At 38.4% G+C, this 1,153,433-nt stretch overlaps 17 protein-coding genes and 8 long non-coding RNA genes across 51 annotated transcripts; 10 read left to right on the forward strand and 15 right to left on the reverse strand.

Moving 5' to 3' along the window:
- The first annotated feature begins 2,609 nt into the window (after positions 1–2,609).
- On the forward strand, positions 2,610–4,483 carry LOC138912505 (uncharacterized). 3 transcript variants are annotated; one of them, XR_011418061.1, is made up of 3 exons: positions 2,610–2,852; positions 2,915–3,015; positions 4,320–4,483. It is a non-coding gene; the product is annotated as an uncharacterized lncRNA (long non-coding RNA). The 3 variants fall into 3 exon arrangements; XR_011418062.1 differs by having other exon boundaries at positions 2,900–4,483; XR_011418060.1 differs by having other exon boundaries at positions 2,915–4,483.
- A 5,527-nt stretch (positions 4,484–10,010) lies between these two features.
- On the reverse strand, positions 10,011–29,782 carry LOC138912394 (uncharacterized). The gene is made up of 3 exons (XR_011417923.1): positions 28,720–29,782; positions 10,314–10,499; positions 10,011–10,241 (listed from the first exon to the last, which is right to left on the reverse strand). It is a non-coding gene; the product is annotated as an uncharacterized lncRNA (long non-coding RNA).
- On the reverse strand, positions 14,806–19,619 carry LOC123003032 (uncharacterized). The gene is made up of 2 exons (XM_044394158.2): positions 19,298–19,619; positions 14,806–15,492 (listed from the first exon to the last, which is right to left on the reverse strand). Exons 1-2 carry the CDS (start codon positions 19,488–19,490, stop codon positions 15,014–15,016), a joined length of 672 nt encoding a protein of 223 aa, XP_044250093.2. The 5' UTR covers positions 19,491–19,619; the 3' UTR covers positions 14,806–15,013.
- Positions 29,783–32,582: 2,800 nt separating the features above from the next.
- Nipped-A (Transcription-associated protein Nipped-A) lies at positions 32,583–553,078 on the forward strand. 15 transcript variants are annotated; one of them, XM_070213830.1, is made up of 22 exons: positions 32,597–32,706; positions 32,878–32,919; positions 60,110–60,295; positions 114,900–115,097; positions 132,669–132,835; positions 134,800–134,890; positions 155,859–155,997; positions 201,755–202,127; positions 238,361–238,445; positions 238,500–238,643; positions 238,694–238,897; positions 274,103–274,720; positions 290,400–291,792; positions 313,866–314,161; positions 318,127–319,713; positions 319,776–320,059; positions 376,468–376,620; positions 376,961–379,757; positions 452,405–452,941; positions 484,799–484,927; positions 509,767–510,981; positions 552,445–553,078. In XM_070213830.1, the coding sequence occupies exons 1-22, from the start codon at positions 32,683–32,685 to the stop codon at positions 553,015–553,017; spliced, it is 11,235 nt and encodes a 3,744-aa protein (XP_070069931.1). In that variant the 5' UTR covers positions 32,597–32,682; the 3' UTR covers positions 553,018–553,078. The 15 variants fall into 15 exon arrangements, 14 of the variants coding, with proteins under 14 accessions (XP_070069937.1, XP_070069938.1, XP_070069928.1 ...); XM_070213831.1 differs by having other exon boundaries at positions 32,603–32,688; XM_070213827.1 differs by having other exon boundaries at positions 32,586–32,919.
- LOC138912634 (uncharacterized) lies at positions 34,585–35,692 on the reverse strand. Of its 3 annotated transcripts, XR_011418195.1 has the most exons (4): positions 35,573–35,692; positions 35,443–35,517; positions 34,853–35,388; positions 34,585–34,798 (listed from the first exon to the last, which is right to left on the reverse strand). It is a non-coding gene; the product is annotated as an uncharacterized lncRNA (long non-coding RNA). The 3 variants fall into 3 exon arrangements; XR_011418196.1 differs by lacking the exon at positions 34,853–35,388; XR_011418194.1 differs by lacking the exon at positions 34,585–34,798 and having other exon boundaries at positions 34,813–35,388.
- Positions 479,967–484,045, reverse strand: LOC138912636 (uncharacterized). Of its 2 annotated transcripts, XR_011418199.1 has the most exons (3): positions 483,905–484,045; positions 483,775–483,849; positions 479,967–480,425 (listed from the first exon to the last, which is right to left on the reverse strand). It is a non-coding gene; the product is annotated as an uncharacterized lncRNA (long non-coding RNA). The 2 variants fall into 2 exon arrangements; XR_011418198.1 differs by lacking the exons at positions 483,775–483,849; positions 483,905–484,045 and adding an exon at positions 481,033–481,166.
- Positions 492,921–493,625, forward strand: LOC138912635 (uncharacterized). Its single transcript, XR_011418197.1, has 3 exons — positions 492,921–493,176; positions 493,245–493,435; positions 493,500–493,625. It is a non-coding gene; the product is annotated as an uncharacterized lncRNA (long non-coding RNA).
- An 11,630-nt stretch (positions 553,079–564,708) lies between the features above and the next one.
- On the reverse strand, positions 564,709–568,871 carry LOC138912085 (uncharacterized). Its single transcript, XM_070211942.1, has 5 exons — positions 568,495–568,871; positions 566,684–566,870; positions 565,779–566,467; positions 565,312–565,702; positions 564,709–565,005 (listed from the first exon to the last, which is right to left on the reverse strand). Exons 1-5 carry the CDS (start codon positions 568,869–568,871, stop codon positions 564,709–564,711), a joined length of 1,941 nt encoding a protein of 646 aa, XP_070068043.1.
- Positions 568,872–740,245: 171,374 nt separating this feature from the next.
- Positions 740,246–745,516, reverse strand: LOC138912086 (uncharacterized). The gene is made up of 3 exons (XM_070211943.1): positions 745,359–745,516; positions 745,059–745,231; positions 740,246–744,996 (listed from the first exon to the last, which is right to left on the reverse strand). The coding sequence occupies exons 1-3, from the start codon at positions 745,514–745,516 to the stop codon at positions 740,246–740,248; spliced, it is 5,082 nt and encodes a 1,693-aa protein (XP_070068044.1).
- Positions 745,517–780,125: 34,609 nt separating this feature from the next.
- Positions 780,126–781,322, reverse strand: LOC138912087 (uncharacterized). Its single transcript, XM_070211944.1, has one exon. It carries the CDS (start codon positions 781,320–781,322, stop codon positions 780,126–780,128), a length of 1,197 nt encoding a protein of 398 aa, XP_070068045.1.
- A 1,450-nt stretch (positions 781,323–782,772) lies between these two features.
- On the reverse strand, positions 782,773–783,951 carry LOC138912088 (uncharacterized). The gene has a single exon (XM_070211945.1). It carries the CDS (start codon positions 783,949–783,951, stop codon positions 782,773–782,775), a length of 1,179 nt encoding a protein of 392 aa, XP_070068046.1.
- Positions 783,952–784,095: 144 nt separating this feature from the next.
- LOC138912089 (uncharacterized) lies at positions 784,096–784,917 on the reverse strand. Its single transcript, XM_070211946.1, has one exon. It carries the CDS (start codon positions 784,915–784,917, stop codon positions 784,096–784,098), a length of 822 nt encoding a protein of 273 aa, XP_070068047.1.
- A 757-nt stretch (positions 784,918–785,674) lies between these two features.
- LOC138912515 (uncharacterized) lies at positions 785,675–787,363 on the reverse strand. Its single transcript, XM_070213504.1, has 5 exons — positions 787,172–787,363; positions 786,910–787,114; positions 786,772–786,862; positions 786,517–786,714; positions 785,675–786,381 (listed from the first exon to the last, which is right to left on the reverse strand). The coding sequence occupies exons 1-5, from the start codon at positions 787,350–787,352 to the stop codon at positions 786,334–786,336; spliced, it is 723 nt and encodes a 240-aa protein (XP_070069605.1). The 5' UTR covers positions 787,353–787,363; the 3' UTR covers positions 785,675–786,333.
- A 3,087-nt stretch (positions 787,364–790,450) lies between these two features.
- On the forward strand, positions 790,451–793,008 carry LOC138912090 (uncharacterized). The gene is made up of 2 exons (XM_070211947.1): positions 790,451–791,495; positions 792,716–793,008. Exons 1-2 carry the CDS (start codon positions 790,451–790,453, stop codon positions 793,006–793,008), a joined length of 1,338 nt encoding a protein of 445 aa, XP_070068048.1.
- A 51,856-nt stretch (positions 793,009–844,864) lies between these two features.
- On the forward strand, positions 844,865–845,261 carry LOC138912270 (uncharacterized). The gene is made up of 2 exons (XR_011417788.1): positions 844,865–844,999; positions 845,063–845,261. It is a non-coding gene; the product is annotated as an uncharacterized lncRNA (long non-coding RNA).
- Positions 845,262–851,895: 6,634 nt separating this feature from the next.
- On the forward strand, positions 851,896–858,676 carry LOC138912560 (probable serine/threonine-protein kinase glkA). Of its 2 annotated transcripts, XR_011418107.1 has the most exons (3): positions 851,896–852,949; positions 853,015–857,851; positions 857,936–858,676. XR_011418107.1 is itself a non-coding variant. In XM_070213626.1 (2 exons), exon 2 carries the CDS (start codon positions 858,243–858,245, stop codon positions 858,447–858,449), a length of 207 nt encoding a protein of 68 aa, XP_070069727.1. In that variant the 5' UTR covers positions 851,896–857,851; positions 857,936–858,242; the 3' UTR covers positions 858,450–858,676. The 2 variants fall into 2 exon arrangements, 1 of the variants encoding a protein (XP_070069727.1); XM_070213626.1 differs by having other exon boundaries at positions 851,896–857,851.
- Positions 858,677–875,741: 17,065 nt separating this feature from the next.
- LOC138912091 (uncharacterized) lies at positions 875,742–876,779 on the reverse strand. The gene has a single exon (XM_070211948.1). It carries the CDS (start codon positions 876,777–876,779, stop codon positions 875,742–875,744), a length of 1,038 nt encoding a protein of 345 aa, XP_070068049.1.
- Positions 876,780–883,040: 6,261 nt separating this feature from the next.
- LOC138912092 (uncharacterized) lies at positions 883,041–884,169 on the reverse strand. Its single transcript, XM_070211949.1, has 2 exons — positions 883,702–884,169; positions 883,041–883,253 (listed from the first exon to the last, which is right to left on the reverse strand). The coding sequence occupies exons 1-2, from the start codon at positions 884,167–884,169 to the stop codon at positions 883,041–883,043; spliced, it is 681 nt and encodes a 226-aa protein (XP_070068050.1).
- Positions 884,170–914,442: 30,273 nt separating this feature from the next.
- On the forward strand, positions 914,443–915,242 carry LOC138912093 (uncharacterized). The gene is made up of 2 exons (XM_070211950.1): positions 914,443–914,812; positions 914,914–915,242. Exons 1-2 carry the CDS (start codon positions 914,443–914,445, stop codon positions 915,240–915,242), a joined length of 699 nt encoding a protein of 232 aa, XP_070068051.1.
- Positions 915,243–916,198: 956 nt separating this feature from the next.
- Positions 916,199–917,149, forward strand: LOC138912094 (uncharacterized). The gene is made up of 3 exons (XM_070211951.1): positions 916,199–916,295; positions 916,404–916,813; positions 916,877–917,149. Exons 1-3 carry the CDS (start codon positions 916,199–916,201, stop codon positions 917,147–917,149), a joined length of 780 nt encoding a protein of 259 aa, XP_070068052.1.
- A 10,244-nt stretch (positions 917,150–927,393) lies between these two features.
- On the reverse strand, positions 927,394–1,088,386 carry sxc (O-linked N-acetylglucosamine (GlcNAc) transferase sxc). Of its 7 annotated transcripts, none has more exons than XM_070213952.1 (10): positions 1,088,255–1,088,384; positions 1,087,941–1,088,194; positions 1,084,110–1,084,320; positions 1,061,417–1,061,600; positions 1,061,295–1,061,363; positions 1,060,838–1,061,034; positions 1,029,067–1,029,262; positions 1,027,287–1,029,015; positions 1,027,046–1,027,226; positions 927,394–927,669 (listed from the first exon to the last, which is right to left on the reverse strand). In XM_070213952.1, exons 2-10 carry the CDS (start codon positions 1,088,071–1,088,073, stop codon positions 927,417–927,419), a joined length of 3,153 nt encoding a protein of 1,050 aa, XP_070070053.1. In that variant the 5' UTR covers positions 1,088,074–1,088,194; positions 1,088,255–1,088,384; the 3' UTR covers positions 927,394–927,416. The 7 variants fall into 7 exon arrangements, with proteins under 7 accessions (XP_070070053.1, XP_070070057.1, XP_070070056.1 ...); XM_070213953.1 differs by lacking the exon at positions 927,394–927,669 and adding an exon at positions 1,021,622–1,021,694 and having other exon boundaries at positions 1,088,255–1,088,383; XM_070213956.1 differs by lacking the exons at positions 1,027,046–1,027,226; positions 1,027,287–1,029,015; positions 1,029,067–1,029,262 and having other exon boundaries at positions 1,088,255–1,088,386.
- LOC138912701 (uncharacterized) lies at positions 965,296–966,249 on the forward strand. The gene is made up of 4 exons (XM_070213960.1): positions 965,296–965,479; positions 965,538–965,742; positions 965,803–965,893; positions 965,951–966,249. Exons 1-4 carry the CDS (start codon positions 965,299–965,301, stop codon positions 966,038–966,040), a joined length of 567 nt encoding a protein of 188 aa, XP_070070061.1. The 5' UTR covers positions 965,296–965,298; the 3' UTR covers positions 966,041–966,249.
- Positions 981,576–982,228, reverse strand: LOC138912703 (uncharacterized). The gene is made up of 3 exons (XR_011418258.1): positions 982,173–982,228; positions 981,719–981,909; positions 981,576–981,654 (listed from the first exon to the last, which is right to left on the reverse strand). It is a non-coding gene; the product is annotated as an uncharacterized lncRNA (long non-coding RNA).
- A 31,931-nt stretch (positions 1,088,387–1,120,317) lies between the features above and the next one.
- On the forward strand, positions 1,120,318–1,122,206 carry LOC138912702 (uncharacterized). The gene is made up of 2 exons (XR_011418257.1): positions 1,120,318–1,120,697; positions 1,120,764–1,122,206. It is a non-coding gene; the product is annotated as an uncharacterized lncRNA (long non-coding RNA).
- Positions 1,122,207–1,141,422: 19,216 nt separating this feature from the next.
- Positions 1,141,423–1,142,275, reverse strand: RpL21 (ribosomal protein L21). The gene is made up of 2 exons (XM_070213294.1): positions 1,142,119–1,142,275; positions 1,141,423–1,142,001 (listed from the first exon to the last, which is right to left on the reverse strand). Exon 2 carries the CDS (start codon positions 1,141,984–1,141,986, stop codon positions 1,141,507–1,141,509), a length of 480 nt encoding a protein of 159 aa, XP_070069395.1. The 5' UTR covers positions 1,141,987–1,142,001; positions 1,142,119–1,142,275; the 3' UTR covers positions 1,141,423–1,141,506.
- Between the last annotated feature and the right edge of the window lie 11,158 nt (positions 1,142,276–1,153,433).

Here is a 1,153,433-nt window from a genome sequence, read left to right on the forward strand (position 1 = left end):
TCCGCGGCTCCGCAATTCCAGCAGCCTGGCTTGAAAGGATTTCTAGGCCGTCCACGGATCTCGTCCACTTCCAGGATCTCCTGCTCGTCGACTTCGCCCGGTATGCGCGCTTCGCTGACCCGCAACTTGTTCAGCTGCCCGTACGCAGCGCGTCCTCGACGACCGAACGTCTTCTCCACTTCGACGCACTCCTCCCGAAGTTCATCCACCGTGAGTACATCCATTGCGTAGACAAACCTGGCTATCCCATCCCTCAAGCCCTTTTTCACCACCTTCACCAATTGCCGCTCTGGCATTGGTTTTTTCAGGCGGGAGGCGAGTTGCTGAATTGCGTGAACGTAGTCGTCCACGCCTTCTCCTGGCTGCTGCTCACGCTGAAGTAGCTTGTGCATCCTTTCGTGCTCCGTCTGATGACCACGGAACCGATCCATCAGAGCCCTGCGCAGCTGGTTCCAAGTGTCCACCCTGGCTTGGCGTACATGGACCCAATACCACTCCCTTGCTCTGCCCGATAGGAGGGCGTGGAAGTTTCGCAGAACTTCATTCCACGGACACTGGTGCTGCCGCTGCAGGAACTCAAGACGGAACACGAAATCGTCGACGGAATTGCGGTCGTCCTCGCCGTCAAAGGAGACATTCCAGCGGTCCACTCGGATCCATCGGTTCCCGTTGCCAGCTCCCGAGTTGGCGTACAGCCGCGGCTCGTCCCTAAAATCATCAGCCCTGCGATCCTCGACACGCCAATGCCGAGCGTGGCGATCGTTCCGGCCTGGCGGATGATACTCCGGTTCCTGGCTCAGGCTGCTGTCGATTCCCGGAGACTCGTTCACCAGTGGCCGAGGTCGCTGCCTGGGTGGCAGCTCTGGAGGCCTTCGGATGCCTCTGTCCGTCTCCTGCCGCTGATGGACTTCGCCAGCTGCACCACTTGGGGCGACTTCTGGACCCGTGGACCTGGCCAACAGTGATCCTTGGCGATCCTCGCTCTCCCGTAGCGGCTACGGTCTGCTCTCGGCTGGCCGAAGGACGTCGTTCAGCAACTTCATCATGTCCATGAATCCGTTCCTGATCTCCTCCCTCAACGACTGGCTAACCCCAGACTCCAGGGACGCGCGGAATGTTTGTGCCGCTTGTGCTAGCGCTGCATTCGCCGCCGATTCAGCTGCCGAGTCCCGTTCCAGGTTTGGCTCCTGAGGATCCTTCTTCTTCGAAACCGCCAGTTTATCCCGCGCCGCGGCGAACCCCTTGAAATCGAGATTTCTGGGTGACCGATGCTGTTCGATGTCCACCGGTTGATCCCTAATCCGATCCACTGGACCACCGCCTACCGGCGTTCTGGGTAAACCCCCAGCCAGCGACATTCGCACCAGCCCTGCAGCGCCCTCTCCGTCTGAGGACCAGAGTGCGTCTTCGTCGGCGTTGGGAAGACCCATCGACCTTAGCTGATGGCCATGCCTATTGTCTGCATCCTTCTCCATTCTTTCCCTAACTAACCAATAACCCAAAACCAATAAATAATAATAAATAATCTAATAAATAAATAATCTAAATAATAAATAAATAAATAAGGATGCACAAATACGATAATAAATAAATAAGAATAAATAAATATGATAATAAATATGATAATAAATAAGATAAATAAATAAACACGAATAACTAACAGTGAAAATATATAACAATTACTCAAACTTTCCTAATCACAAACATCTGCTTCACAAATTACCTATTTAAATTTTCTTATTCCTTTCCCTTCACAGATTTGGACGTGGGGAGATGGAACTGACCCTCGCCGGTGGACTTCCGACTTAACCCGTCCTGGGCTTTCTCCAAAACCCAACTTTCCCGTCACCTCCTAGCCGTTCGTCAACTGGACTGGCTATCACTCGTGGTGATAGCCGCCAGTTAAGGACTTTGGCTGGTTTTACTCCTGCTGGCTTTTCCTTCCCATCGGCGTTTTCTATTTTAAATCGCGGTAACCGTGCAGCGCGTAGGGCTGCTACGGGTCACGATTACCATTTAAGTTTAAAACCGACATAAAATTAGAAATTCAGGACGGGGAGAAAAACCCAGGAATTTAATACATTCTAAACAAAATAACATTTTAAATAAATAAATAACAAAAAACAAGCTTTCTAACCTAATATATCACAGAATTTATCACAGATTTCTTTCAGTGTACTCGCTATCACACGATGTACCCCGTGATGCAAAACCTGGCTTCTGCCGGGATGCCATCACTGTTTTACTGGAAAACCTGTGACCAGGAGCAATTTGTCGGCACAAATTTGCTGACCAAGCCTCCTATTCTATGCATATTTTTGGTACGCCGTTTGACTTCCCCGTCATCACCTCCGATGCAATTGCAACGAATATTGCAAACCACCGTCGGGGATGACGAGGGGAGTCAGGGACATCAATGGGCGAGACGTCGCCGCCTCGACAATTTTATTGTTTAAATTTGGGCGCCACTATGTTACGAACTGCTAATTTTCCCTTTGGCAGTGCCGCTAGCTCAGTTTTCCCTCAGGGCGGAGTCCCCCTAATGCCACAGCTCGCAACATAAATATCGACAACTACGCAGTCTCACATCACTAAACTATCGGTCATCACTACATATAAAACGTAAACAAAGGCAAATTACTACAAGTGACGGGAAATTTTAATTGTTTTGGTGGCTATTGATGACCTAGCCAAGCACGCCCACCCAACCAAGGATGCCCCGGAGGATTCCGCAGAGGCATCACCCATTCTTGGTCAGCCGGAGTCACTCCTCGCGCCTACGACAGCTCCATCTCCCCCACAGTGACGACTTACTCACACATTTCGGTCTTCAATTACATTTAATATCGGTGGTAAGTATTATTGTTGTTCTTGCATTAATTCATTTATCTTTCTTCAGCCTTTAATATCACAGTTGGCCGCCGTTTCAAAACTTAGGCGGTCAAAGCAGAGGAACTTGCTTCCCTGGGAAAAGTCTGCAGGCGCCGCGTAACTATGCTCCCCCAATCTCCCAAGGTGTGTATGGGTTGTAGAAGAATTTCCAACCTCACTTCCAAAATTAATTTCCAAATAAATCTTCTGGGATAAATCTTCCGGGGCCCTTGGTGTTGGGACCCCGGTTGCCCACACGGTTACAGACAATTATTTGTTAATACAGTACACTAATAAACCTAACACGCTAACACTCACTTTTCTCTGTTTTTTCGCACAAACACTTGTTCAAGTAACTCCCGCTGCGTCTAGCTTCTGGGGCAATATGGCTGCGACTATTCTAATCTGCCTATCATCATGGCGGTATTGCCATATTCCCTTGCCTCTCCCAAAACTGGGTCATCGGACAGATTCAAGGCCACGGGAGAGTAATCCCTGAGCGAACCGGGATTACTCCAAATGGCCAGATCGTCCTCCAGATTCCCCACAGGGGGGCGCCATCAAGACCATCGCCTTATCGTCCTGACCTATCGATAAATCTATCTGACAATCGACTCCAACTGCAACAAACCTTATGATTTCGCAATATAATTGGACAGATCTTTATAACTGTGTGGCCATCGAAAGTGCAACTTAACTTTTCTATAGCGTTCTAAACACTTTTTTTAATGAATGCGTTTCTGATGAACAGGCCCACCTGGTTTACAAATGCACTTCAAAGACTTACAAATCTTAAAACAAACACTTATAAAAAGTAAAAAAAATCGGTAAAGCTATCCGATTTTTCGAAATATGTGGTGGCTCGATCTGATTTTAATGTTCTTAACAGCCATTGCTATTCCATTTATTTAAATCGTTGTACATTTGAATTTACAAATGACCCGAAGCAGTTTTATAACTTTGTCAGCGCCAAGCGTAAGTCATCAGCTTTACCTTCATCGGTTCGTTTTAACTCAATGGAGGCATCGACTTACTCTGAAATTGCTGATTTATTTGCCGACTTTTTCCAAACTACTTAAATCTCCCCTTTATGGTCTAAATCAAACTACCCTAATTCCTTAAATAGGGCAAATTTTACTTTTTCATCTATAATTACCAGAAGTTCTCTCTTAAGAGATTTAACAACAACAACGCCAACGTATTCTCCCGGTCCTGATGGACTCCCTGGGAGTGTGCTTAAGTTTTGTGCTTCAACCATTTGTAAACCGATTCTTAAACTTTTTCATTTGTCTATTTCATCATCAGTTTTTCCAACTATCTGGAAGGACTCTTTCATTATTCCACTCCACAAAAAGGGTGCGAAGGCGGATGCCTAGAATTATAGAGGCATTTCTAAATTGTCGGCAATTCCTAAAACATTTGAATGTGTTATTACTTCTCATTTGCAGCATTTATGTTCCTCGCTAATATCACCGTGTCAGCATGGATTTGTTAAGCGAAGATCGACTACCACCAACCTACTTGAATTGACATCTATTGTAATAAATGGATTTAACAATAAAATGCGCACTGACGTTATATATACAGATTTCAGTAAAGCCTTTGACCTTAACCACTCTGTTTTTTTATTCAAACTAGACTTGGGTTTCCATGTAATCTTTTAACTTGGATTTCAAGTTATTTGAATGGGAGGACTCAGAGGGTTATATTTAAGAACGCTGTTTCAAAAATGATCCACATGATTCGTGACGTGGAGTGCCCCAGGATAGTCATCTGGGCCCTTTGCTGTTCACTTTGTTTCTTAACGATCCTCCCTCTATCATAACAAATTCTCGTGTACTAATGTATCCTGATAATGTTAGACAACTATTTGAGAAGTGTGTCCCAGCTAGAACTAAAATTCTAAAGCCAGTAGACCAGCCTTGGTTTACCTTAGAAATAAAGGGTCTAATTCGATTGCGGGACGCAGCCTATAAGCGCTGGAAACGATATCGAACTGACCATTTGTACAATATTTTTAAACAGATCAGAACTGATGTCACGAGAAAGATAGTAGTCTCCAAACGAAGTTTTTATAACCATAAATTTGGAAATGCATATACGTCTGGTCAAGTTTGGAAGGAGCTTAGAGGTATGGGGATAGGCAAACAAACTCAGGCTGCTAAGTCAGACCTAGATGTGGATGCTCTCAATGAAAAGTTTGCTCGCGTCAATTTTTCCAGTCCTCGTCAAAATATGTACCTGAATTCGACAACCATCTGTGATAATATCTTTAGCTTTATGTGTGTTCGTCCAAGTGATGTTCTTGAATGTTTACTAAGTGTTAAATCCAATGCAGAAGGTCTGGACAACATCAGCCCCAAATTCATAAAAATATTGGTACCAAAGTTAATTTATCACAAGGGCTAAGATACTCCCGATTTCTAAACCTAAAAATGAATTTCGTCCCATCTCAATACTCCCATTTCTGTCCAAATCATTTGAACGCCTAGATGCCCAGCAAATTCAGTCATACCTGGAAAATAACTCTTTCCTCAGCAACAAGCAATCTGGGTTCATAAAGAATAGAAGCTGTACTACTGCCATCTTGAAGATTTCTAAAGACATACGCCAGCAGATTGACGAAAGTAAAGTGACACTATTAACCCTTCTTGACTTTAGCAAAGCTTTTGACTCTATTGACCATGTGATTCTTTGTACCAAACTGCGAACGCTGTATAGTTTTTCTCCAAGTGCAAGAAAGCTTCTCCAAACCTACCTTACAAACAGATTGCAGGCAGTCGTCTCGGGAAATCTGAGATCTGATCTCTTGCCCCTAGCACAGGGGGTCCCACAAAGGTCAATTGTAGGCCCATTGCTCTTCTCCTTATACATAAATGATCTTCCTAAATGTTTGTCTGACTGTGATGTACACTTTATGCAGATAATGTCCAGCTTTATGTAAGTCGTCCCTAAGGCCAAATTAATGAATATATTAGAATTAGCAACAATGAAATCCAAAAAATAAGTAATTGGGCGAAGGCGATCGGGCTGCATCTAAATCCCAGTAAAACAAAATATAAGCCCAATTTTGCTTCCAAAAGTCAATGTTAACAACGTAGCTGTTAATTATGTCGAAAGGGCCACAAATCTTGGCATAGAATTTAACACCACGTTGACATGGGATATCCATATTACTAAGGCCACTGGGAAAACCTATGCTATGCTCAGGCAGCTTTTTGTAACCCAGAATCTTATACCTCAGAACATAAGAATGTTAGTAGCTAAAGCTTGCATTATACCAACTCTATTTTATGGACTTGAAATTTTTGCATCCTCTGACGCAGCAAGTTTGCGTAAGCTGAAACTTGCGTTTAACTCAATAGCGCGATATATTTTTAACTTGGATCGCGCAGCGCATGTAACAGCTTACTCCTCAAAGATTTTCAAGCTAAGTTTTGAGTCCTGGATTAAGTTTAGAACTCTTTTATTTTTACATAAGTTGATTTTCAGGAAGGAACCACAGTACCTAACTGAACTCTTGCAAATGTCAGTATCTGCTAGAACAAATAATATTATTTCCAAACGATTAAAACTTGGATTGGCAGAAAAGCATTTCTTTATCCAAACTGTTCGCCACTGGAACAATCTTCCAAATAATATAAAAAAACATTAAAAATTATACAAAATTCAAAACTGAATTATTTTCCCACCTTCAAGGCACACTCTAATTTTAACTTTAATTTTATCTATAATTATTTTTCTTTTTGTTAATTGTAATAAAAATGTTTTTTCTTATGTTTTTTTGTTTTTAAGATTTTATAATGTTAGTAAGTAAGACAAAATGTAAATGTAATGTAAAAATATTGTACCCGTAGTGACTGGTGCCATAACTAAAAGGCTTCACTTAGCCTGTAGCACTGGGATAAAACCAAAATAAATTAAATTAAAAAGACTTAAAAATCTTAAATCCAACACTTATAAAAAGTATAAAAAATCGGGTAAGCCATCTGATTTTGCGAAATATGTTGTGGCTCGTTCAGATTTTAATGTTCTCAATAGTCATGGCTGTTCCATGTATTTAAATCGATGTAAATTCGAATTTTCAAAAACAGCATCGTCGGATTCTGAAATTGCTGATTTATTTGCCCATTTTTTCCAAACTACTTATATTTCGGCTGCTTGGTCAAATTTTATCTACCCTTAAGGCTAGTACTCAACCGACGTTGTTTTTCATATGAAGTTTTTTGTTTTGGACGACTTTTTGTTGGGTTGAGTACTAAGCCAAAACATTCTAATCCACAAAATTTACAAACTAAATAGGACGCACACTTTACCACGTATTTTCGCAAAACACAGCACAAGTTATTAATTCATGTAAATGTATAAACAAAATATATACCGTTATGAACAATATCCATTATATACAAATGGGGTTAAACCGTGCTTTATAATTTATTAGAATTTTTTAAATTCACTTCTTGCACTGCACTGTTGACAAATTGAAAGTAAGTAAGCACTTTCTCGCACTTTGCATTCCAGTGTTGGAAAGTCCCGTTAGAAATTCCAAAAGAAAACTATTATGTCATAAAGCTTGGACAATTAGCTGATCGTATAACCGGTTTTCGCTGGAATATCTCAAAATCACTGTTTTAGATACCACGAATGTGACAGCATTTATGGCTGCAATACCAGTTCCAGTCGGTACTCCAAACCTTAAGTCAACATGCGGCGTTGGACTCATCTCTGTATTTTTTTCAGGTGTCTCATGCGGCAAAATCGCACGTTCTCGCGATCTTTTTACGCTTAGGAGAATCGGCCTCAGATAGCATACGGCTAGTGAGCTGCGACTCAATCGCCACAAGCAGCTCCGTATTTCTACGGCTGTTACGAATTAATTCCGTCACAGTGCTTTTAGTGAGCCGTGTTATAGAGATTGTCTCGGTTTCATAAGCAACACATTCTTCACAATAGTAGCGCAAGCCACTTCTCATGTCGATTGCATCACGAACCAGGCCCGAATAGACAAGGCATTTTGCATGAAAAATACTATCGCACGAATGACACGGAATACTCTGTTGTCCAGCCAAAATCAACGACTTGCATTTCTTCGAACAACAGACAGCCATTATCGCGATATTCCGAACCATAGTGCAAAGAGAAAAAAGCCACGAGAGTAAGAGAGCGGGAGAGAGTGAGCGGGAGTGAGTAAGCGGGGGAGCGTAAGTTTAAGCTGTGCCAACAACGTTTTATGCGGGAGTGCGGGATTCTTACCGCTCCAAACAGCGTTTGGTAGAAAAGGAGAATGCAATAAGATAAAACAATAACAACAAACACTGCACAGAGACTGGGCGTGCAAACTAATTTAGTTAATTTAAACACAAAACAATCACTATGCACTCGCGAATCGAACGGATGTTGTTTGGGACATAAAAAATGAACAAAAATTCGGACCGTTCACTAAGAGAGCGTTTCTTATACCATATAAAATTTCCAGGAGTTTAAACCAACGTTTTGGGACAAACTGACAAACAGAATTAAACTTTCATTTTGGGAAGAAGAAGAAAATCTTCTATCTTGGCTATAACTTCTGAACGGAGCGTCGGATTTTATCGTATGACCTTTTATTCGACGGGTATTTTTAATAGAAACACAACTAAAACATTGCGAGGGGCATTTATCCCCACCGGCCCCAACAGCTCCAAATTTCGAAATTTTCACATTTTCACTTTTACCGCTCTCTCTCCCAAGCCAATTGATTTTCTTAAAGTCTTGGTATGCAATCCCGTTAGTTTTTGGGATACCTTTCGATTGGTGTATCACTCATTATGATCGGACCATCACAGCAGATTTTCAATTCTGCGGCTATATATAGAGTCGCCTTTGCACACTCTCCTGGTGCGCTTCGTCACTACATGGGCTGCCGTCCATACTGACATTATATAATATTACAAAAATATATATTTTTTTCAAATTCATTGGTCAGGTGGAGCCTGCAGAGCCTCAGGAGAGGATGCGGAGATGTGTGAAAAATCGCCATGCGCGAAAAGGGAGCCAAGACTCCGGAACCCATGTTAAACGTACCGAAGGCACCAAGGCACCGTAGTTTGTAAAAATCAATTAACTTAATTTAAAAGTATAAAAATAATTTACCAAAAATGATGTAGTAAAAATTAATTGAAAAGAAATAAACCTTTTGATAAGGGCGATGAAATTCAATATATTTTTAATGAAAATGGGCAGTGAATAGGTGATTAAAACAGGCATTGAATAGGTGATGAAAATGTCTCTCTTTGCTGATGATTTTGAGTGATATTTAGGCGTTAAAATAGCGTCGAAAAGGCGCCGAATTGGGCGATGAATTAGGCGATGAAAAATGGTGCTGAACAGATGTTAAAAAAGCGCCTGTTTCTGGCAGTGATGAGCTCCTAGGAGTTTTTAGCAGTGATTCACTGCCAAATAGGCGCTGAATGGAACTGCAGGAGGATCCAGTGCTTAGTAGGCCCACACACACATGTAAGTGTTTACTTATGTTTTGCACTATTATTCTGAGTGATTTTGTCTTTCTATTGTGTATTTCCTTTGGCTTGTGTTGGCGCAAATAATTTACTTTTAGTAATTTTAAGCTTAATATTGTTGTGTACATTTTTGTGTGGGCCGTCGAATGTATTCCGTGTTCACAAAAATTGTAAGCTTTAATTTAAAGGAGAAGTAGGGTCTAGCAAAAAAAAAATATCGGCATTTCTAAAAGGCTCAACCGATCGTTTTCAATTTGTAGCATATTTTTCCTGCATAAAAAAATACCCGCTTCCTATGAAGGGTTTTTTTTTTTACTTTTTAACTTTAAAAATTTTATTTTTAAGCTGAAAGTGATATTTTTTAAGTGAAAAACGCATTTTTGACTTTGAACTATCGAAAAAAATTCTTAAAAATAAAAAATTAAAAATCGCGCTCCCCAGGGGACGGTTTTTTTTTTCTTAAGCTAAATGTAAAAGCAGAATGGAAATCCGATAATTTTTGGAGGAGATACAGTGGTCACTGCAAAACGCTTTTTTTTAATAGTGTTCCAGCAATCGATTTACCACCGACACTTTATAATATACAATTGGTTTGAATTAAATCCATCCAACCAGTTTTTATAGAAAAAATCGCAAAGTTACTTGATTTTTTTATAGAATTTTTAATAATATACAAGCAGCAGGCTTATCAAAAATTTTAAGTTAGAATTAAATTGCACGCAAATTATAATTTCTAGACTGGTGCAGTATTTTTCCAAAGGCAATATGATTTTAGAAAAGTTTCCTAACAAATACATGTTTTGTTTTGTATGTGTCTATATAGTGCTTCAGACTGAACTGAAATCGCAAAAACCAATAATCCATATTAATCCACTTTACAGGGCAGGCCAAAAAAAAATATTTAATGTTTACAAAGGCTTTAAAACACAATAATACTTTACTTACTTCCGGGTTAAACGATGGGCGAAAATGTTTATGCAGTTCAATAATAATGCGAAGACTCACAAGAACATTTTCTTCATTGTCAGTTTTCAGAATTTTGAGCATCATAGTTATTATTGACTTTACATGTTGCCTTAAGCTTTCTGTTATAGGCAATCTGTGAATCATCTCCAAAATAAGCTTTCGAATCTGAAATTTACAAAAAAAAATATTGTTTTGGTCAGTTCAAATGTTACAGTTAATGACGGAAAATTAATAATAACCCAACTATTATCAAATTCTGTGAGTGTTCAATGCCACCACTTTTATACCCGTTACTCGTAAAGTAAAACTTCTAATAAAAAAAACATATATTTGCAAATTTAGAAGACGCGTGAAAACTTTGAACTAAACCGCAGTGTCTTATTATTCGATTTGTTTCTTTTAACCCTCACATTGGGGTATAATAATTTAGGGAAAAAGTTTGCAACTTAGTGAAGTATAAAACCACATAAGGAGAGGTCTGAAAGTTGGGACACCCCACACTCTCAAAACTGTTTTTCCTCGACTATTAGATACCCGTTACTCAGCTAAACAACTTGTTCAAGAAGAACACTTTTTATAATAAATCTAATATTTTACGAGTTCAGTACATGTCAATATGCAAATTGATCTAGAGCCGTAAATAACGATATGTAACTCAAACCCTACAAGGGTGCAGTGCTAACACTTGTAATCTTAAGTACAGGCCACTTGAGCCTGACCATAAATATAGTTCTCACACTGCAGAAAAGGGTCGCATTGCAGGAGGCCGTTGATAAGGCTCCCGCTCAGGCAAATAGATGTGGTCTCTGCGTAGACCATAGATAAGTATATTATAAGAATTTCATGTTAGCTACGTAAGCAAAGACTTAATGAAATAAAATAAGTTTTTATACAGAACTCAAACGTGAAGGTTGTTTTCCTTATTACAGGAACCCCTGTCATTTTGGTCATTCGAGCCTTTGATTCCTTGCGGAACAATTGGCCAGACTAGTCTGCAGTTTTCCCCCACCAGTGGTAAGAGACTCAGAGATATTCTGCACCTTAAAGATTCTGTCAAGTGCTAGACACTTGCAGCTACAGGTTGCAAACAGATTCACACGATTGTTTTCCCCCACCAGAGGTAAGAGACAAAAGTGTTGAACAAAATAAAAGCAAAAATACAAGTAAAAGAGTCTTTTTTGTTTTTAAGCACCTTAAGGGGTTATATACCTTTTTTTTTTTCAAAAAAACGAAATTTTTTTTTTTGCTGAATCTTAAAGTATATTCCCTAGAGAACATCTTCCCAAATTTTCATACAGATCCGAATAATAGTTCGATAGGAAAACAGCGTTTTGTCGCGCTCGACTTCAATAGTTGCAACGTCAACGTAAAACTTTGAATGCGATTATCTCAAAGTCGTGTTTTTCCAAAAGTGCCTTCGCCGTGACCACGATTGCGCAAGAACTATTTGATCGATCTTCTTCAATTTTTTTTTAAATTATTCGTAATGATTGTGCCGAGTTCGTGAACGATTCAGTTTTTATGCGCCAATTTTAATTTCGCAGATCAGAATTTTTTAATAAAATTTTTAGAACTTGAAAAATCAACTTTTTGGAAAAATTGTTACTGTATGCAGAAAAAAGAAAATATTCTTAAAAGTAATCGTTCACGAACTGGATATAACACTATACTAACTAAAAATTTTTGGTTTTTTGATATCAGTTGACCTGCTGGACTTCCATCGTGGTCACCGCAAGCCACTATAAAAAAAAAAGGGTTCCGAAAGAATTGCCATAACTTCGTAAATTATTCATATTTTTTCAAGAACAAAGGCTTGTTGTTTCGATAAAAACATGTACTATCAATAAATAATAACTTCACTGTCATAAAATAATTGCTACACACCAAAAAAAAAATCCAAAGTTCCCTTAATTTTTTCGCTCAAAAAAGGTATATAACCCCTTAAAGATTCTGTTTTTAACAGCTAAAGGTTGCTAAAGTCGGTAGGGCGTTTCCGAGGCCTTAACATCAGATTAATATATAGAAAAATATAGTGATTCATATATATTAAAACCAATAAGTTGGAAAGGCGTGTCCGTGGCCAAAACAGCGGATATAAAAAATATAAAATTTTGTGAAAAGTGCATTAAAAAAAAAAAGTGCCCACAAAATAACATTTGCAAAAAGTGCCTAATTGCAAATGAAATACTCTTGTATTGGAAAAAAAATCCACAAGAGAAAATTGCGCAAAATCCAAAAATTTGGAAAAATAAGGGTGAAAAGTGCCTACAAATGCTATAAAGCCAAGAAGCTATAAAGCATAAAATTGAAAAATCCGACTAAATAAAAATATTATTATTAAAGAAAAAGTGCTCAATAAATAATAATATTACCATTAGCATTGACTATGGTTAACAAGAGCCTGCAATATAAATGTAAATATTGTAAAAGGGCCTTGAATTGAATCGCAATTAAGCGTTCAACTCCATTAATTTGGATTATGGGAAAATATACACCATTGGGCAAATAGCCTGCAGATGCAATATTGCATTTTAACATCCCGAAACTGGGATAAATATAATACATCAAGCTACCGAGAGGACGATCTCGGCACCATAACTTAATTTCATTTTGGAAGGAAGAAGACTTGCTGGCTGACCGCAGGACCTGGACACCAAGGGAAGTCGTCGCCAAAATCGTCGCTACAAGAAAGCCGTCGACAACATCTTTGAAAAAACGCTATCGTCATCAATGGGCTAAGTCAACGTGATCAACAGATAAGTTCGATATTAGTAACTGATATAGTTGTAAAAAGCACGATGTCGATGTCCGATATTAGTTATTTTCGTGGAAAGGTGGCTTTCTTAGAGAAAGTCAAGGAATTAAACAGATATCTCGATGAGACAATGAATAATTTGGGTGGCTGCAAGGATTCTCTTAACATAAGAGGATATAAGATTAACTATTTAGCTAAAAATTTGTTTAATGTGGTGGAAAAAGCTAGATGTTATTTTGAACGCAGAGAATTTGAACGCATTATTGATGAATTGGAATTCGATGTTCAAAATATAGTAACGGCCATAGAGGAAAGATTCCGCCGTGAAGGATGTTGTCTTTGGGTTGTTAGGGAAGAGGAGTTTCTTACCCTGCCAGAGAAACAGTTTTCAAATTATCTCGATGAATTAATTTGTTGTAATGAATTCAAACAAAAAGAGAATAGTTTAGAATCAAATCAAATAGATTCACAAACTGTATTATCGAGTCCATTAAAAGAGAAAGAGTTAGGTAGCTTAACGATTTCTAAAGAAATAGAGGATAAAGAAATACACTGCCGTAATATTCCGCCGGCAGGACCTCACTTTGAAGGTGAGGTTGTTTTTAGTTCACCATCCGTGTTACTTGAAGTAAATGACGTTCTTACAACCGTTCATTTAGTAGAAGAAGAGTCAATAGACTTAGAATTAATAAATGGAAGTCCTATGACAGTTAGGATTTGCAACGCATACTTTCGGGCCAAGTTATATAATTACAAATTTGTGAAGCAAAGTAGGTTCTATTTAAGAATGATTTGGTGCCCATTAAAGCTAGGTCTGTTTAATTTATACAGTAAATATTAAACGGTTGAAGAATGAAAAAGAGTACATGAAAAGGTATCATGTTAAAATTAAAGATTTAATATATAAAGATTTTATAAATTTGATAATAAAATCCAAGACCGTTGCAAGGTGTTTAAACATATAAGTTAAAAAGCAGATACAATATATCGAATTAAATATACAGTCCACTAATTTTATATTTGCATTGTTAACGAAAAGAATTTATGTAATTGATAACCTCTACACCGCATCTTGCCGCCCTTGGCAGAATGTTCAAGAAGAACACTTTTTATAATAAATCTAATATTTTACGAGTTCAGTACATGTCAATATGTAAATTGATCTAGAGCCGTAAATAACGATCTGTAACTCAAACCCTACAAGGGTGCAGTGCTAACACTTGTAATCTTAAGTACAGGCCACTTGAGCCTGACCATAAATATAGTTTTCACACTGCAGAAAAGGGTCGCATTGCAGGAGGCCGTTGATAAGGCTCCCGCTCAGGCAAATAGATGTGGTCTCTGCGTAGACCATAGATAAGTATATTATAAGAATTTCATGTTAGCTACGTAAGCAAAGACTTAATGAAATAAAATCAGTTTTTATACAGAACTCAAACGTGAAGGTTGTTTTCCTTATTACAGGAACCCCTGTCATTTTGGTCATTCGAGCCTTTGATTCCTTGCGGAACAATTGGCCAGACTAGTCTGCAGTTTTCCCCCACCAGTGGTAAGAGACTCAGAGATATTCTGCACCTTAAAGATTCTGTCAAGTGCTAGACACTTGCAGCTACAGGTTGCAAACAGATTCACACGATTGTTTTCCCCCACCAGAGGTGTTGAACTAATAAGCTTTTTTATTAGTTAATGCAAACGAAAATAAGAAAATTGGGTTGGTTTATGCTTGTTAACAATTTATTATCGAAAGAGTACAGCAGGCGAGACGAGAATGCGTTTTATGGCGAGATCAGAATTCATACTGAATTTACGAAGGGCCAGCCAGCCGAATGCTGGGCCCAAAATGCAAGCATACAACAAATGGGAGAGATAAATAGAGAGAGATGCCTTTCGTGATGCAATTGATATAAGAGTACGGATTTACAAGTTAATTAGCTGCTGCGGCTGCGTGACCCGACATACTCCCCCCGTTGGAAGCCTGGGTTTCAACATCATCCTTAAGGGGCAGCAGACATAGCTTGTTCACTGCTCGCTTTGTCACTCCTGACGCTGTCTTCAGAACGGCAACTCGAGCAACGCCATCTCCACCGAACAGCAGCTCAATCACTCTGGCGAGGGGCCACTTCATGGGAGGCAAGTTTTCGTCCTTGACCAGAACTAAGTCATCGACAACCAGGCCCGGTTTGGGGGTGCGCCACTTGGAGCGCTGCTGCAGAAGTGTTAGGTATTCTTCCTTCCATCGGGACCAAAAGATCTGCTGCAAGTAGGCCACGCGTTGCCATCCATCCAAGCGATTGAAGTTGAGACTGGTCACATCTGGCTCGACGAAAGATGAAGGCGGACCACCATTCAAAAAATGTGCTGGGGTTAACACATCCAGATCAGCGGGGTTTTCTGAAATCGAGACTAATGGTCGAGAATTAACAACCGCCGAAATGTGACACACCAAGGTCCGCAACTCCTCAAAGGCTAAAACAGCAGTGCCAACAACGCGGTAAAAATGATGCTTAGCGATCTTCACAGCCGCTTCCCAAAGACCGCCAAAGTGAGGCGACCTAGGAGGAATGAAACACCAATCAATGGCCTCCGCCAGGCAAAAGTCCAATGTAGCTTTCTGATGATCATTGCTGAGGAATAGGCGCCTTAGTTCGAGCAATTCATTGCGAGCGCCGACAAAGTTTGTTGCATTATCAGACCAAATCTGCCGTGGCTTTCTTCTAGTGCATATAAATCGTTTAAGGCCATGTAGAAATGACACTGTAGAGAGATCCTTAATCAACTCCAAATGAATAGCTTTTGTGGCGAAACAAATGAAGACACAAACGTAGCATTTTACTGGAGGCTTACTTCGCACTTCTGACTTGTAGAGAAATGGTCCGCAAAAGTCAATGCCAGTGACTTCGAATGCATGAGATCCATCGAGTCGTTCCTTTGGAAGATCCGCCATTATATGCTCCACTAGTCGAGGCTTCATTCGATAGCATCTAATACATTTGTTTACTGCCTTCATCACCGTCTTCCTCCCCCCAATAGGCCAATATTGGGATCGAATTATGCCGAGTAGCGCCCGTGGTCCAGTGTGCAGATTGCTTTCGTGAAAGTGAGTAATAATGGCAGCAGTGACCGAATGACTCCGTGGTAAAATAATTGGATGGCGCCCATTAAAATCCAGCGAAGAATTCTTTAGCCGGCCGTCCACTCTAAGAATCCCAAATTGATCAACAAATGGCGAAAGAGATGCGATAGAGCTGGATGGGTGCACCAATCCCTTTGACTGCAACGATTTGATGTCGTCCCATAAATGTGAGCGCTGGACCAGACGAAGCAACAGCCGAGTACCGCCTTGAAGGTCAGACACCGTGAGCGTAGGGCGACGGATGCGATTACTAAACTTGTAGACGTATCCGAAAACTCTTTGAAGGGCGGCGAAGGAATTGGCAAATTTTGAATTAGCCACTATGTCTTCGTATGGAGATTTTATTAGTAAAATCTTTCGGCGAACCTCAAGCGTTGGTCTTTCAGCAATGATTGGGGCCGGCCAGTCAGCTTTGGGGCCACAAAGGAATTTTGGTCCATGCGCCCACAAAGGAGAGTCATTAAGCTCAGCAGGAAAAGCACCTCGGGAGAGAATGTCAGCTGGATTTAAAGAAGTTGGAACATATCGCCACTCTACTGACTCAGTTAGCTCTTGAATGGCAGCTACTCGGTTCGCTACAAAAATGTTGAACCTGGAGGGCTCGTCTCGGATCCATGAAAGCGCAACAGCAGAGTCGCTCCAGCAGTATAACTTTCCCTCAAATGCCTTAGTCCCAGCAACTTCCGCGATGAGTCTAGACAGGAGTTCAGCCCCACAAAGCTCCAGCTTGGGCACAGTGAGTGTTTTTAAGGGGGCTACCCTTGACTTTGAGCAAAGCAATTGAGATCGGCCGTTGCAAACGATGTAGACACAGGCACCATATGCTTCTATACTGGCATCACAAAATCCATGAATCTCACTCTCAGAGTTTGGAGAAAGAACCAGCCGAGGAAATGACGCATGCTTAATTTGCCCAAAACTCGTGCATATAGCACTCCATTCCGTATTCTGTGACTCCGGGAGGCTTTCATCCCAAGATAACTTCTCCTTGCACAGTTGTTGAAGGAATATTTTCGATTTTGTGATCACAGGTCCAACCAACCCGAGGGGATCGTAAAATCGCGCTATTGCAGACAGGACAGATCGCCTGCAAGGTCTTGATGCTGACTGTAAGACCGAAAAGGAAAACAGTAATTGGTCAGAAACTGGATCCCAAGCGAGACCTAGGGTTTTTGCAAAATCAGTTCCATCATCAAACTTCAAATAAGACTCCTTATCCTTGTCTGCAACTCCCTCCAAAACAGCTGACACATTCGAGCACCACTTTCTAAGCTTAAATTTTCCCTTGGCTAGAAGTTTTGATGTTTGATCCATAATGATGATTGCTTCTTCCTTGGATTTGGCTCCAGATATCAAATCATCCACATAAAAATCGCGACGAATGACCTCAGCCCCAAGCGGAAACGCTGTATGCTCGTCTGCTGACAGCTGATGCATAGCTCGCACAGCCAGAAATGATGCTGGCTTCGTGCCATAGGTAACGGTGTCTAGCTTAAACACCCGCAATTGATCCTGGGGGGAATCCCTCCACAAAATGCATTGCAAATAGCTGTCCTCAGGCTGAACCCTAACACAGCGGTACATTTTGCAGATGTCTCCTGTGATTGCTACCGGGTGTGAACGAAACCGAAGAAGAATCTGGAACAGCTTATGCTGAATTACAGGGCCTGCCATAAGAACATCGTTGAGAGAATACCCTGAGGAGCTGGCCGCCGATCCATCAAAAACTACGCGGAGCTTTGTGGTGGAGCTATCTTCCTTTATGACGCAATGATGAGGCAAGAAGTATCGGCACAACCCGCTGTCAGAGGCAGACACTGATGACATATGTCCTAGATCGAGGTATTCCTTTATGAATGCTCCATATTGAGCCTTCAAGGCTGGCTGACGATTTAGCTTTCTCTCTAGGGACAAGAATCTTCGATAAGCTTGCTGGTAGGACTCTCCCAAGAGGTCTAGATTGAGCTTGGCAGGTAAACGAACAGAATAATCCCCAGCTGGCAAACGAACAACGTGTCTTACGAAATGTGCTTCACAGTCCAATTCTTCCTTAGTAGCGCGTATGATTGGCTCGGCGCAGCTTTCCACTTCCCAAAATCGTCGAAGAAGATCATCTAACCGATCGAAACTATTCTCCCTGCTAGCGAGGGGTAACTCTTGAGACGACAATAAGGACGAGCCATTGGAGAGGCCATAACCTCCAGAAACAACCCAACCCAGACGAGTCTTTTGAAGTAGGGGTAATCCATGTGGAAGCTTAATTTGGCCAACGCATAACATCTCGTAAAAGAGGCTGGCTCCGATTAAAAGGTCCACCCGCTGGGGAGTATAAAAACTGGGGTCCGCTAACTGAATATTTTTAGGTATTTTCCAATTGCCGATGTCGACATTGAAGCTAGGCTGCCGCTCTGTGATGTTCGGAGCAATCACCGCGGTAATGTTGGCTGAGTAATCGGAAGTTCGGGACCGAACCGTAATATTAACCGAATGACCATCCGTCACAAAACTGGAATCTCCTATTCCAGTAACAGATGCTAAAGATTTTAACTTCTTTACTTGAAGCTGGCTTGCGAATCGGGACGTTATTAGATGCAGCTGGGAGCCAGAGTCGAGTAGAACTCGACAGGGAACGAAAACTCCGGAGCGGTTTTTTACTAATACGCTTGCCGTTGCTAAGAGCACAATATCATTACTAAAATCCTGTGCAATGAGAGCAGTCGAGGTGGAAGGCAGTGCAGATGGTGATGCAGACGGAATTGCTTCTTGAAGAGGTGCTCCTTCTTGTGAAGAAAGGGAAGCTAAGTTTCCCATGTGAAGCAGGGTGTGATGCTTCGATCCGCATGCACGACAATTACTGGAATTGCACTGCCTAACTTGATGACCAACCTTAAGACAATTTATGCAAAGACAGAGCCGTTTTGCTTCTTGAAGCCTATTCGTAGGAGACAGGGCTTTAAAATTCTGGCAATAAGAAATGGAGTGACCTGCATCATTACAGAATATACAGATCCAAGGGTTCGAATTCGAGGCAACAAATGCTGATCTACGCGTATTGGGTATTCTGTTACTTCCCACCTGAATGCCCGGCGCATAGTTTGCCATGGCAAAATCCATCGTCTCCAACGTCCTGCACCGCTGCTCCAGAAATGATGCCATTGACTCCCAAGTAGGAATTAAGTTGACGAAGGCAGGGTCCTCTAAACGCTCTTCCCACTTGGCCTGACTTGCCGGATCCAATTTTTGGAACAGGATTTGGACGATGATGCATCCTGCAATTTGTTCCGTCGTGCCCAGCCCCTTAAGAGCGCGGATATGAGCGTTGAATTTATCCGACAGCTCCCGAAGTGTCGAAACGGAACCACTCTGCACCGCCTTTATTCCCAGGATCTCAGTAATGTGTGCCTGAAAAACCAAACGACGATTATCAAATCTATTTTGCAGTAAATCCAAAGCAATTGCGTAGTTGCCGTCCGAAATTTCCAGCGAGCGAATAGTTTCCAACGCAGTATCCCTCAGGCATGATCGTAGATGCTGCAGCTTTTCTATGTTGGTGAGATCAGGGTGACTATCTATGATAGTGGTAAACATAGAATAAAAATCAGACCAATTTGCATAACCTCCAGCGAATTTTGGAAGCTCAAGTGGAGGCAGTAATGTTGCCCTATGTCGAGGCTGACGCTGCTGGAGGCCGAAAGCTCCGGGAGTGATGCCGTCAGCAAGAGTTGAGTGCGAAAGGAGCTGTGAGGCGCGCTTTGAAATTTCGGATCGAACAGATGACTTCAAAAGTACGAGAATGTCATCAAATTTTTCACTCAAATCACTTTCAATTTCCTCGAAATCCAATTCTTCGAGCTCACCAAGAACCTTTTTAAATGTTCCTTGAAGCTCATCAATCAGCTCCAACCTCACGTGGAGCCCGGATTCGTCGCATGAAGTTAACGCCGCACTTGAAAGGGAATCCACTAAACGCTCCACTCTATTAAATAAAGCAGTTGCCTTGCGCTTTAAAAATATCACCCTGTTTTCATCAGCGGTAGCATCTCCAGCAATTCCCGTAGGCATGGCTACAACAACAACAACGGCACAAGCAGACGAAATGCCCGAAATTCGGTTTCAGCGGGAAGATGAGCGCAAAGCAAACGAAGAAATAACGGCCCGTTAATTGGCTATGTACGCTCCAATATATAACTAATTTTAATGCAAATTTCGGCAACACAAAAATGCTATTTATTTATAGCGCTCACTGCATTCAAGGCTTTATTTTTTCGACAAATGATTTCTGGCTCCGCCAATGCACCGCAGCCGCAACAACGAAAAGTCAATAAATAGACTTATTTATGTGATTTGCACTTAATATTGTTTTTGTACGAATCACGTCGGGGTCACCAATGTTGAACTAATAAGCTTTTTTATTAGTTAATGCAAACGAAAATAAGAAAATTGGGTTGGTTTATGCTTGTTAACAATTTATTATCGAAAGAGTACAGCAGGCGAGACGAGAATGCGTTTTATGGCGAGATCAGAATTCATACTGAATTTACGAAGGGCCAGCCAGCCGAATGCTGGGCCCAAAATGCAAGCATACAACAAATGGGAGAGATAAATAGAGAGAGATGCCTTTCGTGATGCAATTGATATAAGAGTACGGATTTACAAGTTAATTAGCTGCTGCGGCTGCGTGACCCGACAAGAGGTAAGAGACAAAAGTGTTGAACAAAATAAAAGCAAAAATACAAGTAAAAGAGTCTTTTTTGTTTTTAAGCACCTTAAAGATTCTGTTTTTAACAGCTAAAGGTTGCTAAAGTCGGTAGGGCGTTTCCGAGGCCTTAACATCAGATTAATATATAGAAAAATATAGTGATTCATATATATTAAAACCAATAAGTTGGAAAGGCGTGTCCGTGGCCAAAACAGCGGATATAAAAAATATAAAATTTTGTGAAAAGTGCATTAAAAAAAAAAGTGCCCACAAAATAACATTTGCAAAAAGTGCCTAATTGCAAATGAAATACTCTTGTATTGGAAAAAAAATCCACAAGAGAAAATTGCGCAAAATCCAAAAATTTGGAAAAATAAGGGTGAAAAGTGCCTACAAATGCTATAAAGCCAAGAAGCTATAAAGCATAAAATTGAAAAATCCGACTAAATAAAAATATTATTATTAAAGAAAAAGTGCTCAATAAATAATAATATTACCATTAGCATTGACTATGGTTAACAAGAGCCTGCAATATAAATGTAAATATTGTAAAAGGGCCTTGAATTGAATCGCAATTAAGCGTTCAACTCCATTAATTTGGATTATGGGAAAATATACACCATTGGGCAAATAGCCTGCAGATGCAATATTGCATTTTAACATCCCGAAACTGGGATAAATATAATACATCAAGCTACCGAGAGGACGATCTCGGCACCATAACTTAATTTCATTTTGGAAGGAAGAAGACTTGCTGGCTGACCGCAGGACCTGGACACCAAGGGAAGTCGTCGCCAAAATCGTCGCTACAAGAAAGCCGTCGACAACATCTTTGAAAAAACGCTATCGTCATCAATGGGCTAAGTCAACGTGATCAACAGATAAGTTCGATATTAGTAACTGATATAGTTGTAAAAAGCACGATGTCGATGTCCGATATTAGTTATTTTCGTGGAAAGGTGGCTTTCTTAGAGAAAGTCAAGGAATTAAACAGATATCTCGATGAGACAATGAATAATTTGGGTGGCTGCAAGGATTCTCTTAACATAAGAGGATATAAGATTAACTATTTAGCTAAAAATTTGTTTAATGTGGTGGAAAAAGCTAGATGTTATTTTGAACGCAGAGAATTTGAACGCATTATTGATGAATTGGAATTCGATGTTCAAAATATAGTAACGGCCATAGAGGAAAGATTCCGCCGTGAAGGATGTTGTCTTTGGGTTGTTAGGGAAGAGGAGTTTCTTACCCTGCCAGAGAAACAGTTTTCAAATTATCTCGATGAATTAATTTGTTGTAATGAATTCAAACAAAAAGAGAATAGTTTAGAATCAAATCAAATAGATTCACAAACTGTATTATCGAGTCCATTAAAAGAGAAAGAGTTAGGTAGCTTAACGATTTCTAAAGAAATAGAGGATAAAGAAATACACTGCCGTAATATTCCGCCGGCAGGACCTCACTTTGAAGGTGAGGTTGTTTTTAGTTCACCATCCGTGTTACTTGAAGTAAATGACGTTCTTACAACCGTTCATTTAGTAGAAGAAGAGTCAATAGACTTAGAATTAATAAATGGAAGTCCTATGACAGTTAGGATTTGCAACGCATACTTTCGGGCCAAGTTATATAATTACAAATTTGTGAAGCAAAGTAGGTTCTATTTAAGAATGATTTGGTGCCCATTAAAGCTAGGTCTGTTTAATTTATACAGTAAATATTAAACGGTTGAAGAATGAAAAAGAGTACATGAAAAGGAATCATGTTAAAATTAAAGATTTAATATATAAAGATTTTATAAATTTGATAATAAAATCCAAGACCGTTGCAAGGTGTTTAAACATATAAGTTAAAAAGCAGATACAATATATCGAATTAAATATACAGTCCACTAATTTTATATTTGCATTGTTAACGAAAAGAATTTATGTAATTGATAACCTCTACACCGCATCTTGCCGCCCTTGGCAGAATGTTCAAGAAGAACACTTTTTATAATAAATCTAATATTTTACGAGTTCAGTACATGTCAATATGTAAATTGATCTAGAGCCGTAAATAACGATCTGTAACTCAAACCCTACAAGGGTGCAGTGCTAACACTTGTAATCTTAAGTACAGGCCACTTGAGCCTGACCATAAATATAGTTCTCACACTGCAGAAAAGGGTCGCATTGCAGGAGGCCGTTGATAAGGCTCCCGCTCAGGCAAATAGATGTGGTCTCTGCGTAGACCATTGATAAGTATATTATAAGAATTTCATGTTAGCTACGTAAGCAAAGACTTAATGAAATAAAATCAGTTTTTATACAGAACTCAAACGTGAAGGTTGTTTTCCTTATTACAGGAACCCCTGTCATTTTGGTCATTCGAGCCTTTGATTCCTTGCGGAACAGAGATAACCGACTCTGAAGTTCTGTCAAATAATTTTAATACCTACAGAACCGATCGGCTTTCCCGTAGGGGGGGCGGCGTTCTAATTGCTGTTACTTCTACCCTAAATTCTGAGAGAATTCACTCTCATGTCCCTTGTGACATTGAATTTGTTGGTGTGAAAGTTACCCTCCAATCCTTGTCTATCTTTATTTCATGTTCGTATATTCCACCTGGCTCTGACCTTATAATTTATGAGCAACATTTATCTTCTATTAAATCTATTTTATCCTTTCTTTCCAATAGGGATCTTTTCATTGTTTTGGGTGACTTTAATCTCCCTGATATATTTTGGTCTCCCCCTTCTGACTCACTTGTCGCTTTACCTTTATCCACCCATGATTTTGTGGATGGCCTTTTAGAATTATCGTTACAGCAAGTTAGCTTTATACGAAATTCATTAAATAGACAATTAAATCTTGTGTTTGTTTCAGATCAGTCTGAAGTCACAGTATCTATAATTGACGCTCTTGTGGTAGCAGAAGAACGATACCAACCAACTATGGAATTGACACTTTGCCTCCTTTACCTTGATACAACCTCTCCTTTATTTTCTCCAACTAAAATGAGATACTTTCAAAAATGTGACTTTAATAAATTGAATTACATGATTTCGCAATATAATTGAACTGACTTGTTCAATTGCATGGATATTGAAAGTGCAATTGAACTTTTCTATAGCGTTTTAAACACTTCTTGACGAATGCGTTCCTGACAGGCTTCCTCCAAAGCTAAACAGGCCTCCTTGGTTTAACAATGTGCTTCAAAGACTTATAAATCTTAAATCTTAAACTTAACACTTATAAAAAGTACAAAAAATAGGGTAAGCCGTCTGATTTTTGGAAATATGTGGTGGCTCGTTCAGATTTTAATGTTCTCAACAGTCATTGCTATTCTATGTATTTAAATAAATGCAAATTCGGATTTTCAAATGATCCGAAGCAGTTTATAACTTTGTTAATGCCAAGCGTAAGTCTTTGGCATTGCTTGCATCGGTACGTTTAAACTCAAAAACAGTATCGTCGGATTCTGAAATTGTGGATTTATTTGCCGAATTTTTCCAAACTACTTATAGTTCGGCTGCTTGGTCAAATTCTATCTATCCTAACCCCTTAAATAGGGCAAATTGTATTTTTAGCCCTGTAATTACCAAAATTTCTCTCTTAAAGGATTAAGCAACAACAACGCCAACGTGTTCTACCGGTCCAGATGGACTCCCTGGGTGTGTGCTTAAGTTTTGTGCTTCAACCATTTGTAAACGTATTTTTTAATTCTTTCATTTGTCTATTTCATCATCAGTTTTTCCAACTATCTGGAAGGACTCCTTTATTATTTTACTTCACAAGAAGGGTGCGAAGGCAGATGCCCAGAATTATAGAGGTATTTCTAAATTGTCGCCAATTCCAAAAGCCTTTGAACGTATCATCACATCTCATTTCCCACATTTATGTTCCTCGCTAATATCACCGTGTCAGCATGGTTTCGTTAAGCGAAGATCGACTACCACCAACCTACTTGAATTGTCATCTATTGTAATAAATGGATTTAACAATAAAATGCAGACTGACGTAATATATACAGATTTTAGTAAGGCCTTTGACTCTGTTAACGACTCTCTACTTTTATTCAAATTAGATCAGCTGGGGTTTCCATGTAATCTATTAACTTGGATTTCAAGTTACTTGAATGGTAGGACTCAGAGGGTTATATTTAAGAGCGCTGTTTCTAAAATGATCAACGTGGCATCTGAAGTTCCTCAAGGTAGTCATTTAGGCCCTTTGCTGTTTACTTTGTTTATTAACGATCATCCCTCTATCGTAGCTCATTCTCGTGTACTAATGTACGCTGACGATGTTAAGCTTTGTATGTCATATAAAGATGTAGGGTCCGGTTTTAACTTACAGTCAGATATTGATTGTTTTCAGGGATGGTGTGAGTACAACCTTTTAAATCTGAACTGCCTTAAATGCAACGTTATGACTTTTTATAGGGGTACTCCTACGTTTATTAGTTATTCTCTTCAAAATACACCACTTGACCGTATATATTCAATTAACGATTTAGACGTTCTTCTCGACCCAAAACTTAAATTTGATTGCCACATAATGGCCACTGTCAATAAAGCTATGAGTGTTTTTGGGTTTATAAAGCGTTGGTCAAAGGAATTTGATGACCCTTATACAACCAGATTATTATTTACCTCCCTTGTCCGTCCTATTTTGGAATATTGTTCTTCAGTTTAAAGTCCACAATATCAAGTGCACATCGACCGTATTGAGTCGGTGCAAAAAAAAATTCTTCTTTTTGCCCTTCGTAGTTTGAACTGGGATCAAAACGTAAGGCTACCTTCCTACCAGAGTAGATTACTATTGCTTAATTTACCTACACTTGAAAACCGTAGAATAATGCTTGTTACTATTTTTATGCAAAATCTTATAAGAGGTGATATTGATTCCGTAGAACTGGTAAACCGTTTAACTTTTAATGTTCCCGTTAGACTAACACGAAATTATTACCCTCTTAATTTGCCTCGATGTACATCAAATTTTACTCTGCATGAGCCCTTTCGTGTTCTATGTAAAAATTATAACAATCTTTATCATTTAATTGGCACTTCAACATCTATTCCCCGTATTAAAAACTAAAATTTTATCTCATTTGCTTCAATCTTAGTTGTAGTATTTGTAGTATTTGTTTCATGTATTTTTTTCGCGAACTCGCATTTTTGCCCTAATTGATAAAGGGTCCCGCGCGTAACAAGCACGTGCTTGGTATCGTTGGTAGAGGTGGAGAAATATCGATTTTTGGGAACATCGATGTTTTCGATGTTTTTGTCAAAAAACATCGATGTTTTTCGATGTTTTTGACTAAAAATGGGCATTTTTATTCGCTTGGCGTATATTGGCAATTGTTTTTACTCATATAAACATGAACATAAATATACCTTTGCAGAGGGTATTTAAATTTTAGCTAAAAGATTACTACCAAGAGCAGGAGACAGACCGGAACGAAAAACATCGATGTTTTTAAATAAAAATAAATTTTTACAAACTGGGCCATTAAGAAAGAAAAAATAATTGATTACTTTTGTCCGTTTTGAATTTGAAGAGTATGGGCTCGACAAATTCGCTGGCTTGAGACGTTTTATCATATTTATTATGTTCCCTGATGTGTTCAATGATTTTCCCCAAAAACTGCAGATTGCAATGGCCGGTAATATTCTAGATTAGCGGACTCACCCCGGAAATTCGCGAAAAAAGTATCCTCGATGGACCGCGATTTCTTAAGAATTTAATATAATCCCCCTTGGACAGCGATTTCTTTTGAAAGAAGAGAGTTCTTAAGAAATCGCGGTCCATCGAGGATACTTTTTTCGCGAATTTCCGGGGTGAGTCCGCTAATCTAGAGTATTACTCAATGGCCTTATCCTCAGCGATTTCTTTTGAAAGATGAGAGTTCTTAAGAAATCGCGGTCCATCGAGGATACTTTTTTCGCGAATTTCCGCGGTGAGTCCGCTAATCTAGAGTTTTACTCAATGGCCTTATCCTCAGATCTTTTGAATTGCTGGCAAACAGTGTAGCCTTCCCGTTTCCGTTTCCGTTTCGGAGATGAGGGCTTGCAGTTTTCCTTGGTCGTGCCTGTACAGTGCACGCTTTAGAAATTAGTTTTCCATTTATATTCGGAATGCATGTGTTCATATGTATATGGGACGCTCCATATCAACCCGGCATATATGCATTTTGTTTTAATTTAACAAATATCTCTGACCAGCTCGGAAAAGTAACAAAATTTGATTTTTACTTCAAAAAAACATCGATGTTTTTTCGATGGAACATCGATGTTTGTAAAATATCATCATACATCGATCTATCGATTTTCCCATCGATTTTTTCTCCACCTCTAATCGTTGGGCCACTTGTTTGTTCTGCTCGTAGTGCATCAACGTCCATCATTATTACACTTCGGAGAAAAAGCTGCAAGAACCACAGATGCCATTAGCAGAATGATGGCAAACACGACAGGGCCGAGACAGCGAAGCAAGAACCTCATAGCAAGTGTAGTATCCTCGGTGATACTCTACGGATCGAGCATTTGGGCACCAGCTATTAAATGGAGTCGTACGGCAAAGAGTGCAGACGCAGCTATAGGCTATGCGCCCTCAGGGTATCCAGTTGCTTCTGCACAGTGTCAGAGGAAGCGGCACTGGTGTTATCCGGTATGATACCAATAGACCTACAAGCTGACGAGAGACAAACCGGAAACGCCGTCGCACGTGGACAGCGATGCCGAATCATCGAGAGCTGGCAACGAAGGTGGGATAGTGCCAGCACAGGCCGCTGGACTCGGAGGCTCATCCCAAGCATAGACGCATGGACTCGCAGGAAACACGGCCAGGTGGATTTTTACCTAAGCCAAGTGCTCACTGGGCATGGTTGCTTCAAAGCTTACCTCAATCGGTTCGGGCATGCGGATGACCCCTTCTGCGAGTACTGCAAGGACGGGGAAATAGAAGACACTGAGCACTCCTTCTTCAGGTGCCCACTCTTCAGCAGACAAACGCGCGGCCTTAAAGATGACATCACGGATCTTTCGCCAGACACACTGGTGAAGCGCATGCTATCGAGCGAGGCTGCATGGAAAGCGGCGGCAAAAACGGCCGCCATCATCATGAAGGAGCTCCGACACCGAAAAAGGGCCAGAACTCCAGTTAATGGATGATTGACCTCCCTCCAGTCCCGTGAAGTAATGCCTAGCGGCGGTTCCGCGGGACTGGACACCTCACCCAATCCATACCCCACCCACATCCTGATTTGGGCACTGTTTGTGAAGCATCACTGTGAAGGAAGGAAGAAAAACAATTTTAAAAATTCCAAAACAATTCACAAAAGCCTGATGAGTGTCCTAAAAATTAAGGACATAAGGTGTCTTTGGATCAAAAATGCATCGTAGAAGAAAATATTTTTATTTAATTTTTAAACGCTGTTCACATATGAAGATTTTTAAACTTTGCTGTGACTTTGAAATTTTTAATGCGCCCACCATCTCTTGTGGTTCAGTTAGATTTCATTTTCCAAAACGACCGAATAAAAGAGACGTGTAACTATTTAATTCCGAAAAGATTACCAAAATTGGTTGACCACTCTTGAAGATATATCCCAAAAGACGAAGAAAATTTGTGATTTTCTTAAATTAAAGATACCGCAAATACCAGAGCTGATGGACTATAGGCCTAGTGGCAACTTATGCTTAGAAAAGCCAAATTTTTCGAAATAAAATGGTGGCAGGCCTGGACATCGACCCATGTCACATTTTGTCGGCCTGTGTTATTGTTGATTTTTATATTTTTTGATCAAAAATAAAACTCACTTGGACGCCACGGGCTTTCTATACCGATTTTGGACGTTCTTTTTACATAGTCCTATGGCCTCTGCATCCCGTGAAATGGTATTTTAATTCTAGTCAGTAAAGGAGAGATTTCCAGCCTTTGTTTTTGTTTATGTATTAAAACATGGATTTCAGTCGAAATGCTCTTTATATATATTATTTATATCTCTTCACTCTGAGCGCGCTCGCACATTGTGCAAATACATATATACACATCTGTAAAGATTATAGCCTAGTACTCAGTTCGGCTAACAGTTTCACTAGTCGAAAAATCGCATTCTTTTAGTGTGACCGAAGTTTTCGGAGTTCATCCGCAATGCATGTAGCATGGTCTTACTCTCGATCAGCTGGGTTTGTTGACAAGCAGCAAGCATCAATTGGCGCCAATTTTAAAATTTTACAAAATGTTGAGCCGACCTGGGTCGCAAGCTTTAAAGTTGCTGTTGTCATGGCGATATGTATTGCCGCAACTCCTACAGGCAGTTTTCCATTGGTTTTTGGGGGTTTCCTTTCATTTATAATTTGTTACTGGCACACAGCTTCTGCACAAACACAGCCAAAGATCAAATATTTTATTCTTTGGGCCGCGGCTAAAGGCGTTCATCGGAATTCATCCGCTAAATCTAGTATTTTTTGGAATTTCCTTACCATTTCCTTAGCTCAACTGAGTACTTACAGTTGTTGATGTTGTTGTTCCGTCCATGAGGTCATGGAAAAAATAAAAACAATAATAAGTTAGTATAATGTTGTGAAAAATTCTTATTCGGCACACTGCAGGTACAGTGAACCCCACGCATAATCGGACACCCTTTTTTCTATCATAAAACTGCTTTATTTAAACATTAAAATGTTATTTATTAATAACATATAAAATAATTTAAGCTTGCCACTGACAGCTCTTAATATTTTAACAAAAACAAAAATCCTCCATATTTAAAACACAACTCATAATTGATTTTTTAAATATGGAGGCTATTAATAGATAACACTAAAATTAAAAAAGGAGCCAAACAAATTGTGTTTTACTTTTTTTGTATGATTTTAGAGCACTGTATGTACAAACACTGTGCATAGGTAAAAACAGTGGCCGAATAAGAATTATTTTTAAAGCACGCTGTTTATTAAACACACACCCAATTATTTTTGTTTGGTTAAAAAAATTAAATGCACTTTTATTTGGTTATGGCTATTTTACCTCGTTAAGAATTATTATTTTTTATTTATTATTTCCACTTATCACCGCACTATACTTACTTGGCACACAAAAGCACAAAGGTTTGTTTTTCAAGAACTATAAACAAATAAAACGATTAAAATTGGTTTAACCGAAAAATCAATTACACTTAACTGGTCAAATTCCAAAAAGCAAGTGGCAACGAAAAAACCGCGCGCGTTCTTGCTGTCTCTTTTGTTCTTCTCATTTGTTTTTTTCAAAAGTACCGTTTCAAAAGATTATTATTTCATATTTTACATTCCAATGGATGCATTCCGGATGCATTCCGGATGCATTCCGATAGATGCTATAATTGCATCGATTGAAAAAAAAACGACCGATCGGCAAGCGTTCGGGTTTCGGCAAGTGTTCGGCTGCGACATAAGAGAAGGTACGATTGAACGGTCCGCACCCTTTTTGCCTTCCAAAAGAACCTATAGGGGAGTGATGACTTGGGTTGCATCTAGAATGCATTCTGGATGCTGTCCAACATTGTATCGCATTTTTACTGTGGACAAAGATGCGAGCCGGATGCATTCCGAAAACCGACCACTCCAAAACTTCCGACTGGGATGCTTTGATTTGTACAATACATGTACAATACAATACATACACACAATGTGTGTTTATGCTAGGGATGCCGAAATATTTAAAAATATCGTATCGATGATATTTTTTATTGAAACAAAAAATCAAAATGATATTTGATATATAAAAAAATATATCCATATATCAGATATTTTTGATATTTTTATTTTATTATTATTTTTTTAATTTTAAGCTGCATAAGGCGGAGCACCCGACTATAGCGTTCATCTTGTTTTTACTGCGTTTTCTTGGATTCTGAATGCTATGCACTTTAACTTGCCAAAAAATAAATTTTAACAGCGTTCATATTTCACTTGTGTATTTTTTCTTCTCCCGATGAAAAGTGAAACCACAAAATTATCAAAATAATGTGCAAAAAAAAATCGATGATATCTGATAACTATTAAAAAAAAATATCACGATAAAAATGTGTATTTTTTCGTAAAAAATATCGATATATTGATATTTTTATATATGTTCGACATCCCTAGTGCTTAAATACGAAATTCGTATTACGAATAAAATTATTCATTTCCTTTCAGCCAATGCAAAATTTGACGAGTTTAAAATTAATAATTACACAGGCCGACAAAATGTAAAATGGGTCGGTGTCCAGGCCTGCCACTATTTTATTTCGATAAATGAGGCTTTTCTAAGCATAAGTTGGCACTACGCCTATAGTACATCAGCTCTGGTATTTGCGGTATCTTTAATTTAAGAAAATTACAAATTTTCTTCGTCTTTTGGGATATGTCTTCACGAGTGGTCAACCAATTTTGGTAATCTTTTCGGAATTAAATAGTTACATGTCTTTTATATACGGTCGTTTTGAAAAATTCAATCAATCAGAACTACACGAGGAGGTGGGCGCATTCAAAATTTTAAAGTCACAGCAAAATTTAAAAATCTTCATTTGTGAACAGCGTTTAAAAATTAAATAAAAATATTTTCTTCTACAATGCATTTATGCTCCAAAGACACCTTATGTCCCGAATTTTTAGGACACTCATCAGGTTTTTGTGAATTGTTTTGGAATTTTTAAAATTATTTTTCTTACTTCCTTCACAGTGACGATTCACAAACAGTGCCCAAACCTGTCACAGAGCGAAGAGAGGAAAGAAGAGTACAAAAAGAACGATTGTCAACGGTGATAGGGGAGAAGAAAATTTTCGTGACGGTCATGAATTGGTTTTACTCTGTCCCCGAAAATGCATAACGCGCCTAAAGAAGTTTCACTTCAGAAAAATATCATTACGAATTTGTAAGGTACAATGGCTTATAGAAATAATGGGGTATTTAAAAAAAATGTTGGAATGTTAATTAATAGGGATGTCGAAAATATATCAAAATATCAATTTATCGATATTTTTTACGAAAAAATAAATATTTTTATCGTGATATTTTTTTTTAATAATTATCAGATATCATCGATTTTGTTTTGCACATTATTTTGATAATTTTGTGGTTTCACTTTTCATCGGGAGAAGAAAAAATACACAAGTGAAATATGAGCGCAGTTAAAATTTATTTTTTGGCAAGTTAAAATGCATAGCATTCAGAATCCAAGAAAACGCAGTAAAAACAAGATGAACGCTATAGTCGGGTGCTCCGCATTATGCAGCTTAAAATTAAAAAAAATAATAATAAAACAAAAATATCAAAAATATCTGATATATCAAATATCATTTTGATTTTTTTGTTTCAATAAAAATATCATCGATACGATATTTTTAAATATTTCGGCATCAATATTAATTAATGTAAAAAATACAGGTCATATGCTCCATAGTGCAATGTTGAGATGAGCAACTGCTATTCAAATAAGCTGTTATCGGATGTGGATGGTGCACTGTGGGAACACGAGTTTCACATTTGTCAAAAATTCCAACCGTTTCACGCGGATGGACTGTATGCAAAGAGGCTATAACCACATCCATTTAAAATCCGGACTATTGCACAGTCTTCGGCTGTGTGTGAAAATCATATTATGATCCTTTACGATACTAGAACGAAATTTTTGTGTTCCTATTTATAATTTCAATTCTAGGGAATGTACATATCTGGCAAATAATCAGCTTCCGTATTCTGCATTGTTTATGCCGGTTTACAAGTGGTTAAGAAGTCTTAAAAATTGATGTATAACAATGTCGGTAATAGAAAGTGTTCCGGTAAATACGTACCGAAATTATTTAAGTATTCTTAATGATTCTTCTACAAAGGAAGAACTTAAGCTTAAAGCTACACAAGAACTTAGTGAACACTTTGAAATAATAATGCAAAGCCCAGCATACCCGTCTTTTTTAGAAAACTCATTAAAAATTTTTATGCATATACTCCAGGACGGCGAGCCTCAGTTTGTTCAAGAAAATACTATGCAACACGTAAGTTCGGGGATGTCACAAAAATGTATTTTATCATTTGTACGAAAGTATACAGTGGCGGACAAAAGTATACATACGACCCCCTTTTTGGGAGATTTCCCACTCCTTTAGCTTTTACATAAACAGAAACAACAACATACTAAGAAGGAACCATAATGCCCTCGACGAAGACCAAATTTCCTACTCCCGAGGCTTCAACTGACCCCCACACCATGACTTTCCCACCATAATCCCACCACAGAACTATTTTGGACCAAAAATCACTTCGGGGGGAGTGTCATTATGTGGGGATCAGTTGAAGGCTCGGGAGTAGGAAATTTGGTCTTCGTCATATAAGACCATATTAGAACACATTTTGAAAACATCTGGGTACAAATAATGCCTTAAAACGAGCTGGACCTTCCAACAGGATAACGATCCTAGGCATACGCCGCATATCGTGAAGGATTGGCTGCTGAATTATGCTCCTTGTCAATTATTTTCACCACCACTAAGCCGGTACATAAGAATTATAGACCAGGATTGGGAAATTTTGAAGCAAAAATTTCGAAAGTTCTATGTAAAAAATCGTATGTAGACTTTTGTCAGTGCCATTTTTAGGTTTTTTGTTTATAGCTCTTTAAGTTTTTGTTGTATAAGAATGAAATTTTGGTTTTTGGGTAATAATAACATTTAAAACAATATGGCATCATTACTTTTTCTGTAAAAGCTAAAGGAGTGGGAAAACTCCCAAAAAGGGGGTCGTATGTAGACTTTTGTCCGCCACTGTACATACAGTGGCTTATTTCGTGCAGAGGTAAACTTAAAATCCAAACTCGTATAGCTAACAAACTATACGTTAATTTACCAAAATTTAAATGCAGTTATGTTAGGTAGTATTCTGACCCTTATTAACCGACCTCTTTTTTTTTAGATTCCATAGAATAACACTTAAAATTAAAAAAAACTAAAATCATTGACTTTTTTAATCTCACAGCTTATTTCGTGCAATACTTTAAAATTATTATTATTTGTAAATTATGGCTAAAAATGTGTTTTTTTCATAGCTCGCAAATAACTGTTGACCGATTCGTGCGGTCCCCAAATAACTGTTTTTTTCTGAGACTTTGAGCAAACAATCAGAGAGCAACCGATTGAATTGTTCGTACAGAAATTTTGCTCGCACTCAGCCGACGAGCAGTTTTTTCGGCTTTCTTTTGCTCAGCTCGCTTACAGACCGATTGCTCCTGAACGACGTTTCAAAAAGTCTTTTGCGCATGTGTTAACGTTAACGTCCCTGTAGTTCGCCGGGACTGGTCCCGAACTAGCGAAATCGCCATACACCGGGGGCTTGGGACTAACTCCCGCTCATACCACCCGCAATGTAAATTTCTATCCACTTTTACCACGGCATGTCCTAGGCGGTGGTCATATGGCGAAGTTCTGCATTACCTTTCGCCACAAAAGGGACCGATAGGTGGTCCCATATTATACCCCTTTTCGCCACAAAAGGGGCCACCTATCGGACCATCTATCGGACCACCTATCGGTCCCTTTTGTGGCGAAAAGGGGTATTAAATGGGACCACCTATCGGTCCCTTTTGTGGCGAAAAGGGGTATGAAATGGGGTTGGTGTTTTCAATACCAAAAAAGCTGAATGCTATGAAACTTCCCAAGAAAAAATACTTTTTGTTAAATTAATTTATTGTATTATAAGTAGACAATTTTTCTATTTTTTTAATTTATATTTATTGAACAAATTCCTCTGCTGACACGTTTTTGTTGAGTTCCTCATTGTTGTTATTATTTGATTTGGATTTATTTTTAAAAAATCGTTTCTTTTGCAATTGAATTGCCTTGGGAATCAATATTTCTGCATTACCAGATTCTGAAACAATATCTAAAAAGAAATAAGATTTTAGTGTTTTAAAATAAAATGAGAACAGAAACTAACTTCGGCAAGCCAAAGTTTTAATACCCTTGCAGCTTTCAGGAATAAAATTGTGACTAGAAAAGCATAAATATAAAATAAGAATAACCAACAGTTAAATGTAGACTTATTTCACGCTTTTGAAACTTGAACCGACAGACAGACGGACATGGTTAAATGGATTTACTTTATAGGTTTGAAAAGGTCTCCTTTACTGCGTAACAAACTTCTGGACTAAATTATAATTCCCTCTGCATGGGTTTAAATATATATTTTTAGATTTTGTTATACAAGCCTATTTACATCAAACCATGTTTTAAAAGTGAAAAGCAGAAAAAGACAGAAAGAAATAGGATTAAAGACAGATGGCATTCTAAGTAAATAGATTGAAATTGAATCAAGAAACTAAGTGTATTATAAAAAATACAGTTATAAAAATAACGGCTTTTTTTTCCAGAAAAGCCTTTAACATTAAATCCCACAACAAACTCATCCGTGAGAACCCTCCGCAAGTTTTTTAAACCCCCTTCTGGCAGCAACAACGATCTCATGGCTTTAATCTAAAAAGGAAGAAAATGTCCCTAAAATATTTATATCAAAGAAAAAAGACTTACGTGGGAGTCCTTTGCACTACTATTTCTCCTTCTCCTCTTTAACAAATCGACGAATGTGCCTGTTGCTGTTCATGGCTGAATATCACACATTATTAGGTATTTCACTTGCACAACTCATGGTGTTACTCACCTGTTGACGACACTTCAGATCACAACAAAATATAACACTTTAAATGTACAATAAGACAAATTAAATACAATGTTTACAAAATTTGGCGCAAACGTTGGGTTAGTGATGGTAGCGGGATTGGGTAGTTATGGCAATCCGTTACGTTTAATATTGCGATTACTACCGATATCGTATAATCGATGGCAATAAAAACATTCGCTAATATTATTTTTGTTTAGTTCTATGTATATAAAATTAGGTACTTATATATTTATTTTACATATCTAAGCACCAATAAAGTCCGCTTGTTATGGAAGGAAAGAAAACGTTTTGCTACTGAACCACCGCTATTGTTAAAAATATTGCTGCAGCTAAATTGCTCATTATTAAATATAAATAATATAAAAAGAAATAAAATTCTATCATTTATTATTTTATTTTATCTCATTATTAAGTTTTTATTTGATTATTTTAACTTTTTTTAAATTTGTTTTTTATATAAACAAAATAAAGTTGTATTCGTTATTAAAATCATTATAAACTTGTCAAAAATTTCATTTTACAATTTTTTTAACTCATATAGAAGTGTTCACATAGAAGTGTTCACTCTCCGATAACTCTTTTGCTCTTGTAAAAAATACACACGCCACTTATTGACCCTTAAGGGACCACTGGGTGGTCGATCCCTTTTCTACCCCGAAAGTGCCACCGGCCCCCTTGAGAACTACAGGGGTGCTTGGGCGATATTGCTCTCCCTTTCACTCGCACGTACTTTCAAAGGGAATACATTGTATAGTTGTATTAGTGAAAAGACTTTTTGCGATGACTTTTTCAGTCAATCGGTCTTTTAATAAGTCTCCCTGTGCGAGCGACATTCGTATCTCTCATTGAACGAGGTTCGTAACAGAGCGTCTCACGAACAGCTCAACGTAAAAGGCTCAACCGAAAACCAAAACGAAAGGAAACGAAGTGTGCTGCGCAGAGAGAGAAAGAGGGGCATGCTATTTTTCGGTTGTTCTCGGGAGTAGAGCGTAAGGAAAAAAACGGTTAACAGTTATTTGCGTGCTTTGGTTTTTTTTTTTATTTCTACATTAAAGCGCCTATTATTAACAATTTTTTTTGGAATTTTAATTATGTCAAATACACTAAAAAAAAAGTTACATGCAAAAAAAAATAATAAAATCAATTAAAATGCTTAAATGTATATTTTCGTATTAAAAATGTCGAAAAATGTATACCAAATTTGCAGAATTTATTGAGCAAGGACCCAGTTCTCAACTATCCATGATCAAACGCTTCTTACGATGGAATTAAGTGGTACCAATAGGCCCAAAATGCATCCTGTACAATAGTATCTGAAACGGAACAGACTTAAAATTATTAAAAATGTATAGTAAATTTAACAACATGTATATTTTTTTTTTAGTGTATTTGACATAATTAAAATTCCAAAAAAAAAAATGTTAATAATAGGCGCTTCAATGTAGAAATAAAAAAAACACATTTTTAACCATAATTTACAAATAATAATAATTTTAAAGTTTAGCATGAAATAAGCTGTGACATTCAAAAGTCAATGATTTTAGTTTTTTAAATTTTAAGTGTTATTCTATGGAATCTAAAAATAAAGAAGTGGGTTAATAAGGGCCAGAATACTACCTAACTTAACTGCATTTAAATATTGGTAAATTATCGTATAGTTTGTTAGCTATACGAGTTTGATTTTTAAGTTTACCTCTGCACGAAATAAGCTGTGAGCCACTGTACATACGTAAGCCGGTTAGTTTTGGGTATTGATGTAATTAACAAGAAAGGAAGTTAACTTCGGCCAGCCGAAGTTTATATACCCTTGCAGATATGCCTACTTAAAATGTTGTTTTTACATTGTCAACAAGAAAGGAAGCTACCTTCGGCCAGCCGAAGCTTATATACCCTTGTAGATAAAATAATACTCACTCGGTGCAGTTCCAGGGATTCCAGATTCAGAGTTTCGATTTATTTCAATTTTGTTTTTAAGTAGTCAAGAATCAAAACGCCTACTTCCTACAAAGTTACAATGAATTTTCTTATATTTGTTTGGGAGCCTTAAGATATAGTGGTCCGATCCGGCTGGCTCCGACATATGTACTACCTGCAATAGAAAGAAGACCTTCGGGAAAGTTTCATCGCGATAGCTTTAAAACTGAGAGACTAGTTCGCATAGAAACGGACAGACGGACAGACGGACAGACGGACAGACGGACATGGCTAGATAGACTCGGCTATTGGTGCTGATCAAGAATATATATACTTTATGTGGTCGGAAACGTCTCCTTCACTGCGTTGCAAACATCTGACTGAAATTATAATACCCTCTACAAGGGTATAAAAATCAAAACGCCTACATTCTACAAAGAGACAATGGTTTTTCTATTATTTTTTTTGATTATTCCTATGGGAGATATAGTGGTCCGATCCGGCTTAATTTATTTAATTGTTTAAATGAGTTCCTATAAAAAAAATGTAGAATTTTTTGAATTTAAATAGTTTTAATGAACACTTCCGCACCACCATTGACTTAATGTTCCAGGTTTTAGTAGTGCACTGCGCCGCAGGCGAAAAATCGCGAAAAATCGGAAAAAATGATGCAGGACTTTTCGTTGGACATTCCTTTAGGGGAATTGCCAAAAATAGCATCACATTTTGCCGATTTTACCGCCCAAAACGGAAGAAAACTGCGTCAAAAATGCCATCACCATACAAATCACCTACAAAAGTTTTTTGGAAAAATCCTTAAAAAGTATAATTAAAAATGTCCTTAGACGGTCAATTCCGGGGCAGGCACCACGAAAAATTAGTACAATAACTTAAGCCGTTTTCAAGATATAGCTATAAGTCAAATAATTGTTTGCATTTTGCAAACAATTAATTGACAGCCGAATATTTGCAATTTTTAAGTTTTTCTTGTTTTTTTGGGTGTTTAAGGATGAAAAATGAAAATGTTTTGATGCAATCGGAAAGATAATAGTTTAAAAAACAACATTTCAAAAGAAAAAAATTAAAAAATGTAGTATTTGCTTGTACATTTCCCATCTAAAAACGAATTTCTATGCCATTTTGCCTTTTGCAAACAATTACTTGACAAACTGTATGTTACTACCTGCAATAGAAAAAAGATTTTTTGGAAGGTTTTATCGCGATAGCTTTAAAACTGAGGGACTAGTTCGCATAGAAACGGACAGACGGACATGGCTAGATGCTCTCGGCTATGCTGATCAAGAATATATATACTTTATGTGGTCGGAAACGTCTCCTTCACTGCGTTGCAAACATCTGATTGAAATTATAATACCCTCTGCAAGGGTATAAAAACAATAGCCATAATAACGGATTTTTGACCTCCGTTTTGTGATTATAGGGACATATACACTTACTTCCATACGTTGGTTTACAGCTTACAGTGGTTCACAGCTTATTTCGACTAGTCTACACCAAAAACTTTAACAGCCCATAAAAACTAAATAAAACATGTTATCAAAATAATTTAAACGCAGAATACATCTATGATGATACACATTAGTGTATAAAAATGTTATAATTTTTTTTATATTTTACAAATATTTTTTATGAATTAATTATTAATATAAAAGGCAACAAAAAAATCGAATAAATTAACATAGGGGCCAATAACTTTTTTTTTTTAATTTGGCATGATTACCCTTTTGTTTACCAACAATTTGAAGTTAACTTTACATGGATGCAATGCCTTTTGTTGTTGTCGCCAAGTAAAAACTACTCCGGGCCTTTAAGGAGCTCTTTTTGCGTAGTTTTGTCTAAAACTATTGTGTTTTCGAGCATTTTTTCGTACTGTTGATTTCCAATTTTGTTTTGTGGTAATGTTAAGACTCCTTTGATTCATAATCTTAAGCCCTCGACAGCTCTGGATGAGCTTAAACGAAAAAATACGCATTTCCCATCGGTCATTTCTTTAGTTAAATCAAAAATTAATTTTTAATATTTCAAGATCCTTTAATTTTTAATTCATTTATCCTTTAGTATGTCAAGATACACTCAAATCTTAATCGAGGCGTAAAAACAATTTTTGTTTGCCGCATCAAGTTGAGACTGATGTACAATTCTCACAGCTTATTCAAACCACTATGTATTAAAGCATGCAAATAACTGTTGACCGGTTTTTGAAGTGAAACTTTTTTAGGCGCGTTATGGATTTTCGGGGACGTAGTAAAACCGATTCATGGATTCATGACCGTCACGAAAATCGTACATACCCTTTTCTTTTAACGCTACCCACTGGGAAAATTCCTCTGGAAAATAACATATTTTGAAGAGGTTTCTCCATAGAAGCGGAAGGGACAAAACCTCATTCACCCCTTACATTTCTTCCATCTCTGGTTTCAAAATACACGGGGGTGACACAAAAAGTAAGGGGGAAATGAGGTTTCTATCTGGATCTCTGGCAGAAGAATGCAGGACAAAATCCACTGGTTTTTCGACTTCCCGCATTATAGATTTTCCACACGTACCCAGTTATGGTTTTCCACCACTTGCAATATCTGCTTTTCTACACCCTCCCAGTTTTGGTTTTTCCAGACCCTCGCAGTTTTGGTTTTGCACTGCTTTGCAGTATCTGATTTTCCACAATAAAAATCATGTTTTTTGTAATATTTGTTTGTGTATTTATTAATAATATTTACAATCGAAGCATTGGAACTAAAAATTTGTAATGCCTGAAGCATTCCCGGGTTTTGCTTGGCCGAATGAAGTTCTTAGATATCCATTTCTTGTCTGTATTCTGAAAATATCAAAAATAATTTAGATATGAATGTAAGACCAGGAATAATAATAAGAGTAATTACCATTATTAGGTCTCCGCACAAAATTAAAGGATCTCTCCAGAAATTATGACTGGTTTGCCATGGCCGATCATTTACCCTCTGTTCAGTTGTTATAAGAGATTAACTTAGGTAAAGATATAGTTAACAAGAAAGGAAGCTAACTTCGGCCAGCCGAAGCTTATATACCCTTGCAGATAAAGTAATGCTCACTCGGTGCAGTTCCAGAGATTCCAGATTCAGCGTTTCTATTTATTTAAATTTTGTTTTTAAGTAGTCAAGAATCAAAACGCCTACTTCCTACAAAGTTACAATGAATTTTCTTATATTTGTTTGAATATTCCTATGGTAGCCTTAAGATATAGTGGTCCGATCCGGCTCGCTCCGACATATGTACTACCTGCAATAGAAAGTAGACTTTCGGGAAGGTTTCATCGCGATAGCTTTAAAACTGAGAGACTAGTTCGCATAGAAACGGACAGACGGACAGATGGACAGACGGACAGACGGACATGGCTAGATAGACTCGGCTATTGGTGCTGATCAAGAATATATATACTTTATGTGGTCGGAAACGTCTCCTTCACTGCGTTGCAAACATCTGACTGAAATTATAATACCCTCTACGAGGGTATAAAAACCGTTGGAGCGCACTTGCATGATATGTCGCAAGAAAGGTTGTTGTTATATCGATGTGTCGATAATAATATCGATATCACTCGATGTTGTAGTGATGGTACGAGCAAAACACGAGAACGGAATTACATTTTTAAAAACACGAAATTAAAATAATAAAGTCTAAATGAAAAGTATAAGCTAAATATAAAAGTTGGATCGAGCATTTTAGTTGTCGTGGTTAAAAATAAAGGTAACAAAACAAAATAAAATTCAAAGTATAAAAAGGTAACAAAACAAAATAAAATTCAAACTATAAAAAAAAAATAATGATAAAAAAGGCATTTCTAATGTCGCCAGTAAAAATTTTTTTTTTCTCAAAAATCGCCGCTTTTAACGAAAACTATTAGTTTTACAGAAAAAATGTATGTAACATAAATTATTCATTTTTTTAATACCTTTCATTTCTCCTTACCTAACTTGTTGATTAAGTTAATATAATCGAATATATTTGCGAAAAACAGTTTTTACCGTTATTTTCCATGATACCGGTTTTTGCGACAACTTTGACTATATTTCCCGTAATCAGGACCCAAAAACACGTCAATATGGAAAGTTTTAAAAAAAATTGGGCGTAGGAGCTAAACGGAAGTTTATCCAAAATAACTGTTATTTGTTGATTTTTATGTATAACAGTTATTTCCTTGACATTTAAAAAAAAATTAAATAATTGAAAAAACATGCTCACCGAGTTTTATATAACTTACTAGAAATCTTTAAAAAAAAAAGCCAACCGTGCATATTGCATAACTATATTTTTTTTTAATTTGTTTTACTCACAAAATCGCCATAAATTAAGTTTGAGTTTTATTTTGGTTGTTTATCAACTTTTATTATAAAACTCAAAAAATAACAGTTATTCTTTGAGTTTTACTTTACGAATCCGAAAATAACTGTTAAAAAGTGATTTTTAACATAAAACTCATAACAGTTAGGGTCCCTGGCAGTATCTGATTTCCCACAATAAAAAAACATTTTTTCATGTAATATGTGTATTTATTAATAATATTTACAATTGAAGCAGTGGAATTAAAAATTGATAAAACCTAAAGCATTCCCGGTTTTCGCTGGGCCGATTGCAGGTCTTAGCTATCCATTTTTTGAAAGCCGGTCTTCTGAAAATATCAAAAATAATTAGATATTATAATAATTATAATATACAGGGGTGATCAAAAGAATTTTCACAAATGTTAATGTTAACTGTACTTATAATTTGAACCAGTGTTTACAAAACTGTCTGAATTTTCATTTAGCCTGCTTTTGCTGCTGCTTCTGAAAAAGTCGGCAGTCGCAGTCGAAGCAAAAGCAAAATCCGAGCACTAACGACTGTCGCACATTGGCGCCTTTTGACTTTTTTTTGGTAATAAATCATAACTTTTGAACCAGTGAAGATAATTGAATGATGTAAACGGCAAATGATAGATAATTGATCCACCTTTCAAATTATTGCTTGAGACGAAGTGGGCGTGGCAGAGGCGTACTTACAAATCGGCAAAGTCAGAATTTAAAAACATATCCATTTTTTTCCGACAAAAAAAACTTTTTTTAAAAAGTTTTTGTTTTTTTTTTAGTTTGTTTTTTTATGTTGTAATTTAAAAAAAAAAAAAAATTGGGGTTAAAAAATTTTTTTTTTTTTTTTTAAATTTTTTTTTTTTTATTTTATTTTTTTATTTTTTATTTTTTAAAAACTAAAAAAACAAAAAAAAAAAAAGTTGAAGTTTTTTTTTAAAAATAAAAATTTTTATATTTCATGTTTTTTGAAATAATGGTCACAATTTGGTAAACTTGGTAAATCCAATAGACTTAACATTTCTGGACTATAATTACTAGATTCTAACTCTGTGACAAGGTTGAGATTCCATGACCCTAGAATACAGTTTGGATTCGCACATACTAAATTCAATGCTTAGGCAGCGTAAGTTGTTTTGAGCTGGCAAAAGTGGCTATTTTCGTTTCTGAATAACTTTTAAACGTGATTTTTTACAGTAACATGATATATACCAAAATTTAAGGAAGGGCTATATATACAAGGGCTATACAGTTTAAAGTTTTAAAGAAAATCGTATGAGCCGTTTTTGAGAAAAATAAAAAAAGCTAAACAAAAAAATTAAAACAAAAATTTGTTTTGTGCATATCTTTTTCAATATTACATTTACACAAACTACATATACGAGGAGCTTAAAGCTTTTTTAAAAACCTTTCAAGCGAGATACAGCACAAGTCTGTTGCTTCTGTAGTTTAGAAGTTACGGCCTTCCGTATTTTAGCTATTTATAGCTGTTTTCCCGCTAAACTAGCGAGTTTTTCCAAAAGTGGTAGAACTAAAATTTCTTATATCGAGCTGTTGAACATCATATAAAATTTTCAGGACTTTAAAACCATGTTTTGGACAAATCTTTCACAAGGTTGCGCCATATGCAATTTCTGGGACCATGACTTTTTTCCCTTTTTTGGCTCTTAAAACCGCGGACGCAGGCGGACGCAGCTACAACTTTCGTAATATCAAGAAGAAAGTCCAAATAGTATTAAATAGTTTTTTTTTTATTTTCCATCAAAGTTGAAAAATATGGAAAAAATGGGCGTTTCGCAAATAACGCATAACTAAGAGATGCGGATGGCAAACTGCAATATGTTTTACTTTTTTTTTACTCTTAACTAACACACCAATCCGTGGAAAAAAGAAGCAAAGCGATTCGATGCCTAGTTTTTAAGAAAAACCCCCCGGAAGTGCAAAAAATTACCTATAAACGGTGTGTTTTTTTTAAGTGAAAAATTGTTCAACTTTTACAAAAATTTGATTTCATTTGAAAAAGGGTTACATATTTGTAATAGTGGATCAATTACCTGTCGATTGGTATGGGTCGCAACTTTCTAGGACAAAGTCGAAAAAGTGATTTATTGCACGTTTTTTGGCCCAAGGCGCCACTGTGTGTCGAAGCAAAAGCAAGTCGTTGCTTTCTGATTTTTAGCTTCTGCTGTGCTGGTGCTTTCAGTCGGTAGCAACAGTCGAAGCAGCAGCTAGCAGTCGTTAGTGCTCGGATTTTGCTTTTGCTTCGACTGCGACTGCCGACTTTTTCAGAAGCAGCAGCAAAAGTAACAGGCAGTCGAAGCAAGAAAAATGAAAAATTATGTGACTTTTGCTACTTCGACTGCAGCATTTTAAACACTGGTTGCAAACATCTGACTGAAATTATAAAAATATATATAAATATAAAAATATATATAATATATTTTTGACTTTAAAAGAGTGCCCCCAACCAGAGTTTTTGAAATATTCTATGTAAGTTAGGTTCAGACAGTTTCTACATTATTTCTCAACAAAATAAATTTGGTTTCACAAAAATCAGATCTACACAGCGACCTGTAGACGATCCGCAGCTGGCCTACTTTTTATAAAAAAAGCCCGACAAAAAAATTTACACGACCGCCATTTTAAAAGATACAAAAAAAATTAAAATTGGTTTAAATTATATAAGAACTATGTAATCAACATGCCAAGTTGCAAACTTCCAGCACAAACCCTTATTGTTAAAAAAAACATGAAAAACTTGACAAATTGGCAGTTCTAGGTTTCTAAGTAGCATCAATATCAGGCCACTTACGCGCTGTGTAATTTCTGTGGCACTACGATTATAATATTTTTTAACAAAAAAATCACCAACTTATAATATTCAAAAATATTCAAAAAATATTAATAATTGTTAATCAAATAAATTAAACTACAGCTGTGAAAAAAATAATAGCACCACTTACCCAAAAAAAATTTTAACTAGTCATCCTACTCACATTTTTTAACTTTTTTAACTTTTCAAAACGGGTTTTAAATAGTAAGACTAAACATAATTTGAATATGAAAAAAAATGTTAGCTTTATAAAAGGTTTCTGGACTTATTTAAGAAAATCTATGCAAAACTGGAAAAACGTACGAAAAAAATAATAGCACCACTTCTCTAAAAATAGAATAAAAGGTAAAAAAATGACAAATGGGTAACTTAATCTTTAGTTGGCGGTAGCTAACAAGTAAATCTAAGTTTAAAGTGTAAATATCTTTTGCGATTTTTGGATATAATGACTTACTATCGATTAAACAAGTCAGGACCCTACCTATAAAGGAATTGGGGCCCAAAAGTCATGATATATTTTCAAATTTTGTTCGGAAATAATTTAAGACGTTTTAGATTAACTGTATAAACTGTCTTTAAAAAAAAAATTCGACGATTTTTGGTTGTGTTATGGTCAAGCGAGTACACAAGTCACTGTATATTGCTGACTGAGTACTTTCGAACTCTTTCTTTGCTATCCTGACCGTGATCCTGGCCGGATTTTATTGGTGAAGATTCATTTAAGAAGTATTTTGTATTCAGTTTAAGCTACGAATTACTACCGTATTACTATTTACATCATAGGATGATTTATGAACGATGTATTCATCCGTATTGATCTTACTTCAAGAAGGAAAAACAAGCCTATGTTAATACTAGCTCCATGCTCAATAAATGGATGTTTTGGTACCATGTTTTTGGTCAATTTAGGTGTTTAGAAGACACATGACTTATAAAAAGGATTTCTTCTTACCCAATTTAACTTTGCCTTCACACATTCTCATAAGTTTGCGGGCATTCATTTGTAAGTTTTTTTGACGAGCCCTATGCCCTTGTAAATGTGTTTCGCATTTCGGATAGGATTTTTTTTTAAGTGCATGTTTTATAAATTTGTTTATTGAAACATTATCCAACTATTAAAATATTCGCTTTTTGAAGGAAAAATGGGCCAGGACTCGGTTTTTCTGTGTTATTCTTCAAAGTTTATGCCATTCTTAATGAAGATGATCCAAAACCTAACCAATCCAACCGGTTTTCATGACCGTTTTCCATCCAATATGTTTCTTTTTTGAATATTTTTCTTTTCCGACTTGGAAAATTTTTCACATGGGCTTGTATTGCCAAATGGTAATCAATTTGATGTCTGGATATCAGGGGAAGTTAGTTTTAGTCAAATCTCATAAAATATATCCTTTATCACTATGGACGGCAGTACATGTAGTGACGAAGCGCACCAGGAGAGTGTGCGAAGGCGACTACTATTATATAGCCGCAAAATTGAAAATCTGCTGTGATAGTCCGATCGTAATGAGTAATACACCAATCGAAAGGTATTGCAAAAACTTAAAGGATTGCATACCAAGACTTTAAGAAAATCAATTGGCTTGGGAGAGAGAGCGGTAAAAGTGAAAATGTGAAAATTTCGAAATTTGGAGCTGTTGGGGCCGGTGGGGATAAATGCCCCCTCGCAATGTTTTAGTTGTATTCCTTTTGAAAATACCCGTCAAAGGGGGGTCATTTGTCGAAATCCGTTCAAAAGTTATAGCCAAAATAAGATTTTCTTCTTCTTCCCAAAATGAAATTTTAATTCTGTTTGTCAGTTTGTCCAAAAAACTTTTGTTCTACCACTTTTGGAAAAACTCGCTAGTTTAGCGGGAAAACAGCTATAAATAGCTTAAATTCGGAAGACCGTAACTTCTATACTACTAAAGATACAGACTTGTGCTGCATCTTGTTTGAAAGGTATTTTTAAATGCTATAAACGCCTTCTATTTGCCATTTGTGTAAATGTAATAATTAAAAAGATATGAACAAAAGACAATTTTTTAAAACTTTTTTTTTAGCTTTTTTTTATTTTTCTCAAAAACGGCTCTAACGATTTTCTTGAAAACTTTAAACTGTATAGCCCTTGAGATTCCTTAAATTTTGGTATATATTACTGTAAAAAGTCACGTTTAAAAGTTATTTTTATACGAAAATAGCCACTTTTGCCAGCTCGAACAACTAAAGCTTCCTGAGTATTGAATTTTGTGTGAGGGTATCCGAACTGTATTGTAGGGTCATGGAATCAGTAAATTTGCACTTAAGAGTTCCATATAGGAATCTTTTGTTCTACGACTTTTGGAAAAATGCCGCTACTTTAGCGGGAAAAAGCTAAAAATGACTAAATTTCGTTAGTTTGTAAGTTCTACACTACTAAAGGTACCGACATGTGCTATACCTCGTTTAAAAGGTATTTTGAAATACTTAAACGCCTTTTTAACTTAATTTGTTTAAATTCAATGGCTTACAAATTATGATTGACCAATTTAAATTTAAATGTATATATTAGCTCCTATGAGAGCAAATGTAAACAAACAAAAACTTCTGATATCAAATAAAAACACCTCTTAACGAGGTAAAAAACTAGTGACGATCGCACCTTCAACATACAAAAGTTCTGATATCAACATTTGTGACGAAAAATTATTACACTCCTCATTAAATAGACTTTCTAATATTTTTCATTCGGCACGCTGCAATAGAAAATGCCTGTGAAGGGAAAAAGGCTGGAATAGTCTGTTAGGGCGGGCCGAATGAGAAAATATTAGAAAGTCTATTTAATGAGGAGTGTAATAATTTTTCGTCACAAATGTTGATATCAGAACTTTTGTATGTTGAAGGTGCGATCGTCACTAGTGTTTTACCTCGTTAAGAGGTGTTTTTATTTGATACACAAGAATATTAGCGCATCGTAACGTTTTATTTAAAGAAAACGGAAGTGGTGCTATTATTTTTTTCGGCCTTTTTTTGACTTTTTTTCTTAAAATCTGAAAAAATTATATGTAGACAATATTTTCGATATCCGTATCAATTTTTCCAAATAGGTGGAATACTAATCAAGATAATAAAAAACACTTCTTATATAAAAATCCCCGCTTTCCACATATTTCTTTAATATTAAGAACCTGTGACGAAGTGGTGCTATTATTTTTTTCGCAACTGTATATAGGGGAGAGGTCTGTAGGTTGGTACACCTTTTGCTTTTAATCTGCCATTTCGACAATCACTTATGAAACTTCACGTATTTGGTACTGATCAAAAGGTTAGTCATTAGCTTAATAAAAAACAAAAAAAATATTTTTTTCCTTAGGGAAAACTGAAAAAATTTTTTTTCAAAAGTCCCAAAAAACGACCTTTTGAAAAAGAGGTCTGTAAGTTGGGGCACTTTTAAAAGTCAATAATACTCACACAAAAAGTACTCCAAGCTATAAGGAACTATTTATTTATGTTAATTTAATCAATTTTAGTTCGTCCCAAATCATTTCCCAACCATTTTTTTAAAAATTAGACCAAATAACAATTAAAATCAAAAGGCTCTTTGAACATTCACTTTTCCCCTAATATCAAGGAAAGGTACTAGGCAGAAAGCGACCTCTGTTGGCCTAAGGCCTTTTTGTATGAAAAACGGGTGTCTCAACTTACACGCTCAAAGTGTCTCAACTTACACAAAATGGGATGTTTCGGGAAAAAACTAATAACTTTTGTTCTGACTGTCACATTAAGCTGATTTTTTTAAAATTAGTTAACAGTTAATATACTAATGTTTTAAATCTCTTACCAAGTTAATTTAAGGACATTATTAATTTGAAATGGAATTTTGAAAAAAGTAGACAAAAACTTTTTTGGTGAAAAATGGTACACGACTCTCACAGCTTTAATCTGGCTAGAGCCTGGCTTATAATGTTTTCCCTAAAAAGGACTACAAAAAAAAATAAGAACAATTTTTTTAGTGGATAAGTTTTGAGAAAATTGAGTGTCTCAACTTACAGACCGTCTCAACCCACAGACCTCTCCCCTAACTATTATCATAATGTCTATAATCATAACATTAATTTATTATACTCAAAATTTTTACAAATAATAATAAGAATGAATGTGGGATTCAACAAGGTTATAGAGAAAAGCCACGGTAAGACGATTAAAATATTTCATCACATTTATCAAGGAATTATATTACATTACAAAAAAAGCTATTATTGTTTTCTGTGAAATAAAATAATTTGATCGTCAGATCGTGGCCTAAGCCACGGTAAGACGATTAAAATATTTGATCACATTTATCAAGGAATTACATTAAATTACAAAGAAAACTATTATTGTTTTTTACATTTTTAAACATTTTCTGTGAAATAAAATAAATTGATCGTCAGATCGTGGCTTAATCCATTTTTAAGTGTTGTTAAAAAATAAAAATTCGTGTTGGTAGTATTAATAACACGAAAAATGCATAATATACCTATAACATACGTAGCCTTTAATGATTACGGTCCCTGAAAAGTATTGTTTAAACGAAATATTTATTCGGCGGCAAAGTGTGACCCTACTTTGCATTTGAAATTTACACCAAATTTATCTGCATTTTGCATTTTGGTATTATCAAGTATATGATGCAGGGTCACATCATTTTTAAATTTGTTGGAAAAAGTGAAAATAGTTAATTATACCCGTTACTCGTAGAGTAAAAGGGTATATTGTATTCGTGCAAAAGTATGTAACAGCTAGAAGGAAGCGTTTTCGACCCCATAAAGTATATATATTCTTGATCAGGGTCACTAGCCGAGTCGATCTAGCCATATCCGTCTGTCCGTATGAACGCTGAGATATCGGAAACTACAAAAGGTAGAAGGTTAAGATTTTCCACACATATTCTTGGGCCTCCTACGCAGCGCAAGTTTATTGCAGCCGAGCGCCACGCCCCCTCTAACGCCCACAATCGCCCACTAACTATTTTAAAATGTGTCCTGCGCCCATTTCTTTAAAGATTTACTACTGTGTGTGTCGAAGAAATGCCGATAAACTGCTAATTGGGTGTATATACCGACCAAATTGCCGGATTAACTATGAGCAGTTTTTTAAATATTTTCCCAGACGTGTCATTAAATCATTCATACGTAATTATAACAGGAGATTTTAATAGCGACATTATAAGGGAGTCCCACCTTGCAGAAAACATGAAATCGCTGGGAATGAAGTTAGTAAATTCCGTATCCCCAACACATTTTACCAAAACTCGCAACTCGCTCCTAGACCTATTTTTTGTGTCTGACACAGACAGAATAGCTAAATATGACCAACTTATTGTCCCGTCCTTTTCAAAACATGACTTAATATTCTTGACTTATGCACTTGACCTACAATATTTTGACCATGCAATAGCTTTTAGGGATTTTAGAGGTATCAATTACGACCTTTTGGAACTTGTGCAATTGGAATAACATATATTCCCTTTCCGAAGTTGACGAACAAGTTAACCTATTACAACACAATATTTGTTATTTATATAACTGTCTTGTTCCTGCCCGTCAAAAAGTTATTCGTCCTTCTGAAAAACCATGGTCCAATAAAAACATAAAAGACACGATACTACAGCGTGACGAAGCGTACAATAAATGGAAGAGATACAGGACACCTCAAGCCTACGCGGTGTTTAAGGCATTGAGACAAAAAGTGACCAAACTTTCTCAAACCGCCAAGAAAAATTTCTATTCCCGTAAATTCAATAATGCTTCTACTACTCAGACATGGAAAATAATCAAAAACCTTGGAATATGCAAATCCAAACCACGAGCTGAGCAAGAAATAGATGTTAATGATCTTAATAAAAAGTTCTTAAACACCACAGTACCTGAAATCTCTGAAAATAAGTACCTGAACCCACAATTTGTACCTGGAATAGGCTGTGATATTAGGTTTAGGTTTCGTTGTGTTAACCAGAGTGATGTCCTACAAAGTATACGTAGAATTAAGAGTGACGCTACTGGGCTCGACAACATAAACCCAAAGTTTATAATAATATTGCTGCCAAAAATTCTCCCATACATAACGCATACTTTTAATAGTGCATTGACAGCCTCCACATTCCCGGATTGTTGGAAATCAGCTAAAATAATTCCAATTCCAAAATCAAACAATGATTATAGGCCCATCTCCATTTTACCCTATCTTTCAAAAGTCTATGAGAATTTAATGGCTGATCAGATTAATAAGTTTATGTCTGACAATGCAACGCTAAACAATTGTCAGTCAGGTTTTAGGAAAAACAGAAGCTGCACCTCAGCTATTTTAAAAATTGCAGATGATCTAAGGGAACAAATAGACGACAATAATATTACACTCTTAGTTTTACTGGACTATAGTAAAGCCTTCGATACTGTAAACCATAATGTCCTTTGTGCCAAGTTACGTAACATGTTCATGTTTTCTAAAGCTTCTGTTAAACTGGTGTCTTCGTACCTACAGAATCGTCGTCAATCCGTTGTACTGTCTAACGTCTCTTCTACGTTTGAAAATGTGAATCGTGGTGTACCCCAAGGGTCTGTTCTTGGTCCCTTATTGTTTTCCTTATATGTTAATGACCTTCCCAATGTGTTGTCTGAATGCAATATCCACTTGTATGCGGATGATGTCCAAATGTAATGTCTGTAAATGTCTGTCTGTCTGTCTGTCTGTCTGTCTGTCTGTCTGTCTGTCTGTCTGTCTGTCTGTCTGTCTGTCTGTCTGTCTGTCTGTCTGTCTGTCTGGGTGTCTGTCTGTCTGTCTGTCTGTCTGTCTGTCTGTCTGTCTGTCTGTCTGTCTGTCTGTCTGTCTGTCTGTCTGTCTGTCTGTCTGTCTGTCTGTCTGTCTGTCTGTCTGTCTGTCTGTCTGTCTGTCTGTCTGTCTGTCTGTCTGTCTGTCTGTCTGTCTGTCTGTCTGTCTGTCTGTCTGTCTGTCTGTCTGTCTGTCTGTCTGTCTGTCTGTCTGTCTGTCTGTCTGTCTGTCTGTCTGTCTGTCTGTCTGTCTGTCTGTCTGTCTGTCTGTCTGTCTGTCTGTCTGTCTGTCTGTCTGTCTGTCTGTCTGTCTGTCTGTCTGTCTGTCTGTCTGTCTGTCTGTCTGTCTGTCTGTCTGTCTGTCTGTCTGTCTGTCTGTCTGTCTGTCTGTCTGTCTGTCTGTCTGTCTGTCTGTCTGTCTGTCTGTCTGTCTGTCTGTCTGTCTGTCTGTCTGTCTGTCTGTCTGTCTGTCTGTCTGTCTGTCTGTCTGTCTGTCTGTCTGTCTGTCTGTCTGTCTGTCTGTCTGGCTGTCTGTCTGTCTGTCTGTCTGTCTGTCTGTCTGTCTGTCTGTCTGTCTGTCTGTCTGTCTGTCTGTCTGTCTGTCTGTCTGTCTGTCTGTCTGTCTGTCTGTCTGTCTGTCTGTCTGTCTGTCTGTCTCTCTGTCTCTCTGTCTGTCTGTCTGTCTGTCTGTCTGTCTGTCTGTCTGTCTGTCTGTCTGTCTGTCTGTCTGTCTGTCTGTCTGTCTGTCTGTCGCAAATTTGTTTCAAAAAGGTGCCCCCTCTAACGCCCACAAGCCCCCTCTAACGCCCACAAGCCCTCTCTAACGCCCACACTTTTGAAGCTATTCAGGGGTGTCACAGAAACCGTCGACGGTTTTGGGGACGGTTGGTTTAGAAACCAACCGACCAAAACCGTTGGTGTCCAATATCCAATATGCCGTCTGCTCTAGAGTACTTGCGAAGGCATAAACTGCGAGAGGCTAGGACGCAGAGGAGATCCTTACAAACGGTTTTACATGGACTACCATGGGGATTTAACTCATTGGCCAGGTCCTTTCACAAGAATGCGGCCACCCTGAGTAAATTCTTTGGCAATGTCGATATTATCGCGAATGAATCGGAAGAATATGGTGTCTTGCGCTGGTAACCTATGTTTACCCCTGAAAATTAGCAAAGCTTATTAGCTTAAATTAATAATAAACCAAAAGTTTGTACTTTTTTACATGTATGTCTTCTTCTTCTTCACAGGCAGCGTTTTACCTGGCAAAAATAGGACATTTTTTCACGACAGTGATGCCAACTTTTTGCAGAAATAAGTTTCATTTTTAACTACAATACTGAGTACCTTTGAATAAATAATTCGTTAACAAAACATTTCGATAACTAACTCCGAAATTTGAACAAATTTGGTATTTTAAAGTGCTAGCTAATTGGTAACACTGCCAGGTAGACAGTTTGCAACGGATTTTTTTAGCTAATTTTTTCGATAGGTTTTATAAAAAGCATATTTTTAAATATAAACCGAAGTAGGTATAACAAGAAAGGATGCTACCTTCGGCCAGCCGAAGCTTATATACCCTTGCAGATAAAGTAATGCTCACTCGGTGCAGTTCCAGGGATACCAGATTCAGCGTTTCTATTTAAATTTTGTTTTTAAGTAGTCAAGAATCAAAACGCCTACTTCCTACAAAGTTACAATGAATTTTCTTATATTTGTTTGAATATTCCTATGGAAGCCTTAAGATATAGTGGTCCGATCCGGCTCGCTCCGACATATGTACTACCTGCAATAGAAAGAAGACTTTCGGGAAAGTTTCATCGCGATAGCTTTAAAACTGAGAGACTAGTTCGCATAGAAACGGACAGACGGACATGGCTAGATAGACTCGGCTATTGGTGCTGATCAAGAATATATATACTTTATGTGGTCGGAAACGTCTCCTTCACTGCGTTGCAAACATCTGACTGAAATTATAATACCCTCTACAAGGGTATAAAAATCGTAGTATGCAGGTAGTTCCTTTTTTCCTGTGGTCACTCTAATTCACATTATGTTAATGCAAATTTTAAATTATTTGAAATGGGTCGCGCATTTTGTCTCTTTTTGCTCGTATACGTTTTTCACAAGTGCATTCACCTGCGCTAGAGAGAGACGGAAGATGTGCTAGGCAGAATTGAAAGCCTCTTCAAGAAAGAGATCCCTGGGTAAAAATCGAGCGGCGAAAAACATATAAGAAGGCATATTTCTATTAAGTTGTGACAGGGGTTCCTGTAATAAGGAAAACAACCTTCACGTTTGAGTTCTGTATAAAAACTGATTTTATTTTCCTAAGTCTTCGCTTATGTAACTAACATGAAAATCTTATGATATACTTATCTATGGTCTACGCAGAGACCACATCTGTTTGCCTAAGCGAGAACCTTATCAACGGCCTCCCGCAAGGCGACCCTTTGTACAGTGTGAGAACTATATTTATGGTCAGGCTCAAGTGGCCTGTACTTAAGATTACAGTTGTTCGGCACTGCACCCTTGTAGGTTTAAAATAACAGATCATTATTTACGGCTCTAGATAGATTTACATATTGACATTGACAGAGCTCGTAAACTCTTAAATTTATGACAATTAGTGTTCTTCTTGAACATTCTGCCAAGGGCGGCAAGATGCGGTGTAGGGGTTATAATTACTTAGATTATTTTTGTTAACAATGCAAATATGAAATTAGTGGACTGTATATTTAATTCGATATATTGTATTTGCTTTTTATTTTATATGTTCAGACACCCTGCAACGGTCTTGGATTTTATTACCAAATGTATAATCATTAATTATTAAATTTTTAATTTTACCATGATACCTTTTCATGTATTCTTTTTCATTCTTTAACCGTTTAACATTTACCGTATAATTAAACAGACATAGTTTTATTGGGCACCAAATCATTTTTAAATAGCTACTACTTTGCTTCACAAATTTGTAATTATATAACTTGGCCCGAAAGTATGACTTGATTATCCTAATTGACTTAGGACTTTCATTTATTAATTCCTTGTCTATTGACTCTTCTTCTACTAAATGAACGGTTGGAACGTCATTAACCTCAACTAATACGGATGGTGAACTAAAAAGAACCTCACCTCCAAAGTGAGGTCCTGCCGGCGGAATATCACGGCAGTGTATTTGCTCATCTTCTATTTCTTTAGAAATCGTTAAGCTACCTAACTCTTTCTCTTTTAATGGACTCGATAATGAAGCTTGTGAATCTATTATATTTGATTCTAAACTATTCTTATTTTGTTTGAATTCATTGCCACAAATTAATTCATCGAGATAATTAGAAAACTGTTTCTCTGGCAGGGTAAGAAACTCTTCTTCCCTAAGAACCCAAGGACAATATGCTTCAGTGCGGAATCTTTTCTTTATGGCCGTTACTATATTTTGAACATCGAACTCCAATTCATCAATAATGCGTTCAAATTCTTTGCGTTCAAAATAACATCTAGCCTGTTCCACCACATTAAACAAATTTGTAGCTAAATAGTTAATCTTATATCTTCTTATGTTAAGAGAATCCTTGCAGCCACTCAAATTATTTACTGTCTCATCGAGATATTTGTTTAATTGCTCGACTTTCTCTAAGAAGGCCACCTTTGCACTAAAATAACTAATATCGGACAACATCTTTTTTTTTTAAGATTAAGTTAAGTAAATTTAGGAATAATTTATTTCTAACTTATCTGAATTTTTCTGGACGCTTTTATGCCGCTGTAGAAGTCGATGGATTGAGCGGTACTTGATGTCGAAGATGATGGTTCCTTGCTGCTTGAAGTCGGTGATGCTGGCGATGCTTGCTGCTGAAGTCGTCTTTCTGGGGTTGTGGGTCTTCTTTTCTTCTTTTGGAGTTGATTTCGTTTTTGTTGTTTTTCAATTTTGTCTTTGCGATGTAATTTTTGTTGATGTTATTTTGTAAGCAGGTTTTTTGAAATTTTTTAATGCTTTGTTCAGCACTGTAGGCACTTCCAACAATTTTGGAATTTTTGCAATTTTATTTCTCTTGTGGATTTATTCTTTTTCCAATGCAAGAGTATTGCATTTGTAATTAGGCACTTGTCACAAATGTTATTTTGTGGGCACTTTTTTTTTTTTTTTTTTAAACGCACTTTTCCCAAAATTTGTATATTTTTTGTTATATATATCCGCTGTTTTGGCCACGGACACGCCTTACCAACTTATTGGTTTTAATATATAAATCACTATATTTCTCTATATATTAATCCGATGTTAAGGCCTCGGAAACGCCCTACTGACTTTAGCAACCTGTAGCTGTTAAAAAACAGAATCTTTAAGGTGCTTAAAAACAAAAAAGACTCTTTATTTGTATTTTTGCTTTTATTTTGTTCAACACTTTTGCCTCTTACCTCTGGTGGGGGAAAACAATCGTGTGAATCTGTTTGCAACCTGTAGCTGCAAGTGTCTAGCACTTGACAGAATCTTTAAGGTGCAGAATATCTCTGAGTCTCTTACCACTGGTGTGGGAAAACTGCAGAGTAGTCTGGCCAATTGTTCCGCAAGGAATCAAAGGCTCGAATGACCAAAATGACAGGGGTTCCTGTAATAAGGAAAACAACCTTCACGTTTGAGTTCTGTATAAAAACTGATTTTATTTCATTAAGTCTTTGCTTACGTAGCTAACATGAAATTCTTATAATATACTTATCTATGGTCTACGCAGAGACCACATCTATTTGCCTGAGCGGGAGCCTTATCAACGGCCTCCTGCAATGCGACCCTTTTCTGCAGTGTGAGAACTATATTTATGGTCAGGCTCAAGTGGCCTGTACTTAAGATTACAAGTGTTAGCACTGCACCCTTGTAGGGTTTGAGTTACAGATCGTTATTTACGGCTCTAGATCAATTTACATATTGACATGTACTGAACTCGTAAAATATTAGATTTATTATAAAAAGTGTTCTTCTTGAACATTCTGCCAAGGGCGGCAAGATGCGGTGTAGAGGTTATCAATTACATAAATTCTTTTCGTTAACAATGCAAATATAAAATTAGTGGACTGTATATTTAATTCGATATATTGTATCTGCTTTTTAACTTATATGTTTAAACACCTTGCAACGGTCTTGGATTTTATTATCAAATTTATAAAATCTTTATATATTAAATCTTTAATTTTAACATGATACCTTTTCATGTACTCTTTTTCATTCTTCAACCGTTTAATATTTACTGTATAAATTAAACAGACCTAGCTTTAATGGGCACCAAATCATTCTTAAATAGAACCTACTTTGCTTCACAAATTTGTAATTATATAACTTGGCCCGAAAGTATGCGTTGCAAATCCTAACTGTCATAGGACTTCCATTTATTAATTCTAAGTCTATTGACTCTTCTTCTACTAAATGATCGGTTGTAAGAACGTCATTTACTTCAAGTAACACGGATGGTGAACTAAAAACAACCTCACCTTCAAAGTGAGGTCCTGCCGGCGGAATATTACGGCAGTGTATTTCTTTATCCTCTATTTCTTTAGAAATCGTTAAGCTACCTAACTCTTTCTCTTTTAATGGACTCGATAATACAGTTTGTGAATCTTTTTGATTTGATTCTAAACTATTCTCTTTTTGTTTGAATTCATTACAACAAATTAATTCATCGAGATAATTTGAAAACTGTTTCTCTGGCAGGGTAAGAAACTCCTCTTCCCTAACAACCCAAAGACAACATCCTTCACGGCGGAATCTTTCCTCTATGGCCGTTACTATATTTTGAACATCGAATTCCAATTCATCAATAATGCGTTCAAATTCTCTGCGTTCAAAATAACATCTAGCTTTTTCCACCACATTAAACAAATTTTTAGCTAAATAGTTAATCTTATATCCTCTTATGTTAAGAGAATCCTTGCAGCCACCCAAATTATTCATTGTCTCATCGAGATATCTGTTTAATTCCTTGACTTTCTCTAAGAAAGCCACCTTTCCACGAAAATAACTAATATCGGACATCGACATCGTGCTTTTTACAACTATATCAGTTACTAATATCGAACTTATCTGTTGATCACGTTGACTTAGCCCATTGATGACGATAGCGTTTTTTCAAAGATGTTGTCGACGACTTTCTTGTAGCGACGATTTTGGCGACGACTTCCCTTGGTGTCCAGGTCCTGCGGTCAGCCAGCAAGTCTTCTTCCTTCCAAAATGAAATTAAGTTATGGTGCCGAGATCGTCCTCTCGGTAGCTTGATGTATTATATTTATCCCAGTTTCGGGATGTTAAAATGCAATATTGCATCTGCAGGCTATTTGCCCAATGGTGTATATTTTCCCATAATCCAAATTAATGGAGTTGAACGCTTAATTGCGATTCAATTCAAGGCCCTTTTACAATATTTACATTTATATTGCAGGCTCTTGTTAAGGGGTTATATACCTTTTTTTTTCAAAAAAACGAAATTTTTTTTTTTTGCTGAATCTTAAAGTATATCCCCTAGAGAACATCTTCCCAAATTTTCATACAGATCCGAATAATAGTTCGATAGGAAAACAGCGTTTTGACGCGCTCGACTTCAATAGTTGCAATGTCAACGTAAACTTTTGAATGCGATTATCTCAAAGTCGTGTTTTTCCAAAAGTGCCTTCGCTGTGACCACGATTGCGCAAGAACTATTTGATCGATCTTCTTCAAATTTTTTTTAAATTATTCGTAATGATTGTGCCGAGTTCGTGAACGATTCAGTTTTTATGCGCCAATTTTAATTTCGCAGATCAGAATTTTTTAATAAAATTTTTAGAACTTGAAAAATCAACTTTTTGGAAAAATTGTTACTGTATGCAGAAAAAAGGAAATATTCTTAAAAGTAATCGTTCACGAACTGGATATAACACTATACTAACTAAAAATTTTTGGTTTTTTGATATCAGTTGACCTGCTGGACTTCCATCGTGGTCACCGCAAGCCACTATAAAAAAAAAAGGGTTCCGAAAGAATTGCCATAACTTCGTAAATTATTCATATTTTTTCAAGAACAAAGGCTTGTTGTTTCGATAAAAACATGTACTATCAATAAATAATAACTTCACTGTCATAAAATAATTGCTACACACCAAAAAAAAAATCCAAAGTTCCCTTAATTTTTTCGCTCAAAAAAGGTATATAACCCCTTAACCATAGTCAATGCTAATGGTAATATTATTATTTATTGAGCACTTTTTCTTTAATAATAATATTTTTATTTAGTCGGATTTTTCAATTTTATGCTTTATAGCTTCTTGGCTTTATAGCATTTGTAGGCACTTTTCACCCTTATTTTTCCAAATTTTTGGATTTTGCGCAATTTTCTCGTGTGGATTTTTTTTCCAATACAAGAGTATTTCATTTGCAATTAGGCACTTTTTGCAAATGTTATTTTGTGGGCACTTTTTTTTTTTAATGCACTTTTCACAAAATTTTATATTTTTTATATCCGCTGTTTTGGCCACGGACACGCCTTTTCAACTTATTGGTTTTAATATATATGAATCACTATATTTTTCTATATATTAATCTGATGTTAAGGCCTCGGAAACGCCCTACCGACTTTAGCAACCTTTAGCTGTTAAAATCAGAATCTTTAAGGTGCTTAAAAACAAAAAAGACTCTTTTACTTGTCTTTTTGATTTTATTTTGTTCAACACTTTTGTCTCTTACCTCTGGTGGGGGAAAACAATCGTGTGAATCTGTTTGCAACCTGTAGCTGCAAGTGTCTAGCACTTGACAGAATCTTTAAGGTGCAGAATATCTCTGAGTCTCTTACCACTGGTGGGGGAAAACTGCAGACTAGTCTGGCCAATTGTTCCGCAAGGAATCAAAGGCTCGAATGACCAAAATGACAGGGGTTCCTGTAATAAGGAAAACAACCTTCACGTTTGAGTTCTGTATAAAAACTGATTTTATTTCATTAAGTCTTTGCTTACGTAGCTAACATGAAATTCTTATAATATACTTATCTATGGTCTACGCAGAGACCACATCTATTTGCCTGAGCGGGAGCCTTATCAACGGCCTCCTGCAATGCGACCCTTTTCTGCAGTGTGAGAACTATATTTATGGTCAGGCTCAAGTGGCCTGTACTTAAAATTACAAGTGTTAGCACTGCACCCTTGTAGGGTTTGAGTTACAGATCGTTATTTACGGCTCTAGATCAATTTGCATATTGACATGTACTGAACTCGTAAAATATTAGATTTATTATAAAAAGTGTTCTTCTTGAACAAGTTGTTTAGCTGAGTAACGGGTATCTAATAGTCGAGGAAAAACAGTTTTGAGAGTGTGGGGTGTCCCAACTTTCAGACCTCTCCTTATGTGGTTTTATACTTCACTAAGTTGCAAACTTTTTCCCTAAATTATTATACCCCAATGTGAGGGTTAAAAGAAACAAATCGAATAATAAGACACTGCGGTTTAGTTCAAAGTTTTCACGCGTCTTCTAAATATTTGCAAATATATGTTTTTTTTATTAGAAGTTTTACTTTACGAGTAACGGGTATAAAAGTGGTGGCATTGAACACTCACAGAATTTGATAATAGTTGGGTTATTATTAATTTTCCGTCATTAACTGTAACATTTGAACTGACCAAAACAATATTTTTTTTTGTAAATTTCAGATTCGAAAGCTTATTTTGGAGATGATTCACAGATTGCCTATAACAGAAAGCTTAAGGCAACATGTCAAGTCAATAATAACTATGATGCTCAAAATTCTGAAAACTGACAATGAAGAAAATGTTCTTGTGAGTCTTCGCATTATTATTGAACTGCATAAACATTTTCGCCCATCGTTTAACCCGGAAGTAAGTAAAGTATTATTGTGTTTTAAAGCCTTTGTAAACATTAAATATTTTTTTTTGGCCTGCCCTGTAAAGTGGATTAATATGGATTATTGGTTTTTGCGATTTCAGTTCAGTCTGAAGCACTATATAGACACATACAAAACAAAACATGTATTTGTTAGGAAACTTTTCTAAAATCATATTGCCTTTGGAAAAATACTGCACCAGTCTAGAAATTATAATTTGCGTGCAATTTAATTCTAACTTAAAATTTTTGATAAGCCTGCTGCTTGTATATTATTAAAAATTCTATAAAAAAATCAAGTAACTTTTGCGATTTTTTCTATAAAAACTGGTTGGATGGATTTAATTCAAACCAATTGTATATTATAAAGTGTCGGTGGCAAATCATTTGCTGGAACACTATTAAAAAAAAGCGTTTTGCAGTGACCACTGTATCTCCTCCAAAAATTATCGGATTTCCATTCTGCTTTTACATTTAGCTTAAGAAAAAAAAAACCGTCCCCTGGGGAGCGCGATTTTTAATTTTTTATTTTTAAGAATTTTTTTCGATAGTTCAAAGTCAAAAATGCGTTTTTCACTTAAAAAATATCACTTTCAGCTTAAAAATAAAATTTTTAAAGTTAAAAAGTAAAAAAAAAAAACCCTTCATAGGAAGCGGGTATTTTTTTATGCAGGAAAAATATGCTACAAATTGAAAACGATCGGTTGGGCCTTTTAGAAATGCCGATATTTTTTTTTTTGCTAGACCCTACTTCTCCTTTAAATTAAAGCTTACAATTTTTGTGAACACGGAATACATTCGACGGCCCACACAAAAATGTACACAACAATATTAAGCTTAAAATTACTAAAAGTAAATTATTTGCGCCAACACAAGCCAAAGGCAATACACAATAGAAAGACAAAATCACTCAGAATAATAGTGCAAAACATAAGTAAACACTTACATGTGTGTGTGGGCCTACTAAGCACTGGATCCTCCTGCAGTTCCATTCAGCGCCTCTTTGGCAGTGAATCACTGCTAAAAACTCCTAGGAGCTCATCACTGCCAGAAACAGGCGCTTTTTTAACATCTGTTCAGCACCATTTTTCATCGCCTAATTCATCGCCCAATTCGGCGCCTTTTCGACGCTATTTTAACGCCTAAATATCACTCAAAATCATCAGCAAAGAGAGACATTTTCATCACCTATTCAATGCCTGTTTTAATCACCTATTCACTGCCCATTTTCATTAAAAATATATTGAATTTCATCGCCCTTATCAAAAGGTTTATTTCTTTTCAATTAATTTTTACTACATCATTTTTGGTAAATTATTTTTATACTTTTAAATTAAGTTAATTGATTTTTACAATCTACGGTGCCTTGGAGGGGTCTTCGGTACGTTTAACATGGGTTCCGGAGTCTTGGCTCCCTTTTCGCGCATGGCGATTTTTCACACATCTCCGCATCCTCTCCTGAGGCTCTGCAGGCTCCACCTGACCAATGAATTTGAAAAAAATATATATTTTTGTAAAATTATATAATGTCAGTATGGACGGCAGTCCATGTAGTGACGAAGCGCACCAGGAGAGTGTGCAAAGGCGACTCTATATATAGCCGCAGAATTGAAAATCTGCTGTGATGGTCCGATCATAATGAGTGATACACCAATCGAAAGGTATCCCAAAAACTAACGGGATTGCATACCAAGACTTTAAGAAAATCAATTGGCTTGGGAGAGAGAGCGGTAAAAGTGAAAATGTGAAAATTTCGAAATTTGGAGCTGTTGGGGCCGGTGGGGATAAATGCCCCTCGCAATGTTTTAGTTGTGTTTCTATTAAAAATACCCGTCGAATAAAAGGTCATACGATAAAATCCGACGCTCCGTTCAGAAGTTATAGCCAAGATAGAAGATTTTCTTCTTCTTCCCAAAATGAAAGTTTAATTCTGTTTGTCAGTTTGTCCCAAAACGTTGGTTTAAACTCCTGGAAATTTTATATGGTATAAGAAACGCTCTCTTAGTGAACGGTCCGAATTTTTGTTCATTTTTTATGTCCCAAACAACATCCGTTCGATTCGCGAGTGCATAGTGATTGTTTTGTGTTTAAATTAACTAAATTAGTTTGCACGCCCAGTCTCTGTGCAGTGTTTGTTGTTATTGTTTTATCTTATTGCATTCTCCTTTTCTACCAAACGCTGTTTGGAGCGGTAAGAATCTATACGGTAGTTACCCGCTCTCCCGCACTCCCGCATAAAACGTTGTTGGCACAGCTTAAACTTACGCTCCCCCGCTTACTCACTCCCGCTCACTCTCTCCCGCTCTCTTACTCTCGTGGCTTTTTTCTCTTTGCACTATGGTTCGGAATATCGCGATAATGGCTGTCTGTTGTTCGAAGAAATGCAAGTCGTTGATTTTGGCTGGACAACAGAGTATTCCGTGTCATTCGTGCGAGAGTATTTTTCATGCAAAATGCCTTGTCTATTCGGGCCTGGTTCGTGATGCAATCGACATGAGAAGTGGCTTGCGCTACTATTGTGAAGAATGTGTTGCTTATGAAACCGAGACAATCTCTATAAGACGGCTCACTAAAAGCACTGTGACGGAATTAATTCGTAACAGCCGTAGAAATACGGAGCTGCTTGTGGCGATTGAGTCGCAGCTCACTAGCCGTATGCTATCTGAGGCCGATTCTCCTAAGCGTAAAAAGATCGCGAGAACGTGCGATTTTGCCGCATGAGACACCCGAAAAAAATACAGAGATGAGTCCAACGCCGCATGTTGACTTAAGGTTTGGAGTACCGACTGGAACTGGTATTGCAGCCATAAATGCTGTCACATTCGTGGTATCTAAAACAGCGATTTTGAGATATTCCAGCGAAAACCGGTTATACGATCAGCTAATTGTCCAAGCTTTATGACATAATAGTTTTCTTTTGGAATTTCTAACGGGACTTTCCAACACTGGAATGCAAAGTGCGAGAAAGTGCTTACTTACTTTCAATTTGTCAACAGTGCAGTGCAAGAAGTGAATTTAAAAAATTCTAATAAATTATAAAGCACGGTTTAACCCCATTTGTATATAATGGATATTGTTCATAACGGTATATATTTTGTTTATACATTTACATGAATTAATAACTTGTGCTGTGTTTTGCGAAAATACGTGGTAAAGTGTGCGTCCTATTTAGTTTGTAAATTTTGTGGATTAGAATGTTTTGGCTTAGTACTCAACCCAACAAAAAGTCGTCCAAAACAAAAAACTTCATATGAAAAACAACGTAAAAAAATTTTGTTTCATATGAAGTTTTTGTTTGGGTTGAGTACTAGCCCTTTAGGTAAAGTTTTAAGTGCTTTCCCCCGCTTACCCCCAATGATGTTTATATCCTGTTATTTGTTAATATTTCAAGATTATAAAAATGTTTTGTCCAGCTGCCGAAAGGTGCCGATGCACTTGTGGCATTAAAAAATGCAACCTAACCTCATTTATTTTAGAACCTTTTTCTAGGAGGAAGATCTTTTTGTTATGTGTGTGCTGTTGTTGTAGCTTGTTTTCGCTGTCTCTTTTGTAGCTTTTTGGTTGGTTTTTGATTGAAAAGCTTTTTAAAGGAGCCGCTGAATAAAAAATTAAGGATATTTAATAATTCGACTGCAAATATAGATTTATTTAACAGATTGCTTTTAAGTTCTGATCCTTTTATTAATGAACAAAAAAACTTAGTTATAACCAAAAGTCAACTCTTTTAGAGTCAACTATTTCGCTACTCGATCAAAAAATTTTAAAATGATATTAAATCTTATTATTGTTCGTTTTGTTTTTTATAATTTTTTTGGTGCTGGTGGAGTTCAGTAATCACTCCCACATTTTTATATTGCAGTTCTAAGTTTGTAAATATCGTACGGTAAACAAACCAACTTGTTATTATTACAAAAATTGAATTTTTTGTGATATAGTGGTACGATCTGGCCAATTTTTGTAACATAAAATTGTAAAAGTTTAATGGCGATAGCACATCTAGAAATATTTATGGCCGCGGCTCCATACAAGCCCGACCACTGTGCGACGTGGAGGTGGAGTTTTAATTGCAGTTGACTCAGAATTAACGTCTGAAGAAATAACGTCCGACGAAATAATGGACGTTGAATTTCTGTGTATAAAACTATCCCTTCCGGGTATTTCTATATACATAACAAGTTCTTATATTCCGCCGTCATCTGAACTCCCAATATATGCAAATCATCTGTCCGCTATCAAGTTTATTTCAAGTAAACTATCAGATAGGGATCAGTTAATATTTTTAGGTGACTTTAATATACCTAGAGCGACATGGTCCACCGTAGAAACTTCGAATATATTGTTACCTTCAACGCAGCATGATTTTCTTGATGGTTTGCTTGATATTTCATTGTCTCAAGTAAACCATGTTCAAAATTCGTTAGGACGATTACTGGATCTATGATTACTTTACCGGAAGACCCATATCACCCAACGCTGGAGCTGACTGTTGACACGGGTACAAAATTAATTGAAATATCTGAAAACTCAGCCAAACGCATCCCCTGCTTTCGTAGAGAAAACTTTTCACTTATCAATAGCCTTATCGCTTTCTCGGATTGGTCTAATCTGTACTTATGTACTAATATGACTGAAGCTGTTAATATATTTTATTATGTATTAAACGCAGTTTTTGATACATGCGTTCCTACGTATTATCCTAAAATTTCTAGCCAACCTCCGTGGTTTAGTAAAGAGTTGTCACGACTTAAAAATGTGAAGTCTAGACTGTACAAAAAGTTTAGAGCTTACGGATCACAAGCTGCCTTTTCCCGATACATAAGTGCTCGGTCGGATTTTACCGTGCTTAACGCTCAGTGTTACAAAAACTATTTAGCTCGTTGCAAACGCAGTTTACACTGAATCCAAAACAGTATTATAATTATGTTAACACAAAGCGTAAAACTTCAAGCTACCCATCAACCCTTAAATTTGAAAATTCTGCCGCATACACAGATCAGGCCATAGCCGATCTTTTCGCACAGTTTTTCCAAACCACCTATTCAACATCAAGTCCGTCAGACTTCAAACTTTATTTTTTGTCCTGTTATAAGTGAAAGCTCACTTCTTTTAAGTCTGCAAAGGGTCAAACCAGTCTACTCTCCGGGTCCTGACGAAGTCCCTGGATGTGTGCTTAAGTATTGCGCTGAGACATTGTGTAGACCATTGCACAAACTTTTTACTTTGTCTTTGAAAACGTCAGATTTCCCGCTTAGATGGAAGGAATCGTTTGTTATCCCGCTTCATAAAAAAGGGAGCAAATTGAACGCATGTAATTACAGAGGTATCTCAAAGCTATCAGCTATTCCTAAGCTCCTTGACACCATTATTACTCCCCATTTCCAATACAGTTGTAGGTCTCTTATTTCCTCTTGTCAGCACGGATTTATAAAACGTAGGTCAACGACAACTAACCTTTTGGAGTTTACTTCATTTGTGGTAAATGGTTTTAGAAAAAATCGTCAGACTGATCCTAAGTTATCCACTTAAGTTATTTGACATTGACTCAAAGGGTAATTTTTAAAAACTCTTTTTCATCCCTAATCCGAGTTACGTCCGGCGTACCACAAGAAAGTCATCTTGGTCCCCTCCTGTTTACATTATTTATAAATGACCTTCCTCTAGTTTTAACGAACTCAAGTGTACTTATATACGCAGATGACGTTAAGTTGTGCCTGCAATTTAATGATCCCGCACAAAGTTTAGCTTTACAATTCGATCTCATTGCATTTCAAAGATGGTGCATGAATAATAACTTAAATTTAAATGGTTCCAAGCAGGGAACGTAACTGTTATAAGTTTTATTTTAAAAATCACACTTTAACAGTTATTTTCTGATTTGTAAAGTAAAACTCAAAGAATAACTGTTATTTTTTGAGTTTTATAATAAAAGTTGACAAATAACAGTTATTCGTCGTGATCAAAAATAAAACTCAAACTTGATTTATGGCGATTTTGTGGGTAAACAAAATTTTAAAAAAATATAGGTATAAAATATGCGCGGTTGCCTTTTTTAACAAATTTTTAGTAAGTTATAAAAAGCACGGGTATCATGTTTTTTTAATTATTTCATTTTTTCAAAAATGTCAAGGATAACTGTTATAGAATAACTGTTATTCATAAAAATCAAAAAATAACAGTTATTTTTTGAGTTTTATTATAAAAATCAAAAAATAAAAATCATTACGGATTTGTAAACTACAATGGCTAATAAAAATTGTGGTGTATTTAAAAAATTTTTAGGACCCTTCTAAGTGCGTGATTTTTTTGTATGAAAAATTTACAATAACAGTTATTTTCGTTCCCTGGTTCCAAGTGTAAACTAATGACCTTTTTTCGTGTCAGCCCTTACTATTCAACCTATACTTTGAGCGGTTGTGTGTTAGATAGAATAACGCATGCTGACGACCTTGGAGTCTATATGGATCCTAAACTTAAATTTTCTGATCACATTATTACCATGGTAAATAAAGCCAGGGGCGTGCTTGCATTTATCAAAAGGTGGTCGAAGGAATTCGATCATCTCTATGTCTCAAAGACCTTGTTTATTTCATTAGTCCGACCAAATCTTGAGTACTGCGCTCTAGTTTGGAGTCCCCAATATGGGGTGCATATAGACCGAATTGAGTCTGTGCAAAAAAACCTTTTAATATTTGCCTTACGGGGACTTAACTGGGATACAAGCTTAATACTGCCATTCTACTCTAGTAGACTACTTCTAATTAACTTGCCATCATTAGTTAATCGAAGAACTATGCTTGGCATTACTTATTCATGGTGATGTGGAGAGCCCCGAGTTACTGGGTCGCCTGCATTTTAATGTGCCTAATAGATTCACAGGAAACTATATTCCTCTAGTTCTAAATCATTGTATCTCTAATTATGCAATGCATGAACCTTTTAGAGTAATATCTACTACCGACTCACTGCCTATCTTTAAATCAATAATACTAATACTAATATGTATCTTGACTATTCGTATTTTGACCTGCATGTATTTTTAATTATCTATTGTGAAATTGTCTTCTTCTTTGTCCGTAAGTCCATAACATTCAAAATACTTTAGCTACAGACTTGTGCTTTACCTTATATTAAAGGTATTTTAAAGTACAATAAACGCCTCCCTAACACTATTTATGTATAAGCCGAAGGTAAAAGGTTGCACAAAAAAAAATTTTTTTAACTTTATGTTTAGCTTTTTTTATTTTTCCCAAACATTGCTCTAACGATTTTCTTAAAAAAATATAAAACATATAGCCCTTGAGATTCTTTAAATTTTGGTATATATCATGTTACTGTAAAAAGTCAGGATCAAAAGTTATTTTAAAACAAAAGTAGCCACTTTTGCCAGCTCAGAACAACTACCGCTGCCTTAGTATTGCATTTTGTGGGAGCGTATCCAAACTGTATTTTAGGGTCATGGAATCATTTAGATTGTTTTAAGCAGTTCCATATACAAAGCTTTTGTTTTCCGACCCGCGCCCTTAGCGGGAAAAAAAGCTACAAGTAGCTACCATTCGTGAGTTTGTAAGTTCTGAACTACTAAAGGTACAGTCATGTGCTATAACTCGTTTAAAAGGTATTTTGAAATACCTAAACGCCTTTTTAACTTATGAGAGCAAAGTAAACAAACCAAAACTTCTGATATCAAATAAAAACACCTCCTAACGAGGTAAAAAACTAGTGACGATCGCACCTTCAACATACAAAAGTTCTGATATCAACAGTCGTCATTAAATACACTTTCTAAAATTTTCTGATTCGGCACGCTGCAATAAAAAACCCTGTGAAAAGTGAAGAAGAAAAAGGCTGGAATAGTTTGCTAAGGCGGGCCGAATCAGAAAATTTTAGAAAGTGTATTTAAGGGGTTATATACAGTGTACCGCACAAAAAAAATAAAATTTTACCGATTTTTTTTTGACACAAAAAAAAATACTTATTAAAAATGTTTTGCCGGGGTTGTTTAGTACATGTTTCTGGGTACTTATTAAAATTTTTTCATAAAAAAATATTAAATAATAAAAATGCTATGGCCAAATTCCAAGATCGTCTTTTTCGATGGTGACTTGCGGTGGACACCATATCCCAAGAACGGTTCATCTCAAATCCCCAATTAAAAAAATGTCGTTAGTATATTGTATTGCCTAGTCCCTGAACGAAGGATTTGCAAAAATTTTGATTTAAACAAAAAAAAATTGCAACGGTTTTAACAAAAAATGTACTTTTTCAAGGTATAAAATTTTGGATTTTATGCTCTAAAAAAATAAGTTTTCAAAACAAATGAAAATCCTTCGTTCAAGGACTAGCTATTGTTATCATCATCGATTTAGCGTCGCTTGTGAACGGTTGTGTTTACTTTTGTGCTCTGCGTTATTTTGTATTTTCAGTGATTTTTGCGAGTGTCTTGTGATTGTTTACAAAGAAAGCGTAGCCTAACAATTGTGTTAGTGTTTTAAACTAAAACTCCCAATTAACGGGTGCATTGTTTTAGTTATTTTACCATTTCTATTTGGATTTGTTTAAATCGCTTGTCTTTGTTAGTGTAATTACACGCTCTAAACCTGCTAAAACTTTTGTAATCTCTCTTCCATTCTCCCACTCTCACTCTCTCTGAACTTGCTGTACTTCTGAATTCTCTCTCTCTTGCTTGCTTTTCACTTGTAACTGTTCGTGTGTATAGTTGTTGGTGTACCACAAGCCACGCTCAGTCGATAGACGTTTTTTCTCTCGCGCTCTTTTGTTTCTAATTAAACTCGCGATCTCGCGCTCTTATACTTTTTGTTGTTTTGTGTCTGTGGTTTTGCGAATTCGATCCCAGTGTCAAATTTACTTGGGGTATTTTTCATTATTTTCATATTTTTATAACCTTGTAGAGGGTATTATAATTTCAGAAAGATGTTTGCAACGCAGAGAAGGAGACGTTTCCGACCACATAAAGTATATATATTCTTGATCAGCACCAATAGCCGAGTCCATCTAGCCATGTCCGTCTGTCCGTCTGTCCGTTTCTATGCGAACTAGTCTCTCAGTTTTAAAGCTATCGCGATGAAACTTTCCCGAAAGTCTTTTTTCTATTGCAGGTATGTCGGAGCGAGCCGGATCGGACCACTATATCTTAAGGCTCCCATAGGAATATTCAAACAAATATAAGAAAATTCATTGTAACTTTGTAGTAGGCGTTTTGATTCTTGACTACTTAAAAACTAAATTTAAATAAATAGAAACGCTGAATCTGGATCCCTGGAAATGCACCGAGTAAGCATTCTTTAATCTACAAGGGTATATAAGCTTCGGCTGGCCGAAGGTAGCTTCCCTTCTTGTTATTCTTATTATATTTTATTCTCTTGAATTAACATATTTTTCCTATAATATCTTTTGTCTGTACTAAGAAAAATTGTAGGACATCATCTAATGACCCGTTTATTTACTGTTGGCTCTGCGAAGCGATGATGCATTCTAAATGTGCAGGATTCACTGGCAGAGTTAAAGACTTCATTGAACTGCGGGTTGGTCCCATGTGGGTATGTGAGTCCTGCAGGGAATTGGCAATGAGCAACTTTATGAGGCAGACTCAAGACGGCCTATGTAATCTTTCACGAGTTTTTAAACAGCTCAATGATGGATTAAATTCCGTTTGTGAACAATTTAACAACAAAAAACAAGAGAGAACGCTATAGTCCGGTTGTTGTCCCGACTATCTAATACCCGTCACTCAGCTAAAGGGAGTGCGAACGCTGTGTCGGGTTGGTGTCCCGACTAATAATCGTAACTCAGCTAAAGGGAGTGCGAGGGAGATAGATATATAATTTTTGATTGCGTATAACTTTTCAATGAATGGTCCGATTTGAAAAATGTCTTCTACATTTCGATAGGTATAAATATACACAACAAAATTGCATTTATACTTCTCGGAAATCTTTAAAGATGTGGGCGCAGGACCCATTTTAAAATCGTTAGTGGGCGATTGTGGGCGTTAGAGGGGGCGTGGCGCTCGGCTAAAATAAACTTGCGCTGCGTAGGAAGCCAAAGAATATGTGTGGGAAATCTCAGCCTTCTAGCTTTTGTAGTTTCTGAGATCTCAGCGTTCATACAGACGGACAGACAGACAGACAGACAGACAGACAGACAGACAGACAGACAGACAGACAGACAGACAGACAGACAGACAGACAGACAGACAGACAGACAGACAGACAGACAGACAGACAGACAGACAGACAGACAGACAGACAGACAGACAGACAGACAGACAGACAGACAGACAGACAGACAGACAGACAGACAGACAGACAGACAGACAGACAGACAGACAGACAGACAGACAGACAGACAGACAGACAGACAGACAGACAGACAGACAGACAGACAGACAGACAGACAGACAGACAGACAGACAGACAGACAGACAGACAGACAGACAGACAGACAGACAGACAGACAGACAGACAGACAGACAGACAGACAGACAGACAGACAGACAGACAGACAGACAGACAGACAGACAGACAGACAGACAGACAGACAGACAGACAGACAGACAGACGTTACTCGTAGAGTAATAGGGTATATTAGATTCGTGCAAAAGTATGTAACAGGTAGAAGGAAGCGTTTCCGACCCTATAAACTATATATATTTTTGATCAGGATCACTAGCCGAGTCGATCTAGCCATGTCCGTCTGTCTGTCTGTCTGTCTGTCCGTCCAGAGGTACAGTAGGTGCCGCTTCTGGCTCTCAGCTGAGTGAGGTTCAGACTGCTGCCGGGGGGCGTAAGAAACTCTCAGTTGTTCCTCATAGGAAGCATCTATTTGTTTCAAGATTTACGCCTGATACCATATCTGAGGATGTTTTGGAATTAATTTGTGAAAAATTCCCATCCGCCGATATTGCGGTTGAACAATTTAGATTTTCATACGCCCGCAGGATATCGTCTTTCAAGATTTTTGCTTCGCCTGATGTGTTTAAAGTACTGGTATCGGAAAGCTTTTGGCTTAATGATGATTTGGTTATAAAAGAATTTGTTCCTTATAAGCCGAGAACAAATAACAGGCTTTCCACGGTGCCAAAAAACTGAAAAGTTTATTTTTGGCTTACCAAAGTGTTAGAAGACTTAACATGAAGCTCCCCAAGCTTTTTGCTGACTCCTCGGCATTTACGGACGATATCTTGGCTTTTACAGAAACTTGGCTGAAACCAGAGATAACCGACTCTGAAGTTCTGTCAAACAACTTTAATATCTACAGAACCGATCACCTTTCCCGTAAGGGGCGGCGTTTTATTTGCCGTCACCTCTACCATAATTTCTGAGAGAATTCACTCTTATGTCCCTAATGACATTGAATTTGTTTGTGTGAAAGTTTTACTGCAATCCTTGTCTATTTTTATACCCGTTACTCGTAGAGTAATAGGGTATATTAGATTCGTGCAAAAGTATGTAACAGGTAGAAGGAAGCGTTTCCGACCCTATAAACTATATATATTTTTGATCAGGATCACTAGCCGAGTCGATCTAGCCATGTCCGTCTGTCCGTCTGTCCGTCTGTCCGTCCAGAGGTACAGTAGGTGCCGCTTCTGGCTCTCAGCTGAGTGAGGTTCAGACTGCTGCCGGGGGGCGTAAGAAACTCTCAGTTGTTCCTCATAGGAAGCATCTATTTGTTTCAAGATTTACGCCTGATACCATATCTGAGGATGTTTTGGAATTAATTTGTGAAAAATTCCCATCCGCCGATATTGCGGTTGAACAATTTAGATTTTCATACGCCCGCAGGATATCGTCTTTCAAGATTTTTGCTCCGCCTGATGTGTTTAAAGTACTGGTATCGGAAAGCTTTTGGCTTAATGATGATTTGGTTATAAAAGAATTTGTTCCTTATAAGCCGAGAACAAATAACAGGCTTTCCACGGTGCCAAAAAACTGAAAAGTTTATTTTTGGCTTACCAAAGTGTTAGAAGACTTAACATGAAGCTCCCCAAGCTTTTTGCTGACTCCTCGGCATTTACGGACGATATCTTGGCTTTTACAGAAACTTGGCTGAAACCAGAGATAACCGACTCTGAAGTTCTGTCAAACAACTTTAATATCTACAGAACCGATCACCTTTCCCGTAAGGGGCGGCGTTTTATTTGCCGTCACCTCTACCATAATTTCTGAGAGAATTCACTCTTATGTCCCTAATGACATTGAATTTGTTTGTGTGAAAGTTTTACTGCAATCCTTGTCTATTTTTATACCCGTTACTCGTAGAGTAATAGGGTATATTAGATTCGTGCAAAAGTATGTAACAGGTAGAAGGAAGCGTTTCCGACCCTATAAACTATATATATTTTTGATCAGGATCACTAGCCGAGTCGATCTAGCCATGTCCGTCTGTCCGTCTGTCCGTCTGTCCGTCCAGAGGTACAGTAGGTGCCGCTTCTGGCTCTCAGCTGAGTGAGGTTCAGACTGCTGCCGGGGGGCGTAAGAAACTCTCAGTTGTTCCTCATAGGAAGCATCTATTTGTTTCAAGATTTACGCCTGATACCATATCTGAGGATGTTTTGGAATTAATTTGTGAAAAATTCCCATCCGCCGATATTGCGGTTGAACAATTTAGATTTTCATACGCCCGCAGGATATCGTCTTTCAAGATTTTTGCTCCGCCTGATGTGTTTAAAGTACTGGTATCGGAAAGCTTTTGGCTTAATGATGATTTGGTTATAAAAGAATTTGTTCCTTATAAGCCGAGAACAAATAACAGGCTTTCCACGGTGCCAAAAAACTGAAAAGTTTATTTTTGGCTTACCAAAGTGTTAGAAGACTTAACATGAAGCTCCCCAAGCTTTTTGCTGACTCCTCGGCATTTACGGACGATATCTTGGCTTTTACAGAAACTTGGCTGAAACCAGAGATAACCGACTCTGAAGTTCTGTCAAACAACTTTAATATCTACAGAACCGATCACCTTTCCCGTAAGGGGCGGCGTTTTATTTGCCGTCACCTCTACCATAATTTCTGAGAGAATTCACTCTTATGTCCCTAATGACATTGAATTTGTTTGTGTGAAAGTTTTACTGCAATCCTTGTCTATTTTTATACCCGTTACTCGTAGAGTAATAGGGTATATTAGATTCGTGCAAAAGTATGTAACAGGTAGAAGGAAGCGTTTCCGACCCTATAAACTATATATATTTTTGATCAGGATCACTAGCCGAGTCGATCTAGCCATGTCCGTCTGTCCGTCTGTCCGTCTGTCCGTCCAGAGGTACAGTAGGTGCCGCTTCTGGCTCTCAGCTGAGTGAGGTTCAGACTGCTGCCGGGGGGCGTAAGAAACTCTCAGTTGTTCCTCATAGGAAGCATCTATTTGTTTCAAGATTTACGCCTGATACCATATCTGAGGATGTTTTGGAATTAATTTGTGAAAAATTCCCATCCGCCGATATTGCGGTTGAACAATTTAGATTTTCATACGCCCGCAGGATATCGTCTTTCAAGATTTTTGCTCCGCCTGATGTGTTTAAAGTACTGGTATCGGAAAGCTTTTGGCTTAATGATGATTTGGTTATAAAAGAATTTGTTCCTTATAAGCCGAGAACAAATAACAGGCTTTCCACGGTGCCAAAAAACTGAAAAGTTTATTTTTGGCTTACCAAAGTGTTAGAAGACTTAACATGAAGCTCCCCAAGCTTTTTGCTGACTCCTCGGCATTTACGGACGATATCTTGGCTTTTACAGAAACTTGGCTGAAACCAGAGATAACCGACTCTGAAGTTCTGTCAAACAACTTTAATATCTACAGAACCGATCACCTTTCCCGTAAGGGGCGGCGTTTTATTTGCCGTCACCTCTACCATAATTTCTGAGAGAATTCACTCTTATGTCCCTAATGACATTGAATTTGTTTGTGTGAAAGTTTTACTGCAATCCTTGTCTATTTTTATACCCGTTACTCGTAGAGTAATAGGGTATATTAGATTCGTGCAAAAGTATGTAACAGGTAGAAGGAAGCGTTTCCGACCCTATAAACTATATATATTTTTGATCAGGATCACTAGCCGAGTCGATCTAGCCATGTCCGTCTGTCCGTCTGTCCGTCTGTCTGTCTGTATGAACGCTGAGATCTCGGAAACTACAAAAGCTAGAAGGTTGAGATTTTCCACGCATATTCTTGGGCTTCCTACGCAGCGCAAGTTTATTTTAGCCGAGTGCCACGCCCCCTCTAACGCCCACAATCGCAAACTAACGATTTTAAAATGTGTCTGGCGCCCACACCTTTTAAGATTTCCGAGAGGTATAAATGCAATTTTGTTGTGCATATTTATACCTATCGAAATGTAGAAGACATTTTTCAAATCGGACCATTCATTAAAAAGTTATACGCAATCAAAATTTCTATATCTATCTCCCTCGCACTCCCTTTAGCTGAGTTACGATTATTAGTCGGGACACCAACCCGAGTACAGCGCTAGCACTGAGTGACGGGTATTAGATAGTCGGGACACGAACCCGACTATAGCGTTCTCTCTTGTTAATTACATGTTCATACAGCTGTGAAAAAAATAATAGCACCACTAACCCAAAAAAATTTTAACTAGTCACCTTACTCACATTTTTTAACTTTTCAAAACGGGTTTTAAATAGTAAGACTAAACATAATTTGAATATGAAAAAAAATGTTAGCTTTATAAAAGGTTTCTGGACTTATTTAAGAAAATCTATGCAAAACTGGAAAAACGTACGAAAAAAATAATAGCACCACTTCTCTAAAAATAGAAAAAAAGGTAAAAAAATGACAAATGGGTAACTTAATCTTTAGTTGGCGGTAGCTAACAAGTAAATCTAAGTTTAAAGTGTAAATATCTTTTGCGATTTTTGGATATAATGACTTACTATCGATTAAACAAGTCAGGACCCTACCTATAAAGGTTTGGGGCCCAAAAGTCATGATATATTTTCAAATTTTGTTCGGAAATGATTTAAGACGTTTTAGATTAACTGTATAAACTGTCTTTAAAAAAAAACTCGAAGATTTTTGGTTGTGTTATGGTCAAGCGAGAACACAAGTCACTGTAAATTGCTGACTGAGTACTTTCGAACTCTTTCTTTGCTATCCTGACCGTGATCCTGGCCGGATTTTATTGGTCAAAGATTCATTTAAGAAGTATCAAATAAAAACACCTCTTAACGAGGTAAAAAACTAGTGACGATCGCACCTTCAACATACAAAAGTTCTGATATCAACATTTGTGACGAAAAATTATTACACTCCTCATTAAATAGACTTTCTAATATTTTCTCATTCGGCTCGCCCTAGCAGACTATTCCAGCCTTTTTCCCTTCACAGGCATTTTCTATTGCAGCGTGCCGAATGAAAAATATAAGAAAGTCTATTTAATGAGGAGTGTAATAATTTTTCGTCACAAACGTGACTTTTTACAGTAATGTGTTATATACCAAAATTTAAGGAATCTCAAGGGCTATACAGTTTAAAGTTTTCAAGAAAATCGCTAGAGCCGTTTTTGAGAAAAATAAAAAAAAAACTAAAAAAAAAGTTTTAAAAAATTGTCTTTTGTTCATATCTTTTAAATTATTACATTTACACAAATGGCATATAAAAGGCGTTTATAGCATTTAAAAATACCTTTCAAACAAGATGCAGCAAAAGTCTGTAGCTTTAGTAGTATAGAAGTTACGGTTTTCCGAATTTTAGCTATTTATAGCTGTTTTCCCGCTAAACTAGCGAGTTTTTCCAAAAGTGGTAGAACAAAAGTTTTTTGGACAAACTGACAAACAGAATTAAAATTTCATTTTGGGAAGAAGAAGAAAATCTTATTTTGGCTATAACTTTTGAACGGAGCGTCGGATTTCGACAAATGACCCCCCTTCGACGGGTATTTTCAAAAGGAATACAACTAAAACATTGCGAGGGGGCATTTATCCCCACCGGCCCCAACAGCTCCAAATTTCGAAATTTTCACTTTTTCACTTTCACCGCTCTCTCTCCCAAACCAATTGATTTTCTTAAAGTCTTGGTATGCAATCCTTTAAGTTTTTGCAATACCTTTCGATTGGTGTATTACTCATTACGATCGGACTATCACAGCAGATTTTCAATTTTGCGGCTATATAATAGTAGTCGCCTTCGCACACTCTCCTGGTGCGCTTCGTCACTACATGGACTGCCGTCCATAGTGATTTTGTATTCAGTTTAAGCTACGAATTACTACCGTATTACTATTTACATCATAGGATGATTTATGAACGATGTATTCATCCGTATTGATCTTACTTCAAGAAGGAAAAACAAGCCTATGTTAATACTAGCTCCATGCTCAATAAATGGATGTTTTGGTACCATGTTTTTGGTCAATTTAGGTGTTTAGAAGACACATGACTTATAAAAAGGATTTCTTCTTACCCAATTTAACTTTGCCTTCACACATTCTCATAAGTTTGCGGGCATTCATTTGTAAGTTTTTTTGACGAGCCCTATGCCCTTGTAAATGTGTTTCGCATTTCGGATAGGATTTTTTTTTAAGTGCATGTTTTATAAATTTGTTTATTGAAACATTATCCAACTATTAAAATATTCGCTTTTTGAAGGAAAAATGGGCCAGGACTCGGTTTTTCTGTGTTATCCTTCAAAGTTTATGCCATTCTTAATGAAGATGATCCAAAACCTAACCAATCCAACCGGTTTTCATGACCGTTTTCCATCCAATATGTTTCTTTTTTGAATATTTTTCTTTTCCGACTTGGAAAATTTTCCACATGTCCTTGTATTGCCAAATGGTAATCAATTTGATGTCTGGATATCAGGAGAAGTTAGTTTTAGTCAAATCTCATAAAATATATCCTTTATACACAAGAATATTAGCGCATCGTAACGTTTTATAGAAAACGGAAGTGGTGCTATTATTTTTTTCGGCCTTTTTTTGACTTTTTTTCTTAAAATCTGAAAAAATTATATGTAGACAATATTTTCGATATCCGTATCAATTTTTTCAAATAGGTGAAATACTAATCAAGATAATAAAAAACACTTCTTAAATAAAAATCCCCGTTTTCCACATATTTCTTTAATATTAAGAACCTGTGACAAAGTGGTGCTATTATTTTTTTCGCAACTGTATATTCCACCAGGCTCTGACCTAATAATTTATGAGCAACATATATCTGCTATTAAATCTATTCTATCCTTTCTTTCCAATAGGGACCTTTTGATTGTTTTGGGTGAATTCAATCTCCCGGATATTTCTTGGTCCCCTCCTACTGACTCACTTGTCGCTCTACCTTTATCCGCCCATGACTTTATGGATGGCCTTTTAGAATTATCGTTACAGCAAGTTAGCTTTATACGAAATTCTTTAAATAGACAATTAGATCTTGTGTTTGTTTCAGATCCGTCTGAAGTCTCAGTATCCAGAATTGACGCTCTTGTGGTACCAGAAGACCGATACCACCCAACTATGGAATTGACACTTTTCCTCCCCTACCTTGATACCACCTCTCCTTTAGTTTCTACAATTTGTAAGGTAGTTTTCTTCGGCTGGGATGCGGCTCAGTCTGGCCAGGATCCCCTTTACAGAAAATTTATAAAGGATGGGACATGGATGGGAGATGACTGATAGGCGGGCGCTAGGTGGAGTTGTCCGCCCCCTTTAATCGATCAGTAAGACTGAGAAAAATGTTTATTTGGTATACAAGCGGGTAATACAGACCCCGCGGATCACTCTTCGGATACGCCTATGGGGAAAACAAAAAGGAAGGCAACATATCTCTTTAGAGGGGGGGGGGGGGGGGGGGAAAGCGCTCTTATATCGCACTAGTTCATTCTTTGTGGGTCGCGGCCTGGATTACAGTCTAGCTGGCACGCCTGACTCCCCTCAGCATTCACCGATGGGGTCACCCGTGCCCCCTTGACCAAACTTGTCGGAGTCCCGCTGTACCGCCAGCAAGCGCTGGTGGGGCAGGGCGCCGTCAAGTAGTAACCCCGGATTCGAGCCTTATTCTGGGGTCAGTGTCCGACCCCGGGCAATAAAAATAGACATGCAATAATTTATACTCCGTTTTCCAGCCAACAACTCAGGGTTTTTTTATTTAAGAATGTTTTTTTTCCTGTTCTTAGTTTAAATCTCTCCGCTTATAATATTTGCCAGTTTCCTTTACATATTTACAGAGTATTTACAGAGTCTTTATATCTAGCCCTTGAGGCCCGAATACTAGGGAAAGGGGCGTCTCTAACCTACCCCAAAACCGTACAACACCGCATCGAGATCGGGAAAAACCAGGGACTGCAAAAAAGTGTTATGAGTTTAAAAAAATTGAAAAATTGAAAATAGCGTTCAAAAAATAAGGGAAAAAAACCACTTACTTAGTATGGTTCGGCAAATGCGAAAACGTGATAAACCTTTTTTTTCAATTTTTATTTTATAAATTAAAAATAAGTCTTATTTTTCAATTTTTAAATTAAAAATTGAAAATAAGTCTTATTCTTCAATTTTTATTATAAAAATTAAAAATTTATAATAAAAATTGAAAATAAGTCTTATTCTCCAATTTTTATTATATAAATTAAAAATAAGTCTTATTCTCCAATTTTTATTATATAAATTGAAAATAAGTCTTATTCTCCAATTTATATTATAAAAATTGAAAATAAAAATTGAATGCAAATATCTTTTAAACCAATGGAGTATGGGCCAAAATCTAAAAACAGGATTGATCTTCGTTTGTTCTTCCAAGGATATTTTAAGGACTTATAGCGCCTTTTAATGTTTTATATATGTAACTTCTATGTTCGGTGGAAGTACATGACGTCAAAAAAAACCATTTAGTACCAGAAAATCCAAATGATAAGAATAAATGTCCCAGTCGAATTGCACCTGTCCATCTGTCTGATTTTGCATAAAGTAATTAAAAAATGAAAGTCGCGAATTTTCCAATTATTTATAAGTATGTTTAGTTAAGTTAAGTTATGTATAATCCACACAAATAAATCCTCTTGTTCCTAAGAATTCGCGGTTTCTAAAGAATCGACATAGAATACATATTTAGGTATCTGAAGTAAAGTTATGTAAGATACACAAAAATATATCCTCTTGTTCCTAAGAATTCGCGGTTTTTAAAAAATTGATCTCTTTAGTTAAACTGTGTATAATCCACTCAAGCTAATCCTAAAAATTCGCGGAATACATCTTTTTTTTAAAAACCGCGAATTCTTAGGAACAAGAGGATATATTTTTGTGTATCTTACATAACTTTACTTCAGATACCTAAATATGTATTCTATGTCGATTCTTTAGAAACCGCGAATTCTTAGGAACAAGAGGATTTATTTGTGTGGATTATACATTGTTGGAGGTTAAAATCGTTCTGTGGAACACTAGCCCGTGAAAACCAAGTAAATGAGAACCACTTCGTGTTGAAGTTCATAAGCGACTGACTTTATTGAGAGGTAGAGAGAATACCATAAGTTAGGCAGTGTTGCCGTTCATATAATGTTTAGCTAGTATTGCCAAATCAACACTCCTCTTCAATACTTGCAACTTTACATTATTGTAGTCCAAGTAATCTAGTACATTTCATATGATTTATCTTTTGCAAATTCTTTGTTGGACAATATTTTAAATCAATTAGTTCTTCTTCATAGCATTTCCTAATGTGATGGTACTTAATATCTATGTGTTTGCTTCTTGCATGAAAAACTGGATTCTTTACAAGATTAATTGCGCTTAAATTGTCGCCATGTATCAATACAGGTTGAAGACCAAAAAACAGTTTCATTTCATTGATAAGTTTACTTATATATATTGCTTCTTTTGTAGTCTCCGACATCGCCACATATTCTGCTTCTGTACTGCTTAATGCGATAGATTTCTGCTTCTTCGATGCCCATGAAAAGGCAGAACCACCCCACATAAATGTATATCCGGTGTATGACCTACGATCGCTTGCATCGCTAGCCCAGTCGGCATCTGAGTAGCCACAAATATCCATCTCCGTCTTCACATATCTTATCCTCAGGTCAACCGTTGCTTGTAAATAGCGTAAAATATGCTTGACAGCTGATAAATGCTCACTGTGAGGGTTGACATTTCTCTGCGACATTTTGCAGACGGAGTGTAAAATATCCGGGCGTGATGACAGGGCAATATACATCAGTGAGCCTATTATTGACTGATATTCCTTCACGTCAACTCGCCTGCACCTTTCGCTGACGCAATCAACTTGAAAGTTTGGTTCCAACGGTGTTGACACAGTCCGACATTCGCTCATGCCAAACTCCTTTAGAAGGCTCTTGATGTGCTTTTGTTGACCCATTAGTATGGCCCCTGTATCACCGTCGCGCTCGATTTCAAGTCCCAAAAAGTCTGAAACAGGACCTTTATCGACCACCTGGAAGTAAGATGAAATTTCCCTTTTAGATTTAACCACCTCACCAAGGTTTGAAGAAGCCAGCAGGAGATCGTCGACGTAAACGGCTATTACATTGATGCTCTTCTCGTCAGTCGTCTTCACGTATAAGCATGGCTCGCTAACACACGCCTTGTAGCCCATCTTATTAAGAACGTTGTTTAATTCTGTATTCCAGACACGACCGGCTTGTTTTAAGCCGTACAAGGATTTCTGTAGCTTTAGAACGTTATTTGACCCATCCTCAAACTGATCTGGTTGCCTCATGTATACTTCTTCCTCCAGGTTACCGTTTAAGTAGGCTGTTGACACGTCCAGTTGATGCACATGTAGCTCGTGTTCGGCCGCCATAGGCAGTACCATTCGTATCGTTGAAAAACTAACGACAGGAGAATAAGTTTCCTGTTAATCAATTCCAAACTTTTGGCTGCATCCTTTTGCTACCAACCTCGCCTTGTAGCGCTCGATTTCGCCTGCTTGATTCCTCTTCAGGGTGAACACCCATTTGCACCCTATTAGCCTCTCGCCTGCTGGAAGCTTAACCTTCTGCCAAGTATGATTTCTTACAAGTGCATCATACTCTTCCTGCATTGCTGACATCCAATGATCTGCTTGTGCGCTCCCCATGGCGTCATGAACCGTCTCCGGAATCTGTATTTCGCTGTCCGGCATCATGTTGATTACGTTGTACTGCTTACGTGGGCGCCCTTTCTTTCCCGTACGTATCAGCTTTGGCCTTCCTGGTCCAATGTTTTCCGGTTTGTTGGTCTCAACTTCACAAACAACCTTTTCTCCTTCCGCCTGCTGCGTCTCCTGGTTTTCATCAAGGTCTTTTACAGGTTCTTCTTCGGCTATGTCTTCAGCTTCTTCTCCGGCAATATCTTCAGCTCCTTTTATGAGGTTACTTTCGTTGAGCACTGACTCTAGGCTAATATCGTTTTTCTGGACACATTTTTCGATAAAGTACACATCTCTGCTGACCTTGAATTCACCTAGCTGCTTGTCGTATAACCGATACGCCTTTGAAGTCTCCGAGTATCCGACCATCACGTACTCCTTGCCTCTCTCCTGGAACTTCTTCTTTTGGGTCTTGTCTAAGGCAATCGCAATCGATCCAAAGATCCTGAAATGCTTTACTAACGGTTTGTGAGTTGTCCATACTTCATAAGGAGTAACTCCTTGTAACGCTTTTGTTGGCGACCTATTTTTTAGGTACGATGCACAGGCTACTGACTCTGCCCAAAAAGACTCATCCATCCCGGCGCTGTTGAGCATTGCACGTGCCATGTCCAACAAGGTTCTGTTGTACCTTTCAGCCACCCCATTTTGCTGGGGCGTATACGGAACGGTCAGCTGTCGTTGGATGCCCATCCGTTCCAAGTAAGCGTCAAACTCCTTGTTTGAGTATTCTGTGCCATTATCACTCCTGAGGGTTTTTACTTTTAGACCAGTTTGTCGCTCCACCATGGTAACATGTTTCATAAACACACTCAACACCTCAGACTTCTGTTTTAAGAAGTACACGTGCACATATCGACTTTTGTCATCTATCATAGTGAGAAAATATTTGCTCCCACCTTTTGAAGCTTTGTTCATAGGCCCGCATACGTCACTGTGCTAAATCTCCAATATCTCTTTAGATTTGGTTTCCGATTTCTGGAATGGCTTCACATGGCACTTGTTTTTCATGCACGTTATGGATTTAAAATCTGCTACGTTGGTAGAGTCCAAAGTTAATCCCCGCACCATCGATTTGCTGTGCAGGTCCCGCAAACTTTGCATATTTAAATGTCCGTAGCGCTCATGCCATTTCATCAGCTCGTCTCCTCTACTGAAACATAACATCTCATTAGTTTGCAGCTCGCACAAATACAGACCACAAATATTCTTTGCCTTTAGAATCACACCGTTCTGAATAAAGCTGGCATGTTCTTTGCTAAAACTTACTGCGCACCCGCTTGCTACTGCTTTTGACACAGAAATAAAGTTGCACTGTAGTTCTGGGATATACAATACGCTGTGCAGGGTAATTTTAAAGCCTAAATTACTTTTTATGACCACAGTTCCACGGCCTTTTGCGTACAGGTGTTCACTTCCAGCAAGTTCAACCTTTTGATTGCATTTCTTGAACAAATCAAAGAGATCGCGACGAGCACACATGTGAGCTGTCGCCCCGCTGTCCACACACCACGCACCAACACTAATACTCTGTCTCGTAGCTATTCCCGCAAAAGCTCGATTTTCGAAGCTTCTCTTGTTCTCTCTTGGCTCGGACTCGCTCGTTGTTTCGGTTTCGCTGCGAATGCGACATTGAGCGGCAAAGTGTCCTCTCTTCCCGCATTTCCAGCACTTTACATTATTCCGGCTGTACTTTCCAGATCCGTTATTCGTTCTGTCTCGATTTTGGTCGCCGTCGCCTTTCCTCTTCGCAGCAGATCTAACTGCAAACGCCTGCGCACTTTCATTTCTGTCATTACTCTTTCGCCTTTCCGCCTCTTCCATTAGTTTGGTTTTTATAACGGTGAACGATGGTAAATCATCTCGGGCTTCCAACGCAACAACAAAATTTTCATATGACGGTGGAAGACTTGCCAACAACATAATGACAAATAATTCCTCGTTCAGAGAAATCCCAACTTCTGAGAGTTTTTCGACGATATTTGAAAATTCTGTAACATGTTGCTGAACAAGGTCTCCCTCTTGCATGCGCTTGTGTAGCAACATTTTGAACAACGTCACCTTGCGAACTGGGCCTGATGGCTGATGAATCTGTTTTAGACTATCCCATATTTCCTTTGCGCTGTTACATTTTTTCACACCGCAAATTTGTGAAGCACTGATGGATAAAAATAGCACTGCCATCGCTTTATCATTTTGGACTTTCCACCAAGGGTATTCAGCACTACTTTCGTCCTCTGGTTTTATCTGAGTGCCAGAAACAGTTGCCCACAAGTCTTGATGAACCAAAACGCTCCGCATAAGCACACACCAGGTGTCATAGTTGGTATCATCGAGCTTTTCAATATTATACAACGAACTCATTTTAACTTTTGTTTCACGAAGAATCCACTGAATTCCTGCAGCTGTAAATGAATTGTTTTCTGGACTTGAGTCGACGTCCTGGGCCCATAACCTGTTGGAGGTTAAAATCGTTCTGTGGAACACTAGCCCGTGAAATGAGAACCACTTCGTGTTGAAGTTCATAAGCGACTGACTTTATTGAGAGGTAGAGAGAATACCATAAGTTAGGCAGTGTTGCCGTTCATATAATGTTTAGCTAGTATTGCCAAATCAACATACATAACTTAACTTAACTAAATATACTTATAAATAATTGGAAAATTCGCGACTTTCATTTTTTAATTACTTTATGCAAAATCAGACAGATGGACAGGTGCAATTCGACTGGGACATTTATTCTTATCATTTGGATTTTCTGGTACTAAATGGTTTTTTTTGACGTCATGTACTTCCACCGAACATAGAAGTTACATATATAAAACATTAAAAGGCGCTATAAGTCCTTAAAATATCCTTGGACATAGTCATGTCATAGCTCATATGAAAGGTATTGACTCGAAGATCAATCCTGTTTTTAGATTTTGGCCCATACTCCATTGGTTTAAAAGATATTTGCATTCAATTTTTATTTTCAATTTTTATAATAAAAATTGGAGAATAAGACTTATTTTTTATTTATATAATAAAAATTGGAGAATAAGACTTATTTTTAATTTATATAATACAAATTTAAAAATAAGACTTATTTTTAATTTTTATTATAGAAATTGAAAATAAAACTTATTTTTCATTTTTTTCTATAAAAATCAACAAATAATTATTATTTTCTAATTTTTATTTTAAAAATCATAATAATTACGATCCCTGGGAAAAACCTTTACAAACACGTGGCTGATGGCCAGGTTGGGGTTTTCGTGGCCACTCGGTGCGGGTCTTGCGTCTCACTCACCCATTCTTCTACACACGCGCGTCGGGTGTGTGTGTGTGTGTGTATCTCTCCTGCGCAGGTCTCCTCGCCGCTGGTCCTGGCCCGGGAGATCTACGCCACGTCCTCGTCCTGCTGTTCTTCCTCCTGCTGTCCAGCGTCAAAACGACCGCTGGGGTTCTCTTGCGGTGGTGGGCTGGGCTCCTCGATGTGTCCTTTTGCTCCTGCTTATCACTTCTCGAGCCCAGCGTCAAACGACCGCTGGGGTTTTCTTCACTATGATCCGTGTCACTCGACCGCCCGGAAACCACTGACTCCTCTATTCCCTTCAGTTTCTTGGTTTGGCGTCGTTTTCTTGAAAACTTCCAAGATTCTATCTTCCTCTCGTTCGCACTTAAGCGGGCCCTTGACGCGTGCCAGATTTTCGCTAGTGTGCGAATTCCAGTGTGTATTGCGATCCTATTCTCCTCTCACTCACTCCTAGGGATAAAGTTGGCGCATGGCAGTTTTCGTGGTGAGTTCTCGCGCTTTGTGTGTGTGTGTGAGGTGAGCTTTGGTTCGCTAGCGGTGAGCGTTCCGCTTGACTATCGTGTGTGGGGGTTCGTGCCTACTCTTAGCCTACGATTAATACTAGACTTATCGATTAATACTTATCTAACTACTTAATTACTTATTTTAAATTATTAAATTTGTGAGGAGCCGTACGGTTCCTTACAAATTAAAATGAGATGCTTTCGGAAATGTGACTATATTAACTTAACCTTATGACTTCGCAATATAATTGGACAGATCTTTATAACTGTGTGGACATCGAAAGTGCAACTAAACTTTTCTATGGGTTCTAAGCACTTTTTTTAATGAATGCGTTCCTCCAAAGCCGAACAGGCCCCTTGGTTTACAAATGCGCTTCAAAGGCTTAAAAATCTTAAAACAAACACTTATAAAAAGTATAAAGAATCGGGTAAGCCATCCGATTTTTCGAAATATGTGGTGGCTCGATCCGATTTTAATGTCCTTAACAGTTATTGCTATTCTATGTATTTACATCGTTGTAAATTTGAATTTACAAATGATCCGAAGCAGTTTTATAACTTTGTTAACGCCAAGCGTAAGTCATCAGCTTTGCTTCATCGGTTCGTTTTAACTCAATGGAGGCATCGACAGATTCTGAAATTGCTGATTTATTTGCCGCCTTTTTCAAACTACTTATAGCTCCTCGTCATGGTCAAATTCAAACTACCCTAATCCCTTAAATAGGGCCAATTGTATTTTTCCCCTATAATTACCGAAAGTTCTCTCTTAATAGATTTAACAACAACAAAGCCAACCTATTCTCCCTGTCCTGATGAACTTCCTGGGTGTGTGCTTAAGTTTTGTGCATCAACCATTTGCAAACCTATTCTTAAGCTATTTAATTTGTCTATTTCATCATCAGTTTTTCCAACTATCTGGAAGGACTCTTTTATTATTCCACTTCACAAAAAGGGTGCGAAGGCGGATGCCCAGATTTATAGAGGTATTTCTAAATTTTCGGCAATTCCAAAAGCCTTTGAACGTATTATCACATCTCATTTGCAACATTTATGTTCCTCGCTAATATCACCGTGTCAGCATGGTTTCGTTAAGCGAGGATCGACTACCACCAACCTACTGGAATTGTCATCTATTGGATTTAACAATAAAATGCAGACCGACGTTATATATACAGATTTCAGTAAAGCCTTTGATTCCGTTAACCACTCTCTTCTTTTTTTCAAACTAGACTTGCTTGGGTTTCCATGTAATCTTTTAACTTGGATTTCAAGTTATTTGAATGGGAGGACTTAGAGGTTTATATTTAAGAACGATGTTTCTAAAATGATCCACGTGCCATCTGGAGTGCCCAAGGGTAGTCATCTGGGTCCATTGCTGTTTACTCTGTTTATAAACGATCTTCCCTCTATCATAACAAATTCTCGAGTACTAGTATGCCGATGATGTTAAGCTTTGTTGATAATTTTCAAGTATGGTGTGAGTATAACCTCTTAAATTTGAACTGCCTGATATGTAACGTAATGACCTTTCATAGAGTTACTCCAACGTTTATAAGTTATTTGCTTCAGAACTTGCCACTTGACCGTATATATTCAGTAAATGATTTAGGCGTTCTTCTGGACCCGAAGCTTAAATTTGACTGCCACATAATGCGGACTGTCAACAAAGCTATGAGTGTTTTTGGGCTTATAAAGCGTTGGTCAAAAGAATTTGACGACCCTTATATAACCAAATTACTATTTACCTCCCTTGTCCGTCCTATATTGGAATATTGTTTTTCGTTTTGGAGCCCACAATACCAAGTGCACATTGACTGTATAGAGTCGGTTCAAAAAAATTTCTTCTTTTTGCTCTTCGTAATTTGAACTGGGATCAAAACGTAAGGCTACCCTCCTACCAGAGTACATTATTATTTCTTAATTTACCAACACTTGCAAATCGTAGAATAATGATTGGTACTATTTTTATACCCTTGCAGAGGGTATTATAATTTCAGTCAGATGTTTGCAACGCAAAGAAGGAGACGTTTCCGACCATGTCCGTCTGTCCGTCTGTCCGTTTCTATGCGAACTAGTCCCTCAGTTTTAAAGCTATCGCGATGAAACTTTCCCAAAAATCTTCTTTTTATTACAGGTAGTACATATGTCGGAACGAGCCGGATCGGACCACTATATCTTATGGCTCCCATAGGAATTATCAAAAAGAAAAATAGAAAAAACATTGTAACTTTGTAGAAAGTAGGAGTTTTGATTTTTGACAATGTAAAAGCAACATTTTAAGTAGGCATATCTGCAAGGGTATATAAACTTCGGCTGGCCGAAGTTAACTTCCTTTCTTGTTATGCATAATCTTATAAGAGGTGATATTGATTCTCTAAAACTTGTAAGCCGCCTAACTTTTAGTGTTCTCTTTAGACGAACACGAAATTATCATCCTCTTAATGTACCACGTTGTATATCAAATTTTAGTCTGCATGAGCCCTTTTGCGTTCTTTGTAATAATTATAACATCCTTTATCATTTAATTTGCACCTCAACTTCTATCTCGGTATTAAAAACTAATATTTTAGCTCATCTGCTTCACTCCTAATTGCTTACGCTTTTATGTGTCCCGTCTTTATTTGTTTTATGTATTCTTCCTCGCGAACTCGCACTCTTGCACAAATTGATAAAAGGGTCCCGCGCGTCACAAGCACGTGCTTGGTGTCGTTGGACCACTTGTTTATACTGCTCGTAGTGCATCTGCAAGTGGTCAAAATTTGGTGTCGATCGGATTAATAGTTTTTTAGTAATCGTGTCCACCGCAAAGGTAATTTCGAAAAAACAAGATTCTGAGATAATCGCGTTTAAGGGGTTATATACCTTTTTTTTTTTTTCAAAAAAACGAAATTTTTTTTTTGCTGAATCCTAAAGTATATCCCCTAGAGAACATCTTCCCAAATTTTCATACAGATCCGAATAATAGTTCGATAGGAATACAGCGTTTTGACGCGCTCGACTTCAATAGTTGCAACGTCAACGTAAAACTTTGAATGCGATTATCTCAAAGTCGTGTTTTTCCAAAAGTGCTTTCGCTGTGACCACGATTGCGCAAGAACTATTCGATCGATCTTCTTCAATTTTTTTTTAAATTATTCGTAATGATTGTGCCGAGTTCGTGGACGATTCAGTTTTTATGCGCCAATTTTAATTTCGCAGATCAGAATTTTTTAATAAAATTTTTAGAACTCGAAAATTAATATTTTTGGAAAAATTGTTACTGTATGCAGAAAAAAGCAAATATTCTTAAAAATAATCGTTCACGAACTGGATATAATACTATACTAACTAAAAATTTTTGGTTTTTTGATATAAGTTGACCTGCTGGACTTCCATCGTGGTCACCGCAAGCCGCTATAAAAAAAAAGGGTTCCGAAAGAATTGCCATAACTTCCTAAATTATTCATATTTTTTCAAGGACAAAGGTTTGTTGTTTCGATAAAAACATGTACTATCAATAAATAATAACTTCACTGTCATAAAATAATTGCTACACACCAAAAAAAAAATCCAAAGTTCCCTCAATTTTTTCGCTCAAAAAAGGTATATAACCCCTTAAAGTTTCAAGTTTGTAACGGTCGATGTGCAATAGCTACAATTTCGGTTCTCATGCTCCGATCGTTATGAATTTTTGTGAGAGTATTCTCAACAAATATGCAAATATGCAATATTAAAAAATTGATTTTTTTCATCTATCAAAACTGTATATAACCCCTTAATGACGACTGTAATAATTTTTCGATCGTGCGATCGTCACTAGTTTTTTACCTTGTTAAGAGGTGTTTTTATTTGATTGAAATATTAGACAAGAATGATAAAAACTTATTTAAAAGTGCAAGAATAACATCCTTATGGGTTGTAGGACAAAATGATCTCATCTGAAATTATATTCTTTATGCACCTTGTACCATCAGCTTGACCTATAAATACTTAAAGTAAAACATACAAATTCTTAAAATGAGAAGCTGTTATAACTTAGACCAGACAAAGTTTTAATATCCTTGAAAATTACTTACCTAAAAATGTATTCTTGATGAGCTCGAAAACAACTTATCCCACTTAGAACGCAATTGAAAAACGCGAAAAAACGGCGCCTGTCTTTGAGAAATAGGAAAAGAATACTGAGCGAGAAAAACAACAAAAACAAAAAATATTCTTTCCTCATGTAGGAATTGAACATGGGTATTATTGTATAATGGATGGGAAGGCTAACCGCTCGGCCATTGTCTGTGCTTTTTTTTAGTTCGTTAAACTATACTTCAAATGCATGCTGTTATTATTAAAGTTCCGAAGCTCAAACGTGACGGAGGGGAAACGAAAAACGAACACATAGGCAATAAATTTTAGGTGTGTTTGTGATTTTTGACAAAAGGAAATCGTTAACGAACAAAAATACGAAGTCATAAGAGCTCTGATTACAACTTTACTGTCAAAAAACAGCGATCGTAATCGATTACAATTTCTACACATGTAATGAATTTTTTCTCCAGACCCCATTCACATGTTCACCGCTGGGTTTCAGCACCTTAATTTCGTAAAGAGAGAGATTAAGGGAGAGGGGGTTGGTGAGAGAGTCGATTCTGCCGAGGCTTTGCCGGCGTCGCTGTCGACTCAGTGCTATTTTAGCGCTCGGTCTGAATTCGGGAACTGCAGGGTCGGTACACACTTTTAGAAGAGGCGGAGCCGGCTCAGTCGTGAACCTCACCTTCTGCAGCAGCTCACTTTTTCAACAAACCCAATTGCGCCCTGGAAAGGTCTACACTGCGAGCGACCATAAGGCCATAATCTGCGAGATAAGCGAAATCGACCGGCGACAGTAGCCCCAGCACTCAGACGCTTCAATCCAAAGACGCTCCACAGAGCATGGAGAGCACGCGAAGAGCAGTGCTGAGAAACTAATGGGAGCTATGGCGACGGCATGAGGGAAACGAGGAGTCACTATCGTAACCTAGAACCGTTTTACTGGTGGCAGCAGCCCGCAGCGCTTGCTTGAGAGGTCGCATAAACCTTGAGCTCAGGCGACAGGAGCCGAAAGCCGCAGAATATAAAAGAGACTCATCAAGCAGACAAAGAGGAAATGCTTCCTGGGTTTCAGCCTACAAAGTGGTGGTTAAAAAGATGAGCCAGGCAAAGCCCCTTGGCGCAGGCGAAGCCAACAAAGCAATGAAAATATTACAACACCTGTATCCAACAGTGCGTCCAGCTCCACAGCGCGAACAGGTAGCACCAGCAGTTACATTGCCGAGTATTGTCCAGCCGGATGAAATACCGAAGGTAGCCAGGGACTTGCCCCTAGGAAAGGCTCCAGTTCCGGACGGCATCCCGGACAGTGCAGTAAAGCTGGCTACGCTCGGCCGCCCCGAAGCATTGCCTCAGGGAAAATACCTTCCCGAAGCGGTGGAAGATCCAGAAGCTGGTCTTGCTACTCAAGCCTAATAAACCATCAGAGAACCTGTCGTCGTACAGGCCAATATGCCTGATCGACCATGTAGGAATGGCACTAGAATGGTGCATCAGCTACAGACTGCGAGAAGCCATCTCAGCAGCCGGCGATCTGTCACCCATGCAGTTCGGCTTTAGGAAGGCGAGACCAACGGTGGACGCAATTTCGACGGTGAGGGACATCGCTTCGGGAAGGCAGTAAGGAGTACTGCCTAGTCGTGACTCTGGACATTAGAAATGCCTTCAATTTGGCACGCTGGGATGCTACTCTGGAAGCATTCCGGCAACTAGGCGTATCATACAGTCCTACTTCAGCGACCGCACCCTACTCTATGACACGGATAGAGGGACAATGGAGCACAAGATCACCTGTGGAGTACCCCAAGGATCCGTTCTTGGATCGCTGCTCTGGAATTCTAAGGTTGGCACTACCAGGAAGAACGAGCGTAGTAGGCATTGTCGGCATTGCAAAAACCATTCCGGAAGCAGAGCAACTATCAAAGAGTGGCTCTCGTGGGTAGGCCTCAGCATAGTGCACCACAAAACCGAGGCGGTCCTCATAACCAGTCGCCAGGTGGTCGACATAGCGAGCATCCAAGTTGTCGCTAGAGCTCTGTCGCGTATAAAGCTAAACACAAGAGGACCAAAACAAGGGCGCCGACTGCTTCTAGTAGTCGGTAACTCGGTAAACAATGCTGTATCCCGCCACAATTTTGAGAGTTTGCTCCGGATTCCGTACGTTATCGGATGATGCAGCCCTTGATATCTCCGGAATGGTCCCCATAAACCTGCTGGCAGTCGAGGCTAGAGAGATCCACAAAGAAATCAAGAGGCTTGGAAGGCGATGCACCCCCCACAGAGACGAGAGATCAAAGCTAAGGCGAGGGAAAGGAGCCTAGGAACATGGCTTGCTGGCAACAATCCACAAATGGACGCTGGACCTACCAGGTCATACGCGACATTAAGCGGTGAATGCAAAGAGCAAAAGGAGAAGTAAATTTCTCCTGGCTGACGCAGATCCTAAGGGGACATGGATGCTGACCATGACGATGACCACAGCTGCCCCCAATGTGGAGTAGAGGAAACCGCCGAGCATGTAACCTTCACCTCCTAACGGTTTGACCGCGAAAGGGAAGAATTCTTAGGTGAGATTAGGGACCCTGCTGCCCTGGGAGAACGCATGATCGCGGATGAAGAGTTCTGGGCCCAGATGATCAACTTTGCCGCGGTATTCATGAAGACCCTGCGAAAAATAGACAGAACACAAGACGAAGTTCGACGAGGGACCTCGAGGTGAGCCTTAAAGTAAATCCTGACCCTGCGAAGCATAGCCACGCGGTTGTCCCGCGGGGATATCAGGAGGGTAAGAATTTAGCTCAGAGAAGCTGGGTCGAGTAAAATGACAAATTCGAATTTTGAAAACGGAAATCGTTTGACCCCCATTTGACCACTTTTGCCCACCCTTTAGTTTTTTTTGACCACGTCCAGTTTCAAAAATATCGAATTTCAAAAATTTTCGAAAATCAAAAATTTTACTTTTTAAAATATTTTTTTTTTGTGGAATCGTTTGACCCTTAATTGACCATCATTGCCCACCCTTTGAAATTTTGAAAAAGTCAAAACTTTGGAAACTGTGTCAATTTTTCGTTTTTCTCAAAATTCGAAAATTGTAAAATGGAACTTTTCCAATCTTTTTTTTGTCCAATCGTTTGACCCCCGATTGACCATCATTGCCCACCCTTGAAATTTTGAAAAAGTCAAAACTTTGGAAACTGTGTCCATTTTTCGTTTTTCTCAAAATTCGATAATTTTAAAGTTTTACTTTTCCAAACTTTTTTTTTGTCCAATTTGTTTGACCCCCGATTGACCATCATTGCCCACCCTTTAGAATTTTGAAGCAGTCAAAACTTTGGAAACTGTGTCCATTTTTCGTTTTTCTCAAAATTGGAAAAGTTTAACTTTAAAGTTTTCGAGTTTTGAGAGAAACGAAAAATGGACACAGTTTCCAAATTTTTTCTCAAAATTCGAAAATTTAAAAGTTGTACTTTTCCAATTTTGAGAAAAACGAAAAATGGACTTCTTTAAGGTCAACTGAGCTCAGGATCTTAAATGGTAGGTTTCTGTGTCCAATAAATTTATGCGAAAACAGAAAAAATGTTATTTCATCGTTTAGGCGGTGCGCAATGGCCCTAAAGTTTCGCTGAAAATTATGTCTAAAACTAGAAATTTACCCCATTCCATTTCTTGTCAGATTTTAACATGTCAACTTTTTGGTTTCGCTCGAATAAAAGAGTCAAGTAGAAATTTATTTCATGAATATTAACAGTTGGACGTAGCCTAGCCAGTAGAGCTTTTGTCTCCAAACAAAAAAAACCGAGTTCGACCCCCGACTCATCATTTTTTTTTTTTACTCACAATAAAATAGTGATTCTATTTTACAATTTTGAAGATTAACTATCACTTTTGCGTTCGCCAATAAAAATTTTCGTCAAAGAAGAAAGCCAGCATTTAGGATACAACGATATTGACTCTTATTTTTCAGAGACCGTAATATTTATAAGTTTTACTCTAAAAGTCCTTGATTATTCGTTATTATTGTTATTTTTAAGTTGTAATTGTCTCCCAGGGTCTCGAATTTTATCAACGACTTCATCCCTTGTTAAAAAGCTCGGGAAAGTTAAAGATACTTTTTAAAATACTGTCAAAGTATAAAATTAAGTCTACGGCATCTAGATGAATCTGAAATATGCGTAATAAACTTTAAAGCCGTTGCGCACCGCCTAAAACTAATTATTTTTTACTTTTTCTTTCTTTAATGGATTAAGGATACAAAAATGCTATATATGAAGGGGTGAGAGCATGGCCTTAGAAATTTCATACAAAATAAGTCCACCCTAGTGGACACTGTGGGGCGTCTAGAACAAATAGCCTGCCAAAATGTTTTTTTTTTAAGATTTTCCAAAATGTTGCAGTGCAACTTTAAAAACAATTGAATTCTCTATACAAATCAAAAAGAAAAAGTGATCTGTGATGAATGGTTCTCCCACTAAAGATTTTTATAGTTGATTTTTCGAAAAAGAATTGTAGCCAATAAGAAAAAAATTATTTCTATACATCTTTGAAATTTTTCTGAAAGCGCTTGAGGTCTTAAGTTGTATATGTAAGGATTGAAATTTTAAGAGCAACCAATTCTTAGAATATTAAAAATTATTAAATATTAAAATATTAAGTTAGCAAGAAATGTTCATAATTTGAAATATCGTCTGCCCTGGTTCATCCGGGCGCCCTAACATCATGAAGATATTTTACTTATGTGAAGGTATTGATGAAGATAATGAAAAATTAATAAACAAATTTGCGTTTTAAATTTAAAATTATGTTATTTTACTAAAAATATAGATATGAAATAAATACCGATTTCTACCAAAATTTTTGGGAAAATATGCTATAGTTCCTTGATTGATTTTATGACACCTATCATTGACCAGTTTAAAAAAAATGTAAGTATAGAGTTAAAATGATAAATATTGATTTAATGCCGATTTATATGAACCAATATTGAAATAGAACCGAGATATTTCCCCTTGTAATAAGCTTTTATATGGCAGCTAAAAGATATAGTTGACCAATTTGAATAATTTTTTTTTTTCAAAAATCAAGGTAAATTAAAAAAAAAATATTGTAAAACTGAGAACCCGATAAGGATTTTTTATTCTAAAAAAAAAAAAAAAAAAAAATTGAAAAATTTTTGTTTTGTGCATATCTTTTTAAATAATACATTTACACAAATTACATATAGAAGGCGCTTAAAGCATTTTAAAATACCTTTCAAAGTAACACAAGTCTGTAGCTTCAGTAGCTTAGAAGTTACGGCCTTCCGTATTTTAGCTGTTTATAGCTGGTTTCCCGCTAAACTAGCGGGTTTTCCAAAAGTGGTAGAACTTAAGTTTCTTATATCGCGCTGTTGAACATCATATCAAATATTCTAACGGAGCGTCCGATTTTCTTATATGACCCAATTGTCCCCACCGTCCCCAACAGATCCAAATTTCTAAATTTTCACTTTTACACTTTCACCGCTCTCTCTCCCAAACCAATTGATTTTCTTGAGGTCTTGGTATGCAATCCTTTAAGTTTTAGCAATACCTTTATTTTGGTGTATTACTTATTACGATCGGACTATCACAGCAGATTTTCAAGATTTTTCAGATTTTTGCGGCTATATAATAGTAGTCGCCTTCGCACACTCTTCTTGTGAGCTTCGTCACTACATGGACTGGCGTACATAATAAAGATGAGAAATTTGGGAACTTCTGAGGCAACAAATTGATTTGGCGCCAGCAACGACAAATTACACCAGTTTACAAAATAAAATCGACCTCTTCCTCATCGAAGACAACCTTAATTTTCCGGTAAGATACAACTCCTTGATTCCTTGATTAAGAAAATGGCACTTAAAATTTTTTTATGGTGTCAATTTTTTTTTAAGTGTAAAAAATTTTTTTGGCCGTTTTTAATTTCTATCTTGTTTTCTGATCGGTCATCTTAGACTCATTTTACAGGTAATTGAATGTTCTTTAACTTTCTTATACACAGCTTTGAGTTACAGTCATTAGTTTAGAAACTACACTTCGTCAAACTTGAAAAAAATGCAAAAACGGTGGCATAAATGGCTTCATTAAAAATACACGCCTAAAAACCGAAATTAGTTTTATGACTTATACTTAAAGATACATCTTTAAGTCAACTAACGTGACCATCAACAAAAAAATCAATCAATAGTTCGATTTTATATCGATTTTTTACCTTGGGAAAAACGGGTATTACAGCCCTGTTAGAGCCCTGTTGTGTCAGTTAACAACTGTAAACGGCAAAAAAAACACCGTTGTCGCAAGCTTCAAAAATGCATATAAAATTAATTTGCTGGTGGATTGTAATGATCAATAGCTTGTTTTTTTGTCAAAGCACCTTCTACGAAACTGTTAATATTTTTTTAAAAACTTACATAATTGCTATTTCTAAAGTTATGTGCATTTATCTCCAAAAACAGCAAAGTTAATTTGATCGTTTCTATTACAGCTATATGAAATAGTTTTCCGATCCGGATGATTCTCATAATAATAAGACAATGGTTAAAGATTAACTATCCTTTACCTTTAATAGACGATTTAGAAGTTATAAAAATAATTTCGGTTTTTAAGCGTGTATTTTTAACGATGCCATTTATGCCACCATCTTTGCTTTTTTTCTCACTTTTACAACTTTGACGAAGTGTAGCTTCTAAACTAATGAATGGAACTCAATGCAGTGCATAAGAGTATAAGGCATTCTATTACCTGTAAAATGAGTTATTTATGGTTGAAATCGGTTAACCACAACTCAAGTTAGAAATTAAAAAAGTGTCAAAAACGTTTTTTACACTTAAAAAAAAATTGTATCCATAAAAAAAATTTTGAGTCCCACTTTCTTAATCAGGAAGACGTACCTTAGCGGAAAACAAAAGTTTCATTCATGGTATATTCAATCGATTTTTTTTTTGTAAACTGGTGTTAGTGATAATGTTAGTAATGAAAATCAGATAGTCAGCGGTATTGTTAGAAATGAGAGCCGGATAGCAAGCAATAACATCATCAACAGCAATAATAGGCAAATGATTAAAGAAATTTTTAGCAAAGTTAAAGATGAAGAAAAAGTCATGAACACAAATGAAATAGATTTAGTGGAAAAGGAATTGTTTAATATTAATATAACAGATGAAAGTCCAGATTACAAAATTGGCAATCAAGTGAATTATAATGTTAGGCGTCAGTTTGTTAGAATGCACTATGGGGCATTTGACCACTTTGGTTGGCCAAAACCCATTTTTTAAAAGTCGTTAAAACAAAAAATGTTGTTTGAGGATGTGTTAACAAAAGACCATTAAACAATGTTACGCTTACAGAAATCCGATAGAGGTCGCCTCTGTTAAGGTAGGAGCTGTTAAATCAGCTGTTCGATATGCAATTATCGAGCTGTTGTGTTTCGACTTTTTGCTTGTAGTTTTAAAGTGCTTTAAATTTGAGTTTTTAGGCAATCTAAGTACACTTTTTGGATTGGATTTAAAGGATTGTGTTATGTACTAAGTATTTCTGTGGTTAGACGACAAAAATTAGACGGTTTTTTCTTACAAATTAGTCTTAAAGGGAGTGGTCTAACAAGTAAATTTTTGTAAGAAAACTAAATTTCAAATGGAGCAACAAAGTGTCCAGCGGAGTCCACTTCTGGAACCTATTGTGATTTGTAGATTATTTAATTGTTGTTAAAATGTATATGGTCAGAATCGCCACTTCTTGCCACTTTTTCTGTAATTTAATTTTTTAGACCATAACCTTAAATTTTACACACTCCTATCGTTTGCACTGGTGGCTAAGGAAGTAAGGACTTTCGTGACTTTAAATCAGCGGTCGGCACACACATACATTGACATTATGTTTTATATTTGTGTGAGTAATTTGCACTGGGCAGCTCATCGATGTGTGTGTGCAGACCGCTGTTCTACGTTATACGTGTGCGAGCAGCGCGCCGGCAGAACAAAACCCTATGCTCACTTAATAGGGCGTTGCCGACCACTGCTTTAAATTATTATCAAAAGATAGTAGAAATACTTAGCTTTGTAATCGACTAACTTAAGTGGACTTTAGCGGCTTTAAAACGAAAGTTCCGATACAACTTGAACAAAAAGTCGTAAAAATGTAAAGTAAATTCTTTCCTTTGCCCAATTTTTTAAGAACTTTAGGATATAGTCGTCCGATTTTTACGAAACTGTTAATATTTTTTTAAAAACTTACAAAATTGCTATTTCTAAAGTTATGTGCATTTATCTCCAAAAACAGCAAAGTTAATTTGATCGTTTCTATTACAGCTATATGATATAGTTTTCCGATCCGGATGATTCTCATATATAATATGTGTAGGGATAAGAAATGGCGACTGGTAAAGTTTCAAGTCAATATCTTTTGAAATGACCGAGTTATTAATCAAATAAAAACACCTCTTAACGAGGTAAAAAACTAGTGGCACCTTCAACATACAAAAGTTCTGATATCAACATTTGTGACGAAAAATTATTACACTCGTCATTAAATAGACTTTCTAATCTTTACTCATTCGGCCCGCCCTAGCAAACTATTCCAGCCTTTTTCCCTTTACAGGCATTTTCTATTGCAGCGTGACGAATAAGAAAAGATTAGAAAGTCTATTTAATGACGAGTGTAATAATTTTTTGTCACAAATGTTGATATCAGAACTTTTGTATGTTGAAGGTGCGGTCGTCACTAGTTTTTTTACCTCGTTAAGAGGTGTTTTTATTTGATATCAGAAGTTTTTGTTTGTTTACATTTGCTCTCATAGGAGCTAATATATACATTTAAATTTTAATTGGTCAATCATAATTTTTAAACTATTGTATTTTAACAAATTAAGTTAAAAAGGCGTTGAAGTATTTCAAAATACCTTTTAAACGAGGTATAGCACATGTCTGTACCTTTAGTAGTGTAGAACTTACAAACTAACGAAATTTAGCTATTTTTAGCTTTTTCCCGCTAAAGTAGCGGCTTTTTCCAAAAGTCGTAGAACAAAAGATTCCTATATGGAACTCTTAAGTGCAAATTTACTGATTCCGTGACCCTAAAATACAGTTCGGATACCCTCCCACAAAATTCAATACTCAGGGAGCGTTAGTTGTTCTGAGCTGGCAAAAGTGGCTATTTTCGTTTCTGAATAACTTTTAAACGCGATTTTTTACATAAACATGATATATACCAAAATTTAAGGAATCTCAAGGGCTATACAGTTTAAAGTTGTAAGGAAAATCGTTAGAGCCGTTTTTGAGAAAATTAAGAAAAAGCTAAAAAAAAAGTTTAAACAAATTTTCTTTTGTTCATATCTTTTTAACTATTACATTTACACAAATTGCATATAGAAGGCGTTTATAGCATTTAAAAATACCTTTCAAACGAGATGCAGCACAAGTCTGTAGCTTTAGTAGTATAGAAGTTACGGCTTTCCGAATTTTAGCTATTTATAGCTGTTTTCCCGCTAAACTAGCTAGTTTTTCCAAAAGTGGTAGAACAAAAGTTTTTTATATCGATGTGATGAACGTCATATCAAATTTTCAGAACTTAAAAAACATATTTTGGACAAGTGGACAAGTGGACAAGTGGACACGTGGACAAACTGACAAACAGAATTAAATTTTCATTTTGGGAAGAAGAAGAAAATCTTATTTTGGCTATAACTTTTGAACGGAGGGTCGGATATTTTCAAAAGGAATACAACTAAAACATTGCGAGGGGGCATTTATCCCCACCGGCCCCAACAGCTCCAAATTTCGAAATTTTCACTTTTTCACTTTCACCGCTCTCTCTCTCCCAAGCCAATTGATTTTCTTAAAGTCTTGGTATGCAATCCTGTTAGTTTTCGCAATACCTTTCGATAGGTGTATTATTCATTATGATCGGACCATCACAGTAGATTTTCATTTCTTCGTGTATATATAGTAGTCGCCTTCGCACACTCTCCTGGTGCGCTTCGTCACTACATGGACTGCCGTCCATAGTAATTTCGGCAAACAAAAGTGGTCAAATGCCCCATAGTGGAATGGTAGAAAGTTGTTATGTAAATAAACAAAGACCAAAGGAACCCGAAGTTAAATGTGAAATTAAATTAAGATTAGAGTATTCTAAACCTTTCAGTTGTTTGCACAGACGTTTAGCTTATACAGTAAAAGAAAAATTACAGGTTATACTAGATGAATACTAAAATGAGGGCATTATAAGACCAAGTCAAACGGAGTATGCATCTCCAATAGTGTTAGTAAAAAAGAAAACAGGCGACTTACGACTATGTGTGGATTATCGAAAACTTAATAAGACAATGGTTAAAGATATATTATCCATTACCTTTAATAGACGATTTGTTAAACACTTTGGTAAATAAAACAATATTTTCGAAATAAGATTTAAAACATGGCTACTTTCTTGTGTTCGTGGACAATGACTCAATAAAATATACTTCATTTATGACGCCATTAGCACAATTTGAATTTATGCGGATGCCAATGGGGCTAAAAAATGCTCCTGCGGTGTTTTAGCGATTTATTAATACAATTTTTGCAGACATGATTAGGGATGGTAAGGTAATAATATATATGGACGATATTATGATCGCCAGTAAAGAGATACAGGAACATTTAAATGTTCTTAGGGAAGTTTTTGATCGTTTAGCAAGAAACAAACTAGAATTGAGAATGGAAAAATGTGAGTTCTTACAAGCAAGTGTACAATATTTAGGATTTTTAGTAACCAGCAAAGGAATACAAGCTAATGACAAAGGAATAGAAGCTGTTAGAAATTTCCCTGTTCCAGATAAAGTACATGGTGTTAGAAGCTTTTTAGGTTTATGTTCGTATTTTAGGAGATTCATTAAGAATTTTTCGATGATCGCAAAGCCATTATATGACCTGTTAAAGAAAGATAAAAAGTTTGCATTTGAAGAAAGGGAACTACAATGTTTTTGAGATGCTTAAGAAAATGTTAGTTGAAGCGCCAGTGCTAGGATTATATTATTACAAAGACGAGATAGAATTGCATACAGATGCAAGCGCACAAGGTTTTGGAGCGGTTTTACTACAAAGGAAAGAGGATAAAAAGTTGCACCCCATTTTTTATTTTTCAAAGGCCACAACAAAAGACGAGGCAAAGTATCACAGTTTTGAACTTGAAAAGTTAGCTATCATTTATGCTCTACGAAGATTTAGAATTTATGTGCAGGGTAGACGATTTAAAATAGTTAATGATTGTAACTCACTGACGTTAACATTAAATAGTTAAACCCTCGCATTGCACGATGGGCATTAGAATTGCTTGAGTATGACTTTGAGTTAGTTCATAAATCGGGAAGACTTATGCAACACGTAGACGCGTTAAGTAGGAATACGAATATACTGGTAGTAGAAATAAATAGTTTTGAAGACAATTTATTTATTTATCAAGCGAAAGATGAGAAGTTAAAAGATGTTAGAAAGAAGTTAGAAAAAGAGGAAGATAAAATGTTTGAGATGAGGAATGGAGTTATTTATAGAAAATCAAATGATGGGAAATTGATATTCTGTGTGACAGGAGAAATGGAGGGCAAGATATTATACAAATATCACAATGAATTAGGTCATTTTGGACGAGATAAGGTTATGGATGCTTTTGTTAGGACGTATTGGTTTCCAAATATGAAAGAAAAAGTGGTTAGGCATATTGACAATTGTTTGAGATGTGTGGCATATTCGCCGAGGTCAGGAAAAAGGGAAGGAGTTTTGCACAGCATACCAAAAGGAAATGTGCCATTCGAAATTATACATATCGATCATTACGGACCGGTTGATAATGGAAAAAATTGATAAAATGTTGTTTGGAATCGAACAGAAATGAAAAGTTATTGATGAATTGAGGCAAAAGTTAGAAGAATTAGATAATGTTAGTGATGTTAGAGATGTTAGAGATTTAGACAAAATTAGGAAAAATGGAATGGAATCGCAAATAAAATTACAAAATGACAACGAAAGAAGATATAATGAGAAAAGAAAAGATAGTTTAGAATACAAAGTTGGAGATTATATTATGGTGAAAAATTTTGATAATGCAGTAGGAGTCGCAAGGAAGCTAATACCCAAACACAAAGGTCGTTATGTGATAGATAAAGTTTTGAGAAATGATAGGTATGTAATAAAAGATGTGAAAGGTTTTCAATTGTCGCGTTGCTCTTATCAAGGAGTCTGGAGTGGTCAAAATATTAAGCTTTGGATTGGTAAACGAAAATAGCTGTAAATATATGCAAAGAATTGTAAATGTAAAGACTGATAGTATGTAAGATAATGTTAGATGAAATCAATTGTAAATTAAACCAAGATCAGGGGATCTTGAAATGTCAGGACGGCCGAATTGTAGCAGGACGGCTACATAGTAGTAGTATGTATAAGTTACGGTATTCCTTTTAGAACATTCTTGTATATTCTTAGAATACATTGTTGTTGTTGTAGAGCTTGCTCTCACTGGGCTTGCTCTCTCTCTTGTGATCTCACCATACTCACTCTCTTAGAGAGTCGGGGGTTGGTGCGTGTCGTGAGCTGAGAGCGAGTTTAGTTGAAAGCCAGCAGTGATCCTGACAAGAGACTAAATCAAACCATAAATCTAAATATGGCTATTAATAAATATATATAAATGTGTTGAATTTAATAACTGGGGATATATATTATAACCCTAAAAGTGTGACCATGCAAATGGAAAATAAAAATAGAACAGTCACAACACATGTGAGGCGCCGAAAAAGCTGCCCCACATCCAGCGAGTAGATTTAAGATATACACGTATTGGTAGATAATAAGAAAAGAACTAGTATAAGGTTAGGATAAGCCACGGAGGCAGGCAAGAAGCCAAAAAAGCCGTTAAGTTCAAAACTTCGGCCGTTAGCCAGTAGTTCAAACAGGCGTTATTTAGTATTTTAATCGGCCGTTAGCCAGTAGTTCAAACAGGCACTACTTAGTATGTTAATCGGCCGTTAGCCAGTAGTTCAAACATCTCAGCTGATCAGGCGCTCTACACACGATCGGATTAGGCGGTCTACAACGATCAAATTAGGCGATCTACGCACGTTTCCAGTGTTGAGGAGCGAGCGCCTATTTAAGCCCGGCTGCTGCCAGTCCCGGTCTCTTTCATTCGCCACCAGTTAAAGACAAAACATCGAAGCAGAGGAAAACCACGCAAGGACACCAAGGACACGCAGGACATCAAGGATCAGGACGAAGGACCCTAGTGAGTAAAGTGCGAGAGAGATAGGGAGAGACAGGGAAAGAAAATAGTGCGGCTAGGGAAAATATATTTAAAAAAGAGGAAGAAAAGCACAAAAGATAACCAAGAGAAATAAAACAAAACACGGATAATAAGAACAGCGAACACACACCGAGTTGGATTTATTTCTTCCCTGACCCAAGCCCCAAGTAACCCAAACCCGACCCGCGTGTGCCAAACTGTGGCCCAAGCCAAGCCGGTTGCGTTTTTGAGAACGTTCCTCCGCGCAACTAAACTTTGGTGGCAACCACGTGCACAGACGTGAAGGCGTGCAAGTACGGGTTTTCTTTCCGCTTGCATAGCTTTCCATCTCGGTTTCGACCGACGCACACCCATCCCGAACAGTGGGAGCCTGTCCCAGAAAGGGGAGCGCTGACTTCTGTCCATGTTTAGAGACGATTCCTATGCGTTGGCGTGAAACAGCCCCCAGGCAACGGGAGTTGTGCCCACTGTGCCTCCTCCGGCACGCACGTGACGGCTTTCACTCGTTCGCGTCTGGCCAAATCCGAGTCCCAAATGCCTGCTCAGACCCGCCAAAAAGGCCCGCCGCGCGCATCGCGGCTGATCGGCGACTGCGTCCACGTTGCCCGCCTCTCCTCGTCACCGCTTATTTACAAATTCGATTGTAAAGGAACCGTGGGAGACTGAGCTCCATCCCAGCCGTAGAAACATCTTTACAGTCTGGCGCCCGAACAGGGACGAGCGGAGGAGGCGTGCGGACAGTGAACTGTTGTCGGCAGTCGGGAAACGGACACACAGTGGTTTCCCCCATAGGCCAAAATTCAAAAAATTGATAGAACCCAAAATTGGCAAAGATTATGCAAATTTTCTCTAAAATGCTCAAGCTTTTTCGTGGCATACCAGATTTTTCCGGAAAATTTTCGGTACTTTCTAAAAATAGACCTAAAGTCGTGAGCACGTGTTTAGTTGCAAAGCAAAACTGCGCGCATCACTAACTTTAAAACTTTAAAAGCGTGTATTTCTTAAATTAATATTCTGTGATATGGATTTTGAAGTTAAAGGTATTCTTTTTAAGTTCCAATATTAATAAAAGCTAACTTGTGTTGTCCTTATTATGAAATTAATTCTTTACTTTCTAATGTTTTTAGCAGCTGTTGTATTCGTCTTTTTATGTTTACTTAAAGTTTTAACTGTGTTCCCCCAAGATTCCCCGATTCATTTTTTATTCAGTGTAATTGTTAATACCTTAAGGTATAAAAAAAGTTAAAGCTAGCTGCATATACTTGCAGATGTGTCCATAATCAACAATCTACTAACAGCCTCTATTTTTGTCTTTAAGGTCAAATCAGCTGTTTATTGTGTTTGAAAAATTTAATACTATTTTGTATTACAACGCGAAAACTTGTGATTGCAGGGAAATTTGATATTTTATTTTAGCGACGACGAAAGGGAGTTTGCGCAATGAGATTCATATGACAACTAACTCTTTAATTTCAATATATAAACGCTTAAGCCTAACTTAACGAAAGGGGCGAGAGACGGGGCGAATTCGCGAGCGCGATTAAAGCTTTATTACGCTCCCGCTCCCGCCTTACACTATTCAACAAAGTTCATTATAAAAGCGCAAAGTGCGCAAACACCGCCCCCTCTGAAGGACCACCGTCTTCAGCACGCCACAGGCAGCACCGCCAGCCTATGGACCGCTCGCCGATACGTCGTATCCTTCGTTTTCACGTCCGCCACTCGGACCTTGCCGTCAGCGCCGACGTGCACCGCCACGATCCGACCGATCATCCACTGCTGCGGCGGAAGATTGTCCTCGGCGACGACGACGAGAGCTCCCACGGCGACGTTTGGAACCTCCTGGTGCCACTTGTTTTTCGCCTGGAGGCTCGAGACGTACTCCCGGGACCATCGCTGCCAAAACCTGTGCCTGAGAGACGAGACACTGCGCCATCGTCGCAAGCAGGTTGGGCTGACTTGGTCCGGGAGCGCTGCTGAGGGTGGAGCTAGTAGGGGCCCGCCGATCAGGAGATGGCCTGAGCTTAGTGCTTCGCCGTCGTTGGGATCTGTGCTGATCGCTCCGAGGGGCCTGGAGTTGAGCACGGCCTCCACGCTGGTGAGGAGAGTTCCGAGCTCCTCCGCGGTCAGGATGTCTTCGCCGACCGTCCGAAGGAACAGGTGCTTTGCAGACTTCACACCTGCCTCCCAAAGTCCGCCGAAGTGAGGTGCTCTGGGCGGTATGAACACAAACTCGCATCCTCTTCTTGATGCGAATGTTTCGATACCGCCCCCCTGCTCCTCCAGACGGGCCCGGAACTCTCTCATGTGGCGATCGGCTCCGACGAAGTTCGTCGCGTTGTCGCACCACACCTTCTCCGGAATCCCGCGTCGACTCACGAACCTTTGGAATGCCAACAAAAACGCATCAGTGGTGAGGTCGGACACTAACTCTAAGTGGACCGCTTTGGACGCAACCAATCTAGTTTTTTCTCCTGAAGAAAAGGGCTTAGTTTTTGAATATTCGTTGCTACCGGTTTATTTTTCCGAATTTTGCCTATGTCGTCACTGAACTCGTGTGATTGGATCACTTCCACTATTTTCTCGAACGCAAAATTCAGTTCTCTTGGAGTAATACTTTTTTCAAAAGGCTGCGACACTTTTTTGCATCTTTGAATAAACCGAAAGACCCACACGAAAACCCTTAAAAGCCTTATGTGCCACGAAAAGGATTCTATTTTCTGAAGCACACAATTAGGCTCAGGGATAACCACAAGCGCCAAAGCTGCTTTGCGTAATTCCATCGACACGACATCAGCAGGTACTTCGAAGTGTCGATTCACAGGCCAATCTTTTTCTGCTTCGAGCAAAAACGACGGCCCAGCGAACCAAATGGAAGCTGTGAGTTCCTCAACGTCACATCCCCGTGACACGATGTCCGCTGGGTTTACTTTCGTGGGGACATGTCGCCAAATTGCTTTTTCCGACCACTCTTGGATCTCTGCAACTCGGTTTGAGACGAAAACCGACAACGACGACGGATGCGTTTTAATCCAATGCAGAGTGATCTCCGAGTCCGTCCATAGGAACACCTTTGTGATCGGAAAATTAAGCAATGGTCTTACACGATTATAAAGATCCGCAAGAAGGTGAGCTGCGCACAACTCAAGGCGGGGCAAAGTTTTCGTCTTGAGGGGAGCTACTTTGGATTTTGCTGTCAATAAAGATACTTTTAAACCTTCAGCGGTACTAGTGCGAACGTAGATGCACGCTCCATATGCTCGCATGGAAGCGTCAGCGAAACCATGTATTTCTGCCGGGACTTTGGCGTCTGTATGAACGAATCGCGATACCTCGATCTTGGGCAGTTGCAACAGCGTTCCCTTAAAAGCTTCCCAAGATGTCTGCAGTTGCATCGGCAGCGACTCGTCCCAGTCTAACTTTCGAAGCCACAGTTCCTGCAACAACATTTTTGCCCTAGTCACTAGAGGGCACAACAGGCCAAGCGGATCGAAAAGTCGGGCAGTCACCGACAGTATGTTTCGTTTTGTCGCACGAAGATCCAGGAAAGAGTCATCCAACCGAAATTGAAAGTAATCTTTACCCGGCAGCCAAACCACGCCAAGGGTCTTAGTTACGTCTGAGTCTGCCGTTAGCGGCATGACAGCGCTTTCAGATGCGGATAACTCTGGGCAGTTAGAAAACCACTTTGCCAATTCAAATCCTGCCTCTTGCAATACCTGAGAAACTTCGTCTCGAAGGCTTAGCAGGTCCTCAACGCTTCTGGCGCCAGTCAACAAATCGTCAACATAAAAGTCATTCTGAATGACCTTGGCGGCTTTTGGACACGAATCCTGCGCGATCTCTCCAAGCCGATTTAAACACCGAATCGCTAGATAGGGGGCTGGCGAAGTACCATAAGTCACGGTGTTCAGCTTGAAGATTTTTAGAGACTCAGATGGATCTCGTCTCCACACTATGAGCTGAAAGTTTCGGTCAGCTTCGTCAACCATTACTTGACGATACATCTTTTTTACGTCTGCTGCAAGCGCAAACTTGTGCAGTCTGAACCGAAGCAGGGTCGAATACAGCTCCTCTTGAATGGTGGGGCCAACCATCAAGATGTCATTCAACGCGACCTGCGTCGATGTACGGCTCGAGGCGTCGAATACCACTCTCAACTTTGTCGAGGTGCTTTGAGGTCGCAGCACGCATTGGTGCGGAATGAAATAGTGCGGACTGTCTGGGATTTTATTGTTCGTAGAAGACATATGGCCCATCGCTTCATATTCTTCCATGAATTCCAGATACATCTTTTTTAAAGAAGGATCTTTGGATAATCTTCTTTCAAGCGACAAAAATCTACGTTTCGCAACTTCATATGATGAACCAAGAGTGTTTGGGTCAGATTTGAACGGCAGACGAACCGAAAATCTCCCGGACGACAATCTTTGAGTGTTTTTCTCAAAGTGTTGCTCACAAAGTTGCTGCTCAGGAGTATGGACCTTGGCCTTGGGCGGCAAGTCCTCCACAGACCAAAATTTCTGCAGGGTTGTGTCGATTGACTCCAACACTTCTTCCTGGCAGCTGAGATGTACCAACTTTTCCGTATTTCTTATTTTTTCTGAGGCACATCTCCCTGACACTATCCAGCCGAGAACTGTTTTTTGCAAAATGGGGAACTCAGGCCCTTGCTTTATCTGGCCGACTGACAATAGTTCAAAGAACGAGTCTGCGCCTATAAGCATATCTATTTTTTGGGGCTTGAAGAAGAATGGATCTGCCAATTGAATATTTTCAGGCACCCTCCAGCCGCTGGTGTTCACCGTTTGATCCGGATGATAACCAGAAATATTTTTTAGTATATAAAATTCGGACGACAATTGACTGCTACCCACTCGCGACTTAACTATCGTGTGAATTTTCTTGGTTGCTTGAGCATTAGTTCCACCAATGCCCCGCAAGCTCAAACACACGTCCTCTCTCTTAATCTGAAGTCTCTGAGCGAGCTCATCGGTCACAAAATTTACTTGTGAACCAGAATCGAGCAACGCTCGAGCCAAAACTAATTCGCCACTTTTTGTTTGGACGCTCACGATGGCTGTGGCAAGAATAACTTTATCCGATGCAGTCGCATGCATAACATGCGAAGTGGATGGAGTATTCTGCAAGAGCGTGGGCTGAGGAGGAGCTGGCAACGCGAGATTTGATGGCGAGTAAATGTGCAGCAATGTGTGGTGTGAGGACTTACACACCCTGCATCTTTTCGATTTGCACCTTTTTACCGTGTGGCCCTTTCGGAGGCAGTTAATGCATAAAGGAGCCTTTTTTGCAAAATCGAATCTTTGCTGAACTGTTAGGGCAGCAAAAGCAGTGCAACTTCCTACTTGATGTTCTGCTGAGTTGCAAAACACACATACTTCGGGGTCGTCTATGGCAGCAACAAACGAAAAACTCCTATTTCCATTCTTCTTAGGATAAGCCTGGCTCTGCTGAACAATTTTTGGCTTACACGCTTCTTCGGCAACCATATGCTGATAGCGCTTGTTCAGGGCCGACTCACACTCGCTCCAAAGAGGAAGCGAAGTATAATCTAGCGATTCTTCCCATTTTCTTTTAGTTCCTGCATCGACTTTGCCCATTACTAGATGGATGAGGATGGCATTCGTAATACGTTTGTCATCCCCAATGGACAAAAGAGAATCGTATAGCGCTAGATTATACTTCGCTTCCTCTTTGGAGCGAGTGTGAGTCGGCCCTGAACAAGCGCTATCAGCATATGGTTGCCGAAGAAGCGTGTAAGCCAAAAATTGTAGTCAATTGTAATCAATTGTAATCACGTAGTATATAAAATTCGGACGACAATTGACTGCTACCCACTCGCGACTTAACTATCGTGTGAATTTTCTTGGTTGCTTGAGCATTAGTTCCACCAATGCCCCGCAAGCTCAAACACACGTCCTCTCTCTTAATCTGAAGTCTCTGAGCGAGCTCATCGGTCACAAAATTTACTTGTGAACCAGAATCGAGCAACGCTCGAGCCAAAACTAATTCGCCACTTTTTGTTTGGACGCTCACGATGGCTGTGGCAAGAATAACTTTATCCGATGCAGTCGCATGCATAACATGCGAAGTGGATGGAGTATTCTGCAAGAGCGTGGGCTGAGGAGGAGCTGGCAACGCGAGATTTGATGGCGAGTAAATGTGCAGCAATGTGTGGTGTGAGGACTTACACACCCTGCATCTTTTCGATTTGCACCTTTTTACCGTGTGGCCCTTTCGGAGGCAGTTAATGCATAAAGGAGCCTTTTTTGCAAAATCGAATCTTTGCTGAACTGTTAGGGCAGCAAAAGCAGTGCAACTTCCTACTTGATGTTCTGCTGAGTTGCAAAACACACATCACGTCGGGGTCACCATGAAAAATTTAATACTATTTTGTATTACAACGCGAAAACTTGTGATTGCAGGGAAATTTGATATTTTATTTTAGCGACGACGAAAGGGAGTTTGCGCAATGAGATTCATATGACAACTAACTCTTTAATTTCAATATATAAACGCTTAAGCCTAACTTAACGAAAAGGGCGAGAGACGGGGCGAATTCGCGAGCGCGATTAAAGCTTTATTACGCTCCCGCTCCCGCCTTACACTATTCAACAAAGTTCATTATAAAAGCGCAAAGTGCGCAAACAGTGTTCTTCATTCGTGTTTCGTGTTATTAGGTTCAAATTGTAATTTTTGTTTTCTTTTGCTATTATTGGATTTTTTGTTTATTATTATTATTGGGTTTTTTTATTTTTCAAGTAATTTACAGGTAATAATCAAAACTAACGGATTAATATTTGTGGACGGACAAGAACCCGAAGGCATGGTTTCTTATCCGCTTAAATATGATTTAAATGCAATAATACTTTAATAAAAAAAAATTTTAAACTGAAAATAGCTACGTGTTTCAAATTTGGTCCGATATTTTGTATGGAAGCTATAGGACATAGTCGGGCGATATATCCAATTTTTTGTTGCTATAATTAAAATATTTTTATAGAATTTTGGGAAACATTTCGTAACGATATATCAACTAGAAGTATTTTTGGCCGCGGCTCCCATACAAGCGAAACCAATGTGGGACAGCATCCCCGCTCGAATTGGGAGCGGCCGGGGACAGCCAGCACACTTCCAAACCAGTAAAGCCACCACTTCGACTGGAGAACGGGCGGATAGTAGCGACGATTAGCATCGACGGACGACCATTTCTGGCCACGCTGGACACTGGAGCGTGGCACAGCTTTGTGAGCGAGAGAGTGGTCCAAACTCTGGCCACCACTACCAACAAAAGGGCAGTGCGAACCCGGATCAGCAGGAGGCCGAGCTACCCTTCCTGGTGTTACCCACGATCCTGGACGACGTTGTCCTAGGGATCGACTTCTTGGCCGTCATCCAGGCGTCCCTGATATGTGGTCGCACTTGCTTGCGACTCTTTCCGGCGCCCCCTTGAGATGCAACGACGATAACCACGCCCGAGACACTGCCTGCAGACCCGACAGCCGCGAACCCACCCCGAGCGGGTGTCTTAATCGGTAGACACCCACGGAACCCACTCCAGCAGTCAAGTGACGCCACAGAGTTATCGGGCTCTCGGGCTGTGTTATCATCGAACTCTCGAGCCACCAAGGATGCATACTCATCGCTAACGTCATCGTCGCAAAGGGCCACCGGAGATGCACCCTCGTCGCCATCGTCATCGTCGCCAAGGGCCGCCACGGCCACATAATCGTCGCTGTCGTCTCCAAACTCTCTCGAGCGCTACCAGCCGCACCCTCCCGGCCTCCAGGACGACCGGGTCCAACTATGCCATCCCCCGCCGCCTGCGGTTACCGGACTGACTCCACTAGCGGATGCCACGATAAGCATATGGCAAATCTCGCCGCCATCGCCGAATGTCTGGAAGAACAGCAGCCACAGACACTCACCGGCGAGCCTATGGAACCTAGCGTTCCTCGAGGAGGAGATGAAACGATTCGACGGATTGGCCGGGGTGACCAAATAGTCATGAAGGACGAAAAGCCACTGAAGCAGTGGTATTTTCCAAAGAACCCGGCCATGCAGCAGATCATCAGCGACCAAGTCGATGAGCTACTCCGGGATGGGAGGATCGATCCATCACGGAGCCCGCATAGTGCTCCCATTCTCCAGGTGAGGAAGAAGACTGGGGAAATGCGAATGTGTGTCGATTTCCGGCAGTTAAACGCACACAGCGTGCCGGACGCGTACCCGCTTCCGCGCTTCAACCACATCGTGGAGCGCCTGCGGAACGCGCGCTATATCTCGACGCTGGACCTCAAAAACGGCTACTGGCAGATCCCAGTGGCGCAGGAAAGTCGCGCTTGTACGTCATTCACCGTGCCTGGATGAGGATTGTTCCAGTGGCGAGTAATGCCGTTTGGATTACATTCGGCTCTAGCGACATTTCAAAGGGCCCTAGATAGAGCCTCACGCTTTTGCCTACCTAGAGGATATCATCGTCACAGGAGCTACGCGGGAAGAACATATGCAAAACCTTAAGGAATGCTGGACCGGGCCAAGTGCTAGTTCTTCCGCCGAAGCCTAGTATACTGTATACTGCATGTAATCAGTGAGGCCGGTATCCAGACCGATCCGGACAAGATCGCGGCCATAAAGTAGCTACAACCCCCCACCAATTGCAAGGAGCTGCGGCGATGCCTGGGAGTCGCTTCATGGTATAGACGATTTGTACCCAACTTCGCCGCCATAGTGCAGCCGATGTCCACGTTGCTACGGAAGGGGAAACGATGGCTCTGGGAGGAACCACAGCAACTCGCGTTCGAAGATCTGAAGAGCAAGCTCACCGAAGCGCCGGTGTTGGCATGCCCGGATTTCACCCGGAAGTTCCAGTTGCAGACCGACGCCAGTGACTACGGGCTCGGAGCAGTCCTGACGGAGCAAGCCGTAGAAGGCGAACGTGTGGTGGCGTACGCTAGCCGGCGACTGGTGAAATCCGAAGAAAACTACTCGGCCACCGAGAAAGAATGGCTCGCCTTCGACTGGGCCATTCGGAAACGCCGGTGCTACCTGCAAGGGTATCAGTTCGATGTTATCACAGACCATTTAGCCCTGAAATATATAACATTGAAACCGGGCGAATCGCTCGCTTGGCGCTGGAGCTCCAGCAGTTCCAATTCGACGTGCACTACAGGAAGGATAACCAGAACGTGGTCGCTGATCCACTGTCGCGCCAACCACTGGACACGCTCCACCAGCTACAGGAAGCAGTATCACCATGCAAGTGGATCCGAGCCAAACAAATCGACGTCCAACCGGAAAAGTTTCCGGACTACGCCAAAGAGAACGGACAGCTGTACCGTCACCTCGGCGATCCATCACCCATGGAAGCGTTTCCACGGAGCACCGACGACACGTGCTGGAGGAGTGCCACGACCACCCCGCGGCGGGGCTCATAGGGATCCGCAAGACGATCCGACGAGTTGGACATCGCTATTTCTGGCCTGGAATGCATAGGGACGTTCGCCGACACGTAAGGTGCTGCGAGACTTGCCAGCGAGTCAGCTCAAGCCCGAGGGGAAGATGCTCACCCGTCGCCCAGAGGAACCCTTCACCATGGTCAGCGCCGACTTCATCGGACCCCTACCCCGATCTCGTCGCGGGAATACAATGCTGCTGGTCTTCCTGGACGTCTTCTCGAAATAGGTCGAGATCATACGCAGCGCAAAGTTATTTATATATGCGCAATCATAGAAAGTTTATTTATCCATCTATCTCACACTCCCTGAGTGCTAAGTGACGGGTATTAGATAGTCGGGACACAAACCCGACTCTAGCGTTCTCTCTTGTTTTTTTTAAATGTAGGCTTTTAAAATCGATGTGGTTTTTTCTTAAAAAACTGGATGTAGATAAATGATTTCTTACAATTTAGATATAAAGGCTTTAATAACTGACATTTTTCACTTTAAAGTAGAAAAATTACACTGCTACAAAATGAATGCTTGTACGGACTCTGCCCAAATGCAGAGTTAAACCGAAATCCCACGATGCTGCTGAAATTCATTCTGCACATTCAATGTGCTTCTGCTTAAAGTCTTCGAGCTGTGATCGTGCAACGAAGAAATTAGTGGCATTGTCACAATAGATGCGTAAGAATAAAGTTATTAGTAGACAGATCGGAAATGAGTTCTATGTGGATTGCTTTTGACGAAATGCATGTAAAAACGGACATGTTTGTTTTATATGGCACCTTGCTGTGTGAATGAAAGCGATCAACTGGAAGTGATCCCATGATTTGTTCCATTAAACGGGGGTTGTATTGGTAACAGTGTGTGCAGTGGCGTACAATCTTTCGAACGATTTCTCTGGCGTTTACAATCCAAGCCGGATTCCAATGAGAGCCTTTGGTCCAGCGTGCATATGTCGTTTAAAAACGACATATCTCCCCCGTTGATCAACGCGGAGTTCGTAGAAGGGCGGAGATATGTCGCGCGGAGATATGACTCTATGCCGTTTATTCCTCGGCGAACTTATGTCACTTTAAAATGACATAAGTCCGCCACAAGTAATTTTTAAACGACACAATTTCGCGCGGTCTTATGACGTTTAGCAGCGACATAATTTCGCCAGAAAAAAACGACATAAGTTCGTTTAAAAATTACTTGTGGCGGACTTATGTCATTTTAAAGTGACATAAGTTCGCCACAAGTAATTTTTAAACGACACAATTTCGCGCGGTCTTATGACGTTTAGCAGCGAAATAATTTCGCCAAAAAAAAAGACATAAGTTCGCGGACCAAATGTACTGCGCGATATTATGTCCGCGGAATTATGACGCTATGCCTAAGCTGAGACACCCGTTTTGCATACAAAAAGACCTCAGCCCAGCAGAGGTCGCTTTCTGCTTAGTAAACTTCTTTGAAAGTTAGGGAAATGTGATCGTTCAACGAGGGTTTAAGTTTTAAATGCTATTTGATCTAAGTTAATTAAAAATGGACGTGAAGTAAGTTAAAACGAACTAAAATTGATTAAAATAACATAAATAAATAGTTTCTAAAAGTTTAAAGTACATTTAGTGTGAGTTTTATGGACTTTTAAAAATGTCCCAACTACAGACTGCTTTTTCAAAATGTCGTTGTTTGGTACTTTTCAAAACAAATTATTTTTTAGTTTTCAATAAGAAAACAAAATATTTTTTGTTGTTTTTTAAAGTTAATAGACTAACCTTTCGATCAGTACCTAATGCGTGAATGTCAAAATGGCAGATCGAATTACTAATCCTTTCATCTAAAATGGATTTTATGTGTTTTTTTATCCTTTCTTTGTTATTAAAAATGCTCTTACAGCTCTTTGACGCGGAGGTCCATATCTTTGTAAGTTTATTATTTTTTTCCTTGCATTTCTACTATTCCATTTACTCCTGAATAATTTTGCGTTGTGAAATTTTTGTTTTGCCGCCCTTAAGCGCTACTTAGGCCATTTTGCTAAAGACCATGTGTTATTATAAGGTACCCTCAACTAGTTTCACCCCAGAAGGAATGTTTGAAGTTTTGCTTAATACCACGAAGATTGAAGACCAACAAAATATTTAGTAAGAGAAACGCGTTGGGCATAAAATTGGCTTTCAGAAAATAATTTTTTCAAAAAACCTTGCAAACGACCAATGTTCAATAAAGTGTCCCGAACACAATGAAACTGTTGAGAGATTTATTGAATTTGTAACTGAAGTTTGAAGTTTAGTGTAAGTTAGTTTAAGACGAAGGCGGGTGCACAATAAAGTTCTCTCTCGCTCTCTGCGAATTCACCCCGTCTTTGTCAACTGTCGTTAAGCTAGGCTCTAAGAACTTTGTGAAAATATAGTCGTTTAATCGTTGAAATTGATTTAGATCGACCACACGCATTATTTATCGTCTTCGCTTTCGCAGTTGCCCAATTAAAGTTATTTGCCTCCAAAGTTTTCGGTTTTCGGTATTTGGAAAAACTATTCTAAATTTTCAGAAACTATTTTCACAAATTTGACATTGACGGAATTTGGTTCGTAATTTCATGAACTGATGACGCTTAAAGCTCAAATTTTTGATGCAGCCCTCTGGTGTTCTAAGGAACCTTCATTAAACACGCTCGCAATTTAAACGAGCCGTATGGCCGCTGGGGTCACATACTATTCTGTCCCTTTTACTATTTGAGCCTCCTTTTCCCCTACTATATGACTTTTTACGAAATAAATAGACTGAACGACGTCACGTAAAGTAAAAACGTCTATGAAAGGGCTTACTATAAGAATTTAAAATAAAATATTTACATGAATATAGAGCTTTAAAAATATTCACTGATCGTCTTATATTTATATCTTCTAGATTCAACTTTTTTTAGGATTTGTTAAGGATATCTATACAAATCTTCCCAACCATCTTACATCAATTTTCGAAACGTCTAGTGATATTTGGATTAGCGATTTGAAAGACTTAAATATCGAAGTGCTTTTATCAGATGCGTATTCCGTAAAAACAATACATGTCGAGAAGCAACTTGACTCAAATTCTCAACAACAACTCGTAAGTATTCTATTTAACTATTTTATTTAAATTCGCTTCTTGTAGAGCAATACAAAAAACAAGTTAGGATTTTAGATTTTATTTATTCTAATACCCTTGCATAGCTTTCTGTCGGAACACGTTTCCGAGCACATAAAATATATATATTCTAGATCAGCATCACTAAATGAGTCGATCTAGCCGTGTTCGCTTGTCTGACCGTTTTAACTTCAACTAGTCTCTCAGTTTCAAGCAATCGGGCGCATTTATTATAATCTTACAGAGTATAATAATTTCAGTCAGAAGATTGGAACGCAGTAAAGGAGAAATCTTTGACTCAATAGAGTATATATATTTTATATCCAACCCTATCTTGCTTGTCCGTCTGTCCGTCAGTTCGTCTGTCCGCTTCTACCCGAACTAGTCCCTCTCATAGGATTAAAAAAAAGGGAGATAATTTTTTATTCATTTATGAATATGGACTGTTTGTTTAATATTTATGTAAGATCGCTGTCCTCATGGACTTGTCCGGTTCTGGTGAATATTTCCCGAAGGCTCCTTAAAAAATTTTAGGCAGACATATGTTTCAAAAATAGGTTTTACTTGTATATTTTTATCAAATAAAAACACCTCTTAACGAGGTAAAAAACTAGTGACGATCGCACATTCAACATACAAAAGTTCTGATATCAACATTTGTGACGAAAAATTATTACACTCGTCATTAAATAGACTTTCTAATATTTTCTCATTCGGCCCGCCCTAGCAAACTATTCCAGCCTTTTTCCCTTCACAGGCATTTTCTATTGCAGCGTGCCGAATGAGAAAATATTAGAAAGTCTATTTAATGACGAGTGTAATAATTTTTCGTTTCATTCGTTTCGTTTTCATTCTGACTATCACAGCCAGGGAACGTAACTGTTATAAGTTTTTAACTTTAACAGTTATTTTCTGATTTGTAAAGTAAAACTCAAAGAATAACTGTTATTTTTTGAGTTTTATAATAAAAGTTGACAAATAACAGTTATTCGTCGTGATCAAAAATAAAACTCAAACTTGATTTATGGCGATTTTGTGGGTAAACAAAATTTTAAAAAAATATAGGTATAAAATATGCGCGGTTGCCTTTTTTAACAAATTTTTAGTAAGTTATAAAAAGCACGGGTATCATGTTTTTTTTTAATTATTTCATTTTTTCAAAAATGTCAAGGGAATAACTGTTATTCATAAAAATCAAAAAATAACAGTTATTTTTTGAGTTTTATTATAAAAATCAAAAAATAAAAATCATTACGGATTTGTAAACTACAATGGCTAATAAAAATTGTGGTGTATTTAAAAAATTTTTAGCACCCTTCTAAGTGCGTGATTTTTTTGTATGAAAAATTTACAATAACAGGTCTTTTCGTTCCCTGATCACAGCAGATTTTCATTTCTTCGTGTATATATAGTAGTCGCCTTCGCACACTCTCCTGGTGCGCTTCGTCACTACATGGACTGCCGTCCATAGTGATATTTTCCTTTTTAAATCAACTAAAGACCGCAGAGAGATCCTTAGCATTTTTAGGGCTGGCACAGGAAATGTATGCATTTACATTAGGGCAAGAGTTTAACCACCCTGAAACAATAAAAAACGGAACATAAACCTACTGCTTATTATACCCGTTACTCATATTCGTGCAAAAATATGTGACAGCTAGAAGGAAGCGTTTACGACCCCATAAAGTTGTAGTCTGTAGTCTGAAGATCCCTGAAGATACTTGAAGCTCCCTGAAGATGCTCGGCGCTGCCCGACTCGGCCGCGTAGAATCGATCCCTACTCGTAGCGCCTTAGACTCGCCAGGAGATCAGCTGCGCGGGTTTAGGGAAGCGTCACCGTTTTTAGACTAGGGTGAACAGAGGCCGCGGTCTCCAGGAATATCTCCTGTCGATGCACCAACGCCTGCCCCTTGCTCTGTCCCGGATGGTCCCACTAGTGTTTCACTCAGATCGCGCTGGCAGTCCAAGTTACGCATGTATACTGCCGAGCGCTTCACTTTGCTTCTGGTACTCGGGGTCTGTGTCGTACGCCGATCCGGGACTACACGACCCAACCGTAGGGCTCTTTTGAAGTTCTCCACTTGAGACCGCAACGATCGACCGATCTTCCTTCTGGCTGATTGGTTTCTCCCCAAGCTCACGATTTCTTGTCGCAGGCTTTCACCACTCAGACTCTGTTCGACGCTCCAGGCTACATGCGAGAATTTAGTGAGACAGAAATTAAACGGATCGCCTTGACCTAGTCGTGTGACGCCCTCTGCACCTCAGCTATTTTTTTTTTCGATATGCTCAACAAAAAAAAATGTATTGGAGGGTGTTATGTGAAACTCAATTCACTTTCACCCATGGTAAAAATAACGAAAGTAGTGAATAAAAAAAAGAGTCATTACAAAAATTGAGCAGTGTTGCAGTCTATGCGTCTAAGTCTGGAATGAGTTTCCCACAAGCGTGCCGTCCAAGTATTCAATTGTCTGATGGGTGCAATTTCTTTAGTCTTCTTCTGTTCATAGGTCTGAAAAGTGTGAAAGCAAGTCTGTTTGTGTGGGAGACGAGTTTTGATCTGTAGCGAATGGCAGTATTGGTGATAGATTTCCAAACAGGATTAATTTTGAGATCTCGAAAAATAGTAGTGTTTCTTGTATAGTATGGGGCGTTTATCATGTCTTAAAATTTTGGATTGGCAGGATTCAATTCATTTTATGGAAGTGTTACAGGCAGTGCCCTAGAAGTGTATACCCCAATGTAGACTAGGCATCAAGGTTGCTTTGAAGAGCCGGGTTTTCGCCGTGATCGACAATCCACTGCCCAGTCGAAGAAGACATCTCATTTTCCCCGCTTTTTGCCTTACTGAAGCACAGGTGGCCACAATGTGCTGCTTCCAGGTAGGGCGCCTGTCCAGAGTAAGTCCAAGGTACTTAACCGTGTCCGAGTGTTTTATTGGAGTCCCGTCTAAGGTTAGGCGATAAGTGTTCAGCCTGTTCAATGAAAAGGTTACATGCTGAGATTTGGCAGGATTAACTGCGATGTTCCACCTCGACGCCCAGGCCTCAAACTCATTTGTCCTGCACTATATCTGTCGCCTCTCTTCACAGAGCACTTTTCGCCTGGGCGACGGAAGGTCCGAGGTGAATATTGTATACAAGACAGGACCCAGCACACTTCCTTGAGGGACTCCAGCAAGAAAATAAAATATTTAAAGTTAAAAAATAAAAAAAGTGCATCCCAGGGGGCGGGTTTTTTTTATGCAGAAAAATATGCGACAAACTTGAAAAAGATCGGTTGAGCCATTTAGAAATGCCGATGACCACGGACTTTCAAAACGTGGTTTCGAGAAAAACGCACTTAAAGATGCACTTACGTACCTAAAGTGTTAGAGGTTAGGGTACTGGTTTTAGCATAACTTCTAAAGTTTTTGTCCGATTGACTTAAAATTTTTTTTTTGTATACTCTTAAGATGTTAAGATGATCCGTGTCCAACTTCCACGGCAGAGTCCAAAGTCCGGCGCAGTTCTGTTATATACTTTTGCGCTCTGCCCGCGTCAACCCTCCAATACAGATCCAAAGTCCAGGGTTCCTGTTTGATTCCCTTGTACTTCGCACACGGCCTGCAGTTCTCGTTTTTCTAGTTGTTGCCGTCCCGCTGATTCCAATGGTGCAAACGGCACGCCTGTGTGCCGCTCGGTTGCTGAAATGTGGCACTTGACCTCCTAGACCAACGTCCACGGCAGAGTCCAAAGTCCGGTGCCGTTTCGTTAATTCCTTTTGCACCCGGCACTCTCGCTCTGCCAGAGAACTATTTTTTATACCCTTGCAGAGGGTATTATGATTTCAGTCAGAAGTTTGCAACGCAGTGAAGGAGACGTTTCCGACCCCATAAAGTATATATATTCTTGATCAGCATCACAAGACGAGTCGATCTAGCCATGTCCGTCTGTCCGTCTGTCCGTCCGTCTGTCCGTCTGTCTGTCTGTCCGTCTGTCCGTCTGTCCGTCTGTCCGTCTGTCCGTCTGTCTGTTTCTACGCAAACTAGTCTCTCAGTTTTTGAGCTATCGGGACGAAACTTTCGCAAAAGTCTTCTTTCTATTGCAGGTAGTATATATGTCGGAGCCGACCGGATCGGACAACTATATCTTATAGCTCCCATAGGAAGGATCGGAAGAAAAAAACTTTAAAAAATTCTAGCTTCGGTGTTTTTTGAAATATTACCTTCTTCTTTTGGGGATGTTATTTTTTAAATATTTCTGAATTTCGAATTAATTATTTAAAAAATCGGACTACTATATCATATAGCTGCCATAGGAACGATCGGAAAATTAATGGAAAAGTAATAGGAAATAAATTCTAGCTTCTTTGATTTTTATTGTATTATCTTCTACTCTAGGATATGACTCTTTTTAAATATTTCCGAATCTCAATTTTAATTTGATCAAAATCGGACGACTATATCATATAGCTGCCATAGGAACGATTGGAAAATTAATGAGAAATATTAGAAAATTAACATTTTTGCGATTTGTTAATTAATAGGAATGATCTGCAAGGGTATATAAGCTTCGGCTGGCCGAAGCTAGCTTCCTTTCTTGTTTTAAATTGTAACCGCATGTAAGTTTGGTTTTTGACAAGAATTTACCTCATTTTTTTCCAAGTCGATTTTATTTATTAAGAGTAGTATTTTTAAAGAAAATTTAGGAAATCACAAGCCATATTTAAGTGTTAAATATCTCTTAGCAAGTGAGGATCTAACGTGTGTACTTATTATTTTGACCAGTAGTGTACATATGCATATGGACAGTTGCACGTGCTTTTCATTGCTGTACGACAGAGACCATATGCTTGAAGTACGTCAGTTCGAATCCGTCTTTCTTGTTTCCACTCACGAAATTTTGCTTGCCATATTGCTTCTTGCTTTCTTTTTCGAAGTTAAAGAATCTCCTAGAGAGAGAATTCGGCAAAAATGATATTATTTAATATACATTTTTTGAATATTTCAGGTAAAAACGATATGAGTATGAAAAAACTGAAATTTACATAGACATATCGACTTTACGGCGACGTGCTTTTTTTTGTGTGTAGATCGACTCGTCTAGTGATGCTGATCAAGAATATACAGTGGATCACATTAATATTCGGTTTTTGTTTTTTTTTTTTAACTTCAAACGTGAATAAAAGCTTTGTAACTACAAAAATAAATAACATAATAATGCAGAAATAAAGCTTATTTTATTACCTTTTCATTGATTTATATATATTAATACTTTATTTTTAATTTTAAAGAGATACATACATAAACAAAGAACAACCCGTATATTTAGGCCACATTAATATTCTGTTTTTCCTTTTTGTACTAAAAAACTAAAAATTTATTTAGGAAATAAACTTAATTTGACATTTAAAATGCTAGTCATTATGGCCTATGAAGTTATAGTTTTTTACACAAAATCAACTATACCCTACAAAAGGTTTGTCACGATACCCTACAAGGTACAAAAACGGTGTCACTCTCAAATGGCGCAAACAAAAGAAAACGCCAAGTACCAAAAACTTTTGATTAAGATCTCATTTATACGAGCATATATTTGCCTGATTTTATTTTCCACTCATATATTTATATCATTTTATTTTCCACTCATTTATGCTCTGGCACTGCTGACACACAAATAAATTGAATTGGTTTGCTTTTAGAAAAACCAAGAGAGAACGCTATAGTCGGGTTGGTGTCCCGACTATCTAATACCCGTCACTCAGCTAAAGGGAATGCGAACGCTGTACTCGGGTTGGTGTGCCGACTATCTAATAATCGAACCTCAGCTAAAGGGAGTGCGAGGGAGATAGATATATAAACAATTTTGACTGCGTATAACTTTTTAATAAATGGCCCGATTTGAAAAATGTCTTCTACTTTTCGATATATATACACAACAAAATTGCATTTATACTTCTCGGAAATCTTTAAAGATGTGGACGCATTTAAAATCGTTAGTGAGCGATTGTGGGCGTTAGAGGGGGCGTGGCGCTCGGCTAAAATAAACTTGCGCTGCGTAGGTTCAAGAATATGTGTGGAAAATCTTAACCTTCTAACTTTTGTAGTTTCCGAGATCTCAGCCAGCGTTCATACGAACAGACAGACATACAGACAGAAACATATCTCATTTTTTTAGTCGTTTTATCTACTATCAAAATAAAAATAAAAAAATTAAGAATTTAAAATTTAACTATTTTTCTTAAAATTAAAACCGCATGTAACTTTGGTTTTTTCTTATTTATTTCCCCTTTTTCCTTATTTTTTACGGTGTAAGTACTCATTTTTTTTTCCAAATCGATTTTATTTATTCAGAGTAGTATTTTTAAGGAAATTTTAGGGAATCACAAGCCATACTTAAGTGTTAAGTGTTCCTTTTAAGCTGCAAATCAGATTTTATCAATAACTATAGAGATGTCTCTTAGCAAGTGAGGGTGTAACGTGTGTACTTATTCTTTTGACCAGTAGTGTTTTAGTGTTTTTAGTGTATTTATGCTAACGCAATTTATATTATGTGTAGTATATAGTAAATAGCTGAATATAAACCTAATTATTTTCACTTTACCGCTTGCCATCAATAAAAAAAGAAATAAAAAAAGTAAAAAAATGAATAAAAAGAAAATAAAATAACAAAAAAAAGAATAAAAAAAATGGTTAAAAAATTTTGCTCTGGGACTCGAACCCGCGTCGATTCGATTGCTAACCAAGTGCTTTAACCGTCTGCGCCACGAGTACAGCCGGACGGCAGCTGACAAGTTCTGGCATTGAACATTTTGGTGTGCCAGAGCATGTGAAAACAAATATTTCTATTTTTTAGAAAAAATTTCTACTTTTTAGAAAATGTTTCTATTATTTAGGGTTGGTTTCATTTTAGGGTTAGGGCACTAATTTTTAGAAAAATTTTATTATTTTCGTTTGCCTTTCTATTTTTCAGAAAATAATTTCTAATTATAGGGCCTTTTTCTAGATTTTAGGGTGATTTTAGTTCATGGTAACAATTTTCTACATTTAAGAAAAACTTCCTAGATTTGAGAAAAACTTTCTTGATTTTAGAAAAATTTCCTTAGATTTAGAAATAACTTTCTTGTATTTAGAAAAAAAAAATCCATATTTTTAGGGCGATTTTCTAAAATTTAGGGTAAAATTTATTTTGAGTGTAGACGAGTCGATCTAGCCATGTCCGTCTGTCCGTCGGTCCGTCGGTCCGTCTGACCGTCTGTCCGTCTGTTTCTACGCAAACTAGTCTCTCAGTTTTGAAGCTATCGGCTTGAAACTTTCCCAAAAGTCTTTTTTCTATTGCAGGTAGTATATAAGTCGGAACCGACCGGATCGGACAACTATATCTTATAGCTGCCATAGGAAGGATCGGAAAAAAAATCGTTAACAAATTCTAGCTTCGGTGTTTTTTGAAATTCTAATTTAATTTAATTTATTTATTTGTTTTATCCTGATGTGACAAGACTAGGTCTTATAAATTATTACATCGGCCACTTTGGAAAAATTAATAATAGGGTATTTTACAAAACTTAAAAGCTAATACAAAATTAATAAAGAGGAATACAAAAAATAAACAAAAGAAACAAGAAAGGAAGTTAACTTCGGCCAGCCGAAGTTTATATACCCTTGCAGGTATACCTACTTAAAATGTTGTTTTTACATTGTCAAAAATCAAAACGCCTACTTTCTACAAAGTTACAATACACCCAGAAAAAAATATGGACTTAAAACCCAAAAAATGGACTTAAACTAAGGTAATATGGACTAATTTTGGACCTAAGGAATCTTAGACTTGTTTTAAGTCCTAACACACTGACTTGTTTTAAGGCCATGATGGTCTTAAAAAAAGTCCATATTACCCAAAAATTTAAGCATTTAGATATTCATCTAAACTTACAAAAGCAGTTAGCCACTCGAAAATTTAATAAGGGCGTAGCCCAGAGGAAACTATGCCAGTTCCCGGCTATTTTGAACCGGGTTCGAGTCCAGTACAAGACATGTTTTATTTTTTTTTTTTACATTTATTTTTAAATTTTATTGTTGTATTTATTTTTTATTGTTATTAGTAAATGAATTTTACAACTGAAAAAAACTTTCAACTCATTTGCACCAGTGGGATTCGAACCGGGGTCCTCTCGCTTCAGGGGCAGACACCTTACCAGTTACACCATCAGACACTGTTAAGTACATGTGTCTAAGCGACACATAAAGTCATTTTTAAAATTTTTTATTAGATAAAAATTATTAAAATATTATGTGTACGCCGCACTCTCTTACTAAGCTAACATCTCATATGGATAAGATAAACATTGTTAATTTAACAGCATAGCTAACATATTTATGACTATTTTTTATATACAGTTGTGATAGATGAAAATATACTGATATATACTGTTGGGAATACTCTTACAAAAATTCAGAACGATCGGAGCATTAGAACCGAAGTTGTAGCTATTTATAGCGCACTACCACTACCTGCACATCGGCCGTTACAAACTTGAAACTTTAAACGCGATTATCTCAGAATCTTGTTTTTTCGAAATTACCTTTGCGGTGGACACGATTACTATAAAACTATTAATCCGATCGACACAAAATTGACCACTTATTTATTATAACAATAGCTAGTCCTTGAACGAAGGATTTAGAGCGTCTTTAATTGCATATTATTTTCCTTTTAGGGATACTTTTCCTAAAAATACATTGAAGCCAAATCATCAAACTTGTGGCTGTCCATACATTAAGTAATTAGCAAATGATTACTGTATGGCAAAAAAAAACTAAATGTATAGTTTTATACGTTTTCGCTATATAAAAAATCAACACAATAAAATTAATTAAACATTTTCTTGAAAATATAAAAACAAATATATTATTGTTTATAGACTATTTTTTTTAAATATACTCATATATGGGTAAAATTTTGATAAGTACCAAGATCGTAATTTCCTCCCGAATAATAAAAAATGATTTGTTTTTATTTTTTGTTAAAAAAAAAGTTTTTTTGTGTTGTTTATGGGCATGTGCTATTTTTTAGGTAGTGGACTATATTTCACGATTTTAATTCCTTAAAATCTATGGCCTAAAATTGAACATTTATGGCCATTTTTACTATTTTTAAGTCCACAATGGCCTTAAATCACCATTTTAGGCAATGTAGTCCATGTTTCCTTAAATCTAGGAATTTTTTTTTTCTGAGTGTAGTTTTTCTATTATTTTTTTGATTATTCCTATGGGAGCCATAACATATAGTGGTGCGATCCGGCTTGTTCCGACATATGTACTACCTGCAATAGAAAGAAGACTTTTGGGAAAGTTTCATCGCGAAAGCTTTAAAACTGAGGGACTAGTTCGCATAGAAACGGACAGACGGACAGACTGACAGACGGACAGACGGACATGGCTAGATGGACTCGGATATTGATGCTGATTAAGAATATATATACATTATGTGGTCGGAAACATCTCCTTCACTGCGTTGCAAACATCTGACTGAAATTATAATACCCTCTGCAAGGGTATAAAAATAGTTACATTTAACATTAAATAATTAAAATTAAACAGATAGAGAGTAATAGTAATAGTATTATGATGATGTTGTGCTTTTCAAATAATTGGTAATATCTTTTATAAATTGCGTTGCAATCCTTAGGTTTTTAATATTATTAGGAAGGTCATTCCAGTAGCGTATAGCCTGAACGAAAAAATGTACATGTTGTTTACTGATCATATTACTATTAAGGTCCCCTACCAAAACAAAGTTTTGATATTCAACGGATAGGTCTAAGACCGTCTTCAGCAAATCCTTAATGAGGGTTAGACGATGGGGTCTATAGATACAGCAGCTGATTTTTGGATTCATTTCTTTATCATTTTTTTTTATAATAAACGTATATTCAACGCTGCTGTCCGAAGGATATGAACAATTCATAACGCTCACGCATTAAAGGAATATCACTAAATTCGTTACCAAACCACGTTTCGCAAACATAAACTACGTCAGAATTGAAAGTTTCAAATTGAAACCAACAAATATTTCTCTAAACTCATCCATTTTCCTTACTAAGCTTTGAGCATTTGCTTACTTACAGTTCTGAGCAGAAAGGACCTCCCTTGTTAAATTTTAAAGATACACGGAACACGCACATATGGGTTTGGAAAGCACAAGCATAAATTGAAGTTAATATGGTTTTTGGATTATATAATTTACTCTTAAAAACTACAAATAACAAAAGCGTCTCATCTGCTTCATCTCGGTGGTAACATCAAAGAGTTTTGCCTACAGCACCTTGAATATTCGATCCTCAGCTTCCCGCATGGGAACTCTGATCAGTGTGGCTTATATATCGAATCGGCTATTCATTGCCGCGAATTTGAATAGGTTTTTTTCCAGTGTATCCAAACGCACAAAAAAACTTGAATTTAGACTAACAAAAAAACACGGCCTTTCTTTTTACTGCTTTTGTGTTTCTAACCCTTATGACTTGTCTAGCTCTGGGTTTCACTATTTTTCGAATAAGAAATTGTTATAAAGTGGAAAATAGCGATAAGGAATAGATTGAAGTATTCCAGAATTTTAAACTAATTAAGAAAAACCCGTTATGTAAATTTGTTGCTTAGACTTAAATGGTTCGCGATATATATGTAAAATACTTTGATAGTCTTTGCTAAATAATAACAGTCTTTCAATGATTTTATTTTTTTCGACTTAAAAAATTCAATTGAAAATCATAAATAATTGTTATTCAAGACTTATAAAAGTAAAAATAAAAGTTATTTTTGAGCGATGTTATACGGATTGATAATAATTATTTTAAAATTTTTATAATGAAAACTTTAAATAACCTTAAAAATGATTTTTACTAATAAAACTTATAGGTTATAACTGTTACGGTCTCTGATAAATACCGAAATCCGTTTTATTTCTTCTGCAGTTCGATGGTACTTTGAGAAAAAAAACAAGCCAATTATCATCATCTATCAATCAATTTACCAGAAAATTAATTTATTATAAATTTCCATTGTAAATTTTCATTCCGCCATCAATTAAAAGAAAGGAGATCCATTTAATGTTCCAATTCACTTATTTATTTATTTATTTATTGTTTTGGAGCAGCCGTTGTTGCCGCTCCGAGCTCTTCTTTTTTAGCCAAATTTACTAAAGAGGTCTAAGGCTCAGATGACACATTCAATTTATAACGTCAATTTATTGTTGCAATTTTTCTTTAATGGAACTTAAAATGAGCGCGAGAAAGAATTAAACATTTTTGGCTGCTCTACCACTAACATCAATAATGAAGGCGCGATATCATATTAATCCTGACTCGCTTGCACTTCTTTAAACCCACTAACTTAACTTAACTTAACTTAACTTAACTTAACTTAACTTAACTTAACTTAACTTAACTTAACTTAACTTAACTTAACTTAACTTAACTTAACTTAACTTAACTTAACTTAACTTAACTTAACTTAACTTAACTTAACTTAACTTAACTTAACTTAACTTAACTTAACTTAACTTAACTTAACTTAACTTAACTTAACTTAACTTAACTTAACTTAACTTAACTTAACTTAACTTAACTTAACTTAACTTAACTTAACTTAACTTAACTTAACTTAACTTAACTTAACTTAACTTAACTTAACTTAACTTAACTTAACTTAACTTAACTTAACTTAACTTAACTTAACTTAACTTAACTTAACTTAACTTAACTTAACTTAACTTAACTTAACTTAACTTAACTTAACTTAACTTAACTTAACTTAACTTACTTACTTTGACTAAGCCTATCGGATCTGAACAATTCACAACCTTCGCACATAAAAGGAACATCACTAAATCCGTTCACAAACCAGGTTTCAGAAACACAAACAACGTCAACATTGGAACTAACAAATATTTCTCTAAACTCATCCTTTGAGCAGCTTTGAGCATTTATATGGACAATCTTAAGACCCTCCTTTTCCTTACTCAAAATTTTAAGCAGGCTGCTCGCTATATGGCTATATGGAAGGACCTGCATTGTTTGATTTTAAAGATACACGGAACACGCATCTATGGGTTTGAAAGGCACAAGCATCAATTAAAGCTAATATGGTCATTTGACTGGATAATTTACTCTTAAAAACTAAAGGTAAAGAGAGGAGAGGGCTATGGGAAAACTTAGTTCCGAAAGTTCTGATTCTCAATGTGGTTGTCTTTGTCAAGCGAACAGTGAGAGACAGAGAGGGATTCAGCGGGAGTAATGGCAGCAAGCTCTTCGATCTGCTGAATGATTTGCACATCGTCTCTCCTAGTGCACTTCACGTGCACGATCCCACGACGCGTAAATACCGCAAAGAGTGTTTTATGCTTTTTCATGCGAATATCTTCTTTAAAAATGATAAAGCTATCTCTCGAAAACTGCTCATTTACATAGAGAGCTGCCGGTGCTCAGATGTTGTTGATTTGATCGCCGGTAGGTTCCCAGTGCGCGTAGAAGGGCTACCTTTTCCCTCGTGGTTTCCAATCTTACAATGATTGGAGGGTTGACCAGCGAACTTTGCATTTTTCGAGCACTGAAAATATCGCGAACTCTTGGGGTTGGCACAAGGCCCACCGCGAAGCACAGCTTGTTGAAGAGCGATCCAAGTCTTTCCCCTTCAACAAAAGGAACCCCATGCATACGTACTGCACAAGCCTCGGTTTCATCACGTTGCGCCTGGAGTTTTCCTTCCACGGCTCCAACTTGGATTTTCAGTGACCGTAGTTCTGTGACCTCCTGCTCCAGTAGCGAAAGTCGATCGGCCATCTGCTTCATCTCGGTGGTAACATCCAACAGTCTTGCCTGCAGCACCAAGAGCATTCGATCCTCGGCTTCCCGCATGGTGGCCTTGATCAGAGTGGCCTGTTCATCGAATAGGCTGTTCATCGCCGCGATTAAGATTGGGGAGGTGGTGTCGATGGTGGCATCTGAAGGTCGGCCTCGCTTGTGGATTGCGCCAGAGGTCTCCTTCAGGCGTTTTCCTTCCGGCAGAACCATCTCAAAAGTGCGAAAAGTTTTGCTATTGTTTCCAGTGTCGTTTATTTTATTTTTTTTGTGGTCCGCTTCCTTGTTGTTTGAGTGTTTTGTTTTGCTCTGTTGAGTGGTTTGGAGCAAGCGGACGCTGAATTAAGTTAAGTTGATGTGTGTGCGGTCGCGTTTAGGCAAAAGTGTTTTTATTATTGACCGGCTAGAATGGTTGGATAAAGATTTGAGAAGGTTTTTGTCCAGTAGAAGTTTATTCAAACGCGAAAAAACTAGACCTTAGACGAGCGCAGAAAAAACACGACCTTTCCTTATTACGCTTCTTTCTTCTTCTACTCTTAGGGATGTTATTTTTTAAATATTTCTGAATTTCGAATTAAATATTTAAAAATTCGGACGACTATATCATATAGCTGCCAGAGGAACGATCGGAAAATTAATGGAAAAGTAATAGAAAAAAAATTCTAGCTTCTTTGGTTTTTATTGTATTTTCTTCTACTCTAGGATATGACTCTTTTTAAATATTTCCGAATTTCAATTTTAATTTGATCAAATTAATTGGAAACAAATTCTAGCTCCGTTGATTTTTATTATATTCTCTCCTACTCTAGGATATGTTTTTTTCGAAATTTAACAAAAATCGGATGACTTTATTATATAGCTGCAATAGGGAAGGACAGAAAACTTAATGTAAAAACAAAAAAAAAATGTAAAATTATTTGCGATTTGTAAGTTAATAGGAAGGATCTGCAAGGGTATATAAGCTTCGGCTGGCCGAAGGTAGCTTCCATTCTTGTTTTCACTATAATTGCCGAAAGTTCTTTCTTAAGAGATTTAACAACAACAACGCCAACTTATTCTCCCGGTCCTGATGGACTTCCTGTGCATCAACCATTTGCAAATTTATTCTTAAACTTTTTAATTTGTCTATTTTATGATCAGTTTTTCCAACAATCTGAAAGGACTCTTTTATTATTCCACTTCACAAAAAGACTACCAAGTTGTTTTAAAATTGTCGGCAATTCCAAAAGCATTTGAACGTATTCTCATTTGCAACATTTATGTTCCTCGCTGCATGGTTTTGTTAAGCGAAGATCAACTCCTGTAATAAATTGATTTAACAATAAAATGCGCACTGACGTTATATATACAGATTTCAGTAAAGACTTTGACCTTAACCACTCTCTTTTTTTTATTCAAACTAGACTTGATTGGGTTTCCATATAATCTCTTAAGTTGGATTTTAAGTGATTTGAATGAGAGGACTCAGAGGGCTGTTTATTAACGATCTATCATAACAAATTCTCGTATACTAATGTATGCTGGTGATGTTAAGCTTTGTTTAACATACAATAATATTGAGTCTGGTTTCGGATTACAATCAGATATTATGGTTTGAGTATAACCTCTTAAATTGGAACCAGGGATCGCAAGTAAGAATTACTTTTTTAAAAAAATTGACAAATAAGTCTTATTTTTCAATTTTTATTATAAAAGTTGACAAATAACTCTTATGCTTCAATTTTTATTATAAAAATCAACAAATATTTGTCAACTTTTATAATAAAAATTGAATTGAAATAACTCTTGAACTGTGGGGTACATTGGTTTAAAATTTATATATGTATAATCTACGCTTTAATACCTTTCTGTTGATATGTCATATGTCCCCAAAATATTTTTGATGATGTAAAAAATATTATTATTATAAAAAATCAGGGACCGTAAATAATCATTATTTGAGATTTTTATTTTAAAAGGCCTACTGAGGTTTTTACAAGTTTTAATCAATAATTTAACTGGTTTTTATGCACTTTATAGACATGAATAAATAACAGTTAATTTTCTTTCCAGATTTGTTGAAATGCATATACTTTGTGGACAAGAGTAAAAAGAACGTTATTTTTGACGTTTAAAACAAAATATCACAGTAGTCTTTTTAAAATAAAAATCTCAAATAATGATTATTTACGGTCCCTGTAAAAAATATGTTGGGGACATATGGCATATCAACAGAAAGGTATTAAAGCGTAGATTATACATATATCAATTTTAAACCAATGTACCCCACAGTTCAAGAGTTATTTCAATTCAATCTTTATTTTATTATAAAAGTTGACAAATAACTCTTATGCTTCAATTTTTATTATAAAAATCAACAAAATTGAAGCATAAGAGTTATTTGTCAACTTTTATAATAAAAATTGAAAAATAAGACTTATTTGTCAATTTTTTTAAAAAAGTAATTCTTACGTGCGATCCCTGATTGGAACTGACTGAAATGTAACGTAATAATCTTTCACAGGGGTACACCTACGTTTATAAATAAATTCAGTAAATAATTTAGGTATTCTTCTGGACCCAAAGCTTCTCAACAAAGCTATGAGTGTTCTTGGGTTCAAGAATTTTACGACCCTTATATAACCAAATTATTATTTACCTGCCTTGTCCGTCCTATATTGGAATATTGTTCTTCGGTTTGGAACTCACAATACCAAGTGCACATTAAAGAGTCGTTCCAAAAAATTTTTTTTCTTTTTGGCCTTCGTAGTTTGAACTGGGATCAAAACGTAAGGCTACCTCCCTACCAGAGTATATTATTATTGCTTAAATTACCGACTTATGCAAATCGTAGAAAAATTCTTATTACTAATTTTATGCACAATCATATAAGAGGTTATATTGATTCTGTACAACTTGTAAGCCGCCTGACTTTTAATGTTCCCGTTTGACTAACACGTAATAATCATCCTGTTAATTTGCCACGATGTACAAAAAATTTAAGTCTGCACGAGCCCTTTCGCGTTCTATGTAGCGCCACGCCTCTTCTAACGCCCACAATCGCCCACTAACGAGTTTAAAATGTGTCTGGTGCCCACACCTTTAAAGATTTCCGAGAAAAATAAATGCAGTTTTGTTGTGTGTTTAATACCTATAGAAATGTAGAAGACATTTTTCAAATCGGACCATTCATTAAAAAGGTATACGCAATCAAAATTTATATATCTATCTCCCTCCCTTCAGCTGAGTGACGGGTATTAGATAGTCGGGTCACCAACCCGACTGTAGCGTTCACTCTTGTTATACCCGTTACTCGTAGAGTAAAAGGGTATATTGTATTCGTGCAAAAGTATGTAACAGGGAGAAGGAAGCGTTTCCGACCCCATAAAGTATATATATTCTTGATTAGGATCACTAGCCGAGTCCATCTAGCCATGACCGTCTGTCCGTCTGTCTGTCCGTCTGTCTGTCTGTATGAACGCTGAGATCTCAGAAACTATAAAAGCTAGAAGATTGGCATTTTGCATGCAGAATTTAGGAGTTCCTACGCAGCGCAAGTTTGTTTCAAAATGGTGCCACGCCCCCTCTAACACCCACAATCGCTTATATACGATTTAAAAAATTTTAATATTTTGGAAAAGTAAAAATGCAGTTTTATTGTGTTTATCAATACCTATCGAAATGTAGAAGAAATTTTTCAAATCGGACCATTCGTTAAAAAGTTATGCGTGATCAACGTTTTCTATCTCTATCTCCATCTCCCTCGCACTCCCTTTATTTGAGTAACGGGTATCTGATAGTCGGGGCACCCGACTATAACGTTCCCTCTTGTTTTCTATAAAAATACACATAAATTGATGTGTATAAAGTAAAAGTATAAAGTAAAGTATAAAGCAACTTTTGAAAATGAAAATTTTTTTCTATCGACAATTTGCCGTTACTTATCCGTAAATTATTCGTGAAAAAAAAAAGAATTTGCCGCTTAATTATTTTTAAAATTATGTTCTGTTAAGTTGATATCAGCTTAGCCCACACCCACACTAAAGTTCAAAATTTGTAAAATCATTTGCTGCCAAATTATTTTTAAAATTATGAGATCTTTTGCTAAGTTGATATCAATTTAGCAGAACACCCACACTAAAGTTCAAAATTTGTAAAAATCATTTTTAGTGGGAACTTGCCGTTATTTTGCCATAAATTATTCGTAAAGGAAAAAATTTAGTTGCTCTTGTTTTAATATTGTCTGTCTGTCTGTCTGTCTGTCTGCCTGTCTGCCTGTCTGCCTGTCTGCCTGTCTGTCTGTCTGTCTGTCTGTCTGTCTGTCTGTCAATATGAACGCTGAGATCTCTGAAACTTCAAAAGCTAGAAGGCTGAGATTTCCCTCACATATTCTTTCTAGAAGCAGAGTAAATTTACTCTAAAAATCTAACATAACTTTAAAGGTTCTATTACAACTAACCGTCCCCAAAACGTCTGCGGTTTCTGTTAGAACCCTGTTTTTGAAGTGAGCATTTTGATGTGTTGACAATTTAAAAACAAAAGTTGTGAATCAGTTTGAGCACTAGACATTAAGTATTTTTTTTTTAACTTGTAGTATATATAAACTTTGGCTTGCCGAATCCAACTTTTTTCCTGGTTTTGTTTTTAAAGCTAAAATTTTAATATACATTACACTTTTTGTCACTAGTTTTTTACAACCATATACTATTTTAAAAATACACAAACTTTTTTTCTTTTCAGTATAATCTTCTTCCTCGTGGAATATTATCCTTAAAAGTTTTACAGGAGCTTCCGATAATTGTTGTACTTATGTATCAAATATATAAAAACGCAGTGCATCAAGAAGTTTCGGAATTTATTCCTTTAATATTGACTACCATTAACTTGCAACCAACAATAACTCAACGGTAATTTATTTAGATATATTATTAAATAGTTAAACTACAATTGAAATAGTTACTTTTACGGGATGTGTTAGTTTTGTTTCTGTATCTGGAAACTATTTTAAGTAGTTGTCAATTATGAACAGCAGTAACGTAACATCTTCAATATAAAAGTATGCAACAGTAATTTGCTAACTAAGAGTTTACTTAAAAACGTGTTATCTGTCTTAGGAAAGGAGATACAAAAAGAAATATAAAAAATCCGATTTTTTTGGTATCATAAATTGGTAGAATAACTCTTTAAATGAGTGTCATAAAAGTTTAACGAAGAAATTTAAAGTATTTTGGAAGTTACTCCAGGATGACGGAGCTCGCCCACCTTGTGCAAGAGATATATTTAATTACTTTTTAACTTTGACGAGGTGTAGCTTCAATGTGGAATATAGATACATAAATACAAATTGCCCGTCCATACAAATTTGTATGAAATTGGTTCTTAACGATAAAGCTATTCTGTTTCTCCTTTACTGACAAAAATAATATTACCATTTAACGGGATGCAGAATCAAAGTTCAAGCTTTTTTTTCCAGAGGTGGTATGTCTGCATTCGTTTCATGGGACTATGCAAAAAAAAAAAAACGCCGATAAACATTGAGACCAATTTTTTTCAATTAGTTTTGAGATGCTGATCACGCTGAACCAATTAAAAAAAAATTCCCAAAGAACCGTTCTGAAGATATTCGCAAAAATCCAGATTTTACAACCTGTGAAAGTTCAAAAAATGTTTCATTTCTGGCGTTTTTTTGTTATAGCTAGTTTTTATGTACTTAAAAAAAAATAAACAAATAAAAATTTACAAATATCTTCTAATAAATGAAATGTAGAAAAAAAACAACAAAGATGTACATGTGTGAAAATTGGCAGTTACAAGAAGCGACTATAGAAAATGATAACATAAAAATGAGCGAAAAAAATAATATCCATAATTGTCTACAAACACAACTGACGAACATCAGAAGCATACAGCTTCGGTCAAAATAGTAGTAGTGTTGCCGCCCTGTGTTTTTTAAAGGTTTCTAATTGGAATTGAAAAGTGACAACAACAAACTTTTTAAAAACAGGACGGCAAGACTACTACTATTTTTACCGCAGCTGTATGCTTTTATGTTTTTTGACTATGTTTTCTAAAATTTGTTTCTCCCTTAATGAAAATCCTAAAATTATTCTAAGTATGGGGTTTATAAGATAAAGAGTGTATCTTTTAAAAAAATTTAACATCAAATTAAACAATATATCCGTTTGCCTCTGAGAGCTCAGGAAAGTTGGCCAATTTCAGCATTTTTCGAACTTTGAGGTCCTTTTGCTAAGAATCCTTGCGTCGGGGAACTTTTTGGAAAACGCATTTTAACTTTGGAATTCGTAACGAATCCAAAAATATAGCATCCATCGAGGTAAATTTTTGATGCTGCATAGTGTAATTTTTGGTACTGGCGATTTTTTAGTTTTGGCCTATGGGCGCAACCATTGTGCCATGTCAAAATTTGTCGGCCTGTGTAATCAATGTAATATTACCAGGAAAATTTAAATTAGTCATCAAAATCGGATCAACAAAAAAAATCCCAAGGCCGCCATTTTAAAGGATTAAAAAAAGGTTTAAAATTAAATAAACACAATGTAATCAACATGCCAAGTTCCGAAATCCCAGCACATGTCTTTATTTAAGAAAAAAAAGGCGAAAAACATGAAAAATTAAAATTTTTTATGTAAATCCCCCTTAAAATAATAAAAATGTAAAACAGGTAAAAAACAAAAAAAATATTTTTTAAATTTTCTAATTGGCAAAGGCTTTTCTCTGTATATTTTACAAGCGTCTTCTGAGTAACTTCTGGAGGTGAATTTTGCGACACTTCTAGAAGTATCTTCCGCGATATCGCATCCGGATCGCCGAAGTCGTTATTCTAATTCGTCTTACTTCACTTTATTTTCAGTAACTCGCCTCAGAAAGAAATTTTTGTAGATTTCATGGGTGCACAAATTAAGACATTGTCATTTTTGGCGTACATTGTTCGAATATTTCAGGTAAGTTATATCTTTTATCTTGTAAGTAATATCTTGTAGCATTTTTTTAATCTGCAAAATCATGCTTTTGATTTTGGTAACGGTTTTAAATATTAAAATCCCAAGCCCACTTGAAGTTATTGACAATCTGTACGAGTCGCTGCGTACACACACGCACCAAATATATACCCTGCAGTTTCCGAATTCAGACCGAGCACTAAATTGCACTGAGTCGACTGCGACGCCGGCAGAGCCTCGGCAGAATGGACTCTCTCACCAACCCCATCTTTCTCCATCTCTCTTTTTACGAAATTAGGGTTCTGAAATAGCAGTAAATCAGCGCCTAAAAAGCGCCAGTTTCTGGCAGTGATGAGCCCCTAGGACATGCCCACGTTAAAATCACCGCAATTTTTCATACAAATTCACTAGTAATTGAGCGCTTAGTGCTTTTTTTTTTAGCAGTGATTCAGTGATTTTTTACTCACGCGCACACACAAAAGACGATCACCGGGTGAATCACTCGGGCCATGTCATTTGGCACTCGTCATTCCATAGAGACATTTGTTCGAGATGTCCTACCCATAGTGACAGCTCAAATGACAATTTCTTTGAAGTCACCGGTAATATCTTAAAAACTATGGTTGTGGCACTCTTTCAAAGTCAAAAATAATTTTTTTTATAATTTTGTGTTGTTTTTGGCTTACAAAAAATACCTAAACGTACAAATTTCTACATTAAGTATGTTCAGACAGTGGGCCATTTTATTACAAACATTTCTGTAAAAGCAGCATGATGATCGCGGCATTATTTCTTAGATACACGATCCGCAGCTGAGGAAAACGTGGTTGAAATATTAAAAAAAAGTATTAACATTTTTATTTAATATTTATATATTTGCGTGCTGACCATTAAGCACCGCATAGAACCCTTTGCGTGCTTTTAAACCAAAAAATCGCCTAACTTTGCGATTTTTTCTATAAAAACTGGTTCGATAGATTTAATTCAAACCTTTTGTATATTATTAAATGTCATTTAATTAACATCCACTACTTTTTATAGCCGATACTATCTGCTAATATATCGGTGACAAAGCGATTGCTGGAACACTATTAAAAAAAGGCGTTTTGCGGTGTTCACTGTACCTCCGCTAAAAATGATCGAATTTCCATTTTGTTTTTACATTTCGCTTAAGAATTAAAACAACCCGCCCCCTATGAAGCCCTTTTTATAATTTTATGAATTTTTTCGATAGTCCTGTGTCAAAAATGCGTTTTTCACCTAAAAAATTTGACTCTCGGCTTAAAAATAAAATCTTAAAGATGCACTTACGTACCTAAAGTCTTAGAGGTTAGGGTACTAGTTTTAGCATAACTTCTAAAGTTTCTCTCCGATTGACTTAAAAGTTTTTTTGTACTCTTATAATGTTAGTCTACAAGAAAAAAAAATTTTTTTAAAAATCGAAATTTTTTTTTTGCAAGACCCTACTTTTTCCTTAACCGATTTCGTTTGCTTCATCTTCGCTATACTTTTTCTAAAGCGGTATATATCCGACTAAATAATTTGTATTTGTTCAGTAAAAGCGCAATTTCTTAAAACTGTTACTGTTATAATATTTAAATAAATATGAAAGGACCATTTTTTTTAAACTAAACTAAAAAATTACCTTATAAAATCAAGTTAAATAAAAAATTGAATTAGGTAAATGTATTGTTTAAGTAAATTCAAATTTTATGAATAAACAATTTAAGTTTATAACAGGAAATTAATTTGTTTATTTCGAAATACAGTAATGCTCCTAAAATGTAAGGGCATACACATGTCGCTGCTTCATGAAAATTATTCCAGCCAAATTTTGGTCGCTAGCTGAACCGTTATTTAAGCGCAAAAGAGAATGACGGACCGAATGAATTTGTCATGTGGTGACAGTCAGAACTGAAGGGTAGTTAAATCTAACCAAACGGTTCTAGAGCACTGCATGAATCATTCAATTTTGGTTTTATCATAGTATGCAATGAAATTTCAAATTTGTTTAATTCAATTCTATGTGACATAAATTGAATGTTATTCTAATTAATTTCGAATTGAATGAATGAATGAATTATTTTTATGAATTTTTTGAATTTGCCAGATTTTTTTTGAGCTTTCTTTTGAGAACAAAAAGTGGAAAATTTTTAACAAATCAATGTTCACTGCATAGTAAATAAAGTTCAGGCAGAATTAATCAGAAAATGTTGGCTTTTTTTTCTTCAAAATACATTTTTGTTTGAATTATTTCAGAGGTCATGTTATTCATTCATTCAATTCTATTAAACTCAACATTCAATTTCATTCAATTCTATTAAACTCAAAATTCTAATTAATTCATTCATATAAAACAAAAAATTGAAAATAATTCATTGAATCCATTTATGCAGGGCTCTAAACGGTTCCCAAAATGGGTATACTGTATTAGTGCGAATGTATGTAACCGGTAGAAGCCCACCGGGAAAGTAAGAAGGTGGTTCTTTGTATATTGGAAACGCTGTTCAATTTAGCAGAAAGTGTTGGAAATCCTTTATCTTTTAGCAGGCGACGGTGTAGGGAAAATGTAAAATCCTTTGGAAAACCACATAGAAACCTCATTTACCCCTAATTTTTGCGTCACCCCCGTGTATTTTAAACCCAGAGACGCAAGAAATGTAAGGGGTGAATAAGGTTTTGTCCCTTCCGCTTGTATGGAGAAACCTCATGAAAATATCATATTTTCCCGAGGCATGTTCCCGCTGGGAGGACGTGTTTCCGACTATATATATGTAGAGAAAGGCTTCCGTTACTGCCGTGAATTTATTAAATTATTAGACACGTTTTATTCTTCGATGAATACAGTTTTTGATACAGTTTTGTACATAGTTTTGACACTTCAATATACTCGAGATACACGCGACCTTCCTCTGCTGATGCTCAATCTCTACTGTGTGCGCATTTATCACACTTTTTAACACTAAAGAAAAATATTATAGAACAGAATAACTGATTTGTTATAAAATAGGACTGCCATTCCTACATTCGGGTATTCTGACAATTCATTCGACCCGAATGAGGACGACCACAATTTCATATATTCGGCGACAGTGTTTGTTTTATTTGGACCTTCATCATCTCCTACTTTTTCGACAAGGTATCGACCATGTCTCAACTTACGAGTCACGGCGTATGGCCCTAAGAACTTCTTTTTCTCTTAATAGCTACTAAATCTCCGAGTTTGTACTCAGACTCTGGCTTCCTTGATTTGTTGAACGACTTGCGATTCTCGTCCTGAATCTTTGCGATGTTCTCCTTAGCTTCCTCTCGAATCTTCTCCTTTTCTTCCTGTAACTCATTTAAGAAATCTTCCTCTAACAGCTTGTCTTACTCTTTATCGTAGTTGGTCTTCATGTTGATCCCAGTAAGAATCTTGAATGGAGCTATCTTTGTACTTCTAGGTGGAGAGGAATTAATAAATGGTTGAACTCTGCCTACATGCTTATACCAAGCTTTCGGGTCTTCCGCACAAAGTTTTGTCAATATAGTGATGACAATCCTATTGATACGCTCTACTTGACCGTTGCCACGTGGCACTCCTGTGGCTACCAATAAATGCTGGATATTGTGATCCTTACAGTATTCCTGAAAAACATTGGCTGTGAATGCCGTTCCACGATCCGTGATTATACGACTTGGGTTACCGAAAACTTCTGACTGCCTTTCCATTCTATCCACTACATCGTCAGCGCCAGTACTCTTAGTGGGGTAAAGCCACACAAATTTAGAGAAAGCGTCGACCACTACTAAGGTATGATTGTATTGTTTTTTTTGTAATGTCCATGGGGCCAATATGGACAATATGATAGGTCTGTAACGGTTCGTCTGCCTTGTTTATTGCGTTTAAGAATCCCTCTTTTTCCCATACTTAGCATCGCCAACTATACACTCTACACAGGACTTCACTATAGTTTGAGCTTTCTTCTCTAAATCTGGGATGTAATAATCGCGCTGCACCAAGTCAATTGTCCTTTTGACGCCGAAATGTCCTTGTCGGTGAGCTGTGTTGATTATTTTGTTCTCTATGGCTGATGGGATTACTATAAGCTCTTTTATAGAATTCTTGTGGAGAACTTCGTGCTTCAAATAGAAGTCATCGTACGTATTTGTTTCCAGGAGCGAGTACTTCTAGCTCATAAGAAGGATTTTTCTCCTCGGCATCTGTTGTCTTGCGGCTCATGTACTCAACCGGGTGAAATTCTTGATCAGCCGAATCCTTTTGAAGAAGGACTGCTTCATATCCGTACATGCTTGCATCATCTGTAGCACTCTTTTGATCGAATAACTTCAGTACAGGCGAACTTGTAAGGAATACTTTTAATTGCTTAAACGATGCTAACTCTTCCTCGCCCATCTCAAAGGAAGCGCTCTTCCTAAGCAAGTTCGACAAAGGTCTAGCAATAATTGCGAAGTCTTTCACAAACCTTCGGAAATAGGATGTTAAGCCAAGATACCTTTTTTGTCTCGCGGGACTGGAAAATTTTCGACTGCACAAGTCTTCTCTGCTGATGGTTGGATAGTTGCGTTTTCGACTGTATAGCCCAGGAATTGGACCCTCTTCTGTAAGACCTGACACTTTTCCCACTTAATACGCAGACCTGAACTCCTTGCAACATCGAAAACTTTCTTTAATTTCTCCAAACCTTCTTCTTCGTCTTTTGATGGAATAATCAAATCATCCATGTACAGGATTAGGGTATTGTCTTCAATTAATGGCCTGAGCACTGCAAAAATGTATCGCATAAACACTGCAGGGGAATTGGAAATTCCGAATGGTACGAAGCAGAATTCGTATTGACCGCTTTGGGTGACGAACGCGGTGTATTTGCGAGACCTTTCCTGCACGGGGACATGGAAAAATCCGTTTGACAAGTCTAACGTTGTAAATACTTTTCCCTTCTGAAGCTTATGTAAAACATCGTCGATCAAGGCCATAGGGAAATTATCACGAATAATTTTCTGGTTCAATTTGCGGTAGTCGCAACAGAGTCTTTTGGTACCATCCTTTTTTGCAACCAAAACTATGGGTGAGGCGTATTCGGAAACACTTTTACGAATGATTCCTTCCTTCAGCCAATCCCTAATCTGCTTGTCAACTTTCTCAGTTTCCTCGTACGGTAAGCGCCTAGGTCTCTGATAGACTGGGATTTCATCTGTGAGGAGTATTTTCATTTCTACTGGACTTGACTCTGGCTTTAATGGCTTGTAATTTTGAACTAACCCAACCACTGCTGATATTATGTCGGTAGTCAAATGAAGCAGATCTAAGTCTGGAACAATGTCTTCATCGAAATTAGATGCCATTAACTGATAAAAAGTTTCTGTCAAGTCTGAAATGTTAGTGGAAGCCACATATTGATTGTCACTATAATGAGTGAGACCTAAGTCATGGCTTGGACTGTTTTCATCTCTACCTAAGGTGAGACCGGACATATGGCCAAGATCTACTGAATAAACTGCATGAAAAACGACTCCTTTTGCTCCAATTGTTGCGGGTACTGTATTAAGGACATCGCTACCGATCACACCTTCATAAAGGGTATCCTTGTCACGCACTACATGAAAGCACATGTCAACGTCAGCGTCATCCAACTTCGTCGCAACTGTGAATGAGCCTATAGTGTATATCTTCTTGCCACCTATTCCAATAAGCTCCTTGATATCAGGTTTCAGAATATCATGATAGATGCGAGTGTACGCTGTCTCGGAAATGGTACAAATATCGCTGCCAGAATCGAATAACGCCGTAATCTGGTCGTTACCAATGCTAATGTTTTTAAACGCTCTGTTGAAAGTTAACTGGGACAGCTGCTGAATGTTTGAGTTTTCATTTTTCACTTCCTTACGAGCTTCCTTGGTACCGCATTGATTTGCCTTGTGACCTAACTGATTGCATTTGAAACATTTTATACCTACTTCCTTACAATCCTTTGCAATATGATTGCTGCCACCACACTTAAAGTAACGTCTGCCATCTTGGTTAGTTTTGACTAACGAACTGTCAAATTTTGGCTTTGGTTTAAACCCCTGACTCGCGCAAATTTTCTCGTAAACCTTAAGTTTCTCACGAAACTCCTTAAGATTGCACGCCTGGTACAAACAACTTTTATTTTGCTTCGAATCTGGTATACCCTCCACTATGTATTCTATAATACTTTCTTCGTCCAACTTTGACTGATTTGCTAATGCGGTCATACTGTAGAAGTATTCTATCAAACTCTCTTTCTGCACCTGTTTTGCTGTAAGCTTCTCCCCAAATTCATTTTTTAGAGCTTCTTTTAATGCATTCCAATCATTTATTCCTGGTTGGCTACCCAAGAATAATTTTGCAGCTCCCTTTACCAACTGTCTGCCGTAAATGAACTTTTGAAGATCAGTCCACCCAACTGTAATAGAATTAAGCTCGAAGTCTGCAAGACACTCATCAATATCTGGAGAACCATTTCCAGTGAATGCTGAAAGCGAATCTTCAATATCTCTCAGTGTGAACGCCATGGCTGAGGGTTGAGAATTAAAAGAATCTGACTCTACGACGTTGGTTTCCTCGTACACTGACTCTTCTGAACTTTCTTGGTCGATATTTTCCCCCTCAAAATAGGAGATGAGTCTTTCCTGTAGTACTGCTTTGAGGCCTGAACTTGGTAATCTCAATTCTTTTAATTTGTCTTTAAGCTCTGCAACAGAAAATCGTGTGATCTCTTCAACATTCATATTTTCTACTCTTACATAACTTATTTTATATTACTTAATACAAAAGAACAATTTAAATGGGAATAAAATATTGTTTACGTTGCAATAAATTGTTTTGTTTAACTTCAAATTCGTGGTATCAATTAGATAATGCTTGTATAGAATTATACTTGCGAACCGCCAGCTGTCTCTCGTCTTTAGTTGCTCATCTCTGATATTTGTCAGTGCTTTTCAAATTCGTCTCTGGTAAATTGTTGAACAAAAAGCTGCAACCGTTGCCTTCTCTGATGACTGCTTTGCGAACTGCTTTTCAACGTCGACTTCACTCGCACCTTCAATATCGCCTTCAATCACGCCTTCAATCGCGCCTCCAGGTTTGTTCAATCGCTTTCAACTCCAGTGGCGTCACTTTGCCGCCTCGTCTCAATAACCCTCTCTGGATCTCCGCTTTCTCGTAATCTCCTCCAGATTTTACGCTTCCAAGATCTCCTCCTGGTCAAGTTGTCGCATTAGCCATTATTGTCGCTCTCTGCGACAACGGATTGTATAAACGCCTTTCGTCGTCTTCTGTTAGGAATTTATTTCTCGCCACAAAACCAATTTTGCACTTAGGTTGGCAAACTGCGCAATAAATTTTGTAGTTGCAGAATTTCACAATACTTTGCAAACTTGGTGGAATTGCGCAATATGAAAATTCTCAGCTCTTCTGGATGGTTTTTTGTCTCTCTTTTTCGTAATCACTTTAGTTTTATAACTTTTTAGTTTCTCCGTCTAGTTTTAATTATTAAACTGCGATCGATGGATTCTTAGCACAAAAACGTCATGGTTGTTTGGCCGCGTATCACACTCAATTGGCACGTTTGTGGATTGTTCTCGGTCGAGCCCCCAAAATTGTAGAGAAAGGCTTCCGTTACTGACACTTCAATATACTCGAGATACACGCGACCTTCCTCTGCTGATGCTCAATCTCTACTGTGTGCGCATTTATCACGCTTTTTAACACTAAAGAAAATGTAATAGAACAGAACAACTGATCTGTTATAAAATAGGGCTGCCAATCCTACATCTATCTAATACCTCCTTAATCGCAACCGAACCCCGCACTAACCTCACCTTATTCCCACCGTAACTCCTGGTTATGAGAACGCTGATCAGCAACGTAATAGCAACATCCTGACACCGCCAGTAGTTACGCCGCAGCCTTTGCAGCAACTCAGCTTGATCTGGACTCGAACCTCTCTAAAGACACTATATCATATAGCTGCCATAGGAACGGTAGAAAAATTAAATGCAAATTAATAGGAAAAAAATTATAGCTTCGTTGGTGTTTATTATATTCTCTTCAACTCTGGGATATGACTCTTTTTAAATATTTCCGAATTTCGGTTTTAATTTTATTAAAATTAAACTACTATATCATATATCATGTCTTTTCCTCGCGAACTCGCATTTTTGCCCTAATTGATAAAGGGTCCCGCGCGTAACAAGCACGTGCTTGGTATCGTTGGGCCACTTGTTTGTACTGCTAGTAGTGCATCAACGTCCATCATATATAGCTTCCATAGGAACGATCGGAAAATTAATGATAAATAATAGAAAATTGAACAATTTTGCCTTTAGTCAAGTTATAACGTAGACCTCAAGAAAAAAGGATGTGAGCAGAGTTTGCACCCCACTGGGAAAGTGAGAAGGTGGTTCTTTGTGTGTTGAAAATCCTGTTCCTTCTAGCAGAAAGTGTTGGAAATCCTGTATTTTCTAGCAGGCGACGCACAGTGGCGCCTTGGGCCAAAAAACGTGCAATAAATCACTTTTTCGACTTTGTCCTAGAAAGTTGTGACCCATACCAATCGACAGGTAATTGATCCACTATTACAAATATGTAACCCTTTTTCAAATCAAAAAATTTTTGTAAAAGATATGAATTTTCAAAGTTGAACAATTTTTCACTTAAAAAAAACACACCGTTTTTAGGTAATTTTTCGCACTTCCGGGGGGTTTTTCTTAAAAACTAGGTATCGAATCGCTTTGCTTCTTTTCTCCACGGATTGGTGTGTTAGTTAAGAGTAAAAAAAGTAAAACATATTGCAGTTTGCCATGCGCATCTCTTAGTTATGAGTTATTTGCGAAACGTCCATTTTTTCCATATTTTTCAACTTTGATGGAAAATAAAAAAAAACTATTTAATACTATTTTTTTTATACTTCCGTAAAACGTTATTTGGACTTTCTTCTTGATATTACGAAAGTTGTAGCTGCGTCCGCCTGCGTCCGCGGTTTTAAGAGCCAAAAAAGGTAAAAAAGTCATGGTCCCAGAAATTGCATATGGCGCAACCTTGTGAAAGATTTGTCCAAAACATTGTGTTAAAGTCCTGAAAATTTGATATGATGTGCAACAGCTCGATATAAGAAACTTTAGCTCTACCACTTTTGGAAAAACCCGCTAGTTTAGCGGAAAAACAGCTATAAATAGCTAAAATACGGAAGGCCGTAACTTCTAAACTACTGAAGCTACTTGTGCTGTATCTCGTTTGAAAGGTATTTTAAAATGCTTTAAGCGCCTCCTGTATGTAATTTGTGTAAATGTAATATTTAAAAAGATATGCACAAAACAAATTTTTTGTAAACTTTTATTTTAGCCTTTTTTAGTTTTCTCAAAAACGGTTTCAACGATTTCCTTTAAAACTTCAAACTGTATAGCCCTTGAGAGTCCTTAAATTTTGGTATACATCATGTTACTGTAAAAAATCACGTTTAAAAGTTATTCAGAAACGAAAATAGCCACTTTTGCCAGCTCAAAACAACTTACGCTGCCTAAGCATTGAATTTAGTATGTGCGAGTCCAAACTGTATTTTAAGGTCATGGAATCACAACCTTGTCACAGAGTTAGAATCTAGTAATTATAGTCCAGAAATGTTAGGTCTATTGGATTTACCAAGTTTACTAAATTGTGACCATTATTTCAAAAAACATGAAATATAAAAAAAAAGTTTTTAAAAAAACTTTTATTTATTTTTTTTTCTTTTTTTAGTTTTTAAAAATTAAAACATAAAAAAATAAACTAAACAAAACGTAATTTTTAAAAAAAAAAAAATTTTTTTTTTTAAATTCCAATTTTTTATTTATTTTTTTTTAATAAGTTTTAAAAATTACAACATGAAAAAAGAAACTAAAAAAAACAAAAACTTTTTAAAAAAAGTTTTTTTTTGTCGGAAAAAAATGGATTTGTTTTTAAATTCTGACTTTGCCGATTTGTAAGTACGCCTCTGCCACGCCCACTCCCTGTCTCAAGCAATAATTTGAAAGGTGGATCAATTATCTATCATTTGCCGTTTACAAAATTCAATTATCTTCACTGGTTCAAAAGTTATGATTTATTACCAAAAAAAAGTCAAAAGGCGCCACTGTGCGACGGTGTAGGGAAAATGTAAATTCCCTTGGAAAACCACATAGAAACCTCATTTACCCCTTACTTTTTGTGTCACCCCCGTGTATTTTGAGGTCGTGGGTTCGATTCTCGCAGTGACCAAAAGTAAGTTGTTTTTTCTCCTCAAATTTATTTCCCTAAGGGCCGGTTTTTCGAATGCCGTCTAACATTTCTCGAACAGATAAAGTCCCTGCTAAGGCATTTTAGCTTTCTCGAGCATCAATGAGAGGGACTCGGAGTCCCTATTCAGCGTTTTCGGCTCGATAGAATGACAGCTGATTTCCCAAAGCCAACTATGAAGAAGAAACCAAATCATAGCTGACTTTTCCTTTGCATTATACCCAAACAGCAGATGAAATAATCTAAGCACGGCATTTTTTGCGCTTTACAGCACAATTCTGTGAGTTAACAGCACTCTGTAATAATTTTTCGTTCAGATATATTAAAGCAGTCGAGAAAGCGGATTTGCTTTTACGAACAGTTTATCTGGTACTTAAGTTTTTCGAACAGATAGGTATCAGGGACTTTGACAGGGACTTGAGAAACCGGCCCTAATTTGTTTACAAACATGATTTTCCAACGGCTGTTCTGGCTGTATAGGTCGGGCCCCCCTTAACGCAGCTCCCATATAGCTACACCACCAATACAATAATATGAAACGGTGTCCTCAGCCGGTGTTGTTTAATTAAAGAAGTCTCAGTTTCCAGAATATATGCTTCCCAAATTCAGTTCAGTTTAGCCGTTTAAATAATTTATTTATATTTTCTTTCTTAAAAAATAAATTTTTTTTTCTTGAAACATTCTTTAAAAAAACTTTTACTAAAAGATTTTACCTTAATATTTAATGGAAAATATTTTTTTATACGGCCAGTATTTGGCATACAAAAATGTCGGATTTTACAGGAAAAAGTCAATATCTCTTCAAAGAAGAAAGTTTTCAAAAAAATGTGTTTTTGTTTGTTTCTTCATTATTAGAAACCATAATAAAAATTTTGTTTTTGTAGGTTTAGGAAAAACAAATTTTTTTGAATAAATTTATTGTAGTGTTTAATTTTTGCTCAAAAAGATGTATTTAATTATTATAAACCTATTTCAAAAAACCAAACTCAAAAAAGTTTCTTTGTTTTGGAATTATTAATTAATGCCAAAAAAAATAGGTCAAATGCCCCATAGTGGATACCAATGCCCATTACATGGATAGAACACTTCCAAATTTAAGTTTTATCATAGGCGGCGACATGTAAACAAAAATAAGTGGTGACGACAGCCGGGTCAAAAAATAGCTAAATTTAAAAGCTAGAAAATTATAAAATAAATTCAATTTCGGAAAATTCCTTTAAAAATATAAAATTGCTTGCGTTATGACTGTGAGTATTTTTAATTAAGTACTACCCATTTGGATAGTTCATTCTTATGAAAAGAGTAACCTTAATTTCAAAAATTAAATTCACTTTAATAATTTTCTAGCTTTTAAATATCTGATTCAGCTATTTAGCGACCCGGCTGCCAACACCAATTCTTTTTGTTTACATGTCGCCGCCTATGATATATCTTAAATTTGGACTCTGTCAACCGAAAAAAGTGGAAAAATCCGAACATTTATAATCCACCATAAATCCATGTTTTCCATGGATTTGGGTCATATCCAGCTTGTTTTATTCGGTAGGATGTAAACTTTAAGTTTGTACCCATTATGATTTTTCAACGGATTTATTTCGAGATTTTACGATATATACAGCCGACTTACAGTCGACTAAAAAACACATTTTTCATCTTTGTCAAGCTTCTGCGCTCCCATTACTTATCCAATCATATTGATCTGTATGGCAGTACTGGCCCAATCGAGTGGATATCTGCCGAGATATTAAAAAAAATTCGAAAAAAGTCAGAAATTTAACATTTCAAACTTTAAAAAATCTTAAAAAAAACTGTGCCATCGAAAAAAAAATTTGTGATATGTTTTAAAATGCAAATTGATTCTCTTACCCTTTCTTACACGTGCCTTATATTGTTTAAACAAATAGAAATGTTTAAACAATTTGATTCACGGCATCCCCTTCCACCTGCCTTCCTTATCTATATCAATATAATTGTATCTCTTATTTCTAAGGAGAATTGACTTAATTGTATTACAATGTTTCCCTGAATGGTTTTGTTAATTTCGCAATCTTGATTAATTTGTGTCTCACTTAAATTATAGGTAATAATGATGTTAGGTTCAATGTATTTTACAGATTCAGGTATCCCCACCCTATGGGGATAGTTGAACCACCTATCAGGTTAACACAAAAACTACAATTGTATAAAAAAGTGTAACTTATTTCCTTGTGCATGCCTTCTTTCTGTTCGAATATAAACATTGCACCTTTACAGCATGTAATCAAACATTACAATATGGGACGTTCCATATCAACCCGGCCACCCCCTTTCTTGATTTTTTTTCTATGTGGACAGTACCACATTGATTTCAAAGCCCCTTGCTTCCAATATTTTACCTCATACCCATTTTGTCAATCTTACCACTCTTTCGCCGTATATTCGCGCTGAAAAGAAAACACAAAATCATTTTTAACCTGCGAACGAAAGACACAATCGGCATGGTTCAAAAGCAGAAAAATCGGTCTTTCCATGGCCGATTACGAGAAAAATAATGGATTTTATTAGACCGTAGATGACCAAACGATAGCGTTTTTTAAGTCTAAAAGTAGGATTTCGTCTAAAGGGCCAGTCTGCAAAAATACCATAATATTTTTCTCAAAAGGCCCCAAATGTATGGGATTTTTTGCCACTGGTTTCAAAGTGGGATCTCTCTTGAGTAATTAGCTATGAATTCTTTTGTTCGTTTTTAGTGTAGTTAACTGTCAGAAAGAACTAATAAGTAATTTAAAATAATCGTATATGCTTTGGAAAAAATTAATAAATCAATGAAAATAATTCATAGATAATTCCACAAGATAGATCCCACTTTGAAACCAGCGGCATAAAATCCGTTAAATATGGTGCTTTCTGAGAAAAATATAATGGTATTTTTGCAGACTGGCCCTTTGGACGAAATCCTACTTTTAGACTTTAAAAACGCTATCGCTTGGTCATCTACGGTCTAATAAAATCTATTTTTTTTCTCGTAATCGGCCATGGAAAGACAGATTTTTCTGCTTTTGAACAATGCCAATTGTTTCTTCCGTTCGCAGGATAAAAATGATTTTGTGTTTTCTTTTCAACGCGATTATACGGCGAAAGAGTGGTAACATTGACAAAATAGGTATGAGGTAAACTATTGGAAGCAAGGGGCTTTGCAATCAATGTGGTACTGTCCAAATAGAAAAAAAATCAAAAAAGGGGGTGGCCGAGTTGATATGGAACGTCCCATATTGCTTATTTATTCTTATTTTTGTTTTTATTCTTTCTTTTTTCGAAGGTTTTATTGAGTTTTCTGATTCTGTTTTTCCGCGATCAATTTTTCTGCGGTGAGTCTGTAGCAATGATACTCCTTCCTCGTTTTCCTCCCCGAGTCGTAAGTCCTCTGGTTCATGTATCCCCACAAGTCATAAGCCAATTAGAAGTGATTTGAAGAAAACATGAAATATTTAAACTGCGTGAGCTATCCGTTGAAATATACTTTGCGTCTACTTACGGTAAAATACAATTTTATGAAGTTCAATGCCACTGGCGAATCACGATAAAATTTTTCCAAGAAAACGTTAGGTCACAATTGAAGCTACAAACGGCGAATACAAACTTTGATAAACGATAAAAAACGACAACAATCGTCTGACGCGACTGTGCGTGCGTGTGACGTTAGGATATCGACTAAGTAAGCAACACACATATAGATGGCGCAAAAAATCATGACAGAAGGTGAAATATTTGTAGTGGTTTAATTATCCCCGTGGTTCGCCTATCCCCACTCTCCCCTACTTTTTGTACGGGGGGCGTCGCGAAATGTTCCTCGAAATGGAAGGCAGCTTCTGATCGTTGAGGCTGTGGCAATTAGCCGGTGGCAAGCTGTGGGGAGAAATTTTTATACCCTTGCAGAGGGTATTATGATTTCAGTCAGAAGTTTGCAACGCAGTGAAGGAGACGTTTCCGACCCCATAAAGTATATATATTCTTGATCAGCATCGCAAGACGAGTCGATCTAGCCATGTCCGTCTGTCCGTCTGTCCGTCCGTTTCTACGCAAACTAGTCTCTCAGTTTTGAAGCTATCGCGATGAAACTTTCCCAAAAGTCTTCTTTCTATTGCAAGTAGTATATAAGTCGGAACCAACCGGATCGGATAACTATATCTTATAGCTCCCATGGGAAGGAAACGTTAAAAAAATTCTAGCTTCGGTGTTTTTTGAAATAAAACCTTCTACTCTTGGAAATATTATTTTTTAAATATTTCAGAATTTTGAATAAAATATTTTAAAAATCGGACGACTATATCATATAGCTGCCATAGGAACGATCGGAAAATTAACGGAAAAGTTACACAGAAATAAATTTTAGCTTTTTTGGTTTTTATTGTATTCTCTTCTACTTTAGAACATGACTCTTTTTAAATATTTCCGAATTTCAATTTTCATTTTATCAAAATCGGACGACTATATCATATAGCTGCCATAGGAACGATCGAAAAATTAATGGGAAATTAATTGGAAACAAATTATAGCTCCGTTGGTTTTTATTGTATTCTCTTATACTCTAGGATATGATTTTTTTTTAGTATTTCAGAGTTTTGAATTAAATTTAACAAAAATCGGACGACTAGGGGAGAGGTCTGTAGGTTGAGACAGTCTGTAAGTTGAGACACTCAATTTTCTCAAAACTTTTCCACTAAAAAAATTTTTTTTATTTTTTTTTTGTAGTCCTTTTTAGTGACAAAACTTTTGGGGAAAACATTATAAGCCAGGCTCTAGCCAGATTTAAGCTGTGAGAGTCGTGTACCATTTTGCACCAAAAAAGATTTTGTCTACTTTTTTCAAAATTCCATTTAAAATTAATAACGTCCTTAAATTAACTTGGTAAGAGATTTAAAACATTAGTATATTAACTGTTAACTAATTAAAAAAAGAATCAGCTTAATGTGACAGTCAGAACAAAAGTTATTAATTTTTTTCCGAAACATCCCATTTTGTGTAAGTTGAGACACCCGTTTTTCATACAAAAAGGCCTTAGGCCAACAGAGGTCGCTTTCTGCCTAGCACATTTCTTTGATATTAGGGGAAAAGTGAATGTTCAAAGAGCCTTTTGATTTTAAATGTTATTTGGTCGAAGTTCTTAAAAAATGGATGGGAAATAATTTAGGACGAACTAAAATTGATTAAATTAACATAAATAAATAGTTCCTTATAGTTTGGAGTACTTTTTGTGTGAGTATTATTGACTTTAAAAAGTGTCTCAACCTACAGACCTCTTTTTCAAATTGTCATTTTTTGGCACTTTTAAAAAAAAATTATTTTTTAGTTTTCCCAAGGGAAAAAAAATTTTTTTTTTGCTTTATTTTACAGCTAAAAGACTAAGCTTTCGATCGGTACTTAACACGTGAAGTTTCAAAAGCGAATGTCCAAATGGGAGACTAAAAACAAAAGGTGTCTCAACCTACAGACCTCTCCCCTATATTATATAGCTGCAATAGGGAAGGATAGAAAAAATAATATTAAAATAATACGAAATTTAAAATTTTTGCGATTTGTAAGTTAATAGCAACGATCTGCAAGGGTATATAAGCTTCGGCTAGCCGAAGCTAGCTTTCTTTCTTGTTTTTTTTTATTACACATGCATTTTATTTATTGGATCTTCTCTGAATTGAGACTAACAATAAGTATATAAAATCTTAAATTAAAAAACTATCTAACAGTCATGATGACTGACGCGAGATTAAAGGGCTCTAATAACTATTGCTGAGCTGGAAGGTCATTTCGTTGCAATCGGGTCCGGTATGAGACCCTGGCTAGCCCCCTGGCGAGTTGGTTTGGATGAGAAGTTAGCTTGGTGAGGTAGGACGCTTTTTGTTTTGATATTTCGTCTTTTACGGGCAGAATGCCAAGATCTCTGTGGATGTTGTCGTTCCGAACATACCAAGGTACCCCAGTGATAGTTCTCAAGATTTTTGATTGTGCTCGCTGAATAATGTCGATGTTGCTGCTGCTCGCGTTTCCTTACAACTGGGAGCCGTATGTCCAGACTGGCTTAAGCGTTGAATTGTAGAGCAGGACCTTAAAGTCCAGGCAGAGGGGGGAGCGAGCATTTAAGAGCCAATGGAGGCCAATGGATTTTAGTTTTAGATGAATTTTCTTAGCTTCGATATGTTTTGCTCCATGTAAGTCTCCTGTCTAGGTGACCGCCAAGGTACGTTACATCGTCAGCTTGTGGAAGTGGCGTGTTATTCAGAGTTAGCGGGGGACACGTTTGTCTGTTAAGAGTAAACGTTATGTGTTTACACTTTTGCGCATTTATTTTTATACGCCAGTCTGATAACCACCTCTCCACTACCACGAGGTGATCAGCTAGTAGTGCTGTTGCCTGAATTGGGCATTTGGACCGACTTATGATCGCGGTATCGTCTGCGAATGTGGAAGTAGTTAGCCGGACGTTCGTGGGAATATCTGCGGTGTAAAGGAGAAATAGAGTTGGACCAAGGGCGCTACCTTGGGGAACTCCAGCCTCTGTAGTGTAATCGTCTGATGTTGTAGTGTTGCATCTCACGGCAAATTCTCTGTTGTAAAGGTACGATTCAAGTATCATATGAGTGTTTTCCGGCAGAATAGTTCTGATTTTGTGCATAAGGCCATCAAGCCAGACTCGATCGAAAGCCTGTGCAACTTCAAGGAATACCGCACTGCAGTATTCTCGATATTCAGATATTCTCGATAACGTTGTGCTCTTTCAGATATGGGATTATGCGCGTCAAAAGGCATTTTTCGAGCAGTTTTGACAGACACGAGAGTAAACTTATCGGCCTGTATGAAGCTGGTATTGTGTGATCTTTTCCTGGCTTTGGGATCGTTATGATTACCGATTTTTTCCATTTTTTTGGAAAGTAGCCAAGTCGTGTAATCCCGTTAAAGAGTTTACAAATGACCTCAACTGCACAGTTTGGGAGTTCAATTAGCATTTTCGCAGTTAGATCACCGCCTGGGGCCTTTTTTGGTTTCAATTGCTCGCTGATGACTTTTGCAACTTCGTTTGGTTGAAACTGAATTGGGTCCGTCTCAGTTTCGATTCGAATTGGCGGCGACGGTAGTGCGAATGAATTTGTTGCTGGGTTTGGCTGAAAGACATTTCGAAGGTGTAAAGCGAATGTACAAGCTCTGTCTTTGTCGCTTCTGGCCCAGCTGCCTGAAGAGTCTCTTATGGGGATTACTGTTTCGTACGGCGCACTTAGATTTGGGTGGGCCTTCCACAAGGGATGCTTGGTGCTGGTGGGTGAAAGTTTCTCAATGTACTGGCGTTGTGCTTCTACTTCTTCGTGCCTTAGGGCCCTGGTAAGTCTGCGACCAGCTTCCTTAAGACTTTGTTTCGAGGATGGCGATCTGCTGGTTTGCCAAGCACGCCTCAAACGTCTTTTCTCCAAAACAAGCTGTTCGATTTCCAAGTTAGTTTTGTGTTGGTGTGTGCGCCCATCCCTCCCTTGCGGTGTAGAGACTTTGGCTGTTGCGACGAGTACTGGAGTATGCATCGGCATAGCAGTCGATGTCCTCCTTGACGTTGAGCTGTGGAGTCAGTTCAATGTGGGAACTTACGTACTTTTTGAACTTCAGCCACTTGGTTCGATGCGACGTCAGCCTCCAAGGGTGCTCGATTAATTCCGGGCTTTCAAGAAGAGTTATTAGCACTGGTGAGTGGTCCGATGATAGATCAAAAAGAGATTTTGCAGATCAATTAAGTCAGGTAGTTTTCTAGGATCTGTAGGCCAGTATGTAGGGCTGCCTGGGGAAACGTAATCCAGTTTGTTGCATGTTTTGATGAGTACATTATATAGTTGCCTTCCTTTGGGGGTCATAAGGCGGGATCCCCAGTGTGTGTGCTTGGCGTTGTAATCTCCTGCTGCTATGAATCGCTCTCCAAGTGAATTGTAGAAGTCCATGAATTGGACTTTGGAGACTGTAAAACGGGGTGGGCAGTAAACAGCGCCAATGGCAAGGTTGCAGTTGCCCAACTGTAATTTTATCGATGTAGTATGGGACATCCCCAAAGTGACATGGAAACTATGATGATCACTTTTCAACATACATGATGACCGTTTCTTTCCCCATAATTTGTATGTGTCAACCACATATTTTCAATAATTTTTTACAATTTTTTTTTTTCATTTTCGATACTATCGATATGATCGATATTGGCCACCATCGATAGCCAAAAACATCAATGGTGTCCACTATCGATTTTTAAACAACCCTAGTGAACAGACTTAAAGAAATACAAGGATAAATATGTGTTTAAAACATCTAGAGGCGTCTTTCACCTAATTTGTAAGACAAATAAGACCATTGTATGTCGAAGGATCCATTATTTTATTGATTATTCCTATGGGAGCCATAAGATATAGTGGTCCGATCCGGGTCGTTCCGACATATGTACTACCTGCAATAGAAATAAGATTTTTGGGAAAGTTGCATCGCGATAGCTTTATAACTGAGGGACTAGTTCGCATAGAAACGGACAGACGGACATGGCTAGATGGACTCGGCTATTGATGCTGATCAAGAATATATATACTTTATGTGGTCGGAAACTTTCCACATTTCACGATTGGCACATTTGAAATGCGATCCCCAGTCTGCACCCACTGAATAAAATCCCATAGAGAAAACACTCAAATTCGTATGAAAAAATTTGGAAAAAACTTCAAAGTGGCGCAGACTGGGAATCGCATTTCAAATGTTCCAATCGTGAAATGTGGAAAGTTTATTAAAGTTTTGAAGAACAAATTTTTGCATTTTGACAGAAAGTGACGGCCAAAATCAAATATTTTTGGAATAAAACAGGTTTTGTTCCAAAAGGGCAGTTTATAAAAAAAATTATTTTTTAGGTCTGTTTTGTGCATGTAATGAACTAAAAAGGATTTTTATTTTATTCAAAAGTGCTAAGAATATTGACCAGACAAAAGTTAAGACGAATTGTGGGATATGACTTCGAAAAACTACTTTTTTAAGGTGTATAGAGACATATTCAATATTTATGTATTGGTTGAAGATTGAAAGGACCTTTGGGCTGGATTACTCTCAAAATGGAACCTTTTAGTTTATATTTACCCAGAAAAAAAATTTCGGTCAAGTTTGATCATTGGAACCGGAAAAAATCGATGGTGTCGTATAATTATGTTTCCAGAAATTAAAAAAAAAAAGTTGTGATAAAATCTTTTCTCGGCTTATAGACTAAAAAAAAGGAATTTTTAAATTTAGAATAAGTAGCAAATATAAATGTGTGCTTAATTTTCAGTTTTCATTTCTGCTGGCGAAGCTGCGGGCTACCGACCCTGCTAGTTATTAATTAAACAAAAAACTAGAACATCAAAAAGATAAAAAAATTAAAGTTTTAGCTTGTTGATACATGAACCGAAGTTATAAAAATCGGCTGTATTGTTCCCCAATTTTCCACACATATTTTAGTTACTAGATATATAACCCTACTTACAAACTAATCAAAATGCAAATATGACAAAAAATAGCCACTTTATGGTACAATAAAGAATTGCCTACACAATTCTGAAATATTAAAAAAATAATATCTTCAAGAGTAAAAGGTAATATATCGAAAAACACCGAAGGTATAATATTTTAAAAGTTTTTTTTTTCCGATCCTTCCTATGGGAGCTATAAGATATAGTTGTCCGATCCGGTTGGTTCCGACTTATATACTACCTGCAATAGACTTTTGGGAAAGTTTTAAGCCAATAGCTTAAAAACTGAGAGACTAGCTTTCGTAGAAACGGACAGACGGACTCTAACGTCTCCTTCACTGCGTTGCAAATTTCTGAAACAAACTGAAATCATAATACCCTCTTCAGGGGTATAAAAATCGGATCACTGTTTCATATAGCTGCCATAGGAACGGTCGGAAAATTAAATGGAAATTGATAGTAAAAAAATGATATCTTTGTTGATTTTTATTACATTCTCTTCTTCGGACTTCTATGTATATTACATAGCTCCCATAGGAAGGATCAAGAAAATAATGCCAAAATACTACGAAAGCAGATAAAATTTTGATTGTTTTAACATCTAAGCAAGTAAATTTAATGTTTTTGTAAGTTAATTAAATGATCTGCTTCGACCAGCCGAAGCTAGCTTCCTTTCTATAGTCGAGTCCCTGTTAGAGCTCACATTTGTGCACTGCGTGGATTCTTGCTTTAAAGTTGGTTAGCTGAGTAAAGGGTATGTAATAGTCGAGGCATTCGAATATAGAGCTTTATCTTGTTGCAATAGATGTGTTTCAATACTATACGCCACCAAACCATTTTTTTTTTTTAATTTTGTAGGATTGTTGTTCTTTATAAGAAGCGAAACTTTTAAACGCAGATCGAAAGAAAAATGAGGCATGTGTACGAAAATAAACACAACGCGTCCTTGATCCTGCTTTTAAGGACTTACTTATTTTTCGAAATATAGTCAAATTTTCCAGCCAAAGAACTTCACATTCATAATAAAAAACACAATCGATAGTTCGCTTGCAAATGAAAAATTGTTATTATCTGTCTGTCTGTCTGAAATCTTCTATAGAATACTTCTAATAATATCGAGATCTATTATTATTTTACAAAAAGAGTGCTTGTGAGGGTTGAAATAGAGCACAAACTTTTAAAATTGTTGTTACCCTTTTTATTTCAGGAAGTAGTAATCGCCAGCTCTTTATCTGTAACCAGCGGTATGCTTAACTTGATGAGAAACTGTCCCAAGGAAGCTGCTCATCTCAGGAAAGAACTACTAATAGCAGCCCGGCATATATTTGCTACGGATTTACGTCAAAGTAAGTTTCTATATTACAAGTTTACTAGTATTTAATTATTAACATCAATTAAAAACTAAATCTTTCACGTTTTTATCTCGAGTTTTAATGTACAACAGTAATATCAATCTTTATTTTTGCTGAGTAAATTAATCAAACAACAAGATTGAACGCTGTAGTCGAGTTCCTCGGCTATAACCCAGCAAGCAAAGAAGCGATATTATCGCCTGTCGTCGTGAAGTCTTTATTAAGTAACTTATGAAAGACAGAAACAAGACAGAATACATTTAAAAACAAGGGTGCCCCGACTATCAGATACCCGTTACTCAGCTAAAGGGAGTGTGAAGGAGATGGAGATAAAAACTTTGATCCGCCGTAACTTTTTAACGAATGGTCCGATTAACAGACAGACAGACAGACAGACAGACAGACAGACAGACAGACAGACAGACAGACAGACAGACAGACAGACAGACAGACAGACAGACAGAAATACAGACAGACAGACAGACAGACAGACAGACAGACAGACAGACAGACAGACAGACAGACAGACAGACAGACAGACAGACAGACAGACAGACAGACAGACAGACAGACAGACAGACAGACAGACAGACAGACAGACAGACAGACAGACAGACAGACAGACAGACAGACAGACAGACAGACAGACAGACAGACAGACAGACAGACAGACAGACAGACAGACAGACAGACAGACAGACAGACAGACAGACAGACAGACAGACAGACAGACAGACAGACAGACAGACAGACAGACAGACAGACAGACAGACAGACAGACAGACAGACAGACAGACAGACAGACAGACAGACAGACAGACAGACAGACAGACAGACAGACAGACAGACAGACAGACAGACAGACAGACAGACAGACAGACAGACAGACAGACAGACAGACAGACAGACAGACAGACAGACAGACAGACAGACAGACAGACAGACAGACAGACAGACAGACAGACAGACAGACAGACAGACAGACAGACAGACAGACAGACAGACAGACAGACAGACAGACAGACAGACAGACAGACAGACAGACAGACAGACAGACAGACAGACAGACAGACAGACAGACAGACAGACAGACAGACAGACAGACAGACAGACAGACAGACAGACAGACAGACAGACAGACAGACAGACAGACAGACAGACAGACAGACAGACAGACAGACAGACAGACAGACAGACAGACAGACAGACAGACAGACAGACAGACAGACAGACAGACAGACAGACAGACAGACAGACAGACAGACAGACAGACAGACAGACAGACAGACAGACAGACAGACAGACAGACAGACAGACAGACAGACAGACAGACAGACAGACAGACAGACAGACAGACAGACAGACAGACAGACAGACAGACAGACAGACAGACAGACAGACAGACAGACAGACAGACAGACAGACAGACAGACAGACAGACAGACAGACAGACAGACAGACAGACAGACAGACAGACAGACAGACAGACAGACAGACAGACAGACAGACAGACAGACAGACAGACAGACAGACAGACAGACAGACAGACAGACAGACAGACAGACAGACAGACAGACAGACAGACAGACAGACAGACAGACAGACAGACAGACAGACAGACAGACAGACAGACAGACAGACAGACAGACAGACAGACAGACAGACAGACAGACAGACAGACAGACAGACAGACAGACAGACAGACAGACAGACAGACAGACAGACAGACAGACAGACAGACAGACAGACAGACAGACAGACAGACAGACAGACAGACAGACAGACAGACAGACAGACAGACAGACAGACAGACAGACAGACAGACAGACAGACAGACAGACAGACAGACAGACAGACAGACAGACAGACAGACAGACAGACAGACAGACAGACAGACAGACAGACAGACAGACAGACAGACAGACAGACAGACAGACAGACAGACAGACAGACAGACAGACAGACAGACAGACAGACAGACAGACAGACAGACAGACAGACAGACAGACAGACAGACAGACAGACAGACAGACAGACAGACAGACAGACAGACAGACAGACAGACAGACAGACAGACAGACAGACAGACAGACAGACAGACAGACAGACAGACAGACAGACAGACAGACAGACAGACAGACAGACAGACAGACAGACAGACAGACAGACAGACAGACAGACAGACAGACAGACAGACAGACAGACAGACAGACAGACAGACAGACAGACAGACAGACAGACAGACAGACAGACAGACAGACAGACAGACAGACAGACAGACAGACAGACAGACAGACAGACAGACAGACAGACAGACAGACAGACAGACAGACAGACAGACAGACAGACAGACAGACAGACAGACAGACAGACAGACAGACAGACAGACAGACAGACAGACAGACAGACAGACAGACAGACAGACAGACAGACAGACAGACAGACAGACAGACAGACAGACAGACAGACAGACAGACAGACAGACAGACAGACAGACAGACAGACAGACAGACAGACAGACAGACAGACAGACAGACAGACAGACAGACAGACAGACAGACAGACAGACAGACAGACAGACAGACAGACAGACAGACAGACAGACAGACAGACAGACAGACAGACAGACAGACAGACAGACAGACAGACAGACAGACAGACAGACAGACAGCCAGACAGACAGACAGACAGACAGACAGACAGACAGACAGACAGACAGACAGACAGACAGACAGACAGACAGACATTGCCCTATTTTGCTAAATATTATTAGCCTATCCTATTATTAGCTCTATGAACTGCTGAACCTCTTTCTATCCCACACACAACAAATTTCGCTCTAAATGAGCCTATTTACAGAGCTTTATATCTCTTCAATAGTCTAGCATTTATCATGCAGAGATAGCAATAAGAAGGCCCTGTTATTATATTTTTCTAGATTTAGTAACTAGACAAGACATAACAACAGACATGAAGTCTGTTGGCGAAATAAATTAATAAATAAAAAGTTTAAGAATTGGTTTACATATGCTTGATGCACTAAACTTTAGCACACAACAGAGAGTCCACCTCTCCCGGGATTACAACGATTATTTTAATAACTTGACACTTCTAATGCTAAAATACTCGGATGAGGGTTAATCAGAAACTGAACAACCTTTAAATATAAGTACGGCCATTGTATCAGTTGAGTTTTATAGAAGTATTTTATCAGATAGCTGTCACAATAGTCAATAGTCCACCCTAATGTACACACAAAAAAATTTGCTTGGTAAAATTGACCAACAAAGATAGTTACGTAACTATTAAAATAGTTACGTGTATTTTATTTTTGCTTTGGGTTTGTGTCTTTGCTAATTGTGTGTATTTTGTTGTTGTGAAATGACTATTTACTTAGTAGAATTGACAATTTTGCTGGTTGGGGCCTGTTTGACAATTATTACAGTTGATTTTACCAAGTTTTTTTTTGTGTGTAACTTTAAAATTCGATTACAAGAGAACCATGGCAGTCCGCGCCTATATTTCTTCATTAAGAATTCGCGGTCCTTCGAGGATAATTTTTTCGCAAATTTTGGGGGTGAGGACCGTAAACTAGAGTATTACCTAGAGTATACAAGAGTATATTAAATCAGTCATTTCCACAATTGTGCGTCAGTTCGTTTCGAGATTTTTTTGTGATCATTTTGATTTATTCAGACATCCTGTGTTTGTGATTAAGGGGTTATATACCTTTTTTTTTTTTCAAAAAAACGAAATTTTTTTTTTTGCTGAATCCTAAAGTATATCCCCTAGAGAACATCTTCCCAAATTTTCATACAGATCCGAATAATAGTTCGATAAGAAAACAGCGTTTTGCCGCGCTCGACTTCAATAGTTGCAACGTCAACGTAAAACTTTGAATGCGATTATCTCAAAGTCGTGTTTTTCCAAAAGTGCCTTCGCTGTGACCACGATTGCGCAAGAACTATTTGATCGATCATCTTCAATTTTTTTTTTAATTATTCGTAATGATTGTGCCGAGTTCGTGAACGATTCAGTTTTTATGCGCCAATTTTAATTTCGCAGATCAGATTTTTTTAATAAAATTTTTAGAACTCGAAAAATCAACTTTTTGGAAAAATTGTTACTGTATGCAGAAAAAAGCAAATATTCTTAAAAATAATCGTTCACGAACTGGAAATAATACTATACTAACTAAAAATTTTTGGTTTTTTGATATAAGTTGACCTGCTGGACTTCCATCGTGGTCACCGCAAGCCGCTATAAAAAAAAAGGGTTCCGAAAAAATTGCCATAACTTCGTAAATTATTCATATTTTTTCAAGAACAAAGGCTTGTTGTTTCGATAAAAGCATGTACTATTAATAAATAATAACTTCACTGTCATAAAATAATTGCTACACACCAAAAAAAAATCCAAAGTTCCCTCAATTTTTTCGCTCAAAAAAGGTATATAACCCCTTAAATGCAGAGTGAACGTGTTATTTTTTAAATTTTACATACTGCGTACGGTGGACTATAAAAAAACTTCAACATTTACTTACATCAAAAATAAAAGTGGTTGAAGCAAACGATGTTTAAACGTGTACGATAAAGGCTGCCATGCGAAAGCAAAACGAAATAATTGCCGTGAAACTCTGGAAAACTTAAGAACACTCCACTTATTTGATTACACTAATTTACAGCTAAAATGCTCCACAGTAATTGAATTAAAATTCTGTTAGTGTTAGAGCCCTAGATCACGAACATACCACTAATTTTTTTTTCGATGGCACATTTTTATTCAAAATATTTATTAAAGTTTAAAATGTTAAATTTCGTACTTTTTTCGTATTTCTGCCTATATCACGGCTCATATCTACCCAACTGGGCCAGTTTTCGTTTCATTTTAAAGTCAATAGATCAGAGCTTAACTTTGCCATACAGATCAGTATGATTGGATAAGTGATGGCAGAGAAAATGGCAGACTGATGAAAAAAGATGAAAAATGTGTTTTTTGGTCGACTGTAAGTCGGCTGTATATATCGTAAAAGGTAGGTAGGTAGAAGTGGTGGGGTCCTCTCTGAGGACCTCCAAGTAGAGCTGAGCTCCGTTTTAATCCACACTCTCGTAAATTGTTGTGTCCGCGTTCTCTTCAGTACCAGCCTAGGATTGCACTTATCCTCTGCTTTCCTATTTCTCCCAATGATTCCAGCTGATACGCCCCGAAGTATATCGCCCTGATATGGTTTAGTGCTGGGCAATGACACATTATGTGCTCAGGTGTCTCCTGTGTGTCGGTTTCTTTGCAGCTTCTGCAATTAGCGTTGTACGGAAGCCCCATCTTCATGGCTTGCGTGCCAATGGCCAATGGCCTGTGATGAGTGCCGCGATCCTTCTAATAATCCTTTTACTTTTGGTTATTAGCTCTCGAGTTCTCTTCCTATTGACGGTTGGCCAGCAGAGTTTTGATCTCCTGAGACTCTGCTTTTCCGACAAACTTTTACTAGCTTGTGTTTTGTAATGTTCGTGAATCCTTGCTGGGGCTGTATTTAGGTATTTAGGTAGAGTAGTTGTATAGGAGTCGTCTGCCGACCCCATTCGTGCAAGTTCATCTTTGGTCCACCATAAAGGGTGTTGTTATACCAGTAACTCGTAGAGTGAAAGGGTATATTGTATTCGTGCAAAAGTATGTAATAGCTAGAAGGAAGCGTTTCCGACCCCATAAAGTATATATATTCTTGATCAGGGTCACTAGCCGAGTCGATCTAGCCATGTCCGTCTGTCCTTCCGTATGAACGCTGAGATCTCGGAAACTACAAAAGCTAGAAGGTTGAGATTTTCCACACATTTTCTTGGGCCTCCTACGCAGCGCAAGTTTATTTCAGTTGAGCGCCACGCCCCCTCTAACGCCCACAATCGCCCACTAACGATTTTAAAATGTGTCTGGCGCCCACACCTTTTTTCAAATCGGACCATTTAATAAAAAGTTATACGCATTCAAAAAAATGGTATATATCCATCTCCCTCGCACTCCCTTTAGCCGAGTGACGGGTATAAGATAGTCGGTACAACAACACGACTATAGCGTTCTTTCTTGTTTTTATACCCTTACAGAGGGTATTATTATTTCAGTCAGATGTTTGCAACGCAGTGAAGAAGACGTTTCCGACTACATAAAGTATATATATTCTTGATCAGCATCAATAGCCGAGTCCATCTAGCCTTGTCCGTCTGTCCGTCTGTCCCTTTCTATCGCGATCAAACTTTCCCAAAAGTCTTCTTTCTACTGCAGGTAGTACATATGTCGGAACGAGCCGGATCGGACCACTATATCTTATGGATGCCATAGGAATAATTAAAAAAATAATAGAAAAAACTTTATAGATAGTAGGCTTTTTGATTTTTGACAATGTAAAAACAACATTTTAGATAGGCATACCTGCAAGGGTATATAAACTTCGGCTGGCCGAAGTTAACTTCCTTTCTTGTTAGAGTATGAAACCTTTCATGTTTCCTTATATGCATTGTTTAGAATTAGTTTCGTTAGTTTCTGAGCTTCCCCAAAGTGTGTGCCTCGCGTTAGCGTCGCATCCGAGCACCAGGGTCGTCTTAGTGTCTTCCGCCCATTGCAGCAGCTTGATGACTGGCTCAGGTGGAGCCGGTTCATTATGGGCCATGTAGGCTGAGGCTATCACCATAAAGTAGTATAAAAGAGTGTATATCCTTGTTGTGTTAGACCCGAGATTTGTCTGTCTCGAGTCCATGGTTCTTGAACGAAGCCTATGTCAATATTCCTTACGTCTGGGGCCTTGTCGTCGATGAATACGTCATCCAACAGCTTGTTGGTGTCGTCGACCTCCTCGAGAACAACATCCGGCTCTGCCGTAGGCCATACCGGATGGTGTAGTCGGCCTTCTCAAGCTGCGGCAGGCAGCGCTGGTTGATGAGGAAGAGGAACGGCTGGTTCGTCTTCATCTTCTTTTCTACTCTGAGTCCTTGGAATCTCCCTGGCTATGCATTCCCCAATCTTGGCTATGCATTCCGCCAGGAAGGACCTTTAGAACGAGTCATCGCACTTGATAGCCCGGTGTCCCCGACCATGTCCGACGAGTCGAAGGAGGGGATCGGACCGTTTGGCACGGCTGATAGCCTTTCAGCTACCATGTCGGCCACCTTGACCTCGATCTCCTCCCACTTCTCCGACAGCAGGCGTCCGTCGTCGTGCAAGTCGTCCACCAGTGCCATCGCGAGGCTGTCTCTGGCTACGTCGCTAAACTTTTTTGCCTTCTTCACAAAGGAGGTCGGTCCTGGCCTCCCCTGAGCGTCTTTGGCCCGTTTGGGTGCGCTCACGCTTGCCTCGTGCTAGCGGTCCCTCTTTGTGTTGGTTTCAGTGGCCTCCGGGCGCGTCCTCATGAATTCCTCGAAGTCTGCGATCTCCGCGAGGCATTGAGTCTTGTCCTCCGCATCGCGCTGGTCAGTCTTGCCCTCTGCCTCATTTTTGGCCATCTTGCCGAGAATAAAGCGAGCCCGGCTGACCTTGGCCTTGCGCTGCTGATGCGTAACAGTGGCTGCCTTGCCAGCCGGGTGGGTTCCGCTGTTGTGTGGGTAGTTGTTCTTGGTGTCTAGTGGGGTGCTGGTCCTAGCAGCCCCTTCCGTTCCCATCGGAGCCGGAGCACCCTGGCTGGGTGTTCGCGGCCCTTCCTCGATAGTAGCGGAATCGGTTTGGGGTTTAACCTCCCCCGTGAGGTCCGAAGCTACGGTGTTAGGTTTCATTTTCAATACATAATCGCCCGCGTTGCTCGACCAGGCAAGCGCGGCGGGCCTGAGGGTTGTTGGGGCTCTATGAAAAAGTCGACCGTGACTCCGCCCCAAAGCCACGACAAGGCCACTTCCGACCCAGGGTTGCCCGGCCCTGGAAAGGCTCCGTTAAAACACATCTGAATTTACCCCTCAGCTGCAAACCTGAAAGTCAGTGGGCACGGGTCGCTTGACACGCCTGACTTGAGGGTAGGCACTTTAAAGACCTACCCAGGTCCGCCCGACTACGATTCGTCATAAAGGCCTTCATGAATGCATCCAAAGGGTCAAATGAATCATTCATTCTAAAAATAAGTGCAAGTTTTCCTGTACAACTTTCAATGAATGTGAGTGAATATTGTTCTAATGCCAGTAATGACAGCTACAATTATACATTTTACATTTTTGGCTATTGAAAAAGCACGTTCAGATGCAGCACTACTCGCAATTTTCCAAATTGTTAATGTGGGGAAAAGTAAGATGCAACGTAGGATAACTGTTGCTCTCTAGTATTTTCGAACAGTTTTCATATGAAGCTAAAAGGCTAACCAATGCACTTAAGTTGGCTAAGTTAATGTTCTGCATCCTACTTATTGGATTTTTCTCCATTAATATATGTGTAATTTCCATCCAATTAATCTCAACTGATTGGAAAAGATTATATATCGTATTCCATCGAGTAGGACAGTAGGTTTTCAAAGTACATTTTAGGCTGCTGTTTTCTCCTGATTTCTTGAAATATTTAACAATTTTGCTGCAGCGATCTACCATTTCCATCAGTTCAGGGACCTGGTTGACCACTTTTCCAACAACATTGTGTACTAAGTGGTTAACACAATTTAAAGTATTTAATCCACTGAATACAGCTTTCATGTCAGATCCTCGGTCTGTAACAATTATTGGGGCATCCACCGACAAATCGCATCGAAAATCGACCAGAATACTTTATATTTTGTTCTATTTTTCTATTTTATCACCTAAGATAAAAATTTTGTTAATATTAAAACCAGGGAACAAAAATAACTGTTATTGTAAATTTTTCATACAAAAAAATCACGCACTTAGAAGGGTCCTAAAAATTTTTTAAATACACCACAATTTTTATTAGCCATTGTAGTTTACAAATCCGTAATGATTTTTATTTTTTGATTTTTATAATAAAACTCAAAAAATAACTGTTATTTTTTGATTTTTATGAATAACAGTTATTCCCTTGACATTTTTGAAAAAATGAAATAATTAAAAAAAAACATGATACCCGTGCTTTTTATAACTTACAAAAAATTTGTTAAAAAAGGCAACCGCGCATATTTTATACCTATATTTTTTTTTAAATTTTGTTTACCCACAAAATCGCCATAAATCAAGTTTGAGTTTTATTTTTGATCACGACGAATAACTGTTATTTGTCAACTTTTATTATAAAACTCAAAAAATAACAGTTATTCTTTGAGTTTTACTTTTCAAATCAGAAAATAACTGTTAAAGTGTGATTTTTAAAATAAAACTTATAACAGTTACGTTCCCTGATTAAAACCAAAGTAACTATACAAATTTTATAATTCTTACCGGTACAAGGGACTCCCTTCATCGATTTTACTGCCAGCAAGCGCTTTTTTAAGGTTTCCTTCTATTATGTAATGCATCGTCAGGGATATGTACGATTCTTTAAAAAAATCGTTTGTCCAAATATCAGAGGTAATGCTATATCCAAATGCCTTACAATTTATTATTGCTTTTTTAATTTCACTAAAATGAAATTCATAAAGTGCTCCGATGTTTCGTGAGACACTAGTTGGATGTGGCAATAATGAGTCTATATATTTTTTATTATATTTTACAGATTTTTTTTATATTTTATATAGTATGTTGCAATTATTAAGGAAGTGTATTATTTTCTGGGTATTGATTAAATTAGGATTTGAGATAATGTGGATAGGGTTTTGGGAGTTGAACGATGCGGTTCTTTGGAGAGTAAGGGCGGGAAATGAGGAAAAAACAAGAGAGAACGCTATAGTCGGGCTGGTGTCCCGACTATCTAATACCCGTCACTCAGCTAAAAGGAGTGCGAACGCTGTACTCGGGTTGGTGTCCCGACTATTTAATAAACGTAACTCAGCTAAAGGAAGTGCGAGGGAGATAGATATATAAATTTTGATTGCGTATAACTTTTTAGTGAGTGATCCGATTTGAAAAATGTCTTCTACATTTCGATAGGTTTAAATATGCACAACAAAATTGCATTTATACTTCTCGGAAATCTTTAAAGGTGTGGGCGCCAGACACATTTTAAAATCGTTAGTGGGCGATTGTGGGCGTTAGAGGGGGCGTGGCACTCGGCTGAAATAAACTTGCGCTGCGTAAGAAGCCCAAGAATATGTGTGGGAAATCTCAACCCTCTAGCTTTGGTAGTTTCCGAGATCTCAGCGTTCATACAGACAGACAGACGGAGAGACGGACAGACAGACGGACAGACGGACATGGCTAGATCGACTCGGCTAGTGATCCTGATCAAGAATATATATAGTTTATAGGGTCGGAAACGCTTCCTTCTACCTGTTACATACTTTTGCACGAATCTAATATACCCTTTTAGTCTACGAGTAACGGGTATAAATATGGGTTAGGGTTATTGGGTTGTTGTTGCACATGGGGCAGATAGAGGAAAGGTTTTTATCAATGTAATGCGCGTTGGTGAACTTGGTGTGTCCAAGTCGTATTCTGTTGATGATAATTTGGTGTCTTCTATTCATTTCGTATTTGTGTGGGAATGTTGGGGGTTATACAAGTTTGCTCCAAGGAGATGATTTTTCCAAGGTGTCTATCAGTTCGTTGTCTGAGCATTCTTTTAGGTGGCGAGCGATGTCAGTAAAATTGTAGTTAGGGGTGTATATAAAGGGGGATTGAAGGGTAAGTTTGGCAAATGAGTCAGCAGTTTCGTTACCTTTTATTCCTATGTGGCTAGGAATCCAAATAAGGCTTATTTTGGGGAAGTTTTTGGTTAGGATGTTTCTTATTGATGTTATATAGTAGGAGTGTTTATTGTGGTTTAATCGAGTTAAGGGAGGAGAGGGAGTCAGTGCAGATTGCGTGTTTTCCCGACTTTTCTTGACAAAGTTTTGTGGCTTCTAGGATGGCAATGATCTCGCTCGTGTAGGAGGAAGAGTACATTGGAAGTAGACCGGATTTTAAAAGGTTATTTTCATCAGTAATACTGAATCCAGATATACCATCAGCGTTAGAACCGTCAGTATATACAAAATTGTGTCGTGGGTAAGAGGATTGTAAGGACCTGAAAAGTTGTTGGTAGGTTGTTGCAGGGGTATTTTGTTTATTATGAGATGACAGACTAGTATCGATAGCTTTATATATGGTCGTCATATTAAATTTTTTACATTTACTGGTTCGGATAGGAGAAATGGGAGGGATAGATGGTTGCATGATTTGATTATTCTGTCTATGGTACTAGGGTATTTGTATATTCCTTTGTGTGGCTTTATTAGTTTAGTTATATGGGTGTCGTGGGCGAAAAGGATATTTTTACTTAATTTGGCTGTAAGGAAGTTTCGTTTTTGTTCTATTGTGTTTGTTTCAGATTCTAGTACTAAGTTGTTTACTGGTGTGGTTCGATAGGCTCCCAAGGCTGATCTTAGGGCTGCATTTATTATTGTTTTTAAACAGTTTAATTTAGACTTGGGAGAATACCCGTAAATAGGTAGGCAAAAATCGATTTTTGAAATGAGGATAGATCTAGTAGTATTGATTAGAGTGGAGGTGTTCCAGTTATATTTAAGGGAAGAGAGATGTTTGATGATATTTAACGTTTTTGATATTTCTGTTTTTAATTTTGAAATATGGTTGGACCAGGTGTATTTGTTGTGAATAGTAAGTCCTAGTATTTTGAGGGAGTTGGTATTGGGAAAATTTGTGTCGCCTGTAAGGATATTGGCAGTACAGTTATGTTTTCTGCATATGGGCACTTCCACCAAAAGGTCCACCAAGCCAAAAACCTTGAAACTTGAATAAAACATATTTCCACATGATTTTGCCCCTATATTAGTTTCTAATTAGTTGGATACTGAGCTTAACTACAAATTTGGAGTATAGTTTGATTATTTTTATGACAAACCCCACCAATATACGCAAAAATCAGTTTTTGGCTATTTTTTTGTTATTTTTTGGACCCGTCTTCAGTTGTGAATTAATCGTTTAGGAATGCTAATATGTGACATTTTTCTGTACTGAATGCTTCATTTAAATGTTAAACTATTAAGTTAAAAGCAAAACAGCCAGTAATTGAGGTATAGAGGTAAAGAAATACACTTTACAAAACGCTAAGAAAAAATGTCCCGGGCGACATGTCCGGAGCGAATGTGGTTGAAACTGCATAAAACAAAAACGGCAAACCATTTTTGAGTAAAACCAAAACCATTTCACAGCGAAAAAATCGCATTCAAATATTCCATCAGAATTCGCTAAAATCTAGTGTTCAATGAACTTCCCCGAAAATCACTTCTATTTTTGACCCGAGCGAATACGGCAATTTTTTTACAATATCTTAAGAACTAAAAGTGGTACAAAATCAAGATTTTTACACAAAATAGAGCTTGGGAAGAGTGAAAAGAAAAGCCCATTATTAAAAATAAAATAAATTTTTTTTCATTTTTTTTTCAATTTTAAAGGTGTGCAAATGTCCCGAGCGACAGTATGGAAGTGCCCATATATGAAGAACTTGGCATTTTTCTTTTGATAAAATTGATCCAGAGTAATTACACCAGTCGTCTATTTGTGAAAACAGGGTTTGGAGGTTGGTAGTGGGTTTTTTTTGTTAATTGTGTTCGATTATAAGATGGAAGTCATCGGCTTATGCTGTTAGTTTTATTTCTTTGTGTATGGAGATAATATTGGAGAGAGTGTTGTAAGCTATAAGAAAGAGTATTACTGAGATTGGAGACTCCTGGGGATTTCCATTGTTGAGTGGGTAAAAGTTTGAAAGGTTGTTGCCGGATTAAATGCTTATTTTTCTGTTTGTCATAAAGTTGTGAACGTACTTTAATATGCGTTTGCCAATTTTCCATTCCTTCAGCTGGTTAATTACTGAGTGTATGCCTATTTTATCAAAGGCCTTGTTGAAATCAAGAGAGATCAATGTGATGTGTTTCTTGAGGGAGAGGGATCTTGTTGCTATGTGGTCTACTAAAAGTAGACTGTCTATAACAGATCTTCCCCTTCTAAATCCAATCTGATGGCTGTTGATTAGATTGTTATTTAAAACAAACCACCACAGTCTCTTCGCAATAATTTTATCAAGCGTTTTGGCAAGGCATGAATTTAGGGATATCGGACGGTAAGATTTTAGGTCTGTTTTAAGTTTTTGGGGTTTTAGTATAGGAAGTACTAGGCTATGTTTGTAGGCTTGGGGGATTGAGGAATCTAGGATTGAGTTAAAATGGTTAAGGACTCTATGTTTGAATGATATAGGGGAGTTGTTGGTCATAATGTAAGAGATGCGATCTAAGCCTGGAGTTTTGCCTTTCAGGGAGTTAAGTGCGCTGCTGAATTCTATGAACGAGATGTCTTTTTCTATTTCGAGTGCAGAATTGGAGGGTTGGTAGTCTATAGTGTGGTTTAAGAGAGATTTTTTAGTGCGAAAAGTTGTTGAAAAGTTACTGTCGTCGGCTTCTTTGGACCAGGCTAGTCCAAAAGAGTTAGCAATTTCACTTTGGGATGTTCTGGGGGTGGGGAAAGAAGGGTCGTTAATACAATGTATATGCTTTGTGGGGTAAAAGCCGCAAAGCCGTCTGATGTTGGACCATGTTCTAGCTGGAGATGAAAAGGGACTAATATCGGAAGTGAAATTGAAGGTGGAGCTGCGTTTGGCATCTCTAACAGCTTTTTTAAGTTTCGCGTTGGTTTTTTTGTATTCGACTTTATTATAAGTAGTAATGTTGCGCTTTAGTATTGATCACTTAGACGCTTTGGCTTTCTTCAAAACTGATAAGTTTTAATTCCACCAAGGGACTGTTCTAGGAAATTGAAAGGTAGTGTTCTGGGAGATAGATTGGTGCGCGCTTTGAATAAAATTTTTCTTAACATAGCTGCTTCTTTATTGGCATTTTCTCCCGGTGGCTTGTCAGTAGAATTGAATCGAAAAGATTTTTTGTATGCTTCCCAGTTTGCTTTCTTTAGGTTAAATGAGGGTTTGGAGGTGTAGAACGATGGGGGATAATAAGGTTCATTGAGATTAAAATAGGGAGGTGATCACTTCCGTAAAGGTCGTCTATTGTTTCCCAGAGAAATTCAGGGGCTATATTGGATGAAGAAAACGATAAGTCTATATTTGTGAAAGTGTTGTGTGTGGAGAAGTGGGTGGGACTTTTGTCGTTTAATAAGATGTTATCTGAACGGTCTAGGAATTTGGCAATAATATTGCCTCTGGTATTAGGGCTAGGAGAGCCCCAGTAGGGGTACCAGCTATTAAAGTCTCCGAGGACTAACGTGGGTGTCGAAGCAAGGAGTGCTGCGCTCCCGTAGGAGTTGGTGCAGCATTGTTGGTAGAGTGTGTAGTTAATGGGAATGGGTAGTAAGTTGGTTATGTGTTTTTCTTGTAGGGCAAGAATTAGGGGGTTGAAGGTCTTGATCAGGGATTGATATTTGTGAAAGTGTTGTGTGTGGAGAAGTGGGTGGGACTTTTGTCGTTTAATAAGATGTTATCTGAACGGTCTAGGAATTTGGCAATAATATTGCCTCTGGTATTAGGGCTAGGAGAGCCCCAGTAGGGGTACCAGCTATTAAAGTCTCCGAGGACTAACGTGGGTGTCGAAGCAAGGAGTGCTGCGCTCCCGTAGGAGTTGGTGCAGCATTGTTGGTAGAGTGTGTAGTTAATGGGAATGGGTAGTAAGTTGGTTATGTGTTTTTCTTGTAGGGCAAGAATTAGGGGGTTGAAGGTCTTGATCAGGGATTGGAGTTCGATGTAGCTATTTCTATATCCATGTATGTTTCATTGAATAATTTTAAGCATTAGAATGTAAGGGGTAGGTGTATTACTTAGTACTAGTTTGAGTGATTAGTTTTTAACGTTCAATAACAATAATAAACTCAAAAAGAAGAAATATTTATAGCTCTTCCTCAGAGCTGTTGCGATTGGCTAATCTGCTTAATTCGTTTGCTAATTTTGATGTGGTTGTGGGCTTAGATTTATCTGCTTTGTCTTTAGCCTTGAGGGAGGGTTTGGAAATTACATTTGCTTAATCTTTAGTTTGGCTTCTAAGCTTACGATCGGATTCAAGAGTTGTATTTTTGGGGCGTGTAGCAGTGACTTCTGTGGAGGTTTCAGTATCCATATCTTCGATGCCGGGGTTGGTTGTTTGCTTGATGAGTTTGGACGAAGTGCTGGGTAGGGGATTGATGATGACGTTGTAGGTCCTTTTTTCACGGTTGGTGTTAGTGTTGGTGCCTTCGGTGCTGGCAGTCTTTGGAACTTGGTTTTTCGATGGAAGCTATCTTGGAGTACGGGGTAGATTGGCGGTTTTAAAGTCAACTTTTTGTAGAGTTTTTATTGTAATGATTTCTTTTTGTTTGATAAAAGCTGGGCATGCTTTATCTAATGGACTGTGGTCGTATTGGTTATTTATGTCATATTTGCAATTTATGCAAAACTTGGGTTTGTCGCATTCAGTGTCGTCTGAAGTGTGTATATCTCCTGAGCAGTTGTTGCAGGCTTTGGTGGGGGTCTTGCAGGCTTTCGTAGGGTGTCCAAACCTGTGGCAGTTGCGGCATTTTAATGGGCGTGGAATATGAGGACGAACTCTTACTCTTTCCAATCCTATCATTATGGTATCCGGGAGAGACGTTGAAGAGAAGGTGACAATTACAAGTCCAGATTCTTGGAGAACGTTGTTCTTTTTAATGAGTATTTTTTCAACATGGTTGACCTTTTGAAGCTTAAGCTTGTTTAATATGTCCGCTTCGTCTATATGCCGTAGTTCGTTTGAGTAGATTACTCCTTTCGAAGAGTTCAAAGTTTCATGTTCAGTGACTGATACCATGAAGTTGTGGAATTTGGTAAGTTTTAGTAGTTTTACTGCCTGTGTTAAATTTTTGGTTTTTACTAATAGGGTTCCGTTTCTGGTTTTAGTACAAGTTTCAAGTTCGCCGCCGCAGGTGAATTCAATAACTTTTTTTATTATAAATATCGAAACTTTTTCAAATGTCTCATTGTCTATTCTGGAGATTATAAGGAACTTCGGTTCAAGTGTTGTTGCTTTATTACCCAGTGCAGGGTAATCTAAGTCAGATTGTCTTTGCATTGTTTTTGTGCTTGGGCTGTCGCCCGCTGCACAGAGCACTTGCACTTTATAACGGGTTCGGTGTGGTAGTGGTTTTTGGGTTTTTTTTTGAAATCTTCTTTGTGCACTTGTTTGTTTTTACCAAAATTGGAAGAACTTTGTTTTTGTAGCTGGTGATACTCGCGAAGTTCTGCCGATAGCACGTCTTTTCTCAATGAGGTTTGGACTGGTACTGATTTAACCATTTTAACAACATTTATAACAAGAAATGGCAAAAAAAAGAATTAAAAAAAAAAAACAAATCGAATTTTTGAGCACTTTATGGTTGTTTTTATACCCTTGCAGAGGGTATTATGATTTCAGTCAGAAGTTTGCAACGCAGTGTTTCCGACCCCATAAAGTATATATATTCTTGATCAGCATCACTAGACGAGTCGATCTAGCCATGTCCGTCTGTCCGTTTGTCTGTCTGTTTCTACGTAAACTAGTCTCTCAGTTTTTAAGCTATAGGGATGAAACTTTCCCAAAAGTCTTCTTTCTATTGCAGGTATCTTATAGCTCCCATAAGAAAGATCGAAAAAAAAACGTACAAAAATTCTAGCTTCGGTGTTTTTTTGAAATCTTACCTTCTACTCTTAGGAATATTGTTTTTGTAATATTTATGAATTTCGAATAAAATTTGTAAAAAATTGGGACACTATATCATATAGCTGCCATAGGAACGGTCGAAAAATTAAAAGCAAACAAGAGAGAACGCTATAGTCGGGTTAGTGTCCCGACTATTTAATACCCGTCACTCAGCTAAGGGGAGTGCGAACGCTGTACTCGGGTTCGTGTCCCGACTATGCGAGGGAGATAGATATATGTAGATATTTTGATTGCGTATAACTTTTTAATGAATGGTCCGATTTGAAAATACAAAAAATAAATATACACAACAAAATTGCATTTATACTTCTCGGAAATCTTTAAAGGTGTGGGCGCAGGACACATTTTAAAATCGTTAGTGGGCGATTGTGGGCGTTAGAGGGGGCGTGGCGCTCAACTGAAATAAACTTGCGCTGCGTAGGAGGCCCAAGAATATGTATGGAAAATCTCAACCTTCTAGCTTTTGTAGTTTCCGAGATCTCAGCGTTCATACGGAAGGACAGACGGACATGGCTAGATCGACTCGGCTAGTGACCCTGATCAAGAATATATATACTTTATGGGGTCGGAAACGCTTCCTTCTAGCTATTACATACTTTTGCACGAATACAATATACCCTTTTACTCTACGAGTAACGGGTATATTTAATAGGAAAAAAATTATTGCTTCGTTGGTTTTTATTGTATTCTCTTCAACTCTGGGAAATGACTCTTTTAAAATATTTTCGAATTTCGTTTTTAATTTTATTAAAATTAAACTACTATATCATATAGCTGCCATAGGAACGATCGGAAAATTAATGATAGATAATAGGAAATTGAACAATTTTGCGATTTGTAAATTAAAAGGAATGATCTGCAAGGGTATGCAGCTACCTTCGGCCAACCGAAAAGCGTATGGGAATTCTGAGTTAGAAGCATACTTTGTTTTTGCAGGCAAGAAAAGGGCCCTAATTGTCACAGTCGTCAGGAAAAAAATATAAGGCTTAGTTGCCTTTAGTCAAGTTATAACGAAAATAAGATGTGTGCAGAGTTTATACCCCACTGGGAAAGTGAGAAGGTGGTTCTTTGTGTTTTGAAAATCCTGTTCCTTCTAGCAGAAAGTGTTGGAAATCCTGTATTTTCTAGCAGGCGACGGTGTAGGGAAAATGTAAATTCCCTTGGAAAACCACATAGAAACCTCATTTACCTCTTACTTTTTGTTTCACCCCCGTGTATTTTGAAACCAGATACGGAAGAAATGTAAGGGGTAAATGAGGTTTTGTCCCTTCCCCTTGTATGGAGAAACCTCATGAAAATATCATATTTTCCAGAGGAATCTTCCCGCTGGGACGTCGCCTTGCGCGATGGCTCCGTGGTGCAGCGGTAGGACGTTAGACTCTAAACCGAGAGGTCGTGGGTTCGATTCTCGCAGTGACCAAAAGTAAGTTGTTTTTTCTCCTCAAATTTATTTCCCTAAGGGCCGGTTTTTCGAGTGCCGTCTAACATTTCTCGAACAGATAAAGTCCCTGCTAAGGCATTTTAGCTTTCTCGAGCATCAATGAGAGGGGCTCGGAGTCCCTATTAAGCGTTTTCGGCTCGATAGAATGACAGCTGATTTCCCAAAGCCAACTAAGAAGAACCCAAATCATAGCTGACTTTTCCTTTGCATTATACCCAAACAGCAGATGAAATAATCTACGCACGGCATTTTTTGCGCTTTACAGCACAATTCTGTGAGTTAACAGCACTCTGTAATGGTTTCTCGTTCAGATATATTAAAGCAGTCGAGAAAGCGGATTTGCTTTTACGAACAGTTTATCTGGTACTTAAGTTTTTCGAACAGATAGGTATCAGGGACTTTGACAGGGACTTGAGAAACCGGCCCTAATTTGTTTACAAACATGATTTTCTAACGGCTGTTCTGGCTGTATAGGTCGGGCCCCCCTTAACGCAGCTCCCATATAGCTACACCACCAATACAATAATATGAAACGGTGTCCTCAGCAGGTGTTGTTTAATTAAAGAAGTCTCAGTTCCCAGAATATACACGATTGAAATATATGCTTCCCAAATTCAGATCAGTTTGGCCGTTTAAATAATTTATTTATATTTTCTTTCTTAAAAAATCAAATTTTTTTTTCGGTAATAGTATAGAAGAGGGGCCTGTGCCCCAAAAACCGCAAAAAAATTACCATCGATGGACCGCGATTTCTTAGGAATTTTCGTGCAGAAGATTATCGGTGGAAAATCATGGTTCTCTTGTAATTGCATTTCAAAGTTGCGTGTTTTGCTATAAAAACAAAGTAGCATTTTCTAGGATTTTGAGGTATTTTGTGACATTTTGCTATAAAAAACACATGGGTTTTCCGTTTGTTGTCAAAATTATAGGCATTCGAAAAAATTTGACAAAAATGTGAGATTGTTTTTATAGCAGGCCAGACCCCACAACCGCGAATTAAATATCCTCGGTGGACCGTGATTCCTTAAGAACTCAAATGACCATGGATGACCAACATATACCTTTTTAAAATGAATCTTAAGAAATCGCGGTCCAAGGAGGATCAACCTTTCTTGGGGTCTTAGTCGTTATCAAAGCCGATTACGAGAGTTGTCCTAGGGTTTTCAACTGGTTCAGTACCTGCTTATACTTGTAATTCATTTTTAATAGCAAATACAATTCTATATTAAATTATGGTTAAAAATTTGATTGGGTGGATTCCTGAAATTTAAGATAGTTAATTCGCAATTCACGCTTTTTTTTTTTGAAATTTTTTTGCCTGCGGCGCTTTTTTGTTTTACAATTTTTCATCTCTTTTTAAATACTAACACCGCGTTCAGGATTAAACAATTCGCCCATTGCTGAGAAAAAGTTCAGTCTGAAGCACTATATAGATGCATACAAAACAAAATATGTATTTGTTAGAAAACTTTTCTAAAATCATATCACCTTTGGAAAAATACTGCACCAGTCTAGAAACTATAATTTGCGTGCAATTCAATTCAAACTTAAAATTGTTGGCAAGCCTGCTGCTTGAATATTATAAAAAATTTCATATTTGTGCTTAGATGGCTTTAATTCGCAAAATATGGTCGTTTTAAGGTAAAATACCGAAAATTTTCGCTCATTTTTCGATTTTTAACGCGCTAGGTGCACTCCATCGCAAGAGTCATTTGTCCATTTAGTTCCTTGCGTTCATAGCTACATAATCACTGAAGACTTGATAGTTTTTAATCGGTACACAAGATATGGCCGTTACAAATAAATTTAGTATTTAAAACTTGAACTCGCTACAATAGGTAAACGCGAGCTAAGTCCATGGCAAGAAAGTCTTTATAAGTAATAATGCACCCGTTGCAGTAATCCATAGTAAACAAAAATCAAAAGTGAAATAAAGCCCGTTTTTTATTTTAAAGATTTTTTTTTGGTAGTCCAAAGTCAAATATGCGTTTTTCACCTAAAAAATTTGACTTTTAACTTAAAAATAAAATGTTTAAAGTTAAAAAATAAAAAAAACGCTTCCCAGGGGGCGGTTTGTTTTTATGCAGAAAAGTATGCGACAAATTTGAAAACGATCGGTTGAGCCGTTGTGAGGGTGCGATTTTTAGAAGACGTTATGCATCTGTAAATTTAAATCGAGCGCTATACAACCCATCTGGTAACCCTAAGTTAGCTAAGTTGGCAGGACCCATTTTTGGTATTCGCCCCGAACAGCCTATACGGCAACCGTGTGAACGTCAAACTTCCAACCATCGCAGCCAACTTCCCGTGCTTCCAGCGTTCTCTTTTCACAACCATTCGGCGAAGCCAGACGTAAAAATTAAATTGCTCATAAAAAGTGGTGATCTAAGTGAAAAGAATTCTCGCGCTGAATAGAGACCATCTTCTGCAAGTCGACCTCGTCGTTTGCACCCAATCCCGGTTTAGTGTGGTGATATTAATAGGTATTTATTCCTAAAAGTTACCGAATACGATCGTCCCTAACCTAATCATCTGCAGATCCCCTAGCCAACGACAGGCAGCAAACGCGGCGTTCACGCCTGTGGCTTTTGCTGCTGTATAACAGAAAACCCAACCCCATTTGCTGCTGTACAACAGAAAACCCCAACAGTAGTTGCTGCCGAAGCCGTAGGAGCCACCTGCGGCAAATATCTGAAGGCTGCCAGCATCGGTCAAGTTGACGCCACGCTTTCGTATCCGCCAGCGGCTGCGCGTCCAACGACCACAACTCTGCTGTTGGAGGATTATTAAAACTCATATAATCTTCGTAAAATCAACCAAATAAACCAGCTTATCGGAACAACAACAACAACATACAACCCTAGAATGTAATCCCGATCGAAACTTTCTCGCTGCCGACCGCTGGTCTGCCCACGCGGTTCGCATCGGCATGCTGCACGCTGGTCACTTGGACATAGTTCGGTGGGCGTAGATTGGTCGTGCCACGTGATCCGAAGCGCCTCTAGCTTCTAACCTCTAGCGCCACGTGATCCGAAGCGCCTCTAGCTTCTAACCTCGAGCGCCACGTGATTCGAAGCGCCTCTAGCTTCTAACCTCGAGCGTCGCCTCGTGTGTTGCGACCCAGCGGATAACCTTTCGAGCAGCCAGATGAACTCTGTTTCGAGGACTAGTTTAACTTAGTTATAAAATTCCCTATTATTAGTACGATCAGGCGAGCTCTACTTTCCTAATCTCTTGTATGAAGCCGCCCAATCATAGTCGTACATATCATCTAATTTACCTAACTTCTGGAGATTCCAAAACAGCACACCGTCATCTTCAGGCCTGTCGACAACGGAGGAAAGCAGCTGATTCGTGAGTACGGCCTAGCCGAGTTTTTATGAGTAAGCGATGATATGACCCCTACCGATTGATTTACCTTGATTATTAAAGCGGTGTAAATAACTAACCCAAGAGATTTGAACCCCGAAACCTATACTAGAGCTCTCTCTGTTCGAATTACATACTCATTTATATAATGAAATAAGTAATGAAGTATCCAAATGTAGTAAACGCGTGTCACGAACTGAATTTAGTATGAAAAATTAATGGAATTGTTTTTGGTAATGAATTTTGGAGCCGAATCTCAGAAAACTTCCCCTGAAAGGAAGCTAAATATATTTTGTAATTTACCACGCATTTGAAATCAATATGGAGTAATTTTCTTTTGTAGGGGCACCTAAGTATCACACGTCGACTCTGAATTGGGTAGGATCACGCAATTTTCTCAGATTCTACAGGTTGGGTGGGCCAGGAAAAGGAGAACAACCACATCTTAGTTCTTCTGTCCAATTATATAAACGCGCCTTGAGAAATATTAACCTGGTTTAGAGTTCCCCGTATTCCTAACTGTCTACAACATTTGTTCATGTAGCGCCTATGTGGAAGCAGCCCCAAACGACCCACACCATTTTCCCTGAGCACGGCCGGAACCGTAAAGTAGACAGAGGGACTGCTGATGCATCACAATCGTGCACGTTACATAATAAAATTGGCGCCCAACGTGGGGCCACGAAAGGATATTTTCCCCGAAAGGATATTTTCCCGAAAGGATATTTTCTTGAAATCTTTTGTACCTTAACATCACAGTCGGTTTAACGAACTGTAATACAACCCCACTCACTCCATTCCCCTTCCGAACACCTTCCCCTCCTCTAAATCATTATTCATCCAGAAAATGTTATTAGTTTCCGTAGATATCTCATATTTAGTTAGGACTTGCTGGTTTTTGAGTATGTCGATAACAGACCTGCTAATAGGAGATACTAATTTATTGGGTAGAAATATTATGCTCATTCAGATAGTCTAAATAAGTGATGTTTAGGACTAATAAATCAGATTATTTGTCTAATTTATTCCAAACTGAATTTATTTAGTTACGACCAACTTCAAATAATTTAAATAGAATCGAGATTGTTCAAAGATGATAAACTTCGACTTGTCCCTCTTCTATTTGAATTAAATAGCCTTTGTATTATTTTCTTTTTGTTATTAGATTCCGAACTTCTTAAGACACCGTTTATATAGTGCAAAGTAGGAGTTGACGTGTGAATACTTATGGATAGTACCCCTTAATAATTGAGTGGAAGCCAAGAAACTTAGTGTTTTATTTTGATCATAATTATTAATTACTTTGATAAATATAAAATTTAAACCTTGATTCGTAAAAGAAGAAAGCCCAACAATGTCTATAAGACACAGTAACGAAAATTTAAATGCGGCAGCGGCAGTAGCGCCAAGCAACGCCAACGAGTCCGTTGCATGCACAATATGTAACGACACAAGTGTAGAAACTGAGTTCACCGAGACTCCTTGCAGGCACAAATATCACCGAGCGTGTCTATTCGAATGGTTATCGCAAAATAATACGTGTCCAATATGCAGGCAGCCATGTTCCATGCCTCGAGGTTCAAACAGTATGGAAGCTCCTTCTGGTAACAATTCTAGAGGCGCAGTAGGGAGACCACGTGGTGCTCAAAATCACCATTCCTCAGCAGCTAGCCCAAGAAACCGACCTGCAACGCGATCTAACAGTAGATCGGTCCAAAATACCAGGCCATTAGTTAATTCAGTACCCAGACGTGACATAAATAGTAGCGAAAGAGAAAGGCAACCTATAGCTGAAGAACGCTTTCAGCAAATGATATCAAGTTCCTTGGAAGGTCACCTGGTTAATATTTCCGCTCAGGTTTCCGAACAGGTCAGCAGTGCCATCCGTAACTTAACTTTGTCCACATTTCCTCGAGATCTTCGAGACGAGCAACAGCTTGAGTGGGGCAATGACATTCCTTTAAATGCTCCTCGCGTAAGCTTAGGCCGCGACTCGACTCAGAGACGTATTCCCAACAGTACTCAACCCAACTCTAACGAATATTCCACTGATCGTCCCGATAGGGTTTCCAACGTAATATCCAATTGGAAGCTAAAGTTTTCCGGGTCTACTAATGATCTTCCGATTGAAGATTTCATCTATAGAGTGAATTGCTTAACAACTCAATATTTTAATGCTAATTTCGATTTATTGTTTCAATTTGCAAACTTACTCTTTTGCGGACCAGCTCTTTCTTTCTTTTGGCGGGTTCACAGAACCGTAGGTCACATGAATTGGTTCGAGCTGTGCAATCGTCTGCGCGAAAGGTATCAAGACCAACGAACGGACAGAGATATCAAGGATGCTATGCGGAGACGTAAACAGGGACCAAATGAGAACTTTGATGACTATTTAGATGCGATGCTAATTATAGCGGATTCACTTACAGAAGCACTGGGAGAATCGGAGATGATAACTGAGGTTAGACATAACTTGAGGCCCGAGCTGAAGCACGAGTTGTTGCATGTCGCTACGCCAAATATGGCAATCTTACGCAAAGAGTGTCATCGACATGAAGAATTCTTTCGCAACTCCCGATCGAAACCACGGATGGAGGGTTTTAAGCGAGTTATAAATGTAGTGCGACATAGAGAAGACTCTGAAAATTTGTCTGCATCTGAACTAGAAGTTTCCGATGAGGTTTTTGCCATGCGTATGAGATCTAGTTTAAAGTGCTGGAATTGTGACGAAACCGGTCACAGTTATCACGATTGCGTAAAAACGCGTCGCGTGTTCTGTTATGGTTGTGGTCTTATTGACACCTATAAGCCAAACTGCGATCGTTGTAATTCAAGGGCGGAAAACTCGCCGCAGGATGTCCACCGAGTATCGCGAGGGGACATCCGTCGTTAGCCTCTGTTTTAGATACTACTCCTAACCAAACATTACCTGACTTACCAAATACACCATCAGACGTAACAACCCCAAGACATTTTAAACCTTACCATGTACGATTGAAAGAATATCAAGACCGTAGAGCTGTTATATTTCGAGACACTCCTGAGATAGTTAGTAAAAGTCGCTCATCAATTCGTATGAACACCTTTTGGCACAACAAAAAGCTTTTAAAACGATTTACCATATCAGCCCTCGTACAAAAAGTAGGAGATATTCGACCTTTTATGCAGATAGAAATGTTCGGAGAGCCCTATCTCGCCCTGTTGGATAGCGGTGCTAATAAGAGCGTCATAGGTTCCCAGTTAGCAAAGCGATTGATCTTAGAAAAGGTTAAACTAGGCCCTATCAGAGGCGCAGTTCACACTGCAGACGGTCACCAACAAACAGTTGTAGGTTCAATTCAGATTCCTGTAAGTTATCATGACGTACAAAAAGACTTTGAATTTCTTGTAATTCCAACCATTAAACAATCGGTAATCTGCGGAATGGACTTCTGGAAGTCTTTTGGAATTTCCATTTCGACCCCTTTTTCAATTAGTGAGCTTAATGTAGGCGATGCCACGGACGATTCTCGAATTGCCATGACGGCCACCCAGCGAAACAAATTGCAGTCCCTTATTGAGTTTTTCCCAGATTCTGAACGCCTTGGCCTTGGAGAAACTTCCTTAGTCGAACACACTATTGATACCGCTGAGGCTAGACCCATCAAGCAAAGATTTTATCCATTGTCTCCGGCCAAAGAGAAGTTATTGTGTGAAGAAGTAGATCGAATGATCAAACTAGGCGTTATAGAAGAAGCTGGCGCCTCACCATGGTCTTCGCCGGTTACTCTCGTTGTCAAGCCAGGGAAGGTCAGATTTTGTCTCGACGCTCGTAAGGTTAATCAGGTCACGGTCAAGGATGCTTATCCGATGCCGATACTAGATGGTCTTTTAAGCAGGCTACCTCCGGTTCATTGCATTTCGAAGATTGACCTGAAGGACGCATTTTGGCAAATTCGATTGGATTCCGAATCCCGCCCAAAAACAGCTTTCACCATTCCAAATCGGCCGCTTTATCAATTTACGCGAATGCCTTTCGGCCTGACCAACGCTCCTCAGACTATGTGTCGGTTGATGGACGTGGTCATACCTTATTCATTAAAATCTCACATTTTCGTATACCTAGACGATTTATTAGTAATGTCGTCCAGCTTGGAAGAACATATGGACCATTTAGCCACTGTTGCAACACAATTGCGCAAGGCTGGACTTACTATAAACGTCAGTAAAAGTCAGTTCTGCTTACGTAAAGTTGACTATCTTGGTTACATAGTAGGAGAAGGGACTCTACAAGTTAACCCTAGTAAGATTCAAGCAGTCGACGAATTTCCTGTACCAAAGACCCGTAAACAACTCAGAAGATTCTTAGGGATGACTGGTTGGTACCAGCGCTTCCTCTCTCAATACTCCTCAGTGATTTTTCCTCTTACAGAATTGTTGCGAGGAAAGTCGTTCGAATGGAACGAGTCTGCTCAATCTGCCTTCCAAGAGATCAAACACATGCTATGTGCAGCTCCCTTGCTAATCCATCCTGATTATGACAAACCCTTCGTGGTGCAGTGCGATGCATCCCTGCATGGAGTAGGAGCCGTACTCGCTCAGGTTGATGAAGTAGGATGTGAAAGACCAATCGCGTACATGTCTAAGAAATTAAACAAAGCCCAAAGGAACTACACAGTCACCGAACTGGAGTGCCTGGCAGTGGTTTTGGCGTTAAAGAAGTTTCGCATGTATGTAGAAGGACACACTTTTAAAGTTGTTACTGACCACGCAAGCCTTCGCTGGCTAATGAACCAAGCTGACTTGAGTGGCAGGCTCGCTCGATGGGCGATAAAATTACAAGGATATTCCTTTTCTATTGAACATAGAAAGGGAAGTGAAAATATTGTCGCCGACACGCTTTCTAGAGCTTTTGAAGGTTCCAACGAAATTGGTGAGTTGGATATAGAACCTTTCCCAGAAATTGATCTGGAATCAGAAGCATTTCAGTCCGACGAATATCGCAGGTTAAGGGATAGGTATAATTTTCGGAGCTACCAGACTTTCGTGTGGTTGATAAGTACATTTATCGTCGAAACTTTAGTTACGGCGAAAACACCGATCCGGATGATTGTTGGAAACTATTCGTTCCTGAAGCTTTACGCGTGAAAGTCGTCAGCTCAGCGCATGATCAACCCACTTCAAGTCATTGCGGCATTGCAAAATGCCTAGAACGCATTCGGAGAAGATTTTTCTGGCCAAAAATGGTCATTGATGTTCGCAACTATATAGGGCAGTGTGATATTTGTAAGACCTCGAAATTCCCCACACGAACATTAAAGCCACCAATGGGAAGTCAAGCATCAAGTGATAGGCCATTTCAGAGATTGTATGTCGATTTTATAGGACCTTTCCCCCGTTCAAAACGAGGAAATATAGGTATCTTTATTATTCTTGACCACTTTTCGAAATTTACATTTCTTAAGGCAGTAAAGAAATTTACCTCACAAGTAGTAATTTCTTTCCTGAGGGATGACATCTTTTCATGCTTTGGAGTTCCGGAAATAATTGTTAGTGACAATGGAACTCAATTTAAAAGCCATGATTTTGCTGCTTTTATTTCCAAACACGGTATTCAGCACATAACCACTGGTGCATACGCTCCCCAGTCAAACGCGGCTGAGAGAGTTAATAGGTCTATTAACGCAGCTTTACGATCGTATAGCCAATCCGACCAACGAGTCTGGGATGAATATTTACCTAGCATCAATTCATCGTTAAGAAATTTTGTTCATCAATCCGTTGGGATGTCACCATATTTCATAATATTTGGACAGCCGATGATTACTCATGGTAACGACTACAGACTGTTGCGAAACCTTCATTTGTTAAATGCTGACGTGGAAAGATGCAATCGAAGTGATCAATTTCAAAGTATTCGATCGAATATAGGAAAGCATCTCAGCAAAGCTTATGAAAGAAACCAACGTACCTATGATCTACGAGCTCGTCCACGCTCCTTTGTAGTGGGACAAGAAGTTATTAAGCGAAATTTTGCTTTAAGCAAGGCAGCGGATAACTTCAATGCAAAATTAGCTCCTGTGGGAAGCAAAGTTCGAATCAAAAGAAAACTGGGTCAGAATATATATCTTGTTGAAGATTTACATGGTAAAGAGATTGGAAAATTTCATGCCAAGGATCTTTGGTAAGGAATCACCCCCTTTGATTTTCTTTCAGCTTTTATCTTCGCTTTGTAATCAAAGATTAAACCTGTGGTGTGAGGGTGCGATTTTTAGAAGACGTTATGCATCTGTAAATTTAAATCGAGCGCTATACAACCCATCTGGTAACCCTAAGTTAGCTAAGTTGGCAGGACCCATTTTTGGTATTCGCCCCGAACAGCCTATACGGCAACCGTGTGAACGTCAAACTTCCAACCATCGCAGCCAACTTCCCGTGCTTCCAGCGTTCTCTTTTCACAACCATTCGGCGAAGCCAGACGTAAAAATTAAATTGCTCATAAAATGTGGTGATCTAAGTGAAAAGAATTCTCGCGCTGAATAGAGACCATCTTCTGCAAGTCGACCTCGTCGTTTGCACCCAATCCCGGTTTAGTGTGGTGATATTAATAGGTATTTATTCCTAAAAGTTACCGAATACGATCGTCCCTAACCTAATCATCTGCAGATCCCCTAGCCAACGACAGGCAGCAAACGCGGCGTTCACGCCTGTGGCTTTTGCTGCTGTATAACAGAAAACCCAACCCCATTTGCTGCTGTACAACAGAAAACCCCAACAGTAGTTGCTGCCGAAGCCGTAGGAGCCACCTGCGGCAAATATCTGAAGGCTGCCAGCATCGGTCAAGTTGACGCCATGCTTTCGCATCCGCCAGCGGCTGCGCGTCCAACGACCACAACTCTGCTGTTGGAGGATTATTAAAACTCATATAATCTTCGTAAAATCAACCAAATAAACCAGCTTATCGGAACAACAACAACAACATACAACCCTAGAATGTAATCCCGATCGAAACTTTCTCGCTGCCGACCGCTGGTCTGCCCACGCGGTTCGCATCGGCATGCTGCACGCTGGTCACTTGGACATAGTTCGGTGGGCGTAGATTGGTCGTGCCACGTGATCCGAAGCGCCTCTAGCTTCTAACCTCTAGCGCCACGTGATCCGAAGCGCCTCTAGCTTCTAACCTCGAGCGCCACGTGATCCGAAGCGCCTCTAGCTTCTAACCTCGAGCGTCGCCTCGTGTGTTGCGACCCAGCGGATAACCTTTCGAGCAGCCAGATGAACTCTGTTTCGAGGACTAGTTTAACTTAGTTATAAAATTCCCTATTATTAGTACGATCAGGCGAGCTCTACTTTCCTAATCTCTTGTATGAAGCCGCCCAATCATAGTCGTACATATCATCTAATTTACCTAACTTCTGGAGATTCCAAAACAGCACACCGTCATCTTCAGGCCTGTCGACAACGGAGGAAAGCAGCTGATTCGTGAGTACGGCCTAGCCGAGTTTTTATGAGTAAGCGATGATATGACCCCTACCGATTGATTTACCTTGATTATTAAAGCGGTGTAAATAACTAACCCAAGAGATTTGAACCCCGAAACCTATACTAGAGCTCTCTCTGTTCGAATTACATACTCATTTATATAATGAAATAAGTAATGAAGTATCCAAATGTAGTAAACGCGTGTCACGAACTGAATTTAGTATGAAAAATTAATGGAATTGTTTTTGGTAATGAATTTTGGAGCCGAATCTCAGAAAACTTCCCCTGAAAGGAAGCTAAATATATTTTGTAATTTACCACGCATTTGAAATCAATATGGAGTAATTTTCTTTTGTAGGGGCACCTAAGTATCACACGTCGACTCTGAATTGGGTAGGATCACGCAATTTTCTCAGATTCTACAGGTTGGGTGGGCCAGGAAAAGGAGAACAACCACATCTTAGTTCTTCTGTCCAATTATATAAACGCGCCTTGAGAAATATTAACCTGGTTTAGAGTTCCCCGTATTCCTAACTGTCTACAACATTTGTTCATGTAGCGCCTATGTGGAAGCAGCCCCAAACGACCCACACCATTTTCCCTGAGCACGGCCGGAACCGTAAAGTAGACAGAGGGACTGCTGATGCATCACAATCGTGCACGTTACACCGTTTAGAAATGCCGATGAACACGGACTTTCGAAACGTGGCTTTGATAAACGCACTTAAAGATGCACTTACGTACCTAAAATTTAGAGGTTAGGGTACTAGTTTTAGCATAACTTCTAAAGTTTTTGTTCGATTGACTTAAAACTTTTTTTGTATACTCTTAGGATGTTAATATACAAGAAAAAAAATTAAAAGAATCGACATTAACTAACTTAATTCTAACTTAATTCCAACAAAAAAACCCATGGAAAATAATCTAGAGGTTCAGCAACAGGTTTTAAATAAAATGACCCAGATTATGTCCCAAGTTATTATACCAAAAAGCAAAATGAGTTTGCCTTTTCAAAAAGGTATGCTCTTAAGTAACAGCTCTTTAAATGAATTATATAAGTACCTTGCGGATAGGTACAATATGAAGTACCTTATTACCAGTCGGATATCGCAGGATCAGCTGGAACACTTTTTGGTGCAATGCGGGCCAAAGGTGGCCTGCATGACCACCCATCACCGCTTGAATTTAAATTCCGGTTACGCAAATACCTGATAGGTAACAACTTTATTGTTGGTATTAATTGAGCACATGTCTAACTATAAAATAACAAATTCTCATATGTGTTAGATTTGCAGAGTCTCTGTTTATGAAGTCTACGCGATTGTTAAGTATTTTCTTGATTGTTTGTCAATTATTTTACAATTCATGTTTGAATGAACAAAACTTTATCTATAAATTTAGCGAGAAACATCGAGGTTTTGGATAAGAAGGCCAATGTTGAGGTGGAGCCAATGCCATGGTTAATATAAGTTCAACCCAGCCGTCCAGCTCGTCAAGAGATCCCAACGAAGTATTAGCCATTGAAGAGCAGATAGGGGAAAAGATCGATGCAGAAAGCCAACTAAAAGATGACTCCATAGAGTACATCCCTGGCTACCTGATTAGGCGACTCAAGCTGGACTTCCCAGCGAGAATGTGAGAAGTTGGTTTTTGTGTTCTTGAAATCCTGTTCCTTTTTGCAGGCGGCGGTGTAGGGATAGATAATTTCTGAGCGTTAATTGAGGGTGGGTTTCTGAGTAGCATCAATATCAGGCCACTTATGCGCTGTGTGATTTCTGTGGCACTACGATTATAATATTTTTTAACAAAAAAATCACCAACTTATAATATTCAAAAATCCTATGATTTACACCAAAACCAAAAGACTTGTTCTCACACTTAGTTTTAATTTTTAGTAATTTTAAAATTCGTAGAAAAAATATTAATAATTGTTAATCAAATAAATTAAACTATATAACTATTATCATAATGTCTATAATAATAATATTAATTTATTTTACTCAACATTTTTCAAATAATAATAAGAATGAATGTGGGATTCAACCAAATTATAGAGAAAAGCCACGGTAAGACGATTAAAATATTTGATCACATTTATCAAGGAATTACATTAAATTACAAAGAAAACTAATGTTGTTTTTTACATTTTTAAACATTTTCTGTGAAATAAAATAATTTGATCGTCAGATCGTGGTCTAAGCCATTTTTAAGTGTTGTTAAAATATAAAAATTCGTGTTGGTGGTATTGATAACACGAAAAATGCCTAATATACCTATAATATACGTAACATTTAATGATTACGGTCCCTGAAAAGTATTGTTTAAACGAAATGTTTATTCGGCGCCAAAGTGTGACCCAACTTTACAACGAAATTTACACTAAACTTATCTGCATTTTGTATGGTATTATCAAGAATATAATGCAGGTTCACATCATTTTTAAATTTGTTGGAAAAAGTGAAAAAAAAGTGAAAATAGTTAATTTTAATCTGAAAAACAATAAAAAGGTGAGTGATAAAATAAATTTTGTCTTTTTATAATCTTTATTTCAGCGTTACAAAGGCTAGTATCACAGATATTTTCGCGATTAATAAATATACGCCTCCGGATGCTATCTTCAACACAAATTCTGCATTTCAGTGACACTTGAAATGTTTTTAATCTTTACCAGTGGTAAATGGTGTGAGGTGTTCATTAAATGGTTGTATAAATAGTACTTCAGTACTAACTTAGTTGTTTAACTTTATCAAAATATTTCATTTATTTCAGCCAGGCCGACTGAGACTTCTTGGGACCAGAAGTGTTGCGCCTGCGTTTGTCATATTTTATTTTTTCTTCTCATAGTTTTTGATATAGATACCCGACATAAAACAGCTGAACAGAGGGTAAATGATCGGCCATGGCAAACCAGGCATAATTTCTGGAGAGATCCTTTAATTTTGTGCGGAGACCTAATAATGGTAATTACTCTTATTATTACTCCTGGTCTTACATTCATATCTAAATTATTTTTGATATTTTCAGAAGACAGACAAGAAATGGATATCTAAGAACTGCATTCGGCCAAGCAAAACCCGGGAATGCTTCAGGCATTAAACATTTTTAGTTCCAATGCTTCGATTGTAAATATTATTAATAAATACACAAACAAATATTACAAAAAACATGATTTTTATTGTGGAAAATCAGATACTGCAAAGCAGTGCAATACCAAAACTGCGAGGGTCTGGAAAAACCAAAACTGGGAGGGTGTAAAAAAGCAGATATTGCAAGTGGAGGAAAACCATAACTGGGTACGTGTGGAAAATCTATAATGCGGGAAGTCGAAAAACCAGTGGATTTTGTCCTGCATTCTTCTGCCAGAGATCCAGATAGAAACCTCATTTCCCCCTTACTTTTTGTGTCACCCCCGTGTATTTTGAAACCAGAGATGGAAGAAATGTAAGGGGTGAATGAGGTTTTGTCCCTTCCGCTTCTATGGAGAAACCTCTTGAAAATATGTTATTTTCCAGAGGAATTTTCCCGGTGGGTTGGATTGCGTCGATAAAAGGAATTCAACGTTCACATATGTTGACATGGCATCCAGGGGTGGGCTGATAAAGCCATCAAACGAATTTGTTAATAAAATCAAACAGCTGGAATGCGTTTTTAACAAATTTAATGGCAAAACTATTTGCGAAAAACGATTTTTGCTGGTCGATATGATCGAAGACAGTATTGCCATCCAATTGGACGAACAAGTAAAAGAATTTTTTTTAAAACTCGCATAAAATTTAGAGTTCAGAGTTTAAATAAAAAGTTAAAAGTCAAAAAACAAAAAACAAAAACAAAGATTAGTTGGCCAAAAAAAATGTTAAAAATATTACTGTAAATAGTTTTCTTTACCTTATTTTATATTTAAGTAATTAATTTTATTTAAGTAATCCTAAAATATTTCAAGTATTTCGTAAAGATAGAGACTTCGAGAGAGAAGGTGGCGTTATAATGGCTGTTAGCCGTAAATTCCGTTATATGACAATTCGACTTCTTAATGATGACTCGCTTCTGGATAAGTTGGCGGTTACGGTGCCTGGCTCATCCGGGAAGATATCGATTGTGGCTTCCTATATTCCTCCGGGCAGTGATTCTGGACTTTACCAGGCTCACCTAGACAACATATCGAACATCCATGCCAGCTTGGAGGACTCTGATTGCATATGTGTGGCAGGAGACTTCAACCTCAGTTCTGTTGTCTGGACGTGTGACCCACAAGCAGCTGCTATGGTGCCCGGAAACGTGCATCATTCACATGAAATGATTGTCATTAATGACTGTTTTAGTATGGGCCTCACCCAAATTAGTAATATTTTCAATGATTTGCATAAGCTTCTTGATTTAATCTTCATTAATTCCATTGTTCATTCTAACGTAAATCTTGCTGAATTTACCATTTCAAATTGTGTTGTGATCACAAACCCTTATGCTTTAACATTGAATTTTATATCTTTCTGATCCCTTTAGTTTGAGTTCCCTAAGAGATTGCCTGCTATCCCTGAATTGGTGTGCCTTACTATCGAACCCTTGCGTTGAAACTAATTATAAAACCTTTGTTTCAACTATTAGAAATACCCTTGACATCATAGTCCGTTCCAGGGTACGGGGTTCCTAAAGTCTTCCTTCGTATACGAAAGGACTGTAAAAATACAAAAACCTTAGGAATAAATATTACAAGAAATTTTCTAAAACACTTAACCCAGCAGATAATGAAAGATACAGGCAGCATAAACGTGAGTTTGAGTATCACAATAAATTTCGTTATAATCAATACAGTTGTGTAGTTGAGCAATGCTTAAAGGACAACCCCAAGGCGTTTTGGCGCTTTGTTATTTCTAAGAAATCTCATTCGTCTCTACCTGCAACTATGTCTTATGGTGATATTGTTGCTTCCACTGAGGCCGATATCGCCAATTTGTTTGCTGGGTATTTTTCCACGAACATTGAACCTTCCAATGATTGGTATGATCAAAAAACTTTAAATTCAATTCCATAAATTTGCAATATTGGGAGTCTGGACATATCGTATGATGTCATTCCTGAAGCAATCAGTTATTTTGATGATTCCCAAAGGCTAGACTTTGATGGAATTTCTTCATTCTATTGAGCTGGCAAATCTAAAAATACAAACCGCCGTGCGTGTATTCACATGAAGAGTTTATTTGCAACTAACTTAAAAAGAGAATACAATTATCATACATTGTTATTGTTCCATCTTCGTAAGAGCGAGACCTCTATAGTACATGCCAGCATTGCCAGACTTCAACAAACGCAATTATTTTCTACACATTCTTCCTAAAGAATTGTATTGGCAGTCTTCACCTACCTCTGCAGATCTTGTTTTCCTCTTCTTTGTCTCAGGGTAGATTCCCAATTAGCTGGAAAATTTCCAGAGTGATGCCGGTCCATCAAGGAGAAAGTAAATTTGATATTTCGAATTATAGGCCGATTGCTAAAATCGGTAACATTGCTAAATTGTTCAAAAGAATAATTTTCCAAAAATTATCGTTCTCAATAAGGTCTTATATAGAACCTAACCAACATGGCTTCATGCCTGGTCGATCTACGACGACCAACTTGGCTATTTTTTCGAGTCACTGCGTACATGCATTTGAGGATCACTCACATATGGACTCGATTTACACAGATTTTGCAAAGCTTTTTACAAGGTGTCTCACTCTGCCCTTAAGGCTAAAATTTCTAAACTAGGCTTTCTCTCGAAAGTTCTTAATTGGATAGCATCGTATTTGGATAACCGGCGCTATCATGTTGAATATAAAGCGACATCAGGACTTCCTAAGGCTCTCTTGGCTCTTTACTTTTTATTATTTTTATAAATGACATTTGTACATGTATTAAATTTTCTAACTTCCTTCTTTATGCGGATGATCTTAAAATTTATAGGACTGTCATTACCGTAAATGATTCGACATTGTCTCAATCAGACCTAGATAGTGTCGGTATTTGGTGTTCCAAGAATAGTTTGCCTTTAAACCTTTACAAATGCCACATCGTTCGTTATGCGATACGTTCTATACCATCCCATCCACTTATCTCATCAATAACCACCCTCTCTCTGTTTTGAATGAAATAGTTGACCTGCGGTATTATTTGATGACAAATTTCTATTTAATGAACATCTGAATTTTATACTACCAAAAGCAGATGCAATGTTCCGCTTTGTTAAGCGAAACACGGTCTTATTCAAAGATCCGTATTCGCGGATCCGTTCCAGGGCCGAATATGGATCCTTTATTTCTAATCCCTCAGGAAGTGTCCAAATCAATAAGATTGAGAGGTTGCAGAAAAAGTTTTTAAAGTTTGCATTGCGATCCTTGCATTTTACTGATCCGGCTCGCCCTATGCTAGCCAGTATTCCCTGCTTCACACTTGTTCCTTGAAAAACTATCGAAAAATACCATAAAACAGTCATACTAACAGCTAATGATATAAACAAAATTTCAAACTAATAAAAAACAATGTCGGCAGAAAGAAAGTTTCGCGGTAAAAATTATACCGATACACAGGACACAATTCTTGTAGAACCGGTGTCTTCGGAATCGCCTCCGGGAGATTGAATTCTTACATGCGTGCAATCTATGGTTCTTATGACTTTCGGAAACTTGGCTATTTTATAAAAACAACATTTTCTTGAAGATCTTTAATACGCCGGTACTTCATAAATTGTTTTGAAAAAGACGCTATAGCAAAATAAATGCCCTTAACAACTCGACTGGCTGTGGCCACGCTAACACCACAAAAATTGCCTACAGTTATAAGAAAACTGCCGCTTGCGTAGAATCTAAGAGCTATTAGAAGCTTAACCCATGGCTGTATTATCGTTTTCCGATAATAATGGTTTTTGATTATATGGAATTAGTTAAATCAAATGAATGCACCTACTGCTTTACTTTAAATTTTTCTAAAACTAAATTTCTCTAAAACAAATTTCACCGCTTTTTCTCAAGCGAACCCTTTTAACAAATTCTTCATCACTGTAATGTTCGAAGTAATTTCTTTGGTCGTGATATCTGCGCCGATAGGTTCGCACTTCAGACAATTCGACGATATCCCACAGAGTTTGAAGATAAATCGCTCGGGAATTCATTTTAAAATTAATTGGATGACTTTAACAATTTTGATTTGTATTTAACTGTAAATACAATGCCCTGTTTTCGAATGAAGAGTGGAACCAGATTGACAACGCTCAAATGTCTGGCAACACTTGCGCACAATCCAACCGCACAAATTTTGCACGGTGGATGAAGACCCGAGACAAAATTTGTCCCTACCTGTGCTAACATAAGGACGAGTAAACCATTTTTTGTTTATCGCTCCGTTGTCCCGGCAGGCAAACTAAAGTACGGACGAGAAAACGGCCCTTAGAATGTTTAATTCCTTGCCTACAAGCATTAGATTCAGCTGGGGGCCAAGAAAGGATATTATACCCTTGCAGAGGGTATAATAATTTTGGTCAGAAGTTTGTAACGCAGTGAAGGAGACGTTTCCGACCCCATAAAGTTTATATATTCTTGATCAGGATCAATAGGGGATTTTTTAATTAATTTTCATTAATAGATTTAAGTTAATCAATTGTAGTCAGACGTAGCCAGATAAGGATTTATCCATTGGATATAGATAAATAAATAAATAAATATTTGCGGGAATTTATTGAAACAATTAGTTTAAAAATGTATGTAGATGGAGTGAACTGTATTTTGATAAATTTATGTAAAAACAAGAGAGAACGCTATAGTCGGGTTCGTGTCACATACACAACAAAATTGCATTTATACTTCTCGGAAATCTTTAAATGTGCCACCAGACACATTATAAAACCGTTATTGGGCGATTGTGGGCGGTAGAGGGGGCGTGGCGCTCGGCTGAAATAAACTTGCGCTGTGTAGGAAGCCTAAGAATATTTGTGGAAAATCTCAACCTTCTAGCTTTTGTAGTTTCCGAGATCTCAGCGTTCAGACGGACAGACAGACAGACACACAGACGGACAGACAGACGGACAAGAATATATATACTTTATGGGGTCGGAAACGCTTCCTTCTACAATATACCCTTTTACTCTACGAGTAACGGGTATTACAAGAGGAAAGAACGCTATTGTCGGGTGGGTGTCCCGACTATCTAATAACCGTCACTCAGCTAAAGGGAGTCAGAGGGAGATGGAAATATAAAATTTTGATTGCGCATAACTTTTAAACTTTCCGATTTGAAAAATGTCTTTAACATTTCGATAGGTATAAATATGCACAACAAAATTGCATTTATACTTCTCGGAAATCTTTAAAGGTGTGGGCGCTAGACAAATTTTAAAATCGTTAGTGGGCGATTGTGGGCGTTAGAGGGAGCGTGGCGCTTGGCTGAAATAAACTTGCGCTGCGTAGAAAGCCCAAGAATATGTGTGGGAAATCTCAACCTTCTAGCTTTTGTAGTTTCCGAGACCTCAGCGTTCATACGGACGGACAGACAGACGGACATGGCTATATCGACTGGGCTAGTGACCCTGATCAAGAATATATATACTTTATGGGGTCGGAAACGCTTCCTTCTAGCTGTTACATACTTTTGCACGAATACAATATACCCTTTTACTCTACGAGTAACGGGTATAAAAATCTTAAAAAAAAAACTGTGCCATCGAAAACAAAAATAGTGGATGCGGAGATCTCGGAAACTACAAAGCGCAAGATAAAGCGGAAGATTATTTCAGCCGAGCGACTCGACCTCTCTAACGCCGGCAATCACCTTAAACGACCTTAAAATGTGTCTGACGCCCACTTCTTTAAAGATTTTGGAAAGGGATAAAAGCAAATATTGTTGTGTTTATTAATACCTATCGAAATGTAGAAGAAGTTTTTCAAATCGGACCATTCTTAAACAAGTTATGAACCAAAACAAAATTTCAAGCAGTGCAAGCAGTCGCACTTCCCTTAGCTGAGTAATAGTCTGCTAGTCTGCTATAGCGAATATAGCGTTTTCTCTTGATAGGGTATGTATTTTATTTTTAACAAGAAAGGAAGTTGACTTCGGCCAGCTTAAGTTTTATATACCCTTGCAGTTATGCCTACCTAAAATGCAAGGGTATACAAATTTTAAAAGGGAGGGCAGTAGATGATGATATGTTGGATATCTATTGGGGAGTGATGGCAGAATGGGCATGTGTTGGGAAGTGTTCTATCCATGTAATGGGCATTGGTATGCACTATAGGGCATTTGACCTGTTTTTTTTGGCATTAATTAATAATTCCAAAACAAAGCAAATGGCAAATACTGGCCGTATAAAAAAATATTTTCCATGAAAATAAGACTCGGAATGTTTTCAAATCAAATATAATGTTATGGCGAAGACTTTTGCATTAAATTTATTTAACAATTCATCTTACAAAACAAGAAGAAGACAAATAAAGTGTTAAATTGACCATTTTTGGCAGTACCGTAAAAATGGAATTTCTCTTAAAGTCGCAAAAAGTGCACATTAAGGCTGGATGTCCCAAATCGAGAATTGACCCCCCTTTAAAATGATTCAACCCACAGGCTCAACAAATTTTAACATTTTTTCTAATCTCTATTCAAAGTTGAACTTTCTTTTTCCAAACCTATTAAAAGAGACTACTTGGTATATGAAGCCATTGCTACAAATACACTCACGAAATAAGCATCATAGTAATATTAACACAAAGTAATGCCCTCTGCTCATTATGGACGCGTCGCGTTTGCATCCATTTACCGCTTAACGCGCCCAAATCCCATACAAAACTTGTAGGCGAGGAGTGAGGAGGGGAGGGTAGAAATTTGTCGCGTTACAGGGCTGGAAAGTGAAATTTGTGGTATATTTAAGCAGTATTAACCAGGCATGAACATTTTTCTGGACCCGAAACTGATAAGAGGCTGATAAGAAGCGGGAAATATTAAAACCATTTATTGTCGATATTTACATGAACTTTATTTCGTATAGATTGGTATTTGATATATGATATATGCCAAATGATCTGGCAATAGTTCAGAATTCCGAGGATGATCCAAGCGCATAAAGGGCAGTAGCAGTTCGTTTATCCAATGGAATGGCTCGGCTAGAAAGGATCGGAAGCGAAATATTGGTCGTTGCAGCGCAGCCACATGGGCTTCCCTGCCTCATGACAGTCCATTAAGGCGACCTCCTGGTTAGACCGTAAATGGCCATTCCATATTCAAATGACACACGTTGACAGGGGACTGCAAGAAAAGGGCACATCTCCCTCTTTCTTGCGCACAATGTTCTTGTAGGCGTTTCTGCCCCGTATCAGATTCTGTTCAGTGACGTGCCGCCGCAGAAGCTACTGCTGTCGGGGGTCGTGTCAAAGAATTAATTAAATGACTGTTCAGATCTATATATATGAACGCCTTCTGCAGCAGATCCTTTTGCTTTCTGCCGTAATAAATGCTCAAGCAGCGTAACGTGGGATGTTGTTGCTTTCATCATTGCAGCAATGTTTCCACGCTGTTCAAATGCTGTTCTGCGATTACAATTATCAATAACAAATTATTTAAATCCATTGTTTACTTCAGCTCGCAAATGACAATAGCACAACAGCTGTTTTCAGACGCGTTTGCCAATGGAAACACCTCACGTCCGCCTATCGCGTTGCCAATCGAAAATACACAAAAATACCGAAAAAACCGCATAGTGGAAAAATGCCTTAGGGACAGTTTTAATGAATATCCATTTCAAGTTTTATGGTTCTACGTCTTGTCTTGTATGCACTGCAAAATCAAGCAAAGTACGAAAACTTTGTGTTCGCTTGCTGCGCCTGACTTTAACAGCTGTTATTTTAACATTGGACTGTTAAGTTAACATTTGCGGTATGTAACATTTCATTTTGATCTATTCTTAATACGTTTCCAATAATGTTTCGAAAACTTGAATACATGTAAAAAACACATTTATGCCAAAAAAAACAGGTCGAATGCCCCATAGTGGTATGACCTAATCGTTGCCGGTGTATTAGTATTTGGATTTTTTTGTTTGGGCTTGGGGGAATGTGACAGATGGATTGCGGATTTAATTTCTGAAAACAAGAAAAAAAATTTCTTAAAACAAGAAATGGTTATTTAGAAAGGCACCTTCTAAACAAGAAAAAATATTTCTTAAAACAAGAAAAGCAATTCTTGGTTTAAAAGTGAATTCTTTCTTGTGAAAATTTCCTTCCAAGAAATTTTATTTCTTGATTCAAGAAATAATATTTATTGAAAGGAAGTTTTACAAACTCTGAAAGTAAAATATAACTTTTTTTGTATATTATATTTTATTACATTTCAAACAATTCATACATTTCTGATCAATCAGCGCCCACATAGCAATGTATTGCACGACCAGTACGATGGTAATGCAACTGCCGATTAGCCGAGCCTCTTAGGTATCGCAGCACTCGTTTGGCAGCGACTTCATGTTCAGTGTGCGGATCAGCATTTTGTTGTGCCAATTTCGCCACCGAATGGAGGATATCTGGCCGCGTAGTAACAGCAAGGTACATCAGAGAGCCAATCAAAAATTGATAGGTCCCCTGATTTCCACGTTGGCAGCTAGGATCGTCGCATTTCACTTGATGTCCTGCCTCCAATGGTGTAGCGTTTGGCTTGCAGCACTCCATAGAGTAATCTTTGAGTAGATCCTCAATATACTGCTTGTGGCCAACTCTCACGCTTCTGGTCTCGCCATCTCTCTCTATTTCCATGCCTAGGAAATGTTTTAACTGGCTGCCATCGACCACATGGAATTCATCAGCAATGGCAGCTTTGACCGATTCGAGATATCTTCTGTCGGAACTGGCTATCAAGAGATCATCTACGTATACCACAATAATACATATATTAGTAGAAACATTTTTAGTATACAAACACGGCTCGCTGGGACATGGTCAAAAACCAAGATTGATGAGTGTAGAATTGAGTTTTTCGTTCCATTCCTTGCCGCTCTGCTTCAGCCCATACAGTGATTTGTGCAACTTTAGCACACGCTCTGGATATTGATGATTAATAAATCCTTCCGGCTGACGCATATAGGTGACATCACGTAAGATACGCTGAAGAAACGTCGATTTGGTGCATGTGCCATCCATGTTCTGCAGCCAACGCCCTGATAGTAGAATATCTGGCAACGGGGGAGAAAGTTTCGGTAAAATTAACTCCGTATCGCTGAGCACAACCCTTGGCAACAAGTCGGGATTTGAAGCGCTCAACATTGCCATCCTTGTCACGCTTTAATGCATACACCCACATGCATCCGATCGGTTTTTGACCCTTTGATAGATCGACTAGTGACCAAGTTCTGTTTTTTATTAGACTGTCCATTTCAGTTTTCATTGAAGCACGCCTCTCCGCTGCATGTTTGTTAGTTAGAACCTCGTTTTCATTAGTAGGAATACTAATGACTTCAGCTGATATGTTGCTTAGCATGTGAAACTGTTTTGCTGGGCGTCCGGGACGACCTGTATAAACCATTTTAGGTCTCCCACGACCCCTTCGTGCTCCTCCTGAAATGGGCTGCCCGATGACCTCATCATGTTCGACTGAAGATTCCAGCTCCTCTGTGATCCTGATGTTACCCACATCCGCCGGGAACTCCTCGTACTTAGTCGCCACTTCTATTGCCTGTTCGTCCGGAATCGCTACTTGCACCTGCTCTTGGAACTCAAGAAGTTGGGAGTGTCCCGATTTATATGCACTCGCCGCATCCGAGCGATTCCTCCATAAAAATGACATCACGTGCCTCAATCACTTTATGTTTCTCGGGATTAAACAGCCCATATGCTTTTGCTGTTTCAGAATATCCGACCAAGTAATGTTCTTCTCCTTTTGTGAGAAATTTCGTGTGATGCTTCTTATTCAGAACAATTACCTTCGCACCAAAGATTCGTAGATGCCCTACACAGGGTTTTCTTCCTGTCCACACTTCAAACGGTGTTATACCCGTTCATCCAAACCTGCATGGAAGATCATGCTGCGTGCCATTTCAACCAAAGTCCGGTTTGCACGTTCCGCGACGCCATTTTGCTACGGAGTATGAGGTACTGTTAATTGTCTTTTTATACCGCTTTCATCAAAAAATGATTCAAACGCGTCACTTAAATATTCACGGCCATTATCGCTTCTCAAAAGTTTTATTTTTTCGCCCGTTTGGTTTTCCGCAAATCATTTAAATTCCTTGAATTTCACCAAGACTTCGTCTCTTGTCTTTAGAAAATCAACAAACACAAAACGCGATTTGTCGTCGATGAACGTTACAAAATACCGCCTTCCGCCTAGGGAGTTTATGTTCATTGGTCCGCATATGTCAGTATGAACTAAACCAAGAACACTACACGCTCGACTCGCACTTGCTTTCGGGAACTGTTTTACACAAATTTTACATTTTGCACAGGTCTCACACACCTGGCCATTGATGTTCTTTAACTCGGTTGACTTTATACCGCGAATCATTTTTTCACAAATCATCCTTTTTAGGCTTCCGTTGTATAGGTGTCCGAAACGATCGTGCCACACATTTACCGAATTTGTTTTTACACCAAAGCACTTGTTCACTTGGTTTTCGAACAAAAATAAATCGTGTTGCTTGTTTGCAATCATAATTACGATGCCTTTATTGTTTTTCAGTCGCGCTTCTGTTTTCGTAAATTCAACCGTAAGAAAGCTATAGAAGCACATGCAAAAACGGAATATGAATACGATTTCTTATTCTCCGCGTCGTCGTTTCCTTTCGGTTTGTTCTCATGATTTTTTGCTCTACACTTTGACGCCTTGTGTCCCGGTCGACCGCAAGACCAGCAAACAACGGAACCGTTCGATTTCTTTTGTCCCTCGTTTTACTTCTTTTACTTTTCTGCTGACCAATTTTTACTGCTCGAATTGAAACCGATTGCACGCTGTTCACTTTTCTCTGCGCACTCTTAAATTTCCTTGCGTCTGTCTCCTTCTTCGTGAAGTTTGACCTTGAGTGTGTTCAAACTTGGTAGATTATCGCGAGTCTCCATTGCAATCACAAAAGTTTCGTAAGTTTCCGGGAGGCTCGATAGTAACAAAATAGACAAAACTTCTTCGGTCACTGTCAAATCTATTTCATTTAGTTTTTCCACGATTGCGCAAAATTTGTTTACGTGGCTTATCACCGATTCATGTTCATCCATTTTCATGAACAACAACTGCTTTAACAGTGTTATGCGACGCGCGGGACCTGTCGGTATATAAATTCCTGCTAGAATTCTCCAAGCATCTTTTGCAGATGTACAATTTTTTACATAGTTTATCTGCGATGGTTTGATGCATAGCCTAATGCTCGCAAGGGCCTTTTCGTCTTTCAAATCGAACTGCGTGGCTTGCGCATCACTATCGTCTTCATTTTTCACTTCTCGACCACATACCACCGACCACAACTCGGATATAATTCTCGTTGTCGAGCTTATCGATTGAATGGAATGACGATCTCATTTTCACAATCGACCGAATCACAATTTCAAAAGAAAGAAAAATTCATTTTCAACCGCCGCAGACAGAAATTTCTGGGCCCATAACCTATTCGTTGTGGTATTTATCTGATCATACGGAATTAATACGATCTATGATAAAGGCAAACTCAAAGCGAACAGCAAAGAGAGTTGAGAGAGCTTCGCTTCAATGCGACTTATACATACTTATATGTACATATATTGGGATAATGCAAAAACCGTTAAGTAAGAAAGAGAAGACAAAGTGCATTGTTAGTTTATACATATTTAACACTTAACATTTAAACATTTTTAAATAACACACTTTTGACTTAAGGTCTTGTAAAAAATATCGATTTTTTAAGAAATTTTTTTTGTAGATTAACATCTTAAGATTATACAAAAAAAGTTTTAAGTCGATCGGACAAAAACTTTAGAAGTTATGCTAAATCTAGTACCCTAACCTCTAACTTTAAGTACGTAAGTGCATCTTTAAGTGCGTTTTTCTCGAAACCACGTTAAGCAGAGCAGATCATGACAATTTTATGAAGAAGAGAGAAAGGTCACGACGCGTCGGTCAAGAGAGTGAGAGAGAGGAGCAGAATATAAAAGGGTTGAAAATCGGGTTTCAGATCGGGAAAGCCGCGTACATGCATACATATTTACATGCCTAAGTCAAACAAATACAAGAGTAAAAGGGTATATTCTATTCGTGCAAAAGTTTGTAACAGCTAGAAGGAAGCGTTTCCGACGCCATAAAGTATATATACTCTTGATCAGGGTCACTAGCCGAGTCGATCTAGCCATGTCCGTCTGTATGAACGCGGAGATCTCAGAAACTACAAAAGCTAGAAGGTCGAGATTTCCCACACATATTCTTGGGCCTCACTGCGCTTACATCTTTAAAGATTTCCGAGAAGTATAAATCCAATTTTGTTGTGTATATTTATACCTATCGAAATGTAGAAGACCATTCATTAAAAAGTTATACGCAATCAAAATTGTTTATATATCTATCTCCCTCGCACTCCCTTTAGCTTAGTTACGTTTATTAAATAGTCGGGACACCCGAGTACAGCTTTCGCACTCCCTTTAGCTGAGTGACAGGTATTAGATAGTCGGGACACCAACCCGACTATAGCGTTCTCTCTTGTTGATATATATATGTACAGTTTGTCAAGTAATTGTTTTCAAAAGAGAAAATGGCATAGAAATTCGTATTTAGATGGGAAATGTACAAGCAAATACTACATTTTTTAATTTTCCGATTGCATCAAAACATTTTTATTTTTCACCCTAAAAAACAAAGCAAATATTCGACTGTCAATTAATTGTTTGCAAAATGCAAACAATTTTTTTACTTATAGCTATAGTTTGACATTTTTAATTATACTTTTTAAGGATTTTCTTCCAAAAAAACTTTTGCAGGTGATTTGTATGGTGTTGTCATTTTTGACGCAGTTTTCTCCCGTTTTGAGCGGTAAAATCGGCAAAATGTGGATCTATTTTTGGCAATTCCCCTAAAGGAATGTCCAACGAAAAGTCCTGCATCATTATTTTGTAAGAAATGTGCAGGATTCTAATCTTTTTGTATATAGCAGGAACAGTCAGGCTCAGATTGCTTACAAAGTGCATGGATACATGGTTCAAAAATTAAGAGCATCGTCAGGCGATTTTGCCCTTAAATACGTAGAAAATGTTTTGGCTGCGACGGCCCAAAAAAAAAAAGATTTTCATTTTCTAATTTCAAGAAAAATTCTTTCTTGAATTTTCTTCATCTAGAAAGGTTTTCTATTTTCAAAAGCAAATTTTACAATAACAAACAATTTTTGTTTTATTTTCAAATAGTAAAAAAAAAATTAACATTTTTTTTTCTATATGTCCCCTTAACAGTTCTTGCTTTCATGTTATCCGTCACTTTCGAAAAAATCCCAAAAGCAGCGGCTTTGTGAAGCCACAGTGGGGCATGTTACTGTATCGTAAATGTACGTTATAAACGTTGCCCATGTTAATTATGTCCGAGGATTCATAAGACCGCGGAAGTCGTCTGTATTGACGAGGTCGGCCCAGTGATGCTTATGAGTAGCTTAAGAGTTTTAAGTCAAGGTTGTTGTTTAATTTATTATATATATAGAATATATTCTACTTGTAATTATGCTTTGTAATTTCAGTTTTTTAGAAAAATTTCATTTGATCCGAAATTAAACTTTTTTGTTTACTTAAGATTAACCCAGACTATATGCTTTATTTATTTCGTTTTAGAATTTATTCCTTCAATTGATAAACTGTTTGATGAGGACTTGCTTATTGGAAAAGGCGTTACACTGGAATCTATTCGCCCATTGGCATATTCAACATTAGCAGACCTCGCTCACCATGTTCGCCAAAGCCTGAGTCTAGACGTATTAATAAAAGCAGTAAATCTATTTTCAAAAAATGTTCATGATGAAACACTAGCTGTTGGAATACAAACCATGTCTTGCAAGCTTTTGTTAAACCTGGTTGACTGCTTACGACAACACAGTGAAATAGAGCCTCAAAGATCTAGAGCTATACTTTCAAAGCTGTTAAAAGTTTTTGTAAAAAAATTTGAAACAATTGCGACAGTTCAACTTCCATTAATAATTCAAAAATGGTGAGTAAAAGGATATATGGGGTGTTCTTTCAAAAACCGGGAACCTAAAATATAATTTTAGTGTCATATTATAAATAAAACAAAAACCTCTTAACGAGGTAAAAAAGAAGTGACGATCGCACCATCAACATACAAAAGATCTGATATCAAAGGGCATAGGTGAACAAGCCTGGGAAAACTGCCCCAAGCGATATTGAAAAAATTTAGATGAGGATTGGTAGATAGGAAATAATCCTCTTTGGACCGCGATATCTTTAGAATCACATAATTAAAGTATTCGTTGGTCACCCATCCTTAAAGGATTTCTTATGAAATCTCTGTCCAGGGAGGATATGAAATTCGAAGCTGTGGGGACTAGACTGGGACTGGGACTGGGTCCCTATTGAATCAATTACAAACAAATACATGCCAAACATTTTATAAATCTGACCACTTTTAAGTGGTTGACTCTATTCCTATCCTTCCAGAAATAAATTCTTCAGTTTTTTGTTTGTTTAACACTGTTGCACCACTCGAAAAATTGTGAATATTTTATATGAAGTAGATGGTTATAGGACACAGAAACTGTAAAACGGTGTTGTCAGACTTGGAAAGTCTTGAACAAATTTTTTGAAAATTTGAATCGCGATTTTTGTTGGCTTATAAGAATGGTAAAAATCCACAGATTGGCTGACATTCTTGAAGGTTAACACAAAAATTATTGGCATCAAAAAAGTTTTCTCAAGAACCACCGAAGGCAAGATACATCAAGTGATATGTTCTTTAGTTGCGGCAGATTACTCGTATACCAGCGGATCAAAATTTTTGAAAATTGGAATTCTTATCCATTAGGTTCCTATCTATCAATCCTCATCTAAAATTCTGCAATATCGCCTGGGGCAGTTTTCCCAGGCTTGTTCCCCTATGCCCTTTTTTGACGAAAAAGGCTTGTAAAATTTTTAAGCATTTCTCCTTTAAATGCATATTCTATTGCAGCGCACACTGGGGCGAAAAAGCCAAAAGTCTGCCTTATATCAGCGGAGCCCTTTAGCGACCATTTTTGGATATTACGAATAGTTTAAGGCAATATATAAAAAAAACGAGGACGGAAGCTAACTTCGGCAAGCCGAAGTATTAATACCATTGCAGATTTTACGAATGAAAACTTGAATAGAATAGCAAAATGAATTAATAAACAAGAAAATAAATAAAAAACAACAAAAAAAATAAATAAATAAAACATGGCTTTATCGACTCCCCTATTGATCCTGATCAAGAATATATAAACGGAAACGTCTCCTTCACTGCGTTACAAACTTCTGACCAAAATTATAATACCCTCTGCAACGCTATAAAAAAGAGAGACCGCTATAGTCTGGTTGGTGTCCCGACTATCTAATACCCGTCACTCAGCTAAGGGAGTGCGAGGGAGGTGGATACATAAAATTTCTTTGATTGCGAAATGTATAAAAATACACATCAAAATTGCATTTATACGTCCCGGAAATCTTTAAAAGTGTGGGCGCCAGACACATTTTAAAATCGTTAGTGGGCGATTGTGGGCGTTAGAGGGGGCGTGGCACTCGGCTGAAATAAACTTGCGCTGCGTACATTACATTTTGTAGTTTCATACGGGCAGACAGACGGACATGGCTATATCGACTCGGCTAGTGACCCTGATCAAGAATATATATTTTTTATAGGTCGGAAACGCTTCCTTCTCCCTGTTACGTACTTCTGCACGAATAAAATATATCCTTTTACTCTACGAGTAACGATTATAAAAATCTTTAAAAAAAAACTGTGCCATCGAAAACAAAAATAGTGGATGAGAAGATCTCGGGAACTACGAAACCTAAACGTTGGGATTAAGTTTCAAGCGCAAGATAAAGCGGAAGATTATTTCAGCGACTCGACCTCTCTAACGCCCGCAATCACCTTAAACGACCTTAAAATGTGTCTGACTCCCACTTCTTTAAAGATTTTGGAAAGGGATAAAGCAAATATTGTAGTGTTTATTAATACCTATCGAATTGTAGAAGAAGTTTTTCAAATCGGACCATTCTTAAAAAAGTTATGAACCAAAACAAAATATCAAGCAGTGCAAGCAGTCGCACTTCCATTAGCTGAGTAATAGTCTGCTAGTCTGCTATAGCGAATATAGCGTTTTTTCTTGATAGGGTATGTATTTTATTTTTAATATCTTTTGGGGAGTGATGGCAGAATGGGCATGTGTTGGGAATGGTTCTATCCATGTAATGGGCATTGGTATGCACTATGGGGCATTTGACCTGTTTTTTTTGGCATTAATTAATAATTCCAAACCAAAGCAACTTTTTTGAGTTTGGTTTTTTGAAATAGGTTTATAATAATTAAATACATCTTTTTGAGCAAAAATTAAACACTACAATAAATTTATTCAAAAAAATTTGTTTTTCTTAAACCTACAAAAAAAAATTTTTTTATGGTTTCTAATAATGAAGAAACAAACAAAAAAAACATTTTTTTGAAAACTTTCTTCTTTGAAGAGATATTGACTTTTTCCTGTAAAATCCGGCATTTTTGTATGCCAAATACTGGCCGTATAAAAAAAAATATTTTCCATTAAATATTAAGGTAAAATCTTTTAGTAAAATTTTTTTTTAAAGAATGTTTTAAGAACAAAAAAATTGATTTTTTAAGAAAGAAAATATAAATAAATTATTTAAACGGCTAAACTGAACTGAATTTGGGAAGCATATATTCTGGGAACTGAGACTTCTTTAATTAAACAACACCGGCTGAGGACACCGTTTCATATTATTGTATTGGTGGTGTAGCTATATGGGAGCTGCGTTAAGGGGGCCCGACCTATACAGCAGAAACAAATTAGGGCCGGTTTCTCAAGTCCCTGTCAAAGTCCCTGATACCTATCTGTTCGAAAAACTTAAGTACCAGATAAACTGTTCGTAAAAGCAAATCCGCTTTCTCGACTGCTTTAATATATCTGAACGAGAAATTATTACAGAGTGCTGTTAACTCACAGAATTGTGCTGTAAAGCGCAAAAAATGCCGTGCTTAGATTATTTCATCTGCTGTTTGGGTATAATGCAAAGGAAAAGTCAGCTATGATTTGGTTTCTTCTTCATAGTTGGCTTTGGGAAATCAGCTGTCATTCTATCGAGCCGAAAACGCTATATAGGGACTCCGAGTCCCTCTCATTGATGCTCGAGAAAGCTAAAATGCCTTAGCAGGGACTTTATCTGTTCGAGAAATGTTAGACGGCACTCGAAAAACCGGCCCTTAGGGAAATAAATTTGAGGAGAAAAAAAAACTTACTTTTTTTCACTGCGAGAATCGAACCCACGACCTCTCGGTTTAGAGTCTAACGTCCTACCGCTGCACCACGGAGCCATCGCGCAAGGCGACGTCCCAGCGGGAAGATTCCTCTGGAAAATATGATATTTTTATGAGGTTTCTCCATACAAGGGGAAGGGACAAAACCTCATTTACCCCTTACATTTCTTCCGTATCTGGTTTCAAAATACACGGGGGTGACACAAAAAGTAAGGGGTAAATGAGGTTTCTATGTGGTTTTCCAAGGGAATTTACATTTTCCCTACACCGTCGCCTGCTAGAAAATACAGGATTTCCAACACTTTCTGCTAGAAGGAACAGGATTTTCAACACACAAAGAACCACCTTCTCACTTTCCCAGTGGGGTACAAACTCTGCACACATCCTTTTTTCTTGAGGTCTACGTTATAACTTGACTAAAGGCAAAATTGTTCAATTTTCTATTATTTATCATTAATTTTCCGATCGTTCCTATGGAAGCTATATATGATGGACGTTGATGCACTACGAGCAGTACAAACAAGTGGCCCAACGATACCAAGCACGTGCTTGTTACGCGCGGGACCCCTTATCAATTAGGGCAAAAATGCGAGTTCGCGAGGAAAAGACATGATATATGATATAGTAGTTTAATTTTAATAAAATTAAAACCGAAATTCGGAAATATTTAAAAAGAGTGATATCCCAGAGTTGAAGAGAATACAATAAACACCAACGAAGCTATAATTTTTTTCCTATTAATTTGCATTTAATTTTTCTACCGTTCCTATGGCAGCTATATGATATAGTGTCTTTAGAGAGGTTCGAGTCCAGATCAAGCTGAGTTGCTGCAAAGGCTGCGGCGTAACTACTGGCGGTGTCAGGATGTTGCTATTACGTTGCTGATCAGCGTTCTCATAACCAGGGGGGAGGGGGCGTACTGACCGGACCCATACCCGACGCTATCCGTTTGTATTAGGCTATGCCAGGTCGCTCGAGAGGTTCGAGTATTTATGGATACCACAACTACAAGGGCGGGTGACGAATTGTAGCTCTCTGGCCGACGCTATCCGTTTGTACTAGGCACAGAACCAGGTCGCTCGAGAGGTTCGAGACCAGAGAGAGAGGAAGCAGCGAGGCAGTTCCTAGTGTCTTGGAATAAAGCTCTTTTCGTCTGTCTATGAGTGAGCTTAGCTGTTTCCGAAGACTGGGGGAGGGGGTTCGGACAGTACCTTCTACGGGGAATCAGCACTCCGGTGGAGGCTGTAGTCTTGGGAAGGGGTCAGTAGGACAGGAGCGGAACTGGTAGCTCCGGTGGAGACCAGTTGAATTCATTCATGGATTTCTATTGTGTAGGGACTTTTTTTGTAGATTCGGGGGCTTAATTTCGGACGGTTTCTTGACCCGGATATACCCAATCATACCAGCAAACCCGACTTAAAAATTTGATTTATATTTGTGTCACGTCTCTGTCCATTGGAAGACAGCTTATGTATAAAAAGAAGTATAGTCAGCATTAATACACCCATACGTCCACATACACTTATATAAAACGTCATCGCCTTTGACCGTCACTTTGGTAATTTGAAGATTTACCTCAATTATTTTTATTCTTAAATATTTATTTGTTTTTTTTGATCGTCTGAAGGGAGCGTGCCAGTCAGTTTCTTATTACAACGGCACAAGCTAAACGTAGGAGGATATAAAGTAAGGTAGGTCAGATACGAGCTAAGCTAGCGAGTGGAGTATATTAGTGAAAATTAATGGCAGGGAAACGAAAGCAAGTCGCGCTGAAATTACCTCTGACTAGGTCGGCACGGGCATCCACATTAGCGGCAAGACAGGCTGGTCAAGCTAGAATAAGCGGTAGTAGAAGAGATCAGGATCAAGCGAGCACCAGCCGCTCAACGGATTCAGCACCCAATCAATCGGTGAGCTTTAGCAGTAAGCTCGATAATTTGGGAAGCCTGGCGGAATACAACAACTCAGGGATGGACGACTCATTAGGAGCCGTAGGGGGAGTTACAAACCGGCTAGGCCAACCGCAAGGAAGGTCCAGGATGCTCCCAAACACAGGAGCAAGGCCACGTCATTCCACCTCCGAAACTAGGCTGGAGGGGATGATGTCAGCCATTATTATACAAGGCAACGAACTAAAGGCAACACTCGCAACGCAGATCACAGAGTTAAACACCCAAATGATAAATCTCCAGTTGCGAGTCGCTGAAGTAAGCGAAGCACAGGGATCCGGAAACTTATAAGGAGGCAATAGCTCCACTCCACAACTAGCAAGGGGACAAGAACCAACAGCAAATGGTCGAGATACCAGACATAGGAATCACGACGAGATGGGTTCAGGATCAGAACCACCAAGATATCCTGGACAGGCTTCAGGGGATCCGCCTACTCCGAATGAACAAGAGAGGGGAGAGACTACTAGTATGCAGGAAGTTTCACAGCTAATTAGTCGATCAGCTGGAAACCAAAACGCCAGACTCGACAAGTGGAATCTTAAGTTTGATGGCACTGCCAGGGGTATGTCAGTGGAGAGTTTTCTGTTTCGGGTGAAACGGATGAAGGATTTATACGGGTGCACGGAGAAACAGGTGTTCAGAGAGTTTCATGTGTTACTCACAGGCCCCGCCTTAAAGTGGTATTGGCAACTGTTAGAAGGCAAAGCTGATGAGTACGAATTCGGTTACTTTTCGCTGACACGAGAAATGACCAGGGCGTTCTCAGCCTCGGAAAACGATTATGTTACCATCAAAGATCTGAGAGTTTGGACGAAGGAAAATTCCGGAATCAGACCTGGTGGAGATTTTGAAAGAGAATTTGAACTCCCAACTCGGAGCATTTATGTTGGCTTCTCCAATAGATTCGTTAGCAGAGTTCAAAAAGAAGGGAAGACGGTTGGAGAAGTGGATAAGAGATAAGAGAGCACGGCCGCGACACGTCAACGAGATTTTCAACGAGTCGAGAGTGCTCATCTCCGTTTCACGCATACTTGTGTTACACGTGCAACAAGCCGGCCGATTTCTATCGCCACCGTAACCAAGCGGACGGGACAGGATGCCAAGCCCGGTTCCATGACACACAGTGTCAATACTGTGGCAAAAGTGACTCGTATCACTCAACGCAGGCTCCTTTTTTATCAAAAAGTCTGACCAGGGACGCCGGGGAGCCCAGTCAGAAAAACGAGACCCAGAAGCAATAGAGAACACGATCGCGAGCCCGGCGCAGATTTCTCCGCATCAATCATTTCAGCAGCGGAAGACGGAGTATGAGGCGGCTCGCGCACGAATCTTTAACCCGGACGATAAAAAAGAGGACGAGAGACAGTACCGGAAGGACAAGAAGCTTCAACACCTACATCATTCTATGGATACCACATGGGAATTTAGGAAAAAATTAGGGGCTTCCATTGTCAGCCTTAAAAGCGACAACCGCTTGTTTGCCAAGACTAGAGTAGACGGCGAGGAGATAGTCGCGTTACTAGACACCGGAGCAAGCGCCAACTGCATTGGAAAAGGAGCGGAGGTGTTTTTGCGAGGGCGAGAACAAAAAGTAAAAAAGCTAACAAAGCAGAACGTCCAAACCGCTAGCGGGGGAAAAACCCAGGTTACGGGCATGATCACCTTACCAGTAAAATGGGAAGAAGAAACGAAAGAACTAGAGTTCTTGATAGTGCCAGCCTTACAGCAATCGTTTTATTTTGGGTTTGAGTTCTGGGAGGAGTTTGGGCTTCCTCTACCAGGACAACGCTACGTGCGGGTAGCCGAGGTAGATCCAGTGCCACCCATAGAAGAAGACAAGCCGGTACGGCAGGAGACCGCATACACTCCGCATAAAACAAGAAACCATATTAAACCAACTGGTGGCAACCTTTCCATCATGTTCCGACATGGGCTTAGGGAAGACTGGTTTAGAAGAACATGTCATAGAAGTTACCCAGGAAAATCTGCCGATTAAGCAGAGGCACTATCCCATCTCGCCAGCAAAACAACAGGTGGTGTTTGCCGAACTGGATCGAATAATAAGTTTAGGAGTGATTGAGGAAAGTAACAGTAGCTGGAGCTCCCCAGTCACCACGAAAAACCATCTTTGAAAAACCGTAAAGTAAATTCCCGGACTATTAAAGATGCGTATCCCTTACCACACATTGAGGGCTTATTGAGTCGGCTGCAAGAAACATATTATATTTCGGCAATCGATTTGAAAGGCGCCTTCTGGCAAATACCCTTAGAGGCCAAGAGCAGGGAGAAAACAGCGTTCACGGTTCCAGGTCGGCCGTTGTATCAGTTCACGGTTATGCCGTTTGGCTTATGCAATGCAGCACAGAGAATGTGCCGACTAAAGGACAAAGTTATTCCAGCTGCACTACGGGAGCATGTATTTGTATATCTCGACGATCTGCTGGTATGTTCGCCTACTTTTGAGGAACATTTAAATATGTTGCGGCAGGTCAGTGACTGCTTGAGAAGGGCAAAGCTGACGATTAACGTGGATAAAAGTAAATTCTGCTACAGCCAAGCTAAATATCTAGGGTATATTGTAGGCGGAGGTTGCATAAAAACAGACCAGACAAAAATACAGGCGATTCAAGAGTTTCCGCAGCCCACTTCAGCCAAGCAAATGCGGAGATTTTTCGGTATGACAGGATGGTATCGGCGTTTTATTCAGAATTACTCACAAACGGCGGCGCCGCTCCATGAGAGTCTAAAAAAAGATCGGATTAAGAAATATGAACTTGACCAAGAAGGAGTGAAAGCGTTTGAGGCTCTGAAATCCAGCATGGTTTCCGCGCCCAGGGCAAAGATTATATATTGATTTCATGGGGCCATACCCCTGAACAAAATCGGAAAACACCGTAATCTTTGTAAGTCTTGATCATTTTACTATGTTCGTTTGGTTAGAAACAATGCGGAAAGCCACCGCTGGAGGAGTCGTCAGCTTTCTGGAGAAGTCAATTTTTCATCAGTTTGGAGTGCCAGAGTTTATACACAACATGGAATTCGACACATACGAACTGGCTTCTATGCTCCACAAGCTAATGCAGCTGAAAGGGTAAACCGATCCATATTGCAAATGCTCCGTCCAACGACTGAGAAAGACTGGGACTCCCACTTAAGTCGAATAGTGTGTACTCTAAGAAGTGGCTATCATGAAGCGTTGGGACTGGAACCATACTATGCGAAGTTTGGGACACGGATGGTCACGCACGCCAGTGCGCAACCGATCAAGTAGTGTGCTTAGCGGACAAGATGGAGTTAACCGAAGATCGAGTGAATAAAGGTTTAACCCGTGCACACGAGAAAGCGGAAAGGAGTTATAATACCCGCAGCAGAGAAGTTGAGTTTGCAGTGGGACAGAAAAAACTACCGGCAAAGTAACCGAGGGGAAGGGTATAATGCAAAGTTAGGGCCAAACCGAGTTCGGTGTGTCATACTTAAACGACAAGGGAATTCGTTGTAAGAATTAGGCAACGGAGTTGGCAAAAGTATTGGTACTTATCACGCCAAAGACTTATTCATCGCCCGACAACCGGGCAGAACCAGCAAGAACGGCAAAGAGAGCAGACATGGATTCGAGGCAAAAGGAAATTCTGGTGATAAGAAGACGCCTGACGGAGCAGATGAGAGAGTAAAGGCAGCAAGGGGAGCCCTTCCCAAACCAGGATTTTGCCAACGAGTTGGCAGACGCCCAGCGTACCGAAGCGGAGAGCGTGGGGTGGGAGGAGGTGGAGTTGCTGAACGTCCTCCGGGTCAACGGCTTGTTGTTCGATGAAGTCTTGTCGGAACCGGAGCCAAAGCTGTTTTGGCTCAAGATCTTAATGAAGCGTCAGGAGCAGGACCAGCTGCACTGGCAGGAGTGGGACGAGACCCACCGACAGATAAAGGAGGAGGCCGAACGGGACGCGGCCGTATTCGAGGGCTTGTTTCGTGAGCCTGTGTTCCCGAACTTCCCCGTCACCAGGCGGAGAAGTATCGTCCGGGCAATGGTCTTGTAACGGACGGAGGAGCGGCAGCGGGAGCAAGCTGAACGGGAAGCTGAGGAACCCATCTGGCCGGAATTCGGATTAAGACGGCGATATTCCGCTTTGTATTACATTTTAATACGTAGCAATACGCGCATTTGTAACACAAAAACAAAAATAAATAAATAAATAAATAAAATGGAATATCCAAGAAAAAAAATAGTCCAATTTTTCAACAATTGTATTTACAAAAAAAAAAAAATAGCCCGGCTAGCTTAGTCAATAGAGCACGAGACTCTGTATCCCAGGGTATGGGTCGAGGCCACACGTTGGGCTGGACTCATGCACAAAAAAAAAGAAAGAGAAAAAAAAAACACCCTGTAACCGCCTGTCGTAGGATACTTTTTGCGAGGTCGTTCCATACGGAATCCGCATCGACGACATCGAGCCTGTTACGAGCACCAGTTATGGCGGGAAGCGAGGCAAAAAGGGGGACAGCAGAAGCCACAATCTCTAAAGTTGCGAAAGAAGAAAGAAAGACCAGATTTGCACAATGCAATATAATGCACCAATTGGGCAATTTAATGGAATAATATATCGGTCGGTAAAAGCAACGAGAGACTGAAATGAACCCGAAAGCTGACGCTAGCTAAATCCAAAGTGGGCCAGTTAGCTAGAGCAAGGGGAAATGAGTACCTAGATGGGAACACTTAGGTACGAAAATAAGAACCCGGAAGCAAAAAGAGAAAAGCTCTAACAACGGTATAAAAGAACTATAACTCTACGGAGAAGCCTTCAGATTCGCGGGATAGGAAATATTTCACTTTAATAGCGAAATGAGGTTCTCTTGAAAGAGTAGTTAACATCGCCTGTGTTGTGATCATGGTGCAATTGTACATATATATATATTTAGAGGAAAATGAATATATAGAAACCTACTCATTGATATCCTGGCGATGAGATCTCGACGCTCTGGATCATTTCGGTTGTAGATAAATATTAAATTAATTATATATAGGGGAGAGTGGGGGAATTTCGTCAGCATTTTTTCAAAGCTATTTTTTGTCCATCTTGAGACACGTTATCATATTTCTATTTTTATTGTTGAATGCGGTTAGCACCAAGCTTTAAAATGTGACATTCCCCTATTTTTTTAATTACCTTGGTGATTTATAAAAAATTAAAAAGTAAAACCAATATACAGGGGCAATCTCGCCACACAGGGGGGTAAAATCACCACACCACCGGGGCAATTTCGTCACCTGAAAAATGTAGGGAGTTTAACGCCTGTAAATGTGCTACACTGATCAAGCGTACCATTTTTGTTGACGTCCTATATTTGTTGCTGCTGCTGGTAGTCTGTTCGTTAGCCAGCTCGTCAAATATAAAAATATGTATTTAAAATAGGTGCGAATTTACCCTTAGCGTAGGGTGGCGAAATTTCCCCAGACAGTACTTTTTTAGAAATAATTATTTTTCTTCCGAAATTAGGCGCGAAGTTAAAAATCACTGAAGCAGAAATGCACATTATAGCACTGTGTATTATATAAAAAATCGTGTATCTTATTCCTTTTAAATTGTGGCATACAGAAAAAATTTCGTCGAGAACTAAATGTAGGTTTTGAACTGTTAAAACACATTTAATATTATAGCTTAATTATCTTGGCCTTCTGTGCAAAACAAATGCATTGGTTGTGTCTGGCCGTCTTGAAGGACTAAAACAAAAAAAACAAAAAAGACAAATAAAACTATAAGCATATGGAGGGAATGAAAGAAGCGGCACTCGGTCAACCAGGTGAACTTTACTGCGGGAACTTCTCAATGAACTTCTTATTATACATGCACGTTTGTGTGGTGGCTGATTTTTTTTTTTTTCTTCAGAACTGGAGAATTTATACCTTAAAACCTTCTGGCTAGATTTCTCTGCATTAATTCATTGCAACAAACAAGAAAAAGCTATTATAGTAGCCGCGGTACCCAATGTACGAGTATTTTCGGAACTCATTTCCAACAATTTGCTAGGTGATGTCACCATTTTTATGATCAATAATCTGTTCTAAGTACACACAATAAAACAAAAACAAAAAAAAACACTATATATTCAGTGAATATTATTCACCATAATTTAAAAGGAACACAACATTTATATTTTATACAAATAAAACATAAACATTTCAATATTTAATTTACTATCTTATATATTTTATACCCTTGCAGAGGGTATTATGGTTTCAGTCAGAAGTTTGCAACGCAGTGAAGGAGACGTTTTGCAGTTTTCTTTCTATTGCAGGTAGTATATATGTCGGAGCCGACCGGATCGGACAACTATATCTTATAGCTCCCACAGGAAGGATAGGAAAAAAAAACTTTAAAAAATTCTAGCTTCGGTGTTTTTTGAAATATTACCTTCTACTTTTGGGGATGTTATTTTTTAAATATTTCTGAATTTCGAATTAATTATTTAAAAAATCGGACTACTATATAACTGCCATAGGAACGATCGGAAAATTAATGGAAAAGTAATAGGAAATAAATTCTAGCTTCTTTGGTTTTTATTGTATTATCTTCTACTTTAGGATATGACTCTTTTTAAATATTTCCGAATTTCAATTTTAATTTGATCAAAATCGGACGACTATATCATATAGCTGCCATAGAAACGATGGGAAAATTAATGAGAAATATTAGAAAATTGAACATTTTTGCGATTTGTTAATTAATAGGAATGATCTGCAAGGGTATATAAGCTTCCTTTCTTGTTTTTTTTTATCATCAACACACTACACCTGTTACATATTTTTGTCAACCATAATGCACACATACACAAAACCTTTTTACAATAAATTTATAATGTGAATCGCATATCATAATATGCTGGTAGAAACCAATTAAAAGGGGGGAGCTGGTAAACATGGAAGAAGGGGTCAAGAACAGTGACACAACTTTTGACTGCCGACCGCGACATTAGGGGATCGTATTGCGCGGCCCGCGACGATCCATTTGGCACACGAACGTGTGAAGGGAAGGGAATGTGGCCGAAACACAGCCCGATCGTGATACGATCAAGCTACAGCTGAGCTTGTGGGGCAGTGCAGACAGAAGACCAACGAACTTTATGAATTCTATCCATTTTTCAGGCACGATAAATTTATTCTCATTATGTTAGAGGTGAAGTGGCTTCCAAAGAACCCACCCCAAATACGGCGAGCTTAGCCGGCAGCCAGCGTGCCTGCTCAGGACGCAACTTCCTCGGCCCAAGTCCTTCTCAGGACTGGGGCACTAATATGCCGACGTAACACATCGTTACAAAATGAGCACAGAAAACAACGATCTTAAATGATGATACTTCCCTAGCATATGGAAAATTAAATCGTTCAACTTTAGATCATCAATCTGAACTTTGTTACGGATAGAGTCCGTAATGTCCAGGGATGAAAGGTCAGGATTCAGCCAAAAAACAAAAATTTGTTTCCGCTGCGGTACACAGGTGACTGTTTTAGGTACCACGCATGTGACAGGTTTTGGTACTACAGCATTTATGGCTGCACTACCAGTTCCAGTCGGTACTCCAGACGTTAAGTCAACATGCGGCGTTGGAATCATATCTGTATTTTGTTCGGGTGTCTCATGCGGAAAAATCTTACGTCCTTTACATTCGGAATCCGAATCTTTTTTAGCTTTCGACCTCAGTACCATTTGTGCGGCAGCTGAGATCGACTGCTGTGCTGCAGACCCCGGATCGCCAGAGAGAGTTTCACTATAGGCTACCGTGGGTTGTCTATCAACCGCTTGTCTATCGGGCTCAGATAGCAAACGGCTAGTGAGCTGCGACTCAAGCGCCACAAGCAGCTCCGAATTTCTACGGCTGTTACGAATTTCATAAGCAACATATTCTTCACAATAGTAGCGCAAGCCACTTCTCATGTCGATTGCATCCCGAACCAGGCCCGAATAGCCATGAAAAATACTATCGCACGAATGGCACGGAATACTCTGTTGTTCAGTCAAAATCAACGACTTGCATTTCTTCGAACAACAGACAGCCATTATCGCGATATTCCGAACCACAGTGCAAAGAGAAAAAAGCTACGAGAGTAAGAGAGCGGAAGACCGTGAGCGGGAGTGAGTAAGCGGGGGAGCGTTAGTTTTAGCTGTGCCAACAACAACGTTTTATGCGGGAGTGCGGGAGAGCGGGTAACTACCGTATAGATTCTTACCGCTCCAAACAGCGTTTGGTAGAAAGGAGGAATGCAATTAGATAAAACAATAACAACAAACACTGCACAGAGACTGGTCGTGCAAACTAATTTTCTTAATTTAAACACAAAACAATCGCTATGCACTCGCGAAGCGAACGGATGTTTTTAGGCACATAAAAAGCTATATAAATGTAAGGAAATTTGAATTAAACCCCGATGGTTTATGGACAAAAAGAACAAAAATTCGGAGCGCAAGAAAAAAACACGACCGTTTCCTGAAAGAGCGAAAGCTAATTGATGGTGGAATCTTTGTTCTTCGCGTGAAGAGCATTAGTTAGGTTTTACTCGGGTTTATACCTAGCCCGTTGGTTTTTGCACATTCATTGAGTCGGGTAAGGGCCCCCGTCATTATGTTACTAATGACATCTGGGAATGGTCCTGATACTAGCAACACTACGTCGTCTGCGTAGGCTACTACTTTTACTCCTCCTCTATTGAGTACTCTCAATATGTCGTTCATGTTGATGAGCCAGAGCAGTGGCGATAGAACCCCGCCCTGAGGTGTCCCTCTCTTCACAAAGCTTGTGAGGTAAGTGCCACTCAGTTCGGCTCTTATCGTCCTGCTCGTGAGCATAACTCCGATCCAAGCTCTGATGTCTCCTTCAATGCCGATCGAATTGGGGGAGCTCAATTAACTTGCTAAGGGCCGGTTTCTCGAGTGCCGGCTAACATTTCTCGAACAGATAAAGTCCCTGCTAAGGCATTTTGGCTTTCTCGAGCATAAATGTGAGAGCTAACTTTGACAGGGACTCGGAGTCCCTGTTAAGCGTTTTCGACTCGATAGAATGACAGCTGATTTCCCAAAGCCAACTAAGAAGAAACCAAATCATAGCTGACTTTTCCTTTAAATTATACCCAAACAGCTGATGAAATAATCGAAGCATGCCATTTTTTGCGCTTCACAGCACAATTCTGTGCGTTAACAGCACTCTGTAATTGTTTCTCGCTCAGATATATTAAAGCAGTCGAGAAAGCGGATTTGCTTTTACGAACAGTTTATCTGGTATTTAAGTTTTTTGAACAGATAGCTATCAGGGACTTTGACAGGGACTCGAGAAACCGGCCCTAAATAGGTAAACGCGAGCTAGGCCAGAGAAACTCAAATAGGTTTTAGCTTAATGAGTACTTTCCGACCAAGAAATCAGAATTGCGGTTACATTTTTCATGTTGCACTGTGTTATTAAACTCACCTTCTATATCTAAGAAGGTGGCCATCGTGTAGTTAAAATGTAGCGATTTTTCTATGTGGTAGACTACTTCGTGTAGTGCCGTTTCTGTCGGCCTGCCCTTTCGGTACGCATGCTGAGCGTCCGATAGATGCAGCTTCTCGGTGTTTTCCCAGATATGAATATCGATAATTCGTTCCAGCGTTTTTGTTTAGGGTGATCGGCCTGTAATCCTTTGCTAGGGTATGACCTCTTCTTCCTGGTTTTGGTATAAATACAACTTTGGCTTCTTTCCATAGAAGCGGTATGTGTGTTAGTCTGATGCAGGCCGTGTAAATGGCTTGCAGCCACCTACTGATGCCGACCTGTGCTGCTTGAAGCATTGCCGGGAAATTGCCGTCTGGCGCCGGACTCTTATATTTATCGAAAGAGTTTATCGCCCAGTTGATTCTTTCAATGGTTATGATATCCCTTGTGTGTGTTGGTTGATGAGCCCTCTGACCTTCAGTAGGTGCTGGATTTTCTCGAAGGTTGCCTGGAAAGTGTGTATCCACTAGTGTCTCTAGGGATTCTTCCACTGTTGTAGTCGCTGATCCGTCTTGTTTCTGTAATGAGTTGGGCTGTTATACCCTTTGGCAAGGACCTTGCTTATTCTAGCCGAGCCTTTTATACTATCGAGCGATACGCAGTAAGTCCTCCAAGAGTCTTTCTTGGCTGCGTGTATCGCTTTTTTGTAAGCTTTTTGTGCTTCTTTGTATGGTTTTCATTCCTTGGTAGTATAGCTGGAGTTATAGGCTTTTCTTTCCGACCCCATAAAGTATATATATTCTTGATCAGGGTCACTAGCCGAGTTGATCTAGCCAGGTCCGTCTGTCTGTCCGTATGAACGCTGAGATCTCGGAAACTACAATTCTTGGGCTTCCTACACAGCGCAAGTTTATTTCAGCCGAGCGCCACGCCCCCTCTAACGCCCACAATCGCCCAATAACGGTTTTATAATGTGTCTGGTGGCACATTTAAAGATTTCCGAGAAGTATAAATGCAATTTTGTTGTGTATGTGACACGAACCCGACTATAGCATTCTCTCTTGTTTTTACACAAATTTATCAAAATACAGTTCACTCCATCTACATACATTTTTAAACTAATTGTTTCAATAAATTCCCGCAAATATTTATTTATTTATTTATCTATATCCAATGGATAAATCCTTATCTGGCTACGTCTGACTACAATTGATTAACTTAAATCTATTAATGAAAATTAATTATATATATAAACTTTATGGGGTCGGAAACGTCTCAGCGTTACAAACTTCTGACCAAAATTATTATTATATGATGGACGTTGATGCACTACAAGAAGTACAAACAAGTGGCCCAACGACACCAAGCACGTGCTTGTTACGCGCGGGGCCCTTTTGTAAATTTGGGCAAAAATGCGAGTTCGCGAGGAAGAATACATAAAACCAATAAAGACGGGACAAGTAATAAAAAAAAAACTTGCAGTTAGGAGTGAAGCAAATGAGTTAAAATGTTAGTTTTTAATACCGGGATAGAAGTTGATGTGCAAATTAAATGATAAAGAACGTTATAGTTATTACATAGAACGCGAAAGGGCTCGTGCAGACCAAAATTTGATGTACATCGAGGTAAATTAAGAGGTTGATAATTACGTGTTAGTCTAACGGGAACATTAAAAGTTAGGCGGCTAACAAGTTCTACAGAATCAATACCACCTCTTATAAGATTATGCATAAAAATGGTACCCAGCATTTTTCTACGATTTGCAAGTGTGGGCAGATTAAGCAATAATAATCTACTCTGGTAGGAAGGTAGCCTTACGTTTTGATCCCAGTTCAAACTACGAAGGGCAAAAAGGAGAAATTTTTTTTGTACCGACTCTATACGGTCAATGTGGACTTGGTATTGTGGGCTCCAAACCGAAGAACAATATTCCAATATAGGACGGACAAGGGAGGAAAATAATAATTTGGTTATATAAGGGTCATCAAATTCTTTTGACCAACGCTTTATAAACCCAAGAACACTCATAGCTTTATTGACTGTCGACATTATGTGGCAGTCAAATTTAAGCTTCGGGTCCAGAAGAACGCCTAAGTCATTTACTGAATATATACGGTCAAGTGGCAAATTCTGAAGCGAATAACTTATAAAGGTTGGGGTAACCCTATAAAAGGTCATTACGTTGCATTTTAGGCAGTTCAAATTTAAGAGGTTATACTCACACCATACTTGAAAATTATCAATGTCTGATTGTAAGCCAAAACCAGACTCTATATTATTATAAGTCAAACAAAGCTTAACATCATCAGCATACATTAGTACACGAGAATGTGTTACAATAGAGGGAAGATCGTTAATAAACAAAGTAAACAGCAAAGGGCCCAAATGACTACCCTGAGGTACTCCAGATGTCACATGGATCGTTTTTGAAACAGCGTTCTTAAATATAACCCTCTGAGTCCTCCCATTCAAATAGCTTGAAATCCAAGTTAATAGATTACATGGAAAGCCAAGCAAATCTAATTTGAATAAAAGAAGAGAGTGGTTAACAGAGTCAAAGGCTTTACTGAAATCTGTATATACAACGTCAGTCTGCATTTTATTGTTAAATCCATTTATTACAATTGATGACAATTCAAGTAGGTTGGTGGTAGTCGATCTTCGCTTAACAAAACCGTGCTGACACGGTGATATTAGCGAGGAACATAAATGTTGCAAATGAGAAGTGATAATACGTTCAAAGGCTTTTGGAATAGCCGACAATTTAGAAATACCTCTATAATTCTGGGCATCCGCCTTCGCACCCTTTTTGTGAAGTGGAATAATAAAAGAATCCTTCCAGATAGTTGGAAAAACTGATGATGAAATAGACAATTGAAAAAGTTTAAGAATAGGTTTGCAGATGGTTGATGCACAAAACTTAGGCACACACCCAGGAAGTCCATCAGGACCGGGAGAATAAGTTGGCGTTGTTGATGTTAAATTTCTTAAGAGAGAACTTTCGGTAATTATAGGGGAAAAAATACAATTTGCCCTATTTAAGGGATTACGGTAATTTGATTCTGACCATGAAGAAGAGCTATAAGTAGTTTGGAAAAAGTCAGAGAATAAATCAGCAATTTCAGAGTCAGTCGATGCCTCCATTGAGTTAAATCGAACCGATGAAGGCAAAGCTGATGACTTTCGCTTTGCGTTGACAAAGTTATAAAACTGCTTCGGGTCATTTATACCCTCTGCAAGGGTATAATATGCCTTCTTGGCCCCCAGCTGAATCTAATGCTTGTAGGCAAGGAATTAAACATTCTAAGGGCCGTTTTCTCGTCCGTACTTTAGTTTGCCTGCCGGGACAACGGAGCGATAAACAAAAAATGGTTTACTCGTCCTTATGTTAGCGCAGGTAGGGACAAATTTTGTCTCGGGTCTTCATCCACCGTGCAAAATTTGTGCGGTTGGATTGTGCGGAAGTGTTGCCAGACATTTGAGCGTTGTCAATCTGGTTCTACTCTTCATTCGAAAACAGGGCATTGTATTTACAGTTAAATACAAATCAAAATTGTTAAAGTCATCCAATTAATTTTAAAATGAATTCCCGAGCGATTTATCTTCAAACTCTGTGGGATATCGTCGAATTGTCTGAAGTGCGAACCTATCGGCGCAGATATCACGACCAACGAAATTACTTCGAACATTACAGTGATGAAGAATTTGTTAAAAGGGCTCGCTTGAGAAAAAGCGGTGAAATTTGTTTTAGAGAAATTTAGTTTTAGAAAAATTTAAAGTAAAGCAGTAAGTGCATTCATTTGATTTAACTAATTCCATATAATCAAAAACTATTATTATCGGAAAACGATAATACAGCCATGGGTTAAGCTTCTAATAGCTCTTAGATTCTACGCAAGCGGCAGTTTTCTTATAACTGTAGGCAATTTTTGTGGTGTTAGCGTGGCCACAGCCAGTCGAGTTGTTAAGGGCATTTATTTTGCTATAGCGTCTTTTTCAAAACAATTTATGAAGTACCGGCGTATTAAAGATCTTCAAGAAAATGTTGTTTTTATAAAATAGCCAAGTTTCCGAAAGTCATAGGAACCATAGATTGCACGCATGTAAGAATTCAATCTCCCGGAGGCGATTCCGAAGACACCAGTTCTACAAGAATTGTGTCCTGTGTATCGGTATAATTTTTACCGCGAAACTTTCTTTCTGCCGACATTGTTTTTTATTAGTTTGAAATTTTGTTTATATCATTAGCTGTTAGTATGACTGTTTTATGGTATTTTTCGATAGTTTTTCAAGGAACAAGTGTGAAGCAGGGAATACTGGCTAGCATAGGGCGAGCCGGATCAGTAAAATGCAAGGATCGCAATGCAAACTTTAAAAACTTTTTCTGCAACCTCTCAATCCTATTGATTTGGACACTTCCTGAGGGATTAGAAATAAAGGATCCATATTCGGCCCTGGAACGGATCCGCGAATACGGATCTTTGAATAAGACCGTGTTTCGCTTAACAAAGCGGAACATTGCATCTGCTTTTGGTAGTATAAAATTCAGATGTTCATTAAATAGAAATTTGTCATCAAATAATACCGCAGGTCAACTATTTCATTCAAAACAGAGAGAGGGTGGTTATTGATGAGATAAGTGGATGGGATGGTTTAGAACGTATCGCATAACGAACGATGTGGCATTTGTAAAGGTTTAAAGGCAAACTATTCTTGGAACACCAAATACCGACACTATCTAGGTCTGATTGAGACAATGTCGAATCATTTACGGTAATGACAGTCCTATAAATTTTTAGATCATCCGCATAAAGAAGGAAGTTAGAAAATTTAATACATGTACAAATGTCATTTATAAAAATAATAAAAAGTAAAGAGCCAAGAGAGCCTTAGGAAGTCCTGATGTCGCTTTATATTCAACATGATAGCGCCGGTTATCCAAATACGATGCTATCCAATTAAGAACTTTCGAGAGAAAGCCTAGTTTAGAAATTTTAGCCTTAAGGGCAGAGTGAGACACCTTGTAAAAAGCTTTGCAAAATCTGTGTAAATCGTGTCCATATGTGAGTGATCCTCAAATGCATGTACGCAGTGACTCGAAAAAATAGCCAAGTTGGTCGTCGTAGATCGACCAGGCATGAAGCCATGTTGGTTAGGTTATATATAAGACCTTATTGAGAACGATGATTTTTGGAAAATTATTCTTTTGAACAATTTAGCAATGTTACCGATTTTAGCAATCGGCCTATAATTCGAAATATCAAATTTACTTTCTCCTTGATGGACCGGCATCACTCTGGAAATTTTCCAGCTAATTGGGAATCTACCCTGAGACAAAGAAGAGGAAAACAAGATCTGCAGAGGTAGGTGAAGACTGCCAATACAATTCTTCAGGAAGAATGTGTAGAAAATAATTGCGTTTGTTGAAGTCTGGCAATGCTGGCATGTACTATAGAGGTCTCGCTCTTACGCAGATGGAACAATAACAATGTATGATAATTGTATTCTCTTTTTAAGTTAGTTGCAAATAAACTCTTCATGTGAACACACGCACGGCGGTTTATATTTTTAGATTTGCCAGCTCAGTTAGTTAAGACCTTTGTGTAACTCAGAAGACAAATATGAATGGTCTATATCAAATAGATAAGTTAGAAGACAATAACTATGATTCGTGTAGCATACAGATGCGATCTGTGTTGGTGCATTCTGGATTGTGAAGTGTAACGTCCGGAGATTTGACTGCTACAAATGCACCTGAAGGAGTCGATTGGCCTACATAAACAATTGTCAGAACTCGCTAGAAGCATGGGGAAAGCTAAAACAAGTACATCAGCCTCGTGGTCCGGTACGGAAGGTACAGTTGCTCAAGAAATTGCTTGGAAAGCGAATGGGACATGGCCAAAATATATCCAGCTATATGAACGAATTCCTGAAAGTTTTGGATGGTCTAACTTCAGTTGGAATCGATCTAAACGAGAAGCTAAGCACAATTGTTCTACTGTCGAGCCTTTCAGAACAATTCGAAAATTTCGTGGTGGCTATCGAGACCAGAGATGAATTGCACTTGTTTGAAACTCTCTGCATTAAGCTCAAAGAAGAAGGCGAACGAAGGCGCAAAAAAGACGAATGAGCAGAAGAAAAGGAATAATATCGTCTGTTTCAAGTGCGGCGAGCGTGGACATACAAAGTCCCAGTGTCCGCAAGCGGTCGACAGAGACAACCACATTCGCACATCGAACCGACAGTGCAGCTTGCTAAATGCGTTGGACGCCAGCAATTTCCAAAACTCGACGTGGTGTCTGGACAGTGGGGTAAGAAGCCATATGTGTTGTCAAAAAGAGCTTTTCACTAAACTAGAAAAACACACAGAGATGATCGAGCTTGCCAATGCTGGTTTCCTTGAAGCTGAAGGAAAAGGTGATGTAAAGTTGCAGACAGAGCTGTGTACATTAACATTGAAGAATGTGTTTTATGTTCCAAAAATGCATGGCAATTTTATGTCAGTTAGCAGTGCGGTGAAAAACAGGTGCACGGTGAAATTCGGTCTACAAAACGCAATGGTCATACAAGACGGCGAAAGGGAAGCAAGTTTCAACCAAAAGGCAAAGAATATACAATGGTTGGATACTCGGTGGCGGCCAAAGTTTATCGCCTGTACGATTCAACTACGCGACTAGTAGTCTAGTGAAAGTTCCGATCAGTTCAAGAGTGCATCAGAATCTGTCGAAAAGGATAAGGACAAAAAGGACAAGGACGAAAAGGACAAGAAAGAACAGGATGAGAAAGATGACCAAAATTAGATACGTGTAGGGCCTGGTCGGCCGAAGCTCATCCGGACTGGCAAGCCTGGTCGTCCAAAAAAGCCGTACAAAATCCTAGGTGCCTTGGTGTCAAACGATGTCCCGATACCAGCAACATTTAAAGAGGCTATGAGCAGTCCGTATGCATCCGAATGGCGCGTAGCTATGCAAAGGGAATATGATTCTCTTCACGCAAACCAAACCTGGCAGATGGCAGATTTACCAAGAAATCAGCGTGCGATCGGATGCAAATGGGTATTCAACGTTAAGCACGACAAGGATGGCCAAATAGAACGCTTCAAGGCAAGTCTGGTTGCAAAAGGATGGTCCCAGCAGTACGGCGTTAACTATCAAGAAACTTTATCTCCAGTTTGCAGGCTAGAAAGCGTGCATTTTATATTGGCCTTAGCAGCAGAGCTCGGTCTGTACCTGCATCAGATGGACGTATGTACAGCGTATTTAAACAGCGATCTTAGCGAGACGGTATACTTGGAGCAACCGGAGGGGTACATCGATCAGACTCGTCCTGGGAAAAGATTGCTTTTCAACAAGGCGATATACGGATTAAAGCAGTCAGGAAGGGAATGGAATTCCATGCTTGACAGTACCCTGGTTAAGCTCGGCTTCATTGCTTGCGAGAACGAACCATGTCTTTACAAGCAGACTGGAAATGGAAACCTTTCGCTAATCCTCGTATATGTCGATGACATTCTGGTAGCCTGTCAGTCAAAAGAGGATCTGGTCAGAATCAAATCGTGTATCTCTAAGTCTTTCGAATGCGTGGACAAAGGCTCACTATACCTTTCCCTGGGCCATTCGGAGTATATAAAGGATCTGCTGCATGCACACGGCATTGAGGATTGCAGACAGGCGGCTACACCACTGGATGCTGGATTCCAGGTAGCATGCACTAGCAATCAGTGCAAAAAGGTTGATCCAACTCTATACCAGTCAGCTGTCGGCGAGCTAATGTGGCTTGCACTTACAACCAGGCGGGGACATTTTGCATTCCGTTTCCAAACTGGCTCAACGGAATCAGGACCCACACACCGAATATCGCCAAATATTTGTTCTTCGTTTGCGTATCTGAAGCGAAGTGTACCCCAGGGTTCGGTTCTCGGACCACTATTATTCACCCTCTATATAAAAGATCTTCCGTCTGTGTTGTCGCCATGTAGCGTCCATTTATATGTTGATGATGTCCAGATATATGTTAGTCGTCCCTTTAATAGAATTAGTGAGTGTTTAGATATTTGTAGAATGGAGCTTGGTAAAGTAAATGAATGGGCAAATAACAACGGTCTCGCCATCAATCCATCAAAATCAAAGTGCTTGATCATTTTTAAAAATAAGTTATGCAATAAAACACTAAGCCCCCTGATGATAAATAACACACCAATTGAGTACGTGGAAACCGCCAAAATCCGGGTATCACATTCAATAGAACATTGAATAGGGATGACCACGTAAATAAAGCGATAGGCAAAACATATGGGCTAATAAGATCCTTGTCACTAGTTAAATGTTCCATACCTGTTACTGTGACTCTACTTATTGCGAAGTCTTGTCTAATACCCACACTCTTCTATGGTCTAAAGATCTATGCAAATTGTGATTTTGCAAGCCAACATAAACTGAAAGTAGCATACAATAGTATTGCGCGTTTTATATTTAATTTGCATAGATCCGACCATGTAACTCAATTTGCTTACAAAATATTTAACCTTAGCTTGGCAGATTATATTTAAAGCCGAACAATAATCTTTTTACACAAAGTTATATACACCAGAGAGCCATCGTACTTATTCGAAAAACTACAATACTCCAGATCTACAAGAACAAAGAATATTATATGCATCCGGCACAGGTTTCTGCTTTCAAATAGACATTTTTTGTTAATGCGATTAGAACGTGGAATGAACTTCCCAATTACATAAAAGAAACTCGGAGCGCACCACGATTTAAGACAAAACTTCGTTCACACCTAAAAAATAGCAGCTCCAGTTTGCTATAAGCTGTATTCTCCTATCTTAACATTGCGACTTATCCCCAAAACCTCTTCCTTCGCTTTTTAATTCGACTTAACTATATTTGTCATTCTGTATTTTCAATAATTAATTTAAAATGTAAGTCATAAGATTAAAGAACCAATATTGTTCGAATATAAAATTGATTATTCGTTGTGACTAGCGCAGTAATTTATATGTTTTACAACTTGTAGCGTTAAGAAGCCAAAATAATAAATAATAATAATAAATAATAATAAAATATGACACCAATGGCCAAAAAAAAAAAAAAAAAAAAAACAAGAAAGGAAGCTAGCTTCGGCCAGCCGAAGCTTATATACCCTTGCAGATAAAGCAAACACCGATAGTTTAATGCTCACTCGATGCAGTTCCAGGGATTCCAGATTCAGCGTGCCTATTATTTAAATTTTGTTTTTAAGTTGTCAAAAATCAAAACGCCTACTTCCTACAAAGTTACAATGAATTTTCTTATACTTGTTTGAATATTCCTATGGGAGCCTTAAGATATTGTGGTCCGATTCGGCTCGCTCATATATATATGTACTACCTGCAATAGAAAGAAGACTTTCGGGAAAGTTTCATCGCGATAGCTTTAAAACTGAGAGACTAGTTCGCATAGAAACGGACAGACGGACAGAAGGACAGACGGACAGACGGACATGGCTAGATAGACTCGGCTATTGGTGCTGTTCAAGAATATATATACTTTATGTGGTCGGAAACGTCTCCTTCACTGCGTTGCAAACATCTGACTGAAATTATAATGCCCTCTGCAAGGGTATAAAAATAATAATGGTCGGTATCAAGCATGTACTAAGATATCTGGCATCAACAGTGGACATGAAGCTACACTACAGGCAGTGTGGTCAACCTTTTCTTGGATACGTAGACGCGGATTGGGCAGGAAGTCATATACCGGGTACATCTACTTCCTAGCTGGAGGTCCGATTTCTTGGCGTAATTGGTTGCGGAGACGAGAAGACTCCAATCATTCTTTACGGCGACAATTTGAGTTCCCAACCTCTGGCCAAGAATCCAGTTTATCATTAAGAACAAAACATATTGATATACGCTATCATTTTGTAAGACAAGTTGTCAAGGTTTTGTTAAAGTATAAATGTATTAATGAAATGATTGCTGATATTTTGACAAAAATTCTCTCAAAGAAGAAACATGTAGAATTTACAGAAATGTTACATTTAAATTAGATTTTCGTTTTTGTAAACATGCAAGCATTGATGAAGGGTGTAGAAAATAATTGCGTTTGTAGAAGTCTGGCAATGCTGGCATGTACTATAGAGGTCTCGCTCTTACGAAGATGGAGCAATATCAATGTATGATAATTGTATTCTCTTTTTAAGTTAGTTGCAAATAAACTCTTCATGTGAATACACGCACGGCGGTTTATATTTTTAGATTTGCCAGCTCAATAGAATGAAGAAATTCCATCAAAGTCTAGCCTTTGGGAATCATCAAAATAACTGATTGCTTCAGGAATGACATCATACGATATGTCCAGACTCCCAATATTGCAAATTTATGGAATTGAATTTAAAGTTTTTTGATCATACCAATCATTGGAAGGTTCAATGCTCGTGGAAAAACACCCAGCAAACAAATTGGCGATATCGGCCTCAGTGGCCGATAAGACATAGTTGCAGGTAGAGACGAATGAGATTTCTTAGAAATAACAAAGCGCCAAAACGCCTTGGGGTTGTCCTTTAAGCATTGCTCAACTACACAACTGTATTGATTATAACGAAATTTATTGTGAAACTCAAACTCACGTTTATGCTGCCTGTATCTTTCATTATCTGCTGGCTTAAGTGTTTTAGAAAATTTCTTGTAATATTTATTCCTAAGGTTTTTGTATTTTTACAGTCCTTTCGTATACGAAGGAAGACTTTAGGAACCCCGTACCCTGGAACGGACTATGATGTCAAGGGTATTTCTAATAGTTGAAACAAAGGTTTTATAATTAGTTTCAACGCAAGGGTTCGATAGTAAGGCACACCAATTCAGGGATAGCAGGCAATCTCTTAGGGAACTCAAACTAAAGGGATCAGAAAGATATAAAATTCAATGTTAAAGCATAAGGGTTTGTGATCACAACACAATTTGAAATGGTAAATTCAGCAAGATTTACGTTAGAACGAACAATGGAATTAATGAAGATTAAATCAAGAAGCTTATGCAAATCATTGAAAATATTACTAATTTGGGTGAGGCCCATACTAAAACAGTCATTAATGACAATCATTTCATGTGAATGATGCACGTTTCCGGGCACCATAGCAGCTGCTTGTGGGTCACACGTCCAGACAACAGAACTGAGGTTGAAGTCTCCTGCCACACATATGCAATCAGAGTCCTCCAAGCTGGCATGGATGTTCGATATGTTGTCTAGGTGAGCCTGGTAAAGTCCAGAATCACTGCCCGGAGGAATATAGGAAGCCACAATCGATATCTTCCCGGATGAGCCAGGCACCGTAACCGCCAACTTATCCAGAAGCGAGTCATCATTAAGAAGTCGAATTGTCATATAACGGAATTTACGGCTAACAGCCATTATAACGCCACCTTCTCTCTCGAAGTCTCTATCTTTACGAAATACTTGAAATATTTTAGGATTACTTAAATAAAATTAATTACTTAAATATAAAATAAGGTAAAGAAAACTATTTACAGTAATATTTTTAACATTTTTTTTGGCCAACTAATCTTTGTTTTTGTTTTTTGTTTTTTGACTTTTAACTTTTTATTTAAACTCTGAACTCTAAATTTTATGCGAGTTTTAAAAAAAATTCTTTTACTTGTTCGTCCAATTGGATGGCAATACTGTCTTCGATCATATCGACCAGCAAAAATCGTTTTTCGCAAATAGTTTTGCCATTAAATTTGTTAAAAACGCATTCCAGCTGTTTGATTTTATTAACAAATTCGTTTGATGGCTTTATCAGCCCACCCCTGGATGCCATGTCAACATATGTGAACGTTGAATTCCTTTTATCGACGCAATCCAACCCACCGGGAAAATTCCTCTGGAAAATAACATATTTTCAAGAGGTTTCTCCATAGAAGCGGAAGGGACAAAACCTCATTCCCCCCTTACATTTCTTCCATCTCTGGTTTCAAAATACACGGGGGTGACACAAAAAGTAAGGGGGAAATGAGGTTTCTATCTGGATCTCTGGCAGAAGAATGCAGGACAAAATCCACTGGTTTTTCGACTTCCCGCATTATAGATTTTCCACACGTACCCAGTTATGGTTTTCCTCCACTTGCAATATCTGCTTTTTTACACCCTCCCAGTTTTGGTTTTTCCAGACCCTCGCAGTTTTGGTATTGCACTGCTTTGCAGTATCTGATTTTCCACAATAAAAATCATGTTTTTTGTAATATTTGTTTGTGTATTTATTAGGGGAGTGTAGGGTAAGGTGACGAACGATTCGTTTTTTGAATGTAACTTTTCTAAAAATCAATATTTTGCAAAAGTGTAAACGCAGAAAGTTGCTTACATCTACTGAGCAGATCCCTGAAAAATTCGAAATTCGAAATTCCAATGCAGCTAAATCCCAAAGCGTTTGGCGTGAACCCTTCTTTTTTTGCACTTTCAAAAGTTGTAGGGTAATGTGACGAACGATTTGTTCTTTAATGTAACTTCTCCAAAAATCAATATTTTTTAAAAGTCTAAAAGCAGAAAGTTACCTACATTTACTGAGCATATTTCTAAAAAAATTTGGATTCGAAATTTCAACGTAGCCAAATCCCACAGCGTTTGGTGTAAACCATCCTTTTTACAAACAAAAAAATACATTTTTTTATATATTATTTACGGAAAGGTTATTTTCGATACGGAAAAGAAAGAAGTAATAAGATAATACCCAAACTTACAAAAAAAAAAATGGTCAAAGTGCAAATTTTTTTAAAATTAAATTAAACTGACGTCACTATTAAAAACAACAATAAAACTGCAGCAGTAAATGTTATCTGGTATTATTATATTTTTTTTACAAATAAACAACGATAACAGTTAAAATTCTTGAATAAAAAAAGTTCGTCACAATACCCTACAAAAAGTTCGTCACGATACCCTACAAGGTAGACTTGGAGCAAAAACGGTGTCACTCTCAAACGGCGCAAAAGAAAAAAAAGCGAGGTACCTAAAACTGTTGATAAAGATCTCATGTATACGTGCATATATTTGCCTGATTTTATTTTCCACTCATCTTTGCTCTGGCACTGCTGAAACACAAGTAAATTGAATGGGTTTGCTAGTTTGCGCACCACATTTTTAGCGAAAATTACCTCACGAACAAATAACGGGACTTCTTATTAATATTACTGTAAATACATTGTCGACACGATAAGGGGAGACGACTACATTTATTTGGAATTTTTGTCGTGACGTCATATATGAGATTCGACGAGTTCGTCACATTACCCTACTCGTCAAATTACCCTACACTCCCCTAATAATATTTACAATCGAAGCATTGGAACTAAAAATGTTTAATGCCTGAAGCATTCCCGGGTTTTGCTTGGCCGAATGCAGTTCTTAGATATCCATTTCTTGTCTGTCTTCTGAAAATATCAAAAATAATTTAGATATGAATGTAAGACCAGGAGTAATAATAAGAGTAATTACCATTATTAGGTCTCCGCACAAAATTAAAGGATCTCTCCAGAAATTATGCCTGGTTTGCCATGGCCGATCATTTACCCTCTGTTCAGCTGTTTTATGTCGGGTATCTATATCAAAAACTATGAGAAGAAAAAATAAAATATGACAAACGCAGGCGCAACACTTCTGGTCCCAAGAAGTCTCAGTCGGCCTGGCTGAAATAAATGAAATATTTTGATAAAGTTAAACAACTAAGTTAGTACTGAAGTACTATTTATACAACCATTTAATGAACACCTCACACCATTTACCACTGGTAAAGATTAAAAACATTTCAAGTGTCACTGAAATGCAGAATTTGTGTTGAAGATAGCATCCGGAGGCGTATATTTATTAATCGCGAAAATATCTGTGATACTAGCCTTTGTAACGCTGAAATAAAGATTATAAAAAGACAAAATTTATTTTATCACTCACCTTTTTATTGTTTTTCAGATTAAAATTAACTATTTTCACTTTTTTTTCACTTTTTCCAACAAATTTAAAAATGATGTGAACCTGCATTATATTCTTGATAATACCATACAAAATGCAGATAAGTTTAGTGTAAATTTCGTTGTAAAGTTGGGTCACACTTTGGCGCCGAATAAACATTTCGTTTAAACAATACTTTTCAGGGACCGTAATCATTAAATGTTACGTATATTATAGGTATATTAGGCATTTTTCGTGTTATCAATACCACCAACACGAATTTTTATATTTTAACAACACTTAAAAATGGCTTAGACCACGATCTGACGATCAAATTATTTTATTTCACAGAAAATGTTTAAAAATGTAAAAAACAACATTAGTTTTCTTTGTAATTTAATGTAATTCCTTGATAAATGTGATCAAATATTTTAATCGTCTTACCGTGGCTTTTCTCTATAATTTGGTTGAATCCCACATTCATTCTTATTATTATTTGAAAAATGTTGAGTAAAATAAATTAATATTATTATTATAGACATTATGATAATAGTTATATAGTTTAATTTATTTGATTAACAATTATTAATATTTTTTCTACGAATTTTAAAATTACTAAAAATTAAAACTAAGTGTGAGAACAAGTCTTTTGGTTTTGGTGTAAATCATAGGATTTTTGAATATTATAAGTTGGTGATTTTTTTGTTAAAAAATATTATAATCGTAGTGCCACAGAAATCACACAGCGCATAAGTGGCCTGATATTGATGCTACTCAGAAACCCACCCTCAATTAACGCTCAGAAATTATCTATCCCTACACCGCCGCCTGCAAAAAGGAACAGGATTTCAAGAACACAAAAACCAACTTCTCACATTCTCGCTGGGAAGTCCAGCTTGAGTCGCCTAATCAGGTAGCCAGGGATGTACTCTATGGAGTCATCTTTTAGTTGGCTTTCTGCATCGATCTTTTCCCCTATCTGCTCTTCAATGGCTAATACTTCGTTGGGATCTCTTGACGAGCTGGACGGCTGGGTTGAACTTATATTAACCATGGCATTGGCTCCACCTCAACATTGGCCTTCTTATCCAAAACCTCGATGTTTCTCGCTAAATTTATAGATAAAGTTTTGTTCATTCAAACATGAATTGTAAAATAATTGACAAACAATCAAGAAAATACTTAACAATCGCGTAGACTTCATAAACAGAGACTCTGCAAATCTAACACATATGAGAATTTGTTATTTTATAGTTAGACATGTGCTCAATTAATACCAACAATAAAGTTGTTACCTATCAGGTATTTGCGTAACCGGAATTTAAATTCAAGCGGTGATGGGTGGTCATGCAGGCCACCTTTGGCCCGCATTGCACCAAAAAGTGTTCCAGCTGATCCTGCGATATCCGACTGGTAATAAGGTACTTCATATTGTACCTATCCGCAAGGTACTTATATAATTCATTTAAAGAGCTGTTACTTAAGAGCATACCTTTTTGAAAAGGCAAACTCATTTTGCTTTTTGGTATAATAACTTGGGACATAATCTGGGTCATTTTATTTAAAACCTGTTGCTGAACCTCTAGATTATTTTCCATGGGTTTTTTGTTGGAATTAAGTTAGAATTAAGTTAGTTAATGTCGATTCTTTTAATTTTTTTCTTGTATTTTAACATCCTAAGAGTATACAAAAAAAGTTTTAAGTCAATCGGACAAAAACTTTCGAAGTTATGCTAAAACTAGTACCCTAACCTCTAAATTTTAGGTACGTAAGTGCATCTTTAAGTGCGTTTATCAAAGCCACGTTTCGAAAGTCCGTGTTCATCGGCATTTCTAAACGGCTCAACCGGTCGTTTTCAAATTTGTCGCATATTTTTCTGCATAAAAAAAACCCGCCCCCTATGAAGCGTTTTTTTTATTTTTGAACTTTAAAGATTTTATTTTTGGGCCGAGAGTCAAATTTTTTAGGTGAAAAACGCATTTTTGACACAGGACTATCGAAAAAAATTCATAAAATTAAAAAAAGGGCTTCATAGGGGGCGGGTTGTTTTAATTCTTAAGCGAAATGTAAAAACAAAATGGAAATTCGATCATTTTTAGCGGAGGTACAGTGAACACCGCAAAACGCCTTTTTTTAATAGTGTTCCAGCAATCGCTTTGTCACCGATATATTAGCAGATAGTATCGGCTATAAAAAGTAGTGGATGTTAATTAAATGACATTTAATAATATACAAAAGGTTTGAATTAAATCTATCGAACCAGTTTTTATAGAAAAAATCGCAAAGTTAGGCGATTTTTTGGTTTAAAAGCACGCAAAGGGTTCTATGCGGTGCTTAATGGTCAGCACGCAAATATATAAATATTAAATAAAAATGTTAATACTTTTTTTTAATATTTCCAGGAGCATTAACCCTTCATTCCGAAGACGCAGGCAAGTGCCTAAGAAATGCTTTGCTGAATAATAAGTTAGTTAGGGGGAAAGTACATATAGAAAAAAAATTCAATTTTTTTATTACCCTAATTAGTAGAATAACTCTTTAAAAATGTGTCATGGAAGTTTCAAGTTGTGCAGTATATATATTTCATTACTTTAAATGCCTTTTTCAACCACGTTTTCCTCAGCTGCGGATCGTGTATCTAAGAAATAATGCCGCGATCATCATGCTGCTTATACAGAAATGTTTGTAATAAAATGGCCCACTGTCTGAACATACTTAATGTAGAAATTTGTACGTTTAGGTATTTTTTGTAAGCCAAAAACAACACAAAATTATAAAAAAAATTATTTTTGACTTTGAAAGAGTGCCACAACCATAGTTTTTAAGATATTACCGGTGACTTCAAAGAAATTGTCATTTGAGCTGTCACTATGGGTAGGACATCTCGAACAAATGTCTCTATGGAATGACGAGTGCCAAATGACATGGCCCGAGTGATTCACCCGGTGATCGTCTTTTGTGTGTGCGCGTAAGTAAAAAATCACTGAATCACTGCTAAAAAAAAAGCACTAAGCACTAAGCGCTCAATTACTAGTGAATTTGTATGAAAAATTGCGGTGATTTTAACGTGGGCATGTTCTAGGGGCTCATCACTGCCAGAAACTGGCGCTTTTTAGGCGCTGATTTACTGCTATTTCAGAACCCTAATTTCGTAAAAAGAGAGATGGAGAATGATGGGGTTGGTGAGAGAGTCCATTCTGCCGAGGCTCTGCCGGCGTCGCAGTCGACTCAGTGCAATTTAGTGCTCGGTCTGAATTCGGAAACTGCAGGGTATATATTTGGTGCGTGTGTGTACGCAGCGAATCGTACAGATTGTCAATAACTTCAAGTGGGCTTGGGATTTTAATATTTAAAACCGTTACCAAAATCAAAAGCATGATTTTGCAGATTAAAAAAATGCTACAAGATATTACTTACAAGATAAAAGATATAACTTACCTGAAATATTCGAGCAATGTACGCCAAAAATGACAATGTCTTAATTTGTGCACCCATAAAATCTACAAAAATTTCTTTCTGAGGCGAGTTACTGAAAATAAAGTGAAGTAAGACGAATTAGAATAACGGTATAATAGTTGTCGACTTCGGCGATCCGGGTGCGATATCGCGGAAGATACTTCTAGAAGTGTCGCAAAATTCACCTCCAGAAGTTACTCAGAAGACGCTTGTAAAATATTCAGAAAAAAGCCTTTGCCAATTAGAAAATTTAAAAAATATTTTTTTTGTTTTTTACCTGTTTTACATTTTTATTATTTTAAGGGGGATTTACATATAAAACTTTAATTTTTCATGTTTTTCGCTATTTTTTTTTTTAAATAAAGACATTAGCTGGGATTTCGGAACTTGGCATGTTGATTACATTGTGTTTATTTAATTTTAAACCTTTTTTTAATCCTTTAAAATGGCGGCCTTGGGATTTTTTTTGTTGATCCGATTTTGATGACTAATTTAAATTTTCCTGGTAATATTACATTGATTACACAGGCCGACAAATTTTGACATGGCACAATGGTTGCGCCCATAGGCCAAAACTAAAAAATCGCCAGTACCAAAAATTACACTATGCAGCATCAAAAATTTACCTCGATGGATGCTATATTTTTGGATTCGTTACGAATTCCAAAGTTAAAATGCGTTTTCCAAAAAGTTCCCCGACGCAAGGATTCTTAGCAAAAGGACCTCAAAGTTCGAAAAATGCTGAAATTGGCCAACTTTCCTGAGCTCTCAGAGGCAAACGGATATATTGTTTAATTTGATGTTAATTTTTTTTAAAAGATACACTCTTTATCTTATAAACCCTATACTTAGAATAATTTTATGATTTTTATTAAGGGAGAAACAAATTTTAGAAAACATAGTCAAAAAACATAAAAGCATACAGCTGCGGTAAAAATAGTAGTAGTCTTGCCGTCCTGTTTTTAAAAAGTTTGTTGTTGTCACTTTTCTTCCAATTAGTCTAATGTACAATTATAATCAATACAATATTACCAGAAGATAAATTGCAACAGGAAACCTTTAAAAACACAGGGCGGCAACACTACTACTATTTTGACCGAAGCTGTATGCTTCTGATTATAATCGGCCCTGTTCTAGTTTTCACATCCGAAAAATTCACACGAAATTGAATTTCTCAAACCTGTTCCAGGACTTACTTCCGAAAGAAATGCACGGATTCAAAAATCCCTCTTTGTTACTTTGTTAACTTCCGAAAAATTCACACGGAAACTTTCCGCCAAGCATCTGACAGGCAGACTTAAATCCACCAGCATAAAATCAAATTCACTTCCGAGTGAGAACTGGAACAGGCCGGAATGTTCTAGAGGCAATTGGCAGTTTGGCAAAAATAGTTAAGGGGCAAGAATAGCTTGTGGCCCTAGCGGCTAAAAAGCTTGCTTCAGTGTATTTGAAGAAGCTGTGAGGTGTTTTCTGTCAACTTCAGATATGAACAAGAAAGGAAGAAGCTTCGGCCAGCCGAAGCTTATATACCCTTGCAGATCATTATTTTTTTGATCCTTCCTATGGGAGCTATATAATATAGACGTCCAAGTTTTATAAAATTTAATTCGAAATTTTTAAATGTTAAAGAAATGCTAGGGGAGTGTAGGGTAATGTGACGAGTAGGGTAATGTGACGAACTCGTCGAATCTCACATATGACGTCACGACAAAAATTCCAAATAAATGTAGTCGTCACCTCTTATCGTGTCAACAATGTATTTACTGTAATATTAATAAGAAGTCCCGTAATTTGATTATGAGGTAATTTTTTCTAAAAAGATGGTGCGCAAATTAGAAAACCTATTCAATTTATTTGTGTTTCAGCAGTGCCAGAGCGAAGTTGAGTGGAAAATAAAATCAGATAAATATATGCACGTATAAATGAGATCTTTATCAACAGTTTTCGGTACTTGGCGTTTTTTTTTTGTTGCGCCGTTTGAGAGTGACACCCTTTTTGCTCCAAGTGTACCTTGTAGGGTATCGTGACAAACCTTTTGTCGGGTATGGTGCCAATTTTTTTTTATTCACGAATTTAAGTTGTTATCGTTGATTTTGTGTAAAAAACTATTATATTACCAGATAACATTAAATGCTGCAGTTTTATTGTAGTTTTGTATTGATTTTAGTTGTGCTGTCAGTTGGAAAGGATGGTTCACGCCAAACGCTGAAGAATTTGGCTCCGTACTTTCACAAAAATATGCTCAGTAGATTTAAGCAACTTTCTGCTTTTACACTTTAAAAAATATTGATCTTTGGGGAAGTTACGTTAAAAAACGAATCGTTCGTCACCTTACCCTACAATTTTTAAAAGTGCAAAAAAAGAATGGTTTACTTTAAACGCTGTAGGATTTAGCTTCGTTGGAACTTCGAGTCTTACTTTTACAGAAATATGCTCAGTAGATGTAAGCAACTTTCTGCTTTTACTTTTTTGAAAAATATTGATTTTTGGAAAAGTTACATTCAAAAGTCGAATCGTTCGTCACCTACACTCCCCTACATATATTATATATCCCAGTGAAGAAGAGAATGTAATAAAAATCAACAAAGATATAATTTTTTTCCTATTAATTTCCATTTAATTTTTCGACCGTTCCTATGGCATCTATATGATAAAGTGATCCGATTTTTTAATAATTTTATTCGAAATTCAGAAATATTTTAAAAATAATATTCCCAAGAGTACACGGTAATATTTCAAAAAACACCGAAGCTAGAATTTTTTTACGTTTTTTTCCGATCTTTCCTATTTGAGCTATAAGGTATAGTTGTCGGTTCCGACTTATATACTTTATGCAATAGAAAGAAGACTTTTGGGAAAGTTTCGTATTGATAACTTAAAAACTGAGAGACTAGTTTGCATAGAAACAGACAGACGGACAAACGGACATGGCTAGATCGACTCGTCTAGTGATGCTGATCTGAGACGTCTCCATCAATGCTTTGCAAACTTCTGACTAAAATCATTATATCCTCTGCAAGGGGGTAATAAATAGTTTCATTATGTTCGATGCACAAAATAAATATTTTCCGAAGGGAAATTTTATGCCCAATGCGTTTCTCTTACTAAATATTTTTTAGTCTTATATCTTCCGGGTATTTAGCTAAAATTTTCTAACATGTCGGATAAAAATAGTTAAGGATACTATATGATAACCACAAGGTACAAGGTTTTGCTGTACAAGTCAATTGTAGTCCCTTCGCTAACATACTGCATCCAAATATGAGGCACTGCCTCCGAATGCACCGTGGTATGTGAAAAATGAGGTTTTAGCCAGTGACCTGCACATTCCCTCAGTGAGAGAGCAAGTCAACATGCATTCAAGTCGCCACAATGACCGTCTACTGGCTCACTCCAACCAATTAGCTGCATCCTTGGCGAATCCATACACCAGAAAAAGACTGAAGCGTCGACACCCTGGCGATCTGGGCTAGAGGACGTCATCAGACCCGCGTCCTGAGACAATAATGTAGTATTGCCAATGTTATAAAATTGTTGTTTCCACACTCATGTTTCCAGTTATTCGTTTTTATGTTCTAAATATGCGGTTTATAGCCATTTATTTGGTTGATTAACGTTTAATTAAAATGTTATATTAAAAGCTATATGATAAAGCATGGTCTTTATTCAATTTTTTTTAGGACTTTTGCAGGTTGGTAGAACTGTTGGTAATGGTCGCAGTATTGGTTGCGCGCGGTTATGGTCGAATCTGTAAGCGAGAGTTCGATGAGCTTGATTGCAGTCAAACTAAGCAAAATGACCGAAGGGCAGCCAAACAACAATTTCTCGTTGGAATTGTAAAAATCAGGGAAGAATAACAATAAACTTACATAAATGCGACCATCCGCGTCAATAAAACTTAGAAAAACTTATAACCAAAAGAACAGCCTTTCCGATTATACCACATGATACCAAAAGAACAGCCTTTCCGATGATACCAGTCTCATTCCGATGGCTCTTTATTTATGTCTAACGAAACTTTTTTTTACTACTCTTGCCGAACTCTCCCCTACGCCAAATAATATATAACACTCCAAATAATAAATAGGTATTACAAGTTGTTGTATTCTCTTTGTATATTTTAACATCATAGCAAAGGACAATCTAACTCTGGAGTTTCTACCAATTTGACTGGGAATGTGTCATTGCCGCTTATAAATGTGCCAGATCTAAAAGATGTATGTACTTTTATGAAACTTTTATATATTGCTTACCCAAATATATTCTATTAGGATCAAGTTTCCAATGAACAAGCTAAAGCCTCCGCTACTGGATCACAATGGGTAAATTCCGTTAACGTTGCTGAATTTCGAAGCTTAGTAAAAACTCTTGTAGGTGGAGTTAAAACAATAACATGGGGGTTTTTTAACTCTAAGGTATGTTTTTATTAATCATTATTTTTCGTTTTTTTTAATGTTTTTAAAAGTTTCAGGTATCTGATACAATTCTTGCGAATCATGAAAAGATTTTTGGACCTGAAATCTTAAGTTTTTATATCGAATTAGTCCATTATGCGATGGAGGCTTTAGATATTTATACAATTAACGTTAATCCGAATCAACAGAGAACTTCGGGACTGATATCCAGAAGCAAAGAAGAAAAAGAAGTATTGGAACATTTTAGTGGCATAGTAAGTAATACAATAAAATATTTACCTCAGAGATTAAACCCTAATAAAATATCGGTATCGATTACATTTCCGGGATTCTCTTAAGATTATAAATTTCCGATATCACTTATTCGGTTATGATTATGTCCGTTCCTCGTAGAGGAAAGGGTTATATTGTATTCGTGGAAAAGTATCTAACAGGTAGAAGGAAGCGTTTCCGACCCTATAAAGGATATGGGCGGTTCTTTTACAAACCGAACACCTTTTCTTGCGTTACGATTTTAATTTGCCTGAAACTTCGGAAAATAAGTAAACACGTTTCAGAATTTGGCCGAAAAAATTTGTTTTTCTTAGTTTGCCCAAAAACGTTAGTTTTGAAAAAGTATCCTCTCATTGTAAATCTGGGTCTCCGGTTGTAGTAATCCAATTGGCTTCCTGTCTCTTGCATTAAATCCTCTACAATCAGGAGGGCACTTAGGCTTCCTCGCTTCATTCATGTCCTGCTTATTTTTATAAGCTTGTAATTCCCTATATGTGTTTTCTAATTCTTTTTTAATTTGTATGTTCTCTTCCCATGGTACTGGGGTTGAGTTTGAATCATACAGTTGCCTATTTAATTCTTTAATCTTGAGGTTTAGGAAATTTTTCTGTCCTCCTCTTTTTTTTTATTTGTTTTTCTTGATTTAGGCATTTATGTATATATATTTTTTTTTGTATTATGGATGTATATATATGTGTTACAGGTGTCCCTACCTAGGTAAAAAAAATGAAGACCCGCAGCTAGAAACTGCCTGGTCTGTACAATATTATTAATATTATTGGTTGCATCGCAGATGCTTAAATTTATATAAAAAAAAGTAATGTTGGGCGCTCTTGGAAGCGCTGTCGGTTCACTTTTCCGTGGTCCGTCTTGGCGCGCCGAACGGGACCGGTGCTGGCTGCACAGGCTATTTCATCTATCGTTATCCCTTTGCTCAATAGGAGCAAGTGTCGCCCACGAAGGTAAAGAAGGCGGATTGCCTTCCGCACTTGTATATTTCCAGCGTTGGTGTAGAAGGATTTGCCATTCCTTCCACACTTGTTAACTTTTCGTTGTCCGGGGCTTCTGGGCTCAGGCGGTACCGGTGCAGGTCCTCGCACAGGCCAAATTTTTTTTGTGTTGATTAATAATTTTTTATTGTTTCATTAAAATTTTTTTTTTTTGTGTTCCCTTTCGGCTCTTTGGACTCAGGCGGCGCCGGTGCAGGTCCTCGCACAGGCTTATTTTTCAGAGAATATATTTTTATTCATCAGTTTGTTTTTTAATTATTCATTGACATTTATTGATTGAATTTGATAATGTTTTTCTGCAGCATTTTGTTTGAATTTACATTGAATATGTGTTAAGGGGTTTCTTCGTGTTCATTCTTATTTTCCCTATCGCTTTCGTATCGATTTGTTTTGATTTGATATTAGCTGTTGCACAGACACACAATAATGTACTTAGGGTTAGTAATTAATTTTCACTGTGTGATCTTTGCTGGTTGTCGTGTCCGTGATCTTTGAATTTAATGGTTTTTTGTTTTGTTATACCATTGTTTTTTGTTTTATTTTATATTTTTTTTTTGGATTTTTTTTGCTTGTTTTGTTTGGATTCGTAGAATGTATCTTCATGTTTAATGTTTGGTTTTTTTTTTTCACTTGTTTTATTTTATTTTATTTTATTTATTTTTATTTTATTTTTTATAGTTGGATATATTTACTCACGATCACATTGTCATTTTATTTTATTTTATTTATTTTTATTTTATTTTTTAAAGTTGGATATATTTACTCACGATCACATTGTCACGGTCGCCATGTTTAATATTTCTTCTATTTTTGTTGAATTATGGAGCGACTCAGTGGTACGCTCCCCAAGCTTTATTCTTTTCAATCTGAATTCTTAATTCTATTACATGTTTGCATAAAGCTAAGATCGGCCGGCTATGTCGGCAGAGACGCCGGCAGAGCTGCGGTCGACGCTTATGTATAATTGTGCTTATATATGAGAGAGAGAGATACTATGTTCACTTGGCCGTCGGGGCGGTCGCACATATCAAATATGCTGACACTGCAGTTCCCACGCATTCGAGGTCGGTCATATAACCGGGCACTCGGGAACTGCTAGGATTATAAATGTATTTGTGTTTTGTTATTGTGGCCAAATGCAAAATGCCAAATAAGGTGTCTGTACTTAAATCGATGCGTAACACTGAGTACAGTGTGCATTCGATATGTGAACGTACTACATCTCCCTCCTTTTAAAAAATAACGTAATTATATGGAGTTATTTTCTAGGTGTATATTTAATGAAAATATTTTTATTAAATTGTTTTTTTTTTTTCGTTTTTATGTAGTTTAACTTATTAAAAATTGTTTTGAATTAGAAAGTATTGGTTTGAAACAAAAGTAATATTTATATATTATTTATGTATTTTATTTTTTTTTTTTTCAAAATAATTATGGGTTTTTTTTTTTTTTTTTTTTTTTATATGGTTCTTATTGCGTATGATCATACGTTATATATATATAAAAGAATTAAAGTGATTATGAAATACAAATTTTTAACCTATCCTTATGAACTGTTTGCTTCTTATTTTTGTTATTTGAAATTACTATATTTTCTCTTTCTTGTATACTTTCTACCTTATATGGTCCAGTGTATTTAAAGTCTAGCTTGTGCCCTGTTTCATTTTTAGCAAAACTTGGTCTCCGATTTTAAATCAAAGTTCAAAATATTTCTGTCATAGTTAAGTTTTTGTTTGTGTTTATGGCATTCTAGCATTAATCTAGCTCTCTTAAATGCTTGTTCTAGTCTAAACTTAGATTCTTTAGCGTAATCATCTGTGTTATATAATTGTTTTATATTATCTATACTATTGAAGTGTTTGGCTAAATTAGATGTTTTACCAAAAACTAACTCGTATGGACAGTAGTCATGTGCCATAGAGGGTGTTGTGTTGAAACAGTATACGAAGTATTGCAACCATACATCCCAATCTGTTTTATCAACTGAGATGTATGAGCGGATGAACTCATTAAATGTTCTGTGGTTTCGCTCCACGGTTCCTACAGTCTGGTGATGATGTGCTGTTGAAGTTATGTTTTTGATATTTAAGTTTTTACATAGATCTTCAATTATCGAATTTTTGTATTCTGTTCCCATGTCCGTGATGAACGTCTTCATTGGACCGTACTTCAGAATAAAATCTTCGAATATATATATATCTGGATTGGTATTGCTACAAGGTACTTAGTTAAATCGCAAATTAGCGTTACTATGTATTCATTTCCTTGTTCAGATTTAGGTAGTGGACCGATCGTATCCACAATTACCCTGTCGAAAGCCGTTTGTGGCGTTTCGGTGATAGTTAATGGGGTCTTCGTATGTTTTGTTGTCTTTGCTTTTTGGCATTTAGGACATTTTCTTATATATTTTGTTATATCTTTGGTCATGTTTTTCCAATAATAATGCCTTTTTATTTTTGCTTATGTTCTAGCTATGCCTGTATGACCTCCTTGTATTGGATCATCATGGAATGTAAACAGTAATGCTTCTTTCTCTCTATCATTATTTGATAATTGGGTCACCGGCTTGAGTAGCGCTACTCTTAATGTTTGTAATTTTTTATTGCCCATAATTTTAAAAGATTCAATTGAAATGGTTTCAAAGATCTTTTCGCTCGGTGCCACTTTGAGTTGGCTGATATTAAGTATACCGGCTTCTTTTTCAAGCCTTTGAAAGAACTGACCTAAGTCGAGAATTTCATTGGTGTACAAATCGCTAACATCAATTCTTGCTATAACCTTTTTCCCATTCTTTAGTAAGCAAAGTGAATCAGTTATTCGCAAGGTCACTACTTTTCGTACCTCGTACCAATGACTTTGAGAAGCTTTATTTAGAATATGCCTAGGCAAATCTATTTTTTCTTTTTCTGTTCCTGCGAAGGAATTTTTCTGTTTACTTTGATTTCTGGTAGTGACTTTCAGAATTTTATTATTTGTCTGGATATTTTTCAAATCCGTTATTGTTATTCTTGATAGCGCGTCGGCTATATGGTTGTCTTTTCTCTTAAGATATTCCACAGTAAAATCATATTCTTCCAAGTCCAATCTCATTCGTGTTAGTTTTGAACTTGGATTTGTCATTGAGAATAGATAGGTTAAAGGCCTATGGTCTGTTTTGACTGTGAAATGTTTTACATAAATATATGGCCGAAAATGGTTTATTGCCCAGAGGATAGCTGCTAACTCTTGTTCTGTTGTATTTTTATTACTTGATGCATAGGCTACTGGTAACTGAGTGTTATCGTAATCTTGAGTAAGAACAGCTCCACATGCTTGTTTGCTTGCATCTGTTGTTATGCAAAATTCTTTATTAAAATCGGGATATTGCAATAATGTGGGTTTCATCAATTGGGTTTTTAGGTATTCAAATGCGTATTGACATTTATCTGTCCAGTCAAATTTAACATTCTTTTTACATAATCTAGTTATGTGACGTGAATAATCGGAAAAGTTTTTAATAAAACGTCTGTAGTAATTGCAAAATGCCACGAATCTTCTAGCGCTGTCTGCGTCCGTTGGGACTGGGTATTTTTCTATTACTTCGTATTTTTTCAGTACACTTGTGTCCAAGAAAGGTCACTTCGTGTCTGAAAAATGTGCACTTCTCTGGGTGCAGTTTAAGTTTGTTTTTTCCACATAGATCAAAGACGTTTGTAAGATTTTTAATCATGTGTTTTTCTGAACAACCGATGACAATTAGGTCATCCATATACAAGAATGCCTGCGATGGTTCGATACCTGAAAGAAAGAATTTGGCGCTATTTTTAAACCATAAGGTAATCGTGTAAAACGATAGGAGCCATTGCTCGTGGAAAAGGACGTTATATTTCTAGACGTATCTTCGAGTTCTATTTAATGAAATCCTGACATTAGACCTAGACATGAAAAGTATTTAGCTCTACCTAATTGGTCAAGAATATCGTCTATTCTTGGTAGTGGAAATTTATCTGATAAAATTTTTTTGTTAATTTGGCGGTAATCAATTACTAAACGCCATCTTTTTGTATTGCAATTTGGTAATGATTTTTTCGGGACTATTAATAATGGACTGTTGTATTCTGAAACTGATGGTTCTACTATTTTATCTTTAATTAGTTTTTCCACTTGTTTTTCTACTTCTTCTTTTTGAATGTGGGGGATTCTGTAATTCTTTATATATACTGGTTCATCATCTTTCATTCTTATTTTTTGTTTATAGAAATTGTTGGTTGATATTGGTTCGGTTTCTATCCCGAATATATCTGTGTATTTGGTGCATAATTCTTTAAGTATTTCTTTAAATTGAGGCGGGAAATTTTTGTTAAGTTTTTCTAAAATTTCTTCGTTATTTGTATTTTTATTATCTTTAATTATATCGTAATTATCCAATGGTTCGACTTTAAGTGTATTTAATTGAAGAATTGCTGTTTTATTTGTTGTATTTAGAATTCGGACAAAGGTGTTTTTAGAATCTGCAATGGAATTTCCAATGAATATTCCATTTTGGATCTCTTGGTTTGGTATAAGTATATACCTGGTTCCTGAATTTATAGTTATTTTTCGGATGACTTGAGATCTTGCTGGTAAAATGGTCGAATTATTTTCTAGTGTATGATTTATTGGAATATTAATCGGATTACGGAGATTATCTGGTCTCAGTATAAGCCAATCATTTTCTGGTTTTAAATCTATTTGACAATTGTATTTTTTCATAAATCTATTCCTATAATTCCATCACATGGAATAGGAAAGTTGGATGTTACTATATGGAAATTATGTGGTAGAGCATAGTTGCATGATAGAAGTTCTATTGCTGCTAAACCTTTTGAATTTGTTGTTCCCTCGCCAACGCCTGATATTTGCGTAATATTTTTATAGTCAACATTGTTAAATGAGTCTGATGATTCTTTGATTAATGAGATGTCTGCACCTGTATCAACTAGTAATGTATATAATTTATTTGTGTTTTCATTTTTAAGTGAAATAAAAAGATTGAAGTTAAGATTGATAGTGTGAACCGTATTTTTTACTGGGTTTTTTTTCTTAAGGGTCTTTATTGGTTTTCCGAAGTTGTTTGTACTTGTCGAACGTTGTTGTTGGTATTTTGTCTGTTTGCGTTTGTATTGGTATTGTTATTACCGTTGATGTTGTTATTGGAGTTATATCCATTATTGTTTCCACCACGGTTGTTTCCTCTATAGTTACCACGACCTCTGTAGTTATTGTTGGTCTGGTTATTCTAGTTTCGGTTATAACCGTTATTTTGGTTATAACCATTGTTTTGGTAAAATGCATTATTTTGATAATTACCTCTGTTACCCCTACCGCGATAATTATTTCTGAAGTTATTACCACGATAGTTGTTTCCTTTTTGTGTGTATAGGATCGAGTTGGCGTTGCCTGTCATCTCAGTACTACACTGTATGTACTTCGTGACGGCTTCGTTCATTGTTGAAAAGTTGCCAGCTTCTAGGATAGTCTTAAGTCGGCCATACTCACAATTTTTGATCATTGTGGTTATAGCTTCCTTTGTTCTGAACTTGTCGGCATGTTCAGCCGGTAGTCCTTCGTCAATGTATGAAGCTTCAAGGAGCTTTCGTAGGTTATCTATTTCATTTGTAAATTTTTCAGCAGTTTTGCCTTTTTGGCTTGTTTTAGCCATTTTTGCTTTGACAACGTCAGATGTTTCTCCGACAATAGTGTCTTGCAGTTTTTGGATTATTGCGTTTATCGTTAGTTCATTTTGAACCTTATATAGTGTAGATCCTACAATTTTTGATTTGACGACTTCTACAGCCAAATCTTCAAACGTTCCCTTTGTCAGGTCAACCAGCTTCAAAGCTGTTACAAATCTATGCAAGTGTAGTTTTTGTCCGTTAAATTCCGGAATGGCACTTGATATTTCTTTAAAATATGCCCGTTGGGCTGCTGAATCTGCCATTATGTTTTCTTTTGTTTCTACGATATTTGTATCTGAATCTATATTTTCCTCTTCTTCTGTTTCTGACTCTATTGCTTTAATAAATGCAGGGATTGAGAGATCGTGTAGATCTTTTTCATCTATTTCGATATCTTTGCTTATATCTGAATCTTCTTCTTCTGCTAGGGCTTTTTGTTGGTCTAATGTTAAAGGCGTATTTAAAATTGTCGGGATATATATTTTTAAATCATACTTATCCTTGACATCTATTAGGTTTGCCCGCAACCTTATCAATATTTTAGATAATTTTGATAAGTTTGTTTTGTTAATTATTTCCCTATTTTCATGCACTAGGGTTCTTGCCTGATTGTAAGAGTCTACAAGAATTTTTGCATGTTTATCTACTGTTTCTTTTTGTGTTTGCCTTTTTTGGCTTACACATTTGTAGGACTTTTCAAATGTTTCTTTTAATTCTCGGATATGGAGTATTAACTGCTCCCATTCCATATTAAATTTTTAGACATTTCTGTTTTTTAATTTTTACTTGTGCATAATTTTTAGCACGTTAATATGTCCTAAGACTGGGTGTATGTCGATTTCGGAGAATACTTTACAGTTTCTCACGGTAGACAGTACTACGGCCTTTTGCGTTCTGCTACAATGAATACTTGGAGAGAATTCAAGATCGTACCTATTCATGTATTCATACTCAAAATCTGCAATTAATAGAGGCTCTGCTCTGTTCCTAATTAAGGCTAATACCCTATTCTCAAAATTTGGCCCGTTGGCCAATATAACTCTAAGGCACTCTGTTGTATTCATTTTAATCATTTTTCTTTTTTTTCTTTTTTTTTTGTTTTAATGATTTTTATTTCTTTTTAAACGGTTATTTTAATTCTCGTACATATACAATACAATTATTGTTTCGAATTTAATTTTTTGTTTTAATTTAATTTCTTTTTTTTTGTATTTTATTATTAATATTGTTTGGCGCTTGTTAAATTAGATTTTATCCAGATCATTAGCCTGGCTTCTGTTAATGGCTCTCTTTGATACACATTTGTTGTGGAACTTATAGGCATTATATAAAATATATGCGCTCATAAAGAAAACAATTATTGATAGTAAAATATTCGTTAATTTGAAATCAATATTTTGTGATTCAATTTTATTTATTACATTAGCAGTGGAATCCACTGACTTAACTTCTACTAATCCCATATTGGGTATTTTTTCTGTCTCGTCTGTAGGATCTGTTTTGGATATTGAATTGCTTTTAAATGAGACTTTTATATATATTAAATTTTTGAACATGTATATTCACAATTAGGGTTTACGAAAGGACCTTTACAATCAGGAGGGCACTTAGGCTTCCTCGCTTCATTCATGTCCTGCTTATTTTTATAAGCTTGTAATTCCCTATATGTGTTTTCTAATTCTTTTTTAATTTGTATGTTCTCTTCCCATGGTACTGGGGTTGAGTTTGAATCATACAGTTGCCTATTTAATTCTTTAATCTTGAGGTTTAGGAAATTTTTCTGTCCTCCTTTTTTTTTTTTTTTTATTTGTTTTTCTTGATTTAGGCATTTATGTCTATATATTTTTTTTTTGTGTTATGGATGTATATATATGTGTTACAGGTGTCCCTACCTAGGTAAAAAAAAATGAAGACCCGCAGCTAGAAACTGCATGGTCTGTACAATATTATTAATATTATTGGTTGCATCGCAGATGCTTAAATTTATATAAAAAAAAGTAATGTTGGGCGCTCTTGGAAGCGCTGTCGGTTCACTTTTCCGTGGTCCGGCTTGGCGCGCCGAACGGGACCGGTGCTGGCTGCACAGGCTATTTCATCTATCGTTATCCCTTTGCTCAATAGGAGCAAGTGTCGCCCACGAAGGTGAAGAAGGCGGATTGCCTTCCGCACTTGTATATTTCCAGCGTTGGTGTAGAAGGATTTGCCATTCCTTCCACACTTGTTAACTTTTCGTTGTCCGGGGCCTCTGGGCTCAGGCGGTACCGATGCAGGTCCTCGCACAGGCCAATTTTTTTTTGTGTTGATTAATAATTTTTTATTGTTTCATTAAAATTTTTTTTTTTTTGTGTTCCCTTTCGGCCCTTTGGACTCAGGCGGCGCCGGTGCAGGTCCTCGCACAGGCTTATTTTTTAGAGAATATATTTTTATTCATCAGTTTTTTTTTTTTTAATTATTCATTGACATTTATTGATTGAATTTGATAATGTTTTTCTGCAGCATTTTGTTTGAATTTACATTGAATATGTGTTAAGGGGTTTCTTCGTGTTCATTCTTATTTTCCCTATCGCTTTCGTATCGATTTGTTTTGATTTGATATTAGCTGTTGCACAGACACACAATAATGTACTTAGGGTTAGTGTTTAATTTTCACTGTGTGATCTTTGCTGGTTGTCGTGTCCGTGATCTTTGAATTTAATGGTTTTTTGTTTTGTTATACCATTGTTTTTTGTTTTATTTTATATTTTTTTTTTGGATTTTTTTTGCTTGTTTTGTTTGGATTCGTAGAATGTATCTTCATGTATAATGTTTGGTTTTTTTTTCACTTGTTTTATTTTATTTTATTTTATTTATTTTTATTTTATTTTTTATAGTTGGATATATTTACTCACAATCACATTGTCATTTTATTTTATTTTATTTATTTTTATTTTATTTTTTATAGTTGGATATATTTACTCACGATCACATTGTCACGGTCGCCATGTTTAATATTTCTTCTATTTTTGTTGAATTAGGGAGCGACTCAGTGGTACGCTCCCCAAGCTTTATTCTTTTCAATCTGAATTCTTAATTCTATTACATGTTTGCATAAAGCTAAGATCGGCCGGCTATGTCGGCAGAGACGCCGGCAGAGCTGCGGTCGACGCTTATGTATAATTGTGCTTATATATGAGAGAGAGAGAGATACTATGTTCACTTGGCCGTCGGAGCGGTCGCACATATCAAATATGCTGACACTGCAGTTCCCACGCATTCGAGGGCGGTCATATAACCGGGCACTCGGGAACTGCTAGGATTATAAATGTATTTGTGTTTTGTTATTGTGGCCAAATGCAAAATGCCAAATAAGGTGTCTGTACTTAAATCGATGCGTAACACTGAGTACAGTGTGCATTCGATATGTGAACATACTACAATACGGCAGTTTTTTAACGATATCTTAAAAACTAAAAATGGAACAAAATCAAGATTTTTACACAAAATAGAGCTTGGGAAGAGTAAATAGAAAAGCCCATTATTAAAATTAAAATTAATTTTTTTAAAATTTTTTTTCAACTTTAAAGATGTGCAAATGTCCCGAGCGACAATATGGAAGTGCCCATATATTTCTCTCATCTGTGCACAAAAAAATGAAGCGTGTTAAAATTTATTTCGGTGAAATTAAGAAAAACAAACTAATTGCAAACTTTGTTTGTAAACTATTAAAACAAGTAGGAATACATCAAATATGTTATCCCACTTGAAAACCAAACAGTTTTATGTGTGGAACTAATAAAATAAGAAAATATATTGTTTATACTTTTCTAGTGCTTTTACATTAATTTTAGGGCAAAAGTCTTTGTTGTTAGTTTATTTACGTGGCTAAAATGTTGAAACTCAACTGAAAAAAAATATCAAAAGTATCTGATATATCGATGTTTTTTTTGGCGATATATTATATATCATATTGATATTTTTCTTAAAGAAAATATATCAGCGATACGATATTTTTAAAATATATTTGACATCCCTACACTATAACCCTCAAGCAAGAAGAGCTTGCGCATCCAGTACATCGAGAAACTGTCGCCGACCAACACAAAGCATCCTTTGTGGATAGCTCATTCAAATTAAAGCTCTCCGATAGAGCCAGTCACTCCGATTAGGAACTTCTCGGGTACTTGGGCCCGCAGCGACGAAGACAGAGCCGAAACATTTGGTTTACACCATAGACCGAAAATAAACATTATTTTTAATTTTTTGAACCTAAAAATCAGTCACTTATAATAGTTGGAAAACCAAATGGAATACACCATTTGGTTACTATTTAGATAACCTATTCAAATCCGCAATGATTATGGTTTTTTGATTTTTAATTCATATTGCTCAGAAATAATCATTATTTTTTAGTTTTATAAATATGTATCAGGAATAATCTTTACTTGTAAGCGAAAAAAATATCGCTCACAAATAATCATTATTTGTGAGCGATATTATTTCGCTTAAAAATATCACTCAAAGTGCGATTGCAGCCGTTATAAGCCAAGTTTTGCAAAGATTTAAATGTGTGCTTGTAGGTGGAAGCACGGAGCACATATACAGATAAAAAAAAACAAGAGAGAACGCTATAGTCGGGTTGGTGTCCCGACTATCTAATACCCGTCACTCAGCTAAGGGCTAGTACTCAACCCAACAAAAAGTCGTCAAAAACAAAAACTTCATATGAAACAAAATTTTTTGACGTTGTTTTTCATATGAAGTTTTTTGTTTTGGACGACTTTTTGTTGGGTTGAGTACTAAGCCTAAAGGGAGTGCGAACGCTGTACTCGGGTTGGTGTCCCAACTAATAATCGTAACTCAGCTAAAGGGAGTGCGAGGGAGATAGATATATACATTTTGATTGCGTATAACTTTTTAATGAATGGTCCGATTTGAAAAATGTCTTCTACATTTCGATAAGTATAAATATACACAACAAAATTGCATTTATACTTCTCGGAAATCTTTAAAGATGTGGGCGCAGGGCCCATTTTAAAATCGTTATTGGCGATTGTGAGCGTTAGAGGGGGCGTGGCGCCCGGCTGAAATAAACTTGCGCTGCGTAGGAAGCCAAAATATATGTGTGGGAAATCTCAACCTTCTAGCTTTTGTAGTTTCCGAGATCTCAGCGTTCATACAGACGGACAGACGGACATGGCTAGATCGACTCGGCTAGTGCCCCTGATCAAGAATATATATACTTTATGGGGTCGGAAACGCTTCCTTCTAGCCGTTACATACTTTTGCACGAATCTAATATACCTTTTTACTCTACGAGTAACGGGTATAATTATGGATTTTCTTTGTATTAATTTAAGTTTAAAAGAGGTATGTGCGTACCCCATTTTCTATCAGTAGAGAAGAGAGTATAAACTATTCCATTCATAACTAAGTCGATATGTAGAGTAGGTGTTAGTGTGTTGGTACACTGTGTGCGGTGAACATGAGTTCGAACCCCACATTTTTTCCCCTTTTATTACCATTAGGCGCGGTATGATGACAATACCTAAAATATGTTAGTTTTAACATATATGTTAGTTGAACCACGGAACATAACGATATACATACTCGTAAGAAATACATAATACAAATAGTAATACAAAAAAAATATCATTTTAAATAAAAGAGGAAAAAAATGTGGGGTTCGAACTCGTGTTCACCGCACTGTGTACCAACACACTAATGATTACGGTCCCTGGTTTACACCTACACCAGCCAAACGCCGCCACAAACTCTTTTCAACTACCGCTGCTTAGCTCTGAAATTAACCCGATTTTGTGGCAAGCACCTGAAATTGCTAATGTCATTAGGAAGCAATTAAAACGGTAGAAGGCTCCAGGGGGTGACCTAATAACCCCAAAAATGATAATTGAACTTCCGAACTGCGCAGTGGATGTTATATCCAAACTATTTAATGGGATCACAAAACTTGAAAAAATGAAAAAAGTCTATGGTTATAATGATACCGAAGCCTGGGAAAGACCAGACAACTCCCTCATCGTAAAGGTCAATCATCTTACTATTGTGCCAATCCAAACTACTAGAAAAATGCCTGCTCACGCGCATAACACCATATTTAAGAGAACAAAATGTAATCCCGGCACATCAGTTCCGATTTCGAGCAAGCCACGGAACCAACTAGCAAGTCAACCGGATAACATCAGAAATTCGTACAGCCTTCGTACATCGGGAATATTGTAGTGCGATATTCCTCGACGTCTCTCAGGCATTCGACCGAGTGTGGCTTGAAGGCCCTATGCATAAAATCATAAAATTACTGCCAGAAAACACTCATAAGTTACTTGAGTCCTACCTCTACCACAGAGCATTCGAGGTGATATGCAATACAACGTCATCCAACGAGTATAACATGAAGCCGGAGTCCCACATGGTAGCGCACTGGGCCCTACCCTGTTTGTCCTATACACAGCAGACATCCCTACAAACGAGAGGCTGACTACGTCCACATTTGCTGACGACGCCGCAATTCTGAGCCGTTCGAGATGCCCAACTAAAGCAACAGCTCAACTAGCTGATCATTTGGTGGTAGTCGAGAAATGGGTTACAGACTGGCGTATCAAAATTAATGAACAAAAGTGTAAATATATAAAGTTTACCCTTAATAGACAATCGTGCCCCCGCTAACTTTGGATAGTACGCAGATCCCCCAAGCCAGCGATATAATATATCTCGGCGTCCACCTCGACAGACGCCTAACCTGGCGGAAGCACACCTCAGACTTAAAGCTAGCAGCCTACACTGGATTATAAATTCTCTAAAACTCAACCATTTGGACTTACGGCTCCCAGCTTTGGGGGAATGCGAGCAACAGCAACGTTGACATTATACAGCGCTCACAATCAAAAATCCTGCGAACAATCACTGGGGCACCATAGTATGTTCGGAACGAAAATATCCACAGGGATTTAACGCAAGTTCTAACGCAATCCGCCTTTCTTCCATACTACAATGCTTTCTTCGGCCTATCTAAGAAATTTTTATTAATCGGATATACTTAATAATGTAAGAAATCAATAAAAACCAACATACCTTCGCCCAATTCTCGATATATTCCATTCAAATTAAAAAAAAACAAGAGAGAACGCTATGGTCGGATTGGTGTCGCGACTATCTAATACCCGTCACTCAGCTAAAGGGATTGCGAGGGAGATGGATATATACAATTTTGAATGGTCCGATTTGAAAAATGTCTTTTACATTTCGATAGGTATAAATATAGACAACAAAATTGCATTTATACTTCTCGGAAATCTTTAAAGGTGTAGGCGCCAGACACATTTTAAAATCGTTAGTGGGCGATTGTGGGCGTTAAAGGGGGCGTGGCGGTCGGCTAAAATAAACTTGCGCTGCGTAGGAAGCCCAAGAATATGTGTGGGAAATCTCAACCTTCTATCTTTTGTACTTTCCGAGATCTCAGCGTTCATACAGACAGGCGGACAGACAGGCGGACAGACAGACGGACAGACAGACACAGATACTCTACGAGTAACGGGTATAATTATTATTTTCCTGTCATCCAATGCAAAATTTGTTGTGTTTAAAATGAATAATTACATTATGCAACATCTAAAATGTACCTCGATTGATGCTATATTTTTGAATTCTTTACGAATTCCCGAGTTAAACTGCGTTTTCCAAAAAGTTCCCCGATGCAAGGATTCTTAGCACAAGGACCTCAAATTCGAAAAATGCTGAAATTGGCCAACTTTCCAGAGGTCTCAGAGGCAAACGGATTCATGGTTTGTTTTGATGTTCAAGTTTTTTAAATGATACACTTTTTATCTTTCAAACTCGCACTTAGAATAATTTTTGGATTTTTTTTAAGGGAGAAACAAATTAAAGAAAACATAGTCAAACAAGAAAGGAAGTAAACTTCGGCCAGCCGAAGTTTATATACCCTTACAGGTATGTTGTTTTTACATTGTCAAAAATCAAAACGCCTACTTTCTACAAAGTTACAATGGTTTTTCTATTATTTTTTTGATTATTTCTTTGGGAGCCATAAGATATAGTGATCCGATCCGGTTCGTTCCGACATATGTACTACCTGCAATAGAAAGAAGACTTTTGGAAAGTTTCATCGCGATAGGTTTAAAACAGAGGGACTAGTTCGCTTAGAAACGGACAGACGGGCATGGCTAGATGGACTCGGCTATTGATGCTGATCAAGAATATATATACTTTATGGGGTCGGAAACGTCTCCTCCACTGAGTTGCAAACATCTGACTGAAATTATAATAAACTCTGCAAGGGTATAAAAACATAAAAGCATACAGCTGCGGTCAAAATAGTAGTAGTGTTACCGCCCTGTGTTTTCAAAAGTTTGTTGTTATTATTCCTAAAGCAAATGCAATGTACGGATTCATTAGGCGCAACACAACTCACTTCTCTGACCCATACACCAAGCTAACCCTTCTCATTTGTTCGTTCTAAATTAGAAAATGCAGCATTTGTTTGGAACCCGACTAGACTTGTGTATATCCGTCGGGTAGAGCGAGTGCAAAAGCTTTTCCGCGATCCCACCACTTCCTATGCTGATAGGTGTCGTCTTGTAAAGCTTGCAACAATACAAGATCGTAGTGGTGTAATTGCGCTGCCTTTTATATTAGACCTACTTTCTGGCAAAATTAATTGCCCTTTTTTGCTAAATATTATTAGCCTATCCTATTATTAGCTCTATGAACTGCTGAACCTTTTTCTATCCCTACACACAGAACAAATTTCGCTCTGAATGAGCCTATTTACAGAGCTTTATATCTCTTCAACAGTCTACCATTTAGCAAGCGATTGGACCCCAGTTCGTCCAGAGATAGCAATAAGAAGGCCCTGTTATTATATTTTTCTAGATTTAGTAACTAGACAAGACATAACAACAGACATGAAGTCTGTTGGCGAAATAAATTAATAAATAAAAAGTTTAAGAATTGGTTTACATATGCTTGATGCACAAAACTTAAGCACACAACAGAGAGTCCACCTCTCCCGGGATTACAACGATTATTTTAATAACTTGACACTTCTAATGCTAAAATACTCGGATGAGGGTTAATCAGAAACTGAACAACAAAAAAGCCTGTAAAGAGTGAAGAAGAAAAATGCTGGAATAGTTTGCTACACCCAGAAAACAAAACGGACTAAAAAGGGGCCTAATTACCTAAAATTTAAGGAAACATGGCCAGAAAAACGCGCCAAGGCCATGCATTACCTAAAATGTTGTCCATGTGGACTATATTTTGTACGCAGTCTTGAATTTATTTCTGGTAATGGTTACCTCAAAAAATGGCTAGTGAACTAGATTTTCAGGTCAGAATTACCTAAATAATAGGTATTTTTAAGAAAGCTAACATTTTTACCATTGATTGTAAAATATTTGCTTATTTTAATTGCTTATATTGTTTTATTCGGATAAGTAAATATTATATCTTTCAGAAAAAATAATCATTTTATTTTGTCCTCGGTGGGAATCGATCCCGGGTCTTCTGCGCGAAAGTCCAATAGGCTAGCCTCTGGTCTACGGACCTACTTAAAGGCCCTGCGGCAAAACCAAAGCCTGCTTCTAGGGGCACAGGCGAATTCTATTTTTAGAATAGGGCACTATTACCTTAAAAGTAGGAAAGTAGTCCACGTAGGTATTGATTTTATATATTGAATCTTTTCCATCACTAGCTTTAAGAAAAGTCTAATAAATTTGTTTAATATTAAACTTAAAAAAACGAATAATTTGTTTATTAATATTAGGGACCAATATTTGTATTAAATTGTGAGTAAAAATCTACTTCAAATTATTCCTAATGTTTAGGTCTTATGGACCAATTTTAAGGTTACGATGGCCTATAAAAATCTCTTTAGCTTTACCTAAAAAGTAGGAACATAGTCCACATGCTAATATTTTTAGGTAACCCATTACATAAATCTGACATTTTAGTCTATTTAAATTTTTTAGGTCATACGTTACCTAAAAAATAGTCCCACATTTCTCTGGGTGTAGGGCGGGCCGAATGATAACATTCTAGAAAGTGTATTTAATGACGAATGTGATAATTTTTCGTCACAAATGTTGATATCAGAACTCTTGTATGTTTGTCGTCACTAGTTTTTTACCTCGTTAAGAGGTGTTTTTATTTGATATCACTATGGACGGCAGTCCATGTAGTGACGAAGCGCACAAGGAGAGTGTGCAAAGGCGACTACTGTTATATAGCCGCAAAATTGAAAATTTGCTTTGATAGTCCAATCGTAATGAGTAATAAACCAAATTAAAGGTATTGCTAAAACTTAAAGGATTGCATACCAAGATTTAAAGAAAATCAATTGGCTTGGAAGAGAGAGCAATGAAAGTTTAAAAGTGAAACTTTCGAAATTTGGAGCTGTTGGGGCCGGTGGGGATATATGCCACCTCGCAATGTTTTAGTTGTTTTCCTATTGAAAATACCCGTCGAATGAGAGGTCACATGATAAAATCCGATGCTCCGTTTAAAAATTATAGCCAAAAGAAAATTTTCTTCTTCTTCCCAAAATGAACATTAAATTCTGTTTGTCAGTTAGTCCAAAACATGGTTTTAAAGTCCTAAAAATTTTATATATTGTTAAACAAGTCAATATAAGAAACTTTAGTTTTACCACTTTTGGAAATGGCGAAATTTCGGAAGGCCGTAACTTCTGTACTACTAAAGATACAGACTTCCACTATACCTCGGTTTAAAGGTATTTTGGAATACTATAAACCAGAGGTGCTCAAAATTGCCTTATGGTAGTGCAGTTACAAAACACCATTAAATGAAAAACACACGCACGCGAGTAACAAGTCGCACACAGTCATGAAAAAGACAACAACACTTTGCATTGTGAGTTGAGGAGAAAAAAAAACTTCAATGGAATTTGTTTTTGGCCTGGCTCGCTCTTATCTATTAAGGACAGCGACACAAAGAGGAATCCATGTGTGCATAGGCAAGCATTGCGAGTGCACTGCCGTATGCTTAGTGCTATTACAAAAACAATTGTGCTCGTGTGCCATAGGAATGAGCACCCCTGCTATAAACGTAATTGGTATAAATACAAGATTTTTAAAATTATAGCAAAATACAAATTTGTTAAAATAATTTTTGTAGCTTTTTTTAAATTTTATCAAAAACGGCTCTAACGATTTTCTTTAAAACTTAAAGCTGTATAGCCCTTGACATTCCCCAAATTGTGGTGTATGGCCAGTGTTGGGACATACCTAGATACTTTTACCTAGGTACGTACCTAGGTACAATTTAGTGGTACCTTTTACCTTACCTAAGTATAAAAATAATTGAGTACCTTTTACCTTACCTAGCTACAGATTTTTATATACCTTTGGAATTATTAAGGGACTTACATAGGTATTAAACATTGCTCTGCAATATGGGAAAAAAGTCAATTTTTTTGGCATAAAATCAACTTGTTTTACAAATTATTTTTAAAAATTAAATATATTTTGTGAATTTACATACCCCAATTAGCCAAGAACAGTTATCTAAGATTTTTTACTAACAACACTATAGAGTTGATAAGCGAACAAAATCAGTTGTGGCTCATTCCACGTGAAACGTGACAGGCCAATTTGGGTCAAATCTCAGAATCAATCGAAACTTTTTTTTCGATAGAGGATTGAAATTTAAGGATCGGTTTTTATTTTTTTTTTTTTAACTCTTACCGTTTATTTTAAAAAAATAATTTTCTATTTAAGCTCCGATTTTTCAGTTATGCATCACTTGAGACTCGTTTGAGTTATTTCAATATTTGGTATGCAACTTTGTGGGATATGTTCATGTCTTTCAGAAAAATAATTTAAAAAATTTTTTATTTTAAAATCAAGTATTTTTTAAGAGAATTTAAATTTAAAAAAATTCTGTACGCCGGAATACACGCGGTTTCCGAATAAAAAAATTATCCTCATATTGCTTCATCAATTCTTCACGAAGTGGTAAAATAAAATGTTTGTATTTGCAAGACCTACTAGTAAAGACAACGATTTTAGTTTAGCAACTTTGCATCATGCAACAACAGCGCAACGTGTAAGAAGAGAACAGCAATACGAACACGGCAGAGAAGCAATAGTGCTTTCCCTTTCTTACACGTTGCGCTGTTGTTGCATGATGCAAAGTTGCTAAACTAAAATCGTTGTCTTTACTAGTAGGTCTTGCAAATACAAAAATTTTATTTTACCACTTCGTGAAGAATTGATGAAGCAATATGAGGATAATTTTTTTATTCGGAAACCGCGTGTATTCCGGCGTACAGAATTTTTTTAAATTTAAATTCTCTTAAAAAATACTTAATTTTAAAATTAAAAATTTTTTAAATTATTTTTCTGAAAGACATGAACATGCCCCACAAAGTTGCATACCAAATATTGAAATAACTCAAACGAGTCTGAAGTGATGCATAACTGAAAAATCGGAGCTTAATTAGAAAATTATTTTTTTTTAATAAACGGTAAGAATTAAAAAAAAAAAATAAAAACCGATCCTTATATTTCAATCCTCTATCGAAAAAAAAAGTTTCGATTGATTCTGAGATTTTACCCAAATTGGCCTGTCACGTTTCACGTGGAATGAGCCTTGTTCGATTGACGTTGTTGTGTGCGTAAATTAGTGAAAAATCTTTGCAAACTTTCAGTGCTTATTTTGTGGAGCAACAAAAAGGTTTATTATTTCTGATCATGTCAAATCGTAGCAAAGGTATTTATAAATGTATCTTAGATTACATGTTTTGATTATTATGGCTTGTTGTCCTACTGTGAACTGTTTTAAATGTGTACCTTTTTAGCTTAAAACTAACAAGTTTGTTTGTGTTCCGTGGTGTACAACTTATAAATGGCACAAAGTTGCAAAAAGGTAAAAACGCAAAGTTATTACCAAATGTATCCTTAATATCGCAAAACTAATAATTTTTGCAACTTTTTGCACGTTTCTTCAATTTTTTTTTAAATAAAAAAACAATCTAAGTTGCTTTCATTAATCTTAAAAATTGAATTTATGGAAAGGGACAAGTCCAGTGAAAATCCTGGCTCCAAAGGGCTCAAATATAAAGAAGCTGGACCCCCGTTAAAGCTAAAATGGGTATCTGCTCTTAGATAATATTTCACTTTTCTTGTACATGTCAGCAATTTTTTTTTTGACAAATTTTAAAAATTACCAATACAAATACCAATTTTTTAAAATCCCTGCCAATTAATTTGAATATGCGGCGTGGGCGGTGGATAAAAGCAATGGTCCGATTCAAAAAGCAACAAAACCCGAAATTACAGCTTTATCTTTAAAGTATATGTATATAAAAAATTTCTAAATTGTATCTCTAAAACTAGAGTTTATGCCAAAAAAATAGTCTTTTTTCCCATAGTGCTCTGATTTAAAATATTCAAATCTGACTGCGACACTGAAATAAGCTAAATCCACCACCTCTACACGTCATTGTATCGTTTCGTTTCGAAATTATAATAGTCGGAACGCAACATTAAAAGTCATTGGAATTCAGCCGTTCTATTGTTTGTTTTGTGAAGTTACCTTTGGATTGCAATTTTCTCAAATGCACAAAACAATTTGACTTTGCGAGTAGGGATGTCAAATATTTTAAAAATATCGTATCGCTGATATATTTTCTTTAAGAAAAATATCAATATGAAATATAATATATCGCCAAAAAAAACATCGATATATCAAATACTTTTGATATTTTTTTCAGTTCAGTTTCAAAATTTTAGCCGCGTAAATAAACTAACAACAAAGACTTTTGCCCTAAAATTAATGTAAAAACACTATAAAGTATAAACAATATATTTTCTTAATTTATTAGTTCCACACATAAAACTGTTTGGTTTTCAAGTGGGATAACATATTTGATGTATTCCCACTTGTTTTAATAGTTTTCAAACAAAGTTTGCACTTAGTTTGTTTTTCTTAATTTCACCGAAATAAATTTTAACACGCTTCATTTTTTTGTGCACAGATGAGAGAAAGATATGGGCACTTCCATATTGTCGCTCGAAACATTTGCACATCTTTAAAGTTGAAAAAAATTTTAAAAAAATTGATTTTAATTTTAATAATGGGCTTTTCTATTTACTCTTCCCAAGCTCTATTTTGTGTAAAAATCTTGATTTTGTTCCATTTTTAGCTTTTAAGATATCGTTAAAAAACTGCTGTATTCGCTCGGGACAAAAATAGAAGTGGATTTCGGGGAAGTTCATTCAACAACAGAATTTAGTGAATTCTGATTAAATATTTGAATGCGATTTTTTTTAGAATGTTGTCCAAACATGTCACTTTGAAATGGTTTTGGTTTTACTTAAAAATTGTGGCCGTTTTAGTTTCTATGCAGTTTCAACCAGATTCGTTTGAGACATGTTGCTCGGGAAATTTTTTCTGTACCTCTATCCCTTAATTACTGGCTGTTTTGCATTTAACGTAATAGTTTAGTATGTGAATGAAGCATTCAGTACAGAAAAATGTCACATATTAGCATTCCCAAAGGATAAATTAACAACTGAAGACAGGTCCAAAAAATAATAAAAAAACAGCTAAAAACTAATTTTTGCGTATATTGCTGGGGTTTGTCAGAAAAATAATCAAACTATACTCAAAATTTTTAGTTAAGCTCAGGATCAAACTATTTAGAAACTAATATCGGGGCAACATCATGTGGAAATATGTTTTTTTCAAGTTTCAAGTTTTTGGCCTGGTGGACCTTTTGGTAGAAGTGCCCATATGCAAATATCAAATAATATCGAAAAATAAAATATCGATATTGTGATAGTTGGCTAAATAAATATCACGATATAAATATATTTTTTTTTCAAAAAATATCGATATATTGATATTTTGATATATTTTTGACATCCCAATTTGCGCGACAGACATGGCCAAAAAAGAAAATTTAAACGAGAAAGTGTTGCCAAATTTTTTTTTGGCAAATTTTTTAACCCGGACGGCAAGTGCGTGTTGTGTGTTAATAAAACAATAAAACTCGATGATAATTCGACAGGAAATCTGCTCAAAGATGTGAGAAAAATACCGTATGTACGTAAACAAACGGGATATACATATGCACAATATATAGTCAATGATTCTACATACGGAATTTTTGCGCGCCAAATATGTACATGAGTGTTTCATAAATACATTAATAAGTTGATACGTGCATACAATTATTCATGCAGCGTGTTTTAAAAATATATACACAAAATTATAACATTAAAATTTAAATGAAATGAAAAGATATTGTTTGATTAAGACGATTAAAAATTGAAAACTAGTCTTATTTTAAGTTTAAATGATTACATTAAATAAAACAAAAAAATTATAAAAAAATACCTTTTATCTTTACCTAGGTACTGGGAAACTGAAGTACCTTTACCTTACCTAGGTATTTATTTTTGCCCAATACCTTTTACCTTACCTAGGTAAAAACACACAGTACCTTTCCCAACACTGTGTATGGCGCGTTATTGTAAAAAGTCAGGTTTAAAAGTTATTTAAAAACAAAAATAGCCACTTTTGCCAGCTCAGAACAACTAATGCTTCCTGAGCATTAAATTTTGTGCGTGGGTCTCCAAACTTTATTTTAGGGTCATGGAATCAGTTAATTAGCATTCCATATAGGAATCTTTTGTTCTACGACTAATGGAAAACCCGCTACTTTAGCAGAAAAAAGCCAAAAATACCTCAATTTCGTTAGTTTGTAAGCTCTGCACTACTAAATGTACAGACATATGCTATACCTTGTTATAGGTTATTGTTATTATAGGTATTTTGAAATACTTTAACGCCTTTTTATCTTAATTCGTTTAAATACAAAAGTTTAAAAATTATAATTGACCAATTGAAATTTAAATGTATATATTAACTCCTATGAGAGCCAAAGTAAACAAACAAAAACTTCTGATATCAAATAAAAAAACCTCTTAACGAGGTACAAAATTAGTGACGATCGCACCTTCAACATACAAATGTTATGAAATTGAAAAATTATTACAGTCGTCATTTAATACGCTTTCTAAAATTTTCTCATTCGGCACGCTGCAATAAAAAGTTACAGCTACGCACATGAAAATTCTCGATCATATACACAAACACACATAAACATATACATACATACGCCAAAAACTGTCGTCGCAACGCGCCGCGGTCTAACCGCATGTCTTCTTCTTTTTCGTCTTGAAAAAAGAATGAGAAGCATAAAAGAAATAAAAAAAAGTTTTTCTTAAATCTATGGTGATTTTCTAATTCTACTTTTCTGTTTTCAAGAAAATTTTTTTTTAATTTAGAAAAATTCTTTAAATTTTAAAAAATGTACCGTGTTTTTTATGGCGACTTTCTAGATTCTAGGAAGGCCTGAAGTAGGGGAGTGTAGGGTAAGGTGACGAACGATTCGTTTTTTGAATGTAACTTTTCTAAAAATCAATATTTTTCAAAAGTGTAAACGCAGAAAGTTGCTTACATCTACTGAGCATATCCCTGTAAAATTCGGAAATTCCAATGCAGCCAAATCCCACAGCGTTTGGCGTGAACCCTTCTTTTTTTGCACTTTCAAAATTGTAGGGTAATGTGACGAACGATTTGTTCTTTAATGTAACTTCTCCAAAAATCAATATTTTTAAAAGCAGAAAGTTACTTACATTTACTAAGCATATTTCTGAAAAATTTGTATTCGAAATTTCAACGTAGCCAAATCCCACAGCGTTTAATGTAAATAATCCTTTTCACAAACAAAAAAAAAATTTTTTTATATATAATTTACGGAAAAGTTATTTTCCATACGGAAAAGAAAGAAGTAATAAGATAATACCGAAACTTACAAAAAAAAATGGTCAAAGTGAATTTTTTTAAATTAAAAATTTTTTTTTTGTTTTATTAAATTAAACTGACCGCACTATTAAAAACAACAATAAAACTGCAGCAGTAAATGCTATCTGGTATTATTATATTTTTTTTTACAAATAATCAACGATAACAATTCGTCACGATACCCTACAAGGTAGACTTGAAGCAAAAACGGTGTCACTCTCAAACGGCGCAAAAGAAAAATACGCGAGGTACCAAAAACTGTTGATAAAGATCTCATGTATACGTGCATATATTTGCCTGATTTTATTTTCCACTCATCTTTGCTCTGGCACTGCTGAAACACAAGTAAATTGAATAGGTTTGCTAGTTTGCGCACCACATTTTTAGCGAAAATTACCTCACGAACAAATTACGGGACTTCTTATTAATATTACTGTAAATACATTGTCGACACGATAAGGGGAGAAGACTACATTTATTTGGAATTTTTGTCGTGACGTCATATATGAGATTCGACGAGTTCGTCACATTACCCTACTCGTCAAATTACCCTACACCCCTACATATTTTCTTAATTTAATGGCAAAATCGCCATTAATTTAAGAACAAATTTCGGAGAGCAAACTAGGAAAAAACACCTTTGATTTAAGAAAAAAAATCATTTTTCTATATTTAAGAAAAGTTTTTCGTAAAATTCTGTTTCTATGGTATTTTTTCCTAGATTCAAGAAAACAGTTTCTAAAATTCAGAAAAATTTCTAAAACTCAGAAAATTTTGTTAAAATTAAGAAACATTTTTATTTTATGGCAATTTTCTAAAATTTAGGAAAAAAAATTTTTTGAGTGTAGGAAAAGCCGAATCAGAAAATTTTAGAAAGCGTATTTAATGACGACTGTAATAATTTTTCTTCGCAAATGTTGATATAAGAGCTTTTGTATGTTGAAGGTGTGATCACTTGTTTTGTACCTCGTTAAGAGGTGTTTCTATTTGATTTTTTATAATCTCAAATAACACTATGTCTGGGAACCTAAGTATGCTGAATCTACCACGGGATCCAGAAACTGTCCTCGACACGAGGTGGATCGTGTCGTATGTTAAATTCAAGAGTTAGTTAAAAAGAAACTACGAAAGCGTGCAGTCAGCGACTGAGTTAATAAATATAGATTAACTGAAATTGTGTGTTTTACTCGGCTTTTACACTATGCAACATCAAAAATTTACCTCGACGGATGCTATATTTTTGAATTCGTTACGAATTTCCACGTTAAACTGCGTTTTCTAAAACGCAAGGATTCTTAGCACAAGGAGGACCCCAAAGTTCGAAAAATGCTGAAATTGGCCAACTCAGAGACAAACGGATTCATGGTTTGGTTGGATGTTAAAGTTTTTATACCCTTGTTTTAAAATATTGAAACGACCCTGTTTTGGGAGGCGGTATAGCTCGCCGTGGTCAGGGTTCGTGACAGATATTTATATTTCCTCTATAGATCGATTTACCTCCCTTTCCCTAATAATGACACAGAGGGATAGAACTATAAAGTTGGCGTGTATTTCGTAGTAATTGTAAAAAAAAAGGAGTTTGTCGGGTGATGACGTCTGCGTAAGTTGAGACTGCTTGCTTCGTTGGTTCGGCGCAACGGGAGGGCCGAAGGATGGACTGCTTGCTGTCGGTTCGGCGCTACGGGAGGGCCGAAGGGTGAACTGCTTGCCGTCGATGATCCGATGTTACGGAAGTGTGAGTGATGAACTGCTTGCCGTCGTGGATCCGATGCTACGGAAGTGTGAGCGATGAACTGCTTGCCGTCGTGGATCCGATGCTACGGAAGTGTGAGCGATGAACTGCTTGCCGTCGAGGATCCGATGCTACGGAAGTGTGCGTGATGAACTGCTTGCCGTCAAGGATCTGATGTGTCGTTGACTGCTTGTCAGTGACTTGGCCAAGATGTCCACTGCTTTGAGCGAGTCTCGGCGTTGCGGACGGGCCGTGAAGTCGCGGAATAGTTAGCTTCTTCGTTGTGTGTACGTGACGCTACGGAAGTGCCGTGAGATCGCGTTGGCGCTGCGGGATGGGCCGGTACGTGAACTGCTTCGTCGTGCGTACGTCGGGTACGTAGTGATCTGGGTCGTTGGGAGTGATCTACTTGGATTTTTAGTGGGTTTCGGGAATGTAGGGCATCGTTAGTTTCGGGCTACCGGGCATCGTTAGTTTCGACCTGCCGTTTCTACATACGTTTCGTTTCCGGGAGCCGGAAACGTGACGTCTGGGGGAACTCAGTGATCACGACTGGGTCTGGGCTGATTTCAGGGAAACCACACCGGGACGCCAGTGATCCTCACCAGGTCGCAGAGCCGATTTAAAAACGCACTCTTACGGATCCACCACCAATAACAAGATTATCAACCAGAACACTTACCCGGATATTTCTCCTTGTTGCTGGTGTGTTTCCTCGAAGATCGTCGGAACGCCAGTGACTCATCTGGGGTCTTGCCTCTGCTTATATAGGCCCCGTTGAGTGTGCCCAGAGCGGTCGATACTGAGAATCCTGCTATCGATAACTCGTTCTTGGGTCTCTAATATAGCGATGGTATTATGGTATTGAAGTATTGGTGGGGTTAGTGTGGCCAGACCTGGTAGTTGATTATCGATATATTAGTGTGGCCAGCGTATCCGTTTGGGCGCGCGTTTTGAATGTGTGCGATTTTGGAGCGTATTTTGAATGTGGTGCGGCGTAGGGAGAATAAAAAGAAAGATGTGTTTTTAGAATGTTTTTCTTTTTTATTGTTTGTGACGCTGGGTCGTCACAACAATATACCCTTTTACTCTAGGAGTAACGGGTATAATAACTTCTACATTTCGATAGGTATAAATATGCACAACAAAATTGCATTTATACTTCACGGAAATCTTTAAAGGTGTGGGCGCCAGAGTGGGCGATTGTGGGCGTTATTGTGTTGTATTGTCGGCTGAAATAAACTTGCGCTGCGTAGGAAGCCCAAGAATATGTGTTGGAAATCTCAACCCTCTAGCTTTTGTAGTTTCCGAGATCTCAGCGTTCATACAGACAGGCAGACGGACAGACAGACGGACATGGCTAGATCGACTCGGCTGGTGATCCTGATCAAGAATATATATATTTTATAGGGTCGGAAACGCTTTCTTCTACCTGTTACATACTTTTGCACGAATCTAATATACCCTTTTACTCTACGAGGAGTATAATGACCAAAACTCTGTAATGGCTAGATCAAAACTTAAAGCCCTTTCCTCCTCCAATCCAACACAAAACTAAAATGACCCTTAAACTTCTTAATCCTAAATTGGTTTCCCTCCAGGAGACCCACATCACTAACCATCAAAAATTACCAATCCCAATAAACTTCGAATTTCACCATACATCCTCGCACAGCTCGGATGGCGGTGCAGCAATTCTAATAAACAAATCAATAGAACACGCAGACCTCGATTTAATAGTACCTTTAGTAAACTACCCAACATTGTTTACAGGAGACTTCAATAGCTGGAACAGCTACTGAGGATCCCCCACAACCAATCAAAGGGGAAGAATTCTTGGAAAATTCATCCGTGAAAACGGCCTCATCATTCTTAACAACGGTCAACCAACTCACTTCTCAACCCATAGATCACTCAAGCACGTCGACTTAGCTATTTGCTCGCCCGACCTTGGAATCTATTACCATCAAAATGTTCCTAAGCAACAGAAACAAAAAAGACAACTTTATACAACGTTTTGTGACGAATAAAGCTTTAAAACTGAGGGACTAATTCGCATAGAAACGGACAGACTGACAGACGGACATGGCAAGATAGACTCGGCTATTGATGCTGATCAAGAATATATATACTTTATGTGGTCGGAAACGTCTCCTTCACTGCGTTGCAAACATCTGACTAATATTATAATACCCTTTGCAAGGGTATAACAAGAAAGGAAGCTAGCTCCGGCCAGCCAAAGCTTATATACCCTTGCAGATCATTCCTATTAACTTACGAAAATATTTAATTTAGATTTACTTACGTATATGTTATATCAATCAAAATTTTAGCTGCTTTCGTTTTGATCCTTCCTATGACAGCTATAAAACATAGACGTGCTAATTTTGTAAAATTTAATTCGAAATTTTAAAACGTTAAAGAAAAGCTATATCCCAGAGAAGAAGAGGTTGTAATAAAAATCAAGAAAAGATATAATTTTTTTCCTATTAATTTCCTTTTAATTTTTTGACTGTTCGACTGTATGGCAGCCAAATTATATAATGATCCGATTTTTTAAATATTTAATTCGAAATTCAGAAATATTAAAAAAAGTATTTTCCCAAGGGTAGAAGGTAATTTTTCAAAAAACACCGAAGCTTGAATTTTTTAAACGTTTGTTTTTCGATCCTTCCTACGGATATAGTTGTCCGATCCGGTCGGTTACGACATACATATATACTGTATATACTATATATACTGTATATACTACCTGTAATAGAAAGAAGACTTTTGGGAAAGTTTTATCCCGATAGCTTAAAAACTAAGAGAGTAGTTTGCGTAGAAACGGACGGACAGGCGGACGGACGGACAGACAGACACACGGACATGGCTAGATCGACTCGTCTAGTGATGCTGATCAAGTATATATATATTCTATGGGGTGGGAATCGTCTCCTTCACTTCGTTTTAAACGTCTGACTGAAATCATAATACCCTCTGCAAGGGTATAATAAGCAACGCAGGCGCAACACTTCTGGTCCCAAGAAGTCTCAATCGGCCTGGCTGAAATAAATGTAATATTTTGATTAAGTTAAATAACTAAGTTAGTAATGAAGTACTATTTATACAACCATTTAATGAACACCTCACACCATTTACCACTGGTAAAGATTAAAAACATTTCAAGTGTCACTAAAATGCAGAATTTGTGTTGAAGATAGCATCCGGAGGAGTATATTTATTAATGGCGAAAATATCTGTGGTACTAACCTTTGTAACGCTGAAATAACGATTATTAAATTATCAGTCCCCTTTTTATTGTTTTTTAGATTAAAATGAACTATTTTCACTTTTTCTTCACTTTTTCCAACAAATTTAAAAATGATGTGACCCTGCATCATATACTTGGTAATATCCAAAATGCAAAATGTAGATAAATTTGGTGTAAATTTCGTTGCAAAGAAGGGTCACACTTTGCCTATGAAAAAATATTTCGTTTAAACAATACTTTTCAGGGACCGTAATCATTAAAGGTTACGTATATTATAGGTATATTAGGCATTTTTCGTGTTATCAATACCACCAACACGAATTTTTATATTTTAACAACACTTAAAAATGGCTTAGGCCACGATCTGACGATCAAATTACTTTATTTCACAGAAAATGTTTAAAATGTAAAAAACAATAATAGTTTTCTTTGTAATTTAATGTAATTCCTTGATAAATGTGATCAAATATTTTAATTGTCTTACCGTGGCTTTTCTCTATAATTTTGTTAAATCCCACATTCATTCTTATTATTATTTGAAAAATGTTGAGTAAAATAAATTAATATTATCATTATAGACATTATGATAACACAGGCCGACAAAATGTCACATGGAGCGATGTCCAGGCCTGCCACCATTTTATTTCGATAAATGAGGCTTTTCTAAGCATAAGTTGCCACTACGCCTATAGTCCATCAGCTCTGGTATTTGCGGTATCTTTAATTTAAGAAAATCACAAAATTTCTTCGGCTTTTGGGATATATCTTCAAGAGTGGTCAACAAATTTTGGTAATCTTTTCGGAGTTAAATAGTTACATGTCTCTTTTATACGGTGGTTTTTGAAAATTCAATCTAACTCAACCACAAGAGGAGGCGGGCGCATTTAAAATTTTAAAGTCACAGCAAAGTTTAAAAATCTTCATTTGTGAACAGCGTTTAAAAATTAAATAAAAATATTTTCTTCTACGATGCATTTTTGATCCAAAGACACCTTATGGGCTTAATTTTTAGGACAGTCATCAGGTTTTTGTGAATTGTTTTGGAATTTTTAAAATTGTTTTTCTTCCTTCCTTCACAGTGGCGATTCACAAACAGTGCCCAAACCTGTCACAAACCTGTCACAATTTATTTACAAAATATAATAAAATCCGAATTTTTATATTATTAAGCAAGTAATATTTTTTCCAATGCGTGCGCCAGTGTGACCTTATTTTCTTTACATAATTTACTTATTGTTTTTTTTTTGGGGCACACGCTTTTAAATTATTTATGAAATTATTCCGAAAAATAAAAAATTTCCACACAATTTCCTCCACACATTCCAGTGTGACCGTATATTCTTACGGACTTTCAATTGGTTCCTAAATTCCAATTCACAATAATTTCCGTGTAAACGATTTCGCAATAAATTTTAAACTCCTGTCCGTAATGGCTTCTCAAGCAAAATCCGCCCTAAATAAATTTATTGTCACAGCTGATACTTTTGAACTTTCCGGGTGCACCCACACCAACGTTATCCGCATCTAAAATCCGTCGCGAGCATGTCAGTTCCTTAGGTGAATGATGCAGATGACACATGCTCCGAGTGCATTGTGGCTGCGGGTGACAGCGCCGCAGACACCAAATCCATCCTGAAGGCGAAATATAACATATACGAAAGATTTGCTGCTCAGATCCTCGAGGAAATACAACAGGGCTCCTCCAAATCATCTCAACCTCCAGCATCGTCTCCCCAAGACTACATTTCGTTTGGCTGTCAGCTTCCTCCGATCGATCCGGCGATTATCTTCGCTGGCCGACTTTCCGGGACCTTTTCACGGCGATCTATATAGACAATCCGAGTCTGACGCCTGTTGAAAAGCTGTAATATTTAAATGCCAAAACTAGTGGCGAAGCTCATTCTATAGTTTCCAAGTCCCCACTCACCAATGCATACCGGTCCCAATGCCCAATATTCTTGCATAAACTAGAAAAATGAAGCTACAGACTTGAAACTTGGCACACTATATAGGTATTATATATGCAAAGTCTGTGCCGATTGGGCCACGCCTTCCTTTCCGCCCTATAGAAACCAATGCACCCTCGGACAAAAATTTACAAAATATCCATTCAATTGGAATTTGAAATATATATAAAATAAGTTTAGTAAATATCCCCTCAATTCCCTATTCCCTCCCGCCCCTCAAATCTTATACTTCTAAACTAAATAATGCATCTTAATCAATTATAACATATTATCTTAATTGATTTTTTGTCACTTTCTTTATCTAAATCAAAGAAATAGGCATCGATACGAGAAGAGCAAATAGGACGGACAAACTCGTAGTGGTCGGCGTTTCTACAACATCTACAAAGCATTTTTTTGCCAGCCAATACTCTAGCATTTCTGCATAGCTTATGTCTATGCTGCCTAGCAAAAAGTTTGTTTTTTTAAAAAGGAGCAAAAACGAGCAAAAAAGGCTTATGTCATAGTATTGTAAATACATTTAAGAACAAAACTGCGTTGTTAGTTTTTATCAGAGCTTGCAAGGTTCGGTCAACCTTTTCAAAGTGTTGGAAAAAAACCTGTCACTAAAAAACTGAGCCATTTTTTATCTTAAGACTTTATGGCATTTCTTATTAAAGATAGTTCCTTATATAGTTAATAATTATATTGAAGCAAACAAAAAAAATAGCAGCTAACCTAAATTCAGAATACAATTTTATATACATTTATATGTACAAAGCAATTTTAGAAATATCTTGATTTCCTTTGTAAAATGTATGCACATATTACAGCAGGCCTATACTTTTCCCTTTCTAGAGAAAACCCATTTTTTTTACTTTTATTTAACAGTAGTCTTATAGAAACCCTTTTAGGTGACTGTTAACTTAAAAGGGACTCACCGAGTGGTTATTAAAAGACCGTTTGCTTTGTTCGGTTAAGCCGAACGGTCGGGCCGAAACCGACAAGCAAAACTAAAAAAGGGTTCCGCTCAGAGAGAGAGTTTGTGAGCAACATTTTTTTCGGTTTTTTATCGAGGTGAAACTGCCTTAGGGCCGGTTTCTCGACTGCTTTAATTTATCTGAACGAGAAACAATTACAGAGTGCTGTTAACGCACAGAATTCTGCTGTAAAGCGCAAAAAATGGCGAAATCATTTTTTTGCCAGCCAATACTCTAGCATTTCTGCATAGCTTAGGTCTATGCTGCCTAGCAAAAAGTTTGTTTTTTTAAAAAGGAGCAAAAACGAGCAAAAAAGGTTTATGTCATAGTATTGTAAATACATTTAAGAACAAAACTGCGTTGTTAGTTTTTATCAGAGCTTGCAAGGTTCGGTCAACCTTTTCAAAGTGTTGGAAAAAAACCTGTCACTAAAAAACTGAGCCATTTTTTATCTTAAGACTTTATGGCATTTCTTATTAAAGATAGTTCCTTATATAACAGGTTGGCTGATAAGTCCCCGGTCTAACAAAGAAAAAAATTTTTTTTTGTCAAAATTCGATTTTATTATTCAACATAGATCCCTTCAAGAGCGATACAACGATTATAGCGACCTTCCAATTTTTTGATACCATTTTGGTAGTACTCCTTCGGTTTTGCCTCAAAATAGGCCTCAGTTTCGGCGATCACCTCATCATTGCTGCCAAATTTTTTCCCTGCGAGCATCCTTTTGAGGTCTGAGAACAAGAAAAAGTCGCTGGGGGCCAGATCTGGAGAATATGGTGGGTGGGGAAGCAATTCGAAGCCCAATTCATGAATTTTTGCCATCGTTCTCAATGACTTGTGGCACGGTGCGTTGTCTTGGTGGAACAACACTTTTTTCTTCTGCATATGGGGCCGTTTTGCCGCGATTTCGAACTTCAAACGCTCCAATAACGCCATATAATAGTCACTGTTGATGGTTTTTCCCTTATCAAGATAATCGATAAATATTATTCCACGCGCATCCCAAAAAACAGAGGCCATTACTTTGCCAGCGGACTTTTGAGTCTTTCCACGCTTCGGAGTCGGTTCACCGGTCGCTGTCCACTCAGCCGACTGTCTATTGGACTCAGGAGTGTAGTGATGGAGAAATGTTTCATCCATTGTCACATATCGACGCAAAAACTCGGGTGTATTACGAGTTAACAGCTGCAAACACCGCTCAGAATCATCAACACGTTGTTGTTTTTGGTCAAATGTGAGCTCGCGCGGCACCCATTTTGCACAGAGCTTCCGCATATCCAAATGTTGATGAATGATATGACCAGCTCGTTCCTTTGATATCTTTAAGCCCTCTGCTATCTCGATCAACTTTATTTTTCGGTCATTCAAAATCATTTTGTGGATTTTTTTGATGTTTTCGACGGTAACCACCTCTTTCGGGCGTCCACTGCGTTCACCGTCCTCCGTGCTCATTTCACCACGCTTGAATTTAGCATACCAATCAATTATTGTGGATTTCCCTGGGGCAGACTCCGGAAACTCAGTATCAAGCCAAGTTTTCGCTTCCACGGTATTTTTTCCCTTCAGAAAACAGTATTTTATCAAAACACGAAATTCCTTTTTTTCCATTTTTTTCACCATAACCAAAGTTGCTTCACAAAAGACGCTCTATCTCACAAACTAATTGACTGACAGACGTCAAATTTTGACACGAACCATTTGAAGGTTAGTACTTTATAAAAATAATATGCATTTAATACTAGCGACGCCACCTATGTGTCAGACCGGGGACTTATCAGCCAACCTATTAGTTAATAATTATATTGAAGCAAACAAAAAAAATAGCAGCTAACCTAAATTCAGAATACAATTTTATATACATTTATATGTACAAAGCAATTTTAGAAATATCTTGATTTCCTTTGTAAAATGTATGCACATATTACAGCAGGCCTATACTTTTCCCTTTCTAGAGAAAACCCATTTTTTTTACTTTTATTTAACAGTAGTCTTATAGAAACCCTTTTAGGTGACTGTTAACTTAAAAGGGTCTCACCGAGTGGTTATTAAAAGACCGTTTGCTTTGTTCGGTTAAGCCGAACGGTCGGGCCGAAACCGACAAGCAAAACTAAAAAAGGGTTCCGCTCAGAGAGAGAGTTTGTGAGCAACATTTTTTTCGGTTTTGTCGAGGTGAAACTGCCTTAGGGCCGGTTTCTCGACTGCTTTAATTTATCTGAACGAGAAACAATTACAGAGTGCTGTTAACGCACAGAATTCTGCTGTAAAGCGCAAAAAATGGCGTGCTTCGATTATTTCATCAGCTTTTTGGGTATAATTCGAAGGAATAGTCAGCTGGGATTTCGTTTCTTCTTCTTAGTTGGCTTTGGGAAAGCAGCTGTCCTTCTATCGAGCCGAAAACGCTTAACAGGGACTCCGAGTCCCTGTCAAAGTTAGCTCTCACATTGGTGCTCGAGAAAGCCAAAATGCCTTAGCAGGGACCTTATCTGTTCGAGAAATGTTAGCCGGCACTCGAGAAACCGGCCCTTAGGAAAATCGGTTGACAGTTATTTGCAAGCTCTGATAGAAAGCGAAACATTTAAATGCAAATCGAAAGAACAATGTATGATGTGTACGAAAAAAATACCACGCGTCCTTGATCCTCTTTTTAAGGACTTACCGCTAATTTTTCGAAATATAGTCTATTTTTCGGCTATGTGCGATTGTTTCATAATTATACGACACCATCGATTTTTTGCGGTTCCAATCAAACTTAACCGAGATTTTTTTTCTGGTTAAATATAAACTAAAAGATTCCATTTTGAAAGTAATCCTGACCAAAGGTCCTTCCAATCTTCAACCCATACATAAATATTGAATATGTCTCTCTACACCTTAAAAAAAATAGTTTTTCGAAGTCATATCCCACAATTCGTCTTAACTTTTGTCTGGTCAATATTCTTAGCACTTTTGAATCAAATAAAAATCCTTTCCAGTTCATTACATGCACGAAACAGACCTAAAAAATCATTTTTTATAAACTGCCCTTTTGGAACAAAACCAGTTTTATTCCAAAAATATTTGATTTTGAAATGCAAAAATTTGTTTTTCAAAACCTTAATAAACTTTCCACATTTCACGATTGGAACATTTGAAACGCGATCCCCAGTCTGCGCCACTTTGAAGTTTTTTCCAAATTTTTTCATACGAATTTCAAAAGTTTTTTGTTGTAAAATATTTTTTTCTGGAAATATTGTATTGATTATAATTTTACTGTTAGACTAATTAAATAAGAAAAATTAAAACAACAACAAACTTTTGAAAACACAGGGCGGTTTTTTGGCTATGTTTTCTAAAATTTATTTCTCCCTTAAAAAAATCCATAACATTTTTTAAGTATGGGGTTTGAAAGATAGAGAGTGTATCCTTTAAAAAACTTTAATATTAAAACAAACCATGAATCTGTTTGCCTCTGAGACCTCCGGAAAGTTGGCCAGTTTCAGTATTTTTCGAACACGACTTTTATTAAGATCACATTCATTTATTATTAAGCTCCTGAAGATGTAAAAAAACGCGCTAATAAGAAATAAGAAAGACCTGACAACCGAACTCCAAACTTCATCACCCTTGCACTTCCTTAAGCTAAGTAACTGGTATTTGATACTTTCACTACTCAACTAATTTAAAAGTTTTTCGTAGATTATAAATTCTTAATCATTGCTTTTTTTTCTTTACTTTACAGTTCTTAATGATGCACTCCCAAAATTTCCAAGAAATATTTTCGACAACAATCAATTTCTTAGTGGAAAGGATCTACAAAAATCAGTCCTTGCAAGTAATAGCAAACTCGTTTTTAGCTAATCCTACCACATCACCTCTCTTTGCCACAGTTTTGGTTGAGTATCTTTTGGACAAAATGGAGGAAATGGGTTCAAATATGGAGCGATCTAACTTGTATCTGCGATTATTCAAATTAGTTTTTGGAAGCGTTAGTCTCTTTCCAGTCGAAAATGAACAAATGCTGCGTCCTCATCTGCATAAAATAGTCATTCGGTCAATGGAACTGGCCTTAATTTCGGACGAGCCGTATAACTATTTTTTACTTCTGAGGGCATTGTTTAGGTCCATTGGAGGTGGTAGCCATGACCTTTTATACCAAGAGTTTCTGCCACTTTTACCAAATCTTTTGGAAGGATTAAATCGCTTACAAAGTGGATTTCATAAGCAGCACATGCGGGATCTATTTGTAGAACTTTGCCTAACAGTCCCAGTGCGGTTATCCTCCTTACTGCCTTATCTACCAATGTTAATGGATCCTTTAGTTTCTGCTTTAAACGGATCCCCCACATTAATAAGTCAGGTAAGTACCAAAATTGACAAACAATAGTTTTCGAAATATGCGTGTGATTTTAATAGTAAATATTTGAAAGCATTTCACAATTTAAAGCAATACATATTCTTAAGGGTTCTGGCAGTTCTTTTTTCAATTTTGACGAGGTGGAGCTTCTAAACTTATATCTGCAACTCAATGCTAAGAATGCAAGAAAGTTAAAGTGAATTACACAGTGCGACATGAAAAATGTAACCGCAATTCTGATTTCATGGGCGGAAAGAACTCATCGAAATAAGCTAAAACCCATTTGGGTTTCTCTGGCTTAGCTCGCGTTTACCTATTATAGCGAGTTAAAGTTTTACATACAAAATTTATTTGTAACGCCCATATCTCGTGAGCCGATTAAAATTTCACTATCAAGTCTTCAGTGATTATGTAGCTATGAACCCAAGGAACTAAATTGACAAATGACTATTGCGCACGTAGCACCTAGTGACCTAGCGCGTTAAAAAACAAATTTGCCTAACATCCCTTAATTTTAGATAAGTGTCATTTAACCTTATTAATAATCAGAAATGCACATAGGGAAACATTGCACGGCGGAATTAACCTTATGCGAAATTATATTCAAAGAAAATTTTGGATATTCGGATTAAGGAACAGCCTAAAGCATTATCTAAAACAATGTGTTAAATGTGCAAGATACAGACAAATTACAACTTAGCAAATCATGGGAAATTTACCAAAGCATAGAGTTACTATGGCTCACCCGTTTCTGAATACTGGAGTGGACTATGCTGGCCCATATCATATAAGATGCTCAAAAAATCGAGGCCAGAAATCTTATAAGGGTTACATTGCTGTTTTTGTATGTATGGCTATCCATTTAGAAGTTGTAAGTGATTTGACTTCAGATGCCTTTTTAGCTGCACTAAGGAGCAGTGCTGCCATCACTCAGCTTGAAAAACAGGACAGATAAGCCACAAAAAACAGGGAAAAAAGGACAAAAAATTAAAGAAAAGGACAAAAAAAAGGACAAAAGTAAATGTGCCTACATTTTTCTGTTTTTACCAATGGGTTATATATTTACTTAATATAAATGGATTTTAAATAAAATTTAATTATGTAATGATCTACTGCGCCCGACTCACAACCTTCTTTGTTTGATCATTTTACCATGGTAAATTTTTGTGCGTATACGTAATAATCTAAAATTATTATAATAATTAATGCATTTCAAGTAACTATATTCGTAATACAAAAAAATTAAATATCTGCGTCAAACCCGAAAAAGAGTCGTTCAAATCTGAATTTTTTTCTGACAAAAAAGCAGAGAGTAAAAATTAAGAAATTTTAAAAGTGCTTTCCTCTTTTTTTTGCTACAAAAAAAATCGTACTATAAAGAAAATCCATCGACTGCTTTACGTCTCTTTGATAATTTGTAAAAAGAATTATTTTTTAAGTGCCGAACTGTAAGAATGATGGTTAAAAAGGCATTTTAGCAAATAAAAACAGGTTTATACACTTTCGACTAGCAAAAATAACACTCAAAACCTTTTTTTGAAAAAAGGATAGATTTCCGGATAGGGGATGTTTGAAATTTTTTCCGGATAAAGCCGTTAAAAAAAGGACAGATCTGTCCGGAAAGAGGACAAAATGGCAGCACTGCTAAGGAGATTCTTTTCCAGAAGAGGAAAATGTGCTAAAATGTTTTCAGATAATGGGACGAATTTCGTGGGAGCCGCCAGAAAATTGGATGAAGATCTACAGAAGGCACTCAACGAAAATATTAAAATTATTCCAACATTAGAAAACGAACTTGGGAGGTATTTGGGAAGCTGGGGTGAAATCTGTTAAATACCACCTAAAAAGAATAATTGGGGATAATAATCAAACTTATGAATGGCAACTCTATTATGTCAAATTGAAGCGGTATTAAATTCAAGACCATTATATACAACTAATACTGACATTGACGATTGGGAAGTTTTGAGATCAGGTCACTTCCTGATAGGAAGGCCCACATTAGGACCTATTGTGACCATTTCCGAGGAAAGAATTGGAAATTTAGATAGATGGAAATTAATTCAGAAAATGAAAAGAGAATTTTGGATTAAATGGAAGAATGATTATTTAAACACTCTTCAACAAATAAATAAATGGAAATTAGGAATGCCAAGCCTTAATAAAGGTCAAATTGTATTACTAAAAGATGAAATTTGTCATCCCGCTAGATGGCCCTTGGGAAAAGTAGAAGAAATACATGAGGGAAAAGACGACCGAGTCAGAGTAGTAAAAGTAAAACTACAAGATGTTTCAATTTGAAGACCTATTACAAAAGTTTGCCCTCTAATTGGAATTGAGGCTGAAGAGAGCGAATCACCTATCTCGGTCAAGCAGACTAAGGGTAAGGGTACTTGCAGTAGCCCTAGAATCCATAAACTTGGATTAATGGCGATAATGTTAATGCTAATGTTATTTTGCCAGGTGTCTAATGCAAGTTCACCTACGCAAGGGAATTAAAAGTGGTCAATCAAGAAATTACACGAGAATAATTCCATTTACTTAGATCCAATGGGAGACGTTTATATGATAAGACGAATAAATGTAGCAAGTCGAATGCAGGCCATAAATCTTCCTGGCCCCTTGCAGAATGTTCACACATGAACATGGTTTTGTTTGTAATATTGATTTGCCTCACACTGTAAGTTTAAAAATATCAATTGCAATCTGTAAACCTAAATATTTGTATTTGTATTTTATTATTTCGTGTCATCCTAACGCTACAAGTGCATTATCAGTGCATTAGTTGAAAGCTATCAACGCTATGTTAAGTTGAGCAACGTCAATGCAGCGTTCCAAAAATATGTCTAAGAACGCTTATCTATTTATATTCTAATGCGCCCCTTTTTCTCCGACGCATTGGTCCATACTATTGTACTCCGCTGTACCCTATATAAGCTAGTGTTTTACAAAATAACAATCAGTTTGAATTATCAACTCAGCAAATGTGGATTTCTTTCTTTTGTCTTTCAACTAATGCACTGATATTTAGGTTTACAGATTGCAATTGATATTTTTAAACTTACAGTGTGAGGCAAATCAATATTACAAACAAAACCATGTTCATGTGTGAACATTCTGCAAGGGGCCAGGAAGATTTATGGCCTGCATTCGACATGCTACATTTATTCGTCTTATCATATAAACGTCTCCCATTGGATCTAAGTAAATGGAATTATTCTCGTGTAATTTCTTGATTGACCACTTTTAATTCCCTTGCGTAGGTGAACTTGCATTAGACACCTGGCAAAATAACATTAGCATTAACATTATCGCCATTAATCCAAGTTTATGGATTCTAGGGCTACTGCGAGTACCCTTACCCTTAGTCTGCTTGACCGAGATAGGTGATTCGCTCTCTTCAGCCTCAATTCCAATTAGAGGGCAAACTTTTGTAATAGGTCTTCAAATTGAAACATCTTGAAGTATTACTTTTACTACTCTGACTCGGTCGTCTTTTCCCTTATGTATTTCTTCTACTTTTCCCAAGGGCCATCTAGCGGGATGACAAATTTCATCGTTTAGTAATACAATTTGACCTTTATTAAGGCTTGGCATTCCTAATTTCCATTTATTTATTTGTTGAAGAGTGTTTAAATAATCATTCTTCCATTTAATCCAAAATTCTCTTTTCATTTTCTGAATTAATTTCCATCTATCTAAATTTCCAATTCTTTCCTCGGAAATGGTCTCAATAGGTCCTAATGTGGGCCTTCCTATCAGGAAGTGACCTGATCTCAAAACTTCCCAATCGTCAATGTCAGTATTAGTTGTATATAATGGTCTTGAATTTAATACCGCTTCAATTTGACATAATAGAGTTGCCATTCATAAGTTTGATTATTATCCCCAATTATTCTTTTTAGGTGGTATTTAACAGATTTCACCCCAGCTTCCCAAATACCTCCCAAGTTCGTTTTCTAATGTTGGAATAATTTTAATATTTTCGTTGAGTGCCTTCTGTAGATCTTCATCCAATTTTCTGGCGGCTCCCACGAAATTCGTCCCATTATCTGAAAACATTTTAGCACATTTTCCTCTTCTGGAAAAGAATCTCCTTAGTGCAGCTAAAAAGGCATCTGAAGTCAAATCACTTACAACTTCTAAATGGATAGCCTTGGTTGCCATACATACAAAAACAGCAATGTAACCCTTATAAGATTTCTGGCCTCGATTTTTTGAGCATCTTATATGATATGGGCCAGCATAGTCCACTCCAGTATTCAGAAACGGGTGAGCCATAGTAACTCTATGCTTTGGTAAATTTCCCATGATTTGCTAAGTTGTAATTTGTCTGTATCTTGCACATTTAACACATTGTTTTAGATAATGCTTTAGGCTGTTCCTTAATCCGAATATCCAAAATTTTCTTTGAATATAATTTCGCATAAGGTTAATTCCGCCGTGCAATGTTTCCCTATGTGCATTTCTGATTATTAATAAGGTTAAATGACACTTATCTAAAATTAAGGGATGTTTTATCCAAAATTCTGCGCTGGAGTTCTGTAATCTACCTCCAACTCTTAATAATCCATCTTTATCTAAAAATGGATTTAATCCTAATATTTTGCTTTTAGTTCCAATATCCTGTTGGTGCCTTAAGGGGTTATATACAGTTGTACCGCACAAAAAAATGAAATTTTACCGATTTTTTTTGACACCAAAAAAAATACTTATTAAAAATGTTTTGCCGACGTTGTTTTATACATGTTTCTGGGTACTTATTAACATTTTTTCATGAAAAAATATTGAATAATAAAAATGTTATGGCCAAATTCCAAGATTGTCTTTTTTCGATGGTGACTTGCGGTGGACATCATATCCCAAGAACGGTTCATCTCAAATCCCCAATAAAATTCAATTCAATTCAATAAAATTTCGTTAGTATATTGTATTGCCTAATCCCTGAACGAAGGATTTGTAAAAATTTTGATTAAAAAAAAATGGCGACGGTTTTAACAAAAAATGTACTTTTTCAAGGTATAAAATTTTGGATTTTATTCTCTAAAAAAAGAACTTTTCAAAGAAGAAGTTTTGAAAATCCTTCGTTCAAGGACTAGCTATTGTAATAATAAATAAGTGGTCAAAATTTTGTGTCGATCGGATTAATAGTTTTTTAGTAATCGTGTCCACCGCAAAGGTAATTTCGAAAAAACGAGATTCTGAGATAATCGCGTTTAAAGTTTCAAGTTTGTAAGGGCCGATGTGCAGGTAGTGCGCTATAAATAGCTACGATAAATAGCTCCGATCGTTTTGAATTTTTGTGAGAGTATTCTCAACAGTATATAGTTAAAGAATATGCAATAAAAAAAAAATCGATTTTTTTATCTATCACAACTGTATATAACCCCTTAAGCAATTTATTTCTGAACTAAATTGACTTTTTTAATTTTACCTCAATAAATCTTAAAGTATATGCAATAATTCTTTCTAATTTTTGCATACAGGAGTATCTTTCTATTAGTGATAGTATTAACTGGCTTGATTTCCCTGTTAAGGCGGTACTGACAATTATACAATCTACTTGTTCCTCTTTCGGCCAGTATTTTTCTGATTTGGCCAACCATTGAGGTCCGTTCCACAAAATTGCACATTCTAGCAATTTTTCTGGTGTTATTCCCCTTGACGCTACGTCTGCTGGATTGTCTTCTGATCTAACGTGTCTCCAATCAATGTTCTTAAATGTTCTTATTTCGTCAGTTCGCCGTCGAATAAATTTGTCTTTATTATTCCCATTTTTAATCCATGCTAGTGTGATCGTTGAATCACTCCATCCATATGCCTTTTCTTCCCCTCCAATTGCTGTCCTAACTCTATCTATTAGTTTTTTTGATCAGGGATCGCAAGTAAGAATTACTTTTTTAAAAAAATTGACAAATAAGTCTTATTTTTCAATGAGTTCAAGAGTTATTTTAATTCAATCTTTATTTTATTATAAAAGTTGACAAATAACTCTTATTTGTCAATTTTTTTAAAAAGGTAACTCTTACTTGCGATCCCTGGTTTTGATAGGAGATGTGCAGCACATAGCTCTAATTTAGGGATGGTTTTTCTATTTTTCTTCGGATTAACCTTGTATGAACACTGGGTCTGACGCTAAACAATAGATAGAGCTGGTCCACCCACATAAAACGATGGTCAACCCCCATAAAACCCGCATACAACTATGCAAGCCTCTGAACATTATAAACATTATAAACACATCCTCGCTAATCCACATTGTAAAATCCATCCTCATCTCAAAAACACTGTCTGCCCATATACGGAAACGCTCTAAACACCTAATTAACCGTATAAAAACTTCCGTAAACTCAGTAATCAGATCAGCGCTAGATGCATTTAGGACAACACCAACTAACAACTTACTTTTAAAAGGCAATATAAGCACACTAGAACACAGAATAAACAAGAGAGAACGCTATAGTCGGGTTGGTGTCCCGACTATCTAATACCCGTCACTCAGCTAAAAGGAGTGGATGGATAAACGGAATCAGTTTTGAACCGGTAAAACCTTGTATGAACACTCATATATCGAGAATATCATTCGCTGAAGACGGTCGTGCTTTTCAATAGCTCCCGAAAACGTTTAGCCCATCGTGGTAATAAGTCTATCTTTATATCCCCACTTGGATTTTCTTATCACTTTCGATATCCCGCTTCACTGTGAAAAGCCAACTTTATAAAGACAGTGACTTTATTGTTAAATTTTAACAAATTAAAAAAGTGCCTCAACAAGTTGTCAATCCTAATAGTGTTGTTGTTGTTTGGCTTTATCGTTCCACCCGCAATGCCCTCGTTTACGGTTCGCTCAGCGTTGCAGCTTTCCGTTACATAGCTAGCATTTCTCGAGTACGAAATCGCACTCAGAACATCGCCTGCATATTACCCTACTGTCTCTCATTCTATCGCTTAAGAGAGACAGAGAGGTAAACATATTTAACGTCCTCAGCGGAGCTGACGAGAACACCTTGTATAGTTCCACCATGTCCGCGCCCCTTTTCGTTGGATAAACCGCTGCTGGACTTATCGCTCTACTGCTCCGTTACATAGCTAGCATTTCTCGACTAGCACTTCCCGAGTACGAAATCGCGCTCAGAACATCGCCTGCTTATCACGCTCTCCCGCTGTCTTCTCTCTGCGCCCCTCATCGTTGGATAAACCGCCGCTAGACTTTTCGCTTAACTGCTCTCTTATCCGATCTTGCTCCTTTTTCTCTTATCAATTACTCTTCAACTACACAAAGATGTCTCTAATTTGCTGCGCCAAGATATGCGAATTTAGTGGCACCATCTCTGGTGATAACTACTTGATGTGCTGGCTGTGTGATAACTGCTGACATGTTAAATGTGGTGGTGGCGGGCATAATGGTAGAATCGGAGATATTGTTGGGAAACACAGACAATTTTACTGGACTTGTACTTCGTGCCTAAGCATTACCATGGGAACTTTCATGAGGCAAACGAGAATTGGGTTCCAAAAGGTTCGGACTCAACTCAATGTCCTCTCTGACATATTTGGTTCCGTCGAATCTTCATTTCTGGGCCTTAAACTTTTAAGGCCGGTTTCTCGAGTCCCTGTCAAAGTCCCTGATAGCTATCTGTTCGAAAAACTTAAAGACCAGATAAACTGTTCGTAAAAGCAAATCCGCTTTCTCGACTGCTTTAATTTATCTGAACGAGAAACAATTACAGAGTGCTGTTAACGCACAGAATTGTGCTGTGAAGCGCAAAAAATGGCATGCTTCGATTATTTCATCAGCTGTTTGGGTATAATTTAAAGGAAAAGTCAGCTGTGATTTCGTTTCTTCTTCATAGTTGGCTTTGGGAAATCAGCTGTCATTCTATCGAGTCGAAAACGCTTAACAGGGACTCCGAGTCCCTGTCAAAGTTAGCTCTCACATTTATGCTCGAGAAAGCCAAAATGCCTTAGCAGGGACTTTATCTGTTCGAGAAATGTTAGCCGGCACTCGAGAAACCGGCCCTAAGTGAATCTCCCAGAGGGAATATTCCCAATATCCAACCCAATGTTGAACTTATTGCCGATGATTCACTGCTCTCAGTACCTCGCACGCCGTTGAACATCTCTGCTACATCGATTACCATCAATACGCCTGTACCAGCCTTACCTAATGCCTCAATCAATGATGACCCTACTACTGCTAATGTTCCGGATTCCGCTGATGCTGTTCATACTCCACTGGATTCAACTTCCCTACATACTGAAGGCACAGATGTTGGTCCTGGCACCTGTGTCCCGCTTGTCACCTGATACTACGCCGGGAGCCGTCAAAAATCATCTGTGCTCTAACAAATTTAATTTTAATCACACGCGTAAAATTTCCTCATTTAAAATTTTTCTTCCCGACAGTCTCCTATCTCTAAGTTGCTTTTTTACCGTTATTTATCAAAACGTACGCAGTCTTTTGGGTAAACTTAATCAAATTTACACTAACAGCGCGTCATTTGACTTTGATGCCATCGCTTTTACCGAAACCTGGCTTAACTCTTCCGTTTCCGACCATGAAATCTTTGTTCATAAGTTCTCTACTTATAGAACGGATCGTTCTGCCTTTGCTGGTGGTGTTCTTATCGCGGTAAATAACAATTTCTCCTCTAAGTTGTTTCCTGTTACTAACGAGGCTGGTATTGAATTCGTTGCTGTAAAAGTTTGCATTGGCTCAGCTTTTATCTTTTTGACCTGCTCATATATACCCCCAACGTCAGATTCGACTGTATATATGGTCTCCACAATATGAGCACTATCAAATATGATAGAATCCGTCTAAAAGCAATTTTTCCTTTTTGCACTACGAGGCTTAAACTGGGAGGAGGGACGCCGTTTGCCTTCCTATAGAGACAGGTTGCGCCTCTTGGATTTACCTACCTTAAAGGATCGTCGGACCTGTTATGGTGTGATATTACTTCACAAACTCATCACTGGCGCCGTCGACTCAGTTGATCTGTTAGCCACCCTCAATTGGAACGTTCCTTGCAGAGCTACTCGCCGATTCCGTCCATTAGCACTTCCTGTGTGCAGGTCAAACTACTCCCGTTTCGACCCCTTCCGAATCCTATGTGATAACTATAATGGACTGTATCACCTCATATCCTATGAGTGCTCTGCCAAGGCTAATTCGCTAAAAGTCATTGCGTTCCTTTCTTCATCGACTTAATAAGTTCTCCTACGTTACAATAAAATTATTGTTTGTTTTTTAAATTTATGATGTATATAATTTTAAGTCTATTGAGCAGTACATTGCTTTAAATAAACAAATATTTAAACCACCTGTCTGCCATTCAGTTTGTGATGTCCGCCGTATGTCATGCAGACCAAATAATTGTGATGGGTGACTTAAACCTCCCACATTTTTCCTGGTTCCCCTGTGATGACTCTAATCTTTTGCTACCTAACATTTGTCATGATTTTATCGATGGGTTAACTGACTTGCCCCTAGCTCAAATCAACTCAGTTAAAAATAACCGGAATAGACTTCTGGACCTTATGTTTGTAGGTGACGCCGCTCTTGCAACAGTTTCTAGAGTCAATCCAATTTCCCTTCCTGAAGATTCTTATCACCCCACTCTATCTATATCTGTTGAGCTTTTGAACCAATCTTACAAATCGACTGCACTAACCCCCTGTCCGATCAAATGTTTTCGGAAAACAGATTTCACTGGCCTCAATAAGTACCTTTCGAGGATTGACTTTTCATTTCTATTAGAAATCCAAGATATGGACTCCGCTGTCCTACAATTTTACAACTCGATTTTTCCGGCCTTGGAAGCTTTTGTCCCTACACTTGATATATCCCCTTCTTCCAAGCCCCCGTGGTTTTCCAAACATCTCTCGTACCTAACAAACAAAAAATCCAGGCTTTATAAAAAATATCAAAAATCCGACTCTGTACTTGACTACGCCCGTTACTCCACCATCCGCTCCCAATTCCTAACTGAAAACAGTCAATCGTATAATCAATACCTATCACAGTGTAAAGATAACTTTCGCACTAATCCAAAACAATTTTTCTCCTTCGTTAACTTTAAACGAAAATCTAATGCTTTTCCCCCGTTTCTTCGCTATCTCAATAAAACTGAAAATTCTGCTCCCGAGATTTCCAACTTATTTGCATCCGTTTTCCAGTCAACTTATTCTTCTAAACCCGACAACACCTCAACAGCGTATCCCTATTTCATACCGCATGCTAATAACATATTTTTACCCCCTTTCACAGAGAGTTTCGTTCTGGAAGGAATGTCCTCTATTGACATTTCATACTCAGCTGGCTCTGATAAGGTGCCAAGCTCCATTTTAAAACACTGTGCCCAAAATATATTATATCCACTTACACTTCTTTTTAACTTATCAGTCTCTTTGCCCTGCCTGGATCTGGATCTGGAAAGAGTCTTATATAATTCCTCTTCATAAAAATGGTTCTCGAGTGGACATAGAAAATTACCGTGGCATTGCCAAAACTATCAGCTATTCCTAAACTTCTGGAACAACTAATAACTCTTCAATTACAACATCTCTGCAGTTCCTTAATTTCTCCTTCTCAGCATAGGTTTATTAGGCATCGATCAACGACGACTAATCTCCTTGAGTTCTCGCACTTGATTAATCAAGGTTTTCAGCACCGTCTACAAACCGACGTTATATTCACTGATTTTAGCAAGGCTTTCGACTCGGTAAACCATTCACTGCTTCTGTTTAAACTTTCTTATTTGGGATTCCCAAATAACCTTCTAAAATGGATAGAGTCGTATTTAACAAATCGCACCCAACGAGTCCTCTTTATGAATGAGCTATCTTACATTGTGGATGTCACTTCTGGTGTTCCTCACCTTGGACCGTTACTTTTCATACTTTTTATAAACGACCTACCTCAAGTTATATCATACTCGTCTATTTTTATGTATGCCGATGACGTCAAAATTTGTTTCTCCTATTCCGATTGGTACCTTCATTCTCATCTTCAATTTGACCTCAATGAATTTCATAAGTGGTGCGTCAGTAATCTCCTTTTCCTAAACCATGCTAAATGCAAACTTATGACTTTCTACCGTTCCACCCCGCATCTTGTCTCCTACAGCCTCGTTAGCTTTCATAAAGCGATGGTCCAAAGAATTTGACGACCCGTACACTACCAAAACACTGTATGTAGCTTTAGTACGTCCGATTCTGAAATACTGTTCCTGTGTGTGGAGCCCTCAATATAAGGACTCAGAACATTATTGAATCGGTACAAAAGCAGTTTCTGATCTTTGCACTGCACACTGGGCCAGAAAGTTAATTTTTTGGCCAAAAATCTGTAATTTCTTTCCTAGGACAGTTAGAAGGATGCAGTTTTTTGCGTTTTTTTCTTAAAAGATTGAACTTTCCAACGAACTAAAAGTAAAATTTCTTGGAATTTTATATGATATAGATAATCCAGACCAAAGTCGGAAAATTTTACGTACTTTTCGGTTTTTTATTTTTAAAAAAATAACTAGAAGACGCACTTCTTCCATTTTCGAAAACAATAAAGTATGAAATAAAACAAACTAAAAAAAATTAACATCACTAAAAAATATTATGTCATTTAAGATTTATGAACCGTTAAAAAGTGCAACTTTCAGAGGCTCCCACATCAACGTTTATCAAACAATCGATTTAAAAAAAATTTTTATTTTTTTGTTCTTGTTACCTTTTAAGTTTTATATAATAAAATTATGTAAAAAAAATTGTTTAAAAATATTGTTTTTTGATTTGTTTAATATTAATTTGACATATTCTGAAGTCATCACAAAAGTATGCTACATTTTTATTTGCATAGTCCTGATTAAATAGATAGATATAGGTTTGGAAAATACCATAATCGATTAGTGTACGTAAAAAGTAGATTTTAGATGTTAGTCACACTAAAATCAAATTTTTGAGCGCAAAATGTTCACCAAAACCTGAAGAAATAAAGTATGGCATACTCTTGGGCTCTCTTAGCTAAGCTCTTCAAAATAGCTCGACTTCGAGTTAAGCCTTCAATTAAAACTTAAATTACCGAAAACTAAGGCAAAACCGCATCGAGTCGGTGGGCTACGCTTTTAGTAAATTGATCAACGAATTTTTTTTTGAAGGAATGAACTAATTTGGGGATGGCACTCGAAGGCACTCGAAAAGCAAAGTACTCATTTGCTGAAAAAAAGCGTAAAAATTAACAATTACATTTATTTTAGCAAACAAGTAAGACATACGAGCTATATTATATTTTTTACTTGTTGAAAATAATCCCTTCTGCAAGTTTCGGAAAGAAGTCGAACAGCAACATCAGCATCTTTGACTTCTAAATTTTTTTTCATTTCCATCAATATTTTATGAATTTTTCACTTTGAAAATATGGTAAAAGAAAACTACTTGCCCGAATTCTTTGAAACTTTGGCATAAATTAGTTTAATGTATTATAAAAAGGATCCTAAACTCAATTTGGTCATTTTCTTAAAAAAGATAATCGTATTTTAGGCCAAAAATCTGATCGGCTGGCCCAGTGTGCACTGCGTAAACTTGGATGGGATTCTGGCAGACTACTTCCATCTTATCGAGCCAGACTTTATTTGTGTGGATCATACATAACTTAACTAAGAAACCTAATTATATATTCTATATTTATTTTTCAAAAACCGCGAACTCTTTAGAGCAAGAGGATCATACATCTGTAATATTTGAAGACCACAAGAATTCGCATGGGCGGAAGATGTGTTTTCACATGTCGATATATCGTATCCTTTAATTTTAAATATTATACACAAATAACCATCTTGACCTTAAGAATTCGCGACGGGTCGATGAGCTGTGAAAATTGTGATCATCGCCTTATTTAAAAATCATTTTTTTCTCATTGGGTAACCTTAAACCTGAACTGATCTACTTGAAACCCATTTACCCAAACGACCCGAACATTTTGGGGTCAGGTTGGGTAGGTACATTTTTAAAAGAAAGCCTGACCTACTGGACCTGAAATTTGGTTTGGGTACCCAAATGACAGACAGACAGACAGACAGACAGACAGATTTTGTCGCTCGTGAGAGATCCGGTATTCCTCCATCTGCTTTTTGCTCGCGTGTCCGCCTGTTTCTCGCCGCTTGGCTGTCCACGATAGCATTTTTTATTTCCTAACATTTTTCCTTAATAACATCATTCCATTAAAGTCGAAAGTTAAACAGAATTCTTAATTCTTAAATAGCAGATCGAACTTACAGAGAACTGTACACTTACGAACTTACACTTTCTCATACTTAAACAAAGCACAATACTTTTATTATTTTAAGCCTTGAGATCCGGATTGCCATCAATTCAAACAATATTCATTTTCCATTTTCATTTACTTCTCCAATAAGCAATCACATTTGAACATCGTCAATCACTATCTCTAACAATTTTTATTTTACTTAACAATTTAAGTCTTGTCTCGACCAACCAGCAACATTTTCTTATTTCATAAATCATCGCAGCCATCACCACCTCGATCAACATCATCTTCATCCATGACCGTCTCGTCATGCTCTGCCTTCTCAGGCATTCTTCGTAAAAATTCGTGGGAATATTAATATTTCGTACAAAGCGTCCTGCCAAGATCCCTTGCCTGTTTCAACCGCAGTTAGCATAGATTTAAGAGTATTCATCACTCGTTCGACCTGGCCATTGGCCCGGCTGGCGCCAGTTGCGATCAATTGTAAATCTATCTTTTGTGCTGAGCAAAAGTAGCGAAACACAGTACTGGCAAAGCTACGTCCCTGATCAGCTATCAAACGGGAAGGAACCCCAAAAATCGAAATTAAAGATCTCACTGACTTGATGCCGCTTTCAGAGTCTAGTCTAGTGGTGTGAAACAAATTGACGAACTTAGCAAATGCACCATTTGAACGATTATATATTCCTTTTGGTCATTTTTACCACTAAGCTTCCCTGTGATATATAAAACGGGACGCTCACTTTCGGAATGGGATTACAATTCAGCTAGTACCTTGCCAGTCGGAGGTTTAGATAACCTACAGGTAATGCAATTGTCAATTGACATTTTGTCAAACTAATAATACTCGTACATTTTTGCAAGGGTCTTTTCACAACCGAGATGCATAATTGCCTCGTGAACGTTGTTAAAGAATTCGCGGTTTTTGAAAAATCACTATAGAACATATTATTAGGTTTCTTAGTTAAGTTATGTATGATCCACACAAATAAATCCTCTTGTTCCTAAGAATTCCTATAAATCGATATAGAATATACCATTAGGTTTCTTAGTTAAGTTATGTATGATCCACACAAATATATCCTCTTAATCCTAAGAAATCGCAGTTTTTGAAAAAAATCGATTAATTTAAGAACTTTATAGATTTTATATTAATTCTTCCAACCCGCGAATTCTTAAGAACAGGAGGATATTTAAATTGGTTGGACCGTGTTCTTCTTAGCTAAGGCACTAATGCTTATACTTGGCTCTATAATTATTGATTCTTCACAAACCGGTAATTCTTAGGATTAAGAGGATATATTTGTGTGGATCATACATATGTATTACATAACTTTACTAAAGAAACGTAATGATTTATTCTATATCGATTTTTCAACGACCGCGAATTCTTAGGAACAAGAGGATTTATTTGTGTGGATCATACATAATTTAACTAAGAAACTTAATTATATATTCTATATTTATTTTTCAAAAACCGCGAACTCTTTAGAGCAAGAGGATCATACATCTGTAATATTTGAAGACCACAAGAATTCGCATGGGCGGAAGATGTGTTTTCACATGTCGATATATCGTATCCTTTAATTTTAAATATTATACACAAATAACCATCTTGACCTTAAGAATTCGCGACGGGTCGATGAGCTGTGAAAATTGTGATCATCGCCTTATTTAAAAATCATTTTTTTCTCATTGGGTAACCTTAAACCTGAACTGATCTACTTGAAACCCATTTACCCAAACGACCCGAAAATTTTGGGGTCAGGTTGGGTAGGTACATTTTTAAAAGAAAGCCTGACCTACTGGACCTGAAATTTGGTTTGGGTACCCAAATAACCCATTTTGTATACCTATGCAGGGCTCTAGTAAATAAGCTTCGGCTGGCCGAAGCTAGCTTCCTTTCTTTTCATAAAGTATTCCAAAATGTTAACCATTTTTATACCCTTGTAGAGGGTATTATAATTTCAGTCAGATGTTTGCAACGCAGTGAAGGAGACGTTTCCGACCACATAAAGTATATATATTCTTGATCAGCACCAATAGCCGAGTCCATCTAGCCATGTCCGTCTGTCCGTCTGTCCGTTTCTATGCGAACTAGTCTTTCAGTTTTAAAGCTATCGCGATGAAACTTTCCCGAAAGTCTTCTTTCTATTGCAGGTAGTACATATGTCGGAGCGAGCCGGATCGGACCACTATATCTTAAGGCTCAAACAAATATAAGAAAATTAATTGTAACTTTGTAGGAAGTAGGCGTTTTGATTCTTGACAACTTAAAAACAAGATTTAAATAAATAGTAACGATGAATCTGAAATCCCTGGAACTGCACCGAGTAAGCATTCTTTAATCTACAAGGGTATATAAGCTTCGGCTGGCCGAAGGTAGCTTCCCTTCTTGTTTATAACATTTTTTGTTTATTTTAGGGCTTGCGTACCCTGGAACTTTGCGTTGATAATTTGCAGCCAGACTTTCTATATGATCATATACAACCAGTAAGAGCAGCTTTGATGCAAGCTTTGTGGAAAACCTTACGAAATCAGGACAATGCGGCCTTGGTTGCCTTTCGCGTTCTTGGAAAATTCGGAGGCGGAAATCGAAAGATGATGGTGGAGCCCCAAACTTTATCCTACGAACGAACTGAAAAGCCTACCATTTCAATTGTGACATATTTTCAAGAATATGAAACACCAATTGATTTTCCTGTCGATGAGGCCATTAAATCAGCACTGAGAGCACTAGGATCAAACTCTACTGACCAGTTTTATAGAAGACAAAGCTGGGAAGTAATTCGATGTTTTTTAGCTGCGTTTATTAGTTTGGATGATGAAAAGCATATATTGCTCAAACTTTTTAGTCATGTAGATTTTGTTGAAAATAAAATTATGAATTGGTCTACTTTTCAACACAAAGTCGAAGATGAAACTATTAGATTAACTCATCAGACAGCACTTGTAGGAATGTTAGTTGCATCAGCAACAAAGGACTTGCGTGATTCTGTGTGTCCAGTAATGGCAGCGGTTGTGAGACATTATACCATGGTAGCTATTGCACAACAGGCTGGACCTTTTCCACAGAAGGGGTATCATGCTTCAAATGGAGTTGACCCCATGGTATTAATTGATGCTTTATCCTCTTGCATGGGTCATGAAGAAAAGGAATTATGTAAACCCGGAATAGCATGCATGGGCATTATACTTGACACCGCTACAAATATTATGGGTAACAAAGAAAGAGCGTGTAAATTACCTATTATCCAGTATTTAGCAGAAAAGATGATATCTCTGTGCTATGACCGTCCTTGGTACTCTAAAGTAGGCGGCTGCCAAGCTATTCAATTTTTATGCAAACATATATCTCTGCGTTCCCTTTTCCAAAATCTCTTTAATTTCCTAAAAGCTTTTATGTTTGTCCTAATGGATCTAGAAGGAGATGTTTCTAACGGTGCTATCGAAATAACTAAAAGCTATATGAAAAGCATGTTGGAAATTTGCCTAAGCCCCATAAGTGAATGTTATAAAAGTGAAGACCTAAAAGATTTACAAGTCAAAGCTACTTATGAAGTTATTCACGAGTTAGTGCGACATATTACAAGCCCTAATGGAATCGTCAGAGAGGAATCTATGGTACTATTAAAACACATTGGTACCATGCAATCTAAATCAGTTTCTGAAGTTATGGATCCACATAAAGACGTTCTTGCTGACATAATACCTCCCAAGAAACATTTATTAAGGCACCAACCAGCAAATGCACAAATTGGATTAATGGATGGCAATACATTTTGTACAACTTTAGAACCACGTTTATTTACGATTGGTAAGTTTTTTCAGTTTTATTTTATGTTAAAAAGATTTCCCATGCATTCATTTTTTTTCTGCACTCGTAGAGTAAAAGAGTTTTATTTATCTAAACTTATTTAAAATTCGACCTCTAAAAAACGGTCACTAGCAAATGTGACGCAGAACGGATTGACATAAAAATCTACAAAAATCACATTAATTACTAAAATAATTAGAAGCCGCGTGTGAGGTACAAATTAGAACAATAAACGACCCCAAAGTGGCCCAAAACTCTTTTGTTTTTTTTTTTAATTCGTTCTTTTGCCATTTCTCTGTTATAAATGTTGTTAAAACAAGAAAGGAAGCTAGCTTCGGCCAGCCGAAGCTTATATACCCTTGCAGATCATTCCTATTAATTAACAAATCGCAAAAATGTTCAATTTTCTAATATTTTTCATTAATTTTCCGATCGTTCCTATGGCAGCTATATGATATAGTCGTCCGATTTTGATCTAATTAAAATTGAAATTCGGAAATATTTTAAATGAGTCATATCCTAGAGAAGAAGATAATACAATAAAAACCAACGAAGCTAGAATTTATTTCCTATTACTTTTCCATTAATTTTCCGATCGTTCCTTGGGCAGCTATATGATATAGTAGTCCGATTTGTTAAATATTTAATTCGAAATTCAGAAATATTTAAAAAATAACATCCCCAAAAGTATAAGGTAATATTTCAAAAAACACCGAAGCTAGAATTTTTTTAACGTTTTCTTTTCCGATCCTTCCTATGGGAGCTATAAGATATAGTTGTCCGATCCGGTCGGTTCCGACATATATACTACCTGCAATAGAAAGAAGACTTTTGGGAAAGTTTCATCTCGATAGCTCAAAAACTGAGAGACTAGTTTGCGTAGAAACGGACGGACAGACGGACAGACGGACGGACAGACGGACATGGCTAGATCGACTCGTCTAGTGATGCTGATCAAGAATATATATACTTTATGGGGTCGGAAACGTCTCCATCACTGCGTTGCAAACTTCTGACTGAAATCATAATACCCTCTGCAAGGGTATAATGATTTAAAATGTGATGTTCATAATCTTATGGCATACCCGAAAATGACTACATTTAAATTTTTTGAAGATTCAGCATCCTTAATTAAGTCCCCACTTTTTTCAAATTTGGCTAATCTAATGTGACGTACATATGTGCCTCCCCATATGTATGTATGTATGCTGCCTGCTGTGGCACTTTAAGTGTGACCGCGCAAGGGGAAAATGAAAATACCACATTTAAAATGCGCTGTTAAAAAATCGATTCTATCCCATATCTTTTCTTTGCCCCTTTTTTTTAGGTAAACGTTTAATTTAAAATATCGGTAGACTCACAGAAATCCCATTAAGCTGATTTTACAGTCGAAATTGTCCTTAAAATTGCTTTTATTTTTATAATGCAAAAAACTGATCAGCAAACTATTTATTAGTTTTCAAACGTTGAGATATTGACAAATTGTTGATTTCTAAAAAACATTAATTCGCTCCGCTGCACACACACATGGACGAAATATACATAAACCACAAAATGAGTTTTTTAAAAACACAATCCCTAGATATGTGCGTGAGTGTGCATTGCAGCTGACTAAGGAAGTTAGATTCGCTTAAATTCAAATTAATGACAAGGAAGAAAGCTAGCTTCAGCCAGCCGATGCCTATGTACCCTTGCAGATCATTCCTATTAAAATTTTAATTTTAGTATTGTTTTGACATTATTTTTTATATCCTTCCCTATGGCAGCTATATAATATAGTCGTCCGATTTTTGTTAAATTTAATCCGAAATTCGGAAATATTAACAAAAAACAAGAGAGAACGCTATAGTCGGGTTCGTGTCCCGACTATCTAATACCCGTCACTCGGCTAAAGGAAGTGCGAGGGAGATGGATATTTTTTTTGATTGCGTATAACTTTTAAATGCATGGTCCGATTTGAAAAATGTCTTCTACATATCGATAGGTATAAATATGTACAACAAAATTGCATTTATACTTCACAGAAATCTTTAAAGGTGTGGGCGCCAGACACATTTTAAAATCGTTAGTGGGCGATTGTGGGCGTTAGAGGGGGAGTGGAGACCAGTGCTGCCAGGTCAGCTATTTCTAGCCACTTTTAAAAAAATTTGCCAATTTTGTTTTGGAAATGCTATCAGCCACTAAACTAGCCACTTTTAATTTTTTTTCTTAGCTATTTTAGCCATTAACAAAAAATTTTTTATTTTTGGTTGGTATTATTGCTTTATTGCATTGCACATTAAACGTGACAGGCCAATTTGGGTAAAATCTCTACGTTTCCGAGCCCATAAAGTATATATATTCTTGATCAAGATCAATAGGGGAGTCGATATAGCCATGTCCGTCTGTTAAAAGTTAGCGACTTAAAACTTCCACAGTCATCATAAAACATGTGTACGCAGATCAAGTTTGAAAATGGACCCGATCGGACGTCTTTATCCTATAGCTCCCGTAGGAATATAACTTGACATGAACGGATAACGGATATTATTAACATGAATCTTTCCAAATCCTATTTTTTTGTGCATACCTTGATCAGGATGAAAGGAATAATAGGGTAAAATCGGTTAAAACTTGATGTTTTTCAGCGCAGTGTCAAAGCTAATGACATGAATCTTTCTAAATCGTATTTTTTTGTGCATACCTTGTGCATCAGGGTAAAAGCGCGTTCCGATCGAACGTCTTTATCCTAAAGCCCCCATAGAAACAATAGGGTAGAAAATTTTAAAATTTAATTTTTTAAATTATAAAATGTTTTCTTTATTAATTCATGTTGCTATTGTAGTCAAATTTTAATTCGTGAAATGTGCAACGGTATTAAAACTTCGGCTTGACGAAGTTATCTTCCGTTCTCGTTTTTATAGCTTACGGTTTATTATACCCTTGCAGACGGTATTATGATTTCAGTCAGAAGTTTGCAACGCAGTGAAGGGGACGTTGCCGACCCCATAAAGTATATATATTCTTAATCAGCATCACTAGACGACGAGTCGATCTAGCCATGTCCGTCTGTCCATCCGTGTGTCTGTTTCTACGCAAACTAGTCTCTCAGTTTTTAAGCTATTGGAATGAAACTTTCCCAAAATTCTTCTTTCTATTGCAGGTAGTATGTTTAGAGGAGGCATTAATTTATGCCACCTTTTTTGCGAATATTTAAACGAGAGAGAATTATGCGTGTGTCAGAACGGTGCTAAAAGAAAAGCCGAAAAAGTGGTTCGATTTTTAATGCGTTTATTGTGGTAGCGAGAGCGAACGAACTGCTTCGTACCAGCGTAGAGGCCATAGTAGCCAGCTCCAGCTCCTCAATTACAAGCTGTTCGAGGTTAAGTCGAGAGCTGTCGAAGTCAGAGTATCCAGCCGCACCTGCAACTCACTTTCGTCCAATTTGGCCAACTGCTCCTCTGTTGGTGCGTGAGGCGCGAGCTCAGGCTTTTTCGTATGTTTGGCTGGCATTTTTAATTTTTATTTTCCGTACGAAAGTCACCGCACGAAATTTGCGCTGCACCTGCACTTGGTCCAGCGAAAACCAAAGATCGAATTTGAGGGTAATGACGGAGCCGAAAACAAAGGGCAACGACTTTTGCCTGGCGAGCGAAGTTGAGTAACACTTTCCGTTATGCAAAAAGCTTAGGTATATGCGGTATATGCGAATACCGTGCGAAACGATGCGAAAAGAGTTTGTGTGTGTGTGGCCCTGCAGCGACACATACAAAGGGCGCGTAGAATTATTAAAACGATATTTAATAATTGCTTAACTTTGACACACGTTCACGATCACGTCGGGGTCACCAAATGTTTAGAGCAGGCATTAATTTATGCCACCTTTTTTGCGAATATTTAAACGAGAGAGAATTATGCGTGTGTCAGAACGGTGCTAAAAGAAAAGCCGAAAAAGTGGTTCGATTTTTAATGCGTTTATTGTGGTAGCGAGAGCGAACGAACTGCTTCGTACCAGCGATCAAAAGCGAATGTACATGATGAAAGTGCGTAGGTCCGAGAGAGCAGCGAGCGCAGTCGCTTATCTCGGCTTATCTTACGCAGGATAGATAATTGGAAGCTTTGGTTTACATTGTTGTTGTCAGTGATGCTGACCAAATGGCAAACAATAAATGGGTTTTAAATGATTTTAAATTGATTTCTGCGGCTGCTCCCGACATAGTATATAAATCGGAACCGGCCGGATCGGACAACTATATCTTATAGCTCCCATAGGAATGATCGGAAAAAAAAACGTAAAAAAATTCTAGCCTCGATGTTTTTTGAAATATTAACTTCTACTATTGGGAATGTTATTTTTTAAATATTTATGAATTTCGAATAAAATTAAGAAAAAACCGGGACACTATATCATATAGTTGCAATTGGAACGGTCGGAAAATAAAATGCAAACAAGAAAGGAAGCTATCTTCGGCCAGCCGAAGCTTATATACCCTTGCAGATAATTCCTATTAATTTACAAATCGCAAAAATGTTAATTTTCCTATTATTTCTCATTAATTTTGCGTTCGTTTCAATGGCAGCTATATGATATAGTAGTTCGATTTTGATAAAATTAAAATCGAAATTCGAAAATATTTGAAAAGAGTTATATCCTAGAGTAGAAGAGAATACAATAAAAACCAACGAAGCAATAATTTATTTCCTATTATATTCCCATTAATTTTCCGATCGTTCCTATGGCAGCTATATGATATAGTCGTCCGATTTTGAAAAAATTTTATCTAAAAATTTAGAATTAGATAAAAAATGGCATTTCCAAAAGAAGGATGTTATAGGTTCAAAAACACCCAAGATATAATTTTTTTACATTTTTTTTCCCGATTGTTCCTATGAGAGCTATATGATATAGTGGTCCGATCCGGCTCGTTCCGACTTATATACTACCTGCAATAGAAAGAAGACTTTTGGGAAAGTTTTATCCTGATAGCTTGAAAACTGAGAGACTAGTTTGCGTAGAAACGGACGGACAGACGGACGGACAGACGGACAGACGGACATGGCTAGATCGACTCGTCTAGTGATGCTGATCAAGAATATATATACTTTATGGGGTCGGAAACGTCTCCTTCACTGCGTTGCAAACTTCTGACTGAAATCATAATACCCTCTGCAAGGGTATAATAATAGGAAAAAATTATTACTTCGTTGGTTTTCTCTCTCTTCTTATTCTCTTCTTACCTGGGATATGACTCCTTTTAAATATTTCCGAATTTCGGTTTTAATTTTATCAAAAATCTACTATATCTGCCATAAGAACGATCGGAAAATTAATAAAAAATAATAGAAAATTGAACAATTTTGCGATTTGTTAATCGGCTGGCCGAAGCTAGCTTCCTTTCTTGTATTTTAATAATATTTTCCTAATTAAGCTCCGCTTTTTTAGTCATGCAGAGATGAGACTCGTTTGAGTTATTTTAATATTTGGTATGCAACTTTGTGGGATATCTTAATATCTTTCAAAAAAATATTTTAAAAAAATTTTCAATTTAAAATTAAGTATGTATATATATGATGGACGTTGATGCACTACAAAGAAGTGGCACAACGATACCAAGCACGTGCTTGTTACGCGCGGGACCGTTTATCAATTAGGCCAAAAATGCGAGTTCGCGGGGAAAATACATGAAACAAATAGAGACAGGACACATAAAGATTATAATGGCTAAAAACTAAGATTGAAACAAATGAGATAATATTTTGGTTTTTAATATAGCGTTAGATGTTGAAGTGCAAATTAAATGATAAAGATTGTAGTAATTTGTACATAGAACGCCAAAGGACTCATGCAGAGTAAAATTTGATGTACATCGAGGCAAATTAAGAGGGTAATAAATTCGTGTTAGTCTAACGGGAACATTAAAAGTTAAACGGTTTACCAGTTCTACGGAATCAATATCACCTCTTATAAGATTTTGCATAAAAATAGTAGCAAGCATTACTCTACGGTTTTCAAGTGTAGGTAAATTAAGCAATAGTAATCTACTCTTGATCCCAGTTCAAACTACGAAGGGCAAAAAGGAGAAATTTTTTTTAGAAATACCTCTATAATTCTGGGCATCCACCTTCGCACCCTTTTTGTGGAGTGGAATAATGAAATAGTCCTTCCAGATAGTTGGAAAAACTGATGATGAAATAGACAAATGAAAAAGTTTAAGAATCGGTTTAAAAATGGTTGAAGCACAAAACTTAAGCACACACCCAGGGAGTCCATCTGGACCGGGAGAATACGTTGGCGTTGTTGTTGCTAAATCCTTTAAGAGAGAACTTTCGGTAATTACAGGGGTAAAAATACAATTTGCCCTATTTAAGGGGTTAGGGTAGATAGAATTTGACCAAGCAGCCGAACTATAAGTAGTTTGGCAAAATTCGGCAAATAAATCCGCAATTTCAGAATCCGACGATGCTGTTTTTGAGTTTAAACGTACCGATGAAGGCAAAGCCGAAGACTTACGCTTGGCATTAACAAAGTTATAGAACTGCTTCGGATCATTTGAAAATTCGAATTTACATTTATTTAAATACATAGAATAGCAATGACTGTTGAGAACATTAAAATCTGAACGAGCCACCACATATTTCGAAAAATCAGATGGCTTACCCGATTTTTCATACTTATTATAAGTGTTGGATTTAAGATTTTTAAGTCTTTGAAGCGCATTGTTAAACCAAGGAGGCCTGTTTAGCTTTAAAGGAAGCCTGTCAGGAACGCATTAGTCAAGAAAAGTGTTTAAAACGCTATAGAAAAGTTCAATTGCACTTTCAATATCCATGCAATTGAACAAATCAGTTCAATTATATTGCGAAATCATGTAATTCAATTTATTAAAGTCACATTTTTGAAAGCATCTCGTTTTAGTTTGAGGAACTAAAGGAGAAAGGGTATCAGTACAGGGAAGGCCAATTGTCAATTCCAATGTTGGATGATATCGGTCTTCCGGTACAACAAGTGCGTCAATTCTAGGTACCGTAACTTCATGCGGATCTAAAACAAATACTAGGACTAATTGTCTATTTAAAGAATTTCGTATAAAGCTTACTTGCTGTAACGATAATTCTAAAAGGCCATCCACAAAATCATGGGCAGATAACGGTGTAGCTACAAGTGAGTCAGAGGGAAGAGACCAAGAGATATTATGGAGATTAAAGTCACCCAAAAGTCACCCAAAGGAAGTATAGAACAGATTTTATAGCAGACAGATGGTGTTCATAAATGATTAAATCAGAGCCAGGAGGAATATAGGAGCAGGTTACAAAAATAGATAAGGATTGCAGGGAAACTTTGACATTCAATTTCGTTAGGGATATGAAAGTTAAGTCTTTCCGATGTTAAAATAGAGGTAACGGCAATCAGTACACCACCCCCCCCCCACGCGAGGAACGATTGGTCCTGTAGGTGTTAAAGTTATTTGACAGAACTGCAGAGTCAGATATCTCTGGTTTCAGCCAAGTTCCCGTAAAAGCCAAAATATCTTCAGTAAATGCAGAGAAGTCAGCAAAAAGCTTGGGTAGCTTGATGTTAAGTCCTCTAACATTTTGGTAAGCCAAAAATAAACTTTTCAGTTTTTTGGCGCCGTGGAAAGCCTGTTATTTGTTCTCGGGTTTTTCGGAACAAATTATTTTATTACTAGATCATCATTAAGGCAAAATCTTTCAGAAAGTAGTATATTAAACACATCAGGCGGAGCAAAAATTTTGAAAGACGATATCCTACGGGCGTAGGAAATTCTAAATTGTTCAACCGCAATATCCTTGGATGGGAATTTTTCTCGTATAAATTCCAAAACATCCTCAGATTTGGTATCTGGGGTGAACCTAGAAACAAATAATTGCTTCCTATGTGGAACAACTGAAAGTTTCTTACGCCCCCAGTAGCAGTCTGAACCTCACTCGGCTGCGAACCAGAAACGGTACCTACTGTACCTATGGGTACGGTCGGAACAGAATTTGGTAACTCCGCCGGCTCTAAAGATTTTTCCACAACATGACTTCCGGAAACAGGGACACCATGGGACCCAGCGGTATCCATTGACCCAGTTGCTGAGTCAACATAAATTGCTGCAGTTACCAGGCTCGGATTTGGGGTAGATGCCACAACTTTATTTACTGCCGTTGAGCTCTTCACTAGGTGAAGAAGAAAGAATACACTTTTTCATTGAACAGATAAGAACCATTATATGAAAATTAAAGAAAATAAAATAAAATATGAAAAATACGTCAAGTAAATTTGGCACTGGGATCAAATTCCAAAACCGCAAAGACACAAAGCACAAAAAGTAATAGAGCGCGGATCACGAAATATATCAAAAGCCGGAGAGCGCGAGAGAAAAAAAAGTTTTTATCGACTGAGCGTGGCTTGTGGGGCACGAACAACTATAACGCACGAACAATTACAATGTAAAAGCAAGCAAGAGAGAGAGACAATAAGAATAGCACCCAAAAGTCTATCAGGGGTGTCACAGAAACCGTCGACGGATTTGGGGACGGTTGGTTTAGAAACCAACCGACCAAAACCGTTGGTGTCACAGGAATTCGAGTGATTTCCTTTTTTTGGAAAATTCGAATATTCAATAACACTGTGCAACATTTTTAGGGTTATAAAATGTAACCGCAATTCTGATTTCATGGGCGAAAAGAACTCATCGAAATAAGCTAAAACCCATTTGGGTTTCTCTGGCTTAGCTCGCGTTTACCTATTATAGCGAGTTAAAGTTTTACATACAAAATTTATTTGTAACGGCCATATCTTGTGAACCGTTTAAAATTTCACTATCAAGTCTTCAGTGATTATGTAGCTATGAACCCAAGGAACTAAATTGACTAATGGCTCTTGCGAAGACGTACACCTAGCGCGTTAAAAATCGAAAAATTAAGCAAATTTGTTTATTAACGCGCTAGGTATACTAGGTGCTAAGTGCGCAAGAGTCATTTGTCAATTTAGTTCCTTGGGTTAACTAGCTACATAATCACTGAAGACTTGATAGTGAAATTTTAATCGGTTCACAAGATATGGCCGTTACAAATAAATTTTGTATGTAAAACTTTAACTCGCTATAAAAGGTAAACGCGAACTAAGCCAGCGAAACCCAAATGGGTTTAAGCTTATTTCGATGAGTTCTTTCCGCCCATGAAATCAGAATTGCGGTTACATTTTTCATGTTGCACTGTGTAATTATCGAATTTTATTTGACTTATTTGGACCATTTTCCAATAAGTTTTAGACTTTATTTATGTTTTTCTTGCAAAATTATAAAAAGAATATATGTTTAAAGCGCATGTTTTACATAATAAAGGAACAAAATTAAAAATTTGAATTACCCACCAGGCTACATATTGCAGCCCTGAACAGCGATTTGCCGCGGCTGCGTTGGTTTATTTTCATTTCTAAGTTGGCAAGAATTTTAAAAGCGAACCAAAATGCCGTACTAGAGTACTTGCGAAGGCATAAACTGCGAGAGGCTAGGACGCAGAAGAGATCCTAACAAACGGTTTTACATGGTAGTCCATAGGGATTTAGCTCTTTGGCCAGGTCCTTTCAAGCAGTTGTCACAAGAATGCGGCCGCCCTGAGTAAATCCTTTGGCAATGTCGATATTATCGCGAATGAATCGGAAGAATATGGTGTCTTGCGCTGGTAACCTATGTTTACCCCTGAAAATTAGCAAAGCTTATTAGTTTAAATTAATAATAAACAAAAATGTTGTAATTTTTTACTTACATGTCTTCTTCTTCTTCACAGCCAGCGTTTTACCAGGCAAAAATAGGACATTTTTTCACGACAGTGATGCCAACTTTTTGCAAAGGCGGCCTGTTTTTATTAATTTCTCAATAACTACAACTTCTTTTACCATGAAATTTTTACCAGATATAAGTTTCATTTGTAACTACAATTCTATGAACCTTTGAATAAATAATTCGTTAACAAAACATTTCGATAACTAACTCCGAAATTTGGACAAATTTGGTATTTTAAAGTTCTAGCTAATTGGTAACACTGCCAGGTAGACGGTTTGCCGACGGATTTTTTTTAGCTAATTTTTTCGAGAGGTTTTATAAAAAGCATATTTTTAAATATAACCCGAAATAGGTATAAAAATCTTAGTATGCAGGTTGTTCATAAAATTCATTAGAGTTGTCTTAAGGGGTTATATACCTTTAAAAAAAAAAAAAAAACTTAAATTTTTTTGTTGCTGAATCCTAAAGTATATCCCCTAGAGAGCATCTTCCCAAATTTTCTTAGAGATCCTAATAATAGTTCGATAGGAAAACAGCGCTCTGACGCGTTCGACTTCAATAGTTGCATATACTTACGTAAAACTTTGAATGCGATTATCTCAAAGTCATGTTTTTCCAAAAGTGCCTTCGCTGTGACCACGATTGCACATGAACTATTTGATCGATCTTCTTCAATTTTTTTTTAAATTATTCGTAATTATTGTGCCGAGTTCGTGAACGATTCAGTTTTTATGCGCCAATTTTGATTTCGCAGATCAGAATTTTTGAATAACATTTTTAGATCTCAAAAAATCAACTTTTTGGAAAAATGGTTACTGTATGCAGAAAAAACCAAATATTCTTGAAAATAATCGTTCCCGAACTGGAAATAATACTATACCTACTAATAAAAAATTTTTGGGTTTTTTGATATCACCTGCTGGACTTCCATCGTGATCACCGCAAGCCGCTATAAAAAAATAAGGTTTCCGAAAGAATTGCCATAACTTCGTAAGTTATTCATATTTTTCCAAGAACAAACGCTTGTTGTTTCGATAAAAACATGTACTGTCAATAAATAATAATTTCAGTGTCATAAAATAATTGCTACACACCTGAAAAAAAATCCAAAGTTCCCTCAATTTTTTCGCTCAAAAAAGGTATATAACCCCTTAAATAAAGTTTTTTTTTGGGAAACATTTGTAAGTTGGGTAATTTTATCAAAACGTCCGGCAAAATACGGGGGATTTAGAAACCGTCAAAAATGACGTCTGTGACACCGGGATTTGTTATTCGGAGGAAATTCGGTTGGAATGGATTTCTGTGACACCCCCGTATAAGAAGTTTAGAGAGGTTCAAAGAGAGTGAAATTACAGTTATAATAGAGAGCGGGAGAGAGAGATGAGAGAAAGAGGGAGAGGAGGAGAGGGGGAGGAACTTTGTGCATAAACAAACACAAGACACTTGCAAAACTCCGAGCACAATGGTAAACACAACCGTTCACAAGCGACGCTAAATCGTTGTTTTAAAAGAATTTAAAGTTAGAACTATTCTGTACGCCGGAATACACGCGGTTTCCGAATAAAAAAATTATCCTCTTATTGCCTCATCAATTCTATACGAAGTGGTAAAATAAAGTTTTTGTAATCGCAAGACCTACTAAAGACAGCGATTTCAGTTTAGCAACGTGTATCAAGCAACAACAGCGCAACGTGTAACAAAGGGAAAGCACTATTCCTGCTCTTCCGCGCTCATATCTAACAATTTAAATATTTAGCCATTTTTTTTTTGGCAATTTTTATATAAATTTTAGCCCTTAGTAGTTTTTTTATTTTTTTCAAATCTAGCAATTTTGGCTTTGAAGATTCTGGCTGCACTGGTGGAGACGGACAGACAGACGGACAAACAGACATGGCTATATCGACTCGGCTAGTGACCCTGATCAAGAATATATATACTTTATAGGGTCAGAAACGCTTCCTTCTAGCTGTTACATACTTTTGCACGAATACAATATACCCTTTACTATACGAGCAACGCACAGTGGGGCGAAAAAGCCAAAAGTCTGCCTTAAATCAGCGGAGCCCTATAGCGAATATCTTTTGATGGGGCATTCGTAAAGGCAATTAAATATGTAAAAAAACATCATAAGGTGCATTTTTTTAGTGAAATTTTTTTGTTGTAGAAAATTTTTAAGAAAAAATAAATTGTTTTTTTAAGAAAAAGAATATAAATAAATTAGTTATAGGGTTCTATGTTTCCCAATATATTTTTTTAATTTAACTTGATTTTTGAAAAAAAAAATTATTCAAATCGGTCAACTATAACTTATAGCTGCCATATAAACGCTTATTACAAAGGGGAATGTCTCGGTTCTATTTCAATATTGGTTTATATAAATTGGGATTAAGGCATAATTTATCATTTAAGCTCTTTTTTTTCAATTGGTCAATGATATCTTATAGATGTCATAGAATCAATCAAGGAAATATAGCTTATTTAAAAAGAAAACTGGTAGAAACCGGTATTTATTTCATATCTGTATTTTTAGTAAAATAACATAATTTAAAATTTTAAACCCAAATTTGTTTATTAATTTATCATTATCTTGATCAATACCTTCACATAAGTAAAATATCTTCATAATGTTAGGGCGCGCGGATAACCAGGGCTGACAATATTTCAAATTATGAACATTTCTTGCTAACTTAAACTGCGGTTTTCTCAGAAGAGGCACAAAAGGGCAGGCTAATTTTTTCAGAAAATGTAGTTAAATATCTAAACTTTTTTTAAAAAAAAGAATTAAACGGGGATCTATGGTGTAACACTACTTTACGTCCAAAAATATTCAAAAAATCGCAATTTTTTTGGACCCTTTTTAAAAAAATAAAAAAAAATAGTAATTATGTATCTAAAATTTTTATTGTTTTTTTAATATTTTAAGAATTGGTTGCTCTTAAAATTTCAATCGTTACATATACAACTTAGGCCCTTGGGCGCTTTCAGAAAAATTTCAAAGATGTGTAAAAATACCTTTTTTTCTTATTGGCTAAAATTATGTTTCGAAAAATCCACTTTATAAATCTGTAGTGGGAGAACCATTCATCACAGATCACTCTTTCCTTTTGATTTGTATAGAGAATTCAATTGTTTTTAAAGTTGCATTGCAACATTTTGGAAAATCTTAAAAAAAAAAAACCATTTTGGCAGGCTTTTTGTTCTAGGCGCCCCACAGTGCAACGGGTATAATGTACCCAAAAAAAAACATCGACTGAAATCGCCCTTGGTTTTAGAAAATCGTCTATGAATTTGCTTTATTGGCGATTTTGTCTATATTAAAGAAAGTAGGTCTTTAAAATCAAAGACTTTTTTCTAAAAATCAAAAAAAAAAAATAGACTGCAATTTAGAAAGTAAAAAAATATTTCTTAGAATTTAGAAATAAAGGTTTTCTAAACAATAGAAATTGGGTTTTTTTTATATAGACAAATATTTTTTAAAAACCAAAAAAAAATTTCTCAAAATCAGAAAATACAAAAATCTATTTTCGGGCTTCGGAATTATACCCGTTTTTTTCTGTGACGTCGCGGCCTTTGTGTTGTTTTTTTTCGTTCTTGTTTGTCACCTTATTTGAATTTCCTTTAATTGAGCACATAGGTGGTTTCAAATTGGAACTGTAATAATAACTGAAATGAGTATACAAGTTAACTAAAGTCAACCGGACAGAGTCGATGACCGGCTGTCCGAATAACATGCACCGGCCAAATCGCTGACACAGCATTTGACCGGATGCTCGTGCATAGCCGGCAAACACAGCACTTTTGCGTGGCCGCTATGTTAGCTTTAAGTCCAGAATTTGTATTCAGTTCTGTTTCATGTCTTGAATAAAGAGCACACTGCTCGTTAACATTACTCCGGCCATCGCCGTCAAACTTATTTACATTCGTCCACTGAGCTTAAGGCCAGGGGCATAGGGGGACAGTTATCCCCTCACCATAATCTTCAGTTGATTCATCGGTGGCCATAGTTGCCCAGCAGCCAACCCCCAACCACTCGGAACAGAGTTACGCAGCGGCTGCCCCCATCCAGTACATCAGCGATTATAGTTGCCAGCAGCCAGCTCCCAACCACTTGAACGACAGCCACACAGTGGTTACTCTTCGTCCAGCACATCAGCGATCATAGTTGTCTAGCAGACAGCTATAACCCTGCCTACGACAAGCACCCTGCCGGTGCCCTTACTTACAACAAGCACCCCGCCGGTGCCCCTCACCTACGACAAGGACCCTGTCGGTGCCCCTCGCCTCCGGCAAGTACCCTGCCGGTACCCCTCACCTTCAGCAAGCACCCTACCGGTGCCCCTTTTACCACTGGCCCGTACAGGAACGGTACCGCCGCCGGGCCAGCTACCAAAAAGTATAATTGGCGCTCAACGTAAATTAATTTTGGAATAAATTTGAGGGAACACACCACACACACACAGAAAAAAAACACGTAAGTGAGCCCCTTATTTAAATATTTTCTAATCTGCACAAGGTTATAAAACAGTTAAAAAAAATATATATGTTCTAAGAAAGGAAAAAACTTATTTTAAATTTAAAAAAAAAAAATTAATTTTAACTTTTTACTTATAAAAACTAATTCTGCAACTCCATGTGAAAAATCAATGCCTTAATAAATAATAAATAAAAGAGTTATAACGGACTTAGAATTTTGGAATCAGAATTTCGTTGACGATTTAGGTATTGCAGATAAATTTTTCCCAACAAGAGTTATACAACGCAACGCTCATATTTACGCTATATCCCAAATAATTCCTATAAATTTATTATTACTATTAGCACTATATTCGCTAGCTTTAAATTTAGTGAACGGAACCACCCGTTCGCCGTCTTAAAGAAATATGACCGCGCATTCCTCGTTGTCTTTTTGTCTTTGTTGTTCTTTTGTTTAATTGCTTACGTTCGCATATCGTTAGGGTATTTAAGCCCATGAGTGCACAATTTCGTCAGTATAGAAACGCTGACCAGTACCCGAGCGATTCAGATTCCGATAACGAAGAATTCCTTCGGGCTTCAACTCCGATAAACGCGGGAATAGACCCCCCAGCAGGTAGTGGGATGGATCCCGAGCCACTTAGGCTGGTTGTACAGGCGGCCATTGACAATGCGTTGACAGAGCAGGCCGCCTTAAATCGACAAAGGGAGGAACAACTAAGGTTAACTATCAATACACTGGCCAGCGAGGCGGCAGAGTTACGCGTGGCACCCGCCGCAGCCCAAGCACCGGCGCCGGCCCCAGAAATTAGGGTATACGCGGCCATACAAATCAGGGTTCAGTGTAGCGAGCCCCTCGACGCAGTCAAATGCCTACCCGAATTCGCGGGGGCACAAGAAGCGTATGTTTCTTGGAGACAGGCGGCCACGGCCGCATATCACATATTCAGACGATATGATGGTAGTTCGCGCCACTATCAGACGGTAATTATTATTAGAAGCAAAATTAGGGGACCTGCCGACGCAGTACTATCCTCATTTGGAACTGTGTTAAATTTCGACGCGATCGTAAGTCGTCTTGATTTTACTTACAGCGACAAAAGACCGATGCATGTCATCGAACAAGAGCTAGGCACCCTCAGGCAGGGTAGCCTAACCCTATTACAATACTACGATGAGGTTGAGAAAAAGCTGACCTTATTGACCAACATGACCTTTAACATGTCCTACGAACAAAGTATGGCGAAAATTCTATGTGAAAAATTCCGTGATGACGCGCTAAGGGTATTTATTTCGGGCCTAAAACGCAGTCTCACTGACGTGCTTTTCTCGGCAAAGCCGAAGGATATGCCATCGGCCCTAGCCCTGGCACAAAAGGTGGAATCAAACCACGAGAGATATCAGTTCGCGACTACGTTCGCAAGAAGCCTAGAGGAGCGAAAGTCAAGTCCAAAGACTCAAAGTCGTCAACAGGACAAGACACCCGCACAGGCGGAGCCACAAAATAGTGCCGGCAAAAACCCGCACTATAGCAAAACGTTCAAAGCGCAGGTTCATAATGAGCCGCGCAACAACAAGTTTCAAAATACGCAGGAGCCCATGGATGTAGATCCATCTGTCTCCAAGGTAATCCACCCTGTTCAAGTCCCTACTTATCAGAACAGAAGACCCGCAACTTCTGATCGCACGGGTAACAACAGAGGGTTAATCACGTCGTTCAGAACGACGAACAAGTCGTAAAATCATATGCCGATGCTGCCTCTGTCGCATCTGCGGGAATAAACGATGACTCAATTTACGAGTACGACTCAGACACAATAAATTTTTTAGGGGAAAATCCCTGCTACCCGTCATCGGACGGTGAGTAGCGGGGGTGAACATGAAGTTCCTTATTGACACGGGCGCGTCCAAAAATTTCATTCGACCGCATAAAGGGTTGAAAGGCGTTCGCCCGGTAGAATCCAAATTTTCAGTTCATTCCATTCACGGCAAGACCAAAATCACAGAGAAATGATGTGTGGCACTGTTTAACACGAATGCCACATTTTTTATTTTACGGGATTTAGAAACATTTGACAGGATAATAGGCCTCGACCTGTTAAAACAGGCAGGGGTATCACTATGCTTGGCTTCAGGTCAACTTAAATGCGGCACAGTGGTGGAACAGATTTCATTCCACACCTGCCCAGACGTCAACTTTACTAAGGTGGACTGCTCAGAGGCACCTCCTTTAGTAAAGGGAGCGTTCCAAAAAATGCTAAAGGACAGAAAAAAGTCCTTCGCTGACCCTAATGAAGACCTGCCATATAATACGTCGGTAATAGCTACCATCAGGACTCTCGATGAAGAGCCCATTTAGACCAAATTGTACCCTTACCCCATGGGGGCGGCGGATTTCGTCAACAAAGAGATTGACGATCTGCTAAAAAAAGGCATAATCCAAAAATCGGTCTCCCCCTATAATAACCCAATATGGGTTGTGGATAAAAAGGGAATCGATGAGGATGGGAACAAAAAAATGCGGTTAGTGTTGGACTTTCGCAAACTAAACGAAAGAACAATACCTGATCGTTATCCCATGCCGAACATTTCAATGATATTAGGAAACTTGGGAAAGGCCAAGTATTTCTCAACGCTGGACTTAAAGTCCGGCTACCACCAAATTACTCTCGCGGAAAAAGACCGTGAGAAAACTGCCTTCTCGGTGAATGGGGGGAAATACGAATTCCGCAGACTACCGTTTGGCCTCAAAAATGCAGGCAGCATTTTTCAGAGGACCATCAACGACATCCTACGGGAGCAGATCGGCAAGTTCATTTTTTCGGAGGATGAGAACGCTCACATTAGGCACGTGGATTGGGTTCTTAAGAGCCTGTACGATGCGAAAATGAGAGTATCGGGAGAAAAGTCCAGCTTTTTTAAGAAAAGTGTGAGCTTCCTTGGGTGAAATGTCACTCACGCACACCATTGAAACTACGGATAAGCCATTAAACTGCTTTCAAAACCAGATAACTCTGGAGGAAGCACGCTTTTCCTCTAAACGCAGCTTCGTTCTTTTCGGAAACAAGAGACGACATAGCATTGACTTTACATGCAAGGAGTCGTTGCTTGAGGAGCTTGCAGACGCGATTGTCCCAAAAGGCGTAAACGCCATTCACTGCGATCTTCACACGCTGGCGATGATTCAGGATGTATTGGTCCGGCAATTTCCAGCCACCAAGTTCTGGCATTGCAAGAACCGTGTTACGGATATTTTTGCAGTCGATGAAAGACGGGAAATCCTCACAGCCGAGCATAATAGAGCTCACAGGTCAGCGCAGGAAAATGTTAAGCAAGTACTTTCAATATACTACTTTCCAAAAATGACCAAGTTAGCAAACGAAATCGTCACTAACTGTAAAACCTGCGCTAAGGCAAAATACGACCGTCATCCAAAGAAACACGAGCTCGGCGAAACGCCAGTTCCATCTCAGGTGGGAGAAATGCTACACATAGACAGATAAAAAATATTTTCTGACATGCATTGACAAATTTTCAAAGTTTGCAATGGTCCAGCCAATTTCCTCTAGAACCATAGAGGATCTTAAACCGGCTCTGTTACAACTACTTAACGTCTTCCCCAAAGCTAGAGTCATATATTGCGACAATGAGCCATCATTGAACTCGCACACCATTTTTGCCATGCTGGAAAATCACTTCGGCGTTAGCATTTCGAATGCACCGCCTCTCCACAGCGTCTCGAACGGACAAGTGGAACGCTTCCACAACACTCTGGTAGAGCTGGCCAGATGTCTTAAAATCGACAAAGGCATCAGCGACACCGTTAAACTGATTTTGCTGGCCACTGCTAAATACAACAAGTCTATCCATTCGATCATCGACAAGAGGCCAGCCGACGTAGTTGTAACACAATCAAGTGATCCACAGTACGAAATACAGGATAAAATAAAACAGGCCCAGGACAAGCTGAGAACAAGGGAAAATGCTTCTAGGCAAAATAGGGTGTTCAAGGTTGGCGACAAAGTCCTGGTAAAATCCAACAAAAGGCTAGGCAACAAGCTTTCACCATTATGCGAGGAGAAAACTGTGGAAGCGGACATGGGGACCACGGTCCTTATTAAGGGGAGGGTGGTCCACAAAGACAACCTGAAATAATTTAACCAACCAGAAAAAACAATGTCTTTTATTTCTGTTTAGCCACTTGGCACAAATTTTTAATTCTTTTCGTAGCCAATTGGCTCAACTTTTAATAGTTATAAGCATAGATGGTAAAACATATTTTTTAAGTTTAGGCTAATTTCCGTTGGTGGTGGGCAACCTTGTCATAAACAAAAATATAGCTTCGAATTCATTCACAGGTTCAAAATCGTCCTCTTCATCTTGTCTCTAACTACGGCGTCGACCCACATAACTGACTATTCCCAGGCGAAATACATTCCCATCATTGATGGTCGCATCCTGGTTTGGGAAGAGTATGCGTTCGTAAGGCACTCGGCAAATCTGTCTGAATATAGGCGCGTAGTTGAGGAAACGGACAACATGAGCGAAATGTTTCCCCTATCGCACATGAAAAAGCTTTTGAGCGTGGATACCGCTCATCTCCGAGACTTACTTGACTCATTGGGCGTACACCATAGGGTAGCTAGAAGTTTGGATTTTCTAGGGTCAGCATTAAAGATCGTGGCAGGAACACCAGACGCAGAAGATTTAGAAAAGATCAAATTTACTGAGTTGCAACTTATTAACTCAAACAATAGACAGGTGGAAATTAACAATAGAGTACAAGATCAAATTAATAAGCTTACCGCAACAGTCAACCAAATCCTGAAATCAGCTAAAAATTCACAAATTGACACTGGTCATTTATACGAGACATTGCTTGCTCGGAACAGGATGATCATGATGGAATTGCAGAACTTAATACTTGCGATCACACTTGCAAAAATTAATATGGTTAGTCCAAATATATTAGACCACGCAGACTTAGGGAATGTTTGGCTTGAGGAGCCCACCGACACTCCCATAAGGGACATTTTGTCTGTTGCGTCCGTAAAAGTTCTACAATCCGATAACATTTTACACTTCATCATTAAATTTTCTAAGGTCAAACTAGCATGTAAGAAAATCACAATTTTCCCCGTAGCACACCATAATGTGATGTTACGATTAGTTGGTAATACAGTAGCCGAGTGCAACGGAGAAGTCTACTCGATTAAGAACTGCTCGGTGGCACCAGGAGTCACCTTTTGTCGACTAACGGCGGAGAGCTCGTGCGCAAGAGAGCTACATGCTGGTGGAATAGCGCACTGCGAGACCCAGCCAAGTGATCTACATCCAATCACCTACGTCGACGAGGGAATCATCATCATCAATGACCGGTCAGCCCAAGTGCAGGTGGACAACGGAACCAGCGTCTGGGTACATGGAACGCACCTTGTCACTTTCGATGTTCGTAAATCACGACACTGTCCGGAAGAGGACTGCAGGGGTAGCCAATTCGCCCTCTCTAAATATCACCATCAGTCGAAGCACTCTGAGTCTTCCCTACCTTCATCGCTAAAGTGAACGTAATTTGGAATATATTCAGAAGTTCGGAGAAGAAATTAATACCAATCGAACACATATAGTGTTCTAGTGTTCTTATAGTGACTAGTGCAGTAAAAATAAGTTCCACGTGCTAGGATAGGAAAACAATAAAATTAAAAATTAAAATTAAAATTAAAAATTAACACACATGGTAGCGCTAGCCGCAGGAGCAATATTTTGCGCATTGATCAGAAGATCAGCGATCCAACTAAGGGAGGTGATTGCCACAATAGGGTCGGCCGAGGGCGGCCTCAATCTTGAGGGGGGAGTAGTTAACTAAAGTCAACCGGACAGAGTCGATGACCGGCTGTCCGAATAACATGCACCGGCCAAATCGCTGACACAGCATTTGAGCGGATGCTCGTGCATAGCCGGCAAACACAGCACTTTTGCGTGGCCGCTATGTTAGCTTTAAGTCCAGAATTTGTATTCAGTTCTGTTTCATGTCTTGAATAAAGAGCACACTGCTCGTTAACATTACTCCGGCCATCGCCGTCAAACTTATTTACATTCGTCCACTGAGCTTAAGGCCAGGGGCATAGGGGGACAGTTTTCCCCTCACCATAATCTTCAGTTGATTCATCGCTGGCCATAGTTGCCCAGCAGCCAACCCCCAACCACTCGGAACAGAGTTACGCAGCGGCTGCCCCCATCCAGTACATCAGCGATTATAGTTGCCAGCAGCCAGCTCCCAACCACTTGAACGACAGCCACACAGTGGTTACTCTTCGTCCAGCACATCAGCGATCATAGTTGTCTAGCAGACAGCTATAACCCTGCCTACGACAAGCACCCTGCCGGTGCCCTTACTTACAACAAGCACACCGCCGGTGCCCCTCACCTACGACAAGGACCCTGTCGGTGCCCCTCGCCTCCGGCAAGTACCCTGCCGGTACCCCTCACCTTCAGCAAGCACCCTACCGGTGCCCCTTTTACCAATGGCCCGTACAGGAACGGTACCGCCGCCGGGCCAGCTACCAAAAAGTATAATTTACAAATTACCAATTATAAATATAAAAACCCAATAACTTACTATTTTGATAAAAACATCTTGGTCGCCGCACGCGGGAATCGAAACGCAAACCGCTCGCCTCACAGTTTACAGTCAAGCACTCTACTAGCTGCGCCACGGAAGCATCACGTGAGGCGCTGTACAAAGTCTATTCACATTTTGTTCTCCTATTTTTACTCAAATTGATCTGGCTTTCTTCTGGTTATTCATTTAATTGTTAATTTCATTTCATGTTCATTTAATTTTACTCTTAAATATTTATTGATTAATATTAATATTTATATATTTATTATGGTTCAATAGTAACAGTAATTGAATGTTTCAAATTTGAAAAACTTAAACATCATTGTTATCAAAATATAATTATTCATGAACTAAAAAAAATGAAATACATTTTTTTATATTACAATGTAAATATTAGTGTTAAAAAAAAAAAAAAAAGACACCATGAGTTTTTCGTCTCGACGTGGGATTGAACTCACACTTGCAGCCGCAAGCTTGAACAACATATGCATGCACGCACGCGTTAGACCTCTAGGCTACCAATCCCTTGTTAAAGCAAAATGGAAATCCGATCATTTTTGGAGGAGATAGAATGGTTACAACAAAACCCTTTTTTTAGCCGATAGTATTGGCTATAAAAATTATATACAATTGGTTTGAATTAAATTTATCCAACCAGTTTTTATAGACCATAGACCCTACCCCCCCTTAAAATAACTCATTCTTATTAAAAAAGTTACCGTAATTTTAAAAATTAAATTCACTTTTATAATTTTCTAGCTTATAAATACCTAATTTAGCTATTTTGTGAGCCGATCATTATACCCGTTACTCGTAGAGTAAAAGGGTATATTGTATTCGTGCAAAAGTATGTAACAGGGAGAAAAAGCGTTTCCGACCCTATAAAGTATATATATTCTTGATCAGGATCACTAGCCAAGTCGATATAGCCATGTCCGTTTGTCTGTCTGGATGAACTCTGAGATCGGAAAGTACAAAAGCTAGAAAGTTGGTATTACCCACACGTATTCTTAGGCTTCCTACGCAGCGCAAGTTTAATTCAGCCCATCGCCCATTTTTAAAGATTTCTGATAAGTATAAATGCAATTTTGTTGCGTTCTTTTACACCTATCGCTTAGTAGCGGGTATCTGATAGTCTGATATAGCGTTTTCTCTTATTATGAATACATAAATAAAAATTCTAAAAGTTTGTCCATCTAACATTTCAGATTTGACAAACACTTACCACAAACTATTTTTTCACGAGTTGCTTACATTAAGTGAAGCTGAAGATGCCACATTGGCAAAGTTGGACTGTTACAAAAACGTTCCTAATCTAATTCCACTTAGGACCAGTGCGTTGCGAGCGCTAGCAGCGTGTCACTACATCAGTGATATCGGATACAAAGAAAAAATTGTAAATATTATTTTCAAAGTCATGGAAAATGAAAAATCAGAACTTCAGGAAACTGCTTACCTATGCATGAAACATTTCATAACTGGAGCTATACTAGATAAAGAAAAGGTAAGATTTAATTTTTTTCTTGTTTTATGAACGACAGTATTTGAAATTAAATGCCAATTGTGGTCAGAACACAGTGGTGTTTCATACATTATATTGTTTTGTATTTATTAAGAAATGGACTGCTTGTATAACATTTATAATATACATTTTGTGTTAAATAACTAGTGCGCCAAACCACATAAAGGGAATTTTTTAACAATATGCCCCTGCTCACATCGAGTGGTAGGCACTTTAAATTACATATTTGATGACAATAACGATAGTACTATATTATAATTAGACACTGAAGAGACTCCATACAACAAGACGTGACTGAGATCATTATATTTATCACAAAGAACACGGAAAGGGTCATTAAGGGCAAAATTTGACCTGCACAATGGCAAAGACAAAGGCCGATATCGGCGAATTGTCCTGCATGGTACATTCCAGTTTAGGGAGGAGAAAGGAGGAGTCGACATCACCGTTTATTAATTTGTGTATAAACATAACACCGTGACAAATCCTACAGTTGATCAGGGTGGGCAAGTCTAGTAAACGCAATCTGGCATTATAAGATGGCAAATAACAAAAACTGCTTTTGAACGGACTCCAACATGTTTTGACAAGTTACCGTCTGCGGTGACCATATACAAGAACAATACTCTAACGATGACCGAACAAGAGATACATATAGAAGCTTGGTTGTATAAGGGTCATCAAACTCCTTAGACCACCGCTTCATAAAGGCTAAAAGGCTCCTAGCTTTATTACAAATTAGTGATATGTGATCATTAAAACAAAGGTTATGCTCAAATAAAACTACCAGGTCTTGTACAGTAAAAATACGTTGAAGGACATTGTTGTCAATAGAGTATGAATACATAGGCGGATTACGACGATAAAATGTCATAAAATTACATTTAGAATAGTTAAGATATACATTATTGAGTTTGCACCAAGTCTGTAAATAGTCAAGATCTAATTGAAGACGAGAACAAGAATCCGGTAATGACATGGACAAACACAGTTTAACGTCGTCAGCAAACATTAAAACAGTTGCGGACTTAATAACTTGAGGTAAGTCGTTAGTCAACAATCATTTGGTTCCCAAATGACTTCCTTGAGGTACACACGAGGTAACATTTATAGTTTTGGAAGTTATATCATTATATTTCACCCTCTGAGAGCGGTCAGTGAGATATGAATGTAGCCACTTTAACAACTTTGGAGGGAATCCCATAAGGGTAAGTTTATGAATAAGTAGCCCATGGTGTACCGAGTCAAAAGCTTTGGAAAAATCCGTAAAAATAACATCAGTTTGCTGCTTAAGACTAATGAGGTAAATTCAAGCAAATTAGTGGTAGTAGATCGGCACGTGGTGAAGTCATGTTGACATAGCGAAATAAGCGACCGACATTGCTGCTGCAATTGACAAGTTTCATCGGAGGCACCACAGAATTGAAAAAACATGGAGGGAGGAAAGCATTGAGATTTCTGTTTGGCATTCACAAATGAATAAAACAGTTTTGGATTACTTTTAAAGTCTTTTTTACAGCGAGCTAGATAGTTATTGTAGCATTCAGAATTATGCTTTAAGTAGTCTGATTTGACTACCGAATATTTGGCAAAGTCCGTCTGCAAGCCAGTTTGTTTGAATCGTTTAAAGACTCTGGATTTTTTATTCTTAAGATATGAAAGCTGACGAGTAAACCACGGAGAGCTGTAAGGAGTTTTACCACTAAAAAGGGGTACATATTTATCAAACAAACTATAAAGGACACCATAGAAATACGCCACACCATCCGCAACAGGGACATCTGTTAGGCATGACCAATCAGTTATAGATAACGAATGCAAAAGCTGCGAATAATTAGTTTTTCTAAAGCAAAATCTTAGCTGTGGCCTTGCTGAAGCTCTCGCAGAGTGGAAAATACCATTTAAAGATAGCTGGAGGGGAGGATGATGATTATCTTCAGGGAGAGATAGAGGAGGAACACGAGACACAGCGGCGTCGCAGTTTTTAGATACAAAGGTCAAGTCTAAAATTCGCTCATTGTGATTGGAAATCCAATTTATCTGCAGCAAAGATAGTTCAATGAGGCCTTCAATAAAATCATTTTGAGTTCTGGGAGTCATTGATATCGAGTCATTACTTTGGAACCAAGAGACATTTGGGAGATTAAAGTCCCCAAGAACAATAAGGTGATCATTATCGTCAGCCAACAAAGATACATGACGTATTGCTGACAGGTGGAGTAAATACATGTTAATTTCAGACCCTGGAGGTATGTAAGAGCAGGTAATCAACATATTAGACAGAAATAAATTCAATACTTCACCCAAAAAAAAATGATCATAGAAAGTAAACTATTTCTACATTAAAAGTAAACTATTGAGTGTCAAAAAATTTCTCGATACTCTGAGTATTAAGCTAATGGACTTCGAAAGTATAAAAATGAAACTTTCGAAGTTGTCAAGTTTAAACTAACGAGTATACAGTTTATACTCACTCAGTGTACTGAAATTTAGGCTGCTAGTTTATTTTGTATACTATTTAGTATAATGCCAGTATAAATATTATACCCCGTATTAAAGAGACAAAATTCAAAAAATTTTGTTTTGTACTATTTATATATTATTAAAAATATTTTTTACATTTTTATAAATTACTGATATTGATGTTAACATTGCGCTGGCCGCGGTCAGAAAAAATGCAAGTCAATTGCAAGATCCTTAGTTTCCCGGCATCTGGAGCGCAATTCAAGGTGGTGTCAGTAAAAAGAAAAGAATTTACTCATTAGTTATGCACTAAGACACAATTTTAATGTACTTACATTTCAAATAAGCCCAAAGTAAGCAAATATTAAAATTTTCACAAGTAATTTTCACAAACAAACCTTAAACAGACCGCAGCGTCGTTTACAAAATACACTAATGTCAAACCATTAAAATACTAACGCGTCAAATAAAATTAAAAAGCGGTAACACTTTTTCTGTTCGAAATGTCCAGGTTCCAAACCAGAGCATCTTGGCCTCACACCAGGAACAAAAATAGAAACTTCGGTATAGAAATTAAACTCAGGGCATAAACTTAACACTATTTAGTCTTAACTTAACACTATTGAGTCTGCTCCCTACATTATTTAGTTTTAAATTAATACTGACAGTTTAACACTAGCTGTAGTATACTTTTAATACAACGCTCATTAACTGTAAACTTTCGGATTTTTTTTTGGGTGTTGAGGAGTGTTAATAAGCTCTAAAGTCAAGTTGGATTAAACCGCAATAAGGACCACCGCACCACGACGACACGGACGATCATTTCTATAAATAAAGTAGTTTTTAGACAAGATTTCACTATCATTTACAGTCGAGTTAAGCCAGGTTTCAGAGAAAGCAATAAAATTTGCATCAAAATAGTTTGGAGAACGCTGAGATTTGGAAACTACAAAAGCTAAAAGGTTGAGATTTCCCACACATATTCTTGTACTTCCTACGCAGCGCAAGTTTATTTCAGCAGAGCGCCATGCCCCCTCTAACGCCCACAATCGCCCACTAACGATTTAGAGTTGTCTTAAATAAAATTATATTTTTGACAAACATTTGTAAGTTGGTTAATTTTATAATCGTCCGGCCAAGTACGGGGGATTTACAAACCGTAAAAAATGACGTTTGTGACACCGAGATTTGCTATTCGGAGAAAATTTGATTAGAATGGTTTTCTGTGACACCCCCGAATTTAAAAAAGAATGCTTTTAAAATAGTTTCCCTGGATCCGAACCGGATTTAAAATATAATGGTTCCGGTTCGGTTCAAAACCAGTTACGAAATAAATCAGCTGTCCGGTTACTGGTTTGGTTCGTTTTCCAATAAAATCCGAACAACTCCGTTTCGGAGTGGCTTTATAATTTCTAGTAATAATGTTAATTTGTCGGTTCTGGAGAATAATAATCTTAATGTTCTTATATTTTCTATCCTTTCAGGTACAATCAGCAATGCGTCCACTGCTCCTAAAATTGGGCGATCACAGAAATTTATCTATTCCAGCAATAAAACGGTTATATTATTTTACTCAGTTGTTTCCACAAATGTTCAATGAGAAGTTAAGTGAGCAAATATTGCAACATTGTTCAAAAATTATTGAAATATTTGTTGGTGACTACAAATGCACAAATACGAATATTAATTTCTTCGCATCATCAAAAGGTGGAGAGTATGAACAGAAAATTGTCATACTGATTGAAATGTTTTTCCATATCTCGGCATCAGTAAAATATATAGAAAAATTGTGCCAACTTGTCTTAAAAACGGAAAAAAACTTGATGATAGAAGCATCTAGCCCATATCGAGAAGCGCTTCTAAAGTTTCTTCAACGCTTTCCAGATGACACTGTGGATTTATTTTTAACGGAATCTGTAATGACAGATCCTCAATGGAATCGGTTTTTTATATTTCTTTTGAAGCACCAAATGGGAGCGACATTTCGTTCAATTATAAAAAGTAGTAAATATAATAAATTAATTATTTACTTAAATGTCAGGACAGACTATTCCCAAACACATAATTACGAAGTTCAGCACCAAGCCGTTTTAATAATTTTTACATTAATGGAATTAGACGATCAATGGATTCCGACTCGACAAGATATTGTTGAGGCTCTTAAAAAATGTTGGCAGAGTAATTTAAGTTCTACATGCTCTGAAGACGTAGCTTGTGACTTGTGGCATTTAATTGGAAAAATTCTTTTGCATTATTTTTCTAACCACACAAATGACATTGAACTGCTCTTTCAATTATTAAGGGCATTATGCTATCGATTTATACCGGATGTCTACTTCTTACGAGACTTTTTGCAAAATACAGTTGCACAAAGCTTTACTGTCACCTGGAAGCGAAATGCATTTTTTTACTTTGTTGAAAATTTTAATAACAATATAATTTCGGAAGAGTTAAAAGCTAAAATTATTACCGCTGTAATAATTCCTTGTTTTACTGTAAGTTTTGATAAAGGTGAAGGAAATAAACTAATTGGAGCTCCCCCGACCCCATACCAAGAAGATGAAAAAAATATTGTTTCCGTTTTTATTAATAAAGTTTTTGACCCAGATAAAAAATATGATGATGCAGTGAGAATTTCTTTGCTACAGCTAGCATGCTTATTGGTAGAACGTGCTTCTCAGCACATACATGATGGCGATGCAAATAATAAACGCCAAGGAAATAAGCTAAGGCGTCTAATGACATTTGCTTGGCCTTGTTTACTCAGTAAAAATTCTGTGGACCCTACTGCACGATATCATGGTCATTTATTGCTTGCGCATATAATCGCTAGATTGGCGATTCATAAAAAAATTGTCTTACAAGTATTTCATTCTTTACTAAAAGGACATGCATTGGAGGCAAGATCTATTGTTAAACAAGCACTTGATGTTCTTACACCAGCTATGCCGTTGCGAATGGAAGACGGGAACACTATGCTGACGCACTGGACAAAAAAAATTATCGTTGAAGAAGGCCACGCAATGCAGCAGTTGTTCCATATTTTGCAACTTATAATTCGACATTATAAAGTAAGAATACCATTTATTATTCTTGAATTAAAAGTTTAGTTTTTATGTGATTTATATTTTAGGTGTATTTCCCTGTTAGACATCAACTAGTGCAACACTTGATAAATTATATGCAGCGCCTAGGATTTCCTCCTACCGCATCTATTGAACATAAGAAGCTCGCTGTGGACTTAGCTGAAGTTATTATTAAATGGGAGCTTCATCGAATTAAGGAGGACGATCGAGAATCTAAAGTTGATGGCATTGACGATGATTTAATGCAGGAAAGCTCAATAAAACGCCCAGGATCCGATTCCATAGAAGCACGAAAGAAGTCGTTTGATAACATAAGGGAGTCAGCATTGCAAGGGAAGTACTCAAAATTACATTAAGGTAGATGCTTTCCTTCTTTTTGAATTCTACTCATCAAATATTCAAAATTTGAATACAAAAATTGCCATATACAGTCTGCCACTTAAGTCATGATACACCAGTTGATTTTAACTTTTTTTTGCAAATTGCTCTTTTATTGAAGGACACTTAAAAAAAACTGAGTATGCCGTGTTGTTCGTTTCAGTTTTGTTAACAATCCCTGCAGGAAACAGTTTTGGACCAGTAAAACACTATTTGGCTTAGGAAGGTTAACAAGTTACAGTTATGTCCATTCCCATTCCGAACTGGTCCATTTTTATTATGCTTGTCATCGGAAACAACTAGTTTATTTGCTACCAGTCTTGCACTAGGTTAGGTGAGCATGGTTGAGGATTCTAAAATAATGACCTCACTTTGGCCGCCTTGGCGGCATGGTTCGGAAGCGTGTAGCTTCCTAGTGTTTAAAAACGTTTGAGGTTGTGTGCTGGGCAGAAGCCCAGCTTGTCATCGGAAGCAACTAGTTTACCAGTTTTGCACTACGTTAGGTTAGGTTAGGTGAGCATGGTTAAGGATTATAAAATAATCCCCTCACTTAGGCCGTCTTGGGCCCCTTGTGATACCATATGATCTCAGAATGGATCCATTTCCCTAGCTTATGGGTTATTGGGTTTCTCGAACCAGTTGGTTCTTTTCAGAAAACAAAGGAGTTTTGGGATGCGTGTGGTTTGTATGGAGGCAAGGTTCGGAAACGTGAATAAATTTAAGTTAGCGTACTTATTTAGTCGCATCTAAAATCATTTTTCGTCACAAAATTTGATATCAGAACTTTTGTACGTTGAAGGTGCGATCATCACTAGTTTTTTACCTCGTTAAGAGGTGTTTTTATTTGATATCAGAAGTTTTTGTTTGTTTACTATTGCCCTCATAGGTGCTAATATAAACATTTAAATTTAAATTGGTCATAAATCATAATTTTTAAACTATTGTATTTTAACGAATTAAGTTAAAAAGGCGTTGAAGTAGGTGCTAATATAAACATTTAAATTTAAATTGGTCATAAATCATAATTTTTAAACTATTGTATTTTAACGAATTAAGTTAAAAAGGCGTTGAAGTATTTCAAAATACCTTTTAAACGAGGTATAGCACATGTCTGTACCTTTAGTGGTGTAGAACTTACAAACTAACGAAATGTAGCTATTCTTAGCTTTTTCCCGCTAAAGTAGCGGCTTTTTCCAAAAGTCGTAGAACAAAAGATTCCTATATGGAACTCTTAAGTGCAAATTTACTGATTCCATGACCCTAAAATACAGTTCAGATACCCTCACACAAAATTCAATACTCAGGGAGCGTTAGTTGTTCGAGCTGGCAAAAGTGGCTATTTTCGTATAAAAATAACTTTTAAACGTGACTTTTTACAGTAATGTGTTGTATACCAAAATTTAAGGAATCTCAACGGCTATATAGTTTAAAGTTTTAAGGAAAATCGTTAGAGCCGTTTTTGAGAAAAATAAAAAAAAAAGCTAAAAAAAAGTTTTAAAAAATTGTCTTTTGTTCACATCTTTTTAACTATTACATTTACACAAATTGCATACAGAAGGCGTTTATAGCATTTAAATACCTTTCAAACGAGATGCAGCACAAGTCTGTAGCTTTAGTAGTATAGAAGTTACGGCTTTCCGAATTTTAGCTATTTATAGCTGTTTTCCCGCCAAACTAGCGAGTTTTTCCAAAAGTGGTAGAACAAAAGTTTTTTATATCGATGTGATGAACGTCATATCAAATTTTCAAAACTTAAAAACATGTTTTGGACAAACAGAATTAAATTTTCATTTTGGAAAGACGAAGAAAATCTTATTTTGGCTATAACTTTTGAACGGAGCGTCGGATTTTATTATATGACCCCTCATTCGACGTGTATTTTCAATAGGTACCCAACTAAAATATTGCGAGGGGGCATTTATCCCCACCGGCCCCAACAGCTCCAAATTTCAAAATTTGCACTTTTTTACTTTCACCGTTCTCTCACCCAAGCCAATTGATTTTCTTGAAGTCTTAATATGCAATCCTTTAAGTTTTTGCAATACCTTTCGATTGGTGTATTACTCATTACTATCGGACTATCACAGCAGATTTTAAAATTTTCGCCTTCGCACACTCTCCTGGTGCGCTTCGTCACTACATGGACTGCCGTCCATAGTGATCTGTTTACAGCTGCGACAATAGTCGAAGCTGCTGAGTCCTAGCCTGCGCGCGTGTGTCCCCAACAAAGGGCATTAATTAAGAGGAATAAGTCTGCCCTCTTACATTGTAAAAGGGTTTTGGTCCTTTTCGGGTTATAATTACCCCAGGTGAGCCTGGAGGTGTGGCATGTTGAGATCGTATTCCAACGGTTGTTGGAGAGGGTATACAATCTTTGCTTGAGGAGAAGACTGCAGGTAGCTATGGGCATGCCCACCGTGTCCTTATCGAGAAAGATGTCGGTGGTTGTCCCTTGTCTTGCTAGTTCGTCCGCTATGCAGTTGCCTTCAATGTTATGGTGTCTAGGCACCCAAGTGAGGCTGATTCTGAGATGAGTGGCCATCTCGTTCAGAGATTTGCGGCATTCAGAGATAGTAAGTGAGTTAGTTGAGTAGGAGTCGAGGGCCCTGAGGGCTTGACTGTTCGAAAATATAAAGATGTCTGTTTTGCAGTGTTTTGTTGTATCCAGGTAAGACACGGCTTCCTGGATTGCCTTCACTTCCGCTTGGGAGACACTGCAGTGATCCGCTAGTCGAAAAGAGACTTATGTCTAGTTCAGGCGAGAAAACTCCCCCTCCTGTTTGCAAGTATATATATTGACGGCGTTTTCGATCTGGTGATGGAAGTGATTACAGTCTGTGCGAGTGGGTATGAGGATCTTGTATCTTTTTATACCCTTGCAGAGGGTATTATGATTTCAGTCAGAAGTTTGCAACGCAGTGAAGGAGACGTTTCCGACCCCATAAAGTATATATATTCTTGATCAGCATCACTAGACGAGTCGATCTAGCCATGTCCGTCTGTCCGTCTGTCCGTCTGACCGTCTGACCGTCTGTCCGTCTGTCCGTCTGTCCGTCTGTCCGTCTGTCTGTTTCTACGCAAACTAGTCTCTCAGTTTTTGAGCTATCGGGATGAAACTTTCCCAAAAGTCTTCTTTCTATTGCAGGTAGTATATATGTCGGAACCGACCGGATCGGACAACTATATCTTATAGCTCCCATAGGAAGGATCGGAAAAGAAAACGTTAAAAAAATTCTAGCTTCGGTGTTTTTTGAAATATTACCTTCTACTTTTGGGGATGTTATTTTTTAAATATTTCTGAATTTCGAATAAAATATTTTAAAAATCGGACTACTATATCATATAGCTGCCATAGGAACAATCGGAAAATTAATGGAAAAGGATATAAATTCTAGCTTCTTTGGTTTTTATTGTATTATCTTCTACTCTAGGATATGACTCTTTTTAAATATTTCCGAATTTCAATTTTAATTTGATCAAAATCGGACGACTATATCATATAGCTGCCATAGGAACGATCGGAAAATTAATGAGATTAATGAAATTAATTGAACATTTTTGCGATTTGTTAATTAATAGGAATGATCTGCAAGGGTATTTAAGCTTCGGCTGGCCGAAGCTAGCTTCCTTTCTTGTTTGAAGTTGACTATAGGTGGGACGTAGTCTGTTACGTGTGGTATATAACGCTGGTTTGTTAGTATAATGGAGTGACCTGATGAGCCTGTAGACCAGGCCGACGCTTCGCGGAGCCTCAGCGCCGTTGCTGATGCCCAGCTTTTGGCTCCAAGCCAAGCTTTCCCGTCTAAGTGTCTTCATTGGTTTTTAGGTATCCAACAGTTGCTGATGATTCTTCTGAGCCTGGAAGCCTTCGCTGTAGATTCTAAGCTACTGCAGAAGTTGGCCCATTCTCTTCGCTTTGATATTCTAATTTCCTTTTTGTATTGGCTTAGCTTCGTATGGTACGTGTCCCAGGAAGCTTCGCTGGTGCTGTATTTAGCTTTGTTGAAGTGACTTCTGCAGTCGCTTTTGAGAGCCGCCAGTGTGGTGTTCCACCAAGGCGGTTTGTGCTTTGTTTTGACAGTTCTGCTTGGGCAGGCCTTTTTAATGGCCTCACCACAGATGTCAGTGAAAGTATTGACTATGTTTTCTTATTCCTGACTGTCGAGTATTTGAGTCGGTGGAGTGTTTAGGTTTCTATCGACGAGTTTTTTGTAGTAACCGTAGTTAGTGCGTCTTAGATTTCTTATGTTCTCGGGGGAGGACATTCTAGAGCTATTGTAAATTCTACATTTCGGTAGTCGGAGAAGGAGTGTTCAGTTCCCACTTTCCACTTTTCAAGATGGTTAAGTAGGGTGTCAGATAACAGGGTAATGTCTAGAACTTCCCTCCTATTTCTAGTGATGAAAGTAGGGTCCTTACCTTTGTTGCAAATGAATAGGTTGGATTGAAGGAGATAGTCATAAAGTAACTCCCCCCTTTCGTTTGTATTTGTACTTCCCCATGTGTGGTGTGGATTGGCGTCTCCACCCAGGATGAGTTCCTTAGATGAGTGTGTGTGTATGAGTTGTTGTGTTATGATTATATGGCCCCTCTTGGTCATGAGCTAGTTAAAACGATTATATGGTGTGATGTGTGTGTGAGCTTAGCTCCAGCCTGACCATGGTAAGGATGGGATTAGAAATGTGTTAAAGTGTATTTTAGTGAGAATGCAGGTCCTAGGTTTACCCTTACCCTTTATATGAAAAAGCTTGTATGTGGGGGTTGGCTACCCTCTACTTCCTCCACTATGTCCTGAAGCTCACTGCGACCCGGTAGTGATAAAAATTTAGAAAGTGTATTTGATGACGACTGTGATAATTTTTCGTCACAAATGGAAGGAAGCGTTTCCGACCCCATAAAGTATATATATATTGATCAGGGTCACTAGCCGAGTGGGCTTGGGCTTCCTACGCAGCGCAAGTTTATTTTAGCTCACCGCCACGCCCCCTCTAACGCCCACAATCTTCCACTAACGATTTTAAAATGTGTCTGGCGTCCACACCTTTAAGGGGTTATATACAGTTGTGATAGATGAAAAAATCTATTTTTTTTATTACATATTCTTGAAGTATATACTGTTGAGAATACTCTTACAAAAAATCATAACTATCGGAGCATTAGAACCGAAGTTGTAGCTATTTATAGTGCACTACCTGCACATCGGCCGTTACAAACTTGAAACTTTAAACGCGATTTTTTTAGAAATTACTAAAAAAGTATTAATCCGATCGACACAAAATGTTGACCACTTATTTATTATAACAATAGCTAGTCCTTGAACGAAGGATTTTCGAAGGATTTTTGAAAACTTTTTTAGAGCATATAATCCAAAATTTTATACCTTGAAAAACTACATTTTTTGTTAAAACCGTCGCCCTTTTTTTCTAATTCAAATTTTTACAAATCCTTCGTTCAGGGACTAGGCAATACAATATATTAAATTTTTTTGAATTGGGGATTTGAGATGAACCGTTCTTGGGATATGATGTCCACCGCAAGTCACCATCAAAAAAATACGATCTTGGAATTTGGCCATAACATTTTTATTATTTAATATTTTTTTTATCAACAAATTTGAATAAGTACCCAGAAACATAAACTAAACAACGTCGGCAAAAAATTTGTAATAAAAATTTTCTATGGTGTCAAAAAAAATTCGATAAAATTTCATTTCTTTGAGCGGTACAACTGTATATAACCCCTTAAAGATTTCTGAAAAGTATATATATATACAATTTTGTTGTGTATATTTATACCTTATTATATTTAACGAAATGCAGAAGACATTTTTTAAATTGGACCATTCATTAAAAAGTTATAAGCTATCAAAAATGTATATATCTATCTCCCTCGCACTACATTACCTTCTACTCTTAAGAATATTATTTTTTAAATATTTCTAAATTTCGAATTAAATATTTAAAAAATCGGACGACTATATCATATAGCTGCCATAGAAACGATCGGAAAATTAATGGGAAAGTAATAGGAAATAAATTTAAGCTTCTTTGGTTTTGGTTGTATTCTCTTCTACTCTAGGATATGCCTCTTTTTAGATTTTTCGGAATTTCAATTTTAATTTTATAAAAATTGGACGACTATATCATATAGCTGCCATAGGAAAGATAAAAATTAGAAATTAATTGGAAACTAATTATAGCTCCGTTGGTTTTTCTCTGTATTCTCTTCTACTCTGGGATATGATTATAGCCGTTACTCGTAGAGTAAAAGGGTATATTGTATTCGTGCAAAAGTATGTAACAGGGAGAATGAAGCGTTTCCGACCCTATAAAGTATATATATTCTTGATCAGGGTCACTATCCGAGTCGATCTATACCTATCGAAATGTAGAAGACATTTTTCAAATCGGACCATTCATTAAAAAGTTATACGCAATCAAAAAAAGGTTACCTATCCTTCTCCCTCGCACTCCCTTTAGCCGAGTGACGGGTATTAGATAGTCGGGGCACGAACCCGACTATAGCGTTCTCTCTTGTTTTTTGTTAATATTTCCGAATTTCGAATTAAATTTAACAAAAATCGGACGACTATATTATATAGCTGCCATAGGGAAGGATATAAAAAATAATGCCAAAACAAAACGAAATTAAACATTTTTGCGATTTGTAAGTTAATAGGAATGATCTGAAGAGTAAATGGGCTTCGGTTAGCCGAAGCTAGCTTCCTTTCTTGTTTTGGATCAAATGTAGTTCAATTGCAACTAGTTAAATTCCAGTTGTCTTTTAACTGGACTTTAACATGTATTTGTTCTACCAATGAAATATTTGTTTTGCTTTTCTATGCTATGCTTTTTCACTGGTTTTGTATTATTCATTTTTTCGCACAAATTTTCTAGATCCTGTGTGGTCTAAATGCACCCAGAAAAATTCTGGTTGCATTATATTAGTTGTATAACTAATTGTTTTTCAGACTAGTTCGCATTTTTCCTGCAGGGATAATCAAGAAAAAAATAAAAACTTTTCCATTTAATTGACGTACAAAATAAGGGAAAACTAAAAAAAGTCGACATTTTGGCTCCACAAAAGTCATGATACAGCTATGGCCTCCTCTCAAATCTATTTTCTAATTTTTTTTAAAAATGTTTTTTTTTATGTTTGTTTAACCCTGCAGGAAACGGAATCAGTTTTGGACTATTAAAATACTAGTTGGGTCAAGAAGGTTAACTAGTTCAAGTTATGTCCATTTCCATGTAACGAAGTGGTCCATTTTTCATATGCTTGTCGTCGGAAACAACTAGTCCATTTGCTACTAGTTTTGCACTAGTTACTGTTAACCAATTTATAGTTACAGCTGTTAAACTACACTAAAAAAAATATTTTCACAAAAAAACTAAAAATGAATATCTAAACCATCAAGTGATTTGATTTCACTAGTACTTGACGATGCCTAACTTGACGCTCTCCTAATTTAGTATCCAATTAATAGGCGCGGTCCTTAGAGAATTTCTGATAATTATTATGTAATCAAATACAGTAAATGATAATTAAATGGAATTAAAACAAACTTACTTTTTTTGAGGCAAGTCACCCTCTCTAGGACTTGAACCCGGGACCTTTGGATTTGTAGACACACTAACTGATGGAGCCATACACGCATCACATTTTGTAATGCCCTAACAAGGTTTATGAATTTTAGTGTGACATAATTCAAAAACAGTAATTTTTCATATTTATATTGCCTCGGACAGATTAAACAAAGTTTAAAATAAAATTAAGCATCACCTAGCAAACAAAAAACAAAAAAAATGTACAGATACTGGGTATTGAACCGAGGACCTCGAGTGTTTGATTTGTTTAGTGTTAAATTTCCCAAGACATTTATACTCTAGGCTATATTTTTGGATCATATGTGTTTCATTTGCAACTAGTTAAATTCCAGTTGCCTTTTAACTAGACCCTAACTTGTATTTGTTCTACCAGTTAAATATTTTTAAGGTTTTTTTTTGTCATAAAGGTACTAGTCCGAGACGAGTTTATTTTTTACTAGTTTTGTATTAATCATTTTTTCGACTAGCACAAATTTTCTAGACCCTGTGTAGTCCAAATGCAATCAGACAAATTCCGGTTGCTTTATATTAGTTGCATAACTAGTTGTTTTTCAGACTAGTTCGCATTTTTCCTGCAGGGAAGGTACATGAAAAATCCAACAAAATTAGGTATGTTACATTAAAATCAGTCGTCAGTTTTCCAGAAAATCATCTAACAGTGCACTCTGGGCCAGCTTATCCAATTTTTGGGCAAAAATAAGGTTTTGGTTTTTAAGAAAATTACCTAATCAAGTTTGAGGTCCTTTTCATAATACATTAAACCAGGGCTGTGAACCCATATTATTTTTGCATGGGTTCGGTTCGGGGTTCGGGGTTTGCGAACCGGTTCAATGATGAGCCGGAGCAGGGTTCAGGTTCGAACCAGGGTTCAAAAAAATAAATTTTTTTTTAATGAAATAATAAAGTCAACATTTATTTCCATGTATTTTCATTGAAATACCATATATGTACCATAGGCGCACTGTGGGGCGCCTAGAACAAAAAGCCTGCCAAAATGGTTGTTTTTTTTTAAGATTTTCCAAAATGTTGCAATGCAACTTTAAAAACAATTCAATTCTCTATACAAATCCAAAGGAAAGAGTGATCTGTGATGAATGGTTCTCCCACTACAGATTTATAAAGTGGATTTTTCGAAACATAATTTTAGCCAATAAGAAAAAAAGGTATTTTTACACATCTTTGAAATTTTTCTAAAAGCACCCAAGGGCCTAAGTTGTATATGTAACGATTGAAATTTTAAGAGCAACCAATTCTTTAAATATTAGAAAACCATAAAAATTTTAGATACATAATTACTATTTTTTTTTAATTTTTTAAAAGGCGTCCAAAAAAATTGGGATTTTTTGGATATTTTTGGACGTAAGGTAGTGTTACACCCTAGATCCCCGTTTAATTCTTTTTTTTTAAAAAAGTTTAGATATTTAACTACATTTTCTGAAAAAATTAGCCTGCCCTTTTGTGCCTCTTCTGAGAAAACCGCAGTTTAAGTTAGCAAGAAATGTTCATAATTTGAAATATTGTCAGCCCTGGTTATCCGCGCGCCCTAACATTATGAAGATATTTTACTTATGTGAAGGTATTGATCAAGATAATGATAAATTAATAAACAAATTTGGGTTTAAAATTTTAAATTATGTTATTTTACTAAAAATACAGATATGAAATAAATACCGGTTTCTACCAGTTTTCTTTTTAAATAAGCTATATTTCCTTGATTGATTCTATGACATCTATAAGATATCATTGACCAATTGAAAAAAAAGAGCTTAAATGATAAATTATGCCTTAATCCCAATCAAATAAAAACACCTCTTAACGAGGTAAAAAACTAGTGACGATCGCACCTTCAACATACAAAAGTTCTGATATCAACATTTGTGACGAAAAATTATTACACTCGTCATTAAATAGACTTTCTAATCTTTTCTCATTCGGCCCGCCCTAGCAGACTATTCCAGCCTTTTTCCCTTCACAGGCATTTTCTATTGCAGCGTGCCGAATAAAAAAATATTAGAAAGTCTATTTAATGACGAGTGTAATAATTTTTCGTCACAAATGTTGATATCAGAACTTTTGTATGTTGAAGGTGCGATCGTCACTAGTTTTTTACCTCGTTAAGAGGTGTTTTTATTTGATATCAGAAGTTTTTGTTTGTTTACATTTGCTCTCATTGGAGCTAATATATACATTTAAATTTAAATTGGTCAATCAAAATTTGTAAGCCATTGTATTTAAACAAATTAAGTTAAAAAGTATTTCAAAATACCTTTTAAACGAGGTATGGCACATGTCTGTACCTTTAGTAGTGTAGAACTTACAAACTAACGAAATTTAGCCATTTTTAGCTTTTTTCCCGCTAAAGTAGCGGCTTTTTCCAAAAGTCGTAGAACAAAAGATTCCTATATGGAACTCTCAAGTGCAAATTTACTGATTCCATGACCCTAAAATACAGTTCGGATACCCTCACACAAAATTCAATACTCAGGAAGCTTTAGTTGTTCGAGCTGGCAAAAGTGGCTATTTTCGTATAAAAATAACTTTTAAACGTGACTTTTTACAGTAATGTGTTATATACCAAAATTTAAGGAATCTCAAGGGCTATACAGTTTAAAGTTTTCAAGAAAATCGTTAGAGCCGTTTTTGAGAAAAATAAAAAAAAGCTAAAAAAAAAGTTTTAAAAAATTGTCTTTTGTTCATATCTTTTTAATTATTACATTTACACAAATTGCATATAGAAGGCGTTTATAGCATTTAAAAATACCTTTCAAACAAGATGCAGCACAAGTCTGTAGCTTTAGTAGTATAGAAGTTACGGTTTTCCGAATTTTAGCTATTTATAGCTGTTTTCCCGCTAAACTAGCGAGTTTTTCCAAAAGTGGTAGAACAAAAGTTTTTTATATCGATGGGATGAACGTCATATTAAATTTTCAAAACTTAAGAAACATGTTTTGGACAAACTGACAAACTGACAAACTGACAAACTGACAAACAGAATTAAGTTTTCATTTTGGGAAGAAGAAGGAAATCTTATTTTGGCTATAACTTTTGAACGGAGCGTCGGATTTTGACAAATGACCCCTCATTCGACGGGTATTTTCAAAAGGAATACAACTAAAACATTGCGAGGGGGCATTTATCCCCACCGGCCCCAACAGCTCCAAATTTCGAAATTTTCATTTTTTCACTTTCACCGCTCTCTCTCCCAAGCCAATTGATTTTCTTAAAGTCTTGGTATGCAATCCTTTAAGTTATTGCAATACCTTTCGATTGGTGTATTACTCATTACGATCGGACTATCACAGCAGATTTTCAATTTTGCGGCTATATAATAGTAGTCGCCTTCGCACACTCTCCTGGTGCGCTTCGTCACTACATGGACTGCCGTCCATAGTGATTTATATAAACCAATATTGAAATAGAACCGAGACATTCCCCTTTGTAATAAGCGTTTATATGGCAGCTATAAGTTATAGTTGACCGATTTGAATAATTTTTTTTTTCAAAAATCAAGTTAAATTAAAAAAAAATATTGGGAAACATAGAACCCTATAACTAATTTATTTATATTTTTTTTCTTAAAAAAACAATTTATTTTTTCTTAAAAATTTTCTACAACAAAAAAATTTCACTAAAAAAATTCACCTTATGATGTTTTTTTACATATTTAATTGCCTTTACGAATGCCCCATCAAAAGATATTCGCTATAGGGCTCCGCTGATTTAAGGCAGACTTTTGGCTTTTTCGCCCCACTGTGAGGCGGTCCAAAAAATTAAAATGGTATATTAAAGTATGCAAAAAATGTATGTGAAAACAAAAAGATTTTTTTCGAGATTTAGACCTTGCGAAACGTCTTCAAAGTTTGCTTTAAAATTACTCATACGACATGTATAACAGTTCGAAAAAAATCGCTCTCAATTATCAATTATTCGTTGGAATAATTGGTAAAAAAAAGGAGAGCAAAACATTAACTGAATTGTTGATATCTATGCCACCTTGATCAGAAAAACTTTTTGATCGAAGGCAACAATGCGTATGGGTGATAAACTTTGAAACCAATTCGCAGACCCTAAAACACGATTTTTTAAAAAATTGTATAAGCGGGTGAGAGTAGGACCTTAAAAGTTTCCATACAAATGTGGACCGCCCTATTGTACAACAAAACTTTAATCAATTTATCTAACATGTTAATTTTATGTGAAAAGAACTCATCATGTTCATCGAACCACGATGAAAATTCGCTTTCTCGCTTTCATTACTTTTGAATTAAAAGTTTAGGAAATACGCATCCGAGTTTACTTTTATAATTTTATTTAATTTTTGATTTTTATTGAAGTATACAATTTAAATGCAATTCAGGGACTATAAATAACAATAATTTTATTTTTTAAACAAAAAAGCAAGCACACAATCCCTAGAAAGAAATGATTTACACCGAAATCATTCAATCCATTAATGGTCTTTACCTTTCTTTCAATTTAAAAAAAATATATATGGGCACTTCCAAAAAAAGTCCACCAAGCCAAAAACCTTGAAACTTGAATAAAACATATTTCCACACGATTTTCCCCCATATTAGTTTCTAATTAGTTGGATACTGAGCTTAACTACAAATTTGGAGTATTGTTTGTTTTTATACCCTTGTAGAGGGTATTATAATTTCAGTCAGATGTTTGCAACGCAGTGAAGGAGACGTTTCCGACCACATAAAGTATATATATTCTTGATCAGCACCAATAGCCGAGTCTATCTAGCCATGTCCGTCTGTCCGTCTGTTAGTCTGTCCGTTTCTATGCGAACTAGTCTCTCAGTTTTAAAGCTATCGCGATGAAACTTTCCCGAAGGTCTTCTTTCTATTGCAGGTAGTACATATGTCGGAGCCAGCCGAATCGGACCACTATATCTTAAGGCTCCCAATCAAATATAAGAAAATTCATTGTAACTTTGTAGGAAGTAGGCGTTTTGATTCTTGACTACTTAAAAACAAAATTGAAATAAATCGAAACGCTGAATCTGGAATCCCTGGAACTGCACCGAGTGAGTATTCTTTTATCTACAAGGGTATATAAGCTTCGGCTGGCCGAAGGTAGCTTCCTTTCTTGTTTTTTATGACAAACCCCACCAATATACGCAAAAATCAGTTTTTTGCTATTTTTTTGTTATTTTTTGGAACTGTCTTCTGTTGTTAACTTATCCTATAGGAATGCTAATATGTGACATTTTTCTGTACTGAATGCTTCATTCACATACTAAACTATTAAGTTAAAAGCAAAACATCCAGCAATTGAGAGATAGAGGTAAAGAAATCCGCTTTACAAAACAGTCGGAAAAAATGTCCCGAGCGACATGTCCCGAGCGAATGTGGTTGAAACTGCATAAAAAAAAAACGGCAAAGAATTTTTGAGTAAAACCAAAAGCATTTCACAGCGACATGTTTGAACAACATTCTAAAAAAAATCGCATTCAAATTTTCCATCAGAATTCGCTAATTTCTGGTGTTGTATGAACTTCCCCGAAATCCACTTCTATTTTTGTCCCGAGCGAATACGGCAGTTTTTTACCGATATCTTAAAAACTAAAAGTGGTACAAAATCAAGATTTTTACCGAAAATAGAGCTTGGGAAGAGTGAAAAGAGAAGCCCACAATTAAAATTAAAATCCATTGTTTTACTATTTTTTTTCAACTTTAAAGGTGTGCAAATGTCCCGAGCGACATTTTGGAAGTGCCCATATTCAATGAACAATGTTTAAAAAAAAAAAATTACTTAAAAAAAAATGTTGTTTTTAATCGGAGTTGAACTCGGTCCGACAAGACTCGCAGTTAAAGCCTAGTACTCAGTACGACGAAAACTGCTAGCTAAGCATAGGAGTAAGCGAGAGGCAAATAGGTAGCTAAAGCCCTTAGCCGGGGACTTTTTCCCACCTCGGTACTCAGTTGAGCTAAGGAAATAGTAAGAAAATACCACTAAAATACTAGATTTAGCGGATGAATTCCGATGAACGCCTTTAGCCGCGGCCCAAAGAATAAAAAATTTGATCTTTGGCTGTGTTTGTGCAGAACCGGTGTGCCAATAACATATTACAAATAGAATGAAAACCCCAAAAACCAATGGAAAACTGCCTGTAGGAGTTGCAGCAATACATATCCTCATGCCAACAGCAAATTTAAAGCTTGCGACCCAGGTCGGCTAATCATTTTGAAATATTTCGAAATTGGCGCCAGTTAATTAGTTTGCTGAGAGTAAGACCATGCTACATGCATTGCGGATGAATTCCGAAAACTTCGGTCACTCTAAAATATTAATATTTTTCGACTAGTAAAACTCTTAGCCGAACTGAGTACTAGGCTTAAGCGACTACACCCCTAGCCCACAGTGCCTTGTTTCGAGACGTCAGACAGATGCGACATTGAGCCTATTTCGCAGTAGAGCAAACGAAATTGCACACTAACACAACCAAAGAATCTAACACGGACAACGCACACTAAGAAATTATAAATCCACTTTCTGAATCCACACCATATGTACCATAACATTAAGACTTATAAGTAAAGCCTAGTACTCAGTACGACGAAAACTGCTAGCTAAGCATAGGAGTAAGCGAGAGGCAAATAGGTAGCTAAAGCCTTTAGCTGGGACTTTTTTCCACCGCGGTACTCAGTTGAGCTAAGGAAATAGTAAGAAAATACCACAAAAATACTAGATTTAGCGGATGAATTCTGATGAACGCCTTTTACCGCGGCCCAAAGAATAAAAAATTTGATCTTTGGCTGTGTTTGTGCAGAAGCGGTTTGCCAATAACAACAATAACAACAAATGGAAGGAAAACCACAAAAACCAATGTAAAACCGTCTGTAGGAGTTGCTGCAATACATATCGCCATTCTAACAGCAAATTTAAAGCTTGCGACCGAGGTCGGCTCAACGTTTTGTAATATTTTAAAATTCGCGCCAGTTGATTTGTTTGCTGAGAGTAAAACCATGCTACATGCATTGCGGATGAACTCCGAAAACTTCGGTCACACTAAAAGACTAATATTTTTCGACTAGTAAAACTCTTAGCCGAACTGAGTACTAGTGTTCACCAGTTAAGGCAAAAAGTATATACTCTTTGATTTAAACATGTAATTTTAATGTGGGCATACTGCGAAAAGTTTTGGAAGATGATAGTTTGAGTTAGATGCAGTCATTGCATAGACAAAATATTTGCGCATTTTTATTTCCCTTAGTAAATAAACTCTTTGTTAATATGATCAGAAAGCCCCCCACAATGTTGAATAAAAAATTACGAACACACAAAATAAATTTTTTTGTGAACCGAACCGAATATCAAAAAAAAGCTCCGTTTCGGTTCCGGTTCAATTATAAAAAAATTCTGCGCTCCGCTTTACGGTTCGGTTCGTTTTCTAAAAAGTGAACCACTCCGGTTCGAAGTGGTTCAGCTCCGGAGTGGTTTACAGCCCTGCATTAAACTAATTTATGCCAAAGTTTTAAAGAATTCGGGCAAGTACTTTTCTTTTACCGTATTTTCAAAGTGGTAAATTTATCAAATATTGATGGAAATTGAAAAAAAAAACAAGAAAGGAAGCTACCTTCGGCCAGCCGAAGCTTATATACCCTTGTAGATAAAGTAATGCTCACTCGGTGCGGTTCCAGGGATTCCAGATTCAGCGTTTCTATTTTAATTTTGTTTATACATAAGTAGTCAAGAATCAAAACGCCTACTTCCTACAAAGTTACAATGAATTTTCTTATATTTGTTTGAATATTCCTATGGGAGCCTTAAGATATAGTGGTCCGATCCGGCTGGCTCCGACATATGTACTACCTGCAATAGAAAGAAGACTTTCGGGAAAGTTTCATCGCGATGGCTTTAAAACTGAGAGACTAGTTCGCATAGAAACGGACAGACGGACAGACCGACAGACGGACATGGCTAGATAGACTCGGCTATTGGTGCTGATCAAGAATATGTACACTACTGGTCAAAAGAATAAGTACACACGTTTCACCCTCACTTGCTAAGAGATATCTCTATAGTTATTGAGGCCAGACCTCCCAAACCTTTTTATTTGGAAAGGTTATTCTGTTCTGCAATATTTAAATAAACAATGGATACAGTAAAACCTGTCTAATCCATGTTAGCCCTACATTTGTGCGATAGGTCGGTTTTGGTCTGGTCAAAATAATAAGTACACTTGTATTACTTATAAATTTTAATATATTAAATCTAGAATGGGGCTACGGTTAGTATTTTATCTTAAGTTAGGATCATGTTTATAAGAAGTCTGGGCCAATTGGACGATCCAAAAAGTTTCCAAGCCTGGATTTGGTTATTTTAAAGTCATCATCCATGCTAAAATCTGATTTGCAGCTTAAAAGGAACACTTAATACTTAAGTATGGCTTGTGATTCCCTAAAATTTCCTTAAAAGTACTACTCTGAATAAATAAAATCGATTTGGAAAAAAATAAGTACTTACACCGTAAAAAATAAGAAAAAAGGGGAAATAAATAAGAAAAAACCAAAGTTACATGCGGTTTCAATTTAAAAAAAAATAGTTAAATTTTAAATTCTTAATTTTTTTATTTTTATTTTGATAGTAGATAAAACGACTAAAAAAATGAGATATGTTTCATAAAGATCGGTCAACAAATTATTAAATGGCTGTTGACGATGTGCACGATAACAAAACTGCTATATCGTTAAAAACGAATTTCATACAAACTTGTATGGACGGGCAATTTGTATTTATGTATAGATATCTAGCGTTGTGCGATTCATGTAGTACGGTTTAAGTTGTTTACCGATCTTAATGAAACATATCTCATTTTTTTAGTCGTTTTATCTACTATCAAAATAAAAAAAAAAAATTAAGAATTTAAAATTGAACTATTTTTTTAAAATTAAAACCGCATGTAACTTTGGTTTTTTCTTATTTATTTCCCCTTTTTTCGTATTTTTTACGGTGTAAGTACTTATTTTTTTCCAAATCGATTTTATTTATTCAGAGTAGTACTTTTAAGGAAATTTTAGGGAATCACAAGCCATACTTAAGTATTAAGTGTTCCTTTTAAGCTGCAAATCAGATTTTAGCATGGATGATGACTTTGAAATAACCAAATCCAGGCTTGGAAACTTTTTGGATCGTCCAATTGGCCCAGACTTCTTATAAACATGATCCTAACTTAAGATAAAATACTAACCGTAGCCCCATTCTAGATTTAATATTTTAAAATTTATAAGTAACACAAGTGTACTTATTATTTTGACCACACCAAAACCGACCTATCGCACAAATGTAGGGCTAACATGGACAGGTTTTACTGTATCCATTGTTTATTTAAATATTGCAAAACAGAATAACCTTTCCAAATAAAAAGGTTTGGGAGGTCTGGCCTCAATAACTATAGAGATATCTCTTAGCAAGTGAGGGTGTAACGTGTGTACTTATTCTTTTGACCAGTAGTGTATACTTTATGTGGTCGGAAACGTCTCCTTCACTGCGTTGCAAACATCTGACTGAAATAATAATACCCTCTACAAGGGTATCACTATGGACGGCAGTACATGTAGTGACGAAGCGCACCAGGAGAGTGTGCGAAGGCGACTACTATTATATAGCCGCAAAATTGAAAATCTGCTGTGATAGTCCGATCGTAATGAGTAATACACCAATCGAAAGGTATTGCAAAAACTTAAAGGATTGCATACCAAGACTTTAAGAAAATCAATTGGCTTGGGAGAGAGAGCGGTGAAAGTGAAAAAGTGAAAATTTCGAAATTTGGAGCTGTTGGGGCCGGTGGGGATAAATGCCCCCTCGCAACGTTTTAGTTGTATTCCTTTTGAAAATACCCGTCGAATGAGGGGTCATTTGTCAAAATCCGTTCAAAAGTTATAGCCAAAATAAGATTTCCTTCTTCTTCCCAAAATGAAAATTTATTTCTGTTTGTCAGTTTGTCAGTTTGTCCAAAACATGTTTCTTAAGTTTTGAAAATTTAATATGACGTTCATCCCATCGATATAAAAAACTTTTGTTCTACCACTTTTGAAAAACTCGCTAGTTTAGCGGGAAAACAGCTATAAATAGCTAAAATTCGGAAAACCGTAACTTCTATACTACTAAAGCTACAGACTTGTGCTGCATCTTGTTTGAAAGGTATTTTTAAATGCTATAAACGCCTTCTATATGCAATTTGTGTAAATGTAATAATTAAAAAGATATGAACAAAAGACAATTTTTTAAAACTTTTTTTTTAGCTTTTTTTATTTTTCTCAAAAACGGCTCTAACGATTTACTTGAAAACTTTAAACTGTATAGCCCTTGAGATTCCTTAAATTTTGGTATATAACACATTACTGTAAAAAGTCACGTTTAAAAGTTATTTTTATATTTTTATATTTTTATATTTTTGCCAGCTCGAACAACTAAAGCTTCCTGAGTATTGAATTTTGTGTGAGGGTATCCGAACTGTATTGTAGGGTCATGGAATCAGTAAATTTGCACTTAAGAGTTCCATATAGGAATCTTTTGTTCTACGACTTTTGGAAAAAGCCGCTACTTTAGCGGGAAAAAAGCTAAAAATGGCTAAATTTCGTTAGTTTGTAAGTTCTACACTACTAAAGGTACAACCATGTGCCATACCTCGTTTAAAAGGTATTTTGAAATACTTTTTAACTTAATTTGTTTAAATCCAATGTCTTACAAATTATGATTGACCAATTTAAATTTAAATGTATATATTAGCTCCTATGAGAGCAAATGTAAACAAACAAAAACTTCTGATATCAAATAAAAACACCTCTTAACGAGGTAAAAGACTAGTGACGATCGCACCTTCAACATACAAAAGTTCTGATATCAACATTTGTGACGAAAAATTATTACACTCGTCATTAAATAGACTTTATAATATTTTTTCATTCGGCACGCTGCAATAGAAAATGCCTGTGAAGGGAAAAAGGCTGGAATAGTCTGCTAGGGCGGGCCGAATGAGAAAATATTAGAAAGTCTATTTAATGACGAGTGTAATAATTTTTTGTCACAAATGTTGATATCAGAACTTTTGTATGTTGAAGGTGCGATCGTCACTAGTTTTTTACCTCGTTAAGAGGTGTTTTTATTTGATAAATATTGAAGTCAAAGATGCTAATGTAGCTGTTCGACTGTTCACGAAACATTTAGATGCAGGGAATAAAACCAGAACCGGAACCGGAACCGATAACCGAAATAAACCGATTCCTGATAAGTAACCGGTATCGGGACCAAAATAAAAATTTAATTTCGAACCGATTACCGTATTGCTGGTATCGATACGGTTTTGGTACTCATTTACTAGATTCGTTAAAAATCCTGAATAAAAAAATATCCATAAGTACTTTCCGCTAATCGACTTCTTCTCGTCCCTTTTTAGCAGATGTACTGCCTCATGTAAGAAAATATCGCTGTAGCAGAAACATTCTGTATCTAAACAAGTTTTTCAACTTTGGCATTTTTGGCTCCATTCTACACGTTCTTTTTTTTAAGAAGCCAATAACCTTAATTCTTCTTAAAAATAAAAAAGTTAAAAATACAATTAAAATCTTATTAGGAATATTTCCGAATTTCGAATTAAATTAAACAAAAATCGGACGACTATATTATATAGCTGCCATAGGGAAGGATATAAAACATAATGTCAAAATAAAACGAAATTAAACATTTTTGCGATTTGTAAGTTAATAGGAATGATCTGAAGGGTAAATGGGCTTCGGCTAGTTTATTTTAGTTTGTTTTATATCAAAAATCAAATTAATTTTAATGATCTTTAATGATCCAAATAAATATAACCGTTTACCGAATAAGCAGATTCGGTATGGGACCAGTACCGGAACCGGAACCGAAATAAGATTCGGTTTGATTCCCTGGTTAAATATATTTTAGGTATAACATTTTAATACAATGTTTGAAATTTATTTTCGTATGTTTTTTTTAAGAGAAAATATTGAGGACTTATTTACATTACATTAGGAAGAGTTTTATAAGGTAGAATAAGCTCGCCTTCTCAAAACTCAAAATGGTATTTTAATGTTTAGGCGGTTCTCATTGAATATTATGAATATATATATATTTAATGAAGTAAATAAGTAAAATAATATATCAAGTACTTCGCTCGCTACACCTTACTAACAATGGCTTTCGCTCACTGAGCGTTTCGAAAACAAGCGATTGTTAGTAAACAGTCAATTGAAGATACTCTGTGCCTTCCGTCACACAGGAGTCTGGGTCAGCTTTGAAAGAACTTCAAAGTACCATTCAGGGGTGCCTTACGGCATTAGAACTGTCCGGTATTCAGGTCGAAACTTGGGATTGCCTCTTGGTGTATATGTGTTCATCCAAACTCCCAAAGCTTACGCTTTCCCTATGGGAGCAGTCCCTTCACAACAAAGCCGAGATCCCTACGTGGCATGAGCTGAACGTTTTCCTAACGAATCGTCACAGAACACTAGAAGCCATAGATGATGTTCGACCATCAGGTTCTAGTCAGACTCAGCCCAGGGCATCCACATCCAACTCGGCGTCTCGGAGAATAAATTCTTATGAGACAAGGGTAACACCTCGACAACCCAAGAAAGTTTCGCTAAAGACGGACGTGCTTTTCAATCGCTCCCGACAAAGTTTAGCCTATCGTTGAAATAAGTCTAACTTTATATCCCAACTTGGATTTTCTTATCACTATTGATACGCCGCTTCACTGTGAAAAGCCAACTTTAAAAAGGCAGTGACTTTATTATTACATTTTTAACAAATTAAAAGAAGTGCCTCAGCAAGTTGCCAATCTTAACAGTGTTATTGTTGTTTGGCTTTATCGTCTCACCGGCAGCGCTCTCGTTTTCGGTTCGCTCAGCGTTGCAGCTTTCCGTTAAAAAGCTAGCATTTCTCGAGTACGAAATCGCGCTCAGAACATCGCCTGCATATCACGCTCTCCCGCTGCCTCCTCTTTGCGCCCCTCTTCGTTAGACATACCGCCGCTGGACTTATCGCTCTACTGCTCTCTTATCCGATCTCGCCGCTTTTTCTCTTATCAATTTTCAATAACTCTTCGACTACACTAAAATGTCTTTACTTTGCTGCGCCAAGAAATGCGAGTTTAGTGGCACCATCTCTGGTGATAACTACTTGATTTGCTGGCTGTGTGATAACTGCTCACATGTTAAATGTGGTGGTGGCGGGCATAATGGTAGAATCGGAGATATTGTTGGGAAACACAGACAATTTTACTGGACCTGTACTTCGTGCCTAAGCATTACCATGGAAATGAGAACTTTCATGAGGGAAACGAGATCTGGATTTCAAAAGGTTCGGACTCAACTTAATGTCCTCTCTGACATATTTGGTTCTGTCGAATCTTCATTTCTGGGCCTCAAACTTCTGGGTGAATCCCCCAGACGGAATATTCCCAATATTCAACCCAATGTTGAACTTATTGCCAATAATGCACTGCTCTCCGTACCTCGTTCGCCGTTGAATATCTCTGCTACATCGAACACTATCAATACACCTAAACCAGCCTTACCTAACGCCTCAAACAGTGATGACCCAGCTACATCTGTTAAAACTACTGCTAACGCTCCTGATTCCGCTGACGCCGATCGTACTCCACTGGACTCAACTTCCCTTCATTCTGAAGTTCCAGATGTTGGTCTTGGTACCTCATCTTCCGCACCACGACCGCTTATGGAATTCTCACCTTGCCGACCGTCCGGAACTGCTGGCATCACCAACGCTACCGCAAGTGTCCCCAATCCCGATGAGCTGCCGTTAATATCTGTTCCTCGCCCATCTGAATTACCATTGCGCTCAGTCAAACTTCGGAAAGCAATATTTGTGTCCCGCTTGTCACCTGATACTACGCCGGGAGCCGTCAAAAATCATCTGTGCTCCAAGTTAAAAGCTACTCCTGATAATTTTATAATTAACAAATTTAATTTTAACCACACGCGTAAAATTTCTTCATTTAAAATTTTTCTTCCCGACAGTCTCCTATCAGATGCTTTGAATCCTGCATTATGGCCTAGTGACACTTTTGTTCATGAATTTCTGCCTAAAGTCTCGAGCCAGACTCCCAATATTACCGGTTCAAAAAACTAGGTTGCTTTTTTACAGTTAATTATCAAAACGTACGCAGTCTCTTGGGTAAACTTAATCAAATTCACACTAACAGCGCGTCATTTGACTTTAATGCCATCGCTTTTACCGAAACCTGGCTTAACTCTTCCGTTACCGACCATGAAATCTTTGTTCATAAGTTCTCTACTTATAGAACGGATCGTTCTTCTTTTGCTGGTGGTGTCCTTATCGCGGTAAACAATAATTTCTGCTCTGAGTTATTTCCTGTTGCTAACGATGTTGGCATCGAATTCGTTGCTGTAAAAGTTTGCATTGGCTCAGCTTTCATCCTTTTGTCCTGCTCTTATATTCCCCCGACGTCTGATTCCACAGTATATTTAAACCACATGTCTGCTATTCAGTTTGTGATGTCTGCCGCGGGTCATGCAGACCAAATAATTGTGATGGGTGACTTTAACCTTCCACATATTTCTTGGATTCCCTGTGATGACTCTAACCTTTTGCTACCTAACGTTTGTCATGATTTTATCGACGGGATAACAGACTTGTCTCTCGCTCAAATCAACTCAGTTAAAAATAATCGGAATAGACTTTTGGACCTTATGTTTGTTGGCGATGCTGCTCTTGCAACAGTTTCTAGAGTCAATCCAATTTCCCTTCCTGAAGATCCTTATCACCCCACTCTATCTATATCTATTGGGCTTTCAAACCAATCTTACAAATCTACTGCACTAACCCCCTGTCTGATAAAATGTTTTCGGAAAACAGATTATACTGGCCTAAATATGTACCTTTCGAGGATTGACTGGTCATTTCTATTAGAAATCCAAGATATGGACTCCGCCGTTCTACAATTTTACAACTCCATTTATCCGGCATTGGAAGCTTTTGTCCCTACACAGGATATATCCCCTTCTTTCAAGCCCCCGTGGTTTTCCAAACATCTCTCGTACCTAAAAAACAAAATATCCAGGCTTTATAAAAAATATCGAAAATCCGGTTCTCTACTTGATTTTGCCCGTTACTCCACCATCCGCTCCCAATTCCTTACTGAAAACAGTCAATCCTATGCTTTTCTCCCGTCACTTCGCTATCTCAATAAAACAGAAAATTCTGCTCCCGAGATTTCCAACTTATTTGCATATTTTCTTCTAGAACATTTTATCACTCTTCAACTACAACATCTCTGTAGCTCTTTAATATCTCCTTCTCAGCATGGGTTTATTAGTCATCGATCAACGACGACCAATCTCCTTGAGTTTTCTCACTTGATTAATCAAGGTTCTCAGCACCGTCTACAAACCGACGTCATATTCACAGATTTTAGTAAGGCTTTCGACTCAGTAAACCATTTACTGCTTCTGTTAAAACTTTCTTATTTGGGATTCCCTAACAACCTTCTAAAATGGATAGAGTCGTATTTAACAAATCGCACCCAACGAGTTCTCTTTATGAATGAGCTATCTCACACTGTGGATGTGACATCTGGTGTTCCTCAAGGCAGTCACCTTGGACCGTTACTTTTCGTCCTTTTTATAAACGACCTACCTCAAGTCATGTCATACTCATCTATTTTTATGTACGCCGATGACGTCACAATTTGCTTCTCCTATTCCGATTGGTACCTTCATTCTCACCTTCAATTTGACCTCGATGAATTTCATAAGTGGTGCGTCGGTAATCTCCTTTTCCTAAACCATGCAAAATGCAAACTTATGACTTTCTACCGTTCCTCCCCTCATCTTGTCTCCTACAGCCTTGGCGATCACAACCTAGACCGCATTACCACCTCAAATGACCTTGGAGTCCTTTTCGACCATAAACTATGCTTCAATAGCCATATTACTGCAATGGTAAACAAAGCCAAGGGTGTGTTAGCTTTTATAAAGCGATGGTCCAAGAATTCGACGACCCGTACACTACCAAAACACTGTATGTAGCCTTAGAACGTCCGATTCTGGAATACTGCTCCTGTGTGTGGTGCCCGCAATATAAGGAGCCTCAGACCATTATCAAATCGATACAAAAGCAGTTTCTGATCTTTGCACTGCGTAATCTTGGATGGGATTCCGGCAGACTACTTCCATCCATCGAGGCAGACTTAAATTAATCGACTTGCCGTCTTTACAACACCGTAGAATTTGCAATGCCGTAATGTATTGGGTCTCGTTGACTCTGAATCACTCCTTTCCAACATACAATTAAACGTCCCATCCAGATTTACTCGTTCCTTCCGTCCTTTGCGCTTGCCTTTGTGTAGGTCTAATTATGCCCAACATGAACCTTTTCGCGCACTATGTAACAACTACGATAGCCTATATAACATTTTATCTTTTGAATTTCCTATTAGCACTCTTCCGTCTAATATTTTAAGTCACCTCGAATCGTTAGAATTGTAATAAGTTAGAGTATTCCTAGTCAAGCATTTGTTAGCAGATAATTGTTAGGCAACTAAATAAATAAATAAAATAAAGAAAATTCAAGAAAGAATTTTTCTTGACACTTTTACGAGTGTCATAACGCCCTTTCAAAAAATTCTAAAATGCATTTTGAGTTAATGAGAATACCGATAAGAGAATTACTTTTTGTTGTAAAGCGCATTCGAATCAATGAGATTACCGAGAAGAGAGTACCGTTTGTTATGATACCTCTCATGCTTTTTCATATTTTAGTCAGTTAAACATTTCAGGAGTTATGTTCCGGCTCTGATTCAGAAGATGAAGATGTGGAAAATACTTTGCAGTTCAGCCAAATGGCTGATGTGCTAAAATGTGCGGGACGTAGTTTTTCTACCATGTAGGCACTTCAAAATATGCTTTGAGTGCTTCAAAAATCTGGAACAGCGTTCAAAAAACTCTCTATTGCTCTGCCCGTACTGCAGACAGATAGTTGAAAATCATTTACAAGTATTTGAATAAATTGTTAAATAGACCGCAGACAAAAATTTTTTTCCAAAAAAGTCGCGCGATTTTTTAGAAATAAAATGTTTGCCTGCGGCGCTTTCCTTTACCCCGAATATTTTACTTCTACCACATTACTCATTGCTAAATTATTATACACAACTGATTACTATATTGCCTCTATGTTACTCGCATTTACAAGTATTTCAATAAAATGTTATATAGGGCGCAGACAAAAATTTGTTTGAATAAAAGTGCAAGCCGCATTATTGTTTACTGCGCGCGAATTACAGTATCTAGGTATACTGTGGGTTGAGTCCCAGGGGTGTTTTCAGTGTCCAGGTATATTGCGAGTGAGTCCAATGGGTGTTTCAATAATATTCGATAAGTTTTAATAAATCAGAACCTCTTTCGTCTTCGGTCAAAATTATAATAATTCTTTATTGTCTTCGAAACTAAGAACTAACTTATGAAATAAGTGCGAATGAGAATGGAATGGAAAACGGGAAGAGGGGAATTTGCACATCTTGCATATTTGCGTGGCTGTCGATGCGGCTGGTTTCGGGTGACGGAGAGACGGCTGGCTCTGGGTGACGAAAAGACGGCTGGCTCCGCTAGCTTCCGCTGGTCTCCAGACTCAGCGTTTGTGCACACAGTGAATGGGTTAATGACCATTTATCTGTGTCGCTGAGGCTTGGGGGGCGGCGGTGTGGCCGCAACAATGTGTGCGGTAACTCCTCCCCCCCTAGAGTGGAGAGAGGGCCATAGCGAAGGAATGGTCGGCTCCACAAAGGTAGGTACAGGTGTAGGTTGCGGGAAAAAGATCGTCTTTGGTCTATTGCATATTCGGAGGATGACGATGAGGACTAAGATCAGTAATATTGTCGAATATATGGCTGTAAATTTATAATGTGTTGCATTGTCCATGTTGGTGATCTTCCCAGCTGTCGATAGGGTCTCTAGGTGTAACTTCTCCAGCGATAGTGTTTTGATGGTTTGATTTTTTGTAATCTTGTCGACTGGTGGGAGTACAAAAGTAAAGTGGTCGTGTTCTATCAATTCTCTGTCGCTGTATTCTACGTCGTTTATCCATACTGTACAATTATTGTACCGTAGTATGTAGGAGCCATCCAGCTGTGTATCGTCATAGCACGTTGATTTAAGGGTGACGTTTTGTCCGTTGAAAATAAAGATAAAACCTTTTTCGGCTTCGAATATGTTCATTTCGTATTCTGTGTCCATCACATCGCATTTTGTTTCCTTTGCGTTCTTGACGATGTCCGACAGGCATCTGTTGTTTTTGGCCACCATATCCATATGCGTTTTTTCGCAGAAAAACTCCCGCTCCACTTTAAGACAGCTTTCGTGAAATTGGTGAAAGGTGTTGTTGGCATGTGCCAGGAATTCCGGGGAAATGATGAAGTGTGAGTTGTTTAATGGTAAGGGAACAATATGAGTGAATTTATAAATTTTTGTATCGAATATTGGTATCTTAACGTTAAACAATAAATTGGTATTGAAAGTATAACATGATGGTATAAGAATGTTATAGATGTGTTCATCTAATTGTAAGTTAATGTTTTGAATGCTTAACATATTCCTAATAGAATTAATTTGTTCTTTGTTGAATAAAAATTTTGGGATTAATCCCAATTTGCTAGCCAAAAGGCTTTCTGCTATATTATTAATGTGTTCTGTTAGAGTGTCGATGTTAAAGTTTATTCGGTTAATATATTGTAGTGTATATATATTTTCTCTATCCTCTCTGAGTTCTTTGAAGATTGAATTCTGTGCTGTATCTAAAAAGTGTTGTAGTTTGGCTTGTTCCCTATTAATGTGTTCTGTAATGTTGTTGAACCTAATAATAACTTGTTTATCGAAGTTTACTTGTTTTTCTTGATCATTCTTCAAGGCATGGGATGTTTCTTTTAGGGTTTTTATCTCGGCAAGAATGTTCTGGCCATCATTGTCATCTAAATTTCCTGATATTGATTTGAAAATGGTTCCTAGGCCATTTATCAAACCTCTTTTACTCCTTATGTGTGGAAGTAAGGTGTCTATTCTGTCTTCTAATTGTTGTAGTTTCCCTTGAATAATTTCTTCCGAAATTCTAAATGTTGTATCTAGTGTAAGGGCTTTTAATGTGTTTCTTATTTTGAGAACGCACTCCTTGAAGTCTTGGATGTCTACGACATGGGTCAGAATTTTATGATTTTGAGTTATGTGAGCGTTTCCCAGATGAATGAGTGCGAGGGGTGAGGATCCGTTGAGTCTTTCCAAAGAGAAAGACTGTGCGGTGGAATGGGTTGTTCTGGAATGAAGCAGGTTTACTGGGTGTTATTGTTTTTCCTGATTATTTTTCTTATTTTCTGTTTGTGTAATTTTTGTTGTCTGGTTGTTATTAGTGTAACCCCTTTATCAGCTCTGACTTTGTGTAACGAAAATCTAGGTGTTAGTTTGTTTCTCCTATTTTCCTTTCTGAATACCACATCGTCGCTTTCGACCTGAACTGGTGGTTCCCTTTCTTGATTTAACTTGGTCAATCTTTGTTCTGTTTTGTTACTTAACTGGTTCTGGATTTGAGGGTATAGTTCCCTTCTAAATTCGTTAAGTTTTGTTAAGTAATCATGGTGGTTGTCGAACTTCACTGTTTTTTCAAATATGTGAGTTCTACCATGGAAAAGTTCGAATGGTGTATGGGCGGTACTGGAATGTATCGCATTGTTATATGTTGTCAATAACTCCGCGAATATTTCTGCGTGGTCACATTGCAGTTGGAGTTCTTTTCTGCGATTGACAATTATTCTATACAGTTCCGTGAACGTTGAATGGAGTCTTTCAACAGGTGCGTTTCCCGTTGATTGTTGAAACGAAGTCATATGAATGGTTATGTTGTACTGTGCCAGAAAATCGTTGAATAAGTTCCCTGAGAATTCCGCGCCTTGGTCAAAGACCAATTTTTTGGGTAAGCCAAAGGTACTGAAGAAATGTGAAAGTGCTGCGATAACCTTAATTGAGTTCCTATTAGTTAATGGGTATGCTTGCGCAAACTTCGAAAATTTGTCGATGATGGTTAAATTACTCGTGTTATTGATTGTGTAGATGTCAATATGGACAACATCTAAAGGCCCTGATGGTGCAGGTGGAGCCTGCATGAAAGGTCTATGAGGTTGTCTATCATATTTAAGTGTTAGACAAATGTCACAGTCGTTGATTATTTGTGTAATAATTGCTTCCATACGCGGAAAATATACGTCCCTTTTGAGATGACTAAAGGTTTCATCGATTCCTCTATGGTTGCTATTAAGATGGTATAATTGAATTTTGCTCTTTTGTTCTTCTGTACTGGAAAGGTCGATTAAAAGTGATGTGCAACGACAGATGTTATATAAGTTATTCCCTGTAAAATAATTGTTGAACGCCTCTTCAATTATAAGAAAGACGTTATCCGGTGCCAAAATGGCATGTGTTTTGTTTGGTTTGAGAATAGTCTGAAGTATATTAGTGATTGAGTCAAACGTATATTCAGGTTCCGAGAAGGTTCGTCTTATTTTCTGGGGAAATGGTGTTATTATTTGTACTGGGATTGATGGCCCGATTTGGAAAACTATTTGGATATTAAAATAATTTAGGGGTTTTTGGACAACTGTTATTCTCGGTGGGTCTTCGTTTACATTTAAATTCGGTTCTATTCTGCTAAGTGCATCAGCAACAACATTTTGGGAGCCCTTTTTATAAACTACTTCGTAGTCATAAGCGGCCAGGGTGGTTTTTTGACCCTTTAAATTTTCTAGCCAGACTAATGGTTTATGGTCTGTTACTATTTTGAATCTGCGGCCAAAAAGGTAAGGTCTAAAGTGCCCTACGGACCAAACAATCGCTAGCATTTCATTTTCTATTGTTGAATATCTAACTTCTGTGTCCGAGAGAGTTCGGCTGGCGAATGAGATAGGTCTATCATTTGTGTCTGGTCCCTGAGATAGTACCGCACCTATGGCATAATTACTCGCGTCTGTGGTCAATGTAAATGGTTTAGTAAAATCCGGGTAAGCCAGTATCGGGTCGTTACACAAGAGGTTCTTTGAATAAGCTACTGCTTCTTTAAACTCGTCGTCAATCACTATTGATTTCTTGCCTTTCAGTTGTCTAGTTATTGGTTTGGTTATTCCCGCGAAGTCCCTTATGAACTTCCTGTAATAACCTAATAAGCCTAGGAACGATTTAATTTCCCTAGTGGTTTTAGGGCAAGGAAAATCTTTTATCGCTTGGATTTTGTCTGGGTTAGGCTTAACTCCTTCCTGTGTAACAATGTGTCCCAAGAAATCAATTTCTTTCCTAAGGAAATTGCATTTAGATGGTTGTATTTTTAGATTTGCGTTTTGTAATCTGGTGAAAACTGATTTAATGTCTGTAATATGGCTTTGTAGGGAGGGGGAAAATATTATGATATCGTCGAGATAAACCAGGCAAACTTTCCCTACTAAATCGCCTAGGACGTTGTCCATAACGCGTTGGAACGTCGCAGGTGCGTTCTTGAGGCCGAAGGGCATCCTCGTAAACTCGTAATGTCCGTTTTCGACTGTAAATGCTGTTTTGTTTGCATCACGTGGATTCATTTCTATCTGGTGAAAACCACTTGCCAAATCAATGGTTGTGAAATATTTGGTTTTCCCTATACTGTCCAATATATCTGCTATATTAGGGATTGGATATCTATCTGAAATAGTTTTTTCGTTTAGTTTACGGAAATCTATAACTAGACGCCACTTTTTCTGACCTGATGCATCGGATTTCTTGGGGACGACCCATACAGGTGCGCTCCAAGGGGAATGACTGTTTCTAATAATATTTTGTTGAAGCATCTTTGAAATTTGTTTCCGAACTTCCTCTTTATGAATAAATGGGTATCTATAGGATTTGGTGTGGATGGGTACATCGTCTACCGTTGGGATCGAGTGTTTAACGACGTTAGAAAATGTTAGTTGGTTATCTTCGTTATAGAAAAGTTTTTTGAACTGTTTGCAAAGTTTAATTAGGTTTTGTTTTTCTTCATTGTTCAAGTGCTCTGTTTGAATATCTAATTCTGACTGTGTGTCTGTGGGGTTCGGGCCTTCGCCAGCGAACATGCAGTATAAGTATTCGTAATCTTGTACAGGGGCTGATTCTGCCTGCAATGGTTCCTCTAAATATAATGTCTGGTCGTAGTCTGACATGTTGCATACTTCGAAGTGTGCAAAGCCTGCAACTGCGGTATAAAGACCGCCTGTGATTGTTAAATCGTTGTTTAAGGTTGTATTCTCGAATAAAAAATCTCCCTCCATTAAATTCACAGGGAGTGGTAATCTAATCTTAGTGTTTAGTGGTATAGTATGCGTTGTGTCTACCGGGTTTGTGCTCGTTAAAATTGGTAGGGAAAACCTCGTCGTTTCTAGGATAGAATCTGCTATGTTTATTTTTGCATCTAGGCTACTTAAGAAATCCATGCCCAAGAGACCATTAAAATGAGGGTGGAAGTCAAACAAAAAGAATTTTGTTTTCTTCGTTGTGTCAAATTGCTCAAAAATAATTGAGTCTGTATATTCTTGGATTTGGAACTTGTTGAGAACGGTTTGGATGTTGATATGACTGTTTAATTTCTGAATATGGTCTTTTGTAATCAATGTTGGCTTTATAAAAGAGTACGTGGACCCGGTGTCTATAAGAAATTTATGTGGGTTTGTTGAAATGGATTTTGAGGATAAAATAACGTAAGGTAAAGATTTCCCATGGGATTTTTTGTTTAAGAAGCCGACTGGTTGTCCGAGGCTTCTTGTAAAAAATTTGCGCCATCATTGATGTTGCATGAGGCAGAAGGAGTATTGTTGTTTTGTTGAGAGGAAGAATTTGATCCCGAATTGTTTCGGAAAGGGTTCTGAGTTCTGGAAGAATGATTCTCCTGTCGATTTTGAGGCTGTTGACGAGTGTCGTTTCTCCTAGTGCTGTTGCTACCCGATTGTCTCTGATTTTGTTGGTGACGTTGATACGGGCGGTTCCGATCAACCGAATTTTCGCGATTGCGGTAATTTTGTTGATCATTTGAATTTTCGCGACGGCGATTATTTTGTTGACCATCAGAGTTCTGGTAATAAAAGTTCTGTTCTATTTGTGCGATTTCGTAGGCTTTTTCTATAGATTCTGGATTTCGGGACCTGATAATTGTTTTAAGTGGGCCGTTTAATCCCACAACAAATGCATTGAGGCAAATGTCGGAGTATAGGGCGTGTTTTGCAGCTAAGTTTTGGGCATTGTGATCTGAATCATTGGTCAATGACACCAGTTGACTTCTCAACTTTGCTATTGCGAAAAAGAGTTTATTAATGGAAAGTCCGCTTGGTAAAGTTTGAATTTCGCGAATCAATATAGCCTCCGTCTTCTTGCTAGTGTAGAGTCGTTTAAGATTTGCTTTGATTTCATCCCAGATAAGTGGTGTACCGCAAAGGTCCAATGCTTCATGTGCCTTGCCTTTTACTCTATTACGAATTGCCCTGAGAATCATTTGGCCGTACGGGGTCTGATCTACGGACCGAATGAGCATAAGTAATTCCTCAACACTGTCAATAAAAGTTTCTAGATTGTCGGAGGGACCCTCGTAAGTTGGCAAGTGTTGTACAAAACCCAATATATCTTTCGGACTTAAATTTGTGCTGACAATAGTCATCGAGTTGCTAACTGTGGGGCTGAGGGAGCCCGATGCGTTTCCAGAGTCTAAATTATTCATGTTGGTATTAGAGGGTGGTGCTTCTACTTCTATTTGGTTATGCTGTTCTTCCTCCTCAAGTTCTCTTATGTCTATTAGACTACCTCCACTTCTCAAGCCTAATCTGGTTCTAAGTTTACTAGCTGCGCTAACTTTCTTTAACATTTAGTTATTCTTTCTTGTTATTTATGAGATTGATTATGAATATTATGATATTAGTGATAAATTGTAAATGTCGTAATATTAATTGTAAATATAATATCTAGTAAGTAAATTCTAGTTTTCTGTGACTTGCGTAGATTTCGTAAAAATTTTAATTGTTGTGTGTTGTTCCAGTGGTATCTTCTCCCCGTGTCGTGTTTAGTGTTGACTGTAATGTATGTATATATATGGGATTAGTGAATTGTTTTAATAAAGTAATTACATGACTATAGGTGAGTGAACTTATGGCGACTACAAGAGAGAACAATATTTTGGTAAAATAAAATACGGTGTAATTATTTGAACTGGATTTTTGCTGCATAGTGTATAATTGGTGTGTTCGTGTTATTAAATTCTTTTATTTGCGCTTGAATTGCTGTCTCAACAGTTTTGCTCGTTATGTCTTTGTGTGGCTTCATTGTGGCTGTTTTTTTTTTGATGTGTGGGGTCAAAATAAGTGTCGTTTGGATCTCTGTTTTTTTTTTTTTAATAAAAAATTATTTAATTATTAATATATATATTTTTTTTTTTTAGATCTGTGGTCCCGGTGCCTTATCAACGTTTGATGTGCACATATACGGCCACAGATTTTTATTATGCATTCTATTATTTGAGAAAAATTTTGTGAATATTTTGATTTCGTGATCCCGGTGCCTTATCAGCGTTTGATGTGCACATATTCGGTCACGGTTTTTTTTTTATGCATTTTTATTTACACAATTTTTTGGTGAATTAATTACGTGATCCCGGTGCCTTATCAGAGTTTGATGTGCACATATTCGGTCACGATTTTCTTATTAAGCATTTTTTATTTCAACAATTTTAGGTGAATATATTAATTGCGTGGTCCCGGTGCCTTATCAGAGTATGATGTGCACATATACGGCCACGAATTATATTGTTATTATTATTATTATTAGCATTCTGCCACATTTTGAACACTCACACTTATACACTTGCACGAATTTAGTTGTTAATTGTAATTTATTTTGTTTTTCCGCATTTTCTTGTTCTCTTTTGTTTTTCCTGCCATTAGTACACTTACCTGTCTTACAGAAATAGTATGATCAGGAGTTGGAGCATCTCTATCTCCAGGTTCAAGACCAGGCTGCGCCAATTACAGTATCTAGGTATACTGTGGGTTGAGTCCCAGGGGTGTTTTCAGTGTCCAGGTATATTGCGAGTGAGTCCAATGGGTGTTTCAATAATATTCGATAAGTTTTAATAAATCAGAACCTCTTTCGTCTTCGGTCAAAATTATAATAATTCTTTATTGTCTTCGAAACTAAGAACTAACTTATGAAATAAGTGCGAATGAGAATGGAATGGAAAACGGGAAGAGGGGAATTTGCACATCTTGCATATTTGCGTGGCTGTCGATGCGGCTGGTTTCGGGTGACGGAGAGACGGCTGGCTCTGGGTGACGAAAAGACGGCTGGCTCCGCTAGCTTCCGCTGGTCTCCAGACTCAGCGTTTGTGCACACAGTGAATGGGTTAATGACCATTTATCTGTGTCGCTGAGGCTTGGGGGGCGGCGGTGTGGCCGCAACAATGTGTGCGGTAACTCGCGCTCAACCTGAATACGACTTCTTTACTAATATAAATAATCTAAACTAATCGGTCCTGTTCTAGTTTTCACTTCCAAAAGATTCACACGGAATCGAATTTCCCAGACCTGTTCCAGGACTCACTTCCGAACGAACTGCAAGGATTCAAATATCCCTCGTTGTTACTCGGTTAACTTCCGGAAAATTCACATGGAAACTTTTCGCCAAGCATTTGATTGGCGGTCTTAAATCAGCCAGCATGAAATCAAATTCACTTCCGAGTGAAAACTGGAACAGGTCGGAATATAAAATTGGAGCACTTCTCAAAGGCTCTAAGCGTTTAGTAAAAGTTACTAATACGACATGTATAACTTATTTATTCTTCTCGAAAAAATTTGTATTGAAAACCCTTTTCCCACCAACCACAATAAAATCCTAGATCCGCCACTGAGTTCTTCGTAGTCAACTCAGGAAAGCTTTTGTCGCTGATTAAAAAATACCGAGTTCGATCCACCTTTTCTGGTTTTTTTGTTGTAATTTCTATTGCATAAGAAATAACAAATCAGTCTTAATCCGTCAAAGAATTCCGCCTTTATTAGAAGATATTAAAATGGTTTTTCTCTGTGTATCGAAAGCAAAGCAAAGCAAAGGCAAGCAACGGCACGATTTTCTTTGCAGCTGATGATTACCGATATTGCAGCTAGGCTAGTGAAAAATGCGTAGGATGCGTGGAAAAGTTTTTTGTTTTCTGCATCCACCCGAAAATCTGGTGGTGGAGAAAATTCCTTCCATTCCTTTTGATATCTTATCAGGAAAGCTGAAAATGGGTGGATCTCGGTGCAAAAAGAAACTACTACTTCCAAAGATATTTTAAAGGAACGACAAAAATTAATTTCTCGGGGAAATAATTATTAAATTCAAGTTTTATCAAAATATTATAAGTTGTCGATTGAAAAATTTATGCATTTTCGCGCGAAAATAATGTGTACAATTAAACTTAAAATAAAAGTAGTAGCCTGAAGGAAAAAATTAAAATTGTGTTTAAACATGTTATTTTGTACTTTAATTCTAAACAATGAAGGAGTTAAATGATCAAGCCGAAGTTTGTTTAGCCTTAACTAATCTTGTTTGAGAGCTTCAAAAGCTCTATCTATCGTAACCGATGTTCTTGAGCTCCCTCGATCGGTCCCGTTCCCATTGCCCAATTTTATTTTAGATTTTGTTTTTAAATTGCCAAAAATCCAAATGTCTACTTCAGAACTAGAGCCCTGCGTGAATCATTCAATTTTTGTTTTATTATAGTATGCAGCAGAGAAAGGCATTAGTGCACCGCAACTACAAGTACACCGCACAAACACAATGTATTTTCTAAACTTGTGTGTCAAAGCACCGCATCAAAAAATGATGCGGTGCTTTTTTACTCATTTCTGTTGTGAGTTATTTGTATGCGGTGTCAAAAATGAGCTTCATGTATTGATGTGGTAGACTTTTATTTATGTGTGCTACCGCCGCTTGTATTGTATAGGCAAAAACAACTATTACATTTTTGGTGACAAGAAATTTAGTAATGAGGTGTGATTTGACCTTCTTGCTTTAGTTTAGGGGACTCACCCCCGAAATTGGCGAAAAAGTTATCCTCGATGGATAGCGATTTCTTAAGAACTCTCATGACCATGGATAACCGACATGGGTAATAGTCGAGGGGAGGGTCCCTCGAATACCCTGAAACGCGGTCCATCGAGGGTAATTCTTTCGCGAATTTCGGGGCAAAGGCCCCTCTTCTAGACCCCAACATGTGTATTTTTATTATGATAAGACGAAGAAATCGCGGTCCAAGGAGGATTATATATTTTAACCTTTAAATCTTGATCACCCAAAACCAAACATCAAGATTGAATTTGTTTTTCTCAGTGACACAACAATCAATATTCAGCATATTTGACATTCGCATGGGCTATGTTAGCTAGGCATCAAAAAATTGTGTTCGAAAATTCTGGGCCTTGAAGCAACACTGTACATTTTTGAGTGTGTACTTTTGCACCGCAACTGCATAGTAGGCGGTGTTAGTAGCACCGGCACTGTTTTTTAGGCGAGTACACTAGTAGTGTCAAAATCAGGCACCGGTGCCGTTATCTGGTATGCAGTGAAATTTCTGATTTGGTTAATTCAATTCTATGCAGGGATCGTAATTATTATGATTTTTAAAATAAAAATTAGAAAATAATAATTATTTGTTGACTTTTATAAAAAAAATTGAAAAATTAGTTTTATTTCCAATTTTTATAATAAAAATTGAATTTTTATAATAAAAATTGAATTTTTATAATAAAAATTGAAAATAAGTCTTATTCTTAAATTTTTATTATATAAATTGAAAATAAGTCTTACTTTCCAATTTTTATAATAAAAATTGAAAATAAGTCTTATAATAAGTCTTTTTATAATAAAAATTGAAAATAAGTCTTATTCTCCAATTTTTATTATATAAATTAAAAAATAAGTCTTATTCTCCAATTTTTATTATATAAATTGAAAATAAGTCTTATTCTCCAATTTTTATTATAAAAATTGAAAATAAAAATTGATTGCAAATATCTTTTAAACCAATGGGAATATGGGCCAAAATCTAAAACAGGATTGATCTTCGAGTCAATACCTTTCATATGAGCTATGACATGACTATGTCCAAGGATATTTTAAGGACTTATAACGCCTTTTAATGTTTTATATATGTAACTTCTATGTTCGGTGGAAGTACATGACGTCAAAAAAAACCATTTAGTACCAGAAAATCCAAATGATAAGAATAAATATCCCAGTCGAAATGCACCTGTCCATCTGTCTGATTTTGCATAAAGTAATTAAAAATGAAACTCGCGAATTTTCCAATTATTTATAAGTATATTTAGTTAAGTTAAGTTATGCATGATCCACACAAATAAATCCTCTTGTTCCTAAGAATTCGCGGTATTTTAAGAATCGACATAGAATACATATTTAGGTATCTGAAGTTAAGTTATGTAAGATACACAAAAATATATCCTCTTCTTCCTAAGAATTCGCGGTTTTTAAAGAATCGACATAGAATACATATTTAGGTAACTAAAGTAAAGTTATGTAAGATACACAAAAATATATCCTCTTGTTCCTAAGAATTCGCGGTTTTTTAAAAATTGATCTAAAGATGTACATATTCCGCGAATTTTTAGGATTAGCTTGAGTGGATTATACACAGTTTAACTAAAGAGATCAATTTTTGATTCCCTGTTTAGATGTGATTATTTTCAACAAATGAAAAATGTAATATAGCTCGTACGTCTTACTTGTTTCCTAAAATAAATTAATTAGTTGATTTATACGGTTTTTTTTAAACAAATGAGTACTTTGCTTTTCGAGTGCCTTTGAGTACCATCCCCAAATTAGTTCATTCCTTAAAAAAAAATTCGTTTATCAATTTACTAAAAGCGCATACCGCCGACTCGATGTTTTGCCTTAGTTTTCGGTAATTTTAGTTTTAATTGAAGGCTTAACTCGATATCGAGCCATTTTGATGAGCTTTACTAAGAGAGCCCAAAAGTATGCCGTACTTTTTTTCTTCAGGTTTTAGTGAACATTTTGCGCGCCAAAATTTGATTTCAGTGTGATGTGAGGAGTCGTAAAACTCCCCACAAATCTCGAGGCAGGAGAGCCCCTAGCAACAGCAAAGCAGGGATCGCAAGTAAGAGTTACTTTTTTAAAAAAATTGACAAATAAGTTTTATTTTTCAATTTTTATTATAAAAGTTGACAAATAACTCTTATTTGTTAATTTTTATAATAAAAATTGAAGCATAAGAGTTATTTGTCAACTTTTATAATAAAAATTGAAAATAAAGATTGAATTGATATAACTCTTGAACTGTACGGTACATTGGTTTAAAATTTATATATATATAATCTACGCTTTAATACCTTTCTGTTGATATGCCATATGTCCCCAAAATATTTTTTATAATAATAATATTTGTTACATCATAAAAAATATTTTGGGGACATATGGCATATCAACAGAAAGGTATTAAAGCGTAGATTATATATTTTTAAATTTTAAACCAATGTACCCCACAGTTTAAGAGTTATTTCAATTCAATCTTTATTTTATTATAAAAGTTGACAAATAACTCTTATTTGTTGATTTTTATAATAAAAATTGAAGCATAAGAGTTATTTGTCAACTTTTATAATAAAAATTGAAGCATAAGACTTATTTGTCAACTTTTATAATAGAAATTGAAAAATAAAACTTATTTGTCAATTTTTTTAAAAAAGTAACTCTTACTTGCGATCCCTGCAGCAAAGGCAGCGAGAATGCGGCAGAATCCGAGGGCATCCAAGTCCACCGGTAAATACTGGACCTTAGACCAAGCCAAAGCGGAGAGACCGCGAAATAACGATACAAAGGGAACTAACGGGACACACTTGGACATTGGACCCTAGCGAGCCGTGTGCAGAAAGGGAAATAACGGGACCCCGCTGCAGCCTATAAAAGGACGGCGCAGGCGCAGCTCAAGGCAGTCAGTTGGAGTTCGCGCGACAGTCAGTGCAGTAAGCGCCGCAGTTCATGCAGCCAGGAGGCACGGGACGTGTCGGTCGGAAGACGCGACGCTGGCAGCCGGAGTACAGGACAGACAACCAAGATACGCGAGCGGAAGAACAAGTGCAACAAGTGAACCAGATATCAAGAATATAAGTGCGAGGGCTCAATCGAGTGCGTGGCCGTGAGAGTACCGTGGAAACCGAGTGCTCAACGCCCAGATCAAGATACCAGAGTCAAGACGCTAGGCCAAGGCTGAGACTGCAACGGTGAGATCTGCAGGACACAGAGTTTGAAGTGGAGACGAGTGCAGCACAGGAGCAGAGTCGAGAGAAGGACGAGCTACCGGCGGGGTAAGCGCGGATCAAGAGTTTGTTCCAGGCGTCGGGGTTACGGTGGACTGACGGTAAGGCTGAATCCTCGGATTTGACCTGTCGGGACATTTGTTTCTCAGGCTAGAGCCAGACCGACCCCAGGGAACACGACGAAACAGGTGATCCCAGGATCATTATGGTCGGACCTGAAAGGAAGGTTGTGCAGACTTCTTGAGTCCTACAGGCCGGGCGGAACTGAAGAGACGCCGTTGGAGAACGACGCCGCAGGAGTCCACAAGCAGCACAAAGGGATACGAGAGCAGCGACGTCGTCGAGGAGCGCCGCCGAAAAACGCACGAAGTGAATCTTGAGCCGGGGAAGGCACGTCGCCGACCAGGCAAGCCACAACAGCCAGCTGACGAAGAAACCAATTCCAGCGAAAAGAAAAACTTAACAAAGTTTTCCGATTTGTCCCAATCGGATATCACTGCATTTTCTTGGGTCGCGGGCAGCCACGCAATACAAATTTGGTGGGAGGAACACACAATATCTCTGAGCTAGTCGCGGCGTTTACGTAGCAGTGACTAGCATCTAAAATCTACTTTTCACGTACACTAATCGATCATGGTATTTTCGAAATCTATATAGTTTAGATCAGGAAACTATTAACCAGGAAGGTACAACGTAGAGGCGAAATGCCCGGCAGAGGGCTTAAGGGATTTAGGGGAGGACTTTAGTATCCCCAAAGGTATGCAGCATTTATTGTACCTTCTTCAGATGAGAACTGAAATATGACTACTTCGTCACGAGGACTACTACAAGTACGTTGGTGTGATTTTGGATAGAGGACTTACTATCCAGAGACAACGATGATCAAGCGGTCTGTGCTTTTAAAGGCAGCAAGTATGTCCTAGCTATTGTCAGCAAGAAATAAGCTCTCACTGTCCAATAAAGTCAAAATATATAAATCTATTCTCAGCCCAATCTGGAAATATGCATTACAAGTCTACGGGAATTTGACTAATCTGAACTATGCAAGTATAAATGTAGCATACTTTTGTTATGACTTCAGAATATGTCAAATTATCATTAAACAAATAAAAAAACCATATTTTTAGAACAATTTTTTAAATAATTTGATTATAAAAATCTTAAGAAAAAACAAGAAAAAAATATAAATTGTTTGATAAACGTTGATGTTAATAAATCTTAAGCGACATAATATTTTTTAGTGATGCTAATTTTTTTTCGTTTGTTTTATCTCATGCTTTATCGTGGATAAAAATGGATTGAGTGCATCTTCAAGTTATTTTTTTTTAAAATAATAAACCGAAAATTACGTACAATTTTCAGACTTTGGTTTGGATTATCTACATCATATAAAATTAAGTTTTAGTTAGTTGAAAAGTTCAATCTTTTAAGAAAGAAACGCAAAAAACTTCATCCTTCTAACGGTCCTAGGAAAGAAATTACAGATTATTGGCCAAAAAGTTAACTTTATGGCCTGTATGCAGTGTTTGAATTTTAATCAGATATTAGAATCCAGCCAACTCCAGTACAAGAACCGTGGACAGCTATGAACCGCTCTATCCAAAACTACAACCAATTTCAATCAAATATTATCGTCAGTTTTCGAGTTATTTTCCCAACAGTTCAGCTGTACGGGCAAATACCGCCAATAGCCATCGGTTGATTCATGTTTTCGACGCTAACTTAAAATTAATTATTTCTCCTTTCACAGAGCGTGCTCCATGTCGCACGGTATCATTAAAAATTTCTTACACACAGTATTGAGATTCATTCATTAGTTTAGAAGCTACAATTTGTCAAAGGTGAAAATGTTGGAAAAAACGCAAAAATGCTGGCATAAATGGCTTCGTAAAAAATACACGCCCAAAAACCGAAATTAGTTTTATAACTTCTACTGGTAGAGGGTACTTTGACAGAGAAAACAAGCTATTTATCATTACAATACACCAGCTAATTAATTTGATATGCATTTTTTAAGCTTTCGACAACGGTGTTTTTTTGGCCTTTTACAGCTGTTAAATGACACAATGGGGCTTTAACAGGGCTGTAATGCCCGTTTTTCCCTTGAATTCTATTGGATTAGAGATAAGGAAGGCAGGTGGACGGGGAAGCCGTGAATCAAATTGTTTAAACATTTGAATTTGTTTAAAGAATATGAGGCACGTGTAATAAAGAGCAAAAGAATCAATTGGTTTGAATATTTAATGTTCTTTTAATATTATCAATGCGATTTGAATTTTAGTCCACAAAAATCGTTTACAAAATGTCTTATGTAAGTATGTTGTGGAAATGTAAATGAAATATTCTTTTAGCAAAAGGATATCAGTATTGTCTTGAATTTGAATTTGATCGAATCTCAATTCCTTAGTCAGCTGCAATGCACACACACAAACGTACACACGCATATATGTATCTAATGGCTGTGTGTGTAAAATACGCATTTTTTGGATATATTTATTTTGTGCGTGTGTGTGTACATTAGGGCGGTCCAAAAAATGAAATTCTTTTCTCAACCCTTAACATGGTATATTAAAGTATGCAAAAAATGTATGTGAAAACAAAACAATTTTTTTTCGAGATTTAGACCTTGCGAAACGTCTTCAAAGTTTGCTTTAAAATTACTCATACGACATGTATACCAGTTCGAATTTGGTCGAAAAAAATCGCTCTCCCACTTGTCTTGTCAAATTATGAATTTCGTTGAAATAATTCGTAAAAAAAAGGAGAGTAAAACATCAACTGAATTGTTGATATCTATGCCACCTTGATCAGAAAAACTTTTTGATCGAAGGCAACAGTGCGTATGGGTGATAAACTTTGAAACCAATTCGCAGACCCTAAAACACGATTTTTTTAAAAATTGTCTTTTGGTATACCTTGAATACCACAATGCGCACCGTATAAGCGGGTGAGAGTAGGACCTTAAAATTTTCCATACAAATGTGGACCGCCCTAGTGTACATAGCAGAGCAAATCATTGTTTGTTTTTGTTTTTTACAGATCCAAAGTTTGTCGATAACTCAACATTTGAAAACTAATAAATAGTTTGCTTATCGGGCTTTTGCATTTTAAAAAACATTTTTAATCGATTTTTTAACCGCGCTTTTAAAACGTGTTATGAGTGTTGGCTATGGTATTTTCATTTTCCCTTGCGCGGTCACACTTAAAGTGCGACAGCAGGACAGAGCCAGGGACAGGCGGTTGTGTGTCTATAGGCGTTGTCCTGTAGAGCGCAGCTCCTGTTCACCCTAGTCTGAGAACGGTGACGCTTCCCTAAGCCCGCACGGCTGATCTCCTGGCGAGTCCGAGGCGCTACGAGTGGTCTTCGAGTCAACGCATCGGAGACGAACATTGCCGAGCAGCTACAAGGAGCTACAGGGAGCTACAGGACCGGAGCACGGAATCAGCGAGGCAGGCGACCACCGAGGCGGCGCACCAACTTGCAGAGACGAGCATCACTAGAAGGCACCGAGGACCCCGAGTGGCGACACCAAGGCCAACCGAGCCATCAAGACCGCTGTAATCATACCCGCAATAAACCCAATTCGAACCCGTGAATTCTGTGCTTTCTCACTGATCTACTGGGCGGTCACGTTTATATAAATTTGGTGGGACGAACACATAACTTCTCTGAGCTAGCCGCACGAATCTCGTAGCGAGCAGACATACAAAATCAGTTCGTTACAACAGAAAAAAAATTGATATGAAATTGTACTCAAGTTAACATTATTTCATATCAAATTTGGGCCGATATTAATTAATGCAACATTGATATTTCGAACATATCAAGTTGATATTTCCGAGAATATGAAGTTGATATTTTTAAATATCAATTCAATCTTAGGAAAGATTAATTTTTAAAATAACATTTGAACTTTTTGGTCATCAAAATAATATTTTTCATATAAATTTTTGTCATCAAAATTAATTTTGTGCTCTCGGTATCAGATAAAGAAAAAGAAAATAAAAATTGGGGAACAGGGAATTATCCCTGTTGCACCCTCTCCTGACAGTCGGTGTTGTTGTTGGTTCCTGTTTCTCAACTTATTATTATGTTCGTACATAAACAACTTTTAGTTACAGATTTTATCTGAAATAATAACAGAATTTATTGTATAATTAACAAATTATGAATATAAAAATCAAATACTTACTAACTTGAGAAAAACATCTTGGTCGCTCGTGGGAATCGAACCATTGCATCCCAGTTTGCAGTCAAACACTCTACTAGCTGCGCCAGGGGAGCATCACATGAGGCGCTGTACAAAGTACATTCATATTTTGTTTTCTTGGGCTCGAGGTTTTTACTCTTACTTAGCCATTTATGTGTGTGTTACATAAACTAAATCTCAATTTGTATTAAATATTAATATTATTGAGTAAAAAAAAAATAAAAAGACGCAAAGAACTTACGCCTCGACTTGGGACTGAACACACACTTCCGACTATACGCACGCTTTAGTCCCCTAGGCTACCGATTAGGGAAATTCCTAAAATTTTTTGATATTTTATCATACCAATGTCATATGATTTCATATAAGATATAAATATACTTGTTTAAAATACCAAAGTCAGTATTTTTTTGAACAAATAATATGAAATTAGATCAAAATAATATTTTTTATGTTAGAATGATATGGCAAAACTTGATCTTAGAAAAAGATCAAAATAACCAACACTTATCAATTTGATATTTTGTCATATTTTTTTCTGTGTAGAAATGCATATTAATATTGTTAACCTGTGGTTTTAACTGTGCGTTGATTCTCAGTTTTCTTACTGATAGCTTTACATATATGGATTGTGTTTCACATGTTCTTTTTAACCCTCCGCGACATATATTTATTTATTTATTTAGTTGGTTAAGCGGTTGTACCGCAAAAAAATGAAATTTTACTGATTATTACAAAAAAATACTTATTAAAAATTTTTTGCCGGCGTTGTTTAGTACATGTTTCTGGGTACTTATAATCATACAAAAATAATAAAAATGTTATGGCCAAATTCTAAGATCGTCTTTTTTCGATGGTGACTTGCGGTGGACATCATATCCCAAGAACGGTTCATCTCAAATCCCCAATTCAAAAAAATTTCGTTAGTATATTGTATTGCCTAGTCGCTGAACGAAGGATTTGTAAAAATTTTGATTTAAAAAAAATGGCGACGGTTTTAACAAAAAATTTACTTTTTCAAGGTATACAATTTTGGATATTATGCTCTAAAAAAAAAAGTTTTCAAAAAATTGAAAATCCTTCGTTCAAGGACTAGCTATTGTTATAATAAATAAGTGGTCAAAATTTGATGTCGATCGGATTAATACTTTTTTAGTACTCGTGTCCACCGCAAAGGTAATTTCGAAAAAAAAAGATTCTGAGATAATCGCGTTTAAAGTTTCAAGTTTGTACCGGCCGATGTGCAGGTAGTGCGCGATAAATAGCTACAGCTTCGGTTCTAATGCTCCGAACGTTCTGAATTTTTGTGAGAGTATTCTCAACAGTATATACTTCAAGAATATGCAATAAAAAAAATCGATTTTTTCATCTATCACAACTGTATATAACCCCTTAACAATTATCTGCTAACATATGCTTGACTAGGAATACACTAACTTATTACAATTCTAACGATTCGAGGTGACTTAAAATATTAGACGGAAGAGTGCTAATAGGAAATTCAAAAGATAAAATGTTATATAGGCTATTGTAGTTATTACATAGAGCGCGAAAAGGTTCATGTTGGGCATAATTAGACCTTCACAAAGGCAAGCGCAAAGGACGCAATGAACGAGTAAATCTGGAGGGGACGTTTAATTAAATATAGGAAAGGAGTGATTCAGAATCAACGAGACCCAAAAGAAGATTATGGACAAACATTATGGCATTGCAAATTCTACGGTGTTGTAAAGACGGCAAGTCTATTAATTTAAGTCTGGCTCGATAAGATGGAAGTAGTCTGCCAGAATCCCATCCAAGATTACGCAGTGCAAAGATCAGAAACTGCTTTTGTACCGATTCAATAATGTTCTGAGTCCTTATATTGAGGGCTCCACACACAGGAACAGTATTCCAGAATCGGACGTACTAAAGCTACATACAGTGTTTTGGTAGTGTACGGGTCGTCAAATTCTTTGGACCATCGCTTTATGAAAGCTAACAAGGCTGTAGGAGACAAGATGCGGGGAGGAACGGTAGAAAGTCATAAGTTTGCATTTAGCATGGTTTAGGAAAAGGAGATTACTGACGCACCACTTATGAAATTCATTGAGGTCAAATTGAAAATGAGAATGAAGGTACCAATCGGAATAGGAGAAACAAATTTTGACGTCATCGGCATACATAAAAAAAGACGAGTATGATATAACTTGAGGTAGGTCGTTTATAAAAAGTATGAAAAGTAACGGTCCAAGGTGAGGAACACCAGAAGTGACATCCACAGTGTGAGATAGCTCATTCATAAAGAGGACTCGTTGGGTGCGATTTGTTAAATACGACTCTATCCATTTTAGAAGGTTATTTGGGAATCCCAAATAAGAAAGTTTAAACAGAAGCAGTGAATGGTTTACCGAGTCGAAAGCCTTGCTAAAATCAGTGAATATAACGTCGGTTTGTAGACGGTGCTGAAAACCTTGATTAATCAAGTGCGAGAACTCAAGGAGATTAGTCGTCGTTGATCGATGCCTAATAAACCCATGCTGAGAAGGAGAAATTAAGGAACTGCAGAGATGTTGTAATTGAAGAGTTATTAGTTGTTCCAGAAGTTTAGGAATAGCTGATAGTTTGGCAATGCCACGGTAATTTATGAAGAGGAATTATATAAGACTCTTTCCAGATCCTAGGTAGGCAGGGCAAAGAGACTGATAAGTTAAAAAGAAGTGTAAGTGGATATAATACATTTTGGGCACAGTGTTTTAAAATGCAGCTTGGCATCTTATCAGGGCCAGCTGAGTATGAAATGTCAACAGAGGACATTCCTTCTAGAACGACACTCTCTGTGAAAGGGTTTAAAAATATGTTATTAGCATGCGGTATGAAATATGGATACGCTGTTAAGGTGTTTTCGGGTTTAGAAGAATAAGTTGACTGGAAAACGGATGCAAATAAGTTGAAAATCTCGGGAGCAGAATTTTCAGTTTTATTGAGATAGCGAAGACGGGGGAAAAGCATTAGGTTTTCGCTTGGAGTTAACGAAGGAGAAAAATTGTTTTGGATTAGTGCGGAAGTTATCTTTACACTGTGATAGGTGTTGATTATAGGATTGACTGTTTTCAGTTAGGAATTGGGAGCGGATGGTGGAGTAACGGGCGTAGTCAAGTACAGAGCCGGATTTTTGATATTTTTTATAAAGCCTGGATTTTTTGTTTTTTAGGTACGAGAGATGTTTGGAAAACCACGGGGGCTTGGAAGAAGGGGATATATCAAGTGTAGGGACAAAAGCTTCCAAGGCCGGATAAAGGGAGTTGTAAAATTGTAGGACAGCGGAGTCCATATCTTGGATTTCTAATAGAAATGAAAAGTCAATCCTCGAAAGGTACTTATTGAGGCCAGTGAAATCTGTTTTCCGAAAACATTTGATCGGACAGGGGGTTAGTGCAGTCGATTTGTAAGATTGGTTCAAAAGCTCAACAGATATAGATAGAGTGGGGTGATAAGAATCTTCAGGAAGGGAAATTGGATTGACTCTAGAAACTGTTGCAAGAGCGGCGTCACCTACAAACATAAGGTCCAGAAGTCTATTCCGGTTATTTTTAACTGAGTTGATTTGAGCTAGGGGCAAGTCAGTTAACCCATCGATAAAATCATGACAAATGTTAGGTAGCAAAAGATTAGAGTCATCACAGGGGAACCAGGAAATATGTGGGAGGTTTAAGTCACCCATCACAATTATTTGGTCTGCATGACATACGGCAGACATCACAAACTGAATGGCAGACAGGTGGTTTAAATATTTGTTTATTTGTTTATTTAAAGCAATGTACTGCTCAATAGACTTAAAATTATATACATCATAAATTTAATAAACAAACAATAATTTTCTTGTAACGTAGGAGAACTTATTAAGTCGATGAAGAAAGGAACGCAATGACTTTTAGCGAATTAGCCTTGGCAGAGCACTCATAGGATATGAGGTGATACAGTTCATTATAGTTATCACATAGGATTCGGAAGGGGTCGAAACGGGAGTAGTTTGACCTGCACACAGGAAGTGCTAATGGACGGAATCGGCGAGTAGCACTGCAAGGAACGTTCCAATTGAGGGTGGCTAACAGATCAACTGAGTCGACGGCGCCAGTGATGAGTTTGTGAAGTAATATCACACCATAACAGGTCCGACGATCCTTTAAGGTAGATAAATCCAAGAGGCGCAACCTGTCTCTATAGAAAGGCAAACGGCGTCCCTCTTCCCAGTTTAAGCCTCGTAGTGCAAAAAGGAAAAATTGCTTTTAGACGGATTCTATCATATTTGATAGTGCTCATATTGTGGAGACCATATATACAGTCGAATCTGACGTTGGGGGTATATATGAGCAGGTCAAAAAGATAAAAGCTGAGCCAATGCAAACTTTTACAGCAACGAATTCAATACCAGCCTCGTTAGTAACAGGAAACAACTTAGAGGAGAAATTGTTATTTAGCGCGATAAGAACACCACCAGCAAAGGCAGAACGATCCGTTCTATAAGTAGAGAACTTATGAACAAAGATTTCATGGTCGGAAACGGAAGAGTTAAGCCAGGTTTCGGTAAAAGCGATGGCATCAAAGTCAAATGACGCGCTGTTAGTGTAAATTTAATTAAGTTTACCCAAAAGACTGGGTACGTTTTGATAAATAACGGTAAAAAAGCAACTTAGAGATAGGAGACTGTCGGGAAGAAAAATTTTAAATGAGGAAATTTTACGCGTGTGATTAAAATTAAATTTGTTAATTATAAAATTATCAGGAGTAGCTTTTAACTTAGAGCACAGATGATTTTTGACGGCTCCCGGCGTAGTATCAGGTGACAAGCGGGACACAGGTGCCAGGACCAACATCTGTGCCTTCAGTATGTAGGGAAGTTGAATCCAGTGGAGTATGAACAGCATCAGCGGAATCCGGAACATTAGCAGTAGTAGGGTCATCATTGATTGAGGCATTAGGTAAAGCTGGTACAGGCGTATTGATGGTGATCGATGTAGCAGAGATGTTCAACGGCGTGCGAGGTACTGAGAACAGTGAATTATCGGCAATAAGTTCAACATTGGGTTGGATATTGGGAATATTCCCTCTGGAAGATGTACTTAAAAGTTTGAGGCTCAGAAATGAAGATTCGACGGAACCAAATATGTCAGAGAGGACATTGAGTTGAGTCCGAACCTTTTGGAACCCAATTCTCGTTTGCCTCATGAAAGTTCCCATGGTAATGCTTAGGCACGAAGTACAAGTCCAGTACAATTGTCTGTGTTTCCCAACAATATCTCCGATTCTACCATTATGCCCGCCACCACCACATTTAACATGTGAGCAGTTATCACACAGCCAGCACATCAAGTAGTTATCACCAGAGATGGTGCCACTAAATTCGCATATCTTGGCGCAGCAAATTAGAGTCATCTTTGTGTAGTTGAAGAGTAATTGATAAGAGAAAAAGCAGCAAGATCGGATAAGAGAGCAGTTAAGCGAAAAGTCTAGCGGCGGTTTATCCAACGATGAGGGGCGCAGAGAGAAGACAGCGGGAGAGCGTGATATGCAGGCGATGTTCTGAGCGCGATTTCGTACTCGGGAAGTGCTAGTCGAGAAATGCTAGCTATGTAACGGAGCAGTAGAGCGATAAGTAAAGCAGCGGTTTATCCAACGAAAAAGGGCGCAGAGAGAAGACAGCGGGAGAGCGTGATATGCAGGCGATGTTCTGAGCGCGATTTCGTACTCGAGAAATGCTAGCTATGTAACGGAAAGCTTCAACGCTGAGCGAACCGTAAACGAGAGCATTGCGGGTGGAACGATAAAGCCAAACAACAACAACACTATTAGGATTGACAGCTTGTTGAGGCACTTTTTTAATTTGTTAAAATTTAACAATAAAGTCACTGTCTTTATAAAGTTGGCTTTTCACAGTGAAGCGGCGTATCGAAAGTGATTAGAAAATCCAAGTGGGGATATAAAGATAGACTTACCACGATGGGCTAAACGTTTTCGGGAGCGATTGAAAAGCACGACCGTCTTCAGCGAATGAACAAATAATATGTAATATGTAAAAACTTTTCGACTTTTTCTTGTATACTCGGGACTTGATTAATTCGAATATTCTGCACTCGACAACTTTTTGCGACTTCACGATTTGACTGCTTCTTTCGACTGAATGATTCTCTTTCTTTTCATCTGCTTTCTTAAAAGGTCCCAAGTGGTCTATATGGAGCGTGTGCAGTGGGCAGTCTCCTTTTCGAATGCAATACAACTGACCTTCCTGTTTTCCCAGCTTTTTGTTGCATATAATGCACTTTATGCAAGACTTGATAATTTGTGCAACCTTGGTTTCTATGTGCGAGATCAGAAACTGTTGGCGCAATGAGTGTAAAGTTTTTTTGCACTGAAAAATGTCCCATGCTATAAGCATCGGATATTATTTCGTGCTCTATTGATTTTGGCACGACCAGCAAATCATTTCCATCCACATGCTTGTACAAAATGTTACCTTTCAGTTTGAAATCTTTATAGGGGCGGGATTTCAAAAGTTCTAGAATAGACTCGATGAATTCATCCTTTTGCTGAGCTATTTCGATGCGAGCAGAAATCTCCGAGGTGATATTGAAGAAGTCCTGAGGATAGCGGCTGAGGCTGTCAACATGCTTCATTCTATCTGCAGATCAATGTTCTACTTGGAACTCGAAGTCTTGTAACTGTAGTATCCACTGAGCGACTTCGCGAGGCACGTCCTTTTTCTTCACTGTCATAGAGAAGGCGGCGCAATCTGTGACCAATTTAAACGAAACACCTAAAAGTTAATGTCGAAACTTGTTAAGGGCGAGAATACAGATTTTACTTCCAGTATGTAGCTGTGTCGTTTGGCATCTGCTTCGGACGTCCTCTTGCTCCAAAAAGCGACTGGATGCAGCTCTTCGTCAACCTTCTGCATAAGCACAGCACCGAAACCATCTTTCGAAGCGTCTGTGTGGAGCTCTGTTGGGGCCTCTCTGCGGTATAGACGTAGGACTGGTTCTGTAGACAAAATATCCTTATGCTGGTTCATTGCATTTTTTTCTGAAGCATCAAATTTAAACTCTGTGCCTTTCTTTAAAAGGTCCGAGCGATGTTGGCATAGCCTTTGACAAACTTCCGGAAAAATCCTGTGAGAACCAAAAAGGATTATACGCCCTTGATGTTTTTCGGATAGGCAAATTTTTTAACGGCTTTAGTTTTCTCTTCTCATGGCCAAACTTTTCCATCGCTTACGATGTGTCCTGAGAAGTGTATCTTGCTTTGAAAAAAATTACATTTTTTCCATTTTATTTTTAAATAGTTTTTAGCCGCTTATGGTAGCACCGTTTTTACCTTGGCAATGCATTCATCGTTGGTTTGTCCGTATATGATGATATCATCATTTGCATAACATCGTTAGTGATCAGCTCCTGAAACACACTGTTAACAAATCGATTGAACACTGCTGGAGAGTTCCAGAAACCGTGTGGCGCTCGGCAAAATTCAAACAACCCCTCTCTGGTGATGAACGCGATGAATTTCCTGCTGGATTTCTTGATGGGCACGTGAAGAAAGTTTTTTTTCCAAATCCATGACAATGAAAACTGCTGCCTCTTGTAGTCTTTCCAAAACGTCATCGATCAGTGGAACGGAAAAACAGTCTCTTAATACCATGCTGTTTAGTTGGCAAAAGTCCACGCAGGTTCTGTATGTTCCATTCTTTTTCTTCACCAATACAACTCTGCTTGCAAAGTTAGAGGTTGACTTTCGGATGACTCCCTCTAATAGCTACTCATCGACCTGCATCCTGATCGCATCACACTCCACGGGAGAATAAAGACTCGGCTGGTGGCGAAATGACTTTATTTGCTCATCGGGTATTATCTTCATCTGAGCAGGACTTATCGAGGATGGGTTTGCCGACTTGTATTCCTTAATCATCGACTTGATGAGGGGCTGGAATGGAAGGGAAACATCGATATCAGGCTTTTCGCCGAGCTTGCTTGTAAATACTTAGCTCGTTTTTTCAGCGCTAAATGGCTCCGCTGACGACTTCTGGAAAGTGAATCCACTCTCGTTAAGAGAAACGCTGAATTTTGATACAAAGTCAAAACCAGGTAACACGTCTTTTTTGACGGCCTGTGGGCAATTTGAAACACTTTGTCTGCGTGTTGCAATCTTTTCGCATGTGTTCAGTTGATCCGCAGTTAAAGCATCTGGAAACTTTTTTATCGGTGGACACGATTTTTTGACCTTTAGTGTAGCGTCGTTCCTCTCTTTCCTTTCCATACTTGCGTTTATACACTTCAAATTTTTCTTTCAGTTCCAGGTAAGATGTGCAGTCATACATACTAACTTATTGCATGTATGTCGGCACTTCTTAGTGTGCGTTTGAATTCACTTTTAAGGTGACAGTAATTGCTAACCAAAACCGACTCTAGGAACAAGTTGGCCATTTTCGTCATTTTCCCTCGAGCCTGTACGTATCTCTGTTTTTCACTTAACTCATAGGCATCCGCATTTTGTTCAAAGTTTGAGAACCACTGCTCCACTGGAATTGTTTCACCGTCAAAGCTTGGCACAATTTGAGAAAAATTCTCTGCATTTATCTTTGGTTCATTTTGCGATCTTTGATTTATTTCATCCGCTTTGATTTTAAGAGACAGCATCTCAATTATTTGTTGCAAGCTCTGGTTGTTGATCTCGGCCATTTTCGGCTCACTTGTGGAAAATTCGCTTTCCAGGTAACTCGATTCTTCTTGTTGCTGCTCCTCTTCGACGAGACCCAGCCTAAAAGCTTGATTTTTCTTAGTTTGCGCTCTCGTTAGGACGCCACACTTCTGTCCACCTTTTTCCCTCTTCGTCGCTCATACTCTCGTATTCACTTGATGATGAAATTGTTTCACTGAATTCGCAACTGCGCAATTTTCATTGTTTTATTGCCTTTTAGGTTGAGACCCCAAATGTAATATAGTTTTATTTAATAAGGTATTGAAATTATAAAGTTATTGTGTCTTCACATGTTCTTTCTAACCCTCCGCGACATATAACAACTTTTCGACTTATTCTTATATACTCGGGACTTGATTAATTCGAATATTCTGCACACGACAACTTTTTGCGACTTCACGATTTGACTGCTTCTTTCGACTGAATTGTTCTCTTTCTTTTCATCAGTTTTCTTTTGTGTTGTGTGGGGTTGCCAACTTGATCAAAACCAACTCTTCCTTACATTTATGCCGGCATTTTTGCGTTTTTTCCAACATTGACAAATTGTAGCTTCTAAACTAATAAATGGATCTCAATGCTGTGTATAAGAAAGTTAGAGGGCATTCTATTACCTGTAAAATGAGTCTTTAATGGCCGAAATCGGTTAATCACAGCTCGAGTTAGAAATTAAAAAAGCGTCAAAAACGTTTTTTACGCTTTAAAAAATATTGGTACTCATACACAAAATTGTAAGTGCCCTTTTCTTAATCAGAAAGATGTACCTTACCGGAAAAAAAGGTTTCATAAAGTGCGTATTTCATCATTTTTTTTTGTAAACTGGTGTTATTTGCCAAACATTTAAGCTGTATGCCGCAAATGCCGTTTACTTCCTACAAAGTTACAATGAATTTTCTTCTATATTTGTTTGATTATTCTTATGGGAGCCTTAAAATATAGTGGTTCGATCCGGCTCGCTCCGACATATGTACTACCTGCAATGGAAATAAGACTTTTGGGAAAGTTTAGATTAAAAAAAATTTTTTTTTACAAATAGCTCGAATTTCTTAGTGAAACTTTCGTAACACATTCTTAAAAAGGTATTCTACCAATTTAAATAAAAAACTAGAAAGAAAGCTAGCTTCGGCCAGCCGAAGCTTATATACCCTTGCAGATCGTTCCTATTAACTTACAAATCGCAAAAATTTTAAATTTCGTATTATTTTAATATGACTTTGCAGCTATTGCAGCTATATAATATAGTCGTCCGATTTTTGTTAAATTTAATTCAAAAGTATAAGAGAATACAATAAAAACCAACGGAGCTATAATTTGTTTCCAATTAATTTCCCATTAATTTTTCGATCGTTCCTATGGCAGCTATATGATATAGTCGTCCGATTTTGATAAAATGAAAATTGAAATTCGGAAATATTTAAAAAGAGTCATGTTCTAAAGTAGAAGAGAATACAATAAAAACCAAAAAAGCTAAAATTTATTTCTGTGTAACTTTCCCATTCATTTTCCGATTGTTCCTATGGCAGCTATATGATATAGTCGTCCGATTTTTAAAATATTTTATTCGAAATTCTGAAATATTTAAAAAATAATATTTCCAAGAGTAGAAGGTTTTTTTTCAAAAAACACCGAAGCTAGAATTTTTTTAACGTTTCCTTCCTATGGGAGCTATAAGATATAGTTATCCGATCCGGTTGGTTCCGACTTATATACTACCTGCAATAGAAAGAAGACTTTTGGGAAAGTTTCATCGCGATAGCTTCAAAACTGAGAGACTAGTTTGCGTAGAAACGGACGGACAGACGGACAGACGGACAGACGGACGGACAGACGGACATGGCTAGATCGATTTGTCTAGTGATGCTGATCAAGAATATATATACTTTATGGGGTCGGAAACGTCTCCTTCACTGCGTTGCAAACTTCTGACTGAAATCATAATACCCTCTGCAAGGGTATAACAAGAAAGGAAGTTAGCTTCGGCAGGCCTAAGTTTGTATACCCTTGCGGTTCAAATGCATACTTACCTTCCTTGAGAGTTTCAAAAGCTTTATCTTGATGGGTCCCGTTTAGGTATATCAGATGTATGTATATTGGCTATTATTTTAGATTTGGTGTTTAAAATGGTAGATCATACGTATGATACCTGTAATTTACCTGAATATGCTGAACACCTAATATTTAACCCTCTAAGACGTAAGCATGCCTCAAGGCACGTATTATTTTCGCGCGAAAAAACATAAAATAAATGATAAGTCTCGTTAGAAGCTTCGGAGAGCTTTCAAGCCTGAGAATCATAATTTTGTCTGTCTTTTATCAACCGCCAAAAAATATTTAAACAATTGAAAAGATGTTAGTTTATTTGTTAAGACCAAAAACGTAATACGTGCCTTCAGGCACGCAAGTCTTAGAGGGTTAACTGCTAAAAACTAACTAACATCAGAACTAAATTTAAAATTAGTTTACTAGAAAAAACAAGATAGAACGCTATAGTCGAGTTCCTTGACTATTAGAGAGGACGTGGCACCTTCATAAAATAAACTTGCGCTGCGTAGGAAGCCCAAAAATATGTGTAGAAAGTCCCAACCTTCCAGCTTTTGTAGTTTCCGAGATCTCAGCGTTCATCCAGACAGAGAGACAGACGGACAGACGGACATAGCTAGATCGACTCGGCTAGTGATCCTGATCAATAACACAGGCCGACAGTGTTTTTGGTGCAGCCCTATGGGCATTAAATTGTGTTAATAAGGACGTATATAAACATATCTGCATACCTTGTTTTCGCGTTTAACGGGTGGTATTTGGGCAATGGCGGTTTGAAAAAAATAGCAACATTTAATGTTTTGATTTAAGACATCTTCGAGGGTCTGTGCTCAATTATAATAAAACCTTTACCAAATTTCTTGGATGCCCTTTTACATAATTGCATTTAAGGTTCCATCGTAATTTGATTTAATCAAAGCCTATGAAACATTTGTTCACCTCTATTCCCAATCAACTTGATGCGGTGAACAGGCTTGTTGCTATTTTTTCAAACCGCGATTGCCCAAATACCACCCGTTAAACGCGAAAACTATTAACATATTTTAATGCCAATAGGCCTGCACCTTTTAATAAAGCCCATTTTGTTAACCTGTGTAATATATATACTTTATGGGGTCGGAAAAGCCTCCTTCTAGCCATTACATACTTTTGCACGAATACAATATACCCTTTTACTCTACGAGTAACGGCTATAAAGAGAATCACTCCATTTTAGAGAGTTGGCCATTAGGGCGGGTCGATTTGTATGGAGCCGAAAAAAGTGATGAATCGTATAGGGGGAACGTAATCTTTAAAGGATTCTAAGCCATATTGGCGAACATACTTATGGTCTAAAATGACGTTTGACCCCCCCCAAACGCGAATGAAGAATACTGATTTTTTTGAGGAAAAAATGTATTACTAAATTTGAAATAAAAATTTGAATTTGATATTCAGTAATATATCTGTGCTGACTACTATGATATTTTCCTCAAAAAAGCTGTATTTTTCATTCGCGTTTGGGGGGAGTTAAACGTCATTTTAGACCATAAGTATGTTCGCCAATATGGCTTAGAATCCTTTAAAGATTACGTTCCCCCTATACGATTTTTGGGGTCTCAAATCGACCCACCCTATTGGCCATATTTATAAACAGTGCAAATTTTAATTTTTAAATTTACCACTTTATTATTAATTAGAAACACTGTCAAACTCAACCCAAGGAAGTTTTTGTAGACCACCCTCTGTGGTCTTGTAAATTGGTGACCAGCCATTGTACTGAAACCAACAACATATCATTAAACTTGCTCGGCAAATCAACTTGGAGGATTAACCCAGAATAACAACCACCTACTTTCTCTGGTGACATCACGACATTGAGATCAACATTCTGGAGGAATATTTTTGAGAATCACTGACATTCGAACATTGAGAACGTCTACGATTAATATCGATAACAGCGAAGTCGACGTGGGTGTATCGTGCATACACCTTCAAACCACCAGTATCTGGTCTATGCGGCAGTGTTGTTGCGACCAACAGCTCTATCATCCATGTGATGATTTAAAACACAAAAAAAAATTTGGGTTTTAAAATGTCAGAAATCAAAATACCCGTTACTCAGGTAAAGGGAGTGCGAAGGGGTTGGAGATAAAAACTTTGATCCGCCGTAACTTTTTAACGAATGGTCCGATTTAGAAAAATTTCTTTTACATTTCGATAAGTATTGATAAACACCAAAAAACTGCATTTTTACTTTTCCGAAATATTGAAATTTTTAAAATCGTATATAAGCGATTGTGGTCGTTAGTGGGGGCGTGGCACCCATTGTGAAACAAACTTGCGCTGCGTAGGGACTCCTAGAATCTGCATGCAAAATGTCAATCTTCTAGCATTTATAGTTTCCGAGACAGACGGACAGACAGACAGACATGGCTAGATCTGGCTAGATCGACTCGGTTAGTGACCCTGATCAATATATATACTTTATAGTGTCGGAAGTGCTTCCTTCTAGCTGTTACATACTTTTGCAGGAATACAATATACCCTTTTACTCTACGAGTAACGGGTATAAAAACGTATAATGTTCGAATAATCCTATGAGAGCCTTAATATGTAGCACAGGCCAACAAAATGGGACATGGGTCGGTGTCTAGGTAATCTTTTAGGAATTTAATAGTTACATGTCTCTTTTACACGGTCGTTTTGGAAAATTCAATCTAACTGAACCACAAGAGAAGGTGGGCGAAAAAGAAGTTTCGATTGATTCTGAGATTTGACCCAAATTGGCCTGGAATTACCCTATAGCCAAAAGAACAGCTTTCCGATGATAATCTTGTTCTAATGGCTCTTTATTTATAGCTGCTATGTCTAACCAAACTTTTCCTACTATTAGAGCCCCCTTTTCCCCTAATAAGAAATTCCAAATTTTATAATTCAAAAGGAATGATCTGCCAGCTTCGGCTGGCCAAAGTGTTTTACATGTGACATGTTTAAGTGCGTGTTTCTTGAAACCACGTTTTGAAAGTCCGTGATCATCGGAATTTCTGGACAAAAAAACGTACCCCCTGGGAAGAGTTTTTATTTAAAGTCGAATTTTTAGTTGAAAAACGCATTTTTGACTTTGTAAGATCGAAAAAATTCATAAAGAAAAATCGAGCTTCCAAGTGGGTAGGGGTTTTTAATTGTTTATCAAAATGTTATTGCAGAATAGAAATCAAATAATTTTTGGCGGAGATACATTGATCCATTGATCACCGCAAAACGCCCTTTTGTATAGTGTATCGGCTATAAAAAATAGTGGATGTTATTTAAATAACACTTAATATACAAAAAGGGTTGAAATAAATCCTTCCAATTAGTTTAAAAAACCCAAAATCGATATTTCTTCACCTCTATCGCATTATAAAACTGTTTTATTTTTTATTCTTACAGGTGTGGGATCGTATACTAAGGCTGATGATATTTTTCGCTCTATTGATAAGTCCTACTGCGATACGGTTCTGAATTTCTTGGTACGGTTGGCATGCCAGGTCAACGATCCACAAGTCACAATTATTTCGCCAGGAGAAAGTTTATCTCGAAGGTAATTGAAAATGTTTGTACATTTTGTTGTTTTCAATATAATAGGGTAAGAATTTCTCAACTGCGCATATGAAAAAATAGATTTTCTTCAAAGTCGGGTACCTCGTAGAGTTTGCCTTGGTTGTATTCGGGTTTTTTTTTAAATTTTTTGGTGTCCATTTAGTGGCGCTATGAGTTTTTGAAGCTAAGAACTTAAAAAATGTTCTCAAACTTTAAATAGTATATCTCGGGAACGGCTTCGAGAAACAACAGACAGACAGACCTCTATAAATACATTTAAGTGCCTGTAAATGTATTTTACTCTATTTTTATAATGTTGTTTTTAAATATTTTATTTTCAGATGTGTTATGCTCCTAAAAATGGCTATGCGACCAGAGATTTGGCCACAGCCTTTTGATATTAAGCTCAATTGGCTTGATAAAGTTCTTGCAACTGTAGAAACTCCTCATCACAATTTAAACAACATTTGCACTGGAATCGATTTTTTAACATTTCTAACTACTATATTAAACCAAGAACAGTTGGTATCAATAGTAAGACCAGTCCAAAGAGGCCTGTCCTTATGTATAATTCATCAAAATACTCGGATTGTGCGATTAATGCATATGTTTTTAACACGAATAATGGGAATTTTTCCACCAGACGCTCAACATAAACACGAAGATCTGGACCTATTATATAGCGCTGTTAGTAAAATGATTGGCGAGAACCTAACTTTTTACGAAAAGAGTCCTCAACCAAATGCTTCTTCCCTATTTGGGACCTTAATGATTTTAAAAGCATGCACCACAAATAATCATAATTATATCGATCGAATTTTGGTTCAGTTTATTAGAGTTCTAAATCGACTTACAAAAGATCATATAAATACAATAAGCGGAAATAATGTTATCAGCCAGCCCCCTGATTCAAATTCTTTACCTTTAGAACTCTTGGTCCTTTCATTGGAATTGATTAAAAATAGGATTTTTGTAATGAGTGTGGAAATTAGAAAGCTTTTCATAGGTACAATTTTAGTTAGTCTTATAGAAAAGAGTTCGGAAGTAAAAATTATAAAATGTATAATTAAAATGCTGGATGATTGGATTAAAACAAAAGAACCAAATGTTATGACCCAAGTTCCATCTATTCGGGAAAAATCAGCTTTGCTGGTAAAACTCATGCAAAACGTTGAAAAAAAATTTACTGATGAAATTGAACTGAATGTACAATTCTTAGAAATTATCAATTTTATATATAGAGATGAAGTTCTTAAACAAACAGAATTAACAAGCAAACTGGAGGGTGCGTTTTTAAATGGTTTACGATTTCAAAACCCTCACATAAGAGCAAAGTTTTTTGAAATTTTAGATTCATCAATGCGACGTAGACTTCATGATAGATTATTATATATAATTTGTTCCCAGGCATGGGACACAATTGGATCCCATTATTGGATAAAGCAATGCATTGAATTGCTTATCTTAACAGCCAATACAATGATGCAAATTCAATGTTCAAATGAAGAGCTCAAAATACCCAGCATTACTTCCGTTATTCCAGCTAACTCAGCCGAGACACAGGAAAATTCTTTTGTGTCCTTCTTATCATCTCAATCGGAATCATTTGATATCATTCAAAATGTTGATGATAAGGATGACGTGTTTGATATTGATTTAACACTTGAATTTACAGCTGATCGAAAAGATGATTGTCAACAAATATTACCAACCCGACGTGTTACTTTAGTTGAATTAGTTTATAAACAAGCAGAATTTTTAGAAGCAAATCGAAATATAAGGACCGATCAGATGCTTGTCGCGACTTCTCAGCTATGTCACATTGACACGCAATTAGCTCAAAGCGTTTGGATATCTATTTTTCCACGTATCTGGAGTATATTTACGGAAGATCAAAAGTATAATGTCACAAAGGAATTAATACCATTTTTATCATCTGGAACCAATGTCAATCAAAAGGACTGCTTTCCAAGTACATTGAATACTTTTGTAGAAAGTTTGACTAAATGCACACCACCCATTTATATTCCTCCAAATTTATTAGCATACCTTGGCAAATCTCATAACCTATGGCACAAAGCAATCCTGGTTTTAGAAGATATGGTACTTAATCAACCAATACAAAATAAGGATAGCTCTAAAGATGGAGATGTCAATTTCTCCGAATTAGATATTCAACAATCAAATAATATATTTGACTCACTTTCAAAAATGTATTCTTCAATGCATGAGGAAGATCTGTGGGCTGGCCTTTGGCTTAAATTTGCACACTATCCGGAAACAAATATAGCTGTTTCATATGAGCAAATGGGATTTTTCGAAGAAGCCCAAGGTGCTTATGATCTAGCGATGACAAAATTTAAACAAGATTTAAATAATGGAGTCGTTAATACATATGTTAATAGCGAATTATTGTTGTGGGAGAAGCATTGGATGCGATGTGCTAAGGAATTAAATCAGTGGGACATTCTTCTGGACTATGCTCAAACTAATAAAGATAAGAACATGTTTTTAGTTCTTGAAAGTTCATGGCGTGTACCTGATTGGAATTTAATGAAAAATGCTTTATCTAAAACAGAACAATGTTATTTGAAACACCATGGTTTTAAAATAAATCTTTACAAAGGATATTTGAGTATACTTCACCAAGATGAAAGGCAGACTAGCAGTGTAGAACGATATGTAGAGATTGCATCTAGTTTATGCATTCGTGAGTGGCGGCGATTACCCAACATAGTTTCACATATTCACTTGCCATATCTTCAAGCTTCACAACAAATTATGGAACTTCATGAGGCAAGTCAAATTCATCAAGGACTGGCCCAATCACGTAATAATTCGTTGCACGATATGAAAGCCATCGTTAAAACCTGGCGTAATCGGTTACCAATTATTTCTGACGACTTATCACATTGGAGTGACATATTTACTTGGCGACAACATCACTACCAAATAATAACACAACACCTAGAGCAACAATCAGATCAAGGAAGTACAATGCTAGGAGTACACGCATCCGCACAAGCAATTATTTCTTTTGGAAAAATAGCTAGAAAACATAATTTGACTGGTGTTTGTCAAGAGACATTGTCTAGGATTTATACAATTCCTTCCGTTCCGATAGTGGATTGTTTTCAGGTAACTATAAATTAAATTCATGTTTATGTTTAAATGTAAGTACCGATTTACCGTATTTAAGCAAGTCGGAGATAATTCTTAATTTTTTATACACGTTACTCGTAGAGTTAAAAAGTATATTTAGGGTGTTCAATTGCGTTGCAAACGTTGTAAGGTGTAAAAGTGTAAGGCAGTTCCAACAACAATTTCTATACAAAAAAATTTTCAAAAGTAGGCCTTCAAAACTATTTTGTATAAAAATTGTTGTTGGAATTGATATACACCTTTACACTTTACAAAGTTTGCAACGCAATTGAACACCCTAATTGTATTCGTTGGAAAGTATGTGTCAGGTAGAAGCAAGCGTTTCTGATCCTATAAAGTATATTTATTCTTGACCAGGATCACTAGCCGAGTCGATTTAGCCATATCTTTCCGTCCGTCTGTCTGTCCGGGGAACGCTGAGATCTCGGAAACTACAAGGGCCAGAAAGTTGCGGCTTTGGATTGAGATACCTTAGCTTCCCATTCCGCGCAAGTTTATCATGCCGATATGGAACGCCCACTCTAACGCCCACACACCGCAAAAAGCTGTGGCGCCCAGGGTTATGAAGCTAGATAAAACGAGGACGGAAGCTAACTTCGGCAAGCCGAAGTTTTAATACCCTTGCAGATTTCACTAATGAAAACTTGACTAAAATAGCAACATGAATTAATAAACAACAAAATATTCTATAATTGAAAAAAATAAAAATTTAAAATTGTTCACCCTATTGTTCCTATGGGAGCTATATGATATAGACGTCCGATCGGCACGCGCTTTTATCCTGATCAAGGTACGCACAAAAAAATACGATTTGGAAAGTTTCATGGGAATAGCTTATATTTTGCGCAAAATATCCTGAAAAACGTCAAATTTTGACCGATTTCAGCATATTGTTCCTATGGGAGCTATAAGGTATAGACGTCCGATCGGCACGCGCTTTTACCCTGATCAAGGTATGCGTAAAAGAATAAGATTCATGTCAAAAGCTCTTACACTGAGCGAAATATCTTCATTTTGTGAAAGCTATATCCGATTGTTCCTATGGGAGCTATAGGATATAGACGTCCGATCGGGTCGGCTTTCAAACTTGATCTGCGTACACATGTTTTAGGACGACTGTGAAAGTTTCAAGGCGCTAGCATTTAAACTGAGCTCGCAAACGGTATTGAAACAGACGGTCAGACGGACAGACGGACAGACGGACAGACGGACAGACGGACAGACGGACATGGCTATATCGACTCCCCTATCGATCCTGATCAAGAATATATATACTTTATGGGGTCGGAAACGTCTCCTTCACTGCGTTACAAACTTCTGACCAAAATTATAATACCCTCTGCAAGGGTATAAAAATGTTTTCTGAAATGAATTTGTTTCTTCAACACCTGTCGATTGACCTAAAAAAAGTTTGCCACGACCACAAAAGCCCTTAGCGGTATAGCGCCCACTAGCGCCCAGTGCACTATGGAGAAAAAGCGAAAAATAAAAGCTACTAATTTAAAAAAACATATATTTTTTATACCCTTGTAGAGGGTATTATAATTTCAGTCAGATGTTTGCAACGCAGTGAAGGAGACGTTTCCGACCACATAAAGTATATATATTCTTGATCAGCACCAATAGCCGAGTCTATCTAGCCATGTCCGTCTGTCCGTCTGTCCGTTTCTATGCGAACTAGTCTCTCAGTTTTAAAGCTATCGCGATGAAACTTTCCTGAAAGTCTTCTTTCTATTGCAGGTAGTACATATGTCGGAGCGAGCCGGATCGGACCACTATATCTTAAGGCTCCCATAAGAATATTCAAACAAATATAAGAAAATTCATTGTAACTTTGTAGGAAGTAGGCGTTTTGATTCCTGACTACTTAAAAACAAAATTTAAATAAATAGGAACGCTGAATCTGGAATCCCTGGAACTGCACCGAGTGAGCATTCTTTTATCTGCAAGGGTATATAAGCTTCGGCTGGCCGAAGGTACAGTGCTGCCATCACTCAGCTTGAAAAACAGGACAGATAAGCCAAAAAAAACAGGGAAAAAAAGGACAAAAAATTTTCAAAAACGACAAAAAAAGGGACAAAAGTAAATGCGCCTCCATTTTTCTGTTTTACCAATGGGTTATATAATTACTTAATTTAAATGGATTTTATATTAAATTCAATTATGTAATGACCTACTGCGCCCGACTCACATCCTTCTTTGTTTGATCATTTTACCATGGTTAATTTTTGTGCGTATACGTAATAATCTAAAATTATTAAAATAATAAAAGCATTTCAAGTAACTATATTGGTAATACAAAAAAATGCCATATCTGCGTCAAACCCGAATAAGGGCCGGTTTCTCGAGTGCCGGCTAACATTTCTCGAACAGATAAAGTCCCTGCTAAGGCATTTTGGCTTTCTCGAGCATAAATGTGAGAGCTAACTTTGACAGGGACTCGGAGTCCCTGTTAAGCGTTTTCGACTCGATAGAATGACAGCTGATTTCCCAAAGCCAACTAAGAAGAAGAAACGAAATCACAGCTGACTTTTCCTTAAAATTATACCCAAACAGCTGATAAAATAATCGAAGCATGCCATTTTTTGCGCTTCACAGCACAATTCTGTGCGTTAACAGCACTCTGTAATTGTTTCTCGTTCAGATAAATTAAAGCAGTCGAGAAAGCGGATTTGCTTTTACGAACAGTTTATCTGGTATTTAAGTTTTTCGAACAGATAGCTATCAGGGACTTTGACAGGGACTCAAGAAACCGGCCTTAAGAGTCGTTAAAATCTGAAATTTTTTTCTGACAAAAAAGCAGAGAGTAAAAATTGAGAAATTTTTAAAGTGTTTTCCTCTTTTTTTGCTACAGAAAAAATCGTACTATATAAAAAATCCATCGACTGCTTTACGTCTCATTGATAATTTGTAAAAATAATTATTTTTTTAATGCCGAACTGTAAGATTGATGGTTAAAAAGGCGTTTTAGCATATAAAAACAGGTTTACACACTTTCGACTGGCAAAAATAACACTCAAGACCTTTTTTTTGAAAAAAGGACAGATTTCCGGATAGGGGATGTTTGAAATTTTTTCCGGATAAACCCGTTAAAAAAAGGCCAGATCTGTCCGGAAAGAGGACAAAATGGCAGCACTGCGAAGGTAGCTTCCTTTCTTGTTTTAATACTAAAATGGTTAAACTTATTAAAACCATTTTTAAAAAAATTTACGTGCCACCGATAATTCGAAGAAAAAACGCGCTAATTTTACTCCAAAGTTAACCAACGACGTGCAAAGTGTTTAGAGGGTTTTTTAGTTTGTTTTTTTTTGCTTTTAACAAAACAAGAAAGGAAGCTAGCTTCGGCCAGCCGAAGCTTATATACCCTTGCAGATCATTCCTATTAATTAACAAATCGCAAAAATGTTCAATATTCCATTATTTCTCATTAATTCCAATGGCGGCTATATGATATAGTAGTTCAATTTTGATAAAGTTAAAACCGAAATTCGGAAATATTTAAAAAGAGTCATATCCTAGAGTAGAAGAGAATACAATAAAAACCAACGAAGCAATAATTTTTTTTCTATTAATTTGCTTTTAATTTTCCGACTGTTCCTATAGCAGCTATATGATATAGTGTCCCGATTTATTCTAAATTTTATTCGAAATTCTTAAATATTTAAAAAAAACCATTCCCAAGAGAAGAAGTTAATATTTCAAAAAACACAAAAGCTTTTTAAAGTTTTTTTTTTCGATCTTTCCTATAGGAGCTAAAAGATATAGTTGTCCGATCCGGCCGGTTCCGACTTATATACTACCTGCAATAAAAAGAAGACTTTTGGGAAAGTTTCAAGCTGATAGCTTCAAAACTGAGAGACCACTTTGCGTAGAAACGGACAGACAGACGGACAGACGGACCGACGGACAGACGGACATGGCTAAATTGCCTCGTCTAGTGATGCTGATCAAGAATATAAATACTTTATGGGGTCGGAAACGTCTCCTTCACTGCGTTGCAAACTTCTGACTGAAATCATAATACCCTCTGCAAGGGTAATATATTCTGAAAATTTTTAGGGGGTTGACCATAGTGGGGAGGTGGTGGGTGGGTGGCTGTGGGTGGTATATATATATATATATATATATTATATTTTTTAAGGCTATATCTTTAAAACTAGAGTTTCTGCCAAAAAATCGGACTTTTTCCCTACTGTGCAGTGAAATGGGTGCCTTGGCTAAGCGGCCTCCTTCAATAGTTTTATGGAATGGTTTAGTCCGTCACACAGTGGCTTCTTGGCCCAAAAAACGTGCAATAAATCAATTTTTCGAATTTTAATGTATCCACTATTACAAATAGGAATCCTTTTTCAAATCAAATATTTTTTTGGAAATGTTGTGCAACTTCAAAGTTGACTTTTTTTTACTTTTAAAAAAAAACACCGTATTTAGTAAATTTTTCGCACCTACAGGTGAAATATTTTAAAAAGTATCAAATCGCTTTGCTTCTTTTTTCCACTGATTGGTGTGTTAGTTAAAAGTAAAACATATTGCAGTTTGCCAACCGCATCTCTTAGTTATGCGTTATTTGCCAAACGTCAATTTTTTCCATATTTTTCAACTTTGATGCAAAATAAAAAAAACAAGAAAGAACGCTATAGTCGGGTTGGTGATCCCGGCAATCTAATACCCGTCACTCGGCTAAAGAGTGTGCGAGGGAGATGGATATATACAATTTTTTTGATTGCTCATAACTTTTTAATGAATACGATTTAAACAAGAGAGAACGCTATAGTCGGGTGCCCCGACTATCAGATACCCGTTACTCAGCTAAAGGAAGTGCGAAGGAGATGGAGATAAAACTTTGATCCGCCGTAACTTTTTAACGAATGGTCCGATTTAAAAAATTTCTTCTACATTTCGATAGGTATTGATAAACACCATAAAACTGCATTTTTACTTTTCTGAAATATTGAAATTTTTAAAATCGTATATAAGCGATTGTGGGCGTTAGAGGGGGCGTGGCACCCTTTTGAAACAAACTTGCGCTGCGTAGGAAATCCTAGAATCTGCATGCAAAATGTCAATCTTCTAGCATTTATAGTTTCCGAGATCTCAGCGTTCATACAGACAGACAGACGGACAGACGGACAGACAGACGGACAGACGGACATGGCTAGATCGACTCGGCTAGTGATCCTGATCAAGAATATATATAGTTTATAGGGTCGGAAACGCTTCCTTCTACCTGTTACATACTTTTGCACGAATCTAGTATACCCTTTTACTCTACGAGTAACGGGTATAAAAATGGCTTCAACATTTCGATAGGTATAAATATACACAACAAAATTGCATTTATACTTTTCGGAAATCTTTAAAGGTTTGGGCGCCAGACACATTTTAAAAACGTTAGTGGGCGACTGTGGGCGTTAGAGGGGGCGTGGCGCGCGGCTAAAATAAACTTGCGCTGCGTAGAAAGCCAAAAAATATGTATATATATCTCAACCTTCTAGCTTTTGTAGTTTCCGAGATCTCAGCGTTCATACAGACAGACAGACAGACAGACATAGCTATATCGATTCGGCTAGTGACCCTGATCAAGAATATATATACTTTATAGGGTCGGAAACGCTTTCTTCTCCCTGTTACATACTTTTGCACGAATACATAATACCCTTTTACTCTACGAGTAAACGGGTAAAACTAAAGCATCACCTAGATAACAAGAAACAACATTCGCGTGTGACCTGTTGCATGCAACGGAGGTGTTTGAGCAGTGTGTTATATAAACCCAATTTGTACCTTTTTTGTTTTTTTTCAAAACAAAAATATAACGAAATTTATACTTCTAAATACTACAAGTTTTTATTTGTTTCTTGATATTGGTTTAAAATAAAAATCAATTACGGGTAAAATTACCCCAAGAAACATGGCATCCTCCGAGGCCAAGGGTAAAAGCCCTTTCTCGGAGTTGAGCAACTACAAAAGGCCGAAATTATCGCCCTTTAATAAAAAGAAAAAATCTACAGATAATAAGAAAGGAAGCTAGTTTCGGCCAGCCGAAGCTTATATACCCTTGCAGATAATTCCTATTAATCACTAATTTTCCGATCGTTCCTACGGCAGCTATATGATATAGTCAGGGGTGTCACAGATACCGTCGACGGTTTTGGGGACGGTTGGTTTAGAAACCAACCGACCAAAACCGTTGGTGTCCCAGGAATTCGAGAGATTTCCTTTTTTCGGAAAATTTACCGAAAAACGACCAGGGCTGGACGCATACACTAAATATCGAATATTCAATAATTATCGAATTTTTTTGAGTTATTTGGACTATTAAGTTTTAAACTTAATTTATGTTTTTCTTGCAAAATTACAAAAAGAATATATGTTTAAAGCGCATATTGTACATAACAAAAGAAAAAAATTAAAAATTTGAATTACCCGCCAGGCTACATATTGCAGCCCTGAACAACGGTTTGCCGCGGCTGCGTTGGTTTATTTTCATTTCTAAGTTGGCAAGATTTTTAAAAGCGAACTAAAATGCCGTCTGCTCTAGAGTACTTGCGAAGGCATAAACTGCGAGAGGCTAGGACGCAGAGGAGATGCTTACAAACGGTTTTACATGGACTACCATGGAGATTTAACTTATTGGCCAGGTCCTTTCACAAGAATGCGGCCGCCCTGAGTAAATCCTTTGGCAATGTCGATATTATCGCGAATGAATCGGAAGAATATGGTGTCTTGCGCTGGTAACCTATGTTTACCCCTGAAAATTAGCAAAGCTTATTAGTTTAAATTAATAATAAACAAAAATGTTGTACTTTTTTACATGTATGTCTTCTTCTTCTTCACAGCCAGCGTTTTACCTGGCTAAAATAGGACATTTTTTCACGACAGTGATGCCAACTTTTAGCAAAGGCGGCCAGTTTTTACTAATTTCTCAATAACTACAACTTCTTTTACCATAATATTTTTACCAGAAATAAGTTTCATTTTTAACTACAATACTAAGTACCTTTGAATAAATAATTCGTTAACAAAACATTTCGATAACTAAGGGCCGGTTTCTCGAGTGCCGGCTAACATTTCTCGAACAGATAAAGTCCCTGCTAAGGCATTTTGGTTTTCTCGAGCCCCAATGTGAGAGCTAACTTTGACAGGGACTCGGAGTCCCTGTTAAGCGTTTTCGACTCGATAGAATGACAGCTGATTTGCCACAGCCAACTAAAAAGAAGAAACGAAATCACAGCTGACTTTTCCTTTGAATTACACCCAAACAGCTGGTGAAATAAAAAAAAAAGCACGCCATTTTTTGCGCTTCACAGCCCAGTTCTGTGCGTTAACAGCACTCTGTAATTGTTTCTCGTTCAGATAAATTTAAGCAGTCGAGAAAGCCGATTTGCTTTTACGAACAGTTTATCTGGTCTCTAAATTTTTCGAACAGATAGCTATCAGGGACTTTGACAGGGACTCGAGAAACCGGCCCTAAGTCCGAAATGTGGTATTTTAAAGTGCTAGCTAATTGTTAACACTGCCAGGTAGATGGTTTGCCGACGGATATTTTTTAGCTAATTTTTTCGAGAGGTTTTATAAAAAGCATATTTTTAAATATAAACCGAAGTAGGTATAAAAATCGTAGTATGCAGGTAGTTCCTAAAATTCATTAGAGTTGTCTTAAATAAAGTTATATTTTTGGGAAAAATTTGTAAGCTGGGTAATTTTATCAAAACGTCCGGCAAAATACGGGGGATTTAGAAACCGTTAAAAATGACGTCTGTGACACCGAGATTTGCTATTCGGGAGTAATTCGGTTGGAATGGTTTTCTGTGACACCCAAGAGTAGTTCGATATTGATCAAATTAAAATCAAATTTCGAAAACATTTAAAAAAAGTCATATCCCAGAGTAGAAGAGAATACGATAAAAGCCAACGAAGCAATAATTTATTTCCTATTATATTCCCATTAATTTTCCGATCGTTCCTATGGCAGCTATATGATATAGTCGTCCGATTTTGAAAAATTTTTTTTTCGAAATTCAGAATTAGATAAAAAATGCCATTTCCAAAAGTACGAGGGTTTAGGTTCAAAAACACCCAAGATATAATTTTTTTTAAAAATTTTGTTCCCCGATTATTCCTATGGGACCTATATGATATAGTTGTCCGATCCGGCTCGTTCCGACTTATATACTACCTGCAATAGATACAAGACTTTTGGGAAAGTTTTAGCCCGATAGCTTTACAACTGAGAGACTAGTTTGCGTAGAAACAGACGGACTGACGGACGGACAGACGGACGGACAGACGGACGGACAGACGGACGGACAGACGAACGGACAGACGGACGGACAGACGGACATGGTTAGATAGAATCGTCTAGTCATGCTGATCAAGAATATATATACTTTATAGGGTCGGAAACGTCTCCTTCACTGCGTTGCAAACTTCTGACTGAAATCATAGTACCCTCTGCAAGGGTATAAAAATTTAGAGGAATCAGAAAGTGAAGAAGTGGAGATGAAAGAGGTTAATGACGCTGTAAGTCATCCGAGTTCGAGCAGCCAAGTAAGTGGTATTAATTTAACGGATCCTGCTAGCAAAGAAGAGAAGAGGGAAAACGGAAATTTGGAAAACAACGGTTACTCGTATAGCAGTCTACATAGACAAAATTGGTGAAAACAATGGCGAGGATCGTCCTAAAAGAGTTTCTATAAACCCCCTTGAATTAAATGCTGTTCTGTAAAAATCAAACATTAAAAAAATTTCGATTTTTTTTACAAAAAACTTTAGAAGTTATGCTAATACTAGTACCCTAACTTCTAAGACTTTAGGTACGTAAGTGCATCTTTAAGTGCGTTTTTCTCAAAACCACGTTTTGAAAGTCCGTGTTCGTCGGCATTTCTAAACTGCTCAACCGATCGTTTGTCGCATATTTTTCTGCATAAAAAAAACCAGCCCCCTATGAAGCGTTTTTTTTTTATTTTTTAACTTTAAACATTATATTTTTAAGCCAAAAGTCAAATTTTTTAGGTGAAAAACGCATTTTTGATTTTGGACTATCGAAAAAAATTGTTAAAAATAAAAAATTAAAACAAGGGCTTCATAGGGGGCGGGTTTTTTTAATTCTTAAGCGAAATGTAAAAACAAAATGGAAATCCGATCATTTTAGCGGAGGTACAGTGAACACCGCAAAACCCCTTTATTTAATAGAGTTCCAGCAATCGCTTTGCCACCGATATATTAGCCGATAGTATCAACTATAAAAGATAGTGGATGTTAATTAAATGACACTTAATAATATACAAAAGCTTTGAATTAAATCCATCCAACTAGTTTTTATAGTAAAAATCGCAAAGCTAGTCGATTTTTTGGTGCCAAAGACCCCCCCTTTAAGGATATTATTTCCGTAATCAAGATTGGTTATGGGCGTTGCAAAGCTGAGTGCAAATCAGCACCGGCAGCTAATAGCATCCTGTCCTCTAATTTTAAAAATAATGGTTACGAACCTAAAATTTTCAAGCACTTCATTTTTAAAATGGGTATTATTTTTAACATCCCGACAAAGTTTTCCGACTCTGAACTTAAGGAATACATTTCTTCTCCAGTGCCTATATGTACATGAACTAATTCGTGTGAAGACTAACGACAGTGATAATAAAGATATTTTTGTCAACACCCCTAGGGTTAAGATTCTGTTTAATGGTACTCAAATTCCCAACGAGGTTGTTTTTTTGTACACCAAAGGTAATGTTAGTCCTTTTGTTCCTTTTGGTCAATGCTTTCGTTGTTTTAGATTTAATCATTTTGCTCAGAATTGCAAACAAACTGAACAAAAATTCAGTAAATGTTCTCTTTCACATTCAAGAGAACAACAATGCAGTCAACTACTTTGTGCTAACTGCAAACAAAACCACGCAGCCACCTCTTTTGATTGTCCCGCTCGTAAGAGAGCGTATGCTATTCAGAAATGTATGACTCTTGAGAATTTATCTCGTAATGAAACGAAGATCATGTACCCCTCTCTCTTCCAAATTTTAGATGAAGTCGACTCCAACGACTTAACCCATTTCCCCCAGCCATCATGGCAAAAAAAATCCGCCATTCCAGTGTTACAAAATAATACCAAAATAGCTACTCAACATATATTTGCACTTAACCCTTTTAACAAAGTGGTTAAGAACTCTCTTAACAAGATAAATGAAGAGAAAAATTCCCGCGACACTATGCTCAGCTGGAAAGCTGCTCTTCAAGAACATGAGTACACTCTAAATGAAAAGTTTTCGCACATTCATTCTAACCCGGCTAGCTGCTCACCCTCAAGTCAACCTATTACAGACAACCCAGCTCTTGAAGCTGCGGAAAATAGTTTAAATCAATAAGCTTCTGATATCTCTTCATTTCTCAAGAAACTTTTTAGAAAATTTAAGAAACAAATTCAAAAATTGATTTGTTTAAAATTAAACAACTTGTTTAATTTTTTAATTTAATTTATTTTAATTTTTAAGTAATCATTTTTGTTTTATTTATTTTTTCCTAATCTTTTAATTATTTATACACTTATTTATTTATTTATTTGTCTATATGTTAATTTTAATAAATCTTAAAATTTTTTTTATTTAAATGTCTTTAAATATCATACAGTATAATATTCAGAGCTTAACTGCTAATAATAACAAACAATTATTGGAATTATTCTTAGTTTATAATAATATAGACATAGCAATTTTATCAGAGATTTGGGTTTCCAATAATTCCATGTGTAGTTTGGCAAATTATAACTTTGTTTGTAAGGCGCGTAACGATGGTTATGGCGGCGTTGGAATTTATTTAAAAAAAAAACATATACGTTTTAGACAAATTAACTGTGATATTAGCTTAGAAGTCATTGGTATCTGTACAACGAATTTAAGAAATAATATTAATATTTTAAGTGTCTATGCGGCATCCAGCACAGACATTAGTTCCTTTCAACAAGGTTGCGATGATCTTTTTACTATTGCTGCTCAATCGAGTGGTCTAGCTGTCATAGGTGGTGACTTTAATGCCAAATCCAGCAAATGGATAATAATACTGAAGGTGCCAGAGGAGGCATTTTAGAAAATTCCCTTTTACACTCAGGTTTTTTTTGTCTCAACAATGGTTCTCCTACCTACTCCCATAATCCTTCCTATAGTTCCACACTTGATGTCACTTTCTGTGTTTCGTGTTCCACCGGGCACCAGCAAACACGAAATTTTCGTGTTGGCTGGTGTAATGCCGCCTGTTTTCAGAGCCAAATGGCTCACCGCCAAAAAGCTTTTCAAAGTGAAAGCGATGAACCCATCTCTCTTTAGTCAACTCAAAAATTCACCAGCAGAAACAAGCTACACAAGCACAATAAGGGATTTTAGGTTTTTCTTTGACAATACTAGAACTAGGGATTTTTTCTTAGTATCAAACAAGATAAACATCCAAGACAAACTACTGGCAAAAAGTAAGGTGGACTACTCGACTGAGGAAGCAAATGCAATATATAGTGAAGAAATAAACAGATACTTGGATAAGGGATGGAGCATCATATCCACCGATGCGTCCATAAACACAGAGGCTATAGGAACAGGAATCATGGAATTACCCAGTCACAAAGCACACAAATTTAAAATAATTGCATCTCTCTCATCTGTAGGAGCAGAGCTAGCTGGTATCAAAATGGCATGCACTATATGCCAAAGCAATAAATACAAACACGCTGTGATATTCTGTGATAGCCTAGGAGCAATTAGTTTAGTTAAAAACAAAAAATCTGACTCGTACTTCGTGTATTAAGTGTATTGTATACACAATATAATTGAAAAATCAGACGTACAAAAACTTGACGTAATTTGGATACCAGGGCACAAGGGTATTCCGTTAAACGAAAAGACTGATAGGCTAGCTAAGTTAGCTGTTAGGGAAGGAGACGTGGTAGATATAAAACTAAGTACCAAAGAAGCTCTGAGAGAAATTAAAAAGACAAGAAAGGAAGCTAGCTTCGGCCAGCCGAAGCTTATATACCCTTGCAGATCATTCCTATTAATTAACAAATCGCAAAAATGTTCAATTTTCTAATATTTCTCATTAATTTTCCGATCGTTCATATGGCAGCTATATGATATAGTCGTCCGATTTTGATCAAATTAAAATTTGAAATTCGGAAATATTTAAAAAGAGTCATATCCTAGAGAAGAAGATAATACAATAAAAACCAAAGAAGCTAGAATTTATTTCCTATTACTTTTCCATTAATTTTCCGATCGTTCCTATGGCAGCTATATGATATAGTCGTCCGATTTTGATTAAATTAAAATTGAAATTCGGAAATATTTAAAAAGAGTCATATCCTAGAGTAGATAATAATACAATAAAAACCAAAGAAGCTAGAATTTATTTCCTATTACTTTTCCATTAATTTTCTGATCGTTTCTATAGCAGCTATATGATATAGTAGTCCGATTTTTTAAATAATTACTTCGAAATTCAGAAATATTTAAAAAATAACATCCCCAAAAGTAGAAGGTAATATTTCAAAAAACACCGAAGCTGGAATTTTTTAAAGTTTTTTTTTCCGATAGTTCCTATGGGAGCTATAAGATATAGTTGTCCGATCCGGTCGGCTCCGACATATATACTACCTGCAATAGAAAGAAGACTTTTGCGAAAGTTTTGTCCCGATAACTCAAAAACTGAGAGACTAGTTTGCGTAGAAACAGACAGACGGACAGACGGACAGATAGACAGACGGACGGACAGACGGACATGGCTAGATCGACTCGTCTTGTGATGCTGATCAAGAATATATATACTTTATGGGGTCGGAAACGTCTCCTTCACTGCGTTGCAAACTTCTGACTGAAATCATAATACCCTCTGCAAGGGTATAAAAATAGAGGAACAATGGAACGAGGATTACAAGATAAAATGCACAAACAAAGGAACAAATCTCATAAAAGTCTTTCCTGAAATACCTAAGAAACCTTGGCACCATGATTTAAAATGGAAAGCAAAAGGATTAAAAGTACTAAACAGACTAATGACAGGACATACATATGACAAAACCTTCTTACATAGGATAAAAGCTATAGACTCAAATTTGTGTGATTTCTGTAATGTTCCTGAATATGCGGAGCATCTAATCTTTGACTGCCCAAAATTAAGCATACTCCGAAAAAAATTTAAAATATTTAAATATTACAGCAACCACCTTCTCTGGTTTTCTTAAAGAAAAAAAAAAGGAAAGAGAAAAAGAAATAAAAACAATGATTAAAAAAAAAAGAGAAAAACAAAAGAAAAATCTTATTCAATAAAAAATAAAGATATAAGAAAAACAAAAAAACAAAAAATTAACCAAAGCAAAACAAAAAACAAACTAGAAGAAAAAAAAAATCAAAGTATTGCAACAAATAAACAAAATATTGTCTACAAGGGTAGAATGTGAGCCTAGACAGCTACCGCGGACTGTCGTTTCCAATAACAAGGCGTTTTCACATCGTCAGAGTGGCCGTATCTACGTGAGCGTACCCGATACACGCTCTCAAACCACCAGTATCTGGTCAATGCGGCAGTGTTGTCGCGACCAAAAGTAAAAAATCATCGGTCAGATGGTTTAAAACAAAAAAAAAAAAAAAAAAATTCACTTTTTTTAATAATAGTAATCTTAGTTCTAACTGGTCTGCAATAAATTCAAAAATTTCAAATCATTTTCCAATTTTAATAAAAATAAACCAATTTTAAGCTTCAACTAACATTCAAAATTTAATCATCACAGAATAATCCAGGACTTTTATAAAATTCAGATTACAACATTAGACTTAACTATACACTCTAATAACTCAATTCAAATAAATACAAACAATAGATATGTTCCAAAAAAGTATTGGGACGAGGTCTGTGAAAAATTGTTTAGACTAAGAAATGCGTGTAGACAAAAGTACTATAAATCCAAGCTACACTCTGATGCTGTTGCCTATATTAGTAGTAATAAAAAACTTAATAACTACTTCTATAAAATGAGAAAGGAAAACCTTGATAAACTTGCGGAAGATATTTCCAACCCCTCTTCAATGAAATTTATGTGGAACAAAATCCATTCTCTTAAACTTTACAAGCAAATCAAACCTCCAATAGTGCAATTTCTGACTCAGAACATAGGGATTTTCTTAATCAAATACCCACTGCACCCAACTTTGCTGAGTGTTCTGACATTTCTTTCTCTGAAGACTTGCTTTATCGCTATAACAACTCCAATTTTTCTGCTAGGGAACTCCTTGACTTTTTGAACTCTCGCTAAAGGCCTTGACAATATATCTTATAGAATGCTTTTAGCTCTACCCTTGGAACAAATAGAAAAACTGGTATCCCTGCTAAACAATACTTTAGACAATGGTGTTATTTCAGATATGTGGCGGAAAATAAAGGTTATACCTGTTCCCAAAAAAATCTTGATTCTTCTATTATTACTAACAACAGACCTATCTGCCTCCTAAGTGCAATTTTTAAGTGCTTAGAAGGTTTGATAAAATTGCGTATGGAAGAGCACATAAATAAAAATGAAATTCTGCCACCTAGATCATATGCGTTCAGGAAAAACCATTCTACTGCCCAATGCATTAACGACGTGAGAAACAATATAGCTAATTTAAAAGCTCGTGGTTTTCATGTAACCGCAGCTGTATTAGACCTAAGTAAAGCCTTTGACGCTGTCAATATTTCAATTTTATGTAGCAAATTAGTCAATATGGGTTTTGACCACAATCATATTTACTTTATTTTTAACTTTCTTAGCCAAAGAGTTCTCACTATGGGTGCCGCAGAGGTTACTGTTTTTTTATAATTAAACCGGAACCGAACCGCAACTTTTTTTTTAATACTCGGTTCGGTTCACAAAAAATTTATTTTGTGTGTTCGGGTTTTTTTTTCTGATCATATTAACATAGAGTTTATTTACTAAGGGAAATAAAAATGCGCAAATATTTTGTCTATGCAATGACTGCATCTAACTGAAACAATCTAATAATATATAACTACACTAGTTTACAAATAATATATAACTACACTAGTTTACAAAATAATATTCTTGGAGAGCTCCAAAGCAATTGATGGCAAATTCTGTTAGTGTTCGGCCCAGTTATTTTTTAAAGATTTTTTAAAGTTCAAAATGTTAAATATCGGACTTTTTCGAATTTCTTCCTATATCTCGGCAAATATCTACCCAATTGGGCCAGTTTTTGTTTCATTATAAAGTCAATAGATCAGAGCTTAACTTTGCCATACAGATCAATATGATTGGATAAGTAATGGCAGCGCAGCAGCTCGACAAAGATGAAAAATGTGTTTTTTGGTCCTCTGTAGGTCGGCTGTATGTATCGTAAAAACTCGAAATAAATCCGTTGAAAAATTATAATGTGTATAAACTTAAAGTTTACATCCCACCGGACAAAACAAGCCGAGTATGGCCCAAATTCATAAAAAATTGGATTTATGGTGGATTTTTAAAGTTCGGATTTTTTAACTTTTTTCGGTTGACAAGGTTCAAATTTTAGTTTTATCCTAGGCGGCGACATGTAAATGGCCGCCGGGTCAAAAAATAGCTAAATCAGATATTTAAAAGCTAGAAAATTATAAAAATGAATTTAATTTTTAAAAATTCCTTAAAAAATATAAAATTGCTTTCGTTATGACTCTGAGTATTTTTAATAAGTAATATCCATTTGAATAAATCATTCTTATGAAATAACCATACTTTCAAAAAAAGCATGCTTTTTTTAATAAGTACTGCAGTATCAAAAAACGAAAATAAGACTGCGAATAAAAAAAGAGCATTGTGCTTGTGATTGTGTGTGATAATGAATAAAATTAAGGAATACAATTGCTTAAATGGTCCAGGAATTTTTCAAAATTAAATTTTTTTATAATTTTCTAGCTTTTAAGTCAGGGACCGAAAATAACTGTTATTGTAAATTTTTCTTACCAAAAAAATCATGTACTTAGAAGAGTCCAAAAATTTTTTGAAATACACCATTATTTTTGTAAGCCATTGTAGTTTACAAATCCGTAATGATTTTTATTTATTTGATTTTTATAATAAAAGTCAAAAATAACTGTTATTTGTTGATTTTTATGTATAACAGTTATTCTCTTGACATTTTTGAAAAAATGAAATTATTAAAAAAACATGCTAACCGAGTTTTATCTAACTTACAAAAAATCTTTAAAAAAAAAGCCAACCGTGCATATTGTATAACTATATTTTTTTTAAATTTGTTTTACCCACAAAATCGCTATAAATCAAGTTTGAGTTTTATTTTTGATCACGACGAATAACGGTTATTTGACAACTTTTATTATAAAACGCAAAAAATAACAGTTATTCTTTGACTTTTACTTTACAAATCAGAAAATAACTGTTAAAATGTGATTTTTAACATAAAACTCATAACAGTTAGGGTCCCTGTTTTAAATATCTGATTTATCTATTTTTTGACCCGGCTGCCATCAACACTCATTTTTGTTTACATGTCGCCGCCTAGGATAAAACTAAAATTTGAACCTTGTCAACCGAAAAAAGTTAAAAAATCCGAACTTTAAAAATCCACCATAAATCCAATTTTTTATGAATTTGGGCCATACTCGGCTTGTTTTGTCCAGTGGGATGTAAACTTTAAGTTTGTACCCATTATAATTTTTCAACGGATTTATTTCGAGTTTTTACGATACATACAGCCGACCTACAGAGGACCAAAAAACACATTTTTCATCTTTGTCGAGCTGCTGCGCTGCCATTACTTATCCAATCATATTGATCTGTATGGCAAAGTTAAGCTCTGATCTATTGACTTTATAATGAAACAAAAACTGGCCCAATTGGGTGGATATTTGCCGAGATATAGGAAGAAATTCGAAAAAGTCCGATATTTAACATTTTGAACTTTTAAAAATCTTTAAAAAAAAAACTGTGCCATCGAAAAAAAAATTAGTGGTATTTTCGTGATTTGGGGGTCGAACACTAACAGAATTTGCCATCAATTGCCTTGGAGCAGTTTGGCTGTAAACTAGTGCTATCATCTTCCAAAACTTTTCGCAGTATGCCCACATCAAAATTACACGATTAAGGGCCGGTTTCTCGAGTCCCTGTCAAAGTCCCTGATAGCTATTTGTTCGAAAAACTTAAAGACCAGATAAACTGTTCGTAAAAGCAAATCTGCTTTCTCGACTGCTTTAATTTATATAAACGAGAAACAATTACAGAGTGCTGTTAACGCACAGAATTGTGCTGTAGAGCGCAAAAATAGCGTGCTTCGATTATTTCATCAGCTATTTGGGTATAATTCAAAGGAAAAGTCAGCTGTGATTTCGTTAGTTGGCTATGGGAAATCAGCTGTCATTCTATCAAGTCGAAAATGCTTAACAGGGACTCCGAGTCCCTGTCAAAGTTAGCTCTCACATTGATGCTCGAGAAAGCCAAAATGCCTTAGCAGGGACTTTATCTGTTCGAGAAATGTTAGCCGGCACTCGAGAAACCGGCCCAAAAGCAAAGAGTATACTCTTTGCCTTAACTGGTAAACACTTTATAAATCATAAATCTTATAACTTTACCTATAAGTCTTAATGTTATGGTACATATTTAAATGAAAATACATGGAAATAAATGTTGCCTTTATTATTTCCTTACAAAAAAAATAATTTTTTTGAACCCTGGTTCGAACCTGAACCCTGCTCCGGCTCATCATTGAACCGGTTCGCAAACCGGAACATTATCTGTCGATTAGGTTTGAACCCCGAACCGAACCCATGCAAAAATAATATGGGTTCACAGCCCTGGTTTATCCAAATGATCAGTGGTTGCCGCTTCGGAGTTCATCCAAGCAAGTCATTTCTTTTTTATAAAGCTTTTATAAGAACCAGATTTGAATATGACTGCTCATCGTTTTCAAACATTTCAAAAGCAGTACAGAAAAATATCAATAAACATGCTAACTTTCACCTTAGAAAGGCCTTAGGGCTAATAAAATCGACTCCAGTTAATATTATCTACAGTCTCGCAGCAGAACTACCTCCTGAGTATAGAATTAAATTCGCTACAGCAAAGGAATTGGCCAAAACGTTCGCTCATGGTCTACCGGCTGCGTCGCTTTTGTCTAACTCCTTTGTAGCTAAAAATACTAGTTACTTTAGAGTTTACGACGAATTTAAAAATATCCTTGAATGTATTGCTCCTATTTGTCCTTATTTATTGTTCACACGAAAGATTTCGGTTGACACGAAATTCTTTAAAGGCACGTGTAAGAATAAAAAAATAGCAAACGAAGATATAATTTTTTCTCTATTTAACGAAAAAATTAGAGACTTATCATACAAAAATATGAAAATCTTATTTACGGATGGTTCCGTGTCAAAAGATTTTACAGGAAGTGCTTTTGCTCACATGAATTCAAATACAATAAAAAGTTTTTAAACTGACAAAAAACTGTCGTCGCTGACTGCTGAACTCACAGCCCTAGACAAAGCAATAGACTTCGAAATATCACGGAATTTCACTAAAATAGCAATCTTAACAGACAATCTTGGTGCCATCCAGACTATAAAAAACTCGAACTCAAAAAACTTCATTTCTCAATGCATTCTGGAAAAAATAATAAACAGTCCAACACTGATATCTTTAGAACTCCACAACATTCCAAGTCATTCCAATATTTGGGAAAATGACCTAGCAGATACAGCTGCTAAAAATGCTAGATTTAGCGGCTCTTTCATATCCGTCAGATGGACCCTCAACGACGCTATAAATCATATGTTCGCTCAAATAAAACAAAACTGGGAACGCGAATATAATCAGTTCTCTTTAGAGCGTAACAAGGGTTACTTTCTTCTCTCTTCGTATACCACTTCCAAGCCTTGGCTTAATAACAAAGAAGACCTATTCAATCGCATAGAAACAAAGACCCTGAACAGAATCTTAAGTGGGTACGCTTTTGATAGATACACGCTCTCCAAAATGAACGTTTTCACGAACGCCCTTTGTGATTCTTGCAATGTTAATGAAGACATATCGCATATTTTGTTAAATTGCTCAAAATATACACAAACAAGATAGCACTATCCAACATTACTCAAATATAACGATATCTATCGTTTATTCGGAAATGAACCAATTGAAAATTGGACGTCGATTACCCGCTTTATGCATACTGCTAATATTAATATTTAATATAACCCACACCACACTGCTCATTTCATACATTATAACACCAATCACTATTTAACAACTCACAAAATTTTTAAATTTAATATTAGTCACACTCATCGATAACTTCACCATCGTTTATCGTCATCATCATCATATCATCACCAGAAACTTCTGCACGCTATTTACATTTCCGGCAATTAAATTTTGTTTCTCTTGAAATTTAATTTCATAAATTCACGGTGGCGTTAACCCGTTCCAACGGGGCTGCCAAATAATTCTTCCTCCTTAACGGAAGTAACTTAATTAATAAAAAAAAAAAAAAAAAACAAGAAACAACAAAAAGTGTACAGAGACTGGGGATCGACCCGAGGACCTCGGCAGTTTGATTTGTTTTGTGTTAAATTTCCCAAGACATTTACACTCTAGGTAATATTTTTGGATCATATGTAGCTAAATTGCAACTAGTTAAATTCAAGTTGACTTTTAACTATACTTAAACATGTATGTTCAAACAAGAACACGTTTTATAGATATATTTGTGTAAACCGTAATTTACAATAAGGTCATAAATAGTAACCCGAATATGTGATGTCCCTAGAAGGTTCGAATATCCTAGGCACATAAGCGATAACAGATGTGCACTATAAAACCTAAAGAAAAGCAGGTATGTCTGCATGGGTCATTAGATAAGAGTAAAATAAGATTCTCATGTTAGCTACGTAAAGTTTAATATTAATAAAGAAATCAGTTTGAAACTGTAACTCAACAAATGAAGACGTCCTTATTTCGGGTCGCTCTATTCATTTTGGTCCTTGGAGCCATTCACTTTGGTCCTTCGAGGAGCTCTAAAAGTCATCCCCCACCAGTGGTGAGAGACTAAGAGTTACAAACCAGCACCTTAAAAAATCAAATGTTGCGAAATAAAATCTCTTGTTACCCCCACCCGTGGTTAGGAACAGAGAATAATAAATAACAGGCAAAAAGATACAAAAGAATCTTTTTTGTTTTAAATCAAAGCGCCTTACATAAGCTTAAATATAGCTTAAGGTTGCCACCAAATACCCATTTAAAACAAAAAAAGTGCGGTAAGGCGCTCTTGAGGCGTAAACATCAGCGATACGGTCATCGGTCATCATAGTGCGTTAATCAAAGTGCTAATGCGGTTATTCCACTACATCGTTCGGATCATTCATTAGTACAATTTTTTCTCAGCCCATACGATTTTACGTAGGTGCGAGCAAGATCCGATTTACAGTAGCTCTAATAAATGAGCAAAATTGTACTTTTTAGATTCAATTTTGCTCATACAAAAAAAAATAAAATGGTGGCCTTCGGTTTTTAAAATTTTGCTCATTAATTGCTCATTGCAGCTGACATATATCTGTCTTGCTCGCACCTACGTAAAATCGTATAGGCTGAGAAAAAATTGTTCTAATGAATGAGCCGACCAATGTAGTGGAATAACCGCATTATCGACAAAATCCGGTAAAATCCAACAAAAGTAATACATTTTTTTTGTGCGGTAAAAAAAAGTTTTAAATTAAATAAAACGGAGCTACGGCAGCATTTACAACTACCGTATCCAACAAACGCCGCATCTACAACTGCCGAATCTAATACTGTAGCAGAGACTACAGTAGCTGAAAATACAGAAGCGGCGACTACAGCATCGTCTACAGCGGCAGCATTTGGCAGCGAAAACACTTACAGCAGAGCCGACTACTGCACGATGTTTCCAATCGGAAACAAAAAACACCATATAAGATATATCTAATAACAAAAATATATATAAATATTATTTTAAGATAAATTATGAAGATGTTGTCCGTTCACGGTATTAATGAACTAGGAAAAGACTTTGTAGCTCAAGTCTCGGAAGTTAACAAATATTGCGATGAGACGTGCAGACAAATAGATGGAAGTAAAGATTTTCTTATTAATAGAAAATATAAGATATACTTCTTAGCTAAGCAAATTTATGAGTCATTAAAAAAAGTTAGGTTGTTGGATCATCACAGAAACATTTCTATTAAAACATATAATCATTTCCGATAAACTTATGAATTGTATTTAAACCCACCATTCTTGTATTCACCACGAGTTGGCCGCTGCGCCGACACGAAAATGGTCATTATTAAAATCACGATCGCCCAGAACACACACAATTCGCAACTCGAGTTTCATTTTATCAAAATCGCTAAATTCGACCTAATCACACCGCCCAAATCACAACCCCGGCAAGAAAACGCTCTTGTCCCTACATTTTGGCGCCCAACGTGGGGCTGTGTTATTAATTTCGCTTAAGTTGGATTTTCGTCGTTGGATCGCTCAATCGTCATCCCCCTTTTCGTCGTCGCTTCGCACAGTTGCCATTTACCGTTGTTCTTCGCCTCGCTGGAAGTTTGCCTGGAAACACACGCCGTTCGTTTACAGTTGGTTTATTTGAAATTTTCACTCGCACACAAAGCTGGAAGTCGTCGTCGCTGGCTCAACTGGAACTTCGCTGGATAACAAATAAGTATTCTATTTTCGTCGCCAACGGTACTTGAAGGTATCTGGTCTATTTTGTTTCACTACAACAAGCGGAACAATTCTATTGCAACAATATGAGTCTCGATCAGCTAAAACAGCAGCGTGTAAACATTCGCAGGAACATTTCTCGGATCGGTAGCAAGCTACAGGGTACACATGAGGAAAAAAATTCGTCGGATATGTCTACGGGTCAGCTAAAATGCTGGCTTGGAATCCTGGAGGCATATTTCAAACAGCTGATGGCAGTCCAAACAAAAATAGAGGACCTTCACCCTTCGGATTCATCACGCGGTGACCTTGAAGATTTATATGTCTCAGTCAAAGTTGGGATTAAAGAGCAGCTTGGAGAGGATTTTCAGAACTCCACTGTATTCGAAAAGGCATCAATTCATTCCCTTGTATCGTCGTTGAAACTACCTGCCATCGAGCTCCCCAAATTTGACGGGATAGTGATAGATCAACATGCAGGCTTATCGAATATTGAAAAATGCAATCAGCTTATCAGTTGCTTATCTGGAGCAGCTACCCAAAGGCTCTCGAGCGCCTTAAGGAGCGCTATGATAACCCCACTCTGGTATTTTTAGATAGCATATCATCCTTGTTCAACCTGCCAGCCGTTACCAAACCAAATAGTAACCAACTTCGTAGCCTAATAGATAATGCAGCCGCTCTATGTAACTCGCTGAGGTCATTGGGCTCTGAATCCGATGCCATGCTAATTTCAATTATAATGCAGAAAGTTGATCCGCTCACCAGGAAGAAATGGAACGAGTCATTAAGCTTTGCGGGCCTACCCAAATGGAAGGAGTGCATAGAACTAATAGGCATGATAGGCATTGTAAATACCTGGAAACCTCCGACCAGACCGAAACTAGTATGAAAGCGCACCAGACAGTTAGTGGCGGTAGATATCGCTATCAGCAAGGACAACGTCTAGGGGCAAGCTTTAATTGTACCACTCAGACCTGCCTCTATTGTTCCGATGCTAATCATAAAATATTTAGCTGCCCCCAATTCAAAACTCTAACAGCCCTGCAGCGGTATGAGGTTGCTAAAAGACAATTGCTCTGCCTAAACTGCTTAGGCAAGGGACATCATCTGTCTAAGTGTCCTTCTAGCCTGAAATGTCGTTTGTGCTCTCGATCACATCACACCCTGCTTCATCGTGAGAGTGCAAATTTAGCTCAGCAAATCCAGTCGGAACCACCATCCAGCGTCGACGTTGTTTCTCACACTCACACAGGCTATTCACATGACCAAGTCAATCTTGGCCACGGCCATGGTTTTGGTAAGGGATGCAAGCGGTAGTTATAGAATTGGTCGAGCATTACTTGATTCATGCTCGCAAGTCAACTTTCTTTCTGATAGTTTCGCTCCAGCCCTTCGGTTACCACGGAGTAACAGCAATATAAATATCTGCAGCATCGGGGACAGCCAAACTCGGATAAGACAACTGGCAACAACAGCAATTAAGTCTCGGCTTAACAATTTCGAACTTGCGCTTGAATTCTGTGTCACTAAGCATATCGCCTATCAGCCAGATGCCGATATAGACACCTCATCTTGGAATTGGCCTCGAAATACTCCACTAGCAGATGACACATTCTATAGAACTCGCCCAATAGATTTGCTGTTAGGAACTGAAGCATTTTTCGACACCATCTCAGTCGGACAAATCAAACTTGGTCCTAGCCTTCCTACCTTACAGAAAACCTTGTTTGGTTGGGTCCGACAACATCGCACTGTTATTCTCTTACATTAGAGGAATCGATTAACAAAAACCTGGAAAAACTTTGGCAGTTGGATAAAGTGGAAAGGGCAGACAAGGTCTTCCCCGAACATCGTAGTTGTGAGCAAGCCTATCTGAAAGCAGTACACCAGGAGGCGAATGGTAGAGTAGTCGCACAGCTGCCGTTCAAGGATGATCCTTCAATGTTGGGCAAGTCCTACGACACAGCTCGTCGCAGATTTGAAACACTTGAGCGTCGTTTAAAGGGATCACCTGAAGTCAAGGCTGCGTACGTGGATTTTCTGCGAGAGTACGAAGAGCTCAATCATTATACCCGTTACTCGTAGAGTAAAAGGGTATATTAGATTCGTGCAAAAGTATGTAACAGGTAGAAGCAAGCGTTTCCGACCCTATATACTATATATATTCTTGATCAGGATCACCAGCCGAGTCGATCTAGCCATGTCCGTCTGTCTGTCTGTATGAACGCTGAGATCTCAGAAACTACAAAAGCTAGAAGGTTGAGATTTCTCACACATATTCTTTGGCTTCCTACGCAGCGCAAGTTTATTTTAGCCGAGCGCCACGAGCGATTCGCCACATCGCAAATTCAGTATATACTTTGGAGAGACTCACCAGAAAAGGAGCTGAAAACGTATCAATTGAATACCGTTACCTTCGACTTGTACGGAGCTAATAATAAGGCTGGCTCACAAGCGTTAAAATCATCATTCTATGTGGACGATTTCCTATGTGGTCATGATACCTTAGACGGACTTAGGGAAATTAAACGCGAAGTCACTGACATTTTGAATAGGGGTGGTTTCGAGCTAAGGAAATGGCACTCGAATCACAAGGAATTCGTGGACGACCATAACTTGAAACCTCTGAACATCGAAGACAGTACAGTTGCAAGTACGCTGGGTATGAATTGGAACCAAACAGATGATGTATTTCTCCTTGAGAAAAAAGGCAGTCTCGGTGACTAAACGTGCCATACTTTCGATTTCGTCATCACTCTTCGACCCTCTGGGATTGATTTCGCCGATCACCATAACAGCAAAGATTTTATTACAGGAGTTATGGTTGATGAAGCTGAGTTGAGATGAATCGGTGCCACAAAACATCGAACATGGGTGGAAATCATTCATCGAATCGTTATCGTCACTTCAAAGTCTCTCACTGCCTACATATTGCTTACAGCCAAATAAGGACGGATTCGAACTTCATGGATTTAGCGATGCCTCGATACGTGCCTATGGCTGCTGTGTCTACACACGCACGATCGATCAGAATGGCAAGGTTACTATGAGATTGCTTACTTCGAAATGCAGAGTGGTTCCAACACGAGAACTGTCTTTGCCAAAATTGGAATTGGCAGGGGCACATCTTTTGGCAAAGCTGATCTCAAGAATCCGTGGAATCCTTACAAATGACAAAGGTCAATCCAGCGGATATGGTATCCAGAGGGTGCACCCCCTTAGAACTAGCCGACTCAATTTGGTTCACTGGACCCTCTTATCTACAACAACCAATAGAAGACTGGCCAAAAGACAAACGAGGTCAGATAGATCCCGGAGTAGTCTCATGTGAGAGGCGCAAAGCAGCATTCGTCGCAAAAATATATGACAACCCCTTGCTCAACTTAGCCGCAAGCACTAGCTTTAATCTTCGTTGCCTTCGTATCGTAGCGTGGATGCTTCGGTTCGTAAATAGATCACGAAAAGTAGCGTCATTTGATACAACTTCTCCGTCGCCACCAGAGCTAAACCGAGCATTCCACTCGCATTATTTGGAATCTACAAGGGCAGTCATTCCCTCAGGAGCTTCGATCTTTACAAAAGGGTGAAGAAGTTCGTACACAACTAAAGTTTTTAACCCCTTTTCTAGACACCATAGATGGATTCCCGCTAATAAAGGTCGGTGGCAGGCTACAACAATCGAATCTGCCAGAATCTCAAGTACACCCAATCTTGCTCAGCAGCAAGGACGAGTTCGTTCAGCGCTACATCAAACATCTTCACATCCGAAATTATCACGCGGGTCCGAAGGCGTTAGTTGCTCTCATTTGACTTCGTTTTTGGATTGTAAATACTCGAGATGCAGCCAGACGCGTTGTTCGATCGTGCATACATTGCGTCCGCTATAAGCCACAGCTGCAGCGACAAATAATGGGAAATCTTCCGGTGACCATTTGCACGATGCGGTGTTGACTTCGCTGGACCAGTCAACATATACATGCGTATAAGAGGAAAGGGACCAACAAAAGGGTTTTATATGCATATTCATATGCTTTGCATCAAAGGCCGTCCATATCGAATTGGTTTCGGACCTTTCAACGGAGGCATTTGTAGCGGCCTTAAAACGCATGATTGCAAGACGCGGACTACCAACCGATATTTTTTGTGACAATGCCACAAATTTTGTTGGGGCTTGTAACAACTTGAAGGCTCTTCGCGAATTCTTGTTTAAAACCAAAACTACATCAGCTTTTACATCCTTTTGCTCGAACGAATTTATAAACTTTCGATTTATTCCCCCCAGAGCTCCACATTTCGGAGGACTGTGGGAGGCCGCCGTGAAGAGTGCGAAAGGACTATTAAATCGTACTTTCATAAACGCGCGCCTAACCTTCAAAGAACTCAGCACAGTTCGCGACCAATATCGCCGCTATCATCTGATCGTAACGACTTGCAGGCCCTCACTCCGGGTCACTTCCTCGTAGGAAACTCGTTACGTGCGTTGCCTGAAGACCCGTCTAAAGGCGAAAACATCAACAATTTGGAGCGTTGGAAAAGAGTCAGCGCAATAAAGCAACATTTTTGGCAACGATGGGTGAATGAGTACGTAGTAGAGCTGCAAATGCGATCGAGCTGGAACAAGGTGATGGACAACGTAGCCATTGGAAGCATGGTCATCGTTCATGAAGACATCGTGCCTCCACAACGCTGGATAATGGGTCGAGTCGAAGCTACTACGTCAGGCAAGGATCGTCGAGTTAGAGTGGCTGACGTTCGCACATCCAAGGGCATCATCAGGCGTCCTATACACAAGCTGGCCCTATTACCTGTCTGTTGAAATTCACGAGCGTAATTTCAATGGGCCGGGATGTTGGATCAACACAGAAACATTTCTATTAAAACATATAATCATTTCCGATAAACTTATAAATTGTATTTAAACCTCGCGCGTATCATTCTTGCATTTTGTATTCACCGTTCACCATACTTGTATTCACCACGAGTTGGCCGCTGCGCCGACACGAAAATGGTCATTATTAAAATCACGATCGCCCAGAACACACACAATTCGCAACTTGAGTTTGATTTTATCAAAATCGCTAAATTCGACCTAATCACACCGCCCAAATCACAACCCCGGCAAGAAAACGCTCTTGTCCCTACATAGGTGTTACTTTAAACCCTTAATTTTGTATTTAACGATTGGTGATATAGAATTTGATGTTAAAAATATAACATAGGAAATAGACATGAGAACCGGCGATAAAAGAAATGATGCTGAGTATCCTGTCCTGTATCCTGCTAGAGAGGATTTACGTACTTTCATAGCTAAACTAGACTCGAATCAAATAGAGTCTGTATTATGGAATGATGAATCCATAAATGAATAAAATAGTGTAGAATCAAATAAAATAGATTCTGTAGTGTGGGATTATGAACCCATAACCCCAAATAAAATAGATTCTTTATTATGGAATGATGAATCCATAAAGGAAGAAAATTGTGAAGAGTCGAATAAAATAGATTCTTTATTATGGGATGTGGAAGCCATAAATAAAGAAAATAGTAAAGAATTAAATAAAATAGATTCCGTAGTGTGGGATTGTGAAACCATAACTCCAAATAAAATAGATTCTGTATTATGGAATGATGAATCCATAAAGGAAGAAGATTGTAAAAAATCCAATAAAATAGATTCTATATTATGGGATGAGGAAGCCATAAATAAAGAGAAGAGTGTAGAATTGAACAGAATAGAAATCGTATCGTTTCCTCTATAAAAGGGAACAGTTTTTTGATGATTCCGTGATTCCAAATGAAATTAAAATCGGTGAAATACATAGCCACTTTATTCCGCCGGCAGGACCTCACTTTGGAGGTATTCACGACTAAAATCTACACTTAATACAGAAGTGAATATTTTTATACAAAACCAAGACGTGGTGGAATCTTGGCAAAATAATTTAATAAATGGTAACTCAGATTGTTCTATGCTAATCCAGAAAATGAAAAAAGAAGTTAGTTCTACATTGATGGGCAATTATATAAACCCATTACATAAAAGGAAGAAAGGAATCTTAAGTATGAAATTAATGCGCAATTTATATCGATTTAGGCAAAGAGAATTAAAAATGTTCCCAAACAAATGTTTTAAAAATAAACGATCAAAGAAAGAATACCTAAAATAAAAGATTTACTGTATAATTGGGTAATAAAATCCAAAACCATTCACAAGATCCTTGAAATATTAAGCCCTTTGTTCATATAGGATACTAGCAAACCCGGCGAACTCCGTTTCGCCACCAGAGGGCTTTATTTCTTTTGGTGATTAAAAGATAAAGAAATTGTTTTTTTTTATTTGAAAAGGAAACATTTTATTTTATTTCACAACATTAATGAATTCATTTGTCCGCAAATTATCCGTGTCATCAAAGTGCTCTTTGGTAAACCACATTTTTTGTTTTTTGGTCTGACGTAAACACAAACAAAGCGGATGGTTTCCCAACTCGTGAATACGCAACGTATAACTGCCCAAGTGAAAAAAAATAATTTTCTAAATTTATCCCGCAAACACTAAGCGATTGGCCTTGCGACTTGTTGTCATTGCGAACACAATGCAAACTGGAAATTGCAATCGATTGAAGTCAAACGGAAGATCAGTCGGAATCATTGATATTCGAGGAATACATACATTTTCACCTGCGTTCTTACCATTGATAATGGTTGCCTCAATCAAATTCGTCATAAGTCTTTTTAGCGAAAGTCGAGTACCGTTGCAAAGTCGTGGTGGATTCAAATTGCGCAATATCATAATAACTGTACCAACTTTGAGTTGCAAGTATTGTGGTCAAAATCCTGGTAAGTCCAGAGAGTTCAAAAACTCTGTTGGATAATTTACTACATCATCGGGATTTGTTATGGAATCAACGGATTTGTATGTCACCAAATCGCCACATATTTTTGCTTGAATGGTGGAATTCAGTGCGTGTACATCAAGTAAATTATTGGATGTTCTAACGCATCGTACAAACGATGTGTCTCGTTTACACAATGCGTGATATTGCTTCTTCGCTGAACAACAATGTCTCACGATTTTGTTTCATCGCCAACAATAATTGCAGCAACGTCATTAACGGTGGGTGCATTGAATCTTCGCACATGTTCACCTGTTGGGGTACAATCCGCTCTTATGACAAATTTGTGCGTATCCGATGGCATTCGTTCCAATGCTGTTTTGAACATATTAACCACAGCATTATTAGCGTGAAAAAATGCTTGCAGCTGCTCAATAATTCGTCTCTTTAACTGTTGTGTTGCACCGCACATTCAGCTGATCCACCATCGACGAAATGAAATATATTTGCAGAAATTAATGCGGTTCATCTGGTGTTGGCACCATTGAACCATGCAAATGATATATTTGTCCTTGGATCTGTAATTGCAAACAATCATTTGTTGAAGAAAAAGGTATAACTTCTGATTGTGTGATGGTATGGTGTATATGTAGTTGTTATGTATATGTGTTGTATCTTTTACCTTGCAAGTCGGCATGAAGCCGCCTTCTCGAATGATATTAGCTCCAAAAGAAGACATGCGAAAGCAGTTATCACTATGGACGTCAGTCCATGTAGTCACGAAGCGCACCAGGAGAGTGTGCGAAGGCGACTACTATATATAGCCGCAAAATTGAAAATTTGCTGTGATAGTCCGATCGTAATGAGTAATACACCAAATGAAAGGTATTGCTAAAACTTAAAGAATTGCATACCAAGACCTCAAGAAAATCAATTGGTTTGGGAGAGAGAGCAATGAAAGTGTAAAACTGAACATTTAGAAATTTGGATCTGTTGGGTCCGGTGGGAATAATTGGCTTCGCGCACTTAGTTAGTTTTATTTCTACTGATAATGCGCGTAATTTGAGGGGTTATATCAGAAAATCGGACGCTCCGTTCAAAAGTTAGACCGAAAACAAATTTGTGGAGGCCTAGTCAAAATGAAATTTAATTCTGTTTGTCCGCTTGTCAGTTTGTCCAAAACATATTTTAAATTTTTTTTTAAATTTTTTTATCGTAGATTAACATCTTAAGATTTCACAAAAAAAGTTTTAAGTCAATCGGACAAAAACTTTCGAAGTTATGCTAAATCTAGTACCCTAACCTCAAAGACTTTAGGTACGTAAGTGCATCTTTAAGTGCGTTTTTCTCGAAACCACGTTTCGAATGTCTGTGTTCATCGGCATTTCTAAACGGCTCAACCGATCGTTTTCAAATTTGTCGCATATTTTTCTATTTTTTTATTTTTTAACTATAAATATTTTATTTTTAAGCCGAAAGTCAAATTTTTTTGGGTGAAAAACGCATTTTTGACTTTGTACTTTCAAAAAAAGTTGTTAAAAATAAAAAATTAAAAAAAGGGCTTCCCAGGGGGCGGGTTTTTTTAAATTCTTAAGCGAAATGTAAAAACAAAATGGAAATCCGATCATTTTTAGCGGAGGTACAGTGAACGCCGCAAAACGCCCTTTTTTAATAGTGTTCCGCAAAGTTAGTCGATTTTTTGGTGCCAAAGACCCTACCCCCCTAAAAAAAATTTATTGAATAAAAACAAGAAAGGAAGCTAGCTTCGGTAAGCCGAAGCTTATATACCCTTGCAGATCAATATATTAATTTACAAATCGCAAAAATGTTAAATTACTTATTATTTCACTTTAATTTTTCGATCGTTTGTATGGCAGCTATATGATATAGTAGTTCGATCTTGTTAAAATTCAAATCAAAATTTGGAAATATTTAAAAATAGTCATATCCCAAAGTAGAAGAGAATGTAATAAAAATCAGCAAAGATATGTATATATATTTTTTTTTTAATTCCATTTTTTTAATTTCCATTTAATTTTTTGACCGTTCCTGTTGGAGGTTAAAATCGTTCTGTGGAACACTAGCCCGTGAAAACCAAGTAAATGAGAACCACTTCGTGTTGAAGTTCATAAGCGACTGACTTTATTGAGAGGTAGAGAGAATACCATAAGTTAGGCAGTGTTGCCGTACATATAATGTTTAGCTAGTATTGCCAAATCAACACTCCTCTTCAATACTTGCAACTTTACATTATTGTAGTCCAAGTAATCTAGTACATTTCATATGATTTATCTTTTGCAAATTCTTTGTAAGTATATCTGCTACCATTTCATTTGTTGGACAATATTTCAAATCAATTAGTTCTTCTTCATAGCATTTCCTAATGTGATGGTACTTAATATCTATGTGTTTGCTTCTTGCATGAAAAACTGGATTCTTTACAAGATTAATTGCGCTTAAATTGTCGCCATGTATCAATACAGGTTGAAGACCAAAAAACAGTTTCATTTCATTGATAAGTTTACTTATATATATTGCTTCTTTTGTAGTCTCCGACATCGCCACATATTCTGCTTCTGTACTGCTTAATGCGATAGATTTCTGCTTCTTCGATGCCCATGAAAAGGCAGAACCACCCCACATAAATGTATATCCGGTGTATGACCTACGATCGCTTGCATCGCTAGCCCAGTCGGCATCTGAGTAGCCACAAATATCCATCTCCGTCTTCACATATCTTATCCTCAGGTCAACCGTTGCTTGTAAATAGCGTAAAATATGCTTGACAGCTGATAAATGCTCACTGTGAGGGTTGACATTTCTCTGCGACATTTTGCAGACGGAGTGTAAAATATCCGGGCGTGATGACAGGGCAATATACATCAGTGAGCCTATTATTGACTGATATTCCTTCACGTCAACTCGCCTGCACCTTTCGCTGACGCAATCAACTTGAAAGTTTGGTTCCAACGGTGTTGACACAGTCCGACATTCGCTCATGCCAAACTCCTTTAGAAGGCTCTTGATGTGTTTTCGTTGACCCATTAGTATGGCCCCTGTATCACCGTCGCGCTCGATTTCAAGTCCCAAAAAGTCTGAAACAGGACCTTTATCGACCACCTGGAAGTAAGATGAAATTTCCCTTTTAGATTTAACCACCTCACCAAGGTTTGAAGAAGCCAGCAGGAGATCGTCGACGTAAACGGCTATTACATTGATGCTCTTCTCGTCAGTGGTCTTCACGTATAAGCATGGCTCGCTAACACACGCCTTGTAGCCCATCTTATTAAGAACGTTGTTTAATTCTGTATTCCAGACACGACCGGCTTGTTTTAAGCCGTACAAGGATTTCTGTAGCTTTAGAACGTTATTTGACCCATCCTCAAACTGATCTGGTTGCCTCATGTATACTTCTTCCTCCAGGTTACCGTTTAAGTAGGCTGTTGACACGTCCAGTTGATGCACATGTAGCTCGTGTTCGACCGCCATAGCCAATACCATTCGTATCGTTGAAAAACGAACGACAGGAGAATAAGTTTCCTGGTAATCAATTCCAAACTTTTGGCTGCATCCTTTTGCTACCAACCTCGCCTTGTAGCGCTCGATTTCGCCTGCTTGATTCCTCTTCAGGGTGAACACCCATTTGCACCCTATTAGCCTCTCGCCTGCTGGAAGCTTAACCTTCTGCCAAGTATGATTTCTTACAAGTGCATCATACTCCTCCTGCATTGCTGACATCCAATGATCTGCTTGTGCGCTCCCCATGGCGTCATGAACCGTCTCCGGAATCTATATTTCGCTGTCCCGCATCATGTTGATTACGTTGTACTGCTTACGTGGGCGCCCTTTCTTTCCCGTACGTATCAGCTTTGGCCTTCCTGGTCCAATGTTTTCCGGTTTGTTGGTCTCAACTTCACAAACAACCTTTTCTTCTTCCGCCTGCTGCGTCTCCTGGTTTTCATCAAGGTCTTTTACAGGTTCTTCTTCGGCTATGTCTTCAGCTTCTTCTCCGGCAATATCTTCAGCTCCTTTTATGAGGTTACTTTCGTTGAGCACTGACTCTAGGCTAATATCGTTTTTCTGGACACATTTTTCGATAAAGTACACATCTCTGCTGACCTTGAATTCACCTAGCTGCTTGTCGTATAACCGATACGCCTTTGAAGTCTCCGAGTATCCGACCATCACGTACTCCTTGCCTCTCTCCTGGAACTTCTTTTTTTGGGTCTTGTCTAAGGCAATCGCAATCGATCCAAAGATCCTGAAATGCTTTACTAACGGTTTGTGAGTTGTCCATACTTCATAAGGAGTAACTCCTTGTAACGCTTTTGTTGGCGACCTATTTTTCAGGTACGATGCACAGGCTACTGACTCTGCCCAAAAAGACTCATACATCCCAGCGCTGTTGATTGCACGTGCCATGTCCAGCAAGGTTCTGTTGTACCTTTCAGCCACCCCATTTTGCTGGGGCGTATACGGAACGGTCAGCTGTCGTTGGATGCCCATCCTTTCCAAGTAAGCGTCAAACTCCTTGTTTGAGTATTCTGTGCCATTATCACTCCTGAGGGTTTTTACTTTTAGACCAGTTTGTCGCTCCACCATGGTAACATGTTTCATAAACACACTCAACACCTCAGACTTCTGTTTTAAGAAGTACACGTGCACATATCGACTTTTGTCATCTATCATAGTGAGAAAATATTTGCTCCCACCTTTTGAAGCTTTGTTCATAGGCCCGCATACGTCACTGTGCTAAATCTCCAATATCTCTTTAGATTTGGTTTCCGATTTCTGGAATGGCTTCACATGGCACTTGTTTTTCATGCACGTTATGCATTTAAAATCGGATACGTTGGTAGAGTCCAAAGTTAATCCCCGCACCATCGATTTGCTGTGCAGGTCCCGCAAACTTTGCATATTTAAATGTCCGTAGCGCTGATGCCATTTCATCAGCTCGTCTCCTCTACTGAAACATAACATCTCATTAGTTTGCAGCTCGCACAAATACAGACCACAAATATTCTTTGCCTTTAGAATCACACCGTTCTGAATAAAGCTGGCATGTTCTTTGCTAAAACTTACTGCGCACCCGCTTGCTACTGCTTTTGACACAGAAATAAAGTTGCACTGTAGTTCTGGGATATACAATACGCTGTGTAGGGTAATTTTAAAGCCTAAATTACTTTTTATGACCACAGTTCCACGGCCTTTTGCGTACAGGTGTTCACTTCCAGCAAGTTCAACCTTTTGATTGCATTTCTCGAACAAATCAAAGAGATCGCGACGAGCACACATGTGAGCTGTCGCCCCGCTGTCCACACACCACGCACCAACACTAATACTCTGTCTCGTAGCTATTCCCGCAAAAGCTCGATTTTCGAAGCTTCTCTTGTTCTCTCTTGGCTCGGATTCGCTCGTTGTTTCGGTTTCGCTGCGAATGCGACATTGAGCGGCAAAGTGTCCTCTCTTCCCGCATTTCCAGCACTTTACATTATTCCGGCTGTACTTTCCAGATCCGTTATTCGTTCTGTCTCGATTTTGGTCGCCGTCGCCTTTCCTCTTCGCAGCAGATCTAACTGCAAACGCCTGCGCACTTTCATTTCTGTCATTACTCTTTCGCCTTTCCGCCTCTTCCATTAGTTTGGTTTTTATAACGGTGAACGATGGTAAATCATCTCGGGCTTCCAACGCAACAACAAAATTTTCATATGACGGTGGAAGACTTGCCAACAACATAATGACAAATAACTCCTCGTTCAGAGAAATCCCAACTTCTGAGAGTTTTTCGACGATATTTGAAAATTCTGTAACATGTTGCTGAACAAGGTCTCCCTCTTGCATGCGCTTGTTTAGCAACATTTTGAACAACGTCACCTTGCGAACTGGGCCTGATGGCTGATGAATCTGTTTTAGACTATCCCATATTTCCTTTGCGCTGTTACATTTTTTCACACCGCAAATTTGTGAAGCACTGATGGATAAAAATAGCACTGCCATCGCTTTATCATTTTGGACTTTCCACCAAGGGTATTCAGCACTACTTTCGTCCTCTGGTTTTATCTGGGTGCCAGAAACAGTTGCCCACAAGTCTTGATGAACCAAAACGCTCCGCATAAGCACACACCAGGTGTCATAGTTGGTATCATCGAGCTTTTCAATATTATACAACGAACTCATTTTAACTTTTGTTTCACGAAGAATCCACTGAATTCCTGCAGCTGTAAATGAATTGTTTTCTGGACTTGAGTCGACGTCCTGGGCCCATAACCTGTTGGAGGTTAAAATCGTTCTGTGGAACACTAGCCCGTGAAAACCAAGTAAATGAGAACCACTTCGTGTTGAAGTTCATAAGCGACTGACTTTATTGAGAGGTAGAGAGAATACCATAAGTTAGGCAGTGTTGCCGTACATATAATGTTTAGCTAGTATTGCCAAATCAATATGAAAGTTTGTCAAATACACTAGTTTACAGCCGAAATGATCCCCAATGATCGCCGCCTATGATAAATCTTAAATTTGGACTCTGTCAACCGAAAAAAGTGGAAAAATCCGAACTTTAAAAATCCACCATAAATCCAGTTTTCCATGGATGTGGGCCATATCCTGCTTGTTTTATTCGGTAGGATGTAAACTTTAAGTTTGTACCCATAATGATTTTTCAACGGATTTATTTCGAGTTTTTACGATATATACAGCCGACTTACAGTCGACCAAAAAACACATTTTTCATCTTTGTCAAGCTTCTGCGCTGCCATTACTTATTCAATCATATTGATCTGTATGGCAAAGTTAAGCTCTGATCTATTGACTTTAAAATAAAACTAAAACTGGCCCAATCGAGTGGACATCTGCCGAGATATAAGAAGAAATTCGAAAAAAGTCAGAAATTTAACATTTCGAACTTTGAAAAATCTTTAAAAAAAAACTGTGCCATCGAAAAAAAAAATGCTATTTTTGTGATCTAGGGGTCCAACACTAACAGAATTTGCCATCAATTGCTGGGGAGCACACCAAGAATGTTATTTTGTAAACTAGTGATATTATAATTTTGGAGTATTTTTATTTATTTTATATCCCACGTAATTTAAAGTTAAAAATTATTTAAACAAAAAAAAAGCGTCGCCATATCTTCGCTTCTGTCAAATGATTTTTTTTATACCTTTTTAAAAATTTTTTTTAAATGGTGAAGTGTTGTGATAAAAATGAGATATCGTTTTGAGACCATTAAGAAAATCTCGACACGTTTCACAAAGAATCACTCATATATACTTAATTGGGTCGGAAACGTCTCCTTCCCTGCGTTGCAAACATCTGACTGAAATCATAATACCCTCTGCAAGGGTATAATAATCAAATAATACACAACAATTGAAAGCGACGCATCCCAGCGGGAATGTGAGAAGTTGGTTTTTGTGTTCTTGAAATCCTGTTCCTTTTTGCAGGCGGCGGTATGGGGTTAGATAATTTCTGAGCGTTAAATGGGGGTGGGTTTCTGAGAAGCATCAATATCAGGCCACTTATGCGCTGTGTGATTTCTGTGGCACTACGATTATAATATTTTTTAACAAAAAAATCACCAACTTATAATATTCAAAAATCCTATGATTTACACCAAAACCAAAAGACTTGTTCTCACATTTAGTTTTAATTTTTAGTAATTTTAAAAGTCGTAGAAAAAATATTCATAATTGTTAATCAAAAAAATTAAACTATATAACATTATTATCATAATGTCTATAATGATAATATTAATTTATTTTACTCAACATTTTTCAAATAATAATAAGGATGAATGTGGTATTCAACCAAATTATAGAGAAAAGCCACGGTAAGACGATTAAAATATTTGATCACATTTATCAAGGAATTACATTAAATTACAAAGAAAACTATTGTTGTTTTTTACATTTTTAAACATTTTCTGTGAAATAAAATAATTTGATCGTCAGATCGTGGCCTAAGCCATTTTTAAGTGTTGTTAAAATATAAAAATTCGTGTTGGTGGTATTGATAACACGAAAAATGCCTAATATACCTATAATATACGTAACCTTTAATGATTACGGTCCCTGAAAAGTATTGTTTAAATATTTATTCGGCGCCAAAGTGTGACCCAACTTTACAAAGAAAATTACCCCACATTTATCTGCATTTTGTATGGTATTATCAAGAATATAATGCAGGGTCACATCATTTTTAAATTTGTTGGAAAAAGTGAAAAAAAAGTGAAAATAGTTAATTTTAATCTAAAAAACAATAAAAAGGTGAGTGATAAAATGAATTTTGTCTTTTTATAACCTTTATTTCAGCGTTACAAAGGTTAGTATCACAGATATTTTCGCCATTAATAAATATACGCCTCCGGATGCTATCTTCAACACAAATTCTGCATTTCAGTGACACTTGAAATGTTTTTAATCTTTACCAGTGGTAAATGGTGTAAGGTGTTCATTAAATGGTTGTATAAATAGTACTTCAGTACTAACTTAGTTGTTTAACTTAATCAAAATATTACATTTATTTCAGCCAGGCCGACTGAGACTTCTTGGGACCAGAAGTGTTGCGCCTGCGTTTGTCATATTTTATTTTTTCTTCTCATAGTTTTTGATATAGATACCCGACGTAAAACAACTGAACAGAGGGTAAATGATCGGCCATGGCAAACCAGGCATAATTTCTGGAGAGATCCTTTAATTTTGTGCGGAGACCTAATAATGGTAATTACTCTTATTATTATTCCTGGTCTTACATTCATATCTAAATTATGTTTGATATTTTCAGAAGACAGACAAGAAATGGATATCTAAGTACTGCATTCGGCCAAGCAAAACCCGGGAATGCTTCAGGCATTAAAAATTTGTAGTTCCAATGCTTCGATTGTAAATATTATTAATAAATACACAAACAAATATTACAAAAAACATGATTTTTATTGTGGAAAATCAGATACTGCAAAGCAGTGCAAAACCAAAACTGCGAGGGTCTGGAAAAACCAAAACTGGGAGGGTGTAGAAAAACAGATATTGCAAGTGGAGGAAAACCATAACTGGGTACGTGTGGAAAATCTATAATGCGGGAAGTCGAAAAACCAGTGGATTTTGTCCTGCATTCTTCTGCCAGAGATCCAGATAGAAACCTCATTTCCCCCTTACTTTTTGTGTCACCCCCGTGTATTTTGAAACCAGAGATGGAAGAAATGTAAGGGGTGAATGAGGTTTAGTCCCTTCCGCTTCTATGGAGAAACCTCTTGAAAATATGTTATTTTCCAGAGGAATTTTCCCGGTGGGTAGTCAATGTTTTTACATACGGAATTTTTGCGCGCCAAATATGTACATGAGGGTTTCATAAATACATGAATAAAGTGATACGTGCATACAATTATTCATGCCGCGTGTTTTAAAAATATATGCACAAAATTAAAACATTTAAATTTAAATGAAATGAAAAGATATTGTTTGATTAAGACGACTAAAAACTGAAAACTAGTCTTATTTTAAGTTTAAATGATTACATTGAACAAAACAAAAAAATTATAACCGTCGAGTATGACTCGCTTGAACGAGAGGGAGAAGAAAGATGCGAGAGAAAAAAAAAATGTACCGATTTGTGGCTACAAAACTAACTTTGTGGCCCATTGTGGGAAGATCTAGCTTTTCCGCTGATTATAATCGCTGACTATTGCTACAGCTATCTGATAAAATACTTCTATAAAACTCAACTGATACAATGGCCGTACTTAAATTTAAAAGTTGTTCAGTTTCTGATTAACCCTCATCCGAGTATTTTAGCATTAGAAGTGTCAAGTTATTAAAATAATCGTTGTAATCCCGGGAGAGTGGACTCTCTGTTGTGTGCTTAAGTTTTGTGCATCAAGCATATGTAAACCAATTCTTAAACTTTTTATTTATTAATTTATTTCGCCAACAGACTTCATGTCTGTTGTTATGTCTTGTCTAGTTACTAAATCTAGAAAAATATAATAACAGGGCCTTCTTATTGCTATCTCTGGACGAACTGGGGTCCAATCGCATGCTAAATGGTAGACTGTTGAAGAGATATAAAGCTCTGTAAATAGGCTCATTTAGAGCGAAATTTGTTCTGTGTGTAGGGATAGAAAAAGGTTCAGCAGTTCATAGAGCTAATAATAGGATAGGCTAATAATATTTAGCAAAATAGGGCAATTAATTAATTTAATTTTAAAGTTGAAAAAAAAAAATTGTAAAACAATGGATTTTAATTTTAATTATGGACTTTTCTTTTCGCTCTTCCCAAGCTATATTTATGGTAAAAGTCTTGATTTTGTACCACTTTTAGTGTTTAAGATATCGGTAAAAACTGCCGTATTCGCTCGGGAAAAAAATAGAAGTGGATTTCGGGGAAGTTCATACAACACCAGAAATTAGCGAATTCTGATGGAATATTTAAATGCGATTTTTTTAGAATGTTGTTCAAACATGTCGCTGTGAAATGCCTTTGGTTTTACTCAAAAATTCTTTGCCGTTTTTTTTTTATGCAGTTTCAACCACATTCGCTCGGGACATGTCGCTCGGGACATTTTTTCCGACTGTTTTGTAAAGCGGATTTCTTTACCTCTATCTTTCAATTGCTGGATGTTTTGCTTTTAACTTAGTAGTTTAGCATGTGAATGAAGCATTCAGTACAGAAAAATGTCACATATTAGCATTCCTATAGGATAAATTAAAAACAGAAGACAGGTCCAAAAAATAACAAAAAAATAGCCAAAAACTGATTTTTGCGTATATTGGTGGGGTTTGTCATAAAAATAATCAAACTATACTCCGAATTTGTAGTTAAGCTCAGTATCCAACTAATTAGAAACTAATATCGGGGCAAAATCATGTGGAAATATGTTTTATTCAAGTTTCAAAGTTTTTGGCTTGGTGGACTTTTTTTTGGAAGTGCCCATATATATTCTTGATCAGCATCAATAGCCGAGTCCATCTAGCCATGTCCGTCTGTCCGTTTCTATGCGAACTAGTCCCTCTGTTTTAAAGCTATCGCGATGAAACTTTCCCAAAAGTCTTCTTTCTATTGCAGGTAGTACATATGTCGGAACGAACCGGATCGGACCACTATATCTTATGGCTCCCAAAGAAATAATCAAAAAAATAATAGAAAAACCATTGTAACTTTGTAGAAAGAAGGCGTTTTGATTTTTGACAATGTAAAAACAACATACCTGTAAGGGTATATAAACTTCGGCTGGCCGAAGTTTACTTCCTTTCTTGTTTGACTATGTTTTCTTTAATTTGTTTCTCCCTTAAAAAAAATCCAAAAATGATTCTGCGGGTTTGAAAGATAAAAAGTGTATCATTTAAAAAACTTGAACATCAAAACAAACCATGAGTCTGTTTGCCTCTGAGACCTCTGGAAAGTTGGCCAATTTCAGCATTTTTCGAATTTGAGGTCCTTGTGCTAAGAATCCTTGCATCGGGGAAATTTTTGGAAAACGCAGTTTAACTCGGGAATTCGTAACGAATTCAAAAATATAGCATCAATCGAGGTAAATTTTAGATGTTGCATAATGTAATTATTTTTTTTAAACACAACAAATTTTGCATTGGATGACAGAAAAATAATAATTATACCCGTTACTCGTAGAGTATCTGTGTCTGTCTGTCCGTCTGTCTGTCCGTCTGTCTGTCCGTCTGTCTGTCCGCCTGTCTGTCCGTCAGTCTGTATGAACGCTGAGATCTCGGAAAGTACAAAAGATAGAAGGTTGAGATTTCCCACACATATTCTTGGGCTTCCTACGCAGCGCAAGTTTATTTTAGCCGACCGCCACGCCCCCTCTAACGCCCACAATCGCCCACTAACGATTTTAAAATGTGTCTGGCGCCCACACCTTTAAAGATTTCCGAGAAGTATAAATGCAATTTTGTTGTCTATATTTATACCTATCGAAATGTAAAAGACATTTCAAATCGGACCATTCATTAAGAAGTTATGCGCAATCAAAATTTTATATATCCAACTCCCTCGCAATCCCTTTAGCTGAGTGACGGGTATTTGATAGTCGGGACACCAATCCGACCATAGCGTTCTCTCTTGTTTTTTTTTAATTTGAATGGAATATATCGAGAATTGGGCGAGGGTATGTTGGTTTTTATTGATTTCTTACATTATTTAGTATATCCGATTAATAACAAGAAAGGAAGCTAGCTTCGGCAAGCCGAAAGAAAGGAAGCTGGCTTCCTTAGCTATACCCTTGCAGATCATTCTATTAATTTACAAAAAAAGTTATATTTCTTATTATTTCACATTAATTTTTCGATCGTTTCTATCACAGCTATGTGATATAGAAGTTCGATCTTTTAAAAATTAAAATCGAAATTCGGAAATATTTCAAAATAGTCATATCCCAGAGTAGAAGGGAATGTAATAAAAACCAACAAAGATATAATTTTTTTCCCATTAATTTCCATTTAATTTTTCGACCGTTCCTATGGCAGCTATATGATACAGTTATCCGATTTAAAAAACAAAAACAAATTCAGAAATATATAAAAAACAAGAGAGAACGCTATAGTCGGGTGCCCCGACTATCAAATACCCGTTACTCAGCTAAAGGAAGTGCGAAGGAGATGGAGATAAAACTTTGATCCGCCGTAACTTTTTAACGAATGGTCCGATTTAAAAAATTTCTTCTACATTTCGATAGGTATTGATAAACACCATAAAACTGCATTTTTACTTTTCTGAAATATTGAAATTTTTAAAATCGTATATAAGCGATTGTGGGCGTTAGAGGGGGCGTGGCACCCTTTTGAAACAAACTTGCGCTGCGTAGGAACTCCTAGAATCTGCATGCAAAATGTCAATCTTCTAGCTTTCATAGTTTCCGAGATCTCAGCGTTCATACAGACAGACAGACGGACAGACGGACATGGCTAGATCGACTCGGCTAGTGATCCTGATCAAGAATATATATAGTTTATACGGTCGGAAACGCTTCCTTCTACCTGTTACATACTTTTGCACGAATCTACCCTTTTACTCTACGAGTAACGGGTATAAAAATATTCCCAAAAGTAGAAGGTTAAATTTTAAAAAACACCGGAGCTACAATTTTGTTACGTTTTTTTTTTATCCTTCCTATGGGAGCTATAAGATATAGTTGTCCGATCCGGTTGGTTCCGACTTATTTACTACCTCCAATAGAAAAAAAGACTTCTGGGAAAGTTTTATCCCGATAGCTCAAAAACTGAGAGACTAGTTTGCGTAGAAACAGACAGACGGACAGACGGACATGGCTAGATCGACTCGTCTTGTGATGCTGATCAAGAATATATATACTTTATGGGGTCGGAAACGTCTCCTTCACTGCGTTGCAAACTTCTGACTGAAATGGGGGATCTGCGTACTATCCAAAGTTAGCGGGGGCACGATTGTCTATTAAGGGTAAACGTTATATATTTACACTTTTGTTCATTAATTTTGATACGCCAGTCTGTAAGCCATTTCTCGACTACCACCAAATGATCAGCTAGTTGAGCTGTTGCTTTAGTTGGGCATCTCGAACGGCTCAGAATTGCGGCATCGTCAGCAAATGTGGACGTAGTCAGCCTGTCGTTTGTAGGGATGTCTGCTGTGTATAGGACAAACAGGCTAGGGCACAGTGCGCTACCATGTGGGACTCAGGCTTCACTGTTATACTCGTTGGATGACGTTGTATTGCATATCACCTCGAATGCTCTGTGATAGAGGTACGACTCAAGTAACTTATGAGTGTTTTCTAACAGTAATTTTATGATTTTATGCATAGGGCCTTCAAGCCACACTCGGTCGAATGCCTGAGAGACGTCGAGGAATATCGCACTACAATATTCCCGATGTACGAAGGCTGTACGAATTTCTGATGTTATCCGGTTGACTTGCAAGTTGGTTCCGTGGCTTTCTCGAAATCCGAATTGTGCCGGGATTACATTTTGTTTTTTTTTAAATATGGTGTTATGCGCGTGAGCCGGCATTTTTCTAGTAGTTTGGACTGGCACAAAAGTAAGCTTATTGGCCTGTACGATGAGGGAATTGTGTGGTCTTTCCCATGTGCTCCGTGCTTTCACCTACAAGCACACATTTAAATCTTTGCAAAACTTAGCTTACAACGGCTGCAATCGCACTTTGAGTGATATTTTTTTCGCTTACAAGTAAAGATTATTCCTGATACATATTTATAAAACTAAAAAATAATGATTATTTCTGAGCAATATGAATTAAAAATCAAAAAACCATAATCATTGCGGATTTGAAAAGGTTATCTAAGTAGTAACCAAATGGTGTATTCCATTTGGTCTTCCAACTATTATAAGTGACTGATTTTTAGGTTCAAAAAATCAAAAATAATGTTTATTTTCGGTCTATGGTGTAAACCAAATGTTTCGGCTCTGTCTTCGTCGCTGCGGGCCCAAGTACCCGAGAAGTTCCTAATCGGAGTGACTGGCTCTATCGGAGAGCTTTAATTTGAATGAGCTATCCACAAAGGATGCTTTGTGTTGGTCGGCGACAGTTTCTCGATGTACCGGATGCGCAAGCTCTTCTTGCTTGAGGGTTATGGCTCAGAAAACTCTCGCTTACAAATTCGACCATAAGCGCAACCAATACTGCGAATATGACCAATAGTTCTACCAACCTGCAGAAGTCATAAGAAATAAATTAAAGACCATGTGTTATCACAAAGTAACCTCAACCATATTCACCCCAAATGGAATTTTGAAGTTTTGAAGTAAAACGGCTCTCACAAGACACCCATTTGTAGCCATGTAAGACACCTATTTGTAGTCACGTAAGATAATGTAAATAGGTATTTGGTCATATTCCCTTTGACAAGAGGAGTAACATAAAAGTTGTCAATTCCGACCAGCGCAACAATTTTCTTTACTAGGGTATTTGAGTTCTGTTCGTTTATGTAAATTGGTGGGGGCTTTGGCTTCCTTTGTACAGCCTGTCCAGCTTCGAATTGATTATTTTCAATATCAGACAACAGGACGAATCTTTTGTTACTAGATGCCCCTGGTTGTTCGCTGCCTTTATTAGGGCAATTTTGTTTTGGTTTATTTCCAGCCATTTTATTTGGCGGGCTCAGCTTCCTTCGACTTGGATGTATCGATCCATGCCAGTCTGTATAGCCGGACCCACTTGTTGTTGTTTGGTATTGCCGTTATTGGCACTTGTAATTACAATTGGCTTTGTAGTTTTATTCGGCGCTGCAGAAGTTGCTAACGCATTCGAAATCGCGTTGTTGGTTACGGAGACCATTGATGTTGTTGTTGCAGAAATAAACAAGGTTACAGTGCTCGTGGCTGGTGAGCGGTGAGTCGAGGCTGGTGGTGGGGCTTTTCACTGCAAGCTCCATGAAGTGGCAGTTGGTGTGAGTAGGGCGGGAGAACAAGACAGTGCTCTCGCACTGTCAATGGTCAGTTCGGCTGAGTTGGTCTTTGAAGAAGTTCTCTCTACTTCTGCATCACGGGTTGAGAAATAAGAGATATAACTGTTTCTCTGGTCTACGGAGCTTCATTTTTTTAATCGCCGCTCATTGAGCTATTAATCGTGGCACTTCTTAGTTTTTATAATAACTTTGCAATAGTATTACATATAGAACTCAATAAATGTAACTAGTTTGTTTTTATAGCGAAACCTGGAACTTTGAAATTTAATTACAAAAGAACCATGGCCGACCGCCAAGTTTTTTTGCTCGTAAATTCCGCTAATCTAGAGTAATACCGCTTGCTTATGTCCACCTCCCTCACACTTCGATTAGCTGAGTAACTGGTATCTAATAGTCGATGTACTCGAACAGAAATTAACTTGTTTCGTTCTGTGTTATTTGTCGAAGAGATTGAAAGTGTCGACAGTTATTTACGAGCTCTACACTCATAGAAATTTTCCGGTAAAATCGCCCTAAGAACAAGGAAAATCGCCCTAAAACGGGGGTTAATGGCAACTAACCAACAAAATAAGGTCAAATTACCCTAAAAATGCGGGTGAATTAGTCATACATATAGGGTGATTTTTTTCTAGATCTGGTGCGATTTTTCTATTTTTTAAGGTAGTTTTCCTAAAAATAAGAAATGAGAAAGGCAGTTTTTCATAAATCTAGGGTGTTTTTCTGGATTTAATGGCAAATTGCCCTAGAAATAAGAAAAAAATATCTTTAAACTAAAGGCAGTTTTTCATAAATCTATGGCGGTTTTCTGGATTTATAGGCGAATTGCCCTAAAACATGCAAAATGCTCACCAAAATTGTAGGCCCATTTTTCATAAATTATAGATATTATTTTTAGTCCCTTAATAAAAAACTATTTCATTTTATTTTTTTTGGTTTTTATATTTTTGTTTGTTATTTACAAATTACAAATATATTTACACAATTTTAGTTACACATACACTCCTAGAAATTTTTACCCTAAATCGGCCTAAAAAACTGACTTTTCGCCCGTGGATTTAGAAAATCGCCCGTAAATCGTATCCGCTGGCGATTCGCCCGTGGATTTAGAAAAATTTTTCTAAGAAATCCCTATGGAAATTTGGTTTAATTTAGGGTGATTTTAATTTCTAATTTCTATCCCATATGCCCTTAAATATAGACAAATTTTCGTGAATTTAGGGTAAAAAGCCCTAAATATCAGAATTATTATTTTAGAACTGTCATAATTTAGGGCAAATTTTCTTTCAGTTAGAAAGATTTTCCTCTTTTATTGGTGACTTGCCCTAAATGTGAGATGCGGTTTCCTTAAATTTAGGGACAATTTTCTGAATTCACGGGTAAATCGCCGCCAAAAATAGAATTAATTTCTATTTTTATATTTTTTTAAAAATTGGGATTACTTTTATGGTATTTTTTGAATATTAGAAATTATTTTCTTAAAAACAGGTGGATAGCCCTAAAAAATTGGGTTCATTTTCTGATTTACATAAATTATTTATTATTATTTTACATTGGTATTGCTTAAATTTATGCATACATTTTTTTAACATAATATATATTTTTAAATACTATTAGGCACTTATAATATTGCTTAAACTAATAAATATTTAAAGATTAGTTAAAAATAGAATTTAGGTTTAATATACATGTTTTCATTTATTAATTGTGTTTCCGTGGGTGGAAATTTTATGTCATTCAACTTTATCAGGGTATATTCCTTTTTTTCAAGATTTTATGACATGTAAAATGCTCACTATATTTCGTTTTTAGCTTAGCACATAACATTGAAACTTCGTTTTCAAAGGAACATATTTCATTTATTTCGAATGATATAAAATCTGGTTCGAAGCTGTATATTATAAAATTCCTTTTAAAAATAATATTTTGAAGTTTTACGTAGGTATAACAAGTAACATTTTCTATTTGATCATAAAAGTTACAAAGCTCTTCGAATAATAGGGAATTTATTCCTAAGCACTTGGATTTGCTGAGTTCTAGTTCTTGGACTTTAAAATTTTGAATATAATTTGCAAAATTAATACCCATCTTGTTTGCCAAGGACACATTAATGTTTCTTCGAGAAGTCGTGTTTTTTGCGTATGTTTGTAGCCTTTTGTGTTTGGCTTCAAAAGGTAAAGACCACAAATACTTAAGGGGTCCTGACTGTTGTATTATATCATAATAATGTAATAAAAAATTATGCTTTGGCTTTAAAGAAACATTAAATAAAATAGGGTATTCCTTATTATGGTATGTTATGATTTCTTTTAAAGATTTTAAATCATTGATGGTATACTCAAAGTAGGTAATTATATCGATTAACTTTAGTAAATTTTTCACAAATTTCCAAACCGTATCTTCAATTGGAACTAAGTCCCCTATCATTAATGGAAAATAAGTTACAAATGTGAGAAGCTTACGGGCTGTTGCTTTAATATTAAATGTTTTTAAATGATTCAACTGCAACGGGGGAAAAAAATTTCCGACTTCAGCAGTACCGTATTGAAAATTGGTTTTTCGTAAATGTAATGTTTCTAGATCAAATATTTTAGTACGAATGTAATGCATAATAATATGCGGAATATCGTAGCGTAAATGGCCTTCGAATACATCGTGAAGTATGTCGACAGAAAAGTTTTTTACTGCTGAAAAATGTTGAAGTTTATTAAAAGCACACTCGGACTTTATTCCTGTTAATTTTGGGTCACTCTGTTCAATATCTTCTCTATAATTCACTTCATTTCGCAAATATTTAAATTTAACATTGTATGCTAATGCAGTTTTTGATATTGAAAGCTTACAAAACCTGCAAAAAAAACTGCTTGAAAACGAGGTTGTGAATCCCAAAACGCTATTCAGTCCCAAATTGCCGCCTAAAATTAGTCCTAAGACAAAAACTATTTTATGGTGCCTCCCATTTACTTTGACATCCACTCCGTCATTTTCCAGTTCTTGTAGAAGCTTTATAAATTTAAAAAGACACTTAGAATAACCTAATAACTTAATATCAAATGTCTTAAATAATGCAGCACAAAAGATATTATTTAATTCATTGGGAGCAGTTGGGAAGGACAAATAAACCCCTTGAATAGGGGCACAATGTGGACCCAATGGATTGTTAACCTCGAAGTCATCGAAGTATAAAAAGTATGGCAAGACAATTTTATCGGAATTAGAGAAGCTTAACTTAATTTCTTTCCATAAATAACCGTTTACGAAATTAAAAAAATTCTTTTGACCTTCCCAATAAGCAAGTCTTTTCAAAAAACTGTCAAGTACAGACGGCATTTCAAAAAATTTTTTAAAGTGAAACTTTAAAGGAAAGATTGCCGCTTGTATTTTTTTTTGCTTTTAAAGACATTCTGCTTCTAAATCTAATTGGGGATATTCTATTATCAATGGTTATAATAAGCGGATCCGCATATAAATCTTTATCCCTGAGAGTTTTTAAAAGATTGCATTCACTGTTACAGTTCCTAAATGGGTTTTGGCAAAAATCTATAATATTATTTAAATCGTGTGGCGTCTTTAGTGAATTTCTAACTTTCCGTAATTCCTTTTCTAACGGGGTTGTGATATATCTTTTAATTTCTTTTTGCAATTTGAAAACTTCTTCGCGTGGAGTTTTTAATGTTGAGCATAATTTTAATGTAAAGTTTTCTGTATTATTTTGGAAATTTACGGTGTTCGGTTTGGAATCATGTGTGTTGACAATCTGTGGGCTTTTTAAATCTGATTCTATTTCTTGTTGTGAAGGTTTGTTTACTATCGGAAATTCTAATGATTCTAATTCTTCTTGTTGTAAATTTACTATAGTACTATTGTCGTCTGTATTATTTTTTTGTTTCGATCCTTTAGATAGGGATTGACCCAGCACTTGCGTTTGCTTCTTTGGTTTTTTTCACGTTTTTTTTTCAACAACGCCGCGATAGCCAGATTATTAATTGCAAGTTGCAGTAATATTACACTAAAATAAAGACAGTAGTGTATAAGTTGCCATCGAGATTATTGCGCTCAGAATGTATCTAAATACGTACCACTCATCATCCATTCTAAAAGAATACAAATCGTTTTTTCCGTTTAAATTTGATAGAACGAATTTGGCAGGGCAAGTACGTTTCAGAATGATAACAGGAAATGTAAACAGACATGAAATAAGAAAAATTCCATTTCAAAAATTCCTACTGAGGTGTAAAGAGGCCTTAAATCTAAACTTTTGTTTTGAATATGTTTGGCGAGGGACCGTATATTAGAATATGTTTGGGAACAAAACATAAAACCGCAAGGAAGATTGCAAAAAAGTGTAAGCGTATGATATTCACACATATGAGCCATGAATTTAGTTTTGTCAGCAAAATTTAGAAAGCAAATTTTACATTTCAGTTCCATTTTGATAAGGATTTGGAATAAAAATATGAAAAACTAAATAGTAAGAAAAAAAAAGTTTCAAAATTAAATGATTATAAAAAAACGATATAAAAAACTAAATGTAATGGTAAGAAAAAATAAAAAGTAAGGAAAAAAAAAGAAGTTTCAAAATTAAATGATTAACCTAAGGAAAACTATATAAAAACTAAATGTAATGGTAGGAAAAAATAAAAAAATAAAAAAAATAAAAAAGTTTAAAAGTTAACGAAAATTAGCAAAAAATTTAAACCTAATATCTTATAATATAAAAAGAAAATGTAGTATATTGAAAATTGAAATATTATAAAAGAAAAGTTCAAATTTAAAAATAAATTACTTTTTTAAATTTTTATAATCATTTATCAGCTCCGAAACAGATTTGTTTTTTATATCTGAGCTTAGCTCAATTTCAAAAATTAGCTTTTGAATAAATGTCCACACCAATTGGCACTCACTAGGATATTTGAGATTTAAAACAAAAAATATCTTGAAGCAAACATCAATACTTGTGAGCAAGTCTGGCATACGGTAGAATATACCGGATAGATAAACAAAAAAATCAGTCAAATTAATTGGGTTAGTTCCGATACAACATACAAAGGGCTGAAGTTTTTGCTTGTCACTGAAACAAGTATCCATTTGATCCTTTAGAAATGTCTGCAGCTCGCCCAAACTCGCCTTCCACATCATGAATCGGTTTCTCGAGTCGGCGATCGTGAATTTGGCTGCTGGAATTTTGGATCCAGGTTTTTTTGCATCTGTTTGTTGGAACCAAAACTGCATGTAGGCACATCCATATAAAAGTTGACTTAGTTCCTAAATGAGAAAATAGTTTGCTTTAAGGGGTTATATACCTTTTTGAGCGAAAAAATTAAGGGAACTTTGGATTTTTTTTCAGGTGTGTAGCAATTATTTTATGAAACTGAAGTTATTATTTATTGATAGCACAGGTCAACAAAATGGACTTTATTAAAAGGTGCAGGCCTATGGGCATTAAAATATGTTAATATAGACGTATATAAGAACATCTGTGTTCGGTCATGCCGCAGCCTAATTAAATCCTAAAATTCAAAGTCTTAACGTAAACTAATTTCTCGATGTTTGTTTTTGCCTTTTCCATTTGCCCTGTGTTGGCAACTCTGTCATTTGCTGTAATTGCTACTCCTTTTTGAACTTCATTTGTCGTCATTCTACGGCAAGCATCTAGTTTTTAGTTCGATTTTGTACTCGCTCGCTGAAGGCACGTTCGCTGATCGCCTGCCTATTTTCTTTCGGCTAATACTTTCGCTTGTTAAAGGCACAGACAAATCGGTCTGCCTGCCCACCCAAATCAATATAAACAAAACCCTTGAAATTAAGGCCTTGTTGCCATAGAATAAACTTAGTGCATAATTAATTGAAAATTTGTGCGGTTTCTATTTTATTTCGGCAAAGGTTTAGAGTTAGTGAAAAAGCTCACTGACCCAACATTTTGGTGACCCCGACGTGATCAACATTAACATACAAATAATATAATTATTTGTTTCGTTCGCATTTACATAACTTGCAAAGTTCTATGTACATAAGCGCAAGCGGTAACTGATAAGCTCCGCTAGAAACTCACATCGCACCCGCCCCTGCGCCCGCGCGCCGCAAAGAACGTATCGGTTTCCTCTTTGTGCCTTCGTTCCCGCTTTGAACGTTTTACAGCGGCGGCCAAACGTTTTGTTCGCGAGTACGTTGCACCCTTCCACCGCTATTTTGCCGCTTATATGCAAATAGGCGCATATACATTCCGTTAGTTTCGGTGGTCAAGAAGTACAGTACCGCACACTGCACAGTGGAAATTAGTTATTTGCAAGTGATAAAAGCTAAAAATAATAAAAATAAATTTATCAAAAATGCCAAATGACACAACTTTTGCTGCTCCAGAGCAGGGAGTGAAGCATCTTAAATTGAAGGCGGAATCAATGCTTGCTAAGGCTATAGCCTCTGAGCAGGCCCTGACTGTTGAGAAGCTCCAGGCGATGAGTGAGGAAGAGTTAGAGCTTCGTGTTAAGTTCTTCGAGGAAAACAAAACTACATTTACACAGGCCCATGACAGTCTTGAAAGGCTGGATTTTAATGAAATCGGCAGTCAGGTTCGCGATGATTTCGAAGAGCTCATCATATCAATTCAAATCAAGCTAAGTCGTGAATTGGGTAGGCGTCAACGTTCAGAAATTCGAAATTCCACGCTCAGACCAGGTCCATCTCTGGATTTCCAATCTATGTCGGTTAAAAGATCGAATTTGCCTGAATTGAGGTTGCCTGAATTCTCTGGTGGCTATACCGAATTTGCTGATTTTCAATCCATGTTCAAGGCTATTATCGACAATGACGTTGAGCTCACTAACATTGAGAAGCTGCAGCATTTAAAGTCTTGCTTGAAGGGTTCCGCCTTGGACACAGTGCGCTCATTAGAAATTTGTGATAGAAACTATACAGTAGCCTTGGACTTGTTGAACAACCGTTTCAATAATAAGCGTCTAATTTTCCAATCCCATATAATGGCAATTTTGGGTCTCCCTAAAGTGGACATGCCGTCCGCAACGAAGCTGAGAGACATGTCTGATAAAATAAATGCTAATCTCCGTGCTCTTCAGTCAATGGGTTCCCTTGAGCAAATTTCAAACTGCATTCTGGTTCACGTTTTACTCCAAAAATTAGATAGCAAAACTCAGGCCAATTGGGAGGAGTCTGCGGCTATTGATGAAATTCCTTCGGTTGATCAATTTACAATATTTTTGTCCAAGCGTTGTCAAAAATTGGAAAATGTAGAGCACACTACAGCCTTGTACTCAAATAACACACAATCAGGAAGAAGCCGCAACAGAAGCATCTTAATTGCCACAAACACTTTGGGAACTGGATGTGTTGTGTGTGACAACAGTGGCCATTCAATTTACAGCTGTGTTCAATTCGCCAATCTGTCAGTACAAGAGCGGATTCGGAAGGTAAAGGAATTAGCGCTCTGCCTTAATTGCTTAAGAAAGGGACATCAAATACGCAATTGTAAGTCAAGCTGCTGTCGAACTTGCAGGTCCAAGCATCACACCCTTTTGCATCTTGGCACTCAGTCCTCGACCCAGGTTCTGCGAGCTCCCGTTGCAGAACAAACTACGCCAATTGCAACTACGTCAAGCCCTTCTACCTCTTTGCTGGCTCAGAATTTGGATTCTGACATTGTGTTTCTTGCAACTGCAGTCATAAGCGTTCAAAGTCGATCAGGCGCTTGGATCCCATGCCGTGCGCTGCTAGACTCGGGATCTCAAGTCCACATTGTGACTTCCCGGCTCGCTCACCAGTTGCAATTGCATAAAACTAAGTCTACCGTATCAGTTGCTGGTCTTGGAGATTCTCGATTTGACTCTGAAGGAGTTTCCGTTTGCATTAAGCTAAAGTCGCATACCTCAAATTACTTCGCATGCCTGTCTGCTCTTGTTGCTTCAGCGATTACTGACAATCAACCCAGTTTAACTGTTAAACCCGATGGCTGGAAAATTCCCTCAAATATTCAGCTAGCCGATCCTGAATTCTATAAATCTCAGCGAATAGATCTTCTTATTGGTGCAAGCATGTTCTTTGAGCTATTATCAGTAGGGCAGATAAAGTTGGCTGCTGGGTTACCCCTATTGCAGAAAACGAGGCTTGGTTGGATCGTTACAGGAGGTGGATCTTCTCCTTTCAAAACAACTGCATTGCACTGTCAAGCTGTGCAGCGTGAATTGGTTACTGCCGAAGTTCATATGGATGAACTAGTTCGTCGCTTTTGGGAAGTTGAGAGCTGTGGTGAAGGTGTGGTCACAGCCACCAAAGAAGAACTGGAGTGTGAGGCTCATTTCAAGGCCAACTTTCGTCGATTAGACTCTGGTGAATATTCCGTACGACTACCTGCAAGGAACACTCTATTGCTACTGGGTGAATCGTACAATCAAGCTTATCGTCGGTTTCTCAATTTGGAGAACAAGCTAGAGCGCAAGCCAGAAGTTAAGGCTCAATATTCGGCATTTATTCGTGAATATTTGAATTTGAATCACATGTCCGTCGTGCCCAGAGACTCCATTAACCTTTGCAAATATTTTCTGCCCCATCATTGCGTTTTCAAGGAAGACAGCACCACGACTAAATTGCGAGTCGTTTTTGATGGGTCTGCCAAAACGTCAAGTGGACATTCCCTTAACGAGGTTCTCATGGCAGGGCCTACCATTCAGCAGAAGCTGTTCAACACGCTGCTACAGTTTCGGACTTTCCCCGTTGCATTGACTGGTGACATCTGCAAGATGTATCGATGTGTTCGCGTGGCTGAACCCGATAGCTATCTTCAATGTATTCTTTGGCGTGATTCACCGGACCAGGAGGTGCAGGTATTCAAGCTTGATACCGTAACCTATGGAACTAAGCCTGCAGCTTTTTTATCCGTTCGAACGATGCATCAATTGGCGAGTGATGAGAAGAGCACATTTCCAATAGGTTCAAAAATCACCTTGCGGGACTTCTACGTGGACGATCTGATCACAGGAGGCCAATCAACACAGGAAGTCCTTGAAATCATGTCTCAAACAAAGGGCTTGCTTGCAAGAGGGGGCTTTAAGCTCAGAAAATGGTGTTCCAACGAGCGTGGTGTCCTTGAACAAATTCCGGACTCTGAAAAGGAAACATTCCTGAAGTTTGACGATGGCAGCGACTTTACCAAGACTCTGGGTCTGGCCTGGGACCCTGCAGCGGATGTCTTTTGTTTTTCTTTTTCTCCCATGCAGCTCTCTCCAAAGCCATGTAAACGACTGGTGCTTTCCACAATTGCTCGGGTTTACGATCCGCTTGGTCTCATTGGTCCTGTGGTTGCCAAGGCCAAAATCTTCCTGCAACAAGTCTGGAGAGAGAAGTTAGAGTGGGATGAGAGCTTTCCTGAGGCACTCAACACGTCATGGCTGAAACTGTCGTCTGACATGGGTCGTACCCAACAAATGAAGTTTCCTCGACTGGCGGTGCATCTGAATGGCGCCATTGAGGTCCACGGATTCTGTGACGCTAGCATCGACGCATATGGAGGATGCATCTATCTCGTTTCAATAGCAGACGGCAAACGAAAGGTGCATCTGCTTTGCTCAAAATCTCGTGTGGCGCCTTTGAAGACTCTCACGGTTCCCAAACTAGAGCTGTGCGCTGCTGTACTACTGGCTCACCTGATGCGGGACGTACGCAACATGAATCTCTTCGATTGCCCGTTTTATTGCTGGTCGGACTCTGCTGTAGCGTTATCATGGATAAGCGATGAACCTTCACGTTTTCAAGTTTTTATTGCTAATCGAATATCTTTAATTCAAGAGCTATCCAGTGGCATGAATTGGCGCTATGTACCGACTGACTGCAATCCAGCCGACATTTTGTCAAGAGGTGCTTCCCCGAGCGAGCTAATGGAATCTACCCTTTGGTTCAGAGGCCCAGAATTTCTTCTCAAGAATCAGCACGGTTGGCCTGAATCGTGTTTACCTGTGAAGACTCTTCCCGAGCTCAGAAGGCGCATTTTGGTTGGCGTCGCTAGCGAAGTGGATCCATCTTTAAACTGCAAATTTGTGAATTCTTGGCAAAAGATGACCCACACCTTTGGATACGTCTACAAATTTGTTTACCGCATAAGACGTCCTGGTCTCGACGTCGAAGATGTAAAAATGGGCACTCAGATGCTTATCAGAAGTATCCAAATGAGCAACCTGGCTGATGACTACTGGAGGCTGCATTCTAAGCGGCAAATTACATCATCCAGCCCGTTGTCCTCACTTTCCCCATTCATCGATAGCTTTGGTGTAATGCGAGTTGGTGGCAGACTACAAAATTCTTCCTTGGATTACAATGCGCAGCATCCTGTTATACTACCACGCCAGCATCCAGTTACACGTGCTATTATACTGGACTTGCATCGGAAAAACTTGCATTCTGGTCCTCGAGCTCTGCTCGCTAGCATGCGTCTTCAATTTTGGCCGATAGGTGGCCGAAAAACAGTATCAGCTGCAACGTCCAAATGCATCATATGCTTCCGAGCTAAACCACAATTAGCTCAGCATTTAATGGCTGATCTACCTAAGGATCGTGTAAATGCAACGTCAACGTTCATGGTTACTGGTTTGGATTTCTGCGGGCCATTTTGCTACAAAACTGGAGTTCGAAGCAAGATGCCTGTCAAAACGTACGTGTGCGTTTTCATCTGTTTTGCGACGAAAGCGATCCACCTGGAGCTTGTTCAGGATCTTTCAACGCAAGCATTCTTGGGAGCATTGAAGCGGTTCATTCTCACCAGAGGAAAACCTGCCCGCATATGGTCGGATAATGCTACGAACTTCGTTGGAGCTAAAAACGAGCTGGCTGAGCTGAGGAATTTATTTCTGTCGGGCCCCCACATTCGAGCTATAGAGGAGTTCTGCCTGGAGGATTCAATTGAGTGGCGTTTTATTCCCCCTCGGTCGCCTCACTTTGGAGGCCTCTGGGAGGCTGCAGTCAAAACGGCCAAATTTCATTTCTCACGACCTTTACTCCCTCTTTCAGAGAATCCGGCAGATCTTGAGGTGCTAACTCCTGCACACTTTCTTGGCACATTTCCGTTGGTGCTGTACTCTGAGCCTGATGTCACAAGTCTGAACTTCAACCGTTTGGACCGCTGGCAGAGAATCGCATACTTTCAACAAATCTTCTGGTCACGGTGGCGTGAAGAATATCTGACTCTGTTGCAGCAGCGGTCAAAGTGGCGTACCTCCAAACCTGCGCTACAAGTAAACGATGTCGTCCTGGTTCAAAACGAGAACTTGCCTCCTCTTAAATGGCCATTAGCCAGGGTCATGGAATTGGTGCCTGGATCTGATGGAGTTGCTCGTGTGGCAGTAATACGAACAGCAACTGCCACCACTCGAAGAGCTGTCCGCAAGTTGTGCGTGCTGCCGAAGCAGGATCTGGTTGAAAGCCCTGGACTTCCAACGGGGGGAGAATGTTCGGTCATGCCGCAGCCTAATTAAATCCTAAAATTCAAAGTCTTAACGTAAACTAATTTCTCGATGTTTGTTTTTGCCTTTTCCATTTGCCCTGTGTTGGCAACTCTGTCATTTGCTGTAATTGCTACTCCTTTTTGAACTTCATTTGTCGTCATTCTACGGCAAGCATCTAGTTTTTAGTTCGATTTTGTACTCGCTCGCTGAAGGCACGTTCGCTGATCGCCTGCCTATTTTCTTTCGGCTAATACTTTCGCTTGTTAAAGGCACAGACAAATCGGTCTGCCTGCCCACCCAAATCAATATAAACAAAACCCTTGAAATTAAGGCCTTGTTGCCATAGAATAAACTTAGTGCATAATTAATTGAAAATTTGTGCGGTTTCTATTTTATTTCGGCAAAGGTTTAGAGTTAGTGAAAAAGCTCACTGACCCAACAATCTGCATACTTCGTTTTCGCGTTTAACGGGTGGTATTTGTGCAATCGCGGTTTGAAAAAAATAGCAACATTTAATGTTTTGATTTAAGATATCTTCGAAGGGCTAAGGGCAAAGGGCAAAGAGCCCAACTGTATTAAAACCTATGCCAAAAAATTGCTTAGATGCCCATCTACATAATTGCATTTAAGGTTCCATTATTATTTGAGTCAATAAAAGCCTATGAGCCATTGAAGTAATTTGTTCACCTCTATTCCCAACCAACTTGATGCGGTGAACAGGCTTAAAAAAATACAAGGAAAAATATGTGCCGTAAAATATTTGACAGGCATCTAGGTACGACTTTTCCCGAATTTTTGAGATAAAACCCACTATTGTACGTGGAAGGATGGAATTTATAGAATTTTTTCCGTAAGAACGGGAAAAGTAACAAGAATTTTGAAATTCCATTTTACATAAATATCTGACACATTCGAAATTTGCCTTTCAATTTGTTTAGCAGTAGGCGCCGAACATCGAAAATTTGTATTTTCAAGGGGTTAGTATGCCTGTTAAATATCTCCCCCCACAATTTTAAGGCTACGCCACTGTTATCTTTAAAAAACCTACTGTGTGAAGTCACGACCAACTCGTTACGTAATAGTTACTCAAAAATACTTGTTACTTTTTACGTTCCTATGAAAAAAATTCTATAAATTCCATCCTTCGACGTATAATGGTCTTATTTTTCTTAAAAATTCGGTGAAAGACGCCTCTAGATGCCTGTCAAATATTTTAGGGCACATATTTTTCCTTGTATTTTTTTAAGCCTGTTCACCGCATCAAGTTGGTTGGAAATAGAGGTGAACAAATTACTTCAATGGCTCATAGGCTTTGATTGACTCAAATTATGATGGAACCTTAAATGCAATTATTTAGAAGGGCATCTAAGCAATTTTTTGGCATAAGTTTTATTACAACTAAGCACAGACCCTCGAGGATATCTTAAATCAAAACAATTAATGTTGCTAATTTTTTCAAACCGCGATTGCACAAATACCACCCGTTAAACGCGAAAACTAAGTATGCAGATATACTTATACCCGTCTATATTAACACAATTTAATGCCCATAGGGCTGCACCAAAAACACTGTCGGCCTGTGTAGTACATGTTTTTATCGAAACAACAAGCGCTTGATCTTAAAAATATATGAATAATTTACAAAGTTATGGCAATTCTCTCGGAACCCTTTTTTTTATAGCGGCATGCGGTGACCACGATTGCACAAGAACTATTTGATCGATCTTCTTTATTTTTTTTTTTATTATTATCCCATTTTTCAACCAATTTTCTGCTTTGATGGGGATACAGCAAATCAAAATCGGCATCAATCTAAAATAAAATTACTTTAAAGATATGGGAAAGTTTGGATTTTAAGGGTAACGAACCAGAGTGTGTCCAAATGATTGCTTTAAAATTGGAAATTCATTCAACACATCGGAGAAATTTGCTTCTGATTTAACAAAATTAGTCCTCCACAAAAAGCTAGAGTTCCAGTGATTTAGAACAGTCTCGAACGGCTCGACATTTAGCTTTAACCAAGTTCTTGCTAACTCGACCTCCTCTATAAACGTAAAATACTTCTTAAATACATGTATTCGAAAAGGTTAAGTTTCACTTGCCTTCAAGAACATGTGCATTGGGGGAAAGATTTTCTTCGTCATCAGACGTTGTAATAGTTTGAGTAGATCAGTCCACCTGGTTTTTGCCTTTGTTTTTAAGAAAATAGGTTTCCTAGGGGAAAAATACTTCAAATTTATACTGTTTTTGGAATAAAATAGTTACTTACAGCAGTTTTAGAACTGAATAGATGAGTAATTTGCAAGGCGACGTCTTCTAAGAGTTCCTGCTTAGGTTGAACAGCTTTTGCCAGCAAGTACTCTACGATGGAACGGCTCAGCTCCCTTCGTGTCCTGGTATTGAGGGATTTTGTTTCTTCATAGCTATTTATTATAAGCTTTCCCTTCTTGCTGTTTGCCAGAATATTGCTCAATGAAACACCAAATACGGACTCAATACTGTTATCTTCCTGATCCTGAAAATTTATGAAATATGTCTAATTTTTAGCTATCTAGATTAATTGTTGCACAGAAATTAAACCAAAATAGATCTTCACTTTACCACAAATCACACACAACTGAAAGTAACTCAAAATTTCAACCCTTATTCTGAAAAACAAATGCGCAGTTTCTTTCTTTGCGGCGCCCACGCGTCGCGACTGCGCAGTTTATTGCCCCTTCGCGCAACAAAAGGAAAACAAATGCATACACACACATATTTCGACAACCAAAACGTATTTATGTTTGAACTTGCACTGAATCTTTAATACTTACGTTTTTTTGCCATAGCTCTAGTCTTTGAAAAAACTCGACTGCTGGCCCTACCAATTCTACTGGAATTTCACCACGCAGCTGATCCCATTTTAAGAGTTTAAGGTTTCAAGGTTGAAATGCCGTTCTAATAAACACAATTAAATTATATCACATTAATTATCTATTTATAAAATACGTACATGTACTACACAATTTACTTACCATTAAAAATATTAATAAAGGCTTCTCCTCCCAAGTCTTTTAGTAGCAATCACAAGTTTTCGCGTTGTAATACAAAATAGTATTAAATTTTCATGGTGACCCCGACGTGATTAGCAGTGGAACTCGAGTTGTTATTTTTTTTGGTGAAACAAACAAATTAATCAAATAAATCGCGCCGGCCCCTTTTTAAAACATTAAAGTGATTTGTTGCTGCCGATTTAATTCGTCGTTGCTGCCGATTTAATTCGTCGTTGCTGCCGCCAAATAAAATTGTTGGAAGTTTGGAAGCTGCAGTTTCTTCGATTTCCATTGCCGCTGCTGTTCTCAATCGCCGTTAGCTGGACCTGTGTAGTTGTTGTTACCGCTGCTTGTCGCCTGTTACTGCCGATTTACTTCGTGGTTGCTGGCGCCAATTTTATTTCTGGGCCAGTAAATTGTTGTTGCCGCTGAAATTCGTCAGTTGCTGCCTACTGAAATACGCCTTTGCTACGGCTGGAAAATTTTGGCCACTGCAGTTCTCAACCGCCGTTATCGCCAAATTCACCGCTGTAATCCCCTACGCACAGGAAGAAAGGCATATGAATTCGAAGAGGGAAGTTACCGACGGATGTGAATCGTCCCACCAGGTATAGAGTGCTAAAAGTTGAAAGTTAATCTGTTTCGTTTTGTAAATTGTGTTTTGGCCCATCTTTCAACTTTTTGCATTCGTGTGAAAAATTCGGTAGATAGCGAGCATTCTAACCAAGAAATAAATAAAACTTGCATGCACGAACGATTATAATTCTGATACATACATACATCCATACAAATATACATATTTCGAATTATAAATACATAAGTGAATCGCTTTGGACCAAAATCAAATAAATATTTGTCGGCATCCTGGTTGTTCAAAGAATAAAATTCCCCCATTTCTCGTCGTAGTGAACACCAATTATAGCTTTGCAAAAATTAAAAGGGTTAAAGTTGGGAAGTGTGAAAATTTGTAATTCGAGAATTAAATTCCCGGCAAATTTTCGGCCGCGCATTTTCCTCAAATTTCCCTCGCTTTTCGCCATTTCCCGCGCTTTTAGGCGTCAGGTTTATATATTCGTTGCCCTTAGTTATCGGTCAGGGCATCATTCTCCGTTAGCATTACGTTGAGCACCGCCACCCGTACACATACACACACACGTTTTCGTTTTCGATCGCTGGAACGGTGCAAGCGTTGCCGTTGCCTAAACGCTTGTTCGTTTTTTGGTGTTTGAGCTTGGCGTGTGCTCCCCTACACGACGTGCGCTCGGCATATTATAATTATTGAATTATTATAATAAATTAGGATTCCTTAAATTAATTCCTAAATTCATTTAAATAACTCCCCTACACTGCTTGCGTTCAGCGTATTCCTCTCGTTAGTTATTATTTTTAAATTTCATAAATTTAAAAACAAATTTTTGTATACATTTACATAAATACAATTGAAAAAAAAAAAAAATAAATTAAATTAAATTATAAACTTTTCGATACCAAAAAAAAGAAAAAAAGCCAAAATCAGAAAGTATCAACAAGGACATCGAAGGGTTGAAAAACCAACGAGATGGATATATGAAGAGTATAGAGCGAACGCAAAAATATTTAAAGGAGGGTCGATTCTCCTTAAATACGGTTGAGTTAGAATGTCGATTAGAAATCCTAAATACGCACATTGAAAATGCTTCGCTTATACAGAATAAAATTGAAGCGGAAGATGGAGATGATGAGTACCGCGAAGAGTTAGAAGAGACTGCGATAATAGCAAAATCGTTGCTAATTTCCCTAATCGCGGAAACAAAGCTTAAGAGCGTTGACAATTCCGCTCCGCCGGCAACGCGCACACCCCAATGCCGTTTGCCGAGCGTCGCTCTTCCAACCTTTAGCGGAAAACATTCCGAATTAAAAAATTTTATAAGCCTTTTCGAAACTTTTGTTGACAAAGATGACACGCTGCACTATATCGAAAAATTTAACCATCTAATATCGTGTTTGGCTGGAGACGCGCTAGGAACAGTCAGGGCATTCCAAGTTACAGCGAATAATTACCCAAAAGCCCTGGCTAGCCTAAGGCGGGTGTACGATAATGATTGTTTAATTTTTTTTGACAATATATCGACATTGTTTAATCTGCCAAAGATTTCCCAGCCATCAGCTACAGCCTTGAGAAACCTGATCGACACAGTCACAGCGCTATACGATTCTCTTTTGTCCATTGGGGATGACAAACGTATTACGAATGCCATCCTCATCCATCTAGTAATGGGCAAAGTCGATGCAGGAACTAAAAGAAAATGGGAAGAACAGTTAGATTATACTTCGCTTCCTCTTTGGAGCGAGTGTGAGTCGGCCCTGAACAAGCGCTATCAGCATATGGTTGCCGAAGAAGCGTGTAAGCCAAAAATTGTTCAGCAGAGCCAGGCTTATCCTAAGAAGAATGGAAATAGGAGTTTTCGTTTGTTGCTGCCATAGACGACCCCGAAGTATGTGTGTTTTGCAACTCAGCAGAACATAAAGTAGGAAGTTGCACTGCTTTTGCTGCCCTAACAGTTCAGCAAAGATTCGATTTTGCAAAAAAGGCTCCTTTATGCATTAACTGCCTCCGAAAGGGCCACACGGTAAAAAGATGCAAATCGAAAAGATGCAGGGTGTGTAAGTCCTCACACCACACATTGCTGCACATTTACTCGCCATCAAATCTCGCGTTGCCAGGTCCTCCTCAGCCCACGCTCTTGCAGAATACTCCATCCACTTCGCATGTTATGCATGCGACTGCATCGGATAAAGTTATTCTTGCCACAGCCATCGTGAGCGTCCAAACAAAAAGTGGCGAATTAGTTTTGGCTCGAGCGTTGCTCGATTCTGGTTCACAAGTAAATTTTGTGACCGATGAGCTCGCTCAGAGACTTCAGATTAAGGGAGAGGACGTGTGTTTGAGCTTGCGGGGCATTGGTGGAACTAATGCTCAAGCAACCAAGAAAATTCACACGATAGTTAAGTCGCGAGTGGGTAGCAGTCAATTGTTGTCCGAATTTTACATACTAAAAAATATTTCTGGTTATCATCCGGATGAAACGGTGAACACCAGCGGCTGGAGGGTGCCTGAAAATATTCAATTGGCAGATCCATTCTTCTTCAAGCCCCAAAAAATAGATATGCTTATAGGCGCAGACTCGTTCTTTGAACTATTGTCAGTCGGCCAGATAAAGCAAGGGCCTGAGTTCCCCATTTTGCAAAAAACAGTTCTCGGCTGGATAGTGTCAGGGAGATGTGCCTCAGAAAAAATAAGAAATACGGAAAAGTTGGTACATCTCAGCTGCCAGGAAGAAGTGTTGGAGTCAATCGACACAACCCTGCAGAAATTTTGGTCTGTGGAGGACTTGCCGCCCAAGGCCAAGGTCCATACTCCTGAGCAGCAACTTTGTGAGCAACACTTTGAGAAAAACACTCAAAGATTGTCGTCCGGGAGATTTTCGGTTCGTCTGCCGTTCAAATCTGACCCAAACACTCTTGGTTCATCATATGAAGTTGCGAAACGTAGATTTTTGTCGCTTGAAAAAGATTATCCAAAGATCCTTCTTTAAAAAAGATGGATATGAAGCGATGGGCCATATGTCTTCTACGAACAATAAAATCCCAGACAGTCCGCACTATTTCATTCCGCACCAATGCGTGCTGCGACCTCAAAGCACCTCGACAAAGTTGAGAGTGGTATTCGACGCCTCGAGCCGTACATCGACGCAGGTCGCGTTGAATGACATCTTGATGGTTGGCCCCACCATTCAAGAGGAGCTGTATTCGACCCTGCTTCGGTTCAGACTGCACAAGTTTGCGCTTGCAGCAGACGTAAAAAAGATGTATCGTCAAGTAATGGTTGACGAAGCTGACCGAAACTTTCAGCTCATAGTGTGGAGACGAGATCCATCTGAGTCTCTAAAAATCTTCAAGCTGAACACCGTGACTTATGGTACTTCGCCAGCCCCCTATCTAGCGATTCGGTGTTTAAATCGGCTTGGAGAGATCGCGCAGGATTCGTGTCCAAAAGCCGCCAAGGTCATTCAGAATGACTTTTATGTTGACGATTTGTTGACTGGCGCCAGAAGCGTTGAGGACCTGCTAAGCCTTCGAGACGAAGTTTCTCAGGTATTGCAAGAGGCAGGATTTGAATTGGCAAAGTGGTTTTCTAACTGCCCAGAGTTATCCGCATCTGAAAGCGCTGTCATGCCGCTAACGGCAGACTCAGACGTAACTAAGACCCTTGGCGTGGTTTGGTTGCCGGGTAAAGATTACTTTCAATTTCGGTTGGATGACTCTTTCCTGGATCTTCGTGCGACAAAACGAAACATACTGTCGGTGACTGCCCGACTTTTCGATCCGCTTGGCCTGTTGTGCCCTCTAGTGACTAGGGCAAAAATGTTGTTGCAGGAACTGTGGCTTCGAAAGTTAGACTGGGACGAGTCGCTGCCGATGCAACTGCAGACATCTTGGGAAGCTTTTAAGGGAACGCTGCCCAAGATCGAGGTATCGCGATTCGTTCATACAGGCGCCAAAGTCCCGGCAGAAATACATGGTTTCGCTGACGCTTCCATGCGAGCATATGGAGCGTGCATCTACGTTCGCACTAGTACCGCTGAAGGTTTAAAAGTATCTTTATTGACAGCAAAATCCAAAGTAGCTCCCCTCAAGACGAAAACTTTGCCCCGCCTTGAGTTGTGCGCAGCTCACCTTCTTGCGGATCTTTATAATCGTGTAAGACCATTGCTTAATTTTCCGATCACAAAGGTGTTCCAATGGACGGACTCGGAGATCACTCTGCATTGGATTAAAACGCATCCGTCGTCGTTGTCGGTTTTCGTCTCAAACCGAGTTGCAGAGATCCAAGAGTGGTCGGAAAAAGCAATTTGGCGACATGTCCCCACGAAAGTAAACCCAGCGGACATCGTGTCACGGGGATGTGACGTTGAGGAACTCACAGCTTCCATTTGGTTCGCTGGGCCGTCGTTTTTGCTCGATGCAGAAAAAGATTGGCCTGTGAATCGACACTTCGAAGTACCTGCTGATGTCGTGTCGATGGAATTACGCAAATCAGCTTTGGCGCTTGTGGTTATCCCTAAGCCTAATTGTGTGCTTCAAAAAATAGAATCCTTTTCGTGGCACATAAGGCTTCTAAGGGTTTTCGTGTGGGTCTTTCGGTTTATTCAAAGGTGCAAAAAAGTGTCGCAGCCTTTTGAAAAAAGTATTACTCCAAGAGAACTGAATTTTGCGTTCGAGAAAATAGTGGAAGTGATTCAATCTCACGAGTTCAGTGACGACATAGGCAAAATTCAGAAAAATAAACCGGTTGCAACGAATATTCAAAAACTAAGCCCTTTTCTTCAGGAGAAAAAACTAGATTGGTGTTCCTCGACATTGCTGCGAGTTGGGGGTCGGGTATTGAATGCTCCTATCCCGTACGAAGCCAAATTCCCGTTGTTGTTGTCGAAAGGCTCACAGTTTGTTAAAGCCTACGTGTCCTACCTGCACGTCACAAATTGTCATGCTGGCCCTCGAGCTCTTGTAAGTCTGTTGCGAGAAAAGATATGGTTGGTTAATGCGCAGGAAGTTTGCCGCAGAACAGTTCGGTCTTGCATTCGTTGCTTTCGGTGCAAGCCTCAACTTTTGACGCAAATCATGGGGAACTTGCCATCAGACAGACTTCGAGCTCTCCGCCCCTTTAATATCTGTGGTGTTGATTTTTGTGGCCCATTTAACACAACGTATCGTATCCGTGGTAAGCCGCCGTACAAATCATACGTGGCATTGTTTGTATGTTTTGCGTCCAAAGCGGTCCACTTAGAGTTAGTGTGTGACCTCACCACTGATGCGTTTTTGTTAACCTTCCAAAGGCTAGTGAGTCGACGCGGGAGAAGGTGTGGTGCGACAAAGCGATGAACTTCGTCGGAGCCGATCGCCACATGAGAGAGATCCGGGCCCATCTGGAGGAGCAGGGCGGCGGCATCGCAACATTCGCATCAAGAAGAGGATGCGAGTTTGCGTTCATACCGCCCAGAGCACCTCACTTCGGCGGACTTTGGGAGGCAGGTGTGAAGTCTGCAAAGCACCTGTTCCTTCGGACGGTCGGCGAAGACATCTTGACCGCGGAGGAGCTCGGAACTCTCCTCACCAGCGTGGAGGCCGTTCTCAACTCCAGGCCCCTTGGAGCGATCAGCACGGATCCCAACGACGGCGAAGCACTAAGCCCAGGCCATCTCCTGATCGGCGGGCCCCTACTAGCTCCACCCTCAGCAGCGCTCCCGGACCAAGTCAGCCCAACCTGCTTGCGACGATGGCGCAGTGTCTCGTGTCTCAGGCACAGGTTTTGGCAGCGATGGTCCCGGGAGTACGTCTCGAGCCTCCAGGCGAAAAACAAGTGGCACCAGGAGGTTCCAAACGTCGCCGTGGGAGCTCTCGTCGTCGTCGCCGAGGACAATCTTCCGCCGCAGCAGTGGATGATCGGTCGGATCGTGGCGGTGCACGTCGGCGCTGACGGCAAGGTCCGAGTGGCGGACGTCAAAACAAAGGATACGACGTATCGGCGAGCGGTCCATAGGCTGGCGGTGCTGCCTGTGGCGTGCTGAAGACGGTGGTCCTTCAGAGGGGGCGGTGTTTGCGCACTTTGCGCTTTTATAATGAAATATGTTGAATAGTGTAAGGCGGGAGTGGGAGCGCAATAAAGCTTTAATCGCGCTCGCGAATTCGCCCCGTCTCTCGCCCCTTTCGTTAAGTTAGGCTTAAGCGTTTATATATTGAAATTAAAGAGTCAGTTGTTATATGAATCTCATTGCGCAAACTCCCTTTCGTCGTCGCCAAAAATAAAATATCAAATTTCCCTGCAATCACAAGTATTCGCGTTGTAATACAAAATAGTATTAAATTTTCAGGTACTTTGAACCGTTAACTTCAAGATTGTCCAATCACAAAGTTGGGCGACCTCTACTTCTTTAGCCACAATGGATTTTACTGAAGTTCTTTTTGTCACTTGTTTTCATCTATAGTAGCCTGATATTTTTAATGTATTGTATGTAAACGGGTCTCAGTTCAACAAGGAAAATATCAGAAAAAAAGTGACAAAAAGTTCTTCTGTAAAATCCATTGTAGCTAAGGAAATAGAGGTCGCCCAGCTTGGTGATTGGACACTCTTGAAGTTAAAGGTTCAAGGTACCACTTCCGCGAAATTGTGGCTCTAGGCTACGAAAGGTTTTCTTATTATTAAGCCGCAAAAAGTGCCTAAAAATCGAAAATTTGGAACTTTGACCACGGATTTCTAAAAACTTCGACGTGATGGAAAGTATCCAAGTATGAGGTAGTAATCTACACCTAAAATTCTTTCAGTTTTTGTAGCGTTTATTCTTAGGCCAAGAAAAAGTCTTGATTTTGTCGACCTGTGTAACAGTTCGAAACTTACTTTCGCTGTTAACGGTATAGGGTAAAAGAGATAATTTTCATACAATTTTATTGGACTCTTTAGACACTAATCCTTCGATTTAGAATTGAGTAAATTTGTTGTTGTTTTTTTTTCAAACCTTTCTTTAGCTGTTAAAAATGCGATTATAGCTCTTTGACGCAGAGGTCCATATTTTTGTAAATTTGTTATTTTTCTTTCTTGATTTCTAGAGTTCTATTATTCCTTAAAAGTTTCGCGTTGTCAAATTTTTGTTTTGCCGCCCTTAACCGCTACTTAGGTCATTTTGTTCAGTTTGACTGCAATCTGGCTCAGAAAACTCTCGCTTACAAATTCGGCCATAAGCGCAACCAATACTGCGACTATGACCAATAGTTCTACCAACCTGCAGAAGTCATAAGAAATAAATTAAAGACCATGTGTTATCACAAAGTACCCTCAACCATTTTCACCCCAAATGGAATTTTGAAGTTTGGCTAAATACCACGAAGATTGAAGATCTACAAAATATTTAGTAAGAGAAACGCTTTGGGCATACAATTGGCCTTCAGAAAATAATTTTTTTAAAAAATCTCGCGAGCGACCTAGTGTCCCGAACAGAATGAGACGAGTTTCAGGAATGTGATATTGACAGAAATTGGTTAGTAATTTGTTCAACTGATGGCGCTTAAAGCTCAATTTTTAATGCAGCCTTCTGGTGTTCTAAGGAACCTTCAGTAAACACGGCGCACAATCTAAACGAGCCGTTTGGCCACTAGGGCCACATACTATTGATGCCCTTGGACTATTTGAGCCCCCTTCTCCCCTAATAAAACCTATTTTGTACATAATGTTTCGCAATTTTGCGTAAGCAGGGCAGTTATATTATCGAAAAAGAAAAAAAATAAGATAAATGCAAATTAAAAACTAAACTTCATGATATGCCGATTCGCGTGCTTCGCTTTCTTTAAATTTTCCTCTATTTTCGATTTTTTTGTCAAATATGTGCGATTATTGTCATGTGTTTGATTTTATTATTGTCAAATTTGCATTTGTCTGCGGATCACAGTCGGGGTTGGGGAAGTATAAGCGGTTATTGCTCGTTAGCCAGCTAGCTAATGGCTGTTTACTCTGTCAGCTGAGCGGGGAAATGGGAAAACAGGAGGAAGGATAAGAGGGTCAGGATGCTGTGGTGCCCTATTGATTGGCTTCGATTAATATCACAATTGATGGGCGGCGTTCCGATTTTAATTGCAAATTTCGAGCACTGACGAAATGATGCAATAGAAATTTGTGGGTTGTTTTTGCACATGCACTTGTAAAAGCGGTATGTGTGGTGCATAAATGCAGTTCTCTTGTATATATATATATGTACATATGTATGTGCGTATTCTGTTGCATCATCTTTTTAACGCAAGAACTGTTTACATATATATATATACACATACATATGTACATTAGGGTGGACTTTTTTAAGGTCAACTGAGCTCAGCATCTTAAATGGTAGGTTTCTGTGTCCAATATTTATGCGAAAACCGAAAAATGTTATTTCATCGTTTAGGCGATGCGCAATGGCCCTAAAGTTTCGCTAAAAATTAAGTGTAAAACTAGGAATTTCTTGTCAGATTCCATTCCATTTCTTGTCAGATTTTAACATGTCAACTTTTTGGTTTCGCTCGAATAAAAGAGTCAAGTAGAAATTTATTTCATGAACATTAACAGTTGTAAGTAGCCTAGCCTGTAGAGCTTGTCTCAGAACAAAAAGAACCGAGTTCGATCCCCGATCCACCATTTTTTTTTTGTAACTCACAATAAAATAGAGATTAAATTTTACAGTTTTGAAGATTAACTATTACTTTTGCGTTCGCTAATAAAAATTATCGTTAAAGAAATGCTGGCTTAAGATACAACGGTATTCACTATTATTTTTTAGGGACCGTAATAGTTATAGGTTGTACTCTAAAAGTCATTGATTATTCGTTATTATTGTTATTTTTAAGTTGTAATTGTCTCCCAGGGATTTTAAGTTTATCACCGACTTCATCCCTTGTTAATAAGCTCGGGAAAGTGATTAAGATCCTTTTTAAAATACTGTCAAAGTATAAAATCAAGTCTACGGCATCTAGATGAATCTGAAAAATGCGTAATAAACTTTAAAGCCGTAAAGCTAATTATTTTTTACTTTTTCTTTCTTTTATGGATTAAGGATACAAAGAGGCTATACAACCCTAGTCAAAAGTATTTTCACAAATTTGAATGTTAACTGTACTCATATTTTGAACTTATAATCTAAACATTTTGGCACCTTTGGAAAGAGCACTTCAATTCCGTTTAAATGACACAAAAATTTTCTTAACCCATTAAGCACCCTTTGAAAAGTGGGCAAATTAGACAATTTTTTTTTGAAAGTCAAATTTTCAACTTTTTCTCTGGGGCTTAAAACAAAAATGTTTTGATGCAAAGTTGTTCCCCAATCAAAATTAATAATAACTGTAAAAAAAAAATTACAAAATATTTTTCCTTGTGTTTTTTATGATTTTTTGAAAATAGCTATTTTTGCCGCTTTTTCTTCCTTTTCATACAAAATTTTACTGAGAGGTCTCCATTCAAAAAATCATAAAAAATACAAGGAAAAATATTTTGAAAATATTTTTTTTGCAGTTATTATTAATTTTGATTGGGGAACAACTTTGCATCAAAACATTTTTGTTTTAAGCCCCAGGAAAAAAGTTGAAAATTTGACTTTCGCAAAATTTGCTCACTTTTCAAAGGGGTCTTAATGGGTTAAGAAAATTTTTGTGTCATTTAAACGGAATTGAAGTGCTCTTTCTATAGGTGCCAAAAGTTTATATTATAAGTTCAAAATATAAGTACAGTTAACATTAACATTTGTGAAAATACTTTTGACCACCCCTGTATATGAATGGGTGAGAGCATGGTCTTAGAAATTTCATACAAAAAAAGTCCACCCTAATGTACATACATAAGGTGTGTTTTAAAATTATACGACACCATTAATTTCTTAAATATTTTTTTTATTAAAAGTCGTATTAAGGTCATTGTGTTTGTATTTAATTGTTATAACAAAACAAAGAATTTCATGTGAAAACAATAAAATATTTGCCTCCGTGGCATAAGTTATAATAAAATCTTAATTTTAAGGTGTTTCATAATTATACGACACCATTGATTTTTTCCGGTTCCAATGATCAAACTTACCCGAAATTTTTTTTCTGGTTAAATATAAACTAAAAGATTCGATTTTGAGAGTAATCCAGCTTTGGGGTGGATCTTTGATCCTTCTAATCTTCGGCCCATACATAAATATTGAATATTTCTCTCTATACTTTAAAAAAAGTTTTTTTTCGAAGTCGTATCCCCCAATTCGTCTTAACTTTTGTCTGGTCAATATTCTTAACACTTTTGAATCAGTGTATTACGAAACAGACCTCAAAAATCATTTTTTAAAGAATTGCCCTTTTGGAACCAAACTGTTTTATTCCAAAAATATTTGATTTTGGGCGATACTTCCTGTCAAAATGCAAAAATTTGTTCTTCAAAACCTTAATAAACTTTCCACATTTCACGATTGGAACAGTCTGCGCTCCCTTAATGAAATCCCATGGAGAAAACACTCAAATTCGTATGAAAAAATTTCGAAAAACTTCAAAGTGGCGCAGACTGGGGATCGCATTTCAAATGTTCCAATCGTGAAATGTGGAAAGTTTATTAAGGTTTTGAAAAACAAAGTTTTGCATTTTGACAGGAAGTATCGCCCAAAATTAAATATTTTTGGAATAAAACAGGTTTTGTTCAAAACGGGCAATTCTCTAGAAAATTATTTTGGAGGTCTGTTTCGTGCACGTAATGAAGTAAACAGGATTCTTATTTGATTCAAAGAATATTGACCAGACAAAAGTTAAGACGAATTGTGGGGTATGACTTCGAAAAACTACTTTTTTGAGGTGTAGAGAGACATATTCAATATTTATGTATGGGTTGAAGATTGAAATGACCTTTGGGCTAGATTACTCTCAAAATGGAACCTTTTAGTTTATATTTAACCAGAAAAAAAATTTCGGTTAAGTTTGATCATTGGAACCGGAAAAAATCGATAGTGTCGTATAATTATGGAACGATCGCACTTAACCGAAAAATAGACTATATTTCGAAAAATTAGCGGTAAAACCTTAAAAAGATGATCAAGGACGCGTGGTATTTTTTTTCGTACGCATCATACATTGTTCTTTCGATCTGCATTTAAATGTTTCGCTTTCTATAAACAACAACAACGATACAAATTTTCAAAAAATAAGTGTGTTGGTGTCGTATAATTTTGAAACACACCTTATGTAAACTCTTATTAATGTACTTACTTTGTTCTCCCACACTTCCAATTTCTCCTCGTGGCTGCTTCCAAGTCAAATTTTGTAAAGTTTCAACTGAACACGGGAACTTTGAAATTCATTTAAAAGAGGACCATGGCCGACCGCCAAGTTCTTGTTGCACGTAAATTCTTAAGAAATCGCGGTTCATCGAGGATAATTTTTTCGCGAATTTCGGGGGTGAACCCGCTAATATACAGGGGTGGTCAAAAGTATTTTCACAAATGTTAAAGTTAACTGTACTTATATTATGAACTTATAATATAAACTTTTGGCACCTATAGAAAGAGCACTTCAATTCCGTTTAAATGACACAAAAATTTTCTTAACCCATTAAGACCCCTTTGAGAAGTGAGCAAATTTTGCGAAAGTCAAATTTTCAACTTTTTTCCTGGGGCTTAAAACAAAAATGTTTTGATGCAAAGTTGTTCCCCAATCAAAATTAATAATAACTGCAAAAAAAATATTTTCAAAATATTTTTCCTTGTATTTTTTATGATTTTTTGAATGGAGACCTCTCAGTAAAATTTTGTATGAAAAGGAAGAAAAAGCGGCAAAAATAGCTATTTTCAAAAAAATCATAAAAAATTCAAGGAAAAATATTTTGAAATTTTTTTTTTTTTGCAGGTATTATTAATTTTGATTGGGGAACAACTTTGCATTAAAACATTTTTGTTTTAAGCCCCAGAGAAAGAGTAAAAAATTTGACTTTCAAAAAAAATTGTCTAATTTGCCCACTTTTCAAAGGGTGCTTAATGGGTTAAGAAAATTTTTGTGTCATTTAAACGGAATTGAAGTGCTCTTTCCAAAGGTGCCAAAATGTTTATATTATAAGTTCAAAATATGAGTACAGTTAACATTCAAATTTGTGAAAATACTTTTGACTAGGGTTGTATAGTATTACCGAAAGAGGTCCGCCGTAATATACACACATATTTACTTAGTTTGACGTCCCAGCGGGAACATTCCTGTGGAAAATATGATATTTTCATGAGGTTTCTCCATACAAGCGGAAGAGACTAAACCTCATTTACCCCTTACATTTCTTCCGTCTCTGGTTTCAAAATACACGGGGGTGACACAAAAAGTAAGGGGGAAATGAGGTTTCTATGTGGTTTTCCTAGGGAATTTACATTTTCCCTACACCGTCGCCTGCTGAAAGATACAGGATTTCCAACACTTTCTGCTAAAAGGAACAGGATTTTCAGCACACAAAGAACCACCTTCTCACTTTCCCGGTGGGCTGTCAACTTCACACACATAGACACATGTATCCCTTAATTGCGTCTAAAAATTTCGTTTGACCCTTCCCTGTTTTTAGGGCAATTTCAGAATATTTTGGTGCTATGTTTTAAGGCCGATTTCGCCCTAAAAACAAGGAATTACTTTTGGAGTCGACTCATAAAAATTCGCCCTAAAAAATAAGGCAAATTTGGCTTTTTAAAAAAACTAACCCTAAAAAATATTTTCCATGGCGATTTTTCGTGTAGTTAGGGCTAGCCACCCGTATAATAAGACAATTTTTCGTAGTGCTAGGTCGACCTCTGTTTTAGGGCGACTTTTTTACTATTTAGGTAAAAATTTCTATGAGTGTAGTAAATAGCAATTTATTGACACGAATGCATAAGAAAACAAGAAAGAACGCTATAGTCGGGTTGGTGTCCCGACTATCTAATACCCGTCACTCAGCTAAAGGGTGTGCGAACGCTGTACTGGATAGTGCGAGAGAGATAGATATATAAATTTTGATTGCGTATAACTTTTTAATGAATGGTCCGATTTGAAAAATGTCTTCTTCTTCTTCTTCTACTTCTCGGAAATCTTTAAAAATGTGGGCGCAGGACCCATTTTAAAATCGTTAGTGGGCGATTGTGGGCGTCAGAGGGGGCGTGGCGCTCGGCTAAAATAAACTTGCGCTGCGTAGGAAGCCAAAGAATATGTGTGGGAAATCTCAACCTTCTAGCTTTTGTAGTTTCTGAGATCTCAGCGTTCATACAGACGGACAGACGGACAGACGGACATGGCTAGATCGACTCGGCTAGTGCCCCTGATCAAGAATATATATACTTTATGGGGTCGGAAACGCTTCCTTCTAGCTGTTACATACTTTTGCACGAATCTAATATACCCTTTTACTCTGCGAGTAACGGGTATAAATATGTTTTTTGTAGAACCAAACATAATATGTCTCAAAGTCCGAATCGGGAAACAAGTTTTCAAAATCTCTAGAAGGGTTTTATTAAAATTAGTATTCTCTTGTTTTTAAACCATTTTTCGGTACATATTACATACATCTTTTCAATATAATAATTTAAATATCGCTGCAGTACAATCACTAAAACGTATATCATAATAGTTGGCTTGGTTGATCCATTAATAAAAAATTTCTTTACTTTTTTTATGCAGAAAATTCGACAGCAAGTAAAATGCTACCTTCAAATGCCCTCAACATCTGGAAAAAATGAAATTAATGAAGCCCTAGAAGTTATTGAGTCCACAAATTTAAAATACTTTACTGGCGAAATGAATGCTGAATTTTATGCTTTAAAAGGTTTGTTGTTAGCTCAAATTGGACGAACTGAGGAAGCTGGAAAATCCTTTAGTGCTGCTGCACAGCTTCATGATGGCCTCACGAAAGCCTGGGCTATGTGGGGCGATTACATGGAACAAATTTTTCTAAAGGAAAGGCAAATCTCACTTGCCGCCAATGCATTAATATGTTATTTACATGCAAGCAGAAATCAAATTGAAAGCAAAACTAGAAAATATATTGCAAAAGTTTTATGGTTTATGTCTTATGATAATCATACTAAAACCCTTATAAGTACCTTGGAAAAGTATGTGCCGGGCATTCCACCGTCTTACTGGCTCCCATGGATACCTCAATTACTGTGCTGCTTGGAGCAATTTGAAGGCGATGTTATACTAAATCTTTTAAGTCAAGTAAGTAGTGCAAATTATGTTTTTATATCCTTGCAGACGGTATTATCCTGCCCGTTACTCGTATAGTAAAGTATATATTGTATTTGTGGGAAAGTATGTATCAGGTATACTCAGAAAAAAATCGCCATTAATTTTTAAAAATGGCACGTGATTTTAAAGCGCGAAATTTTTTCTTAAGTTTATGGAAATTTGTCATTATTTTTTTTAAGTGAATAAGAAGAATAGTGATTTTGGATTAAGCTTAGTACGACGAAAACAGCTAACTAACCATAGGAGTAAGCGAGAAGTAAGAAAATAAAAAAAAACCGATTTAGCGGATGAATTCCGATGAACGCCTTTAACCGCGGCGCAAAGAATAAAAAATTTGATCTTTGGCTGTGCATGTGCAGAAGCGGTAAGCCAATAACAAATTAAAAACAAGAGGGAACGCTATAGTCGGGTTCGTGTCCCGACTATCTAATACCCGTCACTCGGCTAAAGGGAGTGCGAGGGAGATGGATACATAACATTTTTTTGATTGCGTATAACTCTTTAATAAATGGCGCAGGACACAGATGTGGGCGCAGGACACATTTTAAAACTGTTTGTGGGCGATTGTGGGCGTTAGAGGGGGCGTGGCACTCGGCTGAAATAAATTTGCGCTGCGTAGGAAGCCCAAGAACATGTGTGGGAAATCTCAATCTTCTAGCTTTTGTAGTTTCCGAGATCCCAGCGTTCATACAGACAGACAGACGGACATGGCTAGATCAACTCGGCTAGTGATCCTGATCAAGAATATATATAGTTTATAGGGTCGGAAACGCTAACAGACGGACAGACGGACATGGCTAGATCAACTCGGCTAGTGATCCTGATCAAGAATATATATAGTTTATAGGGTCGGAAACGCTTCATTCTACCTGTTACATACTTTTGCACGAATCTAATAACACTGTGCAGCATTTTGAGTGCTTTTTAAATTTACCTCGATGGATGCTATATTTTTTGATTCGTTACCAATTCCCAAGTTAAACTGCGTTTTCCAAAAAGTTCCCCGACGCATGGATTCTTAGCAAAAGGACCTCAAAGTTCGAAAAATGCTGAAATTGGCCAACTTTGCGGAGCTCTCAGAGGCAAATGGATGCATGGTTTGATTCGATGTTAAAGTTTTTAAAAGATACGCCCTTTATCTTTTAAACCCCATACTTAAAAAATTTTTAAGATTTTTTTTTAAGGCAGAAACAAATTCTAGAAAACATAGTCAAAAAACTTAAAAACATACAGCTGCGGTCAAAATAGTAGTAGTGTTGCCGCCCTGTGTCTTTAAAAGTTTGTTGTTGTAATTCATCTTCTTCTGGTGATATTGTATTGATTATTATTTTACTATTGGACTAATTGGATAAGAAAAAATTACAACATCAAACTTTTAAAAACTCAAGGCGGCAACACTGCTACGATTTTGACCGCAGCTGTATGTTTTTCAGTTTTTTGAATATGTTTTTTGGAATTTATTTCTGCCTTAAAAAAAATCCTAAAATTATTTTATGTATGGGGTTTGAAAGATAAAGGGTGTATCTTTTAAAAAACTTTAACTTCGAACCAAGCCATGCATCCATTTGCCTCTGAGAGCTCCGCAAAGTTGGTCAATTTCAGCATTTTTCGAACTTTGAGGTCATTTTGCTAAGAATCCTTGCGTCGGGGAACTCTGTGGAAAACGCAGTTTAACTTGGGAATTCGTAACGAATCCAAAAATATAGCATTCATCGAGGTTAATTTTTGATGCTGCATAGTGTAATTAATTAATAGCGATATTTTCTTGGATTAAAGGCGATATTTTCGGCACTTTTTTCTTGCCGCCTTTGATTCTAGGCAAGAAATTCTATATCTCCATAGAAAAATGGTATAATTAAGTACATTCTTAAACTATTTGCGGTCACACTAGGACAAAGACATTGCTTCTTTGTGGGTTGTCCTTCGAGTGATCAGTAAAAAGTTATACAAAGTTCAATATTGACTAAAAGTGTGAGAAATGGACCACATTTTAAAGCAAGTGGATGGGGAAGCCTACAAATCTTTCGGTAAGTACGTAGTATACACTTATTATTTGCATTTATAAATTGCCAAATGCTTGACCCAATCTTAATTCAGAGCATAATATGATGAAAGTTAAGAATCGGCAGTATTAAGTAAGTAAAGATCTGCGTGCCAGTTTACATATGAATGTGCGTGTGTTTCTGTGTAAATGCGTTGTCTTGCCCTGCGGTTTCATTCATCTCCTTTTTGGAAATATTATCAAAAGGTTTAATTATTTTTAATTAATTTTGCTACATCATTTTACTTTTTACTTTAATTTTACATTAAATTAATGGATTTTTACAAACTCTGGTGACTTATAGAGGTCTTCGGTACGTTCTTAGCTTCCAGAGTCTTGGTGAGCTGCCTGTTCGCGCATGGAGATTTATCACACATCTCCGCATCCTCTCCGGAGCCTCTGTAGGCTCCACCTGACCAATGGTATCTGTATTTGGAAAATATATACAGTGTGCCACTTAAGTCTTGATACACCAGTCGATTTTAATTTGATTGGCAAATTATTACTACTATTATTTATTAGCTCCCCTCAAAACTCTGTTTTGTATGGGAGGGGAGCGTCAGGCCTTAGTGGTATCATAACTTTTGTGGTGCTAAAATGTCGACTTTTTTCAGTTTTTCCTTCTTTTGTACGTTAATGAAATGGAAAAGTTATTATTTTTTTATTATTGTTTACAAAAGTGAAACAAACAACATGGCATACCCAGTTTTTTTGAATGTCTTCAATAAAGGAGCAATTTGCCAATTAAGTCAACATCGACTGGTGTATCAAGACTTAAGTGGCACACTGTATATATTTCATAATATTATATAATATTAGAATATCAGACAAGAATGATAAAAACTTACTTAGCAGTGCAAGAATAACATTCTTCTGGCCTGTAGGACAAAATGATCTCATCTGAAATTATATTGTTTATGCACCTTGTACCGTCAGCTTGACCTAAAAATATTAAAAATAAAACATACATATGTACATATTCTAAAAATGAGAAGCTATAATAACACTGTGCAGCATTTTTAGTGCTTTTTAAATTTACCTCGATGGATGCTATATTTTTGGATTCGTTACGAATTCCCAAGTTAAACTGCGTTTTCCAAAAAGTTCCCCGACGCAAGGATTCTTAGCAAAAGGACCTCAAAGTTCGAAAAATGCTGAAATTGGCCAACTTTGCGGAGCTCTCAGAGGCAAATGGATGCATGGTTTGATTCGATGTTAAAGTTTTTTAAAAGATACACCCTTTATCTTTTAAACCCCATACTTAAAAAATTTTTAAGATTTTTTTAAAGGCAGAAACAAATTCTAGAAAACATAGTCAAAAAACTTAAAAGTATACAGCAGCGGTCAAAATGGTAGTAGTGTTGCCGCCCTGTGTATTTAAAAGTTTGTTGTTGTAATTGATCTTTTCCTGGTAATATTGTATTGATTATTATTTTACTATTAGACTAATTGGATAAGAAAAAATTACAACATCAAACTTTTAAAAACACAAGGCGGCAACACTGCTACTATATTGACCGCAGCTGTATGTTTTTCAGTTTTTAGACTATGTTTTTTGGAATTTATTTCTGCCTTAAAAAAAATCCTAAAATTATTTTATGTATGGGGTTTGAAAGATAAAGGGTGTATCTTTTAAAAAACTTTAACTTCGAACCAAGCCATGCATCCATTTGCCTCTGACAGCTCCGCAAAGTTGGTCAATTTCAGCATTTTTCGAACTTTGAGGTCCTTTTGCTAAGAATCCTTGCGTCGGGGAACTCTTTGGAAAACGCAGTTTAACTTGGGAACTCGTAACGAATCTAAAAATATAGCATTCATCGAGGTTAATTTTTGATGCTGCATAGTGTAATTAAGACAAGACAAAGTTTTAATACCCTTGAAAATTCTTGATTAATAGAATTTTTGTTTGAACTCTGCCGGCGCACTATGGGTAAAAAACCCGTTTTTGGTGCAAAAACTCAAGTTTAAAAGATATTATATTGAAATTTTTTTTGTGCATTTCTTACTTCCTTATTAGTGACGATTCAGAAAACTACGCCTGGCTACAAACAAAGTTTGTGCCTAGGTTCTGATGCACTTTCTGCTAAGAAGTCAACAGGAACAATGTATTTTTCAATTATGATGTGGCTTCATAGGGAACCAAAAGTAATTAGTGAACGCATATGTGGCTAGATAAACGCAAGTTTACCAAAAAGGAGCAAAAATGGTTAATTGTATGGCAACAAGGACACTTTTGTGGTTAATTCCTCGTTTTTTTCTTCTTTGGAACTCTGTGCCATTAAGAATTTATACTCCACAAACACAAACACAATCGCTAGCTCAAATCTATAAAGATACACATATAAGAAAGTTCACAGTTGGACAACAAGACACATAAAAGAAAACATTTAAGCTAATTTACATTAACAAATACCTTTGCAAGGAATTTCCATTTTCAGATTTATAAAAGTCTTCTTTCACACCACACAATTAACAAGCAAAGTAAGCTAATTTTTCTCTCAATTTTCCGACATTGCTAGGTATCTCTATCAGGCAACTTTGTTGCAGTGGCAAAACTACAGATTTGCCACCAAAAATTTTTGGAAGGCGGTTTTCTTCAAATGAAGATGTCAAGAATCGATTCATTGGTCCATTCATTAAAATAAATTATGAAAATAAATAGGTTTATGCACCAAAATTGGGATTTTTACCCATAGTGCGGCGTCGCAGTCGACTCAGTGCTGTTTTAGAGATCTAGTTATGGTTAAAACCAAACGTTGATTCCCGTCTTTGCGGAGTTGGTGACTTGTTTATAAGTTCTTTGTTAAGTATTTTTTCCTTTAAAGCGATGGATGAAGAGATAAATAAGAAAACACAACTTTCTTCGGTTCTACCAACTTAGAGACTGACTTCTATAATTTTCAGCGGTGACCATGAGACCGCCGCTGCCAAAAGTACATAGATCTTATATATATCTTACATCCTAATACATCCTCAAGTTCCGCTGCTTCGAGTGGCGATCTGCTGAGTCGGTGTCCTGTTTCCTGGTTTGAGAGGAGTAGATGTTTCCTCTCAAGTGCTGCGTTGACAAAAATGGGTCCAAAGGCAACGACTGGCCCTTTTGGTCGGTCGTTGTTCTCTTTCTCAATAAAAGTCAAAGTTTCAACAATTTAGAAACTAGGGTAGCTCCGGGAGGTTTAGTTATGCCGTGCTTGTACAGTAACTCTCGGGCTGAATTCGTACATATGCACAAACACACATACAACAAGAGAGAACGCTATAGTCGGGTTCGTGTCCCGACTATCTAATACCCGTCACTCGGCTAAAGGGAGTGCGAAGGAGATGGATATATAACATTTTTTTGATTTCGTATAACTTTTTAATGAATGGTCCGATTTGAAAAATGTCTGTTACAAATTTCTCTCTCTCAATCTCTCTCTCTGCGCAGGGGTAGAGACAAATTAGGCAAGCGCGATCGCGATGACAAAGGGAAAAGAACAACAAGAGAGATTGAGAGATGTTGTTTTTCTCGCTCAGTATTCTTTTTCTATTTCTGAAAAGCAGGCGCCGTTGTTCCGCGTTTTTCAGTTGCGTTCTAACTGTGATAAGTTGTTTTCAAGTTTAAACAAAAGTGCTATTAATCAAGAATGCATTTTTAGGTAAGGAATTTTAAAGGGTATTATAACTTTGTCTTGTCGAAATTATTATAGCTTCTCATTTTTAGGTCATACCATAGTGCATAAACAATATAATTTCAGATGAGATCATTTTGTCATACACCCCAGAAGGATGTTATTCTTGCACTTCTAAGTAAGTTTTTATCGTTCTTGTCTAATATTCTAATATTATATAATATTATAAAAATATGTACATATTTTCCAAATTCAGATCCCATTGGTCAGGTGAAGCCTACAGAGCCTCAGGAGAGGATGCGGAGCTGTGTGAAAAATATCCATGCGCGAAAACGGAGCTCACCAAGACTCCTGAAGCCATGACAAACGTACCGAAGACCCTACAAGTCGCCGTAGTTGGTAAAAATCTATTAATTTAATGTAAAAGTATGAAAATAATTTTCCAAAAATTATGTAGTAAAATAAAGTGAAAAGAAATAAAACTTTCGATAAAGGCGATGAAATTCAACATATTTATTATTTTTCTCTCTTTTTGCTGATGATTTTGGGTGATATTTCGGCGCCGAATTTGGTGATGAATTAAGCGCTGAAAAATGGTGATGAACAGGTGCTAAGAAAGCGCTAGTTTCTGGCAGTGATGAGCCCCTAGGACATGCCCATGTTAAAATCAGCGCTATTTTTCATACAAAAAAAAAGTGGACAAAAACTTTTGTGGTGAAAAATGGTACACGACTCTCACAGCTAAAATCTGGCTAGAGCCTGGCTTATAATGTTTTCTCCAAAAGTTTTGTCACTAAAAAGGACTTAAAAAAAAATAATAACAATTGTTTTAGTGAAAAAGTTTTGAGAAAATTGAGTGTCTCAACTTACAGACCGTCCCAACCTACAGACCTCTCCCCTACAATAAAAGCTCGGATGAAGCAGTCGTGCACAGACCGCACAAGCAAAAGCTCGCTTTAAATAAAACATATTTAATTGAGATTTCTTAATTATAATTATATTATAACTTTCAAGGCCCTATCTTTAAAACTAGAGTTTAGGCCTAAAAAAAACGGACTTCTTCCCCATAGAGCATAAGTCAAAATGGAGAAGGTCGGCAGGAAGCATTCCTCATGTGGCGGAGTCCGCCGGATTCTCCTTTGTGTTTACATGATGCCATGCACTGCGCGGCAATGCGTCAAGTATTTTTGAAGTGCTGTTTGCTACAAATGTTTTGAGCTTCGATGGTCGGTGTGAAAGCCAGGTCGATCACACCATGCATGTATTTCTGGTTTTTCTTACTATGAGTGAAACAGATTCGGTGCCGTCTGCTCACACCAGTGCGGAGTATGCCTTAATGGAGGCATCTGAGAACCCATGCAGTTCGATGTGATCGCCCTCGTTTTCGACAAATCTTGGCAGGCGTAATTCCCGAAGTATGTGTAGGTCGTTGTGGCATTTGTTCCACCAGTCAGCAATCTTTGGAGGAAGCTTCGTGTCCCAGCCGAGATCGAGTAACCACAACTTTTGGAACAGAATTTGAAACTGCACCACCACTGACGACAAAATACCCAGCGGGTCAAAGATCCGTGCCACGTCAGGCAGCACTTGGCGCTTGGGGTTGTCCGGATTTGGTGTAAGGCAAACTTTGTAGGATAACGTATCCTCTTCTGGATCCCAATGAATGCCAAAAACCTTTGCTGTAGATTATGAATTAGCTCTTCCTGTGTATGTGCGCCCGTCAGTAGGTCCTCCACATAAAACTGCTCCTTGAAGATCCTTGCAGCGCACTATGGGGCATTTGACCACTTTTCTTGGCCGATATTAATAACTCGGTCAATTCAAAAGATATTGACTTGAAACTTTACCAGTCGCCATTTTTTATCTCTACGCATATTATATATGAGAATCATCCGGATCGGACAACTATATCATATAGCTGCCATAGAAACGATCAAATTAACTTTGCTGTTTTTGGAAATAAATGCACATAACTATAGAAATAGCAATTATGTTAGTTTTTAAAACAATATTAAAAGTTTCGTACAAAGTGGACGACTATATCCTACAGTTCTCAAAAAGAAGTGCAAAGGAAAGAATTTACTCTACATTTGTGCGACTTTTTGTTCAATTTGTAGCGCAACTTTCGTTTTAAAGTCGCTAAAGTCCACTTAAGTTAGTGAATTACAAAGCTAAGTATTTCTACTCTATTTTGATAATAATTTAAGGCCAGAAAAGTCCTTACTTCCTTAGCCACCAGTTTAAACGATAGGATTGTGTGAAATTTGAGGTTATGTTCTAAAAAATTAAATTACAGAAAAAGTGGCAATAAGTGGCGATTCTGACCATATACATTTTAAAAACAATTAAATAATCTACAAATCCCAATAAGTTCCAAAAGTGGACTCCGCTGGACTCACTTTGTTGCTTCATTTGAAATTTAGTTTTCTTACGAAAACGTACTTGTTAGACCACTCCCTTTAACACTCATTTATAAGAAAAAACCGTCTGATTTTTGTTGTCTAACCACACAACTACTTAGTACATAGCATAATCCTTCAAATCCAATCCAAAAAGTTTACTTAAATTGCTTAAAAACTCAAATTTAAAGCACTTTAAAACTGCAAGCAAAAAGTCGAAATACAGCAGCCCGATAATTGGATTTCGAACAGCTGATTTAACAGCTTCTAACTTAACAGTGGCGACCTCTATCGGATATCTGTAAACGTAACATTGTTAAATGGTCTTCTGTTAACACATTTTCAAATAACATTTTTTGTTTTAACGACTTTTAAAAAATGGGTTTTGGCCAACCAAGGTGGTCAAATGCCCCATAGTGCAGCGGTGGGAAACTCGTGTTGGTGGTCGTGAGCTTACTGATTCAGGACACTTACTGCCAAGAATGGTGCACTAGACGTGCCGTATGCTACCGTGGAAAGCTCATAGTGCTTGACTTCACTTCACTTTCTCCAAACAATATGCTATTAGCAACAATGCTTGGCAGCCACCAATGTCGATACATTTTGACAATATCTACGAAAAGACGAACTTGAACATTCTGAAACGCATACAAATCGAGAAGCGGTTTCGTAAAATGCTGGGTCCAATGTGTAGAGCATCGTTCAAGGATTTCCCATTTGTATCTTTGAATGATCCGTCAAATACTACCCTAAGCTTTTCGGTTATTACTGGATGATTAGGTAAGTAAAATCTTGGCCCTTTGTCAATGTCTCCTGGCGATAGTTCCCGCATGTGACCTAATTGAAGGTACTCACGCATAAATTGTACGTACTATGAGTGCAGATCGGGGTCTGAATCTTGCAAGTGCACCTTGTAGTGTATCCGAAAACTGTTTGTTGGAATTTTTGAAGGGAAGTTCGACTACGTTACGCCCCTTGGAGTCATGAGTGTGTGTTTTCATAAAATGCTGTTCAACTTCATCGTCATCTAGTTTCCCTTGGAATTCCTGGTTGACATCCTCCAGCTCCCAAAAGCGTCGAAATAGCGATGATGTTGCCCTGCATGTCGAACATCTTTTGACCGGTGAATTCGGTCCAAACGTAATCGCTACCCAAGAGAATATCAACTGGCGCCAACGATTGATAGTCAGAATCTGCAAGCTCAAAGCCTGCGAATGCATTGAGTGCTGAGGCATCGACAACGTGTCTTGCTAACGTGGAGGTAATTTTGCTGAGTACGTATGCGCGTATCTTCATTGTATGATCTGAGATCCTTGACTGCACCAGTGTGCTACAGCCTCTAGTTGTCACTGCCTTGATCGATGAGATTCCAGACACCAAAGTGCGTGGGGGCGCACTAAGTGCCTGTATGCACACGACAGTTCCGAACCACTGTCTAAAAGTACCCGACATGTAGTGTGCGATCCTTTTGCATTTTTAACAAACACCACAGCTGTTGGCAATGCACATTTCCTTAGCTTTTGGGGCTGTATAGCAGTTGTTGATCCGTTGCACAAAAATTCAGATGAGGGAGCCACTTGCGCACGAGCGATATGGCTGATGGTCACCGTAGCATCTTCGGGAGCGCTTGAGATGTGCCCTTCATCAATATGTGGCTGTGTCGTGGTCACAGCAGGTTGCAATCCAGGAATATCGCATGTAGCAGAAAGTGATGGCGATTATGGCAAATCTTTCATGTGAATTTGGATTCACACTTGCGTGATAAATGCCCAAGCTTAAGACAGATGAAACACAAGGATTTTGTCTTTACAAATGTGCGTCTCTGGTCGATCGATGCTTCAGCAAACTTTGGGCAACCGTAGATCTTGTGCTCCTTATAGTTACTTTTCACACAAGCATTTTCTTCCATTGATAGTATCATATAGTATCGATTCGATACTAAGGCGTGGGACGAACGCTTTGCCTTGCTCGGTTGTGGTGCGCCAACCTTGAAGTCTATGTCTGACTCACTTTTGCTGAGCTCGAATTCCTCGCAGCGTCGGTCTAAAAACTTGAGTAGATCATTCACAGACGGAGATTTAAGTTCCTGCCTTCTCTCAATCCATTTGCGTCGAGTTTCAGCGTCGACCATGGCCAGAATGAAGTGTATGATCCAGCAGTCCCTGTAAGTTTGCCCTTCTGCATCCAATCCTCGTACAATCTCCGTGGCTCCGCAACATTTGCCCTAGATGTCGAGGGGAGATTTACAAACGTTTCCAGCAGAGTGTTGACAATGTGACGTAAACAGCATCTGTTATTGGCATATGACGAATCAAGACAGCTGCTTCCCCAGTGATGTACGTTTTTAAGTAGTGGAACTTTTGTATTGCTGTCAAATGCTGCTTGCTGTGGATCGTACTCTCGAAGATGTTTTTAAAAGATGACCACTCCTTGTAGTTACCAGTAGGGCCTGGAACTCAAGCTCCATTTGCCTCATAAATGATCTAATATCAATTTTGATATGTAGGCATGTAGGGCACGTACAGTCCAGGTTGTTACATTGTTACAAGTTAAAGTAAGATAAAAATGTAAAATGTAGAATGTAGAGAAATGTAAACAGAAAGCTTTAGATGAGTGCCAACAAACAGCTGTGTGGCTATGAGGGCGCCGAGGAAAGAAAGAGCGCGATAAGAGGAAAGAAAGAGTGCGATAAGACCAAATCAGCAAGAACCGTTAACTCCAAAATGAGAGCCGGTGACTGAAGTTGGGAGATGAGCAGAGCAAACGGTGCGCCAAAACGGCAATGTAAATAAAAAACAACAACAATGCACAATGCACTCGCGTCGTTAACTATTTTCGCTTGACATATATAGCACTTTGAAGATGGTGTTTCACTTAAGGCATTGCAAACTTTGCCATCCACCATAGTGAGTTGAAGAATATGATCGATATGGAAAATCTGGTTGGTGGCGGTTTTAAATTCCGTGCGAGTCAGTTGTTTAATTTTGTTTTTAAAATATCGTTCTTCATTTTTTATTAAATTTACTGATTCCTTTTGAAATTGAATTCGAATCGAGCGGCAATAACGAGTCGACGATGGTCGTGGTTTTTTCCAAATATTTTTTTTTTCCTCATCATTTTCAGATTTTACTATTAGTTGAAGCGGAACATAAGATGTAACATATAAGCAATTGTCTTCCAAATTATTATTTTCAAATTTTTGCTTGTATTGTATATGGTCCAGAACTGCCATCGAAGCCCCATTTCCCTTTTAATGTGAGGTTACTATAGCCCTCATCAAGTTTATCTGACGCAGTGTGGTCAAATAAACTTTGTAAAGAAACTTCAATGTCAGATTCTGTAACGCTTATTGGCTCAGGATAGCTTTTCTGCTTTTCCTTTAAAATATTATTATAGCAGGGAAAAAAGTTAGCATCAATTTTACTGTTAACGAAGCATTTGATAAGTTCATATTGACGTTTTGTTAAATTTGCTTCAGTAATAAAAGCTACTACTTCGCATTCCTTTGCTGGAACAATAGAAGGATTCGCTTGCCTGCAAGCCCAACGTATGTCATCCGCAGCGGACGCATCGAGCTCTGCTAATCCGTCGTCGCTTCGTTCTTTCTGAGCACTCTGCTAGACTTCATTTGGGACGTCCTCGATCAGATGATTTACTGAATTGACTTAAACATATAGAATCAAATTCTGCTAACCTGTCAGAATTTAGTTGAATAACCTTTGCTTTTATTCTATGGCATTTATTCCACATTTCAGCAAATTTTTTGAATAAATAGTCAAGTAGTTTCTTAAAAACATTTTCAATAATTTCGAAACCATCAGATTGAAATCTATGTTTTAAGTCGTCATATACTCGATTAGATTTTTCAGCAACTGAACCTGTTACTGAGCACTACATTTTAAAAATATTTAAGCGTGATAGTGTGCACTGATATGAATTGGCTATTAGAGCCCTGCATGAATGGATTCAATGAATTATTTTAAATTCTTTCTTTTATAAGAATGAATTAATTAGAATTTTGAGTTTAATAGAATTGAATGAATTTGAATTTTGAGTTTAATAGAATTGAATGAATTTGAATTTTGAGTTTAATATAATTGAATGAATGAATGGCATGAATTCCGAAATAATTCAAACGACAATTTATTTTGAAGAAGAAAGGGCCATAATTTTGTGAATAAATCTGCCTGATTTGATTTGTTAAAAATTTTCCACTTTGTGTTCTCAAAAGAAAGCACAAAAAAAATATGGAAAATTCAAAAAATTCATAAAAATAATTCATTCGATTCATTCAGTTCGAAATGAATTAGAACAACATTAAATATTTTTCACATAGAATTGAATTAAAGAAATCAGAAATTTCATGGCATACTATGATAAAACAAAAATTGAATGATTCATGCAAGGCTCTATTGCCTATATATTATATAAAAAAATCAGTTAAAAAAATGTAAAAAGTCAATTTAAAAATTCACAATTGAACAATAGCGATGTTTTTCGATTTTACATCGATCAAATAAAAACACCTCTTAACGAGGTAAAAAACTAGTGACGATCGCACCTTCAACATACAAAAGTTCTGATATCAACATTTGTGACGAAAAATTATTACACTCGTCATTAAATACACTTTCTAATATTTTCTCATTCGGCCCGCCCTAGCATACTATTTTAGCCTTTTTACCTTCATAGGCATTTTCTATTGCAGCGTGCCGAATGAGAGAATCTTAGAAAGTGTATTTGATGACGAGTGTAATAATTTTTCGTCACAAATGTTGATATCAGAACAGATTGGTGTATTACTCATTACGATCGGACTATCACAGCAGATTTTCAATTTTGCGGCTATATAATAGTAGTCGCCTTCGCACACTCTCCTGGTGCGCTTCGTCACTACATGGACTGCCATCCATAGAGATGTTTGCCTGTTAAATCGCAACAAGCTATGTTTTCTGCATCTCTATTGAGCAATTGAGATTTCAAAGCACAAACGAATATGACGAACACAACAAAACACAAAATATGCACGAACACAAAAGAGCGTATAACTCAGAAAGTTGCAAAAACTTGCAGCTAAAATTTACAACATAGACTAAGAAAACATTCACTAATAGTTAGAAATTTGTTTCATCAAAGGGTAAGACGGGGGTCACAACTTTTTCTTTATATGAAATCGATGTATACAAAAAAATACACCACTTACCAGTTCACTGATAAAAAAATAATTTTAAAACAATAACACAACACATAATGACATAAAAATTACTCAGTTTTAGAGTACATACCTTTACTTTCAATATGCATTTTATATGCCGATGATTGGACGCGATTTAGTTATAGAAATTAATTTTTTATTGGAAGCTTATTTTGTGGCTGCGTTCTCTGTGACGTGCACGTGTTTTTTTTGTCTCACTTCTCTCGCTATTCGTAGCGCGTACGAATTAGTGTGACCAAAAATAAACTTACCGTTCGATTAATTGCTCTGTTAAGAAATATTTTTAAGAAAAAAAATCCTCAATTTCTCATTTTTGTTTTTTTATTTTTAACCTACACACAAAAAAAAACTTGGTAAAATCAACTGTAATAATTGTCAAAAAGGACCCAACCAGCAAAATTGTCAATTCTACTAAGTAAATAGTCATTTCACAACAACAAAATACACACAATTAGCAAAGACACAAACCCAAAGCAAAAACAAAATACGCGTAACTATTTTAATAGTTACGTAACTATCTTTGTTGGTCAATTTTACTAAGCAATTTTTTTTGTGTGTATGAAATCATCCACTGTGCTGTGGTGGCGGGGGTGGCTTGATTGTAGAAGCGGAGATGAGTCCCAGGAAAAGGATGAATTTCCGAGCAGAAATCGTAACGAAAAACACGGGTAGAAAACTTCGGGGTTTTGCGCAACGTGCGGCTGTTTATTTGGTCACTTGAAAAAAATAACCAATTACATGAAGCTTAACCTAGCGGCTCCAGAGCGGAGCGTAGGGTTGCGGAGATTTGGAGAGGGAGAGCGCAGGGCAGTGCGAGCGAGCGAGATGTGGACATCTGGAGAAAACTGCCGCTCGACACTGCCTCCCGAAATTAAACGCCCTTTTGGCGTGAACATTTTCCCCCCCTTGCGAGGACCACCGTAGCAAAACATCTGGAGAAGTTTCTGCAGGATAGCGGGAGCGATCGTCCAAGTGTAGAAGAGTGTGGTGGTCTTTTCCACACTTCTGGCAGCAATTCCCACTGCGGCACGAGTGCTAGGAATGATCGTGGGCCAAGCAATTCGAGCAGTACTTATGCATATGTACTTCCTGGATCCTTTTTTGGGCGCTAAGCCGCAGAAAACGGTGGCATTTCCGTAGAGGATGGATTTTTTGACAGACTCGGCATTGGTAGGATTTAGTACCTCTAGAACCAATAGTCGGAATTCGTTGTAGGAAGGACCCTTATAATCGGATCGGTAAACACGCGCTGAGGAGGACGAAATTTTGTGTGGGATTGGCGCTGACACTGGCCCTGGAGGTTTGGATGGAATCAAAGTCATTGTAGAATTGTTGCTTGGATGCAATAGCGTATAATGCCGACTTTGGCAAGTAAAACAACTGTGAGCGCTAATGCAATCCTGCAATTTATGGCTGCTTGCAAAACAATTGGAACATAACTGCTTATCTTGGATGTAGGCTGAACGATCATTTACCCGCATTTTAAGAAAGCGTGGACATATACGCACGGGTTGTTTTTCTTTTAAACACAGATCGCAGCCTTTGGGTATTGGAAGTACTCTCGTGGTGAAGGACTTTAAATTTGGAAGTTCTGCTAATCGAGCTGGGACTTTGGACCGAACTTGGAGTGAACTAGCAGTCAAAAAAGAATCTAGCTCTAGCCAAGTGGGAATCCCATCATTGCACACAGGTCCCAATGCCCAATATTTTTGCAAAAACCTATTTTTTTTAAGTTACGAAAAAAAAACATTTTATCTCCTTAGAATAACATACGCTGCATTTAAAAATCGCAATTTCGTTACTGAAATTGCAGCCATGCTAAATTTGGTGGCCCTGAAAGTCAACTGTTCGTTAAACAGAAATTTTGACTTTTTGACAAGCTGAACAATAGCACATTTTAAAGTAAGATTGCAAAAGTTCTACTTAACATTTTAAAACAAAGTAAAATGGAAAATATTAGCAGAAATATGTAAAACTTTAGTGTTTAGTGCAATATTTGTTTAATGTGATGTATCTTTGTGTATACGTGCTTTTGTAAAGTTGTATATTTAACAATTTTAGCCTAGCATTTTTCGTCTTTCGTGGAATAAAAGTAGGTTGGATTGTGCCGGATTATAAAAACCAAAGCTTGCAAATAACTGTCAACCGATTTTCCTGAGGCAGTTTAATCTCGACAAAACCGAAAAAAATGTTTTTTTTTTTTGTTTTTTTTGGTATAAGCCGAAGTAGGCACATTTTTATTTAACACGCCTCACAAGAAAATAGTTCTTGTTTTCATGTTTGTCGTCATATAATTAAAGAAAAATAATCCCGAAATCTGCGGGTAGTTGAGCCACAGTGGGGCATGTTACTTCATCTGGGTTAATTATAAAAGTCGCCCGTGTCTATCACGCCGAGAATCCATAAGTCCGCCGGGTGTCGTCTGCGGAGACGACGTCGGCCCAGTGGTGTGGCAAGACGTCTAGCCAGGCGGTTAGAATGCACCAGACGCCGATCCCTGTATCGATTCGAGAACTGAGTTATCATCTCAGTCACTGTTGGTACTCCTGTGTCTCGAAATAAAACGCTATTTTCAACGTAATGATGCCACTTCACCCCAAGCATCCTCCGTAATGCTTTCGTGATGCAAGTCTGAACCCTTCTTAGCGACGTGTCGCAAGCGGTGCCCCAGCATGTTATTCCCCAATTTAGGGTCGGGAGAACAATGGCTTTAAAGAGCCGCACCTTGGCCTGAAGGGATAATCCGCTATCTGAGCGAAGTAGCCAGTCCATTTCGTCCTCGCTGACCCAAAGACACGGTCAATCTGACCCTTCCAGCATAGACGGCGGTCTAAGGTAACACCGAGGTATGTTACTCTCTGCTCGTGCTTAAGTCTATCACCATCCAAGTAAAGACTGCGGGATCGGCCAGGTCGAAGGGCAAAGGTGGCGTGTTGCGTTTTATCAACGTTTAGCGCAATATTCCAACGAGAGGCCCAACATTCAAACTCGTTCAAAAATGTCTGGACGCGCCACGAGCCCGAGGAGGGGGTGCTGCCAGTAGCTAGGAATGCAGTATCATCTGCATAGGTGGCAAGGAGAGTATCACGAACCACTGGGTTTGGGAGATCCGAAGTGTAAATTGTGTACAGAACCGGGCCAAGGACGCTTCCCTGTGGTACACCAGCACGAATTAGACGTAGTCCACATGTCCACGAATGTCAACGGCAAACATCTTCAAGGATTTGCTAACTAAATTGTTAGCGTTCCATATTATTATATTTAATCCGTAGTTAGTCATTGCGGCGCGTTGACTCAATGGCGTGCTTGGACATCACGCTCTGTAGCATTTGCAGCGTCGTCGTCATGACTGACATCATTTGATCAAAACGTTCCACTAGTTTTTCAATTGCCGTAGCTTGGTCATTTACAGCAGCCTCTTGCTGCTTTGACACACAGAGGCCTTAGTAGTATTTTCAAAATTAGGCTGACTTAGCGGACTCAATAAATTTTTAAATGAATTTGATGACGTCAATGGCTGACATTTAGGAAATCAAGATAGTTCTAAAATTGCTTTGCACATATAAATGTATATAAAATTGTATTCTGAATTTAGGTTAGCTGCTAATTTTTTTTGTTTGCTTCAATATAATTATTAACTATATAAGGAACTATCTTTAATAAGAAATGCCATAAAGTCTTAAGATAAAAAATGGCTCAAAGTATTCCAACCAAGCCTATTCCTACAAAATGGATCGCGCGTTCTTTCAAATCTTTCGAAATATTTTGAATAAAACCAAATAATGTTGTGAAGATATTCTTAAATAGTTAGGAATTGATTTAAAGCTACATAAACAAATATTGAAAAAAAGCTCTAATTTTTCCTGCAGCTAAAAAGATTTGCTTCTTATTACGTGGATTTGGTTATTAATTACTACATAAGAAAGATATGCCAAAAGTGGAGTTTTGGAATCGTAAATTATTTACAATATGTAGAATATTGGAATTTAATGGTAAATGGGCTAATGGGTAAATGGGCTACACATTACGTATTTTCCCTTACCTCCTAGCAGAAATGCTAGAGTATTGGCTGGCAAAAAAATGCTTTCGGATAATAATGATAAAGATGACTTGGATACATGTGGCCCCGGTATTCCATTTAATGACGAGTGTTCGTCATTAGACGACGTTGTATTATTATAAAACTGTTTATTATATGTATTATTGATATTTAGGCTAGAGATTACAATTTTAATTGCGGTTTTTACTTAAAGTTAAATAAGGGTTAATAAATGAACGAGATCTTGACATTGACTGAACTTTACTCGCTTTTTGTACTCTCGATCGACTGTTGTAGAAACGCCGACCACTACGAGTTTGTCCGTCCTATTTGCTCTTCTCGTATCGATGCCTATTTCTTTGATTTAGATAAAGAAAGTGACTAAAAATCAATTAAGATAATCTCTAAAGATTACAAAATGAAAGACCGATTTTTAGGGAGATACGACCACAGCCTAAACCATAAGAGCTAGAGCAGCCAAATTTTTTCACAGTATTCCATTGGGGGCGTAGGCGCCCACTAAGGTCCGACATGTCCCCCCAGTGGCCCCAAACAGCTCCAAAATCCATATTTAGAGCAAAAAATCATTAGATTTTCTTAAGCTTAGCTTCTAAAGTGGTTGGAATTTCGAAATTTTGATTTTGCAGAATTTTAGGTCTTGAAAGGGCCTAATTAGAAATCTAAAAGAAATTTCGATATCCCCCATAATTTGGGGGCTACATTTAAAATTAACTTTTCGATTTAAAAAATCTAAACCGCTGCTCCGATCGAGATGATTTTTTGGTAAATGGTTATTCTATGGCCCAAATGCTTAAGTTTAATTTTTTAAATTTTTAACTTTTTTTTTAAAGTATTTTTACCGAATTTATTTAGATTTCCTAAGTTATTGCGTTGCATTTCGTGGGAGCCCGCCGAGAGAGCGAAACCCAGAGAGCGGATGGCAAGAGAGCGACGGCCGAGAGAGCAGCAGCAAAATAAACTGTCGATGGGGTGTGGTAGTGCTGTGGGGAAGGGGAAGGGGAAAAGGGCAATTTTAGTTAAAATTTGTTTTGAATTTTAAAAACTTTAACTGCTGTTCCGATCAATATGATTTTCGATCAATAGTCAGTCCTGTGGATAAAATGCTTAGGTTTTATTTAAAAAAAAATATTTTTCATTTTGTAGCAGAAGTAAGAGCCTTATTTAATTTCCACCATGGAAGAAGATAAAAAATTACTACAAATTCTGTAAACAAAGCCAAAATGTTTCCAAGTTAAATATCTTAAGATTCGAACTTTAGCCCAAATACCTATGTATATTTGGATATGGTTTGATTTGTACAATACATGTACAATACAACACATACACACAATGTGTGCTTATGTTTCTACTTGAAAGTCGATAATGTGCTCAAATACAAATAAAATTATTCATTTCCTTTCAGCCAATGGTAAATTTGACGAGTTTAATTTTAATAATTATCAATCAAATGTGGAATCGGAAAATAATAAGTTAGTTCGTATACATATTTGTGCGCAAATTAAAATTGCATTGATAACATTGTAACTGATAAAAAAATATACAAGTTCACCACTTTTACTTGGATCACATTCATTTATTATATTTGTTTAAGCAATCTGAATTTAATATATATATTAAAAAGATACTATATATATTTTCATCGACGATTTAACAAATTAATATCGCAAGTATTAGAAGAGGCGTATGCAAAAAATACACTTGCTCTCCTTTGCCACAATTCGATTATTGGGAGTAAGAAGCAGACAATTAGAAGAGGGCTATTTTATTATCGAGTATTATCGAGTATTACTATAAAAGAGTAGATGTCGATTTGCGTCATGTTCCCCCAGTCCAAACCATAAGACCTAAAATTCTGGAAAAAATTGGGTCTGAATCGTGTGTTAGAGGAGGTGTGCACTAAGAAAGGATTTTTTAAAATTCGGCTCCTAAGGACTCCCAGGACTCTCGAAAAATGCAAAATTGGTTGATTAAAACATCAACCATTCCCACAGTTTTTAACCAAACAAGTTGATTTTTTTTTTAAGCTTTCTTTGTGGAAATCTTTGAAAGCCCAGAAGATGAGCCCCCACCGACTTCCGGTTGGGGCACTTAATTAATTTTTCCGCACCGATTATGCGATCGCATCCGTTTTTGTTTTAAAGTGCGGAGCTATGCCATACAATTAGTAAGGTATTTTTTTTTCGTTTTTTGGACCCACGGTTGATTTTATATGATCCTTTTTGTTTGCGCGGGTTGCGGGGGGCCTCTTTGGCAGCACGTTGTTTTTGTTTTTCGCAGCACTCACGAACGTCAGCAAAAGCAGAGCGAGAGAGCAGTGAGCAGAGAGAGAGTCATTTGAAGCGAAAGAGACGCCGCCAATGTTTTGTTTCTGGCTTAGAAACACCTGATAAAATTTTTCTATTTGGATACCAGAACGGATTATCTAATGGATGCAATTCTAAGTCAAAGTGTGTAGCCAACCCATTAAATTCATAAGGAATTTTGGTTTTGATTTTAAAAACATTTTGGATTGGCTTTCAAGGGGAGAGCAGGGAAAAACTTTCAGTCGTCACATTTGCATGTGAGAAACGCAATGACACACACACACATCGACAAATTGGCATGTACATACATAAGTATGTAATGATTAAATTAGGACAAAATAACGGATCACCCAATGCAGCCATTCTAAATCAAATATTTTGCAAAAATTTAAATTATGTTAAAGACGAGAGCGCACGACGAAAATTGCTGGCAAATTTCATCTCCAAAATTACACCTACTGTTTTCACCCAAAAGAGTTGGAGCTTTAGGTGCTTTTTTTAATTTTCCTCATTTCCCGAAATATTTAACTCCAGCTGTTGATCCCCAGCCGACATTGGGGCACTTCTTTTTTTGTTTACCTACCGATCCTGCGAGCGGATCCGTTTTTCGCCTTAAGCATTTTGGCCGTAGCCTTTCATAGGTATTTGTGTGTTATTTCTTATATATTCTTTTTTTATGTTTTAAAGGTTTTTGGGGGTTATATCTGTTCAAAATAAACGGTAAAAAAGAGTAAAAGTTTTTATCTGCATTCGCTTAGCTAACCAAATCTATAAAATTAAGTTGCGATTAAGGAGGTATTGGATAGATTAGGGTAAATGAACTGTAAGGGAAGGGTGAAGGTGAGAAAGATAAAGTTCGTTTGGACTTTAGTGAGGATAAGGTCAAGGTGACAAACAAGTTTTACTAAGAAAAAGTGAAGTTAAAGTAAGTAAGTAGAAACACCTCATTGCTCTATTTCAAAGCAATATAATATGACTGCAGTGTTTAAAGATTGTAAGTTTATTGTTTGGGATGAGTGCACCATGTCACATAAAGGTGGGCTTGAAGCCATAAATAGAACCCTGCAAGATATTAATGAGAATACTATGTTGATGGGTGGTATTACAGTCCTGCTAGCTGGAGACTTTCGCCAAACCCTTCCTGTTGTGCTACGAGGTGCAAGAGCTGACGAAATAAAGGCCTGTTTAAAATCTTAATTTTTATGGCCACAGATAAAAAAACTAGCGCTCACGAAAAATATGCGAGTGCACTTAAAAGGAGACAGTTCTGCAGGAATTTTTGCCGAAACTCTTTTAAAAATTGGGAATGGCGTCCATCCAACAGTTGATGGAAAAATAGTTATAACATCACGCTTAGGAAATGTAGTCAAAAACGTTCAAGATCTTACATCCAAAATATTTCCTGACATTTCTAACATATCAAGTAAAAGCTTAGATTGGCTATCTGAGCGCGCCATTTTGACAACGAAAAATGAAAGAGCAACCACTATTAATAATTTATTGCTAAACTCATTTGATGGTTTAGAATGATGGTCTTCTATTAATCGGCCGACTCTGTTCCTGATGCTGATAATGCTGTTCATTACCCTGTTGAATTTTTAAATTCTTTGAATCCTCCAGGAATTCCTCAGGATAATCTGTCTCTTAGGATTGTAGCACCCGTAATGTTATTGGCAAATTTAAGTCCCCTAAAGTTATGCAATGGGACACGATTGCAAATAAAAGGTCTTCATAAGAATATAATCGAAGCAACAGTATTTACGGGATGCGCGAAGGGGAAAACAGTGTTTATACCCAGGATCCCATTAATACCATCCAGTCTGCCGTTTCAGTTTAAAAGGCTACAATTCCCTCTAAAAGTTTGCTTTGCAATAACTATAAATAAATCGCAGGGGCAGACTTTGAAGCTGGCTGGACTAGATCTTAGAGAAGATTGCTTCTCTCATGGACAATTTTATGTCGCATGCTCTAGAGCAGCGGTCGGCAGCGCCCTATTAAGTGAGCATAGGGTTTTGTTCTGCCGCCGCGCTGCTCGCACATGTATAACGTAGAACAGCGGTCTGCACACACACATCGATGAGCTGCCCAGTGCAAATTACTCACACAAATATAAAACAAAATGACAACGTATGTGTGTGCCGACCGCTGCTCTAGAGTTAGCTCTGCCAGTAGCCTTATTATTCTCGCTCCTGAAGGATCTTCTAAAAATGTTGTTTACACAGAGGTTTTAAAGTAATCTACTCAAAACTAATTTTAAGCGAACGAAGTCGCGCCGGGTACAGCTAGTATGTTATAATTGTTTAAGATGCATTATTTAGTTTAGAAGTATAAGATTTGAGGGGCGGGAGGGAATAGGGAATTGAGGGGATATTTACTAAACTTATTTTATATATATTTCAAATTCCAATTGAATGGATATTTTGGTTTCTATAGGGCGGAAAGGAAGGCGTGGCCCAATCGGCAATCGACTTTGCATATATAATACCTATATAGTGTGCCAAGTTTCAAGTCTGTAGCTTCATTTTTCTAGTTTATGCAAGAATATTGGGCATTGGGACCGGTGTGCATTGGTGAGTGGGGACTTGGAAACTATAGAATGAGCTTCGCCACTAGTTTTGGCATTTAAATATTACAGCTTTTCAACAGGCGTCAGACTCGGATTGTCTATATAGATCGCCGTGAAAAGGTCCCGGAAAGTCGGCCAGCGAAGATAATCGCCGGATCGATCGGAGGAAGCTGACAGCCAAACGAAATGTAGTCTTGGGGAGACGATGCTGGAGGTTGAGATGATTTGGAGGAGCCCTGTTGTATTTCCTCGAGGATCTGAGCAGCAAATCTTTCTTATATGGAATAGGTTTCGTTATATTTCGCCTTCAGGATGAATTTGGTGTCTGCGGCGCTGTCACCCGCAGCCACAATGCACTCGGAGCATGTGTCATCTGCATCATTCACCTAAGGAACTGACTTGCTCGCGACGGATTTTAGATGCGGATAACGTTGGTGTGGGTGCACCCGGAAAGTTAAAAGTGGCTTCAAAATGGCTCAGAGTATCAGCTGTGACAATAAATTTATTTAGTGCGGATTTGGCTTGAGAAGCCATTACGGACAGGAGTTTAAAATTTATTGCGAAATCGTTTACACGAAAATTATTGTGAATTGGAATTTAGGAACCAATTGAAAGTCCGTAAGAATATACGGTCACACTGGAATGTGTGGAGGAAATTGTGTGGAAATTTTTTATTTTTCGGAATAATTTCATAAATAATTTAAAAGCGTGTGCCCCAAAAAAAACAATAAGTAAATTATGTAAAGAAAATAAGGTCACACTGGCGCACGCATTGGAAAAAATATTACTTGCTTAATAATATAAAAATTCGGATTTTATTATATTTTGTAAATAAATTGTGACAGGTTTGTGACAGGTTTGGGCACTGTTTGTGAATCGTCACTGTGAAGGAAGGAAGAAAAACAATTTTAAAAATTCCAAAACAATTCACAAAAACCTGATGAGTGTCCTAAAAATTAAGCCCATAAGGTGTCTTTGGATCAAAAATGCATCGTAGAAGAAAATATTTTTATTTAATTTTTAAACGCTGTTCACAAATGAAGATTTTTAAACTTTGCTGTGACTTTAAAATTTTAAATGCGCCCGCCTCCTCTCGTGGTTGAGTTAGATTGAATTTTCAAAAACCACCGTATAAAAGAGACATGTAACTATTTAGCTCCGAAAAGATTACCAAAATTTGTTGACCACTCTTGAAGATATATCCCAAAAGCCGAAGAAATTTTGTGATTTTCTTAAATTAAAGATACCGCAAATACCAGAGCTGATGGACTATAGGCGTAGTGGCAACTTATGCTTAGAAAAGCCTCATTTATCGAAATAAAATGGTGGCAGGCCTGGACACCGACCCATGTCACATTTTGTCGGCCTGTGTTATCATAATGTCTATAATGATAATATTAATTTATTATACTCAACATTTTTCAAATAATAATAAGAATGAATGTGGGATTTAACAAAATTATAGAGAAAAGTCACGGTAAGACAATTAAAATATTTGATCACATTTATCAAGGAATTACATTAAATTACAAAGAAAACTATTATTGTTTTTTACATTTTAAACATTTTCTGTGAAATAAAATAATTTGATCGTCAGATCGTGGCCTAAGCCATTTTTAAGTGTTGTTAAAATATAAATTTCGTGTTGGTGGTATTGATAACACGAAAAATGCCTAATATACCTATAATATACGTAACCTTTAATGATTACGGTCCCTGAAAAGTATTGTTTAAACGAAATATTTATTCGGCGGCAAAGTGTGACCCTTCATTGCAACGAAATTTACACCAAATTTATCTACATTTTGCATTTTGGATATTATCAATTTGTTGGAAAAAGTGAAAAAAAAAGTTAAAATAGTTCATTTTAATCTAAAAGGGGACTGATAGAATAAATGTTGTCTTTTAATAATCGTTATTTCAGCGTTACAAAGGTTAGTACCACAGATATTTTCGCCATTAATAAATATACTCCTCCGGATGCTATCTTCAACACAAATTCTGCATTTTAGTGACACTTGAAATGTTTTTAATCTTTACCAGTGGTAAATGGTGTGAGGTGTTCATTAAATGGTTGTATAAATAGTACTTCATTACTAACTTAGTTATTTAACTTAATCAAAATATTACATTTATTTCAGCCAGGCCGATTGAGACTTCTTGGGACCAGAAGTGTTGCGCCTGCGGTTGTCATTTTTTATTTTTTCTTCTCATAGTTTTTTATATAGATACCCGACATAAAACAGCTGAACAGAGGGTAAATGATCGGCCATGGCAAACCAGATCCTTTAATTTTGTGTGGAGACGTAATAATGGTAATTACTCTTATTATTATTCCTGGTCTTACATTCATATCTTAATTATTTTTGATATTTTCAGAAGACAGACAAGACATGGATACCTAAGAACTGCATTCGGCCAAGCAAAACCCGGGAATGCTTCAGGCATTAAAAATTTTTAATTCCAATGCTTCGATTGTAAATATTATTAATAAATACACAAAGAAATATTATTGTGGAAAATAAGATACTGCAAAGAAGTGCAAAACCAAAACTGCGAGGGTCTGGAAAAACCAAAACTGAAAGGGTGCGGAAAAGCAGACACTGCAAGTAGAGGAAAACCATAACTGGGTACGTGTGGAAAATCTATATTGCGGGATGTCGAAAAACCAGTGGATTTTGGCCTGCATTCTTCTGCCAGAGATCCAGATAGAAACCTCATTTCCCCCTTACTTTTTGTGTCACCCCCGTGTATTTTGAAACCAGAGATGAAAGAAATGTAAGGGGTGAATGAGGTTTTGTCCCTTCCGCTTGTATGGAGAAACCTCTTGAAAATATGTTATTTTCCAGAGGAATTTTCCCGGTGGGCGGATGGGCACCGATTGCGGAAATTGTGGAGACTTCGATTACGAATACCGGAATAGCTTCGAAATGCAAAATATGTATGTTTGCGGGGAATTTATCACAATTGAAACAATTAGCTCGGAAATGTATGTAGATGAAGTGGACTGTATTTTGGAATATTAAGGTAAAAATATATGCACGCAGCAGGAAACACAGTAAAATCACAAAAGCTGCCAATTTCGGCGGATCACTTTGATTTGAAAATATTCTCTGTGGCTAGATTATATATTTTTTACACAAGGAAAAATTTAATTTGTAGACAACGAATATATATTTTATAATTATAATAATGGCCGTGTGGTATGTATGTTTGTATTATTAGGGTTGGAATTGATTTATAAATGCAGAGTAGCATAAATAGACTGTATTAGAATATTTGTGCGAATATATACGCGCAGCTGGAACACAGTAAAAAATGCAAAGTGCAATTTTGCGGAACAATTGGAGTTTTTAGGAATATATTTCTTTTTGATTGAAATAATTGGGCACTGCGGACTTGCAAACTTGCACGGAATTTTTTGGAGTGTACGGAATTTGGGCAGAAAGGAATTGCGTTATATTGGAATATACAAATATATTAAATGCCGTTGCGTCGGATTTAATCGCTTTTCGATTTAGACGAGAAATCACACAACAAGTTGAACGAAATGGGGTTCGCACAACTGGCTGTATGACCGCCAAATAATAGTAATAAGTAGAACTTATCTGGAGCGGTTCAAGCCACCGTACCTGCTGGTGAAAATCCAGGAAATTCCAGGAGATGAAAAGTCCAGAAACTTAGAAGTCTGGCTTGATTGGACCAAATGTGGTGGCGGGGGTGGCTTGATTGTAGAAGCGGAGATGAGTCCCAGGAAAAGCGGATAAATTTCCGCGCAGAAATCTTAACGAAAAACACGGGTAGAAAACTTCGGGGTTTTGCGCCACGTGCGGCTGTTTATTTGGTCACTTGAAAAAAAGAACCATTTACATGAAGCTTAACTTAGCGGCTCCAGAGCGGAGCGTAGAGTTGCGGAAAGTTGGAGAGGGAGAGCGAAGGGCAGTGCGAGTGCCGCTCGACACTGCCTCCCGAGATTAAACGCCCTTTTGGAGTGAGCAGCGTCCATCAATTCGTCACTACTTTCCTTTTCCCCGAAATGTTTTATTAGTATTTTTTTAGTCGTTCCTAGGACGTAACGTTTTCATACCTATGCAAAACGGGTCTTACTAGTCCACATTGTGGACTCCACAACATTTATTTTTTATAAAGTTAAAGAGGACTTGTCTCGATTGGTCGTCGAACACTTGAAAAGATGGCATTAATTCGTTAATTTGATTTATAAAGTCGGGAAGCTGGTTTTTATCTGAGCCATCAAAATTTTGGATATTTTGTATACAATTTAAATAAACAGTTATTTCGGGATTCATTTTTAGGCCTAGTTTTTTTTTCTTAATGTAAAATAAAATTAGAATTTACTTAAGATTAACAAATACTTTTGGATCGTGAAAAGAAAGTAATACTCAATGATAGATTTTACGACTACATTATTCCTAGGCGGAAGCTTTTCCTCTCAGAATATTTATACTCGTTACTCGTAGAGTAAAAGGGTATATTAGATTCGTGCAAAAGTATGTAACAGCTAGAAGGAAGCGTTTCCGACCCCATAAAGTATGTATATACTTGATCAGGGGCACTAGCCGAGTCGATCTAGCCATGTCCGTCTGTCCGTCTCTCCGTCTGTCCGTCTGTCCGTCTGTATGAACGCTGAGATCTCAGAAACTACAAAAGCTAGAAGGTTGAGATTTCCCACACATATTCTTTGGCTTCCTACGCAGCCCCCTCTAACCCCCACAATCGCCCACTAACGATTTTAAAATGGGTCCTGCGCCCACATCTTTAAAGATTTCCGAGAAGTATAAATGCAATTTTGTTGTGTATATTTATACCTATCGAAATGTAGAAGACATTTTTCAAATCGGACTATTCATTAAAAAGTTATACGCAATCAAAATTTATATATCTATCTCTCTCGCACTATCCAGTACAGCATTCGCACTCCCTTTAGCTGAGTGACGGGTATTAGATAGTCGGGTCACCAACCCGACTATAGCGTTCTCTCTTGTTTTCTTTTACCAGCGTCGTCTTCTCCGAAGTCCAAAATAATGCGAAATAGATGATACCGTAAGTGATGACGTCGACAACGATGGTAATTGCTAGGGCGCGTCGTAGCGAAAATCGATGAATAAGTTGAACGCAAAAACAGAGCTTTGTCTTTTGCTGATAAGGATGACGTATGTGGAGCTAAAAAGGCGTTCTAAGCCAATTTTAATTGCCGGTTTCGATCGAGTCGTTGTTACAAGTCTAATTGCTAGTTAGGTCCTGCAAAGATTAAGTTCCAATTATAAAATCTTATTTAAATCGGTTCAAAGATTTAAAGCGAGCTGTTGCTTGTGCGGTCTGTACACGACTGCTGGATCCGAGCTTTTATTGAAATGTCTTTCTTTCTGATCTTTATTCTTAGGCTAAGCTTATACATGTAGGTTACAATTAAGGGTATGCTCAACGTATTTTATTTAAAGCGAGCTGTTGCTTGTGCGGTCTGTACACGACTGCTGAATCCGAGCTTTTATTGTAATATCTTTCTTTCTGATCTTTATTCTTAGGCTAAGCCTATACATGTAGATTACAATTAAGGGTATACAAATAGTTATACTTGGAAATGTGACTATGTATATTGTAAACAAGAAAGGAAGTTAACTTCGGAATTCGGAATTACCACAAAAATTAATAGAAAAACCATTGTATCTTTGTAGAAAGTAGGAGTTTTGATTTTTGACAATGTAAAAACAAAATTTTAAGTAGGCATATCTGCAAGGGTATATAAACTTCGGCTGGCCGAAGCTATCCTTTCTTGTTTTTTTATGAATTGGAGCTGGTGTTATAGCGTCAGCTGCAGCAGATTGCAGACGCTTTCTGTATGCTTTACTTCTTTCTTGTATCTTAATTGATGTCACAGAAATGATTTCTGTATTCTCACACAAGCAAGCTTAGATTTTACTCTCTCAACTTTATGCTAGCGCATGCTGCAACCAAAAAGTGTAAGTGCATAATTTCGTTTGCTTATACACTTACACAACCAAAGAATCTAATAGCTTCTTCCCATAGAGTCCATTCGTTTGAAACGGTTGGGATTTTTGAGGAATGTGAAACTCGTGTTCCCACAGAACTCCATTCACCATCCAATAACAGCTCACTGAAGAGCAGTTGCTCAGCTCAACATTAACGAAGGGGGATTTCAACTCGGGAAAACTGTCGTAAAATTGCGTACTCCTAATCCTTTTGTAGAATAATACAATAATAGATTAAGAAAATAGTTTAAAAACATATCTGAACGTTTATAAAATATCCTACAACGAGTATGCATACATATTGCTGACTGGGGGAGAGCCAACCCCCCGTACCACGCACTCCGCTCTTCCTACGCCTCTGTCTAGCCTATATTAATATGGCAAATTTGTAAACAAACCCAAACTTCTGCTGTTTTGGTAATTTATAGAAACTTTGGAACTTTATAGGAGTACATCGTACACTTTTATTTAATTGTAGTTATTACACAGGCCAACAGTGTTTTTGGTGCAGCCCTATGGGCATTAAATTGTGTTAATATAGACGGATATAAGCATATCTGCATACTTAGTTTTCGAGTTTAACGGGTGGTATTTGTGCAATCGCGGTTTGAAAAAAGTAGCAACATTTTATATTTTCATTTAAGATATCTTCGAGGGTCTGTGCTCAGTTGTAATAAAACCTATGCCAAAAAATTGCTTAGATGCCCTTCTACATAATTGCATTTAAGGTTCCATCATTATTTGAGTTAATAAAAGCCTATGAGCCATTAAAGTAATTTGTTCACCTCTATTTATAACCAACTTGATGCGGTGAACAGGCTTAAAAAAATACAAGGAAAAATATGTGCCCTAAAATATTTGACAGGCATCTAGAGGCGTCTTTCACCGAATTTTTAAGATAAATAAGACCATTATACGTCGAAGGATGGAATTTATAGAATTTTTTTCATAGGAACGTAAAAAGTAACAAGTATTTTTGAGTAACTATTACGTAACGAGTTGGTCGTGACTTCACACAGTAGGTTTTTTAAAGATAACAGTGGCGTAGCCTTAAAATTGTGGGGGAGATATTTAACAGGCATACTAACCCCTTGAAAATACAAATTTTCGATGTTCGGCGCCTACTGCTAAACAAATTGTAAGGCAAATTTCGAATGTGTCAGATATTTATGTAAAATGGAATTTCAAAATTCTTGTTACTTTTCCCGTTCTTACGGAAAAAAATCTATAAATTCCATCCTTCGACGTACAATGGTCTTATTTGTCTTAAAAATTCGGTGAAAGACGCCTCTAGATGCCTGTAAAATATTTTAGGGCATATATTTTTCCTTGTATTTTTTTAAGCCTGTTCACCGCATCAAGTTGGTTGGGAATAGAGGTGAACAAATTACTTCAATGGCTCATAGGCTGTGATTGACTCAAATTATGATGGAACCTTAAGTGCAATAATGTAGAAGGGCATCTAAGCAATTTTTTGGCATAGGTATTATTATAACTGAGCACAGACCCTCGAAGATATCTTAAATCAAAAAATTAAATGTTGCTATTTTTTTCAAACCGCGATTGCCCAAATACCACCCGTTAAACGCGAAAACTAAGTATGCAGATATGTTTATATACGTCTATATTAACATGTTTTAATGCCAATAAGCCTGCACCTTTTAATAAAGTCCATTTTGTTGACCTGTGTTATTTACGAAGTGCAGAACATATTCTGAGTCTTTGCTGCAAACATTGATGTTTTCGTACGCAGAACACCTTACATTTTGGCCCACTCATAGCAACCTGATTGCAAATGCTTTTCCGCTCATAACTAACTTTAAATACTTCAACAATAGCCAAAAAACAATGAGCTTATGCATTATTCAATTTTTTCCCGCCATCGATTTGATTTGTTGTTGCAGGCATCGTTCCATTTTTCACAGTCAAGAGGGAGAATTCAGAGTACCACCGAAAAAACATCGTCCGTCAAAATTGGATGGCGGTCTAACTGGGAAATTTTCGGAACGGCAAAACCTTACGGACCATCCGTTCAACGGATGGTGGAAGGTGGATGGAGCTCTGTGCGAAGACCCTATAACACGGACAACGCCCACTAGGAATGTGTAAAGTGGTCTCAAAGCAAGAGCTGCTCTCTTTTAAAACGTCTTTTGTGCCAGTCTCTATCTAGCTATCTCATTCTATCGCTTAAGAAAGACAGGCAGGTTAACATATTTAACGTTCTCAGCAGAGCTGAGCTCGCACCATGTGCGAGCGCGCTCAGAGCGAAGAGAGGAAAGAAGTGGACAAAGAGAACGTTCGTCAGCGGTGAAGAAAATAACGGTAGACGGTCTGAATTGCATAACGCGCCTAAAGAAGTTTCACTTCAAAAAAATACCGTTAAAAAAATAACCTACCTTGAAGTGCACTATTAAAATGTGTAAAGGAGTTTAGGGCTTTTTTTCCATAAAGGCCTTTAACATAAAATCCCACAACAAAGTCATCTGTGAGAACCGCAAGTTTTTTAAACCCCCTTCTGGCAGAAACAACGATCTCATGGCTTTAATCTTAATAGGAAGACAATTTCCCTAAAATATTTATATCAAAGAAAAAAGACTTACGTAGAAGTCCTTTGCACCACTATTTCTCCTTCTCCTCTTTAACTAGTCGACGAATGTGCCTGTTGCTGATCATGGCTAAATATTACACATTATTAGGTATTTCTCTTGCACAACTTATGGTGTTACTCACCTGTTGACGACACTTCAGATCGCAACAAAATATAACACTTTAAATGTACAATAAGGCAAATAAATTTTAATGTTTACAATTTGGCGGTAGCATTGGGTTACTGATGGTAGTGAGGTTGGGTAGTGATGGCAATCCGTTAGGATTAAGATTGCGACTACCGATATCGAATAATCGATTGCAATAAAAACATTTTGCTTATATTATTTTGGTTTACTTATATTTATATAAAATTATATTTATTTAACATATTTAAGCACCAATAAAATCCGCTTGTTATGAAAAGAAAGAAAACGTTTTGCTGCTGAACCACCGCTATTGTAAAAAATATTGCTGCAGCTAAATTGTTCATTATTAAGTACTTGTAAAAAATACACGAGCCACCTATTGACCCCTGAGGGACCACTTGGTGGTCGATCCCTTTTTTACCCCAAAAGGACCACCGGCCCCCTCGAGAACTACAGGGCGGCTGCAGAAAGAAGTAAATCATACAGAGAGCGTCTGCGATCTGCTGCAGCTGACGCTATAACACCAGCTCCAATTCCATCAAAAATACTAGAAGTTTCACTTCTGTCGTGCGTAGGAGTATGTCCTCCTTTTTTTTTCGTTTCACATACATTCATTGGACACAGAAACCTACCGTTTCAGATACTAAGCTCAATCGACCTAAAAAAGTCCACCCTAATGTGCATACTACATTTATGTTAATATATTGATATTGGCGAAACAAATACCTTTAATTTTATTAGAGCATCAAACCTGCGCTATTTGTGGTCGTGGACCATCGGGGTAGCAAACATGAACTGCACCTCTTCATGTGAAATTACAACTCTCAAACTTTTAAGAACCGCAATAAATTTTTATAAATCTTTATAATTGGTTTTTTATTTAATTTAGATTGGACGCCTATACCCTCAAGCTGTTTATTTTCCGATCCGGACATTATATTTGACTTTAAAAATCGAACAAAGGGAAAAACACAAAACAGCCGAACAAGCTGTTTACGCTGGAAAAATGTCATGCTCGGTGAGTATACTTATATGGTTGTAAATGTATATGTGTCCACAATGTGGACTCTACATCTAGCAAAGTTTATTTATTCCGCCAATGGATTATATCCTTATCTGCGCACAAGGTAGTTCACTTACTATAAAACAGGGGTGCTCAGTCCTATGGCACACGAGCACAATTGTTTTTGTAATAGCACTAAGCATATGGCAGTGCACTAGCAATGCTTGCCTATGCACGCCCCGAGTCCTCTTTGTGTCGCTATCCGCAATAGATAAGAGCGAGCCAAGCCAACAACAAATTTCATTGAACTTTTTTTTTCTCCTCAACTCACAGTGCAAAGTGTTGTTGTCTTTTTCATGACTGTGTCTGAGTCGTTACTTGCGTGCGTGTGATTTTCTTTAAATTGTGTTAGTAAGGGCACTGCCGTAAGGCAATTTTGAGCACCCCTGCTATAAAAATACAAATAGTTTTCCGTGTATTTGCTTTTGCTTTGCGTACTAATAAATGGTTTGACTACTATTATAATAGTTACGCTTACGGGATGTGTGTATTTTGTTGTTATACCCTTGCAGAGGGTATTATAATTTTGGTCAGAAGTTTGTAACGCAGTGAAGGAGACGTTTCCGACCCCATAAAGTATATATATTCTTGATCAGGATCAAAAGGGGAGTCGATATAGCCATGTCCGTCTGTCCGTCCGTCCGTCTGTCCGACTGTCCGTCTGTTTCAATACCGTTTGCGAGCTTAGTTTAAAAGCTAGCGACTTAAAACTTTCAGCGTCGTCCTAAAACATGTGTACGCAGATCAAGTTTGAAAACCGACCCGATCGGACGTCTATATTCTATAGCTCCCATAGGAACAATCGGATACAGCTTTCACAAAATGATGATATTTCACTCAGTGTAAGAGCTTTTGACATGAATCTTATTCTTTTACGCATACTTTGCTCTGGGTAAAAGCGCTTGCCGATCGGACGTCTATATCTTATAGCTCCCATAGTTGCTATGCTAATCAAGTTTTCATTCGTAAAATCTGCAAGGGTTTTAAAACTTTGGATTGCCGAAGTTAGCTTCCGTCCTCGTTTTACCTTAAAGCTATTTTAAATAGTTGTTTAACTATGAACAATAGTTACCCTAACGTAATTTCTTTAATATAAAAGTATGCAACATTAATTTTACAAATCTTCTGCGATGCCTTATTTTTAATTCCCAACTGGGTCTAGCCCTTTATGAACCAAGCCCAAGTCAGATTCTGAGTCATTAAGACTTTACATAAAAACTTATTTTCTGTCTTAAGTCTTTAATATATTTCCACACTAGCTGGAAGTCAAGTGCAACCCGCATAAGATGTGGAATAAAGTCACTTTTAGAAAAGGTAATTGGACAACTACCTTTTTAATATTACTTATAAATCACTTTGCTGCAGTGAAATAACTATAAGTTGTATATTTACTATTAAAATAGTTTAAGGGACATTCTACCCTTTTTTAAAGTTGCATAACTATTTTTTATAGTTACCCTTTAATACACGCATTACGTAAGAGTAACTATTTGATTGGTAGAATTGACAATTTTTATGGTTTGGGACTGTTGGACCATTATATTGGTTTATTTTACCAATCGTTTTTTTGTGTGTGGTTAGTAGGTTATAAAGTTAACTCTAAGGGCCGTTTTCTCGTCCGTCCTGCAAAGTAAAATTTAGCTAATAGAAGGATAAATTTATCCCGGTGGCAAATAAGTTTTCGTTTTCTCGTCCGTCATTTAAAACTCCAAATAAAAGGCGCACTAATTTGAGACTGGGTGGCAGCCCCACAATAGAAGAGTTAACTAATTGTCAAAAATTAATCGAAAAACTATCGAAAAATACCATAAAACAGTCATACTAACAGCTGATGATATAAACAAAATTTCAAACTAATAAAAAACAATGTCGGCAGAAAGAAAGTTTCGCGGTAAAAATTATACCGATGAACAGGACACAATTCTTGTAGAACTGGTGTCTTCGGAATCGCCTCCGGGAGATTGATTTCTTACATGCGTGCAATCTATGGCTCCTATCTTGGACTTTCGAAAATTGGCTATTTTATAAAAATCAACAACATTTTCTTGAAGATCTTTAATACGCCGGTACTTCATAAATTGTTTTGAAAAAGACGCTATAGCAAAATTAACGCCCTTAACAACTCGACTGGCAGTGGCCACGCTAACACCAGAAAAATTGCCTACAGTTATAAGAAAACTGACGCTTGCGTAGAATCTAAGAGCTATTAGAAGCTTAACTCATGTATTATCGTTTCCCGATAATAATGGTTTGTGATTATATGGAATTAGTTAAATCAAATGAATGCACTTACTGCTTTACTTTAAATTCAAGTCGCAAAACATTTTTTGTAAAACAAATTTCACCGCTTTTTCTTAAGAGAACCCTTTTAACAAATTCTTCATCACTGTAATGTTCGAAGTAATTTCTTTGGTCGTGATATTTGCGCCCATAGGTTCGCACTTCAGACAATTCGACGATATCCCACAGAGTTTGAAGATAAATCGCTCGGGAATTCATTTTAAAATCAATTGGATGACATTAACAATTTTGATTTGTATTTAACTGTAAATAGAATCACCTGTTTTCGAATGAAGAGTGGAACCAGATTGACAACGCTCAAATGTCTGGCAACACTTGCGCACAATCCAACCGCACAAATTTTGCACGTTGGATGAAGTACCGAGGCAAAATTTGTCCCTACCTGCGCTAACATAAGGACGAGTAAACCATTTTTTGTTTATCGCTCCGTTGCCCCGGCAGGCAAACTAAAGTACGGACGAGAAAACGGCCCTAAGACTAAGAACTACATACAACTATTTTCTAAGCGATTGCCTAAGCATATCCTTCTTGGATCTCCATCATAATCGAATGCTAGCTGGCAGGGAATTAAACAACCGCAAAGCCCTTAAAACTGGCTCATTCCGAGGATAATTGATCATAGCAGCACTTTCAAAAAAAGGGTGTGGAACTGCACGATAAAAAGAAAGCGTAATTCCAAAGAGAGCGCTGTGTGAAAGCGCACCCAGTGCCAGTTCGGTGGTGCGAAAGGGGAAAGTTACGTAGGGGAGAGGTCTGTAGGTTGAGACGGTCTGTAAGTTGAGACACTCAATTTTCTCAAAACTTATCCACTAAAAAAAATTGTTTTTATTTTTTTTTTTGACATTTCTTTGATATTAGGGGAAAAGTGAATGTTCAAAGAGCCTTTTGATTTTAATTGTTATTTGGTCTAAGTTCTTAAAAAATGGATGGGAAATAATTTAGGACGAACTAAAATTGATTAAATTAACATAAATAAATAGTTCCTTATAGCTTGGAGTACTTTTTGTGTGAGTATTATTGACTTTTAAAAGTGCCCCAACTTACAGACCTCTTTTTCAAAAGGTCGTTTTTTGGGACTTTTGAAAAAAAATTTTTTCAGTTTTCCCTAAGGAAAAAAATATTTTTTTTGTTTTTTATTAAGCTAATGACTAACCTTTTGATCAGTACCAAATACGTGAAGTTTCATAAGTGATTGTCGAAATGGCAGATTAAAAACAAAAGGTGTACCAACCTACAGACCTCTCCCCTACATATATAAAAAATTTTTTTTTATTTTTATTTTTTTATTTTATTATTTCAATTAGTAGAATAATTGAATTTGTTAGTAGAATAAATAGAATTTGTTATGAAAGTTTCACGATAAAATTCGAGATATTTTGAAACATATACCAGGATGACGGCACCCACCTTCCTTGTGCAGTACATATATTTTATTACACAAAATGCGTTTTTTTCGAAACCATGTTTTCCTCAGCTGCGGATCTCAAAAGTAATGCTTCGATCATCATGCTGCATTTACAGAAATGTTTGCGATGAAATTGCCCGCATTCTGAACCTACGTAAGGCCTAGTAGCCACCTCAATCAAAAAGGCCGTTGTTGTTCTGTGCTTTAAAAAAATATTCTATAAAGAGGAAAAATTTTCTAATCTTCAGAAAAACTTTCTAATCTTAAAAAATTCTCAATTGTACGAGTTTTTTTTTAGAAAAATTTTATTTAGCCTAAGAAAAAATCACTTTTAATCGAAGAAAATTTCCGGGATTGGTAGCCTAGGGGTCTAACGCGTGCGTGCATGCATATGTTATTCAAGCTTGCGGCTGCAAGTGTGAGTTCAATCCCACGTCAAGACGAAAAACTCATAGTGTCTTTTTGTTTTTTTTTTAACACTAATAGTTACATATTAATAAAACTTTGGTCGTGCTTAACAAATGGTCAGATTTGAATGAAATCGAAAGGTGTTGATAAACACTATAAATCTGAATTTCTACTTTTCCGAAATCTTGAAACGTGTGCGCCAGACACCGAGGCGCCAGGCCCTCCCCTGAGGAAACAGCGTTTAAAAATTTAATAAAAATATTTTCTTCTACAATGCAATTTTGATCCAAAGATACCTTGTGTTTTTTGTGAATTGTTTTGGAATTTTTAAAATTAATTTTCTTACTTCCTTCACTATTTTACTGTTCACTATTTTACGTAACTCATAACTATTTTTGAGCAGAAGTTACCCTTGCTTTAAACATATTTATACATGGGCGTAAGTTGAAAGCTGGAGGGGGATTACACTTCAAGCATTTCAGCCCCCAAAGATTAGTAGGCTACGCTCATGTGCTTATACTCAAAGCAAAACTACTTAGATCGTTTAGAAATATGTTATTAAAAATTGTGACAGGTGTGAGTATTATTGACTTTTGAAAGTGTCTCAACTTACAGACCTTTTTTTCGTAATGTCGTTTTTTGGCACTTTTCAAAAAAAATTATTTTTTAGTTTTCCCTAAGGAAAAAAACATTTTTTTTTTGGTTTTTTTAGAGCCAATAGACTAACCTTTCGATCAGTACCAAATGCGTGAAGTTTCATAAGTAAATGTCGAAATGGCAGATTAAAAACGAAAGGTGTACCAACCTACAGACCTCTACCCTAATCTAAGATACATTTATAAATACCTTTGCTACGATTTGACATGATCAGAAATAATAAACCATTTTGTTGCTCCATAAAATAAGCACTGAAAGTTTGCAAAGATTTTTCACTAATTTACGCACACAACAAAGTCAATCAAACAGCTTACTTAGTTCGTTTATCAACACTATAGTGTTGCTAGTAAAAAATCTTAGATAACTGTTCTTGGCTAATTAGGGTATGTAAATTCACAAAACATATTTTATTTTTAAAAATAATTTGTAAAATAAGTTGATTTTATGCCAAAAAAATTGAAATTTTCCCATAGTGCATTGGTAAAACCAACACTACCCGATGTGATGCAAATCCTGATGAACTAAACCAAAAATTTGTAGACTGCAAAGTACCTGATGTAACTAAAGATGACTATATTGATCACCTACCTCAAAATACATATCGAAATTGTGAAAATATAAATTGCGGCTGTGATAATGGTACCTGTGATAGTAGTTATACCCGTTACTCGTAGAGTAAAAGGGTATATTAGATTCGTGCAAAAGTACAGCTGTGAAAAAAATAATAGTACCACTAACCCAAAAAAATTATAACTAGTCACCCTACTCACATTTTTTAACTTTTTTAACTTTTCAAAACGGGTTTTAAATAGTAAGACTAAACATAATTTGAATATGAAAAAAAATGTTAGCTTTATAAAAGGTTTCTGGACTTATTTAAGAAAATCTATGCAAAACTGGAAAAACGTACGAAAAAAATAATAGCACCACTTCTCTAAAAATAGAATAAAAGGTAGAAAAATGACAAATGGGTAACTTAATCTTTAGTTGGCGGCGGTAGCTAACAAGTAAATCTAAGTTTAAAGTGTAAATATCTTTTGCGATTTTTGGATATAATGACTTACTATCGATTAAACAAGTTAGGACCCTACCTATAAAGGAATTGGGGCCAAAAAGTCATGATATATTTTCAAATTTTGTTCGGAAATGATTTAAGACGTTTTAGATTAACTGTATAAACTGTCTTTAAAAAAAAAAATCGAAGATTTTTGGTTGTGTTATGGTCAAGCGAGTACACAAGTCACTGTATATTGCTGACTGAGTACTTTCGAACTCTTTCTTTGCTATCCTGACCGTGATCCTGGCCGGATTTTATTGGTCAAAGATTCATTTAAGAAGTATTTTGTATTCAGTTTAAGCTACGAATTACTACCGTATTACTATTTACATCATAGGATGATTCATGAACGATGTATTCATCCGTATTGATCTTACTCCAAGAAGGAAAAACAAGCCTATGTTAATACTAGGTCCATGCTCAATAAATGGATGTTTTGGTACCATGTTTTTGGTCAATTTAGGTGTTTAGAAGACACATGACTTATAAAAGGGATTTCTTCTTACCCAATTTAACTTTGCCTTCACACATTCTCATAAGTTTGCGGGCATTCATTTGTAAGTTTTTTTGACGAGCCCTATGCCCTTGTAAATGTGTTTCGCATTTCGGATAGGATTTTTTTTTTAAGTGCATGTTTTATAAATTAGTTTATTGAAACATTATCCAACTATTAAAATATTCTCTATTATTTTAAGCACGTGTTTTAGTTTAGTTTTGGCCCTGATAAGATTCTTTGTGCTTTGTGATATAACATTTTTGAAGGAAAACTGGGCCAGGACTCGGTTTTTCTGTGTTATCCTTTAAAGTTTATGCCATTCTTAATGACTATGATCCAAAACCTAACCAATCCAACCGGTTTTCATGACCGTTTTCCATCCAATATGTTTCTTTTTTGAATATTTTTCTTTTCCGACTTGGAAAATTTTCCACATGTCCTTGTATTGCCAAATGGTAATCAATTTGATGTCTGGATATCAGGAGAAGTTAGTTTTAGTCAAATCTCATAAAATATATCCTTTATAGACAAGAATATTAGCGCATCGTAACGTTTTATTTAAAGAAAACGGAAGTGGTGCTATTATTTTTTTCGGCCTTTTTTTGACTTTTTTTCTTAAAATCTGAAAAAATTATATGTAGACAATATTTTCGATATCCGTATCAATTTTTTCAAATATGTGGAATACTAATCAAGATAATAAAAAACACTTCTTAAATAAAAAATACCCGTTTTCCACATATTTCTTTAATATTAAGAACCTGTGACGAAGTGGTGCTATTATTTTTTTCGCAACTGTATGTAACAGGTAGAACCCAGCGGGAATGTGGGAAGTTGGTTTTTGTGTTCTTGAAATCCTGTTCCTTTTTGCAGGCGGCGGTGTGGGGTTAGATAATTTCTGAGCGTTAAATGGGGGTGGGTTTCTGAGTAGCATCAACATCAGGCCACTTATGCGCTGTGTGATTTCTGTGGCACTACGATTATAATATTTTTTAACAAAAAAAGTACCAACTTATAATATTTAAAAATCCTAAGATTTACACCAAAACCAAAAGACTTGTTCTCACATTTAGTTTTAATTTTTAGTTATTTTAAAATTCGTCGAAAAAATATTATTAATTGTTAATCAAAAAAATTAAACTATATAACTATTATCATAATGTCTATAATGATAATATTAATTTATTTTACTCAACATTTTTCAAATAATAATAAGAATGAATGTGGGATTCAACCAAATTATAGAGAAAAGCCACGGTAAGACGATTAAAACATTTGATCACATTTATCAAGGAATTACATTAAATTACAAAGAAAACTATGTTTTTTACATTTTTAAACATTTTCTGTGAAATAAAATAATTTGATCGTCAGATCGTGGCCTAAGCCATTTTTAAGTGTTGTTAAAATATAAAAATTCGTGTTGGTGGTATTACTAACACAAAAAATGCCTAATATACCTATAATATACTTAACCTTTAATGATTACGGTCCCTGAAAAGTATTTTTTAAACGAAATACTTATTCGGCGCCAAAGTGTGACCGGACTTTACAACGAAATTTATATCAAATCTGCATTTTAGTATTATCAAGAATATGATGCAGGGTCACATCATTTTTAAATTTGTTGGAAAAAGTGAAAAAAAAGTGAAAATAGTTAATTTTAATCTAAAAAACAATAAAAAGGTGAGTGATAAAATAAATTTTGTCTTTTTATAATCTTTATTTCAGCGTTACAAAGGCTAGTATCACAGATATTTTCGCCATTAATAAATATACGCCCCCGGATGCTATCTTCAACACAAATTCTGCATTTCAGTGACACTTGAAATGTTTTTAATCTTTACCAGTGGTAAATGGTGTGAGGTGTTCATTAAATGGTTGTATAAATAGTACTTCAGTACTAACTTAGTTGTTTAACTTAATCAAAATATAACATTTATTTCAGCCAGGCCGACTGAGACTTCTTGGGACCAGAAGTGTTGCGCCTGCGTTTGTCATATTTTATTTTTTCTTCTCATAGTTTTTGATATAGATACCCGACATAAAACAACTGAACAGAGGGTAAATGATCGGCCATGGCAAACCAGGCATAATTTCTGGAGAGATCCTTTAATTTTGTGCGGAGACCTAATAATGGTAATTACTCTTATTATTATTCCTGGTCTTACATTCATATCTAAATTATGTTTGATATTTTCAGAAGACAGACAAGAAATGGATATCTAAGAACTGCATTCGGCCAAGCAAAACCCTGGAATGCTTCAGGCATTAAAAATTTGTAGTTCCAATGCTTCGATTGTAAATATTATTAATAAATACACAAACAAATATTACAAAAAACATGATTTTTATTGTGGAAAATCAGATACTGCAAAGCAGTGCAAAACCAAAACTGCGAGGGTCTGGAAAAACCAAAACTGGGAGGGTGTAGAAAAGCAGATATTGCAAGTGGAGGAAAACCATAACTGGGTACGTGTGGAAAATCTATAATGCGGGAAGTCGAAAAACCAGTGGATTTTGTCCTGCATTCTTCTGCCAGAGATCCAGATAGAAACCTCATTTCCCCCTTACTTTTTGTGTCACCCCCGTGTATTTTGAAACCAGAGATGGAAGAAATGTAAGGGGTGAATGAGGTTTAGTCCCTTCCGCTTCTATGGAGAAACCTCTTGAAAATATGTTATTTTCCAGAGGAATTTTCCCGGTGGGAAGGAAGCGTTTCCGACCCTATAAACTATATATATACTTGATCAGGATCACTAGCCGAGTCGATCTAGCCATGTCCGTCTGTCCGTCTGTCCGTCTGTCTGTCTGTATGAACGCTGAGATCTCGGAGACTATAAAAGCTAGAAGATTGACATTTTGCATGCAGATTCTAGGAGTTCCTACGCAGCGCAAGTTTGTTTCAAAAAGGTGCCACGCCCCCTCTAACGCCCACAATCGCTTATATACGATTTTAAAAATTTCAATATTTTGGAAAAGTAAAAATGCAGTTTTATTGTGTTTATCAATACCTAACGAAATTTTTTAAATCGGACCATTCGTTAAAAAGTTACGGCGGATTAAAGTTTTTATCTTCATCTCCTTCGCACTCCCTTTAGCTGAGTAACGGGTATCTGATAGTCGGGGCACCCGTCTATAGCGTTCTCTCTTGTTTTAGTTTCGTGTGTGTACTGAATCTGATGTCCTTAAATCAATGTTACTAATCAAAGAAAAACTACTTAGATAGTTTAGAATTATGATATTTAAAATTGTGACAGGTTTGGGCACTGTTTGTGAATCGTCACTGTGAAGAAAGTAAGCAAAACAATTTAAAAAACTGCAAAACAATTCACAAAAATCTGATGAATGTCCTAAAAATTAAGGACATAAGGTGTCTTTGGATCAAAAATGCATTATAGAAGAAAATATTTTTTATTAATTTTTAAACGCTGTTCACAAATGCATATTTTTAAACTTAGCTGTGACTTAAAATTTTGAATGCGCCCATCTCCTCGTGTGGTTGAGTTAGATTGAATTTTCCAAAACGGCCGTATAAAAGAGACATGTAACTATTTAATTCCGAAAAGATTACCAAAATTGGTTGACCACTCTTGAAGATATATCCCAAAAGACGAAGAAAATTTGTGATTTTCTTAAATTAAAGATACCGCAAATACCAGAGCTGAAGGACTATAGGCGTAGTGGCAACTTATGCTTAGAAAAGTCTCATTTATCGAAATAAAATGGTGGCAGGCCTGGACACCGACCCATGTCACATTTTGTCGGCCTGTGTAATTTACTGTCTATCATAAGGGCAAGTGCTTTATCTGCTGAAAGGCGTTTTGCAGTGCTATTAGAAGATAATTTAGTTTTCTTAATTATAGTTCCCGTGGACGCGGGAGCAATTGGTAATTCATTAATTAATTTAGCTGAATCCCGTTTTCCTTCCGCCCGCAAAGCCTGTTCTGCGGCTGATAGCAATTGAATCTCATCTATCGTTGACAACAATTCTTGGCTCTTTCTTTTTTGTTTTTTAGGACAACACTCAGAAAAGGCTTTTTGTTCCCTTTCTCTTGTTGTTGAGGTGGAAGCAATGATATCTATGCGACAGTCTTCGCCATTTAATGTGACCTGAAGGCACCTTGCATTATGAGCAAAAAACCTGGCTTTATCTCTCCAAGATTTATCAAATCTGTTTTGAGACTTAAAAGACCATCACTGCGTTCTTTACATCGACCAAACCTCGAAAAATGCAGCACGGCTTATTTCACTCATTTATAAATAGAAGGTCTTTGGGCAAAATATGGGCAAGATTTTATTTTGCTCCAAAAAATATCTTTGTTTTTAAAAGTGGATTTAAAATTGTCGAAAGTTTCTGGGAAAAATAACTTTTGGCTGCTCCCACTGATCACGCGATGCAATTGATAAGATTAAACTTTGTCAACAGTTGCTCGCTTCCCAGTGCAATTTTGAATGCATTTCTGAAGTCTTCCAAAAAAAAATTGTTTGTTTTGTTTTGTGTCTGTTTGCGTAATAGTTGAACATTTCTAAAAGTGCTGCTTGAAGCTCATCGACCTCAAAAATAGTTCAACTTTTGCTAAAAGTCCCGCTAGATTGGCAAAATTTTACACTGTGTGTCGGCTAAGCGATGATTTTGTGATGAATTTGACCAAAATGCATCACCTGTTCCTCACCATTTTTAGGCGCTATTTGGTGAGAGGCTCGATTCAGCCGAGGCTCTACCGGCGTCGAAGTCGACTCAGTGCTATTTTAGCGCTCGGGCTGAATTCGGGAACTGCAGGGTATATTCTTGATCAGGGCCTGTCTGTCTGGATGAACGCCGAGATCTCGGAAACTGCACAAGCTAGAAAGTTGGGATTGCACCCACACATATATTTGGGCTTCCTACGCAGCGTAAGTTAGTTTCAGCCGAAGGCCCCGCCCCCTCTAACGCCAACAATCGCCTACAAACGATTTGAAAATGTATCTAGCGCCCACATTTTTAAAGAATTCGAAGAAGTATAAATTCAATTTATACCTATTTATACGTATATTTATACCTATAGAAATGTAGAAATTTTTCAAATCGAACCATTCCACTATGAGAAAAAGTCTTTTTTTTTTTGGCATAAACTCTAGTTTTAGAGATACAATTTAGAAATTTTTTATATATACTATTAAGATAAAGCAGTAATTTCGTTTTTTTTTTGCTTTTTGAATCGGACCATTGCTTTCATCCACCGCCCACGCCGCATATTCAAATTAATTGGCATCGATTTTAAAAAATTTGTATTTGTATTGGTAAGACGGTAAAATAATTTCGGATTACGTTAATTTTTAAAATTTGTCAAAAAAAAAAAGATTGCTGACATGTACAAGAAAAGTGAAATATTATCTAAGAGCAGATACCAATTTTAGCTTTAACTGGGGTCCAGCTTCTTTATATTTGAGCCCTTTGCAGCCAGGATTTTCACTTGACTTGTCCCTTTCCATAAATTCAATTTTTAAGATTAATGAAAGCCATTTAGATTGTTTTTTTTTTTAAATTTTTTGTATGTTTAGAAGTTGCTGGATTTAAGTCATTTTTTGAAGAAACGTGCAAAAAATTGCAAAAGTTATTAGTTTTGCGATATTAAGGATACATTTGGTAATAACTTTGCGTTTTTACCTTTTTGCAACTTTGTGCCATTAATAAGTTGTACACCACGGATCACAAACAAACTTGTTAGTTTTAAGCTAAAAAGATACACATTTAAAACAGTTCACAGTTGGACAACAAGCCATAATAATCAAAACATGTAATCTAAGATACATTTATAAATACCTTTGCTACGATTTGACATGATCAGAAATAATAAACCTTTTTGTTGCTCCACAAAATAAGCACTGAAAGTTTGCAAAGATTTTTCACTAATTTACGCACAGAACAAAGTCAATCGAACAGCTGATTTTGTTCGCTTATCAACACTATAGTGTTAGTAAAAAATCTTAGATAACTGTTCTTGGCAAATTAGGGTATGTAAATTCACAAAATATATTTAATTTTTAAAAATAATTTGTAAAATAAGTTGACTTTATGCCAAAAAAATGGATTTTTTTCCCATAGTGCTCCTTTTAACTGAGTTACGGGTATCTGATAGCACAGGTACACAGCCAAAAATTTCCACGAACCATTTCAAGTTTTCCATGATATTTGGGTGCTCCTGAGTAAAAGTCCCATACAAAATTATTTTCCATCACCTACAGGTTCCGCGGTATAGCTAAGAATACAAAAAACCGATGTTTGCCGACATTTTGAATTACGTGGCCTATATAATTGGAATAACCTTTATTATTATCGGTAGGACCTACTCTCAATACATCAAGGCATTCCTAAAAAATAGTCCCCATTGTGAACCATTGCCCATGTCTTTGGAATTCGACGCCAAAGTTGAAAATCCCAAAATTGTAGAGATTTTTCTGATGGAAAAACAATTCTGAGGATTAAATCTTGAATGGAAGTAATTTTAACTATTCATTGTATCTATTGTTCATTGTATGCTTTAATTTCGGTTTAAAGCGTTTTCATGAGGACATTTTATTGGATTTCTTATACTAATAAAACCGTTTTTTTTATTTCATTATCTACTCCTAAATGTTGTCAAATTTTAAAAAAGTCAAGGCATCCTACAGAATGGGAGTAAACATTTACATTTCTCTATGTATATTCAGTGAACGTATTTTAGTTTCTTAGTTCTAGAGGTTGCCATGACTTATTCTAAATTTGACAACATTTGGGAGTAGATAATGAAATAAAAAAATCGGTTTTATTAGTATAAGAAATCCAATAAAATGTCCTCATGAAAACGCTTTAAACCGAAATTAAAGCATACAATGAACAATAGATACAATGAATAGTTAAAATTACTTCCATTCAAGATTTAATCCTCAGAATTGTTTTTCCATCAGAAAAAGCTCTACAATTTTGGGATTTTCAACTTTGGCGTCGAATTCCAAAGACATGGGCAATGGTTTACAATGGGGACTATTTTTTAGGAATGCCGTGATGTATTGAGAATAGGTTCTACCGAAAATAATATAGGTTAGTCCAATTATATGGGCCATGTAATTCAAAATGTCGGCAAACATCGGTTTTTTGTATTCTTAGCTATACCGCGGAACCTGTAGGTGATGGAAAATAATTTTGTATGGGACTTTTACTCAGGAGCACCCAAATATCATGGAAAACTTGAAATGGTTCGTGGAAATTTCACAAAGTTTAATTTTGTGTTCCTGTGTAGTCAGGGCACCCGACTAAAGAGCTCTCTCTTGTTAGTTTTGCTGTCATAAGATCGCAAAGAGTTTGTGGGTACTTACCATAAAAGACGATAGCGATATCATCTGCGTATGCCACTACTTTACCGCCTCCTCCTTCAAGAATCCGCAGAAGTTTATATACCGCAATATTCCACAAGAGGGGTGATAGTACACCTCCTTGCGGGGTGCCTCTGTTAACTTGTCTAGTCTGGGTTGAGGAGCCCCACCATTGGAGGCTCAACCCGTAGTTCTGTGAGGGATTCTGTTATTGCTGTGGGAAGCACGTTGTTAAAAGCTCCTTCTATGTCGAGGAAGGCGATCAATGTGTATTTCTTGATGCTGTGTGATTTCTCGATGTTGCTTACTACCAAGTGTAGCGTCGATTCGTTTGACTTACCTTTGGTGTATTAGTGTTGCGCCTCTTATATCTGTGTCAGGTCAATAATGTCTCTAATGTGTAGACCTAACAGTCTATCAAGGAATGACGCCACACTTATTGGTCTGAAATCCTTTCCTGTGGTATGGGTGGTCTTTCCTGCCTTGGGGATGAAAACCACTTTCGTTTCCCGCCATGCTGTTGGTAGCTCTCCTACTGCCAGAATGGTCTGGAAAATTGTTCTCAGCCAGTTTATAGCTAGCTGTCCCGCTTGTTGAATATGTGCCGGTGCTATATCGTCCGGTCGCGGCGATTTGTATGGTTTGAAACTATTAATGGACCAGTTTTGCGGTCTGAAGTTTATCCCTTCTCCGGTGGGATGTCCTGTTTGCAGGCTCCCTGTGAAGTGAGCGTCTAGGAGTAGGTTAAAGGATAAGAGCTGATTAAAATTGGTCTGCTGAGTTGTGGGATTGTGTTTCTATTTCTAAATAGGACAAGTTTCATTTTTGAGGGATTTACCCCTAATCCGTTCTGTATCGTCCATTCCGATAGTATTTTTATACTCGTTACTCGTAGAGTAAAAGGTATAGTATTCGTACAAAAATATGTAACAGATAGAAGGACGCATTTCCGACCCTATAAAGTATATATGTATATTCTTGATCAGGGTTACTACCCGAGTCGATCTAGCCCTGTTTGTCTGTCTGCCTGTATGTCTGTATGAACACTGAGATCTCGGAAACTACTAAAGCTAGAAACCTGGGATTACCCACACATATTCTTGGGATTCCTAGGCAGGGCGCGTTTGTTTCAGGGAAGGGCCACGCCCCTCTAAATAACTTTCGGTTTTTTTTTCAAATCTGACCATTTGTTAAAAAGCTATGCACGATCAATGTTTCATATCTCCACCTCGCTCACACTCCCTTTAGCTGATCGTTCTCTCTTGTTTCTTCCCTCTTGGTTTCCCTTAGGGGCATGCAGCTTTAAATGTCGCGTTGCATGCTTTTGTAAATTTATTCACTATATTATCTAGCTCCTGTGGGCATATGATGTTTCCTGGCTAATGTTTGTACTTGTTCCAGTTTGCCAACCTGGGGTTGGCGAAGCTGGCCGGCTTAGGTAAATCTAGGGACAATGTCGTCTCGCCAGAGACAGCCCAGTGTTCACCCCACTGAGTGTGGTGGGCGTTAGCATCGCAGCCTATCACCAAATCTTACTTAAGCTCTTCACATTCCTTTTCCAGTTTTCTGACTAGCGCGTCTGGGGGGTCTTCATTTTTAAAGGCCAAGTAGCCGATAGCAGCTTTATGGAGCCATTTTGCAGCTCCAGGCTTACTGCCGTGTTATCTCCGTTGCTGTAATTGCGAACCAGAAATATACTAAGATGCCGTTTAGCTAAAATGCTGGTTCGAATTTTACCTTCATTGGGGTCAAGCAATGCCTCCTACTACCCAAGGTTCCGGTACTAAGACCACTTCGGCTCCGCCCTCGGCCAGGTGAAGCAATAGAGCATCAAATGCCGCTCCCAGCTCAGCGACGAGTCGATTGAGTAGCCGTCCTTCGGCACACCAGGCGCCTCCACTTCATCCGCAAGCACCTCCTCGGCTGGGTTGCCGGCAGGGCTTTCCGTGAAATTGGAGTCTCCTTTATAGATTTTGATAAGTACGGCGATGAAACCAAAGTTGTGCACTCTTCGAGCTGCCTCTATGGGAGCGACCTTGTTCAGCACTACGATCACCTGCTTTATATCACTAGCTTGCTTCTCCACCTTGACGACTTTCCAGTCCTTTGTGAGGAGGTGTGGATTGCATTCTTGCAACATATATAGGGTGACCTCCGGTGATTTGAAAGCTGCAGGGTGCCAAATTCTAGCTCGGGGCCTACTGGGGACGTCACACCAATCTAGTGTGTCACTGTTTGCCCCTTCGAGCACCTCGGCGAGCTGTGCTGTCGCCTGTTTGTACAGATCGCTGATTATCGCAGGCCACCACATTTACACTGCCCTGGTACCAGCCCGAGTCCATACAGCAAGGCGATGAACCGGTCTTCTAGCTTACCATACGCAGGCCTATAAGGGACAGCTGGGACTCAACCGCCTTCCAGTTTTTCCTAGGGATCCTACTCTCCGGATTTTCCCTGTCAAAAAGTCCAAGTAACTCCCGATCCTAAGTGATCTCGGCAAAGGAGACCGACGGCTGGATCTTCGATCTCTTCGCCAGCGGTCCGGGCAGCTCTATAAAGCATTGCCTCTTTACCTGAGCACCTTCTTGTTGGGGCTTCTCCTGCCCATCGTTTGGGAACACCGTCCTTGCCCACTAACTTTTTTAGCCCTTCGGAAGCGAAAGCGTAGCAACGTTGCTTCTGGCATGTGAGCGCAGGGTTTGGGCGGCAGTCCGCCTTTTTGCGTATACTTTTCGACACCTGCGTCAAAAAGGCGATTGCGACAGTTTTCCTGTCCCCAGACATCCCTAGGAAAGGTCTGCCCGGGAAGAGATCCGCGATCCCCGGGTAAGGCTGTGGATAGAACAGGGGGTCGCCATCTCCCTGAGCTCACCGTTTGAGACTGGGCTAGTTTTTGATCCGGGCCCCCAGCCAGGCTGACTCTTGGCACGGTCCGAATTACACCGTTGTCCGGCCCGGAGTGAGATGTTGTTTGGGAGAGGAAGGTGGTAGGTAATGTGTAGGGTATATTGGTTTTATGTAGAGCAACTATTTAGATGCGGCTGAACAATTCGCATCGTCGGTACTGCTTCGTTGCAAGATAACCGCTGGTTGTCCGGGACTGCTTCCGTCCACGATTCCGTGCTTGACTTTGACCACCAACTTATTCTCAGATGGCCTCGATGGAGACCGTCCGCCATTCGCAACCTGTGACCCGCTCGGTCGCCCCATTTAGGCGGCTAGGCACAAGTTCCTCAGACCGAGCATGGATAAGAATTCCATGTTAGTTACGTAAGTAACGACTTATTGAAATAAAATCAGTTTTTATACAGAACTCAACAGTGAAGGTTGTTTTTCCTTATATCCTGTTACAAGTATAAGTAACGTGTTTAAAAAATTTTACAAAGCTGTTAAGAACTTTTTAAGATTTAATGTTATCATACTATTTTTCAAGACGTCACACAGTGGGGTACTTTAACCGCAAACTATTAATTAATTCACACAAGCTTAATACATACCACCTTATTTGGTATCGATTTAGCGTCGCTTGTGAACGGTTATGTTTACCTTTGTGCTCTGAGTTTTTGATTTATTTTTGTGATTTATTCGCAAGTGTTTTGAGTTTGCTTACTATCAAAGCTTTTCCTAACAATCGCTATAGTGTTTTAAATAGATCTCCCTATAAACGGGTATGTGGTTTTAGTTATTTAAACAATTCTATTAGATTTGTTTAATATTCTCGGGGTTGTTAGTGTAATTTTTACTCTCTAAATTTGCTCTTGTATTCTCTCTCTCTTTCTCTTTTTTTTCGCTCTATTATAACTGTAATTTCGCTCTCTCCTAACCTCCCGAACATGATGGAACTATACAAGGTGGTCTCGTCGCGAGAGCTGCCCTCTTTTAAGGACGTCAGTCTCAATCTAGCTATCTCCTTCTATCCTCTCGCTCTTATACTTTCGTGTTTTGTGTTTTTGCAGTTTTGAAATTTGATCCCAGTGCCAAATTTACTCGAGGTATTTTCACATTTTCATATTTTTATTTTTTTACTTTTTTTTAATTATCTTGTTTCTTAATGACTCTCGTCTGTTCTAAGAAAAATTGTACTCTTTCGACTACACCTAAAGACACTGCGTACTGGTCTCATGTGGACATGTGAGTCCTGCAGGGAATTGGCAGCTGAGACGGCCTATTGAACCTGTCACGAGTTTTTAAACAGCTTAATGACGGCTTCAATTCCGTTTGCGACCAATTTAATAATTAGAAACTTTTAACCGAGTCGCCCAAGCGCAAAAAAAGCCAGCTCAACGACAGTAAATGCGAATGTAGAATCCACCTTAAATCCTAACCTGGTAGCTGCAGCCGTTTCTGCTGACACAGAAGTAAGTGAACCACCTGTGCCAATAGACACATCTAGTTCCGGTGTAGTCCTTGTATCTGAAAGTCAGGCCCGTCGGAGTCAATTAATTCGGTACCGACCATACCCACAGGTTCAGTAGGTGCCGTTTTTGTCTCTCAGCCGAGTGACGTTCAGACTGCTGTTTTGGGGCGAAAGAAACTCCCAGTTGTACCCAAACGAGCCGTTTCTGGCTCACATCTGGGTAATGTTCAGACTGCTGCTGGGGGGCGTAAGATACTCTCAGTTGTCCCACATAGGAGCAATTGTTTGTTTCAAGATTTACGCCTGATACCACATCTGAGGATGTTTTGAAATTTATTCGAGAAAAATTCCCATCCGAGGATATTGCGGCGGAGCAATTTAAATTTTCATACGCCCGTAGGATAACGTCTTTCAAAATTTTTGCTCCGCCAGATGTGTTTAATATACTACTTTCTGAAAGCTTTTGGCTTAATGATGATATGGTAATCAAAGAATTTGTTCCTAATAAACCGAGAACAAATAACAGGCTTTCCACGGCGCCAAAAAACTGAAAAGTTTATTTTTGGCTTACCAAAATGTTAGAAGACTTAACATGAAGCTCCCCAAGCTTTATGCTGACTCCACGGCATTTACTGACGATATCTTAGCTTTTACAGAAACTTGGCTGAAACCAGAGATACCCGACTCTGAAGTTCTGTCAAATAATTTTAATACCTACAGAACCGTTCGGCTTTCCCGTTAAGGGGCGGTGTCCCAAATGCCGTTACCTCTACCCTAAATTCTGAGAGAATTCACTCTCATGTCCCTAGTGACAGTGAATTTGTTTGTGTGAAAGTTTTCCTGCAATCCTTGTCTATTTTTATTACTTACTGGCACTGACTTAATAATTTATGAGCAACATCTATCTGCTATTAAATCTATTCTGTCCTTTTTTTTTCCAACGGGGACCTTTTCATTGTTTTGGGTGATTTTAATATCCCTAATATCTCTTGGTTTCTTCCCTCTGACTCACTTGTAGCTACACCTTTATCTGCCCATGATTTTGTGGATGGCCTTTTAGAATTATCGTTACAGCAAGTAAGCTTTATACGAAATTCTTTAAATAGACAATTAGATCTAGTATTTGTTTTAGATCCGCTTGAAGTTACGGTATCTAGAATTGACGCACTTGTTGTACCTGAAGACCGATATCATCCAACATTGGAATTGACAATTGGCCTTCCCTGTACTGATACCCTTTCTCCTTTAGTTCCTCAAACTAAAAAGAAATGCTTTCGAAAATGTGACTTTAATAAATAAAATTACATGATTTCGCAATATAATTGGACTGATTTGTGCCATAAATGCATTGTAGAAGAAAATATTTTTATTTAATTTTTAAACGCAGCACAATGGGTAAAAAGTCAATTTTTTTGGCATAAAATCAACTTATTTTACAAATTATTTTTAAAAATTAGCCAAGAACAGTTATCTTCGATTTTTTACTAACAACACTATAGTGTTGATAAGCGAACAAAGTCAGCTGTTCGATTGACTTTGTTGTGTGCGTAAATTAGTGAAAAATCTTTGCAAACTTTCAGTGCTTATTTTGTGGAGCAACAAAATGGTTTATTATTTCTGATCATGTCAAATCGTAGTAAAGGTATTTATAATCGTATCTTAGATTACATGTTTTGATTATTATGGCTTGTTGTCCAACTGTGAACTGATTTAAATGTGTATCTTTTTAGCTTAAAACTAACAAGTTTGCTTGTGTTCCGTGGTGTACAACTTATAAATGGCACAAAGTTGCAAAAAGGTAAAAACGCAAAGTTATTACCAAATGTATCCTTAATATCGCAAAACTAATACATTTTGCAACTTTTTGCACGTTTCTTAAAAAAATGACTTAAATCCAGCAACTTATAAACATAAAGAAATTTCTTTTTAAATAAAAAACAAGAAAGGAAGCTACCTTCGGCCAGCCGAAGCTTATATACCCTTGTAGATAAAGTAATGCTCACTCGGTGCAGTTCCAGGGATTCCAGAATCAGCGTTTCTATTTAATTTTGTTTATACATAAGTAGTCAAGAATCAAAACGCCTACTTCCTACAAAGTTACAATGAATTTTCTTATATTTGTTTGAATATTCCTATGGGAGCCTTAAGATATAGTGCTCCGATCCGGCTCGCTCCGACATATGTACTACCTGCAATAGAAAGAAGACTTTCGGGAAAGTTTCATCGCGATGGCTTTAAAACTGAGAGACTAGTTCGCATAGAAACGGACAGACGGACAGACGGACATGGCTAGATAGACTCGGCTATTAATGCTGATCCAGAATATATATACTTTATGTGGTCGGAAACGTCTCCTTCACTGCGTTGCAAACATCTGACTGAAATTATAATACCCTATACAAGGGTATAAACAATCTAAGTGGCTTTCATTAATCTTAAAAATTGAATTTATGGAAAGGGACAAGTCAAGTGAAAATCCTGGCTCCAAAGGGCTCAAATATAAAGTAGCTGGACCCCCGTTAAAGCTAAAATTGGCATCTGCTCTTAGATAATATTTCACTTTTCTTGTACATGTCAGCAATTTTTTTTTTGACTAATTTTAAAAATTAACGTAATCCGAAATTAGTTTACCGTCTTACCAATACAAATACAAATTTTTTAAAATCCCTGCCAATTAATTTGAATATGCGGCTTGGGCGGTGGATGAAAGCAATGGTCCGATTCAAAAAGCAAAAAAAAACCGAAATTACTGCTTTATCTTTATAGTATATATAAAAAATTTCTAAATTGTATCTCTAAAACTAAAGTTTATGCCAAAAAAATAGACTTTTTTCCCATAGTGCGCTGTTTACAAATGAAGATTTTTAAACTTTGCTTTGACTTTAAAATTTTGAATGCGCCCACCTTCTCTTGTGGTTCAGTTAGATTGTTATTACATCGGCCACTTTGGAGAAATGAATGAGTGGGTATTTTACAAAACTTGAAATCTAATACAATCTAATACAAAACAAGGGTGGGTGTCCCGACTATCTAATAGGGTGCGTGTCATAACGCCCGGTGTCATAGCGCCCACTCAAAAAATGTCATAGTGCAACTTCTAAAAAAAATTCTAAAATGCATTTTGAGTTAACAAGAATACCGATAAGAGAATTCCTTTTTGTTGTAAAGCGCATTCGAATCAATGAGATTACTGAGAAGAGAGAACCGTTTGTCATAATACCTCTTATGCTTTTTCATAATTTTGTCAGTTAAACATTTCAGGAGTTATGTTCCGGTTCTGATTCAGAAGATGAAGATGTGGAAAATACTTTGCAGTTCAGCCAAATGGCTGACGTGCAAAAATGTATTATTTGCATTGATAGGGCGCGGCACGTAGTTTTTCACCCATGTAGGCACTTCAAAATATGCTTTGAGTGCTTCAAAAATCTGGAAGAGCGTTCAAAAAACTCTCTATTGCTCTGCCCGTACTGCAGACAGATAGTTGAAAATCATTTACAAGTATTTCAATAAATTGTTAAATAGACCGCAGACAAAATTTTTTTTTCAAAAAAAATCACGGGTTTTTTTTGACAAAAATTTTTTGTCTGCGGCGCTTTTCTTTACCCCGAATATTTAACTTCAACCACATTACTCATTGCTAAATTATTCTACACAACTGTTTACTATGTTATATAGGGCGCAGAAAAAAAAATTGTTTGAATAAAAGTGCAAGCCGCATTATTGTTTACTGCGCGCGCTCAACCTGAATACGACTTCTTTACTTATATAAATAATCTAAACTAATCGGCCCTGTTCTAGTTTTCACTTCCGAAAGATTCACACGGAATCGAATTTCCCAGACCTGTTCCAGGACTCACTTCCGAAAGAACTGTAAGGATTCAAATATCCCTCGTTGTTACTCGGTTAACTTCCGGAAAATTCACATGGAAACTTTCCGCCAAGCATTTGATAGGCGGTCTTAAATCAGCCATCATGAAATCAAATTCACTTCCGAGTAAAAACTGGAACAGGTCGGAATATAAAATTGGAACTCTAAAAAACGGTCAGTAGCAAATTTCACCCAGAACGGACATAAAAATCTAAAAAAATCACATTAATTACTAAAGTAATAGTTAAATATATTTTCCCTGAGGGCGGTTTGACACTTTCCTGTGTGTCACCGGCGTTATGACATGCACCTTATCTAATACCCATCACTCAGCTAAAGGGAGTGCGAGGGAGATGGATATATAACATTTGTTTGATTGCGCATAACTTTTTAATGAATGATCCGATTTGAAAAATGTCTTCTCCATTTTGATAGGTATAAATATACACAACAAAATTGCATTTATACTTCTCGGAAATCTTTAAAGGTGTGGGCGCCAGACACATTTTAAAATCGTTAGTAAGCGATTGTGGGCGTTAAAGGGGGCGTGGCGCTCGGCTGAAATAAACTTGCACTGCGTAGGAAGCCCAAGAATATGTGTGGTATATGTGCGTTCATACAGACAGACAGACGGACATACGGACATGGCTAGATCGACTCGTCTAGTGACCCTGATCAAGAATATATATACTTTATGGGGTCGGAAACGATTCCTTCTAGTTGTTACATACTTTTTCACGAATACAATATACTGGAGATTAAGTTTATTAGTCCTGGAGGACCTTGCCTATTGCAAGTGCTCCATCAAGTAAGGGGGTTCGTTTGATACAAGGACTTTGTGCACTCCATTGTAGTCCATTGTGGAAGGGACCTTCCCCGACCTGTGGAAGAGCAAAAAACTTCTGCTACTCTCGAAGCCGGGCAAGCCAGCGGGAGAACCTTCGTAGTACAGGCCCATCTGTCTGTTGGACACCATCGGGAAAGTCTTCGAGAGGGTCATAGCAGCAAGGCTGTACGCAGGAGGACTTTCTCCCAGCCAATACAAGTTCCGAAACGGAAGATCAACCCTGGATGCGATCAAAAAAGTAACTAGGATTGCGACTGAAACCATCGCAGGCACAAGATGGAAGGGAGGAGCGAAGGAGTATTGCCTTGTAGTGACCCTCGACATCCGGAATGCGTTCAACACGGCGGATTGGGGAAGGACGTGGAGTCACTGAGGTCCTTCAACATCCCCGTGTACTTGCTGAACGTAGTCCACAGCTACCTCAGCTGTCTGTCGACACCTCGTCGGGAGCAAGGACCTACGAGGTCACTGCCGGTGTTCCACAGGGTTCGATGCTCGAGCCTTTTCTGTGGAACACTATGTACGACGGTGTCCTCAAGCTCCCAATGCCAAACAACACTAGCATTGTCGGCTTCGCCGACGACGTGGCACTGGTACTGGTGTCCAAGAAGGTGTTAACAAGATTTGCGGCTGCCAACAGGGCGATCCAAGCGGTGGAGGTGTGGCTTTTAGTGGCGGGCTTGAAACTGGCAGCGCCGAAAACAAAGGCTGTCCTAATCTCGAGCAGGGAAGTGGTGGAGACGGCGGAGATCCTAGTCGGTGGGACTACAATTCAGTCTCTGGGAGTGATGCTAGACACACGCCTGTCGTTCCGCGAGCACCTCGAGTACGCGAAAACAAAACTTCGAGTACGCGAACACAAAAGCGAGGGAGACGACAAGATCGCTTTGCAGGATCCTGTTGCGAAAGGGCCGAAACAGGACAAGCTTTATGCTGCACCGGTGTCAACTCGACATATCATCGTCTGTGCGCTATCAGAATAGCGTGCGTCTTTAGAACCATCTCTGTCGATGCGGCTCTAGTTATCGTTGGCCAAGTCCCGCTGGGAGAACTGGTACGGGAATCCAAGGATATCCGCACCACCAGTGCTGCCATCACTCAGCTTGAAAAAGCAGATGGGCAAAAAAAAAAGGTACAAAAGAGCAAAAAATTAAAAAAAGGAGGGACCCAAAGGACGTGGGAGGCAGCAGCAGCAAGCGTTCTGCAAACGCTGCGATCTCTGGAGAGGGAAAGGAGAGGAGCAGCGGTTTAGGTGGCCATTTGTCGCGTGAAGCCCCCTAATCACAATAATATTTATTGTTGTTTAATAAAGGAATAAAAATAAAAAAAATTTGTTTAATATTTGTATGAGTAAAGTGCACTGGGCAGATCATTAGAGTGTGTGTGCAGACCGCTGTTCTAAAGTATACGTGAGAGGCAGAGGATGGGCAAAACAATTCCCTATGCTCTCTTAATAAGACGCTGCCAACCGCTGTTCTAAACTAATGAATGGAACTCAACTCAACTCGCACAAAAAAAAATTGGTAAAATTAACCAACATAATTTTCAAACAGTCTCCAACCACAAAAATGGTCAATTCTACCAATTAAATAGTTACTATCACAACAACAAGTACACACCTTTAGCAAAGACACACACCTATTTATTTGGTAGAATTGACAGTTTTTGTGGTTGGGGACTGTTTGACAATTTATTACCAAGTTTCTTTTGTGTGTTTAAGAACATTCTATTACCAGTAAAATGAGTATTCGATGACCGAAATTGAGTTATCAGAACTCAAGATCGAAAATAAAAAATAGCCAAAAACGTTTTTTACACTTAAACTAAAATAGGACTAAAAAAAAATTGGTAAACATGTTTTTTTTGTGTACCAAAAATTTTAAGTGTGTTTTAAGTGTTTACTTTACTGGAAAACCAAGGTGGTTTTCGAGTGTACTTGTGTTAGTGAAGAAAGCTTCCCTTCTTGTTATTTTGTACTTGACTGCTAGAATGTACTGCCATTTTCAACTATAGTAAACCTCCCGTTTATTTATATTTATAATATAACGACATTTTTATTTCAGAATATGGATGGTGTTGCTCCAAGCTGTGCAAGAACTAATCATGGAAATACTCCATCAGTTAATCCCATTAAAGCAACCCCACCCATGTGGCGCTGCTCTAAGGTGATGCAATTACAAAGAGAAGTACATCCCACAATATTAAGTTCCTTGGAAGGAATTGTAGACCAAATGGTGTGGTTTAGAGAAAGCTGGACAGAGGAAGTTCTTCGACAACTACGCCAAGGTTTGATAAAATGCTATGCCATAGCATTTGAAAATAGGAATACGGTTGTCTTATCTACTATAACCCCCCACACGTTGCACTTCGTTAAAAAGCTTGGATCTACATTTGGAATTGGAATAGAGAATGTTCCAGGATCCGTAACCTCATCAATTTCTAATTCAGCAGCCTCTGAATCTCTTGCAAGACGGGCCCAAGTTACTTTTCAGGATCCAGTGTTTCAAAAAATGAAGGAACAATTCACTAACGATTTTGATTTTTCAAAGCCAGGTGCTATGAAATTACACAACTTGATATCAAAATTGAAAACATGGATAAAAGTCCTTGAAACAAAAGTCAAAAAATTACCTACATCATTTTTGATAGAAGACAAGTGTAGATTCCTATCAAACTTTAGTCAAAAAACAGCTGAAGTCGAACTACCCGGAGAATTATTAATACCTTTATCATCTCACTATTACGTAAGAATCGCAAGATTTATGCCGCGTGTAGAAATTGTTCAAAAAAATAATACAGCTGCACGAAGATTGTATATACGAGGTACAAATGGGAAAATATATCCCTACCTTGTAGTGCTTGATTCCGGACTGGGAGATGCACGACGAGAAGAAAGGGTACTGCAATTAAAACGTATGTTGAACTATTACCTAGAGAAGCAAAAAGAAACAAGCAGACGGTTTCTTAACATAACTGTTCCCAGGGTTGTCCCTATATCGCCACAAATGCGATTAGCAGAAGATAATCCAAACAGCATTTCTTTATTAAAAATATTTAAAAAATGTTGTCACAATATGCAGGTAGACTACGACATGCCAATAGTTAAGTATTATGACCGCCTTTCTGAAGTTCAGGCAAGAGGAACTCAAACCACACATACAATTTTGAGAGAAATATTTTCTGAAATACAATGGACTATGGTCCCAAAGACGCTACTGAAACATTGGGCTTTAAAAACATTTACGGCATCTACAGACTTTTGGCATTTCCGAAAAATGGTAAGCATTATTTTAATTGCGCATGATCATATCTATAGTTTTTTTAGTATTTCCTCCACGTTGAAATTTGTTTTTTTTTTTGGTAGAGAATCGAAAATTAACGTCGTATCCTTTTACCCTTTTACTCTACGAGTAACGGGTAGGTTCGGGGAAAAGCATGTACCAGGTAGAAGGAAGCGTTTACAACCCTATTAAATATAGATGTTCTTGATCAGGATCACTAGCCGAGTCTGTCCGTGTGAGCACTGAGATTTTAGAAGCTATAAGTTTTAGAAAGTTGCAGTTTGGGACTTATACTCCTTAGCTTCCCATTCAGTTTTCCACGCCTCCTCTAACGTATGTACACTACCTGCCAAAATAATAAGTACACAGGTTACATTCTCGCTTGCTAAGATATATCTCTAAAGTTATTGAGGCCAGACCTCTCAAACCTTTTTATTTTGAAAGGTTATTTTGTTTTGAAATATTTTAATTAAGAATGGATACAGTAAACTTGTCTATTCCATGTTAGCCATACATTTGTGCTGAAAGGTCGGTTTTGGGGTGGTACACTTGTGTTATTTATAAATTGTAAAATAATAAATCAAGAATGGTATATTATCTTAAGTTAGGATCATATTTATGAGAAGTCTGGGCCAATTGGACTTTCCAAAAAGTTTTCTGTGTACTTATTATTTTGGCCAGTAGTGTATGTAAAAGGTCGCCGGCCTTTTTCTTACACTACTGGCCAAAATGTATAATTAATAAGATAGATAGAGCAGAAGATAATACAATACAAAACAACGAAGCTATAATATTTGTGCTATGAGGCAAAAGTCCACGTTTACTGGCAATTTAGTCATTTTTAAATTAAATTGTTTTCCTATTAAGTTCAGTTTAATTTTTGGACCGTTCCTATGCACTATGGGGTAAAAGTCCACTTTTACTGGCATTTAGTCATTTTTTAAAGATTTTGCAATTGGAAAATATTTAATAAGAGCGTACTAACAAAACATCAAACTGTTATGCCGTATACCTATGGTCGTTTTCTCGTCCGTCCTTCAAAGTAAAATTTAGCTAATGGATGGATAAATTTATCCAGGCGGCAAATCGGGTTTCGTTTTCTCGTCCGTCATTTAAAACTCCAAATAATTTGAGACTAGGTGGCAACACCATAACAGAAGAGTTAACTTAGACACTTAGGGCCGTTTTCTCGTCCGGACTTTAATTTGCCTGCCGGGAAACGGAGCGATAAACAAAAAATGGTTTACTCGTCCTTATGTTAGCGCAGGTGGCGACAAATTTTGTCTCGGTACTTCATCCACCAAAATTTGTGCGGCTGGATTGTGCGCAAGTGTTGCCAGACATTGTCAATCTGGTTCCACTCTTCATTTAAAAACAGGTGATTCTATTTACAGTTAAATATAAATCAAAATTGCTAAAGTCATCCAATTTATTTTAAAATGAATTCCCGAGCGATTTGTCAAGACCAAAGAAATTACTTTCAACATTACAGTTATAAAGAATTTGTTATAAGGGTTCGATTGCGAAAAAGCGGTGCTATTTGTTTTGCAAAAAATTGTTTTGCGACTTGAATCTAAAGTAAAGAAGTAAGTGCATTCATCACTATGGACGGCAGTCCATGTAGTGACGAAGCGCACCAGGAGAGTGTGCGAAGGCGACTACTATATATACACGAAGAAATGAAAATCTAGTGTGATGGTCCGATCATAATGAATGATACACCAATCGAAAGGTATTGCAATAACTTAAAGGATTGCATACCAAGACTTTAAGAAAATCAATTGGCTTGGGAGAGAGAGCGGTGAAAGTGAAAAAATGAAAATTTCGAAATTTGGAGCTGTTGGGGCCGGTGGGGATAAATGCCCCCTCGCAATGTTTTAGTTGTATTCCTTTTGAAAATACCCGTCGAATGAGGGGTCATTTGTCAAAATCCGACGCTCCGTTCAAAAGTTATAGCCAAAATAAGATTTCCTTCTTCTTCCCAAAATGAAAATTTAATTCTGTTTGTCAGTTTGTCAGTTTGTCAGTTTGTCAGTTTGTCAGTTTGTCCAAAACATGTTTCTTAAGTTTTGAAAATTTAATATGACGTTCATCCCATCGATATAAAAAACTTTTGTTCTACCACTTTTGGAAAAACTCGCTAGTTTAGCGGGAAAACAGCTATAAATAGCTAAAATTCGGAAAACCGTAACTTCTATACTACTAAAGCTACAGACTTGTGCTGCATCTTGTTTGAAAGGTATTTTTAAATGCTATAAACGCCTTCTATATGCAATTTGTGTAAATGTAATAATTAAAAAGATATGAACAAAAGACAATTTTTTAAAACTTTTTTTTTAGCTTTTTTTTATTTTTCTCAAAAACGGCTCTAACGATTTTCTTGAAAACTTTAAACTGTATAGCCCTTGAGATTCCTTAAATTTTGGTATATAACACATTACTGTAAAAAGTCACGTTTAAAAGTTATTTTTATACGAAAATAGCCACTTTTGCCAGCTCGAACAATTAACGCTCCCTGAGTATTGAATTTTGTGGGAGGGTATCCGAACTGTATTTTAGGGTCATGGAATCTGTAAATTTGCACTTAAGAGTTCCATATAGGAATCTTTTGTTCTACGACTTTTGGAAAAAGCCGCTACTTTAGCGGGAAAAAGCTAAAAATAGCTAAATTTCGTTAGTTTGTAAGTTCTATACTACTAAAGGTACAGACATGTGCTATACCTCGTTTAAAAGGTATTTTGAAATACTTCAACGCCTTTTTAACTTAATTTGTTAAAATACAATAGTTTAAAAATTATGATTGACCAATTTAAATTTAAATGTTTATATTAGCATCTATGAGAGCAAAAGTAAACAAACAAAAACTTCTGATATCAAATAAAAACACCTCTTAACGAGGTAAAAAACTAGTGACGATCGCACCTTCAACGTACAAAAGTTCTGATATCAACATTTGTGACGAAAAATTATTACACTCGTCATTAAATAGACTTTCTAATCTTTTCTCATTCGTCACGCTGCAATAGAAAATGCCTGTAAAGGGAAAAAGGCTGGAATAGTTTGCTAGGGCAGGCCGAATGAGAAAAGATTAGAAAGTCTATTTAATGACGAGTGTAATAATTTTTCGTCACAAATGTTGATATCAGAACTTTTGTACGTTGAAGGTGCGATCGTCACTAGTTTTTTACCTCGTTAAGAGGTGTTTTTATTTGATTTGATTTATAGTCAAAAATCATTATTGCAGGGAAACGACAATATAGTCATATAGTCATTTTCTAATAACTGTTGGCGATTGTTAAGGAAGTTTCTTTTGCTATAACGTCTTTTTCAAAACAATTTATGAAGTACCGGCGTACTTAAAAATTAAAATTAAAAAGCCAAGTTTCCGAAAGTCATAGGAGCCATAGATTGCACGCATGTAAGAATTCAATCTCCCGGAGGCGATTCCGAAGACACCGGTTCTACAAGAGTTGTCTCCTGTTCGTCGGTATCATTTTTATACCCTTGCAGAGGGTATTATGATTTCAGTCAGAAGTTTGCAACGCAGTGAAGGAGACGTTTCCGACCCCATAAAGTATATATATTCTTGATCAGCATCACTAGACGAGCCGATCTAGCCTGTCCGTCTGTCCGTCTGTCCGACCGTCTGTCCGTCCGTTTCTACGCAAACTAGTCTCTCAGTTTTCAAGCTATCGGAATAAAACTTTCCCAAAAGTCTTCTTTCAATTGCAGGTAGTATATAAGTCGGAACGAGCCGGATCGGACAACTATATCATATAGCTCTCATAGGAACAATCGGGAAAAAAAATGTAAAAAAATTATATCTTGGTTGTTTTTGAACCTATAACATCCTCCTTTTGGAAATGTAATTTTTTATCTAATTCTGAATTTCGAATAAAATTTTTTCAAAATCAGACGACTATATCATATAGCTGCCATAGGAACGATCGGAAAATTAATGGGAATATAATAGGAAATAAATTATTGCTTCGTTGGTTTTTATTGTATTCTCTTCTACTCTAGGATATAACTCTTTTCAAATATTTTCGAATTTCGATTTTAATTTTATCAAAATCGAACTACTATATCATATAGCTGCCATTGAAACGAACGCAAAATTAATGAGAAATAATAGGAAAATTAACATTTTTGCGATTTGTAAATTAATAGGAATTATTTGCAAGGGTATAGCTAAGGAAGCCAGCTTCCTTTCTTGTTTTTTATTAGTTTGAAATTTTGTTTATATCATAAGCTGTTAGAATGACTGTTTTATGGTATTTTTCGATAGTTTTTCGATTAATTTTTGAAAATTAGTTAACTCTTTTCTTCTGGGGCCTTAAATTAGTGCGCCTTTTATTTGGAGTTTTAAATGACGGACGAGAAAACCAAAACCGATTTGCCACCGGGATAAATTTATCCTTCCATTAGCTAAATTTTACTTTGCAGGACGGACGAGAAAACGGCCTTTAGAGGTATGCAGCTTTTGCGTTTTTTTCTTAAAAGATTGAACTTTCCAACGAACTAAAAGTAAAATTTCTTGGAATTTTATATGATATAGATAATTCAAACCAAAGTCGGAAAATTTTTCGTACTTTTCGGTTTATTATTTTTTTCACTCACGATAAAGTATGAGATAAGACAAACTAAAAAAAATTAACATCGCTAAAAAATATTATGCCGTTTAAGATTTATGAACCGTTAAAAACTGCAAATTTCGGAGGCTCCCACATCAACGTTTGTCAGCCAATCGATTTAAAAAAAATTTCTAATACCTCCTTAATCGCAACTTAACTCCGTACTAACCTCACCTTATTCCCACTGTAACTCTACCGTTCTGGTAGCCTAAATATATCATTTTATTTAGCTTAGCGAATGCAGAGAAAAACTCGTACTATTTTTTCCTGGCGCGATCAGCCAGAAGTGAGATCGGTCAATCGTTTGTGGTCTCAAGTAAAGAACTCCAGAAGAGCCCTACGGTTTGAGTCGTGTAATCCCGGAGCGGAGTGTGTCTGAACCCCGAGTGAAACGAGCCAGAAGGGAGATTGGTCGAGCGTTTGTAGGCCTCAAGGGGAGAACTCCATAAGAACCCTACGGTTGAGTCGTGTAGTCCCGGATCGGCGTACGACCACGATCCCGAGTACCAGAAGCCACGCCTACGTCCAACCGCCCAGCCAGCATATCCAGGAGCAGAGCGAAGGACGTCGTCAGCGGCTAGCCAGCCAACGCATCGCGAGAGATCGCGCTACGAGGAAACGTCACGGGCATAGAAGCGAAGTGAAGCGCTCGGCAGCATCCCTGCGTAACTTGGACTGCCAGCGCGACCTAAGCGATACACTAAGCCAACAAACAGCTGTGTGGCTATGAGGGCGCCGAGGAAAGAAAGAGCGCGATAAGAGGAAAGAAAGAGTGCGATAAGACCAAATCAGCAAGAACCGTTAACTCCAAAATGAGAGCCGGAGACTGAAGTTGGGAGATGAGCAGAGCAAACGGTGCGCCAAAACGGCAATGTAAATAAAAAACAACAACAATGCACAATGCACTCGCGTCGTTAACTATTTTCGCTTGACATATATAGCACTTTGAAGATGGTGTTTCACTTAAGGCATTGCAAACTTTGCCATCCACCATAGTGAGTTGAAGAATATGATCGATATGGAAAATCTGGTTGGTGGCGGTTTTAAATTCCGTGCGAGTCAGTTGTTTAATTTTGTTTTTAAAATATCGTTCTTCATTTTTTATTAAATTTACTGATTCCTTTTGAAATTGAATTCGAATCGAGCGGCAATAACGAGTCGACGATGGTCGTGGTTTTTTCCAAATATTTTTTTTTCCTCATCATTTTCAGATTTTACTATTAGTTGAAGCGGAACATAAGATGTAACATATAAGCAATTGTCTTCCAAATTATTATTTTCAAATTTTTGCTTGTATTGTATATGGTCCAGAACTGCCATCGAAGCCCCATTTCCCTTTTAATGTGAGGTTACTATAGCCCTCATCAAGTTTATCTGACGCAGTGTGGTCAAATAAACTTTGTAAAGAAACTTCAATGTCAGATTCTGTAACGCTTATTGGCTCAGGATAGCTTTTCTGCTTTTCCTTTAAAATATTATTATAGCAGGGAAAAAAGTTAGCATCAATTTTACTGTTAACGAAGCATTTGATAAGTTCATATTGACGTTTTGTTAAATTTGCTTCAGTAATAAAAGCTACTACTTCGCATTCCTTTGCTGGAACAATAGAAGGATTCGCTTGCCTGCAAGCCCAACGTATGTCATCCGCAGCGGACGCATCGAGCTCTGCTAATCCGTCGTCGCTTCGTTCTTTCTGAGCACTCTGCTAGACTTCATTTGGGACGTCCTCGATCAGATGATTTACTGAATTGACTTAAACATATAGAATCAAATTCTGCTAACCTGTCAGAATTTAGTTGAATAACCTTTGCTTTTATTCTATGGCATTTATTCCACATTTCAGCAAATTTTTTGAATAAATAGTCAAGTAGTTTCTTAAAAACATTTTCAATAATTTCGAAACCATCAGATTGAAATCTATGTTTTAAGTCGTCATATACTCGATTAGATTTTTCAGCAACTGAACCTGTTACTGAGCACTACATTTTAAAAATATTTAAGCGTGATAGTGTGCACTGATATGAATTGGCTATTAGAGCCCTGCATGAATGGATTCAATGAATTATTTTAAATTCTTTCTTTTATAAGAATGAATTAATTAGAATTTTGAGTTTAATAGAATTGAATGAATTTGAATTTTGAGTTTAATATAATTGAATGAATGAATGGCATGAATTCCGAAATAATTCAAACGACAATTTATTTTGAAGAAGAAAGGGCCATAATTTTGTGAATAAATCTGCCTGATTTGATTTGTTAAAAATTTTCCACTTTGTGTTCTCAAAAGAAAGCACAAAAAAAATATGGAAAATTCAAAAAATTCATAAAAATAATTCATTCGATTCATTCAGTTCGAAATGAATTAGAACAACATTAAATATTTTTCACATAGAATTGAATTAAAGAAATCAGAAATTTCATGGCATACTATGATAAAACAAAAATTGAATGATTCATGCAAGGCTCTATTGCCTATATATTATATAAAAAAATCAGTTAAAAAAATGTAAAAAGTCAATTTAAAAATTCACAATTGAACAATAGCGATGTTTTTCGATTTTACATCGATCAAATAAAAACACCTCTTAACGAGGTAAAAAACTAGTGACGATCGCACCTTCAACATACAAAAGTTCTGATATCAACATTTGTGACGAAAAATTATTACACTCGTCATTAAATACACTTTCTAATATTTTCTCATTCGGCCCGCCCTAGCATACTATTTTAGCCTTTTTACCTTCATAGGCATTTTCTATTGCAGCGTGCCGAATGAGAGAATCTTAGAAAGTGTATTTGATGACGAGTGTAATAATTTTTCGTCACAAATGTTGATATCAGAACAGATTGGTGTATTACTCATTACGATCGGACTATCACAGCAGATTTTCAATTTTGCGGCTATATAATAGTAGTCGCCTTCGCACACTCTCCTGGTGCGCTTCGTCACTACATGGACTGCCATCCATAGAGATGTTTGCCTGTTAAATCGCAACAAGCTATGTTTTCTGCATCTCTATTGAGCAATTGAGATTTCAAAGCACAAACGAATATGACGAACACAACAAAACACAAAATATGCACGAACACAAAAGAGCGTATAACTCAGAAAGTTGCAAAAACTTGCAGCTAAAATTTACAACATAGACTAAGAAAACATTCACTAATAGTTAGAAATTTGTTTCATCAAAGGGTAAGACGGGGGTCACAACTTTTTCTTTATCTGAAATCGATGTATACAAAAAAATACACCACTTACCAGTTCACTGATAAAAAAATAATTTTAAAACAATAACACAACACATAATGACATAAAAATTACTCAGTTTTAGAGTACATACCTTTACTTTCAATATGCATTTTATATGCCGATGATTGGACGCGATTTAGTTATAGAAATTAATTTTTTAGTGGAAGCTTATTTTGTGGCTGCGTTCTCTGTGATGTGCACGTTTTTTTTTTGTCTCACTTCTCTCGCTATTCGTAGCGCGTACGAATTAGTGTGACCAAAAATAAATTTACCGTTCGATTAATTGCTCTGTTAAGAAATATTTTTAAGAAAAAAAATCCTCAATTTCTCATTTTTGTTTTTTTATTTTTAACCTACACACAAAAAAAAACTTGGTAAAATCAACTGTAATAATTGTCAAAAAGGCCCCAACCAGCAAAATTGTCAATTCTACTAAGTAAATAGTCATTTCAAAGCAAAAACAAAATACGCGTAACTATTTTAATAGTTACGTAACTATCTTTGTTGGTCAATTTTACTAAGCAATTTTTTTTGTGTGTATGAAATCATCCACTGTGCTGTGGTGGCGGGGGTGGCTTGATTGTAGAAGCCGAGATGAGGCCCAGGAAAAGGATGAATTTCCGAGCAGAAATCGTAACGAAAAACACGGGTAGAAAACTTCGGGGTTTTGCGCAACGTGCGGCTGTTTATTTGGTCACTTGAAAAAAAGAACCAATTACATGAAGCTTAACCTAGCGGCTCCAGAGCGGAGCGTAGGGTTGCGGAGATTTGGAGAGGGAGAGCGCAGGGCAGTGCGAGCGAGCGAGATGTGGACATCTGGAGAAAACTGCCGCTCGACACTGCCTCCCGAAATTAAACGCCCTTTTGGCGTGAACATTTTCCCCCCCCTGCGAGGACCACCGTAGCAAAACATCTGGAGAAGTTTCTGCAGGATAGCGGGAGCGATCGTCCAAGTGTAGAAGAGTGTGGTGGTCTTTTCCACACTTCTGGCAGCAAGTCCCACTGCGGCACGAGTCCTAGGAATGATCGTGGGCCAAGCAATTCGAGCAGTACTTATGCATATGTACTTCCTGGATCCTTTTTTGGGCGCTAAGCCGCAGAAAACGGTGGCATTTCCGTAGAGGATGGATTTTTTGACAGACTCGGCATTGGTAGGATTTAGTACCTCTAGAACCAATAGTCGGAATTCGTTGTAGGAAGGACCCTTATAATCGGATCGGTAAACACGCGCTGAGGAGGACGAAATTTTGTGTGGGATTGGCGCTGACACTGGCCCTGGAGGTTTGGATGGAATCAAAGTCATTGTAGAATTGTTGCTTGGATGCAATAGCGTATAATGCCGACTTTGGCAAGTAAAACAACTGTGAGCGCTAATGCAATCCTGCAATTTATGGCTGCTTGCAAAACAATTGGAACATAACTGCTTATCTTGGATGTAGGCTGAACGATCATTTACCCGCATTTTAAGAAAGCGTGGACATATACGCACGGGTTGTTTTTCTTTTAAACACAGATCGCAGCCTTTGGGTATTGGAAGTACTCTCGTGGTGAAGGACTTTAAATTTGGAAGTTCTGCTAATCGAGCTGGGACTTTGGACCGAACTTGGAGTGAACTAGCAGTCAAAAAAGAATCTATCTCTAGCCAAGTGGGAATCCCATCATTGCACACAGGTCCCAATGCCCAATATTTTTGCAAAAACCTATTTTTTTTTAAGTTACGAAAAAAAAACATTTTATCTCCTTAGAATAACATACGCTGCATTTAAAAATCGCAATTTCGTTACTGAAATTGCAGCCATGCTAAATTTGGTGGCCCTGAAAGTCAACTGTTCGTTAAACAGAAATTTTGACTTTTTGACAAGCTGAACAATAGCACATTTTAAAGTAAGATTGCAAAAGTTCTACTTAACATTTTAAAACAAAGTAAAATGGAAAATATTAGCAGAAATATGTAAAACTTTAGTGTTTAGTGCAATATTTGTTTAATGTGATGTATCTTTGTGTATACGTGCTTTTGTAAAGTTGTATATTTAACAATTTTAGCCTAGCATTTTTCGTCTTTCGTGGAATAAAAGTAGGTTGGATTGTGCCGGATTATAAAAACCAAAGCTTGCAAATAACTGTCAACCGATTTTCCTGAGGCAGTTTAATCTCGACAAAACCGAAAAAAATGTTTTTTTTTTGTTTTTTTTTGGTATAAGCCGATAATAGGCACATTTTTAATTAACACGCCTCACAAGAAAATAGTTCTTGTTTTCATGTTTGTCGTCATATAGTTAAAGAAAAAGAATCCCGAAATCTGGGTTAATATATATTATAAAAGTCGCCCGTGTCTATCACGGCCGAGAATCCATAAGTCCGCCGGGTGTCGTCTGCGGAGACGACGTCGGCCCAGTGGTGTGGCAAGACGTCTAGCCAGGCGGTTAGAATGCACCAGACGCCGATCCCTGTAACGATTCGAGAACTGAGTTATCATCTCAGTCACTGTTGGTACTCCTGTGTCTCGAAATAAAACGCTATTTTCAACGTAATGATGCCACTTCACCCCAAGCATCCTCCGTAATGCTTTCGTGATGCAAGTCTGAACCCTTCTTAGCGACGTGTCGCAAGCGGTGCCTCAGCATGTTATTCCCCAATTTAGGGTCGGGAGAACAATGGCTTTAAAGAGCCGCACCTTGGCCTGAAGGGATAATCCGCTATCTGAGCGAAGTAGCCAGTCCATTTTGTCTAGTTTCGTCCTCGCTGACCCACAGACACGGTCAATCTGACCCTTCCAGCATAGACGGCGGTCTAAGGTAACACCGAGGTATGTTACTCTCTGCTCGTGCTTAAGTCTATCACCATCCAAGTAAAGACTGCGGGATCGGCCAGGTCGAAGGGCAAAGGTGGCGTGTTGCGTTTTATCAACGTTTAGCGCAATATTCCAACGAGAGGCCCAACATTCAAACTCGTTCAAAAATGTCTGTACGCGCCACGAGCCCGAGGAGGGGGTGCTGCCAGTAGCTAGGAATGCAGTATCATCTGCATAGGTGGCAAGGAGAGTACCACGAACCACTGGGTTTGGGAGATCCGAAGTGTAAATTGTGTACAGAACCGGGCCAAGGACGCTTCCCTGTGGTACACCAGCACGAATTAGACGTAGTCCACATGTCCACGAATGTCAACGGCAAACATCCTCTGGTCCAGAAATGACACAATGAGCTTCCAGAGTCCCTCAGGCAGTAGTGGCATTAATTTATAGAATATACCTTCATGCCAAACCCTGTCAAAAGCCTGTCTGACATCAAGAAAAACAGCCGAGCAGTATTTATGACCTTCTAAGGCATCTAGGATGTGGTTCACGACTCTGTGAACCTGTTCGACAGCGGAGTGGCGACTACGGAAACCAAATTGATGGTTTGGTAGAGCGTCATTAAAGGTGTCAATATCCAGGAGCCTGTTAAGTACGATCCGCTCAAAAATCTTGGAAAACGTGGACAGGAGACTTATTGGCCTGTAGGACTCAGGGGATCAGGTATCTTTGCCCTTTTCGGGGACCATTGTAACTAGAGCACTTTTCCAAGGTGATGGAAAATGGCCAAGGTTGAGTGACGCATTAAAGAGAAGGCAGAGCTGTGCAATGACAGAGTTGGGAAGTAACTTTGCAACTTTACCATCGACCTTATCCATACCAGGAGCTTTTGTTGGGACCAATCGTTTAATATGATCACGGACCTCTTCCTCATCCACTGGTCGCACAACAACAGGAGGACCGAAAGAGAGTCCAAACCTAGAAATTGTGGCTCGAACTTCCTGGTCAGTTGCGAAATCGAACGGAGTAAATCGGTTTTCCAGATCATCTGCAAATACATCTGCTATTTCAGAATCACTGTGAGCCCAAGTGCCATCGCTTCGTTTAAGAGAAAACCTGTGAAGAGGTTGTCTTTTCAGATTTCGTGTGCATTTCCATAATGCAAACCCATGATCCTGGTTGGGAACAATGGCACTAAGGTGATTCACGAAAAATCCAGATTTTGCCAGTCGAAGGACTTTTCTAAGTTCTGACACGGCAGCCCTCCACCTTGCCAAGTCCAGGGTATGCCTTGTCCTCATCCAAATGCGGCGAAGTGTACGACCTTGTCTGGCCAAGACTGCAATTTCAGGTTTCGAAGAAGCCCATGTTGGCGGCGGTATATGTACACTTCTAGCAGAGCAAACGAATCAACGTCATGCGCAGTGACAAGCGGAGGGTTTTCTTCAGTCAAAGCAGTGAGCCTGGCACTGAAATTTCTAATATCCGAGCCCCGAGGTAGAAGCCCAGTTTTGATGAAGCCACAGAGAAATATAACAGGAGCGGGATATGATCAGAAAAAAGGCCCGAACATTCAGAGATAAAAAGGTGGCTGCACGGTATACCTCTATACACTGCAAATTCAATGGCAGTCGGAACATGATTATAATTCCAGGGAAAATGCGTGGGTCCCCCCGTGGCCAGAATCTGCATGGTTGAGCTAGAGACAACAGACATCAGAGTGTTTTTACGAGGGCAGAACCGTCTGCAACCCCAGAAGCTCTGGTGTGCATTCCAATCACCTCCAATAATAAAGCGGCTACCCACAGAGCCGAAAAGGCGCAGAAATTCCGCAGCTGGCCACAAGTGACGATGACCAGGAGGACAGTAGACAGCGCTAAACGAAATTCTTCCAAACGACGTGACCAAACTTATAGCAATTGCTTGCAGATGAGGCTCAGTTATTGTGGTGCTCAGGTGATAGTCCAGGGACGATTTAATAATGATAGCAGCACCACCACATTTCGATAGGTGTAAATATGTACAACAAAATTGCATTTATACTTCTCGGAAATCTTAAAAGGTGTGGGCGCCAGACACATTTTAAAATCGTTAGTGGGCGATTGTAGGCGTTAGAGGGGGCGTGGCACTCGGCTAAAAAAAACTTGCGCTTCGTAGGAAGCCCAAGAATATGCGTGGAAAATCTCAGCCTTCTAGCTTTTGTAGTTTCCGAGATCTCAGCGTTCATACAGACAGACAGACGGACAGATGGACATGGCTAGATCGAATCGGCTAGTGATCCTGATCAAGAATATATATAGTTTATAGGGTCGGAAACGCTTCCTTCTACCTGTTACATACTTTTGCACGAATCTAATATACCCTTTTACTCTACGAGTAACGGGTATAAAAATATTAATAGCTTCAGTCATATTAGTACATAAGTACAGATTAGACCAATCCGAGCAAGCGATAAGGCTATTGATAAGTGCAAAGTTTGCTCTACGGAAGCAGGGGATGCGTTTAGCTGACTTTTCACATATTTCAATTAATTTTGTACCCGTGTCAACAGTCAGCTCTAGCGTTGGGTGATATGGGTCTTCTGGTAAAGTATTTGCAGATGTTTTAACTATGCAGACACAATCTGGACTTGAAACAAAGCATAGATCCAGTAATCGTCCTAACGAACTTTGAACATGGTTTACTTGAGACAATGAAATATCATGAAAGATCAAGAAAATCATGCTGCGTTGAAGGTAACAATATATTCGAGGTTTCTACGCTGGACCATGTCACTCTAGGTATATTAAAGTCACCTTAAACTATTAACTGATCTCTATCTGATAGTTTACTTGAAATAAACTGGATAGCGGACAGATGATGATTATGTATATAGAAATACCCTGAAGGGATAGTTTTATACACAGAAATTCAATGTCCATTATTTCGTCGGACGTTATTTCTTCAGACGTTAGTTCTGAGTCAACTGGAATTAAAACTCCACCTCCACGTCGGGACGGACGATCAAGCCTGTACGTTGTGAACTTACTTGGAAAAACTTCGGAACTAAGAATTTCCGGTTTTAACCAAGTTTCTGTGAACACAATAACATGGGAAGACAAGGAAAAACTATCAGTATACAATTTGGTCAACTTACTTTGTAAACCTCTTGTATTCTGATAGGAAAGCAGAAGGAAAAAATCTAGTTTTTTGAGACAGATAAAGATCAAGATGTGAATGGCTCTTTAAAGGGATTTCCAACTGCCTTTGAACGAATTTTCTTTTTCTAGCTTCGTACTCTTTAACAAAAATGCCTGCAGGCCAAAAATTGGGTGAGCACATCGTTGCAAAATGAGCACAGGGAACACCGATCTTAAATGATAATACTTCCCTAGCATATGGAATATTAAATCGTTCAACCTTTAGATCATCAATCTGAACTTTGTTACGGATATAGGCCGTAATGTCCAGGGATGAAAGGTCAGGATTCAGCCGAGAAACAAAAATTTGTTTCCGCTGCGGTACACAGGTGACTGTTTTAGGTACCACGCATGTGACAGGTTTTGGTACTACAGCATTTATGGTTGCACTACCAGTTCCAGTCGGTACTCCAAACGTTAAGTCAACATTCGGCGTTGGAATCATCTCTGTATTTTTCTCGGGTGTCTCATGCGGAAAAATCTCACATCCTTTACATTTGGAAACCGAATCTTTTTTAGCTTTCGACCTCAGTACAATTTTTGCGGCAGCTGAGATCGACTGCTGTGCTGCAGACCCCGGATCGCCAGAGAGAGTTTCACTAGCGACTACCGTGGGTTGTCTATCCACCGCGATATTTTTACGCTTAGGAGAATCGGGCTCAGATAGCATACGGCTAGTGAGCTGCGACTCAAGCGCCACAAGCAGCTCCGTGTTTCTTCGGCTGTTTCGAATTAATTCCGTCACAGTGCTTTTCGTGAGCCGTCTTATAGAGATTGCCTGGGTTTCATAAGCAACACATTCTTCACAATAGTAGCGCACGCCACTTCTCATGTCGATTTCATCGCGAACCAGCCCCGATTAGCCAAGGCATTTTGCATGAAAAATACTTTCGCACGAATGACACGGAATACTTTGTTGTCCAGCCAAAATCAACGACTCGCATTTCTTCGAACAACAGACAGCCATTATCGCGATATTTCGAACCACAAAGAGAAAAAAGCTACGAGAGTAAGAGAGCGGGAGAGAGTGAGCGGGAGTGAGTAAGCGGGGGAGCGTTAGTTTTAGCTGTGCCAACAACAACGTTTTATGGGGAATGCTGGAGAGCGGGTAACTACCGTATAGATTCTTACCGCTCCAAACGGCGTTTGGTAAAAAGGGAGAATGCAATTAGATAAAACAATAACAACAAACACTGCACAGAGACTGGGTGTGCAAACTAATTTTGTTAATTTAAACACAAAACAATCACTATGCACTCGCGAAGCTATCGGATGTTGTTAGGGACATAAAAAGCTATATAAATGTAAGGAAATTTAAATTAAGCCCCGATGGTTTATGGACAAAAAGAACAAAAATTCGGAGCGCAAGACAAAAACCCGACCGTTCACTGAAAGAGCGAAAGCTTTCTTTTCTTTGCCCCTGCTGACATCGAGTGATTGAATTACAAGTTTGCGGACAATAACGATAATAACTTAATAATAACTATAATTACAAAAAATAACGCGGATGGGGTCATTAAGGGCAAAATTTGACCTGCACAATGGCAGAGACAGGGGCCTATACCGGCGAATGGTCCTGCATGGTACATCAGTCGACATCACCATTTATTAATTTATCTATGAACATAACACCGTGACAAATCTAACGGTTGATCAGGGTGAGCAAGTCTAGTAAACGCGATCTGGCAATGTAGGATGGCAACCGTCGGCCAGGGCCCAGTTAACACCAAACAAGGGAGAACGCTATAGTCGGGTTCGTGTCCCGACTATCTAATACCCGCAACTCGGCTAAAGGGAGTGCGAGGGAGATGGATATATAACCTTTTTTTAATTGCGCATAACTTTTTAATTAATGATCCGATTTGAAAAACAAAAGAGAACGCCATAGTCATGTGCCCCGACTATCAGATACCCGTTACTCAGCTAAAGAAAGTGCGAAGGAGATGGAGATAAAAACTTTGATCCGCCATAACTTTTTAACGAATGGTCCGATTTAAAAAATTTCTTCTACATTTCGATAGGTGTTCATAAACACATTATAACTGCATTTTTTCTTTTCCGAAATATTGAAATTTTTTAAAAAAGTATATAAGCGATTGTGGGCGTTAGAGGGGGCGCGGCACCCTTTTTAAACAAACTTGCGCTGCGTAGGAACTCCTAGAATCTGCATGCAAAATGTCAGCGTTCATACGGACAGACAGACAGACGGACAGACGGACATGGTTATATCGACTCGGCTAGTGCCTGATCAAGAATATAGATACTTTATAGGGTCGGAAATGCTTCCTTCTAGTTTTTACATACTTTTGCACGAATACCATGTAACGACCCTGTTTTGGGAGGCGGTATAGTTCGCCGTGGTCAGGGTTCGCGACAGATATTTTATATTTCCTCTATAGATCGATTTACCTCCCTTTCCCCAATATTGACACAGAGGGATGGAGTTATAAAGTAGGCGTGTATTTCGTAGTAATTGACAGAATAGGGTTTTGTCGGGTGATGACGTATGCGTGAGTCGAGACTGCTTGCTTCGTTGGTCCGGCGCTACGGCAGGGCCGAAGGATGGACTGCTTGCTGTCGGTTCGGCGTTACGGGAGGGCCGAGTGGTGAACTGCTTGCCGTCGAGGATCCGATGCTACAATGGTGTGAGTGATGAACTGCTTGCCGTCGTGGAGCCGATGCTACGGAAGTGTGAGTGATGAACTGCTTGCCGTCGTGGGCCCGGTGCTACGGAAGTGTGAGTGATGTGTTGGCGCTGTGGATAGGCCGAGTGATCGCGTTGGCGCTGCGGATGAGTTATCGTGCGTACGTCGTGTAAATTATAAAACACGGTAAACGATTTTTATTTTTTAAAAACTATTTATTTATTGGTCATCATTAACTTATTGATTTCCCTTATTAATAAGGTTTCACATTTTTATTAATTGACTTCGATTATTGAGTTCCCGATCTGCACTGAATTGGAGTTCAAGATAAGATTCTTGAAGAAGCCTCCGAGTATGAGCTTTTAGAACTTTTCTTTTGCAGTTTCCTCAAGCTCAACTTTATAAAAGCTTTTTAGTAATTTCAATAATTGTGAAATGGAATTATGCTGCGCTTAGCGGAAAATATTTGGCGACACGATAAGCGTGGGATTGAAGTGGCGTGATCTTGATTCGGATGTTTATGTCTACTTTAACCGTGGGATTGCAATGGGGTGATTTTGATTCGGATGTTAATGTTTACATTATCTTGGGCTCCAGTTGCCTTTCGTCTGCTACGATAGCTTGAGATTTGAAATCGAATATTTGTTTACAAATTCTATTGAATCTTAATGCTAAATAAAGTTCATGTTAATTCTCCCCCTTCTTAAATGGATCGTCCCGATTCATTTGATATTTGAAGTAAGGTTGGAAATTTGATTATTAAGTTCGGCATATGTCATTTCTATGTTTCTTTCTATTTCATTATTTTCCTGTGAAATTTCGGTACTTTTTTCTTTTGGTTTCGGGGTGATTATTTTTGTAAAAGTATTAAGAATATTTGTTCTTGTTTTATACAATAATCCAGTTATCAAAATTAAGATTATTAAGATTAATAAAATTAGTGTTAGAGGTAGTTGTGTGTTTCCGAATTGAATTGATGGGTTTAAAATATTAATATTATCCATACTTAGTTCAGGGTTGTTTGATAGTATATAATTTGAAATTTCGAAGTTGTTGTATTTATATTGGGATATGTAATCTAACATTTTGTTTTTTTCATTTATGTATTTAATATTGCTTATATAAACTGTGTCATTGAATAAGATTAGAAAGGCACCATTTAATTCTGTTTCGTTTACAATATTTTTTCCTGTTATTAAAATTGCGCCATCGTTTAAAATTTCGAAATTTCGATTTTTTCTCTAATTTTGGAGCAGTTTGCTTTTTTGCCGTTAAGTAAGTTAATAAAACATGAATTATTTTTTTAAAGTTTACAATAATTATTAAATACTTCTGTTTTAAAATTTGTTATTTTATAAAATATTCCATTACAATATGCTACCTTATCATCTATTATTAATTTTCCATTAGGTTGTGAAATGGCTTTTGAGGTATAAAGGTTACATATACCATTTATTATAGGATATTTTATATATATTATAAGTAGATCTTGGTTTTTTATTATTTTAAAAGTTTAGATGTCTAAAAGATCTGAGAGTACAATTGGTTTTTGTTCATGTTTAAATATTTCTTTTATATCATTTTCGTTTAAAATTTTTGTATTAAAAATGTCTATTTTGGCTAAAGTGATAGTGTCAATTAAATTTTCTAAATCAAACGTTATTAATTGCAAACGGTGCTTTCTCAAAACCGCTTGTTTGTTAAAGATTATGGTGTTAAGGGTTTTTGAAATTAACTCAATTTCTGAAAACATTTTCGAATTTATTACTAGTTGTTTATTATTGTTTATGATTAAGTCGTTAATTTTATTTTCTACTTTCATAAAATCATCATGATCAGGAGTTCCTGATATCCATTTCCAAAGTGTTTTTGAAATTAACTCAATTTCTGAAAACATTTTCGAATTTATTACTAGTTGTTTATTACACCAGTTTACAAAAAAAAATCGATGAAATATACCATGAATGAAACCTTTGTTTTCCGGTAAGGTACGTCTTCCTGATTAAGAAAATGGCACTTAAATTTTTTTTTATGGATAAAAACGTTTATGGATAAAAACGTTTTTGACACTTTTTTAATTTCTAACTTGAATTGTGGTTAACCGATTTCAACCATAAAAGACTCATTTTACAGGTAATAGAATGCCCTCCAACTTTCTTATACACTGCATTGAGATCCATTCATTAGTTTAGAAGCTACACTTCGTCAAAGTTGTAAAAGTGAGAAAAAATTCAAAAATGCTGGCATAAATGGCATCTTTAAAAATATACGCCTAAAAACCGAAATTAGTTTTATGACTTATAATTAAAGATACACCTTTAAGTCAACTAACAAGACCATCAACAAAAAAATCAATCATTAGCTCGATTTTATATCGATTTTTTACGTTGGGAAAAACGGGTATTACAGCCCTGTTAGAGCCCTGTTGTGTCAGTTAACAGCTGTAAACGGCCAAAAAAACACCGTTGTCGCAAGCTTCAAAAATGCATATCAAAATTATTTGCTGGTGGATTGTAATGATCAATAGCTTGTTTTTCTTGTCAAAGCACCTTCTACCAGTAGAAGTTATAAAAATAATTTCGGTTTTTAGGCGTGTATTTTTAACGAAGCCATTTATGCCAGCATTTCTGCATTTTTTCTAACTTTTTCAACTTTGACGAAATGTAGCTCCTAAACTAATGAATGGAACTCAATGCAGTGTATAAGAAAGTTGGAGGGAATTCTATTACCTGTAAAATGAGTAATTTATGGTTGAAATCGGTTAACCATAACTCAAGTTAGAAATTAAAAAAACGTCAAAAACGTTTTTTACACTTAAAAAAAAATTTTATCCATAAAAAAAAATTTAAGTGCCATTTTCTTAATCAGGAAGATGTACCTTACCGGAAAACAAAGGTTTCATTCATGGTATATTTCATCGATTTTTTTTTGTAAACTGGTGTTATTGTTTATGATTAAGTCGTTAATTTTATTTTCTACTTTCATAAAATCATCATGATCAGGAGTTCCTGATATCCATTTCCAAAGTGTCCCTAATTCATTAATTCCTCTTTTATTTCTTGAGGGCAAAAGTTGAGTTAAAAGAATTTGGATTATATTAAGGTTTTGAGCTATTTCCCATTCGATATCAGAGTTTTTAGATTTATTTGTAAGTCCAATTTCGGTTCTTATTATTTCTTTATAAAGGCTAATATTGGTAATATGAAACAAGTCTTCGTATGTCTCATAAGTCATCACATCCTTCTCGTCTTTGAGTAGTAAGTATTCGTTATTGGTATAGTCAATTATTTCAGTGCTGCATATGGTAGCCAGTAGAAGTTGTAAGATTAAATTTGTCATTTACTGTAAAGAATTATTTATTTTATGTTATCTTTGTGAATTATTCTTTGTCTTTTATTTATCAAAAAAAAACACCTCTTAACGAGGTAAAAAACTAGTGACGATCGCACCATCAACATACAAAAGTTCTGATATCAACATTTGTGACGAAAAATTATTACACTCGTCATTAAATAGACTTTCTAATATTTTCTCATTCGGCCCGCCCTAGCAAACTATTCCAGCATTTTTCCCTTCACAGGCATTTTCTATTGCAGCGTGCCGAATGAGAAAATATTAGAAAGTCTATTTAATGACGAGTGTAATAATTTTTCGTCACAAATGTTGATATCAGAACTTTTGTATGTTGATGGTGCGATCGTCACTAGTTTTTTACCTCGTTAAGAGGTGTTTTTTTTTGATATCAGAAGTTTTTGTTTGTTTACATTTGCTCACATAGGAGCTAATATATACATACATTTAAATTTAAATTGATCAATCATAATTTTTAAGCCATTGTATTTAAACAAATTAAGTTAAAAAGGCGTTTAAGTATTTCAAAATACCTTTTAAACGATGTATAGCACATGTCGGTACCTTTAGTAGTGTAGAACTTACAAACTAACGAAATTTAGCTATTTTTAGCTTTTTCCCGCTAAAGTAGCGGCTTTTTCCAAAAGTCGTAGAACAAAAGATTCCTATATGGAACTCTTAAGTTCAAATTTACTGATTCCATGACCCTAAAATACAGTTCGGATACCCTCCCACAAAATTCAATACTCAGGGAGCGTTAATTGTTCGAGCTGGCAAAAGTGGCTGTTTTCGAATAAAAATAACTTTTAAACGTGACTTTTTACAGTAATGTGTTACATACCAAAATTTAAGGAATCTCAAGGGCTATACAGTTTAAGGTTTTAAAGAAAATCGTTAGAGCCGTTTTTGAGAAAAATAAAAAAAAGCTAAAAAAAAAGTTTTAAAAAATTGTCTTTTGTTCATATTTTTTTAACTATTACATTTACACAAATTGCATATAGAAGGCGTTTATAGCATTTAAAAATACCTTTCAAACGAGATGCAGCACAAGCCTGTAGATTTAGTAGTATAGAAGTTACGGCTTTCCGAATTTTAGCTACTTATAGCTGTTTTCCCGCTAAACTAGCGAGTTTTTCCAAAAGTGGTAGAACAAAAGTTGTTTATATCGATGTGATGAACGTCATATCAAATTTTCAAAACTTAAAAAACATGTTTTGGACAAACTGACAAACTGACAAACTGACAAACTGACAAACAGAATTAAATTTTCATTTTGGGAAGACGAAGAAAATCTTATTTTGGCTATAACTTTTGAACGGAGCGTCGGATTTTGACAAATGACCCCTCATTCGACGGGTATTTTCAAAAGGAATACAACTAAAACATTGCGAGGGGGCATTTATCCCCACCGGCCCCAACAGCTCCAAATTTCGAAATTTTCACTTTTTCACTTTCACCGCTCTCTCTCCCAAGCCAATTGATTTTCTTAAAGTCTTGGTATGCAATCCTTTAAGTTTTTGCAATACCTTTCGATTGGTGTATTACTCATTACGATCGGACTATCACAGCAGATTTTCAATTTTGCGGCTATATACTAGTAGTCGCCTTCGCACACTCTCCTGGTGCGCTTCGTCACTACATGGACTGCCGTCCATAGTGATAATTACTTTATTAGGTAGATTTTCTTTAATTATTTGTTTGTTATATCTTGGCCCTAATTTGTTTCTTTCGCCAAATCTTTTTTCGTAAACTACTTCACCAACCTCATAATTTTTGGGCGATCTATTTTTATTATGATGGTCTAACATTTTTGTTTGTGCTAACAATAATTTTTCTGGCAAATTTTCATGATCTACTTTATTATAGAGAATATCATAAGGTTTGTGATTTGTTACTGAGTGTATAGTCATATTATATCTCTGAGCTGCTCTTATAATTATTTCCGAGTAATCTAAAAGACGATATTCATCTTTTATACAGCGAGCTATTTCTGTTAAAGTTGAATGAGCTCTTTCTACTTGGCCGTTGGATAAACTATACCTTGGATCTGTAAAGTGAATTGTTATTCCAGAACGCTGTAGGAAAGATTTAAATTGTGCTGAAGTAAAACTAGGTTCATTGTCTGTCATGATGGTTTTAACCAAGGGAAATGTTTGAAGTAATTCATAGACTTTTGTATCAATGTTTTTTTTGTTACTAATTTCTTTTACGACAAGATATTTGGAATACGAATCTATACAAGTTATGAACATTAGGCTTTGAGCATAAAATATATCTAAGTGTAAATGTTGTCCTTCTTTTTTTGGTATTGGAGCTTCGCCAATAGGAATTTGTGTTGGGTTTCTGTTATATTTATTTGTATTGCAGATTTCACAATTTGCAATATGTTGTTTTAATTTTTTATACAAGTTTGGCCAATAGTATAATCTGGATATTTGTTTGTAATTTTCATCAAGTCCTCGATGGGCTCGGCAGTGCGTTTCTTCAATTATTATTGCTTTATCTTCATTATTGGTAATATCTTGGACAAATGTTCGGGTATACAAAAATTTGTTTGAAAAATTATTTTTTAATTCATTTTGGATTTCGTATAAATGTTCTAAGGTACAGTGGATACCTGTGGTAAGATTAGGTTGTAAGTATTCTTTTAATATGGTTATTAAATTTTCAGTTTTATCATATTCAATAATGTGGCGAGTTTTATCGAATACATTTAGTGATTCATGTATTGTAAATTTTCCTTTTCCGATTAATAACACTATGCAGCATCAAAAATTAACCTCGATGCTACATTTTTGGATTCGTTACGAATTCCCAAAGGGTGTATCTTTTAAAAAACTTTAACATCGAATCAAACCATGCATCCATTTGCCTCTGAGAGCTCCGCAAAACTGGCCAATTTCAGCATTTTTCGAACTTTGAGGTCCTTTTGCTAAGAATCCTTGCGTCGGGGAACTTTTTGAAACACGCAGTTTAACTTGGGAATTCGTAACGAATCCAAAAATATAGCATCCATCGAGGTAAATTGAAAAAGCACTAAAAATGCTGCACAGTGTAATTGTTGTTTAAACGGTTTCTTTGTTTCATTAATGACATTGTCGAAACTACTTTCGGCTGAGTGTTGGGTATTTTTTTCGGAGGTATTGTCATCTTCTGTTATGTTATTTATTTCTATTCTAGATAGAGCGTCTGCGACGACATTTGTAGTGCCTGGCTTATAAATAATTTTTGGGTTAAATGTTTCTATAAAAGTAAACCATCTTTTTAATTCAACATTCGGATTCTTATCTGATATGGTGAAGGAAAGGGGTTGATGGTCGGTATGAATTTCCATTCCAGATACTCCATATAAATAATTTCTTAAATTTTTCAGTGCCCACACTATTGCTAAAAGTTCTTTCTTATTTGTAGCGTAATTTCTTTCGGTTTTGTTAAGGGTTTTTGATATAAAAGTAATTGGATTTCCATTTTGGGATAGGACCGCTCCTATGGCTAGGTCAGAGGCATCGGTTGTTAAAACGAATTTTTTTGAATAATCGGGTTGAACTAATTCTATATGAGCAATCAAATTTTCTTTTAATTCATTTACGGCTTGGATTGCTGGTTCATCTAAATTAATGGTGACATTTTTTGACATTCGTTTGGAAACTTTTCCGTTGGAACCCTCTAAGTATTTGGTTAACGGCTTGGCAATAGCTGCATAATTTCGGACAAACTTCCTATAGTATCCTGTAAGACCTAAAAAACTTCTTAATTCTCTTATATTATTGGGAATCGGATATTTTGAGATAGTTTCTATTTTAAGTGGATCTGTTTTAATCACGTTATGGGAAACGACGTAACCCAAAAATGATGTTTCTAGTTTAAAAAATTGAGATTTTTCAAGAGAAATTTTCATATTAGCTTTGTGTAAGATGTTTACTATTATTTTTAAGTCTTCATAATGTTGTTCTAAGGAATGGGAAAAAATAATTATATCATCCATATAGACGTGACAAATTTTCCCCTAATATATCGTCCATTGCTCTTTGGAAGATTCGGGGAGCGTTTGTAAGCCCAAATGGCATTCTTATAAATTCATATTTTCCGTTATTAATGGAAAATGATGTTTTTTCAATGTCTGATTCTTTCATTAATATTTGGTGAAAGCCAGATTCTAAGTCAATGGTGCTGAAATATTTTGATTTACCTAAATTTGATAGAATTACCGATGGGTCTTGCATTGGATACCTATCGGGGATTGTATTAATATTAAGTTTTCTAAAATCAATACATAGTCTATGCTTTGGGGTGCCATCTTCATTAGTACCTTTTTTTGATACTACTATAACTGGCGAGTTATAAGGGCTTTTGCTGGGCTTTATTATTTTATCTTCTAACATTCGACTTATTTCCTGGTTTACAAACTCATTTACTGCCTGTGAGTACGGGTATTGCCTAGAATATATAGGTTTATCATCTACGGTGTCTATTTCGCATCGGATATCTGTTCTGAATGGAAATTTTATGTTTATGTTTGAGTGGACTTTTTCGATTGTATCAAGTATACTTTTAGTATAATTGACTTTTTTTATTTTTTCAGGATTTATTTCTGAATTTGTAATATGATTAGTATCAATGGTTTGTTTGAGATTTTTGAATTTCAAACTTTTTATTGAATTATTGTCGGAATTATCATCGACGGCGTGTTCGGAATTTGTGCATTCCAAACTTTGTTTTGAATTTTTGTCGGAATTATCATCGACGGCGTGTTCGGAATTTGTATATTCCAAACTTTGTATTGAATATTTGTCGGAATTTTCGTCGACGGCGTGTTCGGAATTTATACATTCCAAACTTGTTAAATTAGTTTTAGTATTATCTGATAAATTTTCGAAATTGAAATATTTATTGATTATATATTTCTTTAAAGGAAGAATCTTTTTTATATTATTTGTTGTCAAGAAGTTTAAGTCTTCCTCATAATGTAATTTTTCTACTTTATTATTATATTTAAGAGTGTCTTTCGCAGTATCGATAATCGCACTTATTTATCTTAATAGATTATATCCTACCAAAAGGTCTGATTTTAGTCCTTCTATTTCGTAAAAAATGTGTTTTTTATTAAAAATTGTTATATTATGATAAAATTTAATTATTGAGAAACCGTTAACTGTAGATACCCTTTTATAAATAGGTAATTCTATTCCATTTTTATAGATTCCTTTTCTAATGTAGCAGGCCATCGCACCGGTGTCAATTAAAATTTTAAATGTTTCATTAATTTTTGAATCATATCTAAATATGTGTGGTAGGCCTATTCGTTGTTCTCCCCTAAAAAATGGTCCTCTTGAATATTATTAACTCTCATTTGTTTATTTTTTGGTTGAGCGGAAGTTCCGGTAGCAACGCGTTTGTTTGCCGGATCCGTTTGATTGTTATTAGAAGATTGATTATAGTTAGTGTTTTTATTATTATCTCTGTATTGGTTTTGATTATAATTTCCTGCTGGGTACGGTTGATTGTTATAAGAGTTCTGATTTCTGTTAGAAACTTGGATACTAGGATCTATTTCCATTGGTTCAATTTTTTGTTGAGGATTATAATTAGATTGGGCCCATACATTGTAGTTTGGGTTGTTGTTATTATAACGGAAGTTGTTGTTATAGTTATTATGTTGATATTTATTATTTTGATAATTATTATTATGAAAGTTGGAATTTTGGTTATTATTATTTTGGTTATATTGGTTATTATTATTAAAATTAGCGTTTTGATTGTTATTATTTTGATAATTGTTTCTTTGTTGATAATTGTTGTTATTTTGGAAGTGGTTATTGTTTTCTTGATAATTTTCATTATTTCGGTTTAATCTTAGATGATTCCCTTGATTTTGATAATTATTTTTATAATATGAATTATAAGGAATAAAATAATCAGATGCCTGACGCGGAGCTGCGCTATATCGACTAGCGAATTGGGCTCTCATTTGGTTGCTTTCCATTTCTTGCACTCTAGCTAGTGCGTTTGGCAAGTCTGGTGGATTTAGTAAAAACAAAAATCCCGATATTGGGCCGTTGAGGCCGGTTATGAAAACTCTTAATGCGTTCTGACGATGTTTTAGGTTTGATTCTTTTGTTATGGGATTATCTTTTCCATGGGTCATTATGGTTTTATTTATTAAAAGTGTAAGTTTTTTATTGACGAAATTATAAAAGTCTATTACTGAATGTATACCTTGAGAAAGGACACTTAATTCTTGTTCGATTATGTGTAGTGGTCTCTTGTCGCTAAACACAAAGTCCAGCCTGGCTAGAATAGCGTCGAGATTTAGTACGGTTCCGTGATTTGTCAGTGCGTCGTTAGCCTTTCCTATGATTTTATTTCTAAGAATTGTTAGAGCTGCGAAATATCTTCGGCTCTTTCGGACATACAATCCCATTGCAGTTTCGGCTGCTTCTCTCCATCCTACGTAGTTTTCTAAGCTGCCTGAAAATTGGGGGACGGATTTAACGACTTCTAATGTCTCATCGCATGTAATATTTTCATCTATTTGTTCAACTTTGTATTCTGTCACCAAATTCTTTTTTATCTCCTCTTGTAGGGGATTTACGTTAGAAGCAATTAGTCTGACAATTAAATCTGTTGTTAAGTTCTGATTGGTAGTTGAGTTCACACTCGATTGGGATGTACCAGGGTCATTCATTTTTAATTTTTCGAAATCCTCAATTAATTTATCCAGAATTTTTCCATCACTTTAACCTTACAACTAATATTTTCTGTAACTAAATTCTATTTTAACTATTCTCACGGTTTTTGTCTTTATTGAGTGGATTTTCCTTCTTGATTGGTCTTCTTTCTGGGATGTAGTTCTTCTCTTCTTTGGGTTTCCTTGGGTTGGTCTTCCTTTTTTTTATTTGTCTTCTTTCTTGGCTTTAAGTTTTTTGTGGTTCTTCAGGATTTTTTTGTTTTAAATTGTTGTTTTCGTTTGTGTTTTATCCTTTTGCTTCACTTAAGCAATTGGAACTTTTTTGTTTGATTTAACTTTTTAATATTTCTTATTGATGATTGATTAAACTTTGTGTTTAATTTTTTGATTTAACTTTTTTTTAATATATTTGTTTGCTTCACTTAACAGCGTTTTGTTTAATTTCTTGATTTAGCTTTTTTAATATTTCTTATTGATGATTGATTAAACTTTTTGTTTAGTTTTTTGATTTAACTTTTTTAATATATTTGTTTGCTTCACTTAACAGCGTTTTGTTTAATTTCTGGATTTAACTTTTTTAATATTTCTTATTGATGATTAATTAAAACTTTTTACATAGAAACCCTTTTAAATTTTATTTTGTTTTCGGGTCTATGATTTGATTGCTTTTACGCGAGTTCCGTATTTATTCTTTTGGAACTTTTGAGAACGTAACTGCACTATGAGGATGTTTTAATTTTTCCTCTAAAAATTTTGTGAGTAACTACGCGAGTTCCGTAACGATCATTTGGAACTTTTTAACTTCGTAGCCCCACGTTGGGCGCCAATTATAAAACACGGTAAACGATTTTTATTTTTTAAAAACTATTTATTTATTGGTCATCATTAACTTATTGATTTCCCTTATTAATAAGGTTTCACATTTTTATTAATTGACTTCGATTATTGAGTTCCCGATCTGCACTGAATTGGAGTTCAAGATAAGATTCTTGAAGAAGCCTCCGAGTATGAGCTTTTAGAACTTTTCTTTTGCAGTTTCCTCAAGCTCAACTTTATAAAAGCTTTTTAGTAATTTCAATAATTGTGAAATGGAATTATGCTGCGCTTAGCGGAAAATATTTGGCGACACGATAAGCGTGGGATTGAAGTGGCGTGATCTTGATTCGGATGTTTATGTCTACTTTAACCGTGGGATTGCAATGGGGTGATTTTGATTCGGATGTTAATGTTTACATTATCTTGGGCTCCAGTTGCCTTTCGTCTGCTACGATAGCTTGAGATTTGAAATCGAATATTTGTTTACAAATTCTATTGAATCTTAATGCTAAATAAAGTTCATGTTAATTTGTACGTCGGGTTCGTAGTGTTCTGGGTCGTTGGGAACGATCTACTTGGATTTCTAGTGGGTTTCGGGAATGTAGGGCATCGTTAGTTTCGGGCTGCCGGGCATCGTTAGTTTCGACCTGCCGTTTCTACATCCGTTTCGTTTCCGGGTCGGGAGCCGGAAACGTGACGTCTGGGGGAACTCACTGAGGTGGGCCTGAATTACTGAAACCGGGCCGCCTCAGTGATCACGACTGGGTCTGGGCTGATTTCAGGGAAACCACACCGGGACGCCAGTGATCCTCACCAGGTCGCAGAGCCGATTTAAAACCGCACTCTTACGGATCCACCACCAATAGCAAGATTATCAACCAGAACACTTACCCGGATATTTCTCCTTGTTGCTGGTGTGTTTCCTCGAAGATCGTCGGAACGCAAGTGACTCATCTGGGATCTTGCCTCTGCTTATATAGGCCCCGTTGAGTGTGCCCAGAGCGGTCGATACTGAGAACCCTGCTATCGATAACTCGTTCTCGGGTCTCGAAGTATCGGTGGGGTTAGTGTGGCCAGACCTGGTAGTTGATTATCGATATATTAGTGTGGCCAGCGCATCCGTTTGAGCGCGCGTTTTGAATGTGTGCGATTTTAATGCGTATTTTGAATGTGGTGCGGCGTAGGGAGTATAAAAAGATAGATGTTTTTTTGGAATGTTCTTCGTTTTTATTGTTTGTGACGCTGGGTCGTCGGTATGGCGCCTGTCTGCCCACCGGGGCAGCCCTGGTTGGCTTCCGGCAACCAACTGGACCTGTCACGTCCACGGCTACGAGTATGATCACTCTCCGCCGCTGCCGTTGAGCCTTTGAAGGTTCTCCCTGTACTTTGAGAGCGAGTTTTGTAACTTCTTGTCCATTCTGAAACATGGGCGGACGGTTTTTAGTTAGTTGGTTTTGGAGTTGCGCATGCTTGTTAGTCGAGGGTTTCTACATGGGGTTTCAGTTCGTTTATTTAGGATCTGTGCGTCTTCCCGGTCAACGTGTGCTTTATTGTTGTAATAACCGCTGATATGAAACCTGTAACTTTGAATGGGCATTCGTATTTTGGAGCCAGCTTTGCCGCGAATCCAGTTGCTGCGTTTGACAAGGGGTGTTGCCTTTCCCATACCAGGTCTCCTATTTTGGGTCTCCAGTCTCTTTTCCGGAGGTTGATCCTGTGCCGCTTTTCCCATGTTTAGGTGTGCTAGTTTCCTCGTTTCCAGGATACGCTCCCATCGTGCATGTACTGTCTCCTCTACGATTCCCGATCCTTGCGTATTTTCGGCAAACAGGCTTCCTGGTTGTCTCACTTCCCGTCCGTATAGCAGATATGACGGGCTATATCCTGTTGATTCTGATCTGCTACTGTTGATTGCTAGTGATATTTCAGGTAGCCAGTCGTCCAATCTTGTGTGTTCTGTTCGCGAGAATTGTGCTATCATTGTTTTAATCGTACGGTTTGCCCTTTCTGCCGGGATTTCTTGAGGGGTGTATGGGGCTGTCAGCTGGTGAACAATTCCCCATTTCTGTAGTTGAGCCTTGAACTTGTTGCTAGTAAATTGCACCCCATTGTCCGAGATTATCTTTTTTGGTGTTCCGAATCGTGCTATGACTTGTTCCCTTAGTACCTTCAATACGATATCTGTTGTTGCTTTCCGGATGGCTGCTATTTCTACCCATTTTGTAAACCTGTCGAACATTACTAGCAACATGTTATTACCGTGGCTGGATCTCGGTAGTGGGCCCACGAAGTCTATGCAAAGGGTTTCCCAGGGTGCTTTCGCTGTTTCTGATAACATTTTTCCTGCTGCTTGCTGCTGAGATGTTTTGTAGCGTTGGCACGTTTCGCAGCTTCGTACATGCTGCTGTATGTCTTTGTGCATTCCTTGCCAGTAGTATTGTGCCATTATCCGGTGTTTTGTTTTTTTCACTCCTAGGTGCCCTGCTGTTTCTTGTAGTACTCGTTCTCGTTGTTTTTTAGCCGCGCATAGTTTCCATGGCTGTGTGTCCTCGTCTGCCGCCCATGACGGTATATGTCTATATAGTTTTCCATTGATTAACGCGTAATCTGGCCATGTTTCGGGGTTTTTTTCCAAGTCTATAATTTTCCGTTTAGTCCAGGTGTCTTCTTCGACCTCCGCTCCGTGGGCTTCTTCTTCTGGCATTCTGGACAAGGCGTCCGCAACGACATTGAGCTTTCCTCTGCGGTATCTCGAACGAGTATGGCTGCATTGCCAACGCCCATCTGGCAATCCGTCCTTATGGGCTCTCTATCGAGTTAAGCCACTTTAGCGCCTGATGGTCTGTAATGACTATGAAGTGGTAACCTTCTAAGTACATCCTCATCTTCTGGATGCCCCAGTGAATTGCCAGGCATTCCTTTTCGGTCGCTGAGTAGTTCTGCTCCGTCTTTGTGAGCTTCCGACTGAGTCTTCTTGAGTTAGGACTGCTCCTAATCCGCAGTTGCTGGCGTCAATCTGGAGTAGAAACGTTTACCCAAAATCTGGGCAGGCCAGTACTGGTGTTTCTGTTAGGGCCTTTTTCAGGTGTTGCGTTGCCTGTTCTGCCTCCTCGCTCCATTTAAACTTTGTGTCTTTTTTCACTAAGTTTTACAGTGGTTGTGCCAGTTCCGTGAAGTTCGGAACAAATCTTCTGTACCACGAAGCTACTCCCAGGAAGCTGTGCACTTGTTTCGTTGTCTGTGGGCTTTCTGGGCTATCTTTCCCGGGTCCGTGTGTATCCCCTTTGCGCTTACCACATGGCCTAGGTACTTCAGCTCTTCCTTGAAGAAGTGCATTACCTCCTGTAGCTTTTCCATGTGTCCAGCGCTCTTTGAAACGTGGCTGGTGATGTATGTAGTCCAAAGGGCATTACCTTCAACTGGTACAGTCCGCGACCTGGTACGGTGAAAGCGGTGTACTGTTTGCTCCCTTTATCCATCGGTATTTGCCAGTAGCCACTTTTTAAGTCTAGTGTACTTATATATTTAGCCTCCCGTAGTTGGTTGAGTATGTGGTCCATACAGGGTACCAGGTATGCGTCACGTTCTGAGTGTTCGTTCACTTGCCTGTAGTCTATGCAAAGTCTCCATTTTTTGTTCTTCTCTACTATTACTACTGGTGAGCTGTAAGCGGAATGCGAGGGTTCGATGAGATCCTGAGCAAGAAGCTCGTCCACTTGTTTGTTTATTATTTCTTGCATGGCTGGGTTTCGAGGATTGTTTGATTGGGCGATCGTGCTTCATGAATATCCTATGTGGGGCAATATGGCTGACTCCCTTGACTTGACTCATCATTTCCAATTCTTTTTTAAGACTTTCTTGAACCTCTGCTTCTGTTAGATCGCCTGTCGCTAATGATCCGATGCCGTGCCCCTTTTTATTGGTTGCACTGGTCATTTGTCATTTGTCAATTTAGTTCCTTGGGTTCATAGCTACATAATCACTGAAGACTTGATAGTGAAATTTTAATCGGTTCACAAGATATGGCCGTTACAAATAAATTTTGTATGTAAAACTTTAACTCGCTATAATAGGTAAACGCGAGCTAAGCCAGAGAAACCCAAATGGGTTTTAACTTATTTCGATGAGTTCTTTCCGCCCATGAAATCAGAATTGCGGTTACATTTTTCATGTTGCACTGTGTTATTCATACTGAATGATCGTGTTATTCCTCTGTTCAGTGCTTGTGGGGGTTCCTGGGGTCTCTATTGGTTTCTTGTTTGTCTCCCGAAATTTTCCGGTTGCTGCTGTTGTGTCCAGTGGATTTCCGGTGTGTGTTGGGTTGAGCGTTCCTGTGGCTGGAGAGCCTCGAATTCCTCTGCCAACTGTAGGTATTTCGCTAGGGTTCGGCATTCCCCCCGTTTAGCATACTTATTGAACTCTAATCGACTGTTTCGGTAGACCCACTCTAGTTTTTTTTCTTCCGTGAGAGTGGTGAATCTCATGATCTTCCTGAGTTCCCGTGCGTAGTCCTTTGCTGGCTCGTTTGTACCCTGGTGCCTGCGTGTTATGTTTTCCATTGCTTTCTCTTCGGAGTCCGCTGGTCTGTAGTATCCCAGGAATTCTTTCCTGAAGCTTTCCCATGATGCCATTGGAATTGGGTGGGTATGCCACCAGTCCAGGGCACAGTCTCTGAGCAAAATCACCATAGCTCCTGCTGCTTGGTCGAGCTCTATCCCATAGGCCTTTGCCAGCTCTTCCGTTTTACAGATGAATTCTGTTGGGTCGCCCTTCTCCCCAGCTTCGTATTACTCCCATTGTGGCCACTTTGTCAGTCTTCCTAGGTTCGGGTATCGGTTTTCCGCTGTTTGTCGCTTGCATGCATTTGTATCGAGTTTGGGGTTTTCTCGCTAATGTGTCGCTCCGTGTTAGATGTCCCACTAGCGCCTTTCGGTTGATTCCCTGATCCGTCGGGTGCTGGTGATGGGGTCCTTGCGTGTTTTTGTGCCAGTTCTTGTATGATGGTTTTTTCGCTGTGGTCACAGTTCTTTATGAACTCCTACATTTGTTTCCGCATGTCTTCGCACAGTGTTTCTGGCTCGATGTCAAATTCCATCAGATAGGTTTCCAGTTGTGCCTTATTGCAATTGGAGATCCAGCTTCGAGTTAGCTTGTCTGCCATTTTTATCTGTACTGTGTTGAGGAAGACGGTATACGATCTTTGTGGTGTTTGAGGTTTCTGTCTATTTGTCTTCAATCTGTTCGGGCGTCACTGTAACGACCCTGTTTTGGGAGGCGGTATAGCTCGCCGTGGTCAGGGTTCGCGACAGATATTTTATATTTCCTCTATAGATCGATTTACCTCCCTTTCCCCAATAATGACACAGAGGGATGGAGCTATAAAGTAGGCGTGTATTTCGTAGTAATTGACAGAATAGGGTTTTGTCGGGTGATGACGTATGCGTGAGTCGAGACTGCTTGCTTCGTTGGTTCGGCGCTACGGCAGGGACGAAGGATGGACTGCTTGCTGTCGGTTCGGCGTTACGGTAGGGCCGAGTGGTGAACTGCTTGCCGTCGTGGATCCGGTGCTACGGAAGTGTGAGTGATGAGTGATGCTATCCACGCTGTGGATAGGCCGAGTGATCGCGTTGTCGCTGCGGATGGGACGAGTGATCGCGTTGGCGCTGCGGATGAGTGATCGCGTTGGCGCTGCGGATGAGTGATCGCGTTGGCGCGGCGGATGGGCCGAGTGGGCGCGTTGGCGCTGCGGATGAGCCGGTACGTGAAATGCTTCGTCGTGCGTACATCGTGTACGTCGGGATCGTAGTGTTCTGGGTCGTTGGGAACGATCCACTTGGATTTCTAGTGGGTTTCGGGAATGTAGGGCATCGTTAGTTTCGGGCTACCGGGCATCGTTAGTTTCGACCTGCCGTTTCTACATACGTTGACGTCTGGGGGAACTCACTGAGGTGGGCCTGAATTACGGAAACCGGGCCGCCTCAGTGATCACGACTGGGTCTGGGCTGATTTCAGGGAAACCACACCGGGACGCCAGTGATCCTCACCAGGTCGCAGAGCCGCTTTAAAAACGCACTCTTACGGATCCACCACCAATACCAAGATTATCTACCAGAACACTTACCCGGATATTTCTCCTTGTTGCTGGTGTGTTTCCTCGAAGATCGTCGGAACGCCAGTGTCTCATCTGGGGTCTTGCCTCTGCTTATATGGGCCCCGTTGAGTGTGCCCAGAGCGGTCGATACTGAGAATCCTGCTATCGATAACTCGTTCTCGGGTCTCTAATATAGCGATGGTATTATGTTATTGAAGTATCGGTGGGGTTAGTGTGGCCAGACCTGGTAGTTGATTATCGATAAATTAGTGTGGCCAGCGTACCCGTTTGGGCGCGCGTTTTGAATGTGTGCGATTTTGGTGCGTATTTTGAATGTGGTGCGGCGTAGGGAGAATAAAAAGATAGATGTGTTTTTGGAATGTTTTTCTTTTTTATTGTTTGTGACGCTGGGTCGTCACAACAATATACCCTTTTACTCTAGGAGTAACGGGTATAATAATCTTCTACATTTCGATAGGTATAAATATGCACAACAAAATTGCATTTATACTTCACGGAAATCTTTAAAGGTGTGGGCGCCAGAGTGGGCGATTGTGGGCGTTATTGTGTTGTATTGTCGGCTGAAATAAACTTGCGCTGCGTAGGAAGCCCAAGAATATGTGTTGGAAATCTCAACCCTCTAGCTTTTGTAGTTTCCGAGATCTCAGCGTTCATACAGACAGACAGACGGACGGACAGACGGACATGGCTAGATCGACTCGGCTGGTGATCCTGATCAAGAATATATATATTTTATAGGGTCGGAAACGCTTTCTTCTACCTGTTACATACTTTTGCACGAATCTAATATACCCTTTTACTCTACGAGTAACGGGTATAATGACCAAAACTCTGTAATGGCTAGATCAAAACTTAAAGCCCTTTCCTCCTCCAATCCAACACAAAACTAAAATGACCCTAAAACTTCTTAATCCTAAATTGGTTTCCCTCCAGGAGACCCACATCACTAACCACCAAAAATTACCAATCCCAATAAACTTCGAATTTCACTATACATCCTCGCACAGCCCGGATGGCGGTGCAGCAATTCTAATAGAACACGCAGACCTCGATTTAATAGTACCTTTAGTAAACTACCCAACATTATTTACAGGAGACTTCAATAGCTGGAACAGCTACTGAGGATCCCCCACAACCAATCAAAGGGGAAGAATTCTTGGAAAATTCATCCTTGACAACGGCCTCATCATTCTTAACAACGGTCAACCAATTCACTTCTCAACCCATAGATCACTCACGCACGTCGACTTAGCTTTTTGCTCGCCCGACCTTGGAATCTATTACCATCAAAATGTTCCTAAGCAACAGAAACAAAAAAGACAACTTTATACAACGTTTTGTGTCGAATAAAGCTTTAAAACTGAGGGACTAGTTCGCATAGAAACGGACAGACTGACAGACGGTCAGACGGACAAACATCTAACTAATATTATAATACCCTTTGCAAGGGTATAACAAGAAAGGAAGCTAGCTCCGGCCAGCCGAAGCTTATATACCCTTGCAGATCATTCCTATTAACTTACAAAAATATTTAATTTAGATTTACTTACGTATATGTTATATCAATAAAAATTTTAGCTGCTTTCGTTTTGATCCTTCCTATGACAGCTATAAAACATAGACGTGCTAATTTTGTAAAATTTAATTCGAAATTTTAAAACGTTAAAGAAAAGCTATATCCCAGAGAAGAAGAGATTGTAATAAAAATCAAGAAAAGATATAATTTTTTTCCTATTAATTTCCTTTTAATTTTTCGACTGTTCGACTGTATGGCAGCCAAATTATATAATGATCCGATTTTTTAAATATTTAATTCGAAATTCAGAAATATTAAAAAAAGTATTTTCCCAAGGGTAGAAGGTAATATTTCAAAAAACACCGAAGCATGAATTTTTTAAACGTTTGTTTTTCGATCTTTCCTATGGATATAGTTGTCCGATCCGGTCGGTTACGACATATATACTACCTGCAATAGAAAGAAGACTTTTGGTAAAGTTTTATCCCGATAGCTTAAAAACTGAGAGAGTAGTTTGCGTAGAAACGGACGGACAGGCGGACGGACGGACAGACAGACACACGGACATGGCTAGATCGACTCGTCTAGTGATGCTGATCAAGTATATATATATATGGGGTGGGAATCGTCCCTTCACTTTGTTTTAAACGTCTGACTGAAATCATAATACCCTCTGCAAGGGTATAATAAGCAAAGCAGAGAGCCTGTTTAAACTCCCCTCTACAATCACACCACAATCCAAGCCAAAAGCAATTTGGAGCAAAATAAGAAAACTGCGGCCTCCACAAAGCCTCAAAAATCCATGCAATTAAAAGCAATAGTAGTAACAACCTTCTAATCTCCCCGGACGAAATAGCAGACGCTTTCGCAACATTCTGGTCGCTTCGCTCAGAGGACACACAGTTCTCTACGAGTTTCATTTAAGAAAAACAAAAATTCATCTCATCCTTTAACCTTTATGGAACAGGATATAAACTTCATTGGATTAAAGGACATTAAATAAAATAAATTTCCCAATTATCCAACACGTCTCAAAATCTGTAAAAACTAGAATCATTAACTTCTTTAACAATATCCTAAGATTTCACATTCCACAAACCTACAAAACAAGCACCATAATTCCAATACACAAATCAATCTTCCTCAATCCCTGCCTATCAAAAACCTTAGACAAAATCATTTTAAAACGGTTTTGGTGGTTTGCTACATCCAACAAGCTGCTAAATAGTCGTCAAATAGGTCTTCATTCAATAACTAACCAACTCTCGGAATCGGGCTGTGGCCCTGTTATAACCAACTATGTCTAATAGAAAAATAAAGAAGTGTACCACACAGCATATGCAGATGACTTCAACATCTTTATTAATCTAAGGGCCGTTTTCTCGTCCGTCCTGCAAAGTAAAATTTAGCTAATAGAAGGATAAATTTATCCCGGTGGCAAATCAGTTTTCGTATTCTCGTCCGTCATTTAAAACTCCAAATAAAAGGCGCACTAATTTGAGACTGGGTGGCAGCCCCACAATAGAAGAGTTAACTAATTGTCAAAAATTAATCGAAAAACTATCGAAAAATACCATAAAACAGTCATACTAACAGCTGAAACAAACAATAAAAAACAATGTCGGCAGAAAAAAAGTTTCGCGGTAAAAATTATACCGATGAACAGGACACAATTCTTGTAGAACTGGTGTCTTCGGAATCGCCTCCGGGAGATTGAATTCTTACATGCGTGCAATCTATGGCTCCTATCTTGGACTTTCGGAACCTTGGCTATTTTATAAAAATCAACAACATTTTCTTGAAGATCTTTAATACGCCGGTACTTCATAAATTGTTTTGAAAAAGACGCTATAGCAAAATTAACGCCCTTAACAACTCGACTGGCAGTGGCCACGCTAACACCAGAAAAATTGCCTACAGTTATAAGAAAACTGCCGCTTGCGTAGAATCTAAGAGCTATTAGAAGCTTAACTCATGTATTATCGTTTCCCGATAATAATGGTTTGTGATTATATGGAATTAGTTAAATCAAATGAATGCACTTACTGCTTTACTTTAAATTCAAGTCGCAAAACATTTTTTGTAAAACAAATTTCACCGCTTTTTCTTAAGAGAACCCTTTTAACAAATTCTTCATCACTGTAATGTTCGAAGTAATTTCTTTGGTCGTGATATCTGCGCCGATAGGTTCGCACTTCAGACAATTCGACGATATCCCACAGAGTTTGAAGATAAATCGCTCGGGAATTCATTTTAAAATCAATTGGATGACATTAACAATTTTGATTTGTATTTAACTGTAAATAGAATCACCTGTTTTCGAATGAAGAGTGGAACCAGATTGACAACGCTCAAATGTCTGGCAACACTTGCGCACAATCCAACCGCACAAATTTTGCACGTTGGATGAAGTACCGAGACAAAATTTGTCCCTACCTGCGCTAACATAAAGACGAGTAAACCATTTTTTGTTTATCGCTCCGTTGTCCCGGCAGGCAAACTAAAGTACGGACGAGAAAACGGCCCTAAAGAAACCCAAAAGTGTCTCAATAAATCTTGATATTCTTTTTAACGAGATTAACGAATTGTGCCAGAAATCAGGGGCTATGCACTCTATCTCAAAGGGTAAGCACATACACATATGTAGAAAGAGACTTTGCTCACCTGGCTACTCAAGGTACTAACATCAAAACTGTTAATGAACTGACTCTATTAGACTTTAATTTCGACTACAGATACAAATTCCATCCGCACGTTAAGAAATTACAAAAATCAATAGACAAATCACTAAACATAACAAGGACGGAAGCAAACTTCGGCAAGCCGAAGTTTTAATACCCTTGCAAATTTTACGAATGAAAACTTGACTAGAATAGCAACATGAATTAATAAATAACAAAATATTTTATAATTAAAAAAAATAAAATTTTAAAAATTTTCACCGTTTTGTTCCTATGGGAGCTATAGGATATAGACTCCCGATCGGCACGCACTTTTACCCTAATCAAGATATGCATAAAATAATACGATTTGGAAAGTTTTATGTCAATAGCTTATATTCTGCGCGAAACATCAAATTTTGACCGATTTCACTCTATTGTTCCTATGGGAGCTATAAGATATGGAAGTCCGATCGGCACGCGCTTTTACCCTGATCAAGGTATGCGTAAAATAATAAATAAATAATAAGATTTAGAAAGATTCTTGTCAATAGCTCTTACAGAGATCGAAATATCTTCATTTTTTTAAAGCTATATCCGATTGTTCCCATGGGAGCTATAGGATATAGACGTCCGATCGGGTCAACAGACATACAGACGGACAGACGGTCGGACGGACGGACAGGCAGACAGTCGGACATGGCTATATCGACTCCCCTATTGATCCTGATCAAGAATATATATACTTTATGGGATCGGAAACGTCTCCTTCACTGCGTTATAAACTTCTGACCAAAATTATAATACCCTCTGCAAGGGTATAATAAAATGCTTATCGAGCTGGTAATGTAATACAATACTTTAATTGAAATCGTTAGAAGCCTATGCATCTCCATAATAGACCACGCTCTGCCCATATACGAGACCTCAACCAAAGCACACCCCTCTAAATCAAATCATATAACGGATCTCCAAGAAGAAAATTAATAAATACAGAAAATCTACAATCAACAAATGCATAAATAGCTGTCAACATTTAGATATCCCTACCTCACATCCTCACAAGCTCAAACCATCAAAACCTCCTTGGCTTATGGATACAAGCTTAATAGACATCCAATTAAGCAGCGTCAAAAATCATCCACAAATAAGGAAACTTACACAAAAAAAATTCCTAGAAGTCAAGAATAACCTGGCTAACAAGAATTTTAAGTTCCTTTATACTGATGGATCCAAAAGCCAAGAAATAATTGGCCTAGCAGTTACCTCAGAAGAAGAGGATTTTAAAAAAGTTATTCTACCGAATTACTCATCGGTTTTTACAGCAGAGGCAATTGCAATCCTGGAAGCTTTTAAAATAGCCACAAAAAAGGGGTGAAAACCTGCATTTGTTCAGATTCACTTTTAACATTGGAAGCTATTCTAAACATTAACAACGAGTCATTCTATATTTCAACGATCCGAGATTTACTCATAAGAAACACGACAAAAATAAAACTGTTATGGGTCCCCAGTCACATTGGGATAAAAGGAATTGAATGCGCCGATGCAGCAGCTAAAGACGCAACTGTATCACCCCTAATCACCATCCCGAATGTAAACCGCACCGACATCAATAAACTCCTAAAAACCAACCTACTTAAAAATCAGTCAAATCTTCTCGATAAAGCGTCCCCTTGGTATAAAAACATAAATCTAACAACGAAAAACATCAACGACTACACGAAAAATTCACAAACTAGCAACTTACCAAGAAGAGAGCTAACCAAAATCATCAGACTTCGCCTAGGACACATAAATACCGATTCTCCCAACCAATAAATAGCCAATGCCGATTCTGCATCGCCGACACCATATCGATCTTACACATCTTCTACGACTGCACCGCTTTTCAAAACCATAGACCTAATAACCCAAATATAAAACTAACTGACCTATTAGTTTAATCCTTCATTTGAAAATATTAAACAAATCGTTAACTTTCTAAAATCAACCAGTAGTTGATTAGTTGAAGTAGTTCAACTAATTTAAATCAAATAAAAACACCTCTTAACGAGGTAAAAAACTAGTGACGATCGCACATACAAAAGTTCTGATATCAACATTTGTGACGAAAAATTATTACACTCGTCATTAAATAGACTTTCTAATATTTTCTCATTCGGCCCGCCCTAGCAGACTATTCCAGCCTTTTTCCCTTCACAGGCATTTTCTATTGCAGCGTGCCGAATGAAAAATATTAGAAAGTCTATTTAATGACGAGTGTAATAATTTTTCGTCACAAATGTTGATATCAGAACTTTTGTATGTGCGATCGTCACTAGTTTTTTACCTCGTTAAGAGGTGTTTTTATTTGATATCAGAAGTTTTTGTTTGTTTACATTTGCTCTCATAGGAGCTAATATATACATTTAAATTTAAATTGGTCAATCATAATTTGTAAGCCATTGTATTTAAACAAATTAAGTTAAAAAGGCGTTTAAGTATTTCAAAATACCTTTTAAACGAGGTATGGCACATGTCTGTACCTTTAGTAGTGTAGAACTTACAAACTAACGAAATTTAGCCATTTTTAGCTTTTTCCCGCTAAAGTAGCGGCTTTTCCCAAAAGTCTCAGAACAAAAGATTCCTATATGCAACTCTTAAGTGCAAATTTACTGATTCCATGACCCTAAAATACAGTTCGGATACCCTCACACAAAATTCAATACTCAGGATGCTTTAGTTGTTCGAGCTGGCAAAAGTGGCTATTTTCGTATAAAAATAACTTTTAAACGTGACTTTTTACAGTAATGTGTTATATACCAAAATTTAAGGAATCTCAAGGGCTATACAGTTTAAAGTTTTCAAGAAAATCGTTAGAGCCGTTTTTGAAAAAAATAAAAAAAAGCTAAAAAAAAAGTTTTAAAAAATTGTCTTTTGTTCATATTTTTTTAATTATTACATTTACACAAATTGCATATAGAAGGCGTTTATAGCATTTAAAAATACCTTTCAAACAAGATGCAGCACAAGTCTGTAGCTTTAGCAGTATAGAAGTTACGGTTTTCCGAATTTTAGCTATTTATAGCTGTTTTCCCGCTAAACTAGCGAGTTTTTCCAAAAGTGGTAGAACAAAGGTTTTTTATATCGATGTGATGAACGTCATATTAAATTTTCAAAACTTAAGAAACATGTTTTGGACAAACTGACAAACTGACAAACAGAATTAAATTTTCATTTTGGGAAGAAGAAGAAAATCTTATTTTGGCTATAACTTTTGAACGGAGCGTCGGATTTTGACAAATGACCCCTCATTCGACGGGTATTTTCAAAAGGAATGCAACTAAAACATTGCGAGGGGGCATTTATCCCCACCGGCCCCAACAGCTCCAAATTTCGAAATTTTCACTTTTTCACTTTCACCGCTCTCTCTCCCAAGCCAATTGATTTTCTTAAAGTCTTGGTATGCAATCCTTTAAGTTTTTGCAATACCTTTCGATTGGTGTATTACTCATTACGATCGGACTATTACAGCAGATTTTCAATTTTGCGGCTATATAATAGTAGTCGCCTTCGCACACTCTCCTGGTGCGCTTCGTCACTACATGGACTGCCGTCCATAGTGATTGTCAACCTCTTTTCCCAGAATGTAAGGAAACTGTAAAAATAATCTAATATCCCGGCCGAAAGTCATTGCAACTATTTCTGTTCCCTAAGTTTAAACTTTCAGCTACAGTGTACAATAAATAAATAAATAAAAATAATCTTAGTCTTAATCTTAAAAAGCTTCAATATAACTAAAAAAAATCATAATTTCCATACTTCTTCTTTTTTAGATTACTCTTCAGTTGGCGTTGGCTTTTCTATGTGAACACGCTCTAAATCTTACTCGTCTAAATGCAGATATGATGTATCTCCATCAAGACTCAGGACTCATGAACATTTCATATTTCAAGTTTGATTTAAATGATGATAAGTGTCAGCTTAATCAACACAGACCTGTGCCATTTCGCCTAACTCCGAACGTTGGTGAATTTATAACACATATTGGAATAACTGGTCCTTTATCGGCGGCAATTGTTGCTACAGCTCGATGTTTTATTCAACCAAATTATAAGCTGTGTTCTATATTACAAACTATTTTAAGAGATGAAATAATGGCCTTGCAAAAAAAAGGATTCAGAGAATGCAAAATAACAGATGGTTCTGAAGGCCGTTATTCCGAAGGAAATTATATGGAGCACACAGTTAGCGTTGTGAATTCGGCGGTGGATATCATAATGACGCGTTTTAATAAAATTTCTTACTTTGATAGCATTGAAAATAAAAAGATTTCTATGCTTATACAATCGGCAACGAACATCGATAATCTTTGTCGTATGGACCCTGCCTGGCATCCCTGGCTGTAATTTACTTACTCGTTATTCAATTAGTGTTCTATTCCTGTGAAATAAATTTAAATATATAAAATAATTATTAAAGAGGATGTTATAAGAATAAATCTAACATTTTAATGATCCAGCTACAAAGTAATAAAATAATAAATAAAGCTGACAGTTCTAGGACTTCAAATAACCATGTATAAAGGTATTTTTTTTAAAGATGTTTGGGCTCAAACAATGCTGAAGTAAAGAACTAGGTGTAGTATGGAGTGTCGGTGAGGTATAGTATTATAATCCATATTACAGGAGCCCGGAGCAAATCTGTAACACGTTTTCACAAAGTAATGCTTGTAACTTCTCTTAATGCAACAAAAAGGCCAATCTTATTTATTTCGCTAACAGACTTCATGTCCTATAATAACAGGGCCTTCTTATTGCAATCCCTGTACGAACTTGGATCCTATCGCATGCTAAGTGCCAGACTGTTGAAGAGATATAAAGCTCTGTAAATAGACTCATTTAGAGAGTAATTTCTGTGTGTAGGGATAAAAGAAGGTTCAGCAGTTCTTAGAGCCCTACTAGGCACGGATAGGCTAATATAAAAAGCAGCGCAATTACACTTCTACAATCTTGTAGTGTTGCAAGCTGTGCAAGACGACACCTAGCACCATAGGAAGGAGTGGGATCACGGAACCGGAGGCTTTGAAGGGCGAAATGGAGAAAAAGCTTTTGCACTCGCTCTACCCGACGGATATACACAGGTCCAGTCAGGTTTCAAACAAATGCCGAATAATCTAGTTTAGAACGAACAAATGAGAAGAATAGGGTAAGCTTGGTGTATAGCATCGGTCGGCACACACATACGTTGACATTTTGTTTTATATTTGTGTGAGTAATTTGCACTGGGCAGCTCATCGATGTGTGTGTGCAGACCGCTGTTCTACGTTATACGTGTGCGAGCAGCGCGCCGGCAGAACAAAACCCTATGCTCACTTAATAGGGCGCTGCCGAACGCTGGTGTATAGATAAGAGAAGTGAGTTTTGTTGCGCTTAATAAATCCGTACATTGCATATGGGCACTTCCAAAAAAAAGTCCACCAAGCCAAAAACCTTAAAACTTTAATAAAACATATTTCCACATGATTTTGCCCCGATATTAGTTTCTAATTAGTTGGATACTGAGCTTAACTACAAATTTGGAGTATAGTTTGATTATTTTTATGACAAACTCCACCAATATACGCAAAAATCAGTTTTTGGCTATTTTTTTGTATTTTTTTGGACCTGTCTTCTGTTGTTAATTTATCCTATAGGAATGCTAATATGTGACATTTTTCTGTACTGAATGCTTCATTCACATGCAAAACTATTAAGTTAAAAGCAAAACATCCAGCAATTGAGAGATAGAGGTAAAGAAATTCGCTTTACAAAACCGTCGCACAGTGGCGCCTTGGGCCAAAAAACGTGCAATAAATCACTTTTTCGACTTTGTCCTAGAAAGTTGTGACCCATACCAATCGACAGGTAATTGATCCACTATTACAAATATGTAACCCTTTTTCAAATCAAAAAATTTTTGTAAAAGATATGAATTTTCAAAGTTGAACAATTTTTCACTTAAAAAAAACACACCGTTTTTAGGTAATTTTTCGCACTTCCGGGGAGTTTTTCTTAAAAACTAGATATCGAATCGCTTTGCTTCTTTTTTCCACGGATTGGTGTGTTAGTTAAGAGTAAAAAAAGTAAAACATATTGCAGTTTGCCATGCGCATCTCTTAGTTATGAGTTATTTGCGAAACGTCCATTTTTTCCATATTTTTCAACTTTGATGGAAAATAAAAAAAAACTATTTAATACTATTTTTTTTATACTTCCGTAAAACGTTATTTGGACTTTCTTCTTGATATTACGAAAGTTGTAGCTGCGTCCGCCTGCGTCCGCGGTTTTAAGAGCCAAAAAAGGTAAAAAAGTCATGGTCCCAGAAATTGCATATGGCGCAACCTTGTGAAAGATTTGTCCAAAACATTGTGTTAAAGTCCTGAAAATTTGATATGATGTGCAACAGCTCGATATAAGAAACTTTAGCTCTACCACTTTTGGAAAAACCCGCTAGTTTAGCGGAAAAACAGCTATAAATAGCTAAAATACGGAAGGCCGTAACTTCTAAACTACTGAAGCTACAGACTTGTGCTGTATCTCGTTTGAAAGGTATTTTAAAATGCTTTAAGCGCCTCCTGTATGTAATTTGTGTAAATGTAATATTTAAAAAGATATGCACAAAACAAATTTTTTGTAAACTTTTTTTTTAGCCTTTTTTAGTTTTCTCAAAAACGGTTTCAACGATTTCCTTTAAAACTTCAAACTGTATAGCCCTTGAGAGTCCTTAAATTTTGGTATACATCATGTTACTGTAAAAAATCACGTTTAAAAGTTATTCAGAAACGAAAATAGCCACTTTTGCCAGCTCAAAACAACTTACGCTGCCTAAGCATTGAATTTAGTATGTGCGAGTCCAAACTGTATTTTAAGGTCATGGAATCACAACCTTGTCACAGAGTTAGAATCTAGTAATTATAGTCCAGAAATGTTAGGTCTATTGGATTTACCAAGTTTACTAAATTGTGACCATTATTTCAAAAAACATGAAATATAAAAAAAAAGTTTTTAAAAAAACTTTTATTTATTTTTTTTTTTCTTTTTTTAGTTTTTAAAAATTAAAACATAAAAAAATAAACTAAACAAAACGTAATTAAAAAAAAAAAAAATTTTTTTTTAAAAATTCCAATTTTTTATTTATTTTTTTTTAATAAGTTTTAAAAATTACAACATGAAAAAAGAAACTAAAAAAAACAAAAACTTTTTAAAAAAAGCTTTTTTTTGTCGGAAAAAAATGGATATGTTTTTAAATTCTGACTTTGCCGATTTGTAAGTACGCCTCTGCCACGCCCACTCCCTGTCTCAAGCAATAATTTGAAAGGTGGATCAATTATCTATCATTTGCCGTTTACAAAATTCAATTATCTTCACTGGTTCAAAAGTTATGATTTATTACCAAAAAAAAGTCAAAAGGCGCCACTGTGCGTCGGAAAAAATGTCCCGAGCGACATGTCCCGAGCGAATGTGGTTGAAAATGCATAAAAAAAAACGGCAAAGAATTTTTGAGTAAAACCAAAAGCATTTCACAGCGACATGTTTGAACAACATTCTAAAAAAATCGCATTAAAATATTCCATCAGAATTCGCTAATTTCTGGTGTTGTATGAACTTCCCCGAAATCCACTTCTATTTTTGTCCCGAGCGAATACGGCAGTTTCTTACCGATATTTTAAAAACTAAAAGTGGTACAAAATCAAGATTTTTACCAAAAATAGAGCTTGGGAAGAGTGAAAAGAAAAGCCCATAATTAAAATTAAAATCCATTGTTTTACAATTTTTTTTCAACTTTAAATGTGTGCAAATGTCCCGAGCGACATTTTGGAAGTGCCCATATGCTTTAGGAATAATGTAGTTAATGTGTTCAACGAAGAGAATCGAAGGTCATCTGCAAATAATAGAAACTCAGAATCATGTATGGAGTTACTTACATATATCATTTATAAATAAAATGAATAGAAAGGGCGTAAAAGCACTTCCTTGAGGGAGGCCAGACGTTGGCAGACGTTGGCTACTGTAGCTAACTTCCATTTATGAATGAACATACCACTGGAGAGGGACTTGTTAAAAATTATTTTGAGGGGGTCACATAGAACATCAATACAATTTTTTAGAATAAAGCGAGAAATGTTATCGCAATCCATACGTTCTGAGTCATTAAAGCTCGCGGCAGCAATATATCTGTCAAAGTATGACTCATTTAGATTTCCTATATTAAATAGGGAGTCGATGAAAATAAGCGTTTCATTATCATTCCAAGACGAAGTTGGCTCGAAATTGGATGGAAAAAAATTTGGCAAACAAGTTAGCAGCGTCCAAGTCCGAGGAAGCCATTTCACTATTAAGTGACATGTGGGAAGGAATGTTCGATGTTCTTCTCTTGGAGTTTACAAAGAGCCAGAAGGATTTGGGATTCATACGCAATTTACTTTCAACATCTGACATATACTGGCTATAAAGATATTTATTTGAGAATTCGAATTCACGCTTGTGTAGCTTGTATCTTTCAATATCGGCAGGGTCACCGCTCTCAAGGTAACGCTTGTAGAACTTATTACCGAGATTTTTGTATTTTTTGAGTCCCCGCGTATACCAGGGCAGTTTATAAGAACTTTGAACCTTTTTTAGCATACCTACTAATGATAAGAGAAAGCACAGAAATATGCGAAAGGCTATCGACCCAATTAATATTATAAATATCATTTCGAATAGAGTTTAAACTATTAGCTTTTATATAAATTAAAGGTGAGAGTGATTTGTTAGCTGAATAAATATGACACGTTATCAATAGTAAAAAAAGCTGATGATGGGCATCACACTCTGAGAGTCGAATATTACTACAACTTAATTTTGTTGAATATACTGTTAATCTTAACTAAGCCCATACTAAGAAGATCATCAATTAGTAGAATTTCATGAGGCAGATGTACATTACTGGGAATCATAGTAGTAGAATCTTCATCCTGCACCCACACCAACGATGACGGATTATAATCACCCAGAACGCAGATATACTGGTGATCTTCCAAATCCTGATAGATATGAGCGATATTGTCCACATGAGCCTTGTGTAGCTCGAAACTGCTGCATGGTTTAGAATCCAACCGACCAAAACCGTTGGTGTCACAGGAATTCGAGAGATTTCCTTTTTACGGAAAATTTTCCGAAAAACGACCAGGGCTGGATGCATAGACTAAATATCGAATATTCATCAATTATCGCATGTTATTTGACTTATTTGGACTAATTTTTAATAAGTTTTAAACCTAATTTATGTTTTTCTTGCAAAATTACAAAAAGAATATATGTTTAAGGCCGCCAGGCCTATTGCAGCCCTGAACAGTTGTTTGCAGCGGCTGCGTTTGTTTATTTACGTTTGTAAGTTGGCCAGAATTGTAAAGCAAAATGCCATCTGCACGAATTCTTGCCCTAGTGTTCTTGCGAAGACAAAAACTTCGAGAGGCTAGGCTACAGAGGAAAATCCTTAGAAGCAGATGGAACGTAAGATAATTTCAAGTTTATTTTCTGCTGGAACTTTAAGTATTTTTGAACTTCTAGGTTTCGGTACAATTTCCGACTTAATAAACATACATTTATGATGGTGTTTCATCTGATTGAGGGGCACATCCCAAAATCATCAATCCCGCCCTTGTTCCAGTTGGCCAAGGTTCTGCGGCTCCTGGCAGTTGGCTTCTTTCAAAGAGTAATTGGGAAGGACTCTGACCTGGCCCTTTCTAGAACCACAGTTTGCAAAATATTGTGGGATGTTTTTCCCTTGATGGAAAGGATTCTTTGCCCAAAATTCATTAAATTTGACAAAACCAATGAGGCTATCGTCAAATCTAAAACCCATTTCTACAATAAGTCCGGGATTCCTGGAGTTATTGGATGTATTGCTGGCACCCATATAAAAATATTTATGCCAAATGAAGGAGAGTCCTATTACTTGAAAAGGAAAGGGTATTTTAGCATAAATGCAACTATTGTGAGTTGATATTTTGATTATTGCTCAAAAGTGTTTCTGTGCAATCTGTGGGTATTATGTTTAAGTAGTTAAATAGCTTTTTTTCCATGTCAATTGTTTAAATGTCGTGCCTTAAGGCTGTATTAGTATTAAGTTTTATATACTCTACAGATTTGTGACTATAATCTACGAATACTCCTTGTGGATGCGGTAATGCCAGGGGCAACCCACGATTCATTTGCTTGGAATATGAGTCTGGCCAGAGAATTTCTGCAACGAAAATATGATAGTAGGGTTTGTGGAAACTCGCTTCTTGGGGACTCCCGATATCCACTGGAACCTTTTGTTTTGACCCCTTATCGATGCCCAGCTGCAGGAACTGGTCAACATTTGTTTCACCTTCGCCATGCGTCGGCCAGAAATGTTGTAGAAAGAACCATTGGTGTTCTTAAGAGCAGATTTCGATCCCTTCAAGGATGTTGACCTGTGCCGTGATCGCAATGACCCGGATTTCAATGTGGAAAGGTACAACAATCAAAATGATGCAAGTGAGGAAGATGTAAATGAAGTAAATAATGGACCGTCAGAAGCATCGAGTATTCGAGATGAAACCACAACAACATTAAGGCGCCGTTGAACATATTTTGAATAAAAAGCTGTATTTAAATTTCCTTTGCTAGGTGTTTTTATTAATTAATAAAACTAACGACCGATTGTTTTCCGCAATAAGTTCATTTTGCTTAATCATTTGTTTTACAGTGGCATCTTTGCCGTCCTAATTTAAATTCTTAATGCCCTCAGCCGTTTATGCTATCTTTGCACCTTCTTCGGCTACAAGGGTGCTGAGATCGGCGTTTCCATTCAAATGAAATCCAGTCTTGGAATTTCTCTTTTCCTTTTTCTTTTCCTTTCTCCTTTTCCTTTTCCTCTTGTCCTTCCAAACCCTAATTTATTTACCAAAAATCACATTTAATAGAAAAGTGTGTAAATTGTGTGTAAAAAATAAAAATTATTTTATTTTTTAACTTCGCTTATTCACTATTACAATTGTTTCGTAGGTCGAACTTAATTCACTGCTCACTGATTATTACTTTTTAAACTTCTCGATTCGATTCTCAAAAACGGACTGCCTGGACTCAAGTTCAATGATCAATAATGAAACCTCGGCTTAAGAGGTTTATCTCAGAAAAACTGATTAAGAGAATGACTCAAGAGAGTCGGAAAAATAGGATGATGAAATTTGGCAATTAAATTTGAAACTGAATTTCTGCCGGAAATTGGTGTTTATGTTAGTGGACTTCGGGGACCGCTTTGGAGCTCCGATGTTTACAATATCGGCTTGGGTGTTTACAGAATCCCTTTGATGCGGGATGTGTGAAATTGATCTGGGTGGGAATAACTTGGAGGCGTAGTTTAAAGAAATAGCTGACCACGGGTTTATCTCGGAGTCAGTCTAAGTTATTTGGAAATTTGTTCTGAACTCAAAGTTGTTTATAAATTGGGTAAGTGCCCCTAAGTAATGTGTCACATAACTTGTATGTACATACTATGTACTTACTCGGGTCAGCGGTTTTACACGGTGGTCCATGGGCATTTCGCTTACTGGCCAGGTCCTTCCAAGCGGTGGTCACCAGAACGCGGTCGCCCCGAGTAAATCCTTTGGCAATGTCGATATTATCGCGAATGAATCGCAAGAATATAGCGTCTTGCGCTGGTGACCTATGTTTACCCCTGAAAATTAGCAACGTTTGTTAGTTTAAATTAGTAATAAACAAACATTTTGTACGTTTTTACTTCTATGTCTTCTTCTTCTTCACAGCCAGCGTTTTACCTGGCAAAAATAGGAAATTTGTTTACGACAGTGATGCCAACTTTTTTCAAAGGCGGCCTGTTTTTATTAATTTCTAAATAACTACAACTTTTTTTACCATGAAATCTTTACCAGGAATAAGTTTCATTTTTAACTACAATACTAAGTACCTTTCAATAATTAATTCGTTAACACAACATTTCGATAACTAACTCAGAAAATTGGAAATTTTGGTATTTTAAAGTTCTAGCAATTGGTAACACTGCCAGGTAGACGGTTTGCCGCCGGTTTTTTTTATCTAATTTTTTCGAGAGGTTTTATAAAAAGTATATTTTTAAATATAAAGCGAAGTAGGTATAAAAATCGTAGTATGCAGGTAGTTCATAAAATTCATTAGAGTTGTCTTAAATAAAGTTATATTTTTGGGAAACATTTGTAAGTTGGGTAATTTTATCAAAACGTCCGGCAAAATACGGGGGATTTAGAAACCGTCAAAAATGACGTCTGTGACACCGAGATTTGGTATTCGGGGGAAATTCGGTTGGAATGCTTTTCTGTGACACCCCCGATAATAAAATTCATTGTAACTTTGTAGGAAGTAGGCGTTTTGATTTTTGACAACTTAAAAACAAAATTTAAATAAACACGCTGAATCTGGAATCCCTGAAACTGCACCGAGTGAGCATTAAACTAGGTATTTACTTTATCTGCAAGGGTATATAAGCTTCGGCTGGCCGAAGGTAGCTTCCTTTCTTGTTGTCATAACTCAAAACGCCTACTTCCTAAAAATTTACAATGAACTTTCTTATATATATTTGATTATTCCTATGGGAGCCTTAAGATATAGTGGTCCGATCCGACTCGCTACGACATACATATGTAGTACCTGCAATAGCTTTAAAACTGAGAGACTTGTTCGCATAGAAACGGACAGACGGACATGGCTAGATGGACTCAGCTATTGATGCTGATCAACAATATATATACTTTATGTGGTCGGAAACGTCTCCCTTACTGCGTTACAAACTTCCGACTGAAATTATAATACCCTCTGCAAGGGTATAATAATAAGTAAAACAACGATCTCAGTCAGCGAGCCCTAATAGGAAAGGAAAGCAATGTGTTTGTGTACCAATAAAACCCCAACGGAAAATAAATATATTGTGACCGTCATGATTAATACAAAATAATACACTAATCAAAAAGTTATTACTGAGAATCGCTGAAAATATGGTTAATTAAAGCAAATAATATTTATGTATCTGAGAATTATATTTTTTTGCATCCATATCAAATTGTGACTATCAATCGCTGATCGGCACAAAATTGCATCACGCATTATATTATTTAAAATTGCATTGCATTAAATATATGTGTCCATATCAATTGTGACTATCAATTGCTGATCGGCAAAAAAAAACCTTACACTGGAAATTATATTTTTGCACCCATATCATTTGCGACAACCCACAGTGGATTCACATTAATAATGGTTGCATACATTCAACAGTTGTTTTTTGAGCCTCCACATAACACAAATTAACATTTGCAACATACACCCATACAAAAAATTTATTTTTACATTTATGGCTGCGTGTTCTCTCCAAATAGAGGAAGGGGTAGGGGTTACCACTCGCATCGGCCTCCCATTTCCCCCACCATTGCCATGAAACCCGATACGAAGGGCAGCCCCCCTTTACGGGAAAAGTCTGAATAAAGAACATATATTGACCAGTATTTACAATTAAAAAAAAAATGTTGTTTCTTACCTGAAATCAGAGCCCTACCAATATTACCAATAGTGGCATTGACAATATAGGTCAACTACCACTACCCTAAATACCACCCTAAATCTTACCGATATACTAGCCTTTGTCAAACAATTACTTATTATTATGTTAATAAGGGGTACGGACCAAATCCCGTGCGGACAGTTGTTATTAAGAACTTTCGAAACAAAATTATAGACATGTTGGACACTAAACTTGAATGGGACAGCATTAGGAAAAACCTTAAATGCATGTATGCATGCAAAAAGACAGAACCGATACTAGTTGCCGAAATTCAGAAACTCCCTAGCGAGTTGTCCCTAGGTTGGGCTACGCGACCCACTCAGAACATTCGAGCCCGAAATCCGACTACGATCGGGACGGCTTACGAGTGGTGCCAAGCCGAGCAGAGTTTTATATATCAAAAACAAAACAAATCGCAGAACAAAAGATTCAACTCAGACCGAAATAGGTCCTACCAGAAGACTTCGTACCAAAACAATTCTGGCGACCGGAATAACTACTCTTATAATACTCATGGGCAAGACTATCGGGGCAATTTTTATTCCTCGGCAAACCCATTCCGTCAGGGCTCGAATTAAAGCCAAAATCGTACCAATAACAACAGACATAACAATGACAACAGAGCAGGGGTATAACACTGACCGAAATCCTTCACAAAGGTCGGCCTCCAACTTTAACAACATTGACGACAACTCAAATTTTCAACAAGAAGCCTCAACCGACAAGTCGGTTACATAAACAAAAAAACGCACGGTCTGTATCTTCCTTATATAATTATCACTTTATCTAACTTGAAGAGTTAGAACCACTCAAATTTATAGGGGACACCGGTTCCACCTATTCCTTCGTGGGCCCAAACCTTATTCCACAAGGCGCCATACAAAAATTAGAAAATAATATTCTCTTCACAACAGTCCTAGAAAGCTATTCATTGACCCGAAGTGTCAATCTACCTATACCGGTAGAAGTTAAATAAGAAGGCGAAATTCGGTTACTACTTTTCAAATTCCAACAATACCTCGATGGCCTCCTTGGAATAGACTTCCTGACAGACCGGAAATCGAAAATAAATATTGAAGAACTCAAACTCGAACTCGAAACCCCATTCACGTCGATTAAAATTATAACAGAAGTTAATAGAGGCACTGACGAACTTTTTATCCAACCCCAAAGCAAAGCCATTATTAAACTACAAGTCAACCTTAGTGAATGCGATTTTCTCTGTAATCCTCTGGAGATAGACAGCAATCTTTTTGTTTCCGGGGGACTCTACACCGCTTCAGACGGACATAGCTTTCTGGAAATAACTAAAAATTCCGAGACTGGGCAGATCCTTTGTCTCGACCAACCACTAAACGTGGAACCATATGATAGAGCCCTGCATGGCTATACAAAATGGGTTATTTGGGTACCCAAATCAAATTTCAGGTCAAGTATTCAGGCTTTCTTTTAAAATATTAGCTACCCAACCTGACCCCAACATTTTCAGGTCGTTTGGGTTTGGGTAAAATTTTACCGATTTACCCAAATACCCAAACCCGAACGACCCGAGTCAAATGGGTTTCAAGTACATCAGTTCGGGTTTAAGGTTACCCAAAGAAAAAAAATTGATTTTTAAATAAGACGATGATGACAATTTTCACAGCTCATCGACCCGTCGCGAATTCTAAAGGTCAAGATTTGTTTCCACTTCTTTTGCCCATGCCAATGCTTTTGATCTTCAAATATTACAGATGTATGATCCGCAGAAACATATTCTTTTGCTCTAAAGAATTCGCGGTTTTAGAAAAATAAATATGGAATATATAATTAGGTTCCTTAGTTAAGTTATGTATGATCCACACAAATAAATCCTCTTGTTCCTAAGAATTCGCAGTGATTGGTTTTTTTAGTTAAGTTATGTAATACATATGTATGATCCACACAAATATATCCTCTTAGTCCTAAGAATTCGCGGTTTGTGAAGAATTAATAATTATAGAGCCAAGTATAAGCATTAGTGCCTTAGCTAAGAAGAACACGGTCCAACCAATCTGAAGATCCTCCTGTTCTTAAGAATTCGCGGGTTGGAAGAATTAATATAAAATCTATGGAAGTTCTTAAATTAATCGATTTTTTCAAAAACCGCGAATTCTTAGGATTAAGAAGATATATTTGTGTGGATCATACATAATTCAGCTTCGGACCTTTGGCGCTTGCCACCGCTCTCTTCTGGAAATAATGGGCCAACCGAGTGATGGGCCTCTTAAATATCCCAGATGCTGTTTTTACATTAACAACCCGAACGCGATTATCCGCACCATGATAAGTTTTAATTACTCGTCCCAGTGGCCAATTCATTACTGGTAAATAATTTTCTTTTACCACCACCATTAGTCCTTTCCTGACGTTTTGTGCTTCTGTCTTCCACTTCTGCCGAGCCTGAAGCTCTTGTAAGTACTCGGCTGACCATTGGTTCCAGAATAAATGCTTCAGCCTGGAAACCAATTCCCAGCGCTTTACAAGTGTCCTGGAGTGAGGCCCTCCATGTCTGTGGGATCATTTGATATAGGTGTAATTGGTCGGTAGTTTAAGATTGCTTCAACTTCGACTATTAGTGTGTTTAACTTCAATGATGCCGTAGAGCTGGTTGTCAATAACAGTTTTTTGGCGGATTTTACGGCTGCCTCCCAGAGGCCTCCGAATGATGGGGCTCGTGGCGGTATGAATCTAAAGTCAACTTGTCTTCTGCTACGTTGACTTATAATCTGATCCATAGCCCTTTCCGTGAAGATTGTCGTTTCCAATTCCTTAAGCTGGTTGTTAGCACCAACAAAATTGGTTGCGTTATCGCAATGGATTGTCTGACATCTGCCGCGGCGGCTCAGAAATCTCCTTAAGGCCGCTAGGAATGCGTTTGTGGTTAAATCGCTTACTAATTCAAGATGCACTGCCTTTGTGGAGAAACAGCAAAAAACGGCGATATATGCTTTGTCGGGTCTTTTTCCTCGGATTTTGTGATGAATCCAAAAGGGACCACAATAGTCTACGCCGGACTTTAAAAATGGGCGTGCTTGTGTGACTCGTTGCATCAGCTTGGGCCTTGCTTTAGTGCATCTCACACAGTTGTGAATAATGCTTCTGGACATGATCTTTTCGTTAAGAATCCAGTGCTGTTGTCGCACGATTGCTCGTAGTGCTTGAGCCCCGCAATGCATGTCGTCCTCATGCGTCTCTCGTAGCAACATTTTTACAATAGGATCATTGTACGGCAATAGAATCTGATGCTTAGATTCGTAGGGAAGTGCAGAGTTTTCTAGCCTTCCTCCAACTCTTATAAGACCATCATTGCCAAGTATGGGAGATAGTGAAACTAGTCGATTTTTCTTGTCCTCCGTCCTATAGCGCTGCAGCTGGCTTAACTCTGCAGCGAACTCCACTTGTTGGATGGTACGTAGAATCACAATTCGGGCTTGATGCAATTCCGCGGTGAGTATCGTTGATGTTGGCGATCTGTTCGATTTGTAGCAGAGCCGTAACATGTACGCCACTATTCGCTGCAATTTGTAGAAAGAATTATTGTGCTTACAGCTGCAAACTTATATATTTTGTCCTCCTTTCCAGATCGCTCGTCTTGAGGTCCGGAGTGCTGGTCCACTGGCTTGACGATCCATGTAGAAATAGTGGCCCAGAGAACCACAGATTATGGTCGCCTAACTTGCTGGCGAGGATGCCTCTTGACAGAACGTCAGCTGCATTGTTTGCAGATGAAACGTGACGCCATTGCGCTTGGCTTGTTATTGCCTGAATTTTGGCTATTTTATTGGCCACAAATATGTGATAGGTAGATGCTGCAGCATTAATCCATGATAATACCACCATGGAATCACTCCAGTAGTATCCTGTCACGCTGCTATCGAACGATAGGTCCTTTCTGACCTTGTCGCTTAGTTCGGCTCCTAACACTGCAGCACATAGTTCCAATCGGGGTAGTGTCTGCTGAGCCTTTGGAGCTACTCGTGATTTCGAATAGAGTAACCTAACTGAGACCTGGTTATTTTTGTATTTTGCCCGAACGTAGAATGCTGCTCCGTACGCACGTGCCGATGCATCAACAAAGGTGTGTAGCTCTTGGGTAACTGGAATTTTACCATCATATATGTGGCGAGGAATCGTTACCGTATCCAGGGTTAAAAGATCATCCCGGTAATTTTTCCATTCTGTTTGAAGATCCTCCGGTAGCTCATCACCCCACTCAAGTTTGGTTTCCCAAAGTTGCTGCAAAAAGATGTTTGCTTTTACTACAACTGGTGCAAATAACCCTAAGGGGTCAAAAATTTGTGCCAACTCCGAGCAGACAACTGTTTTCGTAATCTTGGTCGAGTGGCTCTTTTCAGTCCTTCCGCATAGATGATCTTTATTAGGCATCCAAATGAGACCCAGCGTTTTTACGCTGTAATGTTCAAACGATTCATCTAGTTTGACATCACTTACAATGTCTTCCTTATAACAATTGTTCGTTGTTGAGCACCATTTTCGGAGTTTAAATCCATTCGGAACTAGGATTTTATTTAGCTCATCGGCAATTTGTTTGCTTTCGGCAATTGAATTGGAGCCAGTGAGGCAGTCGTCCCCGTAGAAGTCATCTCGAAGTTTGCCTGATCCCAAGGGGTAAGTGGCCCTTGATATGAGTGCTAAATGGTTTAAGCATTTTGTTGCCAGAAACGGAGCGGATGTGGTTCCGTATGTTACAGTCTTCAAGCGATAGTACTTGAGATCCTCTGATGAATTGCTTCTTCAAACGATGAGCTGATAAAACTGATCATCCGGGCTTATCCAGACTTTATCCAGACGGTACATTTTCTCTATATCCGCTGTGAACACATACTTGTGAGTTCTGAAGCGTAGAAGTATCGCGAATAACTCACTTTGTACGGTTGGGCCGGCATGCAAGATATCATTGAGAGATTTTCCGCTCGATGTTTTGCATGATGCGTCTAATACTACCCGTAACTTTGTGGTAGTGCTGTCCGGTTTGAGGACACAGTGATGAGGTATGAAGTAATGACTTTTGGGAATTTGTGCTGGACCTACACTTTTCATGTGTCCCAATTTTTCATACTCATCCATGAAGTCGGAATACCCTTTCCAAACTTCTGCTGATGTTCTTAGCTCCAATGCAAAGAACCTTTTCGTAGCTATTTCTTGACTCCCCCAGGGTTCAAGGTTGTTCAGAGAACGGGAGTCTTACAATGAATTTTCCATCTGCTGCTGTCCTTAAATTTCCCATGAAATGCTTTTCGCAGTATGCTTCTGTGGGAGACCGATGTTTTTCGGTTGTGTCCAAGTTTTCCAATGTCCAAATTTTTTCTATTAAATCGTTGGTTTCTTGTATAGAATTAATCGCGCAGACGGCGGACGAACTGTCAGTAGCATTCACCTTACCAGCTACGATCCAGCCAAACTTTGTGTTCTGCAGAATTGGACCTTTGGTTGTAAAGTTCTTCTGATTTGGGAGCAGCAAAGAATAATAGTGCTCTGCACCAATGAGCAGGTCTATTTTTCCTAGTTTGTCAAAATTGGGGTCCGTCAAGGCCATTCCCTTGGATAACTTTCTAGCCGCTAGCGAAAGTTGCTGGGCTGGCTGATCAGGTATTATTATGTGGAGCAATACAAAAGCTTCAATTCGTTGTGTGAAACCACTATGAAGTGATTTAACTAGTATGTTGACTTATGCTTTACTCCTCAAATGCCTTCAATTCGTAACTTAGCATTGTGGAGCTTTAGTGATAACATTGAAGCCATTCGCTCTGTAATCAGATTTATCTGTGATCCAGAGTCCAGTAGTGCTCTAAAGTTTGCACAGTGCCCATTGTTGGCCTGTACTGCAACCTAAGCCGTGGCGAGTAGATTATAATTTTTATTACTCGCCGCCCCTACAATTGGTGTGCGAGGCTCTACGGTAGTGTCGAGATGAAGCAGAGTATTGTGATCCTTCTTGCACTTAAAACACTTTCGACTGCGGCAGTCCTTTGTTTTGTGATCAGTGCCGAAGCATTTGACGCACATTTTATGTTTCAGTACCCAATTCAATCTTTCAGATGTGGGCCTTTTGGGAGGCGAGAGAATCAATCGTTGTTATATATAATTCCTGCAATGACTTTGCGCTATCACAAGATGCCTGTTGATGCAACAATTTGCGAATTACTGTATGTGCAAGCTGTCTTGGCTTGTCATACGAATCAACAAGTATTTCCCATGCTTGTTCATAATTTTCTTCCTTGAGTTCTATAGGCCGAATCAACCTTTCTGCATCACCGGTAAGTGCGGTTTTTAGGTACCACATTTTCTTTATGGTGGGCATGTTGGTTTCATGAACCATGCATGAGAAGAAATCGAAGAATTGTCTCCATTTTATCAGTTCACCATCGAATTTCGGGATGCTTATTCTTGGCAGCTGCACATCAGTGCTGTTTGTGGCGGATGCACTTGGCCACGCCATGAGCGCCTTTTGCACTTCCACTTGTAACATCCCGTAGGCTTCCTTGTTGTAGCCCTTTTCTATCGGGTTGTCAAATTCTTCATAAATTTTTAAATGGACCTCTTGTACTTGTGCCGACAAAGAACTCATGAAGCTAGTGGAGGCTTGACCCTTTATAGTCGCGTACTCCTTTAGCGCCATTCTTAGGGATTCAATAACCTCTCCTTGGCGTCGGCATAGTGATGCTAGCCTTTTGTCGCTGACTTCTGTCATAGGTGGCTGCCGATCGAACTTTCAACTCCTTGCTGTTAATGGCTAGGAGTACGTCGAGACCTTCCTGAAAGATCTTGGTATATTTCTCGTAAGTCGATCGAAGATCGTTTGCGTACTTCTCGTACTTAGATCCTTTCTGTGAGTCTGGCAAATGAGTCTCATTTTCTTTGAACATCTCCCAGGCTTCATTAATTGCCAATAATCGGGCTTCAAAATATTCAGGTTTTTGTTTCCGTGCAGGTCCATCTTTCTTGAAATTATTGATGCACCTAGCATTGTCATTGCCTATTTCTTGTTGTGCATTTAAAATCTTTTGAATTTCCGATGAAGGATTCTCTTCACCCATGCTGTTAACCATTTTTATCTTGTTCTATGTTTCTGACCCGGTGGGAGTATTTTATTCGCTTACGCTGGATACGCTCCGATTGGCAACCAGATTTGGTCAGAAACCATTTTTGTCTTGTTCTATGTTTTTGACCCGGTGGGAGTATTTTATTCGCTTACGCTGGATACGCTCCGATTGGCAACCAGATTTGGTCAGAAATTGAAATTGTCTTCTTCTTTGTCCGCGATTTCGTTTACTCGCCCAAAACGGTGTAGGGCTCCGCGCGTAACAAGCATTGCTTGGTGTCGTAAGGGCCACTTGATTATACTGACCATAGTGCATCAACGTCCAAAAAAATCCAGTATTTCCCTATTACTAGAGGAGAAGTAATGCATTCGTAAGCCATTTTGTAATGGCTATTTTTGCCGCTGGGATTTGTCTGACTATTATTTAACTGTAGTCTTATAGAAACCGTTTTGTGGTTAACCTGTTAACTGTTAACCTAAAAGGGTCCCACCGAGTAGTTACTAAAAGACCGATTGATTTGTTGAACCAAAAGGTCGCACCGAAACCGGCAAGCAAAACGAAAAAAGGGTTCCGCTCGGAGAGAGATTTTGTGAGCAACATTATTTTCTGTTTTGTCGAGAGTCAAACTGCCTTGACTGACAGGTTTTTGCAAGTTCTGCCTTATTTAAATAATATTTATACATATTATTATTTATACATATATTATTTATACCAATCTACTAAATATTTTAATAATTTAAGATTTAAGGGAGAAATAAATTCTAGAAAACAGAGTCAAAAAACATAATAGCATACAGCTGACGTCAAAGTAGTTGTAGTGTTGAAGCCCTGTGTCATTACAAGTTTTTTGTTATATAGCAGCACAGGATCCGGAAAAGGAAGCAGCCATCGCCACCCTCGACCGTCAAAGAACTCCGGCAGTACCTGGGAGCGTCGTTGTACCGCCTATTTGTGCCAGATTTTGCTAAAATAGTTAAACCGTTAAATTAACTACTACGCAAGGGGAGTAAATGGGTTGTGGCAGATGGCATTTGAGGAAGTTAAGGCAAGATTTGTGGCAGATCCCGTATTAGCATGCCCGTATTTCAGGAAGGGACAGCTGAACGTGGTGGCGGACGCTCTGTCAAGGCAGCCATTGCCGGAAACGATCCGAGCGTGCAGCTGGTTTCCGCACCCCCAAAAGTACCCGGACTACGTCATGGAAGGCGAGAATCTATATAGAAGCATACCACATAGAGCAGGCATTGAGGATGTGATTACGTGGAAGATGTGCGTCCCGAGAGCTCTACGAAACGGTGCTGAAAGAAAACCACGACTCACCAGCAGCTGGGCACGTTGAAAGCCGAAGGATAATAGTGTAGTATGCACACATATTAAATATGTATATCGACCACCCACTGTACCAAGAGTACAGTGTTTATACAATTCAAGGTCTCGGTCATCAACATAAATGCCCGAAATACGAACCGCTCGCTGTGCCTTGGCCCGCACGCTGAAAGTTCAAGTGTCAGCATAATTGCAACACGAGCGGACCTCATTCATGTGCATATTTCTCCGCGCTCCAGACTAAGTGAGCATAGCTATATACTTTAGAATATAAGAATATATAGGCCGTCTCTCCGCTGCCGCTGTTGGCAGCGCATCTACAAGACTTAGACCTCTTTACCTCCTAAGTAAATTGGGCTCAAGAAGAACCTCTTACGAGCTCGGAGCGGCAACAACGGCTGCTCCTAAAAGACCAAAATAAATTTGTGAAAAACCTTATAAATAAATAAATAAATATTTGAATGGAATATATAAGCGGAGCGTGACTATTTTCTTATAAGTGGAGCGGGACTATTACATGGCTACCGTGAAGCTGATGTCGAGGACATCGAGAACCTCAATTGGAAAGGAAATGGAAATGGAAACATTACAACTATTACATGGCAACAAGAAAAATTAGCAGCAGACAACGGAAAATAATAATCGCAGTGAGACGAGTGTGATGTGTGCTAAACGCAGTGGTGAAAAAGTTAAAAGTCAGAAGGGCTGAATTACTGAAGCTACTAAATTGGAAGAATTCGGTAAAATTACATGCCAAACTTGAATATATAAAAAATTTATTAAGTGAAAAAAAAAACCAGAGCCACACACACATCCACCTACCATGCAATTACAAGTCTCGCTAAAGCTAATCTGAAATTACCTCCGCCACAGAAAAAGGAAATACCTAAATTAACGAAGAAGTGACCAAACAACTGTAAGGGACCACTGTGCTCGCCCCATTGCGAGTACACCTGTGCAGCCAGCACCGGTGCCCCAAAATAAAAAACCATCGAGGAAGTCCAGCCTGTGCAGCCAGCACCGGCGCACCAACATAAAAAACCATCGAGGAAGTCCAATCAAACGAGACCAAGGAGAAGTAAGCCGACAGCGCTTCATAGAGCGCATATTTTTTTGTAACCATGCACTGCGTTGCTATATGTTTTTCATTGCACTGCGATGCATATCGTTTTATACCCGTTACTCGTAGAGTAAAAGGCCAAAAAGTGTGTAACAGCTAGAAGGAAGCGTTTCCGACCCCATAAATTATATATATTCTTGATCAGGGTCACTAGCCGAGTCGATCTAGCCATGTCCGTCTGCCCGTCTGTCTGTCTGTCTGTCCGTCCGTATGAACGCTGAGATCTCGGAAACTACAAAAGCTAGAAGGTTGAGATTTCCCACACATATTCTTGGGCCTCCTACGCAGCGCAAGTTTATTTCAGCCGAGCGCCACGCCCCCTCTAACGCCCACAATCGCCCACTAACCATTTTAAAATGTGTCCTGCGCCCACATCTTTAAAGATTTCCGATAAGTATAAATGCAATTTTGTTGTGTATATTTATACCTATCGAAATGTAGAAGACATTTTTCAAATCGGACCATTCATTAAAAAGTTATACGCAATCAAAATATCTATATATATCTATCTCCCTCGCACTCCCTTTAGCTGAATTACGATTATAGTCGGGACACCAACCCGAGTACAGCGTTCGCACTCCCTTTAGCTGAGTGTCGGGTATTAAATAGTCGGGACACCAACCCGACTATAGCGTTCACTCTTGTTTTATATTATATAAAAACGAATGTAAAATTGAGCGGAATTAAAGGTGCCCAATAAGCGTGTGGCCTGAAAACCATACAAAAACTAGGCAGGTTTTTCCATTGTTAAAAAAAATGTCCTCACAATACATACGGCCCAATAAGGCAAATTTTTAATTACATGAGCCAAACTAAATGGCAAATAAATTATAAATTGAATTACACGATAAACATAAAAAATACTATAGCAGCTCACAGAAAAACGCCCTAAATGGATTTAGTAGACGTTAAATAAGTGGACTCCACAGCAAATGTCATAAATAAAATCGAGTCCAAAACAATAAATACAGATTTAACGAAGATTTTATTATCAACTAGCAATACCCGAAGCGACGTTGTCCGCTACTATTAGCACTGCATTTATTGCTGATTTTTACATATATACAAATTTAAAGTAATATCAGAGTAAAATCCCGCGTAACCTTAGCTAAACAGTAAAGCCACCTAAAACGCACTAATATTCTAATCCTTCTAACCATAACATACCTTATCTTAACACCGCATTACCTTAATATTACCTCACCTTAACCCCACCTATTTTATTCTATTAATGCTGTTTTCACCATTTCCTAGTCTTAACCCACCTTAGCACCAGGTTTTCCTCTTCTTAGCTAACCTAACTTTAGTCTCACCTGAAAAAAAATTTTCCTTACTATACTTACTTACTTTAAATTCACTTTTTTTAGTAAAACTTGTTTGTCACCTTGACCTTATCCTCACTAAAGTGCAAACGAACCTTACCTTTCTCACCATCACCCTTCCCTTACATTACTTTTACCCTAACCTATGTAATACCTCCTTAATCGCAACTTAAACCCTAACCTCACCTTATTTCCACCTTAACTCCACCGTTCTGGTAGCCTAACTATATAATTTTGGTTAGCTAAGCGAATGCAGACAAAACTCTTACTCTTTTTTACCGTTTATTTCGAACAGATCTAACCCCCAAAAACCTTAAAAGCATAAAAAAGAATATATAAAAAATAACACACGAATACCTATGAAAGGCTACGACCAAAATGCTTTAAGCAAAAAACGGATCCGCTCGAAGGATCGGTAGATAAAAAAAAGAAGTGCCCCAATGTCGGCTGTAGTTAAATATTTCCGGAAATAAAGAAAATTAAAAAAAACACCTAAATCTCCACTCTTTTGGGTGAAAACAGTAGGTGTAATTTTGGATACGAAATTTGCCAACAATTTTCTTCGTGCGCCCCTCGTCTTTAACATAATTTAAATTTTTGCAAAATATTTGATTTAGAATGGCATGCATTTAATCATTACATACTTATGTACATGCCAATTTATAGATGTGTGTGTGTCATTGCGTTTCTCACATGCAAATGTGACGACTAAAAGTTTTTCACTGCTCTCCCCTTGAAACCCAATCCAAAATTTTTTTTAAATCAAAACAAAAATTCCTTTTGCATTTAATGGGCTGGCTACACACTTTGACTTAGAATTGCATCCATTAGATAATCTGTTCTGGTATCCAAATAGTACACATTTTATCAGGTGTTTCTAAGGCTCAGATGACACGTTCAATTTTTAGCCCCAATTTATTGTGACAATTTTTCATTTCTGTGAGTTAAATAAGTGCAAGCGAGTTAGGATTAATATGATATCGCGCCTCTATCATTGGTGTTATTGGTAGAGCAGTCAAAAAAATTTGATTCTCTCTCGCGCTCGTTTGAAGTCCCATTAAAGAAAAATTGCTACAATAAATTGACGTTAAAAATTGAATGTGTCATCTGAGCCTAAGCCAGAAAAAAAAACATTGGCCGCCTCTCTTTCGCTTCAAATGACTCTCACTCTCTGCTCACTACTCTCTCGTTCTGCTTTTGCTGACGTTCGTGAGTGCTGCGAAAAACAACAACAACGTGCTGCCAAAGAGGCCCCCCGCAACCTCCGCAAACAAAGAAAATCATTAAAAATCAACCGTGGGTCCAAAAAAAAAAAATAACTTACTGATTGTATGTCATAGATCCATACTTTAAACCAAAAACGGATCCGATCGCATATTCGGTGCTGAAAAATTAATTAAGTGCCCCAACCGGAAGTCGGTTCTGGGCTTTCGAAGATTTCCACAAACAAATTTAAAAAAAAAATATCAACTTGTTTGGTTGAAAACTGTGGGAATGGTTGCATTTTTCCAGAGTCCTGGGATTCCTTAGAAGCCGAATTTTAAAAAATCCTTTCATAGTGCACACCTTTACTAACAAACGATTCAGACCCAATTTTTTACAGAGTTTTAGGTCTTATGGTTTGGGCTGGGGGAACATGACGCAGATCGACATCTACTCTTTTATATATATCATATTCTCTTGTTCTAAAGAAATCGCGGTTTTTGAAAAATCAATAAATAAATAAATCAAGAATATATCATTAGGTTTCTTAGTTAAGTTATGTATGATCCACACAAATATATCCTCTTAATCCTAAGAACCAAACCCAAACGACCCAAGTCGAACCCAAGTCAAATGGGTTTCAAGTAGGTCGGTTGGATTTAAGGTTTGACAAACAAGTCAGGTTACTTGTGCAGGGCTCTACCATATAACAAGGAGTGTTACGATCAAATAAACGGGGTAACACTTAATCCAAATTACCAACAGATCAGGAGAAATCTTAACGAACACATCCCTACGGGTCATTTAAACGACGAAGAATTGGTGCGAGATTCCAAGACCTATTTTACGATGACGCGGCACCTCTCACATTCTCCAAAACAGTCAAGCACCCCATCCCGACTACCGACAATATCCCCGTTCACGTAAGAACGTACAGATACCCCTATATACATAAAGAAGAGGTCCGTTAGCAAAAGCCAAAAGTGCTCGACCAGAATATAATAAAAAACATTCATTCCCCAACTGTTGGGGCGGGGGTGGCTTGATTGTAGGAGCGATGATGAGTCCCAGGGAAATGGATCCGCGCAGAAATAAGTTTCGAAAACACGGGAGAACTTTTCGGGGTATTGCGCGACGTGCGGCTGTTTATTATTACACTTGTAAATTGGAACTTATTACAATAATCTAAGCTTAGTGGCTCCAGAGTGGAGCGGAGACTTGGGGGAGAGTTGGAGAGGGAGAGCGAAGGGCAGTGCGAGCGAGCGAGATGTGGAGATCTGGAGAAAACTGCCGCTCAACACTGCCTGCCGAAATTAAACGCCCTTTTGGCGTGAACATTCTCCCCCCCCTTGCGAGGACCACCGTAGCAAGACCCTCAGTAGAGTAGACTCAGGAACATGATTGAAGCGATGATCGGTCTTCCTTATGTAGTAGAGTGTGGTGGCCCTTTCCACACTTGTGGCAGTGGTCATCACTGCGGCAGGAGTCCTCGGAATGATCGTGGGCCAAGCAATTGGAACAGTACTTGTGGATACGTACTTCCTGGAGCCGTTTCTCGGCACTAAGCCGCAGAAAGCGGTGGCATTTCCGTAGCGGATGGATCTTTTGGCAGACTCGGCATTGGTAGGATTTAATACCTCGGGAACGTCTGCCATCCAAGGCGGGATATGGAACCCAATAGTCGGAATTCTTTGTAGGAAGGACCCTTATAATCGGGTCCGGATCGGAAATTCTATTTGTCCCACACGCGTTGGAAACACGCGCTGAGAAGGACGAAATTCTGTATGGGATTGAGGCCGATACTGGCTCTGGAGGTCTGGATGCAATCGAAGTCATTGTAGAATTGTTGCTTGGATGCAACAGCGTATGATGTCGACTTTGGCAAGTGAAACAAGTGTTAGGGCTTGTGCAATCCTGCAATTTATGGCTGCTTGCAAAGCAGTTGGAGCATAGCTGTTTATCTTGGATGTAGGCTAAACGATCATTTAACTGCATTTGGAGAAAGCGTGGACATATACGAATGGGGTGTTTTTCCTTTAAACACAGATCGCAGCCTTTGGGTATTGGAAGTACCCTCGTGGAAAATGAATTTATTTTTGGAAGTTCTGCCAATGCATTTGTGGCTTTGGACTGGACTTTAAGTAAATTAGCAGGCCGGATGCTATCGACGGCCTCTAGAGTTCGATGGCGGTTAGTTAAGAAGGAATTAAGCTCGAGCCAAGTGGGAATTTCGGCTTTATTTTGGATGGATTGCTCCCATAATGAGAGCGTGAGCTTTGGAAGCTTCGTGGAGCACATGTAAACGAGGATAGGGTCCCAATTCTCAATGTTAATGCCGGAAATTTGTAAGGACGTTAAGCAACCTTGAATGGTGTGTTGAAGTTTTTTTAAGGCTGCTCCAGACTCTTGTGCTATGGATTGCACATTGAAAAAGGATTTAAGGTGGCTGTTAACCTGCAATCGCTTATTTTCGAAACGCTCAGTGAGATTTGTCCAAGCTGAGCGAAAGCCTTCATTGGTGAGTGGGGATCTGGAAACTATGGAATGAGCTTCGCCACTAGTTTTTGAATTTAAATGAAATAACTTTTCAACGGAAGTGAGACTAGGATTGTCTATATATATCGCCTTGAAAAGGTCCCGGAAAGTCGGCCAGCGAAGATAATCGCCCGAGAAAACCTCTGTATCGATAGGAGGGAGTCGACAGCCATAAGATCTTGAACTTTGGGACGGAGTTACTGGAGCTTGAGATACTTGGGTGGAGCCCTGTTGGATTTCGATTTGCTCGAGAATCTGAGCGGCGAACTTTTCGTATACATCGTACGTTTCGTTGTATTTCGCTTTAAGAATGGATTTGGCGTCTGCGGCGCTCTCGCCTGCAGCCACAATGCATTCGGAGCATGTGTCGTATGCCTCCTTTACCTTTTGCCATAAGGAGCTGACGTGCTCCCTACGGATTTTGCAGGCGGATAAGGTTGGTGTGGATGCACCGGGAACATTTAATGTGGCTTCAAGATGACTGAGAGTGTCAGCTGTAGCAATAAATTTGTTTAAAGCTGCGGTTGCCATTACGAATAAAAAGTAAAATTTAAATTGATCACACAAAAAACTATTTTTAAAAAAATTAATAATTTTTCAGGTGCGAATTGGAGTTTTAGGAACCAATCGATAGTCGCAAGGATATACGGCCACTTTAGAATTTGTCGTGGAATTTTTGAATGATTTGGACTAAGATAAAAAATAAATATTAATTAAATAAATAATTAAAGTTTTCACGAAAGTACGGTCACACTGTACGGATGGAATCGGATAGAATATTTATGTACTAGTTTTAGTAGAAGTTATTTCGTAATTAATATGGTTGTTTTTCTCAAGTATGTTTTGAACGAATAATATTCGTTATTTTTTTGGGTACCCTGGAACCACGGTGCGTTTTGGAATATGTAAGAGTTCGTACGTATGTAACGAACCAGATGGATAGCGGATTGCGGGAATTGTGGAGACTTCGAGTACGTATGTCTGCAGAGAACAGCTGGATAGAGAAAGGGCACCGATTGCGGGAGTTTTTGCGACTTATGTATATATGTATGTATATTTTTATCTGCTGCACAAAGTAATTGCCGGTGTAAATTATTAGAAATTTAAGCTTTGTATTTGGACTTGGAAATAATTTGGGATTGATCGTAGAAAAAAACTATGTTGATGTGGACCGTATTCGAAATTGTATTTGAAGTGGACTGTATTTGAATAGTAGTCGGAGTGGACTGTATTTTGGAATATTTACATATGTAAAAATATATGCACGCAGCAGGAAACACAGTACAAAAAAACGAAAGCTGCCAATTTCGGCGGATCACTTTGAATTTGAAATGTTCACTGTGGCTGGATTATATATTTTTACACACACTTGGAAAATAAATAGAATTCACAGAACACGAATATATTTGTTTTTTAAATAAAATATAAAAATGGTTGTGTGGAACTGGAACTGTTAATTATTTGCTTTGTATGTGCACAATATTGGAAAAAACTTTGGCACTAAGGATTTGGAAATGTGTGAACGGCAATGTAATAATTTCGAGTGTACGAAATTTCGGGAACGGAAAAAATGGAAAAATTGCTGCTCACAAACAAAAGGAATTGGAGTATATATTGGAATATATATATATTAAATGCCGTTGCGTCGGATTAAATCTCTTTTGGATTTAGACAAGAAATCATACAACAAGTTGAACGAAATGGGGTTCGAGCAACTGGCTGTATGACCGGCAAATAATAGTAAGAAGTGGAACTTATCTGGAGCGGTTTAAGCCACCGTAGCTACTGCTGAACGCTGGTCGGAAATATCCGGTCGATGGATCAAATGTTGGGGCGGGGGTGGCTTGATTGTAGGAGCGATGATGAGTCCCAGGGAAATGGATCCGCGCAGAAATAAGTTTCGAAAACACGGGAGAACTTTTCGGGGTATTGCGCGACGTGCGGCTGTTTATTATTACACTTGTAAATTGGAACTTATTACAATAATCTAAGCTTAGTGGCTCCAGAGTGGAGCGGAGACTTGGGGGAGAGTTGGAGAGGGAGAGCGAAGGGCAGTGCGAGCGAGCGAGATGTGGAGATCTGGAGAAAACTGCCGCTCAACACTGCCTGCCGAAATTAAACGCCCTTTTGGCGTGAACACCAACATTAGCGACCTTCTTGACAACATTGGCGGGCCAAAATATTTGTTCACCCTAGATTTAGCGAGTGGGTTCCACCAAATTCAAATGGACCCCCGAGACATGTCCAAGACAGCCTTTTCAGTAGAGAACGGACCCTACGAATCCATGAGAATGCTGTTCGGGCTAAAAAACGCCTCAACTACATTCCAAAGGGTAATGGACAATGTACTAGGAGAACTAGTAGGTGACATTTGCTTGGTCTATTTTGACGACATAATTATATTCTCGGCCCCCCTTCAGAATCACTTGATGGACATAAACTTTGTATTTTAAAAATTACGTTAAGCGAATCTAAAAATCCACATCACCAAGTCATGTGTATATTTATACCTATCGAAATGTAGAAGACATTTTTCAAATCGGACCATTCATTAAAAAGTTATACGCAATCAAAATATCTATATATATCTATCTCCCTCGCACTCCCTTTAGCTGAATTACGATTATAGTCGGGACACCAACCCGAGTACAGCGTTCGCACTCCCTTTAGCTGAGTGTCGGGTATTAAATAGTCGGGACACCAACCCGACTATAGCGTTCACTCTTGTTTTATATTATATAAAAACGAATGTAAAATTGAGCGGAATTAAAGGTGCCCAATAAGCGTGTGGCCTGAAAACCATACAAAAACTAGGCAGGTTTTTCCATTGTTAAAAAAAATGTCCTCACAATACATACGGCCCAATAAGGCAAATTTTTTATTACATGAGCCAAACTAAATGGCAAATAAATTATAAATTGAATTACACGATAAACATAAAAATACTATAGCAGCTCACAGAAAAACGCCCTAAATGGATTTAGTAGACGTTAAATAAGTGGACTCCACAGCAAATGTCATAAATAAAATCGAGTCCAAAACAATAAATACAGATTTAACGAACATTTTATTATCAACTAGCAATACCCGAAGCGACGTTGTCCGCTACTATTAGCACTGCATTTATTGCTGATTTTTTCATATATTCAAATTTAAAGTAATATCAGAGTAAAATCCCGCGTAACCTTAGCTAAACAGTAAACCCACCTAAAACGCACTAATATTCTAATCCTTCTAACCATAACATACCTTACCTTAACACCGCATTACCTTAATATTACCTCACCTTAACCCCACCTATTTTATTCTATTAATGCTGTTTTCACCATTTCCTAGTCTTAACCCACCTTAGCACCAGGTTTTCCTCTTCTTAGCTAACCTAACTTTAGTCTCACCTGAAAAAAAATTTTCCTTACTATACTTACTTACTTTAAATTCACTTTTTTTTAGTAAAACTTGTTTGTCACCTTGACCTTATCCTCACTAAAGTGCAAACGAACCTTACCTTTCTCACCATCACCCTTCCCTTACATTACTTTTACCCTAACCTATGTAATACCTCCTTAATCGCAACTTAAACCCTAACCTCACCTTATTTCCACCTTAACTCCACCGTTCTGGTAGCCTAACTAAATAATTTTGGTTAGCTAAGCGAATGCAGACAAAACTCTTACTCTTTTTTACCGTTTATTTCGAACAGATCTAACCCCCAAAAACCTTAAAAGCTTAAAAAAGAATATATAAAAAATAACACACGAATACCTATGAAAGGCTACGACCAAAATGCTTTAAGCAAAAAACTGATCCGCTCGAAGGATCGGTAGATAAAAAAAAGAAGTGCCCCAATGTCGGCTGTAGTTAAATATTTCCGGAAATAAGGAAAATTAAAAAAAAACACCTAAATCTCCACTCTTTTGGGTGAAAACAGTAGGTGTAATTTTGGATACGAAATTTGCCAAAAATTTTCTTCGTGCGCCCCTCGTCTTTAACATAATTTAAATTTTTGCAAAATATTTGATTTAGAATGGCATGCATTTAATCATTACATACTTATGTACATGCCAATTTATAGATGTGTGTGTGTCATTGCGTTTCTCACATGCAAATGTGACGACTAAAAGTTTTTCACTGCTCTCCCCTTGAAACCCAATCCAAAATTTTTTTTAAATCAAAACCAAAATTCCTTTTGCATTTAATGGGCTGGCTACACACTTTGACTTAGAATTGCATTCATTAGATAATCTGTTCTGGTATCCAAATAGTACACATTTTATCAGGTGTTTCTAAGGCTCAGATGACACGTTCAATTTTTAGCCCCAATTTATTGTGACAATTTTTCATTTCTGTGAGTTAAATAAGTGCAAGCGAGTTAGGATTAATATGATATCGCGCCTCTATCATTGGTGTTATTGGTGAAGCAGTCAAAAAAATTTGATTCTCTCTCGCGCTCGTTTGAAGTCCCATTAAAGAAAAATTGCTACAATAAATTGACGTTAAAAATTGAATGTGTCATCTGAGCCTAAGCCAGAAAAAAAAACATTGGCCGCCTCTCTTTCGCTTCAAATGACTCTCTCTCTCTGCTCACTACTCTCTCGTTCTGCTTTTGCTGACGTTCGTGAGTGCTGCGAAAAACAAAAACAACGTGCTGCCAAAGAGGCCCCCCGCAACCTCCGCAAACAAAGAAAATCATTAAAAATCAACCGTGGGTCCAAAAAAAAAAATAACTTACTGATTGTATGTCATAGATCCATACTTTAAACCAAAAACGGATCCGATCGCATATTCGGTGCTGAAAAATTAATTAAGTGCCCCAACCGGAAGTCGGTTCTGGGCTTTCGAAGATTTCCACAAACAAATTTAAAAAAAAAATATCAACTTGTTTGGTTGAAAACTGTGGGAATGGTTGACGTTTTAATCAACCAATTTTGCATTTTTCCAGAGTCCTGGGATTCCTTAGAAGCCGAATTTTAAAAAATCCTTTCATAGTGCACACCTTTACTAACAAACGATTCAGACCCAATTTTTTACAGAGTTTTAGGTCTTATGGTTTGGGCTGGGGGAACATGACGCAGATCGACATCTACTCTTTTATATATATCATATTCTCTTGTTCTAAAGAAATCGCGGTTTTTGAAAAATCAATAAATAAATAAATCAAGAATATATCATTAGGTTTCTTAGTTAAGTTATGTATGATCCACACAAATATATCCTCTTAATCCTAAGAACCAAACCCAAACGACCCAAGTCGAACCCAAGTCAAATGGGTTTCAAGTAGGTCGGTTGGATTTAAGGTTTGACAAACAAGTCAGGTTACTTGTGCAGGGCTCTACCATATAACAAGGAGTGTTACGATCAAATAAACGGGGTAACACTTAATCCAAATTACCAACAGATCAGGAGAAATCTTAACGAACACATCCCTACGGGTCATTTAAACGACGAAGAATTGGTGCGAGATTCCAAGACCTATTTTACGATGACGCGGCACCTCTCACATTCTCCAAAACAGTCAAGCACCCCATCCCGACTACCGACAATATCCCCGTTCACGTAAGAACGTACAGATACCCCTATATACATAAAGAAGAGGTCCGTTAGCAAAAGCCAAAAGTGCTCGACCAGAATATAATAAAAAACATTCATTCCCCAACATTAGCGACCTTCTTGACAACATTGGCGGGCCAAAATATTTGTTCACCCTAGATTTAGCGAGTGGGTTCCACCAAATTCAAATGGACCCCCGAGACATGTCCAAGACAGCCTTTTCAGTAGAGAACGGACCCTACGAATCCATGAGAATGCTGTTCGGGCTAAAAAACGCCTCAACTACATTCCAAAGGGTAATGGACAATGTACTAGGAGAACTAGTAGGTGACATTTGCTTGGTCTATTTTGACGACATAATTATATTCTCGGCCCCCCTTCAGAATCACTTGATGGACATAAACTTTGTATTTTAAAAATTACGTTAAGCGAATCTAAAAATCCACATCACCAAGTCATGTGTATATTTATACCTATCGAAATGTAGAAGACATTTTTCAAATCGGACCATTCATTAAAAAGTTATACGCAATCAAAATATCTATATATATCTATCTCCCTCGCACTCCCTTTAGCTGAATTACGATTATAGTCGGGACACCAACCCGAGTACAGCGTTCGCACTCCCTTTAGCTGAGTGTCGGGTATTAAATAGTCGGGACACCAACCCGACTATAGCGTTCACTCTTGTTTTATATTATATAAAAACGAATGTAAAATTGAGCGGAATTAAAGGTGCCCAATAAGCGTGTGGCCTGAAAACCATACAAAAACTAGGCAGGTTTTTCCATTGTTAAAAAAAATGTCCTCACAATACATACGGCCCAATAAGGCAAATTTTTTATTACATGAGCCAAACTAAATGGCAAATAAATTATAAATTGAATTACACGATAAACATAAAAATACTATAGCAGCTCACAGAAAAACGCCCTAAATGGATTTAGTAGACGTTAAATAAGTGGACTCCACAGCAAATGTCATAAATAAAATCGAGTCCAAAACAATAAATACAGATTTAACGAACATTTTATTATCAACTAGCAATACCCGAAGCGACGTTGTCCGCTACTATTAGCACTGCATTTATTGCTGATTTTTTCATATATTCAAATTTAAAGTAATATCAGAGTAAAATCCCGCGTAACCTTAGCTAAACAGTAAACCCACCTAAAACGCACTAATATTCTAATCCTTCTAACCATAACATACCTTACCTTAACACCGCATTACCTTAATATTACCTCACCTTAACCCCACCTATTTTATTCTATTAATGCTGTTTTCACCATTTCCTAGTCTTAACCCACCTTAGCACCAGGTTTTCCTCTTCTTAGCTAACCTAACTTTAGTCTCACCTGAAAAAAAATTTTCCTTACTATACTTACTTACTTTAAATTCACTTTTTTTAGTAAAACTTGTTTGTCACCTTGACCTTATCCTCACTAAAGTGCAAACGAACCTTACCTTTCTCACCATCACCCTTCCCTTACATTACTTTTACCCTAACCTATGTAATACCTCCTTAATCGCAACTTAAACCCTAACCTCACCTTATTTCCACCTTAACTCCACCGTTCTGGTAGCCTAACTAAATAATTTTGGTTAGCTAAGCGAATGCAGACAAAACTCTTACTCTTTTTTACCGTTTATTTCGAACAGATCTAACCCCCAAAAACCTTAAAAGCTTAAAAAAGAATATATAAAAAATAACACACGAATACCTATGAAAGGCTACGACCAAAATGCTTTAAGCAAAAAACTGATCCGCTCGAAGGATCGGTAGATAAAAAAAAAGAAGTGCCCCAATGTCGGCTGTAGTTAAATGTTTCCGGAAATAAGGAAAATTAAAAAAAAACACCTAAATCTCCACTCTTTTGGGTGAAAACAGTAGGTGTAATTTTGGATACGAAATTTGCCAAAAATTTTCTTCGTGCGCCCCTCGTCTTTAACATAATTTAAATTTTTGCAAAATATTTGATTTAGAATGGCATGCATTTAATCATTACATACTTATGTACATGCCAATTTATAGATGTGTGTGTGTCATTGCGTTTCTCACATGCAAATGTGACGACTAAAAGTTTTTCACTGCTCTCCCCTTGAAACCCAATCCAAAATTTTTTTTAAATCAAAACAAAAATTCCTTTTGCATTTAATGGGCTGGCTACACACTTTGACTTAGAATTGCATTCATTAGATAATCTGTTCTGGTATCCAAATAGTACACATTTTATCAGGTGTTTCTAAGGCTCAGATGACACGTTCAATTTTTAGCCCCAATTTATTGTGACAATTTTTCATTTCTGTGAGTTAAATAAGTGCAAGCGAGTTAGGATTAATATGATATCGCGCCTCTATCATTGGTGTTATTGGTGAAGCAGTCAAAAAAATTTGATTCTCTCTCGCGCTCGTTTGAAGTCCCATTAAAGAAAAATTGCTACAATAAATTGACGTTAAAAATTGAATGTGTCATCTGAGCCTAAGCCAGAAAAAAAAACATTGGCCGCCTCTCTTTCGCTTCAAATGACTCTCTCTCTCTGCTCACTACTCTCTCGTTCTGCTTTTGCTGACGTTCGTGAGTGCTGCGAAAAACAAAAACAACGTGCTGCCAAAGAGGCCCCCCGCAACCTCCGCAAACAAAGAAAATCATTAAAAATCAACCGTGGGTCCAAAAAAAAAAATAACTTACTGATTGTATGTCATAGATCCATACTTTAAACCAAAAACGGATCCGATCGCATATTCGGTGCTGAAAAATTAATTAAGTGCCCCAACCGGAAGTCGGTTCTGGGCTTTCGAAGATTTCCACAAACAAATTTAAAAAAAAATATCAACTTGTTTGGTTGAAAACTGTGGGAATGGTTGACGTTTTAATCAACCAATTTTGCATTTTTCCAGAGTCCTGGGATTCCTTAGAAGCCGAATTTTAAAAAATCCTTTCATAGTGCACACCTTTACTAACAAACGATTCAGACCCAATTTTTTACAGAGTTTTAGGTCTTATGGTTTGGGCTGGGGGAACATGACGCAGATCGACATCTACTCTTTTATATATATCATATTCTCTTGTTCTAAAGAAATCGCGGTTTTTGAAAAATCAATAAATAAATAAATCAAGAATATATCATTAGGTTTCTTAGTTAAGTTATGTATGATCCACACAAATATATCCTCTTAATCCTAAGAACCAAACCCAAACGACCCAAGTCGAACCCAAGTCAAATGGGTTTCAAGTAGGTCGGTTGGATTTAAGGTTTGACAAACAAGTCAGGTTACTTGTGCAGGGCTCTACCATATAACAAGGAGTGTTACGATCAAATAAACGGGGTAACACTTAATCCAAATTACCAACAGATCAGGAGAAATCTTAACGAACACATCCCTACGGGTCATTTAAACGACGAAGAATTGGTGCGAGATTCCAAGACCTATTTTACGATGACGCGGCACCTCTCACATTCTCCAAAACAGTCAAGCACCCCATCCCGACTACCGACAATATCCCCGTTCACGTAAGAACGTACAGATACCCCTATATACATAAAGAAGAGGTCCGTTAGCAAAAGCCAAAAGTGTTCGACCAGAATATAATAAAAAACATTCATTCCCCAACATTAGCGACCTTCTTGACAACATTGGCGGGCCAAAATATTTGTTCACCCTAGATTTAGCGAGTGGGTTCCACCAAATTCAAATGGACCCCCGAGACATGTCCAAGACATCCTTTTCAGTAGAGAACGGACCCTACGAATCCATGAGAATGCTGTTCGGGCTAAAAAACGCCTCAACTACATTCCAAAGGGTAATGGACACTGTACTAGGAGAACTAGTAGGTGACATTTGCTTGGTCTATTTTGACGACATAATTATATTCTCGGCCCCCTTCAGAATCACTTGATGGACATAAACTTTGTATTTTAAAAATTACGTTAAGCGAATCTAAAAATCCACATCACCAAGTCAAATTTCTTAAGGGAGGGGTATGGTTAATTCGGCAAAAAAAAGGCCTATTTTCATGAATTTTTTCACTCGATACGGTTAATGTTAGATAAATTATTTTTTTATTATATCAAAGTACAACGCTTAATCTATATTTTCTGAAATTTTTATTGAAAAAAAATTAAAAAATGGGCCGTCTGCGGACAATCTCCGTAGCCGCATCCAAAAAAAGAGGCTTTGCGGTATACAGCATAACTCGTTACTGGATCATCAGAAAAAAACAAAAAAAAATGTCCATTAGTTAAGATGTTTCTTAAGGTAATCAGATCGAGTTTTTTTTTAATTTTTTGGATTTTTGGTAATACTTTGAAGTCAAAAACGTGATTTTAGCCAAAAAAAATTGGATAATAACTAATATTTATTAAATAAAAAGAAAAAAAAAAAAAAACTCGACCTGAATACCTGCGGATTTAGGTACAGAAATAATGTGCAAAATTTCAGAATTATCGGTACATTAGATTTCGATGGACAATGTTCACCGACTTAAAAAAAACCTACTTTTCAGGAGAATGATTTAAAGTTTTGGATAGGTATAGAGACGGCAGGGACAGCCCCTCGTTCAAATGGTCATATTTTTTGTAATTTTCATCCGATTGACATGAAATTTTAACACAACATTCTTAACGTGTTGTACATTAACAAAAAAAAAATCGGAAAAAATTAAATACTATAAATACCATTGAGGAAGGAAATCTATTTTTTAGGACACCCCGACAAAATAACAGCAGTAAAAAATTTTCCATGCCCAAAAACGACTAAACAAATAAAATCCTTTTTAGGTTTGTTGGGCTATTATAGGAAATTTATAAAAGACTTTGCTAGAATTACGAAACCTATTTCCCGACAACTTAGGGGGGCAAATTCGTCGTTATAGATACAGAATTTATAGAAGCGTTTGAAATTTGCAAGACCCTTCTAACGAACAATCCGATCTTACAACACCCAGACTTCCACAAACCATTTACCTTCACCACAAACGCCAGTAACTTCGCCATTGGGGTCGTTCTCTCCCCGATGGGTCCGACAGACCAATTTGTTTCGCGAGTAGAACCTTGAATGAAGCAGAAACTCGGTATTCGACAATAGAGAAGGAGATGTTAGCAATAACACAGGCCGACAAAATATGACATGGGTCGGTATCCAGGCCTGCCACCATTTAATTTCGATAAATGAGGCTTTTCTAAGCTTAAGTTGCCACTACACCTATAGTCCATCAGCTCTGGTATTTGCGGTATCTTTAATTGATGAAAATAACCAATTTCCTTCGTCTTTTGGGATATATCTTCAAGAGTGGTCAACCAATTTGGGTAATCTTTTCTGAATTAAATAGTTACGTGTCTCTTTTATACGGTCGTATTGGAAAATTCAATCTAACTCAACCACACGAGGAGGTGGGCGCATTCAAAATTTTAAAGTCACAGCAAAGTTTAAAAATCTTCATTTGTGAACAGCGTTTAAAAATTAAATACAAATATTTTCTTCTACAATGCATTTTTGATCCAAAGACACCTTATGTCCTTAATTTTAAGGACACTCATCAGGTTTTTGTGAAGTGTTTTGGAATTTTTAAAATTATTTTTCTTACTTCCTTTACGGTGACGATTCACAAACTTACCTAAAACTGTATTTTTGATTAATAGCACTTTGTTTTGAACTCGAAAACATTTTATCACAGTTAAAAGGCAATTGAAAACCGCGGAAAAACGGCGCCTGCCTTTTTTTTCTTTCTTTGTCACGATCGCGCTTGCCTAAGTTGTCTCTAGCCCTGCGCAGGTAGACAAAGATTGAGAGAGAGAAATTTGGGAGAGCGTCGTCTGTGGTGCCGTTTCGGTCGGCTCCGCCGGCGACACTGTCGCACAGTGTAAGATTTTGCCAATCTAGGGGGACTTAAATCAGTGGGAGTCGTATTTTGAAAGATATCGGCTTCAAATTTGGAGGGCGTTAAAAAAAAACCCAAAAAAATATTTTAAAAAATTGTTCGAAACTTTTAACTATTTTCATATTATTTGTTATAATTTTCGCCAACTTCAAAAATTTTGTTTTTAATATTTGGAGACCACTTTTTTTTTTTTCAACATTTTTGCTTATATGCTCATGTTTTTAGCTGTAACTTCGATGATATAAGCTAAACAGCTGCAAAAAAGGTTTTATATTAAAGATAATTGATAACAAAAACAAAAAAATTTTGGTTTATATTTTTAAGGTTTTTTTTTATTAAATGGTAACAATTCAAACTTCATGTGTACATCGTCTAGTGGAGACAGTGACTCAAAAATGTCTTCTTGAGCACTCAACCGTTTTACGGTATGATCAATAAGGGATTGTAAACTTATTTCAGCGTAGGATTCTCTTACTTTTATACCAGTAGGAGCATAACATTTTTGACTCCTTAACGAGATCATAACATGGATATAATTTTGGACAGACAATTTTTGTATGCTGCCGCAAGGTATTGTACTGGTGCATTGATAATTTACTGGCTATCATAAGGGCAAGTGCTTGATCTGCTGAAAGGGGTCTTGCAGTGCTATTAGAAGATAATTTAGCTTTCTTAATTATAGTCCCCGTGGACGCGGGAGCATTTGGTAATTCATTACCGTTTTCCTTCCGCCCGCAAAGCCTGTTCTGCCGCTGATAGCAATTGAATCTCATCTATCGTTGATAACAATTCTTAGCTTTTCCTTTTTTGTGTTTTAGAACAACACTCAGAAAAGGCTTTTTGTGCCCACCCTCTTGTTCTTGAGGTGGAAGGAATGATATCAATAAGACAGTCTTCGCCATTTAATGAGACCTGAAGGCACCTTGCATTATGAGCAAAAAACCTGGCTTTATCTCTCCAAGATTTATAAAATCTGTTTTGAAACTTAAAAGACCATCACTGCGTTTTTTACATGAGCGTCTAGCTGAGCGGTTTTTTTTTTTGACCAACCCTCGAAAAATGCAGAACGGCTTATTTCACACATTTCTAAATAGAAGGTCTTTGGGCAAAATATGGGCAAGATTTTATTTTAGATTCTGAATAAGAATGAATGCATGCGAATGATGTATGTTCTGGTTGGATAGAATACGATAGAATAATATAAGTTTTTCCCACCAAAAAACAAAAACATGAAAAAAAAAACACTTACTCTTTGGCACTTTTTTCAAAAAATGAAAAAAAAAATTTTTTTTGCTCAAAAAAAATATTTTTGTTATTAAAAATGGATTCAAAATTGTCTAAAGTTTCTGAAAAAAACTTTTGGCTGCTCCCACTGATCACGCGATGCAACTGATAAGACTACACTTTGTCAACTGTTGCTCGCTTCCCAATGCAATTTTGAATGCATTTCTGAAGTCCAACTTTAAAAACCGTTATCTTTAAAAAAAATTGTTTATTTTGTTGTGTGCCTGTTTGCGTAATAGTTGAACATTTCTAAAAGAGCTGCTTGAAGCTCATCGACCTCAAAAATAGTTCAACTTTTGCTAAAAGTCCCGCTAGATTGGCAAAATGTTACACTGTGTGTCGGCCTAGTGATGATTTTGTTCCTCACCATTTTTAGGCGCTATTTGGTGAGAGCGTCGATTCTGTCGAGGCTCTGCCGGCGTCGCAGTCGACTTAGTGCTATTTATAGAAGGACGCATTTCCGACCCTATAAAGTATATATGTATATTCTTGATCAGGGTTACTACCCGAGTCGATCTAGCCCTGTTTGTCTGTCTGTCTGTATGTCTGTATGAACACTGAGATCTCGGAAACTACTAAAGCTAGAAACCTGGGATTACCCACACATATTCTTGGGGTTCCTACGCAGGGCGGGTTTGTTTCAGGGATGTTTGTTTCCAGAATGGTCTGGAAAATTGTTCTCAGCCAGTTTATAGCTAGCTGTCCCGCTTGTTGAATATGTGCCGGTGCTATATCGTCCGGTCGCGGCGATTTGTATGGTTTGAAACTATCAATGGACCAGTTTTGCGGTCTGAAGTTTATCCCTTCTCCGGTGGGATGTCCTGTTTGCAGGCTCCCTGTGAAGTGAGCGTCTGGGAGTAGGTTTAAGGATAAGAGTTGTTTAAAATTGGTGGGCTGAGTTGTGGGATTTTGTTTCTTTTTGTAAGGGCCGGTTTCTCGAATGCCGGCTAACATTTCTCGAACAGATAAAGTCCCTGCTAAGGCATTTTGGCTTTCTCGAGCATAAATGTGAGAGCTAACTTTGACAGGGACTCGGAGTCCCTGTTAAGCGTTTTCGGCTCGATAGAATGACAGCTGATTTCCCAAAGCCAACTATGAAGAAGAAACGAAATCACAGTTGACTTTTCCTTTGAATTATACCCAAACTGCTGATGAAATAATCGAAGCATGCCATTTTTTGCACTTTACAGTGCGTTAACAGCACTCTGTAATTGTTTCTCGTTCAGATAAATTAAAGCAGTCGAGAAAGCAGATTTGCTTTTACGAACAGTTTATCTGGTCTTTAAGTTTTTCGAACAGATAGCTATCAGGGACTTTGACAGGGACTCGAGAAAGCGGCCCTAAATAGAACAATTTCAATTTTTGAGGGATTTACCCCTAATCCGTTCTTTATCGTCCATTCCGATAGTATTTTTATACTCGTTACTCGTAGAGTAAAAGGTATAGTATTCGTAGAAAAATATGTAACAGATAGAAGGACGCATTTCCTACCCTATAAAGTATATATGTATATTCTTGATCAGGGTTACTACCCGAGTCGATCTAGCCCTGTTTGTCTGTCTGTCTGTATGTCTGTATGAACACTGAGATCTCGGAAACTACTAAAGCTAGAAACTTGGGATTACCCACACATATTCTTGGGATTCCTACGCAGGGCGGGTTTGTTTCAGGGGAGGGCCACGCCCCCTCTAACGCCCAAAATCGCCTTAAACGGTTTGAAAAGGTGTCTGGCGCTCACACACGTTTCAAGATTTCGGAAAAGTAAAAATGCAGTTTTATAGTGTTTATCAATACCTTTCGGTTTTTTTTCAAATCATATTTCGTATCTCCACCTCGCTCGCACTCCCTTTAGCTGATAGTTCTCTCTTGTTTCTTTCCTCTTGGTTTCCCTTAGGGGCATGCAGCTTTAAATGTCGCGTTGCATGCTTCTGTGAATTTATTCACTGTATTATCTAGCTCATGTGTACAACGCTTAAACTATATTTTCTGAAATTTTTATTGAATAAAAATTAAAAAATGAGCCGTCTGCGGACAATCTCCGTAGCCGCATCCAAAAAAAGAGGCTTTGCGGTATACAGCATAACTCGTTACTGGATCATCAGAAAAAAAAACAAAAAAAAAATGTCCATTAGTTAAGCTGTTTCTTAAGGTAATCAGATCGAGTTTTTTTTTAATTTTTGGATTTTTGGTAATACTTTGAAGTCAAAAACGTGATTTTAGCCAAAAAAATTTAATAATAACTAATATTTATTAAATAAAAAGAAAAAAACAAAAAACTCGACCTGAATACCTGCGGATTTAGGTACAGAAATAATGTGCAAAATTTCAGAATTATCGGTACATTAGATTTCGATGGACAATGTTCACCGACTTAAAAAAAAAACCTACTTTTCAGGAGAATGATTTAAAGTTTTGGATAGGTATAGAGACGGCAGGGACAGCCCCTCGTTCAAATGGTCATATTTTTTTTAATTTTCATCCGATTGACATGAAATTTTAACACAACATTCTTAACGTGTTGTACATTAACAAAAAAAAAATCGGAAAAAATTAAATACTATAAATACCATTGAGGAAGGAAATCTATTTTTTAGGACACCACGACAAAATAACAGCAGTAAAAAATTTTCCATGCCCAAAAACGACTTAACAAATAAAATCCTTTTTAGGTTTGTTGGGCTATTATAGGAAATTTATAAAAGACTTTGCTAGAATTACGAAACCTATTTCCCGACAACTTAGGGGGGCAAATTCGTCGTTATAGATACAGAATTTATAGAAGCGTTTGAAATTTGCAAGACCCTTCTAACGAACAATCCGATCTTACAACACCCAGACTTCCACAAACCATTTACCTTCACCACAAACGCCAGTAACTTCGCCATTGGGGTCGTTCTCTCCCCGATGGGTCCGACAGACCAATTTGTTTCGCGAGTAGAACCTTGAATGAAGCAGAAACTCGGTATTCGACAATAGAGAAGGAGATGTTAGCAATAACACAGGCCGACAAAATATGACATGGGTCGGTATCCAGGCCTGCCACCATTTAATTTCGATAAATGAGGCTTTTCTAAGCTTAAGTTGCCACTACACCTATAGTCCATCAGCTCTGGTATTTGCGGTATCTTTAATTGATGAAAATAACCAATTTCCTTCGTCTTTTGGGATATATCTTCAAGAGTGGTCAACCAATTTGGGTAATCTTTTCTGAATTAAATAGTTACGTGTCTCTTTTATACGGTCGTATTGGAAAATTCAATCTAACTCAACCACACGAGGAGGTGGGCGCATTCAAAATTTTAAAGTCACAGCAAAGTTTAAAAATCTTCATTTGTGAACAGCGTTTAAAAATTAAATACAAATATTTTCTTCTACAATGCATTTTTGATCCAAAGACACCTTATGTCCTTAATTTTTAGGACACTCATCAGGTTTTTGTGAATTGTTTTGGAATTTTTAAAATTGTTTTTCTTACTTCCTTTACGGTGACGATTCACAAACAAAAACTTACCTAAAACTGTATTTTTGATTAATAGCACTCGAAAACATTTTATCACAGTTAAAAGGCAATTGAAAACCGCGGAAAAACGGCGCCTGCCTTTTTTTTCTTCCTTTGTCACGATCGCGCTTGCCTAAGTTGTCTCTAGCCCTGCGCAGGTAGACAAAGATTGAGAGAGAGAAATTTGGGAGAGCGTCGTCTGTGGTGCCGTTTCGGTCGGCTCCGCCGGCGACACTGTCGCCATTCTAGGGGGACTTAAATCAGTGGGAGTCGTATTTTGAAAGATATCGGCTTCAAATTTGGAGTGAATATTCTAGTAAGCCCAAAGAGTATGATGGACATAAAAAAATTGGGGTGGCACTTTTGGGGGCGTTAAAAAAAAAACCAAAAAACTATTTTAAAAAAATTTTCGAAACTTTTAACTATTTTTATATTATTTGTTATAATTTTCGCCAACTTCAAAAATTTTGTTTTTAATTTTTGGAGACCACTTTTTTTTTTTTCAACATTTTTGCTTATATGCTCATGTTTTTAGCTGTAACTTCGATGATATAAGCTAAACAGCTGCAAAAAAGGTTTTATATTAAAGATAATTGATAACAAAAACAAAAAAATTTTGGTTTATATTTTTAAGGTTTTTTTTTATTAAATGGTAACAATTCAAACTTCATGTGTACATCGTCTAGTGGAGACAGTGACTCAAAAATGTCTTCTTGAGCACTTATCAACCGTTTTACGGTATGATCAATAAGGGATTGTAAACTTATTTCAGCGTAGGATTCTCTTACTTTTATACCAGTAGGAGCATAACATTTTTGACTCCTTAACGAGATCATAACATGGATATAATTTTGGACAGACAATTTTTGTATGCTGCCGCAAGGTATTGTACTGGTGCATTGATAATTTACTGGCTATCATAAGGGCAAGTGCTTGATCTGCTGAAAGGGGTCTTGCAGTGCTATTAGAAGATAATTTAGCTTTCTTAATTATAGTCCCCGTGGACGCGGGAGCATTTGGTAATTCATTACCGTTTTCCTTCCGCCCGCAAAGCCTGTTCTGCGGCTGATAGCAATTGAATCTCATCTATCGTTGATAACAATTCTTAGCTTTTCCTTTTTTGTGTTAGGACAACACTCAGAAAAGGCTTTTTGTGCCCTCCCTCTTGTTCTTAAGGTGGAAGCAATGATATCAATAAGACAGTCTTCGCCATTTAATGTGACCTGAAGGCACCTTGCATTATGAGCAAAAAACCTGGCTTTATCTCTCCAAGATTTATATAATCTGTTTTGAAACTTAAAAGACCATCACTGCGTTCTTTACATGAGCGTCTAGCTGAGCGGTTTTTATTTTTTTTGACCAACCATCGAAAAATGCAGAACGGCTTATTTCACTCATTTCTAAATAGAAGGTCTTTGGGCAAAATATGGGCAAAATTTTATTTTAGATTCTGAATCAGAATGAATGCATGCGAATGATGTATGTTCTGGTTGGATAGAATACGATAGAATAATATAAGTTTTTCCCACCAAAAAACAAAAACATGAAAAAATACACTTACTCTTTGGCACTTTTTTCAAAAAATGAAAAAATAAAATTTTTTTTCCCCAAAAAAATATTTTTGTTATTAAAAATGGATTCAAAATTGTCTAAAGTTTCTGTGAAAAGTAACTTTTGGCTGCTCCCACTGATCACGCGATGCAATTGATAAGACTACACTTTGTCAACTGTTGCTCGCTTCCCAATGCAATTTTGAATGCATTTCTGAAGTCCAACTTTAAAAACCGTTATCTTTAAAAAAAATTGTTTATTTTGTTGTGTGCCTGTTTGCGTAATAGTTGAACATTTCTAAAAGAGCTGCTTGAAGCTCATCGACCTCAAAAATAGTTCAACTTTTGCTAAAAGTCCCGCTAGATTGGCAAAATTTTAAACTGTGTGTCGGCCTAGTGATGATTTTGTGATGAATTTTGACCAAAATGCATCACTTGTTCCTCACCATTTTTAGGCGCTATTTGGTGAGAGCGTCGATTCTGTCGAGGCTCTGCCGGCGTCGCAGTCGACTTAGTGCTATTTATGGAAGGACGCATTTCCGACCCTATAAAGTTTATATGTATATTCTTGATCAGGGTTACTACCCGAGTCGATCTAGCCCTCTTTGTCTGTCTGTCTGTATGTCTGTATGAACACTGAGATCTCGGAAACTACTAAAGCTAGAAACCTGGGATTACCTACACATATTCTTGGGATTCCTACGCAGGGCGGGTTTGTTTCAGGGGAGGGCTACGCCCCCTCTAACGCCCAAAATCGCCTTAAACGGTTTGAAAAGGTGTCTGGCGCTCACACACGTTTAAAGATTTCGGAAAAGTAAAAATGCAGTTTTATAGTGTTTATCAATACCTTTCGGTTTTTTTTCAAATCATATTTCGTATCTCCACCTCGCTAGCACTCCCTTTAGCTGATCGTTCTCTCTTGTTTCTTCCCTCTTGGTTTCCCTTAGGGGCATGCAGCATTAAATGTCGCGTTGCATGCTTCTGTGAATTTATTCACTATATTATCTAGCTCCTGTGGGCATATGATGTTTCCTGGCGGCTCCATGGGGAGGATACCCGCAGAATATATTTGTACTTGTTCCAGTTTGCCAACCTGGGGTTGGCGAAGCTGGCCGGCTTAGGTAAATCTAGGGACAATGTTGTCTCGCCAGAGACAGCCCAGTGTTCACCCCACTGAGTGTGGTGGGCGTTAGCATCGCAGCCTATCACCAAATCTTACTTAGCATCGCAGCCTATCACCAAATCTTACTAAAGCTCTTCACATTCCTTTGCCAGTCGTCTGACTAGCACGTCTGGGGGGTCTTCATTTTTAAAAGCCAAGTAGCCGATAGCAGCTTTATGGAGCCATTTTGCAGCTTCAGGCTTACTGCCGTGTTATCTCCGTTGCTGTAATTGCGAACCAGAAATATACTAAGATGCCGTTTAGCTAAAATGCAGGTTCGAATTTTACCTTCATTGGGGTCAAGCAATGCCTCCTACTACCCAAGGTTCCGGTACTAAGACCACTTCGGCTCCGCCCTCGGCCAGGTGAAGCAATAGAGCATCAAATGCCGCTCCCAGCTCAGCGACGAGTCGATTGAGTAGCCGTCCTTCGGCATACCAGGCGCCTCCACTTCATCCGCAAGCACCTCCTCGGCTGGGTTGCCGGCAGGGCTTTCCGTGAAATTGGAGTCTCCTTTATAGATTTTGATAAGTACGGCGATGAAACCAAAGTTGTGCACTCTTCGAGCTGCCTCTATGGGAGCGACCTTGTTCAGCACTACGATCGCCTGCTTTATATCACTAGCTTGCTTCTCCACCTTGACGACTTTCCAGTCCTTTGTGGGGAGGTGTGGATTGCATTCTTCCACCATATATAGGGTGTCCTCCGGTAATTTGAAAGCTGCAGGGTGCCAAATTCTAGCTCGGGGCCTACTGGGGACGTCACACCAATCTAGTGCGTCACTGTTTGCCCCTTCGAGCACCTCGGCGAGCTGTGCCGTCGCCTGTTTGTACAGATCGCTGATTATCGCAGGCCACCACATTTACACTGCCCTGGTACCAGCCCGCGTCCATACAGCAAGGCGATGAACCGGTCTTCTAGCTTACCATACGCAGGCCTATTAGGGACAGCTGGGACTCAACCGCCTTCCATTTTTTCCTAGGGATCCTACTCTCCGGATTTTCCCTGTCAAAAAGTCCAAGTAGGTCCCGATCTTAAGTGATCTCGGCAAGGGAAACCGACGGCTGGATCTTCGATCTCTTCGCCAGCGGTCCGGGCAGGGAAAAGGTCTGCCCGGGCAGAGATCCGCGATCCCCGGGTAAGGCATTGGATAGAACAGGGGGTCGCCATCTCCCTGAGCTCACCGTTTGAGACTGGGCTAGCTTTTGATCCGGGCCCCCAGCCAGGCTGACTCTTGGCACGGTCCGAATTACACCGTTGCCCGGCCCGGAGTGAGATGTTGTTTGGGAGAGAAAGGTGGTAGGTAATGTGTAGGGTATATTGGTTTTGTGTAGAGCAACTATTTAGATGCGGCTGAACAATTCGCATCGTCGGTACTGCTTCGTTGCAAGATAACCGCTGGTTGTCCGGGACTGCTTCCGTCCACGATTCCGTGCTTGACTTCGACCACCACAACCTGTGAGCCACTCGGTCGCCCCATCTAGGCGGCTAGGCACAAATTCCTCAGACCGAGCATGGATAAGTATATTATAAGAATTCCATGTTAGTTACGTAAGTAAAGACTTATTGAAATAAAATCAGTTTTTATACAGAACTCAACAGTGAAGGTTGTTTTTCCTTATATCCTGTAACAAGTATAAGTGTCATGTTTAAAAAAATTTTACAAATCTGTTAAGAACTTTTTAAGTTTTAATGTTATCATTCTATTTTTCAAGACGTCACACGGTGCGGTACTTTAACCCCAAACTGATAATTAATTCACACAAGCTTAATACATACCACCTTATTTGATATCGATTTAGCGTCGCTTGTGAACGGTTGTATTTACCTTTGTGCTCTGAGTTTTTGATTTATTTTTGTGATTTCTTCGCAAGTGTTTTGAGTTTGCTAACTAACAAAGTTTTTCCTAACAATCGCTATAGTGTTTTAAATAGATCTCCCTATAAACGGGAATGTGGTTTTAGTTATTTAAACAATTCTATTAGATTTGTTTAATATTCTTGGGGTTGTTAGTGTAATTTGCACTCTCTAAATTGGCTCTTGTATTCTCTCTCTCTCTCTCTCTTTTTCGCTCTATTATAACTGTAATTTCGCTCTCTCGGAACCTCCCGAATTTCTTGAATACTCTTGGGTGCTCTTCTCATAGTCTCTCTCTCACTTGCTTTACATTGTAACTGTTCGTGCGTTTCGTTGTTGTTGCCCCCCAAACCACGCTCAGTCGATTGAAGACTTTTCTCTCGCGCTCTCTTGCTCTCGATTTAATTCACTAAGAAAAATTGTACTCTTTCGACTACACCTAAAGACACTGCGTACTGGTCTCATGTGGACATGTGAGTCCTGCAGGGAATTGGCAGCTGAGATGGGCAGCTTTGTGGGGCAGACTCGAGACGGCCTATTGAACCTGTCACGAGTTTTTAAACAGCTTAATGACGGCTTCAATTCCGTTTGCGACCAATTTAATAATTAGAAACTTTTAACCGAGTCGCCCAAGCGCAAAAAAACCATCTCAACGACAGTAAATGCGAATGTAGAATCCACCTTAAATCCTAACCTGGTAGCTGCAGCCGTTTCTGCTGACACAGAAGTAAGTGAACCACCTGTGCCAATAGACACAGCTAGTTCCGGTGTAGTCCTTGTATCTGAAAGTCAGGCCCGTCGGAGTCAATTAATTCGGTACCGACCATACCCACAGGTTCAGTAGGTGCCGTTTCTGTCTCTCAGCCGAGTGACGTTCAGACTGCTGTTTTGGGGCGAAAGAAACTCCCAGTTGTACCCAAACGAGCCGTTTCTGGCTCACATCTGGGTAATGTTCAGACTGCTGCTGGGCGGCGTAAGATACTCTCAGTTGTCCCACATAGGAAGCAATTGTTTGTTTCAAGATTTACGCCTGATACCACATCTGAGGATGTTTTAGAATTTATTCGAGAAAAATTCCCATCCGAGGATATTGCGGTGGAGCAATATAGATTTCATAGATTAGATAGATAGATTTTCATACGCCCGTAGGATATCGTCTTTCAAAATTTTTGCTCCGCCTGATGTGTTTAATATACTATTTCTGAAAGCTTTTGGCATAATGATGATCTGGTAATCAAAGAATTTGTTCCTAATAAACCGAGAACAAATAACAAGCCTACCACGGCGCCAAAAAACTGAAAAGTTTATTTTTGGCTTACCACAATGTTAGAAGACTTAACATGAAGCTCCCCAAGCTTTATGCTGACTCCTCGGCATTAACTGACGATATCTTAGCTTTTACAGAAACTTGGCTGAAACCAGAGATAACCGACTCTGAAGTTCTGTCAAATAATTTTAATACCTACAGAACCGATCGGCTTTCCCGTAGGGGGGCGGCGTCCCAAATGCCGTTACCTCTACCCTTAATTCTAAGAGCCGTCTGAAGTTACAGTATCTAGAATTGACGCTCTTTTGGTACCAAAAGACCGATACCACCCAACTATCGAATTGACACTTTGCCTCCCCTACCTTTACCGCTCTCCTTCAGTTTCTCCAACTAAAATGAGATGCTTTCGAAAATGTGACTATAATAAACTTAACTTAATGATTTCGCAATATAATTGGACAGATCTTTATAACTGTGTGGACATTGAAAGCAACTGAACTTTTCTATAGCGTCCTAAACACATTTTTAATGAATGCGTATAGGCTTCCTCCAAAGCCGAACAGGCCCCCTTGGTTTACAAATGCGCCTCGAAGACTTAAAATCTTCAAACAAACACTTATAAAAAGTATACAAAATCGGGTAAGCCATCCGATTTTTCGAAATATGTGGTGGCTCGATCTGATTTTAATGTTCTTAACAGTCATTGCTATTCTATGTATTTAAATCGTTGTAAATTTGAATTTACAAATGATTCGAAGCAGTTTTTTTATCTTTGTTAACGCCAAGCTTTGCCTCCATCGGTTCGTTTTAACTCAATGGAGGCTTCGACAGATTCTGAAATTGCTGATTTATATGCCGACTTTTTCCAAACTACTTATAGCTCCTCTTCATGGTCAAAATCAAACTACCCTAATCCCTTAAATAGGGCAAATTGTATTTTTCCCCTATAATTACCGAAAATTCTCTCTTAAGAGATTTAACAACAACAACGCCAACTTATTCTCCCGGTCAGGATGGACTTCCTGGGTGAGTGCTAAAGTTTTGTGCATCAACCATTTGCAAACCTATTCTTAAGCTCTTTCATTTGTCTATTTCATCATCAGTTTTTCCAACTATCTGGAAGGACTCTTTTATTATTCCACTTCACAAAAAGGGTGCGAAGGCGGATGCCCAGAATTATAGAGGTATTTCTAAATTGTCGGCAATTCCAAAAGCCTTTGAACGTATTATCACATCCCATTTGCAACATTTATGTTTCTCGCTAATATCACCGTGCCAGCATTGTTTCGTTAAACGAAGATCGACTACCACCAACCTACTTGAATTGACATCTATTGTAATAAATGGATTTAACAATAAAATGCGCACTGACGTTATATATACAGATTTCAGTAAAGCCTTTGACCTTAACCACTCTCTTTTTTTATTCAAACTAGACTTGGGTTTCCATGGAATCTTTTAACTTGGATTTCAAGTTATTTGAATAGGAGGACTCAGAGGGTTATATTTAAGAACGCTGTTTCAAAAATGATCCACATGACTCGTGACATGGAGTGCCCCAAAATAGTCATTTGGGCCCTTTGCTGTTCACTTTGTTTCTTAACGATCCTCCCTCTATCATAACAAATTCTCGTGTACTAATGTATCCTGATGATGTTAAGCTTTGTTTGACATACAATAATATAGAGTCTGGTTTCAGCTTACAATCTGACATTGGTAATTTTCAAGTATGGTGTGAGTATAACCTCTTAAATTTGAGCTGCCTGAAATGTAACGTAATGATTTTTCATAGGGGTACTCCTACGTTTATAAGTTCTTTGCTTCAGAACTTGCCACTTGACCGTATATATTCAGTAAATGATTTAGGCGTTTTTCTGGACTCGAAGCTAAAATTTGACTGTCACATAACAACAAAGCTATGAGTGTTTTTGGGTTTATAAAGCGTTGGTCAAAAGAATTTGACGACCCTTATATAACCAAATTACTATTTACCTGCCTTGTCCGTCCTATATTGGAATATTGTTCTTCGGTTTAGAGCCCACAATACCAAGTGCACATTGACCGTATAGAGTGGGTACCAAAAAATTTCTTCTTTTTGCTCTTCGTAGTTTGAACTGGGATCAAAACGTAAAGCTACCTTCCTACAAGAGTAGATTATTATTGCTTAATTAACCAACACTTGCAAATCGTAGAATAATGCTCGGTACTATTTTTATGCATAATTTTATAAGAGGTGATATTGATTCTGAGAACTTGTAAGCCGCCTAACTTTAAATTTTCCCGTTAGACTAACACGTAATTATTATCCTCTTAATTTGCCACGATGTACATCATATTTTAGTCTGCTCTATGTTATATTTATAACAACCTTTATCATTTAATTTGCATTTCAACTTCTATCCCGGTATTAAAAACTAATATTTTAGCTCATTCGCTTCACTCCTAATTGCTTCTTTATTTTCATTATGTGTCCCGTCTTTATTTGTTTTATGTATTCTTCCTCGCGAACTCGTCCCGCGCGTAACAAGCACGTGCTTGGTGTCGTTGGGCCACTTGTTTGTACTGCTCGTAGGGTATCAACGTCCATCATATCAGAAGGTAGTATAATTTCAGTTCACAAGGCAGTGAACGAGACGTTTCCAACCACATAGAGTATGTTTGCTCCCCTTTCCCTCATGCGTTGGCTTGGTCCGGATAAAAAGCATGTGATGATGTGCTTCAGTGCGAACAGACAGACAGACAGCTGACACTCTTAGTAATTTTGAGGCTATCATAATGCTATCATGTTCCCGGTGCATCCACACCAACCTTATCCGCATGCTAAATCCGTAGGCAGCACGTCAGTTCCTTATGGCGAAAGGTAAAGGTGGCAAACAATAAATGCATCGAGTGCATTGTGGTTGCAGGCGAAAGCGCCGCATATACGAAGTCCATACTCAAGGCAAAGTACAACGAAACGTATACGATAAACAAAAGATTTGCCGCTAAGATTCTCCAAATCCAACAGGGCTTCTCCCAAATATCTCAGCTCTTGTAGCTCCGTCCCAAAGTTTTCATGTGCTTCACGAAGCTTCCATAGCTTATACGCTATCATTGTGGGAGCAATCGACCCAATTTATAGCCGAAATTCCGATTTGGCTCGAGATTGTTTCCTTTTTAACTAAGCGCCGTCGAACACTAGAGGCCGTCGATAGTATGCGGCCTAATAATTCACTTCAGGCCCAGCCCAAGGAGACACATCGAATGGCAGAATTGCTAACAATACATTTTTCCACTACGAGGGTAGTTTCGATACCCAAAGCTTGCGATCTATGTTCAAAGAAGAACCATCCCGTGCATTATAGAATGTTCACGCCAAAAGGGCGTTTAGTTCTGGAAGCAGTCTCGTGCGGCAGATTTCTCTAGATGTACACTTTGCTCTCGCTCGCACGGCCCTTCGCCCTCCCTCTGATCAGTTCATATTTACAAGTGTTATAATAAACACACGCACCTCCCGTAATCCCCCTAAAAGTCCGTGTTTTCGAAACCATGTTTCTGCGTGGACATTTAAATGAGACTCTACACCTAGACGCTGATATAACGGAAATCAGAAGCATGTAATTAATATTCTTATAATATCTTTAACTAACCGATTTCTCAGTAATATCAATTGTTAAAGATTGTTGGCGCTGTAAACCTATGTTAGGATTTAATCATGACATTTAGTATTAATTGAATTACTTGGTATCGATGTATCCGTATGTTCTTATCGATAGTCAATAAGCTCATTGTATCATCTCAAGAAGAAAGACATGAAGAAAAAACTTGAAATTAAAACGCCGACTTGGAAACAACGTGTTTGAGTTTCTAATTTATAACTACACGTCAGGATCAAGGATTGCATCCAGGATTGCGGCAGATCTATTGGCGCCCGAACAGGGACCATCTTGGAAAAGGTCCAACAACTGGAGGGAGCTTACTAATATAGCTCCAAACTAAATTCGACGAAATCGCAGCCAGCCAAGTTGGAATTGAGGTTAGGATCGGCGACTCATTGCGTCCGAAATTGCTGAAGCGGAATACGTCTGGAGTTCAATTATTGGAGCTCAATACACTCATTTGGAGTTTTATCGTTGCGAGACGACATCAAGGATTGGAGGTCAGCAACGGAGCGGCGCAACTTGGAGTTCTGCGAAAAGTACCGGTTCATACTGCGGTACGCGGCTGAACATCGGGTACCGCTGGAAACAGAAGGGTCAACGGCGGCACCGCAACCGAATTGCCAGGTTTGTGAATGCAAGAGGGCTCCCATTTTCGTCCCACAGACATGTTGAGAATTCGGGAAATATAATCAAGTGAAACAAAGTACACTTTATCTCCCCATTCGGCCACGCGGTGGTCGAGGTTAGAATTGATTAACTTAAAGGTAACTAGGTCACCAGCGGGCTTCGACAATTAGCCGCGCGTAGTACAAGAAAACGATAATTGTATTTATTCAAGCATTGCCTTGGTGAATAAAGAATTTACTGCTAAATGGCACCAACTAAAGGAAAGGATTGTGAGTTAATCACAGCACGATCAGCGCTAATAAGTTCCTTTCATAGAAACAAGTCATATGTATGGAAGAACCATGCGTCGATGTCTGCAGCCGAGATAGAAGACCGGATGAGTCTGATAGAAGCAAGCTTTAGCCAATTTTGCATAATTCAAACCAAATTAGAGCAGGAAAGCGATGAGGAATTGGTGTTGGAGACTCGGTTTGAGATAGAGGAGCTGTATTGTGAAATAAAATCCAAGTTATTGAGTTCGGTTGGGATCAGAGGTCGCAAGCATTCTGTAACGAACTGTTTTCTACTGTTTGATCGCTACGTAAACGCCGCGACAAGCTCAGAGATATTGTGTGTTCGTCCCACCAAATTTGTATTACGTGACTGCCCGTGACCCAAGAAAATGCAGAGATATCCGATTGGGACAAATCGGAAAACTTTATTTAGTTTTCCTTTTCGCTGGAATTGGTTTCTTCGTCAGCTGGCTGTAGCGGCTTGCCGGGTCGGCGACGTGCCTTCCTCGGCTCAAGATTCTCTTCGTACGATTCTCTGCGGCGCTCCTCGACGGCGTCGCTGCTCTCGTATCTCTTCGTGCTACTTGTGGACTCCTGCGGCGTCGTTCTCCAACGGCGGCTCTCCAGTTCCACCCGGCTTGTAGGACTCAAAAGTCTGCACAACCTACCTTTCGGGTCCGACCAGAATGATCCTGGGACCACCTGTTTCGTCGTATTCCCTGAGGTCGGTCAGGCTCTAGCCTGAGAAACAAATGTCCCGACAGGTCAAATCCTAGGATTCAGCCTTATCGTCAGTCCACCGTAACCCCGACGCCTGGCACAAACTCTTGATCCGCGCTTACCCTGCCGGTAGCTCGTCCTTCTCTAGCTCGTCCTTCTCTCGACTCTGCTCCTGTCCAGCACTCGTCTCCACTTCAATCTCTGCGTCCTGCAGATCTCACCGTTGCAGTCTCAGCCTTGGCCTAGCGTCTTGACTCTGGTATCTTGATCTGGGCGTTGAGCACTCGGTTACTCGGTACTCTCACGGCCACGCACTCGATTGAATTCTCGCACTTGTCTCTTGATCTTGATCTCTGGTTCGTTGGTTGCACTTGTACTTTCGCTCGCGTATCTTGGTTGTCTCCTCGAGCTGCGCCTGCGCCGTCCCTTTTATAGGCAGCGGCGGGGTCCCGTTATTTCCCTTTTTGCACACGGCTCGCTAGGGTCCAATGTCCAAGTGTGTCCCGTTAGTTCCCTGTGCACACGGCACGCATCGGGTCCAAGGTCCAAGATGTCCCGTTAGTTCACGGTGCATCCTCCTTGTGCTGGTCCGAAGTCCACGGATTCACCGTTCGACCTCATTGCCCTCTGGCGGCGTGGGTCCAAGGTCCAACGCGGCACCGTTATTTCACGGTCTCTCCGCTTTAGCCGGGTCCAAGGTCCAGAATTTACCGGTGGACCTGGATGCCCTCGGATTCTGCCGCCTTCTCGCTGCCTTCCCTGTTGCTAGGGGCTCTCCTGCCTCGAGATTTGTGGGGAGTTTTACGACTCCTCACATCTCCCCCTTTCTTCGGAAATTTGTTGAAGAAGGTGCTTTCTCCTCTCGGCGCATTCTGTCGACGTATCTCAGCTTCCTCGTTGTTGTCCTCGTCCTCCGTTGCTCCTGGTTCCCTACTCCTTGTGTTGGCCATCAGTCCGGACGCAGCGGTGCAGCCTTTTCCTGTAGGAATCTCGACGACCGCGTCTAACCCTCGCTGATGCCTTTCTCCTGCCGTTGGCCACCGGTCGGATCGCAGCGATGCCAGTCTCAGCCGTGTCCTATAGGCATCTTGACCCCCGCGTATAGATCCTCCCGCGCCGTCCTTGCGCCTGCTCCTTGTTCCTTGACGATTCTCTCTCCTCAGTTGCTGATCCTCGCCTCCGCTCGGAATTTTGAATTTCCGCGCCACTCCTCGTAGAAATACGCCGCTTCTATTTCCGCAATCTGGCAACTCCGCTCCTACTCATAATCGCGTTCATCGATCGTGATGAGCGGCGTTGCCACTTCCATGTATCCAATTCCAGTTTTCTATGTTTAGCGTTGCCATTTTTCGTTCCAGTCGCAGTGTGACCAATAGTGTGGCCATTGTGAAAAATTTAGTATTTTCCATATCGTGTTCCCTATCGATCGCACTATCGATCGACCGCCGCTATCGCAGCGCCCCCATCCCGATTTTTCATTACCGCGTGGCTGTTTGAAAAGGTAAGTGTTTTTGTGTTGTTTTCCTCCGTTTTCCAGCCATCTGACCATTTTCTCTTCTTGCAGCTCCATGTTGATGTATTTATGAATGCCCCTGGATGCTCCGGGGTGCGGATCCTGGCCCCCGCGCGCACCGGAAGACGACTTGCGACTGCAAGTGCCCCGGTGTCCCGGCAGCCTCGCGACGTTTTTGCCGGCCCGCGCGCCTGGCTTTCGCGCCCCTCGGTCCGCTCCTGGCATGGCTGCCGTAGAGGTCGTTAACCCCTTTTTGTTGTTGTGTTGCAGTCGGTGCTACTGCCTGTGTTGTTGTTGCTGTGGTTGTTGTTGGCGCTGGCTGCGCCTGCGCGTATGTTGCCGCGCGTACCCTCCCCTGTCCCAGAACATATTTTCTCTGTTGTTCTAGCCCCGATCTGGGGCACCTTTATTGGGCGCGGTAAACTGCGGCCTCGCCGGCCACGGATACCTTTATCCGGTACCGCATACCCTCCGCGACGACCAACTTGGCCCATCGCATCTGCCGCGCTCTCCCCCGCTGCCGTCTCGCCTCAGCCGCGACCTCCGGTGGCCACTCTTCCTCCGCGATCGGCGTCCACGGCTCGCCTCTCGCGCTATGCTGCAGCTCCGGCCTCTCCGGCGGGGCACGAGCCTCGGGGCACGAGGCCTGCCGCGCGATCTTCGGCGTCGCTGCCAGTGGACTGGGCCACTCCCACGCCGTCTTCTCCAACGGCGTCTCTCCTCTTGTCCTCTTCCTGCACTCCTGTGCCGGCCATCGCCACGTCACGACCGCCTCATGCCACGTCCCGCCGTCTGCCTCGACCACCCGTCGCTCCTCCGCGATCCGCAATGCCTCCTGCTGCTCCTGCAGCGGTAGTGAGGGCGGTGTCGCCGGTGGTGGCGGCGGTGGTGTCGGTGTTGTTGGCAGTGTTGTTATCGGTGGTGGCGGCGGTGTTGGCAGCGGTGGTGGCGGCGTCGTCGGTGGTGGTGGCGGTGTTGTTGCCGATGGTGTTGCCGGCTCCTCGGGCGCTGGCGGCGGTGGTGGTTGCGGCTCCCACAGGCGGGCCTCCTCCTCCTCGGCCGTCTTGAGCAGCCTCTGGACCGCGATCTCGGCTACCGCCTGTCGCCTCATCTGCCCACATATCCGGGCGTGCGTGATCCGGCGCGCCAGGAAAATTTGCCGCCAGTCCCTTCCGCGATTCGTCGGCGGCGCCATCCCGAGCGGGATATAGCTCTTCCCCTGCCTTGCCATCTGGAGGCGGTGGGACTTGAGCTTCACTCGCTCCTCTCGTCGCAGGTGATCCTCCTCGTCCGAGGACACCTCCGGGGTGACCGAGTCCAGGCCTCCTCAAGTCTCGTCGTCGTCATCCGACGAGAGCGACACCACGGATCCAGCGTCGTCCGGCATCCGTGCCTCCTCGTCCGCGTCGTCCTCCAATTCCACGTCCGGAATTTCGCCGCGGTCCTCCTCCTCCGACGGCGACGGAGAGCGCGACGCCAGGGGTGACGCGCACAGCTGGAGGTAGGATTCGGGATCTTGCCTCCATATCGCTGCGGGCTGTTCCCCGGCGCCGGCCTCACGTGCCTCGGACTCGCTGCTCTGCGTTACGTTGGACATGTTGCTGCTGCTGCTTAAGATTTTCGAATAGGCAGATCCGCTCTGCTCTACTCTCCGCGTAACCTATGTTCTTCCGCCGCGCTCCTGTTCCGTTATTTCGCAGGGCTTGTACCGGTAACGGGACTTGACCTCCGCGTACGCCTCCTACGGAATTTGCATCGGTGTGCGTCAGCCGGTAACGGTAGTTGCGGTTTTGACCCTCCTCTGACCCGCTCTCGCGCTCCTGTTTGTGTGTGATCGTGTATCCGTGTGTGTTCCATGTGTTGTGCCCGTTTCGATACACCGTATCGTCCTCTCTCCTTTTCCCGCTAACGGAAAGCACAGTGCTCCCTCGATGTCGTGGTCGTCCCACTTTGTTCACTCCCGGGCTTTAGGTCGCTAATGTGTGCTGTTTTTTCCTTGCCGCTTTCCTCGTGCCGTAACTTGCAGATCACCGGCGAGGTGAACTTTGTGATTTTAAACGGCCCATCGAATTTTGGGGCCAATTTCGCCGCGAAGCCCTCTACTGCCTTGGACAGGTGGTGCTCCTTGACCCAGACCTTGTCCCCAACCTTCGGCTTCCACGGTCGCCTTCGGAGATTGTAGTGACGCGCCTGATCCTGCGCCGCCCTTTCCATGTTTCTCCTGACCAACTCGAAGATCTCTTTTAATTTTTGTGCGTTTTCCGTGGGTGTTTGTGTTTCCTTTCCTGTTCCGGTTGTCTGCTCGTCATACAGCGCGTTTGGGAGTCTCGGCTCTCTACCCTGCGTGATAAACGCTGGCGAATAGCCCGTTGTTTCCGCCACACTTGTATTCACGGCCAACTGTAATTCTGGCCATTTTTCATCCCACGTCCTCTGATCGGCTCCGGTGAATTGCGCAATCATTGTTTTCACGGTCCTGTTGGTTCTCTCCGTCGGGTTTTCTTGTGGCGTGTACGGTGCTGTAAACTGGTGTCGGACACCCAGTTCCTCCATGAACTTTTTGAACGCTCTGCTTGTGAACTGCACGCCGTTGTCGGTTATCATTATTTTAGGCACTCCGTATCGTGAAATTATCCGTTCTCTGACGGCCTTTTGAAGGGTTTCCGTGGTTGCCCTTCGCATGGGCACGATTTCGGTCCACTTTGAGAATCGATCCTTCAAGACTAGTAGCATCGAATTCCCGTGTTTTGACCGTGGCAGGGGGCCGACGAAATCGGCGCATACTGTAGCCCATGGCTCCTCCGGAATTTGTGTTAGCATTTTTCCGGCTGCCTGGAGTTGGTTAGGCTTGTATTTCATGCAGCTTTCGCAGTTCCGCACATAATTCCGTACGTCTCGATACATGCCCGGCCAGTGGTATCTTGCTGCCACTCTTGCAATCGTTTTCCGACTGCCCAGGTGTCCGGCCGTTGGCATGTCGTGATTTTCAGAGATTACCCTTTTTCTCGACTCGGTGGGTACGCACAGCTTCCAGGCGACTACGTCCTCGTTGCCAGCCCTGTGTGGAATATGTCGGTACAGTCGGTCGGCTTCCATCAGATAATCGGGGTATTTTTGTGGATTCTGCGTAACCTTTCCTTGCATTTCCTTTATGCAGGGGCATTGTGCTCGTTCTTGCAGATCGGTTTCCTTATTTTCCAGTCTTCGGCACGTTTCTGGTAGCGGCTGCCGTGACAGGGCGTCCGCTACTATGTTAAGCTGGCCCTTCCTGTATGCGATTTCAAAATCGTACTGTTGTAGCTCCAGCGCCCATCTCGCGATTCTGCCGGACGGACTCTCGATGCTATTCAACCACTTCAGGGCCATGTGATCGGTTATCACTTTGAAGTGGTAGCCCTCCAGGTAAGGTTTTAATTTCCTGATGGCCCACACGATCGCTAAACATTCTTTTTCTGTTGCAGAGTAATTCCTTTCCGCCCCGTTCAAGGATCGGCTGGAGTAGGAAATCACCCGCTCACCCTGGTCCGAATGTTGTGTGAGAATAGCACCGAGGCCGAAATCGCTGGCGTCTGTTTGGAGTACAAACGTTTTGCTGAAATCGGGGCATGCCAGGATTGGATCAGCCACTAGCCTGGCCTTGACGGCTTCGAACGCTTGCTGGTGATCGTTCGTCCATTCCCATTTTGCTTTCTTACGGAGGAGTGCGTTCAAGGGCTGTACTATGGTGGCAAAATCTGGTACGAATCGCCTATACCATGATGCCACCCCCAGGTACTGGCGCAGCTCCTTTACGTTTGCCGGTGGCTTCAGCTGAGCTATAGCCGAGACCTTCTCCGGGTCCGTCCCAATGCCTTGGTCTGTAATTCGATGCCCTAAGTATTGCAACTCCTTCCTGAAGAATTTACACTTATCAGCATTTACTTTCAGGTTTGCTGCCCGCAGTCTTCTAAACACCTCTTTTAGGTTCTGCATGTGTTCCTTTATGGTCCGTCCGATGACGATAATGTCGTCTTGATACGCAAAAGCGTGCGGCATCATCTCGGGCCCTATGACCTGGTCCAACGCTCTTTGGAATGTCGCCGATGCCGAGTGTAGTCCGAATGGCATGACTCTCCATTGGAATAGACCTTTTCCCGGGACTGTGAAGGCTGTGTACTGCCTGCTGTCCGCCTCCAAGGGTATCTGCCAGTACCCGTCCTTTAGATCCAAGCTGCTGATGTACTTGGCTTCTCTCAGCTGGTCAAGGATGTAGTTTATCATTGGCCTCGGATACGCGTCCTTAACGGACTTTGCGTTTATTTGCCGGAAATCTACGCACAACCTCCATTTCCCTGTCTTCTTCCTGACCATGACGATTGGTGAGCTGTAGGGGCTTTTCGACGGTTCTATGCAGCCTTTTTCGAGTAGCTCGTCGACCTTGGAGTTAATTTCCCCTTGCATCTTGGGATTCTTGGGATAATACCTTTGTTTGACCGGCTGATCATCTTTCATGGTGATTTTGTGCACAGCTACGGTCGACGTTCCTTGTATATTCTCCAAATCTGTCAATTCTGTTTTTAGGAATTCAGCTACGTCCTCTTCCGTGAATTCTTTTGGCGTTTCCGTGACCGCGACGGACAGTCTTTCCTCTGTGCATTTTTGTTCCCTGTTTCTTGGTGGAATTGCCACCCGAAGTCCAGCACATTCCATTTTCGCTCCTATTGTAGTGAGGAAATTCCATCCTAGCACCAGGGCGTCTATGATTCCAGGAAGGATCAGCAACTGTATTACCACAGTTCTCGTGCCGAGTCCTATTCCTATTTCCAGCTGTGAGGTGATGCTCCCGCACCGTCCGTCTGCCATCCGTACTTGCCTCCTCGTGGGCCTGACCTGTCCTGCCGCCTGCAGCCTGTCCGCCAGCTCCTCGCTTATAAAACTAGCCGTGGCGTCGGTGTCCACCGTGGCCTTCAGCCTCTTCCCGGCTATGAGCACTGTGGCGGACAGTTGCATTTCTTCCGCCTTCAGGTCGCCCATTAAATCTGAGGGGCAGTGCCTCGCGAACCCTAGTTGCCCCTCGGCGGCTGGGATCGCTGGGCATTTCCCGATCTCGGGCAGCAATTATTTGTCACTATGCCTATTTTTCCGCAGTTCCAGCAGAACAGCACCGGGCGGTTTCGGCACTCTGTTGCCCAGTGCTCTTGGCTTCCGCAACGTCGGCATGCTGTTGCCGGGTTTGTGACGTATCCTCTCCTTCCCTCTGTCCTCTGGTCCTGTGGACCTCGCGTCCCGGGAGCATCTGTGCCGTCTTGGCACCTTCTGCAGACTGCTCCTTGCTCCCTTCGAGTGGCTGTTGGGTGCGCGAACTCTCTTCGTGCTGTTCCCGGGTGTTCGAATTCCCGTCGTGCAGCTACAGGGTGTTGGAAATCCCTTCTCGCGGCAACGGGGTGCTCAAACTCTCTTCTTGCGGGTACGGGGTGTATCCTGGTCTGTGGGGTGTTGGCCTCCTCGAACTCCCTCCTTTGCTGGTCCAACTCCTCGAAGTCGTCTGCCAGTGGCATCAGAGCGTCCAGGTCCTTGCACTCGTACGGGCGAATGAATATCCTCAGCGCCGGTGTGCTGTTCTCTATTATCTTCTGCAGGACCTCTTCTCGGGACATATCCAGGGGCCGCATCAAGGTCTGCATATCTACCATGTCGTCTTTAAAAGACTCATTGAAGACTTGTTTCCTCTGCCTGACCTGATCGGCTGACCTGATCGGCTAGCCCCTGGGCAGGAAGAATTCCTTGAAGCTCTGGGAGAAGTCTGCCCAAGTCTCCCAGAATCTGTTGTTGGCGATAAACCATTTGAGGGCTCTTCCCTGCAGGAGTTCCGGCATCGCTCTGGGGATTAGATCGGCGTTGAGCCCGTACGTCACCGCTGACCACTCTACTTGTTCTAGGAACTCCACGGGTTTATCGTGGCCGTCGTACCTGAAGGCCCACTCTCGTACCTGCTTCGCCACCTTGGCGTAGTCCGGCACTTCTGTCTTGGCCCTGTCCTTCCTTTGATCGGAGTCCTCCTGCCTTTCCCGATTGTTCTCCCTTTGAGTGGAGTTTCGTCGCTCCTGGTTGCCGGCGTCCCTGAGGCTTTGGATATCCAAACTGCTCATCAATCCCTCTGCGCTTGTGATTTTCATCTCGGGAGTCTTCTTTCCGTATTCCCTTTCCAACGCTTCGAGGATGGCAACTGTCTCCGGTTCTTTGGTTGTGCGGTCTATGAACTCCGACAGTGCTTTTCTCATGTCATCCACGAGACCCTCTAGCCTGATTCCAAGGGCTGCTGCGATGGCGGGAAAGTCATCCCTTTTAAGGGCATACAGCCACGACTTGCCCATCTTCTATCTGTTTTCTTGATCGGGACAATCACGCTTGGGCGCCAGATGTAACGAACTGTTTTCTACTGTTTGATCGCTACGTAAACGCCGCGACTAGCTCAGAGATATTGTGTGTTCGTCCCACCAAATTTGTATTGCGTGACTGCCCGTGACCCAAGAAAATGCAGAGATATCCGATTGGGACAAATCGGAAAACTTTATTTAGTTTTCCTTTTCGCTGGAATTGGTTTCTTCGTCAGCTGGCTGTAGCGGCTTGCCGGGTCGGCGACGTGCCTTCCTCGGCTCAAGATTCTCTTCGTACGATTCTCTGCGGCGCTCCTCGACGGCGTCGCTGCTCTCGTATCTCTTCGTGCTACTTGTGGACTCCTGCGGCGTCGTTCTTCAACGGCGGCTCTCCAGTTCCACCCGGCTTGTAGGACTCAAAAGTCTGCACAACCTACCTTTCGGGTCCGACCAGAATGATCCTGGGACCACCTGTTTCGTCGTATTCCCTGAGGTCGGTCAGGCTCTAGCCTGAGAAACAAATGTCCCGACAGGTCAAATCCTAGGATTCAGCCTTATCGTCAGTCCACCGTAACCCCGACGCCTGGCACAAACTCTTGATCCGCGCTTACCCTGCCGGTAGCTCGTCCTTCTCTAGCTCGTCCTTCTCTCGACTCTGCTCCTGTCCAGCACTCGTCTCCACTTCAATCTCTGCGTCCTGCAGATCTCACCGTTGCAGTCTCAGCCTTGGCCTAGCGTCTTGACTCTGGTATCTTGATCTGGGCGTTGAGCACTCGGTTACTCGGTACTCTCACGGCCACGCACTCGATTGAATTCTCGCACTTGTCTCTTGATCTTGATCTCTGGTTCGTTGGTTGCACTTGTACTTTCGCTCGCGTATCTTGGTTGTCTCCTCGAGCTGCGCCTGCGCCGTCCCTTTTATAGGCAGCGGCGGGGTCCCGTTATTTCCCTTTTTGCACACGGCTCGCTAGGGTCCAATGTCCAAGTGTGTCCCGTTAGTTCCCTTTGCACACCGCACGCATCGGGTCCAAGGTCCAAGATGTCCCGTTAGTTCACGGTGCATCCTCCTTGTGCTGGTCCGAAGTCCACGGATTCACCGTTCGACCTCATTGCCCTCTGGCGGCGTGGGTCCAAGGTCCAACGCGTCACCGTTATTTCACGGTCTCTCCGCTTTAGCCGGGTCCAAGGTCCAGAATTTACCGGTGGACCTGGATGCCCTCGGATTCTGCCGCCTTCTCGCTGCCTTCGCTGTTGCTAGGGGCTCTCCTGCCTCGAGATTTGTGGGGAGTTTTACGACTCCTCACAATTCAATTAGCGATACTTTAAACAGCACGATGGCGGTTCGCTCATCTAAACTTCCAATAATAAGGTTACCAGAATTCTCGGGAAGGTTTACCGAATGGACCAGTTGGTTCAACACCTTTAAAACATTGGTAGGGACTGACCCGGAGATAGACGATTTGACAAAAATTATACATTTGAGAGCCTCCCTAGGGCTTGCACCTTTAAGCACAATTGATTGTCTAGAGCTATCGGAAATAAACTACAAGAAGGCTCTGCTGCTTTTACAAGAACAATATGATAACAAGGCTATCATGTGTCATGTGCAGGCGCACATGACAGAGTTGTTTAATGTTAAAAGAATTAAACAAGCTGATTCCGATTCGCTAAGAGCACTAGTCGACAGTGTCAATTCCCAATTGGGGGCTCTAAGATCATTGAGTGAGGAGTCTGAATTGCTTAATGTGTTTATTTTCCAATTAATTCGAGGAAAATTAGATGAAGAAACCATAGATAGATGGGAAAAGGAATGGCAGTGTGACAAAATACCCTCTTGGCAATCGTTGTCTCAGTTCTTGGTGCAAAGAGGAATAAATATGGCAAACCGGGAGCTGAGGCACCAAAAGGTGGTGCCAAATACATATAAAAAGGATCTGAAAAGAACTAGTTTAGCGGCGGTAGGGAGCTATAGGTCTAAATGCTATTGCTGCGCGGAGGATCATGCACTAAAGGTATGTCCCAAATTCAAAGATATGTCTCCTGTCCAAAGATACCAAGAGTGCAAACGAAACTCGCTATGCTTGGTATGCTTCAGTAAGCGTCACTCAACAAAAAGTTGCAAGGGTCAGCGGTGTGGGCGCTGTAATAAGCCTCACAATGAATTGCTGCACTGGAATATTGAAGGAAACATACAAGGACTCCCAGTAGAATCGGGCTCTAGTATAACCAGAGAAACTGAAATGGGATCTTTTCATAGCACTTTGCTAACTAGAGCTTCTCCAAGTCTTCTGGCTACGGCAGTAGTACTCATACGAGATGCCAAGGGCAACTTTCAAAATTGTAGGTGCGTTCTAGATTCTGGCAGTCAACTTAACTTGTTGACCCAAAAATTGAACACAAGGTTAAGGCTTCAAGCAAGACCATCAGAGATTCAGGTCAGTGGAATAGGAAACGTCGCTTCAGAGAGTCTGGGAGAAGTTAAAACAACATTTAAGTCAAGAGTAACAAACTTTGAAACATCTGCTGACTTTGTGGTGCTCCGGGAGATAACTCAATATAACCCTAGTTGCTCGAGTCTGGACCCCCATTGGAAGCCACCAAAAGGAGCACAGCTAGCGGACCCCGAATTCTATTCGTCACGGGACATTGATATGCTTATTGGGGTATCTATATTCTTTGATCTAATGGTGGCCGGTCAAATCAAGTTGGGATCCAATTGGCCACTGCTGCAGAAGTCCCTATAAGGCTGGGTAGTTGTCGGGAACTGCAGTTCTGCGAACAAGAGTTCACTTTTGGTCAGACAGGTGTGTGAGTGCGAAACCGGGGATAAATTGAAGAAGCTAGTACATCGGTTTTGGGAAGGTAAAGAAGTTCAGAATCCTGAATACCACCTTACCGATGAGGAACAGAAATGTGAAAACATATTTCTATCTAGCGTTAAACAGGATAAGACAGGGCGCTATGTGGTACAAATTCCATTCATTGAGGCGCACCCTGAGCTAGGAGGCTCCTATCACACGGCACTTTCACGTTTTTTGAATTTAGAAAGAAGGTTAACACGAAACAAATTATTAAGGCATCAATATGAACAATTCATCAATGAATATCAGGAATTGGGGCACTTGGAGGTCGTCAAATCTACTGAATTACGCGAGGTAAAATATTTTATCCCTCATCACCCGGTTCTTAGGCCAGAAAGCGAAACGACGAACCTTCGCGTCGTATTTGATGCTTCATGTAAGTCAGGCAATAGAAAGTCATTGAACGACCTGATGCTTACTGGAGCCAAACTTCAACCAGAGTTGTTCGATATCCTTGTAGGCTTTAGATTTTACAAATATGCTCTTACAGCAGATATTGCTAAGATGTATAGGCAAGTATTAGTAGAGACCAACCATTGCAATTATCAATGTATTCTATGGAGAAGTAACCAACAGCTTCCTATACATTCTTGGCAGTACGATGTCTCGTTCACCTTGCAGAGACCTACGCGGAAAAGTATCCGGCTGCTTCACGAACCATTAAGAAATCGTTTTATATGGACGATATGCTTGCCGGAGCAGACTTCCCACGTGAGGTTCTAAGGCTGCTAACGGAGGTAAAGGAACTTCTTAGCCTAGGGCAGTTTGAGTTACATAAGTGTCGTAGCAACTGTCAAGAACTAAATCAAACCGAAGGACCCATGGCAGCATGGAGTCTTCGATGTGACGACTCCTCCAAGGCGTTAGGAATAAGTTGGATGTGTAGGGAAGACACCTTTTAGTTTTCTTTTAAAAAAGAATCAAATGCCACAGTTACAAAGGCAGCCGTGTTATCAGAGCTAGCGCAATTGTTAGACCCCTTAGGGGTATTGAGTCCGATCATTATCTTAGGCAAAATTTTTATACAAGAGTTGTGGCTCCTTAAACTGGAGTGGGACGAAGAATTACCACCCACCCTCGCGATGCAATGGAACAGGTATCGAGATGAGCTGCTACTTATTAAGAGTTGTGTATTGCCAAGATCTGTATTGACAGGAGTAGAAGACGTAGAAGTTTTAAAACTGTACGGATTTTCCGACGCTTCATGCCGCGCCTATGGAGCAGCAGTCTATGCTCGGGTGATCAGTAAGGCTGAAACGATCGCAGTGCACATAGTGACGGCCAAATCAAAGGTAGCGCCAGTCAAGGTCACTTCATTGCCGAGACTGGAACTGCAGGGAGCCTTACTCTTGATAAAGATAATGAGCAAGGTCCTCTCCTGCATTCATCTGAAGGTTTCAAAAGTCCGCTATTTTACTGATTCGACCATAGTATTGAACTGGTTAGCCTCCCATGCAAGCCGGTGGAATACGTTTGTGGCAAATAGAGTGGGACAAATTCAGGAAATCACCCAAATCGAGCAGTGGCTTAAGATCCCTACTAAGTTGAATCCAGCTGATATAGTTTCAAGGGGAATGCTCCCAAAGGATCTGAAGGCGTCATCATTATGGTGGCACGGGAGAGAGTTTTTAGGTAAACCGGTAGAGAATTGGTCAGAGTTTTCATGGTCGGGAGAAGCCAAGGAGATGACTGAGCGAAAACGCGATACGTTTATATTAATTTCATGCGTTACAAAATGTTTGCCGCAAGATGAGGTATCCGAGTGTAAGTTTTCGAATGACTTCCTAAAATTGCAACGAGTTTTTGGGTATATATACCGCTGGAGACAAGTCAGCTTAGGCAGTACAAACAAACGGGAATTAACGGCTTCAGAATTGATGGGAGGTCTTCGCTACATTACATACAATTTGCAGCAAGTAGCATTTAGCAATGAATTCCTGAGCCTCAAAGAAGGGAAGGCTACTAAATCCGCCAAAGTGCAATGCTTGAGTCCATTTATTTCTACCGAAGAAGGAATTGATTTAATTCGGGTTGCTGGGCGGTTGTCGAAGGCTGACGTGCCATTTTCGGTAAAACATCCTTTATTGTTGCCAAAGGACAATCGGGTAGTAAGCGCGCTCCTTGATTACATTCACCGAAAGAATTTTCATGTCGGGGCTCAATCTCTTTGTGCCTTCGCGCGTCAAGAATATTGGATCCTTAATTGCAGGAACTTAGCGCGCAAAACGGTGAGGAGCTGTACTACCTGTTTCCGCCTGCGACCTGTACGGGCCGTACAAGGTATGGGAGACTTACCAGCAAGTCGCATAAAGGGACAATGTCATCCTTTCCAAGTGGCAGGAATGGACTTCGCTGGACCCTTGTGGATGCACTTCAATGTGCGCGGAAAGCGCCCAGTAAAGGTGTACCTTTGTCTCTTCATTTGCTTCGTGACGAAGGCACGTCACTTGGAGATTGTGTCAGATCTCAGCTCCAATGCGTTCTTGGCGGCGCTGAAAAGATTTTTTGCAAGATGCGGCCTAAGCACGGATCTGTATTGCGACAATGGGACAAATTTTGTAGGAGCGTCGCGGGAGCTTAATCGGCAGTTCGAACGGACCTTTCAACAGCACATTCAGGATGCTTGCAGTCAGCGGAACGTAAGCTTTCACTTTATTCCACCAGGCTCTCCCCATTTCGGTGGGTTGTGGGAGAGTTCTATAAAGATAGCGAAGCAACTGATCGTTAAATGTACCAATGGAACTGCCCTGAACTACGTAGGTCTAACGACGGCTGTTACTCAAGTGGAGGCAATAATGAATTCAAGGCCATTGTACGCACTATCCTGTGATGCTAACGATTTTGAGGCATTGACACCTGGACACTTTTTGGTCGGTCGTCCTCTAAACTCATTGCTGGAGCCATGTGACGAAGAAACATTGAAGCTGCCCATTACCAATCAGTGAAAACGTATCCTAGCTGTTCAAAACTCATTTTGGAATCGTTGGTCAAAGGAATACCTCACTCTATTACAACAGCGTGCAAGGTGGATTGTTCGCTCCAAGAACATCCAGGTTGGGACACTTGCCCTAATCGCAGAAGATAATCTTCCCCCAGGAAATTGGCTGAATGTCCACAAAATTTGTCCTTTGCCGTTGGAGAACGATTGCAGCAGTAGGTTGGAAGAGAGTTCCAAGGTCGGGAGCATGTTGGCGCTGTAAACCTATGTTAGGATTTAATCACGACATTTAGTATTAATTGAATTACTTGGTATCGATGTATCCGTATGTTCTTATCGATAGTCAATAAGCTCATTGTATCATCTCAAGAAGAAAGACATGAAGAAAAAACTTGAAATTAAAACGCCGACTTGGAAACAACGTGTTTGAGTTTCTAATTTATAACTACACGTCAGGATCAAGGATTGCATCCAGGATTGCGGCAGATCTTAAGATAATGAGATCATGCTTACAAAAAGCTGGAGCAGAGATCTGGTCATAAAGTAAAATCCTTCTGGTGTCCTTAATAAAAAACAATAGAGAACGCTAAAGTCGGGTGCCCCGACTATCGATACCCGTTACTCAGCTAAAGGGAGTGCGAGAGAGATAAGGATATAAAACTTTGATCGTGCATAACAAATGGTCAGATTTGAATGAAATCGAAAGGTGTTGATAAACATTATAAATCTGAAATTCTACTTTTCCGAAATCTTGAAACGGGTGCGCCAGACACCGAGGGGCGTGACCCTACCCTGAGGAAACAGCGTTTAAAAATGTAATAAAAATATCTTCTTCTACAATGCAATTTTGATCCAAAGATACCTTATGTCCTTAATTTTTAGGACACTCATCAGGTTTTTGTGAATTGTTTTGGAATTTTATTTTTTTTCTATTCACTATTTTACGTAACTCATAACTATTTTTGAGCACAAGTTACCCTTGCTTTAAACATATTTATACATGGGCGTAAGTTGAAAGCTGGAGGGGGATTACACTTCAGGCATTTAAGATTAAGATTAGTAGGCTACGCTCATGTGCTTATACTCAAAGCAAAACTACTTAGATAGTTTAGAATTATGATATTTAAAATTGTGACAGGTTTGGGCACTGTTTGTGAATCGTCACTGTGAAGAAAGTAAGGAAAACCATTTTATAAATTCCAAAACAATTCACAAAAACCTGATGAGTGTCCTAAAAATTAAGGACATAAGGTGTCTTTGGATCAAAAATGCATTGTAGAAGAAAATATTTTTATTTAATTTTTAAACGCTGTTCAAATTTCAAGGGCCAAAAGCCGAAACTCCTCCGATGGAAGCTAACACTCTCCGAGAACGACAACGATATAGTCTACAAAAATGGATCGCAAATCGTCACTGCGAATGCTTTAATTAGAATCAAACCAAGCATACTAGTCAATGACGTTGACCCACATATTTTAGAAAAGCTAAGAACACGCAAGTTATATTTGAAATCGGACAGACCTCCTCGGTGGCGGTGAGCACACCATTCAAAAATAAAACACAGACACGCATAACGGAACCTTCTTTTACCCTTAAAAAAATCAAAGATATTTTAAAACCCATTTTAATACCCAACAAAACCTTAGCCATTCACTCGTCCGACGAAATCTTTGTAGTAATACAAGAAGCTTACTCTAAATATTTCGCGGACTCCCGACTGTATAAGTTTTACAGGTGTATTATCAGTCAGAAGTTTGCAACGTAGTGATGGAGATATTCTTGATCAGCATCACTAGACGAGTCGATCTAGCCATGTCCGTCTGTCCGTCCGTCCGTCCGTCCGTCCGTCCGTCCGTCCGTCCGTCTGTCCGTCTGTCCGTCTGTTTCTACGCAAATTAGTCTCTCAGTTTTTGAGCTATCGGAATGAAACTTTCCCAAAAGTCTTCTTTCTATTGCACGTAGTATATAAGTCGGAACCAACCGGATCGGACAACTATATCTTACAGCTCCCATAGGAAGGAAACGCTAAACAAATTCTAGCTTCAGTGTTTTTTAAAATATTACCTTCTACTTTTGGGAATATTATTTTTTATATAATTCTGAATTTCGATTTAAATATTTAAAAAATCGGATCACTATATCATACAGCTGCCATAGAAACGGTCGAAAAATTAAATGGAAATTATTAGAAAAAAAATTATATCTTTGTTGATTTATTTATGGACTCCAAGTCTTCGGAAATTGTGACGCTACTAGCCAGCATAAACTCCTTGTAGCTTTCAACAATGTAGCGAGATATATATTTAATCGCAGGCGCAAAGATCGAATCTCTGACGCAACTTTTAAAATTTTTGACATGATGCTCAAAGCTTGGATCGAGTTCAAAACACTAATACTGCTGCATAAAATAATAACAACTGCCGAGCCAAAATATATTTTTAGCAAGCTAAAATTCAGCGCTTCCAACAGAACAAATAACCCAATTTGTCAAGTCGTAAAACACTCCTATGCCGAGAAACACTTTTTTATCTGTGCTGTACGTTCTTGGAATAAACTACCACATCCAAACCATTAAATCTGCCACGCAATTCAATGGAAAATTATACACACATTTTTCAAACTAGTAATTAATTTAAAAAAAACTTTAGTCTTTAAGAAATCAATGTTTGTAATGTCATCATTTATTTATGTTCATGAATCTGACAAATTGTGACTAGCGCTTTAATTTAAAAGTATTTTTTTTTGTACTTGTAGCGTTAGGAAAAAATAAAAACAAAATTAAATTAAAAAATTAAGTTGTTATTACATTCTCTTCTACTCTGGGTTATGACTATTTTTAAATATTTTCAAATTTCAATTTTAATTTTAAAAGATCGAACGACTATATCATATAGCTGCCATAGAAACGTTCGAAAAATTAATGTGAAATAATAGGAAATTTAACATTTTTGCGATTTTTAAATTAGTAGAATGATCTGCAAGGGTATACAAGCTTCGGCTTGCCGAAGCTAGTTTCTTTTCTTGTTAGTTTTAATGTTTAACTATTATTTAAAAAAAATTATTTCGAAAAAATATCAAAGAAATGTTGCACCTCACATTTTTGATCGAATTTTTTTCTTAACACCGCTCATTTGGTTCTGCACACACTCCTTTGTAACCATTTTGGTTGCACGCATCCAGTTTTTCTTCATATCCTGCATGTTTTTTGACGTTCTGCCATCCTTTCGTAAATTGCGTTTAACTATTGCCCAACATCTTTCGATTGGGCGAAGTTCTCTGCAATTTGGGGGGTTCTCCTCTTTACACGTATAATTTATGTTTTTTGAGTCGAGCAACGCTATGGTGGAACGAGCATAGGCCAAAATATTGTAGATACATTATGCTTCTCATAAAATGGTATCAGACTCTTTTTTAGACACTCTTTTATATAAACATCAGCGTTTATTGTTCCTTTGGTGGAGAAAGAGCACTTTCTCGCCAAATTTTTCAGAGTGTATGTTCGACACCGAGTCGTTAACAGTCCCACCTTTAACTTTTGTGTAAAACTGAGGTCCTGGTAAAGCTTTTGAGTCAATTTTAACATAAGTTTTGTCGTCCATAATAATGCATTCCACTGCATCTGTAAGCAAGCGATCATAAAGCTTTCTCGCTCTCTTTTTGCAGACTTCCATTTGTCGCAGACTTTTTTCTGCATCTTTTTGTTATTTATATTTATTCTTTATTTATTCTTTTTACCATACTTGTACTTGTATGTGCCTTTTTTGCCAAATCTCAAACAGACATTTCATTATTTTTGTGGATTAAGGCCATCTTTAGGACCATTTTTTCGTCCAGTTTTTGGTAAATTGTTAACAGAAAACATCTCACCAAACTTTATTATAATGTTTTTAACACTATTAACACTAACTTTATAACGTTTAGCTAATTATCTTTCGGTGCACAATTTTTTTGCAAACTGGCTCTTTGATTCGAGGCATTGTCGAAAGTAAAGGACAGATAGTGAAAATAAAATATGTAAATAAAGCAGAATTAATGAAGCTTTCAAACAGTAAATTTCCCAGCGCGATCAAAAGCTTTCTCTTCGAGAAATTTGCGTTAAAAAGTGTGCAGTTTCTTTTTGGTACACTCCTTACCTCAATTAAAATCTCTAATCTCCCAGGAGATTCGGGGCTGCGAAATATGTCTCACTCTTAAGTACGATAGGTGCCCACAGAAACATCCATTTGTACTGCCAGAAATACCAAAAAGGCACATGGATATATTGCACACGGACATATAATCTATTAATAAGAATTATAACTTGACAAATTCTCTAAATTCGCTCAAGATCTTCTTTTGCCAATTTGGAATACCCAAGAAATTAATACTTGACCAAGGGGCCGAGTTCTCTTTAGCCGTTTTATAAGACTTTTTGGCACAATACGAAATAGAGCTACATGTTAATTCTTTCCAACAGTCAAGTAGTAACTCGACAGTAGAACGCCTATATCACTAGTTTACAAAATAATATTCTTAGTGTGCTCCCCAGCAATTGATGGCAAATTCTGTTAGTGTTGGACCCCTAGATCACCAAAATAGCATTAATTTTTTTTTCGATGGCACAGTTTTTTTTTAAAGTTCGAAATGTTAAATTTCTGACTTTTTTCGAATTTCTTCTTATATCTCGGCAGATATCCACTCGATTGGGCCAGTTTTAGTTTTATTTTAAAGTCAATAGATCAGAGCTTAACTCTGTCATACAGATCAATATGATTGGATAAGTAATGGCAGCGCAGAAGCTTGACAAAGATGAAAAATGTGTTTTTTGGTCGACTGTAAGACGGCTGTATATATCGTAAAAATTCGAAATAAATCCGTTGAAAAATCATAATCGGTACAAACTTAAAGTTTACATCCTACCGAATAAAACAAGCCGGATATGGCCCAAATCCATGGAAAACTGGATTTATGGTGGATTTTTAAAGATCGGATTTTTCCAATTTGTTCGGTTGACAGAGTCCAAATCTAAGATTTATCATAGGCGGCGACATGTCGCCGTACTTTTCACACTGCATGTGTTGATCTCCCTGAGGATGCTATAAGATTATTAACAAATATGCCGAATCTACTCTGGCAGTGTGATGGCTGCGTTGTGAGTAATGATGCACACTCCAAAATCGATGAAGTGATGGAAGAACTTCATGATTTGAAGAGTCTATACATGGACTTAAACTCAAAGTTTCCCATGTCTGATACTGACAATAACAATGTCAGTCGGCGAAAAAAAGTGGTGAAACCTTTGGCTCCAGCCTCTTCAAGTGATCGCCAAGCCAACCATGCAGACCTGGTTCCCCCCGCACCAGTTTCTACTGCCGCCAAGCCCCACGCAAAGAATCACAGGAATAAGAGACAAATAATTGGTCAAGCTGCTAGTTGTGAACAACTTGACGTTGTGCCGATTAATAAATTTTTTCATTTTGGTAGATTCAGAGCTCATGTAAAATCTGATTCTGTGAGTGGATATGTTGCAAATAAGCTAGGCGTGGATACCGCTACCATAATCTGCAAGCCTTTAGTCAAAAATGGAGTAGATGTCGCTACATTGGAATTCGTCAATTTTAAATTAGGAATACCAGAGCAGCACTTTCAGACTGTGTTTAGTAATGCATTCTGGCCGAATCCAATAAAAGTCAGTCGATTCGTCCATAGGGATAGGCCTATTGTTGATGGGAACATCCTGGATTCGCACAATCATCATACATCGGACTCAAAAAACCCCCAATAATCAGCGCCTCTGCTGTCGATTTTACTACGGCAAATTGTCATGAACCGCTTCCTCATCTTCATGCTACTTATTCGCAAGGTCAACGCCCGCTGTTTTCGGTATCGCTAGTTGCTACCATTAATCCCTCATACGTCACTCCCAGTGCACTCTCTTGGAGCGCATTGCCAAATCAACAACATCATCAGCTGGATTCTTCGTTTTCTGTTTTGTCTGACGTTCATCAAAAGTTCTCAGGAGAGGCTTTTGCACCAGATTCCATCAAGATTCGCGGTCTGAGAGCGCTCTGCGGAGTTGTGCACTCATCACCGCCAAAACAACAACAACATCAGCTGGAGTTGTCGTCCTCTGCCTTGCGCGACATTCGTCAAATGCTCTCTGGAGAGGAACTCTCATCATCTTTCACCAATCTTCTCGCTCTAAGCGCGCTCTCCGGAGTTGTTCACTTATCACCGCCAAAGCCACAACAACATCAGCTGGAGTTGTCGTCCTCTGCATTGCGCGACATTCGTCAAACGCTCCCTGGAGAGGAGCACCCTTCATTTTCCATTTCACATCTCGCTCTAAGCGCGCTCTCTAGAGTTGTGCGCTCATCACAGTCAAGCAATCAACAACATCAGCTGGAGTTGTTGTTGTCTGTTTTCCGCGAAGTTCGTCAATCGCTCCCCAGTGAGGCGCTCTTATCGCATTTCATCAATATTCCCGCTCTTAGCGCGCTCTTCGGAGCTTTGCGCTGTTTACAATCGAATCAACAACAAGGTCAGCTGGAGTTCTCATCGGCAGCTTGGTGTGGCTTTTCTCGATGGCTCCATCAACAACAACATTGCCCTTCTCTTCTAAACTTGGATAGATATGCTCCCTTAACAGCGCCATTGCCATCACTCTTAAGAACTAGTTACTCTTCGCTAAAAGCATCTAACAATCTACAGGAATGCATGCATGATAAAATACGTATCAAAACCACTACATTACTAAAGGTGATACTTCCTATAGCATTGGACTATAATGCATTAAATACGAATCCAGAGGTTGTTGATCATGCTACTGTGAGTACAGCCCCGTTAAAAGTTTATTTTCAAAACATCTCCGGAATGCGGACAAAGGCGGAGCAAGTATACCTTGCCACATCACAATGCGAGTTTGATGTTATAGTTTTAGTTGAAACTTGGCTTAACATAAACTTTTACTCGAATGAATTCTTCGACTCCAAATTGTACCATGTGTTCCGCAAAGACAGAGATAGCACGAAAACCCACTGTGCTAGAGGGGGTGGTGTAATTGTAGCTGTTCGCTGCAATGTGCGCTGCTTGGCAATTGGACTTCTCATTGAAGATACCGTTCTGGATCAAGTTGCTGTTTCGATAATTGAAGAATATGAAACTCTGCAAATTGTGGCGTCATATATACCACCAAATGCATCTTATAAACTTTACAAGGCTCATCTGGAAAACTTTACCGATATCTACAATAATCTGCTGGACCATCAACATATCTGTGTGATTGGCGACTTTAATTTGTCTTCTCTCGTTTGATCCCAGGATCCGGACCATCAATCTTCACTGCCAAGCAACATACATCAACCACACGAGATTCTTTTCATCGATGATATTTTCAGTATGGGCTTAATACAAGTCAATAATATATACAATAACTTACATAAAATTTTGGACCTAGTATTTCTTAGCGCTGATATTAACTTTTTCTTAGTCCAATGTAATTCACCTATAAGCAATTGTGACATCCATCTTAGGCCATTGCTACAAGGTATAAACGTTTATAGTTTTGCGCCTTCAGCTGAACATTCTCCTAGATTTATTATACCCTTGTAGAGGGTATTATAAATTCAGTCAGATGTTTGCAACGCAGTGAAGGAGACGTTTCCGACCACATAAAGTATATATATTCTTGATCAGCATCAATCTTTCTATTGCAGGTAGTACATATGTCGGAGCGAGCCGGATCGGACCACTATATCTTAAGGATCCCATAGGAAAATTCAAACAAATATAAGAAAATTCATTGTAACTTTGTAGGAAGTAGGCGTTTTGATTCTTGACTACTTAAAAACAAAATTGGAATTCCTGGAACTGCACCGAGTAAGTATTACTTTATCTACAAGGGTATATAAGCTTCGGCTGGCCGAAGGTAGCTTCCTTTCTTGTTTTCAATGAAACCAGCCTCTGCTCCATCAGAAAAGAGATATCTGCCATTAACTGGGAATCAGTTTTTTTAGCTTGGAGTCGTGTTATGACACTTTTTTAGTAATTATTTTAAACATTATTAAGAACAAAGCTCGAGAAAGGGACCAAAGTTCATTCAAATTGCCTTGGTATACAAAAGGTTTAAAAACGCTTAAAAATCTGAGAAATAAATTCTATAAAAGGTTTTTGGTTACACACGATCCTTATGATTGGAATAGACACTTGCAGCACAAACGTGAGTTTGAATTTCTAAATAAATTTCTGTACAATCAATATATAGCGGATGTTGAGATCGGACTAAAAAGTAATCCCAACTCTTTTTGGCGATTTATAAATTCAAAGAAAAAAACTTCTTCAGTACCATCTGCCATGTTCCTAGGGAATTTATCTTCGCATTCAAATATAGAAACTGCAAATCTTTTTGCTTCTTATTTCAAAGATAATTTTGAGCCAACAGGAGCCTGGAATGATTCTCAAACCTTAAATGCGATTACTCCTCTATTGAATTTAGGTAGTTTAATCGTGCTGGAAGAGAATATTTATAAGGCCGTTGAAGACGTTGATGAATCTTACACTCCGGACTGTGATGGTATTCCGGCTTTTATTCTGAAACGTTGTATAAATGTGCTATGCGTACCACTAAAAATTATTTTTGACAAATCACTTTCTAGTGGACACTTTGCGGAAAGATGGAAGGTCGCATCCGTGACTCCAATCTTAAAATCAGGGCCGAAGAATAACATTGCCAATTACAGGCCTATAGCAAAGATCAGTAATATCGCTAAACTCTTCGAGCGCATTGTTGCCCATAAATTATCATTTCTTGCTAAAACATATATAAGCACTTCTAAGCATGGTTTTGTAGCAGGTCGGTCAACCACGACTAACCTTGCCGTGTTCAGCAATTATTGTGATCAGCGATTTAATAAGCGATCTCAGGTTGATGCTATATATACTGACTTTGCGAAAGCCTTTGACAAAGTTAGCCACAGTGCCCTACTGTCAAAACTAGCTCGCTTGGGTATACATTCGGCATTACTAAATTGGATAAAATCATATTTTCACAATCTTCTTTACAGAGTGAATATTAATGGAAATTTCTCTGACTCCTATTTGGCAACCTCAGGCCTCCCTCAGGGGAGTGCTTTGGGACCTCTGCTATTCATTATTTTCATTAATGATGTGAGGTTCTGTCTATCTTCAGAGTGTCTACTGTACGCAGATGATTAAAAAATTTTTAAGTCTATTAAAATAGCGACAGACTCACAATCGGTTCAACAGGACTTAGATTCGTTGAGCTCTTGGTGTAACCGAAATGCGCTTCCTCTAAACATAGACAAGTGCTTCTATGTTACTTACAGTAAATCTGTATATAATTTCTTCACATCTTATAATATTAATGGTCAACCTTTACAGCTGCGGCAGGAATCCTTGGATCTAGGTGTGATGTTTGACTCGAAATTTAAGTTCTCAGCACACTTCGATTACATCTTGCCCAGAGCCTATGCCATGTTTGGATTTGTGAAAAGGAACGCTTCGCTATTCACTGATCCCTACACCAGACTTGCGCTTTACTTTGCATTTGTCCGGTCTAAGCTAGAATATGCCGCTCTTATATGGAATCCCTTTACTAGCACTCATGGAAATAGAATAGAGCGGCTACAAAAACAATTTCTAAAATTTGCTCTATTGCCGCTAAGATTGTTAAACCCTGTTCCTTCTTATCACCAGCAATGCAAGCTTGTTCGTCTACCATCCTTTGCGCATCGTAGAAATATCCTGGCCATTTGCTTTATCTTTGATTTGGTGAATGGTGGTATCGACTGTCCTGAGCTACTCTTGAAAGTTGGTTTTAACGCTCCTTCTAGGCAACTGCGGAATTTTGATCCATTTTTTCTTGAGCTGAGGCGGACTAATTATTCCCAAAATGAGCCTCTTTATAGAGCTTTATCTGAGTTTAATGCACTTCCAGCTGATATGCAATCAGACTATTTCCCAAATAAAACCATTTTGAAACATAGGTTAATTAATTATTTTGTAAATGTTAGCACGTAATATAATTTGTTAGATTGTATAAGTAGCCAGTTAAGGTAAATCCGTTGGCGAAATAAATAAATAAATAAATAAATAAATAAATAAATAAATAAATAAATAAATAAATAAATAAATAAATAAATAAATAAATATGAGTGGGAAATCTGAACCTTCTAGCTTTTGTAGTTTCCGAGATCTCAGCGTTCATACAGACAGACAGACGGACAGACTGACGGACAGACGGACATGGCTAGATCGACTCGGCTAGTGATCCTGATCAAGAATATATATAGTTTATAGGGTCGGAAACGCTTCCTTCTATCTGTTACATACTTTTGCACGAATCTAATATACCCTTTTACTCTACGAGTAACGGGTATAACTAATACTGACCCAATCGAGTGGATATCTGCCGAAATATTAAAAAAAATTCGAAAAAAGTCCGAAATTTAACATTTCAAACTTTAAAAAAACTTAAAAAAAAAAAAACTGTGCTATTGAAAAAAAAGTAGTGCTATTTTTATGATCTAGGGGTCCAAAACTAACAGAATTTACCATCAATTGCTGGGGAGCATTTCGGCTGCAAACTAGTGTTATGCTTCCAACATTGTTTTGAGACGGCCATGCTCACAATTTTTGACCATTGTGGTGATGGCTTCCTTAGTGCTGAATTTGTCAGCGTGTTCATATACGAAGCTTCTAGGAGCTTTTGTAGGTTGTCAATTTCTGTGGTGAATTTTTCTGCAGTTTTACCTTTCTGGCTTGTTTTTTGCCATTTTGGCTTTAATTACTTCGGATGTTTCTCCGATTATAGAATCTTACAGTTTTTTAATTATAGCTTCTATTGTTGTTTCGTTTTGGACTCTGTGTTATGTTGATCCAATTATTTTGGATTTGATGACTTCTACAGCCAAAATCTCAAATGTACCTTTCGTAAGGATAACCAACTTCAAAGCTGTTACGAATCTCTGAAGGTGTATCCTTTGCCCGTTAAACTCCGGTATGGCAGTTGATATTTCTTTAATGTATGCCCTTTGGGCATTTATCTCCTCAGGCATTGTGGTTGTTTTTATTTCTACAATGCTGTTGCTAGAATCCGAGTCGGTCAAGACCTGGTCTAATAATTCAGATTGAATAAGGACTGCCGGAATAGTGAGGTTGTTTATATATTTTTCCTCTATATCGGGATCTGTAGAGATAGGGTCGTCAGTCTCAGCTTGTACTGGTGGATCTGATGATTCTGACTTTTTGATACCTGAGACCACTGGGCTTTGTTTAGCCTGTCTCTCTGATCGTGTATTAGTATACGCACTGTATTGAAGCGGTGTACTAATATTTCGGCATGCTTGTTTACAGTGATTTGCTGTGCTGATAATGTCTTGATAATGCCTTATAAGATCTGTCAAAATCAATTTTTAAATTTTTTAGTTTTTTATATAACTCTTTCCATTCCATTAATTAATGGAATATTTTCTAGATTCTTGAAACCATCAATGAAAGATGTCTTCCAAGTATCTTTTTATTGTTAATAACTGATTTAATTTGTAGGGTCCTTATGGTGCTCAATACTATCGCCTTCTGTGTACTTGAGCAATGTATCAATGGGGAAAAGTTGTACCTATTCATGTATTCATATTCTAATTCATTTATTAGTAGAGCCTCAGTTCCTTTTTCGATAATTGATAATACCCTATTCTGAAAGCTTGGTTCCTTATCAAGAGTGATTCTAATACGTTCCGTAGTATTCATTTTTGTATATATATGTTAATTTATTTATTTTCGTTGTACATTAGATAAGATTAGATAAGACATACATATTTATACATGATTGTTTGTAGTTTTCTATTAGTTCTTTTTTTATTTCGAACATCTTTTTATAATTATTGTTGGCGCTTTATATATTTTATATTTTGTCCAGATCATTAGCCTGGCTTTTATTTATGGCTCTTTACTCGTAGAGTAAAAGGGTATATTGTATTCGTGCAAAAGTATGTAACAGCTAGAAGGAAGCGTTTCCGACCCCATAAAGTATATATATTCTTGATCAGGGTCACTAGCCGAGTCGATCCAGCCATGTCCGTCTGTCCGTCACTCTATCCGTCTGTCCGTCTGTCTGTCTGTATGAACGATGAGATCTCGGAAACTACAAAAGCTAGAAGGTTGAGATTTTCCACACATATTCTTGGGCCTCCTACGCAGCGCAAGTTTATTTCAGCCGAGTACCACGCCCTCTCTAACGCCCACAATCGCTCACCAACGATTTTAAAATGTGTCCTGCGCCCACATCTTTAAAGATTTCCGAGAAGTATAAATGCCATTTTGTTGTGTATATTTATACCTATCGAAATGTAGAAGACATTTTTCAAATCGAACCATTCATTAAAAAGTTATACACAATCCAAATTTCTACATATATATATACATCCCTCGCACTCCCTTTAGCTGAGCTACGATTATAGTCGGGACACGAACCCGAGTACAGCGTTCGCACTCCCCTAAGATGAGTGACGGTTATTAAATAGTCAGGACACCAACCCGACTATAGTGTTCTCTCTTGTTTTGAAATACATTTGATATGAAAGATAAATGCCTTGTACAAAATAAATGCGCTCAGAATAAAGACAATAATTGATAACACTATGCAGCATTAAAAATTTACCTCGATGGATACTATATTTTTGGATTTGTTACGAATTTCAAAGTTAAACTGCGTTTTCCAAAAAGTTCCCCGACGCAAGGATTCTTAGCAAAAGGACCTCAAAGTTCGAAAAATTCCGAAATTGGCCAACTTTCCAAAGCTCTCAGAGGCAAACGGATTCATGGTTTGGTTAGATGCTAAAGTTTTATAAAAGATACACTCTTTATCTTTCAAACCCCATACTTAGAATAATTTTAGGATTTTTATTAAGGGAGAAACAAGTTTTAGAAAACATAGTCAAAAAACATAAAAGTATACAGCTGCGGTCAAAATAGTAGTAGTGTTGCCGTCATGTGTTTTTAAAAGTTTTTTGTTGTCACTTTTCTTATCCAATTAGTCTAATAGTACAATTATAATCAATACAATATCACCAGAAGAAGATGAATTACAACAACAAACTTTTAAAAACACAGGGCGGCAACACTACTACTATTTTGACCGCAGCTGTATGTTTTTAAGTTTTTTGACTATTTTTTCTGGAATCTATTTCTGCCTTAAAAAAAATCCTAAAATTATTCTAAGTATGGGGTTTGAAATATAAAGAAGGTATCTTTTAAAAAACTTTAGCATCGAATCAAACCATGAATCCGTTTGCCTCTGAGAGCTCCGGAATGTTGGCCAATTTCTGCATTTTTCGAACTTTGAGGTCCTTTTGCTAAGAATCCTTGCGTCGGGGAACTTTTTTGAAAACGCAGTTTATCTTGGGATTTCGTAACGAATCCAAAAATATAGCATCCATCGAGGTAAATTTAAAAAGCACTAAAAATGCTGCACAGTGTAATTACTATTAAAGGGTAGATGACGATTTGCTTCATGTTCCCCCAGCCCAAACCATAAGACCTAAAATTCTGGAAAAAATTGGGTCTGAATCGTGTGTTAGTGGAGATTTGCACTAAGAAAGGATTTTTTAAAATTCGGCTTCTAAGGAATCCCAGGACTATCAAAAAATGCAAAATTGGTTGATTAAAACATTAACCATTCCTACAGTTTTCAACCAAACAAGTTGATATTTTTTTTTAAGCTTTGTTTGTGGAAATCTTTGAAATCCCAGAACCGACTTCCGGTTGGGGCACTTAATTAATTTTTCAGCACCGATTATGCGATTGGATCCGTTTTTGGTTTAAAGTATGGATCTATGACATACAATCAGTAAGTTATTTTTTTTTTTGGACCCACGGTTGATTTTTAATGATTTTCTTTGTTTGCGGAGGTTGCGGGGGGCCTCTTTGGCAGCACGTTGTTTTTGTTTTTCGCAGCACTCACGAACGTCAGCAAAAGCAGAACGAGAGAGTAGTGAGCAGAGAGAGAGAGTCATTTGAAGCGAAAGAGAGGCGGCCAATGTTTTTTTTTCTGGCTTAGGCTCAGATGACACATTCAATTTTTAACGTCAATTTATTGTAGCAATTTTTCTTTAATGGGACTTCAAACGAGCGCGAGAGAGAATCAAATTTTTTTGACTGCTCTACCAATAACACCAATGATAGAGGCGCGATATCATATTAATCCTAACTCGCTTGCACTTATTTAACTCACAGAAATGAAAAATTGTCACAATAAATTGGGGCTAAAAATTGAACGTGTCATCTGAGCCTTAGAAACACCTGATAAAATGTGTACTATTTGGATACCAGAACAGATTATCTAATGGATGCAATTCTAAGTCAAAGTGTGTAGCCAGCCCATTAAATGCAAAAGGAATTTTTGGTGTGATTTAAAAAAAATTTTGGATTGGGTTTCAAGGGGAGAGCAGTGAAAAACTTTTAGTCGTCACATTTGCATGTGAGAAACGCAATGACACACACACATCTATAAATTGGCATGTACATAAGTATGTAATGATTAAATGCATGCCATTCTAAATGAAATATTTTGCAAACATTTAAATTATGTTAAAGACGAGGGGCGCACGAAGAAAATTGTTGGCAAATTTCGTATCCAAAATTACACCTACTGTTTTCACCCAAAAGATTGGAGATTTAGGTGCCTTTTTTTAATTTTCCTTATTTACGGAAATATTTAACTACAGCTGTTGATCCCCAGCCGACATTGGGGCACTTCTTTTTTTTTATCTACCGATCCTTCGAGCGGATCCGTTTTTTGCTTAAAGCATTTTGGTCGTAGCCTTTCATAGGTATTCGTGTGTTATTTTTTATATATTCTTTTTTATGCTTTTAAGGTTTTTGGGGGTTAGATCTGTTCGAAATAAACGGTAAAAAAGAGTAAGAGTTTTGTCTGCATTCGCTTAGCTAACCAAAATTATATAGTTAGGCTACCAGAACGGTGGAGTTAAGGTGAGGTTAGGGTTTATGTTGCGATTAAGGAGGTATTACATAGGTTAGGGTAAAAGTAATGTAAGGGAAGGGTGATGGTGAGAAAGGTAAGGTTCGTTTGCACTTTAGTGAGGATAAGGTCAAGGTGACAAACAAGTTTTACTAAAAAAAGTGAATTTAAAGTAAGTAAGTATAGTAAGGAAAATTTTTTTTCAGGTGAGACTAAAGTTAGGTTAGCTAAGAAGAGGAAAACCTGGTGCTAAGGTGGGTTAAGACTAGGAAATGGTGAAAACAGCATTAAGGTGCTAAAAAAAGTGTGCCAAGGGTTTTTCTGTGAGCTGCTATAATGTTTTTTATGTTTATCGTATAATTCAATTTATAATTTATTTGCCATTTAGTTTGGCTCATGTAATTAAAAATTTGCCTTATTGGGCCGTATGTATTGTGAGGACATTTTTTTTAACAATGGAAAAACCTGCCTAGTTTTTGTATGGTTTTCAGGCCACACGCTTATTGGGCACCTTTAATTCCGCTCAATTTTACATTCGTTTTTATATAATATAAAACAAGAGTGAACGCTATAGTCGGGTTGGTGTCCCGACTATTTAATACCCGACACTCAGCTAAAGGGAGTGCGAACGCTGTACTCGGGTTGGTGTCCCGACTATAATCGTAATTCAGCTAAAGGGAGTGCGAGGGAGATAGATATATATAGATATTTTGATTGCGTATAACTTTTTAATGAATGGTCCGATTTGAAAAATGTCTTCTACATTTCGATAGGTATAAATATACACAACAAAATTGCATTTATACTTATCGGAAATCTTTAAAGATGTGGGCGCAGGACACATTTTAAAATCGTTAGTAGGCGATTGTGGGCGTTAGAGGGGGCGTGGCGCTCGGCTGAAATAAACTTGCGCTGCGTAGGAGGCCCAAGAATATGTGTGGGAAATCTCAACCTTCTAGCTTTTGTAGTTTCCGAGATCTCAGCGTTCATACGGACGGACAGACAGACAGACAGACGGACAGACGGACATGGCTAGATCGACTCGGCTAGTGACCCTGATCAAGAATATATATAATTTATGGGGTCGGAAACGCTTCCTTCTAGCTGTTACATACTTTTTGGCCTTTTACTCTACGAGTAACGGGTATAAAACGATATGCATCGCAGTGCAATGATGGTTCGATGGTTTTTTATGTTGGTGCGCCGGTGCTGGCTGTACAGGCTGGACTTCCTCGATGGTTTTTTATTTTGGGGCACCGGTGCTGGCTGCACAGGTGTACTCGCAATGGGGCGAGCACAGTGGTCCCTCACAGTTGTTTGGTCACTTCTTCGTTAATTTAGGTATTTCCTTTTTCTGTGGCGGAGGTAATTTCAGATTAGCTTTAGCGAGACTTGTAATTGCATGATAGGTGGATGTGTGTGTGGCTGTGGTTTTTTTTTCACTTAATAAATTTTGTATATATTCAAGTTCGGCATGTAATTTTACCGAATTGTTCCAATTTAATTTACTTCCGCTATTTAGTAGCTTCAGTAATTCAGCCCTTCTGACTTTTAACTTTTTCACCACACCACTGCGTTTAGCACACATCACACTCTACTCACTGCGATTATTATTTTCCGTTGTCTGCTGTTAATTTTTCTTGTTGCCATGTAATAGTTGTAATGTTTCCATTTCCATTTCCTTTCCAATTGAGGTTCTCGATGTCCTCGACATCAGCTTCACGGTAGCCATGTAATAGTCCCGCTCCACTTATAAGAAAATAGTCACGCTCCGCTTATATATTCCATTCAAATATTTATTTATTTATTTATAAGGTTTTTCACAAATTTATTTTGGTCTTTTAGGAGCAGCCGTTGTTGCCGCTCCGAGCTCGTAAGAGGTTCTTCTTGAGCCCAATTTACTTAGGAGGTAAAGAGGTCTAAGTCTTGTAGATGCGCTGCCAACAGCGGCAGCGGAGAGACGGCCTATATATTCTTATATTCTAAAGTATATAGCTATGCTCACTTAGTCTGGAGCGCGGAGAAATATGCACATGCATGAGGTCCGCACGTGTTGCAATTATGCTACACTTGAACTTTCAGCGTGCGGGCCAAGGCACAGCGAGCGGTTCGTATTTCGGGCATTTATGTTGTTGACCGAGACCTTGAATTGTATAAACACTGTACTCTTGGTACAGTGGGTGGTCGATATACAAATTTAATATGTGTGCATACTACACTATTGTCCTTCGGCTTTCAACGTGCCCAGCTGCTGGTGAGTCGTGGTTTTCTTTCAGCACCGTTTCGTAGAGCTCTCGGGACGCACATCTTCCACGTAATCACATCCTCAATGCCTGCTCTATGTGGTATGCTTCTATATAGATTCTCGCCTTCCATGACGTAGTCCGGGTACTTTTGCGGGTGCGGAAACCAGCTGCACGCTACTAAAGCTTTTGCCGCCGATGTCCCCATTATGCCTCGGATCGTTTCCGGCAATGGCTGCCTTGACAGAGCGTCCGCCACCACGTTCAGCTGTCCCTTCCTGTACGCTTTCTCAAAGTCGTACTGCTGCAACTCCAGGGCCCATCTGGCAATTCTTCCTGAAGGGCTTTCTATGCTGTTGAGCCACTTCAGGGCCATATGGCCGGTTACTACTTTAAAGTGGGAACCTTCCAGATACGGTTTGAGTTTTTGGATAGCCCAGACAATTGCCAAGCACTCCTTTTCCGTCGTTGAGTAACTCTTCTCAGTGCCGTTAAGCGTTCGGCATGAATAGGTTATCACCTTTTCTCCTATTTTCGTGTCCTGATGCCGTAGTCGCTGGCATCCGTTTGTATGGTGAACGTTATGTGGAAAACGGGCATGCTAATACGGGATCTGCCACAAGTCTTGCCTTAACTTCCTCAAATGCCATCTGCTACAACCCATTTACTCCCCTTGCGTAGTAGTTAATTTAACGGTTTGACTATTTTAGCAAAATCTGGCACAAATAGGCGGTACAACGACGCTCCCAGGTACTGCCGGAGTTCTTTGACGGTCGAGGGTGGCGATGGCTGCGTCCTTTTCCGGATCCGTGCTGCTATATAACAAAAAACTTGTAATGACACAGGGCTTCAACACTACAACTACTTTGACGTCAGCTGTATGCTTTTATGTTTTTTGACTCTGATTTCTAGAATTTATTTCTCCCTTAAATCTTAAATTATTAAAATATTTAGTAGATTGGTATAAAAATTTTTTAAAATTCGGCTCCTAAGGACTCCCAGGACTCTCAAAAAATGCAAAATTTCGGGACTAAAACATGAACCATTTCCACAGTTTTCTACCATACACTTTGAAATTTTTATTTTAAGCTTTATTTGTGAAAATCTTTGAAAGCCCAGAAGATGAGCCCCAACCGACTTCCGGTTGGGGGTACTAAATTTTTTTTTCCGCAACGATTATGCGATCGGATTCGTTCTTGGTTTAAAGTGTGGAGCTATGCCATACAATCAGAAAGGCATTTTTTTTGTTTTTTTGGACCCATGGTTGATTTTATATGATTTTTTTTGTAAGATGGCGGGGGTTGTTTTTGTGTTTTGTATTTTTTGCTCACGAACGAATTTCGAACACAGCTATCATAAAAACAACGTGAGCAGAAGCAGACCGAGAGAGCAGAGAGAGTCATTTGAAGCAAAAGAGAGGCGGCAAATGTTTTTTTTTTCTGGTTTGGAAACACCTGATCAAAATTTTACTGTTTGGACACCAGAACGAATAATTTAATAGATGCAATTCTTAGTCATAGTGTGAAGCTAACCCGAAAAATGCATAAGGAGTTTTTGTTTTTAGTTTAAACAATTTTTGATTGGTTTTCACATTTGAATGTAAGAAACGCAATTACACACAGCACATCGACAAATTAGCATGTACATAAGTATGTGATGATTAAATTAGGACAAAACACCTAATGGATGCAATTCTAAATCAAAATGTGTATGTATTCCGTAAAATATTCAGGAGTTTAAGTTTCTGGGCTGTACTCTAAAACTGTAAAGAAATTAGAAAAACTATTGAGATATGCGTATACACACATTCATACGAACATATGGGCACTTCCACCAAAAGGTCCACCAAGCTAAAAACCTTGAAACTTAAATAAAACAGATTTCCACATGATTTGGCCCCGATATTAGTTTCTAAATAGTTTGATCTTGAGCTTAACTAAAAATTTGGAGTATAGTTTGATTATATTTATGACAAACCCCACCAATATACACAAAAATCAGTTTTAGGCTATTTTTTGTTATTTTTCGGACCAGTCTTCAGTTGTTAATTTATCCATTAGGAATGCTAATATGTGACATTTTTTTTTACTGAATGCTTCAGTTACATGTTAAACTATTAAGTTAAAAGCAAAACGAAATCCACTTCTATTTTTGTCCCGAGCGAATACGGCAGTTTTTTAACGATATCTTAAAAACTAATAATGGTACACAATCAAGATTTTTGGGAAGAGTGAAAAGAAAGGCACATTATTAAAATTAAAATCCATTTTTTTCCAATTTTTTTTCAACTATAAAGGTGTGCAAACGTCCCGAGCGACAATATGCAAGTGCCCATATGTACTTTAAAAACATAAAATGAAATATATGCGTGCACAAATAACATTCCAATTTAAGAAAAGGTCGTATTCGCACAACGTTCATAATCTGGAAATTGTACCAGCTATAACGTACCTACAAAACTTTTTAAAAAAATTGGTTTTAAATTGTGTTAAGGGCGGGGGTACGTATTTAAGTGTCATTTTTAATATATTCTTTTTTAAGGTTTTTGGGCTTTAGATCTGTTCGAAAAAACGGTAAAGAAATAGTACGAGTTTTTGTCTGCGTTCTCTGTGATATATTTAGGCTACCAGAACGGTGGAGTTACGGTGGGAATAATGTGAGGTTAGTGCGGGGTTAAGTTGCGATTAAGGAGGTATTAGATAGATAAGGGTAAAAGTAATGTAAAGAAGGTTTAAAGATGATGTAAAGGTGAAGGTAAGAAAGGTAAGGTTCGTTTGGGTCAAGGTGACAAACAAGTTTAAATAAGAAAAAGTGAAGTTAAAGTTAGTAGGTATAGTAAGGAAACATTTTTTTTCAGGTGAGACTAAAGTTAGGTTAGCTAAGAAGAGGAAAAACTGGTGTTAGGGTGGGTTAAGACGAGGAAATAGTGAAAACAGCATTAGGGTGTTAAAAAAGTATGCAAAGGGTAAGAATAAAATACGTGGGGTTAAGGTGAGATAATATTAGGTAATATAAGGTATGTTATGGCTAGAAGGATATGGATAGAATGTTAGTGCGCTTTAGGTGGGCTTACTGATTAGCTAAGGTTAGGCGGGATTTTACTCGGATATTAATTTGAATTAGGAAATATGAAAAAATCTGCAATAAATGCTTTGCTTATAGTAGCGGACAACGTCGCTTCGGGTATTGCTAGTATATGTATAAATAATAATATGTATAAATATTATTTGAATAAGGCAGAACTTGCGAAAACCTGTCAGTTAAGGCAGTTTGACTCTCGACAAAACAGAAAATAATGTTGCTCACAAAATCTCTCTCCGAGCGGAACCCTTTTTTCGTTTTGCTTGCCAGTTTCGATGCGACCTTTTGGTTCAACCGAACAAATCAATCGGTCTTTTAGTAACTACTCGGTGGGACCCTTTTAGGTTAACAGTTAACAGGTTAACCACAAAACGGTTTCTATAAGACTACAGTTAAATAATAGTCAGACAAATCCCAGCGGCAAAAATAGCCATTACAAAATGGGTTACGAATGCATTACTTCTCCTCTAGTAATAGGGAAATACTGGATTTTTTTTGGACGTTGATGCACTATGGTCAGTATAATCAAGTGGCCCTTACGACACCAAGCAATGCTTGTTACGCGCGGAGCCCTACACCGTTTTGGGCGAGTAAACGAAATCGCGGACAAAGAAGAAGACAATTTCAATTTCTGACCAAATCTGGTTGCCAATCGGAGCGTATCCAGCGTAAGCGAATAAAATACTCCCACCGGGTCAGAAACATAGAACAAGATAAAAATGGTTAACAGCATGGGTGAAGAGAATCCTTCATCGGAAATTCAAAAGATTTTAAATGCACAACAAGAAATAGGCAATGACAATGCTAGGTGCATCAATAATTTCAAGAAAGATGGACCTGCACGGAAACAAAAGCCTCAATATTTTGAAGCCCGATTATTGGCAATTAATGAAGCCTGGGAGATGTTCAAAGAAAATGAGACTCATCTGCCAGACTCACAGAAAGGATCTAAGTACGAGAAGTACGCAAACGATCTTCGATCGACTTACGAGAAATATACCAAGATCTTTCAAGAAGGTCTTGACGTACTCCTAGCCAGTAACAGCAAGGAGTTGAAAGTTCGATCAAAACTTGGCAGCCACCTATGACAGAAGTCAGCGACAAAAGGCTAGCCTCACTATGCCGACGCCAAGGAGAGGTTATTGAATCCCTAAGAATGGCGCTAAAGGAGTACGCGACTATAAAGGGTCAAGCCTCCACTAGCTTCATGAGTTCTTTGTGGGCACAAGTACAAGAGGTCCATTTAAAAATTTATGAAGAATTTGACAACCCGATAGAAAAGGTCTACAACAAGGAAGCTACTACTAGCTGTTACAAGTGGAAGTGCAAAAGGCGCTCATGGCGTGGCCAAGTGCATCCACCACAAACAGCACTGATGTGCAGCTGCCAAGAATAAGCATTCCGAAATTCGATGGTGAACTGATAAAATGGAGACAATTCTCCGATTTATTCTCATGCATGGTTCATGAAACCAACATGCCCCCCATAAAGAAAATGTGGTACCTAAAAACCGCACTTACCGGTGATGCAGAAAGGTTGATTCGGCCTATAGAACTCAAGGAAGACAATTATGAACAAGCATGGGAAATACTTGTTGATTCGTATGACAAGCCAAGACAGCTTGCAAAAACAGTAATTCGCAAATTCTTGCATCAACAGGCATCTTGTAATAGCGCAAAGTCATTGCAGGAATTATATATAACAACGATTGAGTCTCTTGCTTCCCTAAAGGGCCTAGGCATCGACATATCCACATGGGATCCAATTTTAGTCGTGCTCCTGACAGACAAGCTCGACATGAATAACCGGGCGTTGTATGAGCAATCACTTCGAAGCTCGACTGAGATCCAACCATTACATACAATGATAGATTTTTTGGATCAAAGAGTACGAGTCCTAAACACAGGAAAATCCGAAAAATCGTCGAAAAGAGAGCCAAAGAACTCAACGTGTGGGTCAATAAAAAGGAAGCCCATCCCCTATACAGATGTGAAGACTTCCGATCTAGGCCCACATCTGAAAGATTGAATTGGGTACTGAAACAAAAAATGTGCGTCAAATGCTTCGGCACTGATCACAAAACAAAGGACTGCCGCAGTCGAAAGTGTTTTAAGTGCAAGAAGGATCACAATACTCTGCTTCATCTCGACACTACCGTAGAGCCTCGTACACCAATTGTAGGGGCGGCGAGTAATAAAAATTATAATCTACTCGCCACGGCTTAGGTTGCAGTACAGGCCAACAATGGGCAGTGTGCAAACTTTAGAGCACTACTGGACTCTGGATCACAGATAAATCTGATTACAGAGCGAATGGCTTCAATGTTATCACTAAAGCTCCACAATGCTAAGTTACGAATTGAAGGCATTGGAGGAGTAAAGCAAAAGTCAACATACTAGTTAAATCACTTCATAGTGGTTTCACACAACGAATTGAAGCTTTTGTATTGCACCACATAATAGTACCTGATCAGCCAGCCCAGCCACTTTCGCTAGCGGCTAGAAAGTTATCCAAGGGAATGGCCTTGACGGCCCCCAATTTTGACAAACTAGGAAAAAAAGACCTGCTCATTGGTGCAGAGCACTATTATTCTTTGCTGCTCCCAAATCAGATAAACTTTACAACCAAAGGTCCAATTCTGCAGAACACAAAGTTTGGCTGGATCGTAGCTGGTAGAGTGAATGCTACTGACAGTTCGTCCGCCGTCTGCGCGATTAATTCCATACAAGAAACCAACGATTTAATAGAAAAAATTTGGACATTGGAAAACTTGGACACAACCGAAAAACATCGGTCTCCCACAGAAGCATACTGCGAAAAGCATTTCATAGGAAATTTAAGGACAGCAGCAGATGGGAAATTCATTGTAAGACTCCCGTTCCCTGAACAACCTTGAGCCCTGGGGGAGTCAAGAAATAGCTACGAAAAGGTTCCTCGCATTGGAGCTAAGAACATCAGCAGTTGTTTGGAAAGGGTATTCCGACTTCATGGATGAGTATGAAAAATTGGGACACATGAAAAGTGTAGGTCCAGCACAAATTCCCAAAAGTCATTACTTCATACCTCATCACTGTGTCCTCAAACCGGACAGCACTACCACAAAATTACGGGTAGTATTTGACGTATCATGCAAAACATCGAGCGGAAAATCTCTCAATGATATCTTGCATGCCGGCCCAACCGCACAAAGTGAGTTATTCGCGATACTTCTACGCTTAAGAACTCACAAGTATGTGTTCACAGCGGATATAGAGAAAATGTACCGTCTGGATAAAGTCTGGATAAGCCCGGATGATCAGTTTTATCATCTCATCGTCTGAAGAAGCAATTCATCAGAGGATCTCAAGTACTATCGCTTGAAGACTGTAACATACGGAACCACATCCGCTCCGTTTCTGGCAACAAAATGCTTAAACCATTTAGCACTCATATCAAGGGCCACTTACCCCTTGGGATCAGGCAAACTCCGAGATTACTTCTACGGGGACGACTGCCTCACTGGCTCAAATTCAATTGCCGAAAGCAAACAAATTCGCGATGAGCTAAATAAAATCCTAGTTCCGAATGGATTTAAACTCCGAAAATGGTGCTCAAACAACGAACAATTGTTATAAGGAATTCCCAAGGAAGACATTGTAAGTGATGTCAAACTAGATGAATCGTTTGAACATTACAGCGTAAAAACGCTGGGTCTCATTTGGATGCCTAAGAAAGATCATCTATGCGGAAGGACTGAAAAGAGCCACTCGACCAAGATTCCGAAAACAGTTGTCTGCTCGGAGTTGGCACAAATTTTTGACCCCTTAGGGTTATTTGCACCAGTTGTAGCAAAAGCAAACATCTTTTTGCAGCAACTTTGGGAAACCAAACTTGAGTGGGGTGATGAGCTACCGGACGATCTTCAAACAGAATGGAAAAATTACCGGGATGATCTTTTAACCCTGGATACGTAACGATTCCTCGCCACATATATGATGGAAAAATTCCAGTCACCCAAGAGCTACACACCTTTGTTGATGCATCGGCACGTGCGTACGGAGCAGCATTCTACGTTCGGGCAAAATACAAAAATAACCAGGTCTCAGTTAGGTTACTCTATTCGAAATCACGAGTAGCTCCAAAGGCTCAGCAGACACTACCCCGATTGGAACTATGTGCTGCAGTGTTAGGAGCCGAACTAAGCGACAAGGTCAGAAAGGACCTATCGTTCGATAGCAGCGTGACAGGATACTACTGGAGTGATTCCATGGTGGTATTATCATGGATTAATGCTGCAGCCAAAATTCAGGCAATAACAAGCCAAGCGCAATGGCGTCACGTTTCATCTGCAAACAATGCAGCTGACGTTCTGTCAAGAGGCATCCTCGCCAGCAAGTTAGGCGAAAATAATCTGTGGTTCTCTGGGCCACTATTTCTACATGGATCGTCAAGCCAGTGGACCAGCACTCCGGACCTCAAGACGAGCGATCTGGAAAGGAGGACAAAATATATAAGTTTGCAGCTGTAAGCACAATAATTCTTTCTACAAATTGCAGCGAATAGTGGCGTACATGTTACGGTTCTGCTACAAATCGAACAGATCGCCAACATCAACGATACTCACCGCGGAATTGCATCAAGCCCGAATTGTGATTCTACGTACCATCCAACAAGTGGAGTTCGCTGCAGAGTTAAGCCAGCTGCAGCGCTATAGGACGGAGGACAAGAAAAATCGACTAGTTTCACTATCTCCCATACTTGGCAATGATGGTCTTATAAGAGTTGGAGGAAGGCTAGAAAACTCTGCACTTCCCTACGAATCTAAGCATCAGATTCTATTGCCGTACAATGATCCTATTGTAAAAATGTTGCTACGAGAGACGCATGAGGACGACATGCATTGCGGGGCTCAAGCACTACGAGCAATCGTGCGACAACAGCACTGGATTCTTAACGAAAAGATCATGTCCAGAAGCATTATTCACAACTGTGTGAGATGCACTAAAGCAAGGCCCAAGCTGATGCACCGAGTCACACAAGCACGCCCATTTTTAAAGTCCGGCGTAGACTATTGTGGTCCCTTTTGGATTCATCACAAAATCCGAGGAAAAAGACCCGACAAAGCATATATCGCCGTTTTTTGCTGTTTCTCCACAAAGGCAGTGCATCTTGAATTAGTAAGCGATTTAACCACAAACGCATTCCTAGCGGCCTTAAGGAGCCGCCGCGGCAGATGTCAAACAATCCATTGCGATAACGCAACCAATTTTGTTGGTGCTAACAACCAGCTTAAGGAATCGGAAACGACAATCTTCACGGAAAGGGCTATGGATCAGATTATAAGTCAACGTAGCAGAAGACAAGTTGACTTTAGATTCATACCGCCACGAGCCCCATCATTCGGAGGCCTCTGGGAGGCAGCCGTAAAATCCGCCAAAAAACTGTTATTGACAACCAGCTCTACGGCATCATTGACGTTAAACACAGTAATAGTCAAAGTTGGAGCAATCTTAAACTACCGACCGCCAGACATGGCGGGCCTCACTCCAGGACACTTGTAAAGCGCTGGGAATTGGTTTCCAGGCTGAAGCATTTATTCTGGAACCAATGGTCAGCCGAGTACTTACAAGAGCTTCAGGCTCGGCAGAAGTGGAAGACAGAAGCACAAAACGTCAGGAAAGGACTAATGGTGGTGGTAAAAGAAAATTATTTACCAGTAATGAATTGGCCACTGGGACGAGTAATTAAAACTTATCATGGTGCGTATAATCGCGTTCGGGTTGTTAATGTAAAAACAGCATCTGGGATATTTAAGAGGCCCATCACTCGGTTGGCGCCATTATTTCCAGAAGAGAGCGGTGGCAAGCGCCAAAGGTCCGAAGCTGAATCCCGTCTGGAACCTGATGAGCCACCTGTACGTCGGAAAAAAGTAGTGATGGGCAGCACAGTCTCAGTCCTACTGGCGCTGCTGTTGAGCCAAATCGTGTCTGATCCCAGCACTTTTTTATGGGATTGAAGTTTTTGGAATCTGTGATTCAATCAGCCAGCACGAAATTAAAGTGGCCTATAATAGCATTGCGAGATTCGTGTTAAATCTGCATCGATTTGATCACGTCACAGGATTTGCTTACAAATATTTGAACTGCACTCGGCAGACTGGATGAAAATGAGAGTGTTAGTATACCTACATATAATAATTTTTGCTAAAGAACCAAGTTACCTCTTTGAAACGCTTAGATTTTTCAATTCGCGTAGAGCAATAACAATCATTCAAATAAGGCATAAGTCCCTGCTTTCTGACCGGCAATTCTTTATTTATGCAACAAGGTCATGGAACCAATTACCAAACTTTTTACAATATATTAGTAATGCAGCGCAGTTTAAGGCAAAATTAATTTCTCATTTCCAAGCTGCTAACATGACGTAAAACAAACATAGCACCCTAGCTTTGGATTTAATATAAGTATAATTAAAATTTGTAAATTAGCGTTAAGTTAAAATAATTGACACACTCTCCAGTCTTCGCCAATGTCGTTTGACATCGTACCACACGTTGTCGAATTTTCCGCGGCAGGGCGGTTTCCCCGGTTTTTGCAGTCTGACAACTTTAATCTGCTTTTCAACATTCATAAAATCAAATCAGATGCAGTTGGACTGGACGATTCTTAAAATTATTGCTTCCCAAAATCATAAAATACATAACACACATTTTTATACCCTTGCAGAGGGTATTATGATTTCAGTCAGAAGTTTGCAACGCAGTGAAGCAGACGTTTCCGACCCCATAAAGTATATATATTCTTGATCAGCATCACAAGACGAGTCGATCTAGCCATGTCCGTCTGTCCGTCTGTCTGTTTCTACGCAAACTAGTCTCTCAGTTATTGAGCTATCGGGATAAAACTTTCCCAAAAGTCTTTTTTCTATTGCAGGTAGTATATAAGTCGGAACCAACCGGATCGGATAACTATATCTTATAGCTCCCATAGGAAAGATAAAAAAAAAAAACGTAAAAAAATTCTAGCTCCGGTGTTTTTTGAAATTTTACCTTCTACTCCTGGGAATATTTTTATTTATATATTTATGAATTTCGGTTTTTTGTTTTTTAAATCGGATCACTATATCATATAGCTGCCATAGGAACGGTCGAAAAATTAAATGGAAATTAATGGGAAAAAAATTATATCTTTGTTGGTTTTTATTACATTCCCTTCTACTCTGGGATATGACTATTTTGAAATATTTCCGAATTTCGATTTTAATTTTTAAAAGATCGAACTACTATATCATATACCTGTGATAAAAACGATTGAAAAATTAATAGAATGATCTGCAAGGGTATATAAGCTTCGGCTTGCCGAAGCTAGCTTTCTTTCTTGTTAATACTGCCATAACAACATCTACATTTCCAGACAGTTGGAAAATCATCAAAATAGTCCCCGTCCGAAAAGCAAACAATGAATACAGGCCCATCTCTATCCTTCCTTATTTGTCCAAGGCCTTTGAAAACATAATGGCAGCCAAAATTAATTTGTTTATGCAAGAAAATGATTTACTAAACAATATGCAATCCGGGTTCCGGAAAAATCGAAGTTGCACTTCAGCAATCATAAAAATTTCAAATGATATACGTGACTATGCTGACAAATCCTATGTGACCTTCCTTGTACTCCTTGATTATAGTAAAGCCTTTGACACTGTTAATCATGATGTTCTATGTGCAAAATTAAAAAATCAGTTTAACTCAGAGCTCGTATATAACTGTCGACACTTTCAATATGTTCGACAAATAACACTTATTTACTGACACATTGGGAAAATTCTCAGAACGAAACAGTTTAATTTCTGTTTTCAGTTTTTTCTGTCTTTGCTCAACAGAAAACAGTTTGTTTTGTGTCAAATGTGTTTCTGTTTTCCAGAGACAGTTATTCTGGGACAGTTATTCATATGTGTCTCAAGTAAATAATCTTCTTCGATTTCAATGAGCATCGGGAATTACCGTCGACAAGTCACCCATGCGCTGCTGAAGAAGTTACCCTTTTCTCTGAATTTTTAGATGGTGTCCAGTCATTATCACAAACAAAGGAAGATGCTTCGCGTGAACCACTATCAAAAATGTATGCAGATGTGGAGAGTTTTGACATGAACTTCAATATATTGCAGTTTTATAATGACCTGAAGATGCAATCGCCGTATTTAAGTGCTCTTGCCCGGGTAGTGCTGGCTACACCAGCCACACAGGTTACTGTGGGAAGGGCATTTTCCGCACTGCATTATGTATTAAATGAGAAACGAAGCTCTCTTAGTGCGTAAAACATAAATTCACTTTTAGTTTTGAAGCTAAACGCCGAATAAAGTTTATTCGATAAATTGGTCAAACATCAAATTTTTATATACAATCATGAACAAATTTTTATAAAATAAATTATTATTCGGCAATACGAAGTTTACATATATACGCTAAAACCATATCACGCATAAACAGTGTATTTATATAACTATATGGAAAAGACTTAAAATTTTTAAGTTAGAAATAAGCAGTCAATCCAAAAAGACACTTATTCTGAGACAGTTGTAGGTTTTGATCATTCAAAAACACTTATTCAGTGAGGTGAAAGCAAAAGTCTCCCTTTTTTTCTGTTATTGAGAGACAGAAACAAAGTTTGTGTCATCCGAAATCAGTCAACAGAAAACACTTTAAAAGAAAAAATAACTGTTTTCTGTCCGAGACTGACAGAAAATTTTAGATTTTTTCTGTTTTGTGAGTAACAAGACAGTTTCAGAAATAAGTGTTAACAGTTATTTACGAGCTCTGGTTTAACTTTTCAAAAACTGATATCTACTAAATCGTTGTCAGTCTGTTGTAATTTCAAATGTCTCGTTTCTTTTGTATCTCTAAAACGTGGCGTGCCTCAAGGTTCTGTTCTTGGTCCGTTGCTGTTTACTCTCTATGTGAATGATCTTCCTTCCGCGAATTAAAAAGGTAATGTCCATATGTACGCAGACGATGTCCAGATGTATGTGAGTCGTCCCCTATATAGAATAGATGAGTGTGTAGATATATGTAATAGTGAACTGGTCCAAATAAGCAACTGGGCAAAAGATAACGGGTAAGGTCTTAATCCGGCGAAATCCAAGTGCCTCATAATTTACAAAAAAAAAATTAGCATTCCCACCATCAAGCCCTTAGTTTTAAGCATGCCCATTGAATATGTTGAAAAAGCCACTAAGTTGGGCTTTGTTTTTAACAGTACGCTGACCTGGAGTGATCACATTAACACAGCTGTATTGAAAACGTATGGACTACTTAGAACAAATGGACTACCAGGTTGGAAAAAATTTACCCACAAACATACGTTTGTTGCTTGCCAAATCCTGTCTGATCCCAGCACTTTTTTATGGGATTGAAGTTTTTGGAATCTGTGATTCAATCAGCCAGCACGAAATTAAAGTGGCCTATAATAGCATTGCGAGATTCGTATTCAATCTGCATCGATTTGATCACGTCACAGGATTTGCTTACAAAATATTTGAACTGCACTCGGCAGACTGGATGAAAATGAGAGGTTAGTATACCTACATATAATAATTTTTGGTAAAGAACCAAGCTACCTCTTTGAAACGCTTAGATTTTTCAATTCGCGTAGAGCAAAAACAATCATTCAAATAAGGCATAAATCCCTGCTTTCTGACCGGAAATTCTTTATTTATGCAACAAGGTCATGGAATTTAGCTTCTCATTGACACCGGCTCACGCACTCCATATTTTGCATTGCGTAGGCGATGTTCCTATAAAAACCGATGTGGCGGTGGCTGATTTGGCCGCCACGGACGATAAAGCACCAAGCCAAGAGAAAAACAACGAAGAAGAGCCCTTAGCCTTTAGGAAGAGCAACCGGCTCATGCGACCACCGGTTCGTATCCCTGGAGGCACCTTGGAGCCGTAAAAGGCTACTGAGCATGAGGACAACAACACCCCCAAAAGAGCCTTAGACGAGACCAGCCCGAACGCCCAGAGGAGCACGCCGCCAAAAAAATGCAAGGCAACTGAGGAGCCCTCCTGCCTTGACAACCTGTCGGAGCTAGGGAGGATGCTGGTCGACTGGCGCAGGCTGTCAATATTACGCGTTTCACAAACCACCCCGGAATATTCTATAGTCAAGAACGGCAATTTCGGAATGGACTATCATTGCGTATTATGACTTGAAACCATATTGGAGCGATATGAATATATTGTTCACTGGGATTAAGGAGCTCAGACACGAGCGTTCTGAGCTGCATAACGAAAACGCAAGCAACTCTATATTTGAGCATTTTCAACATGTATATGGCGAGCTACAAGAAGGAAGCTATCTGATTAACCATTCCCGACAGCGAAGATCACCACTCGATATAGTAGGTAACGTAGCTAACTCACTATTTGGCGTACTGGACGCCAGGTACGCAGACGACATGGCCAAGGTCATAAATGAAGTGAAATCTAGAGAAGACGTGTTGTTGATGCTACTCAAAAACCAAACGTCGATCTTGGATTCTACAATAAACGTAGTCAGGACAAGCAAATCATCATTATGTAATTTATTAAACATTTTTAAATATTTTTTTTTAATTTTTTAAAAACATTTATTAAATTTCAATTTTTTTTATTTTTATTTAATACATTTTTTTTTTTAAATTAACAAAAAAATATTTAAAAATGGTTAATAAATTACATAATACAAATTTTTCTGTTCTGTTCTAATTACAAAAATTTTAAAATTATTGGTTATTAAATCGACGGTTAAATAAATAATTGTAAGTTTTTAATAGATTAAGAAATGACTTTTTACTTTTTTCATTCAGAAATTGTTAAAAGACTTAAAACTTAACTTTTAATCATTAACAATTGTTAAAGGACTAGTAAACGATGAGAAAACATAAATTCCATAAGGATCCGATAAGAGTGAGAGAGTTGATCTACATGCTGCGACGTTTTTCCATAGAAAAAAGCCGAGGCCTTGCTTAAACAAATTCGATATTTTAAAAACTAAAAGTGGCTCCAACTTTTTACAAAAACCGATTGTAAGTAATAATATGGCGCAAGTATGAAAGTAAAAAAAAATTATTTTTTTTGTGGGGGCAACGGTTACAAAATTTTTTAAAATCTTAATTTGTTTTTATTTTTAAAAATTAAAAACTTTTTTTTTTTAGAATTTTTATTTTGAAAGAAGAGGTTTTAGAGGAATTAATGCAAAAGACATGAAGTCAATCGGATTCATATAACCGGAGATACAGATTTTCAATGAGAGGGTACTTTTTTAAATTTGACACTTTTTGGCAAACTTAAAAAAATTCGAACTAAAAATTAATTTTTTTTCGGTCAAATCCTGATACACGTGTTTACTTATTTTCCGAATAGTACGTGAAAAAAAAGTTTCAGGCAAAACAAAAATGTGACCCAATAAAAGGTGTTCGGTTTGTAAAAGAACCGCCCATATAGTCTCCGAAAGCGACAAGGAAGAGAACGACGAGCAGCTACACCTGAACCTACCCCACGCAGTTTTGCGTTCAGCATTAGCGATGGTTGAACAACTGTTCAACGGCCGGGAGAATGTTAGGACTCATCGACCTAAATAATATATTTATTATCGCAAGTACGAATGTCGAACAAAGAATACTGCAAATATAAACCTAGACCGTCAGTATGCTTAACAGTCATCAACTTGCAATTCGGAAATAGAGCAATAACTCATCACTGCATATAGCACTTTGACCCACTGCGAGTTATGCAGAATAGCTGTAATTTAATTTTCCCTTTCTACATATTTTGTTAACGTAAACACTTTTGTACCTATAAATATTATTTATTTATGAATTAAATACCGTTAAGTTTGTTCAATAAAATCAGTCTCAACCTCAGAATACCACTGACTGTTACTCATCTACCATCGCAATCAACAGAGGCTGTCGCTGTGTCTTCAGATCCTCATCTTGCGCACCATTCTCCGCCGTCCATCTAGTTCCAAGTGCTGGGTGCGACACCTAATCAGTAGACAGTTTATGTGCTGTATGCTACCCAACCAGGCGAAGTATCGCCACTCACGCTAAGGATAACGTATTAACAACATGATTACAACATGGATTACTTTGCCATAGGTTTGGCCGCCTTGTTATGCGGTCGGGACATAATCTGCATTACTAGTAATGGGATAAGTATGCTCGGGCCGAATCACCTTCAGGTCTCCGTTACGAATTCATTATACTTTTCCAAACTTGTAATGCAAAATGTAGACGGACTAAAGAAAATTCAACATACAATTTGAAAAACGTGTACTGCGTTGTAAAGCTGTTCATTTATGAAAAATAAATATATTCTTTCCTCACGTAGTAATTGAACATAGGTATTATTGTATAATGGAAGGAATGGCCTACCGCTCGGCCATTGTCTGTGCTTTTTTAGGTAGTTAAACTATACTCAAAACGAATTGTAGTAGGATAAGTCACTGACTATATTATTAGTATGTACGAATACACACGGCTATGGATATGTTTTAGAGTGTATAACCCCATTTTGTAAATATGTATAAGTAGTATTCGAAAGTAACGGTTATATGTTTAATAGTCGTTAGAATTTAAAATAATCAGCTGTTAGATAGTTGCCAATCTGGCAACTCAGCAAAATGTTAAATATCAGGCTGATCGCAGCCAACTTCGCGTTATCTAATGTTAAAACCGACGCTATGTAAAATCGAAGAAGAAGTAAGAGAGAACGGTCGAATAAATAAAGTGTGCTTAATATAAAACCCCGTTTTGTGCTACTATAGAATGTTCATACTATTGAAGTCGCAAAGCTCAAACGTGACGGAGGGAAAAAGAAAAAACTAACACATGGACAATCATTATACCCTTGCAGAGGGTATTATAATTTCAGTCAGATGTTTGCAACGCAGTGAAGAAGGCGTTTCCGACCACATAAAGTATATATATTCTTGATCAGCACCAAAAGCCGAGTCCATCTAGCCATGTCCGTCTGTCCGTTTCTATGCGAACTAGTCCCTCAGTTTTTAAGCTATCGCGATGAAAAGTCTTCTTTCTATTGCAGGTAGTACATATGTCGGAACGAGCCAGATCGGACCACTATATCTTATGATAAACCATTGCAACTTTGTAGAAAGTACGCGTTTTGATTTTTGACATTGCTAAAACAACATTTTAAGTAGGCATACCTGCAAGGTATAAACTTCGGCTGGCCGAAGTTAACTCCCTTTCTTGTTTTTAGGTGTGTTTGTGATTGTTGACGAAATGAACTCGTTAACGAACAAAAAAACGAAGTCATAGGAGCTCTGATTACAACTTCATTGACAAAAAACAACAATCGTAATCGATTACGTTTTCCACACTTGTAATTCATTGTTTCTGTAGCGCTTGTAGTAAGCCAAATGTAGAATATGGTAAGCGCCATCTAGGAGTCGCTCTGCGGTACGGGATGTGGCAAAAGAAAAGCGGCAAGAAGAGTAACAGACCTTTCTGTCAGCTTTCCCTTTCTCCACCTCATCTACTCGGCTAGGGGTTACTGTCATAATGGTGGCGTCTAGATCTTTCTATTCCAATCGTGGCGTCAAAGGTGCAAGTTGTGCTGGTGGAAAGTATATATTCCAAAGTTAGTTTTTGTGAGGAAGTTATACCGAGCAACTCAGCGAACCGAGAAACGAACCACAGCTTAAATATCCAGCGCAGCGCTAAGCTGGTAAGTTTCTAAAGCGTAGGGTCTGGGTGAATAAAAACTTAGTGCATATTGGCGAGCCTAAAACCGAAGAATACGGAAGTCTTGCAACATCAAGAAATCTCAAAATCGCCGCCCCCGCTTGAGTTTTTTCTGGACTCGCGCAGTTGTCGCGCAGCCGCCTTCGAGGGCGTTTTTATCGCCGGGGAGAAGATGACCGGGAATCGTTGAATTTCGTCGAAAGAAAAAAAATAGCCGTACCAGTGAAAGAGGGGAATTTTCTAAGCATGTGTGCCCCGATAATGTGGAAAATTAATTTTAAAAAACGCAGAATGAAAAGCCAAGCAGCCGTAAAATTTTTTATTAAGTCATAGTTTAAGAAGATCATTTTTATACCCGTTACTCGTAGAGTAAAAGGGTATATTAGATTCGTGCAAATGTATGTAACAGTTAGAAGGAAGCGTTTCCGACCCCATAAAGTATGTATATTCTTGATCAGGGTCACTAGCCGAGTCGATCTAGCCATGTCCGTCTGTCTGTCTGTCTGTCCGTCCGTATGAACGCTGAGATCTCGGAAACTACAAAAGGTGGAATTACGATTTTCCACACATATTCTTGAGCCTCCTACGCAGCGCAAGTTTATTTCAATTGAGCGCCACGCCCCCTCTAACGCCTACAATCGCCCACTAACGATTTTAAAATGTGTCCTGCGCCCACATCTTTAAAGATTTCCGAGAAGTATAAATGCAATTTTTTTATGTATATATATACCTATCGAAATGTAGAAGACATTTTTCAAATCGGACCATCCATTAAAAAGTTATACGCAATCAAAATGTATGTATCTATCTCCCTCGCACTCCCTTTAGCTGAGGTTCGAAAATTAGATAGTCGGGACTCTAACCCGACTATAGCGTTCTCTCTTGTTATACCCGTTACTCGTAGAGTAAAAGGGTATATTAGATTCGTGCAAAAGTATGTAACAGGTAGAAGGAAGCATTTCCGACCCTATAAAGTATATATATTCTTGATCAGGATCACCGAGTCGATCTGTCCGTCTGTCTGTCCGTCTGTCTGTCCGTCTGTCTGTCCGTCTGTCTGTCTGTCCGTCTGTCTGTCCGTCTGTCTGTCTGTATGAACGCTGAGATCTCGGAGACTATAAAAGCTGGTTCACACTGGTTGGGCTTGTATGGAGCCGCGGCCATATATATTTCCCGTTGAGATATCGTTATAAAATTTTCCTCAAAAATCTAAAAAAATATTGAGAATATGGAGTAAAAAAATTGGCAAATCGGAAGACTCTATCCTATAGTAGTTAGTATGGCTTATATGGCGATGGTGCGCAAAGATACTTCCAGTGAAGTTACAGTGCTAAAATTTCATTATTAGCATCCAAGATATGTACATTTAAATTATCTTCAGTATAAATTTGTGAAAGTGTAACTCCTCTCCCCCTCTCCACAAGCTTTTCGAAATATAAACAAATGGGGTTCTCTAGTTCTTTCAATGTATTTAAATCATAAAAAACAAAAACAAAATCATTCAGATTTTAATTTCAGTACAAACAAGAAAGGAAGCTAGCTTCGGCCAGCCGAAGCTTATATACCCTTGCAGATCATTCCTATTAATTAACAAATCGCAAAAATGTTAAATTTTCTAATATTTCTCATTAATTTTCCGATCGTTCCTATGGCAGCTATATGATATAGTCGTCCGATTTTCATCAAATTAAAATTAAAATTCGGAAATATTTAAAAAGAGTCATATCCTAGAGTAGAAGATAATACAATAAAAACCAAAGAAGCTAGAATTTATTTCCTATTACTTTTCCATTAATTTTCCGATCGTTCCTATGGCAGCTATATGATATAGTAGTCCGATTTTTTTAAATAATTAATTCGAAATTCAGAAATATATAAAAAATAACATCCCCAAAAGTAGAAGGTAATATTTCAAAAAACACCGAAGCCAGAATTTTTTAAAGTTTTTTTTCCTATCCTTCCTATGAGGGCTTTAAGATATAGTTGTCCGATCCGGTCGGCTCCGACATATATACTACCTGCAATAGAAAGAAGACTTTTGCGAAAGTTTCGTCCCGATAGCTCAAAAACTGAGAGACTAGTTTGCGTAGAAACAGACAGACGGACAGAAGGACAGACGGACGGACAGACGGACAGACGGACATGGCTAGATCGACTCGTCTTGTGATGCTGATATATAATATATAAACTTCTGACTACCCTCTGCAAGGGTATAAAAACAAAAATTTACAAATATCTTCTAATAAATGAAATGTAGAAAAAAAATACAAAGATGTACATACATGTGTGAAAATTCGCAGTTACAAGAAGGGCCCATAGAAAATGATAACATAAAAATGAGCGAATAAAATAATATGGGCACCTCCAAAAAAAAGTCCACCAAGCCAAAAACCTTGAAACTTGAATAAAACATATTTCCACATGATTTTGCCAGCATATTAGTTTCTAATTAGTTGGATACTGAGCTTAACTACAATATTGGAGTATAGTTTGATTATTTTTATGACAAACCCCACCAATATACGCAAAAATCAGTTTTTGGCTATTTTTTTGTTATTTGTTGGACCTGTCTTCTGTTGTTAATTTATCCTATAGGAATGCTAATATGTGACATTTTTCTGTACTGAATGCTTAATTTGTTATGTTAAACTATTAAGTTAAATGCAAAACAGCCAGTAATTAAGGGATAGAGGTACAGAAATACACCTTTAAGAAATAAACGCTAAGAAAAAATGTCCCGAGCGACATGTCCCGAGCGAATGTGGTTGAAACTGCATAAAAAAAAAGGCAAAGAATTTTTGAGTAAAACCAAAAGCATTTCACAGCGACATGTTTGAACAACATTCTAAAAAAAATCGCATTCAAATATTCCATCAGAATTCGCTAATTTCTCGTGTTGTATGAACTTCCCCAAAATCCACTTCTATTTTTGTCCCGAGCGAATACGGCAGTTTTTTACCGATATCTTAAAAACTAAAAGTGGTACAAAATCAAGATTTTTACCAAAAATAGAGCTTGGAAAGAGTGAAAAGAAAAGCCCATAATTAAAATTAAAATCTATTGTTTTACAATTTTTTTTCAACTTTAAAGGTGTGCAAATGTCCCGAGCGACATTTTGGAAGTGCCCATATGCATTTCAATAAATCTGCACTGGTAAAAAAAAACGCATAGTGAAATCAAATATTTTTTTAGTTGATTTCATTTACTACTTTTCATAGTTAAATCAAATCAAATAAAAACACCTCTTAACGAGGTAAAAAACTAGTGACGATCGCACCTTCAACGTACAAAAGTTCTGATATCAACATTTGTGACGAAAAATTATTACACTCGTCATTAAATAGACTTTCTAATCTTTTCTCATTCGGCCTGCCCTAGCAAACTATTCCAGCCTTTTTCCCTTTACAGGCATTTTCTATTGCAGCGTGACGAATGAGAAAAGATTAGAAAGTCTATTTAATGACGAGTGTAATAATTTTTCGTCACAAATGTTGATATCAGAACTTTTGTACGTTGAAGGTGCGATCGTCACTAGTTTTTTACCTCGTTAAGAGGTGTTTTTATTTGATATCAGAAGTTTTTGTTTGTTTACTTTTGCTCTCATAGATGCTAATATAAACATTTAAATTTAAATTGGTCAATCATAATTTTTAAACTATTGTATTTTAACAAATTAAGTTAAAAAGGCGTTGAAGTATTTCAAAATACCTTTTAAACGAGGTATAGCACATGTCTGTACCTTTAGTAGTATAGAACTTACAAACTAACGAAATTTAGCTATTTTTAGCTTTTTCCCGCTAAAGTAGCGGCTTTTTCCAAAAGTCGTAGAACAAAAGATTCCTATATGGAACTCTTAAGTGCAAATTTACAGATTCCATGACCCTAAAATACAGTTCGGATACCCTCCCACAAAATTCAATACTCAGGGAGCGTTAATTGTTCGAGCTGGCAAAAGTGGCTATTTTCGTATAAAAATAACTTTTAAACGTGACTTTTTACAGTAATGTGTTATATACCAAAATTTAAGGAATCTCAAGGGCTATACAGTTTAAAGTTGTAAGGAAAATCGTTAGAGCCGTTTTTGAGAAAATTAAAAAAAGCTAAAAAAAAAGTTTAAACAAATTTTCTTTTGTTCATATCTTTTTAATTATTACATTTACACAAATTGCATATAGAAGGCGTTTATAGCATTTAAAAATACCTTTCAAACAAGATGCAGCACAAGTCTGTAGCTTTAGTAGTATAGAAGTTACGGTTTTCCGAATTTTAGCTATTTATAGCTGTTTTTTATATCGATGGGATGAACGTCATATTAAATTTTCAAAACTTAAGAAACATGTTTTGGACAAACTGACAAACTGACAAACTGACAAACTGACAAACTGACAAACTGACAAACAGAATTAAATTTTCATTTTGGGAAGAAGAAGGAAATCTTATTTTGGCTATAACTTTTGAACGGAGCGTCGGATTTTGACAAATGACCCCTCATTCGACGGGTATTTTCAAAAGGAATACAACTAAAACATTGCGAGGGGGCATTTATCCCCACCGGCCCCAACAGCTCCAAATTTCGAAATTTTCATTTTTTCACTTTCACCGCTCTCTCTCCCAAGCCAATTGATTTTCTTAAAGTCTTGGTATGCAATCCTTTAAGTTATTGCAATACCTTTCGATTGGTGTATCATTCATTATGATCGGACCATCACACTAGATTTTCATTTCTTCGTGTATATATAGTAGTCGCCTTCGCACACTCTCCTGGTGCGCTTCGTCACTACATGGACTGCCGTCCATAGTGATAAATAAATCATTGATTTTAATAAAAAGCATATTTAAACCTTCGTTCAAATATAAAAATAATTAAATCGAAGGGAATTATATTTAAAACGATAATACTGATGTTGAAACCCAAAGTCACAATAGTAGTTTTTATTATTAAAAATAGTAAATTATATACATAGTATAACACAGGCCGACAAAATGTGACATGGGTCGGTGTCCAGGCCTGCCACCATTTTATTTCGATAAATGAGGCTTTTCTAAGCATAAGTTGCAACTACGCCTATAGTCCATCAGCTCTGGTATTTGCGGTATCTTTAATTTAAGAAAATCACAAATTTTCTTCGACTTTTGGGATATATCTTCAAGAGTGGTCAACCAATTTTGGTAATCTTTTCGGAATTAAATAGTTGCATGTCTCTTTTATACGGTCGTTTTGGAAAATTCAATCTAACTGAACCACAAGAGAAGGTGGGCGCATTTAAAATTTTAAAATCACAGCAAAGTTTAAAAATCTTCATTTGTGAACAGCGTTTAAAAATTAAATAAAAATATTTTCTTCTACAATGCATTTTTGATCCAAAGACACCTTATGTCCCTAATTTTTAGGACACTCATCAGGTTTTTGTGTATTGTTTTGGAATTTTTAAAATTGTTTTTCTTACTTCCTTCACAGTGACAATTCACAAACAGTGCCCAAACCTGTCACAATTTTAAATATCATAATTCTAAACGATCTAAGTAGTTTTGCTTTGAGTATAAGCACATGAGCGTAGCCAACTAATCTTTGGGGGCTGAAATGCTTGAAGTGTAATCCCCCTCCAGCTTTTAGCTTACGCCCATGTATAAATATTTTTAAAGCAAGGGTCACTTGTGCTCAAAAATAGTTATGAGTTACGTAAAATAGTGACAGGTTTGGGCACTGTTTGTGAATCGTCACTGTAAAGGAAGTAAGAAAAACAATTTTAAAAATTCCAAAACAATACACAAAAACCTGATGAGTGTCCTAAAAATTAGGGACATAAGGTGTCTTTGGATCAAAAATGCATTGTAGAAGAAAATATTTTTATTTAATTTTTAAACGCTGTTCACAAATGAAGATTTTTAAACTTTGCTGTGACTTTAAAATTTTAAATGCGCCCACCTTCTCTTGTGGTTCAGTTAGATTGAATTTTCCAAAACGACCGTATAAAAGAGACATGCAACTATTTAATTCCGAAAAGATTACCAATATTGGTTAACCACTCTTGAAGATATATCCCAAAAGACAAAGAAAATTTGTGATTTTCTTAAATTAAAGATACCGCAAATACCAGAGCTGATGGACTATAGGCGTAGTGGCAACTTATGCTTAGAAAAGCCTCATTTATCGAAATAAAATGGTGGCAGGCCTGGACACCGACCCATGTCACATTTTGTCGGCCTGTGTAATCAATGTTTTTTCTGATCCGATTAAATACTTTCGCAATTTATTCGGAATATAAACCATTTATTTTTAATAAAAAGTTTATTTGACACAATTATTTTGAAAGTCAAGATTCAAATAATATTAAATTAAATTTCCATAAAATGTATAAGTGAAAAGTAGCATTTTTAGTTTTAAAAAGTTATATGTGTTATGGATCGCGTTAACTTTACATTTAAGTTGAACTTATCCACTCGCGCGAAACATGGTGCGATGGATTAATGCGTAAGGCATCCACCTCTGATGCAAAAGGACCCCGGTTCGAAACCCGTCTGAGGCAGAGTAAGTAAAAAGTTTTTAAGAAGCGTATTTAACATTTACTTAACATTTCTAAGAATAATATTGTATTAAAAAAGTTGTAGGATTTACTAATTACTAAAAAAAAAAATAAGTTGTGGTGTCAGCGGGACTTGTATCTGGTACTCCCGAGCACAAAATAGTATCAGAGCCTAGCCCTTGACCCCTGAGCCATGCCCATATTATTTCCTATAGAGGCAGAATGCTCTTTTAAGTTCACAATAATATTTTTAATTTTAATGACAATAAATAACTCCATTCTAAAAATTAAAGTAAATATTTTAGGCGCTCACTCGAAAAAAAAACAAATTTGTAAATTATAATTACAAGATTCTGGGTGAAAAAAGAGTCAAATCAAATACAAAAATCTTTGAATTTACTATAAAAATTTTTACATAACAAGAAAGAAAGCTAGCTTCGGCAAGCCGAAGCTTATATACCCTTGCAGATCATTCTATTAATTTTTCGATCGTTTTTATCACAGGTATATGATATAGTAGTTCGATCTTTTAAAAATTAAAATCGAAATTCGGAAATATTTCAAAATAGTCATATCCCAGAGTAGAAGGGAATGTAATAAAAACCAACAAAGATATAATTTTTTTCCCATTAATTTCCATTTAATTTTTCGACCGTTCCTATGGCAGCTATATGATATATTGATCCGATTTAAAAAACAAAAAAACCGAAATTCATAAATATATAAAAAAAAATGTTCCCAAGAGTAGAAGGTAAAATTTTTAAAAAACACCGGAGCTAGAATTTTTTTACGTTTTTTTTTTTGATCCTTCCTATGGGAGCTATAAGATATAGTTGTCCGATCCGGTTGGTTCCGACTTATATACTACCTGCAATAGAAAAAAGACTTTTGGGAAAGTTTTATCCCGATAGCTCAAAAACTGAGAGACTAGTTTGCGTAGAAACAGACAGACGGACAGACGGACAGACGGACGGACAGACGGACAGACGGACATGGCTAGATAGACTCGGCTATTGGTGCTGATCAAGAATATACCTACTTTATGTGGTCGGAAACGTCTCCTTCACTGCGTTGCAAACTTCTGACTGAAATCATAATACCCTCTGCAAGGGTATAAAAATCTCAAATAATGATTATTTACGGTCCCTGCTACAAACACAACTAACGAACCCAAAAGAAACATCACATCACAAAAATACACAACAAATAACAAATCAAGCAGATTAATTTCACAAAAAATACTTATTAAAATAAAGACCTGGAACTTTAAGGTTCATTTTAAATAAACTAATTTGGCCCTCTCTTGTGAAAGTTAGACCACTTTGAAATGCATCTTTGTTTTGACGAAATGCTAACGTAACGCCGCTGCGCTGCAAAATTGAACACGTATTCACACTTTGTGTTCTATTTTTAGAAAATCCCGTTAAAATTCCAGAAAATTCCGGCTTGCCATTAAGAAGCTTGGTTATATTTGAGATAATTTTTTACTTTTCAAAAATTTTTTGTACTGGCGATTTTTTGAATTTTGGCTTATGGGCGAAACCACTGTGCATTCGTTAAAAAGTTACGGCGGATCAAGGTTTTTATCTCCATCTCCTTCGCACTCCCTTTAGCTAAGTAACGGGTATCTGATAGTCGGAGCACCCGACTATAGCGTTCTCTCTTGTTTTATATTGTATTCGTGCAAAAGTATGTAACAGCTAGAAGAAAGCGTTTCTGACCCCATGAAGTATATATATTCTTGACCGAGTCGATCTAGCCATGTCCGTCTGTCCGTCTGTGTCCGTATGAACGCTGAGATCTCGGAAACTACAAAAGCTAGAAGGTTGAGATTTTGCACACATACGTGCGATACGCCCACAATCGCCCACTTACGATTTTAAAATGTGTCTAGCGCCCACATCTTTAAAGATTTCCGAGAAAAAACACAGGACGGCAACACTACTACTATTTTGACCGCAGCTGTAGGCTTTTATGTTTTTTGACTATGTTTTCTAAAATTTGTTTCTCCCTTAATAAAAATTCTAAAATTATTCTAAGTATGGGGTTTGAAAGATAAAGAGTATATTTTATTAAGAACTTTAGCATCGAACAAACCATGAATCCGTTTGCCTCTGAGAGCTCCGGAAAGTTGGCCAATTTCAGCATTTTTCGAACTTTGAGGTCCTTTTGCTAAGAATCCTTGCGTCGGGGAACTTTTTGGAAAACGCAGTTTAGCTTGGGAATTCGTAACGAATCCAAAAATATAGCATCCATCGAGGTAAATTTTTGATGCTGCATAGTGATATAGGTTTTAGGTTGCTAGGGAAAAATAAATTAGTTAACTCCTCCGTATCTTGCAAAGGTCGCCAAAACAAACTACATTAAACAACGGAAGGCAAGCCGTTAGCATTACACTCCAACATGGGATATGCTATACTTAAAAGAAGCTACTATAATGCAAGACCAACGATTAACTATTTTCAACCAACATTATCTAAATTAACTAAGTTAAAAACAATCATTAAATTCCTTTTAAAATGTAGGAAAATAAGAATAATACCTAAATTCATAAAAGCCAGCACTAGGAGTAACAATGTGTCCCGTGCCAGAAATACAACTCGGAGCAGCGACAACAGGCCAGAAAGATGTTAACGAGACAGGTCAGCGAACACTTTGGCATTCTGTGTGCGGATTTTGTCGTATCCTTCCCCGCTCCAAAGAAGGAAATACCATGCTCCTCGTCTTCTTCCAAATATTCACCAAATGGGTCGAGCAAGTACGGCGACTTTGATACGAGCTTTCCGCGAAAGGAGCATCGGCCACTTCGGAGCCCCGAGGAAACTGGTGTGCGATAATGGTTTACAGTTCACCAGCAAGGCGTTCAAAGACTTCCTCAAGGAAACGGGAGTGGAACCTCAATTCACTGCCCCATACTGCCCGCGAGGGAATCCGACAGAGCGCACGAATCGCACGGTGAAGACTATGATCGCCCAGTACGTGGAGAATGGGCAGAACACCTGGGATATGTTGCTACCAGAACTCTCACTCGCGATCAACACAAGTGTCTCGGAATCGACAGGGTATAGCCCAGCCTTTCTCCTACAAGCTAGAGAACCACGGCTACCCGGATCCTGGTACGACAGCGTAACTCCCGGAACAGCAACGGCGTCCTCGAGCCCATCGGAGAGAGCGGAACGCCTGAAAAAGATCTTCCAGATCGTGCGGAACAATCTCCAAAAAGCCAGCCGAGAACAGGGTAGACATTATAACCTGCGTCGTCGAACCTGGAAGCCCGAAATGGGATCACTGGTCCTCGTGCCGTGATCCCACGGAAGGGAAGGGAAGGAAGGGGCGACTTGTTAATATTGGAGACTTAAAAGCTTTCGTTTCTTCTTCCACAGGTAACCCCGGGGATGAAGACGACGAAACTCCCAGAGAGGACACCGGCGACCAACCCGGACAGTCCCCGAGTCCGACCCAACCGACCGCCATTAGCAACGAGGGGTGATCATAAGTCCCCTAACCTTCCTTGGTGCCCCCGCTAGATTTAAATTTGTCATAAGCCAGTAAGACCTTAAGAATGAAGTTAGGAGACTCTTTCGCTGCAGCCCAGTTATCCCTATTGCTAAGCATCAATACAATTAAGCTAGTTTAGTTGTTTCTTTCACAGATCTGACGGGTAGAGATGGAGACCATCGTACTATCGTCCGGCGACAGCGACGAGGAGCTTGAACCCAGCGTTCAAGGTAACCGCCAGTCGACGGCCACACGGGATCCCCGGCTACGCCCAGGAACGGCGTACGCCGAGAGAACCACCCGGTCATGCCCGACGGGTGGGCGCCAGCCAGGAGTCTCGGGAAGAGCGACCCCATCCACTCCCGGATCCTGTGCTCGGACATCATCCTGCCGGGCAGAGTCGAACTGCGCCCCGGAATCCAGCGACTCCGAGAACGAGTCGATGCCGACGCCACCTCGAGCCGGGGGAGCCTCGCCGTACTACACGAACGCGGCTTGACATCGGATCTACCCGGCTTCCTATGAGTGCTACCCGAGTCCAGCCGGGTCAGCGGAGAGCCGCAGGGAATATAAGCCTTGCGGTCGCAGCGGAAACTACCGGGATCACCCGACCCCCGACCCCAGTGACGATGAGGAAGGACGGGACGAACAAGCACTCTATGTCGAGGATGTCAGCGACTCCGATAACTCGGATGCGTACTCGGTGAGCAGCCGAGAGGACGACGACGATCCCAGGGAAGGTGCGGCGCACTATGTTTACACGGGCGAGGACCGCTGTGGATACCACCAGGGGTCCTGGATCTACCTCATGAAAACAAACTGGGAGACGATTCAAATAGAAGCACTGTATCGGTCATCGTGACCTTCCCACCGTCCCCCGTGCACCTGTGCATCATGGGCCCTGACAAGACTGAGGCAGCCGAAGACCTCGGATTCCCGAAGGAATGCCCCGTTGACCTGACCTGCTCGCAGGACGAAGAGATGGGATCAGGGCCGTCCACCTCGCTCCCTCGTGGGCTGTCCGTGACGCTTTCCCGCGGTCCGACTACGACATTTTTCCTCGGACCATCCACCACGCTCTCTCGCGGGCCGTCGATGACCTTTTCCTTCGGAACATCCACCACACAGGATGAGTCCGGTCCACGGCGATACCCTACGGGCAAAGCCATGGAGTGGGAGAGCACCGGGCAGCGTTTTCGACGGAAGGAGCCCACGCTCGCCGTAGTACCGTATCCGCCACCACCAAGCGATACACCCTTCGACCCAGCCCACACTCCTCCTTGGCGGACAGGGACCGGACACCGAGGCAGTCACCTACGACTTTCCCCTCCCCACAACAGCAGCCTCAACTCCATCAGACACCTGGACGGGAATGTCGCCCACGACACTCGACCTCCTGCTGGGGCAGATCTCACACGACATGGAGAGGCTATGCTGGGAGCCGCCACAAGAATGGCTTTCGAACCAGGTCGACAACCCCCAGGCCGCAACGACAGCCCAAATATGGACCACTTGGCCACCGAAAGCTGTTCACCCCCCGTTGGCGAGCGCTACCCGTTTCCGACTGGGTGGACATGCAATACCACAGACGGCCAAGTCTCGGCCGCCGCCTGGCAGGCCATCTGCGCCCGGCGTCCTGCAGCCCGCATCTCACGACAGCGCTTCAGGGTCCCGACCGAGGAGGGCTCATATCAGGTCACCCTATAGCCGAACGGCGCGGGAAACATTTCGTTTCTCCCCCGAAGTAAGGACGGGATGTAACGCCCTAAATTTGAAGCCGAGACACGCACCACGGACAGAAACCCCTTAACCCGCTATCGCACTCGTGAAATTGGCGATCGATATCACGATCGATAACAGGGAACTGGTACAGGAAACACGACGCGAGCTGAAGTGCGATCTCTAGGAATCGGACTCTTTCTCTCTGGTTTCGACTTTTCACCACGAGTAGACGTGTGCCCGAGTAACCCTCTGACACGCCAGAGATTCACAAGCCAAAGACCCGCGCCCGACGCCAAACCTCGCATTCACAGTGCTCATCCACGCCACATTAGTTAACATCCTCGAGTTACACATAAGCAAGAACGGTCATTGTGAGGATAGCAGCCAGGGAACTACTTTCACGAATTGCCAAATATAGACCTGAAATCAAAGAACTAAACCCCGCGTGTTATTTCTCTACCAGTACGCTTCCCCTTCTTCTAACCTCACCCGTTCTTGACCCCGATCGACGACGCGTGTTTGGTTTCGCATCCACACGACGTATTTCGGCCGAGAGCTCCCTCCTTAGAATCCTCGTAGACTCCGAGCCTAGCCGGAGTGTAGAACTCCCTTAGTCTCCGAGAATATCCGGAGCGTATAACCCTAGTAGACTCCGAGTATATCCGGAGTGTAGAAACCCGTAGACTCCGAGTATATCCGGAGTGGGCAACCCCCGTAGACCCCAAGCTCACCCGGAGCAGATCAACCCCGCCGTTCACGCCCGGCGGAGTTTCCCTTCCCGTAGCCCGCAGCCAACTCCAATCGGAATCATCCGAGTTCACTGCCAAGCAGCGCGATCGTCCTTTCAGTGTCTCGCCCCGCCACCAGAGGGCGTTACTGAAGGGTCCCACCCGAGCTCACTACCAAGCAGTGTGATCATCCTCTCAGTGCACACTGGTCGAAATGACCAATTTTTTTTGCATAAATTCCAAAAATGTTCATAGAGCGCTGTAACTTGGCACATTTGATAATACGATCATTATAAAGATATATACAAACTTTCTGTTTGATCTGGCCACGCCTACATTTACCGCTCATATTTTGCGAAGCGCAGTGTTAGCTAAATGAGTATAAGAAAGGTAATTTTTTTTTTATTTTTGTTTTTTATAATAAAAATTAATTATATTTTAGTAAATTAAACAACAATATTTACATTTTTAATTTTCCACTGCTTAAATATAGCTTCCTTACACAGGTTATTGCGATACCAAATGTCGAGCAGCGTGCTAGGACTGAACTTAACCTTGTCTTTAGCTGGAGGGGTAAGATAGAACGGGCAGGAACGGGCAACTACAATTAATGAATTCGTATAATATATATATTTACAAATACTGTTGCAGACTTATTTTTATATAGCAAGTCATAGCAGATTAGTTATTTTCCACAAAACACGGACACTTTGTTTAAAAATATACTACTTTAAAACAATACAAAAACGATTAACAATATTAAGGCATTTTTCCACTATGCGGTTTTTTCGGTATTTTTGTGTATTTTCGATTGGACGTGAGGTGTTTCCATTGGCAAACGAGTCTGAAAACAGCTGTTCTGTTATTGTCACTTGCGAGCTGAAGTAAATAATGGATTTAAATAATTTGTTATTGATAATTGTAATCGCAAAACAGCATTTGAACAGCGTGGAAACATTGCTGCAATGATGAAAGCAATAACAACATCCCACGTTATGCTGTTTGAGCATTTATTACGGAAGAAAGCAAAAGGATCTGCTGCAGGAGGCGTTCATATACTCGTATATAGATCTGAACAGTCATTTAAATAATTCTTTGACACGACCGGCGACAGCAGTAGCTGCAGCTTCTGCGGCGGCACGTCACTGAACAGAATCTGAGACGGGGCTGAAGTGCCTACAAGGACATTGTGCGCAAGATGGAGGGAGATGTGCCCTTTTCCAGCAGTCGCCTGTCAACGTGTGTCATTTAAATATGGAATGGCCATCTATGGTTAAAGCAGATTTTGCACCCGCGCTGAAATGCGACCAGGACCAGTGGACGAATGGCGCACGCGAAGCAAAAGTCAAGATCATGGAGCCGGGGGAGAACGCCCATGTGGCTGCACTGCAACGACCAATATTTCGCGTGGTTTCTTATCCGCTTAAATATGATTTAAATGCAATAATACTTTAATAAAAAAAATTTGAAACTGAAAATAGCTACATACGTGTTTCAAATTTGGTCCGATATTTTGTATGGAAGCTATAGGACATAGTCGGGCGATATGTCCAATCTTTTGTTGCTATAATTAAAATATTTTTATAGAATTTTGGGAAAAATTTCGTAACGATATAACAACTAGAAGTATTTTTGGCCGCGGCTCCCATACAAGCGAAACCACTGTGTGCTACTGCCGTTTATGCGCTTGGACGATCCTCGGAATACTGAACTATTGCCAGATCATTTGGCATATATGATCTATCAAGTACCCAAACTATACGAAATAAGGTTCATGTAAATATCAACATTAAATGGTTTTAATATTTCCCGCTTCTTATCAGCCTCTTATTAGTTTCGGGTCCAGAAAAATGTTCAGGCGGTTAATACTGCTAAAAAATACCACAAATTTCACTTTCCAGCTTTGTAACGCGACCATATTCCACCCTCACCTCCTCGCCCCTCGCCAACAAGTTTTGTATGGGATTTGGGCGCGTTAAACGGTAAATGGATGTAAACGCGACGCGTCCATAATGAGCAGAGGGCATAAGAAAAGACACCACCTCTAGACAACAAACAAGTAATAACGAAATATTGGACAAACTATCAAAAATGGAACTTATCTCAAGGATCGAAATAAATAAGTTGACAACCAACACAGCATTACCACGAAGAATGTATAGACTACAAAAAATACATAAAGAAGGAACCCCTCTACAACCAATCTGCTCCTCCATCGGATCACCTTATTATGCATTATGCAAATATATAATTGGCATATTAAAAAACATAACAATAGACTCCAACTATATCATCAAAAATTCAGAAGAATTCAAAGAAAAAATTAACAACACATATATTTGCGGCGATGAAAGATTAATTTCTTTGGACGTAATATCATTATTTCCGAGTAAACCAACAGATCTAGTCCTGGATATAATTAAACACAAATGGACAATAATACACTAAAATACCGAAAACCATATTTATGGACATAACTAAATTTTGTATTCAAGAAAACAGTAAAAAAATGTTTACACACAATTAAAAGGAATGCCTATGGGATCGCCAGCCTCACAAGTCATTGCAAATATTGTAATGGAAACTTTCCTGAACAGCACGTTGGAAAAACTAAGACGACCTCCAAGATTACTGACAAAATACGTAGATGACCTGTTCGCAATACATTTTTGTAAGAAAGGAACACAAACTCACCTCTTTCGACAAAAATATAAAATTTACAATGGAACTAGAAGAAAACGATCAATTATATATATATATATGATAGACCCAATGGTAATTTGACGTGGAAACCAATTAAAATTAAAATAGTACAAGAAAACAGTTGCATCCGGACGAATCATTAATTTTAACTCAAGACACCCAATACTAATGATAATAAATACAGCTAGAAGCTGTATACAGAGAATGCTCAAAATTTCAGACACGCATTACCACGAAGAAACGACTCAGGAGATAATATCAATAATGACAGATGACGATTTCCCAAAACACATAATTAAAACATTATTATCTGAACACAAAACAACAAAACAAAATACAGGCAATAATAATAAAGACAAAAAATATATGTCAACTAGCAATACCCGAAGTGACGTTGTCCGCTACTATTAGCACTGCATTTATTGCTGATTTTTACATATATTCAAATTCAAATTAATATCAGAGTAAAATCCCGCGTAACGTTAGCTAAACAGTAAACCCACCTAAAACGCACTAATATTCTAATCCTTCTAACCATAACATACCTTACCTTAACACCGCATTACCTTAATATTACCTCACCTTAACCCCACCTATTTTATTCTAACCCTTGGCACACTTTTTTTAGCACCTTAATGCTGTTTTCACCATTTCCTAGTCTTAACCCACCTTAGCACCAGGTTTTCCTCTTCTTAGCTAACATAACTTTAGTCTCACCTGAAAAAAAATTTTCCTTACTATACTTACTTACTTTAAATTCACTTTTTTTAGTAAAACTTGTTTGTCACCTTGACCTTATCCTCACTAAAGTCCAAACGAACCTTACCTATCTCACCTTCACCCTTACATTACATTACTTTTACCCTAACCTATGTAATACCTCCTTAACCGCAACTTAAACCCTAACCTCACCTTATTCCCACCTTAACTCCACCGTTCTGGTAGCCTAATTATATCATTTTGGTTAGCTAAGCGAATGCAGAGAAAAACTCTTATTCCTTTTTACCGTTTATTTCGAACAGATATAAACCCCCAAAAACCTTAAAAACATAAAAAAAGAATATATTAAAAATAACACACAAATACCTATGAAAGGCTACGGCCAAAATGGTTTAAGCGAAAAACGGTAGGTAAACAAAAAAAGAAGTCCGCTGGAGATCAACAGCTGGAGTTAAATATTTCCGGAAATAAGAAAAATTAAAATAAGCACCTAAAGCTCCAACACTTTTGGGTGAAAACAGTAGGTGTAATTTTGGAGACGAAATTTGCCAACAATTTTCTTCGTGCGCTTCTCGTCTTTAACATAATTTAAATTTTTGCAAAATATTTGATTTAGAATGGCATGCATTGGGTCATCCGTTATTTTATCCTAATTTAATCATTACATACTTATGTACATGCCAATTTATCGATGTGTGTGTGACATTGCGTTTCTCACATGCAAATGTGACGACTGAAAGTTTTTCCCTGCTCTTCCCTTGAAACCCAATCCAAATTTTTTTTAAAATCAAAACAAAAATTCGTTTTGCACTTAATGGGTTGGCTACACACTTTGACTTTGAATTGCATCCATTAGATAATCCGTTCTGGTATCCAAATAGTACAAATTTTATCAGGTGTTTTCTCTTACGCTTCAAATGACTTTCTCTCTCCCTGCTCACTACTCTCTCGCTCTGCTTTTGGTGACGTTCGTGAGTGCTGCGAAAAACAAAAAAAAACGGGCTACCAAAGAGGCCTCCCGCAACCCCCGCAAACAAAAAAAATCAATTAAAATTAACCGTGGGTCAAAAAAAAAAAAAAACGAGGACGGAAGCTAACTTCGGTAAGCCGAAGTTTTAATACCCTTGCAGATTTCACGAATGAAAACTTGACTAAAATAGCAACATGAATTAATAAAAAACCAAATATTCTATAATTGAAAAAAAAAAAATTTAAAATTTTTCACCCTATTGTTCCTATGGGAGCTATATGATATAGACGTCCGATCGGCACGCGCTTTTACCCTGATCAAGGTACGCACAAAAAAATACGATTTGGAAAGTTTCATGGGAATAGCTTATATTTTGCGCGAAATATCCTGAAAAACGTAAAATTTTGACCGATTTCACCCTATTGTTCCTATGGGAGCTATAAGATATAGACGTCCGAACGGCACGCGCTTTTACCCTGATCAAGGTATGCGTAAAAGAATAAGATTCATGTCAAAAGCTCTTACACTGAGCGAAATATCTTCATTTTGTGAAAGCTATATCCGATTGTTCCTATGGGAGCTATAGGATATAGACGTCCGATCGGGTCGGCTTTCAAACTTGATCTGCATACACTGTTTTAGGACGACTGTGAAAGTTTCAAGGCGCTAGCTTTTAAACTGAGCTCGCAAACGGTATTGAAACAGACATACAGACGGACAGACGGACGGACGGACAGACGGACAGACGAACGGATGGACAGACGGACAGACGGACATGGCTACATCGACTCCCCTATTGATCCTGATCAAGAATATATATACTTAATGGGGTCGGAAACGTCGCCTTCACTGCGTTACAAACTTCTGACCAAAATTATAATACCCTCTGCAAGGGTATAAAAATACCTTACTGATTGTATTGCATAGCTCCATACTTTAAACCAAAAACGGATCCGATCGCATAATCGGTGCGGAAAAATTAATTAAGTGCCCCAATCGGAAGTCGGTTGGGGCTCATCTTCTGGGCTTTCGAAGATTTCGACAAACAAAGCTTAAAAAAAAATATCAACTTGTTTGGTTGAAAACTGTGGGAATGGTTGATGTTTTAATCAACCAATTTTGCATTTTCCGAGAGTCCTGGGAGTCCTTAGGAGCCGAATTTTAAAAAATCCTTTCTTAGTGCACACCTCCTCTAACACACTATTCAGACCCCATTTTTTCCAGAATTTTAGGTCTTATGGTTTGGGCTGGGGGAACATGACGCAAATCGACATTTACTCTTTTATAGTAATACTCGATTACATACGTCCCGGCATTATTCTAACGGTTAGCGAAATCGGATTGCTACGATAAAGAAAACATAAACATCGCACATAAACCAGGCGAGACATTAAAATCTGTATTCAACAGAACAAAATCAAAGATAGATGAAATTGACAAAAAAGGCGTAATATATAAAATACGGCAACAACAACGAATTATGTAACAAGATATATATGGGCGGTTCTTTTGCAAAACCTGAAGCCTGAAAGTTTTTTTACGTGTACTATTCGGAAAATAAGTAAGCACGTGTATTAGGATTTGGCCGAAAAAAAAAATTATTTTTTTTTAGAATTTTTTTTAGTTTGATTGACTTCGTGTGTTTTGCAATAATTCTTCTACAACCTCTTCTCATAAAAAATTAAAAAAAAAAAGAGTTTTTAATTTCTTAAAAATAAAAACAAATTAAGATTAACAAAAAATATTTAACGGGTTATACCCGTTACTCGTAGAGTAAAAGGGTATATTAGATTCGTGCAAAAGTATGTAACAGGTAGACGGAAGCGTGTCCGACCCTATAAACTATATATAAGTTAACTAAAGTCAACCGGACAGAGTCGATGACCGGCTGTCCGATTACCATGCACCGGCCAAATCGCTGACACAGCATTTGACCGGATGCTCGTGCATAGCCGGCAAACACAGCACTTTTGCGTGGCCGCTATGAGTTAGCTTCTGTTAGCTTTAAGTCCAAATTCATATTCAGTTCTGTTTGATATCTTGAATAAAGAGCACACTGCTCGTGAACATTACTCCGGCCATCGCCGTCAATATCTCTTGTTATTTTTGCACTGTCTGAGTCTCTATGCCTGGAGGCGAAGGAGGCAGTTACCTCCCAACGTAAGTCAACCTAATCATCAATTGTAAAAGGTACAGCCATCCGGCTCTGACTGCAGCGGGGGATCACCAATCTCTACGAGAATCAAATTAAGGCACCTTCTTCCCCCGCACTACCGAGCGGGCATTTAGTGCATTTTGTAAACGGAACCACCCGTTCGCCGTCTTAAAGAAATATGACCCCGCATTCCTCGTCGTCTTTTTGTCTTTGTTGTTCTTTCGTTTAATTGCTTGCGTTCGCGTATAGTCGTTAGGGTATTTAAGCCCATGAGTGCACAATTTCGTCAGTATAGAAACGCTGACCAGTACCCTAGCGATTCAGATTCCGATAGCGAAGAATTCCTTCGGGCTTCAACTCCGATAAACGCGGGAATAGACCCCCAGCAGGTAGTGGGATGGATCCCGAGCAACTTAGGCAGGTTGTGCAGGCGGCCATTGACAATGCGTTGGCAGAGCAGGCCGCCTTAAATCGACAAAGGGAATAACAATTATGGTTAACTATCAATACACTGGCCAGCGAGGTGGCAGAGTTACGCGCGGCACCCGCCGCAGCCCAAGCACCGGCGCCGGCCCCAGTAATTAAAGTTTATGAAGCCATAGAAATTAGTGACGCAGTTCAATGCAGCGAGCCCCTGGACGCTGTCAAATGCCTACCCGAATTTGCGGGGGCACAGGAGGCATATGTTTCGTGGAGGCAAGCCGCCACCGCGGCCTATCACATATTTAGAAGATACAATGGTAGTTCACGCCATTATCAGGCAGTGATCATCATAAGAAGTAAAATAAGAGGACCTGCTGACGCAGTGCTGTCATCCATTGGCACAATTTTAAATTTTGACGAGATCATAGACCGTTTGGATTTCACTTACAGTGACAAACGGCAGATCCACGTCATTGAACAGGAGATGGGCACCCTCAGACAGGGAAGCCTCACACTCCTGCAATATTACGATGAGGTTGAGAAAAAACTCACCTTACTCACAAATAAAGCCACGATGTCGTACGAGACATCGGCGGCAAGAGTTCTGTGTGATAAATTCCGGGACGATGCGCTCCGGGTATTTATTTCGGGTCTTAGACGCAGCCTATCTGATGTCCTCTTCTCGGCAAAGCCGAAGGACATGCCAACTGCGTTGGCATTAGCGCAAGAAGTGGAATCAAACCACGAGAGGTACACGTTCGCAGCATCATTTGCAAAGAGTCTAAGACGAACCCAAAGGAGCAAAAGCGCCAGCAAACATACCCTCAGGTTGGCGCTAATAAAAATCCCCATTATACCAAACAAGTTAAAGCGCAGGTACATCCTGACCCGCACAATAACAAATGGCAGAGTAGACCGGAGCCGATGGAAGTCGACCCCTCTACAAAGGTTGGCATTCCTGCCCAAACTCCACCCTATCAGAATAGAAGACCGGCAACGTCAACGACGATGTTATTTCCGATTACGATTCAGACGTGGTTCATTTTTTAGAGGAAAATCGCTGCTGCCCGTCATCAGACTAAGAGTAGCGGGGTAAACATGAAACTGCTTGTTGACACGGGCGCCTCGAAAAATTTCATCCGACCGTTCAAAGGATTGAAATGCTTCCCGGTAGAAAGCCCCTTCGAAATTCACTCAATTCACGGCAACACCACAATCACGAAGAAATGCTTCGTGTCACTTTTTGATTTGAAGGCCACCTTCTTCATATTACCCGACTTATCTTCTTTTGATCCAATTGTAGGCCTCGACCTTCTTAAACAGGCGGGTGCATCACTTTGCCTGGCCTCCGGCCACATCAAATGGGGCAACAAAGAGGAAAAAATTGATTTTCACTCGTGCCCTGATGTCAATTTCACCGAAGTGGATTGCTTAGATGGGCCACCTTTGGTCAGAAAGACATTTTTAACAATGCTCCGCGACAGGAAAAAAGCCTTTGAGGACCCCAATGAGGCTTTACCTTACAACACATCGGTGGTAGCCACCATCAGAACTGTTGATGAGGAGCCGATTTATGCCAAACTCTACCCATACCCAATGGGCGCAGCCGATTTCGTCAATGGTGAGATTCAAGAGCTGCTAAAAAATGGCATAATCCAGAAGTCGAGATCACCCTACAATAACCCGATATGGGTTGTAGACAAAAAGGGCACCGACGAAACGGGCGGCCGTAAAATGCGACTCGTATTGGACTTTCGCAAATTGAACGAGAAGGCAATACCTGATCGCTACCCCATGCCAAATATCTCTATGATGCTAGGGAATTTAGGCAGAGCGAAATACTTCACTACCCTCGATTTAAAATCTGGCTACCATCAAATAAAACTGGCAGAACGCGACCGTGAAAAGACTTCCTTTTCCGTAAATGGAGGAAAGTACGAGTTTCGCAGAATGCCATTTGGACTAAAAAATGCTGCCAGCATTTTCCAAAGAACGATAGACGACATACTGCGAGAGCAGATAGGCAAATTTTGCTATGTTTATGTTGATGACGTTATCGTCTTCTCAGAAGACGAAAACTCTCACATCCAGCACGTAGATTGGGTTCTCAAAAGCCTTTACGATGCTAATATGAGGATATCAACTGAAAAATCTAAATTCTTCAAAAAAAGCGTTAGCTTCTTCGGTTTTATAGTCACCAGCAACGGGGCTACCACTGACCCAGAAAAAACCAAGGCCATTCAGGAATTCCTGGAACCCAAAAACGTGTTCGAAGTTAGATCTTTCCTTGGCCTGGCCAGCTATTATAGATGCTTTATTAAAGATTTTGCATCCATAGCTCGGCCCATTTCAGACATCCTGAAAGGAGAATTCGGTAGTGTCAGCAGACACAGGTCGAAAAATATCCAGGTGCAGTTCAGCGAGCCGCAACGGCTAGCTTTTTACAAGCTGTGTAACATTCTAGCTTCCGAGGAGGTCATCCTCAGGTATCCCAACTATAAAAAAGCATTTGATCTAACGACAGATGCCTCAGCTTACGGCATTGGCGCAGTCCTATCCCAAGAGGGGCGGCCCATTACCATGATCTCGAGAACCCTAAAGGATCGAGTGATCAATTATGCCACCAATGAAAGGGAGCTGCTTGCAATAGTTTGGGCATTGGCCAAATTACGTCACTATCTATATGCAGTGAAAGATATCAACATCTTTACTGACCATCAACCACTGACCTTCGCGGTATCGGAATCCAATCCGAATGCAAAGATCAAACGGTGGAAAGCTTGCATCGACGAGTCCGGCGCCAAAATTTTTTACAAGCCCGGCAAGGAAAACCTCGTTGCGGATGCCTCTCAAGACAGCAACTTAACGTTCTGGGAGAGGAAGAAGCTTTTTCAAGTGCGGCCACGATTCACAGTGAGCTGTCACTGACCCACACAATTGAGGCAACGGATAAGCCCTTAAATTGCTTCCAAAACCAGATAACTCTGGAGGCTTTGTCCTCTTTGGAAACAAGAGACGGCATGCGATCAGCTTCTCCTGCAAAGAGTCATTACTCAATGAGCTCGCAGATTTAATTGTTCCTAAGGGCGTAAACGCCATACATTGCGATTTGCACACACTCGCAATGATACAGGACCAACTGGTAGGCCAATTTCCAGCAAAAAAATTTTGGTACCGAAATTTTTGCAGTCCCGGAGAGTCGGGAAATTTTGTCCACTGAACACAACAGGGCGCACAGGTCGGCCCAAGAAAATGTAAAGCAGGTACTCTCCGAGTACTACTTCCCGAAAATGGCCAAGCTAGCTAGCGAAATCGTCGCTAACTGCAAAACATGTGCTAAAGCGAAATATGACAGGCATCCCAAAAAGCAGGAGCTTGGGGAAACACCAATCCCGTCCCAGGTTGGGGAAATATTACACATAGACATCTTCTCAACGGATAAAAAATATTTTCTTACATCCATTGACAAATTCTCAAAATTTGCATTGGTCCAACCAATCTCCTCTAGAACCATAGAGGACATTAAACCAGCACTGCTACAACTCTTGAATGTTTTCCCGAAAGCCAAGGTCATATATTGTGACAACGAACCATCGTTGAATTCGCACACCATTTTGTCCATGCTGGAGAACCATTTCGGCGTGAGCATCTCGAATGCACCGCCCCTCCACAGTGTCTCAAACGGACAAGTGGAACGTTTCCACAGCACTCTAGTAGAGATTGCTAGATGCCTTAAAATTGATAAAGGCATCAACATGTGTACGCAGATCAAGTTTGAAAATGGAACCAATCGGACGTCTATATCCTATAGCTCCCATAGGAACAATCGGATATAACTTGACATGAACGGATAACGGATAATATTAACATGAACCATGAAGAAAATTTTAAAATTTAATTTTTATACCCGTTACTCGTAGAGTAAAAGGGTATATTAGATTCGTGCAAAAGTATGTAACAGGTAGAAGGAAGCGTTTCCGACCCTATAAACTATATATATTCTTTATCAGGATCACTAGCCGATTCGATCTAGCCATGTCCGTCTGTCTGTCTGTATGAACGCTGAGATCTCGGAAACTACAAAAGCTAGAAGGTTGAGATTTCGCACACATATTCTTGTGCTTTCTACGCAACGCAAGTTTATTTCAGCCGAGTGCCACGCCCCCTCTAACGTCCACAATCGCCCACTAACGATTTTAAAATGTGTCTGACGCCCACACCTTTAAAGATTTCCGAGAAGTATAAATGCAATTTTGTTGTGCATTTTTCAAATCGGACCATTCATTAAAAAGTTATACGCAATCAAAAAAATTGTATATATCCATCTCCCTCGCACGTCATTTAGCCGAGTGACGGGTATTTGATAGTCGGGACACGAACCCGACTATAGCGTTCTCTCTTGTTTGAATTATGAAATATTTTGTTATTTTGTGCTATTGTAGTCAAATTTTAATTCGTGAAATGTGCAAGCGTATTAAAACTTCGGCTTGCCGAAGTTAGCTTTCGTCCTTGTTTTTATAGCTTACGGTTTAATATACCCTTACAGAGGGTATTATGATTTCAGTCAGAAGTTTGCAACGCAGTGAAGGGGACGTTGCCGACCCCATAAAGTATATATATTCTTAATCAGCATCACAACAACAGCGCAACGTGTAACAAAGGGAAAGCACTATTCCTGCTCTTCCGCGCTCGTATCTAACAATTTAAATATTTAGACATTTTTTTTTGCAATTTTTATATAAATTTTAGCCCTTTTTAGCAATTTTTTTTCCAAATCTAGCAATTTTGGCTTCGAAGATTCTGGCAGCACTGGTGGAGACGGACAGACAGACGGACAAACAGACATGGCTATATCGACTCGGCTAGTAACCCTGATCAAGAATATATATACTTTATAGGGTCAGAAACGCTTTCTTCTAGCTGTTACATACTTTTGCACGAATACAATATACCCTTTACTATACGAGTAACGGGTATAATGCACCCAAAAAATACATCGCCTGAAATCGCCCTTGGTTTTAGAAAATCGCCTATGAATTTGCTTTACTGGCGATTTTGTCTATATTAAAGAAAGTACGTCTTTAAAATCAACTACTTTTTTCTAAAAATCAAAAAAAAAATAGACTGCAATTTAGAAATTTTTTGCTAGAAAGTAAAAAAATATTTCTTAGAATTTCAGTTCAATTTCGGCAGTCGATACGAACGGTTGTGCAATTCTTGTGTTCTCTCAAGTAATAAACCTTCAATCTTCCAAAGCGAACAAGCCCCAAACCCCTCGCCTACATGTTGATTTCTTATCAGCAATTGAAATCTCCAACAATTGTCTGCACCGACAAAAAACAGTCGCGTGGTCAACTGAAGGCAATATAATGCTTGACCCCCCCTGGCACCGACCCCCCGCACCCGACGGGAAGTTTCTCGTTATCTCTCGAGCTGACAACAACAACGACGGTTCCTTAGCAAAGGTATCGCCGTTTACATTGAAAAAAATTATTGATGTAACTGTTGGAGGAGCAGTAGAAGAATGTAAAAAACTTTATGACGGAAATATTCTTGTTAAAACCAAAAATAAGTCTCAAACAGAAAAACTTTTGAACTTAAAAATTATTCCCGGAGACATCCCAGTTACAGTCTCTGAACACCGATCATTAAACACCTGCAAAGGAGTAATCTATTGTCCAGACTTAAATGGAATCGACACTGAGGAAATCCTAGATAACTTAAAATCCCAAAAAGTAGTTGAAATTAAGAAAATCACGAAGTACATACAACGCAAAACAATTGATACTGGTCTAATAATTATTACATTTTCACTACAAGAAAACCCGGAATTCATTTACATCGGTTACGAACGAGTTAAGGTACGCATTTACATTCCACCGGTAATGCGCTGCTTTAACTGCCTAAGAATTGGTCATCCATCGAAGATCTGCAAATTCACCGAACTATGCCTTTCATGCAGCCAACCAGCCCACATTAATTTAGAACTGGGAGAATCATGCACCAACAGTCTAAGCTGCATCAACTGCAAAGAAAGAAACATCCCCGACAGCAATCACCACGCTAGGGACAAAACTTGCCCCGTTCTCATCACCTATAAAGAAATTCAAGCAATCAAAGCTATCCAGAATGTAAGCAACCGCGAAGCTTGGTCCATTTACAAGACCAGACACCAACACGACGGATCCCTCTACTCTACAGTGGCCAGTCGTAATCATGGCCAACCGCAACAAACTCCAAAAAACCCAACAACAACCTCTACACTGCCACCGACAACAACCAAACCACCTACAATGGACAATGGAAAAAACAACCGTCTGGAAGTAAAGCTCGACCTCCAATTCAATATGAAAGCGAGGAAGAGATGGCTTCAGCTTCGGACACCTCGCAACCACCTACTAACGTTAAGTCTAACTCTACTACTAAAATCTTTCCTACCAAATTATCAAAAAGAGAAAAAAGATTATTGAAACAAGATTATATTCTAACTAGGTCCAAAATCAAAGCCATAGTAAACAATACCAATACAAAAACAACAGACTAAACAATTCTAAGATATATTCTAACCTTATTACATTTTTAAGAAGAAAATATTATGACAATCTCAATACTGCAATGGAACATGAACGGCTACTTAAACAATTATAATCAACTCCAACTCTTGATAAAAAAATACACACCCCAAATCATTTGTCTACAAGAAACTCACCTAATAGCCTGTAAAAATTTCCCAACTCCAATTAATTACAACATATATACCCTTAATTCCGTTGGCAATGCCTCAATTCAACACAGCGAAATTTATCTCCCACAAGACTTTGAGTCCCTCTGCGCAAGAATCCACTCCAAATATACATTTAATATTATCTGCTCATACATCCCGCCCAGGCTAAATTTTACTTATAACAACCTCGATAATGTCTACTGCAACTTATCAACACACACCCTTATTACCGGTGACTTTAATGGATGGCACACGTTATGGGGCTCACCCAACAACAACAGCAAAGGAACTACCCTTGCCCAATTTATCCACCAATCTCCTCTAGCCATACTAAACGATGGCTCTCCCACACACTTTAGCACCCACAACACTCTCACGCACGTTGACCTCACTCTCGCATCAGCGACCCTAGCAATTGAATCCACTTGGTCTATCGAAACAAATACGTTTGAAAGCGACCACTTTCCTATTATAACAACACTATTTGACACTACATCTACTCCAACCATCTTACCAAAATTTAAACTAGATAAAGCAAACTGGCCAAAATACGAAGAAGCCAGTAACTACTTCAGCCTCCAACGCCCCATAAGCCATAATCTGAACAAAGAAGCCGCTAACCTAACTAAAATAGTCCACCAAAGCGCTAACTGCTCCATCCCACAAACATCACCCAACCGCTTTTCAAAACGTACGGTTCCTTGGTGGAACTCTCACCTACAAACCCTTAAGAAATCCAAAAACTTTTACTTCAATATCCTTCGACGAAACCTTTCTAATACGAATATAATAAACTACAGGAAAGCCAACGCCCTCCTTAAACGCGAAATAAAAATAGCCAAACGAAAATCACTCGAAATCTTCACCTCGGAAATAAATCCAAACTCCTCAACTTCCCAAATCTGGAGCAACCTACGCTGATTCTGTGGCCTTCGACCAAGAATCGGTATTCATTGCATCGCAAGACCTAACTCACCCACCAAAATTACAGACAGTCTGGCCATAGCCAACGAACTTTGCTCTTCCTGGTCCACCGAATCAAATGACGAAAATTTCTCTTCAACTTTCACCCATCACAAAAATAAACTATTACCCTTTGCTCACAACTACCAACTTTCCACTAGTGCACTTAAAATAGAATCTGACATCACCACCCTCGAACTCAATATAGCTCTCTCAAAACAAAAAGGAAAGTCTCCGGGCTTTGATCGGGTATCCTACCAAATGCTACAAAACCTTCACCCAACAGTAAAACTACGACTACGTGATCACTTTAACAATATATTAAACAATTACATCCCTCAACATTACAAACTTAGCAAAATTATACCAATTAAGAAACCTAATACAGACAAAACATCCCTAAACTCGTATCGTCCTATATCCCTTAATTCTTGCTTCGCAAAAACTCTGGACAAAATTATCGCAAATCGGCTATGGTGGTTTGTTTCCTACAACAATTCGATCGATAGTCGTCAAACTGGATTCCGAAAAGGGAAGTCAATATCAGATAATCTACTGGTTTTAGATCACCTGATATCTTCTTCCTTATCCACAAAAAATCACCTATCAGTAATATCGGTCGATTTTACAAAAGCTTTTGATAAAATTGGAATCCATACGATTTTCGACGAATTGCGGTCTTGGAATAGGCCCAATAATCATAAATTATTGCATTAACTTCATGACCAATAGAAAAATTAAAGTCTATGCCAATAACCATCTCTCCTTCACCCGAACACAACACAACGGCATACCCCAGGGTTCGCCACTCTCAGTTATTTTGTTCCTCATCGCATTTAATAAACTTAACTCAGTTATCCTCAATCACAAACAGTTCAACTTTTGCGCCTACGCCGATGACTATCACATATTTAGAAAGATAAACAAAAACACTCGAATAGATATAGACCCCCTCATCAGAGATATTCTCTCTTGGTGCGAATACTCCGGTGCTGTCCTTTCCCTCAACAAATGTAAACACCTCCACTTTTGCAGAAAACACTCCTGCCAACTCCGAATCGCCACTACCCTCACAGCAATAGGCAATACTGACACATTAAAAATTTTAGGAATGACATTTAACAAGAAATTCAATTGGAAAGACCACATCGCCACCCTTGTCTCATCCCTCTCAAACCGTCTCAACATAATAAAATGCCTATATAGTAATAAATACAACTGTAACGTCCTCACTGTCATAAACACCATAAAAACCCTAATAATGTCAAAGATCGACTTCGGCTTACCCTTTTACGGTAATTCTCCAGAATCCATAATAAAACCGATTAAAACCATATACCACTCTGCCATCAGATCAGCACTTGGTGCTTTCCGAACCACCCCAATCCATAACTTTCTCTGGGAATCCAACATGATGCCAATTGATATCCGAACCAACTATTCCATATCTAAAATCATAAAACCCATTCTTTTATCAAATAACTCCCCACTAAAATCAATAGTCACCAGCATACTAAAATCTAGGTAACGTAACCCAAAGATTCCATCCGTTCTAAACAGATCACTTAAATCTGCCATAGAGCTTGGTTTACCAACCAATCCACTATGTTTTAAAAAACGGACAAACCCACCTTGGTGGGACATATCAAACTTAATAGACACAACACTACACAATCTAGGCAAATCAACCACCCCACAAATAGTGTACCAGCAAAAATTTCTTGAATTAAAAAACGAATACACATCCAGCACATTCATTTACACAGACGGTTCAAAAACCTCTGACGCCACATCGTTTAGCGTAGTAACCAACGACACAAGCCAACAGCACCTATTACCCTACTATAGCTCAATCTTCTCTGCCGAAATTATTGCCATCTACAATGCCATCCTCATGGCACAACCTAACCCATCCGTCATCTGTTCTGACTCACTTTCTGCTTTACATGCCATAGCCAATCCCACAAATAACTCCTTCTACCCAAATACAATCAGACAAATCCTCTTGAAAAACAAAAAAATAAATATCGCATGGATCCCTGGTCACTGCGGCATACAGGGCAACGAAACTGCTGACAAAGCCGCAAAAAGCGCATTCTCTCTACCACTTCAATTCCACAATAACCTTAATATAACCGACATTCAAAAACACATAAAAAATCACTTTAAACGCCAATCAGCAGCCTTTTTTAATAAAACAAACAATTATTATAAAACAAATAACTTTAACAAAAACAATATATACGACTATGGTCGTCTTCAAACCGACGTACCCATACCTCGACACACATTCACAAAAACTATACGTCTCCGATTAGGACACACTAACCTGACCCATAGCCATCTTTTTACCCAACCACCCACAATACCCCTTTGCCCACTATGCTCCAAACAAATCACATCGCCTCTACACATTCTATTAGAATGTTCCTCCCTGTATACCCTGCGATCGTCCCTTTTTACCTCCACAAACCCCATACAAACAATATTTAATCCAAACGCATCCAACATAAAAGAAACAATACAATATCTTAAAAATATTATCAATTAAATTTAGATTAAGCTTGAAATAAGAAATTGTAAGAATGAAATGAAGTAAAAAAAATTTGCTGTTATATAATTGATAGTTTAATTTAGCTTGAAAATTTGTAGACAACCCTGTTTAAAATAATGAAGAATGTAAAATTGAATTTTTTAGCTTAAGGCCCCGTAGCTATAGCTAAGTTTAAGTTCGTCTGTAAATTTTACATTATAGTCGAACACTTTATAATAATAATAATAATAATAATAGGGGAGTGTAGGGTAAGCTGACGAACGATTCGTTTTTTGAATGTAACTTTTCTAAAAATCAATATTTTTCAAAAGTGTAAACGCAGAAAGTTGCTTACATCTACTGAGCATATCCCTGTAAAATTCGGACTCGAAATTCCAAGTCCCACAGCGTTTGGCGTGAACCCTTCTTTTTTTGCACTTTCAAAAGTTGTAGGGTAATGTGACGAACGATTTGTTCTTTAATGTAACTTATCCAAAAATCAATATTTTTTAAAAGTGTAAAAGCAGAAAGTTACTTACATTTACTGAGCATATTTCTGAAAAATTTGTATTCGAAATTTCAACGTAGCCAAATCCCACAGCGTTTGGTGTAAATCATCCTTTTCACAAAAAAAAAAAATTTTTTTATATATAATTTACGGAAAAGTTATTTTCGATACGGAAAAGAAAAAAGTAATGAGATAATACCGAAACTTACAAAAAAAAATGGTCAAAGTGCAATTTTTTAAATAAAAAAATTTTTTTTTTGTTTAATTAAATTAAACTGACTTCACTATTAAAAACAACAATAAAACTGCAGCAGTAAATGTTATCTGGTATTATTATATTTTTTTTTATAAATAATCAACGATAACAATTAAAATTCTTGAATAAAAAAAGTTCGTCACAATACCCTACAAAAAGTTCGTCACGATACCCTACAAGGTAGACTTGGAGCAAAAACTGTGTCACTCTCAAACGGCACAAAAGAAAAAAACGCGAGGTACCAAAAACTCTTGATAAAGATTGGCCTGATTTTATTTTTCACTCATCGTTGCTCTGGCGCTGCTGAAACACAAGTAAATTGAATAGGTTTGCTAGTTTGCGCACCACATTTTTAGCGAAAATTACCTCACGAACAAATTACGGGACTTCTTATTAATATTACTGTAAATACATTGTCGACACGATAAGGGGAGACGACTACATTTATTTGGAATTTTTGTCGTGACGTTATATATGAGATTCGACGAGTTCGTCACATTACCCTACTCGTCAAATTACCCTACACTCCCCTAATAATTTCTTAGAATTTAGAAATAAAGGTTTTCTAAAAAAAAATAAATACGGTTTTTTTTAGATATGGTAGGTAGGTAGAAGTGGTGAGGTCCTCTCTGAGAGCCTCCAAGTAGAGCTGAGCTCCGTTTTGATCCACACCCTCGTAAATTGTTGTCTCCGCGTTCTCTTCAGTACCAGCCTGCATCATTTAGAAAACCTAGGATTGCAGTTATCCTCTGCTTTCCTATTTCTCCCAATGATTCCAGCTGATACGCCCCGAAGTATCTCGCCCTGATATGGTTTAGTGCTGGGCAATGACACATCATGTGCTCAGGTGTCTCCTGTGTGTCTGTTTCTTTGCAGCTCCTGCAATTAGCATTGTACGGAAGCCCCATCTTCATGGCTTGCGTGCCAATGGCCCAATGGCCTGTGATGAGTGCCGTGATCCTTCTAATATCCCTTTTGCTTTTGGATATTAGTTCTCGAGTTCTCTTGCTATTGATGGTTGGCCAGCAGAGCTTTGATCTCCTGAGACCCTGCTTTTCTGACCAACTTTTACTAGCTAGTGTTTTGTAGTGTTCGTGAATCCTTGCTTGGACTGTATTAAGGGATTCAGGTAGACTAGTTGTATAGGAGTCGTCTGCCGACCCCTTTCGTGCAAGTTCATCCGCCTTTTCGTTTCCTGGTATATCATTGTGCCCTGGCACCCATGTTATCTGTACATGGTTGTTTGTTGCTAGTATGTTGAGAGCCGACTTGCAATCGGCTACTAGTGTCGAGTTGGTTCTTGCTGCTGCGAGAGATTTGATAGCCGCTTGGCTATCCGAGTATATCCGTACCTTGGTATTCCTGAGGCATTGCTGAATCGAAAGCTTGGCTGCTTCCAAAATAGCGAGTACCTCAGCCTGAAAAACTGTCGCTGATTCTGGGAGGTGGAATTTCGATTCTATCCCCCAGCTTTCAGCGAAAATTCCAGCCCCTACACCACAGTCCATCTTGGAGCCGTCAGTGTAGAGTGATACCTCATCTTGTCCGGTTACTCTGTCATTCTCCCAGTCTTCCCTCGTTGGAAAGGTAGTCGTAAATCCGTTTCCAAATCTTATCTCCGCTGTCATATAATCCGTCTTGTTCTTTGCCAGATAGTTGTTGTCCTCTAAGATACGGCAGTGCCCTGTGTGGTAGCCTTTCCAGCAATTACTTGCCTTCAGTCTGGCCGCACTCTGCGCTGCCGTATCCTTTATGAAAAGTTCTATCGGCATTATATCCAGAATAGTGTTCAGCGCGGCAGCCGGGCATGATCTTAATGCCCCTGTAGCTCCTGCGCAAGCTGATCTTTGTATTCTTGTCAGCTTGGCAATATTGTATGCTCTTGTCAGGGCTGGCCACCAGACTAGTGCCCCGTATGTGAGGATTGGCCTTACCACTGCTGTATAAAGCCATAATATTATCTTAGGGTGTATACCCCAGTTTTTGCCAAACATTTTCCTGCACGAGTAGAATGCTATGCTGGCCTTTCTTACTCGTTCCGTGATGTTCAGTTTCCACGAGAGCTTCGGGTCTAGTATCACTCCTAGATACTTAGCCTTATCCGATAGCTCGAGTTCGATTCCATCTATTTTTGGTTTGCTGTATGTTGGGATCTTTGTTCTTCGTGTGAAGAGCATCAGTTCGGTTTTACTCGGGTTTATACCTAGTCCGCAGGTTTTTGCCCATTCATTTAGTCGGTTAAGGGCCCCCGTCATTATATTACTAATGACATCTGGGAATGGTCCTGATACTAGCAACACTACGTCGTCTGCGTAGGCTACTACTTTTACTCCTCCGCTATTGAGTTCTCTCAATATGTCGTTCATGTTGATGAGCCAGAGCAGTGGCGATAGAACCCCGCCCTGAGGTGTGCCTCTCTTCACAAAGCGTGTGAGGTAAGTGCCACTCAGTTCGGCTGTTATCGTCCTGCTCGTGAGCATAACTCCGATCCAAGCTCTGATGTCTCCTTCAACGCCGATCGAGTTGAGGGAGCTCAGTATGGATTCGGCGTTCACATTATTGAACGCACCTTCTATATCTAAGAAGGTGGCCATTGTATATTGGTTAAAATGTAGCGATTTTTCTATGTGGCAAACTACTTCGTGTAGTGCCGTTTCTGTCGATCTGCCCTTTCGGTACGCATGCTGAGCGTCCGATAGATGCTGCTTCTCGGTGTTTTCCCGGATATGAATATCGATCATTCGTTCCAGCGTTTTCATTAGGAATGAGGTAAGGCTGATCGGCCTGTAATCCTTTGCTAGGATATGTCCTCTTCTTCCTGGTTTTGGTATAAATACAACTTTGGCTTCCTTCCATAGAAGCGGTATGTGTGTTAGTCTGATGCAAGCCGTGTAAATGGCTTGCAGCCACCTACTGATGCTGACCTGTGTTGCTTGAAGCATTGCCGGGAAAATGCCGTCTGGCCCCGGACTCTTATATTTGTCGAAGGAGTTTATCGCCCAGTTGATTCTTTCAATGGTTATGATATCCCTTGTGTGTGTTGGTTGATGAGCCCTCTGACCTTCAGTAGGTGCTGGCTTTTCTCGAAGGTTGCCTGGAAAGTGTGTATCCACTAGTGTCTCTAGGGATTCTTCCACCGTTGTAGTCGCTGATCCGTCTTGTTTGTGTAGTAGAGTTGGGCTGTTATACCCTTTAGCAAGGACCTTGCTTAGTCTAGCCGAGTCTTTTATACCTTCTAGCGATTCGCAGTAAGTCCTCCAAGAGTCTTTCTTGGCTGCGTATATCGCTTTTTTGTATGCTTTTTGTGCTTCTTTGTATGGCTCCCATTCCTTGGTAGCATAGCTGGAGTTATAGGCTTTTCTTGCCCTCTTTCTTAGAGTGCCTAGCTCTTTGGTCCACCATAAAGGGTGTTGTTTCTTAGAGTATGAAACCTTGCATGTTTCCTTATATGCATTGTTTAGAATGTTTGTTAGGTCCTCTACTTCCTTGTCCAGGGTCGTCGTAGAGGTTTGTACCCGTATTCTTCTGTTGCTAACTTTCGAGTAGACAATCTTACCGAATTTGTCCCAGTTTGTTCTACGGGGGTTACGTTTCGGTTCCGGTTTGCTAATCGGAATCGAAATTTCGAAGAAAATGTACCTGTGATCTGAAAAGGAATTTTGTTTCGACACTATCCACTTTTCAACCTTATATCTACTAAATTCTGTCTGTAAAGTGAGGTCTAACACCTCTTCCCATCCCTGAAATTCCCTTGTGCTTGGGAATATAAAGGTGGGTGTGTTACCTCTGTTACATATGGTGATGTTGCGGCAGATAATATTATCAAAAAGAGACTCACCCCTTTCGTTGGTTTCCGAGCTTCCCCATAGTGCGTGCCTCGCGTTAGCGTCGCATCCGAGCACCAGGGTCGTCTTAGTATCTTCCGCCCATTGCAGCAGCTTGATGACTGGCTCAGGTGGAGCCGGTTCATCATGGGCCATGTAGGATGAGGCTATCACCATCGATGTCCCATCCGCCGCCACGAATCTGGCAACTGCTAGATCCGGTGTGCTAAGATTGGGGCATAGAAGTGCGTTATAGTTATTCTTTATAATAATACCTGCTCTCGGCCTACCTGTCGAGTTAGTATAAAAGAGTTTATATCCTTGTTGTGTTAGACCCGAGATTTGTCTGTCTCGCGTCCATGGTTCTTGAACGATGCCTATGTCAATGTTCCTCTCACTGAGAAGAACTGCAAGATTGGCTGAAGCATGCATGCTGCGCTTCAGGTTAATCTGCACGACTTTAGGCATCGGTGTTGGGTGTTATGTCTGGGGTCTTGTCGTCGATGACCAGGTCATCCAACAGCTTGTTGGTGTCATCGACCTCCTCGAGAACATCATCCGGCTCTGCCAGGAAGACCTTGATCTTGGCCTTCCGTAGGCCGTACCGGATGGTGTAGTCGGCCTTCTCAAGCTGCGGCAGGCAGCGCTGGTTGATGAGGAAGAGGAACGGCTGGCTCGTCTTCATCTTCTTCTCTACTTTGAGTATTGCCCAGTCCTCAGTATGCACTTCTGGGTTCTGAGCCCTCAGCAGCGACAGCACCTTTCCTTGGTCAGTCTGCCCCTTTGGCAACCAAATGCGAGCCCGCGGCCTCCTTGGAATCTCCCTGGCGTGGACGAGCCTAATGCTAAGGCCGTCCCATGCATTTCCAATCTTGGATATGCATTCCGCCAGGAAGGTCCTCGAGAACGAGTCATCGCACTTGATCACCCGGTGCCCTCTGACCATGTCCGACGAGTCGAAGGAGGGGATCGGACCGTCTGGCACGGCTGATAGCCTTTCAGCTACCATGTCGGCCACCTTGATCTCGATCTCCTCCCACTTCTCCGACAGCAGGCGTCCGTCGTCGTGCAGGTCGTCCACCAGTGCCATCGCGAGGCTGTCTCTGGCTACGTCGCTGAATTTCTTGGCCTTCTTCACAAAGGAGGTCGGTCTTGGCCTCCCCTGTGCGTCCTTTGCCCGTTTCGGTGCGCTCACGCTTGCCTCATGCGAGCGGTCCCTTTTTGTGTTTGTTACAGTGGCCTCCGGGCGCGTCCTCATGTATTCTTCGAATTCTGCGATCTCCGCAAGGCATCGAGTCTTGTCCTCCGCATCGCGCTGGTCAGTCTTGCCCTCTGCCTCATTCTTGGCTATCTTGCCGAGAATAAAACGGGCCCGACTGACCTTGGCCTTACGCTGCTGATGCGTAACGGTGGCTGCCTTGCTGGTACCCGGCTGGGTTCCGCTGCTGTGTGGGTTGTTGTTCTTGTTGTCTAGTGGGGTGCTGGTCTTAGCAGCCCCTTCCGTTCCCATCGGAGCCGGAGCACCCTGACTGGGTGTTCGCGGCCCTACCTCGACGGTAGCGGAATCGGTTTGGGGTTTAACCTCCCCCGTGAGGTCCGAAGCTACGGTGTTGGGTTTCATTGTCAGTACATGATCGCCCGCGTTGCTCGACCAGGCAAGCGCGGCGGGCCTGAGGGTTGTTGGGGCTCTATGAAAAAGTCGACCGTGACTCCGCCCCAAAGCCACGGCAAGGCCACTTCCGACCCAGGGTTGCCCGGCCCTGGGAAGGCTCCGTTAAAACACAGCTGGATTAACCCCTCAGCTGCGAACCTGAAAGTCAGCGGGCACGGGTCGCTTGACACGCCTGACTTGAGGGGAGGCACTTTAAAGACCTGCCCAGGTCCGCCCGACTACGATTCGTCAGCATCCATAGTCATAGCTAGACTATGGACCTGCTTCCAGCCGCCCTCACGGGGAGAGTATAGTCGCACTACCATCGGTGCACACAGTTACGGCAGGGGACGAGTCCCCCGTTGATCCCCCTGCGTAGCCGACGGCTGACGGCCTTTTTTTTAGATATAGACAAATATTTTTTAAATAAAAAAAAAAAATTTCTCAAATTCAGAAAAATACAAAAATCTATTTTCGGGCTTCGGAATTATACCCGGTTGTTTCTGTGACGCCTCGGCCATTGTGTTGTTTTTTTTTCGTTTTTGATTGTCACCTTATTTGAATTTCTTTTAATTGAGCATTGGGTGGTTTCAAATTGGAACTGTAATAATAACCAGTGTTGGGACATACCTAGATACTTTTACCTAGGTACGTACCTAGGTACAATTTAGTGGTACCTTTTACCTTACCTAGCTACAAATTTTTATATACCTTTGAAATTATTAAGGTACTTACATAGGTATTAAACATTGCTCTGACTTAAACTAGCCACATCTGACTGCGACACTGAAATAAGCTAAGTCCACCACATCTACACGTCATTGTATCATTTCGTTTCGAAATTGTAATAGTCGGAACGCAGCATTAAAAAGTCATTGGAAATTAGCCGTTCTCATGTTTGTTTTGTAAAGTTACCTTTGCATTGCAATTTTCTCAAATGCACAAAACAATTTGACTTTGCGCGACAGACATGGCCGAAAAAGAAAATTTAAACGAGAAAGTGTTGCCAACAATATTAAATGGCAAATTTTTTAACCCGGACGGCAAGTGCGTGTTGTGTGTTAATAAAACAATAAAATTCGATGATAAATCGACAGGAAATCTGCACACACAGCCTATGCCTTTTTTTATGTGTGAGATATGTACATATACACATTACTTACATATGTACATATTTGAGAATGAAAACTAATCGCGGTTTTATTTTATATAATTTTGTGCACGAATGTATTTTCCCATCACTACATCAATTTATTTATGAAACCAAAGTGTATTTGGCGCGCAAAAATGCCGTATGTACGTAAACAAACGACATATACATATGCACAATATACATATAGTCAATGTTTCTACATACGGAATTTTTGCGCGCCAAATATGTACAAGAGGGTTTCATAAATACATTAATGAAGTGATACGTGCATACAATTATTCATGCCGCGTGTTTTAAAAATATATACACAAAATTATTTAAGCTTATATTTATAAATAATTGGATTTAACTTCAACAACTTTAGAGGGTTCATCCAAGCAGTTACACGGACTACGAGGCCATGAAAGCTAAGACAAATATGGAACTTTGTAAGGAAAATTAAAAATCGTTTTTTGGTTCCTTGAGCTCAGCTTTTATAAAAAATAAAAAAAACAATATATTTACCTTTTACCTTTACCTAGGTACTGGGAAATTGAAGTACCTTTACCTTACCTAGGTATTTATTTTTGCCCAATACCTTTTACCTTACCTGGGTACAAAAACACAGTACCTTTCCCAACACTGATAATAACTGAAATGAGTATACAAATTATAAATATAAAAAACCCAATAACTTACTTTCTTCTGGTTATTCCTTTTAGTTGTTCATTTAATTTTGCTCTTAAATATTTATTGATTAATATTAATATTTATATAATAAAATGTTTGCACCATAAGTTTAATATAAAAAAAAACTTTATTTAATTTAATTTTAAACTGGTTACAATATTTTTTTATTTGGAAGAACACCGACTGTCTTTAGACAAGTCTCAAACTGAACTCGCTTCTTAACTTAAACTTCTTTGATGATCATACCTCGGTTCTGAGCTTTAGAGCTTTCTATGAGTGGAGTTAGCTTTAATTGAGTGAGTTTTAAAATTGCCCTTTGGATTGTTGGTTGATAATGCACCGGCGACTCAATCCGATTGTTTAGTCTAAATCTTTGGGGATTCTTTCTCATGGTAATTTTCCATTGAGGGTCCGAAAGTGTAGGAACGAACTGATAACGTAATTTGATTCGTTCTGGATGTTTAGTCTAAAGCCTGGGTACATTTGCAATTAGATATTGGCTGGTGGCGAACTAAGGTTATCTGAAGGGTGAATTCTGGGATGGTTTATGTGTGTGTAAGTGTGTGGGCGTATGGACATGTGCATAGAGTTATGTGGAACTATGGATATGTCACTCCCCCATTCTTTGAATTTGGCCTGTCCTCAGGTGGATAGTGTTGGGTATAGCATTACATTTTCTTCTATGTTAATTTGCCTTGGTAGATAATTTACAATTTCTGTACTCTTTTGTGTATCTTCCTTTGGTTTTACATATTTTACAATAAGTTTTCTTGGTATGCTCTTAAATTTATACAATAAGTACAATAAAATGCTTATAATAATGATTGCAAACGTTGTTAAAGTGATTATTTGGAATACATTATAATATTTTGTGTGTGATTCTATTATCTCTTTCGTTTGAATATAAGATAATGGTTCTAATTTTGTCACATTGTTATTTACGTAAACGCTCTGTGTGTAATCTAACATTGTATTTGAAAGAGTGAATTCATCTAATTGTACTGAACAATTAAGGATTTTAACGAGGTTACTTCCAACTATAGAAATTCCTTTATTAATGCAATTTTGATTTAATAATGTTTTAGGGTTCAACATAATCAATTTGGAAATTTTTATATGTTTTGGTATACTTGCATTCAGTATTTTCTTGTTTAATTAATCCATTTATACATTCGCAAATACAATTTTTCCTGTTTCTTTGTTCAATACTTTATCTCCATATAAGAAATATTTGTCGAATATATTTTCTATTGAAATGTTATTGCTTTCATCAGGATAAGGGATAATTTCAAAAACGGGCGATTTAACTATCTCTGAAGGAATATGGGAAATGATCAAAATTTCATTTTCTCAGGGTTCACGTTTTTTAAATAATCATGTTTTAATAATTTTGGATTGAATAAACCTAATCTTGTCAGTTGCATCCCTAATTCGATATCTTCTACGTATTCTGTAAAGTGTTGTAAATTAAATATTAAAACGCTGGCTTGTTGTTCCCTTTCTCCGTCTGCCTTTAATTTATTGATTACTTCAATTCCATTATTTATGACATCGATAATCATGTTTAAATCTGTGTTCTGAGCACTAGTATCTACTAAATTATTAATTTTTTCTTCCATCTCATCTTTATCATCTTGGTCTAATGTTCCGAATAGGTATTTATATACTGATCCTACAATATTGAATAAACCTCTCTTACTGCGTTTTGCTAATGTAATTCCGCTAATTTCTCTTTTAAGTTTTTCTACTAGATATCGGATTTGTATTACGTCATTAAATTCATCAGCTTCTTTCAAAAGACTTTCAAAAGTATGTTCAGTTTTTGTTATGTTTACACTTAGATAATGATATTCATAATTAATCGGGATATCTATTGATCCTGTTTTAAATACAAGATATCCGTTTTGGGCCTTAATGGGATTTATTTCAATGCTCTGCCCGATTGTTAGTTGAATTATAGTTGTTAGTATTATGGAGAATGTCATTGTTTTCGTTAAGTTGTTGTTGTTGGGTCCGTTCATTTTCTTCTGCTTGTCTGGAATTATCATCGTATTTACTTTTATTAATTTTCTTCTTCTTTTTAAATTTCCATTTATAATGAATAATCTTTCTTCCCCTATTTGTTTCCTCAAAATGTTTTTCGTCAATTTTTCTCAAGTTTCCTGTCTTTTTAAATGGATTTGTAGTTTTGGACTTTACTAAAGGTGCTTGTCTATATTTTGTGTCTATTTCATAATCATGACGTTTTTCATTAAGCTTTTCAATTCTATTTATTTTCTTTTCTTGTGTATCGTAATCAGGGGTTCCTGCATACATAAATATGTTAGGTGGTATTTGATTTGTAGCATTATGTTTTGTTTTATGATTATAAATATACAGAATTAATTCAAATTTGGTATACCTGTTTTCAATGTCCGGTTCACTTCCTATGATTCTCAGCTTCTCATTTACCATTTTATGAAATCTTTCTACGTCCGATATACCGTTTTTACTTGTTGTTACTTGAATTTGTACTCCTTCTGAGTTTAACCAATTGTGTAAAGCTACACACATAAATGCTGAATCCTTATCTGCTTTGATTTCTTGTGGTTTTCCCATTTCGTTAAATACTTTCATGATAGCTCTTTTAGCTTCTAACCAATCCCTATTTGTGACTTCTACTAAAGTAGCAAATTTTGAGTAAACATCGATACATGATAAAAATTGTTGGTTACCCACCATATAAAAATCCATGACAAATTTCTCTCTTATATTTTGAATTTCTGGTGCAAGTTCGAATGTCAATTTGGTATTTCTATGTTCCGTTTTAGCAATGTTGCAAATTTCACATTCATTTATTATATTCTGAATTAATTTTTGATAATCAGGGAAGTTATATTTTTCTCTAAACCATTTAGTAGTTTTTTCGATTCCTGGATGTAAGAGGTCTTTGTGTCGTTTCAATATTTTTTCTGCGTATGTCAGTATGTCCTCAAGTCTTGCCGTACATCATTGCGCTCTTCTTGGTACATAGGTATTCTATAATTATCTCATTTCTTTATAAATAATTTGAATTTTTAATTTGTGAAAATAATGCGTTACTTCTGTTTTATCTTCATCTCCTTTAATTACTTCAATTTGTCGGGAAAAATAATTAAATGGTCTGTCGGTTATAGAAATATAGTTCTGGTTATCCTCTTGCGCACTGTGTGCTGTTGCGTTTCCACTACTGGCTGCTTCTTCTAGTACATTTTTCTCAATATCATCTGTCAACATATTTTCTTCTATTTTGGTCCTGGATAAAGCGTCGCCAACATAATTTTCTTTACCTGGCAAATACTTAATCTGATAATCAAATTCGTTTAATTTTATTTTCCACCGTTGTAGCTTCATATTTGGTTCTTTTATATTATTTAGCCAGACTAAAGGTTTATGGTCGCTTAATATTTCAAATGACCTACCGAATAAATATGATCTAAAATATTTGGTAGCCCATACGATTGCTAAAAGTTCTTTTTCAATAGTTGCGTAATTTATTTCGTGCTCATTAAGAGTTCTGGTAGCATAACAGATTGGTTTATGATTTTGTGACAGTACTGCTCCTATAGCTATGTTACTTGCGTCCGTTGTTAGAGAAAATGGTTTATTAAAGTCAGGATAAATTAAAATTGGGTCTGAGGTAATTAAAACTTTCATTTTTTCAAATGCTTCTATGTAGGGTTTGTCTTTAGTATTGATTGTGGCGCCTTTTTTTTAATTTCACTGTCATTGGTTTTACGATATGTGCAAAGTCTGGTATGAAGTTTCGATAAAATCCACACAATCCTAGAAATGATTTAATTTCTTTTGGAGATTTTGGTATTGGAAAATTTATAATGGCACTTATCTTTTGTGGATTTGGTTTAATACCTGTAGTAGTTACTACGTGACCTAAAAATTCTGTTTCCCTTTTCATGAATTCACATTTGTCTAGTTGTAATTTTAAATTTGCATCACGTAATTTTTGAAATACCTTTTTCAATGATAAAATGTGTTCTTCCAATGAAGTGGAAAAAATTATAATATTATCTAGATATACCAAACAATCTGTATAGCTTAAATCTTCTAGTAAATTGTTCATACATCTTTGGAAAGTGGCGGGGGCGTTTTTAAGACCAAATGGCATTCGTGTGTATTCGTAATGACCGTGTTTTGTTGAGAATGCTGTTTTAGCTATTGATTCTGGTTCCATTTGAATTTGATGGAATCCTTTGGCTAAATCAATGGTAGTGAAATATTGACATCTTCCCAATTTGTCTAATATTTCATCCATTCTGGGTATCGGAAATTAATCATTGATAGTGATCTCATTTAAATTTCTGTAATCCACTACTTATCTAAACTTCATTTTGCCTGATGCATCGCTCTTTTTTGGAACTATCCAAATGGGTGAACAATAGGGAGATTTTGATTTACGAATTATTCCCTGTTCAATCATTTCATTTATTTGTTTATTAACTTCTTCATCAAAAGTTTGAGGGTATTTATATGGCTTCCTATATACTGGGTCTTCATGTTTTGTTTGTATTGAATGTTTAATAGTACTTGTAAAAGTCAAATTCTCACCTTCCTTGTACTGTATGTCATTGTATTCAAATAAAACCTTCTTTAAATTTTCTTTTTCTTCCTCATTCAAATGTTCTAATCTGTATTCATTGCATTCTTTTAATGCATTATTAATGGCAAAATTAAATGATTGGTCCTTTGATAAGGGCGGATTAAGGCATTCTAATGCGGTCTTATCCTCTTCAATCTCTTTTTTAACTGATGGTGGACTAAGGCATTTTACTGCGGTCTTGTCCTTTCCTACATCGTTCTCACCATATTTTATATAAAGTAATGTATCTCCTAACGTCACTGTTTCTTCTTCGTAATTTATTTTTGCTTTACTTTCTTTCAAATAATCTCTACCTATTAAAATGTCATAATTTTCAGAAAATTTATGTAAATAAAATTTTTGTTTAACTGGACAGATTTTACATGGATCCAATGTAATACTTTTATTTAGTTCCATTGAACCATTTATTGTGAATACTTTTAATTTTTCATTTTGTTCCTCATTATTTCCAAAATTCTGCGTCATTATATTGATAGATGACCCTGTATCTATCATAGCTCTAAGAAGTTTTCCTTTAATCATTACTCTGACATATGGGCAACACTTTTTGTATCCGAGGCAGTTTGCTGAAAATTTACGTCCATTCTATTCTGTGTACTGTCACTCTCTCTTTGTCTTTTAACATGTGTATTCGGAGAATTATTGGAAGTTGATGCTTGGAAGTTTAAGGGGTTTTGGGCCCTACCTTGATCTAAGTTCATCCTATACTCTTGATAATTTCCCTGATTTTGAGGGAGAATTTGATTTCTATTTGGTGAAGTTTGAGAAGTTGTTGAATTTGAATTATTATTGTTGTTTCTTGGATAACTATAGGAGTGGGAATTATTCCTTTGATAATAATAATTTTAATGTGTATTTCCCGAATTCCTTCGACTATCGTTGCGCCTGGGTTTATAATTATCAAAAGGGTCTGCATCCCAGTGACCTAGAATCATTGCTGCTTCTTTTAGAACTGTTGTTATATCTTTTTTGGACAAGGAAGTATACAATCTATCAGGAAGTTTTATTTCGATACAATCCCTAATTGTTTTCTTCAATGAACTTGTGTAAATTAACTTGTCTGTTGGATCTGATTCTAATTCTAATTTATTGTGTACGTTTGATGATCTGGATTTTAGTTCGTTTACGAACTTACTGATGCTTCCTTGGTATGGGGTGTCACGAACGTGCTGTATGATGTCCTCGTATGGCCTGTGATCCTTGAAAGCTTTAATTAGGGCCACTTTTGCTGTTCCCCATGTATTCGACTTTTCTTCCTCGATGACTGCTTGCGCGGAGTCGACGATGGTCCTCTCAATGGCTCCATAGATGATGTGGGTTTGGCAAACATCTTGAGTAGGGTAAAGTTGCAGTAAGTACTCTACTCTGGCAATATAGCGACTTAATTCCGATGGGTTGCCGTCGAAATAAGGTAGCTCTTTGATTTGTCCGATAAGCTGATTCAGATGCAGCTCAGACACCGGTAGCACTGGTGGGTTTGCCATGTTTAATGTTTTATATTTTGTTTTCAATATTGACACTTTTTAAATTTCAAGCGCGTATTGACCGAATTGGATTTTTATTTTAGTTTCTGCGTGCGATCTCGATATTTGTCGTTTTGTATCAAAAGTATAGGATGAACTTAGATCAAGGTAGGGCCCAAAACCCCTTAAACTTCCAAGCATCAACTTCCAATAATTCTCCGAATACACATGTTAAAAGACAAAGAGAGAGTGACAGTACACAGAATAGAATGGACGTAAATTTTCAGCAAACTGCCTCGGATACAGAAAGTGTTGCCCATATGTCAGAGTAATGATTAAAGGAAAACTTCTTAGAGCTATGATAGATACAGGGTCATCTATCAACATAATGACGCAGAATTTTGGAAATAATGAGGAACAAAATGAAAAATTAAAAGTATTCACAATAAATGGTTCAATGGAACTAAATAAAAGTATTACATTGGATCCATGTAAAATCTGTCCAGTTAAACAAAAATTTTATTTACATAAATTTTCTGAAAATTATGACATTTTAATAGGTAGAGATTATTTGAAAGAAAGTAAAGCAAAAATAAATTACGAAGAAGAAACAGTGACGTTAGGAGATACATTACTTTATATAAAATATGGTGAGAACGATGTAGGAAAGGACAAGACCGCAGTAAAATGCCTTAGTCCACCATCAGTTAAAAAAGAGATTGAAGAGGATAAGACCGCATTAGAATGCCTTAATCCGCCCTTATCAAAGGACCAATCATTTAATTTTGTCATTAATAATGCATTAAAAGAATGCAATGAATACAGATTAGAACATTTGAATGAGGAAGAAAAAGAAAATTTAAAGAAGGTTTTATTTGAATACAATGACATACAGTACAAGGAAGGTGAGAATTTGACTTTTACAAGTACTATTAAACATTCAATACAAACAAAACATGAAGACCCAGTATATAGGAAGCCATATAAATACCCTCAAACTTTTGATGAAGAAGTTAATAAACAAATAAATGAAATGATTGAACAGGGAATAATTCGTAAATCAAAATCTCCCTATTGTTCACCCATTTGGATAGTTCCAAAAAAGAGCGATGCATCAGGCAAAATTAAGTTTAGATAAGTAGTGGATTACAGAAATTTAAATGAGATCACTATCAATGATTAATTTCCGATACCCAGAATGGATGAAATATTAGACAAATTGGGAAGATGTCAATATTTCACTACCATTGATTTAGCCAAAGGATTCCATCAAATTCAAATGGAACCAGAATCAATAGCTAAAACAGCATTCTCAACAAAACACGGTCATTACGAATACACACGAATGCCATTTGGTCTTAAAAACGCCCCCGCCACTTTCCAAAGATGTATGAACAATTTACTAGAAGATTTAATCTATACAGATTGTTTGGTATATCTAGATAATATTATAATTTTTTCCACTTCATTGGAAGAACACATTTTATCATTGAAAAAGGTATTTCAAAAATTACGTGATGCAAATTTAAAATTACAACTAGACAAATGTGAATTCATGAAAAGGGAAACAGAATTTTTAGGTCACGTAGTAACTACTACAGGTATTAAACCAAATCCACAAAAGATAAGTGCCATTATAAATTTTCCAATACCAAAATCTCCAAAAGAAAATAAATCATTTCTAGGATTGTGTGGATTTTATCGAAAATTCATACCAGACTTTGCACATATCGTAAAGCCAATGACAGTGAAATTAAAGAAAGGCGCCACAATCAATACTAAAGACAAACCTTACATAGAAGCATTTGAAAAAATGAAAGTTTTAATTACCTCACCCTCAATTTTAATTTATCCCGACTTTAATAAACCATTTTCTCTAACAACGGACGCAAGTAACATGGCTATAGAAGCAGTACTGTCACAAAATCATAAACCAATCTGTTAGCTAGCAGAACTCTTAACGAGCACGAAATAAATTACGCGACTATTGAAAAAGAACTTTTAGCAATCGTATGGGCTACCAAATATTTTAGATCTTATTTATTCGGTAGGTCATTTGAAATATTAAGCGACCATAAACCTTTAGTCTAGCTAAATAATATAAAAGAACCAAATATGAAACTACAACGGTGGAAAATAAAATTAAACGAATTTGATTACCAGATTAAATATTTGCCAGGTAAAGAAAATTATGTTGCCGACGCTTTATCCAGGACTATAATAGGAGAAAATATATTTACAGATGATATTGAGGAAAATGTACTAGAAGAGACAGCCAGTAGTGGAAACGCAACAGCACACAGTGCGCAAGAAGTAACCAGAACTATATTTCTATAACCGAGAAACCATTTAATTATTTTTTCCGACAAATTGAAGTAATTAAAGGAGATGAAGACAAAACAGAAGAAACGCATTATTTCCACAAATTAAAAATTCAAATTATTTATAAAGAAATGACGGAAACTTTAGCAAAAGAGATAATTAAAGAATACTTATGTACCAAGAAGAGCGCAATATATTTCCATAACGATTCAGATTTTCTTATATTCCAAAAAGCTTATGTGGAAATTATAAATGCAAGTCATTTGACGAAATTAGTAAGATGTACGGCAAGACTTGAAGACATACTGACATACGCAGACTTTAAAGAAAAAATATTGATACGACACAAAGACCTCTTACATCCAGGAATCGAAAAAACTACTAAATGGTTTAGAGAAAAATATTACTTCCCTGATTATCACAAATTAATTCAAAATATAATAAATGAATGTGAAATTTGCAACATTGCTAAAACGGAACATAGAAATACCAAATTGACATTCGAACTTACACCAGAAATACAAAATATAAGAGAGAAATTTGTCATGGATTTTTATATGGTGGGTAACCAACAATTTTTATAATGTATTGACGTTTACTCAAAATTTGCTACTTTAGTAGAAGTCACAAGTAGGGATTGGTTAGAAGCTAAAAGAGCTATCATGAAAGTATTTAACGAAATGGGAAAACCACAAGAAATTAAAGCAGATAAGGATTCAGCATTTATGTGTGTAGCTTTACACAATTGGTTAAACTCAGAAGGAGTACAAATTCAAGTAACAACAAGTAAAAACGGTATATCGGACGTAGAAAGATTTCATAAAATGGTAAATGAGAAGCTGAGAATCATAGGAAGTGAACCGGACATTGAAAACAGGTATACCAAATTTGAATTAATTCTGTATATTTATAATCATAAAACAAAACATAATGCTACAAATCAAATACCACCTAACATATTTATGTATGCAGGAACCCCTGATTACGATACACAAGAAAAGAAAATAAATAGAATTGAAAAGCTTAATGAAAAACGTCATGATTATGAAATAGACACAAAATATAGACAAGCACCTTTAGTAAAGTCCAAAACTACAAATCCATTTAAGAAGACAGGAACCTTGAGAAAAATTGACGAAAAACACTTTGAGGAAACAAATAGGGGAAGAAAGATTATTCATTATAAATCGAAATTTAAAAAGAAGAAGAAAATTAATAAAAGTAAATACGATGATAGTTCCAGGCAAGCAGAAGAAAATGAACGGACCCAACAACAACAACTTAATGAAAACATAACAAAAACTGAACAAACTTTTGAAAGTCTTTTGAAAGAAGCTAATGAATTTAATGACGTAATACAAATCAAATATCTAGTAGAAAAACTTAAAAGAGAAATTAACGGAATTACATTAGCAAAACGCAGTAAGAGAGGTTTATTCAATCAAATAAAAACACCTCTTAACGAGGTAAAAAACTAGTGACGACCGCACCTTCAACATACAAAAGTTCTGATATCAACATTTGTGACGAAAAATTATTACACTCGACATTAAATAGACTTTCTAATCTTTTCTCATTCGGCCCGCCCTAGCAAACTATTCCAGCCTTTTTCCCTTTACAGGCAATTTCTATTGCAGCGTGACGAATGAGAAAAGATTAGAAAGTCTATTTAATGTCGAGTGTAATAATTTTTCGTCACAAATGTTGATATCAGAACTTTTGTATGTTGAAGGTGCGGTCGTCACTAGTTTTTTACCTCGTTAAGAGGTGTTTTTATTTGATATCAGAAGTTTTTGTTTGTTTACATTTGCTCTCATAGGAGCTAATATATACATTTAAATTTAAACTGGTCAATCATAATTTTTAAACTATTGTATTTTAACAAATTAAGTTAAAAAGGCGTTGAAGTATTTCAAAATACCTTTTAAACGAGGTATAGCCCATGTCTGTACCTTTAGTAGTGTAGAACTTACAAACTAACGAAATTGAGCTATTTTTAGCTTTTTCCCGCTAAAGTAGCGGCTTTTTCCAAAAGTCGTAGAACAAAAGATTCATATATGGAACTCTTAAGTGCAAATTTACTGATTCCATGACCCTAAAATACAGTTCGGATACCCTCCCACAAAATTCAATACTCAGGGAGCGTTAGTTGTTCTGAGCTGGCAAAAGTGGCTATTTTCGTTTCTGAATAACTTTTAAACACGATTTTTTACATAAACATGATATATACCAAAATTTAAGGAATCTCAAGGGCTATACAGTTTAAAGTTGTAAGGAAAATCGTTAGAGCCGTTTTTGAGAAAATTAAAAAAAGCTAAAAAAAAAGTTTAAACAAATTTTCTTTTGTTCATATCTTTTTAACTATTACATTTACACAAATTGCATATAGAAGGCGTTTATAGCATTTAAAAATACCTTTCAAACGAGATGCAGCACAAGTCTGTAGCTTTAGTAGTATTTTAGCTATTTATAGCTGTTTTCCCGCTAAACTAGCGGGTTTTTCCAAAAGTGGTAGAACAAAAGTTTTTTATATCGATGTGATGAACGTCATATCAAATTTTCAGAACTTAAAAAACATATTTTGGACAAACTGACAAACAGAATTAAATTTTCATTTTGGGAAGAAGAAGAAAATCTTATTTTGGCTATAACTTTTGAACGGAGAGTCGGATTTTGACAAATGACCCCTCATTCGACGGGTATTTTCAAAAGGAATACAACTAAAACATTGCGAGGGGGCATTTATCCCTACCGGCCCCAACAGCTCCAAATTTCGAAATTTTCACTTTTTCACTTTCACCGCTCTCTCTCCCTAGCCAATTGATTTTCTTAAAGTCTTGGTATGCAATCCTGTTAGTTTTCGCAATACCTTTCGATAGGTGTATTATTCATTATGATCGGACCATCACAGTAGATTTTCATTTCTTCGTGTATATATAGTAGTCGCCTTCGCACACTCTCCTGGTGCGCTTCGTCACTACATGGACTGCCGTCCATAGCGATATTGTAGGATCAGTATATAAATACCTATTCGAAACATTAGACCAAGATGATAAAGATGAGATGGAAGAAAAAATTAATAATTTAGTAGATACTAGTGTTCAGAACACAGATTTAAATATGATTATCGATGTCATAAATAATGGAATTGAAGTAATCAATAAATTAAAGGCAGACGGAGAAAGGGAACAACAAGCCAGCGTTTTAATATTTAATTTACAACACTTTACAGAATACGTAGAAGATATCGAATTAGGCATGCAACTGACAAGATTAGGTTTATTCAATCCAAAATTATTAAAACATGATTATTTAAAAAACGTGAACCCTGAGAAATTGTTGAAAATCAAAACTTCCACTTGGCTTAAAACAGACACAAATGAAATTTTGATCATTTCCCATATGCCTTCAGAGATAGTTAAATCGCCCGTTTTTGAAATTATCCCTTATCCTAATGAAAACAATAACATTTTAACAGAAAATATATTCGACAAATATTTCTTATATGAAGATAAAGTATTTAACAAAGAAACAGGAAAAATTGTATTTGACGAATGTATAAATGGAATAATAAAACAAGAAAATACTGAATGCCAGTATACCAAAACATATACAAATTTCCAAATTAATTATGTTGAACCAAATATTTTATTGACATGGAATATCCCTAAAACATTATTAAATCAAAATTGAATTAATAAAGAAATTTCTATAGTTGGAAGTAACCTCGTTAAAATCCTTAATTGTTCAGTACAATTAGATGAATTCACTCTTTCAAATACAATGTTAGATTACACACAGAGTGTTTACGTAAATAACAATGTGACAAAATTAGAACCATTATCTTATATTCAAACGAAAGAGATAATAGAATCACACACAAAATATTGTAATGTATTCCAAATAATCACTTTAACAACGTTTGCAATCATTATTATAAGCATTTTATTGTACTTATTGTATAAATTTAAGAATTCACCCTTCAGATAACCTTAGTTCGCCACCAGCCAATATCTAATTGCAAATGTACCCAGGCTTTAGACTAAACATCCAGAACGAATCAAATTACGTTATCAGTTCGTTCCTACACTTTCGGACCCTCAATGGAAAATTACCATGAGAAAGAATCCCCAAAGATTTAGACTAAACAATCGGATTGAGTCGCCGGTGCATTATCAACCAACAATCCAAAGGGCAATTTTAAAACTCACTCAATTAAAGCTAACTCCACTCATAGAAAGCTCTAAAGCTCAGAACCGAGGTATGATCATCAAAGAAGTATAAGTTAAGAAGGGAGTTCAGTTTGAGACTTGTCTAAAGACAGTCGGTGTTCTTCCAAATAAAAAAATATTGTAACCAGTTTAAAATTAAATTAAATAAAGTTTTTTTTATATTAAACTTATGGTGCAAACATTTTATTATATATATTCTTGATCAGCACCAATAGCCGAGTCTGTCTAGCCATGTCTGTCTGTCCGTCTGTCTGTCTGTCCGTCTGTCCGTTTCTATGCGAACTAGTCTCTCAGTTTTAAAGCTATCGCGATGAAACTTTCCCGATAGTTTTCTTTCTATTGCAGGTAGTACATATGTCGAAGCGAGCCCGATCGGACCACTATATCTTAAGGCTTCCATAGGAATATTCAAACAAATATAAGAAAATTCATTGTAACTTTGTAGGAGGTAGGCGTTTTGATTCTTAACTACTTAAAAAAAAATTGAAATAGAAACGCTGAATCTGGAATCTGGAACTGCACCGAGTGAGCATTACTTTATCTGGCCGAAGGTAGCTTCCTTTCTTGTTTTTTCTAAAATCAATGGCGATTTTAAATTTAAAAATCGCGCTTCCCAGGGGGCGGGTTTTTTCTTTTCTTAAGCTAAATGTAAAAGCATAATATAAACCCGATAATTTTTGGAGGAGATACAATGGTCACCCTTTTTTTTAATAGTCTTCCAGCAATCGCTTTGCCACCGATATATTTGCCGATAGTATCGGCTATAAAAATTATAAACAATTGGTTTGAATTAAATCCATCCAACCAGTTTTTATAGAAACAATCGCAAAGTTACTTGATTTTTTGTTTTCTTTTAATTTTAAAAATTAAATTTACTTTTATAATTTTCTAGCTTATTAATACCTAATTTAGCTATTTTGTGAGCCGATAATTATACCCGCTACTCGTAGAGTAAAAGGGTATATTGTATTCGTGCAAAAGTATGTAACAGGGAGAAAAAGCGTTTCCGACCCTATAAAGTATATATATTCTTGATCAGGATCACTAGCCGAGTCGATATAGCCATGTCCGTTTGTCTGTGTGGATGAACGCTGAGATCGGAAAGTACAAAAGCTATAAAGTTGGTTGGCTTCCTACGCAGCGCAAGTTTAATTCAGCCCATCGCCCATTTTTAAAGATTTCTGATAAGTATAAATGCAATTTTGTTGCGTTCTTTTACACTGTGAGGAGTCGTAAAACTCCCCACAAATCTCGAGGCAGGAGAGCCCCTAGCAACAGCGAGAATGCTGCAGAATCCAAGGGCATCCAGGTCCACCGGTGAATACTGGACCTTGGACCCGGCTAAAGCGGAGAGACCGTGAAATAGCAGCGCTGGACCTTGGACCCACGCCGCCAAAAAGCAATAAGGTCGGACGGTAAGCCGTGGACTTTGAACCGGCGCAAAGCGGATGCACCGTGAATTAACGGGACATCTTGGACCTTGGACCCGATGCGTGCCGTGTGCAAAGGGAACTAACGAGACACACGTGGACATTGGACCCTAGCGAGCCGTGTGCAAAAAGGGAAATAACGGGACCCCGCCGCTGCCTATAAAAGGGACGGCGCAGGCGCAGCTCGAGACAGACAACCAAGATACGCGAGCGAAAATACAAGTGCAACCAACGAACCAGAGATCAAGATCAAGATACAAGTGCGAGGATTCAATCGAGTGCGTGGCCGTGAGAGTACCGTAGAAACCGAGTGCTCAACGCCCAGATCAAGATAACAGAGTCAAGACGCTAGGCCAAGGCTGAGACTGCTACGGTGAGATCTGCAGGACACAGAGATTGGAGTGGAGACGAGTGCAGGACAGGAGCAGAGTCGAGAGAAGGACGAGCTACCGGCAGGGTAAGCGCGGATCAAGAGTTTGTGCCAGGCGTCGGGGTTACGGTGGACTGACGATAAGGCTGAATCCTCGGATTTGACCTGTCGGGACATTTGTTTCTCAGGCTAGAGCCAGACCGACCCAGGGAACACGACGAAACAGGTGATCCCAGGATCATTCTGGTCGGACCCGAAAGGAAGGTTGTGCAGACTTCTTGAGTCCTACAAGCCGGGCGGAACTGGAGAGACGCCGTTGGAGAACGACGCCACAGGAGTCAGCAAGCACCACGAAGGGAGACGAGAGCACCGACGCCGTCGAGGAGCGCCGCCGAGAAACGCACGAAGTGAATTTTGAGCCGGGGAAGGCACGTCGCCGACCAGGCAAGCCACAACAGCCAGCTGACGAAGAAACCAATTCCAGCGAAAAGAAAAACTTAACAAAGTTTTCCGATTTGTCCCAATCGGATATCACTGCATTTTCTTGGGTCGCGGGCAGCCACGCAAGACAAATTTGGTGGGACGAACACACAATATCTCTGAGCTAGTCGCGGCGTTTACGTAGCGATCAAACAGTCGAAAACAGTTCGTTACATCTGGCGCCCAAGCGTGATTGTCCCGATCAAGAAAGCAGATAGAGGTTGGGCAAGTCGTGGCTGTATGCCCTCAAAAGGGATGACTTTCCCGCCATCGCAGCCGCCCTGGGAATCAGGCTAGAGGGTCTCGTGGAGGACATGAGAAAAGCACTGTCGGAGTTCATAGACCGCACAACCAAAGAACCGGAGACAGTTGCCATCCCCGAAGCGTTAGAAAGGGAATACGGAAAGAAGACTCCCGAGATGAAAATCACAAGCGCAGAGGGCTTGGTGAGCAGCTTGGACGTCCAAAGCCTCAGGGACGCCGGCAACCAGGAGCGACGAAACTCCACTCAAAGGGAGAACAGTCGTGAAAGGCAGGAGGACTCCGATCAAAGGAAGGACAGGGCCAAGACGGAAGTACCGGACTATGCCAAGGTAGCGAAGCAGGTACGAGAGTGGACCTTCAGCGGTGACGTACGGGCTCGGCGCCAATCTAATCCCCAGAGCGATGCCGGAACTCCTGCAGGGAAGAGCCCTCAAGTGGTTTATCGCTAACAACAAATTCTGGGAGCCCTGGGCAGACTTCTGCCGAAGCTTCAAGGAATTCTTCCTGCCCAGGGGCTTCATGGTGAAGCTAGCCGATCAGGTCAGGCAGAGGAAACAAGTCTTCAATGAGTCGTTTAAAGACTACATGGTAGACATGCAGACCTTGATGCGGCCCCTGGATAAGTCCCGAGAAGAGGTCCTGCAGAGGATTATAGAGAACAGCACACCGGCGCTGCGGATGTTCATTCGCCCGTACGAGTGCAAGGACCTGGACGCTCTGATGGCACTGGCAGATGACTTTGAGGAGTTGGACCAGCAAAGGAGGGAGTTCGAGGAGGCCAACACTCCACAGGCCAGGATGCACCCCGTACCCGCAAGAAGAGAGTTTCAGCACCCGGTATACGGTATACCCGGGAATACGAACACCCGGGAACAGTACGAAGAGAGTTCGCGCACCCAGCAACCACTCGAAACGGGCAAGGAGCAGTCTGCAGAAGGTGCCAAGACAACACTGATGCCCCCTGGAGGCGAGGTCCACAAGGCCAAAGGAGCCCAGTGAGGGCTAGAACAGAAGAGAGGAGTATGTTCTGGGACAGGGCAGCCAACGCCAACAACAACCACAGCAACAACAACACAAGCTGTAGCACCGACTGAATCACAACAACAAAAAGGGGTTAACGACCTTTACGACAGCCATGCCAGGAGCGGATCAAGGGGCGCGAAAGCCAGGCGCGCGGGCCGGCAAATACGTCACGAGGCTGCCGCAGGCGCGAGACACGGGGGCACTTGCAGCCGCAAGTTGTCTTCCGGGGCGCGCGGGGGCCAGGATCCGCACCCCGGAGCATCCAGGGGCTTTCATGGATTCATCGACAATGGAGCTGCAAAGGAGAAAAATCAGAAGGCTGGAGGAAAACGAAGAAAACAACGCAAAACTTACCATTTTTCAAGGCACCCACGCGGTAATGAAAAATCGGGATGGGGGCGCTGCGATAGAGGCGGTCGATCGATAGTGCGATCGATAGGGAACACGACATGGAAAAAATACTACATTTTTCACAGTGGCCACGCTATTGGTCACACTGCGAATGGAATGGAAAATGGCAACGGCAAAAATATCGATACCTGGAATTGGAGACATGTGTAAGGTTGCTCTCTGACCGAGGTACAATTCTCAGTCGGGTTCAGGAGTCTTTACAAAAATATTTGTAAGTCACTGAGACACTGGGCTAAAGAGTTATATTCACGTTTCGTGAACAGGGATATTTTTTTGAAGATTATCTTGAGTGGGTCTTAGAGTAGGGGTAATATCCGCACGCTCCGGAAGATTCCACGGGCTGGACCTTCGGGCGAGGCCGCAGCCGGAAAGGATGTCCCAGCCAGTCAGAGTCTAGGGTAGGGACGGTATCCACACGCTCTACACTCGCCTGTTACGGTAGCCCTCGTCTTCGTATTCTAACTCCAGACAGACTGGACCTTCGGGCGAGACCACAGCCGGACTAATTGACGAGTTCGGGGGGGGACCAGACCTGTCCTCTAACTACCAGATTAAACGGGCGTGGGAGGACATAACCTTTCCACTAACCACCTGATTAAACAACAAGGACGGAAGGATCTAGCCTTTCCACTATCTACCAGACGGACCAAGGGCGGAAGGAGCTAGCCTTTCCATTAACTACTAGACGGGTCAGGGGCGGAAGGATCTAGCCTTTCCATTAACTACTGGGTTAAACAAGGACGGAAGGATCTAGCCTTTCCACTATCTACCAGACGGACCAAGGGCGGAAGGATCTAGCCTTTCCACTAACTAGCGGGTTAATCAAAGGGATGGAAGGATCTAGCCTTTCCACTAAATACGGGGTTAAGTAAGGGCGGAAGGATCTAACCTTTCCACTAAATACGGGATTAAGTAAGGGCGGAAAGACCTAACCTTTCCACTAAATACGGGATTAAGTAAGGGCGGAAGGACCCAACCTTTCCACTAATTAGTCGGATTCCGACTACCGAATCTGGTTTCATGGGAGAAAAAGGGAAGGGGAGCTAGTCGCGGCGTTTACGTAGCGATCAAACAGTCGAAAACAGTTCGTTACATCTGGCGCCCAAGCGTGATTGTCCCGATCAAGAAAGCAGATAGAGGTTGGGCAAGTCGTGGCTGTATGCCCTCAAAAGGGATGACTTTCCCGCCATCGCAGCCGCCCTGGGAATCAGGCTAGAGGGTCTCGTGGAGGACATGAGAAAAGCACTGTCGGAGTTCATAGACCGCACAACCAAAGAACCGGAGACAGTTGCCATCCCCGAAGCGTTAGAAAGGGAATACGGAAAGAAGACTCCCGAGATGAAAATCACAAGCGCAGAGGGCTTGGTGAGCAGCTTGGACGTCCAAAGCCTCAGGGACGCCGGCAACCAGGAGCGACGAAACTCCACTCAAAGGGAGAACAGTCGTGAAAGGCAGGAGGACTCCGATCAAAGGAAGGACAGGGCCAAGACGGAAGTACCGGACTATGCCAAGGTAGCGAAGCAGGTACGAGAGTGGACCTTCAGCGGTGACGTACGGGCTCGGCGCCAATCTAATCCCCAGAGCGATGCCGGAACTCCTGCAGGGAAGAGCCCTCAAGTGGTTTATCGCTAACAACAAATTCTGGGAGCCCTGGGCAGACTTCTGCCGAAGCTTCAAGGAATTCTTCCTGCCCAGGGGCTTCATGGTGAAGCTAGCCGATCAGGTCAGGCAGAGGAAACAAGTCTTCAATGAGTCGTTTAAAGACTACATGGTAGACATGCAGACCTTGATGCGGCCCCTGGATAAGTCCCGAGAAGAGGTCCTGCAGAGGATTATAGAGAACAGCACACCGGCGCTGCGGATGTTCATTCGCCCGTACGAGTGCAAGGACCTGGACGCTCTGATGGCACTGGCAGATGACTTTGAGGAGTTGGACCAGCAAAGGAGGGAGTTCGAGGAGGCCAACACTCCACAGGCCAGGATGCACCCCGTACCCGCAAGAAGAGAGTTTCAGCACCCGGTATACGGTATACCCGGGAATACGAACACCCGGGAACAGTACGAAGAGAGTTCGCGCACCCAGCAACCACTCGAAACGGGCAAGGAGCAGTCTGCAGAAGGTGCCAAGACAACACTGATGCCCCCTGGAGGCGAGGTCCACAAGGCCAAAGGAGCCCAGTGAGGGCTAGAACAGAAGAGAGGAGTATGTTCTGGGACAGGGCAGCCAACGCCAACAACAACCACAGCAACAACAACACAAGCTGTAGCACCGACTGAATCACAACAACAAAAAGGGGTTAACGACCTTTACGACAGCCATGCCAGGAGCGGATCAAGGGGCGCGAAAGCCAGGCGCGCGGGCCGGCAAATACGTCACGAGGCTGCCGCAGGCGCGAGACACGGGGGCACTTGCAGCCGCAAGTTGTCTTCCGGGGCGCGCGGGGGCCAGGATCCGCACCCCGGAGCATCCAGGGGCTTTCATGGATTCATCGACAATGGAGCTGCAAAGGAGAAAAATCAGAAGGCTGGAGGAAAACGAAGAAAACAACGCAAAACTTACCATTTTTCAAGGCACCCACGCGGTAATGAAAAATCGGGATGGGGGCGCTGCGATAGAGGCGGTCGATCGATAGTGCGATCGATAGGGAACACGACATGGAAAAAATACTACATTTTTCACAGTGGCCACGCTATTGGTCACACTGCGAATGGAATGGAAAATGGCAACGGCAAAAATATCGATACCTGGAATTGGAGACATGTGTAAGGTTGCTCTCTGACCGAGGTACAATTCTCAGTCGGGTTCAGGAGTCTTTACAAAAATATTTGTAAGTCACTGAGACACTGGGCTAAAGAGTTATATTCACGTTTCGTGAACAGGGATATTTTTTTGAAGATTATCTTGAGTGGGTCTTAGAGTAGGGGTAATATCCGCACGCTCCGGAAGATTCCACGGGCTGGACCTTCGGGCGAGGCCGCAGCCGGAAAGGATGTCCCAGCCAGTCAGAGTCTAGGGTAGGGACGGTATCCACACGCTCTACACTCGCCTGTTACGGTAGCCCTCGTCTTCGTATTCTAACTCCAGACAGACTGGACCTTCGGGCGAGACCACAGCCGGACTAATTGACGAGTTCGGGGGGGGACCAGACCTGTCCTCTAACTACCAGATTAAACGGGCGTGGGAGGACATAACCTTTCCACTAACCACCTGATTAAACAACAAGGACGGAAGGATCTAGCCTTTCCACTATCTACCAGACGGACCAAGGGCGGAAGGAGCTAGCCTTTCCATTAACTACTAGACGGGTCAGGGGCGGAAGGATCTAGCCTTTCCATTAACTACTGGGTTAAACAAGGACGGAAGGATCTAGCCTTTCCACTATCTACCAGACGGACCAAGGGCGGAAGGATCTAGCCTTTCCACTAACTAGCGGGTTAATCAAAGGGATGGAAGGATCTAGCCTTTCCACTAAATACGGGGTTAAGTAAGGGCGGAAGGATCTAACCTTTCCACTAAATACGGGATTAAGTAAGGGCGGAAAGACCTAACCTTTCCACTAAATACGGGATTAAGTAAGGGCGGAAGGACCCAACCTTTCCACTAATTAGTCGGATTCCGACTACCGAATCTGGTTTCATGGGAGAAAAAGGGAAGGGGAGCTAGTCGCGGCGTTTACGTAGCGATCAAACAGTCGAAAACAGTTCGTTACATCTGGCGCCCAAGCGTGATTGTCCCGATCAAGAAAGCAGATAGAGGTTGGGCAAGTCGTGGCTGTATGCCCTCAAAAGGGATGACTTTCCCGCCATCGCAGCCGCCCTGGGAATCAGGCTAGAGGGTCTCGTGGAGGACATGAGAAAAGCACTGTCGGAGTTCATAGACCGCACAACCAAAGAACCGGAGACAGTTGCCATCCCCGAAGCGTTAGAAAGGGAATACGGAAAGAAGACTCCCGAGATGAAAATCACAAGCGCAGAGGGCTTGGTGAGCAGCTTGGACGTCCAAAGCCTCAGGGACGCCGGCAACCAGGAGCGACGAAACTCCACTCAAAGGGAGAACAGTCGTGAAAGGCAGGAGGACTCCGATCAAAGGAAGGACAGGGCCAAGACGGAAGTACCGGACAATGCCAAGGTAGCGAAGCAGGTACGAGAGTGGACCTTCAGCGGTGACGTACGGGCTCGGCGCCAATCTAATCCCCAGAGCGATGCCGGAACTCCTGCAGGGAAGAGCCCTCAAGTGGTTTATCGCTAACAACAAATTCTGGGAGCCCTGGGCAGACTTCTGCCGAAGCTTCAAGGAATTCTTCCTGCCCAGGGGCTTCATGGTGAAGCTAGCCGATCAGGTCAGGCAGAGGAAACAAGTCTTCAATGAGTCGTTTAAAGACTACATGGTAGACATGCAGACCTTGATGCGGCCCCTGGATAAGTCCCGAGAAGAGGTCCTGCAGAGGATTATAGAGAACAGCACACCGGCGCTGCGGATGTTTATTCGCCCGTACGAGTGCAAGGACCTGGACGCTCTGATGGCACTGGCAGACGACTTTGAGGAGTTGGACCAGCAAAGGAGGGAGTTCGAGGAGGCCAACACTTTACAGGCCAGGATGCACCCCGTACCCGCAAGAAGAGAGTTTCAGCACCCGGTATACGGTATACCCGGGAATACGAACACCCGGGAACAGTACGAAGAGAGTTCGCGCACCCAGCAACCACTCGAAACGGGCAAGGAGCAGTCTGCAGAAGGTGCCAAGACAACACTGATGCCCCCTGGAGGCGAGGTCCACAAGGCCAAAGGAGCCCAGTGAGGGCTAGAACAGAAGAGAGGAGTATGTTCTGGGACAGGGCAGCCAACGCCAACAACAACCACAGCAACAACAACACAAGCTGTAGCACCGACTGAATCACAACAACAAAAAGGGGTTAACGACCTTTACGACAGCCATGCCAGGAGCGGATCAAGGGGCGCGAAAGCCAGGCGCGCGGGCCGGCAAATACGTCACGAGGCTGCCGCAGGCGCGAGACACGGGGGCACTTGCAGCCGCAAGTTGTCTTCCGGGGCGCGCGGGGGCCAGGATCCGCACCCCGGAGCATCCAGGGGCTTTCATGGATTCATCGACAATGGAGCTGCAAAGGAGAAAAATCAGAAGGCTGGAGGAAAACGAAGAAAACAACGCAAAACTTACCATTTTTCAAGGCACCCACGCGGTAATGAAAAATCGGGATGGGGGCGCTGCGATAGAGGCGGTCGATCGATAGTGCGATCGATAGGGAACACGACATGGAAAAAATACTACATTTTTCACAGTGGCCACGCTATTGGTCACACTGCGAATGGAATGGAAAATGGCAACGGCAAAAATATCGATACCTGGAATTGGAGACATGTGTAAGGTTGCTCTCTGACCGAGGTACAATTCTCAGTCGGGTTCAGGAGTCTTTACAAAAATATTTGTAAGTCACTGAGACACTGGGCTAAAGAGTTATATTCACGTTTCGTGAACAGGGATATTTTTTTGAAGATTATCTTGAGTGGGTCTTAGAGTAGGGGTAATATCCGCACGCTCCGGAAGATTCCACGGGCTGGACCTTCGGGCGAGGCCGCAGCCGGAAAGGATGTCCCAGCCAGTCAGAGTCTAGGGTAGGGACGGTATCCACACGCTCTACACTCGCCTGTTACGGTAGCCCTCGTCTTCGTATTCTAACTCCAGACAGACTGGACCTTCGGGCGAGACCGCAGCCGGACTAATTGACGAGTTCGGGGGGGGGACCAGACCTCTCCTCTAACTACCAGATTAAACGGGCGTGGGAGGACATAACCTTTCCACTAGCCACCTGATTAAACAACAAGGACGGAAGGATCTAGCCTTTCCACTATCTACCAGACGGACCAAGGGCGGAAGGAGCTAGCCTTTCCATTAACTACTAGACGGGTCAGGGGCGGAAGGATCTAGCCTTTCCATTAACTACTGGGTTAAACAAGGACGGAAGGATCTAGCCTTTCCACTATCTACCAGACGGACCAAGGGCGGAAGGATCTAGCCTTTCCACTAACTAGCGGGTTAATCAAAGGGATGGAAGGATCTAGTCTTTCCACTAAATACGGGGTTAAGTAAGGGCGGAAGGATCTAACCTTTCCACTAAATACGGGATTAAGTAAGGGCGGAAAGACCTAACCTTTCCACTAAATACGGGATTAAGTAAGGGCGGAAGGACCCAACCTTTCCACTAATTAGTCGGATTCCGACTACCGAATCTGGTTTCATGGGAGAAAAAGGGAAGGGGGGTTCAAATAATTAACACCAATATCGTTTCGTTAATCCTTGCACAATTTATTCATTTGTTTTTAATCTTTCCGATTCACTGCACCGCCTCTGTCATTTATTTCACTAACCTTTTTCTAACCGTCGATTCCCTTTCCGAATTCACTGTACTTCCCGCCTTCCGCACGCGTGACCACCTCGATCGAAAGCCCGAAGCCAAGAGAGCGAACCTTCTCGCAGTGTGTCCGCGTTACGGTTTCCTTCTTTTCCCTGTTTTCTTACTTTTATTTTTTTGAGATTTTTAGTATTTTCCGCAGTATTCTAGTGTCCATGATATATATCAGTTGCCCACACCTGATTTCATCCAGGGGGTTGCCACCCCGGGCGAGTGGTTTGGAACCCAACTAAAGACTTTAATTTTAACCAACTTAAACATATTTTACTTCTGGTCTTCTTGTCACCTTTTCCTTAAAGTCTACAAACTGAAAACTATAATAAAAAATAACAAAAGGAAAGAATATAAACTAAAGATTATAATAAAACATAACAAAGGATAGCGTCCGATCGCTTAGGTTGTTGTGGCGCCCCGGTCGTTAGAGTGGGTCGTCACACCCCCCCCTTTCCTGCCGGTGGCTGATGAAGACCTGGCCGTTGTTGCGCACAGTGACGACATAGCGAATGTCCCTTCCTTTGACCGCAAAGCGCACGCGACGTCCTCGTCCGACCCGATCCGCCAGTTTCTCGGCGATCTGCTGGCAAATTGTGGTGGGTAGGACTTGCAGATTGCCGGCCTCGATCCAACCTTTCGGCAACGGGCAATGGTCAGCGGACGTCGGCGAAACGTCGGCCACCCTCGGGTCTCCCACGGCGAGCGGTACCGGCCCCTCCAAGAAATGTTCGTCCCAGCCTGTCTCCTGCATATCCGTTAAGACTTGGTCGAGGAATCTATCTTCCCATTCAGATAATGGTTGATCCGGGGCTGCGCATACTGGGGATTGGCGTAGTATTACGGGTTCGGCTTCGTCCGATCGTGGCCGCGTTTCCAGTCGGGCCGGCGAAACCCTGCCCTCGTCGTTGTTGGGTATTGCCGGGCACCTGGTGTCGACTGTGGTCGTTGTGTCCGACGTCGGCGACTCGGAGAACACGCGACGGAACAGCGGGCGGGCTTCGGGTTCATCCTCGCTGTCGGTGATCAGCTCACACTCCTCGAATCGTACCCCTCCGCAGTGACGTTTAGGTTCCGGCAAGCTCGACCCGTCGCTTATGTAGATCGGCGGAGTTTGGGTGCCCCTGGTCGAATTTTCCTTTGGAACGCGTTTCGCGAACGTCATCGGAGACGTCTGGACGGCTCGGGTGGACGTTCCTTTCGGCGTGTCTGCGGGTGTCTGAGTGTCCCGGACGAACGTAGATTGTGGGTCAGGCGACGGTAGAGTGTCGCGCCTTTCCACGGCCACTTCCTCCAACTCGGCGCGCAATTCCCGAGCGTCCAACCGAGATCCTTGAGCTCCCGGGTCATCTGCGGCGCCATCTTCCAGCGCGGGGAGCGGTGGGGGTGAAGCGGGTTCCTCCACGTATGGGCCCTCTGAGCGCACGCCGGGTACTTTAAACACGGCCGACTTGATGTCGACACGCATCAAAGTGATGTGCCCTTCATAACGGGAGACCTGATCTACGACCGTGTGGTGATACCGATGGTCGTAGGAGAAGTCGGGGATATACCTCGTGTACCGCGGGTGACCATCTCGCGGATCTCGCCGGGACCAAGGCTGTTCGTCGTCGGCTTGGCTCCCCTGGCGGCGACCTCCTGAATGGGAGTAGTCGCTCGCGGTATCCGAATCATCTTCGACGTGGTATGCCGTTTGTGGTGGTGACGTCGGCTGGTACTCACTTTCACTTCGTCACTTTCCTCGTACCCTCTTGCGGTCCACACGTCCCGGTCAGAGAGATCGTGGTGGAAACTCACGGTATCGTCAGAGTCGTCTGACAAGATGATGACGTCATCCATCTGAAATATCGTAAACTAAACTTATTGATACATAGCCCTCACGGTGTTAACTCCCTACCTATTGGTGCAGTGAAATCGTAAACTTAAAGTTCTTAACTATTACATTGTGTGTGTATACATTCGCATCTTATAAGTTGCCACGAGTTCCTTCATCTCTTTCTTACCCAATCGCATTTTCACCTCCCGTAGTCTCGTCCTGTATTTCTTCCGTGGCTTCTTCGGAGTAGTAGGGTTTCAGCTGTGCGATGTTGGCAGATCGTCGCTTTCTTTCTCCCGGACGTCTTAAGAGAACCAGGTTAGGTGATACGAACTTGAAGACAACATAGGGCCCGTCGTACTTAGGGGCCAATTTGGCGGCGAATCCCTCCGCTGCTTTTGAGAGGGGGTGTTGCCGCAGCCATACCTGGTCTCCGAGGTTCGGCCTCCACTCCCGTCGCCGACGATCATAGTGTCTTGCCTGTTCCTTCGACGCTCGCTGTAGGTTAGCCCGGACGATTTAGAAGACCCCACTTATTTGACGGGCTCTGTCTTCGGGGCTCTTACCTCGTCATACAACGTGGCGGGTAGTCGAGGCTCTCTTCCCTGCGTTAGAAAAGCAGGACTATATCCCGTCGAGTCTGACACGCTGGAGTTGATGGCAAGCGCTATTTCCGGTAACCACTGATCCCAGGAACTTTGATCACCCTCCGAGAGCTGGGCTATCATTGTCTTAACGGTGCGGTTTGTCCTCTCGGTGGGATTTTCTTGTGGACAGTATGGGCCGTATACTGGATTTCAACTCCAAGTGTGGCGAAAAATTCCTTCACAGCTCGGCTGGTAAATTGGGTGCCATTATCACACACGAACTTTCGGGGGATACCCACCCGACTTAACACACGTTCTCGAAAGGCCTTCTGGACTTGCGCGGCGGTAGCTTTCCGCAGTGGTATTAGCTCCACCCACTTAGAGAAGGAGTCGTAAAAAACGAGGAGCATGGTGTTGCCTTGCTTCGACCGTGGTAGGGGACCCACGAAATCCGCGCACAATATATCGAAGGGTTCGTTTGTCACTCGCGTTAGCATCTTACCTGCCGCCTTGGTCTGGATAACCTTAAATCTTTGGCATGATTCGCAATGCTGTACGTAGCGTTTCGCATCTCTAAACATCCCCGGCCAGAAGTACCTCTGCGCCAGTCGAGTGATTGTTTTTCGAACTCCCAAGTGTCCGGCCGACGGTGTGTCGTGACATTCTCGGAGAACTCGGATCCTATTTGGGCTTGGAACGCAAAGTTTCCACGGGATGTAATCCTCGTCGTCGACTCTATTCCCTAAATTGCGGTACAGTTGTCCATTCTCCAAGGTATAATCCGAGAATTTCTCGGGATAGTCGCGTATTTTGTTTTCCATATTCCGAATCCACTTACAAGTGTTCTCGACCGCTGTCATTTGTTGCAGTACTTCACATGGTTACCGGGATAAGGCATCGGCCACCACGTTTAATTTTCCTCGGCGGTAGAGTACGTCAAATTGAAATTGTTGTAATTCTAGAGCCCAACGTGCTATTCGACCTGACGGAGTTTCGATTAAGTTCAACCATTTGAGTGCTAGATGGTCAGTGATTACCTCGAACCGATAACCCTCCAAATAGCACCGCATTTTGCGAACGGCCCATATGATTGCGAAGCATTCCTTCTCGGTCGTGGTGTAGTTGGCCTCGGTAGCTGTGAGTCGACGACTAGCGTAGGCAATGACCTTTTCTTGACCGTCGATATTTTGCGAAAGGACCACGCCAAGACCCACGTCGCTAGCATCCGTTTGTAGCACGAATTTCTTATCGAAATCGGGGCAGCCCAATACCGGAGCAGTCGTCAAGCTCCGCTCTATCTCCTCTTGGGCGTTCTGTTGATCGGGACCCCACAACCACTTCCGACCCTTTTTTAGCAGGGCAGTCATCGGTTGTACCACGGTCGCGAAGTTCGGGACGAACCGGCGGTACCAAGATGCCATACCCAACCATTGCCGGAGTTCCTTAATGTTGGTGGGAGCTTTCAGGTTGGTAATAGCTGCTACCTTCTCAGGATCTGTTTGGACTCCCTCGTCGCTGATCACGTGGCCTAAATAAACGAGTTTTCGCCTGAAGAACGCTCACTTTTTGGGATTTACCTTCAAATTCAAATTGTTCCTCCGTTGCACCAATGACAATAATATCATCTAGGTATGCGAAGGCGAACGGGTCCATATCCGCTCCGATCACACTATCCAGAGCGCGTTGAAATGTAGCGCTGGCTGAGTGAAGCCCAAAAGGCATCACCTTCCACTGGAACAATCCCCTACCCGGCACGGTGAAGGCCGTGAACTGGCGACTGTCACGTGCCATCGGTATTTGCCAGTAACCATGCTTTAGGTCTAACGTGGAAATGAATCTGGCCTGTCGTAATCTTTCTAAGATATGGTTGATTCGTGGGACGGGGTACGCGTCTGGCACTGAGTGCGCGTTCAATTGTCGATAATCGACGCACATACGCCATTCGCCCGTCTTCTTCTTTACCAATACGATGGGCGCGCTGTGGGGACTTCGTGACGGTTCGATGGCGTCATCCCTGAGTAATTCGTCCACTTGCGTATAGATCACTTGCTGTATTGCGGGATTTCTAGGGTAATACCTTTGTTTCAGTGGTTTATCATCGCGCATGACTATGCGGTGTTCCGCGATGTGTGACACACCCCGAAGTTCGTCGAAGAGGATCAATTCTTTTGTTATAAATTCCCTTTGATCGGGAGTTAGGTCATCTTCTTCCGCCGTCCACTGATCATCCTGCGACTCATACCCTCGATTTGGTGGTGAATGTCTTTCGATCTGTGCCGTTCCCTCGTCCGTCGGCCCGTTTCGAACCTCACGGTCGGACCGTTCCTCTCCACGGATGGTCTTCTGGTGTGTAATCCTGCTATTCATAGGGTTTTCTCCTGCATAATTTGTCACAGCGACCTTGATGCCGTCTGGAACTGTCGATACGGGTTCACTCTTCATCTTCCGCCGAAGGACCTAGTGTTACCGTAAGCGACGTCCCACCGCACTGTATCTGTGTTCCCATTGCGGCCAAGAAGTCCATGCCTAAGATGACGCAGTCCAACATGGTAAGCATGACCAGCAATGGCATCACTACCCGCGTGCCAGCCAATTCCACTCGGGTTCGCCATAACTCTTTCACCTCCAAGTTGGATCGGTCGGCCAACAATCTCGTGTATCTCCTCCGGTCTGGCCGTCGTAAGGACGAATCCTGCGCTAGCGAAGCTCCTGGACGCCCCCGTGTCCACCGTAGCGTCCACCCATTGACTTCCGATCAGCTGTGATCAGACCGTTGTGTAGTCTTAGTGGAGCGTTTCTTGTGGCTGGGTCGTCGGGTCGTACGTCTCCACCGCTCCCGGCCTTCGGCGGAGACGTTGCTCGATTCCCGGGGAGCCTCGCCTACAACAGTCGATACGCAGGATACCCCGGCGACCGCAATCCCAACAAAAAACGACCTCACCACATCGGCCGCATGCTCGGTGTACGTCAATATTGGGTAGCGCTTCCTCCTGGTCCAGGTAAACTGGGATTCCGAAAGGGATTCGGTGTTTGGCGAGGGTCAAGGCCGTCACGGTTCACATCCCTTGTTCTAGGAGCCATAGCGCGACTCGATTCTAGCCGCTTCACGCTTTCGTACTCGATGGCCATCTGCGTTAATTGTCGCCGTATATATAATCGATATTCCGGTGCCATATTCTCATACACCCGGTAGACCTCCTCCTCCATACTATACCCTGCCTGTTGCATTTTTGTTCTCAACTCTACTAAGTAGTTCTTGAACGTTTCGTTTATGCCGTGGGTTTGGGCCCTGATCTCGTCTTCTAGCCGTTCGAAATAGCGGGCAGGCAAAAAGAAGTTTAGGAATTCTCGACGGAACGTTGTCCAAGACGCAGTCTGCAGACGACTCGTGCGGAACCAACGTGCGGCCCGACCTTCCAAAATCTCAGACATGGCACGAGGTTCTTCTTCGTTGACTCCGTAAGTCGCTATCTTCTCTTCAAGCTCTGCAATCAAGGCTAACGGATCGGATTCTCCGTCAAAGCGCAGTTTCCACTTCTGCATGCGCTCTGGTAAAATATGTCGAGGAGTGGTCGTTGGGACTTCTATTCCCGGCGGATCTGTGACGCTAATTCCCCCAGAAGATTAACCCGAAGTGTCTTGCGATGCGCCAGGATGGGAAACCCGCTGCCTGGCAAGTCTTCCAGATATCGAGGGGCCAGGCATCCCCAGTTAACACCGGGGGGAACTTCGAGTTCTTGCATTGACCCTACGCCTTTGCCTTGTCGGTTGGGGCTTGGGGCCCGCGAACTGTAATGATCCTGCAATTGTGTGAGGCGTTTCCATACTGATTCTGGATACGACCCTGTGCTCACTAGCGTGGCGAACGCCTTCTGTGTTTCGGCCACGGTGCCTTCGGCGCTAAATCCGAATTCTAGTGCCAACGCGGTCAGTTCGTCCTTGCGGCGCGCGTAGATCCATCGTACCCCAACCAGGGTTTGAAAATACTACTATTTAGCAACAATAGTAACTACAAAAATGATATAATATTGCTACGAGAGTGATATCTATGAAGCCTAGAGCATAGCTTTTTTATACCCTTGTAGAGGGTATTATAATTTCAGTCAGATGTTTGCAACGCAGTGAAGGAGACGTTTCCGACCACATAAAGTATATATATTCTTGATCAGCACCAATAGCCGAGTCTATCTAGCCATGTCCGTCTGTCCGTTTCTCAGTTTTAAAGCTATAGCGATGAAACTTTCCCGAAAGTCTTCTTTCTATTGCAGGTAGTACATATGTCGGAGCGAGCCGGATCGGACCACTATATCTTAAGGCTCCCATAGGAATATTCAAACAAATATAAGAAAATTCATTGTAACTTTGTGGGAAGTAGGCGTTTTGATTCTTGACTACTTAAAAACAAAATTTACATAAATAGAAACGCTGAATCTGGAATTCCTGGAACTGCACCGAGTGAGCATTCTTTCATCTGCAAGGGTATATAAGCTTCTACTGGCCGAATATAGCTTCCTTTCTTGTTTGAAATGCTACAGTCAGAATACTATATGGAGCCGTAGCAATAACAAAAACTATAGTTATAACCGTTACTCGTAGAGTAAAAGGGTATATTAGATTCGTGCAAAAGTATGTAACAGGTAGAAGGAAGCGTTTCCGACCCTATAAACTATATGTATTCTTGATCAGGATCCCTAGCCGAGTCGATCTAGCCATGTCCGTCTGTCCGTCTCTCCGTCTCTCCGTATGTCCGTCTGTCTGTCTGTATGAACGCTGAGATCTCGGAAACTACAAAAGCTAGAAGGTTGAGATTTTCCACACATATTCTTGTGCTTCCTACGCAGCGAAAGTTTATTTCAGACGAGTGCCACGCCCCCTCTAACGCCCACAATCGCCCACTACCGATTTTAAAATGTGTCTGGCGCCCACACCTTTAAAGATTTCCCAGAAGTATAAATGCAATTTTGTTGTGCATACTTATACCTATCGAAATGAAGAAGACATTTTTCAAATCGGACCATTCATTAAAAAGTTATACGCAATCAAAAAAATGTTATATATCCATCTCCCTCGCACTTCCTTTAGCCGAGTGACGGGTATTAGATAGTCGGGATAGATAGTCTTTCTTGTTTTTTTTGGAGCAGAGCATTCTATATGACTTTAGTAGCTATAGTTAAAAAGCTATAGTAATTTTCAGAGACCGTAATCATTATGAGTTTTATTTTAAAACTGGATTCTAGATCGCATCACTATGGACGGCAGTCCATGTAGTGACGAAGCGCACCAGGAGAGTGTGCGAAGGCGACTACTATATATACACGAAGAAATGAAAATCTACTGTGATGGTCCGATCATAATGAATAATACACCTATCGAAAGGTATTGCGAAAACTAACAGGATTGCATACCAAGACTTTAAGAAAATCAATTGGCTTGGGAGAGAGAGCGGTGAAAGTGAAAAAGTGAAAATTTCGAAATTTGGAGCTGTTGGGGCCGGTGGGGATAAATGCCCCCTCGCAATATTTTAGTTGTATTCCTTTTGAAAATACCCGTCGAATGAGGGGTCATTTGTCAAAATCCGACTCTCCGTTCAAAAGTTATAGCCAAAATAAGATTTTCTTCTTCTTCCCAAAATGAAAATTTAATTCTGTTTGTCAGTTTGTCCACTTGTCCAAAATATGTTTTTTAAGTTCTGAAAATTTGATATGACGTTCATCACATCGATATAAAAAACTTTTGTTCTACCACTTTTGGAAAAACCCGCTAGTTTAGCGGGAAAACAGCTATAAATAGCTAAAATTCGGAAAGCCGTAACTTCTATACTACTTAAGCTACACTTGTGCTGCATCTCGTTTGAAAGGTATTTTTAAATGCTATAAACGCCTTCTATATGCAATTTGTGTAAATGTAATAGTTTAAAAGATATCAACAAAAGAAAATTTGTTAAAACTTTTTTTTTAGCTTTTTTTTAATTTTCTCAAAAACGGCTCTAACGATTTTCCTTACAACTTTAAACTGTATAGCCCTTGAGATTCCTTAAATTTTGGTATATATCATGTTTATGTAAAAAATCGCGTTTAAAAGTTATTCAGAAACGAAAATAGCCACTTTTGCCAGCTCAGAACAACTAACGCTCCCTGAGTATTGAATTTTGTGGGAGGGTATCCGAACTGTATTTTAGGGTCATGGAATCAGTAAATTTGCACTTAAGAGTTCCATATAGGAATCTTTTGTTCTACGACTTTTGGAAAAAGCCGCTACTTTAGCGGGAAAAAGCTAAAAATAGCTAAATTTCGTTAGTTTGTAAGTTCTACACTACTAAAGGTACAGACATGTGCTATACCTCGATTAAAAGGTATTTTGAAATACTTCAACGCCTTTTTAACTTAATTTGTTAAAATACAATAGTTATACCCGTTACTCGTAGAGTAAAAGGGTATATTGTATTCGTGCAAAAGTATGTAACAGCTAGAAGGAAGCGTTTCCGACCTCATAAAGTATATATATTCTTGATCAGGGTCTCTAGCCGAGTCGATCTAGCCATGTCCGTCTGTCCGTCTGTATGAACGCTGAGATCTCGGAAACTACAAAAGCTAGAAGGTTGAGATTTTCCACACATATTCTTGGGCCTCCTACGCAGCGTAAGTTTATTTTAGCCGAGCGCCACGCCCCCTCTAACGCCCACAATCGCCCACTAACGATTTTAAAATGTGTCCTGTGCCCACATCTTTAAAGATTTCCGAGAAGTATAAATGCAATTTTGTTGTGTATATTTATACCTATCGAAATGTAGAAGACATTTTTCAAATCGGACCATTCATTAAAAAGTTATACGCAATCAAAATTTATATATCTATCTCCCTCGTACTCCCTTTAGCTGACGTTCGAATATTAGATAGTCGGGACACCAACCCGAGTACAGCGTTCGCACTCCCTTTACCTGAGTGACGGGTATTAGATAGTCGGGACACCAACCCGACTATAGCGTTCTCTCTTGTTTAAAAATTATGATTGACCAATTTATATTTAAATGTATATATTAGCTCCTATGAGAGCAAATGTAAACAAACAAAAACTTCTGATATCAAATAAAAACACCTCTTAACGAGGTAAAAAACTAGTGACGACCGCACCTTCAACATACAAAAGTTCTGATATCAACATTTGTGACGAAAAATTATTACACTCGACATTAAATAGACTTTCTAATCTTTTCTCATTCGGCACGCTGCAATAGTAAATGCCTGTAAAGGGAAAAAGGCTGGAATAGTTTGCTAGGGCGGGCCGAATGAGAAAAGATTAGAAAGTCTATTTAATGACGAGTGTAATAATTTTTCGTCACAAATGTTGATATCAGAACTTTTGTATGTTGAAGGTGCGGTCGTCACTAGTTTTTTACCTCGTTAAGAGGTGTTTTTATTTGATTAAATGGTACTCTAATTTTGGTCAGTAATGGAGATACTTTCAGCCTTTGCTTAGGTTTATGTATTAAAAAATGAATTTCAGTCGAAATGCTCTTATCTTCTTGTCTCATTTCTTTACTAATAAGGGCCGCGAGTTCTTCAACACAACCTGAAACAACATTTACCAAAATACTACTACTTTTCTTAGTTAAGTAAAGAAAGTATCCTCTTCTTCTTAGAATTCGCGGTTTTTGAAGAACGGATTTAAATATCCAACAATGTATAAGAAAAGGTTCGATACTAAAATCGATTTTTTTAGAACCGCGAATTCTTAGGAACAAGTAAAAGCTTAGATTTAGTGGACCCTTCTCAAATTACCTAAAGTCCTGGACTTATACTTTGTTGGATATTTAAATCCGTCCTTCAAAAACCGCGAATTCTTAAGAAGAAGAGGAGCTGATTGTGTGGATACTTTCTCTTCCTAGCTAAGGACCTTTTTCTTATAGTTCGTTTGACATTTTAATCGATTCTCAATAATCGCGAATTATTAAGAATAAGAGGAAAAGCTTCTTTATATTAAATGGACAAACAAGATATCAAAAAGTAGTGGTATTTTGTTAAATTTTGTTCCAGATTGTGTTAAAGAACTCGCGGCCTTAATTAGTTAAGAAGTTATTGTAGAATGAAAGAGAAGGAAAATAGCATTTCGACTGAAATCCATGTTTTAATACAAAAACAAAGGCTGAAAGTATCTCCATTACTGACTAAAATTAGAGTGAGTTTTATTTTTCCCGATCAGAAATAATGATTATCTTTAAGTTTTATTTTTATACCCGTTACTCGTAGAGTAAAAGGGTATACTAGATTCGTGCAAAAGTATGTAACAGGTAAAAGGAAGCGTATCCGACCCTATAAACTATATATATTCTTGATCAGGATCACTAGCCGAGTCGATCTAGCCATGTCCGTCTGTCCGTCTGTCCGTCTGTCCGTCTGTCTGTCCGTCTGTCTGTCTGTATGAACGCTGAGATCTCGGAAACTATAAAACCTAGAAGATTGACATTTTGCATGCAGATTCTAGGAGTTCCTACGCAGCGCAAGTTTGTTTCAAAGGGGTGCCACGCCCCCTCTAACGCCCACAATCGCTTATATACGATTTTAAAAATTTCAATATTTCGGAAAAGTAAAAATGCAGTTTTATGGTGTTTATCAATACCTATCGAAATGTAGAAGAAATTTTTTAAATCGGACCATTCGTTAAAAAGTTACGGTGGATGAACGTTTTTATCTCCATCTCCTTCGCACTTCCTTTAGCTGAGTAACGGGTATCTGATAGTCGGGGCACCCGACTATAGCGTTCTCTCTTGTTTTTTTTTTAAATAATGATTATTGTGTGAGTTTGAAAATAAAACTCATACGGGGGTGTCACAGAAAACCATTCCAACCGAATTTCTCCCGAATAGCAAATCTCGGTGTCACAAACGTCATTTTTGACGGTTTTAAAATCCCCCGTATTTTGCCGGAAGTTAGATAAAATTACCCAACTTACAAATGTTTCCCAAAAATATAATTTTATTTAAGACAACTCTAATGAATTTTATGAACTACCTGCATACGACGATTTTTATACCTACATCGGTTTATATTTAAAAATATGCTTTTTATAAAACCTCTCGAAAAAATAAGCTAAAAAAAAATCCGTCGGTAAACCGTCTACCTGGCAGTGTTACCAATTAGCTAGCACTTTAAAATACCAAATTTGTCCAAATTTCGGAGTTAGTTATCGAAATGTTTTGTTAACGAATTATTTATTCAAAGGTACTTAGTATTGTAGTTAAAAATGAAACTTATTTCTGGTAAAAATTTTATGGTAAAAGAAGTTGTAGTTATTGAGAAATTAATTAAAATTCATTAGTCGTGAAAAAATGTCCTATTTTTGCGAGGTAAAACGCTGGCTGTGAAGAAGAAGAAGTCATACATGTAAAAAGGTACAATATATTTCTTTATTATTAATTTAAACTAATAAGCTTTGCTAATTTTCAGGGGTAAACATAGGTTACCAGCGCAAGACACCATATTCTTCCGATTCATTCGCGATAATATCGACATTGCCAAAGGATTTACTCAGGGCGGCCGCATTCTTGTGAAAGGACCTGGCCAATGAGTTAAATCTCTATGGTAGTTCATGTAAAACCGTTTGTAAGGATCTCCTCTGCGTCCTAGCCTCTCGCAGTTTATGCCTTCGCAAGTACTCTAGAGCAGACGGCATTTTAGAAATGAAAATAAACCAACGCAGCCGCGGCAAACCGTTGTTCAGGGCTGCAATATGTAGCCTGGCGGGTAATTCAAATTTTTATTTTTTCTTTTATTATGTACAATATGCGCTTTAAACATATATTCCCTTTGTAATTTTGCAAGAAAAACATAAATTAAGTTTAAAACTTATTGGAAAATAGTCCAAATAAGTCTAATAAAATTCGATAATTATTGAATATTGGATATTTAGTGTATGCGTCCAGCCCTGGTCGTTTTCCGGTAAATTTTCCGAAAAAAGGAAATCTCTCGAATTCCTGTGACACCAACGGTTTTGGTCGGTTGGTTTCTAAACCAACCGTCCCCAAAACCGTCGACGGTTTCTGTGACACCCCTGATAATGACTACGGTCTCTAAAAATGTATATAGCTTATTTACTATAGCTACTATAGTCATATAGAATGCTCTGCTCCAAAAAAACAAGAGAGAACGCTATAGTAGGGTGCCCCGACTATCAGATACCCGTTACTCAGCTAAAGGGAGTGCGAAGGAGATGGATATATAAAATTTTTTTTATTGCCATAACTTTTTAATGAATGGCCCGATTTGAAAAATGTCTTCTACATTTCGATAGGTATAAATATTCACAACAAAATTGCATTTATTCTTCTTCAAAGGTGTGGGCGACAGACACATTTTAAAATCGTTAGTGGGCAATTGTTAGAGGCGTTAGAGGGGCGTGGCGTTCGGCTAAAATCAAATTGCGCTGCGTAGGAAGCGTACAGACAGACAGACGGACAGACAGACGGACAGGCAGACGGACAGACAGACGGACAGACAGACGGACATACCGACATGGCTATATCGACTCGGCTAGTGATCCAGATTAAGAATATATATATTTTATGGGGTCGGAAACGCTTCCTTCTAGCTGTTACATACTTTTGCACGAATACAGTATACCCTTTTACTCTACGAGTAACGAGTAAAACAACTAAACAAGAGAGAACGCTACAGTCGGGTTGTTGTTCCGACTTTCTAATACCTGTCACTCGGCTAAAGGGAGTGCGAGGGAGATGGGTATATACAATTTTTTTAATGCGTCTAACTTTTTACTGAATGGTCCGATTTGAAAAATGTCTTCTACATTTTGATAGGTATAAGTATACACAACAAAATTGCATTTATACTTCTCGGAAATATTTAAAGATGTAGGCGCAGGACACATTGTAAAATCGTTTGTGGGCGATTGTGGGCGTTAGAGGGGGCGTGGCGCTCGGTTGAAATAAACTAGCGCTGCATAGAAGGCCCAAGAATATGTGTGGAAAATCTCAACCTTCCAGCTTTCGTAGTTTCCGAGATCTCAGCGTTCAAACAGACGGACAGACGGACAGACGGACAGACGGAGAGACAGACAGACGGACAGACGGACATGGCTAGTGACCCTGATCAAGAATATATATACTTTATGGGGTCGGAAACGCTTCCTTCTAGCTGTTACATACTTTTGCACGAATACAATATACCCTTTTAATCTACGAGTAACGGGTATAAATATAGTTTTTGTTATTGCTACGGCTCTATATAGTATTCTGACTATAGCATTTCAAAAAAGGCTTTTCTCCAGGCTTCATAGATATAAATCTTGTAGCAATAGCAAATAGTAAAAACTACAAATATAGCATAGCATTTTGAACCCTGACCCCAACGCCCGGATTCTTAATCAAATCAGCTTCTTCGTACTCACCATCGGACTCCTTTGGATCTGTCATGCTTCGTCGGGATAGGGCGCGTTTCCTCTGATTAACTTGCGGCGTGCTACTCTCCGCTCCTGTCTCCTCCGTACTTTACTGATATCTACCCGTTGGTCCACACTCACTGTTCGCAACACTCCACCGTTGTGATCTTAGCTATCCTCGGTTCAAGTCGAATTCTGACCCTTCAATATAGTATTTTTATTTTAGTGGGTCTTTAGGCCACTATGGTGTTCTTCTCTAGCTAACCTCAGTGTCCCTGTTCGGGCGCCATTTGTAAGGTTGCTCTCTGGCCGAGGTACAATTCTCAGTCGGGTTCAGGAGTCTTTACAAAAATATTTGTAAGTCACTGAGACACTGGGCTAAAGAGTTATATTCACGTTTCGTGAACAGGGATATTTTTTTGAAGATTATCTTGAGTGATCTTAGAGTAGGGGTAATATCCGCACGCTCCGGAAGATTCCACGGGATGGACCTTCGGCCGAGGCCGCAGCCGGAAAGGATGTCACAGCCAGACAGAGTCTAGGGTAGGGACGGTATCCACACGCTCTACACTCGCCTGTTACGGTAGCCCTCGTCTTCGTATTCTAACTCCAGACAGACTGGACCTTCGGGCGAGACCGCAGCCGGACTACTTGACGAGTTCGGGGGGGGGACCAGACCTCTCCTCTAACTACCAGATTAAAAGGGCGTGGGAGGACATAGCCTTTCCACTAACCACCTGATTAAACAACAAGGACGGAAGGATCTAGCCTTTCCACTATCTACCAGACGGACCAAGGGCGGAAGGATCTAGCCTTTCCATTAACTACTAGACGGGTCAGGGGCGGAAGGATCTAGCCTTTCCATTAACTACTGGGTTAAACAAGGACGGAAGGATCTAGCCTTTCCACTATCTACCAGACGGACCAAGGGCGGAAGGATCTAGCCTTTCCACTAACTAGCGGGTTAATCAAAGGGATGGAAGGATCTAGCCTTTCCACTAAATACGGGGTTAAGTAAGGGCGGAAGGATCTAACCTTTCCACTAAATACGGGATTAAGTAAGGGCGGAAGGACCTAACCTTTCCACTAAATACGGGATTAAGTAAGGGCGGAAGGACCTAACCTTTCCACTAAATACGGGATTAAGTAAGGGCGGAAGGACCTAACCTTTCCACTAATTAGTCGGATTCCGACTACCGAATCTGGTTTCATGGGAGAAAAAGGGAAGGGGGGTTCAAATAACTAACACCAATATCGTTTCGTTAATCTTTGCACAATTTATTCATTTGTTTTTAATCTTTCCGATTCACTGCACCGCCTCTGTCATTTATTTCACTAACCTTTCTCTAACCGTCGATTCCCTTTCCGAATTCACTGTACTTCCCGCCTTCCGCACGCGTGACCACCTCGATCGAAAGCCCGAAGCCAAGAGAGCGAACCTTCTCGCAGTGTGTCCGCGTTACGGTTTCCTTCTTTTCCCTGTTTTCTTACTTTTATTTTTGTGAGATTTTTAGTATTTTCCGCAGTATTCTAGTGTCCATGATATATATCAGTTGCCCACACCTGATTTCATCCAGGGGGTTGCCACCCCGGGCGAGTGGTTTGGAACCCAACTAAAGACTTTAATTTTAACCAACTTAAACATATTTTACTTCTGGTCTTCTTGTCACCTTTTCCTTAAAGTCTACAAACTGAAAACTATAATAAAAAATAACAAAAGGAAAGAATATAAACTAAAGATTATAATAAAACATAACAAAGGATAGCGTCCGATCGCTTAGGTTGTTGTGGCGCCCCGGTCGTTAGAGTGGGTCGTCACACATGGAAGTGGCGACGCCGTTCACCACGATCGATGAACGTGATTATGAGTAGGAGCGGAGTTGCCAGATTGCGTATTTCTACGAGGAGCGGCGCGGAAATTCCAAATTCCGAGCGGAGGCGAGGATCAGCAACTGAGGAGAGAGAATCGTCAAGAAACAAGGAGCAGGAGCAAGGACGGCACGGGAGGATCTATACGCGGGGGTCAAGATGCCTATAGGACACGGCTGAGACTGGCATCGCTGCGATCCGACCGGTGGCCAACGGCAGGAGAAGGCATCAGCGAGGGTTAGACGCGGTCGTCGAGATGCCTACAGGAAAAAGCTGAGATTGCACCGCTGCGTCCGGACTGATGGCCAACACAAGGAGTAGGGAACCAGGAGCAACGGAGGACGAGGACAACAACGAGGAAGCTGAGATACGTCAACGGAGTGCGCCGGGAGGAGAAAGCACCGTCTTTAACACATTTCCGAAGAAAGGGGGAGATGCGAGGAGTCGCAAAACTCCCCACAAATCTCGAGGCAGGAGAGCCCCTAGCAACAGCGAGAATGCGGCAGAATCCAAGGGCATCCAGGTCCACCGGTGAATACTGGACCTTGGACCCGGCTAAAGCGGAAAGACCGTGAAATAACGGTGCCGCGCTGGGCCTTGGACCCACGCCGCCAAAGGGCAATAAGGTCGAACGGTAAAGCCGTGGACTTTGAACCGGCGCAAAGCGGATGCACCGTGAATTAACGGGACATCTTGGACCTTGGACCCGATGCGTGCCGTGTGCAAAGGGAATTAATGGGACACACGTGGACATTGGACCCTAGCGAGCCGTGTGCAAAAAGGGAAATAACGGGACCCCGCCGCTGCCTATAAAAGGGACGGCGCAGGCGCAGCTCGAGACAGACAACCAAGATACGCGAGCGAAAGTACAAGTGCAACCAACGAACCAGAGATCAAGATCAAGATACAAGTGCGAGGATTCAATCGAGTGCGTGGCCGTGAGAGTACCGTAGAAACCGAGTGCTCAACGCCCAGATCAAGATAACAGAGTCAAGACGCTAAGGCCAAGGCTGAGACTGCAACGGTGAGATCTGCAGGACACAGAGATTGGAGTGGAGACGAGTGCAGGACAGGAGCAGAGTCGAGAGAAGGACGAGCTACCCGCAGGGTAAGCGCGGATCAAGACTTTGTGCCAGGCGTCGGGGTTACGGTGGACTGACGATAAGGCTGAATCCTCGGATTTGACCTGTCGGGACATTTGTTTCTCAGGCTAGAGCCAGACCGACCCCAGGGAACACGACGAAACAGGTGATCCCAGGATCATTCTGGTCGGACCCGAAAGGAAGGTTGTGCAGACTTCTTGAGTCCTACAAGCCGGGCGGAACTGGAGAGACGCCGTTGGAGAACGACGCCGCAGGAGTCAGCAAGCACCACGAAGGAAGACGAGAGCAGCGACGCCGTCGAGGAGCGCCGCCGAGAAACGCACAGAGTGAATCTTGAGCCGAGGAAGGCACGTCGCCGACCCGGCAAGCCGCAACAGCCAGCTGACGAAGAAACCAAATTCAGCGAAAAGAATAACTTAATAAAGTTTCCCGATTTTTGCCAATCGGATATCACTGCATTTTCTTGGGTCGCGGGCAGTCACGCAATACAAATTTGGTGGGACGAACACACAATATCTCTGAGCTAGTCGCGGCGTTTACGTAGCGATCAAACAGTTCGTTACAACACCTATCGCTTAGTAGCGGGTATCTGATAGTCTGATATAGCATTTTCTCTTATTATGAATACATAAGTCAAAATTCTAAAAGTTTGTCCATCTAACATTTCAGATTTGACGAACACTTACCACAAACTTGTGACGCTACTAGCCAGCATAAACTCCTTGTAGCTTTCAACAATGTAGCGAGATATATATTTAATCTCTGACGCAACTTTTAGAATTTTTGACATGCCGCTCAAAGCTTGGATAGAGTTCAAAACACTAATACTGCTGCACAAAGTAATAACAACTGCCGAGCCAAAATATCTTTTTAGCAAGCTAAAATTTAGCGCTTCCAACAGAACAAATAACCTAATTTGTCAAGTCGTAAAACACTCCTATGCCGAGAAACACTTTTTTATCTGTGCTGTACGTTCTTTGAATAAACTACCACATCCAATAAAAACCATTAAATCTGCCACGCAATTCAAAGCAAAATTATACACACATTTTTCAAATTAGTAAATAATTTAAAAAAAACTTTAGTCTTTAAGAAATCAATGTTTGTAATGTCATCATTTATTTATGTTCATGAATCTGACAAATTGTGACTAGCGCTGACTAGCGACACAATTTAAAATCGTTGGTGGGCGATTGTGGGCGTTAGAGGGGGCGTGGCGCTCGGCTGAAATAAACTTGCGCAGCGTAGGAGGCCCAAGAATATGTGTGGAAAATCTCAACCTTCTAGCTTTTGTAGTTTCCGAGATCTCAGCGTTCATACAGACGGACAGACGGACAGACGGACAGACGCACAGACGGACATGGCTAGATCGACTCGGCTAGTGACCCTGATCAAGAATATATATACTTTATAGGGTCGGAAACGCTTCCTTCTACCTGTTACATACTTTTGCACGAATCTAATATACCCTTTTACTCTACAAGTAACGGGTATAATTAAATTAAATTAAATTACCACAAACTATATTTTCACGAGTTGCCACATTTGCAAAGTTGGACTGTTACAAAAACGTTCCTAATCTAATTCCACTTAGGACCAGTGCGTTGAGAGCGCTAGCAGCGTGTCACTACATCAGTGAGATCGGATATAAAGAAAAATTGTAAATATTATTTTCAAAGTCATGGAAAAGGAAAAATCAGAACTTCAGGAAACTGCTTACCTATGCATGAAACATTTCATAACTGGAGCTATACTAGATAAAGAAAAGGTAAGATTTAATTTTTTTCTTGTTTTTTGAACGACAGTATTTGAAATTAAATGCCAGTTGTGGTCAGAACATAGTGGTGTGTCATACATTGTATTGTCTTGTATTTATTAAGCAATGGCCTGCTTGTAAAACATTTATAATATACATTTTGTGTTAAATAACTAGTGCGCCAAACCACATAAGGGGAATTTTTTAAAACCTCTTAGAGCAAATAACAAAAACTGCTTTTGAACGGACTCCAACATGTTTTGACAAGTTACCGTCTGCGGTGACCATATACAAGAACAATACTCTAAACAAAGTTTATGCTCAAATAAAACTACCAGGTCTTGTACAGTAAAAATACGTTGAAGGACATTGTTGTCAATAGAGTATGAATACATTACGACGATAAAATGTCATAAAATTACATTTAGAATAGTTAAGACATACATTATTGAGTTTGCACCAAGTCTGTAAATAGTCAAGATCTAATTGAAGACGAGAACAAGAATCCGGTAATGACATGGACAAACACAGTTTAACGTCGTCAGCAAACATTAAAACAGTTGCGGACTTAATAACTTGAGGTAAGTCGTTAATCAACAATCATTTGGTTCCCAAATGACTTCCTTGAGGTACACACGAGGTAACATTTATAGTTTTGGAAGTTATATCATTATATTTCACCCTCTGAGAGCGGTCAGTGAGATATGAACACTGTTGGGACATACCTATTTACTTTTACCTAGGTACGTACTTTGCGCGTAGGGATGTCAAATATTTTAAAAATATCGTATCGCTGATATATTTTCTCTAAGAAAAATATCAATATGATTTATAATATATCGCCAAAAAAACATTGATATATCGATACTTTTGATATTTATACCCTTGTAGAGGGTATTATAATTTCAGTCAGATGTTTGCAACGCAGTGAAGGAGACCTTTCCGGCCACATAAAGTATATATATTCTTGATCAGCACCAATAGCCGAGTCTATCTATCCATGTCCGTCTGTCCGTCTGTCCATCTGTCCGTCTGTCCGTTTCTATGCGAACTAGTCTCTCAGTTTTAAAGCTATCGCGATGAAACTTTCCGGAAAGTCTTCTTTCTATTGCAGGTAGTACATATTTCGGAGCGAGCCAGATCGGACCACTATATCTTAAGGCTCCCATAGGAATATTCAAACATATATAAGAAAATTCTTGTTAATTTGTAGGAAGTAGGCGTTTTAATTATTGACTACTTAAAAACAAAATTCAAAAATAGGAACACTGAATCTGGAATCCCTGGAACTGCACCGAGTGAGTATTACTTTATCTGCAAGGGTATATAAGATTCGGCTGGCCGAAGGTAGCTTCCTTTCTTGTTTTTCATTTGAGTTTCAAAATTTTAGCCGCGAAAATAAACTAACAACAAAGACTTTTGCCCTAAAATTAATGTAAAACCACTAGAAAAGTATAAACAATATAATTTCTTATTTTATTAGTTCCACACATAAAAGTGTTTGTTTTTCAAGTGGGATAACATATTTTATGTATTCCCACTTGTTTTAATAGTTTTCAAACAAAGTTTGCACTTAGTTTGTTTTTCTTAATTTCACCGAAATAAATTTTAACACGCTTAATTTTTTTGTGCACAGATGAGAGAAAGATATGGGCACTTCCATATTGTCGCTCAGGACATTTGCACATCTTTAAAGTTTAAAAAAAAATTGTAAAAAAATTGATTTTAATTTTAATAATGGGCTTTTCTATTTACTCTTCCCAAGCTCTATTTTGTGAAAAATATTGATTTTGTTCCATTTTTAGTTTTTAAGATATCGTTAAAAAACTGCCGTATTCGCTCGGGACAAAAATAGAAGTGGATTTCGGGGAAGTTCATTCAACAACAGAATTTAGTGAATTCTGATGAAATATTTGAATGCGATTTTTTTTAGAATGTTGTCCAAACATGTCACTTTGAAATGGTTTTGGTTTAACTTAAAAATTGTTGCCGTTTTTTTTTAGTTTCAACCAGATTCGTTTGGGACATGTCGCTCGGGACATTTTTTCTTAGCGTTTATTTCTTAAAGGTGTATTTCTGTACCTCTATCCCTTAATTACTGGCTGTTTTGCATTTAACTTAATAGTTTAACATAACAAATTAAGCATTCAGTACAGAATAATGTCACATATTACCATTCCTAAAGGATAAATTAACAACTGAAGACAGGTCCAAAAAATAATAAAAAAATAGCTAAAAACTAATTTTTGCGTATATTGGTGGGGTTTGTCAGAAAAATAATCAAACTATACTCAAAATTTTTAGATAAGCTCAGGATCAAACTATTTAGAAACTAATATCGGGGCAAAATCATGTGGAAATATGTTTTTTTCAAGTTTCAAGTTTTTGGCTTGGTGGACCTTTTGGTAGAAGTGCCCATATGCAAATATCAAATAATATCGAAAAATAAAATATCGATATTGTGATATTTGGCTAAATAAATATGACGATATAAATATATTTTTTTTTGCAAAAAATATCGATATATTGATATTTTGATATATTTTTGACATCCCTATTTGCGCGACAGACATGGCCGAAAAAGAAAATTTAAACGAGAAAGTGTTGCCAACATTATTAAATGGCACATTTTTTAACCCGGACGGCAAGTGCGTGTTGTGTGTTAATAAAACAATAAAATTCGATGATAAATCGACAGGAAATCTGCACAAAGATGTGAGAAAAATACCCTACGTAAATTATGCTTTTTGTATGCGGCCCAGTGGCGGTATAGTTCCTGCACGGGCCGGGGTTGGAAGGTGGTTGCTGGATATAGAGCGAGGGGGCACCGAAGGGGTGCTTGCTGGATGTAGATCGAGGGAGCACCGACCGTGCGCTCGCTGGATGCAGGGGGTACCGGCAAGGTACTTGTTGGAGGCTGCTGCTGAAGCCCGCTCGGTAGTGCGGGGGAAGAAGGTGCCTTAATTTGATTCTCGTAGAGATTGGTGATCCCCCGCTGCAGTCAGAGACGGATGGCTGTACCTTTTACAATTGATGATTAGGTTGATTTACGTTGGGAGGTAACTGCCTCCTTCGCCTGCTGGCCTAGAGACTCAGGCAGTGCAAAAATAACAAGAGATATTGATGGCGATGGCCGGAGTAATGTTCACGAGCAGTGTGCTCTTTATTCAAGATATCAAACAGAACTGAATATAAATTTGGACTTAAAGCTAACAGAAGCTAACTCATAGCGGCCACGCAAAAGTGCTGTGTTTGCCGGCTATGCACGAGCATCCGGTCAAATGCTGTGTCAGCGATTTGGCCGGTGCATGGTATTCGGACAGCCGGTCATCGACTCTGTCCGGTTGACTTTAGTTAACTTGTACGTAAACAAACGGCATATACATATGCACAATATATAGTCAATGTTTCTACATACGGAATTTTTGCGCGCCAAATATGTACATGAGGGTTTCATAAATACATTAATGAACCCTGCAGGAAACGGAATCAGTTTTGGACTATTAAAATACCAGTTGGGTCAAGAAGGTTAACTAGTTCAAGTTATGTCCATTTCCTTGTAACGAAGTGGTCCATTTTTCATATGCTTGTCGTCGGAAACAACTAGTCCATTTGCTACTAGTTTTGCACTAGTGACTGTTAACCAATTTATAGTTACAGCTGTTAAACTACACTCAAAAAAATATTTTCACGAAAAAATTAAAAATAATCTCTAAACCATCAAGTGATTGAATTTCACTAGTACTTGACGATGCCTAACTTGGCGCTCTCCTAATTTAGTATCCAATCAATAGGCGCGGTCCTTAGAGAATTTCTGATAATTATTATGTAATCAAATACAGTAAATGATAATTAAATGGAATTAAAACAAACTTACTTTTTTTGAGGCAAGTCGCCCTCTCTAGGACTTGAACCCGGGACCTTTGGATTTGTAGACACACTAACTGATTGAGCCATACACGCATCACATTTTGTAATGCCCTAACAAGGTTTATGAATTTTAGTGTGACATAATTCAAAAACAGTGATTTTTCACATATATATTGCCTCGGACAGATTAAACAAAGTTTAAAATAAAACTAAAGCATCACCTAGCAAACAAAAAACAAAAAAAAAAATGCACAGAGACTGGGGATTGAACCGAGGACCTCGAGTGTTTGATTTGTTTATTGTTAAATTTCCGAAGACATTTACCCTCTAGGCTATATTTTTGGATCATATGTGTTTCATTTGCAACTATTTAAATTCCAGTTGCCTTTTAACTAGATCCTAACATGTATTTGTTCTACCAGTTAAATATTTTTAACGTTTTTTTTTGTCAGAAAGGTACTAGTCCGAGACAAGTTTCTTTTTTACTAGTTTGGTATTAATCATTTTTTCGACTAGCACAAATTTTCTAGACCCTGTGTAGTCCAAATGCATTCAGACAAATTCCGGTTGCTTTATATTAGTTATTTAACTAGTTGTTTTTCAGACTAGTTCGCATTTTTCCTGCAGGGAAGTTATACGTGCATACAATTATTCATGCCGCGTGTTTTAAAAATATATACACAAAATTATAACATTTAAATGAAATGAAAAGATATTGTTTGATTAAGACGACTAAAAACTGAAAACTAGTCTTATTTTAAGTTTAAATGATTACATTGAAAAAAACAAAAAAATTATAAAAAATAAAAAAAAACTATATATATTCCTTTTACCTTTACCTAGGTACTGGGAAAATTAAGTACCTTTACCTTACCTAGGTACTTATTTTTGCCCAATACCTTTTACCTTACCTAGATAAAAAAAACACAGTACCTTTCCCAACACTGGATATGAATGTAGCCACTTTAACAAATTTGGAGGGAATCCCATAATGGTAAGTTTATGAATAAGTAGCCCATGGTTTACCGAGTCAAAAGCTTTGGAAAAATCCGTAAAAATAACATCAGTTTGCTGCTTATGACTAATGAGGTAAATTCAAGCAAATTAGTGGTAGTAGATCGGCACGTGGTGAAGTCATGTTGACAATGCGAAATAAGAGACCGACATTGCTGCTGCAATTGACAAGTTTCATCGGAGGCACCACAGGATTGAAAAAACATGGAGGGAGGAAAGCATTGAGATTTCCGTTTGGCATTCACAAATGAATAAAACAGTTTTGGATTACTTTTAAAGTCACTTTTACAGCGTGCAAGGAAGTTATTATAACATTCAGAATTTTGTTTTAAATAGTCAGATTTGACAACAGAATATTTGGCAAAGTTCCTCTGCGAGTCAGTTTGTTTAAATCGTTTGAAGACTCTGGATTTTTTGTTCCTTAGATAGGAAAGCTGACGGATAAACCACGGAGAGCTGTACGGAGTTTTTCCATAAACCGCAATGTTGAGGCTAGCCCTTGAGATGCTGCTTTGAATGCTTACTTGAATGTCCTAAAACCAATTTGAGGAGAACAAATTCTAATTGGATATTTGTAAGGTATAAGGAATGCTTCTATTTTGAGGGGCAAGACGCCTCTAGAAGCCAGCCAAATATTTTGGGACACTTATTTATACCCGTTACTTGTAGAGTAAAAGGGTATATTATATCCGGGGAAAAGTATGTAACAGGTAGATGTGTATGCATGAGTACTAAGGTGAAAGAAATCGGGCTATGTACCAATAGGGACACCCCAGCGTTATCTGGATTGAACAGGTATTGCGGTAGCCAATCCAGCAGGTCTACTAACTAAGGAGAAAGGAATCGGAGTACACGGGGGGCACACCAGCAATACCTGGTAAACACAGACCAGGTATTGCTGAAGCCGCGCCAAGGCACAGTGCACAGTGGTTCCGCTTGTATGGGAGCAGCGGCCAAAAATACTTCTAGTTGTTATATTATTACGAAATTTTCCCCAAAATTCTATAAAAATATTTTAATTATAGCAACAAAAAATTAAACATATCGCCGGACTATATCCTATAGCTACCATACAAAATATCGGACCAAATTTGAAACTCGTTGCTATTTTTAGTTTCAATTTTTTTTTTATTTAACTATTATTACATCTAAATCATATTTAAGCGGATAAGAAACCACGCCTTCGGGTTCTTATCCGCCCACAAATATTAATCCGTTAGTTTTGATTATTACCTGTAAATTACTTGAAAATAAAAAAACCCAATAATAGTAAGAAACAAAAATTCCAAAAATAGCAAAAAAAAAACAAAATTGTTAAAATTTATAAAATAATTATAACACGAAAGAAAGTAGGCTTTAAAAAATTAAAATTACAATCTGAAACATTAAGAAAATCCATAGATTTGTATGGCAGCTATATGAAGGGACGGTGGTAAAATTGTGATATTAATATATGTGCACAATATCAGTGAATAATTGAGTTGTGCAAACTTTCAGCTTAAACATGTAAGAATTGTACTCATTGGAAATATAAATAAGGTTTTTCTAAATTCGCATACAAAATTATATATGGGCACTTCCAAAATGTCGCTCGGGACATTTGCACACCTTTAATGTTGAAAAAAAATTGTAAAACAATGGATTTTAATTTTAATTATGGGCTTTTCTTTTCACTCTTCCCAAGCTCAATTTTTGGTAAAAATCTTGATTTTGTACCACTTTTAGTTTTTAAGATATCGGTAAAAAACTGCCGTATTCGCTCGGGACAAAAATAGAAGTGGATTTCAGGGAAGTTCATACAACACCAGAAATTAGCGAATTCTAATGGAATATTTGAATGCGATTTTTTTTAGAATGTTGTTCAAACATGTCGCTGTGAAATGCTTTTGGTTTCACTCAAAAATTCTTTGCCGTTTTTTTTTTATGCAGTTTCAACCACATTCGCTCGGGACATGTCGCTCGGGACATTTTTTCCGACTGTTTTGTAAAGCGGATTTCTTTACCTCTATCTCTCAATGGCTGGATGTTTTGCTTTTAACTTAATAGTTTAGCATGTGAATGAAGCATTCAGTACAGAAAAATGTCACATATTAGCATTCCTATAGGATAAATTTACAACAGAAGACAGGTCCAAAAAATAACAAAAAAAAAGCCAAAAACTGATTTTTGCGTATATTGGTGGGGTCATAAAAATAATCAAACTATACTCCAAATTTGTAGTTAAGCTCAGTATCCAACTAATTAGAAACTAATATCGGGGCAAAATCATGTAGAAATATGTTTTATTCAAGTTTCAAGGTTTTTGGCTTGGTGGACTTTTTTTTGGAAGTGCCCATATCTTGGAAATGATGAAAAGGAACAAAAATGTTTCTTCGGGTAAATTAAGTTGGTTATGGGATGGACAATCTTGGATAATTAAGTTTCCTTTATAGGATGAAGAAGACAGTCAAAACCGCGATACAAAATTTCAAATAATTAAAATTCATACTTATTGGACAACAAAAAACTTAAGAAAATTATTTTCTAACTCCCCCAGTACACATTTAAAAACGTGTAAAGTTGCACGTTATTCTTCTAAGCCTTTTAAGAACATTTTTTAATTTCTTATCTTCAAAAATTCATAGCGCCCACAAATCGACACCAAAAAATTTAAAAAAAATCACAGATGATAACCAAGGCAAACTCTTGAAAGTACCTGAGTTTGAAGAAAATCTAAAATTTCATATGCGCAGTTGAGAAATTCTTACCCAGCAATTGTATGTAGCTTGGGAATAGGTCACAGGAGGTCTTTGGGTTCACAAAGCTTCGAATAAGAAAATATTGATGCTTGCTCAAGTTCGCCTCTATGAGAAGCGATAGGACTTCTTCGATGCTAGCTTTGCTACACATTTCATTTGATTGAAAGTTGCACGATCGTAAATCAGAAGCTGCAGATTCAATAATTAATGAAAGCTCAGCAATCCTTCGTCTCTTTGGTTTTTTTAAGGACTCACTAAAGTCTACTTTTGGACGACCACGTTTAGCAGCTTTGATCATTTTTTGAGGCTTACTAGGAGTGCGCTTCATTAAAATTGTTTCCTTTTCGTTAAGCCAATTAGATTGGAATTGAAGAACTGATGCCTTTTTGCGTTTATACAAATGTATCGAATACATTTCGTTAACTTGCTCATCTCGGACACATGTTTTCAATATTGCCGTTCACATGATCGATGGTCTTCCGTAATTTTTCAGAATTGGTGCCGATTGCTGTACATCAATAATTAAAAATGTACAAGCGAGTTAAGACGCATTGAGAAGTGTCACCTAGCAAAATTAAATTAATAAATATATAACGCTATAAAAATTAAAGTTTGAACCTAAGAAAAACACGAAACACGAAAGACGAACACAATGACACAGCACGACTACAATGCAAAACAGCTGATTTGACCTTAAAGAAAAAAAGAGATGATGTTAGTATATTGTTGATTATGGAAACCTCTGCAAGTATCTGCAGCTAGCTTTACTTTTTTATACCTTAAGGTATTAACAAATACACTAAATAAAAATTGAATCGGGGAATCTTGGGGGAACACAGTTAAAACTTTATGTAAACACAAAAAGAACGAACACAAAAGATACTAAAAACATAAGGACAATAGAAGTTAGCTTTTATAAATATTGAAACTTAAAGAAAATACCTTTAACTTCAAAATCCATATCATAGAATATTAGTTTTAACACGAAATAAGAGAAGTACACGCTTTCAAAGTTTAATGTTGCTGCGAAGAATTAGTGATGCGCGTAGTTTTGCTTTGCGACTAAACACGTGCTCACGACTTTAGGTCTTTTTTTAAAAAGTACCGATAGTTTTCCAGAAAAATCTGGTATGCCACAAAGAAGCTTGAGCATTTTAGAAAATTTGCATACCCTTTTACAGTTTTGGGTTCAGTCGATTTTTTGAATTTTGACCTATGGGGGAAACCACTGTGGCGATGGTCCCCGAGCCTCTTTTTATACCTGTTGAACTAATAAGCTTTTTTATTAGTTAATGCAAACGAAAATAAGAAAATTGGGTTGGTTTATGCTTGTTAACAATTTATTATCGAAAGAGTACAGCAGGCGAGACGAGAATGCGTTTTATGGCGAGATCAGAATTCATACTGAATTTACGAAGGGCCAGCCAGCCGAATGCTGGGCCCAAAATGCAAGCATACAACAAATGGGAGAGATAAATAGAGAGAGATGCCTTTCGTGATGCAATTGATATAAGAGTACGGATTTACAAGTTAATTAGCTGCTGCGGCTGCGTGACCCGACATACTCCCCCCGTTGGAAGCCTGGGTTTCAACATCATCCTTAAGGGGCAGCAGACATAGCTTGTTCACTGCTCGCTTTGTCACTCCTGACGCTGTCTTCAGAACGGCAACTCGAGCAACGCCATCTCCACCGAACAGCAGCTCAATCACTCTGGCGAGGGGCCACTTCATGGGAGGCAAGTTTTCGTCCTTGACCAGAACTAAGTCATCGACAACCAGGCCCGGTTTGGGGGTGCGCCACTTGGAGCGCTGCTGCAGAAGTGTTAGGTATTCTTCCTTCCATCGGAACCAAAAGATCTGCTGCAAGTAGGCCACGCGTTGCCATCCATCCAAGCGATTGAAGTTGAGACTGGTCACATCTGGCTCGACGAAAGATGAAGGCGGACCACCATTCAAAAAATGTGCTGGGGTTAACACATCCAGATCAGCGGGGTTTTCTGAAATCGAGACTAATGGTCGAGAATTAACAACCGCCGAAATGTGACACACCAAGGTCCGCAACTCCTCAAAGGCTAAAACAGCAGTGCCAACAACGCGGTAAAAATGATGCTTAGCGATCTTCACAGCCGCTTCCCAAAGACCGCCAAAGTGAGGCGACCTAGGAGGAATGAAACACCAATCAATGGCCTCCGCCAGGCAAAAGTCCAATGTAGCTTTCTGATGATCATTGCTGAGGAATAGGCGCCTTAGTTCGAGCAATTCATTGCGAGCGCCGACAAAGTTTGTTGCATTATCAGACCAAATCTGCCGTGGCTTTCTTCTAGTGCATATAAATCGTTTAAGGCCATGTAGAAATGACACTGTAGAGAGATCCTTAATCAACTCCAAATGAATAGCTTTTGTGGCGAAACAAATGAAGACACAAACGTAGCATTTTACTGGAGGCTTACTTCGCACTTCTGACTTGTAGAGAAATGGTCCGCAAAAGTCAATGCCAGTGACTTCGAATGCATGAGATCCATCGAGTCGTTCCTTTGGAAGATCCGCCATTATATGCTCCACTAGTCGAGGCTTCATTCGATAGCATCTAATACATTTGTTTACTGCCTTCATCACCGTCTTCCTCCCCCCAATAGGCCAATATTGGGATCGAATTATGCCGAGTAGCGCCCGTGGTCCAGTGTGCAGATTGCTTTCGTGAAAGTGAGTAATAATGGCAGCAGTGACCGAATGACTCCGTGGTAAAATAATTGGATGGCGCCCATTAAAATCCAGCGAAGAATTCTTTAGCCGGCCGTCCACTCTAAGAATCCCAAATTGATCAACAAATGGCGAAAGAGATGCGATAGAGCTGGATGGGTGCACCAATCCCTTTGACTGCAACGATTTGATGTCGTCCCATAAATGTGAGCGCTGGACCAGACGAAGCAACAGCCGAGTACCGCCTTGAAGGTCAGACACCGTGAGCGTAGGGCGACGGATGCGATTACTAAACTTGTAGACGTATCCGAAAACTCTTTGAAGGGCGGCGAAGGAATTGGCAAATTTTGAATTAGCCACTATGTCTTCGTATGGAGATTTTATTAGTAAAATCTTTCGGCGAACCTCAAGCGTTGGTCTTTCAGCAATGATTGGGGCCGGCCAGTCAGCTTTGGGGCCACAAAGGAATTTTGGTCCATGCGCCCACAAAGGAGAGTCATTAAGCTCAGCAGGAAAAGCACCTCGGGAGAGAATGTCAGCTGGATTTAAAGAAGTTGGAACATATCGCCACTCTACTGACTCAGTTAGCTCTTGAATGGCAGCTACTCGGTTCGCTACAAAAATGTTGAACCTGGAGGGCTCGTCTCGGATCCATGAAAGCGCAACAGCAGAGTCGCTCCAGCAGTATAACTTTCCCTCAAATGCCTTAGTCCCAGCAACTTCCGCGATGAGTCTAGACAGGAGTTCAGCCCCACAAAGCTCCAGCTTGGGCACAGTGAGTGTTTTTAAGGGGGCTACCCTTGACTTTGAGCAAAGCAATTGAGATCGGCCGTTGCAAACGATGTAGACACAGGCACCATATGCTTCTATGCTGGCATCACAAAATCCATGAATCTCACTCTCAGAGTTTGGAGAAAGAACCAGCCGAGGAAATGACGCATGCTTAATTTGCCCAAAACTCGTGCATATAGCACTCCATTCCGTATTCTGTGACTCCGGGAGGCTTTCATCCCAAGATAACTTCTCCTTGCACAGTTGTTGAAGGAATATTTTCGATTTTGTGATCACAGGTCCAACCAACCCGAGGGGATCGTAAAATCGCGCTATTGCAGACAGGACAGATCGCCTGCAAGGTCTTGATGCTGACTGTAAGACCGAAAAGGAAAACAGTAATTGGTCAGAAACTGGATCCCAAGCGAGACCTAGGGTTTTTGCAAAATCAGTTCCATCATCAAACTTCAAATAAGACTCCTTATCCTTGTCTGCAACTCCCTCCAAAACAGCTGACACATTCGAGCACCACTTTCTAAGCTTAAATTTTCCCTTGGCTAGAAGTTTTGATGTTTGATCCATAATGATGATTGCTTCTTCCTTGGATTTGGCTCCAGATATCAAATCATCCACATAAAAATCGCGACGAATGACCTCAGCCCCAAGCGGAAACGCTGTATGCTCGTCTGCTGACAGCTGATGCATAGCTCGCACAGCCAGAAATGATGCTGGCTTCGTGCCATAGGTAACGGTGTCTAGCTTAAACACCCGCAATTGATCCTGGGGGGAATCCCTCCACAAAATGCATTGCAAATAGCTGTCCTCAGGCTGAACCCTAACACAGCGGTACATTTTGCAGATGTCTCCTGTGATTGCTACCGGGTGTGAACGAAACCGAAGAAGAATCTGGAACAGCTTATGCTGAATTACAGGGCCTGCCATAAGAACATCGTTGAGAGAATACCCTGAGGAGCTGGCCGCCGATCCATCAAAAACTACGCGGAGCTTTGTGGTGGAGCTATCTTCCTTTATGACGCAATGATGAGGCAAGAAGTATCGGCACAACCCGCTGTCAGAGGCAGACACTGATGACATATGTCCTAGATCGAGGTATTCCTTTATGAATGCTCCATATTGAGCCTTCAAGGCTGGCTGACGATTTAGCTTTCTCTCTAGGGACAAGAATCTTCGATAAGCTTGCTGGTAGGACTCTCCCAAGAGGTCTAGATTGAGCTTGGCAGGTAAACGAACAGAATAATCCCCAGCTGGCAAACGAACAACGTGTCTTACGAAATGTGCTTCACAGTCCAATTCTTCCTTAGTAGCGCGTATGATTGGCTCGGCGCAGCTTTCCACTTCCCAAAATCGTCGAAGAAGATCATCTAACCGATCGAAACTATTCTCCCTGCTAGCGAGGGGTAACTCTTGAGACGACAATAAGGACGAGCCATTGGAGAGGCCATAACCTCCAGAAACAACCCAACCCAGACGAGTCTTTTGAAGTAGGGGTAATCCATGTGGAAGCTTAATTTGGCCAACGCATAACATCTCGTAAAAGAGGCTGGCTCCGATTAAAAGGTCCACCCGCTGGGGAGTATAAAAACTGGGGTCCGCTAACTGAATATTTTTAGGTATTTTCCAATTGCCGATGTCGACATTGAAGCTAGGCTGCCGCTCTGTGATGTTCGGAGCAATCACCGCGGTAATGTTGGCTGAGTAATCGGAAGTTCGGGACCGAACCGTAATATTAACCGAATGACCATCCGTCACAAAACTGGAATCTCCTATTCCAGTAACAGATGCTAAAGATTTTATCTTCTTTACTTGAAGCTGGCTTGCGAATCGGGACGTTATTAGATGCAGCTGGGAGCCAGAGTCGAGTAGAACTCGACAGGGAACGAAAACTCCGGAGCGGTTTTTTACTAATACGCTTGCCGTTGCTAAGAGCACAATATCATTACTAAAATCCTGTGCAATGAGAGCAGTCGAGGTGGAAGGCAGTGCAGATGGTGATGCAGACGGAATTGCTTCTTGAAGAGGTGCTCCTTCTTGTGAAGAAAGGGAAGCTAAGTTTCCCATGTGAAGCAGGGTGTGATGCTTCGATCCGCATGCACGACAATTACTGGAATTGCACTGCCTAACTTGATGACCAACCTTAAGACAATTTATGCAAAGACAGAGCCGTTTTGCTTCTTGAAGCCTATTCGTAGGAGACAGGGCTTTAAAATTCTGGCAATAAGAAATGGAGTGACCTGCATCATTACAGAATATACAGATCCAAGGGTTCGAATTCGAGGCAACAAATGCTGATCTACGCGTATTGGGTATTCTGTTACTTCCCACCTGAATGCCCGGCGCATAGTTTGCCATGGCAAAATCCATCGTCTCCAACGTCCTGCACCGCTGCTCCAGAAATGATGCCATTGACTCCCAAGTAGGAATTAAGTTGACGAAGGCAGGGTCCTCTAAACGCTCTTCCCACTTGGCCTGACTTGCCGGATCCAATTTTTGGAACAGGATTTGGACGATGATGCATCCTGCAATTTGTTCCGTCGTGCCCAGCCCCTTAAGAGCGCGGATATGAGCGTTGAATTTATCCGACAGCTCCCGAAGTGTCGAAACGGAACCACTCTGCACCGCCTTTATTCCCAGGATCTCAGTAATGTGTGCCTGAAAAACCAAACGACGATTATCAAATCTATTTTGCAGTAAATCCAAAGCAATTGCGTAGTTGCCGTCCGAAATTTCCAGCGAGCGAATAGTTTCCAACGCAGTATCCCTCAGGCATGATCGTAGATGCTGCAGCTTTTCTATGTTGGTGAGATCAGGGTGACTATCTATGATAGTGGTAAACATAGAATAAAAATCAGACCAATTTGCATAACCTCCAGCGAATTTTGGAAGCTCAAGTGGAGGCAGTAATGTTGCCCTATGTCGAGGCTGACGCTGCTGGAGGCCGAAAGCTCCGGGAGTGATGCCGTCAGCAAGAGTTGAGTGAGAAAGGAGCTGTGAGGCGCGCTTTGAAATTTCGGATCGAACAGATGACTTCAAAAGTACGAGAATGTCATCAAATTTTTCACTCAAATCACTTTCAATTTCCTCGAAATCCAATTCTTCGAGCTCACCAAGAACCTTTTTAAATGTTCCTTGAAGCTCATCAATCAGCTCCAACCTCACGTGGAGCCCGGATTCGTCGCATGAAGTTAACGCCGCACTTGAAAGGGAATCCACTAAACGCTCCACTCTATTAAATAAAGCAGTTGCCTTGCGCTTTAAAAATATCACCCTGTTTTCATCAGCGGTAGCATCTCCAGCAATTCCCGTAGGCATGGCTACAACAACAACAACGGCACAAGCAGACGAAATGCCCGAAATTCGGTTTCAGCGGGAAGATGAGCGCAAAGCAAACGAAGAAATAACGGCCCGTTAATTGGCTATGTACGCTCCAATATATAACTAATTTTTATGCAAATTTCGGCAACACAAAAATGCTATTTATTTATAGCGCTCACTGCATTCAAGGCTTTATTTTTTCGACAAATGATTTCTGGCTCCGCCAATGCACCGCAGCCGCAACAACGAAAAGTCAATAAATAGACTTATTTATGTGATTTGCACTTAATATTGTTTTTGTACGAATCACGTCGGGGTCACCAATGTTGAACTAATAAGCTTTTTTATTAGTTAATGCAAACGAAAATAAGAAAATTGGGTTGGTTTATGCTTGTTAACAATTTATTATCGAAAGAGTACAGCAGGCGAGACGAGAATGCGTTTTATGGCGAGATCAGAATTCATACTGAATTTACGAAGGGCCAGCCAGCCGAATGCTGGGCCCAAAATGCAAGCATACAACAAATGGGAGAGATAAATAGAGAGAGATGCCTTTCGTGATGCAATTGATATAAGAGTACGGATTTACAAGTTAATTAGCTGCTGCGGCTGCGTGACCCGACAATACCCTTGCAGAGGGTATTATAATTTTGGTCAGAAAAAAACACATTTTTCATCTTTACTTATCCAATCATACCCTGCAGGAAAAATGCGAACTAGTCTGAAAAACAACTAGTTATACACTTTATATAAAGCAACCGAAATTTGTCTAAATGCATTGTAACTACTAGAGCTGCAAAACTATCGATAGTGTAGTCAGTCGACTGTTTGACAGCATTTCAGTCGACTGTTTCGATATTATCGACTAGTCGTTATTTGACATTAGAAGAAAAGTGTTTATCAATTCTATTCCAAGTAAATAATAAATAAAGCCTTAAATAGTATTGTTTGTTTTTTTTAATCAGTCTGTATGTAAATTTAAATATACATAAAAGTCAAATTTTTAATTACTAAGGACCCATTGGTTCTTGTTTAAAAAAAGTAACATGTTAATTTTTCTGGGCTTTAGAGCAGTTCTTCGATCTGAAGCAATGTAACCCGCTTTGCTGAACATTCGCTCAGATTCAGTTGAGGTTGCTGGGATATGTAAATATTTCCTAGCGCAGCATTTCAAAGTTTTATATTTTGACTCCGACATCTACAAAAAGAGCAAACTCACAATATAAATTATTAATACAAAAATATGGGCAGATATTACCTCCCAATATTGTATTGGATTCTTCGCTGTAAAAATATTTATTTGCCTGAAATATTGTTCTAAGGGGTGCCCTTCCTCAACTTGTATGGATTTTTTAAGTACTGCACTTTTAAGGAATCCAAATATATCACGTTTTCCTAAGAGGGATGGTGACTGAGGCGATGACAAATTGCTAGAAGATACCTCAAGCGTTCCTTTTTCGATTAGTTCCACTTCACGTTTAAGCTCTGCTGCTGCTTCATCAGCGATCGATAAGAATTTGAAGCCTTCTTTTTTAAAGCGCGGATCTAAAAGAGTAGCTTTTTTTAATAATGGCATTTCCTCAAATGATTTTAATCGGTGAACAAGACGCTCCAGCAAATATTCTCCTATAAAAGTACCCTCCACTGTTTTCATATTTTGACAAGACTCCATTATATTTTTCAGAAGACCACACGTTAAAGGCAATATTAACGAAATTGTCACAGAATCGTTAGCAGATATTTTTTTCGTGGCATCGTCCACTTGGCTAAATAAATCTTCAATGTCTTCCAAAAACTCAATTTTGTCAGCGTTAAGCGGTTCCGGTGATTTCCGGGTACTTAGAAGAACCGTTGAAATAGAATCTTTCGTTAGTAAAATTCTATTTATCATTTTGTATGCGCTATTCCACCGCGTTGCTACTTCCTGGATTAAAGACAGGGGAGGGTTTCTAAGCTGCGCGGATCGGAATTTAGCATACGCAATTGAGCTACTTTTAAAAAAACCAACCACTTTTTTGCATTTAATAATAATGTCCTTCAGGGAATAATGCTTTAAAACGTCTTGCATAACTAAGTTTAGGGTATGAGCAAAACATGGCAAATTGAATTTCTGCAAAATCGTACAAGCCTTTTTCATGCTCTGAGCGTTATCAGTAACAACGGCTACTACCTTCTCCCGAATGTTCCAATCATCATCATACATCGGAAGCTCTCGGTTTCCCTTTTTCTTGAGAGTCTACTCGTAACCAAATTAATAGATTATGCTGATTAAATAATTTAGTTATACTTACCATTTTCTTTGGAAACAGCTAAAAACTTCTCCATTTTAAATGAAAATAATTTCAAAAGATTCTTTTGATTTTATAAAGAAATATTAGAGTTAAACTATAGAAATGAGCTACAAACGGTACTTGATTAAAAAAAAAGTCGATAGTAGTCGACTGAAAATCGACTGAACAATCGCAAAGCATACTATCGACTTGTAGTCGACTTCAGTCGATCTTTTGTCAGCTCTAGTAACTACACAGGGTCTGAAAAATTTGTGCTAGTCGAAAAAATGATTAATACAAAACTAGTAAAAAAGAAACTTGTCTCGGACTAGTACCTTTCTGACTTTAAAATATTTAACTGGTAGAACAAATACATGTTAGGGTCTAGTTAAAAGGCAACTGGAATTTAACTAGTTTGCAAATGAAACACATAAGATCCAAAAATGTAGCCTCAATCCCCAGTCTCTGTACATTTTTTTCTGTTTATACACGTTACTCGTAGAGTAAAAGGGTATATTGTATTCGTGCAAAAGTATGTAACAGGGAGAAGGAAGCGTTTCCGACCCCATAAAGTATATATATTCTTGATCAGGATCACTAGCCGAGTCGATCTAGCCATGTCCGTCTGTCCGTCTGTCCGTCTGTCTGTCCGTCTGTCTGTCTGTCTGTCTGTCTGTATGAACGCTGAGATCTCAGAAACTATAAAAGCTAGAAGATTGGCATTTTGCATGCAGATTTCAGGAGTTCCTACGCAGCGCAAGTTTGTTTCAAAATGGTGCCACGCCCCCTCCAACGCCCACAATCGCTTATATACGATTTTAAAAATTTTAATATTTTGGAAAAGTAAAAATTCAGTTTTATTGTGTTTATCAATACCTATCGAAATGTAGAAGAAATTTTTCAAATCGGACCATTCGTTAAAAAGTTATGCGTGATCAACGTTTTCTATCTCTATCTCCATCTCCCTCGCACTCCCTTTACCTGAGTAACGGGTATCTGATAGTCGGGGCACCCGACTAAAACGTTCTCTCTTGTTTTTGTTTGCTATGTGATGCTTTAGTTTTATTTTAAACTCTGTTTAATCTGAATCTGAATTATGTTTATGTGTCTACAAATCCAAAGGTCCCGGGTTCAAGTCCTAGAGAGGGCGACTTGCCTCAAAAAAAGTAAGTTTGTTTTAATTCCATTTAATTATCATTTACTGTATTTGATTACATAATTATTATCAGAATTCCTCTAAGGACTTCGCCTATTAATTGGCTACTAAATTAGGAGAGCGTCAAGTTACGCATCGTCAATTACTAGTGAAATCCAATCACTTGATGGTTTACAGTTTTAGTTTTTTCGTGAAAACATTTTTTTTAGTGTAGTTTAACAGCTGTAACCGTAAATTGGTTAACAGTCACTAGTGCAAAACTAGTAGCAAATGGACTAGTTGTTTCCGATGACAAGCATATGATTAATGGACAAGTTCGTTTCAAGAAAATGGACATAACTTGAACTAGTTAACTTTCCTGACCCAACTAGTATTTTACTGGTCCAAAACTGATTCCGTTTCCTGCAGGGTATTGATCGGTATGGCAAAGTTAGACTCTAATCGATTGACTTTAAAATGAATCCAAAACTGATTAGGGTGATATATGCCGAAATATTAGAAAAAATTCAAAGAAAGGCCGAAATTTAACATTTTTAACTTTACAAAATCTTAAAAAAAAACTGTGCTATCGAAAAAAAAATAGTCATATATTCGTGATCAGGGTATTCCCTAAACTGTTGAATTGCTAAATTTTTGAATTTTGGTCAGCTGTTGAATCGTTGAAAACCAGAGTTGTAACCTTTTTTATTAAAAGTCATGGCAACTCTAAAACATTTTAGATTCACCAGTACGCATAATTTATTTCATAATCTGTGGTTATTATTACCTTGGTAACAATTTTAGGCAGTATCTAGCAATCTAAATCAATATTTGTCTTTATTAAAAAAACGGTCAGTAGCAAATTCCACCCAGAACGGATTGACATAAAAATCTAGAAAAATCACAGTAATTACTTAAATAATTAGGAGCCGCGTAAGGGGTACTTTGTAGAATAAACAAGAGAGAACGCTATAGTCGGGTTGGTGTCCCGACTATCTAATACCCGTCACTCAGCTAAAGGAATTGCGAACGCTGTACTCGGGTTGGTGTCCCGATTAATAATCGTAACTCAGCTAAAGGGAGTGCGAGGGAGATAGATATATAAATTTTGATTGCGTATAACTTTTTTATGAATAGTCCGATTTGAAAAATGTCTTCTACATTTCGATAGGTATAAATATACACAACAAAATTTCATTTTTCGGACAGACGAACAGACGGACATGGCTAGATCGACTCGGCTAGTGCCCCTGATCAAGAATATATATACTTTATGGGGTCGGAAACGCTTCCTTCTAGCTGTTACATACTTTTGCACGAATCTAATATACCCTTTTACTCTACGAGTAACTGGTATAAAAACGACCCCAAAGTGCCCCAAAATTCGATTTGTTTTTTTTTTTAATTTTTTTTTTTTTATTATATCGATTATATTGCAAATCTTTTCTTTTGCGCCTTTTTCTTAAGTAAACGTTAAATGTTAAAATATCGGTAGACCTTACAGAAATCCCATTAATCTGAATTTTACAGTCGAAATTTTCCTTTAAATTGCTTCTGTTTTTTAAAATGCAAAAGCCCGATCAGCAAACTATTTATTAGTTTTCAAATGTTGAGTTATCGACAAACTTTGAATTTGTAAAAAAACAAAAACAAACAATGATTTGCTCTGCTATGTACACTAGGGTGATTTTTTTTTGTATGAAAAATTCTAAGGCCCTACTCGCACCCCCTTATACTTTGCGCATTAGTGCATTTAAGACAAACCAAAAAGAAAAAGTATAAAAAAATACGATTTAGTGCTTGCGCATTGACCTTTAAGTTTATCACTCATACGAACTGTTGCCCTTGATCAAATATTTTAGTTTCATATAGATGGCGTAGACTTGTCATTACTTATTGAGTCTAAACATAAAGGTAACCTTGTCACCTTTACAAACGGCTAAAGAAAAATAAAATCGCTATGGCAATATAAGTTCCAATATTTAAGGGAGTCCCACCACAAATCAAACAAATATTTTTTTTATTTATCGCCCCCAAACTGTATGCAGAATATGTGGATAAAAAGCTTTTTAGATATTTTTAAAAATCCTTATGTACGTATCGTGGCCAAAAAAACACTTGCTAGGGTTTTATAACAAGTTTAGATCCCAAGTCGAAACCTAAATTTTTACTTTAGTTTGTTTTCGTAGTCTAATGAATCAAATAAAAACACCTCTTAACGGGGTAAAAAACTAGTGACGACCGCACCTTCAACATACAAAAGTTCTGATATCAACATTTGTGACGAAAAATTATTACACTCGTCATTAAATAGACTTTCTAATCTTTTCTTATTCGGCCCGCCCTAGCAAACTATTCCAGCCTTTTTCCCTTTACAGGCATTTTCTATTGCAGCGTGACGAATAAGAAAAGATTAGAAAGTCTATTTAATGACGAGTGTAATAATTTTTCGTCACAAATGTTGATATCAGAACTTTTGTACGTTGAAGGTGCGGTCGTCACTAGTTTTTTACCTCGTTAAGAGGTGTTTTTATTTGATATCAGAAGTTTTTGTTTGTTTACATTTGCTCGCATAGGAGCTAATATATACATTTAAATTTAAATTGGTCCATCATAATTTTTAAACTATTGTATTTTAACAAATTAAGTTAAAAAGGCGTTGAAGTATTTCAAAATACCTTTTAAACGAGGTATAGCACATGTCTGTACCTTTAGTAGTGTAGAACTTACAAACTAACGAAATTTAGCTATTTTTAGCTTTTTCCCGCTAAAGTAGCGGCTTTTTCCAAAAGTCGAAGAACAAAGGAATCTTTTGTTATGGAATGGAACTCTTAAGTGAAAATTTACTGATTCCATGACCCCAAAATACAGTTCGGATACCCTCCCACAAAATTCAATACTCAGGGAGCGTTAGTTGTTCTGAGCTGGCAAAAGTGGCTATTTTCGTTTCTGAATAACTTTTAAACGCGATTTTTTACATAAACATGATATATACCAAAATTTAAGGAATCTCAAGGGCTATACAGTTTAAAGTTGTAAGGAAAATCATTAGAGCCGTTTTTGAGAAAATTAAAAAAAAGCTAAAAAAAAAGTTTAAACAAATTTTCTTTTGTTCATATCTTTTTAACTATTACATTTACACAAATTGCATATAGAAGGCGTTTATAGCATTTAAAAATACCTTTCAAACGAGATGCACAAGTCTGTAGCTTTAGTAGTATAGAAGCTATTTATAGCTATTTTCCCGCTAAACTATCGGGTTTTTCCAAAAGTGGTAGAACAAAAGTTTTTTATATCGATGTGATGAACGTCATATCAAATTTTCAGAACTTAAAAAACATATTTTGGACAAACTGACAAACTGACAAACAGAATTAAATTTTCATTTTGGGAAGAAGAAGAAAATCTTATTTTGGCTATAACTTTTGAACGGAGAGTCGGATTTTGACAAATGACCCCTCATTCGACGGGTATTTTCAAAAGGAATACAACTAAAACATTGCGAGGGGGCATTTATCCCCACCGGCCCCAACAGCTCCAAATTTCGAAATTTTCACTTTTTCACTTTCACCGCTCTCTCTCCCAAGCCAATTGATTTTCTTAAAGTCTTGGTATGCAATCCTGTTAGTTTTCGCAATACCTTTCGATAGGTGTATTATTCATTATGATCGGACCATCACAGTAGATTTTTATTCCTTCGTGTATATATAGTAGTCGCCTTCGCACACTCTTCTGGTGCGCTTCGTCACTACATGGACTGCCGTCCATAGTGATTACGTGGACTATTATTCACAAAATCGTCTAGATCTACATTTATTGAATCCTTCATACAAACAGACAAACAAAGCAATATAATTATACCGAAAATGCATAAATTTATTTATTTTGTTATATCCCTGCATTATAGGGTGCAGGATATTATAATTTCAGTCAAAAGTTTGCAACGCAATGAAGGAATGATTTCCGACTATATATTCTTGATCAGCATCACCAGGAGAGTCGATCAAGCCATGTTCGTCTCTCTTTTCTTGTTAAGTCGCGTTATTCGTCAAAGGACGTACTCGAATTTCCTTGCTCTCCCATACGCTAACCAGCATTTTTGCAACAAGCTAAGCACTTTCAGATAAGAAACTTTGTTTCAGAGGAACTGTCCTGTAGAGCAAAGTACAGTCCTCTTTGACGGCAAAGTTTCTTCTTCATCAAAATTGAAATTTAGCTTTCCAACCAAAAAAAGGTGCTCTCCATTTTGTTAACGATTATGAACGAAATCAAATATTTGACAAGTGTAGATATGGGAAAAGATTTGCCTACCCAAAACTCATACTGGCTTACGTGCCGTATGAGTAATTTTTTTGAAAACTTTGAGACCATTGCGCAAGCCCTTAGACGTAATTTAAAATTTTTTGGATATTAGTTTAAGTTATTTTGCACAAATATCTTGTGTTTAAAAGGGTGAGATAAAAATTCCTTATAAATAACCGCCCTAATGTACACACACACGCACAAAATAAATATATCCAAAAAATGCGTATTTTACACACACAGCCATTAGATATGTTCGTTATCAATGTTGCTCAACATGACCAACGTTCGTACTCTATGTTGCTCAACGGGATCAACGACCAACAACTCTAGCAGTAGTATTATTGGGAACAGTATCAGGCGTCCAGTTACACCCACGGCAGATACTATTTGCTGATCAGCATATTCTACATAGTCAATGTCAACGGTTGAGTCGACGTCTTACTGACCCGCCAAGCAGTCAGCACTTTCTGCAGAGTCAACCGACCCAACTATGTAAACTGCTACAATAATCAAAACATTCTGACCTATTCCAGAATACAACCAATTCCACTATTCTTTACACTAAACTTCCGTGTTATCCAAGTAGTATATAAGCTAGTATCAAATTAACAATAAATCAGTTATCAACACATCTTATAACTCCGCGGTCTTCCTTTCTGACCTCCGGGAAGAGGCCGCGTATACAAACTTATATTGATCTACAAGCCACGCTTGGGATCAAACATTGGTGACCCCGACGTGATCCTTGCATATCCAATGATCACACTTACAAGGAATCATTAACTGATTCTTTTGAACCACGCTAAACAAGTCCTCCAGTTCAGGCACCTCAATAAAAGTCCTCCAGTTCAGGCACAACACCAAAGTCCTCCAGATTAGGCACATTACTAAAGGTCCTCCAGTTCAGGCACCTCAATAAAAGTCCTCCAGTTCAGGCACAACACTAAAGTCCTCCAGATCAGGCACATTACTAAAAGTCCTCCAGTTCAGGCACAAAACTAAAGGTCCTCCAGGCAAGGCATACCGCGTCAAGGTCCTCCAGAAGGAACACCGCTACCAGGGCTAACAGGATCTGTGGCAACAGTTTCGTGATCTGGACCCCGAGATTAGAGAAATGGCACGACCACGAGAAGACGCAAAACCACTACCACCAGCACCAAAGGAGCTGGACGCTCCTAAGGCATTCCGACTATTGCAATTACGATGTACCGAAATGGAATCATCCCTCAACCTAGCATCCCATGCTACTACCATCACACCCGCACTGCAGCGCCACTTCGATGCGCAATGGGCATTGGTAAGACAGGCTCATGATGTGATAGAAGTAATACCAGGCGCTTCAGACATCGCTGCTACAGAATTGTGTCAAGTACAGTCACTTTATGAAGAATACGAGACGACGCTGTTACGCAAAGATGACTCGCCACTAAAGCTAACGTTATCCCAACCACCAGTCAACCTACCTGAGTTTGCTGTGGAATACCTACAATGGCCACAATTCCACGACCTCTTCATGGAACTAGTTCACAATCAACCGTACCCTCCTGCACAAAAGCTACATCTGCTTCAAGGTGCACTTAAGGGGGAAGCAAGAAATCTATTAACAGATACAGCATTCTCCCAAGGAGAATATGAAGACACCTGGCGACGATTAAAGACCAGATACCAAAATGGGAAAATATTAATCTTCACTGCACTCGCAAAGATTTTTGACCACGAGCCCATCAATGGGTCGGCTACTCAAATCCGAGCGCTGCATGATACTGTCGAAAGATCTCTAAGCACACTTAAAAGTCTAGAAATCGACACACAGACATGGGATCAAATTTTAGGATTCCTAATACGAGAAAGGCTTGATCACAAGACACTAGCAGCATTAGAGGACGCTGCCGACGCACCCACAGAAGTGCCCACTCTACCAAGCGTTCTAAGTTTCTTGGAACGAAGGTCTTGCATGCTAGAAATATTAGATGAACAACCAAGTAGAAGACAGCCAATGTTCGCAACCGATTCAACCATTTCCGACTGTAAAACCACCGGAGGCTCAAGCCTGTGCAATGTAATCACAGGTCTTTTCAAAACAGAAACCTCGTGTGATGCAAAAATAAAGCCTGGCCTAGAAGAAGGAGTAGACGATCGTGCAGGACCTTATCCGGTTTTTGAGGAACAAAAGGATGACAATCCGATGGATGACCTCCAACTCGAAGAGCTGTGTACAAATAACCAATCTGTCGAAATAACAAAAGATAGCGAACGGATAAATAGGAACTCTCATAATGAAGAAAGGATGCATTTAACGAACTTAGTATTGGTGGATCATGACATAATTGAGCCTGAAGGTACTTGTAACCAAGTAAGAACCATCGAAACTGACTCAACCGACCAAGGACCAACGATTAGACCGAATAAGTCCTTGCAGCTAGCGGAAAACCAGCCAGCAAGTGAACTACTTAGAAAAATCAGCTCAACTTCTCATCAACTTCGAAACTTCACAAATTCTGAACTGTCTATGATATTTCTAAAGTTAAGCCTAGTACTCACTTCAATCAAAAAGGCAACGAAACGAAAATTTCCATACAAAAATGACAGGCGAAAAATTTCGTGATCAAAATTTCGTATGGAGATTTTCATTTCGTAGCCTTTTTGATTGAAGTCAGTACTAGGCTTTAACTAAGAAACATTTAAGGTTTGTTGCAGGAATTCCACATACTTTAGACAGTCCAAATGATCAATTTCTACAAGGTCACAACTTCAGTCCCCACGGTAATGCTATAATATTTGTCGCAAGGGCGATCGTTCATCAGCAACAAGAAAACAGGAAGGACGTTAATCAGAAGCTTGAATCTCGACAGCAGAAGGAAGGATCCGACACTTTCATGGAGATGGTAGCTGCGGACTATACAAACCGGTCGAGAGGTGACCGACATCACGCTTTAATTGAGGGTACCCCTCAATGGGGGGGAGAATGTTCGTTATCAATGTTGCTCAACATGACCAACGTTCGTACTCTATGTTGCTCAACATGATCAACGACCAACAACTCTAGCAGTAGTATTATTGGTTACAGTATCAGGCGTCCAGTTACACCCACGGCAGATACTATTTGCTGATCAGCATATTCTACATAGTCAATGTCAACGGTTGACTCGACGTCTTACTGACCCGCCAAGCAGTCAGCACTTTCTGCAGAGTCAACCGACCCAACGATGCAAACTGCTACAATAATCAAAACATTCTGACCTATTCCAGAATACAACCAATTCCACTATTCTTTACACTAAACTTCCGTGTTATCCAAGTAGTATATAAGCTAGTATCAAATTAACAATAAATCAGTTATCAACACATCTTATAACTCCGCGGTCTTCCTTTCTGACCTCCGGGAAGAGGCCGCGTATACAAACTTATATTGATCTACAAGCCACGCTTGGGATCAAACAAGTTACATATATGCGTGTGTAAAGAAACAATTACAGAGTGCTGTTATCGCACAGAATTGTGCTGTGAAGCGCAAAAAATGGCGTGCTTTGATTATTTCATCAGCTTTTTGGGTATATTTCAAGGGAAAAGTCAGCTGTGATTTCGTTTCTTCTTCTTAGTTGGCTTTGGGAAATAAGCTGTCATTCTATCGAGCCGAAAACGCTTAACAGGGACTCCGAGTCCCTGTCAAAGTTAGCTCTCACATTTATGCTCGAGAAAGCCAAAATGCCTTAGCAGGGACTTTATCTGTTCAAGAAATGTTAGCCGGCAATCGAGAAACCGGCCTTAAGGAATTGAGATTCGATCAAATTCAAATTCAAGACAATACTGATATCCTTTTGCTAAAAGAATATTTCATTTATATTTCCACAACATACTTACACAAGACATTTTGTAACCGATTTTTGTGAACTAAAATTCAAATCACATTGATAATATTAAAAGAACATTAAATATTCAAACCAATTGATTCTCTTGCTCTTTATTACACGTGCCTCATATTGTTTAAATAAATTCAAATGTTTAAACAATTTGATTCACGGCTTCCCCGCCCACCTGCCATCCTTATCTAAATAAATATTTGTCTTTATTAAAAAACGGTCAGTAGCAAATTCCACCCAGAACGGATTGACATAAAAATCTAGAAAAATCACAGTAATTACAAAAATAATTAGGAGCCGCGTAAGGGGTACTTTGTAGAATAAACAAGAGAGAACGCTACAGTCGGGTTGGTGTTCCGACTATCTAATACCCGTCACTCAGCTAAAGGGAGTGCGAACGCTGTACTGGATAGTGCGAGGGAGATAGATATATAAATTTTGATTGCGCATAACTTTTCAATGAATGGTCCGATTTGAAAAATGTCTTGTACATTTCGATAGGTATAAATATACACAACAAAATTGCATTTATGCTTCTCGGAAATCTTTAAAGATGTGGGCGCAGGACCCATTTTAAAATCGTTAGTGGGCGATTGTGGGCGTTAGAGGGGGCGTGGCGCTCGGCTAAAATAAACTTGCGCTGCGTAGGAAGCCAAAGAATATGTGTGGGAAATCTCAACCTTCTAGCTTTTGTAGTTTCTGAGATCTCAGCGTTTATACAGACGGACAGACGGAGAGACGGACAGACGGACATGGCTAGATCCACTCGGCTAGTGCCCCTGATCAAGAATATATATACTTTATGGTTTCGGAAACGCTTTCTTCTAGCTGTTACATACTTTTGCATGAATCTAATATAGCCTTTTACTCTACGAGTAACGGGTATAAAAACGACCCCAAAGTGCCCCAAAATTCGATTTGTTTTTTTTTTTAATTCTTTCTTTTGTCATTTCTCTGTTATAAATTTAACGAAACGGTAGAACACTAGAGCTTGAAAATTATCGATAAATGACAGTATCGATATTTTCGATACTTTATCATTATCGTATCGATAATATCGATGTTTTCAAGGAAAGCAAAGACAAATTAAAAACAGTTTTATAATTCTGTTGATAGCACGTATTATTATTATATACATGCATAATACACTTGCATTATTATTAATATTATTATTAAACAAAAATTTTCGGTTTATTTATTTAATTTTAATTTCCGATTTTCATTATTAAAATGCAATTTCAAACTAAAGGATCCTCCTCTTAAGAACTCGTGGTTTATTTAATTTTGATCATTGAGTTGAGTTGCGTCACATGTCTAGAAAGACACCAATTCTTAGTCAAAGACATTCACGACTTTTTAAGAATTTTTTTTAAATATCTTATGAGGAAATACTTATGTAAAATAATAGAACAAACCTTTGTTCCATCCCATTTTTTGGTACTAAAGAATAACAAATTCCACCTCTTCTGAAGAATTCCCGGTTGCTTTTTTTTTTGATCCTTTGCCAAAATTGCTCAAACGGTCTTCGTTTTGTTTGTTGTTGATATTAAAAGGACGAGAGTTCCAACTCTCCCCAAGAAATCGCGGTTGTTTCATTTTCGATTTTATGCCACAACCTATGGTTATTTACGCCAACTTTAATTAGTATCAATTACCATAAAGAAGTAAAAATTCCTTCTCTTCTGAAGAATTCGCGGTTGTTCTTTTTTGGATTATTGAGTCCAACTCGCTCAAACGATCTTCGAAAAGCGACCAATTGTTATCAAAGGCTATGAATTCGCGGTTTCTTTAGATTTTTTAATAGCGGACAGAAGGTCGGTAGCTGCAACCAAGATTGGTACTAAAAAAAACCAAAGTTCCTCCTTTTCCCAAGAACTTGCGGTTCTTTTATTTGCCATTTTTTGCCATAACCTATGCTCTTTTCGCCTACTTTTGAGTATTTCATAATATCTATAGGACCAAAGAAGAATAAAATACTAAGAACCCGCGGTTCTTGTATGGTAATTTGTCCCTACTTTAAGTGATTTTGTATTTAAAGTTAATTTGGTCCTCAAAATTAAAGAGTGAAATCTGTTCGTTTCTCTCTAATAAAACGTCAGAAAAACATTGATGTTATAGATAAACATCGATGTTTGAAAAATATCAGAAGTATCGATAATATCGATACTGACATCGATAATTTTCAAGCTCTAATGTCCTGCTGTCGCACTTTAAGTGTGACCGCGCAAATGGAAAATGAAAATACCATAGCCAACACTCATAACACGTTTTAAATGCGCGGTTAAAAAATCGATTAAAAATGTTTTTTAAAATGCAAAAGCCCGATCAGCAAACTATTTATTAGTTTTCAAATGTTGAATTATCGACAAACTTTGGATCTGTAAAAAACAAAAACAAACAATGATTTGCTCTGCTATGTACACACACACGCACAAAATAAACGTTTGTGTGTGTGCATTGCAGCTGACTAAGGAATTGATATTCGATCAAATTCAAATTCAAGACAATACTGATATCCTTTTGCTAAAAGAATATTTCATTTACATTTCCACAACATACTTACATAAGACATTTTGTAAACGATTTTTGTGAACTAAAATTCAATTCGCATTGATAATATTAAAAGAACATTAAATATTCAAACCAATTGATTCTCTTGCTCTTTATTACACGTGCCTCATATTGTTTAAATAAATTCAAATGTTTAAACAATTTGATTCACGGCTTCCCCGCCCACCTGCCATCCTTATCTAAATAAATATTTGTCTTTATTAAAAAACGGTCAGTAGCAAATTCCACCCAGAACGGATTGACATAAAAATCTAGAAAAATCACAGTAATTACAAAAATAATTAGGAGCCGCGTAAGGGGTACTTTGTAGAATAAACAAGAGAGAACGCTACAGTCGGGTTGGTGTTCCGACTATCTAATACCCGTCACTCAGCTAAAGGGAGTGCGAACGCTGTACTGGATAGTGCGAGGGAGATAGATATATAAATTTTGATTGCGCATAACTTTTCAATGAATGGTCCGATTTGAAAAATGTCTTGTACATTTCGATAGGTATAAATATACACAACAAAATTGCATTTATGCTTCTCGGAAATCTTTAAAGATGTGGGCGCAGGACCCATTTTAAAATCGTTAGTGGGCGATTGTGGGCGTTAGAGGGGGCGTGGCGCTCGGCTAAAATAAACTTGCGCTGCGTAGGAAGCCAAAGAATATGTGTGGGAAATCTCAACCTTCTAGCTTTTGTAGTTTCTGAGATCTCAGCGTTTATACAGACGGACAGACGGAGAGACGGACAGACGGACATGGCTAGATCCACTCGGCTAGTGCCCCTGATCAAGAATATATATACTTTATGGTTTCGGAAACGCTTTCTTCTAGCTGTTACATACTTTTGCATGAATCTAATATAGCCTTTTACTCTACGAGTAACGGGTATAAAAACGACCCCAAAGTGCCCCAAAATTCGATTTGTTTTTTTTTTTAATTCTTTCTTTTGTCATTTCTCTGTTATAAATGTTGTTAAAATGGTTTAAAAATGTGATGTTCATAATCTTTTGGCATACCCGCAAATAACTGCATTTAAATTTTTTGGAGATTTTTGGCTAACCTGATGTGACGTCACGGCCTCCCCATATGTTTGTATGTATGTTCTGCTGGCGCATGTATGTATGTATGTCCTCACATGCAGATTTTTTAAGCCGTAATCCACTTCCACTAGAAAAGGTAGTTGAAAAGCGAGTTAATCTGACGGAGGTCTCTGACAATTGGTTACTTGCTGAGCAGCAACGCGACCCAGAAGTATCGGAAATAATTGAAAAATTACGAAATGATGAGTTGGAGGAAGAACTACTTAAAACTTACGAGTTGAGCAGGGGCATGCTGCATCGAAAAATTTAACGAAACGGTAGAACACTAGAGCTTGAAAATTATCGATAAATGACAGTATCGATATTTTCGATACTTTATCATTATCGTATCGATAATATCGATGTTTTCAAGGAAAGCAAAGACAAATTAAAAACAGTTTTATAATTCTGTTGATAGCACGTATTATTATTATATACATGCATAATACACTTGCATTATTATTAATATTATTATTAAACAAAAATTTTCGGTTTATTTATTTAATTTTAATTTCCGATTTTCATTATTAAAATGCAATTTCAAACTAAAGGATCCTCCTCTTAAGAACTCGTGGTTTATTTAATTTTGATCATTGAGTTGAGTTGCGTCACATGTCTAGAAAGACACCAATTCTTAGTCAAAGACATTCACGACTTTTTAAGAATTTTTTTTAAATATCTTATGAGGAAATACTTATGTAAAATAATAGAACAAACCTTTGTTCCATCCCATTTTTTGGTACTAAAGAATAACAAATTCCACCTCTTCTGAAGAATTCCCGGTTGCTTTTTTTTTTGATCCTTTGCCAAAATTGCTCAAACGGTCTTCGTTTTGTTTGTTGTTGATATTAAAAGGACGAGAGTTCCAACTCTCCCCAAGAAATCGCGGTTGTTTCATTTTCGATTTTATGCCACAACCTATGGTTATTTACGCCAACTTTAATTAGTATCAATTACCATAAAGAAGTAAAAATTCCTTCTCTTCTGAAGAATTCGCGGTTGTTCTTTTTTGGATTATTGAGTCCAACTCGCTCAAACGATCTTCGAAAAGCGACCAATTGTTATCAAAGGCTATGAATTCGCGGTTTCTTTAGATTTTTTAATAGCGGACAGAAGGTCGGTAGCTGCAACCAAGATTGGTACTAAAAAAAACCAAAGTTCCTCCTTTTCCCAAGAACTTGCGGTTCTTTTATTTGCCATTTTTTGCCATAACCTATGCTCTTTTCGCCTACTTTTGAGTATTTCATAATATCTATAGGACCAAAGAAGAATAAAATACTAAGAACCCGCGGTTCTTGTATGGTAATTTGTCCCTACTTTAAGTGATTTTGTATTTAAAGTTAATTTGGTCCTCAAAATTAAAGAGTGAAATCTGTTCGTTTCTCTCTAATAAAACGTCAGAAAAACATCGATGTTATAGATAAACATCGATGTTTGAAAAATATCAGAAGTATCGATAATATCGATACTGACATCGATAATTTTCAAGCTCTAATGTCCTGCTGTCGCACTTTAAGTGTGACCGCGCAAATGGAAAATGAAAATACCATAGCCAACACTCATAACACGTTTTAAATGCGCGGTTAAAAAATCGATTAAAAATGTTTTTTAAAATGCAAAAGCCCGATCAGCAAACTATTTATTAGTTTTCAAATGTTGAATTATCGACAAACTTTGGATCTGTAAAAAACAAAAACAAACAATGATTTGCTCTGCTATGTACACACACACGCACAAAATAAACGTTTGTGTGTGTGCATTGCAGCTGACTAAGGAATTGATATTCGATCAAATTCAAATTCAAGACAATACTGATATCCTTTTGCTAAAAGAATATTTCATTTACATTTCCACAACATACTTACATAAGACATTTTGTAAACGATTTTTGTGAACTAAAATTCAATTCGCATTGATAATATTAAAAGAACATTAAATATTCAAACCAATTGATTCTCTTGCTCTTTATTACACGTGCCTCATATTGTTTAAATAAATTCAAATGTTTAAACAATTTGATTCACGGCTTCCCCGCCCACCTGCCATCCTTATCTAAATAAATATTTGTCTTTATTAAAAAACGGTCAGTAGCAAATTCCACCCAGAACGGATTGACATAAAAATCTAGAAAAATCACAGTAATTACAAAAATAATTAGGAGCCGCGTAAGGGGTACTTTGTAGAATAAACAAGAGAGAACGCTACAGTCGGGTTGGTGTTCCGACTATCTAATACCCGTCACTCAGCTAAAGGGAGTGCGAACGCTGTACTGGATAGTGCGAGGGAGATAGATATATAAATTTTGATTGCGCATAACTTTTCAATGAATGGTCCGATTTGAAAAATGTCTTGTACATTTCGATAGGTATAAATATACACAACAAAATTGCATTTATGCTTCTCGGAAATCTTTAAAGATGTGGGCGCAGGACCCATTTTAAAATCGTTAGTGGGCGATTGTGGGCGTTAGAGGGGGCGTGGCGCTCGGCTAAAATAAACTTGCGCTGCGTAGGAAGCCAAAGAATATGTGTGGGAAATCTCAACCTTCTAGCTTTTGTAGTTTCTGAGATCTCAGCGTTTATACAGACGGACAGACGGAGAGACGGACAGACGGACATGGCTAGATCCACTCGGCTAGTGCCCCTGATCAAGAATATATATACTTTATGGTTTCGGAAACGCTTTCTTCTAGCTGTTACATACTTTTGCATGAATCTAATATAGCCTTTTACTCTACGAGTAACGGGTATAAAAACGACCCCAAAGTGCCCCAAAATTCGATTTGTTTTTTTTTTTAATTCTTTCTTTTGTCATTTCTCTGTTATAAATGTTGTTAAAATGGTTTAAAAATGTGATGTTCATAATCTTTTGGCATACCCGCAAATAACTGCATTTAAATTTTTTGGAGATTTTTGGCTAACCTGATGTGACGTCACGGCCTCCCCATATGTTTGTATGTATGTTCTGCTGGCGCATGTATGTATGTATGTCCTCACATGCAGATTTTTTAAGCCGTAATCCACTTCCACTAGAAAAGGTAGTTGAAAAGCGAGTTAATCTGACGGAGGTCTCTGACAATTGGTTACTTGCTGAGCAGCAACGCGACCCAGAAGTATCGGAAATAATTGAAAAATTACGAAATGATGAGTTGGAGGAAGAACTACTTAAAACTTACGAGTTGAGCAGGGGCATGCTGCATCGAAAAATTTAACGAAACGGTAGAACACTAGAGCTTGAAAATTATCGATAAATGACAGTATCGATATTTTCGATACTTTATCATTATCGTATCGATAATATCGATGTTTTCAAGGAAAGCAAAGACAAATTAAAAACAGTTTTATAATTCTGTTGATAGCACGTATTATTATTATATACATGCATAATACACTTGCATTATTATTAATATTATTATTAAACAAAAATTTTCGGTTTATTTATTTAATTTTAATTTCCGATTTTCATTATTAAAATGCAATTTCAAACTAAAGGATCCTCCTCTTAAGAACTCGTGGTTTATTTAATTTTGATCATTGAGTTGAGTTGCGTCACATGTCTAGAAAGACACCAATTCTTAGTCAAAGACATTCACGACTTTTTAAGAATTTTTTTTAAATATCTTATGAGGAAATACTTATGTAAAATAATAGAACAAACCTTTGTTCCATCCCATTTTTTGGTACTAAAGAATAACAAATTCCACCTCTTCTGAAGAATTCCCGGTTGCTTTTTTTTTTGATCCTTTGCCAAAATTGCTCAAACGGTCTTCGTTTTGTTTGTTGTTGATATTAAAAGGACGAGAGTTCCAACTCTCCCCAAGAAATCGCGGTTGTTTCATTTTCGATTTTATGCCACAACCTATGGTTATTTACGCCAACTTTAATTAGTATCAATTACCATAAAGAAGTAAAAATTCCTTCTCTTCTGAAGAATTCGCGGTTGTTCTTTTTTGGATTATTGAGTCCAACTCGCTCAAACGATCTTCGAAAAGCGACCAATTGTTATCAAAGGCTATGAATTCGCGGTTTCTTTAGATTTTTTAATAGCGGACAGAAGGTCGGTAGCTGCAACCAAGATTGGTACTAAAAAAAACCAAAGTTCCTCCTTTTCCCAAGAACTTGCGGTTCTTTTATTTGCCATTTTTTGCCATAACCTATGCTCTTTTCGCCTACTTTTGAGTATTTCATAATATCTATAGGACCAAAGAAGAATAAAATACTAAGAACCCGCGGTTCTTGTATGGTAATTTGTCCCTACTTTAAGTGATTTTGTATTTAAAGTTAATTTGGTCCTCAAAATTAAAGAGTGAAATCTGTTCGTTTCTCTCTAATAAAACGTCAGAAAAACATCGATGTTATAGATAAACATCGATGTTTGAAAAATATCAGAAGTATCGATAATATCGATACTGACATCGATAATTTTCAAGCTCTAATGTCCTGCTGTCGCACTTTAAGTGTGACCGCGCAAATGGAAAATGAAAATACCATAGCCAACACTCATAACACGTTTTAAATGCGCGGTTAAAAAATCGATTAAAAATGTTTTTTAAAATGCAAAAGCCCGATCAGCAAACTATTTATTAGTTTTCAAATGTTGAATTATCGACAAACTTTGGATCTGTAAAAAACAAAAACAAACAATGATTTGCTCTGCTATGTACACACACACGCACAAAATAAACGTTTGTGTGTGTGCATTGCAGCTGACTAAGGAATTGATATTCGATCAAATTCAAATTCAAGACAATACTGATATCCTTTTGCTAAAAGAATATTTCATTTACATTTCCACAACATACTTACATAAGACATTTTGTAAACGATTTTTGTGAACTAAAATTCAATTCGCATTGATAATATTAAAAGAACATTAAATATTCAAACCAATTGATTCTCTTGCTCTTTATTACACGTGCCTCATTTTGTTTAAACAAACTCAAATGTTTAAACAATTTGATTCACGGCTTCCCCGCATACCTGCCTTGCTTATTATTAATACTATGTAAAACTTTTAGCAATTTTTTTTAAGAATACAAGTTTTTTTCCAGATTTAAACGCTAATCGATTTGGAATTGAATTACAAACTTAACGCGGCGTGATAATCCATATTCTGGCAGTTTTTGCTTTGTTTTTGATAAAGTACTGCTTTGAAAAAAGGGTATAATGTATTCGTGCAAAAGTATGTAACAGCTAGAAGGAAGCGTTTCCGACCCCATAAAGTATACATATTCTTGATCAGGATCACTAGCCGAGTCGATCTAGCCATGTCCGTCTGTCTGTCCGTCTGTCTGTCTGTCTGTCTGTCTGTCTGTCTGTCCGTATGAACGCTGAGATCTCGGAAACTATACAAGCTAGAAGATTGGCATTTTGCTTGCAGATTCTAGGAGCTCATACGCAGCGCAAGTTTGTTTCAAAAAGGTGCCACGCCCCCTCTAACGCCCACAAGCCCCCTCTAACGCCCACAGTTTTGAAGCTATTATGAAAATAGTAACTGATATGTATGATATATATGTAAAAAATTGCCACGCCCACTCTAACGCCCACAAACCCAATAAACGCTTAAACCTGGCCAGCGCCTACATTTCCGCCTTTCATGACCAGTAGTACCAATATCTGGCGGTAGATGGCGCAATACAATATACACTAGCGCCATCTAGGAAATGGCATTGGAAAAAATCTGCCCTTTTTTCTGTGGTCACTCTAATTCACATTATGTTAATGCAAATTTTAAATTATTTGAAATGGGGCGCGCATTTTGTCGCTTTTAGCTCGTATACGTTTTTCACAAGTGCATTCACCTGCGCTAGAGAGAGACGGAAGATGTGCTAGGCAGAATTGAAAGTTCTAGAAAGCCTCTTCTAGAAAGAGATCCCTGGGTAAAAATCGAGCGGCGAAAAACATATAAGAAGACATATTTGTATTAAGTTGTGTAGCTGAGTAAAGGGTATCTAATAGTCTTGGCACTCGACTATAGCGTTCTCTCTTGTTGCACTCTTAATTCATACAAAAAAAGGCATAAATTTATCAGGGTAAGAGCGAGACAGCAATAGTCAAAACTCTCCGAAATTGAAAAAGAATTTAATATTTTTAGCATGTAAATTTAATCAAATTCGTATCCTATCTATTTTTTCTTAAAGAAATTTTTTTTCAAATAATGTTTCTAGGCTTAAATGGCAATGGATTTGGAATTTAATTACATGCTTAACGCAGTATGACATTCTATGTTTAAATAATATGTTCTAGACAAAATACTAATGTTTTGAATGAAATTAGTGTAAGGATTTGTGTCGAAAAAGGAATCTGTTTGTTTCTGATTGACTTAAAAATCTAGAAAAATCACAGTAATTACTAAAATAATTAGGAGCCGCGTAAGGGGTACTTTGTAGAATAAAAAACGAACCCAAAGTGCCCCAAAATTCGATTTGTTTTTTTTTAATTCTTTCTTTTGTCATTTCTCTGTTATAAATGTTGTTAAAATGGTTTAAAAATGTGACGTTCATAATCTTTTGACATACCTGCAAATAACTGCATTTAAATTTTTTGGAGATTCAGCATCCTTAATCAACTCCCCAATATTTTCAAATTTGGCTAACCTGATGTGACGTCACGGCCTCCCCATATGTTAGTATGTATGTTCTGCTGGCGCATGTATGTATGTATGTCCTGCTGTCGCACTTTAAGTGTGACCGCGCAAGGGGAAAATGGAAATACCATAGCCAACACTCTAACACGTTATAAATGCGCGGTTAAAAAATCGATTATATCGCAAATCTTTTCTTTTGCGCCTTTTTCTTGAGTAAACGTTAAATTTTAAAATATCGGTAGACCTTACAGAAATCCCATTAAGCTAAATTTTACAGTCGAAATTTTTCTTAAAATTGCTTCTGTTTTTTAAAATGCAAAAGCCCGATCAGCAAACTATTTATTAGTTTTCAAATGTTGAGTTATCGACAACCTTTGGATCTGTAAAAAACAAAAACAAACAATGATTTGCTCTGCTATGTACACACACACGCACAAAATAAATATATCCAAAAAATGCGTATTTTACACACACAGCCATTAGATACATATATGAGTGTGTTTTTTTTTTTTTTTTTTTTAATCAGTCTGTTTATTATGGGGAATGGGTTTATAGAGATGTGGGAGTGGTGTGTACAGAGTTTTTTACATGGAAAGTAGAGTAAGAAAGAGAATATAGAAGAATTTAGAAGAATTTAGAAGAATTTGGTTCCTGATATCCCTGCGGGACTACCGTGTGGCTTTGCTTCGCAGGGTCAGGATTTACTCTGGTAAGGTCCCTCGTCGAACTTCGTCTCGAGCTCTCTCTATTTTCCGTAGGGTCTTCATGACTACGGCGGCAAAGTTGCTCAACTGGGCCCAGAACTCTTCATCCGAGATCATGCGGTCTCCCAGGGCAACGGGGTCCGTGGTCTCGCCTAGGAATTCTTCCCTTTCACGCTCAAACCGTGGGCATGTGAAGATCACGTGCTCGGCGCTCTCCTCCACTCCACATTGGGGGCAGCTGTGGTCGTCGTCGTGACCGAATCTGGCCAGGTAGCTCCTGAAGCATCCATGTCCGCTTAGGATCTGCGTCAGCCAGAAGTTTACTTCTCCTTTACCTCTTTGCATCCACCTCTTAATGTCGGGAATGACGTGGAAGGTCCAGCGTCCGTTCGTGGATTGCTGCCAGCGGGCCTGCCATGCTCCTAAGCTCCTTTCCCTCGCCCTAGTTTTAATGTCGCGTCTCTGTGGGGGAGTGCATCGCCTTCCAAGCGCTTTGACTTCTTCGTGAATCTCCCTAGCCTCGATTGCCAGAAGGTCTATGGGGACCGTTCCGGAGATCATCAGGGCTGCGTCGTCTGATACCGTGCGGAATCCGGGGCAGACTCTCAAAGCGCATAGCCTGTAGGTGGATACCAGGCCCTTTAAGTATGACTCCGTGTTAACAGCTTCGGCCCATATAGGGGCGGCATACAGCATTGTTGACCGAGTTACCGACTGCAGGAGGAGTCGGCGCCCTTGTTTTGGTCCTCTGGTGTTGAGCATTATACGCGCCAGAGCTCTGGCGACGTTGGCGGCCTTTTTGTTCGCTTCGAACAGGTGCTCCCTGAATGACAGTCTCGTGTCTATCATGACTCCCAGGTAGCGTATTGCTCTTGCTGAGCGTACATAGGAGCCTCCAACTTCGATGCACGCTGTCTCGACCGCCTTGCAGCTGCATATGATGACCGCCTCGGTTTTGTGGTGCGCTATGCTGAGGCCTACCGACGAGAGCCACTCTTCGATAGATGCCACTGCTTCGTTTCCGAGTTGCTCCGCTTCTGGGATGGTTTTGGCCACGATTACGACTGCTATGTCGTCCGCAAAGCCTACCACGCTCGTTCTCCCTGGCAGTGCCAACCTTAGAACTTCGTCGTACATCGCATTCCAGAGCAGCGGTCCAAGGATGGATCCTTGAAGTACTCCACAGGTGATCTGGTGCTCCATTGTCCCTCTATCCGTGTCGTAGAGTAGGGTGCGGTCGCTGAAGTAGGACTGTACGATGCCTACTACATCCTACATCCCAGCGCGCCGAATTGAATGCATTTCTAACGTCCAGGGTCACGACTAGGCAGTACTCCTGCCTCCCCGCCATCTTGTGCCTTCTATTGCCTTCGAAGCGATGTCCTTCACTGTCTGTACGACGACGGGTTCTCTGGTGGCTTGTTCGGCTTGGGTAGCAGGACTAGCTTCTGAATCTTCCACCGCTTCGGGAAGGTGTTTTCCCAGAGGCAAAGGTTAAAGGCGTCAGCGAATGCTTCGGGGTGCTCGAGCATAGCCAGCTTTACTGCGCTGTCCGGGATGCCGTCCGGTCCTGGAGCCTTTCCTAGGGGAGTGTCCCTGGCTAACTTCCGTATTTCATCCGGCTGGACGATACTCGGCGGTGTAGCTGCTGGTGCTACCCGTTCGCGCTGTGGAGCTGGACGCACCGATGGAAACAGGTGTTGTACTATTTCCCTTGTTCTGTTGGCTTCTCCTGGGCCAAGGGGCTTTGCCTGGCTCATCTTTTTAACCACCACTTTGTAGGCTGAAACCCAGGGATCCTGGTCGGCTACGTCGCAGAGTTCCAGGAAGCATTTCCTCTTTGACTGCTAAATGAGTCTCTTTAGTATCCTGCGGTTTTCGGCGTACTCCTGCCGCCTGAGCTCAAGGTTTATGCGACCTCTCGCCCTCTGATGCAGTCTTCTCGCACGCAGACAATCGCTGCGGGCTGCGGTTCTAGGTTACGGTGGTGACTCCTCGTTTCCCTCATGCTGGCTCTGCATGCCGTCGCCATGGCTCCCATAAGCTTCTCAGCGCTGCTCTCCGCGTTCTCGCCCATACCCGGGTCTCCCCATGCTCTGTGGAACGCGTCCTCCTGGAGCGTCTTTGTGATCCGATCCAGTGTTTAATAGGGCTACATCGAGTGACGCGAAGGTTTCGAGCAGAGTTTTCCCTCTGTGGTTCGTGTAGACCGATCCCCACTCCTCGGCCCATGCATTGAAGTCCCCGGCGATGACCACATTTCTTTTTCCCCGTGCATCGTCAACCAATTTGTCCAGAACTGATGTGAATTCCGCGAGGGAGTGGCGTGGTGGCAGGTAGCAGCTATAAATGAATAGGTCGTTCACCATACACTCAGAAAAAAAAAATTCCTAGATTTAAGGAAACATGGACTACATTGCCTAAAATGGTGATTTAAGGCCATTGTGGACTTAAAAATAGTAAAAATGGCCATAAATGTTCAATTTTAGGCCATAGATTTTAAGGAATTAAAATCGTGAAATATAGTCCACTACCTAAAAAATAACACATGCCCATAAACAACACAAAAAAACTTTTTTTTTAACAAAAAATAAAACAAATAATTTTTTATTATTCGGAAGGAAATTACGATCTTGGTACTTATCAAAATTTTACCCATTTATGAGTATATTAAAAAAAAATAGTCTATAAACAATAATATATGTATTCGTTTTTATATTTTCAAGAAAATGTTTAATTAATTTTATTGTGTTGATTTTTTATATAGCGAAAACGTATAAAACTATAAATTTAGTTTTTTTTGCCATGCAGTAATCATTTGCTAATTACTTAATGTATGGACAGCCCCAAGTTTGATGATTTGGCTTTAATGTATTTTTAGGAAAAGTATCCCTAAAAGGAAAATAATATGCAATTAAAGACGCTCTAAATCCTTCGTTCAAGGACTAGCTATTGTTATAATAAATAAGTGGTCAATTTTGTGTCGATCGGATTAATAGTTTTATAGTAGTCGTGTCCACCGCAAAGATAATTTCGAAAAAACAAGATTCTGAGATAATCGCGTTTAAAGTTTCAAGTTTGTAACGGCCGATGTGCAGGTAGTGGTAGTGCGCTATAAATAGCTACAACTTCGGTTCTAATGCTCCGATCGTTCTGAATTTTTGTAAGAGTATTCTCAACAGTATATACTTCAAGAATATGCTATAAAAAAAACCGATTTTTTCATCTATCACAACTGTATATAAAAAATATGTTAACTATGCTGTTAAATTAACAATGTTTATCTTATCCATATGAGATGTTAGCTTAGTAAGAGAGAGTACACATAATATTTTAATAATTTTTATCTAATAAAAAATTTTAAAAATGACTTTATGTGTCGCTTAGACACATGTACTTAACAGTGTCTGATGGTGTGACTGGTAAGGTGTCTGCCCCTGAAGCGAGAGGACCCCGGTTCGAATCCCACTGGTGCAAATGAGTTGAAAGTTTTTTCAGTTGTAAAATTCATTTACTAATAACAATAAAAAATAAATACAATAATAAAATTAAAAAATAAATGTAAAAAAAAAATAAAACATGTCTTGTACTGGACTCGAACCCGGTTCAAAATAACCGGGAGCTGGCATAGTTTCCTCTGGGCTACGCCCTTATTAAATTTTCGAGTGGCTAACTGCTTTGTAAGTTTAAATGAATATCTAAATGCTTAAGTTTTTGGGTAATATGGACTTTTTTTAAGACCATCATGGCCTTAAAACAAGTCAGTGTGTTAGGACTTAAATCAAGTCTAAGATTCCTTAGGTCCAAAATTAGTCCATATTACCTTAGTTTAAGTCCATTTTTTGGGTTTTAAGTCCATATTTTTTTCTGGGTGTAGCCCGGATGAAGTAGGATCCGACGCGCACTTGTTGGGGTCGGGATGAGCCGATCGTCAGAATCCAATATGTAGTTTGGCCCGGGGGTCTTTTTATACGGCTCACTGATTAGCGCTACGTCCGCTTGGATTTCACGCACGGTCTGGCTGAGCAGGTCATGCGCGGCTTCGCAGTGGTTTATGTTAATCTGGATGATTTTCACTTCTCCGACGATTTTTTGCTCATAGGACATCTCCTGCTGCCCGCTATGTGCTTCACGTCTGCCTTCTTTGCTCGGTCGCATAGGAAGCATTTTGGTTCCTGCGAGCAGTCTGCGACCTTATGCCCGGGTTGCCCGCACTTCAGGCATCAGTCGCTGCGGTCTACTCCGCTCTTGCAACGGAGAGCAATATGCCCAAATTCAAGGCACTTGTAGCACCGCCGTTCGGATGCCCTTTCTCGGACCCGGCAATTCGATCAGCCCACCTTTACCCTCCCTTCTGAGAGGAGTTTTGCGGCTATTTGAGGCGCAAGTGCGAGCACCGCCATTTTTGAGCCCGCGTAAGCTGGGCGAAGCGCTTTGACGATGGAAGCGTCCACTTGGTGGCCCGTTAGCCCGTGAACGGCTGCTGCTACCTCCTCCTTGGTGGTCAGCTCGTCTAGGTCGCGGATTTCAACGTGGGCCTCTTCCACTACTGTCCGGACGCAGGCACGATCGCCGAGGACGTTGCCTATGCTTTCCTTGATGTACTGGGTGTCGTCCCTTGACGCACCATCCAGTTCCAGGAGGAGGTCACCCTTTGCTGTGCGCTTGATGCGGCGAACGTTTTTTCGCACGTCTTCCAGCTTGTTGTCCTCTCTCCTCGTTACCAAGTTGATGATTTCGCTGTAGGAGTGTCCTTCAGTTCCCTTTATGATAAGGGCGTCAGGGCGAGCCCTCTTGCTCGGCTTATCGTTTTTCTTCTTCGGCGCCTTCTGATCCGACGTCCTTGTCCGAACCTTGTTCCACCCCGGGAGGTACTTTTCTGGCTCTGGCCCGCGGGTGTTTGCCTCTCTAGCCACTTGGCTGTAAGAAGCTAGGCCTGGCGTTGTCTGCGTCGCGGTGCGCCTTATTAATACCTCCGATTCCTCCATTTGCTCGCTGAGCTCTATCTGGATCTCCTTGATGCTCATCAGGGTATCCTTCATGCTCTGGTTTATGTGGCGCACCGCCGGCTTCTTCTCGATGCATACCGCGATCAGTCCGTCTATGAGACTTTCCAAATCCTTCACCAGCTCCCTTTGGAGTTTTTGGCGCTTGGTCCTCTTGGCCTGCTTCTCTGGGCTTGCCGGGCTCATGGTCTCTCTGCCCCTTTTTGGCGTCTCACTTTCTCCGGTCCGCTCAAAGGGGAACATTTCCCCAGCCATAACCGGGGGCGTTCGACGGACTTTGGGCCGTTTGTCGAACCCCGTGAGGCTGCCGACTTCCGCCGAGGCGTCCATCGGTAGGCCTCTTAACGATCGCCTGTGCCGTCAACTGCCGTTCGGTGAATTTTCTGGTAGAGACTCCCTCGGTGGCCGAGAATTTCCTTTCGGCGCTCGATGGGGGTTTTACCGCCCCTATCCGGTCCCCAGAGCCCCTTTTTTTGAAAGAGGCCGCCTGGCGGTGGGGTTGGGTGACAATACGATCCTTTGTCTTTACCTCTATTTGTCCTACCGTCGTAAATTCGAACCGATATATGCGTGTGTACGTTTGTGTGTGTGCATTGCAGCTGACTAAGGAATTGAGATTCGATCAAATTCAAATTCAAGACAATACTGATATCCTTTTGCTAAAAGAATATTTCATTTACATTTCCACAACATACTTACATAAGACATTTTGTAAACGATTTTTGTGAACTAAAATTCAAATAGCATTGATAATGTTAAAAGAACATTAAATATTCAAACCAATTGATTCTCTTGCTCTTTATTACACGTGCCTCATATTGTTTAAACAAACTCAAATGTTTAACCAATTAGATTCACGGCTTCCCCGCATACCTGCCGTCCTTATCATTAATACTATGTAAAACTTATAGCAATTTTTTTTAAGAATACAAGTTTTTTTTCCAGATTTAAACGCTAATCGATTTGGAATTGGATTACAAACTTAACGCGGCGTGGTAATCTATATTTTGGCAGTTTTTTGCTTTGTTTTTGATAAAGTACTGCTTTGAAATTCATATTTTTGCACTCTTAATTCATACAAAAAAATGCATAAATTTATCTGGGTAAGAGCGAGACAGCAATTGTCAAAACTCTCCGAAATTGAAAAAGAGTTTAATATTTGTAACATGTAAATTTAATCAAATTCGTATCCTATCAATTTTTTTTTAAAGAAATTTTTTTTCAAATAATGTTTCTAGGCTTTAATGGCAATGGATTGGGAATTTAATTACATGCTCAACGCAGTATGACATTCTATATTTAAATAATATGTTCTGGACAAAATACTAATGCTTTGAATGAAATTAGTGTAAGGATTTGTGTCGAAAAAGGAATCTGTTTGTTTCTGTTTGGTCCATCTGTTAACTTATGCACACAATCTAAATCAATATTTGTCTTTATTAAAAAAACGGTCAGTAGCAAATTCCACCCAGAACGGATTGACTTAAAAATCCAGAAAAATCACAGTAATTACTAAAATAATTAGGAGCCGCGTAAGGGGTACTTTGTAGAATAAAAAAGTCCCCAAAGTGCCCCAAAATTCGATTTGTTTTTTTTTTAAATTCTTTCTTTTGTCATTTCTCTGTTATAAATGTTGTTAAAATGGTTTAAAAATGTGATGTTCATAATCTTTTGGCATACCCGCAAATAACTGCATTTAAATTTTTTGGAGATTCAGCATCCTTAATCAACTCCCCAGGTTAGGTTAGGTTAGGTACGAACGGCAGACAGACTATCGTCTGGCACACTTAGACCTCTGTGGGTCCGTTGTGATACCGTATGATGTAGTTTTTTCCCTTTTTTCGGGATCCCCTGTCTCTTATGTCTCGTCCTAGCAGCCTAGAGAGCATTTCCGGATGATTATCATGTCTTCCACCCTGAAGATTTTACAAAGGAGTTTAAGTCCTTAAGCTTGATCTCCGATATTTCGGTCAGATCGTTAGGAAAGGGGTATCCTAAGTGCTTCAGTCGAAGTCTGCAAAGGGCTGGGCAGAAGCAGAGAAGGTGTTCCACCGTTTCTTCTTCTTCCTCATCCCTGCAGCTCCTACAAATGTCATTTTTCGGGCCTTTTAGCCTGCCGGCATGTGTGCCGACTAGCCAGTGGCCTGTAAGGGCCCTAACTAACATACCACACTCTGTGCGGCTGAGTTTGAGTAGTGCTGACGTTCTTGTATTGTTAATCATCGGCCATGAGTGATACGGCACTTTGGTGCATTCTGCCAATTAGTGTTGGCTATTTTAATAAATTGATTTATAATGTTTAGCTTGCAAGTTGCCATGGGCATACCGACACTCTCCTTTTCTGGAAGGAGAGGCATGATGGTGCCCTGCCTAGCTAACTCATCCGCTATGCAGTTGCCTACGATGTCCCGGTGACCCGGAACCCATATCAGGCTTGTAGTAAATTGACTAGCCATCTCGTGGAGAGATTTGCGACAGTCTGCTATTGTTCGTGAGTTGGTGTTTGTCGAGTAGATTGATTTAATAGCCGCTTGGCTATCACTACATATATTAAGGTGTCTACTTAGGCTGGTGTTCCCTAAGCAGTCGAGTGCCTTCTTTATAGCGTGTACCTCCGCTTGGAAGACGTTACAGTGGTCCGGGAGTCTGAATGACTTTCTGATGTCTAATTGTTCGGAGTATACCCCTCCGCCAACGTGCCCGTCCAATTTTGACCCATCTGTGTAGAAGCAGATTGCGTCTGGCGAGCCTGGTCTGCCCTGCTGCCATTTCTCCCTATCTGGGATCAGGGCCTCGAAGGGTGTGTGTGTGTACTCATGTACCTATGCAAAGGTCCGTTTTCTTCGGAATCGACTTATCATGCTGAAGTATATTGGCATGACCGTAAAATTGGGCTTTCCATTGCCCAGTATCCCTCAAACGAATGGCTGTCGATTTGGCCCTTTCCATGCCTGCTAAGTCCAGGCTCGGAAGGTTCAGGATCGCATTCAGCGCTTCGTTTGGGGTAGTTTTAAGGGCTCCACTAAAACACAGGGCCGCCATTCGCTGTACTTTTGTAGAGCGGTCCACCATAAAGCCACCCCGTATAGGAGGATTGGCTTGACTACCGCTGTGTAGATTCAGTTTACAATTTTGGGTGACATGCCCCATCTTAGCCCAATTGCTTTTTTACAGGAGTAAAGTGCAATGGTTGCCTTTTTGGTTCTCTCTTGGTTGTTTAAGCCCCATTTAAGGCGCTTATCTAATACCAACCCCAGGTATCTGGCGTGTTCGCTAAAAGAGAGATTGCAGTTATTTAATATGGGTGGGTTGAGTTGTAGGATCTTGTACTTATTCGTAAAAAGAACAAGCTCCGTTTTTGAGGGAATTACCCCGAGTCCGTTTTTTATCGTCCATTCCGATAGTATTTTTAGCTTTGCGGTCATAAGATCGCAGAGTGTTTGTGGATACTTACCATTAAATATGATGGCGACATCGTCTGCGTATGCCACCACTTTGCATCCTCCTCCTTCCAGAATTCGCAGTAGTTTATTTACTGCGATATTCCACAGAAGGGGGGATAAAACGCCCCCTTGTGGGGTTCCTCTGTTCACTAGTCTAGTTTGAGTTGAGGCCCCTAGTGCGGCCGTAACCATTCTGCTTATCAACAGTTTATGGATCAGCCCCACTAGTTGTGCCTCAACACCTAGTTCTGTGAGTGAATCTGTTATGGCTGTTGGTAGTACGTTGTTGAAGGCTCCCTCTATGTCTAGGAATGCGATCAGTGTGTACTCCTTATTGTTGAGTGATTTCTCGATGCTACTTACCACGACATGTAGCGCCGATTCGGTTGACTTACCCTTGGTGTAGGCGTGTTGTGCCTCGGACAGTTGTGCCGGGTTTATGGTGGCTCTCAGGTGTAGGCTTAACAGCCCTCGAAGCTTTTAAGCAGGAAGGATGTCAGGCTTATTGGCCTGAAGTCCTTTGCTGTGGTGTGGGTGGCCTTTCCTGCCTTGGGAATGAAGACCACTTTCGTTTCCCGCCATTTGGTTGGTAGCTCTCCTACCGCCAAAATGGTGCGGAAGATTTTACTAAGCCAATTTATAGCTACCTGACCAGCTTGTTGGATATGTGCTGGTGTTATTCCGTCTGGTCCCGGCGATTTGTATGGTTTGAAGCTCTGAATGGCCCATTTAATGTTGCGGTCTGATATGAGGAGATCTAGATTGATCCCTTCTCCGCCAATTCTTTCTGGAGGACGTCCAGTTAGTTGGCTTCCTGGGAAGTGAGCGTCTAGAAGTAGGTCCAGGGACTCGTTGCTAGAGTCCGACCAGGATCCATTCGCTTTCTGTAGATAGCCTAGGGGCGCGGCTGTCTTGGAGAGTATTTTCTGAGCCTTGCAGCATCAGTCGTTTCTTCTATGTCAGAGCAGAAAGTGTGGCATGCGGCTCGTTTCGCTCTTCTAAGGGCCTTTTTGTACGAGGTTAATTCGCGCTTGTAGCATTGCCAGTTCGTTTCCTCGTTTCCTGCCTTTGCTCTGTTAAACAGGCCTCTGCAGCTGGATCTAAGGATTGATAGTTGTTGCGTCCACCAGGGGGGTTTTTTCTTCCCTCTTGGTTTCCCTATTGGGCATACAACTTTGAAAGCCGAGTTGCAAGCATTTGTGAAAATGTCTACTGTTATATCCAACTCATGTGGATCTGTTGTGCTTTCTGGCGGTTCCGTGGGAAGGATATTCGTCAGAACTTCTTTGTACATAGGCCAGTCAGCCCTTCTGGGGTTCGCGAAGCTGACCGGCGAGGGTGAATCAAGGGACAATATTGTTTCAATGAATCTATGGTCTGAGTAAGAGTGCTGGTCGGAGACGAACCAGTTTCTAACTGCACTTACTAGTGAATCTGATACCAACGTTAGATCTATGATCGTTTGGCACGCTTTGGTTATGAAGGTGGGGACATTTCCCCTATTGCATAAAAATAGGTTCGAGTTAAGAATAAAGTCAAAAAGAGACTCTGTTTGCGCACTTTGCGCTTTTATAATGAAATATGTTGAATAGTGTAAGGCGGGAGCGGGAGCGCAATAAAGCTTTAATCGCGCTCGCGAGTTCGCCCCGTCTCTCGCCCCTTTCGTTATATGCGTCTATATATTGAAATTAAAGAGTTAGTTGTTATATGAATCTCATTGCGCAAACTCCCTTTCGTCATCGCCAAAAATAAAATATCAAATTTCCCTGCAATCACAAGTTTTCGCGTTTTAATACAAAATAGTATTAAATTTTCATGGTGACCCCGACGTGATTAGCAGTGGAACTCGAGTTGTTATTTTTTTTTGGTGAAACAAACAAATTAATCAAATAAATCGCGCCGGCCCCTTTTTTAAACATTAAAGTGATTTGTTGCTGCCGATTTAATTCGTCGTTGCTGCCGCCAAATCCAATTGTTGCCGCCAAATAAAATTGTTGGAAGTTTGGAAGCTGCAGTTTCTTCGATTTCCATTGCCGCTGCTGTTCTCAATCGCCGTTAGCTGGACCTGTGTAGTTGTTGTTGCCGCTGCTTTTCGCCTGTTGCTGCCGATTTACTTCGTGGTTGCTGCCGCCAATTTAATTTCTGGGCCAGTGAAATTGTTGTTGCCGCTGAAATTCGTCAGTTGCTGCCCACTGAAATACGCCTTTGCTACGGCTGGAAAATTTTGGCCGCTGCAGTTCTCAACCGCCGTTATCGCCAAATTCACCGCTGTAATCCCATACGCACAGGAAGAAAGGCATATGGATTCGAAGAGGGAAGTTACCGACGGATGTGAATCGTCCCACCAGGTATAGAGTGCTAAAAGTTGAAAGTTAATCTGTTTCGTTTTGTAAATTGTGTTTTGGCCCATCTTTCAACTTTTTGCATTCGTGTGAAAAATTCGGTAGACAGCGAGCATTCTAACCAAGAAATAAATAAAACTTGCATGCACGAACGATTATAATTCTGATACATACATACATCCATACAATTATACATATTTCGAATTATAAATACATAAGTGAATCGCTTTGGACCAAAATCAAATAAATATTTGTCGGCATCCTGGTTGTTCAAAGAATAAAATTCCCCCATTTCTCGTCGTAGCGAACACCAATTATAGCTTTGCAAAAATTAAAAGGGTTAAAGTTCGGAAGTGTGAAAATTTGTAATTCGAGAATTAAATTCCCGGCAAATTTTTGGCCGCGAATTTTCCTCAAATTTCCCTCGCTTTTCGCCATTTCCCGCGCTTTTAGGCGTCAGGTTTATATATTCGTTGCCCTTAGTTATCGGTCAGTGCATCATTCTCCGTTAGCATTACGTTGAGCACCGCCACCCGTACACATACACACACACGTTTTCGTCGTTTTCGTTTTCGATCGCTGGAACGGTGCAAGCGTTGCCGTTGCCCAAACGCTTGTTCGTTTTTTGGTGTTTGAGCTTGGCGTGTGCTCCCCTACACGACGTGCGCTCGGCATATTATAATTATTGAATTATTATAGTAAATTAGGATTCCTTAAATTAATTCCTAAATTCATTTAAATAACTCCCCTACACTGCTTGCGTTCAGCTTATTCCTTTCGTTAGTTATTATTTTTAAATTTCATAAATTTAAAAACAAATTTTTGTATACATTTACATAAATACAATTAAAAAAATAATAAATAAATAAATAAATTAAATTAAATTATAAACTCTTCGATACCAAAAAAAAAAAAAGCCAAAATCAGAAAGTAACAACAAGGACATCGAAGGGTTGAAAAACCAACGAGATGGATATATGAAGAGTATAGAGCGAACGCAAAAATATTTAAAGGAGGGTCGATTCTCCTTAAATACGTGTTGCATCCACAAGCGTTTTTGTGGCGACATGAAACTAGGATCTGGGCAGTGTGAAAATTGGTAGACTTGCTAGTAAAAGATGTTCTCCGGTTCGCTCTCTTTTTCGTACTACTTTATTGACAGCTTCAGTTGAGTTAACATAGTTGAGTTAACATACTAGATAACAGAGTGCACAGACTCTGGAATTCATACAGATTCATACAGATAAAAATATACAGGGAAAAACGCAGTTTGACCGAACATCCCGGCACCCTTGAAAGGATCTGCTTTCAACACTTCTTAGTCCTTCAGGTCAGATGTTGGAATCAATGCCAGCTTGTGAACTGGCCTAGAACAGTAGCCAGTAGGAGTTCGAAGATGAGCAACTCGAACCAGCCCATCCTTGCCCGCTACCACGGCTTCGATACGGCCGAATTTCCAATGTTGTGGGGGGCGATTATCATCGTGTATGATGACCAAAGATTCAACGTTGATGTTTGTTGTAGACTGAGACCATTTGGTGCGGGCTCGCAGTTCGTTGATGTATTCCGATGACCAGCGGCGACAGAACTCTTGTTTGATGGCTGTCACGACATCAAAATGCTGAAGATTGGTAAAGTTGACAGTGTTGATTTGGCGCTCTGGTAAAGCGCGCAGCGATTTTCCAATTAATAGGTGACCCGGAGTAATTGCTCCATAATCACTCGGATCAGACGATAATGGTGTGAGCGGGCGTGAATTAAGAATGGCCTCAACTTCAGCCGCCACTGTGGTGAGCTCTTCGAATGTCAGCCGTGTATTCATAGGTGTTCTGCTGAGCAATCCCTTTGCGCTTTTCACCGCCGCTTCCCAAAGGCCGCCGAAATGTGGTGCCCTAGGAGGAATAAAATGAAAGTTAATAAAGTCAGAGGAACAAAATGAATAAATGGCATCTTGCGTGGCTCGGTCGAACATAAATTTCTTCAGTTCGTGGAGATGATTAGCAGCGCCTGTAAAGTTGGTAGCATTGTCACAGTAGATGTCTGATGGCAATGCGCGTCGAGCAATCATTCGCTTGAGAGCAGCGAGAAATGCACTAGTCGATAGTTCTGACACGACTTCTATATGTACAGCCTTTGATGCCATGCAGATGAAGACTGCCAGGTAGGACTTTACAGGACCCTTTCCACGTATGCGAAGATAAGTGTTGATTGGACCGCAAAAATCTATGCCACACTTGGAAAAGGGTTGTTGCGGCAGCAGTCGCTCAGCAGGTAGTGATCCCATTAATTGCTCTTGCAGTTTCGGCTTGTAGCGAACACAAGAAACGCAGGATCGGACGACGCGCCTTGCTAAGTCTCTGACGTTGACGATCCAAAATTCCAAGCGAGTGAGCGCCACCAACGCCTTTGGTCCAGCGTGAAAGTTGCGAATATGCCGTACATAAATCCATGAAATGTGCGACTTTAGGTTAGAACTCACAATGCTTTTTCGCTTCTCCGAATTGACTAGTTCCATGTCAAGATTCTTGTGACTGGGAGACGTGGGCCAGTTTGACATATGTTGCAATAGAAACGAGGGACCAGAAAACCATATTGAGGCTCGGAGTTCAGGCGTAGTTGCTCCCCTGGACACAATGTCAGCTGGGTTGAACAATGTTGGTACATATCTCCACTCTCCATTCGAAGTTGAATCTTGGATTTCAGATACTCGATTTCCCACGAACGTCGATAGTGTAACAGAGTGTTCCTGTAGCCAATGTAAAACAATTTGGGAGTCTGACCAAAAGTACGCTGTATGCGGCTTGTCCATAAGTAGTGGGTGAACCTTTGCATACAACTGCGCCAGTAAATGCGCTCCGCACAATTCCAATTTCGGGAGAGACTTTCGTTTCACAGGAGCCACTCTGGATTTAGCTGTGAGGAGTCGGACAGCGATGGTTCCATCGATGCATTCGGTACGCAGGTAAATGGAGCAGCCATATGCCCGAATTGAAGCGTCACAAAATCCGTGAAGCTGATTCCTCGCAATAGCGAGGAACCGAAAGAGTTGAACAACTTCTGAAGGATTGCAGACATTTTGTCCAAGCGATATACAAGTGTTGCGGTACGGATTCATCCCAACTCAGTTTTGCGAGCCAAAGTTTCTGTAGAATGATCTTGGCGACGATAATAAGCGGCGACAGCAATCCAAGTGGGTCGTATAGAGCGGAAGCGACAGAAAGTATTGTACGCTTTGTGGTTGTTGTGGGCACGTTTTTGGGAGTGAACGCAAATAGTAATGTGTCTGACGTCTGATCCCACTGTACTCCCAGTGCACTGGTCACGCCGTCTGTGATTGGGTTGAGATCCTTCTTCGTGTGACTCTCGACAAATTCCGCGTGGTTTGAGTGCCATTTAGTGAGCGGAAACTGACTGCATTCTAGTATTTTGGTGACTTGATCCTTCACGACTCGCAAAGTCGGTAGGTCATCTGCTCCGGTTAGTAAATCGTCGACGTAAAATGAAGTCCTTATAGCCGTAGCACCAATGGGGTATTCGGCGCCATGAAGATCTGCTAAATGATGTAGACTTCGTACAGCGAGGTATGGAAAGTCTCGCCAGAGAATGTACTGAAATTTGCGGTCGTTTATGTCAACATTTACTTGCCTGTACATTTTCGCTATGTCGGCGGTTAGGGCATAGCGTACTAGTCGAAAACGTAGCAGAAGCCGAAACAGATCATCTTGTATAGTTGGGCCGCACAGTAAGATATCATTCAATGAGAGTTGATTCGACGTCTTACATGACGCATCAAAGACCACTCGTAGTTTTGTGGACTCACTCGTTGGCTTCATCACACAATGATGAGGGATGTAGTAGTGCGGGACCGATAAGTCAGGATTTGTTACGAGCGACATGTGGCCCATTTGTTCGTACTCGTTCATGAACATCCTATATTGGGTGTAGGTTTCCGGTGAACGGAGAAGTCACCGTTCGACGCTGAGGAATCTTCGACGAGCTACATCAAAGGAGCTACCGAGCTGATTGGGAGAGTCCATAAATGGCAACTTCACAACGATCCTTCCATTTTCCTCTAAACGCGCTGTCTGCTTAAAGTGCTCCTCACACAATTGGTGTTCGGGCTTGAGTCGCTTAGCTGATGCTGCAATTGTTTCCACCTCCCACAGACGCGTTAACTTTGTGTCGATGGCGGATAGGCTTTGAGCTAGATAGGCATAGGACTCCCTTGATTGAGTTGAACGATGGCTTCCTGCGACTACCCATCCGAATAGCGTCTTTTGAAGAGTCGGCAAATGGGATCCGAGTTTGACTTGGCCCACTGCGAGAATATCGAAGAATGCCTCTGCGCCTAGCAGCATGTCAACGCTCCGGGAAAGATGAAATTGATCATCCGCTAACGGCATATTGGGCGGAAGATTCCAGGTCGAAATATCAATATGTGTATCCGGTTGATATGCGATGGTAGGCGTTATACAGAGGTCGAGAGATAATTCGAAGGGCGAAAGTCGAGACTTTATTGTCGCTGATGTGCGATGCTTTATGTGTGTATGCGAGTCGCCAATGCTTCGAATTTGAATGCTATGCTTGTCCCGCGGCAACCTCAGTTTTTGAGCAAAAGCCTCGGTCATGAAATTGACCTGGGAGCACGAGTCAAGAAGTGCTCTCCCGAGTCGGTAGGAACCAAGTGAGTTCTGAACTAGCACCATTGCTGTGGCTAAAATAACTTGTGATCCTTCCTTTGCATCAGATTGCGCGTGAGCATGGGTTGCAGCTCCGATAGGATGCGTCAGCGAACTATCATAAGTTGGTGCTCCGCTGAAATGTGGTTGAGAATAGGCAACTGATCCGCCAGGCTGTGGTTGCGAATGAGCATACGTAGCTGCGATCGGTTGAGACGAACTAGTCGATGGTTGTGGAGACTCAGCCTGCAGAGAGCTGTGGTGGTGCAGTAGCGTATGATGCGGCTGATGGCAGCTTCGGCACCGATTTTTCGACGGGCAATTCGACACCTTATGGCCTTTGCCAAGGCAGTTGACGCACAGGCCATTCTTTTTTACCACTTCTAGACGTTGCTGTGAATCCAATTTCCGAAACTGGTCGCATGCCAGGAGTCTGTGTCCGCTGCTGGAGCACAAAATACACATGGCTTTGGTGAGTGCAAATGAAGAGTTATGGGCGTTGTTAGATGCAGACCAATTTGGCTTCGACTGGAAATCCTTCCGAGATTGATTCGAGGAATTTCCGCTGGACACTAAGTACTGACAGTGCCGTTCAAGTACATTGACGCACTAATTCCAGGATGGCAACGACGAGTAGTCTAGCGATTCGTTCCATTTGTTCCGAGTTTGCTGATCGCACTTGTCCATGATCAAGCAAATTAGCATTGACTGCGAGATTTGTTCATCCAAGCCAAGCGACGACAGTGAGCTGAACAAGGCGGATGCATTATCGATGAGGCTGCGTAATTGATGTGCATTTGACGAGCTTACAGGCTGCAATTTAAAGATTGATGTTATTGTTTCCATAAATATTAGCGCTGGCTTGTCATATCGAGCCTTTAACTTATCCAGGGCCTTTGGAAAGTTCTTACTGGTGACTGGGAACGCCTTTACTGCTTCCAGTGCTGGGCCCCTCAGACAGTTGAGAAGGTGGTTAAACTTTTCGATGGCTGACAAATTCTCGTGAGCAGTGAGCTGCGTAAATGACGTGATGAAGTTTTTGTACTCCGTGTGAGTACCATCAAAGGTGGGCAGCGGCAGTCGTGGAAGTTTGGACTGCGGTGGTGCTGTGGTACTGGACTCCAACACTGTGCTGCTTAGATCTTCGCCGAGGAGTTGTTTGATAGCCAATTTAGTTGTAATGTACGTATCCTCGACGTCAACGCGCCCGTTGTCGGTTGAATGCAACGTTTCAATTTTGGATTGAATGGTTAGTGCCTGTCTAAAGTAGGACTCCAAAATTCCCAGACGACATTGGAGTTCAGCGGCAGAGCGGTTGAGCAACTCCTCCTCAAAATGATCATCAACTATCGATTTAATTCGCGAAATGTTTCTTTTAACATTTGCTCTTTGACGCTTGGCCTCGTCAAGAGGGCTTGGATTCGGTACCATGATTTTTTCAGTGCAGTCAACTTTTTGAGGTTAAAGGCCTCTTTACACCTCAGTAGGAATTTTTGAAATGGAATTTTTCTTATTTCATGTCTGTTTACATTTCCTGTTATCATTCTGAAACGTACTTGCCCTGCCAAATTCGTTCTATCAAATTTAAACGGAAAAAACGATTTGTATTCTTTTAGAATGGATGATGAGTGGTACGTATTTAGATACATTCTGAGCGCAATAATCTCGATGGCAACTTATACACTACTGTCTTCATTTTAGTGTACTATTACTGCAACTTGCAATTAATAATCTGGCTATCGCGGCGTTGTTGAAAAAAAAACGTGAAAAAAACCAAAAAAGCAAACGCAAGTGCTGGGTCAATCCCTATCTTAAGGATCGAAACACAAAAGGCAGATTCGCTAAGGACTTTGTCGATATGATCAATAACCCACCAGTGTTCTTGGAAAATTTCCGAATGTCTTATGAAAATTTTATGAATATTTTTTCGAAAATTGAGAAGCATTTGCAGCCACTACGGGAAACTCGAGCTGGCGCGATACCACCTCTAACCAAATTCGCAATCGTGATGGAATATTTTGCATCTGGAGATATCCAAAGACATGTAACATCAACATATCGCATTAGCAAGGCCAGTATGAGTGGTATTGTCATTGCTGTTAGTGACGCTATTGCGATAGAGTTGATCGGCGAAATCCCGGCCTGGGAAAAAAATCGTATGCTTAATTACGCTACCAACTTCGAAAGCGAGTGGAATTTTCCAAACTGTATAGGGGCCGTCGATGGCAAACATATTGCTGTCCGGGCCCCAGCAAGCAGTGGTAGTGCCTTTCATAATTATAAAGGATTTCATTCCATAGTTCTTATGGCCATTTGTGATGCTAAATATGCATTTACCTACATTAACGTAGGAGCGTATGGCAGCGAAGGTGATGTAAATGTATTTTCGTCATCACAATTTGGAAGAGATATTCTCGGCGACAGACTTGAATTTCCAAATGACCGCATCATTAATGGAAATCGAATTCCGTACTTTTTAATAGGTGACGATGCATTTCCACTTTGCAAGAGAATTATGAAGCCTTATAGCGGAACAAATCTTGGAAACTCGGAGCGCATCTTCAACTATCGCTTGAGCCGTGCTCGTAGATGCATAGAGAACGCTTTTGGCATACTAAGCTGGAGGTGGATATGCATGCAACGAACTCTTATTTGTCAACCAAAGACAGCACAAAAGGTTACTACGGCATGCTGCTTACTTCATAATTTTTTAATAAGAAATGCCACAGTTGATTACATAGGCGGTTTTGAGGAACAATCAATTGAACACAACAATTTAACATCGCTGCAGCCATATATTGGCAGGCCAAATGATTATGGCAAGATGATTAGAAACCAGTTATGTGCTCATATAAATTCAAACGCAGGCGCCGTACCATGGCAGAACAGGGCAGCCTTTGTCCAAGAAACCAATGAATGAGAAACGTTCCACATATAAAATAAAGAAGACACAATTTTAATTTTTATTATTTTTTTTATTTTTGGCAGCACGATCTTTTCAATTTCAGCTATTGCTGCCGTCACCTTCACCTGCACTTGTTGTAGGGCCTCCTCGGAAAAGTCCTCCATCATCTTGTCCCAAAAAGAAAACATTTCGACATTTTTCAGGGATCCAGTTGTCTTGTTGTCTTGCTTGGTCTGAACCACCGATATGAGGTCCTTCGCTGACTTGAGCAGTTCTCCAATTTCGGTTCCTATTGGGTCACTGTTTTTCTTCTTCTTTGGTCTCTGCGATTTGTCCGATCACAATCAATAAAGAATAAATAGGAATTTTATGAAGCTTACATAATCATACGAAGCCTCCTCAGTGTCCTCTTCCGGGCTATCACAACCACGTTTTTCTGAAGTGGATGGGGCGTGCACAGAAGCAAATGTCCTGAAAAAATAATATTAATAACAATGGTTTCAGTTTGTGTAACTTACTTTCTTTTGTGAGACAGCCCCTGCAGAAATGACATATGCTCTGCCATCTCCCAGTCTATCTCGGGGCCCGTCTTTTCGGATTCGACTAGGTTTATATTCTTTGAGCCACCAGCGCTACCACTTTTTAGAATCTGTGTTGCTTTCTTCTTCGTGTGATAGCGAAGGCTATCACGAAGTAAAAGCCAGGTTGACTTGACCTCGTTGACTGCAAAGTAATGTTTAATGATCACATCCAATTTTTATTGATATAAAAATTCCTCACCTTCTTTGTTGGTGGCAGCACTAACGGCTGCCCAAGCACTTCTAACAGCATTATTATTGCTATGGTTCTTGTTGGTTAAGTCCCATATCTCCGGGCGTGATTTTACTTCTTCTATCAGTTGAATGGTTTCCTCGCGGCTGATGCTTTGATTCCTCTTTTTCTTTTTTCTTGCTCCCGACATTTTTCAAACTCATAAACACTTTGACAGGAAAGGGAATGAACACCATAAATTTCATATGTACTCTCATGGAATATGTACCCACTCACATATTCCAATCGAGTCAAATGTAATGATATTAACAGATCGAATTTCTGTTACTGTCGAACAAATGTTAAATTTTACAAGGGCTTCTATTCAAAATTGTTTTAATCTATGTTAAACATATGAGGCTTTTCTAAGAATTCTGACAAAATTCCATTAGAAGTGTAAACTCGAAATGAAAAATAAAATGGAAAATGGAATCTATTCCATCTCAGATTTTGAAATTTGTATGAAAAATTCGATTCCATGTCACATTCCATCTGAACTGTAAAGAGGCCTTAAAGCTGATGCGTGCGAAACGACAGAAAACTTCTGCGACGGTGTAGCGCGACGACTTGCCGTTAATTTACAAAAACGACAAATGTGTGGGCGACAAATGTAAGGGCAAGCGGCTCACCGGTGCACAGAAAGATCGAGAATCGAAAGCAATGCAGAAAACGAAACGTTCCGTTTCCAATTCTGAGTCGAGAGTAGATCAACAATAGCGAGCGCAAAGCGAAGACGAAGAATAGTCCCGTTGGTTAGCGACACTGGACTGCACTTGCGTTGGTATGCGTGTGTGTGTGCAGCTGTGTGCAGACGGAATGAGCGATAAAGGCAAGGTTTTTTGCACGTTTAAATAAGTAATTATTAATTTATTTAAACAATTTAACTAACACACGTGCCCCACAATGGGCGCCAAAATGTTGCATCCACAAGCGTTTTTGTGGCGACATGAAACTAGGATCTGGGCAGTGTGAAAATTGGTAGACTTGCTAGTAAAAGATGTTCTCCGGTTCGCTCTCTTTTTCGTACTACTTTATTGACAGCTTCAGTTGAGTTAACATAGTTGAGTTAACATACTAGATAACAGAGTGCACAGACTCTGGAATTCATACAGATTCATACAGATAAAAATATACAGGGAAAAACGCAGTTTGACCGAACAATACGGTTGAGTTAGAATGTCGATTAGAAATCCTAAATACGCACATTGAAAATGCTTCGCTTATACAGAATAAAATTGAAACGAAAGATGGAGATGATGAGTACCGCGAAGAGTTAGAAGAGACTGCGATAATAGCAAAATCGTTGCTAATTTCCCTAATCGCGGAAACAAAGCTTAAGAGCGTTGACAATTCCGCTCCGCCGGCAACGCGCACACCCCAATGCCGTTTGCCGAGCGTCGCTCTTCCAACCTTTAGCGGAAAACATTCAGAATTTAAAAATTTTATAAGCCTTTTCGAAACTTTTGTTGACAAAGATGACACGCTGCACTATATCGAAAAATTTAACCATCTAATATCGTGTTTGGCTGGAGACGCGCTAGGAACAGTCAGGGCATTCCAAGTTACAGCGAATAATTACCCAAAAGCCCTGGCCAGCCTAAGGCGGGTGTACGATAATGATTGTTTAATTTTTTTTGACAATATATCGACATTGTTTAATCTGCCAAAGATTTCCCAGCCATCAGCTACAGCCTTGAGAAACCTGATCGACACAGTCACAGCGCTATACGATTCTCTTTTGTCCATTGGGGAATGCCATATTACGAATGCCATCCTCATCCATCTAGTAATGGGCAAAGTCGATGCAGGAACTAAAAGAAAATGGGAAGAACAGTTAGATTATACTTCGCTTCCTCTTTGGAGCGAGTGTGAGTCGGCCCTGAACAAGCGCTATCAGCATATGGTTGCCGAAGAAGCGTGTAAGCCAAAAATTGTTCAGCAGAGCCAGGCTTATCCTAAGAAGAATGGAAATAGGATTTTTCGTTTGTTGCTGCCATAGACGACCCCGAAGTATGTGTGTTTTGCAACTCAGCAGAACATCAAGTAGGAAGTTGCACTGCTTTTGCTGCCCTAACAGTTCAGGGCTAGTACTCAACCCAACAAAAAGTCGTCCAAAACAAAAACTTCATATGAAACAAAATTTTTTGACGTTGTTTTTCATATGAAGTTTTTTGTTTTGGACGACTTTTTGTTGGGTTGAGTACTAAGCCTCAGCAAAGATTCGATTTTGCAAAAAAGGCTCCTTTATGCATTAACTGCCTCCGAAAGGGCCACACGGTAAAAAGATGCAAATCGAAAAGATGCAGGGTGTGTAAGTCCTCACACCACACATTGCTGCACATTTACTCGCCATCAAATCTCGCGTTGCCAGCTCCTCCTCAGCCCACGCTCTTGCAGAATACTCCATCCACTTCGCATGTTATGCATGCGACTGCATCGGATAAAGTTATTCTTGCCACAGCCATCGTGAGCGTCCAAACAAAAAGTGGCGAATTAGTTTTGGCTCGAGCGTTGCTCGATTCTGGTTCACAAGTAAATTTTGTGACCGATGAGCTCGCTCAGAGACTTCAGATTAAGAGAGAGGACGTGTGTTTGAGCTTGCGGGGCATTGGTGGAACTAATGCTCAAGCAACCAAGAAAATTCACACGATAGTTAAGTCGCGAGTGGGTAGCAGTCAATAGTCGTCCGAATTTTACATACTATAAAATATTTCTGGTTATCATCCGGATCAAACGGTGAACACCAGCGGCTGGAGGGTGCCTGAAAATATTCAATTGGCAGATCCATTCTTCTTCAAGCCCCAAAAAATAGATATGCTTATAGGCGCAGACTCGTTCTTTGAACTATTGTCAGTCGGCCAGATAAAGCAAGGGCCTAAGTTTCCCATTTTGCAAAAAACAGTTCTCGGCTGGATAGTGTCAGGGAGATGTGCCTCAGAAAAAATAAGAAATACGGAAAAGTTGGTACATCTCAGCTGCCAGGAGGAAGTGTTGGAGTCAATCGACACAACCCTGCAGAAATTTTGGTCTGTGGAGGACTTGCCGCCCAAGGCCAAGGTCCATACTCCTGAGCAGCAACTTTGTGAGCAACACTTAGAGAAAAATACTCAAAGATTGTCGTCCGTGAGATTTTCGGTTCGTCTGCCGTTCAAATCTCACCCAGACACTCTTGGTTCATCATATGAAGTTGCGAAACGTAGATTTTTGTCGCTTGAAAGAAGATTATCCAAAGATCCTTCTTTAAAAAAGATGTATCTGGAATTCATGGAAGAATATGAAGCCATGGGCCATATGTCTTCCACTAACAATAAAATTCCAGACAGTCCGCACTATTTCATTCCGCACCAATGCGTGCTGCGACCTCAAAGCACCTCGACAAAGTTGAGAGTGGTATTCGACGCCTCGAGCCGTACATCGACGCAGGTCGCGTTGAATGACATCTTGATGGTTGGCCCCACCATTCAAGAGGAGCTGTATTCGACCCTGCTTCGGTTCAGACTGCACAAGTTTGCGCTTGCAGCAGACGTAAAAAAGATGTATAGTCAAGTAATGGTTGACGAAGCTGACCGAAACTTTCAGCTCATAGTGTGGAGACGAGATCCATCTGAGTCTCTAAAAATCTTCAAGCTGAACACCGTGACTTATGGTACATCGCCAGCCCCCTATCTGGCGATTCGGTGTTTAATGCGGCTTGGAGAGATCGCGCAGGATTCGTGTCTAAAAGCCGCCGATTTGTTGACTGGCGCCAGAAGCGTTGAGGACCTGTTAAGCCTTCGAGGCGAAGTTTCTCAGGTATTGCAAGAGGCAGGATTTGAATTGGCAAAGTGGTTTTCCAACTGCCCAGAATTATCCGCATCTGAAAGCGCTGTCATGCCGCTAACGGCAGACTCAGACGTAACTAAGACCCTTGGCGTGGTTTGGTTGCCGGGTAAAGATTACTTTCAATTTCGGTTGGATGACTCTTTCCTGGATCTTCGTGCGACAAAACGAAACATACTGTCGATGACTGCCCGACTTTTCGATCCGCTTGGCCTGTTGTGCCCTCTAGTGACTAGGGCAAAAATGTTGTTGCAGGAACTGTGGCTTCGAAAGTTAGACTGGGACGAGTCGCTGCCGATGCAACTGCAGACATCTTGGGAAGCTTTTAAGGGAACGCTGTTGCAACTGCCCAAGATCAAGGTATCGCGATTCGTTCATACAGACGCCAAAGTCCCGGCAGAAATACATGGTTTCGCTGACGCTTCCATGCGAGCATATGGAGCGTGCATCTACGTTCGCACTAGTACCGCTGAAGGTTTTAAAGTATCTTTATTGACAGCAAAATCCAAAGTAGCTCCCCTCAAGACGAAAACTTTGCCCCGCCTTGAGTTGTGCGCAGCTCACCTTCTTGCGGATCTTTATAATCGTGTAAGGTGTTCCTATGGACGGACTCGGAGATCACTCTGCATTGGATTAAAACGCATCCGTCGTCGTTGTCGGTTTTCGTCTCAAACCGAGTTGCAGAGATCCAAGAGTGGTCGGAAAAAGCAATTTGGCGACATGTCCCCACGAAAGTAAACCCAGCGGACATCGTGTCACGGGGATGTGACGTTGAGGAACTCACAGCTTCCATTTGGTTCGCTGGGCCGCCGTTTTTGCTCGATGCAGAAAAAAATTGGCCTGTGAATCGACACTTCGAAGTACCTGCTGATGTCGTGTCGATGGAATTACGCAAATCAGCTTTGGCGCTTGTGGTTATCCCAGAGCCTAATTGTGTGCTTCAGAAAATAGAATCCTTTTCGTCGCACATAAGGCTTCTAAGGGTTTTCGTGTGGGTCTTTCGGTTTATTCAAAGGTGCAAAAAAGTGTTGCAGCCCTTTGAAAAAAGTATTACTCCAAGAGAACTGAATTTTACGTTCGAGAAAATAGTGGAAGTGATCCAATTTCACGAGTTCAGTGACGACATAGGCAAAATTCGGAAAAATAAACCGGTAGCAACGAATATTCAAAAACTAAGCCCTTTTCTCGGGGAGAAAAAACTAGATTGGTGTTCCTCGACATTGCTGCGAGTTGGGGGTCGGTTATTGAATGCTCCTATCCCGTACGAAGCCAAATTCCCGTTGTTGTTGTCGAAAGGCTCACAGTTTTTTAAAGCCTACGTGTCCTACCTTCACGTCGCAAATTGTCATGCTGGCCCTCGAGCTCTTGTAAGTCTGTTGCGAGAAAAGATATGGTTGGTTAATGCGCAGGAAGTTTGCCGCAGAACAGTTCGGTCTTGCATTCGTTGCTTTCGGTGCAAGCCTCAACTCTTGACGCAAATCATGGGGAACTTGCCATCAGACAGACTTCGAGCTCTCCGCCCTTTTAATATCTGTGGTGTTGATTTTTGTGGCCCATTTAACACAACGTATCGTATCCGTGGTAAGCCGCCGTACAAATCATACGTGACATTGTTTGTATGTTTTGTGTCCAAAGCGGTCCACTTAGAGTTAGTGTCCGACCTCACCACTGATGCGTTTTTGTTGGCATTCCAAGGGTTCGTGAGTCGACGCGGGATTCCGAAGAAGGTGTGGTGCGACAACGCGACGAACTTCGTCGGAGCCGATCGCCACATGAGAGAGTTCCGAGCCCGTCTGGAGGAGCAGGGGGGCGGTATCGCAACATTCGCGTCAAGAAGAGGATGCGAGTATGCGTTCATACCGCCCAGAGCACCTCACTTCGGCGGACTTTGGGAGGCAGGTGTGAAGTCTGCAAAGCACCTGTTCCTTCGGACGGTCGGCGAAGACATCCTGACCGCGGAGGAGCTCGGCGGTGCTTGCGCACTTTGAGCTTTTATAATGAAATATGTTGAATAGTGTAAGGCGGGAGCGGGAGCGAAATAAAGCTTTAATCGCGTTCGCGAATTCGCCCCGTTTCCCGCCCCTTTCGTTAAGTTAGGCTTAAGCGTCTATATATTGAAATTAAAGAGTTAGGGCCGGTTTCTCGAGTGCCGGCTAACATTTCTCGAACAGATAAAGTCCCTGCTAAGACATTTTGGCTTTCTCCAGCATAAATGTGAGAGCTAACTTTGACAGGGACTCGGAGTCCCTGTTAAGCGTTTTCGACTCGATAGAATGACAGCTGATTTCCCAAAGCCAACTATGAAGAAGAAACGAAATCACAACTGACTTTACCTTTAATTTATACCCAAACAGCTGATGAAATAATCGAAGCATGCCATTTTTTGCGCTTCACAGCATAATTCTGTGCGTTAACAGCACTCTGTAATTGTTTCTCGTTCAGATAAATTAAAGCAGTCGAGAAAGCGGATTTGCTTTTACGAACAGTTTATCTGGTATTTAAGTTTTTCGAACAGATAGCTATCAGGGACTTTGACAGGGACTCGAGAAACCGGCCCTTAGTTGTTATATGAATCTCATTGCGCAAACTTCCTTTCGTCGTCGCCAAAAATAAAATATCAAATTTCCCTGCAATCACAAGTTTTCGCGTTTTAATACAAAATAGTATTAAATTTTCAACTCACCTCTGTCGTTGTTGATTGGGCAACCCCACTGGGTGCGTTGGCGTCACAGCCTATTACCAAACCTGTCTTGAGCTCTTCGCATTCCTTTGCCAGTCCTCTGACTAGCGCGTCTGGGGGTCTTCCTTTTCAAAGGCCATGTAGGCCGATAGCAGCCTAATGGAGCCGTGCTGCAGCTCCAGGCTTACTGAGGTGTTATCTCCGTTGCTGTAATTGCGAAGCAGAAATATATTTAGGTGCCTTTTGGCTAAAATGCAGGTTCGAATTTTACCTTGTTTGGGGTCAAGCATTAGCTTATACTCTTTTGTTCCCAGTCCAGCAACCTTGCCTCCTACCACCCAAGGTTTCTGTACCAGGACTAGGTCGGCTTCGCCCTGAGCCAGGCGAAGCTGTAGTGCAGCCGAAGCTGCCTTACTGTGGTGGAGATTGATTTGTAGAAGTCTTAGCGTCATCTGCATCTGCAACCTCTACAACAGTGACGTCGGCCTCCTCCTCACTCAGGTCCACGTCCTCGATGGCCGGTCCCAGCGCTCGCATTTCTCTGCTTAGCGAGGAATCGGTAGAGTAGCCGTCCTTCGGCCCACCAGGCGCCTCCAACTCCTCGGCAAGCACCTGCTCGGCTGGGTTGCCTGCAGGGCTTCCGGCAGCATTCGAGTCGCCTTTATACACCTTCATAAAGACGGCACTGAACCCGAAGTTCAGCTTGCCTCGAGCATCCTCGATTGGCGCCACCGACTCCTTATTTAGGACCAAGACCGCCTGGTTTACGTCCCCTTCGTGTTCCTCCACCTTGACGACTCTCCAGTCCTTCGTGGGGAGGTGCGGATTGCAGACTTGCAGCATATGGAGGATGTCCTCCGGGGCCTTCATAGCTGCAGGGAGCCAGATCCGGGCTCGGGGCCTACTAGGGACGTCGCACCAGTCGAGTGCGACAATATTCGCCCCCTCGTAGACCGCACCGAGCTTACTCGCCGCCTGCTTATATAGGTCAGCCGACCGCTGACTGTCGCAGGCTACCACCTTGACGCTGCCTTGGTACCAACCCGCGTCCATGCAGCAGGGCGGAGAGCATGGGTTTTCGCGGATCATGCGCAGGCAAATGATGGACAGGTGGGACTCCACTGCTTTCCACTTATTTCTGGGGATCCGTCCTTCCGGGTTTCCCTTATCGATAAGACCGAGTAGGACTCGATCTTTGGTGATCTCCGCGAAAGAGACCGAGGGCTGGACCTTTGATCTCTTCGCCGACGGTCCGGGTAGCTCGAGGGATCGTTGCCGCTTCGTCTGAGCACCTTCCTGTTTGGGCTTATCCTGCCCATAGTTGGGAAGCACCAACTTTGCCCACTCTACCATCTTCAGCCATTCTGGCGAAGGTGTGGCAAGTTTGCTCCTTCCATGTGAGCGCACAGTCTGGGCGGCAGTCCGTCTTTCCGCGTAGGTATATTTGCCACCAGTGGGTGGCCCGATCGTCTTGGCTGTGCCTACCGTTGCCTGTGTTGCAGTTGCTCCTGAGGCGGACGTATCGGCAGCCAGCTTTCTGCCACCCAACACCCCCAATTTGGGATGTGGTCCCTTCCGGACCGTGCTGGTGCTTGCGTTGGAGCCAGTGCTCGGCATTTCTGTGGGTTTTTTAAGAGTTCCCGTCTCTGTGTTAATTTGTGTTATTTTGTTATTGTTTGGGGAAGGTCCACCCGGGCAGAGATCCGCGATGCCCGGGTAAGGCGGTAATTAGAACAGGGGGTCGCCATGTCCCTGAGCTCACCGTTCAAGACTGGGCTAGTTTTTGACCTGGGCCCCCAGCCAGGCTGACTCTCGGCACGGTCCGAATTACACCTTAGTCCGGCCCGGAGTGAGATGTTGTTTGGGAGAGGATGGGGGTAGGTGGTGTGTAGGGTTTTTGGGTTTGTGTAGAGCAACTATTTAGATGCGGCTGAACAACTCGCATCGTCGGTACTGCGTCGATGCAAGATACCCGCTGGCTGTCCGGGGCTGATTATTTGCTGGGGCTTCCGTCCACGATTCCGTGGTTGACCTCTGCCACCAGTTTATTCACAGCTGACCTCCGGAAGTAGAGGTCGTTCGCTAACCGCAACCTGCGACCCGCTCGGTTGCCCCAGCTGGGCGGCTTCGGAACTATATCACAAGTTCTTCAGGCCGAGATCAACTCCCCAATATTTTCAAATTTGGCTAACCTGATGTGTCGTCACGGCCTCCCCATATGTTTGTATGTATGTTCTGCTGGCGCATGTATGTATGTAGGTCCTGCTGTCGCACATTAAGTGTGACCACGCAAGGGGAAAATGAAAATACCATAGCCAACACTCATAACACGCTTTAAATGCGCGGTTAAAAAAATCGATTATATCGCAAATCTTTTCGTTAAATTTTAAAATATCGGTAGACCTTACAGAAATCCCATTAAGCTAAATTTTACAGTCGAAATTTTCCTTAAAATTGCTTATGTTTTTATACCCTTGTAGAGGGTATTATAATTTCAGTCAGATGTTTGCAACGCAGTGAAGGAGACGTTTCCGACCACATAAAGTATATATATTCTTGATCAGCACCAATAGCCGAGTCTATCCAGCCATGTCCGTCTGTCCGTCTGTCTGTCTGTCCGTCTGTCCGTCTGTCCGTTTCTATGCGAACTAGTCTCTCAGTTTTAAAGCTATCGCGATGAAACTTTCCCGAAAGTCTTCTTTCTATTGCAGGTAGTACATATGTCGGAGCGAGCCGGATCAGACCACTATATCTTAAGGCTCCCATAGGAATATTCAAACAAATATAGGAAAATTCATTGTAACTTTGAAGTAGGCGTTTTGATTCTTGACTACTTAAAAACAAAATTTAAATAAATAGAAACGCTGAATTTGGAATCCCTGGAACTGCACCGAGTGAGCATTCTTTTATCTGCAAGGGTATATAAGCTTCGTCTGGCCGAAGGTAGCTTCCTTTCTTGTTTAAAATGCAAAAGCCCGATCAGCAAACTATTTATTAGTTTTCAAATGTTGAGTTATCGACAAACTTTGGATCTATGAAAAAAAAAAACAAAAACAAACAATGATTTGCTCTGCTATGTACACACACACGCACAAAATAAATATATCCAAAAAATGCGTATTTTACACACACAGCCATTAGATACATATATGCGTGTGTTTTTTTTTATTCCTTTATTTTCTTACATCTACTAACAAATATACATATAGATTGACATAAACTGAAGAAGTTGTGCGGTACGGCCGCAAAGCATTGCTTCGCACAACCGCGGCAGCTTACGTGGCCATTTTTCTCCTCTCTCTCTCAGCTTTCCTGAGTTTCTGCATCAGAGACGCAGCGAAATTGGCCGTCGCGTCCCACTCCAGTTGACCTTTCAGAATTGTTGGCACTAGCGTGCTGGGGCTAATGCTGACACCGGTCGCCTTTTCCAAGGCGGTCCTGTCCTCTAAGAACCGCACGCACTCGAATAGGACGTGGTTCGCGTCCTCCTCGATTCCAGAACCGCAGGTTGGGCATCCGTTCCTTGTGTCGGTAGGTAGAAATCCACCTGCCCATGCTTCCTTTCCAGCCATGGACTCAAGACTGGAATGAGGGCATGGGTCCAGCGCCCAGAGGTCGCGGAGTCCCATCTCTCCTGCCACTGAGAAATTGATCTCCTTCTCGCGGGCTGTCGCGCCTCACGCCTAGATAGGTCGTCCGTGCTCGTAACCGCTTCCTCTACTTCTGCTGCCTCTCTTACCAGCTCGTTTATCGGAACTAGACCAGCGATGACCAGCGCCGCTTCCTCAGAAACCGTCCGAAAGGCGCAGGATATCCTGATGGCACATAGTCTGTGGGTGCGTTCCAAGCCACTCATGTACGATGGCGTCGTGGCGGCCTTAGCCCATACCGGGGCGGCATAGAGTACTTGGGACGTAACGACGCTCGTCTACCCAGGTGCTCTTTAAAAAACAGCCTGGTGTCGATCATGACGCCTAGATATTTTACAGCTCTTTGCGAAACTACGTCAGCCCCGCCAACCGTCAGTTTGGCTGTCTCGACGCATTGCCGGCTGCTTATAAGGACAGCCTCTGTCTTGTGTGCCGCGAGTTGGAGCCCGGCAAGTGACAGCCATGACTTAACCTTCCTTACCGCTGAGTTGGCCATGGCCTCCACTTCGGCTGGCTTCTTAGCCACAATCGTAATGGCGACGTCGTCCGCGAATCCAGTCACATGGACGTTGGCAGGCATGGGAAGCCTCAGCACTCCGTCATACATTATGTTCCACAGCAAGGGGCCCAGGACCGATCCTTGTGGCACCCCAGCAGTAACATTGTACTCTTTTGGGCCGTCGCTCGTATCGAGCAGCAGAACCCTTTCGTCAAGGTAGCTGTCGATTATATTGATGAGGCACTCCGGGATCCGTTGCCGCCTTAGGGCCTGCATAATCCCTGTCCAGTTGGCAGTGTTGAAGGCATTCTTGATGTCGAGCGTGACCAGCAGACAGTATTTTTTCGTGCCGCCTTTCCATCGCTTCCCGTTGGCATATTTAGCCGTTTCGAGATAAGCTTCTCGAACACTTTGCCAACTGTGTCGAGCAGACAAATTGGCCTGTAGGAGGAAGCTTCACCAGGTGGCTTCCCAGGTTTGTTTAGGAGCAACAGGTTTTGAACTTTCCATCTCAGGGGAAATGTTCCCTCGCGCAGGCAGGCGTTGTAGAGCGCCGCGAAAATGCCCGGCTGAAGCGCAAGCGCCAGCTTCATTGCTTTGTTGGGGACTGCGTCGGGTCCTGGGGCTTTATTGTTCTGCAGGCTGCGTCCTGCGTCCCTTCATTAAGCAGCACAACGTCCAGCGTTGCAAAAGGCTCTGAGTAAGGCTCGCCCCCTGCTGTTGGTGCTGGGGCACCCCCATTCTTCGGCCCACGAGTTGAAGTCGCCTGCGATGATGGTAGGGTGGCGGCCCCCTGCATCGAAGGCGATCGTGTCCAGTGCACGTCTAAAGTCCACCTCGGAGAGACTAGGTGCTAGATAGCAGCTGTAGACCCACATTTCGCCTATTCGAGCTCGGACGAAGCCCGATCCCTTACGCACGTCCAGGAATGATTTGCCGTTTCTCCTGCACAGCCATATCGCGGCCTTGCCTGATGTGTCCGTTACCCAGTCGCCGTTATCCTCGACTTTGTAAGGTTCGCTGATGATAGCCAGATCCGCCTTACATTCCCTCACAGACTGCAGGAGTAGGTCCTGCGCAGCCCGGCAGTGATTCAGGTTTATCTGGATCACTTCCATTCTCGAGGTTTGGCTACGGCTCGCAAAAGAGCCGTGAGGACACCGCCTACTTCCTGCTTGGTGGTTCCTTGCCTTCGGACCTCCTTCGGTGCATAAAAAGCATACGCTCTCGTTAGGGCATTGAGCAATTTTGAGCCCAGTTTTGCCACACTTGAAACAGCACCCGCTTCTGTCCACTTTGCTATGGCACTTTGCAGCAAAGTGCCCAATCTCCAGGCACTTGTAGCAACTAGGCTGCGAGTCCCTCTCATTCACTTTGCAGATGGACCATCCTATCTTGATCTTGCCCTTCCCAAGAACCTCTTCTGCCTCTTTGCTTGCCAATCCAACTGCTGCCGTCTGAGTGTCCCTGTATGATGGACGGAGACTCCTCAGTTTAACGGATGCGGCGTTCACGGCAAATTGGTCCACCAGAGCTTTGATGACATCTTCGGCTACCACTAGTGGATCCAGGTCGCTTATCACCACCGTCTTCGTCCTCGTGCTTTCGGATAGCGCTCGCACCGCAGTCGCTCTCCAAGAACCGTCCAAGGCTCTCTTTTATTTCTTCCGTGCTGTTGTCCTCGCTTCTGTTGAGCTCCAGAAGAAGGTTCCCGGTCGCTGTACGCCTAACCTTGTTAACTCGGGAGCTGAGGCTTTGCAGCTTCCCGTCGTCCCTACGGGTGACCATAGCTAGGACTTCGCTGTAGGTCTTGCCATTGGCTTCCACTATAAGGGCGTCCGGGCGGTTAGGCTTTCGGGGCCGCTTTTTCGGAGCAGCCTATCTCCAGGCAGTGGTCGCGTCTTTCCCAGCGCTGCCTCTCGCTGCTGTATTTTCACGGGGGCCTCTGGATTTGGCATCATCTCGTGGATTTCTTCTTTTTACCTGCTGGGAACCCGGGGGCGCTCTAAGCGCAGACGGTTGCGCTGATGGAGTCGGGAGCTCTCCCCCATCGAGAGCCGTGTCGGGTTGGCTGAGCCTTCGCCACGGGTCTGTCTGCACCGCGCTGGTGGCCGTCGGGCCTTGTGTCGCGTTTCGCCAGAACTCTGTTTGCGCTGCGTTGTCCTGTTTTAGACATACCGGCGTCTGTTGCTCCTTGCTGTTTCGGAGTGGACCTTTGCATTTCATGCACTCCATGGGCTCTTTTTGCATATGGGAGTCCCCAGCTTGGCTGAGGGAGCTCAATGCACTTTCTTGGAGGGAATTTATCCTCGAGAACATTGCTTTCATGGGCACGTTGATGTGACGCACCTGCATGACACTCGTGAGATGGATGACTTCGTCGAGAAGCACTCCAATCTCCGCGAGCTGTTCCAGTCCCGTGAGCTCCTGGTCCGCTTTGGCCCTCTTTGCAGAGGTCGTTCTCTGCCCGCCAGTTGGGCTGCCTAGGTCCCTTTGACGCTTGGCCGCGTCCTGCACCGCGTCATCTTCTCGTGGCGGCGGCAGGCCCGAGGGTTTTCTCAGGACGGGTGACCTGAGAAGCTTCGAGCTGCTCTTGAACGCTCCGGCTGCTTCCGTGCCCTTGTTTTCGTCCTTCTTGCTTAAACTTGGTGCATTCACTGTCGAGGCGGCCAAGTTCGCCACCGCCTCGCCAGGTTTGTTGTTAAGAATGGGATTTAGGGCCTCCAGAATCCGTGCCCTGGCCGTGGGAGATCCCACGGGTGGATTTCCACTTGTGTGGTTGCCACCTGGAGTAGTTTCGTTTTTAGTCGACATTCCTTCCATTGGTGCATTTTATACCTACTGCCAGGTTGTGCATTTTTTACCTACTGCCAGGTTGTTTGCATTTTATACCTGCTGCCAGGTGTCGTGACTGCCGGCCACTTTGGCACAGACGCAGACCACGCAGCCGCCCAGTATGGGTCAGACGCTACGTGGATTTTCCGGAGAGTGGGTTGAGGGCACAGTTGGGTTCCCACGGTGGGCATGAGTTTCCCCATGTCTTTGCCGGTGGAAGCTATACCGCTCCTGCTCGGTCGCCAGAGCCCCAATTTGCGGTGTGCCGCCTAGGCGGTGGGGTTGCCTGTTAGTCCGCTCCTTGACCTTTTAACACCTATTTTCCTTTTGTGCAAACCGTGTCGGTGGTTCCGACCAGATTCCGAATCCTTTAGTCAAGGATTTGGAGCAGCAGCCCGGAGATGTATGCTACATTAGCTTGCATGTGCAACCTGTAGCAAGCAGCTTCTGACAGGCATTACGCCAGCGCCCCTAGCGGACGGGTGCCTAGATAGGGATACGGCGTTGCCAGATGGGCCTTCCTCGCGCGTTTACCAACACTGGCCAGCAGCTGATCGAGCGGTCAGCTGGCGTGACCGGCTTGTTGTTGTGGTCGCCGCCACATTTGGTCGCAAGAGAATTGTTAAGAAAAAGACAAAGACAAAGAGACGCGAAAGAGAAAGTTCCCGCGGAAAGTGCTCTCACCTCTGACCCATGACGGGTTTTGGGGCACCACTGACTACGGGCTCCATCGGTCACCCGGAGTCGGGCCTCCACGGGTAGGTCGATTGCGGCGCCGCGTGCATCTGCGGGATGCTCTTTGGACTGTCTCGCGCTGACACAACGCGAGATTTTTTGTACTTTTTGGGGAGCATTTACGAAGTGCAACCGCTCTTTCTGCCACTCACTCACACATGTGTGCATTGCAGCTGACTAAGGAATTGAGATTCGATCAAATTCAAATTCAAGACAATACTGATATCCTTTTACTAAAAGAATATTTCATTTACATTTCCACAACATACTTACATAAGACATTTTGTAAACGATTTATTGTGAACTAAAATTCAAATCTCATTGATAATAATAAAAGAACATTAAATATTCAAACCAATTGATTCTATTGCTCTTTATTACACGTGCCTCATATTGTTTAAACAAACTCAAATGTTTAGACAATTTGATTCACGGCTTCCCCGCATACCTGCCTTCCTTATTATTAATACTATGTAAAACTTTTAGCAATTTTTTTTAAGAATACAAGTTTTTTTTTCCAGATTTAAACGCTAATCGATTTGGAATTGAATTACAAACTTAACGCGGCGTGATAATCTATATTTTGGCAGTTTTTTGCTTTGTTTTTGATAAAGTACTGCTTTGAAATTCATATTTTTGCACTCTTAATTCATACAAAAAAATGCATAAATTTATCAGGGTAAGAGCGAGACAGCAATAGTCAAAACTCTCCGAAATTGAAAAAGAGTTTAATATTTTTAGCATGTAAATTTAATCAAATTCGTATCCTATCTATTTTTTTCATAAAGACATTTGTTTTCAAATTATGTTTCTAGGCTTTAATGGCAATTCTGGACAAAATACTAATGTTTTGAATGAAATTAGTGTAAGGATTTGTGTCGAAAAAGGAATCTGTTTGTTTCTGTTTTGTCCATCTGTTAACTTATGCTAGCAATCCATAATAATTTTAAAAAGATTTAAAAAAACACATGTTTTTTAAGTAGTTTTCAAAGGACAAAATATTATTGTTTTTACGGATATCAAGGGAAAAAGTTCTGATAAAATCTTTTCTCGGTTTATAAAATAAAAATTAGGAATTTTTTAAATTTTAAATAAGTACCAAAGATAAAGCAAAGCCTTATTTTCAATTTTAATTTACGCAGGCGAAGCTGCGGGCTACAGACCCTGCTAGTAATAAATAAAATTTTACATATTTTAAGTTCCGTGAAACTTTTCAACAAATAACAGCTGTTTGAAAATTCAACAGGAATCATTTTGGGTCGTTCCCTTAATTGATGAAATTTTCTGTTGAATTTTCAACAATTCAGCAATTCAACAGTGTAGGAAATACCCTGATGAAAATTACACTAACAAAGCAAATGTAAATGGAATAAAAGCTAATATAAGTATTAAAATAACTATAACCGCGTACCCCTTGTGACCCACATTCCAATACCTTTTCGTTGTATAGGGGAATGTGTGAGTCGCGATTGATTTGTCAGGAACTAGGCGAATAGATAGCGCGGCTTACGGTGAATAAGGACACCAGCTCGTATTAATTATTGTATTTAATGATAAACAACTGGAGTACAAAATATGAATGAATACATTTGTGCGTTGCGATGTGTCGTTCTCGCGGAGCTGACGTTGCTCGTGTCGTTCTCGTTCTGCAATTATTCGCCAACTTAATTTAGAGTTGCCACACTGTTGCTGTCTAATGGTTCTCCATCAGAACTGGATCGTGACAGCTCGGCCAATCCTGCATTCGGATCGTCCTCGATTTGATCCTCGTCATCGTCGGGAACATCAGGCTCAGGGACGTTGAAGCACCACGGCTTGATTTTATCGGAGGAATAGACAGAACAGTATTTACGTCCTGTAATCTGGATACCTGGGATGTCTTCGATTACATAACGATCATTTCCAAGGACCTTGACGACGATATATGGTCCTCGATAGCGTGGTTCGAGCTTTCGCGACTCGCTTGTAGCAGCTGGTTCGTTTTCAACGACTACAAGATTACCAGTGGAGTAGATAGAAGGGTTAGAGTGTTTGGTATCAAAGCGTTGTTTCCATTTAGCTCGCTCGCTTGCAATATTGACGAGCGCTTGGTTTCTGTTGTCGATGACAGATTCCTTCTCGTCTAATTCCAAATCGGTGTGTATAGCTGCAGTGAGATGGTTCTGGACTACATTAATAGGATTAAAGTTAAACACCAAATCAATTGGGCTGAATCCTGATGTATCGTTCTTTTGAGAGTTTACGCTCCATTGAAGATTGTGTAAAGTAAGATCCCAATCCTTCGGGTGGTCGTTCACTGTGCGTACGTAGTTGAGAAATCATCATGACACTTCTCAACAATGCGCCACCTCACGGACTTTGGTACAACGAAGGTTATTCTTTTTTTGACCTTGCGATATAGACGGTGATTTTTGATGACATAATCAGCTTGAAGTTGCTTCAATACAGCAAATATTTGGACAAGAGCCTCATCCTGAAGCTGCATAGTTATCAACCAGTCATCGACGTCTCCATTACGCTCCATTGAAGATTGTGTAAAGTAAGATCCCAATCCTTCGGGTGGTCGTTCACTGTGCGTACGTAGTTGAGAAATCATGACACTTCTTAACAATGCGCCACCTCACGGACTTTGGTACAACGAAGGTTATTCTTTTTTTGACCTTGCGATATAGACGGTGATTTTTGATGACGTAATCAGCTTGAAGTTGCTTTAGCTGATTTCCCGTACGATGTTCCTTCAATACAGCAAATATTTGGACAAGAGCCTCATCCTGAAGCTGCATAGTTATCAACCAGTCATCGACGTCCGTAATTATGGTGCGCACTAGTTCCTGTAAGGATTTTTCAGGAGGCGAATCGGGAGCGCGGCTCATGGCATCCACATGGGCCATTTTACTACCATCACGATGAATGAATTCGCAGTCGTAGTCCAGTATTTTAATCCACCAACGTGCGACTTGAGGGATCAATTCTTTATTGAGTTTTACCTTGGCGATGGCGGAACAATCAGTAACGAGTCGGAAGGGTTTTCCTAGAATATACACCCTGAACCTTAGTAGCGTTTCTACGACGGCCAACGTTTCGAGTTCGTAGCTATGGTATCTACTTTCAGCGTCAGTACAGTGCCTACTGAAGTAACACACGGGCCGCCAATTCGTTTTGTCTTGAGATTGCAATAAGACTCCTGCTAGTCCGATCGCACAAGCGTCTGTGTGTACCTCATGATGTGCAGCAAAGTCGTACAGAACCAGAACTGGAACGCAGCATAATTTGTCGATTAGCTCGTTAAAAGCCCGTTGCTGGTCATTTCCCCAATTAAAGCTGTTTTGCTCTACCTTACGCAACAGTCGTGTAAAAAGTCTTGTAATTAAGGAGTAGATTTCCACAAACTTTCGAAAGAATCCCGTTAGACCCAAAAATCGTCTGACGTCCTTTACGTTAGTGGGGACTTTGAAGTTTTTAATAGCGCTCACCTTGTTTTCGCCAGGAGTGATTCCATCTTTGTTGACAATATGGCCTAAGAAAGTTATTTCTGATTGAAGAAAATTACATTTGTCGTAGCGAAGTGTTAAACCGCTCTCTTTAAGGATTCGGAAGAATTTTCCGAGTCGATGGGAATAATGGCGTCATCTAGATATGCGAGTACCTCACCTGGCTCCATGCGTTTGACTATTTTGTTCATAACCGCTTGAAATACTGCTGGAGCATTGACGAGACCGAACGGCATCCTGTTATATTCGTAGTGGCCGTCTGAAGTTACAAATGCGGTGAATTGTTTGGATGATTCGCAAACCTCGACTTGATGATATCACATACGCAAGTCCAGCTGAGAAAAATAGGCATTCCCGGCTAATTGGGCAAATTGCTCCTCCAGATTTGGCCGATGGACGAATGATATCACTATCGAGTAACTCGGAGATAATATTACCGACGACAGGTCTGAGTGCAAAAGGAGTACGGTAGGGCTTAGTGAAGCAGGGAACGTTTGATGTTAAAGTTATTTCCATTTTGGTTAGAGAACATTTACCGAGCTCGTTAGTTTTCCAATACCAATTCGTTTATGAGTTCGTTCTCAACTGAGGAATGCTCTTGGCTTGTTTGAATTTTCCGAATATTCTCAACATAACACTCATTACCAAGGATAATCAATTTTTATCCATCGCGACAAAGGATATCCTTACCCAAAAGTACATTTGGTTATTAGTTTATCTTCTACGACTAAAACTTCGACTTCGTAATCCGAATCGTCACTTACAATTTTCGCGAATAGTTTCTATGTGCAAAGAAATTTCCCACCACCAAATCCGTTCAGAGTAACAGCACATCGTTGCAGAACACCTACGCTTTCGGCGAATGACTTTCGAATTAGCGTTCGCGTACTGCCTGGATCTACGAATGCAACGGTTTCATTGCCGTTTACCGAAATCGATTTGGAGATTTCTGAATCAGAATCAGAGTAAATTTTATTAATTTTTGGACATGTCTTTTGGTTATCGGGGCAGCTGGCAGAATCGTGTGTTGTGCGGTTGCAGTGCGTGCAACGAGGCTTGCGCTGGGGCTCAGGACATTTCGAAGAATAATGTCCAACTTTCTGACAATTGTAGCATTTAACCGATACTTCGACTTTATCGTTGAAAGGACTTTTTGTAACCAATGATGAATTCGGCTTCTGAAGGCTGACGTTAAGATCCTGTTTGTTTGACACTTGAATAACGTTATCTTTTATGATATTATGCGCGGAGTATGCAAGAATATCGCGTAGAAGTTCGTTACAGGAAACATAACTGTTGGATATCTTTCTTTTTAAATCGTAGTCGTTAATTCAGTTTTACCTAAGGCGAGCATCTTGTAGAAATAATCTGACGGTGACTCGGTTGAATCTCTATTCGTTTTTGACATCTTAAGGTGAACGTCTGCCGGGTTACTGAGACATGGGAAGTCATTCAAAAATCGTTCAGTAAACTGGGGCCATGTTTGAAATATTTGATCCGTAGAGTCCACCCAATAACGAGCAGCACCCAGCATCTTTTGTTGAGCTGCAAATATTAGCTTACGATCATCCCAACGATAAGCGTTACGAAGGGAGTTGACACGCTTTACTAATTGATGTGAGTCCAGAGATTTACCAGACGATGGATTGAATTCTGGAAGCAGCGCAACAATATCACTGACGTTTCCATAGGAGTGATTGAAATGTTCGTTGCCAGTGGGGATCCTGTTATCCAAGTGGCTGGCACGAGCATACTGATACTCGTTATACATCGGTTGATGTCGAGGAAATGTACTGTATTGATTAAAATCGTTTCCCGAATTTACAAAATTTCCAAAGTTTGAGTAAGTGACAGGGTTGTTTACGTTTGCCTGTGAGGTAGCACAGTCTGCGAATTTCTGTGACGTAGAAAAATGCACGTTCTGAGTCTGAGTCGGGTAGATAACATTTCGCTGTGACGTAGCAAGGTTCATGATGTGTAGTTGAGCTGGGTATATATCGTTTTGCTGTGACGTAGCAAAGTGCATGTTGTGTGGTTGAGATGGGTAAATTTATATCGTATTTTTCCATGTCCGCGATTCCGCTTACTTGCCCAAAACGGCTAAGGGCTCCGCGCGTAACAAGCTTTGCTTGGTGTCGTAAGGACATCTTTATTGTACTGACCATAGTGCATCAACGGCCAAATGGTAGAAATGGTTGAATTTGTCAACGTTTCTTAGAGATGAACTCAGCATGCTTTCCACTAAACTTGGGAAGGCTCATTTTAGATAACTGGGACAATTGACGATGAACACTGCTATCCCCTTGACTGAGTTTCTGTGAATCGTTCTCTTTTATTGCGGAGCTATATAAAGCTTTTGTAATAATACACATATCCTCAACAGACGCTCTTAAATCATTACTTGGGTTAAGTACATCGTTTTCTGCCTGGATATCCAACAATTTTTTGCAATAAGTTTCAAGCAGCTGCATTTGTTACGGAGAAAAAAAATTTAAATATATTTATTTTTAAATATCAATTAAATCTTAAGAAAGATTAATTTTTAAAATAAAAATTGAATAGGATGTTATAAGTGTCTTTTATTCTCGCACCATATATTTAATTGAACGTTAATAAATAAAACAGATGTCCATTTGTTTTGAGCTCTCTTTATTGAATCCTTAAGTCTAAGCAAAATATAAATGTTCCAGCGCATTAGCGCAGCTAAATATGACGGCGACGCCGGCAGCGGCGCAGCCAGTGCTTATGTATTTCAAATGATTTTAATGATTTATGTATTTCTTAATGATTTTAATATTTTGTTGCCCATTTTTTTAAATGTATCTATTGAAATAGTTTCAAAGATATTATCCCAGGGTACCACTTTAAGATTGGTAATTTTTTGTTTACCAGCATGCAATTCAAGCCTTTGGAAGAACTGACCTGAATCAAGAGTTCCATTAGTATACAAATCTCCAACATTATATCTTGCTGTAATTTTTTTTCCATGTACTTTTTCCACGTACTTCGTCATTGTTAATGACTTCATATACGTTGGGCTTAGAAGCTTTTGTTTGAGATTGCCTAGGCAATTCTACTTTATCTTTTCCTGCGCAGGAATTTTGTCTACTTTTCTGTCTTGTAGTGACTTGCAATATATTTGGCGTTATATTTTGAAGATCCTTAATTGTTAATCTTGAGAGGGCGTCTGCCACGAAGTTATCTTTTCCCTTTAGATATTCGACTGTGAAATCATATTCCTCTAATTCTAATTCAGTTTTAACTGTAAAATGTCTGCCATAAATATATGGTCGAAAATATGTAATTGCCCAATGAATTGCTGCTAATTCCTGTTCGGTAGTGCTTTTTCTGCTTTCGGCTTTTGTAAAAGAGCGTGATGCGTATGCTATCGGGAGTTGAAGTCCGTTATGGTTTTGAGTTAATACCGCTTCACATGCTTGTTTACTTGCATCCGTTAATATACAAAATTCTTAATGAAATCAGGATATTGTAATAAAGTTGGTTCTATAAGTTTATCTTTTAAATATTGAAATGAATTTTGGCATTCGGAAGACCATTTAAATGGAACATTCTTTTTACATAATCTAGTTATGTGCCGTGAATAGTTGGCGAAATTTTTAATGAAACGTCTATAGTAATTGCAAAATGCAATAAATCGTCTAGCACTATCTGCATCATGTGGGACTGGATAGTTTTTTATGACATCATATTTCTTATCATCTGGTAAAATTCCTTTGTCTGTACATTTATGACCAAGGAAGGTCACTTCATGCATAAAAAATGAACATTTTTGTGGATGTAGTTTTAAATTGTGTTTTCTGCATATTTCAAAGATGTCTTTTAGGTTTTTAAGCATATGATTTTCAGAACATCCAATGACTATTAAATCATCCATATAAAGGAATGCTTGAGAAGCTTCAAGTCCAGAAAATGCAATAGTCATCATTCTTTGAAATGAGTTTGGGGCTATTTTTAAACCGAAGGGTAATCGCGTGAAACGATATGAGCCATTGCTCGTTGAAAATGACGTTATGTTTCTTGAACTTTCTTCTAATTCGATTTGATGGAAACCAGACATCAAATCAAGGCATGAGAAATATTTTGCTCTTCCGAGTTTATCCAAGATGTCATCAATTCTCGGAAGCGGAAATTTGTCAGATAAAAGTTTTTTATTAATTTGTCGATAGTCGACTACTAGTCTCCATTTTTTTTCTGTTGAACCCTGAAGTGTTTTCTTTGGGACTAGTAAAAGTGGGCTGTTGTATTCTGATACAGAGGGTTCGACAATATTATCTTTAATTAATTTTCCCACTTGTTTTTGAATTTCCTCAACTTGGCTATGCGGGCTTCGATAATTTTTAATATAAATTGGTTCATCGTCCTTCAATCTCAATTTTTGCTTGTAGAAATTATTTGTTGTAATTGCTTCGGTTTCAAGACCGAATACATCAGTATATTTTTCACATAGTTTGGTTAATTGTTGTTTGAATTGAATGGGGAAATTTTTCGTTAGTTCTTCTATGATGTTTTGCTCTCTATTACTTGAAGTGTTTTGAATTACATTATAATCAGAAATTGGTTCACATTTTAAATTACTTATACTAATCAATTGATCAGTACTGGTTGTGTTGAGTAATCTGACAAATGAATTTTCTTTTGATGTTATAGTATTGGCAATCTCCTGATTTGGTATTAATATAGTATCAGTATCGGACATTATTTCGATTTTTCGTATTACTTGAGATCTGGCTGGTAGTAGGATTGTATTATTACCAGAAGTATATGTTATTGGAATATAAATGTGAATGTCTATATTATTTGGTCTTATTATAAACCAATCCTCTGTAGGGTTAAGGTCTATTTGGCAATTTAATTCTTTTATAAAATCGATTCCTATAATTCCATCACATGGAATCGCAAAATCTTGGTTTACTATATGAAAATTATATGGAATTATATATTTGTCTGTCTTAAGTTCTATTGGACAAAGTCCTTTGGATTTTATGATTCCCTCGCCTATTCCTTGAATATTTATTGTATTCTTTACTTGTATATTGTTAAAGATATATGCATTTTCTTTTAAAAGTGAAATATTTTCTCCCGTATCCACAAGGAACGTAAGCTGCTTCCCTGTTCCTGAATTAATAAATGGTACAAATATATTGAGATTGAGGTTGATTGTATAAACAGTTTGTTTTTTTAATTTCTCGTATCTAAAGGGGTCTGTGAGTTTCCCGAAACTGGCTGAGTAACGCGGACATTATTGTTTTGTTGAGTGTTGTTGGAGTTGCTGCTATTTTGATTATTGTTGTTTCCTCTATAATTTCCACGACCTCTATTGTAGTTATTGGTCTGGTTATTATAGTTACGATTATAACCATTATTTTGGTTGTAACCGTTATTTCGGTTGTAGCCGTTATATTGGTAATACCCATTATTTTGGTAGTTACCACGACCATATCCTCTACCTCTGCCACGGTAGTTACCTCTGAAGTTGTTACCTCTATAAGCTTGTCCTTTGTTTGCAAATAGTATTGCGTTGGCATTACACGTCATTTCAGTACAACATTGAATGTACTTTGTGACAGCCTCATTCATTGATGAGAAGTTGCCTGCCTCAAGGATTGTTTTGAGTCGGCCATGTTCACAATTTTTTATCATTGTGTTTATAGCCTCCTTGGAGCTGAATTTATCTGCGTGTTCAGCGGGTAATCCTTCATCAATATACGAAGCTTCAAGGAGCTTTCGTAAATTTTCAACTTCAGTTGTGAATTTTTCTGCTGTTTTTCCTTTTTGAGTAGTTTTTGACATTTTGGCTTTTACTACATCGGATGTATCGCCAATAATTGTGTCTTGTAATTTTTTTATAATTCCGTTTATAGTAGATTCATTTTGCACTTTATACAAAGTTGAACCCACTATTTTTGATTTTATGACTTCAACAGCTATCTCTTCAAACGTACTTTTAGTTAGGTTTGCTAACTTTAAGGCTGTGACAAATCTTCGAAGGTTAATTTTTTGTCCGTTAAATTCAGGTATAGCATTTGCTATATCTTTAATATATGCCCGTTGGGCAACAGTTTCGTCCGGCATTGCTAATATTTGTTCGATTTCGTTATCGGAATCAGCTGGTTCTTGATCTAATAATTCAGATTGAATGAGTACAGCAGGTATTGTAAGATTATTCAAATCTTTCTCTTCTATTTCTGGGCTATCAAATGTAGATTCCTCTACCTGTACCTGGTTTTCTTCTGATGGATCTGATGATTCCAATTCGTCTCCAGTTTCTAATTTCAAAGGGGTGTTTAAAATTGTTGGTATCGAAATATTTAAATTATACCTTTCTTTTATATTTATTAGATTTGTTCGAAGTCTAGACAAAAACTTCGATACCTCACACCAACGACTTTTAACTAGTCGATCTCTTTGCTCATGTATTAGTATACGCGCATTGTTAAAGCGAGATACTAATATTTCTACATGTTTATTTATAGTGGTTTGTTGTGTTGTTCTATTTTGCGTTAATGATTTATATGATTTATCAAAATCGCTTTTTAAGTTATTTAGAACTTTATATAATTCACTCCATTCCATTATAATATGGATATGAATTATTTCTGTACACCACTGAAATGTTAGCTCTACCTCATATATCATGATCGGTTTGAATTGTTCTCACGTGAATACCTGGGATAGTGCTTAATACCATAGCTTTTTGTTTTTCGGAGCAATGTATTAAAGGTGAGAATTCTAAATTATATGTTGACATATATACATTTTCTAACTCATAGATAGTCATTGGGGTCGTTGAGACCAGTGTAATTATTCTCTCACTAAAATCTGGGTCCCTCATATAGGTATGACCTGCTGCGTCTATGTTTAACATTGTTCTGTTTGTCTACCTCTACCTGTGGCCATAAAAGAATATTCTAACTTTTTAAGTTTTTTTTGTTTTTTATTATTTTTTTTTTTAATGATATTTTTCAATAATATTTGAAATTATAAAGGCAAGTTTTGTTTTTTTTTTGTTATTTAAAATTTGTTTTTAAATTTTGTCCAGGTCGTTTGCTCGACTCTGGTATTTCTTCTTCAAACATCTATTGTGAAATAGATAGATTTTTAGGAAAAAACTTGCTGACAACATAATTACAATTATTATTAATAAAATTGTTATAGTTTGCAAATCTATTTGTTGAGATTCTACTTTATTAACGACATTCGCCGTTGAATCGACAACTTTCGTGTCTACTAAACCCATTTTGGGATAATTTTCCAAGTATCTATATTTTATGCCAACTATGTATGGCAAATTATTATATTCATTTTCTGTTGATTTACTTATTAATAAGTTAAAATAAACAAGAAAAAAATGGCTTAGTGGTTTTCACATGGCAGATTTACAATTGGTTGCTCTATATAATTAAAATACCTGTCATGTGATTTTAGTACAAAGCCTAACAGAGGTTTCAAGCAGCGCTTTCGCGCATCGGCTTGAGTTAGAGTTTTTTTTTTAAGTTAATGGCAACTAGGGCATTGGCATAAATGCAGCCTTTGTTGCGTTACTTTGCTCTTTTGCAAAGTAGTTGCTCTATTACGGCCAGGTTCTTTTCATGTGCGCATATTTCCTCAGGGGTTGAAGCAGTTTTGATGTAATCTTTTATTAATCTCCTTTGCTGTAGAAGTTTGATGCGCTGTCCACTCCTTTTTTTTTTCTTGGTTATTTTTTTTGTGTTGCGTGCCCTGTACTCAGCTATTGTGAGGGGGCGTGGTCCATCGGTTGGATACACCTCTAGAGCTTCTTGCAAGCTCGGTGCGTCCCTTTGCTCGACAGGAGCAGCATTATCCAGAGTAACGTAACTCATACGTGCCCTTTGGACTCGGGCGTTGCCGGCGCTAGCCCTCGCACAGGCGTTTAAACAAAATTTTTTTTTGGGTCTTCCACAGGTATTTGTTCTTTAATTTTTAGCACATTTTTTTTTATAGATATATATGTTTATATATATTCGGTTTTATTTTTGTGTTAAATATATTCGCACTAATTTTTTTTTCACATATATAAATGTTTTTCGGTTTTTTTTTATACCCTTGTAGAGGGTATTATAATTTCAGTCAGATGTTTGCAACGCAGTGAAGGAGACGTTTCCGACCACATAAAGTATATATATTCTTGATCAGCACCAATAGCCGAGTCCATCTAGCCATGTCCGTCTGTCCGTCTGTCCGTTTCTATGCGAACTAGTCTCTCAGTTTTAAAGCTATCGCGATGAAACTTTCCCGAAAGTCTTCTTTTTATTGCAGGTAGTACATATGTCGGAGCGAGCCGGATCGGACCACTATATCTTAAGGCTCCCATAGGAATATTCAAACAAATTAAAGAAAATTCATTGTAACTTTGTAGGAAGAAGGCGTTTTGATTCTTGACTACCTAAAAACAAAATTTAAATAAATAGAAACGCTGAATCTGGAATCCCTGGAACTGCACCGAGTAAGCATTCTTTAATCTACAAGGGTATATAAGCTTCGGCTGGCCGAAGGTAGCTTCCCTTCTTGTTATACCCTTGCAGAGGGTATTATGATTTCAGTCAGAAGTTTGCAACGCAGTGAAGGAGACGTTTCCGACCCCATAAAGTATATATATTCTTGATCAGCATCACTAGACGAGTCGATCTAGCCATGTCCGTCTGTCCGTCTGTCCGTCTGTCCGTCCGTTTCTACGCAAACTAGTCTCTCAGTTTTCAAGCTATCGGGATAAAACTTTCCCAAAAGTCTTCTTTCTATTGCAGGTAGTATATAAGTCGGAACCAACCGGATCGGACAACTATATCTTATAGCTCCCATAGGAAGGATAAATAAAAAAAAACGTAAAAAAAATCTAGCTCCGGTGTTTTTTGAAATATTACCTTCTACTCTTGGGAATATTTTTTTTTATATATTTCTGAATTTTGGTTTTATTGTTTTTTAAATCGGATCACTATATCATATAGCTGCCATAGGAACGGTCAAAAAATTAAATGGAAATTATTGAGAAAAAAATTATATCTTTGTTGGTTTTTATTACATTCCCTTCTACTCTGGGATATAACTATTTTTAAATATTTCCGAATTTCGATTTTAATTTTTAAAAGATCGAACTACTATATCATATAGCTGTGATAGAAACGATCGAAAAATTAATGTGAAATAATAAGAAATTTAACATTTTTGCGATTTGTAAATTAATAGAATGATCTGCAAGGGTATATAAGCTTCGGCTTGCCGAAGCTAGCTTCCTTTCTTGTTTTTTTATGTATTTACACACATTTTTTTTGTATCGGTTTTTTTTTTTATAGTTTTTTATTTTTATTTCACAGGAACTGTAACAGCAACCACTGTCACGGTCGCCATGTTATAAGTGTCTTTTATTCTCGCACCATATATTTAATTGAACGTTAATAAATAAAACAGATGTCCATTTGTTTTGAGCTCTCTTTATTGAATCCTTAAGTCTAAGCAAAATATAAATGTTCCAGCGCATTAGCGCAGCTAAATATGACGGCGACGCCGGCAGCGGCGCAGCCAGTGCTTATGTATTTCAAATGCCTCGGAGATAGAGAGCGTGGTATGCATAGTATGTGTGTGCACTCAGCCCATGGGAATATGCTGACACTATCAGTTCGCATAAGTTGGGTTCTGAGTAGCATAAGTATTTGGGTTGCACAATTCTGGCATTGGTACAGTAAGTACCTGCTATAATGATACATGCATACTACAAGGAAAAAGAAAATAAAAATTGGGGAATCGGGAATTATCCCTGTTGCACCCTCTCCTGTCAGTCGGTGTTGTTGTTGGTTCCAGTTTCTCAACTTATTTTTATGTTCGTACATAAACAACTTTATGTTACAGATTCTATCTGAAATAATAACTGAATTTATTGTATAATTAACAAATTATGAATATAAAAATCAAAAAACTTACTAACTAGAGAAAAACATCTTGGTCGCTCGTGGGAATCGAACCCCTTGCCTCACAGTTTGCAGTCAAACCCTCTACTTGATGCGCCAGGGGAGCATGACATGAGGCGCTGTACAAAGTACATTCATATTTTGTTCTCTTGGGTTCGAGGTTTTTACTCTTACTTAGCCATTTATGTGTGTGTTACATAAACTAAATCTCAATTTGTATTAAATATGAATATTATTGAGTAAAAAAAAAAATAAAAAGACGCAAAGAACTTCCGCCTCGACTCGGGACTGAACACACACTTCCGACTATACGCTTAAATAACATATAATCCGCACGCTTTAGTCCCCTAGGCTACGGATTAGGGCAATTTCTAAACATTTTTGATATTTTATCATATCAGTGTCATATGATTTCATATAAATTACAAATTCATGTTAGAATGATATGACAAAACTTGATCTTAAAAAAGATCAAAATAACCAACAATTATCAATTTGATATTTTGTCATATTTTTTTCTGTTTTTTCAATTTCAAATTTATCAAAAGAAATAGTTTTTTTCCTCGAAAGCCGTTTTCATTCGCCTAATGTCACTCATAACCCTTTCGTGTTTTTATTTCATTGTCGACAGTATTTTTTTTGTTGATTTCCTTTACAACTAATTTTTCCTCTTTATCACTCATTTTGACTAAGTTTCGAATTTATTAAAAAAAAAAACAAGAAAGGAAGCTACCTTCAGCCAGCCGAAGCTTATATACCCTTGCAGATAAAGTAAATACCTATAGTTTAATGCTCACTCGGTGAGCACACGCAATATTTTTGTCAATCTGTCTGTCTGTCTGTCCCCATTATTATTCCCCATCACTCGGTGAGCCCACGCAATATTTTTGTCAATATTTATTTGGTTTAGATGAGTGATTTTTTAATTGGTTTTCCAATTTACAGAGTGCCAAAAATTTTTGCTCGCAGAATTCACGATCTGTGAGGCTCGCGCCATACTCTCCATACTCTCTTGCTCTGGGAATAGTGTTTCCACTATCCATTGTAGGCCGACTGGGCATGTTGGCGATGGCCTACGAAATACCCAAACCCGTTTCGTGACAAGTTTATATGCGAAGCCCCATGGGTTGGAGTCTGTTTCTTCGCATATATTATAAAAGCACCTGCGTTTGCTCTCTTTTAACAGTTTTTCCAGGACTTGTATTTTTTCCCTGAATAATATTTGAAGTGACTCAAATTCAGGACTTCCTTTTGAGCGTTGGTATGCGCGACTTGCCCTGTGGCATTCTTTTCTGGCTTCCGCAATAAAATGGTTCCACCAGTGTGCAGGTCTTCTTCCCGATACGTTTTTCCCTTTCTCTGCATAGATGCATCACAGGCTAGCTTGGTGTAGTCTGCGATGTGGTTTGCCCGTTTTTCAGCTGAACCGCTATTGGTGAGGTCTTCGAACAACATCTGTACCATCTCCACTTCTAGCGTTTCTATTTTGTACCCTGGCATGGTCTTATCGTGCAGATTATTGCTGTATGGTCACTACCCATGTTGGTGTCACTAACCTCCCAGCTGGATCCCTAAACCAATCCAGCACTCACGAATGTGAGGTCAATGATGGAACTGTAGCGCCTTTCCCCTCGGACTTGTTCGGGGAGGGCCCCAGTCGCTAGCCCGTTAAAGGCGTTAAAGACCCCGGCTAATACGGCTGGGCGATTTTCCCGGGCAATTTCTGCAATCTCTTCGATCACATATATTGCCTGAGGAAGGCTATGGCTTGGCGGCAGGTAGCAGCTATAGAAAGCTTGGGCACTAGCGAAGCAATTTCCCCTTTTCTCCCGCTAATCTGAAGCTTAGGATTTCCGCAGTTCCATAATGCCGATTTTTTTCTATTATTTGCTAGCCATTCTCCGGAATTTGTATTCCTGTTTTGCTCGTTAATGAGTGCGATGTCTACGTTTTTCTCGACGACATTTTGACCCAGCAACAATTGGGTAACCTCGCAATGGTTTAGGGTTATCTAAAGGAACTTAATTTACCCCTAAACCCTTGCATAGCCCTCCTGAAGTACGGGCATTTCCAGAGCATGCAGCAGGGGTTTGCCTTGCAGCCTCTGGCTTGGTGCTCCTTTGCGCCGCAGTTGAAGCAGCATTTTGAGCTGTCCTCCTGGATCCTGCAATTCCCTGCTATATGGCCAAACTCCATACACTTAAAACAACTTTTAGGTGTTATCTTTGGACGGACTCTGCACGAAGACCAATCCAGCCTAATTCTACCCTTCTCCAGGAGCCGTCTCCCTATGTCGGGCATGACTCTAAGTGTAGTGGCTTGCGTGCCACCGTATGCCGCCCATAGACTCACCACCTCGGATTCTAGCAGCTCCACATCGAACTGTGATTTAACCGCACATAGAATGTCCGTTTTCTTTACCTCCTTTACCTCGACCAGCATTTTCCCAGTCAGCGCCCTGACGTCAACATTGCTGCCAAGGACCGCCTTCATTGTGGTCTGAAGCTCCGTGGTTTTAGGGTCAGATACCTTGTTTAGAAAGATTAGGAGTTCCTTCGCTTAACAGCCTGTACGGCTTGTCCTAGCTTCTTCAGCTGCGGTTTGTAACGTCGGAACGAAAGAAGTTTCCTAGAACCCAAAAGTTTTCTAGAAAACGTACTCAGAATCGAGATTGGAATCGTGGGTGGGATCCTTTAGTACCGTAGCTCTTTCGGTGTGGGGTGGGTGTTAAGTTGATTCTTCTTCGACTCTCATCACACAATTAAATTAAGGATCCCTTCTAATCAATCAATAGAACGAATGTTCCGAAAAGAGAATGAACAGGAAATAGCGGACGATAAACTACAATGTATAGGAACTAATACTTTTAATGCGCAACAATCACTAAGATGCGGGATCTATGGTGATATTCGATCCACGCTGTCAATACCCATCCCTACCTATGGTCTCTCAATTTAATGTCGCTTGGAGGCCCCCTAAAAACAGCTGTTGCGATATGTTAAGTCCCCATGTCAACCGGAATTTCTTAATACTTTAGCAGATCATTTTGTTTGTATATTTAAATTTTATTCAAAAGGCAGCATCTAGGTAGTTCTTCATTATATATGAGTCAAAATCTGCCAAGTGGGCCACCCCTGTTCCGAAGGTCCGATTTTCATCAAACTTTTTTACTTTTCCGGTTCACAACGAAAATATAAGAACTTCATTTGAACGGTTTTGCGAAATTTTGAGTTTTACCGGAGTTATAGGGGTCAAAACATGGCATTTTTGACACTTTTTCGAAAAAGTTGCACTCAGTCATTAATTCATAACTTCGGAACGGTAAGAGATATCTTTATGATGTTTTCACTAATCGCTCAAGAATTATTATGGCTTTCCATAAAAAAATGTAAAAAAAAATTAAAATTTATTTTTCTTAAAAATAAATCAACATTTTTTTTTAGTTTTTATTTTTTTCAGTGTTCTTCACCAGTTATAGAGTTTAAAACCATTTGAAAATGAAGTTTGATTCATTACGAAAAAGATCCAAAAAAAAAAAAGAGTGGCCCGGACAAAGGTTTTTCGCAATATCGATTTAAAGAAGGGCGCACAGCGGTTTTCCATACAAAAACGGCTTGCTCGTGAAAATTGGCTGGTCAACACATGCCGTTGCGCGCGTAGCGTCAGCCGACTGCAGCTGTCAATGAGGCACTTCTTGTCGTTTTGCAGGTATGGATGATGATGACTTTTTATACCCGTTACTCGTAGAGTAAAAGGGTATATTAGATTCGTGCAAAAGTATGTAACAGGTAGAAGGAAGCGTTTCCGACCCTATAAACTATATATATTCTTGATCGGGATCACTAGCCGAGTCGATCTAGCCATGTCCGTCTGTCCGTCTGTCTGTCCGTCTGTCTGTCTGTCTGTCTGTCTGTCTGTCTGTCTGTCTGTCTGTCTGTATGAACGCTGAGATCTCGGAAACTATAAAAGCTAGAAGATTGACATTTTGCATGCAGATTCTAGGAGTTCCTACGCAGCGCAAGTTTGTTTTAAAAGGGTGCCACGCCCCTCTAACGCCCACAAACGCTTATATAGGATTTTAAAAATCTCAATATTTCGGAAAAGTAAAAATGCAGTTCTATTGTGTTTATGAATACCTATCGAAATGTAGAAGAAATTTTTTAAATCGGACCATTCGTTAAAAAGTTACGGCGGATCAAAGTCCCTTTAGCTGAGTAACGGGTATCTGATAGTTCTCTCTTGTTTTGAATGAAACGAAAACATTTGTACACACACGAAAAGATTGACATCCCATACAAAAGTAGCGAAGTAACTTATTATTTTCCGATTCCACATTTGATTGATAATTATTAATTTTAAACTCTTCCACTTTTGCATTGGCTGAAAGGAAATGAATAATTTTAAATGTATTTAAGCACATTATGTACTTTCAAGTAGAAACATAAACACACATTGTGTGTATGTATTGCATTGTACAAATCAAAACATTTCTTAATATGCATACATATGTACATACGTATTTGATGAAAAGTTAGAATCTTAAGATTAATAATTAACTTGGAAACATTTGGCTTTGTTTACAGATTTAGTAGTAATTTTTTATCTTCTTCCATGGTGGAAATTAAATAAGGCTCTTACTTCTGCTACAAAATGAAAAATATTTTTTGAAAAATAAAACCTAGACATTTGATCTACAGGACTGACTATTGATCGAAAATCATATTGATCGGAACAAATTTTAACTTAAATTGCCCTTTTCCCCTCCCCCTTCCCCACAGCACTACCCCACCCCATCGACAGTTTTCTTGGCTGCTGCTCTCTCGGCCGTCGCTCTCTTAGCATCCGCTCTCTGGGTTTCGCTCTCTCGGCGGGCTCCCACAAAATGCAACGCAATAACTTAGGAAATCTAAATAAATTCGGTAAAAATACTTTAAAAAAATTTTAAAAACTTAAAAAATTAAACTTAAGCATTTGGGCCATAGAATAACCATTTACCAAAAAATCATCTCGATCGGAGCAGCGGTTTAAATTTTTTAAATCGAAAAGTGTAACGTCGGAACGAAAGAAGTTTCCTAGAACCCAAAAGTTTTCTAGAAAACGTACTCAGAATCGAGATTGGAATCGCGGGTGGGATCCTTTAGTACCGTAGCTCTTTCGGTGTGGGGTGGGTGTTAAATTGATCCTTCTTCGACTCTCATCACACAATTAAATTAAGGATCCCTTCTAATCAATCAATAGAACGAATGTTCCGATAAGAGAACGAACAGGAAAATAGCGGACGATAAACTACAATGTATAGGAACTAATACTTTTAATGCGCAACAATCACTAAGATGCGTGATCTATGGTGGTATTCGATCCACGCTGTCAATACCCATCCCTACCTATGGTCTCTCAATTTAATGTCGCTTGGAGGCCCCCTAAAAACAGCTATTGCGATATGTTAAGTCCCCATGTCAACCGGAATTTCTTAAAACTTTAGCAGATCATTTTGTTTGTATATTTAAATTTTATTCAAAAGGCAGCATCTAGGTAGTTCTTCATTTATGCAATTCAATTTAATTAAGCGAGGGACAAATATCTATAATTATTTATAAGCGAAACCAAAACTGACTTTTAGAATTCGTATGTTTCTGTTGTCTTAATTTAGTTAATAAGTGTGGAGGTATTTAGGGCTCATTGTAAATTAGATATAGCATATAATATTTGTTTGTTGTAATTTTATGTTGACTTCATATTTGGCAGATTTCAATTCATTGGCAAGCGCAAATCAACTAGAGTATTAGGATTACGTAACTTAACGGTATAATTGAACAGCTATGAATAACTGCATCGCAAAAACATTAAACAACTATCCCAATCATGGGAATACTGTCCCTTTCTTCATTCAGCAGTAGCGTTGAGTTACATACGTAATCGTGCTACAGTAAATGTAATCTTATTTTTTTTTTAGTACTGTTTCCATCAATTCCATCCGCGCTGAAAGGCCTTCCGTTGCTGATGATGAGATGATGTCGTGGTGTGCAATTCAATGTTTTAATTTGTTGGTTTTTTAGTTACTTATTTAATGTTTTAATAGTTATTTTTTTTTGTTTGGCTAGTCCTAACCAGCTTATCTTAACCTGTTGATTTTCATTTGCTGTCTGAACTGTTCTTTTTTTTTGATTTTGCATGCGTAGTTATATTCGGTTTTTTGTTTTGGTTTTTAATTTCGGGGTTTGTATTAGGCTACTGAGCGGTACTTCCACACCTATAGTTATCTAAGCTTTTGGGTAGGCTTTCACAAACACAGAACTTGAAAACAAAATTTTCCACAATGTACATGTAGATTGTACACAATGCATGTAGATAAAAAGTGATTCCCGTATATTCCACGGAACCTGGTCTCCCGTCAGGGAACACACTCGAATTGAGGTTTTCGCTCAGGAAGATATAGTATTGTGATCCAACTTCTTCTACTGATGCGGGATGTGGGTGCGTGGCACGTCGTTCCCCTAAAATTCTCCTGGCGGATGAATAGTAGACTCCCCGGAACTTGGCCTCACGTCTTGCGGGGTGGTCACTTCCTTTTTCCCCAGTTGGCCTTAAGATTGTCACAACAAAGTGAGGCTCAGTGAGGGCCAAAACAACGCGCTAGAACAATTTTTGTTTGAGGTTGGGTTAGGTTTTGTGAAAGCCAAGTAGAAAATAAGGGGTGGTTCGGTTACCTTATGCGATTATTGTAAGATATGTTAGGTTTATTCAATAAGAATAATATTCACGGCTGTCGATGCCGCGCGGTTATGAATTTTTCTTCAACCGCGTGTTCGGCTCTTTTTTCAACTTTTACGCTTGCGCGCTGGAAAGAGGATCCACGGGCGCCGTGAATATCGATGAAAAATTCTTTTGCGATCGGAAGGGTCGTTTGTTCTTATAGTTGACGTTTTAAATCTGGTGTCACTCGTTTTCTTTCTTTCTTTTATTTTCTCGAACCGCCTTACACTTTGGGTTTTTGTCGATCAGCAAAAGAGAACGAATGGCCACTGGAAGGGCTTTATATAGGGGCATAGAGCTTTTTCTTGGAAAGTAAATGAAGTTGGCTGCAATTCTGTATTCGTCTAGAAAGTTCGACTCACGAACCCGTAAAGCCAACGTTTACGGCGCAGGTGACAAAAATGTCACACACGTAGCGCAGTAAATCACTACTTTTGATTTGTCCTAAAATTTCGACCATTACAGGTTCAGGCCTAACCTTTTTAAGGATATCCCCATAGGCCTTCGATCCCAGGTCAGACAGCTGTTTTAGCACATCCCCCTGCTCTTCGTCAGCAGCTTTTGGGGTGCTTTTTTCTCCTGCTTGGGGGGTGCTAGGCTGCTTGCACGGCACTCCACTTTTTCTTCTGGCGATCTCCCCATCGTGTTGCTTTTTTTAAAAGGGTCAGCTCCCATGTTGGCACATACGGCGTATGAAAGCTGTCGGAATTAGGTGGCGGCGCCAGGCCCTTTTTTGCCAGCGTGCCTCCACTATCGTTTGGCACAACTCCTAGGCTGGCTCCAGGATGCTGTGCCCCCGATCCCCTGGCCGACATTTCCCCACCTGGGGTATTCAGTGCTAGTGCACTGATGTTTCGGGAAGGTTGGACCTTTTCCCGCAGTATCCTGCTGGTCTTCGATCGGACTTTACTGTTTTAAAACAATTTAAAAAACAAATTTAATATGAAGAATAAATCTTAATAATAGAATTTGAATGATATAGTTTTTTTTGTCCATCGAATTTAACCCTGGAGGTGTAAAAGTATCTAAAAATGGTAAATTGGCCTTTGATGGAATATGTGAGTACAATGTACCTATTATAAAATTTAAATTGAACATTAAAATATTTACGTCTAAAATTTCGAATAGTGCTGAGTATCGATTATGACATGAAAGATTAGACCACATAAGTGTGGAAAAATTTTAAGAAATGAACCAAATAGTATTTATGAAGATACTAATATTTTAAACAATATTCATTTAAATCATGAATTATGCGAGGCTTGTATAAACGGCAAGGAATGTGGATTACAGTTTCAAAAATTTAAGAATAAAGAAAATATTACACGACCATTATTTGTTGTCCATTCCGATGTCCGTGGTCTAATAACACCCTCTACCATTGATAATAGGAACAACTATGTAGTTTTCATTGATCAGTATACACATTACTGTGTGACCTATTTAATAATTTATAAGTCGGATGTGTTTTTCTTTTTCATAGCGAAAAACGAGGCTCAATATCTTTCAAACGAAATGCGTGATTTCTGTGTCGAAAGAGGCATCAGCCATCATTTAACCGTTTCTCATACAATACAATTCGAACAATCCATGATCTATGATCAGTTGTGCTAAACTCAATAAGCATTTTTGGGGTTGAGGATGTTTTAACGGCAACCTATTTAATTAACAGATCCCCAAGCAGAGCATTGCAAAAGATTAATAAAACACAATTTGAGATGAGGCATAACAAAAAGAATGCTGTCTGTCTGTCTGTCTGTCTGCCTGTCTGTCTGTCTACTGACTCACTTGTCGCTTTACCTTTATCCACTCATGATTTTGTGTTTAGGCTTTTAGAATTATTGTGACAGCAAGTTAGCTTAATACGAAATTCATTAAATAGAGAATTAGATCTTGTGTTTGTTTCAAAGCCGTATCTAGAATTGACGCTCTTGTGGTACCAGAAGACTAATACCACCTAACAATGGAATTGACTATAATAAAATTAACTTAATTATTTCTCAATATAATTGGAATGATTTTTATAATTGTATAGATGTCGAAAATGCCACTGAACTTATCTATAGCGCTCTAAGCGCTTTTTTTAATGAATGCGTTCCTGATAGGCTTTCTCCGAAGCAGAACAAGCCCCTCTGGTTTTCAAATGCACTTCAAAGACTTAAAAATCTTAAATCAAACACTTATAATAAGTATAAAAAATCGGGTCATCCGATTTTTCGAAGTATGTGGGGGCTCGATCTGATTTTAACGTTCTTAACAGTCATTGCTTTTCTATGTATTTAAATCGTTGTAAGATTGAATTTTCAAATGATCCGAAGCAGTTTTATAACTTTGTCAACGCTAAGCGTAAGTCATCGGCTTTGCCTTCATCGGTTCGTTTAAACCTGCGGTCGGCACTCACATACGTTGACATTTGGTTTTATATTTGTGTGAGTAATGTGCACTGTGCAGCTCATCGATGTGCGTGTGCAGACCGCTGTTCTACAGTGTACGTGACCGAGCAGCGGCTGGGCAGAACAAAACCCTATGCTCACTTAATAGGACGCTGCCGACCGCTGGTTTAAACTCAATGGAAACAACGACAGATTATGAAAATGCTGATTTATTCGCCGACTTTTTCCAAACCACTTATTGCACGTCTTCTTAGTCAAATACTAATTACCCTAATCCCTTAAATACGGTTTCCATGTAATCTTTTAACTTGGATTTCAAGCATAGCTCGCAAATAACTGTTGACCGATTCGTCCGGTCCCCAAATAACTGTTTTTCTCTGAGACTTTGAGCAAACAATCAGAGAGCAACCGATTGAATTGTTCGTACTGAAATTTTGCTCGCACTCAGCCGACGAGCAGTTTTTTCGGCTTTCTTTTGCTCGGCTCGCTTACAGACCGATTGCTCCTGAACGACGTTTCAAAAAGTCTTTTGTGCATGTGTTAACGTTAACGTGCTTGGGCGATATTGCTCTCCCTTTCACTCGCACGTACTTTCAAAGGGAATACATTGTATAGTTGTATTAGTGAAAAGACTTTTTGCGATGACTTTTTCAGTCAATCGGTCTTTTAATAAGTCTCCATGTGCGAGCGACATTCGTATCTCTCATTGAACGAGGTTCGTAACAGAGCGTCTCACGAACAGCTCAACGTAAAAGGCTCAACCGAAAACCAAAACGAAAGGAATAGAAGTGTGCTGCGCAGAGAGAGAACGAGGGGCATGCTATTTTTCGGTTGTTCTCGGGAGTAGAGCGTAAGGAAAAAAACGGTTAACAGTTATTTGCATGCTTTGATTTCAAGTTATTTTAATGGGATAACTTAGAGGGTTATTTTTAAGAACGCTGTTTCTAAAATGATCCACGTGATATTTGCAGTGCCCCAGGGTAGTCATTTGGGCCCTTTGCTGTTTACTTTGTTTATTAACGATCTTCCCCCTATCATAACAAATTCTCGTGTACTAATCTATGCTGATGATGTTGAGCTTTGTTTGACATACAATAATATAGAGTCTGTTTTTGTCTTACAATCAGACATCAATCATTTTCAAGTATGGTGTGAGTATAAACTCTTAAACTTGAACTGCCTGACATGTAACGTAATGACCTTTCATAAGTTATTTGCTTCAGAACTTGCCACTTGTCCGTATATATTCAGTAAATGATTGAGGCGTTATTTTTATGCATAATCTTATAAGAGGTGATATTGACTCTGTAGAACGCCTAACTTTTAATGTTCCCGTTAGACTTACACGAAATTTTCATCCTCTTAATTTGCCACGATGTACACTAGTCGGCATAATTATTTTGACAAATTTTAAAGTTAAAATCTTCTCACATTTTGAACTTATAATAGAAACATTTTAGCACCTTTAGAAAGAGCACTTCAATTCCGTTTAAATGACTCAAAAATGTTCTTAACCCATTAGGACCTCTTTGAAAAATTAGAAAATTAGACAATTTTTTGAGAAAGTCAAATTTTCAACTTTTTTCCTGGGGCTTAAAATAAAAATGTTTTGATGGAAAGTTGTTCCCCAATAAAATTAATAATAACTGCAAAAAAAAATTTTTCAAAATATTTTTCCTTGTATTTTTTGAAAATAGCTAAAGACAAGAGAGAACGCTATAGTCGAGTGCCTCGACTATTAGATACCCGTTACTCAGCTAAACAACTTAATAGAAATATGCCTTCTTATATGTTTTTCGCCGCTCGATTTTTACCCAGAAGAGGCTTTCTAGAACTCTCAATTCTGCCTAGCACATCTTCCGTCTCTTTCTAGCGCAGGTGAATGCACTTGTGTAAAACGTATACGAGCTAAAAGCGACAAAATGCGCGCCCCATTTCAAATAATTTAAAATTTGCATTAACATAATGTGAATTAGAGTGACCACAGAAAAAAGGGCAGATTTTTTCCAATGCCATTTCCTAGATGGCGCTAGTGTATATTGTATTGCGCCATCTACCGCCAGATATTGGTACTACTGGTCATGAAAGGCGAAAATGTAGGCGCTGGCCAGGTTTAAGCGTTTATTGGGTTTGTGGGCGTTCGAGTGGGCGTGGCAATTTTTTACTTGGCCAATCGATAGGTATTGACGAAGCGAATACATATCAGTTACTATTTTCATAATAGCTTCAAAACTGTGGGCGTTAGAGGGGGCTTGTGGGCGTTAGAGGGGGCGTGGCACCTTTTTGAAACAAACTTGCGCTGCGTAGGAGCTCCTAAATCCTGCATGCAAAATGCCAATCTTCTAGCTTTTATAGTTTCCGAGATCTCAGCGTTCATACGGACAGACAGACGGACAGACAGACGGACAGACGGACATGGCCAGATCGACTCGGCTAGTGATCCTGATCAAGAATATATATACTTTATGGGGTCGGAAACGCTTCCTTCTAGCTGTTACATACTTTAGCACGAATACAATATACCCTTCTACTCTATGAGTAACGGGTATAATGACAATTTTAGCCGCTTTTTCCACCTTTTCATACAAAATTTTACTGAGATCGTTCCATTCAAAAAATCATAAAAAATACAAGGACAAATATTTTGAAATATTTTTTTTTGCAGTTATTATTAATTTTGATGAGGGAAAAACTTTGCATCAAAACATTTTTGTTTTAAGCCCCAGGAAAAAAGTTTTAAATTTGACTTTCACAAAATTGGCTCACTTTTTAAAGGGGTCTTAATGGGTTAAGAACATTTTTGTGTCATTTAAACGGAATTGAAGTGCTCTTTCTATAGGTGCCAAAAGTTTATATTAAAAGTTCAAAATGTGAGTACAGTTAACATTTAAATCTGTCAAAATAATTATGCCGACTAGTGTACATCAAATTTTAGACTGCACAAGCCCTTTCGCGTTCTATGTAATAATTCTGACAGCCTTTATCATTTAATTTGCATTTCAACTTCTGTCCCGGTATTAAAAACTAATATTTTAGCTCATTTGCTCCACTCCTAAATTGCATCTTTATTTTCATTATGTATTTCCGTTTTATTTTGTTTTATGTATTCTTCCTCGCGATCTCGTATTTTTGCTCAAATTGATAATAGGGCCCCTCGCGTAACAAGCACGTGCTTGGTGTCGTTGGGCCACTTGTTTGTACTTCTCGTAAAGCATCAACGTCCATATATATAGAATATCGTGGTTGCCCCACGAAGATGCCTTTATGTTCCAAATTGACAATGCTGTCATGGGTCCCCGAGCGATAAAACGGAATATACTATCGGTGACATCGAAGCTGTTTGACCCTCTCGGCTTATTAAGTCCAATAGTAATTAGAGGAAAATTCCTGTTGCAGGAACTTTGGTATAATAAGTTAGATTGGGATGAGTCGATTCCGATGGATTTGGAAACAGATTGGAATATGATTAAAGATTACACTGTATAATTTTGAAGAAATATCAATCCTCGGTTTGTGCATACCGATCCGATGGCACCGGTCCAATTACATGCCTTTGCCGACGCATCCTTAAGAGCTTATGGAGCTTGCGTCTACACTCGTAGCAAAGCTGCAGAAGGTTATAAATAGACATCGGATTATATTTATACCCTTGCAGAGGGTATTATGATTTCAGTCAGAAGTTTGCAACGCAGTGAAGGAGACGTTTCCGACCCCATAAAGTATATATATTCTTGATCAGCATCACTAGACGAGTCGATCTAGCCATGTCCGTCTGTCCGTCTGTCCGACCGTCTTTCCGTCCGTTTCTACGCAAACTAGTCTCTCAGTTTTCAAGCTATCGGGATAAAACCTTCCCAAAAGTCTTCTTTCAATTGCAGGTAGTATATAAGTCGGAACGAGCCGGATCGGACAACTCTATCATATAGCTCTCATAGGAACAATCGGGAAAAAAAATGTAAAAAATTATATCTTGGGTGTTTTTGAACCTATAACATCCTACTAATAGGAAATAAATTATTGCTTCGTTGGTTTTTATTGTATTCTCTTCCACTCTAGGATATAACTCTTTTCAAATATTTTCTAATTTCGATTTTAAACAAATGTTCACAAATGTTGATATCACAACTTTTGTATGTTGAAGGTGCGATCGTCACTAGTTTTTTACCTCGTTAAGAGGTGTTTTTATTTGATATCAGAAGTTTTTGTCTGGTTACTTTTGCTCTTATAGGAGCTAATATATACATTTAAATTTAAATTGGTCAATTATAATTTAAACGAATTAAGTTAAGAAGGCTTTGAAGTATTTCAAAATACCTTTTAAACGAGGAATAGCACATGTCTATAGATTTAGTAGTGTAGAACTACAAACTAACGAAATTGAGCTATTTTTAGCTTTTTTCCGCTAAAGTAGCGGGTTTTTCCAAAAGTCGTAGAATAAAAGATTCCTGTATGGAACTGTTAAATGCAAATTAACTGATTCCATGACCCTAAAATAAAGTTTGGATAGGCACATACTAAATTCAATGCTTAGGCAGTGTAAGTTGTGTTGACCTGGCAAGAGTGGCTATTTTCGTTTCTGAATAACTTTTAAACGTGATTTTTTACAGTAACACGATATATACCAAAATTAAAGGAATCTCAAGGGCTATACAGTTTAAAGTTTTAAAGGAAAATGTAAGAGCCGTTTTTGATAAAAATAAAAAAAAGCTTTAAAAAAAGTAAAAAAAAATTTGTTTTGTGCATATCTTTTAAAATATTACATTTACACAAATTACATATAGGAGGCGCTTAAAGCATTTTAAAATAGCGTGTTTTTCCAAAAGTGGTAGAAGTAGCTTCAGTAGTTTAGAAGTTATGGAACTAAAGTTTATTATATCGAGCTGTTGAACATCATATCAAATTTTCAGGACTTTAAAACCATATTTGTTATTTTGAACGGAGCTTCCGATTTTCTGATATGACCCCTCATATTAAGCGCATTTTCAGTAGGAGTACAACTAACGTAGTCCGAGTGGCCAATTATCCCCACCGGCCCCAACAGATCCAAATTTCTAAATTTTCACTTTTAGCAATACCTTTAATTTGGTGTATTACTCATTACGATCGGACTATCACAGCAGATTTTCAATTTTGTGGCTATACAATAGTAGTCGCCTTCACACACTCTCCTGGTGCGCTTCGTCACTACATGGACTGCCGTCCATAGTGATAGCTACTAAAGCTAAAGGCTTGTGCTGCATCTCGATTGAAAGGTATTTTTAAATGCTATAAACCAGTGCACTATTGGGTAAAAGTCCCCTTTTACTGGCATTTAATATTACAAGTGAACCAAAAGAGATTTTTGACTGCGGTTTTTTGTAATATGTTACTATAGACCTAAGGAAACTATCCTAAGAAGTGGGCGTGTCAAAATACATCAAATACATCATCTTCAACATTTTCATTGTTGTATTCACATGAAAGCATATGTATTACTTCAATAGGAAGCGAAAGGCGATTGTGTTTTTTATGCGCCTCGACAAGTTTAGGGACGATATTATTGGATCTGATGTATTCATAGCACGGTTGAACACATCAGCCAAGGAATGAATTCTGCTGTGCTTTCTTTAGTGCTGAAGTCGGTCATTTTTATATACATATTTTGTTGCGGGACTCAGACGCTTCTTCGCCAAAACAGCCGACTGGAAGCACCGTGTTTTCCATAATTTGCCTAGAGTGCACGATTATTTTGTGGACAGTTGGTGTCATGGGCAGCCATGGATAAGTATCCACAATAAGTTCGCCAGTTTGATGACAATACTTCTCAAACTTGTCTAAATTAATCGGCATCTGACAAGACAAACATATTAAAATGATCCCTAAATTGTAGATAATATGGTGACTAAACCCAGTTATTTCTGCAAAAGCCTCAAAATTTGCAAATGCACGCCGTGCGGTGTCACCTGTATTGGTATTACCAAAGCCTCCCTGCTTAGGCTTATCCACTTTCAAGGAGAGTCTATCCCAAAACATGTCCTGTATATTTGCTTTGCGTTCTAACATCGCCTTCTTTTTGCATGGATTATTAACTCTCCATTTTTGGATGCCCATTTTATATCCAGCATGTAGGACAAACTCAAAAAATCTTAGCCAGCAATGCAAGGGGCTTACTCCGTACTTTAAATGATGCATGATTGACAGAAACTTAAAGCTCTTGAAGTTTTTATTTCCAAGGAAATCTTTTTGGCTTGACTGGCATATTGGGCATTGTTGAAAGGATTTGGTTTCCGTTAAAGCATTTAGGACTTTACCATCTATGGCAGTTAGGTATGGACTGAATTTAATATATACAAATTTATTGTCATTTAAGGGTATTTTGCATGGCAGTAGATTTTCAATTTGACTTTCTATGTCCTTCCTTTCTTGCAAAACTACATCTTTAGTTTCTTTAAGAAACTCCAATTTTAGTGGACCACAGAACCTTATTGACTGTGGGGTGCGATTACTCCATAGCACATTTCCGGATGCGTCAATCAGTCGAAGAGGCATTATAGTAGTGGAAAAAAGACATGAATCTGTATCACATGATTTTTTATCTGCGTAAGCCTGGTTATAATTCCGCTGCCCAGTACTTCCATCGAATCCATAGCTTACGATGAGCTCAGCAGATAGAAAATCAGTGTGTTGACTGGCTAATACATTTTGAATTACATCCTCCTGTAGTTCCACAATTCGAAAAGACGTATGGAGGTCTTGCAGAGAGGCTTTAGCTACAGTCTCCGAAACATCACCGGTCTACATTTTTTCTTTTGCTCTGCTACTTCTTTGTATAAGGGGTAAATATCGACTTTTCTTTTTCTTACATCATCCCGGAAAGCACAATACTGCTCATTGGTATACCCTTGATCCAATATTAACGCCAGCGCTTCATCTTTGGACGCACGTATGGGTTGCTCACTGGGCTTTGTTAGGCTTTCCCTGACTTCCTTGGCTTTCTCCGGGGTACTTGCAAGTATTCTGAGAACTGCAGCAAGATCACGTAGTCCTTGTCTCCAGGCGGCTGCGCTTGCTGCTTGAACTAATAAGAGGACTTCATTGCTCTGCGTGTTTGCTAGTTCAGCTGCTTCCAGTCTTTGAACCCTATCACCTTTCGACGCAAATGGAATTAGTGGCCGTCCAAAAGGTTTTTTTAATGGCAAAATTGTTGCATCGCTTAACCAATTTGAATGTTTTTTTCGAAGAACTTGTAATTTCTATTACACTATTGCCATTTGTAATGCAAGGTTTTGCAGAATTGCAAGCTTTTTACTTTTAATGTTTCTTTATCCACATTGTTGTTTGAGTGGCTTTCGAAAAAACAATGTACAGCCTTCTCTTGCTCACGCCGGCCCTTCTCGCTATTCCATACAGCGAACAAATCGACGTTGGCAAATGTGAGGTTACCTGAGAAAAATTACACTCATAAAAAAAAATCGAAGAAGTTCCGTTAAATCTAGAACATTTTTTCTTGAATTTTTGCCAAAGGTGACCTCGTTTTTGTTCCAAGAAATGGTTTTTTTGAAAGGCACCTTTAAAACAAGAAAAAATATTTGTTGAAACAAGAAATTAAATTTCTTAAAACAAGAAATGGTTTTTTAGAAACCCACCATTAAAAGAAGAAAAAATATTTCTTGAAACAAGAAAGGCGATTCTTGTTTCAAAGGTTCTTTCTTTCTTGTTTCAAGAAATTAAATTTCTTGTTTTAGAAAAGGGTTTTTTAGAAAGGCACCTTTTAAACAAGAAAAATTCTTCTTGTTCAAATTTCCTTTCAAAAAATTTTATTTCTTGATTTAAGAAAAAATATTTCTTGAAAGGAAGTTTTATATTAACACTGAAACCCTAAAAATAAAATGTAACTTGGTTTTTTCTTTTGCATATTATATTTAATTACATTTAAAACATTTAACACTTAACATTTAAACATTTTTAAATAACACATTTTTGACTTAAGAAAACATTATTATTACCCAAGGTCTGTTGAACTTCATATGACCTAAGGTGATCCATTTTATTCGCATTTCCTCATCTAGAAAAAAAGAGTTAATGGGATATCAATGATTTGTTTTTAGATAAACAACTTTTTTGAAAATGTTAATAATAGCCAAAATACAAACATGTCCCAGCGGCGAAAATTGCCATTACAAAATGGATTACGAATGCATTACTTCTCCTCTCGTAATAGAGAAACAATGGATTACAACATGGATTACTTTGCCATGGGCATGGCCGCCTTGTAATGTGGTCGGGAGAATATTTGCATTACTAGTAATGGGAAAAGTATGCTAGGGCCGAATCACCTTCGGGTCTCCATTACGAATTCAATATACTTTTCCGAAATTGTAATGCAAAATGTAGGCGGACTAGAGAAAATTCAACATACAATTTGAAAAACGTATGCTGAGTTGTAATGTACTTTGTTTACAATCCAATATTCTGGTATAGTGACTTGTAATGTAGTTTATGTTTGATCCCAAGCGTGGCTTGTAGATCAATATAAGTTTGTATACGAGGCCTCTTCCCGGAGGCCAGAAAGGAAGACCGCGGAGTTAAAGGATGTGTTGATAACTGATTTATTGTGAGCTTGGTAGATGGTTATATACTACTTGGAGATGAGGAAGTTAAAAGTAAAGAATAGTGGAATGGGTTGTATTCTGGAGTAGGTCAGTATGTTTTGACTATGGGAGCGGTTAGCGTAGTTGGATCGGCTGACACTGCAGAATGTGCTGACCGCTTGGCGGGTCAGTGAGACATCAAGTCAACCGTTGAAATTGACTGTAGAATATGCTGATCAGCACTTATTATCTGCCGTGGGTGCAACTGGACGCCTGGTACTGTTACCAAACTGTAGTACTGCTTGATTTGTTGGTCGTTGGTCATGTTGAGCAACATTGAGACCAAACATTCTCCCCCCCCATTGAGGGGTACCCTCAATTAAGGCGTGATGTCGGTCACCTTATGTAGCATTGTATGATGCCGTTGCTGGCAGACTCGACAGTTGACTGATGATTTACAGACTTCGACCTTATGAGCTGTAGACAAGCAATTTGTGCATCCTCCTACTTGAATAATAACTTGGCGCCGCGTTTTAGGATCCATTTCTTGAAAACGGATACATGCCCTTATGTAATGTTGTCCTAGGTGACAAATCTTGCAGCTCTCTTCGTTGTTGACTGATGGATTGCGGAGTGTTGTAGTAGGTTGTGCGTTTATCGTCTCAAACATGCACGCGCGGCGCTCAATAAACGTCAGTACACTCGTTAAGACTGGAATTTCAGTTGGTGCATCGGCTGAATTTTCCAGTGCGGCTAGGCTCTCATGGTCCAGTTTTTTTCTGATAAGAAAAACAAGGATTGGATCCCATGATTTAGTGCTGATATCGAGATTTTTGAGTGTGCTTAAAGTCTTCTGCACTGTATCGTGTAGTGCTCGAAGCTGTTGTGCAGTCCCGTTGATGGGCATGTGATCGACTATTTTCCCTATTGCAGCAAACACTAATATTTTGCCGTTTTGGTACCTCAGTTTTAGTCTTTTCCAGGTGTCCTCATATCCAGCTTGTGAGAAGGCTGTATCCGTCAAAATGTTCCTTGCTTTACCGCAAAGAGAGCTCTGAAGAATGTGTAGCTTCTGGCTGGCGGAGTATGGCTTATTATGGACTAATTCTACAAATAAATCGTGGAATCTGGGCCAATCTAGATATTCGCCATCAAATTCAGGAATCTTGATTGGTGGAAGCGAAAGACTTAGGTTCATTGGCGCGTCGTTCTCTCGAAGTAAGGTAATTTCATACTCTTCGTACAGTGCCTTGAATCGACTTACTTCTGCTTCGGCTACTGCTCCAGGTATATTGTCGACTTCATCATGGGCCTGTCTCAATAGTTCCCATTGGAGATGCAGATGTCGTTGTAGCGCTGGGGTGATTGTTTGCGCCGTTGACGCCAGAGCTAGAGATGATTCTAATTCGTTACATCGTCTCTGTAGTTGTCGGATAGCGACTTCAATCGATGAGCCAGTGTGTATGTGTTTGACTATCGGGTCCTTTGTGTTCTGTGTTTGCCGCGGAACTTTTAGAGGCCCGCTTCCCGATGGGATGTTGTCTTTAAATATTTGCTGATATTTTTCTACCAACTCCTTTAATGCCATTAATCTTGAGGCATACTCCTCTCCGGTAGGTAGTGCCGCCTTCTCGACCTCTTCGTCTAGATCACAAAACTGCTGCCAGAGATCGTTTAACTGGCTTAGCCGACCGGCATAATAGCCGTCTCGTTTGCGTCGTTCGGCCGAATCCTTGCTATAATTCTTTATGACCTGTTGGATTTGCCCTTGTACCTCATTCTGATCGTCAAGCAGACGATTTTGTAAATCGACTCTGTTTTGACTGGTTTCCTCTATGAATGAGATCGACATAATGTTTGCAGTTACGACTCGTGGTTTGGAGATGACGAATCCTGTGAATCTGGATGATGCTCGATATTTTAGGAAGATGGATAGGCCGGATGGGGTGATTGATCCTGTGGAGCTGGATGAAGCGGTGTATCCTGTGAAGCTGGATAAGCTATGCGGTCCTGTGAAGCTGGATAAGCTATGCGGTCCTGTGAAGCTGGATAAGCTATGCGGTCCTGTGAAGCTGGATAAGCTATGCGGTCCTGTGAAGCTGGATAAGCTATGCGGTCCTGTGAAGCTGGATAAGCTATGCGGTTCCTGTGAAGCTGGATTAGCTATGCGGTCCTGTGAAGCTGGATAAGCTATGCGGTCCTGTGAAGCTGGATAAGCTATGCGGTCCTGTGAAGCTGGATAAGCTATGCGGTCCTGTGAAGCTGGATAAGCTATGCGGTTTTGTGAAGCTGGATAAGCTATGCGGTTCCTATGAAGCTGGATAAGCTATGCGGTCCTGTGAAGCTGGATAAGCTATGCGGTCCTGTGAAGCTGGATAAGCTATGCGGTCCTGTGAAGCTGGATAAGCTATGCGGTTCCTGTGAAGCTGGATAAGCTATGCGGTCCTGTGAAGCTGGATAAGCTATGCGGTTCCTGTGAACCTGGATGCAGCTGAGAGTGAACTTAACTTTGCTTCTCATCAGTTAGAGGTTCAGCCTTGAGTTTGAAGGGGGTTGCAGGGTGTGATCCTTTGTTGGTAAAGGATCACGTCGGGGTCACCAATGTTTGATCCCAAGCGTGGCTTGTAGATCAATATAAGTTTGTATACGAGGCCTCTTCCCGGAGGCCAGAAAGGAAGACCGCGGAGTTATAAGATGTGTTGATAACTGATTTATTGTGAGCTTGGTAGATGGTTATATACTACTTGGAGATGAGGAAGTTAAAAGTAAAGAATAGTGGAATGGGTTGTATTCTGGAGTAGGTCAGTATGTTTTGACTATGGGAGCGGTTAGCGTAGTTGGATCGGCTGACACTGCAGAATGTGCTGACCGCTTGGCGGGTCAGTGAGACATCGAGTCAACCGTTGAAATTGACTATGTGGAATATGCTGATCAGCACTTATTATCTTTCGTGGGTGCAAATGGACGCCTGGTACTGTTACCAAACTGTAGTACTGCTTGATTTGTTGGTCGTTGGTCATGTTGAGCAACATTGAGACCAAACAGTTTAATTACAAATTAATATACGGCTCTAGAGTTTGTAATGTACTTTGTTTACGATCCAATATACTGGTATACTGACTTATAATGTAGTTTAATTACAAATTAATATACGGCTCTAGAGTTTGTAATGTACTTTGTTTACGATCCAATATACTGGTATACTGACTTGTAATGTAGTTTAATTACAAATTAATATACGATTCAAGGAAAAGTATGTTCTTTTGTTATGCTGTTGACAAAAAATATTCCAGTAAGAAGTGCACCATATAATATACTGCATACTGCATACACGAAATGGTTTTTATTTATATTTATTTAACAATTTGTATAGTTGCGGTATTTACATTTTTATTTACATTAAATCTATTAAATTTATCAAGTCCGGTTAATATTATTTTTATTGAAATCACTTAAAAAGTATTATTCTCTTTATTTTCCAGATTAACAATATTTTTAATTTTACAATCAAATTTTTGTTTAGCCAAGCGCCCTTTATGCGTTTTGAAGGCTTGGCGAATAGTGGATACATAATTTCGCTGGTTAGATCCATCCGTCTTAATAGAATCTGTTAATATTATAATATTTGTATTATCTAAATTCGTAAAGATATATAAGTATACAAACCATATAAAGCTTGGTTTAAGGCTTCATATTTTTTGAACGGTTTTTTATCCTGCAACCCGTCATAATTAAATAATTTCCAATAACGCAGTCAAAGTTCCGCACCAAATCTTCTTTTAAAATTCTTTTCAAAATTTTAACCTATTTTAAACATATATAGAACAATATTAAATTTAAATTTAAATTAGGTCTGGAATACGATACGAAATTTTTTTTTATTTTATAATTGAACTCACGTATTTTGTTTCGTTCCCTTTTATTAGGAGTTCTACTTTTTCCAAACAGCTTATTGAAGTAATAGGGAAAACATCATCATCCGGGGGCATGTCCTCTTTAGTTAATTTCGTTAAAATTGCTAGGATATCCATCTGATTTTTTTGCCAATTCGCATTCAATTTTTGAAAGCCGGTTTTCATTATTAAATTCAGAAGAATTTGGTTGAAAAGTCTTGTTATTCATCTCTTCAAAAAATAAGGATTATTAAATATATTTAATGTAATGTGTCTATAATTATTTGCAATGTAAAATTGGTAAGAAAACTAAAAATTCTTTACACGGAAAGCAAATATTTTTATAACTAACTTGACTAATGTGTACCAGGTCTTCTTCCAGTACAGACTGACTAGTTTTAACTATTCCAATAATTTGAGAATTAATAGGAGTAGTGTAGAACGGCTGAGGATCTGCAAACCTTTGACATTGAACAAATTTTTCATGTTCCTCATTTTCTACAAATCTAATTACTTTTGCTGGATAACTTGGACTTATGCAACAGTAATTGTTTGGAGAAATTGTCGTTAGAATATAGTTTTCGTTAACAAACTTAACAATGTCTCCTTTTTTATTTTTAATAAAGCCAGTTTTATTTTCGACAGTTTTCGATCGTTGGTTGCTATAGATATTTTGTATCTGCTCCAAAATTTTCGAAGGGCTTTTTATAGATTTCTTAAAGTGCTGCAAAAAGTTTTCAAACTTGTATGCTGTAAAATCTTGAATATGACCTATTTCTTTTACACATTCACACATATGAAGCAAATTATGAACATTAAAAGAAACATTTTGATGACCAAAAGTAGTAGCAAACGTACTAACAAAATATTCAAAAATTTGTTCGGCTACATTGATATTTTGAGTGTAGTCAGTTTTAGAAAGTAATAGCCTGTATCCTGAGTGTAGTAAAAGTATACTATAATAATAATCTTCCGGAATTAAATCTTTAAGAAGAACAATAGCCGAATATAATATAAAAAGTCTAAACTCTGTGGATTTCCACATGACCTCATCAAAGCTTCGAGGTTTTCTTTGAAATTCTGATGGAATGAAAGAAGCTAGGGACAGGCTGCGTCTATTAAGTTCCTCCTTTTGCGATGTTGAAAATTTAAAGTTTGTTGAACTGTTTGTGTAAATCATTTTGATAATTTTTTTTGTGATGCCCAAATCTATCAAATGCATTGGATCAAGAGGAAATTGTGTAATGCCAATTCCTAGCTTTTCAAGAATCATTTCGTTTTCAAGAAAATAGTTATGATGATGCTCAAGGTATTTTCTAGACGTACAGTCGCAATCATAAATTTTTTTTTCATGGCACGCATGGTAGAAAACGCTGTGTGATGTGTACCTAAGCGTGTTCCCACTTTAGTACATTTCATGCAGCCATGAAAGGATGTGTGGCCCTTTAAGCCGCAAATAAAAGATTTAGCAGGAGTATCGCATATAAATGCATGACATTTTACTTTAAGATTGGTCATGCCTACTTGAACGCCATCTACTTCTATGCGCTGTAACTCGTGAACAAAATCAGTTAAGAAAACGTTTGGATTTGCGGGCTTTTCTTTTCCTAAAACACTTCGCTGTCTTTTACATTGCGAAAATGTCCCATTATTGGCCAGAATCCATTTCGGGAACTTTTAAAAAGAGGCAAGCCATCTATTCCGACATCCAAACTAAAATCAAAACTATTTTCGAAAACATGTTTGTTATTTAATATATAATTTTCAATGCCAAGATGTAAATAAGTGCCAGGAGCCACTGTTCTTGTGATAGGTTTGGGCCCACGATTTACTAATGATTCTACAGAGCTTGGAACATCTTTTCCCGAACTAAATAGAATTTTCAATAACGCACGGACACAACTCCTTGCAGGACTATATTCCAAGTACCAATCGCGAATTTGGCCTTTCAGGTTTGGCACGGGTGCCCCTGGTTGCGATTCTTCACTTGCAAATATTTCGTCCTCAAATTGTGCACCTGCACCGTCATTCTCGTTAAGGAACTTTTGCCCTTCGCTTTCATCACTTTCTTTCACTTCCATTGTCGGTGGCTCCGACACCCCACTTCTTTTCTGCAATTCGGCAGCAGCCAGTCTGCGCAAATTGCGTTTGCTAAAACCCCTTTTCTCACTCATATTTATACCCTTGTTTAATATATATTTCTTAGGGCCGGTTTCTCGAGTGCCGGCTAACATTTCTCGAACAGATAAAGTCCCTGCTAAGGGATTTTGGCTTTCTCGAGCATAAATGTGAGAGCTAACTTTGACAGGGACTCGGAGTCCCTGTTAAGCGTTTTCGGCTCGATAGAATGACAGCTGATTTCCCAAAGCCAACTATGAAGAAGAAACGAAATCACAGTTGACTTTTCCTTTGAATTATACCCAAACAGCTGGTGAAATAATCTAAGCATGCCATTTTTTGCACTTTACAGTGCGTTAACAGCACTCTGTAATTGTTTCTCGTTCAGATAAATTAAAGCAGTCGAGAAAGCGGATTTGCTTTTACGAACAGTTTATCTGGTCTTTAAGTTTTTCGAACAGATAGCTATCAGGGACTTTGACAGGGACTCGAGAAAGCGGCCCTTACTTTTCGATTTGTTCCGCACACGCACCGCTTTTCATGAACTTAAAACGTCAAGTGAAAAACGAAAGGGAAGGTAAAGGAAATAGAATTACAACAACACCTGCTCGGCCGAAAAAACGAATGATTTTACCTTTACACACAATACATAGACAATAATTTTTATTATACCGATAGTAATCGGTTACATTTTCTTTACATGTAATGCATTTTTTCTCCAGACCCCATTCGCCTGTTTGCCGCTGGGGTTGGTCAGACGACCGAGAGAGAGGAGCAAGACAGGTAGAAAATGAAGGGTTGAAAATCGAATTTCAGAGAGAGAGAGGCACGGGAGAGACACGTACATACATATATATATTTACATACAGTCCTTTACGCAAAGGGAGACCGAATGTAAGCAGGGCAGATCATGACATTTTAAGAAGGAGAAGAGAGAAACGTCGCGACGCGTAGGTCAAGCGAGCGAGAGAGAGGAGCAGAATATGAAAGGGTTGAATATCGGGTTTCAGATCGGGTGAGCCGCGAACATGCATAGATATTTACATGCATACATAAGTATGTTAATCAAATACAACATATTTTTCTTACCTTAGAAGGTTTTAAAACAAAATTACAGCTTCGCCAAACAAATTATTTGGCTGATGCAACTGCAGGTATTTTCCCTCTAAAGAATAAATAAAATGCGAGTAATAAGATAAAGTTATTATAGAACTCTACACCTTTATGTACACATTTATGTACAAATGTATGTATGTACGTAGCTCTTAGCTAAAAAACAATTCAACTAAATTGGTATAAGTGAAGGGAATGACTACTTTTCTATATTCTAGGGTCATTTCATTCATATATTCAAAGGTGATTTTGTACTTAAATACGTAGAAAATGTTTTGGCTGCGACGGCAAAACAAACATATGAGATTTTCATTTTTATATTTTTAAGAAAAATTCTTTCTTGAATTTTTTCCATCAAGAAAGGTTTTCTGTATTCAAAGGCAAATTTTCTACTAACAAGACATTTTTTTTCTATTTTCAAAGATAGGACGATTCAATGGCGAGATTTCCAAAATTTAGAAATTAATTTTTATGAGTGTAGATTTGCACCAATAGTGCGGAAAAGTGCAGAATAAGATTAACATATAGGGATTCAGAATTGACAACACTACAACATACACTTGGACGCACTTTAAACTAATCTAAACTTTTTTTCCACAATCCTTTCCAAAGTTGCAAATTATTTCTCAGAATCCAGCTAAAGATGCATTTATAAAATTAACAAATATTAGTATAAACACGCACAATTTGAACAATTAGTTACATTTAACATATAGTCCAAACCTGGGAAATCCATTTTCAAGAGTTAGATTGTTTATTTGTTGTTTTGTTCACCACAAAAACTGTGCAAACTTGGCACGTGCGCTTTTATAAACAACAGCTGACTTTGCAGCTGTTTACAAAAACAAAATATACATCTATCGCGAAGAAGTCACTCCTTAGTCACTTCTGGACGATTAAAATACAATAGAACACATTTTGCAAAAACAAAAAGAGTTACGATCATGGAGAAGTAACTTCCAAGACACTTCTAGGCGATAGAAAGACGATAGATCACATTTTACAAAAACAACAAGAGAGGACGCTATAGTCGGGTGATCCGCCATAACTTTTTAACGAATGGTCCGATTTAAAAAATTTCCTCTACATTTCGATAGGTATTGATAAGCACTATAAAACTGCATTGTTCCTTTTCCGAAATATTGAGGGGGCGTGGCACCCTGACAGACAGACAGACAGACAGACAGACAGACAGACAGACAGACAGACAGACAGACAGACAGACAGACAGACAGACAGACAGACAGACAGACAGACAGACAGACAGACAGACAGACAGACAGACAGACAGACAGACAGACAGACAGACAGACAGACAGACAGACAGACAGACAGACAGACAGACAGACAGACAGACAGACAGACAGACAGACAGACAGACAGACAGACAGACAGACAGACAGACAGACAGACAGACAGACAGACAGACAGACAGACAGACAGACAGACAGACAGACAGACAGACAGACAGACAGACAGACAGACAGACAGACAGACAGACAGACAGACAGACAGACAGACAGACAGACAGACAGACAGACAGACAGACAGACAGACAGACAGACAGACAGACAGACAGACAGACAGACAGACAGACAGACAGACAGACAGACAGACAGACAGACAGACAGACAGACAGACAGACAGACAGACAGACAGACAGACAGACAGACAGACAGACAGACAGACAGACAGACAGACAGACAGACAGACAGACAGACAGACAGACAGACAGACAGACAGACAGACAGACAGACAGACAGACAGACAGACAGACAGACAGACAGACAGACAGACAGACAGACAGACAGACAGACAGACAGACAGACAGACAGACAGACAGACAGACAGACAGACAGACAGACAGACAGACAGACAGACAGACAGACAGACAGACAGACAGACAGACAGACAGACAGACAGACAGACAGACAGACAGACAGACAGACAGACAGACAGACAGACAGACAGACAGACAGACAGACAGACAGACAGACAGACAGACAGACAGACAGACAGACAGACAGACAGACAGACAGACAGACAGACAGACAGACAGACAGACAGACAGACAGACAGACAGACAGACAGACAGACAGACAGACAGACAGACAGACAGACAGACAGACAGACAGACAGACAGACAGACAGACAGACAGACAGACAGACAGACAGACAGACAGACAGACAGACAGACAGACAGACAGACAGACAGACAGACAGACAGACAGACAGACAGACAGACAGACAGCCAGACCGACAGACAGACAGACAGACAGACAGACAGACAGACAGACAGACAGACAGACAGACAGACAGACAGACAGACAGACAGACAGACAGACAGCTTCCTTCCTTGTTTTTATAGCTTACGGTTTAATTAATTTACCCTTGCAGAGGGTATTATGATTTCAGTCAGAAGTTAGCAACGCAGTGAAGGGGACGTTGTCGACCCCATAAATTTTATATATTCCTAATCAGCATCACTAGACGAGTCGATTTAGTCATGTCCGTCTGTCCATCCGTGTGTCTATTTCTACGCAAAGTAGTCACTCAGTTTTTAAGCTATCGGAATGAAATTTTCCCAAAATTCTTCTTTCTATTGCAGGTAGTATATAAGTCGGAACCGGCCGGATCGGACAACTATATCTTATAGCTCCCATAGGAAAGATCGGAAAAAAAACGTAAATAAATTCTAGCCTCGGTTGTTTTTTGAAATATTAACTTCTACTCTTGGGAATGTTATTTTTTAAATATTTATGAATTTTGAATAAAATTTAGAAAAAAACGGGACGATATAGTGTCATGTCTGTCCTCTCCTTTTGCTCCTTAATGTGGCTATGAATGCATATGTAATGCACAAGCGCAATTTGAGGAAGAAATACACAGTGAACAATTGTTCGAACGCGCTCTGGGCTTAAATACCATTTCGCAGCAATAAGGCGAAATCAAAAAAAAATAATAAACAATTATACCATAACATCAACAAAACCATGGGAGGAACGAACTCCAAGGACATAGACCCTAATTGCCAAATACAAATAATAGACCACAATCAACAAATCGCGACAGTGTTCTATATTCTCGATTTTATTGCCGTGCTCCATTTAATCCGAATCGCGATGAACATCCAAGCATTGCGAAAAGTACAACACAATCATCCGTTTGCAGTATAAGTGTGCCGAGAAGATAAGTGCATGAAACAGTAAACCGCCGACGGCGCCAAAGTATAAACCCATTGACACAACGGAATCGGAGTGAGTAGGGTGGATTTGTATGTTCTGGCTCACTTTCGCTTTTTTCTGGGTTTGTTCTGGCTCACTTGGGTCGGCCGGCCGGCGCTTATCTGGTTGGGGCGGAAGTGGCTCGAGCGAGGCTGGGTGTTATCGCGTTCACTCCCCCGCCCTCTCCCCGCCCTCTCCTCAGCCTCTCCTCAGCCTCTCCTCAGCCTCTCCTGTCGTTCTACTCCCACCCCCCCTCCCCCTCTCCCTCCCCCTCCCCCTCCCCCTCCCACTCCCGCTCCCGCTCTCCCTCCCTCTCCCACTCCTTCTCCCACTTGACCACTTTTGTTTTGAAGGTTATATAAATTGTTATCATGAAACACACACACACACACACACACACACACACACACACACACACACACACACACACACACACACACACACACACACACACACACACACACATAATTACTTATTACTTATTTTAAATAGTTTTTAAACGGAAATTGTTATCTCAAAAAAAACTCTAATATGTATTAGAAAATAATTTTTATCGCAAACTTCGTTAGATTTTTCGGTTGGTGGACTGGTATAAATATGGGGTGTATAGTCCTAGAGTAATTCAGAAAGCAAAAATCAAACACGGAGTAAGAAGTCGCTTACACTGTTTGGAAATCCCAGATCATCATCAACTTCACTTCCAGAATGGAGAACTTCACGGCCCAATGGAATGAGCTTGGTGCTGTTTCGCTTCCACCAATAAAAAGTGTTAAGGCGCTCCCCTTCGACGTACCAATCCCGATCACTAATGCCGAAGTGAAGTTCACGCGCTTCGGACCCAAAATATTGCTGACATGCGACGATTTTGTGGTGTTCTTGCCAGAACGGTTTAGCACGCTGCCATCGAAAGCCGTGGAGCACATGGCCACAGGGAACTTCAAGTTTGTTAAGCAGAAAACTGAAGGAGACAATTATACCTTAAATTTTTATAACGAAGACGAAAAAGAAAACTAAAAATAAAGTTTCTTAAAAGTTAAAACAAAAAAAACAAAAAAAATGTCTAATGTTTTACAGAACAATAATAATCCTGGGTCTAGTAACAATCCTAACGCTGATGAAATCCGATATTGTGATGTCTGTAATTTAAATGTTGCTAAAATTAGTTGGTCACATCACTTACGCACCAACTTGCATAAGCAATTATCTAGCGCGCAAATAAGTGATAACTTGCGGTGTATAAGAAGCGCATTTCGAAATCGTATTGAAACTTATATAATCTCAAATAATAATAAAGAATGTCTGGATATCAACTTATTTCAACAAGCAATCAAAGAACAAGTGATCACTCTACTTCAAGAAGCTCAACAAAAACACGTTAATATCAAATTTAATTTCGAACAATTCTGTAATTATGTATTGATTAAAGAGAGTCAAGATCATTGCGAAATAAATCTCAAATCATTTCAAACAAAAATGCAAGTCTTAAATCCATCGACGAGTCGCACTGAAAATCTAAATGAAATAATCAATAAGTTAAATGACTATATAAAAAGTGAAATGAGTGAGTTTCAAGAACGAGACAGTGGTTGGTCCCTAATTGAAATAGTACATTTAGAAGTAAATATAAATAAATATCAACTCATAAAAGGCTCGAATTACATTGGCTTACCGAGAGAAATATTAAACAGGAAAGCCTGCATCAATGTGAAAAATAAAGACGAATATTGTTTTAAATGGGCCTTAATATCGGCTTTTATAAAACTTCGCAAAAACAATAGTCGACCAAATCAATATAAACGTAAAGGCATTTACAACATTCACGCAGATATAATAAATATAAATAATAAATCGATTAACTTTAGTGGGCTAAAATTTCCCACACCGGTCGACAGCATAAAAGTTTTTGAAGAAAATAATCCTGAACTTAGTATAACTGTGTTGGGTGTAGACAGCGATGGAAAGACAATCATCGGTCCATATTATTTAACTAATAATAAAACTAGCAACGTCACACACACTATATACCTATTACTTCTCGAGAAGGATGATAAATATCACTATGTTTGGATTAAAAATATTTCCAAGTAAGTATTAAAGTATAAACTTAATAAAATTTTATTATAACTATTTCTTTTATTTTCCATTAGATTACTTCGCAAACAAATAACGAAAAGTACTAAGAAGATTTCTCTATGCAATGGCTGTTTTCAACATTTCGATGATGACGATAAACTGGAACGACATACTATGGAGTGTAATAGAATTATAACTGAGATGCCCTCAAATGATATGACGATTTTAAGATTTAAGAATTTTAAAAATCAATTAGAAGTTCCTTTTGTAGCATATGCTGACTTTGAGTGTATTTTAGAAGGGATGAACTTGAAAACTTCAGATAACATAAATCTAATTCAAAAGCATATACCGTATGCATATAGTTATTATATAAAGTGTTCATTTGACGATAGTTTGGATATATATAGAATATATCATGGTGAAGATTGTGCAGCACATTTTGTTGAGAGTATATATAAAGATTGTTTAATGCTATATCAAAATCACTTAAATGTAACTATATCGTTATATCCGCTATCAATGGAGCAACAAAGAATAATTGACTTAGAACAAAATTGTAGTATATGTGGTAATTTATTCACTAATCAATCTAAAAGAGTAGTAGATCATTGTCACTTAACAGGAAAATTTAGAGGTGTAGCGCATAATAATTGTAATTTAAACTTTAAAATAGCAAAATTTTTCCCAATATTTTTCCATAATCTTTCGGCCTACGATGCGCATTTATTTGTGAAAGAATTAATGAAAATTCCTGGTGAAATTTCTATAATTCCGCTAAACAAAGAGTTTTATATATCTATCTCAAAGAAAATTTTTATAAATTCGAAGGAAAGGTTAGAACTTCGATTTTTAGATTCATTTAGATTTATGTCTTCCAGTTTAGATAGCTTAGCCAGTTATTTAAAAGAAGAAAATCTAACCACAATAAAATCCTTTTTTGCAGACTCGAACAAATTTCAAATGGTTAAACGTAAAGGTATATTTCCGTATAGCTATTTAAATTCAGTTGAACGCTTGTCAGATACACAATTACCGTCACGCGAAAATTTTTATAATCAATTAACTGATAGACACTGTTCTGAAGAGAGTTATCAGCACGCACAAAACGTTTGGAATACCTTTGAGTGCACAAATTTATTAGATTATTTATTGTTATATTTGAAGATAGATGTGCTGTTGCTATGCGATGTATTTGAGAATTTTAGAAAAGTATGTCAAAAAATCTATAATTTAGATCCTTGTCAATATTATACAACTCCTGGTCTGTCGTGGGATGCTATGTTGAAGACAACTAAGATTGAATTAGAACTACTCACAGATATTGATATGTATAATTTTATAATGAAAGGTATTAGAGGAGGTCTTGTTCAATGTAGTAAACGGCATTCTATTGCAAATAACAAATATTTAAAAAACGAATACGACTGTGAGAAAGAGTCAAATTATATTATATACTTAGATGTTAATAATTTATATGGATATGCTATGTCGCAAGCTATTCCATATAAAAATTTTAAATGGTTAGAAAAAACAGAAGACGGAAATTTTGAAAATTTTGATTTAAACACATGCGTTGATGATCAATCAATTGGTTATATTTTAGAGGTAGATTTAGAATACAGCGAAAACTTACACAGCCAGCACAATGATTTACCATTTTGCCCACAAAACAAAAAGAATGAAAATATGCTACAACCAAAATTGATTGCAGACTTGACGAACAAATATAATTATATAATTCACTATAGAAATTTACAGCAATGTCTTCGACATGGGTTGATTTTAAAGAAAATTCATCGAATATTACAATTTGATCAATCTGCTTGGCTTCAAAAATATATTGATTGCAATAATCATCACAGAACATTGGCAGTTAATGATTTTGAAAAGAATTTTTTCAAACTGCTAAACAATGCAGTCTATGGTAAGACTATGGAGAATGTTGATAAGAGAAAAGAAATTAAATTAGTATCCAGTTGGGAGAGTAATGGGAAAAGATTGGGAGCTAGGGCACTTATCTCAAAATTTAATTTTAAGAATATATTACAATTTAACAATAATTTGTTCGCAATTCAATTGAAAAAAGCGCATGTTATCTATGATAAGCCTGTCTATATTGGCTTTACCGTTCTAGAGCTATCCAAATTTAAAATGTATAATTTTCACTATGACTATATGAAGCCTAAATATCAGGACAATATCAATTTAATGTATATGGATACTGATTCTTTTATCTATGATATTAAGACCATAGATTTTTATGATGACATTCGTTTAGAAATTGATGAGCATTTCGATACTTCAGAATATGATAAAGATAATGTTTTTAATTTACCATTGATAAACAAAAAAAAAATTAGGTATGATGAAAGATGAGTGCAAGGGAGATATAATTGAAGAATTTATTGGACTCAGAGCTAAAATGTATTCAATACAAATCTCTAAAATAAATAAAGATGAAACAACAGAGATCAAAAAAATTAAAGGAGTAAAGGCGAGTGTAACGTCTAAATTAACTATTAACGATTTTCGAGATTGTTTGTATAAAAAAATAAAGAAAGTTGGAACAATGTACTTATTTAAATCTAAATTACATCAAATTTATACACAAGAGTATACAAAAGTCACCTTAAACTATTTAGATGATAAGCGCTATGTAAAAGAGAATAATATAGACACCCTTGCATGGGGGCATAAAGACATAGACCACTAAGTTAAACCAAAAATAAAAATATTATATTTTCTTTTTTTGATATATATTACATTTTATTTTTTCGAAATAAAAATTTTAAACATAAATGACCACAGTTATATGTATTGAATTTTTGATCATTTCTATAATTATATTCAATGGGTGGTTTTAAATAATTTACAATTTCAATGGGCGGTTGCAAATCACCAAAACTATCATAGTATTCTTTATAATTTCTCTTCTTGAAATATGCTACCCAATGCGTGCCACTACCGCTTTCGTTATCTAAATTTATTATCCCACATTCGTTGGTCAATGGTTTCTTGGGGAGACGATCACGCATAAAAACACCACGAAAGTGTTGAAAATGTTTTTTACCAAAATCAATTAAATCAATATCGGTAAGTGCTTGTTTGGGTAGCATATCTATTAGTTTTTTGGTGAATAGGGCTTATAAAATAGTCCATAGCCTTTCTTGTATGGTTTGAGGAAAAGTCCTTTTCCCATCGCAATTGATTCCATGTAGCGGTTATGACGTGTCGCTTCAGCTAATTGTTCTTTACCATTTTTGACATCGTTTATTGCCTTGACAACAGCAGATCCACCACTAGCAAGACCACCAAGTGCACCAAGTGCAGTCAATATTGGTATTAATGGTAGGAATCCACCAATTTTTGGTAATGGTATCACCCTCGGAATATTTTTTCGTCGTTGACCGCGAAGAAAACTTGGTGGGATTGATTGTTGTGATATCTGAATTGCTTCATCGATACTCGTAGGATTTCTTCGTTTCAAAATTCGTTTAGTTTGACTCACAATGCTCGCGAATGATTTTTTTTTTTGCTTGCCTACGACGTCGACGTTGTTTTTTATTACCACCTGATTTCCTCTTACGTTGACGTCGACGACGAGATTTGTTTTTAGTCATACCTAGACCGAATTTAACTTTTGTTTTCATAGCGTTTGTCACAAACCAAGCAGCAGAGCGTTCTTTTAGACCGCTATCTTTTGCTTTAAAACGTTCCCACGCTCTATCAGCTAATATATCATCAGCCTGATGACGATTTTTCAAGTCTTTGAATTGTGAATATGCAATATCGTGCTCTCGACACGCTGCATCTAGCGGATTAATCCCTTTGTCTCCACGTTTCAAACGTTCTGCAAGTTTTGTGCCTGGTCCACAAAATTGATAACCGGGTAAATGAAGTTCAATTGGAAGATTGGTAATCAAGTTGTTGACGAACCCACTACCAATTCGATACTGATTCGAATTTAATTTATGTTTATAATTTATACGCATTATTTATTGTTTTATTTGAATTAATGTATGAGTGTGTGTGTGTGTGTTTCTTTAGGTCTATTCTGTTTCGATGACAATCATAAATTAAACAAAAACGAAATATATACTCGAATATTTATAGTATTTTCATTAGTAGTTGTAAAAATTTGCTCAATAAAACAACAACAACAACAACATCAATAGCAATAACAAAAATGCGATTTATAAAACAAACCAGACAAATTAAGGTTCGCAACGTCGACTAGATTTGTGGCGAGGGGGATAGGAACGGAAAAATTACACATAGTCCATTGCTACCGAATTCGATAAGGGCTCTAATTGTGGGACCATCCAATTGCGGAAAGACGAATGTAATGATAAGTTTAATCGAAAGTCCCAATGGACTTAAATTTCGAAATATATACATTTATTCAAAATCGTTGTATCAGCCCAAGTATCAATATTTAATGAAATTGATTAAACCAATTAAGGGGATAAACATGTTCACGTTTTCAGACAAGGAAAAAGTCGTCAGTCCAGAAAGAGCTAGACCACACTCAATAATGATATTTGATGACGTAATCTGTGACAAGCAAACAGCAATAAGAGATTATTTCTGTATGGGGCGTCATAAACACATAGATTCCTTCTATCTATGTCAAACCTATACGAAAATACCGAAACATTTAATACGTGACAACGCTAATTTGTTAATAATTTTTAAACAAGATGAAATGAATATTAAACATATTTACAATGATCATGTTATAGGCGATATGTCTTTTAAACAATTTTTAAAAATTTGTGAGGAATGTTGGAGACAAAAAAATGAATTTGTTCTCATAAGTGAAGATAATGATATTGATAAAGGACGATATAGAAAGGGATTCGATAGTTTTATACAGCTATAAATCAAACACACGGCTTTCGATCAGCTCTGGATCAGCTCGGTATCAGCTTTGGATCAGCTTTCGATCAGCTCACGATCAGCTTTAGATCAGCTCCGTATCAGCTATATATATAATATACGATAATTACATATACTCTACTAGTAAATAATTGGATTTTAAACAAACAACAACAACAACAACAACAACAACAACAACAACAACAGCAGCAATGACGAAATCAAAAAATAATAGCAAAGTGCTGGATGATCTGGTTCAAACCAGATTGTTGTTGACGCAGAAATTGAGGAGCATGAAGTCGAATGAAATGGATCGAATGAATATGCTAGAAAATACATTTAAACCAATTACAAAACCTTTGAATGTGATTGCGGAAAATTTTCTAAGAAAGAACAAGAAGGTGGTTAAATACAACGTTGAGAATCCGACTAACCCTAACCCTAACCCTAACCCTAACCCTAACCCTAACCCTAACAATAACAACAACAACAACAACAACAACAACACTGGACGTGAACTGGTAAAATATGATGTTCAACAACGAGGTCGTTCAGGAAGACCACAGCAGCAACAACAAGAACAAGAAAAACTATATGTTGGAATGCTTAAGAAGAAAAGACGATACTCTCCAAAGAGGGTTACGAGAAGAAGACTTGATAACGACTGGGATAAACCGAGAAAAGTAAAATCCTATAATGGGAAAAGAAGAAGAAGAAGACCTTATCACCGAAGAAACAGTTGGGGTGAGAATGATGAAGACGAAATGGTGGTTGATAGTTCGCAACGAACGAGTTTTCCAATAAGCAACAGCAACCCACCCGACTTGTTAGATACTTCCGAAGATATCCTTGCAAACTATTCCTCGTTTTTAGATAGCCAAAGAGCAAAATACACTAATTTATTAATTCCTACACACAACGCTCAAAACGGTGATGACGATGATAATGCAGTAGTTAGTAGTACATCTGCTGCTGCTGCTGCTCTCCCTCTCCCTCCTGCTCCCCCTGCCCTCCCAGCACCACCTGTCCTCACAGTACTACCTGCCCTCCCAGCACCCCCTACTGCTACAGTTGATGTTTATGCTAAGGATGGTGATAATGGTGATGATGATGATGATGATGATGATGATGTCCATAATGATGAGGAAATGGAATTAAGTCCTTTTAAAAATCTCAAACGTAATCTGAACATTGAGAATTTACCTTCACCACCAGTCAAGCCTAATAAAACAAAGAAAGTTAGATTACCTTTTTTTATGCAGCCAAGAGAATCAATGCTTGAAAAAAGTCAATTGATTAATGGACCCAAATATCATAGATTTAAAAAGACCCCAATGAGAAATATAAATTTTTCACCAAATCTACAAAAACGAAATGCTTTCACAGAAAATTTATCTCTGGCCCATCCTTCTTCCAATAAGAAATTAAGATTAAAATTATCAGAAAGAGAATCTGTATTGGGAAAAAGTTTTTTGATAAATGGACCCAGATATACAAGATATAATCTAACAAAACCACTACAAAAAAAAAAAGAGTCAAAATCACCGTTTTTGCGTAATATTGAGCTTTTAAAAAGTCAAAATCAATTGGATATGTTGTATGGTCTGAATATAAAAGAAAATGGTGATTGGTATTTTGCTAATAGTAAATTGAAATATAATAATAATACTATTATTATTGAAAAGGTAAAATGGAAATTGACTCCTGGTCTATTTAAATTGCTATTTCACACGAAGCCCGCGCATTATTCAAATCTGGATTTGAAAAATTATCGAGATATTTTGTTAAGAACAAACGCACACAAACGACAATATCAGAATAATTCACAAGTTAAGGGGACTAAATCCTTTAAATACCAACATATTATAAAAAATCTATTCAAACCGAAAACTGGACTTATTGGTAAAGGTTTGACTGTAGCAGGAATAACAACAACAACAAAATCTTACTCAAAGGAGGATAGAGGATATAAGTATTGGGATGATCCGAATGAATTAATTGAAAGATTGCGTTTACTATTAGCATCCGAGAGTGCTGGAAATACCAATCACAAAAACGAAATTATATCTATTATAGAGGAGCTTAGAGAGGCAAATATAATAAAATGATAAACAAATTTGGTGAAAGCTCGAATTCCACATCGGATGCGTGCGGAGTAGGAGGAGGAGCAAAAGGAGGAAGCGCATCAAGTATAAAAAAATATATCTTAAATCGACAAGAGAAAACGGATATTGATTTAAAGACTATGAGACAGAGTATAAATGTTATGACAAGCAAAATAATTACATTAGAAGAAAGCCTTAAATCAGACGTTGCTGAAAGTGCGAATTTTATGCAAACAGCCCTCGAGGACTACTCTAAAGTTATTCACGCTAAGTATATAGCGAAAATAGAAGAAAATATTAACCAACTTCAAGAAGTTCTCTTTAAATTAATCTCTACACACCTACCCAAGGAAGACGTATCTAAAATAAGAGTTAGATTCCCCACTGTTATTAAATATTTAGATGATACACACGATGAATGACAACAACAGCAACTTGAATACAGATAAAAGACAACTCACCGAAGAGTTGCATAGACAAGGACGAAAAAATTTTATCAGACGACGTGTGATAATGAAAGGGATAGATGACTTATGGCAAGCCGATTTAGTTGAAATGATACCCTATCAATTATATAATAAGGGATATCGTTATCTTTTAACTGTTATTGACACGTTTTCAAAGCAAGCATGGGGTGTCGCTATTAAAGACAAAACTGGAGCCAGCGTTACAGCAAGTATGAAAAGCATTTTCGATGAGGCACAAAGAAAACCGAAAAATTTACAAACAGATGATGGTAAAGAATTTTTCAATAAGACATTTCAAAATCTAATGAAATTAAATCATATTAATCACTATTCGACGTATAGTATTTTAAAAGCCAGTATCGTTGAACGATTTAATAGAACCATCAAAGGTATGATGTGGAAAGAGTTCAGCTTTCAAGGTAGCTTTAAATGGCTTAATATCTATAAGAAATTGATTACCAAATATAATAACACATACCACAAAACAATTATGATGGCGCCAAATAATGTGAGTTTTCTAAATGAAGCATTACTCCTCGATACCGTTTACAACCACCTAAAAATCACCCATAGACCAAAATTCAAAGTTGACGATTATGTACGAATAAGTAAATATAAACATGTGTTTGAAAAAGGTTACACTCCAAACTGGACAACTGAGATATTTCAAATCAAACGGATACAAAATACCAATCCCATTACATATATATTGAAAGATTATCAAGGAAATGATATTAAGGGAGGATTTTATGAATATGAGCTGATGAAAACTAAATTTCCCAATACATATTTAGTGGAGAAGGTTATTAGACGTCGAAATGGTAGAGCATTCGTTAAATGGCTAGGATTCTCATCAGAGCATAATTCCTGGATTGATATTTAAACCTATATATGTGTGTGTGTAAAGTCAATTAAGATTTCATTCCCTTGCGAACCGTTAAGATGTCGATAACATTAACACTAACAGGCAATGAGTCAGTACTTGTTGCAGATTATTTTCCTCCAATTGAACTTGATCAAAACTATCAGTGTGCCCTAATCAGTTTAGACACTTATCATTCGATTCCAAACGTTGACGTAGGAAATAATTTATTTCATATTGGTGAACATACGATAAAAATCCCTGTAGGTTCATATGAAATCAGTGATATTAATGAGGTTTTAACACGAAAATATGGAAAGTTAACGCATACTGAGTCCGAAGGAAGTCCTAAATTTTATCTAGCTCCAAACTATAATACTTTACAATCGGAAATTTTCTCCGAAACTGATGAAATATATTTCAATAAGGAAAAGTCAATCGGCTCTCTATTAGGATTCAGTGCGAATGCATTAGCCGCTAATATATTACATACTTCTGATAAGTCAATTGATATCACAAAAATCAATAGCATTTGCGTGCATTGTAATATTATAAATGGAGCGTATATAAACAACGAAACATCTCACACACTACATCAGTTTGCAATTGTCGTTAGTCCTGGTTATAAAATAACTGAGGTACCACAAAACGTTATATATCTACCAGTAAACACAAAAGAAATACATTCGATAACTTTAAAAATCTGTGACCAAGACGGTAATCTGATTAATTTTCGCGGTGAGAGAATTACAATAAGATTGCATTTAAAACCAATATAAACAAAATGATTATATACAACAACAACAACAACAACAGCGTCTATAAAAGGGCATTATCAGTTAATTCTCCCTCACTCGCTCTATCAACGTTGAGCAGATTAGCTACTCGTGAGCAACGTCGACGACAACAGCAGCAGCAGCAGCAGCAACAACAAATCCCATTAACGGAGTGCAATAAAAAATTTCTATTAAGCTTAGGCTTCAAATTAAAACAAAAATGACGCATATAATTAACGTGCTCGAGAAACCGACTATTGATAATTCAATAATAAAGAAAGATTATCATAGTTATTCACCCTATTTACGTTCGTTTGAGAACAATGATGAAATTCGGATTTCCATACAAAATCAAGATTTGTATGTGTTGCCAAGCGAAAGTTTTCTGCATATTCAAGGGTATATCACAAAAAGTGATGATAGTGTAATATCACCAACCACAGTAGCTTTATTGAATAATTGTATGGGATATATATTTAGTGAAATACGATATGAACTGAATGGCATTGAATTGATCGAACACGGCATTTGGGTGTAACAACTGATTTAAAAAATTATCTATCAATTAAAAAAAATCAAGAACATTTGCTTGAAAATTCTGGATGGGACATCAATGGAAATTTAAAACTTGAAAAAGGAAACTTTAATTTTTGCTTACCGTTGAATTTGTTACTTGGATTTGCTGAAGACTACAACAAAATAGTGCTTAATGGTAAACATGAGCTAATTCTATTAAGAGGAAAAGATAACGAAGGTGTTTATAAAAGCAATGATATTACTCTATCAATGTCGCAATTGAAAATGACGATTTCGAACATTGTTTGGAAAATGCCGCATGTACAATTGTCCGATGCCTATAAATTGTATATGTTTAATGTGATAAACAAACAAACACCATTAGTGATGCCCTTCAGGAGTTGGGATATATATTATAACCCAGTAGTTCCAGAGACTACTACATTTATTTGGAGCGTCAAATTGGCGGCTGAGACCGAGCGCCCCCGCTATGTTATTATCGCATTTAAAAAAAATAAGAAGTATATTCATTGTGATTTAGTCGATGTGAAAGTATATCTAAATTCTGAAGTATATCCGTATGACGGATTAAATCAAAATTTTATTTTAAATAGATATGCACTGTTATATGATATGTATATCAATTTTCAAAAAAGTTACTACGGGTGTGAGCCACAACCGTTATTATCGTTAGAAAATTATAAAAATAAAGCTCCCATGATTGTCTTAGATGTGACACATCAAAATGAATCACTAAAAAGTGGTCCCATTGATATACGAATTGAGATTAAAACACAAATTAATATCCCCGTCGCAACATCTGCATACTGTCTCATAATTCACGATAAATTATTTGAATATACACCGCTATCAAACGAGGTTAGAAAAATATTATAAATTTATAGTATATAGAAATATTTTTCTATTCCGTTCTCTGCGAGAATGCAAGCAAGCAATCAAGTAAAGCATGCATTAGTAGGAAGTCGAATCGCAAGCTAGAAACTACAAAAACGGGAATAAAAAATAATAAAAATGTTGCGAATAATATTCGCAGCAAGTATTTTACTATTCAGTTGTAATTCGGGAGGAAATTGTGAGCCTATTCCGAATCCTGCAATTACTTCTGTTTTGAATATCAACAATAATAATATCAAAACAAATACAAAAAGTGTGGAATTTAATATAACATTATCGACCAACGATGTGTTAAGAGTAAACCTTTCATTCGAGTTAATGAGTCAACCATCACCGTTGGGAGCATCAGCACCATCTCCACTAACAACCACAACAATAAAAACTAGTGAGTGGGTGGAATTGACAACGCCCACAACAACAACAACAACAACAGCAGCAGCAGCAGCAGCAGCAGTACCAGTAAACGATCAGGACTATGATGATGAAGGTGGCGATGATGCTGATGATATTAAAGTTACGGTGGAAGAGGTAGTCGAATTGTTTCAAAAAACTCTAATAGAAAAGGAGAAAAATATTGGAGGAGTGCTGAATGCAACAGCACCATTCTACAGGCATTTTAATCTCCAATACAAAGATTCGGTTATATCAATTCGTTGTCTATATAAAAGTAATTTTGAGAAGAAAACATTAATTATAAAATGCACACAATATATTGAGACAACACTGGTGGAACGTTATTTGGCAAACGGAGAGATTGAACAAATATATGTTCAAAAAAATCCTGACGCTCTGAAGGACGTTATCCTCAACGAAGACATCACCAAGTATGTGCAAACTGAGCATATGACAATCACTTAAAGGAAAGGGCGAGCGCTAGAGGTCGATGGGGGCAACAGACGTAACCAATCGCCGATAATCAGCAGAAAGCCGGAGCCCGAGAGACCAGACAAATAAAAAAACTTTTTTAATCTTTTTTCTATATATATATATATTCATGCGCTTACTTAAGCACAATTCTATATATAAAAACTAGTGTTACTAAGCTATCGACTACACATATATGGAGCTAATACCCGATTATCAGTAAGGAGCCAGACCCGAAGCCTAAGAGAGAAGCGACAAAAAAATGATAACCCTTACACTTATACTTATATATACACACATCATACGTGCATCCAGTGCACTTACTTAATCACAATTTTGTAAAACTAGTCGCTAAGCATTCACCCACGGGGAAAGTATATAATCGCATAATAAAATATCTCAAAAAAAAAAAAAAATGAAAATAATTACGGTTTTGATATTATTATTTGTACTTGGAGTCGCTGTCGGAGGTCGTCTTGGGGTCGTTGTCAAAAAAATTCCCTATCATAGGGAAATCAAATACTCTAGATTTGATCTCGTTGTAAACGAAACATTGACTATCCAAGTGAATTTAATTTTTGAACTTAAGACCGCACTTGTGGAAGTGATTCAAGAGAAGGGGAAAAATCAACATGATAATAGATTTAAACGAAATTCGCCATACGAACGAATGCCGGCTGCTTTCCCCACAATCGATGAGGCAGTTGAAAATTTCCGCCGAGAGTTACTTAAAAAAGAAATGGATATTGGTGGAATAATTGAGTCGCCCACTGTGGTGTGTAGAAATTTCAGATTAAAATACTTGAGAAGCATTTTCAGCGTTCAATGCCGTTATCATAGCGATTTTAAAAATAAAAAATTGCGAATTTATTGTCAGCGCTTTAATGCTGCTCCTACTTCTGCAAGCAGAACCAATGTGCGAGCCCCCGTGATGGAGAAAAGTTATATGTTCGAACGAGACTTTAACGGTGATGAAAAGGAGAAGGAGGAGGACGAGGAGGATCACAACCCCACCAGCTTTCAGTTAGTGAACCACATCGGAACGTATAACATCAATGATTACGAGCAGATCTGGCATATGGATATTCAATAAATATACATCAAATATCAATAAATATCAAATACCAAAAACTAAAGAACAGCACAAAAAAAAAACCCCAAAAAAAAAAATGACGTTTACAAAAATAATTATTGATTTCATTCAAAAATATCTACATATTCTGTCGCCGGAGGATAAAGAAACTCTCCAAAGTATACATATGCGATTAGAACATATTAAAAATTTGAATATTATCTTTAATCAAGTGGACACTAATAAAGAAGCGAATAAAGAGAATTCCAATTCAAATTATGCTGCTGCTGCTGCTGATGATGATGATGATGATGCTTATAAAAGAGAACAACATTTCAAATACATTCAACAAAAATTGATTGATGAACATGACGCATTACAAATTATGACTTCCTATCAAATTTTGTAAGTATACTACTACTACTATTAACTATCTATAATTATATTCAATATATGCCCTACAATTATTTTATTTGTTGTGTATTTTAGATCGACATCATCGTCCTCGTCGTCGTCGTCGCCGTCCTCATTTTCTAGTATATCTGAATAATAAGTAGGAGGCTTCCTATGAGTGCGTGTGGGTGGATGCATATTAAAAGGAAACAGCAAAAAAAAAATGATAAAATAAAGTAAGATAGAATGCAAACTGCGCATATAGTATGGATTCAGCTATAAAATTGACTGTATGCTGGCTAGTAGAGTTAGTTTGTTGAAAAATATTCTCGAGTCTCTCTAGCATTTTGAACACACAAAAAAAAAAAAAAATGCATTTTTACATATTCCTATTACTGCTAGTATGGGCAGTCGTTGGAATCACTTTAAATCAAACGCCAACAACAACAACACCACCACCACCCCCGACAACAACAACCACCAGCAGCAGCAGCAGCAGCAGCACCAGCGAAGAACTGTCCCCAGTGTCAACAACAACAACAGCAGCAGCAGCAGCAGCAGCAGCAGCATCAGAAGAAGAAGCAGCAGCAGCAGCAACAGCATCCGATGATAAAGCAGACGATGGCGAAGATTCTTCTGAATTTGATATTGATAGCATTTTAAAAACACCACTTGGACCGAAATTTGTCTATCATGTGAACATTACTCTTCTATTATTAGTCTTGCTTTTGTTTGCCTTTCTTGCAATTGCAATATGTCAACTAATCTTTTCTTGTTATCTAGACTGTATCAATGCTGCAATGATGGTCGATACAGATCGCATTAATAATAATAATCACGAACTTTCTACTGTTTATTATCCTCACAACGATTAAAAAAAAAAATAAAAAAATTTTAATATTTCATTTTGTGGTGAAATAAAATCATATTTTTTACATTTTGTTGAGCGGGAGGGGGAGCGGGAGGGAGAGCGAGAGGGAGAGCGAGAGAGAGAGCGAGAGAGAGAGCGAGAGAGAGAGCGGGAGGAGGCGTTAAATTTAAATCAAATCACAATTATTGCGTAGTTTAAAAATTTTTTTCGAAAAGAAAACCGTTACTTATGGTTTTATCGGGGAACATTTTTTTTATTTTGTTTTTAGCACGCGCATCCGGAAAGTTTCAAAAGTGGGGGAGAGAGCGGGAGGAGGGGTTAAAGTTAAATCAAATCACAATTATTGCGCAGTTTAATAAACATGTTTTTTTATTTTTATAGTTTTATCGCAAATCTGTCAAAATGTTAATTTTTTTTTTTTAACACACGCATCCGGAAAGTTTCAAAAGTGGGGGAGAGAGCGGGAGGAGGGGTTAAAGTTAAATCAAATCACAATTATTGCGCAGTTTAAAATTTGTTGATAAACATATTTTTATAGTTTTATCGCAAATCTGTCAAAATGTCAAATTTTTTTTGAAACACACATCTGGAAAGTTTTAAAAGGGGGTACACACGCACACACACACACACACACACACACACACACACACACACTTATTTAGTACTTGCCAATTTAAATCAATCGCATTTTATTTTTTAAGCGTGCAGCTTATCACACACCCACAGCTAGAAATTTAAAGCGCAATTTTTTGTTATCACACTCACACACAGACACACGCAGAACTTGAATTCAGGCAACGCCACCTACTCAAATAGGAAAAAACTTAGTGTGGGAGGTAGAGGAGAAAAATATAAAAAAAAGAGTTATTTCCATTGGATACAGTTATCAAGCATCCGGGGTTCAAGAACAACACACCAAGAAAACAACAACAACAAAAAAAATCATTGTAGTAGGGAGTGAAATTGCCAATAAATAGAGCCGGACAGTCAAATTCAAAGGCAGTTCATAATTGAATTACATTAGACTACATCTCCAAAGTACGGGAACTATATAACCGAACGTCAGGATCCTAGACTTGAAATCAGTACTAAGCAAAGCAGTAGTAAACATGATTTCGCTAGCCGAGAAAAAAATTAAATTCAAGCAAGTGACAGTGGGAAAAGAAGATGAACCTCCAAAGGAGTTAACAGCGAAGGTGGTTCCATGCACTACGTGTAAGGGAGGTGCATATTACCAACTCTTGGACGTTGACGAACAAGACGAATACAACAACAGACGGGAGATCTTAACCCAAGTTCCTGAGGACGTCATTACTGATGATGAAGTAGGTCCACACCATAACCATACCTGCTGCGGCTAGACAAAAAAAATTTCATGTATTTTTTTTTTTTTTTGGTTTGTTAATTAAAAAAAGGAACCTCAAATCCGAAAAAAGAAATCTAACATTGGTGGTGGTGATGGTGATAGTGATGGTGCTAGTACTTCTGCTGGTGCTGCTGCTGCTGCTGCTGCTGCTGCTGCTGCTGCTGCTGCTGCTGCTGCTGCTCCTACCGATGTTGACGAGGAAAATCCACGAAACAAAAAGTTGGCTTTAACTTGGATTGATCCGGCTATTAACCATGCTGCTCATGTTAGCCCTGCTAGTGCTGCTGAGAAGGACCTTCAAGAAATAAGGGATGAAATTGAAGAATATCGTAGGGACTACGATGACATACTAACTAATACTGACTTACGGACTTTAAGGACTATAAAGAAAATTTTGACAGTAGGAACAAAACTTACGGTAGGAGAATACAAGGCCTTACATCCAGTCAGGGGGCAATTCATGTGGGCAGCCTTTAATCAAATGCAGCAGTATCGTCATTTGCGTGAAAACTTGGGTAAAAAAAATTCGCGAATCAATTTTTATGAAGCCTATGACGAGGATAATAGCTTGATATACAGGCCGAGAAAGGAGATGAATAGTTTTGAGCTTGAAAGTTATATTTCTTCAGATGACGTTAAGGACTTAAAAAAGGAAATGGATGAGTTTTTTTATGAGTTTGAGGATATTATGGTTGATTTTGATTTTCAGACTTTACGTACTTTGAGGAAATTATTGACAGTAGGATCGACTGTGACAGAAAACGATATTAGGAATTCAGAGAAGATCAGAAAATGCTTTAGGATTGGAGTTTATGTTGTAATGAATCGCTATCACGATATTCCCAGATTTATTCAGTAATAACTCACTGTCAGAATATTCGCAGATTTATTAAAACAATAATTATATATATATACACGCATATAATTCTCTATATATATATATCAATAAAAATACTTATTGGAACATTACAAAAACAAAAAAAAAAACCTCCCAATCTCTTAATATAAAACGTTCTAATTTCAGTAAAAAAAAAAAAAAACAAAAAAACAATACCATGTTGGAAAAAAAAAGTATTGTTTCTTTACTAACATCCTATTGTCGGTATTAATATTTGATAAATAAGGCACTAGAACGTTAGAAAGAAACAATATTTAAGTGACAAGTGTGTGTGTGTGTAAATGTGTAAAGTGAGTTGGAGACTAAATTGTTTTTCTGGCTGCAGGTTAAAAGTAGTTGGTTGTTAATATTTACACGCAATTGCTTTCTCCTTGCAGTCAAAAAAACAAATATATCCTTTACAAGAGTATGTACTCCTGAAAATAAAACCTAATAGAAAATATATTGTTTTTGTGAAATGATCTATAGCCAGATTTATTTATATCTTACATAATATGGCAATATTTCATTGCACATAAATATATATTTATACCCTTCAACTTGAGTAAAAGTGAAGTAAGAAAAAGTATATTGATTTGGTGGATTCGCTGCGAAAGTTCTGTTAATTTAATAGTCCTTTCTTTTCGTATCCATCACATAAATATTATTATTATTATTAAGTGTTCGACTATAATGTAAAATTTACAGGCGAACTTAAGTTTAGCTATAGCTACGGGGCCTTAAGCTAAAAAAATTCAATTTTTTCTTTTTCATTCTTTACAAATTTACGAGCTAAAATAAACTATTAATTAGGTAACAATCAATTTTTTTACTTCAATAAATTCTTTCTATTATTAATTACAGGCTTAATCTAAATTACGTTAATTATGTTTTTAAGATATTGTATTATTTTTTTTATATTGGTTGCTTTTAGGTCAAATATTGTTTGAATGGGGTTTGAGGAGGAAAAAAGTGACGATCGTAGGGTGTATAGGAAAGAACATTCTATAAGAATGTGTAGAGGTGATGTGATTTGGCTAGAGCATAGTGGGCAAGAGGGTATTGTGGGGGGGCGGGTAAAAATATAGCTATGGGTCAAGTTGGTGTGTCCTAATCGGAGACGTATAATTTATTATATATAATATATTTACAGCTTAAAAAAAGAAAAACACGATTATTTATTATTTTTATATAGTGGAATAGTGTGCTATCACAGAAAATAATATATGTATAGAACCTTCAAAACAAAAGTGGTCAAGTGGGAGAAGGAGTGGGAGAGGGAGGGAGAGCGGGAGCGGGAGTGGGAGGGGGAGTGGGAGGGGGAGGGAGAGGGGGAGGGGGGGTGGGAGTAGAACGACAGGAGAGGCTGAGGAGAGGCTGAGGAGAGGCTGAGGAGAGGGCGGGGAGAGGGCGGGGGAGTGAACGCGATAACACCCAGCCTCGCTCGAGCCACTTCCGCCCCAACCAGATAAGCGCCGGCCGGCCGACCCAAGTGAGCCAGAACAAACCCAGAAAAAAGCGAAAGTGAGCCAGAACATACAAATCCACCCTACTGGAGTGGAGTGAAGACCCGTCTACCCGCGACAGTCGTGTGCCACGAAAAACGCTTGATCGGCGAAATTATATATTATTATTGTTGTGCGAACTTAATATATGTATAACTTAGTGTAATAAGTGAAGTATAACCACATATTAATACCCCATAAGAGTGTAGAAGTGCACAAATATATGTTTAACAATTTTTCAAGGTTACAGCCTATACAACAGTAAGGAGAGCTCTCTTCGCTGGAGATATTAGAGGGTGAGTTTTACGGAACCCAAGTTCCACTCTCTATATATTATTTCTTATTTATATATATATTTGTGCATATAAAGAATACATAATGTTAACTACGAAAGTTATTGCTAAAACTTATGAGAAGGATTCAGATTTTAATAGTCGATCCGAATATGAAATGTTCACTTCCAATATCTGTTAATGAATTCGAACAAAAATATATGGATCTATACAACAGACAGACAGACAGACAGACAGACAGACAGACAGACAGACAGACAGACAGACAGACAGACAGACAGACAGACAGACAGACAGACAGACAGACAGACAGCGAGACAGACAGACAGACAGACAGACAGACAGACAGACAGACAGACAGACAGACAGACAGACAGACAGACAGACAGACAGACAGACAGACAGACAGACAGACAGACAGACAGACAGACAGACAGACAGACAGACAGACAGACAGACAGACAGACAGACAGACAGACAGACAGACAGACAGACAGACAGACAGACAGACAGACAGACAGACAGACAGACAGACAGACAGACAGACAGACAGACAGACAGACAGACAGACAGACAGACAGACAGACAGACAGACAGACAGACAGACAGACAGACAGACAGACAGACAGACAGACAGACAGACAGACAGACAGACAGACAGACAGACAGACAGACAGACAGACAGACAGACAGACAGACAGACAGACAGACAGACAGACAGACAGACAGACAGACAGACAGACAGACAGACAGACAGACAGACAGACAGACAGACAGACAGACAGACAGACAGACAGACAGACAGACAGACAGACAGACAGACAGACAGACAGACAGACAGACAGACAGACAGACAGACAGACAGACAGACAGACAGACAGACAGACAGACAGACAGACAGACAGACAGACAGACAGACAGACAGACAGACAGACAGACAGACAGACAGACAGACAGACAGACAGACAGACAGACAGACAGACAGACAGACAGACAGACAGACAGACAGACAGACAGACAGACAGACAGACAGACAGACAGACAGACAGACAGACAGACAGACAGACAGACAGACAGACAGACAGACAGACAGACAGACAGACAGACAGACAGACAGACAGACAGACAGACAGACAGACAGACAGACAGACAGACAGACAGACAGACAGACAGACAGACAGACAGACAGACAGACAGACAGACAGACAGACAGACAGACAGACAGACAGACAGACAGACAGACAGACAGACAGACAGACAGACAGACAGACAGACAGACAGACAGACAGACAGACAGACAGACAGACAGACAGACAGACAGACAGACAGACAGACAGACAGACAGACAGACAGACAGACAGACAGACAGACAGACAGACAGACAGACAGACAGACAGACAGACAGACAGACAGACAGACAGACAGACAGACAGACAGACAGACAGACAGACAGACAGACAGACAGACAGACAGACAGACAGACAGACAGACAGACAGACAGACAGACAGACAGACAGACAGACAGACAGACAGACAGACAGACAGACAGACAGACAGACAGACAGACAGACAGACAGACAGACAGACAGACAGACAGACAGACAGACAGACAGACAGACAGACAGACAGACAGACAGACAGACAGACAGACAGACAGACAGACAGACAGACAGACAGACAGACAGACAGACAGACAGACAGACAGACAGACAGACAGACAGACAGACAGACAGACAGACAGACAGACAGACATACAGACAGACAGACATAGATACAGACAGACAGACAGACAGACAGACAGACAGACAGACAGACAGACAGACAGACAGACAGACAGACATTTTTGTTTATTAATTCATGTTGCTATTGTAGTCAAATTTTAGTTCGTGCAAGCGTATTAAAACTCCGGCTTACCGAAGCTTGCTTCCTTCCTTGTTTTTATAGCTTACGGTTTAATTAATTTACCCTTGCAGAGGGTATTATGATTTCAGTCAGAAGTTAGCAACGCAGTGAAGGGGACGTTGTCGACCCCATAAATTTTATATATTCCTAATCAGCATCACTAGACGAGTCGATTTAGTCATGTCCGTCTGTCCATCCGTGTGTCTATTTCTACGCAAAGTAGTCACTCAGTTTTTAAGCTATCGGAATGAAATTTTCCCAAAATTCTTCTTTCTATTGCAGGTAGTATATAAGTCGGAACCGGCCGGATCGGACAACTATATCTTATAGCTCCCATAGGAAAGATCGGAAAAAAAACGTAAATAAATTCTAGCCTCGGTTGTTTTTTGAAATATTAACTTCTACTCTTGGGAATGTTATTTTTTAAATATTTATGAATTTTGAATAAAATTTAGAAAAAAACGGGACGATATAGTGTCATGTCTGTCCTCTCCTTTTGCTCCTTAATGTGGCTATGAATGCATATGTAATGCACAAGCGCAATTTGAGGAAGAAATACACAGTGAACAATTGTTCGAACGCGCTCTGGGCTTAAATACCATTTCGCAGCAATAAGGCGAAATCAAAAAAAAATAATAAACAATTATACCATAACATCAACAAAACCATGGGAGGAACGAACTCCAAGGACATAGACCCTAATTGCCAAATACAAATAATAGACCACAATCAACAAATCGCGACAGTGTTCTATATTCTCGATTTTATTGCCGTGCTCCATTTAATACGAATCGCGATGAACATCCAAGCATTGCGAAAAGTACAACACAATCATCCGTTTGCAGTATAAGTGTGCCGAGAAGATAAGTGCATGAAACAGTAAACCGCCGACGGCGCCAAAGTATAAACCCATTGACACAACGGAATCGGAGTGGAGTGAAGACCCGTCTACCCGCGACAGTCGTGTGCCACGAAAAACGCTTGATCGGCGAAATTATATATTATTATTGTTGTGCGAACTTAATATATGTATAACTTAGTGTAATAAGTGAAGTATAACCACATATTAATACCCCATAAGAGTGTAGAAGTGCACAAATATATGTTTAACAATTTTTCAAGGTTACAGCCTATACAACAGTAAGGAGAGCTCTCTTCGCTGGAGATATTAGAGGGTGAGTTTTACGGAACCCAAGTTCCACTCTCTATATATTATTTCTTATTTATATATATATTTGTGCATATAAAGAATACATAATGTTAACTACGAAAGTTATTGCTAAAACTTATGAGAAGGATTCAGATTTTAATAGTCGATCCGAATATGAAATGTTCACTTCCAATATCTGTTAATGAATTCGAACAAAAATATATGGATCTATACAACCTAGATTTTTCTCCGATTAGCCATTGCACTAACACTCAGAAAGCGATTGTTATATCTACCCTTCCGTTTACCAAGGTATATTCTGTCATTGAAGAAAATCAATTTCTCGGGAGAATTATGAAGTTTGTAATTGCTCGTAAATAATAAGTTCCGGGAATCAAATCTTTACTTTCATAGATTATCTTAAGAATATTATCTTAATAAGTAGTGCAGAACCGTACTACGGAAAATAATATTATTTTTAAATTTTACTATTAAGTACTCTTAAATACTTATACTTTTAAAATTATACTTAAAATGTTAAGTACCTCTAATTAACCTATATTTATAATAATATTAAGCATTTATATAATAAGTGCATGTTAATAAAATTTAGTTCTAACTGAGTAAGATAACTACATTTAATGAGTTCTAATTATTAGCATACATTTTTATTATTGAGCACTATTTTGTTAATTTACTTTATTACCTCTTAATTAATTTTAACTACTTTTAATATCCATGTTAATCATATGTATAGGTAATATTTCGATAATAGTGTAAACTCTGTATTCTGTTTTTCTTTTTCTATTAAATAAAATTTTCTTTTTCAGCGGGAGGGGGAAACGCCAAACCACATAAGGGGAATTTTTTAGCGATATGCCCCTGCTCACATCGAGTGGTAGGCACGTTGAATTACATATTTGAGGACAATAAAAATAATAACTTATTATAATTAGACACTGAAGAGACTCCATACAACAAGACGTGACTGAGATCATTATATTTTTCACAAAGAACACGGAAAGGGTCATAAAGGGCAAAATTTGTCCTGCAAAATGGCAGAGACAAAGGCAGATACCAGCGAATTGTCCTGCATGGCACATTCCAGTTTAGGGAACTAAGGAGAAAGGAGGAGTCGACATCACCATTTATTAACTTGTGTATAAACATAACACCGTGACAAATCCTACGGTTGATCAGGGTGGGCATGTCTAGTAAACGCAATCTGGCATTATAGGATGGCAACCGACGGTTAGCGTCCCAGTAAAAACCTCTTAGAGCAAATAACAAAAACTGCTTTTGAACGGACTCTAACATATTTTGGCAAGTTAACGTCTGCGGTGACCATATACATGAACAATACTCTAACGATGGGCGAACAAGAGATACATATAAAAGCTTAGTTGTATACGGGTCATCAAACTCCTTAGACCAACGCTTCGTAAAGGCTAAAAGGCTCCTAGCTTTATTACAAATTATTGATATGTGATCATTAAAACAAAGTTTATGCTCAAATAAAACTCCCAGGTCTTGTATAGTAGAAATACGGTGAAGGACATTGCTGTCAATGGAGTACGAATACAAAGACGGATTAAGACGATAAAAGGTCATAACATTACATTTAGAATAGTTAAGATATAAATTATTGAGTTTGCACCAAGTCTGTAAATAGTCAAGATCTAATTGAAGACGAGAACAAGAATCCGGTAATGACATAGACAAACACAGTTTAACGTCGTCAGCAAACATTAAAACAGTTGCGGACTTAATAACTTGAGGTAAGTCGTTAATCAACAAGCCAAATAATAAGGGTCCCAAATGACTTCCTTGAGGTACACCAGAGGTAACATTTATAGTTTTGGACGTTATATCATTATATTTCACCCTCTGACAGCGGTCTGTGAGGTATGAAAGTAACCACGCTAACAACGTGGTTACCCCATAAGATTAAGTTTTTTTATAAGTACGCAGTGGTTTACCATGTCAAATGCTTTGGAAAAATCCGTATAAATAACATCTGTTTGTTGCTTATGGAGAAAGCCACGGTTTACTAATGAGGTAAACTCAAGCAAATTGGTGGTAGTAGATCGGCACCTGGTGAAGCCATGTTGACATGACGAAATAAGCGACCTACATTGATGCTGCAATTGACTAGTTATTAATTTTTCGAATAATTTAGGAATAGCACTGAGCTTTGCAATCCCCCGATAGTTAGCAATATCGGACCTATTACCTTTTTTAAACAGCGGAACAATGAAAGATTCCTTCCAAGCAGATGGAAAATTACATTGATTTATAGACATATTAAAAAGGATTGTTAGAGGACTGGAAAGAAAATTTGCACAATTTTTTAAAATACAGCTAGGAACCATATCTGGTCCTGCTGAAAAGGAGAGTTTCAAAGCGATTAAGCCCTGGAGAACATCGGCTTCGAGAATAACCGGATTAAAGATTGAGTCCAGATAAGGTAGAGAATGAGGATAGTTAAAATCTTTACTACTGTCAGCATTGGTATAAGTTGATTGGAAAAAATCAGCAAATAAATTAGAAATACCATTTTCATCGGAAGCAACAGGAGAATTAAAAAACAAGCAGGGAGGAAAGGATTGAGACTTTCGTTTGGCATTCACAAATGAATAAAATAGTTTTGGATTACTTTTAAAGTCATTTTTACAGCGAGCTAGATAGTTATTGTAGCATTCAGAATTATGCTTTAAGTAGTCTGATTTGACTACCGAATATTTGGCAAAGTCCGTCTGTACGTACGTATCTACATTATATTTACTGTTGTATATTATCTACATACGACTCGCGAAAGGAAGTGTGATTTTAGGCGCTCGCGTATACTATATTTTCATTACATAGTATATATATTTATTTATTTATTTATTTTAGTTTTATCCTGGTGCTACAGGCAAGGTGAGCCTTTTAATTATGGCACCAGTCACTATAGATATAACATTTAACATTAATCATTTTGTCTTACAAACTAACAATAAAAATCTTAAAAGTGAACAAACATAAGGAATTAAAGCTAAAATTAAAGTTAAAAGTTAAAATTAGAGTGTGCCAAGAAGGTGAGAAAATAATTTAGTTTTAAATTGGGTTTCATTTTTAATGTTTTTTAAATTATTTGGAAGATCATTCCAGTAGCGAACAGTTTGAATGAAGAAGTGTTTTTCTGCCGATCCTAGTTTTAAACGTTTAGATATAATATTATTGTGTAATATTATACGTGTCAAGTAAAAGTACAAAGTGACAATGGCGGGGGCAAGAAAGAAAGTTTCGCTATACGCGGTACCACTTCCAGGTCGTCATACCAGAGCCACTGCTATGCGACAGGCTGCATTAGCCGCGGCAGCATCAGGAAGAACTAGTAGGAATACTAGCACCAGCAGTGTTCCAGAGAAAAATACATCCCTAAGTTTTAATTCTAAAATTGATAACTTAGGCAATTTGGAAGATGTAGGAAGTGATGAAGGAGCTGTGGGAGGTGTAGACATAAATTTTGGACCCCCAAGAGGAAGATATAGTATACTTCCGTTACCACAAAATGCACTCGCAGGAAATATAGATTCTTCAAGAATCGAACGAATGATGTCTGCTTTGATAAAGCAGAACCATGAATTAAAAGAAACAGTCACTGGGATGAAAACTCATATGACCGGGTTGCAGGCGCAAATGAATTAAACTCGAGGTGGTAATCAGTCGGATAGAGCAATTGGCACTCCGAATAATAACCCCGGGATAAATATGGGAGATAGTTTCTGGCGAACTCAGCAAACCCATACACCAATAGCACCGCCACCAGTACGCCTAAATAGCAGGGACCGTAAATAATCATTATTTGAGATTTTTATTTTAAAAAGACTACTGTGATATTTTGTTTTAAACGTCAAAAATAACGTTCTTTTTACTCTTGTTTACAAAGTATATGCATTTCAACAAATCTGGACAGCAAATTAACTGTTATTTGTTCATGTCTATAAAGTGCATAAAAACCAGTTAAGTTGTTGATTAAAACTTGTCAAAACCTCAGTAGGCCTTTTAAAATAAAAATCTCAAATAATGATTATTTACGGTCCCTGCTAAATAGGCATTCAATAGGCCAAAATAGTGTGCCACCACCAGCTGCACCAAGCTCATGGACGGAACACGATGCAAGGGCCGGGGAAGGAAATAACTACAACCGGAACAATCGAATAGTACGCTTAGATAAGTGGAACCTTAAGTTTGATGGATCAAGCAAGGGGATGACAGTAGAAAGTTTTTTGTTCCGCGTAGAGAGGCTACAAGAGATGTACGAAATCACACGCGAACAAGTATTCCGGGAATTCCATTGCCTACTGACAGGCGCTGCTGCAAAGTGGTATTGGCAACTAATGTAGGACAAGATGCATGAATACGAATTTGACTATTGTGGATTGACCCAGGAAATGCGCAGAGTGTTCTCCACATGTGACAATGACTTCGTTACAGTCAAGGAGTTAGTAGAGCGTCGTCAGGGATCCAACGAACCACTTGCGGATTATCTAGCAGCAATGCACAACTTGCATTTTAAAATGAGACAAAAAATTCCGGAGCCTGATCAAGTAAAGATCTTGAAAGGAAATCTCAATGCCACCATGGGACCTTTCCTTTTAATAACTCCTACAAAATCAGTAGCAGAATTGAGAAGGCAAGGAGCCGAGGCAGAAAGATGGTTAAAAGGTAATCAGTCATGGTCAAGGCGTGTGGATGAGATTGGGGGATACCCTGAATACGAGGATGAACCAGATCAGGCACTAGTAGAAGCCTATCAGCAAAACCGTAGGCCAGAATACCGTAAAGACCAGGTGAAAAGCCAAGGGCATGCAAACCAGAACTCAGGTCGGACAACATACCAGACCACTCAAACATGCACGGCACCACTCCATTTACTTTCTTGCTTTAAATGTCATAAAGAAGTGGACTATTACCTCAAACATCCGACTGTGGAGCCGAAATGTGGTTCCTATTTCCACGAAACCACCTGCAGAGTATGTGGTTTAAGAGATTCTGTAACCACATCTGCTCCGGTGTGTTTACAAACGAGTCTGCCGGCGAACAACGGGGTAACCACGCAGACGGAGTCCACCCCGAAACAATAAAAGTACCCACTCCAAAACAAATCTCCCCAGATAAAAGCCTTCCTCAAAGAGAGCAGGAGTACTACCAAATCAGGGAACGCATTTTTGAAGGCACAGAAGAACTAGATAATGTCACCCGAGATCACCGGAAAATACAAAGATTATATGGACGGCGAGCTGATGGTCATCGGCTTAAATAAAAGGTCATAGATACCGTGGTACATAAGCGAAATGACAACAGGCTTTTTACACAGACAAAAGTGGACGGAGAAGAAATAGTAGCCCTACTTGACTCAGGAGCTGGCGCAAACTGCATCGGAAAAGGGGCTGAAGCCTTCTTACAGAACCGAACTAAGAAGATATCAAAAATGGTCGGGCAAAATGTTCGCACCGCCAGCGGTGAAGAAAGTCAAGTCAAAGGAGCTATAGTTCTACCAGTCGAATGGGAAGGCGAAGTTAAGGATCTCGAATTTTTGATCGTGCCTGGGTTAAACCAAAGATTCTACTTTGGCATTGACTTCTGGATCGCTTTCGGCTTACCAGTCATAGGAAAGCGATGGAATGAGATAAAAAGTTCGCTTCCAATATCCGAAATCGATCTGGATGAAGGAACTCCGAAGCCCGAGACCACTTACACACCACACAAGCTTACGGCAACACAACAAGAGGAGTTGACCAAAGTCATAGATACAAATCCCTCATGCATAGATAAAGGACTAGGCAAAACTGACCTAGAGGAACATATAATCAAAGTCACGGAAGAAGACTTGCCGATCAAGCAACGGCACTACCCGATCTCACCAGCAAAACAAAAGCTGGTTTATGACGAATTGGATCGGATGTTAAAATTGGGTGTGACTGAGGAAAGCAACAGTAGCTGGAGTTCTCCAGTAACCCTAGTGCAGAAAGGTATTAAGAACAGGCTTTGCCTTGATGCTCGCAAAGTAAATACTCGGACTTTCAAAGATGCATACCCGTTACCACATATTGAAGGTCTTTTGAGCCGACTACAAGAGACATACTACATTTCTGCAATAGATCTGAAAGATGCCTTTTGGCAAATACCCCTAGAAGCGAAAAGTCGCGAAAAGACAGCTTGTACAGTGCCAGATCGACCTTTGTACCAATACACTGTAATGCCTTTCGGATTGTGCAATGCTGCACAAAGAATGAGCAGGCTGATGGACAAAGTAATTCCAGCTGCATTACGAGAACACGTATTCGTGTATTTGGATGATCTCCTGGTGTGTTCACCTACATTTGAAAAACACCTTGAAATGTTACGACAAGTTAGCAGCTGTCTACAACAAGCAAAACTAACCATCAATGTAGAAAAAAGCAAGTTTTGCTATAGCCAAGCGCGATATTTAGGCTATGTTATAGGTGGGGGATGCATCAAAACGGACGATACAAAAATTCAGGCAATACAAGAATTTCCCCAGCCACAATCTGCAAAGCAGATGAGGAGGTTTTTGGGCATGACTGGATGGTACCGACGCTTTATACAAAATTATGCAATAATTGCAGCACTTCTTCATGACTGTCTGAAGAAGGAGCGTCTTAAGAAAATTGAGATGCATGAAGAGGAAGTAAAGGCTTTTAGGGCTTTGAAAGAAGGCATGGTATCAGCTCCCGTTCTAATTACACCGGACTTCAAAAAACCATTTGTTATCCAGTGTGACGCTTCAAAAACAGGAGTCGGGGGGGTATTATTTCAAGTAGACGAGGCAGGTGGTGAACACCCCATAGCTTACATGTCTGCCAAACTAAATAAAGCACAGACTAACTACAGCATTACTGAGCTTGAATGCTATGCTGCAATTCTTAGCATTAGTAAATTTCGTGCATATGTAGAAGGAATGTCCTTCACGGTAGTTACCGATCATGCTAGCTTATTTATTGGGGGTTTATAGTTAACAATAAATCTGCTAACTTATATTAACATAACTATTTACTTAAATAAATATAACTTAAATAAGAGTTTAACAAAGCAGGGTTATTAGTACAGATTATTCGAAGACTCAAGAAAGGAGTAAATTTTAGCTGATAAACATTCAATCGAGTTTTCCAATGATATTTCAGTATACAATAAATTATAATTTGAACAAAGAACCCTAAAGGGCTCATGAACTGCAAAATTTGACCTACAAATTGGCAGGTGAATTGGACGAAAAGTTCGAGTGAATCTCAAAGGGACAGCGATGTCAATGTAGCTCAGGAGACGCGGGGAATTTACCTCACCCAAAAGCAGTTTATGAAAAAAAATTACTCCACCGCACATTCTGCGATGTTTTAGAGATTGTAAATCAATTAATTTTAATCTCGATTCATAGGGTGGCAAGTGTCTATTCGGATCCCAGTTTAGCTGACGCAAAGCGAATAATAGAAACTGCTTTTGAACTGACTCAATTAGTTTTTGTTGTTCATTATATTGAGGGCTCCATACACTCGAGCAATATTCCAAAATAGGGCGAACCATGGAAACATACAAAGTTTTTGTTGTGTATGGATCGTCAAACTCCTTGGCCCAACGTTTTATGAAGGCTAAAACCCCCCTAGCTTTACCAATAGTAACGGAGATGTGGCTTTTGAAACATAATTTGCTGTCGAATAAAACACCTAGATCATTTACTTTGGAAATACGTTCCAAAATACAATTCCCGAGATAGTAAGGTTGAATATTAGCTGAAGTTCGATAAAAAGACATCGACTTGCATTTTGCATGGTTAAGATGTAACAAGTTAATGGAGCACCAAGACTGTAATTCATTTAGATCCGATTGTAGGCGGTGGTGAGAGATTTGGTCGGAGTATGAAAGGCAAATTTTTACATCATCAGCATACATTAAAGTAGTGGCGAAAGATATGACATTTGGAAGATCGTTTATAAAGAGTACAAACAGTAGTGGACCTAAGTGACTGCCTTGGGGGACACCAGAAAAAACATTTACAACAGAAGACAATTGATTATTAAAGAGAACGCGTTGAGTTCTATTTGAGAGATATGCCAAAATCCAGTTTAGTAAAATTGGTGGAAATCCAAGAAGAGACAGTTTGTGAAGGAGAAGGCTATGGTTTACTGAATCAAATGCCTTGCTGAAGTCCGTAAAAATAACATCAGTTTGCCATTTTTTAAGGAAACTTCGATGAATGAGACAAGAGAATTCGAGGAGATTTGTAGTAGTTGACCGATGCTTAACAAAACCATGCTGAGCTGGAGAGATTATGGATGTACACATATGTTGAAGTTGGCAGGTGACCAACTGTTCGAAAAGCTTAGGTAAAGCAGAGAGTTTGGCAATACCGCGATAGTTTTCAACATCGGATCTTGAGCCTTTTTTATGCAGAGGAATGATGAAAGATTCACTCCAAATTCTCGGGAATTCAGAAAGAAGCAGAGATTGGTTGAATAAAAAAGTAATTGGCCAGGACAAAGTTTCGGCACAGTTTCTAAGGACACAGCTTGGTATCTTATCAGGACCCGGAGAAAACGATATCTCAAGAGACAAAAGGGCTTTCAGAACGTCTTTGACTTCAAAGTATGGTACATAGATATTATTAATGTGGGATAGAGGGTATGGATAAGGAGTCGAGGAGCTATAGGACTGTGGAGAGTAGGTTGACTGGAAAAATTTGGCAAAAAGATTAGATATGTTTAATGATGAGGATTCAGAAGAGCTTTTATAATGAAGAGATGAGGGATAACAGTTACACTTTCTTTTAGAATTCACAAAGGAATAAAAGTGTTTTGGATCCGAGCGAATGTTTTCTCTACATTGAGCAATGTAGCGAGCATAACTCTGATTAGCAGCCATAGTAAATTCAGAGCGAATCGATACGTACTTCGCCAGGTCTACGGAGAGGTTGGTTTTTAGATATTTTTTGTATAGCCTTGATTTTTTGTTTTTGAGGTAAGATAAGTGCTTATTAAACCATGGAGGCTTGGATGAGTCAATAACAGATACATCTGGGACGAAAATGTTGATCGACGAATGCAAGAACTCATAAAACGTTGACACTGCGGTCTCTAGATCATAACATGATTTTAATAATGACCAATCGATGGCACCCAAATGTTGGCTCAAACTGTAGAAATTTGCTCTGCGAAAACATTTGACTCGTGTGGCCGATGTACTACGAGTTTCAGCGTTAATCTCAACTTTCAACAACAAGGTTGGGTGGTAAGGATCTTCTGGTGTGGAGAAGGGTGAGCATCGGAGCACAATTGTAAGGGTCTCGTTATTAACAAAGATTAAATCTAGGAGCCTGTCTTTATTGTTCTCCACAAAGTTAATCTGACCCAAAGACAAATCAGATAGGCCGTCGATAAAATCATGTTGACTCTCAGTAAAAAGAAGATTGGAGTCCGGTGAAGTCACCCAAAGCAGGTTAGGCAAGTTAAAGTCACCCATTACAATGAAGTGATCTTCATCGCCAGTTGCAGATGAAACTAAATCAATTGCAGAAAGGTGCATTAAGTACAGAGATTCATCCGATTTAGGTGGAATATAAGAGCAAGTTATGTAAATGTTACTACTATTTAAAGATATTTTGACTGCTATAAATTCAATGGAATGATCATTCTGAAAAGCAAAAAGCTCTGAAGACAGTGAATTGTGAACTGCAATTAAAACGCCTCCACCTAGGGTGGGGCGATCAACTCTATAAACAACAAAGTTATCAGCAAATATTTCTTGATCAGAGACGGAAGAATTAAGCCAAGTTTCAGTTAAAGCTATTACGTCGGCATCGGTGGAAAGACTGTTAACATACACCCTACTCAGTTTTCCCAGTAGACTTCGCACATTTTGGTAGAGTATTGACAAGTTATCTAGTTTTTTGAAGCAGCTGAACTGGAACCCCGAGTCTTGTCCTTTTGGAGATACTCGTGAACTAACGTATTCACTGGCCAAATTGTAGAATCAAGTGCTTTAGGGAACAAATGGTCTGTAAGAAGAATTTTAAATGAAGATATGTTACGCTTTTGCTTAAAATTAAATTTGTAGACAGAAATAGCGTTATCTGGAGCAAGAAGTTTATCGCAAAGGTAGATTTTCACATCCTCAGCAGTGGCTTCTGGGTTGAGTCTGGATACAAATATGGATTTTTGAATGACCCCACTTAGAGGGATGCCCGAGACTGCAGGAGTCCCCACGCTTTTTCTCTGGTCCGTTCGGCTTGGAACACCACTCAAAGGGATGTTAGAACGACCTGGAGCCAGCCGTCTTGGGCTAGGCAGATCGTTTATAGTAGAAACTGCACATGATGCAGAGACTGAGACACCAGGAACCAGCTGCAATCCAGGAGTGGCGAGGTTTTGTTCCGGTGGAATATTACCAGGGGATGCCGCAGCTAATGCAGAGTGCGACTGCATTGGTAAGTTGTCTGAAGATCCAGATGGAGTAGTATGAGCAGGTGGAAGAGACGGTGTAAGATAGATTGGAGAGTGTTCCATGATGTTAGCACCAGTAGGAGTAGAGAGCATCGTGGTTGTCAGCCCGTTTGCAGGAAGTTGGAGATTATTTGGAATCTTCCTTTTCGGTGATTCACTTAGAATCTTAAGACCGAGAAACTGGGATTCCACTGCCAGGAACTTGTCGTTCATAGAGGTGAGGAGTTTTCGAACCTCCATAAATCCGGTCCTAGTTTGCCTCATGAAGGTGCGCATTTCATCCGTCATCTCACGGCATGCCGTGCAAGACCAGGTGAAGCCGACTTTTTTGGAGATTAAATCCCCAATACGGCCATTGAAACCGGCTCCGGCGCACTTAACGTGCGCGCAATTGTCGCACAGCCAGCATATAAGGAAAGTGTCTCCGCTGATAATGTTATTATACTCGCATTTTTTAGCAGTGCCAATGATAGTCATTTTGGCTGAGTATCAGGTCACTGTGCAGCAGACAAGCGTAGGTGTATAAGCGGCAATAGCGGCAGGGCAGAGCGGCAGCAGGGCAAAGAGCAGTCGGATGTAAGCGTCGAAGAGCAGAGCAGCAGCAGAGTAGAAAGCAGTCGGTTGTAAGCGTCGAAGAGCAGAGCAGCAGCTGGGCAGAGAGCACTTGGATGTAAGCGTCGAAAAGCAGCGAAAGGCAGCAGCACTCCAGAGAGACGAAGTTAGCGCTGAAGAACCGATCGAAGCGCAGTGCAGTGATTGCAAGTTCGTGTAGATGTTCGTGGCAAGCACAAAGAGAGCAGTTTCACCAACAACAAACTTTATGTTTAGCTGTGACGCTGGCAAAACAGAGCGCGATTGTGTGAATGTTCGCGGCAAACACAGAGAGAACAACAAAAACAAACTTTAGGTTTAGCGGTAACGCTGGCAAACAGAGCATTAGCAAATATATTCTGTTGCCAATTTTGTTTTGCAAGTTATTATGTTACTGTCTTTTTAAAGTATCCAAACGGCTCGTATTGTTTAAGATTGCAGTGTTACTGACAATATGTTCAAAAACTGAGATGAACCGAATAGGTTTTCACAGGGAAATCGCGATGTGAAGGAGGAGCTTAGAAAAACACGTCCGAATACTAGTTGAGCTGGCGCGATTATGCTTAAAATGGCTAATGAACCAAAAGGATTTATCCGGAAGATTAGCAAGGTGGAGTTTAAAATTACAGGCTTTTGACTTCACAATAGAGCATCACAAGGGATCCCTCAATGTGGTTCCCGATGCACTATCAAGAGTACATATGGATGAGGTTGCAATGGCCAACGCCAATACTATGGAATTGCACCTGGATCTAAATTCTGCAGAATTTCAATCGCCGGATTACGAAAAATTAATTCATACAATTGAAGAAAATGCAGGAAAAATTCTCGATACTGAGATAACACAGGAACACAAAATTAAACTTTGTGAAATTTCCACGAACCATTTCAAGTTTTCCATGATATTTGGGTGCTCCTGAGTAAAAGTCCCATACAAAATTATTTTCCATCACCTACAGGTTCCGCGGTATAGCTAAGAATACAAAAAACCGATGTTTGCCGACATTTTGAATTACGTGGCCTATATAATTGGACCAACCTTTATTATTTTCGGTAGGACCTACTCTCAATACATCAAGGCATTCCTAAAAAATAGTCCCCATTGTGAACCATTGCCCATGTCTTTGGAATTCGACGCCAAAGTTGAAAATCCCAAAATTGTAGAGATTTTTCTGATGGAAAAACAATTCTGAGGATTAAATCTTGAATGGAAGTAATTTTAACTATTCATTGTATCTATTGTTCATTGTATGCTTTAATTTCGGTTTAAAGCGTTTTCATGAGAACATTTTATTGGATTTCTTATACTAATAAAACCGATTTTTTTATTTCATTATCTACTCCTAAATGTTGTCAAATTTTGAATAAGTCATGGCTTTGGAAATTTGGAATTTTTGGAAACTCATATATTTCACCAATTTGGCGTCCCTGAATTTATACATTCAGACAACGGTAAGCAGTTTGTTGCGCAAGCTTTCACTGAACTCCTTGATAAATATGGTACACGACATGTGAGAACGGGGTTCTACTCCCCTCAAGCCAACGCGGCTGAAAGAGTAAACCGTTCAGTACTCCAAATGTTACGAGCAACAATCGCACAAGATCAGCGAAATTGGGATGTACAATTAAGCCGAATTGCCTGTACTCTTAGAAGTGGATTACATGAGTCCATCGGCATGGAACCATACTATGCGATGTTTGGAGCACGCATGATCACCCATGGGACTGCGTACCCCATACTGAAAAAACTGGGAGGCATTCGATCCGCAAGTCCTGAAATATCGTTACCAGATAAAATGGACTTAGTGAGAGAAAAAGTGCGTCAAGGACTAAACCACGCCCACAAACGAGCTGAAAAGGCATATAACACCCGCTGTAGGAATGTTGAATTTGCAGTAGGGCAGGTGGTTTACCGAAAAAACTACAAGCAAAGTAACAAAGCCGAAGGCTATAGCGCCAAACTAGGACCCAATCGAATCCGAAGTGTGGTATTAAAAAAGCATGGCAATGCCTTGTATGAATTGGGAAATACCACCGGTAAGAGTATCGGGGTCTACCATGCTAAAGACCTTTTCACAGCGTGATCCAATATCAGAATTGGAGGATTTCAAAATTTGTCTCTTCGTGTCTGGTGAGAATAAAATTTTGAAACGGAAAAGCAAAGTAAGCAGATGCTGGACATCGGAGCTTAAATCCCAGGAAAGGGGGGTACTGCCTACGGGTGGAAAGGAAGCCTCGTACAAAACTGAAAAGCTATATAAGGAAAGACCCAATATCCAAACATTGGAGAATATCCACGAAAGAGGACAATGTCGGCAGAAAATCTTCAGCTATTCGAAGAGGAGATCCAGGAGATCTACCGGGAGTCTACGCGGATCCGGGACGGAAACCGCGCGGCACAGGAGAGACTGATGCAGATGGCTCGGCTAAAGAGAGAAGAGGAACGGATGTTGGCGAGACGGCTACATAATGAAGCGCCAGCAGGAGGATGATAGCAATTTAAATAGTTTGTAATATAGATAAGAACATAATTAAAAAGAATTAAACAAAAAAAAAAAAAAAATCATGTTTCAAATTATGCAATAGGCCGGCTAGCGCAGTCGGTAGAACAGGATACGCTCAGGGTATGGGTCGAGGCCACACATTAAAGGACGCCACACTCGCAGATTTTGTGCTTCTTCTTACGAAACCATTCCATGAGAAATTCACATCGATGATTTCGAGCCTGTTACATCTACCAAGTGTGACAACATCATCCGATAAAGACAACAATCAGTTATGTAAGTGATCATGCAGACAGCAGGTGCAAAAACAATAAGGTCACGTGTCAACCACCGTTGTCAATTACGTAAGAATATCTAACCCCACCTGCTAAGTTACATAATTGCCTTGGGAAACGCTTAGCATGCAGAAAAGTTCCACGTGGCCGTCGGCACGCGCCGGATGCAGAAACAAGAAGATGACACGTATGGTGAACAGGTGGATGCACTTGCGTGGCCTGATTTAAATACCGCTGACACACGGAAATTGGACACTTTGCAGGTGGATGCACCGGCGTTGCACTCTAACTTCACCATGTGGGAGTTCAAGCTGGGTGTATTGATGAGAAGGGATTCTGGATGGAACGGGAATTTTAATAGGTGGCATTCATCTCTTTCCGATCTTAGTCCCGGCAAACCTTTATAAAGAGCCGCATCTGAAAAGGGAGGATCAGAAAAAAAGAATCGGGCAAAAAGTGAACAGTGAACCTAAAAGGCTAAGTTAACAGGATCCAAGGAAAGGCATAAGAACCTAGTCCTTAACACTAAGGACATTCTTAGTCTTCCTGAAAAAAAAGAGAGGACGAAGCCAATCCTGACAATAGTCCTGCCAAAAAAGGACTAAAGGATCCAGGAACAAAGCAATATATAGTTGGTCCTGGCCAAAACATATGCAATATGGGAGGAAAGACCTCCAAGGCCGACAACGACTCAGCTAATGTTGTCAACAATGTTCAAGTAGTCGATCACTCAGAACAGATTGATAAACTATACAACGTCCTGATCATTATTGCTGTCCTTTTGCTCCTTAATGTGGCTATGAATGCATATGTAATGCACAAGCGCAATTTGAGGAAGAAATACACAGTGAACAATAGTGATATCGAACGCGCTCTGGGCTTAAATACCATTTCGCAGCAATAAGGCGAAATCAAAAAAAAAATATAATAAACAACTATACCATAACATCAACAAAACCATGGGAGGAACGAACTCCAAGGACATAGATCCTAATTGCCAAATACAAATAATAGACCACAATCAACAAATCGCGGAAGTGTTCTATATTCTCGTTTTTATTGCCGTGCTCCATTTAATCCGAATCGCGATGAACATCCAAGCATTGCGAAAAGTACAACACAATCATCCGTTTGCAGTATAAGTGTGCCGAGAAGATAAGTGCATGAAACAGTAAACCGCCGACGACGCCAAAGTATAAACCCATTGACACAACGGAATCGGAGTGGAGTGAAGACCCGTCTACCCGCGACAGTCGTGTGCCACGAAAAACGCTTGATCGGCGAAATTATATATTATTATTGTTGTGCGAACTTAATATATGTATAACTTAGTGTAATAAGTGAAGTATAACCACATATTAATACCCCATAAGAGTGTAGAAGTGCACAAATATATGTTTAACAATTTTTCAAGGTTACAGCCTATACAACAGTAAGGAGAGCTCTCTTCGCTGGAGATATTAGAGGGTGAGTTTTACGGAACCCAAGTTCCACTCTCTATATATTATTTCTTATTTATATATATATTTGTGCATATAAAGAATACATAATGTTAACTACGAAAGTTATTGCTAAAACTTATGAGAAGGATTCAGATTTTAATAGTCGATCCGAATATGAAATGTTCACTTCCAATATCTGTTAATGAATTCGAACAAAAATATATGGATCTATACAACCTAGATTTTTCTCCGATTAGCCATTGCACTAACACTCAGAAAGCGATTGTTATATCTACCCTTCCGTTTACCAAGGTATATTCTGTCATTGAAGAAAATCAATTTCTCGGGAGAATTATGAAGTTTGTAATTGCTCGTAAATAATAAGTTCCGGGAATCAAATCTTTACTTTCATAGATTATCTTAAGAATATTATCTTAATAAGTAGTGCAGAACCGTACTACGGAAAATAATATTATTTTTAAATTTTACTATTAAGTACTCTTAAATACTTATACTTTTAAAATTATACTTAAAATGTTAAGTACCTCTAATTAACCTATATTTATAATAATATTAAGCATTTATATAATAAGTGCATGTTAATAAAATTTAGTTCTAACTGAGTAAGCTAACTACATTTAATGAGTGCTAATTATTAGCATACATTTTTATTATTGAGCACTATTTTGTTAATTTACTTTATTACCTCTTAATTAATTTTAACTACTTTTAATATCCATGTTAATCATATGTATAGGTAATATTTCGATAATAGTGTAAACTCTGTATTCTGTTTTTCTTTTTCTATTAAATAAAATTTTCTTTTTCAGCGGGAGGTATCCGCTCTTATATTTGCATGTTCAAATATAAGCAGCCCACAGAGCGACCTTTTTGTCGTGAATAGTCTTCAAATCTTTTTGCTGACGTGCGCGCTTTTACAAGCGATAAATTCGATAACTTCCGTAAAAAAATACCTTGTCATTAATTGGTAATGACAGTGTCATAAACAAAGATTCTTAGCCTATACTTTATGATTTATTTCAATATATATTTATTAAAATTTATCGTGTGAGGAAAGTCTCAACATGAGTTGCTAGGTTCACTTTTAAAAGGGGGTGGAAATTAAATAAGGCTTTTACTTCTGCTACAAATGAAAAATATTTTTTTAAAAATAAAACCTAAGCATTTGATTCACAGGACTGACTACTGATCGAAAATCATATTGATCGGAACAGCAGTTTAAGTTTTTTAAATTCAAAACAAATTTTAACTAAAATTGCCCTTTTTCCCTCCCCCTTCCCCACAGCACTACCCCACCCCATCGACAGTTTTCTTTGCTGCTGCTCTCTCAGCCGTCGCTCTCTTGCCATCCGCTCTCTGGGTTTCGCTCTCTCGGCGGGCTCCCACGAAATGCAACGCAATAACTTAGGAAATCTAAATAAATTCGTTAAAAATACTTTAAAAAAATGTTAAAAACTTAAAAAATTAAACTTAAGCATTTGGGCCATAGAATAACCATTTACCAAAAAATCATCTCGATCGGAGCAGCGGTTTAGATTTTTCTAATTAGGTCCTTTCAAGACCTAAAATTCTGCAAAATCAAAATTTCGAAATTCCAACCACTTTAGAAGCTAAGCTTAAGTAAATCTAATGATTTTTTGCTCTAAATATGGATATTGGAGCTGTTTGGGGCCACTGGGGGGACATGTCGGACCTTAGTGGGCGCCTACGCCCCCAATGGAATACTGTGAAAAAATTTGGCTGCTCTAGCTCTTATGGTTTAGGCTGTGGTCGTATCCCCCTAAAAATCGGTCTTTCATTTTATAATCTTTAGAGATTAACTTTGTTTTATAACTTTACACTTTATTCGCGAACCTGCAATGCTGGTCCGTCAACTGTACGTAGTATACTAAATATTACAATGAGTTAGAGAGAGGAATTAACACTGACGTCGGCGGTGACGTCGCTGCTGCTGTTATTCATCCCGCTCTTCACCGCTGGTTCCCACATCCCTCCTTTTTTCACGAGCTTTAGTTTTAATCCTTGTTCCAAACTTGGTAGTTCCATCTCGGCTATCTGTTCTGGCTGGTGCTCCGCTCGTTCCGTGTTTCTCAATTCTTCTGGTGGAGTCACATGTACCTGTGGAGAGGAACCAGGATCGGAGCCATTGTTCGACGAGCTTCTTATTGGAATCTTTTTTAAATGGCTAATATTTCTGGTCAAACGTCTACCATCCCTTGACACAATTGCTATGTTTTCCTTTCTCTCTATAACATCGTATTTGTTAGAGTCAAAATTTTATTTATTTCCAAAAATTAGCAAATATCTGCCAATATAAACCTAACTCCTACCTCCGCCCGAGTAAAGGAGTTTTTTTAACGATATGCTCCGACTCACATCAAGTGAGCAGAGGCAAGGATAGGTGATTAAAAATATTTCTTACATTAAAGTCCACGGAACATTCAACAAACAACAAAAAATACAATTCATTATATTGAGTACACAAAACTCGAAAAGGATCGTGCGCTTCAAAATTCGATTTGCAAATTTCAAGAGCAATAGGCCGAAAGTAGCGGGATGGTCTTACGGGGATCGAAAACCGTATTTGGCCGAGTAAGAAGCTAGAATTTATAAGTCCAGTGATCAACTTGTGGAGGAACATCACTCCCTGGCAGGTCCGACGATCCATTAGCGAGGGCAGGTTCAGAAGACGCAATCTATCGACGTAGGATGGCAGGTGGCGTTGTGGTTCCCAGTTTAACCCACGTAAAGCAAACAAAAGGAACTGTTTCTTTACCAATTCGATTAGGTCCTGATATTTAGCATATTGAGGTGACCATACGCACGAGCAGTATTCAAGAATAGGTCGCACAAGAGAAATGTAAAGGTGCTTTGTGGTGTAGGGATCCTCAAATTCTTTAGGCCAGCGCTTTACAAACGCAAAAACCCCTTTTTCTTTACTGACAATGATGCCGATGTGATTGGTAAAGTTTAGGTTGTGGCTAAATAAAACTCCAAGATCTGTTACGGAATTAATGCGTTCAATATCGTTCATCCCGATGGAATAATTAAAGAGGAAAAGCCTCTTCCGATAAAAAGACATGAAGCTACATTTAGAATTATTTAAGAACAGCAGGTTCTGTAGGCACCATGATTGCAGATTGCATAAGTCCGCTTGCAGGAGTACGTGAGAATCAACGTTTGTTAAGGGCATGCAAAGTCTTACGTCATCGGCGTACATCATCACGTGGGAAGAAAGAATTACTTGAGGCAAGTTATTTATAAAGATTCCAAACAGAAGTGGTCCAAGGTGACTCCCTTGAGGAACGCCAGAAGTCACATGGACAAGGTTTGAGATCGATTTTTTAAATAATACTCTCTGCGTCCGGTTCAATAAGTATGAAGAAATCCACTTCGTCAACGAGATCGGGAATCCCAAAAGCGTAAGTTTTTTTAACAGTAACTGATGGTTCACCGAATCGAAAGCCTTACTGAAGTCGGTAAAGATTACATCAGTTTGGGTGTTGGTTTTAAACGCATTCCTAATAAGTGTAGTAAACTCTAGAAGGTTGGTTGACGTTGATCTACGTTTCATAAAGCCGTGCTGTATTGGGGACATTATTGAGCTACACTGGTGCTGAAGCTGAGCAGTAATTAACTGTTCGAAGAGTTTGGGAATAGCACTGAGTTTTGCAATCCCTCGGTAGTTATTAATGTCAGATTTACTTCCCTTTTTATGAAGCGGAATTATAAAAGATTCCTTCCAAACTTCTGGAAAAAATGATTGCTGCAGGGATAACTGAAATAGTTTTGACAGTGGCCCACACAACGCACTAGCACAATATTTTAAAACGCAGCTTGGTACAAGATCGGGACCAGAAGAGAAGGATAACTTGATTCTTTGCAGATTTTGAAAAACATCATCTACGCTGAATATAGGCATAAACATACCATTAGAGTGCGGAAGTGAAAAGGGATACACTAAGGTATTATCGTAGCTTGTGGATGAACACGTGGACTGGAAAAAATTTGCAAATAAATTGGCAATATCGGCATCATTAACAGCAGAAACGGAATCCAGATGAAGGCAGCATGGAAATTGTTGAGACTTGAGTTTGGAGTTAACAAATGCATAGAACTGTTTGGGGTTATCATGAAACTCAGTTCTGCAACGATCAAGGTAATTCTTGTAGCATTGGGAATTGTGAGTTATGAATTTAGATCGCACAGTAAGGTGTCTCGAATAGTCTACTTGCATTCCTGTCCTCTTAAATTTCTTAAAAAGTCTGGACTTACAGTTTTTTAAGTAAGAGAGTCTACGAGTGAACCAAGGAGGCTTATAAGAAACATCAGGTGAGGGGAATGAAGGCACATACAAGTCGAAAACCGTGCCGAGAATGCCGTAGAACTGTTTAACAATGTTAAGAGGTTCTTCGTTTAAGTCCATAAAAGACCAATCTACTTCGGATAAATAAAGATTCATATCAGTAAAGTTGGCCTTTCGAAAGCAGCGAAAAGATGCTGGTTCGATTTCAGGACCTGGTAATAAAGGAGCCGAGGCTTCCAGAATGACCTTAAGTGTAGTGTGATAATTGTCTTCAGGACTAACGAGCGGGTCAATTCTTGAAACGTAGGCATTGGCGAACTCAGACGCAAAAATAAGGTCCAAGATTTTATTCGAGGAGTTCTGAATAGAGTTCAATTGTCCCAATGAGAGGTCGATTAGGCCGTGTACTAACTCGTGAGGTAAAGAGGGAACAAGAACATTTGAGTCAGGTGATGACATCCAAGATATGGAAGGTAGGTTAAAGTCGCCCATAACAATTAGATGGTCGTTATTGTCGAGGGTGGAGTGAATACTCTGAATATAAGCAACGTGCTGCAGATATACATTAATATCGGACCGAGGTGGAATATACGAGCATGAGACGTAAACAAAATAGTCATGAACTTTAATACGAACAGCAACAAATTCTAAAGTGCTTTCGGAGTCGATTATCGGAATTAATTCTGAAACCAGATCGGACTTGACGGCAATAAGAACACCGCCGCCCAGACGCACTGTACGATCTTGTCTATAGATGACATAGTTGCATAGTTGCAAATATTTCACAGTCAGACACAGAGCAATTAAGCCACGTTTCAGTAAAGGCAATCACATTGGCGTCAAAAGAGACACTATTGACGTGCAATTTACTGAGTTTACCCAGTAAACTACGTACATTCTGATAGTGTAGGGAGAATGACTCAATTAGTTTTTTGGAACACTGTCCGAAGGGGTTTGAGGCCCACGAACTCGAGAATTTGATTTGTTAACATACTCGTGAACGATGGCATGCTCCGGCCAGATTGCTATATCAAGGACTTTATCAATTAGAGTGTCAGAAATTCCAATCTTAAACCACGATATTTCGCGTCTTTGCTTAAAACTGAACTTTGAGACAGTAATTTCGGTGCCGGAAATATTCAGTTTGCTACTTAGGTGGGTCTTAACGTCGTTCTCAGAAGCCCCAGGATTCAGACGGGAGACGAAAATGAATCTTTTGGGTGCAACGCCAACTATTGGCGCAGATATCCTTGGCGCGACACCAGATATGATTGATCCACAGTTGATTCTTACAGGCTCCGAATGTGTGGCTATCGCGGCATTGGTGGTACAAGTAGAATTAGCTACGTCCATATTATCGGAAATAGCAGACGACCGGGCGGTGGCCAACAAAGCGTCTGTTGGTGCCGCGGCTTGCGACGTAGATGCCTGGTAGGTAAACGCAGAGGAAGAGAAACCAGGGCCGTCGCCGGGGCAACTGTTGGTACAGTTGTCGAGTGATCTGAAGATATGTGGTCTTCATCAGCTGCACCATCCGGCAGGGAGGAAGTGGTAAGAGTGGGGGAGGCTTGAGTGCTCTTGTAATAGGGCTCAGTTGCATTGAGGCGGAAGACTGTGGAACATTTAAGGTATTATTAGGCAAAGAGTAAGTTTGGGCGACACTTAGCATTTTCAGGTTCTTAAAGTGTGATTCAGCAGAGCGGAATTTATCTTGAGGAACCCAGTCGACAGGGCTTGGAACTCCAGGTGGGTTTGACGCATGAATGTTTTCATATCAACCTCAATATGCCTGCAGTTTGGACAAGTCCAATTAAGGCCAACCCGTGACCTAAGCTTGTCCACAATTGGGTCACTTGTCCGCCCTAGCTCCACGCAGATAGGATGTGCCAAGTTGTCACAAATCCAGCAGCAAACTGAAGTTTGACGGGAAGTTATTTTGTTGCCATAAGAGCAGGAAGCGTCACAGCATGAACTCATTTCGTTTGTTTTAATATATAAATTGATTTAGTAATTGGTTTAATGATCGCGGCGAAGAACCGATCAAAACAAAAAGCGAAGAGCGCAGGTAAAGCTTTTTGTTTGAGCTCCAAAAATCAAGTGCGTATGATTGTTCAGCAGCAGATGACCGGAGAGTAATTACACCAACAACAAAACACACTGTTAAGCGATAAGCGTAATGCACGAGAGCGATAGGAGAGGTAAAGCGCGGGCAACAACAACTCTAGCGGTTAAAACGCAAATGCACAAGAATGGGGAGGCAAAGCGGATAGGGAAATTTTTCACTAAGTAGTTTTGTATAGATGTTTGTAACAGGGATCTTGCACGTGTAAGTGAGTGGGCCGGCAACAATGGACTTGGGATCAACCCATTAAAATCTAAATGTCTTATCATAAGTAAAAGGAAAATAGCTCTTAATAATTTACAGCCTCTGAGCATAAATAACGCGCCACTTGAATATGTTGAAACAGCCATAAACTTAGGTTTCACTTTCAACAGGACCCTTACCTGGAATAATCAATTATTAATAAAACAAAGGCTGTAGGAAAAACATATGGCATATTAAGAACATTATCCGTAACCAAAAATTGCCTGCCCACTCATATACGATTAATGATAGCCAAAACATGTATTGCTCCAGTGCTTTTCTATGGAATAGAAGTTTTTTCAAATTGTGACACGATCAGCCAAAACAAAATTAAGGTGGTATTCAATTCAATTTCAAAAAGAAACATGTCTCGGAATTTTCACAAAAAATATTTAATGTCGACCTTAATGAATGGATAAAGATGCGTAACTTAATTTATCTCCATAAAATTATTTTCGAAAAAGAACCTTCGTATCTATTTGAAAAACTCCAATTTACAGCCTCTAGAAGAGCAAACAACCTAACTTGCATAAGACCTAGATCATTGACAGCCGAGAGACAATTTTTAATAAATGCTATTCGATCATGGAATCAGCTCCCCAGCCATATAAAGAATATAAGCAGTGCTATGCAATTCAAAACAAATCTACTCTCACACCTTAAAAACACTATTAGGTAAATTAAAGTAAAATTAGAAAGCGACTTAGGTTAGTTTTTCTTTTATATATAAAATTAGTTTTAGTAATATTTCCACCTATCTGTGACTAGCGCATTAATTTATAAGTTCCAAACTTGTAGCGTTAGGATGACACGAAATAATAAAATACAAAAATACAAATAAAAAGTCACTGTCTTTATTTAAAACGATCCAGTTTGTTCGGACTGTTAAAGATCACAAGGTCATCATCAAGAAAACTTCGTTTGAAGATAGAGCGATATAAAGCACGTCTAACAGCGGCAGCCAGCGGTGCAGTAAAATGGTGTTAGCTTATGCGGGAACACAACATTTTTAATAAGGACCTTGTCACCTACTCCGATATCACTTTCCTTCGCCCCTCTCTTTTTATCAGCTGATTCTTTTCCCTTCTGTTTTACGATGCAATCTTGGTCTCGTTCTGCTGAGTCTAAAGGTTCTCCGCCCAAATCCTAAATTCCTGGCATCTTATCTCGGATCACCCTGTTAAACATTAATTGCGTAGGAGCAACACCTGTGCTACTTTGCGGAGTTACATTATACATAAACACAAATTTTTGTATCTCATCTTTGTAGTTATTTTTGTTTTGATATGCTATCTTTAGTAAGTATTTTGGAAAACCAAGTCTGCAGAAAATTTCTTTCATTGTATCGATAATTGTCGCTGAAGTTATAGAGCGTAGAAATTTAAACTCCATGTACCGGGATTAATAATCAATGAAGACGGGTAAGAATTCGCCATTTGGCAAGGGACCCAACAAATCGGAAGCCACGCATATCCAAGGACCCGTTGGAAATGGTGTTCTACTCATCGGCGCGGGATGATTTGGTTGCGAGACTAAAACACTCTATCAGTTCATCACTTTCATCATCGCTGCAAATCCGGAAACATTCTTCCTTGGTTGGTTTCGTTTCGGGTTCAGTGCATTCATCTTGCACCCGGCGCGCATCTAGCCGTGATCGCTTTGTGCCACTGTTGTTTGGCTGTGTGTACTGACGCTTGGGGTTTGTTCTGCACTTGCGGGCGAAATGCCCGAACCGCATGCATTTGTTGCATTTTACTTGTCGCGCAGGGCAGGCCAAGTTTTCGTCAGAATGACCCACTCGACCACATCTACCATACTCGGTACCCTTAGTCGGTTTCCGGGATGATATTTTACTTATTTCCGACTTAGATATCATTGATTGTGATTGCTTACTAATTTCTTCTTCTACTCTACAAGCTTCGATTACCTCAATCAAAGTATGCTCTTTCTCCAGTAGCTTTTTTTTTAAATCCAGAGAAGTCCAGGAGTCCATAATTTTATCTTTCAAACAGATCTCGTCAATTTCGGCCTTAGTGGAACCGAAATTGCATTTCTGCATTTGCTGACGTAACCAAATTATAAATTTTGCGAAACTCTTACCTTCCAAAGCCGAAAGGTTCCTAAACATATGCCTTTCGAAGGTTGAGTTTTGTTTCGGTGAAAAATAATCATTTAGCTTTTCAACCAGCACCAAAAATACGTCGACTTTTTCGTTATCATCCGGGGCCACTAGAGCATCGGGCAGAGAGTAAGCCACCGTTTGCAATTGCACACCTCCCAAGTGAAGCAATTTATTTCGTTTTCTGATAGGTGTTTCAATCTCTTCTGCATCGATATATATTTTAAATGCCCGGAGCCATCTTTCCCACTCGTGTCGTAGCAATGATTTTTCAATGCTTTCGCAAAGGAAAGGTTTGATTATATTTTCACCCATTTTCTTTCTTATGCAAGTTCTGAAAGTGAAACGAAAACAAAATTTCATTTATTCATTATCTAGGCACCCTGCCTCTGACTATGTCAGCTTATTAAATGGCTTTTTTTTTTTTTTTTTTTTTTTGATGCATAACAAATATTTATTGAAGAGTGTTATGTGAAACTCAATTCACTTTCACCCATGAAAAAAAAATAAAAATTAACAAAAAGTGAATAAAAAGATTGGTTACAAAAGTTTAGCAGTGTTGCAGTCTAGGCGTCTAAGTCTGGAATGAGTTTCCCACAAGCGTGCCGTCCAAGTATCCAATTGTCAGATGGGTGCAATCTTTTTAGTCTTCTTCTGTTCATAGGTCTGGAAAGTGTGAGGGCAAGTCTGTTTGTGTGGGAGACGAGTCTTGATCTGTAGCGAGTGGCAGAATTGGTGATAGATTTACAAACAGGATTAATTTTGAGATCTCGAAAAATAGTAGTGTTTCTTGTATAATATGGGGCGTTTATCATATGTCTAGAAAACTGAGCAGTGTGTCGAGACCCTGTAACTCTCGGGACCCATCTAACGACTGCTCGTATAGGGCTCTGCTTGCAAGATCCAATTTTTGCTTGATGATGGCAATCAATATTGTATCCCAACTGCCTCTAAATTTATCAGCTTATTATAAGGCTAACTGCCTGTGTTTAATTTTTTTTCCTTCAACTTACAACGTACTGTTGCCCAGTTAAGAATTTCATTCACTTCTTTTTTTTTTTTATTGCTCTTACTAGAATGATTCTCTTGACTTGCAACTAACTGTTACTTAGTCACACTCCTTAATAGGCTTGTGTTTTTGAATCGTTATTAATTCCTTCCTGCATTCTTTTCCTTTCTTTGATTTTGCTCTTACGCTCACTATTTTGATCTCTTTCATACATCATCGGTCAGCTTACCCCTCTCACCGTGAGCATTTACCGTATTTTGACTGTAGAACACAGGAGAAGAAAGAAAGAAACAAAACGACACATACATTTGTACCAAGTACCGCAATATCACAAAATTATTGTCTTGCAAATATATTTTATTTGAATATGGCTTATTGTTGTTTTTAATTTGTTTTTTACCTCGTCGCCAATGTATTAACCCACAAGTCACGTCCATCCACAATATATAATACTATTAACTTTGTTTTATAACTTTACACTTTATTCGCGAACCTGCAATGCTGGTCCGTCAACTGTACGTAGTATACTAAATATTACAATGAGTTAGAGAGAGGAATTAACACTGACGTCGGCGGTGACGTCGCTGCTGCTGTTATTCACCCCGCTCTTCGCCGCTGGTTCCCACAGTAAATGTAATAGTTAAAAAGATATAAAAAAATAACATTTTTTTAAACTTTTTTTTTAGCTTTTTTTTTATTTTTCTCAAAAACGTCTCTAACGATTTTTTTTAAAACTTTTAACTGTATAGCCCTTGAGATTCCTTAAATTTTGGTATATAACAGAAACGAATATCGCCACTTTTGCCAGCCCAACACAACTAACGCTGCCTAAAGACCTCAAGAAAATCAATTTGTTTGGGAGAGAGAGCGGTGAAAGTGTAAAAGTGAAAAAATTAGAAATTTGGATCTGTTGGGGCCGGTGGGGATAATTGTCCCCTCGCACTATGTTAGTTGTATTCCTACTGAAAATGCTCTTAATATGAGTTGTTATATCAGAAAATCGGACGCTCCGTTCAAAAGTTATTCCGAAAACAAATTTGCTGGGGCGTGGTCAAAATGAAAATTGAAGATGAAAATCTGTTTGTCATCTTGTCCAAAACATGGTTTTAAAGTCCTGAAAATTTGATATGATGTTCAACAGCTCGATATAAGAAACTTTAGTTCTACCACTTTGGGAAAAACCAACTAGATTAGCGGGAAAACAGCTATAAATAGCTAAAATACGGAAGGCTGCAACTTTTTTGTATATATCGTGTTACTGTAAAAAATAACGCTTAAAAGTTATTCAGAAACGAAAATAGCCACTTTTGCCAGCTCTAAACAACTTACGCTGCCTAAGCATTGCATTTAGTATGTGCCTATCCAAACTTTATTTTAGGGTCATGGAATCAGTTAATTTGCATTTAACAGTTCCACATAGGAATCTTTTGTTCTACGACTTTTGGAAAAACCCGCTACTTTAGCGGAAAAAAAGCTAAAAATAGCTACATTTTGTTTTGTTCTACACTACTAAATCTACAGACATGTGCTATACCTCGTTTAAAAGGTATTTTGAAATACTTCAAAACCTTTTTAACTTAATTCGTTTAAATACAATAGATTTAAAATTATGATTGACCAATTTAAATTTAAATGTATATATTAGCTCATATAAGAGCAAAAGTCACGAAACAAAAACTTCTGATATCAAATAAAAACACTAAGAGGTGAGCTAAAAAACTAAAAAACTAAAAACTAAAATTCTAAAATTTTATCATTCGGCACGCTGCAACAAAAAAGCCTGTGAAGAGTGAAGAAGAAAAATGCTGGAATAGTTTGCTAGGGCGGGCCGAATGATAACATTCTAGAAAGTGTATTTAATGACGAATGCAATAATTTTTCGTCACAAATGTTGATATCAGAACTTTTGTATGTTTGTCGTCACTAGTTTTTTACCTCGTTAAGAGGTGTTTTTATTTGAGGAGAGTATGCAAAGGCGATTGCTATTATACAGCCGCAAAATGGAAAATTTGCTGTGATAGTCCAATCGTAATGAGTAATTAACCAAATTAAAGGTATTGCTAAAACTTAAAGGATTGCATACCAAGATTTTAAGAAAATCAATTGGCTTGGAAGAGAGAGCGGTGAAAGTGTAAAAGTGAAAATTTCGAAATTTGGAGCCGTTGGGGCCGGTGGGGATATATGCCACCTCGCAATGTTTTAGTTTTTTTTCTATTGAAAATACCCGTCGAATGAGAGGTCACATGATAAAATCCGATGCTCCGTTCAAAAATTATAGCCAAAAGAAGATTTTCTTCTTCTTCCCAAAATGAACATTAAATTCTGTTGTCCAAAACATGGTTTTAAAGTCCTGGAAATTTTATATGGTGTTAAACAGCTCGATATAAGAAACATTAGTTCTACCACTTTTGGAAAAACCCACTAGTTTAGCGGGAAAACGGCTATAAAACGCGAAATTTTAAAAGGCCGTAACTTATGTACTACTAAAGCTACACCCAGAAAAAAATATGGACTTAAAACCCAAAAAATGGACTTAAACTAAGGTAATATGGACTAATTTTGGACCTAAGGAATCTTAGACTTGTTTTAAGTCCTAACACACTGACTTGTTTTAAGGCCATGATGGTCTTAAAAAAAGCCCATATTACCCAAAAATTTAAGCATTTAGATATTCATCTAAACTTACAAAAGCAGTTAGCCACTCGAAAATTTAATAAGGGCGTAGCCCAGAGGAAACTATGCCAGTTCCCGGTTATTTTGAACCGGGTTCGAGTCCAGTACAAGACATGTTTTATTTTTTTTTTTTACATTTATTTTTTAATTTTATTGTTGTATTTATTTTTTATTGTTATTAGTAAATGAATTTTACAACTGAAAAAAACTTTCAACTCATTTGCACCAGTGGGATTCGAACCGGGGTCCTCTCGCTTCAGGGGCAGACACCTTACCAGTCACACCATCAGACACTGTTAAGTACATGTGTCTAAGCGACACATAAAGTCATTTTTAAAATTTTTTATTAGATAAAAATTATTAAAATATTATGTGTACGCCGCACTCTCTTACTAAGCTAACATCTCATATGGATAAGATAAACATTGTTAATTTAACAGCATAGCTAACATATTTATGACTATTTTTTATATACAGTTGTGATAGATGAAAATATACTGATATATACTGTTGAGAATACTCTTACAAAAATTCAGAACGATCGGAGCATTAGAACCGAAGTTGTAGCTATTTATAGCGCACTACCACTACCTGCACATCGGCCGTTACAAACTTGAAACTTTAAACGCGATTATCTCAGAATCTTGTTTTTTCGAAATTACCTTTGCGGTGGACACGATTACTATAAAACTATTAATCCGATCGACACAAAATTGACCACTTATTTATTATAACAATAGCTAGTCCTTGAACGAAGGATTTAGAGCGTCTTTAATTGCATATTATTTTCCTTTTAGGGATACTTTTCCTAAAAATACATTGAAGCCAAATCATCAAACTTGTGGCTGTCCATACATTAAGTAATTAGCAAATGATTACTGTATGGCAAAAAAAAACTAAATGTATAGTTTTATACGTTTTCGCTATATAAAAAATCAACACAATAAAATTAATTAAACATTTTCTTGAAAATATAAAAACAAATACATATATTATTGTTTATAGACTATTTTTTTAAATATACTCATATATGGGTAAAATTTTGATAAGTACCAAGATCGTAATTTCCTTCCGAATAATAAAAAATTATTTGTTTTTATTTTTCGTTAAAAAAAAAGTTTTTTTGTGTTGTTTATGGGCATGTGCTATTTTTTAGGTAGTGGACTATATTTCACGATTTTAATTCCTTAAAATCTATGGCCTAAAATTGAACATTTATGGCCATTTTTACTATTTTTAAGTCCACAATGGCCTTAAATCACCATTTTAGGCAATGTAGTCCATGTTTCCTTAAATCTAGGAATTTTTTTTTTCTGAGTGTACAGACTTGCACTATACCTTGTTGTAAAGGTATTTTGAAATACTATAAACACCTTCTGGACGTAATTTGTCTAAATACAACATTTTAAAAATTGTGGCAAAACAAAAATTTTTGAAATGATTTTTTAGCTTTTTTTTAATTTTTTGAAAACGGTTCTTTAAAAATTATGGCAAAACAAACATTTTTTAAAATGATTTTTTTTAGCTTTTTTTTTAATTTCTCAAAAACGGCTCAAACAATTTTCTTAAAAACTTTTTCTTGTATAGCCCTTGAGATGCCCCAACTTTTGGTGTATTGCGCGTTACTGTAAAAAATCAGGTTCAGAAGATATTCAGAAACGAAAATAGGCACTTATTACAGCTCAGAATAACTAACCAACCAAAGTGTATTTTAGGGTCATGGAATCATTTCAATTGTTTAAAGGAGTTCCAAATAGGAAACTTTTATTTTACGACTTTTGGAAAAAACCGCTGCCTCAGCGGGAAAAAAGTTAAAAGCTAAAAATAGCTAAATTTAGTTCGTAAGTTCTACACTACTAAAGCTACAGACATGTGCTATACCTCGTTTAAAAGGTATTTTGAAATACTTCAACGCCTTTTTAGCTTAATTCCTTTAAATACAATTAAGATTGACTAATTTTAATTTAAATGTTTATATTAGCTCCTATGAGAGCAAATGTAAGCAAACAAAAACTTTTGATATCAAATAAAACAAGACTATCTAATACCCGTCACTCAGCTAATGGGAGTGCGAACGCTGTACTCGGGTTGGTGTCCCGATTAATAATCGTAACTCAGCTAAAGGGAGTGCGAGGGAGATAGATATATAAATTTTGATTGCGTATAACTTTTTTATGAATAGTCCGATTTGAAAAATGTCTTCTACATTTCGATGTTTCTCTTTGGCACGCTGCAATTGAAAGTGCCTGTGAAAGATGAAAAAAAGGCTGGAATAGTTTGCTAGGGCGGGCCGAATGAGAAAATTTTAGAAAGTGTATTAAATGACGAGTGTAATAATTTTTCGTCACAAATGTTGGTATCAGTACTTTTGTATGTTGAAGGTGCGATCGTCACTAGTTTTTTACCTCGTTAAAAGGTGTTTTTATACCCTTGCAGGGGGTATTATAATTTTATTCCGATGTTTGCAACGCAGTGAAGGAGACGTTTTCGACCACATAAAGTATATATGTATATTCTTGATCAGCACCAATAGCCGAGTCTAACTAGTCTCTCAGTTTTAAAACTATCGCGATGAAACTTTCCCGAAAGTCTTCTTTCTATTGCAGGTAGTACGTATGTCGGAGCGAGCCGGATCGGACAACTATATCTTAAGGCTCCCATGGGAATATCCAATCAAATATAAGAAAATTCATTGTAACTTTGTAGGAGGTAGGCGTTTTGATTTTTGACAACTTAAAAACAACATTTAATTTAAACTATAGGTATTTACTTTATCTGCAAGGGTATATAAGCTTCGGCTGGCCGAAGCTAGATTCCTTTCTTGTTATTTGATAGATTTGAGCAAGCAATTGTGTTTGTCTTTGTGAATCATAACTTCTTAATGGCACAGAGTTGCAAAGAAGTAAAAACAAAAAATTTACCACAAAAGTGTCCTTTTTGCCATAGAATTAACCATTTTTACTCCTTTTTGGTAAACTTGCGTTTATCTAGCCACATATGTGTTCAGTGAACTGTTCACCATGTACCTATTGACTAATTACTGTTGGTTCCCCATGAAGCTACATCATAATTAAAAAATACATTGTTGCTGTTGGCTTATAAACAGAAAGAGCATCAAAGCTAGACACAAACTTTGTTTGTAGCTAGGCACAGTTTTTGAATCGTTAATAAGGAAGTAAGAAAATTAATTTAAAAAATTTCAAAACGTTTCCCAAAACGTGGAAAAGGGCTAAGATACTTCCGTTTCCTAAGAATAAAAATGAATTTCGACCCATCTCTATACTTCCATTTCTGTCCAACTCATTTGAACGCCTGGTTGCCCAGCAAATTCAGTCACACCTGGAAAAAAACTGTATCCTGAGCAACAAGCAATCTAGGTTCAAAAAGAATAGAAGCTGTACTACTGCCATCTTGAAGATTTCTGAAGATATATGCCAACATATTGAAGAAAGTAAAGTGACACTATTAACCCTTCTTGACTTTAGCAAAGCCCTTGACACTATTGATCATGTGATTCTTTGTACCAAACCGCGAACGCTGTATAGTTTTTCTCCATGTGCAATAAAGCTTCTCCAAACGTACCTGTGTAGTTGTGTCCCCTTGTATCACGTCAACAAGGGGTCATTGTAAGAGGGGTTCCCAGGCAAAGACAAACACGAAAGAATAATTTCAAGACGTTATAATTCTTCTGATCTTCAATGTATGTACAAGTGTATGACAAAGTTTTAAATTCGTTAGATTCGCCAATGCTAGACCTAGCATGAGATATCCTCGCTTGTCCGGGTCCTCTGGGATGTGGGGGTGATAAGCTAGCCCGGCCGTGTGTCCTAGGTATCTAATATGGAGAGATGAGAACCAGATGTGTGCGCAAGCTACCGTCTATAAATTGGGGTGTACAAGTGAGTGCGCCAAGTCCGAATTGGCAGAGGACACAGCTTTGTTACGGATCGCTTCAGCTGTCCCTGCTTGGTTTTAAGTGTTACCACCCGGACCAGTGCGTCTTTCCCTGGGTGCAACTCCATAACACGCCCGAGTAACCATTGTGACGGTCGTCCCTGATGATGACAAGGTCGTCGAGGCGAAAACTTTCAGCCTCTTGGCACCACTTTGGTCTCTGCTGTAGATGCGCTAACCAGTCACGACTTCAAGCCTTCCAGAAATGTCGTATCATCGCCGGATGGATAAGAAACTGCTCTGCGAAGGATCTGGATTGCGGCTGATATTCCGGCGGCGCCAGCATTGAGTCTCCGATGAGGAAGTGCGCGGGGGTGAGCACTTCTAGATCGTCCGCATCCGCTGTCAGAGGGCAAAGCGGCCTTGAGTTGAGACACGCTTCTATGGTGACGAGCACCGTGGACAACTCTTCGTATGTAAGCCGTCGATCTCCGATGACCCTCTTTAGATGGTGTTTCACCGACTTTACATTGGCCTCCCAAAGACCACTAAAGTTGGGTGACAGAGGAGGGTCATCACGTTGTCTGCGCCAACAAAGTTGGTACCGTTGTCACTGTAAAGGTGCTGAACCATTCCTCGTCGCTCGGTGAACCTGTCCAGAGCCAGTAAAAAATGCTCCGTGGTGAGACCTGTCACAGCCTCCAAATGCACCGCCTTTGTTGCGAGACACATGGAAACGGCGATATATCCCTTGTAGATGCTAGTGCCTCGTAGACGTGCGGCTTTAATCTCGATCGCGCCTGTGTGAATGGTCGACTAGGAGGGTTGACTCGATGAACGGGCAAGTCTCTCTCGTAGTAGTTGGTCGCGCTCTGAAGCAACGAACGCATTTTCGTATAGTCCTTTGAACAGCTTGCCTTCCTGTCAGGATCCAAAATCGCTGACGCGTGTGCGCCAAAGTCAGCTACGCACCTCCGTGTAGCGTTAGATAGTGTGAATGACGTATTACTAACTCTGTGAAATGATGAGAACTTGGCAGGATTATCGGATGACGACGTTCGTGCGACAAACTAGAATGGCGAAGTCGTCCCCTCACTCGCAAAATGCCTTCCACTAAGACCGGCGACAAATTTAGTAACTTGCTTCGTGAGGGCAAGTGAGGGCAGACAAGTCGGTTGCGAACGACTCGTGCTGTACGATCCGCACGACCATTAACAAAGCGTAGTCGAGCTCCTCAATACTTAAGGGTCCAAAGCGTTTCTCCTCCTTGCCGTCAGCGTTGTTCTTAAAACGCACGATGTAGCCTGTGACTCGTAAAGCCTGGCTGACTGTAGAAAATCGCTCAAGAAACGATGGCTGCGCGACTGCATGGTGAACGCGTACTTTAGCCACCTTTGCCTCTAACGCGGCGTCGTCAACGCCAGTTTGTCCGAAATCTGTCGATGTCCAAAAGCCTTGATTGCGCACGAGCCACTCTGGCCCTCGTCACCACAGCTCGAAGTTCTTCAGCTCGATGGGAAAGAGCCCTCGTGCAGCTCAGTCCGCTGGATTTTCGGAAGTGCCCACGTGTCTCCACTGAACTGGCGAGGAATGGTCCAAAACAAAGGCGACCGTAGCATCCGTCCAATAGAAAGTCTGGACAGGAAAGGAACTCAGACACTTAGCCAAAGTTAGCCACCTTACCAATTTGATGGCTAATACCGCTCCACTTAACTCTGTTCGGGGTATAGTTAAGGGCTTCGCAGGAGTAACCTTTGTTTTGCAGCCATCAGGGAAGAATAGCATCTTCCATCCTGATGCTCCACCCTTACATACACAGCAGCTGCATAAGATGTGGAAGATCCATCGCAAAACGCATGCATCTGAACTGAGGATATTGAAGATGGGGTGTAATGGATCCACCGATCTATGCATATTTCGCCGATCCTTAGCAAGTTGTCTCGAAATCCTCGCCATCGCTCTGCAATATTATCAGGAACCGCATCGTCCCAGTCCAGAATCGTCCGCGTGCAGTCTGCATGCATTTTCTTGGCCATGGTAACCTCCTTCAATATTAGCTTTCCGGAAATGATGACCGGCGCAATGAGACCCAGCGGGTCAAACAACCTTGCTCTACTGGATAAGATCATCCTCTTAGTGGAGCTGACTGGAGTCTCGAAAATTATCTGGTACTTAAAACATTCCTTATTCGGGAGTCAATACATTCCTAAAGCCTTTATAGGATCTGTAGTGTCCCAACTTAACAGGGCCAGACTGCAATGGTACTCTGACGGGATCGAGAGCAGCAGTCTCGGATCGTTGCTGGACCACTTTCGTAACTCCATGCGCGCGGATTTTATAGCTCCCGATACCTGAAGCCGCTTTTCCTCTGCATCTTCTATGGTGTGTCCTCCAGAAAGAATGTAGTCTACATATATCTCGTTCATCAGCACATCCTCCGCCTTAGGGAATGAAAGCTGCTCATCCTTCGCCAGCTGTTGAATAACCCTGATAGCCGTGAACGGTGCTGAATCCGTCCCAAAGGTTAGTGTCGATAATGCATAAACGTTGATGGCTCCATCCGCCGCCTGCCATAAAATCCGCTGATATTGGGCGTCTTCTGGGTGAACATCTATACAGCGATACATCTTCTGTATATCCGCCGTGAAAACGAAACTATATTTACGCCAGTTGACTGTAACCGACGACATGTCGTTCTGCAAAGTGGGTCCGGTACAAAGTATGTCGTTCAATGATCTTCCATTACTAGTCCGTCAGGAGGCGTCGAAAACAATTCTCTGTTTGGTCGAATGGAGTTCCTCCTTGAAGACCGCATGGTGCGGCAGTACGCATGAAGCTACATGTCTATTCGCAGATGTGCGCTTCACTAGACTGCTCTCACTGCCCACCGCAGGCGCTATTTGCTCAAGCGAAAAATACTCCCCGATCTCCTCCACATATTTGTTCCACCGCTCCGGATTGTTTGACAGACGCCGCTCCAGCTGCATAAATCGATTCAGCGCCATTTGATGAGATCTCCCCAAAACCATTGCTGGATCCAGATATGTTTTAAAGGGCAATCGTACCACGTAGCGGTTGTCTGATCGACGGACATGAGTTTTCTGAAAAAATGTTTCGCACCAGAGATCCTCCTCTTTTCCTGTCGAGCGATCAGGAACCGACTCGACTTCGCAGAATCGCTTAAGCAATGATTCAGTGTCCAAAGTTGCTAGATGACAGCGTAATTATGAGGATTTACTAACTCCTTCTGCTCGCCCAGACAGTATCCACCCCAACCGAGTGTTTTGAGCTATGGGTTCGTCTGGCAATCCAATAGTCTTATCTGGCAGCATGATTTGTGCCAACAAGTCCACTCCCAAGACGAGATCAACTCGTTTCGATCGGTAATAATTTGGATCTGCCAATTGGAGCCCTTGTATGTGATTCCATCGCTGCGGCGAAAAGCTAAGCCTGGGGAGGCAGGATGTTACGGAATTAAGCACATATGCGGAATTAACATATAATGAAAAATGGGGATTAATAATACTATTAATTTTAATAGTGGCCGTATAATTGCAACAAACACCGCTCCCTTGACCTACACCAAAAATGGATGCTCTGGTTGACGATCGTTTCATTTATTACTGCCTTCAGGCCGTTGGTCGGATTTTGTACCATAATACGAGCCGTAGCGAGAAGTACATTCTTCAAGGAAAATTCGGATGACGTCGCCGAATGACATCTGTAGGATGCGTGCGGATTCTGCTCCGACACTATTTCCATGGATGCTGGCGTCACAAACTGCGGTGTCGGCGGCCGGGCAGGATGCGATTAAGCTTGGTTCGAAGGCTGATTCTGAGCCTGAACCGGGAAATGCAGCAACGTATGATGACGCTGACCGCAAACTTGACAGCCTGGCTGCTGGTGCAGCGAGACAGGGCATGCGACTTACTCAGGCAACTGACACATAATTTAGCCCTGCTGACTATGTCCTTGCGCCTGTAACAGTCCAACTGCAAGAAAAGTGGACAACGACGCAAGATGTGGTCGCCGCCACAGTGATAACATGTGTTATTTGAACGCTTTGCATGCTCCTGTGCATTATGCACTCGCACGCGTTTAGTCAGGTCTGTTGAACCTGGGCCAGCATTGGAGTCGTACGACGAGCTTTGATTCTCAATCGCATCCATTATGACTAGCCGATCGTTCAGAATTGATTCCAAATCCTTATAAGACGGAACCGTTGAAGAGCTTCCTTGGTGTTGCTCCCAAGCGTTGTGTGTCTCCTTGGGCAGCTTCGATGCTACGTAATGCGCCAACCAGTGCTGCGATTCCCCGTCCAAGGAAGGCAGCTAGGCAAACATTGACCGTGCTTAGCATCGACCGTATAGAATCGGTAGTATCCTTTTGTAGTCTGGGCAACGCATAGATTGCGTTCATATGGTGCGAGAAAACGAGTCGAGGATTATTGTACCTCTTGATCATCATTCCCCAACGCCACTGCATAGTTTACATCCGTGAGCTGCATTTGACGAATGTCATTGTCACGACCAATTGGCAGTGAATCCTTGAGAAAGTGCAATCTTTGGACATTGCTTAAATTGTGGTTGTTATGTATTAGGCTTGTGAAGGCATCGTAGTAGCCTGGCCAGTCCACACACGCACCCGAAAATTTAGGTACCGTCATTTGCGGCATGTTTACTCGCAACTCCGGATCGGCGTTCCCGGCTGCTGCTGGTGGCGCAGTAGTTTCTGGTCCAAGCTTCTCGAAGTCTTCGGCGAGAGCGCAGTAGGCGTCCATGTAACGCTCCTCGAATTCTGACTGGAAATTATTCGTGGCATAACTTGAATCATCAAATCCATCTAAATTAACGATCACCGAGTGCATCTCCCGAAAAGCGTTCCGTAATTCCTCCACTTGGTCTAACCTTTTTTATACCCTTGTACAGGGTATTATAATTTCAGTCAGATGTTTGAAACGCAGTGAAGGAGACGTTTCCGACCACATAAAGTATATATATTCTTGATCAGCACCAATAGCCGAGTCTATCTAGCCATGTCCGTCTGTCCGTCTGTCCGTTTCTATGCGAACTAGTCTCTCAGTTTTAAAGCTATCGCGATGAAACTTTCCCGAAGGTCTTCTTTCTATTGCAGGTAGTACATATGTCGGAGCGATCCGGATCGGACCACTATATCTTAAGGCTCCCATAGGAATATTCAAACAAATATAAGAAAATTCATTGTAACTTTTTAGGAAGTAGGCGTTTTGATTATTGACTACTTAAAAACAAAATTTAAATAAATAGGAACGCTGAATCTGGGATCCATGGAACTGCACAGAGTGGGTATTCTTTTATCTGCAAGGGTATATAGCTTCGGCTGGCCGAAGGTAGCTTCCTTTCTTGTTTTTAGATAAATCCTAGTTTTCCTCGTTTGCGAATCCTTCCTAAAATTCTGCAGAACAGACCTAAGGGCTTGGTGACGATCTGTTTGCAAATTCACCAACTTGTCCAAATCTGAAACAATCGACTCAGGGTCCATGCTGACAAGTGTAAGACTAAGGCTTCCGCAACTCACCACCCCAAACAATTATGCAATAGGAAAAGAGAATCGGTAATGCTTGTCTCCCACACAACTTGGTAACTCACTCAGTTTTGCATACCAGAACCACACCACAAAGAGGAAGCGAAGAGAAGAGGGCGCCCTGCAGATTCCAATCTGCCGTTATTGCGCTTATGTATCAATGTCTTCTTTTGCACTGATTCGTAGAGCCGGCGTGTCGATCTGACGCAGCCGCGATCTAACGGAATTTATTTAACGGGATGAAGAACTTTGTAAGAATTTTATTTTCTTTGCAAGTTTCCCTCATGGGCCACCATGTATAGTTGTGTCCCCTTGTATTACGTCAACAAGGCGTCATTGTAAGAGGGGTTCCCAGGCAAAGACGAATACGAAAGAATAACTTCAAGACGTTTTAATTATTCTGATCTTCAATGTATGTACAAGTCTATGACAAAGTTTTAAATTCGTTAGACCGGCGGCGTGCGTTCAGCGTGGTTCGACCGTAAAGACTCTTCCTCTTTTTTCTCGTTTCTTCTTATGCTCTCGCTCTACACAGGTCCAGCTGAGCGAACGATCAGCTGATCGGGTCGCTCTCAAACTATCGGGACAAGCAGTAAACTGAACAGTACCTTACAAACAGATTGCAGGCAGTTGTCTCGGGAAATCTCAGATCTGATCTCTTGCCCCTCGCACAGAGGGTCCCACAAATGCCAGTCCTAGGCCCATTGCTCTTCTCCTTATGCGTAAATGATCTTCCTAAATGTTAGTCTGACTGTGATGTACACCTTTATGCGGATGATGTCCAGCTTTATGTAAGTCGTCCCTTAGGCCAAATTAATGAATGTATTAGAATTAACAACTATGAAACCCAAAAAATAAGTAATTGGGCGGAGGCGAATGGGCTGCATTGTCGAGTCACTTGCCATTTTTTAAGAAGATGAACAATGATAATGATCATCATGAAGATTAATCCAATATAGATGGCGATGTGATGATGCTCAATAGTTAAGAGATTGTGTGGTAGCGTGAATGTGGTTGACGGAAAAAGTTCAATTTTTCGTTGCAGCAGGTCATTGACATTCAATTTTTCAACCTCAACTGGATGTGTAGTTTTGGACTTTGTTGGGATAATTTCTTGTAGATCGATGTTTCCAAATCGAGCGTATGATGTTTGTAGCTTGGTTTCTGCAACGCCTCGTGTCGTTATTGTCATTAATGAGTTACGAATTGTACATCCAGGTCTGGCATTTAAACGTCCTGAACCTTGTAACTCTATGTCCGATGTTCCATCGACGCACACAGCAGAGAACTTTAAGCATGATTTTGTTGCAAAAATCCATTGATTCTCGGCATACATTCCAAGCCAGAGAAATGATCTCTTTGTATTTATTAATTTACAAGAGGCATCCGTTTTGTTATGAAATAATTTCATCTCACAACTTGTTTCTGATAAAAACATTGCTTGTTTATTATAGCAAACGAAGTCGTTCTTTTCTCTTTCTTGACAAGTTTTTATGTCCGCTTCAGACATCTCGACGAATTCATCATTATGACTGTTGATGGCCAGAAACGGTGACCTTGCTTCAATTGTCTGGATCCCATCTTTAAATACGAAAGGAATTGGAGTCAGTTTGTAGATGTCTAAGACTTGTGACGAAATCAACGGAATGTTGACTTTAATGATGACATGATTCTTTACAATAGCTCCTTTACCCTTTATCATCTGGTATGCCATGAGGAAGTTATCTAAAGAAACTGGGAGAAGTTGTCCAGCTTTTAAGTGACTTCGTATTTTTTCCAGCTGCTCCTTTAACTGTCGTGGTGATATCAACATCGGACTTATCTTGTTGTGCCAATAGCATATTTTCCGACTGCAGATCTTCCTCCAAATGTTTTAGGTGATGGTACATACTTGTACATACTTCCTTCTGTGGAAATTGTGTGCATAAATGGCCAATTTTTGTAACTCCCATGGAAAATGTGTTCATATCATGCCAGTAGGGATTTAAATTGTAATATACAACTATGGACCAATCCGTGGTGGCAAGTTATCCCTTTCCAATTTTTTCAAAGAGAATTCCAGGCCTTGACATAAACTGTGTTACGTTGATCGATTGTGCAACAGTTAATGGTAATAATAGGAGCATTACGATAAATGTCATTGCCAACGTAGACATAGTTGATGTCTTCTTCCTCTTTGCCGTATTTTCCTCAGCGTCGTTATCTTCAGTGGCAGTGTCCTCGGATATCGGGTGCTTATGCACAGGTTCTTCTTCTGGGAATAGTGGATCTATATGCTGGATATCGCGCTTGAAGAATTCTTTCGATGTTTTTACCTCCACTACTCTGACAAAATTGTCCTTTCCGTAGAAAATCTTTTCAACTCGTCCCATTGGCCACTGTAGTACCGGTGTATTGTCCTCTTTAATCAACACTAAGGCGCCTTCCTTTATGTTCGCTGATGATCGCCTCCACTTTTGCCTTTGCTGCAGTTGTTGAAGATAGTCGGTTGACCATTGACTCCAAAAGGCATGCTTTAGCTTTGACACAGCTTGCCATATTTGTCCTAACGACTGCGGTGAGTGGTTCTCCAATCAGAAAATGACCAGGTGTTATTGCTGTCAAATCATTTGGATCTGATGACATTGGGACCAAAGGTCGAGAATTTAATATTGCTTCAATCTCGACTATAACCGTCTCTAACTCTTCATATGTTAGATTAGCTGTGGTTACATTTTTAAGTAACAAATGCTTAGCTGATTTCACCGCAGCTTCCCATAAGCCTCCAAAATGTAGTGCCCTTGGCGGAATGAATTTAAAGTTGACACCTTTTTAGATAAATCCTAGTTTTCCTCGTTTGCGAATCCTTCCTAAAATTCTGCAGAACAGACCTAAGGGCTTGGTGACGATCTGATTGCAAATTCACCAACTTGTCCAAATCTGAAACAATCGACTCAGGGTCCATGCTGACAAGTGTAAGACTAAGGCTTCCGCAACTCACCACCCCAAACAATTATGCAATAGGAAAAGAGAATCGGTAATGCTTGTCTCCCACACAACTTGGTAACTCACTCAGTTTTGCATACTAGAACCACACCACAAAGAGGAAGCGAAGAGAAGAGGGCGCCCTGCAGATTCCAATCTGCCGTTATTGCGCTTATGTATCAATGTCTTCTTTTGCACTGATTCGTAGAGCCGGCGTGTCGATCTGACGCAGCCGCGATCTAACGGAATTTATTTAACGGGATGAAGAACTTTGTAAGAATTTTATTTTCTTTGCAAGTTTCCCTCATGGGCCACCATGTATAGTTGTGTCCCCTTGTATTACGTCAACAAGGCGTCATTGTAAGAGGGGTTCCCAGGCAAAGACGAATACGAAAGAATAACTTCAAGACGTTTTAATTATTCTGATCTTCAATGTATGTACAAGTCTATGACAAAGTTTTAAATTCGTTAGACCGGCGGCGTGCGTTCAGCGTGGTTCGACCGTAAAGACTCTTCCTCTTTTTTCTCGTTTCTTCTTATGCTCTCGCTCTACACAGGTCCAGCTGAGCGAACGATCAGCTGATCGGGTCGCTCTCAAACTATCGGGACAAGCAGTAAACTGAACAGTACCTTACAAACAGATTGCAGGCAGTTGTCTCGGGAAAACTCAGATCTGATCTCTTGCCCCTCGCACAGAGGGTCCCACAAATGCCAGTCCTAGGCCCATTGCTCTTCTCCTTATGCGTAAATGATCTTCCTAAATGTTAGTCTGACTGTGATGTACACCTTTATGCGGATGATGTCCAGCTTTATGTAAGTCGTCCCTTAGGCCAAATTAATGAATGTATTAGAATTAACAACTATGAAACCCAAAAAATAAGTAATTGGGCGGAGGCGAATGGGCTGCATTGTCGAGTCACTTGCCATTTTTTAAGAAGATGAACAATGCTAATGATCATCATGAAGATTAATCCAATATAGATGGCGATGTGATGATGCTCAATAGTTAAGAGATTGTGTGGTAGCGTGAATGTGGTTGACGGAAAAAGTTCAATTTTTCGTTGCAGCAGGTCATTGACATTCAATTTTTCAACCTCAACTGGATGTGTAGTTTTGGACTTTGTTGGGATAATTTCTTGTAGATCGATGTTTCCAAATCGAGCGTATGATGTTTGTAGCTTGGTTTCTGCAACGCCTCGTGTCGTTATTGTCATTAATGAGTTACGAATTGTACATCCAGGTCTGGCATTTAAACGTCCTGAACCTTGTAACTCTATGTCCGATGTTCCATCGACGCACACAGCAGAGAACTTTAAGCATGATTTTGTTGCAAAAATCCATTGATTCTCGGCATACATTCCAAGCCAGAGAAATGATCTCTTTGTATTTATTAATTTACAAGAGGCATCCGTTTTGTTATGAAATAATTTCATCTCACAACTTGTTTCTGATAAAAACATTGTTTGTTTATTATAGCAAACGAAGTCGTTCTTTGCTCTTTCTTGACAAGTTTTTATGTCCGCTTCAGACATCTCGACGAATTCATCATTATGACTGTTGATGGCCAGAAACGGTGACCTTGCTTCAATTGTCTGGATCCCATCTTTAAATACGAAAGGAATTGGAGTCAGTTTGTAGATGTCTAAGACTTGTGACGAAATCAACGGAATGTTGACTTTAATGATGACATGATTCTTTACAATAGCTCCTTTACCCTTTATCATCTGGTATGCCATGAGGAAGTTATCTAAAGAAACTGGGAGAAGTTGTCCAGCTTTTAAGTGACTTCGTATTTTTTCCAGCTGCTCCTTTAACTGTCGTGGTGATATCAACATCGGACTTATCTTGTTGTGCCAATAGCATATTTTCCGACTGCAGATCTTCCTCCAAATGTTTTAGGTGATGGTACATACTTGTACATACTTCCTTCTGTGGAAATTGTGTGCATAAATGGCCAATTTTTGTAACTCCCATGGAAAATGTGTTCATATCATGCCAGTAGGGATTTAAATTGTAATATACAACTATGGACCAATCCGTGGTGGCAAGTTGTCCCTTTCCAATTTTTTCAAAGAAAATTCCAGGCCTTGACATAAACTGTGTTACGTTGATCGATTGTGCAACAGTTAATGGTAATAATAGGAGCATTACGATAAATGTCATTGCCAACGTAGACATAGTTGATGTCTTCTTCCTCTTTGCCGTATTTTCCTCAGCGTCGTTATTTTCAGTGGCAGTGTCCTCGGATATCGGGTGCTTATGCACAGGTTCTTCTTCTGGGAATAGTGGATCTATATGCTGGATATCGCGCTTGAAGAATTCTTTCGATGTTTTTACCTCCACTACTCTGACAAAATTGTCCTTTCCGTAGAAAATCTTTTCAACTCGTCCCATTGGCCACTGTAGTACCGGTGTATTGTCCTCTTTAATCAACACTAAGGCGCCTTCCTTTATGTTCGCTGATGATCGCCTCCACTTTTGCCTTTGCTGAAGTTGTTGAAGATAGTCGGTTGACCATTGACTCCAAAAGGCATGCTTTAGCTTTGACACAGCTTGCCATATTTGTCCTAACGACTGTGGTTGCTGAGAGGGCTCGCTGTCAGCTTGGGCGGTGAGTGGTTCTCCAATCAGAAAATGACCAGGTGTTATTGCTGTCGAATCATTTGGATCTGATGACATTGGGACCAAAGGTCGAGAATTTAATATTGCTTCAATCTCGACTATAACCGTCTCTAACTCTTCATATGTTAGATTAGCTGTGGTTACATTTTTAAGTAACAAATGCTTAGCTGATTTCACCGCAGCTTCCCATAAGCCTCCAAAATGAGGTGCCCTTGGCGGAATGAATTTAAAGTTGACACCTTTGTTAATGCAGCTTTCAACAATGGTTTCTCTGGCCTTCTTTGAAAATATGGCTTCTTCCAACTCCTGGAGCTTATTCCTGGCTCCAACAAAATTGGTTGCATTATCACAATGCAATGTTTGGCATTTTCCACGTCGACTGATAAAACGACGCAGTGCTCCCAAAAAGGCGTCAGTTGTTAGATCGCTGACTAATTCCAGATGAACTGCCTTAGTGGCGAAACAGCAAAATATTGCAAGGTAAGCTGTATGTGGTTTCTTTCGTCTACTTTTATAATGGATTTTAAAGGGTCCACAAAAATCAACGCCGGAGTTTAGAAATGGTCTCGCTTGCGTTACTCGCAACGGAGGTAGATGTCCCATAATTTGTTCCAATAACTTAGGTTTGGCTCTAATACATTTCACACAGCTGAGAACGACATTTCGGCCAATTGTTTTTGCTTTTATAGTCCAGTATTTCTGTCTTGATGTGGCCACTAATGCTTGGGCTCCACAATGCATATTCTCCTTATGCATTTTTTCAAAGATTAGTTTGTCTATCGGGTCATTATACGGAAGTAGTATAGCTCAGCTGCTTCTAGTCTCGGATGAGATCAACCTGATCTATAAATGGTGTGAGAGTGCTAATGTTGCTGCTCTATTCGACTTCACGAGATTTCTTTAAATGTTTTATATCTGCGCTGAAGTGCTTCTGTTGGATGATGCGAAGAACTATTTTTCTGGCTCGTTCAAGTTGTTCCAGGTTTATCATTGTACCTTTAACTAGAGGTTTCCGTTTTATCCTCATGATATAAGCCACTATCCTTAGTAGATTGGAAAATGAATTCCCGTGATTTATTTTGGATATAAACTCATCATCCTTAACTGCTCCTAACGATGTTTCAGCAGGTTTAGCCAGGCGTTTAATTTTGGAGGCAGTAAACGGAGCTGGCTATGTTGATGGTGGTCCATATAAAAATAGTGGGCCGAAAAACCAAAGGCTGTGACTTGCAAATTTAGAGCCACATATTCACACAGTTCTTCCTCTTGATGCTACATCCACGGCGTTCTGCTCAGATGGGACATGTCTCCATTCCTTTTGTAGCGATGTTTCCTGGATCGTCGTGATTCTTGTCGCCCCAAATTTATCCTTTATTGTGGTAGAGCTATTTATCCATGACAGAACCATTTCCGAATCTGCCCAGAAATGTGTAGGAATTTCTTGTATTGAGAGCTGTTCTTTTACTGTGGACGTCAGTTGTGCACCTAGTACTGCTGCCTTCAATCCCAGTCGAGGAAGGGTGATCGCGTTAAGTGGAGCTAAATGCGATTTAGCACATAGCAATTGTACAGTCACCCTCTTGTCTTTGTGAACTGCACGAAGATATACGGACGCTGCATACGCATTTTCTGAATGCATGCACAAATGTGTGAATTTCTTTCATCGTGGGTATTTTACCTTCGAAGACGTGTCGTGAAATTTTTATTCATGACATGCATGAACCTTTCAGAGTACTATGTTCTGACTATAATAGACTTTATCCTATTATATCAAATTCTGACTCTCTGCCTCTCCTAAAACGATTAATATTAAATTTCCTAGCAAAGAATTAGATTCTACTTTTTTTTCCTCGAACTATATTTTTATTTTCTACATCGCGGCTATCATCTCGCGAATCGTGCCGTACGATACACGGCAGCGCCCCTCGGTCGGTTGGGCGGGAGGTGTGGCCGTGGGAATCCGCGCGAAAAAAAAAAAAAAGCTTTCTCGGAATGCAATCCATTGCTTCTGTAGTTGTTCCGGTAGTTCCTCATTGTATTTAAATTTCTCCTTGGTCCGGCCTTGCATAAGTATTTTGGCCTTTATGACTAGCGGAGAGAATAGTCCAAGAGGATCAAAGAGTTTTGACGCTGCAATCCTCATATGCAGTATCTTCCAATTGAACCTCAGGGATGATGTCTTCCTTATTCAATCACTGTAGAAGTTGGTTGCTATTTGCGCATCATTTTCGCAATTTAAAGCCTGAACTCAACAAAATTTTGTTAAATTCAGTTCTTATTTGAAGGGCTTCTGGTATTGTATTTGCTCCAGTGATGCAATCATCCACGTAAAAATAATTTTTCAGGGCATGGGACCCAACTGGATAGTGCGGCATTTGATTACTTGCCAAATGCTCCAAGCATTTTGTTGCTAAGCATGGTGCTGATTTTGTGCCATACGTAACAGTTTTTAAACGATAGTGTTTTAATTCTTCTGACGGGTCGTTTCTCCTTTGGGTTTATCCAGATTTGTCTATAAATTTTTTCGATATCGGCAGTGAATACATATTTGTGTATTCTAAACCATAATAGTATAGACATCAATGTACTTTGCACTGTTGGTCCTTTGTGCAATAAATCATTTAATGATTTTCCTGAAGACGTTACGGCTGATGCATCAAATACAACATGTAGTTTCGTTGTGTGACTTTCAGGTTGTTGAGAAATAGATCGGTCATAATACCCGTTACTCGTAGAGTAAAAGGGTATATTAGATTCGTGCAAAAGTATGTAACAGGTAGAAGGAAGCGTTTCCGACCCTATAAACTATATATATTCTTGATCGGGATCACTAGCCGAGTCGATCTAGCCATGTCCGTCTGTCCGTCTGTCCGTCTGTCTGTCTGTCCGTCTGTCTGTCTGTCTGTCTGTCTGTATGAACGCTGAGATCTCGGAAACTATAAAAGCTAGAAGATTGACATTTTGCATGCAGATTCTAGGAGTTCCTACGCAGCGCAAGTTTTTTTCAAAAGAGTGCCACGCCCCCTCTAACGCCCACAATCGCTTATATACGATATTAAAAATTTCCATATTTTGGAAAAGTAAAAGTGCAGTTTTATTGTGTTTATCAATACCTATCGAAATGTAGAAGACATTTTTTAAATCGGACCATTCGTTAAAAAGTTACGGCGGATCAAAGTTTTTCTCCATCTCCTTCGCACTCCCTTTAGCTGAGTAACGGGTATCTGATAGTCGGGTCACCCGACTATAGCGTTCTCTCTTGTTTATTATTGTTTTCTAATCGCACCTAGTTAAATGCTCATCATTGTATTTTTTCCTAATCACCCCTAGTTAAATGCACATCATTGTTTTGCATTCTACATAAAAGCTTTAAGCTCACACGCATAGCCGAAATTACAGTCGGTCTGCATTAGTATTGGAATATCATGCGTTTTTTTGCATTAGCTTTCTGCACGTTTTTTCGGCTAACATATATAAGTCATATAGTGAATTGTACCCGCAACCGCTCGCTAATCGCAAACCCGCTTAAAACCTATTGTAAAACCGCTTATTATTAATAAAAACCTCAAAACCTATAAAAACAATAATACAGTCCACTTCATTTATAACCATAACAAATTTTGGTCCGTTCGAGTAGCCGGATAACTGCGTTTGAATTTGAGTTTATTTGTGAACATGAACATGCATCGGACAATTCAACAACGTGGTGCCTGCAAGGGGCAAATAACTCGCACCCTTAATAATGCTTCGGAGTTTTCGCAGCAATGTGATAGTGTGGAAACATTGCAATGTAAGCTGGATCGTCTTGTAGCCACCTTCAACCACTTTATGGACCTCTCCGAGGAGTTACTGGCATTTAAAATGGAGGAGGGATATGAAGACCCTGGATTGGATATAGCTGAATACGAGGACAAGTTCTACAGAGCGCACTCCATTTTTAGTAAAGCCATAAAGGAGATGGGTGTTCAAGATCATGGACAGGACCAGTCGAACCTTTTGCTATCAAGTACAGTGGAACGTCTATTTGAGGGACAAAACCAACTTCTGGAACAAATTAATACATCATCTGGAGCAGCTAATTTAAGGTTTGAGAAAATTCGAATTCCCACATTTTCTGGCAAATACGAGGATTGGAGCCAGTTTAGTGATTTGTTCTTGAGCTCAGTAGATAATAACGAAAAGCTCTCCAAGTGCCAAAAATTTCATTATCTAAAATCTTATTTAGATGGAGAAGCCATTTCCTTAATTAAACATATTGCCGTTTCGAATGATAATTATCAAGACGCGTGGGAAAAATTGCAAAATCGTTATAACAAGAAAACGCTAATCGCTCGATCATTTGTTCAGAATTTTTTTTCGTTGCCAACCGCTAACAATTCGAATATCGCCGAGTTACGTAGGGTAATTGACTCTGCCGACGAATGCATTCGAGGCCTACACGCGCTGAACTGTGACAGCCGCGATGTGTGGCTAATTCATATATTGCTATCAAAATTAGGCCCTGAAATCAAACAAGCTTGGGCTAACAGTAGTGTGTCGTCCAAGAAAGACGCCACCATAAATGATTTATTCACTTTTCTTTTCGCTCATTGTGATACTTTGGAGTCTTGTCAGGATATACACGTGATGCAACCCTCAAGACCAGCCCAGAGTAGACGCCGCCAAGTCGCTTATCATGCAAGTGGATCAACTCAGTCTTCTCGCGACTGTATCTAATGTCAAGAACAGCACAATATATACGCATGTACTGCATTCAAGGCCCTGGATGTCGTACAACGCCGTACTTTCGCCAGGGATACTAAGCTTTGTTTTAATTGCCTAAGTCGATCTCATCAAGTCAAGGATTGTAATTCTTCGAACACTTGCCGTCAGTGCAACGCTAAGCATCACACTCTAGTCCACCCGGAAGAGTCTAGATCGATTCCGATGGCCTCCGCCCATATGTCTGCGGCTGAGGTTAATATAGTTCCTTCGATTGATCATGATGCTGATATAAATACTGCTGCTGTCATCCATCATACTGTGGACAGGGCCAACAATCAAGCCCTACTGCCAACTATTCTGGCCAATGTAATTGACACATGTGGCAACAAGACCTCATGTAGGCTATTGCTCGACAATAACCATGGTTTTATACTGGACATCGACGAGAGTTTGGAATTGAATACCCCATTGCACTACATACTAATTTTGGTTGGGTTATTACAGGTAGCTATAATGATTGTAGCGAATCATCTACGCACGCACAAGTCCACCACGCTTACGAAGATTTGGATTCCTTAGTTCGCTCCTTTATGGACATGGAGCAGGTAAATCCGACCAAAGCGACGATCGACGCCAGTGATCCTGCAGAAAAACACTTTCTGACCACGCATGCTCGCCGAAAAGATGGTGTGTACATTGTCCAGTACCCATTCAAGGAACCCATCATGCCACTTGGCTCTACGTTGCCACAAGCTCTCAACCGCTTTGCCGCCCTAGAACGGAAATTTCGAAAGTTCCCCGCACTCAAGCAAGAGTATGTAACGTTCATGGAGGACTACTTAACTGATACCTGCTGCTGAAGCGCCTGAGGATACAGGACGCTGTAACTATTTGGCACACCACGCAGTGTTTAAGCCGGATAGCACCACCACCCGTTGCCGAGTTGTATTTGACGGCTCAGGAAAGGACTCTAAGGGTCATTCGCTTAACTCACGACTGCACATAGGCCCACCTATTCAAAGGGATTTAATTGGAGCATGCCTTCGCTTTCGTCAGCATCTTTATGTATTTTGCGCTGACATTGAGAAAATGTTTAGAGGCATTTTGGTATCAGGCGAACACACGCACTTTCAACGCATAGTTTGGAGAAAGGAGGAGAACGCTACGCTGGAACACTATCGACTGATGACCGTAACATATGGCTTAGGTTCATCACCATTCCTCGCCATTCGAGTTCTTAAGCAGCTCGCAAACGATTATGTTGAAGAGTATCCGAGAGCTGCTGTCGTTCTAAACAGAGACGCCTACGTTGATGATATTCTCACTGGATGCGACCAAATTCAGGATCTTATTGCCCTCAAAGATGAGTTAATTTCTCTTCTAAGTAAAGCTCAATTCAACCTTCGAAAGTGGAGCTTAAACTGTTACGCCCTATTGAAGTCGTTGCCCAAGGAGATTTGTGAGTATCCGCTTGAAGCTTTAGAGAAGGACAGTTCATTTCGATTTGTTAAAGTACTGAGATTGTATTGGGATCCAAAAGCAGACTGCATTTTCTTCAAGCTAGAAATCCCTGGAATACAACCGCTCTTACCAAACGCATTCTGCTTTCGGAACTAGCCAAGATCTACGATCCGCTGGGTTTGCTTGCACCCACAACTGTGTTTTTAAAGATTCTCTTTCAAGATAGCTGGCTGAATTCTGTCGATTGGAATGAGGTACTACCTCCCCAATTATGTACACGGTGGCAACAGTTCGTATCTCAAACGCATTTATTGGAAACTTGTCGAGTTCCTCGCTACATATCAACACCGCTTCAAGCAATGGAACTGCTCGGATTCGCAGATGCATCGTCCCAGGCATATGCTGCCGTCATCTATAGTCGCGTCTAAGTCAACAATGGATATGCTGTTAATTTGATAATGGCAAAGACCCGCGTGGCACCTATTAAGTCTGTCTCCATTCCACGACTCGAGCTAAACGCAGCTCGATTGATTTCCCTGGAAATCTGAAATAGTTTTGCATTGGCTATCATCTCCTCCTCGTACCTGGAACACTTATGTTTGCAACCGTACTGCAGAAATCTTAGAGACGTGCCCACGTAGCTGCTGGCAACATATTCGAAGTGGCGATAACCCTGCAGACTGTGCATCCCGAGGAATACTTCCAAAGGACCTCTTGGACCGTCCAATCTGGTGGAATGGACCAGCCTGGCTATCTCAGTCACGCTCAACTTGGCCACCCGTTAAGGCTAAGTTTTTTCTGTCGACAGAAGAAGAGGCATCCCTACATCCCTACACATTTCCGACGACGAAAATTCACTAACCTGTCTGATCAATAAAACCTCTTCATGGTCTCGTTTGGTGAGGATACTCAGCTACTGCTTTCGTTTTGTTCATCGTCTTCGCGGGAGAAATCAACTTTCGCCGTTTCTGTCGGCGTGGGAGCTACATATGCCCGGTCTCGGATATTCACCCATGTTCAAAAGGAGTTCTTTAAAGTTGAATACAAGCAGTTAAGCACCGGACAGCCATTGAAGAAGAACTAGAAGTTGATCCGCTACACCCCTTTCTTAGACGAGCAGAGTGTACTACGTGTTGGTGGTCGCATCGATAATTTTATGGCTAATTATGACGCAAAACATCCCATACTTTAGCCTAAGGAATATCCAATAGGTGCTTTATAAGTTCGATGTCAACATTGTGTATCGCTACATGCTGGAGTCGAATACACTTTTCATAGTCTACGACTAAGGTATTGGATTCTAGGAGCTCGAAACCTCGTCCGCAAAACCGTATTTAATTGCAGAACTTGCTTCTTGCAACGACGACATACGAGTTCTCAACTTATGGCTGATCTTCCCGAGTTTCGAGTTCAACCCGCCCGCTGTTTTCTTCACACTGGATTGGATTATGCTGGACCTGTGACGATCAAAGCCTCCACAGGTCGGACACCAAAATTTGGCAAAGCTTGGTTTGCCATCTTCGTTTGTCTCTCGACAAAAGCTATACACCTTTGACTGGTCTGCGATTTGACAACATTCGCCTTTATAGCCGCTTTCAAACGCTTTTGGTCTCGACGAGGACCCATATTGGACTTATACTCGGACAACGGCACAACTTTTCATGGAGCCAAACGAGATTTAGCTGAAATGCAACGTATCGCAATCGCCCAGGCTCATAGCGAAGAGATTTCGACCTTCTTGTCGAGTCACGAAATCTATTGGCATTTCATTTCGCCCTCAGCGCCCCATTTCGGAGGTATTAGGGAGACTGGCGTGCGATCTATAAAGCTGCATCTAAAACGAGTTATTGGCAGCAGTGCATTAACATTCGAGGAATATTCGACCCTGTTAATTCAGATTGAAGGACTTCTGAATTCTCGACCTTTGTGCGCACCCAGCGATCACAGCCTTAACCCGCTAACCCCTTCTCATTTTCTAACAGGTCAGCCTCTCACTTCGGTACCAGAGCCATCGTTCCTGGATGTAAACATCAACAGACTGCAGCGCTGGTGACAATTGCAGGGCAAGGTACAAGGGTTCTGGAAACGCTGGAACTTAGAGTATCTCAGTACGCTTCAAACTCGCATGAAATGGCAACAAGATACTCAGAACGTTGCCATGGACACCCTGGTAGTACTGAAGGAGCCGAATCAACCGCCAAGCAAGTGGCTGTTGGGACGAGTCGTACAACTTCATCCTGGCCAGGATCAGAGCGTCCGTGTGGTCACAGTTAAAACTGCCAAAGCAACCTACAAGCGCCCCATTACAAAAATTGCTGTGCTTCCTTTGAACTGAACCGTCGTTCAGGGGGGCCGGTATGTTGAGAAATAGATCGGTCATTTATTATTGTTTTCTAATCGCACCTAGTTAAATGCTCATCATTGTATTATTTCCTAATCACCCCTAGTTAAATGCACATCATTGTTTTGCATTCTACATAAAAGCTTTAAGCTCACACGCATAGCCGAAATTGCAGTCGGTCTGCATTAGTATTGGTATATCATGCGTTTTTTGCATTATCTTTCTGCACGCTGTCGGCTGTCATATAGAAGTCATATAGTTGAATTGTACCCGCAACCGCTCGCTAATCGCAAACTCACTTAAAACCTATTGTAAACCCGTTTATTATTAATAAAAACCTCAAAACCTATAAAAACAATAATACAGTCCACTCCATTTATAACCACAGGTTTTAAGACACAATGATGCGGTATGAAATAATGTGTCCTTGGTAAATTTACCAGAGGAACTTCCTTCATGTACCCAAGTACTTTATACTCCTTCATGAAATCAATATATCCTTGCTTGATCGCTTGACCAGAAATTGCATTTATCTGGGATCCAGAGTCTAATAGTGCTCTGAATTCCGCCAACATTATATAGCTGGATTGTTTTACACTTACTGACGCCGCAGTAATTACATCCAGATTATCAGCCACCTTTTCCAAATGTAGCAGCGTATTATGTTTTTTGTTGCACTTAAAGCAATCTCTCTTTGTGCATGTTTTGGCAGTGTGGTTGGCACTTAGGCATTTCACACATAATTTATTTTTCTGCGTGCGGTTGAGACGCTCTGATGGTGTCTTTTTTAAGAAATCATTACATTTATTTATTTATTTATTCCGCCAATGGATTAAATCCTTATCTGGCTAGTATGTTATAAACTTAAAAGTATGACTAAGAACTACATAAAAAATATTCCCTAAGTGATTGCCTAAGCATATCCTTCTTGGATCCCCAACATAACCGGATACTGGCTGGTAGGGAGTTAAATAAACGCAAAGCCCTTAAAAGTGGCTCATTCCGAGCATAATTGGTCCTAGCAGCACTTTCAAAAAAAGGGACCATGGTACGGAGATTCCTGGCTGGGGGATTAAAGGTAATTAAACTCAAAAGGAAAGGACTATCAATGTTACCAATAATTAAGTCATTCACGAAGAGTAGGCCCGCCATTAAACGCCTGTCTTTAAGACTACAAGTATGTAGTAGGCGGCATTGTCTGGAGTAAGATGTGAATGGATCAGAAAAATGCAACGGCTGGAGTGAAAACTTCAGAAATTTTTCTGAAGCCGCTCAACCCTATTGCTATGCACTGCGCTTGAGGGATTCCAAATAAATGAAGCATATTCCACCCTTGAGCGAACAAATGCAGAGTCTGCCGTACGGGTCCCTAAACAGTACAGTATTACGTTTGACAAAACCGAACATAGCATATGCTTTGGGCAAGATGTAATTAATGTGGTGATTGAAAAGGAATTTGCTATCAAAGAGGACCCCAAGATCCATAATTTCGTACAGCGCAAGGAGTGGGTGATCGTAAATATAATACGTTGAATTCACCGAAAGGTAAATCTTGAAGTCGTCTGTATAGAGAAGATATTTGGCTGACTGAATGCAGAAGCAAATGTCATTAATGAAAATGATAAAGAGCAAGGGGCCCAGAGAACTTCCCTGAGGAAGCCCAGATGTCGCTTTATATGAGTTTGATACAGATCCACTAACTTCAACCTGATAGGATCGGTTTACCATGAAAGATGAAATCCATTTGAGAAGTGAAGAGTGAAAGCCCAGCTTGGAAAGCTTTGCTTGTAAGGCAGAGTATAAACTGTGGCCAAATTTTGTGAAGATAGCTAGATTCGTGGTCGTAGAACGTCCAGGCATAAACCCATGCTGATTTGGGTCAATATAGGCACTTAAATGGAAAGATAACTTTTTAACTACGATTCTCTCGAACAGCTTAGCTATATTGCTTATTTTGGCAATAGGCCTGTAGTTGGAGATCTCAGACTTACATCCACATTTATTGACCGGTAGAATTTTAGCCATTTTCCATCTACATATAAAATTTCCCTGAGCTAGAGAGGCAGAAAAAAAGATTTTAAGAGGTTCAAGAAGACCAGTATAGCAGTGTTTTAGAAAGAACGAATTTACTCCATCAACGTCGGGCTTCTTGAAATCGTCAAAGTGAACTATAGCTTCAGAAATGTCCCCATCAGTTATATGAAGGGAGCCGATACTACTGAATTCTGGAATATTGTTTAAGACTTCCTGGTTATTCCAGCTAGAAGCGGGCTCGAAGTTGGCAGAAAAAAAGGAAGCAAATAAGTTGGCAATACGAGCCCCAGAGTTAGCGACCATATTCTTATATGTCATAGTTGCAGGTATGGATGATGATGACTTTTTATACCCGTTACTCGTAGAGTAAAAGGGTATATTAGATTCGTGCAAAAGTATGTAACAGGTAGAAGGAAGCGTTTCCGACCCTATAAACTATATATATTCTTGATCGGGATCACTAGCCGAGTCGATCTAGCCATGTCCGTCTGTCCGTCTGTCTGTCCGTCTGTCTGTCTGTCTGTCTGTCTGTCTGTCTGTCTGTCTGTCTGTCTGTCTGTATGAACGCTGAGATCTCGGAAACTATAAAAGCTAGAAGATTGACATTTTGCATGCAGATTCTAGGAGTTCCTACGCAGCGCAAGTTTGTTTCAAAAGGGTGCCACGCCCCCTCTAACGCCCACAATCGCTTATATACGATTTTAAAAATTTCAATATTTTGGAAAAGTAAAAATGCAGTTTTATTGTGTTTATCAATACCTATCGAAATGTAGAAGAAATTTTTTTAATCGGACCATTCGTTAAAAAGTTACGAAGGATCAAAGTTTTTCTCCATCTCTTTCGCACTCCCTTTAGCTGAGTAACGGGTATCTGATAGTCGGGGCACCCGACTATAGCGTTCTCTCTTGTTAGAATTAACAAAGCGCAAGAACGAATTAAGATTGGACTTTAAGTTATTTTCAATATCAGAAATGTACTGATTGTATAGAAATTTGTTAAAAAACTCAAATTCTCGCTTAAGTTGCCTGTATCTATCGCCATCCACCGGATTACCCCATCTCAAGAACCTTTTATAGAACTTGTTCCTTAAATTTTTATACTTCTGGAGGCCGTTAGTGTACCACGAGAGCCAATAGGAACCCCGGACCTTAGTTGAGACAAGGCTATCCAGAGTCGTTTTGAGTGCAGCTATAAAATTTGGTCTCAATGCAAGCATCCGATAGTACAGAGACCCAATTAATAGATACGAGGCAATCACTTACGGCAGCTGGCTGGAATCATCAAAGATATACATAGGAACTACATTAACTGTTGGTAAAAAATTATAAAATTCAATATTGAAGCAAATTGGTTTCTGATGAGAATCACAAGTAGAAATAGTATATTCAGCAAGGCTTACCGAGGAATGAACAATCGAATTGATGAAAATTAAATCTAGTAGCCTATGCAAATCATTAAAGATATTACTTATTTGGGTGAGGCCCATACTATAACAATCATCAATGACAATAATTTCATGTAGCTGGTGGACATTACCAGGCACCATAAAGAGCGATTGCGGGTCATATGTCCATACAACATATCCTGAATTGAAATCTCCTGTCACACAGATACCCACACCGTCAACTAAACTGTCATTTATACTGGAAATATTATTCATATGTGCCTGATAAAGCGTAAAATCGCTACCAGGGGGAATGTAGGAAGCAACTATTACAATCTTTCCTGACGAGCCTGACGAGCTACCTCGACAGCCAACTGGTCCAGAAGAGAGTCTTCGTTTTCAAGTTTAACGGCTATGCACAAGAAAGTATGGCGTACTGCCACGATGACACCACCACCTCTATCGCACTGCATTCTGCTAAAGTCTCTGTCCTTACGATAGACGTTGAACAGATTTGCATCGATGAACTCGTTGGCGTTAAAGTTAGGGTTGAGCCAGGTTTCCACCAATATGATTACGTCATAATCACTATTGGATGAGTTCATGAAGACAGATTGGGTTTTGGTCCTCATTCCAGATACATTTTGAAAGAAAATTTTAAGAAGGTTTCAAATTCTACGGCTAGGCGACTTTCCAGGAACTCTTGCCATGGATGCCTGGCGGTAATCCGGGAGAGTGAAATCAGCAGCAGCAGCAACAGTCTTCTGCCCTCCAACGCCGTAGGATCCATTAAGAACGCGGCGCAATGATTCCGTACGAATACGTATTGGTGGGTTGAGATCATCATCCCAAGGATCATAAATGGTATTACCAGGTGTTGGCCACAGGTGTTGGCCACAGTTCCAAGGTAGTGTGCGGCGAAGAGTGCGCCACTCCGAAGAGCACGCTGCGAGATAATGGATGCTGCGTCCAGGCAGCGGGAGGTGAAGAGAGCGCCACTACGAAGAGCACGCTGCGAGATAATGGATGCTGCGTCCAGGCAGCGGGAGGTGAAGAGAGCGCCACTCCAAAGAGCACACTGCGATCTGTGGTATGCTGCGCCAATACAGCGGGAGATGAAGATAGCGCCACTCCGAAGAGCACGCTACGAGCATATGTCTCGCATGCGGGAGACGGCAGACGACGTAAACAACTGAATGTAAAGTGCTGCACGATGAAAAGATAGCGTAATTCCAAGGAGAGCGCTTTGTGGGAGCGAATCAGTTCAGAGCACTATGGGGCATTTGACCTGTTTTTTTTTGGCATAAATGTGTTTTTTACAAGTATTCAAATTTGTGAAACATTATTGGAAACGTATTAAGAATAGATCAAAATGAAATGTTACATACCGCAAGTGTTAAGTTAACAGTCCAATGTTAAAATAACAGCTGTTAAAGTCAGGCGCAGCAAGTGAACATAACGTGTTCATAATTTGCTTGATTTTGCAGGGCATATATAAATTAATATCTCTTTAACGACAAGACGTAGAACCATAAAATTTGAAATGGATATTCATTAAAACTGTCTTTACTTTATGTTAATACTACCGTGATGCTTATTTTGTGAGTGTATTTGTAGCAATGGCTTCATATACCAAGTAGTCTCTCTTAAAGGTTTGGAAAAAGAAAGTTCAACTTTGAATAGAGAGTAGAAAAAATGTTGAAATTTGTTGACCCTGTGGGTTGAATCATTTTAAAGGGGGGTCAATTCTCGATTCGGGACATCCAGTCTTAATGTGCATTTTTGCGACTTTAAGAGAAAATTAATTTTTACGGCACTGCCAAAAATGGTCAAATTAACACATTATTTGTCTTCTTCTTGTTTTGTAAGATGGAATGTTAAATAAATTTAATGCAAAAGTCTTTGCCATGACATTATATTTGATTTGAAAACATTCCGCGTCTTATTTTCATGGAAAATATTTTTTTATACGGCATATCCAGTATTTGGCATACAAAAATGTCGAATTTTACAGGAAAAAGTCAATACCTCTTCAAAGAAAAAAGTTTTCAAAAAAATATTTTTCTGTTTGTTTAAATTAAATTCTTCATTATTAGAAACCATAAAAGAAAAAAATTTTTTTTGTAGGTTTAAGAAAAAAATTTTTTTTTTTAATAAATGTATTATAGTGTTTAATTTTTTCTCAAAAAGATGTATTTAATTATTATAAACGTATTTCAAAAAACCAAAGTCAAAAAAGTTGCTTTGTTTTGGAATGATTAATTAATGCCAAAAAAACAGGTCAAATGCCCCATAGTGCAGAGGTGCATAAAGCAAACGGCAAAATCAGCTGGTGTTGTTGTTGTTGTGAATGCAGCTATTGGTGCGTGAGTTGTTGAGAGAGATGGATGCAGAGAGCAAGCAGATTAACCGCTCGCTTCTGTCGTTGTTGCTGATAATACAGTTGAGAATTGCGGCCATAAGAAACGAAGAACCCGCAACAGACGTCAATGCCAGTGACGCCGATTATTGGGAGTTTTTTGAAGGGGAAGAAGAAGAAGAAGAAGATTCTTCTGTTGTTGGAATTCGATGATCAACGTGATCCGCTTTGGGCCTCTTTCGTTGAACGAAATGTCTCACCTTAACTGACATTGGCCAGAATTTATTATTGAAGACTGCTGCCAGGAGATGCTCAGGAACTCCCAGCTTAAAGTTGACAAATTTAAGAGCCGACAAGTCAGCATCCAATTTGACCAGCTTGAAGCATGTAAAAGTTTCAGTGGCCACATTAAGCTGGCTCGGTGTCAACTGCAAATTTACCGACATGCAAATATTTCTTGCTTTGCTCCAACCACCCTCTTTAACCACAGTTAACGGGTCCGCAACATGCACCTCATCACTGGCGGACACTGCCAAAGGTCTAAGGGTCTAAGGGAACTAACGTTGTTAATGTTGTTAGTTTTCTGCTGCGGCTGCGGTTGAGGCTGAGATTGAATGGCCCCAAGTTTATGGGCGATCGCACTTAAGAATTTGTTATTGAGATCCATACAAAATATTTCCAGCTTATTGATTTTCTTAATAAGAAATAAGAAATTCTTATTGAGTTCGTCAATTTTGGAGTGGGAATCATTAGCGACAAGACAGTTGTCACATTGCCACAATAAATTCGGCAAATTGGTCAGCAATTTAGAAAATTTAAAAATGCTATGATTTGGTTTTTTGCAAAAGAAGCAAATTGAATTGAGATGGCCTCTACTGTTAGGAACCGTTGCTCCAGGAACTCCAAAAGTTCCTGTATGGATTGCAAATTCCGTGTGTCCAGAATTGATTGTTCATACAGCAGATGTGTTTGGCGATCCAATTTCTTCGTTAAAGTATGGAGAAGGATTGGATCCCAATTGTCTGTTTTGATTTCCAAATTATTTAATGCAGATAACGTTTCTTTTATGTTATCATGCATTGTTTTTATCCCTTTTGCATCGTGGGAGATGGGTGCATAGTCTACCAATTTCTGTATTAGAGTATTACATAGCACTCTTCTGTTGTTATATCGCTCTTGCAACATTTTCTGTTAGCGACAAGTGACGAATTAACCGTTCGGCCTCTCCATTCAGGTTTGTTTTTAAATACCAAATTTTTTGTATAATGGGTAGTGCAGATTCATGAATCATCTTCTTGAATAAATCATGGAATTGTTGCCATCAAATTTTGGAATTGTTATCTTAGGAAGCGGCAATGCTGCCGTCGTAGGGGAAATGGGTACTGTCGCCATATTCTTTCCTCCACCGAATGTCACTTGATAGGACACTATGGCGTCTTCGGCTATCAGGTATCGGGAATCGTCGTATCCCAATTCCTTTGGGTTTTTAAATTTTTTATGAATTTTGACATGAATGTTTCTAATATCATTCCAATATCACTATGGACGGCAGTCCATGTAGTGACGAAGCGCACCAGGAGAGTGTGCGAAGGCGACTACTATTTTATAGCCGCAAAATTGAAAATCTGCTGTGATAGTCCGATAGTCCGTAATAAGTAATACACAAATCGAAAGGTATTGAAAAAACTTAAAGGATTGCTTACCAAGTCTTTAAGATAATCAATTGGCATGGGAGAGAGAGCGGTGAAAGTGAAAAAGTGCAAATTGCAACGCCCCCTAACTATGTTTTAGTTGTGTTCCTATTGAAAACACCCGTCGAATGAGGGGTCATATGATAAAATCCGACGCTCCGTTCAAAAGTTATAGCCAAAATAAGATTTTCTTCGTCTTCCCAAAATGAAAATTTAATTCTGTTTGTCAGTTTGTCCAAAACATGTTTTTTATGTTTTGAAAATTTGATATGACGTTCATCACATCGATATAAAAAACTTTTGTTCTACCACTTTTGGAAAAACTTGCTAGTTTAGCGGGAAAAAAGCTATAAATAGCTAAAATTCGGAATGCTGTAACTTCTATACTACTAAAGCTACAGACTTGTGCTGCACCTCGTTTGAAAGGTATTTTTAAATGCTATAAACGCCATCTATATGCAATATGTGTAAATGTAATAGTTAAAAAGATATAAACAAAAGACAATTTCTTAAAACTTTTTTTTAGATTTTTTTATTTTTCTCAAAAACGATTTTCTTTAAAACTTTAAACTGTATAGCCCTTGAGATTCCTTAAATTTTTGTATATATCGTGTTACTGTAAAAAATTACGTTTAAAAGTTTTTCAGAAACGAAAATAGCCACTTTTGCCAGCTCAACACAACTTACACTGCCTAAGCATTGAATTTAGTATGTGCCTATCCAAACTTTATTTTAGGGTCATGGAATCAATTTGCACTTAAGAGTTTCATATAGGAATCTTTTGTTCTACGACTTTTGGAAAAAGCCGCTACTTTAGCGGGAAAAAGCTAAAAATAGCTAAATTTCGTTAGTTTGTAAGTTCTACACTACTAAAGGTATAGATGTGCTATACCTCGTTTAAAATGTATTTTGAAATACTTCAACGCCTTTTTAACCTTATATGTTAAAATACAATAGTTTAAAAATTATGACTTATGACCAATTTAAATTTAAATGTTTATATTAGCACCTACACACAAAAAAATTTTCCTGGTAAAATTGACAAACAAAGTTAGTTACGTAACTATTAAAATAGTTACGTGTTCTTTGTTTTCGCTTTGGGTTTGTGTCTTTGCTAATTGTGTGTATTTTGTTGTTGTGAAATGACTTAGTAGAATTGACAATTTTGCTGGTTGGGGCCTGTTTGACAATTATTACAGTTGATTTTACCAAGTTTTTTTTTGTGTGTATGAGAGCAATTTCAATTTCGCCGAGTTGACCAAATCTGAGCCTTTTTTTTTGGTCGCCTTTTAATCACTACCGTGATTACTGCAGATGCCTTGAAATTAGTTAATTCAAGTTAAACTTTGAACAAAAAATGCGGTTCAAGTTTGTGATCAAACAATGATCTATGCGTGCGTTCAAAATTGAACAAAATATATCTCTTCGGATAGGTATTTATATCAAATTGATCTGATGATGCGTCTTCAAATTGGAGTCCCAATTTGAATAACTTGCGATTCAAAGTCGGGGTCACCAAATGTATGTATCAAAATTAAATCCTGAAATGCTGAAATAGTTTTTTTTGCGTGCCTCAAGTACAATACCAGTGGTAATAGTCGCCGCAATAAGTTCAATACAAATTGGGCTGCGGAGAAGTGAATACGCAAAGAGTTTTGGTCGTACTGTTTTTATTGAATATTGCATGGGGTTTATATACATGTTCTTGGGTCAAAGGGTATTTACTTAGGTCTACTTTGGATTACATTTATCAGATACATGGTTTATCAAAACAATACCAGTTGGCTACAGACATGATAACTGCTTAAGATAGCGAATTCCCGCGAAGTATGCGTGCAGATGGTGTCAGTACGTGACCGATCGTGGGATTCCTTTATGGCCTGTCGTCACACACGTGTGCACAGGCCTGCCTGCATCAACCTAAATTTGTTTAGGTAGGTGGACATTTAGCAGTGACGACTTCCAATTTTATCAATAACTGGCGGTGGCCACTGCGGACTATTTTCTTCTTTTTTGGCCCCACGGAATCAACTTATGCTAAGAATTCTATAAAATAATAATAGTAGAATGGGTCGCAGCGGAATAGATCCTGGTGCTTGGGCTTGAAGTCGCCTGTACTGTTGCTAGCGGCGGGCGTTGCTGGGATCGCCTCGGATAGTATTGGGTGAGATGAGAAAACAAGTTCTTAGTGCTCTTGTAACATCGATGTTTGAAAATCATCATTAAACGTCGACGAATTTCCCTCTGGTGTTTTTTAAGTTGTAAATTAAAGCATATATCAGCTAAATTAGTTGAGTACAGCTTGATTTATGAAAAATTTTAATATTAAACAAAATATTCATTTAAAGAAACTATTTTTGTCAGAATTTAGGTGATCTACCTAAAAATATCATCAGCCTTCCTGATGTATTTTGCCACTAAACTAGTGAAATCAGACGATTTTTAAATTTATTTATTATTTAAATACATATATGATGACAATCGTCGTAAGCAAAATATACATTGATAAACATTAAGCTCTTTAAGAAATAATTTTAGCGTAACTCGTATTTATTACTTGGCAGATAATGAAATATTCGACTGAAACTAAAATACCAGTTGAAGTTTATTTTTGAATAGCCAGCATTTTTGCACACGTCAAATACCTTATTATTATATAACGAAATTGGGTATGTAGTTTTCAAATTAGTTTACGAAAAAGCATTAGAAATATATGTAACAATTATGGTATTGAAATTTGGTTTTAACATAGTAAAATTAACTTTCAAAATTAAAATTGACAAATTAACTTTTTTATTCTGCAGAAATGTGATCTGGAAGTTCGCCATTTTTAAATTTTTCCCACATTCGTAAAAATAATTTCTCCAGTCCTCTGGCATACTGTGAGCAATCAAATAGAGGACTTTCCACACGAGCTTTCCATACTTTTGCTCGCATGGCTTTCAAATATTCTTTTTTAGTACCCAGGCGTATAGCAATATTTTGATGCCTTGAATGCGCTATTAGTTCTGGACATCCAAGAGTAGCTAGCTGAGATGCTGCGACTCTGAAACAGAAATGAAAACAAAAAATTAGTATTTGAATTTTTAACTGTAAATTTTACTTATATAATGGCATTTCCAGAAAAAGGTAAATCATACACTAAAAAATTTAAAGTTGGCGGACAATTTTCTTCTTTGGCTTCAAAATAGCGTTGGTAGGGGAGAGGTCTGTAGGTTGGTACACCTTTTGTTTTTAATCTGCTATTTCGAGTCGAAATTTTCGACATTTACTTATAAAACTTCACGCATTACTGATCGAAAGATTAGTATATGAGATTAAAAAAGAAACAAAAAAAAAATTTTTTTTTTCTTAAGGAAAACTAAAAAAAAAAACTTTTTTGCAAGGACAAAGCGCTTTTTCAATCCTTTAGAATTGTTTCAATGTGCTCAAGAATTCAGCTTCTCTTCACTCCGTGCCAAAGGAGGAATTTTCGGTACCACCACAAGATAAATATAAAAGCGTTGCACAGATTCCAAAATACACCATGCATCCATTAAGAGGCAATTCGAAATTTAAATGGGTCTTACAGCCTTTTCAACAAAAAAAATAATTTAATAAAATACTCTATACGTGTAACATAATTCTAAGGTTTATTTTTTTTTAAATGGGGAATATTCCAGGGACCGTAACGGTTATAACTTTTATGGATAAAAGTTATTTTTAACGGTTATTTTTCGATTTTTATTATAAAAGTTTTAAAAAAGTTTTAAATTGTTATTTCAAAAGTCTTTCATAACAGTTATTTATGATTTGTATTTGAAAAGGGTTTCATAACAGTTATCTATGACTTTTCAAAAAAATCACCCAGAGACAATATTTCCGAATTTCGATTTTAATTTGAAAAAGATCGAAAAATTGTTGCGAAATAATAAGAAATTTAACATTTTTGCGATTTATAAATTAATAGAATGATCTGCAAGCCGAAGCTTATATACCCTTGCAGAGCATTCTTTTTATTTACAAATCGCAAAAATGTTAAATTTAATATTATTTCACATTAGTTTTTGATCGTTTCTATGTCAGGTATATGATATAGTAGCTCGATCTTTTAAAAAAAAAAATTGAAATTTGGAAATATTTAAAAATTGTCATATCCCAGAGTAGAAAAGAATGTAATAAAAATCAACAAAGATATAGTTCTTTTCCTATTAATTTCCATTTAATTTTGCGACCGTTCCTAGGGCAGCTATATGATATAGTGATCCGATTTTTTAAATACCTAATTCGAAATTCAGAAATATTTAAAAAATAATATTTCCAAGAGTAGAAGGTAATATTTGAAAAAACACCGAAGCTAGAATTTTTTTTAACGTTTTTTTTTTGCGATTATTCCTATGGGAGCTATAAAATATAGTTGTCCGATCCGGTCGGTTCCGACAAATATACTACCTGCAATAAAAAGAAGACTTTTGGGTCTCATCCCGATAGCTCAAAAAGTGAGAGACTAGTTTGCGTAGAAACAGACAGACGGACAGACAGACAGGAGGACAGACGGACATGGCTAGATCGACTCATCTAGTGATGATCAAGAATATATATACTTTATATACAATATACTGTTGTTTTTACGGAAATTAAGGAAAAAAGTTATGATAAAATATTTTCTCGGCTTATAGTCTAAAAAATGTAAAATAAAAACCAAATATAAAGGTATGCTTAGTTTTCAATTTTAATTTCCGCAGGCGAAGCTGCGGGCTACCGACCTGCTAGTTGCTATATATCTATCTCCCTCGCACTCCCTTTAGCTGAGTGACGATTATTAGATAGTCGGGACACCAACCCGAGTACAGCGTTCGCACTCCCTTTAATTGAGTGACGGGTATTAGATAGTCGGGACACCAACCCGACTATAGCGTTCTCTCTTGTTTTAATTCCCATTTTATTTATTTATATATATCGCCAACGGATAAATCCTTATCTGGCTACATCTTAACTTAAATCTATTATTGAATATTAATTAAAAACAAGAAAGTAAGCTACCTTCGAGCAGCCGAAGCTTATATACCCTTGCAGATAAAAGAATGCTCACTCGGTGCAGTTCCAGGGATTTTAGATTCAGCGTTTCTATTTTTGAATTTTGTTTTTAAAGAGTCAAGAATTAAAACGCCTACTTCCTACAAAGTAACAATGAATTTTCTTATATGTAAGACTTCACCCTTTCGAAGTCGGACGTGTTTTTCAATCGCTCCCACATATTTCTGCCCCGCGTTGTAAATATTGTGACTATTCAGCTACTGTTCGGTTTTATAAGTTATACTTAACAACGCCGTTCTATTCTGATAGCCGTAGTTGCATAAGACAGTTTTATTGTCGAGTTTTTTTAACATATTCAATTCGACGAAAAGCGCAAGCAAAGACATCGCCAAACAATTTGCCTAGTTTGTTGTTGTTTGGCCCTGTTTGCCGTTCTCTGCCGCAGTCTACCGCTCTCTGTTACATCGCTCATCTACTTGTCGCAAAGTAACGGAACTTCTGGCGCTCGCACTCAGTGGACGCTGATTCCACCTACACCTGCTCTCTTTCGTCTCTGCCGTGCTCATCTCTTCGTACTCATCGCCGCTGGATTTGCTGCTTGCTGTGATAACGCTGCTCCTCGCTACTTGCTCTCTTATCTATCGCTCTTAGTTCGGTCTGTACTCTGCGCACACAGTGGTTTAACTAGCTGCCAAAATGAGTTTGAGATGCTCTGCTAAGAAATGCGATTTCGGTGGCAACATTGCCTGCGAAACATACCTATTGTGTTGGCTTTGCGACAACTGCTCGCATGTTAAATGTTGTGAGGAGTCGTAAAACTCCCCACAAATCTCGAGGCAGGAGAGCCCCTAGCAACAGCGAGAATGCGGCAGAATCCGAGGGCATCCAGGTCCACCGGTAAATACTGGACCTTGGACCCGGCTAAAGCGGAGAGACCGTGAAATAACGGTGCCGCGCTGGACCTTGGACCCACGCCGCCAAAGGGCAATAAGGTCAAACGGTGAATCCGTGGACTTCGGACCAGCACAAGGAGGATGCACCGTGAACTAACGGGACATCTTGGACCTTGGACCCGATGCGTGCCGTGTGCAAAGGGAACTAACGGGACACACTTGGACATTGGACCCTAGCGAGCCGTGTGCAAAAAGGGAAATAACGGGACCCTGCCGCTGCCGATAAAAGGGATGGCGCAGGCGCAGCTCGAGGCAGTCAGTTGGAGTTCGCGCGACAGTCAGTGCAGTAAGCGCCGCAGTTCATGCAGCCAGGAGGCAGGAGACGTGTCGGTCGGAAGACGCGACGCTGGCAGCCGGAGTACGACAGACAACCAAGATACGCGAGCGAAAGTACAAGTGAGACAACCCAATATCAAGATTCAAGTGCGAGGATTCAATCGAGTGCGTGACCGTGAGAGTACCGAGTAACCGAGTGCTCAACGCCCAGATCAAGATACCAGAGTCAAGACGCTAGGCCAAGGCTGAGACTGCAACGGTGAGATCTGCAGGACGCAGAGATTGAAGTGGAGACGAGTGCTGGACAGGAGCAGAGTCGAGAGAAGGACGAGCTAGAGAAGGACGAGCTACCGGCAGGGTAAGCGCGGATCAAGAGTTTGTGCCAGGCGTCGGGGTTACGGTGGACTGACGATAAGGCTGAATCCTAGGATTTGACCTGTCGGGCCATTTGTTGCTCAGGCTAGAGCCAGACCGACCTCAGGGAATACGACGACACAGGTGGTCCCAGGATCATTCTGGTCGGACCCGAAAGGAAGGTTGTGCAGACTTTTGAGTCCTACAAGCCGGGTGGAACTGGAGAGCCGCCGTTGGAGAACGACGCCGCAGGAGTCCACCAGTAGCACGAAGAGATACGAGAGCAGCGACGCCGTCGAGGAGCGCCGCAGAGAATCGTACGAAGGGAATCTTGAGCCGAGGAAGGCACGTCGCCGACCCGACAAGCCGCTACAGCCAGCTGACGAAGAAACCAATTCCAGCGAAAAGAAAAACTAAATAAAGTTTTCCGATTTGTCCCAATCGGATATCTCTGCATTTTCTTGGGTCACGGGCAGTCACGCAATACAAATTTGGTGGGACGAACACACAATATCTCTGAGCTAGTCGCGGCGTTTACGTAGCGATCAAACAGTTAAAAACAGTTCGTTACATCTGGCGCCCAAGCGTGATTGTCCGGACCAAGAGTGCAAGAAGGAGTGCAAGGCGATGCAGAGCGGCAGACCCGAGGACAGAACTTGTTCGAAGGAAGGGGGAAGACGATACTTGGCGTATCGTAACACCCGGAGCAGGCGTAGACAGAAGTTCCGCCGCTGGAGCGCGATCACAGGAGGGCACAGCCCGCATCCACAGGCGCCACCGATACCAGGTACACGTCGCCGGCAAGGATGGAGGCGATACACGCCGCCGTCCAGAGATCAACCACGGCAACAGCGACTAACAGCAGCGGGACAGTGGCACAGATTACCACCACAGCAACAGGTACGGTGCGAGCCGTGGACTGCTGCACCACTTGCAGTAGCTATAGGCTCAAGTGCGTGGTTGAGTGGTTCATCACGAGGCATCATGGAGCTGGAATAGCAAGTAAATGCTGGCTATATGAGGGAAAACAAAATCAATTGGCTAAATTCACTCACCTGCAATGTAAACATTGAACAGCTGATCAAGAGTCACACGCGAATGGTACGAATATGGCAACGCTGGGATCTCGATAACGGACTTCGATAACTGGAACTGACGACATGGAAGTGGCAACGCTGCTCACCACGATCGATTAACGCGATTGTGAGTTGGAGCGGAGTTGCCAGATGGAGGAAACGGAAGCGGTGTATTTCCACGGGAGATGGCGCGGAAATTCAAAATTCCGAACGCAGGCGAGGATCAGCGACCAAGGAGAGAAAATCGTCAAGGAGCAGGAGGAGAAACAAGGAAACGAGGAACAAGGAGCAGGAGCAAGGACGGCGCGGGAGGATCTATACGCGGGGGTCGAGATGCCTATAGGACACGGCTGAGACTGGCATCGCTGCGATCCGACCGGTGGCCAACGGCAGGAGAAAGGCATCAGCGAGGGTTAGACGCGGTCGTCGAGATGCCTACAGGAAAAGGCTGAGATTGCACCGCTGCGTCCGGACTGATGGCCAACACAAGGAGTAGGGAACCAGGAGCAGGGAACCAGGAGCAACGGAGGACGAGGACAACAACGAGGAAGCTGAGATACGTCGACGGAGTGCGCCGGGAGGAGAAAGCACCTTCTTCAACACATTTCCGAAGAAAGGGGGAGATGTGAGGAGTCGTAAAACTCCCCACAAATCTCGAGGCAGGAGAGCCCCTAGCAACAGCGAGAATGCGGCAGAATCCGAGGGCATCCAGGTCCACCGGTAAATACTGGACCTTGGACCCGGCTAAAGCGGAGAGACCGTGAAATAACGGTGCCGCGCTGGACCTTGGACCCACGCCGCCAAAGGGCAATAAGGTCAAACGGTGAATCCGTGGACTTCGGACCAGCACAAGGAGGATGCACCGTGAACTAACGGGACATCTTGGACCTTGGACCCGATGCGTGCCGTGTGCAAAGGGAACTAACGGGACACACTTGGACATTGGACCCTAGCGAGCCGTGTGCAAAAAGGGAAATAACGGGACCCTGCCGCTGCCGATAAAAGGGATGGCGCAGGCGCAGCTCGAGGCAGTCAGTTGGAGTTCGCGCGACAGTCAGTGCAGTAAGCGCCGCAGTTCATGCAGCCAGGAGGCAGGAGACGTGTCGGTCGGAAGACGCGACGCTGGCAGCCGGAGTACGACAGACAACCAAGATACGCGAGCGAAAGTACAAGTGAGACAACCCAATATCAAGATTCAAGTGCGAGGATTCAATCGAGTGCGTGACCGTGAGAGTACCGAGTAACCGAGTGCTCAACGCCCAGATCAAGATACCAGAGTCAAGACGCTAGGCCAAGGCTGAGACTGCAACGGTGAGATCTGCAGGACGCAGAGATTGAAGTGGAGACGAGTGCTGGACAGGAGCAGAGTCGAGAGAAGGACGAGCTAGAGAAGGACGAGCTACCGGCAGGGTAAGCGCGGATCAAGAGTTTGTGCCAGGCGTCGGGGTTACGGTGGACTGACGATAAGGCTGAATCCTAGGATTTGACCTGTCGGGCCATTTGTTGCTCAGGCTAGAGCCAGACCGACCTCAGGGAATACGACGACACAGGTGGTCCCAGGATCATTCTGGTCGGACCCGAAAGGAAGGTTGTGCAGACTTTTGAGTCCTACAAGCCGGGTGGAACTGGAGAGCCGCCGTTGGAGAACGACGCCGCAGGAGTCCACCAGTAGCACGAAGAGATACGAGAGCAGCGACGCCGTCGAGGAGCGCCGCAGAGAATCGTACGAAGGGAATCTTGAGCCGAGGAAGGCACGTCGCCGACCCGACAAGCCGCTACAGCCAGCTGACGAAGAAACCAATTCCAGCGAAAAGAAAAACTAAATAAAGTTTTCCGATTTGTCCCAATCGGATATCTCTGCATTTTCTTGGGTCACGGGCAGTCACGCAATACAAATTTGGTGGGACGAACACACAATATCTCTGAGCTAGTCGCGGCGTTTACGTAGCGATCAAACAGTTAAAAACAGTTCGTTACAATGTGGTGGTGGTGGCCATAATGGTCGCATAGTCGATCTCTTATCCAAAAAATCTGGATTCACCTGGTCGTGTGAGGCATGCCGAGGAATTGAAATGGAAATGCGCACCTTTATGAGGGAAACACGAAATGGTTTCCAGAGGGTTCGAAAACAGTTCGCTGCCCTCAATAACGAATTCCTTTCAGTGGAGTCGCGGTTTCTTGAGCTGAAACTGCTAAGCGAATCACCAACTGAAACCAACTTGGCGTCTAACACCACTATTGCGCCCGTTGCCATAACTGCCACGCATCAACCTCTACCCGCTGCACCCGGACCTACATATAATCGGATGGATTATACCGAACCTGCCAATGGCTTACCTGAACCTGCTGCTGCCCTTCACGTTGAACCCATCTCAACCGCTGCTCCAATAATAGTAGCTCCTGTTGCTCCTGCTATTGCTAGTCCATCTGCTAGCGTACGGCGCCAAACTGGCGTTGTTTTGGGTTCCGCCCAACTGGATACTCGTAAAGCTGACGCCGCTGCAAGTACTACTGCCCCTGTGGATCCACCTCTCATGGGAGTACCGCCACCCTCACGGTCCTCTGGATCTCGTATAAGGGCTGTCAGCCCTCGCAGAGCCATTTTTGTATCCCGTCTCGTTCCTGATGCTACACCCGATGCCGTTAAAAACTATTTATGCTCTAAACTCGAAGCTACATCCGATAATTTTAGTGTAACTAAATTTAATTTTAACCATGCGCGCAAAATTTCTTCATTTAAAATATTTCTTCCACCTTCTCTATTATCACGAGCTCTTGAACCCACATTATGGCCTGAACACACGATAGTTCATGAATTTTTGCAAAAAGATTCTAACCCGAGTTCCAAAATTACCGATCCAAAAAACTAGATAACATATTCTCCATCCACTATCAAAACGTACGCAGTCTTTTGGGTAAATTGAGTCAAATTCATACTAATAGTGCTGCCTTTGACTTTGATGCCATCGCCTTAACCGAAACCTGGCTTAATTCTTCTGTCTTCGATCATGAAATTTTTATTCATAAGTTCACCACTTATAGAAGGGATCGTCCTTCTTTTGCGGGTGGGGTCCTTATAGCAGTTAAAAACGATTTTTCCTCTGAGTTGTTCCCCTACGCCAACAATGATGAAATTGAATTTATTGCAGTAAAAGTCCGCGTCGGTGCTACTTTTATTTTCCTAACTTGCTCATACATCCCTCCTTGCTCCGATATAAGCGTTTATTCAAGCCACCTTTCTGCCATTCAACTTGTGATGTCAGCCTTAGGCTGCGCTGATAGCCTCATTGTGATGGGTGACTTTAACCTTCCTCTCGTTTCATGGCTTCCTTGCGATGATACAAACTTTTTGTTACCTAACACTACTCATGATTTCATCGAAGGGATAACCGATCTTTCTCTTGGTCAAATTAACTCCGTAAAAAATATCCGCGACAGACTTCTAGACCTGATTTTTGTAAGCGATTCTTCGCTTGCAACTGTGTCGAGGGCTAACCCGATATCCCTTCCTGAAGATCCTTATCACCCAACCCTAGCTATTTCTATTGAGTTTTCCAGCCCAAGTTCAGATCCTTTAACTGCGTGCCCTGCTAAATGTTTCAGAAAAACGGATTTTAACGGTCTTAATTTACACCTGTCGGGGATCGACTGGTCATTTTTATATGCATTCCAGGATATTGATTCTGCCGTTCATGCTTTCTACGCTTCTATTCTCTCGGCCATCGATACTTTTGTTCCCGAAGTTACTAGTACTTCAACCTCCAAGCCTCCGTGGTTTACAAGGAATCTTTCTTATTTAAAAAATAAGAAATCTAGGCTATTTAAAAAATACCAAAAATCTGGATCTTTGGTTGACTTTGCTCAATATTCCTCCACCCGCTCCCAATTCCTAACTACGAATAGTCAATGTTACATGAACTATCTCTCCCAGTGCAAGGAAAACTTCCGCACTGATCCTAAGCAATTTTACTCGTTTGTTAACTCCAAACGTAAATCTAACGCATTTCCTTCGTCCCTCCGTTATCGTAATAGTGCTGAATCTTCTAATCTTGGTATATCAAACTTATTTGCTTCTTTCTTCCAGTCAACTTACTCTACACAACTCTATGTTCCCCGTTGTCCGTATCCTTATAACCTTCCTCATGCGAACAATATTTTTCTTGCATCTTTCACTGAAGGTGATGTTTTTGATGGGTTGTCTTCAATTGACAATTCATATGCAGCAGGTCCCGATATGGTTCCAAGCTGCATCTTGAAAAAATGTGCCCAAATCGAGGTTTTCAGAGCCGCTTGCAAACCGACGTAATTTTCACCGACTTTAGCAAGGCTTTTGATTCGGTTAACCACTCGATACTTCTGCTTAAGCTTTCGCACTTGGGATTTCCTCCAAATCTTTTAAAATGGATTGCGTCTTACTTGTCAAACCGTATACAACGTGTTTTGTTTAACAATGTGTTTTCAAATGTTGTCAATGTAACTTCTGGTGTTCCACAAGGTAGCCACCTGGGTCTATTACTTTTCATACTTTTTATAAATGACCTTCCCCAAGTAATATTAAACTCCTCCATTCTCATGTATGCTGACGATGTTAAAATCTGTTTGTCTTATTCTGACTGGTATCTGCATACACGCCTTCAGCTCGACCTTGACGAATTCCAGAATTGGTGCCAAAATAATCTTCTTTTTTTGAACCATACAAAATGTAAAGTTATGACTTTTCACCGTTCCTCTCCTCATCTTGTCTCATATTCCCTCGGAAATCATACCCTTGATCGAATTTCTGTGACAAATGACCTTGGTGTTCTTTTTGATCACAAACTGTGTTTCAATAATCACATTGCAGCCATGGTAAACAAGGCCAAGGGTGTCTTAGCATTTATAAAACGATGGTCCAAGGAATTTGATGACCCGTTTACTACCAAGTCTCTGTATGTATCGTTAGTGCGTCCGATTTTGGAGTATTGTTCTTGTGTTTGGAGCCCACAATACATGGAACAACAGGCTATTATTGAATCTGTTCAAAAGCAATTTTTAATTTTTGCATTGCGTAATTTAAATTGGGACTCTGGTAGATTATTGCCACCTTACCGAAGTAGGCTACAATTAATTGACATGCCTACTTTATACCATCGCCGAATTTGTAATGGCGATATGTTTGTTCATAAGCTTCTTCTCCGTTTAGTTGATTCACAAACTCTGCTTTCCTATATTGATCTCACGGTGCCTTCAAGATTTACACGCACGTTTCGACCTTTGCGCTTGCCATTATGTAGGTCTAACTACGCTCAACACGAACCTTTTCGTGTTCTTTGCCACAATTACAATACTTTATCTGATATCCTCTCCCCAAATGTAACTTTAAGTTCTTTACCGTGTAAAATTTACAATTACCTAAATTCAAATATGTAAATTTATTATTGTATACCGCATTTAATGCCTAATTGTTAGTTTTATTGTTCAAGTCTAAGTTAGCAGTTAATCGCTAAATAAATAAATAAATATCTTTGAATATTCCAATGGGAGCCTTAAGATATAGTGGTCCGATCCGGCTCGCTCCGACATATGTACTACCTGCAATAGAAAGAAGATTTTCGGGAAAGTTTTATCGCGATATCTTTAAAACTGAGAGACTAGTTCGCATAGAAACGGACAGACGGACAGACGGACCGACGGACAGACGGACAGACGGACAGACGGACATGGCTAGATCGACTCGTCTAGTGATGCTGATCAAGAATATATATACTTTATGTGGTCGGAAACGTCTCCTTCACTGCGTTGCAAACATCTGACTGAAATTATAATACCCTCTACAAGGGTATAAATATTCCCTAAGGGTTTGCCTTAATAGTTCCTTCTTGGCCTCCCAGCAGAATCTAATGTTTATAGGCAAGGAATTGAACATTCTAAGAGACCTTAGTAATGGCTCATTGCGAGCATAATTTATCCTGACAGCACGTTCCAGACAAGGACAATCAATATTACCTACCAGTAAATCATTAAGGAAAAGAAGTCCTGCAATTTTTTATATTTTACAAATATATCCGTAGTTTTTAAGATATAGTTTGAATACGTTACCCTCTACGTTTTATCACTTTTCCTGCGTTCATACAAATCGACCCAGTCCAATATACAGGTCTTGCTCGGATAGAATTATAGCACCGGCATCTGCAGGCCTTGCACGGATAGAACTAGAGCCCCTGTATCTATTGGCCTGTTTTTAGAGAAATTGGAGCCTTTGTACCTATAGGCCTTGCGCTGGAATAATTAGATGCCCTATATCTACAGGGTTTGTTTGGATAAGAATTATAGCATCTATGCTTAATGCCTTTGTCGAAAGGTTATTGGAGCGTCTATACTTTCTAGGCCTTGCTCGGTGATGTATTATAGCCTAATTGCCTTAGGGCCGATTTCTCGAGTGCCGGCTAACATTTCTCGAACAGATAAAGTCCCTGCTAAAGCATTTTGGCTTTCTCGAGCAACAATGTGAGAGCTAACTTTGACAGGGACTCGGAGTCCCTGTTAAGCGTTTTCGACTCGATAGAATGACAGCTGATTTCTCAAAGCCAACTAAGAAGAAGAAACGAAATCACAGCTGACTTTTCCTTTGAATTATACCCAAACAGCTGATGAAATAATCGAAGCACGCTATCTTTTGCGCTTCACAGCACAATTCTGTGCGTTAACAGCACTCTGTAATTGTTTCTCGTTCAGATAAATTTAAGCAGTCGAGAAAGCCGATTTGCTTTTACGAACAGTTTATCTGGTCTTTGAGTTTTTCGAAAAGATAGCTATCAGGGACTTTGACAGGGACTCGAGAAACCGGCCCTTACTCGGAAGGGAATTTGAGCAACAGTCATTTTTCGGTTTCTCTCGGTAATGAATTATAGCGGTATGCCTTAATCGAATGTTTGTTCGCAAGGAATCGGTGGGAGATAGAATGATTCCTTGTGAGTGTGATCCTTAAATATGCAATGATCACGTCGTTGTCACCAAAGTTTGTCACTCAAGCTTGACTTGTAGACCAGGATATATTCCTATGAGGAACTGAGTTCTTAAATATATAAAAACAATACACAGAAAAAAAAATTGATATGAAATTGCACTCAAGTTAAAATTATTTTATATTAAATTTGGGCCGATATTAATTAATGCAACATTGATATTTCGATATATTTCGATGATATTTTCTAGAATATCAAGTTGATATTTTTATACCCTTGCAGAGGGTATTATGATTTCAGTCAGAAGTTTGCAAGGCAGTGAAGGAGACGTTTTCGACCCCATAAAGTATATATATTCTTGATCAGCATCACAAGACGAGTCGATCTAGCCATGTCCGTCTGTCCGTCTGTCTGTTTCTACGCAAACTATTCTCTCAGTTTTTGAGCTATCGGGACGAAACTTTCGCAAAAGTCTTCTTTCTATTGCAGGTAGTATATATGTCGGAACCGACCGGATCGGACAACTATCACTATGGACGGCAGTCCATGTAGTGACGAACCGCACCAGGAGAGTGTGCGAAGGCGACTACTATTATATAGCCGCAAAATTGAAAATCTGCTGTAAGAGTCCGATCGTAATGAGTAATACACCAATCGCAAGGTATTGCAAAAACTTAAAGGACTGCATACCAAGACTTTAAGAAAATCAATTGGCTTGGGAGAGAGAGCGGTGAAAGTGAAAAAGTGAAAATTTCGAAATTTGGAGCTGTTGGGGCCGGTGGGGATAAATGCCCCCTCGCAATGTTTTAGTTGTGTTCCTATTGAAAATACCCGTCGAATGAGGGGTCATATAATAAAATTAAAGTTATAGCCAAAATAAGATTTTCTTCGTCTTCCCAAAATGAAAATTTAATTCTGTTTGTCAGTTTGTCCAAAACATGTTTTTTAATTTTTGAAAATTTGATATGACGTTCATCACATCGATATAAAAAACTTTTGTTCTACTACTCTTGTAAAAACTCGCTAGTTTAGCGGGAAAACCGCTATAAATAGCTAAAGGCCGTAACTTCTATACTACTAAAGCTACAGACTTGTGCTGCATCTCGTTTGAAAGGTATTTTAAAATGCTATAAACGCCTTCTATATGAAATTTGTGTAAATATAATAGTTAAAAAAATATGAACAAAAGACAATTTTTTAAAACTTTTTTTTTAGCTTTTTTTTATTTTTTTCAAAAACGGCTCTAACGATTTTCTTTAAAACTTTAAACTGTATAGCCGTTGAGATTCCCTAAATTTTGGTATACAACACATTACTGTAAAAAGTCACGCTTAAAAGTTTTTTTAATACGAAAATAGCCACTTTTGCCAGCTCGAACAACTAACGCTCCCTGAGTATTGAATTTTGTGTGAGGGTATCCGAACTGTATTTTAGGGTCATGGAATCAGTAAATTTGCACTTAAGAGTTCCATATAGGAATCTTTTGTTCTACGACTTTTGGAAAAAGCCGCTACTTTAGCGGGAAAAAGCTAAAAATAGCTAAATTTCGTTAGTTTGTAAGTTCTACACTACTAAAGGTACAGACATGCCTATATCTCGTTTAAAACGTATTTTGAAATTCTTCAACGCCTTTTTTAACTTAATTCGTTTAAATACAATAGTTTAAAAATTATGATTGACCAATTTAAATTTAAATGTTTATATTAGCACCTATGAGAGCAAAAGTAAACAAACAAAAACTTCTGATATCAAATAAAAACACCTCTAAACGAGGTAAAAAACTAGTGACGATCGCACCTTCAATGTACAAAAGTTCTGATATCAACTTTTGTGACGAAAAATGATTTTACAGGCGACTAAATAAGTACGCTACCTAAAATTTATTCATTCGGCACGCTGGGCCGAACGAGTAAATTTTTTTCTGTATGCCACAATTGAAAAGGGATAAGATACAGGTTTTTTTGTATAATAACAGTGCTATAATGTGCATTTCTGCGTTAGTGATGTTTAGCTTCGCGCCTAATTTCGGAAGAAAAATAATTATTTCTAAAAAAGTACTGTCTGGGGAAATTTCGCCACCCTATGCTTAGGGTAAATTCGCACCTATTTTAGATACATCTTTTTTTATTTGACGAGCTGGCTAACGAACAGACTACCAGCAGCAGCAACAAATATAGGACGTCAACAAAAATGGTACGCTTGATCAGTGTAGCATATTTACAGGCGTTAAACTCCCTACATTTTTCAGGTGACGAAATTGCCTAAGTGGTGTGGCGATTTTACCCCTGTATGTGGCGAGATTGCCCCAGTATATTGGTTTTACTTTTTCATTTTTTATAAATCACCAAGGTAATTAAAAAAAAGGGGAATGTCACATTTTAAAGCTTGGTGCTAACCGCATTCAACAATAAAAATAGAAATATGATAACGTGTCTCAAGATGGACAAGAAAGAGCTTTGAAAAAATGCTGACGAAATTGCCCCACTCTCCCCTGCTTGACATACTTTGATGTTGCTCTACCACATTTGTGTGGTGCTTTTATTGCCACATGTTTTTCATCAATGGCCCCAACACAATTTGGAAAATTCCACTTTTCGAAGTATTTATCCTTACTCCATCTTGGGACCTCGTTTTTTAACATCACACGAAGAGCAAAACACACATTTGACCGCGTATCCCGCTTTGGCGGCAAATGAAATCCCAAAAGTCCAAAGAGTTTTTTAAAAATAGTTAAACTCATATGTAAATTTTCCGTGAAGACTTGCTGGTTCTGTACTAGAGGCCTGCATGAATGTATTTATTTCAAAACTTACAGTACTGTACAGCTGTACACGGTACTCAAATTTAGTGTACTGATACAATATTGTACAGAGTACCCACACTACCGATAGTAACTGAGTACACTATTTTAGTTGGAAAACTTCATCCATACTGTGTCTGGAAAAGTGAGTACAGTATTTGACAATACAGTCACTGCACCAAAAAATCGACTAACTTTGCGATATTTTCTATGAAAACTGGTTGGATAGATTTAATTCAAACCTTTTGTATATTATTAAGTGCCATTTAATCAACATCCACTAACTTTTATAACCGATACTATCGGCTAATATATCGGCGGCAAAGCGATTGCTGGAACACTATTAAAAAAGGCGTTTTGTGGTGTTCACTGTACTCCCGCTAAAAATGATCGGACTTCCATTTTGTTTTTACATTTCGCTTAAGAATGAATTTTTTTCGATAGTCCAAAGTGAAAAATGCGATTTTCGCCTAAAAAATTACTAGTACAAGTTTTAGCATAACTTCTAAACTTTTTGTCCGACTGACTTAAAACTTTTTTGTATAATCTTAAGTAAATTTTAAAATTCTGAAGAAAGATTGCCCGCGAATAAATATTTCGTTTATATAATATTTTTCAGGGACCGTAATCATTAAAGGTTACGTATATTATGGGTATATTAAGCATTTTTAGCCAAATCGAGTTCATGTTAAGTGTTATCAATATATATAAGTTAATAAGTTAATGGCAATCCTTGATAATTTTTATCAAATATTTTAATCGTCTTACCGTGGCTTTACTATATAATTTTTTTGAATTCCACATTCATTCCTATTATTATTTGTATTATTTATTTAATATTTATGAATATTTTAGAATATCCTGGTTGTAGCTTTGAAATTAAATTGGCACAGAATCTTATTCAAAAGCCGTGTGGCACATTTGACTTATGTTTTTGAGTAAAATAAAATAAAATTAAAATAAAATAAAATAGAATTACACCTCAGTAGAAATTTTTGAAATGGAATTTTTCTTATTTTAAGTCTTTTAAAATTTCCTGTTGTCATTCTGAAACATAGTATTGCTTGGCCTGCCAAATTTGTTCCATCAAATTTATTTATTTATCTACATATCGCCAATGGATAAATCCTTATCTGGCTACTCGTTACTACAATTGATTAACTTAAATCTATTATTGAAAAATAATTTAAAAATATTCCCCAATGGTTTGCCTTAACAGTCCCTTCTTGGCCCCCAGCTCAATCTAACGCTTGTAGGCAAGGGATTAAACATTCTAAGAGCCCTTAGTAATGGCTCGTTGTGAGCATATTTTGTCCTGACAGCACGTTCCAGAAATGGTAACAAGGTACAAAGATTCCTGGGAGGAACAATAAAATTAATGCATCCCAACAGGCAAGGACAATCAATATTACCTACCAGCAGATCATTGAGAAAAAGAAGGCCGGCAATTGCATGGCGATCCCTCAAGGAACAAGTGTGAAGCAGGGAACACTAGCTAGCATAGGGCGGAGTCGGTTCAGTAAAATGCAAGGATTGCAATGCAAACTTTAAAAACTTTTTCTGCAACCTCTCAATAAAATAAAAAAAGGATATTCGATCCTGGAACGGACAAACGCAGAGTATATAGACAATCTGGAATACGGATCTTTGAATAAGGCCGTGTTTCGCCTAACAAAGCCGAACAACGCGTATGTTTTTACCAGGGACCGAAAATAACTGTTATTGTAAATTTTTCTTACAAAAAAAATCACGCACTTAGAAGGGTCTTAAATTTTTTTTAATACAGCACTATTTTTTTAGCCATTGTAGTTTACAAATCCGTAATGATTTTTATTTTTTGATTTATATAATAAAACTTAAACAATAACTGTTATTTGTTGATTTTTGTGTATAAGAGTTATTCCCTTGACATTTTTGAAAAAATGAAATAATTTAAAAAATCATGGTAACAGTGTTTTATATAACTTACTAAAAATTTGTTAAAAAAGGCAACCGCGCATATTTTATAACTATATTTTTTTAAAATTTATTTTACCCACAAAATCGCCATAAATCAAGTTTGATTTTTATTTTTGATCACGACGAATAACTGTTATTTGTCAACTTTTATTATAAAACTAAAAAAATAACAGTTATTCTTTGAGTTTTACTTTACAAATCAAAAAAATTTTTAAATAAAAAACTTACGGTCCCTGCTCTTTACAGTTCAGATGGAATGTGACATGGAATCGAATTTTTCATACAAATTTCAAAATCTGAGATATAATGGATTCCATTTTCTATTTCATTTTTCATTTCGAGTTTACACTTCAAATGGAATTTGGTCAAGATTCTAAGAAAAGCCTCATATTTATACCCGTTACTCGTAGAGTAAAAGGGTATATTGTATTCGTGCAAAAGTATGTAACAGCTAGAAGGAAGCGTTTCCGACCCTATAAAGTATATATATTCTTGATCAGGGTCACTAGCCGAGTCGATCTAGCCATGTCCGTCTGTCCGTCTGTATGAACGCTGAGATCTCGGAAACTACAAAAGCTAGAAGGTTGAGATTTCCCACACATATTCTTTGGCTTCCTACGCAGCGCAAGTTTATTTTAGCCGAGCGCCACGCCCCCTCTAACGCCCACAATCGCCCACTAACGATTTTAAAATGGGTTCCGCGCCCACATCTTTAAAGATTTCCGAGAAGTATAAATGCAATTTTGTTGTGTATATTTATACCTATCGAAATGTAAAAGACATTTTTCAAATCGGACCATTCATTAAAAAGTTATACGCAATCAAAATTTATATATCTATCTCCCTCGCACTCCCTTTAGTTGAGTTACGATTATAGTCGGGACACCAACCCGAGTACAGCGTTCGCTTTAGCTGAGTGACGGGTATTAAATAGTCGGGACACCAACCCGACTATAGCGTTCTCTCTTGTTTTAACATAGATTAAAACAATTTAGAAGAGAAGCCCTTGTAAAATTTAACATTTGCTCGACAGTAACAGAACTTTGATCTGTTAAGATTATTTTATTTGACTCGATTGGAATATGTGTGTGAGTACATATTCCATGAGAGGTTATATGGAATGAATGGTGTTCATTTCGTTTGTTGTCAAAGTGATTGTGGTTCCCAAAATATCTGGAGCTCGAAAAAAAAAACCAATGCAACAAAGAGGATTCTATCGTAAACACCATGCGCACTGACTGGTTCATAGAATTCCATGGAACCCTCCCATTCAAAAAGCGGTCCCTTTAATAGCCCATGGGTGGAAACAAGGCTTATAAAGAAGAAGATGAAGAAAACCACAGATCCTGTGGATGATACAAACAGGAGATTTTCTGAAGTCAGCCAATGAACTTATGTCTTATCACTGGTGCAGCAAAATAAATATATTGTAAAATTAGAACTTGTCTTCGATTTTTTCATTGGCAGGATGGTTTTATAGGCAAAGGTTCTGCCATAGCACAAACAATGGGAATATAACTTGTTTCTGATCATCTTACAATAAACCATTCGTAAACCAATATATGGATGCAGCTATGTAATATTATTTGTAATTATTAGGACTTTAAAACCGCTAGTGCGTACGATTAAAAAAAATAAAGAATTAGTGAGATCAATAATGCACTCAGAATAGATTCGAATAAAAGCTATCATCCATTGTAAAAGCAGACACAATAGTTTTAATTTGCAAATTACATTTTTTTAAATGTGAGACATTGCAACATTTTTTAGAGATATTTTAACAGAATAATAACAGGAAATGTAAATTTGAATACAACAATTTTGTCAGACCAAGCTAGCTTTTGAAAATTATTTCACCGAAGTAACAACAGACTATGTTAACGGGCTTGAAACATATGAAATTCCATTTGAAAAATTCCTACTGAGGTGTAAAGAGGCCTTCAGACGAAAATTCTACAGTAGCTATTAATTATGTTGAAAGGGCCACAAATCTCGGCATAGAATATATTTATTTATTTATTTTTTCGCCAACGGATATACCTTAACTGGCTACTTATACAATCCAACAAATTATATTGCGTACTAACATTTACAAAATAATTAATTATCCTATGTTTAAAAATGGATTTATTTGGGAAATAGTCTGTTTGCATATCAGCTGGAAGTGCGTTAAGCTCATATAAAGCCCTATAGAAAGGCTCATTTTGGGAATAATTAGTCCGCCTCAGCTCAAGAAAAAAGGGATCAAAATTCCGAAGTTGCCTAGAAGGAGCGCTAAAACCAACTTTCGAGAGTAGCTCAGGACAGTCGATAATACCATTCACCAAATCAAAGATAAAGCAAATGGCCAGGATATTTCTACGATACGCAAGGGATTGTAGACGAACAAGCTTGCATTGCTGGTGATATAAAGGAACAGGGTCTAACAATCTTAGCGGCAATAGAGCAAATTTCAGAAATTGTTTCTGTAGCCGTTCTGTTTCCATGAGTGCTAGTAAAGGGATTCCATATAAGAGCTGCATATTCTAGCTTAGATCGGGCAAATGCAAAATAAAGTGCAAGTCTGGTGTAGGGATCAGTGAATAGCGATGCGTTCCGTTTCACAAATCCAAACATGGTATAGGCCCTGGGCATAATGTAATCGAAGTGTGCTGAGAACTTAAATTTCGAATCAAACATCTCACCAAGATCCAAGGATTCTTGCCGCAGCTGTAAGGGTTGACCATTAATATTATAGAATGTGACGAAATTATATACAGATTTACTGTAAGTAACATAGAAGCACTTGTTTATATTTAGAGGAAGCGCATTTCGACTGCACCACGAGCTCAACGAATCTAAGTCCTGTTAAACCAATTGTGAGTCTGTCACTATTTTAATAGACTTAAAAATTTTTAAATCAACTGCATACAGTAGACACTCTGAGGATAGACAGAACTTCACATCATTAACAAAATTATGAAAAGCAGAGGTCCCATAGCACTCCCCTGAGGAAGGCCAGAGGTTGCCAAATAGGAATCAGAGAAATTTCCATTAATATTCACTCTGTAAAGCCGATTCACAGTGGCGCCTTGGGCCAAAAAACGTGCCATAAATCACTTTTTCGACTTTGTCCTAGAAAGTTGGGACCCATACCATCGACAGAAAATTGATCCACTATTACAAATATGTAACCCTTTTTCAAATCCAAAAATTTTTGTAAAAGATATGCCCTTTCAAAGTTGAACAATTTTTCACTTTAAAAAAACATACAGTTTTTAGGTAATTTTTCGCACTTCCGGGGGGTATATTTTAAAAACTAGGTATCGAATCGCTTTGCTTCTTTTTTCCACTGATTGGTGTGTTAGTTAAGAGTAAAAAAAGTAAAACATATTGCAGTTTGCTAGCCGCATCTCTTAGTTATGTGTTATTTGCGAAACGTCAATTTTTTCCATATTTTCCAACTTTGATTTCTTTGATTATTTCATATTCCGTAAAACGATATTTGGACTTTCTTCTTAATATTAGGAAAGTTGTAGCTGCGTCCGCGTGCGTCCGCGGTTTTAAGAGCCAAAAAAGGCAAAAAAGTCATGGTCCCAGAAATTGCATATGGCGCAACCTTGTGAAAGATTTGTCCAAAACATTGTGTTAAAGTCCTGAAAATTTTATATTATGTTCAACAGCTCGTATAAGAAACTTTAGTTCTACCACTTTTGGAAAAAACCCGCTAGTTTAGCGGAAAAACAGCTATAAATAGCTAAAATACGGAGGGCCTTCTAAACTACTGAAGCTACAGACTTGTGCTGTATCTCGTTTGAAAGGTATGTTAAAATGCTTTAAGCAAATTCTGTACGTAATTTGTGTAAATGTAATATTTAAAAAGATATGCACAAAACAAATTTTATGTAAACTTTTGTTTTAGCCTTTTTTTTTTTTCTCAAACTTTTCTCAACTGTAAAGCCCTTGAGATTCCTTAAATTTTGGTATACATCATGTTACTGTAAAAAATTACGTTTAAAAGTAATTCAGAAACGAAAATAGCCACTTTTGCCAGCTCAAAACAACTTACGTTGCCTAAGCATTGAATTTAGTATGTGCGAATCCAAACTGTATTTTAAGGTCATGGAATGACAACCTTGTCATAGAGATAGAATCTAGTATTTATAGTCCAGAAATGTTAGGTCTATTGGATTTACAAAGTCGGAATCCCATCGCAGTCCGGAGTGTAGGAATCATTAACATCTTCAACAGCCCTATGAATATTCTCTTCAAGCACGATTAAACTATCTAAATTCAATAGAGGAGTGATTGCATTTAAGGTTTGAGAATCATTCCTGGCTTCTGTTGACTCAAAATTAGCTTTGAAATATTAAGCAAAAAGATTTGCAGTTTCTATATTAGAATGCAAAGATAAATTCCCTAGGAACATAGCAGATGGCACTGAAGAACCTTTTTTCTTTGAATTAATAAATCGCCAAAAAGAGTTGGGATTACTTTTTAGACCGATCTCAACATCCGCTATATATTTATTGTAAATAAATTTATTTAGAAATTCAAATTCTCGTTTATGCTGCAAGTGTCTATTCCAATTACAAGGATCCTGTGTAACCAAAAACCTTTTATAGAATTTATTTCTAAGATTTGAATGCAACTTGAATGCATTTTGGACCCTTTCTCGAGCATTGTTCTTAATGATGTTTAAAATAACCTCTAAAAAAGTGTCATAACACGACTCCAAACTGACATGCGATAAAACTGATTCCCAATTAATGACAGATATCTCATTTCTGATGGAACAGAGGCTGGTTTTATTGAAAATATATCTAGGAGAATGTTCAGCTGAAGGCTCAAAACTATAAAAGTTTATACCCAGTAGCAATGGCCTATGATGGATGTCACAATTGCTAATAGGCGAATTACAATGGACTAAGGAAAAGTTAATATCAGCGCTAAGGAATACTAGGTCTAAAATTTTATGTAAGTTATTGAATATATTATTGACTTGTATTAAGCCCATACTAAAAAGATCATCGATGAAAAGAACCTTATGTGGTTGATGTATGTTGCTTGGCAGTGAAGATTGATGGTCCGGATCCTTGGACCAAACTAGAGATGTCAGATTAAAATTGCCAATCACACAGATATGTTGATGGTCCAGCAGATTATTGCAGATGACGGTAATGTCTTCCAGATGATCCTTGTAAAGGTTATAGGAAGCATTTGGCGGTATTTATTAAGCCCATACTAAAAAGATCATCGATGAAAAGAACCTCATGTAGTTGATGTATGTTGCTTGGCAGTGAAGATTGATGGTCCGGATCCTTGGACCAAACTAGAGATGTCAGATTAAAATTGCCAATCACACAGATATGTTGATGGTCCAGCAGATTATTGCAGATGACGGTAATGTCTTCCAGATGATCCTTGTAAAGGTTATAGGAAGCATTTGGCGGTATTTATTAAGCCCATACTAAAAAGATCATCGATGAAAAGAACCTCATGTAGTTGATGTATGTTGCTTGGCAGTGAAGATTGATGGTCCGGATCCTTGGACCAAACTTGAGATGTCAGATTAAAATTGCCAATCACACAGATATGTTGATGGTCCAGCAGATTATTGCAGATGACGGTAATGTCTTCTAGATGATCCTTGTAAAGGTTATAGGAAGCATTTGGCGGTATGTATGACGCCACAATTTGCAAAGTTTCCGATTCTCCAATTATCGAAACAGCAACTTGATCCACAAGGCTATCTTCCATGGGAAGTCCTATTGCCAAGCAGCGCAAATTGCAGCGAACAGCAACAATTACACCACCCCCTCAAGCTCAGTGGGTTTTTGTGCTATTTCTGGAGTCGAAGAGTTCATTTGAGTAAAAGTTTATGTTAAGCCAAGTTTCAACTACTTTGTCTGCATTCCAGTGACGTTTTGAGAATAAACTTTTAGCGGGGCTGTATTCACAATAGTATGATTAACAACCTCAGGTTTCGTATTTAATGTATCATAGTCCAATGCTGCAGGAAGTCTATGATCTTGCGATCCCAATGTTGTAGGCCCGCAGATCACCTTCAGTAATGTAGTGATTTTGATACGAATTTTATCATGGATGCATTCCTGAAGATTGTTAGATGCTACTTCTTAAGAGTGATGGCAATGGCGCTGTAAAGGGAGCATATCTATCCAAGTTGAGAAGAGAAGTGCAGTGTTGTTGTTGATGAAGCCATCGAGAAATGCGATAAGAGCGCCTTGCTGAACATTTTATGACTCTATATAAAGCAATAATAAATGGTGTTTTGTTTTTTCTCCTTCAGAAGAATCCAATCTTGTTGCAAAGAATCCGGACACGAGTATTGACGATCGGCTTCGTCATCATATCTGCGAGTTGTTCCTCAGTCGGGATTTGTTCGATCCCAAATTCTCCCTCAGCAATTCTTTCCCTGATGAAGAAGTGCTTGTTGGCTATGTGCTTGGTCCTCCGATGGAATTCGGGGTTTTGGGCCAGTCTCATGGCAGCAGCATTATCGACCTGGAGAATCGGGACTCGGTCCAACCTGTCGATTTCCTGAAACAATCCTTTTGCAGCTTCATTTGCTACTACGATCTCAGCCTCTGTAGTAAAAATGGCCACCATAGCCTGCCTTTGACTGCCATGAAATGGCTCCTGAGAGGTGATGATCCCTGATGTAGATCTCCCAGTCTTCGTGCAGCCACCAAAGTCAGCATCGCTGTAGCATTCGAGGATTCCCTTCTTCTGTTTCCGATAGACTATCCCAACGTTGATTGTTCCGGAAATGTAACGGAAAACCCTCTTCACTTGTGCAATGTTTTCTTTTGCAGGATTTTCAAGCGTTCTTTAAAGAAATCCGATGCTGAAAGCCAAGTCTAGTTCCAAGCATGAGGTACATGAGAGCTCCGATGGCTTGGCGATAAGGGAACGCAGTCGTCTCTGATTCTTTCCCTGCTGTCGTAATTTCCAAATTCTTGAGAAGTGGGGTTGAAACAGCTTTGCAATCCGAGAATCTGAATCGCTCCAAAATCCTTATGGCATATCCTTGTTGATTAATTTTTAGCCCATTTTCTTGTTTCTTGATTTCGAGTCCCAAGAAGCACTCAGCCTTGCTTGAGACAATTTTGAACTCTGATTTTAACTCGTTCAAAAATTCTTCCAAATCTTGCGTATCTGTTGCTGCAAAGAGTCCGTCATCTACGTAAACAACGAATCTTTTTTCCATTTCTTTCCATGATGTAGAGACATGGATCTGCCTCGCTGACTTTGAAATTGTGTTTCCGCAGGAAACCTCCGAAGCATTCTTGCCAACATCTCGGCCCTTGCTTAAGCCCGTAGAGACTCTTCTTCAATCTGCAAACAAGACCCTGTCCTTGCTCGTATCCCTCAGGTTGTTGTATGTAAATCTCCTTGTCGTTCAATTCACCGTATAGAAAAGCTGTCGAGACATCAAACTGGACCAAAAACATATCATTTTTGGCTGCAACGCTCAACACTAAGCGAATTGTTTCCATTCTTGCGACAGAGCTAAAAGTTTGGTCATAATCAATTCCTCGTCTCTGGGCGAATCCTTTGATGACCAAGCGAGCTTTGTATTTGTCGATACTTCCGTCGGGGTGAGTTTTGACTCGATAGACCCACTTGCACGGAAGTGCTTTCGATCCAAGTTCCAAGTTTCATTCTGATGTAAGGAATCAAATTCCCTGTCCATTGTCTTTTTCCACTCGACGTTGCTGTTGATGGCTTCATGGAAGGAATCTGGACTCTCCAGCACAAAATTCTCGGCTGCTGCTACGAAGTCATCCAGATGCTCCGGTCTCTTCAACTTCGAACGATTCCTCAACCGCATTGATTGCTGTTCGCTTCCTGTTTCGGCTGTGTCTTCTTTTAAGTCTTGCTCCTGAAGTGTGTCTTCGTCCTCGCTCTTGTCCAAACGCGTCGTCTTCTTCTTACTTGTCTTCTACGACGTCCTTGGATCCAAAATCTTGAAAAGGTAGGTTGACGCCTGATTCACAATTGCTGAATTTCTCTTGAAATTTTACGTACCTCGACACGACTATTTTGTGCTTCTCTGGTAAGTAAATACGATATCTCTCATCGCCGTCATAACCCACCAGGTACCCCTTTTCAGCTTTTTCGTACATCTTCTTCCTTTTTTGGCATGGAATGTGTACATAGCACGTCGATCCTACGATTCGAAGATGTTTGATTCTTGGTTTCTTGTCAAGCCAAAGTTGGTAAGGGCTCAGACCCTTCAATGAAGATTTGCCCGTCCTATTGAGAACGTAGACTGCTGTGCTGACCAACTCGGCCCAAATTGCTTCTGGAAATTTTTTTTTCCGGATTAGAATACTTGAAAGTTCTCGCCATTTCGACTATCGTTCGATTCTCTCTCTCGACAACACCGTTTTGTTCTGGAGTATAGGGAGCGGTGAGTCGAAGAGTTATACCAGCTTCCTGAAAAGTTTCTCTTACTCCTGCACAGTCGAATTCTCCTCCATTGTCGCTCAAGAATTATCGAATTGTGTGCCCTTGTTGCTTGGCGTGAGAAACCATGTGTCGTAGCACGTCCTTGACCTCTGATTTCTGCTTGACAATGTACCCATATCGAAACCTGGTGAAATGATCCTTAAAAACTGCCAGATACCTCTTCTTCTGGAAAGAATCCTCAAATGGGCCGCAAACGTCGCCTGACATCAGTTCCCCTGGCTTCATCGCTGGTTTCCTCGTTCCAAATGGCAATCGATTCGCCTTTCCAAGGCTCGCAACAGCTACTCTCAAGCTTGACTTAAATGCCCATTTCTCTTTTGAGCATGTCCTTGATGTAGTTCTTGTCCTGATGTCCCCACCTCTCGTGGTAGAGTTGGAGAATTGAAGTTCCTGAAGTTGCGACGTTGACATCAATGTTTCGTTCTGGAAGTATGGGCTCGATCGCTGCTCTGTAGAGTGTTCCTCCAACTTCTCTGGCTCCAACGAGGACAATCTTGTCGTTTATTTTGAGGGTGCACTCGGTTGCTGACGACTCAAAACGACTACTTGGATTATTGTCTTGGGCAGCCAAAACTGAAAACAGATTCTTCGTTATATTGGGAACAAACCTTTTTCAAAGAAAGAAAAAGAATTTTTCCATTGACAATAGTTTTGACTTTGATTGTGCCCTGGCCCAAAGCTGACAAGGTTTCATTTCCAGCTGCTCTAATCCAACTCGGATTCTCAAACTTCTCAAAGTGCTCGAAGTACTTCGCAGTCTTCACAACCTGTTTTGTTGCACCGTTCTCTATCCACCAGTCGACCTCTGAGTTTGCCTCTGCTGCAAACACGCTATTGTGGACAGAGACGAGAGTTAAAGTTGGTTCTGCACAATTTCCTTGTTCAGCATTCGAAAGTCCATCCTTCTTCCATTTTATGCAGTTCCAGATCCAGTGTCCCTTTTTCTTGCAATAGTGGCAGGTATCGAATCTCACCAGATGCTCCTGAACCCTGACGGTGCTCCTTTTTTGCTGTGGTAGAAAAAGCCTCCTGGCTTTCCTTTTCGTCATTTTCTTTTGTTCTAAAATTTCTCTCAAACATGACAATTTGATTAGTTAATTCGTCGAAAGTCTTTTCTTCTTCTTTTGTCAAGAGCATCCAACTTTGACGGAACGTTTCAAATGTTTTTGGTAAAATATGTAGCGTTTTTAAACAAGTATTAAATCTGGCAGCTAAGTTTCATTTTTAGCCTTCAAAGCTTGATTTAAATCGTTCCATAGACTACGCAATTTTGCTATGTGGGTTGAAACATCGTTACCTGGATTCCAGGAGAAATCGAAAAACTCGTTGCATATCCTGAATACCTGGTCCTTCGCTGTTGCTTCAAAATGATTTTCAGGGCTTCCCACGTATCGTGTGTTGCCTCCTTGTCCATGATCTACTGGAAAACCGAGTCGTTGTTGGCCTTATGAAAAAAGTCGCTCTTCTCTTTGTGCTTCTTTTCATCTTCTGTTGAGGCACCTTCTGGCAATGGATCCGGTTTAACGATCTTTCCGTCCAACGCGTCGAGAGCACCGTCGCACAGTGGCGCCTTTTGACTTTTTTTTGGTAATAAATCATAACTTTTAACCCAGTGAAGATAATTGAATGATGTAAACGGCAAATGATAAATATTTGATCCACCTTTCAAATTATTGCTTGACACAGAGGCAGAGGCGTGGCAGAGGCGTACTTACAAAAAGGCAAAGTCAGAATTTAAAATCAAATCCATTTTTTTCCGACAAAAAAAAACTTTTTTAAAAAAGTTTTTGTTTTTTTTTAGTTTCTTTTTTTATGTTGTAATTTTTAAAAATTATAAAAAAAAAAATTGGGGTTTAAAAAAAATTAAATGTTGTTTTGTTTAGTTTATTTTTTTATGTTTTAATTTTTAAAAACAAAAAAAAAAAAAAAAAAAAAAGTTGAAGTTTGTTTTTTTAAATAAAAATTTGTATATTTCATGGTTTTTAAAATAATGGTCACAATTTGGTAAACTTGGTAAATCCAATAGACTTAACATTTCTGGACTATAATTACTAGATTCTAACTCTGTGACAAGGTTGTGATTCCATGACCCTAGAATACAGTTTGGATTCGCACATACTAAATTCAATGCTTAGGCAGCGTAAGTTGTTTTGAGCTGGCAAAAGTGGCTATTTTCGTTTCTGAATAACTTTTAAACGTGATTTTTTACAGTAACATGATATATACCAAAATTTAAGGAATCTCAAGGGCTATACAGTTTAAAGTTTTAAAGAAAATCGTTAGAACCGTTTTTGAGAAAAATAAAAAAAGCTAAACAAAAAAATTTTAAAAAAATTGTTTTATGCATATCTTTTTCAATATTACATTTACACAAACTACATATAGGAGGCGCTTAAAGCTTTTTTAAAAACTTTTCAAACGAGATACAGCACAAGTCTGTTGCTTCTGTAGTTTAGAAGTAACGGCCTTCCGTATTTTAGCTATTTATAGCTGTTTTCCCGCTAAACTAGCGAGTTTTTCCAAAAGTGGTAGAACTAAAATTTCTTATATCAAGCTGTTGAACATCATATAAAATTTTCAGGACTTTAAAACCATGTTTTGGACAAATCTTTCACAAGGTTGCGCCATATGCAATTTCTGGGACCATGACTTTTTTCCTTTTTTTGGCTCTTAAAACCGCGGACGCAGGCGGACGCAGCTACAACTTTCGTAATATCAAGAAGAAAGTCCAAATAACGTTTTACGGAAGTATAAAAAAAATAGTATTAAATAGTTTTTTTTTATTTTCCATCAAAGTTGAAAAATATGGAAAAAATTTACGTTTCGCAAATAACGCATAACTAAGAGATGCGGATGGCAAACTGCAATATGTTTTACTTTTTATACCCGTTACTCGTAGAGTAAAAGGGTATATTAGATTCGTGCAAAAGTATGTAACAGGTAGAAGGAAGCGTTTCCGACCCTATAAACTATATATATTCTTGATCAGGATCACTAGCCGAGTCGATCTAGCCATGTCCGTCTGTCTGTCCGTCTGTCTGTCTGTCTGTCTGTCTGTCCGTATGAACGCTGAGATCTCGGAAACTATAAAAGCTAGAAGATTGACATTTTGCATGCAGATTCTAGAAGTTTCTACGCAGCGCCAGTTTGTTTCAAAGGGCTGCCACGCCCCCTCTAACGCCCACAATCGCTTATATACGATTTTAAAAATTTCAATATTTTGGAAAAGTACAAATGCAGTTTTGTTGTGTTTATCAATAACTATCGAAATGTAGAAGAAATTTTTTAAATCGGACCATTCGTTAAAAAGTTACGGCGGATCAAAGTTTTTATCTCCATCTCCTTCGCATTCCCTTTAGCTGAGTAACGGGTATCTGATAGTCGGGGCACCCGACTATAGCGTTCTCTCTTGTTATACCCTTGCAGAGGGTATTATGATTTCAGTCAGAAGTTTGCAACGCAGTGAAGGAGACGTTTCTGACCAAGTATATATATTCTTGATCAGCATCACTAGACGAGTCGATCTAGCCATGTCCGTCTGACCGTCTGTCCGTCTGTCCGTCTGTCTGTTTCTACGCAAACTAGTCTCTCAGTTTTTGAGCTATCGGGATGAAACTTTCCCAAAAGTCTTTTTTCTATTGCAGGTAGTATATATGTCGGAACCGACCTGATCGGACAACTATATCTTATAGCTCCCATAGAAAGGATCGGAAAAGAAAACGTTAAAAAATTCTAGCTTCGGTGTTTTTTGAAATATTACCTTCTACTTTTGGGGATGTTATTTTTTAAATATTTCTGAATTTCGAATTAAATATTTAAAAAATCTGACTAATATGTCATATAGCTGCCATAGGAACGATCGGAAAATTAATGGAAAAGTAATAGGAAATAAATTCTAGCTTCCTTGGTTTTTATTGTATTATCTTCTACTCTAGGATATGACTCTTTTTAAATATTTCCGAATTTCAATTTTAATTTGATCAAAATCGGACGACTATATCATATAGCTGCCATAGGAACGATCGGAAAATTAATGAGATTAATGAAATTAATTGAACATTTTTGCGATTTGTTAATTAATAGGAATGATCTGCGAGGGTATTTAAGCTTCGGCTGGCCGAAGCTAGCTTCCTTTCTTGTTTTTATTTACTTTCTTCGACTGCTTTTAGGTTATCATTAGTGATGAGTTTTTATTTTTATTCGATACTATCGATGATATTTTAGGCGCCCTCTGACTTGGTTGGTTGAATTTGATACATTTATCTTCAACACAGCTGATGTTGTTGTTTGTTTGACTGTAATGAGCGCACAACTCCAGAGAGCGCGCTTAGAGCGAGATGTGTGATGGAAAATAATGGGTGCTCCTCTCCAAAGAGCGTTTGACGAATGTCGTGCAAAACAGAGGACGACAACTCCAGCGGATGTTGTTGTTGCTTTGACGGTAATGAGTGCACAACGCGTTTTGAGCCTATCGGCCTATTCCTGTGGACGAATCGACTGACTTTGATTGGATTCAACTAGAATGCATTACTAAACACAGTCTGAAAGTGCTGCTCTAGTATTCCTCATCCACATCTACACCACTTTTGACTAAAGGCTTGCAGATTATGGTGGCGGGATCCACGCCTAGCTTATTTGCAACATACCCACTCACAGAATCGGATTTTACATGAGCTCTGAATCTACCAATATGAAGAAATTTATTAATCGGCACAACGTCGAGTTGTTCACAACTAGGAGCTTGACCAACTATTTGTCTCTTATTCCTGTGATTCCTTGTGTGGTGCCTAGCGGCAGTAGAAACTGTTGCGGGGGAACTAGGTCTGCGTGGTTGGCTTGGCGAACACTTGAAGAAGGTTTCACCACTTTTTTACGCCGACTGACATTGTTATTGCCAGTGTCAGACATGGGAAAAGCCTTCAGAAACTTTGAGTTTAAGTCCATATATAGACTCTTCAAGTCATGAAGTTCTTCCATCACTTCATCGATTTTGGAGTGTGCATCATTACTCAGAACACAGCCGTCACACTGCCAGAGTAGATTCGGCATAATTGTTAATAATCTAATAGCATCCTCATGAAGATCAACACATGCAGTGTGAAAAGTACGACGACAAAGCGAAGAGCAACGGACCGCCTCAAAACCGCGAAGCTGAGCTGCTGTGACTTCAGCATTGCACTCGGAGCACGAATAAGAATTCATAGCGAAAAAAACACGTCTGACTACAACGAATGCTAATCAGAGACTGAATTTAACTCCACGTTGACATGGGATGACCATATTACTAAGGCCACTGGGAAAACTTATGCTATACTGAGGCAGCTTTCTTTAACACGGAATTTTATACCTCAGAGCATCAGAATGTTAGTAGCTAAAGCTTGTATAATACCAACTCTATTTTACGGACTTCAAATTGTTGCATCCTCGGACGCAGCAAGTTTGCACAAGCTGAGAGTTGCGTTTACCGCAATAGCGCGATATATTTTTAACCTGGATCGCACAGCGCATGTAACAGTTCACTCCTCAAAGATTTTCGGGCCTAGTAGCCTAGTACTCACTTCAATCAAAAAGGCAACGAAACGAACATTTCTATACAAAAATGACAGGCGAAAAATTTCGTGATAAAAATTTCGTATGGAGATTTTCATTTCGTAGGCTTTTTGATTGAAGTGAGTACTAGGCCTAAGTTTTAAGTCCTGGATTAAGTTTATCTGAACTCTTGCCAATATCAGGCTCTGCCAGAAGAAATAATATTATTTGCAAACGTTTAAAACTAGGATCGGCAGAAAAACACTTCTTTATCCAATCTGTTCGCTACTGGAATAATCTTCCAAACAATTTAAAAAACATTAAAAATGAAACCCAATTCAAAACCAAATAATTTTCTCACCTTCGGGGCACACTCTACTTTACTTTTAAGATTTTTAATATTAGTTAATAAGACAAAATGATTAATGTTAAATGTTACCCAAAGTGACTGGTGCCATAATTAAAAGGCTTCACCTAGCCTGTAGCATTGGAATAAAACAGAAATAAATAAAACAAAAAAAATTTACAAAAACTTGATGAGTGGCTTAAAAATTAAGGACCTAAGGTATCTTTGGATTAAATTTTTAACTACTGTGCGGGGAACAAATTGCAAAAAAAAAAAACAAAATTCAAAATTCAAAATTTTGTTTTACTTCAAATAATGGACAAACAAAATTTCAACATAATATCTTTTAAACTTGAGTTTTTGCAACAAAAACGGGGTTTTTGTTCACAGTGCGCTGAAGTAAGCTGTTATGAAGAAATCAAGACCAAATATGAGGATTCCTACGCAAGCAAACTGATCGAGAAAATTTGGCCCCACGGAATCAACTTATGCTAAGAATTCTATAAAATAATAATAGTAATAATAATGAGTCGCAGCGGAATAGATCCTGCCAAAAAAAAAACCTATGTAAAATTAACATAGAAAAATAGTTTTTCACTATTTTCTGAATTTGGTGTATTTTGTTGTTTTATTTTTTGGGTCATTGAATAGTATTTAACAATTAAAATTGTAGAAAACCTATTTACGAAATTTGCATGTATTTTGTTGTTTTATTCATTTGGCAAGTTAATAGTAACGTCTCAATTAATATCGTAGCAAAACTATTTTATTTTTTGCTTGTATTTTGTTGTTTTATTTTTTGGGGTATTAAATAGTAACACCACAATTAATATCGTAACACAACTATTTTTTTCCTTCATACATTTTGTTGTTTTAAAAATACGATTATAAATTGTATGTCAACTATTTTTCTGGACTTAGGGTGGTTAGAGTATCCGACTTATAATCTCTGGGTCGTGAGTTCAAATCCCGCTTTTGCAGATGATATTTTTCTTTTTTTTTTGTTAAATGTTGATTTCAAGTCTATAGATTTTTCTCTACAAAAAGCATTCTTCTGTGGCCTAGTGTTTAGAGTGCTTGACTCCGATGGTTGCGGCCCCGGTTCGATTCCCAGCGGAGGCAAAAAACCTGATTTGTAAGTGTAAGTATCTGTGAAATGTAAGTGTCTATAAATAACTTCCATATAAATTAATATAACAAATTAAATTAAAAATAAAAAAAGTTAAAAACATAATTAAAAACAAGAAAGGAAGCTACCTTCGGCCAGCCGAAGCTTATATACCCTTGCAGATAAAGTAATTCTCACTCTGTGCAGTTCCAGAGATTCCAGATTCAGCGTTTCTATTTATTTAAATTTTGTTTTTATGTAGTCAAGAATCAAAACGCCTACTTCCTACAAAGTAACAATGAATTTTCTTATATATGTTTGAATATTCCTATGGGAGCCTTAAGATATAGTGGTCCGATCCGGCTCGCTCCGACATATGTATGTACTACCTGCAATAGAAATAAGACTTTCGGGAAAGTTTCATCGCGATAGCTTTAAAATTGAGAGACTAGTTCGCATACAAACGGACATACGGACAGACGGACAGACGGACATGGCTAGATAGACTCGGCTATTGGTGCTGATCAAGAATATATATACTTTATTTGGTCGGAAACGTCTCCTTCACTGCGTTGCAAACATCTGACTGAAATTATAATACCCTCTACAAGGGTATAAAATTAACAATTTTTTTCGGGTTAAATACTATCAAATAAAAACACCTCTTAACGAGGTAAAAAACTAGTGACGATCGCACCTTCAACATACAAAAGTTCTGATATCAACATTTGTGACGAAAAATTATTACACTCGTCATTAGCCTTCCTGATGTATTTTGCCTGTAAACTAGTGAAATCAGACGATTTTTAAATTTATTTATTATTTAAATACATATATGATGACAATCGTCGTAAGCAAAATATGCATTGATAAACATTAAGCTCTTTAAGAAATAATTTTAGCGTAAAGACTCTCTAACTCGTACTTATTACTTGGCAGATAATTAAATATTCGACTGAAACTAAATTACCAGTTGAAGTTTAATTTTGAATAGCCAGCATTTTTGTACACGTCAAATACCTTATTATTATATAACGAAATTGGGTATGTAGTTTTCAAACTAGTTTACGAAAAAGCATTAGAAATATATGTAACAATTATGGTATTGAAATTTGGTTTTAACATAGTAAAATTGACTTTCAAAATTAAAATTGACAAATTAACTTTTTTATTCTGCAGAAATGTGATCTGGAAGTTCGCCATTTTTAAATTTTTCCCACATTCGTAAAAATAATTTCTCCAGTCCTCTGGCATACTGTGAGCAATCAAATAGAGGACTTTCCACACGAGCTTTCCATACTTTTGCTCGCATGGCTTTCAAATATTCTTTTTTAGTACCCAGGCGTATAGCAATATTTTGATATTCTTCCCTTGAATGCGCTATTAGTTCTGGACATCCAAGAGTAGCTAGCTGAGATGCTGCGACTCTGAAACAGAAATGAAAACAAAAAATTAGTATTTGAATTTTTAACTGTAAATTTTACTTATATAATGGCATTTCCAGAAAAAGGTAAATCATACACTAAAAAATTTAAAGTTGGCGGACAATTTTCTTCTTTGGCTTCAAAATAGCGTTGGTAGGGGAGAGGTCTGTAGGTTGGTCCACCTTTTGTTTTTAATCTGCTATTTCGAGTGGAAATTTTCGACATTTACTTATAAAACTTCACGCATTACTGATCGAAAGATTAGTATATGAGATTAAAAAAGAAACAAAAAAAAAATATTTTTTTTCTTAAGGAAAACTAAAAAAAAAACTTTTTTGCAAGAACAAAGCGCTTTTTCAATCCTTTAGAATTGTTTCAATGTGCTCAAGAATTCAGCTTCTCTTCACTCCGTGCCAAAGGAGGAATTTTCGGTACCACCACAAGATAAATATAAAAGCGTTGCACAGATTCCAAAATACACCATGCATCCATTAACAGGCAATTCGAAATTTGAATGGGTCTTACAGCCTTTTCAACAAAAAAAATAATTTAATAAAATACTTTATACGTGTAACATAATTCTAAGGTTTATTTTTTTTTAAATGGGGAATATTCCAGGGACCGTAACGGTTATAACTTTTATGGATAAAAGTTATTTTTAACGGTTATTTTTCGATTTTTATTATAAAAGTTTTAAAAAAGTTTTAAATTGTTATTTCAAAAGTCTTTCATAACAGTTATTTATGATTTGTATTTGAAAAGTCTTGCAAAACAGTTATCTATGACTTTTCAAAAAAAATCACCCAGAGACTATAGATACATATAGAAAAAATAAAAATTCAATTTTAGAAATTTGTACGCATAAGTATTTTTTAATAGCCAAAAACAACAAAAAAATTATGAAAACAATAGATTTTTATATTCCTGCAGAGGGTATTATGATTTCAGTCAGAAGTAACTGAACACTGCAACGCAGTGAAGGAGACGTTTCCGACCCCATAAAGTATATATATTCTTGATCAGCATCACTAGACCAGTCGATCTAGCCATGTCCGTCTGTCCGTCTGTCTGTCCGTCTGTCAATCTGTCCGTCTGTCTGTTTCTACGCAAACTAGTCTCTCAGTTTTTGAGCTATCGGGATGAAACTTTCCCAAAAGTCTTCTTTCTATTGCAGGTAGTATATATGTCGGAACCGACCGGATCGGACAACTATATCTTATAGCTCCCATAGGAATAATCGCAAAAAAAAAAACGTTAAAAAAAATTCTAGCTTCGGTGTTTTTTCAAATATTACCTTCTACTCTTGGAAATATTATTTTTTAAATATTTCTGAATTTCGAATTAGGTATTTAAAAAATCGGATCACTATATCATATAGGTGCCATAGGAACGGTCAAAAAATTAAATGGAAATGAATAGGAAAAAAATTATATCTTTGTTGATTTTTATTACATTCTCTTCTACTCTGACTATTTTTAAATATTTCCGAATTTCGATTTTAATTTGAAAAAGAACGAAAAATTGTTGCGAAATAATAAGAAATTTAACATTTTTGCGATTTATTAATTAATAGAATGATCTGCAAGGGTATATAAGCTTCGGCTTGCCGAAGCTAGCTTCCTTTCTTGTTAACTTTGAAAGAATGCCACAACTATAGTTTTTGAGATATTCTATGTAAGTTAGGTTCAGACAGTTTCTACATTATTTCTTAACCAAATAAACTTTGTTTCATAAAAATCGGATCTACACAGCGACCTCCTGTGGACGATCCGCAGCTGGCCTATTTTTTTTAATACAGCCTGACAAAAAAAATTCCCACGGCCTCCATTTTGAAAGATAAAAGCAAAATTAAAATTGGTTAAAATTATATAAGAACAATGTAATCAACATGCCAAGTTACGAAGTCCCAGCACAATTCCTTATTGGTTAAAAAAAATCACGAAAAACTTGAAAAAATTACAGTTTTATATGTTTCTCTCCCCTTAAAGAATTTTTTGAGAATAAAAGTCTGTTTCCAAAAAAACAAATAAAAGTCTTTTGGAGATATCAGGAAAACCACACATATTTGAGATACCAATTTTTAATAGAAACATTAGGAGTACTTTAAGTTTATATACCTAATCCTTTTTTTTGCATTAACCCTAAAAATGCGGATTCATGGAGTAAAAGTAATTATTTAAAGATTTCAGCGACCTAGAAATAATTAAAAACTCTTAGGTTATGTAGAATCCTTCTGTGAATTCAAATAATTTTTGTGTCTATCTCGGTTAAATTAGGTCGATTCCTCTTGCTCTTATAAAAACAACACAGAAAATGGAAAAAAATTTTAGTTTTTATTTATTGAGTTTTAATAACAATATTTTATTTATATTCTCAGCAGAGAGATTCCCGCGCAAGTCAGTTAAAACCAATTTTAAGGCAGAAAATGACCTTTCCACAGTTACTTGGGTAGCCGGCACACTTTGAATAATAGAATAATAGGACAAGCATATTTTTTTCCTCCCAGTATGCCAATAAATCTGTAGATATATGCAATGGTTTCGGATTGTACTTATTAATTTCAATATATCCGTTTTGAAGCACTTTATCTTCTGGTTCTTTATCAATATCGTCAACCTCGATCGCGTTAAGAAATGTACTAAGGAGTGAGCTGCTACTCCCATTGTGATTGATATTTTCGTCCAAAGCATTATGGTTCGAAGTAAGACTTTTCTAAAATACAAAAAACATATTAAAACATATTTTCAATTTGAGAAAATCAGGCCATAAATTTAATTTAAATTATTCGTTTCAAATGATTCCTAGCTACCATAATATTGCCAGGATCTACATTTAACAGTCGGCGAAGTCTAGGATCCAAAATTAACGAAGCCAAAGAAACATCGTTTTGAATTAAATTCCTTTCACGAGTTTGCAGGTAGTTCGTTAGCAAGGACCGAACTGGTCATAGCTTGAATTTGTAGTTTCATTTATGGTGTATCAACTTCTGGCTGAGGTAAATTCATGCTAGAAAGCAAACACCTACTCACAGTAAATATTAGATAAAATTATTTAGATAAAAAACAAGAGAGAACGTTCAGGGGCCAACAAGAATTATGTATAGAATATTATACTATTTTTTTTATAAAGATTAAAAATGCCGATTTTGCAGAAAACCGCGAATTAAATTTTTTTTTTTAAGTTTGGACTGTATTTTGCATTGGAACCATTATGGCTGTTATTTTCATCTGAAAGCTTGGCAAAAACAATAAGTTTTAAGTATTTTTATTTATTTTTTACCCCACGAAATATAAAATTATAAATGAATTAAGCAAAAAAATAGCATCGCCATATCTTCGCTTCTGTCAAATAAATTTTTTTTTTAACTTTTTTAAAAATCCTTTTTAAATGGTGTGATAGTGTCATCACTATGGACGGCAGTCCATGTAGTGACGAAGCGCACCATGAGAGTGTGCGAAGGCGACTACTATTATATAGCCGCAAAATTGAAAATCTGCTGTGATAGTCCGATCCGAGTAATACACCAATCGAAAGGTATTGCAAAAATCTAAAGGATTGCATACCAAGACTTTAAGAAAATCAATTAGCTTGGGAGAGAGAGCGGTGAAAGTGAAAAAGTGCAAATTTCGAAATTTGGAGCTGTTGGGGCCGGTGGGGATAAATGCCCCCTTACAATGTTTTAGTTGTGTTCCTATTGAAAACACCCGTCGAATGAGGGGTCATATGATAAAATCCGACGTTCCGTTCAAAAGTTATAGCCAAAATAAGATTTTCTTGGTCTTCCCAAAATGAAACTTTAATTCTGTTTGTCAGTTTGTCCAAAACATGTTTTTTAAGTTTTGAAAATTTGATATGACGTTCATCACATCGATATAAAAAACTTTTGTTCTACCACTTTTGGAAAAACTCGCTAGTTTAGCGGGAAAACAGCTATAAATAGCTAAAATTCGGACAGTCGTAACTTCTATACTACTAAAGCTACAAACTTGTGCTGCATCTCGTTGGAAAGGTATTTTTAAATGCTATAAACGCCTTCTATAAGTACGCTACCTAAAATCTATTCATTCGGCACGCTACAACAGAAACTTTCGTGTAGATATTAAATGTTTGCTAAAGCGGGCCGAACGAGTAAATTTTAGGTAGCGTACTTATTTAGTCGCATTTGAAATCATTTTTCGTCACACAAGTTGATATCAGAACTTTTGTACGTTGAAAGTGCGATCGTCACTAGTTTTTTTACCTCGTTAAGAGGTGTTTTTATTTGATAAAAATTAGATATCGTTTTGAGACCATGAAGAAAATCTCGATACGTTTCACTCATATATGTATGTGAGTGGGTACATATTCCATGAGAGTACATATGAAATTTATGGTGTTTATTCCCTTTCCTGTCAAAGTGTTTATGAGTTTGAAAAATGTCGGGAGCAAAAAAAAACAAAAAGAGGAATCAAAGCATCAGCCGCGAGGAAACCATTCAATTGATAGAGGAAGTAAAATCACGCCCGGAGATATGGGACTTAACCAACAAGAACCATAGCAATAATATTGCTGATAGAAGTGCTTGGGCAGCCGTTAGTGCTGCCACCAACAAGGAAGGTGAGGAATTTTTATATCTAAAAAAAATTGGATCTGATCATTAAACATTACTTTGCAGTCAACGAGGTCAATTCAACATGGCTTTCACTTTGTGATAGCCTTCGCTATCACACGGAGAAGAAAGCAACACAGATTTTAAGAAGTGGAAGCGCAGGTGGCTCTAAGAATCTTAGCCTAGTCGAATTCGATAAGACGGGCCCAGAGATAGACTGGGAGATGGCAGAGCATATGTCATTTCTGCAGGGGCTGTCTCACATAAGAAAGTAAGTTACACAAACTGAAACCATTGTTATTACAAGGGTATAATAAGATTATTTTTTCAGGACATTTGCTTCTGAGCACGCCCCATCCACTTCAGAAATACGTGGTTGTGATAGCCCGGAAGAGGACACTGAGGAGGCTTCGTATGATTATGTAAGCTTCATAAAATTCTTATTTATTCTTTATTGACTGTTATCGGACAAATCGCAGAGACCAAAGAAGAAGAAAAACAGTGACCCTATAGGAACCGAAATAGGAGAACTGCTCAAGTCAGCGAAGGACCTCATATCGGTGGTTTAGACCAAGCAAGACAGCAAGACAACTGGATCCCTGAAAAATTTCGAAATGCTTTCTTTTTGGGACAAGATGATGGAGGACTTTTCCAAGGAGGCCCTACAACAAGTGCAGGTGAAGGTGACGGCAGCAATAGCTGAAATTGGAAAAAAAGACCGTGCTGCCAAAAATAAAAAAAAATAATACAAATTAAAATTGTGTCTTCTTTATTTTATATGTGGAACGTTTCTCATTCATTGGTTTCTTGGACAAAGGCTGCCCTGTTCTTCCATGGTAAGGCGCCTGCGTTTTAATTTATATGAGCACATAACTGGTTTCCAATCATCTTGCCATAATCATTTGGCCTGCCAATATATGGCTGCAGCGATGTTAAATTGTATATACATATACTGTAAGTTAGGTCACACTATTTGTACATATACCCAGCGGGAATGTGAGAAGTTGATTTTTGTGTTCTTGAAATCCTGTTCCTTTTTGCAGGCGGCGGTGTGGGGTTAGATAATTTCTGAGCGTTAAATGGGGCTGTGTGATTTCTGTGGCACCACGATTATAATATTTTTTAACAAAAAAATCACCAACTTATAAAATTTAAAAATTCTATGATTTGCACCAAAACCAAGAGACTTGTTCTCACATTTATTTTTAATTTTTAGTAATTTTAAAATTCGTAGAAAAAATATTAATAACACTGTGCAGCATTTTTAGTGCTTTTTAAATTTACCACGATGGATGATATATTTTTGCATTCGTTACGAATTCCCAAGTTAAACTGCGTTTTCCAAAAAGTTCCCCGACGCAAGGATTCTTAGCAAAAGGACCTCAAAGTTCGAAAAATGCTGAAATTGGCCAACTTTGCGGAGCTCTCAGAGGCAAATGGATGCATGGTTTGATTCGATGTTAAAGTTTTTTAAAAGATACACCGTTTATCTTTTAAACCCCATACTTAAAAAATTTTTAAGATTTTTTTTTAAGGCAGAAACAAATTCTAGAAAACATAGTCAAAAAACATAAAAGTATACAGCTGCGGTCAAGATGGTAGTAGTGTTGCCGCCCTGTGTATTTAAAAGTTTGTTGTTGTAATTGATCTTTTCCTGGTAATATTGTATTGATTATAATTTTACTATTAGACTAATTGGATAAGAAAAAATTACAACATCAAACTTTTAAAAACACAAGGCGGCAACACTACTACTATTTTGACCGCAGCTGTATGTTTTTCAGTTTTTTGACTATGTTTTTTGGAATTTATTTCTGCCTTAAAAAAAAATCCTAAAATTATTTTATGTATGGGGTTTGAAAGATAAAGGGTGTATCTTTTAAAAAATTTTAACTTCGAACCAAGCCATGCATCCATTTGCCTCTGAGAGCTCCGCAAAGTTGGTCAATTTCAGCATTTTTTGAACTTTGAGGTCCTTTTGCTAAGAATCCTTGCGTCGGGGAACTCTTTGGAAAACGCAGTTTAACTTGGGAATTCGTAACGAATCCAAAAATATAGCATTCATCGAGGTTAATTTTTGATGCTGCATAGTGTAATTGTTAATCAAAAAAGTTAAACTATATAACTATTATCACAATGTCTGTAATGATAATATTAATTTATTTTACTCAACATTTTTCAAATAATAATAAGAATTAATGTGGGATTCAACAAAATTATAGAGAAAAGCCACGGTAAGACGATTAAAATATTTGATCACATTTATCAAGGAATTACATTAAATTACAAAGAAAACTATTATTGTTTTTTACATTTTTAAACATTTTCTGTGAAATAAAATAATTTGATCGTCAGATCGTGGCCTAAGCCATTTTTAAGTGTTGTTAAAATATACTAATTCGTTTTTATTGATAACACGAAAAATGCCTAATATACCTATAATATACGTAACCTTTAATGATTACGGTCCCTGAAAAGTATTGTTTAAACAAAATATTTATTCGGCGCCAAAGTGTGACCCTACTTTACAATGAATTTACACCAAATTTATCTGCAATAATTTTGGTATTATCAAGAATATAATGCAGGGTCACATCATTTTTAAATTTGTTGGAAAAAGTGAAAAAGTGAAAATAGTTAATTTTAATATAAAAAACAATAAAAAGGGGACTGATAGAATAAATGTTGTCTTTTAATAATCGTTATTTCAGCGTTACAAAGGTTAGTACCACCGATATTTTCGCCATTAATAAATAAACGCCTCTGGATGCTATCTTCAACACAAATTCTGCATTTCAGTGACACTTGAAATGTTTTTAATCTTTACCAGTGGTAAATGGTGTGAGGTGTTCATTAAATGGTTGTATAAATAGAACTTCATTACTAACTTAGTTATTTAACTTAATCAAAATATTACATTTATTTCAGCCAGGCCGATTGAGACTTCTTGGGACCAGAAGTGTTGCGCCTGCGTTTGTCATATTATATAGATACCCGATGTTCGGTCAAACTCACAATATTTTTCGTCTTACATACTGTTTCTCTTTTCCTATACAAATGTAAACAAAGCTCATTAACATGTATTAACCAATCTCTGTAAATTGCTCTGTTAGAACATTATGTTATTTTGCCGCTGCTAATAAAAGGCAGTTGCTGATGTTAGATCTTGGAAAACGGTTGTCTTTTTCTCGCCTGAGTTTTTAGATTGCAATTAGTTTATGCACCCCCCAACCTGATATCTTATGCAGCACAAAAGACGCTTTGTGCATTAAACATTTTGGCGACCAACGTGGGGCAGTGTTTAAACAAATTATTAACAATTTATTAATTCATAAACAATTGTCGAACTATCGCCCGCAACAATTATTCGCTCGACCCGCTCATCGCAACTCAACATTGTCATAACCGCATACAAAGCAATGGCAACGGCTATATTGGAGACTCTCAAACGGCAACGCTCGAATATTAAGCGCAACATTACGCGCATAAGAGGAATGGTCGATGCCAAGGAAGAAGAAGAGCAGAAATCGCCGGCTGAACTTCAGTGCCGTTTGGGAATCTTAGAGTCATATTTTAAGCAAGCCCTTTCGGTACAATCAGAAATTGAGACCATGGAATCCACAGATAGTGGACGTGCAGACCTGGAGGACAGTTACATAACTACAAAGTTGGCAATTCAGCAACTTCTTGGAGAGGATCTGCACAACACAGTTTTCGACAACATCTCTGCACCAAGCTACAGCGCGCCGTCTCGACTGCCAAGATTGGCACTACCTTGCTTCGATGGAAATCATAAGGATTACAAGAACTTCATCTCGTCGTTTCTGCAACTGGTCAATCGTGAGCAAATATCTAATATAGACAAATTTAATCATCTCCGTAATTGTTTAAAGGGACCTGCACTGGAAGCTGTCGCAGCCTTCCCGGTCACTGGAGAAAATTATGCGAAGGCGCTGGAACGGCTGAAGGACCGGTATGACAAGCCTGCCCTAATCTTTGTCGAAACGATAGCCTCGATTTTTAAACTGCCGCCGGCTGCTGCGTCAAGTGATCAACAGCTCCGCAGCCTAATCGACAACGCATCCGCGTTATATAGTGCCCTTTTATCGCTAGGCTCGGACGCTCAAATTTCTGAGGCGATGCTCATTTACGTGGTCATGGAGAAGTGCGATCAGCAGACCAAAACAAAATGGAACGAATCACTGGATTATCTCACTCTGCCATCCTGGAGCCAATGCACGCAGATACTTGAGCGCCACTGCCAGTTTCTTCTGTCTGACGAGCAATCCCATGGATCGGAGCGGCCAAGACCGACTCGTCCCTCCGCAAGATCTCACAATTCGTCGTTTTCGCTGACCAACGCACCATGTGTATACTGCCTCGCACCCTCACACAAATTGCTCGGATGTGACAAGTTTAAGGACCTTAATCCAACCGCGCGATTTGATGTCGTTAAAACACACCGTCTGTGTTTAAACTGTCTGTGTAGAGGTCACCAACTGTCGAGCTGCCCATCGAGAAATCGCTGTCGCACCTGCAACAAGGCACATCATACCCTGTTGCACAACAACCATTCGCTAGATTCGTCTCGCTCGCACCAACCGTATCCAACCGCACCGCCATTGGAAGCTGCAACACACTCGCACTCGCATTCTGGCCAGAAGTCTCAGGTGTTGCTTGCCACTGCTATGGTTCTCGTCAAGGATGCGTTTGGAACTTACTGGCCTGGAAGAGCTCTTCTCGACTCCTGCTCTCAAGTGAACTTCGTGACGGAAGACTGCGCACAACGGCTTCGCTTACGGAGGGAAAGACATGCAGTCCAAATTCGAAGCATCGGCCATTCGCAAACAGATATTAAATATTGCACAACTGCATCTGTCAAATCTCGCATTTCATCTTTCGTACTCTCCGCAGATCTCTGTATTATTCCACAAATCTCATACCAGCCCGATCTGGCCATCGACGTTTCGACTTGGAAGCTCGCTGATGAAAGATTCTACCAATCACGCCACGTCGATCTGCTACTGGGAACCGAAGCCTTCTTCGACGCCTTAACTGTAGGGCAAATAAGGCTGGGACCTCAAGGCCCGCTGCTGCAGAAAACTCAGTTTGGCTGGGTCGTAACCGGCCGACTGCAGCAAACCGCGCCAATAGAAGTTTCCACTTGCATGGCTTTAAACGCAAGTTCAATTGATGTCAACCTCAAACGTCTGTGGGAACTGGAAGCAGTCGACTCGCCACCTCTGCAGAAGCCGGAGCATGCTATTTGCGAGGAACAGTACGAGAAGACCACTTGTCTCGACAGCACTGGTAGGATTGTCGTCAAACTGCCATTCAAGGCTGACCCAACTCGGTTGGGAGACTCATTTGATATCGCTCGCCGTCGGTTCCTAAGCATGGAACGTCGCCTATCGAAATCTCCAGCACTTCGTCAACAATACTGCGACTTCATGGAGGAGTATGAGAAATTGGGGCACATGTCCCCAGTTATTCATCCTAAAATGCACGAGCCGCACTACTACATCCCTTATCACTGCGTCCTCAAACCCAGCAGTGAGTCTACTAAGCTTAGGGTGGTGTTTGACGCCTCTTGCCGGACGTCAAATCAATTATCACTCAACGACTTGCTATGCGTTGGCCCAACACTCCAGGAGGACTTGTACCTGTAGCTTCTAAAGTTCAGGCTTCATCGTTACGCCATCACTGCAGATGTGACCAAGATGTATAGGCAAGTAAATCTCGACATTATTGATCGCAAATACCAGTACATTCTTTGGAGAGCATTTCCAGAAGACACGCTGCGCACGTATCAATTGAATACGGTAACCTACGGCACTGCAGCCGCCCCATTTTTGGCAACACGTAGCCTCAACCACCTCGCTGATGTTCATCAAGCTGACTGTCAAATCGGCGTCGCTATCATAAAGTCGTCTTTCTATGTTGATGACCTACTCACGGGTGCAGACGACTTAGAGACGCTTCGCATTATCAAGGATCAAGTCACAGAAATTCTTCGTCGAGGGCATTTCCCACTCACCAAATGGCATTCCAACCACGTTGGATTCATGGAAGATAATGCATCCAAGAAGCTAAGTTCCTGTGGCGAGGGACTAGCCAGCGCTCTTGGAGTGAACTGGAACCAGCACAAGGATACACTGTTCTTCAAGTTCATACCAAGGAACCACGCAACGCGTATCACCAAAAGAAGTATTTTGTCCACCGCATCCGCCTTGTTCGACCCGCTTGGTTTGCTCTCACCGCTTGTTGTTGTCGCAAAAATACTTCTGCAAGAACTTTGGCTCGCTGGCAGAAAACATACACACGGCCTGGAGCAAATGCCTAGAATCATTCCAAACAGTCTCAATTTTATCGATTCCCCGCTATTGCCTCCAACACAAGATGCGATCACTTCAACTTCATGGATTTTGTGACACATCAATCAGGGCTTACGGCTGCTGCGTGTATCTACGCTCGGAAACGTCGACGGGAGATGTCGCAGTGCAGCTATTGACTGGCAAATCGAGAGTGGCTCCTGTGAAGAAAAAATCCCTTCCAAAACTGGAATTGTGTGGAGCGCATTTGCTGGGCCAACTGTATGCGAAATTGAAGCCTCTATTAGCGGACAGAAAATTCTCGGTCTATTTCTGGACGGACTCGCAGATTGTGCTTCACTGGCTAAAACAGCACTCAGTCACACTGTCAGCATTCGTTGGAAACCGAATCTCCGAAATTCAAGAATGGACCGCAGATGGCCAGTGGAAATTTGTACCAGGTGAGAGCAATCCGGCGGACATAGTTTCGCGCGGAGCTGCTACAACTGAGCTGGCAGCATCGATGTGGTTCACAGGTCCACAGTTCTTGACCCAACCATCGTCCCAGTGGCCAACCACTCCGCAAATCATCGATATCGATCCAACTATTGCAACTAAAGCAGAGCAACGAAGGAGCACATTCACCACGGCTGTGATCAGCAATCATGTTCTCCAACAGCTGACTCACATCAGCTCATACACTCGCTGCATTCGAACCATCGCACAGTGGGGTAACAGAGGCCAAAAGTGCGAATCAAATCAACCAAGCATGATACGATGCCCAAAAATATATTTTTTAAACAAGTTTAAATCACTTATAATATAAAAACCGGATTTACTAAACAAATATTTTTTTTAGTATTTAAAATAAATTTTTAATTTTAGTAAAATAGACGAAAACTATGTTATTCTGTTATTTTCGTGTGTCCCAATGCATTTGCAGTAAATTTGTTTTATATTATTATTTTAGGTAATTGTTAATATCTTAAATATTAAATAAAAACATTTCTTATGTTGTCCAACCATTTTCAATTGATATTTAGGCGCATAAAAAGTTTTTTGACCAAAAAGTTCGGTTTTTTTGTGTATGTTTTTTTTCATAATACTTTATTAACACTAAAATTATTAAACAGTCTTAACAATCTGTGTCCGTATCTGTATCTTCGTCCGTATCTGCACCTTCGTCTGTAACTGAATCTTCTTCTGCGGGCTTCAATAAGTCAAGAGCCTCTTTAGGTATTTTAGTGGTTTTCTCCTTGTGTAAATCCGATATAGAGGTTATTATTGGATCAGAACTTATGAGTAGCCTTTTAAAAACGTCTTCGTTTTGTTTTTCTCGACTGATTTTTCGAGAAAATTGTTCCCGATATTTTTTAAAATCCTTGTTTTTTGCTTCTTGCGCCTCTTCTGAAAGTTGGCCAATTGGAAGCAAAGCGTGCTCAATAATTTCTGGGCCATGAATAAAAAATTTATGCAAGGTAGGAGGCATATAATACCATGGGTATCTCTCTACAAAAAGATAAGCTGTCTGATGTGCAAAGAAACGAAACTTGATAACATCTATTTCCTTGCCAGATGACACTGCAATCAATATAGTATGCATTCTTTTAATCAGTTGTAAGTCTATATTAGTTATCTTAGCAGAAAGTTCAGCGTTTTTAAAAAACCTTCGAGCTGTATTGCCGTCATTAAAATTTCCGCAACCTGGCTTGGGTTGATCCACTATAAGTCCCATCTGATTCCTAAAATCTTTTTGAATTTGAGCTTTTCTGTCAGCAACAATTTTCTTATCTTCAGGGTTCCTAACTTGCCACTTCTTAATTGTCAACTTGTAGGATAGATGAAGAAGGCATTCAAAGAAACGGATCCAGCCGTGAAGAATTGATAGGCCAAATTGTAAATTTTCGGTTTTTGTGGGAACTTTAATCATATGATCAATCTTATTGAATTCTTTACTTGTACAGCCACATATATAGCACCTTTGGGTGGAAGTCGTTTCCGTCAAAGCGTTACACACTTTACCATCTATCATTGACAGGATTGTTTCATGAGAAACTTCTATGGTTCTGTCTCCGATCTCGACAAATGAGCTTTTTAGGTGTTTAATTTCGTTAATCACCCTTCCATGTTCCTGGTTTGAAATAGCGGAATTTTCTTTGATAAACTCAATTTTTAAAGGTCGACAGAATCTAGTAGAGGAAGGTCGAGGGTTTTGCCAGATTGTTTGACCCTGACTTGATAATTTCAAGGGCACAAGTGATGTTATAAGTACATTAGCATCTGAGGCATCAGGAGAAGCAAATGATTGCTTGTATGGTGTATGACTTTTTTTTTTTTTTGATATGCATAACAAATATTTATTGAAGAGTGTTATGTGAAACTCAATTCACTTTCACCCATGAAAAAAAAATAAAAATTAACAAAAAGTGAATAAAAAGATTGGTTACAAAAGTTTAGCAGTGTTGCAGTCTAGGCGTCTAAGTCTGGAATGAGTTTCCCACAAGCGTGCCGTCCAAGTATCCAATTGTCAGATGGGTGCAATCTTTTTAGTCTTCTTCTGTTCATAGGTCTGGAAAGTGTGAGGGCAAGTCTGTTTGTGTGGGAGATGAGTCTTGATCTGTAGCGAGTGGCAGAATTGGTGATAGATTTACAAACAGGATTAATTTTGAGATCTCGAAAAATAGTAGTGTTTCTTGTATAATATGGGGCGTTTATCATATGTCTTAAAATTTTGGATTGGCAGGATTCAACTCTTTTTATAGAAGTGTTACAGGCAGTGCCCCAGAAGTGTATACCCCAATGTAAACTAGGCATCAAGGTTGCTTTGAAGAGCCGGGTTTTCGCCGTGATCGATAGTCCACTGCCCGGACGAAGAAGCCATCTCATTTTCCCCGCTTTTTGCCTTACTGAAGCGCAGGTTGCCACAATGTGCTGCTTCCAGGTAAGCCGCCTGTCCAGAGTGAGCCCAAGGTACTTAACCGTGTCCGAGTGCTTTATTGGAGTCCCGTCTAAGGTTAGGCGATAAGTGTTCAGCCTGTTCAATGAAAAGGTGGCATGCTGAGACTTGGCAGGATTAACTGCGATGTTCCACCTCGACGCCCAGGCCTCAAACTCATTTAGCATGTCCTGCACCATATCTGTCGCCTCTCTTCGCAGAGCACTTGTCGCCAGAAATGCTGTGTCATCTGCATAGGTAGCTGTTAAAACATTCCTGCCTCTGGGCGACGGAAGGTCCGAGGTGAATATTGTATACAAGACAGGACCCAGCACACTTCCTTGAGGGACTCCAGCAAGAATAGGCCTTGAGGCAGATTTGGATCCTCGAACATCCACCTGGAAGGTTCTACCAATTAGAAATGAGCGAAGGAGATCAAAGTATGTCAGGGGAAGAATGGGTTTCAGCTTATAGAGCAAGCCACAGTGCCAGACTCGATCGAAGGCTTGCTTGACATCTAGGAATACTGCGCAACAATACTTTTTCGCCTCAAATGCTTTAAGGATATGGTTGACAACCCGATGCATTTGCTCAGCAGCGTTATGCAGACTCCTGAAACCAAACTGATGATTTGGAATTGCATTCTGAAACACATGAACACTAAAAAGCCTTTTTAGTAAGATTCGCTCAAAAATCTTAGAGAAGGTTGGCAATAGGCTTATAGGCCGAAAAGAATCTGCACAGCGGGGAGAGACGCCTTTCTTGGGGATCATAACAACATTCGCATGCTTCCACTGCTCCGGATAATATGAAAGAACAATCATAGCATTAAAGATACGCGTAAGGAACGAAATAGCTGCTACTGGCAAAGCTTTAACTACTTTTCCGTCAATGCTGTCATGGCCAGGGGCTTTGTTCATCTTCAGTCGCTTTATTTGGTCTTTAACTTCTTCTGCTTCAATAGGTAAAATTTGAGAAGCTAGACCAGAGGGAACATCATCAAAGGCTTCTGTAATAGCAGTCTCTTCATCTGTGGCCAAATCAAAAGGCTTAAATCTTTCTTCCAAAGAATCAGCGAATTCCTTAGCTATTTCATCATCTTTATTTGCCCAGGTACCGTCCGATCGAAGCAAGGGAAACTTCTGGAGAGGCTGCCGTTTAAGCCCGCGAGTGCATTTCCACAGTTCAAAGCCTCGATCAGCATCCGGATCGATAGCACTAAGTTTCCGGACAAAAAATTCGGACTTAGCATCATAAAGTGCTTTTCTTAATAGAGTATCAGCTCTTTTAAATATTGCTAAATCTTGTGGATGACGCGTTTGCATCCAGCGTCGCCGGAGTGATCTCTTCTGCCTAACCAGCGCCGTTACTCTGGTGTTTGAAAGGGCATTATTTGGCTGTGGAACAGCAGGGCGATTACCGATAGCAGTGGATGCGGCAGCGGCAGATTGAATCTTTAGAGTAAGGTCACTAACAGCTGTATCAATATCCAGAGGACAGTTCAGATCAGCAGATTCATCATTCTCAATAAGGATTGTAAGGTGATCCCTAAAACGTCCAATGTTAGCCCGACGAGACAGCAGCCTTGGTGTTGTAAGTCGGGGTGAAGTAGAAGCGCATAAAAGTATTTCAAGCGGAATGTGATCAGAACTAAGTTCATGAGATTCATGTACAGTCAGAAAGTTGGACGAGATACCCTTATAAATAGCAAAATCGATTGCCGTTGGATTTCGCCTTGCATCAGAAGGAAAGTGAGTTGGTCCTCCTGTAGCTAAGACTTGCAGACTTGAAGACGTAATAAAATCTAAAAGCTGAACACCTCTGGGTGAAGAGCGGATACAACCCCAAAATTGATTGTGAGCATTCCAGTCGCCAGCTATGATAAAACGGTTTGAAAATTCGCTAAAAAGTTGTCCAAAATCTTGAGCAGTCCATAAAAAGGAGGGGGGGCAGTAAATAGAAGCAATCACGATGTCTCCCAAGTCCGTGCTTAAGGTAATTGCAGCAGTTTGACATTTTACAGTAGAGTTGGTACTGTAAGGGGAGTACTGCAAGTGAGAGCGGATTAAAATAGCAGCACCTCCTCGAAGACGGTCAGAGGGATGATTAGCCGTCAATAAATCATATCCAAAAATTCTGAAATGTGAGCGGCTGTTAAAATGCGTTTCGTTAATTAGCATCACGTCAATTGAATTAGCCGTAAGATAGTGCTCTAACTCGAGATTTTTGCCAGTGACACCATTGGCGTTCCAAAATGATAAACGAATGCCTAAACTAGACATGTCTCCTGATCTTAGACGCATCAGAAGGCGAACTGCCGGTAAACTGGTTCATAAGAAGTTCCATCATTTTCAACATCATTGACATCATCTGGTCAATACGGGAGATAAGTATTTCAAAGCCAGCACTAGGCGGAGGAGGCTCAGTAACGCGTTGCATGGGCTTGGAAGTGCTAGATCCAATAGCCGGGGAAGGTAAAGCTGGGCCCCAAGCACTTTGGGCAGGAAGAGGGGCAGGTACAAATTTATTTGATGGTTGTTTTTTTATTGTTCCCGATTTGCGACGAGCAATTGCTTCTAGAAAAGCTGGACATTTGCGGTATCCTGCACTGTGGTTAAAACCGCAATTAATGCACTTAAATTGATCCTGAGACGTAGCAGGGCAAACAGGACTTCGAGACTCATGATCACCACCACATTTTGCACATTTGGGAGGTATGAAACAGTATGTTTTTGTGTGTCCAAACTCCTGGCAGTTATAACATCTAACAACTTCATCTCGGCGTTCAGGAGGGACGATAGTAATTGACTGATAAGCCAATGATTTAATGTCATAGACTTTGACATTATTTGTCGATGACTCTAGCTCAACAAAGAAAATATTGGGCCTGTGACCATTGTTCTTACCCGGGGGATTATAAACATTGCGGACAACGTGCCCAGCGGCGCCTAAATCAGCTTTAATATCTTCAGGATCCGTAGACGAATGTAGGCCTTTGACGACAATCCTGAAAGATCGATCACTTTTCAATTGCCAAGAATTAAACGGAATATTATTACTCCACAAAAGTTGTTGAACTAATTTGTATGTATCACCATCGAAAGGAGATACCCTCACTGTAGCAGGTCCAGTAATCTTAAATCTTATATTGGTTGTGGTGGCCTTGATCAGATTCATAAGTTGCTTGACATCAGTAACACCCTTTATCACAAAGGCGGGCGGACGTGGTTCAGATTTGGGTGCTTTAGACGACGGAATAGGAGTACCAGAAATACCCTTTGACTTTTGGGAAATTCCACCACTATTGCTAGAAGTTATTGTACTCTTACTAGTCACAGGGGGCTGGCAGGAGTTTAGGGGCTCCGATGGAGGAGACTGGGTGTCTATACGATCATTAGGGAGTGGGTTTTCAATGTCTTCATCCGATAAGAGGGCAAAGTTGTTTCCATGACCTGAATATTTTTCACCAGGAGATTCCGAGTCCTCTGATCCAAATATTTCCAAGTGAACCTTGCGTTTAAGATTACGAAAGCGCTTAATAATTGGTCCAAATGAAGCATCCTTACTGTGGTTAGGGTCAAGCTTGTTTCGCTTTCTTATGCGTTTGACGGATTCGCAACGCAACTGGTCCGCCACTTCCTGACTGACGAATTGTAGATTTGAAGTAGTGGAATGTCCAGGTGTGCTTGCACCGTGTATTCCTTCATTAAAATTATCAAATTCATGTTGAGAAGCAAAATCTTTCTCAGTATTAAGCAAAGTATCCGCCGAAGCTTCCAGAACGTCTTTCAAATTGTCTAGCGATGAATATGAAGTATCAGCAATAGATAAATTGCGTTCAAGATCAAATTTCTGTGATCTAGCTTCCTTGGACCTGACGGAGGTCACCCTTACACCACGACCTCTAGACGACCTTGAAAACTCCTTGCTAGTACTGGCATTTGAATTATCAGTTATAAATAAATTGGGAGACGAAGAACCATCGCAACTATCCACATTCATAACATGATCACATAGAGGGACATTAATATCTTGATCAGCGGCAGACATGATGACGACCAGCAGGGCGGCCGGCCAGCCAATGCAGGCGAGGCCGGCAAACGCGATGCGTTAATGAAGTCCAAGTACGAAAGCACAAGTCACACGACGTGAAGTCCAAACAGAACCAAGAGATAAAAAGAAATAAATAAAACGAATTTTTATAAAATTTTTTGAAACACGGGATCCCGAGATAAACACAACCGGTTAGCTTGACATTAAAGTCGGAACTGGTGTATGACTTGAGCTACCATCAAAACCCCACTTGCTATACAAACGAAAGAGCTTGCAATCCTCATCTGATAAAGATGGGATCATTTGCTCATTCAGTAATACCAACCTCAAAGAGGTGTGGTCAAGAAGCCCTTGTAGAGTAACCTCCGCTGAAATTTCAGTAATTTTTATTGAGTTTTCGAGTGGGTAGCAATCTCGTTTGGCATGTTGAATTGTTGTATAAGACGGAAATCTTTCTGGGGCCGAAACTCTAATAAGATTGTATTGATGTCTTGTTAGACTAGCATTTATAAAAAGTGCTAAAGCCTTTTCTTTTGGAATTTTTGTCACAGTTCTAGCATTGTCTACTAATTTTCGTAAGGATTTGGATCTTGTGGGTGATGAATTCGCAAGCTCGGCAACAAACTTAGAAGCTTCCACATTACCAGCTTCTTTTAATTTCGTTTCTGTCGCAAATGAAAGCATAGGTAAGGAGTTGCTCCTTAATTCCATAGTTTTTTTGTATTTTGAGCGAATGTTACAACTTTCAAAAGCAACTTCTTGACGACCTCGTTTCTTTTGCGCAGCTCTTTTAAATACAATTGAAGAGTTTAGCCAATTATCATTGGCCTTCAGGAATTGGGGCGCTAACCTGCGTGACTTTTTCCACCTTAGCTGTAGCTCTCTTAGGAATCGTGTGATTTTTGTTTTACAATCGGGGATTAATTCACTGCTAGGATCTACTCGTCTCTGTATGCATTTAAATAGCAAATCCAACTGCTCTGAATCACTCAAGTGGCGTTGTTCTTTCCAGATTTTATACAGCTCGAGATGAGAGAAGAAATGCTCTTTTGCGTCTTCTGCTAATATTTTTAAGAATGATACCAAAAAACGGGAAAATTTGGTTAACAATGTGTAATAATCACACGTACATTGACAAACACAATCAAACCTGCGACAATTCACTCAACTACGTAGAATTTCACTAGTACACATTAAAAACATTAAACACTGTGACGGAACACATGAAGGTGGGCTACACAACTAACACAACTAATTAACACAAATAACATACCTTTTACATGTGAATCCATTGAAACAAAAGTATAATTATAAAATGTACACGAAAACAACAAGTCACCATCCGAAGGAGAAGAAAACGCAAAGAAGCTTTGTTTTTATCGATACACTGCAGCGCCATATTTTTTTTATCGAACAATTTTATTGAAAATCGAATAACAATTCTCACGGTTTGGGCTGACTGTTAACCTTAAAGGTCTTTTTCCATTTTATCTAATTGTTTTATATGCATTTAGAGCCAAATTTGATTCGGATTGGTCAATTAATTCACCCACAAAAGCTAAAAGAGTAAGAACACCTTTTTGGCTTACAAATGTGAAGATATCTCCATAACTATAAACGATAGAGGTACAGGAACAAAAGATTCCAACTCTGCTGCCTAAAAGTTAGTAAAAGTGTATTTTACTTCCTTAAAATATACCCAAGAAAGGCAAACATACTAATAAAACCATTTCTGGAAAAATTTTAATTTTTGAGGTTAGGTTACTGTTATTAACTTTTCTCAAAAAAAGCACAAAACAGCACCTCTATTTTTGCACATTTGAAAGTTTATATATCAGAGAAATTTTCAGTAAAATATGAAAACGGCGAAACCCGGCTCTTCCGAGAAATCTTTAAAGATTTCTCAGAATCAGGTTAAATTTAAGGTGTATTAAAATTATTTATTAAAAATATAATATATTAATTCTAAATTTTTGTTTTTAAATGAAAAATTAGTTAACACTTAAAAGAAAACAATGGCATTTACAGTTTTTTGGTACATTAAACATTGTTAGTTTAATATTTTTTTAAAAATGAAGAAAAAGTAAAATTTGGATTGTCTTGATGAAATGTGAATCAAAGTGTAACTTTGAGAAAGAATATCTCTGGTCTGATAAAACTAAATGCGATTTCAGTTTTAGATTATGAAAGGTCATTCAATGTACCATAAACTGCCATCATTACTTTTAGAGATTTTTGAGATTTGATTTTAACATTAATTCGCAAAATCGGCCTCTGTTACCCCACTGTGCATCGCATACGTCTTTCGCTTCGTCTTCTGCTGGCGCATGTATGAATGTACATATGTATGTCCTGCTGTCGCAATTTAAGTGTGACCGCCCACCGGGAAAATTCCTCTGGAAAATAACATATTTTCAAGAGGTTTCTGCATACAAGCGGAAGGGACAAAACCTCATTCACCCCTTACATTTCTTCCATCTCTGGTTTCCAAATACACGGGGGTGACACAAAAAGTAAGGGGGAAATGAGGTTTCTATCTGGATCTCTGGCAGAAGAATGCAGGACAAAATCTACTGGTTTTTCGACTTCCCGCATTATAGATTTTCCACACGTACCCAGTTATGGTTTTCCTCCACTTGCAATATCTGCTTTTCTACACCCTCCCAGTTTTGGTTTTTCCAGACCCTCGCAGTTTTGGTTTTGCACTGCTTTGCAGTATCTGATTTTCCACAATAAAAATCATGTTTTTTGTAATATTTGTTTGTGTATTTATTAATAATATTTACAATCGTAGCATCGGAACTAAAAATTTTTAATGCCTGAAGCATTCCCGGGTTTTGCTTGGCCGAATGCAGTTCTTAGATATCCATTTCTTGTCTGTCTTCTGAAAATATCAAAAATAATTTAGATATGAATTTAAGACCAGGAATAATAATAAGAGTAATTACCATTATTAGGTCTCCGCACAAAATTAAAGGATCTCTCCAGAAATTATGCCTGGTTTGCCATGGCCGATAATTTACCCTCTGTTCAGTTGTTTTATGTCGGGTATCTATATCAAAAACTATAAGAAGAAAAAATAAAATATGACAAACGCAGGCGCAACACTTCTGGTCCCAAGAAGTCTCAGTCGGCCTGGCTGAAATAAATGTAATATTTTGATTAAGTTAAACAACTAAGTTTGTACTGAAGTACTATTTATACAATCATTTAATGAACACCTTACACCATTTACCACTGGTAAAGATTAAAAACATTTCAAGTGTCACTGAAATGCAGAATTTGTGTTGAAGATAGCATCCGGAGGCGTATATTTATTAATTTATTAATATCTGTGATACTAACACCTTTGTAACGCTGAAATAAAGATTATAAAAAGACAAAATTTATTTTATTACTCACCTTTTTATTGTTTTTTAGATTAAAATTAACTATTTTCACTTTTTTTTTCACTTTTTCCAACAAATTTAAAAATGATGTGACCCTGCATTATATTCTTGATAATACCATACAAAATGCAGATAAATTTGGTTTAAATTTCGTTGTAAAGTAGGGTCACACTTTGGCGCCGAATAAATATTTCGTTTAAACAATACTTTTCAGGGACCGTAATCATTAAAGGTTACGTATATTATAGGTATATTAGGCATTTTTCGTGTTATCAATAAAAACGAATTAGTATATTTTAACAACACTTAAAAATGGCTTAGGCCACGATCTGACGATCAAATTATTTTATTTCACAGAAAATGTTTAAAAATGTAAAAAACAATAATAGTTTTCTTTGTAATTTAATGTAATTCCTTGATAAATGTGATCAAATATTTTAATCGTCTTACCGTGGCTTTTCTCTATAATTTTGTTGAATCCTACATTCATTCTTATTATTATTTGAAAAATGTTGTGTAAAATAAATTAATATTATCATTATAGACATTATGATAATAGTTATATAGTTTAATTTTTTTGATTAACAATTATTAATATTTTTTCTACGAATTTTAAAATTTCTAAAAATTAAAACTAAATGTGAGAACAAGTCTTTTGGTTTTGGTGTAAAACATTTTTTTAATATTAATATTTAATATTATTTTTAATATTATAAGTTGGTGATTTTTTTGTTAAAATTTCAAGAACACAAAAACCAACTTCTCACTTTCCCGCTGGGTTGTGAAATAGGCTAAGCGCGCAGAGTTCTGCTTAATAAATATAACTTTTGCTGCCGCCGCCAAAGAATACACACACGAAATTGGCTGTCTACAATTTCAGAAGTGGGATCACAGTGAAAATTTTTTTTCTCGCATATCAAACTCTGCCTACAAGCCAAACTAAAGAAAAAGTTAAAAGTACACAAGTGAAATTAGTTAATTAGTGATTTAAATCATGGATCGGTTTAAATCATCATCGGTGCAGACGAGTACTCAGCAGCAGAACTACGGGGCTGGCTAGAAAAGCTTGGGCTGCCGAAAAGTGGACACAAGGCAACTCTCGCTGCTCGTTTAAATGGAGTGCCCCCCGAAGCCCGTGTAGTTTGCCCAGTACCGGATCCCAAGAATTTATCCGATGCTAAAGTTGGATCCGAGGAAATGCCGAACACATCTACCGACAACGTAGCAGAACAAGATGGCGCCGGCACCTCATCGCTGGATGCCCGCAACAACGCCGAAGTCTCAAACATCATGAACGTTCCAGAAGTTTCGCTGGAATCGGAATCTCTGAAACGTCACTTGGAAATGATCCAATTGGAAAATGACTTCCTCAAGTTGGAAGTTTCGCGCCGTCAGCCATCTATTAGAGTGACCACATCTTCGACACGCAATTTGCCAGAACTCCAATGATGAATCGCTTGATGAACATCGTTGCCCCACCAAATCCAAACAATGTTGCCCCATCGGTTTCGAGAAATATTGTTGCAGAAGTTGTCAGATCAGACACAGCATTTTCTAAGAACAATTTTTTGCTGACCATGGTCACGAAAATGCTTTCCGTTTTTGACGGTGCTGCCAACAACAAGGTACCAGTTAGTACTTGGATCGCACAACTTAATGCAATTATCAAAATGTACAATTTGAGTGATGACGTGACTCGCATGCTGGTCATGTGCTTTAAATGTACATATGTACATAGCTGTTCTAGTATTCGGACGTGTTTTTGGCGCTCCTCCTTCACATCGTGTTTTTTCTGTGAAAACCTATTCCGTTCCGATCAGATTTCGAACATTTTGTCAGTAACCCTACAATCTTGTTTAATACGTACCATTCGATTAATCTAAATGGACAGCGACTTTACTATTTGCAAAATTAATTTGTAATCAAAATATTTTTGCTACTGCTCTGTTTTGCCAGCGTTACAGCAAAACCCATAGTTTGTGTTGTTGTTGAAACTACTATCTCTGTGTATATGTTTGTAACTACTTTCTCTGTGTTTACGCGAACACTCAAACGAACGTGCAATCGGTGCATTTCGCTCTGTGCGGTTTCTTCAGCGCTTATCAGTCCGCTCTCTGCCCGACTCCCGCGCTGCTCCTCGACGGCTGTATCGGACCGCTCTTTGCTCTGCCCTGTTGCTGCTGCGATGTTCTGCCCTGCTGTTGCTGTGCTTGTTCAAGAAGAACACTAATTGTCATAAATTTAGGATTTTACGAGCTCTGGCAATGTCAATATGTAAATCTATCTAGAGCCGTAAATAATGATCTGTAACTTTAAACCTACAAGGGTGCAGTGCCGAACAATTGCAATCTTAAGTACAGGCCACTTGAGCCTACTCATAAATATAGTTCTCCCGCCTTGCGGGAGGCCGTTGATAAGGCTCTCCACCTCTTGGCCGAGGATGAATCGCTTGATTCAGACGCAATTCCTCTCCCCTCTTGCCTGACGGAAGTTCGGGGCGATTTGTATCCAGGCGTATGTGATCATGTTGATACATGTTTAAAAAAGGTAAAAGGTCTGATATTGCTAACTATCGGGGGGTTGTTGAGCTCAGTGCTATTCCTAAATTATTCGAAAAATTAATAACTAGTCAATTGCAGCATCAATGTCGGTCGCTTATTTCGCCATGTCAACATGGCTTCCCCAGGTGCCGATCTACTACCACCAATTTGCTTCAGTTTACCTCATTAGTAAACCGTTGCTTTCTCCATAAGCCACAAACTGATGTTATTTATATGATTTTTCCAAAGCGTTTGACTCGGTAAACCACTGTGTACTTATTAAAAAACATAATCTTATGGGGTTCCCTCCAAAGTTGTTAAGGTGGCTACTTTCATACCTCACAGACCGCTGTCAGAGGGTAAAATATAATGATATAACGATCAAAACTATAAATGTTACCTCTGCACCCAGAAAAATGATGGACAAAATTTTAGGTCATGCATAGCCTAAAAAATTTAAAATGGACAAAAAATTCAGTTTTAGGTCATGTACTGCCTACAAATTTTTATTTTTGGACTATTTGCCCTACTTTTTAGGGATCATATAGCCTCATATTTTAGGTCATCTTGGGCCTTAAAATTATTGCACATTGCCCAAATATATTTGACAGTTTAAGACTTTTAAAAACTAAGTATGGCTGTTAAATATTGATGTTGATCCTAACCAAATAATAATAGTGTTGGGTCACTTTATTAATAGAATACTGTATAATCCTAATGTCTACAAATGTACAGCTGTAAGCCCTCTGATATCTCTCCGCTCTGATCGGCTTAATGAGCGTTCAGCAATAAAGGCAGTAGCATATCATTTTTGAAAGAGAACAGTCGTTTTCGGTCTTGAGTTTTCAGTGGTTCGATCAGTTTATACTTAAAATTTCCTGCACCCCCATACTCTGATTTAAATGAGTTATAATTATAGAAAACGCTCTATAATTCACCGTTCATTTTGGCGCCCAACGTGGGGCAGTGTTTGCAAATTTAAAAGTTATAAACAATTGAACAATTCCTAATTTATCGTCGAGAAAATTCATGACCGGTGTAGACGCTTATTTTCTCATTTCTTCGTTTCGTCGTCACGCCGAGGCTGTAAGTTCAGCCAGCCCTGGTCGAATCGCAAAGCTCTCCACAAGAGCATCCAACTCATCGGCGCTACTGAATTACAGTTAGCCCATTCCTTTGCTGCTCGCCTTTCGTAGCCGCTGTTGCCAATCTTCAGCTCGCTCTCGCTTTCGTTGCCGGCAAAAACTCCACTTTTGCTGCTAGCCTTTCGTCGCCGCTGTTGCCAGGCTTCAGCTCGCTCCCGCTATCATTGCTGCCAAAACTTCAGTTTTGCTGTTCGTCTTTCGTCGCCGCTGTTGCCAGACTTCAGCTCGCTTTCGCTCTCGTCGCTGCTGAAACTTCAGTTTGGCTGCTCGCCTTTCGTCGCCGCTCTCGTTCTCGTCGCTGCTGAAACTTCTGTCGGCTTCTACATTGATCGCATTCGCACACATTTTCGCACTCATTTCGCACCAGGATCGCTGCTCACCGCACTTCGCAAATTAATCGTCGTTTAGCATTGCGTTACATAATCTCTACGATGTCAACTATTGAGCAATGCAAACGTCAACAGACCAATATTAAAAGGAATATAACTCGCACTAAAACCCTCGTAACAACAAGCGCTGGCGAAGACACCGGACTTTCCAGCGCCGAACTGCGATGCCGGCTGGGAATTCTGGAGTCTTACTTCACGCAAGCATTGGCAGTCCAATATGACATTGAGACGTTGGATCCCAGCGACAGCGGTCGCGGAGAATTGGAGGACAGTTATGTCGAGACCAAAGTCGCCATCAAAGATCAGCTAGGTGAGGAACTCAACAGCACTCGACCACCACATTCACCGTTTTCGCTGGCCCAATCCAGTTCGATTGCTCTGTCGTCGTCGAAGTTTCCCCATCTTACCTTGCCAACGTTCGACGGAAAATTTGCAGAATACAAAAAATTCATCATCTCGTTTACACAAATTATCGCTCGTGAGGCAACCATGTCTAATCTAGAAAAGTTCAACCATTTGTTGCACAGCTTAAAGGGACCAGCCTTAGACGCAATCAAGGCGTTTCCTATTACCGATGAAAACTATCCCAAGGCTTTGCAGCGGCTTAATAAAAGATTTGATAATTCAACACCTATTTTTCTAGAAACCATAGATGCGCTATTCAAACTCCAGCCAGTCGAAAAATCAAACGCAATACAGCTACAAGGCTTGGTGGACAAGGCGTCGGCCATGTATGGAGCACTGGAATCCCTTGGTACTGGCTCAAATATTGCCCAGGCCATGTTGATCTACATTGTGATTGACAAATGCGATCAGCACACCCGCAATAAATGGAACGGGTCGTTGGATTTAAAAAATCTGACAAATTGGAAGCAGTGTTCGAAGCTGCTGAAACGCCATTGTCAATACCTTCAATCAAGCAACCCCACATCACAAGGTCCAGTACATCCAAGGAAGTCATCTCGAAATATGTCGTATGGACATAAATCATCGTTTGCAATCACTCAATCTGCATGTGCGCTATGTTCGTCAGGTGCCCACAAATTGTTTGGATGCTCAACATTTAAATCGATGACAACACCTGATCGTTTTGAAACAGTTCAAAAACTTAACTTATGCCTCAATTTTCTCGGCAGTGGTCATCGAATCGCTCAATGCTCATCAAGAAGTCGTTGCCGCAGCTGCAATCAAGCTCATCACACAATGTTGCATCATGACAAGGACATTCCGGCCCTAGAAGCGCGTCCTGACAGCCGCGCAAATTATTCAGTACAGCCAAGTGATACGATTACGTTCTCTCATCTGCACACTGGACCAGGACAAGTTGTCCTAGCCACGGCTGTGGTTCTGTTCAAAGATGCATCAGGAACATACAGGCCTGGCAGAGCATTGCTTGATGCATGTTCTCAGGTGAATCTCATCAACGAGGAGTTCGCCCAAAAACTTCGTCTTCGGCATGAAAAATTCAACATGGGAATCCGCAGCGTTGGAGACTCGTTAACGCATATAAAGCACTTGGCCACAACAACCATCCAATCGCGTATCACAGACTGTCACTTCTCACTTGAGTTCTGTGTCATCAGCCACATCTCGTATCAGCCAGACTCTGAGATTGACATCTCTTTTTGGAAGTTGCCCACCAACACACCTTTGGCAGATGATAGATTCCATGAATCTCGGCGCATCGATCTCTTACTTGGCGCTGAAGTCTTCTTCCATTCGCTGGCCGTTGGGCAAATAAAGCTCGCACCTCACTCGCCAAACTCCAAAAAACATTGTTGGGCTGGGTCGTCGCCGGTCGATGTCAACAACGATGTCATGCACAGTCTCCATTGAAAACCATTTGCAGAAGTTTTGGGAGTTAGAATCCGTCGCTGCCTCACCTGAGAGTCTACATCCACATCACCAAATCTGTGAGGCGCTCTATACAAGCACTACAGTTCAGGACTCCCACGGTCGCATTGTAGTCAACCTTCCCTTTAAGGATGATCCCTCTCGTCTTGGAAATTCCGCCGAAGTGGCTCGTCGACGATTTCACGCAATGGAACGCCGCACGCTGAAATTCCCTGAGTTGAGATCCCAATATGTCTCATTCATGCAGGAATATCAGGCGCTAGGTCACATGTCATTGGTGACCAGTCCAGCCCTACCCCACCACTGCGTTGTGAAGCCATCGAGCACATCTACAAAATTGCGAGTGGTTTTCGACGCCCCGTGCACAACAACGTCGCAACTGTCTCTTAATGACCTATTTTTTGTGGGTCCCATTGTGCAAACGGATCTTTATCTGCAGCTTCTCAAATTCAGACAGTTTCAATATGCCTTGACAGCTGACGTGACAAAAATGTACAGGCAAGTCCTCGTCGATCAAAGCTTTCGAAAATATCAATATAGTGACATATCCATAGTTCCACATAACTTTATGCACATGTCCATACGCCCACACACTTACACACACCATCTTACACACTTACACCATCCCAGAATTCACCCTTCAGATAACCTTAGTTCGCCACCAGCTAATATCTAATTGCAAATGCACCCAGGCTTTAGACTAAACATCCAGAACGAATCAAATTACGTTATCAGTTCGTTCCCACACTTTCGGACCCTCAATGGAAAATTACCATGAGAAAGAATCCCCAAAAGATTTAGACTAAACAATCGGATTGAGTCGCCGGTGCATTATCAATCAACAATCCAAAGGGCAATTTTAAAACTCACTCAATTAAAGCTAACTCCACTCATAGAAAGCTCTAAAGCTCAGAACCGAGGTATGATCATCAAAGAAGTTTAAGTTAAGAAGCGAGTTCAGTTTGAGACTTGTCTAAAGACAGTCGGTGTTCTTCCAAATAAAAAAATATTGTAACCAGTTTAAAATTAAATTAAATAAAGTTTTTTTTTATATTAAACTTATGGTGCAAACATTTTATTGGCGCAGCCGGTAGGATCTTGAAGTCATTTTAAAAGTCATCGGTACTGATCAACTAAAGGATATTACTATACGACTAGTTTGTCCTGATCAGCGAAAAATCCGTGAATATACAAAACGACAAATATCGAGATCCGCTAAAGAATCTATGTGTAATTTTCGCACGCAGAAACTAAGATAAAAATCCAATTCGGTCAATACACGCTTGAAATCTAAAAAGTGTCAATATTGAAAACAAAATATAAAACATTAAACATGGCAAATCCACCAGTGCTACCGCAGTTGTCTGAGCTGCATCTGAATCAGCTTATCGGACAAATCAAAGAGCTACCTTATTTCGACGGCAAACCATCGGAATTAAGTCGCTATATTGCCAGAGTAGAGTACTTACTGCAACTTTACCCTACTCAAGATGTTCGCCAAAACCACATCATCTATGGAGCCATTGAGAGGACCATCGTCGATTCCGCGCAAGCAGTCATCGAGGAAGAAAAATCGAATACATGGGGAACAACAAAAGTGGCCCTAATTAAAGCTTTCAAGGATCACAGGCCATACGAGGACATCATACAGCACGTTCGTGACACCCCATACCAAGGAAGCATCAGTAAGTTCGTAAACGAACTAAAATCCCGATCATCAAACGTACACAATAAGTTAGAATTAGAATCAGATCCAACAGACAAGCTAATTTACACAAGTTCCTTGAAGAAAACAATTAGGGATTGTATCGAAAGAAAACTTCCTGATAGATTGTATACTTCCTTGTCCAAAAAAGATATAACAACAGTTGCCAATCTAAAAGAAGCAGCAATGATTCTAGGTCACTGGGACGCAGACCCTTTTGATAATTATAAACCCAGGCGCAACGATAGTCGAAGGAATTCGGGAAATACACATCAAAATTATTATTATCAAAGGAACAATTCCCACTCCTATAGTTATTCAAGAAATAATAATAATAATTCAAATTCAACAACTTCTCAAAGTTCAACAAATAGAAATCAAATTTCCCCCCAAAATCAGGGAAATTATCAAGAGTGTAGGAGGAACTTAGATCAAGGTAGGGCCCAAAACCCCTTAAATTTCCAAGCATCAACTTCCAATAATTCTCCGAATACACCTGTTAAAAGACAAAGAGAGAGTGACAGTGCACAGAATAGAATGGACGTAAATTTTCAGCAAACTGCCTCGGATACAGAAAGTGTTGCCCATATGTCAGAGTAATGATTAAAGGAAAACTTCTTAGAGCTATGATAGATACAGGGTCATCTATCAATATAATGACGCAGAATTTTGGAAATAATGAGGAACAAGATGACAAATTAAAAGTATTCACAATAAATGGGTCAATGGAACTAAATAAAAGTATTACATTGGATCCATGTAAAATCTGTCCAGTTAAACAAAAATTTTATTTACATAAATTTTCTGAAAATTATGACATTTTAATAGGTAGAGATTATTTGAAAGAAAGTAAAGCAAAAATAAATTACGAAGAAGAAACAGTGAAGTTAGGAGATACATTACTTTATATAAAATATGGTGAGAACGATGTAGGAAAGGACAAGACCGCAGTAAAATGCCTTAGTCCACCATCGGTTAAAAAGGAGATTGAAGAGGATAAGACCGCATTAGAATGCCTTAATCCGCCCTTATCAAAGGACCAATCATTTAATTTTGCCATTAATAATGAATTAAAAGAATGCAATGAATACAGATTAGAACATTTGAATGAGGGAGAAAAAGAAAATTTAAAGAAGGTTTTATTTGAATACAATGACATACAGTACAAGGAAGGTGAGAATTTGACTTTTACAAGTACTATTAAACATTCAATACAAACAAAACATGAAGACCCAGTATATAGGAAGCCATATAAATACCCTCAAACCTTTGATGAAGAAGTTAACAAACAAATAAATGAAATGATTGAACAGGGAATAATTCGTAAATCAAAATCTCCCTATTGTTCACCCATTTGGATAGTTCCAAAAAAGAGCGATGCATCAGGCAAAATGAAGTTTAGATTAGTAGTGGATTACAGAAATTTAAATGAGATCACTATCAATGATAAATTTCCAATACCCAGAATGGATGAAATATTAGACAAATTGGGAAGATGTCAATATTTCACTATAGAGGTGGAGAAAAAATCGATGGGAAAATCGATAGATCGATGTATGATGATATTTTACAAACATCGATGTTCCATCGAAAAAACATCGATGTTTTTTTTGAAGTAAAAATCAAATTTTGTTACTTTTCCGAGCTGAACTGGTCAGAGATATTTGTTAAATTAAAACAAAATGCATATACATATGAACACATGCATTCCGAATATAAATGGAAAACTAATTTCTAAAGCGTGCACTGTACAGGCACGACCAAGGAAAACTGCAAGCCCTCATCTCCGAAACGGAAACGGAAACGGGAAGGCTACACTGTTTGCCAGCAATTCAAAAGATCTGAGGATAAGGCCATTGAGTAAAACTCTAGATTAGCGGACTCACCGCGGAAATTCGCGAAAAAAGTATCCTCAATGGACCGCGATTTCTTAAGAACTCTCATCTTTCAAAAGAAATCGCTGAGGATAAGGCCATTGAGTAATACTCTAGATTAGCGGACTCACCCCGGAAATTCGCGAAAAAAGTATCCTCGATGGACCGCGATTTCTTAAGAACTCTCTTCTTTCAAAAGAAATCGCTGTCCAAGGGGGATTATATTAAATTCTTAAGAAATCGCGGTCCATCGAGGATACTTTTTTCGCGAATTTCCGGGGTGAGTCCGCTAATCTAGAATATTACCGGCCATTGCAATCTGCAGTTTTTGGGGAAAATCATTGAACACATCAGGGAACACAATAAATATGATAAAACGTCTCAAGCCAGCGATTTTGTCGAGCCCATACTCTTCAAATTCAAAACGGAAAAAAGTAATCAATTATTTTTTCTTTCTTAATGGCCCAGTTTGTAAAAATTTATTTTTATTTAAAAACATCGATGTTTTTCGTTCCGGTCTGTCTCCTGCTCTTGGTAGTAATCTTTTAGCTAAAATTTAAATACCCTCTGCAAAGGTATATTTATGTTCATGTTTATATGAGTAAAAACAATTGCCAATATACGCCAAGCCAATAAAAATGCCCATTTTTAGTCAAAAACATCGAAAAACATCGATGTTTTTTGACAAAAACATCGAAAACATCGATGTTCCCAAAAATCGATATTTCTCCACCTCTATTTCACTACCATTGATTTAGCTAAAGGATTCCATCAAATTCAAATGGAACCAGAATCAATAGCTAAAACAGCATTCTCAACAAAACACGGTCATTACGAATACACACGAATGCCATTTGGTCTTAAAAACGCCCCCGCCACTTTCCAAAGATGTATGAACAATTTATTAGAAGATTTAATCTATACAGATTGTTTGGTATATCTAGATGATATTATAATTTTTTCCACTTCATTGGAAGAACATATTTTATCATTGAAAAAGGTATTTCAAAAATTACGTGATGCAAATTTAAAATTACAACTAGACAAATGTGAATTCATGAAAAAGGAAACAGAATTTTTAGGTCACGTAGTAACTACTATAGGTATTAAACCAAATCCACAAAAGATAAGTGCCATTATAAATTTTCCAATACCAAAATCTCCAAAAGAAATTAAATCATTTCTAGGATTGTGTGGATTTTATCGAAAATTCATACCAGACTTTGCACATATCGTAAAGCCAATGACAGTGAAATTAAAGAAAGGCGCCACCATCAATACTAAAGACAAACCTTACATAGAAGCATTTGAAAAAATGAAAGTTTTAATTACTTCAGACCCAATTTTAATTTATCCTGACTTTAATAAACCATTTTCTCTAACAACAGACGCAAGTAATATTGCTATAGGAGCAGTACTGTCACAAAATCACAAACCAATCTGTTATGCTAGCAGAACTCTTAACGAGCACGAAATAAATTACGCGACTATTGAAAAGGAACTTTTAGCAATCGTATGGGCTACCAAATATTTTAGATCATATTTATTCGGTAGGTCATTTGAAATATTAAGCGACCATAAACCCTTAGTTTGGCTAAATAATATAAAAGAACCAAATATGAAACTACAACGGTGGAAAATAAAATTAAACGAATTTGATTATCAGATTAAATATTTGCCAGGTAAAGAAAATTATGTTGCCGACGCCTTATCCAGAACCAAAATAGAAGAAAATATGTTTACAGATGATATTGAGGAAAATGTATTAGAAGAGACAGCCAGTAGTGTAAACGCAACAGCACACAGTGCGCAAGAAGATAACCAGAATTATATTTCTATAACCGAGAGACCATTTAATTATTTTTCCCGACAAATTGAAGTAATTAAAGGAGATGAAGACAAAACAGAAGTAACGCATTATTTCCACAAATTAAAAATTCCAATTTTTTATAAAGAAATGACGGAAACTTTAGCAAAAGAGATAATTAAAGAATACCTATGTACCAAGAAAAGCGCAATATATTTCCATAACGATTCAGATTTTCTTATATTCCAAAAAGCTTATGTGGAAATTATAAATGCAAGTCATTTGACGAAATTAGTAAGATGTACGGCAAGACTCGAAGACATACTGACATACGCAGACTTTAAAGAAAAAATATTGAAACGACACAAAGACCTCTTACATCCAGGAATCGAAAAAACTACTAAATGGTTTAGAGAAAAATATTACTTCCCTGATTATCAAAAATTAATTCAGAATATAATAAATGAATGTGAAATTTGCAACATTGCTAAAACGGAACATAGAAATACCAAATTGACATTCGAACTTACACCAGAAATTCAAAATATAAGAGAGAAATTTGTCATGGATTTTTATATGGTGGGTAACCAACAATTTTTATCATGTATCGACGTTTATTCAAAATTTGCTACTTTAGTAGAAGTCACAAGTAGGGATTGGTTAGAAGCTAAAAGAGCTATCATGAAAGTATTTAACGAAATGGGAAAACCACAAGAAATCAAAGCAGATAAGGATTCAGCATTTATGTGTGTAGCTTTACACAATTGGTTAAACTCAGAAGGAGTACAAATTCAAGTAACAACAAGTAAAAACGGTATATCGGACGTAGAAAGATTTCATAAAATGGTAAATGAAAAGCTGAGAATCATAGGAAGTGAACCGGATATTGAAAACAGGTATACCAAATTTGAATTAATCCTGTATATTTATAATCATAAAACAAAACATAATGCTACAAATCAAATACCAGCCAACATATTTATGTATGCAGGAACCCCTGATTACGATACACAAGAAAAGAAAATAAATAGAATTGAAAAGCTTAATGAAAAACGTCATGATTACGAAATAGACACAAAATATAGACAAGCACCTTTAGTAAAGTCCAAAACTACAAATCCATTTAAAAAGACAGGAACCTTGAGAAAAATTGACGAAAAACACTTTGAGGAAACAAATAGGGGAAGAAAGATTATTCATTATAAATCGAAATTTAAAAAGAAAAAGAAAATTAATAAAAGTAAATACGATGATAATTCCAAGCAAGCAGAAGAAAATGAACGGACCCAACAACAACAACTTAATGAAAACAATGACCTTCTCCATAATACTAACAACTATAATTCAACTAACAATCGGGCAGAGCATTGAAATAAATCCCATTAAGTCCCAAAATGGATATCTTGTATTTAAAACAGGATCAATAGATATCCCGATTAATTATGAATACCATTATCTAAGTGTAAACATAACAAAAACTGAACAAACTTTTGAAAGTCTTTTGAAAGAAGCTGATGAATTTAATGACGTAATACAAATCCGATATCTAGTAGAAAAACTTAAAAGAGAAATTAACGGAATTACATTAGCAAAACGCAGTAAGAGAGGTTTATTCAACATTGTAGGATCAGTATATAAATACCTATTCGGAACATTAGACCAAGATGATAAAGATGAGATGGAAGAAAAAATTAATAATTTAGTAGATACTAGTGTTCAGAACACAGATTTAAATATGATTATCGATGTCATAAATAATGGAATTGAAGTAATTAATAAATTAAAGGCAGACGGAGAAAGGGAACAACAAGCCAGCGTTTTAATATTTAATTTACAACACTTTACAGAATACGTAGAAGATATCGAATTAGGGATGCAACTGACAAGATTAGGTTTATTCAATCCAAAATTATTAAAACATGATTATTTAAAAAACGTGAACCCTGAGAAATTGTTGAAAATCAAAACTTCCACTTGGCTTAAAACAGACACAAATGAAATTTTGATCATTTCCCATATTCCTTCAGAGGTAGTTAAATCGCCCGTTTTTGAAATTATTCCTTATCCCGATGAAAACAATAATATTTTAACAGAAAATATATTCGACAAATATTTCTTATACGAAGATAAAGTATTTAACAAAGAAACAGGAAAAATTGTATTTGACGAATGTATAAATGGAATAATTAAACAAGAAAATACTGAATGCAAGTATACCAAAACATATAAAAATTTCCAAATTAATTATGTTGAACCAAATATTTTACTGACATGGAATATCCCTAAAACATTATTAAATCAAAATTGCATTAATAAAGAAATTTCTATAGTTGGAAGTAACCTCGTTAAAATCCTTAATTGTTCAGTACAATTAGATGAATTCACTCTTTCAAATACAATGTTAGATTATACACAGAGCGTTTACGTAAATAACAATGTGACAAAATTAGAACCATTATCTTATATTCAAACGAAGGAAATAATAGAATCACACACAAAATATTATAATGTATTCCAAATAATCACTTTAACAACTTTTGTAATCATTATTATAAGCATTTTATTGTACTTATTGTATAAATTTAAGAGCATACCAAGAAAACTTATTGTAAAATATGTAAAACCAAAGGAAGATACACAAAAGAGTACAGAAATTGTAAATGATCTACCAAGGCAAATTAACATAGAAGAAAATGTAATGTTATACCCAACACTATCCACCTGAGGACAGGCCAAATTCAAAGAATGGGGGAGTGACATATCCATAGTTCCACATAACTTTATGCACATGTCCATACGCCCACACACTTACACACACATACACCATCCCAGAATTCACCCTTCAGATAACCTTAGTTCGCCACCAGCTAATATCTAATTGCAAATGCACCCAGGCTTTAGACTAAACATCCAGAACGAATCAAATTACGTTATCAGTTCGTTCCCACACTTTCGGACCCTCAATGGAAAATTACCATGAGAAAGAATCCCCAAAAGATTTAGACTAAACAATCGGATTGAGTCGCCGGTGCATTATCAATCAACAATCCAAAGGGCAATTTTAAAACTCACTCAATTAAAGCTAACTCCACTCATAGAAAGCTCTAAAGCTCAGAACCGAGGTATGATCATCAAAGAAGTTTAAGTTAAGAAGCGAGTTCAGTTTGAGACTTGTCTAAAGACAGTCGGTGTTCTTCCAAATAAAAAAATATTGTAACCAGTTTAAAATTAAATTAAATAAAGTTTTTTTTTATATTAAACTTATGGTGCAAACATTTTATTATATATATTTTGGCGAGACTCCCCAGATGCACAACTGCAGACGTTCCAGCTGAATACCGTCACTTACGGAACCGGCGCTGCACCGTACCTAGCAGTGCGCAGTTTACACTATTTGGCTGACAAGTACAAGGAGGAATTCCCGACCGGCGCATCGGTTATCAAATCATCGTTATACGTCGACGATCTGCTTTGCGAAGCAGACGACATAGACACCTTGCGACTCATCAAACAAGAAGTCATCGAAGTTCTTCAAAGGGGGAACTTTCCGTTGACCAAACGGCATTCAATCCACCCTGAGTTCACTGATTACCAGCCCACGAAGAGACTCCACATCTGTGGGGACACATCATCCGACCGCTCTTTGCTCTGCCCTGTTGCTGCTGCGCTGTTCTGCCCTGCTGTTGCTGTGCTTGTTCAAGAAGAACACTAATTGTCATAAATTTAAGATTTTACGAGCTCTGTCAATGTCAATATGTAAATCTATCTAGAGCCGTAAATAATGATCTGTAACTTTAAATCTACAAGGGTGCAGTGCCGAACAATTGTAATCTTAAGTACAGGCCACTTGAGCCTACTCATAAATATAGTTCTCACACTGTACAAAGGGTCGCCTTGCGGGAGGCCGTTGATAAGGCTCCCGCTCAGGCAAACAGATGTGGTCTCTGCGTAGACCATAGATAAGTATATTATACGAATTTCATGTTAGTTACGTAAGCGAAGACTTAGAAAAATAAAATCAGTTTTTATACAGAACTCAAACGTGAAGGTTGTTTTCCTTATTATAGGATTCCCTTTCAGTGCTGCTCTGCCCGGCTGCTACGCTGATCTTCGATCGCTTGCATCTGACTGCTCTTTGCCTTGCTGCTGTTATCTACGATATTAAATCAAGATGACTTTATGTTGCGCTTCTTCGTGTGCGTTCAACAACAAAATTACCACTCGTCAACCGTTGGTTTGTTGCTGGTCCTGCGACAACTTGGCGCACCCTATCTGTGTTGAGCTGGGGCGCTCAATCGGCCAAATCGTAGACAAGCTAAAGCTACGGGTTGGCCTTAACTGGACGTGTCCGAAGTGGACATAAAATCGTTTATGCGGCAAACCCATCTGGAGTTCCAAGCTCTGTTAACTAGATTTCGTGAGCTTTATGATAAATTCAATGCCGCGGAATCCCACTTTAAGAATTTTAAAATGCTAAGTGTTCCCCAATGTTCTAGCACGGATAGTTGCTCCTCACCTAATAACAATTTAATTGTTCCAGAGTCTGCCGCCCTTTTGCGATTGAGCCCTATTTCAAGGAAATTGATGGACTTCAATCGAGCTGCTCCCCACCTCTCGGCCGAGGATGAATCGCTTGATTCAGACGCAATTCCTCCCCCCTCTTCCCTGACGGAAGTTCGGGGCGAACTCTGATTTAAATGAGTTATAATTATAGAAAACGCTCTATAATTCACCGTTCATTTTGGCGCCCAACGTGGGGCAGTGTTTGCAAATTTAAAAGTTATAAACAATTGAACAATTCCTAATTTATCGTCGAGAAAATTCATGACCGGTGTAGACGCTTATTTTCTCATTTCTTCGTTTCGTCGTCACGCCGAGACTGTAAGTTCAGCCAGCCCTGGTCGAATCGCAAAGCTCTCCACAAGAGCATCCAACTCATCGGCGCTACTGAATTACAGTTAGCCCATTCCTTTGCTGCTCGCCTTTCGTAGCCGCTGTTGCCAATCTTCAGCTCGCTTTCGTTGCCGGCAAAAACTCCACTTTTGCTGCTCGCCTTTCGTCGCCGCTGTTGCCAGACTTCAGCTCGCTCCCGCTATCATTGCTGCCGAAACTTCAGTTTTGCTGTTCGCCTTTCGTCGCCGCTGTTGCCAGACTTCAGCTCGCTCTCGCTCTCGTCGCTGCTGAAACTTCAGTTTGGCTGCTCGCCTTTCGTCGCCGATGTTGCCAGACTTCAGCTCGCTCTCGCTCTCGTCGCTGCTGAAACTTCTGTCGGCTTCTACATTGATCGCATTCGCACACATTTTCGCACTCATTTCGCACCAGGATCGCTGCTCACCGCACTTCGCAAATTAATCGCCGTTTAGCATTGCGTTACATAATCTCTACGATGTCAACTATTGAGCAATGCAAACGTCAACAGACCAACATTAAAAGGAATATAACTCGCATTAAAACCCTCGTAACAACAAGCGCTGGCGAAGACACCGGACTTTCCAGCGCCGAACTGCGATGCCGGCTGGGAATTCTGGAGTCTTACTTCACGCAAGCATTGGCAGTCCAATATGAGATTGAGACGTTGGATCCCAGCGACAGCGGTCGCGGAGAATTGGAGGACAGTTATGTCGAGACCAAAGTCGCCATCAAAGATCAGCTAGGTGAGGAACTCAACAGCACTCGACCACCACATTCACCGTTTTCGCTGGCCCAATCCAGTTCGATTGCTCTGTCGTCGTCGAAGTTTCCCCGTCTTACCTTGCCAACGTTCGTCGGAAAATTTGCAGAATACAAAAACTTCATCATCTCGTTTACACAAATTATAGCTCGTGAGGCAACCATGTCTAATCTAGAAAAGTTCAACCATTTGCTGCACAGATTAAAGGGACCAGCCCTAGACACAATCAAGGCGTTTCCTATTACCGATGAAAACTATCCCAAGGCTTTGCAGCGGCTTAATAAAAGATTTGATAATTCAACACCTATTTTTCTAGAAACCATAGATGCGCTATTCAAACTCCAGCCAGTCGAAAAATCAAACGCAATACAGCTACAAGGCTTGGTGGACAAGGCGTCGGCCATGTATGGAGCACTGGAATCCCTTGGTACTGGCTCAAATATTGCCCAGGCCATGTTGATCTACATTGTGATTGACAAATGCGATCAGCACACCCGCAATAAATGGAACGGGTCGTTGGATTTAAAAAATCTGACAAATTGGAAGCAGTGTTCGAAGCTGCTGAAACGCCATTGTCAATACCTTCAATCAAGCAACCCCACATCACAAGGTCCAGTACATCCAAGCAAGTCATCTCGAAATATGTCGTATGGACATAAATCATCGTTTGCAATCACTCAATCTGCATGTGCGCTATGTTCGTCAGGTGGCCACAAATTGTTTGGATGCTCAACATTTAAATCGATGACAACACCTGATCGTTTTGAAACAGTTCAAAAACTTAACTTATGCCTCAATTTTCTCGGCAGTGGTCATCGAATCGCTCAATGCTCATCAAGAAGTCGTTGCCGCAGCTGCAATCAAGCTCATCACACAATGTTGCATCATGACAAGGACATTCCGGCCATAGAATCGCGTCCTGACAGCCGCGCAAATTATTCAGTACAGCCAAGTGATCCGATAACGTTTTCTCATCTGCACACTCGACCAGGACAAGTTATCCTAGCCACGGCTGTGGTTCTGTTCAAAGATGCATCAGGAACATACAGGCCTGGCAGAGCATTGCTTGATGCATGTTCTCAGGTGAATCTCATCAACGAGGAGTTCGCCCAAAAACTTCGTCTTCGGCATAAAAATTCAACATGGGAATCCGCAGCGTTTGGAGACTCGTTAACGCATATAAAGCACTTGGCCACAACAACCATCCAATCGCGTATCACAGACTGTCACTTCTCACTTGAGTTCTATGTCATCAGCCACATCTCGTATCAGCCAGACTCTGAGATTGACATCTGCCGCCCTTATGCGATTGAGCCCTATTTCAAGGAAATTGATGGACTTCAATCGAGCTGCTCCCCACCTCTCGGCCGAGGATGAATCGCTTGATTCAGACGCAATTCCTCCCCCCTCTTCCCTGACGGAAGTTCGGGGCGAACTCTGATTTAAATGAGTTATAATTATAGAAAACGCTCTATAATTCACCGTTCATTTTGGCGCCCAACGTGGGGCAGTGTTTGCAAATTTAAAAGTTATAAACAATTGAACAATTCCTAATTTATCGTCGAGAAAATTCATGACCGGTGTAGACGCTTATTTTCTCATTTCTTCGTTTCGTCGTCACGCCGAGACTGTAAGTTCAGCCAGCCCTGGTCGAATCGCAAAGCTCTCCACAAGAGCATCCAACTCATCGGCGCTACTGAATTACAGTTAGCCCATTCCTTTGCTGCTCGCCTTTCGTAGCCGCTGTTGCCAATCTTCAGCTCGCTTTCGTTGCCGGCAAAAACTCCACTTTTGCTGCTCGCCTTTCGTCGCCGCTGTTGCCAGACTTCAGCTCGCTCCCGCTATCATTGCTGCCGAAACTTCAGTTTTGCTGTTCGCCTTTCGTCGCCGCTGTTGCCAGACTTCAGCTCGCTCTCGCTCTCGTCGCTGCTGAAACTTCAGTTTGGCTGCTCGCCTTTCGTCGCCGATGTTGCCAGACTTCAGCTCGCTCTCGCTCTCGTCGCTGCTGAAACTTCTGTCGGCTTCTACATTGATCGCATTCGCACACATTTTCGCACTCATTTCGCACCAGGATCGCTGCTCACCGCACTTCGCAAATTAATCGCCGTTTAGCATTGCGTTACATAATCTCTACGATGTCAACTATTGAGCAATGCAAACGTCAACAGACCAACATTAAAAGGAATATAACTCGCATTAAAACCCTCGTAACAACAAGCGCTGGCGAAGACACCGGACTTTCCAGCGCCGAACTGCGATGCCGGCTGGGAATTCTGGAGTCTTACTTCACGCAAGCATTGGCAGTCCAATATGAGATTGAGACGTTGGATCCCAGCGACAGCGGTCGCGGAGAATTGGAGGACAGTTATGTCGAGACCAAAGTCGCCATCAAAGATCAGCTAGGTGAGGAACTCAACAGCACTCGACCACCACATTCACCGTTTTCGCTGGCCCAATCCAGTTCGATTGCTCTGTCGTCGTCGAAGTTTCCCCGTCTTACCTTGCCAACGTTCGTCGGAAAATTTGCAGAATACAAAAACTTCATCATCTCGTTTACACAAATTATAGCTCGTGAGGCAACCATGTCTAATCTAGAAAAGTTCAACCATTTGCTGCACAGATTAAAGGGACCAGCCCTAGACACAATCAAGGCGTTTCCTATTACCGATGAAAACTATCCCAAGGCTTTGCAGCGGCTTAATAAAAGATTTGATAATTCAACACCTATTTTTCTAGAAACCATAGATGCGCTATTCAAACTCCAGCCAGTCGAAAAATCAAACGCAATACAGCTACAAGGCTTGGTGGACAAGGCGTCGGCCATGTATGGAGCACTGGAATCCCTTGGTACTGGCTCAAATATTGCCCAGGCCATGTTGATCTACATTGTGATTGACAAATGCGATCAGCACACCCGCAATAAATGGAACGGGTCGTTGGATTTAAAAAATCTGACAAATTGGAAGCAGTGTTCGAAGCTGCTGAAACGCCATTGTCAATACCTTCAATCAAGCAACCCCACATCACAAGGTCCAGTACATCCAAGCAAGTCATCTCGAAATATGTCGTATGGACATAAATCATCGTTTGCAATCACTCAATCTGCATGTGCGCTATGTTCGTCAGGTGGCCACAAATTGTTTGGATGCTCAACATTTAAATCGATGACAACACCTGATCGTTTTGAAACAGTTCAAAAACTTAACTTATGCCTCAATTTTCTCGGCAGTGGTCATCGAATCGCTCAATGCTCATCAAGAAGTCGTTGCCGCAGCTGCAATCAAGCTCATCACACAATGTTGCATCATGACAAGGACATTCCGGCCATAGAATCGCGTCCTGACAGCCGCGCAAATTATTCAGTACAGCCAAGTGATCCGATAACGTTTTCTCATCTGCACACTCGACCAGGACAAGTTATCCTAGCCACGGCTGTGGTTCTGTTCAAAGATGCATCAGGAACATACAGGCCTGGCAGAGCATTGCTTGATGCATGTTCTCAGGTGAATCTCATCAACGAGGAGTTCGCCCAAAAACTTCGTCTTCGGCATGAAAAATTCAACATGGGAATCCGCAGCGTTGGAGACTCGTTAACGCATATAAAGCACTTGGCCACAACAACCATCCAATCGCGTATCACAGACTGTCACTTCTCACTTGAGTTCTATGTCATCAGCCACATCTCGTATCAGCCAGACTCTGAGATTGACATCTCTTCTTGGAAGTTGCCCACCAACACACCTTTAGCAGATGATAGATTCCATGAATCTCGGCGCATCGATCTCTTACTTGGCGCTGAAGTCTTCTTCCATTCGCTGGCCGCTCGCACCTCACTCGCCAAACTCCAAAAAACATTGTTGGGCTGGGTCGTCGCCGGTCGATGTCAACAACAGCAGAAGCAAGTTTCGGACTGTTTTATGTCAAGCACAGTCTCCATTGAAAACCATTTGCAGAAGTTTTGGGAGTTAGAATCCGTCGCTGCCTCACCTGAGAGTCTACATCCACATCACCAAATCTGTGAGGCGCTCTATACAAGCACTACAGTACAGGACTCCCACGGTCGCATTGTAGTCAACCTTCCCTTTAAGGATGATCCCTCTCGTCTTGGAAATTCCGCCGAAGTGGCTCGTCGACGATTTTACGCAATGGAACGCCGCACGCTGAAATTCCCTGAGTTGAGATCCCAATATGTCTCATTCATGCAGGAATATCAGGCGCTAGGTCACATGTCATCGGTGACCAGTCCAGCCCTTCATGAGTCGCATTACTATATACCCCACCACTGCGTTTTGAAGCCATCGAGCACATCTACAAAATTGCTAGTGGTTTTCGACGCCTCGTGCACAACAACGTCGCAACTGTCTCTTAATGACCTACTGTTTGTGGGTCCCATTGTGCAAACGGATCTTTATCTGCAGCTTCTCAAATTCAGACTGTTTCAATATGCCTTGACAGCTGACGTGACAAAAATGTACAGGCAAGTCCTCGTCGATCAAAGCTTTCGAAAATATCAATATATATTTTGGCGAGACTCCCCAGATGCACAACTGCAGACGTTCCAGCTGAATACCGTCACTTACGGAACCGGCGCTGCACCGTACCTAGCAGTGCGCAGTTTACACTATTTGGCTGACAAGTACAAGGAGGAATTCCCGACCGGCGCATCGGTTATCAAATCATCGTTTTACGTGGACGATCTGCTTTGCGAAGCAGACGACATAGACACCTTGCGACTCATCAAACAAGAAGTCATCGAAGTTCTTCAAAGGGGGAACTTTCCGTTGACCAAACGGCACTCAAACCACCCTGAGTTCACTGATTACCAGCCCACGAAGAGACTCCACATCTGTGAGGACAACGTCACAAGCGCACTCGGTGTCATCTGGAATCAATTGGATGATGCGTTTCTCTTCACCTTTGCTTCAAAACAACCAACCTTGCCAGCTACAACGAGATCTATCTTATCCATCGCATCATCACTCTTTGACCCCCTTGGTCTTTTGTCACCGATAATTATCGTGGCAAAAATGATTCTTCAGGAACTGGGGATGCTCAATCTTAATTGGGACTCATCGGTTGCTCAATCTCTACACGATGCATGGACCGAATACTTGGAATCCTTGAACATGTTGCCAACTCTTCAAGTACCTCGGTATTGCCTGCAAAGTGCCAATAGCAACATTCAACTGCATGGATTTGCGATGCGTCCATCAGGGCGTACGGATGTTGTGTATACGTGCGAACTGAGGGACCAAGTAACATCACCGTTCGGTTGTGGACATTAAAGTCTAGAGTAGCCCCTGTCAAGAAACAATCGCTTTCGCAACTGGAACTGTGTGCCGCACACTTACTCGCTAAACTATTCAACAAAGTCAAAGGATTGTTCGGAGAAAGATTTATACCGTCCTACCTCTGGTTAGACTCTCAAATAGTACTCCATTGGCTCCACCAGCACTCCGTTACGCTCTCAACCTTCGTTGGAAATCGCGTGTGTGAAATTCAGAGTTTAACATCTGCCGCCTAATGGAGATTCGTGCCCACCCAAAGCAACCCAGCCGATATTGTCTCTTGCGGTTGCACTGTCACCGAACTGGACGCATCAATATGGTTCAACGGTCCTCCGTTTTTGCATGAAGACATTTCAAAGTGGCCTGTGGCAAAAAATGCTGCCATCGACTTGGACATCGTTAACTGCGATAAACGGAAACACATGTTTTCAACCACAACTACAACTAACTATCTGCTGGCGTCACTCGAAAGGCACAGCTCATACACTGTTTGTCTACGCATTGTCGCATGGATGTTTCGATTCATACACATCGTTCGGAAATCATCGAAGTTCAAAGGTGCAACCCTCAGTCCGGAAGAATTAGAACACGCATCAAACTGCATAACTTGAAATCTTTAAAACCACTTGTTTCCGGAAGAACTTCGATACCTCAGGAAAAACCAAGTACTTACAGTTCCACTAAAGTTTCTTTCTTTTTTCATAGATAGCGCTACGGGTTTCGAACTGATAAAGGTTGGAGGACGACTCGACTATTCCGATCTTCCTGAGAGTGAGAAGCACCCACTACTACTTCCCAGTAAATCATCAATGGTAATCAAATATGCCCGCCACCTTCACACTCGAAACATCCATGCCGGACCAAATGCGCTGATGGCGCTCCTTCGTCTGAAGTTCTGGATCATCAACGCAAGGAATTTAGCGTGCAGTATTGTTCGAGCCTGTACCCACTGCGTTCGATATCAAGATCAAGCAAGATTGGCAATCAGTAAGCCCTTCAGCAAATGCGGTGTCGATCTCTGCGGACCTATACACACTTATCTTCGAATACGCGGAAAGCCTCCATCAAAAAGCTATCTCGCCGTGTTCATATGTCTCGTCGGCAAGGCCGTGCATATTGAGGTGGTCACAGATTTGAGCACAGAAGCATTTCTGGCGGCTTTGAAGAGATTCTCTGGACGCGTCTTCCCACAGATATTTACTGTGACAACGCGACCAATTTCGTTGGCGCCTCCAATCAGCTGCAAGACCTAAGGAAATTCCTGTTCAACGAGAAGACTCAAAGGGCAATTCAACAATTTTGCGCGGCTGACTTCATCAGCTTTCAGCCCTGGGTGGGACTCCGCATTTTGGTGGGCTTTGGGAAGCGGCAGTGAAGAGCGCAAAGGGCCTACTCAACAGAACCTTTGTAAACACCAAGTTTACGTACGAGGAGCTCTCAACTCACGCCCCCTCACTTCGATGTCATCAGAACCGAACGATCTCTCAGCCCTAACAGCAGGTCACTTTTTGACGGGAAGCTCGTTTCGTTTTTACACACATTCATACATGCAACTGCGCACTTATGTACTTTATAGTTGCTTTATTCAATTTCGATTAATACTGTAAAAGAAAAGGCTTTAATATGTTGGCCTTATTAGTTAATATACCACATTAAATTTACTAATGCGCAGATGAATGTTTTTGTATTCACACACATATATATTTCATATGTAAGAACGCATGTATTGGGTTCGTGCAGTTTGTGCTGCTACTGCGCAGCAGCTTACTTAGTTTTTGACAATAAGTAAAGAATATTACATTTATTTTAGACATGGATCAAATATTAAAAGATTTTAAATGCGAGAGGCTGAAAGAGTGCTTTGAAGGTACGACTAAGGTGAATATAAAACCAAACGCCAAAATTAATTTTGTACTTCAAAAATAGAACATGGAAAAGATGAAACTACAATAATATTACTGAACGGTGAACACCTAAATGAAATAGTTCCCAAACATCTGTTTGGGGAGCGTGTTCGATTTGAGCACGAAGTTAAACTTTTTAATGAAAGGGTGAGCATTGAAGTCATAAAAATGCCCGTTTATGTTTTTTATAGTTGCTAAAAATTCCTATACTAATTTTTAGAAGAATGGACTTTTTGAAAATAGACCTATTGGGTATAACCAAATTGGCGAAAAGTGAAATAATGTTAGTAGCCAAGTCGGAGTACAGGCAAGGAAACAAACCATTCGAATTTTAATATTCATCCTTACATTTTACTAAATTATTATTATACCTCTACTAGGTTTCTGCTTTAGGCATTTTAAAAGTATACCCACAATTTGTAAACATCCAAGCACTTTATCGAAAGAAGGGCTACCTTGAGCCGAGTCACCGCAAACTGATAAGCAACTTAATTTGCGAGTTTTTAATCAGTAATGGAATTGATTGGCAACCTAGGAAGTTTAAAGAATTTTCAGAGCAATTAGTTGAAATGTTTCCAACTGAAGTGAAGGTATTAACTATATTATGTTAATAGAAAGGAATATCAATTGTTTGTTATCAAAATGAATTGTCATTATACATTTTTTTTTAGATAAGTCGAGATTTTGAGCTAAAGTATCCAGACACTATCATCAATTTGGAAACTCAATGGTCGACATTTCGATCAAAGTTCCTGCAACTATCGGAAGAAAGAGTGAAGGAAAATTACAGCCTGAAGAAATTGAAAACGGATTTAACAGACGACGGTAAAGTTTCATACTCTGCTTAGGTCTACCATTTTTTTATAAGTCCCTGCTTCCAGATCAACGTAATATTGCAACCGTTACAATTTTACATTCCGTCTTAAAACCAACGGCTCGTAAAGTGGTTAGGAAGGGAAACAATAAGAAAATTGGCGTAAAGGTAACAATTCAAGATTCCCGACAAAGTTTTTTTCGCTTTTTCGTTTTCGTTTTTTTTTTTTGAGACTGCTAAAAAGAAAAAATTGAAGAACAGTTTAAGTGTAACGAATGTCTACAGCCAATTATTTGTGGTATCGGCCCAACCGTTTTGGAATCTACTGAATTTTTCGTTTATTATGCCGATATTTACTATAAGTTTACAAACATTTTAAGCGCAATTGAGTCTTGCTTTAAACTTTTTTATGTCCTTGATCTTAAATATCCTGAGTCGTGTAAGTTAGTATGGTTGTTTTTTCAAGAATATTTCTTTAACTTCAAGTTATCCGATAAAGATATACATCCCTCTGTGAAGTCATTAATTAATGACTTAAAATGAAAAACAAGTTCTTACATTCATGAGTACTTATAATTTTGATTTAAATATTCTGTAAATAATTCTTTAAAAATTTAAGAATTTTATAAATTTTTTTTTCCTTTTTACTTTATTTTTTTAGACTAGTTTTTTTTATGTTTTAAAGGGTTGCTTCTTATAGTTATACGTATTTTTTCTTAATTATAGAAAGCCAAATATTACTTACAGTAAAACAACGTGTAAATTTAAAAATTCAGTTCACTACCAACAATTTCAAGAAGCCTATCCTGAATTAGAATTTTCATCGGCAAAATGCTTTACTTATATAAGAACTTTTGTTTTCGTTATAAACAAAAATATGTTATATTTGAAAATATTTATAATTATTATGTTATAAAAGATGTTATTACATACTTAAACATACTTATTTGTTCAGGAGCTACTTACACAATTAATTTCAAATTATTATTGGTACGAGGTCAACGGATATGGAACACATAAAATATTTAATCTTAAGAAAATAACTAACCCTCCTATTCATATACATGCTTTTAAAGATAAAACTATGTTAAACCAAAATTATTTTAATTAGTTATAACTGAAAATTAATTATATTGAAATAAATAAAAGACAATAACACAAAATCTGTATTTATTAGACCCGTTACTCGTAGAGTAAGAGGGTATATTAGATTCGTGCAAAAGTATGTAACAGGGAGAAGGAAGCGTTTCCGACCCCATAAAGTATATATATTCTTGATCAGGGGCACTAGCCGAGTCGATCTAGCCATGTCCGTCTGTCCGTCTGTCCGTCTTTTCGTCTGTATGAACGCTGAGATCTCAGAAACTACAAAAGCTAGAAGGTTGAGATTTCCCACATATTCTTTGGCTTCTTACGCAGCGCAAGTTTATTTTAGCCGAGCGCCACGCCCCCTCTAACGCCCACAATCGCCCACTAACGATTTTAAAATGGGTCCTGCGCCCACATCTTTAAAAATTTCCGAGAAGTATAAATGCAATTTTGTTGTGTATATTTATACCTATCGAAATGTAGAAGACATTTTTCAAATCGGACCATTCATTAAAAAGTTATACGCAATCAAAATATCTATATATATCTATCTCCCTCGCACTCCCTTTAGCTGAGTTACGATTATTAGTCGGGACACCAACCCGAGTACAGCGTTCGCACTCCCTTAAGCTGAGTGACGGGTATTAGATAGTCGGGACACCAACCCAACTATAGCGTTCTCTCTTGTTTTTACCATAAGGTAGTTATTACCTTAATTTTTAGATCACATTCGTCCTAAAAATTAGGATGGGGTCAAAATGAGAGCCTCAATTTTAAGGTCAATGCTGGCCAAAATTTTAGGCCGTTGGATGCCTAAAATATGGGACATGGGGTTGTTTATAGGCAGCCCATAACCTAAAATCAAGGCCACGTATTACTCAAATTTTAGGCCGTTAAATGCCTACAATTTTGGTTTGGGAGTTTTCTTACATTTTTAGGCAGCCAATTACCTCAAATCTAGGTTAAATATGACCCCCATTTTGGGCCATTAATGGCCTAAAATTTTAGGTCATGGAATCCTAAATTTAAGGCCATTTAAGGTCTTAGCTATAGTTTAAAGCCAATTTTACCTAAATTCTAGGCCATTTTTTGACATTTTATTCTGGGTGTGGTGTACCTCAAGGAAGTCATTTAGGACCCTTACTATTTGGCTTGTTGATTAACGACTTACCTCAAGTTATTAAGTCCGCAACTGTTTTAATGTTTGCTGACGACGTTAAACTGTGTTTGTCTATGTCATTACCGGATTCTTATTCTCGTCTTCAATTAGATCTTGACTATTTTCAGACTTGGTGCAATCTCAATAATTTAAATCTTAACTATTCTAATTGTAATGTTATGACTTTTTATCGTTGTAATCCGTCTTTGTATTCGTACTCCATTAACAGCAATGTCCTACTATACAAGGCCTGGGATTTTTATTTGAGCATAAACTTTGTTTTAATGATCAGTGATATGTGATCATTAAAACAAAGTTTATGTAATGTATGTAAGTTTATGTATGTATGTAAGTTTATGTAATAAAGCTAGGAGCCTTTTAGCCTTTACGAAGCGTTGGTCTAAGGAGTTTGTTGACCCGTATACAACCAAGCTATTATACATATGTATCTCTTGTTCGCCCATCGTTAGAGTATTGTTAATGTATATGGGAACCGCAGACGTTAACTTGCCAAAATATGTTAGAGTCCGTTCAAAAGCAGTTTTTGTTATTTGCTCTAAGAGGTTTTAACTGGGACGCTCGCCGTCGGTTGCCATCCTATAATGCCAGATTGCCTTTACTAGTCTTGCCCACTTTGATCAACCATAGGATTTGTCACGGTGTTATGTTTATACACAAATTAATATACGGTGATGTCGACTCCTCCTTTCTCCTTAGTTCCCTAAACTGGAATGTACCGTGCAGGACAATTCGCCGGTATCGGCCTTTGTCTCTGCCATTTTGCAGGACAAATTTTGCCCTTAATGACCCTTTCCGTGTTCTTTGTGAAAAATATAATGATCTCAGTCACGTCTTATTGTATAGTCTCTTCAGTGTCTAATTATAATAAGTTATTATCGTTATTGTCCTGAAATATGTAATTCAACGTGACTACCACTCGATGTGAGCTGGGGCATATGGCTAAAAAATACAAAATGTATATTATAAATGTTTTACAAGCAGTCCATTGCTTAATAAAATACAATACAATGTCAAAGTTAAAGGATCGCGTTCGCCACTTATTTCAACAACAAAACACATTTGGCTGACGACGATGAGCTAATTATAAGATGCTTCAGCTGCAACTCCATTGGACACTTCGTGGCCGACTGCCGCAAACCTAAACGCGCATACGGAGCTTGCTTCGGATGTGGAAGTTTGGAGCACCTTGTATCCCATTGCAGAGAAGAAGAACATAACCAACAATAAATATGTGCGCCCGTTTAAAATTTTCTTTAATTCAGAACCTTATCAATGTTTGACCGTAGAATGCCTAATCGATTCTGGGAGTCCAATTAGTTTTACAAAGTTATCCTGCATTGAAAATATTTTGAGAAGCAACAGCATTAAGTTTAGTAAAAACAATATTACGAATTACTTTGGCTTGAATCACAGCCCTTTAGATATATATCGAAAAGTATCATGTTTTGTTAATATGAATAAAGTGAAATTTTATCTTGCTTTACTAATTGTGGCGAACAAATCGATGGCATATAGTTTACTGTTTTAAGAAGAGATTTTATGAATAATTGTAACTTTAAGATTGTTATGGAAAATGATTGTGCAAATGATTGTGAAAATAATAGTTGTTTAAAATTTAAATGATCGATATATTGAAAAAGATTGCTCAAATGATAGTGGTTGTGAAAATAATAGTTCTATCGATAGTAGTCTTGAAAATGATTGCCTCATTGATAGTTGTGTTGAAAATGATCGCTCAAATATTGGTTGGACTGGAAACGATTGTGTTATTAATAGCGGTATAGAAAATGATTGCTTAAATGAGAGTATGGATACTAGTAATTATGACAAGAAAGTTAAGAAGTTAAATTTGTTAAAAATGTTCGGTTTATAAATAGAGTTGAACACGATTACGTGTGTAGTCAAGAGAATTTAAAGTTCCAAGGTAAAGAGCAACATAATGAAAGCAAACGAAAACTAAGTAATTCTTGCAAAACGATAGAGTTAAGTACGAGAGCTAAATTTCAGCCCAGCGATGATTTTGAGTCAGAAATAATGTCAATTGAATATCCTGATCCAACCGATGGCAGTCAGTTAAACATAAGCGATAAGTGTGAATTTAAAGAACAAGTTGATAGACATATATGATAAGTTTTATACGAAACCAAAACGACCGGAGATACCTTTAGTTAAATGGGAAAATAAACTGAATTTTGACAATACTAAACCGTTCAATTAACCTCCAAGGCGTGTATCATACGCAGATAAAAGTCAGGTCCAGAATTTATTAGATGATTACATTCAGAACGGTATTATTCGAGTAAGCGAGTCCGAGTATGCGTCACCAATAGTTCTAGTTAAGAAAAAGTCTGGAGAGTTAAGAATGTGCGTAGATTACAGAACATTGAATAGGAACATGTTGAAAGATAATTACCCCACCCCCCTTATAGACGACCTTATTGATAAACTTTCCGAAAAAATTATTTTTACCAAGTTAGATCTTTAAAATGGGTTTTTCCACGTGCACATGCACGAAGATTCAATTAAATATACTGCCACCTATGGGTCAATATGAATGGCTTAGAATGCCGTTTGGCTTACGAAACGCCCCTGTAGTTTTTCAAAGGTTCGTGAATAACATTTTTGCTGATTTAGTTAGAGACGACAAGGTACTTATTTAAATGGACGATATTTTGATAGCAACGAAAGATAGTAAGAGTCACATAGAAATATTAACGGAGGTATTTAAGCGATTGGTAGATAGCAAATTAGAACTAAGGTTAGACAAGTGCGAATTTATCCAAAGTGAAATAAAATATTTAAAATACATCACATCGGGAGAGGGTACTAAGCCCGATTTAAAAGGCATGAAAAAGATTTTCGTATTCCGAAACAAACGCATGAAGTTCAAAGTTTTCTTTGATTGAGCTCCTATTTCAGACGATTCGTTAAAGACTTCTCAACAAAAGCTAAGCCATTATATGATCTTGTAAGAAAGGATAAAAGGTTAGAATTTGGTGCAAAAGAGTTAGAGTGTTTTGAGATGTTAAAAGTAAATCTTTTAAAATCCGCTATTTTGGCGTTGTACAACCCAACAAACCCGACAGAGCTACACTGTGATGCTAGCGCCCTAGGGTTTAACTCAATTTTAATCATAGAAAATTCACTGTAACTTTGTAGGTAGTAGGCGTTTTGATTCTTGACAACTTAAAAACAAAATTTAAATAGAAACGCTGAATATGTCCCTGGAACTGCATTGAGTGAGCATTAAACTATAGGTATTTACTTTATCTGCAAGGGTATATAAGCTTCGGCTGGCCGAATGACAATAAAAATTGAATGTACATATCTTTTAAACCAATGGGTATATTGCAAAAATATAAAAACAGGATTGATCTTCGAGTCAATACCTTTCATATGAGTTATGACACGACCATGTCCAAGGACATTTTAAGGACTTAAAATTGTTTTTAAAGTTCTATATATGTTCTGTGGAAGTTATATGACGTCAAAAAAACCATGTAGTACCATTAAATCTTAATGAGAAGATTAAATAGCCCAGTCGAAATACACCTGTCCCTCTGTTTTTTTGTTGCATAAACTAACAAAAAAATTAAAGCCGCAAATTTGCCAATTATTTATAAGGATATATTTAGTTAGGTTAAGGGGTTATATACAGTTGTGATAGGTGAAAAAATCGATTTTTTTTATTGGATATTCTTGATATATACACTGTTGAGAATACTCTCACAAAAATTCAGAACGATCGGAACATTAGAACCGAAGTTGTAGCTATTTATAGCGCAGTGCGCACATCGGCCGTTACAAACTTGAAACTTTAAACGCGCTTATCTCAGAATTTTGCTTTTTCAAAATTACCTTAGCGGTGGACACGATTACTAAAAAACTATTAATCCGATCGACACCAAATTTTGACCACTTATTTATTATAATAATAGCTAGTCCTTGGACGAAGGATTTTCCAGGAAGGATTTTGATAACTTCCTATTTTAGAGCAAAAAATCTAAAATGTTATACCTTGTAAAAGTACATTTTTTTGTTAAAACCGTCGCCATTTTTTTTTTTATCAAAATTTTTACAAATCATTCTTCCAGGGACTATGCAATACAATATACCTACGAAATTTTTTTGAATTTTTCATTTGAGATGAACCGTTTTCGGGATATGATGTCCACCGCAAATCACCATCGAAAAAAGCCGATCTTGGAATTCTGCCATAACATTTTTATTATATAATATTTTTTTATGACAAAATTTTAATAAGTACCCAGAAACATGAACTAAACAACGTCGGTAAAACATTTTTAATAAATATTTTTTATGGTGTCAAAAAAAATTCGATAAAATTTAATTTTTTGAGAGGTACAACTGTATATAACCCCTTAAGTTATGTATGATCCACAAAAACATATCTTCTTGTTCTTAAGAATTAGCTGTTTTTGAAATACCGATGTACCTTTCTGTGGTTATGTTATGTATGATCCACACAAATAAATTCTCTTATTGCTAAGAACTCGCGGTTTTTGAAGAGTCGATAAAACTGTGCAGCATTTTTACTGTTTTTTAAATTTACCTCAACGGATGCTATATTTTTGGATTCGTTACGAATTTCCAAGTTAAACTGCTTCTTCCAAAAAGTTCCCCGACGCAAGGATTCTTAGCAAAAGGACCTTAAAAGTTCGAAAAATGCTGAAATTGGCCAACTTTCCAGAGCTCTCAGAGGCAAACGGATGCATTGTTTGATTCGATGATAAAGTTTTTTAAAAGATACACTGTTTATCTTTCAAACCCCATACTTAGAATAATTTTAGGATTTTTTTAAGGCAGAAATAAATTCCAGAAAACATAGTCAAAAAAACCACAAAGAAATGGGTCACGAAAACAATAAGTTCCATTTTCTCTAAACTGCTGCTTGATTCTATGTCTTTATGAGTAGGACCAAGAAAATATATTATTTGTATTATCGCCACACCATAAGTGAATTCACAGATGCGGATCCCCTCCTGTGGATTTTCTCATGGTGTAATTTTAAAAATATATGAAAAGATTTCTCTCATTTTAAATATGTTTAATTGAAAAGTACCTGTTTTTGAACGTGACGCAGTTTTAGTGTTTTGAGGTTTTTACAAAGGGAATGAGGAAACTATACATAATTGTAGTATTGATTACAGTATGCGTTTTCGTATTTTCTTAGCGTTTGTATTCAAAACAAACGCTCTTGTCAAATCGAGTATTACTATAAAAGAGTAGATGTCGATTTGCGTCATGTTCCCATAGCCCAAACCATAAGACCTAAAATTCTGGAAAAAATTGGGTCTGAATCGTGTGTTAGAGGAGGTATGCACTAAGAAAGGATTTTTTAAAATTCGGCTCATAAGGACTCCCAGGACTCTCGAAAAATGCAAAATTGGTTTATTAAAACATCAACCATTCCCACAGTTTTCAACCAAACAAGTTGATATTTTTTTTGTAAGCTTTGTTTGTGGAAATCTTTGAAAGCCCAGAAGATGAGCCCCCACCGTCTGCCGGTTGGGGCACTTAATTAATTTTTCCGCACCGATTATGCGATCGCATCCGTTTTTGTTTTAAAGTGTGGAGCTATGCCATACAATTAGTAAGGTATTTTTTTTTTTGACCCACGGTTGATTTTATATGATCCTTTTTGTTTGCGGGGGTTGCGGGGGGCCTCTTTGGCAGCACGTTGTTTTTGTTTTTCGCAGCACTCACGAACGTCAGCAAAAGCAGAGCGAGAGAGTAGTGAGCAGAGAGAGTCATTTGAAGCGAAAGAGAGGCGGCCAACGTTTTTTTTCGAGCTTAGAAACACCTGATAACATTTGTACTATTTGGATAGCAGAACGGATTATCTAATGGGTGCAATTCTAAGTCAAAGTGTGTAGCCAACCCATTAAATGCATAAGGAATTTTTGTTTTGATTTTAAAAAAATTTTGGATTGGGTTTCAAGGGGAGAGCAGGGAAAAACTTTCAGTCGTCACATTTGCATGTGAGAAACGCAATGACACATACACACATGAGTAATTCCACGTGAAACGTGACAGGTCACTTTGGGTCAAATCTCAGAATCGATCGAAACTTTTTTTTTCGATAGAGGATTGAAATATAAAGATGGGTTTTTGTTTTTTTTTTTTAACTCTTACAGTTTTTTCTTTAAAAATTGTTTAAAGAATTATGCTCCGATTTTTTGGTTATGCAGCACCTGAGACTCGTTTGAGTTATTTTAATATTTGGTATGCCACTTTGTTCGATATCTCAATATCTTTCAGAAAAATATTTTTCAAAATTTTTTAATTTAAAATTAAGTATTTTTAAAGTTTAAAGTTTTAAATTAAAAAAATTCTGTACGCCGGAATACACGCGGTTTCCGAATAAAAAAATTATTCTCATATTGCTTAATCGATTCTTTACAAAGTGGTAAAAAAAAATTTTTGTATTTGCAAGACCTACTAGTAAAGACAACGATTTTAGTTCAGCAACTTTGCATCAAGCAACAACAGCGCAACGTGTAAGAAAGGGAAAGCACTATTCCTGCTCTGCCGCGCTCGTATTGCTGCACTGGAAAATCTATAATGCGGGAAGTCAAAAAACCAGTGGATTTTGTCCTGCATTCTTCTGCCAGAGATCCAGAAACCTCATTTCCCCCTTACTTTTTATGTCACCCCCGTATATTTTGAAACCAGAGATGGAAGAAATGTAAGGGGTGAATGAGGTTTTGTCCCTTCCGCTTGTAAGGAGAAACCTCTTGAAAATATGTTATTTTCCAGAGGAATTTTCCCGGTGGGTATGCTTGTCTCACTTACACACACTATGTACCCAACCCTTGTAAAATAGGCTAAGCGCACAGAGTTCTGCTTAATAAATATCAGTTTTGCTGCGACCGTCAAAGAATACACACACGAAATCGGCTGTCTACAAACTAGAGGGATCAAATATGTATCTAGGATTAGAATCAATAAGTGGCAGAAAGATATAATATTCAATGTTCAAGCACACAATTCGAAATGGTAAATTCAGCAAGAGTTACGTTAGAATGAACAATGGAATTAAAGAAGATTAATTAAATCAAGAAGGTTATGCAAATCATTAAAAATAATATTAATTTGGGTAAGGCCCATACTAAAACAGTCATCAATGACAATTATTTGATGTGAATGTTGCACTTTCAGGGCACCAGAGCTGCTTGTGGGTCACACGTCCAGAAAACAGAACTGAGGTTGAAGTCTCCTGCCACAAATACCCCATTAGAGTCCTCCAAGCTGGCATGGATGTTAGATTTGTTGTCTAGGTGAGCCTGATAATGTCCAGAATCACTGCCCGGTGAAATATAGGAAATATAGGTCCAGAAGCGAGTCATTATTAGGGAGTCGAATCCAGTCCAGAAAATAAATGGGCAGCCGGGCAAAAAGACGACCGCTGATGTTGTTGTTGTGAATACTATACTATTCACTAAATATGATAGTAAAGCGAAACGAAGAGCAATAGGATCCAAGAACAGGCCGAAAGTGACGTCAATGTCAGTGACGTCGACTATTGGGAGTTTTTTGATTCACCTTAGAAGGAGTTGAAGTACGCACCGGTCCTCCTTCTAAAAAATTCACAACCGTAGAGTCCAAGGGGGGTTTAAATCTTTTTCTGATTGTGGCCAAAATTCATCACTGAAAACCGTTTGGTAATGCTGCTCCGGTACTCCAAGTTTGAAATTTATGATTGCTAACGTGTTAATATCCACATCTTTATACCCGTTACTCGTAGAGTAAAAGGGTATATTGTATTCGTGCAAAAGTATGTAACAGGGAGAAGCAAGCGTTTCCGACCCCATAAAGTATATATATTCTTGATCAGGGGCACTAGCCGAGTCGATCTAGCCATGTCCGTCTGTCCGTCTGTCCGTCTTTTCGTCTGTATGAACGCTGAGATCTCAGAAACTACAAAAGCTAGAAGGTTGAGATTTCCCACACATATTCTTGGGCTTCTTACGCAGCGCAAGTTTTAGCCGAGCGCCACGCCCCCTCTGACGCCCACAGTCGCCCACTAACGATTTTTAAATGTGTCTGGCGCCCATACCTTTAAAGATTTCTGAGAAGTATAAATGCAATTTTGTTGTGTATATTTATACCTATCAAAGTGTTGAAGACATTTTTTAAATCGGATCATTAATTATGCGCAATCAAAAAAAGGTTATATATCCATCTCACTCGCACGGGTATTAGATAGTCGGGACACGAACCCGACTATAACGTTCTCTCTTGTTTTTAGTTAAAGAATTGCAGATAACACAGGCCGACAGTGTTTTTGGTGCAGCCCTATGGGCATTAAATTGTGTTAATATAGACGTATGCAAGCATATCTGCATACTTAGTTTTCGCGTTTAACGGGTGGTATTTGTGCAATCGCGGTTTGAAAAAATAGCAACATTTAATGTTTTGATTTAAGATATCTTCGAGGGTCTGTGCTCAATTGTAATTGCATAATTGTAATTGCATAATTGCATTTAAGGTTTCATCATTATTTGAGTCAATCAAAGCCTATAAGCCATTGAAGTAATTTGTTAACCTCTATTCACAACCAACTTAACGCAGTGAACAGGCTTAAAAAAATACATGAAAAAATATGTGCCCTAAAATATTTTACAGGCATCTAGATGCGTCTTTCACCGAATTTTTAAGACAAATAAGACCATTGTACGTCAAAGGATGGAATTTATATAATTTTTTCCATAAGAACGTAAAAAGTAACAAGTATTTTTAAGTCACTCTTAACGTAACGAATTTGTCGTGATTTCACACAGTAGGTTTTTTAAAGATAACAGTGGCGTAGCCTTAAAATTGTGGGGGAAGGAGCCAAACCAATAACCAATAATTTAAAATGAAAAAACGATTTGTATTTTTTTACAATGTACACTGGGCCAGAAAGATAATTTTTTGGCGACAAATCTGTAATTTCTTTCCTAGGACAGTTAAAAGGATGCAGTTTTTTGCGTTTTCTTCTTAAAGATTGAACTTTTCGACGAACTAAAAGTAAAATTTCTTGGAATTTTATATAATATAGATAATCCAAACCAAAGTCTGAAAAATTTTCGTACTTTTCGGTTTTTTATTTAAAAAAAAATAACTAGAAGGCGCACTTAATCCATTTTCCTTCACGATAACGTATGAAATAAAACAAACTAAAAAAAATTAACATTACTAAAAACAAGAAGGGAAGCTACCTTCGGCCAGCCGAAGCTTATATACCCTTGTAGATTAAAGAATGCTTACTCGGTGCAGTTCCACACACAAAAAAAAAACTTGGTAAAATCAACTGTAATAATTGTCAAACAGGCCCCAACCAGCAAAATTGTCAATTCTACTAAGTAAATAGTCATTTCACAACAACAAAATACACACAATTAGCAAAGACACAAACCCAAAGCAAAAACAAAATACACGTAACTATTTTAATAGTTACGTAACTATCTTTGTTGGTCAATTTTACCAAGCAAATTTGTTCGTGTGCAGGGATTCCAGATTCAGCGTTCCTATTTATTTAAATTTTGTTTTTAAGTAGTCAAGAATCAAAACGCCTACTTCCTACAAAGTTACAATGAATTTTCTTATATTTGTTTGAATATTCCTATGGGAGCCTTAAGATATAATGGTCCGATCCGGCTCGCTCCGACATATGTACTACCTGCAATAGAAAGAAGACTTTCGGGAAAGTTTCATCGCGATAGCTTTAAAACTGAGAGACTAGTTCGCATAGAAACGGACAGACAGACAGACGGACATGGCTAGATGGACTCGGCTATTGGTGCTGATCAAGAATATATATACTTTATGTGGTCGGAAACGTCTCCTTCACTGCGTTGCAAACATCTGACTAAAATTATAATACCCTCTACAAGGGTATAAATATTATGTCGTTTAAGATTTATGAACAGTTAAAAACTGCAACTTTCGGAGGCTCCCACATCAACGTTTATATAACAATCCAATTTAAAAAAATTTATTTTTGTTTTTTCTTGTCTTCTCTTAAGATTTTTATAATCAAATTATTAAAAATAATTATTTTAAAAATATTGTTTTTCAGTTTGTTTAATGTTAATTTGACATATTCTGAAGTCATCACAAATGCATGCTACATTTGTATTTGCATAGTCCAGATTAGTCATCCCAGCGGACCAAGGCGCGATAGTATAGCGAAACTATCGCAAAATGTTCGTCAACGGACTTAGAAACGATAGAAATCCGAGAGCTTTTACTAAAGTCTCGTTAAATGTTCGCAAACGGACTCAAAAACGATCCTTTAGTAAACAAAAACCGGGCGACATTATTTTCAGCCTTATGTCCAGTTTTCATTCACTTTTGAGCTCGTTTGCGATAGTTTTGCGAGACTTTGCCGTTTTTGTTCCACTTCGTTTCTTGTTTCCATGGCTGATGCGCAGTTTCTCGTTCGTTTCTTTTCGTTTCTTTTGTGCGTGTGTTCTTTTGTGCTTAGAAACTTGCAGAGTGCAGTCGTATAAATGCCGAAATTGTTTAAAAGTGATTTATTAAATAAACAAAATCAGTAATTAAATTATAATTGAGTGTTTAGTTCAGTGCTGTGACCCAAAGAGTGAGTTAAAACGGCTTTAAAGCCAAAAAACAAAACAGAAATAAATCAAAAATCACATGTGCGTTCTTCTTCGTTTTTCAGCCTTCTTCTTGAAATTTTTCGGTGGAAGTGAAGAGAAGAGCAATTGAATTTAATAATGTCATTAAAACGCAAGAGGAGGAATTATATATGGGAATCGAAACATATAATCAGTGTTGGGACATACCTAGATACTTTTACCTAGGTACGTACCCAGGTACAATTTAGTGGTACCTTTTACCTTACCTAGGTATACAAATAATTGAGTACCTTTTACCTTACCTAGGTATTTATTTTTATATACCTTTGGAATTATTAAGGTACTTACATAGGTATTAAACATTGCTCTGATTTAAAATAGCCAAATCTGACTGCGACACTGTAGTATCGTTTCATTGTATCGTTTCGTTTCAGAATTGTAATAGTCGGAACGCAGCATTAATAATTCAGCCGTTCTATTGTTTGTTTTGTGAAGTTAAAACTAATCGCAGTTTTTTTTTTTATAATTTTGTGCACGTATGTATGTTCCCATCACTACATCAATTTATTTATGAAACCAAAGTGTATTTGGCGCGCAAAAATGCCGTATGTACGTAAACAAACGGCATACATACGGAATTTTTGCGCGCCAAATATGTACATGAGGGTTTCATAAATACATTAATGAAGTGATACGTGCATAAAATTATTCATGCCGCGTGGTTTAAAAATATATGCACAAAATTAAAACATTTAAATTTAAATGAAATGAAAAGATATTGTTTGATTAAGACGACTAAAAACTGAAAACTAGTCTTATTTTAAGTTTAAATGATTACATTGAACAAAACAAAAAAATTATAAAAAATAAAAAATACCTTATAAATACCTTTTACCTTTACCTAGGTACTGGGAAATTTAAGTACCTTTACCTTACCTAGGTATTTATTTTTGACAATACCTTTTACTTTACCTAGGTAAAAAAACACAGTACCTTTCCCAACACTGCATATAATAAACAGTGCTGCTAAGATAAATTCTGTTGAAAAACATGCGGCAAATATTAGTTTTCCAGAGGAATTTTGTGATAGTGTACCATGAAGTACCACAAAATCTCATTACGCCTTTTAATTTCATTAATTTTTATGATTTATTTGATACCATATTTAAAAAGATATTAAAATAAAAAAGAAAAGCAAAAAATGTAGTACTGCTTTCACTGTAGGAATGAAATGGAATGAAACACCTTTTATAATATCTTTTTCGATCCGCTACTAATATTAATTTCGGATCGTTAATGATATTAAAATCGCCTCGCAAAAGATGTCACCAAAGGCTCGCAAACGATCCGTTTACGAGCCATCGAAAACGAAACTTTCTCTGCCACAAACTGAGCGACCAGTGATTCATTTTTTCATCGTTTTTGGATTCGAGGCGATAGCCGTTTTCCGTTTAAGTTTCGCGTAACTATCGTTATCGTTATCGTTCGTTAGCGATATCGCTAACGAACACTTGGTCCACTGGGATCATCTGAAAAAAGTAGAAGAACGTACGAGAAATTCTGCATATTTTTGGGCATACTTAGGTCCTCCATTAAATCCTTTAAGCCCTCTACCGGGGGTTTCGCCTCTGCGCTGCAATTTCCTGTTTAATAGTTTCCGGATCTAAACTATATAGATTTCGAAAATACCATGATCGATTAGTGTACGTAAGAAGTAGATTTTATCAAAAATTTTATTAAAATCCAATTTTGGCCCGCAAAATGTTCACTTAAACATGAAGAAAAAAAGTACGGGATACTTTTGGGCTCTCTTAGCAAACCTCATCAAAATGGCTCGACTTCGATTTAAGCCTTCAATTAAAACTTTAATTACCGAAAACTAAGGCAAAACCGCATCAAGTCGGCGGGCTACGCTTTTAGCAAATTGATCAACGATTTTTTTTTAAGGAATGAACTAATTTGGGGATGGCACTCAAAGGCACTTGAAAAGCAACGCACTCATTTGCTAAAAAAAAGCCGTAAAAATCAACAAATACATTTGTTTTAGGAAACAAGTAAGACATACGACCTATATTATATTTTTTATTTGTTGAAAGTAATCACATCTACAAGTTTTGTGAAAAGTCGAACAGCTACATCAGCGTCTTTGACTTTAAGATTTTTTTTAAATTCCATCAATATTTGTTGAATTTACCAAAATACGGTAAGAAAAACTACTTGCCCGAATTCTTTAAAACTTTGGCATAAGTTTAATGTTTAATGAATTATGTTTATGTATGTTTAATGTTCAATTAATTATTATGTATGTTTAATGTATTATGAAAAGGAATTCAAACTTAATTAGGTAATTTTCTTTAAAAAAAAAAAACGTATTTTTGGCCAAAAATTTGATCGTCTGGCCCAATGGATGATGAGTGGTACGTATTTAGATACATTCTGAGCGCAATAGTCTCGATGGCAACTTATGTATATACTACTGTCTTAATTTTGGTGTATTATTACCGCGACTTGCAATTAATAATCTAGCCATCGCGGCGTTGTTGAAAAAGAGTGTGAAAAAAACCAAAGAAGCAAACGCAAGTGCTGGGTCAATCCCTATCTCAAGGATCGAAACACAAAAGGCAAGTTCGCAAAGGACCACCAGTGTTCTGGGAAAATTTCCGAATTGAGAAGCATTTGCAGCCACTACGGGAAACTCGAGTTGACGCGATACCACCTCTAACCAAATTCGCAATCGTGATGGAATATTTTGCATCTGGAGATATCCAAAGACATGTAACATCAACATATCGCATTAGCAAGGCCAGTATGAGTGATATTGCTATTGCGGTAGAGTTGATCAGCGAAATCCCAGCCTAAGAAAAATATCCTATGCTTAATTACGCTACGCACTTCGAAAGCGAGTGGAATTTTGCAAACTGTATAGGGGCCGTCGATGGCAAACATATTGCTGTCCGGTCCAAAGCAAGCAGTGTTAGTGCCTTTCATAATTATAAAGGATTTCATTCCATAGTTCTTATGGCCATTTGTGATGCTAAAAATGCATTTACCTACATTAACGTAGGAGCGTATGGCAGCGAAGGTGATGTAAATGTATTTTCGTCATCACAGTTTGGAAGAGATATTCTCGGCGACAGACTTGAATTTTCAAATGACCGAATCATTAAGGGGTTATATACCTTTTTGAGCGAAAAAATTGAAGGAACTTTGGATTTTTTTTTCAGGTGTGTAGCAATTATTTTATGAGACTGAAGTTATTTTTTATTGATAGTACGTGTTTTTATCGAAACAACACGTTTGTTCTTGAAAAAATATGAATAATATACGAAGTTATGGCAATTCTCTCGGAACCCTTTTTTTATAGCGGCTTGCGGTGACCACGATGGAAGTCCAGCAGGTCAACTGAATTCAAAAAACCAAAAAAAATTGTATTAGTATAGTATTATTTCCAGTTCGTGAACGATTATTTTCAAGAATATTTGGTTTTTTCTGCATACAGTAACAATTTTTCCAAAAAGTTGATTTTTCGAGTTCTAAATATTTTATTATCAAATTCTGATCTGCGAAATCAAAATTGGCGCATAAATACTGAATCGTTCACGAACTCGGCACAATCATTACGAATAATTTTAAAACAATTGAAGAAGATCGATGAAATAGTTCTTGTGCAATTGTGGTCACAGCGAAGGCACTTTTGGAAAAACACGACTTTGAGATAATCGCATTCAAAGTTTTACGTTGAGTATTTGCAACTATTGAAGTCGAGCAGACAAAACGCTGTTTTCCTATCGAACTATTATTCGGATCTTTATGAAAATTTGGGAGAATGTTCTCTAGAGGATATACTTTAGGATTCAGCAAAAAAAAAATTTTTGTTTTGTTGAAAAAAGAAAAGGTATATAACCCCTAAATGGAAATCGAATTCCGTACTTTTTAATAAATGTCAAAAGGTTACTACGGCATGCTGCTTACTTCATAATTTTTTAATAAGAAATGGCAGAGTTGATTACATTTGCGGTTTTGAGGAACAATCAAACAGGGACCGTACATAACAGTTATTTGTGATTTTAAAAGGCCTACTGAGATTTGTACAAGTTTTTATTAACAATTTAACTGGTTTTTATGCACTTTATAGATATGAACAAAAAACAGTTAATTTGCTTTCCAGATTTGTTGAAATGCATATACTTTGTGGACAAGAGTAAAAAGAACGTTATTTTTGACGTTTAAAACCAAATATCACAGTAGTCTTTTTAAAATAAAAATCACAAATAACTGTTATTTACGGTCCCTGCAATCAAATGAACACAACAATTTAACATCGCTGCAGGCATATATTGGCAGGCCAAATAATTATGGTAAGATGATTAGAAACCAGTTATGTGCTCATATAAATTCAAACTCAGGCGCCGTACCACGGCAGAACAAGGCAGCCTTTGTCCAAGAAACCAATGAATCAGGTGTGTCCCTGAAAACTCTAACAATCAAAAAACAACCCAAAAGCAATTGTTAAGTTCCTTTAAAAATTTTCCGACATTTCCACATTTCAGTAGACTTTTTACAATATGTGGCTTTGTAGCCAATATTCAAAATATTTTTGGCATAAAAAACCCGACATTTGTGTTGCTAAAAACAACTTCCTGAAAGTCGGTGTCCCCGAAAAAAAAGAGGTTTAAGTTTGCATTTTGACACACACTTGTATGAATAACAATATAGGGGTTACCCGGTTTCATCCGATACATTCGAATTTCTTTCGATCAGCATTTTAAATCAACACATAATCCAATGCATTTTGTAAAATCTTCTTCAAAATTAATTCGAAAAAAGATTAACAAAGCCGTGGTCAATTATGAAAATGATGCAGATATTTTCCAACTCACAGACTGAACCAAATGTAGGACGAACAAAATTTACATTTAAAAGCATCAAATTCAGGTTGGAGGGAACCCGACAATGGTTTATTTGTTGCTTTTGATTGAGTAAACAAGGAAAACAAGGGAGTTTCTTAGTTGTTTGTTGTTTTTGAAAGCAACTCTCCGAAAAATCTCTGTTTATTTTGTTTTATATGGTTTTCGGACTTAGCTCAACCAGTTGATCAAAGACCGTTTGAACTGAACGGAGAACAAAAACGGTTTTTTATACTATTTTATATACACCAAAAATTTTTGTTTGTTTTTTCCAAATATATTAAACCCAATCAGGTGTGTCCCGAAGAGGTTTTAGAGGAATTATTGCAAAATACACGAAGTCAATCGGATTCAGACTTACAATAAGAGGGTACTTTTTTAAAATTCACGTTTTTTGGCAATCTAAAAAAAATTCCAAAAAAAAATATAATTTTTTTTTCGGCCAAATCCTGATACACGTAAAAAAAGTTTCAGGCAAATCAAAAAAGTGAAATTTTTTTTTGGTTAAATCCGTTTGGTTTGTAAAAGAACCGCCCATATATAAATTAATATCTTTAAAACTAGAATTTATGCAACAAAAACTGAATTTTTGCCCATTGGGCAAAAACAGAAACCGACGACGGATTTGGGGACCGTAGGTGTCTTAGAATCTGTAGAGTTTTCTAAGATTACTTTTCTTAGTGTTTCAGAGTAAATTTGCTCTGATTTTAGGCTCCTATTCGATAGATTTAAAATCTTATACATGATTTTTGAGCGGTTTCTGTAACACCGAGATTTGCTAGAATAGCATTTGTACACACAAAAAAAAAACTTGGTAAAATTAACTGTAATAATTGTCAAACAGGCCCAAACCAGCAAAATTGTCAATTCTACTAAGTAAATAGTAATTTCACAACAACAAAATACACACAATTAGCAAAGACACAAACCCAAAGCAAAAACAAAATACACGTAACTATTTTAATAGTTACGTAACTATCTTTGTTGGTCAATTTTACTAAGCAATTTTTTTTGTGTGTATCTAGTGACAGATTTACACTGAAGGCAACAGAGGCAGCTGCCTAGGGCGGCAAATTTTTAGGGTCTGCGAATTTCGACTGTTAACATAAAATACTTAGGTGGGAAAATCATTACATTACAATCATTACCATTACATTTCCCTACGAATTAATTTTTACACGAAGATTCGCAAATACGATGTGGAACCTGTAGCTGGTGGAACATAAGTTTGTATGGGACCTTATCAGGAGCACCCAAATATTATGGAAAACTAGAAGTATTCTGTTCCTTTTTTAATTTCTAAAAACAAAAAAAAAATTAAATAACTTCAACTAACGTCTTAAACAATATTCCATCAAAACATGGTCACAATAGAGCTCCGCTGACTTAAGGCAGGCTTTTTGTTTTTTTTTCCTTACTAATTGTCGCGTGCGACAACAGAGAATTGTACTGATGTATTTTTCACAGCGTAATAAACTGCTGACTATGTTTACATTAATACCACACACCACTTTTTTATGCGAATTTACAAAACAGTAACAAGGACATCCCTTTTTATACCCTTGTAGAGGGTATTATAATTTCAGTCAGATGTTTGCAACGCAGTGATGGAGACGTTTTCGACCACATAAAGTATATATATTCTTGATCAGCACCAATAGCCGAGTCTATCTATCCATGTCCGTCTGTCCATCTGTCCATCTGTCCGTCTGTCCGTTTCTATGCGAACTAGTCTCTCAGTTTTAAAGCTATCGCGATGAAACTTTCCCGAAAGTCTTCTTTCTATTGCAGGTAGTACATATGTCGGAGCGAGCCGGATCGGACCACTATATCTTAAGGCTCCCATAGGAATATTCAAACAAAATTCAATACAAAATTCATTGTAACTTTGTAGGAAGTAGGCGTTTTGATTCTTGACTACATAAAAACAAAATTTAAATAAATAGAAACGCTGAATCTGGAATCTCTGGAACTGCACAGAGTGAGAATTACTTTATCTGCAAGGGTATATAAGCTTCGGCTGGCCGAAGGTAGCTTCCTTTCTTGTTGTATTTGAAATACCTTTTTATAATAACACCTTCCACTTTGTCATAAGAACACACATACACTTACCTGGAAGCCAATGTTTCTCCTGGAAAAGTTACAACAGGCGTACCCGTCCACAAGACGTCCATAGACGTAGTGTGTCCATTGCATAATGGAGTGTCAAGACATATATCAGCTAATTGACCCCGGCGTACGTGTTCTTCTTTAGCAGCTACATTGGAAAATATTACTCTATCTGGAGATATTCCTAAAAAAATTTAATTTTAATCGTATTGTTATGTTACCATTAAAAACTAAAAATATTTACCAAAGTCACTGACAGTTTTTTTTATATTTTGTTCACCAACTGCTGGAAACCTCAGTAGCCACAAAACTGACTTGGGCACATTTTTTAAAATTTCTACCCAAGACTCAAGGGTTTGTGGATCGATTTTGTATAATTGATTAAAATTGCAGTATACAATAGCGTCATCAGGCAACATATATTGACGCCGAGTGGTTATTACAATATTTTGTGGTACTTCTTCACCGGTAGCGGCCTTATTGTTAGTTTGTGTAGTGGCCAATCCGTTTTGAACCAAAACACCATTAAGGGAAGTTTGCACCTGACCAGTAGCTATCATTGATACTATTTGCGTCGTGCTTGGCAACTCCGCTACTTTGTGAGTGATTTCGACAGGTTTTTGTGCGTTTACAACCTCTTTAATCTCTTTTACATCTGTATTCTCAACAAGAGGTGATAAATCTGTGGCATTTATTACTGTTACATTATCAACAACCGAAGATTGTTGTTTATCACACACAATAATCCGTTCCTTTAAATGTGGAAACATTTGCTTATGATCTCCAATAAAGTATGTGTTCGGCATATAAGACAACTTTTCGCTGTATTGGTAAGCCAAATCAATTGGGCTAGTTATAGAATCAGTAATAATATAATCCATAAAACTAGCCCCACTTGTACCAGGATACCCTAACCACATCACTTGAATTGGAGCAGGACGAAGAGCAAATATTTCATTTCTGGCCCCCTTGGTATATCCATTCATGTTAACCAAAATATTTATACCATCATTAAAAATTTTATCTGCTGCTTTTCCATTACAAGGGATTTGTGAAAGATCCACAAAATTTTCCGATTCTTGGCTGATTTTGTATCGAAATGTTGTGCCATCATCCGGACTTAAGGCATAACAAAAAATTTCTACTTTTGAACGATCATGGAGACCTGGTACAGATTGCATTAAATGCGAGGTAGGATGATTTCCAAAATCCGAGCTCAGATAACCTATACGTAACCTCCCCTTAGCTGGCAGTTCCTTTAAAAAATTATACGGCTTTTTGTGGAGCACATGGACTTTTTCCAAACACAAATTAGCATGTCGCGCTGCAATTGCTTTGCGATAGTCATGTGTTAAAGGATACAGCATTGAATGATGGGGATGAACAGATGGTAAACGGTTTTTTTCGAGCTGCTCAGCTACTATGCTAACCAATTTCTTCATTCGAATTTCATAGTCAGTCCAATCACAAACAATTTGCAGGCAATGAGCCAAATTACAATATGCATCAGGAAAATCTGGTTTTAGCTTCAGGGCTGTTCGGTAAGACTGAATTGCCTCGGGAATATTTCCGGAATCTTTGTGTATGCTTGCCAAATTACTGTGCGCATCAGCAAATGCTGGGTTAATTTGAATAGCTCTGGTGTAGCATTGAAGTGCACCGCTGACGTCTTGTAATTCTTTAAGAGTATTTCCCATATTGGAATAAGCATCAGCAAATGTGGGCTGAATTCTAATAGCTTCCTTATAGTGCATTAATGCTTCCTTTAATTTTCCTTGCTGTTGTAAAACCGATGCTAAGTTTGAATGGGCTGCAGCAAAATCTGGAAATACCTCCAAAGCTTTCAAATAAAGTCGAGTAGCTTCTTCTATATATCCTTGCTCTCTTTTTATGTTAGCTAAGTTATTAAGAGAATCTGCATGGTTTGAACACAGTCTAAGAGCAGTGTTATAGCAGTCCTCAGCTTCTTTGACCTAAAATAAGATTTAAGTTACTGGAAACAAAAAACATAAATAAAAACATACCTGTCCCTTCTCTTTAAGAGCGTTTGCCAGATTGCAGTAGGCATCAGGAAAATTTGGCTGCAGTTCTATAGCTCTCCTATATGTGTCGATAGCCAAATCGATAAGACCTTGCTCATAGTAAACGCATGCCAAATTTCCATGAACTACAGCATTATTCGGGGATAAATTTAAAGCACGTAAGTAGGCGGCCACGGCTCTAGAAATTATTAAATGTTGACTTAAATTATTTCCCAATAGCTGTGAAGTTCATATTTGCTTATAATTTGCTAGAAAACATTTCTTGACAGTGTAAATATATTTAATACCGTTTCCATAAAATCCTTAACTGAACAAAAAAAGGAAAAGAATAATCTGTCCATAATCCCTTGTTTGTACACTGACTTGAATGTTTTTGAACTTTACAGCTTATTTGCACCATTGTATACACAACAACACATTGATACTCCATTACAGTTATACACTTATTATCAATAGTAATTATTAAATATATTCGTGATAATAGAGAAGCAAATATTACAAAAAAATATACGCGTTCTATATTCTCTTAAAATATCCGAATGGAAATACATCTAAAATACATTTGTACATATGCAAACGAGTAGCCTTCAGTGACGTAAATAAACGCAAATAAGTTCACACCGCTGCTCAACTAAATAGGTTTTATAATTACACTGTGCAGCATTTTTAGTGCTTTTTAAATTTACCTCGATGGATGCTATAATTTTGGATTTGTTACGAAAGAAAAAAATAAACTGCGTTTTCCAAAAAGTTCCCCGACGCAAGGATTCTTAGCAAAAGGACCTCAAAGTTCGAAAAATGCTGAAATTGGCCAACTTTGCGGAGCTCTCAGAGGCAAATGAATGCATGGTTTGGTTCGATGTTAAAGTTTTTTAAAAGATACACCCTTTATCTTTCAAACCCCATAAGGCAGAAACAAATTATTGAAAACATAGTCAAAAAACATAAGTATACACCTGCGGTCAAAATAGTAGTAGTGTTGCCGCCCTGTGTATTTAAAAGTTTGTTGTTTTAATTGATCTTTTCCTGGTAATATTGTATTGATTATAATTTTACTATTAGACTTATTGGATAAAAAAAGTTACAACATTAAACTTTTAAAAACAGAGGGCGGCAACACTACTACTATTTTGACCGCAGCAGTATGTTTTTAAGTTTTTTGACTATGTTTTCAGGAATTTATTTCTGCCTTAAAATAATAAAATAATAAAATAAAAAAAATAAAATAAAACTTAAAATAAAAATAAAATTATTCTAAGTATGGGATTTGAAAGATAAAGAGTGTAACTTTTAAAAAACTTTAACATCGAATCAAACCATGCATCCATTTGCCACAAAAGGCAAGTCCCGGTTCCAAAGTAATTTTTATTTGGATGGTTTCGTATTCAGTATTTTGAAGGAAGCTTTGATAAAGTAAACGTTTTTTAACGTTTTAGTAACAATATACACATTATTTGAAACAAAACTAATATTTAAAAATATTTTTTTATAATTCGCTGTCAAAAATAGCCCAAGAGGGAGGGTAGCAAATCCAGTTAACCTCTGAATCAAATGGCGATGCACAAATTTGTAAAACTTTTTATACCCGTTACTCGTAAAGTAAAAGGGTATATTGTAATCGTGCAAAAGTATGTGACAGGGAGAAAGAACCTATAAAGTATATATATTCTTGATCAGGGTCACTAGCCGAGTCGATATAGCCATGTCTGTCCATCCGTCTGTCCGTCCGTATGAACGCTGAGATCTCGAAAACTACAAAAACTAGAAGGTTAAGATTTCCCACACATATTCTGGCTTCCTACGCAGCGCAAGTTTATTTCAGCCGAGCGCCACGCCCCCTCTAACGCCCACAATCGCCCACTAACGATTTTAAAATGGGTCCCGCGCCCACATCTTTAAAGATTTCCGAGAAGTATCAATGCAATTTTGTTGTGTAATTCTTGATCAGCACCAGTCTATTTAGCCATGTCCGTCTGTCCCTTTCTATGCGAACTAGTCTCTAAGTTTTAAAGCTATCGCGATAAAACTTTCCCGAAAATCTTATTTCTATTGCAGGTAGTACATATTTCGGAGCGAGCCGGATCGGACCACTATATCTTAAGGCTCCATAGGAATATTCAAACATATATAAGAAAATTCATTGTTACTTTGTAGGAAGTAGGCGTTTTAATTCTTGACTACTTAAAAACAAATTTCAAAAATAGAAACGCTGAATCTGGAATCTCTGGAACTGTACCGAGTGAGTATTACTTTATCTGCAAGGGTATATAAGCTTCGGCTGGCTGAAGGTAGCTTCCTTTCTTGTTATACCATTGTAGAGGGTATTATAATTTCAGTCAGATGTTTGCAACGCAGTGAAGGAGACGTTTCCGACCACATAAAGTATATATATTCTTGATCAGCACCAATAGCCGAGTCTATCTAGCCATGTCCGTCTGTCCGTCTGTCCGTTTCTATGCGAACTAGTCTCTCAGTTTTAAAGCTATCGCGATGAAACTTTCCCGAAAGTCTTCTTTCTATTGCAGGTAGTACATATGTCGGAGCGAGCCGGATTGGACCACTATATCTTAAGGCTTATCTTAGGAATATTCAAACAAATATAAGAAAATTCATTGTAACTATAGGGAGTAGGCGTTTTGATTCTTGACAACTTAAAAACAAAATTGGTAATAGTCTAGAAGAGCGGCCTGAGCACCAAAAACCGCGAAAAAATTACCCTCGATGGACCGCGATTTCTTAGGAATTTACGTGCAGAAGATTATTTGCGGAAATGCATTGTTCTCTTGTAATTGCATTTCAAAGTTGCGTGTTTTGCTATAAAAACAAAGTAGGATTTTCTAGGATTTTGAGGTGTTTTGTGTCATTTTGCTATAAAAAACATATGGGCTTTCCGTTTGTTGTCAAAATAATAAGCGTTCGAAAAAATTCGACAAAAATGTGAAATTGTTTTTATAGCAGGCCAGACCCCACAACCGCGAATTAATATCCTCGATGGACCGTGATTCCTTAAGAGCTTGGGCGACCATGGATGACCAACATATACATTTTTAAGATGTGTCTTAAGAAATCGCAATCCGAGGAGGATCAACCTTAGTCTTTATCAGTACCTCCTTATACTTGTAACTTATTTGTAATAGTAAATAAAATGCTATATAAAACTATGGTTAATGATTGGACAGTAAATATTTATTTATAAAAAATGCTGGTTAGTGGTACAGATTAAGCCTATTCTTTTTCATTGTCCGTATCGGTGGATTCCTGAAATTTAAGATAGTTAATTGTTAGTATTTAAAAAGAGATGGGAAATGTTAAAAAAGCGCCGGAGGCAAAAAAATTAAAAAAAAAAAATCGCGCTAGGTACCCTTGGTAGTGCTCCTGGCTACGGTCCTCCACAGGCACCAAAAAAAAGTCACCGGTTTCTCTGCAAATTCCTCCGAAAACCCACTGGCCATCCACCACGCGACCGCAATTATACTTGCGCCGGCCAATTTTGGTTTCGTCAATTTCGACGGTTAAACCGTCTCCACCTATTATTTGTTTTGCGTTCTTCTTCGTCCAGCTAAGATAAATTTCCCGAAGAAAATTACTCCAGTCAACCACCGTCTGTTGGGACCAGCCTAGTTCTTCCCGAAGGAATGAGATTGTTGAACCCTTCATCTCCCAAGCCACAAAATTACAGGCCTGTTCAATGCCAACGTGGGACTTGCTGAAGAATGTCCGTTTGATGGCGGATTCCTTACAAATATAATTTAAAGCAATATTTTTTTTAAATTAAACAATTGTTACCTTAAAGGAGCATTGAACTTTTCTTAATTTTCGTTTCTGTTGATGATAAGTATCCTGCGGCACCTCCAAAATGGCGTACTAATCGGTCTCTTCGCATTGAAAGACAATGTTGCGGGCTTACTGCAGTTGGGACAGTCCTTGCTCTTTAGAACAACTCCATGTCTCTGCAGAAATGCAAACACTTCTTCTTCGTCCATGGCAAGAAAGTCTTTATAAGAAATAGTGCACCCGTTGCAGGAATCCATAGTAAACAAAAATCAAAAGTGCCATTTCTGATTAAGCAACAAAAGCCTACTTGTTTTTTATAGCAAACCCATAAATTCCTAGAAAATGCTACATTGTTTTTATAGCAAAATGACACAAAACACCTCAAAATCCTACTTTGTTTTTATAGCAAGACACGCAACTTTGAAATGCAATTACAAGAGAACCATGCATTTCCGCAAATAATCTTCTGCACGTAAATTCCTAAGAAATCGCGGTCCATCGAGGGTAATTTTTTCGCGGTTTTTGGTGCTCAGGCCGCTCTTCTAGACTATTACCACAAAATTTAATTACAAACGGAACTGGACCGAGTAAGCATTACTTTATCTACAAGGGTATATAAGCTTCGGCTGGCCGAAGGTAGCTTCCTTTCTTGTTTTTAATTTGTTTAGAGGCTATATATATTTACATCTATTTTCTAGGGGATAGTTCCTTAAGTTGGGCCTTTGTTTTGGGCCTGCCATTTGGACATTCGCTCTCTAACTTAACGTGCTAGATACCTTCAGAAAGACAAATTTTTAAGGTTACAAATAAAACCAAAAATTTATTTGGCAAGGCACAACATTTCTTAAAAGAGAAAATATGCAATTTAAAAAAAGTCTTATTTACAGAACTTTTAAAAATCTTTACTTTTTTTATAACTATTTAAGGGCGGTTTTCTCGTCCGTCCTGCAATGTAAAATTTAGCTAATGGAAGGATAAATTTATCCAGGTAGCAAATCGTTTTCGTTTTCTCCGTCATTTAAAACTCAAAATAAAAGGCGCACTAATTTGACACTAGGTGGCAAACCCACAACAAAATGATTAATGATTAATTGTCAAAAATTTGTCGAAAAACTATCGAAAACAAGAGAGAACGCTATAGTCGGGTGGGTGTCCCGACTATTTAATACCCGTCATTCAGCTAAAGGGAGTGCGAACGCTGTACTCGGGTTGGTGTCACGACTAATAATCGTAACTTAGCTAAAGGGAGTTCGAGGGAGATAGATATATATGGGCACTTCCAAAATGTCGCTCGGGACATTTGCACACCTTTAAAGTTGATAAAAAATTGTAAAACAATGGATTTTAGTTTTAATTATGGGTTTTTCTTTTCACTCATCCCAAGCTCTATTTTTTTTGTAAAAATCTTAATTTTGTACCACTTTTAGTTTTTAAGATATCGGTAAAAAACTGCCTATTCGCTCGGGACAAAAGTAGAAGTGGATTTCGGGGAAGTTCATACAACACCAGAAATTAGCGAATTCTGATGGAATATTGGAATGCGATTTTTTTTAGAATGTTGTTCAAACATGTCGCTGTGAAATGCTTTTGGTTTTACTTAAAAATTCTTTGACGTTTTTTTTTTTATGCAGTTTCAACCACATTCGCTCGGGACATGTCGCTCGGGACATTTTTTCCGACTGTTTTGTAAAGCGGATTTCTTTACCTCTATCTCTCAATTGCTGGGTGTTTTGACTTTAACATAATAGTTTAGCATGTGAATGAAGCATTCAGTACAGAAAAATGTCACATATTAGCATTCCTATAGGTTAAATTAACAACAGAACCCAGGTCCAAAAAATAACAAAAAAATAGCCAAAAACGGATTTTTGCGTATATTGGTGGGGTTTGTCATAAAAATAATCAAACTATACTCCAAATTTGTAGTTAAGGTCAGTATCCATCTAATTAGAAACTAATATCGGGGCAAAATCATGTGGAAATATGTTTTATTCAAGTTTCAAGGTTTTTGGCTTGGTGGACTTTTTTCTGGAAGTGCCCGTATATAGATATTTTGATTGCGTATAACTTTTTAATGAATGGTCCGATTTGAAATATGTCTTCTACATTTACATTGTGGGCGTTAGAGGGGCCACGCCCCCTGATGCTTATATCATCAGCTGTTAGTATGACTGTTTTATGTTATTTATACCCGTTACTCGTAGAGTAAAAGAGTATATTGTATTCGTGCAAAAGTATGGAACAGCTAAAAAGAAGCGTTTCCGACCCCATAAAGTACATATATTCTTGATCAGGGTCACTAGCCGAGTCGATCTAGCCATGTCCGTCTGTCTGTCTGTATGAACGCTGAGATCTCGGAAACCACAAAAGCTAGAAGGTTGGGATTTCCTACACATATTCTTGGGCTTTCTACGCAGCGCAAGTTTATTTTATCATGGTGCCACTCCCCCTCTAACGCCCACAAACCGAAAAAGCCGTGGCGCCCACAGTTTTGTGTACAAATAGTACCAATTCCGTGCCATAGATGGGGCGTCGCCGCGTGCTTAACACTCCTGCTGGTGCTGAAGAAAGCTGGTCACTCTAATTTGGAATACGTGAATGCAAAATGTAAATTATTTGAAATGGGGCGCGCGAAAAACTTACAAGAAGGCATATGGGCACTTCCAAAATGTCGCTCGGGACACTTGCACACCTTTAAAGTTGAAAAAAAAATTGTAACACAATGGATTTCTTTTCACTCTCCCCAAGCTCTATTTTTGGTAAAAATCTTGATTTTGTACCACTTTTAGTTCTTAAGATATCGGTAAAAAACTGCCGTATTCGCTCGGGACAAAAATAGAAGTGGATATCGGGGAAGTTCATACAACACGAGAAATTAGCGAATTCTGATGGAATATTTTAATGCGATTTTTTTAGAATGTTGTTCAAACATGTCGCTGTGAAATGCTTTTGGTTTTACTCAAAAACGCTTTTCCGTTTTTTTTTTTGCAGTTTCAACCACATTCGCTCGGGACATGTCGCTCGGGACATTTTTTCCGACTGTTTTGTAAAGCGGATTTCTTTACCTCTATCTCTCAATTGCTGGATGTTTTGCTTTTAACTTAATAGTTTAGCATCCCTGCAGGAAACGGAATCAGTTTTGGACCAGTAAAATACTAGTTGGGTCAAGAAGGTTAACTAGTTCAAGTTATGTCCATTTCCTTGTAACGAAGTGGTCCATTTTTCATATGCTTGTCGTCGGAAACAACTAGTCCATTTGCTACTAGTTTTGCACTAGTGACTGTTAACCAATTTACGGTTACAGCTGTTAAACTACACTGAAAAAAATATTTTCACGAAAAAACTAAAAATTAATCTCGAAACCAACAAGTGATTGAATTTCACTAGTACTTGACGATGCCAAACTTGATGCTCTCCTAATTTAGTATCCAATCAATAGTCGCGGTCCTTAGAGAATTTCTGATAATTATTATATAATCAAATACAGTAAATGATAATTAAATGGAATTAAAACAAACTTACTTTTTTTGAGGCAAGTCGCCCTCTCGAGGACTTGAACCCGGGACCTTTGGATTTGTAGACACACTAACTGATTGAGCCATACACGCATCACATTTTGTATTGCCCTAACAAGGTTTATGAATTTTAGTGTGACATAATTCAAAAACAGCGATTTTTTACATATATGTATATTGCCTTGGACAGATTAAACAAAGTTTTAAATAAAACTAAAGCATCACCTAGCAAACAAAAAACAAAAAAAAATGTACAGAGACTGGGGGTTGAACCGAGGACCTCGAGTGTTTGATTTGTTTAGTGTTAAATTTCCCAAGACATTTACACTCTAGGCTATATTTTTGGATCATATGTGTTTCATTTGCAACTAGCTAAATTCCAGTTGCCTTTTAACTAGACCCTAACATGTATTTGTTCTACCAGTTAAATATTTTTAAGGTTTTTTTTGTCAGAAAGGTACTAGTCCGAGACAAGTTTCTTTTTTACTAGTTTTGTATTAATCATTTTTTCGACTAGCACAAATTTTCTAGACCCTGTGTAGTCCAAAGGCATTCAGACAAATTCCGGTTGCTTTATTTTAGTTGTATTACTAGTTGTTTTTCAGACTAGTTCGCATTTTTCCTGCAGGGATGTGAATGAAGCATTCAGTACAGAAAAATGTCACATATTAGCATTCCTATAGGATAAATTAACAACAGAAGACAGGTCTGATTTTTGCGTATATTGGTGGGGTTTGTCATAAAAATAATCAAACTATACTCCAAATTTGTAGTTAAGCTCAGTATCCAACTAATTAGAAACTAATATCGGGACAAAATCATGTGGAAATATGTTTTATTCAAGTTTCAAGGTTTTTGGCTTGGTGAACTTTTTTTTGGAAGTGTCCATATTTATATTAAAGTTGTTAAGCTGAGTAACGGGTATTTAATAGTTGAGGAACTCGACTATAGCGTTCTCTGTTGTTTTAAAATCAATTGGATGACTTTAACAATTTTGATTTATATTTAACCATCAAATCAAAAGAGCCAAATCTGGCTCTTTTTTTGGCGTTGGCTCTTTGGCCCATTTTTATTGAATTTGGTTCTTTTTTGCTAATAACGATTAAAAATATTTTAAACTTTAAAAAAACGAATTCATTTCTGTATTAATGCATTTTTTTGCAATTTTTAAAGTGATTAATGTCTGAAACCCAAAAGTGCCAGATCGAAACTAAATTGTTCCGCCGGTATGGTAATTTGGTATATGGTAAAAATTTGGCTCCTTTTTTTCAAATTGGCTCATTTTGAATCTTTATTGCTAATAAAATTCTTTGAAGTGGCAACCGTGTAATTAACTGTAAATAGAATCAGCTGTTTTCGAATGAAGAGTGGAACCAGATTGACAACGCTCAAATGTCTGGCAACACTTGCGCACAAATCCAACCGCACAAATTTGGCACGGTGGATGAAGTACCGAGACAAAACTTGTCGCTACCTCTGCTAACATAAGGACGAGTAAACCATTTTTTGTTTATCGCTCCGTTGTCCCGGCAGGCAAACTAAAGTACGGACGAGAAAACGGCCCTAAGTTTGTTATTTTATTAAGATAGTTTTAATTTTGTTCATATTCTTATTTAACATGTGGGCCTTTTAACCACTCACATTTTCTCTAAATTTCATGAAATGTACTACGTCCGCTGAAGCATTTTCCTTTGCAGAACGGGTTTCTAAACTTATTCGGTCTGCTGAACCACTTTTTTATGCAAAACTGGTGGACCAATTTTACAAAATGGTATATTATAAGGAAGAAAGTTATAACAATATTAACTATGATATTAAACAAAGTTTTGTTTGTAAAATTCTAATTTAAAGTACGGCTACAGATTTAATCTGGCTGGAGCCTGGCTGATAGTTCTTTTACTACAAGTTTCTTGACTATAATAATTAAACAAAAAATTTATAAAAGGCTGTGCCAACTTACAGACCGTCCCAACATTATCACTATACACTTTAAAGAAAACAAGAGAGAACGCTATAGTCGGGTTGGTGTCCCGACTATCTAATACCCGTCACTTAGCACTCAGGGAGTGTGAGAGAGATGGATATACAACATTTTTTTGATTGCGTATAACTTTTTAATGAATGGTCCGATTTGAAAAATGTCTTCTACATTTCGATAGGTATAAATATACACAACAAATTGCATTTATTACATTTAAAATCTTTAAAGATGTGGGCGCACATTTTAAAATCGTTAGTGGGCGATTGTGGGCGCTGCGTGTGAGGCCCAAGAATATGTGTGGAAAATCTTAACCTTCTTGCTTTTTTAGTTTCCGAGATCTCAGCGTTCATACGGACAGACAGACGGTCATGGCTATATCGACTCGGCTAGTGACCCTGATCAAGAATATATATAATTTATAGGGTCGGAAACGCTTGCTTTTCCCTGTTACATACTTTTGCACGAATACAATATACCCTTTTACTCTACGAGTAACGGGTATAAAGATGTGGATATTAACACGTTAGCATTCATAAATTTCAAACTTGGAGTACCGGAGCAGCATTACCAAACGGTTTTCAGTGATGAATTTTGGCCACAATCAGGAAAAGTGAGCCAGATCATTTATATAGAAAGATTTAAACCCCCCTTGGACTCTACGGTTGTGAATTTTTTAGAAGGAGGACCGGTGCGTACTTCAACTCCTTCTAAGGTGAATCAAAAAACCCCCAATAGTCGACGTCACTGACATTGACGTCACTTTCGGCCTGTTCTTGGATCCTATTGCTCTTCGTTTCGCTTTACTATCATATTCAGTGAATAGTATAGTATTCACAACAACAACATCAGCGGTCGTCTTTTTGCCCGGCTGCCCATTTATTTTCTGGACCAGATGTCATTAAGCTCAGTTTCGACTTAAGAGAAACAGTTCACCGTGAGCTGCTTCAACTTCTTCTGTTTCTATTGCGTTGTTTATGCTCGCATAACATATTCTCTTAACCTACCTATAAAAATACGAACGAATACGTTGCGCAAGGTACTTCATAGTACTTAAGATCATGCAAGGCCGACTTATAATCTGGATGTTGAGAGTTACTCTTTAACAACATGCGTCGACTGGCAACCTGCTAATGGCTTGTCTGCTATAAATTCAAACAGCCATCATTCAGGAAATAATGGCCTGAAAATATACTTTCAAAATATATCATACGGGTTGAAACTTGGTTAAATTCTAACTTTAGTTCGAATGAATTCTTCGAGTATTTTAAGTATTTCGTAAGAATAGAGACTTCGGCGAGAGAGGTGGTGGCGTTATAGTGGCTGTTAGCCGTAAATTCGGTTGTATGGAAATTCGACTCCCTAATAATGACTCGCTTCTGGACCTATATTTCCTATATTTCACCGGGCAGTGATTCTGGACATTATCAGGCTCACCTAGACAACAAATCTAACATCCATGCCAGCTTGGAGGACTCTAATGGGATATTTGTGGCAGGAGACTTCAACCTCAGTTCTGTTTTCTGGACGTGTGACCCACAAGCAGCTCTGGTGCCCTGAAAGTGCAACATTCACATCAAATAATTGTCATTGATGACTGTTTTAGTATGGGCCTTACCCAAATTAATATTATTTTTAATGATTTGCATAACCTTCTTGATTTAATTAATCTTCTTTAATTCCATTGTTCATTCTAACGTAACTCTTGCTGAATTTACCATTTCGAATTGTGTGCTTGAACATTGAATATTATATCTTTCTGCCACTTATTGATTCTAATCCTAGATACATATTTGATCCCTCTAGTTTGTAGACAGCCGATTTCGTGTGTGTATTCTTTGACGGTCGCAGCAAAACTGATATTTATTAAGCAGAACTCTGTGCGCTTAGCCTATTTTACAAGGGTTGGGTACATAGTGTGTGTAAGTGAGACAAGCATACCCACCGGGAAAATTCCTCTGGAAAATAACATATTTTCAAGAGGTTTCTCCTTACAAGCGGAAGGGACAAAACCTCATTCACCCCTTACATTTCTTCCATCTCTGGTTTCAAAATATACGGGGGTGACATAAAAAGTAAGGGGGAAATGAGGTTTCTGGATCTCTGGCAGAAGAATGCAGGACAAAATCCACTGGTTTTTTGACTTCCCGCATTATAGATTTTCCAGTGCAGCAATACGAGCGCGGCAGAGCAGGAATAGTGCTTTCCCTTTCTTACACGTTGCGCTGTTGTTGCTTGATGCAAAGTTGCTGAACTAAAATCGTTGTCTTTACTAGTAGGTCTTGCAAATACAAAAATTTTTTTTTACCACTTTGTAAAGAATCGATTAAGCAATATGAGAATAATTTTTTTATTCGGAAACCGCGTGTATTCCGGCGTACAGAATTTTTTTAATTTAAAACTTTAAACTTTAAAAATACTTAATTTTAAATTAAAAAATTTTGAAAAATATTTTTCTGAAAGATATTGAGATATCGAACAAAGTGGCATACCAAATATTAAAATAACTCAAACGAGTCTCAGGTGCTGCATAACCAAAAAATCGGAGCATAATTCTTTAAACAATTTTTAAAGAAAAAACTGTAAGAGTTAAAAAAAAAAAACAAAAACCCATCTTTATATTTCAATCCTCTATCGAAAAAAAAAGTTTCGATCGATTCTGAGACTTGACCCAAAGTGACCTGTCACGTTTCACGTGGAATTACTCATGTGTGTATGTGTCATTGCGTTTCTCACATGCAAATGTGACGACTGAAAGTTTTTCCCTGCTCTCCCCTTGAAACCCAATCCAAAATTTTTTTAAAATCAAAACAAAAATTCCTTATGCATTTAATGGGTTGGCTACACACTTTGACTTAGAATTGCACCCATTAGATAATCCGTTCTGCTATCCAAATAGTACAAATGTTATCAGGTGTTTCTAAGCTCGAAAAAAAACGTTGGCCGCCTCTCTTTCGCTTCAAATGACTCTCTCTGCTCACTACTCACTCGCTCTGCTTTTGCTGACGTTCGTGAGTGCTGCGAAAAACAAAAACAACGTGCTGCCAAAGAGGCCCCCCGCAACCCCCGCAAAAAAAAAGGATCATATAAAATCAACCGTGGGTCAAAAAAAAAATACCTTACTAATTGTATGGCATAGCTCCACACTTTAAAACAAAAACGGATGCGATCGCTTAATCGGTGCGGAAAAATTAATTAAGTGCCCCAACCGGCAGACGGTGGGGGCTCATCTTCTGGGCTTTCAAAGATTTCCACAAACAAAGCTTACAAAAAAAATATCAACTTGTTTGGTTGAAAACTGTGGGAATGGTTGATGTTTTAATAAACCAATTTTGCATTTTTCGAGAGTCCTGGGAGTCCTTAGGAGCCGAATTTTAAAAAATCCTTTCTTAGTGCATACCTCCTCTAACACACGATTCAGACCCAATTTTTTCCAGAATTTTAGGTCTTATGGTTTGGGCTATGGGAACATGACGCAAATCGACATCTACTCTTTTATAGTAATACTCGATTTGACAAGAGCGTTTGTTTTGAATACAAACGCTAAGAAAATACGAAAACGCATACTGTAATCAATACTACAATTATGTATAGTTTCCTCATTCCCTTTGTAAAAACCTCAAAACACTAAAACTGCGTCACGTTCAAAAACAGGTACTTTTCAATTAAACATATTTAAAATGAGAGAAATCTTTTCATATATTTATACCCGTTACTCGTAGAGTAAAAGGGTATATTAGATTCGTGCAAAAGTATGTAACAGGTAGGAGGAAGCGTTTCCGACCCTATAAACTATATATATTCTTGATCGGATCACTAGCCGAGTCGATCTAGCCATGTCCGTCTGTCCGTCTGTCTGTCCGTCTGTCTGTCTGTCTGTCTGTCTGTCTGTCTGTCTGTCTGTCTGTCTGTATGAACGCTGAGATCTCGGAAACTATAAAAGCTAGAAGATTGACATTTTGCATGCAGATTCTAGGAGTTCCTACGCAGCGCAAGTTTGTTTCAAAAGGGTGCCACGCCCCCTCTAACGCCCACAATCGCTTATATACGATTTTAAAAATTTCAATATTTTGGAAAAGTAAAAATGCAGTTTTATTGTGTTTATCAATACCTATCGAAATGTAGAAGAAATTTTTTAAATCGGACCATTCGTTAAAAAGTTACGGCGGATCAAAGTTTTTATCCATCTCTTTCGCACTCCCTTTAGCTGAGTAACGGGTATCTGATAGTCGGGGCACCCGACTATAGCGTTCTCTCTTGTTTTAAAATTACACCATGAGAAAATCCACAGGAGGGGATCCGCATCTGTGAATTCACTTATGGTGTGGCGATAATACCAATAATATATTTTCTTGGTCCTACTCATAAAGACATAGAATCAAGCAGCAGTTTAGAGAAAATGGAACTTATTGTTTTCGTGACCCATTTCTTTGTGGTTTTTTTGACTATGTTTTCTGGAATTTATTTCTGCCTTAAAAAAATCCTAAAATTATTCTAAGTATGGGGTTTGAAAGATAAACAGTGTATCTTTTAAAAAACTTTATCATCGAATCAAACCTTGCATCCATTTGCCTCTGAGAGCACTGGAAAGTAGGCCAATTTCAGCATTTTTCGAACTTTGAGGTCCTTTTGCTAAGAATCCTTGCGTCGGGGAACTTTTTGGAAAACGCAGTTTAACTTGGGAATTCGTAACGAATCCAAAAATATAGCATCCATCGAGGTTAATTTTTGATGCTGCATAGTGTAATTTACGGAAAAGTTATTTTCGATACGGAAAAGAAAGAAGTAATAAGATAATACCCAAACTTCCAGAAAAAACAAGAGAGAACGTTATAGTCGGGTGCCCCGACTATCAGATACCCGTTACTCAGGTAAAGGGAGTGCGAATGGTCCGATTCGAAAAATTTCTTCTACATTTCGATAGGTATTGATAAACACAGTAAAACTGAGATTTTACTTTTCCGAAATATTTAAATTAAATATAGTATATAAGGGATTGTGGGCGCTAGAGGGGGCGTGGCACCTTCTTGAAACAAACTTCCGCTGCGTAAGAACTCCAAGAATCTTCATGCCAAATACCAATCCTCTAGTTTTTATAGTTTCCGAGATCTCAGCGTTCATACGGACGGACAGACGGACATGGCTATATTGACTCGGCTAGTGACCCTGATCAAGAATATATATACTTTATAGGGTCGGAAATGCTTCCTTCTAGCGTTACATACTTTTGCACGAATACAATTTACCCTTTTACTCTACGAGTAACGGGTATAAAAATGGTCAAAGTGCAATTTTTTTAAAATTAAATTAAACTGACGTCACTAATAAAAACAACAATAAAACTGCAGCAGTAAATGTTATCTGGTATTATTATATTTTTTTACAAATAATCAACGATAACAATTCAAATTCTTGAATAAAAAAAGTTCGTCACAATACCCTACAAAAAGTTCGTCACGATACCCTACAAGGTAGACTTGGAGCAAAAACGGTGTCACTCTCAAACGGCGCAAAAGAAACTAAACGCGAAGTACCAAAAACTGTTGATAAAAAACTCATGTATACGTGCATATATTTGCCTGATTTTATTTTCCACTCATCTTTGCTCTGGCACTGCTGTAACACAAGTAAATTGAATAGGTTTGCTAGTTTGCGCACCACATTTAAGGGAAGACGACTACATTTATTTGAAATTTTTGTCGTGACGTCATATATGAGATTCGATGAGTTCGTCACATTACCCTACTCGTCACTTTATCCTACACTCCCCTACAACTTAAGCCCTTAGGCGCTTTCAGAAAAAATTTCAAAAATGTATAAAAATACTTTTTTTTCTTATTGGCTACAGTTCTATTTCGAAAAATCAACTTTAAAAATCTTTACTGGGAGAACCATTTATGACAGATCACATTTTCTTTTTGATTTGTATAAAGAATTCAATTGTTTTTAAAGTTGCATTGAAACATTTTGGAAAATCTTAAAAAAAACAAGAAAGAAATCTAGCTTCGGCCAGCCGAAGCTTATATACCCTTGCTGATCGTTCCTATTAACTTACAAATCGCAAAAATTTTAAATTTCGTATTATTTTAATATTATATTTTCTATCCTTCCCTATTGCAGCTATAGAATATAGTCATCCGATTTTTGTTAAATTTAATTCAAAACTCTGCAATATTAAATAAATCATATCCTAGAGTATAAGAGAATACAAAACGGTCACCTGTGTACCGCAGCGGAAACAAATTTTTGTTTCTCGGCTGAATCCTGACCTTTCATCCCTGGACATTGCGGCCTATATACGTAACAAAGTTCATGATGATCTAAAGGTTCGAAATCCATTTAAAGAGCCATCCACATCTTCATCTGCATCTGTCTCAAACAACTAGATTCTTTCCTTCACCTTTCCTATCAGAATACAAGAGGTTTACAAAGTAAGTTGACCATATCGTATACTGATAGTTTTTCCTTGTCTTCCCATGCTATTGTGTTCACAGAAAACCGGAAAACCGGATAAAACCGGAAATTCTTAGTTCCGAAGTCTTTCCAAGTAAGTTCACAACGTACAGCTTGATCGTCCCTCCCGACGTGGAGGTGGAGTTTTAATTGCAGTTGACTCAGAATCAACGTTTGAAGAAATAACGTCCGACGAAGTAATGGACGTTGAATTTCTGTGTATAAAACTATCCCTTCCGGGTATTTCTATATACATAACAAGTTCTTATATTCCGCCGTCATCTGAATTCCCAATATATGCAAATCATCTGTCCGCTATCCAGTTTATTTCAAATAAGCTATCAGATAGGGATCAGTTAATAGTTTTAGGTGACTTTAATATACCTAGAGCGACATGGTCCACCGTAGAAACTTCGAATATATTGTTACCTTCAACGCAGCATGATTTTCTTGATTGTCTGAAGTAAACCATGTTCACAATTCGTTAGGACGATTACTGGATCTATGCTTTGTTTCAAGTCCAGATTGTGTCTGCATAGCTAAAACCTTTGCAATTACTTTACCGGAAGACTCATATCACCCAACGCTGGAGCTGACTATTGACACGGGTACAAAATTGTTGTTAAACGAGGGATTTCAGAGTAATAATATATGTGTTCTTTATTTAGTAATACGCGCGACACACGCGCTTGCGGTAACAGACTTAGGGAAGGAACAATCGATTGGGGATGAGTACAATGTGTTCTTAGTATATATCGATACTTAAATTTGGTATATTTTAACACTTCCCCTCAAATTTATGTTGAACAATTTCATATTTTACTTAGTAGTCATACCCAAACCAATTATACATTCGTTGTGTTTGAGGTAGATAAACGTTTTGTCAATACATCGGCACGCATCTTCTCAGTCGGGATGTATTCTATGATGACTTCATTTTTTTCAACCAGCTCTCTTATGAAGTGATGACAAATATCCACATGCTTTGTACGGTTGTGGAATACTGGATTACGTGTCAGGTCACCTGCGCCTTAATTATCGTTGAAGATCACGACAACGTCCTGCGTACTCCAAGTTTCCTTCAGTTTCTGATTTTATTGCCGTAAGTGCCCTTTCGTCAGTCGATGCCACCATTAAGTCATCTGCGTAAATTAATACGAAAACAAGGATGTCGTTCTTATTTATGACGTACACACAAGGATCAGAGCTTAGCGGCTGCAGTCCCAAACTCTGTAGCTTTTCGTCAAGCTTTCGATACCATTGCCTTCCGGACTGTTTGAGGCTATACAGCGCCTTGCGTATTTTGCAGACTTTATTTGAAGCATACTTTTTTATGTCGTCGATACTTAGAATCGCTTCAAATTCCTTTGGTATTTCAATGTAGACATCTTCGGTTATTTCGCCGTTGAGGTATGCGCTGATAAAATCCAACTGTTGGATTTGCATTCCGAGCCCAACTGATAGGGCCATGAGCATTCGATTGGAGCTCATGCGTGCCACGGGCGCGAAAGTTTTGCCGTAGCTTACATCGGGTGTCTGCGCAAATCCTTTGGCGACAAGTCTTGCCTTTCGCCTTTCGATTTGACCGTTAGCGTGTCGTTTTGTACGCAGAACCCATTTGGTCTTGATGATTTCCGCGTTTGTAGGTCGATCTACCAGAGTCCACGTCTCGTTCTTGTCCAGAGCACGGTATTCTTGAAGCATGGCTGCCTTCCATTCCTCACTATCTATAAGATAGTGCCTCTGTTGCATCTTTTGGGTCACTTTGCTCACTGAGAAATGCGCTGTTTTCTTCCTGGACGTCGTCTGGAGCATTCTCTTCCATAGTTATCTGCCGCTTCCTGGGGCGACCTCGTCCTCTCTTTGGGGTTGTGCCTAGTGCTGGTAGCTGCGTGCGAGCTGTGGGAGTTTTCGATCTGGGCACCGCCATTTCTGGGACTTCTAGTTGGTTTTCCAATTTGGGTGAAGATTCTGGTTCTGCTCTAGGTGGAACTTGCAAAAGATTAATTTCGATTTTTTGCTTTTCAACATATTCTTGGTCAACAAAATCCTCATATTGGTTCTCTTCTTCAAATCGGTCAATGAACCTGACATCTTGGCTTTTGTAAGTCTTCCTTTCAGCTGGACACCAAAGTCGATATCCTTTTGTTTGCGGTTCGTACCCTATAAATATACATGTCTTGGCTTTTGGGTGAAATTTACCTCTTCCTGGTTGCTTGTCCAACATATATGCTACGGTGTCAAATACTTTTAGGTATGTGAGTATTGGTTTCTTTCCAGTCCACAGGTTGTACGGTATTTCGCTATTTAGGCTCCGGGATGGGACTCTGTTTCTGACGTGGTTGGCAGTTGCCCAGAAACTTGGAGGTTATCCGCTCTGAAGCATCATGCACCGACCCATCTCAATTAGAGTTCGGTTTTTGCGTTCGGCAACTCCATTTTGTTCCGGAGTGTAGTCGTTTGTAAGTTCATGCTTAATGCCCTTTTCCTTGAGAAATATGAAAAACTCGTTATTAAGGGGTTATATACCTTTTTTGTTTTCAAAAAAACGAAATTTTTTTTTTGCTGAATCCTAAAGTGTATCCCCTAGAGAACATCTTCCCAAATTTTCATACAGATCCGAATAATAGTTCGATAGGAAAACAGCGTTTTGCCGCGCTTGACTTCAATAGTTGCAACGTCAACGTAAAACTTTGAATGCGATTATCTCAAAGTCGTGTTTTTCCAAAAGTGCCTTCGCTGTGACCACGATTGCGCAAGAACTATTTGATCGATCTTCTTCAATTTTTTTTTTAATTATTCGTAATGATTGTGCCGAGTTCGTGAACGATACAGTTTTTATGCGCCAATTTTAATTTCGCAGATCAGATTTTTTTAATAAAATGTTTAGAACTCGAAAAATCAACTTTTTGGAAAAATTGTTACTGTATGCAGAAAAAAGCAAATATTCTTAAAAATAATCGTTCACGAACTGGAAATAATACTATACTAACTAAAAATTTTTGGTTTTTTGATATAAGTTGACCTGCTGGACTTCCATCGTGGTCACCGCAAGCCGCTATAAAAAAAAGGGTTCCAAAAGAATTGCCATAACTTCGTAAATTATTCATATTTTTTCAAGAACAAAGGCTTGTTGTTTCGATAAAAACATGTACTATCAATAAATAATAACTTCACTGTCTTAAAATAATTGCTACACACCAAAAAAAAATCCAAAGTTCCCTCAATTTTTTCGCTCAAAAAAGGTATATAACCCCTTAACGTATTCCTTACCATTTGATTTGATTTCGTTTGATTTTCGCGAGGTGCATGTACTCCTTGAACTTTTCAATGACTTCGCTTTTTTTCTTTAGAAAATATATTTCGCACCACCTAGTTTTATCGTCGATGAATATTACGAAGTATCTGGAACTTCCGTACGACTTGACCCGCATTGGCCCACAAACGTCTCAGTGTACCAACTCTAGTAGATCACTGGATTTTGAATCCGACTTTGTGAATGGGTTTTTCAATTGCTTCCCCTGAATGCAAATTTCACAGTTTTTCAAGTTCTCGTTAAGATTCAGCTTTATGCCAATCACTTTTTCGTTTCGAATCATACTTTTTAAATCAACTTCATTTATGAGTCCCAATACTTCATGCCATTTCTGTAAATCACTGTTCTTGCTTACGGTACTCACTGCGTTACACTTTTCACGGCATTGATTTATGAAGTACAGATTGGATTCACGATGTGCTGTGGCGATCATGTTACCGGTCTTTGGGTCAGAAATGATGGCACCCTCGCACTATAGGCTGGATGACCACTTTTTGTGGCCTTAATTAATAACTTAAAAACGAAGCAACAATTTTAAGGAATTTTTTTTAATTGCATATATAATATTAAATTTATGTTTTTTATGAAAAAATGGGAATGGTCACGCCTTTTTTTCAAAAAAAAAAATTTTTTTTTATGACAAAAATAAACTTTAAAAATTATATTTTTTTTATTGTTTTGTTTATAATAAAAAGAATATAATTACCAAAAAAGTGCCTTCCATTTTTTTGTTAAGTGCAATCGAGTTTTAATTATTAAAATCAATATAAGAAACACAAAAAATTCAAAAATACTTTTTAACAAAGTTATTCTTTTGAAAAGATGGTGTTAAAAAATTTGTTAATTACTAATATATAATTAGAAAGATACCTGTATACCGTTCATTAAAAATATCATCGCAATTGACATTTGTGCACCAATTTTACGTGTGTTTTGCCGTTTTAGGTCGAGGCCTTTAATTGTATTCCCTACAACCCAGTATAAATATTAAGCTGAAACTAGGTCACATTCTCTTTGTTTGTCTGTTTAAAGATGAGTTTTTATTTCGATTTGTTAAAAGTTAAAGGGGTATAAATAAATGGTCAATTGCAAAGAAACCGCATTATATTTTAACACTTAAAATATACAAATAATTAGTTTAATCCACTCTCTTTCGATGCCGTAAAGCACCGGTTGTTATAATCGTTCTAAATTGCTCTTTGAATTAATTTAAAAGTTCTTGTTTTTATTAAATTATTTGATCCACATGCGCCCGTCACTGCCAACAGCTGTTTTAACAGCCTGTACCTTAACAGTGCGAGCCTCTGTTAAAATTTCTGGTATGTAACATTAAAGTCTGATGTTATCCTAACAGAATGACATCATTGGATCCTAATTTTAAGGACTTTCAAAAAATTACTTTTGGCCACCTAAAGAGGTCATCCAGCCTATAGTGCCTCGCGGCGAAATGTGACTTCAAAACCGTGATCCGTGATTTTTGACACTGACATTAAATTTGACCAAAGTTGGGGTACGTACAGAGTTTCTTCTAGGCTTGCCGTCACGATAGAAGTTTCTAGAAAAACTTTTCCACTGCCGACAACTGGAGCGGATTCATCGTTTGCTAATTTTAAATTTATCGATTCACTATTAATGTTTTCGAATTTCTCCTTTTGAAAGCACGTGTGCGATGTTGCACCTGAATCGAGGCACCACTGTCCTTTGTTTGCAAACACTTGCATGGCGACCGCACTGTTGCACTCAAAAAATTTTTTTTCCTAAATTTTAGAAAATCGCCATAAAATGATTTTTTTTTAATTTTAGAAAATTTTCTGAATTTTAGAAATTGTTTTCTTAAATCTAGGAAAAAATACCATAGAAACAGAATTTTATGAAAAACCTTTCTAAAATTTAGAAAAATGATTTTTTTCTTATATCAATGGTATTTTTTCCTAGTTTGCTCTTCAAAAGTTTTCTTAAATTAATGGCGATTTCGCCATAACGTTATTTTAAATTTTAAGAATTTTTCTGAATTAAAAAAAATCTTTTCTTGAAAACAGAAAAGTAGAATTAGAAAATCACCATAGATTTAAGAAAAACTTTTTGTATTTCTTTTATGCTTCTCATTCTTTCTTCGAAACGAAAAAGAAGAAGACAAGGGGTTAGTCCGCGGCGCGTTGCGATGTTTATGTGTGTTTGTGCGTATGATCGAGAATTTTCTTGTGCGTAGCTGTAACTTTTATTGCGTTGTTGTTTTGGAAATGCAGTCTCTCGCGAGAGAGTTGCTTGCGTTGCGCTGCATCTTAAACCCGTGTGCTCAGTTTTGGATGAGCATTCAAAGTAATAAGTTTGTGTTGAGCCTATTTAAGAAAGTTAAAGTGCGATCTTCTAAGAGGCAATTAATAGGTAAGAAATTTAAATATAAATTTGGTAAGTGTGTGAAAATTTATGGTAAGCAAAGGGCATACTATTTTAAAAGATTTGGCTATTAATAATATTGCAGGGCGCAAATACCATCCTTCTCTAATATTAATTTTTTTTTCGATTGCAGGAATAATTTCAATTTCAGGTATTGTTGATAATTTGGCAGTAAGTAAGTAAATTTTAATAATAATATATTAAATACTTATAATAAATACTAATAATTTTATTTTTATCTTTTTTTTTTTTTTTTTTTTTTTTTGCTTAGGAAATATTTATAATGTTATTTTTATCTTTTTTTGTTTTCTTTTCTCTTTTTGTTTAGGAAATATTTATTATTTTTTTTTGTTTTGTTTTCCTTTTTTTTAGGAAATATTAATAATTTTCTTTTTATCTTTTTTATTTTCTTTTCTCTTTCTTGTTTAGGAAATCAAATAGTAAAATAAATATATATACATTTTATTAATAAAGAAAATTTTCTGAAAATAAAAAAGTCCTTTCTCATTTTAAGAAAATAAATTATATTTTCAAGAAAAGTACTTTCTGGATTTTAGGAAATTTTTTGAATTCTATGGCAATTTTTCTTGACTTTAGAAAAGTATTTCTGCTTTTCAGAAATTTTTTTCTAAATTTTAGAAAGTTCCTTTCTAAAAAATACGGTAAATCACCATCGACTGAAATTCATGGCGAATTTCTTGATTTAATGGCGATTTCGGGCTGTTTTTATACCCTTGCAGAGGGTATTATGATTTCAGTCAGATGTTTGCAACGCAGTGAAGGAGACGTATCCGACCCCATTAAGTATATATATTCTTGATCAGCATCACAAGACGAGTCAATCTAGCCATGTCCGTCTGTCCGTCTGTCTGTTTCTACGCAAACTAGTCTCTCAGTTTTTGAGCTATCGGGACGAAACTTTCGCAAAAGTCTTCTTTCTATTGCAGGTAGTATATATGTCGGAACCGACCGGATCGGACAACTATATCTTATAGCTCCCATAGGAAGGATCGGAAAAAAAACTTTAAAAAATTGTAGCTTCGGTGTTCTTTGAAATATTACCTTCTACTTCTGGGGATGTTATTTTTTAAATATTTTTTAATTTCGAATTAATTATTTAAAAAATCGGATTACTATATCATATAGCTGCCATAGGAACGATCGGAAAATTAATGGAAAAGTAATAGGAAATAAATTCTAGCTTCTTTGGTTTTTATTGTATTATCTTCTACTCTAGGATATGACTCTTTTTAAATATTTTCGAATTTCAATTTTAATTTGATCAAAATCGGACGACTATTTCATATAGCTGCCATAGGAACGATCGGAAAATTAATGAGAAATATTAGAAAATTGAACATTTTTGCGATTTGTTAATTAATAGGAATGATCTGCAAGGGTATATAAGCTTCGGCTGGCCGAAACTAGCTTCCTTTCTTGTTTTTTGAGTGTGCTTTTCGGTTCGCCGCTGTATTCTCTCTCTTTTTTATTGCCTTCCTTACAATCTTTGGCCTTGTGCCCTATTTTTTCGCAATTAAAACACTTGAATTTAAAGTTTGTAATTGCATTTGGAGCGAACTTATAATTTTTCCTTGTAAACATGGCGTCGTGTACCGGTTCAATGTTGTTTCTTTTACGCGCTTCGTATTCTTCCATCATTTTGGTTTTCAGCACTTCTGGCTCAGGTAATTTGTCCTGTGTTTCCTCTGGAATGCTGTAAAGCAGCAGAATCGTCACGAGATCATCCATTACTTGCATGTCCATTTCACGAATTTTGTCGAGATTGTCAAATAACTTTTGCAAGTGACTGTGCATATCGTCTCCGTTTTGCATTTTTAGCAATATAAGCGATTTCAACAAATGCACCTTACGCGCTGGACCTTTTGACTGGTATACGCTTTCTAGTTTCTCCCGTAACTGTTTCGATGTTTCGCAGTTCTTTACCTGCCTCAACTCAGATGTGGAAATGGATAGAATCCGATTTCGCTTTAGAGTCATTTATGTCCCACTCCAAGGCTTTTTCTTGGGAATTTGTTGGCCTACTACACTGACAACTCACGTATTTCCACACATCATTCTTAATTAAAAGAGCTTAAATTTGTATTTTCCACGTATCATAATTATCTCTTCCGAGCGGATCTATTTTAATGTTCGCGAAACTCATTTTTTTTTGTCCTATAATTTCTTTGTTACACGTTCTTCTGATGCACTTAATTTGGTTTTTCACAAATTATCCACTTAATTCTTACTACTCTCACTTTACGCGCAGTTTTAAGCGTTCTGGGATCATAACCTGTTGTTAAACGAGGGATTTGAGAGTAATAATATGTGTTCTTTATTTAGTAATACGCGCGACACACGCGCTTGCGGCAACAGACTTAGGGAAGGAACAATCGATTGGGGATGAGTACAATGTGTTCTTAGTATATATCGATACTTAAATTTGGTATATTTTAACAAAAATTAATTGAAATATCTGAAAAGTCAGCTAAACGCATCCCCTGCTTTCGTAGAGCAAACTTTGCACTTATCAATAGCCTTATCGCTTGCTCGGATTGGTCTAATCTGTACTTATATTCCAATATGGCTGAAGCTGTTAATATATTTTATAATGTATTAAACGCAGTTTTTGATACATGCGTTCCTACGTATTATCCTAAAATTTCTAGCCAACCTCCGTGGTTTAGTAAAGAGTTGTCACGACTTTAAAAAGGTGAAGTCTACAAAAAGTTTAGAGCTTCCGGATCACAAGCTGCCTTTTCCGATACTTAATAGAGCCCGGCATGAATGGTTTTAATGAATTATTTTGAATTTTTTCTTTTATATGAATGAATTAATTAGAATTTTGAGTTTAATAGAATTGAATGAATTTGAATTTTGAGTTTAATAGAATTGAATGAATGAATGGCATGAATACTGAAATAATTCAAACGACAATTTATTTTAAAGAAGAAAGGGCCATAATTTTGTGATTAAATCTGCCTGAATTTTATTTACTATGCAGTTAACATTGATTTGTTAAAAATTTTCCACTTTTTGTTCTCAAAAGAAAGCACAAAAAAAATCTGAAAAATTCAAAAAATTCATTAAATAATTCATTGGATTCATTCAATTCGAAATGAATTAGAACAACATTCAATTTATTTCACATAGAATTGAATTAAACAAATCAGAAATTTCATGGCATACTATGATAAAACAATAATTGAATGATTCATACAGGGCTCTAATACTTAAGTGCTCGTTCGGATTTTACCGTGCTTAACGCTCAGTGCAAGACGCAGTTTACACTGAATCCAAAACAGTTTTATAATTTTGTTAACACAAAGCGTAAATCTTCAAGCTACCCATTAACCCTTAAATTTGAAAATTCTGCCGCAAACACAGATCAGGCCATAGCCGTTCTTTTTGCACAGTTTTTCCAAACCACCTTTTCAACATCAAGTCCGTCAGATCAGTCTTACCCATATGACATGCCTAAGTCAGTTTTTTGTCCTGTTATAAGTGAAAGCTCACTTTTAAGTCTGCAAAGGGTCAAACCAGTCTACTCTCCGGGTCCTTACGGAGTCCCTGGATGTGTCCTTAAGTATTGCGCTGAGACATTGTGCAGACCATTGCACAAACTTTTTACTTTGTCTTTAGAAACATCAGATTTCCCGCTTAAATGGAAGGAATCGTTTGTTATCCCGCTTCATAAAAATTGAACGCATGTAATTACAGAGGTATCTCAAAGCTATCAGCTATTCCCAAGCTCTTTGAGAACATTATTACTCCCCATTTGCAACGCAGTTGTAGGTCTCTTATTTCCTCGTGTCAGCACGGATTTATAAAACGTAGGTCAACGACAACTAACCTTTTGGAGTTTACTTCATTTGTTTTTTGTTAAATGGTTTCAGAAAAAATCTTCAGATGTGGTTTTCACTGATTTCAGTAAGGCGTTTGATTCTGTAAACCATCCGATTTTAGTTCGGAAATTGGACCTCTTAGGGTTTCCTGATGATCTCCTTAGGTGGATCTTAAGTTATTTGTATGGCAGGACTCAAAGGGTCATTTTTATACCCTTGTAGAGGGTATTATAATTTCAGTCAGATTTTTGCAACGCAGTAAAGAAGACGTTTCCGACCACATAAAGTATATATATTCTTGATCAGCACCAATAGCCGAGTCTATCTAGCCATGTCCGTCTGTCCATCTGTCCGTCTGTCCGTTTCTATGCGAACTAGTCTCTCAGTTTTAAAGCTATCGCGATGAAACTTTCCCGAAAGTCTTCTTTCTATTGCACAGGAAAATCATCTTAGTTTGCTCCTGTTTAAATTATTTATAAATGACCTTCCTCTAGTCCTTACGAACTCACGTGTAGTTTTGTACGCAGATGACGTTAAGTTGTGCCTGCAATTTAATGATTCCGCACAAAGTTTGGCTTTACAATCAGATCTCAATGCATTTCAAAGATGGTGCATGAATAATGACATAAATTTGAATGGTTCTATGTGTAAACTAATGACCTTTTTTCGTGTCAGCCCTTACTATTCAACTTATACTTTGAGCGGTTGTGAATAGAATAACGCATGCTGACGACCTTGGAGTCTATATGGATCCTAAACTTAAATTTTCTGATCACATTACTACCATGGTAAATAAAGCCAGGGGCGTACTTGCATTTATCAAAAGGTGGTCGAAGGAATTCGATGATCCCTATGTCACCAAGACCTTGTTTATTTCATTAGTCCGACCAATTCTTGAGTACTGCGCTCCAGTTTGGAGTCCCCAATATGGGGTGCATATAGACCGAATTGAGTCTGTGCAAAAAACTTTTAAATATTTGCCTTTCGGGGACTTAACTGGGATACAAGCCTAATACTGCCATTATACTCTAGTAGACTACTTCTAATTAATTTACCATCATTAGTTAACCGAAGAACGGTATTACATTTATCAGGAATCTTATTCATGGTGATGTGAAGAGCCCCGAGTTACTGGGTCGCCTGCATTTTAATGTGCCTAATAGATTCACAAGAAACTATATTCTTCTAGTTCTAAATCATTGTATCTCTTATTATGCAATGCATGAACCTTTTAGAGTATTCTGCAATGACTATAATAGACTATACCACCTAATATCTACTACCGACCCACTGCCTATCTTTAAATCATTAATACTATCCTACCTAGCAAATAAGTAGTTTTACTTATGTATCTTGACTATTCGTATTTTGACCTGCATGTATTTTTAATTGTCTATTGTGAAATTGTTTTTTTCTTTGTCCGCGATTTCGTTTACTCGCCTAAAACGGTGTAGGGCTCCGCGCGTAACAAGCATTGCTTAGTGTCGTAAGGGCCACTTCATTGTACTGACCACAGTGCATCAACGTCCAGATATAAGGCCTTGAGTTTGTAAAACTTCTTTAATTTTGTTGCAGGGTAAACTGAAATTGATTTTTCTCAATACATGCCAAAAAAGTTAAGAGTAACTAAGTTTAGATGCCTTGCATGGTCAGCGGTGTCACTACCGAACGCTAGGAACGCTCTTATGTGCCCATTTTAATTGGGAAGACAAGGAACACGACTGCAGCGTTACTTATTTCTTTGCTCTACTTGCTTAAGGCGAGTACTTTGTCTTTGTTTTTGGCGGTTCCCGGTAATTGTGCAAATAAAAAATATCCTTAATGTGTTCGCCGTGTTCTACTTAGTATATTTGCTAACCTCTTTTAAGACCTAACCTCTTGAATTCAAAGAAATAAGACCTCGAAAAATAAAACTGAAGGAATAAGTTTTATTTTTTAATCAGAAAATAAAAATCAGAAAGTAAGCGTTATTTGTTAGGCGGAAAATAAAACAAAAAAAAATAATCATTAATAATGTCCTCTAACGATTTTCTTTAAAACTAAAATCTATATAGCCTTTGATTTAACCATTTTTTTTGGCATAGGTATCAATAAAAAATATCAATATATTTTAGATATCTTAAATCAAAGCACTAAATTGCTCCTAATTTTTGTACACCGCAAATTCACAAATACCACCCGTTAAAATCGAAAACTAAGTATGCAGATATGTATGTTTACATATACAACCCTAGTCAAAAGTATTTTCACAAATTTGAATGTTAACTGTACTCATATTTTGAACTTTTAATATAAACATTTTGGCACCTATGGAAAGAGCACTTCAATTCCGTTTAAATGACACAAAAATTTTCTTAACCCATTAAGCACCCTTTGAAAAGTGGGCAAATTAGACAATTTTTTTCGAAAGTCAAATTTTCAACTTTTTTTCTGGGGCTTAAAACAAAAATTTTTCGATGCAAAGTTGTTCCCCAATCAAAATTAATAATAACTGCAAAAAAAAAAATTTCAAAATATTTTTCCTTGTATTTTTTATGATTTTTTGAAAATAGCTATTTTTGCCGCTTTTTCTTCCTTTTCATACAAAATTTTACTGAGAGGTCTCCATTCAAAAAATCATAAAAAATACAAGGAAAAATATTTTGAAAAATTTGTTTTTGCAGTTATTATTAATTTTGATTGGGGAACAACTTTGCATCAAAACATTTTTGTTTTAAGCCCCAGGAAAAAAGTTGAAAATTTGAATTTCGCAAAATTTGCCCACTTTTCAAAGGGGTCTTAATGGGTTAAGACAATTTTTGTGTCATTTAAACGGAATTGAAGTGCTCTTTCTATAGGTGCCAAAAGTTTATATTATAAGTTCAAAATATAAGTACAGAAAGACATTAACATTTGTGAAAATACTTTTTACCACCCCTGTATATAGGGGAATGTAGGGTAAGGTGACGAACGATTCGTTTTTTGAATGTAACTTTTCTAAAAATCAATTTTTTTTAAGTGTCAAAGCAGAAAGTTGCTGACATACACTGAGCATATTTCTGTAAAAGTACGATTCGAAATTCCATCGGAGTTAAATCCCACAGCGTTTGGCGTGAACCATCCTTTCCAACTGACGACACAACTAAGATGAATACAAAACTACAATAAAAATGCAGCATTTAATGTTATCAGGTAATATTATAGTTTTTTACACAAAATCAACGTTAACAATTAAAATTCGTGAATAAAAAAATTTGTCACCATACCCTACATAAGGTTCGTCACGATACCCTACAAGGTACACTTGGAGCAAAAACGGTGTCACTCGCAAACGGCGCAAACAAAAACAAGAGGTAACGCTATAGTCGGGTTGTTGTCCCGACTATCTAATACCCGTCACTCGGCTAAAGGGAGTGCGAGGGAGATGGATATATGCCATTTTTTTGATCGCGTATAACTTTTTATTGAATGGTCCGATTTAAAAAATGTCTTCTACATTTCAATAGGTATAATTATACACAACAAAATTGCATTTATACTTCTCGGAAATCTTTAAAGGTGTGGGCGCCAGACACATTTTAAAATTGTAAGTGGGCGATTTTGGGCGTTAGAGGGGGCGTGGCGCTCGGCTGAAATAAACTTGCGCTGCGTAGGAAGCCCAAGAATATGTGTGGAAAGTCTCAACCTTCTAGCTTTTGTAGTTTCCGAGATCTCAGCGTTCATACGGACGGACAGACGGACATGGCTATATCGACTCAGCTAGTGACCCTGATCAAGAATATATATACTTTATAGGGTCGGAAACGCTTCCTTCTCCCTGTTACATACTTTTGCACGAATACAATATACCCTTTTACTCTACGAGTAACGGGTATAAAAAAGCCAGGTACCTAAAACTGTTGATTAAGATCTCATTTACACGAGCATATATTCATCTGATTTTATTTTCCACTTATCTTCGCTCTGGCACTGCTGAAACACAAATAAATTGAATAGGTTTGCTAGTTTGTGCACCACCTTTTTAGAAAAAATTACCACACGAACAAATTACGTGACTTCTTAATAATATTACTGGAAAAAGAGGATAAGAGGAGACGACTACATTTATTTGGAATTTTTATCGTGACGTCATATGTGAGATTCGACGAGTTCGTCACATTACCCTACACTCCTTTACATATATTATACCACATTAGCCACGATTTTAAAATCTGTCTGGCGCCCACACCTTTATAGATTTCCGAGAAGTATAAATGCAATTTTTTGTGTATATTTATACGTATCGAAATGTAGAAGACATATTTCAAATCGGACTATTCATTAAAAAGATATGCGCAATCAAAAAAATTTTATATATCAATCTCCCTCGCACTCCCTTTAGATGAGTGACGGGTATTAGATGGTCGGGACACCATCCCGACTATAGCGTTATCTCTTGTTTTTATTTTAAACCATTACCAACCTATTGTTTTTAATTTGTCAAAAATCCAAACGCCTACTTCCTACAAAATTATAATGTTTTTTCTATTATTTTCCCTATAAGATCCATAAGATCCAATGGTGGAAAGAACAGCTTTGGGCAAGTTTCGTCCTATAGGTTTAAAAGTGCGAGGCACATAGAAACGGACAAAGACGGACTCGGATGTTGGTGCTAATTCAGTAAATATATACTTAGGGCCGTTTTCTCGTCCGTCCTGCAAAGTAAAATTTAGCTAACGGAAGGATAAATTTATCCCGGTGGCAAATCGGTTTTCGTTTTCTCGTCCGTCATTTAAAACTCCAAATAAAAGGCGCACTAATTTCAGACTGGGTGGCAGCCCCACAACAGAAGAGTTAACTAATTGTCAAAAATTAATCGAAAAACTATCGATATACAGTCATACTAACAGCTAATGATATAAACAAAATTTAAAACTAATAAAAAACCATGTCGGCAGAAAGAAAGTTTCGCATTAAAAAAAAATTGCCGATGAACAGGACCGGTGCCTTCGGAATCGCCTCCGGGAGATTGAATTCTTACATGCGTGCAATCTATGGCTCCAAAGACTTTCGGAAACTTGTCTATTGAAGATCTTCAATACGCAGGTACTTCATAAATTGTTTTGAAAAAGACGTTATAGCAAAAGGAACTTGCTTAACAATCGCCAACAGTTATAAGAAAACTGCCAGTTGCGTAGAATCTAAGAGTTATTAGAAAATTAACCCATGACTATATTGTCGTTTCCCTGCAATAATGGTTTTTGACTATATAGAATTAGTAAAATCAAATGAATGCACTTACTTCATTACTTTAGATTCATGTCGCAAAACAATTTTTTGCAAAACAAATAGCACCGCTTTTTCGCAAGCGAACCCTTTTAACAAATTCTTCATCACTGTAATGTTGGAAGTAATTTCTTTGGTCTTGATATCTGCGCCTATAAGTTCACACTTCAGAGAAATTGCCAGGGAATTCATTATACCCTTGCAGAGGGTATTATGATTTCAGTCAGAAGTTTGCAACGCAGTGAAGGAGACGTTTCCGACCCCATAAAGTATATATATTCTTCATCAGCATTACAAGACGAGTCGATCTAGCCATGTCCGTCTGTCCTTCTGTCTGTCTGTCCGTCTGTCTGTTTCTATGCAAACTAGTCTCTCAGTTTTTGATGATCGGGATGAAACTTTCCCAAAAGTCTTCTTTCTATTGCAGGTAGTATATATGTCGCAACCGACCGGATCGGACAACTATATCTTACAGCTCCCATAGGAACGATCGGAAAAAAAAACGTTAAAAAATTCTAGCTTCGGTGATTTTTCAAGTATTACTTTTTACTCTTGGGAATATTATTTTTTATATATTTCTGAATTTCGAATTAAATATTTTAAAAATCGGATCACTATATCATATAGCTGCCATAGGAACGGTCGAAAAATTAAATGGAAATTAATAGGAAAACAAATTATATTTTTGTTGATTTTTATTACATTCTCTTCTACTCTGGGATATGACTATTTTTAAATATTTCCGAATTTCGATTTTAATTTTAAAAAGATCGGACTACTATATCATATAATGTAATGTGTTAATGTAAAATAATAGGAAATTTAACATTTTTGCGATTTGTAAATTAATAGGAATAATCTGCAAGGGTATATAAGCTTCGGCTTGCCGAAGCTAGCTTCCTTTCTTGTTTTAAAATAAATTGGATGACCTTAGCAATTTTGAATTATATTTAACTGTAAATATAATCACCTGTTTTCGAATGAAGAGTGGAACCAGATTGACAACGCTCAAATGTCTGGCAACAATTGCGCACAATCCAACCGCACAAATTTTGCACGGTGGATGAAGTACCGAGACAAAATTTGTCGCAACCTTTGCTAACATAAGGACGAGTAAACCATTTTTTGTTTATCGCTCCGTTGTCCCGGCAGACAAATTAAAGTACGGACGAGAAAACGGCCCTTAATGTGGAGTCGTTTGCGATTTTCTGATTGAAATTACACTACCTACCTGTCAAATATTCTCGCCTCCTTCAGAACATTTCCCAAATTAATGTACGCGTCCAAAAAGTTGGGGTCAAGAGTTACAGCTTTTTCAAAGTGATGTATTGCCAACCAAATCTCTCCCTGAGCGTTAAACACGCATCCTAAATTACTCCAGGCAACTGCGAAGCCAGGACACGTTTCAATCGCCTTCAGGTAACATGCCTACAAAAAAATATAAAGATTAAGTTAATTTATTCTTTGTGGTATTTGGCGGTTTCCCTCAGGTTTCGTAAAAGAGCAGAATGGCAGACCACGAAATATCTAGTCTTAGCAATACATGAATTACCAAGCTTCTGTTTACGAAATCAAAAATACAGTGATATGTATTTTCAAAGTCTTCACTAGAGATCTGCTGTGCTCTTATGATCAACATGGCCAAATAAGTAGTGAGTGCTATTTTACGATGGCTGGTTTTTACATACTTTGGCTTCTTCCAAACGACCAAGGGCTTTAAGTAGATTTCCAAGATCGCTGCGCACACAATACAGTTCCTACATAAAGATTTATAAAAAGTGTTATTTTCAATATTAAAGAGAAAGCTTACCGGATTATATTGTAACGCTGTAATATATGCTTGAACAGCAGACTCCATATCACGCGCAGCTACTAATGCTGCAGCCAAATTTATGTATCCATCAATAAAGTCAGGCTTTAGGCGGACAGCTCTGCGATAGTTGTCTAAAGCTTCTTGCAATTGCCCACGCTCTTTATAAACATTTCCCAAATTACTGAAAAAAAAATATTAAAACAAAATTATTTTTCGGTGAAGAATAATCGAGTATTACTATAAAAAAGTAGATGTCGAGTTGCGTCATGTTTCCCCATCCCAAACCGTAAGACCTAAAATTCTGGAAAAAAATTGGGTCTGAATCGTATGTTAGAGGTGTGCACTAAGAAAGGATTTTTTAAAATTCGGCTCCTAAGGTCTCCCAGGACTTTTGAAAAATGCGAAATCGCGGGATTAAAACATGAACCATTCCCACAGTTTTCAACCAAACAAGTTGATATTTATACCCTTGTAGAGGGTATTATAATTTCAGTCAGATGTTTGCAAAGCAGTGAAGGAGACGTTTCCGACCACATAAAGTATATATATTCTGGATCAGCACCAATAGCCGAGTCTATCTAGCCATGTCCGTCTGTCCGTCTGTCTGTCTGTCCGTCTGTCCGTTTCTATGCAAACTAGTCTCTCAGTTTTACAGCCATCGCGATGAAACTTTCCCGAAAGTCTTCTTTCTATTGCAGGTAGTACATATGTCGGAGCGAGCCGGATCGGACCACTATATCTCAAGGCTCCCATAGGAATATTCAAACAAATATAAGAAAATTCATTGTAACTTTGTAGGAAGTAGGCATTTTGATTCTTTCCTATTTATGAATAAACTAAATTAAAATAGAAACGCTGAATCTGGAATCCCTGGAACTGCACCGAGTGAGCATTACTTTATCTACAAGGGTATATAAGCTTCGGCTGGCCGAAGGTAGCTTCCGTTCTTGTTTTATTTTAAGCTTTATTTGTGGAAATCTTTGAGAGCCCAGAAGATGAGCCCCAACCGACTTCCGGTTGGGGGCACGTAATTATTTTTTCCGCACCGATTATGCGATCGGATCCGTTTTTGGTTTAAAGTGTGGAGCTATGCCATACAATCAGTAAGCAATTTTTTTTTTGGACCAACGGTTGATTTTAAATGATTTTTTTGTAAGATTGCGGGGGTTTATGGGGCCTGTTTGGCAGCACGTTGTTTTTGTATGCTTCGGCAGTTCGCAGCACTCACGAACGAATTCCGAACACAGCTCTCTCACAAAAACAACGTGAGCAGAAGCAGAGCGAGAGAGCAGAGAGAGTCATTTGATATATTCTTTTTTAAGTTTTTAAGGTTTTTGGGCTTTAGATCTGTTCGAAAAAACGTTAAAAGAAATAGTAAGAGTTTTTCTCTGCGTTCGCTAAGCTGACAAAAATTATATATTTATATAATATTATAAGGTGAGGTTAGTGCGGGGTTAAGTTGCGATTACGGAGGTATTAGATAGATTGAGGTAAAAGTAATGTAAAGAAGGTGTAAAGGTGATGTAAATGTGAAGGTAAGAAAGTTACGGTTCGTTTGGGTCAAGGTGACAAACAAGTTTAAATAAGAAAAAGTGAAGTTAAAGTAGGTAAGTATAGTAAGGAAACATTTTTATACCCTTGCAGAGGGTATTATAATTTCATTCAGATGTTTGCAACGCAGTGAAGGAGACGTTTCCGACCACATAAAGTAGGTATATTCTTGATCAGCACCAATAGCCGAGTCTATCTAGCCATGTCCGTCTGTCCGTCTGTCCGTTTCTATGCGAACTAGTCTCTCAGTTTTAAAGACATCGCGATGAAACTTTCCCGAAAGTCTTCTTTTTATTGCAGGTAGTACATATGTCGGAGCGAGCCGGATCGGACCACTATATCTTAAGGCTCCCATACGAATATTCAAACAAATATAAGAAAATTCACTGTAACTTTGTAGGTAGTAGGCGTTTTGATTTTTGACAACTTAAAAACAAAATGTAAATAATAGGCACGCTGAATCTGGAATTCCTGGAACTGCACAGAGTAAGCATTAAACTATAGGTGTTTGCTTTATCTGCAAGGGTATATAAGCTTCGGCTGGCCGAAGCTAGCATCCTTTCTTGTTTTCAGGTAAGACTAAAGTTAGGTTAGCTAAGAAGAGGAAAACTGGTGTTAGGGTGGGTTAAGACGAGGAAAGACGAGGAAATAGTGAAAACAGCATTAGGGTGCTAAAAAATTATGCAAAGGGTGAGAATAAAATAAGTGGGGTTAAGGTGAGGTAATATTAGGGTTAATGCAGTGTTACGGTAAGGTATGTTATGGCTAGAAGGATATGGATAGAATTTAAGTGCGCTTTAGGTGGGTTTACTGTTTAGCTAAGGTTAGGCGGGATTTTACTCGGATATTAATTTGAATTTGGAAATATGAGAAAATCAGCAATAAATGCTTTGCTTATATTAGCGAACAACGTCGCTTCGGGTATTGCTAGTGTTTTATAAATAATTGAATGAGGAGGTCTGTAAGCTTGCCAGTCAACTTTCATTAATATTTTCAACTTAAATGACGATGATGAAACTTAACTCTTAGCAAAAAAAAGAAGTAAGCATTATAGTAACATCTTGCTCCATAAAAGGATAAAAATATCATGACCAAATATTACTAAATTTAACATTTTGTAATTTGTAATTTGTTAGGAAAGATCTGGAAGGGTAGCCTCGGCTGGCCAAAGTTAGCTTCCTTTCTTGTTTTTTATTTCTAAATATATTTTTAATTGACATGATTTGGTACATTTTATTACATGTTTACTTTGTAACGGGTGTCCGGACTATCTGATTCCGGTCACTCAGCTAGCAGTGCCAGGAATAATGAATAGTCCGATTTGAAAAATATCTTCTACATTTCGATAGGTATTAATAAACACTATAAAATTGCATTTATATATTTATACCCTTGTAGAGGGTATTATAATTTCAGTCAGATGTTTGCAACGCAGTGAAGGAGACGTTTCCGACCACATAAAGTATATATATTCTTGATCAGCACCAATAGCCGAGTCTATCTAGCCATGTCCGTCTGTCCGTCTGTCCGTTTCTATGCGAACTAGTCTCTCAGTTTTAAAGCTATCGCGATGAAACTTTCCCGAAGGTCTTCTTTCTATTGCAGGTAGTACATATGTCGGAGCGAGCCGGATCGGACCACTATATCTTAAGGCTCCCAAACAAATATAAGAAAATTCATTGTAACTTTGTAGGAAGTAGGCGTTTTGATTCTTGACTACTTAAAAACAAAATTGAAATAAATCGAAACGCTGAATCTGGAATCCCTGGAACTGCACCGAGTGAGTATTCTTTTATCTACAAGGGTATATAAGCTTCGGCTGGCCGAAGGTAGCTTCCTTTCTTGTTTTAAATTCTTTAAGGTGTGGCCGCCAGACACATTATAAAATCGTTTAAGTACGATTGTAGGCGTTAGAGGAGGCGTGGGACATCGATGAAACAAACTAGCGCTGCGTAGGATGACCAAGAATCAACATTATTAATACCAACTTTCTAGCTTTTATAGTTTCCGAGATCTCAGCGTTCATCCGGACGGACGGACAGACAGACCGACGGACAGACGGACATGGCTATATCGACTCGGCTAGTGACCCTGATCAAGAATATATAGGGGAGAGGTCTGTAGGTTGGTACACCTTTTGTTTTTAATCTGCCATTTCGACATTCACTTGTGATACTTCACGTATTTGGTACTGATCGATAGGTTAGTCTACTAGCTTTAAAAAAACCAAGTAAAAATTTTTTTTTTGTTAGGGAAAACCAAAAAATAATTTTTTTTGAAAAGTGTCAAAAAACGACATTTTGAAAAAGAGGTCTGTAGTTGGGACACTTTTATAAGTCAATAATACTCACAATAAAAGTACCCCAAACTTTTAAAAACTATTTATTTATGTTAATTTAATCAATTTTAGTTCGTCTTAAATTACTTCCCATCCATTTTTGAAGAACTTAGACCAAATAACAATTAAACAAGAGAGAACGCTATAGTCGAGTGCCTCGACTATTAGATACCCGTAACTCAGCTAAACAACTTAATAGAAATATGCCTTCTTATATGTTTTTCGCCGCTCGATTTGTACCCAGAGATATCTTTCTAGAAGAGGCTTTCTAAAACTTTCAATTCTGCCTAGCACATCTTCCGTCTTTCTCTAGCGCAGGTGAATGCACTTGTGAAAAACGTATACGAGCAAAAAGAGACAAAATGCGCGCCCCATTTCAAATAATTTAAAATTTGTATTAACATATTGTCAATTAGAGTGACCACAGAAAAAAAGGCAGATTTTTTCCAATGCCATTTCCTATATGGCGCTAGTGTATATTGAATTGCGCCATCTACCGCCAGATATTGGTACTACTGGTCATGAAAGGCGGAAATGTAGGCGCTGGTCAGGTTTAAGCGTTTATTGGGTTTGTGGGCGTTAGAGTGGGCGTGGCACTTTTTCACTTGGCCAATCGATAGGTCTTGACGAAGCGAATACATATCAGTTACTATTTTCATAATAGCTTCAAAACTGTGGGCGTTAAAGGGAGCTTGTGGGCGTTAGAGGGGGCGTGGCACCTTTTTGAAACAAACTTGCGCTGCGTAGGAGCCCCTAGAATCTGCATGCAAAATGCCAATCTTCTAGCTTTTATAGTTTCCGAGATCTCAGCGGTCATACGGACAGACAGACAGACAGACAGACAGACAGACAGACAGACAGACAGACAGACAGACAGACAGACAGACAGACGGACAGACGGACATGGCTAGATCGACTCGGCTAGTGATCCTGATCAAGAATATATGTACTTTGTGGGGTCGGAAACGCTTCCTTCTAGCTGTTACATACTTTTGCACGAATGCAATATACCCTTTTACTCTACGAGTAACGGGTATAAAAAGGCTCATTGAACATTCACTTTTCCCCTAATATCAAAGAAATGTACTAGGCAGAAAGCGACCTCTGTCGGGCTAAGACCTTTTTATATGAAAAACGGGTGTCTCAACCAGGGCTGTGAACCACTCCGGAGCTGAACCACTCCGAACCGGAGTGGTTCACTTGTTTTAGAAAACGAACCGAACCGTAAACCGGAGCCCCGAATTTTTTTTATAATTGAACCGGAACCAAACCGGAACTTTTTTTTTTGATATTCGGTTCGGTTTACGAAAAATTTATTTTGTGTGTTCGTGTTTTTTTATTCAACAGTGTGGGGGGTTTCTGATCATATTAAAATAGAGTTTATTTACTAAGGGAAATAAAAATGCGCAAATTTTTTTGGCTATGCAATGACTGCATCTAACTCAAACAATCTAATAATATATTACTATCATCTTCCAAAACTTTTCGCAGTATGCCCACATTAAAATTACATGATTAAAGCAAAGAGTAAACTCTTTGCCTTAACTGGTAAACACTTTATAAATCATAAATCTAGTAACTTTACTTATAAGTCTTAATGTTATGGTACATATTTCAATGAAAATACATGGAAATAAATGTTGACTTTATTATTTCATTAAAAAAAAATTTTTGAACCCTGGTTCGAACCTTAACCCTGCTCCGGCTCATCATTGAACCGGTTCGCAAACCGGAACATTATCTATCGATTAGGTTTGAACCCCGAACGGAACCCATGCAAAAATAATATGGGTTCACAGCCCTGGTCTCAACTTACACGCTCAAAGTGTCTCAACTTACACAAAATGGGATGTTTCGGGAAAAAATTAATAACTGTTTTTCTGACTGTCACATTAAGCTGATTCTTTTTTTAATTAGTTAACAGTTAATATACTAATGAAAAATAGTGCACGACTCACACAGCTTAAATCTGGCTAGAGCCTGGCTTATAATGTTTTCCCCAAAAGTTTTGTTACTAAAAAGGACTACAAAAAAAAAAATAAAAAAAAATTTTTTTAGTGGAAAAGTTTTAAGAAAATTGAGTGTCACAACTTACAGACCGTCCCAAATTACAGACCTCTCCCCTATACTTTATAGGGTCGGAAAGCATAGGGGAGAAGGGGGCCTTTGGAATGAGACTGGTATCACCGGAAACGCTGTTCTTTTGGCGTTAACTTTTTCCTACAGCATTTCGAAGTCAATTGCAAAGCCTACGAGGAACTTTGCAAAATGTCGATATACTTTTTAAACTGGTTAAGCCTCAACACTGGGGTAATAACAGTACGAAACTTACTTTCGCTGTTAACGTTATAGGGTAAAAGAAATAAGTTCCATACACCTTTATTGGACTATTTGGACACTAATCCTTCGATCTAAAATGGAGTACATTTGTTGTGTTTTTTTTTCTAACCTTTCTTTTGCAATTTAAAATGCGCTTATAGCTCTTTAACGCAAAGATCCATATTTTTGTACATTTTTTTATTTTTCTTCCATGTTTTTTTAGAATTTCATTATTCCAAAATTTTTGTTTTGCCGCCCTTAACCACTTCTTAGGTCATTTTGCTCAGTTTGACTGCAATCTAGCTCATCAAACTGTCGCCTACAAATTCGACCATGAGCGCAACCAATACTGCGACTATGGGCCGGTTTCTCGAGTCCCTGTCAAAGTCCCTGATAGCCATCTGTTCGTAAAAGCAAATCCGCTTTCTCGACTGCTTTAATTTATCTAAACGAGAAAAAAATATAGAGTGCTGTTACCGCACAGAATTATGTTGTAAAGCGCAAAAAATGGCGTGCTTCGATTATTTCATCAGCTGTTTGGGTTCAATTCAAAGGAGAAGTCAGCTGTGATTTCGTTTCTTCCTCTTAGTTGACTTTGGGAAACCAGCTGTCATTCTATCAGGGACCGTAAATAACAGTTATTTGCAAAGCATGCAAATAACTGTTAACCGTTTTTTTCCTTACGCTCTACTCCCGAGAACAACCGAAAAATAGCATGCCCCCCGTTCTCTCTCTGCGCAGCACACTTCGTTTCCTTTCGTTTTGGTTTTCGGTTGAGCCTTTTACGTTGAGCTGTTCGTGAGACGCTCTGTTACGAACCTCGTTCAATGAGAGTTACGAATGTCGCTCGCACAGGGAGACTTATTAAAAGACCGATTGACTGAAAAAGTCATCGCAAAAAGTCTTTTCACTAATACAACTATACAATGTATTCCCTTTGAGAGTACTTGCGAGTGAAAGGGAGAGCAATATCGCCCAAGCACGTTAACGTTAACACATGCGCAAAAGACTTTTTAAAACGTCGTTCAGGAGCAATCAGTCTGTAAGCGAGCCGAGCAAAAGAAAGCCGAAAAAACTGCTCGTCGCCTGAGTGCGAGCAAAATTTCTGTACGAACAATTCAATCGGTTGCTCTCTGATTGTTTGCTCAAAGTCTCAGAGAAAAACAGTTATTTGGGGACCGCACGAATCGGTCAACAGTTATTTGCGAGCTATGGTTATTTGTGATTTTTATTTTAAAAGGCATACTGAGATTTGTACAAGTTTTAATCAACAATTTAACTGGTTTTTATGCACTTTATAGACATGAACAAATAACAGTTAATTTGCTTTCCAGATTTGTTGAAATGCATATACTTTGTGGACAAGAGTAAACAGAACGTTATTTTTGACGTTTAAAAACAAATATCACAGTAGTCTTTTTAAAATAAAAATCACAAATAACTGTTATTTACGGTCCCTGCATTGTATCGAGCCGAAAACGCTTAACAGGGACTCCGAGTCCCTGTCAAAGTTAGCACTCTCTCTTTCTCTCTTGAGAAAGCAAAAATGCCTTCGCAGGGACTTTATCTGTTCCAGTCCTATGACCAATAGTTCTACCAACCTACAGAAGTCATAAGAAATAAAATAATGACCATATGTTATTATATAGAACCATCTACTATTTCCACCCCAGAAGGAATGTTTTAAGTTTTGCTAAATACCACGAAGATTGAAGACCTACAAAGTATTAATAATATTCTTAAAAAAAACAATATATTTTTGGCTAAAATCCGATCGGCTAACCCAGTGTGCTTTGTTAAAATAGTTTGGTTTTCTTTAAACGATTTTTTTCAACACTTTTACTTGGAACTACTACACTGAGAAATCTTGAGATCGAAAAAACCAAGAACGTATCTTCTTGATTTCAGTATTTTGCCTTCTCACTTTTTTGAGCACGTTCTTGAAATCGAGAATAAAAGTATTCTTGATCTGGTTTTTTGAGAATACCTCATTCTTGATTTCGTTTATCAAGCATGAACAGTGTTCATTGAACACTCTTGAAATCGTCCCCAAGCATTCTTAAAATTGTCCCCAACTTTGACTTAGAGATGAAAAAAAATGAGAGAGATTAAAAATGAGAGAGACTTTCTCTATGGAATTTTTCGGCAAGCTTCTGAAGTTCACTTCGGCTCTCGTCAAATGGTCATTTTTTTCGGCAAGTTTCTCGGAATACGTAAAGCGAGCATAAAAGAGTGCGCTAACGACTCACGTGTGAAGAACCTTCTAGAAGAACTCGACATTTTGAGTGCGCTGCCCTTCCTCGAACGTAAGATTTTAATTATAATATTAGTGTTTAAGAATAGTGAAAGTGAATTTCTAATGAATAATAGTAAAAATGAGTTTCTAAAAAACACCCTTCAGTTCCAGATGTCACTTTTCCCTCGGTAATCACCAAGGGAAAACCCGAGGACAGGTCATTTGTACCTCAGGACGCACTGAGGACGCCACATAGAGAAAATTGTATGGAAGTTCCGCTTTTTCCCTCAGTACAACTGAAATGAAATTTTTTCGAATTTTTTTTCTCCTTTGCTCCGTATGATTTCACGATGGACATTCAGAATTTGTCTTTTGTCACTTATTAAATTCCATCATCAAAAAATGTCATCAGCAATTTCATGTACAAAAAAATGCTTTCCTTGCATTACATAAAATAAAATACATACAAATTTATTTTTAATTTTTATTTGCTCTTTCATTTTATAAATTGTATTTTGTGTTAAATTGTTTTACTTACATTTTCAAACAATTAATTATAAATAATACCCCTTGTTTTTTTTGTTTTTAATATTTATGTAAGATTGCCGACCTCATGAATTTGTCCGGGTACGGTGAATATTTGACCAAGGATCCTGAAAAAATTAAAGACAGACATACGTTTTAAAAATATGTTTTACTTGTATATTTATACCCGTTACTCGTAGAGTAAAAGGGTATATCGTATTCGTGTAAACAAAATAAGTTTTAAGTCTATCGGACAAAAACTTTAGAAGTTATGCTAAAACTAGAACCGTAACCTCTAAGACTTTAGGTACGTAAGTGCATCTTCAAGTGCGTTTTTCTCCGTGTTCATCGGCATTACTAAACGGCTCAATCGATCGTTTTCAAATGTGTCGCAAATTTTTCTGCATAAAAAAAACGTTTTTTTTTTTTATTTTTTAACTTTAATAATTTTATTTTTAAGCCGAAAGTCAAATTTTTTAGGTGAAAAACGCATTTTTGACATTGGACTATCGAAAAAAATTCTTCAAAATAAAAAATTAAAAAAAAGCTTTCACAGGGTGCGGGTTTTTTTTTAATTCTTTAGCGAAATGTAAAAACAACAGTAAACACCGCAAAACTCCTTTTTTGAATAGTGTTCCAGCAATCGCTTTGCCACCGATATATTAATTAAATGACACTTAATAATATACAAAAGGTTTGAATTAAATCGATCCAACCAGTTTTTATAGAAAAAATCGTCGATTTTTTGGTGCGTTCAGAGTTCGCACTCCCTTTAGCTGAGTGACAGGTATTAGATAGTCGGGACACTAACCCGACTATAGCGTTCTCTCTTGTTTTATATTTACCTTTTAAAATAAAGTAGAGACCGCAGCGAGATTCTAAGCATTTTTAGCGCTGTCCACGGGAAATGTATGTATGTATGTACATATTGCAAGTGTTTTCCACCCAGAAACAATAGAAAACGGGACATAAACCTACCAGTTATTTTAATTAATATCAACTGAAAATTATAAATAAATTAAAATGTCACTTACCTGACTTTCAATACAATTGGTGAACACTTGTATTATTTATTAATGCGTTAATTACAAATTTTCTATGCACAAATTTAAGCACGTTGTTTTCATCGATTGACAGCCAAAAAATACAGCAAGTCATGATTTTGCCTTCCAGTTTTCTTTTGATTCATCGTCGCTATTGCCGCGTGCCAATGCTCCTATGTATACCCTTTCTATTGAGTAAAAGCACAATATAATTTTTATGAAGATACAAATTTTAATATTTTATTATTTAAAAATTATTATGGAATAATATAAAATCAATTTAAATAATAAACTAAATTAGTTAAATGTATTTTCGACGTAAATTCAATTTAAGTTTATAAAACGAAATTATTTATTTTATTTCGGAATACAAAAATGGTCCTAAAATGAAAGGACATACACATGTCACTGTGTCACACAAATTTTACCGGCCAAATTTTGGTTGCTAACTGAACATAACTGTAAAGCGAAACAGAGAATGAGGGACCGGCCGAAATTTGTCACTGATAGCGTCGAGTGCAGGCAAATTATAAAACAAGGAAAGAGAGCGCAATATATAAATATCGGCTTCTCTTTCTTTCATGTCGACGCTGAGCCGACTGCTCTGCTGACGTCGACAGCGTCCGAGCGTTTGGCCTAAGGGATTGTCACCGACATGGGATGCCAGAACTGAACAAAACTCTGACGTCTATATTATATAGCTCCCATAGGAAGGATCAAAAAAATAATGATCTCCAAGGGTATATAAGCTTCGGCTGGCCGAAGCTAGCTTCCTTTCTTGTGTTTAACAATACATACATGTAGAGTATTTTGTATAGAAATGATAGTTTATTATTATTGTTTAGTTTCCTTTATAACAGAGTGAAAAAGTTAATATACAAATTGTGACGACTTTTAATTCTGCGTAATTCACGACCGCTTTGTGAGGAGTTGAATAACTCATCACAAATAGCAGCAGCTAAAATAACGGATGGCCGGCCGCTTACCAGTTACGGCGAATTACCGTAGTAGCGGCGCGGCGGAGAGAGAGAGTTTGGAGACCGAGAAGTGTAGAGTGAGAGTTTGGAGACTTCGAGGTCGAGAGAGAGAACTCTGACAAGAGAGTTTGGAGAGTCATGGCGGAGAGTGAGAGAGTGGAGACTTCGCGGGCAGAGCCAAAGTGCCGTGTGTGCAAAAGGAAATAACGGAACTGCACCGGACTTTGGACTCTGCCGTGAACTTTGGACCAGGAGGACAAGTGCCACATCTCAGCAACCGAGCGGCACACAGGCGTGCCACATGCAACATAAGAATCCGCGGGACGGCAGCAACGAGCAGAACTACAATTTAAGGCCGTGCGTGAAGGACAAGTGGGTCAAACAGGGACCACGGATGCTCGACCCGGAGTGGAGAGATGCCGCGGGCAGAGCGCACGAGGGACATAACGGTACCCGGAGGCCCTATATAAAGCCACCGGGCGCTGGCAACTGGATCAGTCGATCACAAGGAATCAATCCGTCAAGATCAGTCAAGATAGCAAAGTGAATAAGTCAGTCAATCAGTGCCAAGTAATCTACAAGTGAAAACACAAGTCAAGTCGTCGGAAGCAGCGCCGTGGGAGCCTACAAGGAGCAAGATCGCTACGTCGAGACGTTCGGGATTGGATCATCAGGAATCTCCAAATTGAGACACAGGTAGCTGAGGTCCAGAGGGCATCACACGGCTAAGTCAAGGCGAACTGTTCCTACTCCTGTACGACTAAAGCCTCGCATTGCGCCTGGCGTGTCCCTCAGAGTCGAGCAGTAAAGTCCTGCGACAAGAGATCGTGAACTCAGGTTATCATTTCAAGGCGCTGTCCTAGAGTGAACAGGCCAATTGTCATCTCAAGGCGCTGTCCTAGAGAGAAACAGGCCGTTGGTCATTTCAAGGCGCTGTCCTAGAGAGACCCAACGGTTCTACGAGCCCGGGACCGGCGTGTGTCCCAGACCCCGAGTGTTACGAGCCAGAAAGGGCGAGCGTAGGCCGGTTATCATTTCAAGGCGCTGTCCTAGAGAGAATAGGCCAGTCGTGATCTCAAGGCGCTGTCCTAGAGAGAACGGACCGTTTGTCAGTTCAAGGCGCTGACCTAGAAAGACCCACGGTTTTACGAGCCCGGGACTGGCGTGTACGTAACCCCAAGTACCAGAAGCCACGCTACGTCCAACCTCACAACCAGCGCATCCCGGAGCAGAGCATCGGACATCAAGCCACACGGAAACGTCACGAACGAGCTAACGGGTGAGGCCAGGGTGGAACGTTCGTTTACACCAGGCGTAAAGCAAGGTGAAGCCCTAGGCAGCTTCCAGGTGTCCACCTAGACTGTCAGCGCGATCCGAGCAGGAGCCTAGTGGGACCATCCGGGACAGAGCCAGGGACAGGCGGTTGTGTGTCTATAGGCGTTGTCCTGTAGAGCGCAGCTCCTGTTCACCCTAGTCTGAGAACGGTGACGCTTCCCTAAGCCCGCACGGCTGATCTCCTTGCGAGTCCGAGGCGCTACGAGTGGTCTTCGAGTCAACGCATCGGAGACGAACATCGCCGAGCAGCTACAAGGAGCTACAGGGAGCTACAGGACCGGAGCACGGAATCAGCGAGGCAGGCGATCACCGAGGCGACGCACCAACTTGCAGAGACGAGCATCACTAGGAGGCACCGAGGACCCCGAGTGGCGACACCAAGGCCGACCGAGCCATCAAGACCGCTGTAATCATACCCGCAGTAAACCCAATTCGAACCCGTGAATTCTGTGCTTTCTCACTGATCTACTGGGCGGTCACGTTTATATAAACTTGGTGGGACGAACACATAACTTCTCTGAGCTAGCCGCACGAATCTCGTAGCGAGCAGACATACAAAATCAGTTCGTTACAGCTTGTGGCTGCTTCTGTTTCTCGACTTCGACTTCTTTCTTTCTTTCTCTCTTGCTTCATCATCTGACCCAGATGATAACAGCTCCTCGTTTTCCGCAACGTATCTACACAGCTTCATGTTGTCGGAACTTGTAGAAGTGGTTTGAGGACCTTCAACTTGGGCAGCTTTGCGTACATCATAGCGCCCATTTCTTTTAACGTTTTTAATCTCGTACGGTCCCAAGTAGGGACTTGCCAATTTTCGTCCTGCCACGAACTGAGTCCTTTTAATGGCGACGAGGTCTCCTACGCAGTAATCGTAAGCCATCTTCCCGGACTTGTCATAATTTCGCTTGTAGACAGCTTGAGCCTTCTTGATGTTGGTTTTTGCCTCATCGCGGATCTGGCTCCGCTCAACGTTGTATTGTTGGATTAGCTCTTCGTTCAAGATCTCCAGTAATCGATCCTCAAAAGGTGACGATTTTGTTGATGAATGCAACTGCGAATTGAGCGCCTTTTGAACATGTGGGACAAATTTGTACCATTTGCTAGGGTCGTCAGCTGAGAGTTTCGACAATATGGAGATTATCGAGCGGTTAACCCTCTCCACTTGACCATTGCCTCTGGCTACTCCTGTCGTAACCCATACGTGTTCAATCAAATTGGTCGTCACGAATTCGGAGAACGCATTTGATGTAAAGGCACTTCCTCTGTCACTTATTATGCGTTTTGAATATCCAAAAACGTCTGACCACTCGCTTAGCTTTTTGATCGCCTCTTCATGACCAGTGGACTTCGTTGGGAAGAGCCACACAAACATGGAGAATGCGTCGACTGCAGCCAATATAAATTTGTAATGCTTTGCTGAGGCTTTCATCGGTCCGAGGTGGTCAATGTGCAACGTGTGAAGGGGTGCGTCGCCTTTATCGATACAATGCAGCAAGCCTTCCTGCTTTCCCAATTTCTTGCTGTGAATAATGCAAACAACACAATTAGAAATTACTCGCGAAACCTTACCCTCAAGATGTGGGATGTAAAACTGCTGCTGAATTTGGTGCATCGTCTTTCTAACCGCGAAGTGAGCGGGTTCGTGAGCATTCATGATGACTTCTCGTTCCATCAGTTTTGGGACCACAATCAGTTCACTTCCAGCATGTTCTTTAAACAGCAATCCACCCTTGAGCTTGTAGTTCTCGTAAGGAGCAGTTTCGAGAAGCTTAACGATTGCTTGAATATGATTGTCGGCCATTTGAGTCTTCTTTAATCTGGCTGACAGCTTCGTAGTTATCATGCAAACATCCACCGGGTATCTGCTTAAATGGTCGACGTGTTTAATCCTTTCGGCAGGTCGGTGCTCCATATTGAGCGACTTCTCGCGGCATATCTTGCTTAGTCGTGGTTTGTTTAAAGGCAATGCAATCTGTCACCAATTTAAAGTGAATTCCAAGCAGATAACGACGAAATTTCTTCAGTGCTAAGTATGCCGCTTTGACTTCTAGCACGTAGCTATGCTGCTTGGATTCCGCCGGTGAATTTTTTTTGCTCCAGAAGTAGACTGGATAAAAGCTTTCTTCAAACATTTGTAGCAGCACAGCTCCATAGCCATCCTTCGACGCATCCGTATGCAACTCGGTCGAGCCTCCCTCAAGTAAATGTGTAGGACGGGCTCACTTGTCAGCAAGCTTTTTAAGTGCTCTATTGACTTCAGTTCTTCTGGACCAATCTTAAATTTGACGTCTTTCTTCAAGAGATTGGTAAGGGGACGAGCTATTTGCGCATAGTCAGGCATAAACTTTCTAAAAAACCCGGTAAGTCCTAGAAATGATTGAACAGCTTTAATGTTTTTGGGTAGTCGAAAACGACTGACTGCATTTGTTTTCTCTGTCCCCGGCCATACTTTTCCATTTTCGATGAAATGTCCTAAAAATTAAATTCGTTGCTGAAGAAAGCTACATTTTTTCCATTTCAATTTCAGGTTGGAGCTGGCTGCCGTTTCCAAAACTCTCTTAGTCTTCTTCATACACTCTTCCTCGTTGACTGCGTATACTATGATATCGTCCATGTAGAGTTGCATAATATCCTCGTTCAGGAGATTTTGGAAGATATGGTTGACGAAACGAATGAAAGCTGCTGGAGACTGCTCTACTCGCTTTAGATACTGCGGCGGAGCTGTGATCTCGCTTTGACTTTCAAATACCGAATAAACATCATTATGTCCGTCACTTTCTGGTGGTGGTGGTTCGTCGTCGCGACATTGAAACAAAAAACCATTTGAATCGGCAGAAAACTTAAACTTTTTCAGGAAATCATATCCCAAAAGTGCGATGCAATCCATTTTGCAGTTGTCCACGACCAGAAATTTATGTTCTGTTGGCAGCTGATCGACGATTACGTGAGCGTTGAACCGATTCACTTTTCAAGATTTCAACGTTGGTCAAGTCTTGCAGCACACATTTTCTGACTATCGAAACATCAGAGCCCGTATCAACCAAGCACTCGACAACAGCCCCATTAATTGTAATTTTCTTAAGGCGACTGCTATCGGTGATTACACGCACTTTGTCAACTTTTTGCTTGCAATCACGAGAGATATGTCCGTTTTCATTGCAGTGAAAACACTTCGTTTCGGATTTGCAATCTTTTCTTTTGTGGTCTGCGGATCCGCAATTGAAACAGAATTCCTTTATCTTCTCACTCATTTTCGGCTTGGTGCCAGTGTTCACTGTATTTTTGTCTCCGCTCTTTTCAGATTCCTGCACAAGCTCATATATTTCGTACTCGTCTTTCAGTGCTTTTAGAGTCTGACAACGATACATGGCAACCTTATACTCGTTCTTAATTTGCAATCCATTTACGATGTGACGCAACAAAGCGGCTTCTTCAATATTCCCGACACTGGCAATTTTTTTCATGTGCAGTATATACTCGTGAAACGATTCGGAAGACCTCTTTTTCCTTTCGCGTAACATTTGATGAACATCTGCACTATTTCGGCTGCACTCAAACTCTTCCATCAATTTTTCTTTTAGAGCGGTAAAATCGCTTACGCATTCCGACTCTAAAAACAATCTGGCAGCTCCACTCATTTTCCCTCTAGCATGCACATATTTTTGTTTTTCCGACAATTCGTAAGCGTTTGCGTTACGCTCAAAGATTTCGAACCACTTAGCTACAGGCACCGAAAAACCATCGAAGTCACTGACAATTCTCTCAAAATTGTCCACCGATATTTTGACCTGATTTTGATCTCTGCGTTCGTCAACCTCAATTTTTAATGCCAGCAACTGTATTAGTTGTTGCATTTGGTCATTTACATTTTCAGCGTTTGTGTTTGACATTTTTGGAGATGTACTCTCAACTATTTGATCTTCCAATAAAATTAGATCCTCTGGCAACTTCTCCAAATTGTACTCTGCAACAACGTCAACTTTTATTTTCGACGGTGTTTTTGCACCGTTCTTTTTAGAGGTTTTTGCAGGCGTTTGCCTTGTTTTTGTCATCCCTCTTCTTCATACAACACAAGTACACAATCTTCTCTCAATTGTCAACTGCGCAAAAACAATTTTGCAATATTTAATGAAATAACCCAACGACTCTGGAATTCGACGATTTTAATACACGACTTTACGGCTTTCCCGGCTTATGTTTTAGTTAATAGTTTCCCGACTGATCTGCGACAAATTTGCAACGTTTTTGGCTATTAATAACGAATTTCACGAACACGGGCCATTTTTCAACTATACGGCTTTTGATTGTCACTCTCAATTACACAGGACCGGCGAGCCCCCAAATGTAGAGTATTTTGTATAGAAATGATAGTTTATTATTATTGTTTAGTTTCCTTTATAACGGAGTGACAAAGTTAATATAAAAATTGTGACGACTTTTAGTTCTGCGTAATTCACGACCGCTTGTGGCTGCTTCTGTTTCTCGACTTCGACTTCTTACTTCTTGATTTTGGACTCGCTTCTATTTTATTCGCTGGCTTCTTTTCGATAGTTTTAAACATTAGGGAGGAGTGCCAACGCGTCTTCGTTGTACACCCCGACCTTACATACATGTATGTACAATGTACATTGTAGATGTTTAAAGTAGGTATGTATGTATGTATGCAGATCATTATTTTTTTGATCCTTCCTATGGGAGCTATATAATATTTGTAGACGTCAGAGTTTTGTTAAATTTATTTCGAAATTTTGAAATGTTAAAGAAATGCTATATCCCAGTGAAGAAGAGAATGTGATAAAAATCAACAAAGATATACTTTTTTATACCCTTGCACATTGGGATGAAAAGCCTTTTTTTTTTGCATAAACTCTAATTTTAAAGATACGGATTTCAAATTTTTTGTACATAATATTAAGACCATTGTAAAATTTCGGTTTTCATTAGTTTTTGATTTTGACCACGCCCACATGAACCACCCCCGACCGCGAAGCTAATTTTAACATACGGATTTCAATTTTTATACCCGTTACTCGTATACCCTTTTACTATATTAGATTCGTGCAAAAGTATGTAACAGGTAGAAGGAAGCGTTTCCGACCCTATAAACTATATATATTCTTGATCAGGGTCACTAGCCGAGTCGATCTAGCCATGTCCGTCTGTCCGTCTGTCTGTCTGTCTGTCTGTCCGTCTGTCCGTCTGTCCGTCTGTCCGTCTGTCCGTCTGTATGAACGCTGAGATCTCAGAAACTACAAAAGCTAGAAGGTTGAGATTTCCCACACATATTCTTTGGCTTCCTACGCAGCGCAAGTTTATTTTAGCTGAGCGCCACGCCCCCTCTAACGCCCACAATCGCCCACTAACGATTTTAAAATGGGTCCTGCGCCCACATCTTTAAAGATTTCCGAGAAGTATAAATGCAATTTTGTTATGTATATTTATACCTATCGAAATGTAGAAGACATTTTTCAAATCGGACCATTCATTAAAAAGTTATACGCAATCAAAAATTATATATCTATCTCCCTCGCACTCCCTTTAGCTGAGTGACGGGTATTAGATAGTCGGGACAAAAACCCGACTATAGCGTTCTCTCTTGTTTTATTTTACTCATCATCTGTATTTAACTCGACGTCCAAATTTTGTTCGAGCTCGAAATGCGGGTTATCAATTACTGTATCAACAGGGGATGCCTCTAAAAGCGCATTAGAAGACTTGTAGGATTTTCTTTCGAGAGATCTGAAGCCATCTTTCTTTTCAAACGCGATCCACCATTCTCGGAATTTAAATGGGGCCGACCAGTCTTGCTTTTTTCAGAAAATTATATTTCTGATGCAAGCCATCTTGCATTTGCATTTTTGAAGCATTTAACATGCCTATTGTGCTTCTTTAGCAGCTTACTAACATGAGAAACAAAAGTTTTTAATGTCTTCTTGATGCCAATCAGCGTATTTTCAGACATTCTATTTTTATTTTTGAACCTTTCGCACATCCAGTGAACGGTATCGACATAGCTGCGATTATTCTTCCGCCACACTTCCAGCAGTTCGCCCCTACTAATGTCGTGTTGTTCCGAATCTATTTAAATATTACGAAATGGCGCAAGTATGCGCAAAAGTTATTAACTCCATTTTATCATATACACAATAACACATATTACCACATTTGCACTTTTCGCAATCCTGCGTACACTTGCTAGTTCTACTCCACGAAACACAAATATTTATAGGTTAACTTCTACACAAAACATGGTTCAATAAAACAATTAAAAACAGCACAAAACAAAAGCATTTCTAGTGTAAGCCCTCTAAGCAATATTATAAATACCTTGACGAAGATTTTCCATAATTTAGCCGAAAAGAATGCGCGTAATTTGCAATAGAATAAATAATTAAACTTTTGTGACACTTCGTAGATAAATTTAGGCGCACGCAACTTAACTCGAACAGCTGACTTAAGAGAGCCGTCAAAAAGCCAGGGATGGTCACAAAAATATTTTAAAAATATTTGTATGATAGTTGAACATTTCTTTAACGGATAAAAAATCCCAATGTGCCTTGAAGAGGGTATTATGATTTCAGTCATAAGTTTGCAACGCAGTGAAGGTGACGTTTCCGACCCCATAAGTATATATATTCATGATCAGCATCACTAGACGACGAGTCGATCCAGCCATGTCTGTCCGTCCGTTTCTACGCAAACTAGTCTCTCAGTTTTAAAGCTATAGGCTTAAAACTTTTCCAAAAGTCTTCTTTCTATTGCAGGTAGTATATAAGTCGGAACCGACCGGATCGGACAACTATATCTTATAGCTCCCATAGGAATATTCAAACAAATATAAGAAAATTCATTGTAACTTTGTAGGAAGTAGGCGTTTTGATTCTTGACTACTTAAAAACAAAATTTAAATAAATAGAAACGATGAATCTGGGATCCTTGGAACTGCACCGAGAGGGTATTCTTTTATCTGCAAGGGTATATAAGCTTCGGCTGGCCGAAGGTAGCTTCCTTTCTTGTTACATTAATTTTTTAAACCACGGTGTGAGTCGAGGCACATCATAACAAAATACCTCTGAAAGGTTTAATTTATAAAGTAATATGGCCTTATCAAATATTCAGACCCTATTGGATGAGCAGAATGCGCTGGGCGAGCGCATTCAAAGCCTAATAAGAAATTTTAAAAAAGATTCCGACTCAAGGAAAACTAAGACTGCATATTTCACAGAGCGATTAGGGAATCTTGAATGTCTATGGTCTAATTTCGCTATTAGAGATGCCAAAACTCAGGAGATAGTTAAAGGAAAACCGATTGACAACGAGTATTTCCTTAATAATTATTTCATTAAAATAAAAAATTTCGTGATTGAGTATAAAGAGATATTCAATACGAATCTCGCTACATAGAAAATGGAAACAGACACGATTACATCTACCGAAGAGGATTTGGAAATCGAATCCATGTTCCGCGAGCAAAGGGCGCTGGAACGGGTAATGAACAAAGTAACGCTCGAAGCAAGCCAGCATTTTCATTCAATTATAAATCAAATAAAAACACCTCTTAACGAGATAAAAAACTAGTGACGATCGCACCTTCAACGTACAAAAGTTCTGATATCAACTTTTGTGACGACAAATGATTTTAGATGCGACTAAATAAGTACGCTACCTAAAATTTACTCGTTCGGCCCGCTTTAGCAAATATTTAATATCTACACGAAAGTTTTCTGTTGTAGCGTGCCGAATGAATAAATTTTAGAGAGAGAATTGACAATCTTTATGGTTGGGGCCTGTTTGACAATTATTACAGTTGATTTTACCAAGTTTTTTTTTGTGTGTATCCACAAACCAAACTAAAAAGACTCAAATACTTATAAACCGGCTCAGGTTAGGACTCACCAAGCTCACAAATTCTCACTACATAGATAGATCATTTCAAATACATGCCCGTTCTGCAACAGCTCGACAATTGACCTAAACTACATAATTATCAGCTGTCCCTCACTATCACAACACAAAAGAGATACCTTTAACTCCGAAAACCCTATTCACATCATTGCTAACCCTACTAACATCAATATCAACAAAATCATCTCGTTCCTCCGTAAAACTAATTTGACACATACCATTTAAGAAAACTGTCTCACAATAAAATATACAGTCAAGCCGAAAGCCTTAGTTGCTAGTGCCCTTGAATCCTTTTCAGTTAGCTCATAGTTTTACACTGTAAGTTAGCTTTATATAAATAAATATAAATAACATTTTTAATTAACTTTCCATTTGGATAATTCATTCTTACACACGATGCAAAAAATTTGCAGCAACTTGATTGCTGCAATCAAATTTGCACGTATAAACACTAGTGAACCCATTTTGCTGCAAGCAAAGAACTTGTAAAAATTGTTTGCAGCAATTTGAAGCAATCAACTTGCTGCGAAGTATTTGCATTGTGTGTTCCTAGCTTTATAAAAAAAATTACCCTTAATTTCAAAAATTAAATTCACTTTAATAATTTTTTAACTTTTAAATATCTGATTTAGCTATTTAGTGACCCGGCTGCCACCACAAATAAATTTTGTTTACATGTAACCGGCTATGATAAATCTTAAATTGGTCTCTGTCAACCGAAAAAAGTAAAAATCCCGACCTTTAAAAATCCACCATAAATCCAATTTTCCATGGATTTGGGCAATATCCGGCTTGTTTTATTCGGTAGGATGTAAACTTTAATGGTTTTTAAACGGATTTATTTCGAGTTTTTACGATATATACAGCCAACTTACAGTCGACCAAAAAACACATTTTTCATCTTTTTCGAGCTGCCATTACTTATCCAATCATATTGATCTGTAAGGCAAATTTAAGCTCTGATCTATTGAATTTAAAATGAAACGAAAACTGGCTCGATTGGGTTTATATGTGCGGAAATATAAAAAGAAATTCGAAAAACGTCCGAAATTTAACATTTTGAACTTTTAAAAATCTTAAAAAAAAAACTGTGCCATACAAAAAAAAGTAAGTGGTATTTTTGTGATCCAGGGCTCTAGCACTAACTGAATTGGCTATCAATTGCTGGAAAGCATTTTGGCTGTAAACTAGTGTTATTAGTCGATTTAAAACTTTTATGTGTAATATAAGAATTTGTTCTCATCTAATTAGTTTTTGGACAATCAAGTGCTTTCCATACTAAACTGAATCGGGTTTTCATCGATCCATTATAACCAAACGCGCATTTTTATGACAAAAAGGTTTATATATTAAAAGGAATCTCAAGGGCTATTTAGTTCCAAACTTAAAAATAAATCGTTTGAACCTTTTTTGAGAAAATAGCAAAAAAAAAAGTAATTTTAAACTATTGTATTTGGCCAGTTTTAACAAAGGCAAAGTGGTTAGCATATTAATTAACCTTTTTAATGCGCTTTAGCAGTAGCTTTAGACTTAGAAATTATAAGCCTTCAAAATCTAGCTTTTTTAATGTATTTTGCAAAGGTCGTAGAACAAACGATTTTTAGTTTAAGGTTCTTAACACAGCAAAAATTAGTATAAGGCGCTAAAATAGCGATTCATACATTGGACAAACCATTTTAGCCTTTTTACCTATACAGGCATTTTCTATTGCAGCGTGCCGAATGAAAAAATTGTAGATACTGTCTTTATAAATAAGTGTAATAATGTTTCGTCGCAAATGTTGGTATCGAAACTTTTGTATGTTAAAGGTGCGATCGTCACTAGTTTTTTACCTCGTTAAGAGGATTTTTTATTTGATATCAGAAGTTTTTGTTTGGATATTATTTATACCTTATACCTTTGCATACAAATGGTATCCATTTTTATCAAGTAAAGAAACATCTTAAACCCAAATAATAAATAAATCATTAAAACCGATTTTGCGAAATAAACCTGAAAATAATAAACATGGGTCTAAAAAATGTTTGGCCTTAAGTAAAAGCCTATGCAATTTTAATATAATTTTAAAAAAAGTGCATATGATTTCAAAATACCTTTTCGACGACATGTAGCACAAGTCAGTAGCTTTAGTGGTTCACAAGTTACAAGTGTGCGATATTTAGCTATTTATAGCAGTTTTCTTACAATGAAAAAACCTTTAAAACGAGGTATAGTGCCAGTCTGTAGCTTTAGTAGTAGAGAAGTTACGGCCTTCCACAACTTACAACTAGCGGATTTTTTCAAAAGTGGGAAAACTGAAGCTTATAATTTGTTATAATTTTTAATTTGTTATAATTTGTTTAACACCATATGACATTTCAAGACTTTAAAACAAGGTTTTTAAACAAACTGACAAACCCTTTACTCGTAGAGTAAATACTAACATTAATGAAATATTAATAATGCGTAATAAATAACTTACCTGTAAGCTTCGGCCAGCACAGGATTCTGTTTTATTGCCAATGTAGAGAATTGTGCTGACTTATCAAGCCTTCTGCACTGAAAATGAATGGATGACAGCAATAATAAAACACCGGTGTTTGTGCTGTCCTGGCGCCATAATTGCATGCAATGTTTTTCTGCACTTTCATAGTCAACAGCTTGGTATTCCCTATGAGCCAACTCAAGTAAACCTAAATAGTAATATAAAATTGTTTTGTAAAATTTAATTTATTAAAATATTTGTACTGAAGTAAAGAATGGTCAAATTTGAATGAAAATATTCTGCCTTTAGGAAACTCCAGGTCAAAGTTGTGACCCAGTAGTAACGTTTCTACCTTAAGTTATGTCTGAGATGTCTGTCTGTCTGTGTTCTTTTTATGTTAGTTAGCCTCAGTAACCGGTATCTAATAGTTCTATGCGTTCTCTCTTTTTTTTTAATTTCCAGCTACAACCAGATGCAGTCAACTCTATTCAATGTGGTGGACAGTCCACGTAGTGACGAAATGCACCAGGAGAGTGCGACATTTATGCCTTGCATGGTTAGTGATAGCAAGACCTTCCTGTAGATGACATAATCGCGGCGGCCATTTTTAAATTTTATTGCGCTATCTTTTGCAAGGCCTGGCCCTAAATGTGAGCGCTAGCCAGATTTAGCGTTATAGGCGTTAGAGTGGGCGTAGCAAACTTTTATTAAGCCAATAGGTATTGACGAAATAAATATCAGTTACATCCCAGCGGGAAATTGAGTTGGTTTTTCGTGTTCTTGAAATCCTGTTCCTTTTTGCAGGCGGTGGTGTAGAGATAGATAATTTCTGAGCGTTAAATGGGGGTGGATTTCTGAATAGCATCAATAGCTGTGTGATTTCTGTGGCACCCCGATTATAATATTTTTTAACAAAAAAATCAGAAACTTATAATATTCTAAAATCTTAGGATTTACACCAAAACCAGAAGTCTTGTTCGCACATTTATCTTTAATTTCTAGTATTTTTAAAATACGTAGAAAAAATATTACACATTTTTCATCAAATAATTTAAACCAAATAACAAAAGTCAGATGTGCCACACGGCTTTTGAATAAGATTCTGTGCCAATTTGATTTTAAAGCTACAACCAGGATTTCCTAAAATATTCATAAATATTAAATAAATAATACAAATAACAATAAGAATGAATTCAAAAATATTTGATCAAATTTATCAAGGATTGCCATTAACTTACATGCAAAACTATTATTGTTTTTTACATTTTCAAACCTTTTCTGTGAAATAAATAATTTTTTGATCGTCAGATCGTAGCCTAACCAAATTTTAAGCGTTGTTAAAAAAATGTTATCGTTTAATAATGTTATAAATGTTATCGTTTAACATTCTTTATTTCAGCGTTACAGAGGTTAGTACCACAGATATTTTCGCCATTAATAAATATAAGACTCATGATGCTATCTTAAACACAAATTCTGGCCATGGCAAACCAGACATAATTTCTGGAGAGATATTTTAATTTTGTACGGAGACGTAATAATGGTATTACTCTTATTATTATTCCTGGTCTTACATTCATATCTAATTATTTTTGATTCAGAAGACAGGCTTAAAAGACATGGATACCTAAGAACTGCAATCGGCCAAGCAAAAACCGGGAATGCTTCAGGCACTAACAATTTTTATTTTCAATGCTTCGATTGTAAATATTATTAATAAATACACAAACAAATATTACATGAAAAACGGTATTTTTACCGTGGGAAATCAGATACTGCAAATCACTGGAAAACCAAAACTACGAGGGTCTGGAAAAAAGCTCAGAGAAGCTGGGTTGGGTAAAATGAAATTTTTGAAATTTAAACACGGGAATCGTTTGTCCATCATGTGTCCACTTGTGTCCACCCTTTAGTTTTTTTTGTCCACGTCCAATTTCAAAAATATGGAATTTCAAAAATTTTCGAAAATCAAAAATTTGAATTTTTCAAAATTTTTTTGGTGGACAGATAAGTCCTCGATGAGTCCACTTGTGTCCACCTTTCAGAATTTCGATAAAGTCAAAACTTTGGAGGATACACCTCTTTTTAGTTTTCACTAAATTTCGAAAAAATTAAACTCGAATTTTTCAAAAATTTGTTGGTGCACAGATATGTCCTCGATGAGTCCACTTGGGTTCACCTTTCAGAATTTCGATAGAGTCAAAACTTTAGAAAATATACCACTTTTAAGTTTTCACTAAATTTCGAAAAAATTAAACTCGAATTTTTAAAAATTTTTTTTGGTGGACAGATTAGTCCACTTGTGTCCACCTTTCAGAATTTCGATAAAGTCAAAACTTTAGAAAATATACCACTTTTAAGTTTTTACTAAGTTTCAAAAAAATTAAACTCGAATTTTTCAAAATTTTTTTTGGTGGACAGATAAGTCCTCGATTAGTCCACTTGTGTCCACCTTTCAGAATTTTGAAAAAACTAAAACTTTGGAAGATACACCACTTTTAAGTTTTCACTAAATTTCGAAAAAATTAAACTCGAATTTTTCAAAATTTTTTTGGTGGACATATAAGTCTTCGAAGAGTCCACTTGTGTCCACCTTTCAGAATTTCGATAAAGTCAAAACTTTGGAAGATATACCACTTTTAATTTTTTACTAAGTTTAATTCTACATGAATCGCACAACGCGAGATATCTATACATAAATACAAATTGCCCGTCCATACAAGTTTGTATGAAATTCGTTTTTAACGATAGAGCAGTTTTGTTATCGTGCACTTCGTCAATAGCCATTTAATAAGTTGTTAACCGATCTTTATGAAACATATCTCATTTTTTTAGTCGTTTTATCTACTATTAAATAAAAAAAAAATTAAGAATTTAAAATTTAACTATTTCTTTTTTAATTTAAACCGCAAGTAATTTTGGTTTTTGATAAGAATTTACCTGATTTTTTACGGTGTAAGTACTAATTTTTTTCCAAATCGATTTTATTTATTAAGAGTAGTATTTTTAAAGAAAATTTAGGAAATCACAAGCCATACTTAAATGTTAATGTTCTTTTTAAGCTGCAAATTAGATTTTAACATGGATAATGACTTTGAAGTAACCAAATCCAGGCTTGGAAACTTTTTGAATCGTCAAATTGGCCCAGACTTCTTATAAACATGATCCTTACTTAAGATAAAATACTAACCGTAGCCCCATTCTAGATTTAATATTTTACAAAATTATAAGTTACACAAGTGTACTTATTATTTTGACCACACCAAAACCGACCTTTCGCACAAATGTATGGCTATCATGGAATAGACAGGTTTTACTGTATCCATTGTTTATTAAAATATTGCAGGACAGAATAACCTTTCAAAATAAAAAGGTTTGGGAGGTCTGGCCTCAATATCTATAGAGATATCTCTTAGCAAGTGAGGATGTAACGTGTGTACTTATTGTTTTGACCAATAGTGTATGTACTACCTGCAATAGAAAGAAGACTTTTGGGAAAGTTTCATCCCGACAGCTCAAAAACTGAGAGACTAGTTTGCGTAGAAGCAGACAGACGGACAGACAGACAGACGGACAGACGGACATGGCTAGATCGACTCGTCTAGTGATGCTGATCAAGAATATATATATATACTTTATGGGGTCGGAAACGTCTCCTTCACTGCGTTGCAAACTTCTGACTGAAATCATAATACCCTCTGCAAGGGTTTAACCATTTCTGAGTCACTCCAGTATATGCTACTTTCGTAAATAGTTAGGTACCTATCCTACAACATACTTACGGATGTATATATATTTTCACTTTATTTACGTATGAAGGTTTCTTACCAACAGATGAAAGAGATTGAAGATCATTTTGTTTGGCGACTAAATTGCTTCCTGTTGCATTCGAATGATGTAATAATGAATGAGCCGTAGATGGCAGCTGCGATAGGTGTTGACCTTGTCCTTGAGACTGCATATTTTTTTACTGGTTTACATCCAACGCTGATAAAATGTTGTCTAAAATCAATAAGCCACTCTTAGTTATAGGCATTCTAACGTTTATTACATGAAAAGACCTTTCAAGAAATGTACAATATCTGTAAAATATAACTCGTAAATAAAGAAAAAAAACACCAATCAAAATAATTGTAAATTACTTTTAGAAACATCCACTCAGCTGTTTGAAATTTTTTATAAGAATTAATACAAGTAGAACCAACTCCATATTTTTTTTTATATTGGAAACAGTGATTTGAAACTAAACTATTTGATTAATTGTCGTCACAATAGCTGATTCACACTGCAAAAGTCCGTTAGAAACAGTTGGGATTACAAGGAATAAAACTCCTATGTTCGACCTTCGGTGACAATTGGGGCCTAGAATTCAACCTAACAAAATGTGACCCAAATACATTTGGTCAGTTACTACTTGACGGTCTGTGAGAGTACATTTTATAGGGTCTTCCCACAGAGATCCATCCACCATCTACCATCCGTTGAACGGATGTTCCGTAAGGTTTTGCCGTTCCGAAAATTTCCCAGTTAGTCCGCCATCCAATTTTGACGCACTTTGAAGGGCTCTTTTATACGATAGTTAGGCGATGTTTTCTCGGTGCAACTCTGAATTCTTCCTCTTGACTGGGAAAATTGGAACAATGACTGCGAGAACAAATCAAATCGATGGCGGGAAAAAATAATATAATTCTTCAGCTCATTGTTTTTTGGGTTTTTATACCCTTGTAGAGGGTATTATAATTTCAGTCAGATGTTTGCAACGCAGTGAAGGAGACGTTTCCGACCCCATAAAGTATATATATATATTCTTGATCAGCATCACTAGACGAGTCGATCTAGCCATGTCCGTCTGTCCGTCTGTCCGTTTCTATGCGAACTAGTCTCTCAGTTTTAAAGCTATCGCGATGAAACTTTCCCGAAGGTCTTCTTTCTATTGCAGGTAGTACATATGTCGGAGCGAGCCGGATCGGACTACTATATCTTAAGGCTCCCATAGGAATATTCAAACAAATATAAGAAAATTCATTGTAACTTTGTAGGAAGTAGGCGTTTTGATTCTTGACTACTTAAAAACAAAATTGAAATAAATCGAAACGCTGAATCTGGAATCCCTGGAACTACACCGAGTGAGTATTCTTTTATCTACAAGGTTATATAAGTTTCGGCTGGCCGAAGGTAGCTTCCTTTCTTGTTTTGAATTATTTGTAGTTTGTTATGAGCGAAAAAGCGTTCTCAAGCAGGTTGCGATGTGTTGGCCAAAATGTAAGCTGTTGTGCGTACGAAAACATCAATGTTTGCAGCAAAGTGTCAAAATATGTTCTGCACTTCGTATATAACTAATATTAATTAAAAGTGTACTTTATACTTCTATAAAGTTAGAACGTTGCTAAAAATTACCAAAAGCAGCACAAATTTGGTTTTGTTTTTTTTTTTCATATTAATATTGGCTAGGCAGAGGCGTAGTAAGAGCGGAGTGTGGGGTACGGGAGGCCCCCCCCCCCCCCCAGTCAGCAATATGTATGCATACTCGTTGTAGGATATGTTATAAACGTTCAGGGTTAGCTTCCTCGCGGATGCAAATCTAAACAGCTGATGTACCGCGTATTCCTTAGGTAATCCAGTATGTAGCTTATGCGGGGCCTTGGGTTGGCAACTTGTATAGACTTGATCTGCCTGTCTGTCTGTCTGTCTTCCCACACATATCCGAGCGCCATGCCCACACCTTTACAGATTTCCGAAAACTATACATGCAATTTAAGTATTTTGGTAACTTTTGAGTAAAATAAATATTAATTTAAAATTAGTGATTTAAACGACCTAGCATTTCAACACACTGCCCTCGCTGAGGAGTGAACCTCGGGACTTTCTGGGATTTGGAAATTACGGTAGGTCGTCAACGCTACCTCATCAGCCAGAGAAGAGGATGTGAGCTGAGCGCCGAAACTTCTATTTATACCACATCTAGGAATATGTAATTAAGAATTACATACTTATAGGGTGTGACTTACGTCAAAGCTTCGTCGCTACGTACGTTTCGAATACAACAATTAAGTAATTATTTGTTGTTATTCACGTCTGAAAAATTGCCACTGGTTTTGGCATTTAAATGGTACAGTTTATCAACAGGCGTATGAGTCGGATTGTCTATGTAGATCGCCGTGAAAACATAAAGCTTGGGCTTGGTCGCGACGGACCTTGCAGGCGGATACGGATGGATTTTTGGGAAAGTTTCATCGCGATAGCTTTAAAACTGAGGAACTAGTTCGCATAGAAATGGACTGACGGACACTGATAGATGGACTCGACTAATGATGCTGACCAAGAATATATATACGTTATGTGGTCGGAAACGTCTCCTTCACTGCGTTGCAAACATCTGACTGAAATTATAATACCCTCTGCAAGGGTATACAAGTTAGTAATTTTTCAGAAACGAATTGGAATTTTAGAAACCAATCGAACGTCGTAAGGATATACGGCCTCACTCGAATTTGTTGTATAGTTTTTAATGATTTTGAATTTTTTGAAATAGGTTTAAAAAATAAATATTAATAAATTAGTGAATTCACCTAAATCGACCTATGTTTACTATTGAGTGCTTGAGCAGACTCGAGGTCATTTTAAAAAAGTTGTGTTTATAATTCAACAGTCTAGCATTTCAACACACTGCACTCGGTGAGGAGTGAACCTCGGACTTTCTGGGATTTGCAAATTTCGGTAGGTCGTCAACGCTACCACATAGGTGTGACTTACGTCAAAGCTTCGCCGCTAAACTTCTAAAGTGTGTGAAAGCTATATTCGTTGTCTGTTTGGAAATAATCTGTTTCCCAATTTTTCAGACGTGAATACCAACAACTACTAACTTAATTGTATTCGAAACGTATGCATTTTTAATGCATTGTGCATTATGCGATTGTTAAAGGGCGTGTCTCCCTTTTTGTTAATTAGTGTAAAAATGTATATGTTTTCAATTCTTTTTCAAACGAAAAAGAGTCTGAAAAGAGGCTTTTTTGTAGAGATTTAAGTGCCTAAAAAGGGTACTTTTATGTGCCTTTTCTATGCTTCCATCATACACTTTATGACAGTAAATGCTCAGAAAAAAGTATCAGTGCACTGATTTTTTCGGATTGCATTTCTGTAAAAATTATCAATTACCACTTAAAAGATGATAAAACATCAAAAATAAATTTAAAAAAGTAATTATTTTGAATCCTTCTTTGTTAAGCATTCGTAAGAGAAAGAAAAGGAAATGTCTTCCTTTGCTTTTAATTCCGTTAAAAAAATTACAAAACTTATTGTGAGTGTGGGGTTTGAAAGATACAGAGTTGCACTTTTTAAATGTTTTGAGTTACATTACATACGAGGAATCCGTTCGTCTGCAAAATAGGTTCAAAGTTTGCCAAAAACAGAATTTTTCCAACTTTAATGTCCTTTTTTTTAGAATCCTTGCGTGTGAAAACTTTTTCGAGAGCACATTTAAAGCGCTGATTATTTAAAGCAAATAGGACTTTTAAGATTTCATCGAGGTATTTAAAAAAAGGTTACATTTTATAACACAGTGTAGTATTATGAATTTGCTTGTATGGGAGGCAAAAGAGGGCGTGGTCGCACAGACTCAAAAATTTGTTTGAGTCTGTGACTCAATTTTTAGAGTTTATGCCAAAAAAATCGACTTTTGGACCATAGTGCAGTGCTGGGATGCACTTCTTCCCTGCAAGCAAACAGGCGGTATTTCTATCGCCTATCGTCCAGAAGTCACTTCTTAGTAACTTCTGGGAGATAGAAACACGACAGAACATATTTTACAAAAACAAAATATACATCTATCGCGAAGAAGTCACTTCTTGGTCACTTCTGGACGATTAAAATACGATAGAAAACATTTTACAAAAACAAAAAGGGTCACGATCGTGGAGAAGTAACTTCTAAGACACTTCTAGGCGATAGAAAGACGATAGAACACATTTTACAAAAACAAAAAGGGTTCAAATCGCGAGGAAGTAACTTCTGAGGCACTTCTGGGCGATAGAATGGCGATAAAACACATAGACGGAACACGGAGCTGGAATTAAATAAAATAATACAACGCCATTTCCTACAAGCTTATGGACCGTGCTTACATGCCGCAATGCTTTTGTAACTATATATTTCAATAAATGTCTTGAAAAAATAAACATGAAGAATGAGCACAAAAAACATATTTATACCCGTTACTCGTAGAGTAAAAGGGTATATTAGATTCGTGCAAAAGTATGTAACAGGTAGAAGGAAGCGTTTCCGACCCTATAAACTATATATATTCTTGATCAGGATCACTAGCCGAGTCGATCTAGCCATGTCCGTCTGTCCGTCTGTCCGTCTGTCCGTCTGTCTGTCCGTCTGTCTGTCTGTATGAACGCTGAGATCTCGGAAACTATAAAAGCTAGAAGATTGACATTTTGCATGCAGATTCTAGGAGTTCCTACGCAGCGCAAGTTTGTTTTAAAAGGGTGCCACGCCCCCTCTAACGCCCACAATCGCTTATATACGATTTTAAAAATTTCAATATTTCGGAAAAGTAAAAATGCAGTTTGATTGTGTTTATCAATACCTATCGAAATGTAGAAGAAAGTTTTTAAATCGGACCATTCGTTAAAAAGTTACGGCGGATCAAAGTTTAACCCACGAGTTAAGCCAATTATCTCCATCTCCTTCGCTCTCCCTTTAGCTGAGTAACGGGTATCTGATAGTCGGGGCACCCGACTATAGCGTTCTCTCTTGTTTCCAATTGGGAAAGGGTCTTCTAGGTATCTTCTACAAGTGTCTTCTGAGTAACTTCCAGAAGTGACTTCGGCGACACTTCTACAAGTGACTTGAACGATATTGCATTCGGATCGCCGAAGTCACCCCCGTCGGGAAGAAATGTTCCACTTCTGGAAGTGACTTCCGCGATATCACATCGGATCGCCGAAATTTGGGTTTTCGAAATATTGAAGTCCATTAAGATCGATTCGACCTCATCACAAAGGTTCACTGACGTATGTCGCTTATGCAATTCAATGAGACCCAATGTTTTAATGCAAATACGCCTGCCATCTTAGTATTGTACATTGATGCCCAATATTCCACGATTACAGCGGGTCGCAGTGTCCATTTTAAGGCTAAGGAGTTTTGACTTTAGTGACTTCCGAATTGTGTCTTTGATTTCATCACTTTTTTTCCGACTACAGCCATTACATTTCGTGAAGAAATTGGATTCATACCGAGCCCACTAAAAATTTGCTCCGTTAGCACTTTAAAGGGTTCCGAATCCAATAACGAAAACGGCATCTTTTCGGTCGTCACAAAGCTGATGCAAGCTTCTGTAACTTCCTCTTTGCTGAGGCTCACTGAAAATTTTGTTTTTTTTTTGGAGTGCTTTCTCCGGCTCTTTGGATATTCTGATTATTAAATACCTCATAATGCTGCTCTTGCAAATGCCGTTTTAAATTTGTCACATAATTACCGGTAAATACTTTTTTACAAATTTTGCACTCCGACACATTTGTTTTCGCGTTAAAATTGAAATAATCCCGAGGACGATTATTAAGTTTGCGTCCCATTTGAAAAGAAAACTTATGCGAGTTTTGTACACTAAATCGCAATCGAAAAACTTTCAAGTTGTGACAACGAAATACTGATTTTAGCCAGGATGTCATAAATTATTTCCCAGAACTATTTGGGAATTACAAAAGGATAAGCCAAACGAAGTGATTTCCCTTAATTATGCAACATAAAACAAAAGAAAATATACACACACTTAGCCAGTCACACTTAAACTTTTCAAACACATTACACCTGATTTGGCTTCATTATATGTAAGTTTTAAGCAGAGCATTTTTTTTTTGGTTTTTGGCGGTTTCTGGTTATTGTATAAAATTAAAAGCGCCCTTATGTTCTGGCCATGGTCTACTTAGTACATTTGCTAACCGCTTTTAAGGCCAAACCTCTTAAATTCAAAGAAATTGGACTTCGAGTTTTATTTTCTGATCAAAAAATAAAACTCAAGGAATAAGTTTTATTTTTTCAAGGAATAAGTTTTATTTTTTAATCAGAAAATAAAAATCAAAAAGTAAGCGTTATTTGTCAAGCGGGAAATAAAACTCAAAAAATAATCATTATTTCTAGAGCTGAAATAAAACTAAAAAAAAATCATTTCTTTTAGAGTTTTATAAAAAACTCAAAAAACAACGATTACACAGGCCGACGAAATGTGTTAAATATCATAATTCTAAACGATCTAAGTAGTTTTGCTTTGAGTATAAGCACATGAGCGTAGCCTACTAATCTTTGGGGGCTGAAATGCTTGAAGTGTAATCCCCCTCCAGCTTTTAGCTTACGCCCATGTATAACTATTTTTAAAGCAAGGGTCACTTGTGCTCAAAAATAGTTATGAGTTACGTAAAATAGTGACAGGTTTGGGCACTGTTTGTGAATTGTCACTGTGAAGGAAGTAGGAAAAACAATTTTAAAAATTCCTAAACAATACACAAAAGCCTGATGAGTGTCCTAAAAATTAGGGACATAAGGTGTCTTTGGATCAAAAATGCATTGTAGAAGAAAATATTTTTATTTAATTTTTAAACGCTGTTCACAAATGAAGATTTTTAAACTTTGCTGTGACTTTAAAATTTTAAATGCGCCACCCTTCTCTTGTGGTTCAGTTAGATTGAATTTTCCAAAACGACCGAATAAAAGAGACATGTAACTATTTAATTCCGAAAAGATTACCAAAATTGGTTGACCACTCTTGAAGATATATCCTCAAAGACGAAGAAAATTTGTGATTTTCTTAAATTAAAGATACCGCAAATACCAGAGCTGATGGACTATAGGCGTAGTGGCAACTTATGCTTAGAAAAGCTTCGTCACTACATGGACTGCCGTCCATAGTGATATTCTATATGTTCCTATAGGAGCGGTCCGATTTAGCTTGATTCGACATATGTACTTTTAGGAAAGTTTCTTTGCGATAGTTTTAAACTGAAAAAGAAACTGACAGACGTGGCGATATTGACCCAGCTGTCGACGCTGATCAAGAATATATGTTCTTTATGGGGCTCCTTTTCTGTGTCGCAAGCTACTGACTAAAGTTATAATACTACTGCAAGGGTATAAAAATGTAAAGCTTTAAATACAGTAAAAACAGTAAAAAACAAGAAAGGAAGCTAGCTTCGGCAAGCCGAAGCTTATATACCCTTGCAGATTATTCCTATTAATTTACAAATCGCAAAAAAATTAAATTTCCTATTATTTTATATTAATTTTTCGATCGTTTCTATGGCAGCTATATGATATAGTAGTTCGATCTTTTTAAAATTAAAATCGAAATTCGGAAATATTTAAAAATAGTCATATCCCAGAGTAGAAGAGAATGTAATAAAAATCAACAAAGATATAATTTGTTTTCCTATTAATTTCCATTTAATTTTTCGACCGTTCCTATGGCAGCTATATGATATAGTGATCCAATTTTTAAAATATTTATTTCGAAATTCAGAAATATATAAAAAATAATATTCCCAAGAGTAGGAGGTAATATTTGTGAAAACACCGAAGCTAGAATTTTTTAAAGTTTTTTTTTCCGATCGTTCCTATGGGAGCTATAAGATATAGTCGTCCGATCCGGTCGGTTCCGACATATATACTACCTGCAATAGAAAGAAGACTTTTGGGAAAGTTGCATCCCGATAGCTCAAAAACTGAGAGACTAGTTTGCGTAGAAACAGACAGACGGACAGACGGACGGACAGACGGACAGACGGACAGACGGACAGAAGGACAGGCGGACATGGCTAGATCGACACGTCTTGTGATGCTGATCAAGAATATATATACTTTATGGGGTCGGAAACGTCTCCTTCACTGCGTTGCAAACTTCTGACTGAAATCATAATACCCTCTGCAAGGGTATAAAGACAAGAAAGGAAGTTAACTTCGGCCAGTCGAAGTTTATATACCCTTGCAGGTATGCCCACTTAAAATGTTGTTTTTACATTGTCAAAAATCAAAACGCCTACTTTCTACAAAGTTACAATAGTTTTTCTATTTTTTTTTTGATTATTCCTATGGGAGCCATAAGATATAGTGGTCCGATCCGTCTGGTTCCAACATATGTACTACCTGCAATAGAAAGAAGACTTTTGGGAAAGTTTCATCGCGATAGCTTTAAAACTGAGGGACTAGTTCGCATAGAAACGGACAGACGGACAGATGGACAGACGGACAGACTGACAGACGGACAGACGGACATGGCTAGATGGACTCGGGTATTGATGCTGATCAAGAATATATATACTTTATGTTGTCGGAAACGTCTCCTTCACTGCGTTGCCAACATATGACTGAAATTATAATACCCTCTGCAAGGGTATAAAAATCGTTAATTGAATACGTATTTATTTAATTTAGATTGACAAAGAATTTTTTGTTGTGCTAATATTATTTTTATATCCTTGTAGAGGGTATTATAATTTCAGTCAGATCTTTGCAACGCAGTGAAGGAGACGTTTCCGACCACATAAAGTTGTAACGATTAATAATTATTTAATTATACTAACAAACAAAAACTGCCTTTATTAGCATACCCTGGCGATGGTGATAGCTTTGAAAAGAGTGCGCATGCAACAATTAAATTTATCCTGGCTCTGGCTCGACGGCAAATGGTCGTGGTGGTCTTGCTTCTCTTTCCTATTTCGCCTTTAATAATCATTATGGGAAGATTGTGTTGCATGCCTAATTAATCAGCCAATAACAGTTGGAGAGAAAGGAATAGCAATCAAAAATAGGCATTAACCGATAGAACGGGGAAAATTAAAGAAAATCCAGAATAGAGTGTAATAATGATTTTTGCCTCCAAGTCGAATCCCTTAATGCCTGTTAACCTCCGATGGTATTGAGGTACACATGACCCTCCCTTCCTGTGATCGCTCTTGTCAAAAGCATTTAATTTACCGAGCGACCCCTTTGGGCATTAGTGGGTTAAAAGAGTAAGTTAGCCGTGTCGAATATTTGGACTTACAACATTATAAGAGTTTATTTAAAATCTAAAATATAAAATATCATGGGACAAAAATATAGTATGATAAAAATTATGTTTCGAATACATGCATATAAACCGTAGAATAAATTCAGATACTTTTAATCATAAAACAAATGTAAATATAAACAAATTTTTTAGCAATCAATAAACAAATAAGCAGACATTCAGCAGGCCTCTGCCCGTCGTTCCCCATGGCACGATTGCGACTTTACCGCCTTAAATTTGCAGCAATAAAAAACTCAGAAAATTTTGGCAAAAAAAACACAAAAGCCACGAAACTGAGCGATTTGAGCGCAAACAAGGAATAGGTTCTTTATTCTTTAATTTTTTACTTTACGTTAACACCAACGAATTTCTCGGGCACTAATTTCTTTCTGCATCTTTTTGCTTTTTTTTTTTTTATTTATCCCCTTCTTCTTTTTCTAATTTTTCTTTGGGATTTAAAAGTTTACATAAACGAAAGTCTTTCGCTTACCAACTCTTGACTCCCTCGTAGAAAGCGCTTTCCGAGAGGTGGTCCTGAAATGCTGTAAAGAGAATTCTAAAAAAATGTTTTCACAAAAATATTTCACATGAAAAAAATTGCCCCGAGTCGCCGGCCAGAAAATCACTCAAAACCAATAAAAAAGAAATCACTCAAATCTTCTCCTTTCTGCCTTATTGCCGTCTTTCATCATCGTTATTTCTTTCGCATGCCATTATTTGGAGATTACATAATTTAACTTATATATTTTTCCACTTAATGCTGTTTTTACTTTGATTATTTGAACTATGAATAGCTTTAGTTTACTGCATGGAATTACTTTACTCTTTAAGGCATTAGAATTACTTTACTTTTTAAGGCTATAGCATTAAAATTACTTTTCTTTTAGGTTAACTTTAATTTTCCTATCTTTTGACGATGAAGAAGGCAAAAAAAATGGCACGCAGATGGAGGTTATACTTTTTTCCCGCGGGTTTTTCCCGCTTTTCACCACACACACAAAAACGATATTTCTCTGGCAGCGATTCTTTTCCGGCGACACACAAAACCCAATCGTTCGGGTTTTTTGAGCGCCCTCTTGGGCAGCAGCGCGATTACTGATGCGCTCAGAACTAATAAACGCCAATTCCGCTCAATTCCAGTTCCACTCGTTCCCGCCGACGATGCGGTAGGTCAGGTCCGGCAATATTTCCCTCTTTCGCTTTATCGTCCCTCTCTTTTCTCTTGTGCCTCTAGATCCGATCTTGTAACTTTAAAAATGATTTGTAAAGCGCCAAGCCTATATCAAAAAAACAAATTTCCCTCATCAGAAATCCAACCGGATTATTCTTCAACTTCCCAACTCACCCAATTGGACTTAGCGCTGAGCTAATTTTTGATGGCTGCGCCGAACTTTTACTTTCGTACACTTTTCTTTTAATTATAATTTTGGAGGACACTTGAAAGAAATACTTCTGCTCAGTACGATGGTCGAAATCGGAAAGACCGACTATGCCGCCATAGCTCTAGCTCTGCCCCAAAGCAGGTTGACGTTAGGGTCTGTTACTCTCCTCCCCCTTTCTATATGCCCCTCAATATATTTCCCTATATGAGTCCTAGATGGCGCCCCCCAATTTACGAGATTAATACAAGCGCTACAAAGCCCCCCGCCAAGATCTGACTTGGGTTCACCAACCAAAGGCTGATCCCAAACAAAGCTTGTAGTTAGCCCTATTGTTTCATATCCTTGGCGTGAAAACATCCCAGAATTCGGCCTTGCAGATCTTCTATCTCATAACAAGAATTTCCCATCTTCTTACGAACTCTGACTTTCAGATACGAAGGCCCTAACTTCGCGCTGTACCCAGACGTGAAGTTGCTTTGCTTGAAGTTCTTCAGATATACTTCCTGCCCTTCTCTATATACTACATCTCTCGTTCTCAGATCATACTGGCGCTTATTCTTGTCGTTTTGCTTGCCTAGAATTTCTTGTGCTTTCTTTCTCATTATCTCCAAAGAATCCTCTCGGGAAAAGACCGCGGATTTGTCTTCTAAAATCCCCAAAGTTCGTAACAGCTTGTACGTGGATCCAGACGCAACAAAATGCTGGCCGAAAACCATATAATACGGGCTAGTCCCTATGGCTGAGTGCACCGCCGATCGAACAGCGCAACAGATGCTACTTAAGTGCTCATCCCAATCCCTTTGGTCCGGCCGCACATATGCGCGAATAGCTGCTATGACTGACCTATTTACCCTTTCGGACGCATTAGCCTGCGGTGAATAGGACGCGGTCAAAATGTGCGAAATCTTATGCCCTATTAACAGTTTCCGGAACGCCTCCGACTTTTTTCACCAAATGTGTGAAATAACTCTAGCTGCATATATTTTATGACTACATCGGCTGTGAGTTTTTTTACCGCTTTTAAAAAGACAAACTTAGTATAATGGACTAGGACTATAAATATACCCACATTTCCGCTCCGAGATCGGGGATAAGGACCCAAAAAATCAACATATAAACGCTGGAAAAATCGCTGAGATTCGGGTGCCACTCCCATCGTTTTGCAGACTTCACAGGACTGGATATATGCCTTTACATCATTAACCAATCCTGGCCAATAATAATACCGGCGCACCCTTTCCAACGTCTTATGCACGCCTCCATGCGAAGCTAGCGGATCGTCATGAGTTCTCTTTAGCACTTCCCCTACCAATTCATTTGGGGTCCACAACTTCCAGCTGAGCGAATCATGCAGCTGATCGCCGGTTGCATAATCCGACCTACGATACGCCAAACCATCTACCACTCTGAGGTCCGGCAACTTGTCTTGGTTGGCGGTTATACGATCCAACAGCTCCAGATATTTTTCGGATTTAAACTCAACTGCTTGCAAATCAATCATTAGCCCTAGTCCACTCTCGATGACAGCCAATTCTGACTCGTTTACTCTAGACAGAGCATCCGGAACGACATTTAAACTACCTTTACGGTGTTCTATTTTAAAATTAAACCATTGGAGCTTCAACGCCCAACGGGCCAACCGGGAGTGTAAATCTGTTTGAGACATAAGCCACTTTAGAGATGCATGATCCGTTATTACGGTGAACTCATGCCCTTCTATGTATGGCCGGAATCTTTTGATGCAAATGATGGCTGCGAGACACTCCTGCTCGGTCACTGAGTAACTGCGCTGAGCTCGATTCAACTTTTTGGACACATATGCTATGGGATACTCATCCCCCTGATCGGTTTTCTGTACCAGCACACCACCAACCCCTGTACTGCTTGCGTCACACTGGACGAAAAATGGCTTACTAAAATCGGCGCTATGAAGCACCGGGGCAGAGCAAAGCGCACTTTTTAAGTCTTGAAATGCTTTCTCTGCTTCTGATGTCATCTCAAACTTCTTTTTGGGCTTCAGCAAATCAGTTAATGGGGCAGCCACGGATGCAAAATTGCTTATGAACTTGCGATACCAACCGACCATTCCCAAAAAGCTGCGGAGAGACTTCAAATTCTTTGGAAGCGGAAATTCTGACATAGCTGAAATTTTTCCTGGATCCGTACGAATCACCCCCTCACCCACAATGTGTCCTAAATAGCTCACTGAGCGCATACAAAAGTGACTTTTCCCCACATTTAGGGTGAGTCCAGCCATCTTAACTTTCTCTGCCACCAATTTCAGCACTTTCAAATGCGTCCCAAACGTGTCTGACACAACAAGAAGGTCGTCAAGGTAGACAAAAACCTCATTTCGCAAATTGGCTGGGATGACCTTATCCATAAGGCGAGTCATGGTCTGGGACGCATTCGTCAAACCAAATGGCATGACCTTATACTGGTATAAAGGCTTGCCTGGGATCGTAAAAGCCGTTTTCTCCCTAGACTCTGCTTCTAATGGGATCTGCCAGTAGGCGTCTTTGAGATCCAGACTGGAAATAAACATGGCCTTTGGAAGCCGAGATAAGATACCATCAATCTGTGGCAGCGGATAAGCATCTCTTTTTGTAAACGCATTCACCTTGCGACTATCTAGGCATAAGCGAACCATTTCAGGCTTTTGAACCAACACAACCGGAGATGACCATGGGCTCTGTGATTCTTCTATAACCCCTAACTTCAACATCCTATCCACCTCCTCATATAGTAGCTTTTCAATTGCTGGTGACACCGGAAAATGTCGCTGCTTAACTGGCTTAGCTTCACCCACATCTATCTCATGCGAGGTAAGCGTGGTTTTTCCTAGCCCAACAATTGCAAAGGATGGGAACAAATCGATTACTTCTTGTAAACACCGCTGTTGTACCTGAGAAAGAACATGCGAATTTGACGTGATCTCGGATATTTGCATTGAAGATGGCAGCAAGTCAAAAACGGACCAAAAATTAATTCCCAGATATAAGTCTTGAGTCAGGGATGGTATTAAATGGAATTCGAGCTCTTTAACTACATTCTTGAACGTTACCGGGGTTTTAAACCTACCTACAACCTCTTGAGTTTTCCCATCTGCTGTACAAGCTACAGTAAAAACGTTCTTAAATGGAAGGTTATTCAGTATGACCTGCTTAGCCAGATTCCCACCAATAGCATTAACTGCAGCCCCAGTGTCTAGCAAACCTATAACTACTCTATCTAAAATTCTAACTTCCGCGTACGGGCGATCATCCTTATCTTTAAACTTGATTGAATTTATGGTTTTAATTGCCCTCCAATAGGCCCTCAATCTCTTGGCATTCCTAGACGATGCCTTAGCCCGGGAAAAATCTATTTTTATTGCCGTTCTATTCTCGGCCACCGACCCTAAGTCTTCGTTGATTTCCGTATCTGGAGACTCCTTAATGACCTCCATATCGGAAGGAATAAGAGATTTTACTTCGGACTGAATTCGGTGTCCGTCTTGCTGTTGTGAGCACAGGACGACTGCCGGGAGTGACCTATGCTCGTCCGCCCGTTTTTTTGGCATCTACTACAAGTATGCCTATAAGTATTCGGAGCCCCACAACCGTGACATAACACTTTGCGCTGTTCCGCGCAATCCTTGTGCCGATGCCCTTCCTTTCGACAATTGAGTGCTACGGCACCTACTTCTCTACTTATTTCTTCTTCTGTGAACTCCAATGCATTTTCCATCGGAATATATCCTGTCAATTCGGCCACTTGCTTTCTAAATGGGACAGTTCTCTGGTAAGGCTGGTTTTTCCGCACTTCCTCAAGGAAATTTTCTCTCCTGCGACAGACCTCCCGAAGCTTTGCCACTGACAGAGTGGGAACATTGAGCAGCTCATGCCGAATTTCTGGCCTTAGATTTCTGCGCAGGGTTTCAACAATTTCTAGCTCGGTAAGAGGCATATCCAAATTATCCATTAAGTCCACTACGGCATCATAAAAAGAGTCAAAATTTTCCCGGTCCTTCTGCTTCCGATCCCTTATAGCCTCTCTTATATCAATGTCCGTCCGTGCGTCTCTGAATTGCCTTCGCAGAGCGGCGCAGAGTATGTTCCAGCTACGATCCAAAGAATTTTTATGGAAACGCCAATAGAATTCGCGAGCCTTCCCGTCGAATAGAATGCTGGCGTTGCTACTCAAAATGTCGAAGTTTCCTTCCAGAGTTTGGTACGTAAGAGCTTCCGCCCGATATATGAAATTGTTTACACTAAGACCCTCAGAACTACCATTGAATCTCAACTTCCAACTGTTTAATATCTGCCCTATTTTGTCAGGCCTGTTAATTAGATCAGACGTCCCGCTTCTTGCAGTTAGCTGCCCTGACCTTGCTGGATCCGGTATGTGACCAAAAGACTCGTTTCTACCATTCGATGGCAAAACAGGCTCTCTCAAATTATCAACTGGCGGTGGGAGCCTTGCCAAGAGATTCTCTTGAATTAATTGACCCATTTTTTCAGACAATTTGTCCGATAAATCCTTTTCCATCCCCTGAATAGCCGTTTTAATAGAGCTTTCGATCAAATCCATTTGATTGATGCTTGGCTCCTCTCTTCTTGGCGTAGACTCTCCTGCCTCCACGATTTGCTGGGACTTCTTCCTAGTATTTTGAGAGGGTGTGGCTGGAGTACTAAAACAGACGGTTGGACAAATCGGACAGGTGTTTTTGGTTTTAGCATGATTAGCCAAACAGGCTTCGTGGAATTCATGCCCACATTTAGTTTTATAAACCTTGGCTATGTCTAACTTCTTTCCGCACAAATGGCAATTTGCCGGATCATTACCTTCAGCCTGGTCCATTTAACAAAAATTTTGTTTAAAATCTAACGAAAATTTACGAAATTATCAAAGAGAACCAATAATTTAATAATTTTATTTTATTTTTATTTTATTTTAGTTTATTTTTATTTTATTTTATTTTATTTTATTTTATTTTGATTTTATTTTATTTTAATTTTATCTTATTTTTATTTTATGGTATTTTATTTTATTTGTGATTTATTTTATTATACCCGTTACTCGTAGAGTAAAAGGGTATATTAGATTCGTGCAAAAGTATGTAACAGGTAGAAGGAAGCGTTTCCGACCCTATAAACTATATATATTCTTGATCAGGATCACTAGCCGAGTCGATCTAGCCATGTCCGTCTGTCCGTCTGTCCGTCTGTCCGTCTGTCTGTCCGTCTGTCTGTCTGTATGAACGCTGAGATCTCGGAAACTATAAAAGCTAGAAGATTGACATTTTGCATGCAGATTCTAGGAGTTCCTACGCAGCGCAAGTTTGTTTTAAAAGGGTGCCACGCCCCCTCTAACGCCCACAATCGCTTATATACGATTTTAAAAATTTCAATATTTCGGAAAAGTAAAAATGCAGTTTTATTGTGTTTATGAATACCTATCGAAATGTTGAAGAAATTTTTTAAATCGGACCATTCGTTAAAAAGTTACGGCGGATCAAAGTTTTTATCCCCAACTCCTTCGCACTCCCTTTAGCTGAGTAACGGGTATCTGATAGTCGGGGCACCCGACTATAGCGTTCTCTCTTGTTTTTGTTTTAATTTCCTTATCAAAATTCCAGCTACCGCAGGTCATCGACCTCACCATGCGATCAGCTGATATGCCTCTCCATGCAAACGCACTGAAAAGTAATTAAAGTTCTTCTCCAATTTAAGAGAGAATTTCCCTTTTGTTAGGTTCTTACTCAAGAGCGCTTCTAAACTCAAACTCTTCCTCGAGCGCTCTCAAATTAAAAACTCATCAACTCAAAAGAACCTACACAAATAAAAGTAAATGCAAATTCCAATAATAACAACAAATACATATAAATTTTCGACAATTGGCATAACTCCTCTCTCACCCAAGTGAGGAACTAAACTTGGCGTGCAAAAGAAAAGGAAAAAAAGATAACGGCGAAGAGAGCGCACGGTGCTGTTTCTTGTCCCTCGACAACAACAACGTGAGCGATTCGCGGTCAGCGGCTGCAATCGCAATTGCCTCGCTGAAATCCGAGCGGTCGCTTAATACCCTGCAATTCAGACCTATTCATTTCACCGTCCAACGCGGTCAGTGGATTTAATTAATAAAATTCACACTGCAATCCCAAGCGTTTAGCAATGCGAAACGGGAAATAAAAATATGGTTTTGAGTTTGTAATTGTCGATGTCATTTATTCGTGGTCAGGCAATCAGTTTTAAAACCTCTATTGCCTGCATGTCCTATGCGCCTAAATGACCCAACCTATGGATTTTGACATTGTAGAAAATCTAAATTTTTCGCCTAAGTATTTCCCTCAACCGTGGACAGATGACCAACTATCTAAAATTCGGTGTCTGTTTCCGATGCGTTTGAGTTAAACGTGAGCGAAGTGAGAGCGTGCTTTGAGTGAGAAGTCGAGTGAAACTCCAACAGTAGTTAATCGAGTAAAAATCCCTCGCCTTAACCCTACGTCACCCTGACTTATCAATCTTGGCTAATTCTTTTAAATTGCTATTTGTGAGCTACGTATTAACGAGGCTCTTAAAGTTGGGCGCCACTTCTGTAACGATTAATAATTATTTAATTATACTAACAAACAAAAACTGCCTTTATTAGCATACCCTGGCGATGGTGATAGCTTTGAAAAGAGTGCGCATGCAACAATTAAATTTATCCTGGCTCTGGCTCGACGGCAAATGGTCGTGGTGGTCTTGCTACTCTTTCCTAAAATTCGCCTTTAATAATCATTATGGGAAGATTGTGTTGCATGCCTAATTAATCAGCCAATAACAGTTGGAGAGAAAGGAATAGCAATCAAAAATAGGCATTAGCCGATAGAACGGGGAAAATTAAAGAAAATCCAGAATAGAGTGTAATAATGATTTTTGCCTCCAAGTCGAATCCCTCAATGCCTGTTAACCTCCGATGGTACTGAGGTACACATGACCCTCCCTTCCTGTGATCGCTCTTGTCAAAAGCATTTAATTTACCGAGCGACCCCTTTGGGCATTAGTGGGTTAAAAGAGTAAGTTAGCCGTGTCGAATATTTGGACTTACAACATTATAAGAGTTTATTTAAAATCTAAAATATAAAATATCATGGGACAAAAATATAGTATGATAAAAATTATGTTTCGAATACATGCATATAAACCGTAGAATAAATTCAGATACTTTTAATCATAAAACAAATGTAAATATAAACAAATTTTTTAGCAATCAATAAACAAATAAGCAGACATTCAGCAGGCCTCTGCCCGTCGTTCCCCATGGCACGATTGCGACTTTACCGCCTTAAATTTGCAGCAATAAAAAACTCAGAAAATTTTGGCAAAAAAAACACAAAAGCCACGAAACTGAGCGATTTGAGCGCAAACAAGGAATAGGTTCTTTATTCTTTAATTTTTTACTTTACGTTAACACCAACGAATTTCTCGGGCACTAATTTCTTTCTGCATCTTTTTGCTTTTTTTTTTTTATTTATCCCCTTCTTCTTTTTCTAATTTTTCTTTGGGATTTAAAAGTTTACATAAACGAAAGTCTTTCGCTTACCAACTCTTGACTCCCTCGTAGAAAGCGCTTTCCGAGAGGTGGTCCTGAAATGCTGTAAAGAGAATTCTAAAAAAATGTTTTCACAAAAATATTTCACATGAAAAAAATTGCCCCGAGTCGCCGGCCAGAAAATCACTCAAAACCAATAAAAAAGAAATCACTCAAATCTTCTCCTTTCTGCCTTATTGCCGTCTTTCATCATCGTTATTTCTTTCGCATGCCATTATTTGGAGATTACATAATTTAACTTATATATTTTTCCACTTAATGCTGTTTTTACTTTGATTATTTGAACTATGAATAGCTTTAGTTTACTGCATGGAATTACTTTACTCTTTAAGGCATTAGAATTACTTTACTTTTTAAGGCTATAGCATTAAAATTACTTTTCTTTTAGGTTAACTTTAATTTTCCTATCTTTTGACGATGAAGAAGGCAAAAAAAATGGGACGCAGATGGAGGTTATACTTTTTTCCCGCGGGTTTTTCCCGCTTTTCACCACACACACAAAAACGATATTTCTCTGGCAGCGATTCTTTTTCGGCGACACACAAAACCCACTCGTTCGGGTTTTTTGAGCGCCCTCTTGGGCAGCAGCGCGATTACTGATGCGCTCAGAACTAATAAACGCCAATTCCGCTCAATTCCAGTTCCACTCGTTCCCGCCGACGATGCGGTAGGTCAGGTCCGGCAATATTTCCCTCTTTCGCTTTATCGTCCCTCTCTTTTCTCTTGTGCCTCTAGATCCGATCTTGTAACTTTAAAAATGATTTGTAAAGCGCCAAGCCTATATCAAAAAAACAAATTTCCCTCATCAGAAATCCAACCGGATTATTCTTCAACTTCCCAACTCACCCAATTGGACTTAGCGCTGAGCTAATTTTTGATGGCTGCGCCGAACTTTTACTTTCGTACACTTTTCTTTTAATTATAATTTTGGAGGACACTTGAAAGAAATACTTCTGCTCAGTACGATGGTCGAAATCGGAAAGACCGACTATGCCGCCATAGCTCTGGCGGTAACCCATGGCGAATCTGGGAGATGCCCCAAAGCAGGTTGACGTTAGGGTCTGTTACTCTCCTCCCCCTTTCTATATGCCCCTCAATATATTTCCCTATATGAGTCCTAGATGGCGCCTCCCAATTTACGAGATTAATACAAGCGCTACAAAGTATATATATTCTTGATCAGCACCAATAGCCGAGTCTATCTAGCCATGTCCGTCTGTCCGTCTGTCCGTCTGTCCGGCTGTCCGTCTGTCCATCTGTCCGTCTGTCCGTTTCTATGCGAACTAGTCTCTCAGTTTTAAAGCTATCGCGATGAAACTTTCCGGAAGGTCTTCTTTCTATTGCAGGTAGTACATATGTCGGAGCGAGCCGGATCGGACCACTATATCTTAAGGCTCCCATAGGAATATTCAAACAAATATAAGAAAATTCATTGTCACTTTGTAGGAAGTAGGCGTTTTGATTCTTGACTACTTAAAAACAAAATTTAAATAAATAGAAACGCTGAATCCCTGGAACTGCACCGAGTGAGCATTCTTTTATCTGCAAAGGTATATAAGCTTCGGCTGGCCGAAGGTAACTTCCTTTCTTGTTCTATATAATATAATACTTATTAATACTTATTTAATAATTAAATATATATTACGTTCAGATGTCTCAAACGCTTTCTTAGAGGAAAAATTTTCAACTTCGTGTGTATCAAGTCAAGCGAATGAATTGGATAATACTTATGTGCCGGATTCGTCAAGACAGTCTTTAGTGGATGCTACGAAAATATTTGAACATAATCTAGAACTTCCGTTATATGACGATATACTGTGCCATATGCCAAAAATGAAGAAAAATCGAAACAACACTTTTGTAAATTTTGTATGACCTTGCAAACCAAAATTGCCCGACATATTATACTTAAGCACAAAAGTGAACCCGAAGTTAAAGAATTACCAGCTTACCAAGGGGAAACAAGAACAGATTGCACTTGCTAGATACCATAAGGAAAGAAGGTGATTTTATATACAACACCGATGCAAAACATAACAATGGTACTCTGATAGTACCTAGTCAATTGCGAATTAAGTCATCTCGAAAAGCAGTTGATTTTGTTTGTTGTTCCGGTTGCAAGGCACATTTTCCTACCAAAACTATCAGAAATCACATAAAAAACTGTAAGCGCAACAAGCATATAACAAGTCAAAAGTCAGTCGATTTCTTATCACTGTGGGAAACCGAAATAAACGTGAATATAAATAAGCGAGCGGTTGAAGACTAATCAAAGAAGCATCGCACAGTGAAAGTTTTATTACCCTCACAAGAAGATATTAAGATAAAAAAACAGCTTTAAAAGAGTTGAATTTAAAAAATTCAGAATCTGCATTGTTATCTTTGAAGGAGAGTACACTTATAAGTTTGCTTATTTTTAATCGTCGCAAAGTAGGAGTACTCGAAAGATTGACAGTGGAAAATTACAGAACAGCACATTTGGTTGGCTACGGAAATTCATCCAATATTTTTAAAAACATGACTGAACAAATGAAAAATGTGACAAAAAACTTTACTAGAGTGACAATTCGTGGAAAAAAGAATCGTACAGTACCCGTACTCTTACGCCATGGAACAGGCATTGCATTGAGCAAATTCAAGTGTATAACAAAAAGTTATCGTTCAAGAAAAGTAATTTTATATTTAACATTGCAAATCCACGTCCTCTTCAAAAACCATATTATAGGGCTTGTCCAATTTTAAAAAAGTATGCCAGCCAATGTGGGGCGAGCTGCCCAAACTCTTTCAGAGGAACGAATTTGCGAAAGCAATTGGCTACCAACACTTCTTTAGAAAATATAATAGATCACTTGGATCACCGATTTCATAAGACACCATAAAGAACCACCACAAGAAATATTATCGTGTTCCTGCTTCGGTAGCGGAAATGACTCAAGTTTCTCAGCTATTAATGTCCGCCATGAATATGGAAGAAGAATGTCCTTCCGCAGACGCGAATTAGGACTGTCCTACTCCAGAGACCAATCTAGATTGTCCCACTTTAAAGGACAATCCGAAATGTGTTTCATTACAAGTTTCTTCAAATCGTGAGTAATTTTACATCTTCACTGGGCACCACAGAAATGAAGTGCTGTCTACGAATTAGCTAAAACCCCTTCTTAAATACAAATTAAAATAAGAGAGAACGATATAGTCGGGTGCCCCGACTATAATACCAAAAAAAAAGTACAAAATTGCTTGTCTTGTAGTTAAATGACCATAATAGCTATAAAGAAATTAAAAATGGCTAATTTAGTGGCTGATAGCATTTAAAAAAAAACAAGAGAGAACGCAATAGTCGGGTGCCCCGACTATCAGATACCCGTTACTCAGCTAAAGGGAGTGCGAAGGAGATGGAGATAAAAACTTTGATCCGCCGTAACCTTTTAACGAATGGTCCGATTTAAAAATTTTTTCTACATTTCGATAGGTATTGATAAACACAATAAAACTGCATTTTTACTATTCCAAAATATTGAAATATTTAAAATCGTATAAAAGCGATTTTGGGCGTTAGAGGGGGCGTGGCACCCTTTTGACTTTTGACCTTTTGACAAACTTGCGCTGCGTAAGAACTCCTAGAATCTGCATGCAAAATGTCAATCTTCTAGCTTTTATAGTTTCCGAGATCTCAGCGTTCATACGGACAGACAGACAGACGGACAGACGGACATGGCTATATCGACTCGGCTAGTGACCCTGATCAAGAATATATATACTTTCTAGGGTCGGAAATGCTTCCTTCTAGCTGTTACATACTTTTGCACGAATACAATATACCCTTTTACTCTACGAGTAACGGGTATAAAGATTAAATTTAAAGTTGTAAAGTTTAGTTTTTAGAGTGATTCCTGTGGCCCACGCGGTTTATTTGTGGCGAATTCTAGTTTTCTTTGTCCACTACTGTTTTTGTAATAGTTATAATTATGAAATACTTCATTGTATTGTTTAAATACTATCTAACAATTTCAAACTTCTTGCAGATGATTATGAAAGCGACGAAGAGCCATCGGAATATGCGTGTTCTACAGATGACGAAACTTATTTCCCAACCAAAGATAAGAAAAAACGAAGCAGTGAGTAGACCTTAAATTTATAAAATATAAAAACAAAAAAATAAAAAAAAATAATTACACTGATGTAGAAAATATTAAACTAATTCCATTAGTAGGTAAATATTATTGCACTTACTTATTAGCTACTTAAATAAATCTATATTTAATAATAATATATTATTTTATTCTATCTTTTTTATAGGCATGTCTTTTACTAAATCTACGCGTGTGCCGAGGAGCGGCAAGTCCTGACAGAAATGTTTGGAGATCTAAGTAAAATTGAAAAACTGCCATCGCTAAAAGCGTGCACAGAGATAATTAATAAATTCTCTTGCTTCCACGCGCGCAGCCCAGCTCAATTGAAAACTTTTTTGGATTACCAAAGAAAGGCAAAAAATGGCAAAAATCTTTACAAGGCTAAGAGGTCAAACCAACAACAAATCAAATTTCAGAGTCTTTACATAATTTTAAAGCTGTATTAAAAATTAATAAAATAAAAACATTTCAGTTGTATAAATAAAAGTTATTTCATTTCAATGTATTTATTTTAAAGTATGTGTCCTCATATTTGATGTCAAACGTCTTTGTTGTCCCATACTATGTAAATTTCCATCGTTTGTGGTGAAAAGCGGAAAAAACTAGCGGGAAGAAAATAACCTCCATCTGCGTCCAATTTTGCCTTGATCATCGTCAAAAGATAGAAAAGTAATGTTAACCTAAAAGAAGAGTAATTTTAACCTAATGCCTAGTACTCACTTCAATCGAAAAGCCTACGAAATGAAAATCTCCATACAAATTTTTGATCATGAAATTTTCCGCCTGTCATTTTTGTATAGAAATTTTCGTTTCGTTGCCTTTTTTATTAAAGTGAGTACTAGGCCTAAAAGAAAAGTAATTTTTAACGTAAAAGAAAAGCAATTTTTAACCTAAAAGAAAAGCAATTTTTAACCTAAAAGAAAAGTAATTCTAATGCCTTAAAAAGAAAAGTAATTCCATGCAGTAAATTAAAACTATTCAATTAAGTGGAAGCAATTCAAATAAGCAAAGTAAAGTATAATTAAGTAATAAAATATTTAAAAAATCGGACTACTATATCATAAAGCTGCCATAGGAACGATCGGAAAATTAATGGAAAAGTAATAGGAAATAAATTCTAGCTTCTTTGGTTTTTATTGTATTATCTTATTTCCGAATTTCAATTTTAATTTGATCAAAATCGGACGGCTATATAATATAGCTGCCATAGAAACGATCGGAAAATTAATGAAAAATATTAGAAAATTAAACATTTTTCCGATTTGTTAATTAATAGAAATGATCCTTTCCTGTGTACAATCAAAATTAGTAGTATAACTCTGTAAGATTGTATCATTGTTTTCAAATTTCTTGTTTTGAATGAAACGAAAACCTTTGTACACACAAAAACAGCAAAGTAACGTATTATTTTCAGATTCCACATTTGATCGAAAATTATTAATTTTAAGGTCGAAAAATGTTGCATTGCTTGAAAGGAAATAAATCATTTTATTTGTATTTAAGCACATTAAGCACTTTCGAATAGAAACATACCCTGCAAGAATTTTCTATCGCGGAAGTCACTATTTAGTGACGTCTAGAAGATAAAAACAATCGTCCGCGATATCGCATTCGGATCCCCGAAGTCACCCCCGTCGGGAAGAATTGTTCCACTACGGCGACACTTCCCTAAGTCACTTCTGAGTGACTCCTAGAAGTGTCGCGAAAGTCACTTCCAGAAGTGACTTAGGCGACACTTCTAGAAGTGCCGCCGTAGTGAAACGTTCCTTCCCGATGGGGGTGACTTCGGCGATCCTAATGCGATATCGCGGAAGTCACTTCCAGAAGTGACTTAGGCGACATTTCTAGAAGTGCCGCCGTAGTGGAACATTTCTTCCCGACGGGGGTGACTTCGGCGATCCAAATGCTATATCGTGCAAGTCACTTGTAGAAGTGTCGCCGAAGTCACTTCTGGAAGTTACTCAGAAGTCACTTGTAGAAGATACCTAGAAGACCCTTTCCCAATTGGAAAATATGTTTTTTGTGCTTATTCGTCATGTTTATTCTTTCAACACATTTATTGAAATATATAGTTACAAAAGCATTTCGGCATGTAAGCACGGTCCATAAGCTTGTAGGAAATGGTGTTGTATTATTTTATTTAATTCCAGTTCCGTGTTAAAAAAAAACCGTATTTCTATTTTTTAGAAAACCTTTATTTCTAAATTCTATTTTTTTACTTTCTAGCAAAAAATTTTTAAATTGCAGTCTATTTTTTTTTTTTGATTTTTAGAAAAAACGTCTTTGATTTTAAAAACCTACTTTCTTTAATATAGACAAAATCGCCAGTGAAGCAAATTCATAGACGATTTTCTAAAACCAAGGGCGATTTAAGTCGATTTTTTTTTTGGGTGTATATAAGCTTCGGCTGGCCGAAGGTAGCTTCCTTTCTTGTTAATTGTAATATTGTTATTTATGTAATATTGTATACTTGTAAATAAATATGAAATAAACCAAATCCATGCTTCGTCCTTGAATTATTTAACATATAATCTTCACACTAACCTAAGACAGAAAAAAATAGATAATGAAATGATAAACGAGAGAATACTACAAGTTTCACTTATGTCGTGCGTAGGCTTGACACACCCATTTTCTTGTTTTTTGTTTTTTATTTGAAAAGGAAAATTGTGTTTCATTTCAAAACAGTAATGAATTCATTTCAACTACAAAAATAACACCAGTTTACAAAAAAAAATCGATGAAATATACCATGAATGAAACCTTTGTTTTCCTGTAAGGTACGTCCTGATTAAGAAAATGGATAAAAATTTTTTTAAAGTGTAAAAAAGTTTTTGACACTTTTTTAATTTCTAACTTGAGTTGTGGTTAACCGATTTCAACCATAAATGACTCATTTTACAGGTATAATATAGTGCCCTCCAACTTTCTAATACACTGCATTGAGTTCCATTCGTTAGTTTAGAAGCTACATTTTGTCAAAGTTGAAAAAGTTAGAAAAAATGCAAAAATGCTGGCATAAATGGCTTCGTTAAAAATACACGCCTAAAAACCGAAATTATTTTTATAGCTTCTACTGGTAGAATGTGCTTTGACAAAAAAAAACAAGCTATTGATCATTACAATCCACCAGCAAATTAATTTGATATGCATTTTTGAAGCTTGCGACAACGGTGTTTTTTTGGCCGTTTACAGCTGTTAATTGACACAACAGGGCTCTAACAGGGCTGTAATACCCGTTTTTCCCAAGGTAAAAAATCAATATAAAATCGAACTATTGATTGATCAAATAAAAACACCTTGTAGCGTGCCGAATGAATAAATTTTAGGTAGCGTACTTATTTAGTCGCATCTAAAATCATTTTTCGTTTGCTTTAGTAGTATAGAAGTTACGGCTTTCCGAATTTTAGCTTATTATAGCTGTTTTCCCGCTAAACTAGCGAGTTTTTCCAAAAGTGGTAGAACAAAAGTTTTTTATATCGATGTGATCAACGTCATATCAAATTTTCAAAACTTAAAAAACATGTAAACAGCGGCAATGGCAAGGTTGCAGTTGCCCAACTGTAATTTTATCGATGTAGCTTACAAATAACTTTTTGCAAACCTTTGGTGAAAGTGGTGTTTGATGCGGTCTCTTATTAAGATGCCGGTTCCGCCATGTACTTTACCATCTGGATGATCTGTGCTGTAGAACGTTTATCCCCGTACTTGAAAATTATATTTGCTGGTGAGATGCGTTCTTTTTAAGAAATAGGCGTTTTGATTCTTGACTACTTAAAAACAAAATTGGAATTCCTGGAACTGCACCGAGTAAGCATTACTTTATCTACAAGGGTACACTCAAAAAATTATTTTCTCTGAAAAAAAAAACATTTTTCTGTGCTTTAAAAAAATATTCTATAAAGAGGATAAATTTTCTAATCTTCAGAAAAATTTTCGAATCTTCAAAAAAATTCTGAGTTGAACGAGTTTTTTAGAAAATATTTTCTGAAATACAGAAAAATCAATTTTTTTTTCTAAATTATAAGGTTTATTTTTCTAATCTTCCTTTCTTTTTTTGAGGGTTAAAATCGCCATTGACTTTAGAAAAAAAAAGACTGAACTTTTCTAAAACTAAAAAAAATTGCCATTAAAATTATAAATATTTCTAACATATTAATAACAGAAAAACTGTTTGAAGATTTTTCTAACATTTAGAAAAAAATGTGTGATATTCAGACATATTTTTCTAGAAAATAAAAAATTTAACCGTATTTGATCAATTTCACTTCTTATACACTTTTTAGAAAATTTTTTTTTAGCCTAAGAAAAAATCGCTATTAATTGAAGAAATTTTCCGGGATCGGTAGCCTAGGGGTCTAACGCGTGCGTGCATGAATATGTTATTCAAGCTTGCGGCTGCAAGAGTGAGTTCAAACCCACGTCGAGACGAAAAACTCATGGTGTCTTTCGGTTTTTTTTTTAACATTATTAGTTACATATTAATAAAAAAAAATGTATTCCTTTTTTTTAGCTCATGAATAATTATATTTTGATAAAAATTATGTTTAAGTATTTCAAACTTGAAACATTCAATTACTGTTACTATTGAACCATAATAAATATATAAATATTAATATTAATCAATAAATATTTAAGAGCAAAATAATGAACAACTAAAAGGAATAACCAGAAGAGTGCCAGATCAATTTGAGTAAAAATAGCAGAACAAAATGTGAATAGACTTTGTACAGCGCCTCACCTGATGCTTCCGTGGCGCAGCTAGTAGAGTGCTTGACTGCAAACTGTGAGGCAAGCGGTTAGCGGTTCGATTCCCGCGTGCGGCGACCAAGATGTTTTTCTCAAAATAGTAAGTTATTGGGTTTTTATATTTATAATTTGTAATTTGTATACTCATTTCAGTTATTATTACAGTTCCAATCTGAAACCACCCATGTGCTCAATTAAAGGAAATTCAAATAAGGTGACAAACAAGAACGAAAAAAAAACAACACAAAGGCCGTGGCGTCACAAAAACAACCGGGTATATCTCCGAAGCCCGAAAATAGATTTTTGTATTTTCTGAATTTAAGAAATTTTTTTTTGTAATTAAAAAAATATTTGTCTATATTTAAAAAAAACCGTATTTCTATTTTTAAGAAAACCTTTATTTCTAAATTCTATTTTTTTACTTTCTAGCAAAAAATTTTTAAATTGCAGTCTATTTTTTTTTTTTGATTTTTAGAAAAAACGTCTTTGATTTTAAAAACCTACTTTCTTTAATATAGACAAAATCGCCAGTGAAGCAAATTCATAGACGATTTTCTAAAACCAAGGGCGATTTAAGTCGATTTTTTTTTTTGGGTGTATATAAGCTTCGGCTGGCCGAAGGTAGCTTCCTTTCTTGTTAATTGTAATATTGTTATTTATGTAATATTGTATACTTGTAAATAAATATGAAATAAACCAAATCCATGCTTCGTCCTTGAATTATTTAACATATAATCTTCACACTAACCTAAGACAGAAAAAAATAGATAATGAAATGATAAACGAGAGAATACTACAAGTTTCACTTATGTCGTGCGTAGGCTTGACACACCCATTTTCTTGTTTTTTGTTTTTTATTTGAAAAGGAAAATTGTGTTTCATTTTAAAACAGTAATGAATTCATTTCAACACCATTTCAACACCAGTTTACAAAAAAAAACCGATGAAATATACCATGAATGAAACCTTTGTTTTCCGGTAAGGTACGTCTTCCTGATTAAGAAAATGGATAAAATTTTTTTATGGATAAAATTTTTTTTAAAGTGTAAAAAAGTTTTTGACACTTTTTTAATTTCTAACTTGAGTTGTGGTTAACCGATTTCAACCATAAATGACTCATTTTACAGGTAATATAGTGTCCTTCAACTTTCTAATACACTGCATTGAGTTCCATTCGTTAGTTTAGAAGCTACATTTTGTCAAAGTTGAAAAAGTTAGAAAAAATGCAAAAATGCTGGCATAAATGGCTTCGTTAAAAATACACGCCTAAAACCCGAAATTAGTTTTATGAAGGGAGTGCGCACCTCCAACTTTCTTATACACTGCATTGAGTTCCATTCATTAGTTTAGAAGCTACACTTCGTCAAAGTTGTAAAAGTGAGAAAAAATTCAAAAATGCTGTCATAAATGGCATCGTTAAAAATACACGCCTAAAAACCGAAATTAGTTTCATGACTTATACTTAAAGATACATCTTTAAGTCAACTAACAAGACCATCAACAAAAAAATCAATCAATAGTTCGATTTTATATCAATTTTTTATGTTGGGAAAAACGGGTATTACAGTCCTGTTAGAGCCCTGTTGTGTCAGTTAACAGCTGTAAACGGCCAAAAGAACACCGTTGTCGCAAGCTTCAAAAATGCATATCAAATTAATTTGCTGGTGGATTGTAATGATCAATACCTTGTTTTTTTTGTCAAAGCACCTTCTACCAGTAGAAGTTATAAAACTAATTTCGGTTTTTAGGCGTGTATTTTTAACGATGCCATTTATGACAGCGTTTTTTGGATTTTTTCTAACTTTTTCAACTTTGACGAAGTGTAGCTTATAAACTAATGAATGGACAATGCAGTGTATAAGAAAGTTGGAGGGCATTCTATTACCTGTAAAATGAGTGAATTATGGTGGAAATCGGTTAACCACAACTCAAGTTAGAAATTAAAAAAGTGTCAAAAACGTTTTTTACACTTAAAAAAAAATTTTATCCATAAAAAAAATGTTAAGTGCCATTTTCTTAATCAGGAAGACGTACCTTACCGGAAAACAAAAGTTTCATTCATGGTATATTTCATCGATTTTTTTTTGTAAACTGGTGTTATAGGGAAGTGGGGTTTCGACGGAAGCTCTGGATACAGCGAGTACAAGCAGAAAGTGGAGAACAGTAATTTGGAAGGCAGCCACTTGTTTGTCCCTTCATATGTTCCGCTTATCCTAGTAGCAGCTAAAGACACTTTAAAAATTATATGGAAAATCCCACGACCCGCATAGAGTGTCAACAAATAATAGAAATTTGCAAACCTCTGAGCAATGCAGACGTAACTTCGAGCCAATGGATGTAAATGTAAATTTTCGGATAGAGGATCAAGACGATTACCATATATAAAAATTCAGGGTAAAAAGAGAACACTTTTGTTTATCATCGACACTGGAGCAGAGTTCAGCGTGATTAATGAGAACATATGTCACCCAAAGTGGAAAACAGCTATTGACATAGAAGTAAAAGCTATGGGCAACAAAATTAAAATACATAAATTATGCCGTTTCCCTTGTTTTCAAGAATTTAAGGCCGAAAATTATATTTGCGAATTTCTAGAGTATAATTTTCACAGCGCCTTCGACGGGCTAATTGGTTGTAATATCCTTAATGACATGAATGCAGTCATTGATTACAAAAACAAAAAACTAAAAGTCAATGACGTGTGCTTAGATTTCTTTATACAGGAAAACCAATTAGACCTAGACATTAATAACTTAATTCCAATAAACTTTATAAACCCACAGGCCAGATTCTTAGTAAATAATCTAATACAGAAATTTAAAACTATTTTTTATAAAGAAGGCCAAGACCTAAGTTTCACAAGCAAAATTAGGCATAGTATTATTACAAAGAATGATCTTCCAATTTATTCAAAAACATACAAATACCCCGAAATGCACAAAGACGAAGTTAACAAGCAAATTGGTGAAATTTTACATCAAGGTATTATAAGACATTCAAAAAGCCCATATAATAGTCCTTTGTGGGTCGTTCAGAAGAAAATGGACCAATCTAATAAGCAAAAATGGAGGCTTGTTGTAGACTACCGTAAGCTAAACCAAGAAACAATCGAAGATCGATTCCCGATCCCAAATATTGACGAGATATTTGACAAGCTGGGGGGCTGTAAAATATTCTCCACCCTAGACCTTGCTAAAGGACAATTTTGCATTGTTTACATGGATGACATCCTTATATTTTCAAAAAATATAGAAGAACACGTCAACCATCTAAGCTGTATATTCAGCTGCCTATCTAAAGCAAATCTAAAACTCCAATCAGACAAATGCGAGTTTGCCAGAGAGGAGATCGAATTTCTTGGCCATACGATTAATTCAAAGGGTCTTAGGCCAAGCCAGAAGAAAGTTGACGCAATTTTAAAGATAAAATTACCAACGAACCAGAAAGAAATTAAAAGTTTCCTAGGAATCACAGGGTATTTGAGGCGCTACATAAAAGACTATTCTAAGATTGCACAGCCCTTAATAAAATACTTAAAGAAAAATGCTAAAATAAACAAACATGATCAAGATTACATAGAAGCTTTTCAAAAACTAAAAATCCTTATAACAAGCGATCCAATAGTCGTATATCCCGACTTTAATAGGCAATTTACGATTGTTACAGACGCGAGTAACTATGCATTAGGAGCTGTGCTTATGCAAGACAATAAAGTAATTTCCTACGCTAGCCGTTCGCTTAAAAATCACGAACTTAATTATAGTACAATAGAGAAAGAACTTCTTGCCATTTATTGGTCAACAAAATACTTGGTAATACTATACATTAGCGGGCTCACCCCCGAAATTCGAGAAAAAATTATCCTCGATGGACCGCGATTTCTTAAGAATTTACGTGCAAAAAGAATTTGGCGGTCGGCCATGGTTCTCTTGTAATTGAATTTTAAAGTTCCCGGGTTTGCTATAAAAAACAAGTATGCTTTTCTAACGTTTGCTATAAAAATTATATATGTATATATGTACCCTTTTCCTTTTTTGTCAAAATAAGACTAATTTAAAATTCCAAACATCTGAGTAATTGGTATTATAGGGAACTAGTCCTCACAACCGCGTAAAAATGATCCTCGATGGACAGCGAGTTCTTAAGAAATCTCATAACCATGGATGACCACATGTGTATTTTTATTATGATAATCAGAAGAAATCGCGGTCCAAGGAGGATTATATATTTTAACCTTTCTTTTAGTCTTTTCCACCCAAAACTAAACTTAAAGATTGAATTTGTTTTTTCTGAGCGACACACCAACCCTAATTCAGCTGAAACTACTAGCTTAATATTGAACAAAAGAAACTGCGCCGCAGGCAAAAAAAATTTAAGAAAAAATCGCGCGATTTTTTCTTAAATTTTTTTTGATTGCGGCGCAGTTTTTTTTAAATTTTTTTTTTAAACGCACTTCTTTCAAATACTTCCTATTCGGGAATACTTCAGCAGAGAGATATCTAGGCCATAAAAGGTTATTAAAGAAAAAACCTGGAACTTTACCTCAATGGTGGTGCGGAAAAGTGTTCATTAAAACTTTTAATTTAAAAAAATTCTACATTTTTTTATAGGAACTCATTTAAACAATTAAATAGTTTTATAGGAACTCATTTAAACAATATATTAATTTAATAGGAACTCATTAAAACTTAATTACTTTCATTGAAAATATGAGAAAAGCACCCTTGTTTTTTATAGCAAACCCGGGAACTTTGAAATTTAATTACAAGAGAACCATGGCCGACCGCCAAATTCTTTTTGCACGTAAATTCTTAAGAAATCGCGGTCCATCGAGGATAATTTTTTCGCGAATTTCGGGGGTGAGCCCGCTAATGTATAGTATTACCAAATACTTTAAATACAGTGTTGGGAAAGGTACTGTGTTTTTTTACCTAGGTAAAGTAAAAGGTATTGTCAAAAATAAATACCTAGGTAAGGTAAAGGTACTTAAATTTCCCAGTACCTAGGTAAAGGTAAAAGGTATTTATAAGGTATTTTTTATTTTTTATAATTTTTTTGTTTTGTTCAATGTAATCATTTAAACTTAAAATAAGACTAGTTTTCAGTTTTTAGTCGTCTTAATCAAACAATATCTTTTCATTTCATTTAAATTTAAATGTTTTAATTTTGTGCATATATTTTTAAACCACGCGGCATGAATAATTTTATGCACGTATCACTTCATTAATGTATTTATGAAACCCTCATGTACATATTTGGCGCGCAAAAATTCCGTATGTATGCCGTTTGTTTACGTACATACGGCATTTTTGCGCGCCAAATACACTTTGGTTTCATAAATAAATTGATGTAGTGATGGGAACATACATACGTGCACAAAATTATATAAAAAAAAAACTGCGATTAGTTTTAACTTCACAAAACAAACAATAGAACGGCTGAATTATTAATGCTGCGTTCCGACTATTACAATTCTGAAACGAAACGATACAATGAAACGATACTACAGTGTCGCAGTCAGATTTGGCTATTTTAAATCAGAGCAATGTTTAATACCTATGTAAGTACCTTAATAATTCCAAAGGTATATAAAAATAAATACCTAGGTAAGGTAAAAGGTACTCAATTATTTGTATACCTAGGTAAGGTAAAAGGTACCACTAAATTGTACCTAGGTACGTACCTAGGTAAAAGTATCTAGGTATGTCCCAACACTGTTTAAATATTATATTTACGGAAGAAAGTTTATAATTAAAACCGACCACAGGCCCCTAGTTTGGCTTAATAATCTAAAAGAACCTAACCTAAAGCTACAGCGTTGGAAAGTGCAACTTAACGAGTTTGATTTCGACATCAATTTTATAAAAGGCAAGGAAAACGTTTTGGCAGACGGACTTAGCAGAATTGTAGAGACATCAACTGATGAGTATGACACAATTGTCCAAACAAAATTAGAAATAAATAACTTAGATATATTTATACTAGAAAACAATTTATCAAATATTACACCTAGAACAAAAACTGACGATGAAGACTTCTCGGAAGATTTAATTCATATGTTTGCTACCGAAATTGATGACTTAGCAACAGTTCACAGTGCGGATTCCTACGACCTTAATTTTATTAGTCTTACCGAAAACTGTCTTAATGTCTTTAAAATCCAACTACAAATTATAGAGGCGGAAAGAGATTCTAGTACCTTCAAAATTTTGCATAACAAGAAAATAAGACATATATTTAAAACAAGCGGCGATAAAGAGAAAATGCTAAAGTTCATGCAAGAAAAATTGCCAGAAAAAGGCCTAATCGTAATATTCTGCGAAAATTTAAGTATATATGTAAAATTTCAAGAATTATATAGACAATTTTTTTCGAATAATAAAAACCTAAAAGTTCTTAAGTCGAGCATATTACTAGAAGATATAAATGATAAAGAAAAACTGTTAAAGATTATTGAAAACGAACACATGAAAAATAATCACAGAGGCATTAATGAAGTTTATATATCTATAAGAGAAAAATACTATTACCCAAAATTACAAAAAGTTATCCAAAATTATATTAACAATTGTAAAATATGTAATTTAGCTAAATATGATAGAAAACCTGTAAAATATAATTGGAATATTACGGAAACGTCACAGAAAATAAACGATATAATACATATAGACATCTGGTTCCCTAAAAGAAATATCATGTACGTCACATCCATTGACAAAATGTCTAAATATGCAACCGCTCAACATATCAAAGATAGATCATGGATCTCTCTGCTCAACGCCATAAAATTAAGGTTTCAATACTTAGGAAAGCCAAGGAAAATTGTAACTGACAATGAAGTAGGTAAATCAAACCCAAAATACAAAGAAATTAGTAACCACAGGCAAGCTGGGAACTACTTGATATCTGATAAAGACCCAACAAAAAAAATTTATAAGGATCAGGTGAAAAGAAAATATCAATTCCAAAACGAAAATTGTGAAAATTAAAATCCTTTTGTATACATTTATTCTATTAAATAATTTAACCACATTGTCGAAACCTACGCTGGGGGAGTCATGTATACCCATACATACCCTCACTTATTAGCATAAGTTCATTACATACATAAGCTTAAACTTGAAGCTTTTGACTCCAAGCTTAAGCGAGCTAGTTGATAAGATGACTTACAACGATACGCACGCATCAATTAAAACTCTTTAAATCCAAACCTTAGTCGTTTTCATTAAACTTATTTCATACGACAAAGAAGTCGATTGAAGCGTTTTCTCGAGGACTTCTATATTCATCCTTTAGACGACAAAGAAGTAGTGACTGAGGACAGCGATCAACACCTACGCATTTGGGACACAGAAGTCTCAACTGGAAAGGCTGCGATCAACAACCCGGACGCAGAAGTCTGGGCTTGGAAAGCGTTATTTAACCTTCCATTTAACTATATCTTATAGCTCCCATAGGAACGATCGGAAAAGTTCTAGCTTCGGCGTTTTTTGAAATATTACCTTCTACTTTTGGGGATGTTATTTTTTAAATATTTCTGAATTTCGAATAAAATATTTAAAAAATCGGACTACTATATCATAAAGCTGCCATAGGAACGATCGGAAAATTAATGGAAAAGTAATAGGAAATAAATTCTAGCTTCTTTGGTTTTTATTGTATTATCTTCTTTCCGAATTTCAATTTTAATTTGATCAAAATCGGACGACTATATAATATAGCTGCCAAAGAAACGATCGGAAAATTAATGAAAAATATTAGAAAATTAAACATTTTTCCGATTTGTTAATTAATAGAAATGATCCTTTCTTGTGTACAATCAAAATTAGTAGTATAACTCTGTAAGAATGTATCATGAAAATTTCACGAAGAAATTCTAAGCATTTTGGAGCTTATACCAGGACTAGCTATACCCGAAGCGACTTCGTTCGCTCAAAATTAATTTGCAGTTAGGAAATTAGGTTGTCAGGACTTTCTTATATCTTATTTGCGCGTTTGTTGAAAACCTTTGCGTAAACCACCTTTCTAGGTAAAAGTAGTGAATTTTTATACCTTCTATCAGTTACAATGTTATTAATGCAATTTTAGTTTGCGCAAAAATATGTATACTTGTTTGTAAATTGGAATTTGTTGCTTTCAAATTTCTTGTTTTGAATGAAACGAAAACCTTTGTACACACAGTAAAAGATTAGCATCTAATACAAAAACAGCAAAGTAACGTATTATTTTCAGATTCCACATTTGATCGAAAATTATTAATTTTAAGGTCGAAAAATGTTGCATTGGTTGAAAGGAAATAAATCATTTTATTTGTATTTAAGCACATTAAGCACTTTCGAATAGAAACATACCCTGCAAGCATTTTCTATCGCGGAAGTCACTATTCCAGAAGTGACTTAGGCGACACTTCTAGAAGTGCCGCCGTAGTGGAACATTTCTTTCCGACGGGGGTGACTTCACTTGTAGAAGATACCTAGAAGACCCTTTCCCAATTGGAAAATATGTTTTTTGTGCTCATTCTTCATGTTTATTCTTTCAACACATTTATTGAAATATATAGTTACAAAAGCATTTGGGCATGGTGTTGTATTATTTTATTTAATTCCAGTTCCGTGTTCCGTCTATAAAAATGCTTAAAACAACAAAAAGATAATTAATATTGCGCCATATAAAAATCGGAGAAGGTATTTACCTTTTATAATTAAATAAGTGGAGTATAGTTAAGTTTTCGGTTTGATCAGAGTTTCACGCGAAGTAATTCCTCTTGCTTTCACACGACAGCCTTGTACACGCTTAAATCTCGATTTCTCCAATCACTTTAATTTTTGATGTAAATAAATATTGTATTTTTTTATATTCCACCGGTATGTAATATTTAAAAAAAATATAAAATAATTTAAAAATAAAACCAAATGTCTTTCCCATTGGTTTTGTTTTTGTAAAATGTGTTCTATCGCCTTTTCATCTCCCAAAAGTGTCTCAGAAGTTACTTCTTCGCGATCGCAACCCTTTTTAGGTAGTCAAATGTGTTTTATCGCCATTCTATCGTCCAAAAGTGTCTCAGAAGTTGCTTCTTCGCGATCGCAACCCTTTTTAGGTAGTCAAATGTATTCTATCGTCCAGAAGTGCCTCAGAAGTTACTTCTTCGCGATTTGAACCCTTTTTAAGTAATCAAATGTGTTCTATCGCCATTCTATCGTCCAGAAGTGCCTCAGAAGTTACTTCCTCGCGATTTGAACCCTTTTTGTTTTTGTAAAATGTGTTCTATCGTCTTTCTATCGCCTAGAAGTGTCTTAGAAGTTACTTCTTCACAATCGTGACCCTTTTTGTTTTTGTAAAATTTGTTCTATCGTATTTTAATCGTCCAGAAGTGACTTCTTCGCGATAGATGTATATTTTGTACCCTTGCAGAGGGTATTATGATTTCAGTCAGAAGTTTGCAACGCAGTGAAGGAGACGTTTCCGACCCCATAAAGTATATATATTCTTCATCAGCATTACAAGACGAGTCGATCTAGCCATGTCCGTCTGTCCTTCTGTCCGTCTGTCCGTCTGTCCGTCTGTCTGTTTCTATGCAAACTAGTCTCTCAGTTTTTGAGCTATCGGGATGAAACTTTCCCAAAAGTCTTCTTTCTATTGCAGGTAGTATATATGTCGCAACCGACCGGATCGGACAACTATATCTTATAGCTCCCATAGGAACGATCGGAAAAAAAACGTTAAAAAATTCCAGCTTCGGTGTTTTTTCAAGTATTACTTTTTACTCTTGGGAATATTATTTTTTATATATTTCTGAATTTCGAATTAAATATTTTAAAAATCGGATCACTATATCATATAGCTGCCATAGGAACGGTCGAAAAATTAAATGGAAATTAATAGGAAAACAAATTATATTTTTGTTGATTTTTATTACATTCTCTTCTACTCTGGGATATGACTATTTTTAAATATTTCCGAATTTCGATTTTAATTTTAAAAAGATCGGACTACTATATCATATAATGTAATGTGTTAATGTAAAATAATAGGAAATTTAACATTTTTGCGATTTGTAAATTAATAGGAATAATCTGCAAGGGTATATAAGCTTCGGCTTGCCGAAGCTAGCTTCCTTTCTTGTTGTAAAATGTGTTTTGTCGTGTTTCTATCTTCCAGAAGTTACGTAGAAGTGACTTCTGGACGATAGGCGATAGAAATTTCGCCTGTTTGCTTGCAGGGGGGTCTTCTAGGTATCTTCTACAAGTGTCTTCTGAGTAACTTCCAGAAGTGACTTCGGCGACACTTCTACAAGTGACTTACACGATATCACTACTGGAAGTGACTTGCGCGACACTTCTAGGAGTCACTCAGAAGTGACTTCGGGAAGTGTCGCCGTAGTGGAACAATGACTTCGGCGATCCGAATGCGATATCGCGGCCGATCGTATTCATCTTCTAGACGTCACTAAATAGTGACTTCCGCGATAGAAAATTCTTATACATACATACATATACTGTAAGTTAGGTCACACTATTTGTACATATATACATCCCTGTTACTCCAAGTAACACTATGCTTGTCTCACTCACACACACTATGTACCCAACCCTTGTAAAATAGGCAAAGCGAGCAGAGTTCTGCTTAACAAAAATCACTTTTGCTGCGACCGTCAAGGAATACACACATGAAATCGGCTCTCTACCATTTCAGAATTGGGATCACTGCGAACATTTTTTTTTTCTCATATCAAACTCTAACTACATGCAAAACAAAAGTGAAATTAGTTGATTAGTGATTTAAATCATCGGTGCAGACGAGTACTCAGCAGCAGAACTTTGGGGCTGGCTAGAAAAGCTTGGGCTGCCGAAAAGTGGAAACAAGGCAATTCTCGCTGCTCGTTTAAATGGAGTGCCCCCCGAAGCCCGTGTAGTTTGCTCAGTACCGGATCCCAAGAATTTATTCGATGCTGAAGTTGGATCCGAGGAAATCCAAACACATCTACCGTCTACGTAGCAGAACAAGATGGCGCCGGCACCTCATCGCTGGATGCCCGCAACAACGCCGAAGTCTCTAACATCATGAACGTTCCAGAAGTTTCGCTGGAATTGGAATCTCTGAAACGTCACTTGGAAATGATCCAATTGGAAAATGAGTTGCTCAAGTTGGAAGTTTTGCGCCGCAAAACGCAATACGTGTGCTGACAGAGGCTGATCAGAGCTATGACCGCTGTTATATATGGGAAAATTATAAACCGTCTTTGCTTCGCTTTTCCACTCGCGATTTGACAGGTGGTGATTTCAGTTTCCAGACAAGTCAGTGGATCGCACATGCAGGCAGCAGCCGAAAGCATTTTGAAGTATCGCAAAGTGAGTTCAGCTAGAGTTGGAAATAACATCGGCGATGTATCGATACATAGATGTTTTCCGAAACATCGATGTTCGATGTTTCCTCTTCATCCATCCCTACTTGGCATTGAAGAATCTTGAAAAGCTGAACGCATTTTTGATCAATTAAGTGAATAAAAATAAAATATACGATATGGTTTTACTACCAGCTTGTAGAAAAATCGAGGTATTGACCTTGGTTAAATAATTTGGCATTTTTATTGGGGAACCCAATTATCCCCATTCAATTTTAGCGCTAAAGCTGTTGCATAATGATTTTTGAAACGATGATGAGAGGCGATAACAATCCTAAAGAATCAAACAAGGATGACTCAGACAAATGAATGGTCCGTTTAATTATAGCAAACTGCTTATATTGGGTACATTAAATGCAAGGAGTAGAACGTCTAGTTGTTGGTTCCAAGTCACTCCCAAATCACTGGTATTGGCATCTTCCTCAAGACTGAAATTTTGACCGACCCGGGCGTCGGGATGATTGGAAATGTGAAATATTTACAGTTCTGGTAAATAGTTCGCTCCACAATGTAAATCATATTAATATTCATGAACAGTAAATGCCAAGTCGTAGTCGTAGTAGTCGTAGTAGACGTGTACTTTATCGCTCCTCCATCTGATCGAACTTTACCCGCGTAAACTAAAACGATTTATGCCGAATCTAGACATCTTGACAATTTTTCGGTGATCATTATCATAAAGACTAGTTTTGATCACAAAAAGACAGTGACTTTATAAAAAATTTGATTGATTTCAATATAATCAGAAAACGTTTTGTGTGTTTGCTTTGTCGCTCTACTCTATTCTTGAGCTTACCGCAAACTTCTACACTTGCGTTGTTGTTAGTGCATTTGCTCTCTTATCGTTTCGTCGCGAACTTCACACACGCAAAAAGCTTATCACTGACCAAACTGCAAGCTGCGCTTTCTACATCTACATACGTTGTTTTCTACACGTATATATCGGCCAATAACTCAATAATTTCACTGTGTCTGCCTGCTGCATGAAACCTTGCCTTTTAAATGGCAAAATCACTTCTCGACAACCCACAATTGGATGCTGGCTGTGTGAAAACATTGCTCACCCTAAATGTGCTCACCTTGGGCACAGTGCTGGCCTAGTTGCACACCGTACTAAATCAAATTCTGGCCTGGATTGGACCTGCCCCAGTTGCCATTATATTAAAGTCAATATTATGGCTTTCATAAGGCAAACTGATTTGGAGTACTAGTCCTTACTGGCCGGATTAAGGGACTTATTTAATCGGTTTGAAAAGGTTGAATCCAACTTTAAAGGCCGAATCCTGGCAGCTGCTTGCCATAATACTGTCGGTACCTCGGAATGCGTACCCGTTGCTGCCGATTCAGGGCCGGACACCGGTGCAACTTCTTGTCTGCAATCCGCCGCCCATTCATCTAGTGCTTATACTGCTGTCAGCTCCGGTTATGTTCCAACACTGGTATCCTACCGCTTGGCTACCAGTAACGCCTCTACTGTTGTTGCTGACGGCTGTGCGGCTAACGCCTCCCCTGGACTTACACCTGCCGCTGCCTCTTTTGGACCGCCCGATCCCGTCACACCTTCTGATCTACATCCTGTCAGTTTTGACCAGGCATCTACGTCGCGTGCTGCTGCAGTTGGCTCTGTCGTAAGTTTGACGCCGGCTAATACGAACACGAGACCATTACAGTCAACCTTATGTGGAGTAGCTCAAAGGGTTCACATGCTCTTATCGGGCGTTGCACAAAAAAACTAATTTTTGTCTCCCGCCTTAATCCTGGCGCTTCAGAAGATGACGTCAAAAACTACCTGAGCAGCAAACTGAATGTTTCTCGATCCGTACTTACCGTCTTGAAGTTCAAGTTTAAACAGAGACGTGAAATATCTTCGTTTAAAATTGGACTTGCTGAGGAACATCTCGATAAGGTTCTAGATGTTTCTATATGGCTTGAAAATGTAATTGTTCACGAATATGTACACAAGCACAATCCTCGGGTTCACGGACCTCAGATTCCTTCAACCAATGCTTCAAAAAACTAAATAATTCTTTTTCTCTACACTACCAGAACGTTCGCAGTTTATTGGGCAAACTAAGTAAACTGCACGTGAACAGTGTCTCCTTTAATGCCAATGTGATTGCTTTTACCGAAACGTGGCTTAATTCTTCTGTGTCTGACTGCGAAATCTTTGCTGGTAATTATGTTATCTATAGATGTGACCGCTCAGTGCGTCTTGGCGGTGGTGTTCTCATTGCCGTCAAGTCCAATCTTGTCTCTCAACGTATTCCGATAATTGGTACGGATAGTACATTAGAGTTTGTCGCTGTTCGGATTAAGCTTCATGATTATTTTGTTTTCGTATCATGCTCATACATTCCTCCCCGGTCTGATATTAGCCTCTACCTCCAACATTTGGATCAAATACTGAGTATTCATACTACCCTTGGCGATAACGATCATCTTATTGTTGGGTGACTTTAATCTCCCCGCCCTTTCTTGGATGCCCTCAACTGATTCAAGTGCTCTTGTTCCTACCACAGCGCATAAGTTTGTACACGGTCTTATTGATCTTTCATTAGGTCAACTGAACTCAGTCATTAACCGCTCTAGCAAAGTTTTAGACCTTATTTTTGCCTCGGAGTTCGCAAATGTATAAGTAACTCGAATTAGCCCTCTCCCCAATCCTGAAGATGCGTATCATCCTACACTTGAGGTTACTTTAGAAGCATCAGCTCCTTTACGGTCATGTCCCGAAATCGAACCAGCAACTTTTCGCTGTTTTCGAAGAGCTAAATTTGCTGAAATGAATAGTCATTTATCCGAACTCGATTGGTCTTTTATGGATTCAAATGATAATCCCTCACATATTGTAGAACAGTTTTATAGCTTACTATATTCAGCCTTCGATAAGTTCGTTCCCTCATTTCCCACTGGAAACGCGTCTCGTAAGCCTCCGTGGTTCTCTCGTCGACTCTCTTTCCTTAAAAACACCATGTCTAGACTTTTTAAGAAATATAAGAGAACTGGGCTGCAAGTTGACCATTCTAGGTATCTAATTGCTCGTTCAAATTTTTTAGTCCACAATTCCGATTGTTACAACAGTTACCTAAACCGTTGCAGAATCGAATTCCAAGACAATCCCAAGCAGTTCTTCGCATTCGTTAATTCGAAACGAAAATCGCAACCATTCCCATCTTGCCTTTATCTGGATACAGTATCAGCCTCTAGTGACTCTGATATTGCGAACTTATTCGCAAAATTTTTCCAGTCCACGTACTCTTCTTTATTATTAGTGAGGATGATGTTTTAAAAAATTTGCAATCAATCAAAACGTCTTTCTCTTCTCTTAAAAAAATGTGCCGAGGCTTTGTGCAAACCGTTAACTATACTTTGTCAGATTTCCCTTCTTTACTCGTTTTACCCTGAAGTTTGGAAGGAATCTTTTATCATTCCACTTCATAAAAAGGGAAGCAAGTCGGACATTAAAAACTACCGTGGTATTGCAAAACTAAGCGCGATCCCCAAGCTACAGCACAAATGCAGCTCAGTAATGTTGCTTTATGAAACGAAGATCAACGACTACAAATCTTCTTGAGTTTACTTCAGTCATCAGAAGCGATTTAAAAAATGATATTCAACCCGATGTTATCTTTACGGACTTCAGTAAAGCTTTCGACTCCGTGAACCATCAGTTATTATTGAAAAAATTAATACTTTTAGGATTCCCGATCACGTTGACTAAGTGGATCTCAGCTTACCTGACAAACCGGACTCAGAGAATTGCTTTTAAAAGCACAGTCTCTAACCTTGTTCACGTGACCTCTGGTGTTCCGCAAGGGAGCCAAGGGAGCCGGAAGAAGCTTCTCCTCACTACATATTCTATTGGGTCAAATGAACTTGAACGCATAAATTCCGTTACAGACCTTGGAGTGTTATTCTACCACAACTTAAATTTCTCTAATCACATTCTCTAATCATTGTTAGTAAAGCAAAAGGGGTTTTTGCCTTTGTTAAGCGTTGGTCGAAGGAATTTGAGGACCACAAAACATTTATACATTTCCTTGGTTCGTCCAATTTTTGAATATTGTTCGTGTGTTTGGTCACCCCAATATACCAATTATCAGGACCTTATCGAATCGGTACAGAAACAGTTCCTTTTGTTTGCTCTACGCTGTTTAAACTAGGAAACACATCGTCACCTGCCATCGTACGTGGATAGATTGCGTCTACTTAACCTGCCCTCCCTCAAGGATCGTCGGACCTGCCAGAACGAACTTTCAGTTACATGATCCATTTCGCGTTTTATGCTCGCAATATAATGAACTGTATTTTTTGATATTTTCTACAGTGTGCCACTAAAGTCATGATACACATCCATTTTACGTGGAATTTTGGCTTAATTTGGAAAATGATTCTTTATTGAAGGACATTCAAAAGCACTAAGTTTGCCATGTTGCTCGATACACTTTTGTTAACATTAAAAAAACAAGAAAGGAAGTTAGCTTCGGCCAGCCAAAGTTTATATATCTTTGCATTTATAATAAGCACCCAAGTTTTAATCCTTACTCGATCGGTGGTGTGATATTAAATTGTCAAAAATGTCAAAAAAAAACGCTTAATTCCTACAAAGTTACAATGTATATTTTCATATTTTATGAAATTATTCATATGGGAGCAATTTGATATAGTGGTCCGATCCGACTTGTTTCGACATGCACTACCTGCAATAGAACGACTTTAAGGAAAGTTTCATCGCGATAGCTTTAAAACTGAGAGACTAGTTCGCATAGAAAGACTCGGCTATTGGTGCTGATCAAGAATATATATACTTTATGTGGTCGGTAACGTCTCCTTCACTGCGTTGCAAACATCTGATTGAATCTCCGCAATCCCTGGAACTCCACCGAGATAGCTTTAAACTATAGGCGTTTGCTTTATCTGCAAGGGTATATAAGCTTCGGCTGGCCGAAGCTAGCTTCCTTTCTTGTTTAGATTAGGGTTTTAAAATGTCAGAAATCTAAATGCCTACTAGGCGTTGCCTACCTTAAAACGAAAAACGTATAATGTTCGAATATTCCTATGAGAGCCATAAGATACAGTGGTCCGATCCGGCTCGTTCCGACATATGTATTACCTGCAGTAGAGATAAGACTTTTGGGAAAGTTTCATCGCGATAGCTTTAGAACTGAGGACTAGTTCGCATAGAACCGGACAGACGGACAAAAGGACAGATGGACTCGGCTAGATAGACTCGGCTATTGGTGCTGATCAAGGATATATATACTTTATGTGTTCGGAAATGCTTCCTTTTAGCTGTTACATACAATATACCCTTTTACTCTACGAGTAACGGGTATAGTTATTGGTTTGGTGTTAGTTTTTTCGTTTTCCCTCCGTCACGTTTGAGCTTCGGAACTTCAATAGTAAGAACATTCATTTTGAGTATAGTTTAACGAATTAAAAAAAGAACAGACAATGGCCGAGCGGTTAGCCTTTCCATCCATTAAGTTTTGTGAAATTACTTCTGACGCACCGGAAACGTGTGAAAATACTTCTGAGAACTGAAGCTACGCGATAAAATTTATTTTAGGGATATTGTTCAACAACAACAAGAATAACAACTAAAAGAAGTTGGGATGTGCAAATAATTGTGTATGTATTATACATTGTACATTAATACAAATGTTTAATTCCTACGAGGGGAAATAACTATTTTTTTCATAAATAAACAGCATTACAACGCAGTATACGTTTTTCAAATTGTATTTTAAATTTTCTTTAGTCCGTCTACATTTTGCATTACAAGTTTGGTAAAGTACAATGAATTCGTAATGGCCGGAGATCGAAAGGTGGGCTGAATCACCATACAGCTTACATTTCCCATTACTAGTAATGCAGATTGTGTCCAGACCACATTACAAGGCGGCCATGCCTATTGCAAAGTAATCCATGTTGTAATCCATTGTTTCCTTATTACTAGAGGATAAGTATCCATTCGTATTCCATTTTGTAATGGCAATTTTTGCCTTTTGGTAATTTCGTAAAGAGAGAGATTAAGAGAGAGGGTTGGTGAGAAAGACGGTTCTGCCGGCGTCGCAGTCGACATAGTTTTATTTTAGTGCTTGTGCTGAGTTCGGAGACTGCCATACAATTTTGGAGCGCTAAGTGGAGTGGATTTCTGAATAGCATCAACATTAGGCCACTTATGTGCTGCATAGCTAAAAACAAAAGCCTTGTTCTCACATTTATCTTCACCTGTTAGTATTTTAGGGGGGCAGATACAAATAGAACTGCAATTTTTTCATTTTCATTTTTTAAATATTTTTAACCGATTTATTATATTTTTATCTTTCAAAATGGTTGCCCTGGAATTTTTTTTGTAAGTCTTTATTAAAAACAAGAGAGAACGCTATAGTCGGGTTCGTGTCCCGACTATCTAATACCCGTCACTCGGCTAAAGGGAGTGCGAGGGAGATGGATATATATTTTTGGATTGCGTATAACTTTTTAATGAATGGTCCGATTTGAAAAATGTCTTCTACATTTCGATAGGTATAAATATACACAACAAAATTGCATTTATACTTTTTGTAAATCTTTAAAGATGTGGGCGCAGGACCCATTTTAAAATCGTTAGTGGGCGATTGTGGGCGTTAGAGGGGGCGTGGCGCTCGGCTAAAATAAACTTGCGCTGCGTAGGAAGCCAAAAAATATGTGTGGGAAATCTCAACCTTCTAGCTTTTGTAGTTTCTGAGATCTCAGCGTTCATACAGACGGACAGACAGACAGACAGACAGACAGACAGACAGACAGACAGACAGACAGACAGACAGACAGACAGACAGACAGACAGACAGACGGACAGACGGACATGGCTAGATCGACTCGGCTAGTGACCCTGATCAAGAATATATATACTTTATGGGGTCGGAAACGCTTCCTTCTAGCTGTTACATACTTTTGCACGAATCTAGTATACCCTTTTACTCTACGAGTAACGGGTATAAAAAGTAGGCCAGCTGCGGATCGTCCACAGGTCGCTCTGTAGATCCGATTTTTATTAAACCATATTTATTTTGTTAAGAAATAATGTAGAAACTGTCTGAACCTATATTATATAGAGTATCTCAAAAACTCTGGTTGTGGCACTCTTTCAAAGTCTTTTTTGACATATTTTTCTTGTTGTTTTTGCTTTACAAAAAATACTTAAACGTATACATTTCTACATGAAGTATGTTCAGACAGTAGGCAAGTTCATTACAAACATTTCTGCAAAAGCAGCATGAAAGTGGGGAAAAGGGCAATTTTAGTTAAAATTTGTTTTGAATTTTAAAAACTTTAACTGCTGTTCCGATCAATATGATTTTCGATCAATAGTCAGTCCTGTGGATAAAATGTTTATGTTTCTACTTGAAAGTCGATAATGTGCTCAAATACAAATAAAATTATTCATTTCCTTTCAGCTAATGCAAAATTTGACGAGTTTAATTTTAATAATTACACTGTGCAGCATTTTTAGTGCTTTTTAAATTTACCTCGATGGATGCTATATTTTTGGATTCGTTACGAATTCCCAAGTTAAACTGCGTTTTCTAAAAAGTTCCCCGACGCAAGGATTCCTAGCAAAAGGACCTCAAAGTTCGAAAAATGCTGAAATTGGCCAACTTTGCGGAGCTCTCAGAGGCAAATGGATGCATGGTTTGATTCGATGTTAAAGTTTTTTAAAAGATACACCCTTTATCTTTTAAACCCTATACCTAAAAAATTTTTAAGATTTTTTTAAGGCAGAAACAAATTCTAGAAAACATAGTCAAAAAACATAAAAGTATACAGCTGCGGTCAAAATGGTAGTAGTGTTGCCGCCCTGTGTATTTAAAAGTTTGTTGTTGTAATTGTAACTTCTAAGACACTTCTAGGCGATAGAAAGACTATAGAACACATTTTACAAAAACAAAAAGGGTTCAAATCGCCAGGAAGTAACTTCTGAGGCACTTCAGGACGATAGAATGGCGATAGAACACATTTGACTACCTAAAAAGGGTTGCGATCGCGAAGAAGCTACTTCTGAGACACTTTTGGACGATAGAATGGCGATAAAACACATTTGACTACCTAAAAAGGGTTGCGATCGCGAAGAAGTAACTTCTGAGACACTTTTGGGAGATGAAAAGGCGATAGAACACATTTTACAAAAACAAAACCAATGGGAAAAAACATCTTCCAATTCACTTCTGGAAGTTAAATTGAAGATAGAAAGGAATTTGGTTTTATTTTTTTTGAAGTTTTTGGGGTACAGTCCGCTCTTGGCTCTCTCTTTATACCTGAAAACTACCCTATTTTCTCTTTGACCTACGCACTATGTATTTTGAATTCGAGCGTCAGTTCGTTTCGAGATTTCTTTGTGATCAGTGCGATTTATTCTGAATTTCTGTGTTTGTGATGAAATGCGGAGTGAACCCGTTATTTTTTAAATATTACATACCGGTGGAATATAAAAAAAATACAATATTTATTTACATCAAAAATTAAAGTGATTGGAGAAATCGAGATTTAAGCGTGTACAAGGCTGTCGTGTGAAAGCAAGAGGAATTACTTCGCGTGAAACTCTGATCAAACCGAAAACTTAACTATACTCCACTTATTTAAAAAATCCTCCGATTTTTATATGGCGCAGTATTAATTATCTTTTTATTGTTTTAAGCATTTTCATAGACGGAACACGGAACTGGAATTAAATAAAATAATACAACACCATTTCCTACAAGCTTATGGACCGTGCTTACATGCCGAAATGCTTTTGTAACCATATATTTCAATAAATGTGTTGAAAGAATAAACATGAAGAATAAGCACAAAAAACATATTTTCCAATTGGGAAAGGGTCTTCTAGGTATCTTCTACAAGTGTCTTCTGAGTAACTTCCAGAAGTGACTTCGGCGACACTTCTACAAGTGACTTGCACGATATCGCATTCGGATCGCCGAAGTCACCCCCGTCGGGAAGAAATGTTCCACTACGGCGGCACTTCTAGAAGTGTCGCCTAAGTCACTTCTGGAAGTGACTTCCGCGATGTCGCATTAGGATCGCCGAAGTCACCCCCATCGGGAAGGAACGTTTCACTACGGCGGCACTTCTAGAAGTGTCGCCTAAGTCACTTCTGGAAGTGACTTTCGCGACACTTCTAGGAGTCACTCAGAAGTGACTTAGGGAAGTGTCGCCGTAGTGAAACAATTCTTCCCGACTGGGGTGACTTCGGCGATCCGAATGCGATATCGCGGACGATCGTTTTCATCTTCTAGACGTCACTAAATAGTGACTTCCGCGATAGAAAATGCTTGCAGGGACCCGTCACTCAGCTAAAGGGAGTGCGAACGCTGTACTCGGGTTGGTGTCCCGACTAATAATCGTAACTCAGCTAAAGGGAGTGCGAGGGAGATAGATATATACAATTTTTTTGATTGCGTATAACTTTTTATTGAATGGTCCGATTTGAAAAATGCTTCTACATTTCGATAGGTATAAGTATACACAACGAAATTGCAGTTATACTTCTCGGAAATCTTTAAAGATGTGGGCGCAGGACCCATTTTAAAATCGTTAGTGGGCGATTGTGGGCGTTAGAGGGGGCGTGCCGCTCGGCTGAAATAAACTGGCGCTGCGTTGGAAGCCCAAGAATATGTGTGGAAAATCTCAACCTTCTAGCTTTTGTAGTTTCCGGGATCTCAGCGTTCATACAGACAGACAGACAGACGGACAGACAGACATGGCTAAATCGACTCGGCTAGTGACCCTGATCAAGAATATATTTATACTTTATGGGGTTAAAAACACTGCCTTCTAGCTGTTACATACTTTTGCACGAATACAATATACCCTTTTACTCAACAAGTAACGGGTATAAATAGCCAAATTTTTAACATATGTATATGTACCAAATTACCATACCAGCAGAACAATTTAGTTTCGATCTGGCACTTTTGGGTTTCAGACATTAATCACTTTTATATTTGCAAAAAAAAATTTATAAAAAATTCGTTTTTTTTCAAGTTTAAACTATTTTTTATCGCTAAAAAAGATCAAAATTCAATAGCCAAAGAGCCAACGCAAAACACAATTACCTTCATTACGAATTCATAATACTCTTCCAAAGTTGTGATGCAAAATGTAGACAGACTAGAGAAAACTCAACATGGGTAAGAATTTCTCAAATGCGCATATGAAATTTTAGATTTTCTTCAAACTCGGGTACCTCGTAGAGTTTGGCTTGGTTATCCTCTGTGATTTTTTTTTTTAATTTTTTGGTGTCCATTTGGGGGCGCTATGAATTTATGAAGTTAAGAACTTAAAAAATGTTCTCAAACTTCAATTTAGTATATCTCGAGCACGGCTTAGAAGAACAACGTGCAACTTTACACGTTTTTAAATGTGTATTGAGGGAGTTAGAAAATAATTATCTTAAATTTTTTGTTGTCCCATAAGTATGAATTTTAATTATTAGAAATTTAATAATAATAATTTAATTTATTATTTTATTAAATTTATATAATTTTTTATGCGAATTTAGAAAAATAAGAAAATCTATCAATTTGTATGGCAGCTATATGGAGGGACAGTGGTAAAATTAAGATATTAATAATATCAGTGAGTAATTGAGTTGTGCAAACTTTTAGCTTAAACATGTAAGAATTTACTCATTTTTTCGAATTTTATTCGAAATTCTGAATTAGATAAAAAATTACATTTCCAAAAGTAGGATGTTATAGGTTCAAAAACACCCAAGATATAATTTTTTACATTTTTTTTCCCGGTTGTTTCTATGAGAGCTATATGATATAGTTGTCCGATCCGGCTCGTTCCGACTTATATACTACCTGCAATAGAAAGAAGACTTTTGGGAAAGTTTTATTCCGATAGCTTGAAAAGTGAGAGACTAGTTTGCGTAGAAACGGACGGACAGACGGACGGACAGACGGACATGGCTAGATCGACTCGTCTAGTGATGCTGATCAAGAATATATATACTTTATGGGGTCGGAAACTTCTGACTGAAATCATAATACCCTCTGCAAGGGTATAAAAACGTGTAAAGTTGCACGTTGTTCTTTTAAGCGGTTCTCGAGATATACTAATTTTAAGTGTGAGAACATTTTTTAAGTTCTTAACTTCAAAAATTCATAGCGCCCCTAAATGGACACCAAAAAATTAAAAAAAAATCACAGATGATAACCAAGCCAAACTCTACGAGGTACCCGAGTTTGAAGAAAATCTAAAATTTCATATGCGCAGTTGAGAAATTCTTACCCACATACAATTTGAAAACGTATAATGCATTGTAATGCTGTTCATATGTATATAAAAACAAAAATAACCCTGCAGTTCCATTCAGCGCCTTTTTGGCAGTAAATCACTGCTAAAAATTGAGCACTAAGCGCTTAATCACTAGTGAATTTGTATGAAAAATAGCGTTGATTTTAACATGGGCATGTCCTAGGGGCTCATCACTGCCAGAAACTGGTGCTTTTTAGCACCTGTTCATCACCATTTTTCATCGCCTAATTCATCACCGAATTCGGCGCTGTTTTGGCGCCTAAATATCACCCAAAATCATCAGCAAAGAGACAAATTATCATTACCTATTCACTGCCCATTTATACACTAAAAAAAAAAACGGCGTGCTAAATTCAAATTTTTTATTCTTGATTTTAATTTATTCCGAGATCAAAAATTTCAATCCCGTTGTGGATAAAAAAGGCCTAATTTTGTATTTTTGGGATTACTTTAAGCCGGAGAAATTTATGTTATCCTAAAAAAGATTGTATTAATACTTTTTTATCCGAATCTGGAATAAAAATTTGTACTTTAAGTCTGAAAAAATATATGTCATCCTCATGACTTTTTTATCCGAAGGAGATTAAATTCCGGGCTGTCATATAAAATTCGATCCGACTTGTTGGTTGAAAAAGATATTTGTAAGATCCCAACAGGAATTCAAAACTGTTCACAAACCTGTTTTTTTTTATAAACCAAATGATTTACAAAACACTACTACCACGTTTAATGTTTTTAGTCTAAAGGAGTAACTTTGTTTTTTTTTCCAACAGATGGCACTGCATCGTACAGTAATAAAAACTAACTAATAAGGTAGCGCCATCTAAATGTGAAAATGTGTAAATTGGAAAACCTTAGCCAAAACTTTAATTTTCCGATAATTAAAGACCCCCAACTCATACCAACACTAATCGAACCAAACTGGTAACTTCTCGTGTAGACTGCTTTGACTTATACGTCAATAATTTAAAACGTTTAATAAATCAGTGCTATTTGAATTCAGTGTGTCCGAGAGTCAGTTCACTGTGTGGAAAGTGATCCGGTAATAGTGAGGCCAAGCTAAGTTTTGATGAACTGGAAGACGATACAACAATAATAGCTTTATTAGCAGAAGAAGCATTACAGTGTTTATGAGGTAAAGTATACACATTTTCATGGGCAAAGCTGTTCAACATGTAAAGGCGTTGTTTTGTAAAATTAAAACCATTTTTTGACTCTAATTTTTTATTTTCGTTTATAAATAGATTGTCAAGATTTAATTTTGATAATGCTGACTTACATGCGCAAATCCAAGTTACGGCCCTAAGGGATAAATTGCGCCTCACTCTTGTAAAAAAATAATGGAATGAAAAATAATTGACCAACAAATTTGTTTTAAGAACAACTCACCACCCCACATCCAAATCCTGGATCCGCCACTGCTGCTTACCATTCTCAGCCCAATTCAAATCGAGTAACAGTAGAAAGAGGAGTGAAAAAGTGACCCTTGCTGGCGCGGAGGAAAGATTATTTCTTCAGCTGACAACAATATTCAACTATCAAGACCGTATAAAGGGGATTATATCCAAAAACAACTCCTTTTCTGATAGTCAAGGGCAAATAACACCTTTTTTACGGTTATATCCACAAAATGATATGTAGTTTAGAATCAAGTATATTTAATCTCTAAAGATTATAAAATGAAAGACCGATTTTTAGGGGGATACGACCACAGCCTAAACCATAAGAGCTAGAGCAGCCAAATTTTTTCACAGTATTTCATTGGGGGCGTAGGCGCCCACTAAGCCCAAACAGCTCCAATATCCATATTTAGAGCAAACAATCATTAGATTTACTTAAGCTTAGCTTCTAAAGTGGTTGGAATTTCGAAATTTTGATTTTGCAGAATTTTAGGTCTTGAAAGGGCCTAATTAGATATCTAAAAGAAATTTCGATATCCCCCATAATTTGGGGGCTACATTTAAAATTAACTTTTCGCTTTAAAAAATTTAAACCGCTGCTCCGATCGAGATGATTTTTTGGTAAATGGTTATTCTATGGCCCAAATGGTTAAGTTTAATTTTTTAAGTTTTTAACATTTTTTTAAAGTATTTTTACCAAATTTATTTAGATTTCCTAAGTTATTGCGTTGCATTTCGTGGGAGCCCGCCGAGAGGGCGAAACCCAGAGAGCAGATGGCAAGAGAGCGACGGCCGAGAGAGCAGCAGCAAAGAAAACTGTCGATGGGGAGGGGTAGTGCTGTGGGGAAGGGGGAGGGGGAAAGGGCAATTTTAGTTAAAATTTGTTTTGAATTTTAAAAACTTTAACTGCTGCTCCGATCAATATGATTTTCGATCAATAGTCAGTACTGTGGATAAAATGCTTAGGTTTTATTTAAAAAAAAATATTTTTCATTTTGTAGCAGAAGTAAGAGCTTTATTTAATTTCCAACATGGAAGAAGATAAAAAATTACTACAAATTCTGTAAACAAAGCCAAAATGTTTCCAAGTTAAATATCTTAAGATTCGAACTTTAGCCCAAATACGTATGTATATTTGGATATGTTTTGATTTGTACAATACATGTACAATACAATACATACACACAATGAGTGTTTATGTTTCTACTTGAAAGTCGATAATGTTCTCAAATACAAATAAAATTATTCATTTCCTTTCAGCTAATGCAAAATTTGACGAGTTTAATTTTAATAATTACACTGTGCAGCATTTTTAGTGCTTTTTAAATTTACCTCGATATGAATGCTATATTTTTGGATTCGTTACGAATTCCCAAGTTAAACTGCGTTTTATTAATAGGTCAAGCTGATGGTCCAAGGTGCATAAACAATATAATTTCAGATGAGATCATTTTGTCCTACAGCCCAGAAGGATGTTAGTCTTGCACTTCTAAGTAAGTTTTTGACATTCCTGTCTAATACTCTACCGAATCTACCGAAAATCTATTAACTTAATGTAAAAGCATAAAAATAATTTACCAAAAATGATGTATTAAAATTAATTGAAAATAAACCTTTTGATAAAGGCGAAACATATTTTATATGAAAATGGGAGGTGATGAAAATGGGCAGTGAATAGGTAATGAAAATAGCCAGTGAATAGGTGATGAAAATTTCTATCTTTGCTGATGATTTTGGGTGATATTTAGGCGCTAAAACAGCGCCGAAAAGGCGTCGAATTTGGTGATGAATTAGGCGATGAAAAATGGTGATGAACGGGTGCTAAAAAAGCGTCAGTTTCTGGCAGTGATAACCCCCTAGGATATACCCATGCTAAAATCATCGCCAAAAAGGCGCTGAATGGAACTGGAGGGTAGGCAATAACTTTTAGGTGGGTTTGTGATTTTTGGCGAAATGAAATCGTTAACGAACAAAAAAAACGAAGTCATAGGATGTCTGATTACAACTTCACTGGCGAAAATCAGCAATCGTAATCGATTACATTTTCTACACTTGTATTGCATTTTTTCTCCAGACCCCATTCACATTTTCGCCGTTGGGAATGCTTAGCAGAGAGTCCAAGTACCTGTCAAAGCTAGCTCTCACATTGATGCTCGAGAAAGCCAAAATGACTTAGCAGGGACTTCATCTGTTCGAGAAATGTTAGCCGGCACTAGAGAAACCGGCCCTTACGGGGTTTACTGTGTTGCTGAAATACAAGAAAGTAGCTAGTCGAATAGACTATCCCCGCAATACAAAAATAAAAAGGTTGCAAATAATTGCAGTAATCATCAAGAAAATCTTTTCGTTTACTGCTAAACCAACTACTTTACAGAATTTCAATGCAACAAAACAAGATTCGATTAAGCAATGAATTCGTATGGAATCGGAGCTAAAGCAATCGGTTCCTCCAATTTCTTGACAAAGTGCGCCTTCTTTGGCTGTTCGGGCTGGCGCTTCAGGCTGACCCATTGACCCTTTTCCTTGGCCTCCTTCAGAAGACGCTCGTTATCCTTCACACGACGCAGGAAATCCTCACGACATTTGGAGTGGTGGATGTGTTCAATGCGGACATTGACACGCTTGGCCAGGATCTTACCACGCACACGTTTGTTTACAATTACACCAACGGCGTGCTGAGTTACATTGAAAATGCGTCCAGTCTTGCCGTGGTATGCCTTGTATGGCAAACCCTTCTGTACGGCACCATGACCCTTAATGTCCACGATGTCTCCAATCTTAAATACGCGCATATATGTAGACAGTGGTATAACACCATGCTTCCGGAAGGGACGGGAGAACATATCCCGTGTGCCACGGCGGTAGCCCTTTGAGTTTGTCATTTTGTTTGGAGTACCCTGCAAAAATAAAGACTTTAGAACACTTTTTTTAAATAGGATGCGAAGAATATACGCAAGTTCCCCATCATCACAAATATTTCGGCAGCACATTTAATAAATAGATTATTCACTAACCTTAATATATCGACGTCCACGCTGACGTGAAGTTGGGAAAAGAAAGGAAGATGGCTGCGTCCGTAGAGTTGCCACTGTACCCAGCAGTTTTTTGACATTTATAAAAAGATGTAAGTTAGGGTTCAATGATTAATAATAGCCCATTCCCACAAATCACATCACAGAAAAATATTTTTGATTTTTTTGTTATGTTGTTGGGATTTTTGACATATGTAAAATTCGAGTTCCCATAGAGTTTCCATCCACATCCAATAACAGCTGATCTGAAGACCAGTTGCTCATCTCAACATAAACGAAAATGGGTTTCAACTCAGCAATACTGTCGTACAATTACGTTCTCCTAATCTTATTGAAGAAGAATACAATAATAACATAAGATAATAGTTAAAAATCATATCTGAATTTTTATAACATATCCTATAACGAGTATGCATACATATTGCTGACTAAGGGAGAACCTAACCTCCCGTACCCCACTCTCCGCTCTTACCACGCCTCTGTCTAGCCAATATTAAAATGAAAAATTTGTAAACGAACCCAAATTCGTGCTGATTGTGGTAATTTATTCTTTACGAAGTGCAGAACATATTCTCAGACTTTCGGCCTACTTATAGCAACCCGTTTGCGAACGATTTTCTGCTCATAACAAACAACAAATAATTCAACGATAACCAAAAATCAATGAACTTAAACATTACTTAATTTTTTCCCGCCATCGATTTTATTTGTTCTCGCTGTCATCGTTCCAATTTTCCCAGTCAAGAAGAAGAACTCAGAGTTGCACCGAGAAAACATTGCCTAACTATCGCATAAAAGAGCACGTCAATATCCGTCAAAATTATAGTCTATTTACACTGGGGTGGAGTTATGGAGTTATGGGGTTATTGACATAACCCTGTTTTTTTTACATAGGATGTGTATAAGCAACTAGATGTGGGCAAAAGTGGGGTACTTTTAGGGTCTTTGGTATTTCGGAGTATTTTTTTGTATATTTCAGTATATTTTGTATTTATTTCCTATCGTTGAAGGTCCATCCCTAGTCAAATGAACAACACAAACAACAAACACTAGATGTCATTACTCGATATTTGGAGTTAACCCAGTGGAAACACTTTTTTGGAGTAATCAGGTTATTGGCTCACTCGATAGGTTACCCCACATAGTGTGACTAGACTATTAGATGGCGGACTAACTGGGAAATTTTCGGAACGGCCAAACCTTACGGATGGTAGATGGTGGATGGAGCTGTGTGGGAAGACCTTATTATAGCCTCTTCCCATAGAGTCCATCCGTATGAAGCGGTTGGGATTTTTGATGAATGTGAATCTCGTGTTCCCACAGAACTCCATCCACCATCAAATAACAGCTGCCTGAGGAGCAGTTGCTCAGCTCAACATTACCGAAGGGGGATTTTAACTCGGGAAAACTGTCGTAAAATTGCGTTCTCCTAATTTTATTGTAGAATAATTAATTAAGAATAGATTAAGAAAATAGTTTTATACATATCTGAACGTTTATAACATATCCTACAACGAGTATGCATACATATTGCCGACTGGGAGCCTAGCCTCCCGTACCCCACACATCGCTCTTATTACGCCTCTGCCTAGCCAATATTAATATAATAAATTTGTAAACAAAACCAAATTTGTGCTGTTTTTGGTAATTTATAGCAACTTTGGAACTTTATAGGAGTACAAAGTACACTTTTAATTAATATTAGTTATATTTACGAAATGCAGAACATATTCTGACACTTTGCTGCAAGCATTGATGTTTTCGTACGCACAACAGCTTACATTTCGGCCCACATATAGCAACCTGCTTGAGAACGCTTCACCGCTCATAACAAACTACAAATAATTAAAAAAAAAACCAAAAAACAATGAGCTGAAGCATTATTTAATTTTTTCCCGCCATCGATTTGATTTGTTCTCGCAGTCATCGTTCCAATTTTCGCAGTCAAGTGGAAGAATTCAGATTTTCACCGAGAAAACATCGCCTAACTATCGCATTAAAGAGCCCGTCAAAGTCCGTCAAAATTGGATGGCGGACTAACTGGAAATTTTCGAAACGGCAAAACCTTACGGACCATCCGTTCAACGGATGGTAGATGGTGGATGGAGCTCTGTGGGAAGACCCTATAAAATTACGTCCTCATAATCGTTTTGTAGAATAATATAAAAAAACCATATGAGTGATTCTTTGTGAAACGTATCAAGATTTTCTTAATGGTTTCAAAACGATATCTCATTCTTATCACATTTCACCATTTACAAAGAATTTTTAATAAGGTAAAAAAAAATCCATTTGACAGAAGCGAAGATATGGCGACGCATTTTTTTGTTTAAATAATTTTTAACTTTATATTACGTGGCGTATAAAATAAATAAAAATACTCCAAAATTATAATATTTGACAAGCTTTCATATAAAAATAACACCCATAATGGTTCAGTGCAAAATATTGTCCAAACTTAAAAAAACATTTCATTCGCGGTTTTCTGCAAATCGGCATTTTTAATCTTTATAAAAAAATAGTATAATGTTCTATACAAAATTCTTGTTGTCCCCTGAAAGTTTCGTCATGGGGCCTCCATTACTTTCTGCATAATTTAAAACAACAATAAAAAACAAAGCAGTCTTTCGTTGTTATACATTAAATTATGAAACTTCCCGTACTACGCCTCTGTTTAGCCAAAATGTTTATGAAAAATTTGTAAACAAAACCACATTTTTTTTTATTAATTTGTATAATTATTATTTATTTTTTTATTATACTATTTAATTATATTAGTTATTATTTACGAAGAGGAGAACATATTCTGAAACTTCGCCCAAACATGGATTTTTTCGTTCGCAGAACAGCTTAAATTTTGTCCCACTCATAGCAACCCGTTTGCAAACGCTTTTTCGCTCATAACAGACAACAAATAATTCAACAACAACCAAAAAACAATAAGCTTAAGCATTATTTAATTTTTTCCCGCCATCGATTTGATTTGTTCCCGTAGTTGACGTTCCATTTTTCACAGTCAAGAGGAAGTATTCAGAGTGGCACCGAAAAAACATCGCATAAAAAAGCGCGTCAAAGTCCGTCAAAATTGGATGGCGGACTAACTTGGAAATTTTCGGAACGACAAAACCTTTCGGACCATCCGTTCAACCGATGGTGGATGGAGCTCTGTGGGAAGACGGTGTAAGACCGAATATTGATCCTAGCTACCTAAAAACCTGTTTTGGTTTAAAATACCAAAATACCACGAGGTTTATGCTTTAACGACTTGTTTTCCATAACAAATGTGATAGACGGAGACAAAAAATTACGCTAAAACTCGCTGCAGTGGAAAATGTATTTCAGTACTTTTAGGCAGATTAGTCTTGAAAGGAATTACTTTAATAATGAAAACAACCTTCACGTTTGAGTTCTGTATAAAAACTTATTTTATTTCAATAAGTCTTTGCTTACGTAACTAACATGACATTCTTAAGGCATTTTTCCACTATGCGGTTTTTTCGGTATTTTTGTGTATTTTCAATTGGCAACGCGATAGGCGGAGGTGTTTCCATTGACAAACGCGTCTGAAAACAGCTGTTCTGCTATTGTCATTTGCGAGCTGAAGTAAACAATGGATTTAAATAATTTGTTATTGATAATTGTAATCGCAGAACAGCATTTAAACAGCGTGGAAACATTGCTGCAACGATGAATGCAATAACAACATCCCACGTTATAATGCTTGAGCATTTATTACGGCAGAAAGCAAAAGGATCTGCTGCAGAAGGCGTTCATATATATAGATCTAAACAGTCATTTAAATAATTCTTTGACACGACCCGCGACAGCAGTAGCTTCTGCAGCGGCACGTCACTGAACAGAATCTGAGACGGGCAGAAACGCCTACAAGGACATTGTGCGCAAGAAAGAGGGAGATGTGCCCTTTTCCAGCAGTCGCCTGTCAACGTGTGTCATTTGAATATGGAATGGCCATCTACAGTCAAAGCAGATTTTGCACCTGCGCTCAAATGCGACCAGGAGGTCGCCTTGGACGTCAAGATCATGGAGACGGGGAAGCCCATGTGGCTGCGCTGCAACGACCAATATTTTGCTTCCGATCCTTTCTAGCCGAGCCATTCCATTGGATAAACGAACTGATACTGCCCTTTATGCACTTGGATCATCCTCGGAATACTGAACTATTGCCAGATCATTTGTCATATATGATATATCAAATACCAATCTATTCGAAAAAAAGTTCATGTAAATATCAACAATAAATGGTTTTAATATTTTCCGCTTCTTATCAGCCTCTTATCAGTTTCGGGTCCAGAAAAATGTTCATGCCTTGTTAATACGGCATAAAAATACCACAAATTTCACTTTCCAGCCCTGTAACGCGGCAATTTTCCACCCTTCCCTCCTCGCCCATCGCAGACAAGTTTTTTATGGGATTTGGGCGCGTTGAACGGTAAATGGATGCAAACGCGACGCGTCCATAATGAGCAGAGGGCATTATAATATACTTATCTATGGTCTACGCAGAGGAGACCACATCTGTTTGCCTGAGCGGGAGCCTTATCGACGGCATAGAGTCATTATGTATAGAGACGCCATTTGCTCTGCCGCTCTCTTCGGCGAAATCGCCAATGATGCTATGATTTCATATGTTCGATTCAAACATGCATTTTGGGCCCATGCACAGTGGTGGAAATTACTGATTTAGCAGCGATTAATTTAAATTTCAACTTAATTATTGGCGCCAAAAATGTTTTGTAATAGATAACTAATATATCCGATAGGCCAAAAAAACTTTTCATTTCGCTTTCCTCTCGATATTCGCACAGCTGCACTGTGGGAAAAATGTCAATTTTTTTGGCATAAAATCAACTTATTTTACAAATTATTTTTAAAAATAAAATATATTTTGTGAATTTACATACCCTAATGAGGCAAGAACAGTTGTTTGATCCCAAGCGTGGCTTGTAGATCAATATAAGTTTGTATACGAGGCCTTTTCCCGGAGGCCAGAAAGGAAGACCGCGGAGGTTTAAAGGCATTTTTCCACTATGCGGTTTTTTCGGTATTTTTGTGTATTTTCGATTGGCAACGCGATAGGCGGACGTGAGGTGTTTCCATTGGCAAACGCGTCTGAAAACAGCTGTTGTGCTATTGTCATTTGCGAGCTGAAGTAAACAATGGATTTAAATAATTTGTTATTGATAATTGTAATCGCAGAACAGCATTTGAACGTGGAAACATTGCTGCAATGATGAAAGCAACAACATCCCACGTTACGCTGCTTGAGCATTTATTACGGCAGAAAGCAAAAGGATCTGCTGCAGAAGGCGTTCATATATATAGATCTGAACAGTCATTTAATTAATTCTTTGACACGACCCGCGACAGCAGTAGCTTCTGCGGCGGCACGTCACTGGACAGAATCTGATACGGGGCAGAAATCCTACAAGAACATTGTGCGCAAGAAAGAGGGAGATGTGCCCTTTTCCAGCAGTCGCCTGTCAACGTGTGTCATTTAAATATGGAATGGCCGTCGACGGTCAAAGTAGATTTTGCACCTGCGCTCAAATGCGACCAGGAGGTCGCCTTAATGGACGAATGGCGCACGCGGAGCAAACGTCAAGATCATGGAGACGGGAAAGCCCATGTGGCTGCGCTGCAACGACCAATATTTCGCTTCCGATCCTTTCTAGCCGAGCCATTCCATTGGATAAACGAACTGCTACTGCTCTTTATGGGCTTGGATCATCCTCGGAATTCTGAACTATTGCCAGATCATTTGGCATATATCATATGTCAAATACCAATCTATACGAAATAAAGTTCATGTAAATATCAACAATAAATGGTTTTAATATTTCCCGCTTCTTCCAGAAAAATGTTCATGCCTGGTTAATACTGCTTAGATATACCAAAAATTTCACTTTCTAGCCCTGTAACGCGACAAATTTCCACCCTCCCCTCCTCGCCCCTCGCCTACAAGTTTTGTATGGGATTTGGGCGCGTTAAACGGTAAATGGATGCAAACGCGACGCGTCCATAATGAGCAGAGGGCATTAGATGTGTTGATATCTGATTTATTGTGAGCTTGGTAGATGGTTATATACTACTTGGAGATGAGGAAGTTAAATGTAAAGAATAGTGGAATGGGTTGTATTCTGGAGTAGGTCAGTATGTTTTAAGTATGGGAGTGGCGTAGTTGGATCGGCTGACACTGCAGAATGTGCTGACCGCTTGGCGGGTCAGTGAGACATCGAGTCAACCGTTGACATTGACTATGTAGAATATGCTGATCAGCACTTATTATCTGCCGTGGGTGCAACTGGACGCCTGGTACTGTTACCAAACTGTAGAACTGCTTGATTTGTTGGTCGTTGGTCATGTTGAGCAACATTAAGACCAAACATTCTCCCCCTTATTGAGGGGTACCCTCAATTAAGGCGTGATGTCGGTCACCTTATGTAGCATTGTATGATGCCGTTGCTGGCAGACTCGACAGTTGACTGATGATTAACTTGGCGCCGCGTTTTAGGATCCATCTCTTGAAAACGGATACAAGCCCTTATGTAATGTGGTCCTAGGTGACAAATCTTGCAGCTCTCTTCTTTGTTGACTGATGAATTGCGGAGTGTTGTTGTAGGTTGTGCGTTTATCGTCTCAAACATGTAAGCGCGGCGCTCAATAAACGTCAGTACACTCGTTAAGACTGGAATTTCAGTTGGTGCATCGGCTGAATTTTCCAGTGCGGCTAGGGTCTTATAGTCTAGTTTTCTCCTGATAAGAAAACCAAGGATTGGATCCCATGATTTCGTGCTGATATCGAGGTTTTTTAGTGTGCTTAAAGTCTTCTGCATTGTATCGTGTAGTGCTCGAAGCTGCACAACGTCCCGTTGATGGGCATGTGATCGACTATTTGTTTGCAGTTACTGCTCGTGGTTTGGAGATGACGAATCCTGTGAATCTGGATGATGCTCAGTATTTTAGGTAGATGGATAGGCCGGATGGGGTGATTGATCCTGTGGAGCTGGATGAAGCTATGTTGTCCTGTGAAGTTGGATAAGCTGTCTATCCTGTGAAGCTGGATGAGCTATGCTGTCCTGTGAAGCTGGATAAGCTGTGCGGTCCTGTGAAGCTGGATAAGCTATACGGTCCTGTGAAGCTGGATAAGCTATGCGGTCCTGTGAGGCTGGATAAGCTATGCGGTCCTGTGAGGCTGGATAAGCTATGCGGTCCTGTGAAGCTGGATAAGCTATGTGGTCCTGTGAAGCTGGATAAGCTATGCGGTCCTGTGAAGCTGGATAAGCTGGGTATCCTGTGAAGCTGGATAAGCTATGCGGTCCTGTGAAGCTGGATAAGCTATGCGGTCCTGTGAAGCTGGATAAGCTGGGTATCCTGTGAAGCTGGATAAGCTATGCGGTCCTGTGAAGCTGGATAAGCTGGGTATCCTGTGAAGCTGGATAAGCTATGCGGTCCTGTGAAGCTGGATAAGCTGAGTGTGAACTTAACTTTGCTTCTCATCAGTTAGAGGTTCAGCCTTGAGTTTGAAGGGGGTTGCTGGGTGTGATCCTTTGTTGGTAAAGGATCACGTCGGGGTCACCAATGTTTGATCCCAAGCGTGGCTTGTAGATCAATATAAGTTTGTATACGAGGCCTTTTCCCGGAGGACAGAAAGGAAGACCGCGGAGTTATAAGATGTGTTGATAACTGATTTATTGTGAGCTTGGTAGATGGTTATATACTACTTGGAGATGAGGAAGTTAAATGTAAAGAATAGTGGAATGGGTTGTATTCTGGAGTAGGTCAGTATGTTTTGAGTATGGGAGTGGCGTAGTTGGATCGGCTGACACTGCAGAATGTGACCGCTTGGCGGGTCAGTGAGACATCGAGTCAGCCGTTGACATTGACTATGTAGAATATGCTGATCAGCACTTATTATCTGCCGTGGGTGCAACTGGACGCCTGGTACTGTTACCAAACTGTAGTACTGCTTGATTTGTTGGTCGTTGGTCATGTTGAGCAACATTAAGACCAAACAACAGTTATCTAAGATTTTTTTACTAGCAACACTATAGGGTTGATAAACGAACAAAGTCAGCTGTTTGATTGACTTTGTTGTGTGCGTAAATTAGTGAAAAATCTTTGCAAACTTTCAGTGCTTATTTTGTGGAGCAACAAAATGGTTTATTATTTCTGATCATGTCAAATCGTAGCAAAGGTATTTATAAATGTATCTTTGATTACATGTTTTGATTTTTATGGCTTGTTGTCCAACTGTGAACTGTTTTAAATGTGTATCTTTTTAGCTTAAAACTAACAAGTTTGTTTGCGTTCCGTGGTGTACAACTTATAAATGGCACAAAGTTGCAAAAAGGTAAAAACGCAAAGTTATTACCAAATGTATCCTTAATATCGCAAAACTAATCATTTTTGCAACTTTTTGCACGTTTCTTAAAAAAATGACTTAAATCCAGCAACTTATAAACATAAAAAAAAATTTTTTTAAATAAAAAAACAATCTAAGTGGCTTTCATTAATCTTAAAAATTGAATTCATGGAAAGGGACAATTCAAATGAAAATCCTGGCTGCAAAGGACTCAAATATAAAGAAGCTGGACCCCCGTTAAAGCTAAGATTGGCATCTGCTCTTAGATAATATTTCACTTTTCTTGTACATGTCACCAATTTTTATACCCTTGTAGAGGGTATTATAATTTCAGTCAGATGTTTGCAACGCAGTGAAGGAGACGTTTCCGACCACATAAAGTATATATATTCTTGATCAGCACCAATAGCCGAGTCTATCTAGCCATGTCCGTCTGTCCGTCTGTCCGTTTCTATGCGAACTAGTCTCTCAGTTTTAAAGCTATCGCGATGAAACTTTCCCGAAGGTCTTCTTTCTATTGCAGGTAGTACATATGTCGGAGCGAGCCGGATCGGACCACTATATCTTAAGGCTCCCAAACAAATATAAGAAAATTCATTGTAACTTTGTAGGAAGTAGGCGTTTTGATTCTTGACTACTTAAAAACAAAATTGAAATAAATCGAAACGCTGAATCTGGAATCCCTGGAACTGCACCGAGTGAGTATTCTTTTATCTACAAGGGTATATAAGCTTCGGCTGGCCGAAGGTAGCTTCCTTTCTTGTTTTTTTTTGACAAATTTTAAAAATTAACGTAAACCGAAATTATTTTACCGTCTTACCAATACAAATACAAATTTTTTAAAATCCCTGCCAATTAATTTGAATATGCGGCTTGGGCGGTGGATGAAAGCAATGGTCCGATTCAAAAAGCAACAAAAACAGAAATTACAGCTTTATCTTAATAGCAGTGTTGGGAAAGGTACTGTGTTTTTTTTACCTATGTAAGGTAAAAGGTATTGGGCAAAAATAAATACCTAGGTAAGGTAAAGGTACTTCAATTTCCCAGTACCTAGGTAAAGGAATAAGGTGAATATATATATTTTTTTTTATTTTTTTATAATTTTTTTTGTTCAATGTAATCATTTAAACTTAAAATAAGACTAGTTTTCAGTTTTTAGTCGTCTTAATCAAACAATATCTTTTCATTTCATTTAAATTTAAATGTTTTAATTTTGTGCATATATTTTTAAAACACGCGGCAAGAATAATTGTATGCACGTATCACTTCATTAATGTATTTATGAAACCCTCATGTACATATTTGGCGCGCAAAAATTCCGTATGTAGAAACATTGACTATGTATATGTATATGCCGTTTTTTTTAAAAATAAAACTGCGATTAGTTTTAACTTCACAAAACAAACCGAAGAACGGCTGAATTCCAATGCCTTTTAATGCTGCGTTCCGACTATTACAATTTCGAAACGAAACGATACAACGAAACGATACTACAGTGTCGCAGTCAGTTTTGGCTATTTTATGTTTAATACCTATGTAAGTACCTTCATAATTCCAAAGGTATATAAAAATCTGTAGCTAGGTATGGTAAAAGGTACTTAATTATTTTTATACCTAGGTAAGGTAAAAAGTACCACTAAATTGTACCTAGGTACATACCTAGGTAAAAGTTTCTAGGTATGTCCCAACACTGCTTAATAGTATATATACAAAATTTCTAAATTGTATCTCTAAAACTAGAGTTTATGCCAAAAAAAAAGACTTTATGCCAAAAAAATAGCCTTTTTCCCATAGTGAGCTGTAAAGCTTCAAACACAACATAAGTGTTTCATCAGCTTCCGTTAAAGAGGACCGTACTTTGCTCTACAGGACAGTTCCTCTGAAACAAAGTTTCTTATCTGAAAGTGCTCAGCTTGTTGCAAAAATGCTGGTTAGCGTATGGAAGAGCAAGGCAATTCGAGTACGTCCTTTGACGAATAACGCGACTTAACAAGAAAAGACAGACGGACATGGCTTGATCGACTCTCCTGGTGATGCTGATCAAGAATATATAGTCGGATATCATTCCTTCATTGCGTTGCAAACTTTTGACTGAAATTATAATACCCTGTACCCTATAATGCAGGGATATAACAAAATAAATAAATTTATGAATTTTCGGTATAATTATATTGCTTTGTTTGTCTGTTTGTATGAAGGATTCAATAAATGTAGATCTAGACGATTTTGTTGAATAATAGTCCACGTAATTCATTAGACTACGAAAACAAACTAAAGTAAAAATTTAGATTTCGACTTGGGATCTAAACTTGTTATAAAACCCTAGCAAGTGTTTTTTTGGCCACGAAACGTACATTAATATTTTTAAAAATATCTAAATAGATTTTTATCCACATATTCTGCATATAGTTTGGGGGCGATAAATAAAAAAAAATATTTGTTTGATTTGTGGTGCGACTCCCTTAAATATTGGAACCTATATTGCCATAGCGATTTTATTTTTCTTTAGCCGTTTGTAAAGGTGACAAGGTTACCTTTATGTTTAGACTCAATAAGTAATGACAAGTCTACGCCATCTATATGAAATTAAAATATTTGATCAAGGGCAACAGTTCGTATGAGTGATAAACTTAAAGGTCAATGCGCAAGCCCTAAATCGCATTTTTTTATACTTTTTCTTTTTGGTATGTCTTAAATGCAAAATGAGTAGGGCCTTAGAATTTTTCATACAAAAAAAAACCACCCTAAGGTACATACCTAGGTAAAAGTTTCTAGGTATGTCCCAACACTGCTTAATAGTATATATACAAAATTTCTAAATTGTATCTCTAAAACTAGAGTTTATGCCAAAAAAAAAGACTATGCCAAAAAAATAGCCTTTTTCCCATAGTGAGCTGTAAAGCTTCAAACACAA

Source organism: Drosophila takahashii, chromosome 2R (genome assembly GCF_030179915.1).
Source record: "Drosophila takahashii strain IR98-3 E-12201 chromosome 2R, DtakHiC1v2, whole genome shotgun sequence".
NCBI lineage: Eukaryota > Metazoa > Arthropoda > Insecta > Diptera > Drosophilidae > Drosophila > Drosophila takahashii.

Excerpts from the sequence above, each read along its gene's own strand:
- LOC138912560 (XM_070213626.1), top strand. The coding sequence starts at position 858,243 with ATGGGCAGTCGTTGGAATCACTTTAAATCAAACGCCAACAACAACAAC.
- LOC138912094 (XM_070211951.1), top strand. The coding sequence starts at position 916,199 with ATGGCTGATCTTCCCGAGTTTCGAGTTCAACCCGCCCGCTGTTTTCTT. Across the intron at positions 916,296-916,403 it reads GACGATCAAAGCCTCCACAG|CCGCTTTCAAACGCTTTTGG; the intron begins GTCGGACACCAA and ends TCGCCTTTATAG. Across the intron at positions 916,814-916,876 it reads CAGGTCAGCCTCTCACTTCG|GGCAAGGTACAAGGGTTCTG; the intron begins GTACCAGAGCCA and ends TGACAATTGCAG.
- LOC123003032 (XM_044394158.2), bottom strand. The coding sequence starts at position 19,490 with ATGCATCATCGTCCAAATCCTGTTCCAAAAATTGGATCCGGCAAGTCA. Across the intron at positions 15,493-19,297 it reads ACTATGCGCCGGGCATTCAG|TCTCGATTTCAGAAAACCCC; the intron begins GTGGGAAGTAAC and ends CTCGACCATTAG.
- LOC138912092 (XM_070211949.1), bottom strand. The coding sequence starts at position 884,169 with ATGAACGATATTGAACGCATTAATTCCGTAACAGATCTTGGAGTTTTA. Across the intron at positions 883,254-883,701 it reads AAATACGGTTTTCGATCCCC|GTACATGTGACTCCACCAGA; the intron begins GTAAGACCATCC and ends TCCTCTCCACAG.
- LOC138912090 (XM_070211947.1), top strand. The coding sequence starts at position 790,451 with ATGTATCTGGAATTCATGGAAGAATATGAAGCCATGGGCCATATGTCT. Across the intron at positions 791,496-792,715 it reads TCGCACTAGTACCGCTGAAG|GGTTCGTGAGTCGACGCGGG; the intron begins GTTTTAAAGTAT and ends TGGCATTCCAAG.
- LOC138912088 (XM_070211945.1), bottom strand. The coding sequence starts at position 783,951 with ATGTGTATTTTGTGCTCCAGCAGCGGACACAGACTCCTGGCATGCGAC.
- LOC138912093 (XM_070211950.1), top strand. The coding sequence starts at position 914,443 with ATGTTTAGAGGCATTTTGGTATCAGGCGAACACACGCACTTTCAACGC. Across the intron at positions 914,813-914,913 it reads GTCGTTGCCCAAGGAGATTT|CTAGAAATCCCTGGAATACA; the intron begins GTGAGTATCCGC and ends ATTTTCTTCAAG.
- LOC138912086 (XM_070211943.1), bottom strand. The coding sequence starts at position 745,516 with ATGCCTACGGGAATTGCTGGAGATGCTACCGCTGATGAAAACAGGGTG. Across the intron at positions 745,232-745,358 it reads GAATCCGGGCTCCACGTGAG|TCATCTGTTCGATCCGAAAT; the intron begins GTTGGAGCTGAT and ends GTACTTTTGAAG. Across the intron at positions 744,997-745,058 it reads GCTGGAGGTTATGCAAATTG|AAAAGCTGCAGCATCTACGA; the intron begins GTCTGATTTTTA and ends TCACCAACATAG.
- LOC138912515 (XM_070213504.1), bottom strand. The coding sequence starts at position 787,352 with ATGTCGGGAGCAAGAAAAAAGAAAAAGAGGAATCAAAGCATCAGCCGC. Across the intron at positions 787,115-787,171 it reads TGCTGCCACCAACAAAGAAG|TCAACGAGGTCAAGTCAACC; the intron begins GTGAGGAATTTT and ends ATTACTTTGCAG. Across the intron at positions 786,863-786,909 it reads GGGCTGTCTCACAAAAGAAA|GACATTTGCTTCTGTGCACG; the intron begins GTAAGTTACACA and ends TTATTTTTTCAG.
- Nipped-A (XM_070213827.1), top strand. The coding sequence starts at position 32,683 with ATGTCGGTAATAGAAAGTGTTCCGGTAAATACGTACCGAAATTATTTA. Across the intron at positions 238,898-274,102 it reads TGGAACATTTTAGTGGCATA|TTCTTAATGATGCACTCCCA; the intron begins GTAAGTAATACA and ends TTTACTTTACAG. Across the intron at positions 319,714-319,775 it reads TTATAATTCGACATTATAAA|GTGTATTTCCCTGTTAGACA; the intron begins GTAAGAATACCA and ends TTTATATTTTAG.
- RpL21 (XM_070213294.1), bottom strand. The coding sequence starts at position 1,141,986 with ATGACAAACTCAAAGGGCTACCGCCGTGGCACACGGGATATGTTCTCC.
- sxc (XM_070213952.1), bottom strand. The coding sequence starts at position 1,088,073 with ATGCAGTCTCAAGGACAAGGTCAACACCTATCGCAGCTGCCATCTACG. Across the intron at positions 1,061,035-1,061,294 it reads GTCGTTTGGAAGAAGCCAAA|GCATGTTACCTGAAGGCGAT; the intron begins GTATGTAAAAAC and ends ATTTTTTTGTAG. Across the intron at positions 1,029,016-1,029,066 it reads CTCTTAAAGAGAAGGGACAG|GTCAAAGAAGCTGAGGACTG; the intron begins GTATGTTTTTAT and ends ATCTTATTTTAG.
- LOC138912085 (XM_070211942.1), bottom strand. The coding sequence starts at position 568,871 with ATGGCGCTAAAGGAGTACGCGACTATAAAGGGTCAAGCCTCCACTAGC. Across the intron at positions 565,703-565,778 it reads AAATATATAAGTTTGCAGCT|ATCGCCAACATCAACGATAC; the intron begins GTAAGCACAATA and ends CAAATCGAACAG. Across the intron at positions 565,006-565,311 it reads GAAGCATTATTCACAACTGT|CTTAAGGAATTGGAAACGAC; the intron begins GTGAGATGCACT and ends GCTAACAACCAG.
- LOC138912701 (XM_070213960.1), top strand. The coding sequence starts at position 965,299 with ATGTCGGGAGCAAAAAAAAACAAAAAGAGGAATCAAAGCATCAGCCGC. Across the intron at positions 965,743-965,802 it reads GGGCTGTCTCACATAAGAAA|GACATTTGCTTCTGAGCACG; the intron begins GTAAGTTACACA and ends TTATTTTTTCAG. Across the intron at positions 965,894-965,950 it reads AGGAGGCTTCGTATGATTAT|AGACCAAAGAAGAAGAAAAA; the intron begins GTAAGCTTCATA and ends GACAAATCGCAG.
- LOC138912089 (XM_070211946.1), bottom strand. The coding sequence starts at position 784,917 with ATGGTACCGAATCCAAGCCCTCTTGACGAGGCCAAGCGTCAAAGAGCA.
- LOC138912087 (XM_070211944.1), bottom strand. The coding sequence starts at position 781,322 with ATGGAACTAGTCAATTCGGAGAAGCGAAAAAGCATTGTGAGTTCTAAC.
- LOC138912091 (XM_070211948.1), bottom strand. The coding sequence starts at position 876,779 with ATGACTATCATTGGCACTGCTAAAAAATGCGAGTATAATAACATTATC.